Source organism: Pleurodeles waltl, chromosome 1_2, assembly GCF_031143425.1.
Source record: "Pleurodeles waltl isolate 20211129_DDA chromosome 1_2, aPleWal1.hap1.20221129, whole genome shotgun sequence".
NCBI lineage: Eukaryota > Metazoa > Chordata > Amphibia > Caudata > Salamandridae > Pleurodeles > Pleurodeles waltl.
In genome coordinates this window covers 894,823,107-895,976,539 of record NC_090437.1, presented here as the reverse complement: position 1 = coordinate 895,976,539, position 1,153,433 = coordinate 894,823,107, and the positions used below count along the sequence as shown (strand labels likewise).

At 47.1% G+C, this 1,153,433-nt stretch overlaps 1 protein-coding gene across 1 annotated transcript; it reads right to left on the bottom strand.

Annotated features, from left to right (window-relative positions):
- Positions 1-575,548: 575,548 nt before the first annotated feature.
- On the bottom strand, positions 575,549-1,100,704 carry LOC138245998 (plasma kallikrein-like). Its single transcript, XM_069200127.1, has 16 exons — positions 1,100,630-1,100,704; positions 1,100,010-1,100,068; positions 1,051,012-1,051,171; positions 1,023,775-1,023,881; positions 968,225-968,384; positions 896,402-896,511; positions 894,671-894,830; positions 801,076-801,185; positions 800,815-800,974; positions 800,622-800,734; positions 751,869-752,049; positions 723,674-723,855; positions 677,596-677,691; positions 651,492-651,631; positions 591,746-591,902; positions 575,549-575,721 (listed from the first exon to the last, which is right to left on the bottom strand). Coding segments are annotated over exons 2-16 (1,896 nt in total). The 5' UTR covers position 1,100,068; positions 1,100,630-1,100,704; the 3' UTR covers positions 575,549-575,719.
- Between the last annotated feature and the right edge of the window lie 52,729 nt (positions 1,100,705-1,153,433).

Sequence of the window (1,153,433 nt, the reverse complement as noted above, 5' to 3'; positions counted from 1 at the left end):
TAAAGCCCACTCCTTTTTTAAGTACCTCCCTGTAAGCAAAAAGGAGGCAAGGTGACAGGACATCCCCTCTCCTTCTGAGTTTTTCAGGGAGTCCCGTTATCATACCTTTGAGAGTTTTAGTAAACCTCTCAACCAGACCATTTGTTTGTGGATGATAAGGAGTAGTGAACTTGTATGTTACACTGCACTCCTTCCACATTGCTTTGAGGTATGCAGACATGAAGTTACTACCTCTGTCTGACACCACTTCCTTAGGGAAGTCCACTCTGAAAAAGATTACCAGGAGGGCCTTTGCGACTGCAGGAGCTGTAGTGGTCCTTAAGGGAATTGCTTCAGGGTACCTAGGCCCGTATTTATACTTTTTGACGCTAAACTGCGCTAACGCAGTTTAGCGTCAAAAAATGTTGCGCCGGCTAACGTCATTCTGAAGCGCCATGCGGGCGCCGTATTTATTGAATGACGTTAGCCGGCGCAAGCAGACCGGCGCTGCCTGGTGTGCGTGGAAAAAAACCACGTACACCAGGCAGCGCCGGCGTTGGGAAAAGTGGCGCTAGGGCGTCTTAAAAATGGTGCAAGTCAGGTTGACGCTAAAAAATCGCCTCCACCCGATTTGCGCCATTTTTAACGACGCCCAGACGCCATTTACATGACTCCTGTCTTAGTAAAGACAGGAGTCATGCCCCCTTGCCCAATGGCCAGGCCCAGGGGACTTATGTCCCCTGGGCATGGTCATTGGGCATAGTGGCATGTAGGGGGGCACAAATAAGGCCCCCCTATGCCACCCAAAAAAAAAAAATGTATACTTACCTGAACTTACCTGAATGTCCCTGGGATGGGTCCCTCCATCCTTGGGTGTCCTCCTGGGGTGGGCAAGGGTGGCAGGGGGGGTCCCTGGGGGCAGGGGAGGGCACCTGTGGGCTCATTTTGAGCCCACAGGCCCCTTAACGCCTACCCTGACCCAGGCGTTAAAAAGTGGCGCAAATGCGGGGTTTTTTGACCCGACCACTCCCGGGCGTGATTTAAATAAATACGACGCATTTGCGTCGCCGTCATTTTTTTAGACGGGAACGCCTTCCTTGCATCTCATTAACGCAAGGAAGGCGTTCACGCAAAAAAATGACGCTATTTGCCCATACTTTGCAGCTAGACGCGTCTAACGCCAAAGTATAAATATGGCGTTAGTTTTGCGCCGAATTTGCGTCAAAAAAAACGACGCTAATTCGGCGCAAACGGAGTATAAATATGCCCCCTAGTGTTATGGTCCACTACCACCAGGATAAACCTATTGAATGAAGCTGTTTGAGGGTCAAGGAGGCCAACTATGTCAACCCCTACCCTCTCAAAGGGCACCCCAACCACCCCAATTAAAGGGGTCTTTGGTATGCCACCAGTCTTGCCACTGGCTTGGCAGGTCACACAAGAGTGACAAAACTCTTTGGTGTCCTCTGACATATGAGGCCAGTGAAACAGGGGAACAAGTCTGTCTCAAGTTTTACTTTGGCCCAAATGTCTGCCAAAGAAATGTCATGTGCCAAGGTAAGGAGGAACTCCCTGTACTGCAAAGGGATGAATGTCAGCTCCAGGTTTAGGGTCCCTTGACTCAGTATAAACTGACATCCCTATTTTGCTGTTTGACAGCTTGATGTCTTAAACCCTCTAGTGTGGGACAGGTCTGCTGTGCAACACTCAGCTCTTCCCTAGCAGGGCCCCCTGAACCCAAAAGCTCAGCAGTGTCTGTTGCCAGCTCATCTGGTGGAGGTTCTGCACAGGGAGAAGATTCCTCTTCCTCAAAACTGGAATCTTCTGGTGAGGGAGGGATAGCGTGAAAGGATTTACCCTTCTTACCCCTAGCATTTGGGAGCACTTGGTCCATTGTTCCAGGATCCAAGTTTCCCTGTCCTTTTTGCTTCTTGGCCTGAGCCCTTGTCAAAGCAAAAGTATGCCCAGGAATGCCCAGCATTGCTGCATGAGCCTCCAACTCCACTTCAGCCCAAGCTGATGTCTCCAAATCATTGCCTAGTAAGCAATCTACAGGCAATTCAGTGGCTACCACAACTTTCTTTGGACCTGTAACCCCTTCCCCAGTTGAGATTCACAACAGCCATGGGGTGGCTAAGTGTGTTATTGTGAGCATCAGTCACTTAGTACTGCTGACCTAGTAGGTGTTGATCAGGGTGAACCAGTTTCTCTATAACCATAGTTACACTGGCTCCTGTGTCCCTGTCGGCCTCAACCTCAACACCATTGATTAGGGGTAGTTGCTTGTACTTACCCATTTAAGTGGACAATCAACCAAGGTGGCAATGTCAATGCCACCATCAGAGACTAAAACAGCCTCTGTGGTCTTCCTAACAAGACCAACACCAACTACACTTCCAACAGTGAGCCCAGCTACACCCTTGGATTGGCTATTTGTAGTAGACTTCCCACCACCACTGCTATTACAATGGGCACTAGAGGTTGCAGTTGGGGTTGTGGTAGTGGGATCCTTGGTGTTTTTCTTTGGACAAGTGGCATCACTTGTCCAATGGCCTTTTACTTTACATAAATAACACCATGGGTTTTTCTGATTATGAGAAGAGGATTCGGACCTACCACCCCAGAGGATTTTTGTGGGCCTGATGAAGACTCAGAATGTTTTTTATCTTTGTTCCCACCCTTGTCAGAAGACTTACCATCCTTCTTCTTACCATCCTTGTCACCCCCTGTATGAACTTTTCTGTTCACTCTTATTCTGACCCGTTTGTCTGCCTTCTTTCCCAATTCTTGGGGAGAGGTCAGATCTGAGTCTACCAAAAACTGGGGCAACAAATCAGACACACAATTGTTCAAAATATGCTCTCTCAGGACTAGATTATACATGCTTTCATAGTCAGTCACCTTACTGCCATGAAACCAACCCTCCAAGGCCTTCACTGAACAGTCTTCAAAGTCTGTCCAGTCTTGAGAGGACTCTTTTCTGGTGTCTCTGAACTTAATCCTGTATTGTTCAGTGGTTAAGCCAAATCCATCCAAGAGTGCATCCTTCAAAACTTTGTAATTATTAGCATCCCTTTCTCTGACAGTAAGGAGCCTATCCCTACCCTTACCAGTGAATGATAGCCACAATATAGCAGCCCACTGCCTTTGGGGGACCAACTGTACCATACAGGCCCTCTCAAGTGCAGCAAACCACTTGTTAACCCCTTCGCTGCCAGGCCTTTTCCCCCTCCTGTGCCAGGCCTTTTTTTGCCTATTTGGGGCAGTTCGTGCTTAGGCCCTCATAACTTTTTGTCCACATAAGCTAACCAAGCCAAATTTGCGTCCTTTTTTTCCAACATCCTAGGGATTCTAGAGGTACCCAGACTTTGTGGGTTCCCTTGAAGGAGGCCAAAAAATTGGCCAAAATACAGTGAAAAATTCGTTTTTTTCGAATAAAATTGAAAAAGTGGCTGCAGAAGAAGGCTTGTGGTTTTTCCCCTGAAAATGGCATCAACAAAGGGTTTGCGGTGCTAAACTCAGCAGCTTCCCAGCTTTCAGGAACAGGCAGACTTGAATCAGAAAACCCAATTTTTCAACACAATGTTGGCATTTTACTGGGACATACCCCATTTTTGCAATTTTTTGTGCTTTCAGCCTTCTTCCAGTCAGTGACAGAAATGGGCATGAAACCAATGCTGGATCCCAGAAATCTAAACATTTCTGAAAAGTAGACAAAATTCTGAATTCAGCAAGGGATCATTTGTGTAGATCCTACAAGGGTTTCCTACAGAAAATAACAACTGAAAAAGAAAAATATTGAAATTGAGGTGAAAAAAACATAAATGTTTCTCTACGTTTTACTCTGTAACTTTTCCCTGCAATGTCAGATTATCGAAAGCAATATACCGTTACGTCTGCTGGACTCCTCTGGTTGCGGGGATATATAGGCCTTGTAGGTTCATCAAGAACCCAAGGAACCCAGAGCCAATAAATGAGCTGCACCCTGACGTGTGTTTTCATTCTATACCGGGTATACAGCAATTCATTTGCTGAAATATAAAGAGTAAAAAATTGCTATCAAGAAAACCTTTGTATTTCCAAAAAGGGCACAAGATAAGGTGTTGAGGAGCAGTAGTTATTTGCACATATCTGAATTCCGGGGTTACCAAACTAGCATGTGAATTACAGGGCATTTCTCAAATAGATGTCTTTTTTACACACTCTCCTATATTTGGAAGTAAAAAATGTAGAGAAAGACAAGGGGCAATACCACTTGTTTTGCTAATCTATGTTCCCCCAAGTCTCCCGATAAAAAAGATAGCTCACTTGTGTGGGTAGGCCTAGCGCCCGCGTCAGGAAACGCCCCAAAGCGCAACGTGGACACATCCAAATTTTTGGAAGAAAACAGAGGTGTTTTTTTTGAAGTGCCTACCTGTAGATTTTGGCCTCTAGCTCAGCCGGCACCTAGGGAAACCTACCAACCCTGTGCATTTCTGAAAACTAGAGACCTAGGGGAATCCAAGGAGGGGTGACTTGCGGGGCTCGCACCAGGTTCTGTTACCCAGAATCCTTTGCAAACCTCAAAATTTGGCTAAAAAAAACACATGTTCCTAACATTTCTTTGGCAGAAAGTTCTGGAATCTGAGAGGAGCCACAAATTTCCTTCCACCCAGCGTTCCCCCAAGTCTCCCGATAAAAATGATACCTCACTTGTGTGGGTAGGCCTAGCGCCCGCGACAGGAGACGCCCCAAAGCGCAACGTGGACACATCCAAATATTTGGAAGAAAACAGAGGTGTTTTTTGCGAAGTGCCTACTTGTAGATTTTGGCCTCTAGCTCAGCCGGCAACTAGGGAAACCTACCAAACCTGTGCATTTCTGAAAACTAGAGACCTAGGGGAATCCAAGATGGGGTGACTTGCGGGGCTCGGACCAGGTTCTGTTACCCAGAATCCTTTGCAAACCTCAAAATTTGGCTAAAAAAACACATGTTCCTCACATTTCTGTGGCAGAAAGTTCTGGAATCTGAGAGGAGCCACAAATTTCCTTCCACCCAGCGTTCCCCCAAGTCTCCCGATAAAAATGATACCTCACTTGTGTGGGTAGGCCTAGCGCCCGCGACAGGAAACGCCCCAAAGCGCAACGTGGACACATCCAAATTTTTGGAAGAAAACAGAGGTGTTTTTTGCGAAGTGCCTACCTGTAGATTTTGGCCTCTAGCTCAGCCGGCACCTAGGGAAACCTACCAAACCTGTGCATTTCTGAAAACTAGAGACCTAGGGGAATCCAAGATAGGGTGACTTGCGGGGCTCGGACCAGGTTCTGTTTCCCAGAATCCTTTGCAAACCTCAAAATTTGGCTAAAAAAACACATGTTCCTCATATTTCTGTGGCAGAAAGTGCTGGAATCTGAGAGGAGCCACAAATTTCCTTCCACCCAGCGTTCCCCCAAGTCTCCCGATAAAAATGATACCTCAATTGTGTGGGTAGGCCTAGCGCCCGCGACAGGAGACGCCCCAAAGCGCAACGTAAACACATCCAAATTTTTGGAAGAAAACAGAGGTGTTTATTGCGAAGTGCCTACTTGTAGATTTTGGCCTCTAGCTCAGCCGGCACCTAGGGAAACCTACCAAACCTGTGCATTTCTGAAAACTAGAGACCTAGGGGAATCCAAGATGGGGTGACTTGCGGGGCTCAGACCAGGTTCTGTTACCCAGAATCCTTTGCAAACCTCAAAATTTGGCTAAAAAAACACATGTTCCTCACATTTCTGTGGCAGAAAGTTCTGGAATCTGAGAGGAGCCACAAATTTCCTTCCACCCAGCGTTCCCCCAAGTCTCCCGATAAAAATGATACCTCACTTGTGTGGGTAGGCCTAGCGCCCGCGACAGGAAACGCCCCAAAGCGCAACGTGGAGACATCAAAATTTTTGGAAGAAAACAGAGGTGTTTTTTGCGAAGTGCCTACCTGTAGATTTTGGCCTCTAGCTCAGCCGGCACCTAGGGAAACCTACCAAACCTGTGCATTTCTGAAAACTAGAGACCTAGGGGAATCCAAGATAGGGTGACTTGCGGGGCTCGGACCAGGTTCTGTTTCCCAGAATCCTTTGCAAACCTCAAAATTTGGCTAAAAAAACACATGTTCCTCATATTTCTGTGGCAGAAAGTGCTGGAATCTGAGAGGAGCCACAAATTTCCTTCCACGCAGCGTTCCCGCCAGTCTCCCGATAAAAATTATACCTCACTTGTGTGGGTAGACCTTGCGCCCGCGACAGGAAACGCCCCAAAGCGCAACGTGGACACATCCAAATTTTTGGAAGAAAACAGAGGTGTTTTTTGCGAAGTGCCTACCTGTAGATTTTGGCCTCTAGCTCAGCCGGCACCTAGGGAAACCTACCAAACCTGTGCATTTCTGAAAACTAGAGACCTAGGGGAATCCAAGATAGGGTGACTTGCGGGGCTCGGACCAGGTTCTGTTACCCAGAATCCTTTGCAAACCTCAAAATTTGGCTAAAAAAACACATGTTCCTCACATTTCTGTGGCAGAAAGTTCTGGAATCTGAGAGGAGCCACAAATTTCCTTCCACCCAGCGTTCCCCCAAGTCTCCCGATAAAAATGATACCTCACTTGTGTGAGTAGGCCTAGCGCCCGCGACAGGAAACGCCCCAAAGCGCAACGTGGACACATCCAAATTTTTGGAAGAAAACAGAGGTGTTTTTTGCGAAGTGCCTACCTGTAGATTTTGGCCTCTAGCTCAGCCGGCACCTGGGGAAACCTACCAAACCTGTGCATTTCTGAAAACTAGAGACCTAGGGGAATCCAAGATGGGGTGACTTGCGGGGCTCGGACCAGGTTCTGTTACCCAGAATCCTTTGCAAACCTCAAAATTTGGCTAAAAAAACACATCTTCCTCACATTTCTGTGGCAGAAAGTTCTGGAATCTGAGAGGAGCCACAAATTTCCTTCCACCCAGCGTTCCCCCAAGTCTCCCGATAAAAATGATACCTCACTTGTGTGGGTAGGCATAGCGCCCGTGACAGGAAACGCCCCAAAGCGCAACGTGGACACATCCAAATTTTTGGAAGAAAACAGAGGTGTTTTTTGCGAAGTGCCTACCTGTAGATTTTGGCCTCTAGCTCAGCCGGCACCTAGGGAAACCTACCAAACCTGTGCATTTCTGAAAACTAGAGACCTAGGGGAATCCAAGATGGGGTGACTTGCGGGGCTCGGACCAGGTTCTGTTACCCAGAATCCTTTGCAAACCTCAAAATTTGGCTAAAAAAACACATGTTCCTCACATTTCTGTGGCAGAAAGTTCTGGAATCTGAGAGGAGCCACAAATTTCCTTCCACCCAGCGTTCCCCCAAGTCTCCCGATAAAAATGATACCTCACTTGTGTGGGTAGGCCTAGCGCCCGCGACAGGAAACGCCCCAAAGCGCAACGTGGACACATTAAAATTTTTGGAAGAAAACAGAGGTGTTTTTTGCGAAGTGCCTACCTGTAGATTTTGGCCTCTAGCTCAGCCGGCACCTAGGGAAACCTACCAAACCTGTGCATTTCTGAAAACTAGAGACCTAGGGGAATCCAAGATAGGGTGACTTGCGGGGCTCAGACCAGGTTCTGTTTCCCAGAATCCTTTGCAAACCTCAAAATTTGGCTAAAAAAACACATGTTCCTCATATTTCTGTGGCAGAAAGTTCTGGAATCTGAGAGGAGCCACAAATTTCCTTCCACCCAGCGTTCCCCCAAGTCTCCCGATAAAAATGATACCTCACTTGTGTGGGTAGGCCTAGCGCCCGCGACAGGAGACGCCCCAAAGCGCAACGTGGACACATCCAAATTTTTGGAAGAAAACAGAGGTGTTTTTTGCGAAGTGCCTACTTGTAGATTTTGGCCTCTAGCTCAGCCGGCAACTAGGGAAACCTACCAAACCTGTGCATTTCTGAAAACTAGAGACCTAGGGGAATCCAAGATGGGGTGACTTGCGGGGCTCGGACCAGGTTCTGTTACCCAGAATCCTTTGCAAACCTCAAAATTTGGCTAAAAAAACACATGTTCCTCACATTTCTGTGGCAGAAAGTTCTGGAATCTGAGAGGAGCCACAAATTTCCTTCCACCCAGCGTTCCCCCAAGTCTCCCGATAAAAATGATACCTCACTTGTGTGGGTAGGCCTAGCGCCCGCGACAGGAAACGCCCCAAAGCGCAACGTGGAGACATCCAAATTTTTGGAAGAAAACAGAGGTGTTTTTTGCGAAGTGCCTACCTGTAGATTTTGGCCTCTAGCTCAGCCAGCACTTAGGGAAACCTACCAAACCTGTGCATTTCTGAAAACTAGAGACCTAGGGGAATCCAAGATAGGGTGACTTGCGGGGCTCAGACCAGGTTCTGTTTCCCAGAATCCTTTGCAAACCTCAAAATTTGGCTAAAAAAACACATGTTCCTCATATTTCTGTGGCAGAAAGTTCTGGAATCTGAGAGGAGCCACAAATTTCCTTCCACCCAGCGTTCCCCCAAGTCTCCCGATAAAAATGATACCTCACTTGTGTGGGTAGGCCTAGCGCCCGCGACAGGAGACGCCCCAAAGCGCAACGTGGACACATCCAAATTTTTGGAAGAAAACAGAGGTGTTTTTTGCGAAGTGCCTACTTGTAGATTTTGGCCTCTAGCTCAGCCGGCAACTAGGGAAACCTACCAAACCTGTGCATTTCTGAAAACTAGAGACCTAGGGGAATCCAAGATAGGGTGACTTGCGGGGCTCGGACCAGGTTCTGTTTCACAGAATCCTTTGCAAACCTCAAAATTTGGCTAAAAAAACACATGTTCCTCATATTTCTGTGGCAGAAAGTGCTGGAATCTGAGAGGAGCCACAAATTTCCTTCCACGCAGCGTTCCCGCCAGTCTCCCGATAAAAATGATACCTCACTTGTGTGGGTAGACCTTGCGCCCGCGACAGGAAACGCCCCAAAGCGCAACGTGGACACATCCAAATTTTTGGAAGAAAACAGAGGTGTTTTTTGCGAAGTGCCTACCTGTAGATTTTGGCCTCTAGCTCAGCCGGCACCTAGGGAAACCTACCAAACCTGTGCATTTCTGAAAACTAGAGACCTAGGGGAATCCAAGATAGGGTGACTTGCGGGGCTCGGACCAGGTTCTGTTACCCAGAATCCTTTGCAAACCTCAAAATTTGGCTAAAAAAACACATGTTCCTCACATTTCTGTGCAGAAAGTTCTGGAATCTGAGAGGAGCCACAAATTTCCTTCCACCCAGCGTTCCCCCAAGTCTCCCGATAAAAATGATACCTCACTTGTGTGAGTAGGCCTAGCGCCCGCGACAGGAAACGCCCCAAAGCGCAACGTGGACACATCCAAATTTTTGGAAGAAAACAGAGGTGTTTTTTGCGAAGTGCCTACCTGTAGATTTTGGCCTCTAGCTCAGCCGGCACCTGGGGAAACCTACCAAACCTGTGCATTTCTGAAAACTAGAGACCTAGGGGAATCCAAGATGGGGTGACTTGCGGGGCTCGGACCAGGTTCTGTTACCCAGAATCCTTTGCAAACCTCAAAATTTGGCTAAAAAAACACATCTTCCTCACATTTCTGTGGCAGAAAGTTCTGGAATCTGAGAGGAGCCACAAATTTCCTTCCACCCAGCGTTCCCCCAAGTCTCCCGATAAAAATGATACCTCACTTGTGTGGGTAGGCATAGCGCCCGCGACAGGAAACGCCCCAAAGCGCAACGTGGACACATCCAAATTTTTGGAAGAAAACAGAGGTGTTTTTTGCGAAGTGCCTACCTGTAGATTTTGGCCTCTAGCTCAGCCGGCACCTAGGGAAACCTACCAAACCTGTGCATTTCTGAAAACTAGAGACCTAGGGGAATCCAAGATGGGGTGACTTGCGGGGCTCGGACCAGGTTCTGTTACCCAGAATCCTTTGCAAACCTCAAAATTTGGCTAAAAAAACACATGTTCCTCACATTTCTGTGGCAGAAAGTTCTGGAATCTGAGAGGAGCCACAAATTTCCTTCCACCCAGCGTTCCCCCAAGTCTCCCGATAAAAATGATACCTCACTTGTGTGGGTAGGCCTAGCGCCCGCGACAGGAAACGCCCCAAAGCGCAACGTGGACACATTCAAATTTTTGGAAGAAAACAGAGGTGTTTTTTGCGAAGTGCCTACCTGTAGATTTTGGCCTCTAGCTCAGCCGGCACCTAGGGAAACCTACCAAACCTGTGCATTTCTGAAAACTAGAGACCTAGGGGAATCCAAGATAGGGTGACTTGCGGGGCTCAGACCAGGTTCTGTTTCCCAGAATCCTTTGCAAACCTCAAAATTTGGCTAAAAAAACACATGTTCCTCATATTTCTGTGGCAGAAAGTTCTGGTATCTGAGAGGAGCCACAAATTTCCTTCCACCCAGCGTTCCCCCAAGTCTCCCGATAAAAATGATACCTCACTTGTGTGGGTAGGCCTAGCGCCCGCGACAGGAGACGCCCCAAAGCGCAACGTGGACACATCCAAATTTTTGGAAGAAAACAGAGGTGTTTTTTGCGAAGTGCCTACTTGTAGATTTTGGCCTCTAGCTCAGCCGGCAACTAGGGAAACCTACCAAACCTGTGCATTTCTGAAAACTAGAGACCTAGGGGAATCCAAGATGGGGTGACTTGCGGGGCTCGGACCAGGTTCTGTTACCCAGAATCCTTTGCAAACCTCAAAATTTGGCTAAAAAAACACATGTTCCTCACATTTCTGTGGCAGAAAGTTCTGGAATCTGAGAGGAGCCACAAATTTCCTTCCACCCAGCGTTCCCCCAAGTCTCCCGATAAAAATGATACCTCACTTGTGTGGGTAGGCCTAGCGCCCGCGACAGGAAACGCCCCAAAGCGCAACGTGGAGACATCCAAATTTTTGGAAGAAAACAGAGGTGTTTTTTGCGAAGTGCCTACCTGTAGATTTTGGCCTCTAGCTCAGCCGGCACCTAGGGAAACCTACCAAACCTGTGCATTTCTGAAAACTAGAGACCTAGGGGAATCCAAGATAGGGTGACTTGCGGGGCTCGGACCAGGTTCTGTTTCACAGAATCCTTTGCAAACCTCAAAATTTGGCTAAAAAAACACATGTTCCTCATATTTCTGTGGCAGAAAGTGCTGGAATCTGAGAGGAGCCACAAATTTCCTTCCACCCAGCGTTCCCCCAAGTCTCCCGATAAAAATGATACCTCACTTGTGTGGGTAGGCTTAGCGCCCGCGACAGGAGACGCCCCAAAGCGCAACGTGGACACATCCAAATTTTTGGAAGAAAACAGAGGTGTTTATTGCGAAGTGTCTACTTGTAGATTTTGGCCTCTAGCTCAGCCGGCACCTAGGGAAACCTACCAAACCTGTGCATTTCTGAAAACTAGAGACCTAGGGGAATCCAAGATGGGGTGACTTGCGGGGCTCGGACCAGGTTCTGTTACCCAGAATCCTTTGCAAACCTCAAAATTTGCTAAAAAAACACATGTTCCTCACATTTCTGTGGCAGAAAGTTCTGGAATCTGAGAGGAGACACAAATTTCCTTCCACCCAGCGTTCCCCCAAGTCTCCCGATAAAAATGATACCTCACTTGTGTGGGTAGGCCTAGCGCCCGCGACAGGAAACGCCCCAAAGCGCAACGTGGACACATCCAAATTTTTGGAAGAAAACAGAGGTGTTTTTTGCGAAGTGCCTACCTGTAGATTTTGGCCTCTAGCTCAGCCGGCACCTAGGGAAACCTACCAAACCTGTGCATTTCTGAAAACTAGAGACCTAGGGGAATCCAAGATAGGGTGACTTGCGGAGCTCAGACCAGGTTCTGTTTCCCAGAATCCTTTGCAAACCTCAAAATTTGGCTAAAAAAACACATGTTCCTCATATTTCTGTGGCAGAAAGTTCTGGAATCTGAGAGGAGCCACAAATTTCCTTCCACCCAGCGTTCCCCCAAGTCTCCCGATAAAAATGATACCTCACTTGTGTGGGTAGGCCTAGCGCCCGCGACAGGAGACGCCCCAAAGCGCAACGTGGACACATCCAAATTTTTGGAAGAAAACAGAGGTGTTTTTTTGCGAAGTGCCTACTTGTAGATTTTGGCCTCTAGCTCAGCAGGGAACTAGGGAAACCTACCAAACCTGTGCATTTCTGAAAACTAGAGACCTAGGGGAATCCAAGATGGGGTGACTTGCGGGGCTCGGACCAGGTTCTGTTACCCAGAATCATTTGCAAACCTCAAAATTTGGCTAAAAAAACACATGTTCCTCACATTTCTGTGGCAGAAAGTTCTGGAATCTGAGAGGAGCCACAAATTTCCTTCCACCCAGCGTTCCCCCAAGTCTCCCGATAAAAATGATACCTCACTTGTGTGGGTAGGCCTAGCGCCCGCGACAGGAAACGCCCCAAAGCGCAACGTGGACACATCCAAATTTTTGGAAGAAAACAGAGGTGTTTTTTGCGAAGTGCCTACCTGTAGATTTTGGCCTCTAGCTCAGCCGGCACCTAGGGAAACCTACCAAACCTGTGCATTTCTGAAAACTAGAGACCTAGGGGAATCCAAGATAGGGTGACTTGCGGGGCTCGGACCAGGTTCTGTTTCCCAGAATCCTTTGCAAACCTCAAAATTTGGCTAAAAAAACACATGTTCCTCATATTTCTGTGGCAGAAAGTGCTGGAATCTGAGAGGAGCCACAAATTTCCTTCCACCCAGCGTTCCCCCAAGTCTCCCGATAAAAATGATACCTCACTTGTGTGGGTAGGCCTAGTGCCCGCGACAGGAAACGCCCCAAAGCGCAACGTGGACACATCCAAATTTTTGGAAGAAAACAGAGGTGTTTTTTGCGAAGTGCCTACTTGTACATTTTGGCCTCTAGCTCAGCCGGCACCTAGGGAAACCTACCAAACCTGTGCATTTCTGAAAACTAGAGACCTAGGGGAATCCAAGATGGGGTGACTTGCGGGGCTCGGACCAGGTTCTGTTACCCAGAATCCTTTGCAAACCTCAAAATTTGGCTAAAAAAACACATGTTCCTCACATTTCTGTGGCAGAAAGTTCTGGAATCTGAGAGGAGCCACAAATTTCCTTCCACCCAGCATTCCCCCAAGTCTCCCGATAAAAATGATACCTCACTTGTGTGGGTAGGCCTAGCGCCCGCGACAGGAAACGCCCCAAAGGGCAACGTGGACACATCCAAATTTTTGGAAGAAAACAGAGGTGTTTTTTGCGAAGTGCCTACCTGTAGATTTTGGCCTCTAGCTCAGCCGGCACCTAGAGAAACCTACCAAACCTGTGCATTTCTGAAAACTAGAGACCTAGGGGAATCCAAGATAGGGTGACTTGCGGGGCTCGGACCAGGTTCTGTTACCCAGAATCCTTTGCAAACCTCAAAATTTGGCTAAAAAAACACATGTTCCTCACATTTCTGTGGCAGAAAGTTCTGGAATCTGAGAGGAGCCACAAATTTCCTTCCACCCAGCGTTCCCCCAAGTCTCCCGATAAAAATGATACCTCACTTGTGTGAGTAGGCCTAGCGCCCGCGACAGGAAACGCCCCAAAACGCAACGTGGACACATCCAAATTTTTGGAAGAAAACAGAGGTGTTTTTTGCGAAGTGCCTACCTGTAGATTTTGGCCTCTAGCTCAGCCGGCACCTGGGGAAACCTACCAAACCTGTGCATTTCTGAAAACTAGAGACCTAGGGGAATCCAAGATGGGGTGACTTGCGGGGCTCGGACCAGGTTCTGTTACCCAGAATCCTTTGCAAACCTCAAAATTTGGCTAAAAAAACACATCTTCCTCACATTTCTGTGGCAGAAAGTTCTGGAATCTGAGAGGAGCCACAAATTTCCTTCCACCCAGCGTTCCCCCAAGTCTCCCGATAAAAATGATACCTCACTTGTGTGGGTAGGCATAGCGCCTGCGACAGGAAACGCCACAAAGCGCAACGTGGACACATCCAAATTTTTGGAAGAAAACAGAGGTGTTTTTTGCGAAGTGCCTACCTGTAGATTTTGGCCTCTAACTCAGCCGGCACCTAGGGAAACCTACCAAACCTGTGCATTTCTGAAAACTAGAGACCTAGGGGAATCCAAGATGGGGTGACTTGCGGGGCTCGGACCAGGTTCTGTTACCCAGAATCCTTTGCAAACCTCAAAATTTGGCTAAAAAAACACATGTTCCTCACATTTCTGTGGCAGAAAGTTCTGGAATCTGAGAGTAGCCACAAATTTCCTTCCACCCAGCGTTCCCCCAAGTCTCCCGATAAAAATGATACCTCACTTGTGTGAGTAGGCCTAGCGCCCGCGACAGGAAACGCCCCAAAGCGCAACGTGGACACATCCAAATTTTTGGAAGAAAACAGAGGTGTTTTTTGCGAAGTGCCTACCTGTAGATTTTGGCCTCTAGCTCAGCCGGCACCTGGGGAAACCTACCAAACCTGTGCATTTCTGAAAACTAGAGACCTAGGGGAATCCAAGATGGGGTGACTTGCGGGGCTCGGACCAGGTTCTGTTACCCAGAATCCTTTGCAAACCTCAAAATTTGGCTAAAAAAACACATCTTCCTCACATTTCTGTGGCAGAAAGTTCTGGAATCTGAGAGGAGCCACAAATTTCCTTCCACCCAGCGTTCCCCCAAGTCTCCCGACAAAAATGATACCTCACTTGTGTGGGTAGGCATAGCGCCCGCGACAGGAAACGCCCCAAAGCGCAACGTGGACACATCCAAATTTTTGGAAGAAAACAGAGGTGTTTTTTGCGAAGTGCCTACCTGTAGATTTTGGCCTCTAGCTCAGCCGGCACCTAGGGAAACCTACCAAACCTGTGCATTTCTGAAAACTAGAGACCTAGGGGAATCCAAGATGGGGTGACTTGCGGGGCTCGGACCAGGTTCTGTTACCCAGAATCCTTTGCAAACCTCATAATTTGGCTAAAAAAACACATGTTCCTCACATTTCTGTGGCAAAAAGTTCTGGAATCTGAGAGGAGCCACAAATTTCCTTCCACCCAGCGTTCCCCCAAGTCTCCCGATAAAAATGATACCTCACTTGTGTGGGTAGGCCTAGCGCCCACGACAGGAAACGCCCCAAAGCGCAACGTGGAAACATCCAAATTTTTGGAAGAAAACAGAGGTGTTTTTTGCAAAGTGACTACCTGTAGATTTTGGCCTGTAGCTCAGCCACCACCTAGGGAAACCTACCAACCCTGTGCATTTCTGAAAACTAGAGACCTAGGGGAATCCAAGATGGGGTGACTTGCGGGGCTCGGACCAGGTTCTGTTACCCAGAATCCTTTGCAAAACTCAAAATGTGGCTAAAAAAACACATGTTCCTCACATTTCTGAGGCAGAAAGTTCTGGAATCTGAGAGGAGCCACAAATTTCCTTCCACCCAGCGTTCCCCCAAGTCTCCCGATAAAAATGATACCTCACTTGTGTGGGTAGGCCTAGCGCCCGCGACAGGAAACGCCCCAAAGCGCAACGTGGACACATCCAAATTTTTGGAAGAAAACAGAGGTGTTTTTTGCGAAGTGCCTACCTGTAGATTTTGGCCTCTAGCTCAGCCGGCACCTAGGGAAACCTACCAAACCTGTGCATTTCTGAAAACTAGAGACCTAGGGGAATCCAAGATAGGGTGACTTGCGGGGCTCGGACCAGGTTCTGTTACCCAGAATCCTTTGCAAACCTCAAAATTTGGCTAAAAAAACACATGTTCCTCACATTTCTGTGGCAGAAAGTTCTGGAATCTGAGAGGAGCCACAAATTTCCTTCCACCCAGCGTTCCCCCAAGTCTCCCGATAAAAATGATACCTCACCTGTGTGGGTAGGCCTAGCGCCCGCGACAGAAAACGCCCCAAAGCGCAACGTGGACACATCCACATTTTTGGAAGAAAACAGAGGTGTTTTTTGCGAAGTGCCTACCTGTAGATTTTGGCCTCTAGCTCAGCCGACACCTAGGGAAACCTACCAAACCTGTGCATTTCTAAAAACTAGAGACCTAGGGGAATCCAAGATAGGGTGACTTTCGGGGCTCGGACCAGGTTCTGTTACCCAGAATCCTTTGCAAACCTCAAAATTTGGCTAAAAAAACACATGTTCCTCACATTTCTGTGGCAGAAAGTTCTGGAATCTGAGAGGAGCCACAAATTTCCTTCCACCCAGCGTTCCCCCAAGTCTCCCGATAAAAATGATACCTCACTTGTGTGGGTAGGCCTAGTGCCCGCGACAGGAAACACCCCAAAGCGCAACGTGGACACATCCAAATTTTTGGAAGAAAACAGAGTTTTTTTTTTTGCGAAGTGCCTACCTGTAGATTTTGGCCTCTAGCTCAGCCGGCACCTGGGGAAACCTATCAAACCTGTGCATTTCTGAAAACTAGAGACCTAGGGGAATCCAAGATGGGGTGACTTGCGGGGCTCGGACCAGGTTCTGTAACCCAGAATCCTTTGCAAACATCAAAATTTGGCTAAAAAAACACATGTTCCTCATATTTCTGTGGCAGAAAGTTCTGGAATCTGAGAGGAGCCACAAATTTCCTTCCACCCAGCGTTCCCCCAAGTCTCCCGATAAAAATGATACCTCACTTGTGTGGGTAGGCATAGCGCCCGCGACAGGAAACGCCCCAAAGCGCAACGTGGACACATCCAAATTTTTGGAAGAAAACAGAGGTGTTTTTTGCGAAGTGCCTACCTGTAGATTTTGGCCTCTAGCTCAGCCGGCACCTAGGGAAACCTACCAAACCTGTGCATTTCTGAAAACTAGAGACCTAGGGGAATCCAAGATGGGGTGACTTGCGGGGCTCGGACCAGGTTCTGTTACCCAGAATCCTTTGCAAACCTCAAAATTTGGCTAAAAAAACACATGTTCCTCACATTTCTGTGGCAGAAAGTTCTGGAATCTGAGAGGAGCCACAAATTTCCTTCCACCCAGCGTTCCCCCAAGTCTCCCGATAAAAATGATACCTCACCTGTGTGGGTAGGCCTAGCGCCCGCGACAGAAAACGCCCCAAAGCGCAACGTGGACACATCCACATTTTTGGAAGAAAACAGAGGTGTTTTTTGCGAAGTGCCTACCTGTAGATTTTGGCCTCTAGCTCAGCCGACCCCTAGGGAAACCTACCAAACCTGTGCATTTCTAAAAACTAGAGACCTAGGGGAATCCAAGATAGGGTGACTTTCGGGGCTCGGACCAGGTTCTGTTACCCAGAATCCTTTGCAAACCTCAAAATTTGGCTAAAAAAACACATGTTCCTCACATTTCTGTGGCAGAAAGTTCTGGAATCTGAGAGGAGCCACAAATTTCCTTCCACCCAGCGTTCCCCCAAGTCTCCCGATAAAAATGATACCTCACTTGTGTGGGTAGGCCTAGTGTCCGCGACAGGAAACACCCCAAAGCGCAACGTGGACACATCCAAATTTTTGGAAGAAAACAGAGTTTTTTTTTTTGCGAAGTGCCTACCTGTAGATTTTGGCCTCTAGCTCAGCCGGCACCTGGGGAAACCTACCAAACCTGTGCATTTCTGAAAACTAGAGACCTAGGGGAATCCAAGATGGGGTGACTTGCGGGGCTCGGACCAGGTTCTGTAACCCAGAATCCTTTGCAAACATCAAAATTTGGCTAAAAAAACACATGTTCCTCATATTTCTGTGGCAGAAAGTTCTGGAATCTGAGAGGAGCCACAAATTTCCTTCCACCCAGCGTTCCCCCAAGTCTCCCGATAAAAATGATACCTCACTTGTGTGGGTAGGCATAGCGCCCGCGACAGGAAACGCCCCAAAGCGCAACGTGGACACATCCAAATTTTTGGAAGAAAACAGAGGTGTTTTTTGCGAAGTGCCTACCTGTAGATTTTGGCCTCTAGCTCAGCCGGCACCTAGGGAAACCTACCAAACCTGTGCATTTCTGAAAACTAGAGACCTAGGGGAATCCAAGATGGGGTGACTTGCGGGGCTCGGACCAGGTTCTGTTACCCAGAATCCTTTGCAAACCTCAAAATTTGGCTAAAAAAACATATGTTCCTCACATTTCTGTGGCAGAAAGTTCTGGAATCTGAGAGGAGCCACAAATTTCCTTCCACCCAGCGTTCCCCCAAGTCTCCCGATAAAAATGATACCTCACTTGTGTGGGTAGGCCTAGCGCCCGCGACAGGAAACGCCCCAAAGCGCAACGTGGACACATTCAAATTTTTGGAAGAAAACAGAGGTGTTTTTTGCGAAGTGCCTACCTGTAGATTTTGGCCTCTAGCTCAGCCGGCACCTAGGGAAACCTACCAAACCTGTGCATTTCTGAAAACTAGAGACCTAGGGGAATCCAAGATAGGGTGACTTGCGGGGCTCAGACCAGGTTCTGTTTCCCAGAATCCTTTGCAAACCTCAAAATTTGGCTAAAAAAACACATGTTCCTCATATTTCTGTGGCAGAAAGTTCTGGTATCTGAGAGGAGCCACAAATTTCCTTCCACCCAGCGTTCCCCCAAGTCTCCCGATAAAAATGATACCTCACTTGTGTGGGTAGGCCTAGCGCCCGCGACAGGAGACGCCCCAAAGCGCAACGTGGACACATCCAAATTTTTGGAAGAAAACAGAGGTGTTTTTTGCGAAGTGCCTACTTGTAGATTTTGGCCTCTAGCTCAGCCGGCAACTAGGGAAACCTACCAAACCTGTGCATTTCTGAAAACTAGAGACCTAGGGGAATCCAAGATGGGGTGACTTGCGGGGCTCGGACCAGGTTCTGTTACCCAGAATCCTTTGCAAACCTCAAAATTTGGCTAAAAAAACACATGTTCCTCACATTTCTGTGGCAGAAAGTTCTGGAATCTGAGAGGAGCCACAAATTTCCTTCCACCCAGCGTTCCCCCAAGTCTCCCGATAAAAATGATACCTCACTTGTGTGGGTAGGCCTAGCGCCCGCGACAGGAAACGCCCCAAAGCGCAACGTGGAGACATCCAAATTTTTGGAAGAAAACAGAGGTGTTTTTTGCGAAGTGCCTACCTGTAGATTTTGGCCTCTAGCTCAGCCGGCACCTAGGGAAACCTACCAAACCTGTGCATTTCTGAAAACTAGAGACCTAGGGGAATCCAAGATAGGGTGACTTGCGGGGCTCGGACCAGGTTCTGTTTCACAGAATCCTTTGCAAACCTCAAAATTTGGCTAAAAAAACACATGTTCCTCATATTTCTGTGGCAGAAAGTGCTGGAATCTGAGAGGAGCCACAAATTTCCTTCCACCCAGCGTTCCCCCAAGTCTCCCGATAAAAATGATACCTCACTTGTGTGGGTAGGCCTAGCGCCCGCGACAGGAGACGCCCCAAAGCGCAACGTGGACACATCCAAATTTTTGGAAGAAAACAGAGGTGTTTATTGTGAAGTGTCTACTTGTAGATTTTGGCCTCTAGCTCAGCCGGCACCTAGGGAAACCTACCAAACCTGTGCATTTCTGAAAACTAGAGACCTAGGGGAATCCAAGATGGGGTGACTTGCGGGGCTCGGACCAGGTTCTGTTACCCAGAATCCTTTGCAAACCTCAAAATTTGCTAAAAAAACACATGTTCCTCACATTTCTGTGGCAGAAAGTTCTGGAATCTGAGAGGAGACACAAATTTCCTTCCACCCAGCGTTCCCCCAAGTCTCCCGATAAAAATGATACCTCACTTGTGTGGGTAGGCCTAGCGCCCGCGACAGGAAACGCCCCAAAGCGCAACGTGGACACATCCAAATTTTTGGAAGAAAACAGAGGTGTTTTTTGCGAAGTGCCTACCTGTAGATTTTGGCCTCTAGCTCAGCCGGCACCTAGGGAAACCTACCAAACCTGTGCATTTCTGAAAACTAGAGACCTAGGGGAATCCAAGATAGGGTGACTTGCGGGGCTCGGACCAGGTTCTGTTACCCAGAATCCTTTGCAAACCTCAAAATTTGGCTAAAAAATCACATGTTCCTCACATTTCTGTGGCAGAAAGTTCTGGAATCTGAGAGGAGCCACAAATTTCCTTCCACCCAGCGTTCCCCCAAGTCTCCCGATAAAAATGATACCTCACTTGTGTGAGTAGGCCTAGCGCCCGCGACAGGAAACGCCCCAAAGCGCAACGTGGACACATCCAAATTTTTGGAAGAAAACAGAGGTGTTTTTTGCGAAGTGCCTACCTGTAGATTTTGGCCTCTAGCTCAGCCGGCACCTGGGGAAACCTACCAAACCTGTGCATTTCTGAAAACTAGAGACCTAGGGGAATCCAAGATGGGGTGACTTGCGGGGCTCGGACCAGGTTCTGTTACCCAGAATCCTTTGCAAACCTCAAAATTTGGCTAAAAAAACACATCTTCCTCACATTTCTGTGGCAGAAAGTTCTGGAATCTGAGAGGAGCCACAAATTTCCTTCCACGCAGCGTTTCCCCAAGTCTCCCGATAAAAATGATACCTCACTTGTGTGGGTAGGCATAGCGCCCGCGACAGGAAACGCCCCAAAGCGCAACGTGGACACATCCAAATTTTTGGAAGAAAACAGAGGTGTTTTTTGCGAAGTGCCTACCTGTAGATTTTGGCCTCAAGCTCAGCCGGCACCTAGGGAAACCTACCAAACCTGTGCATTTCTGAAAACTAGAGACCTAGGGGAATCCAAGATGGGGTGACTTGCGGGGCTCGGACCAGGTTCTGTTACCCAGAATCCTTTGCAAACCTTAAAATTTGGCTAAAAAAACACATGTTCCTCACATTTCTGTGGCAGAAAGTTCTGGAATCTGAGAGGAGCCACAAATGTCCTTCCACCCAGCGTTCCCCCAAGTCTCCCGATAAAAATGATACCTCACTTGTGTGGGTAGGCCTAGCGCCCGCCACAGGAAACGCCCCAAAGCGCAACGTGGACACATCCAAATTTTTGGAAGAAAACAGAGGTGTTTTTTGCGAAGTGCCTACCTGTAGATTTTGGCCTCTAGCTCAGCCGGCACCTAGGGAAACCTACCAAACCTGTGCATTTCTGAAAACTAGAGACCTAGGGGAATCCAAGATAGGGTGACTTGCGGAGCTCAGACCAGGTTCTGTTTCCCAGAATCCTTTGCAAACCTCAAAATTTGGCTAAAAAAACACATGTTCCTCATATTTCTGTGGCAGAAAGTTCTGGAATCTGAGAGGAGCCACAAATTTCCTTCCACCCAGCGTTCCCCCAAGTCTCCCGATAAAAATGATACCTCACTTGTGTGGGTAGGCCTAGCGCCCGCGACAGGAGACGCCCCAAAGCGCAACGTGGACACATCCAAATTTTTGGAAGAAAACAGAGGTGTTTTTTGCGAAGTGCCTACTTGTAGATTTTGGCCTCTAGCTCAGCAGGGAACTAGGGAAACCTACCAAACCTGTGCATTTCTGAAAACTAGAGACCTAGGGGAATCCAAGATGGGGTGACTTGCGGGGCTCGGACCAGGTTCTGTTACCCAGAATCATTTGCAAACCTCAAAATTTGGCTAAAAAAACACATGTTCCTCACATTTCTGTGGCAGAAAGTTCTGGAATCTGAGAGGAGCCACAAATTTCCTTCCACCCAGCGTTCCCCCAAGTCTCCCGATAAAAATGATACCTCACTTGTGTGGGTAGGCCTAGCGCCCGCGACAGGAAACGCCCCAAAGCGCAACGTGGACACATCCAAATTTTTGGAAGAAAACAGAGGTGTTTTTTGCGAAGTGCCTACCTGTAGATTTTGGCCTCTAGCTCAGCCGGCACCTAGGGAAACCTACCAAACCTGTGCATTTCTGAAAACTAGAGACCTAGGGGAATCCAAGATAGGGTGACTTGCGGGGCTCGGACCAGGTTCTGTTTCCCAGAATCCTTTGCAAACCTCAAAATTTGGCTAAAAAAACACATGTTCCTCATATTTCTGTGGCAGAAAGTGCTGGAATCTGAGAGGAGCCACAAATTTCCTTCCACCCAGCGTTCCCCCAAGTCTCCCGATAAAAATGATACCTCACTTGTGTGGGTAGGCCTAGTGCCCGCGACAGGAGACGCCCCAAAGCGCAACGTGGACACATCCAAATTTTTGGAAGAAAACAGAGGTGTTTTTTGCGAAGTGCCTACTTGTAGATTTTGGCCTCTAGCTCAGCCGGCACCTAGGGAAACCTACCAAACCTGTGCATTTCTGAAAACTAGAGACCTAGGGGAATCCAAGATGGGGTGACTTGCGGGGCTCGGACCAGGTTCTGTTACCCAGAATCCTTTGCAAACCTCAAAATTTGGCTAAAAAAACACATGTTCCTCACATTTCTGTGGCAGAAAGTTCTGGAATCTGAGAGGAGCCACAAATTTCCTTCCACCCAGCATTCCCCCAAGTCTCCCGATAAAAATGATACCTCACTTGTGTGGGTAGGCCTAGCGCCCGCGACAGGAAACGCCCCAAAGGGCAACGTGGACACATCCAAATTTTTGGAAGAAAACAGAGGTGTTTTTTGCGAAGTGCCTACCTGTAGATTTTGGCCTCTAGCTCAGCCGGCACCTAGAGAAACCTACCAAACCTGTGCATTTCTGAAAACTAGAGACCTAGGGGAATCCAAGATAGGGTGACTTGCGGGGCTCGGACCAGGTTCTGTTACCCAGAATCCTTTGCAAACCTCAAAATTTGGCTAAAAAAACACATGTTCCTCACATTTCTGTGGCAGAAAGTTCTGGAATCTGAGAGGAGCCACAAATTTCCTTCCACCCAGCGTTCCCCCAAGTCTCCCGATAAAAATGATACCTCACTTGTGTGAGTAGGCCTAGCGCCCGCGACAGGAAACGCCCCAAAACGCAACGTGGACACATCCAAATTTTTGGAAGAAAACAGAGGTGTTTTTTGCGAAGTGCCTACCTGTAGATTTTGGCCTCTAGCTCAGCCGGCACCTGGGGAAACCTACCAAACCTGTGCATTTCTGAAAACTAGAGACCTAGGGGAATCCAAGATGGGGTGACTTGCGGGGCTCGGACCAGGTTCTGTTACCCAGAATCCTTTGCAAACCTCAAAATTTGGCTAAAAAAACACATCTTCCTCACATTTCTGTGGCAGAAAGTTCTGGAATCTGAGAGGAGCCACAAATTTCCTTCCACCCAGCGTTCCCCCAAGTCTCCCGATAAAAATGATACCTCACTTGTGTGGGTAGGCATAGCGCCTGCGACAGGAAACGCCACAAAGCGCAACGTGGACACATCCAAATTTTTGGAAGAAAACAGAGGTGTTTTTTGCGAAGTGCCTACCTGTAGATTTTGGCCTCTAACTCAGCCGGCACCTAGGGAAACCTACCAAACCTGTGCATTTCTGAAAACTAGAGACCTAGGGGAATCCAAGATGGGGTGACTTGCGGGGCTCGGACCAGGTTCTGTTACCCAGAATCCTTTGCAAACCTCAAAATTTGGCTAAAAAAACACATGTTCCTCACATTTCTGTGGCAGAAAGTTCTGGAATCTGAGAGGAGCCACAAATTTCCTTCCACCCAGCGTTCCCCCAAGTCTCCCGATAAAAATGATACCTCACTTGTGTGGGTAGGCCTAGCGCCCGCGACAGGAAACGCCCCAAAGCGCAACGTGGACACATCCAAATTTTTGGAAGAAAAAAGAGGTGTTTTTTGCGAAGTGCCTACCTGTAGATTTTGGCCTCTAGCTCAGCCGGCACCTAGGGAAACCTACCAAACCTGTGCATTTCTGAAAACTAGAGACCTAGGGGAATCCAAGATAGGGTGACTTGCGGGGCTCAGACCAGGTTCTGTTTCCCAGAATCCTTTGCAAACCTCACAATTTGGCTAAAAAACACATGTTCCTCATATTTCTGTGGCAGAAAGTTCTGGAATCTGAGAGGAGCCACAAATTTCCTTCCACCCAGCGTTCCCCCAAGTCTCCCGATAAAAATGATACCTCACTTGTGTGGGTAGGCCTAGCGCCCGCGACAGGAGACGCCCCAAAGCGCAACGTGGACACATCCAAATTTTTGGAAGAAAACAGAGGTGTTTATTGCGAAGTGCCTACTTGTAGATTTTGGCCTCTAGCTCAGCCGGCACCTAGGGAAACCTACCAAACCTGTGCATTTCTGAAAACTAGAGACCTAGGGGAATCCAAGATGGGGTGACTTGCGGGGCTCGGACCAGGTTCTGTTACCCAGAATCCTTTGCAAACCTCAAAATTTGGCTAAAAAAACACATGTTCCTCACATTTCTGTGACAGAAAGTTCTGGAATCTGAGAGGAGCCACAAATTTCCTTCCACCCAGCGTTCCCCCAAGTCTCCCGATAAAAATGATACCTCACTTGTGTGGGTAGGCCTAGCGCCCGCGACAGGAAACGCCCCAAAGCGCAACGTGGACACATCCACATTTTTGGAAGAAAACAGAGGTGTTTTTTGCGAAATGCCTACCTGTAGATTTTGGCCTCTAGCTCAGCCGGCACCTAGGGAAACCTACCAAACCTGTGCATTTCTGAAAACTAGAGACCTAGGGGAATCCAAGATAGGGTGACTTGCGGGGCTCGGACCAGGTTCTGTTACCCAGAATCCTTTGCAAACCTCAAAATTTGGCTAAAAAAACACATGTTCCTCACATTTCTGTGGCAGAAAGTTCTGGAATCTGAGAGTAGCCACAAATTTCCTTCCACCCAGCGTTCCCCCAAGTCTCCCGATAAAAATGATACCTCACTTGTGTGAGTAGGCCTAGCGCCCGCGCCAGGAAACGCCCCAAAGCGCAACGTGGACACATCCAAATTTTTGGAAGAAAACAGAGGTGTTTTTTGCGAAGTGCCTACCTGTAGATTTTGGCCTCTAGCTCAGCCGGCACCTGGGGAAACCTACCAAACCTGTGCATTTCTGAAAACTAGAGACCTAGGGGAATCCAAGATGGGGTGACTTGCGGGGCTCGGACCAGGTTCTGTTACCCAGAATCCTTTGCAAACCTCAAAATTTGGCTAAAAAAACACATCTTCCTCACATTTCTGTGGCAGAAAGTTCTGGAATCTGAGAGGAGCCACAAATTTCCTTCCACCCAGCGTTCCCCCAAGTCTCCCGACAAAAATGATACCTCACTTGTGTGGGTAGGCATAGCGCCCGCGACAGGAAACGCCCCAAAGCGCAACGTGGACACATCCAAATTTTTGGAAGAAAACAGAGGTGTTTTTTGCGAAGTGCCTACCTGTAGATTTTGGCCTCTAGCTCAGCCGGCACCTAGGGAAACCTACCAAACCTGTGCATTTCTGAAAACTAGAGACCTAGGGGAATCCAAGATAGGGTGACTTGCGGGGCTCGGACCAGGTTCTGTTACCCAGAATCCTTTGCAAACCTCAAAATTTGGCTAAAAAAACACATGTTCCTCACATTTCTGTGGCAGAAAGTTCTGGAATCTGAGAGGAGCCACAAATTTCCTTCCACCCAGCGTTCCCCCAAGTCTCCCGATAAAAATGATACCTCACCTGTGTGGGTAGGCCTAGCGCCCGCGACAGAAAACGCCCCAAAGCGCAACGTGGACACATCCACATTTTTGGAAGAAAACAGAGGTGTTTTTTGCGAAGTGCCTACCTGTAGATTTTGGCCTCTAGCTCAGCCGACACCTAGGGAAACCTACCAAACCTGTGCATTTCTAAAAACTAGAGACCTAGGGGAATCCAAGATAGGGTGACTTTCGGGGCTCGGACCAGGTTCTGTTACCCAGAATCCTTTGCAAACCTCAAAATTTGGCTAAAAAAACACATGTTCCTCACATTTCTGTGGCAGAAAGTTCTGGAATCTGAGAGGAGCCACAAATTTCCTTCCACCCAGCGTTCCCCCAAGTCTCCCGATAAAAATGATACCTCACTTGTGTGGGTAGGCCTAGTGCCCGCGACAGGAAACACCCCAAAGCGCAACGTGGACACATCCAAATTTTTGGAAGAAAACAGAGTTTTTTTTTTTGCGAAGTGCCTACCTGTAGATTTTGGCCTCTAGCTCAGCCGGCACCTGGGGAAACCTACCAAACCTGTGCATTTCTGAAAACTAGAGACCTAGGGGAATACAAGATGGGGTGACTTGCGGGGCTCGGACCAGGTTCTGTAACCCAGAATCCTTTGCAAACATCAAAATTTGGCTAAAAAAACACATGTTCCTCATATTTCTGTGGCAGAAAGTTCTGGAATCTGAGAGGAGCCACAAATTTCCTTCCACCCAGCGTTCCCCCAAGTCTCCCGATAAAAATGATACCTCACTTGTGTGGGTAGGCATAGCGCCCGCGACAGGAAACGCCCCAAAGCGCAACGTGGACACATCCAAATTTTTGGAAGAAAACAGAGGTGTTTTTTGCGAAGTGCCTACCTGTAGATTTTGGCCTCTAGCTCAGCCGGCACCTAGGGAAACCTACCAAACCTGTGCATTTCTGAAAACTAGAGACCTAGGGGAATCCAAGATGGGGTGACTTGCGGGGCTCGGACCAGGTTCTGTTACCCAGAATCCTTTGCAAACCTCAAAATTTGGCTAAAAAAACATATGTTCCTCACATTTCTGTGGCAGAAAGTTCTGGAATCTGAGAGGAGCCACAAATTTCCTTCCACCCAGCGTTCCCCCAAGTCTCCCGATAAAAATGATACCTCACTTGTGTGGGTAGGCCTAGCGCCCGCGACAGGAAACGCCCCAAAGCGCAACGTGGACACATCCAAATTTTTGGAAGAAAACAGAGGTGTTTTTTGCGAAGTGCCTACCTGTAGATTTTGGCCTCTAGCTCAGCCGGCACCTAGGGAAACCTACCAAACCTGTGCATTTCTGAAAACTAGAGACCTAGGGGAATCCAAGATAGGGTGACTTGCGGGGCTCAGACCAGGTTCTGTTTCCCAGAATCCTTTGCAAACCTCAAAATTTTGCTAAAAAAACACATGTTCCTCATATTTCTGTGGCAGAAAGTTCTGGAATCTGAGAGGAGCCACAAATTTCCTTCCACCCAGCGTTCCCCCAAGTCTCCCGATACAAATGATACCTCACTTGTGTGGGTAGGCCTAGCGCCCGCGACAGGAGACGCCCCAAAGCGCAACGTGGACACATCCAAATTTTTGGAAGAAAGCAGAGGTGTTTTTTGCGAAGTGCCTACTTGTAGATTTTGGCCTCTAGCTCAGCCGGCAACTAGGGAAACCTACCAACCCTGTGCATTTCTGAAAACTAGAGACCTAGGGGAATCCAAGATGGGGTGACTTGCGGGGCTCGGACCAGGTTCTGTTACCCAGGAATCCTTTGCAAACCTCAAAATTTGGCTAAAAAAACACATGTTCCTCACATTTCTGTGGCAGAAAGTTCTGGAATCTGAGAGGAGCCACAAATTTCCTTCCACCCAGCGTTCCCCCAAGTCTCCCGATAAAAATGATACCTCACTTGTGTGGGTAGGCCTAGCGCCCGCGACAGGAAACGCCCCAAAGCGCAACGTGGACACATCCAAATTTTTGGAAGAAAAAAGAGGTGTTTTTTGCGAAGTGCCTACCTGTAGATTTTGGCCTCTAGCTCAGCCGGCACCTAGGGAAACCTACCAAACCTGTGCATTTCTGAAAACTAGAGACCTAGGGGAATCCAAGATAGGGTGACTTGCGGGGCTCAGACCAGGTTCTGTTTCCCAGAATCCTTTGCAAACCTCACAATTTGGCTAAAAAACACATGTTCCTCATATTTCTGTGGCAGAAAGTTCTGGAATCTGAGAGGAGCCACAAATTTCCTTCCACCCAGCGTTCCCCCAAGTCTCCCGATAAAAATGATACCTCACTTGTGTGGGTAGGCCTAGCGCCCGCGACAGGAGACGCCCCAAAGCGCAACGTGGACACATCCAAATTTTTGGAAGAAAACAGAGGTGTTTATTGCGAAGTGCCTACTTGTAGATTTTGGCCTCTAGCTCAGCCGGCACCTAGGGAAACCTACCAAACCTGTGCATTTCTGAAAACTAGAGACCTAGGGGAATCCAAGATGGGGTGACTAGCGGGGCTCGGACCAGGTTCTGTTACCCAGAATCCTTTGCAAACCTCAAAATTTGGCTAAAAAAACACATGTTCCTCACATTTCTGTGACAGAAAGTTCTGGAATCTGAGAGGAGCCACAAATTTCCTTCCACCCAGCGTTCCCCCAAGTCTCCCGATAAAAATGATACCTCACTTGTGTGGGTAGGCCTAGCGCCCGCGACAGGAAACGCCCCAAAGCGCAACGTGGACACATCCACATTTTTGGAAGAAAACAGAGGTGTTTTTTGCGAAATGCCTACCTGTAGATTTTGGCCTCTAGCTCAGCCGGCACCTAGGGAAACCTACCAAACCTGTGCATTTCTGAAAACTAGAGACCTAGGGGAATCCAAGATAGGGTGACTTGCGGGGCTCGGACCAGGTTCTGTTACCCAGAATCCTTTGCAAACCTCAAAATTTGGCTAAAAAAACACATGTTCCTCACATTTCTGTGGCAGAAAGTTCTGGAATCTGAGAGTAGCCACAAATTTCCTTCCACCCAGCGTTCCCCCAAGTCTCCCGATAAAAATGATACCTCACTTGTGTGAGTAGGCCTAGCGCCCGCGACAGGAAACGCCCCAAAGCGCAACGTGGACACATCCAAATTTTTGGAAGAAAACAGAGGTGTTTTTTGCGAAGTGCCTACCTGTAGATTTTGGCCTCTAGCTCAGCCGGCACCTGGGGAAACCTACCAAACCTGTGCATTTCTGAAAACTAGAGACCTAGGGGAATCCAAGATGGGGTGACTTGCGGGGCTCGGACCAGGTTCTGTTACCCAGAATCCTTTGCAAACCTCAAAATTTGGCTAAAAAAACACATCTTCCTCACATTTCTGTGGCAGAAAGTTCTGGAATCTGAGAGGAGCCACAAATTTCCTTCCACCCAGCGTTCCCCCAAGTCTCCCGACAAAAATGATACCTCACTTGTGTGGGTAGGCATAGCGCCCGCGACAGGAAACGCCCCAAAGCGCAACGTGGACACATCCAAATTTTTGGAAGAAAACAGAGGTGTTTTTTGCGAAGTGCCTACCTGTAGATTTTGGCCTCTAGCTCAGCCGGCACCTAGGGAAACCTACCAAACCTGTGCATTTCTGAAAACTAGAGACCTAGGGGAATCCAAGATAGGGTGACTTGCGGGGCTCGGACCAGGTTCTGTTACCCAGAATCCTTTGCAAACCTCAAAATTTGGCTAAAAAAACACATGTTCCTCACATTTCTGTGGCAGAAAGTTCTGGAATCTGAGAGGAGCCACAAATTTCCTTCCACCCAGCGTTCCCCCAAGTCTCCCGATAAAAATGATACCTCACCTGTGTGGGTAGGCCTAGCGCCCGCGACAGAAAACGCCCCAAAGCGCAACGTGGACACATCCACATTTTTGGAAGAAAACAGAGGTGTTTTTTGCGAAGTGCCTACCTGTAGATTTTGGCCTCTAGCTCAGCCGACACCTAGGGAAACCTACCAAACCTGTGCATTTCTAAAAACTAGAGACCTAGGGGAATCCAAGATAGGGTGACTTTCGGGGCTCGGACCAGGTTCTGTTACCCAGAATCCTTTGCAAACCTCAAAATTTGGCTAAAAAAACACATGTTCCTCACATTTCTGTGGCAGAAAGTTCTGGAATCTGAGAGGAGCCACAAATTTCCTTCCACCCAGCGTTCCCCCAAGTCTCCCGATAAAAATGATACCTCACTTGTGTGGGTAGGCCTAGTGCCCGCGACAGGAAACACCCCAAAGCGCAACGTGGACACATCCAAATTTTTGGAAGAAAACAGAGTTTTTTTTTTTTGCGAAGTGCCTACCTGTAGATTTTGGCCTCTAGCTCAGCCGGCACCTGGGGAAACCTACCAAACCTGTGCATTTCTGAAAACTAGAGACCTAGGGGAATACAAGATGGGGTGACTTGCGGGGCTCGGACCAGGTTCTGTAACCCAGAATCCTTTGCAAACATCAAAATTTGGCTAAAAAAACACATGTTCCTCATATTTCTGTGGCAGAAAGTTCTGGAATCTGAGAGGAGCCACAAATTTCCTTCCACCCAGCGTTCCCCCAAGTCTCCCGATAAAAATGATACCTCACTTGTGTGGGTAGGCATAGCGCCCGCGACAGGAAACGCCCCAAAGCGCAACGTGGACACATCCAAATTTTTGGAAGAAAACAGAGGTGTTTTTTGCGAAGTGCCTACCTGTAGATTTTGGCCTCTAGCTCAGCCGGCACCTAGGGAAACCTACCAAACCTGTGCATTTCTGAAAACTAGAGACCTAGGGGAATCCAAGATGGGGTGACTTGCGGGGCTCGGACCAGGTTCTGTTACCCAGAATCCTTTGCAAACCTCAAAATTTGGCTAAAAAAACATATGTTCCTCACATTTCTGTGGCAGAAAGTTCTGGAATCTGAGAGGAGCCACAAATTTCCTTCCACCCAGCGTTCCCCCAAGTCTCCCGATAAAAATGATACCTCACTTGTGTGGGTAGGCCTAGCGCCCGCGACAGGAAACGCCCCAAAGCGCAACGTGGACACATCCAAATTTTTGGAAGAAAACAGAGGTGTTTTTTGCGAAGTGCCTACCTGTAGATTTTGGCCTCTAGCTCAGCCGGCACCTAGGGAAACCTACCAAACCTGTGCATTTCTGAAAACTAGAGACCTAGGGGAATCCAAGATAGGGTGACTTGCGGGGCTCAGACCAGGTTCTGTTTCCCAGAATCCTTTGCAAACCTCAAAATTTTGCTAAAAAAACACATGTTCCTCATATTTCTGTGGCAGAAAGTTCTGGAATCTGAGAGGAGCCACAAATTTCCTTCCACCCAGCGTTCCCCCAAGTCTCCCGATACAAATGATACCTCACTTGTGTGGGTAGGCCTAGCGCCCGCGACAGGAGACGCCCCAAAGCGCAACGTGGACACATCCAAATTTTTGGAAGAAAGCAGAGGTGTTTTTTGCGAAGTGCCTACTTGTAGATTTTGGCCTCTAGCTCAGCCGGCAACTAGGGAAACCTACCAACCCTGTGCATTTCTGAAAACTAGAGACCTAGGGGAATCCAAGATGGGGTGACTTGCGGGGCTCGGACCAGGTTCTGTTACCCAGGAATCCTTTGCAAACCTCAAAATTTGGCTAAAAAAACACATGTTCCTCACATTTCTGTGGCAGAAAGTTCTGGAATCTGAGAGGAGCCACAAATTTCCTTCCACCCAGCGTTCCCCCAAGTCTCCCGATAAAAATGATACCTCACTTGTGTGGGTAGGCCTAGCGCCCGCGACAGGAAACGCCCCAAAGCGCAACGTGGACACATCCAAATTTTTGGAAGAAAACAGAGGTGTTTTTTGCGAAGTGCCTACCTGTAGATTTTGGCCTCTAGCTCAGCCGGCACCTAGGGAAACCTACCAAACCTGTGCATTTCTGAAAACTAGAGACCTAGGGGAATCCAAGATAGGGTGACTTGCGGGGCTCGGACCAGGTTCTGTTACCCAGAATTATTTGCAAACCTCAAAATTTGGCTAAAAAAACACATGTTCCTCACATTTCTGTGGCAGAAAGTTCTGGAATCTGAGAGGAGCCACAAATTTCCTTCCACCCAGCGTTCCCCCAAGTCTCCCGATAAAAATGATACCTCACTTGTGTGAGTAGGCCTAGCGCCCGCGACAGGAAACGCCCCAAAGCGCAACGTGGACACATCCACATTTTTGGAAGAAAACAGAGGTGTTTTTTGCGAAGTGCCTACCTGTAGATTTTGGCCTCTAGCTCAGCCGGCACCTAGGGAAACCTACCAAACCTGTGCATTTCTGAAAACTAGAGACCTAGGGGAATCCAAGATGGGGTGACTTGCGGGGCTCGGACCAGGTTCTGTTACCCAGAATCCTTTGCAAACCTCAAAATTTGGCTAAAAAAACACATGTTCCTCACATTTCTGTGGCAGAAAGTTCTGGAATCTGAGAGGAGCCACAAATTTCCTTCCACCCAGGGTTCCCCCAAGTCTCCCGATAAAAATGATACCTCACTTGTGTGGGTAGGCCTAGCGCCCGCGACAGGAAACACCCCAAAGCGCAACGTGGACACATCCAAATTTTTGGAAGAAAACAGAGGTGTTTTTTGCGAAGTGCCTACCTGTAGATTTTGGCCTCTAGCTCAGCCGGCACCTAGGGAAACCTACCAAACCTGTGCATTTCTGAAAACTAGAGACCTAGGGGAATCCAAGATAGGGTGACTTGCGGGGCTCGGACCAGATTCTGTTTCCCAGAATCCTTTGCAAACCTCAAAATTTGGCTAAAAAAACACATGTTCCTCATATTTCTGTGGCAGAAAGTGCTGGAATCTGAGAGGAGCCACAAATTTCCTTCCACCCAGCGTTCCCCCAAGTCTCCCGATAAAAATGATACCTCACTTGTGTGGGTAGGCCTAGCGCCCGCGACAGGAGACGCCCCAAAGCGCAACGTGGACACATCCAAATTTTTGGAAGAAAACAGAGGTGTTTATTGCGAAGTGCCTACTTGTAGATTTTGGCCTCTAGCTCAGCCGGCACCTAGGGAAACCTACCAAACCTGTGCATTTCTGAAAACTAGAGACCTAGGGGAATCCAAGATGGGGTGACTTGCGGGGCTCGGACCAGGTTCTGTTACCCAGAATCCTTTGCAAACCTCAAAATTTGGCTAAAAAAACACATGTTCCTCACATTTCTGTGGCAGAAAGTTCTGGAATCTGAGAGGAGCCACAAATTTCCTTCCACCCAGAGTTCCCCCAAGTCTCCCGATAAAAATGATACCTCACTTGTGTGGGTAGGCCTAGCGCCCGCGACAGGAAACGCCCCAAAGCGCAACGTGGACACATCCAAATTTTTGGAAGAAAACAGAGGTGTTTTTTGCGAAGTGCCTACCTGTAGATTTTGGCCTCTAGCTCAGCCGGCACCTAGGGAAACCTACCAAACCTGTGCATTTCTGAAAACTAGAGACCTAGGGGAATCCAAGATAGGGTGACTTGCGTTGCTCGGACCAGGTTGTGTTACCCAGAATCCTTTGCAAACCTCAAAATTTGGCTAAAAAAACACATGTTCCTCACACTTCTGTGGCAGAAAGTTCTGGAATCTGAGAGGAGCCACAAATTTCCTTCCACCCAGCGTTCCCCCAAGTCTCCCGATAAAAATGATACCTCACTTGTGTGAGTAGGCCTAGCGCCCGCGACAGGAAACGCCCCAAAGCGCAACGTGGACACATCCAAATTTTTGGAAGAAAACAGAGGTGTTTTTTGCGAAGTGCCTACCTGTAGATTTTGGACTCTAGCTCAGCCGGCACCTGGGGAAACCTACCAAACCTGTGCATTTCTGAAAACTAGAGACCTAGGGGAATCCAAGATGGGGTGACTTGCGGGGCTCGGACCAGGTTCTGTTACCCAGAATCCTTTGCAAACCTCAAAATTTGGCTAAAAAAACACATCTTCCTCACATTTCTGTGGCAGAAAGTTCTGGAATCTGAGAGGAGCCACAAATTTCCTTCCACCCAGCGTTCCCCCAAGTCTCCCGATAAAAATGATACCTCACTTGTGTGGGTAGGCATAGCGCCCGCGACAGGAAACGCCCCAAAGCGCAACGTGGACACATCCAAATTTTTGGAAGAAAACAGAGGTGTTTTTTGCGAAGTGCCTACCTGTAGATTTTGGCCTCTAGCTCAGCCGGCACCTAGGGAAACCTACCAAACCTGTGCATTTCTGAAAACTAGAGACCTAGGGGAATCCAAGATGGGGTGACTTGCGGGGCTCGGACCAGGTTCTGTTACCCAGAATCCTTTGCAAACCTCAAAATTTGGCTAAAAAAACACATGTTCCTCACATTTCTGTGGCAGAAAGTTCTGGAATCTGAGAGGAGCCACAAATTTCCTTCCACCCAGCGTTCCCCCAAGTCTCCAGATAAAAATGATACCTCACTTGTGTGAGTAGGCCTAGCGCCCGCGACAGGAAACGCCCCAAAGCGCAACGTGGACACATCCAAATTTTTGGAAGAAAACAGAGGTGTTTTTTGCAAAGTGACTACCTGTAGATTTTGGCCTCTAGCTCAGCCGGCACCTGGGGAAACCTACCAAACCTGTGCATTTCTGAAAACTAGAGACCTAGGGGAATCCAAGATGGGGTGACTTGCGGGGCTCGGACCAGGTTCTGTTACCCAGAATCCTTTGCAAACCTCAAAATTTGGCTAAAAAAACACATCTTCCTCACATTTCTGTGGCAGAAAGTTCTGGAATCTGAGAGGAGCCACAAATTTCCTTCCACCCAGCGTTCCCCCAAGTCTCCCGATAAAAATGATACCTCACTTGTGTGGGTAGGCATAGCGCCCGCGACAGGAAACGCCCCAAAGCGCAACGTGGACACATCCAAATTTTTGGAAGAAAACAGAGGTGTTTTTTGCGAAGTGCCTACCTGTAGATTGTGGCCTGTAGCTCAGCCACCACCTAGGAAACCTACCAACCCTGTGCATTTCTGAAAACTAGAGACCTAGGGGAATCCAAGATAGGGTGACTTGCGGGGCTCGGACCAGGTTCTGTTACCCAGAATCCTTTGCAAACCTCAAAATTTGGCTAAAAAAACACATGTTCCTCACATTTCTGTGGCAGAAAGTTCTGGAATCTGAGAGGAGCCACAAATTTCCTTCCACCCAGCGTTCCCCCAAGTCTCCCGATAAAAATGATACCTCACTTGTGTGGGTAGGCCTAGTGCCCGCGACAGGAAACACCCCAAAGCGCAACGTGGACACATCCAAATTTTTGGAAGAAAACAGAGTTTATTTTTTTGCGAAGTGCCTACCTGTAGATTTTGGCCTCTAGCTCAGCCGGCACCTAGGGAAACCTACCAACCCTGTGCATTTCTGAAAACTAGAGACCTAGGGGAATCCAAGATAGGGTGACTTGCGGGGCTCGGACCAGGTTCTGTTACCCAGAATCCTTTGCAAACCTCAAAATTTGGCTAAAAAAACACATGTTCCTCACATTTCTGTGGCAGAAAGTTCTGGAATCTGAGAGGAGCCACAAATTTCCTTCCACCCAGCGTTCCCCCAAGTCTCCCGATAAAAATGATACCTCACTTGTGTGGGTAGGCCTAGCGCCCGCGACAGGAAACGCCCCAAAGCGCAACGTGGACACATCCAAATTTTGGGAAGAAAACAGAGGTGTTTTTTGCGAAGTGCCTACCTGTAGATTTTGGCCTCTAGCTCAGCCGGCACCTAGGGAAACCTACCAAACCTGTGCATTTCTGAAAACTAGAGACCTAGGGGAATCCAAGATAGGGTGACTTGCGGGGCTCGGACCAGGTTCTGTTTCCCAGAATCCTTTGCAAACCTCAAAATTTGGCTAAAAAAACACATGTTCCTCATATTTCTGTGGCAGAAAGTGCTGGAATCTGAGAGGAGCCACAAATTTCCTTCCACCCAGCGTTCCCCCAAGTCTCCCGATAAAAATGATACCTCACTTGTGTGGGTAGGCCTAGCGCCCGCGACAGGAGACGCCCCAAAGCGCAACGTGGACACATCCAAATTTTTGGAAGAAAACAGAGGTGTTTATTGCGAAGTGCCTACTTGTAGATTTTGGCCTCTAGCTCAGCCGGCACCTAGGGAAACCTACCAAACCTGTGCATTTCTGAAAACTAGAGACCTAGGGGAATCCAAGATGGGGTGACTTGCGGGGCTCGGACCAGGTTCTGTTACCCAGAATCCTTTGCAAACCTCAAAATTTGGCTAAAAAAACACATGTTCCTCACATTTCTGTGGCAGAAAGTTCTGGAATCTGAGAGGAGCCACAAATTTCCTTCCACCCAGCGTTCCCCCAAGTCTCCCGATAAAAATGATACCTCACTTGTGTGGGTAGGCCTATCGCCCGCGACAGGAAACGCCCCAAAGCGCAACGTGGACACATCCAAGTTTTTGGAAGAAAACAGAGGTGTTTTTTGCGAAGTGCCTACCTGTAGATTTTGGCCTCTAGCTCAGCCGGCACCTAGGGAAACCTACCAAACCTGTGCATTTCTGAAAACTAGAGACCTAGGGGAATCCAAGATAGGGTGACTTGCGTTGCTCGGACCAGGTTCTGTTACCCAGAATCCTTTGCAAACCTCAAAATTTGGCTAAAAAAACACATGTTCCTCACATTTCTGTGGCAGAAAGTTCTGGAATCTGAGAGGAGCCACAAATTTCCTTCCACCCAGCGTTCCCCCAAGTCTCCCGATAAAAATGATACCTCACTTGTGTGAGTAGGCCTAGCGCCCGCGACAGGAAACGCCCCAAAGCGCAACGTGGACACATCCAAATTTTTGGAAGAAAACAGAGGTGTTTTTTGCGAAGTGCCTACCTGTAGATTTTGGCCTCTAGCTCAGCCGGCACCTGGGGAAACCTACCAAACCTGTGCATTTCTGAAAACTAGAGACCTAGGGAAATCCAAGATGGGGTGACTTGCGGGGCTCGGACCAGGTTCTGTTACCCAGAATCCTTTGCAAACCTCAAAATTTGGCTAAAAAAACACATCTTCCTCACATTTCTGTGGCAGAAAGTTCTGGAATCTGAGAGGAGCCACAAATTTCCTTCCACCCAGCGTTCCCCCAAGTCTCCCGATAAAAATGATACCTCACTTGTGTGGGTAGGCATAGCGCCCGCGACAGGAAACGCCCCAAAGCGCAACGTGGACACATCCAAATTTTTGGAAGAAAACAGAGGTGTTTTTTGCGAAGTGCCTACCTGTAGATTTTGGCCTCTAGCTCAGCCGGCACCTAGGGAAACCTACCAAACCTGTGCATTTCTGAAAACTAGAGACCTAGGGGAATCCAAGATGGGGTGACTTGCGGGGCTCGGTCCAGGTTCTGTTACCCAGAATCCTTTGCAAACCTCAAAATTTGGCTAAAAAAACACATCTTCCTCACATTTCTGTGGCAGAAAGTTCTGGAATCTGAGAGGAGCCACAAATTTCCTTCCACCCAGCGTTCCCCCAAGTGTCCCGATAAAAATGATACCTCACTTGTGTGGGTAGGCATAGCGCCCGCGACAGGAAACGCCCCAAAGCGCAACGTGGACACATCCAAATTTTTGGAAGAAAACAGAGGTGTTTTTTGCGAAGTGCCTACCTGTAGATTTTGGCCTCTAGTTCAGCCGGCACCTAGGGAAACCTACCAAACCTGTGCATTTCTGAAAACTAGAGACCTAGGGGAATCCAAGATGGGGTGACTTGCGGGGCTCGGACCAGGTTCTGTTACCCAGAATCCTTTGCAAACCTCAAAATTTGGCTAAAAAAACACATGTTCCTCACATTTCTGTGGCAGAAAGTTCTGGAATCTGAGAGGAGCCACAAATTTCCTTCCACCCAGCGTTCCCCCAAGTCTCCAGATAAAAATGATACCTCACTTGTGTGAGTAGGCCTAGCGCCCGCGACAGGAAACGCCCCAAAGCGCAACGTGGACACATCCAAATTTTTGGAAGAAAACAGAGGTGTTTTTTGCAAAGTGACTACCTGTAGATTTTGGCCTCTAGCTCAGACGGCACCTGGGGAAACCTACCAAACCTGTGCATTTCTGAAAACTAGAGACCTAGGGGAATCCAAGATGGGGTGACTTGCGGGGCTCGGACCAGGTTCTGTTACCCAGAATCCTTTGCAAACCTCAAAATTTGGCTAAAAAAACACATCTTCCACACATTTCTGTGGCAGAAAGTTCTGGAATCTGAGAGGAGCCACAAATTTCCTTCCACCCAGGGTCCCCCCAAGTCTCCCGATAAAAATGATACCTCACTTGTGTGGGTAGGCATAGCGCCCGCGACAGGAAACGCCCCAAAGCGCAACGTGGACACATCCAAATTTTTGGAAGAAAACAGAGGTGTTTTTTGCGAAGTGCCTACCTGTAGATTTTGGCCTCTAGCTCAGCCGGCACCTAGGGAAACCTACCAAACCTGTGCATTTCTGAAAACTAGAGACATAGGGGAATCCAAGATGGGGTGACTTGCGGGGCTCGGACCAGGTTCTGTTACCCAGAATCCTTTGCAAACCTCAAAATTTGGCTAAAAAAACACATGTTCCTCACATTTCTGTGGCAGAAAGTTCTGGAATCTGAGAGGAGCCACAAATTTCCTTCCACCCAGCGTTCCCCCAAGTCTCCCGATAAAAATGATACCTCACTTGTGTGGGTAGGCCTAGCGCCCGCGACAGGAAACGCCCCAAAGCGCAACGTGGACACATCCAAATTTTTGGAAGAAAACAGAGGTGTTTTTTGCGAAGTGCCTACCTGTAGATTGTGGCCTGTAGCTCAGCCACCACCTAGGGAAACCTACCAACCCTGTGCATTTCTGAAAACTAGAGACCTAGGGGAATCCAAGATAGGGTGACTTGCGGGGCTCGGACCAGGTTCTGTTACCCAGAATCCTTTGCAAACCTCAAAATTTGGCTAAAAAAACACATGTTCCTCACATTTCTGTGGCAGAAAGTTCTGGAATCTGAGAGGAGCCACAAATTTCCTTCCACCCAGCGTTCCCCCAAGTCTCCCGATAAAAATGATACCTCACTTGTGTGGGTAGGCCTAGTGCCCGCGACAGGAAACACCCCAAAGCGCAACGTGGACACATCCAAATTTTTGGAAGAAAACAGAGTTTTTTTTTTTGCGAAGTGCCTACCTGTAGATTTTGGCCTCTAGCTCAGCCGGCACCTAGGGAAACCTACCAACCCTGTGCATTTCTGAAAACTAGAGACCCTAGGGGAATCCAAGATAGGGTGACTTGCGGGGCTCGGACCAGGTTCTGTTACCCAGAATCCTTTGCAAACCTCAAAATTTGGCTAAAAAAACACATGTTCCTCACATTTCTGTGGCAGAAAGTTCTGGAATCTGAGAGGAGCCACAAATTTCCTTCCACCCAGCGTTCCCCCAAGTCTCCCGATAAAAATGATACCTCACTTGTGTGGGTAGGCCTAGCGCCCGCGACAGGAAACGCCCCAAAGCGCAACGTGGACACATCCAAATTTTGGGAAGAAAACAGAGGTGTTTTTTGCGAAGTGCCTACCTGTAGATTTTGGCCTCTAGCTCAGCCGGCACCTAGGGAAACCTACCAAACCTGTGCATTTCTGAAAACTAGAGACCTAGGGGAATCCAAGATAGGGTGACTTGCGGGGCTCGGACCAGGTTCTGTTTCCCAGAATCCTTTGCAAACCTCAAAATTTGGCTAAAAAAACACATGTTCCTCATATTTCTGTGGCAGAAAGTGCTGGAATCTGAGAGGAGCCACAAATTTCCTTCCACCCAGCGTTCCCCCAAGTCTCCCGATAAAAATGATACCTCACTTGTGTGGGTAGGCCTAGCGCCCGCGACAGGAGACGCCCCAAAGCGCAACGTGGACACATCCAAATTTTTGGAAGAAACAGAGGTGTTTATTGCGAAGTGCCTACTTGTAGATTTTGGCCTCTAGCTCAGCCGGCACCTAGGGAAACCTACCAAACCTGTGCATTTCTGAAAACTAGAGACCTAGGGGAATCCAAGATGGGGTGACTTGCGGGGCTCGGACCAGGTTCTGTTACCCAGAATCCTTTGCAAACCTCAAAATTTGGCTAAAAAAACACATGTTCCTCACATTTCTGTGGCAGAAAGTTCTGGAATCTGAGAGGAGCCACAAATTTCCTTCCACCCAGCGTTCCCCCAAGTCTCCCGATAAAAATGATACCTCACTTGTGTGGGTAGGCCTAGCGCCCGCGACAGGAAACGCCCCAAAGCGCAACGTGGACACATCCAAGTTTTTGGAAGAAAACAGAGGTGTTTTTTGCGAAGTGCCTACCTGTAGATTTTGGCCTCTAGCTCAGCCGGCACCTAGGGAAACCTACCAAACCTGTGCATTTCTGAAAACTAGAGACCTAGGGGAATCCAAGATAGGGTGACTTGCGTTGCTCGGACCAGGTTCTGTTACCCAGAATCCTTTGCAAACCTCAAAATTTGGCTAAAAAAACACATGTTCCTCACATTTCTGTGGCAGAAAGTTCTGGAATCTGAGAGGAGCCACAAATTTCCTTCCACCCAGCGTTCCCCCAAGTCTCCCGATAAAAATGATACCTCACTTGTGTGGGTAGGCATAGCGCCCGCGACAGGAAACGCCCCAAAGCGCAACGTGGACAGATCCAAATTTTTGGAAGAAAACAGAGGTGTTTTTTGCGAAGTGCCTACCTGTAGATTTTGGCCTCTAGCTCAGCCGGCACCTAGGGAAACCTACCAAACCTGTGCATTTCTGAAAACTAGAGACCTAGGGGAATCCAAGATGGGGTGACTTGCGGGGCTCGGACCAGGTTCTGTTACCCAGAATCCTTTGCAAACCTCAAAATTTGGCTAAAAAAACACATGTTCCTCTCATTTCTGTGGCAGAAAGTTCTGGAATCTGAGAGGAGCCACAAATTTCCTTCCACCCAGAGTTCCCCCAAGTCTCCCGATAAAAATGATACCTCACTTGTGTGGGTAGGCCTAGCGCCCGCGACAGGAAACGCCCCAAAGGGCAACGTGGAAACATCCAAATTTTTGGAAGAAAACAGAGGTGTTTTTTGCAAAGTGACTACCTGTAGATTTTGGCCTCTAGCTCAGCCACCACCTAGGGAAACCTACCAACCCTGTACATTTCTGAAAACTAGAGACCTAGGGGAATCCAAGATAGGGTGACTTGCGGGGCTCGGACCAGGTTCTGTTACCCAGAATCCTTTGCAAACCTCAAAATTTGGCTAAAAAAACACATGTTCCTCACATTTCTGTGGCAGAAAGTTCTGGAATCTGAGAGGAGCCACAAATTTCCTTCCACCCAGCGTTCCCCCAAGTCTCCCGATAAAAATGATACCTCACTTGTGTGGGTAGGCCTAGTGCCCGCGACAGGAAACACCCCAAAGCGCAACGTGGACACATCCAAATTTTTGGAAGAAAACAGAGTTTTTTTTTTTGCGAAGTGCCTACCTGTAGAATTTGGCCTCTAGCTCAGCCGGCACCTAGGGAAACCTACCAAACCTGTGCATTTCTGAAAACTAGAGACCTAGGGGAATCCAAGATGGGGTGACTTGCGGAGCTCGGACCAGGTTCTGTTACCCAGAATCCTTGGCAAACCTCAAAATTTGGCTAAAAAAACACATGTTCCTCACATTTCTGTGGCAGAAAGTTCTGGAATCTGAGAGGAGCCACAAATTTCCTTCCACCCAGCGTTCCCCCAAGTCTCCCGATAAAAATGATACCTCACTTGTGTGGGTAGGCCTAGCGCCCGCGACAGGAAACGCCCCAAAGCGCAACGTGGAAACATCCAAATTTTTGGAAGAAAACAGAGGTGTTTTTTGCAAAGTGACTACCTGTAGATTTTGGCCTGTAGCTCAGCCACCACCTAGGGAAACCTACAAAACCTGTGCATTTCTGAAAACTAGAGACCTAGGGGAATCCAAGATGGGGTGACTTGCGGGGCTCGGATCAGGTTCTGTTACCCAGAATCCTTTGCAAACCTCAAAATTTGGCTAAAAAAACACATGTTCCTCACATTTCTGTGGCAGAAAGTTCTGGAATCTGAGAGGAGCCACAAATTTTCTTCCACTCAGCGTTCCCCCAAGTCTCCAGATAAAAATGATACCTCACTTGTGTAGGTAGGCCTAGCGCCCGCGACGGGAAACGCCCCAAAGAGCAACGTGGACACATCCAAATTTTTGGAAGAAAACAGAGGTGTTTTTTGCGAAGTGCCTACCTGTAGATTTTGGCCTCTAGCTCAGCCGGCACCTGGGGAAACCTACCAAACCTGTGCATTTCTGAAAACTAGAGACCTAGGGGAATCCAAGATGGGGTGACTTGCAGGGCTCGGACCAGGTTCTGTTACCCAGAATCCTTTGCAAACCTCAAAATTTGGCTAAAAAAACACATCTTCCTCACATTTCTGTGGCAGAAAGTTCTGGAATCTGAGAGGAGCCACAAATTTCCTTCCACCCAGCGTTCCCCCAAGTCTCCCGATAAAAATGATACCTCACTTGTGTGGGTAGGCATAGCGCCCGCGACAGGAAACGCCCCAAAGCGCAACGTGGACACATCCAAATTTTTGGAAGAAAACAGAGGTGTTTTTTGCGAAGTGCCTACCTGTAGATTTTGGCCTCTAGCTCAGCCGGCACCTAGGGAAACCTACCAAACCTGTGCATTTCTGAAAACTAGAGACCTAGGGGAATCCAAGATGGGGTGACTTGCGGGGCTCGGACCAGGTTCTGTTACCCAGAATCCTTTGCAAACCTCAAAATTTGGCTAAAAAAACACATGTTCCTCACATTTCTGTGGCAGAAAGTTCTGGAATCTGAGAGGAGCCACAAATTTCCTTCCACCCAGCGTTCCCCCAAGTCTCCCGATAAAAATGATACCTCACTTGTGTGGGTAGGCCTAGCGCCCGCGACAGGAAACGCCCCAAAGCGCAACGTGGACACATCCAAATTTTTGGAAGAAAACAGAGGTGTTTTTTGCGAAGTGCCTACCTGTAGATTGTGGCCTGTAGCTCAGCCACCACCTAGGGAAACCTACCAACCCTGTGCATTTCTGAAAACTAGAGACCTAGGGGAATCCAAGATAGGGTGACTTGCGGGGCTCGGACCAGGTTCTGTTACCCAGAATCCTTTGCAAACCTCAAAATTTGGCTAAAAAAACACATGTTCCTCACATTTCTGTGGCAGAAAGTTCTGGAATCTGAGAGGAGCCACAAATTTCCTTCCACCCAGCGTTCCCCCAAGTCTCCCGATAAAAATGATACCTCACTTGTGTGGGTAGGCCTAGCGCCCGCGACAGGAAACACCCCAAAGCGCAACGTGGACACATCCACATTTTTGGAAGAAAACAGAGGTGTTTTTTGCGAAGTGCCTACCTGTAGATTTTTGCCTCTAGCTCAGCCGGCACCTAGGGAAACCTACCAAACCTGTGCATTTCTGAAAACTAGAGACCTAGGGGAATCTAAGGAGGGGTAACTTGCGGGTCTCGGACCAGGTTCTGTTACCCAGAATCCTTTGCAAACCTCAAAATGTGGCTTAAAAAACACATGTTCCTCACATTTCTGTGGCAGAAAGTTCTGGAATCTGAGAGGAGCCACGAATTTCCTTCCACCCAGCGTTCCCCCAAGTCTCCCGATAAAAATTATACCTCACTTGTGTGGGTAGGCCTAGCGCCCGCGACAGGAAACGCCCCAAAGCGCAACGTGGACACATCCAAATTTTAGGAAGAAAACAGAGGTGTTTTTTGCGAAGTGCCTACCTGTAGATTTTGGCCTCTTGCTCAGCCGGCACCTAGGGAAACCTACCAAACCTGTGCATTTCTGAAAACTAGAGACCTAGGGGAATCCAAGATGGGGTGACTTGCGGGGCTCTGACCAGGTTCTGTTACACAGAATCCTTTGCAAACCTCAAAATTTGGCTAAAAAAACACATGTTCCTCACATTTCTGTGGCAGAAAGTTCTGGAATCTGAGAGGAGCCACAAATTTCCTTCCACCCAGCGTTCCCCCAAGTCTCCCGATAAAAATGATACCTCACTTGTGTGGGTAGGCCTAGCGCCCGCGACAGGAAACGCCCCAAAGCGCAACGTGGACACATCCAAATTTTTGGAAGAAAACAGAGGTGTTTTTTGCGAAGTGCCTACCTGTAGATTTTGGCCTCTAGCTCAGCCGGCACCTAGGGAAACCTACCAAACCTGTGCATTTCTGAAAACTAGAGACCTAGGGGAATCCAAGATGGGGTGACTTGCGGGGCTCGGACCAGGTTCTGTTACCCAGAATCCTTTGCAAACCTCAAAATTTGGCGAAAAATACACATGTTACTCACATTTCTGTGGCAGAAAGTTCTGGAATCTGAGAGGAGCCACAAATTTCCTTCCACCCAGCGTTCCCCCAAGTCTCCCGATAAAAATGATACCTCACTTGTGTGGGTAGGCCTAGTGCCCGCGACAGGAAACACCCCAAAGCGCAACGTGGACACATCCAAATTTTTGGAAGAAAAAAGAGTTTTTTTTTTTGCGAAGTGCCTACCTGTAGATTTTGGCCTCTAGCTCAGCCGGCACCTAGGGAAACCTACCAACCCTGTGCATTTCTGAAAACTAGAGACCTAGGGGAATCCAAGATAGGGTGACTTGCGGGGCTCGGACCAGGTTCTGTTACCCAGAATCCTTTGCAAACCTCAAAATTTGGCTAAAAAAACACATGTTCCTCACATTTCTGTGGCAGAAAGTTCTGGAATCTGAGAGGAGCCACAAATTTCCTTCCACCCAGCGTTCCCCCAAGTCTCCCGATAAAAATGATACCTCACTTGTGTGGGTAGGCCTAGCGCCCGCGACAGGAAACGCCCCAAAGGGCAACGTGGAAACATCCAAATTTTGGGAAGAAAACAAAGGTGTTTTTTGCGAAGTGCCTACCTGTAGATTTTGGCCTCTAGCTCAGCCGGCACCTAGGGAAACCTACCAAACCTGTGCATTTCTGAAAACTAGAGACCTAGGGGAATCCAAGATAGGGTGACTTGCGGGGCTCGGACCAGGTTCTGTTTCCCAGAATCCTTTGCAAACCTCAAAATTTGGCGAAAAATACACATGTTACTCACATTTCTGTGGCAGAAAGTTCTGGAATCTGAGAGGAGCCACAAATTTCCTTCCACCCAGCGTTCCCCCAAGTCTCCCGATAAAAATGATACCTCACTTGTGTGGGTAGGCCTAGTGCCCGCGACAGGAAACACCCCAAAGCGCAACGTGGACACATCCAAATTTTTGGAAGAAAACAGAGTTTTTTTTTTTTGCGAAGTGCCTACCTGTAGATTTTGGCCTCTAGCTCAGCCGGCACCTAGGGAAACCTACCAACCCTGTGCATTTCTGAAAACTAGAGACCTAGGGGAATCCAAGATAGGGTGACTTGCGGGGCTTGGACCAGGTTCTGTTACCCAGAATCCTTTGCAAACCTCAAAATTTGGCTAAAAAAACACATGTTCCTCACATTTCTGTGGCAGAAAGTTCTGGAATCTGAGAGGAGCCACAAATTTCCTTCCACCCAGCGTTCCCCCAAGTCTCCCGATAAAAATGATACCTCACTTGTGTGGGTAGGCCTAGCGCCCGCGACAGGAAACGCCCCAAAGGGCAACGTGGAAACATCCAAATTTTGGGAAGAAAACAAAGGTGTTTTTTGCGAAGTGCCTACCTGTAGATTTTGGCCTCTAGCTCAGCCGGCACCTAGGGAAACCTACCAAACCTGTGCATTTCTGAAAACTAGAGACCTAGGGGAATCCAAGATAGGGTGACTTGCGGGGCTCGGACCAGGTTCTGTTTCCCAGAATCCTTTGCAAACCTCAAAATTTGGCTAAAAAAACACATGTTCCTCATATTTCTGTGGCAGAAAGTGCTGGAATCTGAGAGGAGCCACAAATTTCCTTCCACCCAGCGTTCCCCCAAGTCTCCCGATAAAAATGATACCTCACTTGCGTGGGTAGGCCTAGCGCCCGCGACAGGAGACGCCCCAAAGCGCAACGTGGACACATCCAAATTTTTGGAAGAAAACAGAGGTGTTTATTGCGAAGTGCCTACTTGTAGATTTTGGCCTCTAGCTCAGCCGGCACCTAGGGAAACCTACCAAACCTGTGCATTTCTGAAAACTAGAGACCTAGGGGAATCCAAGATAGGGTGACTTGCGTTGCTCGGACCAGGTTCTGTTACCCAGAATCCTTTGCAAACCTCAAAATTTGGCTAAAAAAACACATGTTCCTCACATTTCTGTGGCAGAAAGTTCTGGAATCTGAGAGGAGCCACAAATTTCCTTCCACCCAGCGTTCCCCCAAGTCTCCCGATAAAAATGATACCTCACTTGTGTGAGTAGGCCTAGCGCCCGCGACAGGAAACGCCCCAAAGCGCAACGTGGACACATCCAAATTTTTGGAAGAAAACAGAGGTGTTTTTTGCGAAGTGCCTACCTGTAGATTTTGGCCTCTAGCTCAGCCGGCACCTGGGGAAACCTACCAAACCTGTGCATTTCTGAAAACTAGAGACCTAGGGGAATCCAAGATGGGGTGACTTGCGGGGCTCGGACCAGGTTCTGTTACCCAGAATCCTTTGCAAACCTCAAAATTTGGCTAAAAAAACACATCTTCCTCACATTTCTGTGGCAGAAAGTTCTGGAATCTGAGAGGAGCCACAAATTTCCTTCCACCCAGCGTTCCCCCAAGTCTCCCGATAAAAATGATACCTCACTTGTGTGGGTAGGCCTAGCGCCCGCGACAGGAAACGCCCCAAAGGGCAACGTGGAAACATCCAAATTTTTGGAAGAAAACAGAGGTGTTTTTTGCGAAGTGCCTACCTGTAGATTTTGGCCTCTAGCTCAGCCGGCACCTAGGGAAACCTACCAAACCTGTGCATTTCTGAAAAATAGAGACCTAGGGGAATCCAAGATAGGGTGACTTGCGGGGCTCGGACCAGGTTCTGTTTCCCAGAATCCTTTGCAAACCTCAAAATTTGGCTAAAAAAACACATGTTCCTCATATTTCTGTGGCAGAAAGTGCTGGAATCTGAGAGGAGCCTCAAATTTCCTTCCACCCAGCGTTCCCCCAAGTCTCCCGATAAAAATGATACCTCACTTGTGTGGGTAGGCCTAGCGCCCGCGACAGGAGACGCCCCAAAGCGCAACGTGGACACATCCAAATTTTTTGAAGAAAACAGAGGTGTTTATTGCGAAGTGCCTACTTGTAGATTTTGGCCTCTAGCTCAGCCGGCACCTAGGGAAACCTACCAAACCTGTGCATTTCTGAAAACTAGAGACCTAGGGGAATCCAAGATGGGGTGACTTGCGGGGCTCGGACCAGGTTCTGTTACCCAGAATCCTTTGCAAACCTCAAAATTTGGCTAAAAAAACACATGTTCCTCACATTTCTGTGGCAGAAAGTTCTGGAATCTGAGAGGAGCCACAAATTTCCTTCCACCCAGCGTTCCCCCAAGTCTCCCGATAAAAATGATACCTCACTTGTGTGGGTAGGCCTAGCGCCCGCGACAGGAAACGCCCCAAAGCGCAACGTGGACACATCCAAATTTTTGGAAGAAAACAGAGGTGTTTTTTGCGAAGTGCCTACCTGTAGATTGTGGCCTGTAGCTCAGCCACCACCTAGGGAAACCTACCAACCCTGTGCATTTCTGAAAACTAGAGACCTAGGGGAATCCAAGATAGGGTGACTTGCGGGGCTCGGACCAGGTTCTGTTACCCAGAATCCTTTGCAAACCTCAAAATTTGGCTAAAAAAAACACATGTTCCTCACATTTCTGTGGCAGAAAGTTCTGGAATCTGAGAGGAGCCACAAATTTCCTTCCACCCAGCGTTCCCCCAAGTCTCCCGATAAAAATGATACCTCACTTGTGTGGGTAGGCCTAGTGCCCGCGACAGGAAACACCCCAAAGCGCAACGTGGACACATCCAAATTTTTGGAAGAAAACAGAGTTTTTTTTTTTTGCGAAGTGCCTACCTGTAGATTTTGGCCTCTAGCTCAGCCGGCACCTAGGGAAACCTACCAACCCTGTGCATTTCTGAAAACTAGAGACCTAGGGGAATCCAAGATAGGGTGACTTGCGGGGCTCGGACCAGGTTCTGTTACCCAGAATCCTTTGCAAACCTCAAAATTTGGCTAAAAAAACACATGTTCCTCACATTTCTGTGGCAGAAAGTTCTGGAATCTGAGAGGAGCCACAAATTTCCTTCCACCCAGCGTTCCCCCAAGTCTCCCGATAAAAATGATACCTCACTTGTGTGGGTAGGCCTAGCGCCCGCGACAGGAGACGCCCCAAAGCGCAACGTGGACACATCCAAATTTTGGGAAGAAAACAGAGGTGTTTTTTGCGAAGTGCCTACCTGTAGATTTTGGCCTCTAGCTCAGCCGGCACCTAGGGAAACCTACCAAACCTGTGCATTTCTGAAAACTAGAGACCTAGGGGAATCCAAGATGGGGTGACTTGCGGGGCTCGGACCAGGTTCTGTTACCCAGAATCCTTTGCAAACCTCAAAATTTGGCTAAAAAAACACATGTTCCTCACATTTCTGTGGCAGAAAGTTCTGGAATCTGAGAGGAGCCACAAATTTCCTTCCACCCAGCGTTCCCCCAAGTCTCCCGATAAAAATGATACCTCACTTGTGTGGGTAGGCCTAGCGCCCGCGACAGGAAACGCCCCAAAGCGCAACGTGGACACATCCAAGTTTTTGGAAGAAAACAGAGGTGTTTTTTGCGAAGTGCCTACCTGTAGATTTTGGCCTCTAGCTCAGCCGGCACCTAGGGAAACCTTCCAAACCTGTGCATTTCTGAAAACTAGAGACCTAGGGGAATCCAAGATAGGGTGACTTGCGTTGCTCGGACCAGGTTCTGTTACCCAGAATCCTTTGCAAACCTCAAAATTTGGCTAAAAAAACACATGTTCCTCACATTTCTGTGGCAGAAAGTTCTGGAATCTGAGAGGAGCCACAAATTTCCTTCCACCCAGCGTTCCCCCAAGTCTCCCGATAAAAATGATACCTCACTTGTGTGAGTAGGCCTAGCGCCCGCGACAGGAAACGCCCCAAAGCGCAACGTGGACACATCCAAATTTTTGGAAGAAAACAGAGGTGTTTTTTGCGAAGTGCCTACCTGTAGATTTTGGCCTCTAGCTCAGCCGGCACCTGGGGAAACCTACCAAACCTGTGCATTTCTGAAAACTAGAGACCTAGGGGAATCCAAGATGGGGTGACTTGCGGGGCTCGGACCAGGTTCTGTTACCCAGAATCCTTTGCAAACCTCAAAATTTGGCTAAAAAAACACATCTTCCTCACATTTCTGTGGCAGAAAGTTCTGGAATCTGAGAGGAGCCACAAATTTCCTTCCACCCAGCGTTCCCCCAAGTCTCCCGATAAAAATGATACCTCACTTGTGTGGGTAGGCATAGCGCCCGCGACAGGAAACGCCCCAAAGCGCAACGTGGACACATCCAAATTTTTGGAAGAAAACAGAGGTGTTTTTTGCGAAGTGCCTACCTGTAGATTTTGGCCTCTAGCTCAGCCGGCACCTAGGGAAACCTACCAAACCTGTGCATTTCTGAAAAATAGAGACCTAGGGGAATCCAAGATGGGGTGACTTGCGGGGCTCGGACCAGGTTCTGTTACCCAGAATCCTTTGCAAACCTCAAAATTTGGCTAAAAAAACACATGTTCCTCACATTTCTGTGGCAGAAAGTTCTGGAATCTGAGAGGAGCCACAAATTTCCTTCCACCCAGCGTTCCCCCAAGTCTCCCGATAAAAATGATACCTCACTTGTGTGGGTAGGCCTAGCGCCCCGCGACAGGAAACGCCCCAAAGGGCAACGTGGAAACATCCAAATTTTTGGAAGAAAACAGAGGTGTTTTTTGCAAAGTGACTACCTGTAGATTTTGGCCTCTAGCTCAGCCACCACCTAGGGAAACCTACCAACCCTGTGCATTTCTGAAAACTAGAGACCTAGGGGAATCCAAGATAGGGTGACTTGCGGGGCTCGGACCAGGTTCTGTTACCCAGAATCCTTTGCAAACCTCAAAATTTGGCTAAAAAAACACATGTTCCTCACATTTCTGTGGCAGAAAGTTCTGGAATCTGAGAGGAGCCACAAATTTCCTTCCACCCAGCGTTCCCCCAAGTCTCCCGATAAAAATGATACCTCACTTGTGTGGGTAGGCCTAGTGCCCGCGACAGGAAACACCCCAAAGCGCAACGTGGACACATCCAAATTTTTGGAAGAAAACAGAGTTTTTTTTTTTGCGAAGTGCCTACCTGTAGATTTTGGCCTAAGCTCAGCCGGCACCTAGGGAAACCTACCAAACCTGTGCATTTCTGAAAACTAGAGACCTAAGGGAATCCAAGATGGGGTGACTTGCGGGGCTCGGACCAGGTTCTGTAACCCAGAATCCTTTGCAAACCTTAAAATTTGGCTAAAAAAACACATGTTCCTCATATTTCTGTGGCAGAAAGTTCTGGAATCTGAGAGGAGCCACAAATTTCCTTCCACCCAGCGTTCCCCCAAGTCTCCCGATAAAAATGATACCTCACTTGTGTGGGTAGGCATAGCGCCCGCGACAGGAAACGCCCCAAAGCGCAACGTGGACACATCCAAATTTTTGGAAGAAAACAGAGGTGTTTTTTGCGAAGTGCCTACCTGTAGATTTTGGCCTCTAGCTCAGCCGGCACCCAGGGAAACCTACCAAACCTGTGCATTTCTGAAAACTAGAGACCTAGGGGAATCCAAGATGGGGTGACTTGCGGGGCTCGGACCAGGTTCTGTTACCCAGAATCCTTTGAAAACCTCAAAATGTGGCTAAAAAAACACATGTTCCTCACATTTCTGTGGCAGAAAGTTCTGGAATCTGAGAGGAGCCACAAATTTCCTTCCACCCAGCGTTCCCCCAAGTCTCCCGATAAAAATGATACCTCACTTGTGTGGGTAGGCCTACCGCCCGCGACAGGAAACGCCCCAAAGCGCAACGTGGACACATCCAAATTTTTGGAAGAAAACAGAGGTGTTTTTTGCGAAGTGCCAACCTGTAGAATTTGGCCTCTAGCTCAGCCGGCACCTAGGGAAACCTACCAAACCTGTGCATTTCTGAAAACTAGAGACCTAGGGGAATCCAAGATGGGGTGACTTGCGGAGCTCGGACCAGGTTCTGTTACCCAGAATCCTTGGCAAACCTCAAAATTTGGCTAAAAAAACACATGTTCCTCACATTTCTGTGGCAGAAAGTTCTGGAATCTGAGAGGAGCCACAAATTTCCTTCCACCCAGCGTTCCCCCAAGTCTCCCGATAAAAATGATACCTCACTTGTGTGGGTAGGCCGAGCGCCTGCGACAGGAAACGCCCCAAAGCGCAACGTGGAAACATCCAAATTTTTGGAAGAAAACAGAGGTGTTTTTTGCAAAGTGACTACCTGTAGATTTTGGCCTGTACCTCAGCCACCACCTAGGGAAACCTACAAAACCTGTGCATTTCTGAAAACTAGAGACCTAGGGGAATCCAAGATGGGGTGACTTGCGGGGCTCGGACCAGGTTCTGTTACCCAGAATCCTTTGCAAACCTCAAAATTTGGCTAAAAAACACATGTTCCACACATTTCTGTGGCAGAAAGTTCTGGAATCTGAGAGGAGCCACAAATTTTCTTCCACTCAGCGTTCCCCCAAGTCTCCAGATAAAAATGATACCTCACTTGTGTAGGTAGGCCTAGCGCCCGCGACGGGAAACGCCCCAAAGAGCAACGTGGACACATCCAAATTTTTGGAAGAAAACAGAGGTGTTTTTTGCGAAGTGCCTACCTGTAGATTTTGGCCTCTAGCTCAGCCGGCACCTGGGGAAACCTACCAAACCTGTGCATTTCTGAAAACTAGAGACCTAGGGTAATCCAAGATGGGGTGACTTGCGGGGCTCGGACCAGGTTCTGTTACCCAGAATCCTTTGCAAACCTCAAAATTTGGTTAAAAAAACACATCTTCCTCACATTTCTGTGGCAGAAAGTTCTGGAATCTGAGAGGAGCCACAAATTTCCTTCCACCCAGCGTTCCCCCAAGTCTCCCGATAAAAATGATACCTCACTTGTGTGGGTAGGCATAGCGCCCGCGACAGGAAACGCCCCAAAGCGCAACGTGGACACATCCAAATTTTTGGAAGAAAACAGAGGTGTTTTTTGCGAAGTGCCTACCTGTAGATTTTGGCCTCTAGCTCAGCCGGCACCTAGGGAAACCTACCAAACCTGTGCATTTCTGAAAACTAGAGACCTAGGGGAATCCAAGATGGGGTGACTTGCGGGGCTCGGACCAGGTTCTGTTACCCAGAATCCTTTGCAAACCTCAAAATTTGGCTAAAAAAACACATGTTCCTCACATTTCTGTGGCAAAAAGTTCTGGAATCTGAGAGGAGCCACAAATTTCCTTCCACCCAGCGTTCCCCCAAGTCTCCCGATAAAAATGATACCTCACTTGTGTGGGTTGGCCTAGCGCCCGCGACAGGAAACGCCCCAAAGGGCAACGTGCACACATCCATATTTTTGGAAGAAAACAGAGGTGTTTTTTGCGAAGTGCCTACCTGTAGATTTTGGCCTCTAGCTCAGCCGGCACCTAGGGAAACCTACCAAACCTGTGCATTTCTGAAAACTAGAGACCTAGGGGAATCCAAGATAGGGTGACTTGCGGGGCTCGGACCAGGTTCTGTTACCCAGAATCCTTTGCAAACCTCAAAATTTGGCTAAAAAAACACACCTTCCTCACATTTCTGTGGCAGAAAGTTCTGGAATCTGAGAGGAGCCACAAATTTCCTTCCACCCAGCGTTCCCCCAAGTCTCCCCATAAAAATGATACCTCACTTGTGTGGGTAGGCCTAGCGCCTACGACAGGAAACGCCCCAAAGCGCAACGTGGACACATCCAAATTTTTTGAAGAAAACAGAGGTGTTTTTTGCGAAGTGCCTACCTGTAGATTTTGGCCTCTAGCTCAGCCGGCACCTGGGGAAACCTACCAAACCTGTGCATTTCTGAAAACTAGAGACCTAGGGGAATCCAAGATGGGGTGACTTGCGGGGCTCGGACCAGGTTCTGTTACCCAGAATCCTTTGCAAACCTCAAAATTTGGCTAAAAAAACACACCTTCCTCACATTTCTGTGGCAGAAAGTTCTGGAATCTGAGAGGAGCCACAAATTTCCTTCCACCCAGCGTTCCCCCAAGTCTCCCGATAAAAATGATACCTCACTTGTGTGGGTAGGCATAGCGCCCGCGACAGGAAACGCCCCAAAGCGCAACGTGGACACATCCAAATTTTTGGAAGAAAACAGAGGTGTTTTTTGCGAAGTGCCTACCTGTAGATTTTGGCCTCTAGCTCAGCCGGCACCCAGGGAAACCTACCAAACCTGTGCATTTCTGAAAACTAGAGACCTAGGGGAATCCAAGATGGGGTGACTTGCGGGGCTCGGACCAGGTTCTGTTACCCAGAATCCTTTGCAAACCTCAAAATGTGGCTAAAAAAACACATGTTCCTCACATTTCTGTGGCAGAAAGTTCTGGAATCTGAGAGGAGCCACAAATTTCCTTCCACCCAGCGTTCCCCCAAGTCTCCCGATAAAAATGATACCTCACTTCTGTGGGTAGGCCTACCGCCCGCGACAGGAAATGCCCCAAAGCGCAACGTGGACACATCCAAATTTTTGGAAGAAAACAGAGGTGTTTTTTGCGAAGTGCCTACCTGTAGAATTTGGCCTCTAGCTCAGCCACCACCTAGGGAAACCTACAAAACCTGTGCATTTCTGAAAACTAGAGACCTAGGGGAATCCAAGATGGGGTGACTTGCGGGGCTCGGACCAGGTTCTGTTACCCAGAATCCTTTGCAAACCTCAAAATTTGGCTAAAAAAACACATGTTCCTCACATTTCTGTGGCAGAAAGTTCTGGAATCTGAGAGGAGCCACAAATTTTCTTCCACTCAGCGTTCCCCCAAGTCTCCAGATAAAAATGATACCTCACTTGTGTAGGTAGGCCTAGCGCCCGCGACGGGAAACGCCCCAAAGCGCAACGTGGACACATCCAAATTTTTGGAAGAAAACAGAGGTGTTTTTTGCGAAGTGCCTACCTGTAGATTTTGGACTCTAGCTCAGCCGGCACCTAGGGAAACCTACCAAACCTGTGCATTTCTGAAAACTAGAGACCTAGGGGAATCCAAGATAGGGTGACTTGCGAGGCTCGGACCAGGTTCTGTTACCCAGAATCCTTTGCAAACCTCAAAATTTGGCTAAAAAGACACATCTTTCGCACATTTCTGTGGCAGAAAGTTCTGGAATCTGAGAGGAGCCACAAATTTCCTTCCACCCAGCGTTCCCCCAAGTCTCCCGATAAAAATGATACCTCACTTGTGTGGGTAGGCCTAGCGCCCGCGACAGGAAACGCCCCAAAGCGCAACGTGGAGACATCAAAATTTTTGGAAGAAAACAGAGGTGTTTTTTGCGAAGTGCCTACCTGTAGATTTTGGCCTCTAGCTCAGCCGGCACCTAGGGAAACCTACCAAACCTGTGCATTTCTGAAAACTAGAGACCTAGGGGAATCCAAGATAGGGTGACTTGCGGGGCTCGGACCAGGTTCTGTTTCCCAGAATCCTTTGCAAACCTCAAAATTTGGCTAAAAAAACACATGTTCCTCATATTTCTGTGGCAGAAAGTGCTGGAATCTGAGAGGAGCCACAAATTTCCTTCCACGCAGCGTTCCCGCCAGTCTCCCGATAAAAATGATACCTCACTTGTGTGGGTAGACCTTGCGCCCGCGACAGGAAACGCCCCAAAGCGCAACGTGGACACATCCAAATTTTTGGAAGAAAACAGAGGTGTTTTTTGCGAAGTGCCTACCTGTAGATTTTGGCCTCTAGCTCAGCCGGCACCTAGGGAAACCTACCAAACCTGTGCATTTCTGAAAACTAGAGACCTAGGGGAATCCAAGATAGGGTGACTTGCGGGGCTCGGACCAGGTTCTGTTACCCAGAATCCTTTGCAAACCTCAAAATTTGTCTAAAAAAACACATGTTCCTCACATTTCTGTGGCAGAAAGTTCTGGAATCTGAGAGGAGCCACAAATTTCCTTCCACCCAGCGTTCCCCCAAGTCTCACGATAAAAATGATACCTCACTTGTGTGGGTAGGCCTTGCGCCCGCGACAGGAAACGCCCCAAAGCGCAACGTGGACACATCCACATTTTTGGAAGAAAACAGAGGAGTTTTTTGCGAAGTGCCTACCTGTAGATTTTGGCCTCTAGCTCAGCCGGCACCTAGGGAAACCTACCAAACCTGTGCATTTCTGAAAACTAGAGACCTAGGGGAATCCAAGATGGGGTGACTTGCGGGGCTCGGACCAGGTTCTGTTACCCAGGATCCTCGGCAAACCTCAAAATTTGGCTAAAAAGACACATCTTTCGCACATTTCTGTGGCAGAAAGTTCTGGAATCTGAGAGGAGCCACAAATTTCCTTCCACCCAGCGTTCCCCCAAGTCTCCCGATAAAAATGATACCTCACTTGTGTGGGTAGGCCTAGCGCCCGCGACAGGAAACGCCCCAAAGCGCAACGTGTACACATCCACATTTTTGGAAGAAAACAGAGGTGTTTTTTGCGAAGTGCCTACCTGTAGATTTTGGCCTCTAGCTCAGCCGGCACCTAGGGAAACCTACCAAACCTGTGCATTTCTGAAAACTAGAGACCTAGGGGAATCCAAGATGGGGTGACTTGCGGGGCTCGGACCAGGTTCTGTTACCCAGAATCCTTTGCAAACCTCAAAATTTGGCTAAAAAAACACATGTTCCTAACATTTCTTTGGCAGAAAGTTCTGGAATCTGGGAGGAGCCACAAATGTCCTTCCACCCAGCGTTTCCCCAAGTCTCCCGATAAAAATGATACCTCACTTGTGTGGGTAGGCCTAGCGCACGCAACAGGAAACGCCCCAAAGCGCAACGTGGACACATCCAAGTTTTTGGAAGAAAACAGAGGTCTTTTTTGCGAAGTGCCTACCTGTAGAATTTGGCCTCTAGCTCAGCCGGCACCTAGGGAAACCTACCAAACCTGTGCATTTCTGAAAACTAGAGACCTAGGGGAATCCAAGATGGGGTGACTTGCGGAGCTCGGACCAGGTTCTGTTACCCAGAATCCTTGGCAAACCTCAAAATTTGGCTAAAAAAACACATGTTCCTCACATTTCTGTGGCAGAAAGTTCTGGAATCTGAGAGGAGCCACAAATTTCCTTCCACCCAGCGTTCCCCCAAGTCTCCCGATAAAAATGATACCTCACTTGTGTGGGTAGGCATAGCGCCCGCGACAGGAAACGCCCCAAAGCGCAACGTGGACACATCCAAATTTTTGGAAGAAAACAGAGGTGTTTTTTGCGAAGTGCCTACCTGTAGATTTTGGCCTCTAGCTCAGCCGGCACCCAGGGAAACCTACCAAACCTGTGCATTTCTGAAAACTAGAGACCTAGGGGAATCCAAGATGGGGTGACTTGCGGGGCTCGGACCAGGTTCTGTTACCCAGAATCCTTTGAAAACCTCAAAATGTGGCTAAAAAAACACATGTTCCTCACATTTCTGTGGCAGAAAGTTCTGGAATCTGAGAGGAGCCACAAATTTCCTTCCACCCAGCGTTCCCCCAAGTCTCCCGATAAAAATGATAGCTCACTTGTGTGGGTAGGCCTACCGCCCGCGACAGGAAACGCCCCAAAGCGCAACGTGGACACATCCAAATTTTTGGAAGAAAACAGAGGTGTTTTTTGCGAAGTGCCTACCTGTAGAATTTGGCCTCTAGCTCAGCCGGCACCTAGGGAAACCTACCAAACCTGTGCATTTCTGAAAACTAGAGACCTAGGGGAATCCAAGATGGGGTGACTTGCGGAGCTCGGACCAGGTTCTGTTACCCAGAATCCTTGGCAAACCTCAAAATTTGGCTAAAAAAACACATGTTCCTCACATTTCTGTGGCAGAAAGTTCTGGAATCTGAGAGGAGCCACAAATTTCCTTCCACCCAGCGTTCCCCCAAGTCTCCCGATAAAAATGATACCTCACTTGTGTGGGTAGGCCGAGCGCCCGCGACAGGAAACGCCCCAAAGCGCAACGTGGAAACATCCAAATTTTTGGAAGAAAACAGAGGTGTTTTTTGCAAAGTGACTACCTGTAGATTTTGGCCTGTACCTCAGCCACCACCTAGGGAAACCTACAAAACCTGTGCATTTCTGAAAACTAGAGACCTAGGGGAATCCAAGATGGGGTGACTTGCGGGGCTCGGACCAGGTTCTGTTACCCAGAATCCTTTGCAAACCTCAAAATTTGGCTAAAAAAACACATGTTCCACACATTTCTGTGGCAGAAAGTTCTGGAATCTGAGAGGAGCCACAAATTTTCTTCCACTCAGCGTTCCCCCAAGTCTCCAGATAAAAATGATACCTCACTTGTGTAGGTAGGCCTAGCGCCCGCGACGGGAAACGCCCCAAAGAGCAACGTGGACACATCCAAATTTTTGGAAGAAAACAGAGGTGTTTTTTGCGAAGTGCCTACCTGTAGATTTTGGCCTCTAGCTCAGCCGGCACCTGGGGAAACCTACCAAACCTGTGCATTTCTGAAAACTAGAGACCTAGGGTAATCCAAGATGGGGTGACTTGCGGGGCTCGGACCAGGTTCTGTTACCCAGAATCCTTTGCAAACCTCAAAATTTGGTTAAAAAAACACATCTTCCTCACATTTCTGTGGCAGAAAGTTCTGGAATCTGAGAGGAGCCACAAATTTCCTTCCACCCAGCGTTCCCCCAAGTCTCCCGATAAAAATGATACCTCACTTGTGTGGGTAGGCATAGCGCCCGCGACAGGAAACGCCCCAAAGCGCAACGTGGACACATCCAAATTTTTGGAAGAAAACAGAGGTGTTTTTTGCGAAGTGCCTACCTGTAGATTTTGGCCTCTAGCTCAGCCGGCACCTAGGGAAACCTACCAAACCTGTGCATTTCTGAAAACTAGAGACCTAGGGGAATCCAAGATGGGGTGACTTGCGGGGCTCGGACCAGGTTCTGTTACCCAGAATCCTTTGCAAACCTCAAAATTTGGCTAAAAAAACACATGTTCCTCACATTTCTGTGGCAGAAAGTTCTGGAATCTGAGAGGAGCCACAAATTTCCTTCCACCCAGCGTTCCCCCAAGTCTCCCGATAAAAATGATACCTCACTTGTGTGGGTTGGCCTAGCGCCCGCGACAGGAAACGCCCCAAAGCGCAACGTGCACACATCCAAATTTTTGGAAGAAAACAGAGGTGTTTTTTGCGAAGTGCCTACCTGTAGATTTTGGCCTCTAGCTCAGCCGGCACCTAGGGAAACCTACCAAACCTGTGCATTTCTGAAAACTAGAGACCTAGGGGAATCCAAGATAGGGTGACTTGCGGGGCTCGGACCAGGTTCTGTTACCCAGAATCCTTTGCAAACCTCAAAATTTGGCTAAAAAAACACATCTTCCTCACATTTCTGTGGCAGAAAGTTCTGGAATCTGAGAGGAGCCACAAATTTCCTTCCACCCAGCGTTCCCCCAAGTCTCCCCATAAAAATGATACCTCACTTGTGTGGGTAGGCCTAGCGCCTACGACAGGAAACGCCCCAAAGCGCAACGTGGACACATCCACATTTTTGGAAGAAAACAGAGGAGTTTTTTGCGAAGTGCCTACCTGTAGATTTTGGCCTCTAGCTCAGCCGGCACCTAGGGAAACCTACCAAACCTGTGCATTTCTGAAAACTAGAGACCTAGGGGAATCCAAGATGGGGTGACTTGCGGGGCTCGGACCAGGTTCTGTTACCCAGGATCCTCGGCAAACCTCAAAATTTGGCTAAAAAGACACATCTTTCGCACATTTCTGTGGCAGAAAGTTCTGGAATCTGAGAGGAGCCACAAATTTCCTTCCACCCAGCGTTCCCCCAAGTCTCCCGATAAAAATGATACCTCACTTGTGTGGGTAGGCCTAGCGCCCGCGACAGGAAACGCCCCAAAGCGCAACGTGTACACATCCACATTTTTGGAAGAAAACAGAGGTGTTTTTTGCGAAGTGCCTACCTGTAGATTTTGGCCTCTAGCTCAGCCGGCACCTAGGGAAACCTACCAAACCTGTGCATTTCTGAAAACTAGAGACCTAGGGGAATCCAAGATGGGGTGACTTGCGGGGCTCGGACCAGGTTCTGTTACCCAGAATCCTTTGCAAACCTCAAAATTTGGCTAAAAAAACACATGTTCCTAACATTTCTTTGGCAGAAAGTTCTGGAATCTGGGAGGAGCCACAAATGTCCTTCCACCCAGCGTTTCCCCAAGTCTCCCGATAAAAATGATACCTCACTTGTGTGGGTAGGCCTAGCGCACGCAACAGGAAACGCCCCAAAGCGCAACGTGGACACATCCAAGTTTTTGGAAGAAAACAGAGGTCTTTTTTGCGAAGTGCCTACCTGTAGAATTTGGCCTCTAGCTCAGCCGGCACCTAGGGAAACCTACCAAACCTGTGCATTTCTGAAAACTAGAGACCTAGGGGAATCCAAGATGGGGTGACTTGCGGAGCTCGGACCAGGTTCTGTTACCCAGAATCCTTGGCAAACCTCAAAATTTGGCTAAAAAAACACATGTTCCTCACATTTCTGTGGCAGAAAGTTCTGGAATCTGAGAGGAGCCACAAATTTCCTTCCACCCAGCGTTCCCCCAAGTCTCCCGATAAAAATGATACCTCACTTGTGTGGGTAGGCATAGCGCCCGCGACAGGAAACGCCCCAAAGCGCAACGTGGACACATCCAAATTTTTGGAAGAAAACAGAGGTGTTTTTTGCGAAGTGCCTACCTGTAGATTTTGGCCTCTAGCTCAGCCGGCACCCAGGGAAACCTACCAAACCTGTGCATTTCTGAAAACTAGAGACCTAGGGGAATCCAAGATGGGGTGACTTGCGGGGCTCGGACCAGGTTCTGTTACCCAGAATCCTTTGCAAACCTCAAAATTTGGCTAAAAAAACACATGTTCCACACATTTCTGTGGCAGAAAGTTCTGGAATCTGAGAGGAGCCACAAATTTTCTTCCACTCAGCGTTCCCCCAAGTCTCCAGATAAAAATGATACCTCACTTGTGTAGGTAGGCCTAGCGCCCGCGACGGGAAACGCCCCAAAGAGCAACGTGGACACATCCAAATTTTTGGAAGAAAACAGAGGTGTTTTTTGCGAAGTGCCTACCTGTAGATTTTGGCCTCTAGCTCAGCCGGCACCTGGGGAAACCTACCAAACCTGTGCATTTCTGAAAACTAGAGACCTAGGGTAATCCAAGATGGGGTGACTTGCGGGGCTCGGACCAGGTTCTGTTACCCAGAATCCTTTGCAAACCTCAAAATTTGGTTAAAAAAACACATCTTCCTCACATTTCTGTGGCAGAAAGTTCTGGAATCTGAGAGGAGCCACAAATTTCCTTCCACCCAGCGTTCCCCCAAGTCTCCCGATAAAAATGATACCTCACTTGTGTGGGTAGGCATAGCGCCCGCGACAGGAAACGCCCCAAAGCGCAACGTGGACACATCCAAATTTTTGGAAGAAAACAGAGGTGTTTTTTGCGAAGTGCCTACCTGTAGATTTTGGCCTCTAGCTCAGCCGGCACCTAGGGAAACCTACCAAACCTGTGCATTTCTGAAAACTAGAGACCTAGGGGAATCCAAGATGGGGTGACTTGCGGGGCTCGGACCAGGTTCTGTTACCCAGAATCCTTTGCAAACCTCAAAATTTGGCTAAAAAAACACATGTTCCTCACATTTCTGTGGCAGAAAGTTCTGGAATCTGAGAGGAGCCACAAATTTCCTTCCACCCAGCGTTCCCCCAAGTCTCCCGATAAAAATGATACCTCACTTGTGTGGGTTGGCCTAGCGCCCGCGACAGGAAACGCCCCAAAGCGCAACGTGCACACATCCAAATTTTTGGAAGAAAACAGAGGTGTTTTTTGCGAAGTGCCTACCTGTAGATTTTGGCCTCTAGCTCAGCCGGCACCTAGGGAAACCTACCAAACCTGTGCATTTCTGAAAACTAGAGACCTAGGGGAATCCAAGATAGGGTGACTTGCGGGGCTCGGACCAGGTTCTGTTACCCAGAATCCTTTGCAAACCTCAAAATTTGGCTAAAAAAACACATCTTCCTCACATTTCTGTGGCAGAAAGTTCTGGAATCTGAGAGGAGCCACAAATTTCCTTCCACCCAGCGTTCCCCCAAGTCTCCCCATAAAAATGATACCTCACTTGTGTGGGTAGGCCTAGCGCCTACGACAGGAAACGCCCCAAAGCGCAACGTGGACACATCCAAATTTTTTGAAGAAAACAGAGGTGTTTTTTGCGAAGTGCCTACCTGTAGATTTTGGCCTCTAGCTCAGCCGGCACCTGGGGAAACCTACCAAACCTGTGCATTTCTGAAAACTAGAGACCTAGGGGAATCCAAGATGGGGTGACTTGCGGGGCTCGGACCAGGTTCTGTTACCCAGAATCCTTTGCAAACCTCAAAATTTGGCTAAAAAAACACATCTTCCTCATATTTCTGTGGCAGAAAGTTCTGGAATCTGAGAGGAGCCACAAATTTCCTTCCACCCAGCGTTCCCCCAAGTCTCCCGATAAAAATGATACCTCACTTGTGTGGGTAGGCATAGCGCCCGCGACAGGAAACGCCCCAAAGCGCAACGTGGACACATCCAAATTTTTGGAAGAAAACAGAGGTGTTTTTTGCGAAGTGCCTACCTGTAGATTTTGGCCTCTAGCTCAGCCACCACATAGGGAAACCTGCAAAACCTGTGCATTTCTGAAAACTAGAGACCTAGGGGAATCCAAGATGGGGTGACTTGCGGGGCTCGGACCAGGTTCTGTTACCCAGAATCCTTTGCAAACCTCAAAATTTGGCTAAAAAAACACATGTTCCTCACATTTCTGTGGCAGAAAGTTCTGGAATCTGAGAGGAGCCACAAATTTTCTTCCACTCAGCGTTCCCCCAAGTCTCCAGATAAAAATGATACCTCACTTGTGTAGGTAGGCCTAGCGCCCGCGACGGGAAACGCCCCAAAGCGCAACGTGGACACATCCAAATTTTTGGAAGAAAACAGAGGTGTTTTTTGCGAAGTGCCTACCTGTAGATTTTGGACTCTAGCTCAGCCGGCACCTAGGGAAACCTACCAAACCTGTGCATTTCTGAAAACTAGAGACCTAGGGGAATCCAAGATAGGGTGACTTGCGGGGCTCGGACCAGGTTCTGTTACCCAGAATCCTTTGCAAACCTCAAAATTTGGCTAAAAAGACACATCTTTCGCACATTTCTGTGGCAGAAAGTTCTGGAATCTGAGAGGAGCCACAAATTTCCTTCCACCCAGCGTTCCCCCAAGTCTCCCGATAAAAATGATACCTCACTTGTGTGGGTAGGCCTAGCGCCCGCGACAGGAAACGCCCCAAAGCGCAACGTGGAGACATCAACATTTTTGGAAGAAAACAGAGGTGTTTTTTGCGAAGTGCCTACCTGTAGATTTTGGCCTCTAGCTCAGCCGGCACCTAGGGAAACCTACCAAACCTGTGCATTTCTGAAAACTAGAGACCTAGGGGAATCCAAGATAGGGTGACTTGCGGGGCTCGGACCAGGTTCTGTTTCCCAGAATCCTTTGCAAACCTCAAAATTTGGCTAAAAAAACACATGTTCCTCATATTTCTGTGGCAGAAAGTGCTGGAATCTGAGAGGAGCCACAAATTTCCTTCCACGCAGCGTTCCCGCCAGTCTCCCGATAAAAATGATACCTCACTTGTGTGGGTAGACATTGCGCCCGCGACAGGAAACGCCCCAAAGCGCAACGTGGACACATCCAAATTTTTGGAAGAAAACAGAGGTGTTTTTTGCGAAGTGCCTACCTGTAGATTTTGGCCTCTAGCTCAGCCGGCACCTAGGGAAACCTACCAAACCTGTGCATTTCTGAAAACTAGAGACCTAGGGGAATCCAAGATAGGGTGACTTGCGGGGCTCGGACCAGGTTCTGTTACCCAGAATCCTTTGCAAACCTCAAAATTTGTCTAAAAAAACACATGTTCCTCACATTTCTGTGGCAGAAAGTTCTGGAATCTGAGAGGAGCCACAAATTTCCTTCCACCCAGCGTTCCCCCAAGTCTCACGATAAAAATGATACCTCACTTGTGTGGGTAGGCCTAGCGCCCGCGACAGGAAACGCCCCAAAGCGCAACGTGGACACATCCACATTTTTGGAAGAAAACAGAGGAGTTTTTTGCGAAGTGCCTACCTGTAGATTTTGGCCTCTAGCTCAGCCGGCACCTAGGGAAACCTACCAAACCTGTGCATTTCTGAAAACTAGAGACCTAGGGGAATCCAAGATGGGGTGACTTGCGGGGCTCGGACCAGGTTCTGTTACCCAGGATCCTCGGCAAACCTCAAAATTTGGCTAAAAAGACACATCTTTCGCACATTTCTGTGGCAGAAAGTTCTGGAATCTGAGAGGAGCCACAAATTTCCTTCCACCCAGCGTTCCCCCAAGTCTCCCGATAAAAATGATACCTCACTTGTGTGGGTAGGCCTAGCGCCCGCGACAGGAAACGCCCCAAAGCGCAACGTGTACACATCCACATTTTTGGAAGAAAACAGAGGTGTTTTTTGCGAAGTGCCTACCTGTAGATTTTGGCCTCTAGCTCAGCCGGCACCTAGGGAAATCTACCAAACCTGTGCATTTCTGAAAACTAGAGACCTAGGGGAATCCAAGATGGGGTGACTTGCGGGGCTCGGACCAGGTTCTGTTACCCAGAATCCTTTGCAAACCTCAAAATTTGGCTAAAAAAACACATGTTCCTAACATTTCTTTGGCAGAAAGTTCTGGAATCTGGGAGGAGCCACAAATGTCCTTCCACCCAGCGTTTCCCCAAGTCTCCCGATAAAAATGATACCTCACTTGTGTGGGTAGGCCTAGCGCACGCAACAGGAAACGCCCCAAAGCGCAACGTGGACACATCCAAATTTTTGGAAGAAAACAGAGGTCTTTTTTGCGAAGTGCCTACCTGTAGAATTTGGCCTCTAGCTCAGCCGGCACCTAGGGAAACCTACCAAACCTGTGCATTTCTGAAAACTAGAGACCTAGGGGAATCCAAGATGGGGTGACTTGCGGAGCTCGGACCAGGTTCTGTTACCCAGAATCCTTGGCAAACCTCAAAATTTGGCTAAAAAAACACATGTTCCTCACATTTCTGTGGCAGAAAGTTCTGGAATCTGAGAGGAGCCACAAATTTTCTTCCACTCAGCGTTCCCCCAAGTCTCCAGATAAAAATGATACCTCACTTGTGTAGGTAGGCCTAGCGCCCGCGACGGGAAACGCCCCAAAGAGCAACGTGGACACATCCAAATTTTTGGAAGAAAACAGAGGTGTTTTTTGCGAAGTGCCTACCTGTAGATTTTGGCCTCTAGCTCAGCCGGCACCTGGGGAAATCTACCAAACCTGTGCATTTCTGAAAACTAGAGACCTAGGGTAATCCAAGATGGGGTGACTTGCGGGGCTCGGACCAGGTTCTGTTACCCAGAATCCTTTGCAAACCTCAAAATTTGGTTAAAAAAACACATCTTCCTCAAATTTCTGTGGCAGAAAGTTCTGGAATCTGAGAGGAGCCACAAATTTCCTTCCACCCAGCGTTCCCCCAAGTCTCCCGATAAAAATGATACCTCACTTGTGTGGGTAGGCATAGCGCCCGCGACAGGAAACGCCCCAAAGCGCAACGTGGACACATCCAAATTTTTGGAAGAAAACAGAGGTGTTTTTTGCGAAGTGCCTACCTGTAGATTTTGGCCTCTAGCTCAGCCGGCACCTAGGGAAACCTACCAAACCTGTGCATTTCTGAAAACTAGAGACCTAGGGGAATCCAAGATGGGGTGACTTGCGGGGCTCGGACCAGGTTCTGTTACCCAGAATCCTTTGCAAACCTCAAAATTTGGCTAAAAAGACACATCTTTCGCACATTTCTGTGGCAGAAAGTTCTGGAATCTGAGAGGAGCCACAAATTTCCTTCCACCCAGCGTTCCCCCAAGTCTCCCGATAAAAATGATACCTCACTTGTGTGGGTAGGCCTAGCGCCCGCGACAGGAAACGCCCCAAAGCGCAACGTGTACACATCCACATTTTTGGAAGAAAACAGAGGTGTTTTTTGCGAAGTGCCTACCTGTAGATTTTGGCCTCTAGCTCAGCCGGCACCTAGGGAAACCTACCAAACCTGTGCATTTCTGAAAACTAGAGACCTAGGGGAATCCAAGATGGGGTGACTTGCGGGGCTCGGACCAGGTTCTGTTACCCAGAATCCTTTGCAAACCTCAAAATTTGGCTAAAAAAACACATGTTCCTAACATTTCTTTGGCAGAAAGTTCTGGAATCTGGGAGGAGCCACAAATGTCCTTCCACCCAGCGTTTCCCCAAGTCTCCCGATAAAAATGATACCTCACTTGTGTGGGTAGGCCTAGCGCACGCAACAGGAAACGCCCCAAAGCGCAACGTGGACACATCCAAATTTTTGGAAGAAAACAGAGGTCTTTTTTGCGAAGTGCCTACCTGTAGAATTTGGCCTCTAGCTCAGCCGGCACCTAGGGAAACCTACCAAACCTGTGCATTTCTGAAAACTAGAGACCTAGGGGAATCCAAGATGGGGTGACTTGCGGAGCTCGGACCAGGTTCTGTTACCCAGAATCCTTGGCAAACCTCAAAATTTGGCTAAAAAAACACATGTTCCTCACATTTCTGTGGCAGAAAGTTCTGGAATCTGAGAGGAGCCACAAATTTTCTTCCACTCAGCGTTCCCCCAAGTCTCCAGATAAAAATGATACCTCACTTGTGTAGGTAGGCCTAGCGCCCGCGACGGGAAACGCCCCAAAGAGCAACGTGGACACATCCAAATTTTTGGAAGAAAACAGAGGTGTTTTTTGCGAAGTGCCTACCTGTAGATTTTGGCCTCTAGCTCAGCCGGCACCTGGGGAAATCTACCAAACCTGTGCATTTCTGAAAACTAGAGACCTAGGGTAATCCAAGATGGGGTGACTTGCGGGGCTCGGACCAGGTTCTGTTACCCAGAATCCTTTGCAAACCTCAAAATTTGGTTAAAAAAACACATCTTCCTCATATTTCTGTGGCAGAAAGTTCTGGAATCTGAGAGGAGCCACAAATTTCCTTCCACCCAGCGTTCCCCCAAGTCTCCCGATAAAAATGATACCTCACTTGTGTGGGTAGGCATAGCGCCCGCGACAGGAAACGCCCCAAAGCGCAACGTGGACACATCCAAATTTTTGGAAGAAAACAGAGGTGTTTTTTGCGAAGTGCCTACCTGTAGATTTTGGCCTCTAGCTCAGCCGGCACCTAGGGAAACCTACCAAACCTGTGCATTTCTGAAAACTAGAGACCTAGGGGAATCCAAGATGGGGTGACTTGCGGGGCTCGGACCAGGTTCTGTTACCCAGAATCCTTTGCAAACCTCAAAATTTGGCTAAAAAAACACATGTTCCTCACATTTCTGTGGCAGAAAGTTCTGGAATCTGAGAGGAGCCACAAATTTCCTTCCACCCAGCGTTCCCCCAAGTCTCCCGATAAAAATGATACCTCACTTGTGTGGGTAGGCCTAGCGCCTGCGACAGGAAACACCCCAAAGCGCAACGTGGACACATCCAAATTTTTGGAAGAAAACAGAGGTGTTTTTTGCGAAGTGCCTACCTGTAGATTTTGGCCTTTAGCTCAGCCAGCACCTAGGGAAACCTACCAAACCTGTGCATTTCTGAAAACTAGAGACCTAGGGGAATCTAAGGAGGGGTGACTTGCGGTGGCTCGGACCAGGTTCTGTTACCCAGAATCCTTTGCAAAAGGAAAAATGTGGCTAAAAAAACACATGTTCCTCACATATCTGTGGCAGAAAGTTCTGGAATCTGAGAGGAGCCACACATTTCCTTCCACCCAGCGTTCCCCCAAGTCTCCCGATAAAAATGATACCTCACTTGTGTGGGTAGGCCTAGCGCCCGCGACAGGAAACGCCCCAAACCCCAACGTGGACACATCCAAATTTTTGGAAGAAAACAGAGGTGTTTTTTGCGAAGTGCCTACCTGTAGATTTTGGCCTCTAGCTCAGCCGGCACCTAGGGTAACCTACCAAACCTGTACATTTCTGAAAACTAGAGACCTAGGGGAATCCAAGATAGGGTGACTTGCGGGACTCAGACCAGGTTCTGTTACCCAGAATCCTTTGCAAACCTCAAAATTTGGCTAAAAAAACACATGTTCCTCACATTTCTGTGGCAGAAAGTTCTGGAATCTGAGAGGAGCCACAAATTTCCTTCCACCCAGCGTTCCCCCAAGTCTCCCGATAAAAATGATACCTCACTTGTGTGGGTAGGCCTAGCGCCCGCGACAGGAAACGCCCCAAAGCGCAACGTGGACACATCCAAATTTTTGGAAGAAAACAGAGGTGCTTTTTGCGAACTGCCTACCTGTAGATTTTGGCCTCTAGCTCAGCCGGCACCTAGGGAAACCTACCAAACCTGTGCATTTCTGAAAACTAGAGACCTAGGGGAATCCAAGATGGGGTGACTTGCGGGGCTCGGACCAGGTTCTGTTACCCAGAATCCTTTGCAAACCTCAAAATTTGGCTAAAAAAACACATGTTCCTAACATTTCTTTGGCAGAAAGTTCTGGAATCTGGGAGGAGCCACAAATTTCCTTCCACCCAGCGTTCCCCCAAGTCTCCCGATAAAAATGATACCTCACTTGTGTGGGTAGGCCTAGCGCCCGCAACAGGAAACGCCCAAAAGCGCAACGTGGACACATCCAAATTTTTGGAAGAAAACAGAGGTGTTTTTTGCGAAGTGTCTACCTGTAGATTTTGGCTTCTAGCTCAGCCGGCACCTAGGGAAACCTACCAAACCTGTACATTTATGAAAACTAGAGACCTAGGGGAATCCAAGATGGGATGACTTGCGGGGCTCGGACCAGGTTCTGTTACCCAGAATCCTTTGCAAAAGGAAAAATGTGGCTAAAAAAACACATGTTCCTCACATATCTGTGGCAGAAAGTTCTGGAATCTGAGAGGAGCCACAAATTTCCTTCCACCCAGCGTTCCCCCAAGTCTCCCGATAAAAATGATACCTCACTTGTGTGGGTAGGCCTAGCGCCCGCGACAGGAAACGCCCCAAACCCCAACGTGGACACATCCAAATTTTTGGAAGAAAACAGAGGTGTTTTTTGCGAAGTGCCTACCTGTAGATTTTGGCCTCTAGCTCAGCCGGCACCTAGGGTAACCTACCAAACCTGTACATTTCTGAAAACTAGAGACCTAGGGGAATCCAAGATAGGGTGACTTGCGGGACTCAGACCAGGTTCTGTTACCCAGAATCCTTTGCAAACCTCAAAATTTGGCTAAAAAAACACATGTTCCTCACATTTCTGTGGCAGAAAGTTCTGGAATCTGAGAGGAGCCACAAATTTCCTTCCACTTAGCGTTCCCCCAAGTATCCCGATAAAAATGATACCTCACTTGTGTGGGTAGGCCTAGCGCCCGCGACAGGAAACGCCCCAAAGCGCAACGTGGACACATCCAAATTTTTGGAAGAAAACAGAGGTGTTTTTTGCGAAGTGCCTACCTGTAGATTTTGGCCTCTAGCTCAGCCGGCACCTAGGGAAACCTACCAAACCTGTGCATTTCTGAAAACTAGAGACCTAGGGGAATCTAAGGAGGGGTGACTTGCGGTTGCTCGGACCAGGTTCTGTTACCCAGAATCCTTTGCAAAAGGAAAAATGTGGCTAAAAAAACACATGTTCCTTACATATCTGTGGCAGAAAGTTCTGGAATCTGAGAGGAGCCACAAATTTCCTTCCACCCAGCGTTCCCCCAAGTCTCCCGATAAAAATGATACCTCACTTGTGTGGGTAGGCCTAGCGCCCGCGACAGGAAACGCCCCAAACCGCAACGTGGACACATCCAAATTTTTGGAAGAAAACAGAGGTGTTTTTTGCGAAGTGCCTACCTGTAGATTTTGGCCTCTAGCTCAGCCGGCACCCAGGGAAACCTACCAAACCTGTGCATTTCTGAAAACTAGAGACCTAGGGGAATCCAAGATGGGGTGACTTGCGGGGCTCGGACCAGGTTCTGTTACCCAGAATCCTTTGCAAACCTCAAAATGTGGCTAAAAAAACACATGTTCCTCACATTTCTGTGGCAGAAAGTTCTGGAATCTGAGAGGAGCCACAAATTTCCTTCCACCCAGCGTTCCCCCAAGTCTCCCGATAAAAATGATACCTCACTTGTGTGGGTAGGCCTACCGCCCGCGACAGGAAATGCCCCAAAGCGCAACGTGGACACATCCAAATTTTTGGAAGAAAACAGAGGTGTTTTTTGCGAAGTGCCTACCTGTAGAATTTGGCCTCTAGCTCAGCCGGCACCTAGGGAAACCTACCAAACCTGTGCATTTCTGAAAACTAGAGACCTAGGGGAATCCAAGATGGGGTGACTTGCGGAGCTCGGACCAGGTTCTGTTACCCAGAATCCTTGGCAAACCTCAAAATTTGGCTAAAAAAACACATGTTCCTCACATTTCTGTGGCAGAAAGTTCTGGAATCTGAGAGGAGCCACAAATTTCCTTCCACCCAGCGTTCCCCCAAGTCTCCCGATAAAAATGATACCTCACTTGTGTGGGTAGGCCGAGCGCCTGCGACAGGAAACGCCCCAAAGCGCAACGTGGAAACATCCAAATTTTTGGAAGAAAACAGAGGTGTTTTTTGCAAAGTGACTACCTGTAGATTTTGGCCTGTACCTCAGCCACCACCTAGGGAAACCTACAAAACCTGTGCATTTCTGAAAACTAGAGACCTAGGGGAATCCAAGATGGGGTGACTTGCGGGGCTCGGACCAGGTTCTGTTACCCAGAATCCTTTGCAAACCTCAAAATTTGGCTAAAAAAACACATGTTCCACACATTTCTGTGGCAGAAAGTTCTGGAATCTGAGAGGAGCCACAAATTTTCTTCCACTCAGCGTTCCCCCAAGTCTCCAGATAAAAATGATACCTCACTTGTGTAGGTAGGCCTAGCGCCCGCGACGGGAAACGCCCCAAAGAGCAACGTGGACACATCCAAATTTTTGGAAGAAAACAGAGGTGTTTTTTGCGAAGTGCCTACCTGTAGATTTTGGCCTCTAGCTCAGCCGGCACCTGGGGAAACCTACCAAACCTGTGCATTTCTGAAAACTAGAGACCTAGGGTAATCCAAGATGGGGTGACTTGCGGGGCTCGGACCAGGTTCTGTTACCCAGAATCCTTTGCAAACCTCAAAATTTGGTTAAAAAAACACATCTTCCTCACATTTCTGTGGCAGAAAGTTCTGGAATCTGAGAGGAGCCACAAATTTCCTTCCACCCAGCGTTCCCCCAAGTCTCCCGATAAAAATGATACCTCACTTGTGTGGGTAGGCATAGCGCCCGCGACAGGAAACGCCCCAAAGCGCAACGTGGACACATCCAAATTTTTGGAAGAAAACAGAGGTGTTTTTTGCGAAGTGCCTACCTGTAGATTTTGGCCTCTAGCTCAGCCGGCACCTAGGGAAACCTACCAAACCTGTGCATTTCTGAAAACTAGAGACCTAGGGGAATCCAAGATGGGGTGACTTGCGGGGCTCGGACCAGGTTCTGTTACCCAGAATCCTTTGCAAACCTCAAAATTTGGCTAAAAAAACACATGTTCCTCACATTTCTGTGGCAGAAAGTTCTGGAATCTGAGAGGAGCCACAAATTTCCTTCCACCCAGCGTTCCCCCAAGTCTCCCGATAAAAATGATACCTCACTTGTGTGGGTTGGCCTAGCGCCCGCGACAGGAAACGCCCCAAAGCGCAACGTGGACACATCCAAATTTTTGGAAGAAAACAGAGGTGTTTTTTGCGAAGTGCCTACCTGTAGATTTTGGCCTCTAGCTCAGCCGGCACCTAGGGAAACCTACCAAACCTGTGCATTTCTGAAAACTAGAGACCTAGGGGAATCCAAGATAGGGTGACTTGCGGGGCTCGGACCAGGTTCTGTTACCCAGAATCCTTTGCAAACCTCAAAATTTGGCTAAAAAAACACATCTTCCTCACATTTCTGTGGCAGAAAGTTCTGGAATCTGAGAGGAGCCACAAATTTCCTTAAACCCAGCGTTCTCCCAAGTCTCCCCATAAAAATGATACCTCACTTGTGTGGGTAGGCCTAGCGCCTACGACAGGAAACGCCCCAAAGCGCAACGTGGACACATCCAAATTTTTTGAAGAAAACAGAGGTGTTTTTTGCGAAGTGCCTACCTGTAGATTTTGGCCTCTAGCTCAGCCGGCACCTGGGGAAACCTACCAAACCTGTGCATTTCTGAAAACTAGAGACCTAGGGGAATCCAAGATGGGGTGACTTGCGGGGCTCGGACCAGGTTCTGTTACCCAGAATCCTTTGCAAACCTCAAAATTTGGCTAAAAAAACACATCTTCCTCATATTTCTGTGGCAGAAAGTTCTGGAATCTGAGAGGAGCCACAAATTTCCTTCCACCCAGCGTTCCCCCAAGTCTCCCGATAAAAATGATACCTCACTTGTGTGGGTAGGCATAGCGCCCGCGACAGGAAACGCCCCAAAGCGCAACGTGGACACATCCAAATTTTTGGAAGAAAACAGAGGTGTTTTTTGCGAAGTGCCTACCTGTAGATTTTGGCCTCTAGCTCAGCCGGCACCCAGGGAAACCTACCAAACCTGTGCATTTCTGAAAACTAGAGACCTGGGGGAATCCAAGATGGGGTGACTTGCGGGGCTCGGACCAGGTTCTGTTACCCAGAATCCTTTGCAAACCTCAAAAATTGGCTAAAAAAACACATGTTCCTCACATTTCTGTGGCAGAAAGTTCTGGAATCTGAGAGGAGCCACAAATTTTCTTCCACTCAGCGTTCCCCCAAGTCTCCAGATAAAAATGATACCTCACTTGTGTAGGTAGGCCTAGCGCCCGCGACGGGAAACGCCCCAAAGCGCAACGTGGACACATCCAAATTTTTGGAAGAAAACAGAGGTGTTTTTTGCGAAGTGCCTACCTGTAGATTTTGGCCTCTAGCTCAGCCGGCACCTAGGGAAACCTACCAAACCTGTGCATTTCTGAAAACTAGAGACCTAGGGGAATCCAAGATAGGGTGACTTGCGGGGCTCGGACCAGGTTCTGTTACCCAGAATCCTTTGCAAACCTCAAAATTTGTCTAAAAAAACACATGTTCCTCACATTTCTGTGGCAGAAAGTTCTGGAATCTGAGAGGAGCCACAAATTTCCTTCCACCCAGCGTTCCCCCAAGTCTCACGATAAAAATGATACCTCACTTGTGTGGGTAGGCCTAGCGCCCGCGACAGGAAACGCCCCAAAGCGCAACGTGGACACATCCACATTTTTGGAAGAAAACAGAGGTGTTTTTTGCGAAGTGCCTACCTGTAGATTTTGGCCTCTAGCTCAGCCGGCACCTAGGGAAACCTACCAAACCTGTGCATTTCTGAAAACTAGAGACCTAGGGGAATCCAAGATGGGGTGACTTGCGGGGCTCGGACCAGGTTCTGTTACCCAGGATCCTCGGCAAACCTCAAAATTTGGCTAAAAAGACACATCTTTCGCACATTTCTGTGGCAGAAAGTTCTGGAATCTGAGAGGAGCCACAAATTTCCTTCCACCCAGCGTTCCCCCAAGTCTCCCGATAAAAATGATACCTCACTTGTGTGGGTAGGCCTAGCGCCCGCGACAGGAAACGCCCCAAAGCGCAACGTGGACACATCCACATTTTTGGAAGAAAACAGAGGTGTTTTTTGCGAAGTGCCTACCTGTAGATTTTGGCCTCTAGCTCAGCCGGCACCTAGGGAAACCTACCAAACCTGTGCATTTCTGAAAACTAGAGACCTAGGGGAATCCAAGATGGGGTGACTTGCGGGGCTCGGACCAGGTTCTGTTACCCAGAATCCTTTGCAAACCTCAAAATTTGGCTAAAAAAACACATGTTCCTAACATTTCTTTGGCAGAAAGTTCTGGAATCTGGGAGGAGCCACAAATGTCCTTCCACCCAGCGTTTCCCCAAGTCTCCCGATAAAAATGATACCTCACTTGTGTGGGTAGGCCTAGCGCACGCAACAGGAAACGCCCCAAAGCGCAACGTGGACACATCCAAATTTTTGGAAGAAAACAGAGGTGTTTTTTGCGAAGTGCCTACCTGTAGATTTTGGCCTCTAGCTCAGCCGGCACCTAGGGAAACCTACCAAACCTGTGCATTTCTGAAAACTAGAGACCTAGGGGAATCCAAGATGGGGTGACTTGCGGGGCTCGGACCAGGTTCTGTTACCCAGAATCCTTTGCAAACCTCAAAATTTGGCTAAAAAAACACATGTTCCTCACATTTCTGTGGCAGAAAGTTCTGGAATCTGAGAGGAGCCACAAATTTCCTTCCACCCAGCGTTCCCCCAAGTCTCCCGATAAAAATGATACCTCACTTGTGTGGGTAGGCCTAGCGCCCGCGACAGGAAACGCCCCAAAGCGCAACGTGGACACATCCAAATTTTTGGAAGAAAACAGAGGTGCTTTTTGCGAAGTGCCTACCTGTAGATTTTGGCCTCTAGCTCAGCCGGCACCTAGGGAAACCTACCAAACCTGTGCATTTCTGAAAACTAGAGACCTAGGGGAATCCAAGAGAGGGTGACTTGCGGGGCTCGGACCAGGTTCTGTTACCCAGAATCCTTTGCAAACCTCAAAATTTGGCTAAAAAAACACATGTTCCTCACATTTCTGTGGCAGAAAGTTCTGGAATCTGAGAGGAGCCACAAATTTCCTTCCACCCAGCGTTCCCCCAAGTCTCCCCATAAAAATGATACCTCACTTGTGTGGGTAGGCCTAGCGCCCGCGACAGGAAACGCCCCAAAGCGCAACGTGGACACATCCAAATTTTTGGAAGAAAACAGAGGTGTTTTTTGCGAAGTGTCAACCTGTAGATTTTGGCCTCTAGCTCAGCCGGCACCTAGGGAAACCTACCAAACCTGTGCATTTCTGAAAACTAGAGACCTAGGGGAATCCAAGATGGGGTGACTTGCGGGGCTCGGACCAGGTTCTGTTACCCAGAATCCTTTGCAAACCTCAAAATTTGGCTAAAAAAACACATCTTCCTCATATTTCTGTGGCAGAAAGTTCTGGAATCTGAGAGGAGCCACAAATTTCCTTCCACCCAGCGTTCCCCCAAGTCTCCCGATAAAAATGATACCTCACTTGTGTGGGTAGGCCTAGCGCCCGCGACAGGAAACGCCCCAAAGCGCAACGTGGACACATCCACATTTTTGGAAGAAAACAGAGGTGTTTTTTGCGAAGTGCCTACCTGTAGATTTTGGCCTCTAGCTCAGCCGGCACCTAGGGAAACCTACCAAACCTGTGCATTTCTGAAAACTAGAGACCTAGGGGAATCCAAGATGGGGTGACTTGCGGGGCTCGGACCAGGTTCTGTTACCCAGAATCCTTTGTAAACCTCAAAATTTGGCTAAAAAAACACATGTTCCTAACATTTCTTTGGCAGAAAGTTCTGGAATCTGGGAGGAGCCACAAATTTCCTTCCACCCAGCGTTCCCCCAAGTCTCCCGATAAAAATGATACCTCACTTGTGTGGGTAGGCCTAGCGCCCGCGACAAGAAACGCCCCAAAGCGCAACGTGGACACATCCACATTTTTGGAAGAAAACAGAGGTGTTTTTTGCGAAGTCCCTACCTGTAGATTTTGGCCTCTAGCTCAGCCGGCACCTGGGGAGACCTACCAAACCTGTGCATTTCTGAAAACTAGAGACCTAGGGGAATCCAAGATGGGGTGACTTGCGGGGCTCGGACCAGGTTCTGTTACCCAGAATCCTTTGCAAACCTCAAAATTTGGCTAAAAAAACACATGTTCCTAACATTTCTTTGGCAGAAAGTTCTGGAATCTGGGAGGAGCCACAAATTTCCTTCCACCCAGCGTTCCCCCAAGTCTCCCGATAAAAATGATACCTCACTTGTGTGGGTAGGCCTAGCGCCTGCGACAGGAAACACCCCAAAGCGCAACGTGGACACATCCAAATTTTTGGAAGAAAACAGAGGTGTTTTTTGCGAAGTGCCTACCTGTAGATTTTGGCCTTTAGCTCAGCCAGCACCTAGGGAAACCTACCAAACCTGTGCATTTCTGAAAACTAGAGACCTAGGGGAATCTAAGGAGGGGTGACTTGCGGTGGCTCGGACCAGGTTCTGTTACCCAGAATCCTTTGCAAAAGGAAAAATGTGGCTAAAAAAACACATGTTCCTCACATATCTGTGGCAGAAAGTTCTGGAATCTGAGAGGAGCCACACATTTCCTTCCACCCAGCGTTCCCCCAAGTCTCCCGATAAAAATGATACCTCACTTGTGTGGGTAGGCCTAGCGCCCGCGACAGGAAACGCCCCAAACCCCAACGTGGACACATCCAAATTTTTGGAAGAAAACAGAGGTGTTTTTTGCGAAGTGCCTACCTGTAGATTTTGGCCTCTAGCTCAGCCGGCACCTAGGGTAACCTACCAAACCTGTACATTTCTGAAAACTAGAGACCTAGGGGAATCCAAGATAGGGTGACTTGCGGGACTCAGACCAGGTTCTGTTACCCAGAATCCTTTGCAAACCTCAAAATTTGGCTAAAAAAACACATGTTCCTCACATTTCTGTGGCAGAAAGTTCTGGAATCTGAGAGGAGCCACAAATTTCCTTCCACCCAGCGTTCCCCCAAGTCTCCCGATAAAAATGATACCTCACTTGTGTGGGTAGGCCTAGCGCCCGCGACAGGAAACGCCCCAAAGCGCAACGTGGACACATCCAAATTTTTGGAAGAAAACAGAGGTGCTTTTTGCGAACTGCCTACCTGTAGATTTTGGCCTCTAGCTCAGCCGGCACCTAGGGAAACCTACCAAACCTGTGCATTTCTGAAAACTAGAGACCTAGGGGAATCCAAGATGGGGTGACTTGCGGGGCTCGGACCAGGTTCTGTTACCCAGAATCCTTTGCAAACCTCAAAATTTGGCTAAAAAAACACATGTTCCTAACATTTCTTTGGCAGAAAGTTCTGGAATCTGGGAGGAGCCACAAATTTCCTTCCACCCAGCGTTCCCCCAAGTCTCCCGATAAAAATGATACCTCACTTGTGTGGGTAGGCCTAGCGCCCGCAACAGGAAACGCCCCAAAGCGCAACGTGGACACATCCAAATTTTTGGAAGAAAACAGAGGTGTTTTTTGCGAAGTGTCTACCTGTAGATTTTGGCTTCTAGCTCAGCCGGCACCTAGGGAAACCTACCAAACCTGTACATTTATGAAAACTAGAGACCTAGGGGAATCCAAGATGGGATGACTTGCGGGGCTCGGACCAGGTTCTGTTACCCAGAATCCTTTGCAAAAGGAAAAATGTGGCTAAAAAAACACATGTTCCTCACATATCTGTGGCAGAAAGTTCTGGAATCTGAGAGGAGCCACAAATTTCCTTCCACCCAGCGTTCCCCCAAGTCTCCCGATAAAAATGATACCTCACTTGTGTGGGTAGGCCTAGCGCCCGCGACAGGAAACGCCCCAAACCCCAACGTGGACACATCCAAATTTTTGGAAGAAAACAGAGGTGTTTTTTGCGAAGTGCCTACCTGTAGATTTTGGCCTCTAGCTCAGCCGGCACCTAGGGTAACCTACCAAACCTGTACATTTCTGAAAACTAGAGACCTAGGGGAATCCAAGATAGGGTGACTTGCGGGACTCAGACCAGGTTCTGTTACCCAGAATCCTTTGCAAACCTCAAAATTTGGCTAAAAAAACACATGTTCCTCACATTTCTGTGGCAGAAAGTTCTGGAATCTGAGAGGAGCCACAAATTTCCTTCCACTTAGCGTTCCCCCAAGTATCCCGATAAAAATGATACCTCACTTGTGTGGGTAGGCCTAGCGCCCGCGACAGGAAACGCCCCAAAGCGCAACGTGGACACATCCAAATTTTTGGAAGAAAACAGAGGTGTTTTTTGCGAAGTGCCTACCTGTAGATTTTGGCCTCTAGCTCAGCCGGCACCTAGGGAAACCTACCAAACCTGTGCATTTCTGAAAACTAGAGACCTAGGGGAATCTAAGGAGGGGTGACTTGCGGTTGCTCGGACCAGGTTCTGTTACCCAGAATCCTTTGCAAAAGGAAAAATGTGGCTAAAAAAACACATGTTCCTTACATATCTGTGGCAGAAAGTTCTGGAATCTGAGAGGAGCCACAAATTTCCTTCCACCCAGCGTTCCCCCAAGTCTCCCGATAAAAATGATACCTCACTTGTGTGGGTAGGCCTAGCGCCCGCGACAGGAAACGCCCCAAACCGCAACGTGGACACATCCAAATTTTTGGAAGAAAACAGAGGTGTTTTTTGCGAAGTGCCTACCTGTAGATTTTGGCCTCTAGCTCAGCCGGCACCCAGGGAAACCTACCAAACCTGTGCATTTCTGAAAACTAGAGACCTAGGGGAATCCAAGATGGGGTGACTTGCGGGGCTCGGACCAGGTTCTGTTACCCAGAATCCTTTGCAAACCTCAAAATGTGGCTAAAAAAACACATGTTCCTCACATTTCTGTGGCAGAAAGTTCTGGAATCTGAGAGGAGCCACAAATTTCCTTCCACCCAGCGTTCCCCCAAGTCTCCCGATAAAAATGATACCTCACTTGTGTGGGTAGGCCTACCGCCCGCGACAGGAAATGCCCCAAAGCGCAACGTGGACACATCCAAATTTTTGGAAGAAAACAGAGGTGTTTTTTGCGAAGTGCCTACCTGTAGAATTTGGCCTCTAGCTCAGCCGGCACCTAGGGAAACCTACCAAACCTGTGCATTTCTGAAAACTAGAGACCTAGGGGAATCCAAGATGGGGTGACTTGCGGAGCTCGGACCAGGTTCTGTTACCCAGAATCCTTGGCAAACCTCAAAATTTGGCTAAAAAAACACATGTTCCTCACATTTCTGTGGCAGAAAGTTCTGGAATCTGAGAGGAGCCACAAATTTCCTTCCACCCAGCGTTCCCCCAAGTCTCCCGATAAAAATGATACCTCACTTGTGTGGGTAGGCCGAGCGCCTGCGACAGGAAACGCCCCAAAGCGCAACGTGGAAACATCCAAATTTTTGGAAGAAAACAGAGGTGTTTTTTGCAAAGTGACTACCTGTAGATTTTGGCCTGTACCTCAGCCACCACCTAGGGAAACCTACAAAACCTGTGCATTTCTGAAAACTAGAGACCTAGGGGAATCCAAGATGGGGTGACTTGCGGGGCTCGGACCAGGTTCTGTTACCCAGAATCCTTTGCAAACCTCAAAATTTGGCTAAAAAAACACATGTTCCACACATTTCTGTGGCAGAAAGTTCTGGAATCTGAGAGGAGCCACAAATTTTCTTCCACTCAGCGTTCCCCCAAGTCTCCAGATAAAAATGATACCTCACTTGTGTAGGTAGGCCTAGCGCCCGCGACGGGAAACGCCCCAAAGAGCAACGTGGACACATCCAAATTTTTGGAAGAAAACAGAGGTGTTTTTTGCGAAGTGCCTACCTGTAGATTTTGGCCTCTAGCTCAGCCGGCACCTGGGGAAACCTACCAAACCTGTGCATTTCTGAAAACTAGAGACCTAGGGTAATCCAAGATGGGGTGACTTGCGGGGCTCGGACCAGGTTCTGTTACCCAGAATCCTTTGCAAACCTCAAAATTTGGTTAAAAAAACACATCTTCCTCACATTTCTGTGGCAGAAAGTTCTGGAATCTGAGAGGAGCCACAAATTTCCTTCCACCCAGCGTTCCCCCAAGTCTCCCGATAAAAATGATACCTCACTTGTGTGGGTAGGCATAGCGCCCGCGACAGGAAACGCCCCAAAGCGCAACGTGGACACATCCAAATTTTTGGAAGAAAACAGAGGTGTTTTTTGCGAAGTGCCTACCTGTAGATTTTGGCCTCTAGCTCAGCCGGCACCTAGGGAAACCTACCAAACCTGTGCATTTCTGAAAACTAGAGACCTAGGGGAATCCAAGATGGGGTGACTTGCGGGGCTCGGACCAGGTTCTGTTACCCAGAATCCTTTGCAAACCTCAAAATTTGGCTAAAAAAACACATGTTCCTCACATTTCTGTGGCAGAAAGTTCTGGAATCTGAGAGGAGCCACAAATTTCCTTCCACCCAGCGTTCCCCCAAGTCTCCCGATAAAAATGATACCTCACTTGTGTGGGTTGGCCTAGCGCCCGCGACAGGAAACGCCCCAAAGCGCAACGTGCACACATCCAAATTTTTGGAAGAAAACAGAGGTGTTTTTTGCGAAGTGCCTACCTGTAGATTTTGGCCTCTAGCTCAGCCGGCACCTAGGGAAACCTACCAAACCTGTGCATTTCTGAAAACTAGAGACCTAGGGGAATCCAAGATAGGGTGACTTGCGGGGCTCGGACCAGGTTCTGTTACCCAGAATCCTTTGCAAACCTCAAAATTTGGCTAAAAAAACACACCTTCCTCACATTTCTGTGGCAGAAAGTTCTGGAATCTGAGAGGAGCCACAAATTTCCTTCCACCCAGCGTTCCCCCAAGTCTCCCCATAAAAATGATACCTCACTTGTGTGGGTAGGCCTAGCGCCTACGACAGGAAACGCCCCAAAGCGCAACGTGGACACATCCAAATTTTTTGAAGAAAACAGAGGTGTTTTTTGCGAAGTGCCTACCTGTAGATTTTGGCCTCTAGCTCAGCCGGCACCTGGGGAAACCTACCAAACCTGTGCATTTCTGAAAACTAGAGACCTAGGGGAATCCAAGATGGGGTGACTTGCGGGGCTCGGACCAGGTTCTGTTACCCAGAATCCTTTGCAAACCTCAAAATTTGGCTAAAAAAACACATCTTCCTCATATTTCTGTGGCAGAAAGTTCTGGAATCTGAGAGGAGCCACAAATTTCCTTCCACCCAGCGTTCCCCCAAGTCTCCCGATAAAAATGATACCTCACTTGTGTGGGTAGGCATAGCGCCCGCGACAGGAAACGCCCCAAAGCGCAACGTGGACACATCCAAATTTTTGGAAGAAAACAGAGGTGTTTTTTGCGAAGTGCCTACCTGTAGATTTTGGCCTCTAGCTCAGCCGGCACCCAGGGAAACCTACCAAACCTGTGCATTTCTGAAAACTAGAGACCTAGGGGAATCCAAGATGGGGTGACTTGCGGGGCTCGGACCAGGTTCTGTTACCCAGAATCCTTTGCAAACCTCAAAATGTGGCTAAAAAAACACATGTTCCTCACATTTCTGGGGCAGAAAGTTCTGGAATCTGAGAGGAGCCACAAATTTCCTTCCACCCAGCGTTCCCCCAAGTCTCCCGATAAAAATGATACCTCACTTGTGTGGGTAGGCCTACCGCCCGCGACAGGAAATGCCCCAAAGCGCAACGTGGACACATCCAAATTTTTGGAAGAAAACAGAGGTGTTTTTTGCGAAGTGCCTACCTGTAGAATTTGGCCTCTAGCTCAGCCACCACCTAGGGAAACCTACAAAACCTGTGCATTTCTGAAAACTAGAGACCTAGGGGAATCCAAGATGGGGTGACTTGCGGGGCTCGGACCAGGTTCTGTTACCCAGAATCCTTTGCAAACCTCAAAATTTGGCTAAAAAAACACATGTTCCTCACATTTCTGTGGCAGAAAGTTCTGGAATCTGAGAGGAGCCACAAATTTTCTTCCACTCAGCGTTCCCCCAAGTCTCCAGATAAAAATGATACCTCACTTGTGTAGGTAGGCCTAGCGCCCGCGACGGGAAACGCCCCAAAGCGCAACGTGGACACATCCAAATTTTTGGAAGAAAACAGAGGTGTTTTTTGCGAAGTGCCTACCTGTAGATTTTGGACTCTAGCTCAGCCGGCACCTAGGGAAACCTACCAAACCTGTGCATTTCTGAAAACTAGAGACCTAGGGGAATCCAAGATAGGGTGACTTGCGGGGCTCGGACCAGGTTCTGTTACCCAGAATCCTTTGCAAACCTCAAAATTTGGCTAAAAAGACACATCTTTCGCACATTTCTGTGGCAGAAAGTTCTGGAATCTGAGAGGAGCCACAAATTTCCTTCCACCCAGCGTTCCCCCAAGTCTCCCGATAAAAATGATACCTCACTTGTGTGGGTAGGCCTAGCGCCCGCGACAGGAAACGCCCCAAAGCGCAACGTGGAGACATCAAAATTTTTGGAAGAAAACAGAGGTGTTTTTTGCGAAGTGCCTACCTGTAGATTTTGGCCTCTAGCTCAGCCGGCACCTAGGGAAACCTACCAAACCTGTGCATTTCTGAAAACTAGAGACCTAGGGGAATCCAAGATAGGGTGACTTGCGGGGCTCGGACCAGGTTCTGTTTCCCAGAATCCTTTGCAAACCTCAAAATTTGGCTAAAAAAACACATGTTCCTCATATTTCTGTGGCAGAAAGTGCTGGAATCTGAGAGGAGCCACAAATTTCCTTCCACGCAGCGTTCCCGCCAGTCTCCCGATAAAAATGATACCTCACTTGTGTGGGTAGACCTTGCGCCCGCGACAGGAAACGCCCCAAAGCGCAACGTGGACACATCCAAATTTTTGGAAGAAAACAGAGGTGTTTTTTGCGAAGTGCCTACCTGTAGATTTTGGCCTCTAGCTCAGCCGGCACCTAGGGAAACCTACCAAACCTGTGCATTTCTGAAAACTAGAGACCTAGGGGAATCCAAGATAGGGTGACTTGCGGGGCTCGGACCAGGTTCTGTTACCCAGAATCCTTTGCAAACCTCAAAATTTGTCTAAAAAAACACATGTTCCTCACATTTCTGTGGCAGAAAGTTCTGGAATCTGAGAGGAGCCACAAATTTCCTTCCACCCAGCGTTCCCCCAAGTCTCACGATAAAAATGATACCTCACTTGTGTGGGTAGGCCTAGCGCCCGCGACAGGAAACGCCCCAAAGCGCAACGTGGACACATCCACATTTTTGGAAGAAAACAGAGGAGTTTTTTGCGAAGTGCCTACCTGTAGATTTTGGCCTCTAGCTCAGCCGGCACCTAGGGAAACCTACCAAACCTGTGCATTTCTGAAAACTAGAGACCTAGGGGAATCCAAGATGGGGTGACTTGCGGGGCTCGGACCAGGTTCTGTTACCCAGGATCCTCGGCAAACCTCAAAATTTGGCTAAAAAGACACATCTTTCGCACATTTCTGTGGCAGAAAGTTCTGGAATCTGAGAGGAGCCACAAATTTCCTTCCACCCAGCGTTCCCCCAAGTCTCCCGATAAAAATGATACCTCACTTGTGTGGGTAGGCCTAGCGCCCGCGACAGGAAACGCCCCAAAGCGCAACGTGTACACATCCAAATTTTTGGAAGAAAACAGAGGTGTTTTTTGCGAAGTGCCTACCTGTAGATTTTGGCCTCTAGCTCAGCCGGCACCTAGGGAAACCTACCAAACCTGTGCATTTCTGAAAACTAGAGACCTAGGGGAATCCAAGATGGGGTGACTTGCGGGGCTCGGACCAGGTTCTGTTACCCAGAATCCTTTGCAAACCTCAAAATTTGGCTAAAAAAACACATGTTCCTAACATTTCTTTGGCAGAAAGTTCTGGAATCTGGGAGGAGCCACAAATGTCCTTCCACCCAGCGTTTCCCCAAGTCTCCCGATAAAAATGATACCTCACTTGTGTGGGTAGGCCTAGCGCACGCAACAGGAAACGCCCCAAAGCGCAACGTGGACACATCCAAATTTTTGGAAGAAAACAGAGGTCTTTTTTGCGAAGTGCCTACCTGTAGAATTTGGCCTCTAGCTCAGCCGGCACCTAGGGAAACCTACCAAACCTGTGCATTTCTGAAAACTAGAGACCTAGGGGAATCCAAGATGGGGTGACTTGCGGAGCTCGGACCAGGTTCTGTTACCCAGAATCCTTGGCAAACCTCAAAATTTGGCTAAAAAAACACATGTTCCTCACATTTCTGTGGCAGAAAGTTCTGGAATCTGAGAGGAGCCACAAATTTCCTTCCACCAAGCGTTCCCCCAAGTCTCCCGATAAAAATGATACCTCACTTGTGTGGGTAGGCATAGCGCCCGCGACAGGAAACGCCCCAAAGCGCAACGTGGACACATCCAAATTTTTGGAAGAAAACAGAGGTGTTTTTTGCGAAGTGCCTACCTGTAGATTTTGGCCTCTAGCTCAGCCGGCACCCAGGGAAACCTACCAAACCTGTGCATTTCTGAAAACTAGAGACCTAGGGGAATCCAAGATGGGGTGACTTGCGGGGCTCGGACCAGGTTCTGTTACCCAGAATCCTTTGAAAACCTCAAAATGTGGCTAAAAAAACACATGTTCCTCACATTTCTGTGGCAGAAAGTTCTGGAATCTGAGAGGAGCCACAAATTTCCTTCCACCCAGCGTTCCCCCAAGTCTCCCGATAAAAATGATACCTCACTTGTGTGGGTAGGCCTACCGCCCGCGACAGGAAACGCCCCAAAGCGCAACGTGGACACATCCAAATTTTTGGAAGAAAACAGAGGTGTTTTTTGCGAAGTGCCTACCTGTAGAATTTGGCCTCTAGCTCAGCCGGCACCTAGGGAAACCTACCAAACCTGTGCATTTCTGAAAACTAGAGACCTAGGGGAATCCAAGATGGGGTGACTTGCGGAGCTCGGACCAGGTTCTGTTACCCAGAATCCTTGGCAAACCTCAAAATTTGGCTAAAAAAACACATGTTCCTCACATTTCTGTGGCAGAAAGTTCTGGAATCTGAGAGGAGCCACAAATTTCCTTCCACCCAGCGTTCCCCCAAGTCTCCCGATAACAATGATACCTCACTTGTGTGGGTAGGCATAGCGCCCGCGACAGGAAACGCCCCAAAGCGCAACGTGGACACATCCAAATTTTTGGAAGAAAACAGAGGTGTTTTTTGCGAAGTGCCTACCTGTAGATTTTGGCCTCTAGCTCAGCCGGCACCTAGGGAAACCTACCAAACCTGTGCATTTCTGAAAACTAGAGACCTAGGGGAATCCAAGATGGGGTGACTTGCGGGGCTCGGACCAGGTTCTGTTACCCAGAATCCTTTGCAAACCTCAAAATTTGGCTAAAAAAACACATGTTCCTCACATTTCTGTGGCAGAAAGTTCTGGAATCTGAGAGGAGCCACAAATTTCCTTCCACCCAGCGTTCCCCCAAGTCTCCCGATAAAAATGATACCTCACTTGTGTGGGTTGGCCTAGCGCCCGCGACAGGAAACGCCCCAAAGCGCAACGTGCACACATCCAAATTTTTGGAAGAAAACAGAGGTGTTTTTTGCGAAGTGCCTACCTGTAGATTTTGGCCTCTAGCTCAGCCGGCACCTAGGGAAACCTACCAAACCTGTGCATTTCTGAAAACTAGAGACCTAGGGGAATCCAAGATAGGGTGACTTGCGGGGCTCGGACCAGGTTCTGTTACCCAGAATCCTTTGCAAACCTCAAAATTTGGCTAAAAAAACACATCTTCCTCACATTTCTGTGGCAGAAAGTTCTGGAATCTGAGAGGAGCCACAAATTTCCTTCCACCCAGCGTTCCCCCAAGTCTCCCCATAAAAATGATACCTCACTTGTGTGGGTAGGCCTAGCGCCTACGACAGGAAACGCCCCAAAGCGCAACGTGGACACATCCAAATTTTTTGAAGAAAACAGAGGTGTTTTTTGCGAAGTGCCTACCTGTAGATTTTGGCCTCTAGCTCAGCCGGCACCTGGGGAAACCTACCAAACCTGTGCATTTCTGAAAACTAGAGACCTAGGGGAATCCAAGATGGGGTGACTTGCGGGGCTCGGACCAGGTTCTGTTACCCAGAATCCTTTGCAAACCTCAAAATTTGGCTAAAAAAACACATCTTCCTCATATTTCTGTGGCAGAAAGTTCTGGAATCTGAGAGGAGCCACAAATTTCCTTCCACCCAGCGTTCCCCCAAGTCTCCCGATAAAAATGATACCTCACTTGTGTGGGTAGGCATAGCGCCCGCGACAGGAAACGCCCCAAAGCGCAACGTGGACACATCCAAATTTTTGGAAGAAAACAGAGGTGTTTTTTGCGAAGTGCCTACCTGTAGATTTTGGCCTCTAGCTCAGCCGGCACCCAGGGAAACCTACCAAACCTGTGCATTTCTGAAAACTAGAGACCTAGGGGAATCCAAGATGGGGTGACTTGCGGGGCTCGGACCAGGTTCTGTTACCCAGAATCCTTTGCAAACCTCAAAATGTGGCTAAAAAAACACATGTTCCTCACATTTCTGTGGCAGAAAGTTCTGGAATCTGAGAGGAGCCACAAATTTCCTTCCACCCAGCGTTCCCCCAAGTCTCCCGATAAAAATGATACCTCACTTGTGTGGGTAGGCCTACCGCCCGCGACAGGAAATGCCCCAAAGCGCAACGTGGACACATCCAAATTTTTGGAAGAAAACAGAGGTGTTTTTTGCGAAGTGCCTACCTGTAGAATTTGGCCTCTAGCTCAGCCACCACCTAGGGAAACCTACAAAACCTGTGCATTTCTGAAAACTAGAGACCTAGGGGAATCCAAGATGGGGTGACTTGCGGGGCTCGGACCAGGTTCTGTTACCCAGAATCCTTTGCAAACCTCAAAATTTGGCTAAAAAAACACATGTTCCTCACATTTCTGTGGCAGAAAGTTCTGGAATCTGAGAGGAGCCACAAATTTTCTTCCACTCAGCGTTCCCCAAGTCTCCAGATAAAAATGATACCTCACTTGTGTAGGTAGGCCTAGCGCCCGCGACGGGAAACGCCCCAAAGCGCAACGTGGACACATCCAAATTTTTGGAAGAAAACAGAGGTGTTTTTTGCGAAGTGCCTACCTGTAGATTTTGGACTCTAGCTCAGCCGGCACCTAGGGAAACCTACCAAACCTGTGCATTTCTGAAAACTAGAGACCTAGGGGAATCCAAGATAGGGTGACTTGCGGGGCTCGGACCAGGTTCTGTTACCCAGAATCCTTTGCAAACCTCAAAATTTGGCTAAAAAGACACATCTTTCGCACATTTCTGTGGCAGAAAGTTCTGGAATCTGAGAGGAGCCACAAATTTCCTTCCACCCAGCGTTCCCCCAAGTCTCCCGATAAAAATGATACCTCACTTGTGTGGGTAGGCCTAGCGCCCGCGACAGGAAACGCCCCAAAGCGCAACGTGGAGACATCAAAATTTTTGGAAGAAAACAGAGGTGTTTTTTGCGAAGTGCCTACCTGTAGATTTTGGCCTCTAGCTCAGCCGGCACCTAGGGAAACCTACCAAACCTGTGCATTTCTGAAAACTAGAGACCTAGGGGAATCCAAGATAGGGTGACTTGCGGGGCTCGGACCAGGTTCTGTTTCCCAGAATCCTTTGCAAACCTCAAAATTTGGCTAAAAAAACACATGTTCCTCATATTTCTGTGGCAGAAAGTGCTGGAATCTGAGAGGAGCCACAAATTTCCTTCCACGCAGCGTTCCCGCCAGTCTCCCGATAAAAATGATACCTCACTTGTGTGGGTAGACATTGCGCCCGCGACAGGAAACGCCCCAAAGCGCAACGTGGACACATCCAAATTTTTGGAAGAAAACAGAGGTGTTTTTTGCGAAGTGCCTACCTGTAGATTTTGGCCTCTAGCTCAGCCGGCACCTAGGGAAACCTACCAAACCTGTGCATTTCTGAAAACTAGAGACCTAGGGGAATCCAAGATAGGGTGACTTGCGGGGCTCGGACCAGGTTCTGTTACCCAGAATCCTTTGCAAACCTCAAAATTTGTCTAAAAAAACACATGTTCCTCACATTTCTGTGGCAGAAAGTTCTGGAATCTGAGAGGAGCCACAAATTTCCTTCCACCCAGCGTTCCCCCAAGTCTCACGATAAAAATGATACCTCACTTGTGTGGGTAGGCCTAGCGCCCGCGACAGGAAACGCCCCAAAGCGCAACGTGGACACATCCACATTTTTGGAAGAAAACAGAGGAGTTTTTTGCGAAGTGCCTACCTGTAGATTTTGGCCTCTAGCTCAGCCGGCACCTAGGGAAACCTACCAAACCTGTGCATTTCTGAAAACTAGAGACCTAGGGGAATCCAAGATGGGGTGACTTGCGGGGCTCGGACCAGGTTCTGTTACCCAGGATCCTCGGCAAACCTCAAAATTTGGCTAAAAAGACACATCTTTCGCACATTTCTGTGGCAGAAAGTTCTGGAATCTGAGAGGAGCCACAAATTTCCTTCCACCCAGCGTTCCCCCAGTCTCCCGATAAAAATGATACCTCACTTGTGTGGGTAGGCCTAGCGCCCGCGACAGGAAACGCCCCAAAGCGCAACGTGTACACATCCACATTTTTGGAAGAAAACAGAGGTGTTTTTTGCGAAGTGCCTACCTGTAGATTTTGGCCTCTAGCTCAGCCGGCACCTAGGGAAACCTACCAAACCTGTGCATTTCTGAAAACTAGAGACCTAGGGGAATCCAAGATGGGGTGACTTGCGGGGCTCGGACCAGGTTCTGTTACCCAGAATCCTTTGCAAACCTCAAAATTTGGCTAAAAAAACACATGTTCCTAACATTTCTTTGGCAGAAAGTTCTGGAATCTGGGAGGAGCCACAAATGTCCTTCCACCCAGCGTTTCCCCAAGTCTCCCGATAAAAATGATACCTCACTTGTGTGGGTAGGCCTAGCGCACGCAACAGGAAACGCCCCAAAGCGCAACGTGGACACATCCAAATTTTTGGAAGAAAACAGAGGTCTTTTTTGCGAAGTGCCTACCTGTAGAATTTGGCCTCTAGCTCAGCCGGCACCTAGGGAAACCTACCAAACCTGTGCATTTCTGAAAACTAGAGACCTAGGGGAATCCAAGATGGGGTGACTTGCGGAGCTCGGACCAGGTTCTGTTACCCAGAATCCTTGGCAAACCTCAAAATTTGGCTAAAAAAACACATGTTCCTCACATTTCTGTGGCAGAAAGTTCTGGAATCTGAGAGGAGCCACAAATTTTCTTCCACTCAGCGTTCCCCCAAGTCTCCAGATAAAAATGATACCTCACTTGTGTAGGTAGGCCTAGCGCCCGCGACGGGAAACGCCCCAAAGAGCAACGTGGACACATCCAAATTTTTGGAAGAAAACAGAGGTGTTTTTTGCGAAGTGCCTACCTGTAGATTTTGGCCTCTAGCTCAGCCGGCACCTGGGGAAATCTACCAAACCTGTGCATTTCTGAAAACTAGAGACCTAGGGTAATCCAAGATGGGGTGACTTGCGGGGCTCGGACCAGGTTCTGTTACCCAGAATCCTTTGCAAACCTCAAAATTTGGTTAAAAAAACACATCTTCCTCACATTTCTGTGGCAGAAAGTTCTGGAATCTGAGAGGAGCCACAAATTTCCTTCCACCCAGCGTTCCCCCAAGTCTCCCGATAAAAATGATACCTCACTTGTGTGGGTAGGCATAGCGCCCGCGACAGGAAACGCCCCAAAGCGCAACGTGGACACATCCAAATTTTTGGAAGAAAACAGAGGTGTTTTTTGCGAAGTGCCTACCTGTAGATTTTGGCCTCTAGCTCAGCCGGCACCTAGGGAAACCTACCAAACCTGTGCATTTCTGAAAACTAGAGACCTAGGGGAATCCAAGATGGGGTGACTTGCGGGGCTCGGACCAGGTTCTGTTACCCAGAATCCTTTGCAAACCTCAAAATTTGGCTAAAAAAACACATGTTCCTCACATTTCTGTGGCAGAAAGTTCTGGAATCTGAGAGGAGCCACAAATTTCCTTCCACCCAGCGTTCCCCCAAGTCTCCCGATAAAAATGATACCTCACTTGTGTGGGTTGGCCTAGCGCCCGCGACAGGAAACGCCCCAAAGCGCAACGTGGACACATCCAAATTTTTGGAAGAAAACAGAGGTGTTTTTTGCGAAGTGCCTACCTGTAGATTTTGGCCTCTAGCTCAGCCGGCACCTAGGGAAACCTACCAAACCTGTGCATTTCTGAAAACTAGAGACCTAGGGGAATCCAAGATAGGGTGACTTGCGGGGCTCGGACCAGGTTCTGTTACCCAGAATCCTTTGCAAACCTCAAAATTTGGCTAAAAAAACACATCTTCCTCACATTTCTGTGGCAGAAAGTTCTGGAATCTGATAGGAGCCACAAATTTCCTTAAACCCAGCGTTCTCCCAAGTCTCCCCATAAAAATGATACCTCACTTGTGTGGGTAGGCCTAGCGCCTACGACAGGAAACGCCCCAAAGCGCAACGTGGACACATCCAAATTTTTTGAAGAAAACAGAGGTGTTTTTTGCGAAGTGCCTACCTGTAGATTTTGGCCTCTAGCTCAGCCGGCACCTGGGGAAACCTACCAAACCTGTGCATTTCTGAAAACTAGAGACCTAGGGGAATCCAAGATGGGGTGACTTGCGGGGCTCGGACCAGGTTCTGTTACCCAGAATCCTTTGCAAACCTCAAAATTTGGCTAAAAAAACACATCTTCCTCATATTTCTGTGGCAGAAAGTTCTGGAATCTGAGAGGAGCCACAAATTTCCTTCCACCCAGCGTTCCCCCAAGTCTCCCGATAAAAATGATACCTCACTTGTGTGGGTAGGCATAGCGCCTGCGACAGGAAACGCCCCAAAGCGCAACGTGGACACATCCAAATTTTTGGAAGAAAACAGAGGTGTTTTTTGCGAAGTGCCTACCTGTAGATTTTGGCCTCTAGCTCAGCCGGCACCCAGGGAAACCTACCAAACCTGTGCATTTCTGAAAACTAGAGACCTAGGGGAATCCAAGATGGGGTGACTTGCGGGGCTCGGACCAGGTTCTGTTACCCAGAATCCTTTGCAAACCTCAAAATGTGGCTAAAAAAACACATGTTCCTCACATTTCTGTGGCAGAAAGTTCTGGAATCTGAGAGGAGCCACAAATTTCCTTCCACCCAGCGTTCCCCCAAGTCTCCCGATAAAAATGATACCTCACTTGTGTGGGTAGGCCTACCGCCCGCGACAGGAAATGCCCCAAAGCGCAACGTGGACACATCCAAATTTTTGGAAGAAAACAGAGGTGTTTTTTGCGAAGTGCCTACCTGTAGAATTTGGCCTCTAGCTCAGCCACCACCTAAGGAAACCTACAAAACCTGTGCATTTCTGAAAACTAGAGACCTAGGGGAATCCAAGATGGGGTGACTTGCGGGGCTCGGACCAGGTTCTGTTACCCAGAATCCTTTGCAAACCTCAAAAATTGGCTAAAAAAACACATGTTCCTCACATTTCTGTGGCAGAAAGTTCTGGAATCTGAGAGGAGCCACAAATTTTCTTCCACTCAGCGTTCCCCCAAGTCTCCAGATAAAAATGATACCTCACTTGTGTAGGTAGGCCTAGCGCCCGCGACGGGAAACGCCCCAAAGCGCAACGTGGACACATCCAAATTTTTGGAAGAAAACAGAGGTGTTTTTTGCGAAGTGCCTACCTGTAGATTTTGGCCTCTAGCTCAGCCGGCACCTAGGGAAAACTACCAAACCTGTGCATTTCTGAAAACTAGAGACCTAGGGGAATCCAAGATAGGGTGACTTGCGGGGCTCGGACCAGGTTCTGTTACCCAGAATCCTTAGCAAACCTCAAAATTTGTCTAAAAAAACACATGTTCCTCACATTTCTGTGGCAGAAAGTTCTGGAATCTGAGAGGAGCCACAAATTTCCTTCCACCCAGCGTTCCCCCAAGTCTCACGATAAAAATGATACCTCACTTGTGTGGGTAGGCCTAGCGCCCGCGACAGGAAACGCCCCAAAGCGCAACGTGGACACATCCACATTTTTGGAAGAAAACAGAGGTGTTTTTTGCGAAGTGCCTACCTGTAGATTTTGGCCTCTAGCTCAGCCGGCACCTAGGGAAACCTACCAAACCTGTGCATTTCTGAAAACTAGAGACCTAGGGGAATCCAAGATGGGGTGACTTGCGGGGCTCGGACCAGGTTCTGTTACCCAGGATCCTCGGCAAACCTCAAAATTTGGCTAAAAAGACACATCTTTCGCACATTTCTGTGGCAGAAAGTTCTGGAATCTGAGAGGAGCCACAAATTTCCTTCCACCCAGCGTTCCCCCAAGTCTCCCGATAAAAATGATACCTCACTTGTGTGGGTAGGCCTAGCGCCCGCGACAGGAAACGCCCCAAACCCCAACGTGGACACATCCAAATTTTTGGAAGAAAACAGAGGTGTTTTTTGCGAAGTGCCTACCTGTAGATTTTGGCCTCTAGCTCAGCCGGCACCTAGGGTAACCTACCAAACCTGTACATTTCTGAAAACTAGAGACCTAGGGGAATCCAAGATAGGGTGACTTGCGGGACTCAGACCAGGTTCTGTTACCCAGAATCCTTTGCAAACCTCAAAATTTGGCTAAAAAAACACATGTTCCTCACATTTCTGTGGCAGAAAGTTCTGGAATCTGAGAGGAGCCACAAATTTCCTTCCACCCAGCGTTCCCCCAAGTCTCCCGATAAAAATGATACCTCACTTGTGTGGGTAGGCCTAGCGCCCGCGACAGGAAACGCCCCAAAGCGCAACGTGGACACATCCAAATTTTTGGAAGAAAACAGAGGTGCTTTTTGCGAACTGCCTACCTGTAGATTTTGGCCTCTAGCTCAGCCGGCACCTAGGGAAACCTACCAAACCTGTGCATTTCTGAAAACTAGAGACCTAGGGGAATCCAAGATGGGGTGACTTGCGGGGCTCGGACCAGGTTCTGTTACCCAGAATCCTTTGCAAACCTCAAAATTTGGCTAAAAAAACACATGTTCCTAACATTTCTTTGGCAGAAAGTTCTGGAATCTGGGAGGAGCCACAAATTTCCTTCCACCCAGCGTTCCCCCAAGTCTCCCGATAAAAATGATACCTCACTTGTGTGGGTAGGCCTAGCGCCCGCAACAGGAAACGCCCCAAAGCGCAACGTGGACACATCCAAATTTTTGGAAGAAAACAGAGGTGTTTTTTGCGAAGTGTCTACCTGTAGATTTTGGCCTCTAGCTCAGCCGGCACCTAGGGAAACCTACCAAACCTGTGCATTTCTGAAAACTAGAGACCTAGGGGAATCCAAGATGGGATGACTTGCGGGGCTCGGACCAGGTTCTGTTACCCAGAATCCTTTGCAAAAGGAAAAATGGGGCTAAAAAAACACATGTTCCTCACATATCTGTGGCAGAAAGTTCTGGAATCTGAGAGGAGCCACAAATTTCCTTCCACCCAGCGTTCCCCCAACTCTCCCGATAAAAATGATACCTCACTTGTGTGGGTAGGCCTAGCGCCCGCGACAGGAAACGCCCCAAACCCCAACGTGGACACATCCAAATTTTTGGAAGAAAACAGAGGTGTTTTTTGCGAAGTGCCTACCTGTAGATTTTGGCCTCTAGCTCAGCCGGCACCTAGGGTAACCTACCAAACCTGTACATTTCTGAAAACTAGAGACCTAGGGGAATCCAAGATAGGGTGACTTGCGGGACTCAGACCAGGTTCTGTTACCCAGAATCCTTTGCAAACCTCAAAATTTGGCTAAAAAAACACATGTTCCTCACATTTCTGTGGCAGAAAGTTCTGGAATCTGAGAGGAGCCACAAATTTCCTTCCACTTAGCGTTCCCCCAAGTATCCCGATAAAAATGATACCTCACTTGTGTGGGTAGGCCTAGCGCCCGCGACAGGAAACGCCCCAAAGCGCAACGTGGACACATCCAAATTTTTGGAAGAAAACAGAGGTGTTTTTTGCGAAGTGCCTACCTGTAGATTTTGGCCTCTAGCTCAGCCGGCACCTAGGGAAACCTACCAAACCTGTGCATTTCTGAAAACTAGAGACCAAGGGGAATCCAAGATTGTGTGACTTGCGGGGCTTGTACCAGGTTCTGTTACCCAGAATCCTTTGCAAACCTCAAAATTTGGCTAAAAAAACACATGTTCCTCACATTTCTGTGGCAGAAAGTTCTGGAATCTGAGAGGAGCCACAAATTTCCTTCCACCCAGCGTTCCCCCAAGTCTCCCGATAAAAATGATACCTCACTTGTGTGGGTAGGCCTAGCGCCCGCGACAGGAAACACCCCAAAGCGCAACGTGGACACATCCAAATTTTTGGAAGAAAACAGAGGTGTTTTTTGCGAAGTGCCTACCTGTAGATTTTGGCCTTTAGCTCAGTCAGCGCCTAGGGAAACCTACCAAACCTGTGCATTTCTGAAAACTAGAGACCTAGGGGAATCTAAGGAGGGGTGACTTGCGGTTGCTCGGACCAGGTTCTGTTACCCAGAATCCTTTGCAAAAGGAAAAATGTGGCTAAAAAAACACATGTTCCTTACATATCTGTGGCAGAAAGTTCTGGAATCTGAGAGGAGCCACAAATTTCCTTCCACCCAGCGTTCCCCCAAGTCTCCCGATAAAAATGATACCTCACTTGTGTGGGTAGGCCTAGCGCCCGCGACAGGAAACGCCCCAAAGCGCAACGTGGACACATCCAAATTTTTGGAAGAAAACAGAGGTGTTTTTTGCGAAGTGCCTACCTGTAGATTTTGGCCTCTAGCTCAGCCGGCACCCAGGGAAACCTACCAAACCTGTGCATTTCTGAAAACTAGAGACCTAGGGGAATCCAAGATGGGGTGACTTGCGGGGCTCGGACCAGGTTCTGTTACCCAGAATCCTTTGCAAACCTCAAAATGTGGCTAAAAAAACACATGTTCCTCACATTTCTGTGGCAGAAAGTTCTGGAATCTGAGAGGAGCCACAAATTTCCTTCCACCCAGCGTTCCCCCAAGTCTCCCGATAAAAATGATACCTCACTTGTGTGGGTAGGCCTAGCGCCCGCGACAGGAAACGCCCCAAAGCGCAACGTGGACACATCCACATTTTTGGAAGAAAACAGAGGTGTTTTTTGCGAAGTGCCTACCTGTAGATTTTGGCCTCTAGCTCAGCCGGCACCTAGGGAAACCTACCAAACCTGTGCATTTCTGAAAACTAGAGACCTAGGGGAATCCAAGATGGGGTGACTTGCGGGGCTCGGACCAGGTTCTGTTACCCAGAATCCTTTGCAAACCTCAAAATTTGGCTAAAAAAACACATGTTCCTAACATTTCTTTGGCAGAAAGTTCTGGAATCTGGGAGGAGCCACAAATGTCCTTCCACCCAGCGTTTCCCCAAGTCTCCCGATAAAAATGATACCTCACTTGTGTGGGTAGGCCTAGCGCACGCGACAGGAAACGCCCCAAAGCGCAACATGGACACATCCAAATTTTTGGAAGAAAACAGAGGTGTTTTTTGCGAAGTGCCTACCTGTAGATTTTGGCCTCTAGCTCAGCCGGCACCTAGGGAAACCTACCAAACCTGTGCATTTCTGAAAACTAGAGACCTAGGGGAATCCAAGATGGGGTGACTTGTGGGGCTCGGACCAGGTTCTGTTACCCAGAATCCTTTGCAAACCTCAAAATTTGGCTAAAAAAACACATCTTCCTCACATTTCTGTGGCAGAAAGTTCTGGAATCTGAGAGGAGCCACAAATTTCCTTCCACCCAGCGTTCCCCCAAGTCTCCCGATAAAAATGATACCTCACTTGTGTGGGTTGGCCTAGCGCCCGCGACAGGAAACGCCCCAAAGCGCAACGTGGACACATCCAAATTTTTGGAAGAAAACAGAGGTGTTTTTTGCGAAGTGCCTACCTGTAGATTTTGACCTCTAGCTCAGCCGGCACCTAGGGAAACCTACCAAACCTGTGCATTTCTGAAAACTAGAGACCTAGGGGAATCCAAGATAGGGTGACTTGCGGGGCTCGGACCAGGTTCTGTTACCCAGAATCCTTTGCAAACCTCAAAATTTGGCTAAAAAAACACATCTTCCTCACATTTCTGTGGCAGAAAGTTCTGGAATCTGAGAGGAGCCACAAATTTCCTTCCACCCAGCGTTCCCCCAAGTCTCCCCATAAAAATGATACCTCACTTGTGTGGGTAGGCCTAGCGCCTACGACAGGAAACGCCCCAAAGCGCAACGTGGACACATCCAAATTTTTTGAAGAAAACAGAGGTGTTTTTTGCGAAGTGCCTACCTGTAGATTTTGGCCTCTAGCTCAGCCGGCACCTGGGGAAACCTACCAAACCTGTGCATTTCTGAAAACTAGAGACCTAGGGGAATCCAAGATGGGGTGACTTGCGGGGCTCGGACCAGGTTCTGTTACCCAGAATCCTTTGCAAACCTCAAAATTTGGCTAAAAAAACACATGTTCCTAACATTTCTTTGGCAGAAAGTTCTGGAATCTGGGAGGAGCCACAAATGTCCTTCCACCCAGCGTTTCCCCAAGTCTCCCGATAAAAATGATACCTCACTTGTGTGGGTAGGCCTAGCGCACGCAACAGGAAACGCCCCAAAGCGCAACGTGGACACATCCAAATTTTTGGAAGAAAACAGAGGTGTTTTTTGCGAAGTGCCTACCTGTAGATTTTGGCCTCTAGCTCAGCCGGCACCTAGGGAAACCTACCAAACCTGTGCATTTCTGAAAACTAGAGACCTAGGGGAATCCAAGATGGGGTGACTTGCGGGGCTCGGACCAGGTTCTGTTACCCAGAATCCTTTGTAAACCTCAAAATTTGGCTAAAAAAACACATGTTCCTAACATTTCTTTGGCAGAAAGTTCTGGAATCTGGGAGGAGCCACAAATTTCCTTCCACCCAGCGTTCCCCCAAGTCTCCCGATAAAAATGATACCTCACTTGTGTGGGTAGGCCTAGCGCCCGCGACAAGAAACGCCCCATAGCGCAACGTGGACACATCCACATTTTTGGAAGAAAACAGAGGTGTTTTTTGCGAAGTCCCTACCTGTAGATTTTGGCCTCTAGCTCAGCCGGCACCTGGTGAGACCTACCAAACCTGTGCATTTCTGAAAACTAGAGACCTAGGGGAATCCAAGATGGGGTGACTTGCGGGGCTCGGACCAGGTTCTGTTACCCAGAATCCTTTGCAAACCTCAAAATTTGGCTAAAAAAACACATGTTCCTAACATTTCTTTGGCAGAAAGTTCTGGAATCTGGGAGGAGCCACAAATTTCCTTCCACCCAGCGTTCCCCCAAGTCTCCCGATAAAAATGATACCTCACTTGTGTGGGTAGGCCTAGCGCCTGCGACAGGAAACACCCCAAAGCGCAACGTGGACACATCCAAATTTTTGGAAGAAAACAGAGGTGTTTTTTGCGAAGTGCCTACCTGTAGATTTTGGCCTTTAGCTCAGCCAGCACCTAGGGAAACCTACCAAACCTGTGCATTTCTGAAAACTAGAGACCTAGGGGAATCTAAGGAGGGGTGACTTGCGGTGGCTCGGACCAGGTTCTGTTACCCAGAATCCTTTGCAAAAGGAAAAATGTGGCTAAAAAAACACATGTTCCTCACATATCTGTGGCAGAAAGTTCTGGAATCTGAGAGGAGCCACACATTTCCTTCCACCCAGCGTTCCCCCAAGTCTCCCGATAAAAATGATACCTCACTTGTGTGGGTAGGCCTAGCGCCCGCGACAGGAAACGCCCCAAACCCCAACGTGGACACATCCAAATTTTTGGAAGAAAACAGAGGTGTTTTTTGCGAAGTGCCTACCTGTAGATTTTGGCCTCTAGCTCAGCCGGCACCTAGGGTAACCTACCAAACCTGTACATTTCTGAAAACTAGAGACCTAGGGGAATCCAAGATAGGGTGACTTGCGGGACTCAGACCAGGTTCTGTTACCCAGAATCCTTTGCAAACCTCAAAATTTGGCTAAAAAAACACATGTTCCTCACATTTCTGTGGCAGAAAGTTCTGGAATCTGAGAGGAGCCACAAATTTCCTTCCACCCAGCGTTCCCCCAAGTCTCCCGATAAAAATGATACCTCACTTGTGTGGGTAGGCCTAGCGCCCGCGACAGGAAACGCCCCAAAGCGCAACGTGGACACATCCAAATTTTTGGAAGAAAACAGAGGTGCTTTTTGCGAACTGCCTACCTGTAGATTTTGGCCTCTAGCTCAGCCGGCACCTAGGGAAACCTACCAAACCTGTGCATTTCTGAAAACTAGAGACCTAGGGGAATCCAAGATGGGGTGACTTGCGGGGCTCGGACCAGGTTCTGTTACCCAGAATCCTTTGCAAACCTCAAAATTTGGCTAAAAAAACACATGTTCCTAACATTTCTTTGGCAGAAAGTTCTGGAATCTGGGAGGAGCCACAAATTTCCTTCCACCCAGCGTTCCCCCAAGTCTCCCGATAAAAATGATACCTCACTTGTGTGGGTAGGCCTAGCGCCCGCAACAGGAAACGCCCCAAAGCGCAACGTGGACACATCCAAATTTTTGGAAGAAAACAGAGGTGTTTTTTGCGAAGTGTCTACCTGTAGATTTTGGCTTCTAGCTCAGCCGGCACCTAGGGAAACCTACCAAACCTGTGCATTTATGAAAACTAGAGACCTAGGGGAATCCAAGATGGGATGACTTGCGGGCCTCGGACCAGGTTCTGTTACCCAGAATCCTTTGCAAAAGGAAAAATGTGGCTAAAAAAACACATGTTCCTCACATATCTGTGGCAGAAAGTTCTGGAATCTGAGAGGAGCCACAAATTTCCTTCCACCCAGCGTTCCCCCAAGTCTCCCGATAAAAATGATACCTCACTTGTGTGGGTAGGCCTAGCGCCCGCGACAGGAAACGCCCCAAACCCCAACGTGGACACATCCAAATTTTTGGAAGAAAACAGAGGTGTTTTTTGCGAAGTGCCTACCTGTAGATTTTGGCCTCTAGCTCAGCCGGCACCTAGGGTAACCTACCAAACCTGTACATTTCTGAAAACTAGAGACCTAGGGGAATCCAAGATAGGGTGACTTGCGGGACTCAGACCAGGTTCTGTTACCCAGAATCCTTTGCAAACCTCAAAATTTGGCTAAAAAAACACATGTTCCTCACATTTCTGTGGCAGAAAGTTCTGGAATCTGAGAGGAGCCACAAATTTCCTTCCACTTAGCGTTCCCCCAAGTATCCCGATAAAAATGATACCTCACTTGTGTGGGTAGGCCTAGCGCCCGCGACAGGAAACGCCCCAAAGCGCAACGTGGACACATCCAAATTTTTGGAAGAAAACAGAGGTGTTTTTTGCGAAGTGCCTACCTGTAGATTTTGGCCTCTAGCTCAGCCGGCACCTAGGGAAACCTACCAAACCTGTGCATTTCTGAAAACTAGAGACCTAGGGGAATCTAAGGAGGGGTGACTTGCGGTTGCTCGGACCAGGTTCTGTTACCCAGAATCCTTTGCAAAAGGAAAAATGTGGCTAAAAAAACACATGTTCCTTACATATCTGTGGCAGAAAGTTCTGGAATCTGAGAGGAGCCACAAATTTCCTTCCACCCAGCGTTCCCCCAAGTCTCCCGATAAAAATGATACCTCACTTGTGTGGGTAGGCCTAGCGCCCGCGACAGGAAACGCCCCAAACCGCAACGTGGACACATCCAAATTTTTGGAAGAAAACAGAGGTGTTTTTTGCGAAGTGCCTACCTGTAGATTTTGGCCTCTAGCTCAGCCGGCACCCAGGGAAACCTACCAAACCTGTGCATTTCTGAAAACTAGAGACCTAGGGGAATCCAAGATGGGGTGACTTGCGGGGCTCGGACCAGGTTCTGTTACCCAGAATCCTTTGCAAACCTCAAAATGTGGCTAAAAAAACACATGTTCCTCACATTTCTGTGGCAGAAAGTTCTGGAATCTGAGAGGAGCCACAAATTTCCTTCCACCCAGCGTTCCCCCAAGTCTCCCGATAAAAATGATACCTCACTTGTGTGGGTAGGCCTACCGCCCGCGACAGGAAATGCCCCAAAGCGCAACGTGGACACATCCAAATTTTTGGAAGAAAACAGAGGTGTTTTTTGCGAAGTGCCTACCTGTAGAATTTGGCCTCTAGCTCAGCCGGCACCTAGGGAAACCTACCAAACCTGTGCATTTCTGAAAACTAGAGACCTAGGGGAATCCAAGATGGGGTGACTTGCGGAGCTCGGACCAGGTTCTGTTACCCAGAATCCTTTGCAAACCTCAAAATTTGGCTAAAAAAACACATGTTCCTCACATTTCTGTGGCAGAAAGTTCTGGAATCTGAGAGGAGCCACAAATTTCCTTCCACCCAGCGTTCCCCCAAGTCTCCCCATAAAAATGATACCTCACTTGTGTGGGTAGGCCTAGCGCCCGCGACAGGAAACGCCCCAAAGCGCAACGTGGAAACATCCAAATTTTTGGAAGAAAACAGAGGTGTTTTTTGCAAAGTGACTACCTGTAGATTTGGGCCTGTAGCTCAGCCACCACCTAGGGAAACCTACAAAACCTGTGCATTTCTGAAAACTAGAGACCTAGGGGAATCCAAGATGGGGTGACTTGCGGGGCTCGGACCAGGTTCTGTTACCCAGAATCCTTTGCAAACCTCAAAATTTGGCTAAAAAAACACATGTTCCTCACATTTCTGTGGCAGAAAGTTCTGGAATCTGAGAGGAGCCACAAATTTTCTTCCACTCAGCGTTCCCCCAAGTCTCCAGATAAAAATGATACCTCACTTGTGTAGGTAGGCCTAGCGCCCGCGACGGGAAACGCCCCAAAGCGCAACGTGGACACATCCAAATTTTTGGAAGAAAACAGAGGTGTTTTTTGCGAAGTGCCTACCTGTAGATTTTGGCCTCTAGCTCAGCCGGCACCTAGAGAAACCTACCAAACCTGTGCATTTCTGAAAACTAGAGACCTAGGGGAATCCAAGATAGGGTGACTTGCGGGGCTCGGACCAGGTTCTGTTACCCAGAATCCTTTGCAAACCTCAAAATTTGTCTAAAAAAACACATGTTCCTCTCATTTCTGTGGCAGAAAGTTCTGGAATCTGAGAGGAGCCACAAATTTCCTTCCACCCAGCGTTCCCCCAAGTCTCCCGATAAAAATGATACCTCACTTGTGTGGGTAGGCCTAGCGCCCGCGACAGGAAACGCCCCAAAGCGCAACGTGGACACATCCACATTTTTGGAAGAAAACAGAGGTGTTTTTTGCGAAGTGCCTACCTGTAGATTTTGGCCTCTAGCTCAGCCGGCACCTAGGGAAACCTACCAAACCTGTGCATTTCTGAAAACTAGAGACCTAGGGGAATCCAAGATGGGGTGACTTGCGGGGCTCGGACCAGGTTCTGTTACCCAGAATCCTCGGCAAACCTCAAAATTTGGCTAAAAAAACACATCTTTCTCACATTTCTGTGGCAGAAAGTTCTGGAATCTGAGAGGAGCCACAAATTTCTTTCCACCCAGCGTTCCCCCAAGTCTCCCGATAAAAATGATACCTCACTTGTGTGGGTAGGCCTAGCGCCCGCGACAGGAAACGCCCCAAAGCGCAACGTGGACACATCCACATTTTTGGAAGAAAACAGAGGTGTTTTTTGCGAAGTGCCTACCTGTAGATTTTGGCCTCTAGCTCAGCCGGCACCTAGGGAAACCTACCAAACCTGTGCATTTCTGAAAACTAGAGACCTAGGGGAATCCAAGATGGGGTGACTTGCGGGGCTCGGACCAGGTTCTGTTACCCAGAATCCTTTGCAAACCTCAAAATTTGGCTAAAAAAACACATGTTCCTAACATTTCTTTGGCAGAAAGTTCTGGAATCTGGGAGGAGCCACAAATGTCCTTCCACCCAGCGTTTCCCCAAGTCTCCCGATAAAAATGATACCTCACTTGTGTGGGTAGGCCTAGCGCACGCGACAGGAAACGCCCCAAAGCGCAACATGGACACATCCAAATTTTTGGAAGAAAACAGAGGTGTTTTTTGCGAAGTGCCTACCTGTAGATTTTGGCCTCTAGCTCAGCCGGCACCTAGGGAAACCTACCAAACCTGTGCATTTCTGAAAACTAGAGACCTAGGGGAATCCAAGATGGGGTGACTTGTGGGGCTCGGACCAGGTTCTGTTACCCAGAATCCTTTGCAAACCTCAAAATTTGGCTAAAAAAACACATCTTCCTCACATTTCTGTGGCAGAAAGTTCTGGAATCTGAGAGGAGCCACAAATTTCCTTCCACCCAGCGTTCCCCCAAGTCTCCCGATAAAAATGATACCTCACTTGTGTGGGTTGGCCTAGCGCCCGCGACAGGAAACGCCCCAAAGCGCAACGTGGACACATCCAAATTTTTGGAAGAAAACAGAGGTGTTTTTTGCGAAGTGCCTACCTGTAGATTTTGACCTCTAGCTCAGCCGGCACCTAGGGAAACCTACCAAACCTGTGCATTTCTGAAAACTAGAGACCTAGGGGAATCCAAGATAGGGTGACTTGCGGGGCTCGGACCAGGTTCTGTTACCCAGAATCCTTTGCAAACCTCAAAATTTGGCTAAAAAAACACATCTTCCTCACATTTCTGTGGCAGAAAGTTCTGGAATCTGAGAGGAGCCACAAATTTCCTTCCACCCAGCGTTCCCCCAAGTCTCCCCATAAAAATGATACCTCACTTGTGTGGGTAGGCCTAGCGCCTACGACAGGAAACGCCCCAAAGCGCAACGTGGACACATCCAAATTTTTTGAAGAAAACAGAGGTGTTTTTTGCGAAGTGCCTACCTGTAGATTTTGGCCTCTAGCTCAGCCGGCACCTGGGGAAACCTACCAAACCTGTGCATTTCTGAAAACTAGAGACCTAGGGGAATCCAAGATGGGGTGACTTGCGGGGCTCGGACCAGGTTCTGTTACCCAGAATCCTTTGCAAACCTCAAAATTTGGCTAAAAAAACACATCTTCCTCATATTTCTGTGGCAGAAAGTTCTGGAATCTGAGAGGAGCCACAAATTTCCTTCCACCCAGCGTTCCCCCAAGTCTCCCGATAAAAATGATACCTCACTTGTGTGGGTAGGCATAGCGCCCGCGACAGGAAACGCCCCAAAGCGCAACGTGGACACATCCAAATTTTTGGAAGAAAACAGAGGTGTTTTTTGCGAAGTGCCTACCTGTAGATTTTGGCCTCTAGCTCAGCCGGCACCCAGGGAAACCTACCAAACCTGTGCATTTCTGAAAACTAGAGACCTAGGGGAATCCAAGATGGGGTGACTTGCCGGACTCGGACCAGGTTCTGTTACCCAGAATCCTTTGCAAACCTCAAAATGTGGCTAAAAAAACACATGTTCCTCACATTTCTGTGGCAGAAAGTTCTGGAATCTGAGAGGAGCCACAAATTTCCTTCCACCCAGCGTTCCCCCAAGTCTCCCGATAAAAATGATACCTCACTTGTGTGGGTAGGCCTACCGCCCGCGACAGGAAATGCCCCAAAGCGCAACGTGGACACATCCAAATTTTTGGAAGAAAACAGAGGTGTTTTTTGCGAAGTGCCTACCTGTAGAATTTGGCCTATAGCTCAGCCGGCACCTAGGGAAACCTACCAAACCTGTGCATTTCTGAAAACTAGAGACCTAGGGGAATCCAAGATGGGGTGACTTGCGGAGCTCGGACCAGGTTCTGTTACCCAGAATCCTTTGCAAACCTCAAAATTTGGCTAAAAAAACACATGTTCCTCACATTTCTGTGGCAGAAAGTTCTGGAATCTGAGAGGAGCCACAAATTTCCTTCCACCCAGCGTTCCCCCAAGTCTCCCGATAAAAATGATACCTCACTTGTGTGGGTAGGCCTAGCGCCCGCGACAGGAAACGCCCCAAAGCGCAACGTGGAAACATCCAAATTTTTGGAAGAAAACAGAGGTGTTTTTTGCAAAGTGACTACCTGTAGATTTTGGCCTGTAGCTCAGCCACCACCTAGGGAAACCTACAAAACCTGTGCATTTCTGAAAACTAGAGACCTAGGGGAATCCAAGATGGGGTGACTTGCGGGGCTCGGACCAGGTTCTGTTACCCAGAATCCTTTGCAAACCTCAAAATTTGGCTAAAAAAACACATGCTCCTCACATTTCTGTGGCAGAAAGTTCTGGAATCTGAGAGGAGCCACAAATTTTCTTCCACTCAGCGTTCCCCCAAGTCTCCAGATAAAAATGATACCTCACTTGTGTAGGTAGGCCTAGCGCCCGCGACGGGAAACGCCCCAAAGCGCAACGTGGACACATCCAAATTTTTGGAAGAAAACAGAGGTGTTTTTTGCGAAGTGCCTACCTGTAGATTTTGGCCTCTAGCTCAGCCGGCACCTAGGGAAACGTACCAAACCTGTGCATTTCTGAAAACTAGAGACCTAGGGGAATCCAAGATAGGGTGACTTGCGGGGCTCGGACCAGGTTCTGTTACCCAGAATCCTTTGCAAACCTCAAAATTTGTCTAAAAAAACACATGTTCCTCACATTTCTGTGGCAGAAAGTTCTGGAATCTGAGAGGAGCCACAAATTTCCTTCCACCCAGCGTTCCCCCAAGTCTCCCGATAAAAATGATACCTCACTTGTGTGGGTAGGCCTAGCGCCCGCGACAGGAGACGCCCCAAAGCGCAAAGTGGACACATCCAAATTTTTGGAAGAAAACAGAGGTGTTTATTGCGAAGTGCCTACTTGTAGATTTTGGCCTCTAGCTCAGCCGGCACCTAGGGAAACCTACCAAACCTGTGCATTTCTGAAAACTAGAGACCTAGGGGAATCCAAGATGGGGTGACTTGCGGGGCTCGGACCAGGTTCTGTTACCCAGAATCCTTTGCAAACCTCAAAATTTGGCTAAAAAAACACATGTTCCTCATATTTCTGTGGCAGAAAGTTCTGGAATCTGAGAGGAGCCACAAATTTCCTTCCACCCAGCGTTCCCCCAAGTCTCCCGATAAAAATGATACCTCACTTGTGTGGGTAGGCCTAGCGCCCGCGACAGGAAACGCCCCAAAGCGCAACGTGGACACATCCAAGTTTTTGGAAGAAAACAGAGGTGTTTTTTGCGAAGTGCCTACCTGTAGATTTTGGCCTCTAGCTCAGCCGGCACCTAGGGAAACCTACCAAACCTGTGCATTTCTGAAAACTAGAGACCTAGGGGAATCCAAGATAGGGTGACTTGCGTTGCTCGGACCAGGTTCTGTTACCCAGAATCCTTTGCAAACCTCAAAATTTGGCTAAAAAAACACATGTTCCTCACATTTCTGTGGCAGAAAGTTCTGGAATCTGAGAGGAGCCACAAATTTCCTTCCACCCAGCGTTCCCCCAAGTCTCCCGATAAAAATGATACCTCACTTGTGTGAGTAGGCCTAGCGCCCGCGACAGGAAACGCCCCAAAGCGCAACGTGGACACATCCAAATTTTTGGAAGAAAACAGAGGTGTTTTTTGCGAAGTGCCTACCTGTAGATTTTGGCCTCTAGCTCAGCCGGCACCTGGGGAAACCTACCAAACCTGTGCATTTCTGAAAACTAGAGACCTAGGGGAATCCAAGATGGGGTGACTTGCGGGGCTCGGACCAGGTTCTGTTACCCAGAATCCTTTGCAAACCTCAAAATTTGGCAAAAAAAAACACATCTTCCTCACATTTCTGTGGCAGAAAGTTCTGGAATCTGAGAGGAGCCACAAATTTCCTTCCACCCAGCGTTCCCCCAAGTCTCCCGATAAAAATGATACCTCACTTGTGTGGGTAGGCATAGCGCCCGCGACAGGAAACGCCCCAAAGCGCAACGTGGACACATCCAAATTTTTGGAAGAAAACAGAGGTGTTTTTTGCGAAGTGCCTACCTGTAGATTTTGGCCTCTAGCTCAGCCGGCACCTAGGGAAACCTACCAAACCTGTGCATTTCTGAAAAATAGAGACCTAGGGGAATCCAAGATGGGGTGACTTGCGGGGCTCGGACCAGGTTCTGTTACCCAGAATCCTTTGCAAACCTCAAAATTTGGCTAAAAAAACACATGTTCCTCACATTTCTGTGGCAGAAAGTTCTGGAATCTGAGAGGAGCCACAAATTTCCTTCCACCCAGCGTTCCCCCAAGTCTCCCGATAAAAATGATACCTCACTTGTGTGGGTAGGCCTAGCGCCCGCGACAGGAAACGCCGCAAAGGGCAACGTGGAAACATCCAAATTTTTGGAAGAAAACAGAGGTGTTTTTTGCAAAGTGACTACCTGTAGATTTTGGCCTCTAGCTCAGCCACCACCTAGGGAAACCTACCAACCCTGTGCATTTCTGAAAACTAGAGACCTAGGGGAATCCAAGATAGGGTGAGTTGCGGGGCTCGGACCAGGTTCTGTTACCCAGAATCCTTTGCAAACCTCAAAATTTGGCTAAAAAAACACATGTTCCTCACATTTCTGTGGCAGAAAGTTCTGGAATCTGAGAGGAGCCACAAATTTCCTTCCACCCAGCGTTCCCCCAAGTCTCCCGATAAAAATGATACCTCACTTGTGTGGGTAGGCCTAGTGCCCGCGACAGGAAACACCCCAAAGCGCAACGTGGACACATCCAAATTTTTGGAAGAAAACAGAGTTTTTTTTTTGCGAAGTGCCTACCTGTAGATTTTGGCCTCTAGCTCAGCCGGAACCTAGGGAAACCTACCAAACCTGTGCATTTCTGAAAACTAGAGACCTAGGGGAATCCAAGATGGGGTGACTTGCGGGGCTCGGACCAGGTTCTGTAACCCAGAATCCTTTGCAAACCTCAAAATTTGGCTAAAAAAACACATGTTCCTCATATTTCTGTGGCAGAAAGTTCTGGAATCTGAGAGGAGCCACAAATTTCCTTCCACCCAGCGTTCCCCCAAGTCTCCCGATAAAAATGATACCTCACTTGTGTGGGTAGGCATAGCGCCCGCGACAGGAAACGCCCCAAAGCGCAACGTGGACACATCCAAATTTTTGGAAGAAAACAGAGGTGTTTTTTGCGAAGTGCCTACCTGTAGATTTTGGCCTCTAGCTCAGCCGGCACCCAGGGAAACCTACCAAACCTGTGCATTTCTGAAAACTAGAGACCTAGGGGAATCCAAGATGGGGTGACTTGCGGGGCTCGGACCAGGTTCTGTTACCCAGAATCCTTTGCAAACATCAAAATGTGGCTAAAAAAACACATGTTCCTCACATTTCTGTGGCAGAAAGTTCTGGAATCTGAGAGGAGCCACAAATTTCCTTCCACCCAGCGTTCCCCCAAGTCTCCCGATAAAAATGATACCTCACTTGTGTGGGTAGGCCTAGCGCCCGCGACAGGAAACGCCCCAAAGGGCAACGTGGAAACATCCAAATTTTTGGAAGAAAACAGAGGTGTTTTTTGCAAAGTGACTACCTGTAGATTTTGGCCTCTAGCTCAGCCACCACCTAGGGAAACCTACCAACCCTGTGCATTTCTGAAAACTAGAGACCTAGGGGAATCCAAGATAGGGTGACTTGCGGGGCTCGGACCAGGTTCTGTTACCCAGAATCCTTTGCAAACCTCAAAATTTGGCTAAAAAAACACATGTTCCTCACATTTCTGTGGCAGAAAGTTCTGGAATCTGAGAGGAGCCACAAATTTCCTTCCACCCAGCGTTCCCCCAAGTCTCCCGATAAAAATGATACCTCACTTGTGTGGGTAGGCCTAGTGCCCGCGACAGGAAACACCCCAAAGCGCAACGTGGACACATCCAAATTTTTGGAAGAAAACAGAGTTTTTTTTTTTGCGAAGTGCCTACCTGTAGATTTTGGCCTCTAGCTCAGCCGGCACCTAGGGAAACCTACCAAACCTGTGCATTTCTGAAAACTAGAGACCTAGGGGAATCCAAGATGGGGTGACTTGCGGGGCTCGGACCAGGTTCTGTAACCCAGAATCCTTTGCAAACCTCAAAATTTGGCTAAAAAAACACATGTTCCTCATATTTCTGTGGCAGAAAGTTCTGGAATCTGAGAGGAGCCACAAATTTCCTTCCACCCAGCGTTCCCCCAAGTCTCCCGATAAAAATGATACCTCACTTGTGTGGGTAGGCATAGCGCCCGCGACAGGAAACGCCCCAAAGCGCAACGTGGACACATCCAAATTTTTGGAAGAAAACAGAGGTGTTTTTTGCGAAGTGCCTACCTGTAGATTTTGGCCTCTAGCTCAGCCGGCACCCAGGGAAACCTACCAAACCTGTGCATTTCTGAAAACTAGAGACCTAGGGGAATCCAAGATGGGGTGACTTGCGGGGCTCGGACCAGGTTCTGTTACCCAGAATCCTTTGCAAACATCAAAATGTGGCTAAAAAAACACATGTTCCTCACATTTCTGTGGCAGAAAGTTCTGGAATCTGAGAGGAGCCACAAATTTCCTTCCACCCAGCGTTCCCCCAAGTCTCCCGATAAAAATGATACCTCACTTGTGTGGGTAGGCCTAGCGCCCGCGACAGGAAACGCCCCAAAGGGCAACGTGGAAACATCCAAATTTTTGGAAGAAAACAGAGGTGTTTTTTGCAAAGTGACTACCTGTAGATTTTGGCCTCTAGCTCAGCCACCACCTAGGGAAACCTACCAACCCTGTGCATTTCTGAAAACTAGAGACCTAGGGGAATCCAAGATAGGGTGACTTGCGGGGCTCGGACCAGGTTCTGTTACCCAGAATCCTTTGCAAACCTCAAAATTTGGCTAAAAAAACACATGTTCCTCACATTTCTGTGGCAGAAAGTTCTGGAATCTGAGAGGAGCCACAAATTTCCTTCCACCCAGCGTTCCCCCAAGTCTCCCGATAAAAATGATACCTCACTTGTGTGGGTAGGCCTAGTGCCCGCGACAGGAAACACCCCAAAGCGCAACGTGGACACATCCAAATTTTTGGAAGAAAACAGAGTTTTTTTTTTTGCGAAGTGCCTACCTGTAGATTTTGGCCTCTAGCTCAGCCGGCACCTAGGGAAACCTACCAAACCTGTGCATTTCTGAAAACTAGAGACCTAGGGGAATCCAAGATGGGGTGACTTGCGGGGCTCGGACCAGGTTCTGTAACCCAGAATCCTTTGCAAACCTCAAAATTTGGCTAAAAAAACACATGTTCCTCATATTTCTGTGGCAGAAAGTTCTGGAATCTGAGAGGAGCCACAAATTTCCTTCCACCCAGCGTTCCCCCAAGTCTCCCGATAAAAATGATACCTCACTTGTGTGGGTAGGCATAGCGCCCGCGACAGGAAACGCCCCAAAGCGCAACGTGGACACATCCAAATTTTTGGAAGAAAACAGAGGTGTTTTTTGCGAAGTGCCTACCTGTAGATTTTGGCCTCTAGCTCAGCCGGCACCCAGGGAAACCTACCAAACCTGTGCATTTCTGAAAACTAGAGACCTAGGGGAATCCAAGATGGGGTGACTTGCGGGGCTCGGACCAGGTTCTGTTACCCAGAATCCTTTGCAAACCTCAAAATGTGGCTAAAAAAACACATGTTCCTCACATTTCTGTGGCAGAAAGTTCTGGAATCTGAGAGGAGCCACAAATTTCCTTCCACCCAGCGTTCCCCCAAGTCTCCCGATAAAAATGATACCTCACTTGTGTGGGTAGGCCTACCGCCCGCGACAGGAAACGCCCCAAAGCGCAACGTGGACACATCCAAATTTTTGGAAGAAAACAGAGGTGTTTTTTGCGAACTGCCTACCTGTAGAATTTGGCCTCTAGCTCAGCCGGCACCTAGGGAAACCTACCAAACCTGTGCATTTCTGAAAACTAGAGACCTAGGGGAATCCAAGATGGGGTGACTTGCGGAGCTCGGACCAGGTTCTGTTACCCAGAATCCTTGGCAAACCTCAAAATTTGGCTAAAAAAACACATGTTCCTCACATTTCTGTGGCAGAAAGTTCTGGAATCTGAGAGGAGCCACAAATTTCCTTCCACCCAGCGTTCCCCCAAGTCTCCCGATAAAAATGATACCTCACTTGTGTGGGTAGGCCTAGCGCCCGCGACAGGAAACGCCCCAAAGCGCAACGTGGAAACATCAAAATTTTTGGAAGAAAACAGAGGTGTTTTTTGCAAAGTGACTACCTGTAGATTTTGGCCTGTAGCTCAGCCACCACCTAGGGAAACCTACAAAACCTGTGCATTTCTGAAAACTAGAGACCTAGGGGAATCCAAGATGGGGTGACTTGCGGGGCTCGGACCAGGTTCTGTTACCCAGAATCCTTTGCAAACCTCAAAATTTGGCTAAAAAAACACATGTTCCTCACATTTCTGTGGCAGAAAGTTCTGGAATCTGAGAGGAGCCACAAATTTTCTTCCACTCAGCGTTCCCCCAAGTCTCCAGATAAAAATGATACCTCACTTGTGTAGGTAGGCCTAGCGCCCGCGACGGGAAACGCCCCAAAGAGCAACGTGGACACATCCAAATTTTTGGAAGAAAACAGAGGTGTTTTTTGCGAAGTGCCTACCTGTAGATTTTGGCCTCTAGCTCAGCCGGCACCTGGGGAAACCTACCAAACCTGTGCATTTCTGAAAACTAGAGACCTAGGGGAATCCAAGATGGGGTGACTTGCGGGGCTCGGACCAGGTTCTGTTACCCAGAATCCTTTGCAAACCTCAAAATTTGGCTAAAAAAACACATCTTCCTCACATTTCTGTGGCAGAAAGTTCTGGAATCTGAGAGGAGCCACAAATTTCCTTCCACCCAGCGTTCCCCCAAGTCTCCCGATAAAAATGATACCTCACTTGTGTGGGTAGGCATAGCGCCCGCGACAGGAAACGCCCCAAAGCGCAACGTGGACACATCCAAATTTTTGGAAGAGAACAGAGGTGTTTTTTGCGAAGTGCCTACCTGTAGATTTTGGCCTCTAGCTCAGCCGGCACCTAGGGAAACCTACCAAACCTGTGCATTTCTGAAAACTAGAGACCTAGGGGAATCCAAGATGGGGTGACTTGCGGGGCTCGGACCAGGTTCTGTTACCCAGAATCCTTTGCAAACCTCAAAATTTGGCTAAAAAAACACATGTTCCTCACATTTCTGTGGCAGAAAGTTCTGGAATCTGAGAGGAGCCACAAATTTCCTTCCACCCAGCGTTCCCCCAAGTCTCCCGATAAAAATGATACCTCACTTGTGTGGGTTGGCCTAGCGCCCGCGACAGGAAACGCCCCAAAGCGCAACGTGGACACATCCAAATTTTTGGAAGAAAACAGAGGTGTTTTTTGCGAAGTGCCTACCTGTAGATTTTGGCCTCTAGCTCAGCCGGCACCTAGGGAAACCTACCAAACCTGTGCATTTCTGAAAACTAGAGACCTAGGGGAATCCAAGATAGGGTGACTTGCGGGGCTCGGACCAGGTTCTGTTACCCAGAATCCTTTGCAAACCTCAAAATTTGGCTAAAAAAACACATCTTCCTCACATTTCTGTGGCAGAAAGTTCTGGAATCTGAGAGGAGCCACAAATTTCCTTCCACCCAGCGTTCCCCCAAGTCTCCCCATAAAAATGATACCTCACTTGTGTGGGTAGGCCTAGCGCCTACGACAGGAAACGCCCCAAAGCGCAACGTGGACACATCCAAATTTTTTGAAGAAAACAGAGGTGTTTTTTGCGAAGTGCCTACCTGTAGATTTTGGCCTCTAGCTCAGCCGGCACCTGGGGAAACCTACCAAACCTGTGCATTTCTGAAAACTAGAGACCTAGGGGAATCCAAGATGGGGTGACTTGCGGGGCTCGGACCAGGTTCTGTTACCCAGAATCCTTTGCAAACCTCAAAATTTGGCTAAAAAAACACATCTTCCTCATATTTCTGTGGCAGAAAGTTCTGGAATCTGAGAGGAGCCACAAATTTCCTTCCACCCAGCGTTCCCCCAAGTCTCCCGATAAAAATGATACCTCACTTGTGTGGGTAGGCATAGCGCCCGCGACAGGAAACGCCCCAAAGCGCAACGTGGACACATCCAAATTTTTGGAAGAAAACAGAGGTGTTTTTTGCGAAGTGCCTACCTGTAGATTTTGGCCTCTAGCTCAGCCGGCACCCAGGGAAACCTACCAAACCTGTGCATTTCTGAAAACTAGAGACCTAGGGGAATCCAAGATGGGGTGACTTGCGGGGCTCGGACCAGGTTCTGTTACCCAGAATCCTTTGCAAACCTCAAAATGTGGCTAAAAAAACACATGTTCCTCACATTTCTGTGGCAGAAAGTTCTGGAATCTGAGAGGAGCCACAAATTTCCTTCCACGCAGCGTTCCCCCAAGTCTCCCGATAAAAATGATACCTCACTTGTGTGGGTAGGCCTACCGCCCGCGACAGGAAATGCCCCAAAGCGCAACGTGGACACATCCAAATTTTTGGAAGAAAACAGAGGTGTTTTTTGCGAAGTGCCTACCTGTAGAATTTGGCCTCTAGCTCAGCCGGCACCTAGGGAAACCTACCAAACCTGTGCATTTCTGAAAACTAGAGACCTAGGGGAATCCAAGATGGGGTGACTTGCGGAGCTCGGACCAGGTTCTGTTACCCAGAATCCTTTGCAAACCTCAAAATTTGGCTAAAAAAACACATGTTCCTCACATTTCTGTGGCAGAAAGTTCTGGAATCTGAGAGGAGCCACAAATTTCCTTCCACCCAGCGTTCCCCCAAGTCTCCCGATAAAAATGATACCTCACTTGTGTGGGTAGGCCTAGCGCCCGCGACAGGAAACGCCCCAAAGCGCAACGTGGAAACATCCACATTTTTGGAAGAAAACAGAGGTGTTTTTTGCAAAGTGACTACCTGTAGATTTTGGCCTGTAGCTCAGCCACCACCTAGGGAAACCTACAAAACCTGTGCATTTCTGAAAACTAGAGACCTAGGGGAATCCAAGATGGGGTGACTTGCGGGGCTCGGACCAGGTTCTGTTACCCAGAATCCTTTGCAAACCTCAAAATTTGGCTAAAAAAACACATGTTCCTCACATTTCTGTGGCAGAAAGTTCTGGAATCTGAGAGGAGCCACAAATTTTCTTCCACTCAGCGTTCCCCCAAGTCTCCAGATAAAAATGATACCTCACTTGTGTAGGTAGGCCTAGCGCCCGCGACGGGAAACGCCCCAAAGCGCAACGTGGACACATCCAAATTTTTGGAAGAAAACAGAGGTGTTTTTTGCGAAGTGCCTACCTGTAGATTTTGGCCTCTAGCTCAGCCGGCACCTAGGGAAACCTACCAAACCTGTGCATTTCTGAAAACTAGAGACCTAGGGGAATCCAAGATAGGGTGACTTGCGGGGCTCGGACCAGGTTCTGTTACCCAGAATCCTTTGCAAACCTCAAAATTTGGCTAAAAAAACACATCTTCCTCACATTTCTGTGGCAGAAAGTTCTGGAATCTGAGAGGAGCCACAAATTTCCTTCCACCCAGCGTTCCCCCAAGTCTCCCCATAAAAATGATACCTCACTTGTGTGGGTAGGCCTAGCGCCTACGACAGGAAACGCCCCAAAGCGCAACGTGGACACATCCAAATTTTTTGAAGAAAACAGAGCTGTTTTTTGCGAAGTGCCTACCTGTAGATTTTGGCCTCTAGCTCAGCCGGCACCTGGGGAAACCTACCAAACCTGTGCATTTCTGAAAACTAGAGACCTAGGGGAATCCAAGATGGGGTGACTTGCGGGGCTCGGACCAGGTTCTGTTACCCAGAATCCTTTGCAAACCTCAAAATTTGGCTAAAAAAACACATCTTCCTCATATTTCTGTGGCAGAAAGTTCTGGAATCTGAGAGGAGCCACAAATTTCCTTCCACCCAGCGTTCCCCCAAGTCTTCCGATAAAAATGATACCTCACTTGTGTGGGTAGGCATAGCGCCCGCGACAGGAAACGCCCCAAAGCGCAACGTGGACACATCCAAATTTTTGGAAGAAAACAGAGGTGTTTTTTGCGAAGTGCCTACCTGTAGATTTTCGCCTCTAGCTCAGCCGGCACCCAGGGAAACCTACCAATCCTGTGCATTTCTGAAAACTAGAGACCTAGGGGAATCCAAGATGGGGTGACTTGCGGGGCTCGGACCAGGTTCTGTTACCCAGAATCCTTTGCAAACCTCAAAATGTGGCTAAAAAAACACATGTTCCTCACATTTCTGTGGCAGAAAGTTCTGGAATCTGAGAGGAGCCACAAATTTCCTTCCACCCAGCGTTCCCCCAAGTCTCCCGATAAAAATGATACCTCACTTGTGTGGGTAGGCCTACCGCCCGCGACAGGAAATGCCCCAAAGCGCAACGTGGACACATCCAAATTTTTGGAAGAAAACAGAGGTGTTTTTTGCGAAGTGCCTACCTGTAGAATTTGGCCTCTAGCTCAGCCGGCACCTAGGGAAACCTACCAAACCTGTGCATTTCTGAAAACTAGAGACCTAGGGGAATCCAAGATGGGGTGACTTGCGGAGCTCGGACCAGGTTCTGTTACCCAGAATCCTTTGCAAACCTCAAAATTTGGCTAAAAAAACACATGTTCCTCACATTTCTGTGGCAGAAAGTTCTGGAATCTGAGAGGAGCCACAAATTTCCTTCCACCCAGCGTTCCCCCAAGTCTCCCGATAAAAATGATACCTCACTTGTGTGGGTAGGCCTAGCGCCCGCGACAGGAAACGCCCCAAAGCGCAACGTGGAAACATCCAAATTTTTGGAAGAAAACAGAGGTGTTTTTTGCAAAGTGACTACCTGTAGATTTTGGCCTGTAGCTCAGCCACCACCTAGGGAAACCTACAAAACCTGTGCATTTCTGAAAACTAGAGACCTAGGGGAATCCAAGATGGGGTGACTTGCGGGGCTCGGACCAGGTTCTGTTACCCAGAATCCTTTGCAAACCTCACAATTTGGCTAAAAAAACACATGTTCCTCACATTTCTGTGGCAGAAAGTTCTGGAATCTGAGAGGAGCCACAAATTTTCTTCCACTCAGCGTTCCCCCAAGTCTCCAGATAAAAATGATACCTCACTTGTGTAGGTAGGCCTAGCGCCCGCGACGGGAAACGCCCCAAAGCGCAACGTGGACACATCCAAATTTTTGGAAGAAAACAGAGGTGTTTTTTGCGAAGTGCCTACCTGTAGATTTTGGCCTCTAGCTCAGCCGGCACCTAGGGAAACCTACCAAACCTGTGCATTTCTGAAAACTAGAGACCTAGGGGAATCCAAGATAGGGTGACTTGCGGGGCTCGGACCAGGTTCTGTTACCCAGAATCCTTTGCAAACCTCAAAATTTGTCTAAAAAAACACATGTTCCTCACATTTCTGTGGCAGAAAGTTCTGGAATCTGAGAGGAGCCACAAATTTCCTTCCACCCAGCGTTCCCCCAAGTCTCCCGATAAAAATGATACCTCACTTGTGTGGGTAGGCCTAGCGCCCGCGACAGGAAACGCCCCAAAGCGCAACGTGGACACATCCACATTTTTGGAAGAAAACAGAGGTGTTTTTTGCGAAGTGCCTACCTGTAGATTTTGGCCTCTAGCTCAGCCGGCACCTAGGGAAACCTACCAAACCTGTGCATTTCTGAAAACTAGAGACCTAGGGGAATCCAAGATGGGGTGACTTGCGGGGCTCGGACCAGGTTCTGTTACCCAGGATCCTCGGCAAACCTCAAAATTTGGCTAAAAAGACACATCTTTCGCACATTTCTGTGGCAGAAAGTTCTGGAATCTGAGAGGAGCCACAAATTTCCTTCCACCCAGCGTTCCCCCAAGTCTCCCGATAAAAATGATACCTCACTTGTGTGGGTAGGCCTAGCGCCCGCGACAGGAAACGCCCCAAAGCGCAACGTGGACACATCCACATTTTTGGAAGAAAACAGAGGTGTTTTTTGCGAAGTGCCTACCTGTAGATTTTGGCCTCTAGCTCAGCCGGCACCTAGGGAAACCTACCAAACCTGTGCATTTCTGAAAACTAGAGACCTAGGGGAATCCAAGATGGGGTGACTTGCGGGGCTCGGACCAGGTTCTGTTACCCAGAATCCTTTGCAAACCTCAAAATTTGGCTAAAAAAACACATGTTCCTAACATTTCTTTGGCAGAAAGTTCTGGAATCTGGGAGGAGCCACAAATGTCCTTCCACCCAGCGTTTCCCCAAGTCTCCCGATAAAAATGATACCTCACTTGTGTGGGTAGGCCTAGCGCACGCAACAGGAAACGCCCCAAAGCGCAACGTGGACACATCCAAATTTTTGGAAGAAAACAGAGGTGTTTTTTGCGAAGTGCCTACCTGTAGATTTTGGCCTCTAGCTCAGCCGGCACCTAGGGAAACCTACCAAACCTGTGCATTTCTGAAAACTAGAGACCTAGGGGAATCCAAGATGGGGTGACTTGCGGGGCTCGGACCAGGTTCTGTTACCCAGAATCCTTTGCAAACCTCAAAATTTGGCTAAAAAAACACATGTTCCTCACATTTCTGTGGCAGAAAGTTCTGGAATCTGAGAGGAGCCACAAATTTCCTTCCACCCAGCGTTCCCCCAAGTCTCCCGATAAAAATGATACCTCACTTGTGTGGGTTGGCCTAGCGCCCGCGACAGGAAACGCCCCAAAGCGCAACGTGGACACATCCAAATTTTTGGAAGAAAACAGAGGTGTTTTTTGCGAAGTGCCTACCTGTAGATTTTGGCCTCTAGCTCAGCCGGCACCTAGGGAAACCTACCAAACCTGTGCATTTCTGAAAACTAGAGACCTAGGGGAATCCAAGATAGGGTGACTTGCGGGGCTCGGACCAGGTTCTGTTACCCAGAATCCTTTGCAAACCTCAAAATTTGGCTAAAAAAACACATCTTCCTCACATTTCTGTGGCAGAAAGTTCTGGAATCTGAGAGGAGCCACACATTTCCTTCCACCCAGCGTTCCCCCAAGTCTCCCCATAAAAATGATACCTCACTTGTGTGGGTAGGCCTAGCGCCTACGACAGGAAACGCCCCAAAGCGCAACGTGGACACATCCAAATTTTTTGAAGAAAACAGAGGTGTTTTTTGCGAAGTGCCTACCTGTAGATTTTGGCCTCTAGCTCAGCCGGCACTTAGGGAAACCTACCAAACCTGTGCATTTCTGAAAACTAGAGACCTAGGGGAATCCAAGATGGGGTGACTTGCGGGGCTCGGACCAGGTTCTGTTACCCAGAATCCTTTGCAAACCTCAAAATTTGGCTAAAAAAACACATGTTCCTCACATTTCTGTGGCAGAAAGTTCTGGAATCTGAGAGGAGCCACAAATTTCCTTCCACCCAGCGTTCCCCCAAGTCTCCCGATAAAAATGATACCTCACTTGTGTGGGTAGGCCTAGCGCCCGCGACAGGAAACGCCCCAAAGCGCAACGTGGACACATCCAAATTTTTGGAAGAAAACAGAGGTGTTTTTTGCGAAGTGTCTACCTGTAGATTTTGGCCTCTAGCTCAGCCGGCACCTAGGGAAACCTACCAAACCTGTGCATTTCTGAAAACTAGAGACCTAGGGGAATCCAAGATGGGGTGACTTGCGGGGCTCGGACCAGGTTCTGTTACCCAGAATCCTTTGCAAACCTCAAAATTTGGCTAAAAAAACACATCTTCCTCACATTTCTGTGGCAGAAAGTTCTGGAATCTGAGAGGAGCCACAAATTTCATTCCACCCAGCGTTCCCCCAAGTCTCCCGATAAAAATTATACCTCACTTGTGTGGGTAGGCCTAGCGCCCGCGACAGGAAACGCCCCAAAGCGCAACGTGGACACATCCACATTTTTGGAAGAAAACAGAGGTGTTTTTTGCGAAGTGCCTACCTGTAGATTTTGGCCTCTAGCTCAGCCGGCACCTAGGGAAACCTACCAAACCTGTGCATTTCTGAAAACTAGAGACCTAGGGGAATCCAAGATGGGGTGACTTGCGGGGCTCGGACCAGGTTCTGTTACCCAGAATCCTTTGTAAACCTCAAAATTTGGCTAAAAAAACACATGTTCCTAACATTTCTTTGGCAGAAAGTTCTGGAATCTGGGAGGAGCCACAAATTTCCTTCCACCCAGCGTTCCCCCAAGTCTCCCGATAAAAATGATACCTCACTTGTGTGGGTAGGCCTAGCGCCCGCGACAAGAAACGCCCCAAAGCGCAACGTGGACACATCCACATTTTTGGAAGAAAACAGAGGTGTTTTTTGCGAAGTCCCTACCTGTAGATTTTGGCCTCTAGCTCAGCCGGCACCTGGGGAGACCTACCAAACCTGTGCATTTCTGAAAACTAGAGACCTAGGGGAATCCAAGATGGGGTGACTTGCGGGGCTCGGACCAGGTTCTGTTACCCAGAATCCTTTGCAAACCTCAAAATTTGGCTAAAAAAACACATGTTCCTAACATTTCTTTGGCAGAAAGTTCTGGAATCTGGGAGGAGCCACAAATTTCCTTCCACCCAGCGTTCCCCCAAGTCTCCCGATAAAAATGATACCTCACTTGTGTGGGTAGGCCTAGCGCCTGCGACAGGAAACACCCCAAAGCGCAACGTGGACACATCCAAATTTTTGGAAGAAAACAGAGGTGTTTTTTGCGAAGTGCCTACCTGTAGATTTTGGCCTTTAGCTCAGCCAGCACCTAGGGAAACCTACCAAACCTGTGCATTTCTGAAAACTAGAGACCTAGGGGAATCTAAGGAGGGGTGACTTGCGGTGGCTCGGACCAGGTTCTGTTACCCAGCATCCTTTGCAAAAGGAAAAATGTGGCTAAAAAAACACATGTTCCTCACATATCTGTGGCAGAAAGTTCTGGAATCTGAGAGGAGCCACACATTTCCTTCCACCCAGCGTTCCCCCAAGTCTCCCGATAAAAATGATACCTCACTTGTGTGGGTAGGCCTAGCGCCCGCGACAGGAAACGCCCCAAACCCCAACGTGGACACATCCAAATTTTTGGAAGAAAACAGAGGTGTTTTTTGCGAAGTGCCTACCTGTAGATTTTGGCCTCTAGCTCAGCCGGCACCTAGGGTAACCTACCAAACCTGTACATTTCTGAAAACTAGAGACCTAGGGGAATCCAAGATAGGGTGACTTGCGGGACTCAGACCAGGTTCTGTTACCCAGAATCCTTTGCAAACCTCAAAATTTGGCTAAAAAAACACATGTTCCTCACATTTCTGTGGCAGAAAGTTCTGGAATCTGAGAGGAGCCACAAATTTCCTTCCACCCAGCGTTCCCCCAAGTCTCCCGATAAAAATGATACCTCACTTGTGTGGGTAGGCCTAGCGCCCGCGACAGGAAACGCCCCAAAGCGCAACGTGGACACATCCAAATTTTTGGAAGAAAACAGAGGTGCTTTTTGCGAACTGCCTACCTGTAGATTTTGGCCTCTAGCTCAGCCGGCACCTAGGGAAACCTACCAAACCTGTGCATTTCTGAAAACTAGAGACCTAGGGGAATCCAAGATGGGGTGACTTGCGGGGCTCGGACCAGGTTCTGTTACCCAGAATCCTTTGCAAACCTCAAAATTTGGCTAAAAAAACACATGTTCCTAACATTTCTTTGGCAGAAAGTTCTGGAATCTGGGAGGAGCCACAAATTTCCTTCCACCCAGCGTTCCCCCAAGTCTCCCGATAAAAATGATACCTCACTTGTGTGGGTAGGCCTAGCGCCCGCAACAGGAAACGCCCCAAAGCGCAACGTGGACACATCCAAATTTTTGGAAGAAAACAGAGGTGTTTTTTGCGAAGTGTCTACCTGTAGATTTTGGCCTCTAGCTCAGCCGGCACCTAGGGAAACCTACCAAACCTGTGCATTTCTGAAAACTAGAGACCTAGGGGAATCCAAGATGGGATGACTTGCGGGGCTCGGACCAGGTTCTGTTACCCAGAATCCTTTGCAAAAGGAAAAATGGGGCTAAAAAAACACATGTTCCTCACATATCTGTGGCAGAAAGTTCTGGAATCTGAGAGGAGCCACAAATTTCCTTCCACCCAGCGTTCCCCCAACTCTCCCGATAAAAATGATACCTCACTTGTGTGGGTAGGCCTAGCGCCCGCGACAGGAAACGCCCCAAACCCCAACGTGGACACATCCAAATTTTTGGAAGAAAACAGAGGTGTTTTTTGCGAAGTGCCTACCTGTAGATTTTGGCCTCTAGCTCAGCCGGCACCTAGGGTAACCTACCAAACCTGTACATTTCTGAAAACTAGAGACCTAGGGGAATCCAAGATAGGGTGACTTGCGGGACTCAGACCAGGTTCTGTTACCCAGAATCCTTTGCAAACCTCAAAATTTGGCTAAAAAAACACATGTTCCTCACATTTCTGTGGCAGAAAGTTCTGGAATCTGAGAGGAGCCACAAATTTCCTTCCACTTAGCGTTCCCCCAAGTATCCCGATAAAAATGATACCTCACTTGTGTGGGTAGGCCTAGCGCCCGCGACAGGAAACGCCCCAAAGCGCAACGTGGACACATCCAAATTTTTGGAAGAAAACAGAGGTGTTTTTTGCGAAGTGCCTACCTGTAGATTTTGGCCTCTAGCTCAGCCGGCACCTAGGGAAACCTACCAAACCTGTGCATTTCTGAAAACTAGAGACCAAGGGGAATCCAAGATTGTGTGACTTGCGGGGCTTGTACCAGGTTCTGTTACCCAGAATCCTTTGCAAACCTCAAAATTTGGCTAAAAAAACACATGTTCCTCACATTTCTGTGGCAGAAAGTTCTGGAATCTGAGAGGAGCCACAAATTTCCTTCCACCCAGCGTTCCCCCAAGTCTCCCGATAAAAATGATACCTCACTTGTGTGGGTAGGCCTAGCGCCCGCGACAGGAAACACCCCAAAGCGCAACGTGGACACATCCAAATTTTTGGAAGAAAACAGAGGTGTTTTTTGCGAAGTGCCTACCTGTAGATTTTGGCCTTTAGCTCAGTCAGCGCCTAGGGAAACCTACCAAACCTGTGCATTTCTGAAAACTAGAGACCTAGGGGAATCTAAGGAGGGGTGACTTGCGGTTGCTCGGACCAGGTTCTGTTACCCAGAATCCTTTGCAAAAGGAAAAATGTGGCTAAAAAAACACATGTTCCTTACATATCTGTGGCAGAAAGTTCTGGAATCTGAGAGGAGCCACAAATTTCCTTCCACCCAGCGTTCCCCCAAGTCTCCCGATAAAAATGATACCTCACTTGTGTGGGTAGGCCTAGCGCCCGCGACAGGAAACGCCCCAAAGCGCAACGTGGACACATCCAAATTTTTGGAAGAAAACAGAGGTGTTTTTTGCGAAGTGCCTACCTGTAGATTTTGGCCTCTAGCTCAGCCGGCACCCAGGGAAACCTACCAAACCTGTGCATTTCTGAAAACTAGAGACCTAGGGGAATCCAAGATGGGGTGACTTGCGGGGCTCGGACCAGGTTCTGTTACCCAGAATCCTTTGCAAACCTCAAAATGTGGCTAAAAAAACACATGTTCCTCACATTTCTGTGGCAGAAAGTTCTGGAATCTGAGAGGAGCCACAAATTTCCTTCCACCCAGCGTTCCCCCAAGTCTCCCGATAAAAATGATACCTCACTTGTGTGGGTAGGCCTACCGCCCGCGACAGGAAATGCCCCAAAGCGCAACGTGGACACATCCAAATTTTTGGAAGAAAACAGAGGTGTTTTTTGCGAAGTGCCTACCTGTAGAATTTGGCTTCTAGCTCAGCCGGCACCTAGGGAAACCTACCAAACCTGTGCATTTCTGAAAACTAGAGACCTAGGGGAATCCAAGATGGGGTGACTTGCGGAGCTCGGACCAGGTTCTGTTACCCAGAATCCTTTGCAAACCTCAAAATTTGGCTAAAAAAACACATGTTCCTCACATTTCTGTGGCAGAAAGTTCTGGAATCTGAGAGGAGCCACAAATTTCCTTCCACCCAGCGTTCCCCCAAGTCTCCCGATAAAAATGATACCTCACTTGTGTGGGTAGGCCTAGCGCCCGCGACAGGAAACGCCCCAAAGCGCAACGTGGAAACATCCAAATTTTTGGAAGAAAACAGAGGTGTTTTTTGCAAAGTGACTACCTGTAGATTTTGGCCTGTAGCTCAGCCACCACCTAGGGAAACCTACAAAACCTGTGCATTTCTGAAAACTAGAGACCTAGGGGAATCCAAGATGGGGTGACTTGCGGGGCTCGGACCAGGTTCTGTTACCCAGAATCCTTTGCAAACCTCAAAATTTGGCTAAAAAAACACATGTTCCTCACATTTCTGTGGCAGAAAGTTCTGGAATCTGAGAGGAGCCACACATTTCCTTCCACCCAGCGTTCCCCCAAGTCTCCCGATAAAAATGATACCTCACTTGTGTGGGTAGGCCTAGCGCCCGCGACAGGAAGCGCCCCAAACCCCAACGTGGACACATCCAAATTTTTGGAAGAAAACAGAGGTGTTTTTTGCGAAGTGCCTACCTGTAGATTTTGGCCTCTAGCTCAGCCGGCACCTAGGGTAACCTACCAAACCTGTACATTTCTGAAAACTAGAGACCTAGGGGAATCCAAGATAGGGTGACTTGCGGGACTCAGACCAGGTTCTGTTACCCAGAATCCTTTGCAAACCTCAAAATTTGGCTAAAAAAACACATGTTCCTCACATTTCTGTGGCAGAAAGTTCTGGAATCTGAGAGGAGCCACAAATTTCCTTCCACCCAGCGTTCCCCCAAGTCTCCCGATAAAAATGATACCTCACTTGTGTGGGTAGGCCTAGCGCCCGCGACAGGAAACGCCCCAAAGCGCAACGTGGACACATCCAAATTTTTGGAAGAAAACAGAGGTGCTTTTTGCGAACTGCCTACCTGTAGATTTTGGCCTCTAGCTCAGCCGGCACCTAGGGAAACCTACCAAACCTGTGCATTTCTGAAAACTAGAGACCTAGGGGAATCCAAGATGGGGTGACTTGCGGGGCTCGGACCAGGTTCTGTTACCCAGAATCCTTTGCAAACCTCAAAATTTGGCTAAAAAAACACATGTTCCTAACATTTCTTTGGCAGAAAGTTCTGGAATCTGGGAGGAGCCACAAATTTCCTTCCACCCAGCGTTCCCCCAAGTCTCCCGATAAAAATGATACCTCACTTGTGTGGGTAGGCCTAGCGCCCGCAACAGGAAACGCCCCAAAGCGCAACGTGGACACATCCAAATTTTTGGAAGAAAACAGAGGTGTTTTTTGCGAAGTGTCTACCTGTAGATTTTGGCCTCTAGCTCAGCCGGCACCTAGGGAAACCTACCAAACCTGTGCATTTCTGAAAACTAGAGACCTAGGGGAATCCAAGATGGGATGACTTGCGGGGCTCGGACCAGGTTCTGTTACCCAGAATCCTTTGCAAAAGGAAAAATGTGGCTAAAAAAACACATGTTCCTCACATATCTGTGGCAGAAAGTTCTGGAATCTGAGAGGAGCCACAAATTTCCTTCCACCCAGCGTTCCCCCAACTCTCCCGATAAAAATGATACCTCACTTGTGTGGGTAGGCCTAGCGCCCGCGACAGGAAACGCCCCAAACCCCAACGTGGACACATCCAAATTTTTGGAAGAAAACAGAGGTGTTTTTTGCGAAGTGCCTACCTGTAGATTTTGGCCTCTAGCTCAGCCGGCACCTAGGGTAACCTACCAAACCTGTACATTTCTGAAAACTAGAGACCTAGGGGAATCCAAGATAGGGTGACTTGCGGGACTCAGACCAGGTTCTGTTACCCAGAATCCTTTGCAAACCTCAAAATTTGGCTAAAAAAACACATGTTCCTCACATTTCTGTGGCAGAAAGTTCTGGAATCTGAGAGGAGCCACAAATTTCCTTCCACTTAGCGTTCCCCCAAGTATCCCGATAAAAATGATACCTCACTTGTGTGGGTAGGCCTAGCGCCCGCGACAGGAAACGCCCCAAAGCGCAACGTGGACACATCCAAATTTTTGGAAGAAAACAGAGGTGTTTTTTGCGAAGTGCCTACCTGTAGATTTTGGCCTCTAGCTCAGCCGGCACCTAGGGAAACCTACCAAACCTGTGCATTTCTGAAAACTAGAGACCAAGGGGAATCCAAGATTGTGTGACTTGCGGGGCTTGTACCAGGTTCTGTTACCCAGAATCCTTTGCAAACCTCAAAATTTGGCTAAAAAAACACATGTTCCTCACATTTCTGTGGCAGAAAGTTCTGGAATCTGAGAGGAGCCACAAATTTCCTTCCACCCAGCGTTCCCCCAAGTCTCCCGATAAAAATGATACCTCACTTGTGTGGGTAGGCCTAGCGCCCGCGACAGGAAACACCCCAAAGCGCAACGTGGACACATCCAAATTTTTGGAAGAAAACAGAGGTGTTTTTTGCGAAGTGCCTACCTGTAGATTTTGGCCTTTAGCTCAGTCAGCGCCTAGGGAAACCTACCAAACCTGTGCATTTCTGAAAACTAGAGACCTAGGGGAATCTAAGGAGGGGTGACTTGCGGTTGCTCGGACCAGGTTCTGTTACCCAGAATCCTTTGCAAAAGGAAAAATGTGGCTAAAAAAACACATGTTCCTTACATATCTGTGGCAGAAAGTTCTGGAATCTGAGAGGAGCCACAAATTTCCTTCCACCCAGCGTTCCCCCAAGTCTCCCGATAAAAATGATACCTCACTTGTGTGGGTAGGCCTAGCGCCCGCGACAGGAAACGCCCCAAAGCGCAACGTGGACACATCCAAATTTTTGGAAGAAAACAGAGGTGTTTTTTGCGAAGTGCCTACCTGTAGATTTTGGCCTCTAGCTCAGCCGGCACCCAGGGAAACCTACCAAACCTGTGCATTTCTGAAAACTAGAGACCTAGGGGAATCCAAGATGGGGTGACTTGCGGGGCTCGGACCAGGTTCTGTTACCCAGAATCCTTTGCAAACCTCAAAATGTGGCTAAAAAAACACATGTTCCTCACATTTCTGTGGCAGAAAGTTCTGGAATCTGAGAGGAGCCACAAATTTCCTTCCACCCAGCGTTCCCCCAAGTCTCCCGATAAAAATGATACCTCACTTGTGTGGGTAGGCCTACCGCCCGCGACAGGAAATGCCCCAAAGCGCAACGTGGACACATCCAAATTTTTGGAAGAAAACAGAGGTGTTTTTTGCGAAGTGCCTACCTGTAGAATTTGGCTTCTAGCTCAGCCGGCACCTAGGGAAACCTACCAAACCTGTGCATTTCTGAAAACTAGAGACCTAGGGGAATCCAAGATGGGGTGACTTGCGGAGCTCGGACCAGGTTCTGTTACCCAGAATCCTTTGCAAACCTCAAAATTTGGCTAAAAAAACACATGTTCCTCACATTTCTGTGGCAGAAAGTTCTGGAATCTGAGAGGAGCCACAAATTTCCTTCCACCCAGCGTTCCCCCAAGTCTCCCGATAAAAATGATACCTCACTTGTGTGGGTAGGCCTAGCGCCCGCGACAGGAAACGCCCCAAAGCGCAACGTGGAAACATCCAAATTTTTGGAAGAAAACAGAGGTGTTTTTTGCAAAGTGACTACCTGTAGATTTTGGCCTGTAGCTCAGCCACCACCTAGGGAAACCTACAAAACCTGTGCATTTCTGAAAACTAGAGACCTAGGGGAATCCAAGATGGGGTGACTTGCGGGGCTCGGACCAGGTTCTGTTACCCAGAATCCTTTGCAAACCTCAAAATTTGGCTAAAAAAACACATGTTCCTCACATTTCTGTGGCAGAAAGTTCTGGAATCTGAGAGGAGCCACAAATTTTCTTCCACTCAGCGTTCCCCCAAGTCTCCAGATAAAAATGATACCTCACTTGTGTAGGTAGGCCTAGCGCCCGCGACGGGAAACGCCCCAAAGCGCAACGTGGACACATCCAAATTTTTGGAAGAAAACAGAGGTGTTTTTTGCGAAGTGCCTACCTGTAGATTTTGGCCTCTAGCTCAGCCGGCACCTAGGGAAACCTACCAAACCTGTGCATTTCTGAAAACTAGAGACCTAGGGGAATCCAAGATAGGGTGACTTGCGGGGCTCGGACCAGGTTCTGTTACCCAGAATCCTTTGCAAACCTCAAAATTTGGCTAAAAAAACACATGTTCCTCAAATTTCTGTGGCAGAAAGTTCTGGAATCTGAGAGGAGCCACAAATTTCCTTCCACCCAGCGTTCCCCCAAGTCTCCCGATAAAAATGATACCTCACTTGTGTGGGTAGGCCTAGCGCCCGCGACAGGAAACGCCCCAAAGCGCAACGTGGACACATCCACATTTTTGGAAGAAAACAGAGGTGTTTTTTGCGAAGTGCCTACCTGTAGATTTTGGCCTCTAGCTCAGCCGGCACCTAGGGAAACCTACCAAACCTGTGCATTTCTGAAAACTAGAGACCTAGGGGAATCCAAGATGGGGTGACTTGCGGGGCTCGGACCAGGTTCTGTTACCCAGAATCCTCGGCAAACCTCAAAATTTGGCTAAAAAAACACATCTTTCTCACATTTCTGTGGCAGAAAGTTCTGGAATCTGAGAGGAGCCACAAATTTCCTTCCACCCAGCGTTCCCCCAAGTCTCCCGATAAAAATGATACCTCACTTGTGTGGGTAGGCCTAGCGCCCGCGACAGGAAACGCCCCAAAGCGCAACGTGGACACATCCACATTTTTGGAAGAAAACAGAGGTGTTTTTTGCGAAGTGCCTACCTGTAGATTTTGGGCTCTAGCTCAGCCGGCACCTAGGGAAACCTACCAAACCTGTGCATTTCTGAAAACTAGAGACCTAGGGGAATCCAAGATGGGGTGACTTGCGGGGCTCGGACCAGGTTCTGTTACCCAGAATCCTTTGCAAAAGGAAAAATGTGGCTAAAAAAACACATGTTCCTTACATATCTGTGGCAGAAAGTTCTGGAATCTGAGAGGAGCCACAAATTTCCTTCCACCCAGCGTTCCCCCAAGTCTCCCGATAAAAATGATACCTCACTTGTGTGGGTAGGCCTAGCGCCCGCGACAGGAAACGCCCCAAACCGCAACGTGGACACATCCAAATTTTTGGAAGAAAACAGAGGTGTTTTTTGCGAAGTGCCTACCTGTAGATTTTGGCCTCTAGCTCAGCCGGCACCCAGGGAAACCTACCAAACCTGTGCATTTCTGAAAACTAGAGACCTAGGGGAATCCAAGATGGGGTGACTTGCGGGGCTCGGACCAGGTTCTGTTACCCAGAATCCTTTGCAAACCTCAAAATGTGGCTAAAAAAACACATGTTCCTCACATTTCTGTGGCAGAAAGTTCTGGAATCTGAGAGGAGCCACAAATTTCCTTCCACCCAGCGTTCCCCCAAGTCTCCCGATAAAAATGATACCTCACTTGTGTGGGTAGGCCTACCGCCCGCGACAGGAAATGCCCCAAAGCGCAACGTGGACACATCCAAATTTTTGGATGAAAACAGAGGTGTTTTTTGCGAAGTGCCTACCTGTAGAATTTGGCCTCTAGCTCAGCCGGCACCTAGGGAAACCTACCAAACCTGTGCATTTCTGAAAACTAGAGACCTAGGGGAATCCAAGATGGGGTGACTTGCGGAGCTCGGACCAGGTTCTGTTACCCAGAATCCTTTGCAAACCTCAAAATTTGGCTAAAAAAACACATGTTCCTCACATTTCTGTGGCAGAAAGTTCTGGAATCTGAGAGGAGCCACAAATTTCCTTCCACCCAGCGTTCCCCCAAGTCTCCCGATAAAAATGATACCTCACTTGTGTGGGTAGGCCTAGCGCCCGCGACAGGAAACGCCCCAAAGCGCAACGTGGAAACATCCAAATTTTTGGAAGAAAACAGAGGTGTTTTTTGCAAAGTGACTACCTGTAGATTTTGGCCTGTAGCTCAGCCACCACCTAGGGAAACCTACAAAACCTGTGCATTTCTGAAAACTAGAGACCTAGGGGAATCCAAGATGGGGTGACTTGCGGGGCTCGGACCAGGTTCTGTTACCCAGAATCCTTTGCAAACCTCAAAATTTGGCTAAAAAAACACATGTTCCTCACATTTCTGTGGCAGAAAGTTCTGGAATCTGAGAGGAGCCACAAATTTTCTTCCACTCAGCGTTCCCCCAAGTCTCCAGATAAAAATGATACCTCACTTGTGTAGGTAGGCCTAGCGCCCGCGACGGGAAACGCCCCAAAGCGCAACGTGGACACATCCAAATTTTTGGAAGAAAACAGAGGTGTTTTTTGCGAAGTGCCTACCTGTAGATTTTGGCCTCTAGCTCAGCCGGCACCTAGAGAAACCTACCAAACCTGTGCATTTCTGAAAACTAGAGACCTAGGGGAATCCAAGATAGGGTGACTTGCGGGGCTCGGACCAGGTTCTGTTACCCAGAATCCTTTGCAAACCTCAAAATTTGTCTAAAAAAACACATGTTCCTCTCATTTCTGTGGCAGAAAGTTCTGGAATCTGAGAGGAGCCACAAATTTCCTTCCACCCAGCGTTCCCCCAAGTCTCCCGATAAAAATGATACCTCACTTGTGTGGGTAGGCCTAGCGCCCGCGACAGGAAACGCCCCAAAGCGCAACGTGGACACATCCACATTTTTGGAAGAAAACAGAGGTGTTTTTTGCGAAGTGCCTACCTGTAGATTTTGGCCTCTAGCTCAGCCGGCACCTAGGGAAACCTACCAAACCTGTGCATTTCTGAAAACTAGAGACCTAGGGGAATCCAAGATGGGGTGACTTGCGGGGCTCGGACCAGGTTCTGTTACCCAGAATCCTCGGCAAACCTCAAAATTTGGCTAAAAAAACACATCTTTCTCACATTTCTGTGGCAGAAAGTTCTGGAATCTGAGAGGAGCCACAAATTTCCTTCCACCCAGCGTTCCCCCAAGTCTCCCGATAAAAATGATACCTCACTTGTGTGGGTAGGCCTAGCGCCCGCGACAGGAAACGCCCCAAAGCGCAACGTGGACACATCCACATTTTTGGAAGAAAACAGAGGTGTTTTTTGCGAAGTGCCTACCTGTAGATTTTGGCCTCTAGCTCAGCCGGCACCTAGGGAAACCTACCAAACCTGTGCATTTCTGAAAACTAGAGACCTAGGGGAATCCAAGATGGGGTGACTTGTGGGGCTCGGACCAGGTTCTGTTACCCAGAATCCTTTGCAAACCTCAAAATTTGGCTAAAAAAACACATGTTCCTCACATTTCTGTGGCAGAAAGTTCTGGAATCTGAGAGGAGCCACAAATTTCCTTCCACCCAGCGTTCCCCCAAGTCTCCCGATAAAAATGATACCTCACTTGTGTGGGTTGGCCTAGCGCCCGCGACAGGAAACGCCCCAAAGCGCAACGTGGACACATCCAAATTTTTGGAAGAAAACAGAGGTGTTTTTTGCGAAGTGCCTACCTGTAGATTTTGGCCTCTAGCTCAGCCGGCACCTAGGGAAACCTACCAAACCTGTGCATTTCTGAAAACTAGAGACCTAGGGGAATCCAAGATAGGGTGACTTGCGGGGCTCGGACCAGGTTCTGTTACCCAGAATCCTTTGCAAACCTCAAAATTTGGCTAAAAAAACACATCTTCCTCACATTTCTGTGGCAGAAAGTTCTGGAATCTGAGAGGAGCCACAAATTTCCTTCCACCCAGCGTTCCCCCAAGTCTCCCCATAAAAATGATACCTCACTTGTGTGGGTAGGCCTAGCGCCTACGACAGGAAACGCCCCAAAGCGCAACGTGGACACATCCAAATTTTTTGAAGAAAACAGAGGTGTTTTTTGCGAAGTGCCTACCTGTAGATTTTGGCCTCTAGCTCAGCCGGCACCTGGGGAAACCTACCAAACCTGTGCATTTCTGAAAACTAGAGACCTAGGGGAATCCAAGATGGGGTGACTTGCGGGGCTCGGACCAGGTTCTGTTACCCAGAATCCTTTGCAAACCTCAAAATTTGGCTAAAAAAACACATCTTCCTCATATTTCTGTGGCAGAAAGTTCTGGAATCTGAGAGGAGCCACAAATTTCCTTCCACCCAGCGTTCCCCCAAGTCTCCCGATAAAAATGATACCTCACTTGTGTGGGTAGGCATAGCGCCCGCGACAGGAAACGCCCCAAAGCGCAACGTGGACACATCCAAATTTTTGGAAGAAAACAGAGGTGTTTTTTGCGAAGTGCCTACCTGTAGATTTTGGCCTCTAGCTCAGCCGGCACCCAGGGAAACCTACCAAACCTGTGCATTTCTGAAAACTAGAGACCTAGGGGAATCCAAGATGGGGTGACTTGCGGGACTCGGACCAGGTTCTGTTACCCAGAATCCTTTGCAAACCTCAAAATGTGGCTAAAAAAACACATGTTCCTCACATTTCTGTGGCAGAAAGTTCTGGAATCTGAGAGGAGCCACAAATTTCCTTCCACCCAGCGTTCCCCCAAGTCTCCCGATAAAAATGATACCTCACTTGTGTGGGTAGGCCTACCGCCCGCGACAGGAAATGCCCCAAAGCGCAACATGGACACATCCAAATTTTTGGAAGAAAACAGAGGTGTTTTTTGCGAAGTGCCTACCTGTAGAATTTGGCCTCTAGCTCAGCCGGCACCTAGGGAAACCTACCAAACCTGTGCATTTCTGAAAACTAGAGACCTAGGGGAATCCAAGATGGGGTGACTTGCGGAGCTCGGACCAGGTTCTGTTACCCAGAATCCTTTGCAAACCTCAAAATTTGGCTAAAAAAACACATGTTCCTCACATTTCTGTGGCAGAAAGTTCTGGAATCTGAGAGGAGCCACAAATTTCCTTCCACCCAGCGTTCCCCCAAGTCTCCCGATAAAAATGATACCTCACTTGTGTGGGTAGGCCTAGCGCCCGCGACAGGAAACGCCCCAAAGCGCAACGTGGAAACATCCAAATTTTTGGAAGAAAACAGAGGTGTTTTTTGCAAAGTGACTACCTGTAGATTTTGGCCTGTAGCTCAGCCACCACCTAGGGAAACCTACAAAACCTGTGCATTTCTGAAAACTAGAGACCTAGGGGAATCCAAGATGGGGTGACTTGCGGGGCTCGGACCAGGTTCTGTTACCCAGAATCCTTTGCAAACCTCAAAATTTGGCTAAAAAAACACATGCTCCTCACATTTCTGTGGCAGAAAGTTCTGGAATCTGAGAGGAGCCACAAATTTTCTTCCACTCAGCGTTCCCCCAAGTCTCCAGATAAAAATGATACCTCACTTGTGTAGGTAGGCCTAGCGCCCGCGACGGGAAACGCCCCAAAGCGCAACGTGGACACATCCAAATTTTTGGAAGAAAACAGAGGTGTTTTTTGCGAAGTGCCTACCTGTAGATTTTGGCCTCTAGCTCAGCCGGCACCTGGGGAAACCTACCAAACCTGTGCATTTCTGAAAACTAGAGACCTAGGGGAATCCAAGATGGGGTGACTTGCGGGGCTCGGACCAGGTTCTGTTACCCAGAATCCTTTGCAAACCTCAAAATTTGGCTAAAAAAACACATCTTCCTCACATTTCTGTGGCAGAAAGTTCTGGAATCTGAGAGGAGCCACAAATTTCCTTCCACCCAGCGTTCCCCCAAGTCTCCCGATAAAAATGATACCTCACTTGTGTGGGTAGGCATAGCGCCCGCGACAGGAAACGCCCCAAAGCGCAACGTGGACACATCCAAATTTTTGGAAGAAAACAGAGGTGTTTTTTGCGAAGTGCCTACCTGTAGATTTTGGCCTCTAGCTCAGCCGGCACCTAGGGAAACCTACCAAACCTGTGCATTTCTGAAAAATAGAGACCTAGGGGAATCCAAGATGGGGTGACTTGCGGGGCTCGGACCAGGTTCTGTTACCCAGAATCCTTTGCAAACCTCAAAATTTGGCTAAAAAAACACATGTTCCTCACATTTCTGTGGCAGAAAGTTCTGGAATCTGAGAGGAGCCACAAATTTCCTTCCACCCAGCGTTCCCCCAAGTCTCCCGATAGAAATGATACCTCACTTGTGTGGGTAGGCCTAGCGCCCGCGACAGGAAACGCCCCAAAGGGCAACGTGGAAACATCCAAATTTTTGGAAGAAAACAGAGGTGTTTTTTGCAAAGTGACTACCTGTAGATTTTGGCCTCTAGCTCAGCCACCACCTAGGGAAACCTACCAACCCTGTGCATTTCTGAAAACTAGAGACCTAGGGGAATCCAAGATAGGGTGAGTTGCGGGGCTCGGACCAGGTTCTGTTACCCAGAATCCTTTGCAAACCTCAAAATTTGGCTAAAAAAACACATGTTCCTCACATTTCTGTGGCAGAAAGTTCTGGAATCTGAGAGGAGCCACAAATTTCCTTCCACCCAGCGTTCCCCCAAGTCTCCCGATAAAAATGATACCTCACTTGTGTGGGTAGGCCTAGTGCCCGCGACAGGAAACACCCCAAAGCGCAACGTGGACACATCCAAATTTTTGGAAGAAAACAGAGTTTTTTTTTTGCGAAGTGCCTACCTGTAGATTTTGGCCTCTAGCTCAGCCGGAACCTAGGGAAACCTACCAAACCTGTGCATTTCTGAAAACTAGAGACCTAGGGGAATCCAAGATGGGGTGACTTGCGGGGCTCGGACCAGGTTCTGTAACCCAGAATCCTTTGCAAACCTCAAAATTTGGCTAAAAAAACACATGTTCCTCATATTTCTGTGGCAGAAAGTTCTGGAATCTGAGAGGAGCCACAAATTTCCTTCCACCCAGCGTTCCCCCAAGTCTCCCGATAAAAATGATACCTCACTTGTGTGGGTAGGCATAGCGCCCGCGACAGGAAACGCCCCAAAGCGCAACGTGGACACATCCAAATTTTTGGAAGAAAACAGAGGTGTTTTTTGCGAAGTGCCTACCTGTAGATTTTGGCCTCTAGCTCAGCCGGCACCCAGGGAAACCTACCAAACCTGTGCATTTCTGAAAACTAGAGACCTAGGGGAATCCAAGATGGGGTGACTTGCGGGGCTCGGACCAGGTTCTGTTACCCAGAATCCTTTGCAAACATCAAAATGTGGCTAAAAAAACACATGTTCCTCACATTTCTGTGGCAGAAAGTTCTGGAATCTGAGAGGAGCCACAAATTTCCTTCCACCCAGCGTTCCCCCAAGTCTCCCGATAAAAATGATACCTCACTTGTGTGGGTAGGCCTAGCGCCCGCGACAGGAAACGCCCCAAAGGGCAACGTGGAAACATCCAAATTTTTGGAAGAAAACAGAGGTGTTTTTTGCAAAGTGACTACCTGTAGATTTTGGCCTCTAGCTCAGCCACCACCTAGGGAAACCTACCAACCCTGTGCATTTCTGAAAACTAGAGACCTAGGGGAATCCAAGATAGGGTGACTTGCGGGGCTCGGACCAGGTTCTGTTACCCAGAATCCTTTGCAAACCTCAAAATTTGGCTAAAAAAACACATGTTCCTCACATTTCTGTGGCAGAAAGTTCTGGAATCTGAGAGGAGCCACAAATTTCCTTCCACCCAGCGTTCCCCCAAGTCTCCCGATAAAAATGATACCTCACTTGTGTGGGTAGGCCTAGTGCCCGCGACAGGAAACACCCCAAAGCGCAACGTGGACACATCCAAATTTTTGGAAGAAAACAGAGTTTTTTTTTTTGCAAAGTGCCTACCTGTAGATTTTGGCCTCTAGCTCAGCCGGCACCTAGGGAAACCTACCAAACCTGTGCATTTCTGAAAACTAGAGACCTAGGGGAATCCAAGATGGGGTGACTTGCGGGGCTCGGACCAGGTTCTGTAACCCAGAATCCTTTGCAAACCTCAAAATTTGGCTAAAAAAACACATGTTCCTCATATTTCTGTGGCAGAAAGTTCTGGAATCTGAGAGGAGCCACAAATTTCCTTCCACCCAGCGTTCCCCCAAGTCTCCCGATAAAAATGATACCTCACTTGTGTGGGTAGGCATAGCGCCCGCGACAGGAAACGCCCCAAAGCGCAACGTGGACACATCCAAATTTTTGGAAGAAAACAGAGGTGTTTTTTGCGAAGTGCCTACCTGTAGATTTTGGCCTCTAGCTCAGCCGGCACCCAGGGAAACCTACCAAACCTGTGCATTTCTGAAAACTAGAGACCTAGGGTAATCCAAGATGGGGTGACTTGCGGGGCTCGGACCAGGTTCTGTTACCCAGAATCCTTTGAAAACCTCAAAATGTGGCTAAAAAAACACATGTTCCTCACATTTCTGTGGCAGAAAGTTCTGGAATCTGAGAGGAGCCACAAATTTCCTTCCACCCAGCGTTCCCCCAAGTCTCCCGATAAAAATGATACCTCACTTGTGTGGGTAGGCCTACCGCCCGCGACAGGAAACGCCCCAAAGCGCAACGTGGACACATCCAAATTTTTGGAAGAAAACAGAGGTGTTTTTTGCGAACTGCCTACCTGTAGAATTTGGCCTCTAGCTCAGCCGGCACCTAGGGAAACCTACCAAACCTGTGCATTTCTGAAAACTAGAGACCTAGGGGAATCCAAGATGGGGTGACTTGCGGAGCTCGGACCAGGTTCTGTTACCCAGAATCCTTGGCAAACCTCAAAATTTGGCTAAAAAAACACATGTTCCTCACATTTCTGTGGCAGAAAGTTCTGGAATCTGAGAGGAGCCACAAATTTCCTTCCACCCAGCGTTCCCCCAAGTCTCCCGATAAAAATGATACCTCACTTGTGTGGGTAGGCCTAGCGCCCGCGACAGGAAACGCCCCAAAGCGCAACGTGGAAACATCCAAATTTTTGGAAGAAAACAGAGGTGTTTTTTGCAAAGTGACTACCTGTAGATTTTGGCCTGTAGCTCAGCCACCACCTAGGGAAACCTACAAAACCTGTGCATTTCTGAAAACTAGAGACCTAGGGGAATCCAAGATGGGGTGACTTGCGGGGCTCGGACCAGGTTCTGTTACCCAGAATCCTTTGCAAACCTCAAAATTTGGCTAAAAAAACACATGTTCCTCACATTTCTGTGGCAGAAAGTTCTGGAATCTGAGAGGAGCCACAAATTTTCTTCCACTCAGCGTTCCCCCAAGTCTCCAGATAAAAATGATACCTCACTTGTGTAGGTAGGCCTAGCGCCCGCGACGGGAAACGCCCCAAAGAGCAACGTGGACACATCCAAATTTTTGGAAGAAAACAGAGGTGTTTTTTGCGAAGTGCCTACCTGTAGATTTTGGCCTCTAGCTCAGCCGGCACCTGGGGAAACCTACCAAACCTGTGCATTTCTGAAAACTAGAGACCTAGGGTAATCCAAGATGGGGTGACTTGCGGGGCTCGGACCAGGTTCTGTTACCCAGAATCCTTTGCAAACCTCAAAATTTGGCTAAAAAAACACATCTTCCTCACATTTCTGTGGCAGAAAGTTCTGGAATCTGAGAGGAGCCACAAATTTCCTTCCACCCAGCGTTCCCCCAAGTCTCCCGATAAAAATGATACCTCACTTGTGTGGGTAGGCATAGCGCCCGCGACAGGAAACGCCCCAAAGCGCAACGTGGACACATCCAAATTTTTGGAAGAGAACAGAGGTGTTTTTTGCGAAGTGCCTACCTGTAGATTTTGGCCTCTAGCTCAGCCGGCACCTAGGGAAACCTACCAAACCTGTGCATTTCTGAAAACTAGAGACCTAGGGGAATCCAAGATGGGGTGACTTGCGGGGCTCGGACCAGGTTCTGTTACCCAGAATCCTTTGCAAACCTCAAAATTTGGCTAAAAAAACACATGTTCCTCACATTTCTGTGGCAGAAAGTTCTGGAATCTGAGAGGAGCCACAAATTTCCTTCCACCCAGCGTTCCCCCAAGTCTCCCGATAAAAATGATACCTCACTTGTGTGGGTTGGCCTAGCGCCCGCGACAGGAAACGCCCCAAAGCGCAACGTGGACACATCCAAATTTTTGGAAGAAAACAGAGGTGTTTTTTGCGAAGTGCCTACCTGTAGATTTTGGCCTCTAGCTCAGCCGGCACCTAGGGAAACCTACCAAACCTGTGCATTTCTGAAAACTAGAGACCTAGGGGAATCCAAGATAGGGTGACTTGCGGGGCTCGGACCAGGTTCTGTTACCCAGAATCCTTTGCAAACCTCAAAATTTGGCTAAAAAAACACATCTTCCTCACATTTCTGTGGCAGAAAGTTCTGGAATCTGAGAGGAGCCACAAATTTCCTTCCACCCAGCGTTCCCCCAAGTCTCCCGATAAAAATGATACCTCACTTGTGTGGGTAGGCATAGCGCCCGCGACAGGAAACGCCCCAAAGCGCAACGTGGACACATCCAAATTTTTGGAAGAAAACAGAGGTGTTTTTTGCGAAGTGCCTACCTGTAGATTTTGGCCTCTAGCTCAGCCGGCACCCAGGGAAACCTACCAAACCTGTGCATTTCTGAAAACTAGAGACCTAGGGGAATCCAAGATGGGGTGACTTGCGGGGCTCGGACCAGGTTCTGTTACCCAGAATCCTTTGCAAACCTCAAAATGTGGCTAAAAAAACACATGTTCCTCACATTTCTGTGGCAGAAAGTTCTGGAATCTGAGAGGAGCCACAAATTTCCTTCCACGCAGCGTTCCCCCAAGTCTCCCGATAAAAATGATACCTCACTTGTGTGGGTAGGCCTACCGCCCGCGACAGGAAATACCCCAAAGCGCAACGTGGACACATCCAAATTTTTGGAAGAAAACAGAGGTGTTTTTTGCGAAGTGCCTACCTGTAGAATTTGGCCTCTAGCTCAGCCGGCACCTAGGGAAACCTACCAAACCTGTGCATTTCTGAAAACTAGAGACCTAGGGGAATCCAAGATGGGTGACTTGCGGAGCTCGGACCAGGTTCTGTTACCCAGAATCCTTTGCAAACCTCAAAATTTGGCTAAAAAAACACATGTTCCTCACATTTCTGTGGCAGAAAGTTCTGGAATCTGAGAGGAGCCACAAATTTCCTTCCACCCAGCGTTCCCCCAAGTCTCCCGATAAAAATGATACCTCACTTGTGTGGGTAGGCCTAGCGCCCGCGACAGGAAACGCCCCAAAGCGCAACGTGGAAACATCCAAATTTTTGGAAGAAAACAGAGGTGTTTTTTGCAAAGTGACTACCTGTAGATTTTGGCCTGTAGCTCAGCCACCACCTAGGGAAACCTACAAAACCTGTGCATTTCTGAAAACTAGAGACCTAGGGGAATCCAAGATGGGGTGACTTGCGGGGCTCGGACCAGGTTCTGTTACCCAGAATCCTTTGCAAACCTCAAAATTTGGCTAAAAAAACACATGTTCCTCACATTTCTGTGGCAGAAAGTTCTGGAATCTGAGAGGAGCCACAAATTTTCTTCCACTCAGCGTTCCCCCAAGTCTCCAGATAAAAATGATACCTCACTTGTGTAGGTAGGCCTAGCGCCCGCGACGGGAAACGCCCCAAAGCGCAACGTGGACACATCCAAATTTTTGGAAGAAAACAGAGGTGTTTTTTGCGAAGTGCCTACCTGTAGATTTTGGCCTCTAGCTCAGCCGGCACCTAGGGAAACCTACCAAACCTGTGCATTTCTGAAAACTAGAGACCTAGGGGAATCCAAGATAGGGTGACTTGCGGGGCTCGGACCAGGTTCTGTTACCCAGAATCCTTTGCAAACCTCAAAATTTGGCTAAAAAAACACATCTTCCTCACATTTCTGTGGCAGAAAGTTCTGGAATCTGAGAGGAGCCACAAATTTCCTTCCACCCAGCGTTCCCCCAAGTCTCCCCATAAAAATGATACCTCACTTGTGTGGGTAGGCCTAGCGCCTACGACAGGAAACGCCCCAAAGCGCAACGTGGACACATCCAAATTTTTTGAAGAAAACAGAGCTGTTTTTTGCGAAGTGCCTACCTGTAGATTTTGGCCTCTAGCTCAGCCGGCACCTGGGGAAACCTACCAAACCTGTGCATTTCTGAAAACTAGAGACCTAGGGGAATCCAAGATGGGGTGACTTGCGGGGCTCGGACCAGGTTCTGTTACCCAGAATCCTTTGCAAACCTCAAAATTTGGCTAAAAAAACACATCTTCCTCATATTTCTGTGGCAGAAAGTTCTGGAATCTGAGAGGAGCCACAAATTTCCTTCCACCCAGCGTTCCCCCAAGTCTCCCGATAAAAATGATACCTCACTTGTGTGGGTAGGCATAGCGCCCGCGACAGGAAACGCCCCAAAGCGCAACGTGGACACATCCAAATTTTTGGAAGAAAACAGAGGTGTTTTTTGCGAAGTGCCTACCTGTAGATTTTGGCCTCTAGCTCAGCCGGCACCCAGGGAAACCTACCAAACCTGTGCATTTCTGAAAACTAGAGACCTAGGGGAATCCAAGATGGGGTGACTTGCGGGGCTCGGACCAGGTTCTGTTACCCAGAATCCTTTGCAAACCTCAAAATGTGGCTAAAAAAACACATGTTCCTCACATTTCTGTGGCAGAAAGTTCTGGAATCTGAGAGGAGCCACAAATTTCCTTCCACCCAGCGTTCCCCCAAGTCTCCCGATAAAAATGATACCTCACTTGTGTGGGTAGGCCTACCGCCCGCGACAGGAAATGCCCCAAAGCGCAACGTGGACACATCCAAATTTTTGGAAGAAAACAGAGGTGTTTTTTGCGAAGTGCCTACCTGTAGAATTTGGCCTCTAGCTCAGCCGGCACCTAGGGAAACCTACCAAACCTGTGCATTTCTGAAAACTAGAGACCTAGGGGAATCCAAGATGGGGTGACTTGCGGAGCTCGGACCAGGTTCTGTTACCCAGAATCCTTTGCAAACCTCAAAATTTGGCTAAAAAAACACATGTTCCTCACATTTCTGTGGCAGAAAGTTCTGGAATCTGAGAGGAGCCACAAATTTCCTTCCACCCAGCGTTCCCCCAAGTCTCCCGATAAAAATGATACCTCACTTGTGTGGGTAGGCCTAGCGCCCGCGACAGGAAACGCCCCAAAGCGCAACGTGGAAACATCCAAATTTTTGGAAGAAAACAGAGGTGTTTTTTGCAAAGTGACTACCTGTAGATTTTGGCCTGTAGCTCAGCCACCACCTAGGGAAACCTACAAAACCTGTGCATTTCTGAAAACTAGAGACCTAGGGGAATCCAAGATGGGGTGACTTGCGGGGCTCGGACCAGGTTCTGTTACCCAGAATCCTTTGCAAACCTCAAAATTTGGCTAAAAAAACACATGTTCCTCACATTTCTGTGGCAGAAAGTTCTGGAATCTGAGAGGAGCCACAAATTTTCTTCCACTCAGCGTTCCCCCAAGTCTCCAGATAAAAATGATACCTCACTTGTGTAGGTAGGCCTAGCGCCCGCGACGGGAAACGCCCCAAAGCGCAACGTGGACACATCCAAATTTTTGGAAGAAAACAGAGGTGTTTTTTGCGAAGTGCCTACCTGTAGATTTTGGCCTCTAGCTCAGCCGGCACCTAGGGAAACCTACCAAACCTGTGCATTTCTGAAAACTAGAGACCTAGGGGAATCCAAGATAGGGTGACTTGCGGGGCTCGGACCAGGTTCTGTTACCCAGAATCCTTTGCAAACCTCAAAATTTGTCTAAAAAAACACATGTTCCTCACATTTCTGTGGCAGAAAGTTCTGGAATCTGAGAGGAGCCACAAATTTCCTTCCACCCAGCGTTCCCCCAAGTCTCCCGATAAAAATGATACCTCACTTGTGTGGGTAGGCCTAGCGCCCGCGACAGGAAACGCCCCAAAGCGCAACGTGGACACATCCACATTTTTGGAAGAAAACAGAGGTGTTTTTTGCGAAGTGCCTACCTGTAGATTTTGGCCTCTAGCTCAGCCGGCACCTAGGGAAACCTACCAAACCTGTGCATTTCTGAAAACTAGAGACCTAGGGGAATCCAAGATGGGGTGACTTGCGGGGCTCGGACCAGTTTCTGTTACCCAGGATCCTCGGCAAACCTCAAAATTTGGCTAAAAAGACACATCTTTCGCACATTTCTGTGGCAGAAAGTTCTGGAATCTGAGAGGAGCCACAAATTTCCTTCCACCCAGCGTTCCCCCAAGTCTCCCGATAAAAATGATACCTCACTTGTGTGGGTAGGCCTAGCGCCCGCGACAGGAAACGCCCCAAAGCGCAACGTGGACACATCCACATTTTTGGAAGAAAACAGAGGTGTTTTTTGCGAAGTGCCTACCTGTAGATTTTGGCCTCTAGCTCAGCCGGCACCTAGGGAAACCTACCAAACCTGTGCATTTCTGAAAACTAGAGACCTAGGGGAATCCAAGATGGGGTGACTTGCGGGGCTCGGACCAGGTTCTGTTACCCAGAATCCTTTGCAAACCTCAAAATTTGGCTAAAAAAACACATGTTCCTAACATTTCTTTGGCAGAAAGTTCTGGAATCTGGGAGGAGCCACAAATGTCCTTCCACCCAGCGTTTCCCCAAGTCTCCCGATAAAAATGATACCTCACTTGTGTGGGTAGGCCTAGCGCACGCAACAGGAAACGCCCCAAAGCGCAACGTGGACACATCCAAATTTTGGGAAGAAAACAGAGGTGTTTTTTGCGAAGTGCCTACCTGTAGATTTTGGCCTCTAGCTCAGCCGGCACCTAGGGAAACCTACCAAACCTGTGCATTTCTGAAAACTAGAGACCTAGGGGAATCCAAGATGGGGTGACTTGCGGGGCTCGGACCAGGTTCTGTTACCCAGAATCCTTTGCAAACCTCAAAATTTGGCTAAAAAAACACATGTTCCTCACATTTCTGTGGCAGAAAGTTCTGGAATCTGAGAGGAGCCACAAATTTCCTTCCACCCAGCGTTCCCCCAAGTCTCCCGATAAAAATGATACCTCACTTGTGTGGGTTGGCCTAGCGCCCGCGACAGGAAACGCCCCAAAGCGCAACGTGGACACATCCAAATTTTTGGAAGAAAACAGAGGTGTTTTTTGCGAAGTGCCTACCTGTAGATTTTGGCCTCTAGCTCAGCCGGCACCTAGGGAAACCTACCAAACCTGTGCATTTCTGAAAACTAGAGACCTAGGGGAATCCAAGATAGGGTGACTTGCGGGGCTCGGACCAGGTTCTGTTACCCAGAATCCTTTGCAAACCTCAAAATTTGGCTAAAAAAACACATCTTCCTCACATTTCTGTGGCAGAAAGTTCTGGAATCTGAGAGGAGCCACACATTTCCTTCCACCCAGCGTTCCCCCAAGTCTCCCCATAAAAATGATACCTCACTTGTGTGGGTAGGCCTAGCGCCTACGACAGGAAACGCCCCAAAGCGCAACGTGGACACTTCCAAATTTTTTGAAGAAAACAGAGGTGTTTTTTGCGAAGTGCCTACCTGTAGATTTTGGCCTCTAGCTCAGCCGGCACTTAGGGAAACCTACCAAACCTGTGCATTTCTGAAAACTAGAGACCTAGGGGAATCCAAGATGGGGTGACTTGCGGGGCTCGGACCAGGTTCTGTTACCCAGAATCCTTTGCAAACCTCAAAATTTGGCTAAAAAAACACATGTTCCTCACATTTCTGTGGCAGAAAGTTCTGGAATCTGAGAGGAGCCACAAATTTCCTTCCACCCAGCGTTCCCCCAAGTCTCCCGATAAAAATGATACCTCACTTGTGTGGGTAGGCCTAGCGCCCGCGACAGGAAACGCCCCAAAGCGCAACGTGGACACATCCAAATTTTTGGAAGAAATCAGAGGTGTTTTTTGCGAAGTGTCTACCTGTAGATTTTGGCCTCTAGCTCAGCCGGCACCTAGGGAAACCTACCAAACCTGTGCATTTCTGAAAACTAGAGACCTAGGGGAATCCAAGATGGGGTGACTTGCGGGGCTCGGACCAGGTTCTGTTACCCAGAATCCTTTGCAAACCTCAAAATTTGGCTAAAAAAACACATCTTCCTCACATTTCTGTGGCAGAAAGTTCTGGAATCTGAGAGGAGCCACAAATTTCCTTCCACCCAGCGTTCCCCCAAGTCTCCCGATAAAAATTATACCTCACTTGTGTGGGTAGGCCTAGCGCCCGCGACAGGAAACGCCCCAAAGCGCAACGTGGACACATCCACATTTTTGGAAGAAAACAGAGGTGTTTTTTGCGAAGTGCCTACCTGTAGATTTTGGCCTCTAGCTCAGCCGGCACCTAGGGAAACCTACCAAACCTGTGCATTTCTGAAAACTAGAGACCTAGGGGAATCCAAGATGGGGTGACTTGCGGGGCTCGGACCAGGTTCTGTTACCCAGAATCCTTTGTAAACCTCAAAATTTGGCTAAAAAAACACATGTTCCTAACATTTCTTTGGCAGAAAGTTCTGGAATCTGGGAGGAGCCACAAATTTCCTTCCACCCAGCGTTCCCCCAAGTCTCCCGATAAAAATGATACCTCACTTGTGTGGGTAGGCCTAGCGCCCGCGACAAGAAACGCCCCAAAGCGCAACGTGGACACATCCACATTTTTGGAAGAAAACAGAGGTGTTTTTTGCGAAGTCCCTACCAGTAGATTTTGGCCTCTAGCTCAGCCGGCACCTGGGGAGACCTACCAAACCTGTGCATTTCTGAAAACTAGAGACCTAGGGGAATCCAAGATGGGGTGACTTGCGGGGCTCGGACCAGGTTCTGTTACCCAGAATCCTTTGCAAACCTCAAAATTTGGCTAAAAAAACACATGTTCCTAACATTTCTTTGGCAGAAAGTTCTGGAATCTGGGAGGAGCCACAAATTTCCTTCCACCCAGCGTTCCCCCAAGTCTCCCGATAAAAATGATACCTCACTTGTGTGGGTAGGCCTAGCGCCTGCGACAGGAAACACCCCAAAGCGCAACGTGGACACATCCAAATTTTTGGAAGAAAACAGAGGTGTTTTTTGCGAAGTGCCTACCTGTAGATTTTGGCCTTTAGCTCAGCCAGCACCTAGGGAAACCTACCAAACCTGTGCATTTCTGAAAACTAGAGACCTAGGGGAATCTAAGGAGGGGTGACTTGCGGTGGCTCGGACCAGGTTCTGTTACCCAGCATCCTTTGCAAAAGGAAAAATGTGGCTAAAAAAACACATGTTCCTCACATATCTGTGGCAGAAAGTTCTGGAATCTGAGAGGAGCCACACATTTCCTTCCACCCAGCGTTCCCCCAAGTCTCCCGATAAAAATGATACCTCACTTGTGTGGGTAGGCCTAGCGCCCGCGACAGGAAACGCCCCAAACCCCAACGTGGACACATCCAAATTTTTGGAAGAAAACAGAGGTGTTTTTTGCGAAGTGCCTACCTGTAGATTTTGGCCTCTAGCTCAGCCGGCACCTAGGGTAACCTACCAAACCTGTACATTTCTGAAAACTAGAGACCTAGGGGAATCCAAGATAGGGTGACTTGCGGGACTCAGACCAGGTTCTGTTACCCAGAATCCTTTGCAATCCTCAAAATTTGGCTAAAAAAACACATGTTCCTCACATTTCTGTGGCAGAAAGTTCTGGAATCTGAGAGGAGCCACAAATTTCCTTCCACCCAGCGTTCCCCCAAGTCTCCTGATAAAAATGATACCTCACTTGTGTGGGTAGGCCTAGCGCCCGCGACAGGAAACGCCCCAAAGCGCAACGTGGACACATCCAAATTTTTGGAAGAAAACAGAGGTGCTTTTTGCGAACTGCCTACCTGTAGATTTTGGCCTCTAGCTCAGCCGGCACCTAGGGAAACCTACCAAACCTGTGCATTTCTGAAAACTAGAGACATAGGGGAATCCAAGATGGGGTGACTTGCGTGGCTCGGACCAGGTTCTGTTACCCAGAATCCTTTGCAAACCTCAAAATTTGGCTAAAAAAACACATGTTCCTAACATTTCTTTGGCAGAAAGTTCTGGAATCTGGGAGGAGCCACAAATTTCCTTCCACCCAGCGTTCCCCCAAGTCTCCCGATAAAAATGATACCTCACTTGTGTGGGTAGGCCTAGCGCCCGCAACAGGAAACGCCCCAAAGCGCAACGTGGACACATCCAAATTTTTGGAAGAAAACAGAGGTGTTTTTTGCGAAGTGTCTACCTGTAGATTTTGGCCTCTAGCTCAGCCGGCACCTAGGGAAACCTACCAAACCTGTGCATTTCTGAAAACTAGAGACCTAGGGGAATCCAAGATGGGATGACTTGCGGGGCTCGGACCAGGTTCTGTTACCCAGAATCCTTTGCAAAAGGAAAAATGTGGCTAAAAAAACACATGTTCCTCACATATCTGTGGCAGAAAGTTCTGGAATCTGAGAGGAGCCACAAATTTCCTTCCACCCAGCGTTCCCCCAAGTCTCCCGATAAAAATGATACCTCACTTGTGTGGGTAGGCCTAGCGCCCGCGACAGGAAACGCCCCAAACCCCAACGTGGACACATCCAAATTTTTGGAAGAAAACAGAGGTGTTTTTTGCGAAGTGCCTACCTGTAGATTTTGGCCTCTAGCTCAGCCGGCACCTAGGGTAACCTACCAAACCTGTACATTTCTGAAAACTAGAGACCTAGGGGAATCCAAGATAGGGTGACTTGCGGGACTCAGACCAGGTTCTGTTACCCAGAATCCTTTGCAAACCTCAAAATTTGGCTAAAAAAACACATGTTCCTCACATTTCTGTGGCAGAAAGTTCTGGAATCTGAGAGGAGCCACAAATTTCCTTCCACTTAGCGTTCCCCCAAGTATCCCGATAAAAATGATACCTCACTTGTGTGGGTAGGCCTAGCGCCCGCGACAGGAAACGCCCCAAAGCGCAACGTGGACACATCCAAATTTTTGGAAGAAAACAGAGGTGTTTTTTGCGAAGTGCCTACCTGTAGATTTTGGCCTCTAGCTCAGCCGGCACCTAGGGAAACCTACCAAACCTGTGCATTTCTGAAAACTAGAGACCTAGGGGAATCCAAGATTGTGTGACTTGCGGGGCTTGTACCAGGTTCTGTTACCCAGAATCCTTTGCAAACCTCAAAATTTGGCTAAAAAAACACATGTTCCTCACATTTCTGTGGCAGAAAGTTCTGGAATCTGAGAGGAGCCACAAATTTCCTTCCACCCAGCGTTCCCCCAAGTCTCCCGATAAAAATGATACCTCACTTGTGTGGGTAGGCCTAGCGCCCGCGACAGGAAACACCCCAAAGCGCAACGTGGACACATCCAAATTTTTGGAAGAAAACAGAGGTGTTTTTTGCGAAGTGCCTACCTGTAGATTTTGGCCTTTAGCTCAGTCAGCGCCTAGGGAAACCTACCAAACCTGTGCATTTCTGAAAACTAGAGACCTAGGGGAATCTAAGGAGGGGTGACTTGCGGTTGCTCGGACCAGGTTCTGTTACCCAGAATCCTTTGCAAAAGGAAAAATGTGGCTAAAAAAACTCATGTTCCTTACATATCTGTGGCAGAAAGTTCTGGAATCTGAGAGGAGCCACAAATTTCCTTCCACCCAGCGTTCCCCCAAGTCTCCCGATAAAAATGATACCTCACTTGTGTGGGTAGGCCTAGCGCCCGCGACAGGAAACGCCCCAAAGCGCAACGTGGACACATCCAAATTTTTGGAAGAAAACAGAGGTGTTTTTTGCGAAGTGCCTACCTGTAGATTTTGGCCTCTAGCTCAGCCGGCACCCAGGGAAACCTACCAAACCTGTGCATTTCTGAAAACTAGAGACCTAGGGGAATCCAAGATGGGGTGACTTGCGGGGCTCGGACCAGGTTCTGTTACCCAGAATCCTTTGCAAACCTCAAAATGTGGCTAAAAAAACACATGTTCCTCACATTTCTGTGGCAGAAAGTTCTGGAATCTGAGAGGAGCCACAAATTTCCTTCCACCCAGCGTTCCCCCAAGTCTCCCGATAAAAATGATACCTCACTTGTGTGGGTAGGCCTACCGCCCGCGACAGGAAATGCCCCAAAGCGCAACGTGGACACATCCAAATTTTTGGAAGAAAACAGAGGTGTTTTTTGCGAAGTGCCTACCTGTAGAATTTGGCTTCTAGCTCAGCCGGCACCTAGGGAAACCTACCAAACCTGTGCATTTCTGAAAACTAGAGACCTAGGGGAATCCAAGATGGGGTGACTTGCGGAGCTCGGACCAGGTTCTGTTACCCAGAATCCTTTGCAAACCTCAAAATTTGGCTAAAAAAACACATGTTCCTCACATTTCTGTGGCAGAAAGTTCTGGAATCTGAGAGGAGCCACAAATTTCCTTCCACCCAGCGTTCCCCCAAGTCTCCCGATAAAAATGATACCTCACTTGTGTGGGTAGGCCTAGCGCCCGCGACAGGAAACGCCCCAAAGCGCAACGTGGAAACATCCAAATTTTTGGAAGAAAACAGAGGTGTTTTTTGCAAAGTGACTACCTGTAGATTTTGGCCTGTAGCTCAGCCACCACCTAGGGAAACCTACAAAACCTGTGCATTTCTGAAAACTAGAGACCTAGGGGAATCCAAGATGGGGTGACTTGCGGGGCTCGGACCAGGTTCTGTTACCCAGAATCCTTTGCAAACCTCAAAATTTGGCTAAAAAAACACATGTTCCTCACATTTCTGTGGCAGAAAGTTCTGGAATCTGAGAGGAGCCACAAATTTCCTTCCACCCAGCGTTCCCCCAAGTCTCCCGATAAAAATGATACCTCACTTGTGTGGGTAGGCCTAGCGCCCGCGACAGGAAACGCCCCAAAGCGCAACGTGGACACATCCACATTTTTGGAAGAAAACAGAGGTGTTTTTTGCGAAGTGCCTACCTGTAGATTTTGGCCTCTAGCTCAGCCGGCACCTAGGGAAACCTACCAAACCTGTGCATTTCTGAAAACTAGAGACCTAGGGGAATCCAAGATGGGGTGACTTGCGGGTCTCGGACCAGGTTCTGTTACCCAGAATCCTTTGCAAACCTCAAAATTTGGCTAAAAAAACACATGTTCCTAACATTTCTTTGGCAGAAAGTTCTGGAATCTGGGAGGAGCCACAAATGTCCTTCCACCCAGCGTTTCCCCAAGTCTCCCGATAAAAATGATACCTCACTTGTGTGGGTAGGCCTAGCGCACGCGACAGGAAACGCCCCAAAGCGCAACGTGGACACATCCAAATTTTTGGAAGAAAACAGAGGTGTTTTTTGCGAAGTGCCTACCTGTAGATTTTGGCCTCTAGCTCAGCCGGCACCTAGGGAAACCTACCAAACCTGTGCATTTCTGAAAACTAGAGACCTAGGGGAATCCAAGATGGGGTGACTTGTGGGGCTCGGACCAGGTTCTGTTACCCAGAATCCTTTGCAAACCTCAAAATTTGGCTAAAAAAACACATGTTCCTCACATTTCTGTGGCAGAAAGTTCTGGAATCTGAGAGGAGCCACAAATTTCCTTCCACCCAGCGTTCCCCCAAGTCTCCCGATAAAAATGATACCTCACTTGTGTGGGTTGGCCTAGCGCCCGCGACAGGAAACGCCCCAAAGCGCACGTGGACACATCCAAATTTTTGGAAGAAAACAGAGGTGTTTTTTGCGAAGTGCCTACCTGTAGATTTTGGCCTCTAGCTCAGCCGGCACCTAGGGAAACCTACCAAACCTGTGCATTTCTGAAAACTAGAGACCTAGGGGAATCCAAGATAGGGTGACTTGCGGGGCTCGGACCAGGTTCTGTTACCCAGAATCCTTTGCAAACCTCAAAATTTGGCTAAAAAAACACATCTTCCTCACATTTCTGTGGCAGAAAGTTCTGGAATCTGAGAGGAGCCACAAATTTCCTTCCACCCAGCGTTCCCCCAAGTCTCCCCATAAAAATGATACCTCACTTGTGTGGGTAGGCCTAGCGCCTACGACAGGAAACGCCCCAAAGCGCAACGTGGACACATCCAAATTTTTTGAAGAAAACAGAGGTGTTTTTTGCGAAGTGCCTACCTGTAGATTTTGGCCTCTAGCTCAGCCGGCACCTGGGGAAACCTACCAAACCTGTGCATTTCTGAAAACTAGAGACCTAGGGGAATCCAAGATGGGGTGACTTGCGGGGCTCGGACCAGGTTCTGTTACCCAGAATCCTTTGCAAACCTCAAAATTTGGCTAAAAAAACACATCTTCCTCATATTTCTGTGGCAGAAAGTTCTGGAATCTGAGAGGAGCCACAAATTTCCTTCCACCCAGCGTTCCCCCAAGTCTCCCGATAAAAATGATACCTCACTTGTGTGGGTAGGCATAGCGCCCGCGACAGGAAACGCCCCAAAGCGCAACGTGGACACATCCAAATTTTTGGAAGAAAACAGAGGTGTTTTTTGCGAAGTGCCTACCTGTAGATTTTGGCCTCTAGCTCAGCCGGCACCCAGGGAAACCTACCAAACCTGTGCATTTCTGAAAACTAGAGACCTAGGGGAATCCAAGATGGGGTGACTTGCGGGGCTCGGACCAGGTTCTGTTACCCAGAATCCTTTGCAAACCTCAAAATGTGGCTAAAAAAACACATGTTCCTCACATTTCTGTGGCAGAAAGTTCTGGAATCTGAGAGGAGCCACAAATTTCCTTCCACCCAGCGTTCCCCCAAGTCTCCCGATAAAAATGATACCTCACTTGTGTGGGTAGGCCTACCGCCCGCGACAGGAAATGCCCCAAAGCGCAACGTGGACACATCCAAATTTTTGGAAGAAAACAGAGGTGTTTTTTGCGAAGTGCCTACCTGTAGAATTTGGCCTCTAGCTCAGCCGGCACCTAGGGAAACCTACCAAACCTGTGCATTTCTGAAAACTAGAGACCTAGGGGAATCCAAGATGGGGTGACTTGCGGAGCTCGGACCAGGTTCTGTTACCCAGAATCCTTTGCAAACCTCAAAATTTGGCTAAAAAAACACATGTTCCTCACATTTCTGTGGCAGAAAGTTCTGGAATCTGAGAGGAGCCACAAATTTCCTTCCACCCAGCGTTCCCCCAAGTCTCCCGATAAAAATGATACCTCACTTGTGTGGGTAGGCCTAGCGCCCGTGACAGGAAACGCCCCAAAGCGCAACGTGGAAACATCCAAATTTTTGGAAGAAAACAGAGGTGTTTTTTGCAAAGTGACTACCTGTAGATTTTGGCCTGTAGCTCAGCCACCACCTAGGGAAACCTACAAAACCTGTGCATTTCTGAAAACTAGAGACCTAGGGGAATCCAAGATGGGGTGACTTGCGGGGCTCGGACCAGGTTCTGTTACCCAGAATCCTTTGCAAACCTCAAAATTTGGCTAAAAAAACACATGTTCCTCACATTTCTGTGGCAGAAAGTTCTGGAATCTGAGAGGAGCCACAAATTTTCTTCCACTCAGCGTTCCCCCAAGTCTCCAGATAAAAATGATACCTCACTTGTGTAGGTAGGCCTAGCGCCCGCGACGGGAAACGCCCCAAAGCGCAACGTGGACACATCCAAATTTTTGGAAGAAAACAGAGGTGTTTTTTGCGAAGTGCCTACCTGTAGATTTTGGCCTCTAGCTCAGCCGCCACCTAGGGAAACCTACCAAACCTGTGCATTTCTGAAAACTAGAGACCTAGGGGAATCCAAGATAGGGTGACTTGCGGGGCTCGGACCAGGTTCTGTTACCCAGAATCCTTTGCAAACCTCAAAATTTGTCTAAAAAAACACATGTTCCTCACATTTCTGTGGCAGAAAGTTCTGGAATCTGAGAGGAGCCACAAATTTCCTTCCACCCAGCGTTCCCCCAAGTCTCCCGATAAAAATGATACCTCACTTGTGTGGGTAGGCATACCGCCCGCGACAGGAAACGCCCCAAAGCGCAACGTGGACACATCCACATTTTTGGAAGAAAACAGAGGTGTTTTTTGCGAAGTGCCTACCTGTAGATTTTGGCCTCTAGCTCAGCCGGCACCTAGGGAAACCTACCAAACCTGTGCATTTCTGAAAACTAGAGACCTAGGGGAATCCAAGATGGGGTGACTTGCGGGGCTCGGACCAGGTTCTGTTACCCAGAATCCTCGGCAAACCTCAAAATTTGGCTAAAAAAACACATCTTTCTCACATTTCTGTGGCAGAAAGTTCTGGAATCTGAGAGGAGCCACGAATTTCCTTCCACCCAGCGTTCCCCCAAGTCTCCCGATAAAAATGATACCTCACTTGTGTCGGTAGGCCTAGCGCCCGCGACAGGAAACGCCCCAAAGCGCAACGTGGACACATCCACATTTTTGGAAGAAAACAGAGGTGTTTTTTGCGAAGTGCCTACCTGTAGATTTTGGCCTCTAGCTCAGCCGGCACCTAGGGAAACCTACCAAACCTGTGCATTTCTGAAAACTAGAGACCTAGGGGAATCCAAGATGGGGTGACTTGCGGGGCTCGGACCAGGTTCTGTTACCCAGAATCCTTTGCAAACCTCAAAATTTGGCTAAAAAAACACATGTTCCTAACATTTCTTTGGCAGAAAGTTCTGGAATCTGGGAGGAGCCACAAATGTCCTTCCACCCAGCGTTTCCCCAAGTCTCCCGATAAAAATGATACCTCACTTGTGTGGGTAGGCCTAGCGCACGCGACAGGAAACGCCCCAAAGCACAACGTGGACACATCCAAATTTTTGGAAGAAAACAGAGGTGTTTTTTGCGAAGTGCCTGCCTGTAGATTTTGGCCTCTAGCTCAGCCGGCACCTAGGGAAACCTACCAAACCTGTGCATTTCTGAAAACTAGAGACCTAGGGGAATCCAAGATGGGGTGACTTGCGGGGCTCGGACCAGGTTCTGTTACCCAGAATCCTTTGCAAACCTCAAAATTTGGCTAAAAAAACACATGTTCCTCACATTTCTGTGGCAGAAAGTTCTGGAATCTGAGAGGAGCCACAAATTTCCTTCCACCCAGCGTTCCCCCAAGTCTCCCGATAAAAATGATACCTCACTTGTGTGGGTTGGCCTAGCGCCCGCGACAGGAAACGCCCCAAAGCGCAACGTGGACACATCCAAATTTTTGGAAGAAAACAGAGGTGTTTTTTGCGAAGTGCCTACCTGTAGATTTTGGCCTCTAGCTCAGCCGGCACCTAGGGAAACCTACCAAACCTGTGCATTTCTGAAAACTAGAGACCTAGGGGAATCCAAGATAGGGTGACTTGCGGGGCTCGGACCAGGTTCTGTTACCCAGAATCCTTTGCAAACCTCAAAATTTGGCTAAAAAAACACATCTTCCTCACATTTCTGTGGCAGAAAGTTCTGGAATCTGAGAGGAGCCACAAATTTCCTTCCACCCAGCGTTCCCCCAAGTCTCCCCATAAAAATGATACCTCACTTGTGTGGGTAGGCCTAGCGCCTACGACAGGAAACGCCCCAAAGCGCAACGTGGACACATCCAAATTTTTTGAAGAAAACAGAGGTGTTTTTTGCGAAGTGCCTACCTGTAGATTTTGGCCTCTAGCTCAGCCGGCACCTAGGGAAACCTACCAAACCTGTGCATTTCTGAAAACTAGAGACCTAGGGGAATCCAAGATGGGGTGACTTGCGGGGCTCGGACCAGGTTCTGTTACCCAGAATCCTTTGCAAACCTCAAAATTTGGCTAAAAAAACACATGTTCCTCACATTTCTGTGGCAGAAAGTTCTGGAATCTGAGAGGAGCCACAAATTTCCTTCCACCCAGCGTTCCCCGAAGTCTCCCGATAAAAATGATACCTCACTTGTGTGGGTAGGCCTAGCGCCCGCGACAGGAAACGCCCCAAAGCGCAACGTGGACACATCCAAATTTTTGGAAGAAAACAGAGGTGCTTTTTGCGAAGTGCCTACCTGTAGATTTTGGCCTCTAGCTCAGCCGGCACCTAGGGAAACCTACCAAACCTGTGCATTTCTGAAAACTAGAGACCTAGGGGAATCCAAGATAGGGTGACTTGCGGGGCTCGGACCAGGTTCTGTTACCCAGAATCCTTTGCAAACCTCAAAATTTGGCTAAAAAAACACATGTTCCTCACATTTCTGTGGCAGAAAGTTCTGGAATCTGAGAGGAGCCACAAATTTCCTTCCACCCAGCGTTCCCCCAAGTCTCCCCATAAAAATGATACCTCACTTGTGTGGGTAGGCCTAGCGCCCGCGACAGGAAACGCCCCAAAGCGCAACGTGGACACATCCAAATTTTTGGAAGAAAACAGAGGTGTTTTTTGCGAAGTGTCTACCTGTAGATTTTGGCCTCTAGCTCAGCCGGCACCTAGGTAAACCTACCAAACCTGTGCATTTCTGAAAACTAGAGACCTAGGGGAATCCAAGATGGGGTGACTTGCGGGGCTCGGACCAGGTTCTGTTACCCAGAATCCTTTGCAAACCTCAAAATTTGGCTAAAAAAACACATCTTCCTCACATTTCTGTGGCAGAAAGTTCTGGAATCTGAGAGGAGCCACAAATTTCCTTCCACCCAGCGTTCCCCCAAGTCTCCCGATAAAAATGATACCTCACTTGTGTGGGTAGGCCTAGCGCCCGCGACAGGAAACGCCCCAAAGCGCAACGTGGACACATCCACATTTTTGGAAGAAAACAGAGGTGTTTTTTGCGAAGTGCCTACCTGTAGATTTTGGCCTCTAGCTCAGCCGGCACCTAGGGAAACCTACCAAACCTGTGCATTTCTGAAAACTACAGACCTAGGGGAATCCAAGATGGGGTGACTTGCGGGGCTCGGACCAGGTTCTGTTACCCAGAATCCTTTGTAAACCTCAAAATTTGGCTAAAAAAAAACATGTTCCTAATATTTCTTTGGCAGAAAGTTCTGGAATCTGGGAGGAGCCACAAATTTCCTTCCACCCAGCGTTCCCCCAAGTCTCCCGATAAAAATGATACCTCACTTGTGTGGGTAGGCCTAGCGCCCGCGACAGGAAACGCCCCAAAGCGCAACGTGGACACATCCACATTTTTGGAAGAAAACAGAGGTGTTTTTTGCGAAGTGCCTACCTGTAGATTTTGGCCTCTAGCTCAGCCGGCACCTGGGGAGACCTACCAAACCTGTGCATTTCTGAAAACTAGAGACCTAGGGGAATCCAAGATGGGGTGACTTGCGGGGCTCGGACCAGGTTCTGTTACCCAGAATCCTTTGCAAACCTCAAAATTTGGCTAAAAAAACACATGTTCCTAACATTTCTTTGGCAGAAAGTTCTGGAATCTGGGAGGAGCCACAAATTTCCTTCCACCCAGCGTTCCCCCAAGTCTCCCGATAAAAATTATACCTCACTTGTGTGGGTAGGCCTAGCGCCTGCGACAGGAAACACCCCAAAGCGCAACGTGGACACATCCAAATTTTTGGAAGAAAACAGAGGTGTTTTTTGCGAAGTGCCTACCTGTAGATTTTGGCCTTTAGCTCAGCCAGCACCTAGGGAAACCTACCAAACCTGTGCATTTCTGAAAACTAGAGACCTAGGGGAATCTAAGGAGGGGTGACTTGCGGTGGCTCGGACCAGGTTCTGTTACCCAGAATCCTTTGCAAAAGGAAAAATGTGGCTAAAAAAACACATGTTCCTCACATATCTGTGGCAGAAAGTTCTGGAATCTGAGAGGAGCCACACATTTCCTTCCACCCAGCGTTCCCCCAAGTCTCCCGATAAAAATGATACCTCACTTGTGTGGGTAGGCCTAGCGCCCGCGACAGGAAACGCCCCAAACCCCAACGTGGACACATCCAAATTTTTGGAAGAAAACAGAGGTGTTTTTTGCGAAGTGCCTACCTGTAGATTTTGGCCTCTAGCTCAGCCGGCACCTAGGGTAACCTACCAAACCTGTACATTTCTGAAAACTAGAGACCTAGGGGAATCCAAGATAGGGTGACTTGCGGGACTCAGACCAGGTTCTGTTACCCAGAATCCTTTGCAAACCTCAAAATTTGGCTAAAAAAACACATGTTCCTCACATTTCTGTGGCAGAAAGTTCTGGAATCTGAGAGGAGCCACAAATTTCCTTCCACCCAGCGTTCCCCCAAGTCTCCCGATAAAAATGATACCTCACTTGTGTGGGTAGGCCTAGCGCCCGCGACAGGAAACGCCCCAAAGCGCAACGTGGACACATCCAAATTTTTGGAAGAAAACAGAGGTGCTTTTTGCGAACTGCCTACCTGTAGATTTTGGCCTCTAGCTCAGCCGGCACCTAGGGAAACCTACCAAACCTGTGCATTTCTGAAAACTAGAGACCTAGGGGAATCCAAGATGGGGTGACTTGCGGGGCTCGGACCAGGTTCTGTTACCCAGAATCCTTTGCAAACCTCAAAATTCGGCTAAAAAAACACATGTTCCTAACATTTCTTTGGCAGAAAGTTCTGGAATCTGGGAGGAGCCACAAATTTCCTTCCACCCAGCGTTCCCCCAAGTCTCCCGATAAAAATGATACCTCACTTGTGTGGGTAGGCCTAGCGCCCGCAACAGGAAACGCCCCAAAGCGCAACGTGGACACATCCAAATTTTTGGAAGAAAACAGAGGTGTTTTTTGCGAAGTGTCTACCTGTAGATTTTGGCCTCTAGCTCAGCCGGCACCTAGGGAAACCTACCAAACCTGTGCATTTCTGAAAACTAGAGACCTAGGGGAATCCAAGATGGGGTGACTTGCGGGGCTCGGACCAGGTTCTGTTACCCAGAATCCTTTGCAAAAGGAAAAATGTGGCTAAAAAAACACATGTTCCTCACATATCTGTGGCAGAAAGTTCTGGAATCTGAGAGGAGCCACAAATTTCCTTCCACCCAGCGTTCCCCCAAGTCTCCCGATAAAAATGATACCTCACTTGTGTGGGTAGGCCTAGCGCCCGCGACAGGAAACGCCCCAAACCCCAACGTGGACACATCCAAATTTTTGGAAGAAAACAGAGGTGTTTTTTGCGAAGTGCCTACCTGTAGATTTTGGCCTCTAGCTCAGCCGGCACCTAGGGTAACCTACCAAACCTGTACATTTCTGAAAACTAGAGACCTAGGGGAATCAAAGATAGGGTGACTTGCGGGACTCAGACCAGGTTCTGTTACCCAGAATCCTTTGCAAACCTCAAAATTTGGCTAAAAAAACACATGTTCCTCACATTTCTGTGGCAGAAAGTTCTGGAATCTGAGAGGAGCCACAAATTTCCTTCCACTTAGCGTTCCCCCAAGTATCCCGATAAAAATGATACCTCACTTGTGTGGGTAGGCCTAGCGCCCGCGACAGGAAACGCCCCAAAACGCAACGTGGACACATCCAAATTTTTGGAAGAAAACAGAGGTGTTTTTTGCGAAGTGCCTACCTGTAGATTTTGGCCTCTAGCTCAGCCGGCACCTAGGGAAACCTACCAAACCTGTGCATTTCTGAAAACTAGAGACCTAGGGGAATCCAAGATTGTGTGACTTGCGGGGCTCGTACCAGGTTCTGTTACCCAGAATCCTTTGCAAACCTCAAAATTTGGCTAAAGAAACACATGTTCCTCACATTTCTGTGGCAGAAAGTTCTGGAATCTGAGAGGAGCCACAAATTTCCTTCCACCCAGCGTTCCCCCAAGTCTCCCGATAAAAATTATACCTCACTTATGTGGGTAGGCCTAGCGCCCGCGACAGGAAACACCCCAAAGCGCAACGTGGACACATCCAAATTTTTGGAAGAAAACAGAGGTGTTTTTTGCGAAGTGCCTACCTGTAGATTTTGGCCTTTAGCTCAGTCAGCGCCTAGGGAAACCTACCAAACCTGTGCATTTCTGAAAACTAGAGACCTAGGGGAATCTAAGGAGGGGTGACTTGCGGTTGCTCGGACCAGGTTCTGTAACCCAGAATCCTTTGCAAAAGGAAAAATGTGGCTAAAAAAACACATGTTCCTCACATATCTGTGGCAGAAAGTTCTGGAATCTGAGAGGAGCCACAAATTTCCTTCCACCCAGCGTTCCCCCAAGTCTCCCGATAAAAATGATACCTCACTTGTGTGGGTAGGCCTAGCGCCCGCGACAGGAAACGCCCCAAAGCGCAACGTGGAAACATCCACATTTTTGGAAGAAAACAGAGGTGTTTTTTGCAAAGTGACTACCTGTAGATTTTGGCCTGTAGCTCAGCCGCCACCTAGGGAAACCTACCAAACCTGTACATTTCTGAAAACTAGAGACCTAGGGGAATCCAAGATGGGGTGACTTGCGGGGCTCGGACCAGGTTCTGTTACCCAGAATCCTTTGCAAAACTCAAAATTTGGCTAAAAAAACACATGTTCCTCACATTTCTGTGGCTGGAATCTGAGAGGAGCCACAAATTTCCTTCCACTTAGCGTTCCCCCAAGTATCCCGATAAAAATGATACCTCACTTGTGTGGGTAGGCCTAGCGCCCGCGACAGGAAACACCCCAAAGCGCAACGTGGACACATCCAAATTTTTGGAAGAAAACAGAGGTGTTTTTTGCGAAGTGCCTACCTGTAGATTTTGGCCTTTAGCTCAGCCGGCACCTAGGGTAACCTACCAAACCTGTGCATTTCTGAAAACTAGAGACCTAGGGGAATCCAAGATAGGGTGACTTGCGGGGCTCGGACCAGGTTCTGTTACCCAGAATCCTTTGCAAACCTCAAAATTTGGCTAAAAAAACACATGTTCCTCACATTTCTGTGGCAGAAAGTTCTGGAATCTGAGAGGAGCCACAAATTTCCTTCCACCCAGCGTTCCCCAAGTCTCCCGATAAAAATGATACCTCACTTGTGTGGGTAGGCCTAGCGCCCGCGACAGGAAACGCCCCAAAGCGCAACGTGGACACATCCAAGTTTTTGGAAGAAAACAGAGGTGTTTTTTGCGAAGTGCCTACCTGTAGATTTTGGCCTCTAGCTCAGCCGGCACCTAGGGAAACCTACCAAACCTGTGCATTTCTGAAAACTAGAGACCTAGGGGAATCCAAGATAGGGTGACTTGCGTTGCTCGGACCAGGTTCTGTTACCCAGAATCCTTTGCAAACCTCAAAATTTGGCTAAAAAAACACATGTTCCTCACATTTCTGTGGCAGAAAGTTCTGGAATCTGAGAGGAGCCACAAATTTCCTTCCACCCAGCGTTCCCCCAAGTCTCCCGATAAAAATGATACCTCACTTGTGTGAGTAGGCCTAGCGCCCGCGACAGGAAACGCCCCAAAGCGCAACGTGGACACATCCAAATTTTTGGAAGAAAACAGAGGTGTTTTTTGTGAAGTGCCTCCCTGTAGATTTTGGCCTCTAGCTCAGCCGGCACCTGGGGAAACCTACCAAACCTGTGCATTTCTGAAAACTAGAGACCTAGGGGAATCCAAGATGGGGTTACTTGCGGGGCTCGGACCAGGTTCTGTTACCCAGAATCCTTTGCAAACCTCAAAATTTGGCTAAAAAAACACATCTTCCTCACATTTCTGTGGCAGAAAGTTCTGGAATCTGAGAGGAGCCACAAATTTCCTTCCACCCAGCGTTCCCCCAAGTCTCCCGATAAAAATGATACCTCACTTGTGTGGGTAGGCATAGCGCCCGCGACAGGAAACGCCCCAAAGCACAACGTGGACACATCCACATTTTTGGAAGAAAACAGAGGTGTTTTTTGCGAAGTGCCTACCTGTAGATTTTGGCCTCTAGCTCAGCCGGCACCTAGGGAAACCTACCAAACCTGTGCATTTCTGAAAACTAGAGACCTAGGGGAATCCAAGATGGGGTGACTTGCGGGGCTCGGACCAGGTTCTGTTACCCAGAATCCTTTGCAAACCTCAAAATTTGGCTAAAAAAACACATGTTCCTCACATTTCTGTGGCAGAAAGTTCTGGAATCTGAGAGGAGCCACAAATTTCCTTCCACCCAGCGTTCCCCCAAGTCTCCCGATAAAAATGATACCTCACTTGTGTGGGTAGGCCTAGCGCCCGCGACAGGAAACGCCCCAAAGCGCAACGTGGAAACATCCAAATTTTTGGAAGAAAACAGAGGTGTTTTTTGCAAAGTGACTACCTGTAGATTTTGGCCTCTAGCTCAGCCACCACCTAGGGAAACCTACCAACCCTGTGCATTTCTGAAAACTAGAGACCTAGGGGAATCCAAGATAGGGTGACTTGCGGGGCTCGGACCAGGTTCTGTTACCCAGAATCCTTTGCAAGCCTCAAAATTTGGCTAAAAAAACACATGTTCCTCACATTTCTGTGGCAGAAAGTTCTGGAATCTGAGAGGAGCCACAAATTTCCTTCCACCCAGCGTTCCCCCAAGTCTCCCGATAAAAATGATACCTCACTTGTGTGGGTAGGCCTAGTGCCCGCGACAGAAACACCCCAAAGCGCAACGTGGACACATCCAAATTTTTGGAAGAAAACAGAGGTTTTTTTTTTGCGAAGTGCCTACCTGTAGATTTTGGCCTCTAGCTCAGCCGGCACTAGGGAAACCTACCAAACCTGTGCATTTCTGAAAACTAGAGACCTAGGGGAATCCAAGATGGGGTGACTTGCGGGGCTCGGACCAGGTTCTGTAACCCAGAATCCTTTGCAACCTCAAAATTTGGCTAAAAAACACATGTTCCTCATATTTCTGTGGCAGAAAGTTCTGGAATCTGAGAGGAGCCACAAATTTCCTTCCACCCAGCGTTCCCCCAAGTCTCCGATAAAAATGATACCTCACTTGTGTGGGTAGGCATAGCGCCCGCGACAGGAAACGCCCCAAAGCGCAACGTGGACACATCCAAATTTTTGGAAGAAAACAGAGGTGTTTTTTGCGAAGTGCCTACCTGTAGATTTTGGCCTCTAGCTCAGCCGGCACCTAGGGAAACCTACCAAACCTGTGCATTTCTGAAAACTAGAGACCTAGGGGAATCCAAGATGGGGTGACTTGCGGGGCTCGGACCAGGTTCTGTTACCCAGAATCCTTTGCAAACCTCAAAATGTGGCTAAAAAAACACATGTTTCCTCACATTTCTGTGGCAGAAAGTTCTGGAATCTGAGAGGAGCCACAAATTTACTTCCACCCAGCGTTACCCCAAGTCTCCCGATAAAAATGATACCTCACTTGTGTGGGTAGGCCTACCGCCCGCGACAGGAAACGCCCCAAAGCGCAACGTGGACACATCCAAATTTTTGGAAGAAAACAGAGGTGTTTTTTGCGAAGTGCCTACCTGTAGATTTTGGCCTCTAGCTCAGCCGGCACCTAGGGAAACCTACCAAACCTGTGCATTTCTGAAAACTAGAGACCTAGGGGAATCCAAGTTGGGGTGACTTGCGGAGCTCGGACCAGGTTCTGTTACCCAGAATCCTTTGCAAACCTCAAAATTTGGCTAAAATAACACATGTTCCTCACATTTCTGTGGCAGAAAGTTCTGGAATCTGAGAGGAGCCACAAATTTCCTTCCACTTAGCGTTCCCCCAAGTCTCCCGATAAAAATGATACCTCACTTGTGTGGGTAGGCCTAGCGCCCGCGACAGGAAACGCCCCAAAGCGCAACGTGGAAACATCCAAATTTTTGGAAGAAAACAGAGGTGTTTTTTGCAAAGTGACTACCTGTAGATTTTGGCCTGTAGCTCAGCCACCACCTAGGGAAACCTACAAAACCTGTGCATTTCTGAAAACTAGAGACCTAGGGGAATCCAAGATGGGGTGACTTGCGGGGCTCGGACCAGGTTCTGTTACCCAGAATCCTTTGCAAACCTCAAAATTTGGCTAAAAAAACACATGTTCCTCACATTTCTGTGGCAGAAAGTTCTGGAATCTGAGAGGAGCCACAAATTTTCTTCCACTCAGCGTTCCCCCAAGTCTCCAGATAAAAATGATACCTCACATGTGTAGGTAGGCCTAGCGCCCGCGAAGGGAAACGCCCCAAAGCGCAACGTGGACACATCCAAATTTTTGGAAGAAAACAGAGGTGTTTTTTGCGAAGTGCCTACCTGTAGATTTTGGCCTCTAGCTCAGCCGGCACCTAGGGAAACCTACCAAACCTGTGCATTTCTGAAAACTAGAGACCTAGGGGAATCCAAGATAGGGTGACTTGCGGGGCTCGGACCAGGTTCTGTTACCCAGAATCCTTTGCAAACCTCAAAATTTGGCTAAAAAAACACATGTTCCTCACATTTCTGTGGCAGAAAGTTCTGGAATCTGAGAGGAGCCACAAATTTCCTTCCACCCAGCGTTCCCCCAAGTCTCCCGATAAAAATGATACCTCACTTGTGTGGGTAGGCCTAGCGCCCGCGACAGGAAACGCCCCAAAGCGCAACGTGGACACATCTACATTTTTGGAAGAAAACAGAGGTGTTTTTTGCGAAGTGCCTACCTGTAGATTTTGGCCTCTAGCTCAGCCGGCACCTAGGGAAACCTACCAAACCTGTGCATTTCTGAAAACTAGAGACCTAGGGGAATCCAAGATGGGGTGACTTGCGGGGCTCGGACCAGGTTCTGTTACCCAGAATCCTCGGCAAACCTCAAAATTTGGCTAAAAAAACACATCTTTCTCACATTTCTGTGGCAGAAAGTTCTGGAATCTGAGAGGAGCCACAAATTTCCTTCCACCCAGTGTTCCCCCAAGTCTCCCGATAAAAATGATACCTCACTTGTGTGGGTAGGCCTAGCGCCCGCGACAGGAAACGCCCCAAAGCGCAACGTGGACACATCCACATTTTTGGAAGAAAACAGAGGTGTTTTTTGCGAAGTGCCTACCTGTAGATTTTGGCCTCTAGCTCAGCCGGCACCTAGGGAAACCTACCAAACCTGTGCATTTCTGAAAACTAGAGACCTAGGGGAATCCAAGATGGGGTGACTTGCGGGGCTCGGACCAGGTTCTGTTACCCAGAATCCTTTGCAAACCTCAAAATTTGGCTAAAAAAACACATGTTCCTAACATTTCTTTGGCAGAAAGTTCTGGAATCTGGGAGGAGCCACAAATGTCCTTCCACCCAGCGTTTCCCCAAGTCTCCCGATAAAAATGATACCTCACTTGTGTGGGTAGGCCTAGCGCACGCGACAGGAAACGCCCCAAAGCGCAACGTGGACACATCCAAATTTTTGGAAGAAAACAGAGGTGTTTTTTGCGAAGTGCCTACCTGTAGATTTTGGCCTCTAGCTCAGCCGGCACCTAGGGAAACCTACCAAACCTGTGCATTTCTGAAAACTAGAGACCTAGGGGAATCCAAGATGGGGTGACTTGCGGGGCTCGGACCAGGTTCTGTTACCCAGAATCCTTTGCAAACCTCAAAATTTGGCTAAAAAGACACATGTTCCTCACATTTCTGTGGCAGAAAGTTCTGGAATCTGAGAGGAGCCACAAATTTCCTTCCACCCAGCGTTCCCCCAAGTCTCCCGATAAAAATGATACCTCACTTGTGTGGGTTGGCCTAGCGCCCGCGACAGGAAACACCCCAAAGCGCAACGTGGACACATCCAAATTTTTGGAAGAAAACAGAGGTGTTTTTTGCGAAGTGCCTACCTGTAGATTTTGGCCTCTAGCTCAGCCGGCACCTAGGGAAACCTACCAAACCTGTGCATTTCTGAAAACTAGAGACCTAGGGGAATCCAAGATAGGGTGACTTGCGTTGCTCGGACCAGGTTCTGTTACCCAGAATCCTTTGCAAACCTCAAAATTTGGCTAAAAAAACACATGTTCCTCACATTTCTGTGGCAGAAAGTTCTTGAATCTGAGAGGAGCCACAAATTTCCTTCCACCCAGCGTTCCCCAAGTCTCCCGATAAAAATGATACCTCACTTGTGTGAGTAGGCCTAGCGCCCGCGACAGGAAACGCCCCAAAGCGCAACGTGGACACATCCAAATTTTTGGAAGAAAACAGAGGTGTTTTTTGTGAAGTGCCTCCCTGTAGATTTTGGCCTCTAGCTCAGCCGGCACCTGGGAAACCTACCAAACCTGTGCATTTCTGAAAACTAGAGACCTAGGGGAATCCAAGATGGGGTTACTTGCGGGGCTCGGACCAGGTTCTGTTACCCAGAATCCTTTGCAAACCTCAAAATTTGGCTAAAAAAACACATCTTCCTCACATTTCTGTGGCAGAAAGTTCTGGAATCTGAGAGGAGCCACAAATTTCCTTCCACCCAGCGTTCCCCCAAGTCTCCCGATAAAAATGATACCTCACTTGTGTGGGTAGGCATAGCGCCCGCGACAGGAAACGCCCCAAAGCGCAACGTGGACACATCCAAATTTTTGGAAGAAAACAGAGGTGTTTTTTGCGAAGTGCCTACCTGTAGATTTTGGCCTCTAGCTCAGCCGGCACCTAGGGAAACCTACCAACCTGTGCATTTCTGAAAACTAGAGACCTAGGGGAATCCAAGATGGGGTGACTTGCGGGGCTCGGACCAGGTTCTGTTACCCAGAATCCTTTGCAAACCTCAAAATTTGGCTAAAAAAACACATCTTCCTCACATTTCTGTGGCAGAAAGTTCTGGAATCTGAGAGGAGCCACAAATTTCCTTCCACCCAGCGTTCCCCCAAGTCTCCCGATAAAAATGATACCTCACTTGTGTGGGTAGGCCTAGCGCCCGCGACAGGAAACGCCCCAAAGCGCAACGTGGAAACATCCAAATTTTTGGAAGAAAACAGAGTGTTTTTTGCAAAGTGACTACCTGTAGATTTTGGCCTCTAGCTCAGCCACCACCTAGGGAAACCTACCAACCCTGTGCATTTCTGAAAACTAGAGACCTAGGGGAATCCAAGATAGGGTGACTTGCGGGGCTCGGACCAGGTTCTGTTACCCAGAATCCTTTGCAAACCTCAAAATTTGGCTAAAAAAACACATGTTCCTCACATTTCTGTGGCAGAAAGTTCTGGAATCTGAGAGGAGCCACAAATTTCCTTCCACCCAGCGTTCCCCCAAGTCTCCCGATAAAAATGATACCTCACTTGTGTGGGTAGGCCTAGTGCCCGCGACAGGAAACACCCCAAAGCGCAACGTGGACACATCCAAATTTTTGGAAGAAAACAGAGGTTTTTTTTTTGCGAAGTGCCTACCTGTATATTTTGGCCTCTAGCTCAGCCGGCACCTAGGGAAACCTACCAAACCTGTGCATTTCTGAAAACTAGAGACCTAGGGGAATCCAAGATGGGGTGACTTGCGGGGCTCGGACCAGGTTCTGTTACCCAGAATCCTTTGCAAACCTCAAAATGTGGCTAAAAAAACACATGTTCCTCACATTTCTGTGGCAGAAAGTTCTGGAATCTGAGAGGAGCCACAAATTTACTTCCACCCAGCGTTACCCCAAGTCTCCCGATAAAAATGATACCTCACTTGTGTGGGTAGGCCTACCGCCCGCGACAGGAAACGCCCCAAAGCGCAACGTGGACACATCCAAATTTTTGGAAGAAAACAGAGGTGTTTTTTGCGAAGTGCCTACCTGTAGAATTTGGCCTCTAGCTCAGCCGGCACCTAGGGAAACCTACCAAACCTGTGCATTTCTGAAAACTAGAGACCTAGGGGAATCCAAGATGGGGTGACTTGCGGAGCTCGGACCAGGTTCTGTTACCCAGAATCCTTTGCAAACCTCAAAATTTGGCTAAAATAACACATGTTCCTCACATTTCTGTGGCAGAAAGTTCTGGAATCTGAGAGGAGCCACAAATTTCCTTCCACTTAGCGTTCCCCCAAGTCTCCCGATAAAAATGATACCTCACTTGTGTGGGTAGGCCTAGCGCCCGCGACAGGAAACGCCCCAAAGCGCAACGTGGAAACATCCAAATTTTTGGAAGAAAACAGAGGTGTTTTTTGCAAAGTGACTACCTGTAGATTTTGGCCTGTAGCTCAGCCACCACCTAGGGAAACCTACAAAACCTGTGCATTTCTGAAAACTAGAGACCTAGGGGAATCCAAGATGGGGTGACTTGCGGGGCTCGGACCAGGTTCTGTTACCCAGAATCCTTTGCAAACCTCAAAATTTGGCTAAAAAAACACATGTTCCTCACATTTCTGTGGCAGAAAGTTCTGGAATCTGAGAGGAGCCACAAATTTTCTTCCACTCAGCGTTCCCCCAAGTCTCCAGATAAAAATGATACCTCACTTGGGTAGGTAGGCCTAGCGCCCGCGAAGGGAAACGCCCCAAAGCGCAACGTGGACACATCCAAATTTTTGGAAGAAAACAGAGGTGTTTTTGCGAAGTGCCTACCTGTAGATTTTGGCCTCTAGCTCAGCCGGCACCTAGGGAAACCTACCAAACCTGTGCATTTCTGAAAACTAGAGACCTAGGGGAATCCAAGATAGGGTGACTTGCGGGGCTCGGACCAGGTTCTGTTACCCAGAATCCTTTGCAAACCTCAAAATTTGGCTAAAAAAACACATGTTCCTCACATTTCTGTGGCAGAAAGTTCTGGAATCTGAGAGGAGCCACAAATTTCCTTCCACCCAGCGTTCCCCCAAGTCTCCCGATAAAAATGATACCTCACTTGTGTGGGTAGGCCTAGTGCCCGCGACAGGAAACACCCCAAAGCGCAACGTGGACACATCCAAATTTTTGGAAGAAAACAGAGGTTTTTTTTTTTGCGAAGTGCCTACCTGTATATTTTGGCCTCTAGCTCAGCCGGCACCTAGGGAAACCTACCAAACCTGTGCATTTCTGAAAACTAGAGACCTAGGGGAATCCAAGATGGGGTGACTTGCGGGGCTCGGACCAGGTTCTGTTACCCAGAATCCTTTGCAAACCTCAAAATGTGGCTAAAAAAACACATGTTCCTCACATTTCTGTGGCAGAAAGTTCTGGAATCTGAGAGGAGCCACAAATTTACTTCCACCCAGCGTTACCCCAAGTCTCCCGATAAAAATGATACCTCACTTGTGTGGGTAGGCCTACCGCCCGCGACAGGAAACGCCCCAAAGCGCAACGTTGGACACATCCAAATTTTTGGAAGAAAACAGAGGTGTTTTTTGCGAAGTGCCTACCTGTAGAATTTGGCCTCTAGCTCAGCCGGCACCTAGGGAAACCTACCAAACCTGTGCATTTCTGAAAACTAGAGACCTAGGGGAATCCAAGATGGGGTGACTTGCGGAGCTCGGACCAGGTTCTGTTACCCAGAATCCTTTGCAAACCTCAAAATTTGGCTTAAAATAACACATGTTCCTCACATTTCTGTGGCAGAAAGTTCTGGAATCTGAGAGGAGCCACAAATTTCCTTCCACTTAGCGTTCCCCCAAGTCTCCCGATAAAAATGATACCTCACTTGTGTGGGTAGGCCTAGCGCCCGCGACAGGAAACGCCCCAAAGCGCAACGTGGAAACATCCAAATTTTTGGAAGAAAACAGAGGTGTTTTTTGCAAAGTGACTACCTGTAGATTTTGGCCTGTAGCTCAGCCACCACCTAGGGAAACCTACAAAACCTGTGCATTTCTGAAAACTAGAGACCTAGGGGAATCCAAGATGGGGTGACTTGCGGGGCTCGGACCAGGTTCTGTTACCCAGAATCCTTTGCAAACCTCAAAATTTGGCTAAAAAAACACATGTTCCTCACATTTCTGTGGCAGAAAGTTCTGGAATCTGAGAGGAGCCACAAATTTTCTTCCACTCAGCGTTCCCCCAAGTCTCCAGATAAAAATGATACCTCACTTGGGTAGGTAGGCCTAGCGCCCGCGAAGGGAAACGCCCCAAAGCGCAACGTGGACACATCCAAATTTTTGGAAGAAAACAGAGGTGTTTTTTGCGAAGTGCCTACCTGTAGATTTTGGCCTCTAGCTCAGCCGGCACCTAGGGAAACCTACCAAACCTGTGCATTTCTGAAAACTAGAGACCTAGGGGAATCCAAGATAGGGTGACTTGCGGGGCTCGGACCAGGTTCTGTTACCCAGAATCCTTTGCAAACCTCAAAATTTGGCTAAAAAAACACATGTTCCTCACATTTCTGTGGCAGAAAGTTCTGGAATCTGAGAGGAGCCACAAATTTCCTTCCACCCAGCGTTCCCCCAAGTCTCCCGATAAAAATGATACCTCACTTGTGTGGGTAGGCCTAGCGCCCGCGACAGGAAACGCCCCAAAGCGCAACGTGGACACATCCACATTTTTGGAAGAAAACAGAGGTGTTTTTTGCGAAGTGCCTACCTGTAGATTTTGGCCTCTAGCTCAGCCGGCACCTAGGGAAACCTACCAAACCTGTGCATTTCTGAAAACTAGAGACCTAGGGGAATCCAAGATGGGGTGACTTGCGGGGCTCGGACCAGGTTCTGTTACCCAGAATCCTCGGCAAACCTCAAAATTTGGCTAAAAAAACACATCTTTCTCACATTTCTGTGGCAGAAAGTTCTGGAATCTGAGAGGAGCCACAAATTTCCTTCCACCCAGCGTTCCCCCAAGTCTCCCGATAAAAATGATACCTCACTTGTGTGGGTAGGCCTAGCGCCCGCGACAGGAAACGCCCCAAAGCGCAACGTGGACACATCCACATTTTTGGAAGAAAACAGAGGTGTTTTTTGCGAAGTGCCTACCTGTAGATTTTGGCCTCTAGCTCAGCCGGCACCTAGGGAAACCTACCAAACCTGTGCATTTCTGAAAACTAGAGACCTAGGGGAATCCAAGATGGGGTGACTTGCGGGGCTCGGACCAGGTTCTGTTACCCAGAATCCTTTGCAAACCTCAAAATTTGGCTAAAAAAACACATGTTCCTAACATTTCTTTGGCAGAAAGTTCTGGAATCTGGGAGGAGCCACAAATGTCCTTCCACCCAGCGTTTCCCCAAGTCTCCCGATAAAAATGATACCTCACTTGTGTGGGTAGGCCTAGCGCACGCGACAGGAAACGCCCCAAAGCGCAACGTGGACACATCCAAATTTTTGGAAGAAAACAGAGGTGTTTTTTGCGAAGTGCCTAGCTGTAGATTTTGGCCTCTAGCTCAGCCGGCACCTAGGGAAACCTACCAAACCTGTGCATTTCTGAAAACTAGAGACCTAGGGGAATCCAAGATGGGGTGACTTGCGGGGCTCGGACCAGGTTCTGTTACCCAGAATCCTTTGCAAACCTCAAAATTTGGCTAAAAAGACACATGTTCCTCACATTTCTGTGGCAGAAAGTTCTGGAATCTGAGAGGAGCCACAAATTTCCTTCCACCCAGCGTTCCCCCAAGTCTCCCGATAAAAATGATACCTCACTTGTGTGGGTTGGCCTAGCGCCCGCGACTGGAAACACCCCAAAGCGCAACGTGGACACATCCAAATTTTTGGAAGAAAACAGAGGTGTTTTTTGCGAAGTGCCTACCTGTAGATTTTGGCCTCTAGCTCAGCCGGCACCTAGGGAAACCTACCAAACCTGTGCATTTCTGAAAACTAGAGACCTAGGGGAATCCAAGATAGGGTGACTTGCGGGGCTCGGACCAGGTTCTGTTACCCAGAATCCTTTGCAAACCTCAAAATTTGGCTAAAAAAACACATCTTCCTCACATTTCTGTGGCAGAAAGTTCTGGAATCTGAGAGGAGCCACAAATTTCCTTCCACCCAGCGTTCCCCCAAGTCTCCCCATAAAAATGATACCTCACTTGTGTGGGTAGGCCTAGCGCCTACGACAGGAAACGCCCCAAAGCGCAACGTGGACACATCCAAATTTTTTGAAGAAAACAGAGGTGTTTTTTGCGAAGTGCCTACCTGTAGATTTTGGCCTCTAGCTCAGCCGGCACCTAGGGAAACCTACCAAACCTGTGCATTTCTGAAAACTAGAGACCTAGGGGAATCCAAGATGGGGTGACTTGCGGGGCTCGGACCAGGTTCTGTTACCCAGAATCCTTTGCAAACCTCAAAATTTGGCTAAAAAAACACATGTTCCTCACATTTCTGTGGCAGAAAGTTCTGGAATCTGAGAGGAGCCACAAATTTCCTTCCACCCAGCTTTCCCCCAAGTCTCCCGATAAAAATGATACCTCACTTGTGTGGGTAGGCCTAGCGCCCGCGACAGGAAACGCCCCAAAGCGCAACGTGGACACATCCACATTTTTGGAAGAAAACAGAGGTGTTTTTTGCGAAGTGCCTACCTGTAGATTTTGGCCTCTAGCTCAGCCGGCACCTAGGGAAACCTACCAAACCTGTGCATTTCTGAAAACTAGAGACCTAGGGGAATCCAAGATGGGGTGACTTGCGGGGCTCGGACCAGGTTCTGTTACCCAGAATCCTTTGTAAACCTCAAAATTTGGCTAAAAAAACACATGTTCCTAACATTTCTTTGGCAGAAAGTTCTGGAATCTGGGAGGAGCCACAAATTTCCTTCCACCCAGGATTCCCCCAAGTCTCCCGATAAAAATGATACCTCACTTGTGTGGGTAGGCCTAGCGCCTGCGACAGGAAACACCCCAAAGCGCAACGTGGACACATCCAAATTTTTGGAAGAAAACAGAGGTGTTTTTTGCGAAGTGCCTACCTGTAGATTTTGGCCTTTAGCTCAGCCAGCACCTAGGGAAACCTACCAAACCTGTGCATTTCTGAAAACTAGAGACCTAGGGGAATCTAAGGAGGGGTGACTTGCGGTGGCTCGGACCAGGTTCTGTTTCCCAGAATCCTTTGCAAAAGGAAAAATGTGGCTAAAAAAACACATGTTCCTCACATATCTGTGGCAGAAAGTTCTGGAATCTGAGAGGAGCCACAAATTTCCTTCCACCCAGCGTTCCCCCAAGTCTCCCGATAAAAATGATACCCCACTTGTGTGGGTAGGCCTAGCACCCGCGACATGAAACGCCACAAACCCCAACGTGGACACATCCAAATTTTTGGAAGAAAACAGAGGTGTTTTTTGCGAAGTGCCTACCTGTAGATTTTGGCCTCTAGCTCAGCCGGCACCTAGGGTAACCTACCAAACCTGTACATTTCTGAAAACTAGAGACCTAGGGGAATCCAAGATAGGGTGACTTGCGGGACTCAGACCAGGTTCTGTTACCCAGAATCCTTTGCAAACCTCAAAATTTGGCTAAAAAAACACATGTTCCTCACATTTCTGTGGCAGAAAGTTCTGGAATCTGAGAGGAGCCACAAATTTCCTTCCACCCAGCGTTCCCCCAAGTCTCCCGATAAAAATGATACCTCACTTGTGTGGGTAGGCCTAGCGCCCGCGACAGGAAACGCCCCCAAGCGCAACGTGGACACATCCAAATTTTTGGAAGAAAACAGAGGTGCTTTTTGCGAACTGCCTACCTGTAGATTTTGGCCTCTAGCTCAGCCGGCACCTAGGGAAACCTACCAAACCTGTGCATTTCTGAAAACTAGAGACCTAGGGTAATCCAAGATGGGGTGACTTGCGGGGCTCGGACCAGGTTCTGTTACCCAGAATCCTTTGCAAACCTCAAAATTTGGCTAAAAAAACACATCTTCCTCACATTTCTGTGGCAGAAAGTTCTGGAATCTGAGAGGAGCCACACATTTCCTTCCACCCAGCGTTCCCCCAAGTCTCCCGATAAAAATGATACCTCACTTGTGTGGGTAGGCCTAGCGCCCGCGACAGAAAACGCCCCAAAGCGCAACGTGGACACATCCACATTTTTGGAAGAAAACAGAGGTGTTTTTTGCGAAGTGCCTACCTGTAGATTTTGGCCTCTAGCTCAGCCGGCACCTAGGGAAACCTACCAAACCTGTGCATTTCTGAAAACTAGAGACCTAGGGGAATCCAAGATGGGGTGACTTGCGGGGCTCGGACCGGGTTCTGTTACCCAGAATCCTTTGCAAACCTCAAAATTTGGCTAAAAAAACACATGTTCCTCACATTTCTTTGGCAGAAAGTTCTGGAATCTGGGAGGAGCCACAAATTTCCTTCCACCCAGCGTTCCCCCAAGTCTCCCGATAAAAATGATACCTCACTTGTGTGGGTAGGCCTAGCGCCCGCAACAGGAAACGCCCCAAAGCGCAACGTGGACACATCCAAATTTTTGGAAGAAAACAGAGGTGTTTTTTGCGAAGTGTCTACCTGTAGATTTTGGCCTCTAGCTCAGCCGGCACCTAGGGAAACCTACCAAACCTGTGCATTTCTGAAAACTAGAGACCTAGGGGAATCCAAGATGGGGTGACTTGCGGGGCTCGGACCAGGTTCTGTTACCCAGAATCCTTTGCAAAAGGAAAAATGTGGCTAAAAAAACACATGTTCCTCACATATCTGTGGCAGAAAGTTCTGGAATCTGAGAGGAGCCACAAATTTCCTTCCACCCAGCGTTCCCCCAAGTCTCCCGATAAAAATGATACCTCACTTGTGTGGGTAGGCCTAGCGCCCGCGACAGGAAACGCCCCAAACCCCAACGTGGACACATCCAAATTTTTGGAAGGAAACAGAGGTGTTTTTTGCGAAGTGCCTACCTGTAGATTTTGGCCTCTAGCTCAGCCGGCACCTAGGGTAACTACCAAACCTGTACATTTCTGAAAACTAGAGACCTAGGGGAATCCAAGATAGGGTGACTTGCGGGACTCAGACCAGGTTCTGTTACCCAGAATCCTTTGCAAACCTCAAAATTTGGCTAAAAAAACACATGTTCCTCACATTTCTGTGGCAGAAAGTTCTGGAATCTGAGAGGAGCCACAAATTTACTTCCACCCAGCGTTACCCCAAGTCTCCCGATAAAAATGATACCTCACTTGTGTGGGTAGGCCTACCGCCCGCGACAGGAAACGCCCCAAAGCGCAACGTGGACACATCCAAATTTTTGGAAGAAAACAGAGGTGTTTTTTGCGAAGTGCCTACCTGTAGAATTTGGCCTCTAGCTCAGCCGGCACCTAGGGAAACCTACCAAACCTGTGCAGTTCTGAAAACTAGAGACCTAGGGGAATCCAAGATGGGGTGACTTGCGGAGCTCGGACCAGGTTCTGTTACCCAGAATCCTTTGCAAACCTCAAAATTTGGCTAAAATAACACATGTTCCTCACATTTCTGTGGCAGAAAGTTCTGGAATCTGAGAGGAGCCACAAATTTCCTTCCACCCAGCGTTCCCCCAAGTCTCCCGATAAAAATGATACCTCACTTGTGTGGGTAGGCCTAGCGCCCGCGACAGGAAACGCCCCAAAGCGCAACGTGGAAACATCCACATTTTTGGAAGAAAACAGAGGTGTTTTTTGCAAAGTGACTACCTGTAGATTTTGGCCTGTAGCTCAGCCACCACCTAGGGAAACCTACAAAACCTGTGCATTTCTGAAAACTAGAGACCTAGGGGAATCCAAGATGGGGTGACTTGCGGGGCTCGGACCAGGTTCTGTTACCCAGAATCCTTTGCAAACCTCAAAATTTGGCTAAAAAAACACATGTTCCTCACATTTCTGTGGCAGAAAGTTCTGGAATCTGAGAGGAGCCACAAATTTTCTTCCACTCAGCGTTCCCCCAAGTCTCCAGATAAAAATGATACCTCACTTGTGTAGGTAGGCCTAGCGCCCGCGACGGGAAACGCCCCAAAGCGCAACGTGGACACATCCAAATTTTTGGAAGAAAACAGAGGTGTTTTTTGCGAAGTGCCTACCTGTAGATTTTGGCCTCTAGCTCAGCCGGCACCTAGGGAAACGTACCAAACCTGTGCATTTCTGAAAACTAGAGACCTAGGGGAATCCAAGATAGGGTGACTTGCGGGGCTCGGACCAGGTTCTGTTACCCAGAATCCTTTGCAAACCTCAAAATTTGGCTAAAAAAACACATGTTCCTCACATTTCTGTAGCAGAAAGTTCTGGAATCTGAGAGGAGCCACAAATTTCCTTCCACCCAGCGTTCCCCCAAGTCTCCCGATAAAAATGATACCTCACTTGTGTGGGTAGGCCTAGCGCCCGCGACAGGAAACGCCCCAAAGCGCAACGTGGACACATCCACATTTTTGGAAGAAAACAGAGGTGTTTTTTGCGAAGTGCCTACCTGTAGATTTTGGCCTCTAGCTCAGCCGGCACCTAGGGAAACCTACCAAACCTGTGCATTTCTGAAAACTAGAGACCTAGGGGAATCCAAGATGGGGTGACTTGCGGGGCTCGGACCAGGTTCTGTTACCCAGAATCCTCGGCAAACCTCAAAATTTGGCTAAAAAAACACATCTTTCTCACATTTCTGTGGCAGAAAGTTCTGGAATCTGAGAGGAGCCACAAATTTCCTTCCACCCAGCGTTCCCCCAAGTCTCCCGATAAAAATGATACCTCACTTGTGTAGGTAGGCCTAGCGCCCGCGACAGGAAACGCCCCAAAGCGCAACATGGACACATCCACATTTTTGGAAGAAAACAGAGGTGTTTTTTGCGAAGTGCCTACCTGTAGATTTTGGCCTCTAGCTCAGCCGGCACCTAGGGAAACCTACCAAACCTGTGCATTTCTGAAAACTAGAGACCTAGGGGAATCCAAGATGGGGTGACTTGCGGGGCTCGGACCAGGTTCTGTTACCCAGAATCCTTTGCAAACCTCAAAATTTGGCTAAAAAAACACATGTTCCTAACATTTCTTTGGCAGAAAGTTCTGGAATCTGGGAGGAGCCACAAATGTCCTTCCACCCAGCGTTTCCCCAAGTCTCCCGATAAAAATGATACCTCACTTGTGTGGGTAGGCCTAGCGCACGCGACAGGAAACGCCCCAAAGCGCAACGTGGACACATCCAAATTTTTGGAAGAAAACAGAGGTGTTTTTTGCGAAGTGCCTACCTGTAGATTTTGGCCTCTAGCTCAGCCGGCACCTAGGGAAACCTACCAAACCTGTGCATTTCTGAAAACTAGAGACCTAGGGGAATCCAAGATGGGGTGACTTGCGGGGCTCGGACCAGGTTCTGTTACCCAGAATCCTTTGCAAACCTCAAAATTTGGCTAAAAAGACACATGTTCCTCACATTTCTGTGGCAGAAAGTTCTGGAATCTGAGAGGAGCCACAAATTTCCTTCCACCCAGCGTTCCCCCAAGTCTCCCGATAAAAATGATACCTCACTTGTGTGGGTTGGCCTAGCGCCCGCGACAGGAAACACCCCAAAGCGCAACGTGGACACATCCAAATTTTTGGAAGAAAACAGAGGTGTTTTTTGCGAAGTGCCTACCTGTAGATTTTGGCCTCTAGCTCAGCCGGCACCTAGGGAAACCTACCAAACCTGTGCATTTCTGAAAACTAGAGACCTAGGGGAATCCAAGATAGGGTGACTTGCGGGGCTCGGACCAGGTTCTGTTACCCAGAATCCTTTGCAAACCTCAAAATTTGGCTAAAAAAACACATCTTCCTCACATTTCTGTGGCAGAAAGTTCTGGAATCTGAGAGGAGCCACAAATTTCCTTCCACCCAGCGTTCCCCCAAGTCTCCCCATAAAAATGATACCTCACTTGTGTGGGTAGGCCTAGCGCCTACGACAAGAAACGCCCCAAAGCGCAACGTGGACACATCCAAATTTTTTGAAGAAAACAGAGGTGTTTTTTGCGAAGTGCCTACCTGTAGATTTTGGCCTCTAGCTCAGCCGGCACCTAGGGAAACCTACCAAACCTGTGCATTTCTGAAAACTAGAGACCTAGGGGAATCCAAGATGGGGTGACTTGCGGGGCTCGGACCAGGTTCTGTTACCCAGAATCCTTTGCAAACCTCAAAATTTGGCTAAAAAAACACATGTTCCTCACATTTCTGTGGCAGAAAGTTCTGGAATCTGAGAGGAGCCACAAATTTCCTTCCACCCAGCGTTCCCCCAAGTCTCCCGATAAAAATGATACCTCACTTGTGTGGGTAGGCCTAGCGCCCGCGACAGGAAACGCCCCAAAGCGCAACGTGGACACATCCAAATTTTTGGAAGAAAACAGAGGTGTTTTTTGCGAAGTGCCTACCTGTAGATTTTGGCCTCTAGCTCAGCCGGCACCTAGGGAAACCTACCAAACCTGTGCATTTCTGAAAACTAGAGACCTAGGGGAATCCAAAATGGGGTGACTTGCGGGGCTCGGACCAGGTTCTGTTACCCAGAATCCTTTGTAAACCTCAAAATTTGGCTAAAAAAACACATGTTCCTAACATTTCTTTGGCAGAAAGTTCTGGAATCTGGGAGGAGCCACAAATTTCCTTCCGCCCAGCGTTCCCCCAAGTCTCCCGATAAAAATGATACCTCACTTGTGTGGGTAGGCCTAGCGCCTGCGACAGGAAACACCCCAAAGCGCAACGTGGACACATCCAAATTTTTGGAAGAAAACAGAGGTGTTTTTTGCGAAGTGCCTACCTGTAGATTTTGGCCTTTAGCTCAGCCAGCACCTAGGGAAACCTACCAAACCTGTGCATTTCTGAAAACTAGAGACCTAGGGGAATCTAAGGAGGGGTGACTTGCGTTGGCTCGGACCAGGTTCTGTTACCCAGAATCCTTTGCAAAAGGAAAAATGTGGCTAAAAAAACACATGTTCCTCACATATCTGTGGCAGAAAGTTCTGGAATCTGAGAGGAGCCACAAATTTCCTTCCACCCAGCGTTCCCCCAAGTCTCCCGATAAAAATGATACCTCACTTGTGTGGGTAGGCCTAGCGCCCGCGACAGGAAACGCCCCAAACCCCAACGTGGACACATCCAAATTTTTGGAAGAAAACAGAGGTGTTTTTTGCGAAGTGCCTACCTGTAGATTTTGGCCTCTAGCTCAGCCGGAACCTAGGGTAACCTACCAAACCTGTACATTTCTGAAAACTAGAGACCTAGGGGAATCCAAGATAGGGTGACTTGCGGGACTCAGACCAGGTTCTGTTACCCAGAATCCTTTGCAAACCTCAAAATTTGGCTAAAAAAACACATGTTCCTCACATTTCTGTGGCAGAAAGTTCTGGAATCTGAGAGGAGCCACAAATTTCCTTCCACCCAGCGTTCCCCCAAGTCTCCCGATAAAAATGATACCTCACTTGTGTGGGTAGGCCTAGCGCCCGCGACAGGAAACGCCCCAAAGCGCAACGTGGACACATCCACATTTTTGGAAGAAAACAGAGGTGCTTTTTGCGAACTGCCTACCTGTAGATTTTGGCCTCTAGCTCAGCCGGCACCTAGGGAAACCTACCAAACCTGTGCATTTCTGAAAACTAGAGACCTAGGGGAATCCAAGATGGGGTGACTTGCGGGGCTCGGACCAGGTTCTGTTACCCAGAATCCTTTGCAAACCTCAAAATTTGGCTAAAAAAACACATCTTCCTCACATTTCTGTGGCAGAAAGTTCTGGAATCTGAGAGGAGCCACAAATTTCCTTCCACCCAGCGTTCCCCCAAGTCTCCCGATAAAAATGATACCTCACTTGTGTGGGTAGGCCTAGCGCCCGCGACAGAAAACGCCCCAAAGCGCAACGTGGACACATCCACATTTTTGGAAGAAAACAGAGGTGTTTTTTGCGAAGTGCCTACCTGTAGATTTTGGCCTCTAGCTCAGCCGGCACCTAGGGAAACCTACCAAACCTGTGCATTTCTGAAAACTAGAGACCTAGGGGAATCCAAGATGGGGTGACTTGCGGGGCTCGGACCGGGTTCTGTTACCCAGAATCCTTTGCAAACCTCAAAATTTGGCTAAAAAAACACATGTTCCTAACATTTCTTTGGCAGAAAGTTCTGGAATCTGGGAGGAGCCACAAATTTCCTTCCACCCAGCGTTCCCCCAAGTCTCCCGATAAAAATGATACCTCACTTGTGTGGGTAGGCCTAGCGCCCGCAACAGGAAACGCCCCAAAGCGCAACGTGGACACATCCAAATTTTTGGAAGAAAACAGAGGTGTTTTTTGCGAAGTGTCTACCTGTAGATTTTGGCCTCTAGCTCAGCCGGCACCTAGGGAAACCTACCAAACCTGTGCATTTCTGAAAACTAGAGACCTAGGGGAATCCAAGATGGGGTGACTTGCGGGGCTCGGACCAGGTTCTGTTACCCAGAATCCTTTGCAAAAGGAAAAATGTGGCTAAAAAAACACATGTTCCTCACATATCTGTGGCAGAAAGTTCTGGAATCTGAGAGGAGCCACAAATTTCCTTCCACCCAGCGTTCCCCCAAGTCTCCCGATAAAAATGATACCTCACTTGTGTGGGTAGGCCTAGCGCCCGCGACAGGAAACGCCCCAAACCCCAACGTGGACACATCCAAATTTTTGGAAGGAAACAGAGGTGTTTTTTGCGAAGTGCCTACCTGTAGATTTTGGCCTCTAGCTCAGCCGGCACCTAGGGAAACCTACCAAACCTGTGCATTTCTGAAAACTAGAGACCTAGGGGAATCCAAGATAGGGTGACTTGCGGGACTCAGACCAGGTTCTGTTACCCAGAATCCTTTGCAAACCTCAAAATTTGGCTAAAAAAACACATGTTCCTCACATTTCTGTGGCAGAAAGTTCTGGAATCTGAGAGGAGCCACAAATTTCCTTCCACTTAGCGTTCTCCCAAGTATCCCGATAAAAATGATACCTCACTTGTGTGGGTAGGCCTAGCGCCCGCGACAGGAAACGCCCCAAAGCGCAACGTGGACACATCCAAATTTTTGGAAGAAAACAGAGGTGTTTTTTGCGAAGTGCCTACCTGTAGATTTTGGCCTCTAGCTCAGCCGGCACCTAGGGAAACCTACCAAACCTGTGCATTTCTGAAAACTAGAGACCTAGGGGAATCCAAGATTGTGTGACTTGCGGGGCTCGTACCAGGTTCTGTTACCCAGAATCCTTTGCAAACCTCAAAATGTGGCTAAAAAAACACATGTTCCTCACATTTCTGTGGCAGAAAGTTCTGGAATCTGAGAGGAGCCACAAATTTCCTTCCACCCAGCGTTCCCCCAAGTCTCCCGATAAAAATGATACCTCACTTGTGTGGGTAGGCCTAGCGCCCGCGACAGGAAACGCCCCAAAGCGCAACGTGGACACATCCACATTTTTGGAAGAAAACAGAGGTGCTTTTTGCGAACTGCCTACCTGTAGATTTTGGCCTCTAGCTCAGCCGGCACCTAGGGAAACCTACCAAACCTGTGCATTTCTGAAAACTAGAGACCTAGGGGAATCCAAGATGGGGTGACTTGCGGGGCTCGGACCAGGTTCTGTTACCCAGAATCCTTTGCAAACCTCAAAATTTGGCTAAAAAAACACATCTTCCTCACATTTCTGTGGCAGAAAGTTCTGGAATCTGAGAGGAGCCACAAATTTCCTTCCACCCAGCGTTTCCCCAAGTCTCCCGATAAAAATGATACCTCACTTGTGTGGGTAGGCCTAGCGCCCGCGACAGAAAACGCCCCAAAGCGCAACGTGGACACATCCACATTTTTGGAAGAAAACAGAGGTGTTTTTTGCGAAGTGCCTACCTGTAGATTTTGGCCTCTAGCTCAGCCGGCACCTAGGGAAACCTACCAAACCTGTGCATTTCTGAAAACTAGAGACCTAGGGGAATCCAAGATGGGGTGACTTGCGGGGCTCGGACCGGGTTCTGTTACCCAGAATCCTTTGCAAACCTCAAAATTTGGCTAAAAAAACACATGTTCCTCACATATCTGTGGCAGAAAGTTCTGGAATCTGAGAGGAGCCACAAATTTCCTTCCACCCAGCGTTCCCCCAAGTCTCCCGATAAAAATGATACCTCACTTGTGTGGGTAGGCCTAGCGCCCGCGACAGGAAACGCCCCAAACCCCAACGTGGACACATCCAAATTTTTGGAAGGAAACAGAGGTGTTTTTTGCGAAGTGCCTACCTGTAGATTTTGGCCTCTAGCTCAGCCGGCACCTAGGGTAACCTACCAAACCTGTACATTTCTGAAAACTAGAGACCTAGGGGAATCCAAGATAGGGTGACTTGCGGGACTCAGACCAGGTTCTGTTACCCAGAATCCTTTGCAAACCTCAAAATTTGGCTAAAAAAACACATGTTCCTCACATTTCTGTGGCAGAAAGTTCTGGAATCTGAGAGGAGCCACAAATTTCCTTCCACTTAGCGTTCTCCCAAGTATCCCGATAAAAATGATACCTCACTTGTGTGGGTAGGCCTAGCGCCCGCGACAGGAAACGCCCCAAAGCGCAACGTGGACACATCCAAATTTTTGGAAGAAAACAGAGGTGTTTTTTGCGAAGTGCCTACCTGTAGATTTTGGCCTCTAGCTCAGCCGGCACCTAGGGAAACCTACCAAACCTGTGCATTTCTGAAAACTAGAGACCTAGGGGAATCCAAGATTGTGTGACTTGCGGGGCTCGTACCAGGTTCTGTTACCCAGAATCCTTTGCAAACCTCAAAATGTGGCTAAAAAAACACATGTTCCTCACATTTCTGTGGCAGAAAGTTCTGGAATCTGAGAGGAGCCACAAATTTCCTTCCACCCAGCGTTCCCCCAAGTCTCCCGATAAAAATGATACCTCACTTGTGTGGGTAGGCCTAGCGCCCGCGACAGGAAACACCCCAAAGCGCAACGTGGACACATCCAAATTTTTGGAAGAAAACAGAGGTGTTTTTTGCGAAGTGCCTACCTGTAGATTTTGGCCTCTAGCTCAGCCGGCACCTAGGGAAACCTACCAAACCTGTGCATTTCTGAAAACTAGAGACCTAGGGGAATCCAAGATGGGGTGACTTGCGGGGCTCGGACCGGGTTCTGTTACCCAGAATCCTTTGCAAACCTCAAAATTTGGCTAAAAAAACACATGTTCCTAACATTTCTTTGGCAGAAAGTTCTGGAATCTGGGAGGAGCCACAAATTTCCTTCCACCCAGCGTTCCCCCAAGTCTCCCGATAAAAATGATACCTCACTTGTGTGGGTAGGCCTAGCGCCCGCAACAGGAAACGCCCCAAAGCGCAACGTGGACACATCCAAATTTTTGGAAGAAAACAGAGGTGTTTTTTGCGAAGTGTCTACCTGTAGATTTTGGCCTCTAGCTCAGCCGGCACCTAGGGAAACCTACCAAACCTGTGCATTTCTGAAAACTAGAGACCTAGGGGAATCCAAGATGGGGTGACTTGCGGGGCTCGGACCAGGTTCTGTTACCCAGAATCCTTTGCAAAAGGAAAAATGTGGCTAAAAAAACACATGTTCCTCACATATCTGTGGCAGAAAGTTCTGGAATCTGAGAGGAGCCACAAATTTCCTTCCACCCAGCGTTCCCCCAAGTCTCCCGATAAAAATGATACCTCACTTGTGTGGGTAGGCCTAGCGCCCGCGACAGGAAACGCCCCAAACCCCAACGTGGACACATCCAAATTTTTGGAAGGAAACAGAGGTGTTTTTTGCGAAGTGCCTACCTGTAGATTTTGGCCTCTAGCTCAGCCGGCACCTAGGGTAACCTACCAAACCTGTACATTTCTGAAAACTAGAGACCTAGGGGAATCCAAGATAGGGTGACTTGCGGGACTCAGACCAGGTTCTGTTACCCAGAATCCTTTGCAAACCTCAAAATTTGGCTAAAAAAACACATGTTCCTCACATTTCTGTGGCAGAAAGTTCTGGAATCTGAGAGGAGCCACAAATTTCCTTCCACTTAGCGTTCTCCCAAGTATCCCGATAAAAATGATACCTCACTTGTGTGGGTAGGCCTAGCGCCCGCGACAGGAAACGCCCCAAAGCGCAACGTGGACACATCCAAATTTTTGGAAGAAAACAGAGGTGTTTTTTGCGAAGTGCCTACCTGTAGATTTTGGCCTCTAGCTCAGCCGGCACCTAGGGAAACCTACCAAACCTGTGCATTTCTGAAAACTAGAGACCTAGGGGAATCCAAGATTGTGTGACTTGCGGGGCTCGTACCAGGTTCTGTTACCCAGAATCCTTTGCAAACCTCAAAATGTGGCTAAAAAAACACATGTTCCTCACATTTCTGTGGCAGAAAGTTCTGGAATCTGAGAGGAGCCACAAATTTCCTTCCACCCAGCGTTCCCCCAAGTCTCCCGATAAAAATGATACCTCACTTGTGTGGGTAGGCCTAGCGCCCGCGACAGGAAACACCCCAAAGCGCAACGTGGACACATCCAAATTTTTGGAAGAAAACAGAGGTGTTTTTTGCGAAGTGCCTACCTGTAGATTTTGGCCTTTAGCTCAGTCAGCGCCTAGGGAAACCTACCAAACCTGTGCATTTCTGAAAACTAGAGACCTAGGGGAATCTAAGGAGGGGTGACTTGCGGTTGCTCGGACCAGGTTCTGTTACCCAGAATCCTTTGCAAAAGGAAAAATGTGGCTAAAAAAACACATGTTCCTTACATATCTGTGGCAGAAAGTTCTGGAATCTGAGAGGAGCCACAAATTTCCTTCCACCCAGCGTTCCCCCAAGTCTCCCGATAAAAATGATACCTCACTTGTGTGGGTAGGCCTAGCGCCCGCGACAGGAAACGCCCCAAACCGCAACGTGGACACATCCAAATTTTTGGAAGAAAACAGAGGTGTTTTTTGCGAAGTGCCTACCTGTAGATTTTAGCCTCTAGCTCAGCCGGCACCTAGGGAAACCTACCAAACCTGTGCATTTCTGAAAACTAGAGACCTAGGGGAATCCAAGATAGGGTGACTTGCGGGGCTCGGACCAGGTTCTGTTACCCAGAATCCTTTGCAAACCTCAAAATTTTGCTAAAAAAACACATGTTCCTCACATTTCTGTGGCAGAAAGTTCTGGAATCTGAGAGGAGCCACAAATTTCCTTCCACCCAGCGTTCCCCCAAGTCTCCCGATAAAAATGATACCTCACTTGTGTGGAAGGTCTAGCGCCCGCGACAGGAAACGCCCCAAAGCGCAACGTGGAAACATCCACATTTTTGGAAGAAAACAGAGGTGTTTTTTGCAAAGTGACTACCTGTAGATTTTGGCCTGTAGCTCAGCCGCCACCTAGGGAAACCTACCAAACCTGTACATTTCTGAAAACTAGAGACCTAGGGGAATCCAAGATGGGGTGACTTGCGGGGCTCGGACCAGGTTCTGTTACCCAGAATCCTTTGCAAAACTCAAAATTTGGCTAAAAAAACACATGTTCCTCACATTTCGGTGGCTGGAATCTGAGAGGAGCCACAAATTTCCTTCCACTTAGCGTTCCCCCAAGTATCCCGATAAAAATGATACCTCACTTGTGTGGGTAGGCCTAGTGCCCGCGACAGGAAGCACCCCAAAGCGCAACGTGGACACATCCAAATTTTTGGAAGAAAACAGAGGTGTTTTTTGCGAAGTGCCTAACTGTAGATTTTGGCCTTTAGCTCAGCCGGCACCTAGGGTAACCTACCAAACCTGTGCATTTCTGAAAACTAGAGACCTAGGGGAATCCAAGATAGGGTGACTTGCGGGGCTCGGACCAGGTTCTGTTACCCAGAATCCTTTGCAAACCTCAAAATTTTGCTAAAAAAACACATGTTCCTCTCATTTCTGTGGCAGAAAGTTCTGGAATCTGAGAGGAGCCACAAATTTCCTTCCACCCAGCGTTCCCCCAAGTCTCCCGATGAAAATGATACCTCACTTGTGTGGGTAGGCCTAGCGCCCGCGACAGGAAACGCCCCAAAGCGCAACGTGGACACATCCACATTTTTGGAAGAAAACAGAGGTGTTTTTTGCGAAGTGCCTACCTGTAGATTTTGGCCTCTAGCTCAGCCGGCACCTGGGGAAACCTACCAAACCTGTGCATTTCTGAAAACTAGAGACATAGGGGAATCCAAGATGGGGTGACTTGCGGGGCTCGGACCAGGTTCTGTTACCCAGAATCCTTTGCAAACCTCAAAATTTGGCTAAAAAAACACATGTTCCTAACATTTATTTGGCAGAAAGTTCTGGAATCTGGGAGGAGCCACAAATTTCCTTCCACCCAGCGTTCCCCCAAGTCTCTCGATAAAAATGATACCTCACTTGTGTGGGTAGGCCTAGCGCCCGCGACAGGAAACACCCCAAAGCGCAACGTGGACACATCCACATTTTTGGAAGAAAACAGAGGTGTTTTTTGCGAAGTGCCTACCTGTAGATTTTGGCCTTTAGCTCAGCCGGCACCTAGGGAAACCTACCAAACCTGTGCATTTCTGAAAACTAGAGACCTAGGGGAATCCAAGATAAGGTGACTTGCGGGGCTCGGACCAGGTTCTGTTACCCAGAATCCTTTGCAAACCTCAAAATTTTGCTAAAAAAACACATGTTCCTCACATTTCTGTGGCAGAAAGTTCTGGAATCTGAGAGGAGCCACAAATTTCCTTCCACCCAGCGTTCCCCCAAGTCTCCCGATAAAAATGATACCTCACTTGTGTGGAAGGCCTAGCGCCCGCGACAGGAAACGCCCCAAAGCGCAACGTGGAAACATCCAAATTTTTGGAAGAAAACAGAGGTGTTTTTTGCAAAGTGACTACCTGTAGATTTTGGCCTGTAGCTCAGCCGCCACCTAGGGAAACCTACCAAACCTGTACATTTCTGAAAACTAGAGACGTAGGGGAATCCAAGATGGGGTGACTTGCGGGGCTCGGACCAGGTTCTGTTACCCAGAATCCTTTGCAAACCTCAAAATTTTGCTAAAAAAACACATGTTCCTCACATTTCTGTGGCAGAAAGTTCTGGAATCTGAGAAGAGCCACAAATTTCCTTCCACCCAGCGTTCCCCCAAGTCTCCCGATAAAAATGATACCTCACTTGTGTGGAAGGCCTAGCGCCCGCGACAGGAAACGCCCAAAAGCGAAACGTGGAAACATCCACATTTTTGGAAGAAAACAGAGGTGTTTTTTGCAAAGTGACTACCTGTAGATTTTGGCCTGTAGCTCAGCCGCCACCTAGGGAAACCTACCAAACCTGTACATTTCTGAAAACTAGAGACCTAGGGGAATCCAAGATGGGGTGACTTGCGGGGCTCGGACCAGGTTCTGTTACCCAGAATCCTTTGCAAAACTAAAAATTTGGCTAAAAAAACACATGTTCCTCACATTTCTGTGGCTGGAATCTGAGAGGAGCCACAAATTTCCTTCCACTTAGCGTTCCCCCAAGTATCCCGATAAAAATGATACCTCACTTGTGTGGGTAGGCCTAGTGCCCGCGACAGGAAGCACCCCAAAGCGCAACGTGGACACATCCAAATTTTTGGAAGAAAACAGAGGTGTTTTTTGCGAAGTGCCTAACTGTAGATTTTGGCCTTTAGCTCAGCCGGCACCTAGGGTAACCTACCAAACCTGTGCATTTCTGAAAACTAGAGACCTAGGGGAATCCAAGATAGGGTGACTTGCGGGGCTCGGACCAGGTTCTGTTACCCAGAATCCTTTGCAAACCTCAAAATTTTGCTAAAAAAACACATGTTCCTCTCATTTCTGTGGCAGAAAGTTCTGGAATCTGAGAGGAGCCACAAATTTCCTTCCACCCAGCGTTCCCCCAAGTCTCCCGATGAAAATGATACCTCACTTGTGTGGGTAGGCCTAGCGCCCGCGACAGGAAACGCCCCAAAGCGCAACGTGGACACATCCAAATTTTTGGAAGAAAACAGAGGTGTTTTTTGCGAAGTGTCTACCTGTAGATTTTGGCCTCTAGCTCAGCCGGCACCTAGGGAAACCTACCAAACCTGTGCATTTCTGAAAACTTGAGACCTAGGGGAATCCAAGATGGGGTGACTTGCGGGGCTCGGACCAGGTTCTGTTACCCAGAATCCTTTGCAAACCTCAAAATTTGGCTAAAAAAACACATCTTCCTCACATTTCTGTGGCAGAAAGTTCTGGAATCTGAGAGGAGCCACAAATTTCCTTCCACCCAGCGTTCCCCCAAGTCTCCCGATAAAAATGATACCTCACTTGTGTGGGTAGGCCTAGCGCCCGCGACAGGAAACGCCCCAAAGCGCAACGTGGACACATCCACATTTTTGGAATAAAACAGAGGTGTTTTTTGCGAAGTGCCTACCTGTAGATTTTGGCCTCTAGCTCAGCCGGCACCTGGGGAAACCTACCAAACCTGTGCATTTCTGAAAACTAGAGACCTAGGGGAATCCGAGATGGGGTGACTTGCGGGGCTCGGACCAGGTTCTGTTACCCAGAATCCTTTGCAAACCTCAAAATTTGGCTAAAAAAACACATGTTCCTAACATTTATTTGGCAGAAAGTTCTGGAATCTGGGAGGAGCCACAAATTTCCTTCCACCCAGCGTTCCCCCAAGTCTCCCGATAAAAATGATACCTCACTTGTGTGGGTAGGCATAGCGCCCGCGACAGGAAACACCCCAAAGCGCAACGTGGACACATCCAAATTTTTGGAAGAAAACAGAGGTGTTTTTTGCGAAGTGCCTACCTGTAGATTTTGGCCTTTAGCTCAGCCGGCACCTAGGGAAACCTACCAAACCTGTGCATTTCTGAAAACTAGAGACCTAGGGGAATCCAAGATAGGGTGACTTGCGGGGCTTGGACCAGGTTCTGTTACCCAGAATCCTTTGCAAACCTCAAAATTTTGCTAAAAAAACACATGTTCCTCACATTTCTGTGGCAGAAAGTTCTGGAATCTGAGAGGAGCCACAAATATCCTTCCACCCAGCGTTCCCCCAAGTCTCCCGATAAAAATGATACCTCACTTGTGTGGAAGGCCTAGCGCCCGCGACAGGAAACGCCCCAAAGCGCAACGTGGAAACATCCAAATTTTTGGAAGAAAACAGAGGTGTTTTTTGCAAAGTGACTACCTGTAGATTTTGGCCTGTAGCTCAGCCGGCACCTTGGGAAACCTACCAAACCTGTACATTTCTGAAAACTAGAGACCTAGGGGAATCCAAGATGGGGTGACTTGCGGGGCTCGGACCAGGTTCTGTTACCCAGAATCCTTTGCAAAACTCAAAATTTGGCTAAAAAAACACATGTTCCTCACATTTCTGTGGCTGGAATCTGAGAGGAGCCACAAATTTCCTTCCACTTAGCGTTCCCCCAAGTATCCCGATAAAAATGATACCTCACTTGTGTGGGTAGGCCTAGTGCCCGCGACAGGAAGCACCCCAAAGCGCAACGTGGACACATCCAAATTTTTGGAAGAAAACAGAGGTGTTTTTTGCGAAGTGCCTAACTGTAGATTTTGGCCTTTAGCTCAGCCGGCACCTAGGGTAACCTACCAAACCTGTGCATTTCTGAAAACTAGAGACCTAGGGGAATCCAAGATAGGGTGACTTGCGGGGCTCGGACCAGGTTCTGTTACCCAGAATCCTTTGCAAACCTCAAAATTTGGCTAAAAAAACACATGTTCCTCACATTTCTGTGGCAGAAAGTTCTGGAATCTGAGAGGAGCCACAAATTTCCTTCCACCCAGCGTTCCCCCAAGTCTCCCCATAAAAATGATACCTCACTTGTGTGGGTAGGCCTAGCGCCCGCGACAGGAAACGCCCCAAAGCGCAACGTGGACACATCCACATTTTTGGAAGAAAACAGAGGTATTTTTTGCGAATTGCCTACCTGTAGATTTTGGCCTCTAGCTCAGCCGGCACCTGGGGAAACCTACCAAACCTGTGCATTTCTGAAAACTAGAGACCTAGGGGAATCCAAGATGGGGTGACTTGCGGTGCTCGGACCAGGTTCTGTTACCCAGAATCCTTTGCAAACCTCAAAATGTGGCTAAAAAAACACATGTTCCTCACATATCTGTGGCAGAAAGTTCTGGAATCTGGGAGGAGCCACAAATTTCCTTCCACCCAGCGTTCCCCCAAGTCTCCCGATAAAAATGATACCTCACTTGTGTGGGTAGGCCTAGCGCCCGCGACAGGAAACGCCCCAAACCCCAACGTGGACACATCCACATTTTTGGAAGAAAACAGAGGTGTTTTTTGCGAAGTGCCTACCTGTAGATTTTGGCCTCTAGCTCAGCCGGCACCTAGGGTAACCTACCAAACCTGTACATTTCTGAAAACTAGAGACCTAGGGGAATCCAAGATAGGGTGACTTGCGGGACTCAGACCAGGTTCTGTTACCCAGAATCCTTTGCAAACCTCAAAATTTGGCTAAAAAAACACATGTTCCTAACATTTCTGTGGCAGAAAGTTCTGGAATCTGAGAGGAGCCACAAATTTCCTTCCACCCAGCGTTCCCCCAAGTCTCCCGATAAAAATGATACCTCACTTGTGTGGGTAGGCCTAGCACCCGCGACAGGAAACGCCCCAAAGCGCAACGTGGACACATCCAAATTTTTGGAAGAAAACAAAGGTGCTTTTTGCGAAGTGCCTACCTGTAGATTTTGGCCTCTAGCTCAGCCGGCACCTAGGGAAACCTACCAAACCTGTGCATTTCTGAAAACTAGAGACCGAGGGGAATCCAAGATAGGGTGACTTGCGGGGCTCGGACCAGTTTCTGTTACCCAGAATCCTTTGCAAACCTCAAAATTTGGCTAAAAAAAAAAAAGGTTCCTCACATTTCTGTGGCAGAAAGTTTTGGAATCTGGGAGGAGCCACAAATTTCCTTCCACCCAGCGTTCCCCCAAGTCTCCCGATAAAAATGATACCTCACCTGTGTGGGTAGGCCTAGCGCCCGCGACAGGAAACACCCCAAAGCGCAACGTGGACACATCCAAATTTTTGGAAGAAAACAGAGGTGTTTTTTGCGAAGTGCCTACCTGTAGATTTTGGCCTTTAGCTCAGCCAGCACCTAGGGAAACCTACCAAACCTGTGCATTTCTGAAAACTAGAGACCTAGGGGAATCTAAGGAGGGGTGACTTGCGGTGGCTCGGACCAGGTTCTGTTACCCAGAATCCTTTGCAAAAGGAAAATGTGGCTAAAAAAACACATGTTCCTCACATATCTGTGGCAGAAAGTTCTGGAATCTGAGAGGAGCCACAAATTTCCTTCCACCCAGCGTTCCCCCAAGTCTCCCGATAAAAATGATACCTCACTTGTGTGGCTAGGCCTAGCGCCCGCGACAGGAAACGCCCCAAACCCCAACTTGGACACATCCAAATTTTTGGAAGAAAACAGAGGTGTTTTTTGCGAAGTGCCTACCTGTAGATTTTGGCCTCTAGCTCAGCCGGCACCTAGGGTAACCTACCAAACCTGTACATTTCTGAAAACTAGAGACCTAGGGGAATCCAAGATAGGGTGACTTGCGGGACTCAGACCAGGTTCTGTTACCCAGAATCCTTTGCAAACCTCAAAATTTGGCTAAAAAAACACATGTTCCTCACATTTCTGTGGCAGAAAGTTCTGGAATCTGAGAGGAGCCACAAATTTCCTTCCACTTAGCATTCCCCCAAGTATCCCGATAAAAATGATACCTCACTTGTGTGGGTAGGCCTAGCGCCCGCGACAGGAAACACCCCAAAGCGCAACGTGGACACATCCAAATTTTTGGAAAAAAACAGAGGTGTTTTTTGCGAAGTGCCTACCGGTAGATTTTGGCCTTTAGCTCAGCCAGCGCCTAGGGAAACCTACCAAACCTGTGCATTTCTGAAAACTAGAGACCTAGGGGAATCTAAGGAGGGGTGACTTGCGGTGGCTCGGACCAGGTTCTGTTACCCAGAATCCTTTGCAAACCTCAAAATTTGGCTAAAAAAACATATGTTCCTCACATTTCTGTGGCAGAAAGTTCTGGAATCTGAGAGGAGCCACAAATTTCCTTCCACCCAGCGTTCCCCCAAGTCTCCCCATAAAAATGATACCTCACTTGTGTGGGTAGGCCTAGCGCCCGCGACAGGAAACGCCCCAAACCGCAACGTGGACACATCCAAATTTTTGGAAGAAAACAGAGGTGTTTTTTGCGAAGTGCCTACCTGTAGATTTTGGCCTCTAGCTCAGCCGGCACCTAGGGTAACCTACCAAACCTGTACATTTCTGAAAACTAGAGACCTAGGGGAATCCAAGAGAGGGTGACTTGCGGGACTCGGACCAGGTTCTGTTACCCAGAATCCTTTGCAAACCTCAAAATTTGGCTAAAAAAACACATGTTCCTCACATTTCTGTGGCAGAAAGTTCTGGAATCTGAGAGGAGCCACAAATTTCCTTCCACTTAGCGTTCCCCCAAGTATCCCGATAGAAATGATACCTCACTTGTGTGGGTAGGCCTAGCGCCCGCGACAGGAAATGCCCCAAAGCGCAACGTGGACACATCCAAATTTTTGGAAGAAAACAGATGTGTTTTTTGCGAAGTGCCTACCTGTAGATTTTGGCCTCTAGCTCAGCCGGCACCTAGGGAAACCTACCAAACCTGTGCATTTCTGAAAACTAGATACCTAGGGGAATCCAAGATTGGGTGACTTGCGGGGCTCGGACCAGGTTCTGTTACCCAGAATCCTTTGCAAACCTCAAAATTTGGCTAAAAAAACACATGTTCCTCACATTTCTGAGGCAGAAAGTTCTGGAATCTGAGAGGAGCCACAAATTTCCTTCCACCCAGCGTTCCCCCAAGTCTCCCGATAAAAATGATACCTCACTTGTGTGGGTAGGCCTAGCGCCCGCGACAGGAAACGCCCCAAAGCGCAACGTGGACACATCCAAATGTTTGGAAGAAAACAGAGGTGTTTTTTGCGAAGTGCCTACCTGTAGATTTTGGCCTCTAGCTCAGCCGGCACCTAGGGAAACCTACCAAACCTGTGCATTTCTGAAAACTAGAGACCTAGGGGAATCCAAGATAGGGTGACTTGCGGGGCTCGGACCAGGTTCTGTTACCCAGAATCCTTTGCAAACCTCAAAATTTGGCTAAAAAAACACATGTTCCTAACATTTCTTTGGCAGAAAGTTCTGGAATCTGGGAGGAGCCACAAATTTCCTTCCACCCAGCGTTCCCCCAAGTCTCCCGATAAAAATGATACCTCACTTGTGTGGGTAGGCCTAGCGCCCGCGACAGGAAACACCCCAAAGCGCAACGTGGACACATCCAAATTTTTGGAAGAAAACAGAGGTGTTTTTTGCGAAGTGCCTACCTGTAGATTTTGGCCTTTAGCTCAGCCAGCGCCTAGGGAAACCTACCAAACCTGTGCATTTCTGAAAACTAGAGACCTAGGGGAATCTAAGGAGGGGTGACTTGCGGTTGCTCGGACCAGGTTCTGTTGCCCAGAATCCTTTGCAAAAGGAAAAATGTGGCTAAAAAAACACATGTTCCTCACATATCTGTGGCAGAAAGTTCTGGAATCTGAGAGGAGCCACAAATTTCCTTCCACCCAGCGTTCCCCCAAGTCTCCCGATAAAAATGATACCTCACTTGTGTGGGTAGGCCTAGCGCCCGCAACAGGAAACGCCCCAAACCGCAACGTGGACACATCCAAATTTTTGGAAGAAAACAGAGGTGTTTTTTGCGAAGTGCCTACCTGTAGATTTTGGCCTCTAGCTCAGCCGGCACCTAGGGAAACCTACCAAACCTGTACATTTCTGAAAACTAGAGACCTAGGGGAATCCAAGATAGGGTGACTTGCGGGGCTCGGACCAGGTTCTGTTACCCAGAATCCTTTGCAAACCTCAAAATTTGGCTAAAAAAACACATGTTCCTAACATTTCTTTGGCAGAAAGTTCTCGAATCTGGGAGGAGCCACAAATTTCCTTCCACCCAGCGTTCCCCCAAGTCTCCCGATAAAAATGATACCTCACTTGTGTGGGTAGGCCTAGCGCCCGCGACAGGAAACGCCCCAAAGCGCAACGTGGACACATCCACATTTTTGGAAGAAAACAGAGGTGTTTTTTGCAAAGTGACTACCTGTAGATTTTGGCCTGTAGCTCAGCCGCCACCTAGGGAAACCTACCAAACCTGTACATTTCTGAAAACTAGAGACCTAGGGGAATCCAAGATGGGGTGACTTGCGGGGCTCGGACCAGGTTCTGTTACCCAGAATCCTTTGCAAAACTCAAAATTTGGCTAAAAAAAACACATGTTCCTCACATTTCTGTGGCTGGAATCTGAGAGGAGCCACAAATTTCCTTCCACTTAGCGTTCCCCCAAGTATCCCGATAAAAATGATACCTCACTTGTGTGGGTAGGCCTAGCGCCCGCGACAGGAAACACCCCAAAGCCCAACGTGGACACATCCAAATTTTGGGAAGAAAACAGAGGTGTTTTTTGCGAAGTGCCTACCTGTAGATTTTGGCCTTTAGCTCAGCCGGCACCTAGGGTAACCTACCAAACCTGTGCATTTCTGAAAACTAGAGACCTAGGGGAATCTAAGGAGGGGTGACTTGCGGTGGCTCGGACCAGGTTCTGTTACCCAGAATCCTTTGCAAAAGGAAAAATGTGGCTAAAAAAACACATGTTCCTCACATTGTGGCAGAAAGTTCTGGAATCTGAGAGGAGCCACAAATGTCCTTCCACCCAGCGTTCCCCCAAGTCTCCCGATAAAAATGATACCTCACTTGTGTGGGTAGGCCTAGCGCCCGCGACAGGAAACGCCCCAAACCGCAACGTGGACACATCCAAATTTTTGGAAGAAAACAGAGGTGTTTTTTGCGAAGTGCCTACCTGTAGATTTTGGCCTCTAGCTCAGCCGGCACCTAGGGTAACCTACCAAACCTGTACATTTCTGAAAACTAGAGACCTAGGGGAATCCAAGATAGGGTGACTTGCGGGACTCGGACCAGGTTCTGTTACCCAGAATCCTTTGCAAACCTCAGAATTTGGCTAAAAAAACACATGTTCCTCACATTTCTGTGGCAGAAAGTTCTGGAATCTGAGAGGAGCCACAAATTTCCTTCCACTTAGCGTTCCCCAAAGTATCCCGATAAAAATGATACCTCACTTGTGTGGGTAGGCCTAGCGCCCGCGACAGGAAACGCCCCAAAGCGCAACGTGGACACATCCAAATTTTTGGAAGAAAACAGAGGTGTTTTTTGCGAAGTGCCTACCTGTAGATTTTGGCCTCTAGCTCAGCCGGCCCCTAGGGAAACCTACCAAACCTGTGCATTTCTGAAAACTAGAGACTTAGGGGAATCCAAGATTGGGTGACTTGCGGGGCTCGGACCAGGTTCTGTTACCCAGAATCCTTTGGAAACCTAAAAATTTGGCTAAAAAAACACATGTTCCTCACATTTCTGTGGCAGAAAGTTCTGGAATCTGAGAGGAGCCACAAATTTCCTTCCACCCAGCGTTCCCCCAAGTCTCCCGATAAAAATGATACCTCACTTGTGTGGGTAGGCCTAGCGCCCGCCACAGGAAACGCCCCAAAGCGCAACGTGGACACATCCAAATTTTTGGAAGAAAACAGAGGTGTTTTTTGCGAAGTGCCTACCTGTAGATTTTGGCCTCTAGCTCAGCCGGCACCTAGGGAAACCTACCAAACCTGTGCATTTCTAAAAACTAGAGACCTAGGGGAATCCAAGATAGGGTGATTTGCGGGGCTCGGACCAGGTTCTGTTACCCAGAATCCTTTGCAAACCTCAAAATTTGGCTAAAAAAACACATGTTCCTCACATTTCTGTGGCAGAAAGTTCTGGAATCTGAGAGGAGCCACAAATTTCCTTCCACCCAGCGTTCCCCCAAGTCTCCCCATAAAAATGATACCTCACTTGTGTGGGTAGGCCTAGCGCCCGCGACAGGAAACGCCCCAAAGCGCAACGTGGACACATCAAAATTTTTGGAAGAAAACAGAGGTGTTTTTTGCGAAGTGCCTACCTGTAGATTTTGGCACATAGGGAAACCTACCAAACCTGTGCATTTCTGAAAACTAGAGACCTAGGGGAATCCAAGCTAGGGTGACTTGCGGGGCTCGGACCAGGTTCTGTTACCCAGAATCCTTTGCAAACCTCAAAATTTGGCTAAAAAAACACATGTTCCTAACATTTCTTTGGCAGAAAGTTCTGGAATCTGGGAGGAGTCACAAATTTCCTTCCACCCAGCGTTCCCCCAAGTCTCCCGATAAAAATGATACCTCACTTGTGTGGGTAGGCCTAGCGCCCGCGACAGGAAACACCCCAAAGCGCAACGTGGACACATCCAAATTTTTGGAAGAAAACAGAGTGTTTTTTGCGAAGTGCCTACCTGTAGATTTTGGCCTTTAGCTCAGCCAGCGCCCTAGGGAAACCTACCAAACCTGTGCATTTCTGAAAACTAGAGACCTAGGGGAATCTAAGGAGGGGTGACTTGCGGTGGCTCGGACCAGGTTCTGTTACCCAGAATCCTTTGCAAACCTCAAAATTTGGCTAAAAAAACATATGTTCCTCACATTTCTGTGGCAGAAAGTTCTGGAATCTGAGAGGAGCCACAAATTTCCTTCCACCCAGCGTTCCCCCAAGTCTCCCCATAAAAAATGATACCTCACTTGTGTGGGTAGGCCTAGCGCCCGCGACAGGAAACGCCCCAAAGCGCAACGTGGACACATCCAAATTTTTGGAAGAAAACAGAGGTGTTTTTTGCGAAGTGCCTACCTGTAGATTTTGGCCTCTAGCTCAGCCGGCACCTAGGGGTAACCTACCAAACCTGTACATTTCTGAGAACTAGAGACCTAGGGGAATCCAAGATAGGGTGACTTGCGGGACTCGGACCAGGTTCTGTTACCCAGAATCCTTTGCAAACCTCAAAATTTGGCTAAAAAAACACATGTTCCTCACATTTCTGTGGCAGAAAGTTCTGGAATCTGAGAGGAGCCACAAATTTCCTTCCACTTAGCGTTCCCCCAAGTATCCCGATAAAAATGATACCTCACTTGTGTGGGTAGGCCTAGCGCCCGCGACAGGAAACACCCCAAAGCCCAACGTGGACACATCCAAATTTTTGGAAGAAAATAGAGGTGTTTTTGCGAAGTGCCTACCTGTAGATTTTGGCCTTTAGCTCAGCCGGCACCTAGGGTAACCTACCAAACCTGTGCATTTCTGTGCATTTCTGAAAACTAGAGACCTAGGGGGAATCTAAGGGAGGGGTGACTTGCGGGTGGCTCGGACCAGGTTCTGTTACCCAGAATCCTTTGCAAAAGGAAAAATGTGGCTAAAAAAAACACATGTTCCTCACATATCTGTGGCAGAAAGTTCTGGAATCTGAGAGGAGCCACAAATGTCCTTCCACCCAGCGTTCCCCCAAGTCTCCCGATAAAAATGATACCTCACTTGTGTGGGTAGGCCTAGCGCCCGCGACAGGAAACGCCCCAAACCGCAACGTGGACACATCCAAATTTTTTTTGGAAGAAAACAGAGGTGTTTTTTTGCGAAGTGCCTACCTGTAGATTTTGGCCTCTAGCTCAGCCGGCACCTAGGGAAACCTACCAAACCTGTGCATTTCTGAAAACTAGAGACCCTAGGGGAATCCAAGATGGGGTGACTTGCGGGGCTCGGACCAGGTTCTGTTACCCAGAATCCTTTGCAAAACTCAAAATTTGGCTAAAAAAACACATGTTCCTCACATTTCTGAGGCAGAAAGTTCTGGAATCTGAGAGGAGCCACGAATTTCCTTCCACCCAGCGTTCTCCTAAGTCTCCCGATAAAAATGATACCTCACTTGTGTGGGTAGGCCTAGCGCCCGCGACAGGAAACGCCCCAAAGCGCAACGTGGACACATCCAAATTTTTGGAAGAAAACAGAGGTGTTTTTTGCGAAGTGCCTACCTGTAGATTTGGGCCTCTAGCTCAGCCGGCACCTAGGGTAACCTACCAAACCTGTACATTTCTGAAAACTAGAGACCTAGGGGAATCCAAGATAGGGTGACTTGCGGGACTCGGACCAGGTTCTGTTACCCAGAATCCTTTGCAAACCTCAGAATTTGGCTAAAAAAACACATGTTCCTCACATTTCTGTGGCAGAAAGTTCTGGAATCTGAGAGGAGCCACAAATTTCCTTCCACTTAGCGTTCCCCAAAGTATCCCGATAAAAATGATACCTCACTTGTGTGGGTAGGCCTAGCGCCCGCGACAGGAAACGCCCCAAAGCGCAACGTGGACACATCCAAATTTTTGGAAGAAAACAGAGGTGTTTTTTGCGAAGTGCCTACCTGTAGATTTTGGCCTCTAGCTCAGCCGGCCCCTAGGGAAACCTACCAAACCTGTGCATTTCTGAAACTAGAGACCTAGGGGAATCCAAGATTGGGTGACTTGCGGGGCTCGGACCAGGTTCTGTTACCCAGAATCCTTTGCAAACCTAAAAATTTGGCTAAAAAAACACATGTTCCTCACATTTCTGTGGCAGAAAGTTCTGGAATCTGAGAGGAGCCACAAATGTCCTTCCACCCAGCGTTCCCCCAAGTCTCCCGATAAAAATGATACCTCACTTGTGTGGGTAGGCCTAGCGCCCGCGACAGGAAACGCCCCAAAGCGCAACGTGGACACATCCAAATTTTTGGAAGAAAACAGAGGTGTTTTTTGCGAAGTGCCTACCTGTAGATTTTGGCCTCTAGCTCAGCCGGCACCTAGGGAAACCTACCAAACCTGTGCATTTCTAAAAACTAGAGACCTAGGGGAATCCAAGATAGGGTGATTTGCGGGGCTCGGACCAGGTTCTGTTACCCAGAATCCTTTGCAAACCTCAAAATTTGGCTAAAAAAACACATGTTCCTCACATTTCTGTGGCAGAAAGTTCTGGAATCTGAGAGGAGCCACAAATTTCCTTCCACCCAGCGTTCCCCCAAGTCTCCCCATAAAAATGATACCTCACTTGTGTGGGTAGGCCTAGCGCCCGCGACAGGAAACGCCCCAAAGCGCAACGTGGACACATCCAAATTTTTGGAAGAAAACAGAGGTGTTTTTTGCGAAGTGCCTACCTGTAGATTTTGGCCTCTAGCTCAGCCGGCACCTAGGGAAACCTACCAAACCTGTGCATTTCTGAAAACTAGAGACCTAGGGGAATCCAAGCTAGGGTGACTTGCGGGGCTCGGACCAGGTTCTGTTACCCAGAATCCTTTGCAAACCTCAAAATTTGGCTAAAAAAACACATGTTCCTAACATTTCTTTGGCAGAAAGTTCTGGAATCTGGGAGGAGCCACAAATTTCCTTCCACCCAGCGTTCCCCCAAGTCTCCCGATAAAAATGATACCTCACTTGTGTGGGTAGGCCTAGCGCCCGCGACAGGAAACACCCCAAAGCGCAACGTGGACACATCCAAATTTTTGGAAGAAAACAGAGGTGTTTTTTGCGAAGTGCCTACCTGTAGATTTTGGCCTTTAGCTCAGCCAGCGCCTAGGGAAACCTACCAAACCTGTGCATTTCTGAAAACTAGAGACCTAGGGGAATCTAAGGAGGGGTGACTTGCGGTGGCTCGGACCAGGTTCTGTTACCCAGAATCCTTTGCAAACCTCAAAATTTGGCTAAAAAAACATATGTTCCTCACATTTCTGTGGCAGAAAGTTCTGGAATCTGAGAGGAGCCACAAATTTCCTTCCACCCAGCGTTCCCCCAAGTCTCCCCATAAAAATGATACCTCACTTGTGTGGGTAGGCCTAGTGCCCGCGACAGGAAACGCCCCAAAGCGCAACGTGGACACATCCAAATTTTTGGAAGAAAACAGAGGTGTTTTTTGCGAAGTGCCTACCTGTAGATTTTGGCCTCTAGCTCAGCCGGCACCTAGGGTAACCTACCAAACCTGTACATTTCTGAGAACTAGAGACCTAGGGGAATCCAAGATAGGGTGACTTGCGGGACTCGGACCAGGTTCTGTTACCCAGAATCCTTTGCAAACCTCAAAATTTGGCTAAAAAAACACATGTTCCTCACATTTCTGTGGCAGAAAGTTCTGGAATCTGAGAGGAGCCACAAATTTCCTTCCACTTAGCGTTCCCCCAAGTATCCCGATAAAAATGATACCTCACTTGTGTGGGTAGGCCTAGCGCCCGCGACAGGAAACGCCCCAAAGCGCAACGTGGACACATCCAAATTTTTGGAAGAAAACAGAGGTGTTTTTTGCGAAGTGCCTACCTGTAGATTTTGGCCTCTAGCTCAGCCGGCACCTAGGGAAACCTACCAAACCTGTGCATTTCTGAAAACTAGAGACCTAGGGGAATCCAAGATTGGGTGACTTGCGGGGCTCGGACCAGGTTCTGTTACCCAGAATCCTTTGGAAACCTAAAAATTTGGCTAAAAAAACACATGTTCCTCACATTTCTGTGGCAGAAAGTTCTGGAATCTGAGAGGAGCCACAAATTTCCTTCCACCCAGCGTTCCCCCAAGTCTCCCGATAAAAATGATACCTCACTTGTGTGGGTAGGCCTAGCGCCCGCCACAGGAAACGCCCCAAAGCGCAACGTGGACACATCCAAATTTTTGGAAGAAAACAGAGGTGTTTTTTGCGAAGTGCCTACCTGTAGATTTTGGCCTCTAGCTCAGCCGGCACCTAGGGAAACCTACCAAACCTGTGCATTTCTAAAAACTAGAGACCTAGGGGAATCCAAGATAGGGTGATTTGCGGGGCTCGGACCAGGTTCTGTTACCCAGAATCCTTTGCAAACCTCAAAATTTGGCTAAAAAAACACATGTTCCTCACATTTCTGTGGCAGAAAGTTCTGGAATCTGAGAGGAGCCACAAATTTGCTTCCACCCAGCGTTCCCCCAAGTCTCCCCATAAAAATGATACCTCACTTGTGTGGGTAGGCCTAGCGCCCGCGACAGGAAACGCCCCAAAGCGCAACGTGGACACATCCAAATTTTTGGAAGAAAACAGAGGTGTTTTTTGCGAAGTGCCTACCTGTAGATTTTGGCCTCTAGCTCAGCCGGCACCTAGGGAAACCTACCAAACCTGTGCATTTCTGAAAACTAGAGACCTAGGGGAATCCAAGCTAGGGTGACTTGCGGGGCTCGGACCAGGTTCTGTTACCCAGAATCCTTTGCAAACCTCAAAATTTGGCTAAAAAAACACATGTTCCTAACATTTCTTTGGCAGAAAGTTCTGGAATCTGGGAGGAGTCACAAATTTCCTTCCACCCAGCGTTCCCCCAAGTCTCCCGATAAAAATGATACCTCACTTGTGTGGGTAGGCCTAGCGCCCGCGACAGGAAACACCCCAAAGCGCAACGTGGACACATCCAAATTTTTGGAAGAAAACAGAGGTGTTTTTTGCGAAGTGCCTACCTGTAGATTTTGGCCTTTAGCTCAGCCAGCGCCTAGGGAAACCTACCAAACCTGTGCATTTCTGAAAACTAGAGACCTAGGGGAATCTAAGGAGGGGTGACTTGCGGTGGCTCGGACCAGGTTCTGTTACCCAGAATCCTTTGCAAACCTCAAAATTTGGCTAAAAAAACATATGTTCCTCACATTTCTGTGGCAGAAAGTTCTGGAATCTGAGAGGAGCCACAAATTTCCTTCCACCCAGCGTTCCCCCAAGTCTCCCCATAAAAATGATACCTCACTTGTGTGGGTAGGCCTAGCGCCCGCGACAGGAAACGCCCCAAAGCGCAACGTGGACACATCCAAATTTTTGGAAGAAAACAGAGGTGTTTTTTGCGAAGTGCCTACCTGTAGATTTTGGCCTCTAGCTCAGCCGGCACCTAGGGTAACCTACCAAACCTGTACATTTCTGAGAACTAGAGACCTAGGGGAATCCAAGATAGGGTGACTTGCGGGACTCGGACCAGGTTCTGTTACCCAGAATCCTTTGCAAACCTCAAAATTTGGCTAAAAAAACACATGTTCCTCACATTTCTGTGGCAGAAAGTTCTGGAATCTGAGAGGAGCCACAAATTTCCTTCCACTTAGCGTTCCCCCAAGTATCCCGATAAAAATGATACCTCACTTGTGTGGGTAGGCCTAGCGCCCGCGACAGGAAACACCCCAAAGCCCAACGTGGACACATCCAAATTTTTGGAAGAAAATAGAGGTGTTTTTTGCGAAGTGCCTACCTGTAGATTTTGGCCTTTAGCTCAGCCGGCACCTAGGGTAACCTACCAAACCTGTGCATTTCTGAAAACTAGAGACCTAGGGGAATCTAAGGAGGGGTGACTTGCGGTGGCTCGGACCAGGTTCTGTTACCCAGAATCCTTTGCAAAAGGAAAAATGTGGCTAAAAAAACACATGTTCCTCACATATCTGTGGCAGAAAGTTCTGGAATCTGAGAGGAGCCACAAATGTCCTTCCACCCAGCGTTCCCCCAAGTCTCCCGATAAAAATGATACCTCACTTGTGTGGGTAGGCCTAGCGCCCGCGACAGGAAACGCCCCAAACCGCAACGTGGACACATCCAAATTTTTTTTGGAAGAAAACAGAGGTGTTTTTTGCGAAGTGCCTACCTGTAGATTTTGGCCTCTAGCTCAGCCGGCACCTAGGGAAACCTACCAAACCTGTGCATTTCTGAAAACTAGAGACCTAGGGGAATCCAAGATGGGGTGACTTGCGGGGCTCGGACCAGGTTCTGTTACCCAGAATCCTTTGCAAAACTCAAAATTTGGCTAAAAAAACACATGTTCCTCACATTTCTGAGGCAGAAAGTTCTGGAATCTGAGAGGAGCCACGAATTTCCTTCCACCCAGCGTTCTCCTAAGTCTCCCGATAAAAATGATACCTCACTTGTGTGGGTAGGCCTAGCGCCCGCGACAGGAAACGCCCCAAAGCGCAACGTGGACACATCCAAATTTTTGGAAGAAAACAGAGGTGTTTTTTGCGAAGTGCCTACCTGTAGATTTTGGCCTCTAGCTCAGCCGGCACCTAGGGTAACCTACCAAACCTGTACATTTCTGAAAACTAGAGACCTAGGGGAATCCAAGATAGGGTGACTTGCGGGACTCGGACCAGGTTCTGTTACCCAGAATCCTTTGCAAACCTCAGAATTTGGCTAAAAAAACACATGTTCCTCACATTTCTGTGGCAGAAAGTTCTGGAATCTGAGAGGAGCCACAAATTTCCTTCCACTTAGCGTTCCCCAAAGTATCCCGATAAAAATGATACCTCACTTGTGTGGGTAGGCCTAGCGCCCGCGACAGGAAACGCCCCAAAGCGCAACGTGGACACATCCAAATTTTTGGAAGAAAACAGAGGTGTTTTTTGCGAAGTGCCTACCTGTAGATTTTGGCCTCTAGCTCAGCCGGCCCCTAGGGAAACCTACCAAACCTGTGCATTTCTGAAAACTAGAGACCTAGGGGAATCCAAGATTGGGTGACTTGCGGGGCTCGGACCAGGTTCTGTTACCCAGAATCCTTTGCAAACCTAAAAATTTGGCTAAAAAAACACATATTCCTCACATTTCTGTGGCAGAAAGTTCTGGAATCTGAGAGGAGCCACAAATGTCCTTCCACCCAGCGTTCCCCCAAGTCTCCCGATAAAAATGATACCTCACTTGTGTGGGTAGGCCTAGCGCCCGCGACAGGAAACGCCCCAAAGCGCAACGTGGACACATCCAAATTTTTGGAAGAAAACAGAGGTGTTTTTTGCGAAGTGCCTACCTGTAGATTTTGGCCTCTAGCTCAGCCGGCACCTAGGGAAACCTACCAAACCTGTGCATTTCTAAAAACTAGAGACCTAGGGGAATCCAAGATAGGGTGATTTGCGGGGCTCGGACCAGGTTCTGTTACCCAGAATCCTTTGCAAACCTCAAAATTTGGCTAAAAAAACACATGTTCCTCACATTTCTGTGGCAGAAAGTTCTGGAATCTGAGAGGAGCCACAAATTTCCTTCCACCCAGCGTTCCCCCAAGTCTCCCCATAAAAATGATACCTCACTTGTGTGGGTAGGCCTAGCGCCCGCGACAGGAAACGCCCCAAAGCGCAACGTGGACACATCCAAATTTTTGGAAGAAAACAGAGGTGTTTTTTGCGAAGTGCCTACCTGTAGATTTTGGCCTCTAGCTCAGCCGGCACCTAGGGAAACCTACCAAACCTGTGCATTTCTGAAAACTAGAGACCTAGGGGAATCCAAGCTAGGGTGACTTGCGGGGCTCGGACCAGGTTCTGTTACCCAGAATCCTTTGCAAACCTCAAAATTTGGCTAAAAAAACACATGTTCCTAACATTTCTTTGGCAGAAAGTTCTGGAATCTGGGAGGAGCCACAAATTTCCTTCCACCCAGCGTTCCCCCAAGTCTCCCGATAAAAATGATACCTCACTTGTGTGGGTAGGCCTAGCGCCCGCGACAGGAAACACCCCAAAGCGCAACGTGGACACATCCAAATTTTTGGAAGAAAACAGAGGTGTTTTTTGCGAAGTGCCTACCTGTAGATTTTGGCCTTTAGCTCAGCCAGCGCCTAGGGAAACCTACCAAACCTGTGCATTTCTGAAAACTAGAGACCTAGGGGAATCTAAGGAGGGGTGACTTGCGGTGGCTCGGACCAGGTTCTGTTACCCAGAATCCTTTGCAAACCTCAAAATTTGGCTAAAAAAACATATGTTCCTCACATTTCTGTGGCAGAAAGTTCTGGAATCTGAGAGGAGCCACAAATTTCCTTCCACCCAGCGTTCCCCCAAGTCTCCCCATAAAAATGATACCTCACTTGTGTGGGTAGGCCTAGTGCCCGCGACAGGAAACGCCCCAAAGCGCAACGTGGACACATCCAAATTTTTGGAAGAAAACAGAGGTGTTTTTTGCGAAGTGCCTACCTGTAGATTTTGGCCTCTAGCTCAGCCGGCACCTAGGGTAACCTACCAAACCTGTACATTTCTGAGAACTAGAGACCTAGGGGAATCCAAGATAGGGTGACTTGCGGGACTCGGACCAGGTTCTGTTACCCAGAATCCTTTGCAAACCTCAAAATTTGGCTAAAAAAACACATGTTCCTCACATTTCTGTGGCAGAAAGTTCTGGAATCTGAGAGGAGCCACAAATTTCCTTCCACTTAGCGTTCCCCCAAGTATCCCGATAAAAATGATACCTCACTTGTGTGGGTAGGCCTAGCGCCCGCGACAGGAAACGCCCCAAAGCGCAACGTGGACACATCCAAATTTTTGGAAGAAAACAGAGGTGTTTTTTGCGAAGTGCCTACCTGTAGATTTTGGGCTCTAGCTCAGCCGGCACCTAGGGAAACCTACCAAACCTGTGCATTTCTGAAAACTAGAGACCTAGGGGAATCCAAGATTGGGTGACTTGCGGGGCTCGGACCAGGTTCTGTTACCCAGAATCCTTTGGAAACCTAAAAATTTGGCTAAAAAAACACATGTTCCTCACATTTCTGTGGCAGAAAGTTCTGGAATCTGAGAGGAGCCACAAATTTCCTTCCACCCAGCGTTCCCCCAAGTCTCCCGATAAAAATGATACCTCACTTGTGTGGGTAGGCCTAGCGCCCGCCACAGGAAACGCCCCAAAGCGCAACGTGGACACATCCAAATTTTTGGAAGAAAACAGAGGTGTTTTTTGCGAAGTGCCTACCTGTAGATTTTGGCCTCTAGCTCAGCCGGCACCTAGGGAAACCTACCAAACCTGTGCATTTCTAAAAACTAGAGACCTAGGGGAATCCAAGATAGGGTGATTTGCGGGGCTCGGACCAGGTTCTGTTACCCAGAATCCTTTGCAAACCTCAAAATTTGGCTAAAAAAACACATGTTCCTCACATTTCTGTGGCAGAAAGTTCTGGAATCTGAGAGGAGCCACAAATTTCCTTCCACCCAGCGTTCCCCCAAGTCTCCCCATAAAAATGATACCTCACTTGTGTGGGTAGGCCTAGCGCCCGCGACAGGAAACGCCCCAAAGCGCAACGTGGACACATCCAAATTTTTGGAAGAAAACAGAGGTGTTTTTTGCGAAGTGCCTACCTGTAGATTTTGGCCTCTAGCTCAGCCGGCACCTAGGGAAACCTAAGAAACCTGTGCATTTCTGAAAACTAGAGACCTAGGGGAATCCAAGCTAGGGTGACTTGCGGGGCTCGGACCAGGTTCTGTTACCCAGAATCCTTTGCAAACCTCAAAATTTGGCTAAAAAAACACATGTTCCTAACATTTCTTTGGCAGAAAGTTCTGGAATCTGGGAGGAGTCACAAATTTCCTTCCACCCAGCGTTCCCCCAAGTCTCCCGATAAAAATGATACCTCACTTGTGTGGGTAGGCCTAGCGCCCGCGACAGGAAACACCCCAAAGCGCAACGTGGACACATCCAAATTTTTGGAAGAAAACAGAGGTGTTTTTTGCGAAGTGCCTACCTGTAGATTTTGGCCTTTAGCTCAGCCAGCGCCTAGGGAAACCTACCAAACCTGTGCATTTCTGAAAACTAGAGACCTAGGGGAATCTAAGGAGGGGTGACTTGCGGTGGCTCGGACCAGGTTCTGTTACCCAGAATCCTTTGCAAACCTCAAAATTTGGCTAAAAAAACATATGTTCCTCACATTTCTGTGGCAGAAAGTTCTGGAATCTGAGAGGAGCCACAAATTTCCTTCCACCCAGCGTTCCCCCAAGTCTCCCCATAAAAATGATACCTCACTTGTGTGGGTAGGCCTAGCGCCCGCGACAGGAAACGCCCCAAAGCGCAACGTGGACACATCCAAATTTTTGGAAGAAAACAGAGGTGTTTTTTGCGAAGTGCCTACCTGTAGATTTTGGCCTCTAGCTCAGCCGGCACCTAGGGTAACCTACCAAACCTGTACATTTCTGAGAACTAGAGACCTAGGGGAATCCAAGATAGGGTGACTTGCGGGACTCGGACCAGGTTCTGTTACCCAGAATCCTTTGCAAACCTCAAAATTTGGCTAAAAAAACACATGTTCCTCACATTTCTGTGGCAGAAAGTTCTGGAATCTGAGAGGAGCCACAAATTTCCTTCCACTTAGCGTTCCCCCAAGTATCCCGATAAAAATGATACCTCACTTGTGTGGGTAGGCCTAGCGCCCGCGACAGGAAACACCCCAAAGCCCAACGTGGACACATCCAAATTTTTGGAAGAAAATAGAGGTGTTTTTTGCGAAGTGCCTACCTGTAGATTTTGGCCTTTAGCTCAGCCGGCACCTAGGGTAACCTACCAAACCTGTGCATTTCTGAAAACTAGAGACCTAGGGGAATCTAAGGAGGGGTGACTTGCGGTGGCTCGGACCAGGTTCTGTTACCCAGAATCCTTTGCAAAAGGAAAAATGTGGCTAAAAAAACACATGTTCCTCACATATCTGTGGCAGAAAGTTCTGGAATCTGAGAGGAGCCACAAATGTCCTTCCACCCAGCGTTCCCCCAAGTCTCCCGATAAAAATGATACCTCACTTGTGTGGGTAGGCCTAGCGCCCGCGACAGGAAACGCCCCAAACCGCAACGTGGACACATCCAAATTTTTTTTGGAAGAAAACAGAGGTGTTTTTTGCGAAGTGCCTACCTGTAGATTTTGGCCTCTAGCTCAGCCGGCACCTAGGGAAACCTACCAAACCTGTGCATTTCTGAAAACTAGAGACCTAGGGGAATCCAAGATAGGGTGACTTGCGGGGCTCGGATCAGGTTCTGTTACCCAGAATCCTTTGCAAACCTCAAAATTTTGCTAAAAAAACACATGTTCCTCACATTTCTGTGGCAAAAAGTTCTGGAATCTGAGAGGAGCCACAAATTTCCTTCCACCCAGCGTTCCCCCAAGTCTCCCGATAAAAATGATACCTCACTTGTGTGGAAGGCCTAGCGCCCGCGACAGGAAACGCCCCAAAGCGCAACGTGGAAACATCCAAATTTTTGGAAGAAAACAGAGGTGTTTTTTGCAAAGTGACTACCTGTAGATTTTGGCCTGTAGCTCAGCCGCCACCTAGGGAAAACCTACCAAACCTGTGCATTTCTGAAAACTAGAGACCTAGGGGAATCCAAGATGGGGTGACTTGCGGGGCTCGGACCAGGTTCTGTTACCCAGAATCCTTTGCAAAACTCAAAATTTGGCTAAAAAAACACATGTTCCTCACATTTCTGAGGCAGAAAGTTCTGGAATCTGAGAGGAGCCACGAATTTCCTTCCACCCAGCGTTCTCCTAAGTCTCCCGATAAAAATGATACCTCACTTGTGTGGGTAGGCCTAGCGCCCGCGACAGGAAACGCCCCAAAGCGCAACGTGGACACATCCAAATTTTTGGAAGAAAACAGAGGTGTTTTTTGCGAAGTGCCTACCTGTAGATTTTGGCCTCTAGCTCAGCCGGCACCTAGGGTAACCTACCAAACCTGTACATTTCTGAAAACTAGAGACCTAGGGGAATCCAAGATAGGGTGACTTGCGGGACTCGGACCAGGTTCTGTTACCCAGAATCCTTTGCAAACCTCAGAATTTGGCTAAAAAAACACATGTTCCTCACATTTCTGTGGCAGAAAGTTCTGGAATCTGAGAGGAGCCACAAATTTCCTTCCACTTAGCGTTCCCCAAAGTATCCCGATAAAAATGATACCTCACTTGTGTGGGTAGGCCTAGCGCCCGCGACAGGAAACGCCCCAAAGCGCAACGTGGACACATCCAAATTTTTGGAAGAAAACAGAGGTGTTTTTTGCGAAGTGCCTACCTGTAGATTTTGGCCTCTAGCTCAGCCGGCCCCTAGGGAAACCTACCAAACCTGTGCATTTCTGAAAACTAGAGACCTAGGGGAATCCAAGATTGGGTGACTTGCGGGGCTCGGACCAGGTTCTGTTACCCAGAATCCTTTGCAAACCTAAAAATTTGGCTAAAAAAACACATGTTCCTCACATTTCTGTGGCAGAAAGTTCTGGAATCTGAGAGGAGCCACAAATGTCCTTCCACCCAGCGTTCCCCCAAGTCTCCCGATAAAAATGATACCTCACTTGTGTGGGTAGGCCTAGCGCCCGCGACAGGAAACGCCCCAAAGCGCAACGTGGACACATCCAAATTTTTGGAAGAAAACAGAGGTGTTTTTTGCGAAGTGCCTACCTGTAGATTTTGGCCTCTAGCTCAGCCGGCACCTAGGGAAACCTACCAAACCTGTGCATTTCTAAAAACTAGAGACCTAGGGGAATCCAAGATAGGGTGATTTGCGGGGCTCGGACCAGGTTCTGTTACCCAGAATCCTTTGCAAACCTCAAAATTTGGCTAAAAAAACACATGTTCCTCACATTTCTGTGGCAGAAAGTTCTGGAATCTGAGAGGAGCCACAAATTTCCTTCCACCCAGCGTTCCCCCAAGTCTCCCCATAAAAATGATACCTCACTTGTGTGGGTAGGCCTAGCGCCCGCGACAGGAAACGCCCCAAAGCGCAACGTGGACACATCCAAATTTTTGGAAGAAAACAGAGGTGTTTTTTGCGAAGTGCCTACCTGTAGATTTTGGCCTCTAGCTCAGCCGGCACCTAGGGAAACCTACCAAACCTGTGCATTTCTGAAAACTAGAGACCTAGGGGAATCCAAGCTAGGGTGACTTGCGGGGCTCGGACCAGGTTCTGTTACCCAGAATCCTTTGCAAACCTCAAAATTTGGCTAAAAAAACACATGTTCCTAACATTTCTTTGGCAGAAAGTTCTGGAATCTGGGAGGAGCCACAAATTTCCTTCCACCCAGCGTTCCCCCAAGTCTCCCGATAAAAATGATACCTCACTTGTGTGGGTAGGCCTAGCGCCCGCAACAGGAAACACCCCAAAGCGCAACGTGGACACATCCAAATTTTTGGAAGAAAACAGAGGTGTTTTTTGCGAAGTGCCTACCTGTAGATTTTGGCCTTTAGCTCAGCCAGCGCCTAGGGAAACCTACCAAACCTGTGCATTTCTGAAAACTAGAGACCTAGGGGAATCTAAGGAGGGGTGACTTGCGGTGGCTCGGACCAGGTTCTGTTACCCAGAATCCTTTGCAAACCTCAAAATTTGGCTAAAAAAACATATGTTCCTCACATTTCTGTGGCAGAAAGTTCTGGAATCTGAGAGGAGCCACAAATTTCCTTCCACCCAGCGTTCCCCCAAGTCTCCCCATAAAAATGATACCTCACTTGTGTGGGTAGGCCTAGTGCCCGCGACAGGAAACGCCCCAAAGCGCAACGTGGACACATCCAAATTTTTGGAAGAAAACAGAGGTGTTTTTTGCGAAGTGCCTACCTGTAGATTTTGGCCTCTAGCTCAGCCGGCACCTAGGGTAACCTACCAAACCTGTACATTTCTGAGAACTAGAGACCTAGGGGAATCCAAGATAGGGTGACTTGCGGGACTCGGACCAGGTTCTGTTACCCAGAATCCTTTGCAAACCTCAAAATTTGGCTAAAAAAACACATGTTCCTCACATTTCTGTGGCAGAAAGTTCTGGAATCTGAGAGGAGCCACAAATTTCCTTCCACTTAGCGTTCCCCCAAGTATCCCGATAAAAATGATACCTCACTTGTGTGGGTAGGCCTAGCGCCCGCGACAGGAAACGCCCCAAAGCGCAACGTGGACACATCCAAATTTTTGGAAGAAAACAGAGGTGTTTTTTGCGAAGTGCCTACCTGTAGATTTTGGCCTCTAGCTCAGCCGGCACCTAGGGAAACCTACCAAACCTGTGCATTTCTGAAAACTAGAGACCTAGGGGAATCCAAGATTGGGTGACTTGCGGGGCTCGGACCAGGTTCTGTTACCCAGAATCCTTTGCAAACCTCAAAATTTGACTAAAAAAACACATGTTCCTCACATTTCTGTGGCAGAAAGTTCTGGAATCTGAGAGGAGCCACAAATTACCTTCCACCCAGCGTTCCCCTAAGTCTCCTGATAAAAATGATACCTCACTTGTGTGGGTAGGCCTAGCGCCCGCGACAGGAAACGCCCCAAAGCGCAACGTGGACACATCCAAATTTTTGGAAGAAAACAGAGGTGTTTTTTGCGAAGTGCCTACCTGTAGATTTTGGCCTCTAGCTCAGCCGGCACCTAGGGAAACCTACCAAACCTGTGCATTTCTGAAAACTAGAGACCTAGGGGAATCCAAGATAGGGTGACTTGCGGGGCTCGGACCAGGTTCTGTTACCCAGAATCCTTTGCAAACCTCAAAATTTGGCTAAAAAAACACATGTTCCTAACACTTCTTTGGCAGAAAGTTCTGGAATCTGGGAGGAGCCACAAATTTCCTTCCACTTAGCGTTCCCCAAAGTATCCCGATAAAAATGATACCTCACTTGTGTGGGTAGGCCTAGCGCCCGCGACAGGAAACGCCCCAAAGCGCAACGTGGAAACATCCAAATTTTTGGAAGAAAATAGAGGTGTTTTTTGCAAAGTGACTACCTGTAGATTTTGGCCTCTAGCTCAGCCGCCACCTAGGGAAATCTACCAAACCTGTACATTTCTGAAAACTAGAGACCTAGGGGAATCCAAGATGGGGTGACTTGCGGGAATCGGACAAGGTTCTGTTACCCAGAATCCTTTGCAAAACTCAAAATTTGGCTAAAAAAACACATGTTCCTCACATTTCTGTGGCTGGAATCTGAGAGGAGCCACAAATTTCCTTCCACTTAGCGTTCCCCCAAGTATCCCGATAAAAATGATACCTCACTTGTGTGGGTAGGCCTAGCGCCCGCGACAGGAAACACCCCAAAGCCCAACGTGGACACATCCAAATTTTTGGAAGAAAACAGAGGTGTTTTTTGCGAAGTGCCTACCTGTAGATTTTGGCCTTTAGCTCAGCCGGCACCTAGGGTAACCTACCAAACCTGTGCATTTCTGAAAACTAGAGACCTAGGGGAATCTAAGGAGGGGTGACTTGCGGTGGCTCGGACCAGGTTCTGTTACCCAGAATCCTTTGCAAAAGGAAAAATGTGGCTAAAAAAACACATGTTCCTCACATATCTGTGGCAGAAAGTTCTGGAATCTGAGAGGAGCCACAAATTTCCTTCCACCCAGCGTTCCCCCAAGTCTCCCCATAAAAATGATACCTCACTTGTGTGGGTAGGCCTAGCGCCCGCGACAGGAAACGCCCCAAAGCGCAACGTGGACACATCCAAATTTTTGGAAGAAAACAGAGGTGTTTTTTGCGAAGTGCCTACCTGTAGATTTTGGCCTCTAGCTCAGCCGGCACCTAGGGAAACCTACCAAACCTGTGCATTTCTGAAAACTAGAGACCTAGGGGAATCCAAGCTAGGGTGACTTGCGGGGCTCGGACCAGGTTCTGTTACCCAGAATCCTTTGCAAACCTCAAAATTTGGCTAAAAAAACACATGTTCCTAACATTTCTTTGGCAGAAAGTTCTGGAATCTGGGAGGAGCCACAAATTTCCTTCCACCCAGCGTTCCCCCAAGTCTCCCGATAAAAATGATACCTCACTTGTGTGGGTAGGCCTAGCGCCCGCGACAGGAAACACCCCAAAGCGCAACGTGGACACATCCAAATTTTTGGAAGAAAACAGAGGTGTTTTTTGCGAAGTGCCTACCTGTAGATTTTGGCCTTTAGCTCAGCCAGCGCCTAGGGAAACCTACCAAACCTGTGCATTTCTGAAAACTAGAGACCTAGGGGAATCTAAGGAGGGGTGACTTGCGGTGGCTCGGACCAGGTTCTGTTACCCAGAATCCTTTGCAAACCTCAAAATTTGGCTAAAAAAACATTTGTTCCTCACATTTCTGTGGCAGAAAGTTCTGGAATCTGAGAGGAGCCACAAATTTCCTTCCACCCAGCGTTCCCCCAAGTCTCCCCATAAAAATGATACCTCACTTGTGTGGGTAGGCCTAGTGCCCGCGACAGGAAACGCCCCAAAGCGCAACGTGGACACATCCAAATTTTTGGAAGAAAACAGAGGTGTTTTTTGCGAAGTGCCTACCTGTAGATTTTGGCCTCTAGCTCAGCCGGCACCTAGGGTAACCTACCAAACCTGTACATTTCTGAGAACTAGAGACCTAGGGGAATCCAAGATAGGGTGACTTGCGGGACTCGGACCAGGTTCTGTTACCCAGAATCCTTTGCAAACCTCAAAATTTGGCTAAAAAAACACATGTTCCTCACATTTCTGTGGCAGAAAGTTCTGGAATCTGAGAGGAGCCACAAATTTCCTTCCACTTAGCGTTCCCCCAAGTATCCCGATAAAAATGATACCTCACTTGTGTGGGTAGGCCTAGCGCCCGCGACAGGAAACGCCCCAAAGCGCAACGTGGACACATCCAAATTTTTGGAAGAAAACAGAGGTGTTTTTTGCGAAGTGCCTACCTGTAGATTTTGGCCTCTAGCTCAGCCGGCACCTAGGGAAACCTACCAAACCTGTGCATTTCTGAAAACTAGAGACCTAGGGGAATCCAAGATTGGGTGACTTGCGGGGCTCGGACCAGGTTCTGTTACCCAGAATCCTTTGCAAACCTCAAAATTTGACTAAAAAAACACATGTTCCTCACATTTCTGTGGCAGAAAGTTCTGGAATCTGAGAGGAGCCACAAATTACCTTCCACCCAGCGTTCCCCCAAGTCTCCCGATAAAAATGATACCTCACTTGTGTGGGTAGGCCTAGCGCCCGCGACAGGAAACGCCCCAAAGCGCAACGTGGACACATCCAAATTTTTGGAAGAAAACAGAGGTGTTTTTTGCGAAGTGCCTACCTGTAGATTTTGGCCTCTAGCTCAGCCGGCACCTAGGGAAACCTACCAAACCTGTGCATTTCTGAAAACTAGAGACCTAGGGGAATCCAAGATAGGGTGACTTGCGGGGCTCGGACCAGGTTCTGTTACCCAGAATCCTTTGCAAACCTCAAAATTTGGCTAAAAAAACACATGTTCCTAACATTTCTTTGGCAGAAAGTTCTGGAATCTGGGAGGAGCCACAAATTTCCTTCCACTTAGCGTTCCCCAAAGTATCCCGATAAAAATGATACCTCACTTGTGTGGGTAGGCCTAGCGCCCGCGACAGGAAACGCCCCAAAGCGCAACGTGGAAACATCCAAATTTTTGGAAGAAAATAGAGGTGTTTTTTGCAAAGTGACTACCTGTAGATTTTGGCCTCTAGCTCAGCCGCCACCTAGGGAAATCTACCAAACCTGTACATTTCTGAAAACTAGAGACCTAGGGGAATCCAAGATGGGGTGACTTGCGGGAATCGGACAAGGTTCTGTTACCCAGAATCCTTTGCAAAACTCAAAATTTGGCTAAAAAAACACATGTTCCTCACATTTCTGTGGCTGGAATCTGAGAGGAGCCACAAATTTCCTTCCACTTAGCGTTCCCCCAAGTATCCCGATAAAAATGATACCTCACTTGTGTGGGTAGGCCTAGCGCCCGCGACAGGAAACACCCCAAAGCCCAACGTGGACACATCCAAATTTTTGGAAGAAAACAGAGGTGTTTTTTGCGAAGTGCCTACCTGTAGATTTTGGCCTTTAGCTCAGCCGGCACCTAGGGTAACCTACCAAACCTGTGCATTTCTGAAAACTAGAGACCTAGGGGAATCTAAGGAGGGGTGACTTGCGGTGGCTCGGACCAGGTTCTGTTACCCAGAATCCTTTGCAAAAGGAAAAATGTGGCTAAAAAAACACATGTTCCTCACATATCTGTGGCAGAAAGTTCTGGAATCTGAGAGGAGCCACAAATGTCCTTCCACCCAGCGTTCCCCCAAGTCTCACGATAAAAATGATACCTCACTTGTGTGGGTAGGCCTAGCGCCCGCGACAGGAAACGCCCCAAACCGCAACGTGGACACATCCAAATTTTTGGAAGAAAACAGAGGTGTTTTTTGCGAAGTGCCTACCTGTAGATTTTGGCCTCTAGCTCAGCCGGCACCTAGGGTAACCTACCAAACCTGTACATTTCTGAAAACTAGAGACCTAGGGGAATCCAAGATAGGGTGACTTGCGGAACTCGGACCAGGTTCTGTTACCCAGAATCCTTTGCAAACCTCAGAATTTGGCTAAAAAAACACATGTTCCTCACATTTCTGTGGCAGAAAGTTCTGGAATCTGAGAGGAGCCACAAATTTCCTTCCACATAGCGTTCCCCAAAGTATCCCGATAAAAATGATACCTCACTTGTGTGGGTAGGCCTAGCGCCCGCGACAGGAAACGCCCCAAAGCGCAACGTGGACACATCCAAATTTTTGGAAGAAAACAGATGTGTTTTTTGCGAAGTGCCTACCTGTAGATTTTGGCCTCTAGCTCAGCCGGCCCCTAGGGAAACCTACCAAACCTGTGCATTTCTGAAAACTAGAGACCTAGGGGAATCCAAGATTGGGTGACTTGCGGGGCTCGGACCAGGTTCTGTTACCCAGAATCCTTTGCAAACCTAAAAATTTGGCTAAAAAAACACATGTTCCTCACATATCTGTGGCAGAAAGTTCTGGAATCTGAGAGGAGCCACAAATGTCCTTCCACCCAGCGTTCCCCCAAGTCTCACGATAAAAATGATACCTCACTTGTGTGGGTAGGCCTAGCGCCCGCGACAGGAAACGCCCCAAACCGCAACGTGGACACATCCAAATTTTTTGGGGAAGAAAACAGAGGTGTTTTTTGCGAAGTGCCTACCTGTAGATTTTGGCCTCTAGCTCAGCCGGCACCTAGGGAAACCTACCAAACCTGTGCATTTCTGAAAACTAGAGACCTAGGGGAATCCAAGATAGGGTGACTTGCGGGGCTCGGACCAGGTTCTGTTACCCAGAATCCTTTGCAAACCTCAAAATTTTGCTGAAAAAACACATGTTCCTCACATTTCTGTGGCAGAAAGTTCTGGAATCTGAGAGGAGCCACAAATTTCCTTCCACCCAGCGTTCCCCCAAGTCTCCCGATAAAAATGATACCTCACTTGTGTGGAAGGCCTAGCGCCCGCGACAGGAAACGCCCCAAAGCGCAACGTGGAAACATCCAAATTTTTGGAAGAAAACAGAGGTGTTTTTTGCAAAGTGACTACCTGTAGATTTTGGCCTGTAGCTCAGCCGCCACCTAGGGAAACCTACCAAACCTGTGCATTTCTGAAAACTAGAGACCTAGGGGAATCCAAGATGGGGTGACTTGCGGGGCTCGGACCAGGTTCTGTTACCCAGAATCCTTTGCAAAACTCAAAATTTGGCTAAAAAAACACATGTTCCTCACATTTCTGAGGCAGAAAGTTCTGGAATCTGAGAGGAGCCACAAATTTCCTTCCACCCAGCGTTCCCCCAAGTCTCCCGATAAAAATGATACCTCACTTGTGTGGGTAGGCCTAGCGCCCGCGACAGGAAACGCCCCAAAGCGCAACGTGGACACATCCAAATTTTTGGAAGAAAACAGAGGTGTTTTTTGCGAAGTGCCTACCTGTAGATTTTGGCCTCTAGCTCAGCCGGCACCTAGGGAAACCTACCAAACCTGTGCATTTCTAAAAACTAGAGACCTAGGGGAATCCAAGATAGGGTGATTTGCGGGGCTCGGACCAGGTTCTGTTACCCAGAATCCTTTGCAAACCTCAAAATTTGGCTAAAAAAACACATGTTCCTCACATTTCTGTGGCAGAAAGTTCTGGAATCTGAGAGGAGCCACAAATTTCCTTCCACCCAGCGTTCCCCCAAGTCTCCCCATAAAAATGATACCTCACTTGTGTGGGTAGGCCTAGCGCCCGCGACAGGAAACGCCCCAAAGCGCAACGTGGACACATCCAAATTTTTGGAAGAAAACAGAGGTGTTTTTTGCGAAGTGCCTACCTGTAGATTTTGGCCTCTAGCTCAGCCGGCACCTAGGGAAACCTACCAAACCTGTGCATTTCTGAAAACTAGAGACCTAGGGGAATCCAAGCTAGGGTGACTTGCGGGGCTCGGACCAGGTTCTGTTACCCAGAATCCTTTGCAAACCTCAAAATTTGGCTAAAAAAACACATGTTCCTAACATTTCTTTGGCAGAAAGTTCTGGAATCTGGGAGGAGCCACAAATTTCCTTCCACCCAGCGTTCCCCCAAGTCTCCCGATAAAAATGATACCTCACTTGTGTGGGTAGGCCTAGCGCCCGCGACAGGAAACACCCCAAAGCGCAACGTGGACACATCCAAATTTTTGGAAGAAAACAGAGGTGTTTTTTGCGAAGTGCCTACCTGTAGATTTTGGCCTTTAGCTCAGCCAGCGCCTAGGTAAACCTACCAAACCTGTGCATTTCTGAAAACTAGAGACCTAGGGGAATCTAAGGAGGGGTGACTTGCGGTGGCTCAGACCAGGTTCTGTTACCCAGAATCCTTTGCAAACCTCAAAATTTGGCTAAAAAAACATATGTTCCTCACATTTCTGTGGCAGAAAGTTCTGGAATCTGAGAGGAGCCACAAATTTCCTTCCACCCAGCGTTCCCCCAAGTCTCCCCATAAAAATGATACCTCACTTGTGTGGGTAGGCCTAGCGCCCGCGACAGGAAACGCCCCAAAGCGCAACGTGGACACATCCAAATTTTTGGAAGAAAACAGAGGTGTTTTTTGCGAAGTGCCTACCTGTAGATTTTGGCCTCTAGCTCAGCCGGCACCTAGGGTAACCTACCAAACCTGTACATTTCTGAGAACTAGAGACCTAGGGGAATCCAAGATAGGGTGACTTGCGGGACTCGGACCAGGTTCTGTTACCCAGAATCCTTTGCAAACCTCAAAATTTGGCTAAAAAAACACATGTTCCTCACATTTCTGTGGCAGAAAGTTCTGGAATCTGAGAGGAGCCACAAATTTCCTTCCACTTAGCGTTCCCCCAAGTATCCCGATAAAAATGATACCTCACTTGTGTGGGTAGGCCTAGCGCCCGCGACAGGAAACGCCCCAAAGCACAACGTGGACACATCCAAATTTTTGGAAGAAAACAGAGGTGTTTTTTGCGAAGTGCCTACCTGTAGATTTTGGCCTCTAGCTCAGCCGGCACCTAGGGAAACCTACCAAACCTGTGCATTTCTGAAAACTAGAGACCTAGGGGAATCCAAGATTGGGTGACTTGCGGGGCTCGGACCAGGTTCTGTTACCCAGAATCCTTTGCAAACCTCAAAATTTGACTAAAAAAACACATGTTCCTCACATTTCTGTGGCAGAAAGTTCTGGAATCTGAGAGGAGCCACAAATTACCTTCCACCCAGCGTTCCCCCAAGTCTCCCGATAAAAATGATACCTCACTTGTGTGGGTAGGCCTAGCGCCCGCGACAGGAAACGCCCCAAAGCGCAACGTGGACACATCCAAATTTTTGGAAGAAAACAGAGGTGTTTTTTGCGAAGTGCCTACCTGTAGATTTTGGCCTCTAGCTCAGCCGGCACCTAGGTAAACCTACCAAACCTGTGCATTTCTGAAAACTAGAGACCTAGGGGAATCCAAGATAGGGTGACTTGCGGGGCTCGGACCAGGTTCTGTTACCCAGAATCCTTTGCAAACCTCAAAATTTGGCTAAAAAAACACATGTTCCTAACATTTCTTTGGCAGAAAGTTCTGGAATCTGGGAGGAGCCACAAATTTCCTTCCACTTAGCGTTCCCCAAAGTATCCCGATAAAAATGATACCTCACTTGTGTGGGTAGGCCTAGCGCCCGCGACAGGAAACGCCCCAAAGCGCAACGTGGAAACATCCAAATTTTTGGAAGAAAACAGAGGTGTTTTTTGCAAAGTGACTACCTGTAGATTTTGGCCTGTAGCTCAGCCGCCACCTAGGGAAACCTACCAAACCTGTACATTTCTGAAAACTAGAGACCTAGGGGAATCCAAGATGGGGTGACTTGCGGGGCTCGGACCAGGTTCTGTTACCCAGAATCCTTTGCAAAACTCAAAATTTGGCTAAAAAAACACATGTTCCTCACATTTCTGTGGCTGGAATCTGAGAGGAGCCACAAATTTCCTTCCACTTAGCGTTCCCCCAAGTATCCCGATAAAAATGATACCTCACTTGTGTGGGTAGGCCTAGCGCCCGCGACAAGAAACACCCCAAAGCCCAACGTGGACACATCCAAATTTTTGGAAGAAAACAGAGGTGTTTTTTGCGAAGTGCCTACCTGTAGATTTTGGCCTTTAGCTCAGCCGGCACCTGGGGTAACCTACCAAACCTGTGCATTTCTGAAAACTAGAGACCTAGGGGAATCTAAGGAGGGGTGACTTGCGGTGGCTCGGACCAGGTTCTGTTACCCAGAATCCTTTGCAAAAGGAAAAATGTGGCTAAAAAAACACATGTTCCTCACATATCTGTGGCAGAAAGTTCTGGAATCTGAGAGGAGCCACAAATGTCCTTCCACCCAGCGTTCCCCCAAGTCTCCCGATAAAAATGATACCTCACTTGTGTGGGTAGGCCTAGCGCCCGCGACAGGAAACGCCCCAAACCGCAACGTGGACACATCCAAATTTTTGGAAGAAAACAGAGGTGTTTTTTGCGAAGTGCCTACCTGTAGATTTTGGCCTCTAGCTCAGCCGGCACCTAGGGTAACCTACCAAACCTGTACATTTCTGAAAACTAGAGACCTAGGGGAATCCAAGATAGGGTGACTTGCGGGACTCGGACCAGGTTCTGTTACCCAGAATCCTTTGCAAACCTCAGAATTTGGCTAAAAAAACACATGTTCCTCACATTTCTGTGGCAGAAAGTTCTGGAATCTGAGAGGAGCCACAAATATCCTTCCACTTAGCGTTCCCCAAAGTATCCCGATAAAAATGATACCTCACTTGTGTGGGTAGGCCTAGCGCCCGTGACAGGAAACGCCCCAAAGCGCAACGTGGACACATCCAAATTTTTGGAAGAAAACAGAGGTGTTTTTTGCGAAGTGCCTACCTGTAGATTTTGGCCTCTAGCTCAGCCGGCCCCTAGGGAAACCTACCAAACCTGTGCATTTCTGAAAACTAGAGACCTAGGGGAATCCAAGATTGGGTGACTTGCGGGGCTCGGACCAGGTTCTGTTACCCAGAATCCTTTGCAAACCTAAAAATTTGGCTAAAAAAACACATGTTCCTCACATTTCTGTGGCAGAAAGTTCTGGAATCTGAGAGGAGCCACAAATTTCCTTCCACCCAGCGTTCCCCCAAGTCTCCCGATAAAAATGATACCTCACTTGTGTGGGTAGGCCTAGCGCCCGCGACAGGAAACGCCCCAAAGCGCAACGTGGACACATCCAAATTTTTGGAAGAAAACAGAGGTGTTTTTTGCGAAGTGCCTACCTGTAGATTTTGGCCTCTAGCTCAGCCGGCACCTAGGGAAACCTACCAAACCTGTGCATTTCTGAAAACTAGAGACCTAGGGGAATCCAAGATGGGGTGACTTGCGGGGCTCGGACCAGGTTCTGTTACCCAGAATCCTTTGCAAACCTCAAAATTTGGCTAAAAAAACACATGTTCCTCACATTTCTGTGGCAGAAAGTTCTGGAATCTGAGAGGAGCCACAAATTTCCTTCCACCCAGCGTTCCCCCAAGTCTCCCCATAAAAATGATACCTCACTTGTGTGGGTAGGCCTAGCGCCCGCGACAGGAAACGCCCCAAAGCGCAACGTGGACACATCCACATTTTTGGAAGAAAACAGAGGTGTTTTTTGCGAAGTGCCTACCTGTAGATTTTGGCCTCTAGCTCAGCCGGCACCTAGGGAAACCTACCAAACCTGTGCATTTCTGAAAACTAGAGACCTAGGGGAATCCAAGCTAGGGTGACTTGCGGGGCTCGGACCAGGTTCTGTTACCCAGAATCCTTTGCAAACCTCAAAATTTGGCTAAAAAAACACATGTTCCTAACATTTCTTTGGCAGAAAGTTCTGGAATCTGGGAGGAGCCACAAATTTCCTTCCACCCAGCATTCCCCCAAGTCTCCCGATAAAAATGATACCTCACTTGTGTGGGTAGGCCTAGCGCCCGCGACAGGAAACACCCCAAAGCGCAACGTGGACACATCAAAATTTTTGGAAGAAAACAGAGGTGTTTTTTGCGAAGTGCCTACCTGTAGATTTTGGCCTTTAGCTCAGCCAGCGCCTAGGGAAACCTACCAAACCTGTGCATTTCTGAAAACTAGAGACCTAGGGGAATCTAAGGAGGGGTGACTTGCGGTGGCTCGGACCAGGTTCTGTTACCCAGAATCCTTTGCAAACCTCAAAATTTGGCTAAAAAAACATATGTTCCTCACATTTCTGTGGCAGAAAGTTCTGGAATCTGAGAGGAGCCACAAATTTCCTTCCACCCAGCGTTCCCCCAAGTCTCCCCAAAAAAATGATACCTCACTTGTGTGGGTAGGCCTAGCGCCCGCGACAGGAAACGCCCCAAAGCGCAACGTGGACACATCCACATTTTTGGAAGAAAACAGAGGTGTTTTTTGCGAAGTGCCTACCTGTAGATTTTGGCCTCTAGCTCAGCCGGCACCTAGGGTAACCTACCAAACCTGTACATTTCTGAGAACTAGAGACCTAGGGGAATCCAAGATAGGGTGACTTGCGGGACTCGGACCAGGTTCTGTTACCCAGAATCCTTTGCAAACCTCAAAATTTGGCTAAAAAAACACATGTTCCTCACATTTCTGTGGCAGAAAGTTCTGGAATCTGAGAGGAGCCACAAATTTCCTTCCACTTAGCGTTCCCCCAAGTATCCCGATAAAAATGATACCTCACTTGTGTGGGTAGGCCTAGCGCCCGCGACAGGAAACACCCCAAAGCCCAACGTGGACACATCCAAATTTTTGGAAGAAAATAGAGGTGTTTTTTGCGAAGTGCCTACCTGTAGATTTTGGCCTTTAGCTCAGCCGGCACCTAGGGTAACCTACCAAACCTGTGCATTTCTGAAAACTAGAGACCTAGGGGAATCTAAGGAGGGGTGACTTGCGGTGGCTCGGACCAGGTTCTGTTACCTAGAATCCTTTGCAAAAGGAAAAATGTGGCTAAAAAAACACATGTTCCTCACATATCTGTGGCAGAAAGTTCTGGAATCTGGGAGGAGCCACAAATTTCCTTCCACCCAGCGTTCCCCCAAGTCTCCCGATAAAAATGATACCTCACTTGTGTGGGTAGGCCTAGCGCCCGCAACAGGAAACACCCCAAAGCGCAACGTGGACACATCCAAATTTTTGGAAGAAAACAGAGGTGTTTTTTGCGAAGTGCCTACCTGTAGATTTTGGCCTTTAGCTCAGCCAGCGCCTAGGGAAACCTACCAAACCTGTGCATTTCTGAAAACTAGAGACCTAGGGGAATCTAAGGAGGGGTGACTTGCGGTGGCTCGGACCAGGTTCTGTTACCCAGAATCCTTTGCAAACCTCAAAATTTGGCTAAAAAAACATATGTTCCTCACATTTCTGTGGCAGAAAGTTCTGGAATCTGAGAGGAGCCACAAATTTCCTTCCACCCAGCGTTCCCCCAAGTCTCCCCATAAAAATGATACCTCACTTGTGTGGGTAGGCCTAGTGCCCGCGACAGGAAACGCCCCAAAGCGCAACGTGGACACATCCAAATTTTTGGAAGAAAACAGAGGTGTTTTTTGCGAAGTGCCTACCTGTAGATTTTGGCCTCTAGCTCAGCCGGCACCTAGGGTAACCTACCAAACCTGTACATTTCTGAGAACTAGAGACCTAGGGGAATCCAAGATAGGGTGACTTGCGGGACTCGGACCAGGTTCTGTTACCCAGAATCCTTTGCAAACCTCAAAATTTGGCTAAAAAAACACATGTTCCTCACATTTCTGTGGCAGAAAGTTCTGGAATCTGAGAGGAGCCACAAATTTCCTTCCACTTAGCGTTCCCCCAAGTATCCCGATAAAAATGATACCTCACTTGTGTGGGTAGGCCTAGCGCCCGCGACAGGAAACGCCCCAAAGCGCAACGTGGACACATCCAAATTTTTGGAAGAAAACAGAGGTGTTTTTTGCGAAGTGCCTACCTGTAGATTTTGGCCTCTAGCTCAGCCGGCACCTAGGGAAACCTACCAAACCTGTGCATTTCTGAAAACTAGAGACCTAGGGGAATCCAAGATTGGGTGACTTGCGGGGCTCGGACCAGGTTCTGTTACCCAGAATCCTTTGCAAACCTCAAAATTTGACTAAAAAAACACATGTTCCTCACATTTCTGTGGCAGAAAGTTCTGGAATCTGAGAGGAGCCACAAATTACCTTCCACCCAGCGTTCCCCTAAGTCTCCTGATAAAAATGATACCTCACTTGTGTGGGTAGGCCTAGCGCCCGCGACAGGAAACGCCCCAAAGCGCAACGTGGACACATCCAAATTTTTGGAAGAAAACAGAGGTGTTTTTTGCGAAGTGCCTACCTGTAGATTTTGGCCTCTAGCTCAGCCGGCACCTAGGGAAACCTACCAAACCTGTGCATTTCTGAAAACTAGAGACCTAGGGGAATCCAAGATAGGGTGACTTGCGGGGCTCGGACCAGGTTCTGTTACCCAGAATCCTTTGCAAACCTCAAAATTTGGCTAAAAAAACACATGTTCCTAACACTTCTTTGGCAGAAAGTTCTGGAATCTGGGAGGAGCCACAAATTTCCTTCCACTTAGCGTTCCCCAAAGTATCCCGATAAAAATGATACCTCACTTGTGTGGGTAGGCCTAGCGCCCGCGACAGGAAACGCCCCAAAGCGCAACGTGGAAACATCCAAATTTTTGGAAGAAAATAGAGGTGTTTTTTGCAAAGTGACTACCTGTAGATTTTGGCCTCTAGCTCAGCCGCCACCTAGGGAAATCTACCAAACCTGTACATTTCTGAAAACTAGAGACCTAGGGGAATCCAAGATGGGGTGACTTGCGGGAATCGGACAAGGTTCTGTTACCCAGAATCCTTTGCAAAACTCAAAATTTGGCTAAAAAAACACATGTTCCTCACATTTCTGTGGCTGGAATCTGAGAGGAGCCACAAATTTCCTTCCACTTAGCGTTCCCCCAAGTATCCCGATAAAAATGATACCTCACTTGTGTGGGTAGGCCTAGCGCCCGCGACAGGAAACACCCCAAAGCCCAACGTGGACACATCCAAATTTTTGGAAGAAAACAGAGGTGTTTTTTGCGAAGTGCCTACCTGTAGATTTTGGCCTTTAGCTCAGCCGGCACCTAGGGTAACCTACCAAACCTGTGCATTTCTGAAAACTAGAGACCTAGGGGAATCTAAGGAGGGGTGACTTGCGGTGGCTCGGACCAGGTTCTGTTACCCAGAATCCTTTGCAAAAGGAAAAATGTGGCTAAAAAAACACATGTTCCTCACATATCTGTGGCAGAAAGTTCTGGAATCTGAGAGGAGCCACAAATTTCCTTCCACCCAGCGTTCCCCCAAGTCTCCCCATAAAAATGATACCTCACTTGTGTGGGTAGGCCTAGCGCCCGCGACAGGAAACGCCCCAAAGCGCAACGTGGACACATCCAAATTTTTGGAAGAAAACAGAGGTGTTTTTTGCGAAGTGCCTACCTGTAGATTTTGGCCTCTAGCTCAGCCGGCACCTAGGGAAACCTACCAAACCTGTGCATTTCTGAAAACTAGAGACCTAGGGGAATCCAAGCTAGGGTGACTTGCGGGGCTCGGACCAGGTTCTGTTACCCAGAATCCTTTGCAAACCTCAAAATTTGGCTAAAAAAACACATGTTCCTAACATTTCTTTGGCAGAAAGTTCTGGAATCTGGGAGGAGCCACAAATTTCCTTCCACCCAGCGTTCCCCCAAGTCTCCCGATAAAAATGATACCTCACTTGTGTGGGTAGGCCTAGCGCCCGCGACAGGAAACACCCCAAAGCGCAACGTGGACACATCCAAATTTTTGGAAGAAAACAGAGGTGTTTTTTGCGAAGTGCCTACCTGTAGATTTTGGCCTTTAGCTCAGCCAGCGCCTAGGGAAACCTACCAAACCTGTGCATTTCTGAAAACTAGAGACCTAGGGGAATCTAAGGAGGGGTGACTTGCGGTGGCTCGGACCAGGTTCTGTTACCCAGAATCCTTTGCAAACCTCAAAATTTGGCTAAAAAAACATTTGTTCCTCACATTTCTGTGGCAGAAAGTTCTGGAATCTGAGAGGAGCCACAAATTTCCTTCCACCCAGCGTTCCCCCAAGTCTCCCCATAAAAATGATACCTCACTTGTGTGGGTAGGCCTAGTGCCCGCGACAGGAAACGCCCCAAAGCGCAACGTGGACACATCCAAATTTTTGGAAGAAAACAGAGGTGTTTTTTGCGAAGTGCCTACCTGTAGATTTTGGCCTCTAGCTCAGCCGGCACCTAGGGTAACCTACCAAACCTGTACATTTCTGAGAACTAGAGACCTAGGGGAATCCAAGATAGGGTGACTTGCGGGACTCGGACCAGGTTCTGTTACCCAGAATCCTTTGCAAACCTCAAAATTTGGCTAAAAAAACACATGTTCCTCACATTTCTGTGGCAGAAAGTTCTGGAATCTGAGAGGAGCCACAAATTTCCTTCCACTTAGCGTTCCCCCAAGTATCCCGATAAAAATGATACCTCACTTGTGTGGGTAGGCCTAGCGCCCGCGACAGGAAACGCCCCAAAGCGCAACGTGGACACATCCAAATTTTTGGAAGAAAACAGAGGTGTTTTTTGCGAAGTGCCTACCTGTAGATTTTGGCCTCTAGCTCAGCCGGCACCTAGGGAAACCTACCAAACCTGTGCATTTCTGAAAACTAGAGACCTAGGGGAATCCAAGATTGGGTGACTTGCGGGGCTCGGACCAGGTTCTGTTACCCAGAATCCTTTGCAAACCTCAAAATTTGACTAAAAAAACACATGTTCCTCACATTTCTGTGGCAGAAAGTTCTGGAATCTGAGAGGAGCCACAAATTACCTTCCACCCAGCGTTCCCCCAAGTCTCCCGATAAAAATGATACCTCACTTGTGTGGGTAGGCCTAGCGCCCGCGACAGGAAACGCCCCAAAGCGCAACGTGGACACATCCAAATTTTTGGAAGAAAACAGAGGTGTTTTTTGCGAAGTGCCTACCTGTAGATTTTGGCCTCTAGCTCAGCCGGCACCTAGGGAAACCTACCAAACCTGTGCATTTCTGAAAACTAGAGACCTAGGGGAATCCAAGATAGGGTGACTTGCGGGGCTCGGACCAGGTTCTGTTACCCAGAATCCTTTGCAAACCTCAAAATTTGGCTAAAAAAACACATGTTCCTAACATTTCTTTGGCAGAAAGTTCTGGAATCTGGGAGGAGCCACAAATTTCCTTCCACTTAGCGTTCCCCAAAGTATCCCGATAAAAATGATACCTCACTTGTGTGGGTAGGCCTAGCGCCCGCGACAGGAAACGCCCCAAAGCGCAACGTGGAAACATCCAAATTTTTGGAAGAAAATAGAGGTGTTTTTTGCAAAGTGACTACCTGTAGATTTTGGCCTCTAGCTCAGCCGCCACCTAGGGAAATCTACCAAACCTGTACATTTCTGAAAACTAGAGACCTAGGGGAATCCAAGATGGGGTGACTTGCGGGAATCGGACAAGGTTCTGTTACCCAGAATCCTTTGCAAAACTCAAAATTTGGCTAAAAAAACACATGTTCCTCACATTTCTGTGGCTGGAATCTGAGAGGAGCCACAAATTTCCTTCCACTTAGCGTTCCCCCAAGTATCCCGATAAAAATGATACCTCACTTGTGTGGGTAGGCCTAGCGCCCGCGACAGGAAACACCCCAAAGCCCAACGTGGACACATCCAAATTTTTGGAAGAAAACAGAGGTGTTTTTTGCGAAGTGCCTACCTGTAGATTTTGGCCTTTAGCTCAGCCGGCACCTAGGGTAACCTACCAAACCTGTGCATTTCTGAAAACTAGAGACCTAGGGGAATCTAAGGAGGGGTGACTTGCGGTGGCTCGGACCAGGTTCTGTTACCCAGAATCCTTTGCAAAAGGAAAAATGTGGCTAAAAAAACACATGTTCCTCACATATCTGTGGCAGAAAGTTCTGGAATCTGAGAGGAGCCACAAATGTCCTTCCACCCAGCGTTCCCCCAAGTCTCACGATAAAAATGATACCTCACTTGTGTGGGTAGGCCTAGCGCCCGCGACAGGAAACGCCCCAAACCGCAACGTGGACACATCCAAATTTTTGGAAGAAAACAGAGGTGTTTTTTGCGAAGTGCCTACCTGTAGATTTTGGCCTCTAGCTCAGCCGGCACCTAGGGTAACCTACCAAACCTGTACATTTCTGAAAACTAGAGACCTAGGGGAATCCAAGATAGGGTGACTTGCGGAACTCGGACCAGGTTCTGTTACCCAGAATCCTTTGCAAACCTCAGAATTTGGCTAAAAAAACACATGTTCCTCACATTTCTGTGGCAGAAAGTTCTGGAATCTGAGAGGAGCCACAAATTTCCTTCCACATAGCGTTCCCCAAAGTATCCCGATAAAAATGATACCTCACTTGTGTGGGTAGGCCTAGCGCCCGCGACAGGAAACGCCCCAAAGCGCAACGTGGACACATCCAAATTTTTGGAAGAAAACAGATGTGTTTTTTGCGAAGTGCCTACCTGTAGATTTTGGCCTCTAGCTCAGCCGGCCCCTAGGGAAACCTACCAAACCTGTGCATTTCTGAAAACTAGAGACCTAGGGGAATCCAAGATTGGGTGACTTGCGGGGCTCGGACCAGGTTCTGTTACCCAGAATCCTTTGCAAACCTAAAAATTTGGCTAAAAAAACACATGTTCCTCACATATCTGTGGCAGAAAGTTCTGGAATCTGAGAGGAGCCACAAATGTCCTTCCACCCAGCGTTCCCCCAAGTCTCACGATAAAAATGATACCTCACTTGTGTGGGTAGGCCTAGCGCCCGCGACAGGAAACGCCCCAAACCGCAACGTGGACACATCCAAATTTTTTGGGGAAGAAAACAGAGGTGTTTTTTGCGAAGTGCCTACCTGTAGATTTTGGCCTCTAGCTCAGCCGGCACCTAGGGAAACCTACCAAACCTGTGCATTTCTGAAAACTAGAGACCTAGGGGAATCCAAGATAGGGTGACTTGCGGGGCTCGGACCAGGTTCTGTTACCCAGAATCCTTTGCAAACCTCAAAATTTTGCTGAAAAAACACATGTTCCTCACATTTCTGTGGCAGAAAGTTCTGGAATCTGAGAGGAGCCACAAATTTCCTTCCACCCAGCGTTCCCCCAAGTCTCCCGATAAAAATGATACCTCACTTGTGTGGAAGGCCTAGCGCCCGCGACAGGAAACGCCCCAAAGCGCAACGTGGAAACATCCAAATTTTTGGAAGAAAACAGAGGTGTTTTTTGCAAAGTGACTACCTGTAGATTTTGGCCTGTAGCTCAGCCGCCACCTAGGGAAACCTACCAAACCTGTGCATTTCTGAAAACTAGAGACCTAGGGGAATCCAAGATGGGGTGACTTGCGGGGCTCGGACCAGGTTCTGTTACCCAGAATCCTTTGCAAAACTCAAAATTTGGCTAAAAAAACACATGTTCCTCACATTTCTGAGGCAGAAAGTTCTGGAATCTGAGAGGAGCCACAAATTTCCTTCCACCCAGCGTTCCCCCAAGTCTCCCGATAAAAATGATACCTCACTTGTGTGGGTAGGCCTAGCGCCCGCGACAGGAAACGCCCCAAAGCGCAACGTGGACACATCCAAATTTTTGGAAGAAAACAGAGGTGTTTTTTGCGAAGTGCCTACCTGTAGATTTTGGCCTCTAGCTCAGCCGGCACCTAGGGAAACCTACCAAACCTGTGCATTTCTAAAAACTAGAGACCTAGGGGAATCCAAGATAGGGTGATTTGCGGGGCTCGGACCAGGTTCTGTTACCCAGAATCCTTTGCAAACCTCAAAATTTGGCTAAAAAAACACATGTTCCTCACATTTCTGTGGCAGAAAGTTCTGGAATCTGAGAGGAGCCACAAATTTCCTTCCACCCAGCGTTCCCCCAAGTCTCCCCATAAAAATGATACCTCACTTGTGTGGGTAGGCCTAGCGCCCGCGACAGGAAACGCCCCAAAGCGCAACGTGGACACATCCAAATTTTTGGAAGAAAACAGAGGTGTTTTTTGCGAAGTGCCTACCTGTAGATTTTGGCCTCTAGCTCAGCCGGCACCTAGGGAAACCTACCAAACCTGTGCATTTCTGAAAACTAGAGACCTAGGGGAATCCAAGCTAGGGTGACTTGCGGGGCTCGGACCAGGTTCTGTTACCCAGAATCCTTTGCAAACCTCAAAATTTGGCTAAAAAAACACATGTTCCTAACATTTCTTTGGCAGAAAGTTCTGGAATCTGGGAGGAGCCACAAATTTCCTTCCACCCAGCGTTCCCCCAAGTCTCCCGATAAAAATGATACCTCACTTGTGTGGGTAGGCCTAGCGCCCGCGACAGGAAACACCCCAAAGCGCAACGTGGACACATCCAAATTTTTGGAAGAAAACAGAGGTGTTTTTTGCGAAGTGCCTACCTGTAGATTTTGGCCTTTAGCTCAGCCAGCGCCTAGGTAAACCTACCAAACCTGTGCATTTCTGAAAACTAGAGACCTAGGGGAATCTAAGGAGGGGTGACTTGCGGTGGCTCAGACCAGGTTCTGTTACCCAGAATCCTTTGCAAACCTCAAAATTTGGCTAAAAAAACATATGTTCCTCACATTTCTGTGGCAGAAAGTTCTGGAATCTGAGAGGAGCCACAAATTTCCTTCCACCCAGCGTTCCCCCAAGTCTCCCCATAAAAATGATACCTCACTTGTGTGGGTAGGCCTAGCGCCCGCGACAGGAAACGCCCCAAAGCGCAACGTGGACACATCCAAATTTTTGGAAGAAAACAGAGGTGTTTTTTGCGAAGTGCCTACCTGTAGATTTTGGCCTCTAGCTCAGCCGGCACCTAGGGTAACCTACCAAACCTGTACATTTCTGAGAACTAGAGACCTAGGGGAATCCAAGATAGGGTGACTTGCGGGACTCGGACCAGGTTCTGTTACCCAGAATCCTTTGCAAACCTCAAAATTTGGCTAAAAAAACACATGTTCCTCACATTTCTGTGGCAGAAAGTTCTGGAATCTGAGAGGAGCCACAAATTTCCTTCCACTTAGCGTTCCCCCAAGTATCCCGATAAAAATGATACCTCACTTGTGTGGGTAGGCCTAGCGCCCGCGACAGGAAACGCCCCAAAGCACAACGTGGACACATCCAAATTTTTGGAAGAAAACAGAGGTGTTTTTTGCGAAGTGCCTACCTGTAGATTTTGGCCTCTAGCTCAGCCGGCACCTAGGGAAACCTACCAAACCTGTGCATTTCTGAAAACTAGAGACCTAGGGGAATCCAAGATTGGGTGACTTGCGGGGCTCGGACCAGGTTCTGTTACCCAGAATCCTTTGCAAACCTCAAAATTTGACTAAAAAAACACATGTTCCTCACATTTCTGTGGCAGAAAGTTCTGGAATCTGAGAGGAGCCACAAATTACCTTCCACCCAGCGTTCCCCCAAGTCTCCCGATAAAAATGATACCTCACTTGTGTGGGTAGGCCTAGCGCCCGCGACAGGAAACGCCCCAAAGCGCAACGTGGACACATCCAAATTTTTGGAAGAAAACAGAGGTGTTTTTTGCGAAGTGCCTACCTGTAGATTTTGGCCTCTAGCTCAGCCGGCACCTAGGTAAACCTACCAAACCTGTGCATTTCTGAAAACTAGAGACCTAGGGGAATCCAAGATAGGGTGACTTGCGGGGCTCGGACCAGGTTCTGTTACCCAGAATCCTTTGCAAACCTCAAAATTTGGCTAAAAAAAACACATGTTCCTAACATTTCTTTGGCAGAAAGTTCTGGAATCTGGGAGGAGCCACAAATTTCCTTCCACTTAGCGTTCCCCAAAGTATCCCGATAAAAATGATACCTCACTTGTGTGGGTAGGCCTAGCGCCCGCGACAGGAAACGCCCCAAAGCGCAACGTGGAAACATCCAAATTTTTGGAAGAAAACAGAGGTGTTTTTTGCAAAGTGACTACCTGTAGATTTTGGCCTGTAGCTCAGCCGCCACCTAGGGAAACCTACCAAACCTGTACATTTCTGAAAACTAGAGACCTAGGGGAATCCAAGATGGGGTGACTTGCGGGGCTCGGACCAGGTTCTGTTACCCAGAATCCTTTGCAAAACTCAAAATTTGGCTAAAAAAACACATGTTCCTCACATTTCTGTGGCTGGAATCTGAGAGGAGCCACAAATTTCCTTCCACTTAGCGTTCCCCCAAGTATCCCGATAAAAATGATACCTCACTTGTGTGGGTAGGCCTAGCGCCCGCGACAAGAAACACCCCAAAGCCCAACGTGGACACATCCAAATTTTTGGAAGAAAACAGAGGTGTTTTTTGCGAAGTGCCTACCTGTAGATTTTGGCCTTTAGCTCAGCCGGCACCTGGGGTAACCTACCAAACCTGTGCATTTCTGAAAACTAGAGACCTAGGGGAATCTAAGGAGGGGTGACTTGCGGTGGCTCGGACCAGGTTCTGTTACCCAGAATCCTTTGCAAAAGGAAAAATGTGGCTAAAAAAACACATGTTCCTCACATATCTGTGGCAGAAAGTTCTGGAATCTGAGAGGAGCCACAAATGTCCTTCCACCCAGCGTTCCCCCAAGTCTCCCGATAAAAATGATACCTCACTTGTGTGGGTAGGCCTAGCGCCCGCGACAGGAAACGCCCCAAACCGCAACGTGGACACATCCAAATTTTTGGAAGAAAACAGAGGTGTTTTTTGCGAAGTGCCTACCTGTAGATTTTGGCCTCTAGCTCAGCCGGCACCTAGGGTAACCTACCAAACCTGTACATTTCTGAAAACTAGAGACCTAGGGGAATCCAAGATAGGGTGACTTGCGGGACTCGGACCAGGTTCTGTTACCCAGAATCCTTTGCAAACCTCAGAATTTGGCTAAAAAAACACATGTTCCTCACATTTCTGTGGCAGAAAGTTCTGGAATCTGAGAGGAGCCACAAATATCCTTCCACTTAGCGTTCCCCAAAGTATCCCGATAAAAATGATACCTCACTTGTGTGGGTAGGCCTAGCGCCCGTGACAGGAAACGCCCCAAAGCGCAACGTGGACACATCCAAATTTTTGGAAGAAAACAGAGGTGTTTTTTGCGAAGTGCCTACCTGTAGATTTTGGCCTCTAGCTCAGCCGGCCCCTAGGGAAACCTACCAAACCTGTGCATTTCTGAAAACTAGAGACCTAGGGGAATCCAAGATTGGGTGACTTGCGGGGCTCGGACCAGGTTCTGTTACCCAGAATCCTTTGCAAACCTAAAAATTTGGCTAAAAAAACACATGTTCCTCACATTTCTGTGGCAGAAAGTTCTGGAATCTGAGAGGAGCCACAAATTTCCTTCCACCCAGCGTTCCCCCAAGTCTCCCGATAAAAATGATACCTCACTTGTGTGGGTAGGCCTAGCGCCCGCGACAGGAAACGCCCCAAAGCGCAACGTGGACACATCCAAATTTTTGGAAGAAAACAGAGGTGTTTTTTGCGAAGTGCCTACCTGTAGATTTTGGCCTCTAGCTCAGCCGGCACCTAGGGAAACCTACCAAACCTGTGCATTTCTGAAAACTAGAGACCTAGGGGAATCCAAGATGGGGTGACTTGCGGGGCTCGGACCAGGTTCTGTTACCCAGAATCCTTTGCAAACCTCAAAATTTGGCTAAAAAAACACATGTTCCTCACATTTCTGTGGCAGAAAGTTCTGGAATCTGAGAGGAGCCACAAATTTCCTTCCACCCAGCGTTCCCCCAAGTCTCCCCATAAAAATGATACCTCACTTGTGTGGGTAGGCCTAGCGCCCGCGACAGGAAACGCCCCAAAGCGCAACGTGGACACATCCACATTTTTGGAAGAAAACAGAGGTGTTTTTTGCGAAGTGCCTACCTGTAGATTTTGGCCTCTAGCTCAGCCGGCACCTAGGGAAACCTACCAAACCTGTGCATTTCTGAAAACTAGAGACCTAGGGGAATCCAAGCTAGGGTGACTTGCGGGGCTCGGACCAGGTTCTGTTACCCAGAATCCTTTGCAAACCTCAAAATTTGGCTAAAAAAACACATGTTCCTAACATTTCTTTGGCAGAAAGTTCTGGAATCTGGGAGGAGCCACAAATTTCCTTCCACCCAGCATTCCCCCAAGTCTCCCGATAAAAATGATACCTCACTTGTGTGGGTAGGCCTAGCGCCCGCGACAGGAAACACCCCAAAGCGCAACGTGGACACATCAAAATTTTTGGAAGAAAACAGAGGTGTTTTTTGCGAAGTGCCTACCTGTAGATTTTGGCCTTTAGCTCAGCCAGCGCCTAGGGAAACCTACCAAACCTGTGCATTTCTGAAAACTAGAGACCTAGGGGAATCTAAGGAGGGGTGACTTGCGGTGGCTCGGACCAGGTTCTGTTACCCAGAATCCTTTGCAAACCTCAAAATTTGGCTAAAAAAACATATGTTCCTCACATTTCTGTGGCAGAAAGTTCTGGAATCTGAGAGGAGCCACAAATTTCCTTCCACCCAGCGTTCCCCCAAGTCTCCCCAAAAAAATGATACCTCACTTGTGTGGGTAGGCCTAGCGCCCGCGACAGGAAACGCCCCAAAGCGCAACGTGGACACATCCACATTTTTGGAAGAAAACAGAGGTGTTTTTTGCGAAGTGCCTACCTGTAGATTTTGGCCTCTAGCTCAGCCGGCACCTAGGGTAACCTACCAAACCTGTACATTTCTGAGAACTAGAGACCTAGGGGAATCCAAGATAGGGTGACTTGCGGGACTCGGACCAGGTTCTGTTACCCAGAATCCTTTGCAAACCTCAAAATTTGGCTAAAAAAACACATGTTCCTCACATTTCTGTGGCAGAAAGTTCTGGAATCTGAGAGGAGCCACAAATTTCCTTCCACTTAGCGTTCCCCCAAGTATCCCGATAAAAATGATACCTCACTTGTGTGGGTAGGCCTAGCGCCCGCGACAGGAAACACCCCAAAGCCCAACGTGGACACATCCAAATTTTTGGAAGAAAATAGAGGTGTTTTTTGCGAAGTGCCTACCTGTAGATTTTGGCCTTTAGCTCAGCCGGCACCTAGGGTAACCTACCAAACCTGTGCATTTCTGAAAACTAGAGACCTAGGGGAATCTAAGGAGGGGTGACTTGCGGTGGCTCGGACCAGGTTCTGTTACCTAGAATCCTTTGCAAAAGGAAAAATGTGGCTAAAAAAACACATGTTCCTCACATATCTGTGGCAGAAAGTTCTGGAATCTGAGAGGAGCCACAAATGTCCTTCCACCCAGCGTTCCCCCAAGTCTCCCGATAAAAATGATACCTCACTTGTGTGGGTAGGCCTAGCGCCCGCGACAGGAAACGCCCCAAACCGCAACGTGGACACATCCAAATTTTTTTGGGAAGAAAACAGAGGTGTTTTTTGCGAAGTGCCTACCTGTAGATTTTGGCCTCTAGCTCAGCCGGCACCTAGGGAAACCTACCAAACCTGTGCATTTCTGAAAACTAGAGACCTAGGGGAATCCAAGATAGGGTGACTTGCGGGGCTCGGACCAGGTTCTGTTACCCAGAATCCTTTGCAAACCTCAAAATTTTGCTAAAAAAACACATGTTCCTCACATTTCTGTGGCAGAAAGTTCTGGAATCTGAGAGGAGCCACAAATTTCCTTCCACCCAGCGTTCCCCCAAGTCTCCCGATAAAAATGATACCTCACTTGTGTGGAAGGCCTAGCGCCCGCGACAGGAAACGCCCCAAAGCGCAACGTGGAAACATCCAAATTTTTGGAAGAAAACAGAGGTGTTTTTTGCAAAGTGACTACCTGTAGATTTTGGCCTGTAGCTCAGCCGCCACCTAGGGAAACCTACCAAACCTGTGCATTTCTGAAAACTAGAGACCTAGGGGAATCCAAGATGCGGTGACTTGCGGGGCTCGGACCAGGTTCTGTTACCCAGAATCCTTTGCAAAACTCAAAATTTGGCTAAAAAAACACATGTTCCTCACATTTCTGAGGCAGAAAGTTCTGGAATCTGAGAGGAGCCACGAATTTCCTTCCACCCAGCGTTCTCCTAAGTCTCCCGATAAAAATGATACCTCACTTGTGTGGGTAGGCCTAGCGCCCGCGACAGGAAACGCCCCAAAGCGCAACGTGGACACATCCAAATTTTTGGAAGAAAACAGAGGTGTTTTTTGCGAAGTGCCTACCTGTAGATTTTGGCCTCTAGCTCAGCCGGCACCTAGGGTAACCTACCAAACCTGTACATTTCTGAAAACTAGAGACCTAGGGGAATCCAAGATAGGGTGACTTGCGGGACTCGGACCAGGTTCTGTTACCCAGAATCCTTTGCAAACTTCAGAATTTGGCTAAAAAAACACATGTTCCTCACATTTCTGTGGCAGAAAGTTCTGGAATCTGAGAGGAGCCACAAATTTCCTTCCACTTAGCGTTCCCCAAAGTATCCCGATAAAAATGATACCTCACTTGTGTGGGTAGGCCTAGCGCCCGCGACAGGAAACGCCCCAAAGCGCAACGTGGACACATCCAAATTTTTGGAAGAAAACAGAGGTGTTTTTTGCGAAGTGCCTACCTGTAGATTTTGGCCTCTAGCTCAGCCGGCACCTAGGGAAACCTACCAAACCTGTGCATTTCTAAAAACTAGAGACCTAGGGGAATCCAAGATAGGGTGATTTGCGGGGCTCGGACCAGGTTCTGTTACCCAGAATCCTTTGCAAACCTCAAAATTTGGCTAAAAAAACACATGTTCCTCACATTTCTGTGGCAGAAAGTTCTGGAATCTGAGAGGAGCCACAAATTTCCTTCCACCCAGCGTTCCCCCAAGTCTCCCCATAAAAATGATACCTCACTTGTGTGGGTAGGCCTAGCGCCCGCGACAGGAAACGCCCCAAAGCGCAACGTGGACACATCCAAATTTTTGGAAGAAAACAGAGGTGTTTTTTGCGAAGTGCCTACCTGTAGATTTTGGCCTCTATAGCTCAGCCGGCACCTAGGGAAACCTACCAAACCTGTGCATTTCTGAAAACTAGAGACCTAGGGGAATCCAAGCTAGGGTGACTTGCGGGGCTCGGACCAGGTTCTGTTACCCAGAATCCTTTGCAAACCTCAAAATTTGGCTAAAAAAACACATGTTCCTAACATTTCTTTGGCAGAAAGTTCTGGAATCTGGGAGGAGCCACAAATTTCCTTCCACCCAGCGTTCCCCCAAGTCTCCCGATAAAAATGATACCTCACTTGTGTGGGTAGGCCTAGCGCCCGCGACAGGAAACACCCCAAAGCGCAACGTGGACACATCCAAATTTTTGGAAGAAAACAGAGGTGTTTTTTGCGAAGTGCCTACCTGTAGATTTTGGCCTTTAGCTCAGCCAGCGCCTAGGGAAACCTACCAAACCTGTGCATTTCTGAAAACTAGAGACCTAGGGGAATCTAAGGAGGGGTGACTTGCGGTGGCTCGGACCAGGTTCTGTTACCCAGAATCCTTTGCAAACCTCAAAATTTGGCTAAAAAAACATATGTTCCTCACATTTCTGTGGCAGAAAGTTCTGGAATCTGAGAGGAGCCACGAATTTCCTTCCACCTAGCGTTCCCCCAAGTATCCCGATAAAAATGATACCTCACTTGTGTGGGTAGGCCTAGCGCCCGCGACAGGAAACACCCCAAAGCCCAACGTGGACACATCCAAATTTTTGGAAGAAAATAGAGGTGTTTTTTGCGAAGTGCCTACCTGTAGATTTTGGCCTTTAGCTCAGCCGGCACCTAGGGTAACCTACCAAACCTGTGCATTTCTGAAAACTAGAGACCTAGGGGAATCTAAGGAGGGGTGACTTGCGGTGGCTCGGACCAGGTTCTGTTACCTAGAATCCTTTGCAAAAGGAAAAATGTGGCTAAAAAAACACATGTTCCTCACATATCTGTGGCAGAAAGTTCTGGAATCTGAGAGGAGCTACAAATGTCCTTCCACCCAGCGTTCCCCCAAGTCTCCCGATAAAAATGATACCTCACTTGTGTGGGTAGGCCTAGCGCCCGCGACAGGAAACGCCCCAAACCGCAACGTGGACACATCCAAATTTTTTTGGGAAGAAAACAGAGGTGTTTTTTGCGAAGTGCCTACCTGTAGATTTTGGCCTCTAGCTCAGCCGGCACCTAGGGAAACCTACCAAACCTGTGCATTTCTGAAAACTAGAGACCTAGGGGAATCCAAGATAGGGTGACTTGCGGGGCTCGGACCAGGTTCTGTTACCCAGAATCCTTTGCAAACCTCAAAATTTTGCTAAAAAAACACATGTTCCTCACATTTCTGTGGCAGAAAGTTCTGGAATCTGAGAGGAGCCACAAATTTCCTTCCACCCAGCGTTCCCCCAAGTCTCCCGATAAAAATGATACCTCACTTGTGTGGAAGGCCTAGCGCCCGCGACAGGAAACGCCCCAAAGCGCAACGTGGAAACATCCAAATTTTTGGAAGAAAACAGAGGTGTTTTTTGCAAAGTGACTACCTGTAGATTTTGGCCTGTAGCTCAGCCGCCACCTAGGGAAACCTACCAAACCTGTGCATTTCTGAAAACTAGAGACCTAGGGGAATCCAAGATGCGGTGACTTGCGGGGCTCGGACCAGGTTCTGTTACCCAGAATCCTTTGCAAAACTCAAAATTTGGCTAAAAAAACACATGTTCCTCACATTTCTGAGGCAGAAAGTTCTGGAATCTGAGAGGAGCCACGAATTTCCTTCCACCCAGCGTTCTCCTAAGTCTCCCGATAAAAATGATACCTCACTTGTGTGGGTAGGCCTAGCGCCCGCGACAGGAAACGCCCCAAAGCGCAACGTGGACACATCCAAATTTTTGGAAGAAAACAGAGGTGTTTTTTGCGAAGTGCCTACCTGTAGATTTTGGCCTCTAGCTCAGCCGGCACCTAGGGTAACCTACCAAACCTGTACATTTCTGAAAACTAGAGACCTAGGGGAATCCAAGATAGGGTGACTTGCGGGACTCGGACCAGGTTCTGTTACCCAGAATCCTTTGCAAACTTCAGAATTTGGCTAAAAAAACACATGTTCCTCACATTTCTGTGGCAGAAAGTTCTGGAATCTGAGAGGAGCCACAAATTTCCTTCCACTTAGCGTTCCCCAAAGTATCCCGATAAAAATGATACCTCACTTGTGTGGGTAGGCCTAGCGCCCGCGACAGGAAACGCCCCAAAGCGCAACGTGGACACATCCAAATTTTTGGAAGAAAACAGAGGTGTTTTTTGCGAAGTGCCTACCTGTAGATTTTGGCCTCTAGCTCAGCCGGCACCTAGGGAAACCTACCAAACCTGTGCATTTCTAAAAACTAGAGACCTAGGGGAATCCAAGATAGGGTGATTTGCGGGGCTCGGACCAGGTTCTGTTACCCAGAATCCTTTGCAAACCTCAAAATTTGGCTAAAAAAACACATGTTCCTCACATTTCTGTGGCAGAAAGTTCTGGAATCTGAGAGGAGCCACAAATTTCCTTCCACCCAGCATTCCCCCAAGTCTCCCCATAAAAATGATACCTCACTTGTGTGGGTAGGCCTAGCGCCCGCGACAGGAAACGCCCCAAAGCGCAACGTGGACACATCCAAATTTTTGGAAGAAAACAGAGGTGTTTTTTGCGAAGTGCCTACCTGTAGATTTTGGCCTCTATAGCTCAGCCGGCACCTAGGGAAACCTACCAAACCTGTGCATTTCTGAAAACTAGAGACCTAGGGGAATCCAAGCTAGGGTGACTTGCGGGGCTCGGACCAGGTTCTGTTACCCAGAATCCTTTGCAAACCTCAAAATTTGGCTAAAAAAACACATGTTCCTAACATTTCTTTGGCAGAAAGTTCTGGAATCTGGGAGGAGCCACAAATTTCCTTCCACCCAGCGTTCCCCCAAGTCTCCCGATAAAAATGATACCTCACTTGTGTGGGTAGGCCTAGCGCCCGCGACAGGAAACACCCCAAAGCGCAACGTGGACACATCCAAATTTTTGGAAGAAAACAGAGGTGTTTTTTGCGAAGTGCCTACCTGTAGATTTTGGCCTTTAGCTCAGCCAGCGCCTAGGGAAACCTACCAAACCTGTGCATTTCTGAAAACTAGAGACCTAGGGGAATCTAAGGAGGGGTGACTTGCGGTGGCTCGGACCAGGTTCTGTTACCCAGAATCCTTTGCAAACCTCAAAATTTGGCTAAAAAAACATATGTTCCTCACATTTCTGTGGCAGAAAGTTCTGGAATCTGAGAGGAGCCACAAATTTCCTTCCACCCAGCGTTCCCCCAAGTCTCCCCATAAAAATGATACCTCACTTGTGTGGGTAGGCCTAGCGCCCGCGACAGGAAACGCCCCAAAGCGCAACGTGGACACATCCACATTTTTGGAAGAAAACAGAGGTGTTTTTTGCGAAGTGCCTACCTGTAGATTTTGGCCTCTAGCTCAGCCGGCACCTAGGGTAACCTACCAAACCTGTACATTTCTGAGAACTAGAGACCTAGGGGAATCCAAGATAGGGTGACTTGCGGGACTCGGACCAGGTTCTGTTACCCAGAATCCTTTGCAAACCTCAAAATTTGGCTAAAAAAACACATGTTCCTCACATTTCTGTGGCAGAAAGTTCTGGAATCTGAGAGGAGCCACAAATTTCCTTCCACTTAGCGTTCCCCCAAGTATCCCGATAAAAATGATACCTCACTTGTGTGGGTAGGCCTAGCGCCCGCGACAGGAAACGCCCCAAAGCGCAACGTGGACACATCCAAATTTTTGGAAGAAAACAGAGGTGTTTTTTGCGAAGTGCCTACCTGTAGATTTTGGCCTCTAGCTCAGCCGGCACCTAGGGAAACCTACCAAACCTGTGCATTTCTGAAAACTAGAGACCTAGGGGAATCCAAGATTGGGTGACTTGCGGGGCTCGGACCAGGTTCTGTTACCCAGAATCCTTTGCAAACCTCAAAATTTGACTAAAAAAACACATGTTCCTCACATTTCTGTGGCAGAAAGTTCTGGAATCTGAGAGGAGCCACAAATTACCTTCCACCCAGCGTTCCCCCAAGTCTCCCGATAAAAATGATACCTCACTTGTGTGGGTAGGCCTAGCGCCCGCGACAGGAAACGCCCCAAAGCGCAACGTGGACACATCCAAATTTTTGGAAGAAAACAGAGGTGTTTTTTGCGAAGTGCCTACCTGTAGATTTTGGCCTCTAGCTCAGCCGGCACCTAGGGAAACCTACCAAACCTGTGCATTTCTGAAAACTAGAGACCTAGGGGAATCCAAGATAGAGTGACTTGCGGTGGCTCGGACCAGGTTCTGTTACCCAGAATCCTTTGCAAACCTCAAAATTTGGCTAAAAAAACATATGTTCCTCACATTTCTGTGGCAGAAAGTTCTGGAATCTGAGAGGAGCCACAAATTTCCTTCCACCCAGCGTTCCCCCAAGTCTCCCCATAAAAATGATACCTCACTTGTGTGGGTAGGACTAGCGCCCGCGACAGGAAACGCCCCAAAGCGCAACGTGGACACATCCAAATTTTTGGAAGAAAACAGAGGTGTTTTTTGCGAAGTGCCTACCTGTAGATTTTGGCCTCTAGCTCAGCCGGCACCTAGGGTAACCTACCAAACCTGTACATTTCTGAAAACTAGAGACCTAGGGGAATCCAAGATAGGGTGACTTGCGGGACTCGGACCAGGTTCTGTTACCCAGAATCCTTTGCAAACCTCAAAATTTAGCTAAAAAAACACATGTTCCTCACATTTCTGTGGCAGAAAGTTCTGGAATCTGAGAGGAGCCACAAATTTCCTTCCACTTAGCGTTCCCCCAAGTATCCCGATAAAAATGATACCTCACTTGTGTGGGTAGGCCTAGCGCCCGCGACAGGAAACGCCCCAAAGCGCAACGTGGACACATCCAAATTTTTGGAAGAAAACAGAGGTGTTTTTTGCGAAGTGCCTACCTGTAGATTTTGGCCTCTAGCTCAGCCGGCACCTAGGGAAACCTACCAAACCTGTGCATTTCTGAAAACTAGAGACCTAGGGGAATCCAAGATTGGGTGACTTGCGGGGCTCGGACCAGGTTCTGTTACCCAGAATCCTTTGCAAACCTCAAAATTTGACTAAAAAAACACATGTTCCTCACATTTCTGTGGCAGAAAGTTCTGGAATCTGAGAGGAGCCACAAATTACCTTCCACCCAGCGTTCCCCCAAGTCTCCCGATAAAAATGATACCTCACTTGTGTGGGTAGGCCTAGCGCCCGCGACAGGAAACGCCCCAAAGCGCAACGTGGACACATCCAAATTTTTGGAAGAAAACAGAGGTGTTTTTTGCGAAGTGCCTACCTGTGTTTTTTTTGCCTCTAGCTCAGCCGGCACCTAGGGAAACCTACCAAACCTGTGCATTTCTGAAAACTAGAGACCTAGGGGAATCCAAGATAGGGTGACTTGCGGGGCTCGGACCAGGTTCTGTTACCCAGAATCCTTTGCAAACCTCAAAATTTGGCTAAAAAAACACATGTTCCTAACATTTCTTTGGCAGAAAGTTCTGGAATCTGGGAGGAGCCACAAATTTCCTTCCACTTAGCGTTCCCCAAAGTATCCCGATAAAAATGATACCTCACTTGTGTGGGTAGGCCTAGCGCCCGCGACAGGAAACGCCCCAAAGCGCAACGTGGAAACATCCAAATTTTTGGAAGAAAACAGAGGTGTTTTTTGCAAAGTGACTACCTGTAGATTTTGGCCTGTAGCTCAGCCGCCACCTAGGGAAACCTACCAAACCTGTACATTTCTGAAAACTAGAGACCTAGGGGAATCCAAGATGGGGTGACTTGCGGGGCTCGGACCAGGTTCTGTTACCCAGAATCCTTTGCAAAACTCAAAATTTGGCTAAAAAAACACATGTTCCTCACATTTCTGTGGCTGGAATCTGAGAGGAGCCACAAATTTCCTTCCACTTAGCGTTCCCCCAAGTATCCCGATAAAAATGATACCTCACTTGTGTGGGTAGGCCTAGCGCCCGCGACAGGAAACACCCCAAAGCCCAACGTGGACACATCCAAATTTTTGGAAGAAAACAGAGGTGTTTTTTGCGAAGTGCCTACCTGTAGATTTTGGCCTTTAGCTCAGCCGGCACCTAGGGTAACCTACCAAACCTGTGCATTTCTGAAAACTAGAGACCTAGGGGAATCTAAGGAGGGGTGACTTGCGGTGGCTCGGACCAGGTTCTGTTACCCAGAATCCTTTGCAAAAGGAAAAATGTGGCTAAAAAAACACATTTCCTCACATATCTGTGGCAGAAAGTTCTGGAATCTGAGAGGAGCCACAAATGTCCTTCCACCCAGCGTTCCCCCAAGTCTCCCGATAAAAATGATACCTCACTTGTGTGGGTAGGCCTAGCGCCCGCGACAGGAAACGCCCCAAACCGCAACGTGGACACATCCAAATTTTTGGAAGAAAACAGAGGTGTTTTTTGCGAAGTGCCTACCTGTAGATTTTGGCCTCTAGCTCAGCCGGCACCTAGGGTAACCTACCAAACCTGTACATTTCTGAAAACTAGAGACCTAGGGGAATCCAAGATAGGGTGACTTGCGGGACTCGGACCAGGTTCTGTTACCCAGAATCCTTTGCAAACCTCAGAATTTGGCTAAAAAAACACATGTTCCTCACATTTCTGTGGCAGAAAGTTCTGGAATCTGAGAGGAGCCACAAATATCCTTCCACTTAGCGTTCCCCAAAGTATCCCGATAAAAATGATACCTCACTTGTGTGGGTAGGCCTAGCGCCCGTGACAGGAAACGCCCCAAAGCGCAACGTGGACACATCCAAATTTTTGGAAGAAAACAGAGGTGTTTTTTGCGAAGTGCCTACCTGTAGATTTTGGCCTCTAGCTCAGCCGGCCCCTAGGGAAACCTACCAAACCTGTGCATTTCTGAAAACTAGAGACCTAGGGGAATCCAAGATTGGGTGACTTGCGGGGCTCGGACCAGGTTCTGTTACCCAGAATCCTTTGCAAACCTAAAAATTTGGCTAAAAAAACACATGTTCCTCACATTTCTGTGGCAGAAAGTTCTGGAATCTGAGAGGAGCCACAAATTTCCTTCCACCCAGCGTTCCCCCAAGTCTCCCGATAAAAATGATACCTCACTTGTGTGGGTAGGCCTAGCGCCCGCGACAGGAAACGCCCCAAAGCGCAACGTGGACACATCCAAATTTTTGGAAGAAAACAGAGGTGTTTTTTGCGAAGTGCCTACCTGTAGATTTTGGCCTCTAGCTCAGCCGGCACCTAGGGAAACCTACCAAACCTGTGCATTTCTAAAAGCTAGAGACCTAGGGGAATCCAAGATAGGGTGATTTGCGGGGCTCGGACCAGGTTCTGTTACCCAGAATCCTTTGCAAACCTCAAAATTTGGCTAAAAAAACACATGTTCCTCACATTTCTGTGGCAGAAAGTTCTGGAATCTGAGAGGAGCCACAAATTTCCTTCCACCCAGCGTTCCCCCAAGTCTCCCCATAAAAATGATACCTCACTTGTGTGGGTAGGCCTAGCGCCCGCGACAGGAAACGCCCCAAAGCGCAACGTGGACACATCCACATTTTTGGAAGAAAACAGAGGTGTTTTTTGCGAAGTGCCTACCTGTAGATTTTGGCCTCTAGCTCAGCCGGCACCTAGGGAAACCTACCAAACCTGTGCATTTCTGAAAACTAGAGACCTAGGGGAATCCAAGCTAGGGTGACTTGCGGGGCTCGGACCAGGTTCTGTTACCCAGAATCCTTTGCAAACCTCAAAATTTGGCTAAAAAAACACATGTTCCTAACATTTCTTTGGCAGAAAGTTCTGGAATCTGGGAGGAGCCACAAATTTCCTTCCACCCAGCATTCCCCCAAGTCTCCCGATAAAAATGATACCTCACTTGTGTGGGTAGGCCTAGCGCCCGCGACAGGAAACACCCCAAAGCGCAACGTGGACACATCAAAATTTTTGGAAGAAAACAGAGGTGTTTTTTGCGAAGTGCCTACCTGTAGATTTTGGCCTTTAGCTCAGCCAGCGCCTAGGGAAACCTACCAAACCTGTGCATTTCTGAAAACTAGAGACCTAGGGGAATCTAAGGAGGGGTGACTTGCGGTGGCTCGGACCAGGTTCTGTTACCCAGAATCCTTTGCAAACCTCAAAATTTGGCTAAAAAAACATATGTTCCTCACATTTCTGTGGCAGAAAGTTCTGGAATCTGAGAGGAGCCACAAATTTCCTTCCACCCAGCGTTCCCCCAAGTCTCCCCATAAAAATGATACCTCACTTGTGTGGGTAGGCCTAGCGCCCGCGACAGGAAACGCCCCAAAGCGCAACGTGGACACATCCACATTTTTGGAAGAAAACAGAGGTGTTTTTTGCGAAGTGCCTACCTGTAGATTTTGGCCTCTAGCTCAGCCGGCACCTAGGGTAACCTACCAAACCTGTACATTTCTGAGAACTAGAGACCTAGGGGAATCCAAGATAGGGTGACTTGCGGGACTCGGACCAGGTTCTGTTACCCAGAATCCTTTGCAAACCTCAAAATTTGGCTAAAAAAACACATGTTCCTCACATTTCTGAGCAGAAAGTTCTGGAATCTGAGAGGAGCCACAAATTTCCTTCCACTTAGCGTTCCCCCAAGTATCCCGATAAAAATGATACCTCACTTGTGTGGGTAGGCCTAGCGCCCGCGACAGGAAACACCCCAAAGCCCAACGTGGACACATCCAAATTTTTGGAAGAAAATAGAGGTGTTTTTTGCGAAGTGCCTACCTGTAGATTTTGGCCTTTAGCTCAGCCGGCACCTAGGGTAACCTACCAAACCTGTGCATTTCTGAAAACTAGAGACCTAGGGGAATCTAAGGAGGGGTGACTTGCGGTGGCTCGGACCAGGTTCTGTTACCCAGAATCCTTTGCAAAAGGAAAAATGTGGCTAAAAAAACACATGTTCCTCACATATCTGTGGCAGAAAGTTCTGGAATCTGAGAGGAGCCACAAATGTCCTTCCACCCAGCGTTCCCCCAAGTCTCCCGATAAAAATGATACCTCACTTGTGTGGGTAGGCCTAGCGCCCGCGACAGGAAACGCCCCAAACCGCAACGTGGACACATCCAAATTTTTTTTGGAAGAAAACAGAGGTGTTTTTTGCGAAGTGCCTACCTGTAGATTTTGGCCTCTAGCTCAGCCGGCACCTAGGGAAACCTACCAAACCTGTGCATTTCTGAAAACTAGAGACCTAGGGGAATCCAAGATAGGGTGACTTGCGGGGCTCGGACCAGGTTCTGTTACCCAGAATCCTTTGCAAACCTCAAAATTTTGCTAAAAAAACACATGTTCCTCACATTTCTGTGGCAGAAAGTTCTGGAATCTGAGAGGAGCCACAAATTTCCTTCCACCCAGCGTTCCCCCAAGTCTCCCGATAAAAATGATACCTCACTTGTGTGGAAGGCCTAGCGCCCGCGACAGGAAACGCCCCAAAGCGCAACGTGGAAACATCCAAATTTTTGGAAGAAAACAGAGGTGTTTTTTGCAAAGTGACTACCTGTAGATTTTGGCCTGTAGCTCAGCCGCCACCTAGGGAAACCTACCAAACCTGTGCATTTCTGAAAACTAGAGACCTAGGGGAATCCAAGATGCGGTGACTTGCGGGGCTCGGACCAGGTTCTGTTACCCAGAATCCTTTGCAAAACTCAAAATTTGGCTAAAAAAACACATGTTCCTCACATTTCTGAGGCAGAAAGTTCTGGAATCTGAGAGGAGCCACGAATTTCCTTCCACCCAGCGTTCTCCTAAGTCTCCCGATAAAAATGATACCTCACTTGTGTGGGTAGGCCTAGCGCCCGCGACAGGAAACGCCCCAAAGCGCAACGTGGACACATCCAAATTTTTGGAAGAAAACAGAGGTGTTTTTTGCGAAGTGCCTACCTGTAGATTTTGGCCTCTAGCTCAGCCGGCACCTAGGGTAACCTACCAAACCTGTACATTTCTGAAAACTAGAGACCTAGGGGAATCCAAGATAGGGTGACTTGCGGGACTCGGACCAGGTTCTGTTACCCAGAATCCTTTGCAAACCTCAAAATTTGGCTAAAAAAACACATGTTCCTCACATTTCTGTGGCAGAAAGTTCTGGAATCTGAGAGGAGCCACAAATATCCTTCCACTTAGCGTTCCCCAAAGTATCCCGATAAAAATGATACCTCACTTGTGTGGGTAGGCCTAGCGCCCGTGACAGGAAACGCCCCAAAGCGCAACGTGGACACATCCAAATTTTTGGAAGAAAACAGAGGTGTTTTTTGCGAAGTGCCTACCTGTAGATTTTGGCCTCTAGCTCAGCCGGCCCCTAGGGAAACCTACCAAACCTGTGCATTTCTGAAAACTAGAGACCTAGGGGAATCCAAGATTGGGTGACTTGCGGGGCTCGGACCAGGTTCTGTTACCCAGAATCCTTTGCAAACCTAAAAATTTGGCTAAAAAAACACATGTTCCTCACATTTCTGTGGCAGAAAGTTCTGGAATCTGAGAGGAGCCACAAATTTCCTTCCACCCAGCGTTCCCCCAAGTCTCCCGATAAAAATGATACCTCACTTGTGTGGGTAGGCCTAGCGCCCGCGACAGGAAACGCCCCAAAGCGCAACGTGGACACATCCAAATTTTTGGAAGAAAACAGAGGTGTTTTTTGCGAAGTGCCTACCTGTAGATTTTGGCCTCTAGCTCAGCCGGCACCTAGGGAAACCTACCAAACCTGTGCATTTCTAAAAGCTAGAGACCTAGGGGAATCCAAGATAGGGTGATTTGCGGGGCTCGGACCAGGTTCTGTTACCCAGAATCCTTTGCAAACCTCAAAATTTGGCTAAAAAAACACATGTTCCTCACATTTCTGTGGCAGAAAGTTCTGGAATCTGAGAGGAGCCACAAATTTCCTTCCACCCAGCGTTCCCCCAAGTCTCCCCATAAAAATGATACCTCACTTGTGTGGGTAGGCCTAGCGCCCGCGACAGGAAACGCCCCAAAGCGCAACGTGGACACATCCACATTTTTGGAAGAAAACAGAGGTGTTTTTTGCGAAGTGCCTACCTGTAGATTTTGGCCTCTAGCTCAGCCGGCACCTAGGGAAACCTACCAAACCTGTGCATTTCTGAAAACTAGAGACCTAGGGGAATCCAAGCTAGGGTGACTTGCGGGGCTCGGACCAGGTTCTGTTACCCAGAATCCTTTGCAAACCTCAAAATTTGGCTAAAAAAACACATGTTCCTAACATTTCTTTGGCAGAAAGTTCTGGAATCTGGGAGGAGCCACAAATTTCCTTCCACCCAGCATTCCCCCAAGTCTCCCGATAAAAATGATACCTCACTTGTGTGGGTAGGCCTAGCGCCCGCGACAGGAAACACCCCAAAGCGCAACGTGGACACATCAAAATTTTTGGAAGAAAACAGAGGTGTTTTTTGCGAAGTGCCTACCTGTAGATTTTGGCCTTTAGCTCAGCCAGCGCCTAGGGAAACCTACCAAACCTGTGCATTTCTGAAAACTAGAGACCTAGGGGAATCTAAGGAGGGGTGACTTGCGGTGGCTCGGACCAGGTTCTGTTACCCAGAATCCTTTGCAAACCTCAAAATTTGGCTAAAAAAACATATGTTCCTCACATTTCTGTGGCAGAAAGTTCTGGAATCTGAGAGGAGCCACAAATTTCCTTCCACCCAGCGTTCCCCCAAGTCTCCCCATAAAAATGATACCTCACTTGTGTGGGTAGGCCTAGCGCCCGCGACAGGAAACGCCCCAAAGCGCAACGTGGACACATCCACATTTTTGGAAGAAAACAGAGGTGTTTTTTGCGAAGTGCCTACCTGTAGATTTTGGCCTCTAGCTCAGCCGGCACCTAGGGTAACCTACCAAACCTGTACATTTCTGAGAACTAGAGACCTAGGGGAATCCAAGATAGGGTGACTTGCGGGACTCGGACCAGGTTCTGTTACCCAGAATCCTTTGCAAACCTCAAAATTTGGCTAAAAAAACACATGTTCCTCACATTTCTGTGGCAGAAAGTTCTGGAATCTGAGAGGAGCCACAAATTTCCTTCCACTTAGCGTTCCCCCAAGTATCCCGATAAAAATGATACCTCACTTGTGTGGGTAGGCCTAGCGCCCGCGACAGGAAACACCCCAAAGCCCAACGTGGACACATCCAAATTTTTGGAAGAAAATAGAGGTGTTTTTTGCGAAGTGCCTACCTGTAGATTTTGGCCTTTAGCTCAGCCGGCACCTAGGGTAACCTACCAAACCTGTGCATTTCTGAAAACTAGAGACCTAGGGGAATCTAAGGAGGGGTGACTTGCGGTGGCTCGGACCAGGTTCTGTTACCCAGAATCCTTTGCAAAAGGAAAAATGTGGCTAAAAAAACACATGTTCCTCACATATCTGTGGCAGAAAGTTCTGGAATCTGAGAGGAGCCACAAATGTCCTTCCACCCAGCGTTCCCCCAAGTCTCCCGATAAAAATGATACCTCACTTGTGTGGGTAGGCCTAGCGCCCGCGACAGGAAACGCCCCAAACCGCAACGTGGACACATCCAAATTTTTTTTGGAAGAAAACAGAGGTGTTTTTTGCGAAGTGCCTACCTGTAGATTTTGGCCTCTAGCTCAGCCGGCACCTAGGGAAACCTACCAAACCTGTGCATTTCTGAAAACTAGAGACCTAGGGGAATCCAAGATAGGGTGACTTGCGGGGCTCGGACCAGGTTCTGTTACCCAGAATCCTTTGCAAACCTCAAAATTTTGCTAAAAAAACACATGTTCCTCACATTTCTGTGGCAGAAAGTTCTGGAATCTGAGAGGAGCCACAAATTTCCTTCCACCCAGCGTTCCCCCAAGTCTCCCGATAAAAATGATACCTCACTTGTGTGGAAGGCCTAGCGCCCGCGACAGGAAACGCCCCAAAGCGCAACGTGGAAACATCCAAATTTTTGGAAGAAAACAGAGGTGTTTTTTGCAAAGTGACTACCTGTAGATTTTGGCCTGTAGCTCAGCCGCCACCTAGGGAAACCTACCAAACCTGTGCATTTCTGAAAACTAGAGACCTAGGGGAATCCAAGATGCAGTGACTTGCGGGGCTCGGACCAGGTTCTGTTACCCAGAATCCTTTGCAAAACTCAAAATTTGGCTAAAAAAACACATGTTCCTCACATTTCTGAGGCAGAAAGTTCTGGAATCTGAGAGGAGCCACGAATTTCCTTCCACCCAGCGTTCTCCTAAGTCTCCCGATAAAAATGATACCTCACTTGTGTGGGTAGGCCTAGCGCCCGCGACAGGAAACGCCCCAAAGCGCAACGTGGACACATCCAAATTTTTGGAAGAAAACAGAGGTGTTTTTTGCGAAGTGCCTACCTGTAGATTTTGGCCTCTAGCTCAGCCGGCACCTAGGGTAACCTACCAAACCTGTACATTTCTGAAAACTAGAGACCTAGGGGAATCCAAGATAGGGTGACTTGCGGGACTCGGACCAGGTTCTGTTACCCAGAATCCTTTGCAAACTTCAGAATTTGGCTAAAAAAACACATGTTCCTCACATTTCTGTGGCAGAAAGTTCTGGAATCTGAGAGGAGCCACAAATTTCCTTCCACTTAGCGTTCCCCAAAGTATCCCGATAAAAATGATACCTCACTTGTGTGGGTAGGCCTAGCGCCCGCGACAGGAAACGCCCCAAAGCGCAACGTGGACACATCCAAATTTTTGGAAGAAAACAGAGGTGTTTTTTGCGAAGTGCCTACCTGTAGATTTTGGCCTCTAGCTCAGCCGGCACCTAGGGAAACCTACCAAACCTGTGCATTTCTAAAAACTAGAGACCTAGGGGAATCCAAGATAGGGTGATTTGCGGGGCTCGGACCAGGTTCTGTTACCCAGAATCCTTTGCAAACCTCAAAATTTGGCTAAAAAAACACATGTTCCTCACATTTCTGTGGCAGAAAGTTCTGGAATCTGAGAGGAGCCACAAATTTCCTTCCACCCAGCGTTCCCCCCAAGTCTCCCCATAAAAATGATACCTCACTTGTGTGGGTAGGCCTAGCGCCCGCGACAGGAAACGCCCCAAAGCGCAACGTGGACACATCCAAATTTTTGGAAGAAAACAGAGGTGTTTTTTGCGAAGTGCCTACCTGTAGATTTTGGCCTCTAGCTCAGCCGGCACCTAGGGAAACCTACCAAACCTGTGCATTTCTGAAAACTAGAGACCTAGGGGAATCCAAGCTAGGGTGACTTGCGGGGCTCGGACCAGGTTCTGTTACCCAGAATCCTTTGCAAACCTCAAAATTTGGCTAAAAAAACACATGTTCCTAACATTTCTTTGGCAGAAAGTTCTGGAATCTGGGAGGAGCCACAAATTTCCTTCCACCCAGCGTTCCCCCAAGTCTCCCGATAAAAATGATACCTCACTTGTGTGGGTAGGCCTAGCGCCCGCGACAGGAAACACCCCAAAGCGCAACGTGGACACATCCAAATTTTTGGAAGAAAACAGAGGTGTTTTTTGCGAAGTGCCTACCTGTAGATTTTGGCCTTTAGCTCAGCCAGCGCCTAGGGAAACCTACCAAACCTGTGCATTTCTGAAAACTAGAGACCTAGGGGAATCTAAGGAGGGGTGACTTGCGGTGGCTCGGACCAGGTTCTGTTACCCAGAATCCTTTGCAAACCTCAAAATTTGGCTAAAAAAACATATGTTCCTCACATTTCTGTGGCAGAAAGTTCTGGAATCTGAGAGGAGCCACAAATTTCCTTCCACCCAGCGTTCCCCCAAGTCTCCCCATAAAAATGATACCTCACTTGTGTGGGTAGGCCTAGCGCCCGCGACAGGAAACGCCCCAAAGCGCAACGTGGACACATCCAAATTTTTGGAAGAAAACAGAGGTGTTTTTTTTGCGAATTGCCTACCTGTAGATTTTGGCCTCTAGCTCAGCCGGCACCTAGGGTAACCTACCAAACCTGTACATTTCTGAGAACTAGAGACCTAGGGGAATCCAAGATAGGGTGACTTGCGGGACTCGGACCAGGTTCTGTTACCCAGAATCCTTTGCAAACCTCAAAATTTGGCTAAAAAAAACACATGTTCCTCACATTTCTGTGGCAGAAAGTTCTGGAATCTGAGAGGAGCCACAAATTTCCTTCCACTTAGCGTTCCCCCAAGTATCCCGATAAAAATGATACCTCACTTGTGTGGGTAGGCCTAGCGCCCGCGACAGGAAACGCCCCAAAGCGCAACGTGGACACATCCAAATTTTTGGAAGAAAACAGAGGTGTTTTTTGCGAAGTGCCTACCTGTAGATTTTGGCCTCTAGCTCAGCCGGCACCTAGGGAAACCTACCAAACCTGTGCATTTCTGAAAACTAGAGACCTAGGGGAATCCAAGATTGGGTGACTTGCGGGGCTCGGACCAGGTTCTGTTACCCAGAATCCTTTGCAAACCTCAAAATTTGACTAAAAAAACACATGTTCCTCACATTTCTGTGGCAGAAAGTTCTGGAATCTGAGAGGAGCCACAAATTACCTTCCACCCAGCGTTCCCCCAAGTCTCCCGATAAAAATGATACCTCACTTGTGTGGGTAGGCCTAGCGCCCGCGACAGGAAACGCCCCAAAGCGCAACGTGGACACATCCAAATTTTTGGAAGAAAACAGAGGTGTTTTTTGCGAAGTGCCTACCTGTAGATTTTGGCCTCTAGCTCAGCCGGCACCTAGGGAAACCTACCAAACCTGTGCATTTCTGAAAACTAGAGACCTAGGGGAATCCAAGATAGGGTGACTTGCGGTGGCTCGGACCAGGTTCTGTTACCCAGAATCCTTTGCAAACCTCAAAATTTGGCTAAAAAAACATATGTTCCTCACATTTCTGTGGCAGAATGTTCTGGAATCTGAGAGGAGCCACAAATTTCCTTCCACCCAGCGTTCCCCCAAGTCTCCCCATAAAAATGATACCTCACTTGTGTGGGTAGGCCTAGCGCCCCGCGACAGGAAACGCCCCAAAGCGCAACGTGGACACATCCAAATTTTTGGAAGAAAACAGTGGTGTTTTTTGCGAAGTGCCTACCTGTAGATTTTGGCCTCTAGCTCAGCCGGCACCTAGGGTAACCTACCAAACCTGTACATTTCTGAGAACTAGAGACCTAGGGGAATCCAAGATAGGGTGACTTGCGGGACTCGGACCAGGTTCTGTTACCCAGAATCCTTTGCAAACCTCAAAATTTGGCTAAAAAAACACATGTTCCTCACATTTCTGTGGCAGAAAGTTCTGGAATCTGAGAGGAGCCACAAATTTCCTTCCACTTAGCGTTCCCACAAGTATCCCGATAAAAATGATACCTCACTTGTGTGGGTAGGCCTAGCGCCCGCGACAGGAAACGCCCCAAAGCGCAACGTGGACACATCCAAATTTTTGGAAGAAAACAGAGGTGTTTTTTGCGAAGTGCCTACCTGTAGATTTTGGCCTCTAGCTCAGCCGGCACCTAGGGAAACCTACCAAACCTGTGCATTTCTGAAAACTAGAGACCTAGGGGAATCCAAGATAGGGTGACTTGCGGGGCTCGGACCAGGTTCTGTTACCCAGAATCCTTTGCAAACCTCAAAATTTTGCTAAAAAAACACATGTTCCTCACATTTCTGTGGCAGAAAGTTCTGGAATCTGAGAGGAGCCACAAATTTCCTTCCACCCAGCGTTCCCCCAAGTCTCCCGATAAAAATGATACCTCACTTGTGTGGAAGGCCTAGCGCCCGCGACAGGAAACGCCCCAAAGCGCAACGTGGAAACATCCAAATTTTTGGAAGAAAACAGAGGTGTTTTTTGCAAAGTGACTACCTGTAGATTTTGGCCTGTAGCTCAGCCGCCACCTAGGGAAACCTACCAAACCTGTGCATTTCTGAAAACTAGAGACCTAGGGGAATCCAAGATGCGGTGACTTGCGGGGCTCGGACCAGGTTCTGTTACCCAGAATCCTTTGCAAAACTCAAAATTTGGCTAAAAAAACACATGTTCCTCACATTTCTGAGGCAGAAAGTTCTGGAATCTGAGAGGAGCCACGAATTTCCTTCCACCCAGCGTTCTCCTAAGTCTCCCGATAAAAATGATACCTCACTTGTGTGGGTAGGCCTAGCGCCCGCGACAGGAAACGCCCCAAAGCGCAACGTGGACACATCCAAATTTTTGGAAGAAAACAGAGGTGTTTTTTGCGAAGTGCCTACCTGTAGATTTTGGCCTCTAGCTCAGCCGGCACCTAGGGTAACCTACCAAACCTGTACATTTCTGAAAACTAGAGACCTAGGGGAATCCAAGATAGGGTGACTTGCGGGACTCGGACCAGGTTCTGTTACCCAGAATCCTTTGCAAACCTCAAAATTTGGCTAAAAAAACACATGTTCCTCACATTTCTGTGGCAGAAAGTTCTGGAATCTGAGAGGAGCCACAAATATCCTTCCACTTAGCGTTCCCCAAAGTATCCCGATAAAAATGATACCTCACTTGTGTGGGTAGGCCTAGCGCCCGTGACAGGAAACGCCCCAAAGCGCAACGTGGACACATCCAAATTTTTGGAAGAAAACAGAGGTGTTTTTTGCGAAGTGCCTACCTGTAGATTTTGGCCTCTAGCTCAGCCGGCCCCTAGGGAAACCTACCAAACCTGTGCATTTCTGAAAACTAGAGACCTAGGGGAATCCAAGATTGGGTGACTTGCGGGGCTCGGACCAGGTTCTGTTACCCAGAATCCTTTGCAAACCTAAAAATTTGGCTAAAAAAACACATGTTCCTCACATTTCTGTGGCAGAAAGTTCTGGAATCTGAGAGGAGCCACAAATTTCCTTCCACCCAGCGTTCCCCCAAGTCTCCCGATAAAAATGATACCTCACTTGTGTGGGTAGGCCTAGCGCCCGCGACAGGAAACGCCCCAAAGCGCAACGTGGACACATCCAAATTTTTGGAAGAAAACAGAGGTGTTTTTTGCGAAGTGCCTACCTGTAGATTTTGGCCTCTAGCTCAGCCGGCACCTAGGGAAACCTACCAAACCTGTGCATTTCTAAAAGCTAGAGACCTAGAGGAATCCAAGATAGGGTGATTTGCGGGGCTCGGACCAGGTTCTGTTACCCAGAATCCTTTGCAAACCTCAAAATTTGGCTAAAAAAAACACATGTTCCTCACATTTCTGTGGCAGAAAGTTCTGGAATCTGAGAGGAGCCACAAATTTCCTTCCACCCAGCGTTCCCCCAAGTCTCCCCATAAAAATGATACCTCACTTGTGTGGGTAGGCCTAGCGCCCGCGACAGGAAACGCCCCAAAGCGCAACGTGGACACATCCACATTTTTGGAAGAAAACAGAGGTGTTTTTTGCGAAGTGCCTACCTGTAGATTTTGGCCTCTAGCTCAGCCGGCACCTAGGGAAACCTACCAAACCTGTGCATTTCTGAAAACTAGAGACCTAGGGGAATCCAAGCTAGGGTGACTTGCGGGGCTCGGACCAGGTTCTGTTACCCAGAATCCTTTGCAAACCTCAAAATTTGGCTAAAAAAACACATGTTCCTAACATTTCTTTGGCAGAAAGTTCTGGAATCTGGGAGGAGCCACAAATTTCCTTCCACCCAGCATTCCCCCAAGTCTCCCGATAAAAATGATACCTCACTTGTGTGGGTAGGCCTAGCGCCCGCGACAGGAAACACCCCAAAGCGCAACGTGGACACATCAAAATTTTTGGAAGAAAACAGAGGTGTTTTTTGCGAAGTGCCTACCTGTAGATTTTGGCCTTTAGCTCAGCCAGCGCCTAGGGAAACCTACCAAACCTGTGCATTTCTGAAAACTAGAGACCTAGGGGAATCTAAGGAGGGGTGACTTGCGGTGGCTCGGACCAGGTTCTGTTACCCAGAATCCTTTGCAAACCTCAAAATTTGGCTAAAAAAACATATGTTCCTCACATTTCTGTGGCAGAAAGTTCTGGAATCTGAGAGGAGCCACAAATTTCCTTCCACCCAGCGTTCCCCCAAGTCTCCCCATAAAAATGATACCTCACTTGTGTGGGTAGGCCTAGCGCCCGCGACAGGAAACGCCCCAAAGCGCAACGTGGACACATCCACATTTTTGGAAGAAAACAGAGGTGTTTTTTGCGAAGTGCCTACCTGTAGATTTTGGCCTCTAGCTCAGCCGGCACCTAGGGTAACCTACCAAACCTGTACATTTCTGAGAACTAGAGACCTAGGGGAATCCAAGATAGGGTGACTTGCGGGACTCGGACCAGGTTCTGTTACCCAGAATCCTTTGCAAACCTCAAAATTTGGCTAAAAAAACACATGTTCCTCACATTTCTGTGGCAGAAAGTTCTGGAATCTGAGAGGAGCCACAAATTTCCTTCCACTTAGCGTTCCCCCAAGTATCCCGATAAAAATGATACCTCACTTGTGTGGGTAGGCCTAGCGCCCGCGACAGGAAACACCCCAAAGCCCAACGTGGACACATCCAAATTTTTGGAAGAAAATAGAGGTGTTTTTTGCGAAGTGCCTACCTGTAGATTTTGGCCTTTAGCTCAGCCGGCACCTAGGGTAACCTACCAAACCTGTGCATTTCTGAAAACTAGAGACCTAGGGGAATCTAAGGAGGGGTGACTTGCGGTGGCTCGGACCAGGTTCTGTTACCCAGAATCCTTTGCAAAAGGAAAAATGTGGCTAAAAAAACACATGTTCCTCACATATCTGTGGCAGAAAGTTCTGGAATCTGAGAGGAGCCACAAATGTCCTTCCACCCAGCGTTCCCCCAAGTCTCCCGATAAAAATGATACCTCACTTGTGTGGGTAGGCCTAGCGCCCGCGACAGGAAACGCCCCAAACCGCAACGTGGACACATCCAAATTTTTTTTGGAAGAAAACAGAGGTGTTTTTTGCGAAGTGCCTACCTGTAGATTTTGGCCTCTAGCTCAGCCGGCACCTAGGGAAACCTACCAAACCTGTGCATTTCTGAAAACTAGAGACCTAGGGGAATCCAAGATAGGGTGACTTGCGGGGCTCGGACCAGGTTCTGTTACCCAGAATCCTTTGCAAACCTCAAAATTTGGCTAAAAAAAACACATGTTCCTCACATTTCTGTGGCAGAAAGTTCTGGAATCTGAGAGGAGCCACAAATTTCCTTCCACTTAGCGTTCCCCCAAGTATCCCGATAAAAATGATACCTCACTTGTGTGGGTAGGCCTAGCGCCCGCGACAGGAAACGCCCCAAAGCGCAACGTGGACACATCCAAATTTTTGGAAGAAAACAGAGGTGTTTTTTGCGAAGTGCCTACCTGTAGATTTTGGCCTCTAGCTCAGCCGGCACCTAGGGAAACCTACCAAACCTGTGCATTTCTGAAAACTAGAGACCTAGGGGAATCCAAGATTGGGTGACTTGCGGGGCTCGGACCAGGTTCTGTTACCCAGAATCCTTTGCAAACCTCAAAATTTGACTAAAAAAACACATGTTCCTCACATTTCTGTGGCAGAAAGTTCTGGAATCTGAGAGGAGCCACAAATTACCTTCCACCCAGCGTTCCCCCAAGTCTCCCGATAAAAATGATACCTCACTTGTGTGGGTAGGCCTAGCGCCCGCGACAGGAAACGCCCCAAAGCGCAACGTGGACACATCCAAATTTTTGGAAGAAAACAGAGGTGTTTTTTGCGAAGTGCCTACCTGTAGATTTTGGCCTCTAGCTCAGCCGGCACCTAGGGAAACCTACCAAACCTGTGCATTTCTGAAAACTAGAGACCTAGGGGAATCCAAGATAGGGTGACTTGCGGTGGCTCGGACCAGGTTCTGTTACCCAGAATCCTTTGCAAACCTCAAAATTTGGCTAAAAAAACATATGTTCCTCACATTTCTGTGGCAGAATGTTCTGGAATCTGAGAGGAGCCACAAATTTCCTTCCACCCAGCGTTCCCCCAAGTCTCCCCATAAAAATGATACCTCACTTGTGTGGGTAGGCCTAGCGCCCGCGACAGGAAACGCCCCAAAGCGCAACGTGGACACATCCAAATTTTTGGAAGAAAACAGTGGTGTTTTTTGCGAAGTGCCTACCTGTAGATTTTGGCCTCTAGCTCAGCCGGCACCTAGGGTAACCTACCAAACCTGTACATTTCTGAGAACTAGAGACCTAGGGGAATCCAAGATAGGGTGACTTGCGGGACTCGGACCAGGTTCTGTTACCCAGAATCCTTTGCAAACCTCAAAATTTGGCTAAAAAAACACATGTTCCTCACATTTCTGTGGCAGAAAGTTCTGGAATCTGAGAGGAGCCACAAATTTCCTTCCACTTAGCGTTCCCACAAGTATCCCGATAAAAATGATACCTCACTTGTGTGGGTAGGCCTAGCGCCCGCGACAGGAAACGCCCCAAAGCGCAACGTGGACACATCCAAATTTTTGGAAGAAAACAGAGGTGTTTTTTGCGAAGTGCCTACCTGTAGATTTTGGCCTCTAGCTCAGCCGGCACCTAGGGAAACCTACCAAACCTGTGCATTTCTGAAAACTAGAGACCTAGGGGAATCCAAGATAGGGTGACTTGCGGGGCTCGGACCAGGTTCTGTTACCCAGAATCCTTTGCAAACCTCAAAATTTTGCTAAAAAAACACATGTTCCTCACATTTCTGTGGCAGAAAGTTCTGGAATCTGAGAGGAGCCACAAATTTCCTTCCACCCAGCGTTCCCCCAAGTCTCCCGATAAAAATGATACCTCACTTGTGTGGAAGGCCTAGCGCCCGCGACAGGAAACGCCCCAAAGCGCAACGTGGAAACATCCAAATTTTTGGAAGAAAACAGAGGTGTTTTTTGCAAAGTGACTACCTGTAGATTTTGGCCTGTAGCTCAGCCGCCACCTAGGGAAACCTACCAAACCTGTGCATTTCTGAAAACTAGAGACCTAGGGGAATCCAAGATGCGGTGACTTGCGGGGCTCGGACCAGGTTCTGTTACCCAGAATCCTTTGCAAAACTCAAAATTTGGCTAAAAAAACACATGTTCCTCACATTTCTGAGGCAGAAAGTTCTGGAATCTGAGAGGAGCCACGAATTTCCTTCCACCCAGCGTTCTCCTAAGTCTCCCGATAAAAATGATACCTCACTTGTGTGGGTAGGCCTAGCGCCCGCGACAGGAAACGCCCCAAAGCGCAACGTGGACACATCCAAATTTTTGGAAGAAAACAGAGGTGTTTTTTGCGAAGTGCCTACCTGTAGATTTTGGCCTCTAGCTCAGCCGGCACCTAGGGTAACCTACCAAACCTGTACATTTCTGAAAACTAGAGACCTAGGGGAATCCAAGATAGGGTGACTTGCGGGACTCGGACCAGGTTCTGTTACCCAGAATCCTTTGCAAACCTCAAAATTTGGCTAAAAAAACACATGTTCCTCACATTTCTGTGGCAGAAAGTTCTGGAATCTGAGAGGAGCCACAAATATCCTTCCACTTAGCGTTCCCCAAAGTATCCCGATAAAAATGATACCTCACTTGTGTGGGTAGGCCTAGCGCCCGTGACAGGAAACGCCCCAAAGCGCAACGTGGACACATCCAAATTTTTGGAAGAAAACAGAGGTGTTTTTTTGCGAAGTGCCTACCTGTAGATTTTGGCCTCTAGCTCAGCCGGCCCCTAGGGAAACCTACCAAACCTGTGCATTTCTGAAAACTAGAGACCTAGGGGAATCCAAGATTGGGTGACTTGCGGGGCTCGGACCAGGTTCTGTTACCCAGAATCCTTTGCAAACCTAAAAATTTGGCTAAAAAAAACACATGTTCCTCACATTTCTGTGGCAGAAAGTTCTGGAATCTGAGAGGAGCCACAAATTTCCTTCCACCCAGCGTTCCCCCAAGTCTCCCGATAAAAATGATACCTCACTTGTGTGGGTAGGCCTAGCGCCCGCGACAGGAAACGCCCCAAAGCGCAACGTGGACACATCCAAATTTTTGGAAGAAAACAGAGGTGTTTTTTGCGAAGTGCCTACCTGTAGATTTTGGCCTCTAGCTCAGCCGGCACCTAGGGAAACCTACCAAACCTGTGCATTTCTAAAAGCTAGAGACCTAGGGGAATCCAAGATAGGGTGATTTGCGGGGCTCGGACCAGGTTCTGTTACCCAGAATCCTTTGCAAACCTCAAAATTTGGCTAAAAAAACACATGTTCCTCACATTTCTGTGGCAGAAAGTTCTGGAATCTGAGAGGAGCCACAAATTTCCTTCCACCCAGCGTTCCCCCAAGTCTCCCCATAAAAATGATACCTCACTTGTGTGGGTAGGCCTAGCGCCCGCGACAGGAAACGCCCCAAAGCGCAACGTGGACACATCCACATTTTTGGAAGAAAACAGAGGTGTTTTTTGCGAAGTGCCTACCTGTAGATTTTGGCCTCTAGCTCAGCCGGCACCTAGGGAAACCTACCAAACCTGTGCATTTCTGAAAACTAGAGACCTAGGGGAATCCAAGCTAGGGTGACTTGCGGGGCTCGGACCAGGTTCTGTTACCCAGAATCCTTTGCAAACCTCAAAATTTGGCTAAAAAAAACACATGTTCCTAACATTTCTTTGGCAGAAAGTTCTGGAATCTGGGAGGAGCCACAAATTTCCTTCCACCCAGCATTCCCCCAAGTCTCCCGATAAAAATGATACCTCACTTGTGTGGGTAGGCCTAGCGCCCGCGAAGGAAACACCCCAAAGCGCAACGTGGACACATCAAAATTTTTGGAAGAAAACAGAGGTGTTTTTTGCGAAGTGCCTACCTGTAGATTTTGGCCTTTAGCTCAGCCAGCGCCTAGGGATAACCTACCAAACCTGTGCATTTCTGAAAACTAGAGACCTAGGGGAATCTAAGGAGGGGTGACTTGCGGTGGCTCGGACCAGGTTCTGTTACCCAGAATCCTTTGCAAACCTCAAAATTTGGCTAAAAAAACATATGTTCCTCACATTTCTGTGGCAGAAAGTTCTGGAATCTGAGAGGAGCCACAAATTTCCTTCCACCCAGCGTTCCCCCAAGTCTCCCCATAAAAATGATACCTCACTTGTGTGGGTAGGCCTAGCGCCCGCGACAGGAAACGCCCCAAAGCGCAACGTGGACACATCCACATTTTTGGAAGAAAACAGAGGTGTTTTTTGCGAAGTGCCTACCTGTAGATTTTGGCCTCTAGCTCAGCCGGCACCTAGGGTAACCTACCAAACCTGTACATTTCTGAGAACTAGAGACCTAGGGGAATCCAAGATAGGGTGACTTGCGGGACTCGGACCAGGTTCTGTTACCCAGAATCCTTTGCAAACCTCAAAATTTGGCTAAAAAAACACATGTTCCTCACATTTCTGTGGCAGAAAGTTCTGGAATCTGAGAGGAGCCACAAATTTCCTTCCACTTAGCGTTCCCCCAAGTATCCGATAAAAATGATACCTCACTTGTGTGGGTAGGCCTAGCGCCCGCGACAGGAAACACCCCAAAGCCCAACGTGGACACATCCAAATTTTTGGAAGAAAATAGAGGTGTTTTTTGCGAAGTGCCTACCTGTAGATTTTGGCCTTTAGCTCAGCCGGCACCTAGGGTAACCTACCAAACCTGTGCATTTCTGAAAACTAGAGACCTAGGGGAATCTAAGGAGGGGTGACTTGCGGTGGCTCGGACCAGGTTCTGTTACCCAGAATCCTTTGCAAAAGGAAAAATGTGGCTAAAAAAACACATGTTCCTCACATATCTGTGGCAGAAAGTTCTGGAATCTGAGAGGAGCCACAAATGTCCTTCCACCCAGCGTTCCCCCAAGTCTCCCGATAAAAATGATACCTCACTTGTGTGGGTAGGCCTAGCGCCCGCGACAGGAAACGCCCCAAACCGCAACGTGGACACATCCAAATTTTTTTTGGAAGAAAACAGAGGTGTTTTTTGCGAAGTGCCTACCTGTAGATTTTGGCCTCTAGCTCAGCCGGCACCTAGGGAAACCTACCAAACCTGTGCATTTCTGAAAACTAGAGACCTAGGGGAATCCAAGATAGGGTGACTTGCGGGGCTCGGGACCAGGTTCTGTTACCCAGAATCCTTTGCAAACCTCAAAATTTTGCTAAAAAAACACATGTTCCTCACATTTCTGTGGCAGAAAGTTCTGGAATCTGAGAGGAGCCACAAATTTCCTTCCACCCAGCGTTCCCCCAAGTCTCCCGATAAAAATGATACCTCACTTGTGTGGAAGGCCTAGCGCCCGCGACAGGAAACGCCCCAAAGCGCAACGTGGAAACATCCAAATTTTTGGAAGAAAACAGAGGTGTTTTTTGCAAAGTGACTACCTGTAGATTTTGGCCTGTAGCTCAGCCGCCACCTAGGGAAACCTACCAAACCTGTGCATTTCTGAAAACTAGAGACCTAGGGGAATCCAAGATGCGGTGACTTGCGGGGCTCGGACCAGGTTCTGTTACCCAGAATCCTTTGCAAAACTCAAAATTTGGCTAAAAAAACACATGTTCCTCACATTTCTGAGGCAGAAAGTTCTGGAATCTGAGAGGAGCCACGAATTTCCTTCCACCCAGCGTTCTCCTAAGTCTCCCGATAAAAATGATACCTCACTTGTGTGGGTAGGCCTAGCGCCCGCGACAGGAAACGCCCCAAAGCGCAACGTGGACACATCCAAATTTTTGGAAGAAAACAGAGGTGTTTTTTGCGAAGTGCCTACCTGGAGATTTTGGCCTCTAGCTCAGCCGGCACCTAGGGTAACCTACCAAACCTGTACATTTCTGAAAACTAGAGACCTAGGGGAATCCAAGATAGGGTGACTTGCGGGACTCGGACCAGGTTCTGTTACCCAGAATCCTTTGCAAACCTCAAAATTTGGCTAAAAAAAACACATGTTCCTCACATTTCTGTGGCAGAAAGTTCTGGAATCTGAGAGGAGCCACAAATATCCTTCCACTTAGCGTTCCCCAAAGTATCCCGATAAAAATGATACCTCACTTGTGTGGGTAGGCCTAGCGCCCGTGACAGGAAACGCCCCAAAGCGCAACGTGGACACATCCAAATTTTTGGAAGAAAACAGAGGTGTTTTTTGCGAAGTGCCTACCTGTAGATTTTGGCCTCTAGCTCAGCCGGCCCCTAGGGAAACCTACCAAACCTGTGCATTTCTGAAAACTAGAGACCTAGGGGAATCCAAGATTGGGTGACTTGCGGGGCTCGGACCAGGTTCTGTTACCCAGAATCCTTTGCAAACCTAAAAATTTGGCTAAAAAAAACACATGTTCCTCACATTTCTGTGGCAGAAAGTTCTGGAATCTGAGAGGAGCCACAAATTTCCTTCCACCCAGCGTTCCCCCAAGTCTCCCGATAAAAATGATACCTCACTTGTGTGGGTAGGCCTAGCGCCCGCGACAGGAAACGCCCCAAAGCGCAACGTGGACACATCCAAATTTTTGGAAGAAAACAGAGGTGTTTTTTGCGAAGTGCCTACCTGTAGATTTTGGCCTCTAGCTCAGCCGGCACCTAGGGAAACCTACCAAACCTGTGCATTTCTAAAAGCTAGAGACCTAGGGGAATCCAAGATAGGGTGATTTGCGGGGCTCGGACCAGGTTCTGTTACCCAGAATCCTTTGCAAACCTCAAAATTTGGCTAAAAAAAACACATGTTCCTCACATTTCTGTGGCAGAAAGTTCTGGAATCTGAGAGGAGCCACAAATTTCCTTCCACCCAGCGTTCCCCCAAGTCTCCCCATAAAAATGATACCTCACTTGTGTGGGTAGGCCTAGCGCCCGCGACAGGAAACGCCCCAAAGCGCAACGTGGACACATCCACATTTTTGGAAGAAAACAGAGGTGTTTTTTGCGAAGTGCCTACCTGTAGATTTTGGCCTCTAGCTCAGCCGGCACCTAGGGAAACCTACCAAACCTGTGCATTTCTGAAAACTAGAGACCTAGGGGAATCCAAGCTAGGGTGACTTGCGGGGCTCGGACCAGGTTCTGTTACCCAGAATCCTTTGCAAACCTCAAAATTTGGCTAAAAAAACACATGTTCCTAACATTTCTTTGGCAGAAAGTTCTGGAATCTGGGAGGAGCCACAAATTTCCTTCCACCCAGCATTCCCCCAAGTCTCCCGATAAAAATGATACCTCACTTGTGTGGGTAGGCCTAGCGCCCGCGACAGGAAACACCCCAAAGCGCAACGTGGACACATCAAAATTTTTGGAAGAAAACAGAGGTGTTTTTTGCGAAGTGCCTACCTGTAGATTTTGGCCTTTAGCTCAGCCAGCGCCTAGGGAAACCTACCAAACCTGTGCATTTCTGAAAACTAGAGACCTAGGGGAATCTAAGGAGGGGTGACTTGCGGTGGCTCGGACCAGGTTCTGTTACCCAGAATCCTTTGCAAACCTCAAAATTTGGCTAAAAAAACATATGTTCCTCACATTTCTGTGGCAGAAAGTTCTGGAATCTGAGAGGAGCCACAAATTTCCTTCCACCCAGCGTTCCCCCAAGTCTCCCCATAAAAATGATACCTCACTTGTGTGGGTAGGCCTAGCGCCCGCGACAGGAAACGCCCCAAAGCGCAACGTGGACACATCCACATTTTTGGAAGAAAACAGAGGTGTTTTTTGCGAAGTGCCTACCTGTAGATTTTGGCCTCTAGCTCAGCCGGCACCTAGGGTAACCTACCAAACCTGTACATTTCTGAGAACTAGAGACCTAGGGGAATCCAAGATAGGGTGACTTGCGGGACTCGGACCAGGTTCTGTTACCCAGAATCCTTTGCAAACCTCAAAATTTGGCTAAAAAAACACATGTTCCTCACATTTCTGTGGCAGAAAGTTCTGGAATCTGAGAGGAGCCACAAATTTCCTTCCACTTAGCGTTCCCCCAAGTATCCCGATAAAAATGATACCTCACTTGTGTGGGTAGGCCTAGCGCCCGCGACAGGAAACACCCCAAAGCCCAACGTGGACACATCCAAATTTTTGGAAGAAAATAGAGGTGTTTTTTGCGAAGTGCCTACCTGTAGATTTTGGCCTTTAGCTCAGCCGGCACCTAGGGTAACCTACCAAACCTGTGCATTTCTGAAAACTAGAGACCTAGGGGAATCTAAGGAGGGGTGACTTGCGGTGGCTCGGACCAGGTTCTGTTACCCAGAATCCTTTGCAAAAGGAAAAATGTGGCTAAAAAAACACATGTTCCTCACATATCTGTGGCAGAAAGTTCTGGAATCTGAGAGGAGCCACAAATGTCCTTCCACCCAGCGTTCCCCCAAGTCTCCCGATAAAAATGATACCTCACTTGTGTGGGTAGGCCTAGCGCCCGCGACAGGAAACGCCCCAAACCGCAACGTGGACACATCCAAATTTTTTTGGGAAGAAAACAGAGGTGTTTTTTGCGAAGTGCCTACCTGTAGATTTTGGCCTCTAGCTCAGCCGGCACCTAGGGAAACCTACCAAACCTGTGCATTTCTGAAAACTAGAGACCTAGGGGAATCCAAGATAGGGTGACTTGCGGGGCTCGGACCAGGTTCTGTTACCCAGAATCCTTTGCAAACCTCAAAATTTTGCTAAAAAAAACACATGTTCCTCACATTTTTGTGGCAGAAAGTTCTGGAATCTGAGAGGAGCCACAAATTTCCTTCCACCCAGCGTTCCCCCAAGTCTCCCGATAAAAATGATACCTCACTTGTGTGGAAGGCCTAGCGCCCGCGACAGGAAACGCCCCAAAGCGCAACGTGGAAACATCCAAATTTTTGGAAGAAAACAGAGGTGTTTTTTGCAAAGTGACTACCTGTAGATTTTGGCCTGTAGCTCAGCCGCCACCTAGGGAAACCTACCAAACCTGTGCATTTCTGAAAACTAGAGACCTAGGGGAATCCAAGATGCAGTGACTTGCGGGGCTCGGACCAGGTTCTGTTACCCAGAATCCTTTGCAAAACTCAAAATTTGGCTAAAAAAAACACATGTTCCTCACATTTCTGAGGCAGAAAGTTCTGGAATCTGAGAGGAGCCACGAATTTCCTTCCACCCAGCGTTCTCCTAAGTCTCCCGATAAAAATGATACCTCACTTGTGTGGGTAGGCCTAGCGCCCGCGACAGGAAACGCCCCAAAGCGCAACGTGGACACATCCAAATTTTTGGAAGAAAACAGAGGTGTTTTTTGCGAAGTGCCTACCTGTAGATTTTGGCCTCTAGCTCAGCCGGCACCTAGGGTAACCTACCAAACCTGTACATTTCTGAAAACTAGAGACCTAGGGGAATCCAAGATAGGGTGACTTGCGGGACTCGGACCAGGTTCTGTTACCCAGAATCCTTTGCAAACTTCAGAATTTGGCTAAAAAAAACACATGTTCCTCACATTTCTGTGGCAGAAAGTTCTGGAATCTGAGAGGAGCCACAAATTTCCTTCCACTTAGCGTTCCCCAAAGTATCCCGATAAAAATGATACCTCACTTGTGTGGGTAGGCCTAGCGCCCGCGACAGGAAAGGCCCCAAAGCGCAACGTGGACACATCCAAATTTTTGGAAGAAAACAGAGGTGTTTTTTGCGAAGTGCCTACCTGTAGATTTTGGCCTCTAGCTCAGCCGGCACCTAGGGAAACCTACCAAACCTGTGCATTTCTAAAAACTAGAGACCTAGGGGAATCCAAGATAGGGTGATTTGCGGGGCTCGGACCAGGTTCTGTTACCCAGAATCCTTTGCAAACCTCAAAATTTGGCTAAAAAAACACATGTTCCTCACATTTCTGTGGCAGAAAGTTCTGGAATCTGAGAGGAGCCACAAATTTCCTTCCACCCAGCGTTCCCCCAAGTCTCCCCATAAAAATGATACCTCACTTGTGTGGGTAGGCCTAGCGCCCGCGACAGGAAACGCCCCAAAGCGCAACGTGGACACATCCAAATTTTTGGAAGAAAACAGAGGTGTTTTTTGCGAAGTGCCTACCTGTAGATTTTGGCCTCTAGCTCAGCCGGCACCTAGGGAAACCTACCAAACCTGTGCATTTCTGAAAACTAGAGACCTAGGGGAATCCAAGCTAGGGTGACTTGCGGGGCTCGGACCAGGTTCTGTTACCCAGAATCCTTTGCAAACCTCAAAATTTGGCTAAAAAAACACATGTTCCTAACATTTCTTTGGCAGAAAGTTCTGGAATCTGGGAGGAGCCACAAATTTCCTTCCACCCAGCGTTCCCCCAAGTCTCCCGATAAAAATGATACCTCACTTGTGTGGGTAGGCCTAGCGCCCGCGACAGGAAACACCCCAAAGCGCAACGTGGACACATCCAAATTTTTGGAAGAAAACAGAGGTGTTTTTTGCGAAGTGCCTACCTGTAGATTTTGGCCTTTAGCTCAGCCAGCGCCTAGGGAAACCTACCAAACCTGTGCATTTCTGAAAACTAGAGACCTAGGGGAATCTAAGGAGGGGTGACTTGCGGTGGCTCGGACCAGGTTCTGTTACCCAGAATCCTTTGCAAACCTCAAAATTTGGCTAAAAAAACATATGTTCCTCACATTTCTGTGGCAGAAAGTTCTGGAATCTGAGAGGAGCCACAAATTTCCTTCCACCCAGCGTTCCCCCAAGTCTCCCCATAAAAATGATACCTCACTTGTGTGGGTAGGCCTAGCGCCCGCGACAGGAAACGCCCCAAAGCGCAACGTGGACACATCCAAATTTTTGGAAGAAAACAGAGGTGTTTTTTGCGAAGTGCCTACCTGTAGATTTTGGCCTCTAGCTCAGCCGGCACCTAGGGTAACCTACCAAACCTGTACATTTCTGAGAACTAGAGACCTAGGGGAATCCAAGATAGGGTGACTTGCGGGACTCGGACCAGGTTCTGTTACCCAGAATCCTTTGCAAACCTCAAAATTTGGCTAAAAAAACACATGTTCCTCACATTTCTGTGGCAGAAAGTTCTGGAATCTGAGAGGAGCCACAAATTTCCTTCCACTTAGCGTTCCCCCAAGTATCCCGATAAAAATGATACCTCACTTGTGTGGGTAGGCCTAGCGCCCGCGACAGGAAACGCCCCAAAGCGCAACGTGGACACATCCAAATTTTTGGAAGAAAACAGAGGTGTTTTTTGCGAAGTGCCTACCTGTAGATTTTGGCCTCTAGCTCAGCCGGCACCTAGGGAAACCTACCAAACCTGTGCATTTCTGAAAACTAGAGACCTAGGGGAATCCAAGATTGGGTGACTTGCGGGGCTCGGACCAGGTTCTGTTACCCAGAATCCTTTGCAAACCTCAAAATTTGACTAAAAAAAACACATGTTCCTCACATTTCTGTGGCAGAAAGTTCTGGAATCTGAGAGGAGCCACAAATTACCTTCCACCCAGCGTTCCCCCAAGTCTCCCGATAAAAATGATACCTCACTTGTGTGGGTAGGCCTAGCGCCCGCGACAGGAAACGCCCCAAAGCGCAACGTGGACACATCCAAATTTTTGGAAGAAAACAGAGGTGTTTTTTGCGAAGTGCCTACCTGTAGATTTTGGCCTCTAGCTCAGCCGGCACCTAGGGAAACCTACCAAACCTGTGCATTTCTGAAAACTAGAGACCTAGGGGAATCCAAGATAGGGTGACTTGCGGTGGCTCGGACCAGGTTCTGTTACCCAGAATCCTTTGCAAACCTCAAAATTTGGCTAAAAAAACATATGTTCCTCACATTTCTGTGGCAGAAAGTTCTGGAATCTGAGAGGAGCCACAAATTTCCTTCCACCCAGCGTTCCCCCAAGTCTCCCCATAAAAATGATACCTCACTTGTGTGGGTAGGCCTAGCGCCCGCGACAGGAAACGCCCCAAAGCGCAACGTGGACACATCCAAATTTTTGGAAGAAAACAGTGGTGTTTTTTGCGAAGTGCCTACCTGTAGATTTTGGCCTCTAGCTCAGCCGGCACCTAGGGTAACCTACCAAACCTGTACATTTCTGAGAACTAGAGACCTAGGGGAATCCAAGATAGGGTGACTTGCGGGACTCGGACCAGGTTCTGTTACCCAGAATCCTTTGCAAACCTCAAAATTTGGCTAAAAAAACACATGTTCCTCACATTTCTGTGGCAGAAAGTTCTGGAATCTGAGAGGAGCCACAAATTTCCTTCCACTTAGCGTTCCCCCAAGTATCCCGATAAAAATGATACCTCACTTGTGTGGGTAGGCCTAGCGCCCGCGACAGGAAACGCCCCAAAGCGCAACGTGGACACATCCAAATTTTTGGAAGAAAACAGAGGTGTTTTTTGCGAAGTGCCTACCTGTAGATTTTGGCCTCTAGCTCAGCCGGCACCTAGGGAAACCTACCAAACCTGTGCATTTCTGAAAACTAGAGACCTAGGGGAATCCAAGATAGGGTGACTTGCGGGGCTCGGACCAGGTTCTGTTACCCAGAATCCTTTGCAAACCTCAAAATTTTGCTAAAAAAACACATGTTCCTCACATTTCTGTGGCAGAAAGTTCTGGAATCTGAGAGGAGCCACAAATTTCCTTCCACCCAGCGTTCCCCCAAGTCTCCCGATAAAAATGATACCTCACTTGTGTGGAAGGCCTAGCGCCCGCGACAGGAAACGCCCCAAAGCGCAACGTGGAAACATCCAAATTTTTGGAAGAAAACAGAGGTGTTTTTTGCAAAGTGACTACCTGTAGATTTTGGCCTGTAGCTCAGCCGCCACCTAGGGAAACCTACCAAACCTGTGCATTTCTGAAAACTAGAGACCTAGGGGAATCCAAGATGCGGTGACTTGCGGGGCTCGGACCAGGTTCTGTTACCCAGAATCCTTTGCAAAACTCAAAATTTGGCTAAAAAAACACATGTTCCTCACATTTCTGAGGCAGAAAGTTCTGGAATCTGAGAGGAGCCACGAATTTCCTTCCACCCAGCGTTCTCCTAAGTCTCCCGATAAAAATGATACCTCACTTGTGTGGGTAGGCCTAGCGCCCGCGACAGGAAACGCCCCAAAGCGCAACGTGGACACATCCAAATTTTTGGAAGAAAACAGAGGTGTTTTTTGCGAAGTGCCTACCTGTAGATTTTGGCCTCTAGCTCAGCCGGCACCTAGGGTAACCTACCAAACCTGTACATTTCTGAAAACTAGAGACCTAGGGGAATCCAAGATAGGGTGACTTGCGGGACTCGGACCAGGTTCTGTTACCCAGAATCCTTTGCAAACCTCAAAATTTGGCTAAAAAAACACATGTTCCTCACATTTCTGTGGCAGAAAGTTCTGGAATCTGAGAGGAGCCACAAATATCCTTCCACTTAGCGTTCCCCAAAGTATCCCGATAAAAATGATACCTCACTTGTGTGGGTAGGCCTAGCGCCCGTGACAGGAAACGCCCCAAAGCGCAACGTGGACACATCCAAATTTTTGGAAGAAAACAGAGGTGTTTTTTGCGAAGTGCCTACCTGTAGATTTTGGCCTCTAGCTCAGCCGGCCCCTAGGGAAACCTACCAAACCTGTGCATTTCTGAAAACTAGAGACCTAGGGGAATCCAAGATTGGGTGACTTGCGGGGCTCGGACCAGGTTCTGTTACCCAGAATCCTTTGCAAACCTAAAAATTTGGCTAAAAAAACACATGTTCCTCACATTTCTGTGGCAGAAAGTTCTGGAATCTGAGAGGAGCCACAAATTTCCTTCCACCCAGCGTTCCCCCAAGTCTCCCGATAAAAATGATACCTCACTTGTGTGGGTAGGCCTAGCGCCCGCGACAGGAAACGCCCCAAAGCGCAACGTGGACACATCCAAATTTTTGGAAGAAAACAGAGGTGTTTTTTGCGAAGTGCCTACCTGTAGATTTTGGCCTCTAGCTCAGCCGGCACCTAGGGAAACCTACCAAACCTGTGCATTTCTAAAAGCTAGAGACCTAGGGGAATCCAAGATAGGGTGATTTGCGGGGCTCGGACCAGGTTCTGTTACCCAGAATCCTTTGCAAACCTCAAAATTTGGCTAAAAAAACACATGTTCCTCACATTTCTGTGGCAGAAAGTTCTGGAATCTGAGAGGAGCCACAAATTTCCTTCCACCCAGCGTTCCCCCAAGTCTCCCCATAAAAATGATACCTCACTTGTGTGGGTAGGCCTAGCGCCCGCGACAGGAAACGCCCCAAAGCGCAACGTGGACACATCCACATTTTTGGAAGAAAACAGAGGTGTTTTTTGCGAAGTGCCTACCTGTAGATTTTGGCCTCTAGCTCAGCCGGCACCTAGGGAAACCTACCAAACCTGTGCATTTCTGAAAACTAGAGACCTAGGGGAATCCAAGCTAGGGTGACTTGCGGGGCTCGGACCAGGTTCTGTTACCCAGAATCCTTTGCAAACCTCAAAATTTGGCTAAAAAAACACATGTTCCTAACATTTCTTTGGCAGAAAGTTCTGGAATCTGGGAGGAGCCACAAATTTCCTTCCACCCAGCATTCCCCCAAGTCTCCCGATAAAAATGATACCTCACTTGTGTGGGTAGGCCTAGCGCCCGCGACAGGAAACACCCCAAAGCGCAACGTGGACACATCAAAATTTTTGGAAGAAAACAGAGGTGTTTTTTGCGAAGTGCCTACCTGTAGATTTTGGCCTTTAGCTCAGCCAGCGCCTAGGGAAACCTACCAAACCTGTGCATTTCTGAAAACTAGAGACCTAGGGGAATCTAAGGAGGGGTGACTTGCGGTGGCTCGGACCAGGTTCTGTTACCCAGAATCCTTTGCAAACCTCAAAATTTGGCTAAAAAAACATATGTTCCTCACATTTCTGTGGCAGAAAGTTCTGGAATCTGAGAGGAGCCACAAATTTCCTTCCACCCAGCGTTCCCCCAAGTCTCCCCATAAAAATGATACCTCACTTGTGTGGGTAGGCCTAGCGCCCGCGACAGGAAACGCCCCAAAGCGCAACGTGGACACATCCACATTTTTGGAAGAAAACAGAGGTGTTTTTTGCGAAGTGCCTACCTGTAGATTTTGGCCTCTAGCTCAGCCGGCACCTAGGGTAACCTACCAAACCTGTACATTTCTGAGAACTAGAGACCTAGGGGAATCCAAGATAGGGTGACTTGCGGGACTCGGACCAGGTTCTGTTACCCAGAATCCTTTGCAAACCTCAAAATTTGGCTAAAAAAACACATGTTCCTCACATTTCTGTGGCAGAAAGTTCTGGAATCTGAGAGGAGCCACAAATTTCCTTCCACTTAGCGTTCCCCCAAGTATCCCGATAAAAATGATACCTCACTTGTGTGGGTAGGCCTAGCGCCCGCGACAGGAAACACCCCAAAGCCCAACGTGGACACATCCAAATTTTTGGAAGAAAATAGAGGTGTTTTTTGCGAAGTGCCTACCTGTAGATTTTGGCCTTTAGCTCAGCCGGCACCTAGGGTAACCTACCAAACCTGTGCATTTCTGAAAACTAGAGACCTAGGGGAATCTAAGGAGGGGTGACTTGCGGTGGCTCGGACCAGGTTCTGTTACCCAGAATCCTTTGCAAAAGGAAAAATGTGGCTAAAAAAACACATGTTCCTCACATATCTGTGGCAGAAAGTTCTGGAATCTGAGAGGAGCCACAAATGTCCTTCCACCCAGCGTTCCCCCAAGTCTCCCGATAAAAATGATACCTCACTTGTGTGGGTAGGCCTAGCGCCCGCGACAGGAAACGCCCCAAACCGCAACGTGGACACATCCAAATTTTTTTGGGAAGAAAACAGAGGTGTTTTTTGCGAAGTGCCTACCTGTAGATTTTGGCCTCTAGCTCAGCCGGCACCTAGGGAAACCTACCAAACCTGTGCATTTCTGAAAACTAGAGACCTAGGGGAATCCAAGATAGGGTGACTTGCGGGGCTCGGACCAGGTTCTGTTACCCAGAATCCTTTGCAAACCTCAAAATTTTGCTAAAAAAACACATGTTCCTCACATTTCTGTGGCAGAAAGTTCTGGAATCTGAGAGGAGCCACAAATTTCCTTCCACCCAGCGTTCCCCCAAGTCTCCCGATAAAAATGATACCTCACTTGTGTGGAAGGCCTAGCGCCCGCGACAGGAAACGCCCCAAAGCGCAACGTGGAAACATCCAAATTTTTGGAAGAAAACAGAGGTGTTTTTTGCAAAGTGACTACCTGTAGATTTTGGCCTGTAGCTCAGCCGCCACCTAGGGAAACCTACCAAACCTGTGCATTTCTGAAAACTAGAGACCTAGGGGAATCCAAGATGCAGTGACTTGCGGGGCTCGGACCAGGTTCTGTTACCCAGAATCCTTTGCAAAACTCAAAATTTGGCTAAAAAAAACACATGTTCCTCACATTTCTGAGGCAGAAAGTTCTGGAATCTGAGAGGAGCCACGAATTTCCTTCCACCCAGCGTTCTCCTAAGTCTCCCGATAAAAATGATACCTCACTTGTGTGGGTAGGCCTAGCGCCCGCGACAGGAAACGCCCCAAAGCGCAACGTGGACACATCCAAATTTTTGGAAGAAAACAGAGGTGTTTTTTGCGAAGTGCCTACCTGTAGATTTTGGCCTCTAGCTCAGCCGGCACCTAGGGTAACCTACCAAACCTGTACATTTCTGAAAACTAGAGACCTAGGGGAATCCAAGATAGGGTGACTTGCGGGACTCGGACCAGGTTCTGTTACCCAGAATCCTTTGCAAACTTCAGAATTTGGCTAAAAAAACACATGTTCCTCACATTTCTGTGGCAGAAAGTTCTGGAATCTGAGAGGAGCCACAAATTTCCTTCCACTTAGCGTTCCCCAAAGTATCCCGATAAAAATGATACCTCACTTGTGTGGGTAGGCCTAGCGCCCGCGACAGGAAACGCCCCAAAGCGCAACGTGGACACATCCAAATTTTTGGAAGAAAACAGAGGTGTTTTTTGCGAAGTGCCTACCTGTAGATTTTGGCCTCTAGCTCAGCCGGCACCTAGGGAAACCTACCAAACCTGTGCATTTCTAAAAACTAGAGACCTAGGGGAATCCAAGATAGGGTGATTTGCGGGGCTCGGACCAGGTTCTGTTACCCAGAATCCTTTGCAAACCTCAAAATTTGGCTAAAAAAACACATGTTCCTCACATTTCTGTGGCAGAAAGTTCTGGAATCTGAGAGGAGCCACAAATTTCCTTCCACCCAGCGTTCCCCCAAGTCTCCCCATAAAAATGATACCTCACTTGTGTGGGTAGGCCTAGCGCCCGCGACAGGAAACGCCCCAAAGCGCAACGTGGACACATCCAAATTTTTGGAAGAAAACAGAGGTGTTTTTTGCGAAGTGCCTACCTGTAGATTTTGGCCTCTAGCTCAGCCGGCACCTAGGGAAACCTACCAAACCTGTGCATTTCTGAAAACTAGAGACCTAGGGGAATCCAAGCTAGGGTGACTTGCGGGGCTCGGACCAGGTTCTGTTACCCAGAATCCTTTGCAAACCTCAAAATTTGGCTAAAAAAACACATGTTCCTAACATTTCTTTGGCAGAAAGTTCTGGAATCTGGGAGGAGCCACAAATTTCCTTCCACCCAGCGTTCCCCCAAGTCTCCCGATAAAAATGATACCTCACTTGTGTGGGTAGGCCTAGCGCCCGCGACAGGAAACACCCCAAAGCGCAACGTGGACACATCCAAATTTTTGGAAGAAAACAGAGGTGTTTTTTGCGAAGTGCCTACCTGTAGATTTTGGCCTTTAGCTCAGCCAGCGCCTAGGGAAACCTACCAAACCTGTGCATTTCTGAAAACTAGAGACCTAGTGGAATCTAAGGAGGGGTGACTTGCGGTGGCTCGGACCAGGTTCTGTTACCCAGAATCCTTTGCAAACCTCAAAATTTGGCTAAAAAAACATATGTTCCTCACATTTCTGTGGCAGAAAGTTCTGGAATCTGAGAGGAGCCACAAATTTCCTTCCACCCAGCGTTCCCCCAAGTCTCCCCATAAAAATGATACCTCACTTGTGTGGGTAGGCCTAGCGCCCGCGACAGGAAACGCCCCAAAGCGCAACGTGGACACATCCAAATTTTTGGAAGAAAACAGAGGTGTTTTTTGCGAAGTGCCTACCTGTAGATTTTGGCCTCTAGCTCAGCCGGCACCTAGGGTAACCTACCAAACCTGTACATTTCTGAGAACTAGAGACCTAGGGGAATCCAAGATAGGGTGACTTGCGGGACTCGGACCAGGTTCTGTTACCCAGAATCCTTTGCAAACCTCAAAATTTGGCTAAAAAAACACATGTTCCTCACATTTCTGTGGCAGAAAGTTCTGGAATCTGAGAGGAGCCACAAATTTCCTTCCACTTAGCGTTCCCCCAAGTATCCCGATAAAAATGATACCTCACTTGTGTGGGTAGGCCTAGCGCCCGCGACAGGAAACGCCCCAAAGCGCAACGTGGACACATCCAAATTTTTGGAAGAAAACAGAGGTGTTTTTTGCGAAGTGCCTACCTGTAGATTTTGGCCTCTAGCTCAGCCGGCACCTAGGGAAACCTACCAAACCTGTGCATTTCTGCAAACTAGAGACCTAGGGGAATCCAAGATTGGGTGACTTGCGGGGCTCGGACCAGGTTCTGTTACCCAGAATCCTTTGCAAACCTCAAAATTTGACTAAAAAAACACATGTTCCTCACATTTCTGTGGCAGAAAGTTCTGGAATCTGAGAGGAGCCACAAATTACCTTCCACCCAGCGTTCCCCCAAGTCTCCCGATAAAAATGATACCTCACTTGTGTGGGTAGGCCTAGCGCCCGCGACAGGAAACGCCCCAAAGCGCAACGTGGACACATCCAAATTTTTGGAAGAAAACAGAGGTGTTTTTTGCGAAGTGCCTACCTGTAGATTTTGGCCTCTAGCTCAGCCGGCACCTAGGGAAACCTACCAAACCTGTGCATTTCTGAAAACTAGAGACCTAGGGGAATCCAAGATAGGGTGACTTGCGGTGGCTCGGACCAGGTTCTGTTACCCAGAATCCTTTGCAAACCTCAAAATTTGGCTAAAAAAACATATGTTCCTCACATTTCTGTGGCAGAAAGTTCTGGAATCTGAGAGGAGCCACAAATTTCCTTCCACCCAGCGTTCCCCCAAGTCTCCCCATAAAAATGATACCTCACTTGTGTGGGTAGGCCTAGCGCCCGCGACAGGAAACGCCCCAAAGCGCAACGTGGACACATCCAAATTTTTGGAAGAAAACAGTGGTGTTTTTTGCGAAGTGCCTACCTGTAGATTTTGGCCTCTAGCTCAGCCGGCACCTAGGGTAACCTACCAAACCTGTACATTTCTGAGAACTAGAGACCTAGGGGAATCCAAGATAGGGTGACTTGCGGGACTCGGACCAGGTTCTGTTACCCAGAATCCTTTGCAAACCTCAAAATTTGGCTAAAAAAACACATGTTCCTCACATTTCTGTGGCAGAAAGTTCTGGAATCTGAGAGGAGCCACAAATTTCCTTCCACTTAGCGTTCCCCCAAGTATCCCGATAAAAATGATACCTCACTTGTGTGGGTAGGCCTAGCGCCCGCGACAGGAAACGCCCCAAAGCGCAACGTGGACACATCCAAATTTTTGGAAGAAAACAGAGGTGTTTTTTGCGAAGTGCCTACCTGTAGATTTTGGCCTCTAGCTCAGCCGGCACCTAGGGAAACCTACCAAACCTGTGCATTTCTGAAAACTAGAGACCTAGGGGAATCCAAGATTGGGTGACTTGCGGGGCTCGGACCAGGTTCTGTTACCCAGAATCCTTTGCAAACCTCAAAATTTGACTAAAAAAACACATGTTCCTCACATTTCTGTGGCAGAAAGTTCTGGAATCTGAGAGGAGCCACAAATTACCTTCCACCCAGCGTTCCCCCAAGTCTCCCGATAAAAATGATTCCTCACTTGTGTGGGTAGGCCTAGCGCCCGCGACAGGAAACGCCCCAAAGCGCAACGTGGACACATCCAAATTTTTGGAAGAAAACAGAGGTGTTTTTTGCGAAGTGCCTACCTGTAGATTTTGGCCTCTAGCTCAGCCGGCACCTAGGGAAACCTACCAAACCTGTGCATTTCTGAAAACTAGAGACCTAGGGGAATCCAAGATAGGGTGACTTGCGGGGCTCGGACCAGGTTCTGTTACCCAGAATCCTTTGCAAACCTCAAAATTTGGCTAAAAAAACACATGTTCCTAACATTTCTTTGGCAGAAAGTTCTGGAATCTGGGAGGAGCCACAAATTTCCTTCCACTTAGCGTTCCCCAAAGTATCCCGATAAAAATGATACCTCACTTGTGTGGGTAGGCCTAGCGCCCGCGACAGGAAACGCCCCAAAGCGCAACGTGGAAACATCCAAATTTTTGGAAGAAAACAGAGGTGTTTTTTGCAAAGTGACTACCTGTAGATTTTGGCCTGTAGCTCAGCCGCCACCTAGGGAAACCTACCAAACCTGTACATTTCTGAAAACTAGAGACCTAGGGGAATCCAAGATGGGGTGACTTGCGGGGCTCGGACCAGGTTCTGTTACCCAGAATCCTTTGCAAAACTAAAAATTTGGCTAAAAAAACACATGTTCCTCACATTTCTGTGGCTGGAATCTGAGAGGAGCCACAAATTTCCTTCCACTTAGCGTTCCCCCAAGTATCCCGATAAAAATGATACCTCACTTGTGTGGGTAGGCCTAGCGCCCGCGACAGGAAACACCCCAAAGCCCAACGTGGACACATCCAAATTTTTGGAAGAAAACAGAGGTGTTTTTTGCGAAGTGCCTACCTGTAGATTTTGGCCTTTAGCTCAGCCGGCACCTAGGGTAACCTACCAAACCTGTGCATTTCTGAAAACTAGAGACCTAGGGGAATCTAAGGAGGGGTGACTTGCGGTGGCTCGGACCAGGTTCTGTTACCCAGAATCCTTTGCAAAAGGAAAAATGTGGCTAAAAAAACACATGTTCCTCACATATCTGTGGCAGAAAGTTCTGGAATCTGAGAGGAGCCACAAATGTCCTTCCACCCAGCGTTCCCCCAAGTCTCCCGATAAAAATGATACCTCACTTGTGTGGGTAGGCCTAGCGCCCGCGACAGGAAACGCCCCAAACCGCAACGTGGACACATCCAAATTTTTGGAAGAAAACAGAGGTGTTTTTTGCGAAGTGCCTACCTGTAGATTTTGGCCTCTAGCTCAGCCGGCACCTAGGGTAACCTACCAAACCTGTACATTTCTGAAAACTAGAGACCTAGGGGAATCCAAGATAGGGTGAGTTGCGGGACTCGGACCAGGTTCTGTTACCCAGAATCCTTTGCAAACCTCAGAATTTGGCTAAAAAAACACATGTTCCTCACATTTCTGTGGCAGAAAGTTCTGGAATCTGAGAGGAGCCACAAATATCCTTCCACTTAGCGTTCCCCAAAGTATCCCGATAAAAATGATACCTCACTTGTGTGGGTAGGCCTAGCGCCCGTGACAGGAAACGCCCCAAAGCGCAACGTGGACACATCCAAATTTTTGGAAGAAAACAGAGGTGTTTTTTGCGAAGTGCCTACCTGTAGATTTTGGCCTCTAGCTCAGCCGGCCCCTAGGGAAACCTACCAAACCTGTGCATTTCTGAAAACTAAGGACCTAGGGGAATCCAAGATTGGGTGACTTGCGGGGCTCGGACCAGGTTCTGTTACCCAGAATCCTTTGCAAACCTAAAAATTTGGCTAAAAAAACACATGTTCCTCACATTTCTGTGGCAGAAAGTTCTGGAATCTGAGAGGAGCCACAAATTTCCTTCCACCCAGCGTTCCCCCAAGTCTCCCGATAAAAATGATACCTCACTTGTGTGGGTAGGCCTAGCGCCCGCGACAGGAAACGCCCCAAAGCGCAACGTGGACACATCCAAATTTTTGGAAGAAAACAGAGGTGTTTTTTGCGAAGTGCCTACCTGTAGAATTTGGCCTCTAGCTCAGCCGGCACCTAGGGAAACCTACCAAACCTGTGCATTTCTAAAAACTAGAGACCTAGGGGAATCCAAGATAGGGTGATTTGCGGGGCTCGGACCAGGTTCTGTTACCCAGAATCCTTTGCAAACCTCAAAATTTGGCTAAAAAAACACATGTTCCTCACATTTCTGTGGCAGAAAGTTCTGGAATCTGAGAGGAGCCACAAATTTCCTTCCACCCAGCGTTCCCCCAAGTCTCCCCATAAAAATGATACCTCACTTGTGTGGGTAGGCCTAGCGCCCGCGACAGGAAACGCCCCAAAGCGCAACGTGGACACATCCACATTTTTGGAAGAAAACAGAGGTGTTTTTTGCGAAGTGCCTACCTGTAGATTTTGGCCTCTAGCTCAGCCGGCACCTAGGGAAACCTACCAAACCTGTGCATTTCTGAAAACTAGAGACCTAGGGGAATCCAAGCTAGGGTGACTTGCGGGGCTCGGACCAGGTTCTGTTACCCAGAATCCTTTGCAAACCTCAAAATTTGGCTAAAAAAACACATGTTCCTAACATTTCTTTGGCAGAAAGTTCTGGAATCTGGGAGGAGCCACAAATTTCCTTCCACCCAGCATTCCCCCAAGTCTCCCGATAAAAATGATACCTCACTTGTGTGGGTAGGCCTAGCGCCCGCGACAGGAAACACCCCAAAGCGCAACGTGGACACATCCAAATTTTTGGAAGAAAACAGAGGTGTTTTTTGCGAAGTGCCTACCTGTAGATTTTGGCCTTTAGCTCAGCCAGCGCCTAGGGAAACCTACCAAACCTGTGCATTTCTGAAAACTAGAGACCTAGGGGAATCTAAGGAGGGGTGACTTGCGGTGGCTCAGACCAGGTTCTGTTACCCAGAATCCTTTGCAAACCTCAAAATTTGGCTAAAAAAACACATGTTCCTAACATTTCTTTGGCAGAAAGTTCTGGAATCTGGGAGGAGCCACAAATTTCCTTCCACCCAGCGTTCCCCCAAGTCTCCCCATAAAAATGATACCTCACTTGTGTGGGTAGGCCTAGCGCCCGCGACAGGAAACGCCCCAAAGCGCATCGTGGACACATCCACATTTTTGGAAGAAAACAGAGGTGTTTTTTGCGAAGTGCCTACCTGTAGATTTTGGCCTCTAGCTCAGCCGGCACCTAGGGAAACCTACCAAACCTGTGCATTTCTGAAAACTAGAGACCTAGGGGAATCCAAGATTGGGTGACTTGCGGGGCTCGGACCAGGTTCTGTTACCCAGAATCCTTTGCAAACCTCAAAATTTGACTAAAAAAACACATGTTCCTCACATTTCTGTGGCAGAAAGTTCTGGAATCTGAGAGGAGCCACAAATTACCTTCCACCCAGCGTTCCCCCAAGTCTCCCGATAAAAATGATTCCTCACTTGTGTGGGTAGGCCTAGCGCCCGCGACAGGAAACGCCCCAAAGCGCAACGTGGACACATCCAAATTTTTGGAAGAAAACAGAGGTGTTTTTTGCGAAGTGCCTACCTGTAGATTTTGGCCTCTAGCTCAGCCGGCACCTAGGGAAACCTACCAAACCTGTGCATTTCTGAAAACTAGAGACCTAGGGGAATCCAAGATAGGGTGACTTGCGGGGCTCGGACCAGGTTCTGTTACCCAGAATCCTTTGCAAACCTCAAAATTTGGCTAAAAAAACACATGTTCCTAACATTTCTTTGGCAGAAAGTTCTGGAATCTGGGAGGAGCCACAAATTTCCTTCCACTTAGCGTTCCCCAAAGTATCCCGATAAAAATGATACCTCACTTGTGTGGGTAGGCCTAGCGCCCGCGACAGGAAACGCCCCAAAGCGCAACGTGGAAACATCCAAATTTTTGGAAGAAAACAGAGGTGTTTTTTGCAAAGTGACTACCTGTAGATTTTGGCCTGTAGCTCAGCCGCCACCTAGGGAAACCTACCAAACCTGTACATTTCTGAAAACTAGAGACCTAGGGGAATCCAAGATGGGGTGACTTGCGGGGCTCGGACCAGGTTCTGTTACCCAGAATCCTTTGCAAAACTAAAAATTTGGCTAAAAAAACACATGTTCCTCACATTTCTGTGGCTGGAATCTGAGAGGAGCCACAAATTTCCTTCCACTTAGCGTTCCCCCAAGTATCCCGATAAAAATGATACCTCACTTGTGTGGGTAGGCCTAGCGCCCGCGACAGGAAACACCCCAAAGCCCAACGTGGACACATCCAAATTTTTGGAAGAAAACAGAGGTGTTTTTTGCGAAGTGCCTACCTGTAGATTTTGGCCTTTAGCTCAGCCGGCACCTAGGGTAACCTACCAAACCTGTGCATTTCTGAAAACTAGAGACCTAGGGGAATCTAAGGAGGGGTGACTTGCGGTGGCTCGGACCAGGTTCTGTTACCCAGAATCCTTTGCAAAAGGAAAAATGTGGCTAAAAAAACACATGTTCCTCACATATCTGTGGCAGAAAGTTCTGGAATCTGAGAGGAGCCACAAATGTCCTTCCACCCAGCGTTCCCCCAAGTCTCCCGATAAAAATGATACCTCACTTGTGTGGGTAGGCCTAGCGCCCGCGACAGGAAACGCCCCAAACCGCAACGTGGACACATCCAAATTTTTGGAAGAAAACAGAGGTGTTTTTTGCGAAGTGCCTACCTGTAGATTTTGGCCTCTAGCTCAGCCGGCACCTAGGGTAACCTACCAAACCTGTACATTTCTGAAAACTAGAGACCTAGGGGAATCCAAGATAGGGTGAGTTGCGGGACTCGGACCAGGTTCTGTTACCCAGAATCCTTTGCAAACCTCAGAATTTGGCTAAAAAAACACATGTTCCTCACATTTCTGTGGCAGAAAGTTCTGGAATCTGAGAGGAGCCACAAATATCCTTCCACTTAGCGTTCCCCAAAGTATCCCGATAAAAATGATACCTCACTTGTGTGGGTAGGCCTAGCGCCCGTGACAGGAAACGCCCCAAAGCGCAACGTGGACACATCCAAATTTTTGGAAGAAAACAGAGGTGTTTTTTGCGAAGTGCCTACCTGTAGATTTTGGCCTCTAGCTCAGCCGGCCCCTAGGGAAACCTACCAAACCTGTGCATTTCTGAAAACTAAGGACCTAGGGGAATCCAAGATTGGGTGACTTGCGGGGCTCGGACCAGGTTCTGTTACCCAGAATCCTTTGCAAACCTAAAAATTTGGCTAAAAAAACACATGTTCCTCACATTTCTGTGGCAGAAAGTTCTGGAATCTGAGAGGAGCCACAAATTTCCTTCCACCCAGCGTTCCCCCAAGTCTCCCGATAAAAATGATACCTCACTTGTGTGGGTAGGCCTAGCGCCCGCGACAGGAAACGCCCCAAAGCGCAACGTGGACACATCCAAATTTTTGGAAGAAAACAGAGGTGTTTTTTGCGAAGTGCCTACCTGTAGAATTTGGCCTCTAGCTCAGCCGGCACCTAGGGAAACCTACCAAACCTGTGCATTTCTAAAAACTAGAGACCTAGGGGAATCCAAGATAGGGTGATTTGCGGGGCTCGGACCAGGTTCTGTTACCCAGAATCCTTTGCAAACCTCAAAATTTGGCTAAAAAAACACATGTTCCTCACATTTCTGTGGCAGAAAGTTCTGGAATCTGAGAGGAGCCACAAATTTCCTTCCACCCAGCGTTCCCCCAAGTCTCCCCATAAAAATGATACCTCACTTGTGTGGGTAGGCCTAGCGCCCGCGACAGGAAACGCCCCAAAGCGCAACGTGGACACATCCACATTTTTGGAAGAAAACAGAGGTGTTTTTTGCGAAGTGCCTACCTGTAGATTTTGGCCTCTAGCTCAGCCGGCACCTAGGGAAACCTACCAAACCTGTGCATTTCTGAAAACTAGAGACCTAGGGGAATCCAAGCTAGGGTGACTTGCGGGGCTCGGACCAGGTTCTGTTACCCAGAATCCTTTGCAAACCTCAAAATTTGGCTAAAAAAACACATGTTCCTAACATTTCTTTGGCAGAAAGTTCTGGAATCTGGGAGGAGCCACAAATTTCCTTCCACCCAGCATTCCCCCAAGTCTCCCGATAAAAATGATACCTCACTTGTGTGGGTAGGCCTAGCGCCCGCGACAGGAAACACCCCAAAGCGCAACGTGGACACATCCAAATTTTTGGAAGAAAACAGAGGTGTTTTTTGCGAAGTGCCTACCTGTAGATTTTGGCCTTTAGCTCAGCCAGCGCCTAGGGAAACCTACCAAACCTGTGCATTTCTGAAAACTAGAGACCTAGGGGAATCTAAGGAGGGGTGACTTGCGGTGGCTCAGACCAGGTTCTGTTACCCAGAATCCTTTGCAAACCTCAAAATTTGGCTAAAAAAACACATGTTCCTAACATTTCTTTGGCAGAAAGTTCTGGAATCTGGGAGGAGCCACAAATTTCCTTCCACCCAGCGTTCCCCCAAGTCTCCCCATAAAAATGATACCTCACTTGTGTGGGTAGGCCTAGCGCCCGCGACAGGAAACGCCCCAAAGCGCATCGTGGACACATCCACATTTTTGGAAGAAAACAGAGGTGTTTTTTGCGAAGTGCCTACCTGTAGATTTTGGCCTCTAGCTCAGCCGGCACCTAGGGTAACCTACCAAACCTGTACATTTCTGAGAACTAGAGACCTAGGGGAATCCAAGATAGGGTGACTTGCGGGACTCGGACCAGGTTCTGTTACCCAGAATCCTTTGCAAACCTCAAAATTTGGCTAAAAAAACACATGTTCCTCACATTTCTGTGGCAGAAAGTTCTGGAATCTGAGAGGAGCCACAAATTTCCTTCCACTTAGCGTTCCCCCAAGTATCCCGATAAAAATGATACCTCACTTGTGTGGGTAGGCCTAGCGCCCGCGACAGGAAACACCCCAAAGCCCAACGTGGACACATCCAAATTTTTGGAAGAAAATAGAGGTGTTTTTTGCGAAGTGCCTACCTGTAGATTTTGGCCTTTAGCTCAGCCGGCACCTAGGGTAACCTACCAAACCTGTGCATTTCTGAAAACTAGAGACCTAGGGGAATCTAAGGAGGGGTGACTTGCGGTGGCTCGGACCAGGTTCTGTTACCCAGAATCCTTTGCAAAAGGAAAAATGTGGCTAAAAAAACACATGTTCCTCACATATCTGTGGCAGAAAGTTCTGGAATCTGAGAGGAGCCACAAATGTCCTTCCACCCAGCGTTCCCCCAAGTCTCCCGATAAAAATGATACCTCACTTGTGTGGGTAGGCCTAGCGCCCGCGACAGGAAACGCCCCAAACCGCAACGTGGACACATCCAAATTTTTTTTGGAAGAAAACAGAGGTGTTTTTTGCAAAGTGACTACCTGTAGATTTTGGCCTGCAGCTCAGCCGCCACCTAGGGAAACCTACCAAACCTGTGCATTTCTGAAAACTAGAGACCTAGGGGAATCCAAGATGCGGTGACTTGCGGGGCTCGGACCAGGTTCTGTTACCCAGAATCCTTTGCAAAACTCAAAATTTGGCTAAAAAAACACATGTTCCTCACATTTCTGAGGCAGAAAGTTCTGGAATCTGAGAGGAGCCACGAATTTCCTTCCACCCAGCGTTCTCCTAAGTCTCCCGATAAAAATGATACCTCACTTGTGTGGGTAGGCCTAGCGCCCGCGACAGGAAACACCCCAAAGCGCAACGTGGACACATCCAAATTTTTGGAAGAAAACAGAGGTGTTTTTTGCGAAGTGCCTAATTGTAGATTTTGGCCTCTAGCTCAGCCGGCACCTAGGGAAACCTACCAAACCTGTGCATTTCTAAAAACTAGAGACCTAGGGGAATCCAAGATAGGGTGATTTGCGGGGCTCGGACCAGGTTCTGTTACCCAGAATCCTTTGCAAACCTCAAAATTTGGCTAAAAAAACACATGTTCCTCACATTTCTGTGGCAGAAAGTTCTGGAATCTGAGAGGAGCCACAAATTTCCTTCCACCCAGCGTTCCCCCAAGTCTCCCCATAAAAATGATACCTCACTTGTGTGGGTAGGCCTAGCGCCCGCGACAGGAAACGCCCCAAAGCGCAACGTGGACACATCCAAATTTTTGGAAGAAAACAGAGGTGTTTTTTGCGAAGTGCCTACCTGTAGATTTTGGCCTCTAGCTCAGCCGGCACCTAGGGAAACCTACCAAACCTGTGCATTTCTGAAAACTAGAGACCTAGGGGAATCCAAGCTAGGGTGACTTGCGGGGCTCGGACCAGGTTCTGTTACCCAGAATCCTTTGCAAACCTCAAAATTTGGCTAAAAAAACACATGTTCCTAACATTTCTTTGGCAGAAAGTTCTGGAATCTGGGAGGAGCCACAAATTTCCTTCCACCCAGCGTTCCCCCAAGTCTCCCGATAAAAATGATACCTCACTTGTGTGGGTAGGCCTAGCGCCCGCGACAGGAAACGCCCCAAAGCGCAACGTGGACACATCCAAATTTTTGGAAGAAAACAGAGGTGTTTTTTGCGAAGTGCCTACCTGTAGATTTTGGCCTTTAGCTCAGCCAGCGCCTAGGGAAACCTACCAAACCTGTGCATTTCTGAAAACTAGAGACCTAGGGGAATCTAAGGAGGGGTGACTTGCGGTGGCTCGGACCAGGTTCTGTTACCCAGAATCCTTTGCAAACCTCAAAATTTGGCTAAAAAAACATATGTTCCTCACATTTCTGTGGCAGAAAGTTCTGGAATCTGAGAGGAGCCACAAATTTCCTTCCACCCAGCGTTCCCCCAAGTCTCCCCATAAAAATGATACCTCACTTGTGTGGGTAGGCCTAGCGCCCGCGACAGGAAACGCCCCAAAGCGCAACGTGGACACATCCAAATTTTTGGAAGAAAACAGAGGTGTTTTTTGCGAAGTGCCTACCTGTAGATTTTGGCCTCTAGCTCAGCCGGCACCTAGGGTAACCTACCAAACCTGTACATTTCTGAGAACTAGAGACCTAGGGGAATCCAAGCTAGGGTGACTTGCGGGACTCGGACCAGGTTCTGTTACCCAGAATCCTTTGCAAACCTCAAAATTTGGCTAAAAAAACACATGTTCCTCACATTTCTGTGGCAGAAAGTTCTGGAATCTGAGAGGAGCCACAAATTTCCTTCCACTTAGCGTTCCCCCAAGTATCCCGATAAAAATGATACCTCACTTGTGTGGGTAGGCCTAGCGCCCGCGACAGGAAACACCCCAAAGCCCAACGTGGACACATCCAAATTTTTGGAAGAAAATAGAGGTGTTTTTTGCGAAGTGCCTACCTGTAGATTTTGGCCTTTAGCTCAGCCGGCACCTAGGGTAACCTACCAAACCTGTGCATTTCTGAAAACTAGAGACCTAGGGGAATCTAAGGAGGGGTGACTTGCTTTGGCTCGGACCAGGTTCTGTTACCCAGAATCCTTTGCAAAAGGAAAAATGCGGCTAAAAAAACACATGTTCCTCACATATCTGTGGCAGAAAGTTCTGGAATCTGAGAGGAGCCACAAATGTCCTTCCACCCAGCGTTCCCCCAAGTCTCCCGATAAAAATGATACCTCACTTGTGTGGGTAGGCCTAGCGCCCGCGACAGGAAACGCCCCAAACCGCAACGTGGACACATCCAAATTTTTTTTGGAAGAAAACAGAGGTGTTTTTTGCGAAGTGCCTACCTGTAGATTTTGGCCTCTAGCTCAGCCGGCACCTAGGGAAACCTACCAAACCTGTGCATTTCTGAAAACTAGAGACCTAGGGGAATCCAAGATAGGGTGACTTGCGGGGCTCGGACCAGGTTCTGTTACCCAGAATCCTTTGCAAAAGGAAAAATGCGGCTAAAAAAACACATGTTCCTCACATTTCTGTGGCAGAAAGTTCTGGAATCTGAGAGGAGCCACAAATTTCCTTCCACCCAGCGTTCCCCCAAGTCTCCCGATAAAAATGATACCTCACTTGTGTGGAAGGCCTAGCGCCCGCGACAGGAAACGCCCCAAAGCGCAACGTGGAAACATCCAAATTTTTGGAAGAAAACAGAGGTGTTTTTTGCAAAGTGACTACCTGTAGATTTTGGCCTGTAGCTCAGCCGCCACCTAGGGAAACCTACCAAACCTGTGCATTTCTGAAAACTAGAGACCTAGGGGAATCCAAGATAGGGTGATTTGCGGGGCTCGGACCAGGTTCTGTTACCCAGAATCCTTTGCAAAACTCAAAATTTGGCTAAAAAAACACATGTTCCTCACATTTCTGAGGCAGAAAGTTCTGGAATCTGAGAGGAGCCACGAATTTCCTTCCACCCAGCGTTCTCCTAAGTCTCCCGATAAAAATGATACCTCACTTGTGTGGGTAGGCCTAGCGCCCGCGACAGGAAACGCCCCAAAGCGCAACGTGGACACATCCAAATTTTTGGAAGAAAACAGAGGTGTTTTTTGCGAAGTGCCTACCTGTAGATTTTGGCCTGTAGCTCAGCCGGCACCTAGGGTAACCTACCAAACCTGTACATTTCTGAAAACTAGAGACCTAGGGGAATCCAAGATAGGGTGACTTGCGAGACTCGGACCAGGTTCTGTTACCCAGAATCCTTTGCAAACCTCAGAATTTGGCTAAAAAAACACATGTTCCTCACATTTCTGTGGCAGAAAGTTCTGGAATCTGAGAGGAGCCACAAATTTCCTTCCACTTAGCGTTCCCCAAAGTATCCTGATAAAAATGATACCTCACTTGTGTGGGTAGGCCTAGCGCCCGCGACAGGAAACGCCCCAAAGCGCAACGTGGACACATCCAAATTTTTGGAAGAAAACAGAGGTGTTTTTTGCGAAGTGCCTACCTGTAGATTTTGGCCTCTAGCTCAGCCGGCCCCTAGGGAAACCTACCAAACCTGTGCATTTCTGAAAACTAGAGACCTAGGGGAATCCAAGATTGGGTGACTTGCGGGGCTCGGACCAGGTTCTGTTACCCAGAATCCTTTGCAAACCTCAAAATTTGGCTAAAAAAACACATGTTCCTCACATTTCTGTGGCAGAAAGTTCTGGAATCTGAGAGGAGCCACAAATTTCCTTCCACTTAGCATTCCCCCAAGTATCCCGATAAAAATGATACCTCACTTGTGTGGGTAGGCCTAGCGCCCGCAACAGGAAACACCCCAAAGCGCAACGTGGACACATCCAAATTTTTGGAAAAAAACAGAGGTGTTTTTTGCGAAGTGCCTACCTGTAGATTTTGGCCTTTAGCTCAGCCAGCGCCTAGGGAAAACTACCAAACCTGTGCATTTCTGAAAACTAGAGACCTAGGGGAATCTAAGGAGGGGTGACTTGCGGTGGCTCGGACCAGGTTCTGTTACCCAGAATCCTTTGCAAACCTCAAAATTTGGCTAAAAAAACATATGTTCCTCACATTTCTGTGGCAGAAAGTTCTGGAATCTGAGAGGAGCCACAAATTTCCTTCCACCCAGCGTTCCCCCAAGTCTCCCCATAAAAATGATACCTCACTTGTGTGGGTAGGCCTAGCGCCCGCGACAGGAAACGCCCCAAACCGCAACGTGGACACATCCAAATTTTTGGAAGAAAACAGAGGTGTTTTTTGCGAAGTGCCTACCTGTAGATTTTGGCCTCTAGCTCAGCCGGCACCTAGGGTAACCTACCAAACCTGTACATTTCTGAAAACTAGAGACCTAGGGGAATCCAAGAGAGGGTGACTTGCGGGACTCGGACCAGGTTCTGTTACCCAGAATCCTTTGCAAACCTCAAAATTTGGCTAAAAAAACACATGTTCCTCACATTTCTGTGGCAGAAAGTTCTGGAATCTGAGAGGAGCCACAAATTTCCTTCCACTTAGCGTTCCCCCAAGTATCCCGATAGAAATGATACCTCACTTGTGTGGGTAGGCCTAGCGCCCGCGACAGGAAATGCCCCAAAGCGCAACGTGGACACATCCAAATTTTTGGAAGAAAACAGAGGTGTTTTTTGCGAAGTGCCTACCTGTAGATTTTGGCCTCTAGCTCAGCCGGCACCTAGGGAAACCTACCAAACCTGTGCATTTCTGAAAACTAGAGACCTAGGGGAATCCAAGATTGGGTGACTTGCGGGGCTCGGACCAGGTTCTGTTACCCAGAATCCTTTGCAAACCTCAAAATTTGGCTAAAAAAACACATGTTCCTCACATTTCTGTGGCAGAAAGTTCTGGAATCTGAGAGGAGCCACAAATTTCCTTCCACCCAGCGTTCCCCCAAGTCTCCCGATAAAAATGATACCTCACTTGTGTGGGTAGGCCTAGCGCCCGCGACAGGAAACGCCCCAAAGCGCAACGTGGACACATCCAAATTTTTGGAAGAAAACAGAGGTGTTTTTTGCGAAGTGCCTACCTGTAGATTTTGGCCTCTAGCTCAGCCGGCACCTAGGGAAACCTACCAAACCTGTGCATTTCTAAAAACTAGAGAGCTAGGGGAATCCAAGATAGGGTGATTTGCGGGGCTCGGACCAGGTTCTGTTACCCAGAATCCTTTGCAAACCTCAAAATTTGGCTAAAAAAACACATGTTCCTCACATTTCTGTGGCAGAAAGTTCTGGAATCTGAGAGAAGCCACACATTTCCTTCCACCCAGCGTTCCCCCAAGTCTCCCCATAAAAATGATACCTCACTTGTGTGGGTAGGCCTAGCGCCCGCGACAGGAAACGCCCCAAAGCGCAACGTGGACACATCCAAATTTTTGGAAGAAAACAGAGGTGTTTTTTGCGAAGTGCCTACCTGTAGATTTTGGCCTCTAGCTCAGCCGGCACCTAGGGAAACCTACCAAACCTGTGCATTTCTGAAAACTAGAGACCTAGGGGAATCCAAGCTAGGGTGACTTGCGGGGCTCGGACCAGGTTCTGTTACCCAGAATCCTTTGCAAACCTAAAAATTTGGCTAAAAAAACACATGTTCCTCACATTTCTGTGGCAGAAAGTTCTGGAATCTGAGAGGAGCCACAAATTTCCTTCCACCCAGCGTTCCCCCAAGTCTCCCGATAAAAATGATACCTCACTTGTGTGGGTAGGCCTAGCGCCCGCGACAGGAAACGCCCCAAAGCGCAACGTGGACACATCCAAATTTTTGGAAGAAAACAGAGGTGTTTTTTGCGAAGTGCCTACCTGTAGATTTTGGCCTCTAGCTCAGCCGGCACCTAGGGAAACCTACCAAACCTGTGCATTTCTAAAAACTAGAGAGCTAGGGGAATCCAAGATAGGGTGATTTGCGGGGCTCGGACCAGGTTCTGTTACCCAGAATCCTTTGCAAACCTCAAAATTTGGCTAAAAAAACACATGTTCCTCACATTTCTGTGGCAGAAAGTTCTGGAATCTGAGAGGAGCCACAAATTTCCTTCCACCCAGCGTTCCCCCAAGTCTCCCCATAAAAATGATACCTCACTTGTGTGGGTAGGCCTAGCGCCCGCGACAGGAAACGCCCCAAAGCGCAACGTGGACACATCCAAATTTTTGGAAGAAAACAGAGGTGTTTTTTGCGAAGTGCCTACCTGTAGATTTTGGCCTCTAGCTCAGCCGGCACCTAGGGAAACCTACCAAACCTGTGCATTTCTGAAAACTAGAGACCTAGGGGAATCTAAGGAGGGGTGACTTGCGGTGGCTCGGACCAGGTTCTGTTACCCAGAATCCTTTGCAAACCTCAAAATTTGGCTAAAAAAACATATGTTCCTCACATTTCTGTGGCAGAAAGTTCTGGAATCTGAGAGGAGCCACAAATTTCCTTCCACCCAGCGTTCCCCTAAGTCTCCCCATAAAAATGATACCTCACTTGTGTGGGTAGGCCTAGCGCCCGCGACAGGAAACGCCCCAAAGCGCAACGTGGACACATCCAAATTTTTGGAAGAAAACAGAGGTGTTTTTTGCGAAGTGCCTACCTGTAGATTTTGGCCTCTAGCTCAGCCGGCACCTAGGGTAACCTACCAAACCTGTACATTTCTGAGAACTAGAGACCTAGGGGAATCCAAGATAGGGTGACTTGCGGGACTCGGACCAGGTTCTGTTACCCAGAATCCTTTGCAAACCTCAAAATTTGGCTAAAAAAACACATGTTCCTCACATTTCTGTGGCAGAAAGTTCTGGAATCTGAGAGGAGCCACAAATTTCCTTCCACTTAGCGTTCCCCCAAGTATCCCGATAAAAATGATACCTCACTTGTGTGGGTAGGCCTAGCGCCCGCGACAGGAAACGCCCCAAAGCGCAACGTGGACACATCCACATTTTTGGAAGAAAACAGAGGTGTTTTTTGCGAAGTGCCTACCTGTAGATTTTGGCCTCTAGCTCAGCCGGCACCTAGGGAAACCTACCAAACCTGTGCATTTCTGAAAACTAGAGACCTAGGGGAATCCAAGATTGGGTGACTTGCGGGGCTCGGACCAGGTTCTGTTACCAAGAATCCTTTGCAAACCTCAAAATTTGACTAAAAAAACACATGTTCCTCACATTTCTGTGGCAGAAAGTTCTGGAATCTGAGAGGAGCCACAAATTACCTTCCACCCAGCGTTCCCCCAAGTCTCCCGATAAAAATGATACCTCACTTGTGTGGGTAGGCCTAGCGCCCGCGACAGGAAACGCCCCAAAGCGCAACGTGGACACATCCAAATTTTTGGAAGAAAACAGAGGTGTTTTTTGCGAAGTGCCTACCTGTAGATTTTGGCCTCTAGCTCAGCCGGCACCTAGGGAAACCTACCAAACCTGTGCATTTCTGAAAACTAGAGACCTAGGGGAATCCAAGATAGGGTGACTTGCGGGGCTCGGACCAGGTTCTGTTACCCAGAATCCTTTGCAAACCTCAAAATTTGGCTAAAAAAACACATGTTCCTAACATTTCTTTGGCAGAAAGTTCTGGAATCTGGGAGGAGCCACAAATTTCCTTCCACCCAGCGTTCCCCCAAGTCTCCCGATAAAAATGATACCTCACTTGTGTGGGTAGGCCTAGCGCCCGCGACAGGAAACGCCCCAAAGCGCAACGTGGACGCATCCACATTTTTGGAAGAAAACAGAGGTGTTTTTTGCGAAGTGCCTACCTGTAGATTTTGGCCTCTAGCTCAGCCGGCACCTAGGGAAACCTACCAAACCTGTGCATTTCTGAAAACTAGAGACCTAGGGGAATCCAAGATAGGGTGACTTGCGGGGCTCGGACCAGGTTCTGTTACCCAGAATCCTTTGCAAACCTCAAAATTTTGCTAAAAAAACACATGTTCCTCACATTTCTGTGGCAGAAAGTTCTGGAATCTGAGAGGAGCCACAAATTTCCTTCCACCCAGCGTTCCCCCAAGTCTCCCGATAAAAATGATACCTCACTTGTGTGGAAGGCCTAGCGCCCGCGACAGGAAACGCCCCAAAGCGCAACGTGGAAACATCCAAATTTTTGGAAGAAAACAGAGGTGTTTTTTGCAAAGTGACTACCTGTAGATTTTGGCCTGTAGCTCAGCCGCCACCTAGGGAAACCTACCAAACCTGTACATTTCTGAAAACTAGAGACCTAGGGGAATCCAAGATGGGGTGACTTGCGGGGCTCGGACCAGGTTCTGTTACCCAGAATCCTTTGCAAAACTCAAAATTTGGCTACAAAAACACATGTTCCTCACATTTCTGTGGCTGGAATCTGAGAGGAGCCACAAATTTCCTTCCACTAAGCGTTCCCCCAAGTATCCCGATAAAAATGATACCTCACTTGTGTGGGTAGGCCTAGCGCCCGCGACAGGAAACACCCCAAAGCCCAACGTGGACACATCCAAATTTTGGGAAGAAAACAGAGGTGTTTTTTGCGAAGTGCCTACCTGTAGATTTTGGCCTTTAGCTCAGCCGGCACCTAGGGTAACCTACCAAACCTGTGCATTTCTGAAAACTAGAGACCTAGGGGAATCTAAGGAGGGGTGACTTGCGGTGGCTCGGACCAGGTTCTGTTACCCAGAATCCTTTGCAAAAGGAAAAATGTGGCTAAAAAAACACATGTTCCTCACATATCTGTGGCAGAAAGTTCTGGAATCTGAGAGGAGCCACAAATGTCCTTCCACCCAGCGTTCCCCCAAGTCTCCCGATAAAAATGATACCTCACTTGTGTGGGTAGGCCTAGCGCCCGCGACAGGAAACGCCCCAAAGCGCAACGTGGACACATCCAAATTTTTGGAAGAAAACAGAGGTGTTTTTTGCAAAGTGCCTACCTGTAGATTTTGGCCTCTAGCTCAGCCGGCACCTAGGGAAACCTACCAAACCTGTGCATTTCTGAAAACTAGAGACCTAGGGGAATCCAAGATAGGGTGACTTGCGGGGCTCGGACCAGGTTCTGTTACCCAGAATCCTTTGCAAACCTCAAAATTTTGCTAAAAAAACACATGTTCCTCACATTTCTGTGGCAGAAAGTTCTGGAATCTGAGAGGAGCCACAAATTTCCTTCCACCCAGCGTTCCCCCAAGTCTCCCGATAAAAATGATACCTCACTTGTGTGGAAGGCCTAGCGCCCGCGACAGGAAACGCCCCAAAGCGCAACGTGGAAACATCCAAATTTTTGGAAGAAAACAGAGGTGTTTTTTGCAAAGTGACTACCTGTAGATTTTGGCCTGTAGCTCAGCCGCCACCTAGGGAAACCTACCAAACCTGTGCATTTCTGAAAACTAGAGACCTAGGGGAATCCAAGATGGGGTGACTTGCGGGGCTCGGACCAGGTTCTGTTACCCAGAATCCTTTGCAAACCTCAAAATTTGGCTAAAAAGACACATGTTCCTCACATTTCTGTGGCAGAAAGTTCAGGAATCTGAGAGGAGCCACAAATTTCCTTCCACCCAGCGTTCCCCCAAGTCTCCCGATAAAAATGATACCTCACTTGTGTGGGTTGGCCTAGCGCCCGCGACAGGAAACACCCCAAAGCGCAACGTGGAGACATCCAAATTTTTGGAAGAAAACAGAGGTGTTTTTTGCGAAGTGCCTACCTGTAGATTTTGGCCTCTAGCTCAGCCGGCACCTAGGGAAACCTACCAAACCTGTGCATTTCTGAAAACTAGAGACCTAGGGGAATCCAAGATAGGGTGACTTGCGGGGCTCGGACCAGGTTCTGTTACCCAGAATCCTTTGCAAACCTCAAAATTTGGCTAAAAAAACACATCTTCCTCACATTTCTGTGGCAGAAAGTTCTGGAATCTGAGAGGAGCCACAAATTTCCTTCCACCCAGCGTTCCCCCAAGTCTCCCCATAAAAATGATACCTCACTTGTGTGGGTAGGCCTAGCGCCTACGACAAGAAACGCCCCAAAGCGCAACGTGGACACATCCACATTTTTTGAAGAAAACAGAGGTGTTTTTTGCGAAGTGCCTACCTGTAGATTTTGGCCTCTAGCTCAGCCGGCACCTAGGGAAACCTACCAAACCTGTGCATTTCTGAAAACTAGAGACCTAGGGGAATCCAAGATGGGGTGACTTGCGGGGCTCGGACCAGGTTCTGTTACCCAGAATCCTTTGCAAACCTCAAAATTTGGCTAAAAAAACACATGTTCCTCACATTTCTGTGGCAGAAAGTTCTGGAATCTGAGAGGAGCCACAAATTTCCTTCCACCCAGCGTTCCCCCAAGTCTCCCGATAAAAATGATACCTCACTTGTGTGGGTAGGCCTAGCGCCCGCGACAGGAAACGCCCCAAAGCGCAACGTGGACACATCCAAATTTTTGGAAGAAAACAGAGGTGCTTTTTGCGAAGTGCCTACCTGTAGATTTTGGCCTCTAGCTCAGCCGGCACCTAGGGAAACCTACCAAACCTGTGCATTTCTGAAAACTAGAGACCTAGGGGAATCCAAGATAGGGTGACTTGCGGGGCTCGGACCAGGTTCTGTTACCCAGAATCCTTTGCAAACCTCAAAATTTGGCTAAAAAAACACATCTTCCTCACATTTCTATGGCAGAAAGTTCTGGAATCTGAGAGGAGCCACAAATTTCCTTCCACCCAGCGTTCCCCCAAGTCTCCCGATAAAAATGATACCTCACTTGTGTGGGTAGGCCTAGCGCCCGCGACAGGAAACGCCCCAAAGCGCAACGTGGACACATCCACATTTTTGGAAGAAAACAGAGGTGTTTTTTGCGAAGTGCCTACCTGTAGATTTTGGCCTCTAGCTCAGCCGGCACCTAGGGAAACCTACCAAACCTGTGCATTTCTGAAAACTAGAGACCTAGGGGAATCCAAAATGGGGTGACTTGCGGGGCTCGGACCAGGTTCTGTTACCCAGAATCCTTTGTAAACCTCAAAATTTGGCTAAAAAAACACATGTTCCTAACATTTCTTTGGCAGAAAGTTCTGGAATCTGGGAGGAGCCACAAATTTCCTTCCGCCCAGCGTTCCCCCAAGTCTCCCGATAAAAATGATACCTCACTTGTGTGGGTAGGCCTAGCGCCTGCGACAGGAAACACCCCAAAGCGCAACGTGGACACATCCAAATTTTTGGAAGAAAACAGAGGTGTTTTTTGCGAAGTGCCTACCTGTAGATTTTGGCCTTTAGCTCAGCCAGCACCTAGGGAAACCTACCAAACCTGTGCATTTCTGAAAACTAGAGACCTAGGGGAATCTAAGGAGAGGTGACTTGCGTTGGCTCGGACCAGGTTCTGTTACCCAGAATCCTTTGCAAAAGGAAAAATGTGGCTAAAAAAACACATGTTCCTCACATATCTGTGGCAGAAAGTTCTGGAATCTGAGAGGAGCCACAAATTTCCTTCCACCCAGCGTTCCCCCAAGTCTCCCGATAAAAATGATACCTCACTTGTGTGGGTAGGCCTAGCGCCCGCGACAGGAAACGCCCCAAACCCCAACGTGGACACATCCAAATTTTTGGAAGAAAACAGAGGTGTTTTTTGCGAAGTGCCTACCTGTAGATTTTGGCCTCTAGCTCAGCCGGAACCTAGGGTAACCTACCAAACCTGTACATTTCTGAAAACTAGAGACCTAGGGGAATCCAAGATAGGGTGACTTGCGGGACTCAGACCAGGTTCTGTTACCCAGAATCCTTTGCAAACCTCAAAATTTGGCTAAAAAAACACATGTTCCTCACATTTCTGTGGCAGAAAGTTCTGGAATCTGAGAGGAGCCACAAATTTCCTTCCACCCAGCGTTCCCCCAAGTCTCCCGATAAAAATGATACCTCACTTGTGTGGGTAGGCCTAGCGCCCGCGACAGGAAACGCCCCAAAGCGCAACGTGGACACTTCCAAATTTTTGGAAGAAAACAGAGGTGCTTTTTGCGAACTGCCTACCTGTAGATTTTGGCCTCTAGCTCAGCCGGCACCTAGGGAAACCTACCAAACCTGTGCATTTCTGAAAACTAGAGACCTAGGGGAATCCAAGATGGGGTGACTTGCGGGGCTCGGACCAGGTTCTGTTACCCAGAATCCTTTGCAAACCTCAAAATTTGGCTAAAAAAACACATCTTCCTCACATTTCTGTGGCAGAAAGTTCTGGAATCTGAGAGGAGCCACAAATTTCCTTCCACCCAGCGTTCCCCCAAGTCTCCCGATAAAAATGATACCTCACTTGTGTGGGTAGGCCTAGCGCCCGCAACAGAAAACGCCCCAAAGCGCAACGTGGACACATCCACATTTTTGGAAGAAAACAGAGGTGTTTTTTGCGAAGTGCCTACCTGTAGATTTTGGCCTCTAGCTCAGCCGGCACCTAGGGAAACCTACCAAACCTGTGCATTTCTGAAAACTAGAGACCTAGGGGAATCCAAGATGGGGTGACTTGCGGGGCTCGGACCGGGTTCTGTTACCCAGAATCCTTTGCAAACCTCAAAATTTGGCTAAAAAAACACATGTTCCTAACATTTCTTTGGCAGAAAGTTCTGGAATCTGGGAGGAGCCACAAATTTCCTTCCACCCAGCGTTCCCCCAAGTCTCCCGATAAAAATGATACCTCACTTGTGTGGGTAGGCCTAGCGCCCGCAACAGGAAACGCCCCAAAGCGCAACGTGGACACATCCAAATTTTTGGAAGAAAACAGAGGTGTTTTTTGCGAAGTGTCTACCTGTAGATTTTGGCCTCTAGCTCAGCCGGCACCTAGGGAAACCTACCAAACCTGTGCATTTCTGAAAACTAGAGACCTAGGGGAATCCAAGATGGGGTGACTTGCGGGGCTCGGACCAGGTTCTGTTACCCAGAATCCTTTGCAAAAGGAAAAATGTGGCTAAAAAAACACATGTTCCTCACATATCTGTGGCAGAAAGTTCTGGAATCTGAGAGGAGCCACAAATTTCCTTCCACCCAGCGTTCCCCCAAGTCTCCCGATAAAAATGATACCTCACTTGTGTGGGTAGGCCTAGCGCCCGCGACAGGAAACGCCCCAAACCCCAACGTGGACACATCCAAATTTTTGGAAGGAAACAGAGGTGTTTTTTGCGAAGTGCCTACCTGTAGATTTTGGCCTCTAGCTCAGCCGGCACCTAGGGTAACCTACCAAACCTGTACATTTCTGAAAACTAGAGACCTAGGGGAATCCAAGATAGGGTGACTTGCGGGACTCAGACCAGGTTCTGTTACCCAGAATCCTTTGCAAACCTCAAAATTTGGCTAAAAAAACACATGTTCCTCACATTTCTGTGGCAGAAAGTTCTGGAATCTGAGAGGAGCCACAAATTTCCTTCCACTTAGCGTTCTCCCAAGTATCCCGATAAAAATGATACCTCACTTGTGTGGGTAGGCCTAGCGCCCGCGACAGGAAACGCCCCAAAGCGCAACGTGGACACATCCAAATTTTTGGAAGAAAACAGAGGTGTTTTTTGCGAAGTGCCTACCTGTAGATTTTGGCCTCTAGCTCAGCCGGCACCTAGGGAAACCTACCAAACCTGTGCATTTCTGAAAACTAGAGACCTAGGGGAATCCAAGATTGTGTGACTTGCGGGGCTCGTACCAGGTTCTGTTACCCAGAATCCTTTGCAAACCTCAAAATGTGGCTAAAAAAACACATGTTCCTCACATTTCTGTGGCAGAAAGTTCTGGAATCTGAGAGGAGCCACAAATTTCCTTCCACCCAGCGTTCCCCCAAGTCTCCCGATAAAAATGATACCTCACTTGTGTGGGTAGGCCTAGCGCCCGCGACAGGAAACACCCCAAAGCGCAACGTGGACACATCCAAATTTTTGGAAGAAAACAGAGGTGTTTTTTGCGAAGTGCCTACCTGTAGATTTTGGCCTTTAGCTCAGTCAGCGCCTAGGGAAACCTACCAAACCTGTGCATTTCTGAAAACTAGAGACCTAGGGGAATCTAAGGAGGGGTGACTTGCGGTTGCTCGGACCAGGTTCTGTTACCCAGAATCCTTTGCAAAAGGAAAAATGTGGCTAAAAAAACACATGTTCCTTACATATCTGTGGCAGAAAGTTCTGGAATCTGAGAGGAGCCACAAATTTCCTTCCACCCAGCGTTCCCCCAAGTCTCCCGATAAAAATGATACCTCACTTGTGTGGGTAGGCCTAGCGCCCGCGACAGGAAACGCCCCAAACCGCAACGTGGACACATCCAAATTTTTGGAAGAAAACAGAGGTGTTTTTTGCGAAGTGCCTACCTGTAGATTTTAGCCTCTAGCTCAGCCGGCACCTAGGGAAACCTACCAAACCTGTGCATTTCTGAAAACTAGAGACCTAGGGGAATCCAAGATAGGGTGACTTGCGGGGCTCGGACCAGGTTCTGTTACCCAGAATCCTTTGCAAACCTCAAAATTTTGCTAAAAAAACACATGTTCCTCACATTTCTGTGGCAGAAAGTTCTGGAATCTGAGAGGAGCCACAAATTTCCTTCCACCCAGCGTTCCCCCAAGTCTCCCGATAAAAATGATACCTCACTTGTGTGGAAGGTCTAGCGCCCGCGACAGGAAACGCCCCAAAGCGCAACGTGGAAACATCCACATTTTTGGAAGAAAACAGAGGTGTTTTTTGCAAAGTGACTACCTGTAGATTTTGGCCTGTAGCTCAGCCGCCACCTAGGGAAACCTACCAAACCTGTACATTTCTGAAAACTAGAGACCTAGGGGAATCCAAGATGGGGTGACTTGCGGGGCTCGGACCAGGTTCTGTTACCCAGAATCCTTTGCAAACCTCAAAATTTTGCTAAAAAAACACATGTTCCTCACATTTCGGTGGCTGGAATCTGAGAGGAGCCACAAATTTCCTTCCACTTAGCGTTCCCCCAAGTATCCCGATAAAAATGATACCTCACTTGTGTGGGTAGGCCTAGTGCCCGCGACAGGAAGCACCCCAAAGCGCAACGTGGACACATCCAAATTTTTGGAAGAAAACAGAGGTGTTTTTTGCGAAGTGCCTAACTGTAGATTTTGGCCTTTAGCTCAGCCGGCACCTAGGGTAACCTACCAAACCTGTGCATTTCTGAAAACTAGAGACCTAGGGGAATCCAAGATAGGGTGACTTGCGGGGCTCGGACCAGGTTCTGTTACCCAGAATCCTTTGCAAACCTCAAAATTTTGCTAAAAAAACACATGTTCCTCTCATTTCTGTGGCAGAAAGTTCTGGAATCTGAGAGGAGCCACAAATTTCCTTCCACCCAGCGTTCCCCCAAGTCTCCCGATGAAAATGATACCTCACTTGTGTGGGTAGGCCTAGCGCCCGCGACAGGAAACGCCCCAAAGCGCAACGTGGAGACATCCAAATTTTTGGAAGAAAACAGAGGTGTTTTTTGCGAAGTGTCTACCTGTAGATTTTGGCCTCTAGCTCAGCCGGCACCTAGGGAAACCTACCAAACCTGTGCATTTCTGAAAACTAGAGACCTAGGGGAATCCAAGATGGGGTGACTTGCGGGGCTCGGACCAGGTTCTGTTACCCAGAATCCTTTGCAAACCTCAAAATTTGGCTAAAAAAACACATCTTCCTCACATTTCTGTGGCAGAAAGTTCTGGAATCTGAGAGGAGCCACAAATTTCCTTCCACCCAGCGTTCCCCCAAGTCTCCCGATAAAAATGATACCTCACTTGTGTGGGTAGGCCTAGCGCCCGCGACAGGAAACGCCCCAAAGCGCAACGTGGACACATCCACATTTTTGGAAGAAAACAGAGGTGTTTTTTGCGAAGTGCCTACCTGTAGATTTTGGCCTCTAGCTCAGCCGGCACCTGGGGAAACCTACCAAACCTGTGCATTTCTGAAAACTAGAGACCTAGGGGAATCCAAGATGGGGTGACTTGCGGGGCTCGGACCAGGTTCTGTTACCCAGAATCCTTTGCAAACCTCAAAATTTGGTTAAAAAAACACATGTTCCTAACATTTATTTGGCAGAAAGTTCTGGAATCTGGGAGGAGCCACAAATTTCCTTCCACCCAGCGTTCCCCCAAGTCTCCCGATAAAAATGATACCTCACTTGTGTGGGTAGGCCTAGCGCCCGCGACAGGAAACACCCCAAAGCGCAACGTGGACACATCCACATTTTTGGAAGAAAACAGAGGTGTTTTTTGCGAAGTGCCTACCTGTAGATTTTGGCCTTTAGCTCAGCCGGCACCTAGGGAAACCTACCAAACCTGTGCATTTCTGAAAACTAGAGACCTAGGGGAATCCAAGATAGGGTGACTTGCGGGGCTCGGACCAGGTTCTGTTACCCAGAATCCTTTGCAAACCTCAAAATTTTGCTAAAAAAACACATGTTCCTCACATTTCTGTGGCAGAAAGTTCTGGAATCTGAGAGGAGCCACAAATTTCCTTCCACCCAGCGTTCCCCCAAGTCTCCCGATAAAAATGATACCTCACTTGTGTGGAAGGCCTAGCGCCCGCGACAGGAAACGCCCCAAAGCGCAACGTGGAAACATCCAAATTTTTGGAAGAAAACAGAGGTGTTTTTTGCAAAGTGACTACCTGTAGATTTTGGCCTGTAGCTCAGCCGCCACCTAGGGAAACCTACCAAACCTGTACATTTCTGAAAACTAGAGACCTAGGGGAATCCAAGATGGGGTGACTTGCGGGGCTCGGACCAGGTTCTGTTACCCAGAATCCTTTGCAAACCTCATAATTTTGCTAAAAAAACACATGTTCCTCACATTTCTGTGGCAGAAAGTTCTGGAATCTGAGAGGAGCCACAAATTTCCTTCCACCCAGCGTTCCCCCAAGTCTCCCGATAAAAATGATACCTCACTTGTGTGGAAGGCCTAGCGCCCGCGACAGGAAACGCCCCAAAGCGAAACGTGGAAACATCCACATTTTTGGAAGGAAACAGAGGTGTTTTTTGCGAAGTGCCTACCTGTAGATTTTGGCCTCTAGCTCAGCCGGCACCTAGGGTAACCTACCAAACCTGTACATTTCTGAAAACTAGAGACCTAGGGGAATCCAAGATAGGGTGACTTGCGGGACTCAGACCAGGTTCTGTTACCCAGAATCCTTTGCAAACCTCAAAATTTGGCTAAAAAAACACATGTTCCTCACATTTCTGTGGCAGAAAGTTCTGGAATCTGAGAGGAGCCACAAATTTCCTTCCACTTAGCGTTCTCCCAAGTATCCCGATAAAAATGATACCTCACTTGTGTGGGTAGGCCTAGCGCCCGCGACAGGAAACGCCCCAAAGCGCAACGTGGACACATCCAAATTTTTGGAAGAAAACAGAGGTGTTTTTTGCGAAGTGCCTACCTGTAGATTTTGGCCTCTAGCTCAGCCGGCACCTAGGGAAACCTACCAAACCTGTGCATTTCTGAAAACTAGAGACCTAGGGGAATCCAAGATTGTGTGACTTGCGGGGCTCGTACCAGGTTCTGTTACCCAGAATCCTTTGCAAACCTCAAAATGTGGCTAAAAAAACACATGTTCCTCACATTTCTGTGGCAGAAAGTTCTGGAATCTGAGAGGAGCCACAAATTTCCTTCCACCCAGCGTTCCCCCAAGTCTCCCGATAAAAATGATACCTCACTTGTGTGGGTAGGCCTAGCGCCCGCGACAGGAAACACCCCAAAGCGCAACGTGGACACATCCAAATTTTTGGAAGAAAACAGAGGTGTTTTTTGCGAAGTGCCTACCTGTAGATTTTGGCCTTTAGCTCAGTCAGCGCCTAGGGAAACCTACCAAACCTGTGCATTTCTGAAAACTAGAGACCTAGGGGAATCTAAGGAGGGGTGACTTGCGGTTGCTCGGACCAGGTTCTGTTACCCAGAATCCTTTGCAAAAGGAAAAATGTGGCTAAAAAAACACATGTTCCTTACATATCTGTGGCAGAAAGTTCTGGAATCTGAGAGGAGCCACAAATTTCCTTCCACCCAGCGTTCCCCCAAGTCTCCCGATAAAAATGATACCTCACTTGTGTGGGTAGGCCTAGCGCCCGCGACAGGAAACGCCCCAAACCGCAACGTGGACACATCCAAATTTTTGGAAGAAAACAGAGGTGTTTTTTGCGAAGTGCCTACCTGTAGATTTTAGCCTCTAGCTCAGCCGGCACCTAGGGAAACCTACCAAACCTGTGCATTTCTGAAAACTAGAGACCTAGGGGAATCCAAGATAGGGTGACTTGCGGGGCTCGGACCAGGTTCTGTTACCCAGAATCCTTTGCAAACCTCAAAATTTTGCTAAAAAAACACATGTTCCTCACATTTCTGTGGCAGAAAGTTCTGGAATCTGAGAGGAGCCACAAATTTCCTTCCACCCAGCGTTCCCCCAAGTCTCCCGATAAAAATGATACCTCACTTGTGTGGAAGGTCTAGCGCCCGCGACAGGAAACGCCCCAAAGCGCAACGTGGAAACATCCACATTTTTGGAAGAAAACAGAGGTGTTTTTTGCAAAGTGACTACCTGTAGATTTTGGCCTGTAGCTCAGCCGCCACCTAGGGAAACCTACCAAACCTGTACATTTCTGAAAACTAGAGACCTAGGGGAATCCAAGATGGGGTGACTTGCGGGGCTCGGACCAGGTTCTGTTACCCAGAATCCTTTGCAAACCTCAAAATTTTGCTAAAAAAACACATGTTCCTCACATTTCGGTGGCTGGAATCTGAGAGGAGCCACAAATTTCCTTCCACTTAGCGTTCCCCCAAGTATCCCGATAAAAATGATACCTCACTTGTGTGGGTAGGCCTAGTGCCCGCGACAGGAAGCACCCCAAAGCGCAACGTGGACACATCCAAATTTTTGGAAGAAAACAGAGGTGTTTTTTGCGAAGTGCCTAACTGTAGATTTTGGCCTTTAGCTCAGCCGGCACCTAGGGTAACCTACCAAACCTGTGCATTTCTGAAAACTAGAGACCTAGGGGAATCCAAGATAGGGTGACTTGCGGGGCTCGGACCAGGTTCTGTTACCCAGAATCCTTTGCAAACCTCAAAATTTTGCTAAAAAAACACATGTTCCTCTCATTTCTGTGGCAGAAAGTTCTGGAATCTGAGAGGAGCCACAAATTTCCTTCCACCCAGCGTTCCCCCAAGTCTCCCGATGAAAATGATACCTCACTTGTGTGGGTAGGCCTAGCGCCCGCGACAGGAAACGCCCCAAAGCGCAACGTGGACACATCCAAATTTTTGGAAGAAAACAGAGGTGTTTTTTGCGAAGTGTCTACCTGTAGATTTTGGCCTCTAGCTCAGCCGGCACCTAGGGAAACCTACCAAACCTGTGCATTTCTGAAAACTAGAGACCTAGGGGAATCCAAGATGGGGTGACTTGCGGGGCTCGGACCAGGTTCTGTTACCCAGAATCCTTTGCAAACCTCAAAATTTGGCTAAAAAAACACATCTTCCTCACATTTCTGTGGCAGAAAGTTCTGGAATCTGAGAGGAGCCACAAATTTCCTTCCACCCAGCGTTCCCCCAAGTCTCCCGATAAAAATGATACCTCACTTGTGTGGGTAGGCCTAGCGCCCGCGACAGGAAACGCCCCAAAGCGCAACGTGGACACATCCACATTTTTGGAAGAAAACAGAGGTGTTTTTTGCGAAGTGCCTACCTGTAGATTTTGGCCTCTAGCTCAGCCGGCACCTGGGGAAACCTACCAAACCTGTGCATTTCTGAAAACTAGAGACCTAGGGGAATCCAAGATGGGGTGACTTGCGGGGCTCGGACCAGGTTCTGTTACCCAGAATCCTTTGCAAACCTCAAAATTTGGCTAAAAAAACACATGTTCCTAACATTTATTTGGCAGAAAGTTCTGGAATCTGGGAGGAGCCACAAATTTCCTTCCACCCAGCGTTCCCCCAAGTCTCCCGATAAAAATGATACCTCACTTGTGTGGGTAGGCCTAGCGCCCGCGACAGGAAACACCCCAAAGCGCAACGTGGACACATCCACATTTTTGGAAGAAAACAGAGGTGTTTTTTGCGAAGTGCCTACCTGTAGATTTTGGCCTTTAGCTCAGCCGGCACCTAGGGAAACCTACCAAACCTGTGCATTTCTGAAAACTAGAGACCTAGGGGAATCCAAGATAGGGTGACTTGCGGGGCTCGGACCAGGTTCTGTTACCCAGAATCCTTTGCAAACCTCAAAATTTTGCTAAAAAAACACATGTTCCTCACATTTCTGTGGCAGAAAGTTCTGGAATCTGAGAGGAGCCACAAATTTCCTTCCACCCAGCGTTCCCCCAAGTCTCCCGATAAAAATGATACCTCACTTGTGTGGAAGGCCTAGCGCCCGCGACAGGAAACGCCCCAAAGCGCAACGTGGAAACATCCAAATTTTTGGAAGAAAACAGAGGTGTTTTTTGCAAAGTGACTACCTGTAGATTTTGGCCTGTAGCTCAGCCGCCACCTAGGGAAACCTACCAAACCTGTACATTTCTGAAAACTAGAGACCTAGGGGAATCCAAGATGGGGTGACTTGCGGGGCTCGGACCAGGTTCTGTTACCCAGAATCCTTTGCAAACCTCAAAATTTTGCTAAAAAAACACATGTTCCTCACATTTCTGTGGCAGAAAGTTCTGGAATCTGAGAGGAGCCACAAATTTCCTTCCACCCAGCGTTCCCCCAAGTCTCCCGATAAAAATGATACCTCACTTGTGTGGAAGGCCTAGCGCCCGCGACAGGAAACGCCCCAAAGCGAAACGTGGAAACATCCACATTTTTGGAAGAAAACAGAGGTGTTTTTTGCAAAGTGACTACCTGTAGATTTTGGCCTGTAGCTCAGCCGCCACCTAGGGAAACCTACCAAACCTGTACATTTCTGAAAACTAGAGACCTAGGGGAATCCAAGATGGGGTGACTTGCGGGGCTCGGACCAGGTTCTGTTACCCAGAATCCTTTGCAAAACTCAAAATTTGGCTAAAAAAACACATGTTCCTCACATTTCTGTGGCTGGAATCTGAGAGGAGCCACAAATTTCCTTCCACTTAGCGTTCCCCCAAGTATCCCGATAAAAATGATACCTCACTTGTGTGGGTAGGCCTAGTGCCCGCGACAGGAAGCACCCCAAAGCGCAACGTGGACACATCCAAATTTTTGGAAGAAAACAGAGGTGTTTTTTGCGAAGTGCCTAACTGTAGATTTTGGCCTTTAGCTCAGCCGGCACCTAGGGTAACCTACCAAACCTGTGCATTTCTGAAAACTAGAGACCTAGGGGAATCCAAGATAGGGTGACTTGCGGGGCTCGGACCAGGTTCTGTTACCCAGAATCCTTTGCAAACCTCAAAATTTTGCTAAAAAAACACATGTTCCTCACATTTCTGTGGCAGAAAGTTCTGGAATCTGAGAGGAGCCACAAATTTCCTTCCACCCAGCGTTCCCCCAAGTCTCCCGATAAAAATGATACCTCACTTGTGTGGAAGGCCTAGCGCCCGCGACAGGAAACGCCCCAAAGCGCAACGTGGAAACATCCAAATTTTTGGAAGAAAACAGAGGTGTTTTTTGCAAAGTGACTACCTGTAGATTTTGGCCTGTAGCTCAGCCGGCACCTTGGGAAACCTACCAAACCTGTACATTTCTGAAAACTAGAGACCTAGGGGAATCCAAGATGGGGTGACTTGCGGGGCTCGGACCAGGTTCTGTTACCCAGAATCCTTTGCAAAACTCAAAATTTGGCTAAAAAAACACATGTTCCTCACATTTCTGTGGCTGGAATCTGAGAGGAGCCACAAATTTCCTTCCACTTAGCGTTCCCCCAAGTATCCCGATAAAAATGATACCTCACTTGTGTGGGTAGGCCTAGTGCCCGCGACAGGAAGCACCCCAAAGCGCAACGTGGACACATCCAAATTTTTGGAAGAAAACAGAGGTGTTTTTTGCGAAGTGCCTAACTGTAGATTTTGGCCTTTAGCTCAGCCGGCACCTAGGGTAACCTACGAAACCTGTGCATTTCTGAAAACTAGAGACCTAGGGGAATCCAAGATAGGGTGACTTGCGGGGCTCGGACCAGGTTCTGTTACCCAGAATCCTTTGCAAACCTCAAAATTTGGCTAAAAAAACACATGTTCCTCACATTTCTGTGGCAGAAAGTTCTGGAATCTGAGAGGAGCCACAAATTTCCTTCCACCCAGCGTTCCCCCAAGTCTCCCCATAAAAATGATACCTCACTTGTGTGGGTAGGCCTAGCGCCCGCGACAGGAAACGCCCCAAAGCGCAACGTGGACACATCCAAATTTTTGGAAGAAAACAGAGGTGTTTTTTGCGAAGTGTCTACCTGTAGATTTTGGCCTCTAGCTCAGCCGGCACCTAGGGAAACCTACCAAACCTGTGCATTTCTGAAAACTAGAGACCTAGGGGAATCCAAGATGGGGTGACTTGCGGGGCTCGGACCAGGTTCTGTTACCCAGAATCCTTTGCAAACCTCAAAATTTGGCTAAAAAAACACATCTTCCTCACATTTCTGTGGCAGAAAGTTCTGGAATCTGAGAGGAGCCACAAATTTCCTTCCACCCAGCGTTCCCCCAAGTCTCCCGATAAAAATGATACCTCACTTGCGTGGGTAGGCCTAGCGCCCGCGACAGGAAACGCCCCAAAGCGCAACGTGGACACATCCACATTTTTGGAAGAAAACAGAGGTGTTTTTTGCGAATTGCCTACCTGTAGATTTTGGCCTCTAGCTCAGCCGGCACCTGGGGAAACCTACCAAACCTGTGCATTTCTGAAAACTAGAGACCTAGGGGAATCCAAGATGGGGTGACTTGCGGGGCTCGGACCAGGTTCTGTTACCCAGAATCCTTTGCAAACCTCAAAATGTGGCTAAAAAAACACATGTTCCTCACATATCTGTGGCAGAAAGTTCTGGAATCTGGGAGGAGCCACAAATTTCCTTCCACCCAGCGTTCCCCCAAGTCTCCCGATAAAAATGATACCTCACTTGTGTGGGTAGGCCTAGCGCCCGCGACAGGAAACGCCCCAAACCCCAACGTGGACACATCCACATTTTTGGAAGAAAACAGAGGTGTTTTTTGCGAAGTGCCTACCTGTAGATTTTGGCGTCTAGCTCAGCCGGCACCTAGGGTAACCTACCAAACCTGTACATTTCTGAAAACTAGAGACCTAGGGGAATCCAAGATAGGGTGACTTGCGGGACTCAGACCAGGTTCTGTTACCCAGAATCCTTTGCAAACCTCAAAATTTGGCTAAAAAACACATGTTCCTAACATTTCTGTGGCAGAAAGTTCTGGAATCTGAGAGGAGCCACAAATTTCCTTCCACCCAGCGTTCCCCCAAGTCTCCCGATAAAAATGATACCTCACTTGAGTGGGTAGGCCTAGCACCCGCGACAGGAAACGCCCCAAAGCGCAACGTGGACACATCCAAATTTTTGGAAGAAAACAAAGGTGCTTTTTGCGAAGTGCCTACCTGTAGATTTTGGCCTCTAGCTCAGCCGGCACCTAGGGAAACCTACCAAACCTGTGCATTTCTGAAAACTAGAGACCGAGGGGAATCCAAGATAGGGTGACTTGCGGGGCTCGGACCAGGTTCTGTTACCCAGAATCCTTTGCAAACCTCAAAATTTGGCTAAAAAAAAAAAAGGTTCCTCACATTTCTGTGGCAGAAAGTTTTGGAATCTGGGAGGAGCCACAAATTTCCTTCCACCCAGCGTTCCCCCAAGTCTCCCGATAAAAATGATACCTCACCTGTGTGGGTAGGCCTAGCGCCCGCGACAGGAAACACCCCAAAGCGCAACGTGGACACATCCAAATTTTTGGAAGAAAACAGAGGTGTTTTTTGCGAAGTGCCTACCTGTAGATTTTGGCCTTTAGCTCAGCCAGCACCTAGGGAAACCTACCAAACCTGTGCATTTCTGAAAACTAGAGACCTAGGGGAATCTAAGGAGGGGTGACTTGCGGTGGCTCGGACCAGGTTCTGTTACCCAGAATCCTTTGCAAAAGGAAAATGTGGCTAAAAAAACACATGTTCCTCACATATCTGTGGCAGAAAGTTCTGGAATCTGAGAGGAGCCACAAATTTCCTTCCACCCAGCGTTCCCCCAAGTCTCCAGATAAAAATGATACCTCACTTGTGTGGGTAGGCCTAGCGCCCGCGACAGGAAACGCCCCAAACCCCAACGTGGACACATCCAAATTTTTGGAAGAAAACAGAGGTGTTTTTTGCGAAGTGCCTACCTGTAGATTTTGGCCTCTAGCTCAGCCGGCACCTAGGGTAACCTACCAAACCTGTACATTTCTGAAAACTAGAGACCTAGGGGAATCCAAGATAGGGTGACTTGCGGGACTCAGACCAGGTTCTGTTACCCAGAATCCTTTGCAAACCTCAAAATTTGGCTAAAAAAACACATGTTCCTCACATTTCTGTGGCAGAAAGTTCTGGAATCTGAGAGGAGCCACAAATTTCCTTCCACTTAGCATTCCCCCAAGTATCCCGATAAAAATGATACCTCACTTGTGTGGGTAGGCCTAGCGCCCGCAACAGGAAACACCCCAAAGCGCAACGTGGACACATCCAAATTTTTGGAAAAAAACAGAGGTGTTTTTTGCGAAGTGCCTACCTGTAGATTTTGGCCTTTAGCTCAGCCAGCGCCTAGGGAAACCTACCAAACCTGTGCATTTCTGAAAACTAGAGACCTAGGGGAATCTAAGGAGGGGTGACTTGCGGTGGCTCGGACCAGGTTCTGTTACCCAGAATCCTTTGCAAACCTCAAAATTTGGCTAAAAAAACATATGTTCCTCACATTTCTGTGGCAGAAAGTTCTGGAATCTGAGAGGAGCCACAAATTTCCTTCCACCCAGCGTTCCCCCAAGTCTCCCCATAAAAATGATACCTCACTTGTGTGGGTAGGCCTAGCGCCCGCGACAGGAAACGCCCCAAACCGCAACGTGGACACATCCAAATTTTTGGAAGAAAACAGAGGTGTTTTTTGCGAAGTGCCTACCTGTAGATTTTGGCCTCTAGCTCAGCCGGCACCTAGGGTAACCTACCAAACCTGTACATTTCTGAAAACTAGAGACCTAGGGGAATCCAAGAGAGGGTGACTTGCGGGACTCGGACCAGGTTCTGTTACCCAGAATCCTTTGCAAACCTCAAAATTTGGCTAAAAAAACACATGTTCCTTACATATCTGTGGCAGAAAGTTCTGGAATCTGAGAGGAGCCACAAATTTCCTTCCACCCAGCGTTCCCCCAAGTCTCCCGATAAAAATGATACCTCACTTGTGTGGGTAGGCCTAGCGCCCGCGACAGGAAACGCCCCAAAGCGCAACGTGGACACATCCAAATTTTTGGAAGAAAACAGAGGTGTTTTTTGCGAAGTGCCTACCTGTAGATTTTGGCCTCTAGCTCAGCCGGCACCTAGGGAAACCTACCAAACCTGTGCATTTCTGAAAACTAGAGACCTAGGGGAATCCAAGATTGTGTGACTTGCGGGGCTCGTACCAGGTTCTGTTACCCAGAATCCTTTGCAAACCTCAAAATGTGGCTAAAAAAACACATGTTCCTCACATTTCTGTGGCAGAAAGTTCTGGAATCTGAGAGGAGCCACAAATTTCCTTCCACCCAGCGTTCCCCCAAGTCTCCCGATAAAAATGATACCTCACTTGTGTGGGTAGGCCTAGCGCCCGCGACAGGAAACACCCCAAAGCGCAACGTGGACACATCCAAATTTTTGGAAGAAAACAGAGGTGTTTTTTGCGAAGTGCCTACCTGTAGATTTTGGCCTTTAGCTCAGTCAGCGCCTAGGGAAACCTACCAAACCTGTGCATTTCTGAAAACTAGAGACCTAGGGGAATCTAAGGAGGGGTGACTTGCGGTTGCTCGGACCAGGTTCTGTTACCCAGAATCCTTTGCAAAAGGAAAAATGTGGCTAAAAAAACACATGTTCCTTACATATCTGTGGCAGAAAGTTCTGGAATCTGAGAGGAGCCACAAATTTCCTTCCACCCAGCGTTCCCCCAAGTCTCCCGATAAAAATGATACCTCACTTGTGTGGGTAGGCCTAGCGCCCGCGACAGGAAACGCCCCAAACCGCAACGTGGACACATCCAAATTTTTGGAAGAAAACAGAGGTGTTTTTTGCGAAGTGCCTACCTGTAGATTTTAGCCTCTAGCTCAGCCGGCACCTAGGGAAACCTACCAAACCTGTGCATTTCTGAAAACTAGAGACCTAGGGGAATCCAAGATAGGGTGACTTGCGGGGCTCGGACCAGGTTCTGTTACCCAGAATCCTTTGCAAACCTCAAAATTTTGCTAAAAAAACACATGTTCCTCACATTTCTGTGGCAGAAAGTTCTGGAATCTGAGAGGAGCCACAAATTTCCTTCCACCCAGCGTTCCCCCAAGTCTCCCGATAAAAATGATACCTCACTTGTGTGGAAGGTCTAGCGCCCGCGACAGGAAACGCCCCAAAGCGCAACGTGGAAACATCCACATTTTTGGAAGAAAACAGAGGTGTTTTTTGCAAAGTGACTACCTGTAGATTTTGGCCTGTAGCTCAGCCGCCACCTAGGGAAACCTACCAAACCTGTACATTTCTGAAAACTAGAGACCTAGGGGAATCCAAGATGGGGTGACTTGCGGGGCTCGGACCAGGTTCTGTTACCCAGAATCCTTTGCAAACCTCAAAATTTTGCTAAAAAAACACATGTTCCTCACATTTCGGTGGCTGGAATCTGAGAGGAGCCACAAATTTCCTTCCACTTAGCGTTCCCCCAAGTATCCCGATAAAAATGATACCTCACTTGTGTGGGTAGGCCTAGTGCCCGCGACAGGAAGCACCCCAAAGCGCAACGTGGACACATCCAAATTTTTGGAAGAAAACAGAGGTGTTTTTTGCGAAGTGCCTAACTGTAGATTTTGGCCTTTAGCTCAGCCGGCACCTAGGGTAACCTACCAAACCTGTGCATTTCTGAAAACTAGAGACCTAGGGGAATCCAAGATAGGGTGACTTGCGGGGCTCGGACCAGGTTCTGTTACCCAGAATCCTTTGCAAACCTCAAAATTTTGCTAAAAAAACACATGTTCCTCTCATTTCTGTGGCAGAAAGTTCTGGAATCTGAGAGGAGCCACAAATTTCCTTCCACCCAGCGTTCCCCCAAGTCTCCCGATGAAAATGATACCTCACTTGTGTGGGTAGGCCTAGCGCCCGCGACAGGAAACGCCCCAAAGCGCAACGTGGACACATCCAAATTTTTGGAAGAAAACAGAGGTGTTTTTTGCGAAGTGTCTACCTGTAGATTTTGGCCTCTAGCTCAGCCGGCACCTAGGGAAACCTACCAAACCTGTGCATTTCTGAAAACTAGAGACCTAGGGGAATCCAAGATGGGGTGACTTGCGGGGCTCGGACCAGGTTCTGTTACCCAGAATCCTTTGCAAACCTCAAAATTTGGCTAAAAAAACACATCTTCCTCACATTTCTGTGGCAGAAAGTTCTGGAATCTGAGAGGAGCCACAAATTTCCTTCCACCCAGCGTTCCCCCAAGTCTCCCGATAAAAATGATACCTCACTTGTGTGGGTAGGCCTAGCGCCCGCGACAGGAAACGCCCCAAAGCGCAACGTGGACACATCCACATTTTTGGAAGAAAACAGAGGTGTTTTTTGCGAAGTGCCTACCTGTAGATTTTGGCCTCTAGCTCAGCCGGCACCTGGGGAAACCTACCAAACCTGTGCATTTCTGAAAACTAGAGACCTAGGGGAATCCAAGATGGGGTGACTTGCGGGGCTCGGACCAGGTTCTGTTACCCAGAATCCTTTGCAAACCTCAAAATTTGGCTAAAAAAACACATGTTCCTAACATTTATTTGGCAGAAAGTTCTGGAATCTGGGAGGAGCCACAAATTTCCTTCCACCCAGCGTTCCCCCAAGTCTCCCGATAAAAATGATACCTCACTTGTGTGGGTAGGCCTAGCGCCCGCGACAGGAAACACCCCAAAGCGCAACGTGGACACATCCACATTTTTGGAAGAAAACAGAGGTGTTTTTTGCGAAGTGCCTACCTGTAGATTTTGGCCTTTAGCTCAGCCGGCACCTAGGGAAACCTACCAAACCTGTGCATTTCTGAAAACTAGAGACCTAGGGGAATCCAAGATAGGGTGACTTGCGGGGCTCGGACCAGGTTCTGTTACCCAGAATCCTTTGCAAACCTCAAAATTTTGCTAAAAAAACACATGTTCCTCACATTTCTGTGGCAGAAAGTTCTGGAATCTGAGAGGAGCCACAAATTTCCTTCCACCCAGCGTTCCCCCAAGTCTCCCGATAAAAATGATACCTCACTTGTGTGGAAGGCCTAGCGCCCGCGACAGGAAACGCCCCAAAGCGCAACGTGGAAACATCCAAATTTTTGGAAGAAAACAGAGGTGTTTTTTGCAAAGTGACTACCTGTAGATTTTGGCCTGTAGCTCAGCCGCCACCTAGGGAAACCTACCAAACCTATACATTTCTGAAAACTAGAGACCTAGGGGAATCCAAGATGGGGTGACTTGCGGGGCTCGGACCAGGTTCTGTTACCCAGAATCCTTTGCAAACCTCAAAATTTTGCTAAAAAAACACATGTTCCTCACATTTCTGTGGCAGAAAGTTCTGGAATCTGAGAGGAGCCACAAATTTCCTTCCACCCAGCGTTCCCCCAAGTCTCCCGATAAAAATGATACCTCACTTGTGTGGAAGGCCTAGCGCCCGCGACAGGAAACGCCCCAAAGCGAAACGTGGAAACATCCACATTTTTGGAAGAAAACAGAGGTGTTTTTTGCAAAGTGACTACCTGTAGATTTTGGCCTGTAGCTCAGCCGCCACCTAGGGAAACCTACCAAACCTGTACATTTCTGAAAACTAGAGACCTAGGGGAATCCAAGATGGGGTGACTTGCGGGGCTCGGACCAGGTTCTGTTACCCAGAATCCTTTGCAAAACTCAAAATTTGGCTAAAAAAACACATGTTCCTCACATTTCTGTGGCTGGAATCTGAGAGGAGCCACAAATTTCCTTCCACTTAGCGTTCCCCCAAGTATCCCGATAAAAATGATACCTCACTTGTGTGGGTAGGCCTAGTGCCCGCGACAGGAAGCACCCCAAAGCGCAACGTGGACACATCCAAATTTTTGGAAGAAAACAGAGGTGTTTTTTGCGAAGTGCCTAACTGTAGATTTTGGCCTTTAGCTCAGCCGGCACCTAGGGTAACCTACCAAACCTGTGCATTTCTGAAAACTAGAGACCTAGGGGAATCCAAGATAGGGTGACTTGCGGGGCTCGGACCAGGTTCTGTTACCCAGAATCCTTTGCAAACCTCAAAATTTTGCTAAAAAAACACATGTTCCTCACATTTCTGTGGCAGAAAGTTCTGGAATCTGAGAGGAGCCACAAATTTCCTTCCACCCAGCGTTCCCCCAAGTCTCCCGATAAAAATGATACCTCACTTGTGTGGAAGGCCTAGCGCCCGCGACAGGAAACGCCCCAAAGCGCAACGTGGAAACATCCAAATTTTTGGAAGAAAACAGAGGTGTTTTTTGCAAAGTGACTACCTGTAGATTTTGGCCTGTAGCTCAGCCGGCACCTTGGGAAACCTACCAAACCTGTACATTTCTGAAAACTAGAGACCTAGGGGAATCCAAGATGGGGTGACTTGCGGGGCTCGGACCAGGTTCTGTTACCCAGAATCCTTTGCAAAACTCAAAATTTGGCTAAAAAAACACATGTTCCTCACATTTCTGTGGCTGGAATCTGAGAGGAGCCACAAATTTCCTTCCACTTAGCGTTCCCCCAAGTATCCCGATAAAAATGATACCTCACTTGTGTGGGTAGGCCTAGTGCCCGCGACAGGAAGCACCCCAAAGCGCAACGTGGACACATCCAAATTTTTGGAAGAAAACAGAGGTGTTTTTTGCGAAGTGCCTAACTGTAGATTTTGGCCTTTAGCTCAGCCGGCACCTAGGGTAACCTACGAAACCTGTGCATTTCTGAAAACTAGAGACCTAGGGGAATCCAAGATAGGGTGACTTGCGGGGCTCGGACCAGGTTCTGTTACCCAGAATCCTTTGCAAACCTCAAAATTTGGCTAAAAAAACACATGTTCCTCACATTTCTGTGGCAGAAAGTTCTGGAATCTGAGAGGAGCCACAAATTTCCTTCCACCCAGCGTTCCCCCAAGTCTCCCCATAAAAATGATACCTCACTTGTGTGGGTAGGCCTAGCGCCCGCGACAGGAAACGCCCCAAAGCGCAACGTGGACACATCCAAATTTTTGGAAGAAAACAGAGGTGTTTTTTGCGAAGTGTCTACCTGTAGATTTTGGCCTCTAGCTCAGCCGGCACCTAGGGAAACCTACCAAACCTGTGCATTTCTGAAAACTAGAGACCTAGGGGAATCCAAGATGGGGTGACTTGCGGGGCTCGGACCAGGTTCTGTTACCCAGAATCCTTTGCAAACCTCAAAATTTGGCTAAAAAAACACATCTTCCTCACATTTCTGTGGCAGAAAGTTCTGGAATCTGAGAGGAGCCACAAATTTCCTTCCACCCAGCGTTCCCCCAAGTCTCCCGATAAAAATGATACCTCACTTGCGTGGGTAGGCCTAGCGCCCGCGACAGGAAACGCCCCAAAGCGCAACGTGGACACATCCACATTTTTGGAAGAAAACAGAGGTGTTTTTTGCGAATTGCCTACCTGTAGATTTTGGCCTCTAGCTCAGCCGGCACCTGGGGAAACCTACCAAACCTGTGCATTTCTGAAAACTAGAGACCTAGGGGAATCCAAGATGGGGTGACTTGCGGGGCTCGGACCAGGTTCTGTTACCCAGAATCCTTTGCAAACCTCAAAATGTGGCTAAAAAAACACATGTTCCTCACATATCTGTGGCAGAAAGTTCTGGAATCTGGGAGGAGCCACAAATTTCCTTCCACCCAGCGTTCCCCCAAGTCTCCCGATAAAAATGATACCTCACTTGTGTGGGTAGGCCTAGCGCCCGCGACAGGAAACGCCCCAAACCCCAACGTGGACACATCCACATTTTTGGAAGAAAACAGAGGTGTTTTTTGCGAAGTGCCTACCTGTAGATTTTGGCGTCTAGCTCAGCCGGCACCTAGGGTAACCTACCAAACCTGTACATTTCTGAAAACTAGAGACCTAGGGGAATCCAAGATAGGGTGACTTGCGGGACTCAGACCAGGTTCTGTTACCCAGAATCCTTTGCAAACCTCAAAATTTGGCTAAAAAACACATGTTCCTAACATTTCTGTGGCAGAAAGTTCTGGAATCTGAGAGGAGCCACAAATTTCCTTCCACCCAGCGTTCCCCCAAGTCTCCCGATAAAAATGATACCTCACTTGAGTGGGTAGGCCTAGCACCCGCGACAGGAAACGCCCCAAAGCGCAACGTGGACACATCCAAATTTTTGGAAGAAAACAAAGGTGCTTTTTGCGAAGTGCCTACCTGTAGATTTTGGCCTCTAGCTCAGCCGGCACCTAGGGAAACCTACCAAACCTGTGCATTTCTGAAAACTAGAGACCGAGGGGAATCCAAGATAGGGTGACTTGCGGGGCTCGGACCAGGTTCTGTTACCCAGAATCCTTTGCAAACCTCAAAATTTGGCTAAAAAAAAAAAAGGTTCCTCACATTTCTGTGGCAGAAAGTTTTGGAATCTGGGAGGAGCCACAAATTTCCTTCCACCCAGCGTTCCCCCAAGTCTCCCGATAAAAATGATACCTCACCTGTGTGGGTAGGCCTAGCGCCCGCGACAGGAAACACCCCAAAGCGCAACGTGGACACATCCAAATTTTTGGAAGAAAACAGAGGTGTTTTTTGCGAAGTGCCTACCTGTAGATTTTGGCCTTTAGCTCAGCCAGCACCTAGGGAAACCTACCAAACCTGTGCATTTCTGAAAACTAGAGACCTAGGGGAATCTAAGGAGGGGTGACTTGCGGTGGCTCGGACCAGGTTCTGTTACCCAGAATCCTTTGCAAAAGGAAAATGTGGCTAAAAAAACACATGTTCCTCACATATCTGTGGCAGAAAGTTCTGGAATCTGAGAGGAGCCACAAATTTCCTTCCACCCAGCGTTCCCCCAAGTCTCCAGATAAAAATGATACCTCACTTGTGTGGGTAGGCCTAGCGCCCGCGACAGGAAACGCCCCAAACCCCAACGTGGACACATCCAAATTTTTGGAAGAAAACAGAGGTGTTTTTTGCGAAGTGCCTACCTGTAGATTTTGGCCTCTAGCTCAGCCGGCACCTAGGGTAACCTACCAAACCTGTAAATTTCTGAAAACTAGAGACCTAGGGGAATCCAAGATAGGGTGACTTGCGGGACTCAGACCAGGTTCTGTTACCCAGAATCCTTTGCAAACCTCAAAATTTGGCTAAAAAAACACATGTTCCTCACATTTCTGTGGCAGAAAGTTCTGGAATCTGAGAGGAGCCACAAATTTCCTTCCACTTAGCATTCCCCCAAGTATCCCGATAAAAATGATACCTCACTTGTGTGGGTAGGCCTAGCGCCCGCAACAGGAAACACCCCAAAGCGCAACGTGGACACATCCAAATTTTTGGAAAAAAACAGAGGTGTTTTTTGCGAAGTGCCTACCTGTAGATTTTGGCCTTTAGCTCAGCCAGCGCCTAGGGAAACCTACCAAACCTGTGCATTTCTGAAAACTAGAGACCTAGGGGAATCTAAGGAGGGGTGACTTGCGGTGGCTCGGACCAGGTTCTGTTACCCAGAATCCTTTGCAAACCTCAAAATTTGGCTAAAAAAACATATGTTCCTCACATTTCTGTGGCAGAAAGTTCTGGAATCTGAGAGGAGCCACAAATTTCCTTCCACCCAGCGTTCCCCCAAGTCTCCCCATAAAAATGATACCTCACTTGTGTGGGTAGGCCTAGCGCCCGCGACAGGAAACGCCCCAAACCGCAACGTGGACACATCCAAATTTTTGGAAGAAAACAGAGGTGTTTTTTGCGAAGTGCCTACCTGTAGATTTTGGCCTCTAGCTCAGCCGGCACCTAGGGTAACCTACCAAACCTGTACATTTCTGAAAACTAGAGACCTAGGGGAATCCAAGAGAGGGTGACTTGCGGGACTCGGACCAGGTTCTGTTACCCAGAATCCTTTGCAAACCTCAAAATTTGGCTAAAAAAACACATGTTCCTCACATTTCTGTGGCAGAAAGTTCTGGAATCTGAGAGGAGCCACAAATTTCCTTCCACTTAGCGTTCCCCCAAGTATCCCGATAGAAATGATACCTCACTTGTGTGGGTAGGCCTAGCGCCCGCGACAGGAAATGCCCCAAAGCGCAACGTGGACACATCCAAATTTTTGGAAGAAAACAGAGGTGTTTTTTGCGAAGTGCCTACCTGTAGATTTTGGCCTCTAGCTCAGCCGGCACCTAGGGAAACCTACCAAACCTGTGCATTTCTGAAAACTAGAGACCTAGGGGAATCCAAGATTGGGTGACTTGCGGGGCTCGGACCAGGTTCTGTTACCCAGAATCCTTTGCAAACCTCAAAATTTGGCTAAAAAAACACATGTTCCTCACATTTCTGTGGCAGAAAGTTCTGGAATCTGAGAGGAGCCACAAATTTCCTTCCACCCAGCGTTCCCCCAAGTCTCCCGATAAAAATGATACCTCACTTGTGTGGGTAGGCCTAGCGCCCGCGACAGGAAACGCCCCAAAGCGCAACGTGGACACATCCAAATGTTTGGAAGAAAACAGAGGTGTTTTTTGCGAAGTGCCTACCTGTAGATTTTGGCCTCTAGCTCAGCCGGCACCTAGGGAAACCTACCAAACCTGTGCATTTCTGAAAACTAGAGACCTAGGGGAATCCAAGATAGGGTGACTTGCGGGGCTCGGACCAGGTTCTGTTACCCAGAATCCTTTGCAAACCTCAAAATTTGGCTAAAAAAACACATGTTCCTAACATTTCTTTGGCAGAAAGTTCTGGAATCTGGGAGGAGCCACAAATTTCCTTCCACCCAGCGTTCCCCCAAGTCTCCCGATAAAAATGATACCTCACTTGTGTGGGTAGGCCTAGCGCCCGCGACAGGAAACACCCCAAAGCGCAACGTGGACACATCCAAATTTTTGGAAGAAAACAGAGGTGTTTTTTGCGAAGTGCCTACCTGTAGATTTTGGCCTTTAGCTCACCCAGCGCCTAGGGAAACCTACCAAACCTGTGCATTTCTGAAAACTAGAGACCTAGGGGAATCTAAGGAGGGGTGACTTGCGGTTGCTCGGACCAGGTTCTGTTGCCCAGAATCCTTTGCAAAAGGAAAATGTGGCTAAAAAAACACATGTTCCTCACATATCTGTGGCAGAAAGTTCTGGAATCTGAGAGGAGCCACAAATTTCCTTCCACCCAGCGTTCCCCCAAGTCTCCCGATAAAAATGATACCTCACTTGTGTGGGTAGGCCTAGCGCCCGCAACAGGAAACGCCCCAAAGCGCAACGTGGACACATCCAAATTTTTGGAAGAAAACAGAGGTGTTTTTTGCGAAGTGCCTACCTGTAGATTTTGGCCTCTAGCTCAGCCGGCACCTAGGGAAACCTTCCAAACCTGTGCATTTCTGAAAACTAGAGACCTAGGTGAATCCAAGATAGGGTGACTTGCGGGGCTCGGACCAGGTTCTGTTACCCAGAATCCTTTGCAAACCTCAAAATTTGGCTAAAAAAACACATGTTCCTAACATTTCTTTGGCAGAAAGTTCTCGAATCTGGGAGGAGCCACAAATTTCCTTCCACCCAGCGTTCCCCCAAGTCTCCCGATAAAAATGATACCTCACTTGTGTGGGTAGGCCTAGCGCCCGCGACAGGAAACGCCCCAAAGCGCAACGTGGACACATCCACATTTTTGGAAGAAAACAGAGGTGTTTTTTGCAAAGTGACTACCTGTAGATTTTGGCCTGTAGCTCAGCCGCCACCTAGGGAAACCTACCAAACCTGTACATTTCTGAAAACTAGAGACCTAGGGGAATCCAAGATGGGGTGACTTGCGGGGCTCGGACCAGGTTCTGTTACCCAGAATCCTTTGCAAAACTCAAAATTTGGCTAAAAAAACACATGTTCCTCACATTTCTGTGGCTGGAATCTGACAGGAGCCACAAATTTCCTTCCACTTAGCGTTCCCCCAAGTATCCCGATAAAAATGATACCTCACTTGTGTGGGTAGGCCTAGCGCCCGCGACAGGAAACACCCCAAAGCCCAACGTGGACACATCCAAATTTTTGGAAGAAAACAGAGGTGTTTTTTGCGAAGTGCCTACCTGTAGATTTTGGCCTTTAGCTCAGCCGGCACCTAGGGTAACCTACCAAACCTGTGCATTTCTGAAAACTAGAGACCTAGGGGAATCTAAGGAGGGGTGACTTGCGGTGGCTCGGACCAGGTTCTGTTACCCAGAATCCTTTGCAAAAGGAAAAATGTGGCTAAAAAAACACATGTTCCTCACATTGTGGCAGAAAGTTCTGGAATCTGAGAGGAGCCACAAATGTCCTTCCACCCAGCGTTCCCCCAAGTCTCCCGATAAAAATGATACCTCACTTGTGTGGGTAGGCCTAGCGCCCGCGACAGGAAACGCCCCAAACCGCAACGTGGACACATCCAAATTTTTGGAAGAAAACAGAGGTGTTTTTTGCGAAGTGCCTACCTGTAGATTTTGGCCTCTAGCTCAGCCGGCACCTAGGGTAACCTACCAAACCTGTACATTTCTGAAAACTAGAGACCTAGGGGAATCCAAGATAGGGTGACTTGCGGGACTCGGACCAGGTTCTGTTACCCAGAATCCTTTGCAAACCTCAGAATTTGGCTAAAAAAACACATGTTCCTCACATTTCTGTGGCAGAAAGTTCTGGAATCTGAGAGGAGCCACAAATTTCCTTCCACTTAGCGTTCCCCAAAGTATCCCGATAAAAATGATACCTCACTTGTGTGGGTAGGCCTAGCGCCCGCGACAGGAAACGCCCCAAAGCGCAACGTGGACACATCCAAATTTTTGGAAGAAAACAGAGGTGTTTTTTGCGAAGTGCCTACCTGTAGATTTTGGCCTCTAGCTCAGCCGGCCCCTGAGGAAACCTACCAAACCTGTGCATTTCTGAAAACTAGAGACTTAGGGGAATCCAAGATTGGGTGACTTGCGGGGCTCGGACCAGGTTCTGTTACCCAGAATCCTTTGGAAACCTAAAAATTTGGCTAAAAAAACACATGTTCCTCACATTTCTGTGGCAGAAAGTTCTGGAATCTGAGAGGAGCCACAAATTTCCTTCCACCCAGCGTTCCCCCAAGTCTCCCGATAAAAATGATACCTCACTTGTGTGGGTAGGCCTAGCGCCCGCCACAGGAAACGCCCCAAAGCGCAACGTGGACACATCCAAATTTTTGGAAGAAAACAGAGGTGTTTTTTGCGAAGTGCCTACCTGTAGATTTTGGCCTCTAGCTCAGCTGGCACCTAGGGAAACCTACCAAACCTGTGCATTTCTAAAAACTAGAGACCTAGGGGAATCCAAGATAGGGTGATTTGCGGGGCTCGGACCAGGTTCTGTTACCCAGAATCCTTTGCAAACCTCAAAATTTGGCTAAAAAAACACATGTTTCTCACATTTCTGTGGCAGAAAGTTCTGGAATCTGAGAGGAGCCACAAATTTCCTTCCACCCAGCGTTCCCCCAAGTCTCCCCATAAAAATGATACCTCACTTGTGTGGGTAGGCCTAGCGCCCGCGACAGGAAACGCCCCAAAGCGCAACGTGGACACATCCAAATTTTTGAAAGAAAACAGAGGTGTTTTTTGCGAAGTGCCTACCTGTAGATTTTGGCCTCTAGCTCAGCCGGCACCTAGGGAAACCTACCAAACCTGTGCATTTCTGAAAACTAGAGACCTAGGGGAATCCAAGCTAGGGTGACTTGCGGGGCTCGGACCAGGTTCTGTTACCCAGAATCCTTTGCAAACCTCAAAATTTGGCTAAAAAAACACATGTTCCTAACATTTCTTTGGCAGAAAGTTCTGGAATCTGGGAGGAGTCACAAATTTCCTTCCACCCAGCGTTCCCCCAAGTCTCCCGATAAAAATGATACCTCACTTGTGTGGGTAGGCCTAGCGCCCGCGACAGGAAACACCCCAAAGCGCAACGTGGACACATCCAAATTTTTGGAAGAAAACAGAGGTGTTTTTTGCGAAGTGCCTACCTGTAGATTTTGGCCTTTAGCTCAGCCAGCGCCTAGGGAAACCTACCAAACCTGTGCATTTCTGAAAACTAGAGACCTAGGGGAATCTAAGGAGGGGTGACTTGCGGTGGCTCGGACCAGGTTCTGTTACCCAGAATCCTTTGCAAACCTCAAAATTTGGCTAAAAAAACATATGTTCCTCACATTTCTGTGGCAGAAAGTTCTGGAATCTGAGAGGAGCCACAAATTTCCTTCCACCCAGCGTTCCCCCAAGTCTCCCCATAAAAATGATACCTCACTTGTGTGGGTAGGCCTAGCGCCCGCGACAGGAAACGCCCCAAAGCGCAACGTGGACACATCCAAATTTTTGGAAGAAAACAGAGGTGTTTTTTGCGAAGTGCCTACCTGTAGATTTTGGCCTCTAGCTCAGCCGGCACCTAGGGTAACCTACCAAACCTGTACATTTCTGAGAACTAGAGACCTAGGGGAATCCAAGATAGGGTGACTTGCGGGACTCGGACCAGGTTCTGTTACCCAGAATCCTTTGCAAACCTCAAAATTTGGCTAAAAAAACACATGTTCCTCACATTTCTGTGGCAGAAAGTTCTGGAATCTGAGAGGAGCCACAAATTTCCTTCCACTTAGCGTTCCCCCAAGTATCCCGATAAAAATGATACCTCACTTGTGTGGGTAGGCCTAGCGCCCGCGACAGGAAACACCCCAAAGCCCAACGTGGACACATCCAAATTTTTGGAAGAAAATAGAGGTGTTTTTTGCGAAGTGCCTACCTGTAGATTTTGGCCTTTAGCTCAGCCGGCACCTAGGGTAACCTACCAAACCTGTGCATTTCTGAAAACTAGAGACCTAGGGGAATCTAAGGAGGGGTGACTTGCGGTGGCTCGGACCAGGTTCTGTTACCCAGAATCCTTTGCAAAAGGAAAAATGTGGCTAAAAAAACACATGTTCCTCACATATCTGTGGCAGAAAGTTCTGGAATCTGAGAGGAGCCACAAATGTCCTTCCACCCAGCGTTCCCCCAAGTCTCCCGATAAAAATGATACCTCACTTGTGTGGGTAGGCCTAGCGCCCGCGACAGGAAACGCCCCAAACCGCAACGTGGACACATCCAAATTTTTTTGGGAAGAAAACAGAGGTGTTTTTTGCGAAGTGCCTACCTGTAGATTTTGGCCTCTAGCTCAGCCGGCACCTAGGGAAACCTACCAAACCTGTGCATTTCTGAAAACTAGAGACCTAGGGGAATCCAAGATAGGGTGACTTGCGGGGCTCGGATCAGGTTCTGTTACCCAGAATCCTTTGCAAACCTCAAAATTTTGCTAAAAAAACACATGTTCCTCACATTTCTGTGGCAGAAAGTTCTGGAATCTGAGAGGAGCCACAAATTTCCTTCCACCCAGCGTTCCCCCAAGTGTCCCGATAAAAATGATACCTCACTTGTGTGGAAGGCCTAGCGCCCGCGACAGGAAACGCCCCAAAGCGCAACGTGGAAACATCCAAATTTTTGGAAGAAAACAGAGGTGTTTTTTGCAAAGTGACTACCTGTAGATTTTGGCCTGTAGCTCAGCCGCCACCTAGGGAAACCTACCAAACCTGTGCATTTCTGAAAACTAGAGACCTAGGGGAATCCAAGAAGGGGTGACTTGCGGGGCTCGGACCAGGTTCTGTTACCCAGAATCCTTTGCAAAACTCAAAATTTGGCTAAAAAAACACATGTTCCTCACATTTCTGAGGCAGAAAGTTCTGGAATCTGAGAGGAGCCACGAATTTCCTTCCACCCAGCGTTCTCCTAAGTCTCCCGATAAAAATGATACCTCACTTGTGTGGGTAGGCCTAGCGCCCGCGACAGGAAACGCCCCAAAGCGCAACGTGGACACATCCAAATTTTTGGAAGAAAACAGAGGTGTTTTTTGCGAAGTGCCTACCTGTAGATTTTGGCCTCTAGCTCAGCCGGCACCTAGGGTAACCTACCAAACCTGTACATTTCTGAAAACTAGAGACCTAGGGGAATCCAAGATAGGGTGACTTGCGGGACTCGGACCAGGTTCTGTTACCCAGAATCCTTTGCAAACCTCAGAATTTGGCTAAAAAAACACATGTTCCTCACATTTCTGTGGCAGAAAGTTCTGGAATCTGAGAGGAGCCACAAATTTCCTTCCACTTAGCGTTCCCCAAAGTATCCCGATAAAAATGATACCTCACTTGTGTGGGTAGGCCTAGCGCCCGCGACAGGAAACGCCCCAAAGCGCAACGTGGACACATCCAAATTTTTGGAAGAAAACAGAGGTGTTTTTTGCGAAGTGCCTACCTGTAGATTTTGGCCTCTAGCTCAGCCGGCCCCTAGGGAAACCTACCAAACCTGTGCATTTCTGAAAACTAGAGACCTAGGGGAATCCAAGATTGGGTGACTTGCGGGGCTCGGACCAGGTTCTGTTACCCAGACTCCTTTGCAAACCTAAAAATTTGGCTAAAAAAAAACATGTTCCTCACATTTCTGTGGCAGAAAGTTCTGGAATCTGAGAGGAGCCACAAATGTCCTTCCACCCAGCGTTCCCCCAAGTCTCCCGATAAAAATGATACCTCACTTGTGTGGGTAGGCCTAGCGCCCGCGACAGGAAACGCCCCAAAGCGCAACGTGGACACATCCAAATTTTTGGAAGAAAACAGAGGTGTTTTTTGCGAAGTGCCTACCTGTAGATTTTGGCCTCTAGCTCAGCCGGCACCTAGGGAAACCTACCAAACCTGTGCATTTCTAAAAACTAGAGACCTAGGGGAATCCAAGATAGGGTGACTTGTGGGACTCGGACCAGGTTCTGTTACCCAGAATCCTTTGCAAACCTCAAAATTTGGCTAAAAAAACACATGTTCCTCACATTTCTGTGGCAGAAAGTTCTGGAATCTGAGAGGAGCCACAAATTTCCTTCCACTTAGCGTTCCCCCAAGTATCCCGATAAAAATGATACCTCACTTGTGTGGGTAGGCCTAGCGCCCGCGACAGGAAACACCCCAAAGCCCAACGTGGACACATCCAAATTTTTGGAAGAAAATAGAGGTGTTTTTTGCGAAGTGCCTACCTGTAGATTTTGGCCTTTAGCTCAGCCGGCACCTAGGGTAACCTACCAAACCTGTGCATTTCTGAAAACTAGAGACCTAGGGGAATCTAAGGAGGGGTGACTTGCGGTGGCTCGGACCAGGTTCTGTTACCCAGAATCCTTTGCAAAAGGAAAAATGTGGCTAAAAAAACACATGTTCCTCACATATCTGTGGCAGAAAGTTCTGGAATCTGAGAGGAGCCACAAATGTCCTTCCACCCAGCGTTCCCCCAAGTCTCCCGATAAAAATGATACCTCACTTGTGTGGGTAGGCCTAGCGCCCGCGACAGGAAACGCCCCAAACCGCAACGTGGACACATCCAAATTTTTTTGGGAAGAAAACAGAGGTGTTTTTTGCGAAGTGCCTACCTGTAGATTTTGGCCTCTAGCTCAGCCGGCACCTAGGGAAACCTACCAAACCTGTGCATTTCTGAAAACTAGAGACCTAGGGGAATCCAAGATAGGGTGACTTGCGGGGCTCGGATCAGGTTCTGTTACCCAGAATCCTTTGCAAACCTCAAAATTTTGCTAAAAAAACACATGTTCCTCACATTTCTGTGGCAGAAAGTTCTGGAATCTGAGAGGAGCCACAAATTTCCTTCCACCCAGCGTTCCCCCAAGTGTCCCGATAAAAATGATACCTCACTTGTGTGGAAGGCCTAGCGCCCGCGACAGGAAACGCCCCAAAGCGCAACGTGGAAACATCCAAATTTTTGGAAGAAAACAGAGGTGTTTTTTGCAAAGTGACTACCTGTAGATTTTGGCCTGTAGCTCAGCCGCCACCTAGGGAAACCTACCAAACCTGTGCATTTCTGAAAACTAGAGACCTAGGGGAATCCAAGATGGGGTGACTTGCGGGGCTCGGACCAGGTTCTGTTACCCAGAATCCTTTGCAAAAGGAAAAATTTGGCTAAAAAAACACATGTTCCTCACATTTCTGAGGCAGAAAGTTCTGGAATCTGAGAGGAGCCACGAATTTCCTTCCACCCAGCGTTCTCCTAAGTCTCCCGATAAAAATGATACCTCACTTGTGTGGGTAGGCCTAGCGCCCGCGACAGGAAACGCCCCAAAGCGCAACGTGGACACATCCAAATTTTTGGAAGAAAACAGAGGTGTTTTTTGCGAAGTGCCTACCTGTAGATTTTGGCCTCTAGCTCAGCCGGCACCTAGGGTAACCTACCAAACCTGTACATTTCTGAAAACTAGAGACCTAGGGGAATCCAAGATAGGGTGACTTGCGGGACTCGGACCAGGTTCTGTTACCCAGAATCCTTTGCAAACCTCAGAATTTGGCTAAAAAAACACATGTTCCTCACATTTCTGTGGCAGAAAGTTCTGGAATCTGAGAGGAGCCACAAATTTCCTTCCACTTAGCGTTCCCCAAAGTATCCCGATAAAAATGATACCTCACTTGTGTGGGTAGGCCTAGCGCCCGCGACAGGAAACGCCCCAAAGCGCAACGTGGACACATCCAAATTTTTGGAAGAAAACAGAGGTGTTTTTTGCGAAGTGCCTACCTGTAGATTTTGGCCTCTAGCTCAGCCGGCCCCTAGGGAAACCTACCAAACCTGTGCATTTCTGAAAACTAGAGACCTAGGGGAATCCAAGATTGGGTGACTTGCGGGGCTCGGACCAGGTTCTGTTACCCAGACTCCTTTGCAAACCTAAAAATTTGGCTAAAAAAAAACATGTTCCTCACATTTCTGTGGCAGAAAGTTCTGGAATCTGAGAGGAGCCACAAATGTCCTTCCACCCAGCGTTCCCCCAAGTCTCCCGATAAAAATGATACCTCACTTGTGTGGGTAGGCCTAGCGCCCGCGACAGGAAACGCCCCAAAGCGCAACGTGGACACATCCAAATTTTTGGAAGAAAACAGAGGTGTTTTTTGCGAAGTGCCTACCTGTAGATTTTGGCCTCTAGCTCAGCCGGCACCTAGGGAAACCTACCAAACCTGTGCATTTCTAAAAACTAGAGACCTAGGGGAATCCAAGATAGGGTGATTTGCGGGGCTCGGACCAGGTTCTGTTACCCAGAATCCTTTGCAAACCTCAAAATTTGGCTAAAAAAACACATGTTCCTCACATTTCTGTGGCAGAAAGTTCTGGAATCTGAGAGGAGCCACAAATTTCCTTCCACCCAGCGTTCCCCCAAGTCTCCCCATAAAAATGATACCTCACTTGTGTGGGTAGGCCTAGCGCCCGCGACAGGAAACGCCCCAAAGCGCAACGTGGACACATCCAAATTTTTGGAAGAAAACAGAGGTGTTTTTTGCGAAGTGCCTACCTGTAGATTTTGGCCTCTAGCTCAGCCGGCACCTAGGGAAACCTACCAAACCTGTGCATTTCTGAAAACTAGAGACCTAGGGGAATCCAAGCTAGGGTGACTTGCGGGGCTCGGACCAGGTTCTGTTACCCAGAATCCTTTGCAAACCTCAAAATTTGGCTAAAAAAACACATGTTCCTAACATTTCTTTGGCAGAAAGTTCTGGAATCTGGGAGGAGCCACAAATTTCCTTCCACCCAGCGTTCCCCCAAGTCTCCCGATAAAAATGATACCTCACTTGTGTGGGTAGGCCTAGCGCCCGCGACAGGAAACACCCCAAAGCGCAACGTGGACACATCCAAATTGTTGGAAGAAAACAGAGGTGTTTTTTGCGAAGTGCCTACCTGTAGATTTTGGCCTTTAGCTCAGCCAGCGCCTAGGGAAACCTACCAAACCTGTGCATTTCTGAAAACTAGAGACCTAGGGGAATCTAAGGAGGGGTGACTTGCGGTGGCTCGGACCAGGTTCTGTTACCCAGAATCCTTTGCAAACCTCAAAATTTGGCTAAAAAAACATATGTTCCTCACATTTCTGTGGCAGAAAGTTCTGGAATCTGAGAGGAGCCACAAATTTCCTTCCACCCAGCGTTCCCCCAAGTCTCCCCATAAAAATGATACCTCACTTGTGTGGGTAGGCCTAGTGCCCGCGACAGGAAACGCCCCAAAGCGCAACGTGGACACATCCAAATTTTTGGAAGAAAACAGAGGTGTTTTTTGCGAAGTGCCTACCTGTAGATTTTGGCCTCTAGCTCAGCCGGCACCTAGGGTAACCTACCAAACCTGTACATTTCTGAGAACTAGAGACCTAGGGGAATCCAAGATAGGGTGACTTGCGGGACTCGGACCAGGTTCTGTTACCCAGAATCCTTTGCAAACCTCAAAATTTGGCTAAAAAAACACATGTTCCTCACATTTCTGTGGCAGAAAGTTCTGGAATCTGAGAGGAGCCACAAATTTCCTTCCACTTAGCGTTCCCCCAAGTATCCCGATAAAAATGATACCTCACTTGTGTGGGTAGGCCTAGCGCCCGCGACAGGAAACGCCCCAAAGCGCAACGTGGACACATCCAAATTTTTGGAAGAAAACAGAGGTGTTTTTTGCGAAGTGCCTACCTGTAGATTTTGGCCTCTAGCTCAGCCGGCACCTAGGGAAACCTACCAAACCTGTGCATTTCTGAAAACTAGAGACCTAGGGGAATCCAAGATTGGGTGACTTGCGGGGCTCGGACCAGGTTCTGTTACCCAGAATCCTTTGCAAACCTCAAAATTTGACTAAAAAAACACATGTTCCTCACATTTCTGTGGCAGAAAGTTCTGGAATCTGAGAGGAGCCACAAATTACCTTCCACCCAGCGTTCCCCCAAGTCTCCCGATAAAAATGATACCTCACTTGTGTGGGTAGGCCTAGCGCCCGCGACAGGAAATGCCCCAAAGCGCAACGTGGACACATCCAAATTTTTGGAAGAAAACAGAGGTGTTTTTTGCGAAGTGCCTACCTGTAGATTTTGGCCTCTAGCTCAGCCGGCACCTAGGGAAACCTACCAAACCTGTGCATTTCTGAAAACTAGAGACCTAGGGGAATCCAAGATAGGGTGACTTGCGGGGCTCGGACCAGGTTCTGTTACCCAGAATCCTTTGCAAACCTCAAAATTTGGCTAAAAAAACACATGTTCCTAACATTTCTTTGGCAGAAAGTTCTGGAATCTGGGAGGAGCCACAAATTTCCTTCCACTTAGCGTTCCCCAAAGTATCCCGATAAAAATGATACCTCACTTGTGTGGGTAGGCCTAGCGCCCGCGACAGGAAACGCCCCAAAGCGCAACGTGGAAACATCCAAATTTTTGGAAGAAAATAGAGGTGTTTTTTGCAAAGTGACTACCTGTAGATTTTGGCCTCTAGCTCAGCCGCCACCTAGGGAAATCTACCAAACCTGTACATTTCTGAAAACTAGAGACCTAGGGGAATCCAAGATGGGGTGACTTGCGGGAATCGGACAAGGTTCTGTTACCCAGAATCCTTTGCAAAACTCAAAATTTGGCTAAAAAAACACATGTTCCTCACATTTCTGTGGCTGGAATCTGAGAGGAGCCACAAATTTCCTTCCACCCAGCGTTCCCCCAAGTCTCCCGATAAAAATGATACCTCACTTGTGTGGGTAGGCCTAGCGCCCGCGACAGGAAACACCCCAAAGCGCAACGTGGACACATCCAAATTTTTGGAAGAAAACAGAGGTGTTTTTTGCGAAGTGCCTACCTGTAGATTTTGGCCTTTAGCTCAGCCAGCGCCTAGGGAAACCTACCAAACCTGTGCATTTCTGAAAACTAGAGACCTAGGGGAATCTAAGGAGGGGTGACTTGCGGTTGCTCGGACCAGGTTCTGTTGCCCAGAATCCTTTGCAAAAGGAAAAATGTGGCTAAAAAAACACATGTTCCTCACATATCTGTGGCAGAAAGTTCTGGAATCTGAGAGGAGCCACAAATTTCCTTCCACCCAGCGTTCCCCCAAGTCTCCCGATAAAAATGATACCTCACTTGTGTGGGTAGGCCTAGCGCCCGCAACAGGAAACGCCCCAAAGCGCAACGTGGACACATCCAAATTTTTGGAAGAAAACAGAGGTGTTTTTTGCGAAGTGCCTACCTGTAGATTTTGGCCTCTAGCTCAGCCGGCACCTAGGGAAACCTACCAAACCTGTGCATTTCTGAAAACTAGAGACCTAGGGGAATCCAAGATAGGGTGACTTGCGGGGCTCGGACCAGGTTCTGTTACCCAGAATCCTTTGCAAACCTCAAAATTTGGCTAAAAAAACACATGTTCCTAACATTTCTTTGGCAGAAAGTTCTCGAATCTGGGAGGAGCCACAAATTTCCTTCCACCCAGCGTTCCCCCAAGTCTCCCGATAAAAATGATACCTCACTTGTGTGGGTAGGCCTAGCGCCCGCGACAGGAAACGCCCCAAAGCGCAACGTGGACACATCCACATTTTTGGAAGAAAACAGAGGTGTTTTTTGCAAAGTGACTACCTGTAGATTTTGGCCTGTAGCTCAGCCGCCACCTAGGGAAACCTACCAAACCTGTACATTTCTGAAAACTAGAGACCTAGGGGAATCCAAGATGGGGTGACTTGCGGGGCTCGGACCAGGTTCTGTTACCCAGAATCCTTTGCAAAACTCAAAATTTGGCTAAAAAAACACATGTTCCTCACATTTCTGTGGCTGGAATCTGAGAGGAGCCACAAATTTCCTTCCACTTAGCGTTCCCCCAAGTATCCCGATAAAAATGATACCTCACTTGTGTGGGTAGGCCTAGCGCCCGCGACAGGAAACACCCCAAAGCCCAACGTGGACACATCCAAATTTTTGGAAGAAAACAGAGGTGTTTTTTGCGAAGTGCCTACCTGTAGATTTTGGCCTTTAGCTCAGCCGGCACCTAGGGTAACCTACCAAACCTGTGCATTTCTGAAAACTATAGACCTAGGGGAATCTAAGGAGGGGTGACTTGCGGTGGCTCGGACCAGGTTCTGTTACCCAGAATCCTTTGCAAAAGGAAAAATGTGGCTAAAAAAACACATGTTCCTCACATTGTGGCAGAAAGTTCTGGAATCTGAGAGGAGCCACAAATGTCCTTCCACCCAGCGTTCCCCCAAGTCTCCCGATAAAAATGATACCTCACTTGTGTGGGTAGGCCTAGCGCCCGCGACAGGAAACGCCCCAAACCGCAACGTGGACACATCCAAATTTTTGGAAGAAAACAGAGGTGTTTTTTGCGAAGTGCCTACCTGTAGATTTTGGCCTCTAGCTCAGCCGGCACCTAGGGTAACCTACCAAACCTGTACATTTCTGAAAACTAGAGACCTAGGGGAATCCAAGATAGGGTGACTTGCGGGACTCGGACCAGGTTCTGTTACCCAGAATCCTTTGCAAACCTCAGAATTTGGCTAAAAAAACACATGTTCCTCACATTTCTGTGGCAGAAAGTTCTGGAATCTGAGAGGAGCCACAAATTTCCTTCCACTTAGCGTTCCCCAAAGTATCCCGATAAAAATGATACCTCACTTGTGTGGGTAGGCCTAGCGCCCGCGACAGGAAACGCCCCAAAGCGCAACGTGGACACATCCAAATTTTTGGAAGAAAACAGAGGTGTTTTTTGCGAAGTGCCTACCTGTAGATTTTGGCCTCTAGCTCAGCCGGCCCCTGAGGAAACCTACCAAACCTGTGCATTTCTGAAAACTAGAGACTTAGGGGAATCCAAGATTGGGTGACTTGCGGGGCTCGGACCAGGTTCTGTTACCCAGAATCCTTTGGAAACCTAAAAATTTGGCTAAAAAAACACATGTTCCTCACATTTCTGTGGCAGAAAGTTCTGGAATCTGAGAGGAGCCACAAATTTCCTTCCACCCAGCGTTCCCCCAAGTCTCCCGATAAAAATGATACCTCACTTGTGTGGGTAGGCCTAGCGCCCGCCACAGGAAACGCCCCAAAGCGCAACGTGGACACATCCAAATTTTTGGAAGAAAACAGAGGTGTTTTTTGCGAAGTGCCTACCTGTAGATTTTGGCCTCTAGCTCAGCTGGCACCTAGGGAAACCTACCAAACCTGTGCATTTCTAAAAACTAGAGACCTAGGGGAATCCAAGATAGGGTGATTTGCGGGGCTCGGACCAGGTTCTGTTACCCAGAATCCTTTGCAAACCTCAAAATTTGGCTAAAAAAACACATGTTTCTCACATTTCTGTGGCAGAAAGTTCTGGAATCTGAGAGGAGCCACAAATTTCCTTCCACCCAGCGTTCCCCCAAGTCTCCCCATAAAAATGATACCTCACTTGTGTGGGTAGGCCTAGCGCCCGCGACAGGAAACGCCCCAAAGCGCAACGTGGACACATCCAAATTTTTGAAAGAAAACAGAGGTGTTTTTTGCGAAGTGCCTACCTGTAGATTTTGGCCTCTAGCTCAGCCGGCACCTAGGGAAACCTACCAAACCTGTGCATTTCTGAAAACTAGAGACCTAGGGGAATCCAAGCTAGGGTGACTTGCGGGGCTCGGACCAGGTTCTGTTACCCAGAATCCTTTGCAAACCTCAAAATTTGGCTAAAAAAACACATGTTCCTAACATTTCTTTGGCAGAAAGTTCTGGAATCTGGGAGGAGTCACAAATTTCCTTCCACCCAGCGTTCCCCCAAGTCTCCCGATAAAAATGATACCTCACTTGTGTGGGTAGGCCTAGCGCCCGCGACAGGAAACACCCCAAAGCGCAACGTGGACACATCCAAATTTTTGGAAGAAAACAGAGGTGTTTTTTGCGAAGTGCCTACCTGTAGATTTTGGCCTTTAGCTCAGCCAGCGCCTAGGGAAACCTACCAAACCTGTGCATTTCTGAAAACTAGAGACCTAGGGGAATCTAAGGAGGGGTGACTTGCGGTGGCTCGGACCAGGTTCTGTTACCCAGAATCCTTTGCAAACCTCAAAATTTGGCTAAAAAAACATATGTTCCTCACATTTCTGTGGCAGAAAGTTCTGGAATCTGAGAGGAGCCACAAATTTCCTTCCACCCAGCGTTCCCCCAAGTCTCCCCATAAAAATGATACCTCACTTGTGTGGGTAGGCCTAGCGCCCGCGACAGGAAACGCCCCAAAGCGCAACGTGGACACATCCAAATTTTTGGAAGAAAACAGAGGTGTTTTTTGCGAAGTGCCTACCTGTAGATTTTGGCCTCTAGCTCAGCCGGCACCTAGGGTAACCTACCAAACCTGTACATTTCTGAGAACTAGAGACCTAGGGGAATCCAAGATAGGGTGACTTGCGGGACTCGGACCAGGTTCTGTTACCCAGAATCCTTTGCAAACCTCAAAATTTGGCTAAAAAAACACATGTTCCTCACATTTCTGTGGCAGAAAGTTCTGGAATCTGAGAGGAGCCACAAATTTCCTTCCACTTAGCGTTCCCCCAAGTATCCCGATAAAAATGATACCTCACTTGTGTGGGTAGGCCTAGCGCCCGCGACAGGAAACACCCCAAAGCCCAACGTGGACACATCCAAATTTTTGGAAGAAAATAGAGGTGTTTTTTGCGAAGTGCCTACCTGTAGATTTTGGCCTTTAGCTCAGCCGGCACCTAGGGTAACCTACCAAACCTGTGCATTTCTGAAAACTAGAGACCTAGGGGAATCTAAGGAGGGGTGACTTGCGGTGGCTCGGACCAGGTTCTGTTACCCAGAATCCTTTGCAAAAGGAAAAATGTGGCTAAAAAAACACATGTTCCTCACATATCTGTGGCAGAAAGTTCTGGAATCTGAGAGGAGCCACAAATGTCCTTCCACCCAGCGTTCCCCCAAGTCTCCCGATAAAAATGATACCTCACTTGTGTGGGTAGGCCTAGCGCCCGCGACAGGAAACGCCCCAAACCGCAACGTGGACACATCCAAATTTTTTTGGGAAGAAAACAGAGGTGTTTTTTGCGAAGTGCCTACCTGTAGATTTTGGCCTCTAGCTCAGCCGGCACCTAGGGAAACCTACCAAACCTGTGCATTTCTGAAAACTAGAGACCTAGGGGAATCCAAGATAGGGTGACTTGCGGGGCTCGGATCAGGTTCTGTTACCCAGAATCCTTTGCAAACCTCAAAATTTTGCTAAAAAAACACATGTTCCTCACATTTCTGTGGCAGAAAGTTCTGGAATCTGAGAGGAGCCACAAATTTCCTTCCACCCAGCGTTCCCCCAAGTGTCCCGATAAAAATGATACCTCACTTGTGTGGAAGGCCTAGCGCCCGCGACAGGAAACGCCCCAAAGCGCAACGTGGAAACATCCAAATTTTTGGAAGAAAACAGAGGTGTTTTTTGCAAAGTGACTACCTGTAGATTTTGGCCTGTAGCTCAGCCGCCACCTAGGGAAACCTACCAAACCTGTGCATTTCTGAAAACTAGAGACCTAGGGGAATCCAAGATGGGGTGACTTGCGGGGCTCGGACCAGGTTCTGTTACCCAGAATCCTTTGCAAAACTCAAAATTTGGCTAAAAAAACACATGTTCCTCACATTTCTGAGGCAGAAAGTTCTGGAATCTGAGAGGAGCCACGAATTTCCTTCCACCCAGCGTTCTCCTAAGTCTCCCGATAAAAATGATACCTCACTTGTGTGGGTAGGCCTAGCGCCCGCGACAGGAAACGCCCCAAAGCGCAACGTGGACACATCCAAATTTTTGGAAGAAAACAGAGGTGTTTTTTGCGAAGTGCCTACCTGTAGATTTTGGCCTCTAGCTCAGCCGGCACCTAGGGTAACCTACCAAACCTGTACATTTCTGAAAACTAGAGACCTAGGGGAATCCAAGATAGGGTGACTTGCGGGACTCGGACCAGGTTCTGTTACCCAGAATCCTTTGCAAACCTCAGAATTTGGCTAAAAAAACACATGTTCCTCACATTTCTGTGGCAGAAAGTTCTGGAATCTGAGAGGAGCCACAAATTTCCTTCCACTTAGCGTTCCCCAAAGTATCCCGATAAAAATGATACCTCACTTGTGTGGGTAGGCCTAGCGCCCGCGACAGGAAACGCCCCAAAGCGCAACGTGGACACATCCAAATTTTTGGAAGAAAACAGAGGTGTTTTTTGCGAAGTGCCTACCTGTAGATTTTGGCCTCTAGCTCAGCCGGCCCCTAGGGAAACCTACCAAACCTGTGCATTTCTGAAAACTAGAGACCTAGGGGAATCCAAGATTGGGTGACTTGCGGGGCTCGGACCAGGTTCTGTTACCCAGACTCCTTTGCAAACCTAAAAATTTGGCTAAAAAAAAACATGTTCCTCACATTTCTGTGGCAGAAAGTTCTGGAATCTGAGAGGAGCCACAAATGTCCTTCCACCCAGCGTTCCCCCAAGTCTCCCGATAAAAATGATACCTCACTTGTGTGGGTAGGCCTAGCGCCCGCGACAGGAAACGCCCCAAAGCGCAACGTGGACACATCCAAATTTTTGGAAGAAAACAGAGGTGTTTTTTGCGAAGTGCCTACCTGTAGATTTTGGCCTCTAGCTCAGCCGGCACCTAGGGAAACCTACCAAACCTGTGCATTTCTAAAAACTAGAGACCTAGGGGAATCCAAGATAGGGTGACTTGTGGGACTCGGACCAGGTTCTGTTACCCAGAATCCTTTGCAAACCTCAAAATTTGGCTAAAAAAACACATGTTCCTCACATTTCTGTGGCAGAAAGTTCTGGAATCTGAGAGGAGCCACAAATTTCCTTCCACTTAGCGTTCCCCCAAGTATCCCGATAAAAATGATACCTCACTTGTGTGGGTAGGCCTAGCGCCCGCGACAGGAAACACCCCAAAGCCCAACGTGGACACATCCAAATTTTTGGAAGAAAATAGAGGTGTTTTTTGCGAAGTGCCTACCTGTAGATTTTGGCCTTTAGCTCAGCCGGCACCTAGGGTAACCTACCAAACCTGTGCATTTCTGAAAACTAGAGACCTAGGGGAATCTAAGGAGGGGTGACTTGCGGTGGCTCGGACCAGGTTCTGTTACCCAGAATCCTTTGCAAAAGGAAAAATGTGGCTAAAAAAACACATGTTCCTCACATATCTGTGGCAGAAAGTTCTGGAATCTGAGAGGAGCCACAAATGTCCTTCCACCCAGCGTTCCCCCAAGTCTCCCGATAAAAATGATACCTCACTTGTGTGGGTAGGCCTAGCGCCCGCGACAGGAAACGCCCCAAACCGCAACGTGGACACATCCAAATTTTTTTGGGAAGAAAACAGAGGTGTTTTTTGCGAAGTGCCTACCTGTAGATTTTGGCCTCTAGCTCAGCCGGCACCTAGGGAAACCTACCAAACCTGTGCATTTCTGAAAACTAGAGACCTAGGGGAATCCAAGATAGGGTGACTTGCGGGGCTCGGATCAGGTTCTGTTACCCAGAATCCTTTGCAAACCTCAGAATTTGGCTAAAAAAACACATGTTCCTCACATTTCTGTGGCAGAAAGTTCTGGAATCTGAGAGGAGCCACAAATTTCCTTCCACTTAGCGTTCCCCAAAGTATCCCGATAAAAATGATACCTCACTTGTGTGGGTAGGCCTAGCGCCCGCGACAGGAAACGCCCCAAAGCGCAACGTGGACACATCCAAATTTTTGGAAGAAAACAGAGGTGTTTTTTGCGAAGTGCCTACCTGTAGATTTTGGCCTCTAGCTCAGCCGGCCCCTAGGGAAACCTACCAAACCTGTGCATTTCTGAAAACTAGAGACCTAGGGGAATCCAAGATTGGGTGACTTGCGGGGCTCGGACCAGGTTCTGTTACCCAGACTCCTTTGCAAACCTAAAAATTTGGCTAAAAAAAAACATGTTCCTCACATTTCTGTGGCAGAAAGTTCTGGAATCTGAGAGGAGCCACAAATGTCCTTCCACCCAGCGTTCCCCCAAGTCTCCCGATAAAAATGATACCTCACTTGTGTGGGTAGGCCTAGCGCCCGCGACAGGAAACGCCCCAAAGCGCAACGTGGACACATCCAAATTTTTGGAAGAAAACAGAGGTGTTTTTTGCGAAGTGCCTACCTGTAGATTTTGGCCTCTAGCTCAGCCGGCACCTAGGGAAACCTACCAAACCTGTGCATTTCTAAAAACTAGAGACCTAGGGGAATCCAAGATAGGGTGACTTGTGGGACTCGGACCAGGTTCTGTTACCCAGAATCCTTTGCAAACCTCAAAATTTGGCTAAAAAAACACATGTTCCTCACATTTCTGTGGCAGAAAGTTCTGGAATCTGAGAGGAGCCACAAATTTCCTTCCACTTAGCGTTCCCCCAAGTATCCCGATAAAAATGATACCTCACTTGTGTGGGTAGGCCTAGCGCCCGCGACAGGAAACACCCCAAAGCCCAACGTGGACACATCCAAATTTTTGGAAGAAAATAGAGGTGTTTTTTGCGAAGTGCCTACCTGTAGATTTTGGCCTTTAGCTCAGCCGGCACCTAGGGTAACCTACCAAACCTGTGCATTTCTGAAAACTAGAGACCTAGGGGAATCTAAGGAGGGGTGACTTGCGGTGGCTCGGACCAGGTTCTGTTACCCAGAATCCTTTGCAAAAGGAAAAATGTGGCTAAAAAAACACATGTTCCTCACATATCTGTGGCAGAAAGTTCTGGAATCTGAGAGGAGCCACAAATGTCCTTCCACCCAGCGTTCCCCCAAGTCTCCCGATAAAAATGATACCTCACTTGTGTGGGTAGGCCTAGCGCCCGCGACAGGAAACGCCCCAAACCGCAACGTGGACACATCCAAATTTTTTTGGGAAGAAAACAGAGGTGTTTTTTGCGAAGTGCCTACCTGTAGATTTTGGCCTCTAGCTCAGCCGGCACCTAGGGAAACCTACCAAACCTGTGCATTTCTGAAAACTAGAGACCTAGGGGAATCCAAGATAGGGTGACTTGCGGGGCTCGGATCAGGTTCTGTTACCCAGAATCCTTTGCAAACCTCAAAATTTTGCTAAAAAAACACATGTTCCTCACATTTCTGTGGCAGAAAGTTCTGGAATCTGAGAGGAGCCACAAATTTCCTTCCACCCAGCGTTCCCCCAAGTGTCCCGATAAAAATGATACCTCACTTGTGTGGAAGGCCTAGCGCCCGCGACAGGAAACGCCCCAAAGCGCAACGTGGAAACATCCAAATTTTTGGAAGAAAACAGAGGTGTTTTTTGCAAAGTGACTACCTGTAGATTTTGGCCTGTAGCTCAGCCGCCACCTAGGGAAACCTACCAAACCTGTGCATTTCTGAAAACTAGAGACCTAGGGGAATCCAAGATGGGGTGACTTGCGGGGCTCGGACCAGGTTCTGTTACCCAGAATCCTTTGCAAAAGGAAAAATTTGGCTAAAAAAACACATGTTCCTCACATTTCTGAGGCAGAAAGTTCTGGAATCTGAGAGGAGCCACGAATTTCCTTCCACCCAGCGTTCTCCTAAGTCTCCCGATAAAAATGATACCTCACTTGTGTGGGTAGGCCTAGCGCCCGCGACAGGAAACGCCCCAAAGCGCAACGTGGACACATCCAAATTTTTGGAAGAAAACAGAGGTGTTTTTTGCGAAGTGCCTACCTGTAGATTTTGGCCTCTAGCTCAGCCGGCACCTAGGGTAACCTACCAAACCTGTACATTTCTGAAAACTAGAGACCTAGGGGAATCCAAGATAGGGTGACTTGCGGGACTCGGACCAGGTTCTGTTACCCAGAATCCTTTGCAAACCTCAGAATTTGGCTAAAAAAACACATGTTCCTCACATTTCTGTGGCAGAAAGTTCTGGAATCTGAGAGGAGCCACAAATTTCCTTCCACTTAGCGTTCCCCAAAGTATCCCGATAAAAATGATACCTCACTTGTGTGGGTAGGCCTAGCGCCCGCGACAGGAAACGCCCCAAAGCGCAACGTGGACACATCCAAATTTTTGGAAGAAAACAGAGGTGTTTTTTGCGAAGTGCCTACCTGTAGATTTTGGCCTCTAGCTCAGCCGGCCCCTAGGGAAACCTACCAAACCTGTGCATTTCTGAAAACTAGAGACCTAGGGGAATCCAAGATTGGGTGACTTGCGGGGCTCGGACCAGGTTCTGTTACCCAGACTCCTTTGCAAACCTAAAAATTTGGCTAAAAAAAAACATGTTCCTCACATTTCTGTGGCAGAAAGTTCTGGAATCTGAGAGGAGCCACAAATGTCCTTCCACCCAGCGTTCCCCCAAGTCTCCCGATAAAAATGATACCTCACTTGTGTGGGTAGGCCTAGCGCCCGCGACAGGAAACGCCCCAAAGCGCAACGTGGACACATCCAAATTTTTGGAAGAAAACAGAGGTGTTTTTTGCGAAGTGCCTACCTGTAGATTTTGGCCTCTAGCTCAGCCGGCACCTAGGGAAACCTACCAAACCTGTGCATTTCTAAAAACTAGAGACCTAGGGGAATCCAAGATAGGGTGATTTGCGGGGCTCGGACCAGGTTCTGTTACCCAGAATCCTTTGCAAACCTCAAAATTTGGCTAAAAAAACACATGTTCCTCACATTTCTGTGGCAGAAAGTTCTGGAATCTGAGAGGAGCCACAAATTTCCTTCCACCCAGCGTTCCCCCAAGTCTCCCCATAAAAATGATACCTCACTTGTGTGGGTAGGCCTAGCGCCCGCGACAGGAAACGCCCCAAAGCGCAACGTGGACACATCCAAATTTTTGGAAGAAAACAGAGGTGTTTTTTGCGAAGTGCCTACCTGTAGATTTTGGCCTCTAGCTCAGCCGGCACCTAGGGAAACCTACCAAACCTGTGCATTTCTGAAAACTAGAGACCTAGGGGAATCCAAGCTAGGGTGACTTGCGGGGCTCGGACCAGGTTCTGTTACCCAGAATCCTTTGCAAACCTCAAAATTTGGCTAAAAAAACACATGTTCCTAACATTTCTTTGGCAGAAAGTTCTGGAATCTGGGAGGAGCCACAAATTTCCTTCCACCCAGCGTTCCCCCAAGTCTCCCGATAAAAATGATACCTCACTTGTGTGGGTAGGCCTAGCGCCCGCGACAGGAAACACCCCAAAGCGCAACGTGGACACATCCAAATTGTTGGAAGAAAACAGAGGTGTTTTTTGCGAAGTGCCTACCTGTAGATTTTGGCCTTTAGCTCAGCCAGCGCCTAGGGAAACCTACCAAACCTGTGCATTTCTGAAAACTAGAGACCTAGGGGAATCTAAGGAGGGGTGACTTGCGGTGGCTCGGACCAGGTTCTGTTACCCAGAATCCTTTGCAAACCTCAAAATTTGGCTAAAAAAACATATGTTCCTCACATTTCTGTGGCAGAAAGTTCTGGAATCTGAGAGGAGCCACAAATTTCCTTCCACCCAGCGTTCCCCCAAGTCTCCCCATAAAAATGATACCTCACTTGTGTGGGTAGGCCTAGTGCCCGCGACAGGAAACGCCCCAAAGCGCAACGTGGACACATCCAAATTTTTGGAAGAAAACAGAGGTGTTTTTTGCGAAGTGCCTACCTGTAGATTTTGGCCTCTAGCTCAGCCGGCACCTAGGGTAACCTACCAAACCTGTACATTTCTGAGAACTAGAGACCTAGGGGAATCCAAGATAGGGTGACTTGCGGGACTCGGACCAGGTTCTGTTACCCAGAATCCTTTGCAAACCTCAAAATTTGGCTAAAAAAACACATGTTCCTCACATTTCTGTGGCAGAAAGTTCTGGAATCTGAGAGGAGCCACAAATTTCCTTCCACTTAGCGTTCCCCCAAGTATCCCGATAAAAATGATACCTCACTTGTGTGGGTAGGCCTAGCGCCCGCGACAGGAAACGCCCCAAAGCGCAACGTGGACACATCCAAATTTTTGGAAGAAAACAGAGGTGTTTTTTGCGAAGTGCCTACCTGTAGATTTTGGCCTCTAGCTCAGCCGGCACCTAGGGAAACCTACCAAACCTGTGCATTTCTGAAAACTAGAGACCTAGGGGAATCCAAGATTGGGTGACTTGCGGGGCTCGGACCAGGTTCTGTTACCCAGAATCCTTTGCAAACCTCAAAATTTGACTAAAAAAACACATGTTCCTCACATTTCTGTGGCAGAAAGTTCTGGAATCTGAGAGGAGCCACAAATTACCTTCCACCCAGCGTTCCCCCAAGTCTCCCGATAAAAATGATACCTCACTTGTGTGGGTAGGCCTAGCGCCCGCGACAGGAAATGCCCCAAAGCGCAACGTGGACACATCCAAATTTTTGGAAGAAAACAGAGGTGTTTTTTGCGAAGTGCCTACCTGTAGATTTTGGCCTCTAGCTCAGCCGGCACCTAGGGAAACCTACCAAACCTGTGCATTTCTGAAAACTAGAGACCTAGGGGAATCCAAGATAGGGTGACTTGCGGGGCTCGGACCAGGTTCTGTTACCCAGAATCCTTTGCAAACCTCAAAATTTGGCTAAAAAAACACATGTTCCTAACATTTCTTTGGCAGAAAGTTCTGGAATCTGGGAGGAGCCACAAATTTCCTTCCACTTAGCGTTCCCCAAAGTATCCCGATAAAAATGATACCTCACTTGTGTGGGTAGGCCTAGCGCCCGCGACAGGAAACGCCCCAAAGCGCAACGTGGAAACATCCAAATTTTTGGAAGAAAATAGAGGTGTTTTTTGCAAAGTGACTACCTGTAGATTTTGGCCTCTAGCTCAGCCGCCACCTAGGGAAATCTACCAAACCTGTACATTTCTGAAAACTAGAGACCTAGGGGAATCCAAGATGGGGTGACTTGCGGGAATCGGACAAGGTTCTGTTACCCAGAATCCTTTGCAAAACTCAAAATTTGGCTAAAAAAACACATGTTCCTCACATTTCTGTGGCTGGAATCTGAGAGGAGCCACAAATTTCCTTCCACCCAGCGTTCCCCCAAGTCTCCCGATAAAAATGATACCTCACTTGTGTGGGTAGGCCTAGCGCCCGCGACAGGAAACACCCCAAAGCGCAACGTGGACACATCCAAATTTTTGGAAGAAAACAGAGGTGTTTTTTGCGAAGTGCCTACCTGTAGATTTTGGCCTTTAGCTCAGCCAGCGCCTAGGGAAACCTACCAAACCTGTGCATTTCTGAAAACTAGAGACCTAGGGGAATCTAAGGAGGGGTGACTTGCGGTTGCTCGGACCAGGTTCTGTTGCCCAGAATCCTTTGCAAAAGGAAAAATGTGGCTAAAAAAACACATGTTCCTCACATATCTGTGGCAGAAAGTTCTGGAATCTGAGAGGAGCCACAAATTTCCTTCCACCCAGCGTTCCCCCAAGTCTCCCGATAAAAATGATACCTCACTTGTGTGGGTAGGCCTAGCGCCCGCAACAGGAAACGCCCCAAAGCGCAACGTGGACACATCCAAATTTTTGGAAGAAAACAGAGGTGTTTTTTGCGAAGTGCCTACCTGTAGATTTTGGCCTCTAGCTCAGCCGGCACCTAGGGAAACCTACCAAACCTGTGCATTTCTGAAAACTAGAGACCTAGGGGAATCCAAGATAGGGTGACTTGCGGGGCTCGGACCAGGTTCTGTTACCCAGAATCCTTTGCAAACCTCAAAATTTGGCTAAAAAAACACATGTTCCTAACATTTCTTTGGCAGAAAGTTCTCGAATCTGGGAGGAGCCACAAATTTCCTTCCACCCAGCGTTCCCCCAAGTCTCCCGATAAAAATGATACCTCACTTGTGTGGGTAGGCCTAGCGCCCGCGACAGGAAACGCCCCAAAGCGCAACGTGGACACATCCACATTTTTGGAAGAAAACAGAGGTGTTTTTTGCAAAGTGACTACCTGTAGATTTTGGCCTGTAGCTCAGCCGCCACCTAGGGAAACCTACCAAACCTGTACATTTCTGAAAACTAGAGACCTAGGGGAATCCAAGATGGGGTGACTTGCGGGGCTCGGACCAGGTTCTGTTACCCAGAATCCTTTGCAAAACTCAAAATTTGGCTAAAAAAACACATGTTCCTCACATTTCTGTGGCTGGAATCTGAGAGGAGCCACAAATTTCCTTCCACTTAGCGTTCCCCCAAGTATCCCGATAAAAATGATACCTCACTTGTGTGGGTAGGCCTAGCGCCCGCGACAGGAAACACCCCAAAGCCCAACGTGGACACATCCAAATTTTTGGAAGAAAACAGAGGTGTTTTTTGCGAAGTGCCTACCTGTAGATTTTGGCCTTTAGCTCAGCCGGCACCTAGGGTAACCTACCAAACCTGTGCATTTCTGAAAACTATAGACCTAGGGGAATCTAAGGAGGGGTGACTTGCGGTGGCTCGGACCAGGTTCTGTTACCCAGAATCCTTTGCAAAAGGAAAAATGTGGCTAAAAAAACACATGTTCCTCACATTGTGGCAGAAAGTTCTGGAATCTGAGAGGAGCCACAAATGTCCTTCCACCCAGCGTTCCCCCAAGTCTCCCGATAAAAATGATACCTCACTTGTGTGGGTAGGCCTAGCGCCCGCGACAGGAAACGCCCCAAACCGCAACGTGGACACATCCAAATTTTTGGAAGAAAACAGAGGTGTTTTTTGCGAAGTGCCTACCTGTAGATTTTGGCCTCTAGCTCAGCCGGCACCTAGGGTAACCTACCAAACCTGTACATTTCTGAAAACTAGAGACCTAGGGGAATCCAAGATAGGGTGACTTGCGGGACTCGGACCAGGTTCTGTTACCCAGAATCCTTTGCAAACCTCAGAATTTGGCTAAAAAAACACATGTTCCTCACATTTCTGTGGCAGAAAGTTCTGGAATCTGAGAGGAGCCACAAATTTCCTTCCACTTAGCGTTCCCCAAAGTATCCCGATAAAAATGATACCTCACTTGTGTGGGTAGGCCTAGCGCCCGCGACAGGAAACGCCCCAAAGCGCAACGTGGACACATCCAAATTTTTGGAAGAAAACAGAGGTGTTTTTTGCGAAGTGCCTACCTGTAGATTTTGGCCTCTAGCTCAGCCGGCCCCTGAGGAAACCTACCAAACCTGTGCATTTCTGAAAACTAGAGACTTAGGGGAATCCAAGATTGGGTGACTTGCGGGGCTCGGACCAGGTTCTGTTACCCAGAATCCTTTGGAAACCTAAAAATTTGGCTAAAAAAACACATGTTCCTCACATTTCTGTGGCAGAAAGTTCTGGAATCTGAGAGGAGCCACAAATTTCCTTCCACCCAGCGTTCCCCCAAGTCTCCCGATAAAAATGATACCTCACTTGTGTGGGTAGGCCTAGCGCCCGCCACAGGAAACGCCCCAAAGCGCAACGTGGACACATCCAAATTTTTGGAAGAAAACAGAGGTGTTTTTTGCGAAGTGCCTACCTGTAGATTTTGGCCTCTAGCTCAGCTGGCACCTAGGGAAACCTACCAAACCTGTGCATTTCTAAAAACTAGAGACCTAGGGGAATCCAAGATAGGGTGATTTGCGGGGCTCGGACCAGGTTCTGTTACCCAGAATCCTTTGCAAACCTCAAAATTTGGCTAAAAAAACACATGTTTCTCACATTTCTGTGGCAGAAAGTTCTGGAATCTGAGAGGAGCCACAAATTTCCTTCCACCCAGCGTTCCCCCAAGTCTCCCCATAAAAATGATACCTCACTTGTGTGGGTAGGCCTAGCGCCCGCGACAGGAAACGCCCCAAAGCGCAACGTGGACACATCCAAATTTTTGAAAGAAAACAGAGGTGTTTTTTGCGAAGTGCCTACCTGTAGATTTTGGCCTCTAGCTCAGCCGGCACCTAGGGAAACCTACCAAACCTGTGCATTTCTGAAAACTAGAGACCTAGGGGAATCCAAGCTAGGGTGACTTGCGGGGCTCGGACCAGGTTCTGTTACCCAGAATCCTTTGCAAACCTCAAAATTTGGCTAAAAAAACACATGTTCCTAACATTTCTTTGGCAGAAAGTTCTGGAATCTGGGAGGAGTCACAAATTTCCTTCCACCCAGCGTTCCCCCAAGTCTCCCGATAAAAATGATACCTCACTTGTGTGGGTAGGCCTAGCGCCCGCGACAGGAAACACCCCAAAGCGCAACGTGGACACATCCAAATTTTTGGAAGAAAACAGAGGTGTTTTTTGCGAAGTGCCTACCTGTAGATTTTGGCCTTTAGCTCAGCCAGCGCCTAGGGAAACCTACCAAACCTGTGCATTTCTGAAAACTAGAGACCTAGGGGAATCTAAGGAGGGGTGACTTGCGGTGGCTCGGACCAGGTTCTGTTACCCAGAATCCTTTGCAAACCTCAAAATTTGGCTAAAAAAACATATGTTCCTCACATTTCTGTGGCAGAAAGTTCTGGAATCTGAGAGGAGCCACAAATTTCCTTCCACCCAGCGTTCCCCCAAGTCTCCCCATAAAAATGATACCTCACTTGTGTGGGTAGGCCTAGCGCCCGCGACAGGAAACGCCCCAAAGCGCAACGTGGACACATCCAAATTTTTGGAAGAAAACAGAGGTGTTTTTTGCGAAGTGCCTACCTGTAGATTTTGGCCTCTAGCTCAGCCGGCACCTAGGGTAACCTACCAAACCTGTACATTTCTGAGAACTAGAGACCTAGGGGAATCCAAGATAGGGTGACTTGCGGGACTCGGACCAGGTTCTGTTACCCAGAATCCTTTGCAAACCTCAAAATTTGGCTAAAAAAACACATGTTCCTCACATTTCTGTGGCAGAAAGTTCTGGAATCTGAGAGGAGCCACAAATTTCCTTCCACTTAGCGTTCCCCCAAGTATCCCGATAAAAATGATACCTCACTTGTGTGGGTAGGCCTAGCGCCCGCGACAGGAAACACCCCAAAGCCCAACGTGGACACATCCAAATTTTTGGAAGAAAATAGAGGTGTTTTTTGCGAAGTGCCTACCTGTAGATTTTGGCCTTTAGCTCAGCCGGCACCTAGGGTAACCTACCAAACCTGTGCATTTCTGAAAACTAGAGACCTAGGGGAATCTAAGGAGGGGTGACTTGCGGTGGCTCGGACCAGGTTCTGTTACCCAGAATCCTTTGCAAAAGGAAAAATGTGGCTAAAAAAACACATGTTCCTCACATATCTGTGGCAGAAAGTTCTGGAATCTGAGAGGAGCCACAAATGTCCTTCCACCCAGCGTTCCCCCAAGTCTCCCGATAAAAATGATACCTCACTTGTGTGGGTAGGCCTAGCGCCCGCGACAGGAAACGCCCCAAACCGCAACGTGGACACATCCAAATTTTTTTGGGAAGAAAACAGAGGTGTTTTTTGCGAAGTGCCTACCTGTAGATTTTGGCCTCTAGCTCAGCCGGCACCTAGGGAAACCTACCAAACCTGTGCATTTCTGAAAACTAGAGACCTAGGGGAATCCAAGATAGGGTGACTTGCGGGGCTCGGATCAGGTTCTGTTACCCAGAATCCTTTGCAAACCTCAAAATTTTGCTAAAAAAACACATGTTCCTCACATTTCTGTGGCAGAAAGTTCTGGAATCTGAGAGGAGCCACAAATTTCCTTCCACCCAGCGTTCCCCCAAGTCTCCCGATAAAAATGATACCTCACTTGTGTGGAAGGCCTAGCGCCCGCGACAGGAAACGCCCCAAAGCGCAACGTGGAAACATCCAAATTTTTGGAAGAAAACAGAGGTGTTTTTTGCAAAGTGACTACCTGTAGATTTTGGCCTGTAGCTCAGCCGCCACCTAGGGAAACCTACCAAACCTGTGCATTTCTGAAAACTAGAGACCTAGGGGAATCCAAGATGGGGGGACTTGCGGGGCTCGGACCAGGTTCTGTTACCCAGAATCCTTTGCAAAACTCAAAATTTGGCTAAAAAAACACATGTTCCTCACATTTCTGAGGCAGAAAGTTCTGGAATCTGAGAGGAGCCACGAATTTCCTTCCACCCAGCGTTCTCCTAAGTCTCCCGATAAAAATGATACCTCACTTGTGTGGGTAGGGCTAGCGCCCGCGACAGGAAACGCCCCAAAGCGCAACGTGGACACATCCAAATTTTTGGAAGAAAACAGAGGTGTTTTTTGCGAAGTGCCTACCTGTAGATTTTGGCCTCTAGCTCAGCCGGCACCTAGGGTAACCTACCAAACCTGTACATTTCTGAAAACTAGAGACCTAGGGGAATCCAAGATAGGGTGACTTGCGGGACTCGGACCAGGTTCTTTTACCCAGAATCCTTTGCAAACCTCAGAATTTGGCTAAAAAAACACATGTTCCTCACATTTCTGTGGCAGAAAGTTCTGGAATCTGAGAGGAGCCACAAATTTCCTTCCACTTAGCGTTCCCCAAAGTATCCCGATAAAAATGATACCTCACTTGTGTGGGTAGGCCTAGCGCCCGCGACAGGAAACGCCCCAAAGCGCAACGTGGACACATCCAAATTTTTGGAAGAAAACAGAGGTGTTTTTTGCGAAGTGCCTACCTGTAGATTTTGGCCTCTAGCTCAGCCGGCCCCTAGGGAAACCTACCAAACCTGTGCATTTCTGAAAACTAGAGACCTAGGGGAATCCAAGATTGGGTGACTTGCGGGGCTCGGACCAGGTTCTGTTACCCAGACTCCTTTGCAAACCTAAAAATTTGGCTAAAAAAAAACATGTTTCTCACATTTCTGTGGCAGAAAGTTCTGGAATCTGAGAGGAGCCACAAATGTCCTTCCACCCAGCGTTCCCCCAAGTCTCCCGATAAAAATGATACCTCACTTGTGTGGGTAGGCCTAGCGCCCGCGACAGGAAACGCCCCAAAGCGCAACGTGGACACATCCAAATTTTTGGAAGAAAACAGAGGTGTTTTTTGCGAAGTGCCTACCTGTAGATTTTGGCCTCTAGCTCAGCCGGCACCTAGGGAAACCTACCAAACCTGTGCATTTCTAAAAACTAGAGACCTAGGGGAATCCAAGATAGGGTGATTTGCGGGGCTCGGACCAGGTTCTGTTACCCAGAATCCTTTGCAAACCTCAAAATTTGGCTAAAAAAACACATGTTCCTCACATTTCTGTGGCAGAAAGTTCTGGAATCTGAGAGGAGCCACAAATTTCCTTCCACCCAGCGTTCCCCCAAGTCTCCCCATAAAAATGATACCTCACTTGTGTGGGTAGGCCTAGCGCCCGCGACAGGAAACGCCCCAAAGCGCAACGTGGACACATCCAAATTTTTGGAAGAAAACAGAGGTGTTTTTTGCGAAGTGCCTACCTGTAGATTTTGGCCTCTAGCTCAGCCGGCACCTAGGGAAACCTACCAAACCTGTGCATTTCTGAAAACTAGAGACCTAGGGGAATCCAAGCTAGGGTGACTTGCGGGGCTCGGACCAGGTTCTGTTACCCAGAATCCTTTGCAAACCTCAAAATTTGGCTAAAAAAACACATGTTCCTAACATTTCTTTGGCAGAAAGTTCTGGAATCTGGGAGGAGCCACAAATTTCCTTCCACCCAGCGTTCCCCCAAGTCTCCCGATAAAAATGATACCTCACTTGTGTGGGTAGGCCTAGCGCCCGCGACAGGAAACACCCCAAAGCGCAACGTGGACACATCCAAATTGTTGGAAGAAAACAGAGGTGTTTTTTGCGAAGTGCCTACCTGTAGATTTTGGCCTTTAGCTCAGCCAGCGCCTAGGGAAACCTACCAAACCTGTGCATTTCTGAAAACTAGAGACCTAGGGGAATCTAAGGAGGGGTGACTTGCGGTGGCTCGGACCAGGTTCTGTTACCCAGAATCCTTTGCAAACCTCAAAATTTGGCTAAAAAAACATATGTTCCTCACATTTCTGTGGCAGAAAGTTCTGGAATCTGAGAGGAGCCACAAATTTCCTTCCACCCAGCGTTCCCCCAAGTCTCCCCATAAAAATGATACCTCACTTGTGTGGGTAGGCCTAGTGCCCGCGACAGGAAACGCCCCAAAGCGCAACGTGGACACATCCAAATTTTTGGAAGAAAACAGAGGTGTTTTTTGCGAAGTGCCTACCTGTAGATTTTGGCCTCTAGCTCAGCCGGCACCTAGGGTAACCTACCAAACCTGTACATTTCTGAGAACTAGAGACCTAGGGGAATCCAAGATAGGGTGACTTGCGGGACTCGGACCAGGTTCTGTTACCCAGAATCCTTTGCAAACCTCAAAATTTGGCTAAAAAAACACATGTTCCTCACATTTCTGTGGCAGAAAGTTCTGGAATCTGAGAGGAGCCACAAATTTCCTTCCACTTAGCGTTCCCCCAAGTATCCCGATAAAAATGATACCTCACTTGTGTGGGTAGGCCTAGCGCCCGCGACAGGAAACGCCCCAAAGCGCAACGTGGACACATCCAAATTTTTGGAAGAAAACAGAGGTGTTTTTTGCGAAGTGCCTACCTGTAGATTTTGGCCTCTAGCTCAGCCGGCACCTAGGGAAACCTACCAAACCTGTGCATTTCTGAAAACTAGAGACCTAGGGGAATCCAAGATTGGGTGACTTGCGGGGCTCGGACCAGGTTCTGTTACCCAGAATCCTTTGCAAACCTCAAAATTTGACTAAAAAAACACATGTTCCTCACATTTCTGTGGCAGAAAGTTCTGGAATCTGAGAGGAGCCACAAATTACCTTCCACCCAGCGTTCCCCCAAGTCTCCCGATAAAAATGATACCTCACTTGTGTGGGTAGGCCTAGCGCCCGCGACAGGAAACGCCCCAAAGCGCAACGTGGACACATCCAAATTTTTGGAAGAAAACAGAGGTGTTTTTTGCGAAGTGCCTACCTGTAGATTTTGGCCTCTAGCTCAGCCGGCACCTAGGGAAACCTACCAAACCTGTGCATTTCTGAAAACTAGAGACCTAGGGGAATCCAAGATAGGGTGACTTGCGGGGCTCGGACCAGGTTCTGTTACCCAGAATCCTTTGCAAACCTCAAAATTTGGCTAAAAAAACACATGTTCCTAACATTTCTTTGGCAGAAAGTTCTGGAATCTGGGAGGAGCCACAAATTTCCTTCCACTTAGCGTTCCCCAAAGTATCCCGATAAAAATGATACCTCACTTGTGTGGGTAGGCCTAGCGCCCGCGACAGGAAACGCCCCAAAGCGCAACGTGGAAACATCCAAATTTTTGGAAGAAAATAGAGGTGTTTTTTGCAAAGTGACTACCTGTAGATTTTGGCCTCTAGCTCAGCCGCCACCTAGGGAAATCTACCAAACCTGTACATTTCTGAAAACTAGAGACCTAGGGGAATCCAAGATGGGGTGACTTGCGGGAATCGGACAAGGTTCTGTTACCCAGAATCCTTTGCAAAACACAAAATTTGGCTAAAAAAACACATGTTCCTCACATTTCTGTGGCTGGAATCTGAGAGGAGCCACAAATTTCCTTCCACTTAGCGTTCCCCCAAGTATCCCGATAAAAATGATACCTCACTTGTGTGGGTAGGCCTAGCGCCCGCGACAGGAAACACCCCAAAGCCCAACGTGGACACATCCAAATTTTTGGAAGAAAACAGAGGTGTTTTTTGCGAAGTGCCTACCTGTAGATTTTGGCCTTTAGCTCAGCCGGCACCTAGGGTAACCTACCAAACCTGTGCATTTCTGAAAACTAGAGACCTAGGGGAATCTAAGGAGGGGTGACTTGCGGTGGCTCGGACCAGGTTCTGTTACCCAGAATCCTTTGCAAAAGGAAAAATGTGGCTAAAAAAACACATGTTCCTCACATATCTGTGGCAGAAAGTTCTGGAATCTGAGAGGAGCCACAAATGTCCTTCCACCCAGCGTTCCCCCAAGTCTCACGATAAAAATGATACCTCACTTGTGTGGGTAGGCCTAGCGCCCGCGACAGGAAACGCCCCAAACCGCAACGTGGACACATCCAAATTTTTGGAAGAAAACAGAGGTGTTTTTTGCGAAGTGCCTACCTGTAGATTTTGGCCTCTAGCTCAGCCGGCACCTAGGGTAACCTACCAAACCTGTACATTTCTGAAAACTAGAGACCTAGGGGAATCCAAGATAGGGTGACTTGCGGGACTCGGACCAGGTTCTGTTACCCAGAATCCTTTGCAAACCTCAGAATTTGGCTAAAAAAACACATGTTCCTCACATTTCTGTGGCAGAAAGTTCTGGAATCTGAGAGGAGCCACAAATTTCCTTCCACATAGCGTTCCCCAAAGTATCCCGATAAAAATGATACCTCACTTGTGTGGGTAGGCCTAGCGCCCGCGACAGGAAACGCCCCAAAGCGCAACGTGGACACATCCAAATTTTTGGAAGAAAACAGATGTGTTTTTTGCGAAGTGCCTACCTGTAGATTTTGGCCTCTAGCTCAGCCGGCCCCTAGGGAAACCTACCAAACCTGTGCATTTCTGAAAACTAGAGACCTAGGGGAATCCAAGATTAGGTGACTTGCGGGGCTCGGACCAGGTTCTGTTACCCAGAATCCTTTGCAAACCTAAAAATTTGGCTAAAAAAACACATGTTCCTCACATATCTGTGGCAGAAAGTTCTGGAATCTGAGAGGAGCCACAAATGTCCTTCCACCCAGCGTTCCCCCAAGTCTCACGATAAAAATGATACCTCACTTGTGTGGGTAGGCCTAGCGCCCGCGACAGGAAACGCCCCAAACCGCAACGTGGACACATCCAAATTTTTTTGGGAAGAAAACAGAGGTGTTTTTTGCGAAGTGCCTACCTGTAGATTTTGGCCTCTAGCTCAGCCGGCACCTAGGGAAACCTACCAAACCTGTGCATTTCTGAAAACTAGAGACCTAGGGGAATCCAAGATAGGGTGACTTGCGGGGCTCGGACCAGGTTCTGTTACCCAGAATCCTTTGCAAACCTCAAAATTTTGCTAAAAAAACACATGTTCCTCACATTTCTGTGGCAGAAAGTTCTGGAATCTGAGAGGAGCCACAAATTTCCTTCCACCCAGCGTTCCCCCAAGTCTCCCGATAAAAATGATACCTCACTTGTGTGGAAGGCCTAGCGCCCGCGACAGGAAACGCCCCAAAGCGCAACGTGGAAACATCCAAATTTTTGGAAGAAAACAGAGGTGTTTTTTGCAAAGTGACTACCTGTAGATTTTGGCCTGTAGCTCAGCCGCCACCTAGGGAAACCTACCAAACCTGTGCATTTCTGAAAACTAGAGACCTAGGGGAATCCAAGATGGGGTGACTTGCGGGGCTCGGACCAGGTTCTGTTACCCAGAATCCTTTGCAAAACTCAAAATTTGGCTAAAAAAACACATGTTCCTCACATTTCTGAGGCAGAAAGTTCTGGAATCTGAGAGGAGCCACGAATTTCCTTCCACCCAGCGTTCTCCTAAGTCTCCCGATAAAAATGATACCTCACTTGTGTGGGTAGGCCTAGCGCCCGCGACAGGAAACGCCCCAAAGCGCAACGTGGACACATCCAAATTTTTGGAAGAAAACAGAGGTGTTTTTTGCGAAGTGCCTACCTGTAGATTTTGGCCTCTAGCTCAGCCGGCCCCTAGGGAAACCTACCAAACCTGTGCATTTCTGAAAACTAGAGACCTAGGGGAATCCAAGATTGGGTGACTTGCGGGGCTCGGACCAGGTTCTGTTACCCAGAATCCTTTGCAAACCTAAAAATTTGGCTAAAAAAACACATGTTCCTCACATTTCTGTGGCAGAAAGTTCTGGAATCTGAGAGGAGCCACAAATTTCCTTCCACCCAGCGTTCCCCCAAGTCTCCCGATAAAAATGATACCTCACTTGTGTGGGTAGGCCTAGCGCCCGCGACAGGAAACGCCCCAAAGCGCAACGTGGACACATCCAAATTTTTGGAAGAAAACAGAGGTGTTTTTTGCGAAGTGCCTACCTGTAGATTTTGGCCTCTAGCTCAGCCGGCACCTAGGGAAACCTACCAAACCTGTGCATTTCTAAAAACTAGAGACCTAGGGGAATCCAAGATAGGGTGATTTGCGGGGCTCGGACCAGGTTCTGTTACCCAGAATCCTTTGCAAACCTCAAAATTTGGCTAAAAAAACACATGTTCCTCACATTTCTGTGGCAGAAAGTTCTGGAATCTGAGAGGAGCCACAAATTTCCTTCCACCCAGCGTTCCCCCAAGTCTCCCCATAAAAATGATACCTCACTTGTGTGGGTAGGCCTAGCGCCCGCGACAGGAAACGCCCCAAAGCGCAACGTGGACACATCCAAATTTTTGGAAGAAAACAGAGGTGTTTTTTGCGAAGTGCCTACCTGTAGATTTTGGCCTCTAGCTCAGCCGGCACCTAGGGAAACCTACCAAACCTGTGCATTTCTGAAAACTAGAGACCTAGGGGAATCCAAGCTAGGGTGACTTGCGGGGCTCGGACCAGGTTCTGTTACCCAGAATCCTTTGCAAACCTCAAAATTTGGCTAAAAAAACACATGTTCCTAACATTTCTTTGGCAGAAAGTTCTGGAATCTGGGAGGAGCCACAAATTTCCTTCCACCCAGCGTTCCCCCAAGTCTCCCGATAAAAATTATACCTCACTTGTGTGGGTAGGCCTAGCGCCCGCGACAGGAAACACCCCAAAGCGCAACGTGGACACATCCAAATTTTTGGAAGAAAACAGAGGTGTTTTTTGCGAAGTGCCTACCTGTAGATTTTGGCCTTTAGCTCAGCCAGCGCCTAGGGAAACCTACCAAACCTGTGCATTTCTGAAAACTAGAGACCTAGGGGAATCTAAGGAGGGGTGACTTGCGGTGGCTCGGACCAGGTTCTGTTACCCAGAATCCTTTGCAAACCTCAAAATTTGGCTAAAAAAACATATGTTCCTCACATTTCTGTGGCAGAAAGTTCTGGAATCTGAGAGGAGCCACAAATTTCCTTCCACCCAGCGTTCCCCCAAGTCTCCCCATAAAAATGATACCTCACTTGTGTGGGTAGGCCTAGCGCCCGCGACAGGAAACGCCCCAAAGCGCAACGTGGACACATCCAAATTTTTGGAAGAAAACAAGGGTGTTTTTTGCGAAGTGCCTACCTGTAGATTTTGGCCTCTAGCTCAGCCGGCACCTAGGGTAACCTACCAAACCTGTACATTTCTGAGAACTAGAGACCTAGGGGAATCCAAGATAGGGTGACTTGCGGGACTCGGACCAGGTTCTGTTACCCAGAATCCTTTGCAAACCTCAAAATTTGGCTAAAAAAACACATGTTCCTCACATTTCTGTGGCAGAAAGTTCTGGAATCTGAGAGGAGCCACAAATTTCCTTCCACTTAGCGTTCCCCCAAGTATCCCGATAAAAATGATACCTCACTTGTGTGGGTAGGCCTAGCGCCCGCGACAGGAAACGCCCCAAAGCGCAACGTGGACACATCCAAATTTTTGGAAGAAAACAGAGGTGTTTTTTGCGAAGTGCCTACCTGTAGATTTTGGCCTCTAGCTCAGCCGGCACCTAGGGAAACCTACCAAACCTGTGCATTTCTGAAAACTAGAGACCTAGGGGAATCCAAGATAGGGTGACTTGCGGGGCTCGGACCAGGTTCTGTTACCCAGAATCCTTTGCAAACCTCAAAATTTTGCTAAAAAAACACATGTTCCTCACATTTCTGTGGCAGAAAGTTCTGGAATCTGAGAGGAGCCACAAATTTCCTTCCACCCAGCGTTCCCCCAAGTCTCCCGATAAAAATGATACCTCACTTGTGTGGAAGGCCTAGCGCCCGCGACAGGAAACGCCCCAAAGCGCAACGTGGACACATCCAAATTTTTGGAAGAAAACAGAGGTGTTTTTTGCGAAGTGCCTACCTGTAGATTTTGGCCTCTAGCTCAGCCGGCACCTAGGGAAACCTACCAAACCTGTGCATTTCTGAAAACTAGAGACCTAGGGGAATCCAAGATAGGGTGACTTGCGGGGCTCGGACCAGGTTCTGTTACCCAGAATCCTTTGCAAACCTCAAAATTTGGCTAAAAAAACACATGTTCCTAACATTTCTTTGGCAGAAAGTTCTGGAATCTGGGAGGAGCCACAAATTTCCTTCCACTTAGCGTTCCCCAAAGTATCCCGATAAAAATGATACCTCACTTGTGTGGGTAGGCCTAGCGCCCGCGACAGGAAACGCCCCAAAGCGCAACGTGGAAACATCCAAATTTTTGGAAGAAAACAGAGGTGTTTTTTGCAAAGTGACTACCTGTAGATTTTGGCCTGTAGCTCAGCCGCCACCTAGGGAAACCTACCAAACCTGTACATTTCTGAAAACTAGAGACCTAGGGGAATCCAAGATGGGGTGACTTGCGGGGCTCGGACCAGGTTCTGTTACCCAGAATCCTTTGCAAAACTCAAAATTTGGCTAAAAAAACACATGTTCCTCACATTTCTGTGGCTGGAATCTGAGAGGAGCCACAAATTTCCTTCCACTTAGCGTTCCCCCAAGTATCCCGATAAAAATGATACCTCACTTGTGTGGGTAGGCCTAGCGCCCGCGACAGGAAACACCCCAAAGCCCAACGTGGACACATCCAAATTTTTGGAAGAAAACAGAGGTGTTTTTTGCGAAGTGCCTACCTGTAGATTTTGGCCTTTAGCTCAGCCGGCACCTGGGGTAACCTACCAAACCTGTGCATTTCTGAAAACTAGAGACCTAGGGGAATCTAAGGAGGGGTGACTTGCGGTGGCTCGGACCAGGTTCTGTTACCCAGAATCCTTTGCAAAAGGAAAAATGTGGCTAAAAAAACACATGTTCCTCACATATCTGTGGCAGAAAGTTCTGGAATCTGAGAGGAGCCACAAATGTCCTTCCACCCAGCGTTCCCCCAAGTCTCCCGATAAAAATGATACCTCACTTGTGTGGGTAGGCCTAGCGCCCGCGACAGGAAACGCCCCAAACCGCAACGTGGACACATCCAAATTTTTGGAAGAAAACAGAGGTGTTTTTTGCGAAGTGCCTACCTGTAGATTTTGGCCTCTAGCTCAGCCGGCACCTAGGGTAACCTACCAAACCTGTACATTTCTGAAAACTAGAGACCTAGGGGAATCCAAGATAGGGTGACTTGCGGGACTCGGACCAGGTTCTGTTACCCAGAATCCTTTGCAAACCTCAGAATTTGGCTAAAAAAACACATGTTCCTCACATTTCTGTGGCAGAAAGTTCTGGAATCTGAGAGGAGCCACAAATATCCTTCCACTTAGCGTTCCCCAAAGTATCCCGATAAAAATGATACCTCACTTGTGTGGGTAGGCCTAGCGCCCGTGACAGGAAACGCCCCAAAGCGCAACGTGGACACATCCAAATTTTTGGAAGAAAACAGAGGTGTTTTTTGCGAAGTGCCTACCTGTAGATTTTGGCCTCTAGCTCAGCCGGCCCCTAGGGAAACCTACCAAACCTGTGCATTTCTGAAAACTAGAGACCTAGGGGAATCCAAGATTGGGTGACTTGCGGGGCTCGGACCAGGTTCTGTTACCCAGAATCCTTTGCAAACCTAAAAATTTGGCTAAAAAAACACATGTTCCTCACATTTCTGTGGCAGAAAGTTCTGGAATCTGAGAGGAGCCACAAATTTCCTTCCACCCAGCGTTCCCCCAAGTCTCCCGATAAAAATGATACCTCACTTGTGTGGGTAGGCCTAGCGCCCGCGACAGGAAACGCCCCAAAGCGCAACGTGGACACATCCAAATTTTTGGAAGAAAACAGAGGTGTTTTTTGCGAAGTGCCTACCTGTAGATTTTGGCCTCTAGCTCAGCCGGCACCTAGGGAAACCTACCAAACCTGTGCATTTCTGAAAACTAGAGACCTAGGGGAATCCAAGATGGGGTGACTTGCGGGGCTCGGACCAGGTTCTGTTACCCAGAATCCTTTGCAAACCTCAAAATTTGGCTAAAAAAACACATGTTCCTCACATTTCTGTGGCAGAAAGTTCTGGAATCTGAGAGGAGCCACAAATTTCCTTCCACCCAGCGTTCCCCCAAGTCTCCCCATAAAAATGATACCTCACTTGTGTGGGTAGGCCTAGCGCCCGCGACAGGAAACGCCCCAAAGCGCAACGTGGACACATCCACATTTTTGGAAGAAAACAGAGGTGTTTTTTGCGAAGTGCCTACCTGTAGATTTTGGCCTCTAGCTCAGCCGGCACCTAGGGAAACCTACCAAACCTGTGCATTTCTGAAAACTAGAGACCTAGGGGAATCCAAGCTAGGGTGACTTGCGGGGCTCGGACCAGGTTCTGTTACCCAGAATCCTTTGCAAACCTCAAAATTTGGCTAAAAAAACACATGTTCCTAACATTTCTTTGGCAGAAAGTTCTGGAATCTGGGAGGAGCCACAAATTTCCTTCCACCCAGCATTCCCCCAAGTCTCCCGATAAAAATGATACCTCACTTGTGTGGGTAGGCCTAGCGCCCGCGACAGGAAACACCCCAAAGCGCAACGTGGACACATCAAAATTTTTGGAAGAAAACAGAGGTGTTTTTTGCGAAGTGCCTACCTGTAGATTTTGGCCTTTAGCTCAGCCAGCGCCTAGGGAAACCTACCAAACCTGTGCATTTCTGAAAACTAGAGACCTAGGGGAATCTAAGGAGGGGTGACTTGCGGTGGCTCGGACCAGGTTCTGTTACCCAGAATCCTTTGCAAACCTCAAAATTTGGCTAAAAAAACATATGTTCCTCACATTTCTGTGGCAGAAAGTTCTGGAATCTGAGAGGAGCCACAAATTTCCTTCCACCCAGCGTTCCCCCAAGTCTCCCCATAAAAATGATACCTCACTTGTGTGGGTAGGCCTAGCGCCCGCGACAGGAAACGCCCCAAAGCGCAACGTGGACACATCCACATTTTTGGAAGAAAACAGAGGTGTTTTTTGCGAAGTGCCTACCTGTAGATTTTGGCCTCTAGCTCAGCCGGCACCTAGGGTAACCTACCAAACCTGTACATTTCTGAGAACTAGAGACCTAGGGGAATCCAAGATAGGGTGACTTGCGGGACTCGGACCAGGTTCTGTTACCCAGAATCCTTTGCAAACCTCAAAATTTGGCTAAAAAAACACATGTTCCTCACATTTCTGTGGCAGAAAGTTCTGGAATCTGAGAGGAGCCACAAATTTCCTTCCACTTAGCGTTCCCCCAAGTATCCCGATAAAAATGATACCTCACTTGTGTGGGTAGGCCTAGCGCCCGCGACAGGAAACACCCCAAAGCCCAACGTGGACACATCCAAATTTTTGGAAGAAAATAGAGGTGTTTTTTGCGAAGTGCCTACCTGTAGATTTTGGCCTTTAGCTCAGCCGGCACCTAGGGTAACCTACCAAACCTGTGCATTTCTGAAAACTAGAGACCTAGGGGAATCTAAGGAGGGGTGACTTGCGGTGGCTCGGACCAGGTTCTGTTACCCAGAATCCTTTGCAAAAGGAAAAATGTGGCTAAAAAAACACATGTTCCTCACATATCTGTGGCAGAAAGTTCTGGAATCTGAGAGGAGCCACAAATGTCCTTCCACCCAGCGTTCCCCCAAGTCTCCCGATAAAAATGATACCTCACTTGTGTGGGTAGGCCTAGCGCCCGCGACAGGAAACGCCCCAAACCGCAACGTGGACACATCCAAATTTTTTGGGGAAGAAAACAGAGGTGTTTTTTGCGAAGTGCCTACCTGTAGATTTTGGCCTCTAGCTCAGCCGGCACCTAGGGAAACCTACCAAACCTGTGCATTTCTGAAAACTAGAGACCTAGGGGAATCCAAGATAGGGTGACTTGCGGGGCTCGGACCAGGTTCTGTTACCCAGAATCCTTTGCAAACCTCAAAATTTTGCTAAAAAAACACATGTTCCTCACATTTCTGTGGCAGAAAGTTCTGGAATCTGAGAGGAGCCACAAATTTCCTTCCACCCAGCGTTCCCCCAAGTCTCCCGATAAAAATGATACCTCACTTGTGTGGAAGGCCTAGCGCCCGCGACAGGAAACGCCCCAAAGCGCAACGTGGAAACATCCAAATTTTTGGAAGAAAACAGAGGTGATTTTTGCAAAGTGACTACCTGTAGATTTTGGCCTGTAGCTCAGCCGCCACCTAGGGAAACCTACCAAACCTGTGCATTTCTGAAAACTAGAGACCTAGGGGAATCCAAGATAGGGTGACTTGCGGGGCTCGGACCAGGTTCTGTTACCCAGAATCCTTTGCAAACCTCAAAATTTTGCTAAAAAAACACATGTTCCTCACATTTCTGTGGCAGAAAGTTCTGGAATCTGAGAGGAGCCACAAATTTCCTTCCACCCAGCGTTCCCCCAAGTCTCCCGATAAAAATGATACCTCACTTGTGTGGAAGGCCTAGCGCCCGCGACAGGAAACGCCCCAAAGCGCAACGTGGAAACATCCAAATTTTTGGAAGAAAACAGAGGTGATTTTTGCAAAGTGACTACCTGTAGATTTTGGCCTGTAGCTCAGCCGCCACCTAGGGAAACCTACCAAACCTGTGCATTTCTGAAAACTAGAGACCTAGGGGAATCCAAGATGCGGTGACTTGCGGGGCTCGGACCAGGTTCTGTTACCCAGAATCCTTTGCAAAACTCAAAATTTGGCTAAAAAAACACATGTTCCTCACATTTCTGAGGCAGAAAGTTCTGGAATCTGAGAGGAGCCACGAATTTCCTTCCACCCAGCGTTCTCCTAAGTCTCCCGATAAAAATGATACCTCACTTGTGTGGGTAGGCCTAGCGCCCGCGACAGGAAACGCCCCAAAGCGCAACGTGGACACATCCAAATTTTTGGAAGAAAACAGAGGTGTTTTTTGCGAAGTGCCTACCTGTAGATTTTGGCCTCTAGCTCAGCCGGCACCTAGGGTAACCTACCAAACCTGTACATTTCTGAAAACTAGAGACCTAGGGGAATCCAAGATAGGGTGACTTGCGGGACTCGGACCAGGTTCTGTTACCCAGAATCCTTTGCAAACTTCAGAATTTGGCTAAAAAAACACATGTTCCTCACATTTCTGTGGCAGAAAGTTCTGGAATCTGAGAGGAGCCACAAATTTCCTTCCACTTAGCGTTCCCCAAAGTATCCCGATAAAAATGATACCTCACTTGTGTGGGTAGGCCTAGCGCCCGCGACAGGAAACGCCCCAAAGCGCAACGTGGACACATCCAAATTTTTGGAAGAAAACAGAGGTGTTTTTTGCGAAGTGCCTACCTGTAGATTTTGGCCTCTAGCTCAGCCGGCACCTAGGGAAACCTACCAAACCTGTGCATTTCTAAAAACTAGAGACCTAGGGGAATCCAAGATAGGGTGATTTGCGGGGCTCGGACCAGGTTCTGTTACCCAGAATCCTTTGCAAACCTCAAAATTTGGCTAAAAAAACACATGTTCCTCACATTTCTGTGGCAGAAAGTTCTGGAATCTGAGAGGAGCCACAAATTTCCTTCCACCCAGCGTTCCCCCAAGTCTCCCCATAAAAATGATACCTCACTTGTGTGGGTAGGCCTAGCGCCCGCGACAGGAAACGCCCCAAAGCGCAACGTGGACACATCCAAATTTTTGGAAGAAAACAGAGGTGTTTTTGGCGAAGTGCCTACCTGTAGATTTTGGCCTCTAGCTCAGCCGGCACCTAGGGAAACCTACCAAACCTGTGCATTTCTGAAAACTAGAGACCTAGGGGAATCCAAGCTAGGGTGACTTGCGGGGCTCGGACCAGGTTCTGTTACCCAGAATCCTTTGCAAACCTCAAAATTTGGCTAAAAAAACACATGTTCCTAACATTTCTTTGGCAGAAAGTTCTGGAATCTGGGAGGAGCCACAAATTTCCTTCCACCCAGCGTTCCCCCAAGTCTCCCGATAAAAATGATACCTCACTTGTGTGGGTAGGCCTAGCGCCCGCGACAGGAAACACCCCAAAGCGCAACGTGGACACATCCAAATTTTTGGAAGAAAACAGAGGTGTTTTTTGCGAAGTGCCTACCTGTAGATTTTGGCCTTTAGCTCAGCCAGCGCCTAGGGAAACCTACCAAACCTGTGCATTTCTGAAAACTAGAGACCTAGGGGAATCTAAGGAGGGGTGACTTGCGGTGGCTCGGACCAGGTTCTGTTACCCAGAATCCTTTGCAAACCTCAAAATTTGGCTAAAAAAACATATGTTCCTCACATTTCTGTGGCAGAAAGTTCTGGAATCTGAGAGGAGCCACAAATTTCCTTCCACCCAGCGTTCCCCCAAGTCTCCCCATAAAAATGATACCTCACTTGTGTGGGTAGGCCTAGCGCCCGCGACAGGAAACGCCCCAAAGCGCAACGTGGACACATCCAAATTTTTGGAAGAAAACAGAGGTGTTTTTTGCGAAGTGCCTACCTGTAGATTTTGGCCTCTAGCTCAGCCGGCACCTATGGTAACCTACCAAACCTGTACATTTCTGAGAACTAGAGACCTAGGGGAATCCAAGATAGGGTGACTTGCGGGACTCGGACCAGGTTCTGTTACCCAGAATCCTTTGCAAACCTCAAAATTTGGCTAAAAAAACACATGTTCCTCACATTTCTGTGGCAGAAAGTTCTGGAATCTGAGAGGAGCCACAAATTTCCTTCCACTTAGCGTTCCCCCAAGTATCCCGATAAAAATGATACCTCACTTGTGTGGGTAGGCCTAGCGCCCGCGACAGGAAACGCCCCAAAGCGCAACGTGGACACATCCAAATTTTTGGAAGAAAACAGAGGTGTTTTTTGCGAAGTGCCTACCTGTAGATTTTGGCCTCTAGCTCAGCCGGCACCTAGGGAAACCTACCAAACCTGTGCATTTCTGAAAACTAGAGACCTAGGGGAATCCAAGATTGGGTGACTTGCGGGGCTCGGACCAGGTTCTGTTACCCAGAATCCTTTGCAAACCTCAAAATTTGACTAAAAAAACACATGTTCCTCACATTTCTGTGGCAGAAAGTTCTGGAATCTGAGAGGAGCCACAAATTACCTTCCACCCAGCGTTCCCCCAAGTCTCCCGATAAAAATGATACCTCACTTGTGTGGGTAGGCCTAGCGCCCGCGACAGGAAACGCCCCAAAGCGCAACGTGGACACATCCAAATTTTTGGAAGAAAACAGAGGTGTTTTTTGCGAAGTGCCTACCTGTAGATTTTGGCCTCTAGCTCAGCCGGCACCTAGGGAAACCTACCAAACCTGTGCATTTCTGAAAACTAGAGACCTAGGGGAATCCAAGATAGGGTGACTTGCGGTGGCTCGGACCAGGTTCTGTTACCCAGAATCCTTTGCAAACCTCAAAATTTGGCTAAAAAAACATATGTTCCTCACATTTCTGTGGCAGAAAGTTCTGGAATCTGAGAGGAGCCACAAATTTCCTTCCACCCAGCGTTCCCCCAAGTCTCCCCATAAAAATGATACCTCACTTGTGTGGGTAGGCCTAGCGCCCGCGACAGGAAACGCCCCAAAGCGCAACGTGGACACATCCAAATTTTTGGAAGAAAACAGAGGTGTTTTTTGCGAAGTGCCTACCTGTAGATTTTGGCCTCTAGCTCAGCCGGCACCTAGGGTAACCTACCAAACCTGTACATTTCTGAAAACTAGAGACCTAGGGGAATCCAAGATAGGGTGACTTGCGGGACTCGGACCAGGTTCTGTTACCCAGAATCCTTTGCAAACCTCAAAATTTGGCTAAAAAAACACATGTTCCTCACATTTCTGTGGCAGAAAGTTCTGGAATCTGAGAGGAGCCACAAATTTCCTTCCACTTAGCGTTCCCCCAAGTATCCCGATAAAAATGATACCTCACTTGTGTGGGTAGGCCTAGCGCCCGCGACAGGAAACGCCCCAAAGCGCAACGTGGACACATCCAAATTTTTGGAAGAAAACAGAGGTGTTTTTTGCGAAGTGCCTACCTGTAGATTTTGGCCTCTAGCTCAGCCGGCACCTAGGGAAACCTACCAAACCTGTGCATTTCTGAAAACTAGAGACCTAGGGGAATCCAAGATTGGGTGACTTGCGGGGCTCGGACCAGGTTCTGTTACCCAGAATCCTTTGCAAACCTCAAAATGTGACTAAAAAAACACATGTTCCTCACATTTCTGTGGCAGAAAGTTCTGGAATCTGAGAGGAGCCCCAAATTACCTTCCACCCAGCGTTCCCCCAAGTCTCCCGATAAAAATGATACCTCACTTGTGTGGGTAGGCCTAGCGCCCGCGACAGGAAACGCCCCAAAGCGCAACGTGGACACATCCAAATTTTTGGAAGAAAACAGAGGTGTTTTTTGCGAAGTGCCTACCTGTAGATTTTGGCCTCTAGCTCAGCCGGCACCTAGGGAAACCTACCAAACCTGTGCATTTCTGAAAACTAGAGACCTAGGGGAATCCAAGATAGGGTGACTTGCGGGGCTCGGACCAGGTTCTGTTACCCAGAATCCTTTGCAAACCTCAAAATTTGGCTAAAAAAACACATGTTCCTAACATTTCTTTGGCAGAAAGTTCTGGAATCTGGGAGGAGCCACAAATTTCCTTCCACTTAGCGTTCCCCAAAGTATCCCGATAAAAATGATACCTCACTTGTGTGGGTAGGCCTAGCGCCCGCGACAGGAAACGCCCCAAAGCGCAACGTGGAAACATCCAAATTTTTGGAAGAAAACAGAGGTGTTTTTTGCAAAGTGACTACCTGTAGATTTTGGCCTGTAGCTCAGCCGCCACCTAGGGAAACCTACCAAACCTGTACATTTCTGAAAACTAGAGACCTAGGGGAATCCAAGATGGGGTGACTTGCGGGGCTCGGACCAGGTTCTGTTACCCAGAATCCTTTGCAAAACTCAAAATTTGGCTAAAAAAACACATGTTCCTCACATTTCTGTGGCTGGAATCTGAGAGGAGCCACAAATTTCCTTCCACTTAGCGTTCCCCCAAGTATCCCGATAAAAATGATACCTCACTTGTGTGGGTAGGCCTAGCGCCCGCGACAGGAAACACCCCAAAGCCCAACGTGGACACATCCAAATTTTTGGAAGAAAACAGAGGTGTTTTTTGCGAAGTGCCTACCTGTAGATTTTGGCCTTTAGCTCAGCCGGCACCTGGGGTAACCTACCAAACCTGTGCATTTCTGAAAACTAGAGACCTAGGGGAATCTAAGGAGGGGTGACTTGCGGTGGCTCGGACCAGGTTCTGTTACCCAGAATCCTTTGCAAAAGGAAAAATGTGGCTAAAAAAACACATGTTCCTCACATATCTGTGGCAGAAAGTTCTGGAATCTGAGAGGAGCCACAAATGTCCTTCCACCCAGCGTTCCCCCAAGTCTCCCGATAAAAATGATACCTCACTTGTGTGGGTAGGCCTAGCGCCCGCGACAGGAAACGCCCCAAACCGCAACGTGGACACATCCAAATTTTTGGAAGAAAACAGAGGTGTTTTTTGCGAAGTGCCTACCTGTAGATTTTGGCCTCTAGCTCAGCCGGCACCTAGGGTAACCTACCAAACCTGTACATTTCTGAAAACTAGAGACCTAGGGGAATCCAAGATAGGGTGACTTGCGGGACTCGGACCAGGTTCTGTTACCCAGAATCCTTTGCAAACCTCAGAATTTGGCTAAAAAAACACATGTTCCTCACATTTCTGTGGCAGAAAGTTCTGGAATCTGAGAGGAGCCACAAATATCCTTCCACTTAGCGTTCCCCAAAGTATCCCGATAAAAATGATACCTCACTTGTGTGGGTAGGCCTAGCGCCCGTGACAGGAAACGCCCCAAAGCGCAACGTGGACACATCCAAATTTTTGGAAGAAAACAGAGGTGTTTTTTGCGAAGTGCCTACCTGTAGATTTTGGCCTCTAGCTCAGCCGGCCCCTAGGGAAACCTACCAAACCTGTGCATTTCTGAAAACTAGAGACCTAGGGGAATCCAAGATTGGGTGACTTGCGGGGCTCGGACCAGGTTCTGTTACCCAGAATCCTTTGCAAACCTAAAAATTTGGCTAAAAAAACACATGTTCCTCACATTTCTGTGGCAGAAAGTTCTGGAATCTGAGAGGAGCCACAAATTTCCTTCCACCCAGCGTTCCCCCAAGTCTCCCGATAAAAATGATACCTCACTTGTGTGGGTAGGCCTAGCGCCCGCGACAGGAAACGCCCCAAAGCGCAACGTGGACACATCCAAATTTTTGGAAGAAAACAGAGGTGTTTTTTGCGAAGTGCCTACCTGTAGATTTTGGCCTCTAGCTCAGCCGGCACCTAGGGAAACCTACCAAACCTGTGCATTTCTAAAAGCTAGAGACCTAGGGGAATCCAAGATAGGGTGATTTGCGGGGCTCGGACCAGGTTCTGTTACCCAGAATCCTTTGCAAACCTCAAAATTTGGCTAAAAAAACACATGTTCCTCACATTTCTGTGGCAGAAAGTTCTGGAATCTGAGAGGAGCCACAAATTTCCTTCCACCCAGCGTTCCCCCAAGTCTCCCCATAAAAATGATACCTCACTTGTGTGGGTAGGCCTAGCGCCCGCGACAGGAAACGCCCCAAAGCGCAACGTGGACACATCCACATTTTTGGAAGAAAACAGAGGTGTTTTTTGCGAAGTGCCTACCTGTAGATTTTGGCCTCTAGCTCAGCCGGCACCTAGGGAAACCTACCAAACCTGTGCATTTCTGAAAACTAGAGACCTAGGGGAATCCAAGCTAGGGTGACTTGCGGGGCTCGGACCAGGTTCTGTTACCCAGAATCCTTTGCAAACCTCAAAATTTGGCTAAAAAAACACATGTTCCTAACATTTCTTTGGCAGAAAGTTCTGGAATCTGGGAGGAGCCACAAATTTCCTTCCACCCAGCATTCCCCCAAGTCTCCCGATAAAAATGATACCTCACTTGTGTGGGTAGGCCTAGCGCCCGCGACAGGAAACAACCCAAAGCGCAACGTGGACACATCAAAATTTTTGGAAGAAAACAGAGGTGTTTTTTGCGAAGTGCCTACCTGTAGATTTTGGCCTTTAGCTCAGCCAGCGCCTAGGGAAACCTACCAAACCTGTGCATTTCTGAAAACTAGAGACCTAGGGGAATCTAAGGAGGGGTGACTTGCGGTGGCTCGGACCAGGTTCTGTTACCCAGAATCCTTTGCAAACCTCAAAATTTGGCTAAAAAAACATATGTTCCTCACATTTCTGTGGCAGAAAGTTCTGGAATCTGAGAGGAGCCACAAATTTCCTTCCACCCAGCGTTCCCCCAAGTCTCCCCATAAAAATGATACCTCACTTGTGTGGGTAGGCCTAGCGCCCGCGACAGGAAACGCCCCAAAGCGCAACGTGGACACATCCACATTTTTGGAAGAAAACAGAGGTGTTTTTTGCGAAGTGCCTACCTGTAGATTTTGGCCTCTAGCTCAGCCGGCACCTAGGGTAACCTACCAAACCTGTACATTTCTGAGAACTAGAGACCTAGGGGAATCCAAGATAGGGTGACTTGCGGGACTCGGACCAGGTTCTGTTACCCAGAATCCTTTGCAAACCTCAAAATTTGGCTAAAAAAACACATGTTCCTCACATTTCTGTGGCAGAAAGTTCTGGAATCTGAGAGGAGCCACAAATTTCCTTCCACTTAGCGTTCCCCCAAGTATCCCGATAAAAATGATACCTCACTTGTGTGGGTAGGCCTAGCGCCCGCGACAGGAAACACCCCAAAGCCCAACGTGGACACATCCAAATTTTTGGAAGAAAATAGAGGTGTTTTTTGCGAAGTGCCTACCTGTAGATTTTGGCCTTTAGCTCAGCCGGCACCTAGGGTAACCTACCAAACCTGTGCATTTCTGAAAACTAGAGACCTAGGGGAATCTAAGGAGGGGTGACTTGCGGTGGCTCGGACCAGGTTCTGTTACCCAGAATCCTTTGCAAAAGGAAAAATGTGGCTAAAAAAACACATGTTCCTCACATATCTGTGGCAGAAAGTTCTGGAATCTGAGAGGAGCCACAAATGTCCTTCCACCCAGCGTTCCCCCAAGTCTCCCGATAAAAATGATACCTCACTTGTGTGGGTAGGCCTAGCGCCCGCGACAGGAAACGCCCCAAACCGCAACGTGGACACATCCAAATTTTTTTTGGAAGAAAACAGAGGTGTTTTTTGCGAAGTGCCTACCTGTAGATTTTGGCCTCTAGCTCAGCCGGCACCTAGGGAAACCTACCAAACCTGTGCATTTCTGAAAACTAGAGACCTAGGGGAATCCAAGATAGGGTGACTTGCGGGGCTCGGACCAGGTTCTGTTACCCAGAATCCTTTGCAAACCTCAAAATTTTGCTAAAAAAACACATGTTCCTCACATTTCTGTGGCAGAAAGTTCTGGAATCTGAGAGGAGCCACAAATTTCCTTCCACCCAGCGTTCCCCCAAGTCTCCCGATAAAAATGATACCTCACTTGTGTGGAAGGCCTAGCGCCCGCGACAGGAAACGCCCCAAAGCGCAACGTGGAAACATCCAAATTTTTGGAAGAAAACAGAGGTGTTTTTTGCAAAGTGACTACCTGTAGATTTTGGCCTGTAGCTCAGCCGCCACCTAGGGAAACCTACCAAACCTGTGCATTTCTGAAAACTAGAGACCTAGGGGAATCCAAGATGCGGTGACTTGCGGGGCTCGGACCAGGTTCTGTTACCCAGAATCCTTTGCAAAACTCAAAATTTGGCTAAAAAAACACATGTTCCTCACATTTCTGAGGCAGAAAGTTCTGGAATCTGAGAGGAGCCACGAATTTCCTTCCACCCAGCGTTCTCCTAAGTCTCCCGATAAAAATGATACCTCACTTGTGTGGGTAGGCCTAGCGCCCGCGACAGGAAACGCCCCAAAGCGCAACGTGGACACATCCAAATTTTTGGAAGAAAACAGAGGTGTTTTTTGCGAAGTGCCTACCTGTAGATTTTGGCCTCTAGCTCAGCCGGCACCTAGGGTAACCTACCAAACCTGTACATTTCTGAAAACTAGAGACCTAGGGGAATCCAAGATAGGGTGACTTGCGGGACTCGGACCAGGTTCTGTTACCCAGAATCCTTTGCAAACTTCAGAATTTGGCTAAAAAAACACATGTTCCTCACATTTCTGTGGCAGAAAGTTCTGGAATCTGAGAGGAGCCACAAATTTCCTTCCACTTAGCGTTCCCCAAAGTATCCCGATAAAAATGATACCTCACTTGTGTGGGTAGGCCTAGCGCCCGCGACAGGAAACGCCCCAAAGCGCAACGTGGACACATCCAAATTTTTGGAAGAAAACAGAGGTGTTTTTTGCGAAGTGCCTACCTGTAGATTTTGGCCTCTAGCTCAGCCGGCACCTAGGGAAACCTACCAAACCTGTGCATTTCTAAAAACTAGAGACCTAGGGGAATCCAAGATAGGGTGATTTGCGGGGCTCGGACCAGGTTCTGTTACCCAGAATCCTTTGCAAACCTCAAAATTTGGCTAAAAAAACACATGTTCCTCACATTTCTGTGGCAGAAAGTTCTGGAATCTGAGAGGAGCCACAAATTTCCTTCCACCCAGCGTTCCCCCAAGTCTCCCCATAAAAATGATACCTCACTTGTGTGGGTAGGCCTAGCGCCCGCGACAGGAAACGCCCCAAAGCGCAACGTGGACACATCCAAATTTTTGGAAGAAAACAGAGGTGTTTTTTGCGAAGTGCCTACCTGTAGATTTTGGCCTCTAGCTCAGCCGGCACCTAGGGAAACCTACCAAACCTGTGCATTTCTGAAAACTAGAGACCTAGGGGAATCCAAGCTAGGGTGACTTGCGGGGCTCGGACCAGGTTCTGTTACCCAGAATCCTTTGCAAACCTCAAAATTTGGCTAAAAAAACACATGTTCCTAACATTTCTTTGGCAGAAAGTTCTGGAATCTGGGAGGAGCCACAAATTTCCTTCCACCCAGCGTTCCCCCAAGTCTCCCGATAAAAATGATACCTCACTTGTGTGGGTAGGCCTAGCGCCCGCGACAGGAAACACCCCAAAGCGCAACGTGGACACATCCAAATTTTTGGAAGAAAACAGAGGTGTTTTTTGCGAAGTGCCTACCTGTAGATTTTGGCCTTTAGCTCAGCCAGCGCCTAGGGAAACCTACCAAACCTGTGCATTTCTGAAAACTAGAGACCTAGGGGAATCTAAGGAGGGGTGACTTGCGGTGGCTCGGACCAGGTTCTGTTACCCAGAATCCTTTGCAAACCTCAAAATTTGGCTAAAAAAACATATGTTCCTCACATTTCTGTGGCAGAAAGTTCTGGAATCTGAGAGGAGCCACAAATTTCCTTCCACCCAGCGTTCCCCCAAGTCTCCCCATAAAAATGATACCTCACTTGTGTGGGTAGGCCTAGCGCCCGCGACAGGAAACGCCCCAAAGCGCAACGTGGACACATCCAAATTTTTGGAAGAAAACAGAGGTGTTTTTTGCGAAGTGCCTACCTGTAGATTTTGGCCTCTAGCTCAGCCGGCACCTAGGGTAACCTACCAAACCTGTACATTTCTGAGAACTAGAGACCTAGGGGAATCCAAGATAGGGTGACTTGCGGGACTCGGACCAGGTTCTGTTACCCAGAATCCTTTGCAAACCTCAAAATTTGGCTAAAAAAACACATGTTCCTCACATTTCTGTGGCAGAAAGTTCTGGAATCTGAGAGGAGCCACAAATTTCCTTCCACTTAGCGTTCCCCCAAGTATCCCGATAAAAATGATACCTCACTTGTGTGGGTAGGCCTAGCGCCCGCGACAGGAAACGCCCCAAAGCGCAACGTGGACACATCCAAATTTTTGGAAGAAAACAGAGGTGTTTTTTGCGAAGTGCCTACCTGTAGATTTTGGCCTCTAGCTCAGCCGGCACCTAGGGAAACCTACCAAACCTGTGCATTTCTGAAAACTAGAGACCTAGGGGAATCCAAGATTGGGTGACTTGCGGGGCTCGGACCAGGTTCTGTTACCCAGAATCCTTTGCAAACCTCAAAATTTGACTAAAAAAACACATGTTCCTCACATTTCTGTGGCAGAAAGTTCTGGAATCTGAGAGGAGCCACAAATTACCTTCCACCCAGCGTTCCCCCAAGTCTCCCGATAAAAATGATACCTCACTTGTGTGGGTAGGCCTAGCGCCCGCGACAGGAAACGCCCCAAAGCGCAACGTGGACACATCCAAATTTTTGGAAGAAAACAGAGGTGTTTTTTGCGAAGTGCCTACCTGTAGATTTTGGCCTCTAGCTCAGCCGGCACCTAGGGAAACCTACCAAACCTGTGCATTTCTGAAAACTAGAGACCTAGGGGAATCCAAGATAGGGTGACTTGCGGTGGCTCGGACCAGGTTCTGTTACCCAGAATCCTTTGCAAACCTCAAAATTTGGCTAAAAAAACATATGTTCCTCACATTTCTGTGGCAGAAAGTTCTGGAATCTGAGAGGAGCCACAAATTTCCTTCCACCCAGCGTTCCCCCAAGTCTCCCCATAAAAATGATACCTCACTTGTGTGGGTAGGCCTAGCGCCCGCGACAGGAAACGCCCCAAAGCGCAACGTGGACACATCCAAATTTTTGGAAGAAAACAGAGGTGTTTTTTGCGAAGTGCCTACCTGTAGATTTTGGCCTCTAGCTCAGCCGGCACCTAGGGTAACCTACCAAACCTGTACATTTCTGAGAACTAGAGACCTAGGGGAATCCAAGATAGGGTGACTTGCGGGACTCGGACCAGGTTCTGTTACCCAGAATCCTTTGCAAACCTCAAAATTTGGCTAAAAAAACACATGTTCCTCACATTTCTGTGGCAGAAAGTTCTGGAATCTGAGAGGAGCCACAAATTTCCTTCCACTTAGCGTTCCCCCAAGTATCCCGATAAAAATGATACCTCACTTGTGTGGGTAGGCCTAGCGCCCGCGACAGGAAACGCCCCAAAGCGCAACGTGGACACATCCAAATTTTTGGAAGAAAACAGAGGTGTTTTTTGCGAAGTGCCTACCTGTAGATTTTGGCCTCTAGCTCAGCCGGCACCTAGGGAAACCTACCAAACCTGTGCATTTCTGAAAACTAGAGACCTAGGGGAATCCAAGATTGGGTGACTTGCGGGGCTCGGACCAGGTTCTGTTACCCAGAATCCTTTGCAAACCTCAAAATTTGACTAAAAAAACACATGTTCCTCACATTTCTGTGGCAGAAAGTTCTGGAATCTGAGAGGAGCCACAAATTACCTTCCACCCAGCGTTCCCCCAAGTCTCCCGATAAAAATGATACCTCACTTGTGTGGGTAGGCCTAGCGCCCGCGACAGGAAACGCCCCAAAGCGCAACGTGGACACATCCAAATTTTTGGAAGAAAACAGAGGTGTTTTTTGCGAAGTGCCTACCTGTAGATTTTGGCCTCTAGCTCAGCCGGCACCTAGGGAAACCTACCAAACCTGTGCATTTCTGAAAACTAGAGACCTAGGGGAATCCAAGATAGGGTGACTTGCGGGGCTCGGACCAGGTTCTGTTACCCAGAATCCTTTGCAAACCTCAAAATTTGGCTAAAAAAACACATGTTCCTAACATTTCTTTGGCAGAAAGTTCTGGAATCTGGGAGGAGCCACAAATTTCCTTCCACTTAGCGTTCCCCAAAGTATCCCGATAAAAATGATACCTCACTTGTGTGGGTAGGCCTAGCGCCCGCGACAGGAAACGCCCCAAAGCGCAACGTGGAAACATCCAAATTTTTGGAAGAAAACAGAGGTGTTTTTTGCAAAGTGACTACCTGTAGATTTTGGCCTGTAGCTCAGCCGCCACCTAGGGAAACCTACCAAACCTGTACATTTCTGAAAACTAGAGACCTAGGGGAATCCAAGATGGGGTGACTTGCGGGGCTCGGACCAGGTTCTGTTACCCAGAATCCTTTGCAAAACTCAAAATTTGGCTAAAAAAACACATGTTCCTCACATTTCTGTGGCTGGAATCTGAGAGGAGCCACAAATTTCCTTCCACTTAGCGTTCCCCCAAGTATCCCGATAAAAATGATACCTCACTTGTGTGGGTAGGCCTAGCGCCCGCGACAGGAAACACCCCAAAGCCCAACGTGGACACATCCAAATTTTTGGAAGAAAACAGAGGTGTTTTTTGCGAAGTGCCTACCTGTAGATTTTGGCCTTTAGCTCAGCCGGCACCTAGGGTAACCTACCAAACCTGTGCATTTCTGAAAACTAGAGACCTAGGGGAATCTAAGGAGGGGTGACTTGCGGTGGCTCGGACCAGGTTCTGATACCCAGAATCCTTTGCAAAAGGAAAAATGTGGCTAAAAAAACACATGTTCCTCACATATCTGTGGCAGAAAGTTCTGGAATCTGAGAGGAGCCACAAATGTCCTTCCACCCAGCGTTCCCCCAAGTCTCCCGATAAAAATGATACCTCACTTGTGTGGGTAGGCCTAGCGCCCGCGACAGGAAACGCCCCAAACCGCAACGTGGACACATCCAAATTTTTGGAAGAAAACAGAGGTGTTTTTTGCGAAGTGCCTACCTGTAGATTTTGGCCTCTAGCTCAGCCGGCACCTAGGGTAACCTACCAAACCTGTAAATTTCTGAAAACTAGAGACCTAGGGGAATCCAAGATAGGGTGAGTTGCGGGACTCGGACGAGGTTCTGTTACCCAGAATCCTTTGCAAACCTCAGAATTTGGCTAAAAAAACACATGTTCCTCACATTTCTGTGGCAGAAAGTTCTGGAATCTGAGTGGAGCCACAAATATTCTTCCACTTAGCGTTCCCCAAAGTATCCCGATAAAAATGATACCTCACTTGTGTGGGTAGGCCTAGCGCCCGTGACAGGAAACGTCCCAAAGCGCAACGTGGACACATCCAAATTTTTGGAAGAAAACAGAGGTGTTTTTTGCGAAGTGCCTACCTGTAGATTTTGGCCTCTAGCTCAGCCGGCCCCTAGGGAAACCTACCAAACCTGTGCATTTCTGAAAACTAGAGACCTAGGGGAATCCAAGATTGGGTGACTTGCGGGGCTCGGACCAGGTTCTGTTACCCAGAATCCTTTGCAAACCTAAAAATTTGGCTAAAAAAACACATGTTCCTCACATTTCTGTGGCAGAAAGTTCTGGAATCTGAGAGGAGCCACAAATTTCCTTCCACCCAGCGTTCCCCCAAGTCTCCCGATAAAAATGATACCTCACTTGTGTGGGTAGGCCTAGCGCCCGCGACAGGAAACGCCCCAAAGCGCAACGTGGACACATCCAAATTTTTGGAAGAAAACAGAGGTGTTTTTTGCGAAGTGCCTACCTGTAGATTTTGGCCTCTAGCTCAGCCGGCACCTAGGGAAACCTACCAAACCTGTGCATTTCTAAAAACTAGAGACCTAGGGGAATCCAAGATAGGGTGATTTGCGGGGCTCGGACCAGGTTCTGTTACCCAGAATCCTTTGCAAACCTCAAAATTTGGCTAAAAAAACACATGTTCCTCACATTTCTGTGGCAGAAAGTTCTGGAATCTGAGAGGAGCCACAAATTTCCTTCCACCCAGCGTTCCCCCAAGTCTCCCCATAAAAATGATACCTCACTTGTGTGGGTAGGCCTAGCGCCCGCGACAGGAAACGCCCCAAAGCGCAACGTGGACACATCCACATTTTTGGAAGAAAACAGAGGTGTTTTTTGCGAAGTGCCTACCTGTAGATTTTGGCCTCTAGCTCAGCCGGCACCTAGGGAAACCTACCAAACCTGTGCATTTCTGAAAACTAGAGACCTAGGGGAATCCAAGCTAGGGTGACTTGCGGGGCTCGGACCAGGTTCTGTTACCCAGAATCCTTTGCAAACCTCAAAATTTGGCTAAAAAAACACATGTTCCTAACATTTCTTTGGCAGAAAGTTCTGGAATCTGAGAGGAGCCACAAATTTCCTTCCACCCAGCATTCCCCCAAGTCTCCCGATAAAAATGATACCTCACTTGTGTGGGTAGGCCTAGCGCCCGCGACAGGAAACACCCCAAAGCGCAACGTGGACACATCCAAATTTTTGGAAGAAAACAGAGGTGTTTTTTGCGAAGTGCCTACCTGTAGATTTTGGCCTTTAGCTCAGCCAGCGCCTAGGGAAACCTACCAAACCTGTGCATTTCTGAAAACTAGAGACCTAGGGGAATCTAAGGAGGGGTGACTTGCGGTGGCTCGGACCAGGTTCTGTTACCCAGAATCCTTTGCAAACCTCAAAATTTGGCTAAAAAAACATATGTTCCTCACATTTCTGTGGCAGAAAGTTCTGGAATCTGAGAGGAGCCACAAATTTCCTTCCACCCAGCGTTCCCCCAAGTCTCCCCATAAAAATGATACCTCACTTGTGTGGGTAGGCCTAGCGCCCGCGACAGGAAACGCCCCAAAGCGCAACGTGGACACATCCACATTTTTGGAAGAAAACAGAGGTGTTTTTTGCGAAGTGCCTACCTGTAGATTTTGGCCTCTAGCTCAGCCGGCACCTAGGGTAACCTACCAAACCTGTACATTTCTGAGAACTAGAGACCTAGGGGAATCCAAGATAGGGTGACTTGCGGGACTCGGACCAGGTTCTGTTACCCAGAATCCTTTGCAAACCTCAAAATTTGGCTAAAAAAACACATGTTCCTCACATTTCTGTGGCAGAAAGTTCTGGAATCTGAGAGGAGCCACAAATTTCCTTCCACTTAGCGTTCCCCCAAGTATCCCGATAAAAATGATACCTCACTTGTGTGGGTAGGCCTAGCGCCCGCGACAGGAAACACCCCAAAGCCCAACGTGGACACATCCAAATTTTTGGAAGAAAATAGAGGTGTTTTTTGCGAAGTGCCTACCTGTAGATTTTGGCCTTTAGCTCAGCCGGCACCTAGGGTAACCTACCAAACCTGTGCATTTCTGAAAACTAGAGACCTAGGGGAATCTAAGGAGGGGTGACTTGCGGTGGCTCGGACCAGGTTCTGTTACCCAGAATCCTTTGCAAAAGGAAAAATGTGGCTAAAAAAACACATGTTCCTCACATATCTGTGGCAGAAAGTTCTGGAATCTGAGAGGAGCCACAAATGTCCTTCCACCCAGCGTTCCCCCAAGTCTCCCGATAAAAATGATACCTCACTTGTGTGGGTAGGCCTAGCGCCCGCGACAGGAAACGCCCCAAACCGCAACGTGGACACATCCAAATTTTTTTTGGAAGAAAACAGAGGTGTTTTTTGCGAAGTGCCTACCTGTAGATTTTGGCCTCTAGCTCAGCCGGCACCTAGGGAAACCTACCAAACCTGTGCATTTCTGAAAACTAGAGACCTAGGGGAATCCAAGATAGGGTGACTTGCGGGGCTCGGACCAGGTTCTGTTACCCAGAATCCTTTGCAAACCTCAAAATTTTGCTAAAAAAACACATGTTCCTCACATTTCTGTGGCAGAAAGTTCTGGAATCTGAGAGGAGCCACAAATTTCCTTCCACCCAGCGTTCCCCCAAGTCTCCCGATAAAAATGATACCTCACTTGTGTGGAAGGCCTAGCGCCCGCGACAGGAAACGCCCCAAAGCGCAACGTGGAAACATCCAAATTTTTGGAAGAAAACAGAGGTGTTTTTTGCAAAGTGACTACCTGTAGATTTTGGCCTGCAGCTCAGCCGCCACCTAGGGAAACCTACCAAACCTGTGCATTTCTGAAAACTAGAGACCTAGGGGAATCCAAGATGCGGTGACTTGCGGGGCTCGGACCAGGTTCTGTTACCCAGAATCCTTTGCAAAACTCAAAATTTGGCTAAAAAAACACATGTTCCTCACATTTCTGAGGCAGAAAGTTCTGGAATCTGAGAGGAGCCACGAATTTCCTTCCACCCAGCGTTCTCCTAAGTCTCCCGATAAAAATGATACCTCACTTGTGTGGGTAGGCCTAGCGCCCGCGACAGGAAACGCCCCAAAGCGCAACGTGGACACATCCAAATTTTTGGAAGAAAACAGAGGTGTTTTTTGCGAAGTGCCTACCTGTAGATTTTGGCCTCTAGCTCAGCCGGCCCCTAGGGAAACCTACCAAACCTGTGCATTTCTGAAAACTAGAGACCTAGGGGAATCCAAGATTGGGTGACTTGCGGGGCTCGGACCAGGTTCTGTTACCCAGAATCCTTTGCAAACCTAAAAATTTGGCTAAAAAAACACATGTTCCTCACATTTCTGTGGCAGAAAGTTCTGGAATCTGAGAGGAGCCACAAATTTCCTTCCACCCAGCGTTCCCCCAAGTCTCCCGATAAAAATGATACCTCACTTGTGTGGGTAGGCCTAGCGCCCGCGACAGGAAACGCCCCAAAGCGCAACGTGGACACATCCAAATTTTTGGAAGAAAACAGAGGTGTTTTTTGCGAAGTGCCTACCTGTAGATTTTGGCCTCTAGCTCAGCCGGCACCTAGGGAAACCTACCAAACCTGTGCATTTCTAAAAACTAGAGACCTAGGGGAATCCAAGATAGGGTGATTTGCGGGGCTCGGACCAGGTTCTGTTACCCAGAATCCTTTGCAAACCTCAAAATTTGGCTAAAAAAACACATGTTCCTCACATTTCTGTGGCAGAAAGTTCTGGAATCTGAGAGGAGCCACAAATTTCCTTCCACCCAGCGTTCCCCCAAGTCTCCCCATAAAAATGATACCTCACTTGTGTGGGTAGGCCTAGCGCCCGCGACAGGAAACGCCCCAAAGCGCAACGTGGACACATCCAAATTTTTGGAAGAAAACAGAGGTGTTTTTTGCGAAGTGCCTACCTGTAGATTTTGGCCTCTAGCTCAGCCGGCACCTAGGGAAACCTACCAAACCTGTGCATTTCTGAAAACTAGAGACCTAGGGGAATCCAAGCTAGGGTGACTTGCGGGGCTCGGACCAGGTTCTGTTACCCAGAATCCTTTGCAAACCTCAAAATTTGGCTAAAAAAACACATGTTCCTAACATTTCTTTGGCAGAAAGTTCTGGAATCTGGGAGGAGCCACAAATTTCCTTCCACCCAGCGTTCCCCCAAGTCTCCCGATAAAAATGATACCTCACTTGTGTGGGTAGGCCTAGCGCCCGCGACAGGAAACACCCCAAAGCGCAACGTGGACACATCCAAATTTTTGGAAGAAAACAGAGGTGTTTTTTGCGAAGTGCCTACCTGTAGATTTTGGCCTTTAGCTCAGCCAGCGCCTAGGGAAACCTACCAAACCTGTGCATTTCTGAAAACTAGAGACCTAGGGGAATCTAAGGAGGGGTGACTTGCGGTGGCTCGGATCAGGTTCTGTTACCCAGAATCCTTTGCAAACCTCAAAATTTGGCTAAAAAAACATATGTTCCTCACATTTCTGTGGCAGAAAGTTCTGGAATCTGAAAGGAGCCACAAATTTCCTTCCACCCAGCGTTCCCCCAAGTCTCCCCATAAAAATGATACCTCACTTGTGTGGGTAGGCCTAGCGCCCGCGACAGGAAACGCCCCAAAGCGCAACGTGGACACATCCAAATTTTTGGAAGAAAACAGAGGTGTTTTTTGCGAAGTGCCTACCTGTAGATTTTGGCCTCTAGCTCAGCCGGCACCTAGGGTAACCTACCAAACCTGTACATTTCTGAGAACTAGAGACCTAGGGGAATCCAAGCTAGGGTGACTTGCGGGACTCGGACCAGGTTCTGTTACCCAGAATCCTTTGCAAACCTCAAAATTTGGCTAAAAAAACACATGTTCCTCACATTTCTGTGGCAGAAAGTTCTGGAATCTGAGAGGAGCCACAAATTTCCTTCCACTTAGCGTTCCCCCAAGTATCCCGATAAAAATGATACCTCACTTGTGTGGGTAGGCCTAGCGCCCGCGACAGGAAACACCCCAAAGCCCAACGTGGACACATCCAAATTTTTGGAAGAAAATAGAGGTGTTTTTTGCGAAGTGCCTACCTGTAGATTTTGGCCTTTAGCTCAGCCGGCACCTAGGGTAACCTACCAAACCTGTGCATTTCTGAAAACTAGAGACCTAGGGGAATCTAAGGAGGGGTGACTTGCGGTGGCTCAGACCAGGTTCTGTTACCCAGAATCCTTTGCAAAAGGAAAAATGCGGCTAAAAAAACACATGTTCCTCACATATCTGTGGCAGAAAGTTCTGGAATCTGAGAGGAGCCACAAATGTCCTTCCACCCAGCGTTCCCCCAAGTCTCCCGATAAAAATGATACCTCACTTGTGTGGGTAGGCCTAGCGCCCGCGACAGGAAACGCCCCAAAGCGCAACGTGGACACATCCACATTTTTGGAAGAAAACAGAGGTGTTTTTTGCGAAGTGCCTACCTGTAGATTTTGGCCTCTAGCTCAGCCGGCACCTAGGGAAACCTACCAAACCTGTGCATTTCTAAAAACTAGAGACCTAGGGGAATCCAAGATAGGGTGATTTGCGGGGCTCGGACCAGGTTCTGTTACCCAGAATCCTTTGCAAACCTCAAAATTTGGCTAAAAAAACACATGTTCCTCACATTTCTGTGGCAGAAAGTTCTGGAATCTGAGAGGAGCCACAAATTTCCTTCCACCCAGCGTTCCCCCAAGTCTCCCCATAAAAATGATACCTCACTTGTGTGGGTAGGCCTAGCGCCCGCGACAGGAAACGCCCCAAAGCGCAACGTGGACACATCCACATTTTTGGAAGAAAACAGAGGTGTTTTTTGCGAAGTGCCTACCTGTAGATTTTGGCCTCTAGCTCAGCCGGCACCTAGGGAAACCTACCAAACCTGTGCATTTCTGAAAACTAGAGACCTAGGGGAATCCAAGCTAGGGTGACTTGCGGGGCTCGGACCAGGTTCTGTTACCCAGAATCCTTTGCAAACCTCAAAATTTGGCTAAAAAAACACATGTTCCTAACATTTCTTTGGCAGAAAGTTCTGGAATCTGGGAGGAGCCACAAATTTCCTTCCACCCAGCATTCCCCCAAGTCTCCCGATAAAAATGATACCTCACTTGTGTGGGTAGGCCTAGCGCCCGCGACAGGAAACACCCCAAAGCACAACGTGGACACATCCAAATTTTTGGAAGAAAACAGAGGTGTTTTTTGCGAAGTGCCTACCTGTAGATTTTGGCCTTTAGCTCAGCCAGCGCCTAGGGAAACCTACCAAACCTGTGCATTTCTGAAAACTAGAGACCTAGGGGAATCTAAGGAGGGGTGACTTGCGGTGGCTCGGACCAGGTTCTGTTACCCAGAATCCTTTGCAAACCTCAAAATTTGGCTAAAAAAACATATGTTCCTCACATTTCTGTGGCAGAAAGTTCTGGAATCTGAGAGGAGCCACAAATTTCCTTCCACCCAGCGTTCCCCCAAGTCTCCCCATAAAAATGATACCTCACTTGTGTGGGTAGGCCTAGCGCCCGCGACAGGAAACGCCCCAAAGCGCAACGTGGACACATCCACATTTTTGGAAGAAAACAGAGGTGTTTTTTGCGAAGTGCCTACCTGTAGATTTTGGCCTCTAGCTCAGCCGGCACCTAGGGTAACCTACCAAACCTGTACATTTCTGAGAACTAGAGACCTAGGGGAATCCAAGATAGGGTGACTTGCGGGACTCGGACCAGGTTCTGTTACCCAGAATCCTTTGCAAACCTCAAAATTTGGCTAAAAAAACACATGTTCCTCACATTTCTGTGGCAGAAAGTTCTGGAATCTGAGAGGAGCCACAAATTTCCTTCCACTTAGCGTTCCCCCAAGTATCCCGATAAAAATGATACCTCACTTGTGTGGGTAGGCCTAGCGCCCGCGACAGGAAACACCCCAAAGCCCAACGTGGACACATCCAAATTTTTGGAAGAAAATAGAGGTGTTTTTTGCGAAGTGCCTACCTGTAGATTTTGGCCTTTAGCTCAGCCGGCACCTAGGGTAACCTACCAAACCTGTGCATTTCTAAAAACTAGAGAGCTAGGGGAATCCAAGATAGGGTGATTTGCGGGGCTCGGACCAGGTTCTGTTACCCAGAATCCTTTGCAAACCTCAAAATTTGGCTAAAAAAACATATGTTCCTCACATTTCTGTGGCAGAAGGTTCTGGAATCTGAGAGGAGCCACAAATTTCCTTCCACCCAGCGTTCCCCCAAGTCTCCCCATAAAAATGATACCTCACTTGTGTGGGTAGGCCTAGCGCCCGCGACAGGAAACGCCCCAAAGCGCAACGTGGACACATCCACATTTTTGGAAGAAAACAGAGGTGTTTTTTGCGAAGTGCCTACCTGTAGATTTTGGCCTCTAGCTCAGCCGGCACCTAGGGTAACCTACCAAACCTGTACATTTCTGAGAACTAGAGACCTAGGGGAATCCAAGCTAGGGTGACTTGCGGGACTCGGACCAGGTTCTGTTACCCAGAATCCTTTGCAAACCTCAAAATTTGGCTAAAAAAACACATGTTCCTCACATTTCTGTGGCAGAAAGTTCTGGAATCTGAGAGGAGCCACAAATTTCCTTCCACTTAGCGTTCCCCCAAGTATCCCGATAAAAATGATACCTCACTTGTGTGGGTAGGCCTAGCGCCCGCGACAGGAAACACCCCAAAGCCCAACGTGGACACATCCAAATTTTTGGAAGAAAATAGAGGTGTTTTTTGCGAAGTGCCTACCTGTAGATTTTGGCCTTTAGCTCAGCCGGCACCTAGGGTAACCTACCAAACCTGTGCATTTCTGAAAACTAGAGACCTAGGGGAATCTAAGGAGGGGTGACTTGCGGTGGCTCAGACCAGGTTCTGTTACCCAGAATCCTTTGCAAAAGGAAAAATGCGGCTAAAAAAACACATGTTCCTCACATATCTGTGGCAGAAAGTTCTGGAATCTGAGAGGAGCCACAAATGTCCTTCCACCCAGCGTTCCCCCAAGTCTCCCGATAAAAATGATACCTCACTTGTGTGGGTAGGCCTAGCGCCCGCGACAGGAAACGCCCCAAACCGCAACGTGGACACATCCAAATTTTTTTTGGAAGAAAACAGAGGTGTTTTTTGCGAAGTGCCTACCTGTAGATTTTGGCCTCTAGCTCAGCCGGCACCTAGGGAAACCTACCAAACCTGTGCATTTCTGAAAACTAGAGACCTAGGGGAATCCAAGATAGGGTGACTTGCGGGGCTCGGACCAGGTTCTGTTACCCAGAATCCTTTGCAAACCTCAAAATTTTGCTAAAAAAACACATGTTCCTCACATTTCTGTGGCAGAAAGTTCTGGAATCTGAGAGGAGCCACAAATTTCCTTCCACCCAGCGTTCCCCCAAGTCTCCCGATAAAAATGATACCTCACTTGTGTGGAAGGCCTAGCGCCCGCGACAGGAAACGCCCCAAAGCGCAACGTGGAAACATCCAAATTTTTGGAAGAAAACAGAGGTGTTTTTTGCAAAGTGACTACCTGTAGATTTTGGCCTGTAGCTCAGCCGCCACCTAGGGAAACCTACCAAACCTGTGCATTTCTGAAAACTAGAGACCTAGGGGAATCCAAGATGGGGTGACTTGCGGGGCTCGGACCAGGTTCTGTTACCCAGAATCCTTTGCAAAACTCAAAATTTGGCTAAAAAAACACATGTTCCTCACATTTCTGAGGCAGAAAGTTCTGGAATATGAGAGGAGCCACAAATTTCCTTCCACCCAGCGTTCTCCTAAGTCTCCCGATAAAAATGATACCTCACTTGTGTGGGTAGGCCTAGCGCCCGCGACAGGAAAAGCCCCAAAGCGCAACGTGGACACATCCAAATTTTTGGAAGAAAACAGAGGTGTTTTATGCGAAGTGCCTACCTGTAGATTTTGGCCTCTAGCTCAGCCGGCACCTAGGGTAACCTACCAAACCTGTACATTTCTGAAAACTAGAGACCTAGGGGAATCCAAGATAGGGTGACTTGCGGGACTCGGACCAGGTTCTGTTACCCAGAATCCTTTGCAAACCTCAAAATTTGGCTAAAAAAACACATGTTCCTCACATTTCTGTGGCAGAAAGTTCTGGAATCTGAGAGGAGCCACAAATTTCCTTCCACTTAGCGTTCCCCCAAGTATCCCGATAAAAATGATACCTCACTTGTGTGGGTAGGCCTAGCGCCCGCGACAGGAAACGCCCCAAAGCGCAACGTGGACACATCCAAATTTTTGGAAGAAAACAGAGGTGTTTTTTGCGAAGTGCCTACCTGTAGATTTTGGCCTCTAGCTCAGCCGGCCCCTAGGGAAACCTACCAAACCTGTGCATTTCTGAAAACTAGAGACCTAGGGGAATCCAAGATTGGGTGACTTGCGGGGCTCGGACCAGGTTCTGTTACCCAGAATCCTTTGCAAACCTAAAAATTTGGCTAAAAAAACACATGTTCCTCACATTTCTGTGGCAGAAAGTTCTGGAATCTGAGAGGAGCCACAAATTTCCTTCCACCCAGCGTTCCCCCAAGTCTCCCGATAAAAATGATACCTCACTTGTGTGGGTAGGCCTAGCGCCCGCGACAGGAAACGCCCCAAAGCGCAACGTGGACACATCCAAATTGTTGGAAGAAAACAGAGGTGTTTTTTGCGAAGTGCCTACCTGTAGATTTTGGCCTCTAGCTCAGCCGGCACCTAGGGAAACCTACCAAACCTGTGCATTTCTAAAAACTAGAGACCTAGGGGAATCCAAGATAGAGTGATTTGCGGGGCTCGGACCAGGTTCTGTTACCCAGAATCCTTTGCAAACCTCAAAATTTGGCTAAAAAAACACATGTTCCTCACATTTCTGTGGCAGAAAGTTCAGGAATCTGAGAGGAGCCACAAATTTCCTTCCACCCAGCGTTCCCCCAAGTCTCCCCATAAAAATGATACCTCACTTGTGTGGGTAGGCCTAGCGCCCGCGACAGGAAACGCCCCAAAGCGCAACGTGGACACATCCAAATTGTTGGAAGAAAACAGAGGTGTTTTTTGCGAAGTGCCTACCTGTAGATTTTGGCCTCTAGCTCAGCCGGCACCTAGGGAAACCTACCAAACCTGTGCATTTCTGAAAACTAGAGACCTAGGGGAATCCAAGATAGGGTGACTTGCGGGGCTCGGACCAGGTTCTGTTACCCAGAATCCTTTGCAAACCTCAAAATTTGGCTAAAAAAACACATGTTCCTAACATTTCTTTGGCAGAAAGTTCTGGAATCTGGGAGGAGCCACAAATTTCCTTCCACCCAGCGTTCCCCCAAGTCTCCCGATAAAAATGATACCTCACTTGTGTGGGTAGGCCTAGCGCCCGCGATAGGAAACACCCCAAAGCGCAACATGGACACATCCAAATTTTTGGAAGAAAACAGAGGAGTTTTTGGCGAAGTGCCTACCTGTAGATTTTGGCCTTTAGCTCAGCCAGCGCCTAGGGAAACCTACCAAACCTGTGCATTTCTGATAACAAGAGACCTAGGGGAATCTAAGGAGGGGTGACTTGCGGTGGCTCGGACCAGGTTCTGTTACCCAGAATCCTTTGCAAACCTAAAAATTTGGCTAAAAAAACATATGTTCCTCACATTTCTGTGGCAGAAAGTTCTGGAATCTGAGAGGAGCCACAAATTTCCTTCCACCCAGCGTTCCCCCAAGTCTCCCCATAAAAATGATACCTCACTTGTGTGGGTAGGCCTAGCGCCCGCGACAGGAAACGCCCCAAAGCGCAACGTGGACACATCCAAATTTTTGGAAGAAAACAGAGGTGTTTTTTGCGAAGTGCCTACCTGTAGATTTTGGCCTCTAGCTCAGCCGGCACCTAGGGAAACCTACCAAACCTGTGCATTTCTGAAAACTAGAGACCTAGGGGAATCCAAGATTGGGTGACTTGCGGGGCTCGGACCAGGTTCTGTTACCCAGAATCCTTTGCAAACCTCAAAATTTGACTAAAAAAACACATGTTCCTCACATTTCTGTGGCAGAAAGTTCTGGAATCTGAGAAGAGCCACAAATTTCCTTCCACCCAGCGTTCCCCCAAGTCTCCCGATAAAAATGAAACCTCACTTGTGTGGGTAGGCCTAGCACCCGCGACAGGAAACGCCCCAAAGCGCAACGTGGACCCATCCAAATTTTTGGAAGAAAACAGAGGTGTTTTTTGCGAAGTGCCTACCTGCAGATTTTGGCCTCTAGCTCAGCCGGCGCCTAGGGAAACCTACCAAACCTGTGCATTTCTGATAACAAGAGACCTAGGGGAATCTAAGGAGGGGTGACTTGCGGTGGCTCGGACCAGGTTCTGTTACCCAGAATCCTTTGCAAACCTCAAAATTTTGCTAAAAAAACATATGTTCCTCACATTTCTGTGGCAGAAAGTTCTGGAATCTGAGAGGAGCCACAAATTTCCTTCCACCCAGCGTTCCCCCAAGTCTCCCCATAAAAATGATACCTCACTTGTGTGGGTAGGCCTAGCGCCCGCGACAGGAAACGCCCCAAAGCGCAACGTGGACACATCCAAATTTTTGGAAGAAAACAGAGGTGTTTTTTGCGAAGTGCCTACCTGTAGATTTTGGCCTCTAGCTCAGCCGGCACCTAGGGAAACCTACCAAACCTGTGCATTTCTGAAAACTAGAGACCTAGGGGAATCCAAGATTGGGTGACTTGCGGGGCTCGGACCAGGTTCTGTTACCCAGAATCCTTTGCAAACCTCAAAATTTGACTAAAAAAACATATGTTCCTCACATTTCTGTTGCAGAAAGTTCTGGAATCTGAAAGGGGCCACAAATTTCCTTCCACCCAGCGTTCCCCCAAGTCTCCCCAGAAAAATGATACCTCACTTGTGTGGGTAGGCCTAGCGCCCGCGACAGGAAACGCCCCAAAGCGCAACGTGGACACATCCAAATTTTTGGAAGAAAACAGAGGTGTTTTTTGCGAAGTGCCTACCTGTAGATTTTGGCCTCTAGCTCAGCCGGCACCTAGGGTAACCTACCAAACCTGTACATTTCTGAAAACTAGAGACCTAGGGGAATCCAAGATAGGGTGACTTGCGGGACTCGGACCAGGTTCTGTTACCCAGAATCCTTTGCAAACCTCAAAATTTGGCTAAAAAAACACATGTTCCTCACATTTCTGTGGCAGAAAGTTCTGGAATCTGAGAGGAGCCACAAATTTCCTTCCACTTAGCGTTCCCCCAAGTATCCCGATAAAAATGATACCTCACTTGTGTGGGTAGGCCTAGCGCCCGCGACAGGAAACGCCCCAAAGCGCAACGTGGACACATCCAAATTTTTGGAAGAAAACAGAGGTGTTTTTTGCGAAGTGCCTACCTGTAGATTTTGGCCTCTAGCTCAGCCGGCACCTAGGGAAACCTACCAAACCTGTTCATTTCTGAAAACTAGAGACCTAGGGGAATCCAAGATTGGGTGACTTGCGGGGCTCGGACCAGGTTCTGTTACCCAGAATCCTTTGCAAACCTCAAAATTTGGCTAAAAAAACATATGTTCCTCACATTTCTGTGGCAGAAAGTTCTGGAATCTGAGAGGAGCCACAAATTTCCTTCCACCCAGCGTTCCCCCAAGTCTCCCCATAAAAATGATACCTCACTTGTGTGGGTAGGCCTAGCGCCCGCGACAGGAAACGCCCCAAAGCGCAACGTGGACACATCCAAATTTTTGGAAGAAAACAGAGGTGTTTTTTGCGAAGTGCCTACCTGTAGATTTTGGCCTCTAGCTCAGCCGGCACCTAGGGAAACCTACCAAACCTGTGCATTTCTGAAAACTAGAGACCTAGGGGAATCCAAGATTGGGTGACTTGCGGGGCTCGGACCAGGTTCTGTTACCCAGAATCCTTTGCAAACCTCAAAATTTGACTAAAAAAACACATGTTCCTCACATTTCTGTGGCAGAAAGTTCTGGAATCTGAGAAGAGCCACAAATTTCCTTCCACCCAGCGTTCCCCCAAGTCTCCCGATAAAAATGAAACCTCACTTGTGTGGGTAGGCCTAGCACCCGCGACAGGAAACGCCCCAAAGCGCAACGTGGACCCATCCAAATTTTTGGAAGAAAACAGAGGTGTTTTTTGCGAAGTGCCTACCTGCAGATTTTGGCCTCTAGCTCAGCCGGCGCCTAGGGAAACCTACCAAACCTGTGCATTTCTGATAACAAGAGACCTAGGGGAATCTAAGGAGGGGTGACTTGCGGTGGCTCGGACCAGGTTCTGTTACCCAGAATCCTTTGCAAACCTCAAAATTTTGCTAAAAAAACATATGTTCCTCACATTTCTGTGGCAGAAAGTTCTGGAATCTGAGAGGAGCCACAAATTTCCTTCCACCCAGCGTTCCCCCAAGTCTCCCCATAAAAATGATACCTCACTTGTGTGGGTAGGCCTAGCGCCCGCGACAGGAAACGCCCCAAAGCGCAACGTGGACACATCCAAATTTTTGGAAGAAAACAGAGGTGTTTTTTGCGAAGTGCCTACCTGTAGATTTTGGCCTCTAGCTCAGCCGGCACCTAGGGAAACCTACCAAACCTGTGCATTTCTGAAAACTAGAGACCTAGGGGAATCCAAGATTGGGTGACTTGCGGGGCTCGGACCAGGTTCTGTTACCCAGAATCCTTTGCAAACCTCAAAATTTGACTAAAAAAACATATGTTCCTCACATTTCTGTTGCAGAAAGTTCTGGAATCTGAAAGGGGCCACAAATTTCCTTCCACCCAGCGTTCCCCCAAGTCTCCCCAGAAAAATGATACCTCACTTGTGTGGGTAGGCCTAGCGCCCGCGACAGGAAACGCCCCAAAGCGCAACGTGGACACATCCAAATTTTTGGAAGAAAACAGAGGTGTTTTTTGCGAAGTGCCTACCTGTAGATTTTGGCCTCTAGCTCAGCCGGCACCTAGGGTAACCTACCAAACCTGTACATTTCTGAAAACTAGAGACCTAGGGGAATCCAAGATAGGGTGACTTGCGGGACTCGGACCAGGTTCTGTTACCCAGAATCCTTTGCAAACCTCAAAATTTGGCTAAAAAAACACATGTTCCTCACATTTCTGTGGCAGAAAGTTCTGGAATCTGAGAGGAGCCACAAATTTCCTTCCACTTAGCGTTCCCCCAAGTATCCCGATAAAAATGATACCTCACTTGTGTGGGTAGGCCTAGCGCCCGCGACAGGAAACGCCCCAAAGCGCAACGTGGACACATCCAAATTTTTGGAAGAAAACAGAGGTGTTTTTTGCGAAGTGCCTACCTGTAGATTTTGGCCTCTAGCTCAGCCGGCACCTAGGGAAACCTACCAAACCTGTTCATTTCTGAAAACTAGAGACCTAGGGGAATCCAAGATTGGGTGACTTGCGGGGCTCGGACCAGGTTCTGTTACCCAGAATCCTTTGCAAACCTCAAAATTTGGCTAAAAAAACATATGTTCCTCACATTTCTGTGGCAGAAAGTTCTGGAATCTGAGAGGAGCCACAAATTTCCTTCCACCCAGCGTTCCCCCAAGTCTCCCCATAAAAATGATACCTCACTTGTGTGGGTAGGCCTAGCGCCCGCGACAGGAAACGCCCCAAAGCGCAACGTGGACACATCCAAATTTTTGGAAGAAAACAGAGGTGTTTTTTGCGAAGTGCCTACCTGTAGATTTTGGCCTCTAGCTCAGCCGGCACCTAGGGAAACCTACCAAACCTGTGCATTTCTGAAAACTAGAGACCTAGGGGAATCCAAGATTGGGTGACTTGCGGGGCTCGGACCAGGTTCTGTTACCCAGAATCCTTTGCAAACCTCAAAATTTGACTAAAAAAACACATGTTCCTCACATTTCTGTGGCAGAAAGTTCTGGAATCTGAGAAGAGCCACAAATTTCCTTCCACCCAGCGTTCCCCCAAGTCTCCCGATAAAAATGAAACCTCACTTGTGTGGGTAGGCCTAGCACCCGCGACAGGAAACGCCCCAAAGCGCAACGTGGACACATCCAAATTTTTGGAAGAAAACAGAGGTGTTTTTTGCGAAGTGCCTACCTGTAGATTTTGGCCTCTAGCTCAGCCGGCACCTAGGGAAACCTACCAAACCTGTGTATTTCTGAAAACTAGAGACCTAGGGGAATCCAAGATAGGGTGACTTGCGGGCTCGGACCAGGTTCTGTTACCCAGAATCCTTTGCAAACCTCAAAATTTGGCTAAAAAAACACATGTTCCTAACATTTCTTTGGCAGAAAGTTCTGGAATCTGGGAGGAGCCACAAATTTCCTTCCACCCAGCGTTCCCCCAAGTCTCCCGATAAAAATGATACCTCACTTGTGTGGGTAGGCCTAGCGCCCGTGACAGGAAACACCCCAAAGCGCAACGTGGACACATCCAAATTTTTGGAAGAAAACAGAGGTGTTTTTTGCGAAGTGCCTACCTGTAGATTTTGGCCTTTAGCTCAGCCAGCGCCTAGGGAAACCTACCAAACCTGTGCATTTCTGAAAACTAGAGACCTAGGGGAATCTAAGGAGGGGTGACTTGCGGTGGCTCGGACCAGGTTCTGTTACCCAGAATCCTTTGCAAACCTCAAAATTTGGCTAAAAAAACATATGTTCCTCACATTTCTGTTGCAGAAAGTTCTGGAATCTGAGAGGAGCCACAAATTTCCTTCCACCCAGCGTTCCCCCAAGTCTCCCCAGAAAAATGATACCTCACTTGTGTGGGTAGGCCTAGCGCCCGCGACAGGAAACGCCCCAAAGCGCAACGTGGACCCATCCAAATTTTTGGAAGAAAACAGAGGTGTTTTTTGCGAAGTGCCTACCTGCAGATTTTGGCCTCTAGCTCAGCCGGCACCTAGGGTAACCTACCAAACCTGTACATTTCTGAAAACTAGAGACCTAGGGGAATCCAAGATAGGGTGACTTGCGGGACTCGGACCAGGTTCTGTTACCCAGAATCCTTTGCAAACCTCAAAATTTGGCTAAAAAAACACATGTTCCTCACATTTCTGTGGCAGAAAGTTCTGGAATCTGAGAGGAGCCACAAATTTCCTTCCACTTAGCGTTCCCCCAAGTATCCCGATAAAAATGATACCTCACTTGTGTGGGTAGGCCTAGCGCCCGCGACAGGAAACGCCCCAAAGCGCAACGTGGACACATCCAAATTTTTGGAAGAAAACAGAGGTGTTTTTTGCGAAGTGCCTACCTGTAGATTTTGGCCTCTAGCTCAGCCGGCACCTAGGGAAACCTACCAAACCTGTTCATTTCTGAAAACTAGAGACCTAGGGGAATCCAAGATTGGGTGACTTGCGGGGCTCGGACCAGGTTCTGTTACCCAGAATCCTTTGCAAACCTCAAAATTTGGCTAAAAAAACACATGTTCCTCACATTTCTGTGGCAGAAACTTCTGGAATCTGAGAGGAGCCACAAATTTCCTTCCACCCAGCGTTCCCCCAAGTCTCCCGATAAAAATGATACCTCACTTGTGTGGGTAGGCCTAGCGCCCGCGACAGGAAACGCCCCAAAGCGCAACGTGGACACATCCAAATGTTTGGAAGAAAACAGAGGTGTTTTTTGCGAAGTGCCTACCTGTAGATTTTGGCCTCTAGCTCAGCCGGCACCTAGGGAAACCTACCAAACCTGTGCATTTCTGAAAACTAGAGACCTAGGGCAATCCAAGATAGGGTGACTTGCGGGGCTCGGACCAGATTCTGTTACCCAGAATCCTTTGCAAACCTCAAAATTTGGCTAAAAAAACACATGTTCCTAACATTTCTTTGTCAGAAAGTTCTGGAATCTGGGAGGAGCCACAAATTTCCTTCCACCCAGCGTTCCCCCAAGTCTCCCGATAAAAATGATACCTCACTTGTGTGGGTAGGCCTAGCGCCCGCGACAGGAAACACCCCAAAGCGCAACGTGGACACATCAACATTTTTGGAAGAAAACAGAGGTGTTTTTTGCGAAGTGCCTACCTGTAGATTTTGGCCTTTAGCTCAGCCAGCACCTAGGGAAACCTACCAAACCTGTGCATTTCTGAAAACTAGAGACCTATGGGAATCTAAGGAGGGGTGACTTGCGGTGGCTCGGACCAGGTTCTGTTACCCAGAATCCTTTGCAAAAGGAAAAATGTGGCTAAAAAAACACATGTTCCTCACATATCTGTGGCAGAAAGTTCTGGAATCTGAGAGGAGCCACAAATTTCCTTCCACCCAGCGTTCCCCCAAGTCTCCCGATAAAAATGATACCTCACTTGTGTGGGTAGGCCTAGCGCCCGCGACAGGAAACGCCCCAAACCGCAACGTGGACACATCCAAATTTTTGGAAGAAAACAGAGGTGTTTTTTGCGAAGTGCCTACCCGTAGATTTTGGCCTCTAGCTCAGCCGGCACCTAGGGAAACCTACCAAACCTGTTCATTTCTGAAAACTAGAGACCTAGGGGAATCCAAGATTGGGTGACTTGCGGGGCTCGGACCAGGTTCTGTTACCCAGAATCCTTTGCAAACCTCAAAATTTGGCTAAAAAAACATATGTTCCTCACATTTCTGTGGCAGAAAGTTCTGGAATCTGAGAGGAGCCACAAATTTCCTTCCACCCAGCGTTCCCCCAAGTCTCCCCATAAAAATGATACCTCACTTGTGTGGGTAGGCCTAGCGCCCGCGACAGGAAACGCCCCAAAGCGCAACGTGGACACATCCAAATTTTTGGAAGAAAACAGAGGTGTTTTTTGCGAAGTGCCTACCTGTAGATTTTGGCCTCTAGCTCAGCCGGCACCTAGGGAAACCTACCAAACCTGTGCATTTCTGAAAACTAGAGACCTAGGGGAATCCAAGATTGGGTGACTTGCGGGGCTCGGACCAGGTTCTGTTACCCAGAATCCTTTGCAAACCTCAAAATTTGACTAAAAAAACACATGTTCCTCACATTTCTGTGGCAGAAAGTTCTGGAATCTGAGAAGAGCCACAAATTTCCTTCCACCCAGCGTTCCCCCAAGTCTCCCGATAAAAATGAAACCTCACTTGTGTGGGTAGGCCTAGCACCCGCGACAGGAAACGCCCCAAAGCGCAACGTGGACACATCCAAATTTTTGGAAGAAAACAGAGGTGTTTTTTGCGAAGTGCCTACCTGTAGATTTTGGCCTCTAGCTCAGCCGGCACCTAGGGAAACCTACCAAACCTGTGTATTTCTGAAAACTAGAGACCTAGGGGAATCCAAGATAGGGTGACTTGCGGGCTCGGACCAGGTTCTGTTACCCAGAATCCTTTGCAAACCTCAAAATTTGGCTAAAAAAACACATGTTCCTAACATTTCTTTGGCAGAAAGTTCTGGAATCTGGGAGGAGCCACAAATTTCCTTCCACCCAGCGTTCCCCCAAGTCTCCCGATAAAAATGATACCTCACTTGTGTGGGTAGGCCTAGCGCCCGTGACAGGAAACACCCCAAAGCGCAACGTGGACACATCCAAATTTTTGGAAGAAAACAGAGGTGTTTTTTGCGAAGTGCCTACCTGTAGATTTTGGCCTTTAGCTCAGCCAGCGCCTAGGGAAACCTACCAAACCTGTGCATTTCTGAAAACTAGAGACCTAGGGGAATCTAAGGAGGGGTGACTTGCGGTGGCTCGGACCAGGTTCTGTTACCCAGAATCCTTTGCAAACCTCAAAATTTGGCTAAAAAAACATATGTTCCTCACATTTCTGTTGCAGAAAGTTCTGGAATCTGAGAGGAGCCACAAATTTCCTTCCACCCAGCGTTCCCCCAAGTCTCCCCAGAAAAATGATACCTCACTTGTGTGGGTAGGCCTAGCGCCCGCGACAGGAAACGCCCCAAAGCGCAACGTGGACCCATCCAAATTTTTGGAAGAAAACAGAGGTGTTTTTTGCGAAGTGCCTACCTGCAGATTTTGGCCTCTAGCTCAGCCGGCACCTAGGGTAACCTACCAAACCTGTACATTTCTGAAAACTAGAGACCTAGGGGAATCCAAGATAGGGTGACTTGCGGGACTCGGACCAGGTTCTGTTACCCAGAATCCTTTGCAAACCTCAAAATTTGGCTAAAAAAACACATGTTCCTCACATTTCTGTGGCAGAAAGTTCTGGAATCTGAGAGGAGCCACAAATTTCCTTCCACTTAGCGTTCCCCCAAGTATCCCGATAAAAATGATACCTCACTTGTGTGGGTAGGCCTAGCGCCCGCGACAGGAAACGCCCCAAAGCGCAACGTGGACACATCCAAATTTTTGGAAGAAAACAGAGGTGTTTTTTGCGAAGTGCCTACCTGTAGATTTTGGCCTCTAGCTCAGCCGGCACCTAGGGAAACCTACCAAACCTGTTCATTTCTGAAAACTAGAGACCTAGGGGAATCCAAGATTGGGTGACTTGCGGGGCTCGGACCAGGTTCTGTTACCCAGAATCCTTTGCAAACCTCAAAATTTGGCTAAAAAAACACATGTTCCTCACATTTCTGTGGCAGAAACTTCTGGAATCTGAGAGGAGCCACAAATTTCCTTCCACCCAGCGTTCCCCCAAGTCTCCCGATAAAAATGATACCTCACTTGTGTGGGTAGGCCTAGCGCCCGCGACAGGAAACGCCCCAAAGCGCAACGTGGACACATCCAAATGTTTGGAAGAAAACAGAGGTGTTTTTTGCGAAGTGCCTACCTGTAGATTTTGGCCTCTAGCTCAGCCGGCACCTAGGGAAACCTACCAAACCTGTGCATTTCTGAAAACTAGAGACCTAGGGCAATCCAAGATAGGGTGACTTGCGGGGCTCGGACCAGATTCTGTTACCCAGAATCCTTTGCAAACCTCAAAATTTGGCTAAAAAAACACATGTTCCTAACATTTCTTTGTCAGAAAGTTCTGGAATCTGGGAGGAGCCACAAATTTCCTTCCACCCAGCGTTCCCCCAAGTCTCCCGATAAAAATGATACCTCACTTGTGTGGGTAGGCCTAGCGCCCGCGACAGGAAACACCCCAAAGCGCAACGTGGACACATCAACATTTTTGGAAGAAAACAGAGGTGTTTTTTGCGAAGTGCCTACCTGTAGATTTTGGCCTTTAGCTCAGCCAGCACCTAGGGAAACCTACCAAACCTGTGCATTTCTGAAAACTAGAGACCTATGGGAATCTAAGGAGGGGTGACTTGCGGTGGCTCGGACCAGGTTCTGTTACCCAGAATCCTTTGCAAAAGGAAAAATGTGGCTAAAAAAACACATGTTCCTCACATATCTGTGGCAGAAAGTTCTGGAATCTGAGAGGAGCCACAAATTTCCTTCCACCCAGCGTTCCCCCAAGTCTCCCGATAAAAATGATACCTCACTTGTGTGGGTAGGCCTAGCGCCCGCGACAGGAAACGCCCCAAACCGCAACGTGGACACATCCAAATTTTTGGAAGAAAACAGAGGTGTTTTTTGCGAAGTGCCTACCCGTAGATTTTGGCCTCTAGCTCAGCCGGCACTTATGGAAACCTACCAAACCTGTGCATTTCTGAAAACTAGAGACCTAGGGGAATCCAAGATAGGGTGACTTGCGGGGCTCGGACCAGGTTCTGTTACCCAGAATCCTTTGCAAACCTCAAAATTTTGCTAAAAAAACACATGTTCCTCACATTTCTGTGGCAGAAAGTTCTGGAATCTGAGAGGAGCCACAAATTTCCTTCCACCCAGCGTTCCCCCAAGTCTCCCGATAAAAATGATACCTCACTTGTGTGGAAGGCCTAGCGCCCGCGACAGGAAACGCCCCAAAGCGCAACGTGGAAACATCCAAATTTTTGGAAGAAAACAGAGGTGTTTTTTGCAAAGTGACTACCTGTAGATTTTGGCCTGTAGCTCAGCCGCCACCTAGGGAAACCTACCAAACCTGTGCATTTCTGAAAACTAGAGACCTAGGGGAATCCAAGATGGGGTGACTTGCGGGGCTCGGACCAGGTTCTGTTACCCAGAATCCTTTGCAAAACTCAAAATTTGGCTAAAAAAACACATGTTCCTCACATTTCTGAGGCAGAAAGTTCTGGAATCTGAGAGGAGCCACAAATTTCCTTCCACCCAGCGTTCCCCTAAGTCTCCCGATAAAAATGATACCTCACTTGTGTGGGTAGGCCTAGCGCCCGCGACAGGAAACGCCCCAAAGCGCAACGTGGACACATCCAAATGTTTGGAAGAAAACAGAGGTGTTTTTTGCGAAGTGCCTACCTGTAGATTTTGGCCTCTAGCTCAGCCGGCACCTAGGGAAACCTACCAAACCTGTGCATTTCTGAAAACTAGAGACCTAGGGGAATCCAAGATACGGTGACTTGCGGGGCTCGGACCAGGTTCTGTTACCCAGAATCCTTTGCAAACCTCAAAATTTGGCTAAAAAAACACATGTTCCTAACATTTCTTTGGCAGAAAGTTCTGGAATCTGGGAGGAGCCACAAATTTCCTTCCACCCAGCGTTCCCCCAAGTCTCCCGATAAAAATGATACCTCACTTGTGTGGGTAGGCCTAGCGCCCGCGACAGGAAACACCCCAAAGCGCAACGTGGACACATCAAAATTTTTGGAAGAAAACAGAGGTGTTTTTTGCGAAGTGCCTACCTGTAGATTTTGGCCTTTAGCTCAGCCGGCACCTAGGGAAACCTACCAAACCTGTGCATTTCTGAAAACTAGAGACCTAGGGGAATCTAAGGAGGGGTGACTTGCGGTGGCTCGGACCAGGTTCTGTTACCCAGAATCCTTTGCAAAAGGAAAAATGTGGCTAAAAAAACACATGTTCCTCACATTTCTGTGGCACAAAGTTCTGGAATCTGAGAGGAGCCACAAATTTCCTTCCACCCAGCGTTCCCCCAAGTCTCCCGATAAAAATGATACCTCACTTGTGTGGGTAGGCCTAGCGCCCGCGACAGGAAACACCCCAAAGCGCAACGTGGACACATCAAAATTTTTGGAAGAAAACAGAGGTGTTTTTTGCGAAGTGCCTACCTGTAGATTTTGGCCTTTAGCTCAGCCGGCACCTAGGGAAACCTACCAAACCTGTGCATTTCTGAAAACTAGAGACCTAGGGGAATCTAAGGAGGGGTGACTTGCGGGGCTCGGACCAGGTTCTGTTACCCAGAATCCTTTGCAAACCTCAAAATTTGGCTAAAAAAACATATGTTCCTCACATTTCTGTGGCAGAAAGTTCTGGAATCTGAGAGGAGCCACAAATTTCCTTCCACCCAGCGTTCCCCCAAGTCTCCCCATAAAAATGATACCTCACTTGTGTGGGTAGGCCTAGCGCCCGCGACAGGAAACGCCCCAAAGCGCAACGTGGACACATCCAAATTTTTGGAAGAAAACAGAGGTGTTTTTTGCGAAGTGCCTACCTGTAGATTTTGGCCTCTAGCTCAGCCGGCACCTAGGGAAACCTACCAAACCTGTGCATTTCTGAAAACTAGAGACCTAGGGGAATCCAAGATTGGGTGACTTGCGGGGCTCGGACCAGGTTCTGTTACCCAGAATCCTTTGCAAACCTCAAAATTTGACTAAAAAAACACATGTTCCTCACATTTCTGTGGCAGAAAGTTCTGGAATCTGAGAAGAGCCACAAATTTCCTTCCACCCAGCGTTCCCCCAAGTCTCCCGATAAAAATGAAACCTCACTTGTGTGGGTAGGCCTAGCACCCGCGACAGGAAACGCCCCAAAGCGCAACGTGGACACATCCAAATTTTTGGAAGAAAACAGAGGTGTTTTTTGCGAAGTGCCTACCTGTAGATTTTGGCCTCTAGCTCAGCCGGCACCTAGGGAAACCTACCAAACCTGTGTATTTCTGAAAACTAGAGACCTAGGGGAATCCAAGATAGGGTGACTTGCGGGCTCGGACCAGGTTCTGTTACCCAGAATCCTTTGCAAACCTCAAAATTTGGCTAAAAAAACACATGTTCCTAACATTTCTTTGGCAGAAAGTTCTGGAATCTGGGAGGAGCCACAAATTTCCTTCCACCCAGCGTTCCCCCAAGTCTCCCGATAAAAATGATACCTCACTTGTGTGGGTAGGCCTAGCGCCCGTGACAGGAAACACCCCAAAGCGCAACGTGGACACATCCAAATTTTTGGAAGAAAACAGAGGTGTTTTTTGCGAAGTGCCTACCTGTAGATTTTGGCCTTTAGCTCAGCCAGCGCCTAGGGAAACCTACCAAACCTGTGCATTTCTGAAAACTAGAGACCTAGGGGAATCTAAGGAGGGGTGACTTGCGGTGGCTCGGACCAGGTTCTGTTACCCAGAATCCTTTGCAAACCTCAAAATTTGGCTAAAAAAACATATGTTCCTCACATTTCTGTTGCAGAAAGTTCTGGAATCTGAGAGGAGCCACAAATTTCCTTCCACCCAGCGTTCCCCCAAGTCTCCCCAGAAAAATGATACCTCACTTGTGTGGGTAGGCCTAGCGCCCGCGACAGGAAACGCCCCAAAGCGCAACGTGGACCCATCCAAATTTTTGGAAGAAAACAGAGGTGTTTTTTGCGAAGTGCCTACCTGCAGATTTTGGCCTCTAGCTCAGCCGGCACCTAGGGTAACCTACCAAACCTGTACATTTCTGAAAACTAGAGACCTAGGGGAATCCAAGATAGGGTGACTTGCGGGACTCGGACCAGGTTCTGTTACCCAGAATCCTTTGCAAACCTCAAAATTTGGCTAAAAAAACACATGTTCCTCACATTTCTGTGGCAGAAAGTTCTGGAATCTGAGAGGAGCCACAAATTTCCTTCCACTTAGCGTTCCCCCAAGTATCCCGATAAAAATGATACCTCACTTGTGTGGGTAGGCCTAGCGCCCGCGACAGGAAACGCCCCAAAGCGCAACGTGGACACATCCAAATTTTTGGAAGAAAACAGAGGTGTTTTTTGCGAAGTGCCTACCTGTAGATTTTGGCCTCTAGCTCAGCCGGCACCTAGGGAAACCTACCAAACCTGTGCATTTCTGAAAACTAGAGACCTAGGGGAATCCAAGATTGGGTGACTTGCGGGGCTCGGACCAGGTTCTGTTACCCAGAATCCTTTGCAAACCTCAAAATTTGGCTAAAAAAACACATGTTCCTCACATTTCTGTGGCAGAAACTTCTGGAATCTGAGAGGAGCCACAAATTTCCTTCCACCCAGCGTTCCCCCAAGTCTCCCGATAAAAATGATACCTCACTTGTGTGGGTAGGCCTAGCGCCCGCGACAGGAAACGCCCCAAAGCGCAACGTGGACACATCCAAATGTTTGGAAGAAAACAGAGGTGTTTTTTGCGAAGTGCCTACCTGTAGATTTTGGCCTCTAGCTCAGCCGGCACCTAGGGAAACCTACCAAACCTGTGCATTTCTGAAAACTAGAGACCTAGGGCAATCCAAGATAGGGTGACTTGCGGGGCTCGGACCAGATTCTGTTACCCAGAATCCTTTGCAAACCTCAAAATTTGGCTAAAAAAACACATGTTCCTAACATTTCTTTGTCAGAAAGTTCTGGAATCTGGGAGGAGCCACAAATTTCCTTCCACCCAGCGTTCCCCCAAGTCTCCCGATAAAAATGATACCTCACTTGTGTGGGTAGGCCTAGCGCCCGCGACAGGAAACACCCCAAAGCGCAACGTGGACACATCAACATTTTTGGAAGAAAACAGAGGTGTTTTTTGCGAAGTGCCTACCTGTAGATTTTGGCCTTTAGCTCAGCCAGCACCTAGGGAAACCTACCAAACCTGTGCATTTCTGAAAACTAGAGACCTAGGGGAATCTAAGGAGGGGTGACTTGCGGTGGCTCGGACCAGGTTCTGTTACCCAGAATCCTTTGCAAAAGGAAAAATGTGGCTAAAAAAACACATGTTCCTCACATATCTGTGGCAGAAAGTTCTGGAATCTGAGAGGAGCCACAAATTTCCTTCCACCCAGCGTTCCCCCAAGTCTCCCGATAAAAATGATACCTCACTTGTGTGGGTAGGCCTAGCGCCCGCGACAGGAAACGCCCCAAACCGCAACGTGGACACATCCAAATTTTTGGAAGAAAACAGAGGTGTTTTTTGCGAAGTGCCTACCCGTAGATTTTGGCCTCTAGCTCAGCCGGCACTTAGGGAAACCTACCAAACCTGTGCATTTCTGAAAACTAGAGACCTAGGGGAATCCAAGATAGGGTGACTTGCGGGGCTCGGACCAGGTTCTGTTACCCAGAATCCTTTGCAAACCTCAAAATTTTGCTAAAAAAACACATGTTCCTCACATTTCTGTGGCAGAAAGTTCTGGAATCTGAGAGGAGCCACAAATTTCCTTCCACCCAGCGTTCCCCCAAGTCTCCCGATAAAAATGATACCTCACTTGTGTGGAAGGCCTAGCGCCCGCGACAGGAAACGCCCCAAAGCGCAACGTGGAAACATCCAAATTTTTGGAAGAAAACAGAGGTGTTTTTTGCAAAGTGACTACCTGTAGATTTTGGCCTGTAGCTCAGCCGCCACCTAGGGAAACCTACCAAACCTGTGCATTTCTGAAAACTAGAGACCTAGGGGAATCCAAGATGGGGTGACTTGCGGGGCTCGGACCAGGTTCTGTTACCCAGAATCCTTTGCAAAACTCAAAATTTGGCTAAAAAAACACATGTTCCTCACATTTCTGAGGCAGAAAGTTCTGGAATCTGAGAGGAGCCACAAATTTCCTTCCACCCAGCGTTCCCCTAAGTCTCCCGATAAAAATGATACCTCACTTGTGTGGGTAGGCCTAGCGCCCGCGACAGGAAACGCCCCAAAGCGCAACGTGGACACATCCAAATGTTTGGAAGAAAACAGAGGTGTTTTTTGCGAAGTGCCTACCTGTAGATTTTGGCCTCTAGCTCAGCCGGCACCTAGGGAAACCTACCAAACCTGTGCATTTCTGAAAACTAGAGACCTAGGGGAATCCAAGATAGGGTGACTTGCGGGGCTCGGACCAGGTTCTGTTACCCAGAATCCTTTGCAAACCTCAAAATTTGGCTAAAAAAACACATGTTCCTAACATTTCTTTGGCAGAAAGTTCTGGAATCTGGGAGGAGCCACAAATTTCCTTCCACCCAGTGTTCCCCCAAGTCTCCCGATAAAAATGATACCTCACTTGTGTGGGTAGGCCTAGCGCCCGCGACAGGAAACACCCCAAAGCGCAACGTGGACACATCAAAATTTTTGGAAGAAAACAGAGGTGTTTTTTGCGAAGTGCCTACCTGTAGATTTTGGCCTTTAGCTCAGCCGGCACCTAGGGAAACCTACCAAACCTGTGCATTTCTGAAAACTAGAGACCTAGGGGAATCTAAGGAGGGGTGACTTGCGGTGGCTCGGACCAGGTTCTGTTACCCAGAATCCTTTGCAAAAGGAAAAATGTGGCTAAAAAAACACATGTTCCTCACATTTCTGTGGCACAAAGTTCTGGAATCTGAGAGGAGCCACAAATTTCCTTCCACCCAGCGTTCCCCCAAGTCTCCCGATAAAAATGATACCTCACTTGTGTGGGTAGGCCTAGCGCCCGCGACAGGAAACACCCCAAAGCGCAACGTGGACACATCAAAATTTTTGGAAGAAAACAGAGGTGTTTTTTGCGAAGTGCCTACCTGTAGATTTTGGCCTTTAGCTCAGCCGGCACCTAGGGAAACCTACCAAACCTGTGCATTTCTGAAAACTAGAGACCTAGGGGAATCTAAGGAGGGGTGACTTGCGGGGCTCGGACCAGGTTCTGTTACCCAGAATCCTTTGCAAACCTCAAAATTTGGCTAAAAAAACACATCTTCCTCACATTTCTGTGGCAGAAAGTTCTGGAATCTGAGAGGAGCCACAAATTTCCTTCCACCCAGCGTTCCCCCAAGTCTCCCGATAAAAATGATACCTCACTTGTGTGGGTAGGCCTAGCGCCCGCGACAGGAAACGCCCCAAAGCGCAACGTGGACACATCCAAATTTTTGGAAGAAAACAGAGGTGTTTTTTGCGAAGTGCCTACCTGTAGATTTTGGCCTCTAGCTCAGCCGGCACCTAGGGAAACCTACCAAACCTGTGCATTTCTGAAAACTAGAGACCTAGGGGAATCCAAGATGGGGTGACTTGCGGGGCTCGGACCAGGTTCTGTTACCCAGAATCCTTTGCAAACCTCAAAATTTGGCTAAAAAAACACATGTTCCTCACATTTCTGTGGCAGAAAGTTCTGGAATCTGAGAGGAGCCACAAATTTCCTTCCACCCAGCGTTCCCCCAAGTCTCCCGATAAAAATGATACCTCACTTGTGTGGGTTGGCCTAGCGCCCGCGACAGGAAACGCCCCAAATCGCAACGTGGACACATCCAAATTTTTGGAAGAAAACAGAGGTGTTTTTTGCGAAGTGCCTACCTGTAGATTTTGGCCTCTAGCTCAGCCGGCACCTAGGGAAACCTACCAAACCTTTGCATTTCTGAAAACTAGAGACCTAGGGGAATCCAAGATGGGGGGACTTGCGGGGCTCGGACCAGGTTCTGTTACTCAGAATCCTTTGCAAACCTCAAAATTTGGTTAAAAAAACACATGTTCCTCACATTTCTGTGGCAGAAAGTTCTGGAATCTGAGAGGAGCCACAAATTTCCTTCCACCCAGCGTTCCCCCAAGTCTCCCGATAAAAATGATAACTCACTTGTGTGGGTAGGCCTAGCGCCCGCGACAGGAAAAAGCCCCAAAGCGCAACGTGGACACATCCAAATTTTTGGAAGAAAACAGAGGTGTTTTTTGCGAAGTGCCTACCTGTAGATTTTGGCTTCTAGCTCAGCCGGCACCTAGGGAAACCTACCAAACCTGTGCATTTCTGAAAACTAGAGACCTGGGGAATCCAAGATAGGGTGACTTGCGGGGCTCGGACCAGGTTCTGTTACCCAGAATCCTTTGCAAACCTAAAAATTTGGCTAAAAAAACACATGTTCCTCACATTTCTGTGGCAGAAAGTTCTGGAATCTGAGAGGAGCCACAAATTTCCTTCCACCCAGGGTTCCCCCAAGTCTCCCGATAAAAATGATACCTCACTTGTGTGGGTAGGCCTAGCGCCCGCGACAGGAAGCGCCCCAAACCACAACGTGGACACATCCAAATTTTTGGAAGAAAACAGAGGTGTTTTTTGCGAAGTGCCTACCTGTAGATTTTGGCCTCTAGCTCAGCCGGCACCTAGGGAAACCTACCAAACCTGTGCATTTCTGAAAACTAGAGACCTAGGGGAATCCAGGATAGGGTGACTTGCGAGGCTCGGACCAGGTTCTGTTACCCAGAATCCTTTGCAAACCTCAAAATTTGGCTAAAAAAACACATGTTCCTCACATTTCTGTGGCAGAAAGTTCTGGAATCTGAGAGGAGCCACAAATTTCCTTCCACCCAGCGTTCCCCCAAGTCTCCCGATAAAAATGATACCTCACTTGTGTGGAAGGCCTAGCGCCCACGACAGGAAACGCCCCAAAGCGCAACGTGGAAACATCCAAATTTTTGGAAGAAAACAGAGGTGTTTTTTGCAAAGTGACTACCTGTAGATTTTGGCCTGTAGCTCAGCCGCCACCTAGGGAAACCTACCAAACCTGTGCATTTCTGAAAACTAGAGACCTAGGGGAATCCATGATGGGGTGACTTGCGGGGCTCGGACCAGGTTCTGTTACCCAGAATCCTTTGCAAAACTCAAAATTTGGCTAAAAAAACACATGTTCCTCACATTTCTGAGGCAGAAAGTTCTGGAATCTGAGAGGAGCCACAAATTTCCTTCCACCCAGCGTTCCCCTAAGTCTCCCGATAAAAATGATACCTCACTTGTGTGGGTAGGCCTAGCGCCCGCGACAGGAAACGCCCCAAAGCGCAACGTGGACACATCCAAATTTTTTGAAGAAAACAGAGGTGTTTTTTGCGAAGTGCCTACCTGTAGATTTTGGCCTCTAGCTCAGCCGGCACCTAGGGTAACCTACCAAACCTGTACATTTCTGAAAACTAGAGACCTAGGGGAATCCAAGATAGGGTGACTTGCTGGACTCGGACCAGGTTCTGTTACCCAGAATCCTTTGCAAACCTCAAAATTTGGCTAAAAAAACACATGTTCCTCACATTTCTGTGGCAGAAAGTTCTGGAATCTGAGAGGAGCCACGAATTTCCTTCCACTTAGCGTTCCCCCCAAGTATCCCGATAAAAATGATACCTCACTTGTGTGGGTAGGCCTAGCGCCCGCGACAGGAAACGCCCCAAAGCGCAACGTGGACACATCCAAATTTTTGGAAGAAAACAGAGGTGTTTTTTGCGAAGTGCCTACCTGTAGATTTTGGCCTCTAGCTCATCCGGCACCTAGGGAAACCTACCAAACCTGTGCATTTCTGAAAACTAGAGACCTAGGGGAATCCAAGATGGGGTGACTTGCGGGGCTCGGACCAGGTTCTGTTGCCCAGAATCCTTTGCAAACCTTAAAATTTGGCTAAAAATACACATGTTACTCACATTTCTGTGGCAGAAAGTTCTGGAATCTGAGAGGAGCCACAAATTTCCTTCCACCCAGCGTTCCCCCAAGTCTCCCGATAAAAATGATACCTCACTTGTGTGGGTAGGCCTAGCGCCTGCGACTGGAAACACCCCAAAGCGCAACGTGGACACATCCACATTTTTGGAAGAAAACAGAGGTGTTTTTGCGAAGTGCCTACCTGTAGATTTTGGCCTCTAGCTCAGCCGGTACCTAGGGAAACCTACCAAACCTGTGCATTTCTGAAAACTAGAGACCTAGGGGAATCCAAGATGGGGTGACTTGCGGGGCTCGGACCAGGTTCTGTTACCCAGAATCCTTTGCAAACCTCAAAATTTGGCTAAAAATACACATGTTACTCACATTTCTGTGGCAGAAAGTTCTGGAATCTGAGAGGAGCCACAAATTTCCTTCCACCCAGCGTTCCCCCAAGTCTCCCGATAAAAATGATACCTCACTTGTGTGGGTAGGCCTAGCGCCCGCGACAAGAAACACCCCAAAGTGCAACGTGGACACATCCAAATTTTTGGAAGAAAACAGAGTTGTTTTTTGCGAAGTGCCTACCTGTAGATTTTGGCCTTTAGCTCAGCCAGCACCTAGGGAAACCTACCAAACCTGTGCATTTCTGAAAACTAGAGACCTAGGGGAATCTAAGGAGGGGTGACTTGCGGGGCTCGGATCAGGTTCTGTTACCCAGAATCCTTTGCAAACCTCAAAATGTGGCTTAAAAAACACATGTTCCTCACATTTCTGTGGCAGAAAGTTCTGGAATCTGAGAGGAGCCACAAATTTCCTTCCACCCAGCGTTCCCCCAAGTCTCCCGATAAAAATGATACCTCACTTGTGTGGGTAGGCCTAGCGCCCGCGACAGGAAACGCCCCAAAGCACAACGTGGACACATCAAAATTTTTGGAAGAAAACAGAGGTGTTTTTTGCAAAGTGACTACCTGTAGATTTTGGCCTGTAGCTCAGCCGTCACCTAGGGAAACCTACCAAACCTGTGCATTTCTGAAAACTAGAGACCTAGCGGAATCCATGATGGGGTGACTTGCGGGGCTCGGACCAGGTTCTGTTACCCAGAATCCTTTGCAAAACTCAAAATTTGTCTAAAAAAACACATGTTCCTCACATTTCTGAGGCAGAAAGTTCTGGAATCTGAGAGGAGCCACAAATTTCCTTCCACCCAGCGTTCCCCTAAGTATCCCGATAAAAATGATACCTCACTTGTGTGGGTAGGCCTAGCGCCCGCGACAGGAAACGCCCCAAAGCGCAACGTGGACACATCCAAATTTTTTGGAAGAAAACAGAGGTGTTTTTTGCGAAATGCCTACCTGTAGATTTTGGCCTCTAGCTCAGCCGGCACCTAGGGAAACCTACCAAACCTGTGCATTTCTGAAAACTAGAGACCTAGGGGAATCCAAGATGGGGTGACTTGCGGGGCTCGGACCAGGTTCTGTTACCCAGAATCCTTTGCAAACCTTAAAATTTGGCTAAAAATACACATGTTACTCACATTTCTGTGGCAGAAAGTTCTGGAATCTGAGAGGAGCCACAAATTTCCTTCCACCCAGCGTTCCCCCAAGTCTCCCGATAAAAATGATACCTCACTTGTGTGGGTAGGCCTAGCGCCTGCGACAGGAGACACCCCAAAGCGCAACGTGGACACATCCATATTTTTGGAAGAAAACAGAGGTGTTTTTTACGAAGTGCCTACCTGTAGATTTTGGCCTCTAGCTCAGCCGGTACCTAGGGAAACCTACCAAACCTGTGCATTTCTGAAAACTAGAGACCTAGGGGAATCCAAGATGGGGTGACTTGCGGGGCTCGGACCAGGTTCTGTTACCCAGAATCCTTTGCAAACCTCAAAATTTGGCTAAAAATACACATGTTACTCACATTTCTGTGGCAGAAAGTTCTGGAATCTGAGAGGAGCCACAAATTCCCTTCCACCCAGCTTTCCCCCAAGTCTCCCGATAAAAATGATACCTCACTTGTGTGGGTAGACCTAGCGCCCGCGACAAGAAACACCCCAAAGTGCAACGTGGACACTTCCAAATTTTTGGAAGAAAACAGAGGTGTTTTTTGCGAAGTGCCTACCTGTAGATTTTGGCCTTTAGCTCAGCCAGCACCTAGGGAAACCTACCAAACCTGTGCATTTCTGAAAACTAGAGACCTAGGGGAATCTAAGGAGGGGTGACTTGCGGGGCTCGGACCAGGTTCTGTTACCCAGAATCCTTTGCAAACCTCAAAATGTGGCTTAAAAAACACATGTTCCTCACATTTCTGTGGCAGAAAGTTCTGGAATCTGAGAGGAGCCACAAATTTCCTTCCACCCAGCGTTCCCCCAAGTCTCCCGATAAAAATTGATACCTCACTTGTGTGGCTAGGCCTAGCGCCCTCGACAGGAAACGCCCCAAAGTGCAACGTGGAAACATCCAAATTTTTGGAAGAAAACAAAGGTGTTTTTTGCAAAGTGACTACCTGTAGATTTTGGCCTGTAGCTCAGCCGCCACCTAGGGAAACCTACCAAACCTGTGCATTTCTGAAAACTAGAGACCTAGGGGAATCCAAGATGGGGTGACTTGCGTGGCTCAGACCAGGTTCTGTTACCCAGAATCCTTTGCAAAACTCAAAATTTGGCTAAAAAAACACATGTTCCTCACATTTCTGAGGCAGAAAGTTCTGGAATCTGAGAGGAGCCACAAATTTCCTTCCACCCAGCGTTCCCCTAAGTCTCCCGATAAAAATGATACCTCACTTGTGTGGGTAGGCCTAGCGCCCGCGACAGGACACGCCCCAAAGCACAACGTGGACACATCCAAATTTTTGGAAGAAAACAGAGGTGTTTTTTGCGAAGTGCCTACCTGTAGATTTTGGCCTCTAGCTCAGCCGGCACCTAGGGAAACCTACCAAACCTGTGCATTTCTGAAAACTAGAGACCTAGGGGAATCCAAGATAGGGTGACTTGCGGAGCTCGGACCAGGTTCTGTTTCCCAGAATCCTTTGCAAACCTCAAAATTTGGCTAAAAAAACACATGTTCCTCACATTTCTGTGGCAGAAAGTTCTGGAATCTGAGAGGAGCCACAAATTTCCTTCCACCCAGCGTTCCCCCAAGTCTCCCGATAAAAATGATACCTCACTTGTGTGGGTAGGCCTAGCGCCCGCGACAGGAAACACCCCAAAGCGCAACGTGGACACATCCACATTTTTGGAAGAAAACAGAGGTGTTTTTTGCGAAGAGCCTACCTGTAGATTTTGGCCTCTAGCTCAGCCGGCACCTAGGGAAACCTACCAACCCTGTGCATTTCTGAAAACTAGAGACCTAGGGGAATCCAAGATGGGGTGACTTGCGGGGCTCGGACCAGGTTCTGTTACCCAGAATCCTTTGCAAACCTCAACATTTGGCTAAAAAAACACATCTTCCTCACATTTCTGTGGCAGAAAGTTCTGGAATCTGAGAGGAGCCACAAATTTCCTTCCACCCAGCGTTCCCCCAAGTCTCCCGATAAAAATGATACCTCACTTGTGTGGGTAGGCCTAGCGCCCGCGACAGGAAACGCCCCAAAGCGCAACGTGGACACATCCAAATTTTTGGAAGAAAACAGAGGTGTTTTTTGCGAAGTGCCTACCTGTAGATTTTGGCCTCTAGCTCAGCCGGCACCTAGGGTAACCTACCAAACCTGTAAATTTCTGAAAACTAGAGACCTAGGGGAATCCAAGATAGGGTGACTTGCGGGGCTCGGACCAGGTTCTGTTACCCAGAATCCTTTGCAAACCTCAAAATTTGGCTAAAAAAACACATGTTCCTCACATTTCTGTGGCAGAAAGTTCTGGAATCTGAGAGGAGCCACAAATTTCCTTCCACTTAGCGTTCCCCCAAGTCTCCCGATAAAAATGATACCTCACTTGTGTGGGTAGGCCTAGCGCCCGCGACAGGAAACGCCCCAAAGCGCAACGTGGACACATCCAAATTTTTGGAAGAAAACAGAGGTGTTTTTTGCGAAGTGCCTACCTGTAGATTTTGGCCTCTAGCTCAGCCGGCACCTAGGGTAACCTACCAAACCTGTAAATTTCTGAAAACTAGAGACCTAGTGGAATCCAAGATAGGGTGACTTGCGGGGCTCGGACCAGGTTCTGTTACCCAGAATCCTTTGCAAACCTCAAAATTTGGCTAAAAAAACACATGTTCCTCACATTTCTGTGGCAGAAAGTTCTGGAATCTGAGAGGAGCCACAAATTTCCTTCCACTTAGCGTTCCCCCAAGTCTCCCGATAAAAATGATACCTCACTTGTGTGGGTAGGCCTAGCGCCCGCGACAGGAAACGCCCCAAAGCGCAACGTGGACACATCCAAATTTTTGGAAGAAAACAGAGGTGTTTTTTGCGAAGTGCCTCCCTGTAGATTTTGGCCTCTAGCTCAGCCGGCACCTAGGGAAACCTACCAAACCTGTGCATTTCTGAAAACTAGAGACCTAGGGGAATCCAAGACTGGGTGACTTGCGGGGCTCGGACCAGGTTCTGTTACCCAGAATCCTTTGCAAACCTCAAAATTTGGCGAAAAAAACACATGTTCCTCACATTTCTGTGGCAGAAAGTTCTGGAATCTGAGAGGAGCCACAAATTTCCTTCCACCCAGCGTTCCCCCAAGTCTCCCCATAAAAATGATACCTCACTTGTGTGGGTAGGCCTAGCGCCCGCGACAGGAAACGCCCCAAAGCGCAACGTGGACACATCCAAATTTTTGGAAGAAAACAGAGGTGTTTTTTGCGAAGTGCCTACCTGTAGATTTTGGCCTCTAGCTCAGCAGGCCCCTAGGGAAACCTACCAAACCTGTGCATTTCTGAAAACTAGAGACCTAGGGGAATCCAAGATGGGGTGACTTGCGGGGCTCGGACCAGATTCTGTTACCCAGAATCCTTTGCAAACCTCAAAATTTGGCTAAAAATACACATGTTACTCACATTTCTGTGGCAGAAAGTTCTGGAATCTGAGAGGAGCCACAAATGTCCTTCCACCCAGCGTTCCCCCAAGTCTCCCGATACAAATGATACCTCACTTGTGTGGGTAGGCCTAGCGCCCGCGACAGGAAACACCCCAAAGCGCAACGTGGACACATCCACATTTTTGGAAGAAAACAGAGGTGTTTTTTGCGAAGTGCCTACCTGTAGATTTTTGCCTCTAGCTCAGCCGGCACCTAGGGAAACCTACCAAACCTGTGCATTTCTGAAAACTAGAGACCTAGGGGAATCTAAGGAGGGGTAACTTGCGGGTCTCGGACCAGGTTCTGTTACCCAGAATCCTTTGCAAACCTCAAAATGTGGCTTAAAAAACACATGTTCCTCACATTTCTGTGGCAGAAAGTTCTGGAATCTGAGAGGAGCCACAAATTTCCTTCCACCCAGCGTTCCCCCAAGTCTCCCGATAAAAATGATACCTCACTTGTGTGGGTAGGCCTAGCGCCCGCGACAGGAAACGCCCCAAAGCGCAACGTGGACACATCCAAATTTTTGGAAGAAAACAGAGGTGTTTTTTGCGAAGTTCCTACCTGTAGATTTTGGCCTCTAGCTCAGCCGGCACCTAGGGAAACCTACCAAACCTGTGCATTTCTGAAAACTAGAGACCTAGGGGAATCCAAGATAGGGTGACTTGCGGGGCTCGGACCAGGTTCTGTTACCCAGAATCCTTTGCAAACCTCAAAATTTGGCTTAAAAAAACACATGTTCCTCACATTTCTGTGGCAGAAAGTTCTGGAATCTGAGAGGAGCCACGAATTTCCTTCCACCCAGCGTTCCCCCAAGTCTCCCGATAAAAATTATACCTCACTTGTGTGGGTAGGCCTAGCGCCCGCGACAGGAAACGCCCCAAAGCGCAACGTGGACACATCCAAATTTTAGGAAGAAAACAGAGGTGTTTTTTGCGAAGTGCCTACCTGTAGATTTTGGCCTCTTGCTCAGCCGGCACCTAGGGAAACCTACCAAACCTGTGCATTTCTGAAAACTAGAGACCTAGGGGAATCCAAGATGGGGTGACTTGCGGGGCTCTGACCAGGTTCTGTTACACAGAATCCTTTGCAAACCTCAAAATTTGGCTAAAAAAACACATGTTCCTCACATTTCTGTGGCAGAAAGTTCTGGAATCTGAGAGGAGCCACAAATTTCCTTCCACCCAGCGTTCCCCCAAGTCTCCCGATAAAAATGATACCTCACTTGTGTGGGTAGGCCTAGCGCCCGAGACAGGAAACGCCCCAAAGCGCAACGTGGACACATCCAAATTTTTGGAAGAAAACAGAGGTGTTTTTTGCGAAGTGCCTACCTGTAGATTTTGGCCTCTAGCTCAGCCGGCACCTAGGGAAACCTACCAAACCTGTGCATTTCTGAAAACTAGAGACCTAGGGGAATCCAAGATGGGGTGACTTGCGGGGCTCGGACCAGGTTCTGTTACCCAGAATCCTTTGCAAACCTCAAAATTTGGCGAAAAATACACATGTTACTCACATTTCTGTGGCAGAAAGTTCTGGAATCTGAGAGGAGCCACAAATTTCCTTCCACCCAGCGTTCCCCCAAGTCTCCCGATAAAAATGATACCTCACTTGTGTGGGTAGGCCTAGCGCCCGCGACAGGAAACGCCCCAAAGCACAACGTGGACACATCCAAATTTTTGGAAGAAAACAGAGGTGTTTTTTGCGAAGTGCCTACCTGTAGATTTTGGCCTCTAGCTCAGCCGGCACCTAGGGAAACCTACCAAACCTGTGCATTTCTGAAAACTAGAGACCTAGGGGAATCCAAGATAGGGTGACTTGCGGAGCTCGGACCAGGTTCTGTTACCCAGAATCCCTTGCAAACCTCAAAATTTGGCTAAAAAAACACATGTTCCTCACATTTCTGTGGCACAAAGTTCTGGAATCTGAGAGGAGCTACAAATTTCCTTCCACCCAGCGTTCCCCCAAGTCTCCCGATAAAAATGATACCTCACTTGTGTGGGTAGGCCTAGCGCCCGCGACAGGAAACACCCCAAAGCACAACGTGGACACATCCAAATTTTTGGAAGAAAACAGAGGTGTTTTTTGCGAAGTGCCTCCCTGTAGATTTTGGCCTCTAGCTCAGCCGGCACCTAGGGAAACCTACCAAACCTGTGCATTTCTGAAAACTAGAGACCTAGGGGAATCCAAGATTGGGTGACTTGCGGGGCTCGGACCAGGTTCTGTTACCCAGAATCCTTTGCAAACCTCAAAATTTGGCGAAAAAAACACATGTTCCTCACATTTCTGTGGCAGAAAGTTCTGGAATCTGAGAGGAGCCACAAATTTCCTTCCACCCAGCGTTCCCCCAAGTCTCCCGATAAAAATGATACCTCACTTGTGTGGGTAGGCCTAGCGCCCGCGACAGGAAACACCCCAAAGCGCAACGTGGACACATCCAAATTTTTGGAAGAAAACAGAGGTGTTTTTTGCGAAGTGCCTCCCTGTAGATTTTGGCCTCTAGCTCAGCCGGCACCTAGGGAAACCTACCAAACCTGTGCATTTCTGAAAACTAGAGACCGAGGGGAATCCAAGATGGGGTGACTTGCGGGGCTCGGACCAGATTCTGTTACCCAGAATCCTTTGCAAACCTCAAAATTTGGCTAAAAATACACATGTTACTCACATTTCTGTGGCAGAAAGTTCTGGAATCTGAGAGGAGCCACAAATTTCCTTCCACCCAGCGTTCCCCCAAGTCTCCCGATAAAAATGATACCTCACTTGTGTGGGTAGGCCTAGCGCCCGCGACAGGAAACACCCCAAAGCGCAACGTGGACACATCCACATTTTTGGAAGAAAACAGAGGTGTTTTTTGCGAAGTGCCTACCTGTAGATTTTGGCCTCTAGCTCAGCCGGCACCTAGGGAAACCTACCAAACCTGTGCATTTCTGAAAACTAGAGACCTAGGGGAATCCAAGATGGGGTGACTTGCGGGGCTCGGACCAGGTTCTGTTACCCAGAATCCTTTGCAAACCTCAAAATTTGGCTAAAAATACACATGTTACTCACATTTCTGTGGCAGAAAGTTCTGGAATCTGAGAGGAGCCACAAATTTCCTTCCACCCAGCGTTCCCCCAAGTCTCCCGATAAAAATTATACCTCACTTGTGTGGGTAGGCCTAGCGCCCGCGACAGGAAACACCCCAAAGCGCAACGTGGACACATCCAAATTTTTGGAAGAAAACAGAGGTGTTTTTTGCGAAGTGCCTACCTGTAGATTTTGGCCTTTAGCTCAGCCAGCACCTAGGGAAACCTACCAAACCTGTGCATTTCTGAAAACTAGAGACCTAGGGGAATCTAAGGAGGGGTGACTTGCGGGTCTCGGACCAGGTTCTGTTACCCAGAATCCTTTGCAAACCTCAAAATGTGGCTTAAAAAACACATGTTCCTCACATTTCTGTGGCAGAAAGTTCTGGAATCTGAGAGGAGCCACAAATTTCCTTCCACCCAGCGTTCCCCCAAGTCTCCCGATAAAAATGATACCTCACTTGTGTGGGTAGGCCTAGCGCCCGCGACAGGAAACGCCCCAAAGCACAACGTGGACACATCCACATTTTTGGAAGAAAAAAGAGGTGTTTTTTGCGAAGTGCCTACCTGTAGATTTTGGCCTCTAGCTCAGCCGGCACCTAGGGAAACCTACCAAACCTGTGCATTTCTGAAAACTAGAGACCTAGGGGAATCCAAGATGGGGTGACTTGCGGGGCTCGGACCAGGTTCTGTTACCCAGAATCCTTTGCAAACCTCAAAATTTGGCTAAAAAAACACATGTTCCTCACATTTCTGTGGCAGAAAGTTCTGGAATCTGAGAGGAGCCACAAATGTCCTTCCACCCAGCGTTCCCCCAAGTCTCTCGATAAAAATGATACCTCACTTGTGTGGGTAGGCCTAGCGCCCTCGACAGGAAACGCCCCAAAGTGCAACGTGGAAACATCCAAATTTTTGGAAGAAAACAAAGGTGTTTTTTGCAAAGTGACTACCTGTAGATTTTGGCCTGTAGCTCAGCCGCCACCTAGGGAAACCTACCAAACCTGTGCATTTCTGAAAGCTAGAGACCTAGGGGAATCCAAGATGGGGTGACTAGCGGGGCTCGGACCAGGTTCTGTTACACAGAATCCTTTGCAAACCTCAAAATTTGGCTAAAAAAACACATGTTCCTCACATTTCTGTGGCAGAAAGTTCTGGAGTCTGAGAGGAGCCACAAATTTCCTTCCACCCAGCGTTTCCCCAAGTCTCCCGATAAAAATGATACCTCACTTGTGTGGGTAGGCCTAGCGCCCGCGACAGGAAACGCCCCAAAGCGCAACGTGGACACATCTAAATTTTTGGAAGAAAACAGAGGTGTTTTTTGCGAAGTTCCTACCTGTACATTTTGGCCTCTAGCTCAGCCGGCACCTAGGGAAACCTACCAAACCTGTGCATTTCTGAAAACTAGAGACCTAGGGGAATCCAAGATAGGGTGACTTGCGGGGCTCGGACCAGGTTCTGTTACCCAGAATCCTTTGCAAACCTCAAAATTTGCCTTAAAAAAACACATGTTCCTCACATTTCTGTGGCAGAAAGTTCTGGAATCTGAGAGGAGCCACAAATTTCCTTCCACCCAGCGTTCCCCCAAGTCTCCCGATAAAAATGATACCTCACTTGTGTGGGTAGGCCTAGCGCCCGCGACAGGAAACGCCCCAAAGCACAACGTGGACACATCCAAATTTTTGGAAGAAAACAGAGGTGTTTTTTGCGAAGTGCCTACCTGTAGATTTTGGCCTCTAGCTCAGCCGGCACCTAGGGAAACCTACCAAACCTGTGCATTTCTGAAAACTAGAGACCTAGGGGAATCCAAGATAGGGTGACTTGCGGAGCTCGGACCAGGTTCTGTTACCCAGAATTCTTTGCAAACCTCAAAATTTGGCTAAAAAAAACACATGTTCCTCACATTTCTGTGGCACAAAGTTCTGGAATCTGAGAGGAGCTACAAATTTCCTTCCACCCAGCGTTCCTCCAAGTCTCCCGATAAAAATGATACCTCACTTGTGTGGGTAGGCCTAGCGCCCGCGACAGGAAACACCCCAAAGCGCAACGTGGACACATCCAAATTTTTGGAAGAAAACAGAGGTGTTTTTTGCTAAGTGCCTCCCTGTAGATTTTGGCCTCTAGCTCAGCCGGCACCTAGGGAAACCTACCAAACCTGTGCATTTCTGAAAACTAGAGACCTAGGGGAATCCAAGATTGGGTGACTTGCGGGGCTCGGACCAGGTTCTGTTACCCAGAATCCTTTGCAAACCTCAAAATTTGGCGAAAAAAACACATGTTCCTCACATTTCTGTGGCAGAAAGTTCTGGAATCTGAGAGGAGCCACAAATTTCCTTCCACCCAGCGTTCCCCCAAGTCTCCCCATAAAAATGATACCTCACTTGTGTGGGTAGGCCTAGCGCCCGCGACAGGAAACGCCCCAAAGCGCAACGTGGACACATCCAAATTTTTGGAAGAAAACAGAGGTGTTTTTTGCGAAGTGCCTACCTGTAGATTTTGGCCTCTAGCTCAGCAGGCCCCTAGGGAAACCTACCAAACCTGTGCATTTCTGAAAACTAGAGACCTAGGGGAATCCAAGATGGGGTGACTTGCGGGGCTCGGACCAGGTTCTGTTACCCAGAATCCTTTGCAAACCTCAAAATTTTGCTAAAAATACACATGTTACTCACATTTCTGTGGCAGAAAGTTCTGGAATCTGAGAGGAGCCACAAATTTCCTTCCACCCAGCGTTCCCCCAAGTCTCCCGATAAAAATGATACCTCACTTGTGTGGGTAGGCCTAGCGCCCGCGACAGGAAACACCCCAAAGCGCAACGTGGACACATCCACATTTTTGGAAGAAAACAGAGGTGTTTTTTGCGAAGTGCCTACCTGTAGATTTTGGCCTCTAGCTCAGCCGGCACCTAGGGAAACCTACCAAACCTGTGCATTTCTGAAAACTAGAGACCTAGGGGAATCCAAGATGGGGTGACTTGCGGGGCTCGGACCAGGTTCTGTTACCCAGAATCCTTTGCAAACCTCAAAATTTGGCTAAAAATACACATGTTACTCACATTTCTGTGGCAGAAAGTTCTGGAATCTGAGAGGAGCCACAAATTTCCTTCCACCCAGCGTTCCCCCAAGTCTCCCGATAAAAATTATACCTCACTTGTGTGGGTAGGCCTAGCGCCCGCGACAGGAAACACCCCAAAGCGCAACGTGGACACATCCAAATTTTTGGAAGAAAACAGAGGTGTTTTTTGCGAAGTGCCTACCTGTAGATTTTGGCCTTTAGCTCAGCCAGCACCTAGGGAAACCTACCAAACCTGTGCATTTCTGAAAACTAGAGACCTAGGGGAATCCAAGATGGGGTGACTTGCGGGGCTCGGACCAGGTTCTGTTACCCAGAATCCTTTGCAAACCTCAAAATTTGGCTAAAAATACACATGTTACTCACATTTCTGTGGCAGAAAGTTCTGGAATCTGAGAGGAGCCACAAATTTCCTTCCACCCAGCGTTCCCCCAAGTCTCCCGATAAAAATGATACCTCACTTGTGTGGGTAGGCCTAGCGCCCGCGACAGGAAACACCCCAAAGCGCAACGTGGACACATCCACATTTTTGGAAGAAAACAGAGGTGTTTTTTGCGAAGTGCCTACCTGTAGATTTTGGCCTCTAGCTCAGCCGGCACCTAGGGAAACCTACCAAACCTGTGCATTTCTGAAAACTAGAGACCTAGGGGAATCCAAGATGGGGTGACTTGCGGGGCTCGGACCAGGTTCTGTTACCCAGAATCCTTTGCAAACCTCAAAATTTGGCTAAAAATACACATGTTACTCACATTTCTGTGGCAGAAAGTTCTGGAATCTGAGAGGAGCCACAAATTTCCTTCCACCCAGCGTTCCCCCAAGTCTCCCGATAAAAATTATACCTCACTTGTGTGGGTAGGCCTAGCGCCCGCGACAGGAAACACCCCAAAGCGCAACCTGGACACATCCAAATTTTTGGAAGAAAACAGAGGTGTTTTTTGCGAAGTGCCTACCTGTAGATTTTGGCCTTTAGCTCAGCCAGCACCTAGGGAAACCTACCAAACCTGTGCATTTCTGAAAACTAGAGACCTAGGGGAATCTAAGGAGGGGTGACTTGCGGGTCTCGGACCAGGTTCTGTTACCCAGAATCCTTTGCAAATCTTAAAATGTGGCTTAAAAAACACATGTTCCTCACATTTCTGTGGCAGAAAGTTCTGGAATCTGAGAGGAGCCACAAATTTCCTTCCACCCAGCGTTCCCCCAAGTCTCCCGATAAAAATGATACCTCACTTGTGTGGGTAGGCCTAGCGCCCGCGACAGGAAATGCCCCAAAGCGCAACGTGGACACATCCAAATGTTTGGAAGAAAACAGAGGTGTTTTTTGCGAAGTGCCTACCTGTAGATTTTGGCCTCTAGCTCAGCCGGCACCTAGGGAAACCTACCAAACCTGTGCATTTCTGAAAACTAGAGACCTAGGGCAATCCAAGATAGGGTGACTTGCGGGGCTCGGACCAGATTCTGTTACCCAGAATCCTTTGCAAACCTCAAAATTTGGCTAAAAAAACACATGTTCCTAACATTTCTTTGTCAGAAAGTTCTGGAATCTGGGAGGAGCCACAAATTTCCTTCCACCCAGCGTTCCCCCAAGTCTCCCGATAAAAATGATACCTCACTTGTGTGGGTAGGCCTAGCGCCCGCGACAGGAAACACCCCAAAGCGCAACGTGGACACATCAACTTTTTTGGAAGAAAACAGAGGTGTTTTTTGCGAAGTGCCTACCTGTAGATTTTGGCCTTTAGCTCAGCCAGCACCTAGGGAAACCTACCAAACCTGTGCATTTCTGAAAACTAGAGACCTAGGGGAATCTAAGGAGGGGTGACTTGCGGTGGCTCGGACCAGGTTCTGTTACCCAGAATCCTTTGCAAAAGGAAAAATGTGGCTAAAAAAACACATGTTCCTCACATATCTGTGGCAGAAAGTTCTGGAATCTGAGAGGAGCCACAAATTTCCTTCCACCCAGCGTTCCCCCAAGTCTCCCGATAAAAATGATACCTCACTTGTGTGGGTAGGCCTAGCGCCCGCGACAGGAAACGCCCCAAACCGCAACGTGGACACATCCAAATTTTTGGAAGAAAACAGAGGTGTTTTTTGCGAAGTGCCTACCCGTAGATTTTGGCCTCTAGCTCAGCCGGCACTTAGGGAAACCTACCAAACCTGTGCATTTCTGAAAACTAGAGACCTAGGGGAATCCAAGATAGGGTGACTTGCGGGGCTCGGACCAGGTTCTGTTACCCAGAATCCTTTGCAAACCTCAAAATTTTGCTAAAAAAACACATGTTCCTCACATTTCTGTGGCAGAAAGTTCTGGAATCTGAGAGGAGCCACAAATTTCCTTCCACCCAGCGTTCCCCCAAGTCTCCCGATAAAAATGATACCTCACTTGTGTGGAAGGCCTAGCGCCCGCGACAGGAAACGCCCCAAAGCGCAACGTGGAAACATCCAAATTTTTGGAAGAAAACAGAGGTGTTTTTTGCAAAGTGACTACCTGTAGATTTTGGCCTGTAGCTCAGCCGCCACCTAGGGAAACCTACCAAACCTGTGCATTTCTGAAAACTAGAGACCTAGGGGAATCCAAGATGGGGTGACTTGCGGGGCTCGGACCAGGTTCTGTTACCCAGAATCCTTTGCAAAACTCAAAATTTGGCTAAAAAAACACATGTTCCTCACATTTCTGAGGCAGAAAGTTCTGGAATCTGAGAGGAGCCACAAATTTCCTTCCACCCAGCGTTCCCCTAAGTCTCCCGATAAAAATGATACCTCACTTGTGTGGGTAGGCCTAGCGCCCGCGACAGGAAACGCCCCAAAGCGCAACGTGGACACATCCAAATGTTTGGAAGAAAACAGAGGTGTTTTTTGCGAAGTGCCTACCTGTAGATTTTGGCCTCTAGCTCAGCCGGCACCTAGGGAAACCTACCAAACCTGTGCATTTCTGAAAACTAGAGACCTAGGGGAATCCAAGATAGGGTGACTTGCGGGGCTCGGACCAGGTTCTGTTACCCAGAATCCTTTGCAAACCTCAAAATTTGGCTAAAAAAACACATGTTCCTAACATTTCTTTGGCAGAAAGTTCTGGAATCTGGGAGGAGCCACAAATTTCCTTCCACCCAGCGTTCCCCCAAGTCTCCCGATAAAAATGATACCTCACTTGTGTGGGTAGGCCTAGCGCCCGCGACAGGAAACACCCCAAAGCGCAACGTGGACACATCAAAATTTTTGGAAGAAAACAGAGGTGTTTTTTGCGAAGTGCCTACCTGTAGATTTTGGCCTTTAGCTCAGCCGGCACCTAGGGAAACCTACCAAACCTGTGCATTTCTGAAAACTAGAGACCTAGGGGAATCTAAGGAGGGGTGACTTGCGGTGGCTCGGACCAGGTTCTGTTACCCAGAATCCTTTGCAAAAGGAAAAATGTGGCTAAAAAAACACATGTTCCTCACATTTCTGTGGCACAAAGTTCTGGAATCTGAGAGGAGCCACAAATTTCCTTCCACCCAGCGTTCCCCCAAGTCTCCCCATAAAAATGATCCCTCACTTGTGTGGGTAGGCCTAGCGCCCGCGACAGGAAACACCCCAAAGCGCAACGTGGACACATCAACATTTTTGGAAGAAAACAGAGGTGTTTTTTGCGAAGTGCCTACCTGTAGATTTTGGCCTTTAGCTCAGCCGGCACCTAGGGAAACCTACCAAACCTGTGCATTTCTGAAAACTAGAGACCTAGGGGAATCTAAGGAGGGGTGACTTGCGGGGCTCGGACCAGGTTCTGTTACCCAGAATCCTTTGCAAACCTCAAAATTTGGCTAAAAAAACACATCTTCCTCACATTTCTGTGGCAGAAAGTTCTGGAATCTGAGAGGAGCCACAAATTTCCTTCCACCCAGCGTTCCCCCAAGTCTCCCGATAAAAATGATACCTCACTTGTGTGGGTAGGCCTAGCGCCCGAGACAGGAAACGCCCCAAAGCGCAACGTGGACACATCCACATTTTTGGAAGAAAACAGAGGTGTTTTTTGCGAAGTGCCTACCTGTAGATTTTGGCCTCTAGCTCAGCCGGCACCTAGGGAAACCTACCAAACCTGTGCATTTCTGAAAACTAGAGACCTAGGGGAATCCAAGATGGGGTGACTTGCGGGGCTCGGACCAGGTTCTGTTACCCAGAATCCTTTGCAAACCTCAAAATTTGGCTAAAAAAACACATGTTCCTCACATTTCTGTGGCAGAAAGTTCTGGAATCTGAGAGGAGCCACAAATTTCCTTCCACCCAGCGTTCCCCCAAGTCTCCCGATAAAAATGATACCTCACTTGTGTGGGTTGGCCTAGCTCCCGCGACAGGAAACGCCCCAAATCGCAACGTGGACACATCCAAATTTTTGGAAGAAAACAGAGGTGTTTTTTGCGAAGTGCCTACCTGTAGATTTTGGCCTCTAGCTCAGCCGGCACCTAGGGAAACCTACCAAACCTGTGCATTTCTGAAAACTAGAGACCTAGGGGAATCCAAGATGGGGGGACTTGCGGGGCTCGGACCAGGTTCTGTTACTCAGAATCCTTTGCAAACCTCAAAATTTGGTTAAAAAAACACATGTTCCTCACATTTCTGTGGCAGAAAGTTCTGGAATCTGAGAGGAGCCACAAATTTCCTTCCACCCAGCGTTCCCCCAAGTCTCCCGATAAAAATGATAACTCACTTGTGTGGGTAGGCCTAGCGCCCGCGACAGGAAAAAGCCCCAAAGCGCAACGTGGACACATCCAAATTTTTGGAAGAAAACAGAGGTGTTTTTTGCGAAGTGCCTACCTGTAGATTTTGGCTTCTAGCTCAGCCGGCACCTAGGGAAACCTACCAAACCTGTGCATTTCTGAAAACTAGAGACCTAGGGGAATCCAAGATAGGGTGACTTGCGGGGCTCGGACCAGGTTCTGTTACCCAGAATCCTTTGCAAACGTAAAAATTTGGCTAAAAAAACACATGTTCCTCACATTTCTGTGGCAGAAAGTTCTGGAATCTGAGAGGAGCCACAAATTTCCTTCCACCCAGGGTTCCCCCAAGTCTCCCGATAAAAATGATACCTCACTTGTGTGGGTAGGCCTAGCGCCCGCGACAGGAAGCGCCCCAAACCACAACGTGGACACATCCAAATTTTTGGAAGAAAACAGAGGTGTTTTTTGCAAAGTGACTACCTGTAGATTTTGGCCTGTAGCTCAGCCGCCACCTAGGGAAACCTACCAAACCTGTGCATTTCTGAAAACTAGAGACCTAGGGGAATCCATGATGGGGTGACTTGCGGGGCTCGGACCAGGTTCTGTTACCCAGAATCCTTTGCAAAACTCAAAATTTGGCTAAAAAAACACATGTTCCTCACATTTCTGAGGCAGAAAGTTCTGGAATCTGAGAGGAGCCACAAATTTCCTTCCACCCAGCGTTCCCCTAAGTCTCCCGATAAAAATGATACCTCACTTGTGTGGGTAGGCCTAGCGCCCGCGACAGGAAACGCCCCAAAGCGCAACGTGGACACATCCAAATTTTTTGAAGAAAACAGAGGTGTTTTTTGCGAAGTGCCTACCTGTAGATTTTGGCCTCTAGCTCAGCCGGCACCTAGGGTAACCTACCAAACCTGTACATTTCTGAAAACTAGAGACCTAGGGGAATCCAAGATAGGGTGACTTGCTGGACTCGGACCAGGTTCTGTTACCCAGAATCCTTTGCAAACCTCAAAATTTGGCTAAAAAAACACATGTTCCTCACATTTCTGTGGCAGAAAGTTCTGGAATCTGAGAGGAGCCACGAATTTCCTTCCAGTTAGCGTTCCCCCAAGTATCCCGATAAAAATGATACCTCACTTGTGTGGGTAGGCCTAGCGCCCGCGACAGGAAACGCCCCAAAGCGCAACGTGGACACATCCAAATTTTTGGAAGAAAACAGAGGTGTTTTTTGCGAAGTGCCTACCTGTAGATTTTGGCCTCTAGCTCATCCGGCACCTAGGGAAACCTACCAAACCTGTGCATTTCTGAAAACTAGAGACCTAGGGGAATCCAAGATGGGGTGACTTGCGGGGCTCGGACCAGGTTCTGTTGCCCAGAATCCTTTGCAAACCTTAAAATTTGGCTAAAAATACACATGTTACTCACATTTCTGTGGCAGAAAGTTCTGGAATCTGAGAGGAGCCACAAATTTCCTTCCACCCAGCGTTCCCCCAAGTCTCCCGATAAAAATGATACCTCACTTGTGTGGGTAGGCCTAGCGCCTGCGACTGGAAACACCCCAAAGCGCAACGTGGACACATCCACATTTTTGGAAGAAAACAGAGGTGTTTTTTGCGAAGTGCCTACCTGTAGATTTTGGCCTCTAGCTCAGCCGGTACCTAGGGAAACCTACCAAACCTGTGCATTTCTGAAAACTAGAGACCTAGGGGAATCCAAGATGGGGTGACTTGCGGGGCTCGGACCAGGTTCTGTTACCCAGAATCCTTTGCAAACCTCAAAATTTGGCTAAAAATACACATGTTACTCACATTTCTGTGGCAGAAAGTTCTGGAATCTGAGAGGAGCCACAAATTTCCTTCCACCCAGCGTTCCCCCAAGTCTCCCGATAAAAATGATACCTCACTTGTGTGGGTAGGCCTAGCGCCCGCGACAAGAAACACCCCAAAGTGCAACGTGGACACATCCAAATTTTTGGAAGAAAACAGAGTTGTTTTTTGCGAAGTGCCTACCTGTAGATTTTGGCCTTTAGCTCAGCCAGCACCTAGGGAAACCTACCAAACCTGTGCATTTCTGAAAACTAGAGACCTAGGGGAATCTAAGGAGGGGTGACTTGCGGGGCTCGGATCAGGTTCTGTTACCCAGAATCCTTTGCAAACCTCAAAATGTGGCATAAAAAACACATGTTCCTCACATTTCTGTGGCAGAAAGTTCTGGAATCTGAGAGGAGCCACAAATTTCCTTCCACCCAGCGTTCCCCCAAGTCTCCCGATAAAAATGATACCTCACTTGTGTGGGTAGGCCTAGCGCCCGCGACAGGAAACGCCCCAAAGCACAACGTGGACACATCAAAATTTTTGGAAGAAAACAGAGGTGTTTTTTGCAAAGTGACTACCTGTAGATTTTGGCCTGTAGCTCAGCCGTCACCTAGGGAAACCTACCAAACCTGTGCATTTCTGAAAACTAGAGACCTAGGGGAATCCATGATGGGGTGACTTGCGGGGCTCAGACCAGGTTCTGTTACCCAGAATCCTTTGCAAAACTCAAAATTTGGCTAAAAAAACACATGTTCCTCACATTTCTGAGGCAGAAAGTTCTGGAATCTGAGAGGAGCCACAAATTTCCTTCCACCCAGCGTTCCCCTAAGTATCCCGATAAAAATGATACCTCACTTGTGTGGGTAGGCCTAGCGCCCGCGACAGGAAACGCCCCAAAGCGCAACGTGGACACATCCAAATTTTTTGGAAGAAAACAGAGGTGTTTTTTGCGAAATGCCTACCTGTAGATTTTGGCCTCTAGCTCAGCCGGCACCTAGGGAAACCTACCAAACCTGTGCATTTCTGAAAACTAGAGACCTAGGGGAATCCAAGATGGGGTGACTTGCGGGGCTCGGACCAGGTTCTGTTACCCAGAATCCTTTGCAAACCTTAAAATTTGGCTAAAAATACACATGTTACTCACATTTCTGTGGCAGAAAGTTCTGGAATCTGAGAGGAGCCACAAATTTCCTTCCACCCAGCGTTCCCCCAAGTCTCCCGATAAAAATGATACCTCACTTGTGTGGGTAGGCCTAGCGCCTGCGACAGGAGACACCCCAAAGCGCAACGTGGACACATCCATATTTTTGGAAGAAAACAGAGGTGTTTTTTGCGAAGTGCCTACCTGTAGATTTTGGCCTCTAGCTCAGCCGGTACCTAGGGAAACCTACCAAACCTGTGCATTTCTGAAAACTAGAGACCTAGGGGAATCCAAGATGGGGTGACTTGCGGGGCTCGGACCAGGTTCTGTTACCCAGAATCCTTTGCAAACCTCAAAATTTGGCTAAAAATACACATGTTACTCACATTTCTGTGGCAGAAAGTTCTGGAATCTGAGAGGAGCCACAAATTCCCTTCCACCCAGCTTTCCCCCAAGTCTCCCGATAAAAATGATACCTCACTTGTGTGGGTAGACCTAGCGCCCGCGACAAGAAACACCCCAAAGTGCAACGTGGACACATCCAAATTTTTGGAAGAAAACAGAGGTGTTTTTTGCGAAGTGCCTACCTGTAGATTTTGGCCTTTAGCTCAGCCAGCACCTAGGGAAACCTACCAAACCTGTGCATTTCTGAAAACTAGAGACCTAGGGGAATCTAAGGAGGGGTGACTTGCGGGGCTCGGACCAGGTTCTGTTACCCAGAATCCTTTGCAAACCTCAAAATGTGGCTTAAAAAACACATGTTCCTCACATTTCTGTGGCAGAAAGTTCTGGAATCTGAGAGGAGCCACAAATTTCCTTCCACCCAGCGTTCCCCCAAGTCTCCCGATAAAAATTGATACCTCACTTGTGTGGCTAGGCCTAGCGCCCTCGACAGGAAACGCCCCAAAGTGCAACGTGGAAACATCCAAATTTTTGGAAGAAAACAAAGGTGTTTTTTGCAAAGTGACTACCTGTAGATTTTGGCCTGTAGCTCAGCCGCCACCTAGGGAAACCTACCAAACCTGTGCATTTCTGAAAACTAGAGACCTAGGGGAATCCAAGATGGGGTGACTTGCGTGGCTCAGACCAGGTTCTGTTACCCAGAATCCTTTGCAAAACTCAAAATGTGGCTAAAAAAACACATGTTCCTCACATTTCTGAGGCAGAAAGTTCTGGAATCTGAGAGGAGCCACAAATTTCCTTCCACCCAGCGTTCCCCTAAGTCTCCCGATAAAAATGATACCTCACTTGTGTGGGTAGGCCTAGCGCCCGCGACAGGAAACGCCCCAAAGCACAACGTGGACACATCCAAATTTTTGGAAGAAAACAGAGGTGTTTTTTGCGAAGTGCCTACCTGTAGATTTTGGCCTCTAGCTCAGCCGGCACCTAGGGAAACCTACCAAACCTGTGCATTTCTGAAAACTAGAGACCTAGGGGAATCCAAGATAGGGTGACTTGCGGAGCTCGGACCAGGTTCTGTTTCCCAGAATCCTTTGCAAACCTCAAAATTTGGCTAAAAAAACACATGTTCCTCACATTTCTGTGGCAGAAAGTTCTGGAATCTGAGAGGAGCTACAAATTTCCTTCCACCCAGCGTTCCCCCAAGTCTCCCGATAAAAATGATACCTCACTTGTGTGGGTAGGCCTAGCGCCCGCGACAGGAAACACCCCAAAGCGCAACGTGGACACATCCACATTTTTGGAAGAAAACAGAGGTGTTTTTTGCGAAGAGCCTACCTGTAGATTTTGGCCTCTAGCTCAGCCGGCACCTAGGGAAACCTACCAACCCTGTGCATTTCTGAAAACTAGAGACCTAGGGGAATCCAAGATGGGGTGACTTGCGGGGCTCGGACCAGGTTCTGTTACCCAGAATCCTTTGCAAACCTCAACATTTGGCTAAAAAAACACATCTTCCTCACATTTCTGTGGCAGAAAGTTCTGGAATCTGAGAGGAGCCACAAATTTCCTTCCACCCAGCGTTCCCCCAAGTCTCCCGATAAAAATGATACCTCACTTGTGTGGGTAGGCCTAGCGCCCGCGACAGGAAACGCCCCAAAGCGCAACGTGGACACATCCAAATTTTTGGAAGAAAACAGAGGTGTTTTTTGCGAAGTGCCTACCTGTAGATTTTGGCCTCTAGCTCAGCCGGCACCTAGGGTAACCTACCAAACCTGTAAATTTCTGAAAACTAAAGACCTAGGGGAATCCAAGATAGGGTGACTTGCGGGCCTCGGACCAGGTTCTGTTACCCAGAATCCTTTGCAAACCTCAAAATTTGGCTAAAAAAACACATTTTCCTCACATTTCTGTGGCAGAAAGTTCTGGAATCTGAGAGGAGCCACAAATTTCCTTCCACTTAGCGTTCCCCCAAGTCTCCCGATAAAAATGATACCTCACTTGTGTGGGTAGGCCTAGCGCCCGCGACAGGAAACGCCCCAAAGCGCAACGTGGACACATCCAAATTTTTGGAAGAAAACAGAGGTGTTTTTTGCGAAGTGCCTACCTGTAGATTTTGGCCTCTAGCTCAGCCGGCACCTAGGGTAACCTACCAAACCTGTAAATTTCTGAAAACTAGAGACCTAGTGGAATCCAAGATAGGGTGACTTGCGGGGCTCGGACCAGGTTCTGTTACCCAGAATCCTTTGCAAACCTCAAAATTTGGCTAAAAAAACACATGTTCCTCACATTTCTGTGGCAGAAAGTTCTGGAATCTGAGAGGAGCCACAAATTTCCTTCCACTTAGCGTTCCCCCAAGTCTCCCGATAAAAATGATACCTCACTTGTGTGGGTAGGCCTAGCGCCCGCGACAGGAAACGCCCCAAAGCGCAACGTGGACACATCCAAATTTTTGGAAGAAAACAGAGGTGTTTTTTGCGAAGTGCCTCCCTGTAGATTTTGGCCTCTAGCTCAGCCGGCACCTAGGGAAACCTACCAAACCTGTGCATTTCTGAAAACTAGAGACCTAGGGGAATCCAAGACTGGGTGACTTGCGGGGCTCGGACCAGGTTCTGTTACCCAGAATCCTTTGCAAACCTCAAAATTTGGCGAAAAAAACACATGTTCCTCACATTTCTGTGGCAGAAAGTTCTGGAATCTGAGAGGAGCCACAAATTTCCTTCCACCCAGCGTTCCCCCAAGTCTCCCCATAAAAATGATACCTCACTTGTGTGGGTAGGCCTAGCGCCCGCGACAGGAAACGCCCCAAAGCGCAACGTGGACACATCCAAATTTTTGGAAGAAAACAGAGGTGTTTTTTGCGAAGTGCCTACCTGTAGATTTTGGCCTCTAGCTCAGCAGGCCCCTAGGGAAACCTACCAAACCTGTGCATTTCTGAAAACTAGAGACCTAGGGGAATCCAAGATGGGGTGACTTGCGGGGCTCGGACCAGATTCTGTTACCCAGAATCCTTTGCAAACCTCAAAATTTGGCTAAAAATACACATGTTACTCACATTTCTGTGGCAGAAAGTTCTGGAATCTGAGAGGAGCCACAAATTTCCTTCCACCCAGCGTTCCCCCAAGTCTCCCGATACAAATGATACCTCACTTGTGTGGGTAGGCCTAGCGCCCGCGACAGGAAACACCCCAAAGCGCAACGTGGACACATCCACATTTTTGGAAGAAAACAGAGGTGTTTTTTGCGAAGTGCCTACCTGTAGATTTTTGCCTCTAGCTCAGCCGGCACCTAGGGAAACCTACCAAACCTGTGCATTTCTGAAAACTAGAGACCTAGGGGAATCTAAGGAGGGGTAACTTGCGGGTCTCGGACCAGGTTCTGTTACCCAGAATCCTTTGCAAACCTCAAAATGTGGCTTAAAAAACACATGTTCCTCACATTTCTGTGGCAGAAAGTTCTGGAATCTGAGAGGAGCCACAAATTTCCTTCCACCCAGCGTTCCCCCAAGTCTCCCGATAAAAATGATACCTCACTTGTGTGGGTAGGCCTAGCGCCCGCGACAGGAAACGCCCCAAAGCGCAACGTGGACACATCCAAATTTTTGGAAGAAAACAGAGGTGTTTTTTGCGAAGTTCCTACCTGTAGATTTTGGCCTCTAGCTCAGCCGGCACCTAGGGAAACCTACCAAACCTGTGCATTTCTGAAAACTAGAGACCTAGGGGAATCCAAGATAGGGTGACTTCCGGGGCTCGGACCAGGTTCTGTTACCCAGAATCCTTTGCAAACCTCAAAATTTGGCTTAAAAAAACACATGTTCCTCACATTTCTGTGGCAGAAAGTTCTGGAATCTGAGAGGAGCCACGAATTTCCTTCCACCCAGCGTTCCCCCAAGTCTCCCGATAAAAATTATACCTCACTTGTGTGGGTAGGCCTAGCGCCCGCGACAGGAAACGCCCCAAAGCGCAACGTGGACACATCCAAATTTTAGGAAGAAAACAGAGGTGTTTTTTGCGAAGTGCCTACCTGTAGATTTTGGCCTCTTGCTCAGCCGGCACCTAGGGAAACCTACCAAACCTGTGCATTTCTGAAAACTAGAGACCTAGGGGAATCCAAGATGGGGTGACTTGCGGGGCTCTGACCAGGTTCTGTTACACAGAATCCTTTGCAAACCTCAAAATTTGGCGAAAAATACACATGTTACTCACATTTCTGTGGCAGAAAGTTCTGGAATCTGAGAGGAGCCACAAATTTCCTTCCACCCAGCGTTCCCCCAAGTCTCCCGATAAAAATGATACCTCACTTGTGTGGGTAGGCCTAGCGCCCGCGACAGGAAACGCCCCAAAGCACAACGTGGACACATCCAAATTTTTGGAAGAAAACAGAGGTGTTTTTTGCGAAGTGCCTACCTGTAGATTTTGGCCTCTAGCTCAGCCGGCACCTAGGGAAACCTACCAAACCTGTGCATTTCTGAAAACTAGAGACCTAGGGGAATCCAAGATAGGGTGACTTGCGGAGCTCGGACCAGGTTCTGTTACCCAGAATCCCTTGCAAACCTCAAAATTTGGCTAAAAAAACACATGTTCCTCACATTTCTGTGGCACAAAGTTCTGGAATCTGAGAGGAGCTACAAATTTCCTTCCACCCAGCGTTCCCCCAAGTCTCCCGATAAAAATGATACCTCACTTGTGTGGGTAGGCCTAGCGCCCGCGACAGGAAACACCCCAAAGCACAACGTGGACACATCCAAATTTTTGGAAGAAAACAGAGGTGTTTTTTGCGAAGTGCCTCCCTGTAGATTTTGGCCTCTAGCTCAGCCGGCACCTAGGGAAACCTACCAAACCTGTGCATTTCTGAAAACTAGAGACCTAGGGGAATCCAAGATTGGGTGACTTGCGGGGCTCGGACCAGGTTCTGTTACCCAGAATCCTTTGCAAACCTCAAAATTTGGCGAAAAAAACACATGTTCCTCACATTTCTGTGGCAGAAAGTTCTGGAATCTGAGAGGAGCCACAAATTTCCTTCCACCCAGCGTTCCCCCAAGTCTCCCGATAAAAATGATACCTCACTTGTGTGGGTAGGCCTAGCGCCTGCGACAGGAGACACCCCAAAGCGCAACGTGGACACATCCATATTTTTGGAAGAAAACAGAGGTGTTTTTTGCGAAGTGCCTACCTGTAGATTTTGGCCTCTAGCTCAGCCGGTACCTAGGGAAACCTACCAAACCTGTGCATTTCTGAAAACTAGAGACCTAGGGGAATCCAAGATGGGGTGACTTGCGGGGCTCGGACCAGGTTCTGTTACCCAGAATCCTTTGCAAACCTCAAAATTTGGCTAAAAATACACATGTTACTCACATTTCTGTGGCAGAAAGTTCTGGAATCTGAGAGGAGCCACAAATTCCCTTCCACCCAGCTTTCCCCCAAGTCTCCCGATAAAAATGATACCTCACTTGTGTGGGTAGACCTAGCGCCCGCGACAAGAAACACCCCAAAGTGCAACGTGGACACATCCAAATTTTTGGAAGAAAACAGAGGTGTTTTTTGCGAAGTGCCTACCTGTAGATTTTGGCCTTTAGCTCAGCCAGCACCTAGGGAAACCTACCAAACCTGTGCATTTCTGAAAACTAGAGACCTAGGGGAATCTAAGGAGGGGTGACTTGCGGGGCTCGGACCAGGTTCTGTTACCCAGAATCCTTTGCAAACCTCAAAATGTGGCTTAAAAAACACATGTTCCTCACATTTCTGTGGCAGAAAGTTCTGGAATCTGAGAGGAGCCACAAATTTCCTTCCACCCAGCGTTCCCCCAAGTCTCCCGATAAAAATTGATACCTCACTTGTGTGGCTAGGCCTAGCGCCCTCGACAGGAAACGCCCCAAAGTGCAACGTGGAAACATCCAAATTTTTGGAAGAAAACAAAGGTGTTTTTTGCAAAGTGACTACCTGTAGATTTTGGCCTGTAGCTCAGCCGCCACCTAGGGAAACCTACCAAACCTGTGCATTTCTGAAAACTAGAGACCTAGGGGAATCCAAGATGGGGTGACTTGCGTGGCTCAGACCAGGTTCTGTTACCCAGAATCCTTTGCAAAACTCAAAATGTGGCTAAAAAAACACATGTTCCTCACATTTCTGAGGCAGAAAGTTCTGGAATCTGAGAGGAGCCACAAATTTCCTTCCACCCAGCGTTCCCCTAAGTCTCCCGATAAAAATTATACCTCACTTGTGTGGGTAGGCCTAGCGCCCGCGACAGGAAACGCCCCAAAGCACAACGTGGACACATCCAAATTTTTGGTAGAAAACAGAGGTGTTTTTTGCGAAGTGCCTACCTGTAGATTTTGGCCTCTAGCTCAGCCGGCACCTAGGGAAACCTACCAAACCTGTGCATTTCTGAAAACTAGAGACCTAGGGGAATCCAAGATAGGGTGACTTGCGGAGCTCGGACCAGGTTCTGTTTCCCAGAATCCTTTGCAAACCTCAAAATTTGGCTAAAAAAACACATGTTCCTCACATTTCTGTGGCAGAAAGTTCTGGAATCTGAGAGGAGCTACAAATTTCCTTCCACCCAGCGTTCCCCCAAGTCTCCCGATAAAAATGATACCTCACTTGTGTGGGTAGGCCTAGCGCCCGCGACAGGAAACACCCCAAAGCGCAACGTGGACACATCCACATTTTTGGAAGAAAACAGAGGTGTTTTTTGCGAAGAGCCTACCTGTAGATTTTGGCCTCTAGCTCAGCCGGCACCTAGGGAAACCTACCAACCCTGTGCATTTCTGAAAACTAGAGACCTAGGGGAATCCAAGATGGGGTGACTTGCGGGGCTCGGACCAGGTTCTGTTACCCAGAATCCTTTGCAAACCTCAACATTTGGCTAAAAAAACACATCTTCCTCACATTTCTGTGGCAGAAAGTTCTGGAATCTGAGAGGAGCCACAAATTTCCTTCCACCCAGCGTTCCCCCAAGTCTCCCGATAAAAATGATACCTCACTTGTGTGGGTAGGCCTAGCGCCCGCGACAGGAAACGCCCCAAAGCGCAACGTGGACACATCCAAATTTTTGGAAGAAAACAGAGGTGTTTTTTGCGAAGTGCCTACCTGTAGATTTTGGCCTCTAGCTCAGCCGGCACCTAGGGTAACCTACCAAACCTGTAAATTTCTGAAAACTAGAGACCTAGGGGAATCCAAGATAGGGTGACTTGCGGGGCTCGGACCAGGTTCTGTTACCCAGAATCCTTTGCAAACCTCAAAATTTGGCTAAAAAAACACATGTTCCTCACATTTCTGTGGCAGAAAGTTCTGGAATCTGAGAGGAGCCACAAATTTCCTTCCACTTAGCGTTCCCCCAAGTCTCCCGATAAAAATGATACCTCACTTGTGTGGGTAGGCCTAGCGCCCGCGACAGGAAACGCCCCAAAGCGCAACGTGGACACATCCAAATTTTTGGAAGAAAACAGAGGTGTTTTTTGCGAAGTGCCTACCTGTAGATTTTGGCCTCTAGCTCAGCCGGCACCTAGGGTAACCTACCAAACCTGTAAATTTCTGAAAACTAGAGACCTAGTGGAATCCAAGATAGGGTGACTTGCGGGGCTCGGACCAGGTTCTGTTACCCAGAATCCTTTGCAAACCTCAAAATTTGGCTAAAAAAACACATGTTCCTCACATTTCTGTGGCAGAAAGTTCTGGAATCTGAGAGTAGCCACAAATTTCCTTCCCCTTAGCGTTCCCCCAAGTCTCCCGATAAAAATGATACCTCACTTGTGTGGGTAGGCCTAGCGCCCGCGACAGGAAACGCCCCAAAGCGCAACGTGGACACATCCAAATTTTTGGAAGAAAACAGAGGTGTTTTTTGCAAAGTGCCTCCCTGTAGATTTTGGCCTCTAGCTCAGCCGGCACCTAGGGAAACCTACCAAACCTGTGCATTTCTGAAAACTAGAGACCTAGGGGAATCCAAGACTGGGTGACTTGCGGGGCTCGGACCAGGTTCTGTTACCCAGAATCCTTTGCAAACCTCAAAATTTGGCGAAAAAAACACATGTTCCTCACATTTCTGTGGCAGAAAGTTCTGGAATCTGAGAGGAGCCACAAATTTCCTTCCACCCAGCGTTCCCCCAAGTCTCCCCATAAAAATGATACCTCACTTGTGTGGGTAGGCCTAGCGCCCGCGACAGGAAACGCCCCAAAGCGCAACGTGGACACATCCAAATTTTTGGAAGAAAACAGAGGTGTTTTTTGCGAAGTGCCTACCTGTAGATTTTGGCCTCTAGCTCAGCAGGCCCCTAGGGAAACCTACCAAACCTGTGCATTTCTGAAAACTAGAGACCTAGGGGAATCCAAGATGGGGTGACTTGCGGGGCTCGGACCAGATTCTGTTACCCAGAATCCTTTGCAAACCTCAAAATTTGGCTAAAAATACACATGTTACTCACATTTCTGTGGCAGAAAGTTCTGGAATCTGAGAGGAGCCACAAATTTCCTTCCACCCAGCGTTCCCCCAAGTCTCCCGATACAAATGATACCTCACTTGTGTGGGTAGGCCTAGCGCCCGCGACAGGAAACACCCCAAAGCGCAACGTGGACACATCCACATTTTTGGAAGAAAACAGAGGTGTTTTTTGCGAAGTGCCTACCTGTAGATTTTTGCCTCTAGCTCAGCCGGCACCTAGGGAAACCTACCAAACCTGTGCATTTCTGAAAACTAGAGACCTAGGGGAATCTAAGGAGGGGTAACTTGCGGGTCTCGGACCAGGTTCTGTTACCCAGAATCCTTTGCAAACCTCAAAATGTGGCTTAAAAAACACATGTTCCTCACATTTCTGTGGCAGAAAGTTCTGGAATCTGAGAGGAGCCACAAATTTCCTTCCACCCAGCGTTCCCCCAAGTCTCCCGATAAAAATGATACCTCACTTGTGTGGGTAGGCCTAGCGCCCGCGACAGGAAACGCCCCAAAGCGCAACGTGGACACATCCAAATTTTTGGAAGAAAACAGAGGTGTTTTTTGCGAAGTTCCTACCTGTAGATTTTGGCCTCTAGCTCAGCCGGCACCTAGGGAAACCTACCAAACCTGTGCATTTCTGAAAACTAGAGACCTAGGGGAATCCAAGATAGGGTGACTTGCGGGGCTCGGACCAGGTTCTGTTACCCAGAATCCTTTGCAAACCTCAAAATTTGGCTTTAAAAAACACATGTTCCTCACATTTCTGTGGCAGAAAGTTCTGGAATCTGAGAGGAGCCACGAATTTCCTTCCACCCAGCGTTCCCCCAAGTCTCCCGATAAAAATTATACCTCACTTGTGTGGGTAGGCCTAGCGCCCGCGACAGGAAACGCCCCAAAGCGCAACGTGGACACATCCAAATTTTAGGAAGAAAACAGAGGTGTTTTTTGCGAAGTGCCTACCTGTAGATTTTGGCCTCTTGCTCAGCCGGCACCTAGGGAAACCTACCAAACCTGTGCATTTCTGAAAACTAGAGACCTAGGGGAATCCAAGATGGGGTGACTTGCGGGGCTCGGACCAGGTTCTGTTACCCAGAATCCTTTGCAAACCTCAACATTTGGCTAAAAAAACACATCTTCCTCACATTTCTGTGGCAGAAAGTTCTGGAATCTGAGAGGAGCCACAAATTTCCTTCCACCCAGCGTTCCCCCAAGTCTCCCGATAAAAATGATACCTCACTTGTGTGGGTAGGCCTAGCGCCCGCGACAGGAAACGCCCCAAAGCGCAACGTGGACACATCCAAATTTTTGGAAGAAAACAGAGGTGTTTTTTGCGAAGTGCCTACCTGTAGATTTTGGCCTCTAGCTCAGCCGGCACCTAGGGTAACCTACCAAACCTGTAAATTTCTGAAAACTAGAGACCTAGGGGAATCCAAGATAGGGTGACTTGCGGGGCTCGGACCAGGTTCTGTTACCCAGAATCCTTTGCAAACCTCAAAATTTGGCTAAAAAAACACATGTTCCTCACATTTCTGTGGCAGAAAGTTCTGGAATCTGAGAGGAGCCACAAATTTCCTTCCACTTAGCGTTCCCCCAAGTCTCCCGATAAAAATGATACCTCACTTGTGTGGGTAGGCCTAGCGCCCGCGACAGGAAACGCCCCAAAGCGCAACGTGGACACATCCAAATTTTTGGAAGAAAACAGAGGTGTTTTTTGCGAAGTGCCTACCTGTAGATTTTGGCCTCTAGCTCAGCCGGCACCTAGGGTAACCTACCAAACCTGTAAATTTCTGAAAACTAGAGACCTAGTGGAATCCAAGATAGGGTGACTTGCGGGGCTCGGACCAGGTTCTGTTACCCAGAATCCTTTGCAAACCTCAAAATTTGGCTAAAAAAACACATGTTCCTCACATTTCTGTGGCAGAAAGTTCTGGAATCTGAGAGGAGCCACAAATTTCCTTCCACTTAGCGTTCCCCCAAGTCTCCCGATAAAAATGATACCTCACTTGTGTGGGTAGGCCTAGCGCCCGCGACAGGAAACGCCCCAAAGCGCAACGTGGACACATCCAAATTTTTGGAAGAAAACAGAGGTGTTTTTTGCAAAGTGCCTCCCTGTAGATTTTGGCCTCTAGCTCAGCCGGCACCTAGGGAAACCTACCAAACCTGTGCATTTCTGAAAACTAGAGACCTAGGGGAATCCAAGACTGGGTGACTTGCGGGGCTCGGACCAGGTTCTGTTACCCAGAATCCTTTGCAAACCTCAAAATTTGGCGAAAAAAACACATGTTCCTCACATTTCTGTGGCAGAAAGTTCTGGAATCTGAGAGGAGCCACAAATTTCCTTCCACCCAGCGTTCCCCCAAGTCTCCCCATAAAAATGATACCTCACTTGTGTGGGTAGGCCTAGCGCCCGCGACAGGAAACGCCCCAAAGCGCAACGTGGACACATCCAAATTTTTGGAAGAAAACAGAGGTGTTTTTTGCGAAGTGCCTACCTGTAGATTTTGGCCTCTAGCTCAGCAGGCCCCTAGGGAAACCTACCAAACCTGTGCATTTCTGAAAACTAGAGACCTAGGGGAATCCAAGATGGGGTGACTTGCGGGGCTCGGACCAGATTCTGTTACCCAGAATCCTTTGCAAACCTCAAAATTTGGCTAAAAATACACATGTTACTCACATTTCTGTGGCAGAAAGTTCTGGAATCTGAGAGGAGCCACAAATTTCCTTCCACCCAGCGTTCCCCCAAGTCTCCCGATACAAATGATACCTCACTTGTGTGGGTAGGCCTAGCGCCCGCGACAGGAAACACCCCAAAGCGCAACGTGGACACATCCACATTTTTGGAAGAAAACAGAGGTGTTTTTTGCGAAGTGCCTACCTGTAGATTTTTGCCTCTAGCTCAGCCGGCACCTAGGGAAACCTACCAAACCTGTGCATTTCTGAAAACTAGAGACCTAGGGGAATCTAAGGAGGGGTAACTTGCGGGTCTCGGACCAGGTTCTGTTACCCAGAATCCTTTGCAAACCTCAAAATGTGGCTTAAAAAACACATGTTCCTCACATTTCTGTGGCAGAAAGTTCTGGAATCTGAGAGGAGCCACAAATTTCCTTCCACCCAGCGTTCCCCCAAGTCTCCCGATAAAAATGATACCTCACTTGTGTGGGTAGGCCTAGCGCCCGCGACAGGAAACGCCCCAAAGCGCAACGTGGACACATCCAAATTTTTGGAAGAAAACAGAGGTGTTTTTTGCGAAGTTCCTACCTGTAGATTTTGGCCTCTAGCTCAGCCGGCACCTAGGGAAACCTACCAAACCTGTGCATTTCTGAAAACTAGAGACCTAGGGGAATCCAAGATAGGGTGACTTGCGGGGCTCGGACCAGGTTCTGTTACCCAGAATCCTTTGCAAACCTCAAAATTTGGCTTTAAAAAACACATGTTCCTCACATTTCTGTGGCAGAAAGTTCTGGAATCTGAGAGGAGCCACGAATTTCCTTCCACCCAGCGTTCCCCCAAGTCTCCCGATAAAAATTATACCTCACTTGTGTGGGTAGGCCTAGCGCCCGCGACAGGAAACGCCCCAAAGCGCAACGTGGACACATCCAAATTTTAGGAAGAAAACAGAGGTGTTTTTTGCGAAGTGCCTACCTGTAGATTTTGGCCTCTTGCTCAGCCGGCACCTAGGGAAACCTACCAAACCTGTGCATTTCTGAAAACTAGAGACCTAGGGGAATCCAAGATGGGGTGACTTGCGGGGCTCTGACCAGGTTCTGTTACACAGAATCCTTTGCAAACCTCAAAATTTGGCTAAAAAAACACATGTTCCTCACATTTCTGTGGCAGAAAGTTCTGGAATCTGAGAGGAGCCACAAATTTCCTTCCACCCAGCGTTCCCCCAAGTCTCCCGATAAAAATGATACCTCACTTGTGTGGGTAGGCCTAGCGCCCGCGACAGGAAACGCCCCAAAGCGCAACGTGGACACATCCAAATTTTTGGAAGAAAACAGAGGTGTTTTTTGCGAAGTGCCTACCTGTAGATTTTGGCCTCTAGCTCAGCCGGCACCTAGGGAAACCTACCAAACCTGTGCATTTCTGAAAACTAGAGACCTAGGGGAATCCAAGATGGGGTGACTTGCGGGGCTCGGACCAGGTTCTGTTACCCAGAATCCTTTGCAAACCTCAAAATTTGGCGAAAAATACACATGTTACTCACATTTCTGTGGCAGAAAGTTCTGGAATCTGAGAGGAGCCACAAATTTCCTTCCACCCAGCGTTCCCCCAAGTCTCCCGATAAAAATGATACCTCACTTGTGTGGGTAGGCCTAGCGCCCGCGACAGGAAACGCCCCAAAGCACAACGTGGACACATCCAAATTTTTGGAAGAAAACAGAGGTGTTTTTTGCGAAGTGCCTACCTGTAGATTTTGGCCTCTAGCTCAGCCGGCACCTAGGGAAACCTACCAAACCTGTGCATTTCTGAAAACTAGAGACCTAGGGGAATCCAAGATAGGGTGACTTGCGGAGCTCGGACCAGGTTCTGTTACCCAGAATCCCTTGCAAACCTCAAAATTTGGCTAAAAAAACACATGTTCCTCACATTTCTGTGGCACAAAGTTCTGGAATCTGAGAGGAGCTACAAATTTCCTTCCACCCAGCGTTCCCCCAAGTCTCCCGATAAAAATGATACCTCACTTGTGTGGGTAGGCCTAGCGCCCGCGACAGGAAACACCCCAAAGCACAACGTGGACACATCCAAATTTTTGGAAGAAAACAGAGGTGTTTTTTGCGAAGTGCCTCCCTGTAGATTTTGGCCTCTAGCTCAGCCGGCACCTAGGGAAACCTACCAAACCTGTGCATTTCTGAAAACTAGAGACCTAGGGGAATCCAAGATTGGGTGACTTGCGGGGCTCGGACCAGGTTCTGTTACCCAGAATCCTTTGCAAACCTCAAAATTTGGCGAAAAAAACACATGTTCCTCACATTTCTGTGGCAGAAAGTTCTGGAATCTGAGAGGAGCCACAAATTTCCTTCCACCCAGCGTTCCCCCAAGTCTCCCGATAAAAATGATACCTCACTTGTGTGGGTAGGCCTAGCGCCCGCGACAGGAAACACCCCAAAGCGCAACGTGGACACATCCAAATTTTTGGAAGAAAACAGAGGTGTTTTTTGCGAAGTGCCTCCCTGTAGATTTTGGCCTCTAGCTCAGCCGGCACCTAGGGAAACCTACCAAACCTGTGCATTTCTGAAAACTAGAGACCGAGGGGAATCCAAGATGGGGTGACTTGCGGGGCTCGGACCAGGTTCTGTTACCCAGAATCCTTTGCAAACCTCAAAATTTGGCTAAAAATACACATGTTACTCACATTTCTGTGGCAGAAAGTTCTGGAATCTGAGAGGAGCCACAAATTTCCTTCCACCCAGCGTTCCCCCAAGTCTCCCGATAAAAATGATACCTCACTTGTGTGGGTAGGCCTAGCGCCCGCGACAGGAAACACCCCAAAGCGCAACGTGGACACATCCACATTTTTGGAAGAAAACAGAGGTGTTTTTTGCGAAGTGCCTACCTGTAGATTTTGGCCTCTAGCTCAGCCGGCACCTAGGGAAACCTACCAAACCTGTGCATTTCTGAAAACTAGAGACCTAGGGGAATCCAAGATGGGGTGACTTGCGGGGCTCGGACCAGGTTCTGTTACCCAGAATCCTTTGCAAACCTCAAAATTTGGCTAAAAATACACATGTTACTCACATTTCTGTGGCAGAAAGTTCTGGAATCTGAGAGGAGCCACAAATTTCCTTCCACCCAGCGTTCCCCCAAGTCTCCCGATAAAAATTATACCTCACTTGTGTGGGTAGGCCTAGCGCCCGCGACAGGAAACACCCCAAAGCGCAACGTGGACACATCCAAATTTTTGGAAGAAAACATAGGTGTTTTTTGCGAAGTGCCTACCTGTAGATTTTGGCCTTTAGCTCAGCCAGCACCTAGGGAAACCTACCAAACCTGTGCATTTCTGAAAACTAGAGACCTAGGGGAATCTAAGGAGGGGTGACTTGCGGGTCTCGGACCAGGTTCTGTTACCCAGAATCCTTTGCAAACCTCAAAATGTGGCTTAAAAAACACATGTTCCTCACATTTCTGTGGCAGAAAGTTCTGGAATCTGAGAGGAGCCACAAATTTCCTTCCACCCAGCGTTCCCCCAAGTCTCCCGATAAAAATGATACCTCACTGTGTGGGTAGGCCTAGCGCCCGCGACAGGAAACGCCCCAAAGCACAACGTGGACACATCCACATTTTTGGAAGAAAAAAGAGGTGTTTTTTGCGAAGTGCCTACCTGTAGATTTTGGCCTCTAGCTCAGCCGGCACCTAGGGAAACCTACCAAACCTGTGCATTTCTGAAAACTAGAGACCTAGGGGAATCCAAGATGGGGTGACTTGCGGGGCTCGGACCAGGTTCTGTTACCCAGAATCCTTTGCAAACCTCAAAATTTGGCTAAAAAAACAGATGTTCCTCACATTTCTGTGGCAGAAAGTTCTGGAATCTGAGAGGAGCCACAAATGTCCTTCCACCCAGCGTTCCCCCAAGTCTCTCGATAAAAATGATACCTCACTTGTGTGGGTAGGCCTAGCGCCCTCGACAGGAAACGCCCCAAAGTGCAACGTGGAAACATCCAAATTTTTGGAAGAAAACAAAGGTGTTTTTTGCAAAGTGACTACCTGTAGATTTTGGCCTGTAGCTCAGCCGCCACCTAGGGAAACCTACCAAACCTGTGCATTTCTGAAAGCTAGAGACCTAGGGGAATCCAAGATGGGGTGACTAGCGGGGCTCGGACCAGGTTCTGTTACACAGAATCCTTTGCAAACCTCAAAATTTGGCTAAAAAAACACATGTTCCTCACATTTCTGTAGCAGAAAGTTCTGGAGTCTGAGAGGAGCCACAAATTTCCTTCCACCCAGCGTTTCCCCAAGTCTCCCGATAAAAATGATACCTCACTTGTGTGGGTAGGCCTAGCGCCCGCGACAGGAAACGCCCCAAAGCGCAACGTGGACACATCTAAATTTTTGGAAGAAAACAGAGGTGTTTTTTGCGAAGTTCCTACCTGTACATTTTGGCCTCTAGCTCAGCCGGCACCTAGGGAAACCTACCAAACCTGTGCATTTCTGAAAACTAGAGACCTAGGGGAATCCAAGATAGGGTGACTTGCGGGGCTCGGACCAGGTTCTGTTACCCAGAATCCTTTGCAAACCTCAAAATTTGCCTTAAAAAAACACATGTTCCTCACATTTCTGTGGCAGAAAGTTCTGGAATCTGAGAGGAGCCACAAATTTCCTTCCACCCAGCGTTCCCCCAAGTCTCCCGATAAAAATGATACCTCACTTGTGTGGGTAGGCCTAGCGCCCGCGACAGGAAACGCCCCAAAGCACAACGTGGACACATCCAAATTTTTGGAAGAAAACAGAGGTGTTTTTTGCGAAGTGCCTACCTGTAGATTTTGGCCTCTAGCTCAGCCGGCACCTAGGGAAACCTACCAAACCTGTGCATTTCTGAAAACTAGAGACCTAGGGGAATCCAAGATAGGGTGACTTGCGGAGCTCGGACCAGGTTCTGTTACCCAGAATTCTTTGCAAACCTCAAAATTTGGCTAAAAAAACACATGTTCCTCACATTTCTGTGGCACAAAGTTCTGGAATCTGAGAGGAGCTACAAATTTCCTTCCACCCAGCGTTCCCCCAAGTCTCCCGATAAAAATGATACCTCACTTGTGTGGGTAGGCCTAGCGCCCGCGACAGGAAACACCCCAAAGCGCAACGTGGACACATCCAAATTTTTGGAAGAAAACAGAGGTGTTTTTTGCTAAGTGCCTCCCTGTAGATTTTGGCCTCTAGCTCAGCCGGCACCTAGGGAAACCTACCAAACCTGTGCATTTCTGAAAACTAGAGACCTAGGGGAATCCAAGATTGGGTGACTTGCGGGGCTCGGACCAGGTTCTGTTACCCAGAATCCTTTGCAAACCTCAAAATTTGGCGAAAAAAACACATGTTCCTCACATTTCTGTGGCAGAAAGTTCTGGAATCTGAGAGGAGCCACAAATTTCCTTCCACCCAGCGTTCCCCCAAGTCTCCCCATAAAAATGATACCTCACTTGTGTGGGTAGGCCTAGCGCCCGCGACAGGAAACGCCCCAAAGCGCAACGTGGACACATCCAAATTTTTGGAAGAAAACAGAGGTGTTTTTTGCGAAGTGCCTACCTGTAGATTTTGGCCTCTAGCTCAGCAGGCCCCTAGGGAAACCTACCAAACCTGTGCATTTCTGAAAACTAGAGACCTAGGGGAATCCAAGATGGGGTGACTTGCGGGGCTCGGACCAGGTTCTGTTACCCAGAATCCTTTGCAAACCTCAAAATTTGGCTAAAAATACACATGTTACTCACATTTCTGTGGCAGAAAGTTCTGGAATCTGAGAGGAGCCACAAATTTCCTTCCACCCAGCGTTCCCCCAAGTCTCCCGATAAAAATGATACCTCACTTGTGTGGGTAGGCCTAGCGCCCGCGACAGGAAACACCCCAAAGCGCAACGTGGACACATCCACATTTTTGGAAGAAAACAGAGGTGTTTTTTGCGAAGTGCCTACCTGTAGATTTTGGCCTCTAGCTCAGCCGGCACCTAGGGAAACCTACCAAACCTGTGCATTTCTGAAAACTAGAGACCTAGGGGAATCCAAGATGGGGTGACTTGCGGGGCTCGGACCAGGTTCTGTTACCCAGAATCCTTTGCAAACCTCAAAATTTGGCTAAAAATACACATGTTACTCACATTTCTGTGGCAGAAAGTTCTGGAATCTGAGAGGAGCCACAAATTTCCTTCCACCCAGCGTTCCCCCAAGTCTCCCGATAAAAATTATACCTCACTTGTGTGGGTAGGCCTAGCGCCCGCGACAGGAAACACCCCAAAGCGCAACGTGGACACATCCAAATTTTTGGAAGAAAACAGAGGTGTTTTTTGCGAAGTGCCTACCTGTAGATTTTGGCCTTTAGCTCAGCCAGCACCTAGGGAAACCTACCAAACCTGTGCATTTCTGAAAACTAGAGACCTAGGGGAATCCAAGATGGGGTGACTTGCGGGGCTCGGACCAGGTTCTGTTACCCAGAATCCTTTGCAAACCTCAAAATTTGGCTAAAAATACACATGTTACTCACATTTCTGTGGCAGAAAGTTCTGGAATCTGAGAGGAGCCACAAATTTCCTTCCACCCAGCGTTCCCCCAAGTCTCCCGATAAAAATGATACCTCACTTGTGTGGGTAGGCCTAGCGCCCGCGACAGGAAACACCCCAAAGCGCAACGTGGACACATCCACATTTTTGGAAGAAAACAGAGGTGTTTTTTGCGAAGTGCCTACCTGTAGATTTTGGCCTCTAGCTCAGCCGGCACCTAGGGAAACCTACCAAACCTGTGCATTTCTGAAAACTAGAGACCTAGGGGAATCCAAGATGGGGTGACTTGCGGGGCTCGGACCAGGTTCTGTTACCCAGAATCCTTTGCAAACCTCAAAATTTGGCTAAAAATACACATGTTACTCACATTTCTGTGGCAGAAAGTTCTGGAATCTGAGAGGAGCCACAAATTTCCTTCCACCCAGCGTTCCCCCAAGTCTCCCGATAAAAATTATACCTCACTTGTGTGGGTAGGCCTAGCGCCCGCGACAGGAAACACCCCAAAGCGCAACCTGGACACATCCAAATTTTGGGAAGAAAACAGAGGTGTTTTTTGCGAAGTGCCTACCTGTAGATTTTGGCCTTTAGCTCAGCCAGCACCTAGGGAAACCTACCAAACCTGTGCATTTCTGAAAACTAGAGACCTAGGGGAATCTAAGGAGGGGTGACTTGCGGGTCTCGGACCAGGTTCTGTTACCCAGAATCCTTTGCAAACCTTAAAATGTGGCTTAAAAAACACATGTTCCTCACATTTCTGTGGCAGAAAGTTCTGGAATCTGAGAGGAGCCACAAATTTCCTTCCACCCAGCGTTCCCCCAAGTCTCCCGATAAAAATGATACCTCACTTGTGTGGGTAGGCCTAGCGCCCGCGACAGGAAACGCCCCAAAGCACAACGTGGACACATCCACATTTTTGGAAGAAAAAAGAGGTGTTTTTTGCGAAGTGCCTACCTGTAGATTTTGGCCTCTAGCTCAGCCGGCACCTAGGGAAACCTACCAAACCTGTGCATTTCTGAAAACTAGAGACCTAGGGGAATCCAAGATGGGGTGACTTGCGGGGCTCGGACCAGGTTCTGTTACACAGAATCCTTTGCAAACCTCAAAATTTGGCTAAAAAAACACATGTTCCTCACATTTCTGTTGCAGAAAGTTCTGGAATCTGAGAGGAGCCACAAATTTCCTTCCACCCAGCGTTCCCCCAAGTCTCCCGATAAAAATGATACCTCACTTGTGTGGGTAGGCCTAGCGCCCGCGACAGGAAACGCCCCAAAGCGCAACGTGGACACATCCACATTTTTGGAAGAAAACAGAGGTGTTTTTTGCGAAGTGCCTACCTGTAGATTTTGGCCTCTAGCTCAGCCGGCACCTAGGGAAACCTACCAAACCTGTGCATTTCTGAAAACTAGAGGCCTAGGGGAATCCAAGATGGGGTGACTTGCGGGGCTCGGACCAGGTTCTGTTACCCAGAATCCTTTGCAAACCTCAAAATTTGGCTAAAAATACACATGTTACTCACATTTCTGTGGCAGAAAGTTCTGGAATCTGAGAGGAGCCACAAATTTCCTTCCACCCAGCGTTCCCCCAAGTCTCCCGATAAAAATGATACCTCACTTGTGTGGGTAGGCCTAGCGCCCGCGACAGGAAACGCCCCAAAGCACAACGTGGACACATCCAAATGTTTGGAAGAAAACAGAGGTGTTTTTTGCGAAGTGCCTACCTGTAGAGTTTGGCCTCTAGCTCAGCCGGCACCTAGGGAAACCTACCAAACCTGTGCATTTCTGAAAACTAGAGACCTAGGGGAATCCAAGATGGGGTGACTTGCGGGGCTTGGACCAGGTTCTGTTACCCAGAATCCTTTGCAAACCTCAAAATTTGGCTGAAAATACACATGTTACTCACATTTCTGTGGCAGAAAGTTCTGGAATCAGAGAGGAGCCACAAATTTCCTACCACCCAGCGTTCCCCCAAGTCTCCCGATAAAAATGATACCTCACTTGTGTGGGTAGGCCTATCGTCCGCGACAGGAAACGCCCCAAAGCGCAACGTGGACACATCCAAATTTTTGGAAGAAAACAGAGGTGTTTTTTGCGAGGTGCCTACCTGTAGATTTTGGCCTCTAGCTCAGCCGGCACCTAGGGAAACCTACCAAACCTGTGCATTTCTGAAAACTAGAAACCTAGGGGAATCCAAGATGGGGTGACTTGCGGGGCTCGGACCAGGTTCTGTTACCCAGAATCCTTTGCAAACCTCAAAATTTGGCTAAAAAAACACATGTTACTCACATTTCTGTGGCAAAAAGTTCTGGAATCTGAGAGGAGCCACAAATTTCCTTCCACCCAGCGTTTCCCCAAGTCTCCCGATAAAAATGATACCTCACTTGTGTGGGGAGGACTAGCGCCCACGAAAGGAAAGGGCCCAAAACACAACGTGGACACATCACATTTTTTTATAAAAAGCAGTGCCTACCTGTGGATTTTGGCCTGTAGCTCAGCCGGCACCTGAGGAAACCTAGCAAACCAGTGCATTTTTGAAAACTCGAAACCCAGGGGAATCCAAGATGGGGTGACTTGCGGGGCTCTGACCAGGTTATGTTACCCAGAATCCTTTGCAAACATCAAAATTTGGCCCAAAAAACACTTTTTCCTCTCATTTCGGTGACAGAAAGTTCTGGAATCTGAGAGGAGCCACAAATTTCCTTCCACCCACCGTTCCCCTAAGTCTCTCGATAAAAATGGTACCTCACTTCTGTGGGTAGGCCTAGCGCCCACAAAAGGAAATGGCCCAAAACACAACGTGGACACAACATATTTTTTGACAGAAAACAGAGGTGTTTTTTGCAAGGTGCCTACCTGTGGTGTTTGGCCTGTAGCTCAGCCGGCCCCAGGGGGGGGGGCAGAAATGCCCTAAAATAAATTTGCCCCCCCAACCCCCACCCTCCCCCACCGGGAGCGACCCTTGCCTACGGGGTTGCTCCCCCTGCGTGACATTGGTGCCTAAAAACAAATCCCCGGTGCCTAGTGTTTTCTGCCCCCTTGTGGGCAGATTGACCTAAACTCTGCCAATCTGCCCCCAGGGGGGGCAGAAATGGCCTAAAATAAATTTGCCCCCCAAACCCCCCCCCCGGGAGCGACCCTTGCCTACGGGGTCGCTCCCCCTGCGTGACATTGGCGCCAAAAAACAAATCCCCGGTGCCTAGTGGTTTCTGCCCCCTTGGGGGCAGATTGACCTAAACTCTGCCAATCTGCCCCCAGGGGGGCAGAAATGGTCTAAATACAATTTGCCCCCCCGGGGAGCGACCCTTGCCTGATGGGTTGCTCCCCATCTAAAAAAAAAAAAAACAAACAAAAAACAAAACACAAAAAATAATTTGCCCTGGCTCCTAGAGGTTTCTGCCCCCCCCGGGGGCAGAAACGGCCTAAAATAAATGTCTCCCCCCCACAACCCCCACCCCCCCCCCAGGAGCGACCCTTGCCTACGGGGTCGCTCCCCCTGCGTGACATTGGCGCCAAAAAACAAATCCCCGGTGCCTAGTGGTTTCTGCCCCCTTGGGGGCAGATTGACCTAAACTCTGCCAATCTGCCCCCAAGGGGGTAGAAATGGTCTAAATACAATTTGCCCCCCCCTGGGGAGCGACCCTTGCCTGATGGGTCGCTCCCCATCTCTAAAAAAACAAACAAAGAAAAAAAAATTAATAATAAAATTCCCCTGGCGCCTAGAGGTTTCTGCCCCCCCCGGGGGCAGATCGGCCTAACAATAGGCCGATCTGCCCCCAGGGGGGGCAGAAATGGCCTAAAATAAATTTGCCCCCTAACCCCCACCCCTCTCCCCCCCCCCGGAGCGACCCTTGCCTACGGGGTCGCTCCCCCTGCGTGACATTGGCGCCAAAAAACAAATCCCCGGTGCCTAGTGGTTTCTGCCCCCTTGGGGGCAGATTGATCTAAAATCAGCCAATCTGCCCCCAAGGGGGTCAGAAATGGCCTAAATACAATTTGTCCCCCAGGGGAGCGACTCTTGCCTGATGGGTCGCTCCCCATCTCTAAAAAAACAAACAAAGAAAAAAAAAAAAAAAATTCCCCTGGCGCCTATAGGTTTCTGCCCCCAGGGGGGGGCAGAAATGGCCTAAAATAAATTTGCCCCCCAACCCCCACCCCCACGGGAGCGACCGTTGCCTACTGGGTCGCTCCCTCTGCGTGACTTTGGCGCCAAAAAACAAATCCCCGGTGCCTAGTGGTTTCTGCCCCCTTGGGGGCAGATTGACCTAAACTCTGCCAATCTGCCCCCAGGGGGGCAGAAATGGTCTAAATACAATTTGCCCCCCCTGGGGAGCAACCCTTGCCTGATGGGTTGCTCCCCATCTCTAAAAAACCAAACAAACAAAAAAAAAAAACACAAAAATGTTTTTGCCCTGGTGCCTAGAGGTTTCTGCCCCCCCCGGGGGCAGATCGGCCTAATAATAGGCCGATCTGCCCCCGGGGGGGCAGAAATGGCCTAAAATAAATTTCTCCCCCCCCCCCCAAACCCCACCCCCCCCGGAGCGACCCTTGCCTATGGGGTCGCTCCCCCTGCGTGACATTGGCGCCAAAAAACAAATCCCCGGTGCCTAGTGGTTTCTGCCCCCTTGGGGGCAGATTGACCTAAAACCAGCCAATCTGCCCCCAAGGGGGGCAGAAATGGCCTAAATACAATTTGCCCCCCAGGGGAGCGACCCTTGCCTGATGGGTCGCTCCCCATCCCTAAAAAAGAAACAAACAAAAAAAAAAATACAGAAAAAAAAAAATTGCCCTGGCGCCTAGAGGTTTCTCCCCCCCCGGGGGCATCTGCCCCCAGGGGGGGGCAGAAATGGCCTAAAATAAATTCCCCCCCCCCAGGGAGCGACCCTTGCCTGAGGGGTCGCTCCCCTTGCGTGAAATTCACGCAAAGAAAAAGCTCCCTGGTGTCTAGTGGTTTCTGCCCCCCTTGGGGGCAGATTGGCCTCATCAAAATAGGCCAATCTGCCCCCAAGGGGGGCAGAAATGGCCTAAATATAATTTTCCCCCAAGGGGAGCGACCCTTGCCTAAGGGGTCGCTCCCCAGGAAAAAAAATGAAACATAAAAAAAAAAAAGGTCCCTGGTGCCTAGAGGTTTCTGCCCCCCCTGGGGGCAGATCGGCCTAATAATAGGCAGAAAAGGCCTTCCTGAAAAAATGCCCCCCATGGGAGCAACCCTTGCCCAAGGGGTTGCTCCCTTATGTGAAGATTAGTAAAAAAAAAAAAAAATCCCTGGTGTCTAGTGGGGTTTCAAAAGCCGGATTGCAAGCAATCCGGCTTTTGAAACCCTCGGAGAGACTTCAAAGGGAAGGAAACACTTTTCCTTCCCTTTGAAGCCCTTCCGGGCCTCCCAAGTGATTGAAAGAGAAATGCTTTTGCATTTCTTTTTCAATCGCGCTGGAAGCAGAGCTTCCAGCGCGACGAGGGAGGCCCCTGTGACAAATCAGCGCGCGCGCGCGCTGACGTCACAGGGGGGGTGGGGGGGTTGGGGGGGTTGGGGGTGGAAGGGGAAGGTCTTCCCCTTCCATCCCTGACTTGGGGGGGGGGGGTGCACGGGGGGCGCGCTAGCGCGCCCCCAATTTCCCCTGTGCCATGGACGAGATGATCTCGTCCAAGGCACAGGGGAACTGTAGCCTTGGACGAGATCATCTCGTCCAAGGCACAGAAGAGGTTAATGTCATCCCCCTCTTTATAAGGGGGGACTATCTTATGCAGGTTTCTGGAATCTTGCTCTTTAACAGGATTGCTATCAAAAACACTGCTTCTGCCACCATGGGGAACTAACCCCAATCTCTGCCTTTCCCTTTCCACTTCCAGAGATTCCCTGTCTAAGGCCAGCTGCTGCTGTTTAAGCTTCAGCCTGGCCTCTTCCAACCTCAGCTTTCTGAGTTCCCTTTCCATTAAGTTATCTTCAGTGTGGGAGGCTTGGGAATTGTGAGATACAGAAGAAATGTGGGAATCGGCAGAGTTGGACCTGTCATTAACTCTCTGAGTCTTGCTGGGTACCCCCCTCCTCTACCTCCTGATCCTGGGATGGGCCAGACTGGTTCTGGTCACTTTCTAAGAAAAGGCGAATGAGAAGATCTTTTGTAGGATTCTTATTAATTGCTAAACCTCTTTCTATGCAGAGACCCCTCAAACGTTTAAAGTTTAGATTCCCATATGTTGCATGGACAACTGTGGGAGTAAGCTCTACTGCAGACATGATAAAAATGGTTTAGGACAGAGAGAAAAAAAAGTTTTTGGGACTTTTTAAAGAACAGAGAAAAACTTTTTCAAACTTTTGAAAACTTTAAAAAGTTTTCAGAAACTTTTTAGAAAGTTTTAGAGAAGGAAAGTTTAACTGTTTAGGTTACTGTGTATATTTTCAAGTATGTGGTATACGGTTTTCCTATGAAAAGCACCAATGACAAAGTGGCAAAGCATTTACAAGTACTTATCCCACCTCAGCACCACCAATGTAGGAGGCTGGCCTGGCTTATAGTGGGTAACTAGTGGCACTTACACCTTGTGCCAGGTCCAGTTAGCCCTTATTAGTAGATTAGTATTGTTCTAGCAGCTTAGGCTGATAGAGGTAGCTATAGCAGAGCTGCTTAGGCTGAACTAGGAGACATGCAAAGCTCCTACTGTACCACTTATATCATATAGCACTATATCATAAGAAGACACAATACTCACAGTTACTAAAAATAAAGGTACTTTATTTTAGTGACAATATGCCAAAAGTATCTCAGAGGATATACTCCCTTAGGAGGTAAGTAATATTGACAAAATATACACACAAACCAAAATCAGGTAAGTAAAACACTTAGAAAAGTAGTGCAAACACTGTAGAACACAATAGAATGCAATAGGATGCAATAGGCCTAGGGGCAACACAAACCATATACTCCATAAGTGGAATGCGAACCACGAATGGACCCCAGGCCTAGTGTAGTTTGTAGAAGGTCACTGGGAGTGTAAGAAAACACGAAGGGTGTCCAAGATACCCCACCCCAAGACCCTGAAAGGTAGGAGTAAAGTTACCCTACTACCCCAGAAAGATAGTAAAGTCGAGATAGGGATTCTGCAAAGACAACAACTGACTGCAAAGCACTGAAGATGGATTCCTGGACCTAGGGACCTGCAAAGGAAGGGGCCAAGTCCAAGAGTCACAGAAGTGTCCAGGGGGGGCAGGAGCCTACTAAACCCCAGATGAAGGTGCAAAAGAGCTGCCTCTGGGTGGAAGAAACTGAAGATTCTGCAACAACGGAAGGTGCCAGGAACTTCTCCTTTGGTCAGAAGATGTCTCACGGCGTGCTGTAGGATGCAGAGTTGTGTTCATGCAGAAAGACAACAAACAAGCCTTGCTAGCTGAAAGAGTCGCGGTTAAAGATAATGGGTGCTGCCAGGGCCCGGAAAGGACCAGAAGGTCGCCCCTTGGAGGAGGATACAGAGGGGGCACTCAGCAACAGAGGGAGAGCCCATGCAGAAGCAGGCAGCACCCACAGAAGCACTTGAACAGGCATTCAAGAAATCTGAGCACGCCAGTTGTCACAGCACAATAAAAGAGGGTCCCACAAAGTCGGTGGTCAACTCAGCGAGTTGAGCAATGCAGGACGGAGTACTGGGGACCTGGGCTGTGCTGTGCACAAAGGAATCCTTACAAAAGTGCACAGAAACCCTAGCAGCTGCAGATCACGCAGTAATAAGCATTACTGTCTGGCATGGGGAGTCAAGGACTTACCTCCACCAAATTTGGACAGAAGGACCACTGGACTGTCGGGGTCAGTTGGATCTGGCTCCTGTGTTCCAGGGACCACGCTCGTCAAGATGAGAGGGGACCCAAAGGACCGATGATGCAGAAGTTTGGTGCCTGCGTTAGATTCTGTCGACCCACAGGAGATTTCTTCTTGGCTTCCAGTGCAGAGTGTAGGCAGACAGCACTCAGAGCATGCACCACCAGGAATCAGTTGAGAAAGCCGGCAGGATTAGGCGCTACAATGTTGCTGGTAGTCTTCTTGCTACTTTGTTACACTTTTGCAGGCATCCTGGAGCAGGCAGCGGTCGATCCTTGGCAGAAGTCAAAGAGAGAGATGCAGAGGAACTCTGGTGAGCTCTTGCATTCGTTATCTCAAGAGGAACCCACAGGAGAGACCCTAAATAGCCCTCAGAGGAGGATTGGCTACCTAACTAGGTAGGAGCCTATCAGGAGGGGTCTCTGACATCACCTGCTGGCACTGGCCACTCAGAGGTCTCCATTGTGACCTCACACCTCTGCATTCAAGATGGCAGAGGTCTGGGACACACTGGAGGAGCTCTGGCACCACCCCTGGGGTGGTGATAGATAGGGGAGTGGTCATTCCCCTTTCCTTTCTCCAGTTTCGCACCAGAGCAGGGGCTGGGGGCTCCCTGAACTTATGCAAGGAGGGCACCATCTGTGCCCTTCAAAGCATTTCCAGAGGCTGGGGGAGGCTACTCATCCACTGCCCTTAACACCTATTTCCAAAGGGAGAGGGTGTAACACCCTCTCTCAGAGGAAATCCTTTGTTCTGCCTTCCAGGGACTGGGCTGCCCTGACCCCAGGAGGGCAGAAACCTGTCTGAGGGTTGGCAGCAGTGGTAGCTGCAGAGAAAACCCTAGAGAGCTAGTTTGGCAGTACCCGGGGTCCATGCTGCAGCCACGGGGATGCATGGGATTGGTACCCCAATACCAGATTTGGCTTGGGGGGACAATTCCATAATCTTATACATGTTACATGGCCATGTTTGGAGTTACCATTGTGAAGCTACACATAGGTATTGACCTATATGTAGTTCACACGTGTAATGGTGTCCTGCACTCACAAAGTCTGGGGAAATTGCCCTGAACAATGTGGGGGCACCTTGGCTAGTGCCAGTGTGCCCTCACACTTAGTAACTTTGCACCTAACCTTCACTAAGTGAGGGTTAGACATATAGGTGACATATAAGTTACTTAAGTGCAGTGTAAAATGGCTGTGAAATAACGTGCACGTTATTTCACTCAGGCTGCAGTGGCAGTCCTGTGTAAGAATTGCCTGAGCTCCCCATGGCTGGCAAAAGAAATGCTGCAGCCCATAGGTGTAGGAAAGTACCATCTTGCCTGGCTTGTTACCCCCATATTTCACTGTATATATGTTGTTTTAGTCTATGTGTCACTGAGACCCTGCCAGGCAGGGACCTAGTGCTCATAAGTATGTGCCCTGTCTGTGTTCCCTGTGTGATGCCTAACTGTCTCACTGAGGCTCTGCTAACCAGAACCTCAGTGGTTATGCTCTCTCTGCTTTCCAAATTGTCACTAACAGGCTAGTGACCAATTTCACCAATTCACATTGGCATACTGGTACACCCACATAATTCCCTAGTATATGGTACTGAGGTACCCAGGGTATCGGGGTTCCAGAAAATCCCTATGGGCTGCAGCATTTCTTTTGCCACCCATAGGGAGCTCTGACAATTCTTACACAGGCCTGCCAGTGCAGCCTGAGTGAAATAACGTCCACGTTATTTCACAGCCATTTACCACTGCACATAAGTAACTTATAAGTCACCTATATGTCTAACCTTCACCTGGTGAAGGTTGGGTGCAAAGTTACTTAGTGTGTGGGTACCCTGGCACTAGCCAAGGTGCCCCCACATCGTTCAGGGCAAATTCCCCGGACTTTGTGAGTGCAGGGACACCATTACACGCATGCACTGTACATAGGTCACTACCTATGTACTGCGTGACAATGGTAACTCCGAACATGGCCATGTAACATGTCTAAGATCATGGAATTGTCACCCCAATGCCATTTTGGCATTGGGGGGACAATTCCATGATCCCCCGGGTCTCTAGCACAGAACCCGGGACATGCCAAACTGCCTTTCCGGGGTCTCCACTGCAGCTGCTGCTGCTGCCAACCCCTCAGACAGGTTTCTGCCCTCCTGGGGTCCAGGCAGCCGTGGCCCAGGAAGGCAGAACAAAGAACTTCCTCTGAGAGAGGGTGTAACATCCTCTCCCTTTGGAAATAGGTGTGAAGGCTGGGGAGGAGTAGCCTACCCCAGCCTCTGGAAATGCTTTGATGGGCACAGATGGTGCCCATCTCTGCATAAGCCAGTCTACACCAGTATAGGGATCCCCCAGCCCTCCTCTGGTGCGAAACTGGACAAAGGAAAGGGGAGTGACCACTCCCCTGACCTGCAGGTGCAGGTCAAGGGAGTGGTCACTCCCCTTTCCAGAGCTCCTGCAGTGTGTCCCAGACCTCTGCCATCTTGGAAACAGAGGTGTTTGTGGCACACTGGACTGCTCTGAGTGGCCAGTGCCAGCAGGTGATGTCAGAGGCTCCTTCTGATAGGCTCTTACCTCTCTTGATAGCCAATCCTCCTTCCTAGGTAGCCAAACCTTCTTTTCTGGCTATTTAGGGTCTCTGCTTTGGGGATCTCACCAGAAACTGAATGCAAGAGCTCACCAGAGTTCCTCTGCATCTCCCTCTTCACCTTCTGCCAAAGGATCGACCGCTGACTGCTCAGAACGCCTGCAAAACCACAACAAAGTAGCAAGACGACTACTAGCAACCTTGTATCGCTTCATCCTGCCGGCTTTCTCAACTGTTTCCAGGTGGTGCATGCTCTGGGGGTAGCCTGCCTCCTCCCTGCACCATGAGCTCTGAAGAAATCTCCCGTGGGTCGACGGAATCTTCCCCCTGCAACTGCAGGCAACAAAAGACTATGTCACCAGTCCTCTGGGTCCCCTCTCAGCACGAAGAGCGTGGTCCCTGGAACTCAGCAACTCTGGCCAAGTGACTCCCACAGTCCAGTGACTCTTCAGTCCAAGTTTGGTGGAGGTAAGTCCTTGCCTCCCCACGCTAGACTGCATTTCTGGGTACTGCGTGATTTGCAGCTGCTCCGGCTCCTGTGCACTCTCCCAGGATTTCCTTTGTGCACAGCCAAGCCTGGGTCCTCGACACTCAAACCTGCAGTGCACAACCTTCTGAGTTGTCCTCTGGCGTCGTGGGACTCCCTTTTGTGACTTCGGGTGGACTCTGGTTCACTTTTCTTCTAAGTGCCTGTTCAGGTACTTCTGTGGGTGCTGCCTGCTTCTGTGAGGGCTCCCTACATTGCTGGGTGCCCCCTCTGTCTCCTCATCCAAGTGGTAACATCCTGGTCCCTCCTGGACCACAGCAGCACCCAAAAACCCTAACCGCAACCCTTGCAGCTAGCAAGGCTTGTTTGTAGTCTTTCTGCGTAGGAACACCTCTGCAAGCTTCTTCACGACGTGGGACATCCATCCTCCAAAGGGGAAGTTCCTAGTCTTCTTCATTCTTGCAGAACACCAAGCTTCTTCCAACAGGTGGCAGCTTCTTTGCACCCTCAGCTGGCATTTCTTGGGCTCCTGCCCACTCTCGACACTGTCGCGACTCTTGGACTTGGTCCCCTTGCCTTACAGGTACTCAGGTCTGGAAATCCACTGTTGTTCCATTGCTGGTGTTTGTTCTTCCTGCAGAATCCCCCTATCACAACTTCTGTGCTCTCTGGGGGTAGTAGGTGCACTTTACACCTACCTTTCAGGGTCTTGGGGTGGGCTATTTTTCTAACCCTCACTGTTTTCTTACAGTCCCAGCGACCCTCTACAAGCTCACATAGGTTTGGGGTCCATTTGTGGTTCGCATTCCACTTCTGGAGTATATGGTTTGTGTTGCCCCTATACCTATGTGCTCCGATTGCAATCTACTGTAATTTTACATTGCTTGCATTACTTCCTTTTGCTATTATCTGTATAATTTTGGTTTGTGTACATATGTCTTGTGTATATAACTTATCCTCATACTGAGGGTACTCAGTGAGATACTTTTGGCATATTGTCATAAAAATAAAGTACCTTTATTTTTAGTATATCGGTGTATTGTGTTTTCTTATGATATTGTGCATATGACACCAGTGGTATAGTAGGAGCTTTACATGTCTCCTAGTTCAGCCTAAGCTGCGTTGCCATAGCTACCTTCTATCAGCCTAATCTGCTAGAAACACCTCTTCTATACTAATAAGGGATAACTGGACCTGGCACATGGTGTAAGTACCTCTGGTACCCACTACAAGCCAGGCCAGCCTCCTACAATAGGGATCTGGAACGCCAATACCTTGGGTACCTAGGTACCATATACTAGGGAATTATAAGGGTGTTCCAGTGTGCCAATCAGAACTGGTAAAATTAGTCACTAGCCTGCAGTGACCATTTTAAAATCAGAGAGAGCATAAAGACTGAGGTTCTGGTTAGCAGAGCCTCAGTGATACAGTTAGGCACCACACAGGGAACACATATAGGGCACACATTATGAGCACTCGGGTCCTGGCTAGCAGGATCCCAGTGACACAGGCAAAAACAAACAGACACACAAGTAAAAATCAGGGGAACGTGCCAGGCAAGATGGTACTTTCCTACAAATGTGTACAGTAACAACCCCACTGATGGTGAAATGTGACACCCCAACCCACTCAGACGTAGAGCTGAACCCAATTCCACCAGTGCTAACAGACTCCAGGAGGATTAATGTCACAAGGCAGCCAGGAGTACAGGTCACATAACATACATCTGACACATACTGGTAGCTCAGTGGAAGTATTGTCATAATAACTCTGCTCTGGAGTCAGCTGCATCCTCATCATCCTCATCCTCTTCACTCCACATGTCCCCTTCATCAGCCACTGGTCCAGCTGCCATCTCCTCTGCATCCAGCAATGGGATGTGACTTATCAGGGCCAGATTGTGTAGCATGCAGCAGGCAACCACGATCTGGCACACTTTCTGTGGTTTGTAGAGTAGAGCACTCCCAAAGGTGTGTAGACACAGGAATCTGGCCTTCAGTAGCCCAAAGGTTATCTCTATCACACATCAACATCACAAAACAAAATAAAATGATGGACGGAGTGTTGGAACTTTTCATACACTCACCCCCAGTCACACATCTGGGTTTAATCCATCGTTATTTTGCTCACCATTTCACCCCAGTTTGGACCTAGACAAATGCAAATCAGTCTTGACCTGGTTTCCCCATGGGAACAATCCAGCCTGAACTGGCAAGACAGGTCCTCCCTGGACAGGAAACAAGCATCCTGGGACCGGTTTCAGGGAATCAACCTTCATCAGCGAGGCTTGCTTGAATCCAGTGGCACAGCGAGCAAGGGGCTCACGTCTGTGCATACCATAGCCACTTAGGGCGCACAAGGCAACATCACAAAACAAAATAGAATGATGGGCGGAGTGTTGAAACTTTTCAAACACTCACCCCCAGTCACAGCTCTAACACACGCCTTGTCCTACCCTGGGCCTCATTGAAACGGTTTTCAGCATCTGTAGCAGATTTCTCACAGGTGTCAGTAGCCAGGGAAGGTTGGGATAAGCAGAGTCACCTGTGTGCACAGAGGTAGGAACCATGTCAGGACTGGGAGGGAGATAGGCCAGGGTGTGAAGAGAGTTGAGTCTACAGGGGCACATACTATTGATACATACAGATGAGTCAGGCCGGTCCCTCTGTAGTGGTGCCATCATGTGTGGGGCATTGCTGTTCTGCAGAATGTAGGAGTCATGCATGGACCCAGGGAACTTGGCTGTCATTTATGAGATACTTTGGTCAGTGAGACACACCACCTGCACATTTGTAGAATAGAATTTTTTTACGGTTTCTGAACACTTGTTCATTTATCCAAGGTGGCAACAAGGCAATGTGTGTGCCATCTATGGCCCCTATTACATGAGAAACTTGAAACATTGTGGAAGGCACCTTTGACAGTGGTTAAATCAGCATTTTGGGGTAACCTGATGTAGTAGGCCAGATGTCTTTACAGGGCAAACAGTACATCCCTCAAAATGTTACTGAACATCGGCTGTGACATCCCTGCTGCCAAGCCCACTGTCATCTGCAAAGACCATGTGGCAAGAAAGTGGAGGACTGACAACACCTGTACTGTGGGAAAGATGGCATTTGGATGACGACTGGCAGGCAATAAATAAGGCTCCTACTGGGTCACCAACTCCATGATGGTCTGACAGCTCCAGCTATATATCTAAGTGACGTTTTGCTCTTCCAGGTTGACAAGGTCCACTAGGGTCCGGTACACAGGAGCATGTCTTATCCTCAACATTGCACCATATCTGGGAATAGGAGGGGTGAAGGCAGAAAAAGCTGCATTGGCTGTGTGGACACAGTAAAGCTGTGTTACAGTTACCATTTTCAACCATGAGGCAACTAATACTCAGCTTCTATTCACAACATACACGTAAAATGGTAGCTGCCTGTCCTGCATGCACAAGACATATGGAAGTGACCTAATCCCGCAGTCGCAACCGCTGTGCAACTCACCAGTAAATAACATGGTTGTCTATGGGAGACTGGAGCCAAAGGTGATCACCGCCGGGGGTGACGGTGATGTCCACGGCGGATGTGACTGCCTTTTCATGTGGAAATGCTCACTTGACTCCTGACACTCCTGCACACAAGACCTCCACTGTGTGTGCTGCTGTGTTCTGTCTCTGGTAGCCAAAATGCCAGGTTATAGGGCCCCAGCCTTCTCCCAGGAGGATCTTGAGAAGCTTGTAGACAGGGTCCAAACCCTGTGTGGACAGTTGTATGGGGCACCAGAGTAGCAGGTGAGTCTAATGTCACCGTCCTGTCTGATAGCAATGTGTATGTGAATGTAAGGAATTGGGATGTGGCAGATAGAGTGGATGCATGGAGATGGGTGAGGAGTCTGACCGTTAGTGGCATGAAGACATTGAGTGTTGCCATGAGATGTGTGAGATGTGTGCTGTCCACTGCTGTCCTGTGACGCCACTCTACTTGACTTTGTCCTTCTGTCTGTTTCACCCAGCTCCTGCAAATGTCATCAGTACACCTGAGGTGTCAGGACATTGTCATCTGTGTTCTATGACCACTGTGCCAGGGGAGATGAGTGTGTCCTCATTCTGCTACCTTGCACTGTATGTGTAGTGAGGCAGAGTGGGGCAAGATTTCAGTGTTGTAGATGTCACTGGCTTAGTATGCATGCTACCTACCCATGCAGGATTCAGTTGATACAGGAAGTAGAAAAGTACCATCTTTCTTGGCATGCTACCCCCATTATTACCTGTATGTCAGTATGTTTTTGCCTGTCTCACTGGGATCCTGCTGGTCAGGACCCCAGTGCTCATAGTTTGTGGCCTAATGTCTGTTGTGAACAGTGCTTAACTGTGTCACTGAGGCTCTGCTAATCAGACCCTCAGTGCTTATGCTCTCTCAGCTTTTACATTTGTCACTATGGGCTAGTGACTTCATTTACCAATTTGAATTGGCACATTGGACCCCCCTTTTAAGTCCCTAGTACATGGTACCTAGGTACCCAGGGCACTGGGGTTCCAGGAGATCCTTAAAGGCTGCAGCATTTCTTTTGCCAATCATAAGGAGCTCAGACAAACCCTTTCACAGGACTGCCACTGCAGCCTGCGTGAAATAGTGCACACACTATTCCACAGTCATTTTCATTGCATTTAAGTAACTTATAAGTCACCTATATGTCTAACATTCATTTAATGAAGGCTAGGTGCAAAATTACTAAGTGAGGGCACCCTTGCACTAGCAAAGTGTAGGAGGCTGGTCTGGCTTATAGTGGGTACCTAGAGCCAGGTCCAGTTATCCCTTATTAGTAGATTAGAGGTGTTCTAGCAGCTTAGGCTGATAGAGGTAGCTATAGCAGAGCAGCTTAGGCTGAACTAGGAGACATGCAAAGCTCCTACTAAAGCACTTATATCACTTAGCACTATATCATAAGAAGACACAATGATGATCTATTTGACTGAATAAAGCTTGTGTCAAATCAAGGGCGTCCAAGATACGCCACCCCTATACCCTGAAAAGTAGGAGTAAAGTTACCCTACTACCCCAGAAAGACAGTAAAGTCGAGATAGGGGATTCTGCAAGGACAACAACTGACTGCAAAGCACTGAACATGGATTCTTGGACCTGAGGACCTGTAAAGAAAGGGAACAAAGTCCAAGAGTCACACAAGTGTCCAGGGGGGGCAGGAGCCCACTAAACCCCAGATGAAGGTGCAAAAGGGCTGCCTCCGGGTAGAAGAAGCCAAAGATTCTGCAACAACAGAAGGTGCCAGAAACTTCTCCTTTGGTCAGAAGATGTCCCACGGCGTACTAGAGAAAGAAGAGTTGTTTCCACGCAGAAAGACCACAAACAAGCCTTGCTAGCTGCAAGAGTTGCGTTTGAGGTTTTTGGGTACTGCGAGGGTCCAGGAAGGAACAGGAGGTCGCCCCTTGGAGGAGGAGACAAAGGGGGCACTCAGCAACACAGAGAGCCAACACCGCAAAAGCAGGCAGCACCCGCAGAAGTACCTGAAGAGGTCCACAGAAGATTTGAGGATGACGGTCAACTCAGAACAACAAAGGAGGGTCCCACGATGTCAGAGTCCAACTCAGCGAGTTGGGCAATACAGGACGGAGTGCTGGAGACCTGGGCTAGGCTGTGCACAAAGGAAGTCTTGCAAAAATGCACAGAAGCCCAAGCACCTGCAGTTCACGCAGTACACAGGATTACTGTCTGGCGTGGGGAGACAAGGACTTACCTCCACCAAATTTGGACAGAAGGGCCACTGAACTGTGGAAGACACTTGGACCCAGCTTCTGTGTTCCAGGGACCACGCCCATTGGGATGAGAGGGGACCCAGGGGACCGGTGATGCAGAAGTTTGGTGCCTGCGTTGGCAAGGGGAAGATTCCGTCGACCCACAGGAGATTTCGTCTTGGCTTCCAGTGCAGGGTGAAGGCAAACAGCTCTCAGAGCATGCACCACCAGGAAACAGTCGAGAAAGCCGGCAGGATGAGGCGCTACAATGTTGTTGGTAGTCTTCTTGCTACTTTGTTGTGGTTTTGCAGGCATCCTGGAGCAGTCAGCAGTCGATGCTTGGGCAGAAGCCGAAGAGGGAAGTGCAGAGGAACTCTGGTGAGCTCTTGCATTCGTTATCTGGTGAGATACCCACAGGAGAGACCCTAAATAGCCCACAGAGGTGGATTGGCTACATAGAAAGGTAAGCACCTATCAGGAGGGGTCTCTGATGTCACCTGCTGGCACTGGCCACTCAGAGCTGTCCATTGTGCCCTCACAGCTCTGCATCCAAGATGGCGGAGGTCTGGGACACACTCTGAGAGATCTGGACGCCTTCCCTGGGAGGTGTTGGTCAGGGGAGTGGTCACTCCCCTTTCCTTTGTCCAGTTTCGCTCCAGAGCAGGGCTGGGGGGATCCCTGAACCGGTGTAGACTGGCGTATGCAAGGAGGGCACCATCTGTGCCCTTCAAAGCATTTCCAGAGGCCAGGAGAGGCCACTCCTCCCAGGCCCTTCACACCTATTTCCAAAGAGAGAGGGTGTAACACCCTCTCTCAGAGGAAATCCTTTGTTCTGCCTTCCTGGGACTGGGCTACCCAGGCCCCAGGGGGGCAGAAACCAGTCTGATGGTTGGCAGCAGCTGTAGCTGCAGAGAAAACCACGAAAAGTTAGTTTGGCAGTACCCAGGCTCTATGTTGGAGACCCGGGGATGCATGGAATTGTCCCCCCAATATCAGAATGGTATTGGGGTGACAATTCCATGATCCTAGACATGTTACATGGCCATGTTCGGAGTTACCATTGTGACGCTATATATAGGTGTTGACCTATATGTAGTGCACGCGTGTAATGGTGTCCCTGCACTCACAAAGTCTGGGGAATTTGCCCTGAACAATGTGGGGGCACCTTGGCTAGTGCCAGGGTGCCCACACACTAAGTAACTTTGCACTTAACCTTCACCAAGTGAAGGTCAGACATATAGGTGACTTATAAGTTACTTAAGTGCAGTGTAAAATGGCTGTGAAATAACATGGACGTTATTTCACTCAGGCTGCAGTGGCAGTCCTGTGTAAGAATTGTCTGGGCTCCCTATGGGTGGCAAAATAAATGCTGCATCCCATAGGAATCTCCTGGAACACCAATACCCTGGGAACCTAGGTACCATATACTAGGGAATTATAAGGGTGTTCCAGTGTGACAATCAGAATTGGTAAAATTAGTCACTAGCCTGCAGTGACAATTTTAAAAGCAGAGAGAGCATAAACACTGAGGTTCTGGTTAGCAGAGCCTCAGTGATACAGTTAGGCACCACACAGGGAACACATACAGGGCACACTTTATGAGTACTGGGGTCCTGGTTAGCAGGAGCCCAGTGACACAGGCAAAAACAAACATACATACAGTAAAAATGGGGGTAACATGCCATGCAAGATGGCACTTTCCTACACAAAGGTGCCCCCACATAGTTCAGGGCCAATTTCCTGGATTTGTGAGTGTGGCAACGCCACTACACATGTGCGCTACATATAGGTCAATACCTATATGTAGCTTCACAATGGTAACCCCGAAAATGGCCATGTAAGGTGTCTACATCATGAGATTGTCCCCCCATTCCAAATATGGTATTAGGGAGCAAATTCCATGCATCCTGGGGGCTCCACTGTGGACCCCCAGTACTGCCAAACAGGCTCTCTGAGGTTTGCACTGCAGCTACAGCTGCTGCCACCTCACAGACAGGGTTCTGCCCTCTTGGGGTCTGAGCAACTCAGTCCCAGGAAGGCAGGACCAAGCATTTCCTTTGAGAGGGGGGGGTGTCACACCCTCTCCCTTTGGAAATAGGTGTTGCAGGCTGGGGAGGGGTAGCATCCCCCAGCTTCTGGAAATGCTTTGACGGGCACAGATGGTGCCCTCCTTGCATAAGCCAGTCTACACCAGTTCAGGGACCCCCAGTCCCTGCTCTGGCGCAAAACTGGGCAAAGGAAAGGGGAGTGACCACTCCCCTGTCCATCACCACACAAGTGGGATTGGTGCCGAGAGCTCCTCCAGTGTGTCCCAGACTTCAGCCATTTTGTTTTCCAAGTTGTGGGGACTATCTGGAGGCCTCTGAGTGGCCAGAGCCAGCAGGTGAAGTCAGAGACCCCTCCTGATAGGTCCATTAGCCAATCCCCCTTTCAGGGCTATTTAGGGTCTCTCCTCTGGGTTTCTCTTCAGATTCTACTTGCAGGTTTCCAGCAAGAATCCTCTGCAACTACTACTTCATCCTCTGACCTCGGATCGACCGCAGACTGCTGCAGGAACTGCTGTAACAGCAACAAAGTATCCAGAATGGCTACTTTTCCTCTGCAACTTCAGCTCCAGCCAGCAACTGCAACAGGTTTCACTGTGTGCTCCCTCTGGGGACTCCCTGTCTTCACTCTGCACCAGAAGGTCTGAAGAAATCTCCCCCGTGGAGTGACAGAGTTACTTCCCTGCTCCTGCGGGCACCTTCTAAGACGACGACTGGTTCTCTTGGACTCCTCTCTTGGCAACGAGCGTTCTCCTTGGAACACAGGTGGGTGACTGTGAGAAAGTAGCCTCTTTCTAGCATGGTTACCCCCACTTTTGGCCTGTTTGTGAGTGTGTGTCAGTGTGTTTTTACTGTGTCACCGGGATCCTGCTAGGCTGCACCCCAGTGCTCATAGATAAAAACCTACATGTCAGTGTGTTTTGCCTGTCTACCTGGGATCCTGCTAGTCAGGTCCCCAGTGTTTATAGTTTGTGGCCTAGTGTGTATTTCTTTCTAGTGCCTAACTGTGTCACTGGGGCTCTGCTAATCAGAACCTCAGTGCCTATGGTCTCTCTGCTTTTAAATTTGTCACTGTAGGCCAGTGACTTTATTTACCAATTTCTATTGGCATACTAGACCCCCCTAAAAGTCCCTAGTATATGGTACCTAGGTACCCGGGGCATTGGGGTTCCAGGAGATCCATATGGGCTACAGCATTTCTTTTGCCACCCATATCAAGCTCAGACAAACCCTTACACAGGACTGCCATTGCAGCCTGTGTGAATAGTGCACACACTATTTCACATCCATTTTCACTGCACTTAAGTAACTTATAAGTCACCTACATGTCTAACCTTTACTTGCTGAAGGTTAGGTGCAACGTTACTAAGTGTGAGGGCACCCTTGCACTAGCAAAGGTGCCCCCACATAGTTCAGGGCCATTTCCTCGAACTTTGTGAGAGCGGGGACCCATTTACATGCGTGCACTACATATAGGTCAATACCCATATGTAGCTTCACAATGGTAACTCAGAGTATGGCCATGTAACATGTCTAAGATCATGGAATTGTCCCCCCATTCCAAATGTGGTATTGGGGAGCCAATTCCATGCATCCTGGGGGCTTGACCATGGACCCCCAGTGCTGCCAAACCAGCTCTCTGAGGCGTGCACTGCAGCTACAGCTGCTGCCACCTCACAGACAGGGTTCTTCCCTCCTGGGGTCTGGGCAGCCCCTTACCAGGAAGGCAGAACAAAGCATTTTCTCTGAGAGCAGGGTGTCACACCCTCTCCCTTTGGAAATAGGTGTTACAGACTGGGGAGGGGTAGCCTCCACCAGCATCTGGAAATGCTTTGAAGGGCACAGATGGTTCCTTCCTTGCATAAACTAGTCTACACTGGTTCAGGACCCCTTCTCTCGTGCTCTGGCAGAAAACTGGACAAAGGAAAGGGGAATGACCACTCCCCTGTCCATCACCACCCCACGGGTGGTGCCCAGAGCTCCTCCAGTGTGTCCCAGACTTCAGCCATCTTGCTTTGCAAGGTGTGGGGGCACCCTGGAGGGCTCTGAGTGGCCAGTGCCAGCAGGTGACGTCAGAAAACTCCTCCTGATGGGTCCATACCTGATAAGGTAGCCAATCCCCTTCTCAGGGCTATTTAGGGTCTCTCCTGTGGGTTCTCTTCAGATTATGCTTGCAAGTTTCCTTCAGGAATCCCCTACAACAACTGCAGACTCTTCTGACCTCGGATCAACTGCTCCAAGAAACGCTGTATCTGCAACAAAGTTCCTACAAGAGACACTTTTCTTCAGCAACTTCAGCTCTAAGTCAGCAACTGAAACAGTTTCCACAGTGTGCCCGCTCTGGGGTCTCCCTGTCTTCATCCTGCACCAGAAGGACTGAAGAAATCTCCCTAAGAGTGACAGAGTCACTCCCCTGCTCCAAGCAGGCACCTTCCAAGGTGACGAACGGTACGCTGGGACTCCTCTCACAGCAACGAGCGTGCTCCTTAGGACACAGAGGGTAGAAATCATCAACATACTGTTTTGATGTCCTACTGACGCAATTTGGAGGAGGTAAGACCTTGCCTTCCCCGAGAATGATGGTAACCCTATGCGTTGTGTCTTCTTCACTTCCTGAGGCCTCTGTGCACTCTTTGCTAAATTCCTTCATGTACAACCTTGCCCAGGTCCCCAGCACTTCACCTTGTGATGCTCAACTCGCTGAGTTGTTCTCCGATGGCGTGGGACTTTCTTTTGTTGTGCTGTATCAACTGTGTTTTGCACCTCCTATGAACTCGGATCCTGCAGCTTCTGGGGGTGCTGCCTGGCATCCTGAGGGCTCTCTAAAGTGCTGAGAGACCCTTCTTCCTCCTCACACAGAGTTGAGGCCCACAGGTCCCTCCTGGGTCCATCCAGCACCATTTTGATGAAAAACACACTTTTATTGTAGCCAAGGCTTGCTGGTGCCTTCCACAACGAAATCTCATCTGCAACGATCTTCACGCCGTGGGACATCTTTTTTATCATGCAGAAACCCGCTGGCATCTTCCTAGGGTGCATTTCTGCAGTCTTTTACTAACCAGAGACTCTTCTTTTGCACCATCTTCTGGGTTGGCAAGGGCTCCTGTTCGTCCTGGAACTTCTTTCGACTTCTGGACTTGGTCCCCTTTCTTGCACGGCTTCAGGTCCAATAATCCAGTAGTTGTTCTTTGCAGACTTGGCTGGCTGCTGCAAAATCCCCAAAACGAGGTGTAGTGTGTCCTATGGAAACTTGCAGTAATTTACTCCTACTTTCCTGAACTACGGGGTGGGGTATTTTACTCACCTTTGTGGTTTTCTTACTCTCCCGCTGATTCTCTACACTCTACACTTGTCTAGGAGGGAATTTGTGATTCGCATTCCACTTTGTTAGTATATGGTTTTTGTTGCCCCTAGACCTATTTTCTCCTATTGCATTCTACAGCATTTCCTATTGTTTGCACAATCCTATGTCTAATTACTTACCTTATTTTGGTGCCTAGGGTATATATTGTGTATAATACCTACCTCCAGAAGGAGTATTGCCTCTAAGATATTTTTGGTCTTGTGTCACCCAAATAAACTACCTTTATTTTTGGTAACACTGAGTATTGTCTTTACTTGTGTATAAGTACTGTGTAACTATAGTAGTATTGCATGAGCTTTGCATGTATCCTAGTTCAGCCTAAGCTGCTCTGCTACAGCTACCTCTATCAGCCTAAGCTGCTAGAACACTACTACATTTCACTAGTAAGGGATAACTGCACCTGGTATAAGGTGTAAGTACCCAAGGTACCCACTACAAGCCAGGCCAGACTCCTTCATAGGAGTACAGGTTTTATTTCCCTAAACAGCCATGTGGAGTTGCCAAGTACTGGGCAAGTGTGACTAGTTTGACTCACATCAAGTACATGGGTACAATTGTACCACCCCCATCAGTACAGATCAGCATAGCTGTAGTTTGCCTCATGGTATCCCACTGTTGTAGCATGTATAGGAGAGGGTATGGCATGGCATGGCAACAGGTGATCATGATGTTACACTGTGTGACTGTTGTGCTAGCATTGACCTATTGCACCCTGTCTCTCTCTCCCACCCTCATTCCCTCCGTCTCCTCCTCTGTCTTTGTGTGCATCAACCATCATCTGGTGAAGGAGATGGGGCACAGAAGAGAGGGGAAGCTGCACCCCTCTGGACCCAGGAGGCTGAATCCAGCAGAGCCAAGGGGACCAGTAAGATGAAGGGTGAGGGAGTGCCACAGGGGAAACAGGATTGACCACACCATCTTCAGATTCCTTGTCTGATGGAGGCTCCCTGATGGTTGCGGACCCATCTGGGGCCACTCTAGTTATCCTTCTCCGTCACCCCTCCGGCACCCCTCTTTCCAGCACTGCCCACCCTGTAGCTCCCCACACAGTTGCCCGTGCTCTCTCACCCAGGAGGCTGAGCATCTCCTTCACCGCAGGCACCTCTGCCCTCACCCCAGTCAGCCCTGCTGCCGACAATGAGGAGGCCATTGACCTCCTGAGGTCCATCTCTGTGGGACAGTCAACCATTGTGAATGCCACCCAGGGACTCGCATCGCAGATGCACCCGTTCAGTGCTTTCCTGGAAGGCTTTCACAGTGCCCTGGCTGGCCTGCAGAGATCGTTTCAGGCTCTGGCCTCCTCATTGACAGAAGCCTGTGTCCCTGCTTCTTTTGTCCCCACTCCAGCTACCTGTTCCCAGTCCTACATCCCTCTCCCTTCACCCATCCAAGGCACATTTTCTGACCCACATGCATCCACATCAACAGACACAGTACGCAAGAACAGACATAAGCACCACAAACTCCACCACTGCCATGCACACACACAACATTCAGATGCAGACATGACAACATCCCCACCACCACCCTCACCGGCACAACACACTCACACTTGCAGTCACCACCTCATCAGTCCCAGATCCTGCCACATTTGCGCTCATTGCCACCGTCACCACAACATCATACCTGCATACATGTGCCTCATGCACCATGTGTGCACTCAGCACTACTATCAACACCCACACATGCAGACACCACCACAACATTCACTCACACATCCCCCCTGCCATCTCCCTGCATCTCCTCCCCCCTCCTCATAGTACATCTAGATGCCCGCAGTCACTCACCCAACAGTCATGCAGCACACACATGGCATCCAAACACGCACCTTCACCCAAATCACCTCCACGTACTCACATCTCAACCACTCTCTCTACCTCCATTCCCATACCTTACTCCCATGACAGTCCCAGTGCCCCTAAGAAATGTTTCCTACGTGAATTGTCACTGATCCACACCAGTTCCCCACCAGTGAACTTGTCCCTGCCCCCCAAGTGCCCTGTTATCCTCCCCAAACTCCTGCCTTCCACCTCCCAGTCCTCCCCTCGTCATCACCCTGCTCCTCCCCTGCCTTAGACTTCCACCCCCACCAAGTCAACAGTCACCTCTCCCAAGCCCAGACCCAAACCCACTCCACCAAAATCAAAGTCTAAGCCCAAACCCTCACCTTCAAGCCTAAGGACCCTCCCTCCAAGCTCAAACCTAAGGACCCCCCTTCCAAACCCAAACCCCGGCACGTCACCCCTGAGGTGCCTGCATGCCCAACTGTTGCACCTGCCCAGTGGAGGCCAGCAGTTTGCAGTCAGAGGTCAAGTTGGGCCCTCATTCTGTGCCTAGTGTGCACAGAGGTGCACAATGGACTTGATGAACTAGGCTTTGAGTCTCATTGAACATTGTTTCTAATGTTGCTTTTCATGTGTCTGTATACAGCACTGCACTGTTGGTGTAGACAGTTACAACCTTGTCCTGGCTTTCCTTCCACATGTATGTGTAGCATATATGTGATTGGGCGTGTTAGTGTATGGATGTGTGTGTGTGTTGGTACGGGTTTTTGCGTGTGTGTGTGTGGGTATGGCTTGCTGTGTGTGTGTGTTGTGTGTGTACTAATGTCCTTCCCTCCAGTGTGTGGTAGTCGGGATTACTTACTGTTGGTGTTTTCATCGCCGTCACTGGTCCTGGAGTTCAGTTGCCAGCAGGGGCATTGGGAAGACTTGCAATTCGCATGCCATGGTGCCTGTGGACGTGCCTGTGTTCCTAAAGGTGAGTGTTCCCTTTTGAGTGATTTGTTTCCACCACGTTTTTCGTGGTGGTCTGACCTCCCCGGAAATCCTGGCAGTGTGCAACCTCGTAATAGGGTCATGTGAAACTGCCTCACTACCGGCCTGGATATGCCTGCCGCTAGCCGCGGCGGTCCATCGGCAGTGGCGGCTCGGGCGGTGACTTGGCTGTGTTCTTTTCCCATGCTCATAATATGACGGTCCGCTCTGCCGGGGCCAAGGTGGTGCGACCGCCACCTCCACCATGGCGGTCCATGGACCCCCAGGCTCGTAATGACCACTAAAGTCTGTGACCAGACTGTGGATGTATACCAACATTACAGATGAGGATGAAGGAGGTCTGTATCTCCAAGGAAGTACAGAAACAATTACCAGAAGAAAGGAGGTATTGGTAAATTCATTTCAGGCATTGCATTAGTGGTAGTACTAATTACAGGCCAGTTCCTGAAACATCTGGCATAGAAGCAGCACTCCATCATTATCTTATGACATGCCAATGAACGCTCCTCCAAAGGGACTGGTGGCAACATTAAAGCCCTCTATGGTACAAAGACCTCAAACAATGTACTGTGAGTGGAGATGTTCTTGCTAAGTGTGGTGGCACATGGGCTTTCATGTATATCAAAGTTACAAAAGTACATTGAAAGAATTCTTGCATATAGTCTAACCACTGGCAATCACCTGGAGTAGAATTCCTATCCATTATTTTTCTCCCATTATGTAGGGCTCACCTTATGCAAAAACGGAGCCAGATTCTCAAGGGAATAGTCCGTCTGTTACAACCACGCTAGACCCCTCATGTTTGGAATCGATCTTTCTTATGAGAAGCAGGGTCAGTACTTATTTACATGAGCAGACCTCTGTGTAGAGTGTCAAATGGTCGGAAATCCCTAGGTTGGAATGCTACCTAGTGATGGCCAGTGTTTTGGATCGTTAGCAAGCTTTCCTACCATAATTTGTACATTTGATCTTTCATTGATATCCACAGGGTTTGATGCACCATGCAGGCCATGCTATCTCTTCTTTCTTACCACTGTGTGGTGTAAAAAATAAAAAAGAATAAACAAAAAGCCAAGGAAGAGGCTTGCCCAAGAAAACGCCCACTGCAACTTGTGATTTATCTCATAGTCTAACGTTAGTGGACTTAATTCTATGGTATACTGCTGCATTAGAAAGAAATATATTTCTGGTGGACTTCACTGTGTTGTGAACAAATAATGTACACAACACACATGGAACCTTATCAGATATGCAAAGCAGTTTTAACCATTTTTATGCCATGTTTAACGGAGAAAATCCCATCCAGTGTCAACAAGGTAAAAAAAAAAAAGCGTTGGAATAAGATAAAAGCAGTGGCAACAGGCAAGGAGCAGTGACAACTTGCAAAGAGCAGTGAGAACAGGCAAGAGCAGCAAAGGGACTAACCTAATTGACAAAGCAGCCCGAGGGATTGAAAGAGAGAGAGTGACAGAAGAGAAGGAGCGATGCAGAAGCCTCGGCGCTCAGCTGCTGGGTTCGAAAGGGCCTTGCACAGGTCCTAGGGGGCAGAGGAGGTACCTGCTTACAAATAAGTAAAGATCTCAATGGCCTCCTACAAAATGTGGGTCACTCAACTGCCAGTGTACCGATTTCCATTACTTGTAGTTGAGGTTTTATAATTCATGCCGACGGTATAATATATGTATTGTGTCATGAAATGGCTTCCGGCATTGAATGGCAAATTACAAAAAAATGTATTTAGGATGAATGACAGTACTGCACAGGGAAAAGCCAGAGGCAGACTATTCCATACCTTTCATTGTCAGGCGCTCTACGGCTATTTAATGCTTCTGCAAAATTACCAAATGACAAATCCTCGAACAAAATGAAGATTACAAAAATCCTTGTCCAATTACCGACTACATCTTCTCCCGCTGAGACTTGCTTTCTGCAGCTGCACAATAAGAATATTCACATGCTCGTATCAGTGGCGGCCGGCAGCATTAGGAGGGAGGCACACACACACACACACACACACTCATTCTTTCACACACAGACACGTACGAACATCCATTAACAACACTCATACCATTCAAACATGCACGCACACACGAAACATTCATTTTAAAACATCACACACACTCATTCTTTCACACACGCACGCACGCACATCCATCCATTAACACTCATAACATTCAAACATGCACGCATGCACCAAACATTAATTTTAAAACATCACACGCACTCATTCTTTCACACACACATGCACGCACATCCATTAACAACACTCATAACACTCAAACATGCACTTTCAAACATCACACATACACACACACACACTTACCTTCAGCCTCCAGGTCCCAGGAGGGTTGGGCCAGCCAATGAGGGAAGGCAGCAGTCCCAGCCTCGTCACAGAGTGGGATGGGGTCAGTGAGACTGCTGACCCCATCCCACTCTGTGACGAAGTGTCACTGATTGACACTCGCTCTGCGCTCTTCAGGGCTTAAACCTAAAGCGCCCAGGGTGAGTTTCAATGGGTGACGCTTTCCTTGTCACCGGGGAGGGCCTCGAGGCACCTTTGCTGAGCCGAGAGGGTCACGCCCATAGGAGCTGTGACCTCCTCAGCCCAGCAAAGTTCAGCTCAGGCAGCCAGGAGTCTGCGCAAATCACTCATGGCTTACTCCTGGCTGTCTGAGCTGAAAATGAAGAGTGTCTGTCACGCTGGCCTTTGTTCAGCCTGACAGACACTCTTCAGGAGCGGCAAAAGGTGGGGGGGGGCGTGGCCCCTCCACCCTAAAGGACGGGCCGCCACTGGCACCTATACATATTTTAGGTAATCATCTATCATATGTGTGATTCATGAAGAGCATTCTTGTATGAAGTACAGAATGTGAACGTTAGATCAGAATACATTGTAATTCATGATTCCTGCTTTATTTCACATCGTTATTTTCCGTTTTTTCTTATTTTATAATGGTGACGTCTCGATCGATATGCTTTGTGCATCATTTTTTTTCTTTTGTTGTAATCCCACTACCTTTGTATTATCTTCGATTGAATGCAAAACAAACAAAAGTTAAAAGCATGGACGCCATAAGTGGGTCAACTCATGGGGACTGTCAGGTTCCATTAACTTGGCACCATGAAAGGACTTGAATATTCGGTTTCTTTTCAGAGCCTATGGTTTTTTAGTATATTTATGTGAAAAATATGCATTAAAATGCACTAGTGAAGCCCATTTTTTTCAACATTTTCACAATGGAGAAAAGGCCAGTTTAGCAGTGTTGACATGAACTGCAGGCTGTAGTCAGATGCCCCACAGTGCCCAATATTCTGACACAGGGCCCAAAAAATGTCAGCTTAAAAACCACATCTACCTGTCCAGTACATGGGAAACATAGTCAACTTGAGTGGTGGATACATTGGATGGCAGATGAATTGACAAGTAGATGTGTTGTAGCTGCCAATGTGACAGCTCAGTTGTAAGTGGGAAGGAACTTGTCAAGAGAGAGATCTGGATGCAAGACAGAATCCCCAGGCCAACACACAATTCTCAATGTACACTCATGGGAAGACCCTGAGACCCAAGCATATGACACATGCAATAAGGGAGTACCCAAACGTTTATTATATGGGTATAAAACTGAACTAAAAACTATGAAAAACACCTATCCTAACCTAATCGATCCTACCTATACATTACCCACAACTGGCCCTAACGATCCTATGCTGAACTTACTTACCACATGTAACTACACACTCTAAACATTGCCCCCCCACCCCTCTTATATCATGAGACACATGCAGGACAACATGTACTAATGTAAACATATACTACCTAATCCTAAACAAATATATATTTTTGTATATTTTGTTTTAAACACATAAATGCTCCAACATTATCCCCTACCCACCCACAAACCAACATGTCATAATTTGAAAACCCAGCCCCCAAACCTACTTATCCTATCTAAACAACTAACCTAATCTAACCTATCACTAACACCCTAAACCCCACTACAAAACACGATAACGAATGAGGAGGGAGGGGACTGAACTGGGGTGAATAGGAGGCATCAGTTCAAAGGTTGGCCCTCTTGAGTATCCTCTTGATGGCCTTCAGTCTCTTGGAGTTGCGGTCTACCTCCTTCTTGAGGCTGTCCAGCTTCTTCAGGGCCAGTTTCATGTCCCTCTGTAAGTCATTAATGTCCGAATTGTTCATGGCAGCAGGCGTGGTGGGCTGTGGTGCCGATGTAGAGGGTGATGCAGGTGGGTCAGAAGTGACGGTGGCGGCTGTGGCCCCCTGTTTTGCTGTGGTGCTCATTCGACTCAGAGTGGGCAGTGTGGGTCCCCCCTGGCTGAATGCCCGCCATTCCCCAGTGGCACCCTCCATCCGATAGCGTCCTGCCATCCTGCAGTACCCAGACTCCACTGCCAATATGTGAGGTTACCGCACTGCCCTCTTCTAGAACACCCTGAGTTCCTCACCGTCCATGCTGGCAGCTGTCAAATTGAGATGGTGTAGGAGGCTGGCTTGGACTATAGTGGGTACCTTGTGGTACTTACACCCTGTGCCAGGTCCAGTTATCCCTCATTAGTAGAATAGAGGTGTTTCTAGAAGCTTAAGCTGATAGAAGGTAGCTATGGCAAAGCAGCTTTAGGCTGAACTAGGAGACATGCAAAGCTCCTACTATACCACTTATATCATTTGCACAATATCATAAGAAAACACAATACTCAGAGTTACTAAAAATAAAGGTACTTTATTTTTATGACAATATGCCACAAGTATCTCAGTGAGTACCCTCAGAAAGAAGTTAAGTAATATACACAAGTTATATGTAGGCAAACCCAAAACAGGTAAGTAAGAGTAAGAAAAGTAATGCAAACAGTGTAGAATTACAATAGGATGCAATAGGCGAACATAGATCTAGGGGCAACACAAACCATATACTCCAAAAGTGGAATGTGAATCACAAATGGACCCCAGATCTATGGGAGCTTCTAGAGGGTCGCTGGGACTGTGAGAAAATAGTCAGGGTGTCCAAGATACCCCACCCCAAGACCCTGAAAAGTAGGAGTAAAGTACACCTACTACCCCAAAAGGACACAATAGTCGTGATAGGGGGATTCTGCAAGAACCACAAACACCAGCAAAGCACTGAAGATGGATTACTGGACCTGAGGACCTGCAAGGCAAGGGGACCAAGTCCAAGAGTCGCGATAGTGTCCAGTGGGGGCAGGAGCCCAGAAAACCCTGGATGAAGGTGCAAGGAAGCTGCCTCTGGATGGAAGAAGTTTAGGATTCTGCAACAACGAAGAGAGCTAGGAACTTCACCTTTGGATGGAAGATGTCCCGTAGCATGCTGAAGGTTGCAAAAGTATTCCCACACAGAAATACCACAAACAAGCCTTGCTAGCTTCAAGGGTTGTGGTAGAGGTTTTTGGGTGCTGCTGGGGACCAGGAAGGACCAGGATGTCGCCCCTTGGAGGAGGAGATAGAGGGGGCACTCAGCAACTCAGAGAGCCCCCACAGAAGCAGGCAGCTCCCGCAGAAGTACCCAAACAGGCACTTAGAAGATTTGTGAACCAGAGCTGGCTCAGAGTCACAAAGGAGGGTCCCACGACGCCGGATGCCAACTCAGAGGGTTGAACACTGCAGGACAGAGTGCTGGGGACCCAGGCTAGGCTGTGCATGAAGGAAATCCCAGAAGAGTGCACAGGAGCCGGAGCAGCTGCAAATCACACAGTACATAGGTTTGCAGTCTAGCGTGGGGAGGCAAGGACTTACCTCCACCAAACTTAGACTGAAGGATCACTGGACTGTGGGAGTCACTTGGATAGAGTTCCTGTGTTCCAGGGATCATACTCGTCAGGATGAGAGGGGACCCAGAGGACCGGTGATGCAGTCTTTTGGTGCCTGCGTTAGCAGGGGGAAGATTCTGTCGACCCACTGGAGATTTCTTCTTGGCTTCCAGTGCAGGGTGAAGGCAGGTGACACCCAGAGTATGCACCACCAGGAAACAGTTGAGAAAGCCGACAGGATGAGGCGCTACAATGTTGCTGGTAGTCATCATGCTACTTTGTTGTGGTTTTGCAAGCGTCCTGGAGCAGTCATCGGTCGAACCTTGGCAGAAGTCGAAGAGGGAAGTGCAGAGGAACTCTGGTGAGCTCTTGCATTCGTTATCTGAAGAATTCCCCAGAGGAGAGACCCTAAATAGCCAGAAAAGAAGGTTTGGCTACCAAGAAAGGAGAATTGGCTACCAAGAGAGGTAAGAACCTATCAGAGGGGGTCTCCGACATCACCTGCTATTACTGGCCACTCAGAGCAGTCCAGTGTGCCCCCAACACCTATGTTTCCAAGATGGCAGAGGTCTGGGACACACTGGAGGAGCTCTGGGCACCTCCCCTGGGAGGTACTGGTCAGGGGAGTGGTCAGTCCCCTTTCCTTTGTCCAGTTTTGCACCAGAGCAGGGCTCGGGGATCCCTGAACCAGTGTAGACTGGCTTATGCAGAGATGGGCTCCATCTGTGCCCATCAAAGCATTTCCAGAGGCTGGGGGAGGCTACTCCTCCCCAGCCCTTCACACCTATTTCCAAAGGGAGAGGGTGTAACACCCTCTCTCAGAGGAAATCCTTTTTTCTGCCTTCCTGGGCCTGGGCTGCCCACACCCCAGGGGGGCAGAATCCTGTCTGAGGGGTTGGCAGCAGCAGCAGCTGCAGTGGGAACCGCCGGAAAGGCAGTTTGGCAGTACCCGGGTTCTGTGCTAGAGACCCTGGGGATCATGGAATTGTCACCCCCAAAACCAGAATGGTATTGGGTGACAATTCCATGATCCTAGACATGTTACATGGCCATGTTCGGAGTTACCATTGTGACGCTATACATAGGTAGTGACCTGTGTATAGTGCATGTGTGTAATGGTGTCCCCGCACTCACAAAGTCAGGGGAATTTGCCCTGAACAATGTGGGGGCACCTTGGCTAGTGCCAGGGTGCCCACACACTAAGTAACTTGGTACCCAACCTTCACCAAGTGAGGGTTAGACACATAGGTGACTTATAAGTTACTTATGTGCAGTGAAAAATGGCTGTGAAATAACGTGGACGTTATTTCACTCAGGCTGCAGTGGCAGGCCTGTGTAAGAATTGCCTGAGCTCCCTATGGTTGGCAAAAGAAATGCTGCAGCCCGTAGGGATCTCCTGGAACCCCAATACCTTGGGTACCTCAGTACCATATACAAGGGAATACTATGGGTGTACCAGTGTGCCAATGAGAATTGGTAAAATTAGTCACTAGCCTGCAGGGACAAATTTAGAAAGCAGAGAGAGCATAAACACTGAGGTTCTGGTTAGCAGAACCTCAGTGATACAGTTAGGCACCACACAGGGAACACATATAGGCCACAAACCTATGAGCACTGGGGTTCCTGGCTAGCAGGATCCCAGTGACACATAACAAACACACTGACAACATAGGGTTTTCACTATGAGCACTGGGCCCTAGCTAGCAGGATCCCAGTGAGACAGTGAAAACAACCTGATATATACCCACAAACAGGCCAAAAGTGGAAGTAACAAGACTAGAAAGAGGCTAGCTTCCTACAGATGGGCAACCATCAGTGTCAGCATTGTGTGATATATGTACAGATGATACTCTAACACTCTACCTCGATTTGCACAAGCACTCCAAATCACATTTCAGATAATACAATGTCCCTGACGAATGTAACAGCAACGCTGCCTACCCATCATGTCATTGACACCAAAGCGATGCACAAGAGTTGGAACCAAAAAAAACTATCTCTGCATTGATTTAGTGCAATGTGTCACAATGCAAAGGCAGCAACAACTTCACATGGGCCAGGGCTACTAATCTCCATCATCTGAGTCAACTTTAAACCACACAGCACCAGTAACTAGTAGATGTCATTGGGAGTATGGTATGCAGTCGTTAATCATAAGGGGTCAGTGTTGATTGGGACACATGCAAGCCTGATTGAGATGACTGTCATCTACACTGGGACCATGACATCTACCTACAAATATGTTGTCCCCCTACCCCTGTACCTCAGGGGGGGTTGCCATGCAATCCACCATCACAACTGTTGAGGTCAACCACTAAGATATGTCAACTTATACATGGAGTTAGGGAGTGGGCCACATGTGAGGAGGGCTGCCACCTAGGAAGCACGTATCCATAGGTCATTCACATCTACATTCATGTGTCCAGTGTGGACACCCATCAACACCTGATCTGCCAACATGAATACCTAAACACCCACATTGATGCCAGCACACATCTGGCCTTGACCTGCAAACACACCTATTACATACCACATAAGTGTCACAACCATGGAGTACAACTTATGGGGCTCCATGCTGGGGGACAGTTACCCAAACAGTCCTACATGTACATTACAATACAGGGATGCACCAATTTGTGTGGAAAACATGTGCATCACTATGTTGTGAGTATGACTGTATGACCCAGTGCCTATATACTGACAGTGGTGCACTTCCAAGTCACATATGGGCTTACGTGTGGCTACTTATCACCTTGCTCACACGCTGCTGCCATTGCGCAGCACAAGACTCCCAAGATATGACTCTCTGTTCGTGAATGGGTAACCCTTGCATGGGACACAATGTCACCAACCAGCCTACTTTGAAATCTTATCGTGCCAGCTCATCATATCTAGCATTGAGTGCAAAACACACAACTCACTCACACAACAGCCACAGTCACTACACAGGACAGACATTATCACACTTACTGGATACATCTGGGTCCTGAAATCTTGCCACTTCTCCAATGGTGTAGGGGGCAGGTCCACCTGTAAGACATGGGTGGAAAAACATGCTCAGTGTCAAATCACTGTCACTCTGAGTGGACAACATATCACAGTGTGTAACATTTTAGATGAGTGAGCTAATGATCCTGCTTGAAGACAGTACATCAGACATACCACTGGAGACTCACATTGTCGCTTACACTCTGGTGATTAAGAGCCACGCATCCGCACACATGCACTGAGCCTAAGACTCATCTAGTGCTATACCCTACAACAACTCCATCTCAATACTGGTACAGTTACACTTTATTCTGGTTGCATTCAACCAGTCCACAAGCATTGCATGCAGCACACCAACACATCTGCTACTGTCACTCCGGAGCGTTCTACAGTAAACATATGTCAATGGGATACTCACCAACAAGGCCACTGATCACCACACCCAGATGGTCTAGCAGATCCTGCTCTCTGGCCACCAGATCAACCCAGCGATGCTTCAGCTGGTGCTCGTTACTGCTGCTACGGTACACCATCTTCAGGTGGTGGTGCACCTTACCCCACAGCAGCCGCCTCCATCTGATGCCCCTGTATCACTCTGCCCCCCCCATCTCAAGCATCATTGGCAAGATGTGGCCCACCAGCCACCCAAAGCCTCCAAGCTCCTCCTTCCCCACCCATGTCAGCCTCACCCTTCCTCACATATAACAGTAAATAGGAAAATAATATTTGACAAAAATGGAAACTTACAGCCCAAACGTATTAACCCTAACTAACCCAATTAATCAAATACCCGGACAGACACCCCACAGTACAAGTACAAAGAGAAATGCAGATAACTATACAAAATCACAGACACTGGTACAAGTAACAGTCATAGTTCACACCAAACACAACAAGAGAGACACCACAAGATACAAAAATCGCCAAAAACACACCACCAACACCAAGACACAGCCACTAAATCGAAAGTTGCACAGACTGTAAACTGAAAGTGAAAGTACACCCATGCCTGTAAACAGGATTTCCTATTACATCACTTCCTGTCCCCTTGTGTCAGGTTTTACGTCATGAGTGTATTTTTTTATGCATAAGATATTTGCGTGACTATTTCCGATGCAATAACTATGTGTGCTTCAATATGAAATGCATTACCTGTAGGCGTTGATTGCACAGGATGTAAGCATGAGTGTAGTGCGACGGTGGAATTCATGCTAAGGGCCCATGGTTACAAACTTTGCGTTTGCGGATGTTTGCAACGTATTTGTGTCAATTTTTTTTACTCTAGTCATGATTGCAGGATTTTGTTCCATTGCCTATGGACGCACCCTGTAACAACATGCAGATGGGATGGGATAGGCTGCAGTGTGTAATATTGTGTATGCCCATATGTGGTAGACCATGCAACTTTGTGATTTGTGTGTGTATGGTCTGTTACACCGATGTGTGTTTTCCGGATTAACGGCATGCAAACCTTTGGACATCATGCATATGTATGCATGTGTGAAAACTGTGTCTGCATTTGATGGCAATCAGTGATCTACAACATTCATGGTATTTGTTTGTGAATTGTATTGACTCATGTGATGTGTGTATTTGTTTGACTTACAGGGCATTACATTTAAGACGACATACACAACTCAGGCATTGTTGATGATGGTTGATGAGTGCTATGTAGGATATGTTACCCCTCAACTGACTCTAAATGTTGGTACTGATTTCATGGTGACTTGTGTGTGGACTACAGAAATGTCTGACATGTGTACATATTTGGTACGTACTGTATTTGACACATTGTGCCTAAATTCCACCCATGTCATGTTTTGAACACGTCGGTTTGAACCCATTACAAGTAGCTATGTTCTTGTGTTGTTGTGGTGGACCTGCTGTCCTAGCTGCATGTGTTCTCATTATTTCTGATGTGCATTCCACAGAAGTGTCCAGTCCAAGTGGTTGGACATGTGTACCCTGTGTCAGGATTGGACCCCATGACCTTGACTGATTTCCAGGGATGGACTGCGCAGGGCAAGTGTTTTTAACATTGCTTGTCATACCTTGGACAATTATGCTATCCATTGTCACCAATGATGTCGCCCTTATAACACATGCCCTTTGAGACATTGCAAGTCTCACACCTAATGATGTCAGTAGTCTATTCATACATTCTTGTCCTTCCGATATTTTACATCCACTGCTTCATGTATGGGGCCCTTGTTTACCTGATTATTGGAGATCTTATAGTTGTGTCATGAGCTACAGTTGCACAAGTTGGCAACGTGGATGTGACATATGTTGTGGTCCATTAATTGTGTCCTTCAGTTGTGACATTCAAGTGATGAGTCTATTTGTGATGCGTGTGATGGTTGCAGTACAATCATACTCATCACATGTAATATTGCAACAGAAGGTTTCAGATTTCTATTTGTGACATGCTCCCTGAGGTAATACTCACATTCCTAAGGTATGTGTGATGGAGAATGAAGACACCAGAGAAGGATTGAGTTATCAAGTAAGGAGTTTATTTACAAATTTTAACAAGGTTTGTAGAGTGACTATAAAGTGAAAAAGTTGTGTATGATTTGCTGTGTGGGACGCATTCCAGCAGCTGTGTTCTGCTGTTTCCCCTCATTTTCCTCCTCCTCCTCCTCAGGCAGTTCTTGGTCCGGCTCATATAATTGTATGTTCATCCTCACACAAATGTTGTGCAGGATAGCACAAGTCAGTATAATTTTACAAACAATATATGGGACATATAGGAGGATGCCTCCTGTGATGTCCAGGCACCTGAATCTGGACTTCAGGATGCCAAAAGTCCTTTCCACAATGGTGTGTGCCCTCCGATATGCCTCATTACAGGCATGCTCTGCTGCTGTGCTTGAACTGGGGAATGGGGTCATGATCCATGGCTAGATCACATAACCCTGATCCGCTGCAAAAGATAATGAGAGTGAGTATTTGGTCAATGCTTGCAACAGGATTGTCATGTAGCATGGCAGTTGATATATTGTGTTGTTTGTGACTCATATGTGTTTGTGGTATGGTGTGAGTTCCTGTCCTTCTGTAAGGTCTTCTCAGCACTGGGTTGTTGAACATGACAACTTGTGTTTGGCTCAAGGAGCTGAGATATATGATTTGGTTTCCTAACTTGTTGGTCAGTATGTATGTACCATGCGTTGTGTAGTGTCCCATATGTATCAGTGTGCTTTCACTGGAAGGGACATGATAAATCCACACAGACAATGGGTTCACATATGGTTGTAATATGGTTGCACTACATGGCCTGGACATACCGTCCATTTAGACATGTGCCAAGCAGATGAAATGCAGATGAAATGCAGCAATGAGGCCCATTGAATTAGGTAGGTGACAATGCACAACACATCTCCAAAATTGGCAGCACTGACCTGTTAAGTATTGACAATGCACAATTGTCCCATGTGTGACTTGTTTCTAGGCCACCCTTTGTTGTTCTCTCTGCCAGTTGCTCATGTGCAGCCGTGCACCTACACTGCCGACCTTGCACCAGGGAACTTGGCTAATTGTCATGTGGAGGTGGTTATATCAGTGCAGGAAGTGCCACCTCCCTATACATATGCTGTTTTGATGGACAATTGGCTCTTTCAGTGTGTGCAGCAGTGTGCAGTATGTATTGGTGGCACATGCATATGTGTTTATAGCAGAGTCCACTTCATTATTGCAACCTGCAAACGGCACCCCTGGAGTGGTGTTTGATGCTGGCACTGCCTTAATATTTACGTCTCACCTACATCTGAGTCAGCAACATCATGCAATGTGTCTCATGGTGTTAGACCTGCTGCAACACACATTTCACACCTCTTCCACACTACATATTGCTTGGGAGCGTGGCCGATTGACTATGTGGCTTCAAGTAAATGGAAATAGTTCATCTTCCAAGTTGTACTTACAGTGCAGGCCATGGCATTGTCACTGTGGCCTTTAACATTAGTCCCTTGGTGCTCCTGAGTGGCAGCTAATGTTTGTGGCAGCCGTCAGTTGCCCAAGGGTGAGTATCCCATTGTGTCAGGGTGTACCATATAACTACTAGTGTCACCCTGCCCATGTATCAATGTAGTGCTGTATGTCTTGTGTGTCCCACGGGGTTGTTGTGCTGTGTGTATATTGCTAGGTTTGGAGACTTACTGACAAGTAGGCCACTGCCATATTTTCCATCCTGGAAGTGCTCATTGATCCTGCTGTGTTGGTATATGAAGGAGTCATGGACACTCCCAGGATACTTGGCCAAGAAGTCAGTGAACAGTCCCTGGTGGTCAACTATGGCCTGCTGTCTGTTCCTGAATAGGTGCACTGTTGCTGCAGGTGGGAGGATGAGGACATGGGTGCAGTCAATTGCACCGAGCACATGAGGGAAGCTGTGGATTTGATAAAACCCCTGTTTTATCTCCTGCTGCTTCTGCTGGGTGTTGGGGAAGCTGATGTGGCGGGGTGTCAGGGAGATTATGGCATCTACATTGGGCAGAAAAGCAGAGAATGAGGGCTGTGATACCCCAGCTACCAGGGCACCCGTTGCCAACATATGCAGGACAGCTAGCAGTTTGGTCACAGGTGGTATGTTGTGTGGTGTCTGCAGGCTAGCTGTCAGTTGTGGTTCAATATGGGGCAGCAGCTGCAGTATGGCTTGGCAGTTGAGTCGATAGCTTCGAATGATGTCCTGTTCCCTGAGGCCAAGGAGGGTTCTCCTGTTTCTGAAAAGTCTCTCCTATCTTCTGCGTTGTCTTTGTGGGCCACGTTTGGGGTGGTGGTGGTTTCTGTGGTTGGTCCTGTGCTCGGCGTTGTCTTGCAAGCTGTATCAGTAGCACCTCCATGTTGTCCTGTTGGTCTGTGATGTTGCTTGTGTGTATTTTCCTTCATTAGTGCTGGGTTTGCCCCATTTAAACGCCTGCCCTGACCCAGGCGTTACAACTTGACGCAAATCAAAGTTAACATCATTTTTTGGGTCCACCTCCTACCCGTGCGTCATTTTTGCCCAGTTGGATAAATATGGCTCTAGGGGCTTTGATTCATTTTTTTGGATGGGAACACCTACCTTGCATCTCATTGACGCAAGGTTGTTTCACGCATCCATGAAATTACATTTTCTCCATATTTTTTACGCTAGACGGGTCAAAGTATAAATATGGAGTTAAGTTTGCGCTGAATTAGTGTAACAAAAAATTACACTAATGCAGCACAAACAGAGTATGTATATGGGACTAAGGATTTCCCTAACAGCCATATTTGCCTTGTGAGGGTTCCCTTAGGATCAGAGGCCTCACAAACAGTGACCAAAATCAAACATACAGAGAGTTACCTGGATGGACAGAGGTACAAATGGCAGGGATGGTACAGTAGCACTGGTGTTTCGGGATATTTATCTTTGCAAGCACTCAAGAAATAGTTTAATACTTCATGATTTAAATAGCGATCAGGGCCCCATCCCCCAACTCTGAGCTCTTTCGGTGTGGGGTGTATTCCCACTGAAAATATTTCCAAGATGAAATACATAACCCAAAGACATTGTGAAAATCACCAGTTTCTAGTGATCTATTTAACAATTTGGCAAGGTCATTAATCAGTTTATAAAAAGTAGAAATCATACCCCCTGTAACATTAACCTCCACTTCATTTTATGTTCCCATGCTACTCCGCTACATACTCTAATCATGAATCTACTCGGAAGAAGTTAAATATACATTTGCACAAATCATGCAATTTGAGGCCTTAGACAACAAAGGCAGGCTGATGATCCCATGATCACTCATAGTCCAGGTTTGGCAGGAAGTCTGTATTTGATTCGCACGCCAGCTATTATGGGTCTTGTTCCTCTAACTTGTCAGCTATGCTATAATGCGCCTATTTCCCCATATTCTAGCATTGTCACAATTCTTCAGTTTCTCTATATGCAATATGCAAGCCATGCTGTTACGTGCTTCTATTCCCCTATAAGCCATATATACCATGACGTGAACAGGTCCATTATATACGACATTTATTATATGTTCCTGTTTTCCCTTTGCGACAGCCATTCCATAATATACCTATTTCCTCCATTTGTAATGTATGTTAAAATGAGCCCTGTGCCTCTACATATCAGCCTAGGGATGCCCGTTTCTCCCATGTCTTAGCCATGCTATGATGTACATTTTTCCACTCGTTTGTCAGCCTTGTCATATTGTTTACATGTTCCTCCACGTGCCAGCCATTTTGTGATATCGCCTGTTCTCCATATGCAAATTGAGATTTTTATTTTCCCGTAGCCAGTTATACCAGTCATAAGCACGCAAACGACCGCTCAGTCCATTCTACTTTACAACACCTCCATGCATATGTTCAGAGCCTCGCTGATCATGAGGTCTGGTCTGGATAGAGGGAGAGCAGGCGAGCTGATTGTGTGTGATGTAGCACGTGTTGCTTATGACTTGGCTTCAAGCACTTGTTCATACAAATACATGGCACCCCTTCCGATTCAGGCGGGATTCTACCGATTTCAAGACTAGCGTCCTGCCTACCGATTCCTGCAGGCAAAAAATTCTGGTTCCTCGGAAGGTTTCCGCAACAGGGATTGGTCTTGTGTAACCCCCAGTATGCCTTTCAAGTAACCCGCTCCTGCAGGCCAGTGCAGAATTTTTTTGTAACACTCTTTGCCTGTCATAGCGCTTTCTCTGTGCCCCTGACAGTTAAGGAAAACCAAAATGTATATTTGCATGTTTGATATCTGATCCTGCAGCAGCACACTTGCAAGTCCCATACATGACGATAGACCGATTCAAGTCAATGGGAGAAATATGTTCTCACGATTATTTTTTAGACTCTCCTACTTTCCTTTTCTACCATATTGACATACGGATGTAGTAGGAAATCGTGTTTGAGATGGTGGGACATAGCTTGCTTGAATCTTTTTAGCTGTGTATTTTTCATCCTTCAGAACAGGGGAATCCTAAGGGTACTTATTTGACTATAATTTCACTTATGTAAAAGAATACCTCTTACAAATAGCACAAAGCATTTATCTTTCACTTGATCAGATCATGATATCCATGGAATTTTCTGTCTGATGGGGAGAGGGAGTAGCAGGCCAGTTCGGTGTGACAATAAGACATGACGCTTTGGCAGCTTGCAGTTTATAACAACCATCCTGTGATACGTGCACACTTGATGTGATCATGACATTGTTGAGTCACTCCATTATCATGAGGTTAGGCAGGAAAATCTGTTGTGATGTAACATAGGTTTCTGTGGCTTTTGGCAGTTGATCATTTATGGCGCACTATTCATCCACGCCCCAATTGTGTGTCAGAATATGGATTAAACAAATATCTTCTTAGAGCCTCACCTAAGCATTGCTTACGAAAAATGTTGCTGCATTGGGTATAGGGTTTCTATTACTAAATTCCATGTGTGACATTTTTTTAAAATTAAAGTTAGGGCACTATGGCCCTCTTTATGAGCAGGCCGATACATTCTGATATGTGTTGTAACTCCTGTTACCAATTATATCTGAATTATGAGCTTTGCAAAAATGTTGGAAGATTAAACTTGCCAAACTTAATCAGGACAAAATGTCTGATATTTAAAATGCAGAGTTTGGTGTAGTTCGCACCAACGTTCGCATGTTATTCTCCAAAAACGTGTGTTATGGAATCATTATCTGACCTGATAACTATCAAACCCCTTGGTGTTGGTTTTTTATTGGATGCAATAATTGTGACATGATATTGGCTAACTTGTAATGAGGGTTCTATATTTTTGTAAGACCATATTTAGGCCAAGGTATTCTGATACAATATCCTTTCCCACCCCTTATATTGTTGATACTTCTCAGTTTATTGAAGGCTTTGGTGCTTACAGCTTTAGCCCATAGAAAGAAAGCTGTATTTTGTTTGCTTCAGAGTTTGTCACAACATTGCAGGAATAGAATATCTAGAGATTAATAGCCTCGGTAGGACCAAGCATAACTCAATTACGGCTTTAAAATCAGATGCTTTGTTGGCACAGAGGAAACTCTCCATTCTCCTCACCCTTGAATTGATACCAAGATATGGAGATTACTATAGTGTCTTGCATGATTTAGAATGGAACCATTCTGGCTTCCAGCAGACTTCGTAACAGTGTGAGGTAATCTCTAGAATGGACTGGAAGCTTGGTTTAGAATGTTGGAGTTCATGTAGAGGAATAAAGACGTGTGACATAGCTTTGTTTGTGGCCTACTCATTGGCGGGTACACAGGCTGTGGAAGATGATACAACTGGCAATGAGATAGGGGATAAATAACCCGAAGAGTAAAGTGTTCTCTTGGAGAGTTTGCTGTGGTCCAAGCAAACTACTTGTGCATGTCACCTGTCCCTTAGTTGAAGTGCTGAGTTGACCATTGTCATATGTGGAGTCAAAGCACTCAAAGTTACTACCAATTGTCAGCATGTTTTCATCCTTTGCTGGAATAGAACGCTTCACTGAGGTCGATGAACCTTTTCACCCAGTAAAGAGTGTGGTGAACCATACACCAAAATTTACATCAATATATCAACCAGCAATTTTAGACACCATGACCAATGTGGCCATGGAAGAAAAACTCCAATCTAAATAAAGTTTCAAAGCTCATATATAACCACAGAGCCAAAATAACATACATTGTGTGCAAGATCAGATTTTAAAGAAAAATGAACACCATAGGCTAACCAAATCTACAAAACAAGTTTAATCTACTTAAAACCAACACCATTAGGCTTTCAAGATGAATAATACATATTAATAAAGCAATCACTTGTGAAACAGAAACATCTTTCAATTCAAAATTTAAAGACATTAGACAATTCAATTGCACAAATTAAATTTACAGGGATTGGGACATAACTTCTCCCTACTAACCAAATTAGGAAGAGCATGTGTGGGAGTGGGCTAACACATGCAGGCACAAAGTTTAAAAAAAGACAAAAATAATTTAGAAAAACATCTATCTCGGGCTAAGTTAAGCCAACTAAAACAAAAGAGGCAGGTGTCATCATGATAACTCCAATGAAGAAAACAGGTCAGGGAAAAATAACTTTTGCATTAGAATATACCTCTCCAGGGTTCAGCATTCAATTCAGTTTCATCATCAAAACAGTGAACTATCAGCAAAGTCCATTAGAAGCAGCATCAGAGGAAAATGCAGAACACAGGCTGCACATGGAAATCAGGAACAGTCCAAGGGACAAGGTAACAGGTCAAGAGTAAAGTGGGAAATCAGACTGGTCAAGAATCAAGACAGGACTGCTTGACCGAACTACGATCAAGTGGGGACTCTCTCAAACTTAGAATGTCCATGCCTATTCTACACTAATCAAATCAGTTCTGTTTGTCACTTTAATTAATCCACATTATGCAAATGGGGCAATATCCAATAGAAATTAGGACAGAAATCAAGTTTGCAATATCCACAAAAGTTCGCAGGTTTGGTGTGAAATCATCTCTCCTTCCGCGTGACACTGGCAATGACTAGCAACTCTGTACATTACTTGGTACACTCCAAAATCTTCCCACGGCTCACAAAAGTTCCAAAGGTTCTCATGACATTAAACAGTTAAATGATAGTGTTGCTTTCCTTTCCAGTCCCCATGTTCTAATGTTGCAACATCCAAGGTTGCTGCAAATAAAATTTACAAATAATACAATAGGACTCTTAAAATTCATGCAAAACAACCTTATGGAAAAATTAATGTTTGCAAGAAAGACATGACTTGGCATTTTACTGCTGCTTCAAATATGAAGGCTTCGCATCTAGTTATGCTAACACAAGAATAACTAGATGTGAAGATGCTAGAGGTAGCTGTAGGAAGAGCAGCCAAGTCCGAACTAGGAGACATGTAAAGCTCTTGCAATACCATTGTAGTCACACAGTACTTACACAAGAAAGACAATACTCAGTGTTACCAAAAAATAAAAGTACTATATTTTAGTGACACAAGGCCAAAAAATATCTTAGAGGCTATACTCCCTTAGGAAGTAAGAAATATACATAAAATATACATTAGTAACCAAAAACAGGTAAGAAAACAGTCATAAAATAGTGAAAATAGTGAAAATCACCATAGGTTTGTTGTGTAGCCATTTTAGTTATAGCTCCATGCACATTATTTTAACACAGTAGGCTGCTGTGCACTTTATCCTAGATATATTTTATTCATTCCCGTCTTATTATTGTTACAATAACCATTTTTACGGTCTTGTTTTATTCTCGTCTATCTAACTGTTTTTGCCTAGGCCAGCACTCTGTTCTCAAACAAGACATTCTTGATCACTCTGTGCTTCTTCCAAGGCTAAAGCACAGTACATTGCAGGTGAACATGGTAGGAGTTTAGTCTCCAACAGTCGTAGAAAATACACATCCTTATGTAGGGACATTTTCTCAGAACATCAGCTGTATTACTATAAAAACACTTCCTTGTCCCTTACATGTTAGAGGGAGATTCCAGCCAAGGAACCACGACTGTATGCTGATAACCGAATGCTTCACTACAGATGTTAACGCAGACCGCAGGCCTTTGCTCAGGTATGGGGGTTGATGTCTTCCTGGGGGAACCTGAATGGCAGACTTAGAGCTTAACATGCTGTGCTATATGCTACGATTAGGTAGGAATTAGTCTACTGATTATAATGACAATATGATAGCGTTGTTTTTATGCTTATGGTCACAATTCTAATACTGTCATGTTGTGTTGTCCTGGTTATTGCAGCTCACGCTTTGCTATCTCAGATGCAGTTGTTTTATTAAACTCATCATTGAAACATATACTGCCTCTATATGTCATTTATATATGAGACTGAATTGTTAATGAGAGAACCGGATGAGACCTGAGTGACCACAACTTCCCTGAGAAGCCAAGTATGTCATGCGCTCGGCTGCCCAGTCATCCCTATCCCTGGATGGAGATTAGGCACTGCTAGTTAGCCGGAGCAAAACCCGGATTGGAGTGACAGGTGTCACCCACAGTGGGTTAGACTTAGTCTCCCACACCGCGGGCGATTCTGCCGTTCAAAATTCAATAGTCTCATTAGAATAATGAGAGCCTATGCGACATGGCAACTCCAACGTTTGGTCAGGCACTGATTTTCGGGTCCTCCGGAGTATCTCTGCCTCATAATATATAATGACGCCTCATTACCGTATACAGAGACGTCCGTGGTACTGAGTTCTTCCACTCCAGCTGCATAGGCTATCCTATTTGCAGCTGGAGGTTGTTCAAGCTTGAACTTTAAAAGAAAAACCCTATTTGGTGTACCTTCTCTGACCATATAGACTGTCTATAATGGCAAATCCACAGCAGGTACAGATAGCAGTTAATATGAGACAACCTTTGATTGCACATTTATTAGCAAATGGCCTAACGGCCCAGGGGGGTCCAGTCACATTTGTGGTGGATGCCCATGCAGCCTATAGAACGAAACTTTTTTATTCTTGGGTCACATTTCTGGCAGTTGATGGAAACACAAATACATTTCATCATTATCCAATTGCAAATGCACCTGGACAATACAGAGCTTACGCATGTTTAGACATACCTTTATCTTATCAAGAACATAATAATTGGCTTGATGGCGCCCTACCCCACAATTTTGTCAGTAAGGTTAGGTTCTCTAAGTAACAAGGGTCCTACCTGGCCTCTATTGGCCACCTATGCACCACATCCTGCAGTAGCAAATTTAACGGTAGCTGAGGTGCGTCGTTTATATACTGAAATAACAGCGATATATAGACGATAAGTGCAATTCGTAATGCAAACATTAAATACAAACCCAGCACACGCTGCTCCAGCACATCCACATGCAGTAACACCAGGTATAAACCCTGCAACTGTACATTCGATCATGGGTAAAGTACCCACCAAACGAGAGGAAACTCTGTTTTGGTTAGCACAAAAGATTAATGCACTGGAAGCAGTATATCCCCATAAGAGACCTCAGGATAAACATAGAATATTAACAATGTGCTTGCCTTTTGGGATGGTCCCTACAATAGATAACTGTAATACCTGGGGCACGGTATTTTCCGCGCTCTATACAACTGCACATGGTACACCGACATTCGCCAATTTACCGAAGGTGTTAAAACAAATTCAAGATGAATATGGGGCTGCCCCGACCCTAGATTTGGGATGCAATTGAAGGGTAATTTTGCCACAGTATCTTTAATCATTCTGAGTAATCTTAAAGGGGAAGCGGTCGCACTTGCAGTGCGCATGCGGCTCCGTGACGTTCCGCAAGAGGACCAGGAACGCGAGCTGCCTAAAATAATAGCAGAAACCTTTTCTAGCATAGGTCGAGACAGTTTAGGGGCCTGAGGGTAATAAGAAACGCTAGGATAAAAAACATCAAACTCCTAGAAAAGAGAGGGAAAAATCTCTGGGTATGGAGACCCCTCAGAACAGATATAATCTCAGAAATAGAGATAATATAAAAATGCCTGATAGATATCAATATACTGATACACGCCAGTCTCATTCCTTTCAGGACTCATCAGAAAAATGAAATGAGAGAGGTGGGTGATGAGAGCGAATGACAGAGTACGTGAAACCGAGACAGAAATCCCAACGCTCTTCGGAGGTTTCTGTTAAAAAGGAAGAGAAACCCGCCCAGCAAAAACCACAATTTAGAAAGAAAACGGTGACAGCAGTCACAGTCCGACATGCCACACAGGAAGAGAGTCCTCTTGAAGAACAAGAAGTGGGCTCTAGCAGTGCTAGACAGCCCGGCAGAGATCACAATAGTTCACCGGAATCTTGTAGAGCATCTGGAGATGAAAGCAACTGATGACTTTATACAAGTAGAAACTGCGGTCATGCGTGTCTCTACACCCGATAGGGTGTATAAAGTGACATTACAGTTAAAAGGAGACATTAAGCGCATAATAGACACGATCTTTTGGGATCGTGTGGTAAACATATATGATGTTTTATTGGCCAAACAAGATTGGCCACCTGAATTTGTCCGTACCTGCCCATGTGGAGAAACGTTATTAAGCCTTCCTTCTCGCCCCTTGTTCCAGAGGAACTCGCTGAATCCTGTTCCATTGAATGGGCTTTGGCACAAGCACCTGCATTATACAGAAATCACGTAGGATGGGATAGAGAATCCACCTACCATGTAATTCCAATTAGAAAATGTACCTCAGCCCCAAATGCAGTATTCTATAAAACACAAAGCAAAAGCACCTGTGAGAGAAATACTCACACAATTAGAGTACCAGGGCGTAATTGAAACCTGTGTCTCCCCAGTGAATAATCCATTATTCCCGGTAGCTAAACCAGACCATTCATATAGGATTGTCTTAGACTACAGATATTTAAACAGTCATACACGCACTTATGCCATACAAAATTCACAGAATACAGCACTAATGAACAATATAGTGGGAAAAAAATACAAAACAACACTTGGATATTTCCAATTTTTTTTCTGCCAGAATATAGCACCTGAGAGCAGAGACTTAACCAGTTTCAGTGCAGTAAGCTCCCAGAAAATAATTCTGTTGTTTACCTCAGGGGTATAAGAACAGTCCTGGACTGTTTGCAGCTCGCATGACAGCAATTTTGCACGAGATTGATCCTGAAGCATTGTCCTATGTATCTATCTTACGGATGATGAACTACTACAACATCTATGACGAGTAGCCCGCATTGTTGTAGGTTTTGATGAATTTGGCTACAAATTCAATTTCAAAAAGACAAAAATTGCCTTCCTCAGCATCCTGTTTTTGGGATTTAAGCTGTCAAATGAAGGAAAGAGCCTAGCACCACAATTCTTAGAAAAATGCGCACAGTTACAACTACCAAATACTATTAAAAAACTCCAATCTCTATTGGGTTTCCTAAATTTTGGCAGAACTTACATTCCAGATTATGCTATATGCATAAAACCTTTATATGATTTGATTCGTCCGGATTTTTCAAGTAGATTCTGGACAATTGAACATACACAAAGTCTTCGAGATTTGCAAAAAGACATGCTTGCAGCAAAACACTTACACACGAGGGACAACAAAACACATTTGGACATCAGAGTAATAGCTGGTGCCATCGGTTTCACCTATGTGACATTTTATGAAGGTGAGACAGTCCTGATTGCATACAAATCACACTTATATTCAGCGGCAGAACACTTTTCACCCACTGAGAAAATTCTCACTACTGTACAGATGGCTGTCATCAAAGAAAGACCTTTTGCCCAAGGGAAACGCATTATTGTCATTTCTCTGATCCCAGCCCTAGAGGCTGTTACAAAAGCCAGCGTTCGAAACGCAAAAGCATTACATCCACATTGGATACAATGGGCTACGTTTTTGACAGCCACTGATGTAGACTACATTTTTTACCCAAAATTACAAACTCAAGAATTTTTGCAGCATGAAATAGAGTACCCAGTTCCAGCAAATACATTGCCTATTGAACAATATCATAGAGTCATGTACACCGATGGCTCCGCACAACCTGCAATTGGCACAAAACACCAATATTCTGCTGCTTGCGCAGTTGTAAGTGGCTACATGGAGGGTGATACATTCTGTCCTTTACATACCTTTACGCAAATCCTAGGGGATTGTACAGCACAGTTGGCAGAACTAAATGCTCTGCTGACGTCACTGGAGCACTCGGATCCTGCACGGCCTACGCTGATTGTTTGTGATTCATATTATTGTGTCCGGTCCTTTAATGAATACCTGCATTATTGGCACCAGAATGGGTTCAGAGACTCCAAAGGTAACACCATCAAACACTGAATTCTGTGGGGGAAAGTAGCAGATCTGAAAGAGATGCTACCAAATGTCCATGTTGTTCAAACACTTGAACACCAGCATGTTGGAATCCACGTTGCTGGAAATACATTGGTTGATGAACCTAGCTGCAGTGACTCATTTTTGTTCAAAACCGGACGCAGACATTTGGGCTGCTTTGACAGCTACGGCTGATGGTACTCCTGTGGTACTGAAAATTCTGGACCCGTGTTATAAACATCGTCGTATCACAACGATTTTGGTATCAGCAGACCGAGAATGATTAGAATAGTATGCACAAGCATTGTATTCATATTCGGGTGACGAAATCACCCGAATATCAGAGTTTCCGTCCTGAACCCTCGGGTTCCATTTAAACGACAGCCATTTTGTGATTGCCCTCACATAGGCCAATGACTAATTCCGAAAACGAGTCTGAAGGACACGAACATCTTTGCTGACTCCTCTGTGACCTGGGCATGCTGACTCCATTGCCTGAAGCCAAACCTGTTCGGCCAGTTTCTTTCCCAGTGGCCGAATGAGATTAGTATCAAGGCACAGCACATCATAAAACCTTTCATCACACAAAAACCATGCCTAATCTTACACGCACCTGTCCCTGTTTCTTTCTTTATGACTTGCTTTACAAGGAGGAGGTGCCTGTTTATATTGGGGGTCCGTCGATATCTGATGAAAGTACTGAGCCTTGCCGGGTAATTGATTGAGGGCTGGACAAACTGAAATATGGGCTTGTCATCATAACCCTGCTATTTCTTTGTAGTGAAAATATGTGAATGGTCAACTGTAAAATAAGGAATGTTTGCCTAAAGCATAATATTTTGTATAAAAGAGAAGGTTAGCTTTGCAAGGAGAACAGTCTCCTGAGAATATACACCGTGTTGTACTTCTAGGATACCTGTTACTGGCTGCAGCCAATAAACAAGATCTTTGACTTCACTAAGAAGACTCTGTGTTTCTGTAGTCTGAAATTAAATTAGCAAAGAGAAATAAGAGGGAAGAGGGTATCTCGATAATGCAAGCTGCCATGCAGTTTAGAGATGATGAAGAAGAACAGATGAATGAGCAGTTGCACAGGCAACGTAAAATGGTGACCGATAAATGTTATCCAGTTTTTCCGCTTCTTCAGCAAGATGCAGCAAAAGAACTTGAGAAAGATCCTTTAATGTCACACTTGTTGAGTTCGCCACCCTCTTATGCGCAGAATGCTACAGCACCCCCGCAACCTTTAGCTGTGCAACCTCCGGTTATTGTGCCTCAGGTTCTTCCACAGCCGCCAGCTCCTCTTCAGTTGGCTCCTACTACTATGGCGCAGCCCCTTCAAGGGCCGCCGACTTCGCTACCTGCTCCATCGGTACCTCCTATGACTTTATGTACTACATCGACTGCCTCTTCTGGTGTTCTTCCTGATACTGCCTCTGCGTCTGCCTCTGCGTCTGCCTTGCCTCCCTCTGTTTTTCCTCCTGTTCTTTCATCAACTTCTCCTTCTGTCCAACAGAGAATGACAGATACTGTTGCCAGCCTTATATTTCCTCTCTCTGGGTCGTCTGGTGTGACCCCAGATTCGGAGCGTAAGCAGTCGCGTAGTCAACTGCCTAATTCTCGAGAGAGAGAAATGTTTGACCGTATAGCGCGTAAATGGGTTGTTTACCCTTCAAGATACGATGTAGAGTCAGTTATGGATGTCTTCTGTCAATGGGAAGCACCGAAACAAAGATACATTTTTGAGAAAATGTGTGCTTTCCTTTGTGAGGAATTGGAGGATAATGATTTGGAAACAAATCCGCCTGATTTGTGCCGTGTACGGTTTGAGTTTGAAAAGGGCACGATTGTGGGTTCCGAAGTTGAGAAAGCAGTTGCAACGTTGTTGTCCTTTAGGAATAAGGATCCTTCTCAGTCATTGTTCGAACATGACTCCTCTGTTAAAAAAAAGGTGCGACAGTACCCAATGAGAGAAGTCCCTCCGGTATGGAAGGACGCCGTTGCGGCTGATGTTGCCAATCAAATTGATGCCGTCCCAGCTCATTTTCAGCGTGTTTGGGTACATGTTCCGTGGAAGCGAGCTGAAGTTTTAGCCCTTAAGCAGACTTTGCCTGATCCCCATAAAAACCCTACAGGGTATTATAAGTAATTATCACAGACTGCAGACTCATGCATTATGAATTTAGCCGACATAGACATGTTATTTGGGAATGTTGTTCCACAGCCTTTGTGGGGATTGATTCGCCATACAGATCATGTGCAAGAGTTAGGTGACTCATGGGCTAATATTAGTGCTGTGAGTATAACGTGGTTTACTCTCCATTAACATAGCAAACATAGGAATGGAAATCTTAAATTCAAATATACAACATACAATATATTTCAATTTAGATATTTATTATAGCTAATTAAACATTCAGTTCGCACATAATATAATCAACATAGAATCAAGCAAAAAAATATATAATACAACCCCCTACCCTAAGTGAAACATACATATATGAAAACATAAATAACATACCTGCAAATGATAGACAAGTTGGTGGTGCCAAGCCTGAACCTTTGGTAGCAGAACTGCCTGCTAGGATCATTACTTACATGAAGACTTTAATGCCTGCGATGCGTGTGAATTGGGATAAGTTGTCTGCGTGTAAGCAGAAGAAAGATGAAACAGTGCCTGATTTCTTCACCAGGTTTGAGGAAACGTTTATCGACCACAGTGGTCAAGATATGAGTACAGAAGGTGGTCAACGGTTGTTCGTCGACAAGTTTGTGCACAATTTGCTTGCCGAGCTGTGTAAGAAATTGAAGGATTCAGAGAGTTCTTGGGCCGTTTCCTCTTCAGCACAAATATTGGCTACTGCACAGTACTACGAAAATAGGGATAAAGATGAGAAGGATAGAGCAGACAAGAAAACTAAAGAATTAAAGACGAAGGTTCTTTTACAACAGGCGTATCCACCACGTGGTGGTCAGAGTAACTATCAGCAACTTCAACAGTTCCAGAGAAACTCACAAAGGTTCGAGTTTTCTCAGCCACGTGTTCCTGTAGGTCCCAATCAGTGTTCATATTGTTAAGAAGAGGGTCATTTCAAGTATAGTTGTCCTATTTTGTTACAGCGTACGAATGGTGCTTCTGGCACAAGAGGTCGAGGTGTTCAACAAGCTCCTAGAGATAGAGGACGTGGAAGTTTCCCCCAGAACACGCGTCCCTTTCCGTCTCAAAACTCAATGAATAGTTTTGACCAGCAACATAACGCGTCTGGTAGGACGGCTCAGTACTATGCTGACGACTACTATGCAGAAGATGAGAATCTGGAAGGTAATAATTGCTAGGACAGCCATAGACGAAGAGAGGGAATTTTTTTAGTTCCAGTAGATCAGACTGGACCTTATGTTAAGGTGATTACATCCGGTGTGTCGGAGGCTTTTTTGTTGGATACTGGTGCTACAAAGAGTTCTATTATGCACTCAAAACTCCCTGGCGCACCTTTGTCTGGCGAGATGACTGTTTCAGTAGGTTTTTCTGGCGCCCCGGTTAGGAACCCAATTTCTAGTCCTATGTCCCTTTCTGTTGGACCTTGTGAATTGGAAGCACCCCTTATTCTGACGACAGGTTGTGGTGAAAATTTGTTAGGATTGGATTTGTTGAAAAGATTGTATGCGACATTATATTGTTCTCCTTCGGGAGTACAACTTACACTGGGTAGGAAAATGGTCTCTCCAATGTATTTGTCGAAGGATAAACTTCCGACCGAATTGTCGTTTCTTCCTGATATCATTTGGGCTACTGGTCCTAATGATGTGGGTCTTTTGGAAATACCGCCTTATGTTGTGACATTGAAAGCCAATGTTAAATTACCACGCATTCAACAATACAAGATCTCTAGTGAAGGTGAAAAGGCGTTGCTAGCGATCATTTATGATTTAATTGAAAAAGATGTAATTGAAGAGACAAGAGGCAACGTTTGTAATAGTCCTGTTCTGCCTGTTTTGAAACGTACTGACCCCTCTAAGCCACCTGTTTACAGGCTCGTGATTGATCTTAGAGAGGTAAATAAAATAGTTGTGCCACAGTTTCCAGTTGTTGTTAATATCACTGCCCTATTGACTATGATTCCAGCTTCCACCACCTGGTTCTCGGTGATTGACTTAAAGAATGCTTTCTTCAGCATCCCGATTGCAGAGGAGAGCAGGGATATTTTTGGCTTCAGTTTAGGAGGCCGAAGTTTCGGCTTCAAACGCGCTCCTCAAGGCTACTGTGAAAGTCCATCAATATATAGTCAGGCTTTAAAAACACAGCTTGATGCAATTGTTTTACCTGACGGCGCTACCCTTATTCAGTACGTCGATGATTTGCTAGTCGCTACAGATACTGAAGAGATTTGTAAAGACGCCACCTTGTCGTTGTTGCGTCATTTATCTGATTTACATCACAAAGTGTCCCTTTCAAAACTGCAATATTGTCGACAAGAAGTGACCTACTTAGGTCATCTCTTATCGAAGGAGGGAAGGAAACTGACCTCAGAAAGAATTCAGGCAATTGAAAAATTGAGTGTGCCAAGGACACAGAGAGAAGTACGTGCTTTCTTGGGCATTACATCATACTGCAGACAATGGATACCAAATTTTTCTTTGCTGGCCAAACCTTTGGTAGCATTGACCTATAAAGATACACTGAACCCCGTTCCGTGGTCTGAAGATTGTCAGAAAAGTTTTTCCGAATAGCGTAATGCATTGTGTTCGGCTCCTGTGTTGGGTACCCCCGACTGCAGTAAGCCCTTTACACTGTATGTCCATGAGAAAGAGGGTTGTGCATTGTCAGTGCTGACACAGTCTTTTGGAGACAAGCAGCGCCCATGCGCATATTTTTCGTCAACTTTGGATCCGGTAGCTAAAGCATTGCCGAGTTGCTTGAGAGCCACAGCGTCAGCAGCTGTTTCTATTCGACAGTCTGCTGGGTTAGTGATGAATAATATGTTGATTGTGATGGTTCCACATGCAGTGGACACGTTGTTAAACAGGACCAAGACACAGCATTTAACTAGTGCTCGATTGTCAGGTTACGAGTTGACACTGTTAGCGAGTCATGTGCACATAAAGAGGTGCAATACGTTGAATCCAGCCACGTTATTGCCGATTTCAGTAGTGACAGATGATGTTGAACAACATGATTGTTTTCTTAGGACAGAAGAAGAAACGAAAGGGAGAGTAGATCTTAAAGATACTCCTCTTGTAAAGTGTGATGGTACCTTATGGGTGGATGGTTCATGCTTCAAGCTTCCTAATGGTGATACGACTGCAGCATATGCTGTCACAACTTTGCATACGATTGTTGAAGCTGCACGTATACCACATAATTCAGCTCAAGCAGCAGAGCTGATTGCACTTACGAGAGCGTGTGTGTTATCGAAAGGAATGAAAGTGACCATATATACCGACAGCCAGTATGCGTTTGGTGTGGCCCATAGTTTTGGACGATTGTGGAAAGAACGTGGGTTCCTGACTTCGCATGGAGCTAAAATTCAGCATGGTCAGTTGGTGAATGAGCTTCTTGAGTCACTGACCTTGCCATTACAAGTTGCGATTGTGAAATGCAGTGCACACAAGAAGGTTACTGATGATGTCGGTCGTGGTAATGCATCTAATGACGAAATCGCAAAAGAAACAGCAAAAGATGTGATGAATCGAATGTATGTTGCAGGCCCTGCAAGATGGGTTGGTGACGTTGGAATGTGTGAAGATACGATAGAGGGTGTGAAGTCTCTTCAAGCTGAAGCTTCAGAGAAAGAGTTGAAGGTGTGGAAAGAAAGTACGGGTAAATTGGATGAAAATGGTTGTTGGGTTGACTTGTCAGAACATCAGCGATGGTTGTTACCTGATGCGTATGTGCTGCAGTGGTGACAATGGCTCATGGAATGGCCCATATCAGTGTGAAAGGGATTTGTAAGTTGTTGGCTCCAGTATGGCAAAATGCTGGAATTCCTAAATGTGCAGAGAATGTGGTCAAGAATTGCATGGTGTTTCTGAAATACAATCCTGGTAGGGGAACCCCAACTCCAGCTGGTCATTTTGCGCCTCCAACGTATCCGTTCGAGGTTTTGCAGCTAGATTTCATCCACATGGAAAGGTGCAACAATCTGAAATACATACTCGTTGTTGTTTGTGCTTTTTCAAGATGGGTAGAAGCATATCCCTTAAAAGACAACACTGCCTTATCCACAGCTAAAGCCCTTGCCAAAGAATTCTTCCCTAGGTTTGGAATGCCGAGAATGGTCTGGAGTGATAATGGGAGTGAATTTGTGGGTTGAGTGATGAAAAAAGTATGTGAGGGGCTAGGTATTCAGCAAAAATTCCACGCTGCAAATCACCCCCAATCAGCTGGACTAGTAAAGTGCTATAATGGCACGCTAAAACTGAAGTTGGCAAAGATACAAGCGAGCTCTGGTCTTAAATGGCCTGACGCTCTGCCTTTAGCACTCCTATCAACAAGAATGACTGTGCATTCGCGAGTGGGACTTAGTCCCTATGAAATTGTGTTCGGCTGCCCGGCCAACATATGGGGAGTGCCAAGACCAACAAAATTCAGTGAGATCGAACCCCCTGTACTGCTTGATTATTTGTATGAATTGACGGCTAAATTGCGTGTTCTACACCAACAGGTTCACAATACTATGCCTCAGGTCTCTGAAGCTCCAGGACATCTTATCGATCCTGGATCATGGGTGCTGGTCAAGAACTTCCAGCGGACAAAGAATGACCAGCCCCGTTGGACCGGCCCCCAACTCGTCCTTCTCTCAACAAGATCAGCTGTTCGAGTGGAAAGGAAAAAGAACTGGATCCACGGCGTACACTGCAAGAGGGTCCCTCTTCCGCTACCGTACGACCGGTGGGTCCAGGAGGGGATCGCTGACTCTGAGACTGAGACTGTGCCTCGTTTTTTGCCATTTAGCGATGCACGTGTAAAAGGAACAATTTCTGAACGAGAAAGTGACAATAATTTGTAAGAAGCTGTGCCACTGTCAATTCGATTGCACACTACAGAACCTGAACTCTTGTTGCAGAACCAGACAGTACCTGGAAAAAGCCGTTATAATTTGAGACCAAGAACTAAGGACAAATAATTTTATTCCCGTTCCTTTGCAATTTTTTGTTAAAGTGCGGCTCTCTCATCTAAGAAACTTTCTTATTTTTGTTTTTTCTTTTCGAACCGCCATCCGGGTTCAGCTGTAGGGTCGTGGTTGCCCAAGTCTTTGGAGTGCAGCTGAAGACGTTAGGTTGACAGTTCTGGTCGGTCTAAGGGAGTTGCCCTGGACTGACAGAAGCATTCCCTAGCATAGAACACCCTACCACCGCGAACAGCAATTAGAGAGGATGGAGTTTTTCAAGAATGAGAGACCTGCCAGACAGATGGACTTTAAAGCCAGAATGTGTATAATAATGACAAAGAAACGATTTTTGATATTATGTATTTTCATGTTGCTTAGTGTAATGACGTTTTTAATAGGATATGTTTTATTCTCTTTTCAAGTGACATTTGCGCCCTTTACACAGCCCATACCTCCTTCTACTGTTTCCTCGCATTCTTTTCACCCCCTGCCTGAACACGAGTCTGCCAGAAGATTAGAATTTGTCAACAATTCATTCATTCAGCTTCTACACCAACACCAATTAGTAGTGAACACGACTAACTGTTGGGTGTGTGGTCTTATGCCTCATACTACTGATAAAGGTATCCCTTATCTGGTCCTGCCTTTCAGCCATAATGGTTCTGTGTGGGCATATAGAACGGTGTTCATATACGCGCATGAAGCCAACCCCCTACGTTCTGTGAAAGATAATCCTAAGAATAGTGCTCTAGCTAAGGGTATAGTAGATATGATTAGGGAAGATATTTCCTATGAGACTATCCCGAGAGATGAGACACTAGCATATATTGGATGGAACATAACAGGATATGGAGTTACTCTGAGTGGGAACCAGCGAGCAAAGAGATCCTCCCCGATTTGGATTGTACCCCATCAGGGTCACCTATGTCTGCAAGGTAATGGCAAGAATCCCAGAACTCAGTTAGGGAAAAGTATCTGGACTGAAACATATGTTTTTGCGTCTCAGACTTCTCCTTTGTTCTTAGCAGCTAAGGGTACCTATTTCATCTGCCATAATAGAGCCTATACATGGTTGCCCCCTGACTTCTCAGGCACATGTTTTGTTTCGTTCCTGTTACCTCCCACCTACACGGCCGCAGCAGATTACCATAAGACAAGGATAGTTAGAGGTGTCATAAGTAAAGAAGACACTACAGGACAAGAATTTGGAGATTTCGTAAAGGGTATTCCGCCGTTTTGGGGTCCTATGGTTAACAGCAGGAACATAAGGCAATTGACAAAGGTGGTTGAATCCACGGTAGTTGAAACCGCCGGTGCCCTTGGTAATTTGACTGCTGAGCTCCAGTCGGATCGCCTTATGACTCTTCAGAACAGGGTCGCATTAGACGTCATACTTGCAGACCGAGGTGGGGTATGTAAAGTGATCCAATCAAGTTGCTGTGTTTTCATCCCAGATAACGCTCCGACAGTCTACCAGGCCATTTCCAAATTGCATAAGATCTCCGAATCTATTCACGTGGATAAAGGAGATTGGTCATTGATGGGATGGTTCTGGGAGCTGATATCCGCCTGGGGATGGAAGACTCTGGTAGTCATTGGGATGATCTTAGCCATTCTTTTCCTGTCCTGTCTGTGTGTACAGTGTACTCCTGCAATATGTGGCCTCTCTGCTACATCGTGTGTAAGGAAACCTGTATCAAGGGACGAGCTAGGTAATAGGATTATGCTACAGCAACATCTCAACGACTTTATGAATATAGACCTGGACTCAGATTAGCGTGAGTATAGGTTATTGCCTATGTAAGGGCAAAAGGAGGGTCTGTGGTACTGAAAATTCTGGACCCGTGTTATAAACATCGTCGTATCACAACGATTTTGGTATCAGCAGACCGAGAATGATTAGAATAGTATGCACAAGCATTGTATTCATATTCGGGTGACGAAATCACCCGAATATCAGAGTTTCCGTCCTGAACCCTCCGGTTCCATTTAAACGACAGGCATTTTGTGATTGCCCTCACATAGGCCAATGACTAATGCCGAAAACGAGTCTGAAGGACACGAACATCTTTGCTGACTCCTCTGTGACCTGGGCAAGCTGACTCCACTGCCTGAAGCCAAACCTGTTCGGCCAGTTTCTTTCCCAGTGGCCGAATGAGATTAGTATCAAGGCACAACGCATCATAAAACCTTTCATCACACACAAACCATGCCTAATCTTACACGCACCTGTCCCTGTTTCTTTCTTTATGACTTGCTTTACAAGGAGGAGGTGCCTGTTTATATTGGGGGTCCGTCGATATCTGATGAAAGTACTGAGCCTTGCCGGGTAATTGATTGAGGGCTGGACAAACTGAAATATGGGCTTGTCATCATAACCCTGCTATTTCTTTGTAGTGAAAATATGTGAATGGTCAACTGTAAAATAAGGAATGTTTGCCTAAAGCATAATATTTTGTATAAAAGAGAAGGTTAGCTTTGCAAGGAGAACAGTCTCCTGAGAATATACACCGTGTTGTACTTCTAGGATACCTGTTACTGGCTGCAGCCAATAAACAAGATCTTTGACTTCACTAAGAAGACTCTGTGTGTCTGTAGTCTGAAACAGGAAGGACTCGAAGTCTTAGGGTGTGTTCCCTGGCACCACTGGGTTCTGAAAAACCCAGTACTTCACTCCCTATCCTAAAGGATTTCCTAACAAGTATAATTAACGAATGGGAGGTATGCTGAATGCTGAGGTCAAGATACCAGGTGTAGGTGCACGAGACATCCCAAATTTGCAAGGCTTGTTTGCAGGATTACAGGGTGTGGTCCTTTATTCTAAGACCTTCTAGAAGTCTTTCTTGCAGCATGGTTGGGTGTGGCTCCTGGGTGGGGCTTGGCTCTATATAAGGGAGCCAGGCCAGCTCCACGTGCTCACTATCCAGAGGTCCCGCTGCAGAACAGAGGCATTTTCCAGAGTTCCTGTCCTGGAGGCCTATCCAGTCATTTCCAGGCCTGCCCTCATTTAGTGATCTTCCAGCAGGGCGGTAAGGCGGAGGTCGGGTTAGGTCCCAGACTCCGTTTTCAGTGACACTTGAATTTTGGGTCTAAACTTGACATTGCGTGTGCTATTGTTTTCCTGGCATTTAATTCTTGGTATTCGGATCGGCAGTGAGCATGATCATTTCATGGCATTTGTGTCGTGAATTCCGAATCGGCAACAGTGTGCGCGATCCATTCCTGGCATTTACTTCTTGGTACTCAGATCAGCAGTGTGCACAATCATTTCATGGCATTTGTATTGTGATTTCCGAATCGGCAACAGTGTGCGCAATTTACTCCTAGTATTTACTTCTTGGCATTTAAATCGGCAGTGCGCGCAATCATTTCATGGCATTTGTATCGTTATTCAGAATCAGCAACAGTATGCACGATTCATTCCTGACATTTACTTCTTGGCTTTCAGATTGGCAGTGCGTGCAAGCATTTCATGGCATTTGATTCTTGATAATCGAATCAGCAACAGTGTGTGCGATTCATTCTAGACATTTAACTCTTGAAATTCAGATCGGCAGTGCGCGCGATCGTTTCATTGCATTTTAATCTAGATGTTTGAATCGGCAACAGTGTGCGCGATTCATTCCTGGCATTTAACCTTTGAAATACAAATCGGCAGAGTGCGTGATCATTTTCTAGACATTGAAATCTAATCAAATCAAATCAAATCATTAACATTTATAAAGCGCGCTACTCACCCGTGCGGGTCTCAAGGCGCTAGGGGGGAAAGGGGGGGTTATCGCTGCTCGAACAGCCAAGTCTTTAGGAGTCTCCGGAAAGCGGAGTGGTCCTGGGTGGTCCTGAGGCTGGTGGGGAGGGAGTTCCAGGTCTTGGCCGCCAGGAAGGAGAAAGATCTCCCACCCGCCGTGGAGCGGCGGGTGCGAGGGACGGCAGCAAGTGCGAGGCCAGCGGAGCGGAGGGGGCGGGTGGGGACGTAGAAGCTGAGGCGTCTGTTGTGGTATTCCGGTCCCTTGTTGTGGAGGGCTTTGTGTGCGTGGGTGAGAAGACGGAAGGTGATCCTTTTGCTGACTGGGAGCCAATGCAGGTGTCTCAGGTGTGCGGAGATGTGGCTGTTGCGGGGTACGTCGAGGATGAGGCGGGCCGAGGCGTTTTGGATGCGTTGCAGGCGGTTTTGGAGTTTGGCTGTGGTCCCGGCGTAGAGGGTGTTGCCGTCGTCCAGATGTGCAGTTTGATTAAGGTGCATAATATTTCCTGAACATTTGAGTCTTGGAACTCTTAATCAGAGTATGATGTAGCAGTGTTATTCATGATTCTAGTACAGTTCATTCATGCAGAAACAAACAGGTGTTCTTTAACCTTTGTTATAATACAGTGACTATCCCAAGAACTAATTGGAGAGTATTATTCAATGTTCATAGTATTCTTGAAAGACAGATTCAATAGAGTGTTAGTCAATGTTCATAGTATTCTTGAAACACAGATTCAATAGAGTGTTATTCAATGTTCATAGTATTCTTGAAACCCAGATTCACAAATATAATATGTTAATTCTGGATTGTTCATATGAGAACCTTATATAACCTTTTCTTGATTTCCAGGTACCTAGATTCTTGAGGCCTAGTCAAAGTGAAGCCTTAGGCCATTCATGTTTTCACTCTAAGTGTTTATTTGAAACAAAACGTATTGAAAGTCATTGTGATTAATTTTACAATTGTGTTGTTTAACTCGTGCTTCCACAAGTCTCCTCCCCGCTGTTCCCAACTTAAAACCCATTCCCCCACTTGGCCATTCTTTAACTCTGTGTTACATTACTAGTGGAGTTTGGAGTTGCCAAGAGGTGGAAATGTTGGGAACATGCGCAAGCCCCAAGGATCTGGTCTCCTTGACACAACTCCAGTGCTCGTCTCCATTTCATCCCGAGGGAAATAGTGTTGTGGAGCGATTAAACCATGATTTAAACCAATCCTTAGCAGCCAGAGTCTTAGGTACGGGTTGTAGTTGGCTTACTCACCTGTGTGGAGTCTAGAGAGTACTTAATAATCTGCCTAGAATGTCCCTGGGGGGTCGTACTTCATATGAGTGCCTGTTCAGAACTCCTATGTATGTTCCGGATCTTGATGGTCCTGGCGTGGAGGCAGCAGAAACACCTTTTGACATAAATGAACGTGTCACTGTCTTACAGGAATTACAACAGTTCCTTGATGACGATTCTTCTATCAGTGCTGCCTCGATAGGAATCAAGGATGTAGCTGTAACATCTACTGGCTGGATTCCTAGAATCAGGGATCTAGTACATGAAAAGGTTGCTGTGAAAAGGAATTTGGTCCTTCTTACCGAGTACCAGTCCCAGTTTTGGGGACACACGGTACGAGAACTGTAATTCTACCACCGTTGGCAGGTGCCAAACAAAATCGCTTTGTCTCTATTGACAATGTCAAACTACACCATGTGGCCGATCCTGCACAGCTGACCAAGAGAAACATCCAGTAGCTCCCAAATCCCTATCACTACTGGCGAAGAAGTTCATCTACAAGTCATTTATACCAACACCGACACCTCTCCGAGCTTGGGGAGGGTAGAAAATGATCTTCCATTGGTTCCATTAACATTAAACAATTTAGAAACGTTTAATTGGATTGACTCAACTCCGACACAACCAGATGGTGCTGTCTACAGTGTGCCACCAAGGGGAACACTGACTCCACCACTGACCATGGCTGCACCATTTGCACAAACTGCTTCTGGATATTTTGCCGACTTCAATGATGACTTCTCAGAGTCATTCGCCTCTTCGACAGCTGATTTGTCAAGAGCACTTAAGCTAAAAAAACTGGCTTAAAGAAACATATTTTGTTTTTCCATGTAGCTATCTATGGCTCTCTTTGACTGTCCTAGCCTTTCTACTTTGGATTGGTTTTGTCAGTACCTTTTTCTTATTACTACATGGTCATTGTCTTCCTGGAAAATCAACAGTTGAACTGGTGGAGTAGGTTTTAAAACCACATTTTTCATCACATAAGGTCCGAACAGTCTTATCATTTGTGAACATTTCCGCAGTGCCAATTCCTAATGGGATTGTTTTGGACAAAGTAATATTTGATATATATGGTCCCACAGAAGTTATTCAAATACTGTATGTGTTCAAATTATCAATGAATGTTATAGTAGTACCAGGCATTGTTTCCGATGATTGGGACGTGAAAGCAGTTGATTCTATGATGACCAAATTGCAGTACTACACTGTGTTTGAAAATGAAGATATTTATCAATCTAAAGAGAATTATGGTGTTATATTTTGCTATAATTATTATGGGCACCATTTCATACATAGAGCGAGCAGTTCAAAAACTGTTTTTAATTATACACAATGGGAACACTGTCGGACTCCACCACAAGGGTGTTCCAAAACATATTCTGAAAAATGTACATATTTTTCTGGGCATGATGTAGAGAATGCAGAGTCCTATTATTTTAAAATACCACCTACTAAGTATATACACATACTAATGACAAATACTAAATGTATATATTCGGAATCTTTTGTTTCCCGGTTGTCTATAGAAGGCTATGAATATTGGCTGAAGTCGATTGATCTAAAAAGTTTATGGGGAACAAAGAATTGGCAAATTAGGGGAAAGGAAGCTTTGTTCAGAGCATGCCTTATTCCTGTACAAATGATCTTTTTAAATGAAACCGTACAACAAACAAGTTGTCTCAGCTTAGCTAAAATTAAGGAATTAAACATGCCTAGTATACCCATCTCTGCAAAATTTTATAAATGGCAAAAATATACTAATGCAACTGAAGATCAGCTCAACAAATGGGTCCAGAATGGTACATTACATTTTACACTTACACACCCTGGCGGATGGTTATTGTGGCCAATAGATACACATGGGTGTCATCAACGTTTTATCAACTCCTCGGGGGGTTTTAGAACTAGTAGGCCAGACCCTCGCTATATATCATCCGATGGGCCTAGGAGGAACACAAACCATATACTATAATAGTAAATGCGAATGTCGTTTTCCCACCTTGGCAAGAGTAGTGTGTAGAGGGGCACTGGGAGTGTAAGAAAACACCAAAGGTAAGTAAAGTACCCTAACCCAGAGCCCAAGAAAGCAGGAGTAAAGTACAGCAAGTTTCCTCAGAACACACTAGGAGTCGTGATAAAGAATTATGCAAAAAACAAGCAAGACTGCAAGACACCAATGATGGATTCCAGGACCTGAAGACCTGCAGAGAGAGGAGACCAAGTCCCAGAACAGCTGAAGAGTCAATGAAGGACAGGAGCCCCTGCTATCCCGGATAGAGGAGCAAAAGTGGATTCTCCGGTGAGAAGAAAAAGTCAGAAATGCACCAAAGAAGACAGCTGCAGGTTCCTGGTTGGTGCAAGAGATGTCCCACATCCTGTGAAAGAATACAGGCTGGTTTTTGTCATTGGATTTTGCGAACAAGTCTTGACTCAGGCAAAAGACACGTTTGGCAGGAGAAGGCGCTACCTGGACACAGGAAGGACCTGGGGGTCTCAACCCGGACTGAGGAGACGGAAGGGGCTCTCAACACTTCAGAGAGCCCTCAGAAGACCAGGCAGCACCCACAGAAGTCCCAGGACATGGGGACAAAGGAGTTAAGGAGTTACAAATCACAGTTGTCGCAGCACTACACAAAGGGATCTCACGCCGCCGGAGTACAACTTAGGGAGTTGAGCGTCATAGGATAGAGTGCTGGGGACCTGGGCAATGCTGTGCATGAAGGATTACTTGAAAAAAATGCACAGAAGCCCTAGGAGCTGCAAAACACGCATTGCACTGCGGGGTACTGTCTGGCTTGGGGAGGCAAGCTCTTACCTCCACCAAATTTGGACGGTTGGACCTTTGGACAGTCTGGGTCACTTTGATCAACCACCTGTGTTCCAGGATCCACGCTCGTTGTCAGGAGAGTGGACCCAGAGTACCGGTCGTCACTGCAGAGAGGTGCCTGCTGAAGCAGGGAAGTGGCTCCATCACTCCATGGGAAATTCCTTCAGTCCTTCTGGTGCAGGATGAAGACAAGCAGTCCTCAAAGTGTGCACGACCTGGAAACTATTGCAGTTGCTGGCAGGAGCTGAAGTTACAGAGTTGCAGTAGCCTTCTTGGCTACTTTGTTGCAGTTGTAAAGTTCCTGGAGCAGTTCTGTGGTTGATCCGATGGTAGAAGGTGAAGCAAAGGTTGCAGAGGATTCCTGCTGGATTCTTGCAAAACCAAATCTGAGGAAACACCCACAGGAGAGACCCTAACTAGCCCTCAGAGGGTGATTGATCACCTAACCAGGTATGGACCTATCAGGAGGGGTGTCTGACGTCTCCTGATGGCACTGGCCACTCAGATGCTCCCAGAGTCCCCTGACCATACTGAAAACAAGATGGCAGAACCCAGGGACACTCTTGAGCTCTGGGCACCACCCCTGGGGTGGTGATGGACAGGGGATTGGTCATTTCCCTTTCCTTTGTCCAGTTTTGGGACAGAGCAGGGACCTGGGGGGGTCCCTGAACCGGTGTAGACTGGATTATGCAAGTAGGGCACCATCTGTGGAGGATACCGCTCCCATGCATGTTATATCTATTTCCAAAGGGAGAGGGTGTAACTCCCCTCTCCCAAAGGAACTGCATTGTTCTGCCTTCCTGGGATTGAGCTGCTCAAGCCCCAGGAGGGCAGAAGCCTGTGAGGTGGCTGCAGTTTGGCAGTACTGGGGGTCCATGGTTGAGCCCTTAGGGTGCATAAAATTGGCCCCCCAATACCAGAATCAGATTTGGGGTACAATTTCCAGTTCCTAGACACCTCACATTGCCTTATTCGGAGTTACCATTGTGAAGCTACTTATATGTATTGACCTATTATGTAGTGCACACTCACAAAGTCTGGGATAATGGACCTGGATGACGGGGGCACCTCTGCTAGTGCAGAGGTGCCCTCACACACGGGTACTATGCACCTAGCCTTCAGGGTCTGAAGGTTAGACATATAGGTGACTTATAAATGACCTGGTGCAGTGAAAATGGCTGTGAAATAGTGCTTACACTATTTCATTCAGCCTGCAATGGCAGTCCTGAAGAAGTGTTTGTATGAGCTCCGTATGGGTGGCAAAAGAAATGCTGCAGCCCAGAAGGATCTCCTGGAACCCCAATGCCCTGGGTACCATATACTAGGGACTTATAAGGGGGGTCCATTATGCCAATTTTGAGTGGAATAATGGTTACCAGTATGTAAGTACAAATTTGGAATTGAAGAGAGTATAAGCACTAGAGTTCTTGTTAGCAGGACTCTGGTGACACAGTCAAGCATCCTGACAAAACAGTAAAACATACTGACATGTAGGCCACAAACTATGAGCACTTGGGCCCTGACTAGCAGGATCCCAGTGAGACAGTAAAAACACACTGACGAACACTGACAAACAGGCCAAAAATGGGGGTAACCATGCTAGAAAGAGGCTACTTTCTCAGAGAGACTGATTATCAAATATCTAAAAAATCTTGCTGATGGTGATGTGAAAGACATCATAAAGAAAATATTGAGAACTGACAAAGAAATCACATGCAGTCAGATTAAAAATGTGTTGAATCTCAAGTTCAATCCAGTACTCAATGTTGATTAGGAATGAACGTTTTCAGTCAGGAACCTCAAAGAGTTAGTGAAACAATCATTGAGTTAATGGAAAGACTCAACACCGTCATCAAACACTGTAAGTCCAATGAATTTAACAGTGAAGAAGCCCTGTGGCTTAGAATTCATTCAGACAACAAATGCTGAGAGAAACTCTTAGGGGCATATTCATGAGAAAGTGACGAATCGGTCCCGATATGCTGCTTCTCTTGCGACGTCCTTGCCCACCTAACAACACCATGATTGCTCTGTATTACTAAAACAGTGCATCACTGCAGTCGTTACCACAACAACATCAGAATTATTAACGCTGCTGTGGCGCTTTGCTGAACTAGCATCAAAAACTTTGACACTAGTGCAGCAAAGCAAAGGGAGGCCTATTGAGTATAATGGGTTTGTCATTTTAACCCTTGCCTTAAAATGATGGAAACAATGGTGCAGTGAAATCTAGTAAATTTAATTGCACCATTGTTTTGGGCCTCCCTGCGTCAGAACGCCCCCTTGAATACATTATGCTGGGCACAGGCATAATGTGGTGCAAGGGGTTGCAAAATAGTGCAATGCATTGCGCCACTTTGTAAATCTGGTGCTAGGTAAAGGCCTCCTTAGCGTCACCTTAGTGCAAAAAAATGATGCTGTGGTGGTGCTAAGGAGGCACAAGGGGCATGCAAATATGCCCTAAAGTCTGGAGCAAGTGTGGATGGCGGACAGAGATAAGGAACATGCCAAAAAACAAGCTGCTGACATGGAGGCTTGAGGTGCCAAGTCAGTCATGAGTGTACAAAGTAATCTGTGATGTCTAAAAGTAAAAAGAGGTTGTGTTTCCGTTGTGGATTTTTGTTTCCACACAAAGGAAAGTGTCCTGCCCTTGGACAGATATGCAAAGGCTGTGGTGACAAGAACCATTTTGTGAAAGTGTGTAAAGCAAAGGAAAAAGTAAGGACATCGCAGTAAGAAGACAAAATGGCCACCAGGATGTTTCAGAAGCAACGGTCAGCATATGCCCACAAGGCCATCTGCAACATCAGTTGAGGCAAATAGATGTTAAACTGACTCAATCATCATCAAAATCATCAACAAACAGTTCTTCCACCTCAATATTATGTAAAAGTGAAGAAAGTGGTTGTGCCATGTCCATGTTTACCTCTGAAAAATGTGCACCTGTCGCACTGGTCGCATGGCAAGAAGAAAATCAGTCAAAAGTTGACATGTCAAAGCAGCAAAATCATACAAACACTGTCCAAAGATTACTTTAAAAATAAACGGATGTTCAAAACCTTTCTCTATCGACAGCGGTGCATCAATAAATATTATGCCGGAAGAGAAGTACTATGAACTGTCTCTGTTACCATCAAAGGCCAAGTTTATATTTGGGCTGCATCGATGCCCATGAAAAGTCAAGGTTTATTTGTTGCGACAGTGAAACATAAGAAAACAAAGGTAGGAGCACTGATCCATGTGCTTCAAGGTACAGCAGCAAGTGCCTGCTTGCTCAATGTCAACACTGCTGCTGACACAGAACTGATTTCTGTGAATTACATGAATGCTCTCATCTCATCACAAAATAGTAAGTCAATTCCCTTTGTGGTTTCATGGTTTAGGAAAGTGAAAGACTATGAAAGTAAAGCTGTATAGATATGAGGATGTCCGCCCTATTGCTCAAAAGACAGAGAAGAGTTGCTTTTCATTTACAAGAAGCTGTTGAAAAAGAACCCAAATCATTACTTAGGCATGGCATTATTGAACGTTCAATGCCATGGGTTACTCCTATAGAAGTGGTGCCCAATAAGGACCATGAAGGAACTGTGAGCATTTGTGTTGACATGCGCAGCACACATAGAAAGAGCAAATCACCATTAAAGATTGAATTGATGCAGGAAGGTGCTCATTCCTGCACCAAAATAATCTCCCCCGCAACTCAGCCATCCTTGCACCATGGGGCCAGGATGGCCACATTAGTGCCAGGCAGCTAACTTAGTGCCGGCACAAGGGGAAGCATAGGGATGTGCCGTGTTTTTGTAAATAAGTCAAATCCCTGCTTGAACATCAAGCTTTGCTGGCCATATTTGGCAATCTAAATCTCTTTGAACTGAACTATGGGGATTGAGATTACAAGAGTACGATTATACAACTGTGCATCATCTGGGAAAGAATCAGAATCATGCTGACTACTTTTTGAGAGTGTGTACTCAAGGTCACGTTACTCCATCCAAGACGGCAGAGCCCTGCATCAATTTCATTGTCAAGTTAAGTATAGTAGCTGCTGCGTCATTAGTCAGATTGTAATTGCCAACAGTCATGGTAATGACCTACTGACGTTAAAGAACATCATTACAGATCTGTCATGGAACAAACACATTTGACCTTTCATTAATGATGTGAGTATCAAAAATACAAAAATGTCAAAGAATAATTGTCAATAACTCAGGAAGGAGTTATATTGCGAGGATTGAGGATCCTGATTCCAGAGTGTCTGCAACAAAAAGTAATTGAAGTGGCTCACAAAGGACATTGTGGTATTGTTGCCGCAACTAGAGCTCTCCTAGACCCATGCTTAGATGAAAGAGTTGAAAAGGAACTCAAGGCTTGTCACATATGCAATTGTCTGTCAACCAAAGTTACTCAGCAGACTCTGAACATGTCAGTACTCCCTAAACATGCTTGGGAGAGAATAGTCATTGATTTCTTTGGTCCACTTGATAATGGACATCATTTAATGGTGATTGTAGATAAATACTCAAGGTTTCTATTGGTTGAAGATCTCTAATCCACCACTAAGGTACGACTATCATGGGGCAGACCAGCCTTTGTCAAGTCTCACAATGATCTAGCCTTCAAAGTAAATAACTTAAAGAATTTCTGGAGCACCTGCAAATAAAGCATCATACGATTACACCTGCATGGCTACAGGCTAATGGACCTGTTGAGCATTTTATGAAAACACTAAAGAAAGGAGTGCAGTGTGCAACTCCGGAAAACCTCTATTTGAAAACAGTGTTGAATTCTTCTCTAAGAGCTTACTCCTCACTCGACCACAGGTGACAGTCTTGCGACTTTGATGTTTGGGAGAGCAATGATAACCAAGTTACTCCATTGAGCCACTGTAAGAGATAAAAATGAAAATATGATTCATAAAAGGGACTTGGTTAACAAACAGAAGATACAAATTTAAGCAGACAAGAGATGACAGGCAAAAGACATCTCATTCTGAAATGGAGATGTGGTGATCGCTCAACAGATACGCAAAAGAAAATCTGATGTTCCTTATGATGCTGAACCTTTTCAAGTGCTGTCTACCAAAGGAAACATGGTGACTGCTCAGCACCCTAGAAAGTCTATTACCAGAGACTCTTTTCACTTCAGGTTTGTGTTTCATCGGTGGTGAATTTGAGATGGTGAAAGAAAGACTGATTCTGAAAACTTAGTGACTGTTGCTGGTCCCTTACCATCTTTAATAATCCCCGATCCTGAGGATGACTATCTACAGTGTCCAGTAACCGGATTTGATTAGATAATCAAAGCGCCAAGATGATTGATTGAAGAGATATAATTGCACAAGGTGGAACTGAGCACAGCCCTACGTACACTTTAATAGGGTGTGTCAGTCCTCATCAGAAAGGGCTTCATACCCTCTATAATTAGTCTTGAGTCACAACAGGAAAGGCAGGATGCCTGGGGAGTTCAAAGGGAAACCTCCAGATGATTCTGTTACTTCAAAGGAAGTCTCAGGTATAAATATTGGACCCCACATACCAACTCTTCTGTACACTTCCAGACCTGTTGATAACGGCCAAGAAGGATTGCTGTGCTGCTGAAAGGCCTGCCACTCTGCTAGACTGCTGCTCTGAAGGAAAGTTGCCCTGCAATGCTGACCTGCTGCCTGCGGGCCCCATGCCTGACTGAGAAGGACTGCACCTGCATCTGTTAAATCCAGGACCTCAGAGTGACTCCAAGAACATGTTGGCTGGCCTCCTCACTAGTGCCTTAAAGACAGAATTATCCAACAACCGTAAACCCCACCATGAACTCTACCATCTGGGAGACCTTCCCTGCTTATTAGTGCCATCCCAGTCCTGGACCCTTGGAAGTAGGCCTGAATGTGCTCTGCCAGCCCATCTGTGGATCCACTAGAACCAACAAATCTCCTCTACTTCTTGGTGCAACCCCAAGCAGAACAGATGCATCGCCTCTGCTGTGTGGTTTCTTCCAACACAAGGACTCTGCATGTATCTTGCAGCCCACATCATAACTTCCCCTTGGGTTAAGCTTTCCCATTGCAGGCCCTCGCAATGCATATTTTTCATAGACTGCAGGCCCACCAATTATGCAGTTTCTCGCATCACAGCCTCAAAGCTCCTCAGAACTGGCACATCACCCCAGCTGTACAATGCATCCCAGATGGTGGACTTTGCTTCCAAAGCGATCGTTGAAAGGATCCTGGACAACGATGCAGGCCTCACATCACATCTCCTCGGCACCTCACACCTGACACATCACCTCGACTGTGGGACACATCTTTGGCGTGGTACCTAGCAACGCTCCACAACCAGGACTTTTTCTCAATGGGCCTCACTCGGTCCCTGTAGCCAGCCCGCGCTCCATCAAGGTTGGCCTGAACTTGTGACTTTGTTCTGGTCTAGTGTAACCAGATATCCACAGCAGGGATTTTTTGCACTATATTCACTTAAATCTTTAAACTCTCATATCTCTGGTTCTACAGACTGGATTTTTGTTGTTTTGGTCTTGTTTTATTTATTAAAATATACTCCATGGGTAAGATGTATAAAGCTTTTCACCAGTCACAAATGGGATATCAGGCTGTTTGCGACTGGTAAAATGCTTTTTGGCATGTACCAAACCTATTTTGTGAGTCAGTAACCTATTACCGACTCGCAAACTAGGTCTGTGACTTGCTGTTAGGAAGGGGCATGCCAAGGGCGTTCATCTGTAATAGCGAGTCACACTAGTATGTAGGAATGTCTTGCAACCGGAAATGGGGTCACAAAACATTTCCAGTTAACAATTAACTTCAAGTTGGTGGTAAACCATTTGCAAAGGGGAATGCGAGTGCAAACATTTTTATAACGGCAGGCAGTGGTCCCACAGACCACTGCCTGCCCTTAAAAAAATTAAAGGAAAACTTTTCCTTTTCCTTTTTGTAATGCATCCTGTTTTCCTTTAAGGAAACTAGCTGCATTACTAAACGAAACATTGCTTTATTAAAAAAGCAGTCACAAACATGGTGGTCTGCTGACCGCACCAGCACACCATCCCTGTGATTGTAGCCATTCCCAAATTGGTCGCAATTTGCGACCTGCCTCATGAATGTTAATGAGGCAGGTCTCTTACAACCCATTTGGGAACCGCACACAGTATTAAACACACTGTTATGCATAGCAGTTTGCGATTCGCTAGAAGTGAATCACAAAAAATTCTTATTAGGAAACCACAAACATCAAGCTACATACATTTGGCCCCATGTGTCTAAGGTGGTGTGGATTTTTTCTTGTGCTGTGTTTTCACTTTATTACTGGTTTGTTAGGAGTGAGAACTCACAGTTCGCTTGAACCCACAGAGAGAACTTTAAATTGTGCTTGTACTTGAACTGATCATTGCATTGATGGAGCACTGTAGGCAATTCACATAAATGTTGCACACCACTGCAAAATAAAACATAGCAAATCATTTTCAACCACTGTAATACTTCTGCAAAACAGGATGGAGAAAACAGTTTTTGGCTCACAAATTAAGACAGAAAGATCTGTGCACCAGAGCAAAAAATGGAAAGAAAATGATTGTGAAATCAATCTTACCGTGTGAATTGCTTGTAAATCATTTTAAATTATTTCTTGAGATTTTTAAGAAATACACCCTAATGCAAAAATATAGTATTTGTAAAAATAAGCAAATTGATTAACTCGAAACACAAACTCATTTTGTATAAACTGATTTCCCTCCAATTACGTACCTATAAGCAACAAAAACAGCACATACAGATTTGTAGCTTTTTTGCACCATTGCCATGTTTTGCCACCAGATTTTTATGAGGTGCAGAAGGTCAGACTTGTTTAGTGTGACATGGCACATGGCATAGCTTGCTCACTTTGCAGAAAGGTACTTCTTCACCCAGAGATTGCACTACATTTCAGATGTGCGTCATATGACCATATCATTGGGGCTAGGTTTCATTTTGAGAAGAGCTATTCAAGCTGTAATTTAAGAAACTGCTACATTTGCTATAGGAGTATGCTAACACTTAGCATGGCCTCAGTGTGATGTCAGACCATGTTGCAGTTTGTAGGTCTCTTGCTCTCTGAGGACTGTTCACTTTGGAATGTTCATGTTTCTCCCTTGATAAGTGTAAAATGGGTAAAGAGCACAGAAGGTATGATTGGTCTTTTGAGAGTGTTTGTATAAACAATAAGAGACTTAGGCCCAGATTTATGAAAAATGATAAACATCATAAAGTTTAAACGTGAGCTACCATCATTCCCTAGCGGAATCAGTGTGCCATGTTTAGAAAATGATGCACAATGGCGCTAAGAAATGGTTAGCACCAAAAACCAATGATGCTAACCATTGTAACATGGCATAAGAAAAAATTACGCTAATGCAGCAAAAGTGGTGCTAGACCATTTTGCGGCACATTTGTTTACGCAAAACTGGTTAGCACCATATTTACCCGCATTAGCGTAAAAAAGAAAAAGCACAAGCAAGAAAAACATTTAGGAAGACGAGATGGAGAATGCAGGCCAGGAGAGACCCCAGGGAGATCCCAGTCAGCCAAGTACCAGCCAGGAGGGTCCAGAAAAGTCCCAGGAGAAGGAGAAGAGGAATTGGAAGTGTCGCTTTAGTGAGAGGGAGCATGACATCTTGGTCAGAGAGGTGACGGAGCACGAACACCAGCTCTTCGTCACCTCCAAATTGCCAATAGGTAGGAGAGAGTAAATATGGCAGGTAACAGTAGACCAAGTCAACAGCGTGGCAGAGATGAGGAGGACTGTTACAGATTTCAAGAAGTGTTGGCATGATTGCTAACGCAGAATTAAGCAAAAACTGGCCAGGAACTGAAAGGCAGCCCTGCAGACTGGAGGTGGAAGTCCTGCACCACAGGAGGACCTTGATGAGCTGGAGGAGATGTGTTGCTGTGGAATCGCAGGACAGGATAGTGCAGATTACCAAGAGCTACCATAAATGCAGGGTAAGTTGCAGGAGGGACTATCTGGAATCTCACAAACGGCAGAAGGGGGAGGCACATGTATGAACTATACAGTGCACCATGCCGCAGGGTAGGGGGCAATTGCGTCATTTCATATAGATGCAAATTATGTACTCAGCAGGAGTGGCACCAAACAATTTGCACTACTCCTTCATAGTACATAGGGGACCATCATATATAAAGATATGCCCCTTTTAAGGCCTGCTCTGAGCAGGAATCCAAAGTGCAAGAAAAATGGTGCTAGGATATTTTAATTTACTCTCTGCTCAATTTATTTTGCCCCGTTACAGGGAAAGGCTCCCCTTCCATACAGGATGCCTGGCACAGCCGTCATGTTGTGCAAGGCTTAACAAAGTGGTAATGTGCATGCATTGCACCACTCTGTTAATATGGAGCAGGGTCAATGGCACTTCAGCCCTGGCTTAGCGTCATTTCTGATTTTTACAGCGCTTAGGCTGCACTAGAGGCTCTTAAATCTGGTCCACAACAACCTGTCCAGACCCTTGACAAAACATGCTGCACTCAACCCTATGTCCGCCTGTCATGAACATGCAAATAAGGATATAGCAATCCAAATGGGGTACTTACCAACTGGTCCACCAATCTGTATCCCCAGTTTATCCCGTAAATCCTGCTCCGGTGCTTCAACTGGTGGTTGGTGTGCACTACTCCAAATATCCTGCACAGGTGGTGGAGCACCTTGCTTCCCCACAGCTTCCATGCCTCTGTGGGGTAGCGCTGGATTACGCAGCCACCCAAAACTAGCATCATCCGAAGGTAATGTGGCACCAACGAAATGAAGCCTCCCAGTTTGTCAGCTACCATCCTGGTTGCCCTCCCATTTCAGACATTAAGCAGTATATGCAAACTGCAAAGGCAACAACTAAAAAAAACCTAAAATAATCAACTACCCCTCCTAACCCCAATCACCCCAATAAACTATTCTACCCCTGGGCAAACACCCCACAATACAATCAAATACATGACTAAAACACAACAAAAGACTGAGGAAAAAGACATTAATCACACAACAAGACACAGCACAAAACTCTCCAACAACACCAATCCTACATCAGCTCCACACACCCTCACACAGTCACAGACAAAAAGATAGTGAAGTGAAAGTAAATGCACTGTACCATGTCTGCAGCCAGGAACTCCTGTTTCATCACTCCCTGGCCCTGAGTGTCAAATTTTCTGATATGCCTCGTTTTTTTTGGCACCTGACGATCATGCGTCAATTTTCCCCATAGAGGCTGACAAGGCCTCAAGACTTGAGATTGACACTCAGGGGCCAGGCATAATTTTTTCCTTAGCAAATTTAGAGGTACTGGCGTTTGCGTAAAATATTTTGACACATGATGGTCATGAGTGGTATTCCTTCCCATGAAGACTGACAAGGCCTGTGGACTTGCGATTGACACGCAGGGGCCAGGCGTCTCGTTTCTGGCATAGAGTATTGAATATCGCTGTTTTCATCAACATTTTTTACGCATAACAGGAATGCGTGAAATTTCTTGGAAAGGCACCCAGATTCACATATCATGTTACAGGGGCTATGCATGTATGTAGTAAGTATGGCATGGCTACCTGTGTGTGCATGTTCATACAGAGCTTAATGGTAACATGGGTATGTATTACCATTGTGTTTGTATGTGTGTGATGCATGCAATGACTGATACTGTTTGCATATGTGCATGTGTTGCTAGACTTTGTACACATACATGTTACTAGGAGTGTACATATGTGATCTAACACATATATATATATATACGTGGTCTACCACATTGTAATGCCTGATTTCTAAATATATATATATATATATATATATATATGCATATATATATATATATATATATATATATATATGCATATATATATATATATATATTTATAGATAAATAAATATAAATATATATATATATATATATATATATATATATATATATATATATATATATATATCTACAACACAGTAGATATGATTGGTTATGTCCAGTACATGGTAATGCCTGTGATACCCATGACAAATCATACTCAGAGGATGCATTGGACAACGGGTGGGTTGATTTCACATTATACCTGGCAATGTATGCTCTCACATTGCCAGGTGTAACGTGAAATTGTCCACACTGAAGTGTGATGTTAGGTTCAGGCTTCATGATGCTCTGCTACACATGTGACATATAGTCCCCTATGCATCTATGATGCAGGAGATGGAGTACTCATGTGTCAATAAAGTTTGGTATATGTTGTGTGGGTTGGAAGACATAGGTAGTGTCATATGTGCAACATTTACCACAACAGTGTGTTCATGGGATATGAAACCTTACATATCTACCTTCCTGCATGGACACATGTTGGACTTTGTTAAATGGGTGTGTAGTCATACCAGTCCCACCTATGTTTCTGTATGTTGGAACACATCTGATGGTTATTTAAGTCTATCAATGATCATGTGATACAAATGCATTTTTATGAGTGGAAAGTTTACTTTTGCGCAGACTCCAACACACAATACCAGGCCTGTGCCTTTTAAGTGGTACATATGTGCAAAGATATCAGACATATGTGTGCATGCCAGAAACTAGGTACTTACAATCGACCAAAACATGTTTGTTATAACTGTCACATACAATGGCATACAACTGTGTAGCAGCCAGGTGATGATGGCAGGCTAGTGATTATTTGTACTATGTGACATTTTATGCCCACACAGACCCATGGTTGCATCTTTGAGCAAATTTGCAGTGTTCCACTCTGCTCTGTCCACTGTGCACATGCATCAAGCTCTTGACTGTGTTGAGAATCAATGTAGCCTCAGCATTGGGATTAGGGGGTAATGGGTGGGGATCTTGCCTCCTCATGATAGCTCTTCAGCAGAGCAATGCGCAGTCCGCTGCAGACTGACACTTTGCTATCAAATGGCCTGGCAATTTTCATTTTCCTTTAGGAAACTTGATGTCAGGCTTGCCCTATCTTGTACAGATGACTGGCTATTTTTTACGTGTAGGGCACGCCTCATCATTTGGCATGGTCTGACAGACATGGTAATACATTCTTAATGATTTCCATTACCAGCTTGGTTTGGGCCTGTATCTCTAGTGTAACTTGTAATTTTTTGTACGACCCAGGGGATAGAGGATGTCACTGCCTTCTGTCAGAATAGTATGCAATGGGCAACTACAACACTGTTGTTGTTACAAACATGAGTAGGTTATGTACTGACCTAGGCATCATTTCTGAACATATGTTGGGTGATCACACGGTGACATTGTTGTGTTGCACAGTCAATATTGTCCTATGTGTGTACCTTCTCCATTATTTACGGCATGTCTTGTTTGGAATAAATGAGGTCCTACATTGCTGACATTCTTTAAGTTGCTTACACTTTGTACAAATCTTCTACTGCAACATTGTCAGGTCATACATGGACAGGATGCAACGTGTGACTTTTGTAATTTGGAGATGTACACATCTTCTACTACTGGCTACATGATAGTTTTCCTCACATTTCCAGCCTTTGCGAGATTACATGACTTCCGCACACAGACGACAGTACACCTGTCACAGCACTTGTGTAGTCTCCAAGTGACCTCCCCATGTTCTATCTCCAAGTATCTGTGGGATTCTCTCAGCTGTCCTTCCAAATCCTTTGGTGTACATGGTTATGCACTAAATTCTGCATTGCACAACCTATGTCACTGTCACATGAGTGTATCTTGTTAGTGAGTGAAATCATCTCAGCGCGGCATTATTATTTTTGTCACATGAAACATGTCTGTCTCCTTCTTCAGTCATACATTTTAACATGGGTCTGTTGTACATGTTTTGACATACTTGCACATCCCACACCTGAGTGGCAAGTTGGAGACCTAGACATTTTAGGGAATTTTGTCACTGTTGGTAACTTACTCTTGGTCAGGCATGTGAGTGTCAATGAGAGGTGTGTATTAAAATGTGGTGTGTGATGGTATCATACAGACTTTACTAGGTAACCTTGCTAACACATGTCAATCATTGTAGGTAACTGCAAACCCTTTTCTACCTAGTCCATTCATCCGTACATCAGTCTTCACATGTATATCCGGATTAGCTGCAGGTATGTATCAAAACAGAAGATTTGTGCCACAAGTGTGTTAGAATGTACATAGGAAGTGGGGCAGGCTCTGCCTACATTCCACCCAGACATTAATTTGGTGGTGCATTCTCCCATGTTTTAGGTAAATCCTGGCTATGGGTAATATGGGTAATATGTATGGAGAGTGGATCAGCACCCATTGCTGCTTCACTGGTTTAGCAACCCTTAGCACACTCCACATCCAAAATGTGTGTGCTATATTTGAGGTACAGCACACCATGTGGCAGGTTTGGGACCAATGCCGGTGCTGGAACGTAACTTCATAGAAATAGGGTGCGGCTTATGCTCAAGCTTTGGTTCCTAACCCTGAACAGCCAATGAAGGTCCATTGATACCAATGGTCTCCCCCCTTGTCACACATGCTCAATGCTGGCATAGCAGCTATCCACCTGAGATGTGACACAGTTCAGTTCCTATTTTTCGAATGCACCATTTGGAAACATCCCAGTTATGCATAGTGGGTTAAACGGGCAGATGTACACCAAATGATTCATCGTGGAAACAATTGTTGAGATTATTATTGTGTCGGCATCTCCTAGAGGCCCTTATTTGTCTCATACCAAAAGATCACAAAGACCTTCAATTTCATAAAAACTACAGATCAGTTTCCTTGGTGAATATAGATTATATAAGATGTTGTAAGCTCTTTGCATTGTGAGTGAATGATCTCCTTCCAAATGTATTGGATAAGGAACAATCTGGTTTGGTGCATTGTAAATATATTTCAAACAATATAAAGCTATTTTTAACATTTTTCAAAATCTAACAAATATTCTGAATCTGTGGCAGCAGTCGCCCTAGACTCTGAAAAGGCTTTTGCCCGTGTTAATTTATTGTTTATATTTCAGGCCCCAAAATTATTCATTTTATATCACTTCTGTTCACCACTCCTAATACTGCCATTACTGTGAATGACCTTACTGTATCCTATTTCAATCTATAAACAGGTGTTCTTCATGATTGGCTCCTTTAATCTTTTCTCTTCAATCTAGCTATAGAACCCTATTATTTAAATTATGACAAGACAAGAATATTCGTGGTTTCTGTCATAACAGACACCATGGGGGTCATTCTAACTCTGGCGGGCGGCGGAGGCCGCCCGCCAGAGTTCCCCCCTCCGAAATACCGCACCGCGGTCAGTAGACCGCGGAGGGTATTCTAAGTTTTTCCCTGGGCTGGCGGGCGGTCGCCAAAAGACCGCCCGCCAGCCCAGGGAAAAAGACCCTTCCCACGAGGATGCCGGCTCGTAATTGAGCCGGCGGAGTGGGAAGGTGCGACGGGTGCTGTTGCACCCGTCGCGTATTTCACTGTCTGCCAAGCAGACAGTGAAATACTTGTAGGGGCCCTCTTACGGGGGCCCCTGCAGTGCCCATGCCAGTGGCATGGGCACTGCAGGGGCCCCCAGGGGCCCGCGACCCCCCCTATCGCCATCCGGTTCCCGGCGGGCGGACCGCCGGGAACTGGATGGCGGTAGGGGGGTCGGAATCCCCTCGGCGGCGCAGCTAGCTGCGCCGCCTTGGAGGATTCCAAAGGGCGGCGGTACACTGGCGGGAGACCGCCAGTGTTGCCGGTCCGACCGCGGCTTTACCGCCGCGGTCAGAATGCCCTGCGGGGCACCGCCGGCCTGTCGGCGGTGCTCCCGCCGACCCTGGACCCGGCGGTCTTAGACCGCCGGGGTCAGAATGACCCCCCATGTCTTATTAGCTGCATACACTGATGATATCCTCTTATTCATCTCAAGACCCCAAGCATCAATACCATCTTTTCTAGGTGAAGTTGACTCTTATTCACTTTTCTGGTTACAAATTCAATCCAGATTAATGTGAGGCTCTTCCATTGAATAAATATACTTTCAAACCAGAATTAATTCACATTGGTTTCGCATGCAATCTAAACAAATTACATTTGCTCCTTTAATAGCGGAAGTTATCTCTCTTAATTTTGAACAATATATTCATAAACTACATTCTCTTGTCAATAGCTGCCATCCTTTATACTTCTCCTGGTGGGGGCGCTTAGACACTATCAAAATGATGTTGGGGACCATTCTATTGTACATTATCTCTAGTATTCAATGGAATATTCCATCTAAATAGGTTAAAAACATTAATTCCATTCTTTTTGTTTTCTTATGAAATTATAAGAAAGCTTGTATGTTTTTATCAAAGCTGAAACGTCCATTCACTGAAGGCGGAGTCAACTCCCCAGACTTATATAAATACCAACATAATTTTTGTTAAAACAAGTGGCACATTGGCTCTTGGATCTCCCACCCTTTTCTCCTTCATGGTTAAACTTGGAACAATATTTTTTTTATCTTCTTTTCATTGTTAAGAATACTTAGCATTTTCAAGAAAACCTGAGCTACTTTCTACCCCCATTTTTAAACAATTATGTAAATTACTGGAACCCATAGCATTTCCTAATTCTATAAACTATGTTTCATTTCTCTCTGCAACTTCTGGAATAGGAAATGTATACTTATTAATTATAAACCACTTTATTGGAAGATATGGAGACAACGTGGCTTAATTTGGCTCCATCAACTATTTTCCAAGAACTCTTTAATCCACTTTGCACAAGCATAGCTTCATTTTTGTTTCCTTAATCATTTTCATAATGAATTTGTGTCCTTAATGAATATTGTTTCTAATGCTAGAGCACAATTCTTATTCCATTATGATTTCCCCACCTCATTAACAATCAAGGGAGCTCCTTCTTAGGAAACCTAAGGCGGCGACTATTTACAAACATTACACGTTAATCTTGCCAAGAAACTCAAATCAGACACAGAATCATGTTGGGAAAGGTATTTATATGTATCATGGCCTATTTCGTTATGGCAAAATATTTGGATTAAGTCTCTAACAATGCACATACTCATGTTTATGTCTCTAGCAGGTGGTTAATAACTCCCTCTACTCTATATAGAATCTGTCCTAGTTCTTGTCCTGTCATGCACATTCTGCAGATATAAAACATTTAGGGGCATATTTAAGAAAAGTGGTGCTGCACCCAGTGCAGTGTCACTTTTCATGCCTCATTAGCGCCCACCCAACTGCCACCATGGGTGCGCTGTATTTAAAATAAGGCGCACCATGGTGCAGGGTAGGGGGCAATATCGTCAAACTTTTTTGACGCCATTGACATACTGTTCAGGGTTGGCACCAATATTTTGGCACTAATCCTGAACAGTACATAGGGACCCATTGTAACCAATGGTGTGCCCCCTTTCAACGCCTGCTCTGAGCAGGCATTAAAAATGCCAAAAAAATGGCGCAAAGAAATCTTTTAGATTTTTGTTGTGCCATTTGTTCAGCAGCCCTAACGGGAGAACGCCCTAATTGCATAAATTATAACTGGTGAAGGCATAATGTTGCTCAAGGGGTTACAAAGTTGTGCAATGCATGCATTGCAACACTTTGTATATCTGGTGCAGCGATTTTGGCCTCGTTGGGCCACATTAGAGTAAAAAAATGACGCTGATGTAGTGCGAGGAGGAGCTAGTCCCTCTTAAATCTGGGCCTTAGTTTTTACTTGCCCTTTTGTTTATAGTTTCCTATAGAAAGTTTGGGATCAAATCAATTTAATCTTCCAATCTTCTAGACTATTATCTATCTCAAATATTTTCCTAGGACGCCTCTCTGATGATTAGGAACACACTCCTGATAATGTATATTATTAGATTTACTATTAGCTGTAGCTTTTCACCTACTAACCAAAATTGGAAAAATCTCACCCAACTATCATTTGAGGTTTGATGGTATGCAGTTTGTTATAATGGTAGATTAGTCGGAGCACACATGAACTCTATAACCCTTACACTAAGAAGGCACACTACATGATCTCCAGTCACTGCTTTCTTAGGTCAAAGTGCACAATCACATTAAGTGGAAGTTCTCAAACCAGGCCCTTGACTTCCTCTGTTGCTGTTATTCATTCATATATTATTTTTCATGCATAATACCATATTTTATCTATTCTTCAGATTTCTCTGATGTAATTTACTTTACGGAATTGCACATGAATATTTTTCTTATAACCTGTTTTCTCTTCCCCTCCCCCGCTCTTTATTCACACCCCAAGTGCATACTGATATATCTATGTTGTCTCTGCTTCCAAAAAATGTATTTTTTCACTTGTTCTGTTTTCATAGAAGCCTTTCTCTTATCTCAAAAAACGATGATTATTGTGTTGAACTCTAACGTGGCTTACTTACGAGAAGCTCTTTGCACAAAGAAATGTGTTCTAAAGAATTGCCCTTGAGTACAAATCTCAAGGAAATCGCTGCTCAATGTAGCATTGTGCTACTATGACATTTTAAGCTCTTGCGCAGCTTTTTACAGCATTAACATACAATTCATACTCAAAATGGAACTGCACACATTTCTCTTACTTAGCAAATCACTGCATCGTCACTAATGCCTTTAGCTAGTGTTGTGGCAATTTGCAAAACAATCAAAAACATTTCTGGTTTGTATGGCCAGTAAGAAGAGAGCAGCTTGTTAGTGTGTGTGTGTGTGTGTGTGTGTGTTTTTAAAAAATATATTTTTTTAAGCAGGCATGTCATGGATAGGCACCGTGTCCCACAAATGGAGGACAACTGTAAAACTAGTGAGCAGCAACCTGCTCCACAGCCCAAACTCAACTACAAAAACCTACTTTCTCTGCATAGTTCCTGCATCATCTGCTGAAAAACACATTTTGTAGCATTATTGTTTACCGAATCTTCCAATAAAGGTCACTAGCAGACTACTGCCAGAACTTGTGGGCCCTTGCATGTTCCAATATATTTTGAGATACATCGAGGGCTGTGTTGACAATAGAAAACTGTGAGTTTTTTTTTATCTGCGTCCTAAACCTATTTTGTTTTCCTGACCTTGGTTCTGGAGTCAGACAGTATCTACCACTAAAGGATTTCAGTCCTATCGAGTGAATGTTTAAAACTCTTTCGTCATTAAGATGCACAAAGTAATTTAAATACGGATGAATCCAAAGCAGTGTATCTTTATTAAACTGAAATATTTGCACTTGTCTGAGATAAAAATGTATCCTGTAGTGCCATCTAGCAGTAGGAAGCCAGGCTTTGTGATAAAAAAGCGGAAACGTTTATTCCGACTTGCATGTTTTCTGGAATTGTCCGAGAGCTACATGGAAGGAAGTGAAACACGGAATATGAAGGTTCATTAGCTGCCCTGAGGCTGTCGTGCCGAACTGTCTGCATTCTTTGGTATGTGATGGTCATTCAATCCTTAAATATACTGGGGCTTATTTACAAACCCCTTGCGCAGCCGGTGCGTCACTTTTTCCCATTAAAAAAATTACGCACCCGCGGCGCAAGGGGCTTGTAAATAAGATGATTTTTAACAGTACACTAACCACACAAAGGGGCATATTTGCGTCATGCTTGCACGATGCAACGTGGTACATGAGTTATGCAAACCTTAAGTCATATTTTTGAAGCCACGCAAAGCCACTTTGGTAGCTTTGAGTGGCTCCAAAAATATGGAGTAAGGCAAAACAGAGCGAATTGCTGCATTGCCTTACTCTGCCCTGTGAAGGCGTCCATGGGTGTTTTCAACCCCCATGGATTTTGATGCATTCACAGATTTACAAGAGCTTGTAATCCTGGGAATGTGCCAAAACCATACGCCTCCCTGGGGTGTGGGGGCAGAACACAGAGAAATATCTTTATTTCTCCTTTTTTCTTCCTCTTTCTATGTGAGCTGCATGATGCAGCACACATGGAAAGAGAATTATGCCTCCATGTGTGCTGGAGGCCCCTTTTGCACAAAAACAATTGTGCTTGCAACACATGCGCCCTTGCACCATGGTACAAGGATGCCTGCGTTGGTGCTAGGCAGCCCATTGTGAGCCCGTGCAGTAGGAAAGGACAGGAATGCCCCATATACCTTAAATGTGGTGCATTCCTGCTCTTTTTCCAGTGACACAGTGCAGTGCTGCAAGGTGACATACTACACTGGACTATGCCACTTTCCCATAACTATGGGTCAACATTTTTAACTAGACCTATTTGTGACACTGGCAATTTCATGAGAATAAGTATATCAAATAGTTTCTGCTTAGCTCTGAAAATTAAAAACGAAGGTAAATATTTATGAAGATTTTGTGTCACCCTTGTGCCACCAAGGGAATTCAAGGACAATACAAAACCTAAACAAGAGTTATCAAGCCACACAAGGCTACCTTGTGTGGCCCTGCATGGCTTGATAAATCTAAAGTAACTCAAGGCAGGTCAACTCTCTTCTTTTCGTTACTGTGCCACAGGAAGGCATTCCATTGGTGGAGCGTGGGTGTTCCCATGCATCCACTCGTGGATTTTGGTGCATTCCCAGATTTACCATTAGTAGTAGCCCTGTGAATGTGTTGTTAGAGAGCAGATATTATTAATAAAATTGCATCACTAAAACATAATGAGAAATAACATTTATTAAAAGGCTTAACTGAAATTTTGTGTCAGAAAATAAGTATGCAGCTGATATGGTAGACACCATAAACAACGTGTATTATGTGTATTTTGTTGAATCATAATTAAATATACTTAATATACTGACAAAGATGATTATTGATATGTAATAAAAGGTTAATGGTTTAAAACTCTTATGAAATGTTTTATTCTTCTAGCTTAGCATTAGTTTAAAAGGCCTCACGTTTTAGCAATTTTCCAGAAACAATGTTTTAAATGGTCTGCTAACTCTACAAAATATGTTTCTTCAAACATCCTGTGTGACTTGTACACTGGAAATTTCTGTTTTGTACTCACTGCTGGTGTTGTACATTTTTTCCAGATAAAAATTGTTAGTTTCAAACAAAGAGCCTCACTGCTGAAAGTAATGTTTTCATGTTGCATATTTTGTTCTTGCGCGAGTTTTATTTGTTTGCAGGAAGCACCTTTAATGTTTTCATGTAGTTTCAAATGTAATTTTTGTATGGAAGCTAATGTCTGGAGAAAAGAGAGGCATGAAATCGTAAACCAATCCAAAATGGTGAAGGAAGAAGAGATACATCTGAAGCGCAGATGATGTGTTATTGGCTGCAAACTAAAGCACCTCATAGTCCTATCCAACTGAAGCTTAGTTAGGAACTTTTGGGACTTTAATATAGCAAAGATTTAGGTGATGTAAGTCAGTTCTTCATTTCCTGAGTTCTGTTCAGATGCTACTGCTTAGTTCTTGTCTATGATTCTAACAGTTCAGCGCTATTAGGCCCAACTTTACTGAACTGTTTCCCTTTCATGTCCTGATGCTGACTAATGAAGACCTGATGTTCCTGCACTCTGCTGATGAACATTCTACCGATTGCTGATAAATGTAGGAGAGGTATAACCAATGTTTATTTGTCTTTCTTGCAGGTTTTTCTCCTTAGAAAATCCAACTGCTTTTTTTGGTTAGCGCCAAAGTTATGTGTTTTCTAAATACATTTTTGTCTTTTTTTCTTTTTGCATGAAGCCCACACACACCTTTCAAATTAGTGTGTTAGTTAGGGATGCCTAACCTAATATCTGATTATGACGGTTTATTAACTGATTTTGATTTATTCAATTGCACAAACTACATGTATGCTGTTTCTATTTTTCACTGGATTGTGCTGTTATTTTGCATTGTTCTCTTGGAACGTCTAATGATAAATGCCTTAGTTAGATTGAGATTCTCCAGGCATTTTGGACAGCCTGTGCTGTTTCTGTATTTCTGTCATTTGGTCTTACGAATGATTTATGTGATTTTAGCATTGATAATGTAAAGGGCAATAAATGGATAAACATTACTAAATTGGTGTGGTGATTCATGGTCACATAGGTCATGGTGTTTTTAAATTACTGACTCCAATTCATTATGTAGATTATTGAAATTGAGAGATTTGGTTTCGCCATTGTTTGTTGAAATTTTGAGTTTCAGAAATTTACTTTTACCAGTGCTTGTTTAGATGAAACTTGGTATTGCCAATGCTTGTTTAAATGGAATATGATATGTTCCCAGTGATTGTTTGAGTTTTGAGTAGGGTTTGCGCTTGCAGTGCTTTGGCAATCCGCAGATGAATTGTGATGTGTGAGAGAAATAGGGAGTTTGCATTTTTCAATATAGTTGATTAGGGAGTGTGCGCACTCCAAAGGGTGACAGTAGGGAAGTCATCATACTTCAAGTGAATGTGGTGCCTGTGGCTGATGACGTACGTAACCTGCGTGGTCTAAGACTCTGGAGTATTGTACAAGTGTATAAGACACTCGGGCCCATATTTATACTTTTTTAGCACCGCATTTGCGTCGTTTTTTGATGCAAAAACAGCGCAAACTTACAAAATTGTATTTTGTAAGTTTGCGCAGATTTTGCATAAAAAAATGACGCAAATGCGGCACTAAAAAAGTATAAATATGGGCCTTGGTTGTTGTTGTAACTTGTTTTCTGTGTTAGGTCTATTGGGCGTGGTTGACAAATAGTATTTCTAGTGTGCATGTTAAGGGAGAGTTAGTTTGACAGATATTGGTGATTCCTGAGAGCTCAAGGAGCATCTGGTATTAGTCAAGGGTAAATTTTGCTGGTGGAATTTTATTTGCACATGAGAGAAAGATAAAAGTTGAATGAGTAGTTGTTAGAGCTAAAAGCCACAGTCAAAGGTTCAGTAAGGCTTCTGAAGTGATTGAGCCCCTACCTGTAGTAAGCAGACAAGTTGGTTTATTGATTTTTTTCTTTAGTGTTCGCAAAAAATGTGCATTTGTTTTTGTGGGAGTTGGGTTTGGAAGACAAGTCCCCGAGACTTTGTCAGCTGCTGTGTGTGAGTGTGACATCTTTGGGTCTGCGGTGGGATTGTTCAATTGGTGTAAAGGAGCTGCAAAGGGATTGGTGGACAACCGTGAACAGTTACTGGTCAAGAGTAGCAAACGAAAAGGATTTTGGTATTGAATTATTAACTGTTTTGAAATTAAATTCTTAGTTTTAAGTCAATTAAAGGTGAAAATCAAAATGTTCAAATCTTTAAATAGTGAAATAAGAGGAGATGTTTTTATTCCAGTCAGAATAGGAGAAATTGCCCCACCGAAAGGTACACCCGCATATGAAGTAATTGAGGCGAAAGGTCCTTCAGCATGTATTTGGTTAAAGCAATGATGCAAAATTACAGAGAAGGAAGGGAGCTTAGCGTTTCCTGCTCATGGAAGTTTTAATATGAGAATTTTAGAGAATTTGAGAAGAGTACTTTATGAATTAAATCCCCCTCCGAGACCAGCACAATTTGAAGCTTTGGCTATTTGGGAGTTAGTGGCCAGAAAAAAAGAGAAATTAAAATTTGAGAGACAAATGAGAAAAGCTGAGAAAACGGTGCTAGAAGCAAGATGGGACAATAAGCACACATTATGGAGAGCAGAAACTTTGGCAGGGTATTGGAATGTATCCTGCAATTACACAAGAGAAAGAGGACAGTGTTAGGCCAAAGACAAAGAAAAAGAATAAGGATCTTGAAGAAACTGAGTTGAAGTGAGGTGAAGCTAAGAGATTGTTGACTTATGATAGTGACTCGGATGATGATGAAATTATATCACAATTATTAAGAAATCGTCCCCCACCATATGCAGCACAAGAAGCAAGTCCAGGTACTAGTATTAGTCCTAGTGCACCATCTCCAGTTGTGGTAACACAGAGCCAGTTACAGGTCAGAACTAATGTTCCTGCTTTTACTGTAACTCAGACTCCTATGATACAGGCTGAGCTACCTGGAGTTTATTCTACAGTTCCTATTGTAAGTTCTGCACTGTGTATTACAGTACCGGTGGTACCACAGACTTACCAGAAACCAATGATGGTTCTGGTGGAGTCTACACCTAATTCAAGGACTCCTGTGCAAGTTGTTGGTCAAGCTCAGACAATGCCAAGGTATACTCCAGTAACACTAACACAAACGAGCTCCTGAGTACTTTCAGGTCAGAGTTCTGGAGTAATTTATTTGAGAAATCAGAATGTTGCATCAAGCTCAGAAGCATTAACAGTTCCTGTCAAATTGGTCCAGTTGTTCCATTGCATGCCTAGGGAAATAATGAGAGTAATATACATAATAATTTCAATTCAAATGCAGAAATGGAGAAACTCAATGCTACTGCAAAAATTAGGACCCCAATGAATCAGACTTTTGACAAAACAGGTCCGCTTATAGACTTAACTTATTCCAGGGTTTCACAAAATTTTGAGTCACCAAATTCAAGTCTGACACTGAATCTAAATGCAAATTCAATGTTGATGACACCTGAGAGAGCAGTGGGTCCACCATGTAATACTCCACAATGTGTGCCCAATGTGAATAAAAATGTTTCTTTGCAAGGCTTGACAGCTCAGCAGTTAACAGTTTAGTGAGTGGGAGCATCACCAATGAAAACCGTTGCTGAAGGGGAAAGAACACTGAACCTATCAGGATTAAAATTAGAATTAAATGAAATGATTGAGGGTACACTTGAATTAAATAGGATTGACTCATATAATGAAGATGAGTTACACTTCATGTGTAAATATGTCACACACAGAGCAGGATTGGTACATCAGAAATTATTAGAACTTGCAGAAAAATATGAACTGGTTATTGAGAAATCTAGACCTTTGAAAAGGAGTTACAGATTAGAATTCGATTATAAAGACATTAAGAACCTGAGATCACCTGGAATGAAAATTCACATTAGAGAATTAATCTAAAGTATTGAAACATTGGGAGCATTTGATAAATGGGAAGGCAGATGGGTAAAGAAAAGCGAGTCTGCGAATGTGAATTCTACTGATAGAATAGTCCAGTAAAGATATCACCATTGAGAAAAAAATCCTGGAGGGAGTTACATTCATGTCCCTTGAAGCAGGTGTGATATTTTATCATTCACAAATAATTACCAGAGATTGAGAGAGAAACCAGTGGAATGGTACCAGCAAACAGATAGGTTTGTGAAACTCGCAAAATGCCTGTGGGAGGATTTAAATACTTTGTTAGAAATAGTAGCCCCAGCTGATTTATGGATTGAGTGCAAAAGGACTCTCTATTGTCCGATAAGAGAACCTACAGTTACAGGTGCACCATCTCCTGAAGTAATGAAAAGCTATTACAAAGTGATTGAATTTTTTAAAAGGAGAATATCTCCTAAAATATTGATTGGCAGCAAATCGATAGGACAGCTCAGGAAGCAAAGGAGTCAATACATGTATATTGTGCCCTAAACCCTCCCAGCCCAGGAAGACCCATTCAGTATGCAGATGTGTGCAGGTGTGACTGAGCAACCTGTTTTTGGGGTTGTCTGGTAAAATGCACAAGGGAGCTGTCAAGTAACCTAGCCAGCCAAGGACTGTAAGGCACAGAAGGATTTATGTGTAGAGAAATGCCCACTTTCTATAAGTGGCATTTCTAGAATAGCAATATTAAATCCAACTTCACCAGTCAGCAGGATTTTGTTTAGCGACAAAACTCCTTTGTGTCTTCTGCCATATGGGGCCAGTGAAAATGTGGAACAAGTCTGTCCTGTGTTTTACTCTGGCCAAAATGCCCAGCCAAGGGAATGTCATGAGCAAGAGTTAGGAGGAATTCCCTATACTGGAGGGGGTGACCAGTCTCCTAGTGGCACCAGGTATAGTGGCACCAGTATAGAGAAGATTATTCTCCCAGTAAACTCTGTGGCTGTCATTGACATCCCCATTCTGCTGTTTGACAACTTGCTGTCTGAGACCCTCTAGTATGGGACAGGTGTGCTGTGCCACACTCAGTTGCTCCCTGGCAGGCCCCCCTGCACCCAAACGCTCAGCTGTATCAGCTTCAAGCTCCTCTGGTGTAGGTTCTGCACAGGAAGAGGACTCCTCCACATCAAAAGGGTAATCATCTGGAGAGGGAGGGATAGTGGCAAGGGTTTGCCCTTTCTACCCCTAGTTTTTGGGAGCACTAGGTCCACTGTTCCAGGATCCACGTTTCCCTGTCCTCTTTGCTTTTTGGCCTGAGCCTTTGTAAGAGCAAAGATATGCCCAGGAATGCCCAACGTTTCTGCATGGGCCTCCAACTCCACCTCAGCCCAAGCTGAAGTCTCCAAACCATTTCCTAATAGACATTCTACAGGTAAGTCAGTGGCTACCACAACTTTCTTTGGACCAGTAACCCCGCCAGTTGAGATTCACAACTGCCATGGGGTGGCTAACAGTGTTGTTATGGGCGCCTGTCACTTGGTACTGATGACCAACTAGGTGTTGCTCAGGGGCAACTAGTTTCTCCATCACCATAGTGGCACTGGCACCTGTGTCCCTGTAGGCCTCAACCTGAACACCATTTATTAGGGGTAGTTGCTTGTACTTACCCATATGAAGGGGACAAGCAACTAAGGTGGCAAGGTCAATGCCACCATCAGAGATTAAAACAGCCTTAGTGGTCTCCCTAACTAGACCCACCCCCCACTACATTACCAGTGGTGAGCCCAGCTACACCCTTTGACTGGCTATTAGTAGTGATCTTCCCATCACCACTGCTATTACATGGGGCAGTAGTGGAAGCAGTGGGGTTGTGGTGGTGGGAGGTTTGGTGTTTCTTTTAGGACAAGTGGGATCACTTGCCCAATGACCTTTGGCTTTACAGAGATAACACCATGGCTTTTTCTAATTGTGAGAAGAGGATTTGGACCCACCACCCCAGAGGATTTTTGTGGGCCTGATGAAGACTCAGAAGATTTTTTATCTTGTCCCCACCATTGTCATGAGACTTACCATTCTTCTTCTTGATGTCTTTGTCACTCCCTGTATGAGCTTTTCTGCTCACCCTTGTTCTGACCCATTTGTATGCCTTCTTTCCCAATTTTTGGGGGGAGGTCATATCTGAGTCCACAAGATACTGATGCAATAAATAAGACACACAATTATTCAATATATGCTCTCTCAGAATCAAGTTATATAGGCTTTCATAGTCAGTCACCTTGCTGTCATTTAACCAACCTTCTAGGGCCTTCACTGAACATTCTACAACATCTGTCCAACACTGTGATGACTCCTTTCTGGTCCCTCTGAACTTAATCCTGTATTGTTCACTGGTTAAGCCCAGACCATCTAAGAGTGCACTTTTGAGAATATGGTAGTTATCTGCATCATCCTCCCTGAAAATAAGGAGTCTGTCTCTCCCCTTGCCAGTGAAGGATAGCCACAGGATAGCAGCCCACTGAACCTGAGGGACCCTCTGAACTTTACAGGCCCTCTCAAGTGCTGCAAACCACTTGTATATGTCATCTCCATCCTTGTTAGGAGGGACAACTTTATGCAGATTTCCTGAATCAAATGAGGGTTCCCTAACATTAGAATTCCTGAAACTGCTGCTGCCACCAGGGGGACTAACCCCAACCCCTGCCTTTCCTTTTCCACAGCCAGGGATTCCCTGTCTAAGGCCAACTGTTGCTGCTATAACCTCAGTCTAGCCTCTTCTAACCTCAGCTTTCTGAGTTCCCTATCTAGGGACTGTTCCTCAGGGTTAGAAGTGTGGGACATTTCTGAAACAGAAGTGACATTGGAATTTGCAGAGGCTGATCTTTCCCTAACTTGAGCCACCCTAGTGACCTGGCTTTTAGGTATGAAGAGAGCCCTACTAGTGTGTGAACCCTTCCCACTCCCAGTTACACTAGGGGTTTGGTAATAGAAAGATCAGTGGAAGGACCCTCCCCAGAATTATCAGTGTGCTCCTCTGAGTCTGTCTCGTTGGAATCTTCCTCAACTTCCCTATCTTGCTGATCCTGACAAGTACTAAGACCCTGCTCATCCTTCAGGAGAAGGTTTAAAAGGAATTCCTTGTTGGGGCTCTTCTCAATCCATAAAATTCTTTCAGTACAGACCCCTCAAACTTTTAAAGTTAAGATTCTCATAGGTTGTTTTCACAAATCTACGGGTAGCTTCTACAGAAGACATATTGAAAGGAAAAGAGCTTAGGAAAGTGAGTAAAAAGTTAGGTGACTAACAAATCTAACTTTTTAGAGAAAAGAAGAAAACTTTTCAGAACGTTTGTAAAACCTTAGAAAAGTCTAAAGACCTTTTTAGAAATTTAGAAACTACTTCTAGGCATAGAATATGTATAGCTCTAAGTAGTGGAGCAAGTTTTTCTTGTGAAAAGCACTAGTAACAAAGTGGTAAAGCAATTGCAAGTACTTATCCCACCACTGCACCACCAATGTAGGAGGCTGGCCTGGTTTGTAGTGGGTACCTTATTAGTGAAATGTAGTAGTGTTCTAGCAGCTTATGCTGATAGAGGTAGCTATAGCAGAGCAGCTTAGGCTGAACTAGGAGACATGCAAGTTCCTGTAATACCACTTATAGTTACCCTGTACTTATACACAAGTAAAGACAATACTCAGTTTTACCAAAAATAAAGGTTGTTTATTTGGGTGACAGAAGGCCAAAAATATGTTAGAGGAAATATTCCTTCTGGAGGCTATATACACTATGCACCAACATAAGGTAAGTATTTAGACGTAGGATAGTGCAAACAATAGGAAATGTGATAGAATGCAATTGTAGAAAATAGGTCTAGAGGTAACACAAACCTCTATACTAAGAAAGTGGAATGCTAATCACGAATTCCTCCCTAGACAAGTGTAGTGTGTGGAGAATCACTTGGAGAGTAAGAATACAGCAAAGGTACCTAAAATACCCCACCCCAAAACACAGGAAAGTAGGAGTAGAGTACTGCAAGTTTCCTCAGGACACACTACAAGTCGTGATTGGAGTTATTGCAAGAACTAAGCAAGATTGCAAACAACAAATAATGGATTCCTGGACCTGAAGACCTGCAAAGAAAGGAGACCAAGTCCAGAAGTCGGAAGAAGTTCCAGGAAGGACAGGAGCCCTTGCCAACCCAGAAGAGGGTGCAAAAGAAGAGTCCCTATAAGGAAATGCCTCCTTGGCATGGTTACCCCCTGACTTTTTGCCTTTGCTGATGCTAAGTTTTGGTTTGAAAGTGTGCTGAGGCCTGCTAACCAGGCCCTAGCACCAGTTTTCTTTCCCTAACCTGTACTTTTGTTTTCACAATTGGCACACCCTGGCATCCAGGTAAGTCCCTTGTAACTAGTACCCCTGGTACCAAGGGCCCTGATGCCAGGGAAGGTCTCTAAGGGCTGCAGCATGTCTTATGCCACCCTGGGGACCCCTCACTCAGCACAGACACACTGCTTGCCAGCTTGTGTGTGCTGGTGAGGACAAAACGAGTAAGTCGACATGGCACTCCCCTCAGAGTGCCATGCTAACCTCACACTGCCTGTGCAGTATAGATAAGTCACCCCTCTAGCATGAGCACTGTGCCCCTACAGTGTCTAAGCAAAACCTTAGACATTGTAAGTGCAGGGTAGCCATACGAGTATATGGTCTGGGAGTCTGTCATGCACGAACTCCACAGCACCATAATGGCTACACTGAAAACTGGGAAGTTTGGTATCAAACTTCTCAGCACAATAAATGCACACTGATGCCAGTGTACATTTTATTGTAACATACACCCCAGAGGGCACCTTAGAGGTGCCCCCTGAAACCTAAACCGACTATCCGTGTAGGCTGACTGGTTTTAGCAGCCTGCCACACTAGAAACATGTTGCTGGCCACATGGGGAGAGTGCCTTTGTCACTCTGTGGCTAGTAACAAAGCCTGTACTGGGTGGAGGTGCTTCACACCTCCCCCTGCAGGAACTGTAACATCTGGCGGTGAGCCTCAAAGGCTCACCCCCTTTGTTACAGCACCACAGGGCACTCCAGCTAGTGGAGTTGCCCGCCCCCTCCGGCCACGGCCCCTCTTTTGGCGGCAAGGCCGGAGGAGATAATGAGAAAAACAAGGAGGAGTCACTGGCCAGTCAGGACAGCCCCTAAGGTGTCCTGAGCTGAGATGACTCTGACTTTTAGAAATCCTCCATCTTGCAGATGGAGGATTCCCCCAATAGGGATAGGAATGTGCCCTCCTCCCCTTGGGAGGAGGCACAAAGAGGGTGTACCCACCCTCAGGGCTAGTAGCCATTGGCTACTAACCCCCCAGACCTAAGTACGTCCTTAAATTTAGTATTTAAGGGCTCCCCAGAACCTAGGAACTCAGATTCCTGCAACCTAAGAAGAAGAGGACTGCTAAGCTGAAAAACCCTGCAGAAAAGACGGAGACACCAACTGCTTTGGCCCCAGCTCTACCGGCCTGTCTCCCCCCTTCTAAAAACACTGCTCCAGCGACGCTTTCCCCAGGGACTAGCAACCTCTGAATCCTCAGAGTACTGCCCTGCTCTAGAAGGACCAAGAACTCCCGAGGACAGAGGCTCTGTTCACCCAAGACTGCAACTTTGTAATTAAGGAGCAACTTTAAAACAACTTGCGTTTCCCGCCGGAAGCGTGAGACTTGCTACTCTGCACCCGACGCCCCCGGCTCGACTTGTGGAGAACAATCACTTCAGGGAGGACTCCCCGGCGACTGCGAGACCAGGAGTAGCCAGAGTTGCCCCCACAGCAACGCCTGCAGAGGGAATCCCGAGGCTCCCCCTGACCGCGACTGCTGCTGCTGAGGCTGTACTTTCTGTGTGGACTTGTGTCCCCCCCAGTGCCCTACAAAACCCCCCTGGTCTGCCCTCCGAAGACGCGGGTACTTACCTGCTGGCAGACTGGAACCGGGGCACCCCCTTCTCCATTGAAGCCTATGCGTTTTGGGCACCACTTTGACCTCTGCACCTGACCGGCCCTGAGCTGCTGGTGTGGTAACTTTGGGGTTGCTCTGAACCCCCAACGGTGGGCTACCTCGGACCCAAACTTGAACCCCGTAGGTGGTTTACTTACCTGCAAAAACTAACAAACTCTTACTCCCCCTAGGAACTGTGAAAATTGCAGTGTCTAGTTTTAAAATAGCTATATGTGATTTATGTGAAAACTGTATATGCTATTTTGCTAATTCAAAGTTCCTAAAGTACCTACCTGCTATACCTTTCATTTGAAGTATTACATGTAAACCTTGAACCTGTGGTTCTTAAAATAGACTAAGAAAATATATTTTTCTATACAAAAACCTATTGGCCTGGAATTGTCTCTGAGTGTGTGTTCCTCATTTATTGCTTGTGTATGTACAACAAATGCTTAACACTACTCCTTTGATAAGCCTACTGCTCGACCACACTACCACAAAATAGAGCATTAATATTATCTCTTTTTGCCACTATCTTACCTCTAAGGGGAACCCTTGGACTCTGTGCATACTATTCCTTACTTTGAAATAGTGCATACAGAGCCAACTTCCTACAGTCCCCGGTTGGACGAAGACTGCAGAAATGCACCCAAAGATGTCAGCGGGTTTCTGCATGATGCAAGGGATGCCCCACGAAGACAAGTTGGACGCAGGCGAGATTTGGCGCTGGATTCATCCAACAAGTCTTGGTTCTGTAAAAGTAGTGTTTTCCATTAAAGTGGTGCTGTCTGGACCCAGGAGGGACTTGGGGGCCTCAACTCTGCTTGAGGAGGAAGAGGGGGTTCTCAGCACTTCAGACAGCACCCACGGGAGTCTCAGGACATGGGGACAAAGGAGGTGCAAAATGCAGTTGATGCAGCACTACAAAGGAAGGTCCCACATCGCTGGAGGTCACGTCAGCGAGTTGAGTGTCACAGGATAGCGTGCTGGGGACCTGGGCCAGGATGTGCACAAAGGAATTTTGCAAATAGTGCACAGATGCCTCAGGAGGTGAAGAAGACGCGGTACACAGGGGTACAGTCGTACTCAGGGAAGGCAAGCTCTTAGCTCCTCCAAATTGGGACAGCAGGAGCTTAGGACAGTCTGTGTCGAAGGGGTCCACCACCTGTGTTCCAAGGAGCACTCTCGTTGCTAGGAGAGGAGTCCAAGAGAACCGGTTGTTGACTTAGAAGGTGCCTGCAAGAGCAGAGAAGTGACTCCATCACTCCACAGGAGATTACTTCGGTCCTTCTGGTGCAGGGTGAAGACAGGGAGTCCCCAGAGCGTGCACACTGTGGAAACTGTTGCAGTTGCTGGCTGCAGCTGTAGTTGCAGAGGAAAGGTAGCCCTTCTGGATACTTTGTTGCTGTTACAGTGGTTCCTGGAGCAGCCTGCAGTCGATCCGAGGTCAGAGGATGAAGTAGTAGTTGCAGAGGATTCCTGCTGGAATCTTGCAAGTAGAATCTGAAGCGAAACCCACAGGAGAGACCCTAAATAGCCCTGAGAGGGGGATTGGCTATCTTGTCAAGTATGGACCTATCAGGATGGGTCTCTGACGGGTCTCTGACTTCACCTGCTGGCACTGGCCATTCAGAGGCCTCCAGAGTGCCCCCACACCTTGGAAAACAAGATAGCTGAAGTCTGGGACACACTGGAGGAGCTCTGGGTACCACCCCTGGGGTGGTGATGGACAGGGGAGTGGTCACTCCACTTTCCTTGGTCCAGTTCTGTACCAGAGCAGGGACTGGGGGTCCCTGAACCAGTGTAGACTGGCTTACGCATGGAGGGCACCATCAGTGCCCTTCAAAGCATTTCCAGAGGCTGGGGGAGTCTACCCCTCCCCAGCCTGTAACACCTATTTCCAAAGGGAGAGGGTGTAATACCCTGCTCCCAAAGGAACTGTTTTGTTCTGCCTTCCTGGGACTGAGCTGCTCAGACACCAGGAGGGCAGAACCCTGTCTGTGAGGTGGCAGTAGCTGTAGCTTCATTGCAAGCTGCAGAGAGCTGGTTTGGCAGTACTGGGGGTCCATGGTGGAGACCCCAGGATGCATGGAATTGGCTCCCCCATACCAGATTTGGAGTGGGGGGATAATTTCATGATCTTAGACACCTTACATGGCCATATTTGTTACCATTGTGAAGCTACATATAGGTATTGACCTATATGTAGTGCACACGTGTAATGGCGTCCCCACACTCACAAAGTCACTGGAATTGGCCCTGAACTATATGGGAGCACCTTTGCTAGTGCAAGGGTGCCCTCACACTTGATAACTTCATTAAATGAAGGTTAGACATATAGGTGACTTATAAGTTACTTAAGTGCAGTGAAAATGGCTGTGAAATAGAGTGTGCACTATTTCACGCAGGCTGCAGTGGCAGTCCTGTGAAAGGGTTTGTCTGAGCTCCTTATGGGTGGAAAAAGAAATGCTGCAGCCCATAAGGATCTCCTTGAACTCCAATGCCCTGGGTACCTAGGTACCACATACTAGGGACTTATAAGGGGGGGGGGGGGGGATCCAGTGTGCCAATTAAAATTCGTAAATGAAGTCACTAGCCTTTAGTGAAAAATGTAAAAGCAGAGAGAGCATAAGCACTGAGGTTCTGATTAGCAGAGCCTCAGTGCTACAGTTAAGCTCTATACACAACACACATATTAGGCAAGAAACTATGAGCACTGGGGTCCTGACCAGCAGGATCCCAGTGAGACAGGCAAAAACATAATGACATACAGATAAAAATGATGGTAACATGCCACGAAATATGGTACTTTCCTTCACCTCCCCATCCCACTCTAGGGACACCAGGGCCATGGAACGGAATAAATCCTCCCCATGGGCTGGATTCAACCTACACACCTGGCCGGTGTACTGCTCTGGTGAAACTAGTCTCTCCACAATCATGGTAAGACTAGCCCCTGTGTCCCTCAGAGCGATGACTGGGACGCCATTCACTCCCACCTGGTGGAAGTGACGACTCCCACCCTCAAGGATCACCAGCTTACCCTCAGAGTCTATCTCCCAACTGAAGGAGATGAAGTCATGAACCACAACCTGGCCCTGGGGACTTTTTTCCCCTAGGGCCACATTGGCCACCCCTGCAGAGGTCCCACCAGTGGGTGAGTTATTTGGCCAGATCGAGTCCCCCTTTCTGTGCCCTATCTGGGAGCATTCAAAGCAGCAGGGAATGAGATGCTTTGGGCCTCCGCCCACCCGAACCACCACCCTGTTTCTCACCCCTTTCCTCCCCCCTTACTCTGAAACTTGTCTGGGTCATCTTTAACCTCACCCTCACTCTGTTGGTGGGACCGAACCACCCTTTTTGGGGTCACTCCCAGGTACCTTTTTGGATACTCTCAGCTTACTGTCTACCAAGTGCTGGCACAACTCTGTAGAGCAAATACTGAGCATATGCTCTGGCAGAGTTAAATTAAATAACCCTGTGTAATTGTTTACTTTACTGCCCTGCACCCATCCATTCAGTGCCTTACCGGAGAAATAAAAAAAAAGTCTACCCAGTTCTGTGTGTAGAGTTTGGTGCTGTCCCTGAGCCTCTGATGGTACTTCTCAGGTGTCAGCCCGAACTTGGCAAGCAAAGCAGCTTTTATGGGTGTGTATCTCTTTTGATCCTTAGGATCCAAAGTAAGGAGTGTGTCCCTCCCCACTACTGGTACATACCACTACAAGGCTGCCCTCCATTGCTCCTGAGAGACCCCAGGAACCCTTAGTGCAACTTCATAAGTAGCCAACCACTTATCAATGTCAATGTCCCACCACATAGTTTGGCACTACATTTTTGGGTATACAAACCTTTCTTTCCACAGAAGGTGCTGCATATGTGCTGCCACCATCACTGCTGGATTCAGACTGTCTCACCTTAATACCCAGCTCCTTGAGACTCAGTTCATGAAGCCAACAAAACTTTCTTTTCAACCAAGGCTCTCTCAGCTGCAACCTCAGCTCTCTCAGCTTCAGCTTGTTTAGCTGCTCTCTCAGCCTCTCTCCCTGCTTTCCTCTCTTCTTCTTCCAGGTTTAACTTTGCCATTTGTAGTTGAAATTCACTCTCCTCCCTCCTTTCCCCTGCAGTCAGGCCATGGCTAGAGACACTGCTCCCTGGTTTACTAGGGGCACAATTCCAGGGGTAACACCCCCCACTACTGGCAAGAAATCCTCTGAGGGGCCATCCTCTTGCTCCTCCTCCTCAACATCCTCCTCTGAATGGGCTTTTGCCAAGGCCCTCAGTGCCTTTGGTACTCCTCCTTTTTGGAGGCACCCTGGATGGCTACTCCCAGTCCCTTGCAGAACCCCTTCAGCTGTTTGACAGTGTATATCTCAAGCTTGGCTAGGGCAAAATCTTCATCTCCTGTTTGAGACCCAGCCAGAGACATGTTGAATGAGGATTTAGTTAAAATCAGGCAGAGAATAAAATTGCAGATAAAAAATAAAGTTTTCCTTCAACTGTGGGTAGGTAGTGAACACTTAACTATTGTATGTCACTGCACAAATACAAGTCCTATCCTCACCGCTGATCACCGATGTTTGAAATGGGATCTTTGATTGGCAGTCAGGTTACCCCCTGTCCAAGCAAGGACCCTCACTCCAGTCAGGGTAAGTCACACACAATCCAAATTATCCAGTGCCTACCCTCTGGTAGCTTGGCACTGAGCAGTCAGGCTTAACTTAGAAGGCAATGGGTAAAGTATTTGTGCAATAAATCTTGCAATAACACAGTATAACACCACAACAATACACCACATAGGCCCTCATTCTGACCTTGGCGGGCGGCGGAGGCCGCCCGCCAAAGTCCCGCCGTCAGGTTACCGTTCCGCGGTCGAAAGACCGCGGCGGTAATTCTGACTTTCCCGCTGGGCTGGCGGGCGGTCGCCTTCAGACCGCCAGCCAGCCCAGCGGGAAAGAGGCTTCCACGATGAAGCCTGCTCGGAATCGAGCCGGCGGAGTGGAAGCTGTGCGACGGGTGCAGTTGCACCCGTCGCGTATTTCACTGTCTGCGCAGCAGACAGTGAAATACATGTAGGGGCCCTCTTACGGGGGCCCCTGCAATGCCCATGCCAGTGGCATGGGCACTGCAGGGGCCCCCAGGGGCCCCGCGACCCCCCCTACCGCCATCCGGATCTCGGCGGTCCGACCGCCGGGATCTGGATGGCGGTAGGGGGGGTCGGAATCCCCGCGGCGGTGCAGCAAGCTGCGCCGCCGCGGAGGATTCAATGGGGCGGCGGTACACTGGCGGGACCCCGCCAGTGGTGCCGGTCCGACCGCGGCTTTACCGCCGCGGTCGGAATCCCCATTGGAGCACCGCCGGCCTGTCGGCGGTGCTCCCGCGATCCTCCGCCCTGGCGGTCAAAGACCGCCATGGTCAGAATGACCACCATAGTGTTTAGAAAAATATATAATATTTATCTGGTTAAATGTTAAATGAAGGACAAAAAGATTAAGATTTGATAAGTACGCTTTGAATTATCACTGTAGGAAATGATAAAAGAAGTCTTTAGTCTTTAAAAAGAAACAAATGTCTCTTGGAAACATGAAGTACCTGGTTTGCATTCAAATTCTCTGGAAGGGACCTCAGAGGAGGAGATGTGTGGAACACGGGGAGGTGTGCATCGATTTTTCCAGCTCACACAGACGGGTGTGTCAGTGAGTTTTCATGCAAGGAAGGCTTTGTTTCGATTTCTGGCTCGTAGACTAGGTTCATCTTCGGGTTGCAGGGTTTTCGGATGCCCCGGGGATGATGTATTGAAATCCTGGGCATGTAGAACAAAGTCACAGGAGCTGCGTCAATTCGGCGGACGATGCAAGGAAATTTCTGCTACATGGCAGACGCTGTGTCGATTCCTCTCATGAAGTCGGGCTGCATCGTTCCGGCTTGGCTTTAAGCCGATTCCGTGGCCCGTGCGTCGAAGTTCTGGTCGCAACGCTGGCACTGCATCAATCTCCACTTTGGGGAGTCGGGCTGTGCTGTTCCAGTTCAACGTGCGGTGATTTTCTTACCTCAATGCAGGCTGTGCATCTTTTCTTGCAGGCTGTGCGGCGAAGTTTCGCCGCACAAGGAGTTCTTTTGCAAGATGAAGTCTTTTTGGTCCTGAGACTTCAAGGAACAGTAGGCAAGCTCTATTCAAGCCCTTGGAGAGCACTTCTCAGCAGAGCCAAAGGGCAGCAAGGCAGCAGGGCAACAGCAGGGCAGGAGTCCTTTGCAGGAAAGCAGTCAGGTGAGTGCTTTGGGTAGCCAGGCAGTTCCTTTTGACCCATGATACGGCCTGGCAGTGTTCTGCTGGGGGACTCTGCTGCTGGCAGCAGCGCCCGTCCTGTCTCCTGCCAGAGGACCCCCTCACAACAGGTAAGTTGGGTGCTCTGACAGGTGAGGGGGGTGGGAGGTGTTGTGTGTGTATGTCTGTGTGTGCGTGTATGCGGATGTGTGATGCGTGTTGTATGTGCATGCATATATGGATGTGTGAGTGCATGTATGTTGTGTTGTGTGAATGCGTGTGTGCTTGTATGTATGTCAGTGTGTGTGGATGTGTGTGTGTGCATGGATGTATGCATGTGTGGATGAATGTGGGTATGAGTTTGTGTATGCGTGTGTTTGTGTGTGCCTGAAGGTGCGTATATGTAGTGGGTGAGGTCTGGGGAGGAGGGAGCTGTGGGGAAACCAGGGGAGGGGGGCGGGGAAGACCCCTATCAGTGACAGGGAAGGGATTGGAGGGATTCCCTGTCACTGATAGTACCTACCACCATGCTTTTCGTGACGGTAAGGTTGCCATGAAAACCATGGCGGTAGGCGTGGTCATAATCCTGCAGGCGGGCAAGTGTCGCTACCACTGTGGCGGTCGGTATGGTACATTGGCGGTTTGGCTTTGGCCAAACCGCCAATGTCTTAGTATGGAGAAAAGTACCTCCAGCCTGTTGGCAGTACTTTCATCCAAATTAATGCCATCCGCTGGGGTCATAATGACCCCTTAATCTCTTCAAGGAACTCCTTGCATGCTAAAATCACTGCACAGCTGACCAGAATGATGCAGCCCAACTTCCAGAGTAAAGAATCCATGCAGCGTCTGCCTTGCGACTGGAAATTTGACACACAGCCTACCGGGTCAATGCACAGCCGAACCGGAATGACCCAGCCCCACAACCCGAGTGAAGAAACGACACAGCGCCTGCTGTGCAACAGAAAATTTGACGCATCGCCTATTGGATCGATGCAGTTCCTGTGACTTCATCCCACAGGCCCAGGATTTCCACGCATCATCCCTGGGCGGCAAAAAGATCCCTGCATCGCAGTGAGGAATCAAGACTGTGTGCTGGAAATCGACGCACAGCCCCTTGCAGCAATGTCTGTGCCGTGCTGAAAATTCTAACGCACACTCTATTTTTCCAAGCATCTCCTCCTCTGCGGTCTCCGTGCATGTTATCTTTTATGCAAACCAGGTACTTTGTGAAACCAAGAGACCACTGTTGATTTCTAAGATTTAAGACTCTTGTTAATTTTGCAAAAGTGATATCTCAACTTGTGCTTATTGAATCTTTACCGTTTTGACCTTAATTTAACTTGAGAAATATTTTATATTTTTCTAAATACGTGTGGTGTATTTTTGTGATGTTTTCACTGTGTTATTGTATAATTTATTGCACAAATACTTTACACATTGCCTTCAGAGGTGGGCACAGGATAATTTGGATTGTGTGTGACTTACCCAGACTAGGATTGTGGTCCTTATTTGGACAAGGGTGAATACCTCTGCTAACTAGAGACCCCATTTCTAACATAAATGATGCCACAGCAGCAAATGCAAATACCTCAAGCTGCAATGGCAAGCAGCAAATAGTTGTTCATCAGCAGAACATTGGTTAAAAGTTTAATCAAAATAGTCAACCATGCGTTACACAGTATCCCCTATACAGTGAGGATGAATTGGGTGATGAAATTGTGAGGGAGAGTTCAGATGAAAAAGAATGTGTGCTAGCAGCTTCATCAGATGTGGACCAGAGTGGTCCTTATATAAATTAATCAGTAATGAGTCATGATATTTCTTTTCTGGCTGACACAGGAGCTACACTCTCTACTGTCAGAACTGCAGAAGTTCCTAATGTGCCACCTTCTTGTAGGAGTAGCAAATCAGCACTTGACAAATCTAATTACTGAGCCAATTCCTGTAAAAAAAAAGGTAATTTTGAACGCATGCACTGATTTGTAGTCTGTGACTCAAGTCCAGTATGTCTATTTGGAAGAGATTTGTTGTGCAAAACGAGATGTTTGATTACTTGGCCAAATGATGGAATTGCTATTCAAACAAATAGTGATGATGAGGAATCCTGTTTACCAATTGGAAATTGTAATTTGATTAATGAAGAGTTTCCCTTGATTACTCTTTATCCTGCCTTTAAAGTATTGCACCAACTGATTTACAAGATACAGTTATTTCAAAAGTCTGGGATCTTTCTGGAAAAGATATTGGTTTAATGAAATGAGTTGAACCAGTCAAAGTCACAGTGAAACCTAATGCCATCTTTCCAAAAACACCTCAATATTACATGGCACCAGATGTAATTGAAGGAGTTACTCCTGTAATTGCAGATTTTGTTAAGCAGGGAGATTTGAAAGAAATGTAATTCACCTATTATGGGTTTGAGAAAAACCAAGAGGGAAAATTCACATTAGTCAGGATTTGGGAAAAAGTCATGATATTGTGGGCAAATATTGTCCAGTGGTACCCAATCCAGCAGAGATTCTGTTCCAAATTCCATGTGATGCAGAATGCTTCACAGTAGTGAACTTTTCACGAGCATTTTTCTCAGTGCCTCTACATGAGGATAGCAGGTTCCTCTTTTGTTTAAAATTCTGTAATTGTATGTACTGTTGGTGAAGGATCCCACAGGGCTTTTCAGAATCCCCCTCTATATTTAATCAGGTGTTGAATTTACAATCATTGGAAATGCCTTTCAAATCAATGTTGGTTCAGTACATTGATGATCTATTGGTTGCTTTGAAGACACAGACAGGATACTATTGCCTTATTGAATCATTTGGGTGAGAATGGATATAAAGTGTCCCTAACAAAGTTACAGTTTTGTCACAAAGAAGTGAAATACATGGTATATCAAATAGAGAAAGGTGCAAGAAAGGCGTTGAGAGAAAGGGTTACAGCTTTTTTACAAATGAATCCACCTTGTACTCAAAGAGATGTCACGATGCTTCAGGGAATGGTGAGCTACTGCCGCCAATGGATTCCCAATGTTTCTGTTCTTTCCAAGCCATTATGGAGATTGACCCACAAAGACATTATTAATCCTGTTCCCTTTGATGTAGCTTGTATTAAAGCTTTTACTGAGCTGGGAGAGAGTTTGTGCGGAGCACCAGCTCTGGGAATGCCTGACTACACAAAACCACGTTTACTGTTTTGTAATGAACGTGCACTTTCTGTTTTGACAAGGAAAATGGTGGCATAAATCATCCTGTAGCATATTTTTCAGCTACCTTAGATCCTGTCACCGCAGCTTTTCCCAGCTGTTTAAAAAAACGTGTCCACGGTTGGAACCAGTCTCCTTCAATGTGAGAGCATTGTAATGGGACATCCTTTAACTGTTTTGGTCCCTTAATCAGTTGAGGTCTTGCTTACCAGGACCAAGACACAGTATTTAACAAATGCCAGGCTGACCAAGCATGAATTGCCAATTTTAGGAACCCTTAAGAGGGCTCTGTGCTTAATCCAGCAACATTGCTCCCAGTAGACAACGCTGAATCTGAAAATGTTAATGACTGCCTAGAGGTTACTGAACTGTGCACCAAACCCAGACGTGATATTCAGGATACACCGTTAAAGAAAAATAATCCGATATGTTTTGTTGATTGTTCCTGTTTGAGGGATAATACAGGAACTTTAAGATCAGGTTATGCTGTGTTACCAATTTCTGGCATACTCAAAGCTTCATGGCTTCAATTAGTATTTTCTGCACAACTGGCTGAATTGGTGGCTTTTACTAGAGCATGCTGTATTTCTGCACAGCTTAAAATTATGATTTTTACGGACAGCCAGTATGGATTTGCTGTTGGGCATGACTTTTGGAAGTTATGGTCCCAGAGAGGCTTCATGACTTCTTCTAGCTCACCAGTTAGAAATGGTGATGGAATTCATGACTTGTTACTAGTCTTACAATTGCCTGAAACAATTGTGGTGGTCAAGTGTAGTGGTCACCAGACATCGAGCAATTTCATCTCCATGGGAATTCCTGTGCATATCAGGTTGCTTGATTTTCTACATTCAATAGTGTCACCTTTAGTAAAGAATGGAAACATGGTGCAATGAATACTGATGAGACAAGTGAAAGTGGCTTATTGACAGTAAGTGGTGAGGTTCCTGCTGATGTAAAGAAAAGCTAGATAAAATTGGGTTGCACACAAAGAGATTTTGACAAAATCAGGGTTTCATATGAAGGGCAGGTGGTTTTGCCAAACTGCCTCCTGACCCAAATGGCAAGATACTATCATGGTCAAACTCACATTAGCAGAGATGCAATGATTTGAACATTTAAGCAATCCTGGTTTAATCCAAAATTTAGACAGGTTGCTGAAGTAGTTTGTCACAGATGCATTACATGTCAACAAATGAATGTGGGGAAAAGAACTGTGGTCAATTGAGTCACATTGGAAGAGCAGGTGGTCCATTTACATGAATGCAGATGGATTTCATTGAGATGCCTGTGTGTGGTGGTTTGAAATATGTGTTGGTGATTGTCTGTATATTTAGTCACTGGATTAAAGCCTACTCCACACGTTGAAATGATAGCCTCACAGTAGCAAAGCTATTACTTAGAGATTTGATCCCACGTTTTGGATTCCCAGCCTCTTTAGAATCAGACAGAGGAAGTCAATTCAACAACAAGGTGCTTAAATGTTCAGCTTTAAACATTGAGCCGAAGCTCAGTTGTAGCTATCTAACCTGAAGCTTCTGGATTAGTAGAACAAATGAATGTAACTCTGAAAGCTCGATTGGCAAACGTGTTCTTCCACACAATTGAAATAGCCAGATGCTTTACTATTGGTTCTAATGAGCAAGAGAAGTACACCTGACAGAAAGACTGGACTTTTTTCTCACAAGATCTTGATGGGCAGAGGAATGAGATTGCCAGCTGTTCCTGCACATGCCCTTGAAAACATAACAGATGACTTGGTGCTGGATTAATGCAAGGTCTAGCTGATGTGGCTTGCTCTTTTTCTCATTAGGTGGTAGCAACAGCCATGCCACCATCCCAGGACTAGTGTCATAGTCTCCAGCCTGGAGACTGGGTGGTGATCATGAAACGTGTGGAACAATTGCGTGGAGCACCGGTGGAAAGGTTCTTACCAGATCATTCTGGTAACGACGACTGCTGTGAAGTGTTCCGAACTGGGTCCATGCAAGCCACACTCGCAAAGTGACATATCCTCTAGAAGAAGATCCAAAATTGCAGAGAGCACCAGCTGAATTAATACAGTCTCAGAAGAGCAAGTGACAAAGACAGGGCAAGAGACAGCAAGATCAACAACAGTACAAACAGATGAAGATCTATAGGAAGCTGGCCTGGCCTATAGTGGGTACGTAGTGGTACTTACACCTTGTGTCAGGTCCAGTTATCCCTTATTAGTAGATTAGTAGTGTTTTAGCAGCTTAGGCTGATAAAGGTAGTTATAGCAGAGCATCTTAGGCTGAACTAGGAGACATGCAAAGCTCTTACTATACCACTTATATTGTGTAGCACTATATCATCAGAAAACACAATACTCGGAGTTACTAAAAATAAAGGTACTTTATTTTAGTGACAATATGCAAAAAGTTTCTCAGAGGATATACTCCCTTAGAAGGTAAGTAATATACACAAAATGTACACACAAACCATAATCAGGTAAGTAAAACACTTAGAAAAGTAGTGCAAACACTATAGAACAAAATAGAAAGCAATAGGAGAAAATAGGCCTAGGGGCAACACAAACCATATACTCCAAAAGGGGAATGCAAACCACGAATGGACCCCAGGCCTAGTGTAGTGTGTAGAGGGCCACTGGGAGTGTAAGAGAACACTAAAGGTGTCCAAGCTACCCCACCCCAAGACCCTGAAAGTAGGAGTAAAGTTACCCTCCTACCCCAGAAAAGACAGTAAAGTGGAGATAGGGGATTCTGCAAAGACAACAACTGACTGCAAAGCACTCAAGACGGATTCCTGGACCTGAGGACCTGCAAAGGAAGGGGACCAAGTCCAAGAGTCACGCAAGTGTCCAGTGGGGGGATGGAGTCCATTAAACCTCAGATGAAGGTGCAAAAGGGCTGCCTCTGGGTGGAAGAAGCTGAAGATTCTGCAACAGCAGAAGGTGCCAGGAACTTTTCCTTTGGTCAGAAGATGTCCCACGGCGCGCTGGAGGATGCAGGGTTGTTTCCACGCAGAAAGACTACAAACAAGCCATGCTAGCTGCAAGAGTCACAGTTGAAGATTGTGGGTGCTGCAGGGGCCCAGGATGGACCAGGAGGTTGCCCCTTGGAGGAGGAGACAGAGAAGGCACTCAGCAACAGAGAGCCCACACATAAGCAGGCAGCACCCGCAAAAGTATCTGAGAAGGCATTCAAGAAATCTGAGAATGGCGGTCATCTTAGCACAACAAAAGAGGGTCCCACGAAGTCGGAGGCCAAATCTGCGAGTTGGCCAATGCAGGACGGGGTGCTGGAGACCTGGGCTGTGCTGTGCACGAAGGAAGTCTTGCAGAAGTGCACAGAAGCCCTAGCAGCTGCAGATCACACAGCACACAGGATTACTGTCTGGCATGGGGAGGCAAGGACTTACCTCCACCAAATTTGGACAGAAGGACCACTGGACTGTCAGGGTCATTTGGATCCAGCTCCTGTGTTCCAGCGACCACGCTCATCAAGATGAAAGGGGACCCAGAGGACCGGTGATGCAGAAATTTGGTGCCTGCGTTGGCAGGGGGAAGATTCTGTTGACCCACAGGAGATTTCTTCTTGGCTTCCAGTGCAGGGTGAAGGCAGACAGCCCTCACACCATGCACCACCAGCAAACAGTCGAGAAAGCCAGCAGGATTAGGGGCTACAATGTTGCTGGTAGTCTTCTTGCTACTTTGTTGCAGTTTTGCAGGCGTCCTGGAGCAGTCAGCGGTCAATCCTTGGCAGAAGTTGAAGAGCGAAGTGCAGAGGAACTCTGGTGAGCTCTTGCAAGTCGTTATCTGATGAGAAACCCACAGGAGAGACACTAAATAGCCCTCAGAGGAGGATTGGCTACCTAACCAGTTTAGAGCCTATCAGGATGGGTCTCTGACGTCACCTGCTGGCACGGGCCACTCAGAGGTCTCCATTGTGCCCTCACACCTCTGCATTCAAGATGGCAGAGGTCTGGGACATACTGGGGTGGTGATGGACAGGGGAGTGGTCACTCCCCTTTCCTTTTTCCAGTTTCGTGCCAGAGCAGGGGCTGGGGGATCCCTGAACTGGTGTAGACTGGTTTATGCAAGGAGGGCACCATCTGTGGCCTTCAAAGCATTTCCAGAGACCAGGAGAGGCTACTCCTCTCAGGCCCTTACACCTATTTCCAAAGGGAGAGGGTGTAACACCCTCTCTCAGAGGAAATCCTTTGTTCTGCCTTCCTGAGACTGGGCTGCCCAGGCCCCAGGGGGGCAGAAACCTGTCTGAGGGTTGGCAGCAGCGGTGCTGCAGAGAAAACCCCAGAGAGCTAGTTTGGCAGTACCCAGGGTCTATGCTGGAGCCCCGGGGATGCATGGGATTGGCACCCCAATACCAGATTTGGCTTGGGGGGACCATTCAATGATCTTAGACATGTTACATGGCCATGTTTGGAGTTACTATTGTGAAGCTACACATAGGTATTGACCTATATGTAGTTCACGCGTGTAATGGTTTCCCCGCACTCACAAAGTCTGGGGAAATTGCCCTGAACAATGTGGGGACACCTTGGCTAGTGCCAGGGTGCCCTCACACTTTGTAACTTTGCACTTAACCTTCACTAAGTGAGGGTTAGACATATAGGTGACTTATAAGTTACTTAAGTGCAGTGTAAAATGGCTGTGAAATAACGTGGACGTTATTTCACTCAGGCTGCAGTGGCAGTCCCGTGTAAGAATTGTCTGAGCTCCCTATGGGTGGCAAAAGAAATGCTGCAGCCCATAGGGATCTCCTGGAACCCCAATACTCTGGGTACCTAGGTACCATATACTAGGGAATTATAAGGGTGTTGCAGTGTGCCAATCAGAATTGGTAAAATTAGTCACTAGCCTGCAGTGACAATTTTAAAAGCAGAGAGAGCATAAACACTGAGGTTCTGGTTAGCAGAGCCTCAGTGATACAGTTAGGCACCACACAGGGAACACATACAGGGCACAAGATATGAGCACTGAGGTCCTGGCTAGCAGGATCCCAGTGACACAGGCAAAAACAAACATACACACAAGTAAAAATGGGGGTAACATGCCAGGCAAGATGGTACTTTCCTACAAGATCCAATTACACCTTTGAGAGATGAAATAGAGGACAATCCTGTTATTCCTCTATCAGTAGAATCAGAAGCGGATGTAGAAGAAGAGTCAAGTCTAAGGAGGACTCTCCCAGAAGTAGATGATTGGGAAAAGTTGATGAAACAGATCTCGTTCCCTGAAGAAGCTGAAAGTGGAGTTGAGCTGACTCAAACTCATGCAGATTTGACTCCTCCTGAAGTGGCTATTGCTGCAGGTGAAGTAATTCAAAGTCAAAGAAGTGTTTGTCTAAATCCTGCTGAACAAAGAAGAATTGTAAGTCCAGTTTTACCATTACTGTCTAGAAAAACTTTAAAAGGAGGCAAATGTCCTACTTTGCACAAAATTAAAAGGGTTACTGATGTACTGTTGAGTATAAACAAGGGAGCAGAAACAACAAAAGGAACAGATCTGCGTAAGGGAGAAACAAGTGCAAATTGAAGATCAAAGAGAACGAGAATTGCAAATTGAAGATACTCAGGTCCTGAATGGGCATACCTCGCAGCTGTTGAATGAAAACACAAATTTATGTCCTTTTGTTTTGCCCATGAGAATCCAGTTCTACATTTTGGAACTTAAAATTGTATTTGAGCTAAGTTTTGAAATTACGTTGTCAATTAAACAAGAGGGACATTATACACTTGAAGTAATAGTGAGTGATCAATAGATTATGCTTTAATAAGAGATGTTTGAAACTGATTTTGACAGAGCTGCTAAACCGATTTTTGACAAGTTCTGGAGAAAAGTCTAAAAGCTGCTGTAAATAATCACAAAGAAAACTGAAGATTATTTTTGATGTTTGTTTGGCTGCATAGTTGAATTTATTTTTCTCTTCTTTCGCTTTCTGATTCTTTACATGCCATGGATAACAATTGCAATAGAAACAATGGATGATGCAAGTGTATGTGTGTTGGATTAGCAGTTGTATGTGTATTGATAAGTTTGTTGTTGATTGTAAGTAAGAGTGTTTCTGATAAAGCTGAGACTAATCATACACCTCCTCCAGAGGCTACTACACTTTCTAAATTCGAGACATTTAATAAAGATGAGAAATACTTACACTTAGATAGCTCACAAGGAGATCTTTCTTCTAATGTTTTCTATTGTTTATTGTATGAAAATGTTGAGACAATGTATGTGAGAGTGTTATGTGTGTACACAAATTCCTTATTCAATGCAAGAAGGAATGACATATCATAGCTTACCACTAATGTATGGAATTAGTTGCAGTCTTCTTTTAACAAGATTCTATAATCAAGAATACATCCAATATTTCTATTCTATTCAAATATGGATGTTGCCTTTCTTTTGTTTCTTTTGTTCTAGTTAACCAACACTTGAGTAGTAATGCTAGAGCTAAGAATGTAGACATTGTAGGAGGTTTATTTGAACTTACACTAACATTTGGAACAGCCTATGCCTATTAAACAATTTAACATGTATACACTCACAGGTTGAGAAAGCTTTCCTGGATAAGGCTGATGATAGAAGAAAATAATTAAAGGAGAAGATAGAGAAGGGTTTAGTGAAACACTCTTACAAGAACAACTATGCATATACTGTAACAAACACACAAGCGAAGCTTGTTTTAGACTATCAACATGTAGGAAAGCTTTGTGTATATACACTCCTCAATTCAGAACTGATACTAAGTTTGTGGGAACAAGTGAATGCAGACATGTATTTCTTTTTAAGAATATGCCTGAATGGACAAGATCCTGGGGTTTATTACATCTCTGGAAAAAGTGCTTATTATCGTCTCCATATGGGGATGGTCTGGTATGGTACTTGTTACCTGGGAGTGTTTTTTCCTAAAATGTATCATGTTGACAACATAGATGAAACACATGAGAACCTGAGACCAAGATCAAAAAGGGCAAGCTATTCAGAAATAGTTGGAAATATATTTGGAGCAATTATTCCTTCTGTAGGAGCTGTTCTGAATGATGTGAAAATTAGAAAGATGTCTACAATTGTAGATAGAATGCAAACAGATTTTTTTCTGAAGCAATTATATTGATGTATACTGAAATAGTTGTGGTATGTTCAATGGTTCTTTAGAACCGTCTTGCGTTAGACATGCTTTTAGCAAAGGAAGGAGAAGTCTGCCGGATGCTTAAAACAAAACATTGTTGCATATTCATCTCTGATAACAGTAAATAAATCAGGAGTTTCATTGAGAATTTGACAGATTTAAATTCTGACCTAAAAGCCCTGAAAGAGCCAGGTGTATTGGAAAATATAGGCAAAAAGTTTACTAAAGTGAAAAATTGGTTTGGAAATCTTGGTCATGGTGTTTTGGGAATGATACTGGAACCATTATTAATAGTGGTTGTATGTGTTATTTGAATAACCGGATTTGATAAATTGTATAGATTCATACAAAGACAAAGGATGAAAAATGTACAGAGGAGGGAAGAAATCAAAATGGAAAAGATGAGAAGCAAATACTTTCATGATTTGAGAATTACTGAAACCTGGAGAAAAATTAGAAATAATAGATATACTAAACAAACTAAGTTTTGAATTGTCTCATTGGTATTAATACAAGAATTGATAAGTTTTTCATTTGTGACTACACATATAGTCCTCAGAGGAGGGATTGTTAGAGAGTAGACATTAACAAAATTGTGTCACTTAAACATAATGTGAAATAACATGTATTAAAAGGCCTAATTCAAAATGTGTGTTAGAAAATAAATATGCAGCTCATATGGTGGACACCATAAACAACGTGTATTATGTGAAAAAAACAATGTCTGATGAAAACGTATTTTGTTTAATCATAATTAAATATACTGACAAAGATGATTATTAATATGTACTAAAGAGATAATGGTTTAAACATATTATGAAATGTTTTATTTTTCTTGCTTAGCATTAGTTTAAAAGGCTTCATGTTTGAGTAAATTTCCAGAAGAAATGTTTTAAATGATCTGCTGACTCTGCAAAATAATGATTCTTCAGACATCCTGTGTGACTTGCAGAGGTGGACATTTCTGTTCTGCTCTTACTGCTGGTATTGTTAATTTCCTTGAGATAAAAATTGTTTGTTTCAAACAAAGAGCCAAAGTGCTTAATGTTATGTTTTTATGATGCATATTTTTTGTTCTTGCTCAAGTTTTATTATTTTGGCAGGAAGCACACGTTATGATTCCATGTAGTTTTAAATGTAATTTTTGTATGGAGGCTAATGTCTGGAGAAGAGAGAGGAGTGACATTTTAAACCAATTCAAAATGCTGAAGGAAGAAGAGATACATCTGAAGCGCAAATGATGTGATTTTGGCTGTAAACTACACCACCTCATAGTCCTATCCAATAAAAGCTCATTTAGTAACTCTTGGGACTTTAATATAGCAAAGTTTTAGGTGATGTAAGTCAGTTCTTAATTTCCTGTGTTCTGTTCAGACGCTGCTGCTTAGTTCTTGCCTATGATTCTAACAGTTTCAGAGATATTAGGCTAAACTTTTCTGAACTGTTTCTCCTTCATGTCCTGATGCTGACTAATGAAGACCTGATGTTCCTGCGCTCTGCTGATGAAGATTCTACTAATTGCTGATCCATTTAGGAGAGGTATAACCAATGTGCATTTGCCTTTCTTGCAAGTTATTCTCCCTTAAAAAATCCAACCGCTCATTTTAGTTAGCGCCATAGTCAGATGTTTTCCAAATAAAATTTTGTCTTATTTTTCTTTTTGCATGAAGCCCACACATACTTTTTGAATATATTAAAGAATATTACATCATAAAATACATTTGAGCCACATACTTACATAACATTCTCTGACAACTATCTCATCCACTTCCTTCACTCACCCAGTCACTTTTCCAACATGTTTTGCTTATGCTCACTCAGTAACACCATCCAGAACATCAATAGGCTGATGCCCCTGGCCAGCACTCCCAAGTTGGAAAACTGTTCCAGCAACACTAGCCAAGCTCACTGGCAACTGGTGTTGCCGTTTCTGTTTTTATTCAAGCATATTTACTGAGTTTCTTCAAGACAACACAAAATTGGGGTATTAATTTAGGATGAGTACACCAGTATGAACTCAATAAATACAATCTGGTTAGAGGCATGAATTCCTTAGAGTCCTGTGAATTACGTTCAAGCACAACCGAATAACTTTAAATGTAAGACCACAACACATCAGGGGGCCTGGCCTGAGCACAAGCGCAATGGCAGCCTGAGACGGCTGCCTCGCTCCCGACCTGCATATATGAAGATCTTTAATGTGCCTCTCCACCACAAGGATTATACACACATTCAAGGATTATCTGTGAACAATACATCTACACCCGGATGGGCAAATACATGCTGATTTGGGAGGATGGAAGTAGATTTCAACATCACAGCAGCTCTACAAACAAAGACAAAATGGTAGCTCCTATCTCTGCTACAATCTGGAATAAACCAGCTGAATGCCACTCGCTGGCAAACAAAGTATGGAGAGCAAAGGAAAGTAAGGACATTTTGCTATGAATTTCATATTTAAGGGGAAATCCTTTTGGTGCTCACTCTAGTGGTAGTTTGACCCTGATAGCACAACATCCCCCGATCTGAGCTACAAGCTACTTTGTCCCGAAACCAGCTGCGTGCACCAACACTATGGATGTTTCTGGGCCAATATATTCAATAATATACATACGTTACCCCACAGCATATTCCTGGAATCACACTCCATCTTTTTATTGATATCACTGATCGTCAACTTCACGGATCATCAAAATGGTGGCCGCCACACTAAATAACTCATTGCTTGCTACTATTGATCCACATACGCGCGCTGACTGATTCAATTTTGTTGTTCCTAATATCACCAGAGTATGTGGTAATGCTCAACTGCCCTTTACCAATGGTGTGTTTGTTGTTGAGAAGACCATTGTAACCCGGTGAGCATCTAAGAAGAAGGAGGACAGAGTCCTAAGCTCTAAAAGGCATAATCTGTGGAGGGCAAATTGTTGCCCATCATTGCTTTGCATTAATCTCCTCAGATATCTGGATCTATGATGTTATACATCTTCCACATAAACTATGTAGTTGTCTCTTTTGATGCAAACAGGATCCACTGAGTGTATTTGACCTCGAATTGTGACATAGTCCCTGATTGCCATGGCAGATCACAAAATAGGGAGGGTAAAAACAGGAAAGACCCTAAAGAAAATATGATTTGAATGCAAACTTGGATACTATTCCATAACGGCGTGAAGATCTCCGTGTTTTAGCGCAACATACCAAAACTAACACAGACGCAATGCACCAAGATTTGCAGGTGTTACATGCGGTTTTCAAATGCCTTGAGGACAGGCTTAATGCTGCGGAATCTAGGACTGGTGCACTAGAGGATTCGTCTACTTCAGAGAAGATGCGAAATGCGGCCACAGCTTGCAAGGTGAAATCAGCCACTAACGAATTATTAGAACTTTAAGATTGGAACTGCAGAGGTAATTTGTGTATCTTTGGGTTACCAGAAAATGTTGAGGGTTAAGCAAATCCTTGTGTTAAATTTCCCGAGGCCTGAATACCAAAAACCTCAGGGATCTCGTTCGACAAAGACTTCAAAACTGAAAGAGCGCATACAGTACCCATGGGGAAACCAAGACTCCAATTCACAATCCAAGAGCTATCCTTTTTCGTTTGTTACCTCTGTCACTGAGGCCATTTCTGCCCATATGATGAATATACAGAATATTCAATGGAATGCCTACAGGATTAATATCACTTAGGGCTATTCCAAGGAAACTGTATCTATCAGAAAAAAGTAATCTGGTGCTTCGAAAAACACTGAGAGATCACTCCATATCCAGTGGCTTTGCAGGTCTGGCGAAGTTCCATATCACAGTCAAAGGGAAGGCTTTATTCTTTATGGACCTTGCCAATCTCAAGAAATATCTACACTTTTTTCATCCTTGGAATATGGTAACATAAACAATATGGTCCTCGCAGTCGTGATGGGTGTTAGACCTGACAGCCTTAAGATGGTCATCTCCCAACTTTTTGCCGGCTTCCCTCCATTTTTCTGACCCTTTTTTTGTTGGTTTTAGGATTCTGCACACTGTACCACTGCCTTACCAGAGCTAAAGTGCATGTGCTCTCTCCCCTAAAGATGGTAACATTGATTCCTACTCAATTGGCATATTTAATTTACTTGAAGGTCCCTAGTAAATTGCACTGGAGGTGCCTAGGGCCTGGGAATTAAATGCTACTAGTGGCCTGCATCACTGATTGTGCCACCCACATAAGTAGCCCCTTAACCATGCCTCAGGCCTGCTATTGCAAGGCCTGTGTGTACTGTTTCACATCCACCTCCACTTGGTATTTAAACTGACTCCCCTTTTTCTACATATACGTCAAACCAAGGTAGGCCATAGGTAACCCATGGGACAGGGTGCTATGTAGGTAAAAGGCAGGACATGTGCTTATGTGTTTCTACATGTCCTGGTAGTGAAAAACTCACAAATTTATTTTCCACTACTGTGAGGCCTGTTCCTCTCACAGACCAGCATGGAAACTGCCTTCATATGCTTTAAGTGGTAGATTGTGATGGGGAGGGAGTAGTCCTGTCATGTTTAGTATGGCCAGAATGGTAACAGAAAATCCGCTAACTGGTGAAGTTGAATTTAATATTACTATTTTAGAAATGCCACCTTTAGAAAGTGGCCATTTCTCTGTACTTACTGCCATCTGTGCCTTATAGCCTGTCTCCAATCCATGTCTGGTCTGTGCTGGTTCACAGCTCCCCTTGTGCATTCCATCCAGACAGCCATGAACACAGGGCACTCATTCACATCTGCATTCGTTTGCATGCTGCATGGATCTCCCTGGGCAGGAAGGGTGGAGGGGCTCTCTCTTAGACTTCAAAGACCAGTGGCCTGCCCTAACACAAAGGACTGATAACCCCCCACACAGACCCTGGCAGACAGGACTGGGCTTAAAGGGGAACGTGTCAACTTCAAAACCACTCTTTGAAGTTTCTCCCACTTCAAAGGCACTTTTGGGTGTATATATACTGGGTCTCTGACCCCACCAAATCAAACACCTCTGGATGTACACCTGTCTCTGTCAGAGGGACTGCCTGGCTGCCCAAAGGACTCATCTGGACTGCTTTGCTGAGAAGAACTGCTGTTGCCCTGCTGCCTGCTGGCCTCTGACTCTGCTGGAAGGACTCTGCCTTTCTCACAAGTGCTATCCAATGGCTTGGATTGAGCGTGCCTCCTGTTCTGAAATCTTAGTGCCAGAAAGACTTCACCCCAGAAAAGAAAATCCCCGTGCATCGTAAAATCAATGCAACGCGTGCCGAAATTGAAGCAGCGCCTGCCTACCGGTGGAAAAATCGAGCATCACCTACCTTATCAACCCAGTGCTGCTCCTTCTACCAGCGCATCAAGGATTTTCAATGCATCGTCCCTCAGTGTCAAAATATCTCTGCATTGTAGTGCGGAACCAAGGCTGCACTCCTGAAAATCAACGCATCACCTTGCAGCGTGGAAAGAAATAACACATCATCTGTGCCGCACCAGAAAATACAATGCAGCACCTTATTTTTCAATGCATCTCAGGTACTTAGTGTTACACAGATACCACCACTGATTCTTAAATGGCATTTTGGATTTTTGTCATTTTTATCTTATTTTATTCAGATAAATATTATCTATTTTTCTTAACTGGTGTGGTGTACTTTCTGTGGTGCTTTCACTGTGTTACTATATGAGTTATTACACAAATACTTTACACATTGCATTCTAAGTTAAGCCTGCCTGCTAGGATAATTTGGATTGTATTGTGAATTACCATGACTAGAACTGTTGTCTCCATTTGGACAGGGTGCATACCTCTGCCAATTAGAGCCCTCAATTTCTAACAATGGGTGTTACTACATATCCTTTTTTCACTGTATTGACACAAGTGGGTTGATTTGTTCCTTTAACTTTTCAAATTGTTTGCAACTTGATAGACCACTTTGATGTTACACTTTTCTTTCTTTTATATACAAAATATTATCTTATGGCTTTATATACTGTTTATATTCCTAAATATCTTGCTGATCATTGAGAATGGATGTAATTAAGATAATTGATTACCATTGTAATGGAACATGAGAGTTGATAACCTGGACTTCGTATTAGTTGCTTAAGGGTCAAGTCAATAGTTGTTCTTTTTTCTTACGGTTTCAGGATATGAGGAAAACCTTTGCAATTTCTTTTCTTTTTCTTTCTTTTCCTTTTCTGTAAGCAACTGTTGCTACTACTTCCATAATTGTAATAATATGTCCATCTTTTGCATTGTTATTTCATGTCATATGTGGGTACTTTTTACTGTGGTACTTGAACTTGTGGGTTGGGAGGGACATGAGTAGGGTAGGCCTGCTTGTGGCTCTAGTATCCTTAGTAGACAAGGGGGAGGGGTGGAGAATGGAATGGGTTCAGCATTTAATTTTTTGTGGTTTTCTTTCTTCGTTTTACTATATCTTTCTTTGCTCTAATTTCATGTTCTGTCTTGTGTCTGTTTTTCCATCTAAACTACCTAGTACATGTTACACAATATAATCTCATTTTAATCTTGAGTTTATTGTACTTTACATATCGGCCAATTTGCCATTGAAATCACGATGCTCATGTCTATCTGCAAAGTCATTCACATCTACATCTGAGTCCTTGTTAAATATCTTTTTTTTTCTAGACATCTTCTTAAGTTTATGCAAAACCTCACAGCATCCTCATGTTGTCAGCTCTTAAACTACTCTCTCTTAATGTTGAAGGCCTCAATCATCCTTTTTAAATAAGGAACATTGCGAACTATTGCAACAATTTGAAGGATAATGTCATTTTACTTCAGGAGACACATCCAAATTCAATCGAAGATGCTAAATTTTATAGTCCATGGATTGCTGATATTTGTAAATCTCCAGCTGTATAGAAAAAACATGGGGTCATCACCTTGTTCTCTATTTTATCTGTATTATCTCTTAAACATGACAAACACTGTAGATGGGTTATTTCTAGAACTATGAAAATAGACCTTGGGTTTTTTAATTGTTAATAAGTATGCATCCAATGATAATGCAGTCTTCTTTTGGAAACTTTTGGACAAACAACTATCAGAATATCCTGATAATCTAGGAATTGTCTTTGGAGGGGTCTTCAACATTCCAAAGAATGTAAATCTTAATATAACATCAGTTTCTAAATTTATAGCTACCAATTCCCACAAATGAAAATTTGTTGCAAGAATAATAACTTAATTGTTGATTGGCAATTATATAATCCTGCGGGAAGTGATTACACTTTTTATTGACCTTCTCACCACTCTTTCTCTAGAATAGACTATAAATTGGTGAGTAAACTCATGCTGCAACAAGCTCATTCCCCCAAAATAAAACATATACTTATGTCAGACCATGCATGTACGACGCTAGACCTCAATATAAATGACCCTTCTTAACCTCCTCCCCAGTGGAGTCTAAATGATATACTACTTGAGGGTAATGTCATCAGAAGAGAGATTAAGTTGGCTATTGATCACTTCTTTATAGACAGTCATAAATAAATCTATAAACTTTATAGATTTATAGACAATGGAGCAACCCTCCATTGGGTGAAATGCTCTTAAAGCTACTGTGAGAGGGGTCATGATTCAACAAATGTCACATAAAAATAAGTTGGTCTCTACACGTCTTTTGCAGTTAGAGACAGACATCTCAAATTTGGACAATCAACTCTGTCGTACCAAAGGATCGGAGGCCTTATCATGCTTATATTTTATACAGTATGAATTGTAGGAAAGTACCATCTTGCCTGGCATGTTACCCCCATATTTCACTGTATATATGTTGTTTTAGTGTATGTGTCACTGAGACCCTGCCAGCCAGGGCCCCAGTGCTCATAAGTGTGCCCTGTATGTGTTACCTGTGTTATGACTAACTGTCTCACTGAGGCTCTTCTATCCAGAACCTCAGTGGTTATGCTCTCTCATTTCTTTCCAAATTGTCACTAACAGGCTAGTGACCAATTTCACCAATTTACATTGGCATACTGGAACACCCTTAAAATTCCCTAGTATATGGTACTGAGGTACCCAGGGTATTTGGGTTCCAGGAGATCCCTATGGGATGCAGCTTTCTTTTAGCACCCATAGGGAGCTCTGACAATTCTTACAAAGGCCTGCCAGTGCAGCCTGAGTGAAATAACATCCACGTTATTTCACAGCCATTTACCACTGCACTTAAGTAACTTATAAGTCACCTATATGTCTAACCTTTACCTGGTAAAGGTTGGGTGCTAAGTTACTTAGTGTGTGGGCACCCTGGCACTAGCCAAGGCGCCCCCACATTGTTCAGGGCAAATTCCCTGGACTTTGTGAGTGCGGGGACACCATTACACGAGTGCACTATACATATGTCATGACATGTGTATAGCGTCACAATGGTAACTCCGAACATGGCCATGTAACATGTCTAAGATCATGGAATTGTCACCCCAATGCCATTCTGGCATTGGGAAGATAATTCCATGATCCCCTGAGTCTCTAGCACAGACCCGGGTACTGCCAAGCTACCTTTCCCGGGGTTTCACTGTAGCTGCTGCTGCTGCCAGCCCCTCAGACAGGTTTCTGCCCTCCTAGGGTTCAGCCAGGCTTGGTCCAGGAAGGCAGAACAAAGGACTTCCTCAGAGAGAGGGTGTTACACCCTCTCCCTTTGGAAAAAGGTGTCAGGGCTGGGGAGGAGTAGCCTCCCCCAGCCTCTGGAAATGCTTTGATGGGCACAGATGGTGCCCATCTCTGCATAAGCCAGTCTACACCGGTTCAGGGATCCCCCAGCCCTGCTCTGGCGCGAAACTGGACAAAGGAAAGGGGAGTGACCGCTCCCCTGACCTGCACCTCCCCTGGGAGGTGCCCAGAGCTCCTCCAGTGTGCTCCAGACCTCTGCCATCTTGGAAACAGAGGTGCTGCTGGCACACTGGACTGCTCTGAGTGGTCAGGGCCAGCAGGTGACGTCAGAGACTCCTTCTGATAGGCTCCTCCAGGTGTTGCTAGCCTATCCTCTCTCCTAAGTAGCCAAACCTCCTTTTCTGGCTATTTAGGGTCTCTGCTTTGGGGAATTCTTTAGATAACGAATGTAAGAGCTCATCAGAGTTCCTCTGCATCTCTCTCTTCACCTTCTGCCACGGAATCGACTGCTGACTGCTCTGGAAGCCTGCAATACTGCAACAAAGTAGCAAAGACGACTACTGCGACCTTGTAACGCTGATCCGGCCGCCTTCTCGACTGTTTTCCTGGTGGTGCATGCTGTGGGGGTAGTCTGCCTCCTCTCTGCACTAGAAGCTCAGAAGAAATCTCCCGTGGGTCGACGGAATCTTCCCCCTGCAACCGCAGGCACCAAAAGACTGCATCACTGGTCCTCTGGGTCTCCTCTCAGCACGACGAGCGAGGTCCCTTGAACTCAGCAACTCTGTCCAAGTGACTCTCACAGTCCAGTGACACTTCAGTCCAAGTTTGGTGGAGGTAAGTCCTTGCCTCCCCACGCTAGACTGCATTGTTGGGTACCGCGTGATTTGCAGCTGCTCCGGCTCCTGTGCACTCTTCCAGGATTTCCTTTGTGCACAGCCAATCCTGGGTCCCCGACACTCTAACCTGCAGTGCACAACCTCCTGAGTTGTCCTCCGGCGTCGTGGGACCTTCCTTTGTGACTTCGGGTGAGCTCCGGTTCACTCCACTTCGTAGTGCCTGGTCCGGTACTTCTGCGGGTGCTGCTTTCTTCTGAGTGGGCTCTTTGTCTTTCTGGATGCCCCCTCTGTCTCCTCATGCAATTGGCGACATCCTGGTCCCTCCTGGGCCACAGCAGCATCCACAAACCCTAACCGCGACCCTTGCAGCTAGCAAGGCTTGTTTGCGGTCTTTCTGCACGGAAACACCTCTGCAAGTCTCTTCACGACGTGGGACATCCATCCTCCAAAGGGGAAGTTTTTAGCCCTTGTCGTTCTTGCAGAATCCACAGCTTCTACCATCCGGTGGCAGCTTCTTTGCACCCACAGCTGGCATTTCCTGAGCATCTGCCCACTCCCGACTTGATCGTGACTCTTGGACTTGGTCCCCTTGTTCCACAGGTACTCTCGTCAGGAAATCCATCGTTGTTGCATTGCTGGTGTTGGTCTTCCTTGCAAAATTCCCCTATCACGACTTCTGTGCTCTCTGGGGAACTTAGGTGCACTTTGCACCCTCTTTTCAGGGTCTTGGGGTGGGCTATTTTTCTAACCCTCACTGTTTTCTTACAGTCCCAATGACCCTCTACAAGATCACATAGGTTTGGGGTCCATTCATGGTTCGCATTCCACTTCTAGAGTATATGGTTTGTGTTGCCCCTATCCCCATGTGCCCCCATTGCATTCTATTGTGACTATACATTGTTTGCACTGTTTTCTATTGCTATTACTGCATATTTTGGTATTGTGTACATATATCTTGTGTATATTTGCTATCCTCATACTGAGGGTACTCACTGAGATACTTTTGGCATATTCTCATAAAAATAAAGTACCTTTATTTTTAGTATATCTGTGTATTGTGTTTTCTTATGATATTGTGCATATGACACTAGTGGTACTGTAGGAGCTTCACTCGTCTACTAGTTCAGCCTAAGCTGCTCTGCTAAGCTACCTTTTCTATTAGCCTAAGCTGCTAGACACCCCTCTACACTAATAAGGGATACCTGGGCCTGGTGCAAGGTGTAAGTACCCCTTGGTACCCACTACAAGCCAGTCCAGCCTCCTACATGAATACAATCACATTTTGAATAAAAGAACCAAGAAATAGGTAGAAGTTGCTAAAGTGAGAAACCTTTGTCATAGAAATAGAGCTGGGAAAACGCTTTCAAATTACCTAAAATATGCAAAATCTAAAACATTAAATCTGCCATAATGAACTCAGAAGGTAGAGTTGTACCTGCAACTTATGATATTTTAGAGACCTTTAGGGCTTTTTATGCTGTTATACAACTCTAGCGAACCTGCCTGATCCGCCACCATAAACAAATATTTTAAATCTTGTTCTCTTTTGCAGATTTCCCAAGATGAAGTTCTCACTCTTAATAGTCCAATTAGGGAGGATACGATTATATTAGCGATTTGCACCCTCAACTCAGGGAAAGCCCTGGGCCCAGATGGATATACAACCAAATCTTATAAAATCTTTGCTACCTCTTCAAGCTAAGTTCCATCATTATGCTACTTTGGGTTCTATAACTGGCTCCACCACTGAAGCAACAATTGTTGTTGTATCATAATAAGGAAAGGACCATCTTGATGTTAAGAACTGTAACCCAGTGTCCCATATTAATCTGGATTGCAAGGTTTATGCAAAAATACTGGCTTGTAGACTATAATCTGTAACATTGAAGCTTGTACCAACCTTGCAAACTTGATTCTTAAAAGATATACTCGCATCTGACAATATTAGACTATTTTGTTGTGCATTAGAGAAAGCTAAACTAGCGCCCATCCCAATTGCTTCTCTCGTGTTGGGCGCAGGGAAAGCTTTTGACAAGGTCTCCTGGCCATTTTTGCAGGCAGTTCTACACAAATATTGTTTGGGATATGAGTTTATATGGATGGTTACGGCCCTATACTCTGACCCAATGGGGAAGATCAGAGTGAATAGTCATCTCTCACTAGTGTTAACTCTATCCCACGACACGCGTCAAGGATGTCCACTTTCACCCCTTCTGTTTTATTAGATATTGAACCTCTGATCTCCTCGTCTAGAGACAACTCAGAAATAACTGGTATCTCTTTCACCTCAGGTGGACAAGTGACTGTGGCATATGATGACAATGTACTTCTATTCACTGAAGATGCCTCAAGGGTTCTCCCTATTATTATGAAAGACATTGAGAGATATTTGCAAGTATCTGGCTATTCTTTAAATAAAGATAAAACTGCAGTTTTTTTCCTGAAATGCCCATTGCAAGACACAGGTGATGGGTGACGTAGGCTTAAAATGGCAGCAAGAGGCTATCAAATACCTTGGCATCTGGTTCTCTAATGAACAAAAAACTCTGTATAAATTAAAGAACTACTTAATATACAATTACCCAAGTATAATACTTGGTGGGGAAGGGTCAACACTATAAATATGATGATAGTTCCTATGATTAATCTTGTGACTAGCATGCTTCCGCTATCTCTTTTCCCTTCCTTCCACAAATCAGTGGACAAGTGTATATCTGAATTCATTTGGAAATGGAAAAAGACTAGAATTTTGCTAACTACATTGAAGATGAGCAAAACCTTTGGCGGTATAAATATCCCTGACTTCTCTTGATACTAATTGGCATTTCTTATTACCCAACAATCTTGGTGGTTTAATAAAGGTGATACATTTTCTCCCATCTGGCTTCCCATAGAGTCACAATGAACTTGCTCCATACCTCGTTGTGCCACCCTTTTGATAAATAACCTGGCTAAGCTTTCTCTGGAACTCTCAAAATCTATAATCTTGGATATAGTTTCAGCCCTTTTATGGTTTGAACATCAGATGATGGGATCCCTTTTGGCTTCTTTGTGGTACAATCGCAGAATTAAATTGGATTGGAGATCGTTGTATTGGGAATCTTGGGCCATGAATGGGATTAATCTCTTAGGAGATCTAGGCACCCAATCCCACTCAATTCCGTTCTCTGCTTTTAGAAGGACATCTGGTCTTTCGTATATTGAATTTTATAATTTTTTGAGACTAAAGGGGGTAATTGGTCAATTTATTTCTCCACACTTACCTGATCTTCCCAATTTGTTAGGTGCTTATACGAAACAGGGACATACTGCATCTCATATATATGCATTTCTGCAATCCCTAAGAAATATGTACTTTGAGCAGAAATGGGAAGTTTAGATGTGTTCTCTTCACACTACTAGTATTTGGGATGCAGCATGGAAACAAATCTGGAAATCTCCCTATTGTGTAAAGATCACACCGGACTTGGTGCAATCCTGATTATAGTCTATTCATAAAACGTTTTGGACACCAGCTAGGTTACATAAACTTAGTTTAATCACAAATAACACCTGCTGTAGATGTGAGGAAGAGGTGGGGGACTGGCAGCCAATGTTTTTCCCCTGTAAGATGGCCCATCCGCTATGTGCTAAGATACAATCACTGGTTAAAGACATAATCGGGGTTACAATTGAGATTGGTTTTCTGATAGTGGTCTTAGGTCTATATGCTGATCCCTCTCCTTTGGACTTAACAGAACAAGCCTCAACGCTGATTGACCTGCCATTGGCATTGGGTACTAAACCCATACTCTCTGACTGGAAAATTACTTCTGTTACTTCTTACAAGAACTGGTGAAACATGCTGTGCTCTGTTAGAGGGGTGGATAGTATTCTGTATGCTAGACTACATGATGCCTCCTGAAACATACACCTCTGGGACTCATTTGATGAATATTTACAAAAAAGCAAGCCTCCTTAAACATCTTCTGAACTTTTCTGTTTCTTACCAATGTTGTGCATCTCTTGTATACTGCACTGCTCAGGGCCCCACAGGTTAGCGAATTTTAGTGTTATTACCTTTGCTGTACTGATTTTGGGTAGCCTGCTCATGTTTGTCTTTTTTTCTCAGTTCTCTTCCCCCACCTTTTTGGGGGCTTTTTCTCATTCTCTCTTCAGTTTGCCTTTTTTTCTCACCATGACATGGGTATAGATATTGTTATATGCTTCTATCCTGTACCTTGGCACCTTGGAAATATGTGGAACCACAAACTCTCTGCACTTATGTCATGTATATTTTGATTCTCATTTAGCCATGAACATTCAACTATGTACTTATCTCATATTCAAAGTATTTTGTGATTTTATTGTCATGGTCTGTTTTTGTAAACAAAAAAAATTCTAAATAACACAACACAATAAAACCCCTAAATCAAGAAACTATTAAGAGCAAAACATTTAAAAATGAAACCAGTTAAGAGGAAAAAAAGATATGCATTTGTAAAATTTTAAGGCAAAAATGCAAAGAAATAAAATGCACCAATAAGAGTCAATGTTTGACACAGACAGGTGTTAGTAATTGGTGGGCTTACTTGCAAGCCCCTCTGTGCTGCATCACTTTTATTGACAGTTCTGCAGCGCACACTGCAGGGTCATATCTACAAAGCCATGTAAAGTCACCCTTCATGGCTTTTTATGGGCTTGTAGATATTACTGAGGCAACACAGTGCAAGTTGTGGTGTTGCTTCACCCTGCAATAGGGAGGCATGCCATGGACATTATGGTGGGTATTCCCACATAGCACCCATGCCATTTGACACATTCCCAGATTTACAAGATTTCGTAAACCTGAGAATGCGTCAAAAGCCTAAGCCTCCCCCGGGGAGGCATAAAGGAGGTGCAACGAGGAGAAATACTTTTATTTCTCCTTGTTTTTCCTTTTGCTGTGTGCACTGCATTCTGCAGCACACACAGAAAGAGGAAACCACCTTTTGTGATTGTCTCTGTGCTGGAAGGTATCCCTTCCTGGATAAAAAAATATCGTCCCTGCAATGAAGACACCCTTACACCATGGTGCAAGGTTGCCTGCAATGGCACATGGCAGCCCATTGTGCACCAGCGCAGGGGAAAAGGATAGGAATGTGCCATATCTCGTAGCATTCCTGCCCTATTCTTTTGATGCACGGCAGCACAGCAAAGACCTTTGCTGCGCTGCCCTGTGCCAAAACCTCTTAAATGAGACCCTGGGTTCATGGCTGGCAGAGGTATGCACCCTGTCCAAGCAGAAACAACAGTGCTAATAAGATACACACGATAAATTAACCTGTGCTCACTCTGGTAGCTTGACACAGAACAGACAGGCTTAACTTGGGAGGCAATGTGTAAAGTATTAGTGCAACACTTAAAACTGTAAAACAGTGAAAACACCATGCAAAAATAATCCACATCAAGTCAGAAAAATAGAACTTAATCTAATGAACAAAACAAGACCAAAACAACAAAAACCCATAAAGTAGAAGTCGAGTTACAATTTTTTAAAGAATATCTGTAAATATTGTGCTTGAAAGCATGAAGCGCAAACCGGGGCTGACTGGTCGCACTAGACTGGGTGAAATCTGAAAGGTCAGGCTGACTATGATGGAGTGCAGGTCGGATACAGGGACCAACCTTGTCCCATGAAAAGCAATACCTTGGTTCGGGGTTGCATTGGTGTTGAAGGTGGAAGTGAGGAGCAATGCGAGGAACAGCTGTGTCGATGCTGCATTGTTGATCCTGGCAGTGTAGGTGATGTGTCAGTTCAGAACCACGCAATCAGGGATGTGTCACTGCAAACCCTTTAGATGTAGGTGATGTGCCATCATCAAGGGTGCAGCTGGTGATGCAATGTTTCCTGAAGCAGCAATGCATCGGCGTCAAGAGAGATCCATCCGTTCGGTCTGGTGCAATGATGATGATGCATGGATTTTACAGTTGCAGCACTTTATACCCACTTCCAAGGACCCAGGACTGGATTGGCACCACTTGACAGGGCAAGATATGCAGCGAGCAAAGTCCAGGTGCTGTTGCAGGATAGAGTGAAGTCTTTTATGTCCCTGAGAATTCAGAACAGGAGGCAAGTCAGCAAGCCCTTGGATTCACTTTGGTTCTGGGGATGTAGAGATGTCCTTCTCACTCCCAGACAAGGAGGGCAACAGGCAGCAGGGCAGGCACAGCTAAGCAGAAGTCTGGCAAAAGCAAGCAGAGTCCAGCAGCGTGACTGTCCCTTCAGAAACACAGCAGTTCTTCTTCATGGCAGAATGTCCTCAGGTCCAGAAGTGTACTGATTTGGTGGTACCTGAGTTCAAGAACTTATACCAATTTGTGCCTTTGAATTGGGGGAGACTTCAAAGAGATGCCCTTGAAGTGCACAAAAGTCCCTCCCCTGCCTGCCTTGGCTCCAGAGTCACTACAGGGGGATATGCTGCTCTATGTGTAGGAACAGGCACAGCCCATTCAAATGCAAGTGTAAGCTCCTCCCTCCCATCCTGCCAAGGATGACCCATCTAGATGTTTATGGCCCATCAGAATGTGGGTGGCCCATCAGGCACCCTTAAGCTCCCTTTGTGTGTGGCTGTATAGAAGGAATGCGCAAAGCCCAGCTGTCACCAACGCCAGATGTGTATTCAGAGACAGGCAGGGGCAGTTGATTAGGGTGAGAAAAGGCCAACTTTCTAAAAGTGCCATTTTCAGAGTTACAGTCTAAATTCTGAATTCACCATCAGTTGTGATTTTAAGTTGTGATTCCAGAGACACCAAACTTGGGGAGAGGGGTCTCATCTATTCCTGATTGGAAATTACACTTATAAAATGTAATAAGGCAATCCTAATGTTAACCAATAGGAGATATAGGTCTTGCAGTAATGAAAAAACTAATTTAAGAGTGTTTCACTACCTGGACATGTAAACTCGAAAGTACATGTCCTACCTTTTAAATATGCTGCTCCCTGCCCTTGGGGCTGTCCAAGGCTTACCTTAGGGGTGACGTATATGTATGAAAAAGGAAGGTTTAGGACTGGCAAGATGTTTAACTTGCCAAGTCGACATGGCAGTTGAAAACTGCATACAATTACAGGCCTGAGTCATGTTTTAAGAGCTACTGAAGTGGGTGGCACAATCAGTGCTGCACGCCCACCAATAGCAATTAATTTACAGGCCCTTTTCACAGGGAGTGCACTTTACTGGGGATGTATAGGTAAATTAGATATGTCTGTTGTGGATAAGCCAATGTTACCATGTTTTAGGCAGAGAACACCTACACTTTAGCACTTATTAGCATAGGTAAAGTGCCCAGAATCCTAAAGCTAGCAAAAATTAAGTCAGCAAAATAGGGAGTCAGAGGGAAAAAGTCAGGGAAAATCACCCCAAGGATGCCAGATCTAGCAACAGGGATCTAGACACAATTCTTGGCAGACTATGATGGAAAGAGTGTCAGGTAAGCCTAGTGAGTCACATGGATCAAATGTGGACATTGGGAGTTTGTTACTCTTACTTTTCTGGTTCTCACAGTCCTCCAGTAAGGCAAGATGTGCTTCTGAATCAGGCACGGATCCCTCGAATTCAGATAAATTGGGTCCTCAGGGCAAACTTTTATGCACCAGGTCTCTCTCCAGGCAGGGCACTCTCAATGTAACTCACAAGAGGTCAGCTGAATCTTATTCAGGACAGAGAACTCTCTTCTGCCTTTTGTGTTCCTCTTGCAGATCAGCAGGCCAAGCATTTAACTTTTTGAAAGAAGTTCTAGCCCCGGGTTGTCAAAGGGTTCATGGGTGCCTTCAGTGTTCAGTTAGACAGAATCTTCTTCTTCTTACAGATGTTCTTCCAGGTGCAGGAATGTCCTGAGGAGGTAGTTCAAGGTTGTTGCCCTCATCCTGTATAAAAATACTACAGTATTGCCTCTTCTTTAATACAGAACTTACAAGGTAATTTCTCATCAAAGATACATTTCAGCTACTGCCTGTATTAAGGAGCTTCAGAGAATGGAAAAACCCTAGCTAATTAATGTGAGCCTCAGATAACGTGACATTTGAGTGTGTATTTTTTAGTCTACACAAACTCGGGCCTGATTTAAGAAATTGGAGCCACACCCAGTGCAACATCACTTTTCTTGCGCCCCTTAGCGCGCCCATAATGCACACCATGCTGGTAATTAGAGGAACTAGCATCAAAACCTTTTACTCTATTTCGGAGCAGGATTAGCGTAAATATGTTTGATGCTAATCCTGCACAGCCCATAGCGTCCCATTGTAAACAATGCTGTGCCTCCTTTTAACGCCTTCTCTAAGCAGGCATTAAAAGTGCCAAACAAATGACGCAAATAAATCTCTTAGATTTCTTTGTGCCATTATTTCAGCCCCCCTAATGGGGAAATGCCCCCTATGGATATATTATGCCTGGCGCAGGCATAATGTAGCCCAAAGGGTTACAAAGTGGCACAATGCATGCATTGAGCCACTTTGTAAATTTGACACCACGATTAAAATTATGCTAGTGTGGCGCAAGGAGGAGCTAGGGGCTCTTAAATCTGCCCCTCAATGTCGCGTTCAAAAAAAAAAAAAGCAATCTATGCCACACTTGCTGCTGGTCGGTTGTACAAACCAATTTTTGCTTTTAATATGCTGACTGCTGCCCAGATGCTCCTCTGAGCATGTTAGGGCATGGTCAAAGGAGCATTTGCTGTTACACTTTAGCACTAAATCGTGCTTGACTGACCCTCTTACTTCGCTTTATTTATTACCTTGCCCCACTGCTGGGTTTGGTACTTTAACGTCATGTAGTTTAAAAAATATATTATTTGTTTCTTTTTCTTGGTATCTTGTGCTGGTGTGCTGCCTGGCCCTTCATTTAAATGTTATTTTACTCCTTTTCATTTGCAGTCTGTTTTAACACTGTTGGCTTGCCTGACCCGGCCTAGAGTTTGGTAGGCTTTTCTCCCTCCTTGCAGCTGGTCAGTTGTGTACTATGATCCCCCCCCCCTTTAAGATGGAACCGCTCCCAAAATCGTAGCAAACGTGGAGGCTCGTGCCTAGCAAAAGTTGTTCTGCTCCTGTCTGTATCCAGCAGGGGGCCCTCGAAAGTCATGTTGCCAGCCTGTCAGTTTTATTAGCCGAGTCTTCATTAGCCGTGTTTTCTTCCGATTATGTTTTAGATGGTCATTCAGGGTGAGAATTGCTAGAGAAAAATCAGTATCACCCGCCTCTACTTAGCAGGTTACCACCAACCGAAGTCATTACTGTGAGGCTATTGTATGTGCATTTCAGTAATATTTCGGTAGGGCTAATTAAGGACCTCTCTTCAGTGGAAAAAAGAGACCCGCTAGGTACCTCTTTTTAGAGTAACAACTTTAGAATTTTTATATAACTCTAATGTGAAGAAATGATGATTTTATCCCCACCACTGAGACCCTTGTAAATTCAGATACAAAATATTATGACATGAGGTTAGTTTAGGAAAGGGTGCAGAGTTGCAGTGGCATTAGAAGATGCTTTCAGCCAATCAGTTGGTGCAAGTAATGCCAGAGGGTTTCTTATTTAAAACATTAGAAGTACTTTAAAGTACGATTTATCTTCTCATGCCATCTCCGAGTGCTTCTTGCGATTGTATTTGATATCTGAGAAATGATTAGTAGTACATACTTTAACAATGTTATGAGCTAGTTTCCTTCTGAACTCCAGTAGTTTTTTCTTACAGTCTGGCCGACTTTTCTTTCCTGGGAGCTGACATCCTTGCTGCTCTGCAATCCTGAGGGATGTGTGCACCCTACCTGAGCCCTCTGCCTTCTATCTACCTAGCGTCCCTTGTATCTACTGTCTTCCTGAAAGCATCAAAGAAAGTGGTAGGTAAGGGATGGTGGTGACGTCACATGACCTGACCTCCCTCCCAGAGAAACCATCCCGGAGTAACAGAGAATATCCTTCCTTCTGTCCCAAGCAGGGTCCACTACCCCCTCCCCTCTTTTCCTGCTCCAGTGCTGTATGTGAACGTTAACATTGTAGCCGAACGATGGTCACTTATTGTTCATTTAAAATGTTGGCCATGGGGAGCCTTCATGTCATGATGGGTACAAAATTACAGGTCGGAAGAGAGGATGTACTTGGTTTTAAAATCCCCGTCCCATATTTATGGGGAATTGCCATAGGGCAGCGCTGCAGTTCTTCTTGGGGCACTGCTCTACGCCAATGTGAAAGGGCAGGAATGGACCATATTTGTGAAATAAGGTTCTTTCCTGTCCTTTCCCAGTGCCTCATTTATCCTCCTGTGCACAAATGGTGCACAGGGGGGAGGTGGGCCTAAATAATGGCACTGAGCCTGCTTAGCTCAATTATTTACCGCCTGGGTCAGGGCAGGCGTTAGGGGACCTGTGGACCCATTTCCATGGACAAACATCATGGAAAGGACCCACGGGTGCCCACCCCAAGCCCCAGGAACACCCCTACCTTCACCAGAGGGACACCAGAGAATGGAGGGACCCCTTCCCAGGTAAGTAGGGTAAGTAGAGGTAAGTATTTAAAAAAAGACTTAAGTGACATTGAGGGCCCTGAAATGCCCCTCCCCCTACATGGCAATGGGACCCTGGTCCCCTGTGCTGGCTAATGGGGTGATGGGCATGACTCCTATCTTTTATAAAACAGGAGCCATGTGGTATGAATGGTTTTGCGTCAGGAAATGACGCTAGGCTGGTTAAAGGCATTTTGTTGCCTCTAACCAGCCTAGCGTAATTTTTGGGTGCAAAACCCCTTTCCCCCATACCGCCACCCCACCCAGCTAACGTCATTTTCCCAGACGCTAGCCCACCCTTTGTGCCGGCTTGCGAGATTCCTCAAATTTGGCTTGACTGGCGCTCTGGAATGACGCAAGCCAAGTCTATACTTTTTTACGCAAAACTATGTGCAGTTTTGCGTCAAAAAGTATAAATATGGGCCTTAAAGTAATCTGTTGACTCAATAGAAAGAGACTTCTTACGATTGACTTTGCAGCAGCAGGGTCTGCAGCAGTATTTGCTAACAGCCTTGCATTGCTCAAAAGCACAGGGACCTTCCTGATTACCACAGGTGTGCACAAATGGGGAAACATCTGGTTATTAATGACACTAAAACAACATTCATGATAAAGAAACCAAAGTTTATGTTAAGATATTCTTTTTTATATCTAATAAGCTCCTGGAACAAGTGAACTATTTTAATAACCTTGATATACAATATTACACCAAACTGATTTCAAAACAACACAGGGGCATGGCAGCAGCAATATTAAAGCAGACTGTAGCGTCAGTTATTAGATGTAACCAAAAGGCTGAAAGAGGAGTCCTTATGCACGCTATTGGGTGTATATAGAGCAAAGACAGTATTAGCAGCCAGATATGGGGCAGATATCTGGGGTTATATAGATGTGTCCATTTTCGACCTGGCATCCTTGAGGTTTTTTCCCCCCTTCACTTTTTGCCTTCAGACTTCCTGATTTTGCTGACTTTGTTTTTGCTGGGCTTCAGGCTCTGCGCACTTTATCACTGCTAGCTTGTTCTCTCTCCTTAAAACAAGTTAGACTGGCTTATATCTAATTGGCATATTTAATTTACTTGTAACTCCCTAGTAAAGTGGCACTACCTATGCTCAGGGCCCGTAAATTGAATTTTACTAGCGGGCCTGCAGCACTAATTATACCACCCACTTAGGTAGTACTTTCAACATGTCTCAGGCTCGCCAATGCAGCCTGTGTGGCTGCTGTGTTAAACTGGCATTTCAGCCTGGCAAAGTAGACCTCTTGCCAGCCACAAAACCTTTCCTTTTAATTCATATGTCTCCTCTAAGGCAGGCCCCGGGTAGTCCAGCGGGCAGGGTGCAGTGTATTTAAAAGCAGGACATGAAGTTTTAAATTTAGCATGTCCTGGTAGTGAAAAACTCTTAAATTCATTTTTCACTACTGCAAGGCCTCCTCTCCCATAGAAAAACAATGCATTTGTTGTATTACACTGTATAAGTGTAATTTACAAATGGGAATACATGACAAGTTCATACTTGGTGTCTCTGGCGTGACAATTTAAAATCCTACCATATGATGATGATGGATTGCAAATTGCAATTCTGAAAATGCTACTGTTAGGAAGATGGCATTTGCTTGCCTTAGGCATTTGGGGCCTGATTTATGAAAAGTTAGCGCCGCTTTTGCATCAAAAATTGAAGCAAAGGTGGCAGTAACTTTTCATAAATCAGGCTCTTGGTGTCTGCAGCCTGTCTCTGGGTCACATAACTGGGTGTGGGTGACAGTTGGGCTTAATGTATTCCTCCTAGACAGCCACACAATGGGAGCTTAGGGGTGACTTAATAGGCCACACTGGGCAGGATGGGAGAGAGGAGCTGGGTCCAGCCCCACTTACACTTGAATAGGCTGTGTGTCAAGCACTAACGTGTTCCCCCAATGGAGACAAAATGCTGACCCAAGTTGCCTCTTCTCAACTTCACCTAGACGTTGCGTACCTCCCACTTACTTGTAAGTGATATGGTGATGTTCTGTGGGAAAGGGCATGGATGAGAGACAGAGACAGAAACATGGATGTTGCCTGGTAGGATCAGGATGGCTAGCAGTGGTCTACGAAAAGCAGATATCTCCTATGATGAATTAAATATTAGTCAAATAACACTTTTCATAAAACAATGTACTAAAACTACTCTTCGACAATTGCCACAAACTTTTCCAATTTTTAATGGCTCTTGCCTCTCTCTAGGGATCTTCAAAAAACAGTATGGAATCTGTGACCAGATACAACTATATACTATATTATCTAAATGTATTCCTGCCTTGTTCCCTAGTCAATGTGGCCCCACGGCAAGACCTACGTAAAGTGTTCCAGAAATTCAGTGTACTTCCTGCTTGTTGGGTCTTGATGAGACTTTTTAAACACAGTCACACTCTCAATCATAGCCATATGACAGGTGATAAAGAAAGAAAATCCATTCTTAATTAGATGTCTCAAATATTCAGGGATTAACTAGTGCACATGTTAGTATCTGAAAGAACACAGTTCAGTGTTTTAACCACACTGAGAACATAGGGTTAATATACTAAAGCTTACTTTTGTATGTAATTGGTGTCATCATTGGTACATCACAGAGACATTTGAACATGGAAATAACAATTAGTTGATTCTCATTTTGAAACTAGTGTGGGCCAAGCACTGAGTGTTTTCTATCATAGTCAATGATTAGTATCACAAAAATGCTACATCAAACTTCATAGTATATAGTTAAAACAACAATTGTCCAACATGTGCTCAAATCTGTACTGTCAGTGCAAGCTAACAACAATAAGCATTATTATTCGGCAGACACCAAGTATTGAAGTAATCAAGGGCACTGATAACATGCCCTTCTGGTGCACGCTGCCTGTCTGAACATCTGGCAATCAACCATCAAAGGTAACCGGTAAGAAGCCTTTCAAGCACATGCAGCGCATTACCGCCTTTTATGATGCAAATCTTCTTGATCTCTTCTTTTCTAGGATGGGCATTTGCGAAGCTGGGCTGTGGAATTGACGATCCTGGAACAAGCGCTGAGGAGCAGAGAATCCCACTCTGCATATGAAGACCTGGGACAGCAATCAATCGCCTTAAGACTGGTGTGGCTTTAAATACCTGCTGCACCTGGCCACACCCAGTCTGAGTCATGAGGCTGCTCAGATAACAAGTTGACACATGCCTCAAATTCCTACACAAGTTCTAAAACAAGTATTGGCTCAAGTAAACATTTCTCAAAGACAACAACAATCATTGGCCAATGCAAGGGCAGGTGATTTGCTTAGGGGCACACTTTGCTAAACGCCAGATGTGGGTTCTGGAGCATATTCAGGTTTGCAGGCCCATCACTGTGTCCTGTCTCGACACAAAGGGCTTCATACCCCTTGTTAGCCTGGAGAGCAGGACAACTGTGCACTTCAAAGGCATGTCTTTGAAATCTCCCCCACATCAAAGGCATGACTAACTATAAGAACTGGACCTCAGATGCCATCACTTCAGTTCACTTTTGGACCTGTGGATACTCTGCCAGGAAGAAGTACTGCTGTGCTGCCACTATGCTGGACTCCTTCTTTGCTGTGCTGACTTGTTGCCCGCTGACCTCTTGCCAGGGAGTGAAGAGGGACAGACTTGTATCTCTCCAAAACCAGAACCCAGAGTGATTCCAAGGGCTAGTTGGGTGGACTCCAGATCTGAAGTCTCAGGAACACAAAAGACTGCCAGCTACTTTCATTCTGCACCTGGACTCTCCCAACTGTGAGCCTACCATGTCAAGTGGTGCCAACCCAGTCCTGGACACTTTTAAGCTGGCTTAAAGTACTCTTCTATGCTGAATGGTGCATCCCTGAGCAGAACCAGGCATCTCCTCGACTAAGTAGGGATTCTCGAGCAAAAGCGTCACATTGCTGCTGCTACATGGCCTGGTTTGTAGTGGGTACCTAAGGTACTTACACCTTATACCAGGTCTAGTTATCCCTTTTAGTGAAATGTAGGCAGTGTTCTAGCAGCTTAGGCTGTCTAGAGGTAGCTGTAGCAAAGCAGCTTAGGCTGAACTAGGAGACATGCAAAGCGCCTGCAATACCGCTATAGTTACACAATACTTTTAAACAATAAAAGACAATACTCAGTGTTACCAAAAGTAAAGCTACTTTATTTTAGTGACACAACGCCAAAAATATCTTAGAGGCAATACTCCTTCTGGAGGTAAGTATTATACACAACATATATGCTAGTAACCAAAATCAGGTAAGTAAACAGTCATAGAATAGTGCAAACAGTAGAAAATACAATAGAATGCAATAGGCCTAGGGGCAACACAAACCATATAATAAGAAAGCGGAATGCGAATCACTAATTCCCCCCTAGGCAAGTGTAGTGTGTCGAGGGCCACTGGGAGTGTAAGAAAACACCAAAGGTAAAGTACCCCACCCCAAAGCCCAGGAAAGTAGGAGAAAAGTACTGCAAGTTTCCTCAGGACACACTACAAGTCGTGATAAGCGAAATTGCAAGAACCAAGCAAGACTGAACTCAAAAACTGGAGGATTCCTGGACCTGATGACCTGAGAAGAGAGGAGACCAAGTCCAGAAGTCGCAGAAGATTCCAGGAAGGACAGGAGCCCCTGCCAACCTAGAAGATGGTGCAAAAGTGAATTCTCTGGTTTGAAGAAGAGTACAGTAGAGCACCAAAGAAGATGGCTGTGGGTTCCTGCATGGTGCAGGAGATGTCCCACGTTGAGTTGTTGGATGCAGGCTGTTTGTGTTGTTGTATTCCACCATACAGCCTTGGTTCACGCAAGATCATGGTTTGCGTCAAAGTGGCACTGCCTGGACCAAGGAGGGACCTGGGGGCCTCAACTCAGACCTGGGAGACAGAGGGGGCTCTCAACACTGTAGAGAGCCCACAGATGACCAGGCAGCACCCACCGGAGTCCCAGGACACGGGGACAAAGACGATGCAAATTGCGTTTTTTTTGCAGCACAACAAAAGATGGTCCCACGCCGCCGGAGAACCCTTCAGCGAGTTGTGTGCATCACAGGATGGAGTGCTGCGGACCTGGGCTACACTGTGCATGAAGGATTCTTGGAAGAAGTGCACAGAAGCTCAAGGAGCTGGAGATGATGCAGTGCACAGGGGTACTGTTGCAAACCGGGAAGGCAAACTCCTACCTCCACCAAACTTGGACAGCTGGACCTTAGGACAGTCTGGGTCCTGTTGGTCCACCACCTTTGTTCCAGGGAGCATGCTCGCTGTCAGGAGAGGAGTCCCAGAGATCCAGTCGTCGTCGCAAAAGGTGCCTGCAGGAGCAGGGAAGTTACTCTGTTACTCCACAGGAGATTCCTTCGGTTCTTCTGGTGCAGGGTGAAGACAGGGAGTCCTCAGAGTGTGTACACCTTGGAAACTGTCACAAATGCAAAGTTGTAGGTCACAGGAGCCGTCCTGGATACTTTGTTGCAGTTACAGCTCTCCTGAGCAGTCTGCGGTTGATCCAATGGTCAGAAGCTGAAGTAGAGGATGCAGAGGATTCCTGGAGGAGTCTTGCAAGCTGAATCTGAAGAGAAACCCACAGGAGAGACCCTAAATAGCCCTGAGAGGGGAATTGGCTACCTACCCAGGTATGCACCTATCAGGAGGGGTCTCTGACGTCATCTGCTGGCACTGGCCACTCAGAGATCTCCAGAGTGTCCCCACACCTTAGAAACCAAGATGGCAAACGCCAAGGACACACTGACGGAGTTCTGGGCACCACCCCTGGGGTAGTGATGGACAGGGGAGAGGTCACTCCCTTTTCCTTTGTCCAGTTTCGTGCCAGAGCAGGGACTGGGGGTCCCTGAACCAGTGTAGACTGGCTTATGCAAGTAGGGCACCAGCTGTGCCCTTCAAAGCATTTCAAGAGGCTGGGGGAGGCTACCCCTCCCCAGCCTGCTACACCTATGTCCAAAGGGAGAGGGTGTAACACCCTCCTCCCAAGGGAAATGCTTTGTTCTGTCTTCCTGGGACTCAGCTGCTCAGACCCCAGGAGGGCAGAACCCTTTCCGTGAGGTGGCAGCAGCTGTAACTGCAGTGCAAGCCTCAGAGAGCTGGTTTGACAGTACTGGGGTCCATGGTGGAGCCCACAGGATGCATGGGATTGACCCCCCAATACCAGATTTGGAATGGGGGGACAATTCCATGATCTTAGACACCTCACATGGCCATATTCGGAGTTACCATTGTGAAGCTACATATAGGTATTGACCTATATGTAGTGCACACGTGTAATGGTATCCCCGCACTCACAAAGTCCTGGGAATTGGTCCTAGACAGTGTGGGGGCACCTTTTCTAGTGCAAGGGTGCCCTCACATGTAGTAACTTTGCACCTAGCCTTCAGTAAATGAAGGATAGAAATATAGGTGACTTATAAGTTACTTAACTTCAGTGAAAATGGCAGTGAAATAGTGTGCACACTATTTCACTCAGGCTGCAGTGGCAGTCCTGAAGAAAGGTTTGTCTGAGCTCCTTATGGGTGGCAAAATAAATGCTGGAGCCCATATGGATCTCCTGGAACCCCAATGCCCTGGGTACCTAGGTCCCATATACTAGGGGCTTATACAGGGGGTCCAGTGTGCCAATTGGAATTGGAATATGAAGTCACTAAACTATAGTGACTAATTTGGTAAGTAGAGAGAGCGTAAGCACTGGAGTTATGGTTAGCAGAACTTCAGTGACACAGTTAAGCATCCTGACAACACACACATAGGCCACAAACTATGAGCACTGGGGTCCGGGCTAGCAGGATCCCAGTGAGACAGGCAAAACACACTGATAAATAGGGTTTTAACTATGAGCACAAGGGTCCTGGCTAGCAGGATCCCAGTGAGACAATAAAACACACTGACAAACACTCACAAACAGGCCAAAAGTGGAGTAACAATGCTAGAAAGAGGCTAATTACTCACTCATGTATTGACCCAGTACAGAAACCTCACATCACTGACTCATTCTGCATCTGGGGTCCGATGCATGGTCTTCTGAAACACCACTGTGCGGTGTTTCCCTGTAACAGGTCTTCATATCCTGAGATCCTCAACATCGACGCAACAGGACCTCTCACCGCAGCCTCACCATTTTTCAGAGCCAATGCATAACATCAGCTGCGTGATGCATCTTTGCCTAGGATCCTCGCAATGTTCTGCAATGTTATGGTACTTTGATCAGCAGTTCCAAGTGGGTCTCTGTAGCTAGCCCTCGCTCCATCATGGTCAGCCTTGACGTTTGACTTTGCTCTGTTCTGGCTCGACCAGATGTCCCCAGTTGCCGCATTTCTGCTTCTAAACGCGAATCCTACAATTTATTCTTTAAAAAATCATAATTCAAGTTCTTCTGATTAGATGTGTGTTGTTTTATTTATTCAGTCAAGTTATATTTTTCTAACCTCTTGTGGGATCCTTTTTGTGTGGTCTTTTCTCTGTGTTACTATTTGAAGTGTTGCCCAGATACTTTAAACATTGCCTTCAAGTTAAGTCTTACTACTCTGTGCCAAGCTACCAGAGTATGAGCACAGGTTAATTTGGGGTTTGCTTTTGCCTTGCCTTTAAAAGAAATGTGGTTGCTGCTTGACCAAAGCTCACACTCCAATCAACCAGCATCAAAATTTCTCACAAGCAGGGTTCAGTGGTCTTCTTGGAACAGGAAGTGGGAGAAGGCAAGGTGCAGCCTCTCTGGGCCAAGAATGAAACCATCCTGACTTGGGAACCAATTAAGACCCAGACAAAAGTGGGAGCTTATGCTTCAGTGGTTATTCAAGGAGATTTGTCATGGGTTATTATCCGACCTCTATGAACCTGCTGTGTCAGGTGATCTGGGCAGAAACGGATCAGGATGCTTTTGACACCCGGAAGAAAGACATGTGGACAGCACCCATCCTCAAGGCCCTTGACTTCTCCTAGACTTAATTGCCCAGATGAATACCTCAGAGCTTAAATGAAGAGGGCCTGCATGAACCTGTATTCTTTTTTAATAGCAGATTACTTCCCTGGAACAAAGGTGGAGTGCAATAGAGAGGGACGCCTTTACAGTGGTTTAGGCACTGAAAGAGATGAGACCATACATGTTTGGTGCTCACTTCAGGGTTCAGACAGACCTCAGACTCCTCAGATGTTTACTACAGATGATGGGTGAAAATCCCAAACTGTTAAGGTGCTCCATCTCCCTACAGGGAATTGACTTTACTGTGGAACACCATCCTGGAACAGACCACAACAGTGATGAAGATCTCTCCAGGTTCTTCCACCTCAGTGAAGAGAACTCCCAAAGGGTTTGGTAGTACACCCCTTTTTATCTGGGGGGGCATGTTTTAGACCTGGCATCCTTGGCGTGGCTTTTCCCTTAACTTTTTGCTTTCAGACCTCCTGTGTTTATTGACTTTGTTTTTGCTGCCCTTAGGACGTCACACTTTAGACTGCTAACCAGTGTGAAAGTGTTTGTGCCTCTCCCTAAAACAAGTTACACCAGCTTACAGCTGATTGGCATAGTTAATTTACTTGTAAGCCCCTAGTAAAGTGGCACTAGCTGTGCCTATGGCCTGTAAATTCAATGCTACTAGTAGGCCTGCAGCACTGATTGTGCCACCTATTTAAGTAGCATTTTAAACATGTATGCCATTGCAGCCTGTGTGTGTGAAGTTTTAAACTGTCATTTTGACCGAGAAAAGTAAACTTTTTGCCAGGCCCAAACCTTCCTTTTAATACATATGTCACCCCTACAGTAGGTCCTGAACAGCCCAGAGAGCTGAATGCAGTGCAATTAAAATACAGCACAGGTACTCTTAAGTTTTATAAGTCCTGGTAGTGAAAAACTCTTAAAATTGTGGTTCCCTACTGCAGAGCCCACCACTCCCATAGTATAATATTGGAGTTACCTTATTACATTCTATAAGTGTAATTTCCAGATGGAAATAAACAATCAGCTATGTTTGGTGTCTCTGGTTTCACAATTTAAAATCCTAACTTAAGGTGAAGTCAGATTTTAAATTGCAATTCTGAAAATCCCATGTTTAGAAAGTTGGCATTTTATTGCCTTAGGCATTTGGTATCTGCAGTTTCCATCTGAGTCACATGATTGGGTATAGGTGGCAGTTAGGCTTGCTGTATTCCCCCTGGATGGCCATACACAATGGGGGGTCTAGGTGGGACTGGATGGGCCATCACTAGCAGGATGGGAGAGCGAAGCTGGGCCCACCTCCACTTATACTTGAACAGGCTGTGTCCTGTCTCCAGTCTGGAGCTAGGGCCAGGAAGACAGGGCACCTGAGCACTTCAAATACATGCCTCTAGAAACATCTCCTCACTTCAAAAGAACAACTGGGTATAAATACTGGGCCTCTTCATTACACTTCTAGACCCGTTGATACTCTGCCTGGAAGAAGGACTGCTGTGCTGCTGCAAGGACTTCCACTCTGCTGCTCTGCTGCTCTGAAGGACCTGCTACCTGCTGTGCTGACCTGCTGCCTGCAGCCCTCCTGCCTGGGTAGGAAGGACTGGACCTCCATCTCTTGAACCCAGAACCCAGAGTGAGTCCAAGGGCTGGTTGGCTGACCTCCTGATCAGAAGCCTCAGGGACATAACAGGCTTCCAGCAACCTTGAACCCAGCACCTGGATCTGGGGTGGTACCATTTGGAAGTCCTGCTCTCCCAAATGGTGCCACCCAGTCCTGGACCCTTAGAAGTGGGCTTGAAGGTGTTTCTGCCAAGCCCAGCTTTGGTCCCATTAGAACCAATGTGAAGTGATGCAAAGCCTCACAAAGACTTTGCCGCTGCATCGGGTTTGACGCTGGGCAATGCAAAGCCCTTCAAAACCTCTCCATACAGCTGCCACTGGAACTAAAGCCAAAAATTCAAAGCCCTTCCAAGCTTCACCACACAGCCCATCAGAACCGATGCAAACAATGCCAAGCTCCACAAAGCCTTGCTATGCAGCTTCCTTGAAACAGATGCTGGACGATGTGAATTCTCACAAAGCAACGCCCAACTAACTGCACAACAGGATTCAAGGTACTTTGTTCAGCTGGTCTAACCTGGTTCCTGTAAGCAGCTTGTGTTCCATTGCGGTCACCCTGAACTTGTGACTTTGTCCTGGCCCTGTGATATCAGATATTCACAATTGGCGTTTTGTGCTTTTTTCACTGAAATCTTTAAAACTGCATAGCTCCAGTTGTACCAATTGGATTTTTGTCATGTTGGTCTTCTTTTATTTACTAAATTCTTCTCTATTTATTACACCAATCTCAGACATCTTTGCCCTCCCTCTGACACTCTATTGCGTTCTCCTACACAGAAATTGTTACGAAGGTATATTTTTGTAATCCATCAGAGAGGTAGCTGGCCATCCTGGATCGTAAAATTCAAAATCGTTTAAGAGGATCCCTCCATGATCGATGGTGAGTCACTCACAAGAATCAAGGTGACCTATTGGCAGTGTAAATCCCAAAATGCGTATAACGCTAGTAGGAGTTGACCCTTGCTTCACAAATTTAAAGCACAAATTTAACCCTGGATTTGAACAATAATTAGCCAATATATATCCCAAGGTATGGTGCTCATTATATGTCAAGTTCCATTTGGGAGCTCTTCCCGTAGAAGCAGACATTACCAAGTGGAGCAATGCCATAGGCAATGATGATGATCTTTGCACCTGCGCTAGTGAGGAAAAAAAAGCATCACACAATTTATGTTCTCTTCCACGAATGCACTGAGACCCCGAAGGAAACGGGTTGCTCTCCTATTCAGTGTGTACAACATAATAAATGAGCTAGAAGCCTTAGACCTCTGTTTTAGGGTGGATCACCCAGTGATCGATTGTGCAGGTTTCATGTATAACTGGAGTGCTTTGATCATGACTTGGAACGGAAGAATAAACAGTAATCAGGCTGGCTTTAGCTTGTCATTATTTTAGTTCAGTGTGCATCAATGGTGTGCTCTTCTGCCCTGCAATTTAGAATCTTATAATGTCAGAGTAGGCAGATGTTAGGACTGGATAATAATATATTTTATCCTTGTTTTAAGGGATTGATGATTGTAAAAATGTTATTGTGGCTTAGTGCTTTTTTTGTAACTGTAAAAATGTATTATTGTGATTTTAGTGGTGTGTGATTTATAGTGTTAACGTACTTGCTGAGAACAATAAAATGAAATGTATAATTTACAAATAATTTGTTACTTTTACTCATTCTTAAACAATCGACAATACCCTGCAAGATCAAAAAAATGCACTTTGCCAACACTGGGGGACTCTTTTACGAGGCCTTTGCGCCACTGTTGCATCATTGTTTTTTTATGCAGTGGTGGCGCGAGCAGCGCTCTACACTGCTCTAGATTTACAAACTGATGCATTGGACCCAATGTGTCAGCTTGTAAACACTTGCGTTACATTAGACCTGCAGCAGGTATAATGTATGCAGGGTAGACGTTCCCACGGGAAAAGCCATGCAGAACTTACTCAGTGAAATTTATATTTCACTGCGTCATTGTGTGACTTCACTGCATCACAATTTTACAACCTGCTCAGTGCAGGTGTAAAATTGATGCAGGACTTTTCTCTACAGGGGCCTCTTCGCATTACTAAAGTAGTGTCATCTTTTTATGCTTTTCCAGCAATGAGTGAGTTTAGCATCAACAGATGCATCAGAATTTCTGACGCATCTGTGAAAACGTGCACCATCGAACTCTGTATTGTAAATACAATCCAATTTCAATTTGATTAGCATTTTTAAAGTGCGCTATTCACCCATAGGGTCTCAAGGCACTGTGGGGTAGCTCCTCAAGATTCAGTCGAAGAGCCAGGTCTTAAGGCCCTTCCTGAATTGAGGTAGCCATGGCTACTGCCTGAGGTGGAGAAGCAAGGTGTTCCAGCATTTTCCTGCAAGGTCGGTGAAAGATCTCCCTCAAGCCGAGGACCTCCTTATGCAGGGTATTGTGGCAAGCTACTGCTTGGAGGAACAGAGAGGTCTGGCAGGGGAGTAAAAGGTGATGCAGTGGTTGAGGTAGCTGCATCCAAGGTAGTGGAGGGCCTTGTAAGCGTGTATGAAAAGCTTGAAATTGATCCTCTTCTCGACAGGGAGCCAATGGAGATCTCTCAGGTGTCCTGTGATGTGTTCTCAGCGGGGGATGTTCAGGATGAGTCTGTTGGAGGTGTTCTGGATTTGTTGTAGCTTACTGAGGTTCTTACTGGCGGTTCCAGCATATAGGGCATTGCCGTAGTCAAGTCTGGTTGTGATGAGTGCATGTGTTACGGTCTTGAGGCAGTCGCTTGGTATCCATCTGAAGATCTTTCGGAGGAGTTGGAGGGTGTGGAAACAGGTGAGGAGACAGAGTTGACCTGTTTTGTCTAGGTGAGTGCTGAGTCAAGGAGGACCCTGAGGTTGCATGCATGGTCTGTAGGGGTGGGGAAGCTGCCAAGTGTGGAGGGCCAACAGGAGTTGTCCCAGGCTGAAGAGGAGGGTTCCAGGATGAGGATCTCAGTCATGTTGGAGCTTGGCTTGAGGCAGCTCTCCTTCATCCAGGCAGCAACTGCTTACATCCCATCCTGGAAGTTCTTCTTGGCCGTTGTGGGGTTTTCTGTCAGGGAGATGATCAGCTTGGTCTCATCAGCATAAGAGACGATGTTCAATCTGCAGTTTCCGATGATTTGGGCAAGCGTGGCCCTGTAGACGTTCATCAGTGTGGGATTCAATGAGGATCCTTGGGGTACTAAACAGCTGTTCTCTGTAGGTGTCAGAAATACAGCGCATCCATGGCATTGTTTGAGGATCATTGGGCAGCGCAAGAAATCTGACGGATCGGACCGATGCGTCAGATTCTTGTAAATGAGACCCTCACAATGGCTTTCTCGATCAGTGCTTAATTTCTACAAGAGTAAGTGGTGGGGCCCAAAGTTTTGCTCAGAGTCCTATGGCTAGTCCTAACTAATGACCAGGGTGATGAATGCAAAGGCAGTGTAATCTCCATTCCACCCCATGCCTCTTTAATCCATCACCAAACACTCTCTGCCCTTGCATCTCAATATTGCAGGTTGTTTTTCAGCCCTACTTTTTCCCTTTGTCACTGTTTTTCTGTCTTTCTTTCCTTCATTTTTCCCCCTTTTTAGTTTTTCTGTCTCTTGCTCTGGATTTGAGTTACTTGCAACAACTGGCTGGAATTAAGCACTGCCCCCAGTTAAGACATCCTCAAGTTTAATTCAGATGTCATTGCACATGATTCTTTCAGCTTGATCTGACAAGTATCGTAGGAGGATGGCCTGGCTTATAGTGGGTACCTTGTGGTACTTACACCTTGTGCCAGGTCCAATTATCCCTTATTAGTAGATTAGAGGTGGTCTAACAGCTTAGGCTGATAGAGGTAGCTATAGCAGAGCAGTTTAGGCTGAACTAGGAGACTTGCAAAGCTCCTACTATACCTCTTACATCACTTAGCACTATGGGGGTCATTCTGAGCTTGGCGGGCGGCGGGAGCCACCCGCCAAGCGGGAACCGCCAGAATACTGCTGCGCGGTCAAAAGACCGCCGCGGTTATTCTGAGTTTCCCGCTGGGCTGGCGGGCGACCGCCAGAAGGCCGCCCGCCAGCCCAGCGGGAAACCCCCTTCCATGAGGATGGCGGCTCCGAATGGAGCCGGCGGAGTGGAAGGGGTGCGACGGGTGCAGTTGCACCCGTCGCGATTTTCAGTGTCTGCTTGGCAGAGGAAATCCTTTGTTCTGTCTTCCTAGGGTACTGGGCTGGCCAGGCCCCAGGGGGGCAGAAACCTATCTGAGGGTTGCCAGCAGTGGTAGCTGCAGAGAAAGCCCTGGAAAGTTAGTTTGGCAGTACCCAGGCTCTATGCTGGAGACCCGGGATGTATGGAATTGTCCTCCCAATACCATAATGGTATTGGGGGGACAATTCCATGATCCTAGACATGTTACATGGCCATATTCGGAGTTACCATTGTGACGCTACATATAGGTATTGACCTATATGTAGTGCACGCGTGTAATGGTGTCCTCGCACTCACAAAGTCCGGGGAAATTGCCCTGAACAATGTGGGGGCACCTTGACTAGTGCCAGGGTGCCCACACACTAAGTAACTTTGCACCCAACCTTCACCCGGTGAAGGTTAGACATATAGGTGACTTATAAGTTACTTAAGTGCAGTGTAAAATGGTTGTGAAATAACGTGGACGTTATTTCACTCAGGCTGCAGTGGCAGTCCTGTGTAAGAATTGTCTGAGCTCCCTATGGGTGGCAAAAGAAATACTACAGCCCATAGGGATCTCCTGGAACCCCAATACCCTGGGTACCTATGTACCATATACTAGGGAATTATAAGGGTGTTACAGTGTGCCAATAAGAATTGGTAAAATGAGTCACTAGCCTGCAGTGAGAAGTTTGAAAGCAGATAGAGCATAAACACTGAGGTTCTGGTTAGCAGAGCCTCAGTGATGCAGTTAGGCACCACACAGGGAACACATATAGGCCACAAACCTATGAGCACTGGCATCCTGGCTAGCAGGATCTCAGTGACACATATCACACACACTGACACCATAGGGTTTTCACTATGAGCACTGGGCCCTGGCTAGCAGGATCCCAGTGAGACAGTAAAAACACCCTGAAATATACTCACAAATAGGCCAAAAGTGAGGGTAACAAGGCTAGAAAGAGGCTACATTCCTACAAGTATCCTTTTGCAGTCCAAGCTAATAGTGCATCAATACTGCTAGAGAGGTATTCTAGGATGTAATCAGAGACAGCCCTCAGAAATTGGAAAGTACTATGAAATCAGTGTTTCCACACCTGATTATCACACTGGCTGTCTCTTTCCAAGTTGTTTTCCACCTGCATATATTGTCTTCTTTTAGCAGACACAATATCTGGGAGAAATATCAGGAATGTGTTATTGTAATCCTGATATGGAGAGTAGATTACCATTGACCTGAAAAGAATAGGCTTGGTTTTCTTTAGCCTGTTATTCCTCTGCATAACAAAAAAGTCTGGCCTCACAAGCATGTGCTATGGCCAGATTGTTTTTTTTCCTTGTTCGTATTGCAAGTATCTACCAAAAAAATGTACAAACAAGCATTGGCAATGGTAAGGTTTATGTTAAGACAGACCTAAAAATCCATGTACGTTAATGACTGCCACCTCCTATCTGTGCTGCTGCAAGAGAAAACATAAATTATCTAGGTATGTACACTTAAATAGCATTATAATGGCGTGTTTGTGCACTTTAAAGTCCAAATACAGGCAGCTGGGTAAATAAACAAAATGATCACAACTGTGTGGAGGACAAGCACTTTTTTGTGTAAGCATGCAACTTCTGCCCAATTAAAACATGTACTCCTTGCTTCCAACATGTGGGCGGAGACGTAGCACCTACCCAGGCAATTCTCACATAATTGTCTGGCAACAGCTGTGCTTTCCAGCCAGACCAAAAAAAAAAAAATATGTATCACCTAAATAAGGCAGACATATGCTTGCAGTAAATATATTTTAAAAAATCATAATCTTTACATATAATTTTAACAGAACATTCCTGCCACATCCTTGCAGTAAATGACATTGGAAATGGTTTCTAAGACCTTTTTGGTTTTAATGCATATCAGCATACTATTGGTTTTGATTGACTGCAACCTTAAGCTGTAGTTTAAATACATAATAACGACTACAACGTATAAAGAATGGAAAAAGAAAAGCGTAAGTAACGTTTTGGTTTATCATCTCTTGCATTGAACATCACTTTTTTTAAAGGGATATGCACATGCGATCAGGCAAGGTGCCATCACACACACTGCAAGAGAGTCAATGGTTGAAGTAGACTGTCTCAAGCCGTACGCTATGGAAGCAACATGTCAATGGTCCCTGTAAATGTCAATGGAGAAATATGGTTCCTCTTTAAAGGTGTATATTTGTATATATTTTCTTTTTACGTTTTTTTTTTACTTCATGAGGCTGCCGAGGCAGCTAAACCTGCCTCCAGGCTAGACCTAATCACATCCTAGCAACGTTCATCACAGTTCTCGTTTCAGTACCGTTTTCCCTTTCAGTAGCTCTTACGGCCCCCTCTCTAGAACCAACTGCAAACTCATTTGCAAACGTACTAAACCCTCGAGTGAATTTACCAGCAAAGTTCAAACGACATGCATGGTCGTGTTTGAATGATGACCAGATCAACATATTTGCAACCAAATACTTACATATTTAGCGAACAAAATAGGACTCTGTATCAAAATTATATTTTATTGATATTCGGAATCAATGTGGGTAACTCAAAGGCCAGGTTATGCACAATGGCACCGATAATGATTTATGGTTTCAGAATACATTGTCTCAAATGGACAAAATAGGCTATCTGCAATAGCTTTCAGCTAGTTTTCTCTTCTTTTATCAGCATCTTCACATTTCTAAAACAAAACAACATAAGAGAGGAATGTTATGAGAAATAAATCGAAAAAACGGGGCAATTTCATTATATTTAACACCACTGCTGTTTTGCACTGTTGCAGTGAAAGTTTGTACTGACACTTGCACCGACTAAATAATGCAAATCCAACATTCGCAGTTACCCACAGCTTGCAAAAAAAATAACTAGCTCATTGATGCACATATCACTGGTTCACTGATTAATGGATCATTGAACACGGACTCTAAAGGGTCTTTAAGAACAAAGGTAATGTAATGCTCCTCATACCTCTTGCTTAACTTCATGCCTTTGGTGAACAAAATTAGAGGACTATCTAAGAATCGACGATGGCTTTAACACTGAGATGTGGCCTACGTTCTATGTGTTGTATCTGTCAATGTCACCTGGACAACCTCTGTGCTGTTCTACTGAAGTGTGGTGCCACAGGCCATTGCCAAAGCTCGGTATAAAGGTGAACAGAATCATTTGACAAAATACCTGTGACCCACTCCGCACTGGTAGGCACAGATGGACTCACCAGAAGAGAGGGACAATGAGAGAGAAATAGAGTGGTGATTAACTGCAAGCAAGGGGGTTCCCTGCAAAATCAGATTCTACCCATAATGTGATTGTGAGAAAGTGGTGTATTATATAGTGTGGTTGTAAGACCTCACAATGCAATGCACTCATACTACTGTTGAACAAAATGATGACAGGAACACATGAGTAGTAGAGTTGTTTGTTGTGCGTCTCCACTCTCAACACTTCAGGTCAGTTTGGACTATTTGACAGAATTAGGCTTGTTTATAAAACCCCAAGCTCGGTTCCTGTGTAGCTGTGGCTTTGAGCAGCAAGGCTTAAACAAAGGAACAAGTTTAAAGCATTGTAAAGTACCAAAACAACAAAAAAAGAAAGTCACACAACAAGAAAGAAATGCAACACCATATTTTTAAAAATAGATCTAATTTTTTATTTTATTTTTACACCAAAACAAGCAAAATCCACCAGATGCTTCCAGAGATATAGATTTTTTATGTAAAATGTAACTGATTGCTTTATACACAAACTTCAAACATTAATTGGTAAGGAACAAGTTTCCAAACTTTGTAAAATGTTTACGAGTTGCATTTGTCCATGGAAATAGGTGTGAAGGGCCTCGGAGGAGGAGCCTCTCCTGGCATCTGGAAATGCTTTGATGGTGCCCTCCGTGCATAAGCCAGTCTACACCGGTTCAGGGATCCCCCCAGCCCTGCTCTGGTGCGAAACTGGACAAAGGAAAGGGGAGTGCCACTCCCCTGACCAGCACCTCACAGGGGAGGTGCCCAGAGCTCCTCCAGTGTATCCCAGACCTCTGCCATCTTGGATGCAGAGGTGTGAGGGCACAATGGACAGCTCTGAGTGGCCAATGCTAGCAGGTGACGTCAGAGACCCCTCCTGATAGGTGCTTACCTTTCTCTGTAGCCAATCCTCCTCTGAGGGCTATTTAGGGTCTCTCCTGTGGGTATCTCACCAGATAACGAATGCAAGAGCTCACCAGAGTTCCTCTTCGCTTCCCTCTTTGACTTATGACAAGGATCGACCGCTGACTGCTCCAGGACGCCTGCAAAACCGCAACAAAGTAGCAAGAAGACTTCCAGCAACATTGTAGCGCCTCATCCTGCTGGCTTTCTTGGCTGTTTCCTGGTGGTGCATACTCTGAGGGCTGTCTGCCTTCACCCTGCACTAGAAACCAAGAAGAAATCTCCTGTGGGTTGACGGAACCTTCCCCCTGCCAATGCAGGCACCAAAGTTCTGCATCACTGGTCCTCTAGGTTCCCTCTCATCTTGAGAACACAGGAGCTGGATCCAAGTGTCCCAGACAGTCCAGTGGCCCTTCTGTCCATATTTGGTGGAGGTAAGTCCTTGCCTCCCCACGCCAGACAGTAATCCTTTGTACTGCGTGAACTGCAGCTGCTTGGGCTTCTGTGCACTTTTGCAAGACTTCCTTCATACACAGCCTAGCCCAGGTCCCCAGCACTCTGTCCTGCATTTCCCAACTCGCTGAGTTGGACTCCGACTTCGTGTGACCCTCTTTTGTTGTGCTGAATCGACCGTCGTGCTCAGATCTTCTGAACGCCTGTTCATGTGCTTCTGCGGGTGCTGCCTGCTTCTGCATGGGCTTTCCGTGTTGCTGAGCGTCCCCTCTGGCTCCTCCTCCAAGGGGCGACCTCCTGGTCCTTCCTGGGCCCTGGCAGCACCCAAATCCTTCAACCTTGACTCTTGCAGCTAGCAAGGCTTGTTGGTGGTCTTTCTGTGTGGAAACAACTCTGCATCCTCCAGCGGGACATCTTCTGACCAAAGGAGAAGTTCCTGGCACCTTCCGTTGTTGCAGAATCTTTGGCTTCTTCCACCACTAGTACATCAAACTCTAGTGCCCCCTAGCAGTAGTGGTAATAGTGGTGGGATTGCCGGCAACAGTCAAAATAAGGGTGTCGTTGGGTTCACTTATGGGTCCATCATAGAAACTGGGGTAGTCAGTCCCAAAACAGTTTCTGTCACACCTCGTGGCATTGGCCTTGCCACACTGGCTGCTTGTCCCCTTACAATGGATAAGTACAGGCAGACAGTTTCAATAAATGGTGTTGAGGCCCAGGCCTACAGGGACACAGGTGCCAGTATCACTTTGGTGACTGAAAACATAGTATCTCCTGCACAACACATCATTGGACAACAGTACAAGATTATTGATGTCCATAACCCCACTAAGTTCCTTCCCTTAACTATAATTCACTTTAGTTGGGGTGGAGTTACTGGCCCTAAGCAGGTGGTAGTATCACCTAGCTTACCTGTAGACTGTCTCTTAGGTAATGACCTAGAGGCCTCAGGTTGGGCTGAGGTAGAGTTTAATACGCATGAAGCCATGCTGGGCATACCTGAGGAATTGCTTCCACTCATTTCAGCTGAAATGAAAAAGCAAAGAAAAGAAAAAGGCCTGAAAACTCAGGACCCTTCTCCAACAACAGGTGAAAAGGGCATCAAAGTATCCCCTACCCAACCTGCCATTCAGGATACAATTACTGTGGTGGGAGAAACCTCTCCTGGGGTGGCACCTATACCAAGGGAACCATCAGCTAGCACAGCTGTACTCCCTGAGGTAGAAGTACCTTTCTGTGGGATAACTTATATTGGTGAGAAAAAGTGCACCATTTTATTTAACATGGAGCATCCCTCCAACCCTTCCAAAGAAACTTTAGTGCAGCAACCCTGCACTGCCTCACAACACTTAGGACAGCACCCCTGTCCTAGTGTGGAGCTCATAGGACAGCATCCCTGCCCTGCTCCAACTCAAGAGAAACAGCAACCCTGTTCTCTCTTACAGCCATATGGACCAAGTTTTTGCCCACCTATGGCTTTATTGAGACAGCATCTCTGTGTGGCATTGTCATTACTTGATAAAGGTCTAGTGGACAATTACCACTGCTCTAAACTTAAACATACTAATAGGAACTCTGAGAATATAACTTCACATTGTCTGCTAGCTAAAAAACTTCAAACAGGGTGGTTTACATCCCCACAGGGAAGTAACCATATAGTGGATGATAAAGGGAGTAACCAATCTATTGCAGAGCTACTCTCCAATTATCAGCACTTAGACAATAAAGACTCAACTGGCCAAGCTTAGCCTTATTGTCCTTCGTTGGGGGGGGGGTTGTGTAGGAAGGTAGACTCTTTCTAGCTTTGTTATCCCCATTTTTGGCCTGTTTGTCAGTATATGTCAGGGTGTTTTTACTGTCTCACTGGGAGCCTGCTAGCCAGGGCCCAGTACTCATAGTGAATACCCTATGTTGTCAGTATGTTTGATATGTGTCACTGGGATCCTGCTAGCCAGGACCCCAGTGTTCATAAATTTGAGGCCTATATGTGTTCCCTGTGTGGTGCCTAACTGTATCACTGAGGCTCTGCTAACCAGAACCTTAGTGTTTATGCTCTCTCTGCTTTTAAAATTGTCACTGCAGGCTAGTGACTAATTTTACCAATTCTTATTGGCACACTGGAACACCATTATAATTTCCTAGTATTTGGTACCTAGGTACACAGGGAATTGGGGTTCCAGGAGATCCCTATGGGCTGCAGCATTTCTTTTGCCACCCATAGGGAGCTCAGACAATTCTTACACAGGACTGCCACTGCAGCCTGAGTTAAAAAATGTCCAGGTTATTTCACAGCCGATTTACACTGCACTTAAGTAACTTATAAGTCACCTATATGCCTAACCCTCACTTAGTGAAGGTTAGGTGCAAAGTTGCTTAGTGTGAGGGCACCCTGGCACTAGCCAAGGTGCCCCCACATTGTTCAGAGCAATTTCACCGAACTTTGTGGGTGCGGGGACACCATTACACGTGTGCGCTACATATAGGTCAATACCTATATGTAGCATCACCATGGTAACTCCGAACACGGCCATGCAACATGCCTAGGATCATGGAATTGTCACCCCAGTACCATTCTGGTATTGGGGGGGGGGCAATTACATGCATCCCCGGGGCTCCAGCATAGAGCCGGGGTCCTGCCAAACTAACTTTCCGGGGTTTTCTCTGCAGCTACAGCTGCTGCCAACCCTCAGACACGTTTCTGCCCCCCTGGGGCCTGGGCAGCCCAGTCCCAGGAAGGCAGAACAAAGGATTTCCTCAGAGTGAGGGTGTTACACCCTCTCCCTGTGGAAATAGGTTTGAAGGGCCTGGGAGGAGTACCCTCTCCTGGCCTCTGGAAATTCTTTGAAGGACACTGATGGTGCCCTCCTTGCATAAGCCAGTCTACACCGGTTCTGGGATCCCCCCAGCCCTGGTGCGAAACTGAACAAAGGAAAGGGGAGGGACCACTCCCCTGACCAGCACCTACCAGGTGAAGTGCCCAGAGCTCCTCCAGTGTGTTTCAGACCTCTGCCATCTTGGATGCAGAGGTGTGCGGGCACAATGGACACCTCTGAGTGGCCAGTGCCAGCAGGTGACGTCAGAGACCCCTCCAGATAGGTGCTTACCTTTCTCTGTATCCAATCCTCCTCTGAGGGCTATTTAGGGTCTCTCCTGTCGGTATCTCACCAGAAAACGAATGCAAGAGCTCACCAGAGTATATGTCAGGGTGTTTTTACTGTCTCACTGGGATCCTGCTAGCCAGGGCCCAGTGCTCATAGTGAAAACCCTATGTTGTCAGTGTGTTTAATATGTGTCACTGGGATCCTGTTAGCCAGGATCCCAGGGCCCATAAGTTTGTGGCCTATATGTGTTCCGGTATTGGGGGTCAATTCCATGCATCCCTAGGTCTCCCGCATAGAGCCCGGGTACTGCTAAACTAACTTTCCGGGGTTTTCTCTGCAGCTACCACTGCTGCCAACCCTCAGACAGGTTTCTGCCCCCCTGGGGCCTGGGCAGCCCAGTCCCATGAAGGCAGAACAAAGGATTTCCTCTGAGAGAGGGTGTTACACCCTCTCCCTTTGGAAATAGGTGTGAAGGGCCTGAGAGGAGTAGCCTCTCCTGGCCTCTGGAAATGCTTTGAAGGGCATAGATGATGGCCTCCTTGCATAAGCCAGTCTACACCAGTTCAGCGATCCCCCCAGCCCTGCTCTGGCTGAACCAGAGTAAACACTCCCCTGACCAGCAACTCCAAGGGGAGGTGCCCTGAGCTCCTCCAGTGTGTACCAGACCTCTGCCATCTTGGATGCAGAGGTGTGAGGGAACAATGGACAGCTCTGAGTGGCCAGTGCCAGCAGGAGACATCAGAGACCCCTCCTGATAGGTGCTTACTTTTCTCTGTAGCCAGTCCTCCTCTGTTGGCTATTTAGGGACCCTCCTGTGGGTATCTCATGAGATCACGAATGCAAAAGCTCACCAGAGTTCCTCTGCACTTCCCTCTTCGACTTCTGCCAAGGATCGACCGCTGACTGCTCCAGGACGCCTGAAAAACAGTACCAAAGTAGCAAGAAGACTACCAGCAACATTGTAGTGCCTCATCCTGCCTGCTTTCTCGACTGTTTCCTGGTGGTGCATGCTCTGAGGGCTGTCTGCCTTCACCCTGCACTGGAAGCCAAGAAGAAATCTCCCGTGGGTCGACAGAATCTTCCCCCTGCCAACGCAGGAACCAAACTTCTGCATCACCAGTCCTCTGGGTCCCCTCTCATCTTGACGAGAGTGGTCCCTGGAACACAGGAGCTGGATCCAAGTGTCCCCGACAGTCCAGTGGCCCTTCTGTCTAAATTTGGTGGAGTTAAGTCCTTGCCTCCCCACGCCAGACAGTAATCCTGTGTACTGCGTGAACTGCAGCTGCTCAGGATTCAGTGCTGTTTGCAAGACTTCCTTCGTGCACAGCCAAGCCCAGGTCACTAGCACTCTGACCTGCATTGCCCAACTCGCTGATTTTGACTCCGACTTCATGGGACCCTCTTTTGTTGTGCTGAGTCGACCTTCATGCTCAGATCTTCTGAACGCCTGTTCAGGTGCTTCTGCGGGTGCTGCCTGCTTCTGCATGGGCTCTCAGTATTGCTTAGTGCCCCTCTGTCTCTTCTTCCAAGGGGAGACCTCCTGGTCCTTCCTGGGCCCTGGCAGCGCCCCAAACCTTCAATCGCAACTTTTGCAGCTAGCAAGGCTTGTTGGTGGTCTTTCTGCGTGGAAACAACTCTGCATCCTCCAGCGGGACATCTTCTGACCAAAGGAGAAGTTCCTGGCACCTTCCGTTGTTGCAGAATCTTTGGCTTCTTCCACCCAGAGGCAGCCCTTTGCACCTTCTTCCAGGGTTTAGTGGGCTCCTGCCCCCTCTGGACACTTGCGTGACTCTTGGACTTGGTCCTCTGGTCCAGGAATCTGTCTTCAGTGCTTTGCAGTCAGTTGTATCTCCTGGGGTAGTAGGGTAACTTTACTCCTACTTTTCAGGGTCTTGGGGTGGGGTACCTTGGACACCTTTAGTGTTTTATTACACTCCCAGTGACTCTCTACACACTACACTAGACCTGGGGTCCATTCGTGGTTTGCATTCCACTTTTGGAGTATATGGTTTGTGTAGCCCCTAGGCCTATTATTTCCTATTGCATTCTATTGTGTTCTACATTGCTTGCACTACTTTTCTAAGTGTTTTACTTACCTGATTTTGATCTGTGTGTATATTTTGTGTATATTACTTACCTCCTAAGGGGGTATATCCTCTGAGATACTTTTGGCATATTGTCACTAAAATAAAGTACCTTTATTTTTAGTAACTCTGAGTATTGTGTTTCTTGTGATATAGTGCTAAGTGATATAAGTGGTATAGTAGGAGCTTTGCATGTCTCCTAGTTCACCCTAAGCTGCTCTGCTATAGCTACCTCTATTAGCCTAAGCTTCTAGAACACCTCTAATCTACTAATAAGGGATAACTGGACCTGGTACAAGGTGTAAGTACCACAAGGTACCCACTATAAGCCAGGCCAGCCTCCTACATTGGTGGCAGCTGTGGGATAAGTACGTGTAAATGCTTTACCACTTTGTCATTGGTGCTTTTCATAAGAAAAACATATACCAAATATTTCAGAATATACACATCGACCTAAACAGTTTAACTTTACTTCTCTAAAACTTACTACACATTTTTTGAAAAGTTTCTGAAAACTTTTTAAAGTTTTCAGCTGCTCAGCCCCAAGGAGGGCAGAACCCTGTCTGTGAGGTGGCAGCAGCTGTAGTTGAAGTGAAAGTCTCAGATAGCTGGTTTGGCAGTACTGGGGGTCCTTGGTGGAGCCCCGAGAATGCATGGGATTGGTCCCCCAATACCAGATTTGGAATGGGGGGACATTTCCATGATCTTAGACACCTTACATGGCCATATTCAGAGTTACCATTGTGAAGCTACAAATAGGGATTGACCTAAGTGTGGTGCACGTGTGTAATGGTATCCCCGCACTCAGGAAGTCTGGAGAATTGGCCCTGGAGAGCGTGGGGGCACCTTTGCTAGTGCAAGGGGCCCTCACACTTAGTAACTTTGCACCTAGGCTTCAGTAAATGAAGGTTAGACATATAAGTGACTTATAAGTTACTTATGTGCAGTGAAAATGGCTTTGAAATACTGTGTGCACTATTTCGCGCAGGCTGCAATGGCAGTCCTGAAGAACGGTTTGTCTGAGCTCCTTATTGGTGGCAAAAGAAATGCTGCAGCCCATATGGATCTCCAGGAACATCAATGCCCTGGGTATCTAAGTACCATATACTAGGAGCTATAAGGGGGGTCCAGTGTGCCATTTGGAATTGGAATATGAAGTCACTAAACTATAGTGACTAATTTGGAAGCAGAGAGAGCATAAGCACTGAAGTTCTGGTTAGTAGAACTTCAGTGACACATTTAAGCACTACTGACAACACACACATTAGGCCACAAACTATGAGCACTGGGGTTCCGGCTAGCAGGATCCCAGTGAGACAGGCAAAACACACTGACAAATAGGGTTTTAACTATGAGCACTTGAGTCCTGGCTAGCAGGATCCCAGTGAGATAGTAAAAACACACTGACACACACTCAGAAACAGGTCAAAAGTGGGGGTAACCATGCTCGAAAGAGGATACTTTCTCACAACAAGGAGCTACTAAGTAACCAGAGATGGAGAAGGTAAAATCGTCTATAAACCAGCTACTATTCTTAACCCTCCTAGAGTCTGTATCTTTGTGCTTGGAAAACCATAAGAACACAGTGATGTTCTGCTCTTCATATGAGCTTTGGTGTATTCTTGTGTTACCTGTGGGCAGTCAGACTGATTCTGCAACCCTATGTATGTTTTATTTATTCCTTACCATTCTGGAGTTATACATGTTTAAATCATTGGCTCCTGACTCTAAATTCCCAATCCCAGTCTCTGCTAGCCAAGTGCCTGAGTCCATTGAGTCATCCCATTTACCTCAGTGACACTGCCAACCAAGCATCCTGACTATAGCTAACTACTTCTAAGATGTTAGCCACTGAGGTTATCCTAGAAATGTTCCTTTGATTACTATCCCAGTTCCAACTTGACCCCCAACATTACATTGATACCTTTTAAGCCTCCTTTTAACTGCATGCAGTGGACCCAACCTTATTGTCAAATCTGGATCCTCAGTGGTCTGATGACCTGAAACCTTAGACTTTGCTGAACCAATCTTTTGGTACCTTAAAATATATATTGGGCCCGGTGGAAATCCATGTTCTAGTCTGGGTGATGTGACTTTTTTAGTGCAGACTGCTTTCCTGGAAACTCAGATGCAGTTGCTCAAACCTACTGAGCTGCCCTGTCCATCTTCCCACTCAGCACCACTAGGACACCAGGAGAAGAAAGACGTTATATTAAACTTTATATATTGTATTTTGCTGTCTGCCATCATTTGTCCATTGGCTGAATGATATAAATGCATATTGTTCTGTATGGCTCTGATACAGAGCCTCTTATAATGTATTCCAGTTTTTGAATCTCATAACCCACCAATATGACACAGCAACAGTTACTAACAAAACTGATTACCCACTGTTGTGATGTCATAGAGGTCTTCTAGGCCAAACTGACAGTCCTTCCTTTAGAGTCTGTCGGTGCAGCTCTGCTTGCCTGCTTTGACCTAAAGCCAAAAAAACACAGCAGCAGGAAGGGGAAGCAAGGCAGGGAAAGTGGTGTGGTTTCGTCAAGAATGGCAGGTAAGTGTTTTTTAATCATTTGGGGCAGGGATACATAACATAGACAATGTTATGTCTGGCTCCCCTGTAACTCTTCTGCCACTGTGCTGTGTAGCAGTTGAAATCAAAGACAGATGATTTTGGGGGCCATACGTAACATTAGATTATATATGGGTAAAAAGTTGATTATGGGGATGTTTTTCACCTTGGGGTTCCGAGTGATGTCAGAGAGAACTCGAGCTTTGCTCTCATTGTCTATTTAAGGTCACTTAGAACCACTTGGTGAAAAACATCCCTGTAATTCGCATTTACCCATCTATAATTCTAAATGTAATAACCCAATGCTGAAGACTCTCATATCCTTTTCGATTAGGTAATGTTGGCTGTATGGTCACACGTTATTTTGCAATACAGTTCATAGTCCATAAGCACTATCACAGTGCTTGAGGATGCACATGTTGTGTAGATGTGAATGGTCTATGACCATAAAGCTAAATCAAAAATCGGTTTTATTCCAAGTAAAAGCTCTAGTTAGATACTGAAGCCCTCATTACGAGGCTAATGATCTTGTGATGGTGGTCTTATCACCCTGGACCCGGTGGTAAAGACTGCTGCATCACAAGTTGTGGGGTTTGACCAAAGACAAACCTCCACAACGCCACCTGGCCCACCGGTGCAGTCCCATCCGACGTGACCATCAGTGAGCTCCTCTGGGCCGGGGGCAGGCCTCAGGCTGTCGTCTGTATTACAAGGCAGCAAACCTCCAGAGTTTTTGTGGCGGTTGCCCTGCCATGAAAACTCTGGCAGAGACGCACCTGGTGACAGGAATCTCCATTCCTGTCGCTGGCACACACACCCTCACACGTCCACACAGCTCCATGCACCCCCCCACCCATACACACACCTCCATGCACCCCACCACAAGTGCACATACTTGCAAACACCCCCCACCCAACCGCACATATCTATACAAACACCACCACCTGCTTTCACACTCACATACACACACGCCCGCTTTCACATATGCAGCCCCCTCCGCAGTCATTCACATCCCCACCTTCTCCACATTTATGCACACCCGACCCCCTACATGTATGCATACATTCACACACTCCCCCCTCTGCATACGCACACTTGCACCCCCCTTATCCGTACACTTGAGCACACACACCCTCATCCGCACACTTGCACACACACACCCTCATATTCACACTTGCACACAGACACCCCTCTTGCTTGCTCACAAACATGCACACAGACACCTCCATTCACACACATACATGCACTCAGATACCCCGCCCCTCTGCATAAAAACACACAAGTACCTGCACCCTGACACACCCCCATCCTCTCTGCATACATGCAGACACACACAGCCTCCACACACACACACACATACACACATGCACACCCATTCAAGCACACATACATGCACACCACACACATGCACCCAGACCCCCCACACTCTCCTTTCAGACGATCAACTTACCTTATCCGGTGAGGTTGTCGTCTGGGATGGATGGGTCCTGGCGTTTTCCACCGCCAGCAATGCACTGCCAACAGGACTCTGCCACGCCCTATTACGTATCCTAATAAAGCAGGTGGTGTATTGTTGCTGTGGTGGTGGAACCGCCTCTTTAGCTCCGTCGGCCTGGCTGACCGAGTCCGATTTCTGCCCGTAAACAGGCAGAAGTCCTTTCAGGTCTCCTAATATGGCAGTCAGCCAATGGCCAGCACTGGCGGTCTGTTGACTGCAGCTGCTTCGGCAGTCTTTGTCAAAGACCGCCAAACTCATACTGAGGGACTGAGCATTTCAAGTGTAGTGACTTGTGTCTTGCAGGATGTGGATCCCAACCCCTCACCAACTCTTGGATTATACCCTGACTGCTTGCAATTCCTACTCTTGGAATGTCAAGTGCACATACGAATACATTGGTTATGCTGTTGGAGGCTGGCCTTCTATGCAGTGTGCGAAACCAAGCACACTGCGCAGAGTTCAGGCAACCACCCATTGGTTTCCAAAGGTAAAAATAAGACCACTTAATGGTCTAATTTTTAATGTAGCTGGTCAAGCAGTTAGGCTAATCAAGGAGATGTGCTAAGTATTTGCTGTACTCACAAATCCAATCATGCACCACACACACTCAATGAATACCTCGAGACCAGAATTTATAAAAATACTTCAGACAATCATATAATTTGTAAGACCAAAATCTTTAGAAAACGTTAAGTACGTTTTGAGTCATGACTTTTTAAAGTTTTAGCGAAGTTAGTCTTTCTGTGTGTAATTACGCACCATAGGAATCAATAGGCAGTCACTTATAAAAATGCATTAAAAATCGCACGGTTGAGTTACCAGTCTCTTCTTTTGCAGGGTGGTCGCAGCAGTCTGTGGGCACACCTTGCCAGCTGGAGAGTCTTGAGCAGCTCCAGGTTCCGGCGGGAGCAGCGTTGGAGAGGATATTGGCACAGGGACACCTGGGGGGCATTTGGAGAAGGAGCTGATTTGCAGATTTAAAGTTGGTGCCTTGGGGTCCCCTTGGGCTGATGAGGTCGCAAGGGATGCATGACCGAGGGCGGCCAGATGCAGGGTGTTTTGGAGGTCTTAGATGCTGTTTGCAACGGAGTCCACTGGAGCTGGACGTGAGTCTCTTTGTGGGTGACTTACAGGACAACGGGGGCACTCTGGTCAGAGGTCCAGGTTGCTCCTGAAGTCCCTCGACTGGGGCTTCCTCCTGGTCCTTTTTCAGCTCTGGGGAGCTGGTTTTCTTCTGGTCTGATGTAAGCTCACCAGTACCCAGGGTATTGCTGTATCTCGGCCACTAGGGGGTGCAGTGCCACCAAACTTGGCACAGTTGTGGGGCACATCTGGCGGTCAGCGGTGTGTCATCAGGTCCAGCTGTGAATTCCAGTGGCGGAGATATCAATGATAAAGTGAAGTGACCCTCACTGGTTTGTTAGTCCTTTGCAGGTTTCTTGCTTTTCTTGAATGGTGCCTCCACTCAGGAGGGAGATCTGGGGTGATCCTTGAAGCCTGGTGGTCCCCTAGGTTTCTTGGGGTCAGTCCAGTGTTCAGCTCCTCTGCAGTCGTGATTGTCAAGACTCTAATGCAGCAAGCAGGGGTCTGAGTGCCTCTTCCGTGGCAGCAGGACCTCTGTTCTCGTTCTGGCGGGTTCTTTGGTGCTGGTCTTCTTTTCTTCTTGGGATCCTTTTCAAATCTAAATTCTTAGTCTAGGGGAGCCCACTAAATACTGAATTTAGTGGGTGTTTTAGGGGGAACCTGGTAGTGTCCTATGGAACACTTACACTTGGGTGGCTACACCTACTACAGTGACCGCGTCCTGTGGGAAGGGTCACTTCCTTAAACCTGGTTGGCTATTTTTCTCCATTCCAAGATGGAGAAAAATGAAATGAAGGGTCCACTTTGCCTGCAAGCCCCGTAGGGGTGGTGCAGGCTAGGTGAGGCCACTCCTCCTACCCTTTGTGTGGTTTCCCGCCTTTGCTCCCTTCAAGAGTGGGGGTTTGCAAAGGATGAGGCCATCTGCTGCTAGCAGCAGGCCTGTTGGTCGAGTTTCAAAGGCGGTAGCCTTTTAAAGCTCACTGCCAGATCAGTGCACATTCCTGAAGGAGGGGAAGTTAGCTCCTCCACCCAGGAACGGCTTTGTTTCACAAACCAGAGAGCCTGGGCTGTCCCCAAAGGTTTGTGGATTGGCTGTCCGGAGGCCGCAGGCTGGATGGAACCAGTCAGCAACCATGCCAGGATAGTTCGCTTTTTCAGGGGGCACCTCTAAGGTGACCCCTGGGTACTTTTTATAATAAATCCACTACTGGTACCAGTTTGGATTTACCATTCTGAGTTGTTTGATACCAAACAACCTAGGGTTCAGAGTAGCCATTATGTAGCTGGGAAACTCGTATTGACCAGTGTCCAGCACATTTATTGAAATGGCTGCTCTGTTCACTCACTACGGCCCAAGTTTGGCAAGGACACAGTGGGGGCATGTTGCTCATTCAATTATGCCCTCACATATAGTATGGTGCACCCTGCCTTAGGGCTGGAAGAGGGGTGACTTACCCATAACATATGCAGTGTAGGGTGGACAGGGCACACAGGGAGTGTGCCTTGTCAAATTTGTATTTTAGGTTTGCATCGGAACACTCAGCCTGCTATGGCAGTGCTGGGTGCACCTGGATGCATAGCTCTTGAGGGTGGCACAAACAGTGATGCTGCCGTCAGGGGCTTACCTATAGTACCCCATGCCCTGGGTACCTAAGTACCTCTTACTAGAGACTTACAGCCAGATGTAGCAAACATTTAGCATGGTGCAAACTGCAAAAATCGCAGTTTGCGCCATGCAAAATGCTGTTTGCGATGCTCATTCACAATTTGCGAGTCGGTACCGACTCCCAAATTGTGAATGCGACTCACAAATAGGAAGGGATGTTCCCTTCCTATTTGCGACTCGCATCGCTATGCTAAATTGCTTTGTGACCGCGAATGCGGTTGCAAAGCAATTCGCAGTTACCACCAGTGTCACACTGGTGGTAACCCATTCGCAAAAGGGAAGGGGTCCCCATGGGACCCCTTACCCTTTGTGAATGTTGCCAAAAAGGGGTTTTCAGAGCAGGCAGTGGTCCCATGAACCTCTCCCTACTCTGAAAAACCGAAACCAAATGGTTTCGTTATTTTTTTTATTTTGCAACACGTTTTCCTTTAAGGAAAACGGGCTGCAAAATAAAAATAAAAAACTGCTTTATTTAAAAAGCAGTCACAGACATGGAGGTCTGCTGACTTCAGCAGGCCACCATCCCTGTGAGTGCAGGGACTCGCTATGGGTTCACAAAATGCGATCCACCTCATTAATATTAATGAGGTGGGTCTTTGCGACCCCATAGCAACTCGCAGTCGGTGTCTGAGACACCGTACTGCATCCGATTTTGCGAATCGGAAACTGCGAGTCGCACCGACTTGCAATTTCCGATTCGCAAAATCGGACTTTGCTACATTTGGCCCTTATAGTGGTAGCTAAAGGTGTATCCAATCACTTTTACCATGTTTTAGGGAAAGAACACTGGAATTGGGAACCTGGCTAGCAGGATCCTATTGCACTCCAGTCCAAGTTGCATTCAGAAACCAGGCAAAAAGTTGGGGGAGATACTGCAACAAGGAGCAAGTCTCTCACATATCCAATCTGAGTGCAGCAGTAGGTCTGGATATTTAAGTAGTAAACAACAGACCCAACTACAAATACAGTTCAGACCTCTGATTGCATCAGGACCATGCAAGGAGGTCTCCCTGTGTCCACTTGTTTTTGTTTATTTGAAGTTAGCATTCGGAGTTGTTTGTAGAAAACATGTTTTTAGTCAATATTTTGAAAGAATAGGTCTTCAAAGAGAATAATTTGACCCTTTTGTAAACCTGACACTGATGGAATCCTATTAAAAGCGTTTGATTGTTCAGTGTGTGTGTGCCTTTTTACAACATCAATGATTTCAGTGGAATGACACCCTAGATACCAATAATCAATCCTATGTACAATACGTCTTTGTATCTGTTGCCAGTGTTCTCTCTACGGGCACTCCATTCTACATTTCCCTGTGCCTTGCCTAGCAGCAACTAAACTGATCTGAAAAAAGCAGCGAGTAACATGCTTTTCACAAATTTGGCTTTGTTTTCTTGTGTTCGGGAATAGCAGTCACCGACGGAGACTCAACAGACCCCTTAGCTTATTAATACCATCCCCACACCATTGTCTTACCCGACCTCAACTGAACCATCCAATCAACCGCTAACTAATGGGATACCGACCAAGGTGTGTGATGAACAGGCTCTTCAGTCCTCGCAATGGTCTTCATGAAGAGAAGGGGTAATTAGCCCCTTTGATGAAACTTCCATGATCAAAAAATCAATCAAGTCCACCTAGTCACCCATAAATAAAACAACTAATTTGTCTAAAGCATAACAAGGTTATTTTACTCAGATGTCACTGAATGTTTTAAATTCCATTCCTTTACTCTTCTCTCACATGTATGCAGAAAACACCTTACCCACCTGTGGTTAGAGAATCTCGGTGTAGTTACTTGTGGTGATATTTCTGACATCTTGATCGTCAAGACGGCATAACACCACCACACAGCCCAAACATTGCACCATGAACGTCTGGGTTTGGGCGAAGCGCAGGCCACCACTGGCAGAGTTGGCCGAGGAAAGTTCTCAAAGGATCTTGTATCCACCACCCGTAATGGACCCTAGAGTGTCATAAACCCACTTAAGCACATGTTTGTTCATTGGCGTATGATTGCCAATTTAGATTTGCTTGTGGCTATTTCATGCAATACCTGGTGACGCCACACTTTATCATACATACTTATATAGTTTTACACATTGTCTTACATTGCTGTATTGTTTGCAGAATCCAGTCCGTGAATTCAGACACTTTAGTATAAACACCAGGCTGTTCTTGTCGAGCACATCCTTCCCCCCAGCTGGTGATACCAACCAGATACCATACGTCCTCAGATTTGCATGCAAAAGGACCACCCGAGTCGCCCTACAAGACAGAAAATATGTTACAAAACAGCAGATCGGCTTAGGGTTAGCTCAAGAATAATATTTTTGAACATAAATTACAGCTATTTTCACCTCTGGTTTAACTGAAAGACAAGAATCAAACACAGAAATCTTTTACACACGTCAAATCAGCTTAAGTATGCAAACATATAATATTAATGTGGGAATTTTCAAGTCATTATCCTCACAATACGTCCTTGCATATTTTTTCATCTGCAAGGTCCAGTTGCTATTGAGGCAAATCTGGGAGTATGATGGAAATTCTTCACAAGTAAATTAAAGATTAGATGTGGGATAAAATGCTAATTTCACATGTTTTCTCAGCTTTTCCTCCTGGAAATGCTGCCTGTGTAAAGCAGATGGATTATCCAAGTGAAATACTACTGAGTAGCGATGTTAACCTTCATAATTCCAATGGACTCTGTAACTGCCATTGCTGGCCCGATCAGAATTGATGAAACACTCATAGAGAGGACCAAAGTGTATCAGTTAAGGGGCCTTTTTATAAGCCCCTAGCGCCACCGGAGAGTGACTTTTTATGACGCTCCGGTGGCGCAATACCCTGCACCTTATTTACAAGGTGGTGTTAAGCCACTTTTTGTGGCTTAACGCCACCTTGTAAATACGGTCCCATCACACTCAGCCCTTTGAATGGAAGTGACGTGCAAAGGGTGTTGCTGTGGGTATGCCACAGCAACACCCAATGAATTTTGACACTGCCTCAGATTTACAAGTTTTTGTAAACCTGAGGCTGCACCAAAATCTAACACCACCCCAGGGGTGGCGTTAGCAAGGTGCAACGAGGAGGATTATTTTTATTCCTCCTCATTTTTCGCTTTTTCTTTGTGTGCTGCATTCTGCACATAATGACCCATGTAGCTATTACCACCTGGTAACAGCTGGGACCTCTACAATCTCATTCCTCAGTCTGGCAAAAACGCATTATGCTATAGAGAAATCCTTCCAAGCTAGAGCCACCACCTCACATACAGCACTCCACAAACCCCACCATACACGACATCTGAACCAGCGGTCTACACACATGAACCCCTCCAAACTGCCCTCAAACACCTGCACACTTTCTCTTGTCAAGAAGGCAGACAGTAGCCAGAATGACTCAGTGAAACCACGGGGATAGCCAGAATCATCAAGTTCTTAGAAAGTAGGGCAGAAGCCAGGAGGGCACTGGCTGAATTTGAACCACTGCTTCACAGAGATGAACGTTGTAAGGAGAGCATATGGTTCCCTGGTAATATAGGACAGGAAGAATAGGTAGTCTCTGCTAAGGGAGTAGGTTAGCATGAGATTAGTAGTGTGAAGTGTTTTTCCAAATCTATATTTCCGTGCAATAAATAATAATGAATAATAATAATTTTTATGTTGAATACTGTTAGAAATGGGGTTTCTGGTTGGCTAGGGTATGCGCCTAAGCCAGGCAGAACCCACCCACTCTAGTCCTGGCAAGGGAGTTACACATCCAAGATAACCCCTGCTCACCCCCTTGGTAGCTTGGCATGAGCAGTCAGGCCTAACCCGGAGGCAATGTGTAAAGCGTTTGCACAACACACCCAACACAAGTGACGCAATAAATACAGCACAAAGGAACACAACACCAAGTTATGTAAAAATAAACTGTATTGCACAAAACATAATTAGACCAAATGTAACATGTCAGTAATACCCTGCTACCTTAGCAGTGATCAGAACATTACGCGATAGTTACTCTGCAGAAACCAGCAGTAGTTGCATATAGCACACAGGTTACTTATTATTCTGCAACATAAGCAGTAGTCAGGAATCACATTACTAAATAGGTGCATTCGTCATAGAAATATCATGAATGCCCATATCAGGAACATTATAAAACATATGGCAAGTAATACAAAAAATATCAGCGTAGAATGCTGTTTTGCTTTCACTAATGACCGAGCTGACAAAAATCTCTGGAATGCACTTATCAGTTCAAAGAAGACATTTATTATTATTTCACCACAAGGTTCCTAAAAGGAGATTAGTAGGTCGAAAGCACAAGTTTAAAAACAGTCACAGCAATGAAAGGAAAATATACCCAAAATGATTCTCAACTGCAATGTACACAGCAAATATATGTGATTATATTATAACATAATTGTAAAGCAAAGAATAAAGTAAAAATTAATCACCGTAGGGCCTGCCAAGCTCTTCATCTTTCTCATGCCAGCAAGAAGATGACCCCTGCGAGAAAGAGATATCCACCCTCGTGGGACAAATGTCAGGCATTTGATGTCCAATCCTGACCGAGGTCTTGGAAATTCCACTGCTACTGAGCATCTTAAAGAACTGAAAGGGCTTTCTGGAGAAAACCCCTCCCATGAAAGAGAAATATTCAAACATGCTGGCTACTGTAGGTCAGAGTTGAAAGGAAAGCGTTGAGAACTGGCCAACATCTCAAGGCCTTTCTCCCAAGGCTAAACCGTTCCCTGCACTGAAAAAAACATAAGTCTGGTACATTCTTATTGTTAGACTTTTCATCCTTGGTGTGGTCTCCCTTAACTTTCTGCCTCTGTTCGCCAGGTTGTTGATGTGTGCTGGACTCTGATTTTACTGTTTTTGTTACTTTGGGCGTTTTACCACTGCTAACCAGTGCTAAATTGCAAGCGCTCCTTTACAAAATGTGTATGTAATTGGCTTATCCATGATTGGCATATTTGATTTATTAGTAAGTCCCTAGTACTGTGCACTAGAGGTGCCCAGGGCCTGTAGATCAAATGCTGCTAGTGGGCCTGCAGCACTGATTGTGCCACCCACATAAGTAGCTCTGTAATCATGTCTCAGACCTGCCACTGCAGTGTCTGTGTGTGCAGTTTTACATGTAAATTCGACTTGGCAAGTGTACCCACTTGCCAGGCCTAGACCTTCCCTTTTCTTACATGTCAGACACCCCTAAGGTAAGCCCTAGATAGCCCCAAGGGCAGGGTACAGTGTATGGTTAAGGTAGGACATATAGTAATGCGTTTTATATGTCCTGACAGTGAAATATTGCTAAATTCGTTTTTCACTGTTGCAAGGCCTGTACCTCTCATAGGTTACCATGTGGGCTACCTTTAAATCTGATTAAAGTGTAGATTCCCTTTGGGAGTGGATGAACATATGGAGTTTGGGGTCTCTGAGCTCACAATTTAAAAATACATCTTTTAGTAAAGTTGATTTTGAGATTGTGTGTTTGAAAATGCCACTTTTAGAAAGTGAGCATTTTCTTGCTTATACCATTTCCGTGACTCTGCCTGTTTGTGGATTCACAGTCTGGGTCAGTTTGACAGTTGGGCTGGTTGCACCTCACACTAGACAGTGACATAAAGGGAGCTGGGGTGTAGTCTGCACTTCATGATGAGCCATCTGTGCTAGGAAGGAGGGGAGGAGTGGTCACTTACATCTGAAAGTGCTGGGCCTGTCCTCACACAATGCAGTCTCCGACCCCCTGGGAGTGTCTGGGGCCTGGCCTGGGCAGGGCAGGATTTCAAATTCAAAATAGACTTTACTTTGAAGTAGGCCTAATTCAAAGGAGAAATTGGGAATAAGAAGGGCACCCAAAACCACCGACTTTGGAATACTTGAGGAAACAAAAGGAACCTCTGCCTGGAGAACTGAACAGCTGAGGAAGAAGAGCTTCCCTGCCTCTGACTGTGCTTTGTGGAGTTATCCTACAGTTGCTGCTTCTGCCAGAGTAAGAGGGCAAAGAATGGACTTTGTGTGCCTTCCATCTTGTAAAGAAATCTCCAAGGGCTTGATTTAGAGCTTGCCTCTTGTTGTAATTTAGTAGCGATTAGATTAAGCATTAGCAGAAGACATCTTGTATTTAGCAACTATTGTGAACATTTCGCGGAATCCATTTTGTATTCATGGCAGCCATTTTCTCTGCCACATGCTGCCGTGTGCTCGCCATGTGCTCTGTCCAACCTTCCTGTTAACTACTCTTGAAAATCTGTCTAGTGACAAGTTATATTTAGCATCTCCCACTTTGCACATGCCCAGTAAGGTCTGCAGCTGTTAGTAATTAGTAACCAACAGTAATGTTTCTACTAGTCCTTGAAAACTGTTAGCCCCTCCTACCTGTCGACTGTGCATTTCCATGTGACCTTATATGTATATAAGTCCTGCTTCTATAATTGTACCACCTTCTTTTAGCCCCTGCGTGGGTATAAAAGGACCATGCTCTCTTAGTTCAGTGTGCTACTTCAAACATTACCGAAGGGTGCTGTTTGAACTGTAGTACCACCTCTTGAGGTTTAATAAACTTTGTCTTTTATTTCAGTTTCTGTGCCAACTTCTTACTATATGGTCTGAGGACTTTGTGCAGAGAAGGGTGAACCCCTTGCACTAGTAGGCCTTGCTGAGGCTTACTTCGACACTCCTGTTGTTTGAAGTCTCAGGGACAGCAAAGACTTCTCTCTGCCAGAACCTGGAGTCTCTGGAGAGACACCTGCTCTGACAAGTGGTGCCCTATCCAGTCCCTGGGCCCTTGGAAGGAAAGCTGGTGGAATTCCAAGGAAATCGACTTCAGACGACTTGGGACCGACGCCGCTGCTGAATCCAGTGACGCCGCCTGCAACTAACTCTGTGGTCTTCGCTGGAATGCGACGACCTTCACAGGCCCGACGCTGCTGCAGTTCCGCTGAAGTCCGCGACTAAGTGGAAGTCGCCGCACCATGCCGTGACCGACGCCGCTCAAAGTGCGCAGATTCAACTTTTCGCACAGACGCCGTGATCCCCGACTTCGCGCATCGACTGGTTTTCACTCTTCACCAAAGGTACTGTACTTGGGGGTCTACGCAACTCCGTGTCTGGCGCCGCTGATGTTGGCTTGTTGGGAACGACTCCATCATGACGCCGTGTTAACACCTCATCGAAGCATTTTGTGTTTCTAAGCGATATTTTTTAGTTTAATCTTTAAAAATTCATAACGACTTGTGTTTGTCGGATGTTTGTTGTTTCGGTCATGTTTTGTTTAGATAAATATTTCCTATTTTTCTAAACTGGTGTTGTGTCATTTTGTTGTGTTTTCTTTAAGTTACTTTGTGTGTTGGTACAAATACTTTACACGTAGCACTCTGAAGTTAAGCCTACTGCTCTGCCAAGCTACCAAGGGGGTAAGCAGGGGTTAGCTGAGGGTGATTCTCTTTTACCCTGACTAGAGTGAGGGTCTTTGCTTGAACAGGGGGTAGCCTGGCTGTCAACCACAGACCCCATTTCTATCAAGGCACAGTTTACCATGTGGAAAAACACAGCTGCATTTAACAAGGTCTCAACTGCAAAGTCAATAGGCAGCTAAACTGAATACAAAATGTAATCTGCAATTGGTGAACACTAAACAACTAATCCAGATGCAAAGTGGTGCAAGACAAAGTCAGTGGTCAAAATACATATTTCCCTACAAATGCCTGTAGGAGGCTGGCCTGGCTTATAGTGGGTACCTAGTGGTACTTACACCTTGTGCCAGGTCCAGTTAACCCTTATTAGTAGGTAAGAGGTGTTCTAGCAGCTTAGGCTGATAGAGGTAGCTATAGCAGAGCAGCTTAGGCTGAACTAGGAGACATGCAAAGCTCCTACTATACCACTGATATCACTTAGCACTTTACCATAAGAAAACACAATACTCAGAGTTACTAAAAATAAAGGTACTTTATTTTAGTGACAATATGCCCAAAGTATCTCAGAGGATATACTCTCTTAGGAGGTAAGTAATATACACAAAATATACACACAGACCAAAATCAGGTAAGTAAAACACTTAGAAAAGTCCTGCAAACACTGTAGAACACAAAAGAATGCAATAGGAGACAGTAGGCCTAGGGGCAACACAAACCATATACTCCAAAAGTGGAATGCGAACCACGAATGGACCCAGGCCTAGTGTAGTGTGTAGAGGGTCACTGGGAGTGTAAGAAAACACTAAGGGTGTCCAAGATACCCAACCCCAAGACCCTGAAAAGTAGGAGTAAAGTTACCCTACCACCCCAGAAAGACAGTAAAGTCGAGATAGGGGATTCTGCAAGGACAACAACTGACTGCAAAGCACTGAAGACGGATTCCTGGACCTGAGGACCTACAAGGGAAGGGGACCAAGTCCAAGAGTCACACAAGTGTCCAGGGTGGCAGGAGCCCACTAAACCCCGGATGAAGGTGCAAAAGGGCTGTCTCTGGGTGGAAGAAGCCAAAGATTCTGCAACAACGGAAGTTGCCAGGAACTTCTCCTTTGGTCAGAAGATGTCCCACGGAGTGCTGGAGGATACAGAGCTGTTTCCACACAGAAAGACCACCAACAAGCCTTGCTAGCTGCAAGAGTCGTGGTTGAAGATTTTGGGTGCTGCCAGGGCCCAGGAAGGACCAGGAGGTCGCCCCTTGGAGGAGGAGACAGAGGGGGCACTCAGCAATACAGAAAGCCCATGCAGAAGCAGGCAGCACCCGCAGAATCACCTGAACAGCCATTCAGAAGATCTGAGCACGACAGTCGAATCAGCACAACAAAAGGGAGTCCCACTAAGTCGGAGTCCAACTCAGCGAGTTGGGCAATGCAGGACGGAGTGCTGGGGACCTGGGCTAGGCTCTGAATGAAGGAAGTCTTGCAGAAGTGCACAGCAGCCCTAGCAGCTGCAGTTCACGCAGTACACAGGATTACTGTCTGGCGTAGGGAGGCAAGGATTTACCTCCACCTAATCTGCACAGAAGGGCCACTGGACAGTCGGGGAAACTTTGATCCAGCTCCTGTGTTCCAGGGACCACGCTCGTCAAGCTGAGAGGGGACCCAGAGGACCGGTGACGCAGAAGTTTGGTGCCTGCATTGGCAGGGGGAAGATTTTGTTGACCCACGGGTGATATCTTCTTGGCTTCCAGTGCAGGGTGAAGGCAGACAGCCCTCAGAGCATGCACCACCAGGAAACAGTCGAGAAAGCCGGCAGGATGAGGTGCTACAATGTTGCTAGTAGTCTTCTTGCTACTTTGTTGCAGTTTTGCAGGTGTCCTGGAGCAGTCAGCGGTCGATCCTTTGCAGAAGTCAAAGAGGGAAGTGCAGAGGAACTCTGGTGAGCTCTTGCATTCGTTATCTGGTGAGATACCCACAGGACAGACCCTAAATAGCCCTCAGAGGAAGATTGGCTACAGAGAAAGGTAAGCACCTATCAGGAGGGGTCTCTGACATCACCTGCTGGCACTGACCACTCAGAGGTGTTCCCTGTGCCCTCACACCTCTGCATCCAAGATGGCAGAGGTCTGGGACACACTGGAGTAGCTCTGGGCACCTCCCCTGGGAGTTGCTGGTCAGGGGAGTGGTCACTCCCCTTTCCTTTGTCCAGTTTCACACCAGGGCAGGACTGGGGGGATCCCTGAACCAGTGTAGACTGGCTTATGCAAGGAGGGCACCATCTGTGCCCTTCAAAGCATCTTCAGAGGCCAGGAGAGGCTACTCCTCTCAGGCCCTTCACACCTATTTCCAAAGGGAGAGGGTGTAACACCCTCTCTCAGAGGACATCCTTTGTTCTGCCTTCCTGGGACTGGGCTGCCCAGGCCCCAGGGGGGCAGAAACCTGTCTGTGGGTTGGCAGCAGCTGTAGCTGCAGAGAAAACCCCGGAAAGTTAGTTTGGCAGTGCCCAGGCTCTATGCTGGAAACCCAGGGATGCATGGAATTGTCACCCCAATACCAGAATGGTGACAATTTAATGATCCTAGACATGTTACATGGCCATGTTCGGAGTTACCATTGTGATGCTACATATAGGTGTTGACTATATCTGTAGTGCACGCGTGTAATGGTGTCCCCGCAATCACAAAGTCCGAGGAATATGCCCTGAACAATCTGGGGGCACCTTGGCTAGTGCCAAGGTGCCCACACACTAAGTACCTTTGCACCTAACCTTCACTAAGTGAGGGTTAGACATATAGGTGACTTATAAGTTACTTAAGTGCACTGTAAAATGGCTGCGAAATAACGTGGACGTTATTTCACTCAGGCTGCAGTGGCAGTCCTGTGTAAGAATTGTCTGAGCTCCCTATGGGTGGCAAAAGAAATGCTACAGCCCATAGGGATCCCCTGGAACCCCAATACCCTGGGTACCTAAGTACCATATACTAGGGAACTATAAGGGTGTTCCAGTGTGCCAATCACAATTGGAAAAATTGGTCACTAGCCTGCAGAGACAATTTTAAAAGCAGAGAGAGCATAAACACTGAGGTTCTGATTAGCAGAGCCTCGGTGATCTAGTTAGGCACCACACAGGGAACACATACAGGGCATCCTTTATGAACACTGGGGTCCTGGCTAGCAGGCTCCCAGTGACACAGGCAAAAACAAACATACATACAGTAAAAATGGGGGTAACATGCCAGGCAAGATGGTACTTTCCTACAATGCCCATAAAAGGAACATCTGCAAACATATATGGCACATCATCAAAGAACCAGGAAAACATAATTCACCATGTCCATACCAGGAGCATTATAAATCATATTTCCTTTAAACAAAGTACCTGTCTTTGTGAAAGAGGCACCTTGAGTGTCCTACAGAGAACAAAGGGGGCCCCCAGCGCTCCTCTGCGTCAAGCGGGGGCCTCGCGATAATTTTGGGGGGAAGGGGGTGGCACACACCCCCTCCTGCTTTTATAAAGTGCCCCTCCTGGGGCCTGTGATTTCTGAGGGCCCCCGGGCTGCAACTGGCCCACTAGAGGGGGGTGGGGGATGGCAAAGCAAGCAGCAGTGATTGGGGCCCAAATCAAAATAGGCCTCACTCAACTCTCACGGGGCCCGCCCGGGGAGACCTTGAGGTACGGGGGGCCTCCAGCAAGGATTTTGCCCTGTCCGCAGTCTCACAAGCTATATCTGGGCTCTGGTGGGGAAGGGGGAGCCTCCGATGAGGCTTCCCTCCCACCGCCCATCCTCACAGCAACAACAGGCTGCAGTGGGGGAGGGAGCAAGAGTGGGTGCCTGCTTGAGCCCCAGGGGCACTCCTTGGAGCGGGCCCCACCCCGGGGGCACAGTAGAAGCATGCTTGCGCCTTTTTTGCTTCCAGTGGTGCCCCGGGAGTCCTAGGGGCAGACCGACTCCGGGGCGCTGATAAAACAGACCTGGGTCGCGGCAGTATATCCTGGTTGCAGAACAACGTGCTTCCCAAAGCATTAGGGGCAAATCAAAAAGATAAGCACTTCTCCAGGCACTAAATTCATAAAGAGAACGTGCTGCTCCAGGCAATATATAATTAAAAAGAAAGCGCTCCTCATGTGCTTGAACTAGACAGTTGCAGGGGTCAGAGGCCACAGCACCCTGCCCCTGGAGACCATAAATGGAGGCACTGGAAGCAGGGCCCAGCAACAGGCCAGCACAAGGAAGATGCAGTCAGTGGCAAGTCCTCCCGGAGACCCAGCAGGTCACAGGTCAGCACAACAGCAGCAGTCTAAGGCGGTTCCTGGGGGTCCTTCCAGCAGCATTCTGTGTCCAGTTCCAAGTTTGTTTCTTGTCTAAATTGTGGGGAAAAATCCCCAGTACTTATACTCAGTTTTGCAAAGCATTTCTAATGAGGAAGAGACGGGTTTTCAATCAGCTACAACTGGTTCTCCTCTCTTCTCCAGCACGGGCTCCAAACATCAGTTGGGGGTAAACAACCCTTTTGTGTGAGGCCAGGGCACAGCCTTTACATATGCATGTGTGTAGGAAAGTACCGTCTTGCATGGCATGTTACCCCCATTTTTCACTGTATATATGTTGTTTTAGTTGTATGTGTCACTGGGACCCTGGTAACCCAGGGCCCCAGTGCTCATAAGTGTGCCTGAATGTGTTACCTGTGTAGTGACTAACTGTCTCACTGAGGCTCTGCTAATCAGAACCTCAGTGGTTATGCTCTCTCATTTCTTTCCAAATTGTCACTGACAGGCTAGTGACCATTTTTACCAATTTACATTGGCTTACTGGAACACCCTTATAATTCCCTAGTATATGGTACTGAGGTACCCAGGGTATTGGGGTTCCAGGAGATCCCTATGGGCTGCAGCATTTCTTTTGCCACCCATAGGGAGCTCTGACAATTCTTACACAGGCCTGCCACTGCAGCCTGAGTGAAATAACGTCCACGTTATTTCACAGCCATTTTACACTGCACTTAAGTAACTTATAAGTCACCTATATGTCTAACCTGTACCTGGTAAAGGTTAGGTGCAAAGTTACTTAGTGTGAGGGCACCCTGGCACTAGCCAAGGTGCCCCCACATTGTTCAGAGCCAATTCCCTGAACTTTGTGAGTGCGGGGACACCATTACACGCGTGCACTACAAATAGGTCACTACCTATATGTAGCTTCACCATGGTAACTCCGAATATGGCCATGTAACATGTCTATGATCATGGAATTGCCCCCTCTATACCATCCTGGCATAGTTGGCACAATCCCATGATCCCAGTGGTCTGTAGCACAGACCCTGGTACTGCCAAACTGCCCTTCCTGGGGTTTCACTGCAGCTGCTGCTGCTGCCAACCCCTCAGACAGGCAGCTGCCCTCCTGGGGTCCAGCCAGGCCTGGCCCAGGATGGCAGAACAAAGAACTTCCTCTGAGAGAGGGTGTGACACCCTCTCCCTTTGGAAAATGGTGTGAAGGCAGGGGAGGAGTAGCCTCCCCCAGCCTCTGGAAATGCTTTCTTGGGCACAGATGTGCCCAATTCTGCATAAGCCAGTCTACACCGGTTCAGGGACCCCTTAGCCCCTGCTCTGGCGCGAAACTGGACAAAGGAAAGGGGAGTGACCACTCCCCTGACCTGCACCTCCCCTGGGAGGTGTCCAGAGCTCCTCCAGTGTGCTCCAGACCTCTGCCATCTTGGAAACAGAGGTGCTGCTGGCACACTGGACTGCTCTGAGTGGCCAGTGCCACCAGGTGACGTCAGAGACTCCTTGTGATAGGCTCCTTCAGGTGTTGCTAGCCTGTCCTCTCTCCTAGGTAGCCAAACCCTCTTTTCTGGCTATTTAGGGTCTCTGTCTCTGGGGAAACTTCAGATAACGAATGCAAGAGCTCATCCGAGTTCCTCTGCATCTCTCTCTTCACCTTCTGATAAGGAATCGACTGCTGACCGCGCTGGAAGCCTGCAAACCTGCAACATAGTAGCAAAGACGACTACTGCAACTCTGTAACGCTGATCCTGCCGCCTTCTCGACTGTTTTCCTGCTTGTGCATGCTGTGGGGGTAGTCTGCCTCCTCTCTGCACCAGAAGCTCCGAAGAAATCTCCCGTGGGTCGACGGAATCTTCCCCCTGCAACCGCAGGCACCAAAAAGCTGCATTACCGGTCCCTTGGGTCTCCTCTCAGCACAACGAGCGAGGTCCCTTGAATCCAGCGACTCTGTCCAAGTGACCCCCACAGTCCAGTGACTCTTCAGTCCAAGTTTGGTGGAGGTAAGTCCTTGCCTCACCTCGCTGGGCTGCATTACTGGGAACCGCGACTTTGCAGCTACTCCGGCCCCTGTGCACTTCCGGCGGAAATCCTTTGTGCACAGCCAAGCCTGGGTCCACGGCACTCTAACCTGCATTGCACGACTTTCTAAGTTGGTCTCCGGCGACGTGGGACTCCTTTGTGCAACTTCGGCGAGCACCGTTTCACGCATCCTCGTAGTGCCTGTTTCTGGCATTTCTCCGGGTGCTACCGGCTTCAGAGAGGGCTCCTTGTCTTGCTCGACGTCCCCTCTCTCTGCTGGTCCAATTTGCGACCTCCTGGTCCCTCCTGGGCCTCAGCAGCGTCCAAAAACGCTAACCGCACGATTTGCAGCTAGCAAGGCTTGTTAGCGTTCTTTCGGCGGGAAAACACTTATGCACGACTCTCCACGGCGAGAGGGATCCGTCCACCAAAGGGGAAGTCTCTAGCCCTTTTCGTTCCTGCAAAAAACCTCAGCTTCTTCTGTCCAATCGAAGCTTCTTTGCACCCACAGCTGGCATTTCCTGGGCATCTGCCCATCTCCGACTTGCTTGTGACCTTTGGACTTGGTCCCCTTGTTCCACAGGTATCCTAGATTGGAAATCCACAGTTGTTGCATTGCTGGTTTGTGTCTTTCCTGCATTATTCCTCGAACACGACTTCTTTGTCCTTAGGGGAACTTTAGTGCACTTTGCACTCACTTTTCAGGGTCTTGGGGAGGGTTATTTTGCTAACTCTCACTATTTTCTAATAGTCCCAGCGACCCTCTACAAGGTCACATAGGTTTGGGGTCCATTCGTGGTTCGCATTCCACTTTTGGAGTATATGGTTTGTGTTGCCCCTATCCCTATGTGTCCCCATTGCATCCTATTGTAACTATACATTGTTTGCACTGTTTTCTAAGACTATACTGCATATTTTTGCTATTGTGTATATATATCTTGTGTATATTTCCTATCCTCTCACTGAGGGTACACTCTAAGATACTTTGGCATATTGTCATAAAAATAAAGTACCTTTATTTTTAGTATAACTGTGTATTGTGTTTTCTTATGATATTGTGCATATGACACTAGGTGGTACTGTAGTAGCTTCACACGTCTCCTAGTTCAGCCTAAGCTGCTCTGCTAAGCTACCATTATCTATCAGCCTAAGCTGCTAGACACCCTATACACTAATAAGGGATAACTGGGCCTGGTGCAAGGTGCAAGTACCCCTTGGTACTCACTACAAGCCAGTCCAGCCTCCTACATTGGTTGTGCAGTGGTGGGATAAGTGCTTGAGACTACTTACCACTCTTGTCATTGTACTTTTCATAAGAGAAAAATATACAAAACAAGGTCAGTGTATATACACATAGCCAAAAAGTTTTGCATTTCCTCTTTTCACTCTTTTCTAAGTACTGAAAAGTACTTCTAAACTTTCAAAAAGTTCTTAAAAGTTTAAAAAGTTTTTTTCTGTCTTTCCAAAAAGTTCTGAAAACTTTTTTCTCTTTTTCTATCACTTTAACTCTCTCTAAAAAATGTCTGGCACAGGCCAAAATGTTGATCTGTCCAAACTTGCATATGACAACCTTAGCTGGAAAAGAGCAAGGAGTCTCTGTATAGAGAGAGGTTTGAGTGTAGGGAAGAATCCTTCCTTGGAACTGTTACTTAACATGCTTAGAGAACAGGATAAGGCCATAGGTGCCTCATCTGTTGAAAAAGTACCTAATAGTTCCCAATCTGATTCAGGGACTCCCCCAGGAAAAGATTCAGGAAAGAAACTTCCTAGCCTGCCCATTACTAGACAATCTAGTATAGATGGTAATGATGATGAGCCACACCATATAAATAGTGTTGTCTCACATCATAGCAAAAGCATTTATTCTCACCATACTGGGAGTAATGTTTCTGTAAACCAAGCTGTTAGGGTGGCTTCTGTAAGGGACAGGTCTCCTTCTGTTCATTCCCATCATGGCTCTGTTTCTAGAAATGTCCCTCCCACCAACCCTGATGACAGAATGTTAGAGAGGGAACTCAATAAGTTGAGGGTGGAACAAACCAGACTGAAGCTCAAAAAGCAACAGCTGGATTTGGATAGACAGTCTTTTGAATTAGAGAAGGAAAGACAGAAGTTGGGTTTAGATACCCATGGTGGCAGCAGCAGTATTCCCCATAGTCATCCTGCAAAAGAGCATGATTCCAGGAATCTGCACAAGATAGTTCCCCCTTATAAGGAGGGGGATGACATTAACAAGTGGTTTGCTGCACTTGAGAGGGCCTGTGTTGTACAGGATGTCCCTCAAAGGCAGTGGGCTGCTATCCTATGGCTATCATTTAGTGGAAAAGGTAGGGATAGGCTCCTTACTGTGAAAGAAAATGATGCTAATAATTTCCAAGTTCTTAAGAATGCACTCCTGGATGGTTATGGCTTAACCACTGAACAGTACAGGATAAAGTTCAGAGAGACCAAAAAGGAGTCTTCACAAGACTGGGTTGATTTCATTGACCATTCAGTGAAGGCCTTGGAGGGGTGGTTACATGGCAGTAAAGTTACTGATTATGACAGCCTGTATAACTTAATCCTGAGAGAGCATATTCTTAATAATTGTGTGTCTGATTTGTTGCACCAGTACTTGGTGGACTCTGATCTGACCTCTCCCCAAGAATTGGGAAAGAAGGCAGACAAATGGGTCAGAACAAGGGTGATCAGAAAAGTTCATACAGGGGGTGACAAAGATGGCAACAAAAAGAAGGATGGTAAGTCTTCTGACAAAGGTGGGGACAAATCTAAAAATGAGTCTTCATCAGGCCCACAAAAACACTCTGGTGGGGGTGGTGGGTCCAAATCCTCCTTTAATCAGAACAAGGAAAAGAAACCATGGTGCTATTTATGTAAAATAAAAGGCCATTGGACAACAGATCCCAGTTGTCCAAAGAAAGGCACCACTGCTCCTACCACTACAACCCCTACTGCTACACCTAGTGTCCCTACTAATAGCAGTGGTGGTGGGAGCAAACCTACTAATAGCCAATCCAAGGGAGTAGCTGGGCTCACTATTGGTAACTTAGTTGGGGTTGGTCTGATTAGGGAGACCACAGAGGCTACTTTAGTCTCTGAAGGGGCTATTGATTTAGCCACTTTGGTTGCTTGCCCCCATAACTTGGAGAAGTACAAGCAACTAACCCTAATAAATGGTGTTGAGGTCCAGGCCTACAGGGACACAGGTGCCAGTGTCACAATGGTGATTGAGAAACTGGTGCACCCTGAACAACACATACTTGGACACCAGTACCAAGTAACCGATGCTCACAACATAACACAAAGCCACCCCATGGCTGTTGTAAATCTCAACTGGGGGGGGGGGTAACTGGTCCAAAGAAAGTTGTGGTAGCTTCAGATTTACCTGTAGACTGTCTATTAGGGAATGATTTGGAGACATCAGCTTGGTCAGATGTAGAGTTGGAGGCCCATGCAGCAATGCTGGGCATCCCAGGGCATATTTTTGCTTTGACAAGGGCTCAGGCCAAAAAGCAAAAAGGACAGGGAAGCTTGGATCCTGGAACAATGGACCAAGTGCTCCCTAAAGCTAGGGCTAGTAGAAGCAAACCACTTCCTACTATCCCTCCCTCTACAGTGGATTCTACTTCTGAGGAAGAAGAATTCCCTCCCTGTGCAGAACCTACACCAGAGGAGCTGGAAGCAGACACTGCTGAGCTTTTGGGTGAAGGGGGGCCTGCCAGAGAGGAGCTGAGTGTGGCACAGCAAACCTGTCCCACATTAGAGGGTCTCAGACAGCAAGCTGTCAAACAGGCTAATGGGGATGTCAGTGACTCTCACAGAGTTTACTGGGAGGACAACCTCTTGTACACTGAGCATAGGGATCCTAAACCTGGAGCTGCCAGGAGATTAGTGATTCCTCAGGAGTACAGAAAGTTCCTCCTAACACTGGCACATGACATTCCCTTAGCTGGGCACCTAGGACAAATGAAAACTTGGGACAGATTGGTTCCATTGTTTCATTGGCCTAGGATGTCTGAGGACACAAAGGAATTTTGTAAGTCCTGTGAAACCTGTCAAGCCAGTGGCAAGACAGGTGGCACCCCAAAGGCACCCCTTATCCCACTGCCTGTGGTTGGGGTTCCCTTTGAAAGGGTAGGGGTTGACATAGTTGGCCCCCTTGACCCTCCTACTGCTTCAGGCAATAGGTTTATCTTAGTGGTAGTGGACCATGCCACAAGATATCCTGAAGCTATTCCTTTAAGGACCACTACAGCACCTGCAGTGGCAAAGGCCCTCCTGGGAATATTTTCCAGGGTGGGCTTCCCAAAGGAAGTGGTATCAGGCAGGGGAAGCAATTTCATGTCTGCATACTTAAAGGCCATGTGGAAGGAGTGTGGTGTAACGTACAAGTTCACAACACCCTATCATCCACAAACAAATGGACTGGTGGAGAGATTTAATAAAACTCTCAAAGGCATGATTATGGGTCTCCCTGAAAAACTCCGCAGGAGATGGGATATCCTTCTACCATGCCTCCTTTTTGCCTACAGGGAGGTACCCCAGAAAGGAGTGGGCTTCAGCCCCTTTGAACTTCTTTTTGGACACCCTGTTAGGGGTCCACTCACACTTGTAAAGGAGGGTTGGGAACAACCTTTAAAAGCTCCTAAGCAGGATATTGTGGATTATGTACTTGGCCTCAGATCAAGGATGGCTGAGTACATGAAAAAGGCCAGTAAAAACCTTCAGGCCAGCCAAGAGCTCCAGAAGCAATGGCATGATCAGAAGGCTGTTTTGGTTCAGTACCAACCAGGGCAGAAAGTGTGGGTCTTGGAGCCTGTGGCCCCAAGAGCACTCCAAGATAAATGGAGTGGACCCCACACAATTGTTGAAAAGAAGGGTGAAGTCACCTACTTGGTTGACTTAGGCACTGCCAGGAGTCCCCTTAGGGTGCTCCATGTCAACCGCCTGAAACCCTACTATGACAGGGCTGATCTCACCCTGCTCATGGCAACAGATGAGGGACAGGAAGAATACAGTGATCCTCTACCTGATCTCTTCTCTTCCACAGATCAAGATGCTCTTGTGGAAGGTGTAGTTTTGGCTGATTGTCTTACTGCTGAGCAGAAAGACAATTGCATAAATCTCCTAGGACAATTTTCAGAACTCTTCTCTACTGTGCCAGGCACCACTTCTTGGTGTGAGCACACTATAGATACTGGAGACAGTTTACCTGTCAAAAGTAAGATCTATAGGCAGCCTGACCATGTCAGGGACTGCATAAAGCAAGAAGTTCAGAAAATGTTGGAACTAGGAGTGGTTGAGCACTCTGACAGTCCATGGGCTTCTCCTGTGGTACTGGTACAAAAACCCAATTCTAAAGATGGAAAGAAGGAAATGCGGTTTTGTGTAGACTATAGAGGTCTCAACTTGGTAACCAAAACTGATGCTCACCCTATACCCAGGGCAGATGAGCTTATAGATACACTGGCATCTGCCAAGTATCTAAGCACTTTTGATTTGACTGCAGGGTATTGGCAGATCAAATTGTCAGAAGATGCTAAACCTAAGACTGCATTTTCTACCATTGGAGGACATTACCAGTTTACTGTAATGCCTTTTGGTTTGAAAAATGCACCTGCGACTTTTCAGAGGTTGGTGAACACAGTCCTGCAAGGGCTGGAAGCTTTCAGTGCAGCATATTTGGACGATATAGCTGTCTTTAGCTCCAGCTGGGATGATCACCTGGTCCACCTATGGAAAGTTTTGGAGGCCCTGCAAAAGGCAGGCCTCACTATCAAGGCTTCAAAGTGCCAGATAGGGCAGGGTAAGGTGGTTTATCTGGGACACCTTGTTGGTGGGGAACAGATTGCACCACTTCAGGGGAAATTCCAAACTATTATTGATTGGGTTCCCCCTACCACTCAGACTCAGGTGAGAGCCTTCCTAGGCCTCACTGGGTATTACAGGAGGTTCATTAAGAACTATGGCTCCATTGCAGCCCCTCTTAATGACCTCACATCCAAGAAAATGCCTAAAAAGGTATTATGGACAGCAAACTGTCAGAAAGCTTTTGAGGAGCTGAAGCAGGCCATGTGCTCTGCACCTGTCCTGAAAAGCCCGTGTTACTCTAAAAAATTCTATGTCCAAACTGATGCATCTGAATTAGGAGTAGGGGCAGTCCTATCACAACTTAATTCTGAGGGCCAGGATCAACCTGTTGCTTTTATTAGTAGAAGGTTGACCCCTAGAGAAAAGCGTTGGTCTGCCATTGAGAGGGAGGCCTTTGCTGTGGTCTGGGCTCTGAAGAAGTTGAGGCCATACCTGTTTGGCACTCACTTCATTGTTCAGACAGACCACAAACCTCTACTTTGGCTAAAACAAATGAAAGGTGAAAATCCTAAATTGTTGAGGTGGTCCATATCCCTACAGGGAATGGACTATACAGTGGAACATAGACCTGGGAGTAGCCACTCCAATGCAGATGGACTCTCCAGATATTTCCACTTAGACAATGAAGACTCATCAGGTCATGGCTAGTCTTATTGTCCTTCGTTTGGGGGGGGTTGTGTAGGAAAGTACCATCTTGCCTGGCATGTTACCCCCATTTTTCACTGTATATATGTTGTTTTAGTTGTATGTGTCACTGGGACCCTGGTAACCCAGGGCCCCAGTGCTCATAAGTGTGCCTGAATGTGTTACCTGTGTAGTGACTAACTGTCTCACTGAGGCTCTGCTAATCAGAACCTCAGTGGTTATGCTCTCTCATTTCTTTCCAAATTGTCACTGACAGGCTAGTGACCATTTTTACCAATTTACATTGGCTTACTGGAACACCCTTATAATTCCCTAGTATATGGTACTGAGGTACCCAGGGTATTGGGGTTCCAGGAGATCCCTATGGGCTGCAGCATTTCTTTTGCCACCCATAGGGAGCTCTGACAATTCTTACACAGGCCTGCCACTGCAGCCTGAGTGAAATAACGTCCACGTTATTTCACAGCCATTTTACACTGCACTTAAGTAACTTATAAGTCACCTATATGTCTAACCTGTACCTGGTAAAGGTTAGGTGCAAAGTTACTTAGTGTGAGGGCACCCTGGCACTAGCCAAGGTGCCCCCACATTGTTCAGAGCCAATTCCCTGAACTTTGTGAGTGCGGGGACACCATTACACGCGTGCACTACAAATAGGTCACTACCTATATGTAGCTTCACCATGGTAACTCCGAATATGGCCATGTAACATGTCTATGATCATGGAATTGCCCCCTCTATACCATCCTGGCATAGTTGGCACAATCCCATGATCCCAGTGGTCTGTAGCACAGACCCTGGTACTGCCAAACTGCCCTTCCTGGGGTTTCACTGCAGCTGCTGCTGCTGCCAACCCCTCAGACAGGCAGCTGCCCTCCTGGGGTCCAGCCAGGCCTGGCCCAGGATGGCAGAACAAAGAACTTCCTCTGAGAGAGGGTGTGACACCCTCTCCCTTTGGAAAATGGTGTGAAGGCAGGGGAGGAGTAGCCTCCCCCAGCCTCTGGAAATGCTTTCTTGGGCACAGATGTGCCCAATTCTGCATAAGCCAGTCTACACCGGTTCAGGGACCCCTTAGCCCCTGCTCTGGCGCGAAACTGGACAAAGGAAAGGGGAGTGACCACTCCCCTGACCTGCACCTCCCCTGGGAGGTGTCCAGAGCTCCTCCAGTGTGCTCCAGACCTCTGCCATCTTGGAAACAGAGGTGCTGCTGGCACACTGGACTGCTCTGAGTGGCCAGTGCCACCAGGTGACGTCAGAGACTCCTTGTGATAGGCTCCTTCAGGTGTTGCTAGCCTGTCCTCTCTCCTAGGTAGCCAAACCCTCTTTTCTGGCTATTTAGGGTCTCTGTCTCTGGGGAAACTTCAGATAACGAATGCAAGAGCTCATCCGAGTTCCTCTGCATCTCTCTCTTCACCTTCTGATAAGGAATCGACTGCTGACCGCGCTGGAAGCCTGCAAACCTGCAACATAGTAGCAAAGACGACTACTGCAACTCTGTAACGCTGATCCTGCCGCCTTCTCGACTGTTTTCCTGCTTGTGCATGCTGTGGGGGTAGTCTGCCTCCTCTCTGCACCAGAAGCTCCGAAGAAATCTCCCGTGGGTCGACGGAATCTTCCCCCTGCAACCGCAGGCACCAAAAAGCTGCATTACCGGTCCCTTGGGTCTCCTCTCAGCACGACGAGCAAGGTCCCTTGAATCCAGCGACTCTGTCCAAGTGACCCCCACAGTCCAGTGACTCTTCAGTCCAAGTTTGGTGGAGGTAAGTCCTTGCCTCACCTCGCTGGGCTGCATTGCTGGGAACCGCGACTTTGCAGCTACTCCGGCCCCTGTGCACTTCCGGCGGAAATCCTTTGTGCACAGCCAAGCCTGGGTCCACGGCACTCTAACCTGCATTGCACGACTTTCTAAGTTGGTCTCCGGCGACGTGGGACTCCTTTGTGCAACTTCAGCGAGCACCGTTTCACGCATCCTGGTAGTGCCTGTTTCTGGCACTTCTCTGGGTGCTACCGGCTTCAGAGAGGGCTCCTTGTCTTGCTCGACGTCCCCTCTCTCTGCTGGTCCAATTTGCTACCTCCTGGTCCCTCTTGGGCCTCAGCAGCGTCCAAAAACCCTAACCGCACGATTTGCAGCTAGCAAGGCTTGTTAGCGTTCTTTTGGCGGGAAAACACTTCTGCACGACTCTCCACGGCGAGAGGGATCCGTCCACCAAAGGGGAAGTCTCTAGCCCTTTTTGTTCCTGCAGAAACCTCAGCTTCTTCTGTCCAGTCGAAGCTTCTTTGCACCCGCAGCTGGCATTTCCTGGGCATCTGCCCATCTCCGACTTGCTTGTGACTTTTGGACTTGGTCCCCTTGTTCCACAGGTATCCTAGATTGGAAATCCACAGTTGTTGCATTGCTGGTTTGTGTCTTTCCTGCATTATTCCTCTAACACGACTTCTTTGTCCTTAGGGGAACTTTAGTGCACTTTGCACTCACTTTTCAGGGTCTTGGGGAGGGTTATTTTGCTAACTCTCACTATTTTCTAATAGTCCCAGCGACCCTCTACAAGGTCACATAGGTTTGGGGTCCATTCGTGGTTCGCATTCCACTTTTGGAGTATATGGTTTGTGTTGCCCCTATCCCTATGTGTCCCCATTGCATCCTATTGTAACTATACATTGTTTGCACTGTTTTCTAAGACTATACTGCATATTTTTGCTATTGTGTATATTTATCTTGTGTATATTTCCTATCCTCTCACTGAGGGTACACTCTAAGATACTTTGGCATATTGTCATAAAAATAAAGTACCTTTATTTTTAGTATAACTGTGTATTGTGTTTTCTTATGATATTGTGCATATGACACTAGGTGGTACTGTAGTAGCTTCACACGTCTCCTAGTTCAGCCTAAGCTGCTCTGCTAAGCTACCATTATCTATCAGCCTAAGCTGCTAGACACCCTATACACTAATAAGGGATAACTGGGCCTGGTGCAAGGTGCAAGTACCCCTTGGTACTCACTACAAGCCAGTCCAGCCTCCTACAATGTGTGCCCCGCCTCTCCCTCTCTCAGCCCAGGAAGTCTATTCAAAATGCAGATGTACTTCTGTGACACCTCCACCCTCCCTCTGTACAGGCTGTCTGAAAAATATGCACAAAGCCCAACTGTCACTCTGCTTAAACGTGGATTGAAGTCAAGCTGCAAAACATCAGAGTCATAAGCACAGAGAAATGCTCACTTTCTAGAAGTGGCATTTCTGTAATAGCAATAAAAAATCCACTTACAGCAGTAAGCAGCATTTCTCACTACCATTACAACCATACCAAACATGCCTACGCTACCCCTCATAAATCAGACAATACCCCCTAAACGTAAGACAGGGCTTTTTCAATGCAATCCTATGAGAAGGCAGCACTCACGGCAGTGAGAACGAAAAAGCTGTTTGTCACTACCAGGGCAGGCGGAGCTACTAGGCACATGTCCTGCCTTCTACATACATAGCACCCTGTCCATAGGGCTAGCTAGGGCCTACCTTAGGGGTGACTTACATGTAGTAAAAGGGGAGTTCTGTGCCTGGCAAGTAAAATTAGATTCCAGGTCCCTGTGGCAGAAAACTGTGCATGCAGACCCTGCGCTAGCAGGCCTGAGACACGCTTGAAAGACTACTTCAGTGGGTGGTGCAAGCAGCGCTGCAGGCCCACTAGTAGCATTTAATTCATATGCCCTTGGGAGACTACTGTACAAGAGGCTTACAGGTAAATTAAATATGCCAATTAGGTAGAAGCCAATCATACCAACTTTACAAGGGAGTGAACATGCACTTTAGCACTGATTAGCAGTGGTAAAGTGCCTAGAGTCATAACGTCAGCCAAAAAGGTTCCAAAAAATAAGGAGGAGAAGGCAAAAAGTTTGGGGAATGACCCTGTAGAAAGGGCCAGGCCCAACAAATCCAATACGCAAACAATAAACTGACATGATTGCAGATACACATTTGTTATGAGGTATAGAATCAAATTTAATAATGTGATTTAGTTATGCCACATTTATGTGAAAACGACATCTTGGATAAAATGGATGTTGTTTGTGTCATTCGCTCCTGTATTCACCCCTCTAATCTTGTTTCCTTATACATCTTCTGTCCTCACAAGCTCCACAGAGTGAAGACAGCTGTGGTAATAGTTTATTCCTACTGTTATGAATATAAAGCTTTGCACGAAATTTCCAATGTTCCTAACTTGTTGCAACTTCAAGGCCCTTCTCCTGTGTAGAAGGGTTTTATTTATTTGTGTGAAGAGATAATATTGAAATGTTCTATATTTTGTTCAAACATCTCCCGATGGTAGTAGCATGAAAGATTCTGGATGCTTTCTTTGAATGGCGTTATGCTCATCTGTTAAGGTAATGACATTCTTTATTATGGTTTGCTAAAGAGTTATTACTCCTAATCACATGTGAGAAGCTGGCCTGGTTTGTAGTGGGTACCATAGGTACTTACACCTTATACCACGTCCAGTTATCCACCTTAGTGAAATGTAGCTAGCAGCTTACCCTGTCTAGAGGTAGCTGTAGCAGAGCAGCCAAGGCTGAACTAGGAGAAATGCAAAGCTCTTGCAATATCACTATAGTCACACAGTACTTATATACAAGAAAGACAATACTCAGAGTTACCAAAAATAAAGGTACTTTATTTTACTGACACAAGGCCAAAAATATCTTAGCGGATATACTCCCTTTGGAGGTAAGTATTATACACAGTATATTCACCAAAATGTAGTAATAGCTGTAAAAACAGTTGGAAAATAGTGCAAATAGTGAAAATCACAATAGATAGCAATGGGCCTAGGGGGAACACAACCCATATACTGAAATAGTGGAATGTGAAAGTCAGTTTCCCACCTTGGCAAGTGTAGTGTGTAGAGGGGTGCTGGGAGTGTCAGAACACACCAAAGGTAAGCAATAGAACCCACCCAAGAGCCCAGGAAAGCTGGAGTAAATCACAGTAAGTTTCCTAGAACACACACGAACATGTGATAGAAGATTATGCAAGAACCAGAAGAGACTGCAAGACACCAACAATGTATTCCTGGACCTGAAGACCTGTGGAAGAAGGGGACCAGGTCCAAGAAACACTGATGAGTCCAGGGAGAACAGGATCCCCTGCTAACCCGGATGAAGGTGCAAAAGAAGAACCACTGGTGAAGAAGAACAGTCAGTACTGCACTCAAGATGATGGATGCGGGTTCCTGGTTGGTGCAGATGATGACCCACACCGGATGGATGATTGTATTCTGGTTTGCTTCACTGGATTCTGCCAAAGTGCCTTGGCACATGCAAAGCTTGCGGCTGGAGGAAAATTGCACTGCCCTGGCCCTGGAGGGACCTGGTAGACTCTACCCAGGAGAGGGATTCAGACAGGGCTCTCAGCAAATCGGAGAGCCCCCAGAAGACCAGGCAGCACCCATAGGAGTCCCACAGCATGGGGACAAAGAAGGTGAAATGGAGGCCCATGCAGCACAACACAAAGAGATCCCACGCCGCCGGAGAACCACTCAGGAAGCTGTGCGTCACAGGAAGGAGTGCTGGGGGCCGGAGCTGTGCTGTCCACAAAGAACTTCATGGAAGGTCGCACACAAGACTTGGTAACTGCAAAACACGCTGTACTGTCTTGCGTGGGGAGTCAAGCTCTTACCTCCACCAAAGTTGGACAGCTGGACCACTTCAGCCCACCACCCGTGTTGCTGAATCCATGCATCACATCAGGAGAGGGGACCCACACCACTGGTCGTCGCTGCAGATGAAGATGACTCTACTTCAAGGGAGATTCCTTTGTTCTTCTGGTGCAGGCTGAAGACAGGCAGTCCTTGGAGGATGGACGACCTGGAAACAGTTGCAGTTGGTGGCAGGAGCTGAAGATGCGATGCTGCAGAAGTTTGCTTTGCTTCTTTGTTGCAGTTTGTAGAGTTCCTGGAGGGTCCAGATGCAGTTTCGTCGGTAGAAGGTGAAGTAAAGGGTGCAGAGGATTCCTGCTGGAGTCTTGCAATCCGAATCTGAGGAAACACCCACAGGAGAGACCGTAAAAAGCCCTGAAAGGGGGATTGGTTAGCTACACAGGTAAGCACCCATTAGGGGACGTCTCTGACGTCTCCTACTGGCACTGGCCACTCAGATGCTCTCAGAGTGCCCCACCACCTTGGAATCCAAGATGGCAAAACCTAGGGACACTCTGGAGGAGCTCTGGCCACCACCCCTTGGAAGGTGATGGACAGGAAAGTGGTCATTCTCCTTTCCTTTGTCCAGTTTTGCAACATACCAGGGACGGGGGGGTCCCTGAACAGGTGTAGACTGGAGTATGCAAGGAGGGCACCATCTGTGCCCTTCAAAGCATTTCCAGAGGCTCTGGGAGGCTACCCCTCCCATGCTTGTAAAACCTATTTCCAAAAAGAAAGGGTGTAACACCCCTCTCCCAACGGGAATGCTTTGTTCTGTCTTCCTGGTCTCGAGCTGCTTGAGCAACAGGAGGGCAGAAACCTGTCTGTGAGGTGGCAGCAGCTGGGGCTGCCTCAAAAACCTCATAAGGCTGGTATGGCATAACTGGGGGTCCACTGTGGAGCCCCCAGAGTGCATGGAACTGTACTACCAACACTAGATTCAGTACTGGGGTACAATTCCCAGACGATAGACACCTTACATGGCCATATTCGGAGTTACCATTGTGAAGCTAGACAGAGGTATTGACCTATGTCCAGTGCACGTGTAAAATGGCGTCCCCGCACTTGCAAAGTCTGGGAAAATGGTCCTGGATGAAGTGGGAGCACCTTCGCTAGTGCAGAGGTGCCCTCATACACAGCTACTTTGCACCTTAGCCTTCAGGGTTGGAAGGCCTGACATATAGGTGACTTATAAGGGTCCTGGTTCAGAGTCAATGGCAGTGGAAGGGTGCATGCACCATTTCACACAGTCTGCGTTGGCAGTCATGTAGAAGCCTTTGCATGGGCTCCCAAATGAGTGGCAAAAGTAATGCTGCAGCCCATAGGGATCCCCTGTAAAACCAATGTCCTGGATACCTAAGTACCATATACTAGGGACTTATAAGCGGGCACCAGTATGCCAATTATGAGTGGACTACTGTGTTTACAGTATTCAACAACCAAATTTAAAGGGGAAAGAGCATAAGCACTGGGGTCCTGGTTGGCAGGATCCCAGTGACACAGTTAAACACACTGACAAACAGTCCAAAAACCAAAAATGGGGGTAACCATCTTAGAAAGAGGCTACTTTCTGACACAACCCCACCAATCAAAGGACAATAAGGCTAACCTTGGCCAGTTGAGACTTTATTGTCTAACTAGTGATAAGTGGAGAGTAGATCTACAATAGAGTGGTTACTCCCTTTATCATCTATTGTATGATTTCTTCCCTATGGGGAGGTGAACCACCCTGTTTGGAGATTTCTAGCTAGAGAACAGTGCAAGTGTGAACTCTAAGATACCCTGTTTGTTAGGTAATCAAAAACTTTTAAAGTTGGGCAAGAAGATTGTCACTGGGATCCTATGTGAAGAAAGGGCTGCTGTCCTGAGGATTGCAATGCTAGACAGGGATGCTGTCTTAGCAAGGCCAGAGCAGAGCAAAAGGTTTGTCCCCATGGCTCTAAGAGAGGACAGGGTTGCTGTCCCTTTTGGGTTGGAGCAGGACAGGGCTGCTGTCCTAAAGGCTCCACATAAGAACAGGGCTGCTGTCCTATGTTTTTAGAGGTAGTGCAGGGCTGCTGCACTAAAATTTCTCTGGGAAAGCTGGAGGGTTGCTCCAAATTTACCAAAACAGTGCAGTTGTGCTTGTCTGTTTCAGCGTTTTCACAGATAGGGACTTTTACCTCTGGGAGTTTAGTTGTGGTAGCTGTGGATTCCCTTGGTACAGGCTCCACCCTAGGAGAGGTATCTCCCACAACAGGAATGGTATCCTTTGTGGTAGGGTGGGGAAGGTATACTCTGATACTCTTTTTACCTGTGGGGCGGGGAGGATCCTTAGGCTTTAGGGCTCCTTCTCTTCTTTGCTTTTTAATCTCACTTGAAATGAAAGGAAGCAATTCCTCAGGGATTCCCAGCATGGATGCATTGGTCCTAAACTCTACATCAGCCCAACCCAAGGCCTCTAGGTCATTACCTAAGAGACAGTCTACAGGTAAGCTAGGTGACACCACCACCTGCTTAGGGCCAGTGACTCCATCCCAACTAAGTTGCACTACAGCTAAGGGGAGAGACTAGGTGGAGTTGTTGACACCAGTAACTTGGTACTTCTGTCCAAGGAGGCGTTGTGCAGCTGACACCAAGTTTTCAGTCACTAATGTGGTACTGGCACCTGTGTCCCTGTAGGCCTGTGCCTCAACACCATTTATTTTAATTGATTCTTGTACTAATCCATGTTAAGTGGACAAGCAGCCAAGGTGGCAAGGCCAATGCCACCAGGTGAGACAGAAACTGTCTTGGGGGTTTCTACACCTACCCCATTTTCTATGATGGACCCAAAAGCGAACCCGACCACACCTTTACTTTGACTATTGCCAGTAGTCTCACCACTATTACTGCTACTACTAGGGGCACTAGAAGTTGAAGTGGGTGTAATAGTGGTGGTAGTGGTAGGCTCAGGGGCTTTACCTGGGCAGGACTTATCCCCTGGCCTATGGCCTTTACCTCTGCACCCATAGCACCAAGGTTTTTTATTGTGTGTAGAAGACGAAGAAGAAGAAGTTTATCCCTACCCCCAGAGGAGTGTTGTGGACCTGAAGAGGAATCTTCGGCCCTCATTACAACCGTGCCGGTAAATGCCACCTACCGCCATGCTGACGGCCACCAACATACCGTGACCGTGGTGGTATTCCGCTACTGGTATTATGACCCACACAGAGAAATCTGCCACTATACGGACACCCACACAAGTCCGCCACATCAAAGGTCAGTAAGAAACTGGCAACAGCCAAACCCACACTTTTACGCCACCAGGACCACGCCTTTCAAGCGCAGTAAACCATTGGCACCACACACCGCCACGCTCAAAATACACAAACACTTACAAAACTACACCACATTGGACAATTCAAACTACACACACCTGACACTTATACACAGACCACACCCACACACTCACACCACTATAAAACACACACCTACATTACCCACAACCCTCTACAGCAAAAAAAAAGATAGCACAGAAAGAGAGAGACAAGGCAGGAGCACCCACACAATTAGAGGCACCAAACACAATCACCCATACACCATCCACGCACATCACAGCATACACCACAACACTTCACCCCACTCATCAGCCCACACATCCTTACACATATAGCTTGCACCACATCCATGGCACCCCAAAGACACCACAGGTTTTCTGAGGAGAAGCTAGGGGTAATGGTGGAGGAAATCATCCGGGTAGGGCCACAGCTTTTCAGATCAGAGTTATGATGGAGAATAGTGGACCGTGTCAATGCCGTGGGACAGCACCCAAGAACTAGGGATGACATCAGGAAGAGGTGGAACGACCTACGGGGGAAGGTGCGTTCCGTGGTTGCAAGACACCAGGTAGGTGTACAGAAGACTGGCGGTGGACCCCCACCTCCTCCCCCACAACTAACAACATGGGAGGAGCAAGTCTTGCCGATCATGCATCCTGAGGGCCTCGCAGGAGTAGCAGGAGGACTGGACTCTGGTAAGTCATATCTTTACTATTATATCCCCCACCCTACCTGCACGCCATCACGTACCCCCACCCTTAGCCACACTTCCCTCACTCCATCACCTCACATGTACCCCACCATCACACCCCACCCATCCCAATACCAAGCCTTGCATACAACATCAATGCATTGACCCCCATCCCAGATCTGCATGGACACCCTGTAAATCACCACTCACACAAGACCAAGCTGACAGGGAAATCACAATCATAGAGGGAAACACACCCATGCACAATCTGGCCAACGCAGATGCACTAACACTGCATTTGCATCCCCACAGGACCCCTACTCAACGTCACCGGAGAGGAGGGGCCAGCTACATCCAGTCCCCCCACAGAAGAGGCCCACAGTGATGACAGCAGCTCTGCACGCCTGGCTCACAATGACCAACCTGGCCCATCAGGGACTTCTGGACAGTCGGTTCCCCTGCCACAGTCCCAACCCACCACAGAGCCTCCCCCCTCAGGAAGCACCAGCACAACACCCACCCAGCGGGTCCGTGCCACTATCCCCAGGACAAGTCAATTAGCAGTGTGTCGGGCACTACAGGGACCCCAGGCAACCCCACCAACCCAAGAAAACCGGGGACCTGGGGGAAGTGGCAGTGGGCACACGGTTCAGAGGACAGAGACACAGGATAACAGGGAAACTGGGAGGACTGCTGTGCGACAGGGGGAGGACAGGCCCAGGGAACCCACTCTCCACAAGGCACTCTCCAACATCATGGGAGCTTACCATCATTCCCAGGAGAAGATGGCAACAGTACTGGCCAAGTTTCAGGAGACCCAGCGGCTGCAGGAGGAACCCTATGTTGGGATCAGGGAGGACTTGAAGTCCATTAACACCACCCTGGTCACCATTGCAGGGGTGCTGCCAGGCCTCGCCAACACCAGGAGAGAAACAGTGGCACAACAAGGGGCCCCTGACACTAGCCTGGACGATGAACAGCCCTCCACCTCCGCCGGCGCTAGTGGACAGGAGACACAGCCACAGGAACAACAGGACACCAGCACCCCACCTCCTGCAGATGGAAAACCACCCCGCAAGTGGTCCCTGAGATCCAGGAACAAGACAGAGAACAATGCCAAGACCCCCGCCAGGAAATGAGACCCCCCTGAAAGTCACCCTTCTGTCCCACTATGTCACCCTGTCCATTCTTAAACTGCCATTGCTCAACTTCCTATGCCCCCTTGGACAATGCACCTGTGGAACAAACAGACTGGACTTGGCAATGGACATTCCTCCACCATCCACCCAGCCCATTTTACAACCCCCTCCACTTATTTGCACAGGAATAAACACACTTCAATCACAACAATCTGGAGCAGTCTGTGCTTTCACAAATGTGTAATTGCAACAACTATGGAATATAGCAATGTCAATGTACTTGTGCACATACCAATGTAACACAGCTGTAGGCCAGCAGTAAACATAGCAGAGGGCACAAAGTGGAACCCAAATCTGGGAAATGGAAAGTCAAAGTGACAAGTCAGGGTCCATACACTAAATGAAAATGACACACTTATGTTAGTTCCAACAATAGAATGAGAGGTTTGAAGCAGTGGCATCTTCTTACCTGAGTCTCACTGGAAGTATTGCATAATTATGCTGTTTTGGGTGTCGATATACTCTTCTTCTCCCTCCTGTTCTTCACTGCCCACAGGAACCACAGCTGCCACAAGACCACCATCTGGCCCATCCTCCTGCAGAAACGGCACCTGGCGTCGCAAAGCCAGGATGTACAGTATACAGCAGGCCACGATTATCTGGCACACCTTCTTCGGTGAGTAGTAGAGGGATCCACCTGTCAGATGGAGGCACCAGAATCTGGCCTTCAGGAGGCCGAAGGTGCGCTCGATCACCCTGCTAGTTCGCCCATGTGCCTCATTGTAGCGTACCTCTGCCCTTGTCTTGGGATTCCTCACTGGGGTCAGTAGCCATGACAGGTTGGGGTAACCAGAGTCACCTGCAAATGTCGAGGGACAACTGTTAGACACACACTAACCCTTAGGAACAGCCCCATACCCAGACACCTATGTCAACGTATTGGGACCTTGACCTCACCTATTAGCCACACACGGTGCCTCTGGAGTTGCCCCATCACATAAGGGATGCTGCTATTCCTCAAAATGTAAGCGTCATGCACAGAGCCAGGAAACTTGGCATTGACATGGGAGATGTACTGGTCTGCCAAACACAACATCTGCACATTCATCGAATGGTAGCTCTTCCGGTTTCTGTACACCTGTTCATTCCTGCGGGGGGGACAAATGCCACATGTGTCCCATCAATGGCACCAATGATGTTGGGGATATGTCCCAGGGCATAGAAGTCATCTTTCACTGTGGGCAAATCTTCCACCTGAGGGAAAACGATTTAGCTGCGCAAGTGTTTCAGCAGGGCAGATAACACTCTGGACAACACGTTAGAGAACATTGGCTGGGACATCCCTGATGCCATGGCCACTGTTGTTTGAAAAGACCCACTGGCCAGGAAATGGAGTACAGGCAGGACCTGCACTAGAAGGGGGATTCCTGTGGGATGGCGGATAGCTGACATCAGGTCCGGCTCCAACTGGGCACACAGTTCCTGGATTGTTGCACGATCAAGTCTGTATGTGACCAGGATGTGTCTCTCTTCCATTGTCGACAGGTCCACCAGGGGTCTGTACACCGGAGGATGCCGCCATCTCATCACCTGCCCCAGCGGACGTGCCCTATGGAGGAGAATAGCGAGCAGAGAGTCATCCAACACTGAGGTATCACAATGTTTAATTTTCAGAAACGTAATAAATCCGCTATGTGCCGGTATCTGTCTATATCCCCGGCCTACATAGGTGTGACGCAGTTAATATCCATCCCATGTGGCCTCCAGAAATGGCGGCTGCCTGACCTGTAAGGTGGGACAAGGGGATATGAGGTAACTGTGCTGGCGTTCTACACCGTTGCCATGGGCGGTCGAAGACTGCAGCGCAATTCAGCATTGGTTAACATTGGGCCCTATGGGTCCCAGGAGCCAATGACGATGTACGCCGGCGGTGACGGTACGCACCACCGCAGACGTGACCGCCATTTTCTGTCTGTTCACTCACTTGATACCTGACCTTCAACAGGCGAGGACCTACACTGCAAGTGCTGCTGTGACCTCAGTCTGGAAGCGACAATGGCTCATGGGTCTGGGAAAAGGGCCCCTGCCTTCACTTCAGAGGAGTTGGAGAAACTAGTGGATGGGGTCCTCCCCCAGTACACGCAACTGTACGGTCCTCCAGACAAACAGGTGAGTGCACTGTGAGCATGCTGCATGGGCAATCTCTGTTTTGAGTGGTGTGGATGGAAGATACATGGGGGTGGGGCTGAGGCCTGCATGTGCGGATGGGGAGTGTATGTGCGTCGGGGCAAGGGTGGGAGCTTGGGGGCAATGAGTATGACGGTCCGGACGGGTAAGTCATTTCCATTTTCCCCTTTACCATTCCTCTAGGTCAGCGCCCACCAGAAGAAGGGTATTTGGCATTCCATCGCCAAGGATGTCCGTACCCTGGGGGTCTACCACAGACAGAGCACCCACTGCTTTAAAAGATGGGAGGACCTGCGCCGCTGGGGCAAGAAGATGTTTGAGGCCTAGCTGGGGATGGTCTCCCAACGTAGGAGGGGTGCCCGTCGCAGCATGACCCCCCCTGATGTTCTAGATCCTGGTGGTGGCGTATCTGGAGTTGGATGGGCGCTTGAGGGCATCACAGAAACCACAAGGGGGTGAGTACACTCTCATTCACCTCACTCTGTGTGTATTACAAGGTGTCTGGGTGGGGGAGGTGGGCAGTGGGTTCCCCTAGGCCAGGGCGGAGTTTGTAGGCAAGGTCCCTTGTGAGGCAGGATATGTGGCGCCCCAACCCCAACAATGGTAAGAGCCATCTACATCTAGTCAGGCTCCCGTGACTTCCGGGTGTGTAGCAATTGGTGTTAGGCCTCGTACCCCATGGTCCGGTGAAATTTGTAGGAACTGTTAGTGCATGGCGTAGTGCAGAGGGCTGCTCCCTGTGTGTTGTGTCCGCCAACGGTAGTGGTGTTGCATGCACTGAACATGTCTTTCTTCTGTCTTTCCCCTCCCTTTTGTGGTCTCCCTGTTCTTGTGTGCAATAGCATCATCAGGCGGAGGAGCATTGGCACCGGAGCAGGAGGGAGCTGCAACTCACTTGGCCCTGGAGGGCGAAACAACAGAGTCTGAAGCCACCAGTAGGACGGAGGGCGAGGGGAACTCCACAGCAGGGACAGGAGCAGACAGCACTGACAGTAACTCCTCCTCTGATGGGGGCTCCCTTGCGGTGGCGGGCACCTCTGTGCCCACCGCATCAACAGGTACAGCCGCCACCCCCCCTACCAGCACAGCCCTCTCAGCAGCCCCACAGTGTGTGTCCCGTGCCCGCTCACCCAGGTGGGTGGGCATCTCCTTCGCCCCAGGCACCTCAGGCCCTGCCCCAGTCAGCCCTGCTTCACTCAGTGAGGAGGCTATTGACCTCCTGAGATCCCTCACTGTTGGGCAATCTACCATTGTTAATGCCGTCCAGGGTGTCGAGAGGAATTTGCAACAAACAAATGTATACCTGGAGGGCATTCATTCTGGGCAGGCAGCCCAACAGAGAGCATTTCAGGCTCTGGCTTCAGCACTGATGGCAGCCATAGTCCCTGTGTCCAGCCACCCCCCTCCAACTTCCTCCATCCAGACCCAATCCCCTGTACCTCAGCCTATCCCAAGCACACCATCAGACCAGCATGCACACTCATCAACACACAAGAGTGGCTCAGGCAAACATAAGCACCACACATCCCACAGGCACTCACACAAGCACCATCCCCATGCAGACACAGCAACATCCACAGCCTCCACTCTGTCCCCCTCCTCCACGTCCTCCTCCTCCCTCCCTGTCTCGTCTCCACTCACACCTGTATGCACTACATCCTCAGCCACTGCCTCCATCACCAGCACGCCCATCACCACACGCCACTCACGTGCAATCACCACCCCCACTACATGCACACATCCTCAGTGTCCTCTACCAGTGTGTCTGTGAGCCCTCCTCCTAAAGTACACAAACGCAGGCACACACCCACCCAACAGCCTTCCACCTCACAACAGCCTCCGGCCCATGCACCTTCACCCAAATTCAACAGACGTACACCTCCTACAACCACTACCTCGGCCTCCACTCCCAAACCCCCTCCATCTTCCCGTCCCAGTGTATCTAAGAAACTCGTCCTGGCTAATATTGACCTCTTCCCTACACCTCCCCCCCGTCCTTCCCCTAGGGCCAGGCTTTCCAGGTCCCAGCCCCGCACCTCAGCCACCAAATCCCCAGGCACAGTGGTGCCAGCAACTGAGGGTCATGGACTGCGCCACCCATCAGGGCTGCCAGGGTGCCACGTAGCGGGGCAAGGACATTCCACCCCCTGCCAAGGTGAAAAAGGTGCCCACGTCCCGGAGGGAGAAGCCTAAAGTACCACCCACTGAGGGCTCAGCAAAAACCAAAGGGGATAGTGGCAAGACAACTGCGGCACCATCAAAGCTGGGGAAGGGCCAAAAGCTGAAGAGCAGGTCAGGGGAGGGCATGGTGGCACCGACTGAGGGACCAGTGTCACACTTTCTGTCCACGACCACACCAACCTGTACGGAGGCGAACACCGCTAGCTGCTCCACCACCACAACTGCCACCTGCACCGTCACCTGCACCGCCCCTGTCATGTCTACAGCCTCAGCGACAGTCCCCAGCCTCTTCCCCAGTGGGCACCTGTCCGATGCTGCAGGAAACGTCCTGCTGTGTCCCTCTGCAGGTGCTGACCTACACACTGCCGCCAGCACTGCCACCAGCACCGCCGCGACAGAGACCGCCGCAAGCACCACCACCTGCACCGCCCCCGGCACGTCCACAGCCTCAGCAACAGTCTCCAGCCTCTTCCCCAGTGGGCAAACGTCTGAGGCTGCAGAAAACATCCTGCTGTGTCCCTCTGCAAGTGCTGACCCATGCACCCCTGCCAGCACCACCGCAACAGACACCGCCGCAAGCACCGCCACCAGTCCCTCTGCGTCCTCGGACACAGGCACCACCGCTGACATGGCTACCATCCCCAGTGGTCAGTCGTCTGAGGCTGGAGGAGAGTTCCTGGACCCTGGGCAGCTTCCATGAGGCATTTCTTCCATCACTGTTTTACACCTGCAGGTGGAAGGCGCAGCTGCAGCAATGTGGGGTATGTCGCTGCCTCCATAGCTTATCATGCTACCTGAACCTCGCCAATCTTGTGGCACGCACACACAGGTGAGGGAATTGTACCGGCCACACTGCTTGTGGAGCACTCTGGGTACCAAGCCCCCTCCAGAACCAGTGGAGAGATACATCCACTACCTCTGTCCTTGACAGGATGAAGCACTCTGGGCACCAGGCCCCCTCCAGAACCAGTGGAGAATGACATCCACTTGAGAGACTGTGGCTTTGCACTCCCCAGAATATAGCAGTGGGCAAACCACCCACTGGAAAGACTTGTGAGACTATGGCTTTGCACTCCTCAGGATAAAGCAGTGGGCAAACCACCCACTGGAAAGACTTGGGAGACTGTGGCCTTGCACTCCCCAGTATAAAGCAGTGGGCAAACCACCCAGTGGAGAGACTTGAGAGACTGTGGCTTTGCACTCCCCAGGATACATCAATGGCCATGGAGCCCCCTCGTGCAGCAGTGGTGTTGTGCGTTCATCCGGCTGAGGTGCCCCCCCTCCCCTCCCCTTGAGGTTCCTGTTTAATTTCGATCTGTTGCCCCAGCACTGTTCTCTCTGTTTCGAGTCAGGTATCATGTGTGGGCCTCGCCCGTGCATTTTGGGCCCAGTGGTCCACGGACAATGATTAGTACACTATCCGGACTTGTGTAGTTGCTGCACATATTTGTATATACTGATTTTTTAAATTGCACTATCTAATTTTTATTGATTACAATTGTTACAATCATTTGTCCTTGCGTTCTTCCAGGGGTTGAGGGGGTGTATATGTAATGTTGTGCATGTATGTGTGTGTATAGTGTTGTGGGTGATGGTGGGAGCGGGTGTATTGCGTGTTTCGTGTGTGTGTCATTCTCTTTCCCCTCCCCTGTGTTGTAGGTGCAGTACTCACCGTGGTCGTCGACGGCGTCTTTGCTGCTCCTGATACAAGAGGAGGAAGACCAGCATTGGTAACACCTGTAGTTCGGGCTCCATGGTGTCCTGGTGCCTCGTTGGGTGTGTCGAGAGGTGAGAGTTTTCCCTTCTGTGTACTGTTTCCGCTGTGCTTTTGATAGCGTTGGTTTCGGCCCGGAAAAGGTGTTGGATAGGTCTCTTGTAATAGGGTGGGCGGTACTTTGTCTCCCGTCTGTCTGTTGGTGGTGACCGCCGCGCTGTTTGTTTCTTCCGCCGTTGCGGTCAGAGTGTTAAAGTGGCTGTCTATATTGGTGGTTTCCGCCACGGTTGTAATCCCATTTTTTTTTCTGATAGCCTGTTTGCGGAATTACCGCTGCTTTAACACCAACCGCCAGGGTTGTAATGAGGGCCATAGTGTAGTGAGTGTTAGAGTAGATTGAGAGGAAAGAAAAGACCTACTCTACCTCACCTCTAGTCTCTTAAGAAAAAGTAAGAGACTAGATCCTGTACTAGGTATATATTTGTATAGCTCTAGGAATAGAGTACACTTTCCTGTGGAAAGCACCGGTGACAGAGTGACAAGACAATTGCAAGTACTTATCCCACTGTTGCACCACCAATGTAGGAGACTGGCCTGGTTTGTAGTGGGTACCAAAGGTACACCTTATACCAGCTCAAGTTATCCCTTATTAATGAAATGTAGTCAGTGTCTAGAAGCCAGTCTGTCTGGAGGTAGCTGTAGCTGAGCAGCCAAGGCTTATCTGGGAGACATGCAAAGCTCATGCAATATCACTGTAGTCACACAGTACTTACACACATGAAAGAAAAAACACTGTGTTACAAAAATAAAGGTACTTTATTTTGGTGACACAAATGCCAAAAATACCTTAGAGACTATACTCCTTTAGGAGGTAAGTAATATACACAGTATATGCACTGGAATGCAGTAATAGTTTTAAAAACAGTTAGAAAACAGTGCAAATAGTGAAAAACACAACAGAAAGCAATGGGCCTAGGGGGAAAACAAACCATAGACTAAAATAGTGGAATGCGAAAGTCGGTCTCCTACCTAGGCAAGTGTAGTGTGTAGAGGGCTGCTAGGAGTGTAAGAACACACCAAAGGTAAGTAATAGAACCCACCTCAGAGCCCAGGAAAGCAGGAGTAAATCACAGTAAGTTTCCTAGAACACACAAGAACATGTGATGGAAGATTATGCAAGAACCAGAAGAGACTGCAGGACACCAACAATGGATTCCTAGACCTGAAGACCCTTGGAAGAAGGGGACCAAGTCCAAGAAACACTGAAGAGTCCAGGGAGAACAGGAGCCCCTGCTAACCTGGATGAAGGTGCAAAAGAAGAACCACCGGTGAAGAAGAACAGTCAGTATTACACCCAAGAAGATGGATGCGGGTTCCTGGTTGGAACAGATGATGTCCCACCCCAGATGGATGATTGCAGTCTGGTTTGCATCGCTGGATTCTGCCAACAAGCCTTGGCACATGCAAAGCTCACAGTTGGAGGAAAATTACGCTGTCCGGGACCAGGAGGGACCTGGTGGACTCTACCAAGGAGGGGGGATCTGAGGGGGGTCTCAGCAACTCGAAGAGCCCTCAGAAGACCAGGCATCACCCACAGGAGTCCCACAGCATGGGGACAAAGAAGGTGCAAATGGAGGCCCATGCAGCTCGACACAAAGAGATCCCACGCTGCCAGAGAACCACTCAGGAAGCTGTGCATCACAGGAAGGAGTGATGGGGCCAGAGCTGTGCTGTTGTAGGAGGCTGGACTGGCTTGTAGTGAGTACCAAGGGGTACTTACACCTTGCACCATGCCCAGGTATCTCTTATTAGTGTATAGGGGTGTCTAGCAGCTTAGGCTGATAGAAAAGGTAGATTAGCAGAGCAGCTTAGGCTGAACTAGGAGACGAGTGAAGCTCCTACAGTACCACTAGTGTCATATGCACAATATCATAAGAAAACACAATACACAGATATACTAAAAATAAAGGTACTTTATTTTTATGACAATATGCCAAAGTATCTCAGTGAGTACCCTCAGTATGAGGATAGCAAATATACACAAGATATATGTACACAATACCAAAATATGCAGTAATAGCAATAGAAAACAGTGCAAACAATGTATAGTCACGATAGAATGCAATGGGGCACATATGGATGGGGCAACACAAACCATATACTCTAGAAGTGGAATGCGAACCACGAATGGACCCCAAACCTATGTGACCTTGTAGAGGGTCACTGGGACTGTAAGAAAACAGTGAGGGTTAGAAAAATAGCCCACCCCAAGACCCTGAAAAGTGGGTGCAAAGTGCACCTAAGTTCCCCAAAGAGCACAGAAGTCGTGATAGGGGAATTCTGCAGGAAAGACCAACACCAGCAATGCAACAACGATGGATTTCCAGACGAGAGTACCTGTGGAACAAGGGGACCAAGTCCAAAAGTCACGATCAAGTCGAGAGTGGGCAGATGCCCAGGAAATGCCAGCTGTGGGTGCAAAGAAGCTGCCACCGGATGGTAGAAGCTGAGGATTCTGCAAGAACGACAAGGGCTAGAAACTTCCCCTTTGGAGGATGGATGTCACACGTTGTGAAGAGTCGTGCAGAAGTGTTTTCCTGCGGAAAGACCATAAACAAGCCTTGCTAGCTGGAAAGCTTGCGGTTAGGGTTTTTGGATGCTGCTGTGGCCCAGGGGGGACCAGGATGTCACCAATTGCGTGAGGGGACAGAGGGGGCGATCAGCAAGACAAGGAGCCCTCTCCAAAGCAAGCAGCACCCGCAGAAGTGCCAGAACAGGCACTACAAAGTGGAGTGAAACGGTGCTCATCTGAAGTTACACAAGAGTCCCACGCCGCCGGAGGACAACTCAGGAGGTTGTACAATGCAGGTTAGAGTGCCGTGGACCCAGGCTTAGCTGTGCACAAAGGAAATCTTCTTGGAGTGCACAGGAGCCAGAGTAGCTGCAAAACACGCTGTTCCCAGCAATGCAGTCTAGCGTGGGGAGGCAAGGACTTACCTCCACCAAACTTGGACTGAAGAGTCACTGGACTGTGGGAGTCACTTGGACAGAGTTGCTGAGTTCAAGGGACCTCGCTCGTCATGCTGAGAGGAGACCCAGAGGACCAGTGATGCAGTTCTTTGGTGCCTGCGGTTGCAGGGGGAAGATTCCGTCGACCCACAGGAGATTTCTTCGGAACTTCTAGTGCAGAGAGGAGGCAGACTACCCCCACAGCATGCACCACCAGGAAAACAGTCGAGAAGGCGACAGGATCAGCGTTACAAGGTCGCATTAGTCGTCTTTGCTACTTTGTTGCAGTTTTGCAGGCTTCCAGCGCGGTCAGCAGTCGATTCCTTGGCAGAAGGTGAAGAGAGAGATGCAGAGGAACTCTGATGAGCTCTTGCATTCGTTATCTCAGGAATTCCCCAAAGCAGAGACCCTAAATAGCCAGAAAAGAGGGGTTGGCTACTTAGGAGAGAGGATAGGCTAGCAACACCTGAAGTAGCTTATCAGAAGGAGTCTCTGACGTCACCTGCTGGCACTGGCCGCTCAGAGCAGTCCAGTGTGCCAGCAGCACCTCTATTTCCAAGATGGCAGAGGTCTGGAGCACACTGGAGGAGCTCTGGGCATCTCCCAGGGGAGGTGCAGGTCAGGGGAGTGGTCACTCCCCTTTCCTTTGTCCAGTTTCGCACCAGAGCAGGGCTGAGGGATCCCTGAACCAGTGCAGACTGGCTTATGCAGAGATGGGCACCATCTGTGCCCATCAAAGCATTTCCAGAGGCTGGGGGAGGCTACTCCTCCCCAGCCCTGACACCTTTTTCCAAAGGGAGAGGGTGTAACACCCTCTCTCTGAGGAAGTCCTTTGTTCTGCCTTCTGGGGCCAGGCCTGGCTGGACCCCAGGAGGGCAGAAACCAGTCTGAGGGGTTGGAAGCAGCAGCAGCTGCAGTGAAACCCCGGGAAAGGTAGTTTGGCAGTTCCCGGGTCTGTGCTAGAGACCCGGGGGATCATGGGATTGTGCCAACAATGCCAGGATGGCATTGAGGGGGCAATTCCATGATCATAGACATGTTACATGGCCATATTCGGAGTTACCATTGTGAAGCTATACATAGGTAGTGACCTATGTATAGTGCACGCGTGTAATGGTGTCCCCGCACTCACAAAGTCCGGGGAATTTGCCCTGAACAATGTGGGAGCACCTTGGCTAGTGCCAGGGTGCCCACACACTAAGTAACTTAGCAACCAACCTTAACCAGGTAAAGGTTAGACATATAGGTGACTTATAAGTTACTTAAGTGCAGTGTAAAATGGCTGTGAATAATGTGGGCATTATTTCACTCAGGCTGCAGTGGCATTTCTGTGTAAGAATTGTCAGAGCTCCCTATGGGTGGCAAAAGAAATGCTGCAGCCCATAGGGATCTCCTGGGACCCCAATACCCTGGGTACCTCAGTACCACATACTAGGGAATTATATGGGTGTACCAGTATGCCAATGTGAATTGGTAAATTTAGCCACTAGCCTGTTAGTGACAAATTTGGAAAGCAGAGAGAGCATAACCACTGAGGTTCTGGTTAGCAGAGCCTCAGTGAGACAGTTAGGCATCACACAAGGAACACATACAGGGCACATACATGCCTAAAACAACATATACACAGTGAAATATGGGGGTAACATGCCAGGCAAGATGGTACTTTCCTACAGTCATGATTTGGCGGTAATTACCGCCAACCTGATGGCAGTATTACCTCCACTTTAACAGTCACAGCCAATGTCATAATGAGGGCCTTTGTCTCCTAAGTTAAAACTTGTTGCCAAGGGTTGAGCTGGGGTTAATTTATTGAGACCTAACTGAACCTAGTGGGGGTCAGTGGCCTATTGCTAAGTGTAGGTACTTAACTGCCCTTACCAATAATCCACTTTCCAACAGTGGTCTTTGTTTTTGCACACTTGGGTCTTGTCAGAATTCTGAAGAGGTAGTGGGCTACTCTAAAGTATGTGCACTCGTCGTTTGTTCACAGACCTGTTGGATAAAAGCTGTGGGTTGTGGGTTAGCTGTAGAAAAACATTCATCATTATTTAGTCTCAGGAGATTCCTGTGCCTTTCTTTTTTACTCATGTTCTGTACATTTATTTTGGATCTGGCCCCGGTTGGGGACACTATTTTAGGGAGCAGTGAGCGTTCTAGTCAAGGGTCTCCTGAGTTTTATTTTATGGGTCATTTGGTCCTCTCCTCTCACCATGGCAGAGGAGAGTATTTCTGTGGGGTGATCTTCATGAGATTATTTCTTCTTTCCCTAACTATTTTTCCCTAACGAGTGTGTGCTTTACTGCTGTGGTTCATAGCTTTTGACCTATACATGTGTGGTGCGATGTGAAAGGAAGGGGGCGTGTCACAATTTGGGTGTTGCTGGTGGTTGCAACGTGTTCTGAAGACATGGGTATGCCCCTCTAGTTCCTGCATGTGGCTTGCAATGAGGTTCTCTTCCCAACGGAGTCAGGTGTCTTGGCTTTCTCTGGAAGCTTAGTTTTCGGCTATTTTTTGCAGGTTGTTGGGTGCCTTCCTAAATTTTCATGCACTGCTGTTTTTATTGTGGCACACCGGAAAGGTTCAGAGAAGTGCTCTGTGGCTCCCAAGTGACCTTTGATGTGACAATGACTGAGATCAGGCCTAGTGCCTCCTCGTACTGTGTGTGTGAGGCCTTATGTGATCTGATCTACAGGCTGGAGGGCGGCAGTGAGCATGTCCGTGCTCCTCGCCTTGGTTTGTGGTTGTCATTTGCAGAATCCCTTTCCCTCCTGGCACTCGCACTTCCTCAAATCCATTATGTTTTTGGGTCTGCTACCCTAGCTGGGACCAGGGACTTCTCTATGGTGACATGCTACCCTCACTAATTTGGAGAAACATGTTTGATGAGCAGCCTTTGGACAGTTAGAAGCTTTTTGGGGCGAGAAGGAGGCATAGCATTTGCTTGTGGTAGGAACCATGTGGGAGCTTCGTTCCGTGGCTGGCTGTCCTTGTCAAACTACCTATCCCCTGGGGCATGGACAGCAAATCCTTCCCTGGGGGACAAACTGGAGAGTAATGTTGTGGCACTGGTCTTTATTGTTGAAATGAGCTTTGGTGCGGGTATGAGGTGAATGTAAACACATTGGGAGTATGAACTTGGTGGGTATTTGTGTTTTGTGATTCTGTAAAGGCATTGCCTTCCCAGATAGTCACCCTTCCCTCCATTGCACTTGCCCAAGTCCATGCTGAGATGAGTTCCCTGTCTTCTGAATGTAGGATGCCTTTGGGTTGACCTGGGCTTGGTTTTGTGAATGGGGATTTTGCAGGGACTGGCCTAGGCTTAGCCCTCTCTGTTCATGATACGCCTTTAAGTGGCATCGGTCAGCCATGTGGCCCATTCTGTAGCAATAGTAGCACTCTCTGAGGTCTGGCGGTTGCTAGCCTCCCTGACCTCTGCCATAGGACTGGGTGGAAACCCTTTGTGGTCCTGAGGCAGCGATCCCTTCAAGACTGGTGACATGTACACACTTGCAACCAACACAGCCCCCTCGAGGGCTGCCCTTTTAAATTTATGTTGGATCAGCTAAGCGGTTTTTGCTCCTGCTTTTCCCTGTCCTTTTCCTGTTTCTTTCTATAGTAATGTAATATGCGGGCCTGGATTTCCTGCCACAGTTGGATGTCTATTCGTACTACACAGTCCAGTCCACTCAGTATTTCAGTGGGCTGCCCCTTTTTGAGAATGTTGTAAAAGAATGTTATCTGGGGGCCCATGTCGGTCCACGGCTATCCTGTCTCTTGTCCCCATTGTTACCACGTTCTGTCTAGAAAGCCAGTCATGGTTTCCCCAGGTTTCATGCTCTCTGCCATTAATCCTCCTATGTCAGGGCAGTCCGGGAACATTTCCCTGAATTGAATGCGGCATCGTTGTACTCAGTGTTAGTCAGCATGACTGCTGGGATGTAGGCTCTGGAAAACACCATGTCTGCTCTCCGATGAGGCTGCTGAGCAGACTCTTGACGTCATCTATTGCTAGGTTTGTTACTGCTGTGTTTTTCTCAAAACATGAGATCCACTTCCCCGCCCCGTCTATCATTGGGGGCAGTTTACTCCTGAGCACTTTTTTGTTCATCTGCACCTATGGCACATAGATGGTCTGTGACATGCTCTTCTATAACAATGGGCATATTTTGGCTCGGATTGGCTCTGCAGGGTTTTCCTCACTGTAGCACTGCCATCTTCCTAGGCATTCCTGCATGTAAGGGAAGTTCCATTTGGGACCTCCCCCTCTATGTCGGATGCAGTCTTCAGTGATGGCCATGCCCTCTGGTTTCCAAGGATCCATTCTTAGTGCAGGGTTTATCATACTGACCCTCCCTTTCTGTCCAGTGGGCCAACAGGTGGCAAAATGGTCGCACAAATGCCTTGCCTTCTTCTCTAGACACTATGGGCCTGATTCAGACCTTGGCGGACGGCGGAGGCCGTCCGCCAAGGTTCCGCCGCCGAATGACCGCACCGCGGTCAAAAGACCGCGGCGGCCATTCAGACATTTCTGCTGGGCCGGCGGGCGCTCTCCAAAAGAGCGCCCGCCGGCCCAGCAGAAATGCCCCTGCAACGAGGACGCCGGCTCAGAATTGAGCCGGCGTAGTTGCAGGGGTGCGACGGGTGCAGTTGCACCCGTCGCGTATTTCAGTGTCTGCAAAGCAGACACTGAAATACTTTGCGGGGCCCTCTTACGGGGGCCCCTGCAGTGCCCATGCCATTGGCATGGGCACTGCAGGGGCCCCCAGGGGCCCCGCGGCACCCCCTACCGCCATCCTGTTCATGGCGGGTTTCCCGCCATGAACAGGATGGCGGTAGGGGGTGTCTGAATCCCCATGGCGGCGGAGCGCGCTCCGCCGCCATGGAGGATTCAATGGGGCAGCGGTAAACCGGCGGGAGACCGCCGGTTTACCCTTTCTGACCGCGGCTGAACCGCCGCGGTCAGAATGCCCTCGGGAGCACCGCCAGCCTGTTGGCGGTGCTCCCGTGGTCGGTGACCCTGGCGGTCACCGGCCGCCAGGGTCAGAATGACCCCCTATCTCTCTAAGGGTCAGTTTGTCTGACCTGCACATTCGGGGAGAGTGGTGGACATCTTCATCGCTGCTCTCCTCATGCATTGGTAAAGGTGCCATCCTGCTTCTCCTATGCCTTAGTTGGGTTTGGACTAAACTATTATGATCCCTTATTTCTTGGTCAGCCCCTCTCCTACACTGGCAGTCTGGTGGGGTTTAGGTTCGTGATTGGGTTCTCCCTTCTGGTTCTACTTCAGACTCCTCTTCAAGTGGAGCCGAGGGCCTAGCCCTGGTCTCTTCGGCAGAGGGCACACTGCTCTGTTCTCCCTTGGCGCTTCTCGGGCGAGAGCTCTCTCTGTATCTCTTTCCTCAATCTGTGGCTTTCTTCTAACTCTCACGTGGGCTGCCTCCTTTGCCCAGCACTGGACGTGGTTCTCCTTGGTCAGAACATGCCCTCAAGCTCAATTCCTGTTGGGAGAGTGCATTACGTGGCTCCCTCCTCTACGTCGGACCCTCGAAGGCTGAGCACTCCCCACCTCCACTGGTGATGTCATTGTCCAGGACTGCTATGAATCTCCCAGTCACCTGAGAGTGCTCTATCTGATGGGTTGATGTATATGCTCCCTGCGCTGCTGGGGTTTTGATCGACGGAGCACCCCAGAGCCAACCTGGGCTGGGACCAGCATTCCCCCATTCTTGGACCCAGCTGCTTGCTGTATGGCAGGGGGCCCTATGGACCCCACAACCTGTGGATTGATGTAACCTAGTGCAGGAACCGCTGAGATGGCAGGCATCAGAGAGAGTAACTCTGTACCTATGTATGGTGGGGGAGGTGGGTAAATCTGGCTTGTGGGTTCTAGGTGGTCACATGTCGGTCCTCCTCAAAGATGGCCCATACTTCTAACAGTACCTCTCTTTTAACCTTCTTTCACCCTACAGATTTGGCCTGAACATGTGTCCTCCTTTGTGTTGGTGTCAAAGGTTCTCCACTCTGGCCAGGTGAACGATTGTGTCTTAGTATGTGTGTGACATTCATGGCAATATTTATCTATCTTTTTAGCCTGCATGGGGAATCTAGATTGCATGTGACTTAACAGTGATTCCATGATGGGTTGGGAACCTTTTTAGGGGGCTAGTACCGTTCCAACTTTCTTAAGTTTTAGATAAATAAATCTTAAATTTTACTGTGATTGGGGGGAAATATGTACATGGGATTATGCTGGCAATAACAAGTAGCTATGAGCTAAACTTTAGACAGGGATACATGAAAACAGACTTTTCACAACACATGAAAAAATCACAACCTGAAAGAAAGTACAATGGTTAATTTCAAAACATTAGGAAACATAACATTTCAATATGAACCGTTTTTTAGCAGAGGAGTAGCAGATATCGAATAACGATCTGTAAGAAAAAGTTAGCGATTTCTTCATACGCAGATCAAATCACTTACAAGACATAGCATTCCAACATGAAATATAGTTGCAATTGGTTTTCAGCACCACAACATCAGCAATGCATCAATTGGAAGCCACAATGGAAATATAGAGAAAAGAGAGGAAAAATTACAGAGATAAAATGATGACTTTGTAAAAAAAAAAACCTTAGCCTGTTCCTAGCGCATTCTGTCCGATGCCGAGGGGAGGCACTGAGCAGTACACAGGACTATTCGAGCCCAAAAGACTGTCAATATCGGCTTGGGAACAAAAATAGCAGCAATTTACAATCAGAAGGAAATCTAATAATGTGTAGTGGCACACGTATAAATCAAAAAATACATTGTAAAAATATACATCAAATATAATCCAAAGTATGGTTTGTTCCAAAATCGAATAAATGTTTATTCTATAAGGAATAATTCCATCTCAAATGTTCAAACAGAGTCAATGTTCCAAATGAAAATCACATATTAGATCCTCAAAATGTAATTTCATAGTTTGATAATTCTTCAAATAATAATCACAATTCCGCTTCTATGATCCTACTGATTCGTCAATCCTGCTAGCTTGTCAACACGTGTTTCGTCGGGGGATTGCCCCTAGACTTCCTCAGGACATCCTGCAAAGATATTCCCATAATTAACAAATCAGTATAATACAATCTAAATGTAAATGTAATAACACCCTTCCTGGTGAAATTAAGATTATGTGCCTAATAGTAGAAACCGCACTCAATTAAATTATGTGTTCTAAATTAATATAAGTGCCTGAATTATCCCAATTATTGTATTATTTGCCAAAGAAATAAAAATAAATAATAACATTTGAAATAATAAATAATAAGAATAGGAATAGTACAAGATTTATGCTCCCAACTGTGTTAATAATTTCCCCACAAACGTGCAACAGACCTTGTGCACAACCAAAGTGCTAGCCCAAAGCTAGACAATCACTATATCCGTAATAAATAGAAAGACATCATATCTTACAATTGTTAACTTGATTTTCCACACCTATTAGTCAAAACATATATCTGTTAACCTAAAAGATATAAAATATAAGAACAAGAATTTATTTGTTCGTTGCCTCGTAAGTTACGTATTTGAAACAATAATTAACACAATTCGTAGCGCTCACCTGACCATAATAATACCCAACTCCTCAAATGTATTGTATGCCAAAGTTAGCCGGCGTTTCCTAAAGTTATAAAACAATAATCAATCCTCAGAAGTGCATTCTTCATGTCTTAAAGTCCAAAATCCATGAATTCTCATACACTGTACCTGTACCACTCCTTTCCAGTCTCGTCTGCAATAACACTGTTCGGCGAGTACGCCCGACTCTGTCAAACCGTGAAAGTTCCCGCCGTGCCATATTTAAAAGGCTGCGGTTGCCGTGAAACAAACATAGGCCTGCATTATATCTCGGAACCAACAAAATAGACGGCGGACCATTCTGCAATGTTTAAGATCGGAATCCTCTTCAAAGACGAAGAGAGGAGACCGATTCATAAAAATCATTACAAACAAAATTTATATTCATCAAATTATTACTATTTCTCCTGAGTATTGATCCTTAGATATCTGAAATATTCAAGATAGCAATTACATTAGAAAATTAGAATATAAAACTCACCAAATCCAAACTATAACTAAAGTGATGTGATTCTAAAACCAAATCCTTAACTTATATTGTTTATTTCACTATTTCTTTCATATTATATCTATAAAATAAAAATAATAATAAAAAAAAAAAATATTTGATTTCCTTCTCAGGCCAGCAGCAGAACAATCATTTAGTGTATTTATACCCAGTAGTTGTTTAATTAGTTATATTGAGAAATATCAATAAAACGAAAAGCCACCAAAAGAAATTCTCATATTCAAAAAGGTAATATTACAAAGCTATTTTAAACTTTATAATCATCTCTCTATAAAAACATCCCCTATTGGTCACCAAGAAAGTATTCCAACTCATAATCTGTATTTAGACCTCGTTCTACAGCATCTAACCACATAATCCAAGTGGATTCCCTTCTCCTTAAAGCCAGTTCCCTATTGCCACCTCGTGGATTAAGCTCACAATAATCAAAACCAAAAAACTTGAATTATTTATAACTTCCCTGTGCAACATATGTCTTCACATGAGAGGCTATGGGATACCGTTCATCTTCCTGCTTAATCGCTCTCCAATGTTCAGATATTCTGATTTTCAATGGGCGAATGGTACTGCCCACATATATTTTTCCACATTTGCAAATAAGCATATATACCACATACTTGGTATTACAACCTATATGTGATTTTATATTATACTTTCTTCCACCAGTATCACAAAAGTCTTTCTTAGCCTGCCATGCCCACCTACACATTGCACAGCTGCCACTCTTAGAAAACCCCAAGTTGTGTAGACAAAGCCAACTAGGTTTAGTTGTGTCAGATATGTAACTGGGACTAAGAATATTACTGAGGGTGTTATCCCGTCTATATGAGACATCTGGTTTGTTCCCAATATATCTCCTTAATATCGGATCATGAGTAAGTATAGCCCAGTGCTTTCTCATAATTCTTAACAGCTTCTGAGAGTTCTCAGTATAATCCAAGATAATCCGCACCTTATTATTGGTGTTCCCTACATTCTTTCTCTCTTTTGTTCCAACGGACATTAAGGTCTGTGCACGAGAAATTCTTGAAACTTTACGTTGGGACTTTTGTGTAACTGCCTCAGAGTAGCCTCTAGCACTAAATCTATGTCCCATGTCCTCAATTGTCTTAAAAAAATCACAATTTTTACTGCAATTTCTTCTCACTCTGACCATCTCTCCTAATGGTATAGTATCTATTTGATGTTTCGGATGCACACTTGTAGCATGCAATAAAGTGTTACATGAGGTTGGCTTACGGTTTAACCTACTCTCTACCCTGTTGTTTTCTACAAACAACTAGGTTTAGTTGTGTCAGATATGTAACTGGGACTAAGAATATTACTGAGGGTGTTATCCCGTCTATATGAGACATCTGGTTTGTTCCCAATATATCTCCTTAATATTGGATCATGAGTACGTATAGCCCAGTGCATTCTCATAATTCTTAACAGCTTCTGAGAGTTCTCAGTATAATCCAAGATAATCCGCACCTTATTATTGGTGTTCCCTACATTCATTCTCTCTTTTGTTCCAACGGACATTAAGGTCTGTGCACGAGAAATTCTTGAAACTCTATGTTGGGACTTTTGTATAACTGCCTCAGAGTAGCCTCTAGCACTAAATCTATGTCCCATGTCCTCAATTGTCTTTAAAAAATCACAATTTTTACTGCAATTTCTTCTCACTCTGACCATCTCTCCTAATGGTATAGCATCTATTTGATGTTTCGGATGCGCACTTGTAGCATGCAATAAAGTGTTACATGAGGTTGGCTTACGGTTTAACCTACTCTCTATCCTGTTGTTTTCTACAAACAGTTCCACATCTAAAAATTCTATACAAGTTGTACTATATTTATGCGTAAATTTAATACTTACCTCAATATTGTTAAGATGACTGCAGAAATTTTCTAATGTCTCTATATCTCCTGTCCATAACATAAAACAATCATCGATATATCTTCCCCAATAGAGAATATGTGTATGCCATGCTGCTGCCCCCGGACCCCACACCCATTTCTGCTCAAACCACCCCATAAACAGGTTTGCGTATGAGGGTGAAAATCTTGAGCCCATTGCAACTCCTTGTTTATGTTTATACCAATCTCTTTTGAAAAGAAAGTAATTATTACTCAAAATCAGATCAATCATACATAATATCATATGGGTGTGTTGCATCAAACTAGCTGATCTTCTGTTAAGAATATGTTCAATTGCTTTCATTCCACAATCGTGTTGTATACTAGTATATAGGGCTACCACATCCAAAGTTGCCATAATCATGCCTGGTTCCCACTGAATATCTGATAATAAACTCAATATATGTTTTGTGTCCCTTATAAATGACGGCAGGTTACATACAAAAGGTTGCAGAAATACATCCACAAACTCAAACAGTCTTTCAGTGGGACCCCCCATACCCAAAACTATTGGTCTTCCTGGTGGAAACTCGGACTGTTTATGTATTTTAGGTAATGTATATAGGCAAGGAAATTTAGGACGATGCACTTGTAAATACAAATATTCCTCTTCGTCTAGTAAATTTTATTCTCGCCAACATTTCAATAATCCATTTATTTTCCCTGTTACTTCCGGTATCGGATTATATGAAAGCTTCTCATAACACATGATATCACACAATTGCGAATAGATCTCATTCTCATAATCTACACTGTTCATTACTACTGTATTTCCACCCTTTTCAGCTCTCTTAATGATTAAATCTGTATCAGATTTCAAGGCTTTCAATGCAACATACTCTTCTTGCTTTAAATTATATTTGCTAGTTTGTTTTTTCTTCATCTCCTCTTTATTTAAGTCTGACCATACCAGTTTAAAAAATGACTCAATGTTGTAGTCCATTGATGATCTCGGTATCCAAGTAGATTTTTGTCGCAGACCACTTGTAACATGTACATCAGATAGCACATTCAAATCCTGTAATACTGGTGATGTGGTTACTGGAGATTCTTCATAGTCTGTAATAGTCATAAGCGCCACAGTATCGTGAACATCCTGTATAGATAGTCCACTATGGGGGTTATTCTAACTTTGGAGGAGGTGTTAATCCGTCCCAAAAGTGACGGAAAAGTGACGGATTTACCACCAGCCGTATTACGAGTCCATTATATCCTATGGAACTCGTAATACGGCTGGTGGTATATCCGTCACTTTACCGTCACTTTTGGGACGGATTAACACTCCTCCAAAGTTAGAATAACCCCCTATGTGTCCTTACGGTTTGTGGGGCAGCCTCTGTTGATATCTTTTGTATATCAAAATATCTCTTCAATTTCAGCTTCCTAATAAATTTGAATAAATCTATTCTGGATTTACATGTATCACCAAATGACGATGGGCAAAAACCTAATCCTTTATTTAGAAGTTGCAACATTTCAGAAGATAATTCCTTACTAGACAAATTGACCACATTATTCTTAATCTCTATATGTATATTTAAGTTTTCTTGTCCCGTGACCTCGTTTTCATGCCTTGGTATGTTTCGCCTTTTTCCTCCTCTTTTCCCTCTTCTGGTCTTCCTCCCCAATTTCTTTTCTGATTCTGTTCCCAATTTCCCTGTTTTATTCTTTTCAATTCCTGTAAAAAAGCCCCCCCTTGTATATCTGATCTAGTCTGTAATTCCACTCCGTCCCTATCACTAGTGCTAGTTGCCAAACTACTTCTGGATGTCGATGCTGAATCCAAGGAGTTACTGGACTGACCTGTAGATGCCACATTTCTTATCAAATTATCATATTTATGTGAAAAGATAAATACTCTGCCATTTAAATAATCTAACTCATCCCTCCTCAGTTTCCTCGCTTTTCTGTGTTTAATCTCATCTTGAAATTTTATTATCACATCATTTAAAATCCCATAATTCTTATCTGTTGCTTCTTTCAAATTTAGATCACTAATCTCATTTTCTAATGTGTCATTTTCAGATTGTTGTTTGGCTACACTCCTCTCAGCGTTTTCTATTAAAATATCCATCAGTTTAATTGAATTTGATTTTAATTCATTCACCCACCTCACCAGTAAGTCTACATCTAAGTCGCCATACGTAGGGAAAATATGTGATCGCAAACTCCTAGGTATTCTATCTAGTTTCCTATACTGTTTCAGTGTAGCTGCATCCCAACATCTAGACATTTCATTTTTCTTTAATTTCTCTAATCTAATAAATTTGTCCTTAAGACCATCCTTATTTCTTCGATTTCCACTGTTAGTTGATTGTCGCAATGTATATCCGCTATCTGAACTCCTGAATAATTCCTCTGCTAGTCTTGTTCTGTCTTCCATTGTACACAATATTTCACAATGTGAGTATAGAGCAGCCAAAACCTAAATTACATCAAGCAAACAGAGGGTGATGGCTATAGGAAATCTCTCCTAACCAATGTAGTATACGGTGCCTACTTACCGGGGCTTCACCCCCACTGAGCCCCAACTGATAACTTCCTAAGGGTTATCCAAATCTAATAATGTGTAGTGGCACACGTATAAATCAAAAAATACATTGTAAAAATATAAATAAAATATAATCCAAAGTATGGATGGTTCCAAAATCGAATAAATGTTTATTCTATAAGGAATAATTCTGTCTCAAATGTTCAAACTGAGTCAATGTTCCAAATGAAAATCACATATTAGATCCTCAAAACGTAATTTAATAGTATGATAATTCTTCAAATAATAATCACAATTCCGCTTCTATGATCCTACTGATTCGTCAATCCTGCTAGCTTGTCAACACGTGTTTCGTCAGGGGGGCGCCTCTTTTTCCTATAGCCATCACCCTCAGTTTGCTTGATACAATCAGAAGGAACAACTCGACAAATACAGGCTATCCTCAAACCAAGCACAAGTCAAACCAAATCCCCAAGGTCCAAATATATTCATAAAGTCTGAATTGCACCCAGTTTCATACCCAGGGGCTTAGTGTACCATCTGTGTCACACCCAGCGGTCGAAGTGAAGAACACCCCTCACTTCTTTCAAACACCAGCCATGTTTAAGAGGCCAGTAGTGCTGACAAACCCTTACAGAGTAAAAAGTAAGATTGAGGTGTTGGCCTTATATCACACCCAGAGCCTATGTGTAACATCTGTGTCATGCCCTGTGTCCAGGCATTGAGGCCTCAACCCTATGTCACACTCAGGGTTCAAGAGTACCATCTGTATCTCACCGAGTGGCTCAAGCGGCACCCTATGACACACTCAGGGTTAGGCATACCATCTGTATCTCACCCAGTGGTCCAAATGGAGCCGTAGTTTGCCATACGCCAAATGCTGGGACTAACAATCAGATTTAGGCCCTCATTATGACATAATCCCACTTACTGCCTGTAGGGGGCCGGCCTGGCTTATAGTGCGTACCTGATGGTACTTACACCCTGTGCCAGGTACAGTTATCCCTTATTAGTAGATTAGCAGTGTTCTACTAGCATAGGCTGATAGAGGTAGCTATAGCAGAGCAGCTTAGGCTGAACTAGGAGACATGCAAAGCTCCCACTATACCACTTATATCATATAGCACTATAACATAAGAAAACTCAATACTCAGAGTTACTAAAAATAAAGGTACTTTATTTTAGTGACAATATGCCAAAAGTATCGCAGAGGATATACTCACTTAGGAGGTAAGTAATATACACAAAATATACACACAAACCAAAATCAGGTAAGTAAACACTTAGAAAAGTAGTGCAAACACTGTAGAACACAATAGAATGCAATAGGAAAAAATAGGTCTAGGGGCAACACAAACCACATACTCCAAAAGTGGAATGCGAACAATGAATGGACCCCAGGCCTAGTGTAGTGTGTAGAGGGTCGCTGGGAGTGTAAGAAAACACTAAGGGTGTCCAAGATACCACACCTAAGACCCTGACAAGTAGGAGTAAAGTTAACCTACTACCCCAGAAAGACAGTAAAGTCAATATAGGGGATTCTGCAAAGACAACAATTGACTGCACAGCACTGAAGATGGAATCCTGGACTTGAGGACTTGTAAAGGAAGGGGACCAAGTCCAAGAGTCACGGAAGTGTCCAGGGCAGGCAGGAGCCCACTAAACCCCGGATGAAGGAGCAAAAGGGCTGCCTCTGGGCAGAAGAAGCTGAAGATTCTGCAACAACAGAAGGTGCCAGGAACTTCTCCTTTGGTCAGAAGATGTTGCACGGCATGCAGGAGGATGCAGAGTTGTTTCCATGCAGAAAGATCGCAAACAAGCCTTGCTAGCTGCAAGAGTCGCGGTTGAAGATAATGGGTGCTGCCAGGGCCCAGAAAGGACGTTGCCTCTTGGAGGAGGAGACAGAGGGGGCACTCAGCAACAGAGAGAGCCCACACAGAAGCAGGCAGCACCCGCAGAAGCCCTTGAACAGGCATTCAAGAAATCTGAGCATGGCGGTTGTCTCAGCACAACAAAAGAGCGTCCCACGAAGTCGGTCACCAACTCAGCAAGTTGGGCAATGCAGGACAGAGTGCTGGGGACCTGGGCTAGGCTGTGCACAAAGGAAGTCATGCAAAAGTGCACAGAAGCCCGAGCAGCTGCAGTTCACGCAGTACACAGGATTACTGTCTGGAGTGGGGAGGCAAGGACTTACCTCCACCAAATTTGGACAGAAGGACCACTAGACTGTCGGGGTCACTTGGATCTAGCTCCTGTGTTCCAGGGACCATGCTCGTCAAGATAAGAGGGGACCCAGAGGACCGGTGATGCAGAGGTTTGGTGCCTGCGTTAGCAGGGTGAAGATTCCATTGACCCACAGGAGATTTCTTCTTGGCTTCCAGTGCAGGGACAGCCCTCAGAGCATGCACCACCAGAAAACAGTTGAGAAAGCCAGCAGTATTAGGTGCTACAATGTTGCTGGTAGTCTTCTTGCTACTTTGTTGTGGTTTTGCAGGCGTCCTGGAGCAGTCAGCAGTCGATCCTTGGCTGAAGTCGAAGAGGGAGATGCAGAGGAACTCTGGTGAGCTCTTGCATTCGTTATCTGAAGAGGAACCCACAGGAGAGACCCTAAATAGTCCTCAGAGAAGGATTGGCTACCTAACTAGGTAAGAGCCTATCAAGAGCGGTCTCTGACGTCACCTGCTGGCACTGGCCACTCAGAAGTCTCCATTGTGCCCTCACACCTCTGCATTTAAGATGGCAGAGATCTGGGACACACTGGAGGACCTCTGGGCACCACCCCTGGGGTGGTGATGGACTGGGGAGTGGTCACTCCCCTTTCTTTTGTCCAGTTTTGCGCCAGACTAGGGGCTGGAGGCTCCCTGAACCGGTGTAGACTGGCTTATGGGAGGCATGTTACCCCCATTTTCACTGTATGTATGTTTGTTTTTGTCCTTGTGTCATTGGGATCCTGCTAGGCAGGACCCCAGTGCTCATAGTGTATGCCCTGTATGTGTTCCCTGTGTGATACCTAACTGTATCACTGAGGCTCTGCTAACCAGAACCTCAGTGTTTATGCTCTCTCTGCTTCCTAAAATTGTCACTGCAGGCTAGTGACTAATTTTACCAATTCTCATTGGCACACTGGTACACCCGTATAATTCCCTTGTATATTGTACTTAGGTGCCCAGGGTATTGGGGTTCCAGGAGATCCCTATGGGCTGCAGCATTTATTTTGCCACCCATAGGGAGCTCAGACAATTCTTACACAGGACTGCCACTGCAGCCTGAGTGACATAACGTCCACGTTATTTCACAGCCATTTTTCACTGCACATAAGTAACTTATAAGTCACCTATATGTCTAACACTCACTTGGTGAAAGTTAGGTGCCAAGTTACTTGGGGCCAGATGTAGCAAAAAAACATTTTGCGACTTGCAAATTGCGAGTCATAGCGACTCGCAATTTGCAACTCGCAAAATGTTATGCAGAAAGGTGTCTCAGACACCTTCTGCGACTCGCTATGGGGTCGCAAAGACCCACCTCATGATTATTAATGAGGTGGGTCTCAGTTTGCGACCCCATAGCGAGTCCATGCACTCACAGGGATGGTGGCCTGCTGGAGACAGCAGACCACTATGTCTGTGACTGCTTTTTTAATAAAGCAGTTTTTTTTTTCTTTTTGCAGCCTGTTTTCCTTAAAGGAAAACGAGCTGCAAAAAGAAACACTTCCGAAACCATTTGGTTTCAATTTTTTCAGAGTAGGCAGTGGTCCATATGACCACTGCCTGCTCTGAAAAAATATTTTTTTTGCCATTCACAAAGGGGAAGGGGTCTCATGGGGACCCCTTCCCTTTTGCGAATGAGTTACCATCCACTTCAAGTGGATGGTAACTGCGAGTTGCTTTGCGACCGCATTCGCGGTCACAAAGCAACTCAGCATGGCGATGCGGTCGCAAATAGGAAGGGAACACCTCTTCCTATTTGCGAGTCGCAGCCTCAAATTGCGAGTCCGTACCGACTCGCAATTTGGAGTTGTGCATCGCGTTTGGCCTTTTGCGCGTCACAAACTGCGTTTTTTTTCGCAGTTTGCGATGCGCAAAAGGCTTCCTACATCTGGCCTCTAGAGTGTGGGCACACTGGCACTAGCCAAGGTGTCCCCACATCGTTCAGGGCAAATTCCCCAAACTTTGTGAGTGCGGGGACACCATTATACGCGTGCACTACACATAGGTCACTACCTATGTGTAGCATCACAATGGTAACTCTGAACGGATTCCTGGATCTGAGGCCCTGAAAAGGAAGGGGACCAAGTCCAAGAGTTGCGATAGTGTCCAGGCGGGGCAGGAGCCCAGGAAACCCTGGATGAAGGTGCAAAAGGGCTGCCTCCGGGTGGAAGAAGCCAAAGATTCTGCAACAACGAAAAGGGCTAGGAACTTCTTCTTTGGATGGAAGATGTCCCATGGCGTGCTGGATGTTGCAGAAGTGTTTCCATGCAGAAATACCGCAAACAAACCTTGCTAGCTGCAAGGGTCGTGTTAGAGGTTTTTGGGTGATGCTGGGGACCAGGAAGGACCAGGATGTCGCCCCGTGGAGGAGGAGACAGAGGGGGAGCTCAGCAACTCAGAGAGCCTCCGCAGAATCAGGGAGCACCTGCAGAAGTACCAGAGCAGGCACTTGGAAGTTCTGTGAACTCAGAGTCACAAAAGGAGGGTCCCAAGACGTCGGAGTCCAACTCAGCGGGTTGAGCACTGCAGGATGGAATGCTGGGAACCCAGGCTAGGCTGTGCACAAAGGAATCCTTGGAGAAGTGCACAGAAGCCGGAGCAGCTGCAAATCATGCAGTACACAGGTTTGCTGTCTGGCGTGGGGAGGCAAGGACTTACCTCCACCAAATTTGGACAGAAGGGCCACTGGACTGTGGGAGACACTTGGACCCAGCTCCTGTGTTCCACGGACCATGCTCTTCAGGATGAGAGGGGACCCAGAGGACCGGTGATGCAGAAGTTTGGTGCTTGCGTTGGCAGGGGGAAGATTCCGTCAACCCACAGGAGATTTCTTTGTGTCTTCCAGTGCATGATGAAGGCAGGCAGCCCCAAAGCATGCACCACCAGGAAACAGTCGAGAAAGCCGGCAGGATTAGATGCTACAATGTCGCTGGTTGTCTTCTTGCTACTTTGTTGCAGTTTTGCAGGCGTCCTGGAGCAGTCAGCGGTTGATCCTTGACAGAAGTCAAATAGAGAGGTGCAGACCAACTCTGGTGAACTCTTGCAAGTCGTTATCTGAGAAAAAGCCCACTGGAGAGACCCAAAATAGCCCTCAGAGGAGGATTGGCCACCTAGTCAGGTAAGCACCTATCAGGATGGGTCTCTGACGTCACCTGTGGGCACTAGCCACTAAGAGGCCTCCAGAGTGCCCTCACATCTCTGAAAACGATATGGCAGAGGTCTGGGACACACTGGAGGAGTGCTGGGCACCCCCCCTGGGTGGTGATGGACAGGGGAGTGGTCACTCCCCTTTCCTTTGTCCAGTTTTGCACCAGAGCAGGGACTGGGGGTCCCTGAACCGGTGTAGACTGGCTTATGCAAGGAGGGCACCATCTCTGCCCCTCACAGCATTTCCAAAGGCTGAGGGAGGCTACCCCTCCCCAGCCTGTAACACCAATTTCCAAAGGGAGAGGGTGTAACACCCTCCTCCAAAAGGAAATGCTTTGTTCTGCCTTCCTGGGACTGAGCTGCTCCCTGTTTGTGAGGTGGCAGAAGCTGTAGCTGCAGTGCAAGCCTCAGAGAGCTAGTTTGGCAGAATTGGAGGTCCATGGTGGAGCCCCCAGGATGCATGGAATTGGCTCCCCAATACCAGATTTGGAATGGGGGACAATTACATGATCTTAGACACCTTACATGGCCATATTCAGGGTTACAATTGTGAAGCTAGATATAGGTATTAACCTATATGTAGTGCATGCGTGTAATGGCATCCCCACACTCACAATGTCTGGGGAATTGGCCCTGGACTGAGTGGGGGCACTTTTGCTAGTGCAATGGTGCCCTTACACTTAGTAACTTTGGACCTAACCTTCAGTAAATGAAGGTTAGACATATAGATGACTTATAAGTTACTTAAGTGCTGTGAAAATGGCTGTGAAATAGTGTGTGAACTATTTCACGCAGGCTACAGGGGCAGTACTGTGAAAGGGTTTGTCTGAGCTCCTTATGGGTGGCAAAAGAAGTGCTGCAGCCCATAAGGATCTCCTGGAACACCAATGCCTTGGGTACCTAGGTACCATATATTAGGGACTTATAAGGGGGTCCAGTGTGCCAATTGAAATTGGTAAATGAAGTCACTAGCCTATAGTGACAAATTTAAAACAGAGAGAACATAAACACTGAGGTTCTAATTAGCAGAGCCTCAGTGACACAGATAAGCACTATTCCCAACACATGCATTAGGCCACAAACTATGAGCACTGGGGTCCTGACTAGCAGGATCCCAGTGAGACAGGCAAACACATACTGACATAGAGGTAAAAATGGGGGTAACATGTTAAAAAAGATGGTACTTTCCTACACTCTATAAGTGAACTAATTTAATGATAGTAATATGGAATGAAGAGGCAGAATATGTACATTTTGTTATTTCAAGTCCAAAATCGAATAAAAACTATATATTAAAAAACAAATGCTGCTCGACTGTAGTCTCTCCAAATCACCCTGCTACAGGCATCTCCTCTATTGGAGGAGGACCTTGATAGGTCCCAGACAGTATATTGGCTGTAAGGTGGGTGAGTCATGGCCTCTCTGCTTCCATATCCTGGATTATGGGGGTTCACAGTCCACAGCAGACCAAGGGGCTTTGCCACATGCCTTCCCCCAGTCTCTGTTTCCGAGGCCAGCTATCCAAGATGCTTATGTAGTGTTTCTTCACTCTCTACCTCCCTTTTGCCTTTACCCCCACACAGCCTCTCCAGAGTCTGCCATTCATACGGTTCTCAATTGAGTGAAAGGGTAAAGAGTGGGCTTAACATTGGAGTCCCTGACCTGAATACTTTTGAAATCATGACAATGTCATAACTTAACAGATCATGTGGATGGTCTACATCTAGAGTGGCAAGATGGTCGAAAAACAATGGGCTGGAGTACTCACATGTAGCTGAGATTAATTCGAGCATTCCTTCCATCAGTTTGTCACCTGTGTGGTAGATGCTCTAAGTGGGGAGGATATGACCAGAAATGGGTTCCATGCTTGCTGTGCGAAAGGATTCAAGCTAAACCTCTCACACCAGTTATAGGTAGGCTAAATCAAGTTAGGCTTATTCCTCCTCCCATCTGGAAGAGACTGGCATGACAGTTAGGGCCGGAGTGTTCCTGTGTAAACTGGCCTCTGTCTAGTGTGGCACAGTGGTTGAGAAATGATGGACTGGAATGCAGTCCAAGGCAATCGCCAGTGCTTGAGGTTAATGCTATCATTCTCTCCATCGTTTTGTAGTTTATTGCTGTAGACACCCCTAGTTCCACGGGAAATGTTTACTTTGTGCAGGCGACTGCAGATGGGTACCATCAGCATTTATTCATGGAGAACTGGATTATTTGTCATATCCCACTGGTAATGGTCTCACAGCACTCACAAGCCCAGTCTTTTATTTGTTCGACAGCAGTGCCGCAGATGACACACTGGTGACATCACATAAACATAAGAGAAACTATGTCACATGCGACTGCAGTACAGCAAGGGGTATGCGTTCACACAAGCTGGTTCATTCCTATACTTCAAAAGGCAGGGGAAGATGGAGAAAGTCATGTGTGTTGCAGAATTGTGCTCCTCCGCGCTCAGTGTGCCAGTTATTTCACGGTACATGTAAGGGACTGATTACAAGCTTTCACCATGCTGTACCTGCACTGCAAAAGGCTTTCTCTATGTTGGCATGCTCGACAGGGCAGCTGTTGAAATAAAGCAATTTTAGGGTCAGTTTCCTTGCTTATGCTGTGTTTGGCCTCAGGCTTCAAGCAGAGTATGCTCCCTGCTGTTGCATCAATGGCATGCAGATAGTGGTCTCTTTCACACTTGAAAAGGGACATACTGTGGTTCACGTCCGACATAACATCACAAGTGTCTGCCTTTCAGACACAGAGCAAGGTGAATGACATCACTATACTTGAACACAGGTGTTGAGCCACAAAATTAAGATCCATTTGTTAAAGAGTGCATCAGCATTGGGCAAAGAATACTTGAGAAAAACTGGGTTCCTCATTTTGGGCAAAGGGTTGTCTCGCGATGGAACTGCTTTTCCATATTAGGTACTGTATGTTTCAAATAATCATTGAAGACCCCCAACAAATATTGTTGTTTCCTCGTGCACATTAAAGGCATTATTTACTATACTCTAAAAGCTAATATAATTGAATGTATAATGACGAATGTGTTGTAGAATGCACCATTTTTCCCCAAATTTTCTTGGTGGGAAAACCCCCCACCAAATCCCCTTTTGTAGTGGTCAGGCTGCTCGCTGCTCTTGCTATGCACCGTACGTGGGCTGGCTTGACAACATTTGCTAGGGCTGCTTTGGGTTCCCAATAAGGCCCTGATTTTGAACCATGAATCCCCATTTTTCCTTCAGAAAGCGACTTCCACGGGCACTCCCTGCTGGCTTTTTTCCCTGAATCTTTTGATTCAAATTTAATGGGAGGATTATTTCCATAAATCACTTAGCATTTTTGCAAGTGCCTTCAGTTGTTGTCAATGCAACACTTGTCCTATTAACTCTGGATGATTCACTGTATGTGATATGTGTGCGTGTGTGTGCGCATGCAGAGAGGAACACCCTACTTTTCTTCTGAGTGATATAGTCCCACAAATAGGAATTATACATGAGGGAAGGTACATTGTATTCTCTGTTTTAGTAAAAATATTTTTTAACTTACTCTCTATCCACTTGGCTTAGCATAGGACATATATGGGACAAGGTAGTGGGTACTAGTTGGCTAAACACAAAGTGCAATTTAAAATGAGAATAAACTGCGAAAGCGCTCTGAGCTATGCGCTGCTCACGTTCTAAGGCATATCATTGTTTTGTTTGATTTGTAAAGCGATTGAAAACTAAATGAAGATGCACACAAACATCAATTACGCAGATACTGGCTGTCTCATGTGAACACATAAATTACTTCCATAAGAACATTTGCTATCATTCACCTGTTGTGAGCATCACATAAAAATAAAGGGTTACCTTGCATGAGTCCACTCCACCAGCTTTGTACCCTGCACATGTCATCAAGTCGCTTATTCTTCGTTCATTGTAGTTTGACTGACATTCTTTATTCGAAATTCTGGGAATTTCAGCCTTCTGAAGTATGTTTGAAATATAACCTGGAATAAAACCACATTTTCAAAATACACCTGAAATCATGATAACTAAGAACATATAAGAAGGCAATGCAGCAGTAAATACTATATCCTAGTTCTTACTTAGTAGTGATGCAACATAGCAACTTAACAAAATGTGCCCCGAGGACATTCCCAAATATATAAAAAAAAAATCTAGACTGCACTCATATCACTCATCTGCTTATGTGCTGAATTAAATTGAATTGAAGTCATCAAAACTATTAATGGTGCTCACCCACCGCTCACCCGTCTGCCATCAAGCCACTCCGCAGCTCACCCGCGGACCCTTCTCCTGTCAGAACTGCACCTTCACCAGCCTCCACGCCAACGACCCATCCACCAAGGCAGGACGGAACCATCTCAGATGCATCCTACTCAACACCCGCTCTACCCACAAACATGCAGTCGAACTTTAGAATCTACTCGACTCAGCTTCCACAGACGTTGCCTTCCTGAACGAGACCTGGATGAACCCCTCCTCAGTGCCCAACATCGCCATAGCCATCCCGGACGGCTACAAGATCACCCGCAGGGACCCTCCAACAAACCAGGAGGAGGCATCTCCATGGTACACAAGAACACCCTGAGGATCACGACCAGCACCAAAGACACCCTCTGCGCCGCAGAACACCTGCACTTCCGGGTCCACACTGACCCAAACACCACCCTTAGAGGGACCCTCGTTTACAGACCCCCAGGCCCGCAACAGCAGTTCAGCGACTCTATCACCGATGTCGTCAGCACGCACGCTCTCGCATCCACTGACTACCTACACCTTGAGAACACCGACAATAACAACTCTACCACCCTGCTCGACAACCTCTGCATCCTCGGCCTCAAACAGCTCATCATAACACCCACCCACTCCGCAGGACGCACACTCGACCCATTTGCTCTGCCAGCAAACACGTCTCCTTCAGCCACACCACCAAACTCCACTGGACTGACCACCGCTGCATCCACTTCTCCTTCGAGAAACCCACAACACACCATCACCTGCAATAGATTCCCCACCACAGATGGAACAAGGTCACCGAAGACCAAATGATCACTACCCTCTCCCGGAACCCACCCATCGACACCACTGACACTGATACAGCAGCCCAAAACCTCAGGCAATGGATCAACAACTGTGCCAACACTCTCACCCGATCAAAAATCCTTCCAACAGATGCACCGACAGAAAGGCCTTCTGGTTCACCGCCGGCCTCCAAGAATCTAAGCAAACACATCGAAGACTCGAAAAGAAGTGGCACCAAGATCAGACACTGGACGCAGCCTTAAAAAACGCCATCCGCAGACACCACCAACTCATCTGAAACTGCCAAGAGAACTGCCTTCAAAGAAGGCATCAACAACAACTCTCTGACCCCGGCTCCAACGTCAATGACATCCCACCATCACAAGACCTCTGCGACTCCCTAGCCACCTTCTTCCACTGCAAGATCGCAGACATCCATGACAGCTTCAGTACTCAGACCCCCCCATCAACCCCTGACACCACAGGCTCACCACCCACCAGCCTCCTGCTCTCCTGGACCCACGTCAACAACAACACCACCATTGAAATCATGAACACCATCCACTCCATCTCACCATCCGACACCTGCCCTCACCACATCTTCAACAAAGTAAGCTCTGTCATCGCACCCCAACTCCAGAAGATCATCAACAGTTCCTTTGCCGGAGAGATTTAAACATGCCGAGATCAATGCCCTCCTCAAGATACCGAAGGTGGACCCAAAGGACCTCAAGAACTTCCAGCCCATCTCCCTGCTCCCCTTCCCGGAATAAGTCATAGAGAAAATTGTCAACAAACAACTGACCCGTTTTCTGGAGGAGAACAACACTCTGGACCCATCCCAATCCGGTTTCCGCAGCAACCACAGCACCAAAACTGCCCTCATCGCCCCCACCGACGACATCAGAACCATACTGGACATTGGCGAAACCGCTGCCCTCATCCTCCTGGACCTCTCAGTCGCGTTCGACACCGTCTGCCACCACACCCTGTGCACATGCCTCAGCGATGTAGAAATCTGCAACAGAGCCCTGGACTAGATCACCCCAATTCCACTCTAAAGCCACCAATACCATCGCCGAATGGATGAAAAAAAGCTGCCTTAAACTGAATTCCGACAAGGCTGAGATCCTCTTCTTCGGCTCCACCCCCTTCACATGGAGCGACTCATTGTGGCCTGCCACACTGGGAGACGCACCAACACCCACCGACCACGCACGCAACCTGGAATTCATCCTGGACTCTTCACTATCTATGACCCAGCAAATCAATGCCATCTCCTCCTCCTGCTTAAACACCCTCCACATGCTTCGGAAGATCTACAAATGGTTACTAAAAGAACAGTCACCCAAGCCCTCGTATAGAGCAAACTGGACTACGTCAATGCCCTCTATGCAGGAACCATGGCCAAAGTCCAGAAAAGACTGCAAAGCATCCAGAACGCCTCCGCACGCCTCATCCTGGACATCCCCCACCACTGCCACATCACAGACCACCTGAGAGACCTGCATTGGCTCCCGGTCAACAAGAGAATCACCTTCAAACTCCTCACCCACACTGACAAGGCACTGCACAACACCGAACCAGAATACCTCAACCGACGGCTCTCCTTCTATACCCTGAGCCGTCAGCTTCACTCCGCCTACCTTGCCCTCGCCACCCCGCCACGCATCCTCAGAACAACCACCGGCGGCAGATCATTCTCACAACTCGCCGCCAAGACATGGAACACTCTTCCCACCCACCTGCGTCAGACCTCCTTACCTTCAGGAGACATCTCAAAACATTGCTGTTCGTGCAATAGCAGTCCCCCCCTCAGCGCCTTGAGACCCTCACGGGTGAGCAGTGCTCTTCACAAATTCCCTGAATGATTGATGGTGGAGATGATTCAGTCTGCCTTGTGTCACTTTCCGTGTTCATCTTGTCTACCTCCCCCCACCTAGATAAACATTTCAAATAGTCCTCTTGTCCACCAGGTCAGTCAGAACAGACCCTTCTTCTACTCAGAAACACACAGGCTGCTTTCAAACACATCAACGCCACATTGCGCAGCTCATTGACACACTATTGCAGCAATACAAGGTCGATAAAGCTCTAGCACTCAATTTCAATGCACACAGAACAACTAGTATGGAACTGATTCATGTTCAAAGAGTGAGAGAAGCCATCAGTCTACAAGAACTGCACCAAAAGGTCAGTGAAACCATGCAACATTCAGTTTTTCATGCGCATTATAGGTCTTATGTACAACCCACTTTACCGTCACAAAGGTCACATCGGAGCTTTTGTGACAGCATAAAAGGCCTTTTTAAATGTACCAAACCCAATTTGCAATTCAGCTACAAGTTACTGAGGGACAATTTGGATTTGTGAGTAAATACCGAATCAGTATTTGAAAGGGACTTGTAATGGGCTACCCTTCCAAATACTGATGTTTTAATCTATTTATTAATGTTTTCCAACTAAAATTCAGTTTCAAAACATTAATATTTTACCACCAAATCAAAGAAGGTGTTAACTATTCACAAACAGGATAGGGTCCCTTATCACCTTTGTGGGAACACTGCCTACCCCTAAATAATGGTTGTAACATTTTACATTTTTCTTTAAATACAGTCCGTTTTCCTCTTAGAGCAATGGGCTGTAATTTTATTTGTAATTGCTTCATTGAAAAGCAATCAGAAACATGGTGGTCTGCTGAACCCATCAGGCCACCGTGATTGTGACTCTAGCTAATATCAGTGGGTCACAATTTACAACCTACTTGATACATATTATTAAAGTGAGTCAAATTGCAGTCCATTACCATTTGATATTTTGTGAATCAACCTAATAATACATAAAAATGCGTTTGGTAGAATTCCGCACACAAATTGTGACCTCTTCTACCAAATATATTTTAGTACATGCCAAACGAAAAACCTCAAGTTGTGAATCGTTAATATTCTCAATTCACAATTTTTTATTAAGATTTTAGTACATGAGGCCCCAAATGCTACATCTCACTATCAAAGCTACTTCAACACATTTCTGAATGGCTTTAAGAGCCTTTGGGCGTTAGCTTAGCAAACATGTCATTAGGGATACAGCAATTTGAACCCCTACAACATTGAATTTACTAATTATCAGGCAGTGTTACATATGCTTACATAGATTAAAGAGAAACATAAGGAGTGTATGACTACAACACAAATCAGGAAGACAAATTGATTTGTGATATCTAGAAATATGTGTTTAAGAGGAAATATCAGATGGTCCCAGTAGTTTAAGTTGATGCTCTTTGACTGCCCTTTTGACAGTGTGCAACATTGAGGCACATTTCATGTATATAGGAAGTCCATTCCTGATAAGGATTGTTTAAGGGTAGTTTTTTGCCAGTACCAAGCATTCTGAACTTGTGTCATCAGATCACATGCCTCAGGACCTTGCACCAGGCAACCTTGACCCTCAGAGGGAAGGATCAGCATGCCCAGTCTTTTACAGGGTTGCTACCCACCACATTTCAAAAACAGGGCCACTGTTTAAAGCTTATCAAAAACTTGCCTTGTTGATCTGATGAGAATCTTGGAATCCAAGATGGCTAACTCCAGGGACACTCTGGAGGAGCTCTTGGCACCACCCCTGGGGTGGTGATGGATAGGGGAGTGGTCACTCCCCTTTCCTTTGTCCAGTTTCACGCCAGAGCAGGGACTGGGAGGTCCCTGGACTGGTGTAGACTGGATTATGCAAGGAGGGCACCGTTTGTGCCCTTCAAAGCATTTCCAGAGGCACTGGGAGGCTACCCCTCCTATGCCTGTAACACCTATTTCCAATGGGATAGGGTGTAACACCCCTCCCCTAAAGAAAATGCATTGTTATGCCTTCCTGGGATTGAGCTGCTCAATCCCCAGGAGGGCAGAAACCTGTCTGTGTGGTGGCAGTAGCTGGGACTGCAGTGGATACCTCAGAGAGCTGGTTTGGCAGTACTGGGGGTCCATGGTGGAGCCCCCAGGGTGCACAGGATATGCCCCCCAAAACCAGATTTGGATTGAGTCGACAATTACATGATCTTAGACATCTCACATGACCATATTTTGAGTTACCATTGTGAAGCTACATATATGTATTGACATATATGTAGTGCACGCTTATAATGGTGTTCCCGCACTCACGAAGTCTGAGGAATTGGCCCTGGGCAACGTGGGGGCACCTTTGCTAGTGCAAGGGTGCCCTCACACACAGTACCTTTGCACCTAGCCTTCAGTAAATGAAGGTTGGACATATAGGTGACTTATAAGTTACTTAGTGCAGTGTATAATGGTTGTGAAATAACGTGGACGTTATTTCACTCAGGCTGCAGTGGCAGTCCTGTGTAAGAATTGTCTGAGCTCCCTATGGGAGGCAAAAGAAATGCTGCCCTTTATTTTAATATAGGGTCCTTTACCCTAAACTTTAGGGATACATGCTTCAGGTCTGGGGCTAGGACGATGCCCTTTATAGTCACACACTGGAGATAAAAAAGCAGAAGAGACATACAAAACAGAGTCATAAAAAATTCTCTTGTTGGTTTTTCACAGTTACCAAATATGGGAACAAGCCTGTATGGAACCGCGCAGTTATATGAGTCTCACGTACAAAGAAGCTACATTCTAGACAAAGTATTTAAATGAGTTCTTATCGTAACAGCCAGGTGTGAATTAGGAAAAAATTGCTTGCCAAAAGACTGTGTCATGATCATAATCTGGTACATGAAATACAACTCAGAAGAACACTTTTTCCCAAACCCCAGATCATAGGAACTCTCTTGCGTTACAATTGTACTTGTGTCAAGGAGAACCAACTGGCACCCCATATTGGAATGCTGAGGGGTCCCATGCCAGGACCAGAGAGATAAACACATGCACTCATGTATAGTATCCTCAATCTAATTTAGCCCTGGGTCACTGTATAGTTGCAATGAAAACTGCTCAAAAGGGAGGGCCCCCCCTTATGTCTCATGTATGAGACTGCAGGTCCCAGCCCCTCAGCGTAAGACGCCTACAAAAAGGTGCAGGCGGGGAGGAATCAAGTCAACCCTGTCAACATAAAGGTGAATAGACCCAGTGCGGGTGGATAAGAGGTGGACCTGAGTCAGCTCGGATAAAGTATTCACATCTTCAAAAGGTACATTGTGTGGTTTCACCTATGAGTATCTGCTCCTAGCCACTTTTACAATGAGAATGCAGTGGGAGCTACAGGGCGTCATTGTGTGATCTCCATACACGGCGATGGTAGCGCTTCAGATGCTTCAATCTAGATGAGTCGGAGTCACGGATCATGTGGATCGTAGTCACCTTTATGCACAGGGTGTAACCCTTTGTAACCCTTCCCTACCTCCATACACAGTGGTGGTAATACTTTATAAGAGTTACATCGATAATACAAAAGGGGCATCAATATCCCAAGGATTATGGAGATTAAAGATGTCTCCACAGGCAAAGGTAGTGTTGTAGGAGGCTGGCCTGGCTTGTAGTGGGTACCAAGGGGTACTTACACTCTGTACCAGGTCCAGTTATCCCTTATTAGTGTAGAAGGGGTATTTCAAGCAGCTTAGGCTGATAGAAGGTAGCTATAGCAGAGCAGTTTAGGCTGAACTAGGAGTCATGCAAAGCTCCTACTATAACACTGGTGTCATGTGCACAATATCATAAGAAAACACAATACACAGATATACTAAAAATAAAGGTACTTTATTTTTATGACAATATGCCAAAAGTATCTCAGTGAGTACCCTCAGTATGAGGATGCCAAACATACACAAGATATATGTACACAATACCAAAAATATGCAGTAATAGCAAAAGGAAGTAATGCAAGCAATGTAGTTATAGTAGATTGCAATGGAAGCACACAGGTATGGGGCAACACAAACCATATACTCCAAAAGTGGAATGTAAACCACGAATGGACCCCAAACCTATGTGAGCTTGTAGAGGGTCGCTGGGACTGTAAGAAAACAGTGAGGGTTAGAAAAATAGCCCACCCCAAGACCCTGAAAAGTAGGTGTAAGGGACACCTATATTCCCCAGAGAGCACAGAAGTCGTGATAGGGGAATTCTGCAAGGAAGACCAACACCAGCAAAGCAACCAAAGTGGATTTCCGGACGAGAGTACCTGTGGAACAAGGTGACCAAGTCCAAGAGTCGCGACAAAGTCGAGAGTGGGCAGATGCCCAGGAAATGCCAGCTGAGGGTGAAAAGAAGCTGCCACCAGATGGTAGAAGCTGTGGATTCTGCAAGAACGAAGAGGGCTAGAAACTTCCCCTTTGGAGGATGGATGTCCCACGTCATGAAGAAGCTTGCAGAGGTGTTCCCACACAGAAAGACCACAAACCAGCCTTGCTAGCTGCAAGGGTCGCGGTTAGGGTTTTTAGATGCTGCTGTGGCCCAGGAGGGACAAGGATGTCGCCACTTGGATGAGGAGACAGAGGGGGCGCCCAGCAAGTCAGGGAGCCCTCACAGAAGCAGGCAGCACCCGCAGAAGTACCGGAACAGCACTTAGAAGAGGAGTGAACCGGAGCTCACCTGAAGACACAAAAGGGAGTCCCACGACGCCGGAGGACAACTCAGGAGGTTGTGCACTGCAGGTTAGAGTGTCGGGGACCCAGGCTTGGCTGTGCACAAAGGAAATCCTGGAAGAGTGCACATGAGCCGGAGCAGCTGCAAATAACGCGGTACCCAGCAATGCAGTCTGGCGTGGGGAGGCAAGGACTTACCTCCACCAAACTTGGACTGAAGAGTCACTGGACTGTGGGAGTCACTTGGACAGAGTTGCTGAGTTCCAGGGAGCACACTCGTCGTGCTGAGAGGGGACCCAGAGGACCGGTGATGCAGTCTTTTTTTGCCTGTTGTTGCAGGGGGAAGATTCCATCGTCCCACGGGAGATTTCTTCAGAGCTCCTGGTGCAAAAAGGAGGCAGGCTACCCCAGAGCATGCACCACCAGGAAACAGGTGAGAAAGCGGCAGGAGAAGCGATACAAGGTTGCAGTAGTCGTCTTTGGCTGCTTTGTTGCGGTTTTGCAGGCATCCTGAGCAGTCAGCGGTCGATCCTTTGGCAGAAGGTGAAGAGAAAGATGCAGAGGAACTCTGATGAGCACTTGCATTCGGTATCTAAAGAATTCCCCAAAGCAGAGACCCTAAATAGCCAGAAAAGGAGGTTTGGCTACCTAGGAAGGAGGATAGGCTAGCAACACAGGTAAGAGCCTATCAGAAGGAGTCTCTGACGTCACCTGCTGGCACTGGCCACTCAGAGCAGTCCAGTGTGCCAGCAACACCTTTGTTTCCAAGATGGCAGAGGTCTGGAGCACACTGGAGGAGCTCTGAGCACCTCCCCTGAGAGGTGCAGGTCAGGGGAGTGGTCACTCCCCTTTCCTTTGTCCAGTTTCGCGCCAGAGCAGGGCTGGGGGATCCCTGAACCGGTGTACACTACCTTATGTAGAGATGGGCACCATCTGTGCCCATCAAAGCATTTCCAGAGGCTGGGGGAGGCTACTCCTCCCCAGCCCTGACACCTTTTTCCAAAGGGTGAGGGTGTAACACCCTCTCCCTGAGGAAGTCCTTTGTTCTGCCTTCCTGGGCCAAGCCTGGCTGGACCCCAGGAGGGCAGAAACCTGTCTGAGGGGTTGGCAGCAGCAGCAGCTGCAGTGAAACCCCGGGAAAGGTAGTTTTGCAGTACCCGGGTCTGTGCTAGAGACTCGGGAGATCATGGAATTGTCTCCCCAATGCCAGAATGGCATTGGGGTGACAATTCCATGATCTTAGACATGTTACATGGCCATGTTCGGAGTTTTCATTGTGACGCTATATATAGGTAGTGACCTATGTATAGTGCACGCGTGAAACGGTGTCCCCGCACTCACAAAGTCCGGGGAATTTGCCCTGAGCGATGTGGGGGTACCTTGGCTAGTGCCAGGGTGCCCACACACTAAGTAATTTAGCACCCAACCTTCACCAGGTGAAGGTTAGACATATAGGTGACTTATAAGTTACTTAAGTGCAGTGGTAAATGGCTGTGAAATAACGTGGACGTTATTTCACTCAGGCTGCACTGGCAGGCCTGTGTAAGAATTGTCAGAGCTCCCTATGGGTGGCAAAAGAAATGCTGCAGCCCATAGGGATCTCCTGGAACCCCAATACCCTGGGTACCTGAGTACCATATACTAGGGAATTATAAGGGTGTTCCAGTATGCCAATGTGAATTGGTGAAATTGGTCACTAGCCTGTTAGTGACAATTTAGAAAGCAGAGAGAGCATAACCACTGAGGTTCTGATTAGCAGAGCCTCAGTGAGACAGTTATTCATCACACAGGGAACACATACAGGAACACTTATGAGCACTGGGGCCCTGGCTGGCAGGGTCCCAGTGACACATACACTAAAACAACATATGTACAGTGAAATATGGGGGTAACATGCCAGGCAAGATGGTACTTTCCTACAAGTGTCCTCTAGTTAAAAAAGTCCATTGTTAATCCCTTTAAACATGAATGGGCGTCAAGGCCATCTAACCCACTGATATCTTGGGGGAGGGGCTTGAGGGGCATATGACTCAAGACAAAGATAAAAATGGAATGTACCTTGTGACCATAAAATTAATCAATGAAAGGAGAAACGGAGGGCAGGTTTGCAAGTTTTACTGGTGCTCATTAATGACACTGTGTTGATTCTTTTTAGAATCATAGTACAGGGTCTAAGGGTTCCATATGTCTCAGTGTCACAGCTTGCTGTGGGACCCTACAGGTTTGTTGGACCCCATCAACGGATTGACACTTGTGTAGTGGCCATGGCAGGACTGCCCTGGCGCTACATGTCTTCAGAAAGAGATCACTTTATCGCTGCAGTAGAGAGCAAGGGACCTCGTCATTGAGACCATTTTTATCAGTATGAAGCATCCACATCCGCCTTTGTTCAAGCCACAGAAGTGGTTGTGTCATGTCCTGTTGTATTTGTGTGAGTTTGCCAATTACTTACCATTCAATATCATCAGCACTATGGTTCTTGTCACCAAATAGGTCGGTGAGCTTCATTGAGTCTTGTTCGCATCGGATCGTGCTCCTGTGTTCACATATGCGTGTCCCTACTAGTCTTGTGGTCATTCCAATGTGTCTTAGGTTACAAGGGCAATTGATCACGTAAATCACATTTTTGCAGTTAAAATTAGTCAAGCGTCTCAATTTCCATGAAGTCTTGAGTCTGAGATCGAGGCATGTTGTCTTTTTTGTAAGGGGGCGGACACTGCAATTCCCCCAAGGGGTGCCGCCTACAGGTGACGTAAGATTCCACAGTTTTTTGACAATTTATGTTTTTTACTTTTTTGGGCTTGTGTGCACTAGCATGTCCCTGATAATTTTAGCCTTCTTTCAGGCATACATGATTTGTTCAAAAGGGAGGCCTTCTGATACCAGAATCTTCAATTTTTTCCTGATGCTCTTCTGTAGTTGGTTATATGTGGGATTGAAAGTAGAGTCACAGATCACTTTTTACACCTGGGTATTTGAAAGACTCCAGTAGTTATTCTCTATTGTTGTTCAGAGCTCTTTTGTTGGCTCCCAGTATCAGATTTGCAGGGGCATTTTTTGTCACTAATTTTATAGACAGTTTTCCTGTCACATATTCCTTTTTACTGGTACAGTTCGGTCTTAGGTGAAAAACTTACCCACTGGTAAATTCTCTTAAGACTCGAGGGTGGAAACTTTCAAATCTCAGCAGGTTGCTTCTATCAGTGGGTTTGTATTATACTTGTTATACTTGCTAACAATGGGCCCCTTCAAACACAAGTATACTACAAACCCACTGATAGGAACAACCTGCTGAGATTTGAAAGTACTTCTTCATGACCATAAAATTCAGCAATGAAACGACAAACGGAGGGAGGGTTCACAAGTTTTGATGGTGCTCACTAACAATGGGCGTCCTATGGGAAACAGGGATATTCTGCATTATCTATCCCATACCAGTTTATGATCATGACAGTCTTTTGGCAAACAGTTTTTTTCCTAATTTACACCAAGCAGTTATAATAAAAACGTATTTAAGTACTTTTTCTAGAATGTAGCTCCTCTGTAAATGAGACTTATGTCACTACGCAGTTCCGTACGGCCTTGTTCCCAGATTTGGTAACTTGTAAAAAAACAACAAGTGAATATGTATGACTGTTTTGTATATGTCTCTTCTGCTTTTTTATCTCCAATGTGTGACTACAAAGGGTGTTGCTCTAGCCCTAGACCAGAAGTCTGTACCCCTAAATTCTATGTTAAGGGATCTTATATTGAAAATAGGGGCTGTTTAGTTTGAAATGATGCAAGCCCTTAGTTGTGATTCAAATATGGGTCATAACAACTAGAGTCTGTTAGTTATTTTAATAAAAGGAACCTCTCCTCTGCATCATTAGTACTACTACTGAAAATTCAAAGGAAGGCGGCATAGGTAACGTTACATGCTTTTCAATCCCTCTCCTATAGGTACCTCTATGGTTATCTTTACTCAGGTAGGACTTGAGTGTCTCTGCTTGTTCTACAAGTAAAGTAGGGTGTTCCTATAGCCCTTCAGTTAGGGATCTACAGCCCTGAGGAATTCCCCAGACTAGGTTAGGCTCATAGTGATGGCAGAAACATGTAGGCTTTTGTGAGACGGCTTGAGTAATCACACTCATCGTGCCATCCCCGTGTTTTTTTTTATTATACCCACGGACACCACTATTAAAGGTGAAATATGCTTGGAAGTCCCGGAGCTATTTGTAACTAATCAGGATCGCACCCTTTGTAAAGTAGCTTTTATAGAAGAACTCCCTCTGGTGCAGGTTTACGAGGAGGTTGAGTCCACCCTGGTGGCACTTTCTTACCAGGGTGAGGAGAGGTGGTCAGTAATGAAGCATGACACGACTAAGTGTGTCCGACCACCTCTTCCATAAAGAGGAATCTTCCTCTGAATTGAAAACCAAGCGTTTAACTCTGCTACCAAAATTCAGAACTAGATGCTCAAAATTGAAGAGGCAATCCTCTCTCATCTACTTTCTTCCTCTCTCCACCACACTTGTAGTAATCATTGATTTCTGATCGGAAGAATGTGTGTTTGATAGGCGCCTCTCTCTCTCCTTGTGGGTTATGTAGCCCAGGTTAGGGGCACCTTTCGCTACATTAACATCATTTAGTTTAATGTGGCCAAACGAGGCCAAAATCCCTGTGCCGTATTTACAGAGTTGCATGCATTGCTCCACTCTGTAACCTTTTGCGCTACATTATGCCTGCGCCAGGCATAATGTCTGCAAAGGGGGCATTCCCCTGTTAGGGGAGTCGGAAAAATGGTGCAAGGAAATCTATGGGATTTCCTTGCACCATTTCTTACGGCACTTTTAACGCTTGCTCAAGAGCAGGCGTTAAAGGGGGGCTTCCATTCTTTAGAATGGGCCCCTATGTACTCTGCAGGAGTAGCGGCAATATTTTGGTGCTACTCCTGCAGAGTTCATCAATAGCATCATAATAAATGACACTATTGCCCCCTATCCTGCGCCATGGTGCGCCGTATTTTAAAGACAGTGCACACATTGTGGTGGTAAAGGGGTACTAAGGGGCGCAGGAAAAGTGGTGCTGTACTATGTGCAGCACCACTTTCCATAAATCTGCCCTATAGTGTGACACACATTCCCACGCTGCCCCTCGCTTATGAACGCATTTAAACTGGACTGGCACAGGTCACTAGGGGGAGCGGTGGCAACCTGCAGCAATATTTGCATTTCCCCCGCCTGCATACTAGTTTGGCCATGTGATGAATGGTGTTGTATAAATGGTGACTCAGCGAGTAGAGTATTGATGATGGGGGGTTTAGAACATTCAGTGCTCTACTTGAAGAGACCTCCACCCCATCACAGCCCTGTACACTGTCCATATTAACTGGCATCCTTGGACACACTTGCATGGGTTACATTAAAGGGGATCACATGCTTTTCTTTCTGGCATTTTTGCTTCCCTAAGACACAGAGGTGAGAACTTGGCCTGGTGTGACATTCTTTATGGCTTTCACTGCTTCCAGGCCCGCTCTTTCTTGAGTGCTCAGAATATGCCTGCCTGCTCCTAGACTCGTGGGGTTGCCCGTGCCACAGCACTTACGTCCCCGGCTGACGCTGGTAAGCGAGCCTCATTCCTAGCCACTGACTTCCTGTTTGCTGCACTGTGGCTGTAGCCTTGGTCAGGAACTAGCTTTGCAGTGGCAACTGTGTGGTCATCTCTCCAGCCTTCGCCTTCAGTGTCCCTGATCCTCTCTAAGTGCACTTTTCCCACTGGCCTATTTCTGGACCCTGGGGCTTCTCATGCTGCTACATCCCTGTTGTCCCCCCTGGGCACTAGCAAGTGGACCCCACACAAAAATCCAGTGCTTATCTGGTGTGGGCCTTCGGAGTAGGGTGCTATGGGCCACCGACTCACCACCACACAGTGTGCACCTTGATGGCCCTCTGTGGAGCATGATCAACCTCCTACCGGCACTGGCTCCTCAGGCAATTCTACTCCACCTGTGTCACTGGGTGACAATCTGGACTCTGTTCTGGAAGCTGTTGAACAGATTGGGACTGCCCAGGAGAACACTTGTGCATCACTGGAAAGCAAAATAGACAATGTGACAGCGGACTTTGCGCTGCTGCATACGGATCACCACAAGTTGGTGGATAAAGTCCACACTACCAAACACATCCTCATGGATCTGCTGCAAAGGACATTGGAGCTGGAATCTTCAATGTGCACACATGCAGAACAAATGTAACTCCTGGACGCCCAGCTAAGGATGTAGAGAGCTGCTTGCCCATCCTTAATTGTACTGGGCGCTCCCTCATTGGCTGCCTAGACCTTCCCAACCAGTTCCACAGCTGTAAACCCTTGCAGACATTTGTTTTTCGGCTATTTGGGCGGAAACATGTTGTCCCTTTGCATTACTGGTATTTACAATTCTATGTTAATGGTTTGTTTTTGAATTATTAGCCACAACTCCTGAAGACACAGGCCCTCATTATGACTTTGGCAGTGAGTGATAAAGTGGCAGTAATATCAGCAACAGGCTGGCGGTAATTACCGTCAAATTATGACCATGACAGAGAAAACTCCCATAGGCAGGGTGTTAACAACACTGACCACAGCGGTAGACAACAACAGTCAGGCGGAAGCCAAAGTACGCCATCTATATTTTGACCCTTCAATCTGCCATGATTTACAGGGCGGTAGCAACACCATCAAAAGCCTGGCAGAAACACATCACAGAAGAGCAAAGGCTCACCATCGGAGACACAGGGAAGAACAATGCTGCCATGGAACCAGAACTGCAAGTCTTCCCAATGCTTATCTACGTCATGCTTCACCTGGAACACCAACGCAGACGAAGACGACGATGATGAGTACAGCCGCCTAGCACACAAGGGAGGAAGGGAGAGAGGAAAAGGACAGTGACACACACACGCACAACACCCAACAGACACACACACACCATACACACAACCAGCTGCAGTCGAAAAACAATGGCACACAATAACAGCACAATAATGCAAGGACAACAAGAATGCAGTAATGAGAATGTATTGATATAAGCAGCTACCAAATGAACCAATTGTACGAAAAACAGATATAAACAAATGTACACAAAGTGCCAATGCCCAGTCCAATGTACTGAGGGACCACATGACCACAGGGCACAGTCCAAGGCCCAACTCAAATCCTGACTTCATCCAGATAGAACTCTGCAGGGGCATCAGTTTGCAAGTGGGCAGGCACCTCAGGGAGAAGGGGTGGGGGATCACCTCAGTCAAATACGGGAACAAGCCCACTGGTTCTGGAGGGGACTCCATGCCCATATCTCTCTCCTGGGGCGTGCAAGGCCACAGTCTCTGGAGTGGAAGACCTTTCCACTGGTTCTGAAGGGTGGTCCATGCCCAAATCTCTGTCCTGGGGAGTGCAAAGCCACAGTCTCTGGAGTGGGTGGCTTTCCCACTTGTTCTGGAGGTGGCTCCATGCCCATTATTCTGTCCTGGGGAGTGCAAGGCCACAGTCTCTGGAGTGGTTGACTTGCCCACTGGTCCTGGAGGGGTGCTCCATGCCTATTTCCCTTTGCTGGGGAGTGGAAGGCCACAGTCTCTGGAGTCGGTGACTTGCCCACTGGTTCTGGATGGTGCTCCATGCCCATTTCCCTTTGCTGGGGAGTGCAAGGCCACAGTCTCTCAGGTGGTGAACATGCGCACTGCTCCTGGAGGGGGGCCCTGGTACAGCAGTCCCTGGAGGATGGCCTACATGGATTCCACTGGTGGTGATGGCTGCACAGTGTCAGCAGGTGAAGGTGCCTCCTGGGTAGCTTCTACTGGAGGTGAGGGATGCACTTCCCCAGCTGATGGTGATGGGTCCATGACCACTGCTGGTAGTGGTGTCACCCTGGCAGCCTCCACTGGAGTCAAGGGCTTCTTCCCCTTCATGGCAGGAGGCGTTGGATCCTTACCCTTCCTGGCTGGGGTTGAGAGCTTCTTCCCCTTCATGGCAGGATGTGTGGGCTTCTTCCCTTTCATGACAGGAGGTGTGGGATTTTTAACCTTCCTGGCTGGTGGAGTGGGATCCTTCACTGACTTGCCACCACGACTAGGTGGTGCCACTACTGTCCGCCTGGACTGTTTGGCTGAGGTGCTGGGCTGGGTCGCTGGGACCCTGCTCTTATGGGCAGGACGGGGAGGGCAGGGGGAGAGCAGGGTAAGGGGAGGGAAGAGATCAAGTCAGGCAAGGAAAAGCTTCTTAGGGATGGTGGGGCGGGATGAGGGAGGAGGGATAGAAGTGGAGGTTGAGGGAGTGGTTGTAGGAGTTGTATGTCTGCTGGATGTGGGTGCAGGTGCATGGGGAGTGTGCTGATTTGAGGTGGATGACTGTTGGGTGTGTGAGTGCTTGTGTCCTTTGGGGAGGGGACACCCAAGTTGGGAGAGGACACAGGGGATGTGTGCATGGATGTTCTGGAGGTGTCTGCTAGTGAGGTGTGTATGCTGCTTGGTGTGGTGATGCTCGTGGTGGATTTTGATGCAGTGCATGCAGGTGTGAGTGTGGATGAGACTGAGAGGGAGGTGGAGGAGGAGGAGGAGACAGTAGAGGCAGAGGAAGAGGTTGTGTCTGCAACTTTCTGGTGTTTGAGTGAGTGCTTGTGGGATGAACTGTGGTGCCTGTGTTTGACTGTGCCACTCTTGTGTGTTGTCTTTTGTGCATGCTCGTCTGTATGTGTGCATGGGTTGGGGTTGAGGAACTGGGATTGGGAAGTGGTAGTTGGAGGGGGGACGGTAGGGATAGGGACAATGGCTGCCATCAGAGAGAAGGTCAGAGCCTGAATCGATCTCTGTTGGGCTGCCAATCCAAAGTGAATGCCCTCCCGGAATGCATTGCATTGCTGCATCTGGGCTGCCAGCCCCTGGATGGCATTCACAATGGTTGACTGCCCTACCGGGATGGATCTCAGGAGGTCAATATCCTCCTCATTCAGGGCTGCAGGGCTCACTGGGGCAGGGCCTGAGGTGCCTGGGGCGAAGGAGATGCCCACTCTCCTGGGTGAGCGGGCATGGGCAACTCGCTGAGGAGCTACTGGGAGGACGGTGCTGGTACGGGGGTGGGCAGCTCTCCCTGCAGCTGGGGTGGTCACAGAGGTGTCCACCACCACCTGGGACCTTCTATCGGAGGAGGTATCTGAGTCTGTGTTGTCACCTCCTGTCTCCGCCGTGGTGCTCCCCTTGCCCTCCGACCCACTGGTTTCCTTGGCGTCGGTGGACTCTGCCTCTAGGGTCCTGTGAGATGCAGCTCCCTATGTCGCTGGTGTCCCTGCTCCTCTGCCAGATGATGCTAGTGCACACATGGACAGGACGACAGAAGAAAAAAGGGGGAGAGAGACTGGTAACACTGGGTCAATTACTGCACCAACATCACAGTTGGCATATACAGCACCATCACACACAGAGATCAGGCTTGAGCACTATGCATTGCACTGCCAGTGATTTGGCTAGATGCCACAGCAAGATGAGGGCCCCACACTGCACACTGCACCCCTCCTGGGACCCACAAAGCCCTGACTAACATGGAATGCTGCTAACAATCTAGTTTACCTGTATTTGCCATACACCCTTTAACCTTGAGCTGGATCATTCTGCAATGTCTGGCCTGGCCTTAGGGGCACCCACTAAGTCACATCCACCACCCAGATCCCATGCCACCTACCAATTATTTAAGTAATGCCCACTGTACTCACCCCCTTGTGGCTGCTGTGATGCCCCCAAGCGCATATCCAGATCTGAGTAGGCCACCACCAGTATGCGGGCCATCAGGGGGGTCAGGTTCCGACAGGCACCCCTTCCTCAAAGGGAGGTCATCCCCAGCTTGGCCTCCGTGGTCTTCCGTGCCCAGCGTCTCAGGTCCTCCCACCGTTTTCGACAGTGGGTGCTCCGCATGCCATAGACCCCCAGAGTCCGCACGTCTTCGGTGATGGCACGCCATGATCCCTTCTTTTGATGGGCGCTGACTTGCAGAGGTAATACAGACAGAGGAACACCATTACACATGGAGTCCAGCCTGTCACACATATGTCCCACCAATGCCATTTCCATCATCATTGGCACACACATCGCCCGACGCACACTATGTACACAACCACAAGACATTTCCCCTGATTACATGATGCTTGCACACACAACTCCATGCATCCTTCCCACATGCATTGTGCCAAAGGTGTACTCACCTGTTGGTCTGGAGGCCCATACAGCAGTCTGTACTGGGGTAGAACGCCATGCACCAAACGCTCCAACTCCTCCGAAGTGAAGGCAGGGGCCCTTTCCCCGGTCAAACGGGCCATGGTAGGTTCCAGACACAGGTCACAGCAGCACACGCAGTGTAGGTGTTCTCCTGTTGAAGGTCAGGAAACAAGTGAGGAATCAGATAGAAAATGTTAGTCATGTCCACGGCTGAGTACACTGTCACCGCCGGCACAGATCCCCACTGGCCACAGTACTCCATAGAGCCCCATATTATCCAATGAGGAATTGCATGGCGTTGCAAGACCGCCTTCCGCCACGACGCCCGAAGTCGGCAGAGTTACCTCACTTTCACCTCTCCCTACATACACGACAGGCGGTTGCCAATTAATAGTGACAGACAATGGTCATATCAACCTTAACTGCGTCACAGTGGTAGATTAGCACATACCTTGCCATTCCCACTGTCCCATCACATAAATGCACTATGTACACTGAGGTCGGGGTTCCATTGCTCTAATTGTGACAGCCTATTCACTCTTGTGTCTCTTAGATACCTACCGCTGCGGATAAATAGGAGGAGGAGACATACCCCGGTGTAGAAACAGCTTGTGGACTTGGCTACACTGGAGGACATGCACTTTATACTCACCTATAGACTGGACAGGGCCACAATCACAGAGGTGTGTGCCCAATTGGAGCCTGACCTGATATCTGCTATCCATCATCCGACTGGGATCCCCCCTCTTGTGCAAGTGCTATCAGTACTCCATTTCCAAGTAAGTGGTTCTTTCCAAGTGACAGTGGACTTGGCAGCTGGAATGTCACAGCCAATGTTCTCAATGGTGCTGGCCAGAGTTTTGTCTGCCCTGGTGAAACACATGTGCTGCTACATAGCTGTCCTCCTATTGGAGGATCTGGCCACTGTGAAGGTCGGATTCTATACAATGAGACATTTATCCAATATTGTTGGGGTCATTGATGAGATACATATTGCTTTAGTGTCCCCCCCGCCAGAATGAACAGGTGTTCAGGAATCGGAAGAGTTTTCACTCACTGAATGTAAAAATGGTGTGCCTGGTGAACTAGTACATGATGCCTTTGTTCTGAGGAATAGCAGCATACCAAATGTGATGGCCCAACTACTGAGGCACAAGGTGGGACTAATAGGTGAGCCAGAGTCTGCACCTACTGTATGTGAGTTTCTGCCTTCAGGTGTCATCCCCAAATCATTGTGTGAGGCTAAATGGTGTCCCTCAATACTTGCAGGTGACTCTGGCTACCCAATCCTATTGTGGCTGACCCTGTGAGGAATGCCAGGACAGGGGCTGAGGAACGTTTTAATGAGGCACATGGGCAAACCCAAAGGATTATCGAGAGGACCTTTGGTCTCCTGAAGGTCAGGTTCAGGTGCCTCCATCTGAACGGTGGATCCCGGTGCTACTCACCCGGGAAGGTCTGCCAGATAGTAGTGGCATGCTGCATGTTCCCCATCCTGGCCCTCAGACGGCATGTACCCTTTCTGCAGGAGGAGGAGACTGGAGATGCAGCTGTGGCAGCATTATACCCTGAGGACTGTGAGGATGAGGAGGCAGAGGATGAGGATGAGGACAACACAACATCAGTTATACGTCAATACTTCCAATGACACCCAGGTGAGACAGTGCAAATGACTATTCCTCTGACTATTGATGTTTCCTGTGTGGCTGTAGCATGATGGCATTACCTTCCATTGCATCTCAACTTACTGTCACTTGTGGCTTGTCATTTTAAAGATGTTGGTGAGATAAGAAATGCGTACTGATGTGATGACTACAGACAGCTATAGGTCATTATTTCTATGCTCTCACAATGTTCAGATCATTTGCACTAGATGTGACTGTTTCCATAAATGCACATTTTCAACACATAGAATACTAGTTGTCAAGTTGTGTTCAAGGGTATTTGTTGTAGTACTATGACATTGAGGGAAAAGTGCAATGGAATTTGGTGATGCTGGAGGAAAGTCCAGGGTATTGTTTCAGTCAGTTTGTAGCACAGGTCCAGTGTCCAAGGGGCCATAGGAAGGGGAGCAAAGGCAGTTCAAAGTGGACAAGTTGACTGTGGGGGACACAAGGGGGCAATCAGGAGAGTCTCATTTCTTGGTGGTGGTCTTGGCAAGTGTCTCTGGCTTCTGTCTGGGTCGCAGGGAATGTTTGCGGGGTGGTTCATCTTTTGCAGGGGGAGGGGTGCTAATGGGCAGTGGGCCCTGTGGCGGGGCCTCCTGCACACTAGCTGCAGCAGAAGTGGAGGGCTGGTCAATGGACTGGCTAGTGGTAGGGGCCCACTGGTGTGCTGTTGCTTCCCTCATGATGTTGGCCATGTCTGCCAGCACCCCTGCTATGGAGATCAAGGTGGTGTTGATGGCCTGAAAGCCCTCCCTGATTCCCTGATACTGTTCCTCCTGCGGCCACCTGTTCTCCTGCACGTTGTCAAAGATCTGGCCTATCGTGTCCTGGGAATTTTGGTAGGCACCCAAAATCTCGGTGAGTGCCTCCTGGAGAGTTGGTTCCCTGGGCCTTTCCTCGCCCTGGTGCACAGCGGTCCTCCCAGTGTCCCTGTTGCCCAGTACCTCTGTCCCCTGAACTGTGTGCCCACTGCCACTGACCCCAGGCCCTTGTACTGCTGATTGATGTGTACTGGGGACAGAGGTGTGGGTACGATGGGTGAGTGCTGTGTTGTTGGATACTGATGGCGGAGGCTCTGTGGTGAACTGTGAGTGGGCTTGGGTGACCAACTGTCCAGTGGTCCATGATGGGCCAAGTTGTTGGTCAAGATCCTGAAGTCCAGAGTTACTGTCATCACTGGGGGCATCATCTGTTGGGGGACTGAATAGTCGTGGCACCTCCTCTCCACTGAGATTGGCTGGGGCACCTGTGGGGATGTAAGTGATATATTATGCTTCATATCTGTAACATTTTGTACATCCCTGGCTTCCCTTCTGTCATTGCTGTATCCCTGCCACCTTTGTTTGTGTATGGTGATGTCTTGTGTGATTGCCATTTTCCCTATGCTGTGCATGCTTTGGTGATGGGTGTCCATGCAGGGCTGGGCGAGCTCTCTATGCATTGGTATAGCATGCAGAGCTGGGAATTGGCATTAGGCATATGTGTAGGTGCAGTGTGTGGGATGGAGTAGAGTGATCGGAGTGAGGGTGAGGGTGTGTGATGGATTGCTGGCATGGGGGTGATAAGTGGTAAATGTTGATGTACCAGTGTCCAGTCCTCCGCCTACTCCAGCGAGTCCCTCAGGATGCACTAATACCACGACTTGTTCCTCCCATGCTGTGAGCTGTGGGGGAGCATACCTTCCCCCTAAGTCGTCGTTCCACCTCTTCCTGATGTCGTCCCTTGTTCTCGGATGCTGTCCCACGGTGTTCACCCTGTCCACGATTCTCCAGCATGGCTCCATTTTCCTGGCTTTGGATATCTGCTGTACCTGTGCTCCAAACAGCTGTGGCTCTTCCCTGACAATTTCCTCCACCATGACCCTGAACTCCTCTTCAGTGAAACGGGGGTGCCTTTGTGGGGACATGGGTATTATGTGGTGTGTGTTGGTGAGAGTGTGTTGTGTAATGTGGTGGGGTGTTTGATGTGGGGGTCATGAGGGATGAATGGGTGTATATGGTGTGTGTGTCTAGTTGTCTCTGTACTGTTTGTCTCAATCTCCTGGAAGTAATTGTTGTTTGTAAAGGGTTGTGGGGAATGTGGGTGTGTGTTTTAGACTGCTGTGGGTGGGTGTGTTGTGTGTATGGGTGTCAGGTCTGTGTTTTTAGTATTGGCCAATGTAATGTTGTTTTGTATGTGGGTGTCCATTCTGAGCGCTGCAGTATGTACCGCCAATGTTTTACTACCATTGAATGTCCGCAGTGATGATAAATGGGTCATAATGTGGTGGGCGTTGTTCTGTTGTCATAACGATATGGGTGTTGGTACCGCCACTTTATCACTGACCTTTGGGCTGGCGGATTTGTGTATGTGGCTGTATTCTGTCAGATTGGTGTGTGTGTATGTAATAATATGGTGAATGATTATTCGCCACCTCAGTGGTATGTTAGCAGCCATCACCGCATCGGTAAACAGGATTTACCACCAATGTCGTTATGAGGGCCACAGTCTTCCACCATGTGTCCTTGCTATGTCCACCATGCATGGATCTACCCCCACCAAAAAATGCATAATGCCTAGTCGCTGAGTGCCATTTTCTTACATATATGACACATTTTAACGTACTCACATGGAACATGTGAGGCATGCGTACTTCTTTGTGCGGCTACTCAGTCTATTCCTACCTGAAACACAGTTCCACACATATTACACTTTTACAAGAGACACATCTGACACAAGTAGGAGACATTAAGCTCCAGAAGCGCTAACACGGTCAGGTGTTTGCCACTGACTGCTCCTATGTTATGAGGTGTGTTGCTGTGGGTCGTGCCTGGAACCCCTTTTGTGGCAGAATACACTATATTATATACAGAAGGCCATTATGTAATAGTGAAGGGCGTGATGGCCCCCATCACCCCGAACTCCAAACAATCAGCATTTCTGCACACTTTATCGAGTACATTGTCCCGATGGAATGGATTACTGTGCCTTATGGGGGAGATTTTAACAGTGTCATTAATACAAGCCTTAATTATCTTTTTTCCACCACTGCCTCACACTTCTGCAAATTCCAACGTCCAGGCATTGCACAAATGGCAGCTGGTCCACATCTGGCATTTCTGTCACCCAGACACAAGGGTGTACTTTTATTTTCTCCACTCAGCTCCGCACCACTTACATATCCGCATAGATAGGCTGGTTGGCGCATCCTCCTTACTTCCCTCTATCGTACACACAGAATATCTGGGCTGCAACTTATGTGGGAAGCTAACTCACCTTCCATACCTACCTGGCATCTGCAGCCTACACTATTGGAAGACCCCCCCTTCTGAGCCCCACTTGGTTCGTCAGTCACAGAATACTTTGAAAACAAAGCCAACACAGCCACCATCAAATTAATAGAATAATTTGATAGATAGAATAGAATTAGGAGTGTGGGGACACAGCCTCAGAATACATTGAACTATGTAACAGTCGTTTATTAGGGACATTTCTAGAATAGAGCACAAACTTTGGAGAAAAAAAAGCTTTGAAAAACTGAAAATAATTACAAGTTAAATACTCTCCATCATTGATAGTGGGCTCAACTGTATCGGCATCAATAGGTATCTAACAGCATCAATGTCTCACTTTGGGTGGAGTATTGGGCCCCTAATGTACAACACACATACTCTATAATGATGTGATGGGAGTACTTCATATAACACAATTCTCACCGTTATGGGAAACGACAATTTAGATTTATTTACCTAAATGCTCCAGATGTGAGTCAAAGTCTATTCTGCCTTTAGTCAAAAGACAAAGGCTGACAAAACACCTGCATTTCAGAAAATTATCCAGAGAAATAATGCCTGACATAAATATTGTTTTCTAATATCATTTACCTATTGGGTCTGTTTTTTTATTATCATATATTAATGTTTTTAGGTAAAGTGTATGTAGGACACATTACATTCTTACAATTATATTTTGGTATCATAGCAAATAAATGTGTGTGAACAACTCTTACACTCTTGTCCCTCTTCAAAGATCAAATTAACAAATGGAAGGCAATCAAGGTTTCCTTTTACAGATTCTGTTAGGGTCATCCAACAGGTGTAATTTGCTACGTTGGCAGTCCTAGACTCCTTTGATTGCTATGATTTTCAATCCAGAAGATCGCTCATCTTACTTTTCCTATTTCACAGTGTACAGCTTGCTATGAGAGACTCGAACACAGAAAATTGGCGCTGTTCATATCTGCGAGTGTTTGTACACTTGTGTTATGAATGTGTGACTGTTTTTTGCATGCAGACGAGTAACGTACTTTCTCACTGTGTGGGCTGTATTTGTGTACCCTAATGTGGCCTTTGAGGAATATCATAATTACCACAAGACTCCTAGACATGCCTGATGTCGCCCATGCTTCTCAGCCATCCCCACCATAGTCACCATGTGTGTGTGCCAATGTGTGGTGCCTATGAGTTAAGGTGAACATGTGTGGGTGCACAACTCAACCCTTTTCCTGATGTAAGGCAACTCTTTGCCTGATAAAATGGCATGTTCATGTAATTGCCTTCACTGAACAACCACCCATTCCGGTATGCACCAGCATTCAACAAACAAAGAAGGTGTTTAAATGTGTATGATTTTGGGACTTACTCTGGACTCCTGATTCTGGTGTTGGTGGTCACATAACTGACCTCACACAGTGGTGCCCAATATTGGATTGTGCCTGCTGTCTATGATGCTAATGGCATCAGGCAAGTGATGCATCCTACATGATACTTTTTGAAGCACGACTGGTCTTCTTATCTGTGTTGCATACCCACATGTTCATCCTGGCCGCTGTCTGGTGGCTGGATTGCTCAATGGAATTTGATGCAATATATGATGTAGAAAAAGGCCTTTCCACAACGTCTGAAGCTGGCAGTCAGAAAGTTGCTCACTGCCTGGCACTGTTATGATGACAGATTCTTGATATTTAATAAACTCCTGGGATTTCAAAATGTCAATAAAACCTGTCCTAGTTAGGGTTTTCATTGCGCTATATATGTTTGTATGGATGTATGGATGTGAGTAATAAACAGTTAGAATAACTGGGCTCTTAATATCAACACAATATCAACGATTCTGGCTGTTGTAAATTCGGTTGTAAAATGTATTCAGGTTTACCAATTATATGTTGGCACGGACCATCAGATTCTAACTCTGCTAACATCTTCGTCGGCAACTGTCGAACACTGCCCAAGAAATACAGAGGCAAATTTACATGTACCACAGGAGCGTCACTTTTTGTGACACTCTGGTAGCGCTGTGCACTGCGCCATATTACAAGGTTTTGTGGCTTAATGCCCCCGTGTAAATATGGGCCCTCCGACACAGTTTTCAGCGGCAGAAGGTCATGAAATGGGTGTGGCTGTGGGCGTTCCACTGCAACACCTATTACTTTTTAGGCTGCCCCAGATTTACAATGAATCGTAAATCTGAGGCAGTGCCAAAAACTAACCCCACCCCATGGGTGGCATTAGCATGGTACAACGAGGAGAACTACTTTTATTTCTCCTCGTTTTTGTTGTTTCTATGTTTGCTGCATTCTACAGCACACATAGAAAGAGAAAAATGCCATGAATGATTGTTTATGTGCAGGAAGGTGTCCCTTCCTGCATATAAACAATCATTCAGTAATAAAGATTTGCTACTTCTATGTGTGCTTCATTCTGCTGCAAGTGCCAAATCGTCAGTGTAGACCGTTTATGTGCAGGAGAAGACACCTTCCTGCACATTAACAATCATTCTCTTCAAAGCAGACACCCTTACACTCTGGTGCAAGGGTGCCTGTGTTGGCACTGGCAGCTAAATTTTACGCCAGCACTAGAGGAAACACAAGAGTGTGCTGTATTTTTGTTAATACTGAGCATTCCTGTATTTCAGAATTGTGCAACACGGCGTTGTCAATTTTGGTGCATCCCCGCGCCAGTTTCTTGTAAATCTGGCCCACAGTGTCATCAGGGTTTGGTACAAAAAATGTAGGCAACACACAATTATTGTCAACTGGATGTGTTGTGTACCTATTTTAGACCAGCCCCCATGTAGTCTTAATTAGAGTCTTAATAACCATGTTTTTGGGTGGTACAGTAAAATAGAAAAAGGCAACAATGTTGCAGGTACTCCCGATGTTTTCACTGACTGCCTTCTTAATATAGTAGTATCCCCGTGGAATGGTACTTCTTAATGTGATATTTTACAACTGGGGCGTGGTGATAGTGGATCTTTCCCCAATGAGTGGTATTGTGTCACTGGTAATAAAAGTGAATTCTTTCATCTCACAGAGCTATGTCGACCTCCCTTGACCACAGCATAGTGAGTGTAAATTAACAGCTCGGAGCCATCAGTAAATATTCAAACCACTTATATTTAATGTCATGTATTGAAAAATGAATAAAAGCACAATTTTTAAATGTGTAGGAACTCTCCCAAGGCATGTAAAAAGCTGTTCACAAAACAATTTAGCGTCATGTTTATGGTTTTAATTGTGACCATACCTGATTCTTCTGTGTAGCCCCATCCTGTTACCCAGCAGGAGGAATATATTTTATTTGCATCAGCCTTCGCCGGCAGGCATATTGGAAGCTGCCGATCTAAAAGGCAAAGGAAAATTAAAACAACGCGTACATGAGTTTTTCTTTTTTTTAAATATGATGTAATTCATTTTATATTTTCCAAATTTCCAGTTCTGAATAAAATTATTTTATTTAATAATTCAGTAGGTATTACAGACATACAAAAAGTACCCTCGGTGGTGTTTACTAGTCTGCATTCTCGTTTACCTACAAACAGTGGATTTAACTTTAACACGGCCACCCTCTACCCCTCCACTCTCCCAATTTCACAGCCAATCATAAGCCTAATATATCCCTCTCCGCAGAGCAGCGGTATTTGTCTGATTATTTTCTTTTGGACTGAAGTCTAAAGGGTGTTATCCTCAAAGCCTTCGAGATTTCATCAGATGCAGGGAAATATGAAAAATACATTTATTATCAGCAGTCTACCACCTGAATCCAGCTCTTCGCATGGACACTGTTGCTTAATGCTCAATTTTAATGAGATTGGAGCCGAAAGGTAATTTATGCCCCATTGTTCTTCACGCACTAAGGGCCTGATTTATGGAACTTAGCGCCGTCCCTGCGTCATTTTTTGATGCAAAGATGACGCAAACGTACAAAATATCGGGGGTCATTTTGACCTTGGCGGGCGGCTACCGTCGCCCGCAAGGCGGAAACCGCCATGCGGCCGCACTCACGCAGCCCCCATTCCGACATTCCCGCTGGGCCGGCGGGCGCAAACCAAGTTTGCGCCCGCCGGCCCAGCGGGAATGAGGCTGCAACACAGGAGCCAGCTACGAATGGAGCCGGCGGTGTTGCGGTCGTGCGACGGGTGCAGTTGCACCGGTCGCGCTTTTCACTGTCTGCTATGCAGACAGTGAAAAGCTGGCCGGGGCCCTGTTAGGGGGCCCCTGCACTGCCCATGCCAGTGGTTGGGATACACCTGATTAGCATATTTAATTTACTTGTAAGTCCTTTGCAGAGTGGTATTACATATACTCCAAACCTGTATATTAAATGCCATCAGTGGGCCTGCAGCACATATTGTGCCACCAACTTACGTAGCACCTTATACCTTGTCCCAGGCCTGCCATTGCGGCCTGAAGGCAGTGTCCCACCCCTTGCCAAGACTTAAACTCCCCTTCTATTACATACAGATCACCCCTGAGGTAGGCCCTAAGTAGCCCATAGGGTAGGGTGCTGTGTAAATAAAAGGTAGGGCAGGTACGTTTTAGTTTTACATGTCCTAGTAATGAAAAACTCCCAAATCTGTTTACTCACTACTAAGAGGCCTACCCCTCCCATAAAGTAACATTTGAGATTCCTTATTCAAATTAATAAGTGGTAAGTCCTAAACCGCAGGTGGTAGATATTTCTTGTTTGATATCTATGAATTCGCATTAATAAGCCTTCTTTAATGGTAAAGCCAGATTTATCATTACAAGTCTGAAAATGCCACTTTTAGAAAGTTGCCATTTTCCTGCCCTTAGCCCTCTGTGCCTATAGACTGCCTTAGGTCACACGACAGGGTGTAACTGACAGTTGAGACTTTGTGAATTCACCCCAGACAGTCACACAATAGAGGGATTATCAGAGTCTGAATGGGTCATTAACTGACCTAATGGGTGGGGGTGGAGCTAAGCACAGTCCCATTTGCAACTGAATAGGCAGGGCTCTGCTACTACACAATAGGCTTAACAACCCTGTATTGTCAGCGCAGTAAGCTAGGAGCCAAGGTAGAGGAAGCAGGAAATTCTTGGAGCTACAGGGGAACCATTCAGGAAACTTCTCCCAAATTCTAGGAGCAGGGCATTAGGGCATACAAATATGGATCTCAAACCCACTCTTCAGTTCACTACTGGGCCAGCGGAAAGACTCTCAGAGAACTGCCTGCTGCTGTGACCTGCTGTGTACTCTGCCAGACTGCTGCTTTACATGGAAGGACTGCTTTACTGCCTGCAGCCTGCTTGGAACTTTCAGAGTCCAGCCCTGCTGTAGAGCCCTACACCACCACCTGCACCCATGATTTCAGAAGTGACTCCAAGGTCTAGTTTAGCTGGTCCCCTGTTCTGAGCCACAGGGACACAACAGGCTCCCACCATTTTAAACCTGTAACTGGACCCTGCCTGAGTAAGTTGTGAACCCCCAAGGGTTTCCATCTATTCCTGGACCGTTGGTTTTGGTGGGAAAGATGCCCAGGTGGCCATTTTCTAATACTGAGGACTTGCTATTTTGAACCCTAAACTTAAAAAAAATCAGAAGTCTAGTTCTACTAAATGGATTTTCATGGTTTTGCTGTCAAATAATTAAATTTCCTAAATTGGTTTGGGATTGCTATTCTGTTGTGTTTTCGCTGTGTTGCTGTTTGTGTACTGTATAAATGCTTAACACATTGCCTCTAGGTTTAGCCTGACTACTTGTGCCAAGCTACCCAGGTTTAAGCACAGGTTAGATTAGTGATTTTTTGTGGTTTACCTCACAAGGAACTGTGGCTGCTGATTTACCACGGCTGACACCCCAGTCTACCAACAACCCAATTTCTCGCACCATGTATACACCAACAATATCCAGAATAAACCACACACTTATACAGAATACACTGACATATTTCAGATACCACACCTACCGTCCAAGCAGACACATTGATGCTTTTTGGAATCATGAATGGATTGTAAATTGGGGTGGGGGACTGGAATACAACATTCAGCAGAAAACCTGGAAATCAACTAGGCCCAGAGCAAAGGAATAAGGAAACATATGCATTGTCTGACATAGAATGTCCACCATATAAAAATTCCAAAAGTTGTCTTTCAACGTATATTTGCTACAATGCTGTGTAGTAGTGTGTTCAGACCTAACACAAAGACATGTCCTCTTACCTCACCATTACCCACATTACGAATTCAAGATATCAATTCCATGGGGCATATTTATGAGAGGCTTGTGCCGTTGGAGCGTCACTAGTTGTGGCGCTCTGGCAGTGCAAGCCTCTCAACCATGTCTATGAGGCCACACAAAACCCTTTGGATGACTTTGAATGGCCTCATAGATATGAAGTAAGACAAAGCGGCTCAAGCTGCTGAATTATCTCACTCTGCACCTAGGAGGCGGTCCATGGGATTTGCAGTAGCTTACTCACGTAAACCTGGGGCAGCACCAAAACTGCATGCCTTCCCAGGGGTGACATAACGAGGAGACATATTTTAATTTCTCCTCATTATTTCCTCTTTCCATTTGTGCTGAATTCTGCAGCATAAATGGAAAGAGGAAAACGCCTCTCTGGACTGTTTTTGTGCAGGAAGGTGCTCCTTTCTGTACAAAAATAATCCTGCTTGAAATGAAGGCACCCTTGGACCATGGTAGGCGCTAGACATCCAATTGTGCGCCAGAACAGGGGCAAAGGAAAGGAAAGCACCATATTGCATAAATACTGTGCATTCCTGCCCTTTCACATTGGCGTAGGACAGTGCAGCAAGAGGACTATAGGACAGACACTATGTAAGTGCAGTGTCACATAAATTCAGTGATGACATTTTTCCTGTACATTTCATTGTAAAACTTAACTGGGCAGTAATTTAGTGTAATTGCCTCTGTGGTGGTGGCCTATTTTCGATTTTTTTTTTGTTGTGACATGATGTGTATGTTTTTGTTTGTGTTAGTGTTCATGTGCAATCAGCACCAAACGTTAATGATAACAGAATTATAGGCAAATATTAATGGTTACTTTTGTCAATTAGGTCAGCTCTGTGATTTTGGCTTCTGTGTGTGTGTGTGTGGACATAGAGCCAGATGTAGAAAGCATTTTTGTGCCAACAAACAGCTGATTAACAGAAATGCCTTTTCTTATGTGCTGACCATAAATTGAGATTCAGTACCAAGTTACCAAATTGCAATTTGGGTTTGTGACTCAATATTAACCCCTTTGCTGCCAGGCCTTTTCCCCTCCTGTGCCAAGCCTTTTTGTGGCTATTTGGGGCAGTTTACGCTTAGGCCCTCATAACTTTTTCTCCACATAAGCTACCTATGCCAACTTTGCATCCTTTTTTTCCAACGCCCTAGGGATTCTAGAGGTACCCAGACTTTGTGGGTTCCCCTGAAGGAGACCAACAAATTTGCCAAAATACAGCGGAAATTTAGTTTTTTTTTTAAAAAATGGGAAAAAGGGGTGCAGAAGAAGGCTTGTGGTTTTTTCTCTGAAAATGGCATTAACAAAGGGTTTGCGGTGGTATAATCACCATTTTCCCAGCTTTCAGGAACAGGCAGACTTGAATTAGAAAACCCAATTTTTTAACACAATTTTGACATTTTACTGGGACATACCCCATTTCTACTATTTTTTTGTGCTTTCAGCCTCCTTCCAGTTAGTGACAGAAATGGGTAAGAAACCAATGCTGGATCCCAGAAAGCTAAACATTTCTGCAAAGTATACAAAATTCTGAATTCAGCAAGGGGTCATTTGTGTAGATCCTACAAGTAGTACAGAAAATAACAGCTGAATTAAAAGAATATTGAAATTGAGGTGAAAAAAAGAGCAATTTTTCGCCATGTTTTATCTCTGTAACTTTTTTCTGCGATGTCATATTTTTTAAAGCAATATACCGTTACATCTGCTGGACCTATTTTTCACTTTTTATATTTCAGCAAATTAATTGCTGTATACCCAGTATAGAATGAAAACGCATTGCAAGGTGCAGCTCATTTATTGGCTCAGAGTACCTAGGGTTCTTGATGAACCTACAAGTCCTATATATCCTTGGGATACAAGGGGAGCGACCCTTACCCAAGGGGCTGCCCCCTAAAGAAAACACACACATACACACACACCAATCCCTGGTGCCTTAGTGGTTTCTGCCCCCTGGGGCAGATCGGCCTAATAGAAATATGCTGATCTGCCCTCAAGGGGAGCAGAAATGGCCTAAAATAAATTTGCCCCCCCACAGGGGAGTGACCCTTGCCTAAGGGGTCGCTCCCCTTGCGTGAAATTGGTGGAAAAAAATCCCCGGTGCCTAGTGGTTCCTGCCCCCCTTGGGTGCACATCGGCCTAATAGAAATAGGCCGATCTGCCCCCAAGGGGAGCAGAAATGGCCTACAATAAATTTGCCCCCCAGGGGGCGACTCTTGCCTAAGGGGTCGCTCCCCTTGCGTAAAATTGGCGCAAAAAAAAATCCCCAGTGCCTAGTGGTTTTTGCCCACCTTGGGGGCAGATTAGCCTAACAAAAATCAGCCGATCTGCTCCCAAGTGGGGCAGAAATGGTCTAAATACAATGTGACCCCCAGGGGAGCGACCCTTGTCTAAGGGGTCACTCCCCACCCCTAAAAAACAAAACAAAAAAACAATTACCCCTGGTGCCTAGAGGTTTCTGCCCCCCCAGAGGGCAGATCGGCCTGATAGCAATAGGCCGATCTGCACCAGGGGAGGCAAAAAGGACCTAAAATAAATTTGCCCCCCCCCCCCGGGAGTGACCCTTACCTAAGGGGTCGCTCCCCTTCCGTGAATTTGCCGTCCAAAAAAAACCTTCCTGGCGCATAGAGGTTTCTGCCCCCCCCCCCGGGGGCAGATAGGCCTAATAACAATAGGCCGATCTGCCCCCAGGGGGGCAGAAAAGGCCTTGATAAAAATTGCCCCCCTGGGGAGCGACCCTTGCCCAAGGGGTCGCTCCCCTTATGCCAATTTCCTATTCATAATAAATTCCTGGTGCTAAGTGGGCATTTCAGAAGCCGAATCGCTTCACGATCAGGCTTCTGAAATGCTCTGAGAGACTTCAAAGGGAAGGAAAGTCCTTCCCTTTGAAGCCTCTCAGGCCCCCTTCACCTGATCGGAAGAGAAATGCTGAGCATTTCTCTTCCGATCGTGCTGGAAGCTGAGCTTCCAGCGCAATGGGGAAGTGGCCTCTGATGAGGTCAGCGTGTGAATGCGCGCTGACCTCATCAGACGTCACTGGGTGGCTCGGGGTGGAAGGGGAAGGGCTTCCCCTTCCATCCCTGCCTTAGTGGGTGGGAGGGAAGCCCACAGAGGGAGCGCTAGCGCTCCCTCCGCTCTCCAGGCTGAGGATGTAATGGTTATGTCCTCGGCACAGGAGCACTGTGCCAGTGGAAGTGAGCGGCACAGAAGGGGTTAATTCAGTATTTAGGTATTTAGAGGGGGTGTTTATGGCGTCCCTTCCAAATACTGCATTCCAATGGTATATACTGATGTTCTGCAACCAAATTCTAGGTGCAAAACATTAAATATTCTACTACTACCTCCTCAAAGGAGGTGGGTAAGCCATTCTCAAATGGCAAGGAGTCCCCTAAAGAGCCCTTCCCCTTTGTGAATTGACAAAATGTACACTTTTAATTTATTTCATATCTCGTTTTCCTTAAGGAAAATGGGGTGCATCTGAAGCAAATTGCTTTAAATTGCTAAAAGCAATCAACAAACATTAGTGACCTGCTGACCTCAGCAGGCCACCATCACTGTGATGGCTGCGATTCCTAATGGATCACAATTTGTCACCTACCTTATTATTCATGAGGTAGGTCGAATTGCGACCCACTAGGAATCCGTAATTTTCAAACCTTCCTATTAGTACAGAGGTCTGTTTACAAATGACCACACTGGTCGCAAAAATACTGGTTGCAAATTGTGATCAGTATTTTGAGGCCAGTACGGCCTGCCAATGGACTTTTATAAAAAATATAAGACACTATTGGTTCCCCAGCTTGCGGAGATGTACACAGAGGCTCTCCAACAGGGGCAGCTGCCGCGCACACTCCGTGAGGCCTTGGTGGTGTCACTCCCCAAGACAAAACATAGGGAAGCACCAGTGACTGACTTCCGTCCCTTATCAATGCTGATTAGCGACTTTAAGATCCTTAGTATGGTCATGGCCGGCAGATTGCTCCCCCTCATGTCTACACTCATGCACACAGACCAGAATGGTTTTGTCCCTGGCCGCAGCACGTCGTTGAACTTAAGACGACTTTTCACTGTCTTACATATGCCAGGAGAGGAAAAGCCCCCTGGTGGGGTTTTGCTCGCGGTGGATTTTGAGAAGGCCTTTGACTCGATTATGTGGGACTACCTCAGGGCTGCGATGTTAAAAATGGGACTGGGGGAAGACTGGGTGAAATGGGTTGATCTATTGTACTCCTCTCCGCTGGCAAGGGTGAAGACGGGCAGAACGATATCCAGTACATACCCGGTATATCGGGGGACTAGACAGGGGTGTCCCTTGTCCCCGCTGCTATTTGCCCTGGCAATTGAACCTCTGGCGGCCCAGCTGTGACAGGAGGGAGTGGGTGAAGGAATAAAATGAGGACCAACCAAACATATTATCTCCCTATATGCTGATGATATACTTGTTTACCTGAGAGATGGACTCAGTGGTCTCCTGTGGGCTCTGGGGACCCTGGAGGTTTTCGGGGGGCTGTCGGGGCCTCGCCTTAACCGAGGCAAAACATTTGTATTTCCTATGCTGCCGAACTGTACACACCCTTAAACATGCCCGAGAGACGTGAATTGGGCCCCACGGACTTTTAAATATCTGGGCATTTAAATATACCATAAACTGGACGACCTCCGGGACGGCAACCTGGGTGGGACACTCCACTCCTTACGGTCCTCGGTGGGGTTCTGGCGATCGCTGAAGCTAACAATAATGGCCAGAATAGCACTGTCAAAAATGATTATGCTTCCCCGCCTCCTCTATTACTTCGCAAATCTACTGTTATAGATCCCTCCGACGTGGTTCCGCGAATTGAACACATTGCTTCGGGAGTTAGTGTGGGACGATGGTCGCAGACGTACGGCATTGTGACCATTTGCAGACCGGCAGGTGCAGGTGGGCTAGGGGCCCCTGACTTCGCGGCATATTACCTGGCGTCCCAGCTACAATGGGTGTTCGGCTGGATGATAGGCGCGGGACAGTTGGACTTGTTCACTTCCACGGTATGTTGGACACAGCTCGAATAGTAGCACGAATGACAGGGAGGAAGATCGCCCCTCTCGGAGCCAGCCTAATGACTACTATTGCGATGGCGTGCTGGAAGAGATGCACGAGAAGAGTCGGAGTGGGCCCGCCTTACTCTCCGGCGCTGCCGTTATCGGTCCTGATCGTGGACCCGAAGGAGAAGCGACCAAGGGGCCTGGGTCAGGGAAGGGGTGATGAGGAACTTCGCCGACCTAATGAGAGGGGGGATGCCCCAGGGCCAATTCTTGCTCTTTAGGAAGTTGGTGTACACTCTGAAAGACCACTGGGATACAATTAACGCAGAGCCCTCTGTCCACAAAGTGTTACACCTCCTGTTGGCGGGCGGAGAACCCCATTTGATTGCTAAAATATATCGAGCCCAGATTGAAGCTGAAATAGATCCCCTGCACTCCCTGAGGGAGAGATGGGAGAAAACGGTCGGGCGCGACCTGTCCGAGACGGAATGGAGTAGGGCTCTAGCTTATCCTCGGGTGATCTCACGTAACACCGGTTTACGATACATCCAATATAACTACCTACATAGGACGTACCTTACCCCTCACCGACTGTTCCGCATGTACGGGGGAACATCTAGGACATGCCCCAGATGTGACGATGGGGAGGCGGATTTCGACCACATGATGTGGAAATGCTCAGTGATACAGGTTGGCTGGGGAGCGGTGACAAAGTTCGTATCAAGACTATTTAGCATGGAACTGCCGTTAACCCCCATTATATGTCTGCTGGGCCTCAAGAGCGGTACCCCTCGGGGGAAAGTCAGGAGTCGCTTTTTGGACCTCGCCCTGGCCCTATATAAAAGGTTGATCACAAGGGGTTGGAAAGCCCCTAGCCACCCCTCGCTTACTGAATGGAAAAGCGACGTTGTGAAATGAACTAGGGCTGAGTTACAGGTCCTGAAGGCTGAGGAGGTCAAAGGCATCCGGCAGGCTCCCATAGCCCCAGACTGGGAGGACTTAGTGACGAAATGGAACGACCTAGTGATGGGATCAACAACTCCCAACGCGGCACCAATAGAAATAGGACCATGAGGGGGTATAAGGCTGGGATAGCGGAAACACCCAATAGAGTTGCCCCTTGGGAGGGCTCTCGACACCAGTACCCAGGCTGACAATTGCACTAGCAATCCACACTAGGACACGAGCGACAGGGCAGGGCTGGTCACGCACTGATACAACAAGGTAACGGGAGAGTGAAAGAAGATAGTCCAGTTCCCCCCACATAATACAATCCCCTGTAGAGGACTTTACCCAGTTAACGTAGGAGCCATCCACAAGAATCCACCATGTTTATACACAGTTTAATATTGAGATGAGCTGCTATGCGGACATATACAATAAAAATGTAACACAGAATCATAGAGCATAGGACCCATTGATATAGGATCGCCAAAGGTTAGATCCAAGGAGAAATAGAGACCTAGAGAAGGTCAAAATGAATAATAAGTCGAGACATGAAAGATATGCAAGGATTAGTATATATATGTACCTTTTAAATGATGAGTAAGATAAGAACAAGAGGTTACCGCAGATGGATTTGCATAATGTAAAGCAGTGAAATGTTAATAAAAAAATATTTAAAAAAAAAAAAAAAAAAAAAAAAAGTATTTTGAGGCCAGTTCTTAGTACATCTGACCCTTAGATCTCATAGTCATTTTCCATTTCCGAATTTTACATGGATAAAATCACTGTGCCACCCAATGACTATTTGTTTGTATTACAGAAATGCATTATAATTGACAGTAGCCCATAGGAGTTTCTAACGTTTGCTGAATATTGCTGTAGACATGAAAAGCAATGCACAGATTTTCTGCTGCATGTAAGAGGGCCCTTCAGCATGGTTTCTCTCCCTCTTTCACTATTTTTGTCTTATTTTTTAAAGCATCTAGCCCTTATGCATCCTATGATACTGTCATATGTTAAAACAGTGTGTGTGTGCAGCATACTTTTATGCACTTCATGTAGTTATCCTAGCAATGTAGTGGTGTTTTTAGGTCTTGCCTAGACAGCACATGCACAGTCTTTTCAAGATCTTTCTGTCAGTGGGCTCAGAGTCTGCCTATTGTTTACTTTACTACTTTTGGGCTTCATTATCACTCTCATTTGCATGCTTCTAATTGGTCAGGCCCCATAGGATTCTTTCTGTTTCATGTGTTTGTGCCCTCCCTCCTCCTGGAGCATGGCTACATTATTTTTGTCCTTCCACTGCATATTGTTGAAGGAACTACCTTTTGTCTTTACATTTAGGCACTCTACCAGGGTGCATCGGAAGGCTCCCTAGTGTACTTCTCCACCCTCAATTTCTGACTTCTTGCTGTCAACTGCACTCCCTTGGATGTTACTTGCCCACCACTCACCCTTCTTCTTTTCACTGTCACTTACCCTTTCTTTGGCTGTTGTTTGCTCCCCACCCACCTCCATCCTTTGGCTGTTGTTTGCCCCACCTGCTATCCCTTTTTCCATTGTTGCTTAAGTATGGTTTTCCTTAAAAATCCTCAGATGGCCACCCTCCCTCCTTCTTAAAATCCTCCTGCCCATCTTCCTTCCAGTGTTGCTTAAAACCCCCAACCCTGTCTTCCTTCTCCTTTGTTGCTAAAACAATTCCCTCCTGCCCTCACTCCTTCCGCCTACTGGTGCATAAAACCCTTATCCACCATTAAAAAATAAGTAAATAAAAGCACTATTGGAGACAACACATTCTGGGTGGCTAAGGTGAGGCCCTAGCCTCGCAGAACCTACCACTCTCATCAGGGGTGGATTATTACACTCACTGTATAACCTGCACTCACCCTTGGGTAGCTTGGCACAGAGCAGTCAGGCCTATCACAGGGGCAATGTGTAAAGCATTAGCACAGCACTACCACACAACAAATACACTGAGCATCACAAAAGAGACTTCACACAATGTGTATGTAAACAAAGTTTGTATTCAAAACACACAAGTTAGTTAACACAACATGAACATCATGTAAATCTGGGCATAAATCACACTTAGTAATGTGACTAGCAGTACTAGGCCCAGGTGTGTTAAAACAACAGTAGCAGTATGTATATGTGAGAAAAATAATACTTTCTCTCCCAGCTCCATCATGCAGTGCCAAAACGCTGTCAGCACAAGACCCACCATAGCGATTACGTGAGTTCAATATCAGACAGTGATAGGGTGCACCCCGGTTCACAAGAATAGCAGCAATGTGTACATACATAGAATAGCATCACTTGTAAATAGCTTCACGGCCTAGGCTGCACATGTAAAAACCAATGTCAACCGTGATAATCCTCTGACAACGGAATAATATGTACTGCAACACCATTGTGCTGTGTAGTCAGTCACAGGCAATCACTCCCCCTCACTCACTCTGCACCACTACGCAGTGCCACAGATAAAGACAGGCTAGTATAGCACGCACTCGCACACACTCGCTCCCAGCACCCTAATGTGGTTCATTGACATCCGGCAGCTAGTGGTCACTGTGTTCTCAGTCCCCCTGGGTCCAAACCTTTCTCCACCCTCCAACCAGTCGTATTCACCACTCCTCAAGAGCTGGAGATGGTTGCACCTTTTCCCTGGATACTAGGCGGCTCACAGCCAGAGTTACACTTATTCAGTATTCCATGGCAAAGATGGGACAAACAGATAACGGCTGATCAGGCAAAAGTTGACAAACAGATGTCTTGTCACCACTCGGGAAGTTCACTCAAAGATCACCACACCGTGCCTTCCAACGTGGGCCCCGGTCTGCAAATCATGGGGAAGGGTCGCTTTGTCTACATTGGGGTTCAGCAAAGCCAGGCAATTCAATACACAAAGAGTTACCAAGTTTGCACCTACCATGTAGGAGGCACAACGACTGGGGTGCAATGACTTGAGTCACACCAGACAGTCCCGGTTATGCGTGAAGAGTTACCAAATCAGTGCCTCCCTGAAAGGAGGCACAGCATCTAGTGCACGATGACTTGAGTCGCACCAGATGATTCCGATCACCCACAAGGAGTTACCAACTTTGTTGCCTTCCTGGAATTAGGCACAACATCTGGTACGCAATGACTTGGGTCACACCAGGCAGATCCTCCCACACATGCAAGGTGCAATGCCATACCTCCCAATAATGGACATCTTCCACTCTTCACAAACGCATTCCCCTTGTGCTGTTTGGAGGAAAGCTACCTTTTCTATTGGATTTGTCAATGCTTATTATAGCTTGTGCTATTTTATATTTTGTATGTCATCTCTAGTGTGTTCATTTACATCTGCAGTACTGAGCCTGGTGATTGATCAGGCTCTCAAGCAGAGATACAGGTGTATCTAAGGAATATTTTGGCCCATGTCTGTTTCTGAACAGCTGGATGGAGGTGCTGTGTCAGCCTGGATATACCCCACTAAATTTCACTATTTCACATTTACCAGATCAGTAGCTTCCTCCCATGCACCTTACTGGAATCATTACTTGACAGTCTGTTTGACCATTACATTCCTGGATTAGTTGTGTAACAGCTAGTTCATTCAGCTCTTTTTGATTTGACACTCAGATATGTAACTTCCTTATTGGCATGTGATCCTACTGGCATAGCCTATTTTCATTGTCCATAAAGTCTGTAAAGTAGAAGTCTATTGCAACAAACAACATTTTCATCAAAATTGAGTTTTAAAATAAACCTAAATTAAACACTGTGATGTGTAAAGCTTTTTAGTGAGCAAGAATGTATTCCTCATTGAAATACTAAAGTAAGTCTCATCTAAGCCTGGAGGTAAACACAACGAGTAACAGGAAATTATTTATGTGAATAATCAGGTATGAGTCACAAATATGAAATGGGTAGGGCAGGTTTTCAATTAATAGACCTCAGTTTACTCTTATCACTACTTTTGGGGTACATCTGGGGTGTGAATATGCAAATTCCATTTTGCAGTTCTGCTCTCCTTTTTCAAGTACCTTGCCTTTACATAGGCACAGATTAACAAAGCAAATTAATGGTATATAAACGGGTCTGTACTTACAATTGCAATCATCCGCTAAATGCCTGTCTCCCTATTTGTAAACAGATAGTAAATAGTGTGTGAATGTTCCCTTACTAATCCAATTTTAAATATTTTGGGGGCAATTCGCAAAGGCATATTAAAGAGTACTGCAGTAATACTCCTTTATGCACTCCAGAAGCATTTGTGAGAGGCCTCACGGAGCGTAAATGCACACCCAAGCAGGATAAGTGGGACAAACATATCATAAGTAATGCAAGCTCATCTCACCATTTTATTAGGGAAACAATTTCATTTGAAGGCAAAAATCTTTCTAAATCATCCTCTACAACAGTAGAAAAGTACCCTCTTTTTGACATGTTACCCCCAATTTCTGCCTGATGTCAGTGTCTTTTGACAATGTCACTGGGATCCTGCTAGTCAGGACCACAGTGCTTATGCTCTCTGTTTCCAAATTGATCACTACATACTGGTAATCCAGTATTTCACTCTAAATTGGCATACTGGCCACCCTTTATAAGTCCCTATAATATGGTTCCCAGGTACCCAGGGCATTGGAGTTCCAGGGGATCCCTATGGGCTGCAGCATTACTTTTGCCACCCATAGGGAGCCCACGCAAAGGCTTCTACAGGACTGCCATTGCAATCTGTGTGAAATGGTGCATACACAATTTCACAGCCATTAACACTGCACCAGGACACTTATAAGTGACCTATATGTCAGGCCTTCCTACCCTGAAGGCTGGGTGAAAAGTACCTGTGTGTGAGGGCACCCCTGCACTAGCAGAGGTGCCCCCACATAGTCCAGGACCATTTTCCTGGACTTCGTGAGCTCAGGGATGCAATTTTACTCGTGCACTGGACATAGGTCAATACCTATGTCTAGCTTCACAACGGTAATGCTGAATATGGCCATGTAAGGTGTCTAACAACTGGGAATGGTACCCCAATACTGATTCCAGTATTGGTTGTGAAATCCCATGCACTCTGGAGGCTTTACAGTGGACCCCCAGTAGTACCATACCAGCCTTCTGAGGTTTTCCAGGCAGCCCCAGCTGCTGCCACCTCAAAGACAGGTTTCTGCCCTCCTATTGCTTGAGCAGCACAAGCCCAGGAGGGCAGAACAAAGGATTTCCTTTGGGAGGGGGTGTTACACCCTCTCCCAAAGGAAATAGGTGTTACAGGCAGGGGAGGGGTAGCCTCACAGAGCCTCTGGAAATGCTTTCAATGGCATAGATGGTGCCCTCCTTGCATAATCTGGTCTACACCAGTTCAGGGACCCCTGTCCCTGCTCTGGGGTGAAACTGGACAAAGGAAAGGGGAGTGACCACTCCAGAGTGTCCATCACCACCCCAAAGGTTGTGCCCCAAACTCCTCCAGGGTGTCCCTGGGCTTAGCCATCTTGGATTCCAAGGTGGTGGGGCACTCTGGGAGCATCTGAGTGGCCAGTGCCAGCAGGTGACGTCAGAGCCCTCCCCTGATAGGTGCTTACTGGGTTAGGTGACCAATCCCCCTTTCAGGGCTAATTAGGATCTCTCCTCTGGGTGTTTCTTCAGAGTCGGATTGCAAGACTCCAGCAGGAATCATCTGTGTCCTTTACTTCATCTTCTACCGACAGAACTGCAGTTGAACCCTCCAGGAACTATACAAACTGCAACAAAGAAGCAAAGACGGCTTCTGCAACACTGTAACTTCAACTCCTGCCAGCAACTGCAACAGTTTCCAGGTCGTGCATCCTCCGTGGACTTCCTGTCTTCAGCCTGCACCAGAAGAACCGAAGTAATCTCCCCGTAGAGTGACGGAGTCACTTCCCAGCTTCAGCAGGCACATCTCTGCAGCGATGACTAGTGGATTGGGTCCCCTCTCCAGATGACGAGGGTGGATCCAGCAACACAGGTTGTAGACTAAAGTGACACCAACAGTCCCAAGGTCCAGCTGTCCAACTTTGGTGGAGGTAAGAGCTTGCCTCCCCAAGCAAGACAATACCTCTGTGCACCGCATGGCTTGCAGTTGCCAAGGTTTGTGTGCGACCTTCCAAGAAGTTCTTTGTACACAGCACAGCTTAGGCCCCCAGCACTCCATCCAGTTACCTGAGTGGTTCTCCGTCGGCATGGGATCCCTTTGTGTCGTGCTGGGTGGGCCTCCATTTGCACCTTCTTTGTCCCCATGCTGTGGGACTCCTGTGTGCACTGCATGGTCTTCTGTGGGCTCTCTGAGTTGCTGAGAGCCCGCTCTGTCACCCCTTCCTGAGTAGAGGGCACCAGGTCCCTGCTGGTCCTGGGCAGAGCCATTTACCACCAACCAGAAGCTTTGCGTGTGCCAAGGCTTGTTGGCAGAATCCAGCAATGCAAACCAGACTGCAGTCACCCATCTGGCGTGGGACATCTTCTGCACCAACCAGGATCCCGCATCTTTATCACTGGTGATTCTTCTTTGCGCCTTCAACCGTATTAACAGGGGCTCCTGTTCTCAGTGGCCTTCTCAGTTCTTCTAGGACTTGGTCCCCTTCTTCCACGGGTCTTCAGGTCCAGGAATTGATTGTTGGTGTCTTGCAGTCTCTTCTGGTTCTTGCATAATCTTCTACCATGACTTCTTGTGTGTTTCAGGAAACTTACTGTGATTTACTCCTATTTTTCTGGGCTCTGGGTTGGGGTCTATTACTTACCGTTGGTATTTTCTTACATTCCCAGTGCTCCTCTACACACTACACTTGCCTAGGTGGGAAACCGACTTTCGCATTCCACTTTTTTAGTATATGGTTTGTGTTCCCCTTAAGCCCATTGCAATCTATTGTGATTTTCGATATTTGCACTGTTTTCTAACTGTTTACTTACCTGTTTTTGGATTCTAGTGTATATACTGTGTATATTACTTACCTCCTAAGGGAATATAGGCCCTCATTATGATATTGGCAGCAAATGCTGCCTACCGCCACGGCCGCCAACATACCGTCACCGTGGCTACCAGCCACCAACTGCATTTTGACCGTAGGCAGAATTCCGCCAGCAGGCTGGTGGAATTCCATCGACGGTCATGGCGGCAGGCAGCAGTAAGGTGGTGCTGCTGCCAGCAGCAGTGCCACGCCAGCAAAACACAACCGATCCTATCATGTTCCATGATACAGCCTGGCGGTGTTTTGCTGACTGGTGCTGCTGCTGGTAGCAACGCCACGTCCCGTGTCGTGCCGGAGGACACCCTGCAAGCAGGTAAGTCGGGTTCTCTGACAGGAGAAGGGGGTGGGGGGTGTTGTGTGTGGGTGTGTGTCTGACTGTGTGGGGTGTGTGTGTCTGTTTTTTGTATCCGTGCATGCAGGTGTGAATCACGTGGAATGCGTGCATGTATGACTGAATGTGAGTGTACGTGTCTGTTGTGTGTTGTGAATGTGTGTGTGCGACAATGTATGTTAGTGTGTGTTGCGGTGTGTGGGTATGTAAGTGGGTATGCGGGTGTGTATTAGTGTGTATGTGTGCGCGTGTTGGTGTGTGGATGTCGGGGTTTGGAAAGGGGAGGGGGACGGTGGGGGCGCGCTCTGGGGAGTGGGATAGGGAGGGGGCACGGGAGACCTCTATCAGTGCCAGGGAAGGAATTCACTTGTACTGATAGTGCCTACCGCCATGGTTTTTGTGGCGGTAAAAAAGCCACGAAGACCATGGCGGTAGGCAGGGTCATAATCCCGAAGTCTCCAGCTCGGCGACTGTTACCACCCTGGTGGACGGAGCAGTACATTGACGGTTTGGTTTGTGCCAAACCGCCAATGTCATAATTTGGGAAAAGGTACAGCCAACCTGTTGGCAGTACCTTTCGAAGATTACTGCCGTCCACCAGGGTCGTAATGACCCCCATAGTCTCTAAGATGTTTTTGGCACCAAAATAAAGTACCTTTATTTCTATAAAACTGAGTATTTTCTTTCATGTGTGAGTACTGTGTGACTACAGTGGTACTGCAAGAGCTTTGCATGTCTGCTAGTTCAGCCTTGGCTGCTCAGCGACAGCTACCCCTAGACAGCCTAGCTGCTAGACACTGACTACATTTCACTAATAAGGAATAACTGGACTTGGTATAAGTACCTTTGTACCATCCTCCTTGGCATGTTACAGCTATTTTTACCTGTATGTCAGTATGTTTTTGCCTGTCTCATTGGGATCCTGCTGGTCAGGACCCCAGTGCTCAAAATGTATGGCCTAATGTGAATGCCTGTGTAGTGCCTAACTGTGTCACTGAGGCTCTGCTAACCAGAACCTCAGTGCTTATGCTCTCTCTGCTTTTAAATTTGTCACTGTAGACCAGTGACTTCATTTACCGATTTCTATTGGCATACTGCCCCCCCTTGTAAGTCCCTAGTATATGGTACCTAGTTGCCAGGGAATTGGGGTTCCAAGAGATCCATATGGGCTGCAGCATTTCTTTTGCCACCCATACGGAGCTCAGACAAACCCTTGTGCAGGCCTGCCATTGCAGCCTGCGTGAAATAACGCACAGGTTATTTTACAGCCATTTTTACTGCACTTCAGTAACATATAAGTCACCTATATGTCTAATCTTCACTTGCTGAAGGTTAAGTGCAAAGTTACTAAGTGTGAGGGCACCCTTGCACTAGCAAAAGTGTCCCCACATATTTCAAGGCCATTTCCCCGGACTTTGTGAGTGCGGGGACGCCATTACACGCGTGCACTACATATAGGTCAATACCTATATGTAGCTTCACAATGGTAACTCCGAATATGGCCATGTAACATGTCTATAATCATGGAATTGTCCCCCCATTCCAAATCCGGTATTTGGGAGCCAATTCCATGCATCCTGGGGGCCTAACCATAGACCCCCAGTACTGCCAAACCAGCTCTCTGAGGCTTGCACTGCAGCTACAGCTGCTGCCACCTCACAGACAGGGCTCTGCCCTCCTGGGGTCTGGGCAGCCCAGCCCCAGGAAGACAGAACAAAGCATTTCCTCTCATAGCAGGATGTTACACCCTCTCCCTTGGGAAATAGGTGTTACAGGCTTGGGCGGGATCGCCTCCCCCAGCCTCTGGAAATGCTTTGAAGGGCACAGGTGGTGCCCTCATTGCATAAACCAGTGTACACTGATTCAGGGACCCCTTCTCCCCTGCTCTGGTGGGAAACTGGACAAAGGAAAGGGGAATGACCACTCCCCTGTCCATCACCACCCCAGGGGTGGTGCCCAGAGCCCCTCCAATGTTTCCCAGACTTCAGCCATCTTGCTTTGCAAGGTGTGGGGGCCCTCTGGAGGGCTCTGAGTGGCCAGTGCCAGAAGGTGACATCAGAGACCCCTCCTGATAGGTCCATACCTGATAAAGTAGCCAATCCCCTTCTCGGGGATATTTAGGGTCTCTCCTGTGGGTTCTCTTCAGATGCTGCTTGCAAGTTTCCTTCAGGAATCCTCTGCAACAACTTCAGAATCCTCTGATCTCGGATCAACTTCAGCCTGCTCCAAGAAACGCTGTAACTGCAACAAAGTGTCTATAAGATACATTTTTCTTCAGCAACCTCAGCTCCAAGTCGCCAACTGCAACAGTTTCCTCAGTGTGCATGCTCTGGGGACTCCCTGTCTTCATCCTGCACCAGAAGGACCGAAGAAATCTTCCGTGGAGTGACAGAGTCACTTCCCTGCTCCAAGCAGGCACCTTCCAAGGCAATGACCGGTACCCTGGGACTCCTCTCACAGCGACGAGCGTGCTCCTGAGGACACGGAGGTGGACATCATCGACATAAACTGCCTTGAGGTCCTGCAGATACAATTTGGAGGAGGTAAGACCTTGCCTTCCCCGAGAACAATGGTACCCCTGTGTTTTGTGCCTTCTTAGCCTCCTGAGGCCTCTGTGTACTCTTTGCAAAATTCCTTCCTGCACAGTCTGGCCCAGGTCCCCAGTACTCCACCCTGTGATGCTCAACTCGCTGAGTTGTTCTCCGGCTGCGTGGGACCTTCTTTTGTTGTGCTGCATCAACTGTGTTTTGCACCTCCTTTGAACCCGGATCCTTCTGGGGGTGCTGACTGGCATCCTGAGGGCTCTCGAAAGTGCTGAGAGCCCCTCTTCCTCCTCACATAGAGTTGAGGCCCATAGGTCCCTCCTGGGTCCATCCAACGCCATTTTGATTTTGATGAAAAACACACTTTTGACATAGCCAAGGCTTGTTGGTGCCTTCTAACACGAAATCTCATCTGCGACGATCTTCACACCGTGGGAGATGTTTTGCATCATGCAGGAACCCACTGGCATCTTCCTAGGGTGCATTTCTATAGTCTTCAACTAACTGGGGACTCTTCTTTTGCACCCTCTTCTGTGTTGGCAGGGGCTCCTGTCTTTCCTGGAACTTCTTTCGACTTCTGGACTTGGTCCCCTACCTTTGCTGGTCTTCAGGTCTAATAATCCAGCAGTTGTTCTTTGCAGACTTAGTTGGCTGCTGCAAAATTCTAAAAACTAGGTGAAGTGTGTCCTAAGGAAACTTGCAGTACTTTACTCCTGCTTTTCTGGGCTCTGGGATGGGGTAATTTACTTACCTTTACTGTATTCTTACTCTCCCAGCAATTCTGCACACACTACACTTGTTTAGGGGGGAATTCGTGAGTCACATTCCACTTTTTTAGTATATGATTTGTGTTGCCCCTAGACCAGTGGTCTCCAAACTTTTTAATGCTGCGCCCCCCCCAGTTGCAAAATAAAAATTGTTCGCCCCCCCCAGAGAATTTTTCACAATTATGTTATAAAGATGGCAATGTTTAAATAGGTCAGACCTATTTAAACATTGTAGTTAAGTACTGTTACCTTTTTAAAAATGCAATAACATGCTTTTGCTTAAAGCAAAGGCCTGTTATCTGTATAAAGCTGCTTTTGGCCAGAGTCTGGCACCCCCCCCTGGGTTCATTTGAGGCCCCCCGAGGGGGGCCCGCCTCCCAGTTTTAAGACCTCTGCCCTAGACCTATTTTCTCCCATTGCATTCTATAGGATTTCCTACTGTTTGCATTGTTCTATGAGTATTTACTTGTCTAATTTTGGTGTCTAGTGCATATATTGTGTATATCACTTACCTCCAGAAGGAGTATTGTCTCTAAACTATTTTTGACACTGTGCAACCCAAATAAATACCTTTAATTTTGGTAACACTGAGTATTGTCTTTACTTGTGTATAAGTACTGTGTAACTATAAGTGGTCTTGCATGGGCTCTGCATGTCTCCTAGTTCAGCTTAAGCTGCTCTGCTGTAGCTACCTCTGTCAGCCTAACCTGCTAGAACCCTACTACATTCACTAACAAGGGATAACTGGACCTGGTGGGAGGTGTAAGTACCCAATGTACCCACTACAAACCAGGCCAGCTTCCTACATCAGTGGTGCAGCGGTGGGATAAGTACTTGCAATTGCTTTACCACTTTGTTACCTGTGCTTTTCACAAGAAAAGCTTGCTCCAATACTTAGAGCATATACAGTATATACCTAGAAACAATTTTCTAACTTTCTTAAAAGTTGCGTTTAACTTTGCAAATTTTTTTCAAAGTTCTGAAAAGTTTTCTTCTTTTCTCTAAAACGTTATCTCTGTTATTCTACTTACTTTTTACTCACTTTCCCAAAACTTTTTTCTTTCAATATGTATTCTGTAGATGCTACCCCTAGAGTTGTGAAAACAACATATAAGAATCTAAACTTTAAAAGTTTGAGTGGTCTCTGTATTGAAAGATGTTTAGGGATTGGGAAGAACCCCAATAAGTAGTTCCTCTTAAATCCTCTCCTCCAAGATGACAAGGGACTCAGCACTGGTCCACATCAGACAGGGAAAGAGGTAGAGTATGACTCCAACCAGGAAGGCTCAGAGGAGCAAGATGACAATCCTGGGGAGGGTCCTTCCACAGACCTATCTGTCAACAATCCCCCTAGTATAATTGGTAGTGGTAAGGGTTCAAACACAAGTAGGGTTCCCTTCACCCCTAGAGACCAGATCACTAGAGTGGCCCCTGTTAGAGATAGGTCTGCCTCTGCAAACTCTCATGTTACCTCTGTTTCAGAGGCTTCACATAATTCTAACCCTGAAGACTAGCCCCTTGATGGGGAACTCAGAAAGCTCAGGTTATAGGAGGCCAGAATGAAGCTAATGAAGCATCAGTTGGTCTTAGACAGGGAATCCCCGGCTGTGGAGAAAGAGAGGCAGGGTTTGGGGTTAGTTCCCCATAGTGGCAGCACCCATTTTAGAAATTCAAATGTTAGGGAACCTTCATTTGAGTCTAGGAATCTGCACAAAGTTGTCCCTCCTTACAAGGATGGTGATGACATCAACAAGTGGTTTGCTGCACTTGAGAGGGCCTGTAAAGTTCCGAGGGTCCCTCATGTACAGTGGGCTGCTATCCTTTGGTTATCCTTCTCTGGAAAAGGTGGAGACAGCGACTTGTTATTGTCAGAGAGGATGATGCAGATAACTACCACATTCTTAAAAGTGCACTCTTAGATGGTCTGGGTTTAACCACTGAACAGTACAGACTTAGGTTCAGAGAGACCAGAAAGGAATCATCACAGGACTGGACAGAGTTTGTAGACTGTTCTGTGAAGGCCCTAGAAGGTTGGTTACATGGCAGTAAGTTAACTGATTATGAAAGCCTATATAACTTAATTTTGAGGGAGGATATTTTGAATAATTGTGTGTCAGACTTGTTGCATCAGTATCTTGTGGACTCAGATCTGACCTCTCCCCAAGAATTGGGAAAGAAGGCAGACAAGTGGGTCAGAACAAGGGTGAGCAGAAAAGCTCATACAGGGGGTGACAAGAATGGCAAGAAGAAATATGGTGAAAAATCTCAGGACAAGTATGGGATGGGGATAAAAGTAAACACAAAGATCCTTCTTCTGGTCCAAAACATTCCTCTAGGGGTGCGGATAAAACTTCTTCATCTTCATCCAACGCTTCACACAATCAAAAAAAGCTTGGTGCTATGTGAGTAGAAATAAAGGCCATTGGCCAGGGGATACGTCCTGCTCAGGAAAAGCCCCGGAGCCTACCAACACTAAGACATCAGACTCTAGTGCCCCTCGCAGTAGTGGTAATAGTGGTGGGACTACTGGCAATAGTCAAACTAAAGGTGTAGTTGGGTTCACTTTTGGGACAATAATAGAAACTGGGGTAGACAGTCCCAAGACAGTTTCTGTCACACCTGGTGGCATTGGCCTTGCCACCTCGGCTGCTTGTCCCCTTAACATGTAGTCAATCCTAATAAATGGAGTTGAGGCCCAGTCCTACAGGGCCACAGGTGACAGTATCCCTTTGGTGACTAAAAACCTAGTGTCACCTGCACAACACCTCCTTGGACAGAAGTACCAAGTTACTGATGTCAATAACTCCACTCAGTCTCTCCCCTTAGCTGTAGTTCAACTTAGTTGGGGTGGAGTTACTGGCCCTAAGCAGGTGGTTGTATCACCTAGCTTACCTGTAGCTTGTCTCTTAGGGAATGAACTAGAGGCCTCAGGTTCGGCTGAGGTAGAGTTCAATACCCATGCATCCATGCTGGGTATCCCTGAGGAATTGCTTCCTCTCATTTCTGGTGAAATGAAAAAGCAAAGGATAGAAAAAGGCTTGAAATCTCAGGATCCCTCTCCATCAACAGGTAAAAAGGGTATCAAAGTATCCTTCCCCACCCTGCCACTAAGGATACCATTCCTGTGGTGGGAGAAACCTCTCCTGGGGTGGAACCTGTACCAAAGGAGCCATCAGATACCACAGCTTGACTCCAAGAGGTAAAAGTCCCTCTCTGTGGAATTACTAATCCAGATGTGCAAAATTGCACCATTTTAGTAAATATGAAGCATCCCTCCAGCCCTCCCAGAGAAACCTTAGTGCAGCAGCCCTGCACTACCTCTAAACACTTAGGACAGCAGCCCTGTCCTGGTGTGGAGCTGATAGGACAGCAGCCCTGCTGTAGGAGGCTGGCCTGGCTTATAGTGGGTACCTGATGGTACTTACACTTTGTGCCAGGTCCAGTTATCCCGTATTAGTAGATTTGTAGTGTTCTAGCATCTTAGGTTGATAGAGGTAGCTATAGCAGAGCAGCTTAGGCTGAATTAGGAGACATGCAAAGCTCCTACTATGTCACTTATATCACATAGGTACTATATCATAAGAAACATAATACTTAGAGTTACTAAAAATAAAGGTACTTTACTTTAGTGACAATGTGCCAAAAATATCTCAGAGGATATACTCCCTTAGGGGGTAAGTAAAAAACACAAAATATACACACAAACCAAAATCAGGTAAGTAAAACAGTCAGAAAGTAGTTCAAACACTGTAGAATACAATACGATGCAATAGGCCTAGGGGCAACACAAGCCATATACTCTGAAAGTGGAATGTGAACCACGAATGGACCCCTAGGCTAGTGCAGTGCATAGAGGGTCGCTGGGAGTGTAAGAAAACACTAACGGTGTCCAAAATACCCCACCCCAAGACGCTGAAAAGTAGGAGTAAAGTGATACTACTTCCCCAGAAACACGAATTCCTGGACCTGAGGACCTGCAAAGGAAGGGGACCAAGTCCAAGAGTCACAAAAGTGTCCAGGGGGGGCAGGAGCCCACTAAACCCCAGGATGAAGGTGCAAAATGGCTGCCTCTGGATGGAAGAAGCTGAAGATTCTGCAACAGCGAAAGGTGCTAGGAACTTCTCCTTTGTACAGAAGATGTCCCACGGAGTGCTCGAGGATGCAGCATTGTTTCTTTGGAGAAAGACTGCAAACAAGCCTTGCTAGCAGCAAAGGTCATGGTCGAAGAAAAAGTGGATGCCGAGGCCAAGGAAGAACCAGGGTATTGCTGTAGGAGGCTGGCCTGGCTTGTAGTGGGTATTAGAGGTACTTACACCTTCTGCCAGGTCCAGTTATCCCTTATTAGTGTAGAAGAGGTGTTTCTAGCAGCTTAGGCTGATAGAAGGTAGCTATGGCAAAGCAGCTAAGGCTGAACTAGGAGACATGTAAAGCTCCTACTATACCACTTATATCATATGCACAATGTCATAAGAAAACCCAAAACACAGAGGTGGTCATTCTGACCTCGGCGGTAAAAGGCGCCTACCGCCGGTCAGAAATCCTCCATAATCCCGCCGCGGTCGCGGAAACCCGCCACGGTCATTCTGACCCGCAGAAGGCAAACCTCCGAAAATCCGACCGCCACAACAGACCGCCAGACCAGCGGTCGGCGGAAAAGTGGAGGTGACAAAACCTCCACCGTCACGCCAACAGAAATACGCCCATGCCATTACGACCCACGAATCCACGCGGCGGTCATTCAAACGCGGTATTCCATTGGCGGGACATACCGCCGCGGTCAGAATACACACAAACGAACAAAACTCAGCCACATTGGACGATTTGAATCCCACACACCTGATACACATACACACACCACTCCCACACACACAATACAATATAAAACACCCACCCACATCACCCACAAACCCCTACGCTAAAAAATTCTGAAAGAAGGCCAGAGCGAGACACCAGCATCCACAAACTAACAGCCACAGCCACTCAACACCATCACCCACACACTATCCACACACAAAACAACACACACCACCACACTCAACTCACTTAAATACACATACTCCACCCCACACATCATACACACCACCCCATGGCACCCCAAAGACAACCCCGCTTCACAGACGAAGAACTCAGGGTCATGGTGGAGGGTAGAGCCCCAGCTGTTCGGCACACAGATACAATACACCAGCATTGCCCGGAGGACGGAGCTATGGCAGAGGATTGTCGACAGGGTCAACGCAGTGGGACAGCACCCCAGAAATCGGGAAGACATCAGGAAGCGATGGAACGACCTACGGGGGAAGGTGCGTTCCATGGTATCCAGGCACAACATCGCCGTGCAGAAGACTGGCGGAGGACCCCCACCTCAACCCCCACAATTCACATCATGGGAGGAGGAAGTCTTGAACATCCTGCATCCTGACGGCCTCGCAGGAGTCGGCGGAGGAATGGATACTGGTAAGTTGAAGCTTCAATACTGCTTCCCCCCACCTGCATGCCAAATCATACCCCAACCCTCACCCCCATCCTCGAACCCCACCCTCACCCCCACCCCCATCCTCACCCCCACCCTCACCCCCACCACCATCCTCACCCCCACCACCATCCTCACCCCCACCACCATCCTCACCCCCACCCCCAGCACACCTATTCCCCGCCAATGTCTCACCATCACAACCCACACATCCCAAAACCTAGGCCTGCATGCGTCCACTAAGCATGGACACCCATCACCAAAGCATGCCCAATGCATATACACATCCCCCCCACAAGCCACCCTCACCAAAGCCCCCACACACGAATGCCAGCACTTGGGGACACGAGAACCCATAGATACACCCATATGCCACACATTGAAACTATAACCATACCTCTATATCCCTGCAGGACCCGACCGTCAACACACCGCGGCGGAGGGGCCAGAATTCTCCACACCCCCCACCCAAGAGGCCGTCAGCGATGACAGCAGCTCTGTCGACCTGGACACCGATGACCAGCCCGGACCATCGGGGACCTCTGGACAGTCGGTTCCCCTCACACAGGCCCAGGCCACTACAGACCCAAACCCCTCTGGGAACACCAGCACAGCTCCCACCCAGCGGGCCCATGCCTCTGTCTCCAGGGCGCGTCAATCTGCGGTGTGTCTACCACTACAGGGCACCCAGGATAACCCACCACCCCAACAACAACAGGGACCTGGGGGCAGTGGTAGTGGGCACACCGGCCAGGGGGCAGAGGCCCAGGGAAACAGGGCAACTCGGAGGGCAGCTGTGCGACAGGGGGGGGGGAGGAGAGGCCCAGGGAACCCACTCTCCACGAGGTCCTCACCACCATCATGGGAGCATACAACCGCTCCCAGGAGACGATGGCGACGGTACTGGCCCGGTTCCAGGAGGTCCAGGTACTGCAGGAGGAACACTATCGGGGGTACAGGGAGGACATCAGAGCCATCAACACCACCCTGGTTACCATGGTAGGGCTGCTGCAGGACCTCATCAACACCAGGGCGGACACTCAACAACACCCAAGGGCCCCTGCCACTAGCCTGGACCAAGAACAGCCAACCACCTCCGCCGGCGCTAGTGGACAGGAGGCCCCCGCACAGCAGCAGCCCACCAGACCCCCACCTCCTGCAGGAGAAGAACCACCCCGCAAGAGGGCCCTGAGATCTCGCAAGAAGACAGAGTAGGATGTCAAGACCCCCGCCAGCAATGGATACCACCTGATGTCATCCCACTGTCCCACATTGTCACCCTGTCCATCCTTGAACTGCCCATGCTACATCTCTCCACAGGCCTCTGGACAATGCACCTGTGTGACTGTTACTCTGGACTCTGCCATGGACATTCCTTCACCATAGCCCCCACCCACTTGAAACCACCCATCCCATTTTGAGCACTTAAATAAACACCTATTTTGCACCAAAATATCTGGAGTCTGGCTGTGATTTCAATATATTGTAATTGACATGACAGTGCAAATATGTCCTTGTACATGGTGAAGTCAACAAACAGCTGCCACAAAGCTGTAGTCCATGGGGAAACGAAGCACAGGACTCGTAGTGGGGACCCCAGATCTGAAATAGGGAGGGAAAAGCCAAAACTCAGTCATCATACACTGGGGCAAATAGACAGGCAGCAGAGATGCAGGAGAGTAGTTAACATTTACTAAATTATCTTTGAAATGTTACCTGTGTCCTATTGGAAGTACTGTTCAATGATTCTGTCCCTGTTGTCTGTTTCAGCCCCGTCGTCTTCCTCCTCGTCACTCTCCTCAGGTTCCACCGCTGCCACAACACCACCGTCTCGACCATCCTCCTGCAGGAAAGGCACCTGGCGGCGCAAAGCCAGGTTGTGAAGCATGCAGCAGGCCACGATGATGTGACACACCTTCTTAGGTGAGTACATTAGGGATCCACCTGTCATATGCAGGCACCTAAACCTGGCCTTTAGGAGGCCAAAGGTGCGTTCGATCACCCTCCTAGTACGCCCATGGGCCTCATTGTACCGTTCCTCTGCCCTGGTCCGGGGATTCCTTACTGGGGTCAGTAGCCACGACAGGTTGGGGTACCCAGAGTCCCCCACTAGCCATACACGGTGTCTCTGTAGCTGTTCCATCACGTAAGGGATGCTGCTATTCCTGAGGATGTAGGCGTCATGCACTGACCCTGGGAATTTGGCATTTACATGCGAGATGTACTGGTCAGCCAAACACACCACCTGGATGTTCATTGAATGGTAATTTTTTCTGTTCCTGTACACCTGCTCCCTGTCTCTTGGGGGAACCAAAGCCACATGGGTCCCATCAATGGCACCAATTACGTTGGGAATATGTCCAAGGGCGTAGAAATCACCCTTCACTGTAGCCAATTCGCCCACCTCAGGGAAAATGATGTAGCTCCTCACGGATTTCATCAGGGCAGACAACACTCTGGATAACACCTTCGAAAACATGGGCTGAGACATCCCAGAAGCAATTCCCACGGTTGTCTGAAATGACCCACTTGCCAAGAAATGGAGTACTGACATGACCTGCACCAGAGGGGGAATCCCTGTGGGTTGGCGGATTGGGGACATCAGGTCGGGCTCCAGCTGGGCACACAGTTCATGGATAGTGGCACGGTTAAGACGGTAGGTCAGGATAATGTGGCATTCTTCCATTGTCGACAGGTCCACCAGCGGTCGGTACACAGGAGGATTCATCCGTCTCCTCGCCCAACCCAGCGGACGGTGCCTAGGAAGGACAACATGGAGCACACAGTCAAGCAACCCACAGGTACGTACTCACAGCTAGCACAGTAAACGATTCTCTATGCAGTGAATGGCGTGTCTGAGTGGCTATGCAAGGCCTAGGCCTGTGTGACGCAGTTGAAATTGAGCCATGTGGGCCCTGGAAATGGCGGCTGCCTGACCTGTGAAGTGTGACAATGGGATGTGAGGTCAATGCGCTGGCGTGGCACACCGCGGCGGGCGGCGGGCGAAGACCGCGGCGCCAAGCCGCATTGGTTAACATTGAAGCCTATGGGTTTCAGGAGCCAATGGCAAAGGGCGCCGGCGGTGGCGGGACGCACCGCCGCGGTACGCACCGCCGCGGACGTGACCGCCATTTTCTATCTACTTATCCACTTGCGACTTGAACTTTCACAGGAGAGGACCTATACTGCAAGTGTTGCTGTGACCTCGGTCTGGAAGGGACAATGGCTGCTGCACCTGGGGAAAGGGCCCCTGCCTTCACTGGAGAGGAGTTGGAGAAACTTGTGGATGGGGTTCTCCCCCAGTATGCGCTACTCTACGGTCCTCCAGACCAACAAGTGAGTTTAATTCAATATGGATTTGGGGCCACTGGCTGGCTTGGGGGCCTGGCGGGGGGCCTGGCGGGGATGGGGGGCATGTTGGGCCTGGCGGGGGGCATGGCGGGGGGCATGGCGGGGATGGGGGGCATGTTGGGCATGGCGGGGGCATGGCGGGGATGGGGGGCATGTTGGGCCTGGCGGGGGGCATGGCGGGGGGCCTGGCGGGGATGGGGGGCATGTTGGGCATGGCGGGGGCATGGCGGGGATGGGGGGCATGTTGGGCCTGGCGGGGGGCATGGCGGGGATGGGGGGCATGTTGGGCCTGGCGGGGGGCATGGCGGGGGGCCTGGCGGGGATGGGGGCATGTTGGGCCTGGCGGGGGGCATGGCGGGGGGCCTGGCGGGGATGGGGGGCATGTTGGGCATGGCGGGGGGCATGGCGGGGATGGGGGGCATGTTGGGCCTGGCGGGGGGCCTGGCGGGGATGGGGGGCATGTTGGGCATGGCGGGGGGCATGGCGGGGATGGGGGGCATGTTGGGCCTGGCGGGGGGCATGGTGGGGGGCATGGCGGGGATGGGGGGCATGTTGGGCCTGGCGGGGGGCATGGCGGGGGCCTGGCGGGGATGGGGGCCATGTTGGGCATGGCGGGGATGGGGGGCATGTTGGGCATGGCGGGGGGCATGGCGGGGGGCCTGGCGGGGATGGGGGGCGTTGGGCCACTGGCAAGGAAAATGCTGACAAACTTGAACGTGGTATTTCTCCCTCCCTGTACGTGTCACATAGGTCCGCGCCCATGAGAAGATCGGGATTTGGCGTGCAATCGCCAAGGAAGTCCGGACCCTGGGGGTCCACCATCGACGGGGCACCCACTGCCGCAAGAGGTGGGAGGACATCCGCCGCGGGACCAAGAAGACCGCCGAGTCTCTGCTGGGGATGGCCTCCCAACGTAGGCGGGGTGCCTGCCGTCAACTGAGCCCCCTGATGTTCCGGATCCTGGCGGTGGCCTACCCTGATTTGGATGGGCGCGTGAGGGCAGCACAGCAGACACAAGGGGGTGAGTACAAGCATTATCTACTCTGTTGTCGTGCAGTGGAGGTGTCTGGGTGGGGGAGGAGGGCTGGGGGTCCCCCTAGGCCAGGGCGATATCTGTAGGCTGGGCACCCCCGTAAGCCCCTGTGTCCCCAGCCACCACCCTCAGTAGTTTGTCAGTACAGCCATCCCTGGGCCGTGTCATCCATGGGTGCAGTTGTCAACTCTAGGCGTGTAGGGCATGTTCCACGGAATGCGTAGCGGACCCCAAGTGCGCAACTTAGTGCAGGGGGCATCTGTGTCTGTCATGTCCGCTAACTGTACCGGAGATCCATGTAATCAATATCCCTTTATTTCTCTCTCCCCCCCCCTTTTTGTTTGTCTTTCTGTGCTTGTGTGCATCAGCATCATCAGGCGGAGGAGAAGTGGCATCGGGGCAGGAGGGAGCTGCATCTCACATGGCCCAGGAGGGCCATGCCACAGAGTCAGACTGGACCAGTGAGACGGAGGGCGAGGGGAGCTCCACGACGGGGACGACTGGACCCTGCAGCGACACGGACACGTCCTCGGAAGGGGGCTCCCTTGCGGGGGTGGCACCATCCGTGCCCCCCGCCATTACAGGTACAGCCGCCACCCAGCGCACCATCTCCGCCCTCCCAGCAGCCCCTCAGCGTTCGCCCCGTGCCCGCTCTGCCAGGAAGCCGGGCATCTCCTTCGCCCCAGGCACCTCAGGCCCTGCCCCTGTTACCCCCGCTGCCCTCAGTGAGGAGGTCATTGACCTCCTCCGAACGCTCATTGTTGGGCAGACTACCCTTTTGAATGCCATCCAGGGGGTGGAGAGGGAGGTTCATCGCAGCAATGCGTACCTGGAGGGCATTCATTCGGGTCAGGCTGCCCATCAGCGATCGTTCCAGGCTCTGGCCTCAGCACTGACGGCAGCCATTGTCCCTGTCTCCTGCCTGCCTCTACTAACTCCCTCCTCCCAGTCTCATGTTCCTCTGCCTGTCCCACCCACACCATCAGACCAGCCTGCACACACCTCAACACCCAAGAGAAGCTCATCCAAACATAAGCACCACAGATCACGCAGACATTCACACACGCAACATTCCGATGCAGACATGCCAACAGTCACTACCACCTCTGTGACCCCCACCTCCTCGTCTCCCTCCTCCCTCCCTGTGACGTCTACACTCACACCTCCATTCACCTCACCATCAGCCAGTGTTTCCATCACCAGCACACCCTCCACTCCAGTCCGCACACGTGCAGTCACCACCCCCACTGCCATTTACACGTCCCCTGTGTCCTCTCCCACTGTGTCTGTCACCCCCTCTTCCACACCACACAAACGCAGCCACCCACCCACCCAACAGCCATCCACCTCACGACAGCCTATCCCTCCTGCACCTGCACCCAAAGACAGCAAACGTGACTCACCTACAACCACATCCTCTCCCTCCACTCCCATTCCCACTGTACCTACCACTCTCCATTGTCCCAAGAAGCTCTTCCTCGCCACTACTAACTTCTTTCCTGACCCTGAGCCCCCCCCTCCTTCTCGTCGGGGTAAGAAGAGCACCTCAGCCACCACCAGCCCTGCAGCCCCCTTGACAAGGGTGCAGGGGTATTGGAGCCCGCCAGCCCGCATGTCTGGATCTTCGCCCAGCAGCAAGGGGACAGCCAGCCCACCCCCTGGGAAGAGGAGCAGAAGGCGGAAGGGGCGCCGCAGGAGCCCGCCTTCTACATCCCCCCCAGACACCACCCAGAGACAGTCACCAGCCACAGCTCCAAAGGGAGGAAAGGGCCACAGGCCCACGACTAAGGAGGGCAAGGGCAGCAAGTCGGAGAGGTCAGGCAGCAGGCCTGCTGCCCAGGAGGAGCCCACAACCCCCATAGCCGCTGCCCCGGGAGGAACCGGCACAGCTGCCCCGGGAGAGCCCACCACCCCCATAGCCGCTGCCCAGGGAGGACCCAGCCCAGCTGGCCAGGAGGGCCCCACCACCCAAAGCCCAAGTGGGCATTGAAGGAGCACCATCCCCGCTGCCCAGGAGGGCACCACCAGGCAATTAGCAGTTGGCCATAGACCGGCCGCCGTCTCCAGAACCGCTGAACTGGGCCCCGCCGTCTCAAGAACCGCTCCGCTGGGCCCCGCCGTCTCAAGAACCGCTGAACTGGGCCCTTCAAGGCAAGGAGCGCTGAACTGGGCCCCGCCGTCTCCAGAACCGCTGAACTGGGCCCCGCCGTCTCAAGAACCGCTGAACTGGGCCCCGCCGTCTCAAGAACCGCTCCGCTGGGCCCCGCCGTCTCAAGAACCGCTGAACTGGGCCCCGCCGTCTCAAGAACCGCTGAACTGGGCCCCGCCGTCTCAAGAACCGCTCCGCTGGGCGCCGCCGTCTCAAGAACCGCTCCGCTGGGCCCCGCCGTCTCAAGAACCGCTGAACTGGGCCCCGCCGTCTCAAGAACCGCTCCGCTGGGCCCCGCCGTCTCAAGAACCGCTGAACTGGGCCCTTCAAGGCAAGGAGCGCTGAACTGGGCCCCGCCGTCTCCAGAACCGCTGAACTGGGCCCCGCCGTCTCAAGAACCGCTGAACTGGGCCCCGCCGTCTCAAGAACCGCTCCGCTGGGCCCCGCCGTCTCAAGAACCGCTGAACTGGGCCCCGCCGTCTCAAGAACCGCTGAACTGGGCCCGCCGTCTCAAGAACCGCTCCGCTGGGCCCCGCCGTCTCAAGAACCGCTGAACTGGGCCCGCCGTCTCAAGAACCGCTCCGCTGGGCCCCGCCGTCTCAAGAACCGCTCCGCTGGGCCCCGCCGTCTCAAGAACCGCTGAACTGGGCCCCGCCGTCTCAAGAACCGCTCCGCTGGGCCCCGCCGTCTCAAGAACCGCTGAACTGGGCCCTTCAAGGCAAGGAGCGCTGAACTGGGCCCCGCCGTCTCCAGAACCGCTGAACTGGGCCCCGCCGTCTCAAGAACCGCTGAACTGGGCCCCGCCGTCTCAAGAACCGCTCCGCTGGGCCCCGCCGTCTCAAGAACCGCTGAACTGGGCCCCGCCGTCTCAAGAACCGCTGAACTGGGCCCCGCCGTCTCAAGAACCGCTCCGCTGGGCGCCGCCGTCTCAAGAACCGCTCCGCTGGGCCCCGCCGTCTCAAGAACCGCTGAACTGGGCCCCGCCGTCTCAAGAACCGCTCCGCTGGGCCCCGCCGTCTCAAGAACCGCTGAACTGGGCCCTTCAAGGCAAGGAGCGCTGAACTGGGCCCCGCCGTCTCCAGAACCGCTGAACTGGGCCCCGCCGTCTCAAGAACCGCTGAACTGGGCCCCGCCGTCTCAAGAACCGCTCCGCTGGGCCCCGCCGTCTCAAGAACCGCTGAACTGGGCCCCGCCGTCTCAAGAACCGCTGAACTGGGCCCGCCGTCTCAAGAACCGCTCCGCTGGGCCCCGCCGTCTCAAGAACCGCTGAACTGGGCCCGCCGTCTCAAGAACCGCTCCGCTGGGCCCCGCCGTCTCAAGAACCGCTCCGCTGGGCCCCGCCGTCTCAAGAACCGCTGAACTGGGCCCCGCCGTCTCAAGAACCGCTCCGCTGGGCCCCGCCGTCTCAAGAACCGCTGAACTGGGCCCTTCAAGGCAAGGAGCGCTGAACTGGGCCCCGCCGTCTCCAGAACCGCTGAACTGGGCCCCGCCGTCTCAAGAACCGCTGAACTGGGCCCCGCCGTCTCAAGAACCGCTCCGCTGGGCCCCGCCGTCTCAAGAACCGCTGAACTGGGCCCCGCCGTCTCAAGAACCGCTGAACTGGGCCCCGCCGTCTCAAGAACCGCTCCGCTGGGCCCCGCCGTCTCAAGAACCGCTGAACTGGGCCCCGCCGTCTCAAGAACCGCTCCGCTGGGCCCCGCCGTCTCAAGAACCGCTCCGCTGGGCCCCGCCGTCTCAAGAACCGCTGAACTGGGCCCCGCCGTCTCAAGAACCGCTCCGCTGGGCCCGCCGTCTCAAGAACCGCTGAACTGGGCCCTTCAAGGCAAGGAGCGCTGAACTGGGCCCCGCCGTCTCCAGAACCGCTGAACTGGGCCCCGCCGTCTCAAGAACCGCTGAACTGGGCCCCGCCGTCTCCAGAACCGCTGAACTGGGCCCCGCCGTCTCCAGAACCGCTGAACTGGTCCCCGCCGTCTCAAGAACCGCTGAACTGGGCCCTTCAAGGCAAGGAGCGCTGAACTGGGCCCTTCAAGGCAAGAACCGCTGGCCCTTTGGCAGACGTGGCAGGGCAGGATCTATCTCGGGCAGGGCTGCAGGATGTCCTCTGGCCAACTTGCCTTCTCCAGTGGCAGTGGGGTCTGTTATGGACTGTATGGACTGTGGCTTTGCTCTCCCCAGGATGGCCCAGTGGGCAGGCCACCCACTGTATGGACTGTATGGACTGTGGCTTTGCTCTCCCCAGGATGGCCCAGTGGGCAGGCCACCCACTGTATGGACTGTTTGGACTGTGGCTTTGCTCTCCCCAGGATGGGCCAGTGGGCAGGCCACCCACTGTATGGACTGTTTGGACTGTGGCTTTGCTCTCCCCAGGATGGGCCAGTGGGCAGGCCACCCACTGTATGGACTGTTTGGACTGTGGCTTTGCTCTCCCCAGGATGGGCCAGTGGGCAGGCCACCCACTGTATGGACTGTTTGGACTGTGGCTTTGCTCTCCCCAGGATGGGCCAGTGGGCAGGCCACCCACTGTATGGACTGTTTGGACTGTGGCTTTGCTCTCCCCAGGATGGCCCAGTGGGCAGGCCACCCACTGTATGGACTGTATGGACTGTGGCTTTGCTCTCCCCAGGATGGGCCAGTGGGCAGGCCACCCACTGTATGGACTGTTTGGACTGTGGCTTTGCTCTCCCCAGGATGGCCCAGTGGGCAGGCCACCCACTGTATGGACTGTTTGGACTGTGGCTTTGCTCTCCCCAGGATGGCCCAGTGGGCAGGCCACCCACTGTATGGACTGTTTGGACTGTGGCTTTGCTCTCCCCAGGATGGCCCAGTGGGCAGGCCACCCACTGTATGGACTGTATGGACTGTGGCTTTGCTCTCCCCAGGATGGGCCAGTGGGCAGGCCACCCACTGTATGGACTGTTTGGACTGTGGCTTTGCTCTCCCCAGGATGGGCCAGTGGTCATGGAGTCCCCTCGTGGATCTGGCGTCGTGTACTCAAGTGGCTGAGGTGCCCCCCCTTCCCTTCCCCCTGAGGTGCCTGTCCTATTTTCTTTCTGATGCCCCTGCAGTGTTCTCTCCGTGGAGTTCTTGTCGTGGGACTGGGCCTTGCCCCTTTGCACAGGACCCCTGTGATCCACGGACAGTGGTTGGACTACATTTAGTAGCTGTATATATTTTGTACATAGTTTATTTATTTATTGGGATTACTGGTGTACATATTTCAATATATCTGCCCGTTTATGATCTCTTCTTTTGGTCTTTGCATTATTTCGGAGGGGGGTGGTTTGTGACAGTGATCTGTGGGAATGCATTGATGTGTGTGTTGTAGTGGGTGTGGGTGGGTGGGTGTGTGCCGGTATTCTTTTCCCTCCCCTGTGTCGTAGGTGCAGTACTCACCGATGTCTTCCGCGCCGCCGGGCGTGCTCCTGGTATATGAGCAGGTATAGGAGTGCGGGGATGACCTGCAACTCTGGTTCCATACTGCCGGAATCTCGCGTGGAGTGCGTAGAGGTGAGCGTTTTCCCGTTCGTAGTCTGTTTCCGCCGTGTTCTTATCGGCGGTGCTCCCGCCCCGGAAAAGGTGGCGGATTGGTGGGTCGTAATAGGGTGGGCGGTACATTGTCTGCCGCCTGGCTGTTGGCGGGAACCGCCGCGTTGTTTGTTTGTACCGCCGTGGTGGGCGGAGTGTTAATACGGCGGGCTTTGTTGGCGGTTCCCGCCAGGGTCAGAATTGCATATTTTAGACCGCCGGCCTGTTGGCGGCTTGGCCGCCGCTTTATCACCGACCGCCAGGGTCAGAATGAGGGCCAGAGTTACTAAAAATAAAGGTACTTTATTTTTATGACAATATGCCAAAAGTATCTCAGTGAGTATCCTCAGTAAGAGGATAAGTTATATACACAAGTTATATGTACACAAACCAAAATTAGGTAAGTAATAGCAAGAAAAGTAATGCAAACAGTGTAGGATTACAATGGATTGCAATAGGAGCACATAGGTATAGGGGCAACACAAACTATATACTCCAAAAGAGGAATGCGAACCACGAATGGAACCCAAACCTATGTGAGCCTGTAGAGGGTTGCTGGGACTGTAAGAAAACAGTGAGGGTTAGCAAATTACCCCACCCCAAAACCCTAAAAAGTAGGAGTAAAGTACACCTACTACCCCCAGAGAGCACAGAAGTCGTGATAGGGGGATTCTGAAGGAAGAACACACACCAGCAATGCACTGACAACGGATTTCTGGACCTGAGTACCTATAAGACAAGGGGACCAAGTCCAATAGTCACGACAGTGTCGAGAGTGGGCAGGAGCCCAGGAAATGCCAGCTGAGGGTGCAAGGAAGCTGCCACTGGTTGGAAGAAGCTTGGAGTTCTGCAAGAAAGAAGAGGACTAGGAACTTTTCCTTTGGAAGACGGGTGCCCCACGTCACGATGAAGCTTGCAGAGGTGTTCCCACGCAGAAAGACTGCAAACAAGCCTTGCTAGCTGCAAGGGTTGCGGCAGAGGTTTTTGGGTGCTGCTGTGGCCCAGGAGGGACCAGGATGTCGCCACTTGGAAGAGGAGACAGAGGGGGAGCTCAGCAACTCAGAGAGCCCTCACAGAAGCAGGCAGCACCCACAGAAGTACCCCAACAGGCACTTAGAAGAAAAGTGAACCAGAGTCCATGCGATGTCACAAAAGGGAGTCCCACGACGCCGGAGGACTACTCAGAAGGTTGTGCACTGCAGGATGGAGTGCTGGGGAACCCGGCTTGGCTGTGCACCAAGGAAATCCTGGAAGAGTGCACAGGAGCCGGAGCAACTGCAAATCACGTGGTACACAGCTTTGCAGTCTAGCGTGGGGAGGCAAAGACTTACCTCCACCAAACTTGGACTGAAGAGTCACTGGACTGTGGGAGTCACTAGGAAAGAGTTGCTGTGTTCCAGGGACACGCTCGTCAGGATGAGAGGGGACCCAGAGGACCAGAGTTGCAGTCTTTTTGGTGCCTGCGTTAGCAGGGGGAAGATTCCGTCGACCCGTGGAGATTTCTTCTGAGCTTCTGGTGCAGGGTGAAGGCAGGCTACCCCCAGAGCATGCACCACCTGGAAACAGTCGAGAAAGCCTGCAGGATTAGGCGCTACAATATTGCTGGTAGTCGTCTTGCTACTTTGTTGCGGTATTGCAGGCGTCCTGGAGCAGTCAGCGATCGATCCTTGGTAGAAGGTGAAGAGGGAGATGCAGAGGAACTCTGGTGAGCTCTTGCATTCGTTATCTGAAGAATTCCCTAAATAGCCAGAAAAGGAGGTTTGGCTACCAGGTTAGGAGGATTGGCTACCAAGAGAGGTAAGAGCCTATCAGAAGGAGCCTCTGACATCACCTGCTGGCACTGGCCACTCAGAGCAGTCCAGTGTGCCCCCAGCACCTCTGTCTCCAAGATGGCAGAGGTCTGGGACACACTGGAGGAGCTCTGGGCACCTCCCCTGGGAGGTACTGGTCAGGGGAGTGGTCACTCCCCTTTCCTTTGTCCAGTTTCGTGCCAGAGCAGGGCTGAGGGATCCCTGAACCGGTGTAGACTGGCTGTGCCCATCTGTGCCCATCAAAGCATTTTCAGAGGCTGGGGGAGGCTACTCCTCCCCAGCCCTTCACACCTATTTCCAAAGGGAGAGGGTGTAACACCCTCTCTCAGAGGAAATCCTTTGTTCTGCCTTCCTGGGCCAGGGCTGCCTGGACCCCAGGAGGGCAGAAACCTGTCTGAGGGGTTGGCAGCAGCAGCAGCTGCAGTGGAGACCCCGGAAAGGCAGTTTGGCAGTGCCCGGGTTCTGTGCTAGAGACCCGGGGGATCATGGAATTGTCCCCCCAATACCAGAATTGTATTGGGGTGACAATTCCATGATCTTAGACATGTTACATGGCCATGTTCGGGGTTACCATTGTGACGCTATACATAGGTAGTGACCTATGTATAGTGCACGCGTGTATTGGTGTCCCCTCACTCACAAAGTCTGGGGAATTTGCCCTGAACGATGTGGGGGCACCTTGGCTAGTGCCAGGGTGCCCACACACTAAGTAACTTTGCACCCAACCTTCACCAGGTGAAGGATAGACATATAGGTGACTTATAAGTTACTTATGTGCAGTGGTAAATGGCTGTGAAATAACGTGGAAGTGGCAGGCCTGTGTAAGAATTGTCAGAGCTCCCTATGGGTGGCAAAAGAATTGCTGCAGCCCATAGGGATCTCCTGGAACCCCAATACCCTGGGTGCCTTAGTACCATATACAAGGGAATTATATGGGTGTACCAGTATGCCAATGTGCATTGGTAAATTTAGTCACTAGCCTGTTAGTGACAAATTTGGAAAGCAGAGAGAGCATAACCACTGAGGTTCTGGTTAGCAGAGCCTCAGTGAGACAGTTAGGCATCACACAAGGAACACACACAGGGCACATACTTATGAGCACTGGGCCCTGCCTGGCAGGGTCCCAGTGACACATAGACTAAAACAACAAATATACAGTGAAATATGGGGGTAACATGCTAGGCAAGATGGTACTTTCCTACAGTCGCCACTTGGGAGAGGTGACAGAGGAGGCCCTAAGCAACACAGAGAGCCCCCACACAAGAAGGCAGCACCTGCAGAACTACTGGAACACAGGTTCAAGAAAACTGAGCACAGCATCATCTCAACAGTACAAAAGAGGGTCCCACGAAGCCGGTGGTCAATTCAGCGAGTTGAGCAATGCAGGACGGAGTGCTGGGGACATGGGCTAGGCTGTGACTGAAGGATTCCTTGCAAAAGTGCACAGAAGCCCTAGCAGCTGCAGTTCACGGGGTGCACAGGATCACTGTCTGGAGAGGGGAGACAAGGACTTACCTCCTCCAAGTTTGGACAGTTGGACCACTGGACAGTACGGTTCACTTGGGTCTACCACCTGTGTTCCAGGGGCAACGCTCGTCAGGATGAGAGGGGTCCCAGAGAACTGGTGATGCTGAAGTTTGGTGCCTGCTGGAGCAGGGGGAAGATTCCGTCAACCCACGGGAGATTTCTTTGTGGCTTCAAGTGCAGGGTGAAGGCAGACAGCCCTTAGGGCATGCACCACCAGGAAACAGTCGAGAAAGCCGGCAGGATTAGGCGCTACAATGTCGCTGGCAGTCTTATTGCTACTTTGTTGTAACACGTCTAAGATCATGGAATTGTCCCCCCAAACCAAATCTGGTATTGGGGTGCCAATCCCATGCATCCCCGGGGCTCCAGCATGGACCCCTGGTACTGTCAAACTAGCTCGCTGCGGTTTTCACTGCAGCTACTGCTGCTGCCAACCCTCAGACAGGTTTCTGCCCTCCTGGGGTCTGGACAGCCCAGCCCAGGAAGGTAGAACAAAGGATTTCCTCTGAGAGAGGGTGTTACACCCTCTCCATTTTGAAATAGGTGTTAAGGGCTGGGGAGGAGTAGCCTCCCCCAGCCTCTGGAAATGCTTTGAAGGGCACAGATAGTGCCCTCCTTGTATAAGCCAGTCTACCCCGGTTCAGGGAGCCCCCAGCCCCTGCTCTGGTGCGAAACTGGAGAAAGGAAATGGGAGTGACCACTCCCCTGTTCATCACCATCCCAGGGGTGGTCCCCAGCGCTCCTCCGGTGTGTCCCAGACCTCTGCCATTTTTAATGCAGAATTGTGAGGGCACAGTGGAGACCTCTGAGTGGCCAGTGCCAGCAGGTGATGTCAGGGACCCCTCCTGATGGGCTCTTACCTAGTTAGGTAACCAATCCTCCTCTGAGGGCTATTTAGGGTCTCTCCTGTGGGTTTCTCTTCAGATAACGAATGCAAGAGCTCACCATAGTTCCTCTGCACTTCTCTCTTCAACTTCTGCCAAGGATCGAACGCTGACTGCTCCAGGACGCCTGCAAAGCAGCAACAAAGTCGCAAGACGACTACCAGCAACATTGTAGCGCCTAATCCTGCCAGCTTTCTCAACTGTTTCCTGGTGGTGCGTGCTCTGAGGGCTGTCTGCCTTCACCCTGCACTGGAAGCCAAGAAGAAATCTCCTGTGGGTCAACAGAATCTTCCCCCTGCTAACGCAGGCACCAAACTTCTGCATCACCGGTCCTCTGGGTCCCCTCTCATCTTGACGAGCGTGGTCCCTGGAACACAGGAGCTGGGTCCAAGTGACCGCGACAGTCCAGTGGTCCTTCTGACCAAAGTTGGTGGAGGTAAGTCCTTGCCTCCCCATGCCAGACAGTAATTCTGTGTACTGCGTGATCTGCAGCTGCTAGAGCTTCTGTGCACTTTTGCAAGGATTCCTTCATGCACACGCTAGCCCAGGTCCCCAGCACTCCGGCCTGCATTGCTCAACTCGCTGAGTTGACCTCCGACTTCATGGGACCTCTGCATGGGCTCTCTCTGTTTTGTGAGCAAACCCTCTGTCTTCTCCTCGAAAGGGGCGACCTCCTGGTCCTTCCTGGGCCCTGGCAGCACCCAAAATCTTCAACCGCGACTCTTGCAGCTAGCAAGGCTTGTTTGTGGTCTTTCTGCATGTAAACAACTCTTTATCCTCCAGCACACCGTGGGACATCTTCTGACCAAAGGAGAAGTTCCTGGCACCTTCCGTTGTTGCAGAATCTTCGGCTTCTTCTACCCGGAGGCAGTCCTTTTTCACTTTCATCCGAGGTTTAATGGACTTGGTACCCTTCCTTTGCAGGTCCTCAGGTCCAGGAATCCGTCTTCAGTGCTTTGCAGTCAGTTGTTGCCTTTGCAGAATCCCCTATTTCGACTTTACTGTCTTTCTGTGGTAGTAGGGTAACTTTACTCCTACTTTTTAGGGTCTTGGGGTGGGGTATCTTGGACACCCTTAGTGTTTTCTTACACTCCCAGCGACCCTCTACACGCTACACTAGGTCTGGAGTCCATTTGTGGTTCTCATTCCACTTTTGAAGTATATGGTTTGTGTTGTCCCTAGGCTTATTTTCTCCTATTGCATTCTATTGTGTTCTACAATGTTTGCACTACTTTTCTAAGTGTTTTACTTAACTGATTTTGGTTTGTGTGTATATTTTGTGTATTTTACTTACCTCCTAAGGGAGTATATCCTCTGAGATACTTTTGGCATATTGTCACTAAAATAAAGTACCTTTATTTTTAGTAACTCTGAGTATTGTGTTTCTTATTATATAGTGCTATATGATATAAGTGGTACAGTAGGAGCTTTGCATGTCTCATAGTTCAGCCTAAGCTGCTCTGCTATAGCTACCTCTATCAGCCTAAGCTGCTAGAACACCACTAATCTACTATTAAGTGATAACTGGACCTGGCACAAGGTGTAAGTACCACAAGGTACCCACTATAAGCCAGGCCAGCCTCCTACAATTGTGAAGCTACATATAGGTATTGACCGATACGTAGTGCACGCATGTAATTGTGTCCCCGCACTCACAAAGTCCAGGGAAACTGCCTGAACTATGTTGGGGCACCTTGGCTAGTGCCAGGGTGCCCTCAAACTTAGTAACTTTACACCTAACCGTCACTAAGTGACGGTTAGACATATATGTGACTTATAAGTTACCTAAGTGCAGTGTAAAATGGCTGTGAAATAATGTGTGCTTTATTTCACTCGGGCTGCAGTGGCAGTCCTGTGTAAGATTTGTCTGAGCTCCCTATGGGTGGCAAAAGAAATGCCGCAGCCGTAGGGGACTCTTGGAACCCCAATACCCTGGGTACATAGGTACCATATGCTAGGGAATTATAAGGGTTTTCCAGTGTGCCAATTAGAATTGGTGAAAATGATCACTAGCCTATAGTGACAATTTTAAAGGCAGAGAGAGCATAAGCACTGAGGTTCTGGTTAGCAGAGCCTCAGTGACACAGTTAGTCACTACACAGGTACACACATTCAGGCCACAAACTATGAGCACTGTGGTCCTGGCTAGCAGGATCCCAGTGAGACAGGCAAAAACAAACTTACATATGTGTAAAAATGTGGGTAACATGCCAGGCAAGATGGTACTATCCTACACCTGCCCTGCTCCAACTCAAGAGAAACACCAACCCTGTTCTCTCTTACAGCCATGTGGACACATTTTTTGCCCAGTTATGGCTTTATTGAGACAGCATCCCTGTCTAGCATTTACTGCATTTGACACAGGCCCAGTTGACCAATCCCACTGTCCAACTTTAAAACATACAAATAGAAACTCTGAGAATTTACACTCACACTGTTGCAGATCTACTCTCCACTTATCACCACTTAGACAATAAAGTCTCAACTGGCCAAGGTTAGCCTTATTGTCCTTCATTTGGAGGAGAGGGGTTGTGTGAGAAAGTAGCCTCTTTCTAGCATGGTTACCCCCACTTTTTACCTGTTTGTGTGAGTGTGTCAGTGTGTTTTTACTGTGTCACTGGGATCCTGCTAGCCAGGACTCCAGTGCTCATAGTTTGTGGCCTAATGGGTATGCCTGTGTAGTGCCTAACTGTGTCACTGAGGCTCTGTTAATCAGAACCTCAGTACTTATGCTCTCTCTGCTTTTAGATTTGTCACTGTAGGCCAGTGACTTCATTTACCTTATGGGCTGCATCAGTTCTTTTGCCACCCATAAAGAGTTCAGACAATCCCTTCCACAGGCCTGCCATTGCAGCCTGCGTGAAATAGTGCACACACTATTTCACAGCCATTTTCACTGCACTTAAGTAACTTATGTCATCTATATGTCTAACCTTCACTTGTTGAAGGTTAGAACACTACTACATTCACTGACAAGGCCTGACTGAACCTGGTGTAAGGTGTAAGTACCCAAGGTACCCACTACAAACCAGGCCAGCCTCCTACAGCTCGTCATTGTGAGAAGAGTCCCAGGGTACCAGTCGTCATCTTGGAAGGTGCATGCTTGGAGCAGGGGAGTGACTCCGTCACTCCACAGGAGATTTCTTTGGTTCTTCTGGTGCGGGATGAAGACAGGGAGACCCCAGAGCGTGCACCCTGTAGAAACTGTTGCAGTTGCTGACTTGGAGCTGAGGTTGCTGAAGAAAAGTGTCTCTTGTAGACACTTTGTTGTAGTTACAGAGTTTCTTGAAGCAGGCTGCGGTTGATCCGAGGTCAGAATGGTCTGAAGTTGTTGCAGAGGATTCCTGAAGGAAACTTGCAAGCAGAATCTGAAGAGAACCCCAAGGAGGGACCCTAAATAGCCCTGAGAGGGGGATTGGCTACCTTATTAGCTAAGACCCTATAAGGAAGGGGTCTCTGATGTCACCTGCTGGTATTGGCCACTCAAAGCCCTCCAGAGTGCCCCAACACCTTGCAAAGCAAGATGGCTGAAGTCTGGGACACACTGGAGGAGCTCTGGGAACCACCCCTGGGGTGGTGATGGACAGGGGAGTGGTCACTCCCCTTTCCTTTGTCCAGTTTCGCCCCACAGCAGGGGACAAGGGGTCCCTGAACTGGTGTAGACTAGCTTATGCAAGGAGGGCACCATCTGTGCCCTTCAAAGCATTTCCAGAGGCTGGGTGAGGCTACCGCTCCCCGGCCTGTATCACCTATTTCCAAAGAGAGAGGGTGTAACACCCTGCTCTCAGAGGAAATGCTTTGTTTTGCCTTCCAGGGAGTGGGCTGCCCAGACCCCAGGAGGGCAGAACCCTGTCTGTGAAGTGGCAGCAGCTGTAGCTGCAGTGCAAGCCTAAGAGAGCTGGTTTGGCAGTACTGGGGGTCCATGGTGGAGCTCCCAGGATGCATGGAGTTGGCTCCCCAATACCAGATTTGATATGGGGGGACAATTCCATGATCTTAGACATGTTACATGGCCATATTTGGAGTTTCCATTGTTAAGCTACATATTGGTATTGACTTATATGTAGTGCACACGTGTAATAGCGTCCCCGCACTTACAGTCCGGGGAAATGGCCCTGAACTGTGTGGGGGCACCTTTGCTAGTGCAAGGGTGCCCTCATACTTGGTAATGTTGCACCTAACCTTCAGCAAGTGAAGGTTAGACACTCAGGTGACTTATAAGTTACTTAAGTGCAGTGAAAATGGCTGAGAAATAGTGTGTGCACTATTTTACGCAGGCTGCCATGGCAGTCCTGTGTAAGGGTTTGTCTGACCTCCTTATGGGTGGCAAAAGAAATGCAGCAGCCCATATGGATCTCCTGGAAACCCAATGCCCTGGGTACCTAGGTACCATATACTAAGGACTTATAAAGGGGGTCCAGTGTGCCAATTGAAATTGGTAAATGGAGTCACTGGACTACAGTGACAAATTTAAAATCAGAGAGATCATAAGCACTGAGGTTCTGATTAGCAGAACCTCAGTGACACAGTTAGGCACTACACAGGCACACACATTAGGCCACAAACTATGAGCACTGGGGTCCTGGCTAGCAGGATCCCAGTGAGACAGGCAAAACACACTGTCATGTATGTTTTTATCTATGAGCACTGGGGTCCTGGCTAGCAGGATCCCAGTGACAGAGTAAAAACACTGACACACACTCACAAACAAGCCAAAAGTGGGGGTAACCATGCTAGAAAGAGGCTACTTTCCTACGGGGGGTGATAGGTATGGCAGGAAGAAGGATGGTAAGTCACATGACAAGGTGTGGACAAAGATTAAAAAACATCAGAGTCTTCATCAGGCCCACAAAAATCTTCTAAGAATGGTGGGTCCAAATCCTCTTCTCACAAAGATAAGGAACCTTTGTGTTATATGTGTAAAGCCAAAGGCCATTGGGCAACTGATTGTCACTCCCCTGCTCCAAGCAGGCACCTTCCAAGATGACGACCGGTACACTATGACTCCTCTCACAGTGATGAGCGTGCTCCTAAGGGCACAGAGGGTGGACATCATCAACATAGACTATCGTGAGGTCCTGCTGACGCAATTTGGAGGAGGTAAGGCCTTGCCTTCCCCGACAGCGACGGTACCCCTGTCTACTGCATCTTCTTTGCCTCCTGAGGCCTCTGTGCACTCTTTGCAAAATTCCTTCCTGCACAGCCTGGCCCAGGTCCCCAGCACTCCATCCTGCGATGTTCAACTCGCTGAGTTGTTCTCGGGCGGCGTGGGACCTTCTCTTTTTGTGCTGCATCAACCGCGTTTTGCACCTCCTTTGAACCCAGATCCTGTGACTCCTGGGTGTGCTGGCTGGCTTCCTGAGGGCTCTCTGAAGTGCTGCGAGCCCCCTCTTCCTCCTCACACAGAGTTCAGGACCCAGGTCCCTCCTGGGTCCATCCAGCGCCATTTTAATGCAAAATGTACTTTTGTCGTAGCCAAGGCTTGTTAGTGAGTTACAACAAGATATCTCATCTGCAACAATCTTCACGCTGTGGGACATCTTTTGCATCATGCAGGAACCCGCTGGCATCTCCCTAGAGTGCAATTCTGCAGTCTTGAACTAACCGTAGACTCTTCATTTGCACCCTCTTCTGGTTTGGCAAGGGCTCCTGTCCTTCCTGGAACTTCTTTTGACTTCTGGACTTGGTCCCCTTCCTTTACAGGTCTTCAGGTGCAATAATCCAGCAGTTGTTCTTTGCAGACTTGATTGGCTGCTGCAAAATCCCAAAACCGAGGTGTAGTGTGTCTTAAAGAAACTTGCAGAACTTTACTCCTGCTTTTCTGGGCTCTGAGGTGGGGTAATTTACTTACCTTTACTGTATTCTTACTCTCCCAGCGATTCTGCACACACTACACTTGTTTAGGGGGGAATTTGTGATTCGCATTCCACTTTCTTAGTATATGGTTTGTGTTGCCCCTAGAACTATTTTCTCCCATTGCATTCTATAGGATTTCCTACTGTTTGCATTGTTCTATGACTATTTACTTGTCTAATTTTGGTTTCTAGTCTATATATTGTGTATAATACTTACGTCCAGAAGGAGTATTGTCTCTAAGATATTTTTGGTACTGTGTCACCCAAATAAATACCTTTATTTTTGGTAACACTGAATATTGTCTTTACTTGTGTATAAGTACTCTGTAACTATAAGTGGTATTGCAGGTGCATTGCATGTCTCCTTGTTCAGCCTAAGCTGCTCTGCTATCGTACCTCTATCAGCCTAAACTGCTAGAACACTACTACATTTCACTAATAAGGGATAACTGGACCTGGCATAAGGTGTAAGTACCCAAGGTACCCTCCACAAACAAGGCCAGCCTCCTACACTTTGGTACCCCCTACAAACCAGGCCAGCCTCCTACACCTATTTCCTTATTTTGGTCACAATTTAGCTGCTGTAGGTGTCTTACTTTTATTAAACCACACACTGTTTCTTTAACGCGTTTTGCATCACATATAGTACTAGTATGCATGTTCTCTGTCCTCATGTTAAATGGAAATGTCATTTATAACATGAAAAGGGTTGCAATGATGTTAGTGGGGAGCAATCGGGTTTGTAACATGGAAAAAAATCATATTTTTGTCCACACAAATTAAAACGAAGCATCCTGATTACACATCTCGACTTGAACTTCATTTTTAATGTGTAAACATCATTTCTACTGAAAAACAATGCTATCGTTGTACTTTTCCTGCTGAAAGGCCTCAGAAAATCGCAACTTTATGCAGATAACTTAGTAACCTACCTGTATAATTCATAGGAGTTTCGAGTTCGAATAGGGCAACATCATAGCCCATTTCAGCGTCGTGTTTTGTGTAAGAAGGATGGAGAATTATTTTTTTAACCTTATGATAAGGAGCAAATGCATTTATTTCAGACTGCATTAAAATGCCAGCATAAACAAGCCAATTTTCAGGTTTGCTGAACCTATAAAAAATCAAACAAATGCACAGAATATGATAACGAGCATTTGTCCTTTCATTGGCGTTCACAGCATGAACTGATTAAGTGAATAGAGGACTCGTACACAGGTTAGTAAAAGAATTAAGCTTTAGAGGACACAATTCCTGTTCAAAACTGTAATTTACTTCAAAGATAATTCAATACAAAATGAAATACAAAATAAATGTTGAATTAGATGTACCGCCTTCTATTAACACCAGGAAATTGAAATAATTAGTAGATATTATTTGACAAATAGAGACTGATGCCTGAATTTCGTATATGAAGGTCATAGACTACGATGGGTGACAGTAGTAAGACCATATAATGCTTTTCCTTCAGTGCTACTGAGAACTCCTACATCAACCGTAGCATGTTGGAAAGAAGCACGGGAATAAAACAATCGCGTATGTTTCCAACATATGTAAAATCGCAACATCTAAAACTCAGGTTAATTGCAAAAAAAATAGAGAAAAATGCAAACACGTAAAATAAAGCTCCGAAGTAACACAGGTTAATGAAAAAAGACACGCATACGACAGGAAAAAATGTACTCCATAACGTGGGTGTATAGTATTGCAGCTGAAGCTTTTTGTGATTTACATTGCTTCTTTTTTAAGATACATATTTACATATCAGGGTGCAATTCTTAAAAAAAAACAATAGGCAATTCTGTATGGGCGCTACTTCTTCACTGCAACTGTGACAGTCGTGTTAGTCTCAACTTTCAGAACATTGGACATCCACTTCACTACTCATTACGGACACAGTTTCAATTCCTGTTTTTTTCACCTGCAAATAATTTCTATCACGTGTGTTAGCCTGCCTAGGTTAAAGGATGCAAACAAAGGAAATGATCTTCTGAATCCTCTACAGGTCCATCCAGCTCAAAGGACATGAAACACACAACCAAGTTGTTTCCACTCGAGTGACTCACACGAACTGGATTACATTCACCCTAGCCTGCTCAGGATCTGAGGTGCTTCGGAGACACCTAACTGGCCTTGGGTGGAGTGCCTTGATAACGAAGCTCTCAAAATCGATGCAATCTAAGGATATTTTTGGGCCCTTCAAATGCAGTTTGGTAAATGTCATTTTAACAAGTGATTCTGCGACACACACACCTTGCATACAAACCCCAGTGACTAGTGTGAAGGTGATATCTGCTTATGAGCAGACATACATGATGAATACTGATAGCTCATCCAAATTCAGTGGAGTTTAGAGATAGTGAAATTGTGCCTTCAAAAATACACTTGATTCAGCTGTAGAAGCTCAAACTAAATTTACTCCATTATACTTCATTATACCTACCACGAAATCGGGGCAAACAGTTTAACACAAACCTTATTTTGTTTCAAGACATCTCAATCAAAACCATTTATCAATGGTCATTGACTCTCCGTACAACCTATGTAACATTGCAACAGTGTCTTGTTGGTCATAGGGGTAACTTATTCATTATACATCAGTTTAAGAGTCCACCATTAACTTCCCCCTACTCTCCACTATGACAGGACACCGTCGCCTGCTGTGTCTCGCAATTATGTTTGCTACCATAAAACGTCTTTCTACTATTCGCTCAGATGAAATTCAGTGCATCTCCATTATCAAACAGCGTATGTTTGTTCATCAGCTGTTCAATGGCTCACTGTACAAGATGGAAATAATTTGATTATATTAATTTCCAAGAACAGATACCGTCAGCATCCAGAGGACTTGGAATGTTCAATAAATTCAAGTAAATAACTATGCAATTTATGAAAAAGGAGCTATTATCTCTACTCACGGAAGACCCAAGAATGGGTTAGTAATACTTCTGTCTACAGCTCTTTTTGAGACAAATGGTAATAATAGTCTCATTATCAGACACGATTCGTACGAGGAGCCAGGGTAGACATGGGCTTCTGGATCCCGACTGTGGTGGTTGTGGGTCTTTTTCCACTGGTACCTTGGGGCCCGTCCTACTATGGCTCTGCAAACTGGGCAATAGTCTCAGGGGTTAGTGTGGGGACAAGAGTGCAGAACTTAACAAGCATCCAACAGTCACAATAAAGTATTTTCCACCCCAGTGCTTATCCATTAGTTAAAATAATGAACTTTACTCTCAAAGTAATAAAACATAAAACTGCAGAGTTCAATAGGAATTGCAACAACAAGGTTGTAGTCCCGGGTTATGATTTCATATAAGCACTACACCCCCCTTCCCCATTGGTGCTCTCTCCCCAATTTAGGTGACTTCTAATAAGTATAGCCCCAGTATACTCCGAGCATAGGCATTATTTAGATGTGTAGATTAGTCCAAGCTACCCTAAAGATCAGATGTGCAACTGAGTTCAATGTCTTTCACCCTTTGCGTTCACTCTGGTAAAAAGTCTTAAATCAATGCTTCATATTGTTTCTCTGAATTCTAGTCTTTCATTCCACTTGCAATCTAAGGTCAACTTTCAACTGCTGGATGGTGTTGCAGATAAACAGATACATTCATGCTCTTGAGACTAAATTGGTTAAGCCATTTCTGGGAGGCAAAAGGTTGAAAATCCCCAAAACTCTTGGAAAACAATGACATCATGTCTGACTAGGTGCCCCAAGTGCATTAGATGATGGTGCATTGCAAGTATCCACAGTTAAGTGGATAGATTACATTAGTAAAATGGCACTTTAAGATTACTAGTTAAGTGTCAAGGTATTCTATTTGTTTTAATCCGGGTTGACCACTTACCATCTAAATAGAATTATGCTCATTGGATGAATGAAAGAGACTTTCCAATCGGACGCATCCTTTACGGATGAAGGGAGTATCAATTATGAAGTTGTGGCGATAGTCACAAACTATCACTCTAGTACCATGCGCCTCTGTGAACGTGTCACTTACAGTTGGATGGAAGCATTAAGTATCCTCTACCCGTTGAGGTTGGACTGGGTCAGTTTCTGTTGTAATACAAACAAATGGGCACTAAAACCACCTTTGTGTTAAAAACTGGTCCGCTCATCTGAGCAAACTGGTTATAAGGAGTAAAGCAGGACATGTGAAAAAAATAATAGCAAGCTTACAGTTACGAGAACTCCTCATGTAGAGTCTGCTGTGTACATATATAATACATGTGCCGAGCCACCTATTGTAAGACTGTTATTGTCACACAGTCAAGCTACGAATAAACATGTATGCATTCTGAACTGTGTTCATTAAAGCGAAAATTGATCATTGAGACCTTGTCTTGCAGTACGAAGTCTTTCAGAGTACTTGGCCTCACAATGTGCAAGGCGAGATTCGATAGAATTCCCCCTCCCTTAAAATCTGTTGTTGTTACAACAATGACCGTCCTTACAATGTTGTTTGCATTATGTTGTTTTTCTGTATAGTGTGCAACTAATGGTGCACCTGGTGTTTTGCGTCGTATTCTCAACCTACCCTATATAATCCTCTTCCTAACATCTTGTGTGGTAAGGCCTATGTTGTGTAAATTGCAAGGGCATATGATAGTGTAGTTGTCATATTTTGTATTATAGTTAGAATAGGTATTCTTTCCGATCACATTGTCATTAATTGAAAATTCTTTCGTGTTATTGATCAATTCGCAGACACTACAATTGTTGCATTTAAACTGATCTTGTACTGGTGGTAGAGCTAGCATGGTCTCTATATCTGATTTCTTTTTATCAGGTGGATTTGCTTCTGCCATCACAAATTGTTAGATTTTCTTTTTTCGAAGAAAAAAGGGTTTCTGCTAACTAAAAAATATAAAGCAATTTCCAATTGCGATTAATGATAATTTTGGTTTCGTTAGCACATGGACTATATATAATAACACGTTAGTGGGTTATTTTTCTCTTTGATCGTAGGTTTTAACAACATTTAACAGGTTTAGCGGGGAGTGTACCATGCACATTTGAGGTCCGCTTTGACCACTTTCTGGGGAGAGACTCTCTGAATCAGTTTACAGCACAAAGCATCAACATTCACAAATAATTCCTCTTATATGCACGGTTTCTTCATATACAAAGGAATTGGTCATATGTCAAATTCCCCTTCAGAGCACAAGGGTGAGCACTTGGAAAGTGTAATAAGGTGTTTTTCTTAGTTGGTTTAATGTACAGACTTACAGAGAGATGGCCTTCCATATTTATAGTCCAAAGATCTAAAAAATAGCAAACAAAATTAGCATATGTTTATCAAAATATATGGTAAATTTAAGAATGGTGGAACAATGGTTTAACCATCTGTCCTCTATATATCTATACCAATAGTTACAGCTGTTCATGTATGGGTTGTCTTTGTTATACATCAACCTCTCCCACAAATTATGCTAGAAGGATGTTAGCTTTTTCCAGGCTGAAGCTACACCCTGTAGGCACACCTTTTAATTGCAAGTAAATATCTGATCTAAACAAAAAAGCATTCTTTAGACAAATTGTGGCTAGTTGGATGAAGAAGTCAGTAGGTACCTCGTTGGGCACACTTCTTTTTATTTAAAATACCCTGTGCCACTGCTAGGGTTTCATCTTGTGAGATGTTCATGCATATAGTGCCTCTGTTAGAAATGGGGTCTCTAGTTGGCAGAGGTATACACACTTGTCCAAGTAAGGACCACAAACCTATTCAGGGTAAGTCACACACAATCCAAATTATCCTGTGTCCACCCTCTGGTAGCTTTGCACTGAGCAGTCAGGCTTAATTTAGAAGGCAATGTGTAAAGTGTTTGTGCAATATACCATGCAATAACACAGTGAGAACACCACAAAAAGACACCACACAGGTTTAGAAAATTGGTAATATTTATCTGAATAAAATAAGGTAAAAATGACAAAGATCCAATAAGCACAAGTTGAAATACCACTTTTGAAACGTTTAAAAGAGTCTTAATCCTTAGAAATAAGCAGTTGTCTCTTGTTACACACAGTACCTGGTAAAAAAAATAACAATGCACAGAGGAGGAGATGCGTGGAAAAATAGGCTGTTGCGTCGAATTGTCCAGCATGGCACAGACGATGCGTCGTTTCTTTCCACGCTGCAAGGAGTTTGCGTAATTTTTCAGCACGCAGTCATGGTTCCTCACTGTAATGAGGGGATACTCTGACGCCCAGAGATGATGCATAGAAATCCTTGATGCGCTAAAAGAAGGCACGGGTGATGTGCTGATCCGGTAGGCGATGCGTCACATTTTATCATCGTAAGGCAGGCGCTTTGTCGAATCTCCAGTCAGGAAGTCGGGCTGCATCACTCTGATCAGCTGTGCAGCGATTTCTCTGTCACAGTACAGGCTTTTCTGCATTTTTCGGCAGGCATTGCATTGGTTTTCGTCACACAAGGAGTTTCCTAAAGAGATGAAGTCTTTTTGGCCCTCTGACTACAGAAAAAAGGAGGCAGGCTCAATCGAAGCCCTTAGAGAGCACTTTTGGGGGAGGCAGGGTCATTCTCAGCAAAGTTAGTGGCCAGCAGGGCAGCAGGGCAACAGCAGGGCAGCAGTCCTTCTCAGCAAAGACGTGCAGATGAGTGATTTGGGGAGCCAGGCAGTACCTCTTGACAGGATGCAGGAGTCCATCCTGTAGTGTCTGGTTTGGTAGGGTCAGGGACCCAGTTTATGTACCCAAAAATGTCTTTGAAGTGGGGGAGACTTCAAAGAGTGGTTTTGAAGTGCACAAGATCCCTTTTTAGTTCAGCCCTGTCTGCCAGGGTCCCAGTAGGGGGTTTAGCAGTCCATTGTGCGAGTGCAGGCCACTGGCCTTTGAAATGTAAGTGTTGGGCCATACACCTTTCCAGGCCAGGAAGACCCATTCAATATGCAGATGAATGCAGGTGTGAATAAGTGCCCTGTGTTTATGGTTGTCTGGGTGAAATGCAGAAGGGAGCTATCGACCAGCCAAGACCAGACAGTGATTGGGGACAGGCTGTAAGGCACAGATGGTTTTAAATCCAGAGAAATGCTCATTTTCTAAAAGTGGCATTTCTAAACTAGTAATATAAAATCGTACCTCACCAATAAGCAGGATTTTCCATTACCATTCTGGCCATACTAAATATGACCTTGTACCACATTCAGATCAGAATCTACCACTCAAAAAGTATATGAGGGCAGTCCTAATGCTAGTCTATGAAAGCAGCAAACCTCAATTCGTGGTCAATGAATTTAAGAGTTTCCCACTACCAGGACACCCCTAATTTTGTTCTTCCTGTGAGATCTGGAAGCAATATCCCCCATCATGACCCAACCACAGAGGAAAGGAGGGAGGAAAGAGAATTTCAACTACAGTTGGCAAGGTTAAAAATAGAGGAAGAGGAGAGGAGAGCTGAGGCTGAGAGAGCCTTGTCAGAAAAGAAACTGATCTTGGTTCATGAACTGAGTCTGTAAGAGCTGGAGCTCAAATCTAGGAAGTCTGAGTCCAGCAGTGATGGTGGCAGCATACACACAGGACCTGCTGGAGACAAAAAGATTTGTATTCCCAAGGATGTAGTGCCAAGTTATGTGGTGGGAGATCACACTTACAAGTGGTTCACTGCATATGAAGTTGCACTGAGGGCTCATAGGGTTCTTGAAGAACAATGGGGAAGGGGGGGGGGGGGCTTGTGGAAACACGTGCCAATACTTGGGAGGAACACACTTCTTACCCTAGAGGTTGGGGACCTGAACAAGTATGCCCCTATGAAAGACATTTTGATTGCCAAATTTGGACTGACCCCTGCAAAGTATTACCAATGATTGAGGGACAGTAGCAAGCTCCCCAATCAGACCTGGGTAGACTTTTTTTTGTACTTTTCCAGTAAGGCATGAATGGCTGGGTGCGGGGCAGTAAAGTAAATCATTACATGGGTTTGTACAATTTGATCCTGAATGAGCATATGACCAGCATTTGCTTTACAGAGTTGCACCAGCACCTAGTTGATAGTTCAGTGATCCCAGGAAGCCTGCTAAAGAGGCAGACCTCTGGGCTAGCACCAGAGTGTCCAAGAAGGTACTTCAGAGTGACCCCAAGAAGGGTGATCCAGGTTCCCCAGCACAGTGAGGGTGAGGATAAAGATGGCCCAGACAAATCCCAGAGTAAGGGGGAAGGAAAGTGTTCCCATGCCCCATCTGAGAAACAGGGTTGTGGTTCTGGTGGGCAGTAACCCAGGATACCCAATTTCCAACCCCGCTGCTTTGAGTGCTCCCAGCTAGGACACAAGGTTCTGTCTGTTCAAAGAAACCACCCACTGGTTGGACCTCTACAGGGGTGGCCAATGTGATCTTAGGGGAAAGTAGTCTCAAGGGGCAGTGCATAGACCCAGTGCTAAACTCCCTCAGTTCAGAGATAGACTCAGAGCGTGAGCTGGTGACCCGGAAGCGGGGAATCTTCACCTCCAAAAGATGGGAGTGAATGGGGTCTTGGTCAGTGCTCTGAGGGACACCGGGGCCAGTCATACCATAATGGTGGATAAACTAATTTCCCCAGAACAGTACACCGGCCAGGTGTGTAGGGTGACTCCAGCCCAAAGGGAGGATTATCCTATCCCTGGAGTGGGGTTGGGAGATGAACCAGAGAAGGATCATAGTTGGTCCCCCATACCGTCTGCCTACATTCTGAGAAATGAGTTACCCCTGGTGGCAAGGGACCTGAGAGAGGTGATCCCTATGGACACCCTGACAGTTCAGTTGTCTGGCAGTACCACTCCCCATTTGAGGGGATAGGAACCCAGATGTAGGGGCAAGATGAGGGAGGACTCACCCCTGTCCCCTGTTCAGCCTCTGGGTACAGACCCTGGTTTGATGGACTTTTAAATTACAAGTCGCAGTGGGAGTGAAACTGCACACACAGGCCTTGCAATGACAGGCCTGAGACATGGTTAAGGGGCTACTTATGTGAGCAGCACAATCAGTGCTGCAGGCCCACTAGTAGTATTTAATTTACAGGCCCTGGGCACATATAGTACACTTTAGTACAGACTTACAAGTAAATTAAATATGCCAATTGGGAATGAGCAAATGTTATCATGTTTTTAGGGAGAGAGCACATGCACTTTAGCACTTGTTAGCAAGTGGTAAAGTGTCTAGAGTCCTAAAGCCAGCAAAAATAAGGTCTGAGAAAAGAAGAAGAGGAAGGCAAAAAGGTTGGGGTGACCCTTCAGAGAGGCCATTTTCAACAGCCTCCATGTCAAACTGAGGAGCATTTCATTGCCAGAATCTAAAGGAATGTTTTCAAATTTGAAAATGCAATCCACTGAGTCCCTTATACAGGCATTGGATTTCTGTACAAACATTTTGAGAAAGTGATCAATGTATTGGGATTAAAGGCTCTAGGACAGACCCACAGCCCAATATAAGCAATCAGCCTGAGGGATTCGTAGCATTATTGTACATTTTAGGAAATGCATATATTACATATATTACTGGGGTCCTTGCTTCTTTTATGTTGAGAAAGTCAAACTCTTTGGGACAGAACCAACTTTGTACTAATCCCTCTTCTTTGAGGAGTCACATTTGCTCTCTAATCCGGTTTGCAGGGTAACAGGTGAACTTCCTGTAAAATATATATTGTAACTGAGTTGTCTCAGCATCTCTTTGTCATAGTTATTAAGGTCGATGAGCACAATCCTGCCACCTTTACTGGCAGGTTTGGTTTTAATCACGGTGAAATTTGCTAAAGCTTGCAATGCTTACATTTTCCCCATTGGTAATACTGAAATTAAATTATGTTTAAAAAAAATATATTGTCACTTTCTTTAAGGATGATATCTTTAAGGATCTTTAAGGACGATTTCTAACAACCATTTGCAGTAGAATGTCTGTCACAGACGGACAAAAATTTAACTTTAGGTCTTGTATGGTTATGTGTATGGTTATGTGTAACTTCGTAGCTTCATACTCTACATCCGCAAAATATATTTTGAACCTTACTTTACTGAGAAATTATAAGTCTTTAGTTTTACTCTCCACCTTATTGTACGTAGCTCTGGGAATAAACGATAATCCCTCATTCAGGTTCGATGCTTTTTAGAGAGATTGGTTATGCTCGGATAAATCGTAAACAGGTATACTTTCGATATGTACCATCTGTAGGTTGGTCGCTTCGTTTGTGTTTCTTCTGATTGTTGACCTTGACCTTTCCCTCTCCTCCCTTGATATCCATTTCCTCCTCTATCTAAAAAAACGTCTATTGGAGAGTTTATGGGAGAGTCTCTCTCCTTCTACTGTACTTTCTTTACATGTGTCAGAAGAAGTTTCGAAGATGGTAATGAACCATCTTCTTGACCGCCCTTGGAATTGTCGATTGATATTATTAGCATTACTTGTGATGAAGACAGTTTGTTTTAAATATGGGTAAGTATTTTTAAGTCTGTAGTACTTAACCCCTTCGCTGCCAGGCCTTTTCCCCCTCCTGTGCCAGGCCCTTTTTTGCCTATTTGGGGCAGTTCGCGCTTAGGCCCTCATAACTTTTTGTCCACATAAGCTAACCAAGCCAAATTTGCGTCCTTTTTTTCCAACATCCTAGGGATTCTAAAGGTACCCAGACTTTGTGGGTTCCCCTGAAGGAGGCCAAGAAATTGGCCAAAATACAGTGAAAATTTCGTTTTTTTCAAAAAAATTGGAAAAAGGGGCTGCAGAAGAAGGCTTGTGGTTTTTCCCCTGAAAATGGCATCAACAAAGGGTCTGCGGTGCTAAACTCAGCAGCTTCCCAGCTTTCAGGAACAGGCAGACTTGAATCCGAAAACCCAATTTTTCAACACAATTTTGGCATTTTACTGGGGCATACCCCATTTGTGCAATTTTTTGTGCTTTCAGTCTCCTTCCAGTCAGTGACAGGAATGGTCATGAAACCAATGCTGGATCCCAGAAACCTAAACATTTCTGAAAAGTAGACAAAATTCTGAATTCAGCAAGGGGTCATTTGTGTAGATCCTACAAGGGTTTCCTACAGAAAATAACAGCTGAAAAAGAAAAATATTGAAATTGAGGTGAAAAAACCATCAATTTTTCTCTACGTTTTACTCTGTAACTATTCCCTGCAATGTCAGATTATCGAAAGCAATATACCGTTACGTCTGCTGGACTCCTCTGGTTGCGGGGATATATAGGGTTTGTAGGTTCATCAAGAACCCGAGGAACCCAGAGCCAATAAATGAGCTGCACCCTGCAGTGCGTTTTCATTCTATACCGGGTATACAGCAATTCATTTGCTGAAATATAAGGAGTAAAAAATTGCTATCAAGAAAACCTTTGCATTTCCAAAAAGGGCCCAAGATAAGGTGTTGAGGAGCAGTGGTTATTTGCACATCTCTGAATTCCGGGGTGACCATAGTAGCACGTGAATTACAGGGAATTTCTCAAATAGATGTCTTTTTTACACACACTCCTATATTTGGAAGGAAAAAATGTAGAGAAAGACAAGGGGCAATAGTACTTGTTTTGCTAATCTATGTTCCCCCAAGTCTCCCGATAAAAATGGTACCTCACTTGTGTGGGTAGGCCTAGCACCCGCGACAGGATATGCCCCAAAACACAACGTGGACACATCACAGAAAACAGAGCTGTTTTTAGCAAAGTGACTACCTGTAGATTTTGGCCTCTAGCTCAGCCGCCACCTAGGGAAACCTACCAAACCTGTGCATTTCTGAAAACTAGAGACCTAGGGGAATCCAAGGAGGGGTGACTTGTGTGGCTCGGACCAGGTTCTGTTACCCAGAATCCTTTGCAAACCTCAAAATTTGGCTAAAAAAACACATGTTCCTCACATTTCTGTGGCAGAAAGTTCTGGAATCTGAGAGGAGCCACAAATTTCCTTCCACCCAGCGTTCCCCCACGTCTCCCGATAAAAATGATACCTCACTTGTGTGGGTAGGCCTAGCACCCGCAACAGGATATGCCCCAAAACACAACGTGGACACATCACAGAAAACAGAGCTGTTTTTAGCAAAGTGACTACCTGTAGATTTTGGCCTCTAGCTCACCCGTCACCTAGGGAAACCTACCAAACCTGTGCATTTCTGAAAACTAGAGACCTAGGGGAATCCAAGGAGGGGTGACTTGTGTGGCTCGGACCAGGTTCTGTTACCCAGAATCCATTGCAAACCTCAAAATTTGGCTAAAAAAACACATGTTCCTCACATTTCTGTGGCAGAAAGTTCTGGAATCTGAGAGGAGCCACAAATTTCCTTCCACCCAGCGTTCCCCCACGTCTCCCGATAAAAATGATACCTCACTTGTGTGGGTAGGCTAGCGCCCGCGACAGGATATGCCCCAAAACACAACGTGGACATATCACAGAAAACAGAGCTGTTTTTAGCAAAGTGACTACCTGTAGATTTTGGCCTCTAGCTCAGCCGCCACCTAGGAAACCTACCAAACCTGTGCATTTCTGAAAACTAGAGACCTAGGGGAATCCAAGGAGGGGTGACTTGTGGGGCTCGGACCAGGTTCTGTTACCCAGAATCCTTTGCAAACCTCAAAATTTGGCTAAAAAAACACATGTTCCTCACATTTCTGTGGCAGAAAGTTCTGGAATCTGAGAGGAGCCACAAATTTCCTTCCACCCAGCGTTCCCCCACGTCTCCCGATAAAAATGATACCTCACTTGTGTGGGTAGGCCAAAGCGCCCGCGACAGGATATGCCCCAAAACACAACGTGGACATATCACAGAAAACAGAGCTGTTTTTAGCAAAGTGACTACCTGTAGATTTTGGCCTCTAGCTCAGCCGCCACCTAGGGGAACCTACCAAACCTGTGCATTTCTGAAAACTAGAGACCTAGGGGAATCCAAGGAGGGGTGACTTGCGGGGCTCGGACTAGGTTCTGTTACCCAGAATCCTTTGCAAACCTCAAAATTTGGCTAAAAAAACACATGTTCCTCACATTTCTGTGGCAGAAAGTTCTGGAATCTGAGAGGAGCCACAAATTTCCTTCCACCCAGGGTTCCCCCACGTCTCCCGATAAAAATGATACCTCACTTGTGTGGGTAGGCCTAGCGCCCGCGACAGGATATGCCCCAAAACACAACGTGGACATATCACAGAAAACAGAGCTGTTTTTAGCAAAGTGACTAACTGTAGATTTTGGCCTCTAGCTCAGCCGCCACCTAGGGAAACCTACCAAACCTGTGCATTTCTGAAAACTAGAGACCTAGGGGAATCCAAGGAGGGGTGACTTGCGGGGCTCGGACCAGGTTCTGTTACCCAGAATCCTTTGCAAATCTCAAAATTTGGCTAAAAAAACACATGTTCCTCACATTTCTGTGGCAGAAAGTTCTGGAATCTGAGAGGAGCCACAAATTTCCTTCCACCCAGCGTTCCCCCACGTCTCCCGATAAAAATGATACCTCACTTGTGTGGGTAGGCCTAGCGCCCGCGACAGGATATGCCCCAAAACACAACGTGGACATATCACAGAAAACAGAGCTGTTTTTAGCAAAGTGACTACCTGTAGATTTTGGCCTCTAGCTCAGCCGCCACCTAGGGAAACCTACCAAACCTGTGCATTTCTGAAAACTAGAGACCTAGGGGAATCCAAGGAGGGGTGACTTGCGGGGCTCGGACCAGGTTCTGTTACCCAGAATCCTTTGCAAACCTCAAAATTTGGCTAAAAAAACACATGTTCCTCACATTTCTGTGGCAGAAAGTTCTGGAATCTGAGAGGAGCCGCAAATTTCCTTCCACCCAGCGTTCCCCCACGTCTCCCGATAAAAATGATACCTCACTTGTGTGGGTAGGCCTAGCGCCCGCGACAGGATATGCCCCAAAACACAACGTGGACATATCACAGAAAACAGAGCTGTTTTTAGCAAAGTGACTACCTGTAGATTTTGGCCTCTAGCTCAGCCGCCACCTAGGGAAACCTACCAAACCTGTGCATTTCTGAAAACTAGAGACCTAGGGGAATCCAAGGAGGGGTGACTTGCGGGGCTCGGACCAGGTTCTGTTACCCAGAATCCTTTGCAAACCTCAAAATTTGGCTAAAAAAACACATGTTCCTCACATTTCTGTGGCAGAAAGTTCTGGAATCTGAGAGGAGCCACAAATTTCCTTCCACCCAGCGTTCCCCCACGTCTCCCGATAAAAATGATACCTCACTTGTGTGGGTAGGCCTAGCGCCCGCGACAGGATATGCCCCAAAACACAACGTGGACATATCACAGAAAACAGAGCTGTTTTTAGCAAAGTGACTACCTGTAGATTTTGGCCTCTAGCTCAGCCGCCACCTAGGGAAACCTACCAAACCTGTGCATTTCTGAAAACTAGAGACCTAGTGGAATCCAAGGAGGGGTGACTTGCGGGGCTCGGACCAGGTTCTGTTACCCAGAATCCTTTGCAAATCTCAAAATTTGGCTAAAAAAACACATGTTCCTCACATTTCTGTGGCAGAAAGTTCTGGAATCTGAGAGGAGCCACAAATTTCCTTCCACCCAGCGTTCCCCCACGTCTCCCGATAAAAATGATACCTCACTTGTGTGGGTAGGCCTAGCGCCCACGACAGGATATGCCCCAAAACACAACGTGGACATATCACAGAAAACAGAGCTGTTTTTAGCAAAGTGACTACCTGTAGATTTTGGCCTCTAGCTCAGCCGGCACCTAGGGAAACCTACCAAACCTGTGCATTTCTGAAAACTAGAGACCTAGGGGAATCCAAGGAGGGGTGACTTGTGTGGCTCGGACCAGGTTCTGTTACCCAGAATCCTTTGCAAACCTCAAAATTTGGCTAAAAAAACACATGTTCCTCACATTTCTGTGGCAGAAAGTTCTGGAATCTGAGAGGAGCCACAAATTTCCTTCCACCCAGCGTTCCCCCACATCTCCCGATAAAAATGATACCTCACTTGTGTGGGTAGGCCTAGCGCCCGCGACAGGATATGCCCCAAAACACAACGTGGACACATCACAGAAAACAGAGCTGTTTTTAGCAAAGTGACTACCTGGAGATTTTGGCCTCTAGCTCAGCCGCCACCTAGGGAAACCTACCAAACCTGTACATTTCTGAAAACTAGAGACCTAGGGGAATCCAAGGAGGGGTGACTTGTGTGGCTCGGACCAGGTTCTGTTACCCTGAATCCTTTGCAAACCTCAAAATTTGGCTAAAAAAACACTTGTCCCTCAAATTTCTGTGGCAGAAAGTTCTGGAATCTGAGAGGAGCTACAAATTTCCTTCCACCCAGCGTTCCCCCAAGTCTCCCGATAAAAATGATACCTCACTTGCGTGGGTAGGCCTAGCGCCGGCGACAGGAAACACCCCAAAGCGCAATGTGGACACATCCTAAATTTTGGAAAAAAACAGAGGTGTTTTTTGCGAAGTGCCTACCTGTAGATTTTGGCCTCTAGCTCAGCCGGCACCTAGGGAAACCTACCAAACCTGTGCATTTCTGAAAACTAGAGACCTAGGGGAATCCAAGGAGGGGTGACTTGCGGGGCTCGGACCAGGTTCTGTTACCCAGAATCCTTTGCAAACCTCAAAATTTGGCTAAAAATACACATGTTACTCACATTTCTGTGGCAGAAAGTTTTGGAATCTGAGAGGAGCCCCAAATTTCCTTCTACCCAGCGTTCCCCAAAGTCTCCCGATAAAAATGATACCTCACTTGCGTGGGTAGGCCTAGCGCCGGCGACAGGAAACACCCCAAAGCGCAACGTGGACACATCCTAAATTTTGGAAAAAAACAGAGGTGTTTTTTGCGAAGTGCCTACCTGTAGATTTTGGCCTCTAGCTCAGCCGGCACCTAGGGAAACCTACCAAACCTGTGCATTTCTGAAAACTAGAGACCTAGGGGAATCCAAGGAGGGGTGACTTGCGGGGCTCGGACCAGGTTCTGTTACCCAGAATCCTTTGCAAACCTCAAAATTTGGCTAAAAAAACACATGTCCCTCACATTTCTGTGGCAGAAAGTTCTGGAATCTGAGAGGAGCTACAAATTTCCTTCCACCCAGCGTTCCCCCAAGTCTCCCGATAAAAATGATACCTCACTTGCGTGGGTAGGCCTAGCGCCGGCGACAGGAAACACCCCAAAGCGCAACGTGGACACATCCTAAATTTTGGAAAAAAACAGAGGTGTTTTTTGCGAAGTGCCTACCTGTAGATTTTGGCCTCTAGCTCAGCCGGCACCTAGGGAAACCTACCAAACCTGTGCATTTCTGAAAACTAGAGACCTAGGGGAATCCAAGGAGGGGTGACTTGCGGGGCTCGGACCAGGTTCTGTTACCCAGAATCCTTTGCAAACCTCAAAATTTGGCTAAAAATACACATGTTACTCACATTTCTGTGGCAGAAAGTTCTGGAATCTGAGAGGAGCCACAAATTTCCTTCTACCCAGCGTTCCCCCAAGTCTCCCGATAAAAATGATACCTCACTTGTGTGGGTAGGACTAGCGCCCACGAAAGGAAAGGGCCCAAAACACAACGTGGACACATCACATTTTTTTATAAAAAGCAGTGCCTACCTGTGGATTTTGGCCTGTAGCTCAGCCGACACCTGAGGAAACCTAGCAAACCAGTGCATTTTTGAAAACTAGAAACCCAGGGGAATCCAAGATGGGGTGACTTGCGGGGCTCTGACCAGGTTATGTTACCCAGAATCCTTTGCAAACATCAAAATTTGGCCCAAAAAACACTTTTTCCTCTCATTTCGGTGACAGAAAGTTCTGGAATCTGAGAGGAGCCACAAATTTCCTTCCACCCAGCGTTCCCCTAAGTCTCTCGATAAAAATGGTACATCACTTCTGTGGGTAGGCCTAGCGCCCACAAAAGGAAATGGCCCAAAACACAACGTGGACACAACATATTTTTCACAGAAAACAGAGGTGTTTTTTGCAAGGTGCCTACCTGTGGTGTTTGGCCTGTAGCTCAGCCGGCCCCAGGGGGGGGGGGGGGGGGCAGAAATGCCCTAAAATAAATTTGCCCCCCCAACCCCCACCCTCCCCCGTCGGGAGCGACCCTTGCCTACGGGGTCGCTCCCCCTGCGTGACATTGGCACCAAAAAACAAATCCCCGGTGCCTAGTGGTTTCTGCCCCCTTGGGGGCAGGTTGACCTAAAATCAGCCAATCTGCCCCCAAGGGGGGCAGAAATGGCCTAAATACAATTTGTCCCTCAGGGGAGCGACTTTTGCCTGATGGGTCGCTCCCCATCTCTAAAAAAAAAAAAACAAAGAAAAAAAAAAAGAAAAAAATGAAAAATTCCCTTGGCGCCTAGAGGTTTCTGCCCCCCCCCCCCCCGGGGGGCAGATCGGCCTAATAATAGGCCGATCTGCCCCCCGGGGGGGCAGAAATGGCCTAAAATAAATTTGCCCCCCCAACACCCACCCCCCCCCCGGGAGCGACCCTTGCCTACGGGGTCGCTCCCCCTGCGTGACATTGGCGCCAAAAAACAAATCCCCGGTGCCTAGTGGTTTCTGTCCCCTTGGGGGCAGATTGACCTAAAATTGACAAATCTGCCCCCAGGGGGGCAGAAATGGTCTAAATACAATTTGCCCCCCCAGGGGAGCGACCCTTGCCTGATGGGTCGCTCCCCATCTCTAAAAAAAGAAACAACAAAAAAAAAAAAGCAAAAAAAAAATTGCCCTGGTGCCTAGAGTGTTCTGCCCCCCCCCCCGGGGGCAGTTCGGCCTAATAATAGGCCGATCTGTCCCCCGGGGGGGCAGAAATGGCCTAAAATAAATTTGCCCCCCCAACCCCCACCCCCCCCCCCCGGGAGCGACCCTTGCCTACGGGGTCGCTCCCCCTGCGTGACATTGGCGCCAAAAAACAAATCCCCGGTGCCTAGTGGTTTCTGCCCCCTTGGGGGCAGATTGACCTAAAATTGGCCAATCTGCCCCCAGGGGGGCAGAAATGGTCTAAATACAATTTGCCCCCCAGGGGAGCGACCCTTGCCTGATGGGTCGCTCCCCATCTCTAAAAAAAGAAACAACAAAAAAAAAAAAACACAAAAAAAAAAATTGCCCTGGCGCCTAGAGTGTTCTGCCCCCCCCCCCCGGGGGCAGTTCGGCCTAATAATAGGCCGATCTGTCCCCCGGGGGGGCAGAAATGGCCTAAAATAAATTTGCCCCCCCAACCCCCACCCCCCCCCCCCGGGAGCGACCCTTGCGTACGGGGTCGCTCCCCCTGCGTGAGATTGGCGCCAAAAAACAAATCCCCGGTGCCTAGTGGTTTCTGCCCCCTTGGGGGCAGATTGACCTAAAATTGGCCAATCTGCCCCCAGGGGGGCAGAAATGGTCTAAATATAATTTGCCCCCCCAGGGGTGCGACCCTTGCCTGATGGGTCGCTCCCCATCTCTAAAAAAAGAAACAACAAAAAAAAAAAAAACACAAAAAAAAAATTGCCCTGGTGCCTAGAGTGTTCTGCCCCCCCCCCGGGGGCAGTTCGGCCTAATAATAGGCCGATCTGTCCCCCGGGGGGGCAGAAATGGCCTAAAATAAATTTGCCCCCCCAACCCCCACCCCCCCCCCCCCGGGAGCGACCCTTGCCTACGGGGTCGCTCCCCCTGCGTGACATTGGCGCCAAAAAACAAATCCCCGGTGCCTAGTGGTTTCTGCCCCCTTGGGGGCAGATTGACCTAAAATTGGCCAATCTGCCCCCAGGGGGGCAGAAATGGTCTAAATACAATTTGCCCCCCAGGGGAGCGACCCTTGCCTGATGGGTCGCTCCCCATCTCTAAAAAAAAAAAAAGAACCAAAAAAAAAAACACAAAAAAAAAATTTGCCCTGGCGCCTAGAGGTTTCTTCCCCCCCTGGGGGCAGATCGGCCTAATAATAGGCCGATCTGCCCCCAGGGGGGGCAGAAATGGCCTAAAATAAATTCCCCTCCCCCCCAGGGAGCGACCCTTGCCTAAGTGGTCGCTCCCTTTGCGTGAAATTCACGCAAAGAAAAAACTCCCTGGTGTCTAGTGGTTTCTACCCCCCTTGGGGGCAGATTGGCCTCATCAAAATAGGCCAATCTGCCCCCAAGGGGGGCAGAAATGGGCAAAATATAATTTTCCCCCAAGGGGAGCGACCCTTGCCTAAGGGGTCACTCCCCACCAAAAAAAAAAAAATGAAAAAAAAAAAAAAAATGGTCCCTGGTGCCTAGAGGTTTCTGCCCCCCCTGGGGGCAGATCGGCCTAATAGTAGGCCGATCTGCCCCCAGGGGGGGCAGAAAAGGCCTTCCCGAAAATATGCCCCCCCTGGGAGCGACCCTTGCCCAAGGGGTCGCTCCCTTTTGTCAATAACCATAAAAAAAAAAAAAAATCCCTGGTGTCTAGTGGTTTCTACCCCCCTTGGGGGCAGATTGGCCTCATCAAAATAGGCCAATCTGCCCCCAAGGGGGGCAGAAATGGCCAAAATATAATTTTCCCCCAAGGGGAACGACCCTTGCCTAAGGGGTCGCTCCCCACCTCAATAAAAAAAAAATGAAAAAAAAAAAAAAAAAAAAAAAAAAAAGAGGTCCCTGGTGCCTAGAGGTTTCTGCCCCCCCTGGGGGCAGATCGGCCTAATAAGGCCGATCTGCCCCCAGGGGGGGCAGAAAAGGCCTTTTCAAAAAAATGCCCCCCCTGGGAGCGACCCTTGCCCAAGGGGTCGCTCCCTTTTGTCAATTTCTACGAAAAAAAAAAAAATCCCTGGTGTCTAGTGGGGTTTCAAAAACCGGATTGCAAGCAATCCGGCTTTTGAAACCCTCGGAGGGACTTCAAAGGGAAGGAAATACTTTTCCTTCCCTTTGAAGCCCCTCCGGGCCTCCCAAGTGATTGAAAAAGAAATGCTTTTGCATTTCTTTTTCAATCGCGCTGGAAGCAGAGCTTCCAGCGCGACGAGGGAGGCCCCTGTGACACATCAGCGCGCGCGCGCGCTGACGTCACAGGGGGGGTGGGGGGGGGTCGGGGGTGGAAGGGGAAGGTCTTCCCCTTCCATCCCCGACTTGGGGGGGGGGAGGGGGGTGCACGGGGGGTGCGCTAGCGCGCCCCCAAGTTCCCCTGTGCCATGGACGAGATGATCTCGTCCAAGGCACAGGGGAACTGTAGCCTTGGACGAGATCATCTCGTCCAAGGCACAGAAGAGGTTAATGTGTCTTGTCACCTTAATAGTTTTCGGATTTGTAGCGAAGGCCTTAAATCCCGCTATATTGGTCATAATAGAATCCCCTTTTCTCTCCCTGCAGTCTTTAGGGCAGTTTTAAACTGCCATTTCGACTTGACAAAATAATCTCTGTGCCAACCCTAAACCTTCCTTTTTGAGAACATATAATTCAAACCTAAAATTCGCCCTAAACGCTTGCAAGGCAGGATGCATGGTATTTAAAAAGCGGGGCATGTATGCATGTCCTGGCAGAAAACACTGTGGCAAGGCTGGCCTCCCATAGACCAACACTGGCTTACATTATTACATGTAGTAAATGTGAAATTACGTTTGGGAATAGCTAGAACAATACTTCTACTCATTTTTATTGCAATTTAAAATCCTCTTTAACAGTAAACTCGGATTTTAAATTGTTGTTTTGGAAATGCCACTTTAAAAAAGTTGACACACTGCAGTATATATAAAATTGATGGATGGATTGCTTGAATTAATCTCAGACACTGGTAATTACTTGGGACCACATCCCAGTCCATCGCTAGTTGTTACATCATGTCAGTCCATTGCTCTTTTGCACACCATGCCACCTCAGTTTGGACCCAGCCATACGCAAATCAGTCTTGACCCTGGTCCAGTGAGAACAGTCCAAGCCAGGCCAGGTCCTCACTGAACCAGAACACAAGAAACTCAGGACAAGTTTGACCACTGAAGTGGCTTGGTGTGCAAAACAATGCTGGCCTTGGATGCAGCCCAGGCAATTACCAGTGACTGAGATTAATTCCAAATATCCAAACCCTAATATTTTTGTATACATTTAGAAAGTTGACATTTCCCTGACTAAAGATTATTTGGCTTTTCTGTAAGCGGCCAACTGTCTTGAACTGTTGATGGCTTACCATCTGAGAAATGAGTATTGGAGCCAGACAGTGGAAAAAAATGGGCAGGCTGAAGGGGGGTGAGCGGTTTTCTGTTAGGATGACTAGAGAGGAGCTTACTCTGCCCTGATTACACTTCAAAGAACCTTTCACTACACACACAAAGAGACATGACACCAGACCTTCCCTTGCCTCTGGTTTCACTATCCAGGCTGGTGCCAAACCAAAGGAAGAGTGGAGAAATTACCAGAACTAGTTTTGGGGGTAGACAAAGGTCTGTCACCCAGCCAAGGCTAGCACTGTGCATAAAGGCAGCAACCCAAGAACCTGAATTTCGATTTCAGGAATTTAGAACACTCCTGGACCAGAGAACAAGAAGGTCTGTCTGAAGCTATAAGAAAGACTGGACCTGCCTGGCTTGACCCCAGGACCCCAGAAGTGATTCCAGGGGCCAGTTGTCCGACCTTCTGTTTGACCTATAGGGAAACAACAAGTTTCCAGAAGCCTTCTTCTGCAACTTTCCTGCTTTTTCCATTGACCAGTTCCAACTGCAATCGCCCTAGACTCTCCTATGGTGAGTCATAAAACCCAAAAGGTGCCCCTCACGTCCTAGCTGGTGTTAGATTGTACTCCTCCTGTCCAAAAACTGTAAACTGTAAAAGTTTTCTGAACGTTTCTCCAAATGAATCAGAGGCTACCACTAGACAGCTGCTGAGCCACAGCAGCTGATGTCAAATTATTGGTCAGATTCAACTTGTTGTTTTCTGTTCGACTTGGCCCTTTCTGCAGGGTCGTCCCCAAACATTTGCCTCAACCCTCCTGTTTTCTGAACATAGTTTTGTTGGCTTGTAGGACTCTGTGCACTTTACCACTGCTAATCAGTGCTAAAGTGTTAGTGCTCTCTCCTTTAAACATAGTGAAATTAGCTTGCACCCATTTAGAACATTTTAATTCAATTGTAAGTCCCCAGTAAAGTGGTACTACCTGTTCTGAGGACCAGTAAATTAAATGCTACTAGTGGGCCTACAGTGCTGATTGTATAAACCTACCTAAGTAGCCATTTAAACCTGCCTCAAGCCTGCCATTGCACCCTCTGTGCACAGTTTTACAACGCAATTTTGACCTGGCAAAATAGACTCTTTGCCAGGTCTCAATGTTCCTTTTGGACATATATAAGGCACCTCTAGGGTAGGTCCTAAACAGCCCGTAGGCCAGGGTGCAATGTATTTAAAAAGTTGGACATGTACGTTTAACCTTTACATATCATTATAGTGAAAAACTAGTGGGAACTTTCGATTGGGAGCCGATAGAAATGTTGAGCTTGGTGACTAAAGAACTGTAATTTAAACTCCTCTTTAATAGTGAGAGCTGCGTTGAAAATCACAATTGTGAAATTGTGACTTTGAGAAAGTTGCATTTTCTTGTCCCAACGATTTGGTGTCTGCAGCCTGTATCTTGGGTCACATGACTAGGCGGAGCTGGCAGTTGGACTTTGTGTATTGCTTCAAGACAGTGAGACAAAGGGGAATTGTCAGGATAATCTATCTCTTGCTTGATGGGGGGGCAGAGCTGTCACATACCACACTTGCACATCATAAACCCTCGGCCTTAGCACAATCACAAAGTGTTTGACTACTCTTTTGTGTCCCCAGACAAGCTGGGGTCAGGGCAGGAAGACAGAAAATTCCAAGCACCTCTCGGGTGGAACCCTATAGATAGTTCTCCTACTTCAAAGCTGGTACCAAGAATAAATAGTTGAGCCTAAGATCCGATCCATCACTACACTCCAGGACCTGTTAATACTACAGAAAAAGGATTCCCTGCTGCAATGCTGCTTGAGGCCTGACCTGTTTGCTGCAAAGAAAGACTGGGCCTACACCCTTTCCCCCAGAATTAAGTGACTCATCTGACTGACCTCCTTTTCTAAGCTACCGGGACATAACAACCACCGGAAGCCTCCCTGCATTTGCCTAGCTGACCTGCTCCCAGGACCTGCAACTGGACCTGCAGCTAGAACTGCCTGAGTCCTGCTGACCTCTGCTGTAGTGAATTTCAGATCCCCACAAAGTGCCCTTCCGGTCCTGGACCAATGTTTTGGCATCAGTTCCGCTTCCCCTCCAAAAAAGGAGAAATCCTGAAATATTGGGCTCTTCGTAACCACAAACAGGCCTGTTCATGCTAAGACCTTGCCACCCCCTCTGACTGCCAATGTGAAGCTTCGGTGAACCCACATTTTTGTGCTACAGTGACAGCCAGGGACGACGGGCTGCATGAGATCTGCTGTTCATGCTACAGCATTGGCAGCCTTCAGTGAATGCCAGCGTAAATCTCCAGCAACGACCAACCATGACCCCCATCCGGATCTGCGCACTACATCAATAACCATTCACGACTCCCAGCCTGCTCTTCCTGCTACAGGGTCAACCATCTGCGACGCTCTCCCATGATCTTCACTGCGACCTCCACTCTGAACTGAACCCTTTGCACTAGACTTTAGAAGGTAACTTTTCCAACAGGACTAACCTCGCTCAAACAGATACCATGAGTGGCGCTTTATGCTTTTAGGTGATGTACTTACTATATACTTACCTGTATAATGCTGGGTCTACTGATTCTATTTTTGTCATTTTGGTTTCAAATAATTTATTAAACGTTACCCTAGTTTTCTAAACTATTGTTGGATTTTTCTTGTGTTGTATTTACACTTTATTACTATTTGAAAGGCTGCATAAATACTTTACACATTGCCTATAAATTAAGCCTGACTGCCTTTCTACCAAGCTACCAGAAAGTTAAGGAGAGGTTTATTTGGGGGTTGCTTATGTTTGCGCTGTACCATATAGTGAATTTGTGTAACACTGAAATCACAGATAAAAAATGTGATACCAATTCAAGATTTTCTTAGATTCTCCTTACTTGGTTATTTTGCTTTTTCTAAATTCATGCTCCTTCTACCTGAATGCCTGTTATCATACCTGCAGAAATGGAATTTGAACTTATCAAACGGAAGAGCTACATTGTGGTATTTGGGCTCTTATCTTTAAAATCAAGTATGTTCCTTTCATTTGAGACATTTAAATGGACAAATGGATAATGACTTGCTGCCTTGTACTACCCATATCTCCCCTTCACGCATTAACAGCATCTTGGGCTGTTTATTTGTTTCAGTGATAAAGTTTGGTTTAGGGCCTGGTTTAGATCCTGGAAGAGGGAATACTCTGTCATAAACATGGCAGATATCCTGTCCGCCGCATTACGATCCCCATAAGAAAAAATGAGATCATAATACGGCGGATGGAATATCCGTCATGTTTGCAATGTAGTAACCCCCTCTGTCAGGATCTAAATCGGGCTCTATATCTCTCACCTTTGTGTGAAAACAGAGATTTAAGAATGATTTGTGCCAGGCAGTCACCCCTATAATGACAACTGCAATTGGCAACTATAAAGACATGCACACACAGACACAGATAAGATGGAAATGCAATGTCCATGGTCAGAAAGGCAATACGGGCAATCGCCCATTGCCTTATTAGCCTATGACGTAGGCCAGCTGGTGGGCCCGTTTGTTTTCCATCGGTGAAGTCCCCCACCTCCCAAGACTGGTGCCTGCTGCTCAAGCTAAAATGTTGCTGCTTTTCAGATTGAGCAGTGTATGTTGAGAAAGAGTGATAGTCTGAAGCACACAAAACTGAACGGCTCATTATCGTGCTTAGAATGACAATAGGCTGCTAACTGCTACAACATGAGGTATGCAAACACTATCACATCCCAGATCCATAGGTACATCTCAGAGAGGTCCTGCATTAAAACAACCTAACAGTGAAGAAAGTATCCCTAGTTGGGGGGGGGGAGGGGAAATGGGCAGGGGGCAGGGGAGAGAAGGGCAAGGTCAGTAGTGGGGACTGGTGAGATAAGTGGTGGTCAGCAAGGAGTTTCTTCTGTTTCATTGATTCCCCGTGGTGCAGGTCTCTCCCAAGCTTCAGGTAAGTGCAGCATAAAAATTGGGTAAGGTAGCACTCCTCTCACAGGCAAAGGAAAGAATGACCTCTCACTTCCCATGCAGCACCTTCACATTTCTTGTAGAAAGACTGCTCCTTCTCATTGAAGGGCCTCTCACTCCCAGCAAAGAGGCATCATTCCCCCCAAAGAGGCACCCCAAGTCACAATAGAGAAGCCTACCAGTCTACATTAACCTCACCATACTCAGAGGCATCTTGCTCCCTTGTCCTAAACATTACCTACATCTTTTTTTTAATTAATGTGACATTTGGTTTCATTATCAGAAACTAAAACCCTAATGTATCCAGTGTTTTATTACAGTAAGGGTTGCACGTGATCCCTGACAGATATATAACCACTGAGTGCACAGCTCTGCTAGGAAACAAGAACCATGATCTGCACACCACCCTTGCACATTGCTATGCCACTGCATGTCAACTCTGACGTGCCCTGTGCCTACATAGTTTGCTATTATAATCAGCAACAGACTGTTTAAACACTGCACACGGTGCCTGTGTGCTTCAACACTCATCTGCACAAATATAGTGCAAGGTACAGCTCAGCCCACATAACACAACACTGACCTGCACACAACATACAAATACAGCTTTGCCAGTATAACTTGAGCATGACCTGTCCATGATGATGTGCAAATAAAGCTATGGTAGAGCTCTTCATGCATGAGTTGCAAGTCCTGTGCACACATAACTTTCGCAATGCACCTTAGTTCCCAAATACATCTTCAGTTGGGCACAGCTCTGTCACTTCACTTTGAATTTTATCTGCAGATTCTAAAGTTTTATAAGTACACCCCAATCACAACCTGTTTATGCCTACAGCTCTATCAATGCACCACAACCCTCATCTAGAGCAGCCATTCCATCACAATCCTAGTTGAGTAAAAATCTGTGCAAACAAATCACTTAAGGACATGCCATTGATCAGTGCACACACAAATCTGCCCTCCTATAAGAAAGACCTTCTTGCATCCTGAGTAAAAGCAGGTGCAATGGGGACAGAGGGTGAACAAGAGACTCACTGAACTAAGAGTTAGCTGTAATCTCAGGAAACTAAGTATCAGCAGGAACCTTGAAGAAGTGAGGGCGAAGTCTAAAGGAAGTGAAGGTGAGTAGGAGGCTCATGGAATTGAGGGGTGAGTAGAAGCCTCAGGGAACTCTGATGGAACACAACTGAGGGGGCTGTAGATATCCTTGGACAGGAACTTCAGGAAGCTAAGGCTGAAAAGGAGCATGAAGGGACTAAAGATTAGCAGCTGACTCTGGAATTGGGACTGAACTGCAGTCTCAAGGAGCTGAGGGTGAGTCGGAGCCTCTTGGATTGGAGTGTGACTAATAGACTTGGGGAACAAGAGTGAGTAGGACCCTCAAGGATTGGAGGGTGAGTTTGAAACTTAGGGATCTGAAGGTGAATAGGAGCTTTAGGAAACATAGCAAATATATGCCTCAAAGAACAAGAACAAGTAGAAGTTTCAAGCAACTAAGTGGGAAATATGAGCCTCAAGAAATGTAAAGGGAGTAAGATTCTTAAGGAACTAGAGGTAAGCCTTACGGAACTGAGGGCTTATTGGTATGTCAAAGGTAATGAGTGTGAACAGAAGTCTCAGGGAATTGCTAGTATGAAGCTCAGTGTGCAAAAGAGCCTCATGGAACTGAGGTAGATGAGGAACCTTCGGGAACTAAGATTTATCAGGTACCTAGGAAGCAGAATATGAGCAGGAGCCTTAGGGAATTGAAAGTGAAGAGGATACTCAGGAAACTGAGTGTAGGTAAAAGCCCCAGGGAACGAAAATGAGTAGGACCCTTAGGGAATGCCGGATAAACAGAAGTCTTGAGGACCTGGATCCTGGTGGACATAAATTAAGATGTGCCCTTCCTGGGAACCTGAGATTAAGCAGGAACCTATGGGGGTTGGATGTGAGCTGGAGCCACAGAATCTTTGAGTGAGCAGGTTGATGGTTTCCCGATGGAGAACAAAAGCCTCCAGACCTAAGGGTGGTTGTGATCCTCTTTCCCTAGGAGGATCCTCCATGATGAACACAGGCCTTAGGATGTGCTGGTGGATCTGGCAGCCAAGAATTTGTGGGTGAGCATGTTCTTAGAGGTCTAAAGGTTCGCAGTGGACCCTGGAAACTAAGGCGAAAAGGGGATTTATGGACCTAACTCTGAGCATTAGGACAACTATAGATGTTTTCAATCTTTGCTAATGCTACTGCCACCAAAATGTGCATGATAACACTAACAAAACAATGTTTTACAAAATGTCATAATCTGCAATTGTGGGCCCCTTCTTTTGCAGTGCCTGAGTCTATCTCTGTTCCCAATCCGACCCTGGCAATATCCGAAAAGAGGGGTGATGAAATATCAGTATATCGCAATGAGCTAATTTATCCTCAGAATGAGACATCACTTGATGAAGAGGTGGAAAATATTTGCCAGTTTGCTTTACATGCACCTTTTAGACTACCCTCAGCACAAACAACAACCACTTGAATAAAAAAAAAGACAGCCATAGTAAACTGAAACTTATAGGAAGCAACTTCGATTTAGTGTAATGCAGCATGTGGTAAAAAGAAGGGATGATGGGTAATTCTGGTTCACCAGTGAGTTAAAATTGACGTGTCAAAAGACGAGACCTTGATTGTACTATTAGCATGGAAGCTTTGCATGATCACATGGAAACTTTGTTTGGGGAAAATGCATAAACACAGCCTCATCCCCCATCTTTCCCTGGTATTCGGACGGTAACTTGAAATGTGGTAAAGATAAAATAAAAATCATTGATAGAGCTTTCCAGCGCAGTGGACATTTATGGTACTCCTATCAGAGTTTTAAGTTCAATCCCTACTTTTGGTCTATGGTATTATAACCTTTTTTCATGCTATTGTCAAAGAAAAAAGGATTCTGGCTTTTACATGTGGAAGCTTGTTAATACAATTCACAATAAAAGGGAACAGTATATATTCCAGCAATGATCATCAGTTGTTCAACTTGATGTGAAAAGTAAATATTTGCACAAGCTCTACAAATAAGCTAATAAATTGAATGAAAATGAACTATTCCATTTATATTCAACACTCAGCTGGGCTTTAGATGAGGCTTGTCCACCTTTAATCTAATGGCACTAAATTATTAGCTATGATCACGCTTGCAAAAAGGCTATGCTACTGTTTCATGGACTCAGTGCAGCCTTCAACTGAATGAACATATATTCCATGGGATAAACCTACTTTCCTAGGTCTGGGTGCTGTATTACTCCTCTGATTAGAGCTCTGTATTATGATGCATGGGCTAAGGTAAAAACAAACTCAGTAACCACATTGACAGGGTAAGCAAGGTTATATTTTGGAACAACAATATTTCATTTATATGAGGCAGATATTGCAACCCATTTACATAAAGTGATAAGTATGCCTATCAATGCTTTGAAGGTCCCCACTGTCAATTCTAACACATGCTGATGAATTAATAATCATGGACCTAGGCACCGGAGGGCCTTCAAATCCTTTTGAATGGACTTTGTGCTTACAAATGAGCATAACTAATTAAAATAGTAATTCAAAAACCAAGATTCAGGCTTTTGGCATAGGTCAGTCCAGACACTCTCATTATGTGTATAATTCCAAATTAGAAGAGGTTAAAACGTACACAATTTAGAGGCAAAATTTCATCTGTCTAAACATGTATGTGCATATTTTGGATTTGAAGCTCAAGCTCCAAGCCAGATTCATCTCTTATGACCACCACTTCCTGTAAAATCACACAATAGTCATCCTTCAAAGCCCTCTCTCCTACAGATCTCATCAACATACTCAGGTCTCTCAAACTCAAAAGAAGGTGTCTTACTCTCATCCTTTATCAAAACTCTCTCTTGGATGCCCTCTCCCCCTACTCACCATTATCTTATCAATGATTCACTCACAACAAGGCATCTTCCCAGAAGCGCTCACTACAAGAAAGATCCTCCCACTCCTAAAGTTGCTAGACCCTGATGACCTTCTGAGCTACTGGCCCATCACTCACCTATCACTTATTGGGTGGGGAAAAAACCTATGGAAGTGATGAGGCTGTGTATGTAAAAATAAATCCCACATAATAGAACATATACTCACACATCAAAACAATGTGCAGCAGTTACAATCCACTTATTGGCAATAATTGATCCTCCACATGCATGTTTCTGGACACGACCAGTCCGTTTAATGTGTAAGCTAACTTGCCATGGCCATTCACCAATAGAAGAGTCAGTCCCTCCAACAATCCTTCTGCTAAATTCCTTTGGCATACCACACCCTAAAAAGAGAGAAGCAGTTTTACTTCAAATGAAGCTTTGACACAGTAATTGCTGGACTAAATTAACAATACAGTTAAGTTTCTATAAACGGACATCACTGAACATATAGGGTCTTATTTAGAGTTTAACAGGTGGACTGTAGTTCCTCCAACACAAACAGACTGATCCATCTGACAGGCCAAACCATAAATATGGCTGATGGATATCTGTCCGCCATCTGTTGTGCTGGAAGATGGTCCTCCGACCAACCCTTCGTCCCAAACAATGGATACAACTCCATCAGCATTGGTATAGCAGACATAATTTCATCTTTACTTAGAGTTTCCGCCATTAGAGTGAGAGAGGCAGAATTTCCAACAGTATGCAAACTTCGTACTGGTTTTTTTTTCTCTGACTGATCTTTTGCTGCCTGTACTACAGTGCCTAATTAAACAGAGCTGCAGTTGGATGTGAAAATATTCCAGTGGTTGGGGTGGGGAGAGGAGTGGGGGCACTGGGGCAAAACCAATGGCAATCACCATGTGGAGTGTGTTGGTGCTTGCCCCAATGTGAAATGCTGCAAATTGTTTCTGACATTGGAGGAATCCATTGACACACATCTGATCCAAATATGTTGAATAAAATCTTCCACTCACACTACAAAAGACACTCATCAAAACTCAGAAACTAGTTACAACTCACAACACACCAAGTACCAGCAGTAGTACAATGTATGGACGAAGACAAGCCAGGTTCTCTGAAAATGAGCTAACTGTTTTGATTATGAGATAATTAGGGTCGAGTCACAGTTGTCTGGAGCACTGGTCCAGACAACAGACATGAGCCACAGAAGAAAAATGTGGGACAGAATCATGGCTATGATGAATGCTGACTTATACACCAGGTGCTCATATGAGCCCATCCACAAGCAGTTGAATGACCTGCGATGTAGAGTCCTGCGGGGTAGAGTCCCTTCCCTTGCTTCCAGGGCATATCAAGAAGCCCTTGCAACAAGCTGTGGTTTTACCAGGCACCTCAACCTCATGCATCCCATAGAAGGAGAAGGTATTGTCCATACGCCACACAAAGGCATCATAGGTATTCTTGGAGGACTGGAGATTACAGCAGTAGAGACTGGTAAGTACCAACATTACCTCTCACACAATAACTTATTCATTCTCTCTGCACTCCTACACCCCTAATCCAACACCTAAGCTTCTACATTACTGACAAACTATTTACACTGCAACAACAAGGTGATGAATGGAATCCTTGAGCTAATCTCAGACACTGGCAGTCGCTTGGACCACATCCAAACCCTTTGTTTTTCACCTACCATGCTACCTCAGTTTGGACTCAGCCATATACAAATCAGTCTTGACCCTGCTCCAATGGGAACAGTGCAGCCTGAACTACCAAGCCAGGTCCTCCCAGAACCGGAATACAAGCAGCCTATGACCAGTTTTGCAATTATTTTTCTTTTTTTTTTCTTTTATGCATTCCAGACTAGCGCTGGAGTTGAGGACCCCTGATTGAGTTGAAAAAAATCCCTTATTTCGGCCTTTGAAGTCTGTATCCACCCCTCCTCCGAAAAGAGCCGGAGATAAAAAATCCACCTTTTTGTCTGGGGTATATAAGCTGTAGAATAGAGAGAAACTTCCAGCAGCTGAGAGGCATGGTCTGAGAGACCAGAGTGCTGGACCGACTGAGATCGATAGCACAATGTTTCTGAAATCAGAAACAAATCTATGCGCGAGGAGCTTTTAAACCGAGAGGAAATGCAAGTATATTCCCTCGCATCAGGAGTGAGTGTTCGTTCTCCAGGGATCGCACAGCACCAAAACCTTAAGATAATCTCGGAAGATCTTTGCTACTTTAGGTTTGTGCTGTCTCTTACCTTTTACCGTAGTATCTAAAACTGGGTCCTGGAGAAAATTGAAGTCCCCTCCAATAATAATTTCTCCTGTCAATTGCAAGAGGGAGTGAAACAGGCCTATATAAGGGGCTGGATCGTTTATCAGAGGAGCATAAAAACTAACAAAAATAAATCTCTCCTTAGCGACTAAACACTGAACCGAGCACCAAAGCCCATCGGGGTCAGAAAGAAAATCCAATGGTTGTGCATTAAGGGCTTTGGCTAGAAAGACTGCCACACCTCTATGAGCTGCTGAAGCCGTAGCAACCGCTTTAAAATCAGCCATTTTTTTAAACATGCGAAAACCCAAAACTTTATTAAGTGGAATATGGGTCTCCTGAAGAAATATAACTGAGGGACTGAAAGCAGATACCCTTTCCTCGATAGCGGACTTTTTCCTATAGTTATTTAATCCATTAACATTCCAGGATAGTATTCTTAATGGTAGAAAAGATTTTGTCATTTATTTATACCTTGAGTTAGTCTGCATATGGTCCCCCCTAATCTGGAGTAAAATACACTATCCAGACATAACAATCCTCTAAAGTGACAAAAACGGATCCTGATGTCCATACCTCTCCCCCCTCTCCCCTCAACCCCCCTCTCCCTTCCCCCCATCCCTCCCACTCAGTGGCCCACAACTAGAGCCCTCCCACCCAGACAGCCCGTGGCCACATCCCTCCCCCACCCCCTGACCCCATTCTTCCCTAGTTTGATGCCTTGTCATAGCACCCTAGGCCATAGACTAGAGAGAGAAAAAAGAGAATAGCCTGACCATGTGCTGTGGGCAAAAAAGAAAAGGGGGGGGGCCTATTCTCTTACAGTATCATTATCCTCATTCTCAGTGTCCTCATAGTCCAATATATTACCTTGTAGTCTTTTATTAGTTTTTTTCCGACCCCGCCCCACCACCCCTTACTCGTCCCAGCTGTTCAGAGTTCTGAATTGCATGCAAAGAGGATTTAGCAGCATCGACTGTGTGAATAAAATTCTAGCGACCCTGAAAAAATACTTTAAGTTTGGATTGTTGCGCAAGACCAGCCTGCGCCCCTGCTTTTTGAAATGCTGGAATCATCTCTTTCAATTCTCTTCTCCGATGCGCTGCCACCACCGACATGTCCGAGAAACTCTTGAATGCATAGTCGCCGGGATCTGGAAGATTTTAGTTTTAATTGCTTTCTGGAAAATCTGTTCCTTGAAACAGAAGTCACCAAAATTCACTAGAATAGTGCGAGTATATTTAGAGTTTGGCGGCTGGACTGTAGGTACCCAGTGGGCCCGAATAATTGTGAGATCTGGATGCTTGTCCACTAGTCCTGTTAAAATCAGGGATTCCCGTGAACCGCAGATTGGATCTACGTGATCGATTTTCAGCATCGTCAAGGCGAATCTGTAGATCTAGCAGATCAGCTTGGCATTTTGCCAGAGATGGTTCTACAGTTACACAGATATCCTCGAGATTGGAGACTCGTTGCTCGATAACCGTGATTCGTGAGTTAAGTTGCTGGATATTTCTTCAAATCAGGTTCAATTGTGATTCTGTTCTCTGATTTGCGTCATCTTGGGAAACTTTCAACGTTTTTAACTTGCTTAATATCTGCAGAAGTGAGTTTTCCGGGGGAGCGCTAGTGCTTGCCATATCTTTCTGCCCCTGAGAAAGAGCCCCACTTTGATCATTAGATCCAGAAGACACAGCAGAAGTAGAAATGTGGGCAGAAGATTCATCTGCTGTGCCTGCCCCACCCCTGCTGATTAACTTGTGTGCTTGTAAAGAGGCAGAGCTGTCTACCTGAAGGGCAGGAGTGCAGCTGACAATTGGTGCAGGGGTGCCTTCCTTATGGTTTTTCCCTCCCGCAAACGAGGGATAGAGGGGTCTGGAAGAAGGTCCCATGTCCGTTGTCTGATCACAAGAAGTCTCAGAGTTCCAGTCGGGGGTTGACTGAGTGAGCAACGGAGAGCCTTTGAATGACCCCGGGCTGGGATCTGAATCGGGCGGCAGAGCCCTTGATTCGTCGGATGGGCAATTCAAGCTGAGAGGGGAGCTTGACAAGTTAGCTCCTGAGGATGGTAGATTGAGAGGTAGAGGTGACATAGGGTTAGAGGCTGAATCTATAGCGGAAAGTAGGGGAGGCACAGAAGCCGGAGCCTTGTGCAAATGATTATCTGAAGGCGCAGGGCGTTTCTGTTTGGCAGTACGTGTTGCTCTAGGAACTGTGGCGGCAGAGCGGCCTGCATAGTGTGGAGAACGCCGCATCTTCCTAAAAAAAACACACTAGCCGTGTAGCCCTAACCCCCTCAGGTGTGATTAGATTGAGATATTTAGCTGAATAGCTGAATATCAAGAGGGAGTCCGGCAGGTCCTACCAAAAAACTCAGCCTCTGAATCTGTGCCTTAATGGAGCTTGCAGGATCCCCAGGAGGGGTAGAATAGAGAAAAAAGAGAAGAAAAAAAAGATCTTTTGTCCCCCTTCCCTCCTTACTCTTCCTTCAAGTACAACCCCCCCCCAACAACTGGGGTGATAACAAACAGACTCAAAAAAAAAAAGGGCCTTCTTCATAAAATTATATAACAGTCCTTCCCCTACCCTAGCTCAGTCTTTCCCCTGTCTTTTTTCCCTTGAATTACCCCTTAGAGCCTCTGTGAACCAGGCGGGGTGAGGCTGAAGGCTGGGTGATCAGCAAGAATATAAATCAGCTATAATGTCTTACCGCAGGCCTCCTCCTCGCCTGGGGCCGGAATCTTGACATCTTGCATAGCGATAATCCTCCACAAAGAATCCAAAAGTACTTCGTTGCAGCTGCGCGCCCCCCCGGAGACCGCTGTTCTGCGCCTCCTTAGCTAAAAGATCCTTGACTCGTCCTCAATTCTGTCCTGAGGCTGAAAACTGCCTTGGCTTCAGCTGCCGCGTCCTCCGTATCCTGGAGACCGCCGCGCTTCACCGTATATCTGCGTCTCGGAGGCCCTCAAAAGGAGCATCCCTGGTAACCACCTCAGAGTTGGCTCGGGGCTGTTTCCACTCAACAAATTACCTGAAGTCTCGGAGGCCCAGAGAAAAGCATCCAGCTTGGCATCCCTGGCAACCGCCTCGGAGTCGGCTCGGGGGCTGTTTCCGCATTCAACTCAGTACAGCACCTGGAACCTCACAGCGCGTCTCATCCTAGCGCGCTCTCCATCTGTGGCTCAGCCGCAGAGTGTGACGGGAGCCCCCAGCGGCCATTCCCAGGTCCAGCTCTTCCCGAGAAAGAAAAATGAACAGTCTATGAACCACAGTTTTGCAATTATTATAGGCTCTTCATCCACGTATAATATATGCAATGTGGGTTACATTTATGCACCGTCAACATGTGGTAAGTCTCCCAAGCCATAAAACTCAGCTTTGGTAGTAATAAGTGTACATTATCCGTAGGACAGATATACAATTAACATCCCATTGGAGTTAGCAGCTGTGGATTGAAAAGAGCCAGTAGCACCGAAATGTAACACTACACAATCCTCACAATAGATAGGATGACAGTTTAAATTCTAATGTCTAGCAACAGTTCAGCTGTGCAGATAGAAATTGTAGTACAAAGGAGTCAATAGTGTCATGTGCCAGATTGTACTTATTAATGATGTGCCTTTCCTGCATAATTTCCAGACCTGTTTCATTCCACTGACAAAAAACCAAAGGTACACTGTTCCATTAAAAGAGAAGACAAGAAAAACTAGGGAGACCTGAACCATCAGGAGCGAGTGCCCTCAAGCATCACAATGGATGACTGGCATCATCATCGGGTAATGCTCCTCGCCAGGCCGGTGGTGCAACGCCTGACGGGCTCCCCACACAGGGGGGGCACTAAGCCGTATTGTTCCGATAGTGACTAAAGAAGTCGCAACATCTGATCGGACATGCCTGCACTCAAGCACCCGTATAAAAGGAGAGAACGAAGAGAATTAAGGATAAAATTGGTTAAACATCACTACATATATCATCATTTTAATCAATAGTCAGGGATGAAACCAAGATTAAAAACACAGGAAAGTAATAAAATGAGTGTCAATGCTCAATTACTTTCAAAGAGCAATCAACTCGGAGGTCTAACTATTTAGAAATCCTCCTCAACCAGGGTCAACATGTTTCGCGTCGTGTGGTCCCTGCGGATCCAATGACGCTTCATCAGGACCAGAATAATCAATATGTAAGCTCCTCTCCAAATAAACAAAAATGAATGATATGGAAATCGAATCAAAAATTAGTATAAGCCGGTAACTTACATTGAAGTACACTAGGCTAAGTCACAGTCAGGTCGCCCTAGAAAACATAAAGTGAGAACAAACACCAAAATATACCCAATGAGTGGTCATAGGTGTAATAGTGCAAACATTGTGCAAAAAAAGGTATGATGACAAAAAGTGGGCTTACCACCCCCAAGTCGGGAACAGGCTCCTTGGTAAGCACGTCCCAAGGACTCGGCTAACAGCTAAACATGGTAAACATAAGTAGTCAATCAATGTAAGTTAGAGTTTGTTTGTCATGAAAGAATGCTGGGACAGTAATGTATATAATTGTAGAACTATCCAAAGCGTTCTCCTAACTTAATATATGTAATGAATATAAAGGAATGGACAATAGTCCAGTGACTCGATAGTTAACACATTGTGCACATTGATAAATATTCAAAAACTGGTAAAGTGATAATTATCACAGTAAATATTGCTGTCATCACTGCTGTGCATGATGCTATGAAGAACTACGACTGATTAGGTCACAGAATCGATGTCCGGATTAACGCGCGTCAAGATGCGCCAGTAACGTTTTGTCCGATCGACAGTAGATCGTTCGGTATGTTAGGAACAAAGTACTTACTGAGGTAGCGCTGGCCCAAAGTGGTGGACCTACCCTCCGGAACGTACAACCGCAACCAAACGCGGTGAAACGCTACCGGAGTTCATAAGCAGTCGAGGACCCGGAAGTCGGCACTCGACTCACGTCCGAGCGCGTCTCGGAACAAGTGAAAGAGACAAAGGACTCCGGTTCGTATCGGAGTTACCAAAAATAAAAGAGTGACAAACGCATTGGTCGTCCTAAATATGGAACCAATAAATCAAGTTGGTAGTCAAACAATCGTCATTGCTACAGCCCAGGAGTGATCATTCGAATGATAAAGAACACTTTTAACTGTTAGACAGTAGGAACTATTTGTTGCTCTCAACTGTGAGCAGAAAACGTGAGACTAAAGAAATATATAAATCTGGCAAAAATCGGTGTAAAATTACAAACTGGGAAAATATTCCACGTCCCAAATGGAGTAAAAGTGTCAAAAGTCAAGGCCTCACGATTATTGTCCCAGGGGACAATTTAGTATGAAAACCCATAGATACTACAAACCACCAAACTTTTTGAATTCAATAACTTCATTAGTGGGGAGTCAAGGGTAAGTGAAGTGTTCAGGCTAAAGAGGTCCAGGGAATGTCATCATTGAGACCCCGTATGTTGGTGCCCAATTTAAACACCCATCTCTGTTCTGTCCTGAAAAGGTGTCCTGAGTCATTGGGTAGAGTTTTAGGTGCTTCTAGGACCACCCACCATAGATCATCAGGAGACTGTTTTGCCGCCAGGAAATGTGTACTGAGCTTCGTAGTGATCCTGGAATATTTTCCCAGTTTGTAATTTTACACCGATTTTTGCCAGATTTATATATTTCTTTAGTCTCACGTTTTCTGCTCACAGTGGAGAGCAACAAATAGTTCCTACTGTCTAACAGTTAAAAGTGTTCATTATAATTCGAATGATCACTCCTGGGCTGTAGCAATGACGATTGTTTGACTACCAGCTTGATTTATTGGTTCCATATTTAGGACGACCAATGCGTTTGTCCCTCTTTTATTTTTGGTAACTCCGATATGAACCGGAGTCCTTTGTCTCTTTCACTTGTTCCGAGACGCACTCGGACGTGAGTCGAGTGCCGACTTCCGGGTCCTCGACTGCTTATGAACTCCGGTAGCGTTTCACCGCGTTTGGTTGCGGTTGTACGTTCCGGAGGGTAGGTCCACCACTTTGGACCAGCGCTACCTCAGTAAGTACTTTGTTCCTAACATACCGAACGATCTACTGTCGATCGGACAAAACGTTCCTGGCGCATCTTGACGCGCGTTAATCCGGACATCGGTTCTGTGACCTAATCAGCCGTAGTTCTTCATAGCATCATGCACAGCAGTGATGACAGCAATATTTACTGTGATAATTATCACTTTACCAGTTTTTGAATATTTATCAATGTGCACAATGTGTTAACTATCGAGTCACTGGACTATTGTCCATTCCTTTATATTCATTACATACATTAAGTTAGGAGAACGCTTTGGATAATTCTACAATTATATACATTACTGTCCCAGCATTCTTTCATGACAAACAAACTCTAACTTACATTGATTGACTACTTATGTTTACCATGTTTAGCTGTTAGCCGAGTCCTTGGGACGTGCTTACCAAGGAGCCTGTTCCCGACTTGGGGGGGGTAAGCCCACTTTTTGTCATCATACCTTTTTTTGCACAATGTTTGCACTATTACACCTATGACCACTCGTTGGGTATATTTTGGTGTTTGTTCTCCCTTTATGTTTTCTAGGGCGACCTGACTGTGACTTAGCCTAGTGTACTTCAATGTAAGTTACCGGCTTATACTAATTTTAGATTCGATTTCCATATCATTCCTTTTTTGTTTATTAGGAGAGGAGCTTACATATTGATTATTCTGGTCCTGATGAAGCGTCATTGGATCCGCAGGGACCACACAACACGAAACATGTTGACCCTGGTTGAGGAGGATTTCTAAATAGTTAGACCTCCGAGTTGATTGCTCTTTGAAAGTAATTGAGCATTGACACTCATTTTATTACTTTCCTGTGTTTTTAATCTTGGTTTCATCCCTGACTATTGATTAAAATTATGATATATGTAGTGATGTTTAACCAATTTTATCCTTAATTCTCTTCGTTCTCTCCTTTTATACGGGTGCTTGAGTGCAGGCATGTCCGATCAGATGGTGCTACCTCTTTAGTCACTATCGGAACAATACGGCTTAGTGCCCCCCCTGTGTGGGGAGCCCGTCAGGCGTTGCACCGCCGGCCTGGCGAGGAGCATTACACGATGATGATGCCAGTCATCCATTGTGATGCTTGAGGGCACTCCCTCCTGATGGTTCAGGTCTCCCTAGTTTTTCTTGTCTTCTCTTTTAATGGAACAGTGTACCTTTGCTTTTTTGTACTATTGTTGGGAGAATGTACACTGGACCAGGTAATCTCCCGGTCCCTCCTCTTCTTTCCTTATCATTCCACTGACATCCTTTGCTGTCTTACATGGGCTTGTGGATAGATATATGTGCAATGTGTAAGTGCATCCATCAAATACAATGGACTGCTAGAAGCATTCTATACCTATGTTTTACCGGTGTCTGTTGTCTCTCATTGCTTATAATGGTGCATGACTGATGGAATCTATTGTCCGTTGACCTAATTCACTTCATTTTGGTGTACACACCTTGTCACTTAACTCGCATCTATCAAGTGTAGATGACCTTCTCCCTTTTTTAATGCAAATTTTCTTCTGTTGAGACCCATTATGGCTGAAAGGATTGGATACTCTTGCAGAGGGTATTGCTAACCAAGTACAGCAGAAAGTCATGTAATCTAGGTGCATGAAAGGCATTTACATTAAAATGCTAGTTGTTTTTACAAAGATTGTGAGTGAGAGCACAGTCTCCAATGTTTTATACTCCCATCCCCCATAAAATAATTTCTTAAAACCTGTAATGTGTGAAGTTGTGATTTACATACAAGATAATGTTAAATCTCATTTGATGTTGACACTGGTTGTCCAAACTCTAACAATTATGACTTGATGAGCCACAACTTTCATAGTTACAAGTCTATGCATGACCAGCACTGGTCGCTGTATCTTGAATTTGAGGTACTTCCTTAACTAGTGAAGTTCCTATTTGAAACACAACACACAGGTAATTCATCTTTTAGCACTCCAGTCCAAATCTAGGCTGCTAAAGCAAGGGGTACTACAGGGCTCCTCTCTAAGCCCAACATTGTTCAACATCTTCCTGAGGCTAATGATACGTAAATAATCCTACCAGCTGATCAGTCTACCTCCTGACTCTGGAAACCTTCCACAACTGTCTGTGTGATATCTCTACAAGGCTGAGCTGTATCTCCCCAAAATTTAATAGTGAGAAAACTAAGATGCCATGCTGCTCCATAGGCAGTCCACCTGTCCTACAATAATCACATTTCTGTCCATTGTCCAGTAATCCCACTTCTGTCACAACCTCTGCTGTTCAGAACCTTGGTATGCATTTGGATACAGATCATTCACTTTCTAAACTTTAAAAAAACTGTCTTCCCCCTGTTTTGCCTTAATGTGAGAATTTTGTCACTCCTTTCATGCCAATTGTGTCCTTTGTTAATCCAATTCTTCATTTTAAGTAGATTGGATTACTGTAACTCAATGTTTTTAGGTGCACAAGACTACATGCTTATACGACTCTGTTGTGTTCAAACTGCTGAGGTTGCTGAGGTTAAGTTAGCTTTGCCCCGTCCCTACTACTATTGATCTTCTGACACCTTGGACACTCTGCATTGGCTATCAGTGCCAAAAAGGTTTAAATGGGAATCTCTGTGTATAGTCTAAAAATCTATACAAGTTGTAGGGTCTTCCCCCTTCAGGTGAGATTCTCTCACAATTTGCTTAATCATTAGATGTAAATCTACCAGTGCTAATATTCTTACAGGTCGGGTATGGTGATGTGTTTCCTAAGATTAAGCAGCAGATTTAAGGATCTCTCTTCCCCTGTGTTTTATCGGGAATTCATTCACTTTCAGGAAAGCACTCAAATCTGGCATTACACCCTCTTAGAAATGACTATAGGATTCTTGGCTACTGTCAGATGGCAACATCATTTCTTCAGGTTTCTGACCATCAGCATCCCTTTTACGTTCAAAGTGCACTTTACACATGCAAACAAATAATATTTATATTGTGCTTTGAACATTATGTAGACAATGGATTATAATTTTGCAACTCAAGTATGTCATTAAATTGTACTGAATGTATACTCTGTTAACATTGATGTTTGCTAAGTATATCACCATATAAACGTAGAGACAAAATACTTTACTTGCACTGTATACTATGTTAGAAAAAAAACAAAAGTATTATATTTGCGAGGACATGCAGGCCCATTTGTACGTTGTTTCACATGCTAACATTCTAACAGACATCCTGGCCACCATATGCAACACAACATTGCATATAATGTCCTTAGAATACAGCGGGTGGTAGCTCTGTTACTGCAGTGACCCATCAAACAAAATGTAAGACACCACTAATGTATGCTCACCAAAATAAAAGATGTAAGGAGACAAGTATGTGTGTTATATAGTTAAGTAAACATGATGGTCAATGTATAGTTCTGTTTTTCTTTTCCTCTCTTACTCTCTGTAAGTCAGCCTTCACAACAAAAAAAACAATCCAGCAAGCCATTGCCAGGCAAGTTAGACAGTATGGGAACCATACTTGAAAAGGGTGGGAGGTCCTTTGTGGTGGATTAGCCTAATTGCTGTGTAAAAACTGGGAAGGTACTCCTAATAACATAAAGCTGGTGCAGTGGTTGCTTGATGCATAACATTCTGGCTATGGCCTACCATGACCTGTGTGGGGAACTAAAAGACATATAGTAGTGGTAAGGGGTACGTGTATTAACCTTAAAAACTATGCATGTTATTCTTATCCATTCTTTCACGTTTTCAGGTTGGAATGTAATATCCCAATTCTAAGACCCTCATTTAGGGCCAAAAGTAGTGTTTGACAGAAGGTGTTCTCTTTTACAAGATCCCATCTACCTTATTACCAGCAGCACATTGATATCAGTTGATTTCCATGCCTTGGAAACACAAAGAAGAAACAAAGCATATAAGATTGAGCAAATCACATATTCAGTTCTGCTCCTGCTGTGTGTGAGCTGCTATTTCAAAACAACTTAATCTATAGGCTACATCATAGAAAAATAGTACAGAATATATTTTAGTGACAATGATGAGAGGGTGACATCAATTGGAAAGTAAAGGGGATTTATACCCAGAAAAGATTGTTGTTCATGATTATATTTTCTGCTTGCCATCTGTTATCAGAAAATAGCGTTTTCAATAGGTGATATGACACTTCTTTATGGTTCTTTTTGAAGTGTTTCTCATATTAACATGTTTTCTTTGGTGAGTGTCATGTATGCTTTTTAGAATTTCCACATTCCTTGAAAATTAATCTCTTGAACTCTATGCCTGTGTATGGTTCGTGTCTAATAGGGCACAGCTTCCTTGTCATTCTCCTTAGGTTGACAAATTGAGTAACGTTTAATTGACATAATAACTTCTGGTATTTACAGCACTTAGAAATGGCAAACAGTCACCTGAAGCACTACAGTATATAAAGCTAGTAGTTTTCACATGAAATTTAATTAGCAGTGTTTACTAGAAGCAGCATTGTAATTTGCATGTGGGATTCTATTGGTATTGCTAAATATTCAGCATATTGCTACGTTATTATTTTTAGTTCATATTGGATAGTTCACACTACTCTGCTTAGACATTCTATGGTGTAAGGAGGGCCATCAAAGTTAGGCCTGCAGTCATTATTATTTGTGCACAAGGAGAAATTATGATATGATACACAGGACCCTGCTATTTTTGTGTAGAAACCCATCTCTAATTTACTTATTGAATACTACATGTGATGTTCCAAGTCATATGTAAAAAAAGAAATGATGCAGCAACTCAACAATAACTTATTACAGTTGACTTCTGATGTCTAAATTCCTGTTGCCAGAGTTAGCAGCCAAATGGAAAGACAAGACAGAGAGCATTATTAAAGCTGCTGTTTAAGCACCAACAACAAAAACCTGGCCTTTTCTACTCCAGGTTTTGTTCCTAGATGAACAGTAATCAATGGAGAGGCAATATATATGGCAACATACTCATGTTTTGCAAACTTTAGGTAGTAACAGGACAGACAGAATCTCTGCATATGTCTACATAATATTAGCTACTGAGTTGTATTAATCTAATTGTACTATATTTTACATAAAAGAATCTAACTGGTTTTTGGTATTTTAGGAAATGACCAAATTTTGTGTGATGTCTTACCAGATTTTTGCGGTATCCACTATATTTGCTTTGGGACTCTGTGCACGTTACTCCCTATAGCCAGTAGTAAAGTCCCTGTGCTTCCCCTTTAAACATAGTTGAATAGGCCTCCTCCTAGCGGGTGCATTCAACTTGCCTGTAAGTCCCTAGTACATGGTGTAAAATGTTTACCCAGGGCCTGAAAGTTAAATGGCACTTGTGTACTTTAGCACCTATTATTTAATGCAATACAGTGGCAGGCTAGACATGACTTCAGGCCTACGTCGTGTAGCCTGACTATTGCATAGGAAAACCTGCAATGCAACCTGTCAAAATAACCCTTTTTACAGAATAAAACCTTCCTCTTAAACATAAAAAAGTCACCCCATGTAGGCCTTGCAGTCCATAGGATACATGGCATTTAAAACTAGGATATGTAATGACTGAAATTTGACATGTAATTACAGTGCTTAAGACCCAAAATTAATTTTCACTTTAAGAAGGCGTATGGAAAAATGGCAAGCAAGATGAAACATTAATTGTAATGTTTATTAAAAACCTATCATAATGATGAAGTCAAATTTGTTATAGTAACTTTTAGAAAATTACCTTTTCCCTGCCTGATGCTCCTGAAGGCTGACTTACATTCGCTATCCAACAGTACCCTGGTGGGTGATTAGCTCTGATGAAGTGTGAAAATTGCTCCCAAAGCATAGACAATGGCTTGGGTTACGGGAGTATTTTCTCTTCGCTTTGCAGGAATACCAGTGGGGATCTACTGAAGGATTTAATTTAATTCAAAGTGACCTTGGTTGTCACAGGCCACTTGGAAAGGTCCCACTGTTTGTCCTCCCAGTATTACGGACACCTATTCTAGTGGAAGGAAACTGCATCCAGAACTGAGGAGGCAACTGCTCATTACCCTGTCCATATCTCAGGTTGGGCACACAGGCTCTGCTTAAGGGTAAAAGGGTTTCGCCATCTTGGATTTTGGAGGTGAAGGGCACTGTGGGATTGTTTGCAGTAAGGCAAACAGCAAGTGCTGCAAAAGTGGGTAGAGAACCCCCTGGCAATCCCATTGGTTAGGGATGGGCCAGGACTCACCCTCGTCCACTGGCTAGTGCCAGGCAAAAATATAACATTGCCTGGCACCCTTCTCAGAACCCTTTTTTGACCTGAGAAAGAACAGAAGAGGACTTGTCTGTGACCTAAGAGGAGCCCTGAAGGACTGCACCTCCTTCTTCCTGCACCCAAGAGAAAGAGATCTCAGTAAGTCAGCTGACAGTCCTGTGTGGCTATAGGGCAACCAAAAGCTGCATGAAGGCTTTTTCTCTGACGGTCCTAGATGATAAGCACCAACGGGCCCTCACATGGAACCTGCTTGTGGCCTTTACTGGAGTGAGTCTTGACTACTAAGTGCTGATCCATATGTCCTGGGACCGTTGGCTGTATCTCACTGTACTTCTCCAACCACTGCTGAAAAACTGGGACTGGAAAATTGTTGGACTTCAACACATCTAGCGGACCTAGATAAACCACCCAAGCCCATTTGACAAAGGTTCAAGCTCATTGGGCTATGAAAAAAATCTGATTTCTCCAGCCTAGAGATTTTCTGTAGCAGCAAATCGTATTCAATGCCCCACGGGCAGAGGGTGTGTGGCCTTGTTGTGAGAAAGTAGCCTCTTTCTAGCCTTGTTACCCCCACATTTGGCCTGTTTGTGAGTGTATGTCAGGGTGTTTTCACTGTCTCACTGGGATCCTGCTAGCCAGGGCCCAGTGCTCATAGTGAAAACCCTATGTTTTCAGTATGTTTGTTATGTGTCACTGGGACCCTGCTAGTCAGGACCCCAGTGCTCATAAGTTTGTGGCCTATATGTATGTGTTCCCTGTGTAGTGCCTAACTGTCTCACTGAGGCTCTGCTAATCAGAACCTCAGTGGTTATGCTCTCTCATTTCTTTCAAATTGTCACTAACAGGCTAGTGACCAATTTTACCAATTTACATTGCCTTACTGGAACACCCTTATAATTCCCTAGTATATGGTACTAAGGTACCCAGGATATTGGGGTTCCAGGAGATCCCTATGGGCTGCAGCATTTATTTTGCCACCCATAGGGAGCTCTGACAATTCTTACACAGGCCTGCCACTGCAGCCTGAGTGAAATAACGTCCACGTTATTTCACAGCCATTTTACACTGCACTTAAGTAACTTATAAGTCACCTATATGTCTAACCTTTACCTGGTAAAGGTTAGGTGCAAAGTTACTTAGTGTGAGGGCACCCTGGCACTAGCCAAGGTGCCTCCACATTGTTCAGGGCCAATTCCCCGGACTTTGTGAGTGCGGGGACACCATTACACGCGTGCACTACATATAGGTCACTACCTATATGTAGCTTCACAATGGTAACTCCGAATATGGCCATGTAACATGTCTATGATCATGGAATTGCCCCCTCTATGCCATCCTGGCACAGTTGGCACAATCCCATGATCCCAGTGGTCTGTAGCACAGACCCTGGTACTGCCAAACTGCCTTTCCTGGGGTTTCACTGCAGCTGCTGCCAACCCCTCAGACAGGTTTCTGCCCTTCTGGGGTCAAGCCAGGCTTGTCCCAGGATGGCAGAACAAAGGACTTCCTCTGAGAGAGGGTGTTACACCCTCTCCCTTTGGAAAATGGTGTGAAGGCAGGGGAGGAGTAGCCTCCCCCAGCCTCTGGAAATGCTTTCATGGGCACTTTTGGTGCCCATTTCTGCATAAGCCAGTCTACACCAGTTCAGGGACCCCTTAGCCCTGCTCTGGCGCGAAACTGGACAAAGGAAAGGGGAGTGACCACTCCCCTGACCTGCACCTCCCCTGGGAGGTGTCCAGAGCTCCTCCAGTGTGCTCCAGACCTCTGCCATCCTGGAAACAGAGGTGCTGCTGGCACACTGGACTGCTCTGAGTGGCCAGTGCCACCAGGTGACGTCAGAGACTCCTTCTGATAGGCTCCTTCAGGTGTTGCTAGCCTATCCTCTCTCCTAGGTAGCCAAACCCTCTTTTCTGGCTATTTAGGGTCTCTGTCTCTGGGGAAACTTTAGATAACGAATGCAAGAGCTCATCCGAGTTCCTCTGCATCTCTCTCTTCACCTTCTGCCAAGGAATCGACTGCTGACCGCGCTGGAAGCCTGCAAAACTGCAACATAGTAGCAAAGACGACTACTGCAACTCTGTAACGCTGATCCTGCCGCCTTCTCGACTGTTTTCCTGGTGGTGCATGCTGTGGGGGTAGTCTGCCTCCTCTCTGCAGTAGAAGCTCCGAAGAAATCTCCCGTGGGTCGACGGAATCTTCCCCCTGCAACCGCAGGCACCAAAGAACTGCATTACCGGTCCCTTGGGTCTCCTCTCAGCACGACGAGCGAGGTCCCTCGAATCCAGCAACTGTGTCCAAGTGAGCCCCACAGTCCAGTGACTCTTCAGTCCAAGTTTGGTGGAGGTAAGTCCTTGCCTCCCCACGCCAGACTGCATTGCTGGGAACTGCGACTTTTGCAGCTACTGCGGCCCCTGTGCAATTCCGGCGGAAATCCTTTGTGCACAGCCAAGCCTGGGTCCACGGCACTCTAACCTGCATTGCACGACTTTCTAAGTTGGTCTCCGGCGACGTGGGACTACTTTGTGCAACTTCGGGTGAGCACCATTTCACGCATCCTCGTAGTGCCTGTTTCTGGCACTTCTCCGGGTGCTACCTGCTAGTGAGAGGGCTCCTTGTCTTGCTCGACGTCCCCTCTGTCTCCTGACGCAATTTGCCATATCCTGGTCCCTCCTGGGCCACAGCAGCATCCAAAAACTCTTACTGCACGATTTGCAGCTAGCAAGGCTTGTTGGCAGTCTTTTGGCGGGAAAATACTTCTGCACAACTTTCCACGGCGTGAGGGATCCGTCTTCCAAAGGGGAAGTCTCTATCCCTTGTCGTTCCTGCAGAAACCTAAGCTTCTACTGTCCAGTAGCAGCTTCTTTGCACCCACAGCTGGCATTTCCTGGGCATCTGCCCATCTCGGACTTGCTTGTGACTTTTGGACTCGGTCCCCTTGTTCCACAGGTACCCTCGACTGGAAATCCATTGTTGTTGCATTGCTGGTTTGTGTCTTTCCTGCAGAATTCTCCTATCACGACTTCTATGTCCTTTGGGGAACTTTAGTGCACTTTGCACTCACTTTTCAGGGTCTTGGGGTGGGCTATTTTTCTAACACTCACTATTTTCTAATAGTCCCAGCGACCCTCTACAAGGTCACATAGGTTTGGGGTCCATTCGTGGTTCACATTCCACTTTTGGAGTATATGGTTTGTGTTGCCCCTATCCCTATGTGTCCCCATTGCATCCTATTGTAACTATACATTGTTTGCACTGTTTTCTAAGACTATACTGCATATTTTTGGTATTGTGTACATATATCTTGTGTATATTTCCTATCCTCTCACTGAGGGTACACTCTGAGATACTTTGGCATATTGTCATAAAAATAAAGTACCTTTATTTTTAGTATAACTGTGTATTGTGTTTTCTTATGATATTGTGCAAGTGACACTAGTGGTACTGTAGGAGCTTCACTCGTCTCCTAGTTCAGCCTAAGCTGCTCTGCTAAGCTACCATTATCTATCAGCCTATGCTGCTAGACACCCTATACACTAATAAGGGATAACTGGGCCTGGTGCAAGGTGCAAGTACCCCTTGGTACTCACTACAAGCCAGTCCAGCCTCCTACATTGGTTGTGCAGCGGTGGGATAAGTGCTTTGAGACTACTTACCACTCTTGTCATTGTACTTTTCATAAGAGAAAAATATACAAAACAAGTTCAGTGTGTGGACACATAACTAAAAAGTTTTGCATTTCCTCTTTTCACTCTTTTCTAAAGTGCTGAAAAGTACTTCTAAACTTTCAAAAAGTTCAAAAAAGTTTTAAAAGTTTTTTTTCTCTGTCTTTCTAAAAGCTCTGACAAACTTTTTTCTCTTTTTCTATCACTTTAACTCTCTCTAAAAATGTCTGGCACAGGCCAAAATGTTGATCTGTCCAAAATTGCATATGATCACCTTAGCTGGAAAGGAGCAAGGAGTCTCTGAATAGAGAGAGGTTTGAGTGTAGGGAAGAATCCTTCCTTGGAATTGTTACTTAACATGCTTAGAGAACAAGATAAGGCTAAAAGTGCCCCATCTGTTGAAAAAGTAGCCATTGGTTCCCAATCTGATCCAGGGACTCCCCCAGGAAAAGATTCAGGAAATAAACTTCTTAGCCTGCCCATTACTAGACAGTCTAGCATAGTTGGTACTGAGGTGGAGTCACATCATACAGATGGTGTGCTCCCACATTACACTGTCAGCCAAGCTGTTAGGGTGCCCTCTGTAAGGGACAGGTCTCCTTCTGTTCATTCTCATCATACTTCTGTGTCTAGGAATGTCCCTCCCACCAACCCTGATGACAGATTGTTAGAAAGGGAACTCAATAAGTTGAGGGTGGAACAAACCAGACTGAAGCTTAAAAAGCAACAGCTGGATTTGGATAGACAGTCTTTAGAACTAGAGAAGGAAAGACAGAAGTTGGGTTTAGAAACCCATGGTGGCAGCAGCAGTATTCCCCATAGTCATCCTTCAAAAGAGCATGATTCCAGGAATCTGCACAAGATAGTTCCCCCTTATAAGGAGGGGGATGACATTAACACGTGGTTTGCTGCACTTGAGAGGGCCTGTGTTGTACAGGATGTCCCTCAAAGGCAGTGGGCTGCTATCCTATGGCTATCATTTAGTGGAAAAGGTAGAGATAGGCTCCTTACTGTGAAAGAAAGTGATGCCAATAATTTTACAGTTCTTAAGAATGCACTCCTGGATGGTTATGGCTTAACCACTGAACAATACAGGATAAAGTTCAGAGAGACCACAAAGGAGTCTTCACAAGACTGGGTTGATTTCATTGACCATTCAGTGAAGGCCTTGGAGGGGTGGTTACATGGCAGTAAAGTTACTGATTATGACAGCCTGTATAACTTGATCCTGAGAGAGCATATTCTTAATAATTGTGTGTCTGATTTGTTGCACCAGTACTTGGTGGACTCTGATCTGACCTCTCCCCAAGAATTGGGAAAGAAGGCAGACAAATGGGTCAGAACAAGGGTGAACAGAAAAGTTCATACAGGGGGTGACAAAGAGAACAATAAGAAGAAAGATGGTGAAAAATCTCAAGATAAGCATGGGGATAAGGGTAAACCCAAAGATCCCACTTCAAATCTTAAACACTCTTCAGGGGGTGGGGATAAAACAAATTCTTCCTCTTCTTCTCAACCTACACAATTTAAAAAGCCTTGGTGCTATGTGTGTAAAAATAGAGGCCATAGGCCAGGGGATAAGTCCTGTCCAGGTAAACCCCCTGAGCCTACCACCACTAATACATCAAGCTCTAGCGCCCCTAGCAGTAGTGGTACTAGTGGTGGGACTGCTGGCAACAGTCAAGTTAAGGGTGTAGTTGGGTTCACTTATGGGTCCATAGTAGAAACTGGGGTAGTCACTCCCAAGACAGTTTCTGTCACACCTAGTGGCACTGGCCTTGCCACACTGGCTGCTTGTCCCCTTACAATGGATAAGTACAGGCAGACAGTTTCAATAAATGGTGTTGAGGCCTTGGCCGACAGGGACACAGGTGCCAGTATCACTTTGGTGACTGAAAACCTAGTGCACCCTGATCAACACATCATTGGACAACAGTATGAGATTATTGATGTCCATAACTCCACTAAGTTTCTGCCCTTAGCTATAATTCAGTTTAGTTGGGGTGGAGTTACTGGCCCTAAGCAGGTGGTGGTATCACCTAGCTTACCTGTAGACTGTCTCTTAGGTAATGACCTAGAGGCCTCAGGTTGGGCTAATGTAGAGTTTTATGCCCATGCAGCCATGCTGGGCATCCCTGAGGAATTGTTCCCTCTCATTTCTACTGAAATGAAAAAGCAAAGGAGAGAAGGCCTGAAAACTCAGGATCCCTCTCCATCAGCAGGTAAAAAGGGTATCACAGTATCCCCTAACCACCCTACCATTCAGGATAACATTCCTGTGGTGGGAGAAACCTCTCCTGGGGTGGCACCTGTTCCAAGGGAATCATCAGTTGGCAAAACTGTACGCCCTGAGGTGGAAGTACCTCTCTGTGGGATAACTAACATTGGTGAGAAAAAGAGCACCATTTTAGTTAACATGGAGTATCCCTCCAACCCTCCCAGAGAAACTTTAGTGCAGAAACCCTGCACTGCCTCACAACACTTAGGACAGCATCCCTGCCCTAGTGTGGAGCTCATAGGACAGCATCCCTGCCCTGCTCCAACTCAAGAGAAACAGCATCCCTGTTCTCTCTTCCAGCCATATGGACAAAGTTTTTGCCCAGCTATGGCTTTATTGAGACAGCATCCCTGTCTGCATTTCCATCACTACAAATAGGTTCAGTGGACAATTCCCACTGCTCTAAACTAAAACTTACTGATAGAAACTCTGAAAATACATCTTCACATTGTTGCTTAGCTAAAAAACTTCAAACAGGGCGGTTTACATCCCCACAGGGAAGTAACCATATAGTGGATGATAAAGGGAGTAACCAGTCTATTGCAGAGCTACTCTCTACTTATCACCACTTAGACAATAAAGTCTCAACTGGCCAAGGTTAGCCTTATTGTCCTTCGTTTGGGGGGGGGGGGGGTTGTGTGAGAAAGTAGCCTCTTTCTAGCCTTGTTACCCCCACATTTGGCCTGTTTGTGAGTGTATGTCAGGGTGTTTTCACTGTCTCACTGGGATCCTGCTAACCAGGGCCCAGTGCTCATAGTGAAAACCCTATGTTTTCAGTATGTTTGTTATGTGTCACTGGGACCCTGCTAGTCAGGACCCCAGTGCTCATAAGTTTGTGGCCTATATGTATGTGTTCCCTGTGTAGTGCCTAACTGTCTCACTGAGGCTCTGCTAATCAGAACCTCAGTGGTTATGCTCTCTCATTTCTTTCAAATTGTCACTAACAGGCTAGTGACCAATTTTACCAATTTACATTGGCTTACTGGAACACCCTTATAATTCCCTAGTATATGGTACTAAGGTACCCAGGGTATTGGGGTTCCAGGAGATCCCTATGGGCTGCAGCATTTCTTTTGCCACCCATAGGGAGCTCTGACAATTCTTACACAGGCCTGCCACTGCAGCCTGAGTGAAATAACGTTCACGTTATTTCACAGCCATTTTACACTGCACTTAAGTAACTTATAAGTCACCTATATGTCTAACCTTTACCTGGTAAAGGTTAGGTGCAAAGTTACTTAGTGTGAGGGCACCCTGGCATTAGCCAAGGTGCCTCCACATTGTTCAGGGCCAATTCCCCGGACTTTGTGAGTGCAGGGACACCATTACACGCGTGCACTACATATAGGTCACTACCTATATGTAGCTTCACAATGGTAACTCCGAATATGGCCATGTAACATGTCTATGATCATAGAATTGCCCCCTCTATGCCATCCTGGCATAGTTGGCACAATCCCATGATCCCAGTGGTCTGTAGCACAGACCCTGGTACTGCCAAACTGCCTTTCCTGGGGTTTCACTGCAGCTGCTGCTGCCAACCCCTCAGACAGGTTTCTGCCCTTCTGGGGTCAAGCCAGGCTTGTCCCAGGATGGCAGAACAAAGGACTTCCTCTGAGAGAGGGTGTTACACCCTCTCCCTTTGGAAAATGGTGTGAAGGCAGGGGAGGAGTAGCCTCCCCCAGCCTCTGGAAATGCTTTCATGGGCACTTTTGGTGCCCATTTCTGCATAAGCCAGTCTACACCGGTTCAGGGACCCCTTAGCCCTGCTCTGGCGCGAAACTGGACAAAGGAAAGGGGAGTGACCACTCCCCTGACCTGCACCTCCCCTGGGAGGTGTCCAGAGCTCCTCCAGTGTGCTCCAGACCTCTGCCATCTTGGAAAAAGAGGTGCTGCTGGCACACTGGACTGCTCTGAGTGGCCAGTGCCACCAGGTGACGTCAGAGACTCCTTCTGATAGGCTCCTTCAGGTGTTGCTAGCCTATCCTCTCTCCTAGGTAGCCAAACCCTCTTTTCTGGCTATTTAGGGTCTCTGTTTCTGGGGAAACTTTAGATAACGAATGCAAGAGCTCATCCGAGTTCCTCTGCATCTCTCTCTTCACCTTCTGCCAAGGAATCGACTGCTGACCGCGCTGGAAGCCTGCAAAACTGCAACATAGTAGCAAAGACGACTACTGCAACTCTGTAACGCTGATCCTGCCGCCTTCTCTACTGTTTTCCTGGTGGTGCATGCTGTGGGGGTAGTCTGCCTCCTCTCTGCACTAGAAGCTCCGAAGAAATCTCCCGTGGGTCGACGGAATCTTCCCCCTGCAACCGCAGGCACCAAAGAACTGCATTACCGGTCCCTTGGGTCTCCTCTCAGCACTACGAGCAAGGTCCCTCGAATCCAGCAACTGTGTCCAAGTGAGCCCCACAGTCCAGTGACTCTTCAGTCCAAGTTTGGTGGAGGTAAGTCCTTGTCTCCCCACGCCAGACTGCATTGCTGGGAACTGCGACTTTTGCAGCTACTCCGGCCCCTGTGCACTTCCGGTGGAAATCCTTTGTGCACAGCCAAGCCTGGGTCCACGGCACTCTAACCTGCATTGCACGACTTTCTAAGTTGGTCTCCGGCGACGTGGGACTTCTTTGTGCAACTTCGGGTGAGCACCGTTTCATGCATCCTCGTAGTGCCTGTTTCTGGCACTTCTCCGGGTGCTACCTGCTACTGAGAGGGCTCCTTGTCTTGCTCGACGTCCCCTCTGTCTCCTGACGCAATTTGCGACATCCTGGTCCCTCCTGGGCCACAGCAGCATCCAAAAACGCTTACCGCATGATTTGCAGCTAGCAAGGCTTGTTGGCGGTCTTTCGGCGGGAAAACACTTCTGCACAACTCTCCACGGCGTGAGAGATCCGTCTTCCAAAGGGGAAGTCTCTGTCCTTTGTCGTTCCTGCAGAAACCTAAGCTTCTACTGTCCAGTAGCAGCTTCTTTGCACCCACAGCTGGCATTTCCTGGGCATCTGCCCATCTCGGACTTGCTTGTGACGTTTGGACTTGGTCCCCTTGTTCCACAGGTACCCTCGACTGGAAATCTATTGTTGTTGCATTGCTGGTTTGTGTCTTTCCTGCAGAATTCTCCTATCACGACTTCTATGTCCTTTGGGGAACTTTAGTGCACTTTGCACTCACTTTTCAGGGTCTTGGGGTGGGCTATTTTTCTAACACTCACTATTTTCTAATAGTCCCAGCGACCCTCTACAAGGTCACATAGGTTTGGGGTCCATTCGTGGTTCGCATTCCACTTTTGGAGTATATGGTTTGTGTTGCCCCTATCCCTATGTGTCCCCATTGCATCCTATTGTAACTATACATTGTTTGCACTGTTTTCTAAGACTATACTGCATATTTTTGGTATTGTGTACATATATCTTGTGTATATTTCCTATCCTCTCCCTGAGGGTACACTCTGAGATACTTTGGCATATTGTCATAAAAATTAAGTACCTTTATTTTTAGTATAACTGTGTATTGTGTTTTCTTATGATATTGTGCAAGTGACACTCGTCTCCTAGTTCAGCCTAAGCTGCTCTGCTAAGCTACCATTATCTATCAGCCTATGCTGCTAGACACCCTATACACTAATAAGGGATAACTGGGCCTGGTGCAAGTTGCAAGTACCCCTTGGTACTCACTACAAGCCAGTCCAGCCTCCTACACTTGTGGCCAATGTTGTATACTGCTGCAGCCTTGCCTTGCTAAAAGATTTCAAGCTTCAAAAAGGAGATCAAGTCCAACGGTAAAAATCTTCACCTGACGAAGGCACCAAAAGTATCCGACCACCACTTCGTCAGGTGAAAATTTTTAATTTATCCCATTCTGAGCTTTTTCCACCAAAGCCAGCAGCTTCAGTGGTATAACTCTCCCAATGCCTATCCAACTTTGTGAAGACTTTCTCAGATGCAGCCTGCTGCTGTGCCCCGATGAAGGACTTTGACTTTTAGAAAAAAAGACTGAGGGCCCTATTTTGGCTTCGGAGGACAGAGCAATGTCCATCAGAGCAATGGGATAAATTGATCTGTTGCCCTGATGGACATCCCATCCCCCACATATAGAGATGTTCAGAGACATCTCATATAATGGCAGAAAACACTGGAAATGTGGTTCCTGTTAGTGTTATAAAAGTTTGATGGATTACTCAATCAAACATGAGAGCTAGCCATCAAACTTTTACAAAGTTTTAATTTTTTCAAAAACAAACTCTCTAAGCAGGAGTTTGTTTTTGAAAAAAAAGGTAAAACCAATGACCCTCAAACCATGGGGGTTTTCCTGCCAGTAATAAACAGCAAGAAAAATCCATCTGACCACCCACTCTAAACTGAATGGATTGTTGAATGGCTGTAATTGTTGGCCAGTCAGAGGAGTATGTCAGGAGGATGTCAGCGAATGAGTGGGCTTTTGGTACGCCCACTTCCAAATCAAGATCAGGATATTCATTCACCATTGAAACAGAGTACCTTCCAGGACTCCATCGCGTTTGGCCTCATATAGCGCATAAATCCTGATCTAAAGCAACATTTGACCAGCATTGGTACTTCCCACATTTTTGCTTTGATTTCATTTAAAACTTTAAATTATTATACCTCCAGTTCAATTAACCTTTTTGGATTTCTGCCATTTTGTTTATTTACAGTGAAACAACTAATTCAGTTTGGGATGTTCATTGTTTAGTGTTTTGAGTTTCTTACTTTTTTGGTACTGCTTAAATACTTTACACTTTTCCCTAATTTAAGCCTGTCAGCTTTGTGCCATAGCTATCAGGGGTTGAGCTCCTCTTAAGTGAGTGGCTGAGGGTTTACCCTGACTAGGCAGTTACCCACTCCAAATAATAATCCAGTTTCTTACAGGTGTGTTTAATTTGCACTGCAGATTCTACTTTTATTCAACATGCCTGCAAACATCCTCTCTCTTTTATATGAAAAAGCAACATACCAAATATTTAAGCGGTTTGTGGAAAGGGTGATGGTATGACCATGTATTATAAAAAGAAATGTATACCCAGCTGGACAATACAAGGATATTGCCAGCCATTTCAGAGTTCTGTGACCTTATAAAGGCCTGACCTTGTTTCTCTGTACAGTCACAGAACTCCTTGGTGATTTCAAATATCCTTATAATACATGGCATAGGGTGCTTTATTTCAGCTAGGTAAAGTTATCTGCTCTTGCTTTACTTTTTGTGCGGCAGTATGTGTTGTATAAGTGTGTAATTCTGAGAAGATTTCATTCCACAACTTTAATGGTTTTAGTCAAAGCTCCACAACTTTTATGAAGATGGCGAAAATGTAGAAATAATTGTGCTCTTGTGAATTTCAGTGAGAATTTCATATAAACATGTGCTTTTAGTGATTGAATTCCTTTGTAAAAAATGATTCGCAAGAAAATGACTTTGTAAAATGAGTTTTAAGTTAATAACATTTTTGCATATTTCTTGTGTATTAGTATGCATACCTTTGTCTGCTGATTGTGAGAATGTCTAATGGCAGATGCTAAAGAGGTGTCAAGTCATGCGATCTTATACTAAATTTGAAAATGAATGTACAGTGCCTGGAGTTGTGGGTGTTTTTCAGTGGCTTGCTTCCAATAAAATTACGTTTTTGCAGCCTTCCAGTAACCCATTAAGGTGTATTCAGTGTCTGTTAAAGTTTTACCATTGACAGGATGTTAGACGTGCAAGACGTAGATTGGTGTTACCCAAAACCTTTTGCCTACTTATCTCCAATTGTTGCTGACATTTATTTTGTTGACCTTAGGACTCTGTGCACTTTACCACTGCTAGCCAGTGCTGACGTGCTTGTTCTCACTCCCCAAATCATGATTTGATTGGCAAATACCTAACTGGCATATTTATATGTCCCTTGTAGAGTAGTATAGTATATGCCCAATGCCTGTAAATGAAATGCTACCAGTGGACCTTCAGCACTTATTATCCTGCCCACTTAAGTAACACTCTAAAACAAGTCCTAGGACTGACATTTCAGCCTCAATGTAGTGTTACACTGCCTTTCCAAGCCATACACTCCCCTTTCATTGCATGTGTCACTCCTAAGGTAGGTCCTAGGAAGCCCATAGGTCAGGGTGCTGTGTCATTTAAAGGTTGGACATGGACTTTTAGGTTTTACATGTCCTGGTAGTAAAAAACTTCCAAGTTCATTTTTCACCACTACGAGGCCTACCCTTTTATAGGATAATATTGGGGATTCCTTATTACATTTACTAAGCTGTAATTCCTAATTGGGAGCACACAGATGATCATGTTTGGTATCTATGAAATGTTAATGTTAAACCATCTTTAATGGTAAAGTTGGAGTTTTCATTGCAATTTTGAACATGTTGCTTTTAGAAAGTTGAGATGTTCTTGCCCTTAGTCTTATTGTGCCTGCAGCCTGGCTTGGGTTGCATGGCTAGGTGTAGGTGACAATTAGATTTTGTGTATATTGTCCAGACAGCCACACAATAGAGGAATTAGGTGTGTCTGAATCGGCCATCTGCTGTCAAGTTGGGGGGCTGAGCTTAGCACAGTTCCACTTCCAACTGTATAGCCTGTGCTCTACTTTCACACAAAGGGCCTAGCAACTTTTTGACTGAAGCCAACTTGGAACTAGGGCAGGGGAGTTAGAAAATTACAAACACTTCAAAGAACCTTTCCAGAAGCTTCTCCCACCTTCCAGAAGAAAACATCAAGGAATGAAAATAGGGCCTTCAGACCTACTCTTCATTTCATTACTGGACTTGTGAAAGGACTCTCAGAGGACTTCCTGCTGCTGTGACCTGCTGTACACTCTCACGGACTGCTGCCCTACCTGGAAGGACTGCTTTGCTGCCAGGAGACTGCCTTGAACCCCCAGAGGCTATCACTGCTGTTGAGCTCTGCACCTTCATCCGCACCCAGGACTATCAAAAGTGGATCTAAGTGCTAGTATGCTGGCCTCCTGTTCTTCAGAGCCACAGGGACATAAAGGACTCCCACCATCTTAACCACATACCTGGACCCAGCCTAAGTTAGTCCTGAATGCCCAAGAGGTGCTGAAGGTACTCAGATTGCCAATTCGATAAACTGAGCACTTAAGCACAATTTGGCCAAAAACTGCTCTGTAAACTAAAAGGAAACTGGGACCAATCTGCTCGCCTAGTCTTTGAGATGCATCATTTGCTAGATTGACTTTACAGTTTCCCTCACTATGTTCTTCTCCGCAGCAGCAAATACATTTTAGTTGACCTTCACCAAAGGGGAATCTGACCCTGTGGAGTTGTCTTTAGCTACAGTTCTCTGCCTCGTCCCACTGGAGTTTTTTGACTTCCATTTTGGGGACTAAGTCAGAGTGTAGATATCTTCACAGTGGCTTTGACCCAAGTCCGAACCACGCTCCATCACACTCACCCTTAACTTTCAACTTTGACCTGGTCTTGCTGGACTAGATGTCTGCTGTTGGTGTTTTTATCATTTAGGCACTAGTTTTCATTAAAAACTATGTAAATTGAGAACTTGAGTTCTACTGATTGGCTTTTTGTGGTTTTGTAGTCAAATAATTTATTACATTTTACTCTATTTGTCTGAATTGTTTTGTGGTTTTCCTGGTGATGTGTTTTCACTTTATTACTCTTTGTGTGCTGCATAAACACTTTAATCATTGCCTCTAAGTTAGGCCTGACTGCTTTTTGTGCCAAAGTACCCAGGGTTAAGCACATGTTAATTAGTGACTTTTTGTGGTTCACCCTGCAAGGGATTGTGGCTGTTGCTTGACCAGGACTCACACTCAAGTCAGCCAAGAACCCAATGTGTCACAAGAAAACTCTATTTCATAAGTAAACTTCTTCATAAGTAAGCAGACTGTTGCCTGTTAGTTGCAGGGTTCCTCAGTCAGAGTACCTGTGAGATAGGGGCCGATGTATTGCTGCCTTTTACCAAAACTTGTAAATGTGCCGATTAGTGGCCTGATTCACAAGGTTTATTCTGTAAAACACTGTGGCTTAATCCTGTATCAAGTCTGAACGCCGTTGAAATTTCAGTCCTATGTCATAAAGCGTTATTCATTGAGTAGTTGTGTTTTGGGTTAGACGTATAAAACAGAAGTATAGTGCACTCTAAAATCTATCAAAATTAACCAATGTATTCTGACTTTAGTATAGTTTAACAAAATTAAGGTGTGCTACACTGGACTTAGCCCCACAATTGATCCAAACTGTAATTTAACTAAACCTGAATGCTTAATGTGTGGAATCAACTCACTTAACAAATTACATGAAAACCCGATGCATTTTGGGACTGAGGCGTTACTTCTTCAGGGGTAATGCTGAAGTTTCTCAGTGCAAATGAGAGTCGGAAAACTTCTTATGTCTGTGACCCGAGCGTAATTTTGAAAATTCTACAGTAATCAGTGTCGATTAAAAAGGTCAATTCCTTGTAGGTCCTGGTACTTCAAAACTAGGAATCCTTTCCTCGTAACGTCCAATCCCCAAATTGCCCATACAGATAAAGCATAATCTGAATTTCAGCATTACTGAAGAAGGGAAACCTCGGTCCCAAATGCATCGGGTTTTCATGTCATATTTTAAGTGAATTGAATCCAAGAATTCTGCATTCATCACATTTACTGACCATGAACTCTCTTGTTTACACTGTGATTACCTTATGGTTTGCCTAGCGGGCATTTATAAATTGGTTTTGGGAAAATAAATTCAATAAAAAACTAAGTGGTCATTTCTAACAGAAAGGTGTGAGTTTTCACTCCTGGCTGTGCACACTGGTTCCAAGTCACTCTTATGGTTCGGGTTTGGTTAAATTACAGTTTGGTTTAGACTTAGATATCGCTTGTTCATCAATTTCCAAGAGTAAGGCATCAAGAAAGCCTAATGCTACCTTTCTTTGGAAGCTACCGAGCTCAATGGTTTTGCAATTGAGGATGTAAGTGGCTTCTATGCCACTAAAAAAACAACTATTCCTTCACTCTAAAAATGAAATAGCCTCCAATTTATATATGTTCTATCAACTATCTCTAATGTAGGTTATACATCTTTGTAAAAATTATAATATATTACCCTATTTTTCTTTTCATGTCACCACACACAAATTAGCTAACAGTCACACCAGACTAATGTCGTAATCATCACCATCATCTGTAAAGTACATACAAACCTGTGCTACAACAGAAAGAGAAGGTAAAAAAGAATTCTTTATGTGTTTCCAAATTTAGATATGGATTGTGTTGCCTGTACATGCAGAAATGGGGAATTCAATATTCAACAAATTTCTACATTGAAGGAGGGACCTTGCTTCCTAGCCCATTTGAATTGGAGTAATGGCAAAAACAATCCACTTCCCACTGGGAAGTACGGGTGTAGAGATGCAAGAGTTTTGTCGAGTAAATAGAGAACCTTCAGTGATTAGATTATTGGCCACATTAAGAAATGTAAAATGAGAGGTGGCGCTTAGCGCTGGTGAGTATGGCAACAACCTTTGAAACTCCCATAGCAAACATAGGCCACAGCCATTGAGGAACACTCACTGGCAACCCTTCATATTTCTTGAGGTGCGAAGAGAAGGGTGAACCCCCAGGGAATTCCTCAGATCATAAAGGGATGCGGCAGCCTGGAAAGAACTAAGTAATTACCGGCTGAAAACTTATGAAGCCTTTCTGAAGGCCCAGAGCTGCCACACTATCCTCTGGAGGACCAGTGTTTCCCCCAGCTCGAACTGAGAGCATCTGCTGACACAGACTGAGCTAACTGAAATGAATGAAGCAACACCAATATGGGCCAAACGTTACCTTCAGTCGGACTGAAAAAATGATCTACATAGCAGCAGTCATTGGCAGACAAGAGTAAGAGAGCAGGACAACGAGGTGACATGAGTAAGAAAACAGTGTGTGCAGGCGGGGGGTGTTGGAACCTGTCCTTGCCACCCCAGCTGACACTGATTCCCCATACTCGAAATAGACAGAGAATTTATATTATGGCAGCCATTTTAGTTTAGGCCTACCTACTCTCCCTCACTGATGCCAAAACAGGATCTTAAATTGGGCTGACACTAAAGCCGGCATGCGGCGCACATGTATTATTTCTGAACCTGGGGTGATTCCTCAACATGATGGTGTATCCTTTGCTACGCACTATCAGCTATGTTTTCAGTGAGCCATTCTCTGTGAAAAGCAAATCCTGATTTCTCTACCTAGGTGGAAGAGAATCCCGCTTTCTACTCTTTGAAAACACTCTCCATTGCCTTTACTCCTAACGCATATGCCACACAATCACCAGACCAGGAGAAGTCAGCTGTCAGCTCTGGGGTCATCTTTGGTACACCGCATGGCCTAGACATCTGATACAAATGCTAAAGCAAAGATTATTCCCTGGACTCAATTGGCTACTAGGAACTTTCATTTGACTATTAGAGTACCTTTTCTTACCTGAAGATGAAGGCTAATAAGACAATATTCTATTAATTATAGGTTGATCTGGCTTTCAAGTTACAAAACATCTATACTTTCAATTATTAATACAAGCCGAAATCTAAGCATGTGAGACAACTTATTTTTCTGACGTCTTTACAAAACACCCACAACTGATTCTACAACTGCCAGACATGTAGGCCACACCAGAATTGACAGTTCACCATGCTCAACACTAATAAAGGAATTAGCAGAAATCAACCTTTCCAAAGATTTTGTAAATTCCGTGGTTGGGCTCACAACTACTGATGTAAAATCACTTAGGAAGACACTTACCGCTTTTTGGATGCAACTTACAGAGGCAGAGCCAAGAATAAAAGAGGTGGGGCCAGATGTAGCAAACTTTTGCAAGTCGCAAATGGCCCGAATCGCTATGTGCGACCTCGCAAAATTCGAAATGGGATGTAAAACTCCCATTTCCGAAGTGCAAATAGCGACGCAAGCCATTACCGACTCGCAAAATTTGCGACCCGCAAATAGGAAGTCGCAATTTGCGAGTCGCAAACTATATGCAAAAGCCAGTCGCTAATTGCGACTAGTCGCAAAAAGCCTGTTTTGCACATTCAGATTACCACTGATTCAGAGCAGGTGGTAACCAGAACCAAAGTATAAAAGGAGACCCAGAAGGCATCTGGGTTACTCAAAATGGCTGAACTGAATGTGATAGCATGGAGGAGGAGAGTCCACGCCGCCCAGCAGAGGAGGAGGAGGAGGAGGAGGCAGAGACAGGAGAGGATATACCGAACCAGGCAGACACTATTCCAACAAACTGAGGAGGAGATTTATGACAAATATAGACTGAGCAGTGCAGCAATTTTAGAATTAATTGAACTACTCAATCCTCAGCTTGAACGACAGACAATGCGCGGCAGCGCCATCCCTACACATGTGCAAGTGCTATGCTCACTGCACCTCTTGGCCTCGGGTAGCTATCAGGGGGTGATTGCTGTGGCAGGTGGGGCATCCCAGAGTTCACTGTCACGATTCTTCAGATCATTCCTAGATGCCATACTCACACACACATGTCCAGATATATATACCTACCCAGGAATGAGGCAGAAATTAACAGCACCAAGTTGGACTTCTACAGAATTGCTAACTTCCCCCATGTAATGGGGTGTGTGGACCAGACACATATACAAATCTGCCCTCCTGCAAATCTGGAATATGTGTTCCGCAATAGGAAATGTACCCACTCACTAAACATCCAGGTGGTATGTGACGCCCATAATGTCATTACTGACATTGTAGCTTAATTTCCAGGGAGTACACATGACTCATACATATTAAGGCACAGTGGAATACACCAACGCCTACAACATGGGGAGTTTGGAGACGGGTATCTATTAGGTATTGCTGACTACACCCTGACGCTTTACATACAGGTCCATGTGGAAACCATTCATGCCCTGCTAACATTGCTTATTTTTGGCAAACAGGTGACAGTGCATATGCTCTAAGACCATGGATACTTACCCCGTACCTAACACCTGGTAATGAGAACGAGAGGCGTTATAACAGTGCTCATCGGCGGACCAGAACTGTCATCGAGAGCACATTTGGATTGTTAAAGGCAAGATTCAGGTTCCTCCACAAAAGTGGAGGTGCACTCCAGTATGCCCCAGAAACAACATTCAAGATTGTCGCCGCCTGTGCAATCCTACACAACATTGCCACCAGACGTGGGCTACATCTCACCCCTGAAGACACAGATTCAGAGGATGAGGAGCAAGAGCTACCACACCGACAGCCTGGGGATAGAAGCATTGCAAATCAAGGCAGACAGAGATGGAACCACATTGCAACCCAATACTTTGGGAGGTACGTGGTAACCGTCACCACACTCACTAATGTCAGACACACATAGCCCAGTTGTGTAGTGAAACAAACAAAACATTTTTATTTCTAAACTATATGGGGAAAGAAAAGTGCTATCTGTCATAGTCTGTATTTGTCCAAATGTGATGAGGACACATTGTACGTCATGTGCCTCATGAACCGTGCTGTATGGTGGCTCATACCCTCCTCCTTGAGCGGCCAGCATGGCTCATCCCTGGTGGGTCCCCTGACCCCTGCTGTGCACTACCACTCCGTAGCACACGGGACTCACTGGCAGACACGCTACTGATTGTAGACCCCTCCTCACTGTCATGAGGGGTCTCCCCTGTGCCACTTGCAACCTGCCTACTTTCCATCAGGTCCACAGCGTGGCTGATGCGGCCAAGTCCACGCGCCACATCGCCAGCAAAGTGCCCAAGTTCCACTGGTAGGCTTACTATCCGTCTAGAGATGCCACTTGTATTGGTTGCAAGACGCCCAATGGATGCAGCCATGCGGTCAAATCGTGCCACTGTGTGGCGCTCCCTGCGCCTTGCATATTGTTGGTCTGCCACTAGTTCACTCACCAGTTGGCGGATGGCCTGTGTGAGATCCCCCAAATGATCGTTCATCCTTGTGAACTGACTGCTCACATCAGCCAGCCCATTGGTCATGCTGCTCTGCATCCTGTTTAGGGTTCTTGATATTGTCCTTAATTGTATGTTTTGCAGGCGCTGACCATTGATGAGGGATGCCTCCAATCCTGCGAAGCCTGCTTCACCTACCTCCTCCTGGGGCACCGCCAGAACTCTGCGCAGGCGTCTGCGCATTCGTCCTGCTGCTGGCTCTGATTGACTCGCTGTGGGGCTGGGCCCTGGGGTTGTGTCAGCTGCCCCCATTTCCAGTGCATGTTCATCAATGGACCCTGGTGGTGTCCTGCTGGGCCCAGCAATTTCAGCAGCAGCCTCCTGCATTGTCTCTGGCCCATGCTCTCCTCCCTGCCTGGTGTCGCTGCTGGGGGTGTCTTGTGGGAGACCTGTGGGACATAGGGGATACACTGTCAGTCTCTCAAATCTGTTTTATGCCTCATAACAAACATTTGCCTATATTCTGACAACTGTACTACATTTCCCAAAATGCACTATTCTAGAGGTTGCTAGACTGGAGTGGAGCTAGTCTGGTGGTGCCTGCTGGTGTGTACTGTGAGAGTGTGTATACTGCATTTGTGGGTGTCAAAGCATATCTCATGGTACTCACTTTTGGATGTCCCTGATGCTGAACTGTCCACTTCTCCCATTCCAATGACGGCCTCAGGCTCCAGGGTCTGCTCGACCATTGCTTCCATGGCTGTGGGTGGTGGGACGGTGGATGGGCCTCCTCCGGTGCCCCTCATCTCTCTCAGCTGCTCTGCAACCCTCTCCTTCATCCTAGAGCGCAGGTCATACCACCGTTTCCTGATTTCCTCAAGGGTGCGGTGGCTCACTCCTATGGCATTTATCCTTTCCTGGATCTTCTGCCATATCATTTTCTTTTGAGTGTCTGGGACACTCATGGCTGCTTTCCCAAATAGTTGGTCGTGGTGCAAGCAGCATTCTTCCGTCAGCACCTCCAGCTCTTTATCTGAGAATTTCACCTTCCTTCTCCTTCCAGCACTGCCTGTCTCCTCCATTTTAGCAGCAGCTCCTCTCTCCTGGGTGTGGCAAAGCAGTTTGGAAAGGGTGTGGTCCTCCCTCCTCCCAGGTGTATTTGATGACATTCTGGTTGTGATGACATCACCAAGAGCCAGGAAATGTTTTTTCTAACTGTTGTGCAGCACTGGCAGGCAATTTGCGAGACAGTCGCAATTGGCGACACTGTCTCGCAATTTGCGACCTCGCTAAAAGTGAAGGTCGCAAATTGCGGAGCGACACCTATGCGACTCACAAATAGGTATCGCAATTATTTCATGAATTTGATTTTGCAAGTCGGAAATAGCGATTCGCATTGAGTCGCTATTTTCGATACGCAATTTTTAACCTACCTACATCTGGCCCGTGGTGACTCACATTGACTACTCAAATAGGCTTGTCTACACCAGAAAACAATTGATTTTGAAATTTACAGAGACAGTGTGCAAATTTCTGTCCTAACAGATCAAGGCAAAAAGGCAACAATTTTATACCATGCTAAATCTAAATTCTGAGCGCACTGGGTACGATCTTGTCTCAGCCCTACCTCTACCTACCCCTGATGCATGCTGATTTTACACTTCGGCATTAACAAGTACAAAAGATTTTCATGGATGCGAAAAAAAAACATGGTCAATATGGCAATAATCAAGTGTTGCCTTCAGCAGACTTCTCATTTGATACCAATGCCCACATAAATTGATTTTACACTATCGGCATTAACAAGTACAAAAGATTATTATGGCCGTGAAAAAACACATGGTCAATATGGCAATAGTCAAGTGTTGCTTTCAGCAGACTTCTCATTTGAAACCAATGCCCACAGAAATTGATTCCTGGCTCTACATCCAAGACTACACAACAAGGAAATGAAATGTTGACTTCTGTAACCAGAAATGTTTATGTATCGTTAAGGGACAAATCCAAATCACCTCTTAAGGTTTGAGTGATATGGGGTTCCCACAAGATATTCCCTCAAATGATTGTGGCTTTTCTATTTCTGGCAAAGAAAAGGTATTCTAACTTTTATTCTTGATTTGTGACTCAGACTGGATTAATAATTAAGAATATGATATGGGCTTCTGAGTTAATTATGGGATATGGCCAGGGGTTTGATGGGGCTCTGAGGGAAGTTCACAAACAATATGCAGAAGTGTCTGAATATAAATTGAAACAAGACTCACACCCTTCCTTTCTGTTTTACTACTCCTCCTATAAGATGGCCTCTATGCCACATGATCAGCAAACAATGGAAGGAAGGAGTTCTGATTGGCAGAGGTTATGTGCACACCCCATGATAGCTTTGTTTGCACTATAAACCAGCCTCACAAATATGGCTTACATTAATTTGTTCAGAGGCCTTGACACAGCTGGTTGAGTTGTCACCCCTACTGTCTGGTACAAAGAGTTATTTGGTGCATTCAACTGTGTCCTTCTTCACTCAGTTTGCCCACTGGGCTGTTGGAAGAAATTGGGTTATTAGTTTAGGGGGATGTAAACCTTACACAAATACCAACTACAATCTTTTTCAGGATGAACCACAAAAGTCACTAAATTAACCTGTTAAACCCTCTGGTAGCTCGGCACAAAATTTGCCAAGCTTAATTTAGAGGCAATGTGTAAAATATTTTTGCAGCACACACAGTAAAACAGTCAAACTACAGTACAAGAAAAATCCCAATTGAAGTTAGAAAATTATGCTAAATTTAAATAATCAAAAAGACACAAAACAAATTAAATCCAAACAGTAGAACTGGGATTATGATTTTTTTCAAGTTTTTAGTGTAAACTAGGGTCTACAAGATCAAAGTGCCAACTGCAGGTATGTGCTAATGCTAGACCAGGGCAAGACAAAATTTACAGCTGATTGTGATACAGTGTGTGACGGATACACAAGGTGAATTGGGCCCAGTCGTGGGTTGCCTCTGAACTTGAAAAGATTTCAGAAACAAAATCTATCATAAGGTAGTGTTCAACAGGGCAACAAGGCAGATGTTGTAAGGGAGACGCTGGACAAGGTCTTGGTAAAGCCATCAACAATGGCACAAAAAAGCTCACAGCAGAATAAGCTTGATTTCCAGACTGAGGAGGTCATTATCATGGATGGCCTGCCGCCATCGTGCTCTGTGTAAATTTGACCTCCAGTCTTAGACAATGTTTTGGATAGAAACCTACAGCTGGATGAATTTACAGGCTCTAGCCAAAGAGTGCCCCATAAGGCTAGATACTGTCTCTGAAAGGTAATGCTGAACAGGATTTTCTGCTGCAAAGAAGAACATAGCAGGAGCTTCTGAACATTCAAGCCAACCAGCAATACATCTTGGGCGGATCAGCTGGCAGTTAGGCCCCAGTCTTCTTTCAGTTCTTCTGCCACTTTTTGGAGAAATTCTTCTAAGTCCCAACTTTTAGGGTTAGGTAGGAACAGCCCTTCTAACACCTCTTCCAAAGGTCCAGGACTTAAGGTGTACCACTTAGGGGGTTAGGACTCACTCCAGCATATGCCATGTGTAAGGTTCAAGGTCGCTGTAAACTTTGCACTTGTATAGCACACTACTCACCCATTAGGGTCTCAAGGCACTGTACGCATACCGCTGTGGAACCCCTCCTGGCTTTTCCCTGTGAGGCGCCCACTCCTGGACAGCCCCAGGGTGAAGCCAAGCATCCAAGCGCTGTGAGGGCCATTGTCGAGATTAAGCAAGCTATTGCCCAGAGTGGGACCCATTAATTAGATTAGGCACCGAGGTGAGAATTATCTGGTCCAAGGGAATTGAGCCCAAGACACACCGAGGTGGGAATTGAACCCTGGTCCCGGACCAGATCTCTGCATTAAGGTCTGCCGCTCTAACCATTGTGCCACACTTCTCCAGTGGAGCTTGTTGTATCCCTGTAGATCACACAGGGTTCCATCCAGCTAGGATTTTGAGTCACTTCCTGTGTTCAAGGAGACGGTCCTTCAAGGAGCAACACAGGCCTTCAAGAAACAGGGCAGGGCTGTAGGGACTCCAGGAAGTCCAGTTGAAGTCTTACTCCGGTCCAGGAGTGTAGTGAAGAGGTGTTCTGAGAGTCCAATATTTACACTGCTGCCAGCTTTTGAAATGGGGGGACATCCTGGGCTACCCCCACATCTGTTCTGGAAACTTCTACTTTTACCCTGCTGTGGCTCTAAGACGTCAGGGGTGACAAAAGTCTAGTGTCAGGTTCCTTTGTGTATGCCGGAGGCAAGCTCTTTGAAGTGTACACCAGGCCCCTTTGTCTCATTGTCTGGTAGTAATACACAAACCCCAACAGCAGAGCCATTCAGTCATGTGATTCAGCTCTCTGGCAGCAGGCACAAAATGGTCAGGGCAAGAAAATGTCAAGTTTCAAAAAGTGACATTTCAGAATTGTGACCTAAAATCTGACTTTACCATTAAAGAGAATTTTAAATGACAAATTGATTGCGTCCAAACATGAGACTTCTACTGGCTTCTAATAAAACATTAACACTCATTAATTTTTATACAGTAACCAAACGTTACCAAGAGGAGAGGTAGACCTTGCAATAGTGAAAACTCAAGTTAGGAGTTTTTTTACTACCAAAACATGTAAAACTTAAACCCATATGTCCTACTTTTCAACTACAATGCACCCTGTCCTATGAGCCTTTCGACCCTATGTTAGGGGTGACATACAAATACAAAGGAAGGTTTGGGCCTGCCAAGAGGTGTATTTTGTCAAGTTGAAATGATAGATTAAAACTGCACTGCAGGCTGGAACAGCCGTGTGTGTTAACATGCTACTTTAGTCAGCGGCACAATAATTGCTGCAGGCCCACTAGTAGCATTTAATGCTGCACAGTCCCTGGGTACATTTAGTTCCATACATTAGGGATTTATCGGTAAATTACATGTGACAATCTGGTGTAGGCTAATTTTACTATATTTTAGGGAGAGGGCACAAGTGCTTTAGCACTGGTTAGCAGTGCTAAATTGCACAGAGCCCCAGTGCCAACACAAACACATACAAAAAAAGCAGAGGTGAAGACAAAATGTTTGAGGTCACCCTGCAGAGAGGCCCAGGTCAATAAGCTGTTTTTTTTCTCTTTAACAATTCCTACACCCCAAATGTTCCCCCCAACAATCCCCTCCATTTACCCTCATTGGGGGATTTTGCTCACACTGTTCCCCATTCCAGGAAGTAGTGTCCATACCTTAAGCACATCGAAGACTCCCCACATACTGCAATATCATAGGCATATAGGAATGTAAGAGCACTCCTAAAGTCTAAAACTGACCTAATGACTTACACACAATAGAAGTGGAAAAATCCCTTATCTGCCTCCACCAGAGGCACTACGAATGTGAAGGAAAGTAGGGTCAGATGTTGGCAGTGCAACTTCAACAAGTTGAATCAAATAGATCAATCCCAGCCATTTGCAAATTTAATGGGAAATTAATAACACACCCCACAGATATATTAAAGGAATTCCAAAGGTCTGATGAGACCATATATACTTCAGACATAAAGGCCCTAATTACGAACCTGGCAATCTCATGGCTGCCAGGCTCCCGAATGGCGGTCGGACTGCCGCCAATGCCATGATCCAAGCGCCATGTTACGACCACAGGATAAGTTGTCCTGGTGGTCTGGCAGTCATGGCAGTCCTAATCCACCAGTGCAGCACTCCAAGCAGCGCTGCCCTGGGGATCTGGGGATTACAACTTCGTTCTCCACCAGTAATTTCATGGCAGTTGCACCGCCATGAAAAGGATGGTGGAGAACGGGTGCAGGGGGCCCCAGACATGCCCTTGCACTGCCCATGCACTTGGCATGGGCAGTGCAAGGGGTCCCCCTGGCCTACACCCTCGCAATGTTTACTGTCTGCTTTGCAGACAGTGAACATTGCGAGGGTGCTGGTGCACCCTGCATCCTACTGCATTGCAGCCGGCTCTATTACGAGTCAGAGACAATACTGTAGGGTGTTTCCCACTAGGACGGGGGCAGAAACACAGGTTTCTGCCCGGCAACCTAGCGTGAAACTCGTAATGGGCCCAGCAGGGTGGTAGCCACATTGGCAGCAACCGCCCCATCGGAATTTCAGTGGATGGGTAAAACCGTCTGTCGAAATCGTAGTGAGGCCCACAGTCTGAAGTGGGGCAGGGGCAGTACACATACAACTATCTCATTTGAGTAAGAAACAAGCTAATATGACATGAGAAAACATCTCAGAGGAGATCACAACAGCGATTGACAGTATGGCCAATAATAAAGCCCCTCGGGAAGATGGTTTCCTTGTAGAGATTTTTAAGATAGCCAACCTTTGATTACTCAGCTGCTGACCATGTACATCATTTAGGAGTTGTTAGGGGTCACGGCTGCAACCCCTGGCTTGCCCTTTGATTCCCCTGCACTGCCGTTGCGACCACTGGCCTCATAAGTGGTGAAATACATTCCAGGAACACAGAGGCAGCTCGTCCTCATGGACATCAGTTGGGGCCCCACTCTCTTTGTTTTCTGTCATTAATTCACTAATAATTAATAACAATAAATTATTCGCTATTAGTGTAATAAAAATGGAGTACAATTAGCTGGAATATGCCTTTCCATGGCAGCTGAGCCAATTAAAAAATGCTTTTAAATGTATGCTGTGTCTGTGCTGTGTGTCTGCTTGCGGTAAGAATGTGTGTGTGAGAGAGAGTGCATGTAAGTGTGAATTTGTGTGTATGTGTAAGTATGTGAGTGAAAATGGAGGTCAAATGGTCACTTCCGCTACCCCTGGTATTTTGGTGAACTAACATTCATGATGCTGACCTCGGTACTTAAAGAAGCACTAGACAAAGGCAACAATATGAGGAGTTAGGTCATACTTAAAGCGGGAAAAGACCCACTAGCTCACTTATTAATGCAGAAAACAAACACTTGGCCAAAGTATGTAGCAAACCGAGTGGAAAAGATTATCCCAGGGGAAACGCCCTTAAGGCAGACTCCAGAACAACAAAGTAGTTTTCGGGCCGGGGTAGTTTCTGTTTTAGGGGTGGGGGGTGGTGGTGGGGGGGTTGGGGTTTTTATTTTTAGGGGCAGAGTGGGGGGTCGGGTATTGTCAGTTTTAGGGGCGGGCGGGGGTTGGGGTTTTTAGTTTGGGGGCGGGGTGGGGGGTCGGGGTTTTACTTTTAGGGCCAGGGTGGGGGGTTGGGGTATTTTCTGTTTTAGGGGCGGGGTGGGGGGGTCAGGGTATTTTCTATTTTAGGGGCGGGGTGAGGGGTCGGGGTTTTAGTTTTAGGGGCGGGGTTGGGGAGTCAGGGTATTTTCTGTTTTAGGGGCGTGCGGGGTGAGGGGTTGGGTTTTAGTTTTAAGGGCGGGGTATTTTCAGTTTTGGGGCGGGGTGGGGGCGTGGTTTTAGTTTTATGGGCGGGGTGGGGATATTTTCAGTTTTAGGGGCGGAGTCGGGATCTAGTTTTGGGGCGGGGAGGGGGGTCGGGGTATTTTCAATTTTAAGGGTGGGGTGGGGGGCTCGGAGTAGTTTTAGGGGTGGGGGTTGGGGTACTTTAGGTTTCAGGGATGGAGTGGGGGTTGGGGTTGTTTTAGGTTTTGGGGGTAGGGTGGGGGTCGCAGTAATTTTAGGGAGGAGGTGGGGGTTGGGGTAGTTTTAGGGGCAAGGGTGGGGGGTTGGTGTGGTTTTGGGGGGGCTCGCAGTCATTTTTAGGGGTGGGATGGGGGTTAGGGGGGACGCATGCAGGAACAATGGATGCCTATCACTAATGCCTTCACCAGGAATGCCTTTACAATGAAAAAACATTGTTAAGGCATTCCTGGTTATGGCATTAGTGGTAACAATGAGGTCGTTGTTCCGACCTCGTTGTTCAGGCATTCGTTGTTCGGCAGGCGTCGTTCCGACATACATTCTTATCCCAGTATTAATCCACCTTATACAGGTAGGGTTCATACCCAATCAGTCTTCTTCTCATAATCGTCACACCCTCTCTCATGTTATATGGAAGTTAGAAAGGACTTGGACAAAAAGATTATTTTTTTCTCAGATGCTGAATTTTTTTTTGATAAGGTGGAGTGAGGATACTTATTCCCAAACAATGGGCATATGGTATTGGGTAGAATTTTATCCCACTGACTAAAGGAATGTATTGCAGTTCAATGGCTTTGGTTAACTGTTGGAGTCATAACTCACCTTCAATCAAATTCACCATAGTACTAAACAGGGACTATGACACCCCCTCAGAGTGAGCAGTGTCCTTGATGATACAAGTAGATTCCTTTGCAGTATTCTCCAGACACAAGATCTATTGGTGTAAATGTGATGCTCTTCCTTTGGTCCACTACACCACCCGGGCCACAGTGGGAGACTATGCTATCCTGGGAGGTATCAATTTCTATCAAGATACCTCTAATATATTACACCAGTGGTGGGGAACTAGATCTAATCGTACATTCAAGAGGGTGATTGGGAGAACAAAATAGTGACATCATCCATATTTAGTGGGAATTACCACAAATTCATGAATGGTGGAGCCAACTGTTAGCTCGAATGGTGCTCTTGCATGAAAGCTCAATCCTCCCTACCCTCTCCTAGGATTTTAGGGATTATGGCAACTGCTTTTCTTTGCTGTTTAAAAAATGTATACCTCATGAATGTTATATGCTGAGGTTTCACTTCTTTAACATACCTACGTATAAAATAGGTATTGTTGGCACTATGTCCTGATAACTTGTGATAACTTAATAAAGAACTGCAATAAAAGAAAATTGGATTCTGGCCCAAATGGGGAGCTAGTGAAGTTTTCTTAACACTAGTGTGATATGCTGCCTCTGGTGGAGGATGGTAGCATGGAGAATAAACTACAGCATTTTTGCGGACACCCAAATACACATACATATATGCAAGAAACATCACCTCCATAGCACTGGTTATGACTCAGACTACTACCAGTGCCCATAAGATGTAACTAACTCAAAAAGCTCAGTGGAATAGGTAGAAGTGCACCCTGATGTTTAATACAGAACCAGCATTTTCTCAGCTGCAGTCTGGGAGACCTTCATTTTCACATTCACGTTCTTGAATAAAGCATAAGCCAATATGGCAGGAGTTGATAAGAATGCCTTTATGATGAATTACCACCACACTACAGCTTATCCTTCCATCCTACTCTGACACATACTGATGGAATATTCATTGACAGTAACCATGGCACTATCACAGAATAGGTATTTACCAACAAACATTTACAAACCTACACATGGCTTGAAGAGGAAACTGAGGAAACAGTAAAGCTTGGCTTGTATCTGATCTAGTGACAGTTCACATCTTCCCCACATAGCGAATAGATGTACAAAGGCTTTGATAGTTTCTGATATAATCTTTGCGTGCATTACTCTCTACCCCCACCCTACAAGTCCAACAAGGTTCAGTGTAACCTCAGGTTGAGCATGGCTTCTACTTGCTCTCAGAGTCACACCCTTAGTAATTTTGCCTCACTGTGTACTGGTTCAAAAACTTCAAAGTCTCACTCAAACCATTCCAAGGGGAATACAACATCTTTGTCATCTTACCTGAAACATACTGCTAAACTAATTCAAAATATGCAGTCTAAATGAAAGAGTCACATCACCTTACATGCTATACGGGTAGGACTGCCCACACCCAAAATCCTGATTAAATATAACCTTCTGAATGGATAATGCAGATGTTAAGGTTAAGGCTTTTATTTGTGATGCAAAATAGTGGTTGAAGGAGAAGCTGGTGGCCAGACAACGTTTCATGCCATTGCTGTCGCTTTTGCGAAATAATGCACAAAATGCCAACCAGCCTATGCATTGTGCAACCTATTAATTAAAACACTTATCTATAGTTTTTTGTGTGGTGATTAAACTGTGTTTATTTTTGTAGGAGCCAAATTAGAGATGTATTGTTTCATCACCACATAATGACATAGCCCAGTAACTCATTTCATATATTTGTTAGAGCCTGACACCTAGACAGAAATTGTAGCCAAAAATAAATCCACATCTTTTGATCCTCCATCTTCTTACAACACCATCTCACTGAGCACCAAGTCAGTCTTTTTGGGAGAATACTCACAGAAAAAACTTGAAATAATAGCCCAAGTATCAAACCAAATCACAACACTTTACTGAATGATACAAAAATGATATTTACTGAAACCTTATTTTCACATATTATTATTTGTGAGCTATTATAGTTTTAGGAGTAAAACTGCATGTCTATGGAAAAATTGGTGGCTGCTTCAATGGAAAATTTGCTATCTGCAAATGACAGTTGACTACCGTACCAGTACTCCAAAATGCACCACTTGCGACATTTCACACACTCACTACTCTCCTGCTGAATGGGTGTGGCACATTTGTCACTTGTTTTTTGTGGGATGCTTGGATTTTTCACAGTTGCTATGACTTCAGTGATATAACATTAATGGCTGAAACCCCACAATGAAACTTGTTCCGTCACCACTGAACCCGAGCTCCGTTTTCTGTCTTTTCAAGTTCTTAAGTTTACTGCATCACAAGTTGAATAATAATTGATTAACATTTTTATACCCAATTTCTGAAATGTCTCCATATTTATTATCCCTTTTCCAATACAAATTAGAAAACAATATCTGCACTGTAAATGGTACCATAACCTGTTATCACAATCTAACGCTAATAATGTTACATTTTAAACTAGTACTTAACTGACTTGTAACTCATTCATTTTGAGAGTAACCAATATTTTCATAACAATTGAATGCCATATTATTCTGGAATTGTTTATGTTATTGAATCAGTGTACAGGAGCATGCTATATTAAAATGATAACAGGATGTCAATAGAAGGCATTTCCAAAATAAAGAACAGGAAAAAGGAGGTAATACAAACAAATGCAAGAAACATCATTTGGATTCCAAATCAATGTGACAATTAGAAACAAGCTGTTTTTTTTTACAAGTTGCCGTTTGTAACATTACAAGTCAGGTCAGAATCAGCTGGTATCTAGAAGGCTAATTACTATCCTAAGGCACATTAACGGACATTTAGGTCATTTTATTAGTGTGGTTTAGGGAAGCCTTGTACTTAGCAAAGAGTGATTAAGGAATACCTTATGTTTCTGTTGGATCCCTATACATTTTGTCTTTTCCACCTCTAGGTTTTGGCCTCTGCTGGGGCTTGATGCTGACTGAACAGGACTATGACCTCATTTTCTTGATTTAAAGTGCCCTACGTTTCATTTCATGTGCCGTTATTGTTAACATGGAACAACCATTGGGCAGTCACTATGAGGTTAGAATCGTAAATAAGCAAGCTTTATACACTGATTGCCTGGGCACATGATAATATATAGCTAGTCATATGTTCACTTGTGTTTTGAATCTCTGAAGTGTGAATCTTTTAACCCCATAGTATAAACGTGTCTCTGTTACTTTGATTAATGATCCTATCACCCTCAGTCTAGTCTTTCCAAGAGTAACATACCCAACAATTTTTAGGTTTTCAAAGCTTAACGCTACAAGCTTCAAATAAGCATGCATTATAGTCTTCAAAATAACATCTCTCATCTTGGCAGGGAGGGTAAGTAGCCAAAACACACTTTAGAGGCAAAGTGGCACTTGCAGTTTCAAGAGATCTGTTGTTGACTGCACCAAACAGAGTAATTGGCATCCAATTCATTTCTTTAATTTATGTAATCTGCCATTCTACTGATAGCGTACACATATCTACTAGAAATACTAAATGATTCTTTTCTAATAACCCTTTCTATAATGTACTAAAGATGGCTCCATCTTAACTAGGACACTGAGGGTAAAAATGTCGTCATACTTAGACCAACAAATACTAGCAAATACATATGACTACCCCTGCAGTCATTAATTGTATAAATAATTGAGTTGTATTTACTATTGTGAAATATACTGCACTACCCATGTCAAGCGCAAATCACTGCACCACCTACACCTTTTCACTTTCCTCACTATGAAAACCCCATTTATTGCCATTCTTTTCTCAATATCTGTTTCCAAACATTTGCGCTTCTGAACATTGTTGGAAAATGGTTTATTGGTAAGGGCAGGTAGGTACCTACACTTAGCAATAGGTCACTAACCTCCACTTAGGTCCAGTTAGGTCTCAGTAAATTAAACCCAGCTCAACCCTTGGTAGCTTGGCAACGAGCGACAAGGCTTAACGTAGGAGACAGAGTGTAAAGCATTCAAATATCACAAAACAGTAATTAAATAAAACACAGGAAACAGTTCAAAAATCAAAAACCATTTTATAAAAATAGATTATATTTTTATCTTTAAAATGACACAAAAACGAATAAAGTTGAATAAGGGGAACCGGAGATATGAATTTTTAAAGTATTATGGTTTTCTAGCGCCTAGAAACAAAAAGCGCCAATCTGGTCATCTGGTCGCACCTCGTCCGGGGCAAAGTCAAAGTTTAAGGCCAACCGCGATGGTGCCCAGCTCGGCTACAGGCCCCAGGGTGCCTCGTTCAAAAGTTTGCCTTCGTACTTAGTCGTTTTTCTGAAGATTTTCTTCAGCGGGACGAACCTGCCAGTCCAATCCGACCTCCTGGAACTCTCCTCCGGATACGCGTCGCGGGAGCCCTCGGTGGAGATTTTTACCTTCGGACTTAGTTGTGTTTTCGAGGAGAAAATCCTTCGCCCGGGGTAAACCTGGATCTTGATCCGATGTCCTTGGAGCCCTCCTCGGATACGCTGGCTGGGAGGTCCTGGTCAACTTTCTACGTTCGGACTTAGGGGGTCATTACAACCCTGGCGGTCTTTGACCGCCTGGGCTGTTTTGGAGGACGCACTGCCAACAGGCTGGCGGTGCTTCCATGGAGGATTACGACCGCAGTGGAAGTGCTGCGGTCGCACCGCCGGGACCGGAGGTTTTCAGCCACTTTTGTCCCGGTGGAAGTAATCCTCTAGGGCAGCACTGCTTGCAGCGCTGCCTAGGGGATTTCGAGTCCCCCTCCCGCCAGCCTTTTCATGGTGGTAAGAACCGCCATGAAAAGGCTGGCAGAAAGGGGAGTTGCAGGGCCCCTACCACAGCCCAGTGCAGCTTTTCACTGTCTGCTGTGCAGACAGTGAAAACCGTCGCACAGCCGCAACACCGCCGGCCGCCCACCAAGGTTGTAATGAGGGCCTAAGTCTCTTTTTTGGAGACTTTCTTCACTGGGACAAACCTGCAAATCAGGCCGAGTCGCGGTTGAGGCAAGCCGGCTAGAGTTGCTGCTGCGGGTCGGTCCCTCTATGAGCGTTGTTTTTCAAAAGTTCTCCAAACTCCTCCAAACTTCTGGATCTTCTCCCAGATGTTCCTTTAAGGTTCTTTTGGGGTCTACAGCTCACCCCAAGATTCCAGAAGCTCTGAGATGATCCTTGGGTGTGTGGACTACAACTCCCAGAATGCACCTGGTGCAAACTCCTTTTTGGCCACTGGACAGTGGTCAGCTGGTTGGTTTCTTCCGGAGTTGGTTCAGGGGACTCTGGCTAGCAATTGTTCACCTGTAGCAAACAGGGAGTCCCTCCTTGAACCAGTTGAAGCCAGGCAAAGCCCTTCTTGTGGTGAAGCCCAAGTGTGCAGCTAGTGCAGTCCTTCAGAGTGCAGGGTCCAGGTGCAGTCTAGGGGTCCAGCAGGGCAGTCTTTCTTCTTCTGTAGTTCTTCCCGGTAGGGATCTGGTAGGGAACTGAGGTGTGGGTGCAGGTCTGCCAGTTTTATCCTTCCTCCTGGGTGAAAAACAGGGGGGTCCTGGTTCTCCAATCAGGGGCAGTGTCCTTCCCCCTGTGATGACCACCTCCTGGAAGTGTGGCAAAAATCAGTACCAGGAAGCAACATTCCTCAAAAATCCATCATGGCTGACAGTGAATTTTGGAGGTTACATCTGGCTGAGCCCACCTACTGGTGTTGCTAAAAATCATAAACACACCCCTCTCCTGCCCTCTCCTAATCTAATCAAGAGGGCACCTAGTTGTCTGGGGTTGCAGGATGTGGGGGTGTTGCTGGTTTACTCCAAATGCCCTTCTCTGCCTTTGAAGACCAGTTTGGCAGCCCCCCCCCCCTTCCTGCCTCACCATCTGCTGAGGGGAGATCCCCTCCCACAGGCACATCTCTTTGTGTGAAGCCAGGCCACTTCACACCTCATCAAGGCAGCCTGGTCAGGCTGCCAGAGGCTGGCCAATCAAAGCACAGCAGCAAAAACAATGCAGGGCTGAAATTGGCAAGTTTTCAGGTAAAGTTTAAAACTCTTTACCTGAACAAGTTATATTAAATCCAACAACTGGAAGTGGTGGGATTTATTCTAACAATTAATTTGATACCAAACTCTTAGAATCTGTCACTTAAGGGGACTTTCAAAATTAAAATAAAGTCTCCCCATTCTAGCCTATGAAGGCCATTCACTACAATGAGGGAAAATGAATTTGGCTGTTTTTACCTCACCAGGGCTTATAAAACTATTTTTATAAGGCCCCTGCTTATAGTTACATGGCACCCAGCCCTAGGGGCACCTAGGGCACACCTTATGGGTGACTTATATGTAAAAATAAGGTAGTTTAAGACTTTGGAACTACTTTTAATTCCAAAGTCGAATTTGCATATAACTTTAATTTAAAAGCCGCCAGCAAGGCAGGCCTGCCTTTAAAATGATACTGGGCACCTCAGCAGTGCACCTATGGGTCCACTACCTATGCTGTGGTCCCTACACCTACATGCCCTACCACATACTAGGGACTTATAGGTAGGTTGACTTAGCCAATTATAATTAGCCTAATTTGCATACTGATTTTACACAGAGCACAGGCCCTGGGACTGGTTAGCAGTACCCAGGGCACCACCAGAGTCAGGAAAACACCAGCAAAAAGTGGAAAATGGGGGCAAAAAGTTAGGGGGCCTCTGCAATCAGCCCTGTTCTCTCACAAACTTTACAAATAGTATTTAGAAAAAAAGAGGTCATCTCTTACTTCAACAGGCCTCTATATTCTCCTCTTGTCATTTCAATGAATGGTGTTCTACTGATTTTAATGCATGACAATAGAAAAATATTTACTTTAAGTCAAACGTTTCAATTGTGAATACCCTCTTTATATCATGTATGTGTGCACAGAGTATCCGATCGGAAAACTTTTCAGCCTGTTCTATATATTTAAAAATAAACATATTTTGAATAAAAAAGGAGCACACCTCAAAACACTGTGTGTTATTTGCTGCTTTGCTTAACCAAATATAATATTAAAAATGTTTCAGACAAACATGTGTAACTGAAGAAGCATACAGAACCTCTGCATAATGTGTCTCCTCTACCTGACATAAGCACAGATCAAAAAGTAAAAAATACATTTCGTGTAAAAAGGACATTAAAAACATTTACTGTTTCTCTCATTGCTTTATAAAAATATTTATATGAATGCAAATATTTGTGAAAATACAGTTGCAAGACAAATACTAAGACTTTTTTGTTTTATGTTAACAAAAGATGTGCTTACCATAGGTAGTTTTAACCTTGCACAACCTTGAGGAGAAGCCCGAAATTCCACCTTGGCCATGCCGTATTCCTGTTGGCCATCCACTAGAAGACATTCTGAGGGAGCATTTACATCTGTGTAAATTAAGTAATAATATGTCATGCTATCTTCTGTCCTACATGTGCCATGTATCTTGAATTTGCTATAATCTTACTTGTTTTGACTGCACGCTTCTGCTGCTGTAGAATATGTATAAAACTGACATCGGACTGTTTCTGTGCAATGCTGTTGGCATTCCTTATCGCCTGAAACATAAACTTCTCCCAAGTTAATTCCGACAAAATCAGCATCGGTGAGAACTAGCAACGGACACACTGAAAGCGTAAAGACAACATTGTGACATGTAAATTGACTATTACTTACATAATGTATGACAATGTTCAAATATAAAATCTCAATTCTTAAAAATACATACTAGCAGTGGGTATTTTGCAGCTTAGTAGACTGAAGCCTGACAGGGTATTTTCTCTAATTTGTGGGGCAGTTGGAATCCCAGTCCTAGATGTCTTCAAATAGCAAAGGTTTCTAAGAGAAAAGGACGAAACCGTTATACAATTCTGTAAAATCACAACATGGTTATAGAATGCAACTCTAAAAGGAATTCATTAATAAATATGTGTCCAAGGAATCCATTCATACAGTCGCAGTAGGCCATAGTTAACCACACATTAGCTAAAAAAAAAAAACAGGCAGACATTATTATAGTCAAAACACCCCTCTATGAAAAAAATGAAGAGTGTGATATATTTTTAAATGTTCAAAAAGTTATATTTCTAAACGTTGCACACTCTCCTAATAGAGTGTGCAACTTTATTTTCAGAAAGGAATGTAGAGTGAGAGAACTCTACTGAATTGACTTCAGTAAGTTGCAATTGTAGTTATATATTTGCTTACAGTTTTTGAAAAGTAAAGTTTTTGAAAAGTACGGCTTCATACAAATTCAAATCTCTTTCAGAAGTAATGAAACTAAGGGACGATGAAAAAAATTATTTGAGTGATTGATCAAAGTTGTGTATTAGAGGTTTGCCGTTTACAGTGGAGATGTGATTCCATGTTCCAGAAAAGACTAAATAAGAGCAGTGGTGTACAGATTTGGTCTTTGGATGTTGGCGAGAGTAAATGGTGTTGCAGTAATATGTTGTAATGCAAACAGGACCCTACTACTGCAGGGATTTATTACACTCACACTACTAAATACTTCACATTAATTTACAAATATATACATCAGACACATTTAAAACACCTTTGGTGACATTCTGAAATCAGTGTTGACACTAATGGATCATTATTCCAAAACCTTACCAGGTAGAACATCACAACACAAGTGAGTATCACTAAATAAAGCAGGCCTATTGGTTTTGTCACAACCTGCCACATCAATATATAAGGCAAGCCTATTAGCTTGTCAAGGGGCCATCACGACAATAGCATAGGGCAATCCTGCCCATTGGCATTGTCAAGGGTTCACCACAATCTATAAGGCAATCCTATTGGTGTTGTTAAGGGTCACCACACTTAATAGACTGATTACCCCATGTTAAAAAAATCACCATTCCACACTGGAATCAATATCTTTGTTTAGATGCAGTTATTATTCTCAATAAAGCATTGCAATATTTAACAAAAACCACTATTAAAATCTAATGTAAATGAGGCATTTACTATCAGCACAACATGTGCCTTGGTATTTCTTATGATCTTTTAGGTCACATAAACTGCAGCCATAGAGCCAACTGCTAGAAACTGTTACAGTCCCAGGCTGTAGAAAAACATTTCAGCTTTAAGAGTGTTTTAAAACTGAAGCAAAAGTATTTCTAAATCATGCATCCTATTACCTGAAAGACATAGGGTTAATTTTGTAAGTTACATCTGGGGCTGGAGGGGATGCTGCGCTTCCACAGAGCCCAGAGTACTTTTAAATTATACTGGTGGTGCCCTGCCACTGGGCCACTAAGCACAAGCATAGAAAACCGTATGCTAACTAAGCACCCCAGAACATTATGGGGTGCTACTTCCATGGAGCAGTGAATATTTTACAAGTGGCTCTCCTCCTGAGTTTGAGAACCTCAATCATTTTTATTTTTTCACTTTTTTCCTTGAACACTGGGATGCCCCGTCCCAACTGGGACACCTCCAAGGCAGGTATTTGTGGTGGGGTCCTCAGAGGGAGCCCCGTAGTCCCCATGACAGAGCATTTTCAGCAAGCCTCCTGGCCTCACAAGGGACACTTTTTGCAGGGAGCTGGTTTCACTTGTTCCCTGCACCAGCTTTCTCCTGTGTTGTACACTCCACAGAGCCCATGGCCTCCTGGCTGTCTTGCAGGGCATCGGGGGCGGGGTCAGTGGAGGCAGGTCTTCCCTCAACTGGTCCTTGGGGTGCAAGGGAGTCAGCATCACTGGCCCTGGTAAGACCAACTAGTCATTGGGTCTGCTGTAGATAGAGTCTTCTTTCCATTATTGCATCAGTTGGCTTGTCCTTCCAGCTATCCATGGTTTTGCTGCTGTTGTAGTCCAGGTCCAAGGTCTTGCTCCTCTTCATGTTCTGGGGAGGCACTTTTGTGCGCATTCTAGCTTGTGGTTGGGGATCCCCTTTCGTCTAATCTTCCCCTTTTCCTGGGTTTGAGTCCAGCATGGCAGGTGACAAAAAAGGCATTGTCAGGTCTCTTTGTGTGTGCTGGGGAAAGTCCTTTTGAAGTATAGTCAGGGCATGGCCCAACTCCTCCCCAGTCATCCTGTCACACCAAAGGCCCTTTGTGCACTGTCTGTCTCCAATATGCATTTTCCAGTGGGAGAGCCATCACGAACCCAGGCAGCTGGAAACTACCAGCAGGTTTAGGCAGAAAAATGCCAACTTTCTAACAGGAAGATCAACCTCAGAAATGGGGCACCCAATATTCCAAGGAAATTGGGTTATACAATCGGGTTAACACAAGACCCTGTGTTTTCCAAGCAACAGTGTGAGAAGATAGGGTAAGCCTTCAAGACAGTTGTTTACAATTCCGATTTGGTTTTAAGATCCCAACTGACAGAATCATGACCATGAATAGACTAAGGGCCTGATTTAAAACTCGGGGACTGGTTACCCAACAGTGACAGCTATGCTGTCCGCCAAAATCTATATCCCATGAAATATAATAGAATTTTGATCCTGGAGATGGTATATCCATCACCTCTTGGTGACAGAGCAGTCCGTCCGCCAAGTTCTAAATCAGTCCCTAAGACATTAACTGAGTTAGTCATGGTGCTATCATTTCCTTTGTCCTCCGGAATATCCCGGGGAAGTTTTTGTGTGGGGTCGAAACTTTGGCATTTGTAGAGTCTACCCATATCATACATTGTTGGACTACTTTTAAACCTGAATATGACTACTATCAGATTTATATATTATTTGTGCTTTTGGGTGGGAGAATCTCTCCCCCTTTACATGTTATAAATATTGCTTACACCAGTTGTCACATCATGTCTGGCTCACTTTTTTGCACTTTGCAATGCATTGTCACTTGCAGCACATATTTTATTTTAACTGCTGTATTTAAATGGAAGAATCTGAATAAAGTTGGTACTTAAATAATCCATGTGTGCATGTATTGTAATATTTTGAACCATATAGCCAAGTAATTCCTAGGCGAACAAATGTTTTTTTTAATAACTTACTAAAGTGTCATTTCTAAAAAAGGTATTTAGAATCTGACCCCACCATTACAAAGGACTTTAAACTACAATTCAAAAGAGTGTAAGAATTACTTTTCTAGCTGCTACCAATCTGCATTTAATATTTAATAAATGTACCAATGTGGCCCAATTATCTCCTACTGCAGCAGCCAGCCTTGCTACAGTAAAATATAGTTTTTGGTATATTTCACTGTTAGAACATGTGTGACATTAATTTTTATATGCCTTACTTTTAATTATTTGCATCCTTCTTTTATGGGCAATAAGGCCTACATATGGGTGAATTATTAATATTTCAAAGGAAGGTTTAGGTCTTTCAAAAGCGGTATTTTGAGAGGTCAAATGTGCAGTTTAAAACTTCGAAAGCCAGGTTACCTTGGTGCAGCTACCAGGCGCACAATTGTAGTTTCCTATGAGCAGCCTGTACCCATGCGCACGTGTGCACATGTGCTGCACATGCAACCAGCCCAGTACCCCTTAATCTAGCTACCTCGTAGGGACCTTATCTTGAAAGGCAGATACTGGGGGTGAACATGTGCAGTCCAATTTACCATGAAATTATTGGGAGTGAGTGTGCAACCAGGTAACCAAAAAGGAAAAGATCTGGGTGTGCTCAACAGGCAGGACCCATTTGAGAAAGCAATATTATTCCATGATCTCATATCATTATTGGGGTTCACAATTGCATTAGGGTAATTAGCTTCCTACAATCAGGCAACATCATAGCTGCAAACATCCCAAAAACACAAGGGATGAGTTTTCTGTCTGACTGGGGAGGATATCTGGAAATTCTCAAATGTTTGGTAGTTTCAACTTATAAGTATCTCTGATTATAAAATAGCACATGCTCGAAAAGGAATGCAGACACTCAGCTTCAGACATGGTAATCAAAATGCCATCAGCAGAAATTAGATCTTTCAGTTCTCCTTAGCTTGTGGTGTACCTCTGATAGCCATCCTGTTTCCAGTGGATTTCCTCGGGGAATGTATGCAATGCAAAGATTGTTCTTACCTACGACCCTAGACTCGTGTAATTTTTCCACGTGACCTAGTATTCCCTTTCACCCAATGAAAACATACAATTGTAGCTGATGAAAACCGTGATTCCCTTTAGTGGTTATTTTCACCAATCAGTGATTGAAACTTGCAGATTTGATTCAATTAGATATTTGGATTTGAGTTTTAATCATGGAGAGCAATGCTATTTTACTATGGAGAACCATTATCCTACCTCTATGTAAAAAGCAGGGGTGTGAGAAATTGCATATTTGTTCTAGTGTTAAACACATCATACTTGCAAGAACTATGAGTTTATGATTTTTAAAATATGGCAGTGGCAATTTGCCGAGAACTAGAGCTCTCACAGTGCTTTTCATTACAAGATCCCTATTTTCCGTAACCGTTCATTGCACAGTTTCAGTAAATAGTGTGGTGAACATTGCTACCACAACACACGCAAACTAACAGAGAGCCATCCTGGAAGGACCCAGCTACTAGGGCAGGAGATGGCAAAAAGACCCAGAGGGTAAGACCCACACACCTGGGCAACACACATGATCAAGAGGACCAGGAACAACATCCATGTCGAATAGGCAGAGCAGATTCAACATGGAAAGCTAGAACTAAGAATGTTCCTGATTGTGGAAAGCAGATGAAAGGCATGCGAAGTCAGAAGGCCCCAGAGAGAGATTACTCAGTCACACCCCCTCCCAACAGGGATGGCTATGAGGCACCTTATATAAATCCAGAGATCCAAAGCCGTTCTGAGCCAGGCCGGTGCAGTCATCTATGCACCAGTGACCCCAAATAACAGGAGAAGAAGGAAACAGATGAAGCATTCTTTGATAGAGAAAAGACAGAATGCGAGGGTCAAGGCCACCATACAAAGCGGGGATGCCATAAGTCCAACTGACCTATCATGTACCCTGGAACCAATCAACCACCACCTACATGCAGATGCAATCCTCTTCACTAGCAAATGTCAGGAGAAAATGTGTATCAAATTTGAAGCTATACAGGATTTTATTTCTACAAGATGCAGTGCTTCCCTCCCAGTCCCTTAACTAAGAAAGGAAGTTCACTCACAGTCACCCTTGCTGATCACACTGAATAGCCTTAAGTGAAATAACAAGCCAATTCTGCATAAGTGAAAGCCAGACAATGCCACTTGAGAAATCCAAACCACTAAAGAAGAAACTCAGTACTTGTCAGGCTACTGACATCCAACTCTGTGACCCAATGCACAGCCATCTCAATCTCGAGTAGGTAAGAAGTCAAGGTTCCAGGAAGAATGGCTTCACCAACCCCATGATATCACAAAACCACACGAAAGCACAAATCAGGCAACAGAACAGCCACTAGGCAGCAAGCAGTCACTAGCACTTCTGTTGCAAGGCACAACGAAAGCACCACCACTAAGGGACAGCAACCTAACTTGGTACACAAAAACACAAATGAGCCACTACACCAGAGGAATTGTACAAAATTACCCAGAATCACTAAGGGCACTGCCACTAAAGTGCAGCAGAGACATTGGCCCTGAAGCCCAGAAGAAAGAGACCCCAAAGCACCTCAACCACAGCTAATGGCACTACTGTATACCTAGAGAAGACAGCAAATACACATTCCTCCTCACATTAGGGCCCTTGACACCATACCTATTGCACAAACCCCTGAGCCACAGGACTGAATTAGGCCAGAGGGGCCTTCCAGGGGGTACCAGGGTAAAGAATACTAGATATGAGCACCCTGCATCTATCTCTGCCATCAGAGCCAAATATGAGGCTGCTCCCCAGCAAAGAGATACCAATCAATGAAGAAGCCATGCCCCGGTGCCCTACCATAGGTCACAAATACCTATTATATGGACTGATCAGTTTATGGTGCATTTTCCCGTCTATGTAAAAGGCAGGTTCCGTGAAAGCAATGAACTAGCTCCCTCTTGCCCTTGCAGCACCTAGGCCAGGGGTACCTTTTACAATTTCAACCAGCTCCTCTCCACCCCTAAATATACCTTTTTATATGACGTCCACACTATTGCCCACATGTTAATAACTGGCTTCCCTCTGCTATTGACTGCATTGTTCCTATTAAGACTATCAAATCCAAACAACACTCTCCGTCGGAAGCTTGGTTCTTGATGGTAACCTAGCGATCCCAAATAAAATTATCATCATTTTCTACAAATACGCTGATGTCACCCAAGTTGTCATACTTACAAATGATCAACTCACACAACTTTGACCCCTGTCATGCAGCTATCATAAATAGATGTGAGCCAGTTATTTCATGCTTATTTCTATTACAAATGAAATCATTCGATTTGGCAAAATGTCAGCCCCTGGTGAGAAGAATCAATGGTCTATAGAACGTGTCCCTCCACACTCCTCTGATTACCACTTGCAGCTCAAATCACTCATGAATAAGACTGTCCTTTTTAATTTGTTTTTCATTCCAAAGTTTTTTGTGCATGCTAACAAAGACAAATGGGGTGTCCAAGCATCTAACAAGAATAAAAGGCATTTCTGATAAATAAATACGTTTTTGATAGTTACACAGAATCATTGGGACATACTTACTAGAGGTTTAAAAAAAGGAAAAGAAGTGGGGTTTAATATCAGTTGTACCCAAGAACATATGTTGAAGAGTATCCTTGGGCCACTTCAATAAACTATATTAACAGTGCAGGAGGCTGGCTTGAGCAGCCAAGATGACGGACGAAGATTAGCAAGGCTCCGTGGTAAACCCTCGATTATCCGCTTTTTACCCATAACCAGGCACAAGACCGGACATGGGGATCCTGGACGGCACAGGATATGTGGATCGGCAACTGAGCACTGAGGCCGGTAGAGAAGCCAAAGTTGCCGGCGTACACGTGGATGAAGCGGAGGACGACTGGGACCACAGCGGCTGGCCTGAGTGTGGCTGCCGCCAGACGTAGCCCTAATTTGGTCATAGATGGGACCCACGAGGGCAGAGAGGCCTACTGCGGGAGCGAGGGCAGGAAAACAGCGGTGAGTGATGACACATGACAAGAGGCCTGAGGGTACACTCGCTCTGAGGCCTAAACGGGGCTGGAGAAAGCACCCCTAAACCCTGTGCCATTATTGTGCCTCCCACCTGGTGTCCGCCGAACTGCTGTGCCTACTTTGCACTGGACCTGCTCCCCTGCCAGAGGCTGTGCGCTTAGCCCACGCTTCAGGAGACTGAGGCCTGGCCTCACTTCCCCCCATTAATTGGACTCCTTGAAGTAGAACCTGGGCACGGATGGGGGTCCTGGATCTGCAGGAGTCCATTTCGTCAAAGCCTCATAGAACAGAGGGATCGCCACGTGGGACACGGATGCTGGGCTGTGTGTGGCCATGAGGGTGGCCTTCCTAGTGAAGGCCTGACCGGGGACCGGGTTGCCAGCTACATAATGGCAGCTGATCTATATGAGGTAGACCACGTGGAAGCCTGCCGTCGACCTGAGGCTGCTGTCTCTGGCGAGGGGCTGCTCGTGATGCTGCGCCTCCCTGGATGTCATATTGCATAAGCAAGCGCCCAACCCATGTCCCTGGACCCCCGTCGTGGTGGCTGAATGCATGCTTGCACGTACACACAGCTGGAGCAGTGCATGAGTGATCACCCACAGCTAAGCAAAGGACACTAGCTGACTGGCCTGTAGTGGGCAGGACACTGAGGCCCAGGTCACTGTTGGCTGAAAACTGTTGCACTGTAAGCTTGAACACTCAGCCCTATCAGCCCTGGCCGTTTGGACCCCAGGGTCAGCGAAATGGGCCATCTCTGTTCTGGGACAAGCGGCAAACCTCAGGCATTAATACCTGACACCTCGGTATCCGCTAGCCGTAAGCTGGACATGGTACTGACAGCAGTGGAACGCACTAGTGCATCTCTCAACCAGACGTGAACATCAATGGAGAACAAATTTAATAAGGTGACTAGCGACCTCACCCTGCTTCATGCGGCCACCGCAAACTGGTACACAAGATCCGCTTGCTTGAATGTATTTTGAATAGCCTCGCTCTCAAGAATTGCCAACTGTAATCCTCAATGCAGACATTGCTTGGCAAGGTCACAACGTTGGAGCGTCAAGCAGAAGACGCAGAAGGATGCACTAGGAGAAATAATATTTGCATTGTGGGCCTTCCAGAGGGAACGGAAGACGCAGATGCTGTTTCCTATGTTGAGAAATGGATCTGTGAACTGGTCCCAAGGGGTCGCTTACACAGTTCTTCTCAGTTGAGCATGCCTATCGTGTTCCAGTGTGGTCCCCCGCCGCCGGGATCAGGCCCACAACCCTTCTTGTGTTGACTGATACATTAAATGGACAGAGATGCCATTTTGCGAGGTGAGATTGCTCCTGGCCCTCCAGGTAGACAATGTCAAAGTAATGATGTTCTCAGACTATACCATCACCCTGCAAAGACAGAGAGGATCCTTCTTATCCATGAAATGCAAGCTGCGAACCTTTAATTTGAAATACTCCCTCCTATTCCTCGCCAGATTGCATGTTGTGGCTCAGGGAAAGATACAATTCTTGCACACCCCTGATGCTGCCTGCGAGCGGTTGGAGTCAAAGGGACTGGCTAACCAGCAGGAGATAACAGCACAGCGGGGGAGTCATGGGACTCAAGGCCCTGCAAACTCAGGAGTCATAGACGACTGGGTCATGCTCCTGACTTAGAGCAGATCATACAGGAGCATTGCCGAACGCTGCAGACTGGCAGCTGTAAGAAAGACAGAAGCTACTTCAGACACTGAACGAGAACTCAACGACTCTGGCAGCGAGGATGTCTCTCTTAGTGGAGAACTTTCAGTGACTGGGTCCATGGCCCTCCCGGTTGTGACGCCGCAGACGGCGGATGACGTGATTTTAACCTGTAGTAGTGTTGCATGCTAATTCTGAGGATAGCGCTGGCGCATGGTACCATTGACATAGATTGTTGAGAGCCCAGGCTGCTCTGCGCACTGACAGCCGTACTGAACATTCAGGAGTACTGCTTAGTTTGCTTTCTCCTTCCATCCCCTCCCCTCCCAATCCCTCCTATTCCACTCTCACGCCACCTTTTATTTAATTTATCACTTCATGTTGTTCCCTTCTTCACTGGCAGTGTTGCAGGCAATGGATCTATGTGTGGCCTGCTTAGTGGCTGTGGGGCGCACTGTCTTCTGTCTGCATACAGAACTTAACAGGGGCATTCGCCACTGGGCATACTTGGTGAAACAAATCCCCCCTCCACTTTCTTGCTTGTGAGTACCCTCTTTCCCCACACTAGTTACGCAAAATAGGCTGGTTAAGTGGTTTGGGCAGATACCTGTTGTCCCTCTGCTCTGATAGTATTCTATTGTTTTCGACCTGTGGCATCTTTTTACCTGTTTACAGTTGAATGGTGTCCGGTTTCCCACTAGTCCACTCTTCCCCGTAGCCTGACTGTCTGCTATGTGTCGTGCATATCTTAGGAAGCCGTGTACTAAAGGTCTGTTACCCCATTAGCCACCTATGACCCCCACTAATATGCTTACATGGAATGTGAGGGGCAAACACACACCCACACGTAGATATTCCATATATTCATACCTTAAGAGGCACATGATCCACATAGTGCTTCTGCAGGAAACACATCTTGCACCACCAGAGACCACTAGGCTGCAGCAAATCTGGCGGATAAAACTGTTTGCAACTAACTTCTCCATGTACGCCATGGGGGCTGTTGTCTGGATTTGGATCTGGCCAGGTGCTCCTTTTGTGGCTGAAGAATGTGATATTGACACTGAGGGTCATTATGTATTGTACTGTTGTTGGGGTCAATTTATGCACCAAACACAGACCAAGCCTCTTTCCTCAGTCGGTTATCTAACACCCGTTCTCGCTGGAGTGGCCTCCAGTGGCTTGTGGGAGGGGATTTTAATAGTGTTCTTGCCCCAGACCTTGACCGCTATTATCTACTGCACCCAGAGTATATTTGCACAGTTAACATGAGATCTGTTGTGATTACCTAGGCCGCACTCACTTTGATCATAATCCGTGCTCCTGCAATTAGGGTGGGACAATTTCCCCCCTGCTGTCCCCACTTGGCGGTTGTGACCTGAGATGTTGGCCCTTTAGGAAGTCACTGCTATCTCTGAATATTTTGACTATAATGATGACACTGCATCGTCCGAGCTTATCGGGTGGGATGCGTTCAAGGTTATCATAAGTGGGCACTGTCTGGGTGCACAATGAATTACGTGCAAATCCATTGAGCGTGATTTAACTGGGGTGGAGGGAACCCTGTTGCAATACAAGAAGCGTGCTGTCCAAGTCCCTCCAGGAAAACATTGGCTTGCAGATAAACACAAGGAGCACGCGTCTCTGGTAGTAAGGCTGTGCTATCTTAACTATGCTGTTCATTTAGCTTGCACACATGCCGCAGCCGACAGGTTGGGCAAGCTGTTAGCTTGATTGATCTGCCAAGAAAAGGGGCGCACCCGTAACCTGGAGCTGCGCTCGACGTCAGGCAGCATGCTCTACACCCAGGGTGAGATACATGATGAACTTACAAATCTCTACACAGCCTTGTATCAATCGACAGCAGTAGCGGCGCCTGTATACTGCAAGGAATTCCTTTCTTCGCTACTCCTGCCCTGCCTCACTGTGGAGCAACGGGTGGAGCTGGATGAGCCCTTAGCACTACCTGAGATACAAGACAGTATACGCGCTTTGGCCTCTGGCAAAAGCCCAGTTCCTGACGGCCTTTTATCAGAATTTTATAAAACATACTCCCCTACAACTCCTCCTCACCTGCTGAGGCTGTATGAGGGGTCTCTATTGGTGGCATCCTTAACTGCATCATGGCAGGAGCTGCTATTGAGCTCTCTTTCCAAACCTGGTAAAACCCAATGGATTTGGGTTCCTATAGGCCACTGGCGATGTTCAACACAGATGATAAGATCCTGAGTAAAATACTGGCAATGCATCTGGTGCCCTAGGTACTTCAATTGATCCACCCCGATCAGAACGGTTTTGTGCCAGCATGCAGCATTCCTTAAATATTAGGTGCTTTTTCTGGGTCATAAAGTACTCAACACAGGACTGGCCTGGAGCAGGACCTAGAAAAGGCCTTTGATTTGTTGGAATGGGCTTTCTTGTTTGAGGTGCTGGGCCGCTTTGGTCTTGGCTCCTGCTTCTTAGAGTTGGTGAAATTGTTATATACTCAATCTCAGATCTGGGTGAAGACTGGCGCAGCTCTCTTTGAGCCAATTATGGTGGGTAGAGGGCTCAGGGCCCACACAGTTCATACATGTGCTGCTTTGTGGGCCAGCTGGGAGGGTAATTTGACCAGGCAATACACAGATAACGAATGGGATATGGTACTGAACAGCCATACCAACATTCTGCGCAATAGGCGATTTCATTTTATACAGTTCTATATATTACATAGAGCCCATCTTACTCCAGCTAAAATCAATCTGTATTTTCATCGCACAGATGCAGCCTGCCCCCGTTCTGCGCTAGTGCCGGCAGATTTGCTACACGTTATGGTCCTGTACCTACTTGTGCTCCTACTGGTGAGATGTGTCGACGCAGCTTTCAGTTTGCATGGCGCACCCACTACTGAACACATGGGGAGCATGTATCCTGGGCCTTTTTCACAGAGCTAAAAAGCAAAAAAGCGTCCATGAGATTCCTGGACCTGAGCCTTCTGATGATCAAATGACTTATTACCAGGAGATGGAAATCCTTGGAACCTCCTTCGATTAAAGCATGAAGGAGGTCATTTGTGGTGTGGGCAGAAGCAGAGTGGGAGGTGCTGTGGAGGGAAGATAGCCTGGGATTGCGTAAATACCCCCTGGCTTCCGGATGGGATGAAATGTTGTCTGAACATTGAGAGCTGGGACATGGGGCTAATGCAGATGCTACAAATGTAGAAATCGCACTGGTCTGTTAAACTGGTTGTGTGCAATGGATTATAGCTACGCCCCTGGCAACAAGCTTAATCCCTCCTCCCAGGGGTTTTGGCGATGCAGGTTTTGTGAGGCCTGGGGCTGCGCGTTGTGGGATCTGGATAGGTGGATCTGGTGGGGATGCGGACATGTGAGGTGAAGGTTTGGGAGCTTTGGGAACAGATTCTAGTTATGGTTACTATTTGGTTGTTTTATTGTACACAATGACAATGCTGGATCTTAACTTCTTTACTGTACAAAAACTGTGCAAAACAGAGGGAACTGCCCATTAAGACAATGTTCCGGTGTATTCTATGCCTCACAGCACTAAGCACCCCGAAAACTGCAGGCACGCGACAGCTCCTAGTCCTGATGTACCACCTCTAGTGGCTCTGCTTGTGAATCCTTGCTGTCAATTGATGTATGGTTCTCTGCAAGTCAGCACAATTGAACCGAACAGGCTTTAACATGAGTTGTGTATCTGATTTTCTTTACTGCAGTAAATGTTCACAAACTATGATTGCTTTATAACTGAAATGAAAATAAAAAGATTCAAGCAAAAAAAAGCAGTGCAGGAGGCTGTCCGTATTAGGCAACTTTAAGGCAACCTAACAAGATGAGTGATTTAACAGAACAAATGTCATTCTGATGTAAATTCCATAAACAACATTTTTCAAGTAACAATTGAGAGACAAGATTAGAACGGTTAATGATGTATTTTTTAAAACATATTTTAGTAGTGGGTATTCTACTGGCTTTTGACTTTGGGCCTACTCCTACTAATTAAGCCAGTAACCTTACTAACGTATAGCTTCAGATGTAAACATATATAAACATGAGGAGCAATAATTTTACACAGAATAATTATATCACTTTCATGACAAATTTCATGGACTACAAAATGTATTATATGACCTCGGCAGTGAGTGTTAATGTGGCGGCCAACCCGCCACTTCTCCACTCATGCCACCATGGCGGTATCAGCCGCCAGGCCAGAGATGTGCATCTCCAGGCCGGCGGCCGGCATAGTACCGCCAGCGGCATTACGAACTGGCCTACCACCATGGTTTTTGTGGTGTTAGCAACACCACGAAAACCATGCTGGTAAGCCCTACCGGTGATAGGGAATTCCTTCCCTGTCACTGGTAGACAGCTCCCCCACACCCCCAACACCCACCTGACATTCCCCTCCATCCAAACACCCCCCACCCCCTCCGATTCTCAGACACACACCCCCACCCCCTCCGATCCTCAGACACCCCCCCCATAATCCCCTATATACACATACACCTGCAAACATGCACCATGCATACACCCAATCACTCACACTGGCAGACACGCATACATACAGACATGCTCACACACATTCTTACAACGATCACACTGACATGCAGACATGCAATCAATTCACCATTCTGACACGCATAAACTCACACGCATACAACCACGTAAAAAACACAACACACACAGACGCATTCACACATTCACACAGACGTTCATGCACACACTCAGACACACACACACAACACCCTCCCATCCCCCTCCCCTGTCTGAAGCCCGACTTACCTTGGGCGAGGAGGTCTTCCGTCAGGGAACGGGACGGGGCACTGCTACCGCCAGCAGTGCCCGCCACCAGAACACCGCCAAGCCGTTTCACTTGTCATAATACAGCTGACGGCGTTCTACTGGCATGGCAGTGCTGGTGTTAGCAGCGCCAGGATACCACCATCCACTACCATGAACACTGCCTGATTTCCACCTTTATTGTGGCAAAAGTCAGGCAGTGCTCATAATATGGTGGACGGATGGTAGCTGCGGTGGAGGTATTTTGGTGGTCATTACCGCGGCGGTAGGCGGTTTTTACCGCTGATGTCAAAATGAGAGCCTATATTGCTATCATTACTACGCCTTTATATGTCAACACACAACAGTGTAATAATCATGGAATAATTATGTTCATCAACACAATTCAATGACCATCAATGATATTTGGATCTATGATGGATATCTGAAACCAGTATTCCCCTTTTAATCTGTGGGGTCAGTAATGACCTCTTTAGAATAGCAGGGAATCTGCTTGTCCACAAAGAGTAATTCACTCTATTTGTGCGGCACTTTTACAATCACAGCAATTTTTATTTCCTTGAAATAGAACTAAAGAAGTGATTATTCCAAAATAGTAAGATTACTGTTGAATCTCCCCTGTTTCATCTCTTTCATCAATCTTTTGCTCACAAGTCGTAGTATTTCCATATTATTTTGAATAAAAGTCTTTGGTTTCTCTTTAGAGGGCAAGGCAGAGGACAGCTTGGGTTCATGAAGGCTTGCAGTACCTGGGAAATTGTGTTGGTTTAGTATCTTCTGCTCCAATTGTATGTTTGAGGTTTTGCCTTTTTTCTTTGGAATATAGGTTTCTTACAAATTTGCATTGAGGTGTAAGCTTATTGTGGTCTTCTGGAAGTGTAGCTTTCCACCACCATGTTTTCAGTCCCCTACAGTTGAGTTTGAACTCTACCAATAGCAAGTTAACTCACCGAATATCAATATATCTTCAGCCTGAAAAAGTTTATAGCTAAGGTGTTCATTGATTGACACTTGCAAATTGATGTTACATCAGCTAAGATGGGCACAGTTTTTCTGACAATTTTTAATTGTTTGGCATTCATCTTCTGCAGATGTTGATTTATAAGGGCCCTTAATTGTACATGTGATCAAAAAAGGGTCCAACCAGCCAATGGAGCCCAATCCACAGAGCCGACACCTGTTTATTTTCACCCTCAAGACACTAACACAACCTCGGCCTGACTGTGCCATTTATTAGAGTCATATTTGATAACCAGTATCATAATGTGGAAAAGGGGGATGGAGCTAATTGCCATGTTGAAGAGAGCATCCACAAACAGGTCTTCTACCACCCCAGGGTTTTTCTCTTACTCTTGCTGCCTTGGCCCAACTCAGGAGAGAGGGTCAGCTTAGTTTGTTTCAGAGAGCAAGTGGGAAGCCGGAGAACTCCAGGGAACCACAGCTGCTATAGAAGCCCACCACAGAGCTGTGATTGCCACTGCACTGTGCGATCCAGGATGGTGGCTGCAAAGTGATGCGGAGTGAGTGGATGCGTTGCGACCCAGAGGGAGTCACACCAAGACCTTGGCTTTAATGGACTGGCCTTGTAGCTGGTGAAGGCAGCGTACCACTTACGCCTATTCTTCAATCACCACAAGTTGGAAGCCACAAGGTACATATGGACATGGAACAGATGAGTGCCCAGTCCTGAGAGTCTGGAGTTGACCACACCAAGACCTGGACAGTTGGGCTCTGCACCTGGTGGGGACCACATCTTCCTTCCCCCACCGACAAATCATCGCCGACTCCACCCCTGCCAAGACAGGATGCCTTTTCTGGAGGAGCCATGCCCCGCCCTGCTCTGTACCGTCCAAGGATGGTGCATGATCTGTGCTGCAGCCTGGAGGGCATATTGTAGGCACCCCCCATGAAGGAACCTGCAGGAGCCTCCCGACTAGGAGATAACCTTTAAAGCACAGTGACCTGCTGCGGGTTTGTTGAACCTTTGCACGGGGATGCCTTGAGGTTGATGGGGGCCCCCAGGTGATTAGTGCTTGGGGGTGCCTCTGTTGGCTGCACTGAATGCTGCCCCTTGAGTATCCTTGCGACCATAGTCCCAGCCCTCTGACATTGTTTGTCTCCTGGACTCCCGTCCTTGCCGAAAGGGGCTGGATCTGGTTACTGAGGGACAGAAAATATACAGAATGCTTCTTTTACAGAGAGGTGCTTTAACATAGCAGGGGTGAGGAACGGCTTGTCAGCTTAGTACCCCCACCACTGGACCTATTGGTGAGAAGAGTATTGCTGTTGGACTGCAGAAGCCCTTTTCATTTGTCCACTTCTCATCCACAGCTTGCCAGATGTGACCTGCTGCTAGCCCTTGCTTCACCACTGCATCCTGCCTGTCCCACCTGGTCGGCTCTTGGCCATCTGCCTCCCTTTCTTCTTCCTTCATTTGCTCCCATGGCCAATAGCAACACATAAAAGCCAAAGTGGGACTCACATGTGATCCCCTGGTCTGGTCTGTTATAGATCAGTCTTGGGTTACACATTTGGAGATACATTGGATGAAATCCTGGCTGCTAGAGGCTCCATGAGAGAGGCTCAGGAGAACAAAATTGATGGTTGTGGATCTGAGCTTACTGAGGGATGATCACAGGAAAATGGCTGATCAGATGCACAAGGTGGAATATTCCATATCGGACTTGGTCCCAGTTGCAAAAGAACACGCATTCACACTCACATCTATGTCTGAGCACACCAGTGTCCTGGGAAACAGGATTAAGGATCTGGAGGGCAGGGGTGAACAAAAATATCAGTTGTCGAATTGCCACAAAAAATTGAAGAGGGCTCCACGATTGCCTTCCATGGGGACTGGTTGCAAGAGGTCAGTCTAATTTCTAAGCCCTTTACAGAGTACCACTCAGTACCAGCCCGACCCTCCCATGCAACTGTGGTCAGTGGTGGCCTTTCACCTGCATTTCTGAGACCAGGATTACCTGTTACAGCAAGAGCGCAATGCAGGCCTTTTCCTGCTGGGGAATGAAATGGTCTCAATCTTCCCCAACTTCACAGCAGGTGTACAGAATCTCAGAGCATCTTTTATCACAATGAAACATAGACTGTAAGGACTGCCTCGACCTTATGCTGTTGTTGTCCTAGCTAGACTGGGAGTGCAGCTCGAAGGCAAATCAATGTTTTTCGATAATCCAACTGAGGCCTGGGACTGTATTGACACTAATGATACTGAAGGCTACCCAGCACCACTGAGGGACCCTCCCATGCCTCGGCAGCACAATTGGCCTCAGTCGAAAAACAGGGACACCTAGACCACACAGCAGCAGGCCAGGGCTGGCAGAGATCAGACCCTGGATGCTTCTGCACTGGTATCAGAGAGAGTGGGGAATCCTCTGGAGAGGACCTTGGATCTAGTACTGAGAGTATCCAAGGCTTGGACTTAAGCATTTAACTTCCTAAAGGATGCCCAGAACTGCTAATGATTTTATTTGACCACATTACAGTCTCCTTTCTGCTAATAGGGAGAGGGAAGCAGTGCAGGGCTTGTAATGTACACATAGTAGAAGGCACTGGGGAGCAAGAGCTTGATTTATCAAGTGTTTCTCCCCACCTTTTCAACCTTCAACAGGTCCACTGTAGCCTGGCTTTGAATCAGCACAGTTTGAATGGAGTGCAACATTGATGTCATGGCTCAATCTTGGGCCCTATGTGCGGTGAGTATTACTCACCTGCTTCATGTCATTCCTTCCCCTGTGGAACCTTTCTGTCTCCAGTACTCCATGGTTTTCCGTCTCAGAAGACCTGAACTATTGGCCCTTCATTTCCGTGCTATGCATGCTTAGGTGAGTTAACACCTGTAGATATTATGTGCCATTTAGGATAGTCACATATCCACTGTGAACCATTGGGTTGTACCATCATGCACGTGGGTTCCGTTGTAATTGTTGTAGTGTCAATTACTGTTTACACCTGCTACCTGAAGTGCAGAAGGGTCAACGCAGCCCTGACTATGCTCTGGCATGGAAGTTGATCCCGCAAAACTGCTCGCTCATACATGATGAAGAGCGGTTACTTTTCCTTTCAGATGGACACTCCATTAAGGAGTGATAGCCCAGCACACTCTGGGTAGTGGGGACATGAATCACTGCCTGGATTGGACGACGACAACTAGTGGACCCGGCGACCTGGACTACTATCATGAAAATCATTAACCTGATACCCTTGATTAGGTTAACACCTCAGTGGCAGCTTGTTGACATTTCCTTACACCTATTGCTTGGCTTTTCTTCCACCTCACACCTTCACATCTGCTAATGCTTATTTGACACATATTTTAATCTATTGCTTTCTCGACTGCAGATTATTTTTCTTGATACAGTCATGGAAAGGACTGTTCAATTGGTGCTGATAATATTAGCAGTGTAATGGAGCATATTTGGCATAGCTCCTTTTGCATTGTCTTATGATCTACCAAAATTCAATACAATATGTTGCAGGTAAGCAGTGTAAGAATGTTGACTTGAATTATTTATTTCATATTCTTTTGTGCAGATTTTTATGGCAATTCTTTATCATGCAACAACGGTAGATGAATAAATAGGCCATAATGGACCTGGCCTAGCAGTTCGGGGTGGATTGTTCCCATGGGGAACAGGGTCAAGACTGATTTGCATATAGCTAGGTCTAAACTGGGGCTGCATGGTGAGCAAAGAAACACTGGCTTGGGATGTATACTCGAGCGATTGTCCGTGGCTAAGATTAATTCAAGCATTCTATCCATCACCTTGTTGTTTTTGCATCTGCCGCTCTAAAGGAACGAGCTATGCCCAGACTTGGTGCTGGGATTACTGTGCCACTGCATTCAATCTAGCCTCAGCGAGTGGCTGAGATTAATCCAAGCATTCCATCCATCACCTTGTTGTTTTTGAGTATTAGCACAGCAAGATAATACATAATTCTCACAAATTCAAAGGCACAGCATACGCATGGCATACACACCCATAATCAAAAAGATAGGTATGTTTCTTAACAGTTACAAAACAGAAAACAGTAGAGACCAAGAGAAACACATTTGAGTTTGAGTTTGAATTTATAAAGCGTGCAAATGCCCTAATGTGTCTTGGCGCTACCAGTATACTATGTTTGACCACAGACCGATTATTATTATCGAGTGCATACATTATAAAGATTTTGTGAACAGCTAAGTTTTCAACTGCTTATGAAAAGGGACTAGATTTTTTTACATTGAAGTATCAGAGGAAATCTATTCCAAAGGTGACAAGTAGTGTAAACAAAACTATGACCTGCCCATCTTGCTTTCTTGATTCTAGGAATCTGAACTGTTCTAGCTGTGGCAGATCAAAGCAGTCTTGGTGGCACATACCAGGTGAACTTCTTTTTTAGATACTCTGGACCATTTCCATAGAGTGCTTTATGTGCCAAACATAATGCCTTGAACACAATTCTCTTTTTAACCGGAAGCCAATGAAGATCTGCCAATGCTGCCCTAGCAGAATGGTACTTTCAAAGCTTTTGGAAATATAGTCCATTCCTACTCAAGTCCACCCCCCATATTTCCAAAGAAGCTCAGTAACCACCCTCTTTTGAGCACTAGTTCATGCCAAGTAAAAACCACCTCAAATTTCCTCAGGTTTTCCATCTGGTTTTGCATCTTGGATTCATATTTCTCATTCAACATTATATTGAACATGCTGGGTATCTATGGATCACAATTAGGTACATTTGACATTTTTCACACTCCTAGGATTTTTGCCACAGCCATGGAGGTTGAAATCCATCTATATTGTTGATCATGTATAATGTTGATATGTGATGTTTGTGCTTTCTGTGATTTCTATGTTGATTCCTGAGAGTTCTATGTTATGTCAGATGGGTCATGGAGTAGTACAGTTCAAATATTTGGACATTCCCCTAGACCTAAGTCTGCCTACATCCCTCCCCGTATATTTGCACAGTAACAGTTTTGTTTCATACAGTCCCAGAGAATGTGGACAATGTCACTGTTGGGCATGGCAAACCTCTAGTATTTTGAGACCTGACTCTGCGCAGCCATCTGCAACAAGACAGGGATCAGTGTTATGAGGTATAATATTGAAGTATCTCAATTTTAGCCTGCCTACCCTCAACCCCAACTCTGCCAGCGGACTGTGAATACCAATGATCGACAAAGATTTCATCAAATTCTGACAGAACTGCCTTGTATGTACACCATGAGTGTAGCTGTTTGAGGATGACTTATTGGTCTAGGTTTATCAGTATCAGACCAGTGTCTTCCCAGTGACCGAATTGCTAGTATTTACAGAACTGGGAATGTGGAAGATTGGATTTGAGCTGCAGATCAGAAAGGTACTTTAAAGAGCCTATTGAATAGGCAATCTCCAATCATCAGGATACAGCATCCTTCCACATTTTCCAGGGCTTGGTGGAAGAAGACCTGGGAATCTCTTTGTTATTTCTTAAGGGCACCCTAGTATGTAGACTACTGTGAATAACTTTGCTTCTGAGGTAATTCTCTCTCAGACTTCTTTGTTGATTTTGGAACAGTGTACCTTTTTTGAGTAACATGTTATAAGTAGGGAGGACATACACTGGACCACCCAACCTCCGTGTCCCCTTTTTTGTGAGTACTGTGAATAACTGACATTTTATTGGCCCTGAGCAAAGCACACATCAAACAGTGCATGATAGGCTTTAAATTTGCTTTGGTCCACTAGTCATGTATATAGAAAAGTGCTACACACCGAGCCCCTGACTGAAAATAGCCTTCTCAGTATATATTCATAAAAGGACTTTGGTGCACATGTGGAGCATGTCTCTTGTCTATCATAACTGATGTGCAATCCTATAGGACTTTGTGGTCGGCACAAGCCACCTCATTCAGCGACACATAAAGTTTCAATGTCCTCAAACTAGGCTCAGTACAAATCCAGGCAAATGTATTCATTTTCTCTTCTAGGGAGAGCAATAAGTGCTACCTTCATTGTTTTTGTCTGATTCCTCCCCCACATCACAAATTAGCATTTTGGACCAGGTAAGGTCTACAGGCAGTTTCTCCAGGAGTTATCTCCCATCATGTGTGTTTGGGACCTCTATAAGGTAATACATCTAAATATTTCAGTTATTAAGCCTTCCATCTTAAGCATGTGGAACCTAGGGATGCCTCAGTGGTATAGTTGGACGGACAGAATGAGACTCACTCTTATCCCAGATTATTATGTTCCCTGAAAACCAGGAAAGCTATGAGATTTATAAAAGGTATGGAGATGCCTAGTCTTGATAAGGTCACTGGATGTCATCTGTATAGAAAATGAGTTAGTTTCTTTTTGTCTGTGCCAGTGTCTATACCACATATGTCATATGTCTCTGCTTCTGAAGATAAACATTACCAAGAGTTCCATCACCAGCAGGCATGGAAGCGGGGGAAGTTGAAATCCTTGTCTGGTGCTACTCAGCCTCTGCAGTTGACCACTACTGTGGAGTCATTTTTCAATGATTTAACTTTATGGATTAAGACCATACTGCAGACCCATTTGCTTGAACATATTAAAAAGATATCCACATGCAAGAAAGTCAAAATGCCTTTTCGGGTTCAAGTGGCATGGCAAGTTTTTACTCACAACCTTGTCTGTCCTGCTATAGTACATGTCAGAGTTTCTTCAAATATTTGGTCGACAATGTAGCAGCCTCCCCAGCTTGGATACCCGCCAATGACTGCGCCACACACAGACCTAAATATTACAAGACTTCATTCTTCTGCTTGTAACAATGAGCGTAACATTTTAAACCAAGATGTCATTGCATTACGCTCTAACAACTAAGTCACGCTGCTTCGGAGTCCATTTGGAGCCAAAAGTGTTCTGTCACAAAACCTGCAAGACACTACATCTCCACCTCTGTTAAATAAAAAAATTACATTTGTTTTTACAAACTCTGCATAATCTATAAATATCTACCTATCTCTCTCTCTCTCTCTCTTGCTCTCAAATATATTGCCACTAGGCAGTTATAGTTAGGGCCTAGTTTCTATAGAAAAGTGTTTTTTGCTAATAACTTTGGCACCATTTGATGAATCTTCACAAAATTTTCCAAGAAAATACAATTCTCACTTCAGTGTCTGTCTGGAAAGTTTTGGGGTGCTCCAACAAGCTTGAGCTGAGGGATTTTGAACAGTGATAGTGCAGAAACCACTGGACAGAATCATATCAAATTTGGCAGAAAGCTAGGGCCTGGTCCAGCAAACGACCTTTTTGTGATCTGTTGTAAATCTGTTCAGTAGTCTTAGAGAATTTAAAGAAAATCCAAATCCAAATATATATATACATATATTTTTATATATATATATATATATATATCCAAATGTTTATATATAGGGATGAGAAGGCTCCGCAAACCCTCCCGATGTTGCGCTCAGATCTGATTGGCAGTCAACACTTCAACAAGGAAGCGGAGTCCCAGAATTTTTTTTACAAAATAAGAAAAGGGGCCAGGGTAGGGACACCCTGACCCCTTAGCTCTGGTGATGGGGAATTTTCAGCAGATTTTCAGCAGACATGGTGGCAAATCAACCAATTTTTTTTTTTTTTCAAGCAAGCGTGGGCTCCTGCGCTTGTTTCTTAATAAGCCCCTGTGTGGGCCAGGTCCCAAGGGCATTGTTATTTTAATGTCAGAGGGTTGTCCGCTCCCCCCCCCCACTGCCCTAGGGACTACCACCTCCCCAAGGCTTTTAAGTAATATGATGCAGGGCGCACACACCCCCACTGTCCTGGGGGTCACTACCTGTTCGGGGCTTATAATAAATATGATGCTTTGGGGCCATGCAGCACCCCGTTGCCCCAGGGACCACCACCTCCCTGGGGCTATAATAAAACAGTGAAGGGGGGTCCGCTTCAGACCCCCGCAGCCCTGGGGACCCCCTCCTCCTGGGGCTATTATCTTTGGAGAGGCCTCACGGCCCCCCTCTAGAAATCACTGATGTCCCTGGGGACCTCCACTCTCCTAGGGCGGCTCCTGCTATCTCCCACGGTGCCCACCTCCTGGACAAATCTGTTTGCTTTTGCTTGGTGGGAGCTGACAGATCAGATTTCCTTCTTTGCATCATTTGGGCAACCACTAAATCTCCTCTCTTAAAAGTGGTATTCTTTGCATGTCCCCTCTTGTTTGCATAGGCTTTCATGTTCTGCTTGTTAACCAAGTACCTTGTACAAATTGTGTTCTCACTGCTTTCTTCCTTGTTGGTCCATTGAGGCAATTTGGTTGTCATACCTCTCATGCACATCAAAGTCACAGGACTTTTGCCTGCGGTTAAGTGAGATGTTGAATTATAAGCTTGAAGGGTAGAATTTAATACAGTTTTCAAACTGAGCTTCTCAAGTGTTGCACACTGTCCTGCTTTCCTTACCATGATCATAAACCCCTCAATGAGTCAGTTGGCCTGCGGCCACAAAGGTGTGCTCTTTTGATGCTTTATATATAGATGCTTCAGGAATTCTTTGAATTCTTGACTGTTAAAAGGTGGGACATAAGCAGACTTCAAAATGGCTGTAATGCCCCATGTCACATAGATGCCATCCATTCTCTCAGTGACACATTTGTGAGTTGTGGAGAGAGACCTTCGACTAATTGAAAACGTCAGTATTGGTCCACAATCACCATCAGATGATGTCTATTGTCGAGTGGACCAACACAGATGATTGCTATTCTCTCCCATGAATGCTTAGGGGGTTCTGACATGTTCAGAGTATATTGAGTAATATTTGTAGAAAGGTAGTTGCATAGATGACGGGCCTTTAGTTCTTTTTTTAAATATGGAAACTAAACTCAATCTCATAGAGCTCTTTTTGTGGCAACAATACCAAGATGTCCTTCGTGAGACACTTCAATTATTTTCTGTTGCAGACTCTCCAGAATCAGGATTCTCGACCCTTGCAGTATAACTACCGCCTTAGTTATGAACAGTTCATCTTTGACATTTATGTGTTTTAGATATTCTATCATTGGTGAGAGATTGAGTATGTCGGTTCCATGACTGATATATTATTATGTCTTCTAACTTCAGCATGTTACTGTCATGGCTAGTGGCAGTAAAGATCTGAGCTAATGCGATAGCAGCTGGAGTATTTGATTTTATAATGAAATTAAAGTAGGCTTCAGCCATCTTGGATGGACTACCTTGACCTTGTGTAGGCACTTTGGAAAAGTAGTCAGCAGGATTCTGATCCTTCCCTGGATGATGCACAATGGTATAAACATACTCCTGCAATCGTAGTCCCCATCGTTCAATACAATGGCTTTTGGATTTCTAAAGATTGTCAGTAAAGCTTGATTACAAGTGTAGTAAGCTTAGTTACAAGTGTAAAAGGCTTTCCATACAGGAAAATGTGGAAATGTTCACAAGCCCATACCACGGCCAAACTTTATTTCCTAGATTGTGAGTATGATCGTTCTGCTTGGGGGCAAACCTCTACTAGCATATGCCACAATATGCCTTCAAGGATTTGGGTGTCTACTTTGCTGTGCAAGAACGCCGCCTAACCCGACTGGGCTAGTGTCAACAATAACCTCTGTATGAAGCTTTGAATTAAAGTATGCCATTTCAGCAGCATTTTCAATTACATGTTTGATTCTCTTGAAACCTCTCTCACGGTCTTGTGACCATTGAAATGAAACATTTTTCTTTGTCAACCCTCATAATGGAGCACTTGCAGTGGCAAAGTCTCATATGTATCTTGAACAGTAACTCGCCCTGCCAAGAAATGAACATACCATAGAAACATCTTGTTGGGATCAGCTTGCACTTTCATAGGATCAGGTGTGATACCCCCATCAGAAAAGATATGGCCAAAGAACTTCAGCGTTGTCTTGTGGAACTCACGCTTATCTGCATTCAAAGTCAAACCAGCAATAGTAAGTAAAAGACATACTTGTGTGAGAGCTCTATTGTGTTCCTTCCTTGTAGCTCTGAAAACAAATCTATCCTCGCTATAATTGAACACATTCACAACAGGCTGTATGATACGCCCAATGATGTCTTGGAAAAGTTCTGCAGCCAATGACAGACCAAAACTAAGGGCATGATTTAGAGTTTGGCGAAAAGGGTTACTCCATCACAAATGTGATGGATATCCCATCCGCTGTATTACAGTTGCCATAGGATATAATGAGATTGTAATACAGCGGATTGGATAGCCATCATGTTTGTGATGGAATAGCCCCATCTGCCAAACTTTAAATCAGGCCCTAAGTCTTTTGAATCAAAACAGACCAATGTGTGCAGACAAGATTGTAATGTACCTGCAATTTTCTTCAAGTTCAAGTGATAACCTTCATTTACATCACGGTGAGAGAAGACCTTTGCACCATCTAATTGCGTTATCCTGTCAGCAATGTGTGGATCTGGATGTCATTGTCATTCAATTGCCCTGTTTGCCTGACACATGTCAATGCATATGTATACAACTTTTTCACTGTTCTTTTTGGACACTACCATTATGGGAGAAACCCATTGCTTAGGACCAATAAAACATTCAATATTATCATGCTTGAGTAACGATTCAAGTTCCTTTTCAACAGCTTCTTGTAAATGAAAAGCAATTTGTCTATGTCTCTCAGCAACAGGATGGACATCCTCATTAATATGAAGCTTTACTTTCATAGCATTAAGCTGTCCTAAACTATGAAACAAGGAAGGGAACTGATGTTTCAGTTCACAGGATAAGTCCCATATCAGTGGTTGTGCTGAAACTGAGTAGACAAGCAGTAGATGTTGTTACTTAAAGCACATAGATGGGTGTTTGCACCTTTGTTTTCTTGTGTTTCATTGTTGCTACAAATGAACCTTGATGTTTTATGGGCATTGATGCAGCCTGAGCATACACTTTGGTTTTCAATGGCATAAGTCATGGTAATGTAGGTAGTTCATTGTATTTTTCTTCAGGCATTATGTTTAATGATGCACCGCTGTTGATAATGAAAGGTATCAAGCAATCATTTATTTGTAAAGTAATCGTTAGAAAGTGTTTGTATGATTTTGATGCTTTTGCATGTCGACTTTACTGTGACTGATATTTTTCAGTCCAACACGCACACATTTTTCTGACATAAACATCGACATGACACAACCATATTCTTCACTTTCACTTGATATTGAGGCGGAAGAACTGTTTGACAATGTCTTAGGTGACCATCAAATTTGTTCAGTGTCATTTTGCCTCAACTGATGTTGCTGCTTGGCCTTGTGAGCATATGTCAAGCTTTGCATAAGGAGCATTCTGACGGCCATTATGTCTTTGCGCTGTGACAAATTCACTTTTTCCTTTGCTTTACAAACCATTGCAAAATGGTTCTTTTTCCCACAATCTTTACATATCTGTCCAATCGCAGGACATTTTCCTTTGTGTGGAAACATAAATCCACATCTAAAACATTATTTCTTTTTACTTGTAAACATCACTTTCTGTCCTTCAGTCTTTTGCTTTGGCTTACTTTTCACACTCATGACTGATTCACTCTGGGCATCTCCGGCCTCCATGTTAACAGCTTGTTTTTCAGCATGTTCTTCAGCTGTGGTGGCCATTAACACTCAATCCAGATGAAGGGCATGATTTAGACCTTGGTGGAAGGGGTTACTCCATCAGAAACATGACAGATATCCTGTCTGCCATTTTACGTTCCCATTATATCCTATGGGGATTGTGATAAAGCAGACGGGATATCCGTCATGTTTGTGATGGAGTATTCCCTCTGCCGAGAGCTAAATCAGGCCCTAAGAGTTTCTCTCAGCATGCGTCATCTGAAGGAATCTGACAAGCATCAGTTGGAATGTCCCTCTCTACAGGGTCACCCTCAAACCTTTTCCCTTCCTTATCCTACATTTTAGTGGATTTTTGCTTGTTCATAGAACTCTTCACTTCGCCACAGCTAACCTGTGCTAAAGTGCTTGTGCTATCTCCCCAAAACATGGTTTGATTGGCATATACCTGATTGGCATAATTAATTCACATGTAAACCCCTTATAGAGTGGTATACCATGTACCTACTGACTGCTGTGCAATTTAAAGGTAAGGCATGTCGTTTTTAGTTTTATAAGTCCTAGTAGTGAACAACTCCCAAATACATTTTGTCACCACTGTGAGGTCTACCCCTCCCATAGGATAACATTTGGGATTCCTTATTAGATTTAATAGGTTGTATTCCTAAACCAGAGGTGATAGATATCTCATGCTTGGTATCTATGAACTTGCAATGATTAACCCCCTTTAATAGTAAGGTTGCATTTATCATTCAAGTTGGAAAATGCCACTTTTAGAAAGTTGGCATTTTTCTGCCCTTTGCCCTCTTTTAGAAAGTTGGTGTTTTCCTGCCCTCTGTGCCTGCAGCCTGTCTTAGGAAAGAACTGGGTGTTACTGACAGTTGAGACCTTGTGAATTCACCCCAGGCAGCCACACAATAGTGGGACCAGCAGAGCCTTATTGGGCCATTAACTGATTTGATGGGGGGGCTAAGTACAGCCCTACCAACATATGATTAGGCTGGGCTCTGCTGCCACACAATAGGCTTAACAACCCTGTATTGTCACTGTACCCAGCTAGGAGCCAGGGCAGGGGACGCAGGTAACTCCTGAAACTACAAAGAACCCTTCTGGAAATTTCTCTTAGCTTCTAGGAACAGGGCACCAGGGTATAAAAATAGGGCTCTCAAATACACTCTTCAGTTCACTACTGGACCTGTGGAAGGACTCTCAGAGGGCTGTCTGCTGCTGTGACCTGCTGTGCATTCTACAAGACTGTTGTTTTGCTGCCCGTAGCTTACGTTGAACTTTCAAAGGTCAGCCCTGCTGTGGAGACCTGCACCTGCATCTAGGACTTCAGGAGTGACTCCAAGGGCTGGTTTAGCTGGCCTCCTGTTTAGAGCCACAGTGACATAACTGGCTCCACCATCTCAAACCTGCACCTGGATCCAGCCTGTGTGAGTCTCAAACCCCCAAGAGGTCTCACTCCATTTCTGGATCCTTGGTTGTCATGCTAAATGCACCCAGTTGGCCATTTTCCAAAACTGAGGACTTTTGAACCTTAAACTTTAAAAAATCATAACTCTGATTCTACTAATTGTATTTTGATGGTCCTGGTGTCAAATAATTTTTTTTGAGATATAGGTGGTCATTCCGACCCGGAAGCACCGCCAACAGGCTGGCGGTGCTTCCAGGGCCATTCTGACCGCGGCGGTAAAGCCGCGGTCAGAAAAGGGGATCAGTTGGTTTCCCGCCGGATTTCCCCTGGCCCGGAGAATCCTCCATGGCGGCGCTGCTTGCAGCGCCGCCATGGGGATTCCGACCCCCTTCCCGCCATCCTGTTCCTGGCGGTAAAACCCGCCAGGAACAGGATGGCGGGAACGGGTGTCATGGGGCCCCTGGGGGCCCCTGCACTGCCCATGCCACTGGCATGGGCAGTGCAGGGGCCCCCTAACAGGGCCCCACAAAGATTTTCACTGTCTGCTTTGCAGACAGTGAAAATCGCGACGGGTGCTACTGCACCCGTCGCACCCCTGCAACTCCGCCGGCTCCATTCGGAGCTGGCTTCATTGTTGCAGGGGCTTTCCCGCTGGGCCGGCGGGCGATCTTCTGGCAGTCGCCCGCCGGCCCATCGGGAAAGTCAAAATGACCCCTGCGGTCTAATGACCGCGGTGCGGTCTTTCGGCGGTTTTCGACCTGCGGGCGGCGAAGTCGGAATGAGGGCCATAGTTTTCTAAATGGGTTTGGGATTTTGATTCTCTCATGTTTTCACTTTATGTTTGTGTTCTGTCTAAATACCTAACACATTGCCTCTAACTTTAGCCCGACTGCATTTTGGGTTAAGCGCAGGTTGAATTAGTGACTTTTTGTGGTTCATCCTGCAAGTGTTTGTGGCTTTTGCTTGACCAGGATTCACACTACTGTCAACCAACAACCCAATTTCTCACAGCATCCTTCAATAACTTTAATATGTATGGCTTCTTCATCATTAAATCCATTAAAATTACAGTTTTTTATGACTGATTTTTTATGAGTATATTGAGTCTCTCTGGAAATTCACCACTAGTTTCACCAACTGTTTGGCGCTCTTGACTTAAAATGTATCTTTCATAATCGTTTGATGCTTGATTGAATTTGAGATTCAGCACTTCTGTAATCTGACGATATGTGACTTCTTTGTCAGTTCTCAGCATTTTCTTTACTACTTCTTTCACACCAGCAAGATTTGTAAGATACTTGTGAAAAAACTGGCCTGATTGCAGAGGCCCCATAACTTTTTACCCCCATTTTTCACTTTTTGCTGGCGTTTTCCTGACTCCGATGGTGCCCTGGGTACTGCTAACCAGTCCCCAGGCCTGTGCTCTGATTTAAATGAGTCTGCAAATTAGGCTCATTATTTTTGGCAGAATCAACCTACCTATAAGTCCCTAGTATATGGTAGGGCATGTTGGTTTAGGGACCCCAACATAGGTACACTGCTGAGGAGCCCAGGGCCATTTTAAAGGCCGGCCTGCCTTGCTAGCTGCTTTCAAATTAAAGTTATATGCAAATTCGACTTTGGAATAAAACGTACTTCCAAAGTCTTAAACTACCTTAAATATACATATAAGTCACCCCTAAGGTGTGCCCTAGGTGCCCCCAGAGTTGGGTGAGTTTAACTATAAGCAAGGACCTTTTAAAATATGTTTTATAAGCAGTGGAAAGAAAACATATCCAAATTAATTTTTCCCTCATTGTAGTGAATAGGCTCCATAGGCTAAAATGGGGAGACTTTATTTTAATTAATAAAGTCTCCAAAGGAGAGGGATATCAATCAATCAATCAATCAATCAATCATAGTATTTATAAAGCGCGCTATGTACCCGTCAGGGTTTCGAGGCGCTGAGGGGGGGGGGGGGGGGAGCGCTGCTGGTTTAGCGGTCGAAGAGCCAGGTCTTGAGGAGCCTTCTGAATGCGAGGAGGTCCTGGGTCTGGCGAAGAGATGTGGGGAGAGAGTTCCAGGTCTTGGCGGCGAGGAAGGAGAAGGATCTACCGCCGGATGTCTTGCGCTGGATTCGGGGTACGATGGCGAGGGCGAGGTTGGCGGATCGGAGTTGACGTGTTGGAGTGTAGAAGTTGAGTCTGGTGTTGAGGTAGGAGGGTCCGGTGTTGTGAAGTGCCTTGTGAGCGTGGGTCAGGAGTTTGAAGGTGATCCTCTTGTCTACCGGGAGCCAGTGGAGTTCCTTTAGGTGAGGGGAGATGTGACTTCGGCGGGGTATGTTGAGGATCAGTCGGGCGGGGGCATTTTGGGTACGTTGGAGGCGTTTGATGTCTTTGGTTGGGATGCCTGTGTAGAGTGCGTTGCCGTAGTCAAGTCTGCTGCTGACGAGGGCCTGGGTCACCGTCTTTCTGGTTTCTCTTGGAATCCACTTGAAGATTCTGCGGAGCATTCGAAGGGTGTTGAAACAGGAGGAGGAGACGGCGCTGACCTGTTTGGATATGTCAAGTTTGGTCTCAAATTAATTTTATAATAAATGCAACAACTTGCAGTTGTTGGATTTAATGTAACTAGTTTGGGGAAAGAGTTTTAAATCCAGTTTCAGCCCTGTAGTGCCCTTCTGTGATTGGCCAACCTCTGGCAGCCTGGCCAGGCTGCCTTGATGAGGAGTGAAGTGGCATGGGCTGAACACAAAGGAAGTGCCTGGGGGAGGAGATCTGCCTCATCAGATGGTAAAACAGGGTGGGGGAGAGCAGCCTAACTGGTCTTCAAAAGAGGGAAGGACATTCGGAGCAACTCAGGACCTCCCCCATTTCCTGCAAACCCAGGCAACCAGGTGGCCTCTTGATGGGATTAGGAGAGGGGTGTGTTAAGGATTTGTAGCCACACCAGTGGGTGGGCACAGCCAGACCTAATCTCCAAAATTCAATCTCAGCCATTTTGGATTTTTAAGGAATGTTGATCCCTGGGATTGATTTTTTGCCACAGTTCCCAGTAAGTGGTCATCCAAGAGGGTAGTTGCCTGCCTGTGATTGGGCAGTTACCCCTCCTCCTTTTCACCCCAGGAGCAAGGATAAATATGGCAGAGCTGCACCCACACCTCCGATTCCTACAAGGAACAAAATCATTTTTGGATTTGAGCCAGGTGCATTCTGGGAGTTGGAGTCCTAACCCTCAAGGAGCAACTCAGAGCTTCTGGAACCTTGGGTTAAGCTGTGGACTCCTAAGGGACCTTCTAAGACCCTCTGGAAGAAGATCCAGAAGTTTGGAGTAGTTTGGAGAACTTTTGTAAAAAAAGCTCCATAAAGGGACCGACCCGCCGTGGTGAGTCAAGTCGGCTTACCTCAACCGCGACCAAGCACCGCTGCCCTGGGGATTATGAGTCCCCGACCGCCGGCCTGTCCGTGGCGGTACACACCGCCATTGAAAGGCCAGCGGTAAGGGGACTTGGGGTGCCCCTGGGGGCCCCTGCACTGCCCATGCACTTGGCATGGGCAGTGCAGGGGCACCCAGGCATAGCCCCGTTGCGCATTTCACTGCCCACATTTCGGGCAGTGAAATGCGCAACGGGTGCTACTGCACCCACTGCACATCAGCATTGCCGCCGGCTCTATTACGAGCCGGCTGCAATGTTGATGTGACCTTTCCGCTGGGCCAGCGGACGGTAACACTGTTACCGTCCGCTGGCCCAGCGGAAATGTCATAATAGGGAGACAGGAATACCGCCGGCAATGGTGGTATTCTGTCTCCCGAGACCGCCGAGATCGTAATGACCCCCATATTCTTTACAAATTTCATATCTCCGGTTCCCCTTATCTGATTTTAATTGTTTTGGTGTCATTTTAAAGATAAAAACACACTCTATTAAATTGTTGTTAGATTCTTATTATGTTATGTATTTTACCTATGTACTCTTTTGTGATTTTTAAATTCTTTACACACCAGTCTCCTAAGATAAGCCTTGTCGCTCATTGCCAAGCTACCAAAGGTTTAGCGGGAGACCTGACTGGACCTAGTGGGGGTTAGTGGCCTATTGCTAAGTGTAGGTAGTTACCTGACCTTACCAATAATCCACTTTCCAACAATACTTGATAATCTTTCTGTTGTCAGTCTCTTCAAGTACATCAATGAAATCATCAAATGTCTGTATTCACCCAGTCCATCTAGCACCAATATTTGTTTTAAGTATCAAACGTTGGTGGTGGTTTCAGGAAGGGGCAGCATTGTAACTGTTCACAGGATTGAATGACACTGCTGACCAGAACTCTCTCTGACCCTCCTTTCCAGAAATCAGGATCTGTTCCATTTATTCTCCTACCCTGGCCCTGCAATGAGCTGGCCTCAAGGCCGTCTTTGATGAGCTCCATCGGCACAGCGGCTTTCTGTCAGACTTTTCATCACTGCAGGGTTAGATCGCTCTGTAAGCACAACCACAGGCACCTCTCCTGAAGCCACCCTCAGCAGCGGTATGGTGACTGTTTAATCAGTTCAGGTAAGCAGATGACCCTTTCATGTACTTGAGGGGTCGTGTTTTCAATCTCTTTTTCCACACTTGGTTGAGCTCTGGCTTGCAGTAATTCTGTTCGCAGCATTATTTGGCAAGTTATGATTATCTTTGGCTGTGGTTTGTAACCTGGTTGTATTCGCCTTCAGCATTAACGATCCGTATAGTGTACAATTCTATCTTGCATGGCAGCTCGGTACCTGTATGTATGACCGTGTTCGTAGCTTCTTGACTAGTGATGCGTAGAATTCTCAGTAAAGCTTTCCCTATATTCAAATGCATTATATCGGCTAGACTTGCGCTTTGACTCCACATGTATGAAGCGTCAATTCTGTGCTTTGACAGTGATTCACGTGGCACGCACAAGCAGTTTGCTTGGACCACAGCAACTCTCAGGGAGAGTGATTGGTCTTCGGGTTACTTATCCCCTATCTTGTTGCCGATTGTAGTGTCCTCCCTAGCCTGGGTACCTGCCAATGACTACACCACACACAGAGCTGAATACACGTCTTTATTCTTCTGTGTATAACTGTGAAATCAACATTATAAACCAAGCTTTCATTGCATTCTACTCTAACAACTACATCACACTGCTACAGTGTCTATTCAGACCCAAAAGGTTTCTGTCAGAAAACTTGCAAGGCACTACAGACAAGTGGTTTGCAACAAACATCACTTTCAAGGGATGTAGTAGATAAATGTAATGATTTACAATCTATCACCACAATTGTCGCTAGGACCTTCATGTCTACATTTGTAGCATATGATCATTGTTTTAAATTGGGTTACTAGTTGATTAGGGTTTGAATCTTAGTTGAGCAGCAACTACAGTCTTTGTCAGGGTGAAGCACAAGCCAAACCTAAGTTAACCTGTAGTCAGGTTTAACTTTGAGTCAATGTGAAAAGCTGTTGTGCGATACTTCAAACAACAATAAAGTGAAAACAACACATAACAAGGTTCCCACACAAAGTTAGAAAAATAGAGTCATTTTTAATACAAAATACAAGACCAAAAGGAGACTAATATTCAATCAGTGGAGCCAGAGATATGCAGGTTTTAAAATTACAGTGAACATAGCACCACAAAGCACAAAACCCCAACTGTGGATATGTGGTCACACCAGACAGGGACAAAGTCACAAGTCCAGGCCAACCACAATGGAGCGCAGACAAGCTGCAAGGTCCCAGTTAGGCCAGGTTAACAATGTACCTTAAATTCTGGTTTGCGGAGCATTGCTAAGATCCTCATCAAAGATGTGTCATGCAGCCAAAGTGATGCATTGGTCCTGAGTAGTGATGCAGCTGTGGAGTGAGGTCCTGCATCATTGTCGAGGATCCCGTTGACAATGGCTTGCGATGCAAAGCCGGGTGTCGAGAAGGTGTCACACAGTCAGAATGATACGCCGGTTCTGAAGAGCTGTAAGGCTGTGATACAGAGTGTCCAGTGTCATCATTGAGGCATCTATCGACAACAGATGAGAAGACCTGCACCAAGGATGCATCATGCAGCAGTGGTCCGACGGGGCACAGGCCGAATAGTGAGTCTCTGCGGCAGTACCGGTCCATGCAGCAATGGTGATGCATTGGTTCTGTTTGGGGTTGTGCTGTGCAGCAGAGGAGATGCATCGGTTCCTCTGGATCCACAGTGGCTGGCAGAGTACCTTAGGCTCACTTCCAAGGGTCCAGGACTGGGGCAGCACCACTTGCCAGGGTAGACTACAGATGACAGAGTCCAAGTGCTGGGGTCAAGATTGTTGGAGCCTTCTGCCCCTGAGGCTCAAGCCAGAAAGCCAGCCAACTAACCCTTGGAGTCACTCTGTAGCCAAAGCAATTCATTGGTACTGAGTTGTGATGCAGCTGTGGAGTGAGGTCCTGCATCATTGTCGCGGATCCCGTTGACAACGGCTTGAAATGCAAAGTCCGGTGTCGAGAAGGTGTCACACAGTCAGGATGATACATCGGTTCTGAAGAGCTGCAAGGCTGTGATACAGAGTGTCCAGTGTCATCATTGAGGCATCTGTCAACAACTGATGTGAGGGCCTGCACCAAGGATGCATCATGCAGCAGTGGTCTGATGGGGCACAGGCTGAGTTTTAGGTCTCTGTCTGCAGCAGTACCGGGCCATGCAGCAATAGTGATGCACTGGTTCTATTCAGGGTTGCGCTGTGCAGCAGAGGAGATGCATTGGTTCCGCTTGATCCACAGTGGCTGGCAGGGTACCTAAGGCTCACTTCCAAGGGTCCAGGACTTGGGCAGCATGATTTGCCAGGGTTGACTCAGAGAGGGCAGAGTCCAAGTGCTGAGGTCCAGGTTGTTGGAGCCTTCTGCCCCTGAGGCTCAAGTCAGAAAACCCGCCAACTGGCCCTTGCAGTCACTCTGGTGGTCCTCGGTTTAACAGATGCAGGTCCATTCCTTCTCACCCAGGCAAGAGAACAGAATGCAGGAGGTCAGAAAAGCAGGACAGCAGATCTTCAGAGCAGCAGTCTAGTAGTGTTTTAGTCCTTTCAGAAACACAGCAGTCCCTCTTCCTGGAAGAGTACCCATAGGTCCAGAAGGGTACTAAAGAGTTGGTGTCTGAGGTCCACTATTTATGCCCAGTTGTGCCTTTGAAGTTGAGAGAAGCTTATAGAGGCATGCCCTTGAAGTGCACTGGTACCCCGCCTTCCTTGCCCTAGTTCCAGACTAATTACAAGTGGTATGCAGCCCTCTTCGTGAAGGCAGGACATAGCCTATTCAAGTATAATTGGGGCTGTGCCCAGCTCTTCCCTCCCATCCTGCCAGTGATGGCCCATCCAGGCACACCTAAGCTCCATATTGTATGTGGCTGTCTAGGAGGAAAACACAAAGCCCATCTGTCAACTGCACCCAGTCATGTGACCCAGCAACATGCTGTAGGCCCCAAATGTCTGAGGCAGGAAAATGAAAACTTTTTAAAAGTGGCGTTTTCAAACTTTTAATTTAAAATCCAACATGACCATTAGTTAGCATTTTTCATTACAATTCCAAAGACATTAAACATGAATGACTTACCTGTTCCCAATTGGAAGTTACAGATTATAAAATGTAATAAGGTAACTCCAATTTCATCCTATCGGAGAGGTAGTCCTTGCTGTAGTGAAAAATAGATTTAAGAGTTTTTCACTACCAAGACTTATATAACTAAAAAGCACAGGACCAACTTTTTAAGTACATTGCACCCTATGCTCTGGGCTGTCAAGGACATACCATAGGGTGCCTTACTTGTATTTAAAAGGAAGGTTTGGACCTGGCAAAAGGTATACATTGCTTGGACAGCATGACAGCTTAAAATTGCACACAGCTGCAATGGCAGGTCTGAGACATCTTTAAAGTGCCACATAAGTGTGTGGCACAATCAGAGCTGCAGGCTCTTGGCACAGGTAGTACCATTTTATTAGGGACTTACAAGTAAATTAAATATGCTTGTTGGCTATAAGCCAACCTTCCCATGTGTTAAGCTCACAACACAAGAACCTTGGCACTGGTTTGCAGGGGTAAAGTGTGCAGAGTCCTAAGGCCAGCAAAAACAAAGTCAGCAAAACAGGAGGTCCACTGACAAAAGGTTGGGGAAAAAACCACACCAAGGATGCTAGTTCTAATACGTATCTCCCCCGAAGCTTCAAGTGGGGAGAACTACTCACCACCTTGGGCGTTCTCCTCAATAAGTAGAAAAGCCTGGAGAGACCATCAGCACTGGTGTGGTATGTTCCATGACAGTATTCCATCATAAAACCATTCCCTGTAGGTAGATGGACCATCTCAACAGTTTGGGATCCTTTCTCTCCCGTCATCTGCATTAGCTACCTGAGGAGTTTATGGTCTGTCTGAACCCGAAATTGAGCACTAAACAGGCATGGTCTCATCTTCTTCAGTACCTATACCACTGTAAAGGCTTCCCTCTCTATTGCACTCCACCTCTTTTCCGAGGAAGTACCTTCATACTGATGAAGGCTATAGGCTGTTCCAGGCATTCAGCTGTGGGAGCATGAACCCTTGCTTGCCTTGCTCTGAGGTTTCTGTTAATACAAATAGATTTTTGGAGAAGTCAGGGGCCTAGAGCACGGGTGCTGTGCACATGGCCTGCTTCAGGGTATCAAAAGCATTCTGGGACTCCTCCGTCCAGATCACCTGTCTAGGCTGCTTCTTAGAAGTCAGTTCTGTCACAGGTGCGAAATGGTGCCATACTCCTTGATTGATTCTCCTGTAATAACATGTGAAGCCTAAGAAGTCTTTCACCTCTGTCTGGGTTTTGGGGGATTCTCAAGGCTGTACCTTCCTCTTATCACTTTGTGACCCAGGTAAACCACAGAAACCTGAGCTATCCGGCACTTAGGGGCCTTGATAATCAGACCTTCTTTCTGCAGAGCCCCAAGCACTTCTCTGAGGTGCCAAAGGTGGTCCTCCCAGCTAGCACTGAAGACTGCAATGACATCTAAATAGGCGGCACTGAAGTTCTCCAGATTCAGCCAATGTCTTGTTGATCAGCCTCTGGAAGGTGGCTGGGCTAATATTCAACCCAAATGGCAATACCTGGATTTGAAGTGCCCTTCTGGGTTAGGGAATGCAGACTTCTCTTTGGCCCCCCTCAGTCAAGGCAACCTTCCAGTAAGCAGACATTAAATTATATCAGGCAGCCTGTAAATCACACTCTTCATAGACATGCTGTCCCCACTATCAATGTCATGGGTACACGATGTAGTGTGTCCTGGAGTAAAGGAGAAGAGAGAAGCAAACTATCCCAACAACTGGCAGCAGTCACTCTGTTGTTTTGGGGTCAGTGTAAGGGAGAGTGTACGGGAGAGGCTGACACCCTACGCTGACCTAGCTTGCTACATGTAAGAAAAGAGGTGGGGGAGATGTTCACTCTCCTCCTCCACTGCATCATCTAGGACCAGGGGCATAGCTACCCCGGACGTCTCTAAGTGGGGTTTGAAGTGATAGATGTGCAAAACCCTTAAAGGGTTTCTGAGAGTTTTGAGGTCCACAAGTAGATGTCCTCAGGTTAGCACTCTTTCACCTCATAGGGCACAGACCAGGGGTCTTGCAGGGCCCTGGGCTCCACAGGACCCATCATTCACACTTTTAAACAGGCTAAAACTCTATCAGAGTGGCCTTCTGATCATACCACCGTTCCAGGACCTCCTGGCTGGCTTCTAGATTCTCTTTGACCTTCTTCCAGAAGCACTTCACCTGGGCACAGAATGCCAGCATGTAGCTGACCACGCCCTGGGGCTTTCCTGGGAGCTTGCTCCCAGCCCTCCTTCACCAGAGTGACAGGTCCTCTCACAGGGTGCCTGTACAGAAGTTCAGAGAGGCTGATGCCAACTCCCTATTGCAGTACTTTCCTCGAAGCAAACAAAACGCATGACAGAAGGATGTCTTACTTCAGCCTCAAGGGCTTTGACAGGACCATGCTCATGCTTTTTAGGGTCTTGTTGAACCTTTCAAGAAACCTATTACTTTAGGTGTGGTAAGGAGTGGAGAAATTGTAGGTTACCCCCAGACTCCTTCCACATGGCCTTCATGTATGTCAACATGAAGTTGATACCACAATCAAATACTGTCTCCTTCTAAATAATCATGTCACCCCTAATTAGCGTTTACTGGTCATAAGGCAGGCTTCTTGGTATTTAAAAGTAGGACATGTAGAAATCTAATTTTAAACATGTCCTTAGAATGAAAAGACCCCAAAACCTATTTTCACTGTTGCAAGGCTGGCTGTTAGATAGGAAAACACTGGGATAAAACACCAATTTAAAAATGATATTACTGACTTGGAAGAAGATAGAAATGTCATTATTGAACTCTTTATAATATTTATTAAAATCTCAATTCACTGGTGAAATCGGATTTTGGTACATATTAAGGAACTGCACTCATAGTAAGTTATCTCTTCCTGGCATAAAGCCTCAGGAGGCTAATTTGTTTTAGCCTCCATCTGCAGCCCTATGAGCACATAAGAAATGCTGAAAAAGTCTGTACAGTAAGGTCAGGAAGCGCAAGCCATGACTTGTTTTCCCAGCTATATATAGTGAGGTTGCAGGACTTTCCTTGAGCCTCTGACTTTCTTGTGGAAACCTGTGGCAGCAGAAAAGCAACAAACGCACTCTAGAGGAAGTGTCACAGGGTCGCTCATGTACTTTCCATAATCTGCTTGGGCCAAAAGCTGAGATCTTGTGAGAATACTGGCTCTCGCAAGACCTGGTAATCTCAGCAGCGATTTGAAGGCTATTTAAGCCACACCCAATCTAGGGCCAGATGTAGGAAGACGGCAAATTGTGAGTCGCTATGGGGTCGCAAAGACCCACCTCATTAATATTAGTGAGGTGGGTCGCAATTTGCGCCCCCATAGCGACTATGGGCACTCACGGGGATGGAGGCCTGCTGTGAACAGCAGACCTCCATGTCCGTGACTGCTTTTATATAAAGCCATTTTTTTTTTTTCAAGTGTAGCCCGTTTTCCTTAAAGGAAAACGAGCTGCACTTAGAAAAAAAAACCGAAACCTTTAGTTTCTGATTTTTTCAGGGCAGGTAGTGGTCCCTTTGAAAATATATTTTTGGGTCCACTCACAAAGGACCCCTTCCAGTTTGCGAGTGGGTTACCATCCACCTCAGGTGGATGGTAACTGCGACTCCATTTTCGACCGCGTACGCGATTTTCGCCGTTTGCGACTTGCAAACTGTTTGCTACATCTGGCCCCTAGTTCTTGATGTATGTATCGCATTTAGTACTCGAATGGGAGCTAATCTCTGTCCTGGACCTCTACCAGCCTAGAACCTTTGGAAGCTTTCAGATCACAAAATCCAGTGAGCAGCTAAGTACTCTTGGAGCACAGTTTCCTTCTTTTGTGTGTCAAACTACCAAGTTCAAGGACTTCTTGGAATGGAGTTGTTTGGGAAAACCTGTGATGCACTCTAGAGCAGACTTGTACATAGGTTAACATTGTGCTGGGGGGTGCCCCCACTGCAATATGTTTGTTATTTGTTAAGCCTGTCTGTAGTAGTTTCAATGTTTTATTATTGTGAAAAGCATTTGGGTGTTCAACATACTAGAGTTGGGTGATAAGTGAACCTGAGATAAGCCAAGTGTTTGTGAAAACAATAGTGGTTGTGCGAAAATATCTTGATTTGATATTGGTTGTCAAGGGGTACTTCTAATACCCTGAATCTCTATTAGAGTGAATTCTGAGCTCGCCGTTTGCCCAAACTAGGGGTGTGACGTTAACGCCCACTTAACTGGATACGGATCACCAGAGAATCAGCGCTTTTGGTTAGGAGTACAAAGTGTATACAAAAACAATTTGCTGTACAAAGCAAACTGTTTTTACAGCTTACCACAGGTATTGACAGAGAAAAGGCAATCAATCCTCAGAATCCCCAGGGAACTGTAGCTCAGGCGCACTCTGGTAAGTCTAGCTTCACCTGTCTGGGGATCTGGGTAATCCTCTAAGAAAAGGTGACATCCCTGCTTTTATGTATTTTCTCCACAGGGTCAGGTCCAGAGGGAATTTCCAGACCCAAGGAAATACCATCAAGTAGCCAACTCCAGATAGGGCCCATTGCCTACAGAGGAACACTGTGCAAGGAGAATCCTTAATACAAGTTAGTAAACCTAGCCTCTCTTTTCCACAGAGAGACAAGCGACCTGTGTTTTTCTCATTTTAGTTTATTATTTGGTCGTGATCCCCCTTCCTTTGGGTTCCCCACCTTGCTGCTGTGTGTGAAAGTATCCTGCAGCAATTGTGTGAGCACAAGGGTCCATGCTGTTTCTGCAATCCCAGCTGACCAGAGTCCTTTGGAAGTGACTTACTTAGTTTAACAGGTATCCTCCAGGAACTTTCACCCCATTGGTTAGGGTGGAGCTAGGAGTCAGACAGAGCCACAGACTGGTGCCAGACCTAAATGTGGTGTCCTTCAGTGCCCTCCTTAAAACACTACTGGATCTGAGGAAGATCTGAAAAGGACAGAATCTGCTGTCTGAGACATGAATAGAGCCCTGAAGGAGTGGACATCCTCCCCCTCTTCTACCCGGGATTAACAAATGAACTCCAAGAGCCATAAGGCTGGCCTCCTGTTCACACTACTAGGACACAACAAGGTACATGCAAAATTTAAGTTTCTGCCACTCTCAGCTTCCACAAAAAGTGTGGGCTTCACCAAGACGTCAACAGACCTTATCCGATGGTTATTTGACCTTGTGAATTTGAAATACCATTTCAGGGACTAAGGGCCTGATTTAGATAATGGTGGATGAGTTACTGCGTCACAACAGAGGTGGATATCCTGTCCACCAAAATCTAAATTCCATAGGATATAATGGAATTTAGATTTTGGCGGATGGGATATCTGTAACTCGTCCACCAATATCTAAATCATGCCCTAAATCCTAAGGTAAAACTTCAGAACCTGTTTTTTGTATCCAGCCTGCGCTCTGTAACAGTTAACTTCAAATGGAACCTAGGTTCCAGTCTACCAGGACCAGCTGACCTCAGTTGATGCATAAAGCTGTTCTGCACTATTTTATTTAAAAAATCATATCTTCAGTTTCCCTTATTGGATTATTGTAACATTGGTGTCATTTTATTTCTTAACATGTACTCTATTTTCCTAAACTGGTTTTGGATTTTTTGTTTGTTTGGCTTTGTTTTTTGTTATTGTTTTCATACTGCTTAACCCTTTTGGTGCTGAGGACGCAATGGTTCCATCCTCAGCATCAGTGCTTGTGTGATGAGGACAGAACTGTTCTGTCCTCATCACATGACCACTAAATCCCTCTGCTGTTTATAGCAGAGGGATTTTATTTTACTAAAAACAGCCTCAGGAGCTGGGAAAGAGCTTTCCCAGCTCCCAAGGTGGTTTTTAGTTTTCACTGAAATGACGAGCAGCGTGCGGTGCGCTGATGTTATTTTAGTGAGAATGAAAGTGAAATGAGCCAATCGGCTCATTTCACTATCTGTGCCTCAGTGCTCAGAGGAGTATCTCAGCCCCTCAAGCAACAAAGCAGATGAGATGGGTTTCCATGGAAACTTTCTAATGGTATACTTCCCTAGTGGATCCCTGCTTGGGGATCGCCGCAGGAGGGCAGCCCCTAAACAGGGATCCACACACTAGAAACCAGTGGCAGAGGAGCGGCCCGATGGGCAAGGGCTTTTGCTCCTCCTCAATTTTTATCAACCGAATCAGTCTTTCTGCCCTCCCTGGGGGGCAGATGGGGTATTATCCCCCGATTTGCTCCCCCCTGGGCAGGCAGAAAGCCCACTAGGCCCCAGGGAGAATGTTTTTGAACCAGAGTAGGGGTGGGGGCTGGCAAAGCCCCGACACCTCCCAAAAAATAAGCACAGTATTTCTGTCCCCCAGGGGGGCATATGGAGGCAATAGCCCCCGATCTACACCCCCTGCGGAGGAGAAAGCTCACTAGGCCACACTGAGTATTTTATTTAGCCAGAGAAGGAGTGGGGGCTGCCCCGAATGGGCATGCTAATGCTCCCACCACCTCCTCCTAAAAATGGGCACAGTCTTTCTGCCCCTCTGGGGAGCAGATATGGGCAACAGACCCCGATCTGCCTCACCTGGGGGCAGATAGCCCACTAGGCACTAGGGACTATTTTTCTCTTTGTGTAGGTGTGGGGGCTGACCAGAATAGGCATGCTAATGCCCCTATCCCCCCCAGAAAATGGGCACAGTCTTTCTGCCCCCCGGGGGACAGATGGTGGTTAATACACCCGAACTGCCTCCCTGGAGGGGGGCAGAATGCCCACTAGGCAGCAGGGATATGTTTATAAGCATGTCAGGGAGCGGCCCCATAGGCAAGGGTTGCTCCCCTTTTTTGGGGCACACATTTTCGCCATTTCTGCCCCCGCCAGATCAGCAGTATTTTTAGGCTCACCAAACCACAAGATACCAGGGAAAGTTTCTGTGTGTGTGAACTAGAGTTCGGCTGACGGTCTGAATGTACTGGCATTTGGCTGGCTGTCTGTGTGCTGGCATTTTGGCTGACAGTGTGTGTGGCTAGCGCTTCATGGCAGTGTGTGTAGACTTGATCTTGCCAGGTGTGTGAATTGGTGTTTGGTTGGCGGTATTCATGGACTGGTGCTTGGCTGTTGGTGTGAGTGGATGCCACTTGGCTGGTGGTGTGTGTGGATAGTGCTTAGCTGGCAGTGTCCATGACTGGCACTTGGCTGGTGGTGTACGGGGATGTCGCTTGGCTGGTGGTGGGCATGGACTGGTCCTTGACTGGCAATGTGCATGGACTGGCGTTTGGCTGTCGGTGTGCGTGGATGGCATTGGGCTGACGGTGCATGTGGATAGTGCTTGGCTGGTGGTGTCTGTGGATGGCACTTGGCTGGAAGTGTGTGCGTGGCGAGTCCTTTGCTGGCAGTGTTTGTGGACCAGTGCTTGGCTGATGGTGTTTCTCTTGTGAATTCCCCAGAGTTTTGTTACCCAGAATGCCCTCCAAACCTCACATTTATTTCTGTGTGGGAATGTTGTAGGATCACCTCACCGGCACACATCTCCTACCACCCAGCGTACCCCTTGGTCTCCCTACAAAGATGATACCTCACTTGTGTGGGTGCCCAAAGCAGAGTCGGCCTAAAAATTTATAAAATTAAAAACTGAGGGGGAACCAAAGTGTGTCCACAAGGGCAATCTACACATTTTTGGCTCTTCCCTGTTGCAGGCACTTGGCCGACCCACACAAGTAAGTTATCATTTTTATCTGGACAGAGGGGAACTCTGGGTGGTAGGAAGTTTGTGCTGGCATGGTAATCCTGCAACTTTCCCACACAAAAATATGAGGAAAGTGTGAATTTTTAGCTACATTTGAGATTTGCAGGGGGTTCTGGGTAAGAGATTTGCAGGGGATTCTGGGTAAAAAAATGTTGGGGAATCTAAGCAAACCACATCTCCCAAGACTTCCCTAGGTATCTAGTTTTGAGAAATGTCTGGGTTTGGTAGGTTCCCCTAGATAGTCGCCGAGCCCGGGACCAAAAACGCATATGGCCCCCTATCTATCACAAAGCGACTTTGCAAGGGATCTGTCTGCATTTTTGGTCCTTTGCTCTGCAGCCATCTAGGAAAACCTACCAAACCCAAAACATTTCTGAAAACTGGACACCTGGGGGAGTCCAAGGAGGTGTGACTTTTTAGCTAAATTTAAGATTTGCAAGGGGATACTGGGTAAGAAAACGATCGGGGATCAAAGCAAACCACACCTTCCTGGAATTCCCTAGGTGTCTAGATTTCAGAAATGTCTGGGTTTGGTAGGTTTCCCTAGATGGACGCCGATCCACAATTTTGGTGCTAATCCTTAACAGTACAGAGGAGCCCATTGTAACCAATGGTGTGCCTCCTTTTAACGCCTGCTCTGAGCAGGCATTAAAAATGCAGAAAAAAATGGCGCAAAGAAATCTTCTAGATTTCCTTGCGCCATTTTTCGGCCCACCTTACAGGGGAATGCCCCCCTTGCATACATTATGCATGGCATAGGCATAATGTGGCGCAGTGGTTACAAAGTGGCGCAATGGATGCATTATGCCACTTTGTGAATCTGTTGTGGCAATTTTGGCCTCGTTGGGCCACATTAGTGTAAAAACAAATTATGCTAATGTGGTGCAAGGAGGTGCTAGGCCCTCTTAAATCTGGGTAATAGTGTCTGGGCTGAGTCTATTGTACCACCATGCTCATGTACATATGTATTAGAGGCATGTAGGTGCAGGGTATTGACTGACATCTTGTAGCAAGACGTGTTATTTGACCAGGTGCCCAGTGCAGGGTCAAGCGAATCAGTGTAAATGAGTAACTGGACCTGATTGTTATTGGTTCCGCCATTCAGGATGATAGAAGCAATCAGAACTCTGTGAAGCAATAATGCTGAAGTTAAGAAAAAGTCCATATGGGGATGAATCCCATGAACACACTAAGGTAATGACACCCTTTATAATTGACAGAGCAGTTTCCATGGTTATCCGGAGACATGATCAGGTATTGCATCCAGCAGAATGTGCCTTTCTCTGGTGTGTCGCATTTGAGTCCTGTTTTATCTATCCACAAACCGGTGAAGGGCTAAGTTCCCATCACTTCCTTAAACAACATCTGTCTTCCTTATGATGTATAGGATCATAGGTACACCAATTTGAAAGTCAACTTTGTCACATTAGGAGCAGAGATCATGTCAACCACTAGCCTCATGTCCTGTACGAATATGTTTAGTGAATACGTAATATTAAGTAGGATCTCTCCAAAAATACCAGTATGGATTTTTGGATCTAAACCACTCTTTTCTCTATGCTGTATGTGAATGACCCTTACTAGCATAAATCAGCCATCTTACTCGATCACGTTTTAACTTTTTACATCCTTTGGAGTAGGTATCTAGTAAATGATTCAGCCAGTTAGCATTTTGTAAAAAAAAACGGAGAAAAGTTTAGGAATGGCTGTCATCGTGTTTGGGATTCCTAAGATTAAGGTACTCTGATAGTCCTAAATCCCGATAGGTCTTTGACCCGTTGGCTTGTAACTAAAGAGTTCCAGTGCAAACATGTTTGCTATACCAATATGTGTGACATTCAAAGGCAGAACGGGCGTATGTTAGGCATGATATAGAGTGGTCCAGTCCATTGGAAAAAGATGAGTTTCCATTTAACAGCAGGTCGATGTAGGCGGTAGGGTACACGGACAATGAGTGCAAGCAACAGTATAGGATTGAAAACGACTGCCTCAGCATGAAAGTGAGGGAGAGAGTCAATAAAGCAAAACCAGAAATGAGCCAAACAGTGTCTCAGAACTACTTTAATCAGATTAGCGTGTGGACAATCAAGCCAGCAGAACCATATGTTTGCATCGGTATTGATATTAGAGGATAGATGTAGCCGAAGGACTATGCACATGTTATGGGGCTAATAGGCAAAAAGTGGCTCACAGTAGCCATCAGAGGGTCTATCAGTCGAGTTCTACAGCTGAGGAGTATAGTGCCCCTCCATAACAAGATAAATCATAAAATCTGCACTAATAACAGATTCAAACGGCTGAATATCAATACATTTGAAAACAGAATCAGATTGCCCAGACCTCTCGTAGTGTACAAGTGACCCACCTGCCATCTCCTTGAGCAGGGTCAGCAGTCTCTAGATTCAGGCCATTGTCTATTGCGATTCCTCTCTCCAGATGCCCAGAAGTGGCTGACCTGTCACAACCCCTCCCTCTCTCTCTGATGTGGTTCAACAGATATTTATTCAGTGGCTGTCTGTGAGGGCTGATATAACTGATCATTGTGAGGTGGGAGATGTCGATAGCTGAATAATCCAAAAAGTCCAATAGTTTTTGCAGGCAGCCGGGGTCATCAAATTCCTTGTCTTTCCATCAATTGTAATAGACATGGCAGCCAGTTTGTGTAGTTGGAAGTGAATATCTTAGTTTCTCAATTGTGGTCTGAGGGACAGAAATTTCTACCTCTTGAAGTTGGTTTCAAACCAAAAGTCACGTGAAACATATATTTAATGTTTTCTGTGTAAAATGGGGTCATGTTTCCTGGTCACCATAACAAAGTAGCACGTGTGTTGATGGTGTAAAAAGCAAACTATTATCTGTTCTGGCGCTGCTCAGGCATTACAGTATCTCAGTCTGACCCTGTGTGCTTTCTGGAACTCCAAGGGTGGGTCGTAAGATACTTTGTAAGATATAGGATGAAATGAATGAGGAAGGTGTGCATGTCCCTCTCCATTTTCCCTCTCCATATTTTTATACTTCAGCCACTCCTAAGCACAAATTAAATGAAGCTATGTAATTTCTCATAGTGAATACATCCTTCATACTTTTTACCTGGGTATCAACCACCGAACCAATGGACAGCTTAATAGAGGTCAACTCTCTCATAATTGCTTCCAAAGATTCTTCAAGCATTTTGGCATATGACAGATATGTCTGTGACTTAGTACTGAGAACAGAAGCTGTTGTAGCAAAGTTCTAATCGTGCCGTGGGCAATGTTGGAAGACTAAGCGCAATAAAGCTCCCAAAAGAAAAATTTAAATCTAATAATTACTAATGAGAGGGACCTTAAACTGAAAACTGCCATTGTTGTCACTATTTAAAACCATGCCCTGAACTTTACATTGCCCTTGCAGCTTGTTAGAAATGGGGTCTCTGGTTGGCTAGGGTATGCACCTAAGCCAGGCAGAACGCACCCACTCTAGTCAGGGCGAGGGAGTAACATACCCGAAATAACCCCTGCTCACCCCTTGGTAGCTTGGCACAAGCAGTCGGGCCTATCCCTGAGGCAATGTGTAAAGTGATTGCACAGCACACACAACACATGTGATGCACTATCCCCACCACAAAGAAAACACAACACCAAGTTATATCAAATTAAACAATATTGTACACAACATCTCCCTGGGCCCGCACCCACACAAAGTGCCTACAATCTCTTCCCCTCCCACCCCCCGGGACACAACCTGCCCTCCTGGGGGCGGGGTAGAGTCAAAAAAACAAACTAATGAGGCGTCCTCTCAACCCACGACCTCCTAAGAAGAATGAGGGCCTGGTGAGGCGGGGAGCCTCCGATGAGTCCTCCTCCCCACCGTTCTGCACAGTGACTCACTTGGGTGGCTCGGAGGAGTGGGGGAGCCCCCGATGAGGCCTCCTCCCCGCCCGTCCCTGGAACATGGACTTGCCCACACCCGATATGGTGCTCGAGTCAGTCGCAGCCCGCCCAGGCCCCAGGTGTGAAAAACTCCAAAGTTGGTGTCTGTTGGTGCCCCGGGGGTACTCTTCTGAGCATACTTTGCCCCAGGGGCACAGCTAGGAGCGCGCTCGCTCCAGGTTTCGAATCTTCATGCCCTGGGGGCACTTGACGGAGCACGTTTCGGACTCGCTCCGATTTTACAGCCGGCCCAGGTCACGGCGGTGATTTCCTTGACTGAGAACCAGGGAAAGCACTCTCAAGGCACTTATCTAGATAAAACAAAAGCGCTCTCCAGGTGCTTAGGCAGACAATTACAGGGGTCAGGGGCAACAGCACCCAGCCCCTGGGGGATACAAAGAAGGAGCACAGGGTGGCAGGGTCAAGGAGCAGGCCAGCACAAAGGGTTGCAGTCAGTGGCAGTTCCTCCTAGTGACCCAGCAGGTCACATAGCAGCACAGCAGCAGCAGTTCAAGGTGGTTCCTGGAGAGTGCCTCCAGCAGCATTCTGTGTCTGTTCCCAAGTATGTTCCAGTGTCGTGTGTCTCCAAATTGTGGGGAAAAATCCCCTGTTCTTATACTCAGTTTTGCAAAGGTTTAACAAAGAGGGGAGAGGAGGTTCCAACCAGTTACAACTGGTTCCATGAGTGTCCGCTCTCTTCTCCAGCACAGTCTCCCGACATCAGTTGGGGGTAAACAAGCCCTTTGTGTGAGGCCAGGGCACAGCCTTTACAAATTCAAGTGTGACCCGCCTCCCCTTCTCTCTGCCAGGAAGACCATTCAAAATGCATATGCACCTCTGTGACACCCCCACCCTCCCTGTTTACAGGCTGTCTGAAAAGTATGCACAAAGCCCAACTGTCACTCTGCCCAGACGTGGATTGGAGTCAAGCTGCAAAATGCCAGTCATAAGCACAGAGCAATGCTCACTTTCCAGAAGTAGTATTTCTGTAATGATAATAAAAAATCTACCTACACCAGTAAGCAGCATTTCCTACTACCATTACAATCATACCAAACATGCCTACGCTACCCCTCATAAATTAGACAATACCCCCTAGACATAAGGCAGGGCATTTCCAATGCAATCCTATGAGTAGGCAGCATTCACAGCAGTGAGAAACCAAATAGGCTGTTTGTCACTACCAGGACAGGCCACGCAACCAGGCACATGTCCTGCCCTCTGCATACATAGCACCCTGCCCATAGGCCTAGCTAGGGCTTACCTTAGGGGTGACTTACATGTAGTAAAAGGGGAGTTGTGGGCCTGGCATATAAATTTAGATGCCTGGTCCCTGTGGCAGCAAACTGTGCACGCAGGCCCTGCGCTAGCAGGCCTGAGACAGGTTTGAAAGACTACTTCAGTGGGTGGTGCAAGCAGCGCTACAGGCCCACTAGTAGCATTTAATTTACAGGCCCTATAGAGATACCACTGTACAAGGGACTTACAGGTAAATTAAAAATGCCAATTAGGTGTAAGCCAATCTTACCAACTTTAGAAGGGAGAGTTCCTGCACTTTAGCACTGATCAGCAGTGATAAAGTGCTCAGAGTCCTAGAGCCAACAGCAACAGGTCAAAAAAATAGGAGGAAGGAGGCAAAAAGTCTAAGGATGAACCCACAAAAAGGGCGAGGTCCAACACAGCTTGAATCGTAAAACTCGTTAGGTTGGCAAATTCCTGAAGTTAAATATTTCTTTCATAACCCTTCTTTGAATGATGAGATGCTACAAAACCTTGTTCTAAACAATGCAATCAGTTTAAACTGTATCTTTATCCAACTACTTACCTGATTTGGACTGTGCTGACATACATAGAAAATAACCAATATTTTTTATGAATGACCTAACATTGGGAAGGGGAGGGAAAGGGCATCAGAAATTAAACTTACGCATGCAATATTGTTCTTGCAGAAGCAAAAGGTGCCTGGGAAAAGAGGGTCGTATATCCAAACCCTTCCTCTTGTCAAAACACTCATTGTGTGAATCTGCAACCTCTCAAGAAAATGTTTACAAATGTTAATAATTGTAACAATCAATTATGTATAAAGTGATGTCCGAGGAAAAGATTAGATGATGAAGATGGGAAGAGAGCAGAGGGGAGATGATGAGCTGAACCGTACCTGAGGCTCCTGAGACGCCAATATCAACTACCACCTTCTTCGTGTAAGCTGCCTGGCTCTCGGGTTGAGTATGAGAAAGTGTTTTTCATTCTGATGCATAACAGACTTAAGCATTGTCCTGAGACAGAGAGGACTCGATAAAGTGCTGTAGAGTACAATGATAGCAGTAAGCACCTGGAACTGATAGATATTGGAAACTGTGTTAGAGTAGGAAAGTGAATACTTTTTAACCTATTCGCGAAATATTCCCAAACTGAACCTAGTATGCAAATTTGCTTCTATAAGTATTCTTTCATTCTGTAAGGCAGAGACAAGCAGAATAGTGGCAGCTTCAGGACACTCTTTATGTGTGTTTCTGTATAACTTTACTGATTATTAAAGATGTGTTACTAATTGATTCTTATAATAAATATACTAAAACTCCTTAAACTTTCTTCATTGGTTTCAAAATTACAAACAATAATTACATTTGAAGCATAAAATTATTTCTGCTGCAGCTTATTAATACCTAGCATCCTCCTCAAAGGCAGATCCATGCCAATGGCCTAAAGAACAGAAAAGTAAGTGGTAGTAAGGAAAATTAATTGTCCAACTATTATTCGCATGGTGCTTCTTTAATGTATATGCACCCAGAAGTTTATTTAGTAGCAGAGTGACGGTTGAGTGCTAAGGAAAAATAAGCTGCAATTAATAAAAAGACGCTAGAAGTTAGGAAGAGGTACAAAAATAAAGTGCCCAGATGCCCGGACCCTGATGGCAGTAGCGGACAAGATGGTTGATGAGGCGGTTGCAGTCACAGTTGGCAGTTGCAGAACCGGTGGACGGAGTGTGAATATTAATAGCTTTTGAATCTTTAAAGCTGTTGAGCAAGTAAAGAGGTTATAAGACTAAGAAGTAGTTTAAAATGCCAGCATAGATAAATAAGGCAAGTAGAGAATTGTCTGCTAAGTGAAGTATAGATCGTAAGACATCGTCAACATTACACCAGGATAGGGAAATAATAGAATCTTTGTGTGACTGTACTTACAGAAATTGGTGATTGGGGAACCTAATGCACAAAGGTGACTCATCATCAATTGGGCGACTTCTCGCAGGTCGAGAACTCACTTGGGTTAAATAAATGGTGGTTTCAAAAATCAGAAGGTTCTTGAAAGCCTTGTTCCAATAGACTGAGAGATGACCTTTGATTTATTTAGAAAAGACAGACAAGATTTACAGAATCTTTGTATTTTTAGCTATTATCATTTATCTTTTTCTTTTTTCATTGTAATGGGAGCAAATTTTAAAGGAAGGCCAACTGCTGTAAGGAGTGAGTTGTGATGTAAGAGGGTGTTGCGCTGCTATTGGTCGGTTGGTGTAAGAGTTGCGCTGTGATTTGTTGAAGTTTGGCAAAGGAGACGCTTGGTTCTAGATCATTGTATTTCCAAGAAAAATATTAAATTGGGAAAAAGGGGAGTTTGTGTGTTACGTATGTCAAATCATATCTATTATTAGGTTTTGATAATCATTACTTTATTTTAAGCAATTAGAAGGCTGATGAGGGGGGACATAGTGATTGCAGTTAGGGAGGGTGAAAAGGCTCTTTTGGAAGGAACACCAGCATACCATTTGATGGTTGAGCGAGGATTGCATATGTGTATTTGGCTTCATAAATGAAACAGGAATACTGAAAAGTAAGGAGATTTTAGAGCCCAAGATGGGCAACATTTTATTTGGCAATTCTTAGGCATTTGAGAAATGTTCTTTGTGATTTAAAACCGCCTGCTAGACCCACACAAATTATGACATTGTGTGAATGTGAGAGAATGGCTTTAAAACATGATAAGTAGAGATTTGAGAAAAGAGCTAAGAGAGCAGTGAGGAACTATGTGGACGCAATTTAGGATAACAGAGCAGAAGTTTGGAGTAAAAATATAGCTGAAGGTATGAGATTGTATCCTGTGCGTACAAAAGAGAAGCAGAAAAGACCTAAGGATAGTGAAAGACCATCTAGAAAGAAATTTAAGGGTGAAGATGAGGCACAAAAAGAACCAGAAACAGATACTGGTTCTCATTCATGAGATGATATATTAGAAGAAATGTTATCCATACGTCCGCCACATTATGCAGACTCTACCATGGTGGATAATGAGAATAATGTGTCAAAAGTTTAAGCTCCTGTAAATCCAGTGATTTCACAAGTCACTAGTCAAATGCAAACCCTGATGTCTGTGAATCTATCACCTGAAGTGACACAACAAATTCCATCACAAGAAGCAATCACCCAGTCGCTTTTTACACAGTCTGTTATTACACAGCCTTTGAGGCAACAGGCAGTTACTAGAACAGCTGCTCAATTGAGAACTTCTCAATTTATACCTCCTGTCGAAGTACTGATTAATCAGGTCACAGTGACCCAGACAACTGGATTAGTTATGCAACAGACAGCACCTACACAGGTTATACCAATTACAGAGATTCAACAAACTTCTGGGGACACTCCAGTCACTTGGTTTGTCCCAACTTCACAAAATGTACAGATTGTTGTTTGGACACCACCAAAAGATATTATGACTTTGGGAGAGGGATGTTTCTTTATGACACAACCTATTCCAGTAGAAGGGGCTGCAGGGGAAGGATGGGTCCCTCAATAGATTGAGGAGGTAATTCGGACTGGAAGGAGTAAAAGCACTAGATACTAGCACAGGTGAATAGACTAGCCTAGTTACTCAAAAGGGAAGGCCAGTAAATGTGCCACAATTGAAAGTTGAATCAGAAGAAATTCTGGAAGGGTGTTTGAATCTTGAACACATTGAACAGTATCAGGAAAACATTTTTTTTTGTGCAAAGAAATTACAAGAAAAACAGCAAAGGTGCATGATCAATTTACTGAATTGGCAAATAAATATGATGCATATATTTCTAAAAGTGTACCTTTCCAGAGATGTTTCAGAGTATAACTAGATGACAAAGCAATTGAAAACATGCATTCTCCAGGGTTGAAGATACATCCTCCTGAATTGGTGAAATGTGTATGCAAATGGAGTAAGATGGAAAAATATAAAACTAAATGGGCACAGAAGCAGGAGAAGACAAATAAAATAGCTGCGAAAGCTGAGGAAAAAAAGAAAAGATAGGAGCCAGGGAGATCTTGTATCATTTACAAACAATTTCCCAAATTTAGAGATAGTCCAATGTAATGGTATATCCGAGCTGAGAAGTTTGTGAAGTGTCCACGGTGGATTGATTTAGATACTTTCTTCGACACTGTGATACCCAGTGATTTATGGACTGAATGTGAGGCAGAGGTTCAGTGGCCAGTCTCCGAACCCCCAAGAGAAACTGGTAGTACACATACATCATCACTTGTGGCAATGACCAAATATAATGAAGCAATAAAGTTTTAAAGAGAAGAATTCCTCCCAAAGTTTTGAATTATTTAAAATTGAACAGAATGCAGCAAGAAGTTAAAGAAACAACGCATGAGTTTTAGGAAAGGTTGTTGAAAGATTTTTAGCAGCATACAGGGCAGGCACATTTAGACCCAGTGGACATGTGTTTCTTTATTACAACCTTTGTGCTTGGATTGAGACCTAATATTTGGTAGCTCATAGAACAGAATATGATTTGTTGGCAGACAAAGGGTGTCATTATGAAAACGGCGGGAATCCCCGCTGTGTTCATATTGGCAGTCCCATCACAGACCGCCAGTCCCCTTGAGACCCTGCCGGCAGAATAATTAACATTCCTCTGGGCGGGGGGATGCTGGGCCGGGATTTTGCCGACAGCTCTACATGGAGCTGTTGTCAATGCTGCTGTGCTGCAGGTGCAGCAGCACCCATCTCGCAGATCACTGCCCATAAATCGGGCAGTGACCTGCACAATGGGGTTCTGCACGGGGGCCCCTACACTGCCCATGATAAAGCGCAGGGCAGTGCAGTGGTGTCGGATGAAGAATTCCGCCATTGACAGGCTGCCTGTCAGCTGTAGCCTGGCGGTGGTGGGAGGCCACCTGTGGCGCTCCCCACTGTGTTCATCATGTGGCGGTCAAGACCGCCACACCGGGGGTGGAAATTTCCACCGCCGCGGCATGGTGGTCTCGACCACCAAGATCATAATGAGGGCCAAAGTCCTTTGATGAGATTTGGAAGTATGTACACTATTGTAGTGATTAGCAAGAGATGAAGCACCGAAAAATTAAAGAAAAAATTCATGTTAGCACAGAATAAGTTTGTGCAACAGGTTTTTCAAAGGACTTCAGCTACAGAGAATGCAACAGCTATTCAGAATATGAGCGGAGTGATATTGAGTGGAGTACAACAGGAGTTCAGATGTGTCCTGGAGAAGGAAGGGGTACCTATTGTCTCAAATACAGGTGGTGATGTTGCGCTAAAGAAAATGACTGCTTGTCACATTTGTAATAAGGTGGGGCATTGGAAGCAGGAATGTAGATTTAATCCAGATAAGAATCAACTTAATCAGGTGCATGATACCTCTCAGGCACAAGCATCAAATGTCCAGCAAGAAAAACACAAGCCCCAACACAGAATCAAAATCAAATCTTGCCTATGCCAGAAGCCCCTGTGATTCAGCCTCTTGTGAATGGAGCTTGGTTTAATCAAAATCAGTTGTCTAGGGTGACTCAAAATGTGGTGCAAAATCCTAACTGGATACAACAATTTCCTTTGTTTGATGAACATGAGATTCTGAATTTTGGCCCGCCATAATGACGTGCCCGAGAGTGAAGGAGGATTGCATACTTGGTGCAATCTTAGCGGCATACCAGAGTGAACCATATTTAGATGGAAATGCAAAGAGCCACCAAGTTGTCTTTTTATTAGACACAGGAGCCACCCGTTCCACTGTGAGAACACTGTATGTGCAAGACCTGCCCCTCTCGTGAAGAGTAATACAAGTAGTAGGAGTAGCAAACAAGCTAGTTACTGTTAGAAATGGGGTCTTTGGTTGGCAGTCAGGTTACACCCTGTCCAAGAAAGGACCCTCACTCTAGTAGGAGTAAAAGAAAATCACCTTCAGTTAACCCCTGCTAATGTCCTTGGTAGCTTGGCATGAGCAGTAGGCTTAACTTCATAGTGCTAGGTGTAAAGTATTTGTACCAACACACACAGTGACTTAATGAAAACACTACAAAAAGGCACAACGCAGTTTTAGAAAAATAGGAAATATTTATCTAAACAAAACAAAACCAAAATGACAAAAATCCACAATACACAGGTCAAGTTATCAATAAAAATGCAAAAAGAGTCTTCATTTAATTTTAAACACAACGCTAACACTGTTAGCATGAAAATGTACCTTGGGCCTGTCAAAAATAACCCCGCACAGGCGAGTGTGCATCAAAAAGGCCTTGCGTCGTTTCTCCTTCAGTCGGGTCGGAGTCAGGCAGCAGTCGCATTCCTAAGAAATCAGGCGACTACAATGCTCTAGGGGTGATTATTTGCTCAGCGTTAGTGCACAGGGTTTGTAGCATTTGTAAACTGGCAGCTGTGTGAGTCTGCATTTACAAACAATTAGTCCATTATTTGTGCCGATGTCAATGCAGAGAGTCAGGTACTTCAGTTGTGACCCGGAAGTAAATACTGTACAGCCAGCCTGCTCTCTTTTCCGCTTTGCTCTCTGCAGTGCAGTGCTTCTAAGCAGTCCCTGAAGCAGCAGTGCCATGAGTCTCTCAGCTTTTATCGATCTGATGGACTCTTGCATCTCTCGGAGGAGAAACAGCTTCATCCTGGGGGATTTTCGTGAATTGCAGTGACATAAACCATGAGTACATTTTTTAAAAATTTTAATATTTTTTACACCCGCTCAGGCACCTGGTCCAAGTGCTTCGGTTGCCTGTTATTATTTTAACAATTTTTTTTCACACTTGCTTGTGCATCTTGTCACTGCACTTCAATTGGCTGTTAAAGGGTGAATGTTAACTCAGAGTCAGCCTGTACAGGGTTGCCATTGGGTGGCACTGGCAAAGTGACAGGCAACCAGCACAAGCAGGTCTTCAAAGTGTGCTCAGAAATGGAATCAGCATGAGCAGTAACAGTGCTGCCTGACAGTGTCAAAAGCAAAGAATGGGGCCCATGCTCAGTGTTAAGCCTGGTTTCCCACATACAGCCCTAAGTCTTCATACTGTCACCCACTGTCTGACAACTTTTATCGTCAGTTTCTCTACCCTCCTACCTGGTCCCTTCCAGATATTGACACTCACAGTATAGGTATATGTGCCACTGCAGTACAACGTTCTGTAGAATAAACAGACCACTAACTGCACAGGCATCAGCACTGCAGTATTCCAAAGTAAGGTTTTGCACATGATTGTGCTTCTGTTGGTGTTTGTAATACGTAACAGTATGCAAGTGTGTCTGTTTGGTGCTGGTATGTGTAAGGGTGTGACAGTGTGTGATAAGGTGACAGTGTCTGTTTTGTTGCGCGGTTTGCCGGATAGTGAGTTTGAGCCTGACATGATGGCGTGTGTGATGTGTGTATTAATGGTTTGTTGTGTGTTGGTGTAAAGGTGTGTGTGTGTTTTGAAAGGTTTGTGTGCCTATATAGGTAATGGTGCATGTCTAATGATGTGCTGCGGTGAGGACCTCTGCTGGAGTGTGAATATCTCTTTGTGTATGTTTGTGTGTGTAGCAGGGGCGACTGGTGTTCAAGAGCCAAGGGGCTGCGCCCCTAGCCTTTTCTGGCCTCTCTAGTGAAGCATATATTTAATTACATAATGAAAGTAAAACATTTTCTGCACAACATTTTCCGAGTGAATGTTGTGCACTTTGAAAAGCCCCACTGCGCCTGCGTCAGTATGTGGATAAAAGCTGCACAGTAGGACTGACAGGGCTTGCCAACGCAAAGCCCTTACGTTTTCTCAGAACGCAGTGACGTCCCTGGCTTACCTCCTCCTCCACCAGAACCCCTGATAGTAAACAGCCTGGAGCGTTTTTTGTTCAGCCTGGGTTTCTGAAAACTTCATGTCACTCCGATATTATTATCCACCCTTTCCTATTTACTCAAATGGTGGGGTATGATCAGAAGGGTCTACATACTAGAGGTCACATTTTATTAAAAGAATGTGGCACTGTGCAAAGAAAATCTCCTTTTCCTGCATTACAAGCAGTCTGTGGCAGAGAAATGGAATAAATACAATAAATAACTCCATCCAGGGCTCTCTGGGAGACAGGAGTGTGACCTGAAGACCTCAAGTCATGAATATGCCAAAGACAACCCTGCACACAAGTAAGTTGGAGCTCTATCTTTTTTATGGAAAATAAGAAAAAAAATCTGTTCTCTCAGCTCTCCTCTCCTTTCACTGCCTCTGTAGGTGATTTCGTCTCTCAAAGGCAGTAATGGTTCCAGTAATTTATCATGGCTAGTTATGCTCGTTTTATTTCTTCTGCAGACTAATGACGTGATATGTCATATTAAACATGTAATCTGCAGCTCAAATAAACGTGCACCTTTTATCACTGAAACTGCTGGATACTGGATGGGTGAGGCAATGTGTGTTTGTTTGAATGTGTTTGCAGGGCTTGACTGAGTGGCTGAGAAAATGTGGGTGTCTGTGTATAAGAGTTGTGTGAATTGCAGTGGATGACAATGTGGATGAGTAAATGGGTAGGTGACCAAAGTCAGTGGGTGAGTAGGTGAATGGAAATACGTGGGTAGTGAGGCTCTCTCACAAGGTGCAATTCCGTCTTGTATTTGTGCCCCACCACTGCTTTCAGTCACCAGCCACCACTGGTGTGTGGTAGTGTGTTCATGTGTTGGCAAGATAGCATGTACGCCTGTGTGATGGTGTGTTACATAGGGAGATGACTGGGGCTGGTGGTGGGATGGAATGAGGCCGTGTGATGAGTACATTTTTGGAGAAAATATGTTTTTGATCCACTTCACAGGATGCTTTTTTTCATTGTTTTTTTACTCACATCACTGACGATGCTGGAAGAAATAGTGAAACTAACGACAACAGAATAGATTAGCTTGGTAATTATTTGACCTGTAGCTCTTTTGCATTGTGCCCTCCATGATGGGTAGTGAACTTTAAAATGAGTTGGGATCAAATAAATTTTCCTACTTCAACAGACTGAGCATAGCAAGAAAGGTTGCCCCTGCTGCTCAATGGAGTTGCAAGGGGTCCTCCTCTCATGGCCCAGTTTCACTGCAACTTGTTTGTGACTGCACTAGTGAGTAACTCTTTTTGGTTGCAGTTATCCTGCCCAGAGAGTAGGTGCTGTGACCAGAACATCCTAAACCTTTTTTTGATTCATCTAAATATCTGCATTTCCGTTCTTTCTTTTTCACTACCCAGATTTCACTCATTTCTTTTCTCTTTGATATTTTACCTGCTTGCTGACTCTCTCTTTCTTTTTTTTTAAATCATTATTTATGTTCTTGCTTCTTTCCTCAGTCCCTCCTCTGCTTGTGCTTTACTTCATTGATTTTCTCATTATTTATCCTTTTCTCTCACCTCCTAACATAGTGCATAGCATTCAGGTCCCTTGTTCAAATATTAGTTCACCTTATCAGTTTTACACCTGCTCACCAAACTAAAACTTACAACAATAAAAATAATCATATCGGGCAACCTATTGCGTTTACCAATGCTTGTTATTATCATGGAGGTTATGTAATCAATTTCACAGGAATCAGCGTCTATCAATAACCAAAATCGTCATTCCCTCCATATGCTGCTCCTGATTATTTATAATCTTAGTTTTTCTGCCTGCCTCTGTAGCTCACCAGCACATCATATCCAATTGCTGCCTTTCACTGACCTCAGGAATTCCTCTAGTCACAGCAACTAGGTCTGTCTGCAACAGGCTGCACCTGCGCCCTCAAGGATCACACCACCAATCTCAGTGGTTCACCACCATTAGCAAGGCCCTGCTGAAGTCACTTATGGTACACCCAGAAGGGCATGAACTATAGGTTGCCTGAAGCGCTCAGTGAGCCCATCTCCAGAGGGGCACAGCAGGGCACAACTCTAATTGCTTCTCACTTACTAGCATCTCCCTGTAATGAAAGATGGATGTGTTGTGCTGGAGCCTTGAAGGGGCCGCTTCCATGTTTCTTGCAGCCAGGGTCCACTCTCTGATATGCAGAATTTTAAAGTGGATATACAAAATAAGGGGAGCATTTAGAGTATGACAGACAGTCATCTAGGCAGCTAGATTGGTGAAAGCAATTTCCAACCCTTTCAGGCAGCACAACACCCACCATACTTCAAGATCTAGGACAACGTAATGTAATTTTTGTTTGCAAAAAGTGCTTCTGCCAGTGTCGCGGAAACCCCTTTCAGCAAATCCTGAAATGCCAGCCTTCCACCAAGCCTTGGAGACTGCTGCCATTTTATTATTTTATTTTGACAAAAATAAATCCCCAAATTGGGAATTTCATTCAGTAAAACATTAAATCAATGGCTTTGGTGCACTCCGAATATTCACCTACTTCATTGGGTTATTTCTGTTGTTTATTGTTCAGGGCTACAATGTTCAGGGTTATCGGAGGTAAGCCTGAACTAGAAAAATGCATGTCATCAACAATGCCCTAAGTAGGGACAACCTTCTGATGTACATTAACCGACAGACCTCAGCAGTGCCAGCTAAGGCTTCCCTGCACAAATGCGGCACTTCTCCTGACTCTAAATGGAGGGGGGTGGGCGACCGCAAGATTGTCAGATAGGGCATTCCTTGCTTTTTGGTAGATGCTTCATATTTGCCAAGCTCTAAACAGTCACAACATATGATTTGATGCTATAGCCCAAGAAGAATCCTGACTAAAATTATCCTGTGGTGTTGTTTTATTGCATTCATGTGTATTATTATGTATTGATGTCCACTATCCTTTTCCTCACATGCATATATTGGTAGAGCGTTTATGTTTTATGATAGTGTGTATAGTTTATATAGACTTACAGCCAATGTGGTACAGTGTTTTATTCAGGCAAAATACTGCTGTTTCTATAAGTAGGGTTACAAGACTTTACAAATACCCACGGTACTCTTCACATCATACCTCAGTATCAGGAGTACACCTGCTCATGGTTCTTGGGGAAATAAGCCAAGCTCTGTTTCAAGCAAAGAGTTATTTTGTATCAAGGAGGTTCAGCACCAATGATAATCTCACTGATACAGCTTGCCACAAGAGCAGCTCGTCCTTGGCATTAAGTCTGCAATTGCTGCAGTCATCCTCCTATAATAGTAGTGGGGACTTAGTAGGAAAGCAAAATACTGAATTTACCAAGTCTTTTTTTCATAAAATTTATGTTTTTCAAATTTTACATTGCCAAAATAACTATGATATGTGTTATATGCATTCTGTATTAGTTTGGCTTTGGGGGGGGAGGGGAGGAATATTCAGCTCCCCCTGGCTGCCTTGTCAACAGGTCTCTTTTTCTACCACCTTGATCTGCTGCTTTTTGACTGCTTCTCATTTTGCCTCCCTTTGTTCGCCCTGGTTTGCCTTTTGCTTTACAGTTGCCATGTTTGCTAGCCTATTTTATTTGCATTGTTGTCTCTGACTGTTTTGCATTCCTGTGTCATTGTTTGGCTTTACTGGTGTTCTGCAGCATTATTTTGTTGTTTTTCCTTGTTGTAACATAGATTCTGAGTGTTGTGTGCAATAAAACGCTTTCCCTCGGTTTCTTTGTTTTTCATGATCAATCCTTCTTTCCAGCCTATTTTCGCCTCCCGCTTCCCACCTCCTGCTTCTCCTGCCCACCTCCACCCACCACCACTCCGTCCTCTCCTCCCAGGACCTCCTTAATGGAGGGCATGGTGTGACCATGCAGTGGGTGTGCCGCTGGTGAGCCTAGACTGCGGCAAGCACCAGGAACCCTGAGTTTCCTCTCTGTGCAGACACCACATTTCCTTCTGCCACTATCTCTTCTCTTGCAACATCGGAGCACCCGCATGCATGCCAACCACCACCATGCCAACCACAACTGCTTCAGAACAACTCCACTGCATCCTGCTCAATGCACGATCACTCCACAAGCACACTACCGAGATCTGGGACACTATCACCTCCCTCATCCCAAAGTCATCTTCCTCGCTGAGACCTGTCTCAACATCGCATCCATGCCCAACATCGCCATAGCTACTCCCCATAGCTACAAGATAGCACACCATAACTGCATCAACAAACATACAGATGGAATGGCCATCATCCACAAAGAAACCATCCACTGCACCATGTCGCAGACAACACCACCCCGATCATGGAACACCTCATTTTCCAACTCCAAAACCACCATCAGAGGCCCTCACCTACAGACCTCCAGGACTACGCCCAAGCTTCTGCGAAATCAGCCGAATTCATCGCACTGCTCGCCATTGCTCGCCATTGACTCCAAGCACTACATCTTCCTTAAAGGCCTCACTATCACCTCAATGACCTTAACGAAACCAAAACCACCTTTCTCCTCAAAAGCAGGAACAACATCAGCCTCACCCAACTAGTCACCAACCCCACACACCATGCAGGACCCATGTTCAACCCCATCTTCATGGCCTGCGACAGAGTCAAGTACAGCCATGTCACTAAGCTCACCTAGACCGACCACGGCATCGTCCACTTCACCATCGCAGGATCCCCCAGCACCCTCACCATGCAGCCCAGCACTTCACAGCACAGTTGGAACAAAGCATCAAAGAGTCAGTCGACTGATGCCCTCAACACCACCCACCCTGATTCTGGCAGTCAAGAACGTCTCTGCCTGGATCACCAACTGCTCTGTCAGATTTGCCCCCGTCATGACCTCCAAACTCAAGATACCCACCAAGCAGGCCAGCTGGTACACCACGCAACTGGGAGCCACGAGATGCTACTGCAAGTGACTAGAAAGGAAATAGTGCACCACCAGGGAGCCCACAGACTGAGACAACTTCATGTCATCCCTAAACCAATACCACTAACTACTGAAAGAGATTAAAAGAAGCGCTCTAGTTGAATGCATCAAAGCCGGCTCTAACCACAGCAAGGAACTCTTCAACATTTTCAGGGAGTTCTCCAACCCCTCAGCAACTGAAAACGTTATCACCCCTTCTCAGGAACTCTGCGACACCCTGGTGGACTTCTTCCATGGCAAGATCTCCACCATCTACAAAAACTTACAACACCAACCCTTGGCCACCGACACCTTCGATCTGCTCATTCACACTGAAGCAATCCCAAATGCAGACGCCAACCACCTGCTCATCACTTGGAACTAGCTTACCACACACAACACTACAGCTGTCATGAGCACCACCAAGTCAGGAGCACCCACGGACACCTGTCCCCACCACATTTTCAACCTCAGGACCACGATAATCAGCAACAGGCTCACTGCCGATTTCTACTCATCCATAACCATGGCCACCTTCCCAAAAAAAGGAAACACACAGAAGTCTTCCCCCTGCAGTACTCGGCCAAGCATGTGAGAACTCTTTGAAGGCCAATTGCAGTTTGGTCCCGAAATAATGTGTTGTAGGCCTATTGTAGCATATGCACCTCTTTCCCTAAGAGTTTCAGTGGAAAACAGTTTACTCTGCTACGATGATCATTCAAGTCTGCCAGGTAAAATTTAATCATTAAAGGGGCCAAACTACGTCCATTTTAAGGCCCCGGTTGGTATAAATCTTTGCTGAGTAGGACCATTTGCTGGACATTCATACTTTGACCCATGTGTGTGTGTAAAGATTCCTGACAGCTAACAGTAGACATGATGGGATACCCTATACTGTCAGTTTAGCCCACAACAAGCATCTATCTACTTTGTCAAAGGCCGTAGCAAAAACAAGAAATGCACTATAAAGGTGTCCAGCCCCCTTATTAAGTTAATCTCAGTGCCCTGACCCTTTTAAAACCTAGTCTGCGGAGCAGGAATTATCTTATTATGTTATACCTAGGTCTCCAATTCACTATGGAGAATTTTCGCATACCATTTGCCCTCCACATCCAAAAGGACAAGGGGGGTCATTACGACCTCGGCGGTCTTTTTGCAAGACCGCCGAGGGACCGCCGTGCGGAAGACCGCCTGTGCAGGCGGTTTGCCGCTCGGCGTATTATGACTGTTGGCTGCTCTCCGTTGTTATTCCGACGGAGAGCCGCCAACAGCCATACTTGCGGGCGGCGGGGAAGTGGAGGTTGTTCCACCTCCACCGCCACGCCAACAGAACACCGCCCAGCGAATCACGTCCTGTGATTCGCTGTGGCGGTGTTCTGTTGGCGGTGTGGTGTCGGCGGAGCTGCCCCCATGGCTCCTGTCCCCTCCCGGAGGATCGACGGACCAGGTAAGTCGATAGTCCGTTAGGGGAGGGGGGTGGGGGGGGGGGCGTTATGTGCGTGCATGGGGGTGTGCGTGTGTGTATGTAGACGGAGTGTGTGAGTGTGTGTATGCTTGCGGGGGTGTTTTGTGTATAGGAATGAGTGCGTGTATGGCTCTGGGTATGTCTGTATGGATGTGTGCGTGTATGTTTGAATGTGGGTGTGCGTGTCTGACTGTGTGTGTGGATGTAGGCATGTATGTCGGAGTGTGTGCGTGTGTGTGTTGGTGGTGCCTGCATGCGTGTCGGGTGTGTGTGAGTAATGTTATGTTGGGGGTCAGGGTGGGGAGGGGGGCCCTGCCACCTTTGGGGGGTGGCAGAGGTGGTGGGGGGTGTAGGGTAGGGAGTCGGGGTGGGGGTGGGGGGTGGGGGACACCCCTATCAGTGCCAGGGAAGGAATTCCCTGGCACTGATAGTGCTTACCGCCATGGATTTCATGGCAGTTCAAACCGCTGGAAATCCACGGCGGTAAGCCAGATCCAAATACCGCCGGCGGTATACTGACGGCCTCCGGGCTGGAGACCCAGGTCTCCAGCCCAGCGGTAATCTCCGCCCTGGCGGGCGGGACGGAGAACCGGCGGATGACCATGGTGGTAACCGCCATGGTCATAACACACCAAGGTAAGACCGCCAGCCTCTTGGCGGTCTTACTGCCGGTTCTCCACCAGGGTTGAAATGACCCTTAAGGAGTCTAAAATTTTCTGGATGCAGGTACTTGTACAGTATGCTGAAGGAGTGGTGGATGTATGTTGGGTGGGTGTCTGGGAATGTTTGAGTGTTTTTTGTGAGGAGGGAAGGTGGACACAGTGGGACAAGACAGGCTGCCAGTGTACATGGTTGTTGTCTGGGTGTCTGCTGGTCTGGTGAGTGTGCTGCAAGTGTCAGTCAAAGTTGTTGTGGTGAGTGTAGGTGTGATGTCTGTGGTGCATGACTGGATGTCTGATGTTGTGGTGACTGCAAAAATGGGGGCAGCAACAGTGAATAAGGGTGCAGTGCTTTTGAGTGTGCATGTTGAGGTGACAGACAGGGAGGCGGGAGAGGTGGACACACTGGGGGAAGTTGATGTTGTAGTGTGTGCTTTTGTATGTTGGCTGTGTGTATGCCTTTGGTGGGAAGTGTGATGCTTGTGTTTCTGTGTATGTTATTTGTGTGTTGAGGTGTGTGCATGGCTGTCTGAACGTGTGCTCGGGATGGGTGAAGGGAGTGGGTTGCTGGAAGGGGAAAAGGTGGTTGGAGGGGGGACGGAAAGGCCAGGGACACTGGCTGCCGTCAAAGAGGAGGCCAGAACCTGAAAAGATCTCTGTAGGCCAGACATGGCACCGTGAATGCCTTCCATCTGGGAGGCTAGCCCCTGGATGGCATTCACGATGGTTGTCTGCCCTACAGAGACGGTCCTCAGGAGGTCAACAGCCTCCTCCGTGAGGGCAGCATGGCTGACTAGGGTATGGAATGAGGTGCCTGGGGCAAAGAAGATGGCCACCCTACTGGGTGTTCAGGCACGGGCAACTGGGTGGGGAGGAATTGGAAGGGCGGTGATGGTATGGGGGTAGCGGGAGATGACAAAGAATGGGTGGGCCCACTAGGGTCCGCCACCACCAGGGAGCTCCCATCAGAGGAGGTATCAGAGTCACTACCGCCAGGGGTAGTATCCTCCCCAGTTGTACTCTCCTCGCCCTCCAACCCACTGGTCCCCCTGATGTCGTTAGACTCTGCCTCCCTGGAACTGTGGGCCGCTGCATCCCCACTCGCCAGTGCCACTGCTCCCTCGCCAGATGATGCTGATATACACAGACAACACAAGAGTATGGGGGTGGGAGGCAATACATGACAGATATATGTAGATACCTGAATGGATGTACAAATTTCGTTCACTCATACTCCCACCCAGCTTATACACCAACACGCAGCACCTACAGCTATAGTCATGCCAATTCCCCTGACCAGTGGCCACAACCCTAGCATACACCACCTCTCCCATGTTACAAGGACCTAATGAACTGCAGATCTTCCCCTAATCATCTCAGTGGCCATGTGGGCCTGATTGCTGTAAGACACCTGTCAGAGTCCCTGGCACTAGACAGCATACATACTGCAGCACCCTCAGACATCCTACAAAGAGGCATGATATGGTGTTGGTAGTCACCCCCTTGTGGCTGCTATGTAGGCTTCAAGCATCTGTCCAAGTCTGGATCTGCCACCTCCAGAATGCGGCGCATTAGGTGGGTGAGGGCCCGACGGCCACCCTTTCCTTGTTGAGAGGACTTCTGTAGCTGGGCCTTGCAGGTCTTCCTGGCCCAGCACCGCAGGTCCTCTCACAGCTTCCTGCAGTGGGTGCTCCACCGGTTGTAGACCCCAGGGTCCGCTTCTCCCTGGCAATGGCCTGCCAGAGTGCCCTCTTCTGATAGGCGCTGACCTGTAGGGGACACAAAGTAAAAAAAAAAACAAAGTCGAGAAAATGGCCATGTTATACTGCTGACTATTCGTCCCCTTAGGAACGGACACTTCACAACATCATTTCACCACCTCACTCACAGTACTTGCCACACATTCTACGCCTGTGCAGGTACATACCGACAACACATGCATACAGGCATTCACCATCATCGCACACATCCATGCACGTCATCTGCCTACTCACCTGCTCCTCTGGTCGCCCATATAACTTGGCATACAGGGGTTGGACCCCATCCACCAGCTTCTCCAGCTCCTCCATGGTGAAGGCCAGGGCCCTTTCCCATGTGACTCATATCATTTGAGTAACAAGAGTCCGGACACAGCAGCACACTCAGTGGAGTACTTCCATGCACGAAATCCGGGAGTCAAGTGAACCTGGGGTGACAGCATGGCGTACGCTCTGCGGCGGTGTGTAACGTAACCGGTGGCGGCTATCATGATAGGCCCAGATTCACCATTGACAACCATGTTAACCAATGAATGGGTGCAAGGCAGTGAACACCGCCTTACGCCATAACAACAACTGCCAGTGGAATTAGATCACTTCCACTGCTACATATCTGGATAGCAGGGGGCTGCAATTTTGCTAGCACCACGCTGAAATTTCCTGTTCATGGGCCCCATGCAGGCCCTATGGACCCCAGTCCTTAGTCACATGCACACATGACTCTTTTCTCCCCACAACAGTCCAGACGTATCACTTCATGCATGTCACTACAGTTGTACATCATACATTGCTTGAGTGTAACCAACATATTGTATAGCAGTTATTCATACACAACATGTTGTGCATATGTATGTGTGTCCCTCACATGTGTTCTCCACCCCCCCTAGGTATATACCCATGTGGCGAGGGAGGGCCCCATCTGTGTACAGACCTCTTGTTGATTTGGAGACCATGGTGGAATGGAACATCATTATCAACTACAGACCCAATTGTGCTACAATCTATGAACTACAGTATGTGCATTACTGGATCCAGTACTGAGACCGGCTCATCGGAATCAGCATGCCATCCCTACTGAAGTGCAAGTGCTCTCTGTACTCCATTTCTTGGCCCCAGGCTCATTTCAGGTGACAGTGGGCATAGGGCAGGGTTCTCACAGTCAATGTTTACCCTCATCCTGGTCAAATTCTTGGATGTATTTGTACTACACCTGCAGACATATGTGAGGTTTCCCCAAAGGGCTGATCTCCCTGCCATCAAGTCTGAATTTTATGCCTTTGCTAACATTCCCCATGTGATAGGTGCCATAGATAGCACCCACATAGCTCTTATCCCCCCAAGAGTAAATGAACAGGTGTACAGGAACAGGAAGAACTTCCACTCAATTAACATACAATTGGTGTGTACTGCTGACCAGTACATATCCCATGTGAATGCCATGTTTCCAGGATCAGTCCATGATTCATTTGTCCTGAAGAACAGCAGTGTACCACACATGATGGATCAACTACAAGGGGACAGAGGCTGGCTCATTGGTGAGTGTGTATGACACTGGTTCTGTACATAGCTGACAGCCAGGCTGTCTGCAAGTAATGTCAGTCTGTTACAGTCCTGTTTCTAACCTTTTCGCAGGTGATTCTGGCTATCACAATATGTAATGGCTCCTGACACCTGTGAGAAATCCTAGGACAGATGCAGAGAGGAATTACAGTGAGGCCCATGGATGTTCTAGGAGGGTGATAGAGCGCACTATAGGTCTCCTGAAGGCTAGTTTCCATTGCCTCCATTTCTCTGGGGGTTCCCTGTGCTATGGCCCTGATAAGATGTGTAGAATAGTGGCATGATGCATGCTGCACATCGTGGCTATGAGGAAAGCTATCCTCCTACTGGAGGAGGAGGGTGCTGTCTATCCAGACCCACATCATATGAGAGGGGATGAGAGTGATGGTGAGGATGAAAAGGGGGAAGATGTCCACTCCAGGAACCAGTTGATACATCTATACTTTCAGTGATTATGAGGTACTGTTCACTTATGATGACGTGTGCAATGCATAATATCTGTCTGACTTATTCACTATTGGGATGTGGGGTCTGTAGTCATTGACAGTGTTACCTGAATATCGAGGTGGCATGTGCCATGATAATAAACATGGTGTACTTTTCTGTTTACTCCACACAATGTTGTGCATGGGGTGCAATTCCTGCAATAAAGGTCTGATTATGTAATTGACTGGCAAATGCATTCACATTTACAATTGATTCATCAATGTAACAGGGGACATACGATTTGGTGTACATGTGTTTTAATTGGTGTCATTAATGCATTGATGCTCTTTCCAGAGATAGGGAGTGGGCTAATGGTGGACGTCCATTGTAGGTACATGGGCTGGGCAATTGGTGGCAGTGGGTATAGGTCCATCTGTCCCTTGCAAGTTATGTTGCTATTGGCAGGTGAGGATGGTGGCACAGTGGCACACTTGGGAGTCAGTCCATGTCAGAGTCACTTCTTGGTGGGGGGCTTGGTCTTGGCAGGTGTTCCTGTGCCATATCTGGGTCTGAGAGACCGCTTGAGGGTCTGGTGTTGGGCTACATGTGTAGGGGTGCTGGACTCCTGTGTGTCCTTTGCGAGTGCCACCAGTCCAGTTGCTGCTGCTGATGTAGATGGCTGGTCTGTGTCCTGGTCAGTGGTAGGGGCCTCCTGGTATGTGAGGGTCTCAGGCTGGGCTTGGTGATGGTGCTGCAGCACCCCTGCTATGGTGGCCATGGAGGCATTGATTTTTTTCCACTGCTCCATGGTCTCTTGATGTTGGGCTATCTGCAACCTTTGACTCTGTTCCAAGGTGGCCAGGATCTAGCCCATCCTGTCTTGTGTATGGTGGTATGCTCCCAGGACCTCAGAGATCACCTCCTGGGCTGCAGCATCTATCCTTTGGCCTCCCCCTGGGCCACTGATACCCTCCCACTGGGCCTAGCCCCATGTGCCTGTCCCCTGCACAAGTCTGGCAGTACCACTTGTACTGGAGCCATCGTCATCCTGCCTGTTAGTAGGTGGAGACTCTGGCCTATGTACTTGTGTCACACCAGTCTGTGGCCTCGATACACTGGTGTGGGGTCACTTGGCCAGAGCTAATGTTGGTGGCTGGGTGGTAGGAGTGTCAGTGGTATCCTGGGTGGGGCTGCTGGAAGGTGAGAGTCCAGGACTGTGTGATGGGCCAGGGTATTCTTCACTGTCCACACTTCCCTCTCCATTGTCCTCTGCCTCTGTCTCCATGTAGTGCCCTGGCACGCCTTGGCCTTTCCCTCAGGGCGGCATGGGTGGTGGTGCCTGCAGGGGGAATGGAAATGTTTGTTACATTTACTAAATTGGATGAGGATGCACAACTCTGCTTATTTTGTGCAGTTTGATCCGTGGTGGAGCCATGCAGGGACCTATTGTGGGATTGCCATTGCATTTTGCATGGGACGTGGAGGTGCATTGTGGGTGGTGTAGTGCCATTGTGATAACTTGCAGGGGTAGGTGGCTGTGCACAGGGGGAGGGATGTGGGCCTGTTAGTGGGTTTGTGGGCATGCAGGGTGACTGAATGTAGTGATTATGGCCTGGGTGGGGTAGTGGTCCTAATGGTAGTTGGAGGGGTGGGGTGGTGCATGCATTACAGGTGTGGTGGATATGGGTTAATTGAAGATGACTTATCCAAGTCCATTCCTCCAGTGAGTCCAGTGAGGCCCGCAGGGTGCGGGATAGTCAGTAGCTTTTCCTCCCAGTCGGTGTAGTCAGCGTTGTAGGTGGGGGTCCCCCAACAGTCTTCTGTACCGCATTGTTGTGCCTGGATACCATGGACCCCATTTTTTCACGCAGGTCATTCTATCTCTTGCAGATGTCGCCCCTTGAGCGTGGATGGTTTCCCACTGCATTGACCTTGTTCACTATTGTCTGCCATAACTCCTTCTTCCTGGCGATGGGTGTGTGCTGGACCTGTGCCGCGAAGAGTTGTGGCTTGACCTTGAGTATTTCATCCACCATTGTTCTTAGCTCCCTATCTGTGAAGCGTGGGTGCTTAGGGGTGCCATGGTGTGTGTTGTGGGTGGTGTGTTGTTTGTGTGGTTGAGTGTGTGACTTGTGTGATGTTGGGTTCAGTGTCTGTGTGTTGTGTTGTTAGTCTCAGTTGTCCTATTGGCAATGCAAAGGCTTGTCGGGTGTGTATGTGAGTGTTTTATAGTGTGGTGGATGTGTGTCAGGTGTGTGGTTTTCAAACTTGCGAATGTAGGCATTTCTTGCTGTTGGGTCCCATTGATAGCCGTGGTGGTCCGTACGCCAGTGGTCGTTCGACATCCACTATCCGCCGCAGTGATTTGTGCATCATTATTTGGAGGGCGGAGGATTTGTCTGCTTAGTGGTGGCTGGGTGGGATGTGCAGCCTTTCCACTGACAAGGGCCCTTGCGGTGGCTAGTGGTAGCTGAATTTTTGGTGGTTTCTGTTTTGGCATCATTATATGGCGGGTTTCTGTTGCACGCTGCTGTTATGTATCTTTTAAGCCTTCTTTTAAGCAATGTGAGATTGTGACTATTAGTCAGGCCAAGGCGCCAGTTGCAGAAGAGACACTGAGGAGTCTGATAATTAACTAAAGATTTTCGCAAACTATTCGTAAAGTCTGATCAAGTTTCTATTAGGATAGGAGGCATATTTGAGTCAAGCAGGAAATAATTTTTTAGGAACTTTATAACTGGAGATTCTAGTTTGAAATCCCACCTTTTCGGTTTAATTGCTTCCAGCTCTGCTTGGTCTCCCAGATGAATTTCCTTAAATAAAACAGCAATCACCAAGAGAAGAGAGCATGATAATCTTGCGTTATCGCTTATTAAGTTGTGGTTGATTTTAAAATCAGAGATCCGTTGAAAGTCTTGGATTGTAACATACAAATAATCGAGTGTTGCAAATCTTTCATGTGACGTTTGCCACAGTCAATACTGGGTGACAAATTTTGAGCTTATCAGAGAATAAGAGTGGTTTATAGGCACATGTGTAGGGAAACATAAAAACTCCAAACAAAGAAACAAACACCCATACCCTTTCCCACCCCCTGAACTCGCAGAGTGCTAGAAATGTGAGTGATATGGTTCACACTATGCCTAGCTGTAGTGTGCTAATCGGGTTCCTCTGAGTGGAAGTCTGGGTTGAGATCTGTGAGGCACAGTAATCAGATGTATTAAGGACAGGTGAATTCCTGGAATCCCACAGAGAGTAAGGTGATATATGGATGCCAAAGTTTGCAATATGAGGAAACTTGAGCAGTGAGGAATAGGGTCAGTTTCTCCATCCCAAGGATGTACTAAAACCAGTGTAGCCAACCCTGGTGCGTGGGAACAAAGCCTGTGCCCCAATGTGTCAAAATATTCTGCAGAGCTGCACCTAGAGCTAATCCAACCTGACTTCTCCTACAAGATTTGAGAGGGAAAGTGAGCGTGTTAGGTAGCTTGAGTACTGTGTGAGCAGGGAATCAAGGCAATGGTGTGTGTAGGTGTGTGTCAATATCATCCAGAATTTTTGCCTACTATGCAGAATGTTTTTGGCAATGCCATAGCAGGTGGAGTAGGGTGCCAGGGGATCCGCAGCTACACCAGCAGTCAGCATTTCATGTGGGGTTGCCTCTGTGCAGGGGCAACAGTGTAAGTTACCAATAAGTGAAACTTTTAGTGGCAGCTTCTTTCCTAGCCATATTGTGGGCTATGTGTCGAGCCTATTCTTTCTGTGTCAGCTGTCACCAAAATTCTAGTTACCAGCTTTCTTGCTCTGTTGATTTAACTTGGGGGGGCTGACTTAGAAGGCCATACAGTTCAGATACTAGGCCACTGTCCAACATTTTTCGTCACCAGCCATTTTTCAAAAGGGGTGAACGAACGCTCCGGTCTGTCGACTGTGCCACCCAATGTCGAATTTGGAGGTAGTGCAACCTCTCCATCTCAGGAAGCGTCTAGCCGGTGCAGAGTTGATCAGAAAAAGACGTGAGACCCTCCTCGTCAAACATTTGGCCTATGGATTGACACACAACTCTCTGCCACTGTTATAATGCTATTTGTTTGAGACCACGGCTGAAATCTGCATTGCCAGTAATCAGTGTCAGCGGGGAGGGGAATGAGGTCAGGCCCCTCCACTCTCCCACCCGGTCCCTGACCTCCATTGTGGATTTAGTGACAGGGAATAAGTAGAACTTTCTCGGTCAGGCTGTTTTGTGTACAAAAGGGATCTTTCACAAGTGCTGCCACTCAGCTGCCCAATCCATGAAAGGCCACTGTTTCTCAGATGTATCTCTAGTCCATTCAGCTAGGAAGTGAAGTTGCATCACCAGTAGTATTGTAGAAGGTTCAGAATGTCAGGCCTTGCTCCCTCGGGGTCTATAACTCTGCTCCTGTCACATCCACAAATGGCCCCCTGCCCATACAAAGCAGTTTATGTCTTGCTGTAGGACTTGGATAGAGCCAGAGGGAGGACTGAAACAAGAACAGGATTTTTGGCACGGCCGACATCTTAAGGGCGGCTACCCGAGCAAACCATGAAAGACGGCATTGTTTCCATTTAGTCAGGTCAGTTTTGATTTGGTGGCAGAGTGTCTTATAGTTGAGAGTCATGGTCACCTTGGCTGTAGAGGCCAGCTGAATTCCCAGGTAAGGAATAGAGGCAGTCACCCATTGAATTTGGTACTGGTGGATACGTGCAGCATCCATGGCTGGTGACAGCGATAGGTTGAGCACCTGGGATTTATGAATGTTCACACGGAACCTGGCCGCCTGCCTGAAGGTCACCAGTTCAGCCAAAATGGCCGGAAGAGACATAGGGGGTTATTCTAACCTTGGAGGAGTGTTAATCCGTCCCAAAAGTGACTGTAAAGTGACGGATATACCACCAGCCGTATTACGAGTTCCATAGGATATAATGGACTCGTAATACGGCTGGTGGTAAATCCGTCACTTTTCCGTCACTTTTGGGACGGATTAACACCTCCTCCAAAGTTAGAATAACCCCCATAGTTGGTTCTTCCTGGGCCACTATCACATAATGGGCATAGACAATAATAATGTGCTCTTCTGATGCCTTTGATTGTAGAATTGTCCCACACTCACTGGACCATGGCTCCATATGCAAGGCAAAAAGCAGGGGTGAGAGTGGACAGCCCAGCTGTGTGCCTCTGCGTGTGGAGAATGGGTCTTAGGCCTGGTCGTTCATTCAAACAGATGCAGTCAATGGCTGTAATTACTAAGAATCCATGTACAGAATCTGCCACCGAAGCCAAAGTTTTTGTGGATGGCCTCGGTAGGGCCAGTCGACCCGGTTAAATGCCTTTTTAGCTTCCAAGGACAAGAGCATGCACTCAGGTCAATGCGTTGGGCTTTGTCGATCAGATGTATGATGCACTTTCTGTTGTCGCTGCATTGGTGATGTGGCACAAATCTGGCTTTATCCAGGGTGACATGGCGTGGCATGAGGTTGCCAAGATGGGCAGCCAAAACACCATTAAATAATTTGACATCCACATTGAGGAAGGAATTGGGGAGATATGAGGCACATTTTCGGTTATCTTTCCCTTGTTTTGGAATGACCACTATGGAGGTCTCCAGCATGGAGGGTGGCACCATGCCTGGGCCCTGAGTGGGCTTGAGCAGTCAAATTAGTAGGGGGAGAGGCTTGGTGCAGAATGTTTTATAAAAGAGGGCAGGGAAGCCATCCGGACCGGGAAAGTTGAGAAGCTTCTGTTGAGCAATAGCGGAACTGATTTCTTCAATCCAGATTGGCTGATTCAGAGTAGTCACCTATTATGGCGTTAGTTTTACAGCCGGCCTCCTGTAACTAGAGGCCCTGTCAATCCAGAGACAAAGTCTGCTTCATGTATAGCTCCTATAGAAATGGCAAAAGGCAGAGCCAATAGGGCTGTCGCTCGTGAGTTCAGAGCCGTCTGCCGCCAGTAGGGAATGTATGCCTGCTACTAATCACTGTGCCCTTAATCGGTTGACCATAAAGTGCCCACATTTGTCAGTCCCCAAGTAAAAGGAATGCCAGAGACGGAAAGCTGCATACTCCACCTTAGCTAAGTCAAGGCCTGCCAGTTGCATGTTCCAGTTGGTGCCAAATTCTCGGGCCCCTGTGCGCTTATGTATGCATTCAAGTTCCTGTACCCGTTGGGCGAATCACTCCCGTTTCTACTGGTGGAGTTTGTTATCTGCTGCTGAGACAGCTGTGAGCTCCCCTCTGATGACGGCCTTGAGGGTGTCCCGGAGAGTGGATAAAGAAATGTCTGGGGTATCATTCAGCTCCAGGAAGTCTGCAAGCGCCCGGTTCACTCTGTTGACGACCTCAGGTTGATGCAGCATGGTTTTCTGAATCTGCCACAACCCTGGTGAATGTCTCACCGGAGGTAAGGGCATGGTGAGAGAGACTGCTGCATGGTCTGACAAGGAGCAGGGCTCTAGCTCAGAGTCTGTAACTAGGGACAAGAGTTTCTTTGTGCCTAAGAAATGGTCTATGAGGGGGTATGTTCTATGTGCGTTGGAGTAGAATTTATAGTCACATGTGTGGGAATGTAGGTCGCACCAAATGTCTCCCAAACCCATTTCTTGTAACCAGAGTGTACCCTCTTGGGACAGAGTCCAAGTGTGTCCATAGCGTTGCACAGATCTGTCTAGGTCATTGTTAAAGACTAAATTGAGATCTCCCCCAAGAATCACCAACCTGTCCTGCAAGGCCATCACCTCGGCCACAACACGATGTAGGAAACACTCCTATCCGTCATTAGGGGCGTATATGGTCGCTAAGGCGAGGGTGTGACTGACTAAGGTCACGCAATGGGCCAGTAATCTGCCTTTGTTTTCAGTGAGTTTGAGACCAATACAACTGCAGAATGAGCAGGAAACCAATACTGCCACACCTGCAGTTTTAGACGGGGTGGAGGAAAATAATTGTTGCGGGAAAGCCCACAAGAGCATTCTGTGCCAGTCACTTTAGATTAAATGGGTTTCTTGGAGGAGACATATTTCCACCCTAGACTGTTCCAGGTATGATAGTATGGCCCTGCGTTTTATAAGATTGTTAAGTGCAAACAAAATAGGGACAATCTTGACAGTGTTGTACATAGTAGGGGTGTGAAGAGCATGCTGTAGAACACTCTATAGATAAGGAGCCAAGCCATCTTTCCTGGTGGCTGGGTCTGACTGTGGCGAGACCAGTAATGGGGCATGTGGAATAAGGCAAAGAGAGCTATATTCTGCAAGTCCCTCCTAAATAACCAAGAAAAATAAGAACTAATATATAAGCAACATAGTACCATACGCCTCTCTAGTATTGGTTGAAGCAAGGTCGGTAAAGGCCTGGCTCACTGCCATCATGGGCATCAGCAGGCCCTCTGGTCATGCTGAGTAGCCTGTGATTCAGAAACAGAGGATTTGTCAATGCTAAGCAGTTGACAGGCTTCTTTAATGGAGCATAGTTGGTGAAGCTTGCCATCCACTCAGAAATTCACCCGGAAGGGGTGCCCCAAGGAGTACGATATGCCATTACTCAGAAGGTGGGTTGGAACTCCCAACATTTCTGTAAAGTAGAGGCTACTAGGTCTTGATAAAGCATCAGTTTGTGTCCTTTAAATTGCACTGGGTGGTGCTCCCTGGCCATCTGGAGCATACGTTCCTTGAGCAGAAAGTCACAGACACACACCAGTATGTTTGCTGGGGGGCTGAGTCTGGTCTCCAGAGGCCTAATGAGTGCGCCTGTTGGAAATGGCCTCTCTTCAAGCTCACCCCCAAACTTTTTGCCTTCCTCCTTCTCTTTTTTCTTACCTCATTTTTCATGGCTTTAGGACTCTGTGCACTTTACCACTGCTAATCAGTGCTAAAGTGCATATGCTCTCTCCTTAAAACATGGGGACATAGGCTCATACCCAATTGGCTTAGTTAATTTACTTGTAAGTCCCTAGTCAAGTGCACTACATGTGCCCAGGGCCTGTAAATTAAATGCTACTAGTGGGCTGCAGCACTAGTTACGCCACCCACATAAGTAGCCCCCTAACAATGTCTCAGGCCTGCCTCTGCAGAGCTTGTGTGTGCAGTTTCACTGCCACTTCGACTTGGCAAGCTTGCCAAGCCTTAAACTCCCCTTTTTCTACATATAAGTCACCCCTAAGGTAAGCCCTAGGTAGCCCTTAGGGCAGGGTGCTATGTAGGTGAAAGGCAGGCCATGAACATGTGTGTTCTATATGTCCTGGCAATGTAAAACTCCTAAATTTGTTTTACACTGCTGTGACGCCTGCTCCTTTTTATAGGATAGCATTAGGGCTACCCTCATATACTGTTTGAGTGGTATATCCTGATCTGAAAGGAGTAGCCAGGTCATATTTAGAATGGCCAGAATGGTGATACAAAATCCTGCTTAATGGTGAAGTTGGATTTTATACATACTATTTTTAGAAATGCTACTTTTAGAAAGTAAGCCTTTCTCTATAGTTAAATCCTTCTGTGCCCTCCAATCTACGTCTAGCTAGGTTTAGTTGACAGCTCCCTAGTGCATTTCACCCAGACAACCACAAACACAGAATGCTCAGCCACACCTGAACACATCTGCATACTGAATGGGTTTTCTTAGGCTGGCCTGTATATTTCAAAAACTAGTGGCCTGCCCTCACACAATGGACTGCCAAACCCTACTGGGACCCTGGCAGACAGACCTGTACTGAAAGGGGACCCTGTGCACTTCAAAACCACTCTTTGAAGTCTCTCCCACTTCAAAGGCATTTTTGGGTATATAAACTGGGACCCTGACTCCACCAACTCAGACACCGCCTGACCAGAACCTGCAACCTTTCAAGAGGAACTGCCTGGCTGCCCAAGGGACTCACGGGGACTGCTTTGTTGTGAAGGACTGTTGCCTTGCTGTTGCCCTGCTGCCTTGCTGGCCTCTGACTTTGCTGAGAAGTGCTCTCCAAGGGCTTGGATTGAGCTTGCCTCCTGTTTACAGAAGTCCAAAAGGACTTCATCTCTTCAAGGAAATTCCTTGTGTGCTGAAAATTGACACATGGCCTGCCGGAAATGGCACACAGCCTTCCTTGCGACAAGAAAATCGCTGCATAGCCGAAACAGAACGACACAGCCCGCCTTCCTGAGTGAAGATCGATGCAGCGATTGGGTTGCGAATGGAAATTCGACGCACAGCCCTAATGGATTGATGCACAGCTGAGCCGGAATGACGCAGCCTGACTTCCTGAGTGAGGAATCGACACACAGCCTACCGTGTGACAGACAATTCGATGCAACTCCTACCGGATCGACACAACTCCTATCACTTCATCCTGCACGCCCAGGATTTCCACACATCGTCCCTGGGTGTCAAAAGAACCCCGCATCGCAGTGAGGACCCAAGACTGCATGCCAGAAATCGACACAAAGCCCCTTGCAGTGTGGAGAGAAATGACACATCGTCTGTGCTGCGTCTGAAAATCGAATGCACACCTTATTTTCCCACGCATCTCCTCCTCTGCGGTCTCCGTATGTGTAATTTTGATGCAAACTAGGTACTTTGTGCACAAAAAGACTACTGTTGATTTTTAATATCTAAGGACCAGATGTAGGTAGACAGCAAATTGCAACTTGCAATTTGCGAGTCAGAGCGACTCGCAAATTGCAACTCACAATTTGCTATGCAGAAAGGTGTCTCAGACACCTTCTGCGACTCGCTTTGGGGTCGCAAAGACCCACCTCATTAATATTAATGAGGTGGGTCTCAGTTTGCGACCCCATAGCGAGTCTGGGCACTCACGGGGATGGTGGCCTGCTGGAGACAGCAGACCACCATGTCCGTGACTGCTTTTAAATAAAGCTGTTTTTTTTTTCTATCTGCAGCCCGTTTTCCTTAAAGGAAAACGAGCTGCACATAGAAAAAAATACCGAAACCTTTTGTTTCGGTTTTTTTCAGAGCAGGCAGTGGTCCATAGGACCACTGCCTGCTCTGAAAAAATAATTTTGTGATCATTCACAAAGGGGAAGGGGTCCCATGGGGACCCCTTCCCGTTTGCGAATGAGTTACCATCCACTTCAAGTGGATGGTAACTGCAAGTTGATTTGCGACCGCTTTCGCGATCGCAAATCAACTTACATCGCGGTGCGAGTCAGAAATAGGAAGGGAACACCCCTTCCTATTTGCGAGTCGAAAACGCATTTTGCGAGTCGGTTCCGACTCGCAAAATGTGTTACTGCATCGCGTGCGGGCATTAGCGCCTCGCAAACGGCATTTTTTGCCGTTTGCGAGGCGCTAATGCCTTGCTACATCTGAACCTAAGACTCTTTTTAATCTTGCAAAAGTGATATTTCAACTTGTGCTAATTGACTCCTTATCGTTTTGACCTTAATTTAACTAGATCAAAATTATATATTTTTCTAAACCTGTGTGGTGTATTTATGTGGTGTTTTCACTGTGTTATTGCATGATTTTTTGCACAAATACTTTACACATTGCTTTCTAAGTTAATCCTGACTGCTCAGTGCTAAGTTACCAGAGGGTGGCACAGGATAATTTGAATTGTGTGTGACTTACCCTGACTAGGATTGTGGTCCCTATTTAAACAAAGGTGAATACCTCTGCCAACTAGAGACCCCATTTCTAACATCTAATATATTCAGAAAAGGAAAGATTGGCTCATTGGCGTATAAGGATTGTTAAACAGGTCGATGTCAAAGATTGCTCAGTCTTTGTCCCTAGGCAATCTCATCCACATTGAGCTCCTATCAGGACAAGCAGCTGAAACTTTGGGAGTAATCATATTGGACAACTGTGCCACTGACCCCGGTGTTATGCCATTCACAGTGCATTACTAGGAGAAGACAATTCACTATTGATATCCTCTGACTCTGGTACATACTCAAGCACTTTGTTGCTGATTAGTTTTAAAAAACATTGAAACCAGATTTTGTCGTGATGGCTGCCATTTTTTTGTCATTTCATTACGTTGCCTCAGCTGGTTTTGTTCTGTTTTTAGATCATTGTCAACTTTTGTGTATGAGTATTGTGTCCTTTGACAAGAGAATCTGGCTCCATATTCACTGGATTGGGAAGTTGTAATACCATGCTGGCCAAGTTGTTATTATCTATTGCCTGCATCCCCTCCTGCACATGAAAATGTATTGATACTGATTTGTAAGCACCCACTGGGGACTGATGTACTTGATGGTCGATGGCCACCATGTCCATATTGTCCACTACTGTTGTGGCATCAGGTACGAGCCTCACTGTTGATGGACCTGAACGTATGAGGAACACCTTTTTCAGTTCTGTAGTTACAGATGATATCACCATTGGAAGGGCAGCTAATTTTTCTAAAAGTTGAGAGAAAAAGCATGTAACTTCATTATCAAGGGCTGAGCGCTGAGCCAGTGATATTTAATAATTGAAATTGTTTAATTTTTGTTCGATGGCTTTGGTGTAGTCCACCAAGTTTTTCAAAATTGTTATTTGAACATCAAGTTTATTAGCATATAACTTCGGCACTCTGCCGATAGCGGAGATGTTTTTCCATTAGTTGCCTCCAAGCAATCCCCTCGCTAACATGAGAGCTCACAGGCCAGGCTTGCAAATAAGAACTGGAGTCTGTCAGGGTAATGTGGACGGAGCATTGGTGTATGGAAAGCATCGGACGCCTGGCCTTGGCATCTAAGAGGTACCAAAGGCTTGTTGTAAGGGGCTATCTCACACTTAGTGGATGAGGATATATCATCCAACAAAGTGAGAGAAAACTGAGGTTTAATGATTTTCACTATAGAGGGCAATGGGATCTTATTCACTGTTGGAGCTTCTAGGGGAGGATGAGCAGCAGAATCCCCAGGAATTGTTACCAGTAATTTTGAGTCCAGACAGTGAGCGTCAGTCTCCCTACGGAGATGTGGGCTTATTGGTCCCAAAAAGGGGTCTTGCTTATATTTCATGATCTTGAGACAACCATGGAGTTTCTACGATTAGCAGTTAGCTCATTCAGTAAGATCTGGCTTTCGTTGTCAAAGAGGAATTATCCTTTAATGGGCATACTTCAATATCGTCTACCCCCGCAGACGCAGCTTTTTTAATCTCTGCAGGAAATATGTTATCCGACCTTGAGGTTTTCACCATCTTAGAGGACAGGGGTGCTGGCAAGCTTGTGTTGTGAGCTAAGCATTTACTGAAATCGAAGTCTATAAGAGCTGTAGGAATGTCACCCCCTCACGCTCTTCTTCCTCATTATGTTTGCTCTTAAAGAGAGCACAGAAGAATTTGTCAAGAGTTATTCCACCAAGCGATAAAGATCTGCCTGCTCCAAACAAACACCTGGGAAGCGAATGGCCAGATGTTCTGGCAATATGCTGAAAACTGTGGGTGTTTTTGTTGGCCATTCATCTTTAGGGCACTTGAGAGTAAGATGAAGTGGGGGAGCTATTGGGGTGCAAGCTGCACTGACCACCAACCCGGTCCCTTCCGCACCACTAATTCTCAACTGCCCATCAGCTCATGTAAGGAGACAGACTCACTCCTAGCACCAATTACTTGCACCAGGCCATCTGCTCACCACTCCTTGACATTCGCTAGCCACTTCTCTCATTACCATATGCCTAAGAGCTGTACGATGGGCAGTTCCGAAGAGCTGGCTCAGCAATTCTCTAATCGAGCCTAGAGATTGAAGACTAAGGGCAAAAGATCAAAGCTGCAATGCAGTGTACTGAGCGAGTGGGAAATGGAACAGGTGGGCGCAGGCGAGAGTCCAGTCACCCACCTCAGACTTCCTTGCCTATCCCTTTCTTGCCTTACATGGCTCCTGCAGTCCACAGTCACCCATGCCTCTCTCCCCGGTTCTCACTACTGGGTGGTAAGGCCAGTTCAGCTCAGCTGCTCTTCGAAATGCTGCTCTCAAAATGCTGCTCTCCTTGACCTCAGCAGCAGCACGTATGCAGCAGCTGATGCTCTTTCATCCTCCTGAGAATGACCAGCTGCACTGCGAGACACTGCCAACTGGTAGCAGTACTTGGTCTAGCTTAAGTGCTTAGGAAGATTCTACCATTCCTACCAGCTAGTATCCACATAACTAAACACCAGGCCACCATTATTTCCAAATTGTGCCTACCTCAATATCGTCTGTAATGGCTTCAGACCACCCGTAATGCTATCACTCATCTGACCTAAATTTTGAGCAAACACTCCCATATTTATTTTGCATCTGGCACTGGCCACCCATGCCAAAAAATCTCAATATTTAAGTGTCTCTGGTATGCCACAGGACAATCTGTGGTCAAGATACCACAAACACCACATCCACGATGCAGGACCTTTGCTTGCAGAGCTCTCAAAAACAGATAGAGTCACTGAAAGCAAGTCTCTACGCAGACTTCAGTGACTCTCCAGTTTATTTCCAATGCTGCCCAGGAGCAGCAACTCAAATTCTCTGGCAGCTACTAGAAAAAAAACACACTGTCTGGAATGAAACCATCAAACACCACAGTCCACCATGAGGCAGCCAGAAAAAGTAAAATAAGTGAAAAGTCAAGGAGTGGGCAAACTTCCACAGTCCACCAAGCATGATCCAAATTATGTCTCACATAGAACAAAGAGGTCCATCATGATTGTCAGTCAAGGCAATGTCTTAGAACAACTTCCTAAAAGACATTCTATGTAATACCATCTAACATACCTGAACCAGGCAGAGATGGTCTCAAACAAATGGATAAGGAAGCACAGCAGTAGCCTCAACCAAAGCATTCTTTCCCATTGGAATACAATAAACAACTAGGAGGATGATAGGAGTTATTAGCACCTTGTGAAGGTGGAAGAAGGACGTCTTCTCAGCATTTGTTAGACTGACCAATGCTGTCTCAGAGGTGCAGCCATCCCACAAAGAAGCATTGGCAATAACAATTGGTCTTGTTTGTATGTAAAGGAAAGGAAAGGAGTCGCTTGCTAATATAGTAGTGACAAAAGCTATGCAACTGTCTCCAAGAAGGATACATTAGGGAGCATCGGAGGATTGACTCTTGGAATTTGTCACTACTATATTACCAAAACCCTTCTTTCCTTTATACAAAAGGGAGTCAGATTGCCATTGCCAATGTCAGAAGAGTTCAAAAGCCTCTGGCTTTGGTAAAGCCTAAAGTGGCAACCACTATGGAGATGGGCTACATCCAAGGCATCAGCAGGGGGCTCCACATGGCAGTTGACACACCACAGATGAGCAGGAGCGTCACGGGGGAGGTAGGGGACATTCAGGCATTATCAAGCCTGTTGAGGAGCATATAGGGGGAGGAATGGGAAATACTAAGGGGGAAGTAAAAATAATATAATTATGCAGCTCTGATATCCAGACCTATAAGTACATAATTATAATACACTGTGGCATTCAGCACTGTGTATTAGTAGTTAGGACCTAGTTACAACAGGAAATGGATTTGTTGGTTTGCTAAAAACAGTCTTTTGGCAAATCTTCATGAAGCTTTCCACCTCAGCTCCTTCCTTGAACGTTTCAGGGTTGTATGCCGAGGTAGGACCAAGAAAAAAGAGGGTTGCAAAGCACAATTTCCCCATGAAATTTTCATTGAGAATTTACCAGACCACTACAGCCAAAACAGAATTAAACTAAATTTGAGAGAAAGTTAGATACTAATGGAGAAAGTGTGATTTTCGTCATTTGCTGTAAATACGTTCAGTGGGTTTGAGGGAATCTTGTGGGAGAGCCGCAGGCACGCAACTTCAATTAATAGAGTGATCTGATTGTCCTTAAGATGGTCTTTTTTCTCATCAGCTACCTTGCTCACATGGGAGCTCTTTCTATGAACGGCGGACCGCCACTACAGGATGCAGGACTCAGTCCTGAGTGCTGTTAAAAATGTAAGAAGAAAGAAATAAGGGAGCCACTGTAGGGCTACCCTGTCCCCCTTGGCTTGGTGGGATGGTCCTTAGGGGTCAAGAACATGTCCCCTGCAGCCTGCCATCTCCAAGCCTCCTTCAGGCCCCGGTGATTCCCATCCCCAGGGTCAATAATCATTTTAAGGGCCTGAGGGTGCACAGGTCCCCCTCCCCGAGCCAATATTGGCCCCAGAATCCCATCCTCTGAGTGCATGACTCTGTCTTGTGTCCACCCCCAGAACAAGTGGTTCCCTGCCCAGGAGAGTTCAGGCATACTTTTCCCACAGTGTCTCAGGCAGGTAACTCAACTTTGCTCCTGCCCGGCTGGCTGGAGCAGTAAGAGCATGCTGCTCGTGTCTGGGTGGGAGCAAAGATAAAGTGCCTTCTCTTGCCAGCACCACAAAGGGTACAGCTGGTGAGCCAGCTGTGATCGCGGGGGCCTTGGGGCTCCCAGTGACCTCCAATGACCATTAAATTGTGGGTGCTTCAGGCAGATACTGAGTCACCCACCAACAAATCAGAAAATGACTGCCCCCTACAAGGGGAACCAGCTAGGGTCTTGGGGCTCCATCTGTGACCCCCAATGACCTCTGCAGTGTGAGTGCCCCCAGTGGGCACAGGGGCACCCGCCAAAATTTCAAAAAAATACCAGCTCCAGCAAGGGGAATCATTTGGGGCCATCAGGGCCCTGGGGCTCCCCTTGAAGCCTGCAACTGAATGTAACCATGTGGGTGTCTCAGGTGGGTATGAGGACACCCAAAACAATATAATAAAGAAAAGAAAAAGAAAATACTAAATGAACGATTTGAGCAGCAGATGTCGCTCATTTAGTAGTCACTGCTCCTTCAAGGAGTGCCCCATAATGCCCTGCGACCCCTATTTACAAATGTATTTTAGTGTGGTGTTGTCCCTAGAAGGTGCAGGCGCACCACCAAACTTTTTTTTGATTGTGTGGGGGGCTGCAAGGAGTTCAGCTGTCCTGCAGTAACATTAAAAAAACATAAGTCTCCTGGGTCAATAAATCCACTACCCAAGGAGCACTTAACATATTTTTAAAGCACTACTAGCTGGTTGTTTTTAATATTTCATTCAGTGGACTGGGTATGCCCAGATGTGGGTCCTGGGCTCAGTATGCCTCTGGATTCAAGCTAGCCTGGCTTGTCAATATGCGCTGCTTTTGCATCAAAAAATGATCTTTTAATAAATCAGGCCCTAAGCGCGCCGAGTATGCCCGGACGTGGGTCCCAGGCTCACTATGCCACTGGATTCAAGCTAGCCTGACTGATGAAGGGATATACCCTGAAACCGGTCCCAGGATGCTTCTTTCCGGTCCAGGGAGGACTGATTTGCATATGCCTGGGTCCAAACTTGGGTGGCATGGTGAGTAAAAGAATTGATGGATTAAACCCAGATCTGTGAGTGAGGGTGAATGTTTGATTGGCTCCGCATTCCGTCCATCATTTGTGTTTGTTTGCTGCTGATTCAGAAAGGGCCTCCACACTCATGGAGGAGACTCTGCAGTCATGGGGGAGTCTCTGCACTCAGGCTGGAATCTTCTCAATGAGAATTCTCATTGGAGAGATTCCGCCCGACTATGGAGATTCCCCACAACTGCAGGGTCTCCGCTATGAGTGCGGAGGACCTTTGTGAATCAGGCCCATAGGTTTTAGCAGCTTGTATTGACAGCTTAAGCTTTAAGGAGTTGTGAGAAATTAACTTCTTTCTAGCATGGTTACCCCCATTTTTGGCCTGCCTGTCTGTGTGTTTGACTGTTTCACTGGGATCCTGCTAACCAGGACCCCAGTGCTTATGCTCTCGCTCCTTTAAATTTGGATGTTGGATACTGTTAACACAGTATTCCACTCATAATTGGCATACTGGTGCCCCCTTATAAGTCCCTACTATATGGTACTTAGGTACCCAGGTCATTGGGGCTCCCGGGGATCCCTATGGGCTGCAGCATAACTTTTACCACCCGTAGGGAGCCCATGGAAAGGCTTCTACAGGACTGCCATTGCAGCCTGTGTGAAATGGTGCATGCACCCTTTCACTGCCATTAACACTGCACTAGATCACTTATAAGTCACCTATATGTCAGGCCTTCAAACCCTGAAGGCTAGATGCAAAGTACCTGTGTGTGAGGGCACCCCGTCACTAGCAGAGGTGCCCCCCAAGTCATCCAGGACCATTTTCCCAGACTTCGTGAGTGCGGGGACGCCATTTTACATGTGCACTGGATATAAGTCAATACCTATGTCCAGCTTCACAATGGTAACTCCGAATATGGCCAAGATGTCTAACATCTTGGAATTATACCCCAATGCTGAATCTAGCATTGGTTGTAAAATTTCATGCACTCTGGGGGCTCCACAGTGGACCCCCAGTACTGACATACCAGCCTTCTGAGGTTTTCTAGTCAGCCCCAGCTGCTGCCACCTCACAGATAGGTTTCTGCCCACCTAGCTTGAGCCCAGGAAGGCAGAACAAAGAATTGCCTTTGGGAGGGGGGTGTTACACCCTCTCCCTTTGGAAATAGGTGTTACAGGCATGGGAGGGGTAGACTTCCAGAGCCTCTGGAAATCCTTTGAACGGCACAGATGTTGCCCTCCGTGCATAAACAGTCTACACCAGTTCAGTGACCCTCAGTCCCTGCTCTGGCACGAAACTAGTCAAAGGAAAGGGGAGTGACCATTCCCCTGTCCATCACCACCCCAGGGGTAGTGCCCAGAGCTCCTCCAGAGTGTCCCTGGGTTTTGCCATCTTGGATTCCAAGTTGGCAGGGCACTCTGGGAGTATCTGATTGGCCAGTGCCAGCAGGTGACATCAGAGCCCTCCCCTGATAGGTGCTTACCTATGTAGCTGGCCAATCCCACTGTCAGGGCTATTTAGGGTCTCTCCTCTGGGTGTTTCCTCAGATCCGGATAGCAAGCCTTCAGCATGAATCCTCTGCATCCTTTACTTCACCTTCTACCGATGAACCTGCATCTGGAACCCTCCAGGAACTCTACAAAGTGCAACAAAGAAGCAAAGATGACTTCTGCAACATTGTATCTTCAGCTCCTGCCAGCAACTGCAACTGTTTCCAGGTTGTGCATCCTCCGAGGACTGCCTATCTTCAGCCTGCACTAGAAGAATGAAGGAATCTCCCTTGAAGTGAAGGAGTCACTTTCCTGCTTCAGCAGGCACCCCTTTGCAGCGATGATCTGTGTCTTGTGTCCCCTCTTCGGAAGAAGTGCATGGATCCAGCAACATGGATGGTGGACTGAAGTGGTCCCAACAGTCCTGAAATCCAGCTCTGGAACTTTGATGGAGGTAAGAGTACCCCCATGGATCCCCGTGTTTTGCAGTTGCCAAGGCTTGTTGGCATCCCTCCACAAGGTTCTTTGTGAACTGTGCAGCTCCAGCCCCAAGCACTCTATCCTGAGACGTACAGCTTCGTGAGTTGTTCTCCGGCGGCGTGGGCTCCCTTTGTGTAGTGCTGCGTGAGCCTCCTTTTGCACCTTCTTTATCCCCATGGTGTGGGACTGTGTGTGCTGCCTGGTCTAAAGACATTTTCCACTAACCACGTGCTTTGCATGTTGGCAGAATCCAGCGACACAAACCAGACTGCAATCATCCATCTGGCGTGGGACATCATCTGCACCAACCAGGAACTCGCATACAGTAGTGACTGTTTTTCTTCACCAGTGGTTCTTCTTTTTCACCTTCATCCAGGTTAGCAGGGGCTCCTGTTCTCCCAGGACTCTTCTGTGCTTCTTGGGTGTTGTCCCCTTCTTCCACAGGTCTTCAGGTCCAGGAATCCATTGTTGGTGTCTTGCAGTCTCTTCTGGTTCTTGCAAAATCTTCTATCACGTGCTCTTGTATGTTAGAGGAAACTTACTGTGATTTACTCCTGCTTTCCTGGGCTCTGATGTGGGTTCTGTTACTTACCTTTGGTGTTTTCTTACACTCCCAGCTAGCTCCCCTCTACACACTACACTTGCCTAGGTGGGAAACTGACTTTCGCATTCCACTATTTTGGTTTATGGTTTGTGTTCCCCAGGCCCATTTCTAACTATTGTGATTTTCACTATTTGCACTGTTTTCTAACTGTTTTTACAGCTATTTCTGCATTCTAGTGTGTATAGTGTGCATATTACTTACCTCCTAATGGAGTATAGTCTCTAAGGTATTTTTGGCATTTGTCACCAAAATAAAGTACCTTTATTTTTGTAACACTGAGTATTTTCTTTCATGTGTGTGAGTACTGTGTGACTACAGTGGTATTGCATGAGCTTTGCATGACTCCTAGTTAGACCTTGGCTGCTCGCCCACACTACCCCATGAGAGCCTGGATTCTAGACTCTGACTACATTTCACTAATAAGGGATAACTGGACCTTGTATAAGGTGTAAGTACCTCTGGTACCCACTACAAACCAGGCCAGCCTCCTACAGGAGTGCACAGTACGAAGGCAATCACTCAGAAAGAAGAATTCAGACTGAAAATTAAGGGTGTTTGCCTGTACGTGTGCCCATAGAAATGGAAGATGCTTGCATATGTCAAAGAAATGATAGATTACATTAATAGTTGTTGAAATCAGTAGGACACATTAGGCAGCTGTAGAGACCCCCACAAAAATAGACCCTTAACCTAAAACAATGGTTATGATAAACAAAAATTATTTAAATCTCCATATATTGCAGTTTGACAGTCAAGTGTGTAACCCTAATCAAATGTAAGGTTCAGATAAGGGTAAATGGATGAACAACACAGTTGTATTGCATGGGCTTTTATTCCAAAGCTAGAGTTATACCAATCGCTAAAGAATTTGTTTGAGAAAATGTCAGTGTGATGCACTGAGATACAGTAAATGTTATATTCATTCTTATTTGAAAAATGTTTACTCAGAACTGAGTTATGAGGAAAATATTGTTGATTGTTTAAATTATGTTCAGTTGCAAAAACAGCACTATAGAAAAAATTAACTAACAAACTGGAACCTCTTTGCCATGTAGGCTAGTTTTTAAGTGTACCCTAAAATAGCAACTATCTCTTGAGATTTCTCTTTTTAAGCAAAATAATGGGGACATTTTGGAAAGGCTTTTACTAATTCTGATGAACAATTATGAATGTATCCCCATTCTGAGATGCTTCCATTCAGGTTAATAATAATCAAGAATAAACTAAATAAATATGGCATTGGTAAAATCACTAACCAAATCCATACACAGTCAATCAGAGAGGCACATTAGACCCTATTTACATAGATTCTGCAGTGACTTACACTTATAGTACTCCTCAGTTCCAGAGGTAATTGAGGAGTACGCATACCTTTCTACTAATGTCCATGAGTAAGTGAGGAGCACTACGAGATAAAGTCACACATACTCATAACCAATATTTCTGAATTGGCCCACTGAACGTATACTTTGTTCCTGCATTGTCCAAAATAATTACACCTTTCCTGAAACATTTCCTCCCCCCTTCCTTAATGTTGTTTCGAGGGGTGTAATTTTGTTGTGCTCTGTAGTGTCGCGCTACACGGCAAGCACGCTGCTAAAGAAACATGCAGAGTCGTATTGTGCGTGTAACAGTACGGCTTTATTTCAAACATACATCTGCTCTACTCTAACTTCCCGCCTTGGCTCTCCTGGTTTTATGCCCTCCCTTACTTACCAATGTACTCGTGGCACTGCGTGAGCAAAACGTTTGTGCGATCAGTCACATGCAAAATCAGCGTATCGCCGTGATGGACCTGGGTTGTGTCTTAGCAGGTACCTCCCCCTGCCGGATCGCCCGATGTTTGTGCTCCTTCTTCATTGGGGTCGGGTGTTTCGGTTCCTGTTGTTCGGGCTTGTCCTCGTTCCGGTGACAGTCAATCTTCCAGACGCTCCTGGCTGTGCCTCGATTCCTCTGGCGTGGTGCCCCAGTCGTTGTGCTCTGTGTCCGATTCGGCCCTTGTCTCAGTACTGCTCCTGTCCGCTCAGCAGGGTATCTGTGGGGTCAGCCGCTTGAAAAACGCCACATTTTGGGTTACCACTTCTGGTCCTCTTTGGGCTGTCACCATTGTGCTTTTTACGGCGGTTACTGTCCATGGTCTTATTTCAAAAGGTAGGCGGAACTTGCTACCTGGTTGGCGGTCTTTTATCAACACCGTATCTCCTATTCACATCCTTGTTTGTCTGGTTCTCCTTTTCTGGGAGGCGTACGTGTTTGCAGCGTTCCTCCTGGCTGTTGACTTGTTGGGTGGTGGGGTACTCACTGCCCAGGACTGGTGGTGCGGGATGACGTCCACTACTGTTCTGCCGAAACAGAGTTGACTGGGAGTGACACCTGTGGTGGCATGCGGTGTCACTCTGTATTCCCTCAGGAACGAGTAGATCGCTCTTTCTGTGTTTTCTGTTTCCGCCACCGCTATACGGATGACTTTGTTGATGGTCCTCACTAACCTTTCCACTTCGCCATTTGCTTGGGGCCAGCGGGGTGTGATGCGTCTGTGTTTTGTGTTCATTGACGCTATGAGCTCTTCCCACTCATGGCTGTTAAATGGGGGCCCATTGTCTGTGCGTACCTCTCCGAAAAACCAGTGAGTGGCCATGAGCTTCTCGAATTTGGGGATGACCATGTGTGCTGAGGTTGACTGCACTATCTCCACCTCAGGATATCGAGAGTAGTCATCCACCACTATGATCATGTGTGAGCCGTCAGGTAGGTGCCCAAAGTCTGCACTCACTCTTTGCCATGGTGCCGTAGGGCCTTGCTCCTTTATGATGGGCGCTGGGGGGTCGGGGTTGCCACTGGCTTGGCAGACAATGCACTTTTGAATTGTGTCCTCCACTAGTTTGTCAAGACCCGGGAACCAGATTTTGCTCCTGAGGCGGGCTTTGGATTTGACGATTCCCTGGTGTGCCCCGTGGGCCAGGGACACTGCTCTGTTTGTGAGGCTAGACGGCATCACGAGGCGGAGTCTTCTGAGCAGACAGCCTTCTTCGCTTACAGATAGCTCTTGGCGCACATTGAATAAAGCATGTAGGCGAGCTTGGGCTTGTTGCGTGTGGAACGAATCTGGCCTTTGTAGAGGTCTCCATTCCCCTGTGCAGGTGGCTACTATGGGTAGTTGTAGACATTCATCTTGTTTGGTCGCCGTCACCACTTCGCTGAGTGGTATGGGTAGTGGTCGTGCTCGTTCCACTACCAACATCACATACTCTGCTGTTTCCTGGGCTTCCTCCACTTCCTGTGACGTGGCTGGGCGTGTGTGTCTGGACCGGAAATCCACTGGGTTCTTTGTGCCAGGTAGGTATATGAGCGTGAAATCATATTCCTGCAATTGCAGGATCCATTTCTCGATTCTTGGAGGTGGCTTGGAGGATGATACTTTGAACAGGGGCAGCAAGGGCTTGTGGTCAGTTACGACCGAGAAAGAGTTGCCATAAAGGTATAGGTGAAAGTGGCGGCACCCCCAGTGGATGGCGATGGCTTCACGTTCGATTTGCGAGTAGCTTTGCTCTGTGGGTGATAGTGTACAGCTAGCAAATGCAATGGGAGCCCACTCTCCGCAGTCCTGTTTTTGCACTAGCACTGCTCCTAGACCAGTGGGGCTTGCGTCGACTACCAGCTGTGAGTGTCGCTGGGGGTCGAAGAACGCCAGTGTGGTGTCGGCTGAGAGCGCCTCCTTGGTGGCCCCGAAGGCGGCTTCTTGCTCTTCACCCCACATCCATGGTTGGTTGGATTGTGTGAGTTTCCTCAGGGGTCCTGTGATGTCAGCTAAATTTTTCATAAATCGCCAGCAGTATGTGACCATTCCCATAAAACTCCTTATTCCTGTGACTGTTGTCGGCACTGGGGATACCTGGATGTCCTTGACCTTCTGGGGGTCTGGTCCGACTCCCTGTTTCGAGAAACGATACCCAAAGAAGCAGATTTCCGCCTTGAGGAAATCGCATTTGTCCTTGTGGAGTGTCAGGCCCTTTGTGTGTAGTCTAGCGAAGACAGCTCGCAGTCGTTTAAGATGTGTTTCGATGTTTGGTGCGTGGACTAGGATGTCGTCACTTACGTTCAACACTCCTGGGAGGCCCTGCAGGACTTCCTTGATGACATGTTGGAAGACTTCTACAGCACTTATTATGCCGAAGTTGAGTCTTTTATATCGCCACAACCCATTGTGAGTGGAAAAAGTGGTAATGGGCCTCGACTTGGGGTGTAACATGATCTGGTGGTATCCCAACCGAAGGTCCATCTTAGAGAACCAGCAGGATCCTGTTAACTCACTCAGGATGTCGTTGATCGTTGGGGTGAGGTGGCGTTCTCGTTTTATTGCCAGGTTGGGCATGCGCATGTCCACGCAAATCCGGACTGCGTCGGGTTGCTTGGACTTCTTTGCGACCACGATTGGGGACACCCACAGTGTGGGGCCCGTGACTCTTTCAATGATCCCCGCTTGTTCCAGCATGTGGAGTTCGTGTTCCACTTTGGGGCGGAGGTGGAAGGCAACGCAGCGGTGTCTGAGTGCTGTCGGTGTGACGGATTCGGTGATGTGAAGCCGCAGCGGGGGTCCTTTCAGGCAGCCGATGCCTTCAAATAGAGTCTTGAACTCCTGTGTGAGGTGGAGTAGTGCGTGTGCATGTATGCTGAAAGCAAAATGCACCAGTTCTAGGTCTTGGGCCGTTTGGCAGCCCAAGAGGAATCCAGTGCCATCCTTTGAGACGTAGACTTTTGTGGCTTTTCCAGTGTCCTCATGGGAGATCTCAGTGGTGAAGGTTCCTGCTATTTCTAGAGGGCGGCTGTTTCCAAAGGCGAACACTTGCATGTTGGTGGGTCTTAGTGGTGGCAACGGCTTGGGCAGGTTGTTGTATATGTCCATGGCCATCAGCTTTATTGAGGCTCCAGTGTCTACCAGCGCCGTGTGACCCTTGGATCCTGACTTGGCATGTGGGCAGACGGCGGCCCTCGATAGTGTGTATGATGTGCACCACGTGGGATTCATTGTCCATGTCGCTCCCTGAGTCTGGGTCCCAAGTGGTTTCAACCATTTTGACTGTTTTCCTGGAAGCCGTGGTTGTCTGTTTCGGTGTCGATCTGCACACTTTCACAAAGTGGTTTAGTTTTCCGCAGGCACTGCATATTTTGCCCCACGCCAGGCACGTTGTTGGGTGGGGTGCTGGGCCTCCGCACCATTTGCATGCTCTGCCTTTGGGTCTTCCTTTGTAAGAGTCTTTTTGTTGCACTGCATCCGTTGTTACTGCGTTGGCTGTTTCTTCCTTCGGCTGGGCTGCGGGGGCTTGCTCCATATGCGCTGCTCAGGCCCGCTACAGTTCTTGCGACCGCTCCAGTGTGAGGATGTCTTTCATTGACATGTTCGGTTGTTGCAGGACGCGTTCTCTAAGCTTCGATGATGAGCATCCTTGAATGAACTGCGCCCTGATTTCGTCCTCCTCGTCGGGCAGTGTGCAGGTACTCGCTAGTTCTCTGAGCCTGGTATAGAAAAATGTCGACGGACTCATCGGTCACCTGTCTGGCTTGGCGCAGGAGGAATCTTTCGTAGTCCGGGTTCGCATAAGGTTCAAAATGTGCTATAATTGCCCCTTTTAGAGTTTCGGACGTTCGCGGTCTTGCTTCCTTTACTGACTTGAAGATTTTGTGTATGTCCGCTCCACCGATGTGGAGAAGGAGGGGTCTCTTCCTTTCTGCTTGTATGCCCAACACCTCAAAATATGTTTCTAGGCGCTCCACCCAGATTTTCCACCTTGCTGCTTGGGTGGGGGGTGCGCCTGTAACTGTGAAGGTCTCTAGGGGCGGTATGCCAGCCATGCCTGCGTGTGCAGTGGTGCGGGTAATGTTCTATTCACGGTGGGTTTTTTTTTGTTTGAAAAGTTTTTTTTTGTTTTTGCGCAGTGCTCTTGTCCTGAAGGTTTGACTTGTCTCCCTTCTTTATTTTTTCCTTTTCTTTTTGGACTGTGCTATAAAAGTTCACGCCCTTCTAGGATAGTGCTCTCTTTTGTGCAGATCGGCGCAGCGGGCGTCTGGGGGCTCAGTGCTGCCTATGGAAACGCACAGGGCTCTTGCGTGGCAGCTTGAATTGCAGATTTGCGCAGGTGAGCGTTTCGGAGCTGAACGGCACCGAGGATGTGTCAGGGCTTCTCACCTGACACGTGCCGGAGCTCCTCCTTGTGCTGCCTGTAGAGGGGGTGCCTCCTCCCACAGGTGCGCGGTTGCCAGGCAGCAAGGACGCGGCCCCCTGCTGCTGCAGACAGAGGCCGGCCGCAGACCGGGGTCAGAGGTGTAGCAGGGCAGCGTCGGGCGCGCTCACGTGTCAGGTCTTCGGCGGCCTCTTGGGGGATGACGGGCTCAGCTGGCTTCAGCAGCGTACTCACGGTGAGAGCAGACAGCAATCTTCAGGGTCCGGGCGGGTCGGGTGTACATTCGGTGGCGCTGCTTCACGCGGAGTTCAGTTCACTCCCGTCGCCAAATGTAGTGTTGCGCTACACGGCAAGCGCGCTGCTAAAGAAACACACTGAGTCATATTGTGCGTGTAACAGTGCGGCTTTATTTCAAACATACATCTGCTCTACTCTAACTTCCCGCCTTGGCTCTCCTGCTTTTATGCCCTCCCTTACTCCGTCATGGTGCAATTCATCTTGCACCTCCTGCGGAGGGGTAGGGCTTCAAACTCCCCTCTCCGATCTCTCCTGGTAGTGTTGACCATTTCTGGCGTCAACACTACATGCTCCACTGTTACAATGTGTGTTTGTTATGTTTAGGTGAGTTGCCGGAAGGTTTGCTAGAGTGATACCATAAATCAGTGCATGCATTGTGCGGGGTTCGATGTGTCAGTGGATTGTTGTTAACGAGTAAGTGTAATAAGCAGTGTCAAGAAACACCCAATTTAGGGGAGGGGGCACATCCTGTTAAATCTCCTCAGCCCCAATGAAATAACGTATACCACACCCCCTTGATAGAAAATCAGAACAGGCAAGTGTCTCCTACTCTTCTCAATGATCTGTTAGGCTCATCCACATTCAGTGTTATAAGTCACAGAACCCTTCCAGAATAACTCACATGTGTAGGGCCAGTGCTGTGCAGGGCAATATGTACATATGTGCAACCCCCCAAAGCAGTAGCCACACACAATGATTGGTATGACATAAAGCATGGGTATCAGAATAATGGCAATTATTAAATTAATCTCAGCAGTCATAAAAAACGTATGAAAATTATATCACCCATCCGAATTTTTACCTTCTCCATTGCCCCAATCCCTAACTAATATTCATATGTTATTGTTTAGGCTGCGCTATTAGGAATCTCCGTAACTTGTTTCATGCCACAGTCATGAGACCAGCTCGGAAAACCTAAGAAAACTTCCGAGTTCAGAGTGTGGTGCTCTAGCATCTTCCCTCTTGCAATCAGTCTTCGTGTCTACTTCTTCCAAATTCCCAGGTCTCTTTATACCTTCTGTCCCAATTATTCTATACGCAGAGGAAAAGGTTTCTTAAAAATGCACAGACAATGCTTTATGTCAGAGACGCGTTCGAAAGGCAAGAACTGTAACCAATTTCGCTTCCTCCCGAACTTTTTCCTTGTTAAAGCTGGATGGGCTAGCAGTGCTAATCAATGCGCGTATACCCCTGGACAGACTCTTTTCTGCTGTTCTTCTGTTGTTTTTGATAGCTCGACTGATGTCTACCTGCTGCTAAAATAATTTGACGATCTGGCACACACACCTTTTAGATAACAGCACTATCTGAATATGAGTTTCTTAGCCCTAAGCCTCATATTCACGCACACTCACCTCAGTAATATTTGTCCTATCTCACATTTTAATTAACTGAACAATTGACAATAGATTGTAGTGTTTTATATTCTTCCTATACATTTATTTAACCGGGGCAGCAATTTTGGATTGCAAAAATATGAACAAGTCATTTGATATAATTTCTCTTACCTTTGTGACTGCACTGCCCATTCTTCTTTTACAAATGTGAAAAATAAGCAGTTTGGATAGTAGGTGCAAATCTTTTGGCATGTACGGATATCGGGAGCAAAAACACTTGTAATATTATCGCCTGAAAAGTCTATGTTCTGAAAAATATCTGACGTGCAGCCTGTAAAAAAATAAAAAACAGAACCGGTAAACCCAGTGCTTTATGCAATGCTCATTCCTGAGTGAGGGTTAGACAAATTTCACATCTTTGATCGTATCCTATGAGAATATTTGGTAAAAATATAGCCAAAAACATTGCACCTCACTTAGACTCTGGCATTTGTCCTTCTTTAGTCCATCAGTCCACCAAGCGGGCAAAGGACCGTTCACTCTATTTGGTGATTCTCGCCTATGTGGCAGAGATAGTTGGTCTAAATGGAGCCGCAGCCACAGCAGTAAAACCCTAGGCTTTTCTCCTAACACCAATTCCTCTCATTTCTCAATTCAAAAGATTAGCTCATTTGCAAATTTCCACTTTTACCCAATTTAGAAAATGGAAATACCTGCCCATATGAAAACAAATGCAAAACTGCTTCTATGGTATCTACCTACACAAAACCACACCTTGTCACCCTGTTGACAATCTATAGAATACAAGAGGGACTCAAGGATAACATGCCCCCCCACCTGCAGATGTCAAACTGAAATATTCAAACTTGCTAAAATAGACATTCCCGTTTGCTGCGACAAACCTCTGAAAAGCGTTACCTGACAATAGGTGAGTTTGTGACACTTTTAATTTTTTTCTGGGTCGCAATAACTTTTTGTGCTGAGCAAATGAGAGCTCAACCTGCTCTTTTCTCTTTCAGGAAGTTTTTAAAAGGCCATCTTTTCTACCTCCACCTGAACTTATCCTGACCTCCGACGTTTTTTACGCTTAACCCTTTATCTTATCTAACTTTCTATTGTCTATTTTATTGTCCTATGAGTAAAGTATAGTAACACCTAATCGAGGTAGTAAAGGTATTCGAAAGTATAGAAAACATGAAACAAAGCTGATATGTGAGTGAAAAATCTACCACATTTTAATAATGAGTTTATTTAAAAGGCAAACTAATCCTTAGCATGCCACAGAATACTGTCCATTGGTCCCGCATAGGATAGGTGCACTAAGAAAAGCTAGTAATGAAGAATATACAGAGTAGATCTATTAAACACATTTTCAAGAATGTTAAATCAATAAGACTACTATATGGTCAGAAAACTAATTCAATAATATTCTTAATCAGGTAACTTGCTCATAAAGGGTGGGTGCAATGCCAAATAATTAATGTAGAGCATTCAGGAGTTGTAGAACAAGCAATTGTCCAGGAAGAAAGGTGACTCAGTATATTTACCACATATTGAAGAGTTTATTTATTGTATATGTTCATACAGTGTCACAGGATCGTCTTTACAACATATGAGTGCGTAAGTGGTCATGGAGGGTAGATATACTGGTAGAGAAATACAGGATTCCAAAATAATTCATGCCAAGATGTTTTAGATTTTTACCAGAGGAACTATCTGATAAATAAAATATTCGTACCTCATTAACTGCTGTCAAAAGGATGTGTGTGGAAGATGGGCATTTGTGAGAAGAATGCAATACAATTATGAATGTGTTCAAAACCATATTTCTTGTGGTCAATGAAGAAACATATGAAGTATATGCATTTTTAATTAGATTTAGAGTGAGAGATAAGTAGTTACCAGCCGTAGAAAGTCCACAAGGTTTTAGGGAGAATCCAGAGACCACATTTGCAAGGAATCGTATTTTTGTGGGAGTTCCTCTTAAAGTGTATTTAAAGTAACACACTTGCCTAAAACGGAGATTAAGAAATAAATATCTTCATATGAATAATTCACAACAATATTTGCTTGAAGACATAACAAAGTGATGGATAATTTTGAATAACAAACTTAGCAAAGTAAATGGTAATCTTTGAAATAATATGTTGAAGTTTTATTGTGGGCGGATTGCATAAAAGGAAAGGGTAGAAATAAATATAATCGTGGTAACTTTACAGTGTGTACTAGACAGGTGCTAGGGTTTCACATCCGCATTAGACCCAATTATGAAAAAGCTGATTACTGGAAGGACAGGAAATAGGTGGTTGTCATTGTACTGGACATTTGTTTGTCTTTATTCCTCTAAGAAAATATACTTGCCATTTTTGAAGCTACAACCAGAAATACTGTTAATTTTCTGTTAGTTCTCAGGTGCATCTCTGTGAGAAATTGGGTTGTTGGTTGAGTGGGATGAGAGCCCTGGTCAAGCAACAGCCACAATCCTTTGCAGGGTGAACCACAAAAAGTCACAAATTTAACCTGTCCTTAACCCTGGGTGGCCTAGCACAAAAAGCAGTCAAGCTAAACGTAGAGGCAATGTGTATAGTGTTTATGCAGCACACCACAAGCAGCAATACAGTGAAAACACAACACAATGTAAATCCAAAGCCAATTTAGGAAAATAGAAAACATTTTAATAAATTATGGGACACCAAAACCATCAAAATCTAATTAGTAGAACCTGAGTTTTGCTGCAGCGCCATGAAATCCTAGCTATTATTTTAAAATTAATAGTTGATTCTGCGCAAGAGGTCAATGGATCGACGTGACAAAGGATTGAGGGCATGTCATCAATGAGCAATATGACTATCAACAGTAATCAATAAATTCAAAATTCAGAAACTCAAACAATAACCACACTAGTTTAGTAAGAGGAATTATATATTTATTTCCCTAGATTAACAATGCTAAAGTCACGAAAATAACTCTCAAACACAAATGATAAGCACATAGAATCAATAGTGGCTGATTATAACGTCAATTGGCAATGAAGGTAAAGTATACATTAGTACAAACAATAGAAGAGTGTCAATATAAATCTTGAGCATTTGAAGGTTAATTCCCTCACTAACCACAAGTTAGCATCAACATGTTGGATTTCACAAAAAAGAATTTAGAAACACAAATTTAGAAAAACATGCTAACTCGGGTTATTAAAAAAACATTATTGTTACTATGCAGCATTTAAACTATATGTTGTAGCTGGTACCTGCAAAGCAAAAGAGACACATATATCTATCAATCAATCAATCAGGAATTTATAAAGCGCACTATTCACCCGTGAGGATCTCAAGGCGCTGAGGAAGGGAGGTGTGAGAAGGAAGGGAGGTGCTGCTACTGCTTGAACAGCCAGGTTTTGAGAAGTTTCCTGAAGGTAAGGAGGTCTTTCGTCTGGCGCAGGTCAATTTCATACATTACCCATAGAACAACAACATGCAGTCTACTTCAACAAAGGGACAGCATCAGGTAAATCTTCTGGGAATCGGGCCTATTGATAGCTAAACCCACACTGCTAATATGACTTGAACCACCATGGATTAAATTGGAACACTTCTCTGCCCTCGAACACTTCTCTCAGTTTCTCTTCTCTGACCTGACAAGATTCCTACCCTGATTGTTATACTAAACATCAAAAAAGTTTATGATTGGTCAGTACATGGGGTGGTTTACGATTCAACCAATAGTCGCTCTGATTGATAACCTAAAATGCAATGACATCAGTAATAACCAAGACACATTTATAACAGTAACTTTTCCTCTTCCGTCTCGACTGTGACTCCATTGTTCCATCTCATCTAAACTTCTCAGGAAGAAACTTCTCATGGCCACCTGGGCACGTTTAGCACCACAACCAAGGGCCCAGGAGTAGATGGAGTCTTTTTGGTGTTTCAAGACTCACTCAGGCTAGGTCCAGGTGTGGGTTTAATATGGTGCGAGCCTGCCATGTCCCTGTGGCTCTGAATAGGAGGACAGACAAACTAGCCCTATGAGTCACTTCAGAAGGGTGCAGGTGAAGATGCAAGGTTCAAGGCAGGCACCACTCTGCAAAGCAGTTTGTCTAAGTACAGCAGCAGTCTGGTAGCATGCACAGCAGCTCACAGTAGCAGGCAGTTCCTCTGAGAGTTCTTCTGCAGGTCCAGTAGTGAACTGAAGAGTGGGTCTGAGAGACCTATTTTTATACCCTAGGGCCCTGCACCTAGAAGTTTGGAGAAGTTTCCAGAAGGGTCAAGATACATAAGTTTATTCCTCCCTTGCCCTGGCTCCTATCTGGCTGCACTGACAATACAGGGTCGTTAAGCCTATTGGGTGGCATCGGAGCTTAGCCTGTTCAGATGTAAGTGGAGCTTTGCTTAGCTCATCCCCCATCAAGTCAGTTACTGGCCCATTCTCACTACTGTGTGACTGTCTGGGGTGAATTCGCAAAGTCTCAACTGTAAGTTACACCCAGTCATGTGACCTAAGGCAGACCACAGGCACAGAGGGCTAAGGGTGGAAAAATGCCAACTTTCTAAAAGTGCAATTTTCAAACTTGTAATGCTAAATCTGACCTTACCATTAAATAGGTTTATCATTACAAGTTCATAGATACCAGACAGGAAATATCTACCACCTCTGATTTAGGAATTACAGCTTATTAAATATAATAAGGAATCCCTGATGTGATCCTATGGGAGGGGTAGGTCTCACAGTAGTGAAAAAACAGATATGGGAGTTTTTCACTACTAGGACATGTAAAACTAAAAAGTAAAAGTACTACGAATTATTTACACAGCACCCTGCCCTATGGGCTTCCTAGGGCCTACCTTAGGGGTGACTTTTATGTAGGTAAAGGGTAGTTTAAGGCTTTGCAAATGGTGTTAAATGTTAAGTCGACATGGCAAAGGGACACTGACCTCAGGCTGCAATGGCAGGCATAGGACATGCTTTAAAGTGCTACATAAGTGGGTGGCACAATAAGTGCTGCAGGCCCACTAGTTGTATTTCATTTACAGGTCCTGTGTGTATGATATGCCATTCTACAAGGGACTTACAGGTAAATACAACATTTTAATCAGGTATATGCCAATCAAACCATATTTTAGGGAGAGAACACAAGCACATTAGCATTGGTTAGCAGTGGTAAAGTGCACAGAGTCCTAAGGTCAACAATAAAAAATCCAGCAAAAAGTAGAAGGAGGAAGACAAAAAGCTTGGGGGTGACCCTGCAGAGAGGGCCATTTCCAACAGTCTCTAACAAAATGCACAATTACCTATGGATTCACTATTTATGCTGGCTATCCTCCAAATTACCAGGCTGGGAAGAGTGGTTGGTGGAAAGAGCTTCAATTAAATTCTTCTCATAAGTAAAGACAACTTTCTGCTCAAAACATCAGCATTTGCGAGAACAAAAACAATCAATCAATCTCTGGAAGTTTTCCAAAGATCAGAAACTCAATTCCACTAACCATCAGAACAATATAATACTTTTCCATCTTTAAAAGAGATCTGAAATAATATTCCAACATATCTTTCAAGATCTACCCTTCAGTTAGTATATTCTATTTCTACATTACACCCCATGCAGGTGTTTGTCATTTGTAAATGTTTGCATACTTTTTAAACTTACTGTAATTTGTTTGCTTGTATGTACTACACACCACTAAGCACGCCATTTGTTTAATGATTATATGTAATAAAGTTGTTCCTATCTCTATTTGACATGGTACATTTGTAACGTCAACCAACATTTGGCAACTTTGCATAGCTGATACCTTTTTAGTTGCTCTGACACCTCCCGACTTATGTGTGCTCTACATAAAAAACATAAAAAATAAATAAATACTTTCTCAGCTTCCCAGTGTAGTTACTGATTCAGTTCATTATTATGGTCTTATCCTTCCACATGAAATATGATGGAATAAAAGAGTCACAATTGTAATAGCAGTTTTGTACATGTTTTGTAAAAAAAAATCTATCACCAGCATATTTCTAGTTATACTATGGAGAACAAATCTAAGTGAGCAATCAGACATTACATGAACATCACTTCACCAAACGTGACATGACTTATGTAAGCTAATATCCACCTTCAGCCACTCAACACCCTCCTAATTGCTGCTGCTGCGAAGCATAGGGAAGACAGCAGATTTGAAACTACTGAAAGTAAGCACATCTACTAAAACCTTTGTTACCTTCTGTCCCTGTTGCTACCTTTATGACTTCTGAGGCCAAGTGCAGAAGGGAAGTATGAAGGTATCAGCAAAACAGACAATGCAACTCTTCACCCCAGATACTCTAGTTGATGTCCGTGACTATTTATGAGCCACCCAAAATTGACATGCTAGTCCAGGGATCAGCCTTGTCGTATCAATTATATGTTAGTCAGACAGATGGAATAATTTTTAATCCAGGACATGGTGGTCACGGTGTGTGATTGATCGTGAGCCTCTACTTTTACCATTCAAACCTAAGTACTTTATTGTAAATGTTTTCACATCTAGCAATTGACACTATGAAACAGCTCTCTAGTATAGAATAGAAGAAGACTGATATCACATTTCCAGGACCCTGCATGCAAACCTGCTTGAGGCAGTATTACCCTTTCTGACCAGACCTTCTGGTCTTAATTCGAAACAGGCACTCAACACACATGTGGTGTGTCTGCGATTGCCACAAAGTAAACACTTGTCTTGCTTCTATAATGAAAGTGAGATGTTCATACAGCATCAAAGCTTAAACAAGGGGCTGTTAGAATGCAGGAGAAGGGTGTGGGTGCACAGTCAATGAGAATACATTTTGGAAGCCTCAAAATGTAAAAATTCTAGGAAATTTTGGCAAAGAGTAAAACAAAAATCACACTTTTTTCAGAAGTCCACATTGCAAAGAATGTCTGGTACTCATGTTTCTCTGATCTGTTTAACAATCATAGTTGTCCTATTTTTGATCTAAGTAGGAGGTGTGGGAATTTTGCAAACGTCATTGGTGATTATTCGCTTGATCCATTGTTGAATGAAGAGTAATTTGTGCTGCACAGTTTAAAAAACAGTGCAAGAGCACCTGATCACAACAAGATTCCTGTCACCTTCAATGAGTAAGAGTTCCTGAGTTGGGGCCAGTTCACTCTGATCTTCATGAAGTACCCTCTTTTTGGCATGTTACCCCCAATTTCTGCCTGATGTCAATGTGTTTTTGACTGTGTCATTGGGTTCCTGCTAGTCAGGACCCCAGTGCTTATGGTTTATGGCCTGCTTGTCAGTTTGTTCCACTGTTTTCTAAATTGTCACTGAAGTCCTGCTAATCTGGACCCCAGTGCCATGCCCTCTCTGTTTCCAAATGTGTCCTTACATACTGGTAATTCAGTATTTCACTCCAAATTGGCATACTGGTCCCCCTTATAAGTCTCTAGTATATGGTACCTACTCATCCAGGGCATTGGGGTTCCAGGGGATCCCCATGGGCTGCAGCATATCTTTTGCCACCCATAGGAAGCCTGTGCATTGCAGCCTGTGTGCATGCACTATTTCACAGCCATTTTCACTGCACCGGGTCACTTATAAGTCACCTATATAACAGGTCTTCCAACCCTGAAGGCTGGGTACAAAGTATCTGTGTGTGAGGGCACCCCTGCACTAGCAGAGGTGTCCCCACATCATCCAGGCCCATTTTACCAGACTTTGTGAGTGTGGGGATGCCATTTTACGCGTGCACTGGACATAGATCAATACCTATGTCCAGCTTCACAATGGTAACCCCGAATGTGGCCACGTAAGGTGTCTAACAACTGGGAATTGTATCCCAATACTGATTCCAGTATTGGTTGTACAATCCCATGCACTCTGGGGGCTCCACAGTGGACCACCAGTACTGCCATTCCAGCCCTCTGAGGTTTTCCAGGCAGCCCCAACTGCAGCCACCTCACAGACAGGTTTCTGCCCTCCTGTTGCTTGAGCAGCTCAAGCCTAGGAAAAAAGAATAAAGGGTTTCCTTTGGGAGAGGGGTGTTACCCTCTCCCTTTGGAAATAGGTGTTACAGGCATGAAGGCTTTGAAGGGCACAGATGGTGCCCTCTTTTCCATACTCCGGTCTACACCAGTTCAGGGACCCCCAGTCCTTGCTCTGACTCGAAACTCGACAAAGGAACGGGGAGTGACCACTCCCCTGTCCTTCACCACCCCAAGGGTGGTGCCCAGAGCTCCTCCAGAGTGTCCCTTGGTTTTGCCATCTTGGATTCCAAGGTGGTGGGGTACTCTGGGAGCATATGAGTGGCCAGTACCAACGGGTGACGTCAGAGACCTCCCCTGATAGGTGCTTATCTGGTTAGGTGACCAATCCCCCTTTCAGGGCTCATTTAGGGTCTCTCCTCTGGGTGTTTCTTCAGATTCAGATTGCAAGACTCCAGCATGAATCCTCTGCGTTCTTTACTTCAGCTTCTGCAGACGGAGCCACAGCTAAACCCTCCAGGAAATCTACAAACTGCAACAAAGAAGCAAAGACGACTTCTGCAACATTGTATCTTCAGCTTGTGTCAGCAACTGCAACAGTTTCCATGTCATGCATCCTCCGAGGACTGCCTGTCTTCAGCGTGCACCAGAAGAACCGAAAGAATCTCCCGTGGAGTGATGGAGTCGCTTTCCTGCTTCAGCAGGCACCTTTCTACAGCGACGACCGGTGGCGTGGGTCCCCTCGCCAGATGACGAGCATGGATCCAGCTACATGGGTGGTGGACGAAAGTGACCCCCACAGTCCCAAGGTCCAGCTGTCCAACTTTGATGGAGATAAGAGCTTGCCACCCCATGCAAGACAGTACCCCCGTGCAGCAAGTGATTTTCAGTTGTCAAGGCTTGTATGTGACCTTTCAGCAAGTTATTCACGCACAGCACAGCTCAGGCCCCCAGCACTCCATCCTGTGACGCACAGCTTCCTGAGTTGTTCTCCGGCGGCATGTATCCCTTTGTGTTGCGCTGCTTGGGCCTCCATTTGCACCTTCTTTGTCCCTTTGCTGTGGGACTCCTGTGTGCCTGCCTGGTCCTCTGAGGGCTCACTGAGTTGCCAAAAGCCCCCTCTGTCTCCCCCTCCTGGGTAGAGGCCACCAGGTCTCTCCTGGTCCTGGGCAGCACCATATTCCACCAACCGTGAGTTTTGAATGTGCCAAGGCTTGTTGGCAGAATCCAGCAATGAAAACCAAACTGCAATCATCCATCCAGGGTAGGACATCTTCTGCACCAACCAGGAGCCTGTATCTGTCTTCTTGGGTGCATAACTGACTTTTTTGTCTTCTCACCAGTAGTGCTTCTTTTGCACCTTCATCCGGGTTAGCAGGGGCTCCTGTTCTCCCTACATTCTTCAGTGCTTCTTGGGCTTGGTCCCCTTCTTCCATAGGTCTTCAGGTCCAGTAATCCTTCACTGGTGTCTTGCAGTCTCTTCTGGTTCTTGCATAATCTCCTATCTCGACTTCTTGTGTGTTTCAGGAAACTTACTGTGATTTACTCCTGTTTTCTTGGGCCGTGGGGTGGGGTCTATTATTTACCTTTGGTGTTTTCTTACACTCCCAGCGCCCCTCTACACACTACACTTGCCTAGGTGGGAAACCAACTTTTGCATTCCACTATTTTAGTATATGATTTGTGTTCCCCCTAAGCCCATTGCAACCTATTGTGATTTTCACTATTTGCACTGTTTTCTGACTGTGTACTTACCTGTTTTTGGATACTAGTGTATACACTGTGTATATTACTCACCTCCTAAGGGGGTATAGTCTCTAAGGTATGTTTGGCATTTGTGTCACCAAAATAAAGTACCTTTATTTTGGTAACACTGAGTATTTTCATGTGTGTGCGTACGGTTTGACTACAGTGGTATTGCAAGAGCATTGCATGTCTCCTAGTTCAGTCTTGGATGCTCTGCTACAGCTACCCCTAAACAACTTGGCTTCTAAACACTGACTACATTTCACTAGTAAGGGATAACTGGACTGCTATAAGGTAAAAGTACCTTTGGTGCCCACTACAAACCAGGCCAGCCTCCTACAGCCATTCTGTAGGGTACCCCGGTGTCTCGATTCTGGTTGGGTGCCGAGATCATTCCCATACACAAGAAGGATTGTTGTAATGATCCACCTAACTATCGATCAGTTACCCTTATGGACTCATCACTGAAAGCCTTTGGCAGGCTGGTGCTCACAGGTTTTGAATCTTGGATAAATGAGAATGATATTTCATCATATTGTCAAGCAGGCTTTAGAAGGAAGCTAAGTACAGTAAACCAAGCCTTCAGATTTTACATGATGCTCTATATAATATATCTCTCTTAAAAAAGAACCTGTTTTGATCTCCATGGACTTGAGGTCTGCAATTGATAACATCCCGAGGTATATGTTATGGGTTTCACTGCTGAAAAGGGCACTTCCAGTGTAATGTTAAATGTCGTAATACATAACAGCAATTATGCCAAGATTTGCCGGAATGTGGATGGTGGACCCACTGAACCTCTTCCAGTGAGGCAAAGCATCCAGGAAGGGTGTGTCATAACTCAAAATGTGTTTACTTTATACATTGATCACGTAGTGGTATTCTTAGAGACGTGTTAATGAAGCACCAAAGCTAGGGGGTACCAAAAGTTCAACATTCTTGTTTGCAGATAAAGCTTTAATAGTGTCCTGTTTACTAATGTGGAAATGCAACATTCACTGGAGTCATTTTTTTGTCTTTTGTTGTCAGTGAGGGATAATAATCAAAAAGTTTATAAACAAGATTCAGTCTCTCCGCATGAACCATTCAAGGCTAAGCTTTATTTAGCCAACATTATTCTTTAATGGGTGTCTGATTTTGATTATCTGAAACTCCAAATGAGATCAGAGGGCAAACGGAACTAACAGGTGACAAAAAGTAATAACAACTTGACACATCGAACTGGCGCTACTATTCAATTTAATAACTACAGTGCTTAATTTGAGCTGGTGGTTGCAGGTAGAGCCCACTATCCACTCATTTTTCTCAACAAACATTGGTCCACAGCAAAAGAGAGAAAAACTCAGGGGGGTGGATAAAGCATATATAGAAAGAGGGAAAAACAGTGATAAAGATAGAAGGAGGGATGAAAAAGAACCTGCACATGTGAGTTAAAGATTCAGGAAAAGTCTTGTGGTGGATTAGAGAGACATGAGGTGGAATCAAAACTACACAGCCTTGTTATTCGGCACCCCAAACTCTGATAATGCAGGCCACAGACTCCTTATCCGAATTTTGGAACTGGCACTTACTATTTTACAAATGAAGCAAAGACCAGCAACCTGTGCATAAAAGCGCTCTTGTATTCAAGATTATATGGTCACAGCTCAATCTGCAATGATTTATAATTCTCAGATCTGGGGATTTTCTGACATCTCACATCTGATTGAGTCAGAAAATTGTTTCAGGCAATTTTTTTTTTAGACTTTTCACAAAGTAAACGTACTGTTCCTCTGCGTCTGGATATGCGGTCTTCTGATATTGAAAGTGTCTTGTGGCTAAACCCTCTTTTTTATTGTGTCCGCATCTGGAATGTGAAATGACTTACTCAGTATAAATTGGTCCTTCAGAACATTCTTTGTGCTGCATAGGCTAATCATCTGGGGAGGGTCAAATGTGTTTACAATTTGTTTATACCCATCAGACATGAAGAACGTTTGATTCGCGCAGAAACCATAGGTTGTGATATCCGTAAAGTCAGTCTACAGTGAATGATTATGTGTGCAGATACTTTTCAGTTCCAATGTAGGCAAATTAATGGAGACCTTTCAATTATTTAAAAGCACCCCACATTTTGAGGACCATCTTGATTGTATCAAACCCCTCTTGGCTGTGCAACTGAAGATTACATCTTGTTTAGGTATTCTATTTTGTTGCATTTACACCTTCTTGATGGTCCTCTCATGATAATTTTTAAAACTGAATTTATTGTCTACATTTAGAAGAATTTGAGACTCACTTCATGCTTTTGACCCTATGCAGAGGAAGTAGCATGAGACATGGCTGTTGCAGCTTCTACATAACTAAGGGCCAGATGCATCAAAGGGTTTTTCCCGTTCTGTGTCAATGGGAAAATGTGTTCGTACATATGGCCCTTAGTTTCTTAAAGTATTTAGTTGACCTTACAGTGATAAAATCAGACACTTGAGAATACTTGACATATGCCATTTTAAGATACTTAAGGCCTCATTATGACGTTGGCGATCTGACTGTCAGACTGCTAAAGCTGCAGGAATGAGGCTGCCATCAACCCAGCGGCCTCAGCCCCCATCGTATTATAATATTTCCACCAGGCTGACTGGCCGAAATATCGTATTATGATGTTCCTGTTGGTAACCCCAGCGGAAACAGGGGAGCCGAGGCTGATGCTGTTGCACACCGGCAGCCTCAGAATGTGCAATGTCTGCATAGCAGGTAGTGATCATCCTGAGGGTGCTGGCAGGGGGGATTTGCACTGCCCCCAACATGGTCGTGGGCAATGCAAGGGCCCGTCTGTAGCCCCCAGAACTGGCTTTCCACCAGCCTTTCCAAGGCAGTAAAACTACCATGGAAAGGCTAGCAGAAAGTGAAGTCATGATCAAACTGGTGGTGCTGCCATGCACTGCTGTGGTTGACCACGACTTCGACTGCTGCTAGTCCGTTGAGATCCATGATCCTGGCGGTGGTCTCCTGGCAGTCCGGCCACCAGGGTTGTAATCTGGCAGTCGGACCACCAGGAGTGCGGCGGTCGGATTGTTGCTGCAAGTTTGGCAGTCTGTAGACCACCAAACCCGTAATGAGGCCCTTATTGTTTGCATGGAAGATCAGGGTAGGGTCCTTCAGGCTGGAAGTTTGATTACGGTGCTGTTCTATGACAGGTCGTGTGACTATTTAGCCAAAATGACTATTGCAATTTACGGCTCATCTGCCTTTTGTTGCTGTTAAGAGTTTTAAGGTCCTCATTATGAACATGGCGGTCTGGGCCGCCATGCCAGCGGTGGCGGTAATTACTGCCACCGGCATGGTGGCCCAGACCGCCACATAATAAACGTGGCTGAACCGCCACTGGAGTAACTCTGCCACTGCCAGGCTTCTGCCGCCAGGCTGCCTGGCGATGGCGGAGTTACATATCCGACAGGGCAGCGCTGCAAGGAGAGCTGCCCGCTGGATAATCTACCTGATTCCACCAGCCTTTCCCTGGTACTTTCCTCCGCCAGGGAAAGGCAGGTGGAATAGGTGCCTCGGGCCCCCCTGAGGCCCCCTGCACTTGGCGTGGGCAGTGCAGGGCCCCCTCGTGCACAGTCCCATCGCGCATGTCACTGCCTGATTTACGGGCCGTGACATGCGCGATGGGTACTGCTGCACCCGCCGCACTGCTACATTGCCGCTGGCTCCACATGGTCAATGTACAGACTCTGCAGTACCCTGGGCCGGCTGGTAGAAACACTGTTTCCGCCTGCTGGCTCAGCGGAATGTACATAATATGGCCAGTAGGGTCCTCAGCGTTCTGGTGGTCTTTAGTTGACCGCCAGCGCTGAACTCAGCGGGTTTTCCCGCCGAGTCCATAATGAGGGCCAAAGTGTTTAAGCCAGTGATTAAGAATTTAAGCACTGGGGATGTCGCTGAATGCTGCATAACATGGCCATGGTTCTTTAGTACTCCTGAGCTGCTCCAAAAGACGACAGAGTAGAATGCAAGTTGCAGTTCCCCAGCCTGATACTTACCTATCCACAGCTGTTCAAACAAGGGATCAATGCAGAGGGGTGCTTTCCATCTCCCTTCCTGTCAACTTTGATTGAAACAGCCTCAATCTGAGGTGGCATTACACAGCACCACCATCTTATCCCCATAAGGTAATTTATATAGGCACCTCGTGAGGCCTCCTTTAACACTGAGCCTAGTAAAAATTTTAATGGACTAATTTTGCCAGTAGCTTCTTCATATCTCGACATATTATTGAAGGCCACTAGTAATTATACTGCAGGTTATAAATGTGCATTGATCTCAGAGAGCTACATGTTGGCTGTTTGTTTCAGATTGTCTATACTACCTCTATCCACATGGCATATGTCTGCATCTACTCACTCAGGTGCATGTGGATTTCTGCAAGGTATAAATAACTCATTTTCTCATTTTAGACAATCACACTGATGCTGGCTCGATCTTCCGAGGGTCCACTACATGTACCTTATAATACTGGTCACAGACAAGTTGTGATATTGAACATCATCATTACATAATTTTCCTTTCCCTGAACACTTGAGCAATACACAGATATATGAACGTGTCTTCTCATAAGATGACAGCAACCTGCAAATAATAGATCTTCTGATGTTATAATAAATTATCACACATAATTTGGTGGAGTATTAATTGGCCACAAACATTAATTTGTTGAACATGACTTAACATTGGCACTTTACCTAATGGGAGAGACAAATTCAATACTGGTTTGCCACCAGGCTATGATGCAATACTTCTGTGCTCTACTAGATAAGTCAGAGAAAATGTAGTGCTATAATGGGGCAGTACCAGAGTCGCTGTGGTGTTTTCTATAATGGAGCATTACAGAAACTGCACTGGCTTGTGAGCTTTCCCTACTGGGGGGGTCTGGGTACAAACTGGCCTGTCTGTTGAGCTTTAAATACGGGGTGACACAATTGGAATAAAAGATTGGTTATAGTATTTTACAGACTTGACTCACTATTGCCTTTAACATGCCTGCTCATTGTAGAAACCACCCTGACCACTGAGTTTAACACAGTGGGACAATGTGAATACTGGTTTGTCTACAGTACTTTACGTAATAGGACATTGTGAATGTGGAACAAGCTTGACTATGCATCATTATATCCATGAGGGTGTATTATAGGACTAAAATTGCCTGCCAAATCGATTATTTTTAGCCTACATATTTAAAAACATTCTGATGCACCATACTGGCTTACATTCAACATGAGTGCCAATGTTCTTGAATGTACTTTGTAGTGAGGTGTGAAAGTGGGGGAAGAAAGACTAGTTAAACTTTGGCCTTTAGGCCATAAAGGAGTTGCCTAACTTTAATTAAGCGCGGTCTTTATAGACCAGCAAGTTATTCTAGTTTTATTAAGTTTGGGCAGTAACTCCATTTAAAATACCATACATTTTTATGCCTAACAGAGGAGGAGAAATATTTCACGTTATAAGCACTTAAAAATCGTTCCTCTGCTATTTGAGCCATTTTTCTGGAGTGTACGGTGCTGCATTATTACCATTAGAAATGCTATGTACCCCAAAACAAAATTTTACTCACTATCCTTTATTAAACTTTTTTAATGAAAGTCATCTGTGTGTGGGTTTAGTTATAAAACATAGCACGTTTTTAAGCACACACTTTTAGATTGGTGCAGCTGAGATTTGCTTGTTACCTTTTGTGTCACAATGATGTTCCAAGTGTGACAGGTTTGACGTACTGTGTGACATGCTAACAAGTTATCTGTAAAGTGGTACACTGAAAACCCATATTGAAGTGCCTTCACTCTAGACCAGTGATTTGATGTATGTGGTATAGCCACATTAATTTAGAAATAATCACTTAGATTGATTTTAGATATTTCCCTCTATTGTTAGAAAATAGTTTTCATTGAAATAATAAAGAACTTCCTCATTAAAATATTTTAAATATCATATGCTAACGTTGAATAAATGTAGTTCCCCCTTATACTTATTTGCATGCATTAACAAGTTAATTCACTTCACAATTTACTGTAACATGAATATTAACAAGATTTATTAATGATGGATTTATTACAACGTTTATATGTGTTTTGCTCAACAAGAATAAAGTGTGCCATTTTTATTCTACTTGATTTAGTTTAGCCAAATTGATTTGTTAGGCCTCAGTTTTCATGAACATGATAAAGCTAATGAACATGAGAAAGCTATTTTCTTTTTGCTAATGTGTCATTTCTTTGCAGATGTCATTACAATAAAATGTTAGTTTGGAAATAGATGTGCTATTGTTTTACTCATGCAGAGCATGAGAAAGTACCTTTGAAGTTGGTACACTGAGAAACTGAGAACATGGGCATTAGAAATTGTCTCAAAGTCGTACAGGAGAGCAAAGATGGATGCCTTCCCATGGTGGTATTGGGAACTTTTCCTGATGTTGCAGATGCATGTCTCATGATGTGCTATGACTGGACAGTAAAATCTTTTGATTCGTATGGTGAATATGGAGATGGACAAAATTAGCTTTCACTTTGAACTTTAATTTACTGTTCCCAGTTGGATTTGGACATACAGAATTCCTGACTTTGATGGGACGCTTTCCCTTGCACTTTGAGAGATACGGACCTCTTTGCCCTTGCCCCTCACCTTCCTACTGGTGCTGAGAGAGAACTTAGGTTTTTCCTTGACCCACCAGAAGACTCTTGACTGAGCTTCTGAAATACTGACAACTGGTCTTTTTAGTTACTTTTTGCCAACGTTAGTTAGCTTTATCTTGCTCCAGATGTCATTTTTCCAAATTATTTTTGTCCTTTATTACTATTTACTTTTGTCCCCATGTTTTGTAACCCAGTACATGTTAGTTAGGGACTTGTCACTTTATAGATTTTCTTTGATTAATCAATTAACTTAGGTCATTTTCAGATTGCCCTTATGCTTAGACGAGTTGGACAGTGCTTGTTTACTGAGCATCAGATTCCACTCTTACTGTTCTGCATAGCCTTAATTGAGTGCTTTGTATGTATTATGCTAATCAAACTTTGAATTTTACAACATTTGGACCATTCAATGGTAATTTTGTTACTTTATATTGTTGTATTGAGAGTTGTTTACATTAAAATAAGTTGGAGCTTGTTATAAAACCCTTTAACTTTACTTCCAAGTTGGGTTTTCTTTGTGTGGCCAAATCAGTCATACTGTTAATTTAAATGTTGATTGAATTGTGATGTTAACTTTCTCTTACCCCTTACCTAGGATGAAAAGATCTGTTGACATTGTTTAGAACATACCTGAAATGCTCAGCAAGATGTTTGCTGGTAAAAGCTCCTCACAACTTGAAAAATATCATACGGAATGCTTTATATGTAAATCTAACCCTGTCTGAATTACAAAGTTTAACTAAACGTGAGATGCAGAGACAAAAAGGAATCCCAAATCTCTGTAAAATGTAGTGAAGCAAAACATATTTTAAAGAGTACCTTTAAAAATAAAGACTTGTTCACTTCGATGCATCCTAAATGGCTACTTGTCCTACAAGATGATTTTGAAGAAGAAAATGTAAGCAAAAGAAAACTATAATAAGTGTTGTTTTACTTATTAGCATGGGTTACGTATTAAATGACCAAATCACCCTGCCTTATTACTAATGCTAACGGTAATCCACTGGTGGTTGCTAGTTATACCTATCTGTAGAGCCGAGGTGGAGGGACAGTAACAGGATTAGTGCTCTCATTAGCCCACCTCATTTGACACCAGTGATGCATGACAGGGCTCAGATAGTGGGGGAGGGGAATAGAACATCCTGATATTTAGCCATCAGAATTTTAAAAGTGCTGAAACACTGCTGCCAGGTGCTCCTAGGCCATGTGTGACAATTTCAGTAGCTACGGATGACTTAAACAAAACACATTGCATTATGGAACTTGTAATTTCCCTTTGAACACTGTAAATGAGGGATCAAAAATCTTGTCATGCTAATGGAATTAGCTAAAAAGCCAGGAATGGATGAGGCAGAACTATCAGCTGACTGTTATGAGCTGAGGCGTTTTACTTTTTTAGCAGTCCTACCTCACTGGAATTCTTCACAGAGGAAATTATAATTTCTAAGAAAGTAATAAATAACACCCCAACACAGATCACAATGGATGACCTTTATACAGTCCTGAATTTTCACATTATATTTGTAAATCCTAATTTATAATCAGGGACCGTTTCTCCTTTAGAGCGGAGGAGCATTGCTCCATTTTAATTCTCCCCAGAAATGCCCCAGAGCCGAAAAACAAAATGGTAATGAATTGCATTCATTACCATTTTACTTTTTTTGTCAACCCACCCTGAACCGTGTTAGGATGAGGTGGGCCTGGTGAGTGGCAGCAGTGTACAGCTGCATGCCTGTGCACTCGTTTATAGTGCGCATGTCTATTTGGCTGGCTTTTTTGCGACGGGTAGCCTGATATGCACACTATAAACCCCTCAACCCAGCTGTATTAGACAGCTGAGTTGAGAGCCTGCACAGGCCTCCAGTGTCCTCAGGAGCACCAAGAGAGGCCACTCCCTCCAATCCTGGCACTGCTGTCATGCCAGTTAACAGCATGAAAGCAGTGCCAGAATTAGGTAAGTGAGTTAGCTGGAGCACTGGATGTGATGTCAGGAGAAGAGGATCAGAGTTAAGAGGATGTGTCAGTGGAAAGCATGGTGAGTACACTTTTATTTAATTTGTGTATTTTATGTATTTTTTTTTTTGCATTTACTCATTTTACTGCCACTCCCATCACTGTTGTTGCCAGCTGCTACTACTTATAATGGGAAATATTGGAACAACACTTTCCAGCATGCATAGTACTGTTGTCTGAAAACAGCTTGAAGCCACCCTGGTGGCAGGAGAATACCAATTTTCTGATAGGTGGATCAGTGTCATCTGTGATAGCTTTTTACCCAGCAGCACGTTGCATTCAGTGTATTGTATTTTACTTTGTACATAGCTATGGGCCTGCAACTATTACTGTACAAAGTGCAGATCTGAAAGGTTTCTGCTCCTTAGCCATGCCTGAATTTTTAACTTTTTGGATTTCACGGCAGTTAGATCATGGACATAGCAATAGCTATAACTCGAGCAAGCGCGAGACCCATTGCTTTGCAAATGCTTGTTTATTAGTGTCTTCACACCCATCCCAAAAACTTTTTTTTTCTTTTTGTTTTGGGATATCATCTGGGATTTTGCTAGGAATTTTTCGTTAGCATAGAGCAGTATGGATGAAATAAAGTCTGATTTGAAAAGTGGAGGTCCTTTCTGTATAACACTGGCCGGAGGCGCGCCAGAGGCAAGCCCGTCTGCGCCCGTCCGCGCCTGGACCGCGCCCAGTGCCAGAACCCCTGGACCTCGCACTCCGCACTGCACACCGCCCAGTCTCAGCTACGACGCCGCTTCTCTCCACGCACTCATCAACGCCCAAGACCAACACTGCTACCAAGCCGCCCCGAAGCACACCCACGGACCTTTCGCCTGCCGCAACTGCCACTTCACCTGCGACCGAACCCCCAAACCAACAACCGCCAGACCGAACCACCTCCGCTGCATACTCCTCAACACCCGCTCCACACACAAACATGCCGTGGAACTCTGGGATCTGCTCGACAGCACCGCTCCGGACGTAGCCTTCTTGATCGAGACATGGTGGAACGACTCATCCACGCTAGACATCGCCATCGCCATCCCAAACGGATACAAAATCTCCCGCAGGGACCGCACCAACGGCTACGGAGGAGGACTCGCCATCATCCACAAGTCCACCCTCAAGATCACCACCCACACCAACGACCACTTCAACACCGCCGAGCTTCTACACTTCCGGATCCACACCGACCCCAATACCACCCTCAGAGGAACGCTCATCTACAGACCCCCCGGACCACAGGCCCAGTTCTGCGACGCCATCGCCGACATCGCAAGCACGCACTCGCCTACACGGACTACATCCTCCTCAGGGAACATTACTTTCACCTCGAGAACAACAACGACCACAACTCCACCACGCTGATCAGCAACCTCACGAATCTCGAACTCAGACAACTCGTCACGTCACCAACCCACGGCGCTAAACAAACACTGGATGCCATCTTCTCCACCAGTGACCACGTTACCTTCAACGACACCATCGAACCCTACTGGACCGACCACTGCTGCATCCACTTCACCTACAACAAAAACACCGCACACCACCACAGCCGCCAACTCCCCCGCCGCAGCTGGGGCACAGTCACTGAAGAACAACTTCTCAGCACCCTCTCCCAGAACCCGCCGAACGAGCCCACCGACCCAGACACCGCGGCCTGCAACTTCAGACAATGGATCAACAACAGCGCCAACATCCTCGCACCGCTGAAGAAACCCCCCAGCAACCTTGCCAGCAAGAAAGCCTCCTGTACATTGACAAACTCCTGGCCTCCAAACGCGCCTGCAGGAAACTGGAAAATAAATGGCTCAAAGAACGCACACCGGACAACCACGCAACCCTCAAAGACGCCACCCGCCGACACCACCACCTCATCAGACCACCAAGAGGTCCTCCTTCAAAGACCGCCTAGACAACAACGCACACGACAGCAAAGAGCTCTTCCGAATCTTAAAGGAACTGTCCACCCCCAGCGGCAACGACATCCCGCCCTCTCAGGAACTCTGCGACTCCCTCGCCGTTTTTTTCCACAGCAAGATCGCCGACATCCACAGCAGCTTCAACACCCCGACCACGACCACCTCCATCACCACCTCGAACCCAAGCATCGCCAACCCCATCACCGCCTGGTCCAATGTTGACGACGTCAAAACACGCAAAATCATGAACTCCATCCACTTCGGATCACCGACTGACCCCTGCCCCCACCACATCTTCAACAAAGCCGACTCTATCATCGCGCCCCAACTCCGCAAGATCGTCAATGCCTCCTTCGAAACAGGCACCTTCCCGGAAAGCTGGAAGCACGCAGACATCAACGCCCTCCTCAAGAAACCCAAAGCCGACCCCAAGGACCTCAAGAACTTCTGCCCCATCTCCCTCCTCCCCTACCCAGCGAAAGTCCCAGAAAAGATCGTCAACCTTCAACTGACACGCCACATCGAAGACAACAACATCCTCGACCCCTTGCAAACCGGATTTAGATGCAACCACAGCACCGAGACCGCCCTCATCGCCGCCACAGATGACATCAGACGCCAACTCAACCACGGCGAAACCTCCGCCCACATCCGGTCTGCCACGGCACCCTACGATCATGCCTCCAAGAAGCCGGAATCCAGGAAAAAGCCCTAGCCTGGACCTCATCCTTCCTCTCCGGCAGAACACAGACCGTCCGCCTCCCACCCTTCCGCTCAGAAGCCAACAACATCATCTGCGGCGTCCCCCAGGGCTCCCCCCTGAGCCCGACGCTGTTCAACATCTACATGGCCCCCCTCATACAAGTGGCCCGCCATCATGATCTCAACATCATCACCAACGCCCATGACACCCAGCTCATACTCTCCCTCACCAGCGACCCCGCCACGCCAAAGCCAACCTCCACGAAGGAATGAAAGCAGTCGCCGACTGGATGAGAAATAGCCGCCTGAAACTGAACACCGACAAGACAGAAATCCTCATCCTCGGGACACCCCCCTCCGCCTGGGATGACTCGTGGTAGCCCACCACCCTTGGAACATCTCCGACGCACACCGACCACGCAAGCAACTTGGGATTCATCCTCAACTCCTCACTCTCCATGGACAGACAAGTCAGCGCCGTCACCTCCTCCTGCTACAACACCCTCCGCACCCTCCGCAGGATCTACAAGTGGTTCCCGACCGACACCAGGAAGACAGTGACCCACGCCCTCGTCAGCAGCAGATTGGACAATGGCAACGCACTCTATGCAGGAATCCCAGCAAAACACCTCCAACGACTTCAACGCATCCAAAACGCCTCAGCCCGACTCATCACCAGCGCACCCCGCCACAGCCACATCACCCCACACCTCAAAGAGCTCCACTGGCTTCCCGTCGACAAGAGGGTCACCTTCAAGCTCCTCACCCACGCACACAAAGCACTCCACAACGCCAACCTCACCTACCTCAACAACAGACTCAATTTCCACACGCCGACCCGCCAACTGCGATCGCCACCGTCCCCTGCATCCAACGCACCACCTCAGGCGGCAGATCCTTCTCCTACCTCTCCACCAAGACCTGGAACACGCTCCCTACCTACCTCCGACAGACTCAAGACCTACTCACCTTCAGAAGACTCCTCAAGACCTGGCTCTTCGAGCAGTAGCAGTCACCCACCCCCCCTCAGCGCCTTGGAACCCTAACGGGTAAGTAGCGCGCATTATAAATATCTGTGATTGATTGATTGACTGGCGACGAGGATGGGATAGCTTTATAAAGAAAGGACCTCCACTTTTCAAGTCAGACTTTATTTCATCTCTACTGCTCCATCTCAATGCCCTATATTATTTGGAGGGAAGATGTGTTGTAATATCTTTTCTGAAAAGTGTAGTTACTGTTGAAAATAATCCTCTGTAAATATGTTTGTACTAAAATAGGTTGGTAGGTTTTATTACAGATTGCAGTATGTTCCACCTTCCCTTCCCCTGTAGAATGGAACATTCCAACAGTTGACAGGAGACAGGAGTTGACAGTAGAATGTTGAGGAAGTTCTGTCATGAAGAGTGAGCTGTGTGGAGGGCATGGAGATGGAGCAGTTGAGAGGAAATACAGTCTGACTTGAAAAGTGGAGGTCCTTTCTTTAGAACAAAAACCAAGCCTACTTCTACCACTTAGTGCTTGTTTTTACTGTTATGCACAAGAAATGATAAAATTCTATGTAAAAAATTTTGGAAATCATTAGCCTTTTTAGAAACCTGTTAGAAACAGGGGCTCTAGTTGGCCGTCACTTTACACCCTGTCCAAGTAGGGCCTCTCACTCTAGTTAAGGTAAGGGAGATACACAGCTCAGATAACCCCTGCTCACCCCCGTGTTAGCTTGGCACAAGCAGTCAGAGGCAATGTGTAAAGTATTTGTACAAACACACACAGTAATACTGTGAAAAACACCACAAAAGGAATCCACACCTGTATAGAAAAATAGCCAATATTTATCTGAATTAAACAAGAACAAAACAACAAAAATCCAACATACACAAGCAGAGATATGAATTATAAAAAGATTAAGGGGGTCATTACAACATTGGCAGTATAAGGCGCTTACCGCCGTGCAGAAGACCGCCAATACACCGCGCCAGCGGCGGTAGACCGCCACAGCTATTATGACACACATCACGGAATCTGCCGAAATTCAGACACCCATACAAGACCGCCACACCAAAGGTCAGCGATAAACATGCTGAAACAATTCCTCCACCTCCACGCCAACAGAAACACGGCCATGCCATTACGACCCACAAATCCATGTGGCGGTCTTTCAACCGTGGTATTCCATTGGCGGTACACACCGCTGCGCTCAAAATGCACACACTTCTACAAAACACCGCCACATTGGACAATTACAAATACACACACCTGATACACATACACACACCACTCCCACACATCCAATACAATATAAAACACACACCCACATCACCCACAAACCCCTACAACAAAAAATTCAGAGAGAAGGCCAGAGAGAGAGCACAGAATAGACAACCCCATCACACAGAGGCACACAACACCATCATCCACACAACATCCAAGCACAAAACACCACATACCACTACACTCACCACACTCATCACCACATACACCACCCCACACATCACACACAACACCCCATGGCACGCCAAAGACACCCCCGTTTCTCCGAGGAGGAACTCAGGGTCATGGTGGAGGAAATAATCCGGGTAGAGGCACAGCTATTTGGCTCACAGGTACAGCACACATCAATAGCCAGGAAGATGGAGCTATGGCAAAGAATAGTCAACAGGGTCAACGCAGTGGGACAGCACCCAAGAAATAGGGAGGACATCAGGAAGAGGTGGAACGACCTACGGGGGAAGGTGCGTTCCACAGTCTCCAGGCACCACATCGCGGTACAGCGGACTGGCGGTGGACCCCCACCTCCTCCCCCTCAACTAACAACATGGGAGGAGCAGGTCTTGACCATCTTGCATCCTGAGGGCCTCGGAGGAGTCGTTGGAGGAACGGACACTGGTAAGTAAAATCTTAAATATCACATCCCCCACCCTACCTGCATGCTATCACACACCCCCACCCTCACACCCTTCCCTATCACCCCAACTCCTCACTAATGTACTAATAACAAAAACTACACATCACAAACCCAAGACCTGCATGACACAACTAAGCATGGGCACCCATCACTAAAGCATGCCCACTGCACATACCCAGAACAACCCCCAACCATCAGCACACAAGCCCCCACACAGGAATGCCTGCACTGGGGTTCACGCACACCCAACCATTGCACACCATGAAACACACACATGCAATAATCATGTTCTTATACCCCTGCAGGAACCCGAAGGAACGTCACCACACCAGAGGGTCCAGACAACACCACTCCACCCCCAGAAGAGGCCCACAGTGACAACAGCAGCTCTGCCCTACTGGATCTTGATGACCAGCCCGGACCATCGTGGGCCTCGGGACAGTCGGTTCCCCTTGCCAAGCCACAGCTCAACACCGAAATTCCACCCTCTGGTAACACCAGCACAGCACCCACCCAGCGGGCCCAAACCTCCGTACCCAGGACAGGTCAATCAGCGGTGTGTCCACCACTACAGGGAACCCAGGCTAACCCACCACCCCAACAACAACAGGGACCTGGGGGCAGTGGTAGTGGGCACACGGTCCAAGGGACGGAGGCACAGGAACATAGGGGAAGTGGGAGGGATGCTGTGCGACAGAGGGAGGACAGGCCAAGGGAACCAACTCTCCACGAGGCACTCTCCTCCATCATGGGAGCATACCACCCCTCCCAGGAGATAATGGCCACAGTCCTGGAAAAGTTGAAGGAGACCCTGCGTCTGCAGGAGGAGCAGTATTTGGGGTTCAGGGAGGAGCTCAGGACCATCGGCTCCACCCTGGGCACCATCGTAGGGGTGCTGACGGACATTCAAAAGACCTTGAGGGACACCGTGGCACTCCAAGGGGCCCCTGACACTAGCCACGACGATGAACTGCCCACCACCTCCGCCGGCGCTAGTGGACAGGACGCCCCGCCACAGGACCAACACACCAGCACCCTATCCCCTGCAGACGGACAACCACCACGCAAGCGGGCCCTGAGATCCAGGAACAGGACAGAGCAAGATGGCAAGACCACCACCAGGAAATAAGACCACCCTGATTGTCCCCCCACTGTCCCACTTTGTTACCCTGTCCAAATCGGAACTGCCCCAGCTCCACTTCCAATGGGCAGATGTGCAATGTACCTGTGAGACTAATAGACTGGACTCTTCCATGGACATTCCTCCACCATCACCCATCACCATTTTACAACCCCCCTCCATTTTTTAGCACTTAAATAAACACCCTTGAAACACTACAAAAACTGGAGTCAGTCTATGATTTGTAATTTTGTATTATCAATGACAGTGTCATAATGGGTTACCCATTGGAAGGCTAACATACCAATGTCACACATCACAAGCCCTTCAAGGATGCAAGCAGTTGACACGTAGGTTACCACATTTGTGAAACTGAAATGGAAGGGGACAACTAAGTTAACAAATAGTGAGTGAAATGTAGGTACAGGATAGAGATAGACGTGTGAAATTTACTGTAATGTTAAACCTGAAAATTTACTCACCTGTGTTTCACTGGAAATATTGCTGGATGACTGACTCCCTGTTGTCGTTTTCTTCTTCCTCAGCTTCATCCTCATCACTGTCCACAGGCTCCACAGGCTCAACAGCTGCTACAACACCGTCATCTGGATCATCCTCCTGCAGAAAAGGCACCTGGCGTCGCAATGCCAAATTATGGAGCTTGAAGCAGGCGATGATGATGTTGCACACCTTCTTCGGTGAGTAGAATAGAGATCCACCTGTCATATGGAGGCACCTGAACCTGGCCTTAAGGAGGCCGAAGGTACGTTCGATAACCCTCCTAGTCCGCCCATGGGCCTCATTGTACCGTTCCTCTGCCCTGGTCCTGGGATTCCTCACTGGGGTCAATAGCCAGGACAGGTTGGGGTAACCAGAGTCCCCCAATCGCTATACACGGTGCCTCTGGAGTTGACCCATCATATCAGGGATGGTGCTATTCCACAGGATACAGGCGTCATGCACTGATCCAAGGAACATAGCATTTACCTGCGAGATGTACTGGTCTGCCAAACAGACCATCCGGACATTCATGGAGTGATAACTCTTCCTGTTCCTGTCCACCTGTTCACTCCTGCGGGGGGGACCAGAGCTACATGGATCCCATCAATGGCACCTATAACGTTGGAGATATGTCCAAGGGCATAGAAGTCACCTTTCACTGTAGGCAAATCCTCCACCTCAGGGAAAATGATGTAGCTCCTTACGTGTTTCAGCAGGGCAGACAACACTCTGGACAAGACGTTGGAAAACATACGCTGGGACATCCCTGATGCAATGGCCACTGTTGTCTGAAAAGACCCACTTGCAAGGAAATGGAGCACTGACAGCACCTGCACGTCAGGAGAGATTCCAGTCGGATGGCGGATTGGTGACATCAGGTCTGGCTCCAACTGGGTACATAGTTCCTGGATTGTGGCACGGTCAAACCGGTAGTTGACGATTAAATGTCTCTCTTCCATTGTCAACAGTTCCACCAGCGGTCGGTACACCGGAGGATTCCGCCATCTTCTCATATGTCCCAGCTGACGGTGCCTAAGAAGGACAACAGCGTATGTACCCACAGTTACACACAAGACTACACCACTCACAAAACCCCTTCCTGTATGTGTGTTGAGTATAGGCCTAGCTATGTGTGACGCAGTAGTAAATGAAGCCATGTGGGCCCCTGAAATGGCGGCTGCCTGACCTCTAAACTGGGACAATGGGATTGTGGGGTAACTGCGCTGGCGTTTCACACCGTCGCAGTAGGCGGTCATAGACCGCAGCGCAATGCTGCATTGGTTAACAGTGGACCCTATGGGTCCCAGGAGCCAATGAACAGGTGCGCTGGCGGTGAGTATGCCCACCGCCATGGACGTCACCGCCATTTTCTATCTCTTCAATCACTAGATACCTGACCTTCGACAGGAGAGGACCTACACTGCTAGTGCTGCTGTGACCTCGGTCTGGAAGCGACGATGGCTGCTGCGTCTGGGGAAAGGGCCCCTGCCTTCACTGCACAGGAGTTGGAGAAACTTGTGGATGGGGTCCTCCCCCAGTACACGCTACTCTACGGTCCTCCAGACCAACAGGTTAGTACACAGGGAGCACGTTGTATTGGCTAGGCCTAGGTGGAGAGGGCTGGGTGGAAGAGGGAAGGAGTTCATAGAACATAAATGCATGGGAATGAATTGGCCACATGGCAAGAGTAGGGAGGGGGCCACTCACATTGACGGTGCAGTTGGTAATGACTGTTCCTCTTCCCTTGTGCATGTCATGTAGGCCAGCGCCCACCAGAAGAGGGACATTTGGCGTGCCATCGCCAAGGAGGTCCAGACCCTGGGGGCCCACCAGAGACGGGGCACCCACTGGGAGGACATTCGCCGCTGGAGCAAGAAGACGGCGGAGGCTCAGCTGGGGATGGCCTCCCAACGTGGGAGGGGCGCCCGTCGCACCATGACCCCCCTGATGTTCCGGATCCTGGCGGTGGCCTACCCGAAGTTGGATGGGCGCTTAAGGACATCACAGCAGGCACACGGGGGTGAGTACAACCTCATTCTGCGGACTTTGCATGCAGTGGAGGGGTCTGAGTGGGGGAGGTGGGCTGTGGGTGTACCTAGGCCAGGGCGAGTTAGGTAGGCAAGGCCCATCCATAATGTAGGCCATGTGGCACTCTACCCCACCTCAGAAGAGTGGCAAGTCGAGGTATAGTTGCCCCTGTGGCATCCATGTGCGCAGATTTCCACCATTGCCATGTAGGCCATATCCCTGAAATTGCATGTGCAGAGGCCTGGAGCACGGCGTAATGCAGGGGGCTGCTGCGTCTGTCTTATCCGCCAACGGTAGCGGAATGCCATAAACTAAAACTCTCTTTCTTCTGTCTTCCACCCTTTTCCTGCTCTCCCTGTCCTTTTGTACATCAGCATCATCAGGCGGAGGTACAGTGGCACCGGAGCATGAGGGAGCTGCATCCCACATGGCCATGGAGGGCCACACCACAGACTCTGAATGCACCAGTGGGACGGAGGGCGAGGGGAGCTTCATGTCGGCTACCGGATCACCAACCAACGACACAGACTCGTCCACCGATGGGAGCTCCCCTGTGGTGGCGGCACCATCTGTGCACCCCACTTCTACAGGTACAGCCGCCACCTCCCCTACCAGCACCGCCCTCCCAGCAGCCCCTCAGCGTTCGCCCCGTGTCCGCTCACCCAGGAGGGTGGGCATCACCTTCGCCCCAGGCACCTCAGGCCCTGCCCCAGTCACCCCTGCTGCCCTCAGTGAGGAGGCCATTGACCTCCTCAGGTCACTCACTGTTGGGCAGTCTACCATTGTGAATGCCATCCAGGGTGTAGAAAGGGAGTTGCAACACGGTAATGCATTCCTGGAGGACATTCATTCTGGTCAGGCTGCCCTTCAGCGAACCCTGCAATCTCTGGCCTCAGCACTGATGGCAGCCATTGTCCCTGTGTCTAGCCTCCCGCCTCCAACCTCCTCCACCCAGACCCAATCCCCTGTACCCCAGCCCATCCCAAGCACACCTACAGACCAGCATGCACACAAGTCAACACCCAAAAGTAGCTCAAGCAAACATAGGCAGCACACACACCACAGGCTCTCACACAAGCATCACACCCATACAGACACAGCAACATCCACTGTCTCCACTGTGTCCCCCTCCTCCTCTTCTCCCTCCTCCCTCCCAGTCTCGTCTACACACACACCTGCATGCACCACATCTACAGGCACTAGGACTCGCACCAGGACACCCAGCACCACAAGCTGCTCACCTGCACTCACCACCTCCACTGCCATTTACACGTCCCCTGTGTCCTCTCCCAGTGTGTCTGTGACGCCCCCTCCCAAAGTACCCAAACGCCGGCAATCACTCACCCAACATCCATCCACCTCACGACAGCCTCCAGTACCTGCACCTGCACCCAAAACACCTAAAGTGACACCTCCTACAACCACCTCCTCTACCTCCACTCACAGACCCCCTCCAGCTACCCATCCCAGTGTCCGTCAGAAACTGTCCCTCTGTCAAATTGACCTTTTTGCCTCCACCCCTCCCCCTCCAATTCATCAGTCCAATCGTAGCACCTCAGCCAAAAAGCCTCCAGTACCAGTGGTGCGTGTTCCAGGTTTTTGGAGTTCACCGTCCACCAGGGCAGGCAGTAGGACCCGGAGCCAAGGCACTGGTAGCCCACCCCCTGTAAAGGCTCTGAAATTGGAGAGTGGACGATGGGACCGTGTCAAGACTCTTTGGTGGGACAACAAGTGAAATGGGATCGAAGGCGATTGGTGAGTCAGCTGTAACTCCAAAAAAGGTGGGGAAGGTCCAGAGGAAGTCTCCCCAGCCTGTTGTGAGTGTCACTGCGGAGAAGTGCGCCATCATTTCCGGCGGTCCAGACACAACCGCCAGCACCGTCGTCACTGGTCCAGAGACCACCACCGGAGTCATTGCCCAGGAGGGCCCACGTATCGTCACTGGTCAGGAGACCACCGCCAGAGTCAGTCCCCAGGAGGGCCCAAATATCGTCACTGGTCAGGAGACCACCGCCGGAGTCATTGCCCAGGAGGGCCCAAGTATCGTCACTGGTCAGGAGACCACCGCCGGAGTCATTGCCCAGGAGGGCCCAAGTATCGTCACTGGTCAGGAGACCACCGCCAGAGTCAGTCCCCAGGAGGGCCCAAGTATCGTCACTGGTCAGGAGACCACCGCCACCGCCGGAGTCACAGCCCAGGAGGGGCCAGGATGCCACAGCCCCGCTGCCCAATGATGGAACGTCATGCCACACACCAATGTCCAGTGTGGAGATCGTCATGCCACATACCAATGTCCAGTGTGGAGATCGCCATGCCACACACCAATGTCCAGTTTGGAGATCGTCATGGCACACACCAATGTCAGTATCAGAACCGCCATGTCAAAGCACCGCTGAACAAGGCACAGACCGCCATGTCAAAGCACCGCTGAACAGGGCACAGACCGCCATGTCAAAGCACCGCTGAACAGGGCAAAGACCGCCATGTCAAAGCACCGCTGAACAGGGCACAGACCGCCATGTCAAAGCACCGCTGAACAGGGCAAAGACCGCCATGTCAAAGTACCACTGAACAGGGCACAGACCGCCATGTCAAAGCACCGCTGAACAGGGCAATGACCGCCATGTCAAAGCACCGCTGAACAGGGCACAGACCGCCATGTCAAAGCACCACTGAACATGGCACAGACCGCCATGTCAAAGCACCGCTGAACAGAGCAAAGACCGCCATGGCAAAGCACCGCTGAACAGGGCATGCACCGTGTAGGAATGAATGGACCGCCACATCAGGTATCCTTATCCCATGTGCAGCTGGGACAGTGACAGGACACGTCACGGGGAGACTCATCCAGTCTGGGCACCAGTCCCCCTCCAGCACCAGTGGAGACCTGCATCAACTTGAGAGACTGTGGCTTTGCACACCCAGGATGGCACAGTGGGCAACCCACCCACTGTAGAGACTTGTGAGACTGTGGCTTTGCACTCCCCAGGATATGGCAGTGGGCAACCCACCCACTGTAGAGACTTGTGAGACTGTGGCTTTGCACTCCCCAGGATGGCACAGTGGGCAACCCACCCACTGTAGAGACTTGTGAGACTGTGGCTTTGCACTCCCCAGGATGGCACAATGGGCAAGCCACCCACTGTAGAGACGTGTGAGACTGTGGCTTTGCACTCCCCAGGATACATCAATGGGCATGGAGCCCCGTAGTGGATCTGGCTTCACATTCATCTGGCTGAGGTGCCCCCCCCTTCCCTTCCCCTGAGGTGCCTGTAGTGTTTCTATCTGATGCCCCAGCAGTGTTCTCTTGGATTTTGGTCAGGTATCTATTGTGGGCCTCGCCCATGCATTTTTGGACTGTTGGTGCACGGACATTGTTGTGTACATATCTGCACTACTTCTTGTATTGTATATATAATTATGTGTGATTTAGAGATATATATCTGTATATTTTTGTATGACATGTATATTGGCACATTACAATGTTTGACCGAAATTCGCTTTGTCTTTGCATTCTTCCAGGGGGATTGTGGGTTGTTAATGTGATACTTTTTTACTGCATTGGTGTGTATGTTGTAATATGCGAGGGTGGGGGTGGGTTTGTTTGGTGGGTGTCCCCCTAACTTTTGCCTCCCCCCTCCTTGTGTCATAGATGCAGTACTCACCGGTATCTTCTGCGCCTACGTCGCTGTTGGTCGTAAATGAGCAGAAAGATAAGGGCAGGGAGTATTTGTAATTCCGGGTCCATGGAGTCGTCGTTCCTCGTGGGATGTGTTGAGGTGAGCGTTTTCCTATAGCAAAAGCTGTTTCCGCTGTGTTTTTATCTACGGTGAATCCGCCCCGGAAAAGGTGGCGGATTGGCGGGTTGTAATGGTGTGGGCGGTACATTGTCTCCCGCCTGTCTTTTGTCAGTGACCGCCCTGGTGGGCGGTGTGTTAAAGTGGCTGTCTTTGTTGGCGGTTTCCGCCAGGGTCATAATTCCCTTTTTTTGTCCGTCAGCCTGTTTGCGGTATTACCCCACCTTTTACACCGTCCGCCAGGGCTGTAATGACCCCTTAAATCCCAAATAAAAACACTTAGAAGCACAATAGCTTCAACTTGGGCTATCACAACATCATTGACAGAGTTGCTCCCAACAGTTGTGGGGAGGAAGGCGCTGGTCAAAGTCATACGGACCCCCAGTTACAGTACCTCTGGTAATGAGGAAAACAAGCCGGTGCAGGGAGTCGGGAGTTGGGGTGATGCTGGATCTGGTGCGGTGTCGCCTCCTTACTGCAAAACAGGGAAGGTGATGCGGCGTCGGGCAAGGTTTTATTTCCTTCCGATCCAGCGGGGTCGATGAATCTGGCGGGTCAAGACACGGTGGGGCGACCTATCGAGATTGCGGTCAGGCCACGAGGCTACAGGTGCTATGGTGGAGTCAGGTGTCACGTACATCGGTGACCTAGCACTCGGGACTCACAATGTCACAGGGCTTTAGCGTGGCTGCGGTGGCATCTGTTGGAGTCGCCGCACTCCAGTGGCTTCGAATTGCTGGCAGTGGCATAGAGTCACGCAGCGGTGCCGGTTCAGGAGTCGCCTGGAGTCAGTGCGTCTTGTTTTTCTTGGTTTCATGCCAGCTTTCACTCCTGGGGTCCAGGAACTGGATTGGCACCACTTGGCAAGGTAGGGTCTTTAGTGGGAGTACCCAGGTACGGGCAGGTGAAGTCTTTGATGCCCCTGAGACTTCTTAATAGGCGGCAAGCTCAGCCCAAGTCCTTAGAGAAACTTCTCAAGCAGGATTTCAGAAAGCAAAGTCCAGTCCTTTTCCTCTTAAAGTAGAAGCAACAGCGGCAGGCCAGCATAGCAAAACAAAGGGCAGAGTGGCAGGTCCTCCTCAAACATCAAGTGCTTCTCCTTAAATTCCTCTTGATCCAGAAGTAATCTAAAGTTGTGGGGTCAGAAGTTGAAGCCCTTGAAGCAGGCAAACATCAAAGGAAATTTGTTGTAGTGCAGAAGTGCAGGAGACCCTGCCTCTTCCTTCCCCTGCCCCAGACACACTCATGGGAGTTGTAGACTGTGCCCTGTGAGGGCAGGCACAGCCCTTTCAAGGGCAGGTGTCAGCTCCTCCCTCCCCCTCTAGCCCAGGAAGATTCATCAGGATATGCAGGACACACCTCAGCTCCCTTTGTGTCACTGTCGAGAGTAAATTCACAAGCAGCCCAACTGTCATTCTGACACAGACGTGTATTCAGCAGCCAAGCAGAGGCACAGAATGGTTAAGCAAGAAAAAGTTCACTTTCTAAAAGTGACATTTTCGAACCGACAATCCAACTTTACCAAAAAATGTATTTTTAAATTGTGAGATCAGAGACCCCAAACTCCAAATCTCCATCTGCTCCCAATTGGAAACTGCACTTAAAATGGATTTAAAGGCAATCCCCATGTTAATTTAGGGAGAGATAGCCTTTGCAATAGTGAAAACCAAACTGAGCAGTATTTCACTATCAGGACATGTACCTTTTAAATACACTGCACGGTGCCCATGGAGCTGCCTTGGGCCTACCTTAAGGGTACCTTACATGTACTAAAAGGGAAGGTTTGAGTCTGGCAAGTAAGTACACTTGACAGGTCGAACTGGCAGTGCAAAACACAGACACTGCAGTGGTATATCTGAGACATATTTACAGGGCTACTCATGTGGGTGGCACAATCAGTGCTGCAGACTCACTAGTAGCATTTGATTTACTGGCCCTGAGCACCTCTGGTGCATGTTACTAGGGATTTACCAGTAAATAAGATATGCCAATAATGGATAACCAATCACCAATACAATTTAGACAGGGAGCATGTGCACTTTAGCACTGGGTAGCAATGATAAAGTGCCCAGTGTCCTAAAGCCAACAAAAACAGGCCAGAAAAAATAGGAGGAAAGAGGCTAAAAGTTTTGGGGACGACCCTTCAAAAAGGACCAGATCCAACAAAACCTAAATCCTTTAGGGAGTAAAGGTTTGAAAAAAGTACTTCCACGATACCAGATGTGTACTCATACCTTATTATGCAAGGGACAAAGATTTAGTACCTGGCAGTTAAGACATTTATTAACAGAGCCCTGTGTTCATCTTTGGATTTTGCAGCCATTGCAATTCAGGAAAACATGTTGGTCTGTGAATGGATAAGGGAGTGGGGTCTGGTACAAGACTGATACAACAACAACATATTTTTACCATTGCTTTAGAGTTGGGAGTGAGCATTTCCTCCAAAATGCCAAACTAGTAAGCATAGCAAGGCAATTATGGCTGACATTCCCAGGTCACACAGGTGCTTGTTACAATATTAACAATGACAGGAGGAAGAAAATTAATAGCTAATGGTGCCTTTTCATGGTAGCGAACCAAGAGATTTAGTTTTCAGTCAAGATCAAAAACAGGCTGTAGCAAAGGAAATTTGTCTACTGTTAGAGAAAGAGGCTATTGAAAAAGAAAGTCGAAGAGGAAGAACGATTTGTGAGTGAGGGTTGGAGACCAGAGATAAATTTGAGGATTTAAATTGATTTGTAACTTAGCGACATTTTAAAATGAAGGGAATTCATATGCTGAGAGTTATCTTGCAGGAGTTGGATTGGATGGTGAAATTGGATTTAAGGATGCCAATTGTTCAGTTCCTGTTGACAAAGGGAGTCAGTGTGTTTTCTTCAGTTCAGGTTGTGAGGTCAGTTGTACTAGTTTCATAATCTTCCATTTGGACTTTTGTGAGCACCATGGTGTTTCATGAAAATCTTAACACCAGTTGTAGGATTTGATGAGAAAAAGATGTGAGAATGACTATGGGGGTTATTCCAACTTTGGAGGAGGTGGTAATCCGTCCCAAATGTGACGGATTTACCACCAGCCGTATTACGAGTTCCATAGGATATAATGGACTCGTAATACGGCTGGTGGTATATCCGTCACTTTACCGTCACTTTTGGGACGGATTACCACTTCCTCCAAAGTTGGAATAACCCCCTATATATCTAGATGACATTCTTTTCATGAGTCAGGATGTGTGTGGAGCTGTTACTAGAGCATCCTGATTTGGTGAAAAAACCTGTTGGAAATATTAGGTTTTATTGTCCATCTGAAGAAATTGATTCTTCTACCTTCACAAACAATGGAGTTTTTGGGTTTCATTAAAGATAAAGTAAAAGTCCAACTTCAGTTGCCAGAGAGAAAGATAACATTGATAAAATTTATAAAAAAGAGAGGTACATCATTTGAGAAAAGGGAAGGAGGTGAAATTGAGAGAACGTGCATGTCATTCTTTCATCATCAATACAAGCATTTTTCTACATTCTCTGCATTATAAGGCTCTGCAGCGCTTCATAAAAGTTGTTTTAGTGAGGGGTCTGTGGTACGCAGATATAGTAGAGATGGCAGAGGAAATGAAGCTGGAATTGACTTGATGGTTAGAGTATTTGGATGCTTGGAATGGCTGAGCAGTATTTGAGATGGTTCCAGATATTATGGCTGCATTCAAACCACGAAGGGAGAAATCGAGCATCATGTATTTTCTAACATCAGCAGTGGGTTCTTTGGAGAAGGAAATTACCAATTTGGAAGATGAGTTGGCCCATTACGGGGGGATGACATTCTGGCTGTAGCACGGGGGCACGCGATTACGGAAGTTCAGCAAATTACATACACTGTTTCAACCCAGGCTAAGGTTCACTGTGTAGCTGTATCATCATGCACTTATGGATCACCTTTGACTTTTAATGGATCAGATCAGGCAGCAGACACCCCTCCCATTAAGGACATGGAAAAGAAACATGGGATGGATGCAGTAGGAGGTCCAATTTAAGGATAATCCAGTTAATAAGGCTATGGAGGACTTTATTGACTTTAAAATATAGTCTCACATGATTATCTTTTCTTCTCAAAGTTAGAACTTTTGATTAGGGGCTTCTTATGTCACTTTGAGCTATGGTGTGAAAACACTGAGCAAGCCATCTTGGGCCTAAAGGGAGTTTCTCCCCAGGATGCTGTGCATTTATCTTCTCCATCAATAACTGATGGCCCTTTATCTGATATGCCCACATCGGACAAACCGGGGGTATCCTTGTCTAGTGACAAGATTAATCCAATAAGCATTGATGGTTACTTTTCTGTACCAACATCCATGATGGCTAGAGGAGGTTGTTCATGTAGAGGAGGTATGGGTAGAGAGCCCTGTGAGGTAGGACATTCAGGCGCTGATTAGGTATTGTTGGCAGCCTAGTTCACTTAATGGCCCCACAATTGATCTCCCCCCTAAAGGAGCTCCTTATTCGCTAACCATTGGTAATGTCCTACCTCTGACCTGTCACATTGCAGAACCCTAACTCAGTTGAAAAACACAGTGACTCATTGGTTGAGTTCAAAGTTGAATTTATGACCAGCTATTTTTAATTGTATTAACATGGTGAGGAGGGTTAGTTGGCTGGGTAAAAATACCAAGTCAATGGGGGATTGTATTTTTATCAATTTCAACCATGCTAATGTGGCAGAGCAGGTACTTGGTGTTGCAAGCTCGTTTAGGCTTACATCACCTTTTAGGCTGACATCGCCTTCTAACATCAAGGTACCTTTCTTTGGCCTTTTTTTATAGAACCGAATCAGTTTGCCCAAATCCCTAGTTGACTCTCAGAGGCTGGGTCACCCCTGTTTACATTCTTCTCCTCCTCAAGTAGTGTGCCATAATAAGTTTATCTCTTTGAGTCAGTTGGATTCTTGCGACTGATGTGAGATGCCAGCAACAGTATCTACCTCAGGTATAGCCTGTCAAGGTCCAGTATACCCCCGGGTTCACTCTCCTAGTGATTCCTTTCAAGTTAGTAATGGTGATATCATAAGGATAAGTTGGAACATCTCAGGGCTGTCCTTCAAATGTATGGATGTGAACTACATTAGGTTTGCCCAAGGTTTCCACCTGATTCGTTTACATGAGACCTGGGAAACCATGAATACCTATTATTTAGAGGGCTATAAAACATTTTTCATCCCAGCCATTTATTCACCTGCAGGTAGGACCAAAGGTGGAATGATAATTTTTATGTCATTAGAGATAGATTAATGGACGTATAATTGATTAACTCTCAGGTGCTCCTACTATACAAGCCCTTAAGATAACACTTGCTAGTTCTTTTGTTGTTTATCAGTTAAACGTTTATTATGTGAAAACATGGTCACAGGCTACATCTAGTGTCCATAGTTTGAGTGCATATATTTTTTCATTAGTCAAGAACCGGAGGGAGCTAATTAATTTCATTGTCATTGGGGTCTTTAAGACACATTTATATGGTGATGGGGATTTCAATATACATTCACGTGATAACTTGAATATGGCTTTAAACACTCCTCAGAGGTGAGGTGTTTTTTGACACCACTGCTACACTTAGATCATTTAATCTTGCTTCTTCTATCAATTTGCCGATAGAATCGCATGCCAAGAAAGATGTTCCTACATTTATAGGAAGGGGCTGTGCCTCTGTTGTTGATAATATTTTTGTATTGGCTTTGTTATATCCTTTGTTATCTAATTTTAACATCGCCTGTCAACCCTTTAGTGATATTAATCCATTAGCCTTAAAATTGAGGGGACCAAGCACATCTGTAAGGAGCTCCTAAAGGGATCATACAGTCACTCAAACTCAAAGCCAGAGTAGTCGATTAAGGGTGGCAGTGTTGGTACCGGTTTACTTTGTTAATACCTTATTGCATAGCTGTGCCTAAGAATTGGAAATTTGCTTAGATCCCTCCTCCCTTGATTGTATCCTTTTGTCAACCTTCAGCTATATTGCAGAAAAAGTAGCAGGCCTTCTCTACTTGCCCAATTCTGAACCCTAACCTTAATCCCCAATATGGTTGGATTCTAGTTGCTCAAGGGCCTTGCATAAGTTACAAAATGCCTGTAAAGCAACCCCTAGAGATAGGGTGCATGTACCCCTTTCTGTGGGTATATATATATATATATATATATATATATATATATATATATGTAAGGAGGAGTTGAAAAAAAAGGAAAAAAGGAAGGGGCGCCTAAGGGAAAAGGTATGGGAGGAATTGTTAAAAACTTGTTCAGTTAAAAATAGCTCCGCTTTTTGGCATATTATCAACCAGCCATGTTTTGCTCAAGAGACCGCCCCTAGTTCATGTAATCATATCCCGTCCCAGGACTGGCTGACTCATTTTGAGGGCATCTGTAACTGTACAGGCTAGACAGGCATGGAAGATGTGGGCCAGGTAGGGCAGGAGAGATCAAGCCTTGTTTTGACCTTGGAAGAAACCACACAGGGTATTACGAGTCTCACAAGGCATAAGCGCCCTGCCCTGATGGCATTTCACCTGATTTATTGTGGGCACCATTGCTAAATGTGATTTTGAATATAGCTGTAAGGGAAGTTTCACCTCCTTCTTAGTCGACATCCGTTATAGTGCCAGTTCTTAAAAAGGGGGACAAAGACAAACACAAATATTATAGGCCAAGATCACTTTTGGACTCAATTGTGAAGGTCCTGTGTCGGGTGTTGTTGGATAGATTGAGAACTTGGACTGGTGATAACAATATTATTTCAGAGTCCCAATTCGGTTTGCAGTCGGGCAAATCCACCGTAGATCAGTGTATGACTCTTTATATGATGAATAACAAATATACTATTGCTTGTTGTGATATACTACTTCTGGTCTTAATTGATTTTATGGCCACATTCGTGACAAGTTGTGGAAAATCCTTTTGAGTTTGGGCGTTGACCCCAATATAGTTTATTTCCTAAGCAATCTCCATGCAGAAGCTACTGCACAGTTAGATATTCAAGTGACGTAGCTTGTAAGGAGAGTTTTAAAACAAGCTGTGGGGTTAGACAAAGGTATATGCTAGCCCTGTTTTTGTTTGCTCCTTATATAAATGGGCTAGAAAAGGCTTTAGTTGCAGCTAACGCTGACTGTCCATCCATCAGCTCTTGACCCCTGCCAGTACTGCTAATTGCGGATGATGCAGTTCTGATGGCGAGAACAGCTAATGGCTTACAAACCTTGCTGAACTCCTTTGACTGTTTCATGAGAGGCTTAGATTGTCTGTCAATCTCTCCAAATCTTACATTATGGTGATTGGCTCGAAGTCAATAAGATCTAAGACTTTTACTTTGAATCACCACACTCTAGCAAAAGTTGAGAGTTTCCCTTATCAGGGGGTCTTGTTTGACTCAAAACTTAGCTGAAAACATCTGGTCAAGGCTAAGAAGCAGGAGCTTAGAAAGTCAATAGGAGCTGTTCTCAGCTTCACCTCCAGGTTGGGTAGTAGACCACTTAATGCCTTAGTTAAAGTCTATGAGTATTAATCAAAAGTACTGTATGGGTGTTATGGTTGGCGAGATCTCTCAGCAAGTGAGTTGCAGACAGGGAAAACAGATTCCTTAGGTGTGTACTCTGTTTTCCACAGAGCATGTTGACTTATTGTGTACATGAGAAGTTAGGGGTTAAGTATTTGAGAGTTCAGATAGCCATGCGCCCGCTGCACAGTTGGATTAGGATTTGGTCAAGGCAGGAGTTGCACCCGAATACTTGAATCAAGAGGGACTTTTTTTTCACTTGATGATGCCTTAACATACCCTGGCTGAGGTATTTAAGAGATTCTTTTGCCAAGCAGGGTATGCAGGGGATATATTTTAACCCACAGGGCATAGGTAGGGGAGATAAAAAATGGGTAAAAGAGAGTTTTAGGGAATGGCAATTTTACTAAGGGAAGAGGTTGAGCTGTTAAAACCCACAGTGCACATGTTTGTCCTACCAGCATTGGATATGGAGCCCTACCTAACCCTAGTGAAATTGATAGGGATAGATACCTTTTAACATGATTCAGATTTAACCTGTTGCATTTTATTTTAGCATTGCCATGAAGTTGTTATGATTTTAAATCCCTGGTTCCCTGTGTCTGCAATAGTAAATCTCCACAGGATACACTGCATTTCGCAGTTTCGTGAACACTATAAGATACTCAGGGCTTACTTTTTAGTTCCCTTATTTAAAGGAGGTGATTTGAAACATGCCTGTCTTGCCCTACTGTATTTGCAGATGCTATCAGGATAATTTGTGATTGCAGAAGTGCTGCTGTTTCCATGTGGAGCATACAGGATGATTAATCATGTTCTTTCAAATCTAGTGTTTGTAATGTATATATGAATTGTTTTTTCTTATGTATTGTATTCTTTTTTTATGTTATATCTATATTGCTGCTGTCTTTTACGGTTATATGCTATAAACTGAATAAAGAATAAAGAACAGGAGATTGTTCCGAATTTTGTGGTAGAATTGGTTGTGAGCAGCTATGGATGGAGAGCAATGCACATGGGCCAGAAAACTGGATGGAAATCAAGCTGTAAGGAGAAGGAGGAGCATATCAATTCTTTGAAAATGACTGCAGATCTGTTTGTTCTGCTGTCTTAAGAACTATTTACAAGGGGGTTCTGTTTTGTTGAAAATGGACAATGTAACAGAGGCACTTATATAAATAAGCTAGGAGGAAGCAGGTCAAAGAAGCTATCAGAGACTGCAAAGGAGTCATTGGAATTCTATCACAAGCACAAACTAGAGGAATTAGATCAGTATTTACCAGGGAAGGAGAATTTAGTGACGGATTGGAATTCACACCATTTAAGAGATTGCAGTGAATGGATGTTAAGGAGAGATTTATTTTTTTCAGAATATAGAATCATGTCTAGATCCAATCGAAGTGGGTTTGTTTGCTTCCCCATTTAACCATATAGAAGCATAAATATTTCAGCTGGCGCCCAGACCCAGGAGCAATGGTAGTCAATGCATTTACTCAGAGCTGGGTGGATCTAAAATGTTATGTTTTCCCTCCATTTGTGATGATACAGAGAGTGCTAGGCCAGGTGAGGCAGTAGTGTCAGATCATACTGGTTAGCCTTGTTTGTTTCCTGTTTGACATTTCAGACGAGTGAGCATTTTAGTTGGCGATCGTGTCCGGGTGCCATGGCAGTGGATGCATTTACTCAGAGTGGGACAGATCTAAACAGCAATGCTTTCCCCCACTTGCAATGATTCAAAGGGTTTTACTTCATGCAAAGAGACAAGGGCGTCAGGAGATTCTAGTGACTCCTTTTTGAGCCCCTTAAATATGGTTTCCATCAGTGATGGAAATATTAGTGGAAATCCCTTTTTAGTGGAATCATACAAAGGAATGTTAATAGGAGTAAATGGAGAGGAGCATCTTTTAGTGGAGTCAAGTGTGCTCAACCTTCTAGTCTGGAAAATATCAGGAGTTCAGAGAGATTCAGAGGTCTTTTGGGAGAGGGTTTCAGAGCTTCTCAGTGAATTATGGGCACCATGAACTAGGAAGAGATATCAAGGTGCAGGAATGTCTAGATTTGTTTGTGTATGGAAAGGGATTTGGGTCCCATAGCAGCAGATGAAATAGAGATTGCTAAATTTTTGGGGGAGTTGTTTGGAAAAGGTTTATCTTATGGGACAGTGAATTGTTATAGGTTGGCAATTACTGCAGGGCATCCTCTTTTGCAGGGTATATCAATAGGTAGAAGTCTTCTGATTTGCAAAGTGATGAAGGGTAGTGTTTGAGAAGACGTCCTAAGTCTAGGTAGAAAAGTCTTTGAAATGTTAATTTAGTTTTGAAGTTGCTCAATGTTTGGCCTATGAATAGATTTTTAGGCTTGAAAGACTTGTCATTGAAGTTGGCAACTTTACTGTGCTTAGTATCGTTTGGAAGGGTGTCGGATGTTCAAGCAATGTATTTAGGACATTTCCAGTTCGATGGAGAGTTTTTTCAAATTTTGCGTAGAACCATGATTATGTCAGGTTCAATGTTGTTTCTAAAGTATGAGGAGTTTCCAAAGTTTTGTGTGTTGAATTGCATTATAAAGTATGAGTTGAGGGTGAAGGAGTTTAAAAGAGATGGTATGAATCAATTATTGATTTCATATGTCTAGCCTTTTAGGGTGGTATTAGTAACTAATATTGCAAGATCAGTAAAGGAAATTTTAAAGGAAGCAGGAGTAGATATTTATAGGGTAAAGTTGCATTCTTTAAGAGGAGCTATGACTTCCAAAACTTTTTGTGCAGGAGCTCCTTTGGGGGAGATTATGAAGGCAGCAGATTGGTTGAATGCAGAGATTTTCGGAAAGTTTTATTTTAAACCAGTTGTGCAAGTTTCAGAATTTACTTTGAGGAGCTTTTAACATGTATAATGCTAGCCTTCAGTTTTGCTATAAAATGCTGATTTTCAAAGCTTTGGTGTGTAGAGAATCATGATGTTATTAAAGACAAGGGGGCTAGCATTGAACCACCTTCCCATACCCCTAAATAAAGGGAGAGCATGTTAGGAATCTTTCATCTTTGGTAAATCATCTCAAGAAATGTGAATATGTTTTTGTTTCCAGTTCTGTTTTGGATAAGCTATGAGTGATTCAATGTGCTTAGTTTGGATTTTTTTACAGTCTAAATATATTTTTAAGTTGACAGATAATTAACATTAACTTTTATTCACACTTCAGAGCAGCAGCATTTCAAAGAACCCAGAATCAAAACACTAAACAACCACGCAATGAGAACTCCTAATTCCTATAAAATCCTTCTGTCCACCATGTGTTTCCTCTTTTGTTGTATCTTCCTAAAATGATCCTACTCTTTCCCTCATCACCCATCATCTTTTATTGATTTTCTGCAAAACAAAAACAAATTAACCTTTTTTTCCCTACTATTTAAATTCTACACATCATAGAACGATTATTTGCTCTTAACCATAACCAGCTCTCAGAAAAACATACAGCAAATCTCTGTTAAAGGATGGAGGTATAATGCTAGCCTCCTTGCCTTTGTTAAAATCATAATTCTCTATGCAGTGAAATCTGTGAGACCCATCATTTTATGGCAAAACAGGCAGCTAGAAGTATGAACGTTCAATACTTTTCACAGTACTTCTTTGAACATATTCTATGGGTCTAAAAGCAAACATCATAAACACATCTGCATTCAGTCTGCTGCTTTTAGCATCTTCTCCAAACTACTCCCTGTCATAAACACCTTACTAGCCATAGCACCTCTGACAGAATGTGATGCAATTAATGATAAATTTACACTGGACTCCTTCATAGCTGATTTTACCCATTTTGCTTTAGTAGCTGTTGAAACACCCTTAAGTGGTCTCACAAAACAAAAATCAATAACTGCTCCACAATAGCACTTCTGTTCTTGAGTACTCTTACTTCATATTCTTTGATAAACCTTCCACACCCACTTTGGACAATCATCAAATCTTGAACAAAAAATAGATTCAGACATAGAGCCTCATTATGAGGAGGGCATACCAACCATTGACCCGCCAGCCCTGTGGAGAGGAGACTGCTGTGGAACTGGTGGTCTTCCCACTGGGCTAATTACAAGGTTTCCACAGGGCTGACCGGCAGAAACCTCAGAAATCTGAGTGGAAACCATGTGGCTGCATTGACCTCCACAACCAGACAGTGTGCATTGTGACTGTGCTGGTCAGTAGGGCCCCTGCACTGTCCACAACATGGTCTTGGGCAGTGCAGGGGCCCTCATGTGGACCCCAGCACTTTCTTTCCACCAGCTTTTTCATGGGAGGACCCCGCCATGAAGAGGCTAATGGAAAGGGGAATTGTGATCAGCACAGCGGTGCTGAACTCAGCGCTCCCTTGGCTGACCACGACTCTGACTGCTGCCATGCCATCAGGAACCATGTTCCTGGTAGTGGCGACGGCCCCCTGGTGGTCCAACTGCCAGGGTTGTAATGTAGCAGTCGGACCACCAGGAGTACGGCGGTCCAACAGCCACAGCGAGTTTGGCAGGTTGAAGACCGCAAAACTAGTTATGAGGCCCATAGTCTTCATCTTTTTTACAAATCACAAATACAAGTCCATTAGGCTGTACAAATGTACCTATTTCCAGCGGCCTACTATCTGAAACCCCCTTGAAGGGAATCTGTAGGAAAGTACCATCTTGCCTGGCATGTTACCCCCATTTTTACTTGTATGTATGTTTGTTTTTGCCTGTGTCACTGGGATCCTGCTAGCCAGGACCCCAGTGCTCATAAAAGGCGCCCTCAGTGTTTATGCTCTTAAAATTGTCACTGCAGGCTAGTGACTAATTTTACCAATTCTGATTGGCACACTGGAACACCCTTGTAATTCCCTAGTATATGGTACCTAGGTACCCAGGGTATTGGGGTTCCAGGAGATCCCTATGGGCTGCAGTATTTCTTTTCCCACCCTTAGGGACCTCAGACAATTCTTATACAGGACTGCCACTGCATCCTGAGTGAATTAACGTCACGTTATTTCACAGCCATTTTACACTGCTCTTAAGTAACTTATAAGTCACCTATATGTCTAACCTTCACTTAGTGAAGGTTAGGTGCAAAGTTACTTAGCGTGAGGGCACCCTGGCACTAGCCAAGGTGCCTCCGCATTGTTCAGGGCAATTTCCCCAGACTTTGTGAGCGCAGGGACTCCATTACACATGTGCAGTACATATAGGTCAATACCTATATGTAGCGTCACAATGATAACTCCGAACATGGCCATGTAACATGTCTAGGATCATGGAATTGTCACCCGAATACCATTCTGGTATTGAGGGGGACAATTCCATGCATCCCCAGGGCTCCAGCACAGAGCCCGGGTACTGCCAAACTAGCTTTCCGGGGTTTTCTCTGCAGCTACCACTGCTGCCACCCCTCAGACATGTTTCTGCCCCCCTGGGGCCTGGACAACCCAGTCCCAGGAAGGCAGAACAAAGGATTTTCTCTCCCTTTGGAAATAGGTGTTAAGGGCCTGAGAGGATTAGCCGCTCCTGGACTCTGGAAATGCTTTGAAGGACACAGATGGTGCGCTCCTTGCATAAGCCAGTCTACACTGGCTCAGGGATTCCCCCAGCCCTGCTCTGGCGTGAAACTGGACAAAGGAAAGGGGAGTGACAACTCCCCTTTCCAGCACGTCCCAAAGGGAGGTGCCCAGAGCTCCTCCATTTTGTCCCAGACCACTGCCATCTTGGATGCAGAGGTGTGAGGGCACAATGGGCACCTCTGAGTGCCAGCAGGTGACGTTAGAGACCCCTCCTGATAGGTGCTTACCTTTCTCTGAGCCACTCCTGCTCTGAAGGCTATTTAGGGTCTCTCCTGTGGGTATCTCACCAGATAACGAATACAAGAGCTCACCAGAGTTCCTCTGCACTTCTCTCTTTGACTTCTGCCAAGGATCGACCACTGACTGCTCCAGGATGCCTGCAAAACCACAACAAAGTAGCAAGAAGACTACCAGCAACATGGTAGCGCCTCATCCTGCCGGCTTTCTCGACTGTTTCCTAGTGGTGCATGCTCTGAGGGCTGTCTGCCTTCACCCTGCAGTGGAAGCCAAGAAGAAATTTCCTGTGGGTCGACTGAATTTTCCCCTGCCAACGCAGGCATCAAACTTCTGCATCACCGGTCCTTTGGGTCCCCTCTCATCTTGACGAGCGTGGTCCCTGGAACACAGGAGCTAGATCCAAGTGTCCCCGACAGTCCAGTGGCCTGTTTGTCCAATGATGGTGGAGGTAAGTCCTTGCCTTCCCGCGCCAGACAGTAATCCTGTGTACTGCTTGAACTGCAGCTGCCTGGGCTTCTGTGCACTTTTGCAAGACGTCCTTTGTGCACAGACTAGCCCAGGTCCCCAGCACTCTGTCCTGCATTGCCCAACTCGCTGAGTTGGACTCCGACTTCGTTTGACTCCCTTTTGTTGTGCTGAGATGACCTCCATGCTCAGATCTTCTGAATGCCTGTTCAGGTGCTTCTGCGGGTGCTGCCTGCTTTTGCGTGGGCACTCCATGTTGCTGAGCGCCCTCTCTGTGTCCTCCTCCAAGGGGCGACCTCCTGGTCCTTTCTGGGCCCTGGCAGCACCCAAAATCCTCAACCGCAACTCTTGCAGCTAGCAAGGCTTCTTTGTGGTCTTTCTGTCTGGAAACAACTCTGCATCCTCCAACATGCCGTGGGACATATTCTGACCAAAGGCGATTTTCCTGGCACCTTCTGTTGTTGTAAAATCTTCAGCTTCTTCCACCAGGAGGCAGCACTTTTGCACCTTCATCCGGGGTTTAGTGGGCTCCTGCCCCCCCTGGACACTTGCGTGACTCTTGGACTTTCTCTCCTCCCTTTGCAGGTCCTCAGGTCCAGGAATCCATCTTCAGTGCTTTGCAGTCAGTTGTTGTCTTTGCAGAATCCCCTATCTCGACTTTACTGTCTTTCTGGGGTAGAAGGGTAACTTTACTCCTACTTTTCAGGGTCGTTGGGTGGGGTATCTTGGACACCCTTAGTGTTTTCTTACACTCCCAGTGACCCTCTACACACTACACTAGGCCTGGGGTCCATTTGTGGTTCGCATTCCACTTTTGGAGTATATGGTTTGTGTTGCCCCTAGGCCTATTCTCTCCTATTGCATTCTATTGTGTTCTACAATGTTTGCACTACTTTTCTAAATGTTTTACGTACCTGATTTTGGCTTGTGTGTATATTTTGTGTATATTACTTACCTCCTAAGGGAGTATATCCTCTGAGATACTTTTGGCATATTGTCACTAAAATAAAGTACCTTTATTTTTAGTAACTCTGAGTATTGTGTTTTCTTGTGATATAGTGCTATATGATATAAGCGGTATGGTAAGAGCTTTGCATGTCTCCTAGTTCAGCCTAAGCTGCTCTGCTATAGCTACCTCTATCAGCCTAAGCTGCTAGAACACTTCTAATCTACTAATAATGGATAACTGGACCTGGTATAAGGTCTAAGTACCACTAGGTACCCACTATAAGCCAGTCCAGCCTCCTACAGTATCGAACATAACAAAGTAGCCAAATTCCACGTTAACTTGTTAATACTTAGAATTATTTTACCTGGCCACCTCTCAAACAACTTAAAAATCAGATCCAGGTGTGGTCTGCCCACGGGAGAATATGGCTGCCTAGACCGGGAGCTTGGCGAGACAGTAGGCTTTGGTCGAGGGCCGGGACGATACAGGTGCCATACATTCTTACACCTGAACCCTGAGAAGCCTACCTAATACCAAACTCCGCTTGGGGGGCCGAGAGAGGGGCACGACACAAGGCACCGGGAGAGAGGCGCGGAGAGGAGTCCTGCTGGCTTGCACGAAGCCTCAATCCTCAGTGGAGGCAGTGCGCTGCTGCGGAGGCAAGATGGCGGCATTGCGGCATTGGAGAGCTGGTCTTGGCGCTGCCCCTCCCTGACATTAGGCTGAAACCACAGAATGAGGGGATCCCCGCACTCTTCCTCTGTATTGGGGACCCCCCTGCCCTCTGGCCCTTTCCCTCTTCCTTTTGGCTGCTGCTACTAGTTGTTTTGGCCTAACTCAACAGCGCTGTTTTTTTTTTACTTGTCTCACTACTCCAGAGTGTGGCCCAGGTGTAGTGGGATGCAGCCATAGCGAGAGTACCACTGCTACGGTTGGCGGCAAATGGTCAAACTCACCCACTTCCTCCTCCTGAGCTCCAGGAGGTTCCATTGCGACACACTTGCGTGGAAGACCGGAAGAGGATTGAGAGGCTCATCAGGATGCTAGCGCCAGGTATTTAATCGCCTCATAACGCTCTACTTCGTCTCGTCCTATATCTCATTGCGCCCTCAGCACCACCAGCGCTTCTCTCTATCCTGCCCGCACTGGGGACGCCTGCTTTTTACTTGTGCAGATCGGCTGCTACGACATAGCCTTGGCGAGAGGCTCCATATATGACTCCCCCTAAAGCGATATTATTGCCCCAGATAGCCTCAGTCCATAGACTGTGCCAGATTTACCTCTGAGGGTGACAAGAGGGCCATCCCTCACCTTATCTCTACATCGCCTCCCCCCATCGACACTGCAACACAAAGAAGTTTGGGCATACTGGAATATGGTCTTTCTGACCACTCTCTGATCTATTTATCCAAATGGGTCTAACATCACCAGGCCGCTAACCCTGGCGCCATACCGCTCAATGCTACCAATCTCCCCAGAGCACAGTGCAACTGCAGACCCACATGTCCACTTACATGTGTGACAATGCCGACACTGTTGCCTCCAAGAGAGTTCTATGGGCTGCAGCAAAAGTGACCCTAAGAGGCCAAATGATGTGCGATGCGGCACTAGCCAATAGGGACAGGAAAGACCGTCACAAGACCCTGTAGGATGACAAACGACATCTCACGCGGCAGTACACCATCCAGCCATCCCTTCCTATGTGCCTCTCCCTGAACACGCCCGTATGGCACACAATGAGCTCTACACGTCTCAAGCCAAATATGCGCTACGACACCTGCAAGGACCTCACTATAAGCAAGGAGAGAAGGCTGGACAACTCTTAGTGGCACAACTCCGTCAAAGAGAGGCTGTCTTAGCCATCCCGGCTATCACATCTTATAATAGGAAGATACTTACACGCCTGCAGGAAATAGGTAAAGAATTCGTGACTTTCTTTCAACATCTATACACCCCGGAATCGGTGTCTGTCTCACAGTGCATATTAAATACAGAAAACAAACAAAATTAATAGAAAATTCTTGTTTCTGGGGACTGTTTTGGCGAAGCATAGGATAGCTATCAACTGGAAATCTGATAGGCCACCCATTTATACAAATTGCGAAAAACATTTGTATTGGAATGGGTAATATCTTATAAAAAAACACATATGTTGATGAGAAAGTAGCAGATAACTTTATGGAGCGGGTGAGATGCTACAGCTTATCACTGATTCATTGGATACTCGTTTACCGTAGACGGTGTGAGACTGGATGTAATTCATGAATGGTGCAACAGTGGTACTGGAAAAAAGTGTAGTAGGTAAGATTAAGACTATCGTTGGGACTTTTATCCCCTACTAGATACTCTGGTGAAAGTGCTTTTACCCTGTTAGAACCTGTGATTCCATGTATGCCAGATCGTTATATAAAAATATATATGCAATACTGTTTTTGGGATAAGGATTTTATTATGGTTGTTTTGAAATCAATAACGATATATGTTAAAAAAACATTGGTCTTGCAGAAAGCTCTGCATATGCTAGCAAAAGGATTTAGTGGACTTCATTAATAACTAGTGATTGCGATAGTGTGGGTTTCAGAGACTACAGCATCTTAAAATAGTTGGACAAGTAATGACCAATAGTGGTGTTAATATGGATAGTAACAGGGCTAACATTGATCATATTTTAGTTTTATGCCACACATTCGACCTTCTCAAGTATGTAGAACATTATTTGGGTAGATGTATATAGCATGGTCATCTCTGATTACTATGTATATAGTAAATCATTTTATTTGAACTTGTTTGGGACAGGATTATGAATTAGATTATGCTTGAATCACATATTGAATATTTGGATTTGTAATGCCTACTTGAGATTGATTATGATGATATGGAATTTGGATTACAATTTGGATTAATTATTGTAGTAACATGAATTTCCTTATGGTATAATACACAGAGAAATCATACACATATTATGAGTATATGGCTATAGTAAATAATATTAGTAAGAACTATGAAAGATATATGCCGTGAATGTCTGAGATTAATAATTACATCTTGATTTAGAATGTTTTAGATCTGTATTTGTGCCCACTTGGGCTTGATTGGGTAACACTACAGTTAATTAACTATAAACTAATTTTGTATATTAAGAAATTTCAAAAGTTGATATGCTGTTTATTATGTGCAATATTCACAATATTCATGAAATATATATTATTGGAATGGGGAAAGGAATATTGGCCCAAGTGAAGATTGTATTACAAAATGCATAATGATTACACACCTCAAAATGGCCACCATCGTCTGGGAACTAGATGTGAATAACAAGATTTTATTTCCTTTGTTTATGTTTAATATCATTTAACTGTGTGCTTATCATTCCCACTCCATCCGTAAACAAGGCTACGGCCGAAACACGTTGGAGGGGAAATCTTTTCCTGAATAAGAGGATTTACAGCATCTCGAAGGTGTCCTGGCATTTCCTTATACTTGAGGAAATCTTTTTGAATACATATAAATATAGATATATAATAATTACTGCGTCACACCTTCTCAATCGTAAAGAAGTCACGGACACTCATGTATGCATTTGAAGTCCAAGTTAATACTGCAGACGATAAACTCCCAACACATTTCGGCAATAGCCTTGATCATGGTATGGGGCACAGGAACATTCTCTTAATTTGTATCATTATTAACAACATTGTAAAAAGTGGAAACAAAAAACGGACACACCATTTGCTATTCCTGTGCAATGCTTACAAAGATATTAGCCATTTTAGAATGTAAGACAAATACTAGTGCAATGCCATAGGCCAATTCTACCATATTTCGAGGGGTGATCACAAGCATTTTAGCACTAGTTAGCAGTGTTAAAGTGTGCAGAGTCCTAATGCCAGCAAAAACGAAGTCAGCAAACAGGAGTGTTGAAGGCAAGAAGTCATGTGGAATTCCACGCCAAGGATGCCAAGAGGAAACCTAGGAAACCTTGCATATTTTTAAAATGAGCTTACTAGGGGATCCAGCGAGGGATGCCTTGCATGGCTCTCACCAATGCCATATGTACGAAAGCTTTTTTCCCATAGGCACAGAATGGGTAAAATCCTTTGATACATCTGGCCCCAAGTTTTCTTACCCAGAAGCCCTTGCAAACCTCCACTCTAGGCCTGATTTAGAACTTGGCGGACAGGTTACTCCATCACAATGGTGACGGATATCCTGTACGCCAAAATCTAAATTTAGATTTGAGTGACAGGATATCCTACATCATTGTGACGGAGTAACCCTTCTGCCAAGTTCTAAATCGAGCCCTTTACCTTAAAAGATACATTTTCTTCACATTTCTGAGGAAATATCTGGAGTCTGCTGGGAGACATTATGTTCCTACCACCCAGAGTTCCCCTGGTCTCCTGTGAAAATGGTGCCTCACTTGTGTAAGCAGGCATAGTGCCCATGACAGGAAAGGGCCCGAAAACAAAAAAGACACATCACATTTTTCTACAGAAAATGGACTGTTTTTTGCAATGTGGGTAGTTATGCTTTTTGGGAACTAGCTCAGCTGGCCCTCAGTGAAACCTAGCAAACATGTACATTTTTGAAAACTATAAACACAAAGAGTATGGGGTTCACTTAAATTGTGGGGCCGCTGGCAAAGGATTTTGCCTGGGGCTCCTCAAACTCACACTATGAGTTGCTGTGTTGCGTGCTGTGGGGGTTATGTGGTGGGGGAGTTTCCTTTACAGACTAGGTGGTTTCACACACTTTATAGTGTCATGCTTCATCACATGACCACCTAGCCCCACCCACCTGGGCGGACTCAACCTCACTGTTAAAAGAACAGGAGGGAGTGCGTAAATTCAATTTGTCTGGAAAAATATGGGATCCAGCTATACTAGGGTAGAAGTAAAAACACCTAGTCAGTCACCTGTGTAAAAGTACACTTTTATTAGTGGTGTCTGCTGGTGTGATTAAGAGCAAGGATGGGACACCTCTGTGAGAACAAGGACTCACTGAGTCACCTATCTAAAAGTTACTGGCCAACATGTTTCTGCTCACTGCAAAGAGCCAAGGAAGGTCTGGGGGCATTCTTCAGGGCCTAGGATCCCTCATAGTCATGCATTGCAACCAAACTCCTCTAACCGGGAGTGTGGGTGATATAATATCAAAATAGAGAAATAGTGGGCCTACTTGTGGGAAAACACCTTATGGAGGCCTAAAGGAAACAAAAGCAAGAAATGTTGGCATATAAGTGACACACAACACTGCACAGCACAGCACACGCAAAAGTGACACACCAAGCAAAAGGTCACCTACACCTGAAGGCTACTGGCCCCAGGTCACAAGGAGGGGGAGTGTCCCCTTATAGTCACACACTAAAAATAGGAGATACAGTAAAACAGGAATAGGCAGTAATTAAAAGGGATATAGTAATATATGATGAGGAAGGGACCACAGAATGGTCGCAATCATTGCCCACTGCTACGCGAGCCGCGAATTGACAGTGCCTGGTTGCATAGCTAATGTCCACAGGGAATAGTGGGAGTCATATACAGAGATATTAAGAATGAAAGCACATATCTTAACACATGAAATGATCGCACCACACATGTATTGAAAAGATCGTTCAGACGGCCAAAACCAGGCTAAGTGGCACCCTCGGGGGACAAGCTGGCTGCGAAATGTGGAGCAAAATGAGAAAATCAATTAAGATCTTATCTGTGCCGTGGGAGGTCACCGCTTTGCACTGTAGATTGAGAGACTCACAACTCCAAAGGAGGTGCTTGCTTGGCACCTATTCCATCCCCTCTCTAGACCGCTTGTGGTGCCGGTATATAAGGGGAAAAGAAGGTGTCCATCGCCGCAGGCCCAGACCGGATCTCGGGGCCCGGGGAATGGTAGGCGGCGTGGAGGCAGCGTAAGGAGATCATGTGACGCCACGTAGAGCTAGGAACCTATGGAACTGGGAAACGTATTTCCCAGTTCCGAGTAACACGCGTATTGCCTCTCGCAGAGGGCGAGGGATTCAGTGTGCAGGCGTGTAGACCCCAGTCAGAAGGAATCTGGGAATTGAAGTTCCCAGCTCCGTGTGCTGCGCCTGGGGAAAAGAATAAAAATCATCACAGATAGTGATGAGCGAGAACGAGGGGGGGGGGTGGTGGGTGGGGTAGGGTGGGGGTGGTTTGAATGGAGGGAAGGCAGGAGGGGGGAAAGGGGGAAAAGCGGGGCGTAGCGGGGGGAAAAAGAGAGAAGATGAAGGCGAATAAGCCAAAGGCAGGAGAAAGCAATACTATTGAAAATTTTTACGAAAAAGGAAAAGAAAAAGAGAAAGAAGGAAAGAAAAGAGGAAAAGAAAGGAAAAAATAAGAGAAGGGCGGGTTAGGGCGGGGTCGATTTGAATGGAGGGAAGGCAGGAGGGGGAACCGGGGAAAAGCGGGGCGGAGCGGGGGGGAAAAAGACAGAAGATGAAGGTGAATAAGCCGAAGGCAGGAGAAAGCAATAAAATTGAAAATAATAATGAAAAAGGAAAAGGAAAACAGAAAAAGAGTTGGTTGGTGCAATAGAGAAGAGTGACTTGTGTATTTTAGTGCCACGAGGTCACAGCTGTGACAGAAAGCACTGTGAATATGTAAGGCATTATTTTATACTTGCATTACATACAGTATAAGATAGGCCACTACAAAAAGGTTTAAGCTAAAACAATGCTTCCAAAATGTAGATTTAAATAATACTAGAGCATATGCATAACCATTTTTTAAAATAGCTGTCCCTTTAACACCTCCAGGTGAAGTAAGCACTAAGTAAATCCGATTACAAATAAAAGCACACCCTTTACAGTGCAGCTGTTTAATCTTGCACTAACACTCAAACAAATAAATGTTTGTCATCACAAAGCTTCGAGTGATGAGGTCAATTAAAGCCAGAACCTACTCCCAAGCATTGCTTACAGTTGTAGATCAACTCGTAGTGCACAGTTGAATTTCATTCAGTATACAGGCACCAGACATTAAGGTGGCTTTAGCTGTCTGTGCGGCTTTGTTTCACAGCACAGGAGATTTCCTGAAGGAAAGTTCAGCTGAAGCATTTTAACGATCAATCAGCCGAAGTGAGGAGGAAATGTGCAAACCCCTGCCCAGGACTCCACACCCCCTTTGGGGGTCACGCCCCAGAGATTGAAGACCTCTTGCTTAACCTCAATTCGTTGAGATTTAATTGGGACAAAACTGAGCTTTATGCTGTTCTGGAAGTAAAGTTCCTAATGTTATCCAATTGAATCTCCAGCCTGCTGACACAGAGCTAACCCCTTCTGAACCAGTCCATAATGTGGGGGTTATGTTTGACAATAAGCTTTCGATGGAATCTCAAGAGAAAAAGCTCAGTGGCACATGCTTTTCACTATTTTTAAGTCTTCGTAAGATTCTTTCTGTTAATGCCTCTCTCTGTTAAACTGCTCATTGTTTACAGTGTTATCATGAGAAGGTTGGACTATTGCAATGCTCTCCCGTTAGGTGTACCAGATTATCTTGTGAACAGACTGCACAGGGCTCTGATTGTGGCTACCAAGTTGGCTCTAAATAGATGCAGAAGATAGTCTGCCTCTATTGCACTAAAAGATTTGCACTGGCTTCTTCTGCAACAGCATGTTGTTATTAAATCCATCTGTACTGTTTTTGAAGCCCTCCATGGTAGAGGTCCTTTGCTGTTTCAAAATAAATTTAAAAGATACTCTCCTGGGAGGTGCCTTTGTTCTACCTCCGCTAACCTGGTGTGTATACCAAAACCCAAAAAATTCAGACTTGGGGGATGAGCTTTTATTGCGCGAGCCTCCCAAATATGGAATCAGCTCCCCAGTTCCATTAGATCCTTGACAGACTTTCTGCATTTTACAAAAGCCTTGAAAACCTGGCTTTTCCCACAGTAATGTTGGCTCACCTTGTATTATTCTGCAGCTTTGCCTGGTTATGACCTGCCTAATTGGCAGGCCACCCTTTGCCTTTCCACCTCTGTCCCGGTAGGGCTCTTATTAGTGCCAGAATACCTGAATGGTTGCAGTGCGCTTTAACATTTTTAAAATAAATAATGTGAGAACGTTGACTGGTACGAATTTTCTGGATCCCTGTGGATTATGGAAGGTTACATCACAGAAAGGCAGGGAAAATTAGCAAATTTAGGCAAAGCTTGAGGTATCCAGAGCACTGGAGGAAATAAGAGGCAATGGGATGTACGCAAAGCGCACCATCTTGGACTCTCCCAGGGTATCAGGCTTTCTGAAATGAGTGGGTTTGGTAGGATTCCGTAGGCCTAGCCCAGGACCAGTTAATGCTGTTACCCCACTGCCAAAATCACTTTAGTTTTATGACAGGAAATATTGATGTCTCACATTATGTTTCGGGGCTTTTGCGGTTGTGAGTGCTGTGCCTACCCATACAAGAAGTATAGTGTTTTTATGGAGACAAATGGGGGAACGCTGGGTGGTAGGAATTTTGGTGATCCTTTGGGATTTTGGAAGTTTACATCACAGAAATGGACAAAAAGTGATTTTAGGCAGCGTATGAGGACTGCAGAGGACTGTAGGTAAGGACACATCATTCGATCCATGCAAGGCATACCAACCTGGACTCCTCTTGATGTCTCGTTTTTTAAATGTCTGGATCTGGTAGTTTTCCCTAGGTGGCAGCCTACCCAATCGCAGAAAGTGCAACTATTCACCATGGCAAGGGAGACAACATTGGAATTTAGCACCACTCCACTGGCCCATTTGTATGTATAAAAACAACACCCACAAGAATCTAATGTCACCTTGCCTGTCATTGGGATGGGATTAGTCCCCAGGGGATCTCAAAGACTGTTGAGGCTTTAGAGGTGATGTGCCAGACCATCCCCATTATTTTATGAAACAAATAGTCCCACCATCCTTATTTACGCGCGGGGCAAACTGGGGGGGGCAAACTCCCTCTCTGCCCTCCAGGGAGGCCAAAATACTGTTTTATCCCTTTTGGAGTGGACGTATGGTCCAAAGACACCTATACCCCTTTCTGTTTACCCAAATGCAAATTCTCCGGTTTCTATTGGGCTTTCTATCCCCTAGGGGGGATATGTGGAATAAATTCCCCAATTGTGACAAGTCCTTATCTGTCACCAAGAAGGCAAGAAAGACTCTATTGCCCCTTCTGGGACCGAGGTATAACCTGATACTAGGGTAGGGTATCCCATAGTTGTATTTGTTTTTGTTGTAATTTTGAAATCCATGGTGTCTTATGGGCTTTCTGACATCCTGGGGGAGCAGTGTAGGGTGAAAACCCCTATCCACCTCCTGGAGAGGCAAAACTTCTTCTGGGCCTCAGGTTGGAGAGAACACAGTCTCATACCTTAAGGAGCACTTTCTACCTCCCACATATGCTGCACAAATGCAGTCCCCGATGTGTACTGGGCTTTCTGTACCCCCATGGGGCCGATTAAGGTAAAACCGATGTGTACCCCTGAGGAGGGGGGGGGGGCATAAAGTGTCTTGGACCTCAGGCTGGAGGGAGTGCGGGCCCATGTCTGAGGTGTTGCTCCCATCCAAAATAATATTTCATAAAAGCAGTCTCTGTCTAATGGCCCATGCCCAGGGGGGCCCACCCCCACAAAATACTGCACAAATACAGTGCCTGGTGTCTAGGGGGCTGTCTGCCCCTCTAGGGTGGCAGATTTGGGTAATTGCTCCCATCGGCCCCCGGGGTGCAGAAATACTGTTCCTTTTTGGGGTGGGGATGTGGCAAAACCCATGGTGGGCAGCCCTCACTGCTATATTGTTTAATAAGAAATGTCCCTGGTGTCATGGGGGCAGATTGGGGGTAGTCACCCCCATCCATTCCTCCCTCCATTTCCAGGAACGCAGAAAGACTTTCAGGTTTGAGGGTTGGAGGTAACACAAGCCAATGCCTAAGGGGCCTCTCCCCACTGAATCCTTGGGTGGAATCTCTTTCCTGTGGAGATCCCTAAGCAGGGATCCACTGGGCAAAGATAGCATTGAAAATGGGAGGTCCTTTTCTTTGCAACAATACCCCTCCAAAGGCAATCAGTGCTTGGGGGACTGAGATATCCCCCCAAGCAGTGATGCAGTGAAATTAAAACAGCTGATTGGCTCATTTTACTTTCACTGTGGATGTAATGACTTTAGCGTATCCTGTGCATTGATCGTAATTACAAAAAAACAAAAACAAAAACAAACTCAGGTTACTCAGCTCTTCTCAAGCGGCCTGAGCTAAAATTAAAAAAGAATCCTCTAATTCAAAGCACCAGAGGCTTCTTTATGCCCCTCCTCAGTGGTGGCCAATTACCAATAGAGGTACTTAAGGCGTTAAATACAGTCCTGTTTTCTATGAAGAAATTACTCTGAATTAAGAAAAAGGTTTCCTTTATTAAATGCAATCACAGGAGATATGCAGGGCTGCTGAACGCAGCAGGCCACCATCCCAATGAAGGTATTCAATCACAGTGAGTTGCAATTCTCAACCTACCTCATGAACATTGATGAGATAGATAGGGTTTTGACCCATTACGATCCAGAATTTTTTGAACCAACCTATTAGTAAATGGGTCAGTTCACAAAATCTGTTTCTATTCACAAAACATTGGTGCACAATTTGCTACCCTTAGGCTCCTGGCAAATCCTTGAAGAGATAATAAGATGATTTTCCACTGGTGACAGTGCGTTATTATTTTTGTGCGTCTGGTAATTATATATGAAAGACTCTCGGACAAAACACTGTATAGGTTGATGGAGAAATCCGCTTAGGGTCCATTGTGCCTCAGTCCTTGATAATATGGTAGATGTCTGTCTTCAAGCACGAGCTGAGAGTGCAACTGATACTGTGTATCATATCAGTGGACTACCTTTACAATTCCTGGCATTATTCATAGCTCCAGCAAGAAGACAAGCAGTCCAGAAAGGAAACAAGTTTCAAGACAGACTCCTGTCTACGTCAGAGTATTAGGTGAGATGAAGATCTGCAAGTTTGAGAATTTGACATCAGATACATCTAAAATTTCGTCATGAGAAGACAGTAGTTATACTGATGCCCCTTTGAATAAAGAAGAGCATCTGGTTACAATCAGGTCTACCCTATCAGAACTGCTTTAAAATGAAAGAACTTTGGGCATGATTTAATACATCTGAAATGTATTATTTACATATATTTTTTTTATTTTGTTAAAAAATCCTGTCAACTGAAATATAAAATAGATAGCATCACTAACACTTTTAAACACAGTAATACATTAATTTATAATATGTCAAATTTAAGAAAAAACTGTGTTGTAAGCATTTTATATTGGTAAGCAAACTAGCCACTATTTTGAGTGATGGTGATGCAAATACCATTTAAAAATACAGTGGTTCACATCCTAAAATGGCAGCTGCCTGACCTTGCCATCAGGACATTTGCAATCCAACAGATGTTGGTGGATGTTGACGATGTAGCAGGTGTAAAACTCCACAAAGGACACAGACATAGGCTAAAGTGTCTGACGGCAACACACGAAAGCCAATGGCTGTGTCCATCTCTGTTGAGGATTTCGTAAGTTAGGTACATGTACCTGGGATTAAGAAAAAAGATCACTTGCCTCCTAGCACTGCAGCCAACAACACCTCCACCACTTTTGCTGCTGTTTTTGACCTCTGGGAGCCTCGATGCCGGGAAAACAGGTGACAGGGCTCTTAACTTCTCCAATGAGGAGTTAAAACCACTCACCACGGAGGTCTTGTCCTTGTACAATCAGCTGTATGGGAGCCCAGAGGAACAGGTATATGTTTGAATGGAAAATGTACTTCTAAGTAATTTGTTTCTTTTTAAACACAAGCTAAGTGCTGTGGTTGGAGCATAGTCAATTTAATAATTTGGTTGGGAACATAATGATGTTCAACAATGCTTGTAAATGTCTGTAAATTGGAATGAAGCAATATCTGAATGAATAGGGTAACTTTTCATATCTATTAACCCACAAATCAAGATTTCAACTTATAAACCACACGCCCCTTACTTCCAGTGGCCAGTAGACACTGTACCATAACTATAAGTGAAAACATACTGCCATATGTTGAAATGATAGAGTTGTAAAGTGCAAGAAAAAAACGTTCAAGTTACGGACTTGTCAGAGTATTTTCTTGATCACTTTAATTTGATCAGATATTCTGATAGATGGTTATTTGTATCTATTATCCATGTAATGGGGCCACATATTGGGAAAGGTATATCCTGTGCTGCAAGTATATATGACACAGGCTCTCAATCTATGTCCTATTCCTAAACACACTTGTTCATACATCACCAAAAACCGTGCTCTTACTGACACAGATGGCAGCCTTTCCATACTGCCCTTAGTCATAATATGTGGTTCTAACCAAAGTATCTGGCTCTAAAAGCATTAAGCCAATGAAACTGTTTGTTATGGCATGTGCTGACAATGTGCAAACTGTTTAGCCTTCAGTAGCCCACAATGATTTGTACTTATCAAAAGTAGCTCTCCCTTGAAATGTTTCAAACCCCTATCCTGGATGATGTTAATAGCCTGGATTTGTAAAATGAGGACATTAAAAATGATGAGGGTACTCAACAGTTCACTGTGGTATTTTCTAGGAAAAATAACATTTTGGGAAATAATCTGTGCATATGTTTTAGAAATGCTTGTGAGAGGTGTCAAACAATTATGTGGCAGAAATACAGACAAACTAAACCTTACAAAACATATTTTTCTTTCTTTGTACTTATCCACACAGGTTGACACCCATCAAAAGAAGGTGACATGGAAAGCCATCTCCAAGAAGGTGCGGAGCTTTGGTGTTTATAAGCTGTGCAGAATACATTGCCAAAAAAGGTGACAGGACCTATGATGCTGGACACACAAGTCACATGAAGTCCAGCTTGGCCAGGCTTACCAAAGTGGGAAGCACATGCCCTGCACACTGACCCTCTTAATGGCCCACATACTTGTGGTGGCCTTTCAGACCTTGATGGGCAGCTGAGAGCCTAACAGCAGCATCAAGGGGGTTAGTCTTTTGAGTTATTTTTGTTAGTCAGCTATTTTTTGTCACAACAATGATTTATGGCATTCACATAAAGGTTGACACACATCCAACGCACAGGAGGATATCTGAAAGGCATACGTTTTGTACAAAGTGTATGATAATGTTTATGGTGTATTGATTAGTGTGAACAGCTACCACTAGTTTCTTATCACACCCCAAGGACTGTTTTGAGAAGACACATGCCTGCTTAAGAAAAAAGAGGAACCTAGATTTGTCTATGTTATGGGGGACAGTTGTACCAAACAGACCCCAGTTGTAGATTCTGTCAGGTGTGATGCTCCACACAAATGTGAGTAGGCAATGTAGGCCCAATTACAGGTGACATGACATAGAATGCACTGAGGATACAGTCAATGTTTCTGACTTTACATTGGTGAGTTGGTGTGATGACCAAACAATTTTGAGCACCTCGTCCAAAATGGATAGGAACATGAGTACAATGGTAACATTTCCTAACAATAACATTTGATAATTATGTTTATACTGCAAGATTCAAGTCAGTTCATGTTGACACTAGCAGAGTGGCATGAAGTTTTGCTCCTTCACAAATGTGCATGTAAGCCAGTCTGTTTCAACAAACATGAAATTAGTAGGCAAACTTTATTAATTGAAACAGTCAGGAATGTGTATGCATTGGTGACAGAGTTACACGTACCCCAAACAACATTTCTGTGTCCTTTGGTATGTCCAGAAGATGAATCAATGTTGGAACACAGTAGGTATTGAAAGGGACATTTGCAGATGGACAATGTACATGTTAGAAAGTATTTTGCCAGATATGTATTTTTGTGACATGGGTTCACTATTCAAAGCAACCAGTCCGTAGCATTCAGAGGTATTAAATGGTTCCATGAGGATTTTAAAGTGTTTAAGTGAAATGATCTAAAAAGAAATGGGACTAATGATGGTAATTTCCTAATCTTTTAATAAAGGGGTCCATAATATGTCCCTACATGCATGGGGTAATGATAAGTATACCTACCTTTTATAGCCTTTGACAATTCTAATTTTAATTAAAAAGTGTTTTGTTAGATAACCTTGTGACCATTTTGATTTGCACAGATATGATAAAAATGTTGTGTATCTTTTCAGCATGGTGGTTGCATTCCAAGATGCCATTTGTCAGGCCACTCACCTGGAGGACTTGTCCACAGAGATCATATTAGACCCTATTCTCTCCCAACACAACGTCCAACCAAGGAAAGATAATCTTAAATAAGGTGATATCCTAGGAGGAAAGGGAGTTGGGACAAAATAATAAAAGAAACTAAGACTCATGTCCTCTGAGTGGTGTCCAGCTTGCTATCCTGCTTGGGATCACCCCAAGTGCCTTCCTCTTTCGGGTTTGCAAGACAAGCAAACTATATTAGCATTAGCATGCTTTAACATAGTTCAAATAACATTGAGCAATGGAAGCACATACACTCAGAGATACTTAAAACAACACAGAAAATATGCACTCCTTTAGTTATTGTGGCATAGAAATTCCCACTCCTTTCATGAGCATCGGATAACAGTTCACAGTTTTTTCCCTGGCAGCATATTACGCCATGTGCTCTTCCTATGTGACTGTTCTTCTTTTTCTTATTTTGGAATCCTCTTTTTCTCTTTAAAAGTTCACAGATAGTCTCTTGAACTTTCAGCAGATAGCATGGGAGTCTTATGCTGGAATTATTCACAAGTCTTGAAGTTTTTTATTTTTGTAGAATTGTTGTGGATGCAAAACAAAGTATAGTGCTATAACATTGTTTTCACTTATATTGCTTGGTCTTCCTTTGATTGCAGGTTACGCCCTCACCTGTCAGAATGACCAACGGTCCGATTCCTGAACGGCTGCAGTTGCAAAGAGGATTCCCCACTGTCACTCACAGGTTGCTCTTTTCTGGAATGTAGGGATGGGAGAAATCTGATGAACTGCTCAAAGATGACTGTGGGGGTGCAGATGTCACCAGGTCACGCTAGAAAGCTTGGACCAGGGAGAAGAGGGTGCGATGATCCAGGAGAGTGGGAGGGAGTACAAGGGTTCTTTTTTGGGAAATAAAGCCAAGCATCTGACTGGGGTTTGACGAAGTATTTATAGGCAGATAGTATTTTCTAAAAAGGCACATCAATCACTCTGGAAAGTCCCTGACTGGAAGATTCCCATATTGGTAGTACATGAATCACTCTGGAAAGTACCTGACTGGAAAGTCCCTGTTTAAGGGCACATGGATCATTATCAACATGTGAATAAAAGTCCCTGATTGGAAAGTCCCTGTGTTGATGGTGCATGAATAACTCTGGAAAGTACCTGACTGGAAAGTCCCTCTCTGCAGGCACATGGATAATTATCAAGCAGGTGAATAATTACACTAAGAGAAAAAAGGTCATCATTGAAGCGAGACTTGTACAATCAAGTGGAACAAAAACATGAGGCCTTTTAGTCAAACCTAGGGATAATTACAAGGACATGGAACATTGCAAACCCAAAGATAATTTAAAAGTTTTGTATAGGCAACAGTGATATCAAACTTAGCACAAATACTTAACCTAAATTGTGTGAGGTTGAGGAGCATGATTTATGAAGCGGTTAGTTACAGAATATAAGGTACATGCTTGGGAGTGGGCATTAGTAATCGTAACACTATTCATAGTTCAATGTCTGGCACGCAGAGATTGCTTCCAAAGATAGCCGCTGCACTGACAGCAGACCCCCAACCGCCTCCAACCTATGCTCCAACTCCTGTCCCTTCCTCTTCCCAAATCCCACCTACCACCCCAAACCCATGGACACTTACTTCCTTGCACGCACCTACTCCAACAGACAAAAGCAGCACACCCACACATAATCACAAATACAACAAAAAACACAAACGTATACTACTTACACTCTGCTAGCAGGCATCACAGCAACCACGACCATCTTAACCACAAGATCCACAACAACAACACCACCCATCACCACAGACACAACCACCACACCCACAACCGCAACACCCACCACCACAACCACCAGCACAGCCACAAGCATGACAACATCCACCTCTACATGCACTCATCCAAACATACACAGTCTCACACACCAAAGCATAAAACAGCACCAACCAGATGCACACACACACAATCACCTGAATACAGTACACCGATAAAACCACACACATCCAAACATACACCAGACACACAAAGATGAGAAAAAATGTAAGTTTCAAGCTTAGATCCCTGCTAATCTGCCAACCCAGGGTGGAGGTTTAGCCGCCACAGTTACGTTGGCAGGAAGACATATCGTGATTGCCCTGGTGGTAAAACTGTCTGTGATCCCACCGCCAACCACTTTTGCCTATGGCACCATCAATGCGTGTGTAAAAATCTGGTGGTGACAGCGGTTCTCTGATGGACTTTCGTCTACGGGCCCGACAGCATCGGATGGACCACCTAGTTGGTGGATGGATTATTCAACAATAAAATGATACCTGGACCAATTCTGCCAACGTCTAGATCAGTTTCTTAATTTTCAAAATGTAAGGTTAGTTTTCTATGAGAAGAATAGATCCTTCACGTTTCCTTAGCAATAAGCTCAACTCAGATTCTGGTGCTATGTGCACACATTGGGTATGAAAAACGTTAGGCAAATAAGGTTGGAGATGAACAGTGCCCAAGCCTGCTTTACAATTTCAACTGAAAGGTCACATCAAGGGACCTCCTGCCTTCAGCTCTGACAGGCAATCAGCCTACTGAGATGGCATGAGGGGTGTTGCTGTTTGTCAATTATAGTGGATAGCAGGTCTGCCCCTAAGGGTTACATAGCTACTGCCCTCTGGGCATCTGCATTTTGCTGATTTCGGAATGCTCAGTGGCAATCAGTGTTATCATTCTGATTTGATATACCAAGAAATGTTCTGTATGGAGTGGATAAAGTACAGGTGAAGTATACTATTTTATAGATTATGTATTATATATCTGAGCAGTTTATTTTAAGCATCAACCTCAGTCATGAAGATATGAAGACAAAATTTACAAAAGACTGTGTGAAATCTATGGAACTTTGTGGATGTGTATTAATGTGGAGAAACAATAAAAGGTTTCAGTTGGTTCAAAACTGAAAACACTCAAGCATATTGCTCTGTGCGATATTCTGGAGGCAGGGATCAACATTCTTCCAGTGAGTGTGACAATGCTACAAAGGAGGTAAATAACACTATAGGATGTGTTGTCAAGTTATTCTCTGTAGTAAACTTTCTTTAAGACATTGATTACTAAAAGTAGCAAGCCACCTATCATATACTCTGATGACTCAACATACTTTAAAGCTCTGCTATTGTCTACATAGTTATATAAGCCATTACAATCTACTGGGGTTATGCTTGTCAAAGCCTTATATAATGGTTTAGTTCTAGGTATTTATCCCCACATCTGTGACTGTGAAATAGAGCATTTCCTTGATTTTGTTGTTTTATCTTCAGTCTTTTCTTTTTCTTTTTGGTCAGTTTTTTTAAGAGTGCAGTTTCCTTTTAGGTGTTGCCTACAGCCATCTTTTAGTTGTTTGGTGTCAATGATCTACTGATTACAACACCAACACTTAAAGTGGGTTTGGGTCGGTTCATTAATTATCATTTCTTGGCATCCTTGTAAACCTAATTTTGTTTGCTTCTTATTTTTATACGTTTTCTGGAAATATTCCCTAGAACACAGCTCAAGAGAGGATTTTCTAAACTCTCTGGCACTAAGGGCATAGTCAATGTATCAACATGAGATAGAAAACATGGTGGATTATAACCCTCCACACTCATTAACCTTTGGAAACAAGGAATATATATTCAAGGTGTATTCAAATCCTTTCTTATGTCACAGAATACGAATAATAGTTATTATAAAAATAAACAGGATAATTTCAATCATATTTGTTAATAGACCGAACAACAGAAAATATGACAGTATAAGGGCATTTTAGGGTTTCTCTACATCAATAAACCTGACAGCTCCCTTCTCTCAGTTAACTAAGCTGATCCTAACACAAAAAGGAGCTTACTCGAGAATCATATATGGCCAATCCCCTCATACCTTTTTTCAACAACAGAAGCATTGTTTAATAAGACAACTGCTGTTCTCATTTCTGCACTTCAGTGACTAAGTTCTCCTCAAGCAGGCAGGTAAGCATGTTGCATGCTGGAGGACTCAATGGGCCAGACTTACAAGGCCCTAGCGCTTCCGTGTGCCACACCAGCGTTTTTATGCTAATGTGGCTCAAGGAGGCATTTTTCACTGCACCATATTTACAAAGAGGCGCAATGCATGCATTGCACAACATTGCGACCCCTTGCGTCACATTATGCCTGTGTCAGGCATAATGTATGCAAGGGGGGCATGCCAGCATTAGGAGGGCCGCAAAAATAGCACAGTGAGATTTCACTGTGCCAGTTTTTACATCATTTGTAATGCCTGCTCATTGTAATCAATGGGCCTCCTTGCACTTTAATTCACTAGCATTAACATTTTTGATGTTAGTGCAGCAAAGTATCACAATAGCATAAAAGTTTTTATGCTATTGGTCTAATGTGCGCCATGGTGCACTTTATTGAAAATACGGCACACACATGGTATCATTAGGTGGGGTAGGGGCAAGGCAATAAAACTGGTGCATCAGCACTGATGTGCCAGTTCCTTGTAAATATACCCCAATGTGTCTTTTCAAAGCCTTCACCAAGGCAAGGGATTTACAGCAACTGCTTGACCCTCAGTCTGGAATTCCTGGATAAACGCTCCTCCACATTTAATATTCCTTCATCCCAGTTTTATCTCCTCTGTATGAACATTGTTGAACATTTTTAAATCAAAAACTCAATAAAAAGCCCTTATAATCATTCACCTACTTATATTATGTTAAACATTGTTTACTGTGTTGAAACATCACTGAAAAATTGAGAAATGAAAATCTATGAAACCTTGTTCATTGGTCAGTAATAATAACTAGTAAATTAAAATATCATTTTAGCCCGGATCCATTCATTATCAAACCTATAGTCCTGAGGGTCAAGCATAATAATGAGGGAATGCAAATGAGAAATGGAGATCCTAATCTTGAAACAGTGGATTGACTAACCCAATTAGATCAGGCATATGTGGGACAAATTGGGGACTCAGTAGTAGCTGAGCCCCATAAAGGGAATAAACACCATGTTAGAGGGGTAGGGAGTATAGGGAGTATTCGCCCCGCAGGAAAGAATTGACCACATCCCAGATCCCCACTTCTAACGTCACAACCTCAAATGGAAGGGGAATAGTCACTATGATTTCCTGGAATGTAGCGGGCCTAAAAAGTAAGCTAATAGATCCTGAATGGCAGGACTACATCGATCAATATCATGTTTGTCTCTTCCAAGAGACCTGGCTTAAGGATCCACCGCACAAATTGGGATATAAAACCTTTTTTATTAGTGCAACTTCAGCAGCCAAAGGGAGGCCGTCTGGGGGCTTGGTTGCATGGGTGAAAATTTCCCTAAATACTGAGATATGTACACAAGTCACAGAGTCTGAGGATATTCTGTGGTTGGTATTGGGGAATAAAAATAAGGTGATATCCCACTTATTCAATGTGTATATAAGGCATAGAAGGGCAAATCTGGAGTCACCAGAAGTAGAATTATTAGATGGCTTGCTTAAAAAGATTCCAGTAGGAGAGACAATTATGATAGGGGGTGATTTTAATTGTAACTACGAACCTATAATTGGACTTGAACATTTAGCAGAAGACGAAGATCTAGCAAGAGCAATCCCCCATCTAATAATAGAAGAAACTGTCCCTGGTACTGTGGCCGCTTTGCAACTTATGGGCCTCACACTAAAGCACGGACTGAGGGTGTGTAATGGTAGAGTGGGCCAAGGCGGCCTTAATATGGATACTTTCCAGAGAGGCAATACAACCTCGAAAATAGACTATATTATGCATAGCACAATCAAATGGGAAAGAATAGTGACTTTTAAAATAGACAAAAGGAGGGAAAGCGACCATTTTCCGTTAATAATCGAACTTAGGGGCCACCTCTTGGATTTGGAACATATAGAACATGATAAGGTGGAGTTACAACCCACTCTTAGCAATAATAGAAGGGTTGTAAAATGGCCGGCAATATTAGGCAATTTGGGCGTTATGACAAATATCTATAATATATACGGTGATCTTTTGGAACCTCACGCTCACAAAAATTGTATTGATATTCCCATTATGGCCATCCATCAGTCAATGAGCACTGCACTAAGACCCTACCTCACCAAACAGATACAGCAAAAGCATAAACAGGGGAAGGTGCAAACCACCCCATCCAGTCTATGGTATACCACTGAATGTAGGGAGGGGAAAACAATATTGATAGAGGCCCTAAAACTAAAAAATCCACTAGCTGTACAACAGGCAAGGGCTGGCTATAAGAAAATACTGGCTGCAGCCCAAAAAAAATGGGAGGACCAAAAATGGCATGATTTGCTGGAAGCAGCTAAACGTAATGTTGCAATGACTTTTTGGAAAATAGTTACTCACGGCAGTAAAGTGGGGATATTCAACACAGAACACCATATAGACTCCAAAGCGTGGGTTAACTATTTTACATACCTTTATTCTGACCCCCCCAATCTTGACTCTTGTTCCTCCCAGCACAAAGATCTAGCTACTTGGGGCATTATATCTGATATACAATTCAGCTTGGAGGAAACGTGAGTGCCATTAAAGCGATAAAAACAGGCAAAGTCCCCGGTTTGGATAAGATCCCTGGGGATCTGTTCAAACATAGTATAGAAACATGGGCACCCTATATAAATCTACTAAGCAACGCTATAGCAAGGGGAGGTCCAGTACCTGAGACATGGAAAGGGGCAGAAATAATCCCAGTCTATAAAAAAGGATCTACGGAAGATCCTGGGAATTATAGGCCAATCAGCCTCATTGATGTTATGCAAAAAATCTACGCTAGGTAGTTGCTGAATAGAACTAGCTGCTGGATAGGAGAAAACAGTATATTGACTATAAATCAAGCAGGATTTAGACAGCAGACAAGTACAATCGATCAGGCCTTTAGGCTACTAGCAATAATACACTAAATTAATGAAGGGCCACCTCTACATTGCGTTCGTGAATTTGCGCGCAGCCTTTGATCTGGTGCCAAGAGATTCATTATGGGCTGCGTTAGGGAAACAGGGCATGCCGGGGAGTCTCCTGCGCCAGATAGAGAGGTTGCATGAAACTACATTTGCAAAGGTTCGGTGGGGTCCAAAGGGAGAGTTGACAGACCCAATACCCATTAAGAGGGGGGTGAGGCAGGGCTGTGTGCTTGCCCCAACTCTATTTTCATTATATATTAATGATCTGGTAGAGTACCTAAAACAGAGTAACCATGACTCGCTAAGACTGAATGGAGATCCAGTTCCTGCCCTCCTTTTTGCAGACGAAATATCCAAATATCCCAAACTCCCATGGGTCTACAAACCCTACTAGGGAAGTTCAGTGAATATTGTAGCTCGAAGGGGCTAGAAATAAACACAAATAAGACAAAATACCTGACCGTTAACCCCCATAAGGCACTCAAGAGAAACATTCTGATTAGAGGGCAGGAACTGGAACGAGTAAAAAATGTTAACTATCTAGGGATATTGTTGGACGCCAAGTTGTCATGGACGCCGCATGTCAACAAAGCTGCAATCTCCTTAGCCCACAGTTCCATGGCGATTAGTAAAAATTACAAAAGCTCAAGATCCAGGATAGTTTCACCAGTGTTTGAGATCTATAGGTATAAATCGCAGGCTGCTGCCTTATATGGTGCCGAGCTCTGGGGAATCACAAGCTTAACTCCGCTGGCAACCCAGGAAAACAATTTCATGAGGGGGGTATTGGGATTGCCTCCATAGACTCCATTGATTCCTCTAATTTATGATATTAACATGAAACAAATAGGAAAATTGGCAGCCCTGAGGCCATTGCTTTACTGGTGTAGACTTTGGACAACTCCTGAACTGATCCAATATAGGCAAGTACTAATTGAGATCATGGACCTGGATAAGACTGCCCCCCTTCCGTGGCTCCACCACATAAGTCATTGGTTCTACAATCTAGGGCTGAAATCCTATTGGGAAGAACCGCATACACTTACAACACAATCCAAGATTCGACTAAAGCAAATATATTGGGACTTCTCTCTAACCAGCCCCCTTCACAGCAAGGACCTAGATAGACTGACCTCAAGTTTCTTGGATATTAAAACAATACCGAGAGCTGAGGAATGGATAGAAACAATCCAACCCAGGCGAGCAAAAGTACTATTTATGAAGTATCGCTATATGGGATTCTCCAGGTCAGGGCATTTACTATTAAATGAGGCCCCCAGAGTGAGAGAAGACACGAGGTGACATGTGGGTTGTGTAATATGGAGACTTCTGAAACGGCGGATCATGTTCTCTTAACCTGCAATGCCTATGACAAACCAAGGAGAAAATGGATTCGACCTATTTGCAGGAACGTAGGAATCAGAAACTATAACGAAGCGGCTAGATTCTTGAGCTCTAGTACGATTCCATTTGTTGTTTTTGGTATAAGCCGATTTCTTTTAGCAATTTCATTTATCAGAGACAAGGCGGGCCTGAGGCTTTAGGTGTTCTAACTCCGATAAACCCCAACAGTCATATTTATGATGCCTGAAATGGCAAATGGGATCCTTCTCTCGCAAGTAAATGGACTCCGGATATACATTATGCTTAGGTAATTTACACTAAGTGAGACTTCAAATGACCTTTTTTCCCACTCATGGAGTTTTTTTATTTTCTTTTTATAGTTGGTAACTGTTATAAAATGGTTATCTAGCCTTCTATTGAAAGCCCATGGGACATTGATAATGCTTTGGGCAGGACACAAACTATAGAAATATTTGGCTTCTTAGTGTTAGGACTGATGATAACTGATTGTAATCTAAGGTTTTTTAGAAATACTATTTACTATTCATGTAATTATTTTTCTATTTTTTATAGTATTTATATAATTATTTAATATTTTATGACAATGATTATTTTGATGTTTTACCCTTTCATGGCTGATTGCCGAATAAAGGTGTGTGTGAATACAAATATCAATACATGCTAAAAATAAATAATATATCCAAGAAAGATGATTTATCACATTGCAATGAATTAAATACCTATATACCTCTGAGACATTGATATTGAGTATTTGCATTTTAAAGTATACACCTGAACAAATGAGAATAAATAATCCAAAAAGGGATACTGAAAATCAAAACTACATGAAGATTACACCAATTTGATGTCTTTCCTTCAATTTCTTGTATTTGTCTTTCCCCTAGAGCATTGCTTTTTACCATTCTTTTGATTTGATGACTTGTATCCTTTCAGGGCTCACACCATGAATCTAATGTTTTATTCTTTGAGCACTACTTGGGAGTGGATGTGTTTTCTTGCTCTCTACCTCATGGGCTACTTTCTCCTTATTTTCCCCTCACCGTACTCTCTATGTTGCCCCCCACTCTTCCTAGCTCATCTCTAAAAGTACAGCAATAGGTATATTTTTTGACAGGTCTGATTGAGAGCAGACTTTGGCCCTCATTACGACCCTTGCGGACGGGGAGAAGTGGCGGTAATACCCCCAACAGGCCAGCGAAAAAATAAAATGGAATTATGACCATTGCGGTTACCGCCATGGTCATACGCCACTTCTCCACTCCGACCGACAAGGCGGTGATGACCGCTGGGCTGGAGACTTCGGTCTCCAGCCCGGCAGTCGTCACCAGACCACCGGCGGTATCAGGACCCTGCTTACCACCATGGATTTCGTGTGGTTTGGAACCGCAACGAAATCCATGGCGGTGGGCACTATCAGTGCCGATTGGGGTCTCCCCCGCCCCCCTCCCATACCCCTGAGTCCTCCCCCCACCCCCAACCCTCTACCACCCCAAAGGTGGTAGTACCCCATCCCCACACTCCCCACATCGACACACACACCCCCTTCACGCACACAGACACCACCACCACACATACCCGCACATATACTAACAAACATTCCAGCAGACACACAGAGTCATACACGTACACATACTCACAGTCAAACATACAGACAGACATGCACACATTTCCAAACACACAACACCTCCCACATGCATATACGCGCCCACACACACCCTCTACACACTCACACCCCCATGCACGCACACACAACACCCCCATCACCCGCCTCCCCTAACGGACGATCACCTAACCTGTTCCGGTGATCCTTCGGGAGGGGACGGGATCCATGGGGGCTGCTCCGCTGCCAGCACCCTGTCACCAGAACACTGCCACACCGAATCATGGGACGTGATTCATTGAGCGGTGTTCTGATGACGGGGTGGTGGTGGTGGAGGTGGAGCAGCCTCCACTTCCCTGCCAACCGCCAGCATGGCTGCTGGCGGCTCTCCATCCGAAAAAGGACAGAGGGCTGCCATCAGTCATAATACGGTGCGTGGAAAACCGCCTGCACTGGCGGTCTTCAGGGCGGCGGTACCTCGGCACCGAGGTCGAAATGAGGGCGTTTATCTGATTGGTTTTCTTTTATTTCCAGCTTTCTACATGTTGCATTAAGGCCAAGGCCTTGGCCTACAAAGGCAGTATTTATTGTGCGGTATTTATGGTGCGGTGCTGGGGATAGGTAGGATACTGCACTCACTGAGCTTGCATTTGAGGCAGAATGGGTAGCCAGAGTTGCTGGAAGATGTCTTTTTCTCTGGTGAGAATTAAATCTGCCCTCTGTTCTGCTACAATGCACCACAGGGCCAAAGTATTTGTTCCAGTTCTAAGTCATCTGACTTGGAAATAACAAACATTTTCTATTAAATTGTCACACTGCCTCAGAGAACTTTTATGTTCTTTTAAGTACCTGCAACCAGTCCTTCTGTTATTTTAAAGATGGATAAATCATGCTGTTTCTAAAGCAAGACCATACTGAATTCAGTGTTCAGTTTCAAGATATCTTAAGGTATGTGTTTGTTTTTACTTCAGTATTTTGACTTTTTTTAACAGTGCATTACAAAAATGTATTGGTAAAGTCAAGAACATAGCATTATAAAGGCTAGACATATTATCTTTGCCAGAGTATGGTATCCATGTTGCTTCTCATCTAAGAGATGGGAAGATACAGTAAACCCTAACACCTTATCATGGTCTATAAACATTTGGAACTGACTGGGTCTTTTGAAGCCAATGATGCCTTCTTTTGTGTAGCATGAGCAAGGTATTTGGATTGAAAAAGGCATTGTTTTGTGTCTACGCTGGGTGCCTCATGCAAAGCAGAAAATATTGAATAGTTCAGCGTATCCTTTCTAAGTGGGAGAAACCTGTCACAGAGACAATACTGTGGCTGGAGCATGATCTTGTTTGAGACTCTTGTATTTGACAAGACTGGATTTAAAGAGCTGCATGTTCAATGTAAATGCTATGATTACAGCGTCTCAGTTTGTCCTTTTCCTATTTCATAGAAAAGTAACACACTCTCCTGGCAGTAGAAATGTGTGCATTTTATGATATGTGTAGACACATGGATGAGAATATATATAAGGGCCTATGGCACTCATAAATGTTCGTCAATGGAAGAGAGCAGTCAGAGTCTTGGAACGAAAGAGCTTGATGTAAGTACTTTGGGCCCATTTTGAAGCACCACCAAATTTTCTGGGTGCTCTCTATTCATTCCCGCAAAAGAAAATTCCTTTGATAGGACTACGTTTCCAACCTTTCTAGGGGGGAAAGGGGTCAGAACAAGCTGTAAATATCCACAAACTTGATAATAAGCTAATATTATGCATCTGTACACAATGATGACCACACTTCAATATTATTGTACTGTGCAACGTACTGCTTTAAATGCATTTCACGTACTTTCACAAGTCTAAAACTGCTCTTCACTTACTCTTGCTCAATCTAGACAACCCACAGGAGAGGTGTGGAGGAAATATGCATTAGCAAATCAAATGTTTGCCTTCCTTCCCCCTGGAAAATATAGGCCCTCATTATATCTTTGGCAGTAAAAACCACCTACCGTTGCAGCGGTGGCCACCAAAAGACCATCGTCGCGACTACCATCCATTCGCCAAATTATGACCACAGATGGATTTCAACCACAAGAAGGATGGAAATCCAGCTGTGGCCATACTGGTGGATGGTGGTAAGGTGGCACTGCTACCACAAGCAGCGCCACGCCAGTAGACCGCCGCCAGCCGTATTATGACAAATAATACATCCTGGCGGTGTTCTGCTGGCGGGCGCTGTTGGCGGTAGCAGCGCCCAGTTCCGTCCCCTGTCGGAAGATCCCCTGGATTCAGGTATGTCAGGTTTCCGACAGGGAAGGGTGGTGGGGATTGTTGTGTGTGTGTGGGAGTGTGTGCATGAGTGTGTGAGTGTGTGCGTGAATGCAAGTGTGTTGGTAGTGGTGTTTGGGGGCGTGTATGCATTTGTGTGAGTGCGTGTATGAATGGAAATGTGAATGCGTGTCTGCGTGTATACGTGTCAGTGTGAATGTGTGCACGGATGTGTGCATGAATGAATTGATGCATGCGTGTATGTATGCATGTATGTCTCTGTGAATGAGTGTGTGTCTGGGTGTGTGTGTATATGGGAGAGAGGTTGGAAGGAGGGGGAGTGTGGATGAAGGAGAGGTGCGGCGTCTGGGGAGTGTTGGGGGAGGGTACCTCTTATCAATGACAGGGAAGGAATTCCCTGTCACTGATACCGCCTACCGCCATGGTTTTCATGGCATTACAAACGCCACGGAAACCATGGCGGTAGGCAGGGTCATGATACCGCTGGCGGTACAATAGCGGCTGCCAGGCTGGAGGTTGTTATCTCCAGCCCGGCGGCTGCTACCGCCATGGCGGTCGGAGTGGTAGCCAACCCGCCAATGTCATAATGTGGCAGTAAGTACCGCCAGCCTGTTGGCGGTACTACCACCACTTTATCTCCGACCGCCAGGGTCATAATGACCCCCTTAATTCCTGATGCAGAAATGTATTTCCCTGCTCCACAGGAAACATGGGGGCATTTGAATGTTATTCATCAATAGTTGTGTATATAAAAATGTGAAAATCTGGTGTGAAAAAACATCGGAAAGATTTGCTGGTGTGCTCAACTCTCACAGTGGCCCATGTTTCTGTAAATACCTGTAAATTTAGTACTGAAAAAAACACATATCATGTTCACATATTTTCTGTTGGTCTAATTTCATCATTGTATATATGAATGTTTTAGATCAGGAGCAAACCATTTGTTGGAGTAAATGTTTTATATCAGTTCCTGAGTTGATCCTTTAGTGCAAAAAAGTTGGCACTCTGGCCACTGTTATGATTCATCTGCCAAAGTGAGTATTCATCTTAAATGATGTCCTAATTACCAAAATATAATTATTTGAATAGCCTTTCCCCGCATAGATATATGTACTTCAGGCAATCAGCTTTTATGTATAGTCTTTTCAAAGTGTTAAACAGTTTAGCATTCATCGTCTAAGGCAATTTTAATTAATCGTTCATCTACGCTTTATTATATACGGGATACAATTTGAGGACAAGACATACCGGAGTGACTCGCTGTGAAACTTGTCAGTGACATATGTAAAAAACTGGCAGTGGGCATCATTGGTGCACTGTTGTTGGCATTGCTCCAAACTCTTGACTTTAGTAATGTTATAGTTTACCCCAATCATATCCAGTCCAGTATATACTTCACCGGTACATTCTGGGGAGAAATGAGCAGAGAAAAGTCACATCTTTACACAAAGTCTTAACTGTGTTTTCATTGTTTCTTATTATTTCGTTTGATAATATAATTATATTGTTTTACACTCACACGTGGTACATTCATATAAATATTGCCTTTTTAAACTTTTATTTATAGATTAGACAAACCTAGAAAACAGTACTGAGGAAAACAATGCTGATCTGCTGAGATGAAAAAATATAGTTGCGAGGTTAGAATTAATTATTCAAAGCAAATAAGCATTTTAATGTGTATGATGCAAAGAACACGAGTACATGAGTAGGGTGAAATTCAGTAGCAGCGTCAGCATTACAGTATACAAAGCAGCTGCTTCTTGCAACAAGTCAAGAAGTAATATTGCCACTTGTATCGACGCTACACCACTAAAACCATATTTTTCACTAACATAATTGCCATAATCTGGAACACAGAGCAAACTGCCTCCAGCACACTAGCAGACCACGTCATCCGTAAATTAGAAAGAAATGGGAAATTAAAATGACAAATAAACCACAAAAACAAATTAATCCTTCCACCCTCCGCTATGAACTCTATATCCGGCTGACAACCTAGGCTATTCTCTTTCTAACCCCTCTCTCCTAATAATTTCATTGATTTCTTCAAATACTTGTGGCATAGAAGGTTCAAATTCAGATTCATATATGATAGATATACTCAATAATATCTACCTTAAAAGCTCAGAAACCCTCACAGTCACAGCTTTAGTCGAACACACCTTCATGTGACGACGTTTCCTGGACAAACTATGTTATCAATCTTATCTTAAAAAGGAATGCAGCAGCCTACCTGAGCTATTTGATTATCATTGACTTTACAACTGTCCATTTTAGGCGAATTGATGGAAAATTTCACCTTCAGCTACCTATCAAAGCAAATAATCTAGATGATTTGAACTACCAAAATGCATTCTGTCTTGGTCACAGCACCAAAGAATTTGATTGTCATGCGCGACTGCAATAAAATTGCTGTTGATTCAAATACAGTTGCAGCACTTCTGCTAATAGAAATCTCTGTCTTTGATACTGTCCACCAACTTCCTCTGGTGAAGAGAAATGAGAATATAGGAATACAGGGCACTGGTTCACAAGAGGTTTCCTCTTTCATTGACAGATTCATAATATCACTTCCAATAATATCCTTAACACAATTACTCTACACTGCCCCTCCATGAGACTCATGGCTCCAGTGTCACCCCACTTCTCTTCAACATGGACTTGAGTCATTTACCTGATCTCATATTCTCGTTCTTCCTCATCTGCTATAATGACATTGGTGACGTGCAAATCAATCTAAAGGTTGAAGATACATCACAACTTGAACCAATGCCAGCAAGTCATTAACAACTGGATACAAAGTACTACCTCAAAATACAGTTGTTGAAACACAAATACATGAATGCTAGAGAACGACTAGTTATTTTCACTCCACCAGCTGATCACCAAAACTAGATTTACCTCTAAACAAAAAGTAAGGAATCTGGGACTGGTTATGGACTCCCACTTCTATATAACAAGTAAATAAAGATACCAAAGAAACCTTTTACTTTATGTGATGCCTACGCTGAATATTCCCTTTTCTAGGTCTCCCCTTAAAGAAATCAAACCACCATCACTTTAGAGCTCAACTATGCCAATGGTCTATACCGTGAAGTGTGCCACTGCCTTCATTGCATACAACAATAAATCCAAATCAGAGCTGCCACACATCTTCCTTGCCTTCATCACTGGATATCTGCCAGTAAAACACGATCCAGGGCCTAAGTGTACCCAGTGGAGATAGTAGATTCATCTACTCCTTGATGATGAAATTTACAGCCGAATAGGGTTTCAGCCATGTTTGCCTGGGGGTATTTGTTCCTGATCCATCTGCATTGTGCTGAATACTAGTGGCTATTCAATGAATCTGCAGAAAAGGTAGTTTTGAAAAAATAAGCGAAAATCAGTTAAGATAACTTTATGCAAAACCCTTCTTGTTCTTCTCTTTGTGTTGTTTGCTCACTCACTCTTTTCAGTGCATCTCAGTTTCCAACTGGGCAGTAGGGCAACGCAAACGCTTTGGCTCCTCTAAGGCAAGACGATTGTCATAGAATGCTTTTCTGAGTTCCACTCCCTTGGTTCTTTACAATTATTCTTTCATATTAAAGAAAAAAAATTACTTAGACAGTCGACCCCTCTGATTACACATCCTGCTACAGATGTTCCAAATGTCAGTGCTAAAGCTAGGGTTAAATGAGTATAGTGCATTGACAACCCTAAAACAGCCATTGGCTTTCATTATGTGGAATCATACATTCTGGCCCAGATTTAAGAGGGCCTAGCGCCTCCTTGCGCCACATTAGTGTCATTTTATCTGACGCTAATGTGGCCCAACGAGGCCAAATTTGTTGCACCATATTTACAAAGTGGCTCAATGTATGCATTGCGCCACTTTGTAACCCCTTACTCCACATTATGTATGCGTCAGGCATAATGTATGCAAGGGGGCATTCCGGCATTAGGGGGACCACACAAATGGCACAATGGAATCAAAGAGATTTCACTGTGTCATTTTTTGCAGCATTTTTGGACGCCTGCACAGCGCAGGCGTTAAAAGGGGACATACCATTGTTTTCAATGAGCCTCTATGTACTCTGCAGGATTAGCGCCAAAGTTTTGGCGCTAAATCTGCACAGTACATCAATGGCGTCAAAAACATTGATGTTATTGCCCCTACCCTGCACCACTGTGCACCATATATTAAATAAGGCGCACAGGAGGTGGCAATAGGGGGGCGCTAAGGGGCGCAAGAAAAGTGGCCCTACATTGGATGCAGCAGCACGTTTCTTAAATTTGGGCCTTTGACTCATGTCCACTTTTTATTTTGGGATTCAATCAAGAATCTTAGCTATTAAGATGAAGGAACAGTGCGATGTTGCCACCAAAGTTACAACTTCAGCATCATTATTGCATGTATGGCTTTAACCACACAGAAAGTCCCTTACATCAAGTTTCTTTTGCTGATAGAGAGGGGAAATGCAAAATACTCACTCGGCCTCCTAAAGAAAAAGAGTGGGCTCTGCATTTAAGAGGAGAAGGCAGGTGCTATTTGGAAGACGGTGGTCAAAGATATGCATAAGATAAAGGCCCTCTGAAACACTGGTGAGCAGCAGAAAAGTCGGCCTTCATTTGAAAAACGTTTCCCTATATTTCACTAAAGTCCGGAGCCTAATATCTCACACTGGAACATAACTTCATCTACCCAACCTTTCTGTGAATTTGTCACATTTACGGAGACCAAACACTTGTATGCCTGGTTTCACCTGGAAATTATTATCTCTTCCTACTCTCCTGCTGATATGTGACTGTGAGAGGGAGGTTGAAATGAAATATCACCTGAAAGCTGATTTGAACACTCAAAGTGATTTTTCACTAAAGTCTCGGTTTGATCTTTTCAGGAAGACAGGGTTCAAAAACCCACCAACAGTTTTTATTTGAAGTGCTCAGGTTTACAGTTTGTTTGAGCCATGGGGTTGACTGCTGTCACTAAAGGACGTTTTGCCTAAAAGGACTATTTTCCAAAAGATAAGAACATGCCTTTCTGTGCTGTGTTTCTATTTTAGTTCAGTGCAACTCAGACTCTCATCATAAAAATCTACCCATTTTAGTCAATTAGATTATCTCCACTAACTTGTTCCTCATGATGGGTGCCTGAGAGAGATTTTTCTCTTTCAGAACAGTCTGTGTAAAGGAGCAGAAAGATTATGTTCCATCATGTCTAATTGTTAAACAAGCATTGGCAAAGCCAATGTTTGCTTTGTTTTTACATGGTTTCTGTAAACCTTATTACAAACAACATATCAACAAGTCTGCCTGTGAGCATGCACGTGCATGGCAGCCATCTGGTGAAAGGTTTGTACAATGAAGTTATAGAAAAATGCTCAAAGGCGGCCCCCCACGAGTTCCTATGGGAGGGCATCTAGATTGTTTCTTCTTAAAGTTAAATACATTGAAAAAATGCCACTTATGCATGTGCATGCACGTGTACGGGTCGCCACCTTTGGATGGTGTAATTAAAGGAACAAACATTGAATGAGGCAGACTTATGTGGTCATGAACACGCATAGGCAGCCACCTTTGCATTTTTTTACCAACATTAAAAGATGGCCTCTCGTGTGTGCGGATGTATGCAAATGCATGGGCAGCTATTTCAGATTTTTTTTTAAAAACATAATGATTTATGCACAAGCAAGTGGCCTGGTATGTAGGCTGGGGAAACTGCTGGGCCCTCACCAATATAATAAATAAATAGTGAAAAGCAATTTTTTTATCTAAAAAGCACTCACTGCTGTGTTAGTCCTCAGCTCAGAGGGTAATAATGTACTTGTGTATAGCCAGCTCCTCATAGAAGAGCAGAATGCTGTCTCTCACAGTGAAATTTAGCCTATGGCTGAAGTGGGCCAACCATTTGCCTCACGCTACATACCAAAGTGGCAGGAAAAATGGGTGACACAATAACAGGCCAATAGATAAAGAGTGTCGACTTAAAGCACTTTTAGATGAATATATAATATATGCATATATACGTTTAGCAAAATCGGGACTTAGCGAATGTCATGCTAAAAATCGTTTGCCTGTGCTACAAAAGTGCTCATTCAGACCTCTTTAGTAGTTTGTGAAACTTTACATAGCGCACAGGGGCTCATATCATTCACACAAAAAAGGCCTGCACTTCCAGTCTTTGTTCAATCGTTTCTTAATAGGCCTATTCTGTGCCTGACTTGCACCCTAGGGACCTAATTAAAGTAACAACCAGGCATATGGTAGGTATTGCTACATTCAAGGCTTTAATTATCTGAGTCCACCTTCTTCACTGACCTTTTGCCATGTAAGGCACCAAAGTAAATATTTAACTTTTTTAGACATTTCGTAAACAATAGTTTACTACTTTAGCGCTTCTTAAAAGAAGAGCGATTATACATAAAAATTACAATAGTTCTGCGAGCACATAATCGTTAGTTGGGCAAAACAAGCACTGTCACATCCCAGAGGTCTGTGTCACCTTGTTATTCGTAAGTCAGACTTGCTCTCTTTGACAATATTTGCCAGTAGCAGGGAGCACACAGGACAGCAGCAGTCCAGTGACAGGTTCAGGAACAAAGCAGAGAAGCCAGGGCGCTGGCAGGCAGTGTTTGATTTCTAAAATGATGAGTACCCCGCCGCTACAATTTTTGAATGAGGCCACTTAGATCACTAGGATGGCACACTTACAACATGGGTGAGACCAACTTTCACTTCTGGCATTACCTCCACCTCTAACTCTTCTGTCCTTGCTCCACTGTATTTTCACACTTCTCTACCCCTTATTTCTATTTCCTTTGTCACCCCTTGTTTTGTTACCTCTTTTCGTCTATTTCTATTATATATTATTTTCTTTCGACTGTTTCGTTTACCCTTCTATCCACACCCATCTCTCACTCTCTCTCTCTCTCCTTACTCTAGCTCTTTTTTCCTCTCCCCTGGTCTTTGTCAGTTCTCCCTCCACTTTAGCCTCTCTCTATTCTTTTTCTTCACCCCTTCTCGTTTGTTTTCTGACTACCTCTATATATTTGTGCTTTCGCTTCATCTCTCATGGTCTGCGGTATCTCCATACATGTATCTGATTTACTCCCCCTTCTTCATACCATGCTTTTTTATTTCTTTTTACTGTGTTCTCTCTTCTTTCACCTATCACCCTTCCACTCCTGTTGTCTCTCATCTTCTCCATTGTTCTTTCTCCCTTCCCAAGGGTAGGTCACTCACCCTGCTGCTGCAGCTCCATCTGCCCAGGCTCCTGACACCTCCCAGCAAGACCAGCTAAAACCGTAAGTACTCCCCCCGCCCAGCCCCTCGCCCAGCCCCACGCTACTCACCTCTCTTTCCCTGAACTCCTGTCTTCTGCCTTCCGCTCTCTCCTCCAACCTTTCTCCGCTCCTCTGCTGTCCATTTCCCTTCGCTTTCTGCTCCTCCTTCTGGTAGCCATCTTCCTCCGCTCTCTGCTCCTCTTCTGCAGCCCACTTGCTGCGTGTTCTGCTCTTCCTGTGTGCCCTGCTCCTCTTCCTCTCCGCGTTCTCCTCCTGCTTTGCTCTTCATCTGTGTTCTTCATCTCTCCTCTTCCTCACTGCGTTCTCTTCCTGCTTTGCTCTTCATCTGTGTTCTTCATTTCTCCTCTTCCTCACCGCGTTCTCTTCCTGCTTTGCTCTTCATCTGTGTTCTTAATTTCTCCTCTTCCTCACTGCGTTCTCTTCCTGCTTTGCTCTTCATCTGTGTTCTTCATTTCTCCTCTTCCTCACTGGTTCTCTTCCTGCTTTGCTCTTCATCTGTGTTCTTCATTTCTCCTCTGCGCCCCATCCTGCGTGTTCTTTCTTCTTCTGTGTTCTTCTGTGCTCTTCTCCTCCTCTGCACCCCGTCCTGCGTGTTCTTTTCTTCTTCTGTACTCTTCTCTGCGTGTTCCTTTTATTCTTCTGTGGCCTTCTCCTCATCTTCTGGTCTCTTCCCTCCTCTGCTTCTCTGGTCTCTCCTCTTCTTCTTGACTCTCCTCTCCTCCTCTTCTGTGGACTCTCCTCTTCTTCTTGACTCTCCTCTCCTCCTCTTCTCTGGTCTCTCCTCTTCTTCGTGACTCTTCTCTCCTCCTCTTCTGTGGACTCTCCTCTTCTTCTTGACTCTTCTCTCCTTCCTCTTCTACTCCTCTCTTCTTCTTCTTGACTCTTCTCTCCTTCCTCTTCTACTGCTCTCTTCTTCTTCCTGACTCCTCTCCTCCTCTGTAATCCCCCCTTCCCTATCTCTTTTTCCCTTTCCCTCTACCTGACCCCCCGACCCCTGCATTCCCGCTGCCACCCCCCGCTCGGCCTGCCCCCCCTGCTCCCATTCGTCGCCCCCCCTTCCTCCCCCAGCTGACCCCTCCTCCCCTCTTCTCCCCCCCTCCTCCCTCTTATGGTGGCCAAACGCGCACCAAAGGCAAGCCCGTCTGCGCCCGTCCGCGCCTGGACCGCACCCAGCGCCACGACCCCTGGCCCCCAGCACTCCCAAACCCCGCAGCACCGCTACGACCCCACCTCCCTCCACACTCTCAACCCGGGACGCTCCAGAACCTGCTTCCAAGCTAACCCTAAACGCACCCATGGACCCTTCGCATGCCGCACCTGCAAACTCACCTTCCACCGCGACTGCACCCCGCCCGCCAGCCCACGCGCCAATAACCACCTCAAATGCATCCTCATCAACGCACGCTCCGTCCACAAGCACGCCATTGAACTATGGGACCTCCTGGATTCCACCGCACCGGACGTCGCCTTCATCACTGAGACCTGGATGAACGCCTCCTCGGCCCCCGACATAGCCATAGCCATCCCCGAGGGCTACAAGATCACCAGGAGAGACCGCACCAACCAAGTCAGTTGAGGAATCGCCATCGTTTTCAAGGACTCCATCAACGTCACCACCTCCACCGAAGACACCCCCCTCGCCGCCGAACACATGCACTTCCAGATCCACACCGACCCCAGGACCACCCTCAGAGGAACTCTCATCTACAGACCCCCTGGACCACGCACCCTCTTCAACGAATCCATCGCTGACTTCATCTCCCGCACGCCCTTGCCTCGCCGGACTACATCCTCCTCGGTGACCTCAACTTCCACCTGGAACAGAACAACAACCCCAACACCACCACCCTGCTCGACAACCTCGCCAACCTCGGTCTCAAGCAACTGGTGAACACCCCCACCCACATTGCCGGACACACGCTCGACCCCATCTTCTCCGCCAGCAACCACGTATCCTTCAGCCACTCCTCCGTAATACACTGGACCGACCACAGATGTGTCCACTTCACCTTCAGATGCAAGACTCTCAACCTCCGCACACAACCCATCCCACGCAGACATTGGAACAAAATCCCCACGGAACAGCTTCTCTCCACTCTCAGCGACAACCAACCCACGTTCTCCACCGACCCCAACGACGCAGCCCTCAGCCTCACTCATTGGATCACCAACTGCGCGGACAACCTCGCACCCCTCAGACGCCTCCCAAGACAGACAAGCGCCAGGAAACCTCAATGGTTCACAGATACCCTCAAGGAATCCAAAAAAAACTGCCGTACCCACGAGAAAGCCTGGTGCAAGGACCACACCGCAGAAAACATGTCTGCCCTCAAAAACGCCACCCGCGAACACCATCAGCTGATCCGCGCCACCAAAAGAACTTCCTTCACAGACAGACTGGACAAGAACACTCACAACAGCAAAGAACTCTTCAACATCGTCAAAGAGCTCTCCAATCCTAACGCCAACTGCAACTCCATCACGCCCTCACAAGACCTCTGCAACTCCCTCGCTACCTTCTTCCATCGAAAGATCACCGACCTACACGACAGCTTCGGACACCAGACCCAGCCAACCACCACAGAACCTACAACCCCAGCCATCACCCTCAACACCTGGACTCACATCAGCGCGGAGGAGACCAAAGCTACCATGAACTCCATCCACTCCGGTGCCCCCTCGGACGCCTGCCCACACTTCATCTTCAACAAAGCCGACAACATCATCGCCCCGCATCTCCAGACCATCATCAACAGCTCGTTTGCTTCTGCCACCTTCCCCGAGAGCTGGAAACACGCGGAAGTCAATGCCCTGCTGAAGAAACCTACGGCGGACCCCAGCGACCTGAAGAACTTCCGCCCCATCTCGCTCCTCTCCTTCCCTGCCAAAGTCATAAGTCATCGAGAAGACCGTCAACAAGCAACTGACCAACTTCCTTGAAGACAACAACCTATTCGACCCCTCTCAGTCCGGATTCCGAGCCAATCACAGCACAGAAACCGCCCTCATCTCAGTCACAGACGACATCAGAACTCTGATGGACAACGGAGAAACAGTCGCCCTCATCCTCCTCGACCTCTCGGCTGCCTTCAACACTGCCTGCCACTGAACCCTAACATCCCGCCTGCGCTCCACCGCTATCCAAGGACTGGCCCTGGACTGGATCACCTCTTTCCTCTCCAACCGCTCCCAAAGAGTCTACCTCCCCCCTTTCCGCTCAGACCCCATCGAGATCATCTGCGGCGTCCCACAAGGCTCCTCGCTCAGCCCGACTCTCTTCAATGTCTACATGAGCCCCCTCGCCGACATGATATGCATACACAACATCATCATCACCTCCTACGCCGACGACACTCAGCTGATACTTTCCCTCACCAAGGACCCCACTGACGCCAAGACCAACCTGCAAGATGGAATGAAAGAGGTCGCAGAATGGATGAAACTAAGCCGTCTGAAACTGAACTCAGAAAAAACGGAAGTCTTCATCCTCGGAAACACCCCGTCCGCCTGGGACGACTCCTGGTGGCCCACGGCCCTAGGCACAGCACCAACCCCCTTAGAACACGCACGCAACCTCGGTTTCATCCTGGACCCGCATCTCATCATGACCAAACAAGTCAACGCTGTATCATCTTCCTGCTTCCTCACTCTCCGCATGCTCCAAAAGATCTTCCGCTGGATCTCCGCCAACACCAGAAAAACTGTGACCCACGCCCTCGTCACAAGCTGCCTGGACTACGGAAACACCCTATACGTAGGAACCACCGCTAAACTCCAGAAACGTCTGCAGCGAATACAAAACGCCTCCGCCCGCCTCGTCTTCGACATACCCCGCAACAGCCACATCTCCGCCCACCTGAGACACCTGCACTGGCTTCCCGTCAACAAAAGGATCACCTTCAGGCTCCTCATCCACGCACACAAGGCCCTCCAGAACAAGGGACCCGAATACCTCAACCATCACCTCAGTTTCTACACGCCCACCCGTCAACTTCGCTCCGCCAACCTCTCACTCGCCGCCATCCCTCGCATCCGCCGCACCACGGCAGGTGGGAAATCCTTCTCCTACCTGGCAGCCAAGACATGGAACTGCCCGCCAACCTCAGGACCACCCAGGACCACCCTGCATTCCAGAGGCAGCTCAAAACCTGGCTCTTCGAGCAGCAGTAACCCCCTCCCCCTAGCGCCTTGAAACCCTCACGGGTGAGTAGCATGCTTTATAAATGTTTTGATTTGATTTGATTCTCGAGTCTGTGTTTTTCTTCTGCTGAGGATTCGGGGTTTTGAGTGTCTGTGATATTCCTATGTGCCTACACTGGGCATCAGACTAACACTCAGAGGTAGGTGTTCCTCTATAAAGTTGTCCTATTGGATGAATTATACAAGTATGAAACAAGACCCTACCCTGGCGAAGTGTTCCTTGAATATTTTAATTATTATTTCCGGTTTATGTCATATAGGGCCAGATGTATCAAAGCTTTTTGCATTCGCAGACGGTGCGAACTGCCGTTTGCGAATGCAAAAATGCCTTTCAGTATGTATGAAAGGCATTCGCTATGCAATTTTAAGGAATCGCTAAAATAGCGATTCCATAAAATTGCGACCCCGTATAGAGAATCACAAATTGCAATTCTCTAAATAAGAATTTGCAAATAAGGAATCCTTACTTGCGATTTCTTAAGCACATGTAGCAAGATTTTCCTTAATGCAAATTGGGCATTAAGGAATCGCAGTTAGCACCAAATACAGTTTGGTGGTAACCATGTGCAAATTTAAAAAATGCATTAAAAATGCATTTTTAAAATTGACATGAAACGGACACATGCCCCTTTGGCATGTGTGTGCCTTACATGTCCTAAAATAATTTTTGGGGGTGCAGCAGAGGTGGCCTTAGGTCCCCAGTACCCTGGGGTTTGCATTTCTGAAATTGCAAATTCCAGTTAGGAATTCTCAATTTGGGAAATGCAAATAGTTTGCAAATATGGGCCCACAGGCCCATAGGTGTGAATGGGGTCAGAATCGCTATTTGCGATTCGGTAATAGCATTTTCGATTTTTACAAAATCACTATTACCGAATCGCATATATGATACATACCATTTTGTGTCTCTGAAATAGCGATTTCTTAAAAATTGCTATTTGAGAAGCGCAAAACGGATTCTTGATACATCTGGCACATAGTCCTATAATGTAGAGCTAAGTGCTCTTTTTGCGGGGATGATAACTAGGAAATGGAGACACATGAAAATATACAAGGAACTGAGGAATACACATCTAGATGTGTGCTTTCACCTCATCTCCAGTAGGAAAATGCAAGACTTAGGGGGTCATTCCAACCCTGGCGGTCAGTGATAAAGCGGCGGCCAACCCGCCAACAGGCAGGCGGTCAAAAAAATGGAATTCTGACCCTGGCGGGAACCGCCAACACAGGCCGCCACTTTAACACTCCGACCGCCACGGCGGGACAGACAAACAGCGCGGCGGTCACCGCCAACAGGCAGGCGGCAGACAATGTACCGCCCACCCTATCACAACTCACCAATCCGCCACCTTTTCCGGGGCGGGAGCCCCGCTGATAAAAATATGGCAGAAACAGACTACGAACGGGAAAACGCTCACCTCTACACACTCCGAGAGGAAGGAGGACAGCATGGAACCCGAATTAAACATCCTACCAGCTATTGTCTACCTGCTCATCTACCAGGAGTACGAACGCCGGCGCAGACGACAACGGTGAGTACTGCACCTACGACACAGGGGAGGGGGGAGGAGGAAAGCTTACGGGCACACACATACGCCATACACCCACCCCAAATACCTACACCCCAATGCAGAGCAACAAGTCAGAGTGACACCCCCCAAACCCACTGGAATAATGCAAAGACACAATTAAAATGATCTTTAAAATATATGTATAATATAGCTCCATTGAAGTTATGGGAAATATGCAATATGAAAGATACAAAATAAGGAATGAACATAGTTAAAAATATATACATAGGCAATAAGTCCTGCCCATTCTGTCAAAGTTCCATAGTCCGTGGGCCAATGTGCACAAACACATGGGCAAAGCCCACACAGGAGACCAGATACCATTGGAGAGAACACTGCTGGGGCATCAGATGATAAAACTACAGGCACCTCAGGGGGAAGGGAAGGGGGGGCACCTCAGCCACATGAGTCCACGACGCTAGATCCACGAGGGGCCTCCATGCCCACTGTCCCATCCTGGGGAGTGCAAAGCCACAGTCTCACAAGTCTCTACAGTGGGTGGCTTGCCCACTGTGCCATCCTGGGGAGTGCAAAGCCACAGTCTCTCAAGTCTCTACAGTGGGTGGCTTGCCCACTGTTCCATCCTGGGAAGTGGCAAGCCACAGTCCATCAGATGGATTACCGACTCCACTGTTAATGGAGGAGGCATGGTGCCCAGAGTGCTTCGTGAAGCCCTGCTTGACACAGAACCGGCACTGTCAATGGGCCAGCGGTGCTTGAGACGGCGGTGGCCAGCGGAGCGGTGCTTGACAGGAAGGGCCCAGCGGAGCGGTGCTTGAGACGGCGGTAGCCAGCGGAGCGGTGCTTGAGATGAAGGGCCCAGCGGAGCGGTGCTTGACAGGAAGGGCCCAGCGGAGCGGTGCTTAACAGGAAGGGCCCAGCGGAGCGGTGCTTGAGACGGCGTTGGCCAGCGGAGCGATGCTTGAGATGAAGGGCCCAGCGGAGCGGTGCTTGACAGGAAGGGCCCAGCGGAGCGGTGCTTGACAGGAAGGGCCCAGCGGAGCAGTGCTTGAGACGGCGGTGGCCAGCGGAGCGATGCTTGAGATGAAGGGCCCAGCGGAGCGGTGCTTGACAGGAAGGACCCAGCGGAGCGGTGCTTGACAGGAAGGGCACAGTGGAGCGGTTCTTGTCACGGCGGGCCCCTATTCAGCGGTGCTTCTCACAGCGGGGCGCTGTTCAGCGGTTCTTGTCACGGCGGGCCCCTGTTCAGCCGTGCTTCTCACGGCGGGCCCCTGTTCAGCGCTGCTTCTCACGGCGGGGCCCTGTTCAGCGGTTCTTGTCACGGCGGGCCCTTGTTCAGCGGTGCTTCTCACGGCGGGGCCCTGTTCAGCGGTGCTTCTCACGGCGGGGCCCTGTTCAGCGGTTCTTGTCACGGCGGGGCCCTGTTCAGCGGTGCTTCTCACGGCGGGGCCCTGTTCAGCGGTGCTTCTCACGGCAGGCCCCTGTTCAGCGGTTCTTGTCACGGCGGGGCCCTGTTCAGCGGTGCTTGTCCTGTGTTTCTAGGGAGCCAGACCTGGCCAAGACTTCCCGCTCAGTCGCCATCCGACCTTGCGGTCGCGGGGCCCTCCTGTGATGGAGTCCTGGGCCCTGTGGGTGTCGTCCGTCACAACCGGAATGGGGCTGGTGGGGCCCTCCTGGGCAGCTCGCCTGCTGCCTGACTTCTCCGCCCTGCTGCCCTTTCCCTCCTTCGCTGAAGCTCTGTGGCCCTTGCCTCCCTTTGATGATGTGGCAGGTGACGGGGCAAGGCTACTGTCCTTGGTGGCAGCCGTCTCAGGCTTGTCGCGCCGGCCCTTAGTTTTTTTTGTCCTCTTCCCAGGGGGTGGGCTGGCTGTCCCCTTGCTGCTGGCCGATGTTCCTGCCCTAGGAGCTGGTGGACTCCAATAGCCCTGCACTATGGTCCTAGTAGATGCAGGGCTGGTGGTGGCTGAGGTGCTTTTATGACTCTTACCAGATGGAGGGGGTGGGTCAGTGGTTGGAACGAGGTCAAGGTTGGAAAGGAAAAGCACTTTGGAAGGACAGGGACGGGTAGGTGTAGTGGGTATGGGAGTGGAGGAAGAGGATGTGGTTGTAGGAGAGTCAAGTGTGCTGTCTTTGGGTGCAGGTGCTTGTGACGGAGGCTGTCGTGAGGTGGATGGCTGTTGGGTGGGTGGCTGCCTGCGTTTGTGTGGTTTGGAAGAGGGGGTGACAGACACACTGGGAGAGGACACAGGGGACGTGTAAATGGCAGTGGGGGTGGTGACTGCACGTGTGCGAACTGTAATGGAGGGTGTGCTGGTGATGGAAGTACTGGCTGATGGTGGTGTGCATGCAGGTGTGAGTGGAGACGTCACAGGGAGGGAGGAGGGAGATGAGGAGGTGGGGGACACAGAGGTGGTAGTGACTGTTGGCATGTCTGCATCTGGATGTTGCTTGGGTGAATGCTTGTGGGATCTGTGGTGCTTATGTCTGGATGAGCTGCCCTTGGGTGCAGAGGTGTGTGCAGGCTGGTCTGATGGTGTGGATGGGATAGGCAAAGGAACAGGAGACTGGGACTGGGTGGAGGGAGTCAGAAGAGGGAGGCTGGAGACAGGGACAATGGCTGCCGTCAGTGCTGAGGCCAGAGCGTTGAACGATCGCTGATGGGCAGCCTGACCCGAATGAATGCCCTCCAGGTATGCATTGCTCCGATGCACCTCCCTTTCTACACCCTGGATGGCATTCAAAAGGGTAGACTGCCCAACAATGATGGTCCTGAGGAGGTCAATGACCTCCTCACTGAGGGCAGCAGGGGTAACTGGGGCAGGGCCTGAGGTGCCTGGGGCGAAGGAGATGCCCGCTTTCCTGGGCGAGCGGGCACGGAGCGAAGGCTGAGGGGCTGCTGGGAGGGCGGGGCTGGTGCGCTGGGTGGCAGCTGTACCTGTTGTGGCAGTGGGCACGGATGTTGCCGCCACCGCAAGGGAGCTCCCTTCCGAGGACATGTCGGTGTCGCTGACGTCTCCACGGGTCCCCGTTGTGGAGCTCCTCTCGCCCTCCATTTCACTGGTGTACTCGGAGTCTGTTGCATGGCCCTCCGGGGCCATGTGAGATGCAGCTCCCTCGTGCGCCGATGCCACTTCTCCTCCGCCTGATGATGCTAATGCACACATGAACAGGAAGACAAAGAAAATGGGGGGGGGGAGAGAAATGAAGACAGGTTGAGTGCATGCATTGGCAACACCGTTGTCGGAGAGGACAGACACAGAAGCCCCCTGCACTAGGCCGCGCAATCGGGGTACACTACTCAGTTATTGTGACTAGGCCTACAGGTCTATGGACGACAAATGCACACATGGGTGAGGCCGGACCATGGATAGCTGTACTTGGCACCCTACAGAGGTGGGGGGCGGGGGCACAGGGCCATGCCTAACGGAGGGGCCTAGCCTACAGAATGCGCCCTGGCCTAGAGATAGCCACAGCCCTCCTCCCCCACCCAGACACCTTCACTGCGCGCAAAGATAGCAGAATGTGCTGATACTCACCCCCTTGTGTCTGCTGTGATGTTCTCACGCGCCCATCCAAATCGGGGTAGGCCACCGCCAGGATCCGGGACATCAGAGGGGTCAATTGGCGGCTGGCACCCCTCCTACGATGGGAGGCCATCCCCAGCAGAGACTCGGCGGTCTTTCTGGTCCCGCGGCGGATGTCCTCCCACCTCTTTCGGCAGTGGGTGCCCCGTCTGTTGTGGACCCCCAGGGCCCGGACGTCCTTGGCGATGGCACGCCAAATGTCGATCTTCTGATGGGCGCTGACCTATGTGACATGTACAGGGTGGTAAAGGAAATCTCATCACTTTTCTGCCTGGTCAATGTGAGTGCCCCCCCCCTCCCCAACCTTGCCATGTGGCACATGCTCTCATCTTTCGTGCGTTGCACTCCTCATTCGCTCCCCTCCCCACTATCTTACATACACCCCACTCAACACAGGCATAGCCCATTCAACGTGCACCCTGTGTACTAACCTGTTGGTCCGGAGGACCGTAGAGTAGCGCATACTGGGGGAGGACCCCATCAACAAGTGTCTCCAATTCTTCAGAGGTGAAGGCAGGGGCCCTTTCCCCAGTCGCAGCAGCCATTGTATCTACCAGACCGAGGTCACAGCAGCACTTGCAGTATCGGTCCTCTCCTGTGGATGATCAGGTCTCGAGTGATTAATCAGATAGAAAATGGCGGTCGTGCCCGTGGCGGTGCGTAACGCCGCGGTGCGTACCGCAACCGCAGGTGCCCATCCTCATTGGCTACTGAAACCCATAGGGTGCAATGTTAACCAATGCGGCTTAGCACCGCGGTCTTCGACCGCCTACCGCCACGGTGTGCCACGCCAGCGCATTGACCTCACATCCCACTGTCACACTTCACAGGTCAGGCAGCCGCCATTTCAAGGGCCCACATGGCATAATTTCTACTGCGTCACACAGGCCTAGGCCTTGCATTGCCACTCATACAAGCCTTTCAATGCATAGCGATTCGTGTACTGTGCAAGCTGTGTGAACGAACCTGTGGGTTGCTTGACTCTGTGCTCCATGTTGTCCTTCCTAGGCACCGTCCGCTGGGACTTGCGAGGAGAAGGATGAATCCTCCCGTGTACCGACCGCTGGTGGACCTGTCGACAATGGAAGAACGACATATCATACTTACATACAGGCTTGACAGAGCAACTATACATGAACTATGTGCCCAGCTGGAGCCAGACCTGATGTCCCCTATCCGCCAACCCACAGGGATTCCCCCTCTGGTGCAGGTTCTGTCAGTACTCCATTTTTTGGCAAGTGGGTCTTTTCAGACAACAGTGGCCATATCATCTGGGATGTCTCAGCCTATGTTTTCTAAGGTTTTGTCCAGAGTGTTGTCTGCCCTGATGAAATACATGCGGAGCTACATTATTTTCCCTGAGGTGGGCGATTTGGCTACAGTGAAGGGTGATTTCTATGCCCTTGGACATATCCCCAACATCATTGGTGCCATTGATGGGACCCATGTGGCTTTGGTTCCCCCCAAAGAAAGTGAGCAGGTGTACAGAAACAGAAAAAGTTATCATTCGATGAATGTCCAGGTGGTCTGTTTGGCTGACCAGTACATCTCCCATGTAAATGCAAAGTTCCCTGGGTCAGTGCATGACACGTATGTCATGCGAAATAGCAGCATCCCTTATGTGATGGAACAGCTACAGAGACACCGTGTGTGGCTAATTGGTGACTCTGGTTACCCCAACCTGTCATGGCTACTGACCCCAGTGAGAAATCCCCGGACCAGGGCAGAGGAACGGTACAATGAGGCCCATGGGCGAACTAGGAGGATCATAGAAAGGACCTTCGGGGTCCTGAAGGCCAGGTTTAGGTGCCTGCATATGACAGGGGGATCCCTAATGTACTCACCAAAGAAGGTGTGCCATATCATCGTGGCCTGCTGTATGCTTCACAATCTTGCTTTGCGACGCCAGGTGCCTTTTCTGCAGGAGGATGGTCCAGATGGTGGTGTTGTAGCAGCTGTGGAGCCTGTGGAGAGTGAAGAGGAGGAAGACGACGGGGACGACACGGGCAACAGGGATACAGTCATACAACAATATTTTCAGTAGCACACAGGTAAGAATCACCCACGCCATTTTACATTTACTTAAGGCCTCATGCGTGTCTACTGTCTGTGTTTCCCCCCAGTTCCTGTTAACTGATTTGTGACTTTCCCTTCCCTTTTCAGAGCTGTATGACCCACTGCGTGACTTCTGCTTTGTTTGCCTATGGACTAAAGCTTATTGAAATTGGTATGTTGTCATCACAAAGTAACTGGACATTATTGCACCGTTATGTGTAATACATTTGTTAAGAATACAAGCAGACTCCTGTTATTTTAAGTGCAATGAGTGATTTATTTTAAGTGCTACATATAGGTACATGATTGTAAAACGGTGATGGGTGGGGGTGGAGTAATGTCCATGGCAGAGTCCAGTTCTCAGTCTCACAGGTGCATTGTCCATATGCCTGTGGAAGGATGGAGCAGGGGCAGTTAAAGGTTGGACAGGGTGACAATGTGGGACAGTGGGATGACATCAGGGGGTATCTTATGCTGGCGGGGGTCTTGCAATCCTACTCTGTCTTTTTGTGAGATCTCAGGTTCCGCTTGCGGGGTGGTTCTTCTTCTGCAGGAGGTGGGGTTCTGGTGGCCTGTCGTTGTGTGGGGGCCTCCTGTCCACTAGCGCCGGCGGAGGTGGTAGGCTGTTCCTGGCCTGGGCTAGTGACAGGGGCCCTTTGGGGTGCCACATGGTCCCGCAATGTGGTGACTATCTGGTTAAGGGCCACGACGATGGTCCCCATTGCGGAACCGATGTTCCTCAGTTCCTCTCTGAACCCCATGTTCCTTTCCTCCTGCAGTGCCTGGATCTCCTGGAACCTGGCCAGTGCCGTCGCCATCGTGTCCTGGGAGTGGTGGTAAGCTCCCATGATGGAGGAGAGGGCCTCTTGGAGAGTCGGTTCCCTGGGCCTGTCCCCCCCTGTCGCACAGCAGCCCTCCCAGTTCCCCTGTGTTCCTGGGCCTCTGTCCCCTGGACGGTGTGCCTACTACCACTGCCCCCAGGTCCCTGTTGTTGTTGGGGTGGTGGGTCAACCTGGGTGCCCTGTAGTGGTGGACACACCGCTGATTGACGTGTCCTGGAGACAGAGGCATGGGCCCGCTGGGTGGGAGCTGTGCTGGTGTTCCCAGAGGGGGTTGGGTCTGGTGTAGCCTGTGGCAGTCTGTGGGGAACCGACTGTCCAGAGGTCCCCGATGGGCCAGGCTGGTCATCTGGGTCCAGGGAGACAGAGCTGCTGTCATCGCTGGGGGCCTCTTCTGGGGGTGGGATGGACATCTCTGTACCCTCCGTGGCGGTGTGGTGGCGTTCGGGTCCTGCAGGGGTTTAAAGGTATGGTTATTGCTTCTGTGTGTGGCATTTCGTGTGATGGGTGGGTGTCCGTGTACCCAAGTGCAGGCATTCCCTTGTGGGGGCTTTTGTGAGGGTGGCTTGTGGGGGTGATGTGTGTGTGCAGTCGGCATGCTTTGGTGATGGGTGTCCATGCTTTGTGGTCGCATGCAGGGCTTGGTGTTGGGATGGGTGGGTTGTGATGGTGAGCCATTTGCAAGGAGTTGGTGTGATGGGGGTGGGGGTGAGGGTGGGGGTATGTGCTGGCATGCAGGTGGGGTGGGGGTGGGAAACAGTAGTGAAGATTTGACTTACCAGAGTCCATTCCTCCACCTACTCCTGCGAGGCCCTCAGGATGCAGAATGTGCAAGACTTCCTCCTCCCATGCTGTAAATTCTGGGGGAGTAGGTGGGGGTCCGCCGCCAGTCTTCTGCACCGCAATGTTGTGCCTTGATACCATGGAACGCACCTTCCCCCGTAGGTCGTTCCAGCGCTTCCTTATGTCATCCCGATTGCGTGGATGCTGTCCCACCGCGTTGACCCTGTCCACTATCCTTTGCCATAGCTCCATCTTCCTGGCAATTGTGGTGTGCTGCACCTGTGCCCCAAAGAGCTGGGGCTCTACACGGACTATTTCTTCCACCATGACCCTGAGTTCTGCGTCAGTGAACCTGGGGTGTCTTTGGGGTGCCATGGGGTGGTGTGGATGAGGTGTGGGGTGGCGTTTGTGGTGATGAGTGTGGTGCGTGTGGTGGTGTGTGGTGTTTGGTGCGTGGATTCTGTGTGGGTGATGGTGTTGTGTGCCTCTGTGTTGTGGGATTGTCTATTCTGTGCTCTCTCTCTAGCCTTCGTCAATAGTTTCGGGTCGTAGGGGTTTGTGGGTGATGTGGGTGTGTGTTTTATATTGTGTTGGGTGTATGGGAGTGGTGTTAGTATGTGTATCAGGTGTGTGTGTTTCAAAATGACCAATGTGGCTGAGTTTTCTATGTGTGTGTGTATTTTGACCGCGGCGGTGTGTACCGCCAATGGAATACCACGTTTGAAAGACCGCCGCGTGGATTCGTGTGTCGTGATAGTGTGGGCGTATTTCTGTTGGCGTGACGGTGGAGGTTTGGTCATCGCCATTATTTTGCTGACCTTTGGTGTGGCGGACTTTTGTGGATGTCGGGTTTTTGGCGGTTTGCAAGTTGCGGGTCAGAATGCAGTGGCGGTTTACCGCGGCCGCGGCGGTGTTATGGTGGTTTCTGACCGGCGGCAAGCGCCTTTTACCGCTGAGGTCAGAATGACCCCCTTAGAGTTTGAGGTCGGTGGTTTAACGAACACCCATGTCCATCTGTACAAAAGACAAAGAAGCATAACATTTCTGATTTTCTCAGGAAAACTCAGAGTGCTTTGTTCCGAGTTCCCTATGGAGGGATACTCGGCCAGGTTTAATAATACCAGCCAGTGTCTCCCCGTGAGATAACAAGGATTACAATGTTTTCTTCCAAATAAGGAATAACACCTAGACCCAGCGATACCAAGATGCCCACCCACAATACCTAGTGCCATACCACTGGTAAAGGTATGGAAACGGGGCGCCTCCAGGATGGACTAGCACTGTAATGAGCAGATGTCACAGGAAAAGGGACTATTGGGCTATCTCTGACACCATGGACAGGATAGCACAATGAAAATACTGCGTGAAAACTCACTCAGTCCTGCCATGTGGCCAAGTGCCATGCATCAGGGGTCAAGCTAACACAAATCGTTAGTCATTCCCACACTTAATCCTTTTGACATGCAGTTCAGAGCTCTGCGCTCAGCAGTTGTTCAGTAAGGACCACAGTAGGTTTTGCGAGTCAGTATTTGGTCGCAACCCTATTTGGGACCGTGTAAATGGCATTTTGGTATGTACAAACACCATTTCCTAATCTAAAATAGTGATGCAATCAATCACTAGGGGCAAGATGTAGCAAATGTTTGCGAGTCGCAAATGGCCCAAATCGCAACTTGCGACCCCGCAAAATCGGAAATGGGATGCAAAAATCACATTTCCATAGTGCAAATTGCGATGCAAGCCATTACCGAATCGCAAAATTTGCGACCTTATTTTGCGACCCGCAAATAGGAAGTCGCAGTTTGCGAGTGGCAAACCATATGAAAAAGCCACTCGCAAATTGCGACTAGTCGCAAAAAGCCCATTTTGCACACCCAAATTACCACTAAGTCAGAGCAGGTGGCAACCAGAACCAAAGTATAAAAGGAGACCCAGAAGGCATCTGGGTTACTCAAAATGTCTGAAATACATGTGATGGCAAGGAGGAGGAGAGTCCACGCCACACAGCAGAGGAGGAGGAGGAGCCAGAGACAGGAGAGGATATACAGAACCAGGCAGATACTTTTCCAACAAACTGAGGAGGAGATATATGACAAATACCGACTCAGCAGTGCAGCAATATTAGAATTAATTGATCTACTCAATCCGCAGCTTCAACGCCAGACTGTGCGCGGCAGCGCCATTCCCACACATGTGCAAGTGCTATGCTCACTGCACCTCTTGGCCTCGGGTAGCTATCAGGGGGTGATTGCAGTGGCAGGTGGGGTATCCCAAAGTGCTCTCTCACGTTTCTTCAGATGTTTCCTAGATGCCATACTTACACACATGTCCAGATATATATACCTACCCAGGAATGAGGCAGAAATTAACAGCACCAAGTTGAAATTCTACAGAATTGCCAACTTCCCAAAAGTAATAGGGTGTGTGGACGGGACACATATACAAATTTGCCCTCCTGCAAATCTGGAATATCTGTTCCGCAATCGGAAATGTACCCACTCACTGAACATCCAGGTGGTATGTGACGCCCATTATGTCATCACTGACATGGTAGCCAAATTTCCAGGGAGTACACCTGACTCCTACATTTTCAGGCACAGTGGGATACACCAATGCCTAGAACGTGGGGAGTTTGGAGAAGGATATCTCTTAGGTATTGCTGAAGACACCCTAAAGCCATACACACAGGTCACTGTAGAAACCATCCATGCCCTGCTAACATTGCTTATTTTTGCCAAACAGGCGATAGTGCATATGCGCTACGACCATGGATACTAACCCCGTACCTAACACCCAGCAATGAGAATGAGAGGCGATATAACAGTGCACATAGGCGGACCAGAAATGTCATAGAGAGGACCTTTGGACTGTTAAAGGCAAGATTCCAATGCCTCCACAGAAGTGGAGGTGCCCTCCAGTATGCCCCAATAACAGCATTCCAGATAGTTGGCGCATGCGCAATACTGCACAACATTGCCACCAGACGTGGGCTACATCTCACCCCTGCAGACCCAGATTCGGAGGATGACGAGCAAGAGCTACCACATCGGCAGCCTGGAGATAAAAGCATTGCAAATCAAGGCAGACAGAGACGGGACCACATTGCAACCCAATACTTTGGAAGGTAAGTGGCAACAGACACCACACTCTCCAATGTCACACACAAAGAGCCCAGTTGTGTAGTGGAACAAACAAAACAGTTTAATTAGTGAACCTAATAACAAACGAACATAACTGTCCGTAAGGGGCTGCACATGTCCACCCTTAATGAGGACACATTAACTGCATGTGCCTCATGAGTCCTGCAGTGTTTGTGCCTAACTCCTCCTCCTGGTTCGCCCACCATGGCTTGTCCCAGGTGGGTCAGCAGATCCCTGACGTGCACTGCCACTCCACAGTACACTTGTGTCTGTGGCAGATACACTGCTGACAATAGACCCCTCCTCACTGTCCTGAGGGGTCTCACCTGTGCCCCTTGCCACCTGCCTGGCCTCCAACATGTCCACAGCGTGGCTAATGCGGCCCAGTCCCCGCGCCACATCCCCTGCAAAGTGGCCCAGTTCCACCTGCAGACTCACGGTCCGTCTTGACAGGCCTGTGGTGTTCATGGCAAGAAGAACAATGGACGCTGCCATGCGGTCAAATCTTTGAACTAGGTGGTGCTCATGGCGCCTTGCGCTTTGACTCTCAGCCACCAGTTCCGTCACCAGTTGGCGGATTGATTGTGTAAGGTCACTGACATTGTCATTCAGTCTTGTGAACTGTGTGTTCACATCAGCCAGGCCATGCGTGAAATTGTGTTCCATTCTCTGCATTGCACCTAAGATAATCCTCAATTGCCTTGTTTGCAGGCGCTGACCAGAAAGGAGGGATGCCTCAACTGCAGACATGGATGCCTCCCCTATATCCTCCTGGGCCACCGCCTGGACTTGGACTCTGCATCTGCGACACGGTGGTGCTTCTGGCTCTTGCTGTCTCACAGTGTGGCTGGGACCAGGTGTCGGGTCTCCTTCCTCCATGTCCTGTACTTCAGCTGGAGGGGACTCTGGTGGTGTCGTGCTGGTCCCTGTAATGGCTGCTGCAGCCTCCTGCACTGCCTGTGGCCTACTGTCTTCACCTTGGATGGTGTGGCTGGTGGGGGTGTCTTGTGGGAGACCTGTGGGACATAGGGAACACACTGTCAGTCTATAACATCTGTTGTATGCCTCATAATAAACATTTGCCTATATGCTGCCTACTGTACTACATTGCCCATAATGCACCATTCTGGTGGTTGCTTGTCTGGGATGGAGCTAGTCTGGTTGTGCATACTGCTGTGTAGTGGGTGATTGTGGATATAGCATTTATAGGTGTGCATGCATGTTTCATGGTACTCACTTTTGGATGTCCCTTGCGCTGACGTGTCCAATGCTCCCATTCCTGACACAGTCTCAGGCTCCAGTGTCTGCTCCACCAATTCCTCCATGGCTGTGGGTGGTGGGATGGTGGATGGGCCTCCTCCTGTGCCCCTCATCTCCCGGAGGCGCTCTGCCACCCTCTCCTTTGTCCTGGAGCGCAGGTCGTACCACCTTTTTTTATTTCATCAATGCTTCGGTGGCTCACCCCAATGGCATTGATCCTCTCCTGGATTTGCTGCCAGATCCTCCTCTTCTCAGTGTCTGGGAGACTCAGGGGTGCCTTTCCAAAAAGCTGGTCATGGTGCTGGCAGCATTCTTCTGTCAGCACCTCAAGTTCTTTCTCTGAGAATTTTAATTTCCTCTTCCTTCCTGCACTGCCTGTGTCTTCCATGGTAGCAGCTGTTCCTCCCTCCAGGTAGTTACACAGCAGTTAGAAAAGGGTGTGGTCCTCCCTCCTCCCAGGTGTATTTGATTACTTCCTGGCTCTGATGTCATCAGCAAGAGCCAGGAAGTGTTTTTCCAACTGTTTTGCTGCACCTGCATGCAATTTGCGGCCCAGTCGCAATCTGCAACACCGACTCGCGAATTGCGAGTTCGCTTTTAGCGAGGTTGCAAAAAGCGACCTCGCTAACAGCGGACTCCAATCTGCAGTGCAACATCATTTGCGAGTCGCAAATTGATGTAGCTTTTTTTTCTTGGATCCCATTTTGCGAGTCGGAAATTGCGAATCGCTATGACTCGCAATTTCCGACTCGCAAAAATTTTCCTTCCTACATCTGGCCCTAAATTCCAAATATTGCGACTGGATTTTGTGAATGGGAAATCGCAATTTGTGACTTGCAAACCATATGTACAGGGCAGTCACGATTAGCAACTAGGCGCAAAAAGGCAAGTTTGCACATGCAGATTAGCACTAGGCTGAGTAGCACAGTAATCTTAGAGCTGATAGAATTGCTCAAATCTCAGCTAGAAAGTTGTACCCTGCGTAGCTGCTCTATCACAACACATGTGCATGTGTTGTGCTCACTGCATCCTTTGGTCTCAGGTATCTACCGGGGGTGATTACTGTTACTGGTGGGGGTGTCCCAAAGCGCCCTGTCGTGTTTCTTCAGACGGTTCTTAGATGCCATGCTCTCACACATGCCCAACTACATTTACCTTCCCAGGAATGCTGAGGAAATACACAACACCAAACTGAACTTTTATAGGATAGTCAGCTTGCCCCATGTATTCAGGTGTGTGGGTGGGACACATATACCCACCTGTCCACCTGCACATGTAGAATATGTGTTCCACAATAGGAAAAGTACTCATTCACTGAACATCAAGGTGGTATGTGTTAAGTTGGGAGAATGTACTCACTTTCTAAAAATGAAAAGGAGTCTGGAGGAAAACTTACAGAGTGAGTTGATTACTCTCTATTCTTCACCTGCTGGAACTCTTCTTTTTTTGTTTCAAAGAAGAAAAAGGATCTACGTCCCTGGATAGACTTTCACGGGCTAAATACGATCACCATAAAGGACAGGTATCCTTTATCCCTCATAAAAAATATCCTACAAGCTGCGTGAGGAGCAATAATATTTACCAAGTTGGATCTCAGAAGACCCTACCATTTCCTATGAATCAAAAAGGTGATTAGTGAAAAATTGCCTTTCGAACTCCTTTGGGCCACAGTGGGGTCGACGGGCTGTTTTTAGGGCCGCCAGCCCACCGTGGCCTCTCTATTCGGACTAGTTGCAATTTGTTGTCCGCGGTGAGGTTGGAGGCCCGAGGCTGAGCATCGAGCCTCGCTGCGTTCAATGTGCGACATAGATGATTGCCACGTGGCTCCCGCGTGCCCCTCCTACCCCAATTCCCTTACTCACCTGGTGTCCTGGGATTGGGATTTTTTTTTCCTCTTCTTCGGGCCATGTTTTCTTCTTCCCCTGATTCTGTTCTCTTCCCTGCATGCACCAGTTCCCTTTTCCTTACCTTTACAAAATGGTGCCTTTTTCTTGCTTTTTCCTATGGCTTCTTCCCAATTCAAGATGGCGTTCTTTCTTCTTCCTACTTTTCATTTCCTGTCCATTAGTACATAAGGAGCCAGATTTTTGTTTTCCTTGCATTGCAACACTTCCTGTTGGTGGTGGTCCTCGCTCCGGCTTGCTATCCTTGTGGAGTTAATTTTTTTTCCTTCTAATTTGTCTGTAGCATGTTGAGTTACAGTCCTTGAAGTCCTGGTATCCTGATGTGTTTCTTCTTCCTGTTCCAGGGAGCTGCTGCGAAAGAGGTTTTTTCCCCTTGGGGTTATTTCTCCGGGACTCCATCTAGAGGGCACAGCCTGCCATGGCATTCCCTTGTTAGCAGCACCATCACTACCGGAATGGGGTTGCCCCTATCTCGGCCAGAACAGAACACACAAAACCTGAGGTCGCAATCCGGCTTCATCTGACCAGGGTGGTAAACAAAAGGCAAAACGTGACAAGATCTCACTTGCATCAATTCAAAAGGACTATGGTCAGTTGTTTCACATTGTATAACTCTGTAAGCACAAATAGTTTTCCTTAGTTCTTTCTCCAAATCAAATCCATTGCTGTTAGACTCAGGATGATATACTGCTATAGTTCTGTGCACTACCCCCGTTTTCTTCATGCAGTTCTTGAACACATCAGAAATGAACTGTACCCCATTACCACTGGTTACAAACTTAAGTAAACCCTCTCTGTCAAATACTTCTTCCATGAAGTTCAGTAATGTCAAGAATATGCCTGATCCACTATTACGGGGATGCACCTTTGGTTTCCCTTTACTATCCTGTATGGGGCCAAATATGTCTATGACAATTCTTTCCCATGGCATGCATGGTACTTCAATGGGATTTGGAGCTGACTTAAAAGTTATCATAGTCTTGTCAGAGTTTGTGCACTTAATACAATTTCTCACCATTCTTTCAATCTCCTTATCTACTCCCGGCCACCAATAGGATTGTTTGATTCTGCTCTTAGTCTTCACTATTCCTAGGTGACCTTCATGGCATAGGTTAACAATTCTCTCTGTCACATTTTTAGGAGGAACTGATCCCTCCCCTCTCAGCAGAATCCATCTATAACAGATATTTCTTCCTTTATTTCCAAAAATTGTAATACTTCTTGTGCTAACTGATTTTTACTTGGCCACCCTTCCTTAGTATGCATCATGATTGCGGACAATACTACATCCTGTGCCAAAGAAGAAGACCAAACCTCCGGTTCAATGCTTCCTAATTCTTCAGCAAAATCTATTGCCACTTGACATTCATCCCAGTCACACTTGGTGTCTCTGCTTATGGGTAACGGTACTCTGCTTAAAAAATCAGATATGTTGTTGCGGGGAGCACCACCATATACCCTACTTCATACACATAATCCAGTAGTTGCATTGACAATCTGGTTATTCTTGAGGATACATTACTAAGTCCCTCATCAAGACATTCGCCGTAAAACCCGCTTACCGCCGCAGTGACGGCAGCCAACATACTGTCACGGAGGCGAACATTTGTTCGCCATATTATGACACACACACACACTAAACCTACAGCATACTGCCACAAACCCATATCCGCCAGCCCAAAGGTCAGTGTTAAAGTGTCTGTACGAACACCCATACCGTAATGCCAGAAAAACTATGCCCACCACATTATGACCCATGATCACCACGGCAGACATTCAACGGCGGTAAAACATTGTCAGTACACACCGGCAATGTCGTAATGGTGACCCAAACACAAAACAACACAACACAACATTGGCCAAAACAAAAATCACACACCTGGCACTGATACACACCACACACACCCACAGCACTATAAAACACACACCCACATTACTCACAACCCTTTGCCAACACGAAAAAACTGCAATAGGTAGCCATGCAAATCACAGAGACAACTACACACACACCCCTTCATCCATCACGCATCCCACATCCCACACCCCACCACATTACTCAACACCCTCTGCACAACCCACACCACACAACACCCAGGTCCCCACTAAGGCACCCCTGTATCACTGATGAGGAGTTGAGGGTCATGGTGGAGGAAATAGTCGGGGTAGAGCCACAGCTGTTTGGAGCACAGGTACAGCAAATATCCATTGCCAGGAAGATGGAGCTATGGCAGAGGATCGTGGACAGGGTGAATGCCGTGGGACAGCATCCAAGAAGAAGGGACAACATCAGGAAGAGGTGGAACAACCTACAGGGGAAGGTACGTTCCGTGGCAACTAGGCACCAGCTCGTTATCCAGAGGACTGGCGGTGGGCCCCCACCTCCTCCCCCACAGCTGACAGCATGGTAGGAGCACATCTTGGCAATACTGCATCCTCAGGGACTCACTGGAGTAGCCGTAGGACTGGACACTGGTGAGTCAATATTTGCTACTTATCACTCCCCATACCTGCATGCCATCTCACCCCCTCACCCTGACTCCCATCACTCCACTCCATCCTACACAGTGCACCTACACATGTGACTAACCTCAATGCCAAGCCCTGCATGCCATACCAATGCATGTACAGCCCTTCCAGCCCTACATGTACACCCATCACCAAAGCATGCACAGCATGGAGAACTAACAATCACACAATACATCACCATACACAAACAAAGGTGGCAGGGCAACAGCAACAATGTAGGGGAAGATAGGGATGTACAATATGTCACAGACGTGAAGCATTATTCATCACTTACATCCCCACAGGTGCCCCAGCCAATCCCAGCGGTGAGGAGTTGCCACGACTATCCAGTCCCCTAACAGATGATGCCCCCAGTGAGGACAGTAACTCTGGACCTGGATGAACTTCCTGGCCCATCAGGGACCACAGGTCAGTCGGCCACCCCAGCCCACTCCCATACCACCACAGAGCCTCCTCCCTCAGTACACAGTTGTTATAACACCAACATCTGTAAAATGAGAAGTCATAGACTACAGCCACACAGAAAACATCTATAGTCAGAGGAATGGTCAGTTCCACTGTCTCACCTGTGTATCATTGGAAGTATTGATGTATAACGTATATTCTGTTGTCCACATCCTCATCCTCTGCCTCCTCATCCTCACTGTCCTCAGGGTCCACTGCTGCCACAGGAGCATTTCCAAACTCCTCCTACTGCAGATAAGGCACATGTCATCTGGGGCCAGGTTGTGCAACATGCAACACACTACTACTATCTGGCATACCTTCTCAGGTGAGTAGCACAGGGATCCACCTGTCAGATGGAGGCATCTGAACCTGGGCTTCAGGAGGCCAAAGGTGCGTACTATGATCCGCCTGGTTTGCTCATGTGCATCATTATACAGATTCTCAGCCCCTGTCCTGGCATTCCTCACAGGGATCAGGAGCCACGATAGGTTTGGGTAGCCAGAGCCACCTGCAAGCTTTGAGGGACAAACATTAGCCTTACACAATGGTATGGGGATAACTCCTGAAGGCATACACTGACATACATTGTGTGGGGACTCTGGCTCACCTATTAGCCACACCTTGTGCCTCTATAGTTGTGCCATCACATTTGGGGTGCTGCTATTCCTCAGGACGAAGACGTCATGCACCGACCCAGGATACTTGGCAGTGACGTGGGAAATGTACTGGTCTGCCAGGCACACCATTTGCACATTGAGTGAGTTGAAACTCTTCAGATTCCTGAACACCTGTTCATTGTGCCTTGGGGGACAAACGCAATATGTGTTCTGTCAATCTCCCCAATAATATTTGGTATATGACCCATTGCGTAGAATCCTGCCTTCACAGTGGCTATTTCTTCCACCTGGGGGAAAGCGATGTAGCTGCACATGTGTTTGACCAAGGCAGACAGAACTCTTGCCAGCACAATTGAGAACATTCGATGTGACATTCCTGCTGCCAAACCCACTGTCACATGGAAAGAACCAGTTGCCAGGAAATGGAGCACTAATAGAACTTGCACAAGAGGGGGGATCCCAGTGGGATGACGGATAGCTGATATAAGATCAGACTCCAATTGAGCACACAGTGATTGTGGCCCTGCCCAGTCTATAGGTGTACCTGTCTTCCAGTGTAGCCAAGTCAACAAGGGGTCTGTACACAGGGTCTTGTCTGCTCCCTCTATTCCTCCTCAGTGGTAGGTATCTAAGGAACACAAGAGTGAGTAGGATGTCACAAACTGAACAATGGAACCACCACCTCGGTGTAGATAGAGCATTTATGTGATGGGAATGTATGCGCAATTTACAGCAATGATGCAGTTCTTAATTTTCTGAATGTTCTCCACTACCACAAAATGGTGACCGCCTGTCCTGTATGTAGGGACAGGTGGAAGTAAGGTGACGCCGCTGGAGTTTGGGCATCATGGCAAAAGGCGGTCTTGCACCCCCGTGCTATCATCATTGGCTAAAATGGGGCTCTATGGAGTACAGTGGCCAATGGGGATCACTGTGGCGGTCATGGTATAGACCGCCGCGGACGTGACTGCCATTTTCTGTCTAAAACTTTACTTGATTCATGACTTTCTACAGGTCAACACCTCCACTGTGCGTGCTGCTGTGACCTGTATCTGGATCCTGCCATGGCCTGTGTGACTGGGGAAAGGGCCCTGCCTTCGGAGGAGTTAGAGCGCTTGGTGGATGGGGTCCTACCCCTGTATGGACAGCTGTATGGGTCTCCAGACCAACAGGTGAGTACACCATGGGCACGATGCATGTGACACAGTTGCATGGAGATGTGTGTGCAAGCTGCGTGTCATTTGGGGAGGTATGTCTGGTGGTAGTGTACAGGGTGGGTGACTGGTGATGTGTGCACCAATGGAGATGCAAATGGTATTTTTGGGCCATATATGTGACAGGCTGCATTGTATGTTTAATGGTGTCCTCCTGTCTGTATTACCTCTGCAGTTCAGAACCCATTAGAAGAAGGGATTGTGGTGCACCATCGGCAAGGATGTGCGGACCCTGGGGGTCTACAGCAGGTGGAGCACCCACTGTAGGAAAAGGTGGGAGGACCTGAAATGCTGGGCCCAGAAGACTGTGGAGGCCCAGCTGGGGATGGCCTCCCAACGACCTGACCCCCCCCTGATGGCCCGCATACTGGCGGTGGCATACCTAAAGCTGGATGGGCGCTTGAGGGCATCACAGCAGCCACAAGGGGGTGAGTACAGTGAGCGTGACAACAATTATTGGTAGGTGGCATGGGATCCTGGTGGTGGGTTTCAGTTAGTGGGTGCCCCTTAATGCCAGCTCAGACATTGCTGCATGATCCAGCTCAGGGTAAATTGGTGTATAGCAAAATCTAGTAACCTAGCTAGGTTGCATTCCACGTCAGACAGGGCGTTGTGGGTCTCAGAAGAGGTGCAGTTGTTGGTGGTTGGCTCTCATCTTGCTGTGGCACCTAGCCAATTGAATGCCAGTGTGATGCATAGTGCACAATCCTGATCCCTGTGTGTGATGGTAATCTGTATACCAACTGTGGTGTTGGTGCTGTAATTGACCCAGTGCTCCCTTTCTCTCTCCCCCCCCCTTTTTTCTTCTGTCATCCTGTCCCTGTGTGCATTAGCATCATCTAGCAGAGGAGCAGGGGCACCGGTGACTGAGGGAGCTGCATCCCACAGGACCCAGGAGACAGAGTCCACTGACGCCGACGGGATGAGTGGGACGAAGGGTGAGGGGAGCACCACGGTGGAGACAGGAGGTGACAACACTGACTCTGATTTCTCCTCCTATGGAAGCTCCCTGGTGGTGGCGGACACCTCTGGGACCACCCCAGCTACAGGTACAGCTGCCGCCCCGTACCAGCACTGCCCTCCCAATAGTCCCCCACGGAGCTGTCCATGCCCGCTCACCTAGGAGGGTGGGCATCTACTTCACCCCAGGCACCTCAGGCCCTGCCCAAGTTAGCCCTGCTGCCCTCAGTGAGGAGGCTATCAACCTTCTGAGATCCATCTTTTTGGGGCAGTCAACCATAGTGAATGCCATCCAGTTGCTGACATCTCAGATGCAGCAATGCAATGCATACCAGGAGGGCACAGTGGTTTGGCGGCCCTACAGAGATCATTTCAGGCTCTGACCTCCTCTCTGATGGCAGCCAGTCTCCCTGTTCCTAAAGTCCCCCCTCCAACTACCACTGCCCAGTCCCAGTCTCCTCAACCCCAAACCATACCATGTACACATACAGACAAGCATGCACCCAGAACATCACAGAAGAGTGGCACAGTCAAACACAGGCAGCACACTTCAGGCCACAAGCACTCACACACACAACAGGCAGTTGCAACCACAACAACATCCACTGCCTCCACTGTCTCCCCCTCCAACTCCTCCCTCACAGTCACATCTGCACTCACACCTGCTTGCACTGCATCAACAACCACCATCACCACCATCACCACATCTAGCAGCACACACACCTCACTTGCAGACACCTCCACAAAATCCATCCATGCATCCCCTGTGTCCTCTCCCACCCATTCTGCACTCCCTAAGAGACACAAATGCACGCACTCAGACTCCCAATAGCCATTCACCTCACACATGCACACTGCCCATGCACCTGTACCCTAGTACAGCAGACGTACACCTCCGACAACCACTTCCTCAACCTCCACTCCCATCCCTCCTCCCTCATCCCTCCCCAAATGTCCCTAATAAGCTTTTCCTTGCCCATCTTGACCTCTTCCCTCCCCCTCCACCCCTCCACCCCCCGTCCTGCCCGTAAGAGTAGGGTCCCAACGACCCAGCACAGCACCTCAGACAGTTTGCCACTGCTCCCATCAAATCAACAGCTGTGGGCACAAAGGGCCCCAGAGTGTGGCGGCTGCCACTCCTACTGTGAGCACACATCTGCCTCAGAAAGGGAGGACTAGGGTGGTGAAAACCAAGGGGCATGAGACGGGGACAGTGGAGGCACCTCCTAGTCATGGAAGCAAGAAAGGGAAGGTTCCCATTCCACCACCCAAGAAAGGGAAAGTTCCCACTCCACCACCCAAGAAAGTGAAGGATCCCACTTGACCACCAAAGAGAGACAAGAGGCCCCATCCACCAGCAGTGGCCAAGGAGCCCACACCTCAGCAAAGGCACCCAGGGTAACACTTCCACCAGCAGTGGGCAAGGAGCCCCCATCTCCAGCAGAGGCAGCCAGGGTAACACCTCCACCAGCAGTGGGCAAGGAGCCCTCACCTCCAGCAAAGGCAGAGCAGCCCTCACCACCAGCAGAGGCACAGCAGCCCTCACCTCCACCAAAGGCACAGCAGCCCTCAACTCCAGCAGAGGCACAACAGCCCTCACCTGCATCAAAGGCACAGCAGCACTCACCTTCAGTAGAGGCACACCAGCCCTCACCTCCAGCAGAGGCACAGCAGCTCTCACCTCCAGCAGAGGGCATGTAGGCCACCCACCAGAGAGAATTGGGCAAGGAGCCCCCTCCAGAACCAGTGGGCATTTTCCCCACTTCAGAGACTGTGGCGTTACACTCCCCACCAGAGCCAATTAGGCAAGGAGTCCCCTCCAGAACCAGTGGGCATGTTCCCCACTTCACAGACTGTGGTCTTACACTCCCCACCAGAGACAATTGGGCAAGGAGCCCCCTCCAGAACCAGTGGGCATGTTCCCCACTTCAGCTGAGGTGCCTGCCATTCCCAACATGATGCCCCTGCACAGTGTAGTCAGGATAATGTCAGGAATCAAGTTAGGGTTTGGACTGTGCCCTGTGGCCATTTGGGCTTTTTGTACTTTGAACTGGCCATTGGCCCTTTATGGACGTTGATGCCTGTTTTTGTTATCGCATGGACAATATGGTGACTGTTGGCATCAAATTACAGTATTATTTAAACTTCAATGTAGTCATTGCATTATTTTCACGTGGGTCCTGTGACATTAGTTTTACTCTGCAGCTGGTTTTGTGTATGATGTGTGTGCGAATGGTGTGTGTTGTGCGTGTGTGTGTGTCACTCTCTGTTTCCTCCCTCCCTCCCTTGTGTGCTAGGTGGCTGTACTCACCGTCGTCGTCTTCGTCGGCGTTGGTGTTCCAGGTGGACCACGGCACAGAAGAGCATCGGGAAGTCTTAAAGTTCTGGTTCCATGGCAGCGTAGGTCTTCTCTTTGTCTCTGATGGTGAGTCATTTGTTTTCTATGCAGTGTTTCCGCCAGGCTAAATCATGGCGCTTTGCTATGTCATAATATGGTGGGCAGTAACTTGTCTTTCGCCTGGCTGTTGGTGTTAACGCCCTGGCAGTTGGTGTGGTACATTGACTTTAGCAAGAAAAAAGGATGATGGACGGAGTGTTGAAACTTTTCAAACACTCACCCCCATTCACAGATCTGGGTTTAATCCATCGTTCTTTTGCTCACCATGCCACCCCAGTTTGGACCCAGTCAAATTCAAATCAGTCTTGACCTTGTTCCCCGTGGAAACAGTCCAGCCCGAACTGCCAAGCCAGGTCCTCCCTGGACCGGAAACAAGCATCCTAGGGCCGGTTTCAGGGTATCACCCATCATCAGGTAGGCTAGCTTGAATCCTTGGTCAAGACTGATTTGTATATGGCTGGGTCCAAACTGGAATGGCATGGACAGCAAAAAAACAATGGATTTAGGCCCAGATCTCTGTACTGGGGTGAATGTTTGGCATTGTTCAGCTTTCCGTCCATCACTTATTCTTTTTGCAGTTGTACATTTACTGTCTATGGGCGGTATCACTGTCATGGTCATAATTTGGTGGTAATTACAGCTGGCCTGTTGGTGGTATTACCACCACTTTAACAGTCACCGCCAATGTCAGAGGTTTGTGATCGCTTCCAACCACCACCTTTGTGCCCCATATAACCTGTCTAAAGTGTTTAGGACACCACAGACAACCTAGAGTGTCTCTCTCAATGACAGCGTACTTCTCCTATGCTGGAGTCAAGGCCCTCGGTGCAAATGCTACTACTTTCTCTGCATCATCTCTATGTATCTGTTGTAGGACAACCCCCAGGCCTTTTCCACTGGCATTGGTAGTAATATAGCTTTTGCATTCATGATCAAATCCTTGAAGTGCAGGGGCTCTGCAAATTTCTTCTTTAATACTCTCAAAGCTTTTCTGACACTCCCTATGGGGGTAATACATGCTGTAAGATGTTTACTACTGTGGTGAAGTGACGCTTGGTGATAGTTCGATGTAAGGTCTGTAGTTGAACACAACATCATCCCCTTGGCTATAGACAACAGCTCATTTATACAAGGTAAAGGGAACATATCCTGACAGATGTTCTTATTCAATTCCCTCAAGTCTACAAACGGGCTGATATGACCATCAGTCTTATATGCTACAACCAAAGGGGCCTCTCAGTCTGATGATTCCTCCTTTTCAATCACCCCCCTTTCTTAAACTCTTTGTTAACTTCTTTATTCACACTTAGGGGAATGTTTCTCAATGTATGTACACATGGACATGCATCTTTATTGTAAGACAATGTTGTGTGCAAACCCGTTCAATTATCCCACTTTTCCTGAAAAACTTTAGGGACTTTGTCAACAACTTCATTTTTGTTTCTATTGGAATTGCTCACAATCATAACAGATTATAACTGTTTGGATCAAGCAGGATGCCTAATTCTCCTTGGTTCCACCACCCCAGAACACAAGATCCAGACATTGTCACATATTAGTTACACTCCGCTTTCCTTCCTTTAAATTCACACAGTAGTTTACAGAGCCTAGCAGATTGATCTTTTCTGCAGTGAAGCTCTGTGGATGAATGTCTGGTTCTATTAATTTGGAACCAAATTTACTTGTGAATGAAGTGTACCACATGTTCTTATTGAATTTACTTGTGAATGAAGAGTACCACTTGTCCTTATTGATAATAGTATAGGGTGGCCCTGAGTTGGCAACTAATGCTACCTGAACCCCCTCCTGCTGTCAGTTCACAAATCGTGTTTTTTTCTAGTTTGACCTTCTACACTTGAAACCTTCTCCTGTATACACAAGACTTGTGGGTTATCTGAATCTGAACCAGTATGTTTTTCCTCCTGTTCAGGTTCATGAACAACACATTTTAAATGTTTGGAGCTGAAAAATACTCTGGCAAATTGATCTTTAATTCCACATTCAGTACACTTTTGAAATAATGACGGACACTTTTTATCATTAGTGAATGGGAAACAGTACCACAACGGTAACATTTACCTCTCCAATTTTCTTATTAAGTTTCTTACCTTTCCCAGAATTCTTCACTTCCCTTCTATTTTCATCCTGCTCACCTTTTGTTTGATTTTTTTGTTCATACTATTTGAACAACATCATCACTCCCATTCATCACTAGAAGATATGACTGCTTTTGCGCACCAAGATGTGAACTCCGATTTGGTTACAATTAAAATGACCTCTTTTAAGCTGGACTCTCGATGTACCCAAAATTTGTTTTGTAAGTTGGGGTTATTATAGTGCATGAGCCCCTGGTCTCTTACTAACTCATCCCCTAAGCTGCCATATTTACAAATAATGCCAACTTCCATATTGCAACTACATAGTCTTCTAGTTTTTCATTAATACCCTGTTTCCTGTGATAGAAATTGAAGCGGTCTATAGCTTTACATACTGTAGGTACAAAATAAGCATCTAAATCCGCGAATGCTTGAGTAAATATGTCCCCTTCATCTCTTGAACAAGGTTTTTCACCATGCAGTTATAAACTTTGTGACCTCCTGTGGCCAAGCAATGTAATAGAATATTCTTCTTTTTGTCTGGAGAGAACTCTTCTCCTTGCAAGGTAGTTATGTAACTGATGAAGTAATTCTTCCACTCTTCCCACTTTAAATTATTTACTTAGTGTTCTCTTATCATGAAAGGTTGAGGCACAGAGAGATTAAGTGTGGTCATACTTTCAGTCTTCTGTGAATTGCTAATACAGGAAAGTCTATGCCATATACAGCAACTGTGTAAAAGTGTAATTGTGTAAAATGTTTATATTTAAACGTGAAATACCACCGAACAGACAACACTGGTGTAAGCAGATACTGTACAAAAATCCTCAAAAAAGACTTTCTAATAATTGCAGTCAAGTTCTGGGGAAAAAAGTATTCAATTAGTAATCATTTGATGTGTGCATAGTCGTTGTAATGTCTTCAGAAATGTTGCCCAATTACATTTAAATAAAAATATATATCAATGGAGTGCACACATCACTGTAAGCGAATTATCATCTCATCAAACCTCTCAGTATATTGGTGTGCACCACATAAAGATTCAGGCCCTCATTCTGACATGGCGGGCGGCGGAGGCCGCCCGCCAAAGTACCGCCGTCAGAATACCGCTGCGCGGTCAAAAGACCGGCGCGGTTATTCTGAGTTTCCCGCTGGGCTGGCGGGCGACCATGAGGATGCCGGCTCCGAATGGAGCCGGCAGAGTGGAAGGGGTGCGACGGGTGCAGTTGCACCCATCGCGATTTTCAGTGTCTGCTTGGCAGACACTGAAAATCATAGTGGGGCCCTGTTAGGGGGCCCCTGCAGTGCCCATGCCATTGGCATGGGCACTGCAGGGGCCCCACGACACCCGTTACCGCCATCCGGTTCCTGGCGGCGAACACCGCCAGGAACAGGATGGCGGTAAGGGGGTCGGAATCCCCATGGCGGCGCTGCTAGCAGCGCCGCCGTGGAGGATTCCCCAGGGCAGCGGGAAACCGGCAGGACACCGCCGGTTTCCCATTTCTGACCGCGGCTGTACCGCCGCGGTCAGAATGCCACGGAGGCACCGCCAGCCTGTTGGCGGGGCTCCCGCGGTCGTTGGCCCTGGCGGTCCATGACCGCCAGGGTCAGAATGACCCCCTCAATGTGTTTCAGTTAGGTGTGCGCATCACCATGGCATATGGCTCTGATGTGTAGTACCCGGTATATTTTTATGAACTGCTTGTTTCGCAATGAAAATGTACTGCACCAATACTCCTGCCAAAATCTGTCTAAATATGTATATGTGATTGCAATCTATCTATTAATAGGGTGTGCGCATCAATGTGTAATGCAACACGGTGATGCCCACTATCACTGTCAAAAGGGTGTGTGCATCACCATGCGATGCGATGTGTGATGCGCACTTTTTCTGTAAAAAAGGGTGTGCACATCATCATGAAATGTAACGTGCGATCAAAAGGGTGTGTGCATCACCGTGAAATGTGACGTGTGATGCACACTATTTCTGTCAAAAGGGTGTGCGCATCACTGTATGATGCGATGTGTGATGCACACTATTTCTGTCAAAAGGGTGCACACATCACCGTGTAATGCAACATGCGATGGACACTATTTCTATCAAAAAGGGTGTGCACATCACCGTGAAATGTAATGTGTGATCAAAAGGGTGTGTGTATCACCATGAAATGCGACATGCGATGCACACTATTTCGGTAAAAAGGGTGTGTGTATCACTGTGGATAAAAAGACTTTTCCGATGCACTTCATTTATCCTAAGGGCTGATCCAAAATGGCCACCCATTCCTCAATTTGCATAGTCACGTATACTGAGAGACATCACAGGCAACGGTCTGACGCTGAGTATAATGCACACGATCCCTGGTAACACGCCTATGAAATTTACTGCCTACCGGCCAGTCTTCTTCAACAGTCAAACAGCACTTGCATAGCTGTGTACAATGACGGTAACTTCACACCATTAAGTATAAAGTTCCAAATTTCAGCTTGACAGTTACTAAACTTTCGCTAATGCTGTTACCTCAGGCGCACTTCTAACACTCAGCCGAGCGCTATACCTTAGCACAATTAGTCTTACTGTATGATTACTCCATCAGCATGGGTTTGGTATATTTTGAACAGATCGTCACCCAAAACTGTTAAGTTGAAAATATCCAACACAAAGTATATTGAAGGATGCTCAAAACCCAGACATCAGCAGAAACACAATCAACAACAGAAACCGTCATACATCAACCACCTCACGTCTGCTTCTCGCTCCCCCAACATTCTAATCCCCCTTTCCATATTATCTAACCTTGACCTCATAATGTTCTGAGTGCAAGTTATTGCCTCGTGTAAGGCACACAATTCCAGGGGCGAGGCAATGACTATGTGCCAAACATATATAAATTCCTAACACAACAGTATGCAATGCCCACAAGGTCATCACAGACAAAGTGGCAAAATACCCAGGGAGCACACATGAAGCATATATCTTCAGGCACAGTGGAATACAACAACGGTTGGAACGTAGGGAGTTTGATGATGAATATTTACTAGGAGATGTGTAGCTGTAAGCTTAAATTGCATTTATGTGTCTGTGCCTAACCAGCTCATGCCATGCTCATAAGTACATTTGTTTGGCCACAGGTGACAGTGCATATGCGTTGAGGCAATTTATACTACCCTATGCCTACTACCCGCAGATCAGAAGGAGTGAAGCTACAAACTAGCACATGTGCGCACCATCGGCCTCACGGAAAGGACATTTGGCATGCTCAAATCGCAATTTTGTTGCCTGCACAAAAGTGGAGGTGCACTCATGTATGCCCCTGAGACCGCATGCAAAAATGTGGCTACCTGTGCCCTCCTACATAACATTGCGACCAGGCATGGGCTACATCTCAACATAGATGACACTGATTCAGAGGAATGTGGAGCAAGAGCCACTTCTAGGATAGCCTGGGAATCGTAGCATAGCAGTGGATGGGAGATGGCGACAGGATCACATTACAACCCATAACTTTGCAAGGTAAGTGATGAAAAACAGTGTCCTCACAAATTTTAAACACACATAACCAAGTTATCCAAATCAAACATCCTTTAATCTCAGGTAATCCTGCCCCAGGTGCAGCCCGTCCTGTAGGGCAGAGGGGCCACGCCCCTCACCTTTTGCCCCTCATGAAGAGTGTCTGTCAGGCCAAACAACGGTCAGCCTGGCAGATACTCTTCATGTTCAGGTAAGGCATGCCAGGAGCAGACATGCGCGATTTGAGCAGACTCCAGGCTGCCTGAGCTGAACTTTGCTGGGCTGAGGAGGTCACAGCTCCTATGGGTGTGACCTCCTCAGCTCAGCAAAGGTGCCTGGGTGATGAGGAAAGCGTCACCCATTGACTTAGACCTGGGTGCTTCAGGTTTAAGCCCTGAAGCGCCCAGGGCGAGTATCAATCAGTGACACTTCGTCACAGAGTGGGGTGGGGTAAGCAGTCTCACTGACCCCATCCCACTCTGTGACGAGGCTGGGACGGCTGCCTTCCTTAGGTCAGCCAATGAGAGAAGGCAGCAGTCCCAACCCTCCTGGGATCTCCGAGGCTGAAGATAAGTGTGTGTGTGTGTGTGTGTGACGTTTTAAAATGAATGTTTGGTGCGCGCGTGCATGTTTGAATGTTATGAGTGTTGTTAATGGATGTGCGTGCGTGTGAAAGAATGAGTGTGTGTGATGTTTTAAAATGAATGTTTGGTGCATGCGTGCATGTTTGAATGTTATGAGTGTTAATGGATGTGCGTGCATGTGTGAAAGAATGAGTGTGTGTGATGTTTTAAAATGAATGTTTGGTGCGTGTGTGCATGTTTGAATATTATGAGTGTTGTTAATGGATGTGCGTGTGTGTGTGCATGCCTGTGTGTGTGAAAGAATGAGTGTGTGTGAACTTTTAAAATGAATGTTTGGTGTGCACGTGCATGTTTGAATGTTCTGAGTGTTGTTAATGGATGTGTGTGCATGCGTGTCTGTGTGTGAAAGAAAGAGTGTGTGTGTGTGTGTGTGTGTGCTTTCCGCCCACCCCCCCTCCCTCCTAAAGCTGCCGGCCACCACTGTCCTGCCCAACACTAAATGCAACAAATGTAAATCAAGTGGAAAGTAAAAACATAATTAAGTATTTGAGGTTACAACACCCAAAACATTATAGTCTTGTGCAAAAGCAAAATTCCAAATATGTGTCTATCACACCCTCCTACAGCTACAACCATCATGGTCTGTGCCTGGTTTGTCTCTAAATATGAGCATCAGTGGCCGATCTGCTGCCTACACTTGATATCTCTTCACTGTCCTGAGGGGTGTCTCCATTGCCTCTTGCTGCCTTTGAGGTCTGTAGCAGCCCGACAACTGAGGTAATGTGGCGTAGTCCCCTGGCCACATCACCAGCAAAGTGTCCCAACTCTACCTGGAGTGTGGCAGTGCGTCACGACAGGCGTGTTTGTTGTGGCCAAACAGCCTATGGATTGACTCAAATGATCCATCCATGCAGCAGAAGCAGTGTGGCCTTTGCACCTTTGATTGGCACAGTCTGCCTCCATTTCACTACACTAGGTCCTGAATAGCTGTGGTGATGCTGACTATGTTGCCATTCATGGTGGCCATATATGGCTCAATACCGTCATAGCCCTGTGTTAAGATCTGCTGCATGTGATGTATGTTTCTGTTCATCATGTGCTACTGTGTGTTTTGCAGGCGTTGGTTGTGCAGAAGAAATGCCTCGAGACCATAAACAATTGAGTGCTGCCATCCTCCTCATCAGCATCATGTGCCTGATGATGCTTTCTGATGCCAAACAAAAGACCAAAACCCACGCCTTGCAACTCGCTGTGGTTGACTCACAGGAGGCTGTGTTTGTGGAATAGTAGGCACAAGTACGTCATTGTTGTCCATGTATGTAGGCTCTGTGGACACTGTCTCAGTGCACTCTTCAGTGTTAATGGGGACTGGCTCCTCTGTTGCCATGTTGGCATCATCCACTCCCTCCACACTGGGGTCCTCAATACCTACCTGAGGGCGATCTATTTGACATATGAGATACATTGTGATACCTATATGGTGCTTCACATTTCATTCCTGAGCTGACTACTGGACGACATTACCCATAATGCACTATACTTGCATTGGACTTGTAATCCTAAGTATTTTTGAATGATCCATTAATCTGTGGTTGTGTGCATGGAGCTGTGCCCTGAGATGTGTGAAAAAGTAATATGTGGTACTTATTTTTTGAGGTTCCTGGTGCTGAACTGTCAAGGTCCCCGACTCCCACAGCAGCCTCCGGCTTCAATGGGGTGTCCACCATGCTCTCAATTGTTGGGGTTGCTGGTACTGGGGATGGTCCTCTACCTGTTTCACGTGACTCCTTTAGTCATTCCGCAATCTTTTCTATGGTCTGTGACCCAAGGTCATACCACCTTACTTATTTCAGCAATTGAGCCGTGGCTGACTCCAATTGCGTTAATTTTTTACTGTATTTCCTGCCATATCTTCTTTTTCTGGGAATCAGATACTGTCATTGCTGCCCTCCCAAACATCACATCATGGTGCAGACAGCACTCCTCTGTGAGACATTCCAACTCCTTTTCAGCAAATGTGAGCTTCCTCTTCCTCCCTGCTGGGTTTTTGTCCTTTGTTTGGCTGGCCATGGCTGCAGTTGCACCTCTCAGCTTGGTGAGACTCTGCTGTGTGTGCTCATTAGACTCCTCCTACACTCCTGTGATGCACTTCCTGGTTCAGGGTTCATTATCCAACACCAGTAAGTGTATTTTCCAACTGTTTTGGTCACGGTTGCTATTTGCGACTCTCAGTCGATATGCGCGAGTCAGACTTGCATTTTGCAATCTGATATAGCTACTTGCGATTCGGAAACAAGTTCATTCGCAGATCTGGTAAGTGCTTTCAACGATTACGCAAATTGCGATCCGATTGGGTACCAAATCACAAAATAGCTGGTCGCTGCCTACATACATACCAATTTGCGATTCGGTAATTGCGATTCGCATGGATTTGCAATTACAGAATCGCAAATTTTGAATGTTGTACATGTGGCCCTTAGAACTACCAATTAAATGGCTATTTTCTTTGCTCCAAGGAAGACCGTGAAAATCTTTTTCCTGCCTGCACAGCTGACTGCCCAATCTCCTTGGGCTTGAATGGGGACCAATAAAGTTGCCTCCTTTCATTTTTAATCACAATGAACTCAGAAAAATCTAGGTTTAAAACACCTACGCCTCAAAGGGAAGGCATTGTTTTCCAACAGCATAGTCTAGTGAGTTAAAAGTTTGCTCCCAGAGAAAAGAAGTGCTCAGCAAGTTACCAATACACAATTCTGTCAATGGCCACTCAGATTTTCATCTTCTTGAGGTCAGTAAATTGTGAACTAATATTTGATCAATAAATAATAATATCTTGTGGTAAGGCGTGTGAAAACTACAGATGGTCAAAACAAAGTGCTATATAAGAAAACAAGCTATTAATGATGTTCAACCACAGTTATATCCACTCTGAACTAAACACAACAGACCCTGCCGACACCTACAGGATTTGTGTAAAACCTAGAAAAGTGGTAACCTAGGGGCTTATTTACAAACCCCTTGCACCACTGGTGTGTCACTTTTTATATGGGTAGAAGTGATGCACCAGCGGAGCACGAGGCTTGTTAATAAGCCCCCTAGTCTTTAGTTCACGCACATTTTAGGTAACCCCAGAAGTATCCTGATGCCATTCTGTTTGCATGCTATTGATCTGATTCTGACTGTTAGTGGTGCCCAGAAGAGAAAATGTTCAAGCGAGATGTCATTTATACATTTCAAGTGTTGCCCCAGAGCATATTTAACAATGCCCAAAAAATATTTATCTATAATTATTCTATTTCACTACACAAATGTAAATCCCCTTTTGTTGGTTTCCAATATCTAGGAAAGAACGGTATAAAAGTATAGAGAATCCTTGTAATAGAGTTTTGTTCTTAAATTTGGGCTTCTGTGGCACTTACTATACAATGTTGCCTCTAGGAAACCATCTGAAGCCCCTATTGTAGGCTCCTGTCCCAAAGCTTGGCTTTCCACTTACTGCCTGTGTAGGAGGCTGGCCTGGCTTATAGTGGGTACCTGATGGTACATACACCTTGTGCCAGGTCCAGTTATTCCTTATTAGTAGATTAGTAGTGTTCTAGCAGCTTCGGCTGATAGAGGTAGCTATAGCAGAGCAGCTTAGGCTGAACTAGGAGACATGCAAAGCTCCTGCTATACCACTTATATCACTTAGCACTATATCATAAGAAAACACAATACTCAGAGTTACTAAAAAATAAAGGTACTTTATTTTAGTGACAATATGCCAAAGGTATCTCAAAGGATATACTCCCTTAAGATGTAAGTAATATACACAAAATATATAGATACAAACCAAAATCAGGTGAGTAACAGTTAGAAAAGTAGTGCAAACAATGTAGAATCACAATAGAATACAATAGGGAGAAATAGGCCAAGGTGCAACACAAACTATATACTCCAAAAGTGGAATACAAACCACGAATGGACCCCAGGCCTAGTGTAGTCGCTGGGAGTGTAAGAAAACACTAAGAGTGTCCAAGATACCCTACCCCGAGACCCTGAAAAGTAGGAGTAAAGTTACCCTACTACCCCAGAAAGACAGTAAAGTCGAGATAGGGGATTCTGCAAAAACAACAACTGATTGCAAAACACTGAAGACGGATTCCTGGACGTGTAAAGGAAGGGGACCAAGTCCAAGAGTCACGCAAGTGTCCAGAGGGGGCAGGAGCCCACTAAACCCCGGATGAAGGTGCAAAAGGGCTACCTGTGGGTGGAAGAAGCCAAAGATTCTGCAACAACGAAAAGTGCCAGGAACTTCTCCTGGGTCAGAAGATGTCCCACGGAGTGCTGGAGGATGCAGGGTTGTTTCCACGCAGGAAGACTGCAAACAAGCCTTGCTAGCTGCAAGAGTCACGGTTGAGGATTTTGGGTGCTGCCAGGGCCCAGGAAGAACCAGGAGCTCGCCCCTTGGAGGAGGAGGAGAGAGAGGGGGTGCTCAGCAACACAGAGAGCCCACGCAGAAGCAGGCATTACCCACAGAAGCACCTGAACAGGCACTTAGAAGATCTGAGGACAACGGTCGACTCAGAGCCACAAAAGGGGGTCCCACGACATCGGAGTCCAACTCAACGAGTTGGGCAATGCAGGATGGAGTGCTGGGGACCTGGGCTAGGATGTGCATGAAGGAAGTCTTGCAAAAGTGCACAGAAGCCCGAGCAGCTACAGTTCACGCAATACACAGGATTACTGTCTGGCGTGGGGAGGCAAGGACTTACCTCCACCAAATTTGGACAGAAGGGCCACTGGACTGTCGAAGACACTTGGACCCAGATCCTGTGTTCCAGGGACCATGCTCGTCAGGATTAGAGGGGACCAAGAGGACTGGTGATGCAGAAGTTTGGTGCCTGCGTTATCAGGGGGAAGATTCCGTTGACCCAGGGGAGATTTCTTCTTGGCTTCTAGTGCAGGGTGAAGGCAGACAGCCCTCAGGGCATGCACCACCAGGAAACAGTTGAGAAAGCTGGCAGGATGAGGCACTACAATGTTGCTGGTAGTCTTCTTGCTACTTTGTTGCAGTTATGCAGATGTTCTGGAGCAGTCAGCGGTTGATCCTTGGCAGAAGTCAAAGACGGAAGTGCAGAGGAACTCTGGTGAGCTCTTGCATTCGTTATCTCCTGAGATACCCACAGGAGAGACCCTAAATAGCCCTCAGAGGAGGATTGGCTACAGAGAAAGGTAAGCACCTATTGGGAGGGGTCTCTGACGTCACCTGCTGGCACTGGCCACTCAGAGCTGTCCATTGTGCCCTCACACCTCTTCATCCAAGCTGGCAGAGGTCTGGAACACACTGGAGGAGTTCTGGGCACCACCCCTGGGAGGTGCTGGTCAGGGGAGTGGTCACTCCCCTTTCCTTTGTCCAGTTTCGCACCAGAGCAGGGCTGGGGGGATCCCTGAACCGGTGTAGACTGGCTTATGCAAGGAGGGCACCATCTGTGCCCTTCAAAGCATTTCCAGAGGCCAGGAGAGGCTACTCCTCTCAGGCCCTTCACACCTATTTCCAAAGGGAGAGGGTGTAACACCCTCTCTCAGAGGAAATCCTTTGTTCTGCCTTCCTGGGGCTGGGCTGCCCAGGCCCCGGGGGGCATAAACCTGTCTGAGGGTTGGCAGCAGCGGTAGCTGCAGAGAAAACCCTGGAAAGTTAGTTGGGCAGTACCCGGGCTCTATGCTGGAGACCCGGGAATGCATGGAATTGTCCCCTCAATACCAGAATGGTATTGGGGTGACAATTCCATGATCCTAGACATGTTACATGGCCATGTTCGGAGTTACTCTGGTGACACTATATGTATTGACCTATATGTAGTGCACGCGTGTAACGGTGTCCCCGCACTCACAAAGTCCGGGGAAATTGCCCTGAACAATGTGGGGGCACCTTGGCTAGTGCCAGGGTGCCTTCACACTAAGGGCCAGATGTAGCAAGGGTTTAGCGAGTCGCAAACGGAGAAAATCGCCGTTTGCGAGTCGCTAAAGCCACCTTGCTATGTAGAAATGCATTTTGCGAGTCGGAACTGACTCGCAAAATGCATTTCCGACTCACAAATAGGAAGGGGTGTTTCCTTCCTATTTGCGACTCGCAATGCTATGCATTTTCATTTGCGCAGTTACCATCCACTTGCAGTGGATGGTAACCCAGGCGCAAACGGAAAGGGGGTCCCCATGGGACCCCTTCCCCTTTGTGTCTGGAAAAAGCTGCACTATCTGCCCTGAAAAATACGAAACTAAAGGTTTCGGGTTTTTTTTCAAAGTGCAGCTCGTTTTCCTTTAAGGAAAACGGGCTACACTTTGAAAAAAAAAAACTGCTTTATTTCAAAGCAGTCACGGACATGGTGTTCTGCTGTCTCCAGCAGGATCCATCCCCGTGAGTGCCCTGAATCGCTATAGGGTCGCAAATTGCAACCCACCTCATTAATATTAATGAGGTGGGTCTTTGCGACCCCATAGCGACTCGCAGAAGGTGTCTGAGACACCTTTCTGCATTCCAAATTGCGAGTTGCAATTTGTGAGTCGCTGGGACTCGCACATTGCAACTCGCAATTTGGAATCTTCCTACATCTGTCCCTAAGTAACTTTGCACCTAACCTTCACTAGGTGAAGGTTAGACATATAGGTGACTTATAAGTTACTTAAGTGCAGTGTAAAATGGCTTTGAGATAACGTGGATGTTATTTCACTCAGGCTGCAGTGGCAGTCCTCCGTAAGAATTGTCTGAGCTCCCTATGGGTGGCAAAAGAAATGCTTCAGCCCATAGGGATCTCCTGGAACCCCAATATCCTGGGTACCTAGGTACCATATACTAGGGAATTATAAGGGTGTTCCAGTGTGCCAATCAGAATTGGTAAAATGAGTCACTAGCCGGCAGTGACAATTTAAAAAGCAGAGAGAGCATAAACACTGAGGTTCTGGTTAGCAGAGCCTCAGTGATACAGTTAGGCACCACACAGGGAACACATATAGGCCACAAACTTATAAGCATTGGGGTCCTGGCTAGAAGGATCCCAGTGACACATATCAAACACTCTGACAACATAGGGTTTTCACTATGAGCACTGGGCCCTGGCTAGCAGGATCCCAGTGAGACAGTAAAAACACCCTGACATATACTCACAAACAGGCCAAAAGTGGGGGTAACAAGGCTAGAAAGAGGCTACCTTCCTACAATATGCTGCACTAAAAGCTTTCAAACCTTGAAGGACTTTGTTCACCAACCTCTGAAAAGTGGCAGGTGCATTCTTCAAACCAAAGGGCATAGCAGTGAACTGATAGTGCCCTCCAATGGTGGAAAATACAGTTTTAGGTTTAGTATCTTCTGATAATTTAATCTGCCAATACCCTGCAGTTAAATCAAAAGTGCTTAGATACTTGGCATAAGCCAGTGTATCTATTAGCTCATCTGCCCTGGGTATAGGGTGAGCATCAGTTTTGGTTACTTGATTGAGACCTCTCTAGTCAACACAAAACCCCATTTCTCGTTTACCATCCTTAGTGTGAGGTTTTGGGACAAGCATCACTGGGCTAGCCCATGGGATTTCTGAAGGTTCAATCCCTCCTAAGTCTAGCATTTTCTGTACCTCTTGTTTTATGCAATCTCTGACATGGTCAGGCTGCCTATAAATCTTACTTTTGACAGGCAAACTGTCTCCAGTGTTGATTGAGTGCTCACGCCAGGGAGTGGTGCCTGGTATCAGTGAGAAGAGGTCAGAAAACTGGCCTAGGAGATTTATACAGTTGTCCTTCTGCTCAGCAGTAAGGCAATCTGCAAGACCTACTCCCTCCACTAAGCCATCAGCTTCAGTGGTGGAGAAGAGGTCAGGGAAGGGGTCACTCTCTTCTTTCTGCCCCTCATCAGTTGCCATGAGCAGGGTTAAATCAGCCCTGTCATAGTAGGGTTTTAGGCGATTGACATGGAGCAACCTAAGGGGACTCCTGGCAGTGCCCAGGTCTACCAAATAGGTAACCTCACCCTTCTTTTCAACAATGAGATGGGGTCCACTCCATTTGTCCTGGAGTGCTCTTGGGGCCACAGGCTCCATTACCCATACCTTCTGTCCTGGGTGGTACTGGGTCAGGACAGCCTTCTGGTCATGCCATTGCTTTTGGAGCTCTTGGCTGGCCTGAAGGTTTTTACTGCCCTTTTTCATTTACTCAGCCATTCTGGATCTTAGGCCAAGTGCATAGTCCACAATGTCTTGCTTTGGAGCTTTTAAAGGTTGTTCCCAACTCTCCTTCACAAGTGCATGGAGACCTCTTACAGGGTGCCTAAAGAGGAGTTCAAAGGGGCTAAAGCCCACTCCTTTTTGGGGTACCTCTCTGTAAGCAAAAAGGAGGCATGGCAACAGGACATCCCATCTCCTTCTGAGTTTTTCAGGGACTCCCATAATCATACCTTTGAGAGTTTTATTAAACCTCTCAACCAGACCACTTGTCTGTGGATGATAAGGAGTAGTGAACTTATAAGTTACACCACACTCCTTCCACATAGCTTTGAGGTATGCAGACATGAAGTTACTACCTTTGTCTGACACCACTTCCTTAGGGAAACCCACTATGGAAAAGATACCCAGGAGGGCTTTTGCCACTGCAGGAGTTGTAGTGGTCCTTCGGGGAATTGCTTCAGGATACCTAGTGGCATGGTCCACTACTACAAGGATAAACCTATTGCCTGAAGCTGTTGAAGGGTCAAGGGGGCCAACTATGTCAATCCCTACCCTTTCAAAGGGCACCCCAACCACTGGGAGTGGAATTAAGGGGGCCTTAGGTGTGCCACCAGTCTTGCCACTGGCTTGGCAGGTCACACAGGAGAGAAAAAACTCCTTAGTGTCCTCTGACATGTGAGGCCAGTGAAACAATGGAACGCGTCTGTCCCAAGTTTTGCTCTGGCCAAAATGACCAGCCAAAGGAATGTCATGTGCCAAGGTCAGAAGTAACTCCGTATACTGCAAAGTGATAACTAATCTCCTGGCAGCTCCAGGTTTAGGGTCCCTTGACTCAGTATAAAGGAGGTTGTCTTCCCAATAGACCTTATGGCTATCAGTGACATCCCCATTTTGCTGTTTGAACACTTGCTGTCTTAAACCCTCTAGTGTGGGTCAGGTCTGCTGTGCCACACTCAGCTCTTCCCTAGCAGGCCCCCCTGCACCCAAAAGCTCAGCAGTGTCTGCTGCCAGCTCATCTGGTGTAGGTTCTGCACAGGGAGAGGATTCCTCTTCCTCAAAAGGGGAATCTTCTGGAGAGGGAGGGATAGTGGGCAAGGATGTACCCTTTCTACACCTACCTTTTGGGTGCACTCGGTCCAATGTTCCAGGACCCAAGCTTCCCTGTCCTTTTTGCTTCTGGGCCTGAGCCCTTGTCAAAGCAAAGATATGCCCTAGAATGCCCAGCATTGCAGAATGAGCCTCCAACTCTACTTCAGCCAAAGCTGATGTCTCCAAATCATTGCCTAGTAAGCAGTCTACAGGTAATTCAGTGGCTACCACAACTTTCTTTGGACCAGTAACCCCCTCCCAGTTGAGATTCACAACAGCCATGGGGTGGCTAAGAGTGTTGTTATGAGCATCAGTCATTTGGTACTGCTGACCAAGTAGGTGCTTATCAGGGTGAACCAGTTTCTCAATCACCATAGTGACACTGGCTCCTGTCTCCCTGTAGGCCTCAACCTCAACACCATTTATTAGGGGAAGTTGCTTGTACTTACCCATATTAAGGGGACAAGCAACCAAGGTGGCAAAGTCAATACCACCATCAGAGACTAAAGTAGCCTCTGTGGTCTCCCTAAAAAGACCAACCCCAACTACATTACCAGTGGTGAGCCCAGCTACACCCTTTGATTAGCTATTTGTAGTAGACTTCCTACCACCACTGCTATAACTAGGGGCACTAGAGGACGCAGTTGGGATTGTAGGAGTGGGAGCCTTGGTGTTTTTCTTTGGGCAGGTGGAATCACTTGCCCAATGGCCTTTACTTTTACATAAATAACACCATCGCTTCTTTTGATTGTTGGAAGAGGACTTGGACCCACCACCCCTAGAGGATTTTTGTGGGCCGGATGAAGATTCAGAATGTTTTTTATCTTTGTCCACGCACTTGTCAGAAGACTTACCATCCTTCTTCTTGCCATCCTTGCGACCATCTATATGAACTTTGCTGTTCACTCTTGTTCTGACCCATTTGTCTGCCTCCTTTTCCAATTCTTGGGCAGAGGTCAGATCTGAGTCTACCAAGTACTGATGCAACAAGTCAGACACACAATGATTCAAAATATGCTCTCTCAGGATTAGATTATACAGGCTTTCATAGTCAGTCACCTTACTGCCATGTAACCATCTTTCCAAGGCCTTCACTGAACAGTCTACAAAGTCTGTCTAGTCTTGAGAGGACTCTTTTCTGGTATCTCTGAACGTTATCCTGTATTGTTCAGTGGTTAAGCCAAATCCATCTAAGAGTGCATCCTTCAAAACTTTGTAATTATTAGCATCACTTTCTCTGACAGTAAGGAGCCTACCCCTACCCTTACCAGTGAAAGATAGCCACAAGATAGCAGCCCATAGCCTTTGAGAGACCAACTGTACCATACAGGCCCTCTCAAGGGCAGCAAACCACTTATTAATGTCATCCCCCTCCTTGTAAGGGAGGACTATCTTATGCAGGTTCCTGGAATCTTGTTCTCTTGCAGGATTACTTTCAAGGACATTGCTGCTGCCACCATGGGGAACTGACCCCAACCTCTGCCTCTCCCTCTCTACATCTAGAGATTCCCTGTCTCAGGCCAGCTGCTACTGTCTCAGCTTCAGTCTGGCCTCTTCCAACCTCAGCTTTCTGAGTTCCCTATCTTCAGGGTGGGAGGCTTGGGAATTCTGAGACACAGAGGAAATGTGAGAATTGGCAGAAGTGGACCTGTCTCTAACTGGCTGGACTCTAGTTACCTGGTCTTTTGGAGTGGAAGGTGCCCTACTAGTGACTGTGGTACTTTCCTACAGCCTGTGTTAAACTTGTAGACCTGAAAAGGAGGCTACGTTCATGGAATGATATTGTTTTTGCCACCTGGGATGTCACTGCTTTGAAAACGTATTACTTCTAATATTTGTTTAAAACTTGAAAGCTTGTATTAGGGTGGCAACTTCACTCTGTCATTCTAGGCACTATTTCTAGTCCTGAGCTTGTCACACAGACATAATGCTTATCAGATATGTTAGTTAGGTCATTGGACACTATGAATTAAGCCACAAAGAGGAGAGTAGGTTGGGACCTGACATGGTACAACTTTGGTGATCTGAGATACTCCTATATTTGAGGTAGTTAATATAATTATTTTTCTACTTTTAAATCTGGTACTTTCAGCTTTACTTTTCACAGTGTGAACTTTGAAATGTGGGTATCTCAGATTAAACAATAAAGCAAGAATGGTACTTTATGCATTGTACCAAGCAAATGTCACTCAGTGTTAAACATGAGGCATGTTAATGTCTAACATAAGCAGACTGCAAGCAAAGAAATGTCTTGCATATGCATACTGAAAGCATGGCAGCTACGCTCCCTGCAAGTGCCTTGTTAGTGTGCATAGCGGGCAGCCTAACACACGTTGATGCTGCACATTTTACTTGCAGCAGCAGAACCCTTTCAAAGAATCAGATCCGAGCCGTTGGCGGTGGAACTGGCAAGAAGTGTCCTGCTGCCTAAATATAAATGCTGGTCTAGGCTACCCACAGTCACTGGCACAAATTAGGAACTGCTAACAGAATTCAGCATCTCAATAGCATATAAAAGCTGTTGCCACATGAGGGGAGAGAAATAGTTGGGCTGAACACTGTGAGTAGTGTCCAAGCAGTATGGGACAAGAGCAGCCAGGCAATCATCTTAGTGCTGACAAAAAACCCTTATTATTTTATGACTTACTTTGATGCTGTTTACAAAATATTTTTTTTACTGCATCATGGCTTTTTTGTACTTTTGTCAGCACTCAAGTTCAAGCCTGATACTAAGATGGTCGGCTGGCAGAAATGGAAAGGACCAGTCTGAATGCCATCTTAATGAAGGGCTGAGGCTCTAGCATTGCCATAATTGTTAAGAAAATCTGATTCAGTGACACAAAAGTATTAATTTTTGAACATCGTGAAAGACATTAAATATAGAATGTGCTATGACTGACCTTACTTTTCAGATGTAAAATCTATTCTACAGGCATAACAATGGAGGCAGAAGGATACACCAAAACAGACTGAAAGATGATGCCCGGTTACGTACCTGTATTCTTTATTACTCCAAGTCCTACTCTTCGCCACCACAATCCTTACGTAGATGAGCTTTAGCTGCTTTGCCAGAACAGTCACCAAGAAAAAAAATAGGTTTCCCATCCCTCACTGATGGCTTACTTTCCCATCCTGCATCCTGCTATAAAAGGGAAACCACACCCACCTGACATCCTGTCTTCAGAACAGTGAAAATATGACATAACTTTAGAAACAAAGTGAGGGCTCAGATGGAGAATTACTTTGTCTGGGAAGAATCTCAGAAACGATTCTGAAGCTGACAAAGACCTCAATTCTCCCACAGTTCTGGCTGAGAAAATACCAACTATAACTTACCTTATTTGTCAAAAATGTTAGATCCACCCAATCTAATGGCTCAAAAAGGGGTTCCTGCAAGGACTTGAGAACTAACGGAAAATCCCAGGATGGCGTAAGATCATTAAATATATAGTTTTTTTTCAAGGACGAAAGACACCAACCTAGACACCAAAGAAGCAACTTCTTCAAAATCTAGATCCCTGAATACTCTTACACCTGCCCATTGTGCCAAGAAAGTTAAAATGGCCGAACTCAACTCAAACCGTTCTGTTAGAAATGGGGTCTTTGGTTGGCAGTCAGGTTACCCCCTCTCCAAGCAAGGACCATCACTCTAGTCAGGGTAAAAGAGAATCACCCCTGCTTACCCCTTGGTAGTTTGGCACAAGCAGTAGGTTTAACTTCGGAGTGCTAGGTGTAAACACACACAGTAATTCAATGAAAACACTACAAAATGGCACAGCACATGTTTAGAAAAATAGGCAATATTTATCTAAACAAAACAAGACCAAAACAACAAAAATCCACAATACACAAGTCAAGTTATCAATTAAAAAGCAAACAAATTCTTCATGTTGTTTTAATCACACATTAACACTGATAGCGTGAAAATGTACCTTGGGTACGTCAAAAATAACCTGCTTCTCTTTTTATGGGGTTTCTGGGTAGCAGGGTTATGCAGAAGGATTCTGGAGGCATTGAAAAGAATTCTATCTGATATCCTTCTTGGACTACCTGTAAAAAACATCTGTCCTGCATCGTCTTTTCCCACATCTGAAGAATGATTTTTATTGGCATAGTCAGGACTTAGATGGCGGTTTACTCTGACCCAAACCATCACTTTGCTGCACGCGGGATGTGTCAAAGGTGGGGACGCCCAGGCCATGTTCTCTACACGAAAGGGCTAACTAGCCGTTTGGAAATGAACCACTGTTCCAAATGCCTGATGCCTCTGGTATACTTTCCCCTCGCAAATTGTTTACCTGAGACAAGTAATATGTTATGCTCTGGGGATCTCTTTATCATATTTTCCAACTGATCACTGAAAAGCGTCGTTCCCTCATAAGGAATCTTCATTAATAAGTTCTCATAACCTCATTCACAGCTGGCAGCATGCAGCTATCGAATACTCTGCGTCCGATGCTGCTGCCAAGAGAGAATCATAAGAAACTTCAGAAAGGAATCTAACCTGCTGTTTCATTATCCCAGACACGACACCCACATAACCTCCATGATCCAACTTTTCTGCCAGACCCTGACAATCCTTTAATCAGAGACTTCGCTGTGTAACTGGGCTGCTGCTTGATTGGTGAGACTAGAGTCTAAATACAATCTTTTCTGAGCTTAGTCTATTCATTTGACAACAGGGTTCGAAGGCGTGGCATCCTCCTAATTATAACTCCCCAGGAAGAGAGCTCTGCCATTAGCAAATCCAGTCGGACTATAGAAGGCTATCTCTCTACAACCCCTGTCATGAATATTTTTAGAAGAGAAAGAGAGGAAAAGTCTATCCACTTCCTTCCATTTAGGCTCCATCACCTTCTTAACTGAGTTATGGAGCGGTAAATATGCGTTTTCCTTTTTATAATATTGGGAAAAAAGTCCTCTGACTCTTCCATTAAGGGAGCATCCAGAATGGCCATCTTGAGCCTTGAATGATTTAGGACTTCAGTTCAGATCCATAACAAAACCTCCCCTTGAACTCTTCAGTATCAGGATCGTCAGGATCCGGAGGACTAATCTATGGCATTTTAGGGAAATGCAGAGACTCGCTGCTGCCCCATAAATCATAATCTGTAAATAAGACATTGTGGGGACTGCCAGAGCAGCTTCTTCCAACTAAACAGCATCTTCCTCCAAATTGTGCCTTTACTCAGCACACTTCTTAGGTTCCGTCTTAACTATGATGAGTGTAAACACACACTAACTGCCCTTAAATAGAGGAAATAGGCGACACTCTAATCAATGGCTTCTCCTGAAACAAAATTTCAACTTGCCCAGACCCCATAAACTAACGAGACTCCCACCACAAGACTCACACTCAGCATACTTCTTTCGTAACCCAGTAACAAACAACAACAAGAAGCATTTCCAATGCAATAGGTCTCGCACATTTCGAACACATTGTCATCTTTTGACAACAGCGCTCACAACCAAAAATAAAAGAGTGGAAACTGAGAAAATACGACTTAACTAAATAAAATAAAGTTAGCTTAAAAAACTTTGCAATTTTGTTTGTCCTGCTGGTCACGTTTTTGCCAGTCACAAGCCTTCTGTTTGTGGGGCACTGGAAGTTAGAACAAAATAGTATTTTGATCACATTGGGAGCAGCGGATGGGCACCAATTAAGTTGAAATCAATCCTGCTTGATCCCTCCTCCACACAGAGGAATAAATGATACCAGACATGCCTTGACAAATTACGAGGCTGCCATGCCAATCAACAAATGGCGAGCTACAGGCGGGCTCCAAGCCCTTTACTGAGCACAACAGTCTCTTGCAGGCTCGACCCGAAAAATCTGCTTCATTATATACGACCATGTAAGCGCGCCATTGTTGCTTGTAGAGTAGGGCTGGACTCGTTCTAATGTTTCACCAGCCACTCGTCCTAGGGCTGGCCTTACACACACACCCATCCAACACAGGTGTCACCAGTCAGGTGACCCTGCCAATAAAAAGGGCCGGGCGCATTTGCCAGGCACTGGCCAGTTACCAGAACCCAGCAACCATGTGTCCGTGTCACCTTATTGCAGCATGAGGGCCTAGGGCCCCCAACACTACATTGCTGAGCAATGCCTCCCACTTGCAACAGGAGTAGAAGGCTGTTGCAAGTCAGCGCGGTTGCCCACGGTCCCCTCGGTGGCTTTCCTACAGCAGAAGATCTTACGTAATGATTTGCTGCACCACCGGGCCTGCTTTTGCAGGACCTCACCTACGAGGCTAGAGTACGGGGCTGTGTGTGCTGAGTAAAAGGAGCTGATGGCTAAACGAAGCTTACCCAAAGAGCACTATTTGTTTCTATTTTCTATTTAAAAGGGTCTTAAAACTAAAAGGTAGACCAGTATGAGTCACTTCATTGAGATTTTTTAACAGGGGAATGAGCTAAAAACTGTGGCACATAAATCGATAAATCAGAAGGTTGCTAATTACAAAACAAATACATATTTATTTTAAGCAACATTATGATGTAAAGGATTACATGAATCCCACGCATTAAAAAACGTTTTACGATTTCACTCGCAAAAGCAATCAATAATTAGTTACCATTTAATTTAGTGTTGCATTGCTTTCGGGACTGGCCAGAAATTGCTCCTTGCAACGTTACATTCGGCAGTGCTCCACTTGCACTATCTTTCATGAAACAAACAAATCTAAAACAAAAATACATGATTTCAATATTCATAAAGCAAATATAAAAGACATAAACAGAAAAGTAAGGAGTACATTCTTTTATTGTTTGCACGTTTTACACACCAATGAGTGAAACAAAAGTCTGCGAGCAAAGACTAACGTGATATTTGTCTACATCTTTAACTACTCTTGAATCTTAAATTTTACGAACCTGGCTGGGAGCTGTGCTTTTGTTCCGCTGAAACTCGTGGTTATAGCTTTTGAACATTGCTTTATATCTGAATGGCGAAATTCTGGTTTTAGCCAGTAGCACCTTAGACTCTTTAAATTAGGGCAAAGATACACCACACGCATTAGCCATTCTTTCGTATAATTACAAAGTCTACAGTTCTGAAGAGAAGAACGTTTTAGGTGCTTGAGTTTATACTCTTTTAAAGGGATTAGTTCACATCTCAGTCACATAAGGTTTTTTTCATAAGCTAGGGTCAAAGGTCCTTCTAGGGTCAAGGCTTTCCCCAAGTCTTGATAGAAAGCTATGCACAGGTCCGAACATGCCTTTAGTGCTAACTCCTGCTGACCTTCTGTACCTGATTTTCTTTTTGCTTTTTTGGCAATGATTTTGTTACACCATTTTGGTGGCACGTTTTGCTAAAGAAGACTCTGTGTGCCCAACAGGTCAAGTGAGTTCTTCAGGTAGGAGTCCCATTGGAGTTTTTTCAATGTCCCAGGATGCTTGTTTTCCAGTCCAGGGAGGACCTGGCCTCGCAGTTCGGGTTGGGCTGTTCCATGGGGAGCAGGGTCAAGGCTGATTTGCATATGCTGGGTCCAAACTGGAATGGTATGATGAGCAAATAACAATGGATCAAACACAGATCTGTGACTAGGGGGTGAATGTTTGACAATGTTCAGCATTCCGTCCATCATCTTTTTGCATTGCATTTTGACCATAAGTGGGAAGGGAATGCCCTGATGTGGGTTCCATGTTTTCAAGCTTGGCTGAGGTGATGTTATACCCTAAAACTAGTCCCAGGATGCTTGTTTTTCAGCCCAGGAAAGACCTGGTTTGGCAGTTCTAGCTGGACTGTTCCCATGAGGAGCAGGGACAAAGCTGATTTGCATATGGCTGGGTCTAAACTGGAATGGCAGGGGCGTGGCCAAGATGGCGGCCTGAGCGGACGCGTATAAGCAAGCTCTGCCACCCTGTCCTTTTCAGCAGCGTAGCGACCCCGGGCCACCACCAACAAGGGTGCCCCTGAGAAGTGGGGAGTGCCAGGAAGGCGCAGGTGCCCGAAGGAGAGACCGGGCAGGCGCTCGAGGGCTCGGGAGGGCCGCCGGATGGGAGCCTCTCTGGGCCGAACCGCGCTCGCAGTCGGCGGGCGCAGAGGCCGGCGGTGCTGGCCGCGCAGAGCGGCCTAGCGGACGGCAGCGTATCGAGGAGCCTGCTGGGGCTCAGCAAGGCACGACGCCGAGCAGGTGACAACGGTAGCTGTCGGCCGCATAGGTACGGACCGAGGGGGCCGTGATCCCGGGGAGTGACCCGTGGCTTTGACCTAGTGGGGCCGGTGGGGGCCGTCTGATGGCCAGGGGGCAGCAGAGGGGCCCCCGGTGAGGTGTGGAGGCAGCAGGGGGGTTTGCCTGGTCCCCCCCTGGGCCCCGTGGTGCGTGGGCCCTCAGATCAGCGGGACATCCGGCCCGCGGTGACGCAGGCCGGGACGGGCCTAGGCGCATGCTGCTCGGCGGAGCTGGGCCTTGGTAGAGCCATATAATAGATAGTGCCCACCACTTCGGCCCTGGTGGAGGGGAGAAAGGGAACAGACGATCTCTCCGTATGCTGATGGCGAGAGAAGGCTGCCCCAGTGGGAGGTGCTGATCTTGCGAGACCTAGATTGAGGAACAGCGGGGTGGACAGTGCCTGGTGCCGGGCTCATCATTGAGTCGGCGGATGAGCTGAATTCTGATGGCGTCCTCTAAGCCTAAAAGGGATCAGTCAGTGAGGGAGATGTTGACAAGATCTCACCCAGCGCAGAGCAGGTCGGCTGAGGGGCCTGCTTTGACGAAGGGGCCTGAAGACCGGGGTGAGGCGGAGGACGATGATGGGGCCCCGGTTACGAAGGGCTTTCTCACCTCCTTGTTTGACTCGCTCAAGAGGGACCTGCAGGAGCTTTGGAGAGAGATCTCCCAGGAGATGAGGGAGCTACGGGCGGACATTACGTCGCTGGGAGAAAGGGTGGCGAATGTCGAGGACAGTGAGATCTCCCGGGGGTAAGAAGTGGAACAATTGCAACAGGAGCTAATATGTCTTCGGGAGCAACAGGAACTCCTGCAGATCGTGGCAGAGTACTTAGAAAACCGATCTAGGTGGCATAACATACGCATCAGGGGAACGCCGACTGGGGCGTAAGGGGAGGATATTAGAGGGTTCATTACAGCACTGTTCCACTCCATTCTGGGCCCAGAAGTTATGCAATAGATCGCCCTGGATCGGGTTCACAGAGCGGGTTGGCCGGGAGGAACCAGAGTTCGCCCTCCTGACATCCTAGCGTGTGTGCATAACTACATGACTAAAGAAAGCATTCTGCAGAGAATGTGAAATCTCTCTCAGATCCAGTTCAGAGGGCACACGCTTTAGCTATTTCAGGACCTCTCGCTGAGGACTTTGCAGAGGTGAAGGGAATTTAACCCCATTATGGAGAACCTACGGGCAAATTCTATGGCTTATTCCTGGGGCCACCACTTCCGCCTTGTGTTTCGCTGGGAGGACCAGTTGCATCAGGTGAAATCACTGCAGGAGGCGCACAGGATCCTACATATGGAGGAGACGGAGCATGGTGTTGGCCCGCATGAGGCTGCTGCTGAGGGCCGCCCACGTTGGCGACGGAAGGAGAGGAAGAGGAAGCAACCGAGGTCGTCCTCGATTGAACAAGCGCTGGAGAGACAATCTGTACTGAGCAGTCTAGCTGCTGGGATCAGTGCCTAAGCAGAGGGCATCCGAGTACCGCTACAATGGTCTGGGGTCGTTACAGAATAAGTTGTGAGACTGCTTGAGATGGGCCTGGGTGGTGCGTTCGTTGGCTACCAAGTGACGACCTTGTGATTTGATGCCGACCCCTGTCTGGACACCGGCCTCTTTTGGGATGTATGAAGGAGGACTTGTGTCTTTTATGCAGCTGTTGTGCCCTGTGGTTTTGTGTTGTTGTGCTTCCCCTGAAATGTCCATGTGCTCTGATATCGATCACTGTCACTATTGTGTGTGGGCCGCCCCTGGGCCTTCCTTGTCTCCTGCTCGTGGGTGGGGGTCTCTGCCTAGATTGTGTGACCTGCTTAGTTCCGCATGTCCCTTAAAAATTTAAGCCTATATGTCCGGGGGCCCAATAGTCCAGCTAAGAGGTTGGCGATCCTTTCTACCCTCGAGAGGTCTGGGAGCCATATCTGCCTTTTGCAGGAGATGCACTTATTGCTAAAGGATGCATACCGTATGCACTTGAAGTAGTTTCCCCTGCAGTTTTGGTCCTCTGCTCCCACGAAGCACGCTGGGGTGGCGATATTAATATCGATGGCCTTTCCTGGGGAGGTAGTCGCCAAGATACATGAGATCAAGGGTAGGTTCTTGGCCATTAGGGTGCGTGTTGGGGCATTCCTCTTTACTATTGCCACTATATATGCTCCTAACGCGCAGCAAGAAATCTTCATGAGGCAGGCCATTTCCCCAATGCTCACTACACTGGACAGGGCCATTTTGGTAGGGGGGGACTTCAATCTGGTCATGGGCAATGAGCTGGATCGTTCTGGGCATCGATATGGGCAGACGGGGCATTGACTCCGGCGGGGCGACAGTGGTTGGCTGATTGTGACCTGAAGGACGTCTGGAGGAGGGTGCATCCGATGCTCCGGGATTACACATTCTATTCGGCCTCCTCCAAGACGTATACCAGTATAGACTTCTTCTTGGCTTCCTTGGAGTTCACTTCCCGAATCAGGGAGAATGCCATCGAGCCTCGGGCTCTGACAGATCATGCCCCCATTACGTTGGTGGCCTGTCTTGATGTGGGACAAGTGGGGACTCCGAGCTGGCGATTTAGGGATACTATACTGCAGAGCCGGGTGACAGAGGAGACGTTGCGACGCGCGATCATGGACTACTTTAGACATAATGATGATGGGAGAACTAGTTTGGAGATAATGTGGGAGGCACTGAAAGCAGTAGTCCGTGGAGAGGTGATATCGCTTTCGGCCAATGAAAATAAAGCTAGGAGGGAGCAGAGGGCGGTGTTAGAGCAAAAAGTAGCGGCGCTAGAGCGCTCCCCTCAGCATACCGGCGCGCCTGGAGTGTGGAGGGAGTTGGAGAAGGAGCGTCAGCAGCTGAAACGGCTGGATTGGGACACAGCAGAGTATGCAGTAGTTCGACTTAAACACAAATATTATATAGGGAGCAACCGATGTGGGAAATCCTTGCCCACCAGCTGAGGGCGCAGCGCTCGGCCACAGCTATTAAGATGGTGCGCTCCCCTTCTAAGGGTCACGTACGAATGGACGATCAAATGGCGGAGGTGTTTGCTGATTATTATAAAGAGCAGTATTGCTGCAGATATGGGGAATGAAGCGGACCCTGCTGCCTTTCTTGCAGACTGTCATATTGTTCCACTCTGTGAGCGAGATGCGTCCTCCCTGGATCAGCCCATTAGATTGGAGGAGGTTATTTCGGCAATTTCACGTCTGAAAGTTGGGAAGTCGCCTGGCCCGGATGGCTTCACCGCGCTTTTTTATAAAACTTTTTGCCCGGAGTTGGCTCCGTTCCTGGCGTGGCTTTTTAACTCCTTCCTGGTGTCCGGGACTCTCACGCCCAGCCTGTTGGAGGCCACCATTACGGTCATTCGCAAGCCAGGGAAGGACCAGGAAGAATCTGGTTCATATCGGCCTATTTCGCTTCTGAATATAGATGCCCAGTTGTTTACCAGCATCTTGGCGCATCGCCTTAATCCCTACATTCCTGGACGTATAGACCCGGCTCAGGCGGGCTTTATACCCCACTGACAGTGCAGGGACAATACGAAACGGCTCTTACATTTAATTGATAAAACTAGCAGATCTCGTAGAGAGGCGCTCCTCCTCTCCATTGACGCAGAGAAGGCGTTTCAGGTACTAGAGCGCTTTGGGCTGGGTCCAGTGTTTAGGGCCTGGATTCAGTGCATCTATCGTGCACCTAAGGCTGCTGTCCGAGTCAATGGGACTCTGTCATTGCCGTTTCTGATAGGTCGGGGGACTCGACCGGGGTGTCCGCTCTCCCCTCTGTTGTTTGCGCTTTATATGGAGCCTCTCGCTCAGCGCCTGCGCGATAGCCCTCATGTCTCTGGTATCAAATTTGGGGGTGACCATCACCTCCTCAGTTTGTATGCAGATGATGTGATTCTCACCTTGGCAGAGTCCATGGTCTCATTGCCGGCCCTCGTGGAAGCCCTTAGCGTGTTTAGAAGGGTCTCTGGGTTTAAGGTGAATATGCAGAAGCCACAAGTGCTAAGCTTGTCAACCCTCCCGGAACATGAGGAGAGTCTGAGGGCTCACTACCCCTTTATTTGGTCAGCGTAGCAAGTACCTTAACTGGGTATTGAATTGGCAACCTCGGTTGCGAGGGCGTCTAGCCTGAACTATTCCTCACTATCCCAGGAGATTTTACGGGACCTAGGGAAATGGGGGAAACAGAAGCTCTCCTGGTTTGGCAGGGTCTCCGCGGTGAAGATGACAGTATTGCCGCGCATACTTTATGTGTTTCAAGCACTCCCTCTGTCTCCGCCGCCCCACATGATAGCGACTCTACATTCAGCGATCCTGAGATTTATATGGGATGGGAAACTGGTGCAGATTCCGTGGAGCGCCCTGTACCGTCCCAGAGGGGAGGGGGGACTGGCGGTCTGCTGAGGTATTTCCAGGTCGCTCAGCTGAGCTTTCTGCTGGAGAGGAGCCGCCCGCTCACTGAAAAGCACTGGTGATTCATGGACTAGGCGGTGGCTGGGTCCCACATTTGGAAGGAGCCCTGGCTTCGGCATAGGCACAGGGCTCCGGCACTTTATTCTTCCCTGATCACGGGCGCGACGCTTCGGGTATGGGATGTGGTGGCGAAGAAGCTTGGCCTGATGACATTCCCGTCTCCTATGTCACCGATTTGTGCGAATCGCGACTTTGCGCCCGGTCTGCAGGTGGAGAATTTTTGCCATTGGTATGACGGGGCTGCAAAAGAGGTGGGGAGCTTATTTGATGCGGACGGAGTAATCTCTTTTGACCAGATGAGAGAGACATATGGGCTGACGGATGCAGATAGGCTGATGTATTATCAGGTACGGCACTGGGCCCTTTTGCCGGCGAATAGGCCCTTGATAGACAGACCGCTTACTCTGTTTGAGAAATGGCTACGGATAAAGAAAGACGATAAGGGGGTGATATCAGAATTGTATAGACTTTTGCAGGAGGTGGAGCGGCCGCCTAAATCCAAGGGGCAGAGGAGATGGGAGATGGAGCTGGGGAGGGAGCTGACAGAGGAAGAATGGGACAGTATACATCATAGAACGCATCACACGGCATACAATACCGAAGGGACAGAGAAGGCATATAAGTTGGCTTCCTATTGGTACTATATCACAGCAAGGGTGAATGCATGGGACCCCTCTAAGTCGGGTCTTTTCTGGAGGGGGTGCGGCAACACGGGTACACTTGTACTTTGGCATTGCCCCAAGTTACAGAGAAGGATATCCTGGATGACATCTATAAGGTATTCCAGACAGAGATTCCTAGATTGCCGTTATATGTTATATTGGGCTTACCCAACCCTCTCACTTTCCCTCTTCGCTCGCTGAGAGGGCGGCAGATGGCCCTGACCCTTAATGCTGCACTCCAGACGATCTTAGCCGTCTGGGGCTCGGACAGGCTGCTGACGTATACTTCTTGGCTGCAGAAGATGTGGTTCATCCTGGCAATGGAGAAACTGACACTGGCTTCCAGGCAGAGGGTGGGAGACATTTGTACACTATGGAGACTGTTCCTCCAGATTTTGTCCACTGAATTTAATGAGCTGACTTGCCTGGCATATTTAAAGGTCCTGGGGCTGATCCGAGACATTTGATAGCGTGGTTTGGCCAGTGGAGTGTAGAGAGGGTCGGGGCAGAGGTTTGAAAGGAGGCTGGGACAGGAGGTGAGGGGGTGGGGGAGCGGCAACCGGAGTGCTGGCGCCGGGAAGCACGGTTATGCATTTGTGTTGTGTCTGTTCTTGTTTTTAGCTCTGCTGTGAACCGGATTGTCATACCATCTATGCCACGACTATAGTCCCTAGGGGAGGGCAGATGGGTGGAGGGAGTATATCTTCCTATGTCAATGACGCTGCTCTGCTGGGCCGCCCTCAAACATGCGTGGCAAGGGACGCTGTGATATGTTGATAGCCAAATGAGTTGGATGTTGATACAGAGCTCTGTAATTGGTTTTTGTATGTTAAATACCAATAAACAGATTTGATCCATAAACTGGAATGGCGTGGCAAGTAAAATAAGAATGGATTAAACCCAGATTTGTGACTGGGGCTGAATGTTTGACAATGTTCAGCACTCTGTCCATCATCTTTTTGTGCTGCATTTTCACCCTAAGACCCATATTTATAATTTTTTAGACCCGCATTTGCGTTATTTTTTATGCAAAAGCGGTGCAAACTTACAAAATACAGTTACGTTTGTTGTAAGTGTGCGCTGATTTTGCTTCAAAAAATGACGCAGATGCAGCGCTAAAAAAGTATAAATATGGGTCTAAGTGAAAAAGATATGCCCTGATGTAGGTCCTGTGCTCGTAACACTACTGGTTTCAAGCTAGCCTGGCTGAGGAGGGGGTGATACCGTGAAACCGGTCCCAGGATGCTGGTTTTCCAGTCCAGGGAGGACCTGGCCTGGAAGTTTGGGCTGGACTGTTCCCATGGGGAGCATGGTCAAGGCTGATTAACATATGTCTAGGTCCAAACTGGAATGGGGTGGTGAGCAAAATAACCATGGATTAAACACAGATCTGTGACTGGAGGTGAATGTTTAAAAATGTTCATCATTTCGTCCATCATCTTTTTGTGTTGTATTTTTACCCTAGGTGGGAAGGGTATGCCCAGACTTGGCTCCTGTGCTAGCAACACCACTGATTTCAAGCTAGCCTGGCTGATAAGGGGTGATACCCCAAAACCGGTCCCAGGATCCTTGTTTTCCAGTGTAGTAACGACCTGGCCCAGCAGTTTGGGCTGGACTGTTCCATGGGGAGCAGGGTCAATGCCGATTTGCATATGGCTCTGTCCAAACTGGATTGGCATGGCAAGCATAATAACAGTGGATTAAACCCAGACCTGTGACTGGGAGTGAATTTTTGACAATGTTCACCATTCCGTCCATCGTCTTTCTGTGTGACATAGATTAAACCCCAAGAGCCAGATGTAGGGAAATATTTTGTGCTTGCAAACCATACAGTTCACAAAGTCACACAGTTAGCCAATGGGAAATGTTTTTTAGCAGTGTACTAATGCCATTTTGTAAGTCAGAAATGCACTTTCGACTTGTAAAGTGGGTTTAACGACCTTTACAGAATCTCTATTGAGAGAGGTTGTAAAAGTAGCATTCCTTCCTAATTGTGATTCAGCGTGGTATGATGTGTTAATGTTTTGTGACTGCAATTGCAGTATCAAACCATTGACAAGTTACCAACAGTTAAAAGGAGGTGATGAATGAATCACAAAGGGGAAGAGGTCGCCTGGGGACCCTTTTCTCTTTGGGAACCCTGTCAGACAACCTCCTTGGAAACAGGCAATTGTCCAGAAGATTACTGCCTGCTGCTACCGATGTCTTTCTAAATGTCTTTTTTAAGCAGATCCTGTTCCCTTAAAGAACATGTGTTGCTTTAAAAAAAAATGGATCATAATCTGCTCCTGCTTACAGACCATCAACGTTGTGTTTGTCACTGTTTGCAGGCAGTTGCAAATAGTTACCTGTTTCAATAATATTCATTAGGCAGGTCGGCCTGTAATCACCTGTGACTGAACATTTTGCGGCATGACATACAAAATGAGACTGGTAGTTAAAATTCAGTTCACAGTCTGCAACCACTTTTTGTGGACTCTCTTTTCATATATCTGATGCATATGTGACGCATATGGCATAGCTTCAATATATGTTTCTTAATTGTGGAAAATACAGGCCTGAGTGCATGCTAACAAGGTTACTGTTCGTGTGTTAAATGTAATAGAGTGTGTGGTGCACGTGAAGGGCCCAGAAAGCAGGCTGGCTCAGCTAAATAAGGTAGTTAATACAATGTGTGCTTGATTGCCATGTTTTGTGAGACTCACTATAACAGGCTGGATAAGGAAAATGTTAATTCTCTGATTCTCTTTCATGAGCACAGCAGGTGAAATATAGCTACAAGAAAAGACACCCTTTAGAGTTTGTTTAGGAAGAAGTAAGAAAAGTAGAAAAATGCTTCTATGTTCTATTATATTCTGAAGAAGAATTATTCACTATCCTGTGGTATGGAACAGGAGCCAAACATGTCCTCATCCTCCTTCTAGTTCCATAGAGAACCATGTATAGGAAAGGTGTATCCGATACTAGTGCTGGAGGGAGTGGGCTCCTCAGTGCTTTATTTGTAGAAGAATAAGTGCTGGCGCCAAACCTCTGCTCAGAAGCCGGTGGCTGAAACCAGGGTGCCAAATACCAAAGCTGCATACTCCGGAATCTATCTCATTCCTGTTTAACTGACTACCAGACACCTTGTGCCCCTTTATCTCACTTGTGCAGGGTCGTGATGTCTCCTTTCGTGACTGGTTTTCTGTCTTTCTCTTCCTCCTTTTTTCCTCTTTGTGTGTTTACCATCTCTTGCTCTCAGGGAATGTCCAAAGAGGAAAAATAAGTACTGGGACATAAACATGGGTGCCAATGCCCCACACCTGCAACCACAGTCCCTAATTAAGCGCTGGGACACACACTGGGTGCAGAAAGGATGCTGAAACATAGAGATCAGGCTTCAGGTATGATGGCACAATTAGGAAATTAGGCTTGCAGTGGGGCTTTGCATGACGGCACATTGCGGTCGAGTAATATAGCTATGCTGTTAGATAGGCATAACTTTAGACTAATGGATATGGGATGTGTGATGAAATTTGATTGCGGTATGCTTAATCAAATATGTATCATTTCTGAGTTAAGCATATTATTTACAACCATTCTAAAGCACACCATTTGCAGTTGAAAAAACAAATTGCCGTTTTGGGTAAACTACCAACAGCTGTGTGAGTTATGGGATGGATCTATATCCAACCTGCAGATGAGAGATTCTATGACAGGTTATGTCGTTTTCATAACAATCTCACCTACCTAAGCATAAGTCAGCATGAAAAAAGTGAGAGACACCTGCTATTTTCATTGTCTCTGAAAAGTCCTTAGTTTTCTTTTAGGGCTCAGTGAATCTGCTGGTTGCATCTCCAATAATTTGGGGGCAATACAACGCAAACATGAATTAAAAACAATAAAGAATTCAAAGAAAAGAGTGTTGGCAAAGTGAAGTGCCAAAATGTAGTGCTGGCCTTGGCATTGAAGTGTACTTCTTTTAAGGCAGATGTGCTCATGTGATTAAGTAAAATGCTGCCCTCAGAGTGCAAAAGAGCCAATTGCATTAGTGTGCTGACCTTGTGCCCCACCCTTTATGCTGCGGTTGGCAAAAGAAAAATGTGTGGTTGACAGAAGCAAAATGTGAATGACAGCTGGATAGAAGATTGGATAAAGACAGTCAACCCAAAGTCTTTCTATGTACATATATATGTATGTATCACTTTTTCTGAATGGTTTTGATTACATGAGGCTGATGATACAGCTCAGGTAACCAAGTCAGACCTAAATATAATGCTAGTAGTGGAATTATGGAGATTCGCAGGGCAATGTGTTCAGTGTACTGGCTTTCCTAGCTCATTGGCTCTGGTGATCAGTGAGGTGATAATCGGCAACAAATGAAAGGGCCTAGTGAAGCAGCTACTTGTCACGGTTCAAAGTGCCAAGGAATGCTGGAAGATGGACTAAACCTTGTAGTCTGCACCAAAATATGCTCACAACCTCTAGGCCAAGCTCTTCTTTGAAGGGCTCTATCGGGAAACATGTGATTCCCACTTGACAAGTTTCTAGATGCTGCAAACAGAGTCTTCCTAATTTGGAGGTTAGGATAACAGAAACATTGTCCATATGGTAAAGTTACACTTTCATTTTAAGTAAGGCCCTGCTTACAAATCATGTAGAATAAAGTCAGTTATTTACAACACCCTGTAAAATCGATTTGAGTTTCTGGGTGACGCATTCATAGGGTGTTTTCAAATATCTCCTGTTCCACGTTTTCCATTAGGACATGAGACTTACCATGCAGAAACACACCAAATGATGCCCTTTTCCTCCAATACATTTCATTCGTTTTTTTCATGCCGGATCTATAGGCCTGATTTTGAGGGCCCCAATTTTTCAATCCAGATAACATCCAATAGCCCTTATTTCAGAATGTATGGAATGTGATAAACTCTGCCTATTTTAACTTTATGGGGAATGGCATACAAAGTTTAGTGCTTACCGTTCCAAAATCCGGTTGTTCCTTTTTCCCCCGTTAAAATCTGGCAGTTTTCACCACCCACAATGTATGTTGGGATAAGAACTTTATCGCACTATGTAATCACCGAGTGTGATAAACTTTGCACAACTCGGAGTTGATACACACTGCACAAACCCCTGTGCAGGGGGTAACTGTTTTCCAACACACATGTAAACAGACCCTAATACCCCAGGAGCAAGGAGCCAGATTATATAGGCACCCCCAGAGATGGTAATTTACAATGAGGTGCTATTGCAAACATAACACATATTAGATGGCTGTGATGAATTGCCCTTTTTCAGTTGAGCGCAGGCACACGGTCCCTTGTATGCTTTTTAAGTATACTTCAATGGACTTAAAGCCATTTCATTTGCTTGTTTCAGTTTAATTTAAAACCATTTAATTTGCTCTTTTCAGTGTCATTTAAAAATCCTTCCTTGCAAGTGGTCAGTCATTTTTGGGAGCAGGGACCAATTACTTTATAATTACGCTTTGTCCTGTTGTCTCTTCTGTAGGGGACTATTCGTTCCTTCATTGCCTGCTTGTGTTACGAGAAGCTTAAGTTTTCATTTGCTTCGCTTTAAACTTTATGTTTACACATGGCGCCACACCATTACAAAGTGCCCAAACCACAGAATCCGGACCCGGAAAAATAACATGCTAATTTAATTGCAAATGTTTGGTTGTACAAGATTTTACTATTGCAGACGTTAGTGTTGTAGTTTATCGTGGCTTCTCCTCCATAGCAACCCCCCCTGTTACCAAGCTTGATAATACATTGTTGCGGTACTATTAGCCATAAGTGATGGATTGTTATGAGCGACGAGCTTGCGCTTTTCATCTCTGTAGGAGGCTGGCCTGGCTTATAGTGGGTACCTTGGGGTACTTACACCTTGTGCCAGGTCCAGTTATCCCTTATTGGTAGATTATTAATGTTCTAGCGGCTTAGGGTGATAGAGGTAGCTATACCAGAGCAGCTTAGGCTGAACTAGGAGACATGCAAAGCTCCTACTATACCACTAATATCATATAGCACTATATCATAAGAAACAATACTCAGAGTTACTAAACATAAAGGTACTTTATTTTAGTGACAATATGCCAAAAGTATCTCAGAGGATATAGTCCCTTAGGAGATAAGTAAAATACAGAAAATATACACACAAACCAAAATCAGGTAAGTAAACAGTTAGAAAAGTAGTACAAACACTGTAGAACACAATAGAAAGCAATAGGCCACAATAGGCCTAGGGGGCAACACAAACCATATACTCCAAAAGTGGAATGCGAACCACAAATGTACCTCATGCCTAGTGTGGCGTGTAGAGGGTCGCTGGGAGTGTAAGAAAACACTAAGGGTGTCCAAGATACCCCACCCCAAGACCCTGAAAAGTAGGAGTAAAGTTACCATACAACTCCAGAAAGACAGTAAAGTCGAGATAGGGGATTCTGCAAAGGCAACAACTGACTGCAAAGCACTGAAGACAGATTCCTGGACCTGAGGACCTGCAAAGGAAGGGGACCAAGTCCAAGAGTCACGCAAGTGTCCAGGGGGGGCAGGAGCCCACTAAACCCCAGATGAAGGTGCAAAAGAGCTGCCTCTGGGTGGAAGAAGCTGAAGATTCTGCAACAACGGGAGGTGCCAGAAGCTTCTCCTTTGGTCAGAAGATGTCCTACGGCGTGCTGGAGGATGCAGAGTTGTTTCCACGCAGAAAGACTGCAAACAAGCCTTGCTAGCTGCAAGAGTTGCGATTGAAGATAATGGGTGCTGCCTGGGCCCAGGAAAGACCAGGAGGTCGCCTCTTGGAGGAGGAGACAGAGGGAGTGCTCAGCAACAGAGAGAGCCCATGCAGAAGCAGGCAGCACCCGCAGAAGCACTTGAAAAGGCATTCAAGAAATCTGAGCATGGCAGTCATCTCAACACAACCAAAGAGGGTCCCACGTAGTCGGAGTGCTGAGGACCTGGGATGTGCTGTACACAAAGGAATCCTTGCAAAAGTGCACAGAAGCCGATAGCAGCTGCAGATCATGCAGTACACAGGATTACTTTCTGGCGTGGGGAGGCAAGGACTTACCTCCACCAAATTTGGACAGAAGGACCACTGGACTGTCGGTGTCACTTGGATTCAGCTCCTGTGTTCCAGGGACCACGCTCGTCAAGCTGAGAGGAGACCCAGAGGACCGGAGATGCAGAAGTTTGGTGCCTGCATTAGCAGGGGGAAGATTCCATCGACCCACAGGAAATTTCTTCTTCTGTGAGAAAGTAGCCTCTTTCTAGCCTTGTTACCCCCACTTTTGGCCTGTTTGTGAGTATATGTCAGGGTGTTTTCACTCTCTCACTGGGATCCTGCTAGCCAGTGAAAACCCCTATGTTGTCAGTATGTTTGTTATGTGTCACTGGGACCCTGCTAGCCAGGACCCCAGTGCTCATAAGTTTGTGGCCTATATGTGTTCCCTGTGTGATGCCTAACTGTCTTACTGAGGCTCTGCTAACCAGAACCTCAGTGGTTATGCTCTCTCTTTACTTAAAAATTTGTCACTAACAGGCTAGTGACTAAAGTTACCAATTCACATTGGCATACTGGTACACCCATATAATTCCCTTGTATATGGTACTGAGGTACCCAGGGTATTGGGGTTCCAGGAGATCCCTATGGGCTGCAGCATTTCTTTTGCCACCCATAGGGAGCTCTGACAATTCTTACACAGGCCTGCCATTGCAGCCTGCGTGAAATAACATCCACGTTATTTCACAGCCATTTACCACTGCACTTAAGTAACTTATAAGTCACCTATATATCTAACCTTCACCTGATGAAGGTTGGGTACAAAGTTACTTAGTGTGTGGGCTCCCTGGCACTAGCCGAGGTGCCCCCACATAGTTCAGGGCAAATTACCTGGACTTTGTGAGTGCGGGGACACCATTACACGTGTGCACTATACATAGGTCACTACCTATGTATAGCGTCACAATGGTAACTCCGAACATGGCCATGTAACATGTCTAAGATCATGGAATTGTCACCCCAATGCCATTCTGGCATTAGGGGGATAATTCCATGATCCCCCGGGTCGCTAGCATAGAACCCGGGTGCTGCCAAACTGCCTTTCCGGGGTCTCCACTGCAGCTGCTGCTGCTGCCAACCCCTCAGACAGGTTTCTGCCCTCCTGCGGTCCAGGCAGCCCTGGCCCAGGAAGGCAGAACAAAGGATTTCCTCTGAGAGAGGGTGTAACACCCTCTCCCTTTGGAAATAGGTGTCAGGGCTGGGGAGGAGTAGCCTCCCCCAGCCTCTGGAAATGCTTTGATGGGCAGAGATGGTGCCCATCTCTGTATAAGCCAGTCTACACCGGTTTAGGGATCCCCCAGCCCTGCTCTGGCGTGAAACTGGACAAAGGAAAGGGGAGTGGCCACTCCCCTGACCTGCACCTCCCATGGGAGGTGCCCAGAGCTCCTCCAGTGTGTCCCAGACCTCTGCCATTTTGGAAACAGAGGTGTTTGTGGCACACTGGACTGCTCTGAGTGGCCAGTGCCATCAGGTGACGTCAGAGGCTCCTTCTGATAGGCTCTTACCTCTCTTGGTAGCCAATCCTCCTTTCTTGGTAGCCAAACCTCCTTTTCTGGCTATTTAGGGTCTCTGCTTTAGGGAATTCTTTAGATAATGAATGCAAGAGCTCACCAGAGTTCCTCTGCATCTCCCTCTTCACCTTCTGCCAAAGGATCGACCACTGACTGCTCAGGACGCCTGCAAAACCGCAACAAAGTATCAAGACGACTACTAGCAACCTTGTATCGCCTCATCCTGCCGGCTTTATAGACTGTTTCCAGGTGGTGCATGCTCTGGGGGTAGCCTGCCTCCTCCCTGCACCAGGAGCTCTGAAGAAATCTCCCGTGGGTCAACAGAATCTTCCCTCTGCTAACGCAGGCACCAACAGACTGCAACACTGGTCCTCTGGGTCCCCTCTCATCCTGACGCACGTGGTCTCTGGAACTCAGCAACACTGTCCAAGTGACTCCCACAGTCCAGTGACTCTTCAGTCCAAGTTTGGTGGAGTTAAGTCCTTGCCTCCCCAAGCTAGACTGCATTGCTGGGTACCACTGCTCCGGCTCCTGTGCACTCTTCCAGGATTTCCTTCGTGCACAGCCAAGCCTGGGTCCCCGACACTCCTTCCTGCAGTGCACAACCTTCTGAGTTGTCCTCCGGCATCGTGGGACTCCCTTTTGTGACTTTGGGTGGACTCCAGTTCACTTTCCTTCCAAGTGCCTGTTCAGGTGCTTCTGCGGGTGCTGCCTGATTCTGTGAGGGCTCCCTGAGTTGCTGGGTGCCCCCTCTGTCTCCTCCTCCAAGTGGCGACATCCTGGTCCCTCCTGGGTCACAGCAGCACCCAAAAACCTCTACCATGAACCTTGCAGCTAGCAAGGCTTGTTTGTGGTCTTTCTGCCTGGGAACACCTCTGCAAGCTCCATCGCGACGTGGGACATCCGTCTTCCAAAGAAGCAGTCCCTAGCTCTCTTCTTTCTTGCAGAACTCAAAGCTTCTTCCAACAGGTGGCAGCTTCCTTGCACCCTCAGCTGGCATTGCCTGGGCTCCTGCCCACTCTCTACACTGTCGCGACTATTGGACTTGGTCCCCTTGTCTTACAGGTACTCAGGTCCGGAAATCCACTGTTGTTGCATTGCTGGTGTTTGTTCTTCCTGCAGAATCCCCCTATCATGACTTCTGTGCCCTCTGCGGGTAGTAGGTGCACTTTACACCTACCTTTCAGGGTATTGGGGTGTGCTATTTTTCTAACCCTCACTGTTTTCTTACAGTCCCAGTGACCCTCTACAAGCTCACATAGGTTTGGGGTCCATTCGCGGTTCGCATTCCACTTTTAGAGTATATGGTTTGTGTTGCCTCTAAAACTATGTGCTCCTATTGCAATCTATTGTAATTCTACATTGTTTGCATTACTTTTTTTGCTATTACTTACCTAAGTAAATAATATACAAAACAGTTCAGTACATGTACACCTAACCAAAAAGTTTTGCTTTTCTCCTCTTAAACTTTTTACTAAGTTCTGAAAAGTATTCTAAAACTTATAAATGTTTTCTAAAAGTTAGAAAAAGTTTTTTCTCTGTTCTTTGTAAAGTTCTGAAACTTTTTCTTTCTTCTCACTATTTCTAAACCTTTTACTATCATGTCTACAGAAGATTCTCCTCTTAAAATGGTCAATACTACTTATGACAGTTTGAATTTACAAGAGCCTGAGGAGTCTCTGCTTAGAGAGAGGTTTAGTGATCGGAAAGAACCCTACCAAAGAATTTCTATTTTACATGCTTATTGTGAATGATGAGTCCCAAGCAGGCACATCAAATGAGAGGTTAATAGAAGGTTCTCAATCAGACTCAGGGGATCTCCTTGAAGGAGGTAGGGAGGGTTCTGATCAGGATCTGCCCCCTAACAGGACACCCAGTAATGGTGGTAGTAATGGAGGTTCTCATCACAGTAGGGAAGTCTTTATTCCTAGAGGCCAAGTTGCTAGGGTTCAGTCAGTTATGGACAGATCCCCCTCTGTTGTTTCCAGTTTGTCTTCTGTGTCCAAGCATTCCCAACCCACCCACCCTGAGGATAACTTGTCAAAAAGTTGAGGGTTGAAGAGACCAGACTGAAGTTTAAACAGCAACAGCTGGCCTTAGATAGGGAATCCCTAGACCTGGAGAAGGAAAGACAGAGATTAGGGTTTGGACCCCATGGTGGCAGCAGCAGTATTCCTGATAGTAATCCTGTTAGAGAGCATGATTCCAGGAATCTGCACAAGATAGTCCCCCCTTACAAGGAGGGGGATGACATCAACAAGTGGTTTGCTGCACTTGAGAGGGCCTGTATGGTACAGGGGGTCCTTCAAACGCAGTGGGCTGCTATCTTGTGGCTATCTTTTACTGGAAAGGGTAGGGATAGGCTCCTTCCTGTTAGAGAAAGTGATGCTAACAATTTAGCAGTTTTGAAGGATACACTCTTGGATGGACTTGGCTTAACCACTGAACAATACAGGATTAAGTTCAGAGACACCAGAAAAGAGTCCTCACAAGACTGGACAGACTTTGTAGACTGTTCAGTGAAGGCCTTGGAGGGGTGGTTACATGGCAGTAAGGTATCTGACTATGACAGCCTGTATAATATTATTCTGAGAGAGCATATTCTTAACAATTGTGTGTCTGATTTGTTCCACCAGTACTTGATAGACTCAGATCTAACCTCTCCCCAAGAATTGGGAAAGAAGGCAGACAAATGGGTCAGAACAAGAGTGAACAGAAAAGTGAATACAGGAGGTGACAAGGATGGCAAGAAGAAAGATGGTGAGAAATCTCAGGATAAGCATGGGGATATGGGTAAAACCAAAGATCCTTCTTCAAATCCTAAACACTTTTCAGGGGGCGGGGATAAATCAAATTCTTCTTCTTCTTCACAACATACACACATTAAAAAGCCTTGGTGCTATGTGTGTAAAAATAAAGGCCATTGGCCAGGGGATAAGTACTGTCCAGGTAAACCCCCTGAGCCAACCACCACTAATACATCAAACTCTAGTGCCCCTAGCAGTAGTGGCAATGGTGGGACTGCTGGCAACAGTCAAAGTAAGGGTGTAGTTGGGTTCACTTATGGGTCCATCATAGAAACTGGGGTAGTCAGTCCCAAGACAGTTTCTGTCACACCTGGTGGCACTGGCCTTGCCACACTGGCTGCTTGTCCCCTTACAATGGATAAGTACAGGCAGACAGTTTCAATAAATGGTGTTGAGGCTCAGGCCTATAGGGACACAGGTGCAAGTATCACTTTGGTGACTGAAAACCTAGTGTCTCCTGCACAACACATCATTGGACAACAGTACAAGATTATTGATGTCCATAACTCCACTAAGGGCCTGATTTTAACCTTGGCGGACGGCGGAGGCCGTCCGCCAAGGTTCCGCCGCCAAATGACCGCACCGCGGTCACAAGACCGCGGCGGCCATTCTAACATTTCCTCTGGGCCGGCGGGCGCTCTCCAAAAGAGCGCCCGCCGGCCCAGAGGAAATGCCCCTGCAACGAGGACGCCGGCTCAGAATTGAGCCGGCGTAGTTGCAGGGGTGCGACGGGTGCAGTTTGCACCCGTCGCGTATTTCAGTGTCTGCATGGCAGACACTGAAATACTTTGCGGGGCCCTCTTACGGGGGCCCCTGCCGTGCCCATGCCATTGGCATGGGCACGGCAGGGGCCCCCAGGGGCCCCGCGGCACCCCCTACCGCCATCCTGTTCATGGCGGGTTTCCCGCCATGAACAGGATGGCGGTAGGGGCTGTCAGAATCCTCATGGCGGCGGAGCGCGCTCTGCCGCCATGAAGGATTCCCCCGAGCAGCGGTAAGTCGGCGGGAGCCCGCCGACTTGCCGCTTCTGACCGCGGCTGAACCGCCGCGGTCAGAATGCTCGTGGGAGCACCGCCAGCCTGTTGGCGGTGCTCCCGTGGTCGGTGGCCCTGGCGGCCACCGGCCGCCAGGGTCAGAATGACCCCCTAAGTTTCTTCCCTTAGCTATAGTTCAGTTTAGTTGGGGTGGAGTTACTGGCCCTAAGCAGGTGGTAGTGTCACCTAGATTACCTGTAGAATGTCTCTTAGGTAACGACCTACAGGCCTCAAGTTGGGCTGAGGTAGAGTTTAATACCCATGCAGCCATGCTGGGTATTCCTGAGGAAATGCTTCCTCTCATGTCAGCTGAAATGAAAAAGCAAAAAAGAGAAAAAGGCCTGAAAACTCAGGATCCTTCTCCAAGAATAGATAAAAAGGGCATCAAAGTATTCCCTACCCACCCTGCCATTCGGGATAGCATTCCTGTGGTGGGAGAAACCTCTCCTGGGGTGGCACCTGTACCAAGGGAACCATCAGCTAGCACAGCTGTACTCCCTGAGGTAGAAGTACCTCTCTGTGGCATAACTAATATTGGGGAGAAAAAGTGCACCATTTTAGTTAACATGGAGCATCCCTCCAACCCTCCCAGAGAAACTTAAGTGCAGCAACCCTGCACTACCTCACAACACTTAGGACAGCAGCCCTGCCCTAGTGTGGAGCTCATAGGACAGCATCCCTGCCCTGCTCCAACTCAAGAGAAACAACAACTCTGTTCTCTTTTACAGCCATATGGACGTTTTTGCCCAGCTGTGGCTTTATTGAGACAGCATCCCTGTCTGGCATTCTCATCATTAGATATAGGTCCAGTGGACAGTTCCCACTGCTCTAAACGTAAACATACTGATAGGAACTCTGAAAATATAACTTCACATTCTTGGCTAGCTAAAAAACTTCAAACCGGGTGGTTTACATTCCCAAAGGGAAGTAACCATATAGTGGATGATAAAGGGAGTAACCAATCTATTGCAGAGCTACTCTCCAAATATCACCACTTAGACAATAAAGACTCAACTGGCCAAGGTTAGCCTTATTGTCCTTCGTTTGGGGGGGGGGGGTGTAAGAAGGTAGCCTCTTTCTAGCCTTGTTACCCCCACTTTTGGCCTGTATATGTCAGGGTGTTTTTACTGTGTCACTGGGATCCTGCTACCCAGGGTCCAGTGCTCATAGTGAAAACTCTATGTTGTCAGTGTGTTTGATATGTGTCACTGGGATCCTGTCAGCCAGGATCCCAGGGCCCATACGTTTATGGCCTATATGTGTTCCGGTATTGGGGGTCAATTCCATGCATTCCCGGGTCTCCAGCATAGAGCCCGGGTACTGCTAAACTAACCTTCTGGGGTTTTCTCTGCAGCTACCGCTGCTGCCAACCCTCAGACAGGTTTCTGCCCCCCTGGGGCCTGGGCAGCCCAGTCCCAGGAAGGCAGAACAAAGGATTTCCTCTGAGAGAGGGTGTTACACCCTCTCCCTTTGGAAATAGGTGTGAAGGGCCTGAGAGGAGTAGCCTCTCCTGGCCTCTGGAAATGCTTTGAAGGGCATAGATGATGACCTCCTTGCATAAGCCAGTCTACACCAGTAGATCCCCCCAGCCCTGCTCTGGCTGAAACTGGAAAAAGGGGAGTGACCACTCCCCTGACCAGCAACTCCCAGGGGAGGTGCCCTGAGCTCCTCCAGTGTGTCCCAGACCTCTGCCATCTTGGATGCAGAGGTGTGAGGGAACAATGGACAGCTCTTAGTGGCCAGTGCCAGCAGTAGACATCAGAGACCCCTCCTGATAGGTGCTTACTTTTCTCTGTAGCCAGTCCTCCTCTGTGGGCTATTTAGGGTCTCTCCTGTGGGTATCTCATGAGATAATGAATGCAAAAGCTCACCAGAGTTCCTCTTCACTTCCCTCTTTGACTTCTGCCACGGATCGACCGCTGACTGCTCCAGGACGCCTGAAAAACCGCACCAAAGTAGCAAGAAGACTAACAGCAACATTGTAGTGCCTTGCCCTGCCGGCTTTCTCAACTGTTTCCTGGTGGTGCATGCTCTGAGGGCTGTCTGCCTTCACCCTGCACTGGAAGCCAAGAAGAATTCTCCCGTGGGTCGAAGGAATCTTCCCCCTGTCAACGCAGGCACCAAACTTCTGCATCACTGGTCCTCTGGGTCCCCTCTCATCCTGACGAGCGTGGTCCCTGGAACACAGGAGCTGGGTCCAAGTGTCCCCGACAGTCCAGTGACGCTTCTGTCCAAATTTGGTGGAGGTAAGACCTTGCCTCCCCACGCCAGACAGTAATCCTTTGTACTGCATGAACTGCAGCTGCTAGGGCTTCTGTGCACTCTTGCAAGACTTCCTTTCTGCACAGCCTAGCCCAGGACCCCAGCACTCTGTCCTGCATTGCCCAACTCGCTGAACTGGACTCCGACTTCGTGGGATTCCCTTTTGTTGTGCTGAGTTGACCGTCATCCTCAGATCTTCTAAGCACCTGTTCAGGTGCTTCTGCAGGTGCTGCCTGCTTCTGCGTGGGCTCTCCATGTTGCTGAGCACCCCCTCTGTCTCCTCCTCCAAGGGGCGACCTCCTGGTCCTTCCTGGGACATGGCAGCACCCAAAACCTCTAACCGCGACTCTTGCAGCTAGCAAGGTGTGTTTGTGGTCTTTCTGCGTGGAAACAACTCTGCATCCTCCAGCATGCCGTGGGACATCTTCTGACCAAAGGAGAAGTTCCTGGCACCTTCGTTGTTGCAGAATCCTCAGCTTCTTCCACCCGGAGGCTCCTGCCCCCCCCCGGACACTTGGGTGACTCTTGGACTTGGTCCACTTCCTTTACAGGTCCTCAGGTCCAGAAATCTGTCTTCAGTGCTTTGCAGTCAGTTGTTGTCCTTGCAGAATCCCCTATCTCGACTTTACTGTCTTTCTGGGGTAGTAGGGTAACTTTACTCCTACTTTTCAGGGTCTTGGGGCGGGGTATCTAGGACTTCCTTAGTGTTTTCTTACAGTCCTTGCGACCCTCTACACACTACACTAGGCATGGGGTCCATTCGTGGTTCGCATTACACTTTTGGAGTGTATGGTTTGTGTTGCCCCCAGGCCTATTTCCTCCTATTGCATTCTATTGTGTTCTACAGTGTTTGCACTAGTTTTCGAACTGTTTACTTACCTGATTTGGTTTGTGTGTCTATATTTTGTGTATATTACTTACCTCCTATGGGAATGTATCCTCTGAGATACTTTTGGCATATTGTCACTAAAATAAAGTACCTTTATTTTTAGTAACTCTGGGTATTGTGTTTTCTTATGTTATAGTGCTAAGTGATATAAGTGGTATAGTAGGAGCTTTGCATGTCTCCTAGTTCAGCCTAAGCTGCTCTGCTATAGCTACCTCTATCAGCCTAAGCTGCTAGAACACCTCTAATCTACTAATAAGGGATAACTGGACCTGGCACAAGGTGTAAGTACCACAAGGTACCCACTATCAGCCAGGCCAGCCTCCTACACTAGACACCTAGGGGAATCCAAGATGGGGTGACTTGTGGGGCTCCGACTAGTTCTGTTACCCAGACTCCTTTGCAAACCTCACAATTTGGCCAAAGAAACACTTGTTCCTCTCATTTCGGTGACAGAAAGTGCTGGAATCAGAGAGGAGCCACAAATTTCCTTCCACCTAGCGTTCCCCCAAGTCTCCCGATAAAATTGGTACCTCTCTTGTAGGGGTAGGCTTAGTGTCAGTGCAGGAAATGCCCCAAAACACAACGTGGACACATCACATTTTCACAAAGAAAACAGAGGTGTTTTTTGCAAAGTGCCTTGCTGTGGATTTTGGCCTCTAGCTCAGCCGGCACCTAGGGAAACCTAGCAAACCTGTACATTTTTTAAAATATAGACACCTAGGGGAATCCAAGATAGGGTGACTTGTTGGGCTCTGACCAGGTTCTGTTACCCAGAATCCTTTGCAACCTCAAAATTTGGCCAAAAAAACACTTTTTCCTCTCTGTGACAGAACCTTCTGGAATCAGAGAGAAGCCACAAATTTCCTTCCAACCAGCATTCCCCCAAGTTTCCTAATAAAAATGGTACCTCAATTTTGTGGGTAGGCCTACTGCCCGGGAAAGGAAATGCCCGAAAACACTATCTGGACCCATCAAAATTATCAAATACAAAACTACCTGTTTTTGCGGGAGGCACCTTCCTTTTGTGGTCCTGGGCTCAGCAGCCATCTAGGGAAACCTACCAAACCCAGACATTTCTGAAAACTAGACACCCGAGGGAGTCCAAGGAGGTGTGACTTGCGTGGAACCCCCAATGTTTTCTTACCCAGAATCCTCAGCAAACCTCAAATTTAGCTAAAAAAACACGTTTCCCACATTTCTGTGTGGGATCATCGCACTGGGACAAATTTCACACCACCCATTGTTCCCCTCAATCTCCCGGTACAAATTATACCCTATTTGTGTAGGTTGGCCAAGTGCTTGTGACAGGGAAGAGCCAAAAAAATGTCAAAATTGAGGGGGAACCAAAGCGGGTCCAAAAGGGCAGTTTGAAAGAAAACATTTCTAGGCTGACAAGTGCAGCAGAATTTTTATCGGTATGGATGAGACAATGCTGGGTGGTAGGAATTTTGTGGATTCCTGCAGATCCTGGAAGATTCCATCACAAAAACGTTGGAAAAATGTGTGATTTCCTGCAGAGTTGAAGTTTTGCAGGGCATTGTGGGTAAGAGAATGATGCTGGGTGCTTGTGAAACACACCACCCTGGAATCACCCAGATGTTTAGTTTTCAGATGTATCTAGGTCTTGTGGATTTTTCTACATGGCAGCGTCCCAAAGTCCATAAAGTGCAGCCCTCACCATTCTAAGTGGGATGATTTTGAGAGTTAGCCAAGCTCTCATGGCCCAAATGTAAAACCAAAACCCTAAATAATCAAAAGTCTTTTGGCTTGCTGTGGGATAAGATGTTTTAGAGTGCAGGGGAGAGCTGAAAGACTGTTACCCCCTACAGTTGGGGTGGGGGCATAACCAGGCCCATACTGGTTGGTAGCCACCACCCCACTGTTTTTTTTTTATTCCCTGGCATCTAGTAGACTTTTTGCCCCCCGGGGTGTGGATCAGGGGTAATAGCCCCATCTGCCCACTGGTGGGCAGAACAACTTTGGCCCCATTTATTTGAGATGAGGGTATTTTTTTAAAACAAATTTCCCTGGTCTCTGGTGGGCTTTCTGCCCCCCCCCCCTTGGGGGCAGATGGGCCTTCCAAAAATAGGCCAATCTGCCCCCAGTGGGGGCAGGTATGGCCAACAGTAATGTGCCCCCATGGAGAGCGACCCTTACCCAAGGGGCTGCCCCCCTAAAGAAAACACACACATACACACACACCAATCGCTGGTGCCTAAGTGGTTTCTGCCCCCCCGCCGATCTGCCACCAAGGGGAGCAGAAATGGCCAAAAATAAATTTGCCCCCCCCCAGGGAAGCGACCCTTGCCTAAGGGGTCACTCCCCACATCTAAAAAAACAAAACAAAAATAAACAAATAAAATGATCCCAGGCGCCTAGAGGTTTCTGCCCCCAGGGGGGACAAAAATTGCCTAAAATAAATCACCCCCCCCCCCCGGGGAGCGATCCTTACCTAAGGGGTGGCTCCCCTTGCGTGAAATTTGCACAAAAAAAAAATCCCCGGTGCCTAGTGGTTTCTGCCCCCCTTGGGGACAGATTGGCCTATCAAAAATCGGCCGATCTGCCCCCAAGGAGGGCAGAAATGGTCTAAATACAACTTTCCCCCAGCGGAGTGACCCTTGCCTAAGGGGTCGCTCCCCACCTCTAAATAAAAAAAAAAAGATCCCTGGTGCCTAGTGGTTTCTGCCCCCCTTGGGGACAGACTGGCCTCATAAAAATATGCCGATATGCCCCCAAGGGGGGCAATAATGGACTAAATATAATGTGCCCCCTAGGGGAGCCACCCCTGCCTAAGGGGTGGCTCTCCAAATTTAAAAAACAACAAAAGAAATGATCCCTGGTGCCTAGTGGTGGGCAGAACAGCCTAATAACAATTGGCCGATCTGCCCCGGGGGCAGAAAAGGCCTTGAAATAAAATGCCCCCTGTGGAGCAACCCTTGCCCAAGGGGTCGCTCCCCTTATGCAAAGCATTTCTCTTCCTATCGCGCTGGAATCTGAGCTTCCAGCACGATGGGGAAGTGGCCTCTGATGAGGTCAGTGCGCAAATGTGCGCTGAGATCATCAGACGTCACTGAGGGGTTCGGGGGGTTGGGGTGGAAGGGGAAGGTCTTCCCCTTCTATCCCTGCCTTGGGGGGTGGGAGGGAAGCCCACAGAAGGAGCACTAGCGCTCCCACTGAGCTCAGTGCCGAGGACGTAATGGTTACGTCTTCGGCACAGAGGACGTAACCATTACGTCCCCGACACAGAAGGGGTTAAAGTCATTTCATTTTACCTCAGGCATCTTAGAAGAACTAAGACCTTCATCCCAGATGATAACTTCAGAACAGTGGTGTAGTCTTTCATGCTAATTGGGGTGGACTATGAAGCTCGCTTCTCACAAGTGTCCCTGGTATACACTGCCCCCACTAATGGCTATTGTCTACTCAAGTACCAGGCTGGTTTCTAAATAGAACAAACATAGCTTTCCTGTTCTGAGCATGCTTAAATGGCTGTAGAATACAGTTGAATCTTAAAATGTGCTGCATTGTTGAAACGTCAATGTAGGGATCTAAAAAAAAGATTTCTGTGTGAGCACCCTGAGTTTGGAACTCTTTTACAGCAGGTATCAAGATGACGTCCGTGAAATATTCAAAAGAGAAAAAAAGATTACTGTGACAGTGGCTTCTGGCTCAGGGAGAAGTCAGATCCTAGCCACAGATTGAAGAAGTGTCTCCAAAGCTCAATTGCCTGAGCCCCAGAACAGCACCAGCAACATTAAATTTGAAGAAGCCCAAACCAGCAGGTTAGTAGCCACTACAGAGGAATCACCGCTGACTGACACTGGGTACCGCAAGAGACTGATCCTCAGTGGCCAAACGTTTCACTGAAGTCAACCAGACCCCAGAGTGTCATCAGAGTCCAGATTGGTTGCCCAAGAGGGACTTTAGTTTCCACTACAGGATTTTCCTGTGACCGTTGTGTTTGGAGACCAGTAGCCCAGCAGCAGCTGGCCTTTTACTGTCTAGGAGAGGACTTTGTGGGACTCTAACCTTTGTGGCCAAAGTTGCCCCACATGACCTATGGACTGGGGAATCACCACAAAGGCATCCCCATCGAGCACACAGCAACAGGAGCTTTTTGAGCATCTTTTCAACCTGTATTCCCAGCATCAGGACCACCCCATTAAAGTCTATGGTGGTCATGTTGTAAAGATTGTCACTGAACTGGAAAATGCTCTGGTGGCCAGGTAACTGTCCAAGGTTTGTTTACTGGTCCTCTTAACCTTCATCCTGTCAGATTTGGTTGTTTAAGCCGGGCTGGAGTAGCCGAACGTACAAACTTTTCAAATGGTAGCAAACTTTAAAATGACCAATGATTATTTGCTGTAGAGTTACAAAGTAATAAATCTTTACAAATCTTTAACTCCGGAACCCTCTTGTGGATTATGTTCATCTTGCACTCTAAAAAATCATACAAAATAGAATCTATTTGTTTAGTACTGTTAAATGCTTTACACTGTTCCTTTGTGCAAGCCTTGCTGCTCAAAGTAATGGCTACCCATGGTTGAGCGAAAGGTTTTTCAAATGAGTCTGACTGGACTCAAGACAGTTTCTGTGAATGTATTCCACAATAAGGCTGCACAGCCATCCCATATAATACACCCACATCCTCACACCACATTTCACATGTAGCAAATTTACATTATACTTCCATTGTTGTTGTTCATCACCTATTGCAAGGAGGTCCTGTGTTAATTACTCAATCACCATTTTTCTATAAAGGATATATTTTTATAGGTGAAGTATCTTTACCAAATATCAGTGTTGGGAGTAGACTAAAAAGTGTGCTTCACATTAAACTTTTCTCAAAACTAATATCAGCAAGGTGATGGTGTCTGCTATTTGAATGGTGAACAGTTACACTAATGACATTATTAGTTAAACACACTTTCAGAAGACAAATGTAGGGTACATTACCTTTCAGACTCTTTAGACCAGCTGTCAGGCAGATAGGTGAAGAACAAGCACTGTGGGTCAAAGGTGCAAGCTGTCTGGCAATATTCAACACTTGGTGCAAACACTGAAAGTAAGTCTCCACCTTGGAAGGATATGTCTTTGTACAGCATAGACGTGCAGCCTAGTGTTTAAAGACACACTGTGTCAGCATATATTTTGTGCTGTAGGTCAACTTTTTTTAAGCAATAGCAATAGCATTAACCTTACAGACAGCAAAAGAGGGCCTGATTTAAATGTTGGCATTCCATTAGATCTACTTCACAGTGATGGAGTAATTTGAAGAATAAGTGTAACTTTGACATATAGCTCTGTCATGTTTGACAGAGCTGTCCATCGGCCCAGCGGACATTTCAAGCACTGACAGGAACTGCTGTCACGGCGGTTCCTGCCAATGTATTGTTGGATATTGTTTTTGAAAATGAAAAAAAAATCTTCCCTGACATGGATGTTTCCTCCCATGGCAAGGGGGAGATTGTTCATGTTTTAATGCCCCTTACACGCAGGTTTTTTCTAACAGTGGTAGGCATTGAAAAATAGCTATATATCACCCATCTAAATTAGGTGGGCAGACATATAGCCAAATTTCTAACTGACCACAGCTGAGACAGGGTAGTCTCCCCATCCTCAAACTACGGTGCACTCGAATCACGTTGCGATGGAGTTCCCTCTTCACCAACATTTAAATCGGGCCCTGAATGTTCAACAAGCATAGTGTTTCAAGTTAGGTAAATGTATGAGCTCCCTTTATCCAGACAACCAACAATGCTTGACAATTGAACATATGGCACATTCAACATGAAATACATAAATGAGGTACACTGCCAACTGGAATTATGATGGCATGTGTTATACAGGTTGCACTTCATTTAACATTTTTACTTCCTAGATTACTCTTAAATATGGTAGCCATAGACCACCATTTATTTTCGCAAAAAAGACAGAGGGGTCTGTTCACAAAAGCATTTTGGAGTATTTTAATTGAATTTGTACGATAAGCTTCACAAAAACAAAAGTATGTTTTTAGAAAACAAGGGTGCAAATCAAAATTATGTTTCCTTTCCTAGAATTGCTCAGTGACAAACACCATTCTTCGCTTGTATTAAAACTGGCACGTTGTCCTGTCTTTCCTCAACCCAATAGGGAGAAGTGGGCATTGGGAAAATGTGTTCATTGTGATAGCAATGGAAGGAGTTGATGGAAGAAAATAAAAAATGTCCTGATTGACATTAAAATGCATTAGAAATACAAGCCTGCACCCTACATTGAAAATGTATGCTTCCTTTCCAGCATATCTAATGCTACAGTCAGACAACAAGCAGTGTGCTTGCCAACATGCTTCAAATTTCTTGAACATGTAGTAAATCCAATTGTAATTTTCCCAACCATTTTTGCAATGCTCCCTACCCCATTTTACCCATGGCAAGAATTGCTGACATTTGTAGTGCAACCAGAATTCTACTTTACTATTAAATGCTAAATTAAGACATTGCTTTCCAGCACCCTACACAAATCACATAAATTAAGGTCATTATATGATAGCAAACTCTGACATAGCACAAAGAGACTTTGACTCACCATAATCTGCTATAGCTGCTATTCTGGGATGGGGGAACTGCCAGGTTTGTGATAACAGAACCTCAACTGGTCCCAACATCAGAAACCTTTGACCGGTGGTCCACCTATCACAGGACCACTGGCTTTAGCAGATTGTAATTGCTGCCCCATACAAGCGGGCTTTTCAATGTGCATTTTCTTTCTTTCATCCACCAGAAATGTAAGAAACGTACAGGAAAATTAAAACAATGTCCCTGATTCGAATGAAAAACTACCTGTGGTGTAGGAAGGATGATTTGATTCTAAAATCCAAATCACTTGCCTTGATGCATTCCACCATTCCAGAAGGAGCATAATCAGTGAAAATAGCCAGTTAGATGGCAGCCAGACAGCAGAGGGAGGCCTATACTACTCCATTGTCTTGGCTACCTGCTTGTCTAATGTTAAATGATACTCAAAACTGCATCCAGTTGTTTCTAAATCACAGTCAATACCACTGTGCAGGAAACAACAGTTTGTTTGCTAGAACTTTATCTACAGGCTCAGCTTAATAAAGTTGCATGAAATTTATTTTGCCTAATTTATCTACCAAATTGGTGTCCATTTATTAATCAAAACAATACCTATAACTACAACTTGAAATTTGACGGCCCAAGATGGTGACCGATGAGTCACCTCTCTGCAAGCTCTGGCCAGTGCACCCATTTTAGATTCAGCATAAGCGTACAGCCTCTTGTATACTTTTTTAGGTTGAGCATAAGCGTATTGCCTCTAGTATGCCTTTTAGTATACTTCTATGGGCTGAAAGTCATTGTATTTGTTAGTTTTAGTGTCATTTAAAGATCCTTGTTTGCTATTGGTCAGTCATGCCTTTTTGTCCTTTCTTTTTGTCTTTGAAGCAAGGACTAACTACTGTATAGTTATGCTTTGTCATGTTATCTGTTTTTTCTGGACTTTTTTTCTTGGTTTCCTGCTCATATTCGGCAAAGCTTCCCTTTTCATTTGCAGAGCATTCTTGATCTCAGTTAACGTCCTCTATGAGTGTTTGCTTTTTTCAGGATGTTGTTACTTATTTATTTTTCCAGCCAGCACATTACTCTTGTCTCTGGTAGGTTTCACGAATGCATGGCTCCTTGTTCTTTTCCCAACCAATTTTATGCCTGCATGTGTGTACCATGAACCACACCAGAAGAGTCACAATTTCCACAAGATTCCAGTGCATGGATTTTGCTCGCTACATTGTGAATGCGATGGAACACTTTGGTTCCCAATTTGCTCCCCTGTACGCAGTCAAAACTAGCCAGGGGGTCTACACACAGTGTGGGAACCAAACGAGTAGAGTAAAAACTCACACTCCCTGCATTATCTGTGTACATTCTGCTTCCAGCTCGGCCCTCTTTTTGTCAGGACCCTAGTGGCGCGTGGGCGCAATTACCCATATGTTGCAGCCACCATTTCTGTGAAACCACACATCTTGTGTGGTAAAAGTCACCTGCCTAAACGATTGGGCCATTGGTGGTATCACTGCCCTGTTCATTACCCAAGAACTAAGGTGAAGACTCTACATCCTTATTTGAGCACACACAACACACATCACCGTAGAAAAAGAACCAGGAAGTCAGGGAGGACTTCATTTCCCAGCCTCCCCTGACGATAATTATTCTTGGGTGTGGTCAGGCTATAAATACCTGCCACACCCATTCAACCGACGCTTCCTATTTTGAGCATCTATGAAGAGCAGGTCCCTTTTGCGCTGCTGTTGAGATTTAATTGAGCCTATTTTTCCTTTAGCAAGCGGCAGGCTCGCGCCAGTGAGAAATTTCCTTTAGGGCATTCCTGCCCTTTCTGTGAACTCCGAATTCAGAGTTTATTTGAACAGTGAAATGGCTAAGAGGATGTTGCATAGCAACATCGTTTCTATCAGCCCTTGTATTCAATGCGATTCAAAGTAACCATTTTTCTCCGGGGCATTTTCTTTGGACGTTGGTTACATGTTTACTAATATATGTTTTGCTTAGAAAATTGTGTAATCGTTTTAGGCTTTGAATGCGCTAGTTCCACTCCACAGTGTTATTGGATTTTCTGGGTTATTTCTTATCTGACTTTGGTGTTGCCTGGAAGTAGCACCCTTATCAGCATCGTGCAGATCCCGAGAACTTGGACCTCCTGACACTTTTCTCTGTTTGTCAGATTGTATACAAACAGCAGGGGTATTCTTCTAAAGAGAGAAGAAGGACTTCGCCAACAAGGTTCTAGAAGATTCAGAGGACGTCTGTGCAGGTGCATGCAGCGGCAGTGCGTGGGTCTGCTCCGGCCAGCAGATGTTAGGGCCTGATGGATGACAGCAAGGTAAGCACCAGCAATGCAGCCTCAGGGTGATGCCCCTTGCCTATAGATATGTTCACTCCATGTAACTCAATCTTCTATCTCTCCTAGAAGCACAATTTAATGATTGCATGTGCGTTGCCCATTTCATCAAGCTTAGTAATGTGATATAGAAGAATGCTGTGTGTAAAAGTTCAGGACAGCATCTGCTTATGTGTTACCTTGAACAAACTTGAAACCTGAGTATGCATGTTTGTAAAGTTTGTTTCTCACTGTCGTCTATGTGGAGGATCTGAAATTATTTACCTTTAACAGAGAAAGTTCCAGAAGGAAAAGAAGGCATGACTTGCCCAAAAGTTTATATAAACTACACTGACGGTGTTATCATGAGGGTGTTTGTGGCATTGACTACTCATATTAGTTAAATCTATTGGAATTATGTAGCTATTCAGGACCAGGTCATGTGGTGAGCTTGACTACTTTATCTTAATCGTAGATACATGTAGTCTGCCTATCCGTATGTCCATCCTCCAGAGCTCTCCATGCTTGCTTTCACAAGTAAGGGTGCGCTCCTTTCTGTCTACCAAAAGAAACTCACTGTGCCTCCTACATCAACTGGGAGTGTAGCAAGGTATGCTCCATAAATGGGAGGAGAGTGGTGATAATATTATTCCTAATGACCAGGCTCAAACTGAGGCGTTGCCTCCTTAGTGGCACAAACACAGGGCTGCCTGCCTCTGGTTCCTGTATGGTGCCCTTGACTGAGCAGGTGTAGGAAAGTACCATCTTGCCTGGCATGTTACCCCCATTTTTACATGTATGTCAGTTTGTTTTTGCCTGTCTCAGTGGGATCCTGCTAGCCAGGGCTCCAGTGCTCATAGTTTGTGGCCTGAATGTGTGTCCCTGTGAAGTGACTAACTGTGGCACTGAGGCTCTGCTAATCAGAACCTCAGTGCTTATGCTCTCTCTGTCTTTAAAATTGTCACTATAGGCTAGTGACCATTTTCACCAATTCTAACTGGCACACTGGAACACCCTTATAATTCCCTAGTATAAGGTACCAAGGTACCCAGGGTATTTGGGTTCCAGGAGATCCCTATAGGTTGCAGCATTTATTTTGCCACCCATAGGGAGCTCAGACAAATCTTACACATGACTGTCAATGCAGCCTGAGTGACATAACGTCCATGTTATTTCACAACCATTTTACACTGCACTTAAGTAACTTATAAGTCACATATATGTCTAACCCTCACTTAGTGAAGGTTAGGTGAAAAGTTACTAAGTGTGAGGGCACCCTGGCACTAGCCAAGGTGCCCCTACATAGTTCATGGAAATTTCCCCGGACTTTGTGAGTGCGGGGACACCATTACACACGTGCACTACATACAGGTCAATACCTATATGTAGCTTCACAATGGTAACTCCGAATATGGCCATGTACCATGTCTAAGATCATGGAATTGTCCCCCCAAGCCAAAGCTGGTATTGGGGTGCCAATCCCATGCATCCCGGGGCTCCACCATGGACCCCGGGTACTGCCAAACCAGCTCTCTGGGATTTTCACTGCAGCTACCGCTACTGCCAACCCACAGACAGGGTTCTGCCTTCCTGGTGTCTGGGCAGCCCAGTCCCAGGAAGGCAGAACAAAGGATTTCCTCTGAGAGAGGGTGTTACACCCTCTCCCTTTGGAAATAGGTGTAAAGGGCTGGGGAGGAGTAGCCTCTCCCAGCCTCTGGAAATAATTTGAAGGGCACAGATGGTGCCCTCCTTGCATAAGCCAGTCTACACTGGTTCGGGGAACCCCCAGTCCCTGCTCTGATGCAAAACTGGACAAAGGAAAGGGGAGTGACCACTCCACTGTCCATCACCACCCCAGAGGTGGTGCCGAGAGCTCCTCCAGTGTGTCCCAGACCTCTGCCATCTTGAATCCAGAGGTGTGAGGGCACAGTGGAAGCCTTTGAGTGGCCAGTGCCAGCAGGTGACGTCAGAGACCCCTCCTGATAGGTGCTTACCTCACTAGGTGGCGAATGCTCCTCTGAGGGCTATTTAGGGTCTCTCCGGTGGGCTTTTCCTCAGATAACGACTTGCAAGAATTCACCAGAGTTCCTGTGCATCTCCCTCTTCGACTTCTGCCAAAGATCGACCGCTGACTGCTCCAGGACACCTGCAAAACTGCAACAAAGTAGCAAGAAGACTACCAGTCCATTGTAGCGCCTAATCCTGGCGGCTTTCTTGACTGTTTCCTGGTGGTGCATGCTCTGGGGGCTGTGTCTGCCTTCACCCTGCACTTGAAGCCACAAAGAAATCTCCAGTGGATCGACGGAATCTTCCCCCTACTCCAGCAGGCACCAAACTTCAGCGTCACCGGTACTCTGGGACCCCTCTCATCCTGACGAGCGTGGCCCCTGGAACACAGGTGGTGGACCCAAGTGACCCTGACTGTCCAGTGGTCCAACTGTTCAAATTTGGAGGAGGTAAGTCCTTGCCTCCCCTCTCCAGACAGTAATCCTGTGTACTGCATGAACTGCAGCTGCTAGGGCTTCTGTGCACTTTTGCAAGGGATCCTTCGTGCACAGCCTAGCCCATGTCCCCAGCACTCCGCCCTGCATTGCTCAACTCGCTGAGTTGACCACCGGCTTCGTGGGACCCTCTTTTGTAGTGTTGAGATGACTGCTGTGCTCAGTTTTCTTGAACCCGTTTTCAAGTACTTCTGCGGGTGCTGCCTTCTTTTGCGTGGGCTCTCTGTATTGCAGAGGGCCCCCTCTGTCTCCTCTTCCAAGTGACGAACTCCTGGTCCTTCCTGGGACCAGGCAGGACCCTTTTTCTTCAACCGTGACCTCTGCAGCTAGCGAGGCTAGTTTGCTGTCTTTCTCCAAAGAAACAGCTCTGCATCCTCCAGCACTCCGTGGGACACCTTCTGCACAAAGGAGAAGTTCCTGGCACCTTTCGTTGTTGCAGAATATTCAGCTTCTTCCATCCGGAGGCACCCATTTTGCACCTTCATCTTGGGCTTTAGTGGGCTCCTGCCCTCCCCCCCCCCCCGGACACTTTCGTGACTCTTGGACTTGGTCCCCTTCCTTTACAAGTCCTCAGGTCCAGGAATCCATCTTCAGTGCTTTGCAGTCTGTTGTGGTCTTTGCAGAATCTCCTATCACAACTTTAGTGTGTTTCTGGGGAAGTAGTATAACTTTACTCCTACTTTCCAGGGTCTTTGGGTTGTTTTACACTCCCAGCGCCCCTCTACACACTACAATAGGCCAGGGGTCCTTAAGTGGTTCACATTCCACTTTCTTAGTATCTGGTTTGTGTTGCCCCTATGCCTATTGCATCCTATTGTATGGTACAGTGTTTGCACTACTTTTCTAACTGATTACTTACCTGATTTTGGTTTGTGGGTATCTTTTTGTGTATTTTACTTACCTCCCAAGGAAGTATATCCTCTGAGATATTTTTGGCCCATTGTACCTAAAATAAAGTACCTTTTTTTTAGTAACTCTGAGTATTGTGATTCTTATGATACAGTGCTATATGATATAAGTGGTATAGTAGGAGCTTTGCATGTCTCCTCGTTCAGCCTAAGCTGCTCTGCTATAGCTACCTCTATCAGCCTAAGCTGCTAGAACACTACTAATCTACTAGTAAGGGATAACTGGACCTGGCACAAGGTGTAAGTACCATCAGGTGTCCACTATAATCCAGGCCAGCCTCCTACAGCAGGCTTAAAGGCAGGAAGCAGCACTGGCCTCTTTTGGGGCCACAGTGTGACTTGCACAGCACTCTTCAATGCAAAGCCCAATGGAGCCTGTCCCTCTCCACTCCCACATATGAAATGCACTCACAAAACATCAGTTTGTAGCTTGCAGGCAGGTTTGAGCTCATCGTGGGATGAAGGGCTGTTTGATAAATAACATCAGTCTCTGATTTTTGCAGAGCTAAACTATGATGGCAAAGGTTGTTTAAAATTACCATTTATTATCTCACCTCACACCTACACCCAAACCCCCCAAGATAGTTTTTCCTTTTGCCTCCGTTTGCATTTCTTCCATTTTGTCTTGGATTTTCAAGCATTCTGCTTACTCTTCAGTGGTCCAGGCACCCTAGTTCAATCTGCCTGCCTGGGCACCATTATTTTCAGGGAGAAAAATGGAAGAACTCACTAGTGCAGGCTTACATCCCCCTACCAGCCAAAAAAAATAACATAATGGGGAGCCGCAGCCAACGGGCAATAGGTCAAGGGAGCTGCGAGCTAAAAATGTTTGGAACCACCATGAAGTGCTGCTAGCTGCTTCTCTGGTCTCATCTGTAATTCCTCATTCTTACTCCTCTAGACAATGCTGCAAGCTGCTTCTCTGGACCCGTCGGCAATACCTCATTCGAAGTCCTCTAGGCAATGCTACTATCTGCTTCTCTGCTCCCAGTGGTGATTCCTGTAGACAATACTGCAGCTGCTTCTCTGGTCCCAGTGGTAATTCATCATTCTAAGTCCTCTAGACAGTGCTGCAGCTGCTTCTCCAGTCCAAGCTGCAATTCCTCATTTGTAATCCTCTAGGACGTGCTGCCAGTGGCTTCTCTGGTCTTGTCAGCAATTCCTCATTCTAAGACTTCGAGACAGTGCTGCTAGCTGCTTCTCTGGTCCCATTGGTAATTCCTCATTCTAAGTCCTCTAGGCAGTGCTGCTAGCTGCTTCTCTGGTCCCAGTTGTAATTCCTAATTCGAAGTCCTCCAGACAGTGATGCTAGCTGCTTCTCTAATCCTGTCAGTAACTCCCCCATTTTCAGTCCTCTAGGCCGTTCTGCAGTTGTCTCTGGTCACAGTGGTACTTCCTCATTCTTAGCCCTCTAAGCAGTGCTGCTCGCTGCTTCTCTGGTCCTGTCAGTAAGTCATCCATTCTAAATCTTCTAGACAGTGCTGCAGCTGTTTCTCTGTTCCCAGCGGTAATTCCACATTCTTAGCCCTCTAGACATTGCTGGTAGCTGCTTCTCCATTCCTGTCACTAACTCTCCCATTCTAAGTCCTCTAGGCAGTGCTGCAGCTGTGTCTCTGTTCCAGAGGTAATTCCCCATTCTTAGTCCTCTAGACAGTGCTGCAGCTGTGTCTCTGTTCATACATACACTACACTCCAAACCAAAGCAGATAGGAAAAATACATTGTCATTTACAACGCCAATAGCTTTAACTCTCTCAAACGTAAGACCTACTGCATTCTTGTTTAAAGATTGTCATCATGCAGCCTCTCTCCTGAGGTTGTGATGCAGTAGATACCCTGCTCTCCACTGTGTGATGGCTGACCATTTCCTGTGGTGTGTGTTGATTTGGGGGGGACGCATGAACATCAATGGAGGAGCAAGGCCTGCGTGTGCCACTGGAGCCATGCCTGAAGTGAAGGGCAAAGCCCCAGCATGGGAGCTAGACCTTCAGCCTGTTGGCACAGGGGCACTGTATACACCGCTTTACTGGAGCAGTAGAATGACACCAACAATGGCCCAAGGAATCCGAGCAGCAATATGAGTTAATTGCAAAGCCTGGCTCTGCCCCAGAAGAGATGGGTGTCAGAGACAAGTGGCACTGATGGTGGGGGGAGGATTGCACTGATGTTGCTGCCAGATATGGGAGCATTTCTATCATCACATCTGGCAGCAACACATTGGGCAACTTCTATGTTTTAGACAATATTGTGACCACAGCCCTTTCTGGGAATTATTTTTGATCTTGAAGTGAGCGCCACTGGAGGTACTATCGCACTGCGTCACAAATTATGCTTGAGAGATAAGGAACAGGCTCCACCTTACCTTGCTGGGTGAGGACCATTCACAATCTCTGACAGTTGAGCCACATAGGTGATACATGTCTGCCTGTAACAGTGTGTTTGAGACCCTGTGCTCTGTGATCCCACAGCGGAGAGGCTGTATTTAAATAGTTGCAACTTTGGTGGTGACACCTGACACTTATATGGTCCTTCACAGTAATAGAGGTCAAGCAGAAAAGACACCAACATTGGAAGAAAAACTCTCCACAAGCATATTGGCAAGTTTAAATAAATCTATTTTGGACATTAAGGGGCGTGGCAGATGGGTTACTCAGTCACAAACTCTGTCACAAACGAGACGGATATCCTGCCTGCCGTAAGAGTTCCACAGGATAAAATGGAATCATAATACAGCATAATACGGCAAACAGACAAAAACAACTGTCAGGGCACTCATGAATCAATGATTTAAAGTTCTCAATGTGTCCAATCTTGAATATATAGTCACGATGACACCATGAAAGGTTCGAGCCCAATTTATTCTTGAGGCATAGAGTTCATCATAGCAACCAAAGGCAGTCCTTAAGGTCAGTATTCATGTAGCAACCACAGCCAACACCAACGGCATAATACGGCAAACAGGATATCTGTTGTGTTTGTGACGGATTAGCCCCATCCACCAAACTTTAAATCAGGCCCTAAGTCCACTCTGGAACTCCAAGATTGGCACTTTGCTAATCAACGTTGGCTTGCTCAGAACAGACTACGGAAAGTTTAAGAAAATGATTGAAAACAATGCACTCCACAATCCACTTTGGCCATGATGAGGCGGACTTGAAAGGACATGCAAACCCAACTTGAGTAGCATCAGAATGAAGTACAATTCCTGAGGAGGAAGGTGGATGATGCGGAGGATCGTTCATGCAGCAATAACATCAGGCTAATCAGTCTAGCATAGTGAGTTTAAAGCCCAATCATGGAGCTTTGTTTGGAGAACTGACTGGCAAATACAGTGCTGGGAGGCAAATTCTCAACCTTTTTCCCATGTGGCGGGCTCTCAAGATTGCAAGTGCATTGCCCCCACTTGGTGCCCAGCCCCTTGGCCAGAAGTGGCAAAACCTTTCAACTATTGAAACAGGGACTATGTATTGTAGGTCTCTAGAACCAAGGGGCCATGGACAATGGAAATGAGTAAATCACATCTTCCTGGACTACACATGAGAGATCCAATGCAAAAGGGAATCCTTTCTGAAGGTAAAAAAACAGACTTTAACAATTGGACTTGTGTTTTTCCCTCATGTTCCCCACCCAGCGCAAGGTAATAGATTGGGAGAATGCTTTGTTCTTTTCAACATCACCTGAGGCCTGGCCATGGCTGGAGGCAAAGGGGTGGCAGTCCCCTTGACAGGTGAAGACAAAGACTGAAGTTGGTCAAGAGTCTGAATCAGACACCGTCTTAGCAGATGACTATGTGGCAAACACACTTCGAAACAAGCAACCAGGGCGAGAGAGCACTGTTGGTGGCAGAAGTGGAGCAACACAACTGCTCAGGGCCAGAGATCTTGGATCAGACTTGGAGGTGCTGTATAGCTTCAAATATTGCACACTTGATCCAACTTTCCTTTAAGTGTGCGGTTATGTACTTTTCTAAGAATCATCCATAAGTTAAAAAATGTTGCACATGAGTAGATGCGGTAAAAATTATGTATGATTATATCACCGATCAGGAGATGACACTGGAGAGAGGGTATATGGAATTATGCATGTATGTGCAGGACAGGAATCTTTTTGTCCATTATAGCACCTGGCATATCTGAAATAGCAGCTTTGGTTATGCAAGTTTCTAGTGTTGTGTTTTTGACTGAGTGATTTTGAGTACCTTGGCCGGGGTATGGGGTTGGAGTTTGGTTATCATTTCATTAAGACAAGCAATTTATAATATGCAATCCATAGAACAGGCAAGCAATTGATAATATGTAATCCATAGAACAGGTGAGAGTATGAGAGGATAAATCTGCAACACAAACCAAGGGGAGCATATATCTCTGCATAAAAACATGCAAGGTGACAATAAAGGGCCTCAGTCATGTGCAATGTCCTGACATGGAAAGTGAGAGGCATGGCCGCCCTCATAAAAAGGTACAAAATGCATACATATTTTAAAACTTACCACATACACTTTGCATGCTTGCAAGAGACACATTTCATTGCTAGGGATCTGCATAGATTAGGCAGGAAACAGTGGGGTACAGTGGTTGAAACCGTGTACTCATGGTTTTCCAGAGCGGTTCTCATTTGAAATGCCTCATTTGCACTACATTACTCTAGAATAGACCTGAAAGGGAGATATGTGGCAATTGAGGCGGAACTATCTGAGGAAATGTTGTAATTTTGCACTATATGCCCCTAAAATGAATCAGACTTTTTGTTCACTACCCTGACACTACACTCCTTAGACACGTGCACATGCCCTGTATCTGATGTGTGGTTTCTAACATGTACTAGATGTAGAGTAGCAAAGACACCTTCTATTCCAAGAGCTCCGTCAAAGATGGCTACTCACTTTACTCTGAGTTGTATGCCCTGTATACTAGAATAGACCTCAGTTACTGTAACACTGATGCTGCTTGAGGGTGGCTGACATGGTGTATTAGGGGTGCATACTCTGCGACCACCACCTGCTCAAGACATCCCTCGCATTGGGTAGGTTGTGTCCAAAAACAACTATGTGGACGTTCCCATCTGAGGCATTATAAGACCCGACACTCGATGCCACTATAGGAGACTGCATTGACCATTATTTTTCGGAAAACTCAGACACAGCCAATTATGCCACAAGAGAGTGGGACGCCTTCAAAATTGTAACAAGAGGTCTTTGTGTGAAGACAATATATGGTGTTAATAGGGCACTATTTCTAGATCTGTAAAATTAAGAAGGCCATGTCTCGGATAGTGACTCAACTCATCCACTTACTAAGTTGAAAATAGAATACAGAGAGTTGCTTGACAAATTAGATATCTTAGATTAGGAGGAATACATGGCCTTTAAACACGATGAGGGAGACAGGGCAGAAAGGTTGCTTGCATAGTTGCTCAAATCAAACACCCTTAGAGCCTTAATACCTTTGCTCTGAACACAGGTCACCATTGTGAATACACAAAATTAGATCAAACAGGTTTTCGAGGAGTATTATCGGGCGCTATATAAGGGACAGTAAGTTGAGAGAGCGCTCAAATACTGTTTATTTGGAGCACATGGTTATGTCATCCATTAATGTGGTATAACATCAGGAGTTAGAATAACTAATAATAGTGGAGGAATTACAATTGGTGCTTGTACCGATTGCAAGAGTTAAGACCTCTGGCACCTATGGTTTTTCAGTCGAGTTTAAATTAAGGCTGGTCACTCAACTGTTACAAGATACACAAGATGGCTAAATAAAGAGGGCCTTGCCATTTTCAATGAGGGACAGTCTGCTGGTGGTCCCTATAAACCAAGGTAGAGAGCCTCTAAATGTAGCCTACTATTGTTCTTCATCACTCCTGGTTCAAGACTATAACTTACAGGGAAGAATACTGATGACTCGCCTTGTGCCGGTAGCATAATCACTGATATACCTAGACCAAAACGAATTCATCCTGGGTAGAAATACGCTACTGAAGTTAAGGTTGTTTGGGGTCATGGATTGGGCCAGATGCCATGGAACCAGAGTACCAGGCAGGGATCTCTTTTTTACCCATTATATTTGCATTTGCCTTGGAACTGCTGGCATGCCTGCTGTCCTCCAAGGGGCCAGACTGGGCGATAAGTGTAGAGGGAAAGTGGACCATCATATCACTATGCTGAGATGATGCACTGGTGTTCCTCAAAGAACATAATACTAATCTGAGATTACGTATGGCAATATTAAAATACTTTGGCTCGATCTCAGGTCTAGAATTTAACTTGGATGACTTCTGCTTGTTCCCACTGTTAAAAGGACTAAGGAAAGCACTATTCATTGTGTGGTTACAGTGGAAACTAACCACTGTTAGACAACTTGGTGTAAACACCTACTACACTACAACCTACTCTACCGCCTTCTCTGCTCATTGGCCAAGCTTTGGGAGGCCCAGCCAGTTGGAGAAAGAGGGGGGCATTGGGAGAACTTTTGCTGCCTTATTGAATATCTTCAGACCTTACTTCCTGCTCTTGATATATCAGCTACACCCTGGGCCTCTCAGTCACCGGTCTCTCTACCCTGAAATTCCTGGGCTTCCCTGAAGAATTTGCTAGGTCTCTTCAGAAGCTTAAAAAGCAAAGAAATGACTGCTGCTGTATTTGCATTTTGAGCTCTGGGGAAGCCTAGCCATACATGTCTTGGTGCCATGAGCTGTACACTGCAGCATGAACCATGGAGTTGGCAGGGGGATATCGAGGTGCCTTGAGGCCCAGAAGTTCACTGCCAGCACTCAATATGTAATGATTGGGACTGGCGGCAGGGGCTGAGAGACAACAATCTCTTCGTATGTGTGTGTGTGAGTCCATATCTGACATACAGTAGGAACTCATGGCAGCTTTTTGGCTATTCCTGGAATAATAGTGGTGAGATCTGGCTATTGGGGGAATAACTGTGGCGACATTTGACATTGTGTAGCCATTGTAGACAGCATTTTGCCAATCACTGATATGACAGGGGCCTAACCTGTGACATAAAATGGGCATTGATAGGAGCGTGTGGCTATGTCTAGCATATTAGTTGGCAATGTTTGATATATTGTGGGTATTTCTAACAATACTATGGCTATCTCCGGTATTAAACTCACCCACACTTGACATATTGAGACAATTGGCAACCATATGTTTTCAGTCTCTGGCATACTCAATAGTAGGTTTAATAAACTGAGAGCTTTCTTGACAACAACCATGCTCCCCCGCTGTTACTATGATGGATCTTTAACATATTGTTGGCATTTGGGGTGACATGTTAGCATAATAATACCCCTTCCAATCCATGTATATCGTTGTTGGAGATGAGTATCCTTGGCATAAGATAATGGTAAAATTTCACACAAGTAAATATCTTTCAGTGTGTGGTAAGAGTACATGACAATACATGATGAAGGTGACAAGTTTATGTTTGGGGATTATACAGGCACTTAAGTCATGGTTGTCAAAGCTACCTATGCTGCTAGCCCTCTCTTGGTCCTCAAGGGCACCCCGTCATGACGGAGCACTGCACTAGGATTTGTGGATGCTGTCATACAGACTTCAGTCTCAAGCATGTTCTCTATTCTGCTGAATAACTTGTGCTTCCATTTATGTGTGCCTGGCAATGGAGTAAACATGCCTTGCTGTCCATTTTATTAAAACTACAAGTCCCATCAAATCTCAAAGCAAATCAAGCAAAACAAATCTCACAAATTATGGTCATTGTGTTTCTCCTCTATAAAGGGAGCTATTCTCTATCAAAATCAATATTTTGATTTGTGGTTGGAAAAGGGACCTTCTCCTGCACTCCTGCACGTACATTCATGCATCAGCTGCCCCAGGCTTCCTCTCATTGGCAATCTCTCCTTCTAACTCCCACTCCCTAGCAATGAACATCAGGCCTTGGTTGGGCATGGGCAAGCTCCCTGGTGACACGCTGTTTTGGAATGTAGCCTCTAACAATTCTCCGTGCCTGAATTTTCAGGGGTGTGATCTTTAGTGGTATTGTTCTGTACGAGCTCCCCAACCAGTGCTTGAACTTAATGAGGTATGAAAACTGCTCCCAAGAAAGGAAGACAGTTAGGACTTTTTCCAAACCATGCAGAAAGACAGTTTGTTGTTTTCTTGGTGTACGTGTAAAATGGAACAACATGAGGCTGTGTGATCAGATTCTGTGGCTCTTAAACATAGGCAGAGCCCCACGACATTGGTATTTATTTTTGCAACTCCACAAGATATGGACCACTTACCAACATCTTGCGTGATCTCTTATGTAAACTACACCAGCACTAAAATACAGCACTCTAACCCGTGAAGCGTGGTACTTGGCAGGGCTAGAGAGAATGCTCTCTTAAAAGGGGAATCCATTTAATTTTTTCAAAAGTGTATTTACTGTCACAAGGGATTTGTATTCAGGCTCCAAGAGCTACACTGGCCCTAATACTTGGTAATCCGTACCCCGGTCACTAATTGCATTGTGTCACACAAAATTTGTGTCATGTCAACTCCTGGATTGGGAAAAAATCTATTTACGTATTAAAATAGTTATTTTATACCCATACAGAAGCAACTTCAGAGCACTTTACACATATACAGTGCAAGAAAAATATGAACGTACGTCTGTAAGAAGGTGAATTATTAAGAGAATGATGAAAGTCCATCAGAAGTAATGAAGTCACTAACTTGTTAGGTCCAGTCAAAGGTTTCAGTAATTTAAACCTGATAATAACCACTGGTAGCTATGGCACAGAACAAGCAGGCTTAACTTAGAACAAAGGTTTAAAGCACATAGGATCAACAATACAGTAAAAAAGTTTAAAAAAAAAAAAATCACGTTCCAATTTAGATAGAAAGAGTGCAATTCAATTAACAAAATTAAAACAAATCAACAAAAATTAATTAAAGGGAGAGGGAGATCTGAATTTTAGAAAACTTAAGGAGCTGATAGTACCAAAAAGCAATAATCGGCAATGATTGTCCATGGTCACAGTAGACAGGGATCTATGTGTGATTCCATGGCGATTGTGATGGTGAATGGATCGGATCCACAAACCAGGTTTGTCATGGTCTTAGTTTTTATCTTAAGACTTAGTCTATGAAATGAAAGTCGAAATCGTCCAACAGGACAGGGTTGCAGACTGTATCCAAGGAAGTCCTCTTGAAGTCAGATAGTCATTGGACAAGGTCCCCCTGAAGCTGTTGCTTTTGTTGGGAAAAGTTCAAAGGAGGAAAATTCAAATTTTGTGCCTAGGAAAATACTTGATCATTTTGATGCCTTCGCCCGGTCAAGATTTCTACATTCGGACTTGGTCGTTTTTTTCGAAGCTCAGGATCCTTCATCAGGAAAAGTTTCCAGGCTGTATCAGATGATGAGTTACACAAAGCCAGATACCTGCTCACCCAAAGCTCACTGAGACAGACTTGCTGCTGCAGAGAAGCTCCAAAAGTAGAAACCTGTTTCTTCAGCCTAGATACTTAGGGGCATATTTATACTCAGTTTGTGCCGAAATTGCGTCATTTTTTTTGACGCAATTTCGACGCAAAACTAACTCCATATTTATACTTTGGCGTTAGACGCGTCTAGCGCCAAAGTTCATGGAGTTAGCGTCATTTTTTTGCGTGAACACCTTCCTTGCGTTAATAATATGCAAGGTAGGCGTTCCCGTCTTAAAAAATGACTCCGATGCATATGCGTCGTATTTATACTCCCGGGCAAAAATGACGCCCGGGAGTGGGCGGGGCAAAAAACCCCGCATTTGCGCCTCTTTTTAACGCCTGGGTCAGGGCAGGCGTTAAGGGACCTGTGGGCTCAGAATGAGCCCAGAGGTGCCCTCCCTTACCCCCAGGGACACCCCCTGCTACCCTTGCCCACCCCAGGAGGACACCCAAGGATGGAGGGACCCATCCCAGGGAAGAAAAGGTAAGTTGTGGTAAGTATTTTTTTATTTTATTTTTTGTGGCATAGGGGGGCCTGATTTGTGCCCCCTTACATGCCACTATGCCCAATGACCATGCCCAGGGGACATAAGTCACCTGGGCATGGCCATTGGGCAAGGGGGCATGACTCCTGTCTTTGCTAAGACAGGAGTCATGTTAATGGCGTCTGGGCGCCCAAAAAAAATGTCGCAAATCGGGTTAAGACGATTTTTTTGCCTCAGCCTGACTTGCCCCATTTTGGGACGCCCAAACGCCATTTTTCCCTACGCCGGCGCTGCCTGGTGTACGTCGGTTTTTTTCACGCACACCTGGCAGCGCCGGTCGGCTAACGCCGGCTAACGCCATTCAATAAATACGGCACCCGCATGGCGCTTCAGAATGGCGTTAGCCGGCACTAATTTTTTTGGCGCAAAACTGCGTTAGCGCAGTTTTGCGTCAAAAAGTATAAATATGGCCCTTAGCACTTGGGCATATTGGCTTGGGTGGTTGGTCCCAGTCCTACGGAGGTCTAGAATTCCAAAAATGTCCAAACGTTCAGAGTACTTAGGAAAAGTCCAATTCAGCCCTGCAGGTCTCCACACAGTTTTCACCTAGCAGGTGCAGCCCTTCTTCTGTTCTTTTACAGGTCAGAGAGTGTTCTGAGGAGAGTGCTTTGATGTGCCACAAATATGGCTGGCATCAGCTACTGGGTGGGTGTGACTCTCAGTTCCTTCCTAACCAACTGAGTAAAAGTTCCAAGGGGCAACCCAACCCATTTCTCCAGTAGCTCCTGCTGCCTTACTGTAAAATGTCCCAAAATGCATTTCTAAGATGAAGAAAGTTTTCATGACACTAAACATGGGCTCAGAGGGTTTTGTGTGTGCAGGAAAGTGCACTATGGTAATCACTAGTATCCTCCCACATATAACACTAAAATTCAGTTTGACAAAGGCAAGGACCTACAGCACCCAGACTGGGGATACACTACACTACAGTACACAGAAATTGTACTGGCAGCCTGTGTGTCCCCCAAAAGGGGTAGCCAGGAAAATGAGCAGTCCCTTTCATCATGGCTACTCAAAACCGGCTTTGCGGGTAGCTGCCTTACCACTTGGTTTGGTGCCAAACTAGCTGGGGGAACTAAGAGACGTCTTCTCTAGGTGTCATCTTACATTTACTTGTAAAACACAGGCCCCTTTGCAATTTAATGAACTTCCTGGGTGCACCCAAGCAGTTCCTGAAAGGGTAAAAATAAAACCTCCTCTCATTCATGTCATTGTTAATGCTCTATGAGCAGTTTTTCATACCTTTTGACCTGACAGCCTTAAGGTGGTCATTCCCCCAAAATGTTTCCCTACCTCCTCAACTTTTATGATCTTGGTTTTGATGGCTTTAAGACTGTGCACTTTACCACTGCTAACCTGTGTTAGGGTGCCTATGCAGTATCCATAAAACTATTTGGGATAGTTAATTTGCTTATAAGTCCCTAGTAAAGTGTGCTACATACGTCCAGAGCCTGTAAATTAAATGCTACATGCACTACTTGTGGGCCTGCAGCACTGATTGTGTCACCCACTTATGATGCTTTATGTATACCATTTCTTTTTTGGTTTTAGTTTCTTTTACGGAAGCAATGTTGCGGGCAGCTTTACTTTGTTTACATTCGGATCATTAGAAGTCTGAATATGTATTGGTTACCAGGCTTCACACTGTCATCGGTAACAGCCAGGCCCTCTGTATTTTTTAACTTATCCAACTCATGGAGTTAACCCTGTATTGTTATATACTGAATGGGTATATACCAGTCTCATATTTACCATTCCACTGTCCTTAAGTTCATTTTCAGATTGAGTATTTATGTGTTACTATGTTTCGCGTTGTTATCGGCATCACCCTGTATGTTGTCACGTACTGGATGGTTATACCTCAGTTTTATACTTACTATTCCACTGTCCTTAAGCTCTTGCAGTTTTTTTTCCTTTCTGTCATTATCGAGATTTTTTTGATAATTTTATGTTGACGGGCACTTTGTTTTCATTAGGATCATGGTAACTCACATGCGAGTTTCACTTTTAGAGTCACTTTGTGTCACATGGTGTTGTTTGTTTACGTCTGTGATTGATCAGTTATTGTCACTTGAACGAGACATATACGCCGCCTTAGAGGAAGTTCCTCTATTTACTAAACAAGCGTAGTCGTTATCAGTTAAACCTCATATCTGCACGTCAAAATTGGCGTGGTTACTTTACCTCCTTTGGAGGAGCAGTCTTCGTTAGAACAGGATTCAACGGGTACGTATTACCTTAGTTAGCATTGGGGTAGTGGCCATTACGAGAGGGAATCAGTGCGTATAACTGAGTTTATCGTATGGAAGTTTTACTCGTCGCTGTTCAGACGTTTTTAAATTCCCATGAGCTTTCGATGTATCGTTCGTTGCATGTTTTGTCAAGCGCATGATACGGCAACACATCATAGTTTATTACACGAGGCCAATAAGTCTTGTTGCTCACGCGGTTTCCAGCACATTGGCCCTTCATTTGTTATTGAATGCATTCTGATTTTCAACAGTTACAAGATAGCGTATCCTGATGAGATACTGGTATGATGAGCACATATCTGGCATGTTCACCCTGGTAGCACGTTCTTTAGGGCTCTTTCTCATGGGTGTTTGTTATGGTTTTTTCACTTTATGCGCATTAACCAACTTTGGCTTAGTCAACCGGTGTGATATAAAATCATTACCATCCAGTACATTTTTCTTTATTTTCGTGTCATGGTTTCTGATATCACGAATGTTGTTTTCATATGAAGCATCAGGTGTTTTTACCTACATCACATGGTTAAAAAAACAGCATGCTGGTTCTTTTTGTTGATACTGTTAAGCAATACCACCAGCCTGATTGGTAGGTATGTTACATTTTCTCACAGTTCCCCTGCTTATCCGAAATGCATTGGGATTCAATTAATTTGGTTGAAAAAAAGCCATCAAATTTGCTTTCATATGATGAAGATTTATCCTTGGATGGGCTTCAGAACCCACAATAAAAAAATCAAAGGGATGAGAACTTCTGCTTAAGAACTGTTGAATCAAGACTATGGGGGTCATTCTAACCCTGGCGGTCCAAGACCGCCAGGGCTAAAATGACGGGGGCACCGCCAACAGGCTGGCGGTGCCCCGCTGGGCATTCTGACCGCGGCGGTTCGGCCACGGTCAGAAGTGGAAAACCGGCGGTCTCCCTCCGGTTTTCCGCTGCCCAAATGAATCCTCCATGGCGGCGCAGCAAGCTACGCCGCCATGGAGGATTCTGACACCCCATACTGCCATCCTGTTCCTGGCGGTTCTCCCGCCAGGAACAGGATGGCGGTATGGGGTGTCGCGGGGCCCCCGTAAGAGGGCCCCAAAAAGAATTTCAGTGTCTGCTTTGCAGACACTGAAATTCGCGACGGGTGCAACTGCACCCGTCGCACCTACCCACTCCGCCGGCTCAATTCTGAGCCGGCGTCCTCGTGGGAAGGTAGTTTTACACTGGGCTGGCGGGCGGCCTTTTGGCGGTCGCCCGCCAGCCCAGTGTAAAACACAGAATAGCCGCAGCGGTCTTCCGACCGCGGTGCGGTATTCTGGAGGGGGGAAGTCTGGCAGTCGGGCTCCGCCGCCCGCCAGACTTAGAATCACCCCCTATATTTGATGCACAGATTGAGCGTATTCGGCTTTTAAAATGCTTTCTTTTCATGTCACAGTGTTGCTTGAAGAGACATGGTTTCTGATATCACTAATGTTATTTTCATATGAAGCATCGAGTGTATTTACCTACATCACATGGTTAAAAAAACAGCATGTTGGTTCTTTTTGTTGATACTGTTAGGCAATACCACCAGCCTGATTTGTATGTATGTTGTATGCAGGCATCAAAGTCCGAGCCTCCAGAGGCCTACAGAAGCACTGCCTGATTTTTCACCACAGACTCAAATCTTTATCCTGTCACCCTGAGACTGATGTCCATGAGGCTGTGCCTTCTCACCAAGCTGCACAGGGACTGAGATAGCTGGCCTATACTGTGCCTACCACCTACAGAGTGTACATCATGACCCCCTGAAGACCTAAGAACCAAGTTCCGGCAGAGATATTGTAGTCGCCATCAGCCCTGGCCGCGCCCCCATGGTGCAACAGTCTCCTGGTCTGCTCCTGGCGCTCCTACTGAGCATCGTGAGCCCTGCTGGTGTCTCCCTCATCGCAACCTTGACTGGAGCCTGGTTCAGAATCCCCCATGGCACTGATTGGCTACACCAGTGATCTAGCTGCTTTCCGCCCCAGTGTGGGGGTCCTGGTGACCTGCGGTCTGACCTCAACATTGAGGCCTCCCAGGGACACAGAGGGAGAATTGCCTGACCCCAGGAGGGCCCCGTAGATTGCGAGTGAAACCGAGCACTGCACGCAGAGGAGGGAGAAAGCGTGGGGATACGAGGTGGGGCTGAGGGGATATCAGATGCGTGGCTGGCACTGCTGGGCCAGGCCTCATGCAACAATCAGCAAAGAACACAGTGGACAGACAAGCCTGAGTAGCCTCTTAGAGGTTCTTGGATAAGGCAACCCCAGGTGAGTGCCCTACTGTCCAGCAGCACACAATATCGTTAGGTTTCCAGACAGGCCCTTCAACAACAGTTACTTTGAAAGTAGGACTCTGACTGTTGAGGCTGACTAAGTCAACGGCATATGTGAAAAAAGACCTACAGGAGGCCTGGCCACTAACCATCCACCTCCCGCAAGCCAAGACATATGGACAGAAGATAAAGAAACATAGAGTCCTGTGTTCTTTTCTAGAGACCCTTTTTCCCATCTCTCAGAGACGACCTTCAGACAGGATATGAAGGCAGTGCACACAGACGTGGCTGAGCTGCAAGATAGAGTGTCCACCCTGAAGGACCCTGAAATCGACAGTGATGAAGAAATTTAGCAGCTCCAGCAAGAAGTCACCCATTTAAAGGACCAATGAACTTACTTTCAAGCCCACACAAAAGATCTAGAAAACAGATCAAGATGCAATAACAGATGACATTGGGTCTTATGTGAAGACCCTCTTCTCCCATATACTAAAATCTACCCATGAAGCAGACATACAACTGGACTAGGTGCATAGAGTGGGCCTCCCTCGCAAAGAAAAATCCTGCACAGTGGACATCCTGGTTTGTGTCCATGATTTTCCTCTGTAGGAATGGATACTAGGCAAAGCTAGAAAACTTGAAACTCAGGGACCATGCTTTGATGCTCCATCAGGACCTTTCTGTAATCATGTTACAAAAGAGAAGAGACTTTTTCCCAGAAACCTTGTGTCTTTGAGAGTGAGGTGTCACTCATTCGTGGGGATACCCTTTCAAATCATCTGTTGGGATGGAAAGCTGCACCAGATTTGCTCCCTGAAGATTGCCTATGAAGTACTAGGGATCGAGGGTGACATAGACATGGCCACCCCAAGTGGACCCACTGAATCTGCGAGCAATGAAACACTTCAGATGGCAGAGGAGATCAAGAGCATCCAGACATCTAAGACCCGGCCCGCTACCCTGGCTCAAGAAAGATAGATGGCCCTAGAGATGCTATCCAGCAACCCAGACAAACAAGAGATGACCTGAAGTAGCTCTCGGCCTACCAATTCCTGTGATTGTATTGGAGGTGGGGTCCGTCGGCGAGGGGAAGGGAGATCTACTTCGATGTGTTTGGAAAACTGACCCGTGCCCCGGACCTTTATATTCACAGTAACACTGGGATGCTGATGGCTAGTGTTGGAGCTCTTGACCTGCCAGGGACAATATGGCCCTCATTACCACTGTGGCGGTCTTTTTCAAAGACTGCAGAAGCCGTGGGCACCAACATACTACCAGTGCTGGCGGTATGTTTGGTGCCCTATTATGACTTTTCTGTTGGGCCAGCAGAACGAAACAGGCAGCAATGTTGAGGTGCTTCGGGTGTAGCAGCACCCGCCGCGCATTCCACTGCCCGTAATTCGGACAGTGGAATGCGTGATGGGGCTGTGCATGGGGCACCTGCAGTGCCCACTGACTCTCCCATACCGCAAGCCTTTCCATGGTGGTGTTTACTGCATTGGACAGGCTGGCAGATGGGGATTCATAACCCCCAGGGCAGCGCTGCATTCTGGATTACAACAGCAGGGACCGCCAGGACCGTCAGGCTGCAGACTAGCTGTATCGGCAGTATAGCCATCGCGGTTCTGCTATGGACATAATGTGGCCAGCCTATGGTGGTACTACCGCCACATTATCGCCTCCCGCTGGGGTCATAATGACCCCCTATGTTTGTTATTGTTAATTCGGGGTGCTTTGAAGGCGGAGTACTCACACTGCACAAAGATGCACTATCTTAAAAATATACTCCCACCGAAACTACTCTGAGGAGGGGTAGATCACGAAGGGAAACCTATAGTTAGTGAACCCACAAGCATAGACACTATACCCTGTTACACTACACGATAAACTACAGATCATTACACTTAATGTAAAAGAGCTCAACAATCCAGTTAAGAGACAGGACCCTTGCCTTAACTGGAGCAGAGAGGGTCTGCTAACTGACTACTGCAGGAGATACATCTAACTTTGAGCGATTGGCATCACCTCAAATTACTGGCTTTTCTACAGCAATTGTTTTCTTCTTTCATCCACTGAATAGCAGGGGTAGCAATTTTAGCCTCTCACTCCTTCCTAGGGAAGGTGAGTGCTAAACACACTGAAATTAGAGGCCGACTACTAACATACTACATAAGGGTTGGGGACTGTGCCTTTGTTCTCGGTTCCAGCAACCGTCCTAACGAGGATCAGAAACTTTTCCTCCGCAGATCAGTTGCAGAAACCATCTCCTCAGCAAACAAGCTGGTATTACTGGAGGGGGGGAACTCAATCTGCCATTTCATGATGACCTTGACCTCTCCAGTCAATGCCACCGGGGCTGGAGAGGTATCCCTCCAATGGCTTCAAGAGATGGGCCTACAGGACTTATGGTGAGAGTTTAACCCACAAACCTGAGACTACACCTTCTACTCACACACCCATAGGACATAAGCACGTTTGGACCAATTCTTAAGGACTAAAGAACTGTGGGCCCTGGTCACTTCATAGATATCGAACCACAATCACTTTCTGATCATGCTGTTGTGATGATAGACCTCAATCATCCCCCACTGAAACATACGCACCAACCTTGCCGCCTGCAACAAACCCTCCTTCATAGGCTGGAAGTGGTCAAACAAATCACGTTGGCTATCCAAAACTATTTAACCACTAACGATACAGCAGACACTCTAATCCCACTCTTGTGGGAGACCCTAAAAGCAGTAATCGGAGGGAAATTTATGGAGATATCAGCAGTCAATAGCAAATTTTGGCAGGGCAAGAGGGAACACCCGCAGCAGCGGGTAAGAGAATTGGAATGCATTGTCATGAGGTTATTTTAGCATTTACACAAGCACATTATTTAGCCCTGGGACTGAGGTCTGCCCTCTCACCAAGTTACATTTTGCTTTTATTCCTTTTGTTATTTTAGCAAAGCGTAATTTTAGTGGAGATGTATTTCATCATTTGCCCTTCCAGAATTTGTTGTTCATTTCTTTGCATGACATTCTCATCCTGTGCTCAACACAAGGCTGTACACAATATTTATGGGGTGTTGCCAGTCCAAAGACTACATTGCCTACCCTACACAGAATTATATAAAACACCACACTGCCCACACCAGGGTACAGGGGTTTTTCCAGCCAGCTTCCCATCTCATGTTGTATGTCATTGCAGATTCTGCAGAAACCTTTTGGTTCCTCTTTGTCTATGTGGGAGGACTCCCAGCAGACTAACAGACCTCTTCTCATACCTCTGAACGCAGGTATGGGGGGTTGGGATTACTTCCTGGGACCAGAAGGGTGGATTAGGGCTGCCACTGCCATTTGCTGTCATGTAGAAACTTAATAATGTAAGTTCGGATATTAGGGACCCTACACTATTGTGTCAATATGGTGGGGCTCTTCCTGTGTTTCACTGTCCTGGTCACTGCTGTGATAATGCTGTGTTTCATTATCCTCATAATCTAAATTCATGCCTTTTTACATAGAACACAGTTGCTTCAATAAAATATATATTGAACCAAGATCCTGCTTCAGTTTGTCTTTGCATGTATGGGACTTGTATAACTGAGAGAAAAGGCTACTATTTGTTCCACCACAACTTCCCTGAGGAGCCCGAGTGTCATGTGATAGGTTGACACAAATCACACTTACCTTTGGTATTGGTGAGGTGCTGCTAGGTAGCCAGAAGGGTTAGGCTGACAGATGTCACACAGTGTGAGATCAGACTCAGTTCATCCATACTCAGTGGTGCTCCCACCCAAAATCTAGCAGTCTCATTACTATAACAGGAGTCTACAACTGTATCCATCACCAAACTTGTGCCCCTAGAGTGTGGTGGTAGCTGGAGTCTGCAAGGAAATAACTAGCGAGCCTGGACCGTAAAAGAGCTGAATATTCCCTTCTCCAAGGTAAACAGTCTTTTTATGTAGGAGGGAACAGATGCAGTGAATCGTGGCCAATAGGGTGCAAGCTCAACACCAGGCTACAAGAGCGAATTATCTGATGATAAATTATGGCACAGAGATTTCCGATGAGAGTCTTTTAGCTTCCCTTGTATAAAGACCTGTACTCACCTCAGGCCATAACATGCCATTCCTGCAGGAGGTGGAGTTGTTCGGAGGCACAGCCTGGTTTCAGATAAACATCCATAAATCCCATCTCTAAACCTCATGGTCCCTCCTGAAATAGATTTCCCCCATACATTGGACATCAACATCCATCCCATACCTAGAGATACAGTTAGCTACAATAGTCGCAGGCACTGCCTCCCTTAACTACCAGTTGCTCCTTCGTCAGGTCACCAAAGATCTCTCACACTGGGGATTGCACCGTCTCTCCCTCCTTGGCTGAGTGGCAGTGGTAAAGATGACAGCCCTTCCACGCATCCTTCCCCTTTTTCAGAATCTCCCAACTGAACCACCCACAGGGATAATAAGCTCATTACAGGTGGCAATAGACCACTTCGTCTCGGCGGACGGCGGTCCACGGATGAGCCAAGATAGGCTGTATCAGACACCAGCCAAGGGCGGCCTGAGTATCCCGAACCTATAATCTTATTACTAGGTGACCAACTCCACTATATAGTGGAACGGTCACAAACAAAGTCAGAGAAACACTGGCCGTGCATGGACCGTGCAGTCACGGGTACTCACTTGTGGACAGTCCCATTTTTGAAAAGGCCTCAATGTGCATGGGGCCTCTACTCCTCTCCAGTTACAGGGCTGGTGTTAAAGGCGTGGGACACTGCAGCAATGCGCAAAGGACTATCTTCATTCCCATCCCCTCTGATGCCAATTGAAGGTAACATGGATTTTACTATGGGCCTCAACCAAGCTACGCTCCACCTGTGGCAGAGAGTCAGCTGCCGATCCAAATGCCATTTTTTCAACACAGATGGCCCTCTTCCTTTTGACCACTTGCAGAAAGATAGTGCACTCCCCAAGACAGAGCAACTGCACTATCTGTAGGTCAGACATTGGCTGTCTCACCCCCTAATAGGCGTAAGAGCACAACACTCCCTGACAGCTTTTGAGAAGTGGCTGATAACAAAAACTGGCGATAAACATTTGGTATTGGAACTATACAGAATACTGTTCCATGCCTCTCCATCACCCCAATCATCAGGGCAGAAATGTTGTGAACTCCAGATTCGCAGGCAACCAGGTCCTTAAGACTGGTCAAGATAGACCACTATTTCCGTACAGGCCCTGCGAAATACCTCCGGACCCGCCACATCTGCGAACCAACACATCACCACTGCTTCAGGGACAAAATCTATGCAACTTCTCTACTGAATGGGGAAAATCGATGCATCTCCTACTTTGCGGGAACTGACACCAGCGCACTCCGCATATGCAGCACCAAGCATCTTTATTATCGACACAACTAGGATTAAGGCCCTTTTATTCAGCTGACCCCACTTGGTCCCTGTATCCAGCTCATAGTTCATTGCGGTCGGCTTGAACTTTTGAGTTTGTCCCTGTCCAGCATGACCAGATATCCCTGATTAGTGCATCTTGCTTCTAAGCACTATTTTGCTGCTGAATCTTTAAAAAATCATAGCTCAAGTTCTACTTATTGTATTTTTCTCATTTTTGTCTTCTTTCATTTATTAAATTAAGTTGTATTTTTCTAACCCAGTGTAGAATCTTTTTGTGTCACATTTTCACTGTTTCACTGTTTGAAGTGTTGCCCAAATACTTTACACATTACCTCTTAAGTTAAGCCTGACTGTTCTGTGCCAAGCTACCAGGTGGTGGGCACACATTAATTTAGGGTGTGTTTTTGACTTACCCTGACTAGGATTGTGGTTCCTGCTTGATCACGTTTCATGTCTCTGTCAACCTGATTTAGTGTACACTACCATTCCACAATTAAGACCAATTCCTTTTTTCAATTCTCCTTGAATGGCTCCTTTTGATTCTTCCAAATCTATCCTCATTCCTACTACTGAACTGCTGAGCCCATTCCTGCTGCAATGGAGTTTGAGCTAGAGAACCTGGGAAGTTATACAATGGTTGAGCTTAAACAATTCTGCCAGGAAAGGGGACTGAAAATAAAGAAAGGCACCAAAATGTTGGAGCTTCAGAAAGTTCTGAGGGCCGTCTGGACAGAGATCCACCAGTTCATGGCATCCACAGAGGAACAAAAGGAAAATGATATGGAGAGTGATGTGGATCAGCAGGATAAAAATCAAGACAGCCATCCTACAATGCAGTCTTCAGAGGCGAAGGAGAACTTACCCCCTGCATTGGATCCCCTTGCCAGAGCAGGAAGCAGTGTGTCATCATATGGCCTGTCCCCAAGGGAAGTGGAGGATAGAAAGGCAGAGAGTGAGTTTCAACTGCAAATGGCCAAATTAAACATGAAGGAAGAATTGGCCCTGGATAAATTTGCTTTAAAGTGGTTAGCTCAGGATGGGAGTCTTAGAGAGCTGGAACTGAGGGCAAAACAAACAGATTCCAGCAACGGTGGCAGCAATTCTATGGTATCTGAAGGAGACAAAAAATCCATGTACCCAAGAATTTAGTGCCAAATTATGTAGTTGGAGATGACATTTACAAGTGGTTTTCTGCCTGTGAGGTAGTCCTGATGGTTGACTAGATCCTAGAAGAGCACTGAGGCATAGTTTTTGGATAATACATTCTCACACAAGGGCGGGGCACACTCCTCACTTTAGAGGTTGGGGACCAAACCAGATACTCTCTCATGAAGGCCATATTCATGCTACATTTGGGCTGATCCCTGCAAAGTATCAGTCCTTGGTAGATGTTCTGGATTACTCCAGCAAGGCACTGTATGGTTGGATGCGGGGCAGCAAAGTACACAGGGTTTGATAATCTAATCATGAAAGAGTACAGCCTCAGTGTTTGTTTCCCAGAACTACACCTGCACCTAAGTTCACAGTAGGTTGACTGACCCCAGGAATCTTGCTGAGGAGGTGGATCTCTGGGCCAGTACCAGAGTGTCCAAGATGATATCTGGGGGTGACTCCCAAAAAGGTGGTCAGGATTCCCACTAGAACAAAAAGGAGAGAGAAAAATGTAAAAGTAAGAAGTTCTCTAAAGGCCCCCAAAGGAGTTCCCAAGGGAATGATGGTCACCAGTTCCAGCCTGGGTCTAAGAAGAAGGGGTTCTTTGATATGTAGACAGGGAGGTATGTACTCCACTGTACTGAGTGCTACAAATATGGGCACTCCACGGGTGACTCTAAATGTCTCAAGAGAGTATAGCCCCCCACTGGTGGACAGACACCTGGGTTGGCGAGTGTAGCACTCTGGGAGGAGGTGATCCCAATAAGCTTTGGGGACGGACAGAGATAACACACTCTTTCCTGGTGATAAGAAGATGGTGCCTAAAGCTCATATGCCTGTCAATACTTCCACGTTTAGGCAGTGGGTCACCAATATTAGGCAACAGGTGGAGAGTCTGAGAGACACAGGAGCCAGCATGACTACTAGAATGTGTCAGCTGGTGTCTGCAGAACAGATCCTACTAAATATATTCCCAGGTCATAGTCGCCGACAGTCTTGAGGTCCATCTAGTGGTGGCTCTGGTTCCTTCAAGTAGGGAGGAGGGGGTCTCTCATGTTCTCCGAAAGTAGCTGTGAGTGCTGCCATGCCTGTAGTTTGTCTGTTAGGCCACGACCTTGAACATACTGCCTGAATGGAGGTAGGGCTGAGATCTCACTTAGAAATGTTGGGATTGCCTGAGTGGGTCTGTATGACTACATAGTCCATGGCTGCCTGGGAAGGGAGTCAAGGTTGTCTGTTACCACATCCATTTTAGGACTCCCATCATCCCTATTTCTCATCCATCATCCTTTCTTCTCCTCCATCACCTTTACCTTTCACACCTACGTCTCATCCATCAGCCCTACTTCTCATCCCTCTTCCCTACTTTTCATCCCTTATCCCTGCTTCTAATCCCTGCTTCTTATCCACAATCCCTACTTCTCATTTATCTCCCCTGCTTCTGTTCCCTACTTCTGTACTTCTCATTGCTGCTTAACATCCATCATCCCTACTTCTGATTTTTGTGTCTCATTTCTACTTCTCATTCATCATTCCTACATCTCAACCATCATTCTGACTTCTCATCCATCTTCCATGCTTCTCATGCCTACTTCTGATCCAGAATTCCTACTTCTCTTTCATCATTCCTGCTATTCATCCCTTCTTCTCATCCATCAATTCTACTTGTCATCCCTGTTTCTCCTCCCTATTTCTCATCCATCACCCTTACTTCTTATCCATCAACCCTATTTCCCACCCATACTCATCACCCATCAGCCTTGCTTCTCATTCCTCATTCATACGAAGGTACATTCAATGTTGTGAAATACACTTCCACACTGATTGGTTGGCAACATCCAGCCAGAGCTGAGAGAGAGAGAGTTATGTTCTATTAGTCCAGCAATCGAGAAAAACAGCCTTCTCAGTGCGCATGCTGGTTGAGGAAAGAGGAGAGGAAATACAACAGGTGTTTGCTTCCAGTGAATCCACGGCAGTACAGCATTTCATTTTATTTAGATAAGTGTTTTTCTGTTTGCTTAGGCCTCAGTAGAAAGCTTAGCATTTTGAGGAATACAATGGGCCTCCAAGAGTGTTAAGAAAGATTTGTTTTTTAAGGAATACAAGGGGCCTCCAATCTAGAACATAAACAAACATTTGGGGCAAGGGCTATACAGTTAGTCAAACCTTTTCTGGTTTCTATTTCACAAGTAACAACTCCGTCCAGGTCTTGCTCTTCTTGCTTTTCTACACCACTGAAGCCTAGCTCCTCAAATACGCAGACTGAAAGGAATGAAAAAATGCAGCCCTCAGAGCTAAAGGCAGCCTCAGACTAAAACATTTTCTTTGTTACAAACAAAATTGAAACTAGAGTTGATTTTGAACATTCTATTCCTTACAGTAGTATTCTAAAATCAGAGAAGGTGATGACCTATATACCCCTGTCCCCAAGTACTGATTTATCCCTGAAGCGAATGGCCCTTATCTTTTCCAAACCATCAGAGCTTTCTGCAAAGGCCTGTCTAAATAGAAAAACACTTAAACAAAAGGAAATACTGTACAGCCTTGGATTCACTGAAAGCATCCTGTAAAGTGTGCAAAGAGAATACAGTTTTTCAGTAGCAAGACCAATAAAATGCAGCCCTCTATTTTAACTCTGATTGGCTGTTACCAATAAATCAGAATGAAGGTGTGTTTACATTTTTTTGACATAGTGTTGGTATCACTGAGGGATGAGGACCGAGAAGGAGAGATAAGAAATAGAGATGGTGAATGATGGATGAGAAGTAGGGATGAGAAGTATTGATGAGGCGTAAGGAAGATGGATGAGAAATAGGGATGATGGATGAGAACCAGAGATGATGAATGATGAGTGAGAAGTAGGAATGATGGATGAGAAGTAAGGATGAGAAGCAGGGATGAGGGATGAGAAGAAGGGATGATAGATGAGAAGTAGGGATGGGAAGTAGTGGTGATGGATGAGAAGTAGGATGAGAAATAACAATGATGGGTGAGAGGTAGGGATTATGGATGAGAAGTAGATATGATGGATGAGAAGCACGCTTGAGAAGTAAGAATGATGAATGGGGAGTACGGATGATAGATGAGAAATAGGTAAGAGAAGCAGGGTAGGAGGCTGATCTGGCTTATAGTGGGTACCTTGTGGTACTTACACCTTGTGCCAGGTCCAGTTATCCCTTATTAATAGATTAGTAGTGTTCTAGCAGTTTAGGTTGATAAAGGTAGCTATAGCAGAGCAGCTTAGGCTGAACTAGGAGACATCCAAAGCTCCTACTATATCACTTATATCATATAGCACTAAATCACAAGAAAACACAATACTCTGAGTTACTAAAAATAAAGGTACTTTATTTTAGTGACAATATGCCAAAGTATCTCAGAGGATATACTTCCTTAGGAGGTAAGTAAAATACACAAAATATACACACAAACCAAAATCAGGTAGTAAAACACTTAGAAAAGTAGAACACAATAGAATGCAACAGGAGAAAATAGGCCTAGGGGCAACACAAACCATATGCTCCAAAAGTGGAATGCGAACCACGAATGAACCCCAGGCCTAGTGTAGTGTGTAGAGGGTCTCAGGGAGTACAAGAAAACACTAAGGGGGTGATTCTAACCCTGGGGGGTGGCAGAGGCCTCCCGCCAGAGTTCCCCCCTCCAGAATACTGCACCGCGGTCAGAAGACCGCTGCGGTTATTCTGGGTTTCCCACTGGGCTGGCGGGCGACCGCCAAAAGGCCGCCCGCCAGCCCAGTGGGAAACACCCTTCCCACGAGGAAGCCGGCTCCGAATGGAGCCGGCGGAGTGGGAAGGTGCGACGGGTGCAGTTGCACCCGTCGCGAATTTCACTGTCTGCAATGCAGACAGTGAAATTCAAAGTGGGGCCCGCTTACGGCATGGGCACTGCAGGGGCCCCCAGGGGCCACAGGACACCCCATACCGCCATCCTGTTCCTGGCGGGCGAACCGCCAGGAACAGGATGGCGGTATGGGGTGTCTGAATCCCCATGGCGGCGCAGCAAGCTGCGCCGCCATGGAGGATTCATCTGGGCAGCGGAAAACCGGCGGGAGACCGCCGGTTTTCCTCTTCTGACCGCGGCCAAACCGCCGCGGTCAGAATGCCCTGCGGGGCACCGCCAGCCTGTTGGCAGTGCTCCCGCCGACCCTGGCCCCGGCGGTCAAGGACCGCCGGGGTCAGAATCACCCCCTAAGTGTGTCCAAGATACCCTACCCCAAGACCCTGAAAAGTAGGAGTAAAGTTACCCTACTACCCCAGAAAGACAGTAAAGTCGAGATGGGGGATTCTGCAAAGACAACAACTGACTGCAGAGCACTGAAGATGGATTCCTGGACCTGAGGACCTGCAAAGGAAGGGGACCAAGTCCAAGAGTCAGGCAAAGTGTCCGGGAGGGCAGGAGCCCACTAAACCCCGGATGACGGTGCAAAAGGGCTGCCTCCAGGTGGAAGAAGCCAAAGATTCTGCAACAACGGAAGGTGCCAGGAACTTTTCCTTTGGTCAGAACATGTAACACGGCGTGCTGGAGGACACAGAGTTGTTTTCACGCAGAAAGACCACACACAAGCTTACTTAGCTGCATGAGTTGCGGTTAAAGATTTTGGGTTCTGCCATGGCCCAGGAAGGACGAGGAGGTCGCCTCTTGGAGGAGAAGACAGAGGGGGTGCTCAGCAATAGAGAGAGCCCATGCAGAAGCAGGCAGCACCCACAGAAGCACCTGAACAGGTATTCAGAATATCTGAGCACAGTGGTCGTCTCAGCACAATAAAAGAGGGTCCCACGAAGTCAGAGTCCAACTCAGCGAGTTGTTCAATGCAGGACGAAGTGCTGGGGACCTGGGCTATGCTGTGCATGAAGGAAGTCTTGCAAAAGTGCACAGAAGCCCTAGCAGCTGCAATCACGCAGTACACAGGATTACTGTCTGGCGTGGGGAGGCAAGGACTTACCTCCACCAAATTTGGACAGAAGGACCACTGGACTGTCAGGGTCACTTGGATCCAGCTCCTGTGTTCCAGGGACCACACTTGTCAAGATGAGAGGGGACCCAGAGGACCGGTGATGCAGAAATTTGGTTCCTGCGTTGGCAGGGGGAAGATTCCGTCAACCCACGGGAGAGTTATTCTTGGCTTCCAGTGCAGGGTGAAGGCAGACAGCCCTCAGAGCATGCCCCACCAGGAAAGAGTCGAGAAAGCCAGCAGGATGAGGCGCTACAATGTTGCTGGTAGTCTTCTTGCTACTTTGTAGCAGTTTTGCAGGCGTCCTGGAGCAGTCAGCAGTCGATCCTTGGCAGAAGTCAAAGAGAGAAGTGCAGAGGAACTCTGGTGAGCCCTTGCATTCGTTATCTGAAGAGAAACCCACAGAGGAGACCCTAAATAGCCCTCAGAGGAGGATTGGCTACCTAACCAGGTAAGAGCCTATCAGGAGGGGTCTCTGACGTCACCTGCTGGCACTGGCCACTCAGAGGTCTCCAGTGTGCCCTCACACCCCTGCATTCAAGATGGCAGAGGTCTGGGGCACACTGGAAGAGCTCTGGGCACCTCCCCAGGGGACGGGTCACTCTCCTTAGTGGTCGATCCTTGGCAGAAGTCGAAGAGGGAAGTGCAGAGGAACTCTGGTGAGCTCTTGCATCCGTTATCTGAGGAATAGCCCAGAGAAGAGACCCTAAATAGGCAGAAAAGGAGTTTTGGCTACCAAGAAAGGAGGTTTGGCTACCAAGAGAGGTAAGAGCCTATCAGGAGGGGTCTCTGACGTCACCTGCTGGCACTGGCCACTCAGAGCAGTCCAGTGTGCCCCCAACACCTCTGAATCCAAGATGGCACAGGTCTGGGACACACTGGAGGAGCTCTGGGCACCACCCCTGGGGTGGTGATGGACAGGGGAGTGGTCAATCCCCTTTCCTTTGTCCAGATTTGCTCCAGAGGAGGGGCTGGGGGATCCGTGAGCCTGTGTAGACTGGTTTATTCAAGGAGGGCACCATCTGTACCCTTCAAAGCATTTCCAGAGGCCAGGAGAGGCTACTCCTCTCAGGCCCTTAACACCTATGTCCATAGGGAGAGGGTGTAACACCCTCTCTTAGAGGAAATCCTTTGTTCTGCCTTCCTGGGACTGGGCTGCCCAGGCCCCAGGAGGGCAGAAACCTGTCTGAGGGTTGGCAGCAGCGGTAGCTGCAGAGTAAACCCCAGAGAGCTAGTTTGGCAGTACCCGGGGTCCACGCTGGAGCCCAGGGGATGCATGGGATTGTCCCCCCAACACCATAATGGTATTGGGGGGACAACTCCATGATCCTAGACATGTTACATGGCCATGTTCGGAGTTACCATTGTGATGCTACACACATGTGTAATAGTGTCCCCGCACTCACAAAGTCTGGGGAAATTGCCCTGAACAATGTGGGGGCACCTTGGCTAGTGCCAGGGTGCCCTCACACTAAGTAACTTGGCACCTAACCTTCACTAAGAGAGGGTTAGACATATAGGTGACTTATAAGTTACTTAAGTGCAGTGTAAAATGGCTGTGAAATAACGTGGACGTTATTTCACTCAGGCTGCAGTGGCAGTCCTCTGTAAGAATTGTCAGAGCTCCCTATAGGTGGCAAAAGAAATGCTGCAGCCCATAGGGATCTCCTGGAACCCCAAAACCCTGGGTACCTAGGTACCATGTACTAGGGAATTATAAGGGTGTTCCAGTGTGCCAATCAGAATTGGTAAAATTTGTCACTAGCCTGCAGTGACAATTTTAAAAACAGAGAGAGCATAAACACTGAGGTTCTGGTTAGCAGAGCCTTAGTGATACAGTTAGGCACCACACAGGGAACACATACAGGGCACAACCTATGAGCACTGTGGTCCTGCCTACCAGGATCGCAGTGATATAGGCAAAAACAAACATACATATAAGTAAAACAAGGGGGTAACATGCCAGGCAAGATGGTATTTTCCTACAAGCAGGCATGAGGGTTTAGAAGTAGAGATGATGTAAGAGAAGTAAGATGAGAAGCAGGGGTGATGGATCAGAAGTAGGAATGAGAATCAGGGATGATGATGAGAAGTAAGGATGATAGATGAGAATTAGGGATGATGGATAAGTAGTAGACATGAGAAGCAGGGATGATGGTTTCTAAGCAGGTATGATGGAAAAGAAGTAGGGATAATGGATGAGAAGCAGGGATGAAAGTAGGGATGATGGATAAGAAACAGGGATGAGAAGTAGAGATATTGGATGAGAAAAAGAGATGAGGAGTGAGGAATAAGTTAGTCCTTTGTCTGAAAATGGATGTTGTAGTCTGGAGCCTGACCCAGACAACTGCCAAGGAGAGGGACAAGGGGCGTGGGAAACCTTCCCCTGAAGTTGCTAAGGTGGAGGTTGATGGGTTCCCTGAGGAAGAGATCCCCACACCAACTTGGGAGGACTCTGCAGCCCTAGGTAACCTGCCTGGGCTTGCTGGCTGGCAATTTGAGGGTGGGCCCACCATGGAGAAGTTCTGCAAAGCACAGAAAAAGTGTCCCACTCTTGAGGACTCGAGGCAGCAATCGGCAGCTCAGGCAGCAGGGGAAGTTTCTGGGGATCCTGCTGGGAGAATGATCTCCTATATAGCAAGCCTAACGCTCCTGGTGCTGGGGCAACCCATGTGCTGGTGGTCCCCCATTGTTACAGGCCTTACTACGGGGTATGGCTCAGAGCATGCTCCGGGCAGGACATTTGGGGCAATACAAGATCTTTGCCAGGCTTGTCACCCACTTCTATTGGCCCCGAATGAGAACAACCTCAGATGTATTCTGCAGGTGCTGTCCCACCTGCCAGGTCAGTGGGAAGATAGGGAAAAAGTAAAAAGCTCACCTGCTCCTATTACCAGTCATTGGCAATGCCTTTGAAAAAGTGGGCATCAACATTATTGATCCCTTAGACCTGAACGGCCTAAGCAAACAGATTTGTACTGGTCTTGGTGGACCATCACACCCACTACGCAGAGTCCATCACCCTGAGGCCGGTAATTGTACCTGTGGTGGCCAGATCTCTGATGGGGACCTTTACCCATATGGGGCTCCCCAAGCATGTAGTGTCTGAACGAGGCACTAACTGTATGTCTGCACACAGGAAGTCCTAGTGGGATGAGTGTGGTGTAATGTACAAATTCACCACACCCTATCACCCCTAAAGCAATGGTCTTGTGGAGAGATTCAACAAGACTTTGAAGGGTATGATTACCTGAGCCAATGAGGCGTAAGTGGGATGTCCTCTTGCCATTACCTTCTCTTTGACTACAGGGAGGTGCCACAGAAAGGAGTAGGACTCAGTCCCTTCGAACTTCTTTATGGTCACCCTGTTAGGGGACCACTAAGCCTTGTCAAGGAGGGATAGGAGCAAGCTCCCAAGACCCTCTTGCCAGGGTGTGGTCAGCTACATGCTGGCCCTCTGCCACCAGATGCACTGCATCTGGAAGAAGGCAAAAGTAACCCTGAGGCCAGCCAAGAAGTGATGAAACTCTGCTATGACCAAAAGGCTGCTCTGGTACAGTTTCAGCTTGGCCAGAAGGTATGGGGCATTGGACCAGTAGAGCCCTGATCTCTCCAGATACACTGGACTGGCCCTTATGAAGTAAAGGAGGGAAATGAAGAGTCAACCTACTTGGTATGTCTCAAGATCCCTAGGAACCTCTTAAGGGTACTCTATGTTAATAGATTCAAACCTTACTTTGAGTGGTCCAAAGTGAGCATGCTCCTTGTGACAGATGAGGGAGTGGAAGAGGAGAGTGAACCTCTCCTTGACCTCCTCTCTGCACAAGAACACAACCGTCTCTTCCTCCCCGACCCCAGAGCAGCACAGCAACAGTTACCAGTTAATGGGACAGTTTGCCTCGCTGTTCTCTCTCACCTCTGGACTCACACATCTGTGTGTCAAATGCACTGACATGAGAGACCTCCCCCTACAAACAAGAATAAAACGTACAGGTTGTCAGATAAGGTGAGGGCCAGTATCAAAGAGGAAGTCTGCGAGATGCTGGTGTTAGGAGTGACTGAGCCCTGCAGTAGTCCCTAGTCTAGCCCTGTGGTACTGGTACCAAAGGATTCCCCACCAGGCACCACCCTAGAAATTCAGTTCTGTGTGGAGTATTAGGGACCCAATTCCATCACCAGGACAGAAACATACCCCATCCCCTGTGCTGATGAGCTCATTTACAGGCTGGGCGCTGCCAAATTTCTCAGTACTGTTGATTTGACATCAGGGTACTAGCAGATTGCTCTGACTGAGGTGGCTAAAAAGAGGCCAGCATTCTCAACCCAAAAGGGTCACGTCTAGTCTTGGGTGATGCCCGTTAGGTTGAAGAATGCCTTGCCACCTTCCAAAGGTTGGTGAACAAGGTCCTAGCTGGAAAGTATTACTTTTGTGCCACCTAACTAAATGAAATTGCTGTCTACAGTTCCAGCTGGGAGAAACACCTGTAACACCTCAGTGAGGTGCTTCAGGCCCAGCAACAGCTAGGCCTGACCATCAAACCCATTAAGTGCCAGATTGGCCAAGGTTCTGTGATGTACCTGGGTAGCCTGGTAGGAGGAGGCAAGGTGCAGCCCCTCCAGGCCGAGATTGAGACTATCATGGCCTGGAAACCCAATAGAACGCAGACAGAGGTGTGGGTCTTCCTGGGCCTCACAGGATAATACAGGAGGTTTGTTAAGGGATGTGGCACTACTGTGGCCCCCTTAACAGAGCTCACTTCAAAGAAAAGACCCAGATTGGTGATCTGGACAGTGGATTGTCAGAAAGCCTTTGATACCCTCAAGGAGGCCATGTGTACAGAACCTGTACTCAAGACTCCTGCCTATTCCAAGGAATTTATCATGAAGATGGATGCTTCAGCACATGGCATAGGGGTGGTCTTAGCACAGTTTAATAAAGAGGGCCTAGGCCACCCGGTAGCCTTCATTAGCGGGAGACTACTTCCATGGGAACAGAGGCGAAGTGAGATTGAGTGAGAAGTTTTTGCTGTAGTGTGGACACTGCGGAAGCTGAGACCATATCTGTTTTGGGATTCATTTCCGGGTTTAGATGGACCACAGGCCCCTCAGATGGCTCATGCAGATGAAGGGTGAAAATCCCCAAATAGTGAGGTGGTCCATCTCCCTACAGGGAATAGACTTTACGATGGAGCACCGCCTGGGGTCAGATCATGCCAATACAGATGGTATCTCCAGGCTCTTCTGCTTTAGTGAAAATAACTCCCAAGGAGTTGGGTAGCTCTCCCCACTTGCAGTTGGGGGGAGCACATGTTAGACCTTTCAGCCTTAAGGTGGTTCTCCTCCCAACAAAATGCTAAAGGGCTTGTACTCTCTCCTTAAAAAATTGTAATATTGGCTTATACCCAAATAGTATATTTGATTTACTTATAAGTCCCTAGTAAAGTGTGCTAATGCTCCCAGGTTCTATAGATAAAATGCTACTTGTGGGCCTGTACCACTGATTGTGCCATCCTCTTATGTAGCCGTATAACCATGTCCCAGGCCTGCTATTGCAAAGTCTGTGTGTGCCGTTTTTAACGGCCTTGTCTACCAGGCAAAGTAACCCTTTTTCCAGGTTCAAACTTTCCCTTTTTCTACATATAAGTCACCCCAGAGTAGGCCCTGCACAATCCAGAGAGCAGATTACAATATATTTTAAAGGAAGGTGTAAGACCTGGCAGCCTTGGTGTGGTCTCCCCTAACTTTTTGCCTCTACTTCCCAGGTTGTTGCTGTGTGCTACATGCTATTTTTGTTGTTTTGGTTACTCTGGGCACCTTACCACTGCTGACCAGTGCTAAAGTGCAAGTGCTCCCTATGTGAAATTGCATGTGTAATTGGCTTTTCCGTGATTGCCATATTTGATTTACTAGTAAGTCTCTAGTAAATTGCACTAGAGGTGCCCAGGGCCTGTAAATCAAATGTTACTAGTGGACCTGCAGCACTGGTTGTGGCATCACAAGAGTAGCCCTGTAAACATGGCTCAGACCTCCCACTGCAGTGTCTGTGTGTACAGTTTTAACCAGCCAATTCGACCTGGCACATGTGTTCACTTGCCAGGCCCAAACCTTCCCTTTTTATACAAGTAAGCCACCACTAAAGAATGCCCTAGGTAGCCCCCTTGCTAGGGTGCAGTGAATGTTAAAGATGGGACATGGACTGATGTATGTTACATGTCCTAACATTGAAACACAGCCATATTCGGTTTTCACTGTTGTAAGGCCTATCCCTCTCATAGGATAACATGGGGGCTGCCTTTAAATATCCTTAAAGTGCAGTTTCCCTTTGAGAGCAGAATGAAATTTAGAGTTTGGGGTCTCTGAACTCACAATTTAAAAATACATCTGTTAGTGAAGTTGGTTTTTAGATTGTTAATTTGAAAAAGCCACTTTTATAAAGTAGGCATTTTCTTGTTTTAACCATTCTATGACTCTGCCTGTTTGTGGATTCCCTGTCTGGGTGAGACTGACATTTGGGCTGTTTGTGAATCTCCTTTATACAGTGACACAAAAGGAGCTGGGGTGTAGCTTGCATATCCTGGTGAGCCATCTGAGCTAGAGTGGAGGGAGGAGTGGTCACTTACACCTGAATGGGCTGTGCCTGCCCTCACACAATGCAGTCTCCAACCCCCTGGTGTGTGTCTGGGGCCTGCCCTGGGCAAGGCAGGATCTTGTGAATAACAGAGACTTTCCTTTGAAGTTTGCCTACTTCAAAGGCAGAAAGGAGTATAAGTGTTGGACCCAAAACCCCAGATTTTTAGATAACTTCTGAATTCAAGAGGAACCTCTGCCAAGGAGAAGAGCTGAAGAGCTGAGAAGTGCTGCCCCTGCCCGTGACTGTGCTTTGTTGAGCTATCTTGCAATTGCTACTGCTGCCTGTGAAACGGGACAAAGACTGGATTTTGTTGTGCATTCCTGCTTGAGAAGAATCTCCAAGGGCTTGGACTGAGCTTGCCTCCTGTTTTGAAGTCTCAGGACCATCAAAGACTTTCTCTGCAAGCACCTGGACTCTCTGCTGAGATTCTTGCCCTGCCAAGTGGTGGCCCATCCAGTCCCAGGGCCCTTGAAAGGTGCAGCTGGCAGAACTAAGACTGAAATCCATGCACAGAACTCAGTGCGGGGACTTTTTCAATGCACCACCTGCAACGCAGCTGCTAAACGACTATCCACCCGCTACACAGCTAAAATCGACGCTCCACCTGCATTGCAGCTGGGATATTGATGCATTGTGGTTGGAGAAACGATGCAACACCCGCTTGCAGCTGCTGATAAAGATGCAAACCCCATGCAACGTGTTTTTCCAACACCATGTAACCAGATTACACACACATCGTCGATGGACGTCAAAATCATCGTGAACCTGTGCTGAGCAGAGGTGCCCTGTCTGGAAATTGATGCATTGCTCTCTTGCGAGGGAGAAAAACGATGCATCGCCTACCCGACCTGAGAAGAAACAATTCACAGCCTCACTTGCAAGTAAGGAATCGATGCATAGCTGACTGTTCTCATGAACGCTCGCCCGTACGGCTTTATTTGTGACGCAAATCAGGTGCTTTGTGTAACAACAACGTTCCCATTGTTCTCTATGGAGTAAGACTCTTATTCTTTTGAAAATTCATATCTTGATTTGTGTATGTTGGATTTTTGTTGTTTTGGTCTTGTGTGATTTAGATAAATATTACCTATTTTTCTAAACTGGTGTGGTGTCCATTTTGCAGTGTGTTCACTGTATTACTGTGTGTGTTGGTACAAATACTATACACATGGCCTCTAAGATAAGAATGACTGCTTGTGCCAAGCTACCAAGGGGGTGAACAGGAGTTGTCTTAGGAGTGTAACTCCCTTACCCTGATTAGATTGAGGGTCCCTGCTTGGACAGAGTGCATACTGACTGCCAACCATAGACCCCATTCCTAACAGCAGGACATGTACTTTAAAGTTTTACATATCCTGGTAATGACAAAGTCACAAATTTGTTTTTCACTACAGCAAGGCTCGTCTCTATAATAGGATAACATTGGGATTACTTTATTACATTTTGTAAGTGTAATTCACAGTCTGGAATAGTTACATTTTTTGAGTTTGGTGTCTTTGGAATCACAATTTAAAATCACAATTTAGGGTGAAGTTGGATTTTGAATTGTAATTCTGGAAATTACACTTTTAGAAAGTTAGCATTTTTGTTTTACTTTAGCCATTTGGTGCCTGCTGCCTGTCACTGATCACTTGTCTGGAGTGTGTGGCAGCTGGGCTTTGTGTATTCTCCCTAGACAGCCACACACAATGGGACACAGCCTCATCCTTACTTACACCTGAATAGGCTGTGCTTTGTTCCCACACAAAGGGCTGCATAACCCCTGTAGTGAGTCTGGAGCCAGGGCAGGAAGGGCAGGGCCTCTGTGCACGTCAAAGTCCTGAAGTCTCCCCCACCACAAAGGCCCAACTGGGTATACGTACTGGACTTCTGACACCACCCACTCGGTACAGTTTTGTAACTGTGGCTAATCTGCAAGGAAGACGGACTGCTAACCAGGTGTGGAATATTTTAATCTGGTGTTTTCACTGTTTTATTGTTTGAAGTGATGTACAAATACTTTACACATTGCCTCTCAAATTAATCTTGACTGCTCTGTGCCAAGCTACCAAAGGGTGAGCACAGGTTAATTTAGAGTGTGTTTGTGACTTACCCTTACTAGGATTGTGATTCCTGCTTGATCAGGGTGAAAACGTCTGTCAACCAGAAACCTGATTTTTATAAACACCTCATTAAGGTCAAGCACTGGCTGGGCAGCTGTGGAAAACTAATGCAAATTAGACTCCAGTATCTTCAGGCAGGAAAACTGTAACTTTCTAAAAGTTACTTTTACAAATGATCTATTAAAACGTCAATTTCTCCATTAAACTAGTTTTTTTAAATAAATATTAAAAATAGTGGTTGAACTATTTTTGTAGCAGTTCTAAACCGAGATAGCAGAATTAGTATTTCCGTCTTTATTCTAGTTTCAAGTTTTCAAGAGCCTAAAAGACTGAAAATAGCTTTTGGAGTCTTGCCACTGTAGGACAATTTAACATTAAATCTCTACATGTCCCACTTGTAAATACCATGCACCTCACCTTGTGGGCTACTAGGCTTAGCTACTGGTGACTTACTAATATTTAAAAGTAAGTTATTTACTTGTCAAAAAGTTTTATTTCGACAGGTCTAACTGCCGGTTTAAACTGCAGCAGTCAATCTACACTGGTAGGCCCAGAGCCATGTTTTCTCTGTTACCTCAGTGGATGGCACAATAAAGGCTGCTGTTCACCGGTGACAATGTACTTTCCAAGGAGACATCCAAATTTAGCACACTTTAGTGTGAGAGCACATGCATGGAGCCTAATTAGCAGTGTCATCATGCACAGAGCGGTATAAACAGCAGCATCGGTCTGTAAATGATTGGGGTGATCCATAACAAAGGGCACTGTCTCACAATGACAATGAAAGCAATGCTATACACAGAAAAATGCAAGGCCCGTACCACCTGTATTTGTTTTTACTGTACAATTAGCATGCTTCACTTGCAAGATACTACACCTAAATAACCTAAAATGTTATTCTATTAGACTAATCATTTCAGGGGATTCTTCCACGTTAGAAGCAGGCAAATGTTCTTCAGATCCAATACTTCAAGAAAGTACCCTCTATTTCTCAAACGTTCTCAAGTCGTACTGCACTAAGATTATTAAACTTTTTTAACAATATCAACGAGACTAGATAAATCTTTCAACCAATGTAAACAATCACTTAAATGTTAACTGCTCGAAAAATACCTGTCACTCATCAATTGCCTTATACTGCTATAATGTTACTTGAGACAGTTTATTTTCTGAAACTGGCTCTGAAACCATATACTATTTGTTAGATCACTGATCTTGAAAGTCACTTCAAAGATATAGTGTAAAAATATCCATTTTGATGTTGCTCGTTATAGAAGCGGCATAATTAGAACATATGAAACATTAATCTTTGCTGTACCTATATGTTAAGCTCTGGTTCTTCTCTGTAACTACTTAAGTCGAGTGTGTCTTAATGATTCAGTGCGAGTCCCAACACATTGTTATTTATTTAACATTTCCAAAATGCCTACACATTTTGTGAGGAGCTCTAACAACCATTTGTCCCTTGATATCAAAATAAAGCCTCTGAAATAAAAAAAAATGTCATTTTGCCCTTAATGGCAATAACAACAAATGGTTGCAATGAAATCAGCATCAATCCTTGAAAACTGCTGCTGGTAATACCACTGCTGCCTTACAAATCATTCCAAGACCCTGCTTCAGTCTGAGATGCCCAAGACGCATGTATACCGCCTTGACCCTACATTACCTGGAAGGTCATAATTTAAGACACTATTTTCAGCAAAACATGTCACTTCTCAGCTATCTTATTAGCTTTTGTGAGTCACCACGCCCATGTCAGCTCCACACCACTCACTCACAAAACATGTTTTACAGGCATGCCCCTTTTTTTATCATAAATCTGTTCTTATTGTTTTTTTTCACAACATACACATTTGACACAGGCCATGAGCATTACAGGCAAAAAGTTCAAGCACCATAGTTGTGACCCAGTTAGTCTAGAACAAACAGTAACACATTATTATAACAAATAGTTCTCTCCTCTCCTCCCCGCTTTCACACCCCTAGAAAGAAAAGGTATTATAATCATGGCTTGTGTGAAGTATATCGTATTGTTTATGGTGTTTATAGAAACGTTGCTTACTTACCGGCACAAGAGTGCACAAGCACTTGCCTTTCTTTCTGAACCTTTACCGTGTGCTCTAGTGTGCACGAGATTAGATACTTGTTCATTCCTTTTAGAATGTATTATTTGAATAACTCAGCAGTTGGACATTACCAATTGAAACCGCTGGTCATCTCCACTGCTGGGAACGCTTACAAGAATAAATCTTGTTTCAACAGCTTTGTGTCCCAACTCACATTACTACACTTATCAAGGGGATGAATTACTGAACAATGACATGTTAATCGAGGAGACAGCAATATTGGGCCCAGCTATCCGATGCTCCTCCATGTTTCTGAGGTCAGCCTGTTGCCTCCTGTATGTCAGTTTTTCAAATAGCAAGGACTCATGTAAGCCTCCTTTATATTTCGCTATAATTTCCAGTTGAGCAATGCCTGTTGTGCACCATGTCCCCTTTGGAAATCATCAGGGCAGTGCTTAAGAATACCTTCAGATATCATGTTAAGCCACTGTCAGCAATGATATTGAGGATGCACTTCAATCTAACCTGGCAACTCTGGATGACGTAGTAGTACCAAATGGTGTGAAGTAGCATCCTGATCTCCATGTGGAATTTAAGGCAATGAGGAGAGGTCTTCACCCGAACCCGCCACAGTCTTTCTTGTGTGAGGTACCCGCGGTGTACGTATTTAAACGGAATCCGTTGGTATTGTGTTGTGATTATGATGGTCCTGGTAAAGGCCAAGGCTTCTCTCCATTCCACCTCCTTCATTGGGCCTACATATGCTGTTTACTGAAGGTAACAGTGTATTAGTAAAGATGGTTGTATATATGATGGACATTTTTTGCCTACCGCTTGTCAGCCATTGTGATTTTGGCCACAGGATGAAATTCGGGGCTGTCTCCTAAATCCTTAATGTATGGAAGCAATGTTTAAACTACAGGCAAAATACAATCCTCCAATGCCCTTTTAAAGTCACTAGAGTAGTCCACATTGGTATAGATATATTTACTGGCATCCGGATTTAGGCCTAGTGTAAACTTCATACAGGCCTTTTTACGTCGAAGACTACCAGACAGTGCAGATGCCTGGTTGCAAAAACATATTTGGGACATTCTGAAAGCTTACCTAGATATGAATGCCACACTTTGTCCCATGTGCTTCTTGCTTGCGGTGCTTGTTCCTCTCTCTCTCTTTCTGCTGTGCTGCTTCCCCCAAGCTTCTGAATTGCTTCCCCGCCAGTACCATCTGTGTTGCTCACCCCGTGCTCCGTGTTGCTTCTGTGACCACATGTTGCTTGGCCATTGTATTGCTTTATACCCCACCTGCCCCAACTGTGTTGCTCCCCCCACATCCACCTCCAAAAAGAAAAAACATGTTTTGCACTACTTTGTTTTATCTACCAATCCAACTCTCAACAGTAAACAACAAGCATTTTCAATGCAAAGGGTCTGGCATTTGTTCGAGTTAGAGCTATTAGCGTTGTAAAGCAAATAAAAACGCAGCGGGATCGCGCTATGTAAAATGCAGCGCGATCGCGCTGCTTGGAAAATAAACAGATAAAGTAGTCCGGACTCCAGGCTGAAAACATCGAGCCATGTATGTTTTTGGTAATTTACCAGTGCTGTGTAGGTGGGCTAAACACCGGAAAAGGCATGACGTATGCATGCCTTTCACAAATGAAAGCAAGCGGATTTTAAAAGGCAAACCCACGAACCAATGTAAGTGGCTGACGTGGCATGGGCATGATTTCAAGCCCAAAGAGAGATAACAGAATGGACGGAGCACTTCGTGCTCGCCAATAAAAAGGCACACACAGGCATATTGTATATGCCTAGAAAATGAGACAGTTTACAGCGCATTTTTTGTTCATCCTTAACCATCTTATACAGCACTGGGATACTGTACAGCATTGCTAAAACCCATTGGCTTAGCTAATAGGTCCCAACGGCGAGAGCAATTGGCTTTGCCAAAGCATGTTCCTTGGGGTTTGAGAGATAAATTGTTGCCAACATGTTTCTATCGGGCTAGGTGATATTGCCTGAGTTGCTCATTAGCAAACGAATTGGGAAATACATGTCTGCTGCCTTGCACTCCCATTGATGCGTAACGAAATTCACCCCTGGATTACAGCCATTAGCCAGTGATGCTAGTTGGTCAAGGCTGTAGCTAACAAAAGAGGATTGTGGTTATGGGCAGCTGAATGCAATTTGAGAGAGGTTAGTTTGGGTGTTGAAGATTCCTCTCTTAGCAGGCATACCTTCTCTAGATAAGTGTGACAGGATGTGTATTACCTAGTCCTGGACAGATTGACTTATTTAGTTTGTAGAGCAGTGCTTCTATTTCTGGATTAGTATTTGTTATCATTGCAAAGGGTACTCAGCTGTCCTGCTGGTCATGCTAACACTTCCCCTAGGACAGAGACAAAGGACCTGGGCAGGAAGGAGGTCACACTTCCTCCCTCCCAGGAAGGCAATTGTTTACAGTAATCAAGACGATCAGCCTCAAAGGCTTCACTGCCCTTGGGGTGTAATCTCTTATACCCCGCTCGAGGACAAAAGCCTCCCTGTCCTAACCAAGCTGGCAAGTAGGATAAAATTAGCTACTCAGGAGGTTTACACCCCTCAAAGACTAGCCACACCTTTAGGGCGGAGTAGCGTGGTCTGTACAGCCAAAGAAGGGTTCTGCCATGTTGGCAAGCCTTAGGAATAGTGGGTTCTGGGTAGAAAAGTGATGTACACCTACATGAAGTCATCACTTCAGGGGCGAGCTAGCGGCAGGGACAAGTAGCCCATTGGCCACTGTCCCCCACACCCTTAACATCACCTAAACCAGGATTTAAGGGGCTCCTCTGACATCAGAACCTCAGTTCTGACATTAAAACTAAGAAGAGGCACAAAGAAGACGCCCTCACTGACAACAGGACTTCGGACTCCACCTCGGCACACAGAGAGAACACTTAAGTGCCCTGAGGAGACTATATACTGGACCTGTGAGATCAACGTGTGCCAGTAGTGAACATTTGTTGCTCCCAGCAAGAGGGAATCCAGTGGATGTCAGAAACGAAAGCAGACTCCCCTGACTGCTAATACCAGTCTTTTGCAACCTGCAGAAGAATTGTCGTGCTGCATCCCCAGAAGTGCAGCCCATCAGGCCCCTTGTGAGTGAACCCAAAGAAAGTTGGTTATCTCCACCACAGGAGTGGTAGTGAGGCTCTTACCAACTTTTGAGCTGCTACCCCCTTCTGGATGACCTCCAGCCGACAAAGTAACAGTGGGCTACTTTTGCTGTTGCCAAGGCTTCTCTCCATCCCGGTAACTGACAGTTTCTACGACATCACTGACTCCAGAGCAGCCCCACAGTATAGTGACTTACATCGGCAATGACCCCCCTCCTTAGAACCTGCATCCTGAAGGAGGCGTCTTCAAGAGGAGCAGCAAAGCATCTTTGGCATCACCAGTCCCCATGACTGACAGCTAGAAGGCCACCTCTGCACCCAGAGCCACCGGATGTGGTGGTGAAGCTCCAGCTGTGGAATCTAGGTCCTGGGACCCCAAAGGCCTCTACCTTCCAAGGGTAGATTGTAAGCCCTCCCCGAAGTGTGCTTTTAGCAAGTGCTTCAATTTTGACAGCACCTACAGATCCCGTCAGCACCAATGATAACCAGAGCACCTCTGCACCCAGACTCCCTAAGCAAGGTAACTAGAAACTGATGTGGAGGCTTGATCTAGAGACCTGCAAGACCTTAACTCCAAGTGGATTCCCCAGAGCTCACCCTATAAATGACCGATTGAACACTGTGATTTTCCCCATTGACTTCAATGGGAATCGTTTGACTACTAAAAGTACTCTATTTTTCAATGCTTTGAAATTTTCGTTTAAGTCATGTAATTTGCTCATCTTCTACATGGGTGTTGTTAAATGCTTTACACACATTCCTCTAAGAGGCTTGACTGCTCTTTGCGACTCTACCAGGACTGAGCTAAAGTTTACTAGTGTGAACTCGAGGTCCACTTCTAGGTAACGTACTAGTATTACATGGTAAGACTCCGCAGTCATACCACATCTTACTGCCACCTTGCTATAATCGTATGTGCGCCCACTGATGTAGCTGAGTTCTACTGGAACTCAAGTTGGTGCCAAGTACTGCTGGTTGGCCTGGCCACACGTGTGCGCCTTACACACAGGATAGGCCTCTGTGCACATACTACAGCAGGACCCCCAGTGCACAGTGAGTCTACCTCCATGTAATAGTATATTGGAAGGCACTTTCATACGTTATATTTGAGCAAAAAGGGCACTTTTTGTTTTACACCTTATTGGTCACTTTAGCATGTCACTGTGGTTCACTTACAGAATATCAGAAACAAAAATATGGTGTGGACAGAATATTGTGTCAAAATTATAGAGGACCAAAATATTGAGAAGGTAAGTGCAAATATGTAAGTATAGATTTCCTATTCTTAACTCCACCTCTATGTACCTTGAAGATATATATTTCAAAGTACATATCTATGGAATTATATATAGTAAACGTTTGCTTACCTATAGTAAAATAACTTCATATTTTTGCTCTCGGTATTCTTGACACAATGTTTTGTCCCACACGTTTTGAAGTCCAAGAAAGAAAAAAAACAAAGGGAACACGATAAAAACTAAATTAAAATATTGGTCATTCTCTGTCTTAGCACCTGCAAGGTAGCCTCAAGGTTATGCAGCACCTCCCACACACCGCCCAGATCTGCAAAACCTCTGTTAATAAACTGGAAGGCAATAATTATACCACTGATCTTTTTAACTTAACTCCATAGACACTCACCACTGTACACCGAATAAAAATGGAGCATGAAGCAGCAGATTCCAAAATTCCAAGCCATTCTGAAAGACACAACCATGACAAAGGTATTCATACTTCATAGATAATTTATTGAACAGGAAAGGTTGCCTGCATTTCGGGTGCTCTGAAAGCTGTCAATACTTCTTGTGCGCAGAAACATGCAAACAACGTACTAGTGTAAAATGCATTTATCACGTCTCCGAATAGAGTTTGCTGGAAATACATATGAGATACTGTCCGAAGGGAAAACGCCTTTTTTGCATTTTGCCACACATGTCACATATGGTACGGTGAAAAGACAACTCAAAAGAAAAAAAAATGAAGAATGAGATTATCATGGAAAACTGCAGTGTAACACAAAGGAGTGGCCCCATAATTCCGACGTGACCGGCTACAGTAACACGTAGGTGATGAATAACGGAAAATAGTACAGGCCACTCGTAATAAGAGCCAAAGGTTTCTATTTTTCTTTTTTTTTTTTTACAAAGCAAGTCTTATAAAATAATTCGTTCAATATTTTTGAACAAAGGGGAAATGAATAACTGTTTCATTGTTAGCGTCAAATACAATGCAAAGAAATCAGAATGGCACGTAGTCAGTACCTGTATAGCTGCTTCTGCGTCGGTGTTCTGTCCAGGAAGCCTTTTCACTTTTAATTTGAGAAAACAGCAGCTTTTTCACTCAATTGTGAAATAATGTTCAGAAGTCAATGTTTGCTTGAGTTAAAATCAGTTTAATGGTTTACTTTAGATTTGTGCCTCTGCAATGTCAACAATGGTTTTGAGTTTACTTTAAAGAAATAGATACCAAAGAATACACCAACTACTAAAACAGGTTTTTGAAAGTAATTAAATCAGGGGAAGCGTACTTTGCAACCAAAATCAACAATTTGAGTGTGACAAAACGCATTTTATGAAGAAGGCACACACTCTCGAATGAGCAAATTGCGTCCTATATCGCAGAAAGGCATGCACGGTAGTAAAGCCCCACTCCGATATTATCACTGCTGTGTTCTACATGGCTTTTCAGATCCAGTTTTTCCTCATGAGTTGATAACATGATACATTTTACAGGTGGCCTTCGCCAGTGAGTAGTAATGGTTCACTCACACTTTTCAGTGAGAAGGTACCATGATGCAGCATTTCAGAGCACCTCTCCTGCAACAGCTGGAGTGTGACTAATCTTTGTCATTCTGACCAGTTTTGGATTGTGTGCAGCCCGTGTTTCGATGCCTCTGGTGCCTCTTTGAATGTGCACTGGAAGTCTGTCTTTCCACGCAGTGTTTACTTTCATTGGATGCTGATCTGCTGATGTTCTCGATGAGGGCTCATCATAAGACATGCGCATTGAGGGTGCATTTGCTACGGGAGCCGGTGCATGAACTGCCCTATGTGGATTTGGCGAGTCTTAAATGTACTGCGTGCATGACACGGAATGCTGCTGCCTCAGTTGAGGCTCCGACTCTGGAACACTTGTACTCTGTGGTCTTCCCTAGACCAGACTTGGATATTTTGTCACCTGCCGAAGTTGACCATCTCCTGGCTTCCATTGTCCTGGATAGATTTGGCGATGTCCAAAATGACTTTGAATTTTGAATTTGGTTCCGCGTGCCCTGTTTGGTTTTTGATATTGTCCTTTCCTGTGGCTTTGTTCACTGAACTTGTCATTATTATCACTTTGGTTGATGGCTTAGTTTGGAGTTTTTTATGCATTAGCATTTGAAGCACCTTTGACTGGCAAGGGGAGGGTGTTGTGTAGCTATTTTAGCCATGTTTTATGCACGTTGTTTTAGCTAACTTGGCCTGCAGCTGTGCACTTTCACCCATCTACGTTTTATTCAGCATTGTTCTAAATTTCTAGCAATAGCTTCATTTGCGGTGCTGTTTTATTTCTCTCTATCTTGTTCTTTCACCTAGGAAAGCATTGCGTTCTTAGCAGGACATATAGTTCACTATGTGCTTTTCCAAGGCGATAGTCAGATAGGGTTGCCGACAAACGTGGTATGCTGTGTCTCCTGCATTCACAGAAAACAACACACTCATACATGGGGACCATTTCTTAGAATGTCAGCTGGTTTATTATAAAACACCACTTAGTCACAGACACGTTAGAGGGAGATTCCACCCAGATGACCACAACTGTTTGCTGATTGTTGCAAGCTTTACTACAGCTACCTGCCTGGGCGACCGAGCCCTGATCCAGATGGGGATGGTGTCTTTTTAGACCTTTTCATACTGTCCAGGTATGAGGGATGATGTTCTCCCACGGTGAAACCCGAAGGGCAGATTAGGCTTAGTATGCTGTGCTCATACTTAGCGTAGGTGAGGGTTATAAATCCACTGCCCTGTTTAGACAGCACGGTAGGACTGTTCTTGTGTTTCACATTTGTAGTCACATGCCTTCTCCTATTGTACTTCATTATCCTCGCTATTACTTTACACCTGCTTTTATCTAAGATGCAGATATTTTAATAAATGTTTATTTAAATATATTCTGCGTCTGTTGTCTTTGCCTGAGTGAGATCTTAGTAACTGAGAGGATGCGATCTGATGTACCACGATTCCCTGGGGAGTCTATCTTACCATGACCTCGGTTGCCACAATCATCTTGGTCAGAGATGGGGTGCTGCTAGTTATCCGGAAACCCCAGATTAGGCCGACAGGTGTCACCAGGTGTGGAATTATACCCAGTACCCACAACCTAGGAGATCCTACCACTCAAATCCAGTAACCTCATTACCCTGATGAGAACCTACGCAACACCCTAAAACATGGTTTGATTGGCATGAACATGATTGGCATATTCATTTACATGTAAGTCCCTTGTAAGAACATGTAGGCTTGTAAATTAAATCCTACCAATGGGCCTGCAGCACTTATTGTGCCACCCACTTAAGTAACACTTTAAAACATGTCCTAGGTCTCCCATTGAAGCCTGAACAGTGTCCCACTGCCATGTCGACCTGGCATTTAAAACCCCTTGCCAAGCTTTAAACTCCTCTTTTATTACATATAACTCATCACTATGGTAGCTGCTAGGTAGCCCATAGGCAGAGTGCTGTGTAGTTAAAACATAGGACTTTTAAGTTTGACATGTCCAGGTAGAGATAAAGTTCCAAATTCATTTGTCACTACTGTGAGGCCTACCCCTCTCATAAAAAAACACACTGGGGTTTCTTTATTATAGTTAACAGGCTGTAATCCCTAAACCAGAGGCGGTAGAGATTTCATGTTTGGTATCTATGAACTTGCAATGACAAACCCTCATTAATGGTAAAGTCGGATTTATCATTACAAGTTTAAAAATGCAACTTTTAGAAAGTTGTCATCTTCTTTCCCTAGCCTGCAGCCTACCTTAGGTCACATGAATGGGTGTAACTGACAGTTGAGACAGCCACTCAGTATTGGGATTAACAGAGACTAAATGGCCTTTTTACTGGAATTTCGAAGAAGTTTTCTGGAAGCTTCTCCCACCTTCTAGGAGCAGGGTGCAGGGTATAAAAAAGAGGGCTCTCAGATCCACTCTTCAGTTCACTATGGACCTGCGGCAGGATATTCAGTGGACTGCCTGCTGCTGTGCACTCTGCCAGGCAGCTCCTGTACTTGGAGGGCTGGTTTGTTGCCTGGAGCCTGCCCTGAACCCTCAGAGACCAGCCCTGCTGTTGAGCCCGGCATTTTCACCTGCACCCAGCACTTCCAGAAATTACTACAATGGCTAGCTTGCTGGCCACCTATTCTGAGCCACAGGGACATAATAGGCTGTCACTGTCTTGAACCCACACCTTGACCCAGCCTGAGTGAGGTCTGAACCCCCAAGATGTCCCCATCCCCTCATGGACCCTTGGTTGTGGGGCTAAAGGTGCCCAGGTGGCCAATTTCCAAAACTGAGGACTGAGACAAAATGTGGCCAAAAAGTACTCTGAGAACCAGGAGGAGACTGGAACCAACCTGCTTCACCCGAGGTGCATCACCGGTCAGATTGACTTTGCAGCTTCTCCCGCTACATTCTTCTCTGCATCAGCAAATCCTTTTCAGCTGTCCTTCGCGAAAGGGGTATTTGACCTCGAGGAATTGTCTTCAGCTACAGCCTTCTGCTTCGTCTAGCTGGAGATTTCTGACTTCCATCTTGATGGCTAAGTCCGAAGATAAAGATCTTCACTACGGCTTCACTCCATGGCTATTTGCTGACAACCCTCCCACCCCAGACACTCCGGCCATCTTGCCCCACTGAACTTCTACCTTCTCAGAGACTTTTTCTTAAAAATATGTTTTTTAAGTCTGAAGGTGAGCGCTGACTGGACCCAATTAACTTTGTGTATCCAAACCACGCTTTATCACAGTCGGCCTTAAATTTGACTGTGCCCTGGTCTAGCATGACTAGATGACTGCACTTCCAGTGGGTACAGAGTGGTCTTCCTCTCGTTGTCCTTCCAAGTCCAGCGAGTACTGACAGTCAACATGCCAGGGGTGCCATATTTATTCCAGCAAAGTGCCACGAGGGGACCATGCAGTCACTAGCAAATGGGCTTCTGGGTCCCCTTTGACCTAGAGATGCAGTTCCTATGATGTATGGAATCTGGCTACGCAGAATGTAACATCCTAGCTCATGTCAAGATGGCACAACCCTTTCTCAGTCATGAGGACTGCAGTAGCTCACCCTAGAGGTGTGGCTACCTGAGGGCAATACCCCCACTGTAAAACTGGTTTGGGGGCAAAGTTCCCCTTCAGGCCCTGTCTTCATGCTGTCTAGAGGAACAAAAAAGCATTTTGCTCAGGAGTGCTGGGCAAGGTGGTCCATAAAGGTGGCTCCCTATTGCCTCTGGGCTAACCCCCTGAGTGGCCATCCATGCAGAGAGGTGACACCTCGGTGCTGGGGCACTGCCCTTTGTTCCTGGGCCTGGGAGTCGTTCACACATCTCCCAAGGTGGTCAAATACATGTCTGAATGTGTATGCCTTTGTGAGGTTCCTAGACAAGCAGATCACAGAGGAGCAACTTTCTAAAAGCAGCCCAGTATTATTAGTGACATTAAGGGGCATATTTAAGAGCCCCTAGCGCCACCGGAGCATCACTTTTTGTGACGCTCAGGTGGTGCTATGCCCTGCGCTGTATTTACAAGGTGGCAGTAAGCCACTTTTTGTGGTTTAACGCCACCTTGGTACGAGCCACTTTGTGTGGAAGGGCGTGCAATGGGTGTTGCTGTGCAAGCATTTTGACACTGCCTCAGATTTTTGAGTTTTCGTAAACCTGAGGCAGCACCAAAATCTAACCCCACCCCAGGGGTGGCGTTAGAGTGGCACAATGAGGAGAAATGCTTTCCTGTCTCTTTGTTTTTTGCTCTTTCTATGTGAGCGGCATTTTGATTGGACTGCAAAGGCAATGTGTGGAGCACCCAACATGGCTTTGGCAGGGCACATAAGAGCAGCCTGGATGCTGCATGCCTGCCTGGGTTGCATCTGGGCCAAGTTGGGCCTTGCGATGAGCTTTGGCTGCAGCGCAGGTAGAGGAGAGCCTGAGGCCATGAGTTTGGACTGCAGGAGAGCACTCAACATTGTGGATCATCAGGGGACCCCATCAGAAAATTTCCTGCTGCTATTCCATATGCTACCCTCAAAGGTAGGAATGGATTTCTTTTTTATTGCAACTTCTGAGTTGCCCTGAACTGAGACTGACTCAGAAAAGCAGAGGATGTGCGAAAGGCGGCCCACCTGGAAGATGGGGCCCTGAATTCATAAGGACTGTGTTGGAGGGGTAAGAGAAAATTGCCCTGGACTGAAACTTGCTTCTGGGCCTGGGAGGGGCTGTGAGCACTTCAACCAGGCCCTTCTGAGGGCCCCTGGTGTCTCGCAACTTTGAGAGAAATAGGTGACCTTGATGCCCAGGGCTACCACCTTCTTTACATGGGGCCTGCTGCTGTGACATCACCATGGCCAGTGACAAGGCACCCTGGGGAGAGGCATGCCCATTCCCCGTCACACCCAGGGCCAGACTGACAAATTGTTACAATCTGCCTCAGGCCTGGTGGGGGTCCTGTCTGGAGACACTCTGCCCTCCACTGATCTAATTTCAGAGAAAGCTACCTCCATCCTTTAAGGGAGACATGATTCTTGGTCTTGCTTGGAGGGGAAGGTTGGAAATCTTAGTGCCAAAATCTTACTATTCAAACACGATCTGAGCAACACAGAGAATAGGGTTACGAAGGCGGAGGAATGGATCTATGGAGCTGAGGACTCCAGTCGTGGATTCCTGGTTAAAACTGTGAACTCAAGAAAGTGGTGCACTAACTAGAAGCCAAGAAACGAGGGGTGATCACAGCATAAAAATATTCAAATTTTGGGAGTCTCAGAGGGGGGCATTATATCATGAAGGCTAGGGTCCCAGCTGTGAATGTCTCTCTGTGTTTTCTCTGGAACACACAGAGCATTGACTTGCCACCTTCTGTTTTACAAGCTTCTCGCCAGCTATATGACCTAACCTGTGGCACTGTGAAAACCATGTTTTTTCCTGACTATCCTTTGAAGGTTCAAACAGCTTTGATCCTTCACCAAAGTGAAATGGAAATTGAGAGCCATGCCACTTAAATACATGATCCTCTATCAGGCATGCCTCAAAGTCCTTTTTAAGAATTAGATCTTGTTCTTTGATACACCAGAGGCTGCCTAGCACTGAGTTGAGGAGAGGCCTCAGCTGGAGCAGTGGTGATCCCTGTTGTTGGACAAACTGTCTGTACCTGAATCCTAGAGACAGGTGCCTCAATGAAACTGGAGAAACAGGAGATGTCATCATCATGCCATGAATATATCTGGCCATAACCCTAATCAACAGCATCCCATATTTGTAGGTGCCCCGGCGAGGGTCACGGATCCCGCCATCGCCTCAGGGATCCACTTAAGCACTTTGATTAATTTATACCTATAGGATAGTCTGTTTTCATACTCTTCTTGTGTTGAATTGGAGTTTGCCTTGGTGGAGATTCCTGCTCCACAGGGATACAAATTACGTGGGGTGTGTAATGCAATGGTTCTGGGGTGGGTGGTGCAACAAGTTTCCTGAGAAATGGGGGAACGGGGAGTTCAAAGCCAGCAGCGCAGGGTTGGAGGGTGGTGCTTAGGTGGGAAGTTTGTTGTGGGGAGTTTGATGTTACACCTGCAGATACAATGTAAATATAGGCCAGGGTTTCTAGCCTTGACTGTGGGCCTTAAAAATGGTACTGCAGTTATTGAATCATACCCGGTCACATGCAGTAGTGACATAGGCCCTCATTATGACCTTGGCGGGCGGGTGAAGCCGCCCGCCAAGATCGGATCGCCGGTGCGCCAATGCACTCCTGCCACGGCCATCAGGAGATCCCCACTGGGCTGGTGGGCGGGAAACCTAGTTTCCGCCCGCCGGCCCAGCGGGGATCTCGGCCGCAACACGGTGGTGTTGCGGCTGTGCGACGGGTGCAGTAGCACGTGTCGTGCTTTTCACTGTCTGCATGGCAGACAGTGATAAGCTGAACGGGTTCCGTGTCAGGGGGCCCCTGCACTGCCCATGCCAGTGGCATGAGCAGTGCAGGGGCCCCCAGGGGCCCGCGACTCCCCATACCGCCAGCCTTTTCCTTGCGGTTCAAACCGCCAGGAAAAGGCTGGCGGTAGGGGGACTTGTAATCCCCTGGGCAGTGCTGCAAGCAGCGCTGCCCTGGCGGATTAAAACCACCGGGGCTATTGTGGCAGGAAACTGCCGGCCCCGGTGGTGCGACCACAGCGCTTCCACCGTGGTCGTAATGCCCTGGAAAGCACCGCCAGCCTGTTGGCGGTGCTTCCTCTGGAACAACCCTGGCGTTCTTGGACCGCCAGGGTTGTAATGAGGGCCATAGTCTTATGGCAGTGCAGTGCCATAACAAAGGCCCCAGCAGCCCCTGTGGTGCAGGGGGGCCCTCATCATAGCACATGGCCTGAGTGAGTCCAGAGAGGGGGGGCTCCATGTTCTTTGCAGGGGGACCTCTCCAGTTTCACAGAAGTCTAGGTATTGTCACATAGAATGCTAAGGGTCTGGAGAGGAAGATCAAGAGAGGGGTGGTCATGGGATACCAGCAGAGGCATGGCCGAGACAAAGTTTTTCTTCAGGAGACATACCTCATGGGGAATTCATGTAAAATGTTCCATAGAGGTGAGTATTTCTGGGGGGAATATGTGGTGGAAGGTTTGTGGTGGTGACAGGCACATGGAACAATAGACCGTTTAGCCTTATATTGGTATACTTGCCCTCCACCCTGCTCCAGGCATCGAACCTAGACAAAATTGGAACACTACTGCTATGCCTTACCCAGGGATCACAGTTCTAGCAGGAGACTTAAACCTGCCCCTATTGACCAAACTTGACAGATAATGCAGTAAGGAAGGGGGAGGAGCAACACATCTGGAGAGGCTTTTGGAGGTCATTGTAGAAGGCTGGCCTGGTTTGTAGTGGGTAGCTTGGGTACTTACACCTTATACCAGGTCCAGTTATCCCTTATTAGTGAAATGTAGTAGTGTTCTAGCAGCTTAGGTCGATAGAGGTAGCTAGAGCAGAGCAGCTTAGGCTGAACTAGGAAACAGGCAAAGCTCCTGCATTACCACTTATAGTTACACAGTACTGATACACAAGTAAAGACAATACTCAGTGTTACCAAAAATAAAGGTAGTTTATTTGGGTGACACAAGGCCAAAAATATATTGGAGGCAATACTCCTTCTGGAGGTATTATACACAATATATGCACTAGACACCAAAATAAGGGAAGTAATTAGACATAAGATAGTGCAAACAATAGGAAATGCTATAGAATGCAATGGGAGAAAATAGGTCTTAGGGCAACACAAGCCACAGACTAAGAAAATGGAATGCGAATCGCGAATTCCCCCCTAGACAAGTGTAGTGTTTGCAGAATCACTGGGAAAGTAAGAATACAGTAAAGGTAAGTGAATTACCCCACCCCAGAGCCCAGAAAAGCAGGAGTGAACTACTGCAAGTTTCTTTAGGACACACTACAAGTCATGATTAGAGTTATTGCAAGAACCAAGCAAGACTGCAGACCTGCAAAGGAAGGAGACCAAGTCCAGAAGTCAAATGAAGTTCCAGGAAGGACAGAAGCCCCTGCCAGCCCAGAAGAGGGTGCAAAAGAAGAGTCCTCGGTTGGACGAAGACTGCAGAAATGCACCCTAGGAAGATGTCAGCGGGTCCCTGCAAAGTGCACTGGATGTCCCACGTGGTGAAGGTGGACGCAGGTGTGTTTTGGCACTGGAATTCTCCAACAAGCCTTGTTTCCAGCAAAGTCACGTTTTGCGTCAAGTTGGCACTATCTGGACCCAGGAGGGACCTGCAGGCCTCAACTCTGTGTGAGGAGGAGGGGGGGGGGGCTCTCCGCACTTTAGAGAGCCCTCAGAAAGACAGACAGCACCCAAGGGAGTCCCAGTAAACGGGGACAAAGGAGGTGCAAAATGTGGTTGGTGCAGCACTACAAAGGAAGGTCCCACGCCACCGGAGAACAACTAAGCGAGTTGAGCGTTGCAGGATAGAGTGCTGGGGACCTGGGCCAGGCTGTGCACAACGGAATTTTGCAAATAGTGTACAGAGGCCTCAGGCAGTGAAGAAGACGTGTTGAGTAGGGGTGCTGTCATTCTGGGGGAAGGCAAGGTCTTACCTCCTCCAAATTGGGACAGCAGGACCTCAGGACAGTCTGTGTCAATGGGGTCCACCCTCTGTGTTCCAAGGAGCACACTCGTTGCCAGGTGAGGAGCGCAAGAGAACCAGTCGTTGACTTAGAAGGTGTCTGTGTGAGCAAAGAAGTGACTCCATCACTTCACCTGAGATTTCTTCGGTCCTTCTGGTGCAGGGTGAAGACAGGGAGTTCCCAAAGCATGCACAACGTGGAAACTGTTGCAGCTGCTGGCTAGAGCTGAAGTTGCAGAGGAAAAGTAGCCCTTCTGGATACTTTGTTGTTGTTATAGTGGTTCCTGGAGCAGTCTGCTGTTGATCTGAGGTCAGAGGATGAAGTAGTAGTTGCAGAGGATTCCTGCTGGAAATTTGCAAGTAGAATCTGAAGTGAACCCACAGGAGAGACCCTAAATAGCCCTGAGAGGGGGATTGAATACCTTATCAGGTAAGGACCTGTCAGGAGGGGTCTCTGATGTCACCTGCACTGGCCACTCAGAGGCCACCAGAAGGCCCCCACACTTTGCAAAGCAAGATGACTGATGTCTGGGACACACTAGAGGAGCTCTGGGCACCACCCCTTTCCTTTGTCCAGTTTCACGCCAGAGCAGGGACAAGGGGTCCCAGAACCGGTGTAGACTGGCTTATGCAAGGAGGGCACCATCTGTGCCCTTCAAAGCATTTCCAGAGACTGGAGGAGGCTACCCCTCCCCAGCCTGTAACACCTATTTCCAAAGGGAGAGGGTGTCACACTCTGCTCCCAAAGGAAATGCTTTATTCTGCCTTCCTGGGGCTGAGCCGCTCAGACCCCAGGAGGGCAGGACCCTGTCTGTGAGGTGGCAGTGGCTGTAGCTGCAGTGCAAGCCTCAGAGAGCTGGTTTGGCACTACTGGGGGTCCATAGTGGAGCCCCCAGGATGCATGGAATTTACTCCCCATTACCAGATTTGGAATGGGGGGACAATTCCATGATCTTAGACACCTTACATGGCCATATTCGGAGTTACTATTGTGAAGCTACATATAGGTATTGACCTATATGTAGTGCATGGGGGTAATGGCGTCCCCGCACTCACAAAGTAACGGGAAATGGCCCTGAACTATGTGGTGGCACCTTTGCTAGTGCAAGGGTGCCCTCACACTTAGTAACTTTTCACCTAACCTTCAGCAAGTGAAGGTTAGACATATAGGTGACTTATAAGTTACTTAAGAGCAGTGAAAATGGCTCTGAAAATAGTGTGTACACTATTTCACACAGGCTTCAATGGCAGGGCTGTGGAAGGGTTTGTCTGAGCTCCTTATGGGTGGCAAAAGAAATGCTGCAGCCTATAAGGATCTCCTGTAACCCCAATGCCCTGGGTACCTAGGTACCACATACTAGTGACTTATAAGGGGGGTGCAGTGTGCCAATTGAAATTGGTAAATGAAGTAACTAGCCCATAGTGACAAATTTAAAAGCAGAGAGAGCATAAAAACTGAGGTTCTGATTAGCAGAGCCAAAGTGACACAGTCAAGCACTATACAGACACACACATTAGGCCATACACTATGAGCACCAGGGTCCTGACTAGCAGTACCCCAGTGAGACAGGCAAAAAACATACTGACATGGAGGTAGAAATGGGGGTAACATGTCAAGAAAGATGGTACTTTCCTACAGTCATGGAGTTGGTAGAGGTCTGGCAGATGTACCATCCCACTACCAGGCAATACTGCTTTTTCTCCAGGCCCCCTTCTAGTTTTTCCCAAATTGAACATTGTCTCACACATGAACACACCATTGGTCAGTTCTGAAACACCAAGGCCCGTATTTATACTTTTTTTAACGCCGCATTTGCGCCGCTTTTTGACGCAAAAGTGGTGCAAACTTACAGAATACAATTGTATTTTGTAAGTTTGCACCGCTTTTGCGTCAAAAAATGACGCAAATGCAGCGATAAAAAAGTATTAATATAGGCCCAAGAATCTGGTGAGAGGGAGATCTGACTATTCCTCTCTTTGGGTGGTCTTCCTGAGTGGGAAGCTGGAGCTTCATAGTACCTAGTGTCTGGATCTTTAAATCCTGAAAGACTGGAAAGTATTGATGAAACTACAAGAAGAGATAGACAACTATTTTTCAGACAAATGTGGACTTGGTCATTTCCACGTAAACGTATGGGAAGCCTACAAGACCAGGATAACATTGCAGCAGCTGAACAGGTTGAGACGGATATTATCAGGTTAGAATACAGGTGTGCTACTTATCAAGATGCCCAGACCAAATATGCACTCTTACTCAAACAACAAGTATTTCGATCCCTAATAAATAATGAGGCCAGATCATATTACCTAGTAGCTCAAATACGTCTCTGTGATGTCAGTGTCAAAGCGGGTATGTTTTTGCCATGGATGGCAAGGTGAGATAAGGGCTGAGTGGGGAACTGGTAACGGGTAATACCAAGATTGCTGCAATGTTTGCAAACTTCTATGAAGCCCTCTATTGATCAAAGACACGAAAGCGGTGGGTGGGCGACGGGGGGGGGGGGGGTCAAGGAGCTGCAGGACTTCCTGCAAGATATTCAGGTCCCCTAGGTTTCCTGTTTGGACAGTTTGATGCTCAAGACGAATCTCACGGAATGGAAAAACTGAGATGGCATAAAAACACTGAAATCCAACAAAAATGCAAGCCTCAATGGGCTACTAGCAGAATTCTATAAGGGCATGGCTAGTAAGCTCACATCCCACTTCCTCATAATGTTTGAGAGAGAGAGAAAGATTGGGATACTACCATACAGTCTTCGCATGGCCACATTTGTGATTATTCCCCAAAATGTTTTAAATATGTAACATTGTGTCTCTTACTAGCCAATAACGCTGCTCAAAATTGAGACAAAAATTATGGCAAAAATATTGGCCCTGCCTCCGATGGGTTATCGCAACCTCAATCTTAGATGACTTTTAGGCTGAGCGGCACATAGCAAAGATAAATCAGCATCCACAGCTGTCACTAGGCACTTCCAAAGAGTTCAGCAGGATGGAATGGGCATATATGCATGAGGGCTTGACACATATGGGGTTTGGCAACAATGCATTGCTAGCCAGAAACAGGGTAACTGGAACATTCTCAAAGCTGTTCAACTAGACAAAGGGACCAGGCAGGAGTGCCTGTTGTCCCCGATGATTTTCTCCCTGCCACTCAAACCCTTTGCCTACTGGATATGAAGGGTGTGGGCTTAGCCAGGAGGATACATGGGAAAATGCATTTCCTAATACGCTAGGGATATCCTACTTTATCTGGTTTCATCTGATGGGCTGCCACTACCTCAACAAAAATGTGGCGGCAGCCAGTTTAAGACTCAGGGACTCAGTTCCTTTCCCTATCAAAAACGTTTAAAAAACATATAACAGTGCAGGGTAGGAATATCTGGCCTCCATGGCCTAGTGGAGGGTTCGTCTGGGACCCCCGATGGAACCAGTAACTTATTTGGTTTTCTGTGCCCCAGATACGTTGAGGATCCATGGATTCGCAGCCCCAATAAGCAGAAAAACATGCTATTGCTGGTTTTAAAACTCAGCTGCCTGGGTTGGGGCATTAGTCTTCTTTAGGTTCTGGGGATCCCATCCCCCATGCTGCTTCCAATTACAATGGTCGCTCCCTGAGCCTTTTAGGTCCCAAGGATCCCAATCACTGAGGGCCAATTCTTTCTCTAGGGAAGGGAGGCATGCAGCCTCCCTCCTAAAGCCTCTTTAAAGCAACAGGGACCTAATCACCGGAGGCTAGTGTGGTTTTTTTTTTCTGATGGTCTGTGATGTGGCAGTGGCAGGGGATGTCCAGGATGAGGCGTGCGGAGGCGTTCTGGATGCGTTGCAAAGTGACATTATAGTTAGTAATTGTGCAATATTGTATAATAAAAAACACTTACAAATTCACTGAAAAAACAAAGGTGAAAGAAGCATCATAGATAGGTGAAAATGTCAGTTAAATAATATCATTTTAAACTAACAAATCCACTGAAATATTCAGTTATAGTTATCTCAAGTAACTATAACTCATGACCTAAAGTAGCTAAGTAGCTGTAACACTCTTTTAACCTTTTGTAGTGAATATATATGCTGAAAAGAGTGTCCAAGGAGGTCCACTACTTATAAAAATTTGAAGGGGGTGGATAAATTGTAAATGAAAGTTATAACTATAACTGTAGAATTCTTAAAGTTTGTGTAGTTTAAACTCAGTTTTTATTTGGAAAATACGTTTTCCTAACTATAACTAAGCTTTAACCTTTCATTTTCTCATTGTTTTCTTTTTTTTGTAGTTTTAAATAAGAGTCTAGTGTAACAAGTGGAGGACTGTAATGTGAAGTGTCTTACAGTACAGTGAGGGGATTATTGTAAAGTATATTGTCATAGAGTGAAATATTATAGATTGGAATAGAGTATAGTAGCATATCATACAGTGTAGTAAAGTGGCATATAGTGTAGTGGCATGGTGTCTTGTATAGTGGAGTTAAGTATCCTAGACTGGAGCAGTGAGTTGTACAGTAGATTGGCAAGTCAAACAGTAGAGTAGGGTATCGTAGACTCACAGATTGGAGTAGAGTGTTTTAGAATGAAGTAGGGTGAAGCTCAGTGTCGTAGAGAGGAGTATTGTCAAGTGGAGTATTGTAGAGTACAGTGGAGTATGGTGTTGTGTTGTCAAGTGTCACACAGAGTAGTACAGAGGTGTAGATTGGATGGAGACAGTGGAGTAGAGTGGCATACAGTGTTGTAGAGTGGAGTTGCATACAGTGGAGTAGAGTGTCGGGCAGTGGAGCAGGGTAGAGTGGAGTATAGTACAGTGGTGTAGAGTGGCATAAAGTGTAGCAGAGTGGAGTATAGTGGAGTGGGGTACACTGAAGGGGGTAGTGTAAAGTGGAGTGGAGTGGCATGTCATAGAGTATAGTGACATGGAGTGCAGTGGAGTGAAGTGGCGTAGCATACAGTCGAGGAAAGAGTTATTCTTCGGAGTACCGTGTTGTACAGTAGAGTGTAGTGGGGTGTCGTACAGCACTGGAAAATTATGTAGACTATAGTAGAGTAGAGTGACATACAGTCTAGTTGATTTGAGTGGAGTGGTTTACAGTGCAAAGTTGTAGAGTGTGACAGAATGGACTGGCATACAAACTTGTATAGATTACAATGGCATAGAGTGGAACAGTGTGGAGTGATGTACAGTGGGGAGGCAGAGTAGAGTGGAGTACTGCATCAGAGTAAAGTGGGGTGCAGTGGCATGCACATAATTGTTACCATGTTTTATGAAGGACTAGAGAATTAGATTGGAGCCTTGTACAGTGGCATACAATATAGTACAGTGCTGTACTATATTGCAGTGAAGTGGTATGGACAGGAGTAAAGTGTTGGAGAGTGGCATACATTCTAGTAGGATGTTGTAGAGTGGAGATGCATAGAGTACAGTGGTGTGTGAAACAGTAGAACTGCCTAGAGTGGAGTATAGAAGCACAGAGTGAGGTAACGTGTTGTACACTGGAGTAGAGCCTGGAGGAGCGGTGTAACAGAGATGGGTAAAGTACAGTAAGGTTTATTGGTGCATCATAGAGTACAGTGGCATGGAGTAAAGTGTTCTGGCATAGCGTAGGTAGTAAGTCGTTAGAATTGGAGTGGGAATAGAGTTGGAAAGCGAAGTGTACAGAGATAGAGTGGAGTAGAATGTCACAGAGTACCATGAAGTACCATGAAGTGTGGTACACTTTTATAAAGCGGAGTTATATAGAGTGGAAGAGTGTCATACAATGGCATAGAATGGAATACTGAAGCGTGGATTTGGGTACAGTGGATTAGCAGAGTGGGGTAGTATACAATGAAGTGGTGATAGTGTAGAGTTGGGGAAACTGTTAAATAAATTGGAGTGGTGTCTCATACAGTACAGTAGAGTAATGTGTCATGCAGTGTTTGAAAGTGTCAGAGTGTACCGGCATAGAGCTGAGTGCAAATTTGGACAGTTGAGTGTCCAGGGATAGAATGGAGTACAGTCTAGTAGAGTCGCATAGTGTATAGTAGAGTTTTGTAGAGTGAAGATATATATAGTGTGGAGAAGAGTGCACTGGAGTAGCATACAGTAGAGTAGTGTGAAGTGAAGTAGCACAAAGTGGAATAGCATAGAGCGTTGTAGCATAGACTGGAGTGGCGTACATTGGAGTGGTGAAGAGTGTCATAGAATATAGTGTAAATGCACACAGTGAAGTGGTATAAAATGTAATAGCGTATAATGTAGTAGCGAACAATGGGGTGGTGTTAGAGCTGACAGCCTTAGGGTGGTCACCCCTAACTTTTTGCCTGCCTCCCTCCACTTTTTGGACACTGTTTTTGCTGGTTTTTAGACTCTGCGCACTTTACCACTGCTAACCAGTGCTAAAGTGCATATGGTCTCTCCCTTTAAACATGGTAACATTGGATAATACCCAATTGGACTATTTAATTTACTTATAAGTCCCTAGTAATGTGCACTGTGTGTGCCCAGGGCCTGTAGATTAAATGCTACTAGTGGGCCTGCAGCACTGGTTGTGCCACCCACTTAAGTGGCCCCTTAACCTTATCTCAGGCCTGCCATTGCAAGGCCTGTGTGTGCAGTTTCACGGCACTTCGACTTGGCATTTAAAAGTACTTGCCAAGCCTAAAACTCCCCTTTTCCTATACATAAGTCACCCCTAAGGTGTGCCCTAGGTAACCCGTAGAGCAGGGTGCTGTGTGGGTATAAGGCAGGACATGTACCTGTGTAGTTTACATGTCCTGGTAGTGTAAAACTCCTAAATTCGTTGTTACACTACTGTGAGGCCAACTCCCGACATAGGCTAACATTGGGGCTGCCCTCATACATTATTGAAGTGGTAGCTGCTGATCTGAAAGGAGTAGGAAGGTCATATTTAGTATGGCCAGAATGGTAATACAAAATCCTGCTGACTGCTGAAGTTGGATTTAATATTACTATTGTAGAAATGCCACTTTAAGAAAGTGAGCATTTCTCTGCACTTAAATGTTACTGTGCCTTACAATCCACGTCTGGCTGGGTTTAGTTGACAGCTCCTTGTGCATTCACTCAGACACACCCCAAACACAGGGTACTCAGCCTCACTTGCATACATCTGCATTTTTAATGGGTCTTCCTGGGCTGGGAGGGTGGAGGGCCTGCTCTCACACAAAGGACTGCCACACCAACTACTGGGACCCTGGCAGACAGGATTGAACTGAAAGGGGACCTGGTGCACTTCTAAGCCACTCTTTGAAGTCTCCCCCACTTCAAAGGCACATTTGGGTATAAAAAAGGGCCTCTGCCCTACCACCTCAGACACTTCCTGGAGAAGAAACGTGTAACCAGAACCTGCATCCTGCCAAGAAGAACTGCCTGGCTGCCCAAAGGACTCACCTGACTGCTTTCTCTGAAGGACTCCTGCCTTGCTGTTGCCCTGCTGCCTTGCTGTTCCCTGGCTGTGGTGAAGAAGTGCTCTCCAAGGGCTTGGATAGAGCTTGGCTCCTGTTCCCTGAAGTCTCAGGACCAAAAAGACTTCTTTCTTGCAACTGGACTCCTAGTGCAGCGAAAAATTCGACGCACAGCTTGCTCCGTGGTGAAAAATTCACCGCACGCCGACCCGGGCCGCCGCCGCTCGACTTCGCAAGGAAAAGATCAACGCAGCGCCTGCAGTGCGACCAGAACTTCGACGCACGGCCCACCAGATCGATGCACAGCTGACCTGGGATGACGACGCCCGACTCCCAGAGGGGAAACCGACACTGCGCCTGCCGTGAGGGAGAAATTTCCCCGCATCGCCCACCGGAACGAAGCAGAGCTTGCCAACAAGCCCAGGATTCCACGCACAGACCCCGGGGCGTCTGAAAACCCTGCAACCCGAAGAGGAGGCCCGTCCGCACGCTGGAAATCGATGCAATGTCTTCCCCGCGTGGAAAATAACAGCGCAAGTCTGTGTGTGAAGGGGCAAAACCAACGCACACACCATTTCCCACGGATCTCCTCCTCTGTGGCCCTGTGCGCAGATTTTTCACTCAAACCAGGTACTTTGTGCTTAAAAGAGACTTTGTTTGCTTTTAAATGACTTAAGACACTTTATATAACTTTTCAGTGATATCTTTACATTTTCTTATTGCATCTTTGATTGTTTTTGACCTGCAATTATCCAGATAAATATCATATATTTTTCTAAACACTGTGTGGTGTATTTTTGTGGTGCTATATGGTGTTATTGTATGATTTATTGCACAAATACTTTACACATTGCCTTCTAAGTTAAACCTGACTGCTCAGTGCCAAGCTACCACTGGCACAGGATAATTTGGATTGTGTGTGACTTACCCTGACTAGAGTGAGGGTCCTTGCTTGGACAGAGGGTAACCTGACTGCCAACCAAAGACCCCATTTCTAACATTGGTGATCAGCGGTGAGGATAGAACTTGTATTTGTACAGTGACATACAGTAGCTAAGTATTCCACTACCAACCCACAGTTGAAGGTCAACTTGCATATTTTTATCTCTTTGTGCAACTCCGTTTTTCCTGTCAATTTTTGACTGAAATCTTCACTGAACATGTCTCAGGCTGGGTCTCAAGCAGGAGATTTTGACCTAGCCCTGTTGGAGACATATACTGTCAAACAACTGAAAGGGTTCTGCAGGGATATGGGAGTACCCACCCAAGGTGCCTCCAGAAAGGAGGAATTTTAAATGGCGCTGAGGGCCTGGGCAGAAGCCCATTCAGAGGAGGATGCTGAGGAGGAGGGTCCAGAAGACGGCCCCTCAGAGGATTTCTTTCCATTAATGGATAATGTTACCACAGCAATTGTGCCCCCTGCCAAACCAGGGAGCTGTGTCTATGGTCAAAGCCTGACCGCAGAGGAAAGGAGAGAGGAGAGAGAGTTTCAATTGCAAATGGCAAAATTAAAAATTGAGGCTCAACAGGAGGAAAGGAGGGCAGAAAGAGAAGCCAAACAAGCTGAGGCTGAAAGAGCAGCCAAGCAGATTGAAGCTGAGAGAGCTATGGCTGAGAAAAAACTTTTGTTAGCTCATGAACTGAGTCTCAAGGAGCTGGAGATCAAGGCAAGACAGTCTGAGTCCAGCAGTGATGGTGGCAGCATACATACAGAACCTGTTGGAGAGAAAAAGGTTTGTATACCCAAGAGTGTGGTGCCCAGTTTTGTGGGGGGAGATGATATTGACAAGTGGCTGGCTGCCTATGAAGTTGCACTAAGGGCTCATGGGGTTCCTGAAGGGCAATGGGGGGCAGCCTTGTGGTTTTATGTACCCCCAGAGGGAAGGGACACACTCCTTACACTAGACCCACGTGATCACTATAACTATCCTGTCATGAAGACCGCTTTACTGGCCAAGTTTGGACTGACCCCTGAGAGATACTGTCAGAGGTTTAGGGACAGTACCAAACTTTCTACACAAACCTGGGTTGGCTGTTTTGATTTCTCCAATAAGGCACTGAATGGTTGGGTGCGGGGCAGCAAGTAGATGATTACAAAGGGTTATATGACTTGATTCTGAGAGAGCACATGCTCAGTATTTCTTTTACAGAGTTGCGCCCGCACTTGGTAAACAGTAAGCTGACTGATCCCAGGAAGCTTGCTGAAGAGGCGGACCTCTGGGTTAGCACCAGAGTGTCCCGAAGGGTATCTGGCGGGGACACGCACAAAGGTGGTCAGGGTTCCCAACAGAAGAAAGAGGGGGGAGATAAACTTACCGATAAGGAACTCTCAAAAGGTCCCCAAAAGAATTCCCAGGGAGGGGGTGGCAACTATTCCTCTTCCAGATTTGGGAAAAAGACAGGGTATTTTGATAAATCATCAGGGGAATTCATCCCCAAATGCTTAGAGTGCTACCAGCATGGTCACTCTAAGGGCTACTCCCAGTGTTCCAAGAGAGCACCGTCCACTACCGGACAGACATCTGGGTTGACTAGTGTAGCGCTCGGGGGGGAGACAGACCCAGATAGCTTTGGGGAGCAGGCAGATGTTTCCCTAGTATCCCTCAGAGAAAGAGAAATGGTGCCCAAAGCCCACATGCCACAAAATGCTTCCAAGTATAGGCAGTGGGTCACCATTGATGGGCAAAGGGTGGAGGCTCTGCGTGACACAGGAGCCAGCATGACTACTGTCAAGAGTCAGCTGGTGTCATCAGAGCAGATAGTCCCAAATACATTCCACCAGGTCATAGTCGCTGACAATCATGAGAATCACCTACTGGTGGCTCTGGTTCCCTTTGAGTGGGGGGGTCTCTGATACTCTGAAAGTAGCTGTGAGTCCTGCCATGCCTGTAGATTGTCTGTTAGGCAATGATCTTGAGCATACCGCCTGGAAAGAGGTAGAGCTCAGATCCCACCTGGAGATGTTAGGTTTGCCAGAGTGGGTCTGCATGACCACACGGTCCATGGCTGCCCGGGAAGGGAGTCAAGGGAGTCTGGAGCCTGGAACAATGGCCCAGGCAGCTGCAAAGAGGAAGGGCAAGAGGTGCGGGAAACCCGCCTTCAATGTTCCCACGGTGGTGGACGGGCCCCTGAGTAGAAGGAGGCCCCTGAGCAAACTGGGGAGGACATAGCTGACCTGGGTACCTTACCTGAACTTGCTGGCTGGCAAGTAGAGGGTGGGCCAACCAGGGCAGAATTCTGCAAGGCGCAGAAGGAATGCCCCACCCTTGAGGGTCTGAGGCGACAGGCCACAGCCCAGGCAGCAGGTGATGCCTCTGGCACTTACCATATTTACTGGGAGAATGATCTCCTGTACAGTGAGCCTAAGGTTCCAGGTCCTGGGGCAGCCCGTGTGCTGGTGGTCACCCAGTGTTACCAGGCCTTCCTACTGGGTCTGGCTCACAAGATCCCCCTGGCAGGGCACCTGGGCCAAGACAAGACCTTTAACAGGCTTGTCACCCACTTCCATTGGCCCGGAATGAGGATAGCCTCAGATAATTTCTGCAGAGCTTGCCCCACCTGCCAGGCTAGTGGGAAGACAGGTTAAGGCTCCCCTGCTCCCACTCCCCATCGTTGGCACCCCCTTTGAAAGGGTGGGCATTGACATTGTTGGTCTCTTGGACCCCAAAACTGCATTGGGCAACAGGTTTATGCTGGTTTTGGTGGACCATGCCACCCGCTATCCAGAGGCAATCCCTCTGAGAACAGTGACTGCACCGGTGGTGACCAGAGCCCGGTTGGGAATATTTACGTCTGTGGGATTCCCTAAGGAGGTTGTGTCTGACATGGGCACAAACTTCATGTCTGCGTACATGAAGTCCATGTGGGGTGAGTGTGGGGTGACCTACCGGTTTACCACCCCTTATCATCCTCAATCCAATGGGCTGGTTGAGAGATTCAACAAGACCCTGAAGGGCATGATTAGTGGCCTGACCGAAGCCATGAGGCGTAAGTGGGACGTCCTCTCACCATGCCTGTTGTTTGCTTACAGAGCGGTGCCCCAGAAAGGGGTGGGGTTCAGCCCCTCGGAGCTTCTCTATGGTCATCCTCTCAGGGGACCCCTAAGCATTGTTAAAGAGGGCTGGGAGAAAGCTGCCAAGACACCTCCCCAGGATGTGGTCAGCTATATGCTGGCCATCCGCAACCAAACCCAACGCTTCTGGAAGCAGGCCAAAGATAACCTTGAGGCCAGTCAAGAGGTGATGAAGGAGTGGTACGACCGGAAGGCCACTCTGGTTGAGTTCTCACCTGGAGACAAGGTTTAGGTAATGGAGCCAGTGGAGCCTAGGGCTCTCCAGGACTGCTGTACTGCCCCCTTTGAAGTTAAGAAGCGAAAGGGGGAGACCACTTACCTAGTGGACCTCAAGACCCCTAGGCACCCCTAAGAGTTCTCCATCACAACCGACTCAAACCTCACTTTGAGAGGTCTGAGGTCAGTATGCTCCTGGTCACAGATGAGGGCATGGAAGAGGAGAGTCAACCTCTACCCGACCTCCTTTCTGCAAAAGAAGGTGATGGGTCCGTGGGGGTGTCATTCCATCTGACTCCCTGACTCTAAACCAGAAAGAAGACTGCTATGAGCTGTTAGAACAGTTCTCTTCCCTGTTCTCCCTTACTCCTGGATTTACCCATTTATGTGTTCATTATATTGACACTGGAGACAGTCCCCCTGTAAAGAACAAAATGTACAGGTTATCGGATAAGGTCAAGGCCAGCATCAAGGAGGAGGTCTCCAAGATGTTGACCTTAGGGGTTATTGAGAAATCCAGCAGTCCCTGGGCCAGCCCTGTGGTGCTGGTCCCTAAAGCTGCTGCCCCCGGTGCCAAGCCAGAACTCCGGTTCTGCGTGGAATACCGGGGTCTCAACTCAGTCACACGGACTGATGCTCACCCCATCCCCTGAGCTGATTAGCTCGTTGACAGACTAGGCGCTGCCAAGTTCCTGAGTATGTTTGATCTTACTTCAGGGTACTGGCAGATCGCCCTGACTGAGGGGGCTAAAGAGAGATCAGCATTTTCTACACCTGATGGCCATTACCAGTTCCAGGTGATGCCATTTGGGTTGAAAAATGCCCCCGCTACCTTCCAACGGTTGGTTAACGGGGTCCTAGCTGGCAAGGATGCCTACTGTGCAGCCTACCTGGACGACATAGCTGTCTACAGTTCCAGCTGGGAGGAACACCTGCTCCACCTCAAGGAGGTGCTTCAGGCTCTGCGACAGGCAGGCCTGACCATCGAGGCTAGTCAGTGCCAGATTGGGCAGGGTTCCGTGGTCTACTTGGGACACCTAGTTGGTGGTGGCAAGGTGCAGCCACTTCAGGCCAAGATTGAAACTATCAAGGCCTGGCAACCACCTAGAACACAGACTGAGGTGAGAGCCTTTTTAGGCCTCACTGGATACTACCGCAGATTCGTCAAGGGCTATGGTACCATTGTGTCACCCTTGACAGAACTCTCTTCCAAGAAACAGCCTAGGTTGGTGAATTGGACAGAGGCTTCTCAGAAAGCCTTTGATTCTCTGAAGGAAGCCATGTGCACAGCCCCTGTGCTCAAGGCCCCTGACTACTCCCAGGAATTTATTGTGCAGACAGACGCTTCAGAGCATGGCACCGGGGCTGTTCTAGCACAGCTAAATGAGGAGGGCCCAGACCAACCAGTAGCCTTTATTAGAAGGAGGCTATTACCACGGGAACAGAGGTGGAGTGCTATTGAGAGAAAAGCATTTGCTGTGGTCTGGGCACTGAAGAAGTTAAGACCATACCTGTTTGGGACTTACTTCCGGGTTCAGACAGACCACAGGCCCCTCAGATGGCTCATGCAGATGAGGGGTGAGAATCCAAAACTCTTGAGGTGGTCCATTCCCTACAGGGGATGGACTTTACGGTGGAGCATCGCCCGGGGATTGACCACGCCAACGCTGATGGTCTCTCTAGATACTTCCGCCTTAGCGATGAGAGCTCCCAGGAGGTTGGGTCGCTCTCCCCACTTTCAGCTGGGGGGGACACATGTTATACCTTAAAGCCTTAGGGTGGTCACCCCTAACTTTTTGCCTACCTCCCTCCACTTTTTGGACACTGTTTTTGCTGGTTTTTAGACTGCTAACCAGTGCTAAAGTGCATATGCTCTCTCCCTTTAAACATGGTAACATTGGATCATACCCAATTGAACTATTTAATTTACTTATAAGTCCCTAGTAATGTACACTGTATGTGCCCAGGGCCTGTAGATTAAATGCTACTAGTGGGCCTGCAGCAATGGTTGTGCCACCCACTTAAGTAGCCCCTTAACCTTGTCTCAGGCCTGCCATTGCAAGGCCTGTGTGTGCAGTTTCACTGCCACTTCGACTTGGCATGTAAAAGTACTTGCCAAGCCTAAAACTCCCCTTTTCCTATACATAAGTCGCCCCTAAGGTGTGCCCTAGGTAACCCCTAGAGCAGGGTGCTGTGTGGGTATAAGGCAGGACATGTACCTGTGTAGTTTACATGTCCTGGGAGTGTAAAACTCCTAAATTCGTTGTTACACTACTGTGAGGCCTGCTCCCTTCATAGGCTAACATTGGTGCTGCCCTCATACATTATTGAAGTGGTAGCTGCTGATCTGAAAGGAGTAGGAAGGTCATATTTAGTATGGCCAGAATGGTAATACAGAATCCTGCTGACTGGTGAAGTTGGTTTTAATATTACTATTGTAGAAATGCCACTTTTAGAAAGTGAGCATTTCTCTGCACTTAAATCTTTCTGTGCCTTACAATCCACGTCTGGCTGGGTTTAGTTGACAGCTCCTTGTGCATTCACTCAGACACACCCCAAACACAGGGTACTCAGCCTCACTTGCATCCGCATTTTGAATGGGTCTTCCTGGGCTGGGAGTGTGGAGGGCCTGCTCTCACACAAAGGACTGCCACACACCCTACTGGGACAGACAGAATTGAACTGAAAGGGGACCTGGTGCACTTCTAAGCCACTCTTTGAAGTCTCCCCCACTTCAAAGGCACATTTGGGTATGAAACAGGGCCTCTGCCCTACCACCTCAGACACTTCCTGGAGAAGAAACTTGTAACCAGAACCTGCATCATGTCAAGAAGAACTGCCTGGCTGCCCAAAGGACCCACCTGAATGCTTTCTCTGAAGGACTGCTGCCTTGCTGTTGCCCTGCTGCCTTGCTGTTCCCTGGCTGTGGTGAAGAAGTGCTCTCCAAGGGCTTGGATAGAGCTTGCCTCCTGTTCCCTGAAGTCTCAGGACCAAAAAGACTTATCTCTTGCAACTGGACTCGTTGTGCGGCAACAAATTAGACGCACAGCTTGCTCCTCAGTGAAAAATTCACTGCACGCCGACCCGGGCCACCGCCGCTCGACTTCGCAGGTAAAGATCGACACGGTGCCTGCGGTACGACCGGAACTTCGACGCACGGCCCACCAGATCGACGTACATCCGACCTGGGACGACGACGCCCGACTCCCAGAGGGGAAATCAACGCTGTGCCTGCCGTGAGGGAGAAATTTCCCCGCATTGCCCACCGGAACGATGCAGAGCTTGCCAACAAGCCCAGGATTCCATGCACAGACCCCGGGGATCTAAAAACCCCGCAACTCGAAGAGGAGGCCCGTCCGCGTGCCGGAAATCGACGCAACATCTACCCCGTGTGGAAAATAACGACGCAAGTCGTGTGTCAAGTGGCGAAACCGACGCACACACCATTCTCCACGAATCTCCTCCTCTGCGGCCCTTTGCGGAGACTTTTCACTCAAACCAGGTACTTTGTGCTTAAAAGAGACTTTGTTTGCTTTTAAAAGACTTAAGACACTTTATATCACTTTTCAGTGATATCTTTACATTTTCTTATTGCATCTTTGATTGTTTTTGACCTGCAAATATCCAGATAAATATCATATATTTTTCTAAACACTGTGTGGTGTATTTTTGTGCTGCTATATGGTGTTATTGTATGATTTATTGCACAAATACTTTACACATTGCCTTCTAAGTTAAGCCTGACTGCTCAGTGCCAAGCTACCAGAGGGTGGGCACAGGATAATTTGGATTGTGTGTGACTTACCCTGACTAGAGTGAGGGTCCTTGCTTGGACAGAGGGTAACCTGACTGCCAACCAAAGACCGCATTTCTAACAGGTGGCGTAGAGTGAAGTGATGTATACTGTAGTGGTGGTGAGGATAGAGTGTAAACGCACACAGTGGAGTGGGGTAGAGTGTAAAACCATATAGTAGAGTAGCAAAGTTTGAAGTTTCATACAGTATATTAGAGTACAGTGGAGTGGGGTACAGTGGTATAACATAGAGTGGAGTAAAGTTACAGTGGTGTAGTATAGAGTAGAATGCCATAGAGTGGAGCTGTGTACAGTGTAATGAAGTACAGTGGAATGGTGTCAAGCGGAGTGTTGGGCAGCCGAGTGGCATTGAGTGTAATAGTGTATAGTGGAGTGGCATACAGTTGAGAGGTGTAAAGTGGAGTAGCATACAGTGGAGTGGCATACAGCTGAATAGCACAAAGTGAGTGACATACAGTGAAATGGTGTAGAGTGGAAAAGCATATACTGGGGTGGCATATAGCGTAGTGGCATACAGTGGAATGGAGCACACTGAAGAGGCATAGAGTGAATTTGTGTACAATGTAATAATGGCAGAGTGAAGCTGTGTACAGTGTAATAGCATACAGTGGAATGGTGTAGAGCAGAGTGTTGTATAGCTGAGTGGCGCAGAGCGTAATAGTGTATAGTGGAGCACCGTACAGTGGAGTGCCATATAATGGAGTGGTGTAGACTGGAGTGGCGTACAGTGGAATGGTATCCAATGGAATATCGTAGAATGGAGTAGCATAGAATGGAGTGGCATACAGTGGAATAGCATAAAGTGAGTGGTATACACTAAAATGGCACAGAGTGGAATAGCTTATGCTGGAGTAGCATATAGGGTAATGGTATACACTGAAGAGGCATAGAGTGGAGTTGTGTACAGTGTAATAGTGTAGCGTGGACTGGCAAAGAGTGTAGTTGTATACAGTGTAATAGCAAATGGAGTGGTGTAGAGCGGAGTGTTGTACAGCTGAGTGGTGTAAAGTGTAATAGTTCCAGTGTTGTAGAGTGACAGTTTATAGTGAAGTAGAGTGCAGTGGAGTGGCATGAGGTACAGTGTAATTGCATACAGTGGAGTGGCACACACTGCAATGGCGTCTAATCGCAGAGCGTAAAATGAAGTGGCATAAACTGGAGTGGCACAGACTGGAGTGGTGTAGAGTAGAGTAGCATACAGTGGAGTGTTGTAGAGTGAAGTGGCATACAGTGGAATAAAGTAGAGTGGAGAGTGTACAGTAGAATGGCATAGAGTGAAATACGTTTAGTGGAGTAGCATTCAGTATAGTGGCCTTCAGTGGAGTGATGTAGACTGGAATGGTGTAGAGTGGAGGTGCACACAGTGTAAGAGCGTATAGTGGAGTGTCATAGAGTGGAGTTTCATACAGCGGAACGGCATAGACTGGAGTGGTGTAGAGTGGAATAGCAGATAGTGGAGTGGCAATAGTGGTGTGGTACACAGATGTCTGCGAAAATTAGCAGCAATGTAGATTATGGTGTGCAGAGTAACGTAAAACAATGATTTACACTGGCTTCCATTTCTAAACATTTACCAATCAATGCAGGGCCATGCATGGTGGCCTTTCATTGCTTTCTAAATGTGACTTAAGTATTGCGTTTTCAACGTGACACCATGACTAAGATAAGGGAACCTGTTGGAAAAGGTGTCTTTGGTTGGCAGTCAGGTTACCCCATGTCCCAGGACCCTCATTCTAGTCAAGGTAAAAGAGAATCACCCTCAGCTAACCCCTGCTTACCCCCTTGGTAGCTTGGCACGAACAGTAGGCTTAACTTCAGAGTGCTAGGTGTAAAGTATTTGTACCAACACACACAGTAACTGAATGAAAACACTACAAAATGACACAACACAGGTTTAGAAAAATAGAGAATATTTATCTAAACAAACCAAGACCAAAATGACAAAAATCCACAATACACAAGTCAAGTTATCAATTAAAAAGCAAAAAGAGTCTTCATGTAGTTTTAAACACTCACTAACACTGTTAGCGTGAAAATGTATCTTACGTGCGTCAAAAATAACCCCGCACGGAAGAGTGTGCATCAAAAAGGGCTTGTAATGCGTCGATTTCACTTACGAGTGAGACCTTGCGTTGTTTCTCCTTTCGTCGGATCGGGCACGTTGTTTCTTCTCTCCGATGCGTCGATCCGGTCAGGACTTTCAGGTCCGGGCAGGCCTTGCGTTGTTTTTACATGCCCATTGGTACTTGCTTCAGAAATCCAGCCGCACGATAATCTGAAAACCACGCAGTGCGGGTCGCGATCTCACAGCCTCCGTCAGCGATGCTGCGCGTTGTTTCTCCAGCTCTGTGCGTTGATTCTTCGGTCACGTTGCAGGTGAGCGTCGATTTTCAGCCTCAAAGCCGGCGGCGTTGCGATTTTCCAGCCGCAGATTGGAATTGCATTGATCTTTTCCCCACACAGCGTTCTGTGCGTGGGTTTCTTCCTCTTAGGCTTCCAGCTTCTCCTTTCAGGGTTCCAGGAACTGGATGGGCACCACTTGGCAGAGTAGGTGTCTCTTCAGAGACTCCAGGTGCTGGGAGAGAGAAGTCTTTGCTGTCCCTGAGACTTCAAACAACAGGAGGTAAGCTCTGAATCAAGCCCTTGGAGATCTTCACAAGATGGAAGGCATACAAAGTCCAGACTTTGCCCTCTTACTCTGGCAGAAGCAGCAACTGCAGGATAGCTCCACAAAGCACGGTCACAGGCAGGGCAGCTCTTCTTCCTCAGCTCTTCTCCAGGCAGAGGTTCCTTCTTATACCCAATTTCTCCTTTGAAGTGGGCCTACTTCAAAGCAAAGTCTCTCTTGAATGTGGAATCCTGCCTGGCTCAGGCCAGGCCCCAGACACTCACCAGGGGGTTGGAGACTGCATTGTTTGAGGACAGGCACAGCCCTTTCAGGTGTGAGTGACCACTCCTTCCCTCCCTCCTAGATGGCTCATCAGGAAATGCAGACGACACCCCAGCTCCCTTTGTGTCACTGTCTAGTGTGAGGTGCAACCAGCCCAACTGTCAAACTGACCCAGACAGGGAATCCACAAACAGGCAGAGTCACAGAAATGGTATAAGCAGAAAAATGCTCACTTGCTAAAAGTGGTATTTTCAAACACACAATCTCAAAATCAACTTTACTAAAAGATGCATTTTTAAATTGTGAGCTCAGAGATCCCAAACTACACATGTCCATCCGCTCCCAAAGGGAATCTACATTTTAATCACATTTAAAGGTAGTCCCCAGGTTCACCCATGAAAGGGACAGGCCTTGCAACAGTGAAAAACGAATTTAGCAATATTTCACTTTCAGGACATATAAAACACATTACTATGGCCCTTATTACAATCCTGGCGGTCGGTGTTAAAGCAGCGGTAATACCGCCAACAAGCCGGTGGAAAAGAAAATGGAATCACGACCATGGCAGAAACCGCCAACATAGACAGCCACTTTAACACTCCGACCGCCACAGCAGTAGAAACAAACACCTCAGCGGTAACCGCCAACAGACAGGTGGAAACATGGTTCCGCCCACTGTATTTCAACACCACTATACGCCACCTTTTCCGGGGCGGAGCCAACGTTATCAAAAGCATGGCGGAAACAGTACACAGAAGGGAAACCACTCACCTCTCGACACCCAAAGAGGAACCAGGACGCCATGGAGCCTGAACTACACATCCTGCCCATGCTGCCATCCTCCTTCTGTATCAGGAGCAGGACAGATGCCGTTGACGACCACGGTGAGTACTGCACCTACAACACCGGGGAGGGGGAGGGAAAAGAGAGTGACACACACACACGCAACGTGCAATACCCCCACCCCCACCCACAACACCATACACACAAATACATGCAGCAACATTACATAGACATGCCCTCACCCCCTGGAAGAACACAAGGACAAAAGGAAATGATTGTAACAAGTGTAATCAATAAAAATCAGATAGTGCAATTTCAAAAATCAGTATATACAAATATGTACACCAACAAGTCCGGATAGTGTTCCAATCATTGTCCATGGACCAGTGGTCCCAAAATGCATGGGCGAAGCCCACACAAGATACCTGACTCAAAACGGAGAGATCACTGCAGGGGCATCAGATCAAAATTAAACAGGCACCTCCAGGGGAGGGGGGGGCACCTCACCCGGATGAACGCACGACGCCACTGCTGCTCGAGGGGGCTCCATGCCCATTGCTGTATCCTGGGGAGGTTAAAGCCACGGTCTCTCAAGTCTTTCCAGTGGGTGGTTTGCCCACTGCTTTATCCTGGGGAGTGCAAAGCCACACTCTCTCAAGTCTTTCCAGTGGGTGGTTTGCCCACTGCTCTATCCTGGGGAGTGCAAAGCCACAGACTCTCAAGTCTTTCCAGTGGATTTTTTGCCTACTGCTTTATCCTGGGGAGTGCAAAGCCACAGTCTCTCAAGTCTTTAAAGTGGGTGGTTTGCCCACAGCTATATCATGGGGAGTGCAAAGCCACAGTCTCTCAAGTGGATAACAGTCTCCACTGGTTCTGGAGGGGGCTTTGTGCCCAGAGTGCTTCATCCTGCCAAGGACTGAGGTAGTGGATGTCAATCTCCACTGGTTCTGGAGGGGGCTTGGTGCCCAGAGTGCTTCATCCTGCCAAAGACTGAGGTAGTGGATGTCAATCTCCACTGGTTCTGGAGGGGGCTTGGTGCCCAGAGTGCTTCATCCTGCCAAGGACTGAGGTAGTGGATGTCAGTCTCCACTGGTTCTGGAGGGGGCTTGGTGCACAGAGTGCTTCATCCTGCCAAGGACTGAGGTAGTGGATGTCAATCTCCACTGGTTCTGGAGGGGGCTTTGTGCCCAGAGTGCTTCACATGCAGTGTGGCTGGTCCCATTACCTCACATGGGTATGTGTGCCACGAGATTACCTAGGAACAGGTAGCATGATACGCCATGGAGGCAGAGACATACCCCACCCTGCTGCGGCTTCGCCTGCCACCTGCAGGTGCAAACAGTGATGAGAGTCATGTCTCATGGAAGCTGGGCAGGGTCTAGGAAGTCTCCTCCAGCCTTCGACGGCTGCCCACTGGGGATGATAGCCATGTCAGATGTGGTGGCACTGTCTGAGCACATCACGGGGCTGGTGGCGGTGCTTGAGGCGGTGTCTGTGGCGGAGGTGCTGGCGGTGGTGCATGTGTTAGCACCTGTTGAGGGACACAGCAGGACGTCTCCTGCAGCCTCGGACGGCTGCCCACTGGGGATGATGCTGGGGAGTGTTGCTGACGCAGCAGATGTGCAGGTGGCAGTGCAGGTGGCGGTGAAGGTGACAGTGCAGGTGGCAATGTCCACCTCCGTACAGGTTGGTCTAGTGGTTGACAGAAGGGGTGACTCCAGTCCCTCAGTCGGAGCCACCGTGCCCTGTCCTGACCTGCTCTTCGGCTTGTGTCCCTTCCCCACCTTTGATGTTGCCACAGGTGTCTTGTCACTGTCCCCTTTTGGTTCGGAGGAGGCCTTGGTGGCTGGTAGGTGCGGCTTCTCCCTCCGGGATGTGGGCACCTTCTTCACCTTGGCAGGTGGCGGAATGTCCTTGGCCTCGCTAGGTGGCACACTGGCAGCCCTGATGGGTGGCCCACTAGATGAGACCGCAGTTGCTGGCACCACTGTGCCTGGGGATTTGGTGGCTGAGGTGCTGAGCTGGGACCTGGAAAGCCTGGCCCTAGGGGAAGGCCAGGGGGGAGGTGAAGGGAAGAGATCAAAGTTAGCCAGGAAAAGTTTTTTAGACACACTGAGACGGGAAGATGGAGGGGGTTTGGGAGTGGAAGAAGAGGTAGTGGTTGTAAGAGGTGTACGTTTGCTGAATTTGGGTGAAGGTGCATGGTCCGGAGGCTGTTGTGAGGTGGATGGCTGTTGGGTGGGTGTGTGCTTGGGTTTGTGTACTTTGGGAGGAGGGCTCACAGACACACTGGGAGAGAACACTGGGGATGTGTGAATGGTAGTGGGGGTGTTGATTGCACGTGAGCGGTGCGTGGTGATGGGTGGGCTGGTGATGGAGGTAGTGGCTGAGGATGTAGAGCATGCAGGTGTGAGTGGAGACGAGACAGGGAGGGAGGAGGAGGATGTAGAGGAGGGGATAAAGTGGAGGCAGTGGATGTTGCTGTGTCTGCATGGGGATGGTGCTTGTGTGAGTGCCTGCGGGATGTGTGGTGCTTATGTTTGCCATGTCCACTCTTGTGTGTTGATGAGTGTGCATGCTGGTCTGATGGTGTGCTTGAGATAGGCTGAGGTACAGGGGATTGGGTCTGAGTGGAGGAAGTTGGAGGGGGGAGGCTGGACACAGGGACAATGGCTACCATCAGTGCTGGGCCAGAGCCTGAAATGCTGTCTGTTGGGCCGCCTGCCCAGAATGAATGCCCTCCAGGTATGCATTTGATTGTTGCAAATGCCTCTCGACACCCTGGATCGCATTCAAAATGGTAGATTGCCCAACAGTGAAGGATCTCAGGAGGTCAATAGCCTCCTCACTGAGCGCAGCAGGGCTGACTGGGGCAGGGGCTGAGGTGCCTGGGGCGTAGGAGATGCCCACCCTCCTGGGTGAGCGGGCACGGGACACACGCTGAGGGGCTGCTGGGAGGGTGGTGCTGGTGGGGGGGTGGCGGCTGTACCTGTTGATGCGGTTGGCACAGAGGTGCACGCCATCGCAAGGGAGCTCTCATCAGAGGAGGAGTCGCTGTTGCTGGTGTATGCTCCTGTCCCCGTCGTGGAGCTCCCCTCGCTGGTGGCTTCAGACTGCGTAAATTCACCCTCCAGGGCCATGTGGGATGCAGCTCCCTCCTGCTCCGGTGCCACTGCTCCTCTGCCAGATGATGCTAATGCACGCAAGAATAGGGTGACAAAATCAAAAAGGGGAGGAAAGACAGAAGAAACACGTGTTCAGTGCATGCAACACCACTACCGTTGGTGGACAAAACACACAGGGAGCAGCCCTATGCACTAAGCCATGCACTAACAGTTCTTAGGAAATTCACATGCCCATGGGGGATGATACCTAAGCCCAATTGCGGCACACCTGGAAACCACAGGAGCCTGACTAGGTGTAGATGGCCATTACCAGTAGTGGGGTTGGGGTGCCACAGAGCCTGCCTAACAAGGTACCTAGCCTACCAAGTTCGCCCTGGCCTAGAGGAACCCACAGCCCAACTCCCCTAGCCAGACACCTTGTAAAGCACGCCGAGTCAGCTGAATGAGAGTGTACTCACCCCCTTGTGGCTGCTGTAATGCCCTCAAGCGCCCATCCAACTCCGGATAGGCCACCCCCAGGATCTGGTACATCGGGGGTCATGGTGCGACGGGCACCCCTTCCACGTTGGGAGGACATCCCCAGCTGGGCCTCCGCCGTCTTCTTGCTCCAGCGGCGCAGGTCCTCCCATCTTTTCCAGCAGTGGGTGCTCCGTCTATGGTAGACCCCCCAGGATCCGGACATCCTTGGCGATGGCACGCCAAATACCCTTCTTCTGGTGGGCGCTGACCTAGAGGAAAAGTGAAGTTAAAATGGATGTTACTATCCCGTACATTTCATCTCACGCATTGCAAAACACCTCCCACCCTGGACCAGACATACATACACACACACACTACCCTGACATGCTGGCCTGTCTCCCTCCCCACCCTCTTCCATCCACAACACTCCATACATTCATGTGCCATCCACCATGTTCACAGTGTACTCACCTGTTTGTCTGGAGGACCGTACAGTTGCGTGTACTGGGCGAGGACCCCATCCACCAGTTTCTCCAACTCCTTTCGAAGTGAAGGCAGGGGCCCTTTCCCCAGACACTATAGCCATTGTTGCTTCCAGACACAGGTCACAGCAGCACCTGCAGTGTAGGTCCTCTCCTGTTGAAGGTCAGGTATCAAGTGAGTGAACAGATAGAAAATGGCGGCCACGTCCGCAGCGGTGCTTACCGTCACCGCCGGCGTACATCATATATTATATGGCCCAATGTTAACCAATGCTGAATTGCGCTGCGGTCTTCGACCGCCTACCGCGACGGTGTACTACGCCAGCGCAGTTACCTAATTTCCCCTTGTCCCACCGTACAGGTCAGGCAGCCGCCTTTTCAGGGGGCCACATTTTTCAGGGGGAAAAAAACTGCGTCACACCTATTTAGGCCGGGAATACGGACAGATAAAGGCACATTACTAATTTCTAACGTTCTAGCAGATAACACATTGTGATACCTAAGTGTTGGATGACCCTCTGCTCACTGTTCTCCTCCAGAGGGCACGTCTGCTGGGGCAGGTAATGAGATGGCGGCAGCCTCCGGTGTACAGACCCCTGGTGGACCTGTCAACAATGGAAGAGAGACACATCATTATCACTTACAGATTTGATTGCGCAACAATCGTGGAACTGTGTGCCCAGTTGGAGCCAGACCTGATGTCAGCTATCTGCCAACCCACAGGAATCCCCCTTCTAGTGCAGGTTCTGCCTGTACTCCATTTCCTGGCCAGTGAGTCTTTTCAAACAACAGTGGCCATGGCATCAGGGATGTCCCAGCCAATGTTCTCTAACGTGTTGTCCAGAGTGTTGTCTGCCCTGCTGAAACACATGCGCAGCTACATCGTTTTCCCTCAAGTGGAGGATTTGCCAACAGTGAAAGGTGACTTCTATGCCCTGGGACATATCCCCAACATCATTGGTGCCATTGATGGTACATATGTGGCATTTGTCCCCCCCCCCCCCGCAGGAATGAACAGGTGTACAGAAACCGGAAAAGCTACCATTCAGTGAATGTGCAGATGGTTTGGCAGACCAGTACATCTCCCATGTGAATGCCAAGTATCCTGGCTCAGTGCATGACGCTTACATTTTGAGGAATAGCAGCATCCCTTATGTGATGGGGCAACTCCAGAGGTGTGGCTAATAGGTGAGCCTGAAGTCCCCACACAGTTTCATTTGGGGTCTGGATATGGGAGATTCCCTAATGTTTGGAGGATGTCTAACAGTTGTCCCTCGATATTTGCAGGTGACTCTGGTTACCCCAACCTGTCATGGCTACTGACCCCAGTGAGGAATCCCAGGACAAGGACAGAGGAACGCTACAATGAGGCACATGGGCGAATCAGGAGGATTATAGAATGCACCTTTGGCCTCCTGAAGGCCAGATTCCGGTGCCTCCATCTTACAGGCGGCTCCCTATACTACTCACCGAAGAAGGTGTGCCAGATAATCGTGGCCTCCTGTATGTTGCACAACCTGGCTTTGCGACGCCAGGTGCCTTTTCTGCAGGAGGATGGGCCTGATGGTGGTCTTGTGGCAGCTGTGGAACCTGTGGACAGTGAAGAAGAGGAGGCAGAAGAAGAAGATGTAGACAACCGAAACATCATCATGCAATACTTCCAGTGAGACACAGGTAAGAAGATAGAACTGCTTCCCACATCTCATTCTATTGTTGGAGCTAGCATAAGTCTGTCATTTTCTCTCTGTGTATGGACCCTGACTTCTTACTTTGCCTTTCCATTTCACAGATCTGGGTCCCACTTTGTGCCCTCTGCTATGTTTACTGCTGGCTCACAGCTGTGTTACATTGGTATGTGAACAAGTACATTGACATTGCTATATTCCAGAGGTCTTGCAATTACACATTAGTGAAAGCAGACTGACTCCAGATTGTTTTGTGATTCAAGGGTGTTTATTTCTGTGCAAATAAGTGGAGGGGGTTGTGAAATGGGCTGGGGTGATGGTGGGGAAATGTCCATGGCAGAGTCCAGTCTATTTGTATCACAGGTGCATTGTCCAATGGGGCATAGGAAGTGGAGCAATGGCAGTTTTAGGTGGACAGGGTGACAAAGTGGGACAGAAGGGTGACATTCAGGGGGGTCTTATTTCCTGGTGGGGGTCTTGTCAATGTTCTTTGTCTTGTTCCTCGATCTCAGGGACCGTTTGCGGGCTGGTTCTCCTTCTGCAGGGGGTGGGGTGCTTGTGGCCTGGTGTTCCTGGGGTGGTGCCTCCTGTCCACTAACGCCGGCGGAGGTGGAGGGCTGTTCATCGTCCAGGCCAGTGTCAAGGGTCCATTGGTGTGCCACTGTGGCCCTCATGGTGTTGACAAGGTCTGCCAGCACCCCTACAATGGTGACCAGGGTGGTGTTAATGGACTTCAAGTATTCCCTGATCCCCAGGTAGTGTTCCTCCTGCAGCCGCTGGGCCTCCAGAAACTTGTCCAGTACCGTGCCCATGGTCTCCTGGGAATGGTGGTAAGCTCCCATGATGTTGGAGAGTGCCTCGTGGAGAATGGGTTCCCTGGGCCTGTCCTCCCCCTGTCGCACAGCAGTCCTGCCAGCTTCCCTGTTATCCTGTGCCTCTGTCCCCAGAACCGCGTGCCCACTGACCCCAGGTCCCTTATTTTCTTGGGTTGGTAGGTTTGCCTGGGTTCCCTGTAGTGGTGGACACACTGCTGATTGACGTGTCCTGGGGACAGAGGGATGGTCCCGCTGGGTGGGTGCTGTGGTGGTGTTTTCTGAGATGGGAGGCTCTGTGGTTGTTTGTGACTGTATCAGGGGAACCAACTGTCCCGAGGTCCCTGATGGGCCTGGCTGGCCATCTTGATCCAGGCATGCAGAGCTGCTTTCATCACTGTGGGCCTCTTCTGTGGGGGGTCTGGATATGTCTGGCACCTCCTGTCCGGTGACATTGGGTATGGGTCCTGTTGGGGTGTGAATGCATAATCTTGGTATCTGTGTGTGCCATCTTGTGCAATGGGTGAGTTAATCTCTACTTGTGTGCTTGCATTATTGCCTTGGCCCTTGTGTGATTGGTGATTTTGGGGCATGAGTTAGTCTCTCTTCTGGACATGCTTTGGTGATGGGTGTCCATGCATTGGTGTTACATGCAGGGCTTGGTTTTGGGATGTGTGGGTTGTGGTAGTGAGGTATCTGTGGGATGTTGGGGTGATGGGTGTGAGGGTGAGGGTGGGAGGGAGTATGTGATGGCATGCAGGTAGGGGGGGATATAGTAGTAAAGATTTGCCGTACCAGAGTCCAGTCCTCCTGCTACTCCTGCGAGGCCCTCATTATCGCCAAGACTTGCTCCTCCCATGTTGTTAGTTGTGGGGGAGGAGGTGGGTGTCCACCGCCAGTCCTCTGTACAGCAATCTGGTGTCTGGATACCACGGAAAGTACCTTCCCCCGTAGGTCGTTACACCTCTTTCTGATGTCATCCTGTGTTCTTGGATGCTGTCCCACTGCGTTGACCCTGTCGACGATTCTCCGCCATAGCTCCATCTTCCTAGCAATGGATGTCTGCTGCACCTGTGATCCGAATAGCTCTGGCTCTACCCGGATGACTTCCTCCACCATGACCCTGAGCTCCTCCTCTGAAAACCTGGGGTGTCTTTGAGGTGCCATGTTGTGGTGCGGGTGATGTGTGAGGTGCTGTCTGTTGTGATGTGTTAGGGGATGTGTTGGTGTGTGTTGTTTGAGGTGTGTGGATGTTGTATAAGTGATGGTGTTGTGTGTCTGTGGATGCTGGTGTTGTGTTAGCTAATCTCTCTCTCTGGCCTTCTTTCAAATTTTTGGTTGTAAGGGTTTGTGGGTGATGTGGGTGTGTGCTTTATATTGGATTGGGTGTGTGGGTGTGGTGCGTGTATGTGTATTAGGTGTGTGTATTTAGAATTGTCCAATGTGGTTGTGTTTTGTAAATGTGTGTGTATTTTGAGTGCGGCGCTGTGCCGCCAATGGATTACCGCGGTTGAATGACCACTGCATTTATTTCTGGGTTGTGATAGTGTGACCTTTGGTGTGGCGGACTTGTGTGGGTGTCTGTATGGTGGCAGATTCTGAGCTGTGAGTTGTAATACCTGTAGCGGAATTCTGCCGCCACAACGGTATGTTGCCGGTCTTCAGCACAGCGGAAAGCAGGATTTACTGCCAGGGCTGTAATGAAGGCCCACCTTAACCATACACTGAACCCTGTCCTTGGGGCTACCTAGGGCCTACCTTGGGTGCCTTACATGTACGAAAAGGAAAGGTTTAGTCCTGGCAAGTGGGTACACTTACCAAGTCTAATTTACAGTTAAACTGCACACACAGACACTGCAGTGGCAGGTCTGAGACATGATTACAGAGCTACTAATGTTGGTGGCACAACCAGTGCTGCAGGCCCACTAGTACAATTTGAGTTATAGACCCTTGGCACTTCTAGTGCACTTTACTAGGGACTTACTAGTAAATCAAATATGCCACTTATGGATAAACCAATCAACCATACAATTTACACAAAGAGCATATGCACTTTACCACTAGTTAGCAGTGGTAAAGTGCTCAGAGTTCAAAAGCCAACAGCAACAGGTCAGAAAAAATAGGAGGCAGGAGGCAAAAAGATTGGGGATCACCCTTCATAAACTCAAAAGTCTAACAGTACTTCAATCCAATAATATAGCTACGCCTTAGTTATATTTTGGGCCACGGTATACCATGATAACTTTGCAGTAAACAGTGGTACATGGTGATAACAAGCCAGTATATAATTGTGTAATGGCTGTTTTAAGAGAATGAAAAGGCAACCATATTTCATTTATTACACTTGGGCTGTGTTCTGTGTTAGGGCCTAGGATATAGGTATGTAGTAGGTCCCTACCTGTTATGACTTTATTGAAAAAGCCTATTACCACTTTGTTAAAGTGGTAATAGGTAGGGCTTTTTAATATATATTTTAAATAGGGTTGCAGCTGTAAAATGTTGTTAAATAAATTTACAGCTGTAAAGTCATCTGTCCAGAATCACAGCGTGTTGAGTGGAGTTTGGAAGCCGTTCCCCGGTGTTACACCGGTGCCAAACGTTACCGCTAGCATAGGTGACAACACGTCCTGACAGCTCCAAACTCCACTAAAAACGCTGTGATTCTGGACAGATGACTTAATGTCACCATATAAAAAATGAATATGACCTTTGTGAGGGGCTCCTATACCTTCGGGTCGAGTTTGCGTTGTTTAACTCTTGATTAAAATAAGTGAAACACGCTCGCCTTCAGCCCAGTGACGTCTGTTTGGTGCTTCCACTAGCGCCCGGCTCAGGCCCGCAGTGCGGCAGGGCGGGCAGCCGCTGCCTCGCAGAATTTGGCACATGGACTTACCATGGTGCTAATTATTGGCTACCCTTCACTTAAATTGGACACCTTTTCCAGTGTGGCACAATAATACCGGCATTAACTAATTACAGACTATTCAGATGCAACGACTGTACTTCTATTCCCGAGATTGTTTAGATTTATTTTGTTGTTACCAGTACGCCAGAAGAGCCTTGAAAAAGCCACCAGTGTGACGAAACATGTGTTGGCTGTGTTTGGAATGATGCTCTTTGCTTATTGAATGCAACTTCGCCCACAATAAAGAAACTCACTTCTCAAGACAAGATTCAAATACTGATCTGCCTGTTTTCTTCATCTACTCTACTTAACCTAATACTACGAAGTGTCATGACTTTTTTGTTTTACTATTGCGCATTGTGTGCTGTGATCTGTTTTTGCTAACCATAAATATGTGTTTTAGTTGATTATGTAGCAATTTTGAAACTTTACATATGCAGTCCATTTTAGAGAACCAATCGTTGTTATAAAAATTAAGATTTGTTTCTTGATGACCAATTATCATATCCTCCATAAAGTAGTTTGCGTAGCTCACTATTAGGTCACCTTTCCATTTTGTTGCAAAGGACTACATAAGGAAGATGGTTTTTGTTGGCAGGGTAGAGCATGCAAAGAAAGTTATATAGATTAAGATGTATTCTCTTTGTTTTGTATTTGTTCATGGGTTTCCATGTGTCCCTAAATGGGTCTTTCAATTGTTCATGAAGTAATTCGGAAACTTTACATGTGCAGTCTGGTTTATTTTTTGCACTTCCTTGCTACATTTAGTAGTACTGTGCTACAAGAACTCACTAAGTTGTTGGCCCTTATAACTTCATAGGCACTTCATAACATCACTTGCAATAGCAAAATGAATCATCTACATAGTCTATTGTACATTGCTGTGGAATTTCATAACATTCAGTTCAGGCATTTTCGCCGTTATAGAAAATACAGAATTCTATGTAAAATGCATTGGATTTCAAGCATATTTTGGAACCCCCTCTTTTTTCTTTGCATCCCCTTGACCAAATGCTGCAAAATATTCAACCCTTCGCCAGTGGAACGGGTGCAACAGGCCTTCAAAGTTTTGTGGAGATTCGTCAAACTGGTGCAGTCTGTGTGTGTGTGTATTTATATCCAATTAAATAGCGATGTTGGTTGATTGTAAAAGTTTATTAACATGATCATGTGATAAGTATAAAGTGCAAACAAACATGGTGTCCAACAGGCCGATAAAGGAGGAAATGCCGAAACGCATTCCTGTGGAAATTGCTAAATAAACTACATTTCATATTCGCCTTGGAGTGCTGATCTTCTTTGTAGAAGAAGGGGGAGAGTGTAACTTTATAGACGCTGTGGTGCACATCAGCGGTCAAGCACCTCCGGCGCTCAGGGGCGGAACGACCATGCCAGAGGAGTGTGTATGTTATTGCTGCTCCACCCCTGCTTTTCGACTTTTGATTAGAAAATCAAAGAGGTGCTGCCAAGGCTGCGTGTGGACCCGCTGTTGAGTCGGAGGACCCAGGAGTAAGGAATATATGGACCGAAGGTAAGCACAGATATAGTTATTTGCATGAGCGGCCCGGGCGTCATTACAATAGAATTCGTATTAGAGATAAATGGACTGTATAAAATGGCATAAGAGCGATTGAACTGACGTTTATTTTACTGTTTGCAAAGTAAAAAGAAAATAAAAAAATGGCGAACAAAATAAACAGTTTGTGTGATGATAGAAAACAGAGAGCCGAAATGTTTTTTTCTAAATCTATGAACAGTATGAGAAATCCTCAAGCATCTGAATATGTACAAAATAGTACAGACATCTATAGCTTATTCAGAGATCTAGAGAGACTTAAGAAAAAAGAATTAAACAAATGTTGGGAGAGTGAATCCTTACAAAGATGTTTAGATGTGAAAAGAATTCCCAGAGGTTTAAGAATTATGATTACACCAACCTATGAAGATCCCAATCCTGAGATGCTAAAAGAATGGGCAATGCATAATGCGCAGACTTCAGCTGGCATGATGACAATTTTGATTAAGTATGCAAAAATAGACAGAGGCAAAATTATTGAAAATATTGAAATAGTAACTACCAAAATTGATTCATGTGAAGATAAAAAACTTGTGGAATCCTTGAGTAAAGCCATGGATGATCGATTGAGGAAACTAGAGAAAGATATCATTCACAAAAAGGCACGCAAGTTTAATAGAGATAAAATTGATTATGAAACAGGTCAAATTGATATATTTGCGAAAAAGTTTGATCATTGGAGAAAACAGAAACTAAGTGAGATTAACACCACAGACCTAAATCAGACAACTTGTGGCACCAATACTGAAGTCAGTGAAAGTTCTGACATGGATGGAGATGAATCCACGAGGATGAAATTACATACCACTTTACAGGAAGAATTTGATTTTTTACGGACCGATCCAAAGTCCAGTCACAGACCATGGTGAGGTATGGGCAGGTCAAAAGGAAGAGACTAAGGAAGAAGAGAAGAGGTGGTAAGAGAAAACTAATTTCACAGAGACGAGAATGAGAAAGTGACTCAGAGCAACAGTAGTTGTTATTAGATACTAAAACAGTGTGCAATCTATCGGAGTTGGAGTTGAATGAAGAAGATATCAAATATCTTTTGTTGGGCCTGTCATTCTGTGAGGCAAATGGCTTTGAGTATGCGCAAAGTAAGATAGATCTTTTATTCTTTGTGAGGAAACTCAAATTGATGAAAATTCATAAAATAAAAAAGAATAAACCAGCCAGAGGAATAGAACACACAAAAGATAATGATCAGGACAACTTATTGATTGAAGACTTTTTTTGATGAAAGAACTAAGGGAATTGGAAGAGAATGCTGTAGAGGCTATTGATGAGGCGAATGTAGTTGAGAGATTAGAGGCAGAAGGAATGCAAATGGATGAAGAAAGAGCTTCACATTTAAAACCTAGATCTACAACTATACCTGCATATTGTGGAGATCTGATTGATCAATTTGCAGAGACAGTGATAAAAGATTTTAAACACTTAAGGTGTAAAGAAATGAAGAAAGAGACAGAGTTAAACAAGAGCTATGGAAGAACGTTAGATAAATTGTCAAAATTCAGAATTGGTCATTCGAAGCTCAGACAAAGGAGGAAATATTGGTGGTCATTACAACCCTGGCGGACGGTGTTAAAGCGGCGGTAAGACCACCAACAGGCCAGCGGAAAAAATTTGGAATTACGACCGTGGCGGAAACCGCCAGCAAAGACAGCCACTTTAACACTCAGACCGCCACAGCGGTACAAACAAACAGCTCGGCGGTCACCGCCAACAGACAGGCGGAGGACAATGTACCGCCCACACGATTATGACAGGCCAATCCGCCTCCTTTTCCGTGGTGGATTCACCGCGGATAAAAACACGGTGGAAACAGGAATTTCAAAAGGAAAACGCTCACCTCTACACACTCCACGAGGAGGGAGGACACCATGGACCCGGAACTCCAAATCCTACCTGCGATAGTCTTCCTGCTCCTGTACCAGGAGCACCAACGCCGACGGCGAAGCCCACGGTGAGTACTGCACCTACGACACAGGGGAGGGAGGAGGGAAAAAAACAGGGACACACACAAGCAACACCCCCACCCTCACCCACTGCAACACACACACACTAATACATATCTAAACATTACAGTTACACCACCGAACCGCCCTGGAAGAATGCAAAGACAAAAGGAAATGAGTGTAAGCATTGTAATATATCAAAATGCAGTAAGCAAAAATATACATATATACACTATTAACAAAATATACACCAAGAATAGTAGTCCAGGTATTGCACCATTCATAGTCCGTGGACCACTGGGCCCAAAATGCATGGGCGAGGCTGTAGGAAAGTACCATCTTGTCTGGCATGTTACCCCCTTATTTCACTGTATATATGTTATTTTAGTTGTATGTGTCACTGGGACCCTGCCAGCCAGGGCCCCAGTGCTCATAAGTGTGCCCTGTATGTGTTTCCTGTGTGATGACTAACTGTCTCACTGAGGCTCTGCTAACCAGAACCTCAGTGGTTATGCTCTCTCTTTGCTTTCCAAATTGTCACTAACAGGCTAGTGACCAATTTCACCAATTCACATTGGCATACTGGAACACCCTTATAATTCCCTAGTATATGGTACTGAGGTACCCAGGGTATTGGGGTTCCAGGAGATCCCTATGGGCTGCAGCATTTCTTTTGCCACCCATAGGCAGCTCTGACAATTCTTACACAGGCCTGCCACTGCAGCCTGAGTGAAATAACGTCCACGTTATTTCACAGCCATTTACCACTGCACTTAAGTAACTTATAAGTCACCTATATGTCTAACCTTTACCTGGTAAAGGTTGGGTGCTAAGTTACTTAGTGTGTGGGCACCCTGGCACTAACCAAGGTGCCCCCACATTGTTCAGGGCAAATTCCCCGGACTTTGTGAGTGCGGGGACACCATTACACGTATGCGCTATACATAGGTCACTACCTATGTATAGCGTCACAATGGTAACTCCGAACATGGCCATGTAACATGTCTAAGATCATGGAATTGTCACCCCAATGCCATTCTGGCATTGGGGAGACAATTCCATGATCCCCCGAGTCTCTAGCACAGACCCGGGTACTGCCAAACTGCCTTTCCTGGGGTTTCACTGCAGCTGCTGCTGCTGCCAACCCCTCAGACAGGTTTCTGCCTTCCTGGGGTCCAGCCAGGCTTGGCCCAGGAAGGCAGAACAAAGGACTTCCTCAGAGAGAGGGTGTTTCACCCTCTCCCTTTTGGAAAAAGGTGTCAGGGCTGGGGAGGAGTAGCCTCTCCCAGCCTCTGGAAATGCTTTGATGGGCACAGATGGTGCCCATCTCTGCATAAGCCAGTCTACACCGGTTCAGGGATCCCCCAGCCCTGCTCTGGCACGAAACTGGACAAAGGAAAGGAGAGTGACCACTCCCCTGACCTGCACCTCGCAGGGGAAGTGCCCAGAGCTCCTCCAGTGTGCTCCAGACCTCTGCCATCTTGGAAACAGAGGTGCTGCTGGCACACTGGACTGCTCTGAGTGGCCAGGGCCAGCAGGTGACGTCAGAGACTCCTTCTGATAGGCTCTTACCTGTGTTGCTAGCCTATCCTCCTTCCTAGATAGCCAAACCTCCTTTTCTGGCTATTTAGGGTCTCTGCTTTGGGGAATTCTTTAGATAACGAATGCAAGAGCTCATCAGAGTTCCTCTGCATCTCTCTCTTCACCTTCTGCCACGGAATCAACCGCTGACTGCTCAGGACTCCTGCAAAACTGCAACAAAGTAGCAAAGACGACCACTGCAACCTTGTATCGCTGATCCTGCCGCCTTCTCGACTGTTTTCCTGGTGGTGCATGCTGTGGGAGTAGTCTGCCTCCTCTCTGCACTAGAAGCTCCAAAGAAATCTCCCGTGGGTCGACAGAATCGTCCCCCTGCAACCGCAGGCAACAAAAGACTGCATCACCGGTCCTCTGGGTCCCCTCTCAGCACAACGAGCGTGGTCCCTGGAACTCAGCAACTCTGTCAAAGTGACTCCCACAGTCCAGTGACTCTTCAGTCCAAGTTTGGTGGGGGTAAGTCCTTGCCTCCCCATGCTAGACTGCATTGCTGGGTTCCACGTGATTTGCAGCTGCTCCGGCTCCTGTGCACTCTTCCAGGATTTCCTTTGTGCACAGCCAAGCCTGGGTCCCTAACACTCTAACCTGCAATGCACAACCTCCTGAGTTGTCCTCCGGTGTTGTGGGATCTTCTTTTGTGACTTCAGGTGAGCTCCAGTTCACTCCTCTTTGTAGTGCCTGTTCCGGCACTTCTGCGGGTGCTGCCTGCTTCTGTGAGGGCTCCTTCACTTGCTGGGCACCCCCTCTGTCTCCTCATGCAACTGGCAACATCCTGGTCCCTCCTGGGCCACAGCAGCATCCAAAAACCCTAACCACGACCCTTGCAGCTAGCAAGGCTTGTTTGCGGTCTTTATGCATGGGAATACCTCTGCAAGCTTCTGCACAACGTGGGACATCCATCCTCCAAACTGGAAGTTCCTAGTCCTCTTCGTTGTTGCAGAATACACAGCTTCTACCATCCAGTGGCAGCTTCTTTGCATCCTCCGCTGGCATTTCCTGGGCATCTGCCCAATCTCGACTTTGAAAACGACAGTTGGACTTGGTCCCCTTGTTCCACAGGTACTCTCGTCTGGAAATCCACTTTGGTTGCATTGCTGGTGTTGTTCCTTCTTGCAGAATTCCCCTATCACGACTTCTGTGCTCTCTGGGGAATATAGGTGCACTTTACACCTACTTTTCAGGGTCTTGGGGTGGGCTATTTTTCTAACCCTCACTGTTTTCTTACAGTCCCAGCGACCCTCTACAAGCTCACATAGGTTTGGGGTCCATTCGTGGTTTGCATTCCACTTTTGGAGTAAATGGTTTGTGTTGCCCCTATCCCTATGTGCCCCCATTGCATTCTATTGTGACTATACATTGTTTGCACTGTTTTCTATTGCTATTACTGCATATTTTTGGTATTGTGTACATATATCTTGTGTATATTTGCTATCCTCATACTGAGGGTACTCACTGAGATACTTTTGGCATATTGTCATGAAAATAAAGTACCTTTATTTTTAGTATATCTGTGTATTGTGTTTTCTTATGATATTGTGCATATGACACCAGTGGTATAGTAGGAGCTTTGCATGTCTCCTAGTTCAGCCTAAGCTGCTCTGCTAGCTACCTCTTCTATCAGCCTAAGCTGCTAGACACCTCTTCTACACTAATAAGGGATAACTGGACCTGGTACAGAGTGTAAGTACCCCTTGGTACCCACTACAAGCCAGGCCAGCCTCCTACAGAGGCCCACACATGATACCAGATCAAAACAGAGAGAACACTGCAGGGGCATCAGATAGAAATACAACAGGCACCTCAGGGGGAAGGGGGGGCACCTCAACCGGATGAGTGCACAACACCAGATCAACAAGGGGGCTCCATGCCCATTGATGTATCCTGGGGAGTTCAAAGCCACAGTCTCTCAAGTGGATAACAGTCTCCGCTGGTTCTGGAGGGGGACTGGTGCCCAGAGTGCTTCATCCTGTGAAGGACAGACGGAGTGGATGCATGTCTCCACAGGTTCTGGAGGGGGACTGGTGCCCAGAGTGCTTCATCCTGGGAAGGACAGACGGAGTGGATGCATGTCTCCACTGGTTCTGGAGGGGGACTGGAGCTCAGAGTGCTTCATCCTGGGAAGGACAGACGGAGTGGATGCATGTCTCCACTGGTTCTGGAGGGGGACTGGTGCCCAGAGTGCTTCATCCTGGGAGGGACAGACGGAGTGGATGCATGTCTCCACTGGTTCTGGAGGGGGACTGGTGCCCAGTGTGCTTCCTCCTGGGAAGGACATACGAAGTGGATGCATCTCTCCACTAGGTCTGGAGGGGGACTGGTGCCCAGAGTGCTTCATCCTGTGAAGGACAGACGGAGTGGATGCATGTCTCCACTGGTTCTGGAGGGGGACTGGTGCCCAGATTGCATCACTCACCCCGTGACGGTCCCTGTTGCGTCAGTGCCCCTGCCGCTCATGGGCTAGCGGTGCTTGAGTTGGCGGTGCTTGCCCTGTTTAGCGGTGCTTCAGTTGGCGGTGCTTGCCCTGTTCAACGGTGCTTGCCCTGTTCAGCGGTGCTTGAGTTGGCGGTGCTTGCCCTGTTCAGCTGGTGCTTGAGTTGGCGGTGCTTGCCCTGTTCAGCAGTGCTTTAGTTGGCGGTGCTTGACCTGTTCAGCGGTGCTTGAGTTGGCGGTGCTTGCCCTGTTCAGCGATGCTTGAGTTGGCGGTCCTTCATTGCCCAGCTGGGCTGGGGCTGGTGGTCCTTCATTGGTCAGCTGGGCTGTGGCTGGCGGGGCCCTCCTGGGCAGCGAGGCTGGGGCTGGCGGTGGCCCTCTGGGCCGCGAGGATGGGGCTGGCGGGGTCCTCCTGGGCAGCGAGGATGGGGCTGGCGGGGCCCTCCTGGGCAGCGAGGATGGGGCTGGTGGTGGCCTCTTGGGCAGCGAGGATGGGGCTGGCGGGGCCCTCCTGGGCAGCGAGGATGGGGCTGGCGGGGCCCTCTTGGGCAGCGAGGATGGGGCTGGCGGGGCACTCCTGGGCAGCAAGGATGATGGCGGTCTTCTCCGCCGTGCTGCTCCTCCCAGATTTGCCGGGTTTCTTGTGGCCCTTCCCCACCTTGGGAGGAGTCACAGCTGAGTCCACACTCCCACCGGGACCCCTGGGAGCGGCTTGGGTGGCTGGAGTCTTCCCCCTCTCCCGCCGGGCACTGGCCAACTTCTGGTGCTTCACGGGGGGGGGACTGGCTGTGCTGTGGCTCCGTGACACACTGGCTGTCCTGGTGGCCGGTGCATTCCACATACCTGTGAAAACAGGCACCACTGGTCCCGGGGATGTTGTGGCTGAGGTGCTAGTTCGGGACCTATGAGTTGGACGGGGGGGTGGGAAATAGGTCAAGGCTGGCCAGGAAACGTTTTTTTGACACACTGGGACGGGCAGCTGGAGGGGGTTAGGGAGTGGAGGAAGAGGTGGTGGTTTTAGGAGGTGTACGTTTTGTGGCTTTAGGTGCAGGTGCATGCGCTGGAGGCTGTCGTGAGGTGGATGGCCTTTGGGTGGGTGTGTGCCTGCGTTTGTGTATCTTGGGAGGGGGCGTCACAGACACACTGGGAGAGGACACAGGGGACATGTGAATGGTAGTGGGGGTGGTGACTGCACGTGAGCGGGGTGTGGTGGTGGGTGTGCTGGTGAGGGACGTAGTGGCTGTAGAGGTAGTGCATGAAGGTGTCAGTGTAGACGAGACTGGGAGGGAGGAGGGAGACGACGACGAGGGGGACACAGTGGAGGCAGTGGATGTTGGTGTGTCTGCATGTGTGTAATACTTGCGTGAGTGCCTGTGGGATGTATGGTGCTTATGTTTGCCTGAGTTTCCCTTGTGTGGTGAGGTGTGTGCAGGCTGGTCTGATGGTGTGCTTGGGATAGGCAGAGGTACAGGGGATTGGGTCTGGGTGGAGGAATTTGGAGGGGGGAGGCTAGACACAGCGACAATGGCTGCCATCAGTGCTGAGGCCAGAGTTGTAAAGGCTCGGTGAAGGGCCGCCTGACCAGAATGAATGCCCTCCAGGAATGCATTAGTTTGTTGCAACTGCCTTTCTACACCCTGGATGGTATTCAAAATAGTAGACTGCCCAACAGTGAGGGACCTGAGGAGGTCAATGGCCTCGTCACTGAGGGCAGCAGGGGTGACTGGGGCAGGGCCGGAGGTGCCTGGGGCGAAGGTGATGCCCACCCTTCTAGGTGAGCGGGCACGGGGCGAAGGCTGAGGGGCTGCTGGGAGGGCGATGCTGGTAGGGGGGTGGTGGCTGTATCTGTAGATGCGGGGGGCACAGATGTTGCCGCCACCACAAGGGAGCTCCCATCAGAGGACGTGTCCGTGTCGCTGTTTCAGCTCCTGTCCCCGCCGTGGTGCTCCCCTCGCCCTCTGTCCCACTGGTGAATTCTGAGTCCGTAGTGTGGCTCTCCATGGCCATGTGGGATGCAGCTCCCTCGTGCTCCGGTGCCACTGCTCCTCCGCCTGATGATGCTAATGCACACAAGAACAGGGAGACCACAAAAAAAGGGGGGGGGGGAGAGAAGAAAGACATGTTGAGTGCATGGATTACCGCTACCGTTGGCGGACAAGACAGACACCGAAGCACCCTGCACTACGTCGCACTCTTGGGCTCTACAGTACAATTCATGGGAAATGGCCTACAAGGCTATGGACGACATCTGCACACATAGATGACACAGGTGCATGAATAGCTGTAGTTGGTATTCTACAGAGGTGGGGTAAGGGGCCACAGGGCCATGCCTTACGGAGGGGCCTAGCCTACAGAACTCGCCCTGGCCTAGGGAAACCCACAGCCCTCCTCCCCCACCCAGACACCTCCACTGCGCGCAAAGTCAGCTGAATGAGAGTGTACTCACACCCTTGTGTCTGCTGTGATACCCTCAAGCGCCCATCCAACTCCGGGTAGGCCACCGCCAGGATCCGGGACATCAGGGGGGTCATGGTTTGACGGGCACCCCTCCCACGTTGGGAGGCCGTCCCCAGTTGAGCCTCCGCCGTCTTCTTGCTCCAGCGGTGAATGTCCTCCCATCTTTTCCGGCAGTGGGTGCTCCGTCTGTGGTGCACCCCCAGGGTCCGGACGTCCTTGGCGATGGCACGCCAAATATCCTTCTTCTGGTGGGGGCTGACCTACATCAAATGTGCAGGGGAAGAAGAGAAGTCATTACCAACTGCGCCGTCAAAGTGAGTGGCCCCCTTCCCTACCCTTGCCATGTGGCACATGCACCCACCGTCTTTCATGCATGCAGAACTCTGCCCCCTTCCTTCTTACAACCAGCCCTCTCCACACAAGCATAGCCCATACAACGTGCTCCCTGTGTACTTACCTGTTGGTCTGGAGGACCATAGAGTAGCGTGTACTGGGGGAGGACCCCATCGACGAGCTTCTCCAGCTCCTCCGATGTGAAGGCAGGGGCCCTTTCCCCAGACGCACAGGACATTGGGGGTTATTCTAACTTTCCAAATGCGTCACACATACCTAGGCCTAGTCTCAACACACATACAGGCCACATTTTGTGTATGATTGGTGTTCTGTGGAGACTGTGGGTACATACCTCTGAGTTGTTTTACTCTGTGCTCGCTGTTGTCCTTCATAGGCACCGTCCGCCTGGACATGTGAGGAGATGGCAGAATCCTCCGGTGTACCGACCGCTGGTGGACCTGTCGACAATGGAGGAAAGAAATTTGATTATCACCTACAGGTTTGACATTGCCACAATCCAGGAACTGTGTACCCAGTTGGAGCCAGACCTGATGTCAGCAATCCGCCATCCCACAGGAATCCCCCCCTCAAGTGCAGGTGCTATCAGTGCTCCATTTCCTTGCAAGTGGGTCTTTTTTAAACAACTGTGGCCATGGCATCAGGGATGTCCCAGCCTATGTTTTCCAACGTATTGTCCAGAGTGTTGTCTGCCCTTCTAAAACACATGCGGAGCTACATCGTTTTCCCTCAGGTGGAGGATTTGCCTACAGTGAAAGGTGACTTCTATGCTCTTGGACATATCCCCAACATCATAGGTGCCATTGATGGGACCCATGTGGCTTTGGTCCCCCCCCACAGGAGTGAACAGGTGTACAGAAACCGGAAGAGTTATCATTCCATGAATGTACAGATGGTATGTTTAGCCGACCAGTACATCTCCCATGTGAATGCCATGTTCCCTGGCTCAGTGCATGACGCCTACATCCTGCAGAATAGCAGCATCCCTTGTGTGATGGGTCAACTCCAGAGGCACCGTGTGTGGCTATTAGGTGACTCTGGTTACCCCAACCTGTCATGGCTACTGACCCCAGTGAGGAATCCCAGGGCAAGGGCAGAGGAACACTACAATGAGGCCCATGGGCGAACTAGGAGGGTGATCGAGCGGACCTTCAGCCTCCTGAAGGCCAGGTTCAGGTGTCTGCATATGACAGGTGGATCCCTATTCTACTCACCAAAGAAGGTGTGCCAGATCATCGTGGCCTGCTGTATGCTTCACAACTTGGCTTTGCGAAGACAGGTGCCTTTTCTGCAGGAGGATGGTCCAGATGGCCGTGTTGTGGCAGCTGTGGAGCCTGTGGACAGTGATGAGGATGCAGCAGAGGAAGAAGACATGCAGAACAGTGACTCAGTTATCCAGCAATATTTCCAGTGAAACACAGGTGAGAATACATTCATGCCTACTACATGTACTTTTACACTTCTACCTCTATCCTGTCTGTCGTTTTCACCCAGTGTATGGTCACTGAGTTGTCACTTTCCCTTACGGTTTTCCAGGTGTGGGTCCCAACGTATCTCATCTGCTTAGATTCCTCATGAACTAGAGCTGTGTGACATATGTATGTAGACATTATTATTTCAAGAACATTTTGTCACTGTAATTGCAAATACACTATTTCGAAATCACAGACAGACTCCAGATCTTTTGGTGCTTTAGGTGTGTTTATTTAAATATAAAATATTGGAGGGGGAAGTTAAATGGTGAGGGGTGAGTCCCGTCTATTAGTCTCACAGGTGCATTGCCCATATGGGCATAGGAAGTGGAGCTGGGGCAGTTTCAATATGGACAGGGTGACAAAGTGGGAGAGTGGGATGACAATCAGGGTGGTCTCATTTCTTGGCGGGGGTCTTGGCATCGTTCTCTGTCTTGTTCCTGGATCTCAGGGACAGTTTGCGGGGTGGTTCTCCCTCTGCAGGGGGTGGGGTGCTGGTGTGGTGGACCTGTGGCGGTGCCTCCTGTCCACTAGCGCCGGAGGAGGTGGTGGGAAGTTCATCATCCATGCTAGTGTCAGGTGCCCCTTGTAGTGCCACAGTGTCCCTCCTGGTGTTGAGTACTTCCTTCAGCACCCCTACGATGGTGCCCAGGGTGGAGCTGATGGTTCTGAGTTCCTCCCTGAAGCCCAAATACTGTTCCTCCTGCAGGCGCTGGGTCTCCTGAAACTTGGCCAGTACAATTGCCATCGTCTCCCATGATGGAGGAGAGGGCCTTGTGGAGAGCGGGTTCCCTTGGCCTGTCCTCCCCCTGTCGCACAGCAGCCCTCCGAGTTCCCCTGTGTTCCTGGGCCTCCGTCCCCTGGACCGTGTGCCCACTGCCACTGCCCCCAGGTCCCTGATGTTGTTGGGTTTGTGGGTTATCCTGGGTTCCCTGTAGTGGTGGACACACAGCTGATTGATGTGTCCTGGGACGGAGGTATGGGCCCGCTGGGTGGGTGCTGTGCTGGTGCTTCCAGAGGGGGGAAGGTCTGTGGTGGCCTGTGCCTGTGTGAGGGGAACCGACTGTCCTGAGGCCCCCGATGGTCCGGGCTGGTCATCTAGATCCAGTTGGACAGAGGTGCTGTCATCACTGTGGGCCTCTTCTGTGGGTGGAGTGGACATGTCTGGACCCTCCTGTCTGGTGACGTTGGGAAATGGTCCTGCAGGGGTGGAAAGGCATGATTATTGCATCTGTGTGTGTCATGGTGTGCAATGGGTGGGTGACCGTGTACCCCAGTGCTGGCATTCCTGTGTGGGAGCTTGTGTCATGATGGTTTAGGGGGGTGTATGGGTATGTGCAGTGGGCATGCTTCAGTGATGGGTGTCCATGCGTCGTTGTTGCATGCAGGGCTTGGTGTTGGGATGTGTGGTTTGTGATGTTGGTACATTTGTGAGGAGTTGGAGTGATAGGGGTGAGGGCGAGGGTGGGGGTATGTGATGGCATGCAGGTAGGGTGGGGGATGTAATAGTTAAGATTTGACTTACCAGAGTCCATTCCTCCACCGACTCCTGCGAGGCCCTCAGGATGCAGAATCACCAAGACCTGCTCCTCCCATGTTGTTAGTTGTGGGTGAGGAGGTGGGAGTCCGCCGCCAGTCCGCTGAACCGCCTGGTGGTGTCTTGAGACCACGGAACGCACTTTCCCCCGTACGTCGTTCCACCTTTTCCTGATGTCCTCCCGATTTCTTGGGTGTTGTCCCACTGCGTTGACCCTGTCGACTATTCTTCGCCATGGCTCCATCTTCCTTGCAATGAAGGTGTGCTGCACCTGTTATCCAAATAGCTGTGGCTCTACCCGGATGATTTCCTCCACCATGACCCTGAGCTCCTCCTCCGAGAACCTGGGCTGTCTTTGCCGTGCCATGGGGTGGTGTAGGTGATGTGTGGGGTGGTGTGTGTGGTGATAAGTGTGGTGATATGTAGTGGTGGGTTGTGTGAGGTGCGTGGAAGTTCTGTGGGTGATGGATGTTGTGTGCCTGTGGATGCTAGTTTGTTGATGGTGTTGTCTCTCTCTGTCCTTCGGTCGTAGGGGTTTGTGGGTGATGTGGGTGTGTGTTTTATATTGTATTGGGTGTGTGGGAGTGGTGTGTGTATGTGTCTCAGGTGTGTGTATTTCAAATTGTCCAATGTGGCTGTGTTTTGTATATGTGTGTGTATTTTGAGCGCGGCGGTGTGTACCACCAATGGAATACCGCGGTTGAAAGACCGCTGCGTGGATTCATGTGTTGTGATAGTGTGGGCGTATTTCTGTTGGCGTGACGGTGGAGGTTTTGTTTTCGCCAGTTTATCACTGACCTTTGGTGTGGCGGACTTGTGTGGGTGTCTGAATTTTGTCGGATTTCAAGCTGTGGGTCATAATAGCTGTGGCGGAATTCCGCGCCCGCAGCGGTGTGTTGGCGGTCTTCTACACGGCGGTAAGCGGCTTTTACTGCCAATGTTGTAATGACCGCCATTGTGATTTGGCTGTTAAATTACTATATGGAGGAGGCATACAAGCAATTAAATGATAATCAACCAATCAACCAACATCTCTATTGCAATTGAAATTGGCAACATTTCATGACATATCTGATTAGTAATATGTGATGTATATTATTTTCAATGTTATCAAAGTTGAAGAATCCTCACTCGTGACTGCATCTAAAAAGACCAAAACGACTCTGATAGATACACAATACAAACGATAGATAATATGTGAAAATGAACCCATTATTCATTCCTCGAAAATCCACCAATGTTGTAATCACGCTAATAACAGCCCAATAAAACCAACAGCTAATCGTTATAATTAAGCTCGATGTTCATTCATCAAAATCAAAATGCCTGATTTTTAAACACATATATAGATATACTCATAATCTGATAAATTCCTATTCTTCACTTAATTTCAATAATTTATTGCACATTATGAACCTTTTTAAGTTTGAATTGTTAAATGACATCATTTCTTATTTATACTACTATATGTCAGTACATTGTCGCATTAGCAAAAAAAAATGTTCTTTTCGTAAGCAAACATCAGTTCTATTCAAATTGAGATTGGTGACATATTATTTGCTCCCTTAGTCGACATAAATTGTTGCACATACTTAACCATTAGATTACAGGGAGTGCAGAATTATTAGGCAAGTTGTATTTTTGAGGATTAATTTTATTATTGAACAACAACCATGTTCTCAATGAACCCAAAAAACTCATTAATAT

Coding starts and splice junctions, on each gene's coding strand:
- LOC138245998 (XM_069200127.1), bottom strand. CDS start 1,100,067: ATGGCTTGGAATTTTGGAATCTGCTGCTTCATGCTCCATTTTTATTCG. Junction 896,512..968,224: donor TTTCACAGCGAGTCACTCCG/GTATGTCTTGTC, acceptor TCTCCGTTTTAG/GCAAGTGTGTTACTTTAAAT. Junction 752,050..800,621: donor CAAGGTTAAAACTACCTATG/GTAAGCACATCT, acceptor CTCTCTTTTTAG/GGTGTGGTATGCCAAAGGAA.